Source organism: Hypanus sabinus, chromosome 1 (assembly GCF_030144855.1).
Source record: "Hypanus sabinus isolate sHypSab1 chromosome 1, sHypSab1.hap1, whole genome shotgun sequence".
Classification (NCBI taxonomy): Eukaryota; Metazoa; Chordata; class Chondrichthyes; order Myliobatiformes; family Dasyatidae; genus Hypanus; species Hypanus sabinus.
The window spans coordinates 165,622,154-166,672,513 of record NC_082706.1 but is presented as its reverse complement, the minus strand read 5'-3'; the positions used below and the strand labels follow the sequence as shown (position 1 = coordinate 166,672,513).

At 40.5% G+C, this 1,050,360-nt stretch overlaps 3 protein-coding genes, 1 long non-coding RNA gene and 1 other non-coding gene across 9 annotated transcripts in view; 2 read left to right on the top strand and 3 right to left on the bottom strand.

Annotated features, from left to right (window-relative positions):
* Positions 1-79,440: 79,440 nt before the first annotated feature.
* LOC132399898 (uncharacterized) lies at positions 79,441-185,394 on the top strand. Its single transcript, XR_009514132.1, has 4 exons — positions 79,441-79,493; positions 80,895-81,025; positions 183,534-183,656; positions 185,269-185,394. It is a non-coding gene; the product is annotated as an uncharacterized LOC132399898 (long non-coding RNA).
* Positions 148,303-590,934, bottom strand: sntg1 (syntrophin, gamma 1). Of its 4 annotated transcripts, XM_059980773.1 has the most exons (19): positions 590,249-590,934; positions 529,555-529,643; positions 269,052-269,106; positions 242,602-242,736; positions 232,968-233,024; positions 226,492-226,549; positions 226,356-226,399; positions 226,188-226,229; positions 206,424-206,526; positions 202,895-202,977; positions 201,761-201,891; positions 199,774-199,903; positions 195,970-196,008; positions 184,811-184,927; positions 173,073-173,144; positions 165,941-166,093; positions 162,034-162,126; positions 151,517-151,627; positions 148,303-149,281 (listed from the first exon to the last, which is right to left on the bottom strand). In XM_059980773.1, the coding sequence occupies exons 2-19, from the start codon at positions 529,563-529,565 to the stop codon at positions 149,147-149,149; spliced, it is 1,569 nt and encodes a 522-aa protein (XP_059836756.1). In that variant the 5' UTR covers positions 529,566-529,643; positions 590,249-590,934; the 3' UTR covers positions 148,303-149,146. The 4 variants fall into 4 exon arrangements, with proteins under 4 accessions (XP_059836756.1, XP_059836766.1, XP_059836737.1 ...); XM_059980783.1 differs by lacking the exon at positions 529,555-529,643 and having other exon boundaries at positions 590,249-590,932; XM_059980754.1 differs by lacking the exons at positions 529,555-529,643; positions 590,249-590,934 and adding an exon at positions 588,085-588,173.
* Positions 590,935-789,116: 198,182 nt separating this feature from the next.
* On the bottom strand, positions 789,117-789,222 carry LOC132402557 (U6 spliceosomal RNA). Its single transcript, XR_009514947.1, has one exon. It is a non-coding gene; the product is annotated as a U6 spliceosomal RNA (small nuclear RNA).
* A 99,974-nt stretch (positions 789,223-889,196) lies between these two features.
* On the top strand, positions 889,197-892,347 carry LOC132381534 (uncharacterized). Of its 2 annotated transcripts, none has more exons than XR_009508074.1 (2): positions 889,197-891,979; positions 892,258-892,347. XR_009508074.1 is itself a non-coding variant. In XM_059951059.1 (2 exons), the coding sequence occupies exon 2, from the start codon at positions 889,904-889,906 to the stop codon at positions 891,653-891,655; it is 1,752 nt and encodes a 583-aa protein (XP_059807042.1). In that variant the 5' UTR covers positions 889,197-889,458; positions 889,737-889,903; the 3' UTR covers positions 891,656-892,338. The 2 variants fall into 2 exon arrangements, 1 of the variants encoding a protein (XP_059807042.1); XM_059951059.1 differs by having other exon boundaries at positions 889,197-889,458; positions 889,737-892,338.
* Positions 892,348-1,043,738: 151,391 nt separating this feature from the next.
* Positions 1,043,739-1,050,360, bottom strand: part of LOC132399876 (pancreatic progenitor cell differentiation and proliferation factor-like protein) — a 7,808-nt gene continuing 1,186 nt past the window's right edge. Inside the window, exons 3-5 of the mRNA XM_059980742.1 lie at positions 1,048,389-1,048,472; positions 1,048,204-1,048,300; positions 1,043,739-1,044,953 (exon numbers count right to left, since the gene is read on the bottom strand). Of these exons, the coding sequence (XP_059836725.1) occupies positions 1,044,944-1,044,953; positions 1,048,204-1,048,300; positions 1,048,389-1,048,472 (191 nt within the window). The 3' untranslated portion in view covers positions 1,043,739-1,044,943. The remainder of the gene's footprint in view (positions 1,044,954-1,048,203; positions 1,048,301-1,048,388; positions 1,048,473-1,050,360) is intronic.

Genomic DNA, 1,050,360 nt, shown 5'->3' with positions numbered 1-1,050,360 from the left:
TAGTGATTTCCCAGGAGAGACAGCATGTTGTCCATTAGCTTTGAAGGCCTACCTTTGCCCTGAAAGGGTAAGGAATGCAACTGTTTGGTTCACTTAGACTTTGATAGTCCAAAAGTGCAAAAGGTGAGTTGTCAGCAATCAGCATTTATCATGTTCAGGTGTGCGTTCAAGCAGACTCACCACTCTTGCCGCCGTGGAATTGCTGAGCAATGCTACCACGTGGTAGAGTTTGTTGTTGTCTCCGGAGATTTCTCGCAGAGCGAAATGAGCCTCAGCTTGTACAAACCAAGTGACGGCATTTTGCTCCCAAAACTCCAGCAATTTCAAAGTGACTGTGTTGACCAACATGTTCAATAACTCTGGAATCGTCCTAGAGCATTGGGATCACCAATGTAGGTTTCTGCAAATAAAACAAAGTGTTATGTTTAACAAAATCTGTAACACATTTTATTGAACTCCAAAACTTACAAAATAAAAGTGTGCTAAAACCATTTACACAATAACATCATCACATCAGACAAGTCTCTTAAAGCGAAACCCCAACTCAATGTTGCCGGTGTGAATTATGTACATTTCTCCCAATTACATTACCCTATACCTTCACCCCCCCAAACCTAATCAGTAAACTCCAAGACCTTGGCCTCAATACCCCCATGTGATTTCCTCATTGGTAGACACTAGTCAGTTCGAATTGGCAAAATCATCTCCTCCACAACCTCCATCAGCACAGAAGCACCACAACGATGTTTCCTTAGCCCCCTGCTAAGTACAGCTCCACCACCATATACAAATTTGCTGATGACATCACATTAATGGGCTGTATCGGGGGGAGGGGGAATGAATCAGCATACCAGAAGGAGATAGAAAATTTTGCTGAACAACCACTCACTCAACGTTAATAAGTCCAAGAAACTGATTGTAGATTTCAGGAGAGAGAAACCAAATGTCCATGAGCCATTAATCACCAGAGGATCAGAGGTGGAGAGGGTTAGTAACTTTAAATTCCTGGCTGTCACTATCTCAGAGGACCTGTCCTGGACCTGTCATAAAAACATAATTCCAAAGATAACATGACAGCACCTCTCCTTCCTCAGGAGAGGTTCGGCATGTCATCAACCACTTGGCAAACTTCAATAAACAAGTGCTGGAATGTGTGCTGACTGGCTACATTATGGTCTGGTATGGGCACACCAATGCCTTTGAGTGGAAAATCATACAAAAGGTAGTACATTCAGCCCAGTTCATCATGGGTATAGCCCTCCCAACATTGAGCACACCTACATAAAACATTGCCGTAGTAAAGCAGCATCCATCATCAAAGATCCTCACCACCCAGGCCATGCACTTTTCTTGCATTAGGTAGAAGGTACAGGCACCTCAGGACTCACACTACCAGGTTCAAGAACAGTTATTTCCCTTCAACCATCAGGCACTTGAACAAAAGAGGATGTCTACACTCTCTCTATTTCTGGTGTTCCCATGACCGATGACCTCACTTTAAGGACTCTATCTTGTTATTTCGTGCTCATTATTGCTATTTATTTATATTTGCATTTGTACAAAATCATAATAATAAGTTTTGTTTTACTTTGAAATCTGAAATGCTCCCATGGAGAGTCCACTGACTCACAGAGTACGTCACTGTTCCATTTACTGTAGCATTAGATTGGATCAGCTAGGTCAGATGAGAACTCACTTCTCCATTTCACTTTATTAATGTGCCAATTCAGTGAAACTTTCCTAAATGTGAGCTACCTGGTTCAAATATGCCCAGGTAGAGTTCAAAGAACTCTCTTTCATGGTTCTGTTTGAAGTGCTTAGGTGACAAAGTGTACTTAGGCACAGTCCCTGTTTTCTTTATTTTTTCCTTAATTCAGCTAAATATGTAGGAATCCAAGGCATACAATTCTGACATGTCAGTCCATGGCTTCCTCTTGTGCCAAGATGAGGCCACCTTCAGAGTGGAGGAGCAGCATCTTATATTCTGTCTGTGTAACCTCCAATCTGATGGCACGAATATTAATTTCTCCTTCGGGTAGAAAATAATTCTCTCCACATCCCCTCTGTCTTCTATTCCTCAGTCTAACATCTTACCTTTTCTCTCCTTCTGGATCCCCTCCTCCTTCCTTTCTCCTATGGTCCACTCTCCTCTCCAATCAGATTCCCTTCTCTCCAGCCTTTTATCTTTCCTACTCATGTGGCTTCACCTATCACCTTCTCGCTATCCTCTTTCCCTCCTCCCACCTTTTTATTCTGGTGTCTTCCCCCTTTCTTTTCCAATCCTGAAGAATGATCTAGGTCCAAAAAGTTGACTATTTTTGTAGATGCTGTCTGATTTGCTATGTTCCTCCAGGATTTTGTGCGCGTTGAATAGGAATTAGTTTGACTAATACCAAGCATTGCAATAGACAATGAATATCACATGTGCATATGAAAGCCATTGAAGTCTCTAATCTCAGAGATTTATAGAAAATATATGCCTTTCCAAGCTAATTGCTCTAGGAATGGCATGAAACTCTCCCAGCCAGGTAAGAACAAAACAAGTAAATGTTCCAGTCCTACCGTGTGTGAAGCACAAATTTGTAGTGATTCAAAATGAAAGGCTCCAGATGAAATGGCATAGTATATAATAGTCCTTCACTGGGTACAAAGGAGTTCAAAATTCAAAGTACATTTATTATCATGTATCCATATTATATACAACCTTATAGACAGCCACAAAACCTAACAGAAGCCATAAAAAAGAAAAGACCGTCACACACCCAACGTGTGAAATAAAAACAAAGCATGCAAACAATAAAAGAAAACAAATATCATTCAGATCTGAAGTTCATGAAAGTGAGCCCACAGCCATAAAACCTTTCACGGGTGAACCAGGAGCCCATTAGTTGCAGGTTATAGCCTAGGTTCAGAGCAGGGACGAGTAAATCTCATAGAGCAGCGAACCGAACACCAGTTCGTTCCTCTCCTCCAGCCCCGACACCCTGATCTTTTCAATCTGGCCCCCCACTTAAGTCAGCCAAACAGAGTGTCGTTCGTCCCTCACAGATGTGAACCCTGGAGCTGGTGATTTCTTTTCTTTGATTTCACAAGAACAATGAATCTTGATTTTAGTCCTCATTAGTATATTTGTATGTCACCTAGAAACAGAAGAAAGATTTGTGAAGATGTTCTGAATACACTTGTTCAGTGCCCATGTATAGACTGTTATACGCATGGACTCAGGATTCACTATCAGATCCATTGGTTTCTCTCATTTGCTCATTATTATGATGCACTTATCAAGTCAAATCTATTTCAATGGCCGGATATGCTGTGTGAATATACTAATATTTTTCAGTTTCATTGTTGATCAATGAGATGATTTCTTGGAGGAGTACAAATGATTAGTTATGATTTTCTTCATGTGTTTATTAAAAAGAAAATAAAAGCAGGTCATGTGCATTTTTACTTCATAGCTCCATATATATTATGAGTACAACGATTTCATTGTATGATCTTCAGATGAATACCCTGGTGGAAAAGTTCTATGGAGTCCTAAAAAATATAGTACAATGGTTGAAGTAAGTATTGGAAGAAATCTTACTGCTTTACTTATATTTAAGGAAGAGCTGCAGATCTCGTTAGTGTTTGTTGTCTGGTTTTTGAGTCGGACTGTAGTGAAGGCTTATGGAATTGTGACCTTGCAAGAGAGATAGGAGGAGCAATTGACTCTCTCCAAAATCATTGTTATGCATCCAGTAAAAGACTGAGATGATATACATATAAGGAGCTCATTTAGTGAAGATGCAAGATAAACAAGGACAGTTTAGAAAAGAGGCTGTGTCCCGGGAGCTCCAACAATAGGGCTGCATTGTTGCCCTCTGAGCAAGCTGTGTGCACATTGTGTCACGATCCGGTCCATGAAGTCCACATTCCGGTTCACAGCCCAGTCCATCATACCTTATTCCAAGTTTTCTGGTCTTCCCTGTTTTTGTTGGGTTCTCTAATTGAGGCACCTGATTCTCATTTTGGGCTGGCTACATAAATAGCTCCTGGGTTCAGTTTCATTTGCTGGACTGTTCCTATGCCCTCCCCTCTCTCTCCCCCCCCTCTCCTCCCCCCCTCTCCTCCCCCCCTCTCCTCCCCCCCTCTCCTCCCCCCCTCTCCTCCCCCCCTCTCCTCCCCCCCTCTCCTCCCCCCCTCTCCTCCCCCCCTCTCCTCCCCCCCTCTCCTCTCCCCCTTCTCCCCCCCTCTCTCCTCTCTTCTCCCTTCTCCCTTCTCCCCCCCCCTCCACTCACCTGTATCGCTGTCAAGTTCTACTGCCAGAACAATACTGGAGCCCTGCTGTGTCTAGATAAGGAACTGTCTATCGTTGTTTGGAAATGTCTCTGTGTCCATGACTTTGCTAGGTAGGTCCAGCTGTTTGCTGTTACATTGTGTTGGGCACTGGCTGAGTCCCAGCCCTATGTCCTGCTCCCTAGGAGGGGTCCTGACTCTGTGTAGAGCCCTGGCCCCAAGTCCTGTTCCTAAGGAGGGGTCCTGCTCCTGTGTTCTGTGTCCCTGTGTTCTCTGTCTGCCTCGGGTTCTTATCCTGTCCACATGCTTTGTCCTGTGTAGGAGTTCCATGTCTAGTCCTGCAGCCAAGCCTTGAAGCGCACAAGCCCCACCTAGTCCTGCAGCCATGTCATGTCCTCTCCTAGTTCTGGGGTCTGAGCCCAAGTCAAGACCCTGGTTCTGGGTCCTTGCCCAGTCTCTGGCTCGGAATACAAGCCCAAGCTCCTAGTTCCCAGTTCCTTGTCCTGGTCCTGCTTTCCTAGCCAAAGTCCTAGCCCAAGTCTGTGTTCCTGTCCTAGCTCCCAGTCCCATCCCTAACACTAATCCAGTCCAGTTCCTAGTACTTCAGTGTCTGTATCTTGCATTTGGGTCCACTCCCAGTGCCCACCTTATGACACATTGACACAGTCGTTACAATGAGGTGCAGCCAGCAAGCATATGTCAGAAGATATCAGAGTCTGAAATCTGAGTCAAAACACCCTGTGAACCATTGAAAAGATTTCAGGGAAAATGGCACTTCTCATGTGAATGGATTGAGGATTAGCTGTAGCAAGATAGAGATTACCAAAAGGACAATTAATTTATATTGTGACCAGATGAGGAATAATCTGACAAATGAGGTGACAATCCAGCATTTTGGAGGCCATGCAGAATGCCATAGGGTAGATTCTGAAGGATGAGAAGGGAAAGAGGGAGAAGAGGGATAGGGGACTTGATAGTCAGAGGAACAGAAAATCGATTCTGTGGACATGAATTGTGCACACCAATGATATGTTGCCTTCCAGGTGCCAGGGTCAGGGTCATCTCAGATCACATCCACAACATTTAGGAGAGGAAGGAAGAACAGCCAGATGTCTTGGTACATATTGGTACCAATAACATAGGAAGGAAAAGCAAAGAGGTCCTGAAAAGAGAATTTAGAGAGCTAGGAAGAAAGTTGAGAAGCAGAACCTCCTGGATAGTAATTTCGGGATTGCTGCCTGTGCCACCTGCTAGTGAGGGTAGAAACAGGCTGATTTGGCAGAGAAGTGTGTTGCTGAGAAGCTGGTGCAGAGAGCAGGGCTTTAGGCTCTTGGATCACTAGGATCTCTTTTGGGGAAGGAATAACCTGTTCAAAAGTGACAGGTTGCACCTGAGCCTAAGGAAGACCAATATTCTCATGGGCAGATTTGTTAGAACTGTTGCCAAGGGTTTAAACTAATTTGGCAGAGGAATGGAAAGCAGACTGAAGTGACTCAGGATAGGGTGGGTGGTTAAAAAAACAAAGATAGCGTGCAGTCAAACCGTCAGAAAGGGCAAGCAGATGATAGTACAAAGTTGCAGAATCAGTCCATCAGGGATTCAGAATCAACAAGGGTAGCAAATACAGTGTTATATCTCAATGCGTGGAGTATAAGAAATAAGGTGGATGATCTTGTTACACTATTATTGATTGTCTAGTAGATGATGTTGTGGCCATTACTGAATCATGGCTGAAGGATGGTTGTAGTTGGGAACTGAATGTCCAAGGTTACATGTTGTATCAGAGGGATAGGAAGGTCAGCAGAGGGGGTGGTGTGGCTCTGCTTGCAAAGAATGGCATCAAATCAGTAGAAAGATGTGACATAGGATCAGAAGATGTTAAATCCTTGTCAGTTGAGTTAAGAAATTGCAAGGATAAAAAGATTCTGATGGAAATTGTATACAGGCCTCCCAACAGGAGGACCACAGATTACAATAGAAGATAGAAAAGGTGTGTCAAAAGAACAGTGTTATGATAGTCATGGGAGATTTCAACATGCAGGTTGGAAATGGATCTCAAGAGAGTGTATTTGTTGAATGCCTGTGAGATTTTAGAGCAGTTTGTCATTGAGCCTACAAGGGTATCAGTTAACCTGGATTGGGTGTTACACAAAGAACCAGAGGTGATTAGAGAGCTTAAGGTAAAAGAACCATTTGGAGGCTGTGGAGATTGAGTTCAACCTGAAATTTGATAGGGAAAAAGTAAAGTCTGTCGTAGCAGTATTTCTGCGGATTAAAGGAAATTACAGTAGTATGAGGGTGGAGTTAGCTAAAGTAAATTGGAAGGGAATGTTGGCAGGGATGACAGCAGAAAAGCAATGGTGTGAGTTTCACAGAAAAATGAGGAATGTGCAGTGTAGATGTATTCCAAAATGAAGAAATACTCAAATGGCAAAATAGTACAACCATGGCTGATAAGGGAAGTCAAATCTAATGTAAAAGCAAAAGAGTGGGCATACAACAAAGCAAAAATTAGCAGGAAGACAGTGGATTGGGAATTTTTTAAAAGTCTACAGAGAACAACGAAAAAAATCATTAGAAGGGAAAAGATGAAAATGAAAGCAAGCTAGCAAGCAATATCAAAGTGGATAGTAAAATATTTTTCAAGTATGTTTAAAAAAAATGATTGGATATAAGACCTCTGGAAAATGAGGCTATAGAAATACTAACAGCAGCCAAGGAGGTGGCAGATGAACTGAATGAAAACTTTGCATCAGTCTTCACTGTGGAAGACAGCAGCAGTTTGCCTGATGTTGAGGGTGTGAGGGAAGAGAAGTGAATGCAGTTACTATTACAAGGGAGAAGGTGCTCAAAAAGCAGAAAGACCTAAGGGTACATAAGTCACCTGGACCAGATGAACTGCACCCAAGGGTTCTGAAAGAGGTAGCAATAGAGATTGTGGAGGCATTAGTAATGATCTTTCAAAAATCATTGACTCTGGCAAGGTGCCAGAGGACTGGAAGATTGAAAATATCACTCCTTGCTTTAAGAAAGGAGGAAGGCAGCACAAAGGAAATTATAAACCAGTTAGCCTGACCTCAGTGGTTGGGAAGATGTTGGAGTCAATTATTAAGGATGAGGTTATGGTGTATTTGGTGACATATGACAAGATAAGACAAAATCAGCATGGGTTTCTTAAGGGAAAATCTTGCCTAACAAATCTGTTGGATTTCTTTGAGGAGATTACATGTAGAATGCAGTGGATGTTGTATATTTGGACTTTCAGAAGGTCTTTGACAAGGTGCCACACATAAGGCTACTTACCAAATTAAGAGCCCATGGAATTACAGGAAAGTTACTAACATGGTTAGAGCATTGGCTGATTAGTGGGAATGGGAATAAAAGGATCCTTTTCTGGTTGGCTGTCAGTGTAGGGACCTCTTTTTATGCTCTATATCACTGATTTTGATGATTGAATAGATGGCTTTGTTATCAAGTTTGCAGATGATCGAAGACTGGTGGAGAGGTTGGTAGTGTCAAGGAAACAAAGGCTGCAGAAGGACTTTAACAGATAAGGAGAATGCGCAAGAGTGGCAAATGAAATACAATGTTGGAAAATGATTGATCATGCACTTCAATAGTAGAAATAAATGTGCAGACTATTTTCTAAACAGGGAGAATATCCCAAAATCTGAGATGCAAAGGGACTTGGGAATCCTTGTGCAGAACACCCTAAAGGTCAAATAGCAAGTAGAGTTGGTGGTAAGGAAGGCAAATACAATGTTTTCATTCATTTCAAGAGGTCTAGAATACAAGAGCAGGGATGTGTTGCTGAGGTTTTATAAGGCACTGGCAAGGCCTCAGCTAGAGTATTGTGAACAGTTTTGGTCTCCTCGTCTATATGCTGTCATTGGAGAGGATTCAGAGGAGGTTCACAAGGATGATTCCTGGAATAAAAGGATTATCATATGAGGAATGTTTGATAACTCTGGTTCTGTACTTGAATTTAGAAGGATTGGGGGGGGGGATCTCATTGAAACCTTTTGAATATTGAAAGGTGAAGACAGTAGATGTAGAAAGGATGATCCCCATGGTGGGGGAGTCTAGGACAAGAGGGCACAACCTCAGGATAGGGGGATGTCCATTTAAAACAGATGCAGCTATGGAGGTCAGGTCATTGGGTGTATTTAAGGCAGAGCTTGACAGGTTCTTGATTGGATATGGCATCAAAGATCATGGAGAGAAGACTGGGAACTGGGGCTGAGGTGGGGAGAAAAGGATCAGCCATGATAAAATGGTGGAGCAGACTTGATGGGCCAAATTGTTGAATCCTGCTCCTATGTCATGTGGTCTTATGATACGGTCTTAGTTTTGATAAATAAAAACATTTCAGAGTGGGCCAACCATCTTAGTTGCAAATTTGAACAAGAGCTGCCAGTTCCATAATAACTTTCTGAAATTGAATGGAGCACCTAAGTTCAACACTGTTCCTTTTCTGAGATGAAAAGCTTATTGAGAGATTGGGGAAGCTTGGCTATCTCACTAACATCATCGAATCAACCACTTTACACTGCTTCCTTCCATAGTCTACAAATTCTGTAAAAGTCCTTTGCAGTCATATGTGCCAGATCCACAGTATGTCAGCTTAGAATCATTGAACTTCACTTCAGAAATTTGGGCTCATTATCTCACGGGGGAACCATTTGCTCCACAAATTAATATCTTCAACAAGGAAGAAAAGCAAATGGATTTTGTCATTCAAATCCTGTATATTGAAATGGGATCACTGGATAGCCAATATTCTCAGTAATACTGAAGCCATCTGGTTAGTATGCATCTCAAAGTAATTAATGTTTATCTATTTAAACCTGATTTCAAAGGAAAGTTTAGTTTCCTTTAAGAGCTTAACTACTTAAGATAATTGCAGGACAAACTGGATATAGAGAATATTTCTCTAGCTAACATAAACTAGAAGGTTCTCAAGAAATTTTTAGTGAGATGCCAATTGTGATTTTTTTTATGTTATGCAATAAAAAGGTACTTTAAATTTAGACTTCTGATGGTCAATTCCTGTATGAAAAAGAGACTCTTACCAAAAGCGAATGAGATTAGCAAAGATCTGATTTATCTTGAGGTTTATTACATAAAAGCCAAAAGAGCAATATTTTGTATTTAATAAATATTTTTATTATATGATTGCTGATGGGCAAAAGCTCAGTTCAGCTGCCCTACATTTTTTAAACTGTAAGGTAATCTTGTCCTTCAATAAGTACATGTTATAATGTTCAATGTTTCTTTGCTGCAATTAAACAAATTATTGCATAGCTTTAAGTGACTGTAGCGTTCAGGAGTCAAGACAAAAATGATTTTTGAAAAATCTTTCAAAACAAAAAGCATTGATTGTCTAATCATGAAATGGTTTGGTGCTAACTACATACTGATGTTAAATCAAATGCATGCATGTTTAGAGCTTGGAAGATCGGCATAAATCATTGTTATATGGTATGTTTTCATGGTTTTGATTCTAATTACTTGTTGTTTAATGAATGGATTGAGGCATATTATTACCTGACAATGTTTACTTACACGTATGCACTTTTAAACTTTCTTTCAACTCAAGATTTCATTTTGTCTAGTAATACATGTTGGGTAGTAATAAACGTCAGGTAGTCTTGTATAATTAACACATGTGGAAAGTTGTGTTTATTGTTACATGCACAATGAGGTATAAAGTACCATGAAAAACTTTCAGCATCTCAAATATGTAGTTTCAAGCAACACTAAGCATAAATTACACAGGTACATGCAAATATAGAAATAATGAAAAGGAAAATAAATCAAAACATTAGTGCAAAAAAGCACAGCATCACAAACAAGTCAATGGCAGTGCAAAAGGGAGTTTGTTCCATTGCTAAAGTATGATCAGGTCAAATCAAGAATCTGTCGGTGAAAAGAACCTATGGTGCAGAACTTGCTTAGGGTAGCAGCAAGAAGAGGGCATGACCTGGATGCTGGGCATCATTAATGATAGATGCTGCCCTTCTTGAGGCAGCAGCTCCTACAGATGCTAACAGTGGTGTGGGGTGAGTTGTCCTTGTAATGGACCAGGCTAAGACGCTACTCACTGCAGCTTTATCCATTCCTATGCATTGAAGTTGCTGTTTTAGACCACGTTGTAACAAATCATCGTACTTCATATTACATCTGTGGAAGCTTGTTAGAGTATTTGGTGACATATCGTATTTCTTTAAACTTCTAAGAAGGTAGAGGCATTGGAATGCCATTGTGATGGCATCTATGTGCTGAGCACAGGACATATTATTGATGTGTTAAAGTACAAGTGTTTAAAGCTACATATTCTTTCCACAATTAACCCACTATTGAGGTCTAGCACATAGTCTCCCAATCTCTTCTAATGTCATTGATTAATTCCTTGACTTTGTTGACGTCAAATGTGAGGATGTTTCTGCAGCACCACTCAATCAGATGTTTTATCTCACTCTATACATGGAGATTCAAGTTTGTTTAATCATCATTCAACCATACATCAATATAGCCAAACAAAACTGTGTTTCCCCAGAGCCAGGTGTGAAACGCATAAGCAACACCAGAGAGCACACTGCACATAGCATATTGCACAGATAACACATGATTATGATTTCAGAAAAACATACAGTCACAAGGAAAAAAATAGCCCAAGTCCCTAAGTGGCATGACTATATTTCTCATGGTCCAGCTTGTTCTTCCACCAAGCAAATGTACTGGACCACAGTCCCCAACCCAGTACAGTTTCCAGTGACCCAATGAAGGCTGCTGCTCCCTCACATACCACCTCGGCTCTCCTGACTTGGGTAGTTGCAATAGGTGACACCACAATCTTGGCCTAGTCCTTGTCACAGCTGAGGCACACAATTCCCCTGCCATCAGTCTCACTAATGGACGAGAAAACCAGAGTTGCAGTGTTCAATGTTACCAATGTCCAGCAGGATCTTGCAATCACAATAAAGGTGTTCAAGACAATTACTTGCTCTGCTTGTCCACTTGCGCTCTGTCTTGGCACAATGCTATGCAACAGGTCCAGAAGATAACACAGTAACACTTTGCAATAAGTCCAACTCCATTGCTATCAAGCAACTTGAATGGGATAGTCCTGTAGTATTTGATGTGCTAAGCATCCAGCAATAACTGTCCATCATAAGGAAGGACATGCAAGATGAACAAATGCAGAATACATCGAGTGGCTGCTGCATCTGAGCACACTATCATTTTACTGTGTTCTTGGTGAATTTATATTTGGTATTGCAGCTGTGCAGAGCTGCCATCATGGGTGTTTATTTTTTTAAAAAAGTGGATGGTATCTCTACCTGAGTTAGTTGAGTATAGACCCAAAGGAACAATGTTTACTTTGTACATCAGTATTATTGACTGGGAGGTTCTGGTGCATGTAAAACCTGGGATAGCATCCTCCGAACACCATTTTATTTTAAAATAAGATTTGGAGGGGACAATTTGTGGAGAAACAGAAGGAGTGTCGATACAGTTGTTAAATAATGTTGAGTTTAATTACACCTTTCAATGAGGTAACATTGTTTGCACTTTGAATAAATCCACTTGCCTTCCCCAGTGATTCATCACTGCTGCAAGGAGCTGGTGTTTGACATTGTGATTGATGTGTGCATGTGGCACGTGTTGCTGTCATGAGTTTTCTAAGTCTACATTAGAGATAAGCGAATTTAGAAATGTTGACAGTTAGACATTTTCTAAGAAGCTATAATAACCAGGAGAGCCTTTGGCGATGTTTACAAGCGCACTAATAAGAAAGGCAATTGCTTACATCCATGAATGAGATGATACTTCAAACTGGTTGAATGAAGGAGAAGAGGAGCTGAAGCTGACTTCAGATGCACAAAAGCAATGGAAAAGAAATTACAGTGTTTTTCAATTTTGTCACGTATCACATTGACAGGTTATTATTAAATAAATTATAAATAATGCATTTATCTTCAAGAGGTGCAAATGTTATTTGTTTAATCATCATCCTTTTAGAATGGTCAAGTACAACCTTGTACTTGAGTAACACCAGCAGGGATTGTTTTTCATGCCTCTCCATGAAATTATGGACATGTCAGAATGTCAGTGGAACCCTGAGTTACTCTTCTGGATGTATCAGTCATCGTCACTTCACGACATTTTGTTGCAGATACCTTCTTCATTATACGTTCAGCTTTTTTGTCAGTGTCAGATTACCTCAATTCTAATAGCAGCAATTTGTGGAAAAATTAGGTGTATTATTTTCCCCATAGCTTCCCAGTTGCATAGTTCACTGACAACTACAGTTAAATGGTATATGGGGTGTCCAGGGAGGGGTAGCACCTCGAGTGGCAGGCTTATTGTGCTCCACCCAGCGGCAGCTTGTCCACCTTTGATCCCCACCTGCCACCCAGCGCTCTCCCGTGGCTCTAAGTAGCTGTTTGCATGCAACGGTGGCCACACTCTGGTCCACCATTTTGACAGGCAGGCTCAACCAGGTGAAGGTAGTAGGGAGCTTCCAACCCTGGTGAGACAGGGATATGCCTACCCCGAGCATGTGAAGCCAGTTCCAGCAGACTGCACAGGTGAGATGAACTACAAGGTCCAACATTGAAGAAGGCAGTGTTGCAACGCTTTGTGAAGAGCATGACAAAGCACAGAAAGTGTCGTGGCTACCCACTGTAGCCAAGGAAGTCTCCAGTCATGACGATATTTCATACAATTGCAAACAACAGACAACCAACCCACTTAAATGAGATAGACGTTGGTACTGGTTGACAATGTCCCCTAAACAAGTTTGGCTGATCATTTTATGAGCACTGAGTGGAACTATCTGACACTTGACATAACAAAATTGTGCTCTTCTACATATTTATGCACAAGTATTGAACATACCAATTTGAAGAAAACAGTATTTTTTATCCTCTTCTGAAACAACTGTATGACCTTTCATATTTTCAAATTGGGATATATTTTCAACTTTGCTCCAAATGATAAACAGCTTAGATCATCATGTCCACATAATTGAATTTGAAAGACTACATTGAATCTAGATCAAATCTTGGAGTTGACTGCATTGTATGTGTCTTGCACTGTTTTCCAGTTTGGTGAAAAGTCCTACAGACATAAGGATGGAATGGCCATAGGATCTCCTCTGTCTCCTCTATGCAACTTATTCATGGATGACCCTGAAACAAAACCTTTGGCTACAACAACTAAAACCACAGATTTATGGCTGCACTATGTAGGTAATACATTTAACTTGTGGAAACATGATCAGGAAGTATTTGAGACATTTTTAATGCATTTAAGCAATAGGATCAAGCCAAAATGATTTACCATAGAGGTAGAAAATGACAGTACTTGGTCACTTTTTAGATGTTATGGTGAAATGGATGGTAGATAAGCTGGAGTTGAGTGATTATAGGAAAAAGACTCACACAGATCAGAACCTGAATTTCCAGTCAAATCATCCAAAGAAGACAATGGTTGGCATTGTTTGAAGCATGGGACTAAGAGCAAATACCTTGTGCCCAACTTGAGCTGCAAAGGAAGAGGAGTTCAAGAAGATTAGGGAAGCATTAAAGAAAACTGGCTACTCAATGCACATGATTGAGAAAGGAATGGAATGCCACACAACACCACAACACACTCCAGAGAGAATGGTTATTGTGCCATACAGTGGCAGCTTAACGGAAAAACTAAGAGAATTTGCCAAAAATATGGTGTCCAGTTAATAGTAAAAAGTGAGGGCACAATTAGAAAAAGACTAAGCAAAATGGCACCTGGAAAACCTAAAGAACTTTGTCAGGGAGATGTGTACATCATCTCTCTATCACTATGCCAAGAAGTATATATTAGTGAGACTGGAGGGCCATTGAAGACCACGATAGCAGAACAGAGTGCCTTTTTTAAAAAAAAACTTGAGAGCAGAACAAAGTGGGATCACTGAACACTGCCTATCATGCTCATGTTGACCAAGAATTAATTAGGTCAATATCCCTGGCAAGGAAGAGAATGCCTACAAGAGAAAGATTAGGGAATCATTAGAGATGGGGTCTGCGGGGGACCTAAATGTAGTTTCAAAGGGTGTAGAGATCAATCCAGTCTGGGACCACACATTCCTAAAAGGATTTTGGCTTAAAAAAAGACTAATGAGAACAAGTCCAATTCAAATGAACCAATCAGGAATAAGCAATTCAGATCCAGCCAATTGGCCCTGCCCACACCTTGCTCACTCCGAAGGACATATAAAGAGATGTCTTTGGGAAGACTTGCGTTTGACTAACTTGTGCCTGAGGAAGATGGTTAGGTATATCTGTTGAAATTGTGTAATCAGTGTGTGACTGTTAAGGCCAAATGATAATATGGATAGCTTTGCATATGTGATACTGCCAGATCTTGATCACCAGCATTCTTTGAGGTAATGTACACTCTGAAAGAGTAGAGATGTTCCTACCAATTGCATGAGTAATGAAAAGTTGCCATTGATCCTAATGACTGACTTTGCTGAGAAGAGAGTAGAACAAGACACTGCTGGTTGAACTACTTGGATTTGAAGTCTAAAGCTTGCAAAGACATGAAGGAGATTCAACCCAATAAAGTACTGCATCCATTCTCTGTGGCATGATCAAGGTTGTGATTTCTGTGTAGTCATTCATGATGATATAAGACACATAGGCCATTCAGCCCATCAAGTCTGTTCTGCCATTCCATCATGGCTGATCCTGGATCCCATTCAACCCCACATACCTGCCTTCTTGCCATATCCTTTGATGCCCTGACCAATCAGGAAATGATCAACTTCTGTCTTAAATGTACCCATGGACTTGGCCTCCAGAGAAGTCTGTGGCAGAGCATTCCACAGATTCACTACTCTCTGGCTTTAAAGAAAAACCTACTTAACTCTGTTCTAAAAGGTCACTCCTCAATTTTGAGGCAGTGCCCTTTAGTTCCAGATACCCCCACAATAGGAAGCATCCTTTTCACATCCATCCTTTCTAATCAGTTCAACATTCAGTTGGTTTCAATGAGATCCCCACACATTCTTCTAAATTCCAGTGACTACAGGCCCAAAGCTGCCAAATACTCCTCACATGTTAACCCAGAATCATCCTCTTAAAACTCCTCTGGACTCTCTCCAATGGCAACACATCCTTTCTGAGATATGGGGCTCAAAACTATTAGCAATACCCCAAGTGTGGCCTGATTAGTGTCTTATAAAGTCTCAGCATTATCTCCTTGCTTTTATATTCTATTCCTCTTGAAATAAATGCCACCATTGCATTTGGCTTCTTTATCACTGACTGAACCTATAAACTAACCTGGTGGGAGTCTTATGTGAATGCTCCTAAGTCCCTTTGCATCTCTGATGTTTGAACCTTTTCCCCATTTAGCTAGTAGTCCATACTATTGTTCTGTTTACCAAAATGCATTATCATACATTTCCAAAACTGTTCCATCTGCCACTTTTTTGCCCATTCTTCTAATTTGTCTAAGTCCTGCTGCAATCGCATTGCTTCCTCAGCACTACCTACCCCTCCACGCATCTTAGTATCATCTGCAAACTTTGCCACAAAGCCATCAATTCCTTTATGTAAATCCTTGACAAACAATCTGAAAAATAGCGGTCCCAATATTGACCCCTGAGGAACACCACTAGTCAATAGCAACCAACCAGAAAAGGCCCCTTTTGTTTCCACTCACTGCTTCCAGCCTGTCAGCCATTCCTCTATCCAGGCCAGTATTTTTCCTGTAACACCATAGGATTTTATCTTGTTAAGCATCTTCATAAGTGGCACCTTGTCAAAGGCCTTCTGAAAATCCAAGTAAATGATGTCCACTGCCTCTTCCTGCTTGTTACTTCCTTAAAGAACTCTAACAGATTTGTCAGGCAAGATTTCCCTTTCCAGAAACCATGCTGACTTTGACTTATTTTACCATTAGTCTTCAAGTACTCCAAAACCTCATTATTAATAATAGACCCCACTTTCCTAGCCACTGAGGTTAAACTAACTGGCCTATAATTTCCTTCTTTTTGCCTTGTTAGAATGGAGTGACATTTGCAATCTTCCAGTCCTCTGGGATCATGCCAGAATCAAATGATTCTTAAAAGATCATGAGCAATGCATCCATTATTTCTTCGGTAACCTCTTTCAGGCTTCTGTCATGTAGACCATCTGGTCCAGGTGACTTATCCACCTTAACCTTTGAGTTTGCCTCGCATTTTTTCCTTTGTAATAGCAATGGAACTCACTCCTGTTCCCTGACACTCACTGACATCTGGCACACTGCTAGTATCTTCTTCAGTGAAGACTGATGCAAAGTGCCCATTAAGCTCATCTGCTATTTCTTTGTCCCCCATTATCTCAGCAGCATCATTTTCCAGTGGTCCAATTTCAAATCTCACCTCTCTTTTTATATAACTGAAAAAGCTTTTAGTATCCTGCTTTATGTTATAGGCTCCTTTGCCCTCTATTTCATCTTTTCCCTTATTGTTTTTTTTAGTTGACTTTTGTTTGATTTTAAAAGCTTCCCAATCATCCAACTTCCCACTCACTTTTGCTACCTCATGTGCCACCTCCTTCATATTGAGGGTCTCTTTTAAGTGAACAGGTGTTTTGAGAGACGGTGTTGAATAAGATCATACTGAGATGATATCAAGTATAGTGACCATGGGTCATTGATTGCTGTACTGAAATGTCCCTGAAAATGTGAATTGTCACCTGTGAAGAATATGACAAAGTCTCCTTGAAAATTCAATATGCACAATGCCATTTGTGTCTGATAGAGTGCATTTTGTTGAGCAATTAGGATGCCTAATTAGTTGTACTTCAATAAAATCCAGTCCATTGAATACCAGCCATTTGTTTTGAACTCTTTTTTTATAAAAAGAAAATTACATTAACATTCTTGATTCAGAACTCATGGTATTTGCTTCTTTCCAGTGGTTAAGCTCAATTGAAACAATTTCTTCTTCTGTAAAAACTCACTAATCTGATACATTTGGAATTTAATAGTACGGGGTCAGTAGATTTTTGGGTACTATTTATTAAATCTTAGAGTAGAGAAATAAATTTTCAACCGAACATGGTAATTTTAAAGGGAACACGGGGAAAAAGCTGAGTTTCAAGGTAACACAGAAAACAGAGTCCCTGTCAGGTTAAGTGAGTAAACACAAGGAAATCTGCAGATGCTGGAAATTCAAACAACAACACACACAAAATGCTGGTGGAACACAGCAGGTCAGGCAGCATCTACAGGAAGAAGCACTGTCGATGTTTCAGGCCGAGATCCTTCGTCATGAAATGTCGTCAGTGCTTCTCCTTATAGTTGCTGCCTGGCCTGCTGTGTTCCACCAGCATTTTGTGTGTGTAATTTAAGTGAGTGTTGGGTCTAGTATGTTCAGAGGGAGTGCAGGAATCAGGGCCAATGTATATCAGAGGTTGCATCAGAAACCAGGCTCCAGAGAGTTAGAACAAAATATGGTGAGCCAGATGCCAATCATTAGTGTTTCCTAATAGATTGCAGATTATCGAAATTTTATTGTATATTCACAATAACCAATGCATTGAAATTTGTTGTCTTTACAATCCCATTTTAGCAATCCCCAAGACTGTTTTTTAATTTTGCAATGCAAATATAGACCGTGAATAGATCTTTTTTCATTATAGACACATCTATTTGAATCTTAATAGTATTACAAATTTGAGTCTTTTGATTAATTTTAATACTATTGAACATGTATCTATCCAATTTTTCCATTTTTATTCAGTTGTGCAGAAGATATTCTCTTGCAGCTATATCTAGTACAACAATTACTATAATGCAAAATTAATCTTTAACCTGTAGAGAGAGTTCTACAATTCAGTCTTCAATGCCATAGTGCAATAGAAGGTAATAGAAATTAAACATATAATCATATTACTAATTCATGTAATTTATAATTATGTAGTTTTATAACAACGTTAAATTATAAATCTCTACATAATCTACTTGCTGCATGTAATAAAGGAACAATTTCTTGAACAAATATATAACAACAGTATCAGTTTCATATATATTAACACATGAAATGTGCCAATTTATATAAATAAAATATTGGAAGCTATTCATTGATTATTTGAGAAATAGAAATTTTGCTACCAATTCAGTACTCTACCTATTTATATTATAAATGTCAGTGTTAATGACAAAGTAGTCATTTTTACAAGACTTGCTTTTGTAAATGTTGCTTTGTATTAAAGCTTATTTTGTTTCTAGATTAGAAATGAGCACAGAAGATGAAGAAATATTTGGAGGCTCATGGTTTGCCATGCTAGGCAAATTTAACTATTCAAGGTCAAAAATGGACAAGCCCTCATTCGTTATTTGTTTTTGGTGCAGGTGCAAAGATCCTGCAGAGCTACACAGAGAAATATGAACTTGAGACAAAGAGAAGATAAACAGTTCTGTATTTCTTGACTACTTCTCTTGGAAATCAAATTTACCAGCATTTCCTAAAACTAATTACTAAATCTTATTACATTTTAGCTAAATAGATGTAACTTTTATTTTAAAAATGCCTGTAACAATTTCAGATGGTATTTTATTTAGAATATGGATAGAGTTAAGCTGTTACATCATACTTACTGTAAAGTCACAAGGAAGCAAAAACATAAAACTTTAATAAGGGGTTAAGCTGGTTATAGGATGTCATGGCAACTTACAATAAAAAGTTATTTCTAATTCAATAACATCAGCAGATGCTGGAAATCCAAGCAACACACACACACACAATACTGGAGGAACCCAGCAGGCCAGGATCTATGGAAAAGAGTAAAAAGTCGATGTTTCAAGCTGAGTCTCCTCATCATGACTGGAAAAAATAAGATGAGAAGTCAAAGCAAGAAGGTGGGGAAGGGAGAAAGAAGTACAAGGTGATAGGTGAGGGTGAGAGGGGTGTTGTAAAATGATTAATTCCTTAATGTAAGAGATAAAGAGATAATGCTGGAGAAGGGAGAATCTGATAGAGGGTAAAGGAAGAAAGGAAGGGGGGGGGGGAGCACCAGAAGGAGGTGATGGGCAGGTAAGGAGATATGGTGAGAGAGGGAAATGGGAGTGGGCGAATGGTGAAGGGGGGAGGTGGCAATTACTGGAAATCTGAGAAATCAATGTTCATGCCATCAGATATGAGGCTACCTGGACAGAATGACAGGTATTGCTCCTCCAACCTAAATCTGGCTTTGTCATGGCAGTAGAGGAGGCCAAGGACTGACATGTCAGAATGAGAATGGAAGGGTTCTCTACCCTCTATCAGATTGCCCCCTTCTCCAGCCTTTTAACTCTTTCACCAATCAACCTCCTAGCTCTTTACTTCACCCCTCTCATCTTCCTGGTTTCACATAGAAACACAGAAAATAGGTGCAGGAGTAGGCCATTTGGCCCCTCGAGCCTGCATCGCCATTCAGTATGATCATGGCTGATCATCCAACTCAGAACCCTGTACCTGCTTTCTCTCCATACCCTCTGATCCCTTTAGCCACAAGGGCCATATCTAACTCCCTCTTAAATATAGCCAATGAACTGACCTCAACTGTTTCCTGTGGCAGAGAATTCCACAGATTCACCACTCTCTGTGTGAAGAAGTTTTTCCTCGTCTCACCTATCACTTCCGCTCCCCCTACCTTCTTGCTCTGATTTATCATCTTTTTCCTGTCCTGATGAACAGTCTTGACCAGAAATGTCAACTGTTTACTCTTCTCCATAGATGCTGCCTGGCCTGCTGAGTTCCTCCAGCATTTTCTGTGTTGCAAGGTAATTTCTAATGTTAATTTTATCCCAAAGTGTTTTGTCAGAGTAAATCAGAGAAAACATGATAATAAACTGCAGTTGACTAAATTTGTTTCAAATGGACATTTCTCAGAATCCCTTTAAAATCACGGCACCCTATCACCTCTCTCTGTGCATCCTTCTACACCCAACATTTCCCAACCTGAGCAGATGACTGTGGAGGCCATGTCAAGTTGAGGTTGATAGGCTCTTAATTAGTTGGGCATCAAAAGGGAGAAGGCAGGAGAATGCAGTTGAGAAGAATAATAAACCAGCCATGATGAAATGGCAGAGCAGACTTGATGGGCTGAGTGGCCTAATTTTGCTCCTGTCTTGTACCTTTTCGTCCCAGCTTTGTCTTATTCATCATCCCTTCAATCTTTAGTGTTTCTGAGACCATTTATTTATCCTCTGCCTTCTATTAACCTTTTCTCTTTTATCCTTAGACAAGGCACATATCTCCATATGATATTGAATGAGGACTGTGATCTTGCTGAGTTTACGTTGGCTCACAAAGCAATCCTAATGCCTCCCCGCCACCACACCACATACAATAATTTTCCATAGAACCAATTCTCCCCACATTCCTAACAATTCTACCACCGACTCACATTTGGGGCAATTCAAATTGACCAATTAACTTAAAACCTACACACTTGAAGTGTGGGAGAAAGCTGGAGCACCCTCACCCTCTTCTCTCATCTGCCATGCTGAATGATATTGGAGGTTTGTACACTTACATGATGTCATATCTAGTTCACACAGTACTTTGGACATTCTGCACATTAGTACATCACTTCATCCTAATTGTGACCCCACTTGGTATAGACATTCTGAAATGCTACTTCTATGTAATTCCAATGTCTGAAGAACTATCAGTCCATTAGGATTTTAAATTGTGCAATCTAGTTTGCGGGCTCTTTCCTTTCAAAATATCGTAGAGCTGTAAAGCACAGAAACCAGTCTTTGGCCCACTGTGTTCATGGCAATTTATCTCCACTTGGAGGAAATATGTGAAGGGCAGTCACTGGCAAACTGTCAGAAAACAGGAGCAGTTAAAATGCCACCAAATAGAAGTAGAAAAGGAATATACCAGCTCGAGGAAACATGCCTAGAAATAATGTTCAACTTTAATTGGAGGAGTAACGATATTGTACTTCATGCAATCAAATCATTCAGAAGGTTTTCAAAAATATCACATTGTTAGGGGAATTTAGCTTTGAAAAATCCTTGGAGCCGTATTCCGTGAGATTCACAAAACACACAAAATGCTGGAGGAACTCAGCAGGTCAAGCAGCATCAATGGAAATGAGTAAATTCAGGACTGGACTGAAAAGGAAAGGGGAGGATATTAGAATAAAAAGATGGGGAGGAGGGAAGGAAGACTAGTTAGAAGGCGATAGGTAAAGACAGGTGGGTGGGAAAGGTAAAGGGCTGGAGATGACAGAACTTCATAGGAGCGGAGAATGGATTATGAAAGAAAGGGAAGATGGAGGATCACCAGCGGGAGGTTATAGGCAGGTAAGTGGATGAGGTAAGAGGCCAGGCTGGGGAACAGAAGAAGGGGGTGGGAAAAATTGATGGAGAAATCAATGTTCATGCCAACAGTTTGGAGGCTACCAGGACTGAGTGAGGTGTTGCTCCTTCACCCTGAAAGTGGCCTCATCATGGCAAAAGAAGGAATCAGGATGGGAATTAAAATGGCTGCTACCGGGAAGTTTGCTTTTGGTGAATGGAGCCGAGGTGTCGACAAAGCTGTCACCCATTCTATGCTGGGTCTCACTAATGTAGAGGAGGCTGCATTAGGAGCACTAGATACAATAGGTGACACCAACAGATTTGCAAGTGAAGTGTTGCCTCACCTGGAAGGACAGACTGGGGCCATGAATGGAGGTGAGGGAGGAGATGAATGGGCAGATGTAGCATTTGTGTTGCTGGGGGTGGGGAGAGATGTGTTTGGTGGTAGGATCCTATTGAAGATAGCGGAAATTGCAGAGAATAATGTGTGGAATCTCATGGTGTGGTAGGTGAGAACAAGAGGAACTTTATTCCTGTTAAGATGGAGGGAAGATGGGGTGAGGGCAGCATCACTGGTGGAGGCAGGGAAACCCCGTTCTGTGAAGAAGGGGAACATTGTTGATGTCCTGGAAAGGAAAGCCTCATTCTGGAAACAGATGCTGTGGAAATGAAGGAACTGAAAAAAAGGAATAGCAATTTTACCAGAGACAGGTTAGGAAGAGGTATTGTCAAGATGGCCATGGGAATTGGTAGGTTTATAAAATGTCAGTTGACAGTTTGTTTCCAGAGATGGAGACAGAGAGAGTAAGAAAGGGGAGGGGACTGCTATAAATAGACCAAGTGAATTTAAGGGCAGGGTGGAAGTTAGAGACAAAGTCGGTGAAGTTGATGAGCTCAGTATTGGTGCGTGAAGCAGCACCAATACAGTCATCAAGGTAATGCAGGAAGAATTGGAAGCATTATCAGGGAAGGTCTGGACTGATCTATGTAGCCAACAAAAAGGTAGGAACAGCAGGTGCCCATGGATATCCCCTGAGTCTGGAGAAAGTGGGTGGAGCCAAAGGAGATGTTGAGGGTGAGGACCAGTTTTGCAGATGGTGGAGGGGGCCAGACGGTGGATAAGGGTGGTAGTGGAGGGGGGCCAAATGAAGGAGAGTGGTGGTGGAGGGGATTTCTCTATTCAAACTTGATCAGTGCAGTTTCCAATTGTCTTTCTCCTGGAAGCAATGGAAAGAAAGTATCAGGTTTAAAATTCTCTTTTCATGAAGCCCAGAGTACAGCGGCAAAAGAGATTGCCATGATTTTGAAGGAAAAGTAGGTTAGTGGCAGTGCATGCCTTCATTATGTGTGGTCACTCGTACCCAACCTGTCATCATTGCAGATCAAGTCCTGTGCTGTGAGTGGCCCCTAGCTACTGTGAGATCTGGACTCAGTCTCTAATAACAGCATGGAACCCTGCTGTACACAGCAGCAATAAGTACAGAGAGCCCCAGCAACAACGTGTGAAATATGCAGAGCATTAAATCTCCAGCAGGCAGCTGCAGAGAACTACAAATTAATGTCCTCATGGGGGCTGTTTAATCCACATGTCCTATTCTGATTTGCCTCCGGGTTTGCTACTTGTTTTATGTGGAATTAAAAGCAAAGGTTGCAGGTTGTACTTTATTGCTCCAGTTTCCATTGGTAATGCATGTGAGAATGGTATTAAATTCATGCATAACAACAGGAAAATATCAGCATGCTAAAGTAAATGGCACCTGCAAATAGCCAGCCCAATTTCACAATGGATACCAGTATAGCACAAAGATAATCAAAATCACAATAAAGTGATCATAGATATTTTTGATATCCATATAAAATCTGATGCAAATAAGTCTAATTTCAAAGCTATACTTTAGATTCCCTCTAAATAGTACAATAATTATTGTTTTAAGTAGACTTCCATTAGTAGCATGCCATGGGGTATATTTTGCTTCATTTGAGAAGAACAAAAGAACAAACTGTATGAATCTTCCAGCTCAGTTTATATTTGAAGCTATTTATTTTGTTTAATAAATTAATTAATTCTTTTGAAGTTTAATCAGAAAGGTGCTTTTAGAAATTACCAAGACTGTTTGGCGTTATTCTAACAGAACACTGCAAGGACTTACACAGATCCTAATGTAGGCAAGGTAGGCAGCTTGCAATAAGTTTTCACAATTTCAAATTTCAAATGGATCTGTTCTTTACTAGGGAAATAATTTACATAGAAGTCATTTGAGAATAGTTATTTCTGAGCGTGTCAGAGAAATCTCGTTTTCATCCTAGTCCCTCATTATGGAGCAGAGAATGCTGATGGGCATGTAGAAGAATCATATTACATGACCAGCTAATCACCATCTTTTAGAAATACTCTTCTAGAATTGGAATTGCCAGAGATTCTCTCTCTGTGAACCATCAATAACTCTCGGAGACAGGAGGCAAAAGATAGGCTTTTATTAGCTGAAAACGTGACCACAACATCCTGGAGACTGAGGGAGGAGCAGTGCCTCCAATCGCCTTTATACAGGGGTCTGGGGGGGGGGGGGGGGCACAGGAGCAGTCAGCAGAGGGGCATGTCCATGCAGGTATACACATAGTTTACCACAACACCATAATCTTTTATTTTATTCAATATATTGCTCTTTTGCTGAGTCTAATTACCAACCTAAAATTTATTCTGTACATTAAGATTCTGACAATCTACAGACCAATTACTGAGAAAACCTATTGTTACGTATTCCATAACTGGATAACTTACCAGCAAAGATAGAGAGGTCTGTTGAAGTCTGGTGTCACTATTTTCAAACGTTTTTATTTAAAAAGGGACACAAAAGTAGGGTTAATACATACATTCAGATAGTGCACATCGTCAACATTCAATCTAAAGCGCGGGTATAGTAATAATCATCATTAAGAAGTGAGCTCTGCTGGTGTCTAGGGGTTAATAGATCGTCCGTTGGAAATATAAAAGTCACTCTGAAAGTCTGCAGGCCTCAGCCCTTTGAAAATCGCTGGGTTTTGCGTGGGGCGACCGAGAGAGAGAGATTGGGGGAGAAGAGAAAGAACTTGCCGAGTCTTGATGAATCTTCCGTGAAATCGGGGGAGCGTTAGTTCCCTCTCCCCGATGTTAGTTAAAGCGGTTTTCTGTGATTCCAGCCACAGATTCCAATCCCGGAATCTAACGCAAGTGGCTTCCTTCAGAATGGCTTCCCGCTGCTGCGGGATCATTCTCTCGTGTCTTCTGGGTGCGTCTGAGGGAGCTGTCCCCCTGAGACTCTCCTTTATACTTCCTCACGGGGTCGCAGGTGTCAATCAGGTTGTGATGATGCAGTCTCTCTCTCAACCAGCCCACCTTGCCCGAGGGCTTTTCACGTGGTCTCCATGAGACAATAGGCGCTGTTGTCTTTATTCTGTATCCCTGGTGGGACCTGCAATTTGGCACGTTTCTCTCTCACCCCCCCCCCCCTTTTCAACGGGTGCTCTTGCAATTCTCACAAAGGAGGGGGCTGGGATCATAACACTATAGACAGGATTGTTCTGACAGAAGCAAGGTTTTAACATCAGGATCATTTGGGACCTAGTTCTCAAAATCCCATGAATCTCACAGATGCCTCATCTTCAAATTCCTTTAAACATGCCAGGTTCTGTGTCCCACATTTCCTTCAAACATGCTGTTTTTGCTGGAAAACTATTTATACAACTGTGTAAATATCTGAAAAAAAAAACATATTAAAGAGTGTTGGAATATTAATTGATAGCATCCAACTCACCAGGAAGACTGATAGCCCACACTGCCAACGTTAGGAGCATGCCAGATTATCAGAGTTCTCCTGTGTAAATGCTTCAACCAAAAGCCTTCCTTTGATTCAGCAGTCTGATCTGGATCAACTAATCCAGATTTTATCAACATTTACACTCCCCATCTAATCGAGTCTTGTTCAAGCTACCCAGAGTAAGTAAGAAGGGAAACAAAGATAGCAATCCTTCATTAAATTTAGCACCACGTTATGTATAGAAGTAGTTCAAAAAATTTTGTCAGTGAGATTAAATAAAAGACTCATCTTGTACCAACTATCCAGCAATTAACTATTACCTAGGTATAAATTTATAGTTGAGATTGATATCAGAATCAAGTTTATTATCACTGGCATGTGATGTGAAATTTGTTAACTTAGCAGCAGCAATTCAATGCAATACATAATCTAGCAGAGAAAATAATAATAAATAAATAAAATATTAATAAATAAGTAAATCAATTACGTATATTGAATAGATTTTTAAAAAACATACAAAAGCAGAAATACTGTCGGATGGCAGAGGAGAAGAAGCTATTCCTGAATTGTTCAGTGTGTGTCTTCAGGCTTCTGTACTTCCTACCTGATTGTAATAGTGAGAAAAGGGCATACTCTGGGTGCTGGTGGTCCTTAATAATGGATGCTGCCTAAAGATGGCCTGGGTACTTTGTAGGCTAGTACCCAATATGGAGCTGACTAGGTTTACAACCTCCTTCAGCTTATTTTGGTCCTATGCAGTAGCCCCTCCAAACCAAACAGTGATGCAGCCTGTTAGAATGCTGTCCATGGTACAACCATAGAAGTTTTTGAGTGTGTTTGTTGACATGCCAAACCTCTTCAAACTCCTAATAATGTCTTGCTTTCTTTATAACTACATCAATATGTTGGGACCAGGTTAGATCCTCAGGTATCTTGACACCCAGAAACTTGAAGCTGCTCACTCTCTCCACTTCTGATCCCTCTATGAGGATTGATATGTGTTCCTTCGTCTTACCCTTCCTGAAGTCCAGAATCAGCTCTTTTGTCTTACTGGCTTAGTGTGTCAGGTTGTTGCTGCAACACCACTTCACTAGTTTGCATATCTGACTCCTATATGCCCTCTCGTCACTAGTTGAGATTCTACCAGTAATGGTTGTATCATGAGGAAATTTATAGATGGTATTTGAGCTATGTCTAGCCAGACAGTCATGTGTATATAAAGTGTAGAGCAGTGGGCTAAGCACACACCTCTGAGGTGTGCCAGTGTTGATCGTCAGCAAGGAGGAGATGTTATCACCAATCCACACAAATTGTGCTCTTGCAGTTAGAAAATTAAGGATCCAATTGCAGAGGGAGGTACAGAGGCCCAGGTTCTGCAACTTCTCAATCAGGATAGTGGGAATGATGGTATTAAATGCTGAGCTATATTCGATGAACAGCATCCTGACGTAGGTGTTTGTGTTGTCCAGGTAGTCTAAAGCCATGTGGAGAGCCATTGAGATTGCATCTACCATTGACCTATTGTGGTGATAGGCAAATTGCAATGGATCCAGGTCCTTGCTGAGGCATCAGTTCAGTCTAGTCATGACCAACCTCTCAAAGCATCTCATCACTGTCGATGTGCTGCTACCAGGCGATAGCACTCAGGCAGCCCACATTATTCTTTTTGGGCACTGGTATAATTGTTGCCTTTTTGAAGCAAGTGGGAACTTCCGCCTGTAGCAGTGAGAGGTTGAAATATTCCTCCTAGTTGGTTGGTACAGGTTTTCAGAGCCTTAGCAGGTACGCCTTGCGAGGGTCACTCTCTTTAAAGACAGCCTCTGAGACAAGATCACAGGGTCACCATGTGCAGAAGGGATCTTCATAGCTGTAGTTGCATGCATTGAAGGTGTTGAGTTCATCTGGTAGTGAAGCATCACTGCCATTCATGCTATTGGGTTTCACTTTGTAGGAAGTAATGTCTTGCAAACCCTGCCAGAGTTGCTGTGCATCCAATGTCGCCTCCAACCTCGTTCAAAATTGTCTCTTTCCCCTTAAAATAGCCTTCCACAAATCATACCTGGTTTTCTGGTAAAGGCCTGAATTGCCAGACTTGAATGCCACAGATCTAGCCTTCAGCAGATGACGTACCTGCTGGTTCATCAATGGCTTTTGATCTGAAAATGTACAGTAAGACTTTGTAGGCACACACTCGTCCACACAAGTATTAGTGAAGTTGGTAACAGCTGCAGCATACTCATCCAGTATTGAAGATGAATCCTTGAATACGGTCCAATCCACCGATTCAAAGCAGTCCTAAAGGTGCTCCTGTGCTTCCCTGGTCCATACCTTATTAGTCCTCATTGTTGATATTAACTAATCAGATTAATTTATATTTAATCACTGATAAACAAAGACAAAAAAATATATAAATAGGCTATGGTATGTTTCTAGTTATCAATATTTTCAGTAATTGTATAAATCTGTCCTTGTAAAGAATAAGATATATTATCACTGACTTACACAATGTGTTGCTTTGCAGTAGCAGTTATAAGCTACCATTGGTTTGCATCAGGACATGGTCACCCAGACAGTAATATTTCTCCCAGCCTTTGAAGAGTCCAAGCGTATATAGATTGTCCATTGTTTCAGTCTGTTTTCACTCCACCAAATTTACTTCTTCCTACCTTCTCTTAATTCTTTGTCTTTTGGTCCACTTTCAATATATCTGATGACTGTAATGCCCTCTGCAACACTGAGTGTTTCCATTTCCTTAGAGCTAACTAATTTATCTTTACCATGGATGTACAATTCCTTTATACCCCTGTCTCACATCAGGTTGGTCTGTTGGCTTTGTGGAACAGATTTCCAAAAGGTTCTCCTCCACAAACATACTCATTCACCTTGAAAAAGTTATTCTTACATTGAACAACTTCTCCTTCAACTCCATTCACTTTTTTTTCTCACCAAAGATGTAGTAGGGCATTCATATAGGCACAAATTATACTTGTCGTTACATGGGATACATAGACGTTACAACATGTACCCATCTGCACCAGCTTCTGAGGCTTAGACACTCTAACTTCCTGGAGTATAGATAGCTGGCATGGTCCCTTTAAAGATTAAGACAGTTTCACTGATTGGCAATCATGTTTTGGGCTCCAAGGACTGAGCATTTAAGAACACCTGCACCAAGGTTCAGTGATCAATTATAAACTTCCTCATGATTTCGTCTGGTGTTTGTTTTGTGCTCAGATTCTCAATCCAGTTTGAAACCGTGTCTCGATCCTAGCCTCAGACACTCCAGCAGTTGGTCCAAGCCATTCTGGTCAAGGACTTTCATCACAGAAGAGACAGACTTTGCTTCAGCCATACCTGGGTCCACTTCTTTAATGTTTTTTTTTGTATGTCATTGACTATATTGGGCTGCATCGTGCACTTATGCTGACAATTTCATTATTTCTTCTGCCAATTTCCACCCTTCCTTCTCTTTCAAAGGAACAAAAGGTATATTTAATGTCAGAGAAATGTATACAATCCTGAAATGCTTTTTCTTCGCAACCATGAATGACAGTTAAAGGTTAGTACCCCAAATTCACACCTCAGCTCCCCTCCCTCCCGCTTGTAAGCGGCAGCAAGCAACAATCCCCCTCCCCCCACTGACAAAAATAAAGTGCACCCGCTACCAGCACTCAGGCATGAGCAAAACAATAGCAGAGACACAGACTTGCAGTTACCCCAAAGAATACATTGTTCACCCGATAATTTGACATGCTGCAGGCTCTCTCTTCCCTAATAAGGGAGAAAGAGGTGACTCCATTCCATTTTCCAACAAGCAGGAGAGATAACAAATAACTCGCTGGATTATGATGTTAAAAGTCCGTTATGTCACTTTTATCGAGCTCTGTGCCTGGAGATCGCAAGGATCCCGGGTCCCCAGGCACACAGCAGATGTTCCGACACCCCCAACGACACACGGATCTCCTGTGGTGACACCGACCCTTGATTTGCCCGTCTTCAGTTACTCAAGATCCTAGGCTTCTGAAACCGTGCTGAAATCTTAGGCCAAGACTTTGGCATGCCAAATAGCGGCCAATTGTGGAACCCCGAGAGCAGGTCCCATTCCTCAAAGAACAGCAATCAGCGTGTAACTCCAGGTCAGGGACTTCAAAAGAACACCGAAAGGGAAATATAGAGATATTAAAGATGGAAATAGGACTGTTTTTTAAAATGCAAGCAAAGGGGTTGACGTTGGGCACCATAACTACTGAGCTCCACCTCTCCATGGTCAATTTTCAACTCCTCTCTCCTTTTTCTAAATTTTCCTTTCTCCATCTCAGGAAAAAACTGTCTGCCAGCTTCCATTACAAGCCTACTGGCTTCCACAGATATTTCAAATACTCTAGTCTACTGATCCACAGCACCAGCCTTCATAGTCAACAAATTATTTTCCAAGATTTCCACAAGATCTTAAGAAAATCCACCACCAAATATACGTACCCCTCTCCTCCTCTTCAAACACTTTGCAGGGACCAATTTCTTCAGGATTCCCAAATCAACACTTTCATGCTAACCACCAGCACACCATCTTAAAATGCAGCCTCTTGAAACTGCTGTTGATTCAGCACTTCCCCTTTCCCTTTTGCTTGTTCCTTTCCGCCTATCCACAGACCTCCAGAATTTTTCAAGGTGAAACAGTGATTCACTGTTTTCCAGTGCATGTACTGCATTCAATGGTCACAATGTACACTAGAAAGCTCAAGTGCTAATTAGGTGACTACTTTGTGGATCAGTTACATTCAGTTTGTGAGGATGGCCTTGGGTTTCCCGTTGCCACTCTGACCTATTGGTCTATGGCTTCCTGCTCTATTACAATGGCACCTAATGCAAGCTTGACACATTGGTAATGTGCCACCTTGGAACATTGAAGCCATCTGGAGTTCATGTTTAATTCAACAACTTCAGGCAACTTGACTTCTTTACATTCATTGTCCATTTGCAATACTGGCAGAGCCTATTTGTCATTTTGCCCCCTTTTTAAAATCTTTTTTATTCCTCTGAGAGTGGATGACATACTTAACTTGACCTGCTGGGCACGTCTTCCTTCTCTGCATTTCATAACTCCCACATTCTTTTCCCTATTGGACTCATTTTCTTTCCCTCCTCTCCCTGCAGGTTAATAAGTTTCTTTTGTCTCCATTATAGTTCTGACAAAACGGTCTTTGACTTGAAACATTAATTCTGTTTATCTTCAAATGGATATGGCCTAACATTTAGAGGATTTCCAGCATTGTCTGTTTTATTTTATTTTATAAAAGAAATGGTTACTTTGTCTTTGACTGTGAACATAACATTGGTTTTATAACCACATAACAGTGGTGTTAAGAAAACAACCTCTCCCTCAAAGTCACAGAAACAAAGGAGCTGGTTGTGGATTACAGGAGGAATGGAGACAGGTTCACCCCTATTGACATCAATGGATCTGGGGTCAAGAAGGTGAACAGCTTTAAGTTCCTTGGCATACACATCACCGAGGATATCTTGTGGTCTGTACATACTGGATGTGTGGTAAAAAAAAAGCACAACAGTGCCTCTTTCACCTCAGACATAGAAACACAGAAAACCTACAGCAAAATACAGGCCCTTCGGCCCACAAAGCTGTGCCAAACAGATGGTTGAAGAAGTTTGGCATGAGTCCCCAAATCCTAAGGACTTTCTACAGGTGCACAATTGACAGCATCCTGACTGGCTGCATCACTGTCTGGTAAGAGAATTGTACTTCCCTCAATTGCAGGACTCTGAAGAGAGTGATGCAGACAGCCCAACGCATCTGTAGAAGTGAACTTCCCTCTATTCAGGACATTTACAGAGAAAGGGGTGTAAAAAGGACCCAAAGGATCATTGGGGGACCCAAGTCACCCCAACCACCAACTATTCCAACTGCTACCATCTGGGAAACAGTACTGTATAATAAAAGCCAGGACCAACAGGCGCTGGGACATCTTCTTCAACCAGGCTTTCATTTATTCACACTAATACAATTGTATTTATAAGTTATATTGACGGTCCTGTTACACATACTATTTATTATAAATTACTCTTATTTGCACATTTAGGCAGAGACATAAAGATTTTTACTCCTTATGGATGTGAAGGATGTAAAAATATAAAGCCAATAAAAATAAAAATGGAATAAATAAATGTTGTTCCTGTCATTAGAGATATCTCTTTTCCTGGGTGAATTCATCTTCATGGTGTTGGCTGGACACATTAATTCTGATTATCTTCAAGTGGATATGGCCTAACATTTAGAGGATTTCCAGCACTTTCTGTATTTTATTTTACGAAAGAAGGGGTTATTTTGCCTTTGTCTGTGCACATAGCATTGGTTTTATCCAATGTTGTATCTGTCAACAGAGGTTCCTCTGTTGAATTCACCTTCATGGTGTTGGCTGGATCTAAACTAGATGGAATAAGTAGTCTCACCTAGTCTGATGTGCATTCTACTTGGGTATGCACATTGCAAGTCTGAGTGGCTTAAAGACTGTATCATCTTAATGAGCTTAGTCTTTGGAAAAGTCTCCAGATTGATTCTTTTAATGACCTATCTGAAATTAAAGATAATTATGTGAATAGGTACAGTGCATAATTCTCTCAATATCTATTTGAAGGTAATGCATGGAGGATGAGCATTCTAATTATGACTTGATTAATATACTATGCTGATTCAGCACCATAACTCCATGAACACAGGAGGCAATTCCAAACTTCTGAAATTGAGGAAATATCAGAAAATGTTAAATTGTACACCATCCTTCAAAACCTCAATACCCAACAATACTTTGCTGTCGATTAAGTAACTTCAACAATCCATGTGTATACATGCCATTTGCTTCATTAGGGGGAACAACAGGAAACAAAAACCATTGTAATTGAACCAATGTAAGGCTGGGTGGAAACTGTCCCTGAGGATTGTTGAGTACCTAGCAAGCTTAGAGATTTTGACCGAGATTTAATGAAACTGTAAATCTAAGTACTCCAGATGGGGCAATTTATTGTTTATACTTTGGTTGGTATATTCCATATCAAATTTTGAAGTATGATCAGTGAGAAAAAATAAAATCAAAATTGCTGATATTACAATTAAATACAAATAATCTGTAAAATGATATACTAGTTTTTTCAATTCATAAAGATCCAGTCCATTTATACTTCCAAAGTTTTCATTATCAGTTTTTGTAGAGCAGATCTTTTATATACAGCTGTAGAGGACATAATGTTAAATGGAAGTTGTAGCTTTCATACAATGTGAACTTGAGTTTAAAAATCGATTATATAGCAGAATTGTGGGATATCTATTTAAAAAGGAGATGTAGAGAAATTTCTTTAGCCAGAGGGTGGTGAATTTGTTACCACAGGCAGCTGTGGAGGGCAGGTTGTTGGGTGTATTTAAGGCAGAGAATGATAGGTCTTGATTAGATACCAAACCAAAGGTTACAGGGAGGAGGCTGGGGAATGGGGTTGAGGAGGGAAAAAAATGGTCAGCCATGATTGAATGGTGGAGCAAGTTCAAAAGGCCAAATGGCTTAATTCTGCTCCTATGTCTTATGGTCTTAAGGAAAATACTTCTATTTCATTTTAACAATTGTTACCACAAAATACATTATCATGTAATCATTTGTCTTGCACTTCCTTGAAAATTTAAGATATTCCAGTTAAATTAAACTTATGACCTCTCAAGTTTAACCATGTTCTTGGTCTTGTATCTTTTTGTACCAAGCTTTACTATTTATTAGAACCTGTTTTATTTCTCCCTGGAGTAAATCATGATTGGCTATAAAACAATGATCATTTTCTTTCTAGTTCTACAAGCTTTGTTCCATTCTAATCTTGTCACTTCTGAGGTAATTGATGACACCATTCTAGGAACAAGAAGGACCAGGAAGTTTTGGGTGGAAGGGTAGTTTCTGAGTTGGTGCATTAATTCTCTGTGCTCCTGGGATGATCATGAGAACCTCAATACCTAATCCCAAAAATTTGTGTGGTCATGGGCAAGTGATTCTCAAGAGTCAATGGAAATGTTATACTCTTTCAAGGAAACATTGAGCACTTCCTTGACCCTTTCCTTTTGTCCACTTGATAATCACTTCCTGTGACAGATCTCAAATTTGAATGCTTAATTGGATCCTGGTGTTGGGTTAGATTAATTTGAGCCTCAGGGCTGACAATATTGGCCTGAGAGAGAACACTAACTTCAGCCTGTTATCCTGCTATCGAATTTGAAGCATTTTACAAAGACAGTATTAGCGGTACATTTCCATTGCCCTTGAGGTAGTTCAGGCACAGAGGTAATCCAGGTGTACTTTGAATTACAGATTCATTAAATCCTGGTCAAAATCTCTAAACTTGCTTTGTACTCGATAATCCTCAGGGTCAAATGCATACAGAAGGCTAAGGATCACTGCTGCCCGGTCTCCCCTGAATTTATGTAGCAAGTCTAAGATCTTTTATTTACTGTGAAAAAAAGTCTAGGTTAGCTCCTTTATCCCAGACATATCACTGAAGGAAACATATTTTAGAACTATTTATTATGATTAAAATATTTCAATGTGAACCTGACTTCTGTAAATCTGAGTAATATACTGTAATTTATTGAAAAATGTTTGAGAATAGATTTAAACTAAAAGATCTGTGCTTCAGATTATACAAGAGAGCTACAATTCACAAAATCATTATTTTTGTGTTAAATTTTTATTGATTACCTCTCATTTTTCTCTGTATTTTATTGAAAAAATATTCTTTTGGTGGGTTATTAAATGATTCATAACTTACAATATCATAGAACCATAGAACATTACAGCATAGGAACAGGCCTTTTAGCCCTTCTTGGCTGTGCTGAACCATTTTCGCCTAGTCCCACTGACCTACACCCGGGCCATATCCCTCCAAACCCCTGTCATCCATATACCTGTCCAAGTTTTTCTTAAATGTCAAAAGTGAGCTCATATTCACCACTTCATCTGGCAGTTCATTCCACTCTCCCACCACTCTTTGTGTGAAGAAGCACCCCCTAATGTTCCCCTAATGTTAAACTTTTCCCTCTTAACCCTTAACCCATGACCTCTGTTTTTTTTTTCTCCCCTGGCCTCAGTGGAAAAAGCCTGCTTACATTCACTCTATCTATATACCCTTCATAATTTTATATACCACTATCAAGTCTCCCCTCATTCTATACTCCAGGGAATAAAGTCCTAACCAATTCAACCTTTCTCTGTAACTCAGTTTCTCAAGTCCCAGCAACATCCTTTTAAACCTTCTCTGCACTCTTTCAATCTTATTAATATCCTTCCTGTAATTAGGCGACCAAAACTGCACACAATACTCCAAATTCAGTCTCACCAATGTCTTATACAACCTCACCATTACATTCCAACTCTTATACTCAATACTTTGATTTATAAAGGCCAATGTACCAAAAGCTCTCTTTACGACCCTATCCACCTGTGATGCCACTTTTAGGGAATTATATATCTGTACTCCCAGATCCCTCTGTTCTACTGCACTCCTTAGTGTCCTACCATTTACCTTGTATGTTCTACCTTGGTTTGACCTTCCAAAGTGCAATACCTCACACTTGTCTGCATAAACTCCATCTGCCATTTTTCACTCCATTCCTCCAACTGGTCCAAATCCCTCTGCAAGCTTTGAATACCTTCCTCACTGTCCACTACACCTCCAATCATTAGCAAATTTGCTGATCCAATTTGCCACATTATCATCCAGATCATTGATATAGATGACAAATAACAATGGACCCAGCACTGATCCCTGTGGCACACCACTAGTCACAGGCCTCCACTCAGAGTAGCAATCCTCCACTACCACTCTCTGGCTTCTTTCATTGAGCCAATGTCTAATTTATTACCTCTCCATGTATACCTAGCGACTGAATCTTCCTAACTAACCTCCCATGCGGGACCTTGTCAAAGACCTTACTAAAGTCCATGTATACAACATCCACTGCCTTCCCTTCATCCACTTCCCTGGTAACTTCCTTGAAAAAGTCTAATAGATTGGTTAAACATGACCTACCACACACAAAGCCATGCTGACTTTTTCTAATAAGTCTCTGGGTCTATCCAAACACTTGTAGGTCCTACCTCTTAGTATTCCTTCCAATAATTTACCTACTACCGAAGTCAAACTTACCGGCCTATAATTTCCTGGCTTACTTTTTGAGCCTTTTTTAAACAATGGCGCTATCCTCCAATCCTCTGGCACCTGACCCGTGGATATCGACATTTTAAATATTTCTGCCAGGGCCCCTGCAATTTCAACACTAGTCTCCTTCAAGGTCCGAGGGAATACCCTGTCAGGTCCTGGGGATTTAGCTACTCTGATTTGCCTCAAGACAGCAAACACCTCCTCCTCTTTAATCTGTATAAATTCCATGACGTCCCTACTTGTTTGCGTTGTTTCCATAGACTCCATTCCAGTTTCCTTAGTAAATACAGATGCAAAAAAGAACATTTAATATCTCTCCCATTTCTTTTGCTTCCATACATAGCCGACCACTCTGATCTTCAAGAGGACCAATTTTATCCCTTACTATCCTTTTGCTCTTAACATACCTGTAGAAGCTCTTAGGATTATCCTTCACCCTGACTGCCAAAGCAACCTCATGTCTTCTCTTAGCCCTCCTGATTTCTTTCTTAAGTATTTTCTTACTCTTTTTATGTTCCTCAAGCATCTTATTTCCTCCCTGTTGCTTATACATGTTATACATCTCTCTCTTCTTCTTTATCAGAGTTCCAATATCCCTCAGGAACCAAGGTTCCTTATTCTTATTCATTTTGCCTTCAACCTTGACAGGAACATGCAAACTCTGCACTCTCAAAATTTTTCCTTTGAAGGCCTCCCACTTACCAATAACATCTTTGCCAGAGAACAACCTGTCCCAATCCACACTTTTTAGATCCTTTCTCATTTCTTCAAATTTGGCCTTTTTCCAGTTTAGAACTTCAACCTGAGGACCAGATCTATCTTTATCCATGATCAAGTTGAAACTAATGACATTATGATCACTGGAACCAAAGTGTTCCCCTGCACACACTTTCGTCACCTGCCCTAACTCATTTCCTAATAGGAGATCTAATATTGCATCCTCTCTAGTTGATACATCTATATATTGATTTAGAAAACTTTCCTGAACACATTTCACAAACTCTAACCCATTTAAACCTTTAACAGTATGGGAGTCCCAATCATAAATGATTATACTTCACTACAGAAATTTCCTAGTAGGATCAATATTTTTAAACTAAACACTTCAGTTTGGATTTAAGTTCTTGGCTACAGCCACAAAATAGATGCTAATAAACTTATTGCCTACCTTGCAGCTCTAAACATTTGCTACTTATATTGATGTTTGAAAAAATGAAATTTAATAGGGTATGAAATAAGCTCCCAGTTCACTAGTTCCCACTTCACTTAGCTGTCCAAGCCATAATGCAGTCTTTTCAGACTTTGGATGAAGGAATATGCAGAATTTAAGACCATTAGACCATAATATTTGGAAGCACAAGAAGGCCATTTGGCCCATCTAGTCTGCTCCACCATTCAATCATGGGTTGATCCAATTTTTCCAGTCATCCCCACTCCCATGCCTTCACCCCATATCCATTGATGCCCTGGCTAATCAAGAACCTATCTATCTCTGCCTTAAATACACCCAGTGACTTGGCCTCCACAGCTGCTCATGGCAACAAATTCCACAGATTTACCACCCTCTGACTAAAGTAATTTCTCTGCATCTCAGTTATAAACAGACGTTCTTCAATCCTGAAGTTCTGCCCTCTTGTCCTAGAATCCCTCATCATGGGAAATAACTTTGCCATATCTAATCTGTTCAGGCCTTTTAACATTTGGAATGTTTCTATGAGATCCTCCCTTATTCCCTTGAACTCCAGGGAATACAGCCCAAGAGCTGCCAGATGTTTCTCATATGGTAACCCTTTCATTCCTGGAATCATTCTCGTGAACCTACTCTCAACTTTCTCAAATGTCAGAGTATCCTATCTAAAACAAGGAGCCCAAAACTGCACACAATACTCCAAGTGTGCTCTCACGACTGCCTTATGGAGCTTCAACATTTACCTTGTATGTTCTACCTTGGTTTGACCTTCCAACGTCTTATACTCTATACCTCTAGAAATGAATGCCAACATTACATTTGCCTTCTTCACAACAGACTCAACCTACAGGTTAACCTTTACGGTATCTTGCACAAGGACTCACAAGTCCTTTTGCATCTCTGCATTTTGAATTCTCTCCCCATCTAAATAATAATCTGCCCATTTATTACTCCCACCAAAGTGCGTGACCATAAACTTTCCAACATTGTATTTCATTTGACACTTCTTTGCCTATTCCCCTAAACTATCTAAGTCCTGTGCAGGCTCTCTGTTTCCTCAATGCTACCCACTCCTCCACCTATCTTTGTATCATCTGCAAATTTAGCCACAAATCCATTAATATCGAGGTCCAAATCATTGACATACATTGCAAAAAGCAGCGGTCCCAATGCCGACCCCTGTGGAACTCCACTGGTAACTGGCAGCCACCCAGAATAGGATCCCTTTATTCCCACTCTCTGTTTTCTGCTGACCAGCCAATGCTCCACCCACGCTAGTAACTTCCCTGTAACTCCATAGGCTCTTATCTTGTTAAGCAGCCTCATGCGCGGCACCTTGTCAAAGACCTTCTGAATATCCAATTACACCATGTCTACTGCATCTCCTTTGTCTACCCTGCTTGTAATTTCCTCAAAGAATTGCAGTAGGTTAGTCAAGCAGGATTTTCCTTTCAGGAAACCATGCTGGCTTTAGGCTATCTTGTCATGTGCCTCCAGGTACTCTGTAATCTCATCCCTAAAAATCAATTCCAACAGCTTCCTAACCACTAATGTCAGGCTAACAGGTCTATAGTTTCCTTTCTGCTGCCTCCCACCCTTCTTAAATAGTGGAGTAAAATCTGCAATTTTCCAGTCATCCGGTACAATGCCAGAATCTATCAATTCTCGAAAGATCATTATTAATGCATCCGCAATCTCTCCAGAACCTGAGGGTACATTCCATCAGGTCCAGGAGATTTATCCACCCTCAGACCATTAAGCTTCCTGAGCACCTTCTCAGTCGTAATGCTCACTGCACAAACTTCACTTCTCTCACACTCCTGAATGCGCGGTATACTACAGACATCGTCCACTGTGAAGACTGTTGCAAAATACGCATTCAGCTCCTCTGACATCTCTACATCTCTCATTACAATATCTCCAGCATCATTTTGTATTGGTCTCAACTCTCTTTTACACTTTATATACTTAAAAAAGCTTCTAGTATCTTCTTTGATATTAGTCACCAGCTTCCTTTAATAATTCATCTTTTCCTTCCTAATGAACTTCTTAGTTTCATTCTGCAAGTTTTTAAAAGCTTCCCAATCCTTTATCATCCCACTAGCTCTGGCTTCCTTATATGCCCTATCTTTTGCTTTTATTTTGGCTCTGACTTCACTTGTCAGCATGGTACTGTCCTTTTTCCCTTTGAAAATTTCTTCTTACTTGGAACATATCTGTCATGCACTTCCCTCATTTTTCTCAAAACTCCAGCCATTGCTGCTCTGCTGTCCTTCCAGCAAATTTCAACCTGTTTGTTTATAAACTTCAGAAATATGGAACACATAAGAGTAGATTAGCATTGGTCAGTCTCATTTGAAGAGAGGGATAAAATGAAATGTTCAGCATTTATTGGGTGCAACTCATTATTATTATTATTATTATTATTATTAATGAGTTTTGTCAATAATCATGGTTTTGGCTATTTATAGATACAATCTAACTTTGGATATAATATCTCCACATTACTATGTCAGTTTTTTGTTCCCTGTGTAAAAATGTGCAAAGAATTTTCTTTTATTATGAACAACAGAAGTGCTCATCACCATCAACGGTCCTCAAAGTGGCAAGCCTACGAAGATGGGAATCCCTGCGAGTGTGCATTTCTAGCTGGAGTTTGGTTTGACGCTCTAATAACCTTCTATATTTAGCTGGTATGTTAAATGCTCACCAATTTATTTTGAAGTTGGTTGGAATTTCTGTTGATTTAAAAGAATTGTCTCTCTGTCATGTACTTTTTTGGAGTGATGAGAAGTACTTGTTCTGACTGAGCTGTGTAGATGCATGACTGTGCATTAACTGAAAAGCTCCCGTGCACATAGATTTTGTTGCTGTGTAGCTGGAATTGGGTAGAGAAAGTTTAGGAAATGTGTAAGATGTTCTTTGTTGTACTGTATTTTGTTAAATCCTTCCGTTAATAAATCAAAAGTATGCGATTAAAAAATCATTCTTAATATTCATACTATGCACTTAAAGCTGCTGCAGAGTTTTCAGACTGCATAAAAACTTCCTGCCCAGAGCAATGGTTGGTCCACACAGCTGTAAAATGTATTATAAGGAACATTGATGAGGAGGAAGCAAGAGGCCGACTGAGCCACATAATGACAGTATTGAGAAAAGACAGATTCTTATTTTTTTGTGGTGAACTAGACAAATGGGGTAATTTTAGATAGAAGTGTTAGTTTAGTAGGTGGTGTTCAATGACCTGGAATCTTCTTTCAGTGGCGTGACCACTACCCGGCTTGCTTAGTTTGAATTTACCCTTGGTAGATCTCTAAGAGCCAACTAGGTCCACAAAGATGATACAGACCTAGTCTGTTTGCCCTGTGCAACAGAAGTTTTGGTTAATCAGAAATGATGCATTTTTACTGTAAGCAAGGCTACACTGGCATCATGTATGGAAGTCTTGAAGAAAACCTGTCTACAGAAAGGCTTTGACAACCAATTAAGCGATATGCCCATGCTGAGCTTGCTGTCAAAGCAGGCAAAGTGTTTGAAGATTTGTAAATGTCTCTGACAATCACAAGAAGTCACAAACATTCAAACAATACGAGGAAAGGTAATTCCACTAATTAACTGAAAATAAAAACTGTTATAAAATAAATCATCTCATTTATAATCAATGAAATATATTTAAGCAACGTTAAAAAATGTGGAAAATGCCCAGTTAATTGTGGAAATCGTGGAAAGAAAGTCAACATGTCAGATCAGAGAACCTTTAATTCAGAAAATGAATGCCAGACAGAAGCCTCGAATAGATCATTATCTAAAACCATTTAATGGAATGCTGAGTCCTAAATGCTATAATCCTCATTTCTCAAGATTATGTTGATCCTCATTAGACAGTATAAGTGCTAAGTGTGAAGTGCAATAGAGAATTTAAGTGACAGATAAACAAAAGCCCAGAATCACCTTTCCTGTGGAATTGAGGTTGATCCTGTGAAATGGAGGAGAAGCTGACAAAGGAAAAAGATAAAGTTAGATGAAACATGTGAAAATAAGAACAAAGTGAGTGTAGACATTGGCAACAGACTGATGAAACCTTCAGGGTCACAGTAAGAGTAGGATGAGTTTGATCAGGGCTGAATCTTAATTAAAAAGGTGGAAGCTACTTGGAATAAGACCAAACTAATCACCAAGGAAAAAGATGTGGCTGCAAAGCAGATTTTAGTAAACAGTTTATTAAAGGGCCTTGGACAGGGTGGAACGTGGATTTACTGGAAAAACATAGAACATCGAGTATAGGTCATAGCCACATCTTTTTCCTTGGTGATTATTCTGGTCTTATTCCAAGTAGTTTCCACCTTTTTAATGAGGATTCAGCTTGATATGATCTATAGAGTATAGTAGATATCTCCCCTAAATTTTCTCTACTCACTTAAAAAATAGGTATCTTCTGATATCGGCAAATATGTTGAAGAATTGACAGGATATGTATAAGCAAACGGTTTTTGCTGCTTTCAGAATTTAAGGTGCAGCATCAGTGTCTGAAAGTTATAGCCAAGACTTTTGGGAATAAACATTGGTAAAATATTTGTTTCTTCCTTCCTACATGATTTGTTGCTGTCAGATCAATTGCTAATTTTAAACTTGAGACTGTTTTTCATTACCTAAGCCATTAAGGTGAAGCCGAGTGCACTGAAACAGTTTGGATATCAGGCATGACCTGTATGAGTGGCTGAAGAAGCATGAAAAGGAAATGAATCAGTCTGTGTTCAAGAAAAAGGAGAGACTAATTGGAACAAGACAACTTTACCACAGTTGGCCCTTGGGTCTACAACTGCGATACAAAGTACCATGAATTATACTAAACATTACAGGTATTCTGACATGGTCAGAGTGGTGAATAAAAGGCTTTAGCTCTTCGAGGCTTCAGTGAAGAGAGGCTTCTCTCAGAGAAAGCAAAGGAAAGAAAAGCTCAGGTTTTTTCCTTCTCTTCTTTATATCTGCTCTGCTAGGACAGTAGAAATGCCAGGCAGGATAGTGAAATAATCCTCTTGTGGGATACAGAAAGGCAGGGAGATCTTCAGTGTCCCTGACAACTACAGCTGTGAGAAATGCATCCAGCTGTAGCTTCTATCAATCTGCATTAAGGAGTTGGAGCTGGAACTGGATGAACTCCGGGTCATTCGAGAGGCTGAAGGGGTTATAGATAGGACTTATAGAGAGGTAGTTACACCCAATGTGCAGGTCACAGGAAACTGGGTGACAGTCCATAAGGGGAAGGGGTTAAGGAGCCAGTGCAGAGTACCATTGTGGCCATCCCCCTCAATAACAGGTATATCACTTTGGATGTCAGGGGGTTGGGATGGAGGGGTGACCTAACAGAGGAAAGTCACAGCGGTCAGGTCTCGGCCTACGTGACTCAGAAGGGAAGGGGGAGAAAAAACACCCTTTGGTGACGCAGGATTTATTAGTTAGGGGAATGGACAGCATTCTTAAGTGCATTCTTAAGTGGGAAGGTGAACAGCTGGAGGTTGTGGTTCACGTTGGTAGAAATGACATGAGTAGGACAAGTGATGAAATTCTGCACAGGAAGTTCAGGGAATGAGGTGCTAAATTATAGGGCAGGAACATCAGGGTTGTGATCTCATGATTGCTATCCATGCCATGTGCTATTGAGGCTAGAACTAGGAAGATTATACAGTTTAATACGTGGCTAAGGCGTTGATGTAGGTGGGAGGGCAGAAGGTTTTTGGGTCATTGGGCTCTCTTCCAGGGAAGGTGGGACCTGTACAGAAGGGACGGTTTCCATCTGAACTTGAGGGGAACTAATATCCTAGTGGGAAAGTTTGTTAATGCAGCATGGTGGGGTTCAAACTAGAGTTGCAGGGGGATGGAAATAAGAGTGCCAGGACAGTCGGTGGACAGGTTGTGGAGGCAGATGTTAGTAAGATCTCAGGCAAAGTTAGAAATCAAAAGATTGAACATGGTGCAACTAGTTGTCTATATTTCAATGCAAGAAGTATTGTAGATGGATAATATTGCTGAAGATGAGGTAGTTGGTTTTCAGAGGCAATATGTGAGGAGAGGCTGTTAATCAGGCAAAATTGCAACGTAAAAGGTTTTCAAAATTGAAAATGAGACTGAAGGTGTGGTATTTGAATGTGTGCAGCATACAGAATAATGTAGATGAGCTTGGAGCACAGTTGCAGATTGGGGGGTATGATGTTGCAGGCATCGTTGAATCATGGCTGAAAGATTATAGCTGGGAGCTTAATGTCCAAGAATACACATAATATCAAAAGGATAGGCAGGGAGGCCAAGGGGGCAGCATTGACCTGTTGGTAAAAAATCAAATCAAATCATTAGAAAGAAGCGACGTAGGGTTGGAAGGGGTTGAATCATTGAGAATAGAGATAAGGAGCTGCAGGGGTAGAAAGACCTTAATGGGAGTTGCATACCAAGCCCCAAATGGTAGTATACCTACAATTTTAAACAGGTGATAGAGAATGCCTAGCAAAAGAGCAATGTTATAATAATCATGGGGGCTTCAATATGCAGGTAAATTGGGGAATATCAGATTGGTGCTGGATTACAGGAAGAGGAGTTTCTAGAGAACCTATGAGATGGCTTTTTAGAGCAGCTCATGGCTGAGCCCACTAGAAAATCAGTTATTCTGGATTGGTTGTTATGCATTGATGGTAATTGATTAGAGAGCTTGAGGTAAAAGAACCCTTTGGGGAAGTAATCATAATATGATCGAATTCACCCTGAGATTTGAGAAGGAAAAGCTAAAGTCAGATGTATCAGTATTACAGTGGAGTAAAGGGAAAAACAGAGGTATGAGGGAAGATTTGGCCAGAATGGATCGCGGGGTTGATGGCAGAGCAGCAATGGCTGGAATGTCTGGAAGCAATTCAAAAGGCACAGGATATGTACATCCATAGAGGAAGTAGTATTCTAAAGGTAAGATGACTCAACTGTAGCTATCAAGAAAAGTCAAAGCCAACATAAAAGCCAACGAGAGGGCGTATAATAGAGCAAAAAATTGTGGGAAGATAAAGGATTGGGAAGATTTAAAAAACAATAGAGGGTAACTAAAACAGACATTAAGAAGGTAAAGATGGAATACAAAAGTAAACTAGCCAATAATATTAGAGGACACCAGACGTTTCTTCAGATGTAAAAGATAAGTGTGAGTAGATGTTGGACCACTGGAAAATGATGCTGGTGAGATAGTAATGGGGGACAATGAAATAGTCAAAGAACTGAATAAGTATTTTGCAACATTTTCACTATGGAAGGTTCTCGGGAAGCTGAAAGGTCAGAAGGTAGGTACGTCACCTGGACCAGATGGTCTACACCATCTGGAAGAGGTGTTCTGAAAGAGGTGGCTGAAGAGATCGTGGATGCATCAGTAATGATCTTTTAAGAATCACTAGATTCTGGAATGATTCCAGAAGACTGGAAAATTACAAATGTCTCTCCTCTCTTCAGGAAGGGAGAGAGGCAGAAATAAAGAAACTATAACCTAGTTAGTTTAACCTTGGTAGTTGGGAAGATGTTGGAGTTGATTATTAAGGATAAGGTCTCGGGGTACTTGGAGGCACATGATAAAATAGGCCATATTCAGCATGGTTTCCTCAAGGGAAAATCTTGCCTGACAAATCTGTTGGAACTCTTTGAAGAAGTACCAAGCAGGATAGAGAAAGGAGATTTGGTTGATGTTGTGTACTTGGGCTTTCAGAAGGCCTTTGACAAGGTGCCAAACATGAGGCTGCTTAACAAGCTACAAACCCATGATATTACAGGAAAGATTCTAGCACAGATAAAGCAGTGGCTGATTGGCTGGAGGGCAAGAGTGGGGATAAAGGGAACCTTTTCTGGCTGGCTGTCAGTGACTAGTGGTGTTCCACATGGGTCTGTGTTGGGATCAATGCTTTTCTCATTATATGTCAATCATATGGATGATTAAATTAATGGCTTTATTGCAAAGTTTGTAGATAATATGAAGATAAGTGGAAGGGCAGGAAGTTTTGAGGAAGTAGGGAGGTTATAGAAGAACTAAGACAGACTAAGAGAATGGGCAAATAAATGGCAGATGAAATACAGTGTTTGGAAGTGTATGGTCATGCACTTTGCTCAGAGAAATGAAAGGGTTGACTATTTTTCTAAGTGCAGAGAAAATCCAAAAAAACTGAGGTGCAAAGGGACTTGGGAGACCTTGTGCAGGTTAATTTGGTTAATTTGCTGGTTGAGTCAGTGGGTAAGGAAGGCAAATGCAATGTTAGAATTCATTTCAAGAGAAGTAGAATATAAAAGCAAAAATGTAATGTTGAGAATCTATAAAGCGCCGGTGAGGCCTCACTATGAGTATTGTGAGCAGTTTTGGGCTCCTTATCTTAGAAAGGATGTGCTGAAACTGAAGAGGGTTCAAAGGAAGTTCACAAAAAATGATTCCAAGTTTGAATGGCTTGTCATATGAAGACTGTTTAATGCCTCCGGGCCTGTACTCACTGGAATTCAAAAGAATGAGGAGTAATCTCTTTAAAACCCATCGAATGGTGAAATACCTTGAAAGAGTCAATGTGGATAGGATGTTTCCTGTGGTGTGAGAGTCTAAGACAAAAGGAAACAATCTCAGAATAAAGGGGCTTCCTTTTAGAACAGAGATGAGGAGGAATTTCTTTATCTGGAGAGTGGTGTACCTGAAATTTTTTTCCACAGGCAGCTAAAGTGGTCAAATCTCTATGTATATTTAAGGCAAAGGTTGACAGGTTCTTGATTAGTCAAAGCATGAAGGGATAGAGGGAGAAGGCAGGAGATTGGGGTTGAGAGGAAAATTGGGTCATCAGCCATGATGAAATTGTGGAGCAGACTTGATGGGCCAAATGGCCTAATTCTGCAACTGTATCTTGTGTTCTTATTGCTTAATATGAACAGTGAAAAATGTAATGGAAAATGATTTAAGAACAGATAAAATCCATCTGAAAATTGAGAATTTTCTGAATTGTTTGTGATCTTCCCTTCCAGTTAACCCATTCAGAAATTCGAAACATGTTTCCACAATGTGTATTTATCACTTCTTAAGTTCTAAATTTTTTCTCATTAACTTAACCCTGTAAGCATACTGGCAAGAGAAACATATCCACAAGGAAAGTGGTGTCAAAGATCTCAATGGAACTATAATAATGACCCTTCTCAGACATGTCTAATAGTTTTCCAAATCAGAACACTCACAGGTCTACCAAGAAGTCAACCATTATTATTACTTAGAGAAGGACCTTTGTGTTCTCTGCAATAAGGTGCCAAGGCCAGTTTGATGGAGACCAACCAGCTAATGGACTGCTAGCATAAACTGTTCACGGACTGGTGATCCATCAAGCCTGAATGGGGAAAAAACTCACCTTTAGAAGTACACTTTCTCAAATACCTTTTGCAACTTACAAGGCATTTTCATAAGGGAAATATAATATAACTTGTATATCATCTAAAAAATGTAATATATTCCTTGAATTTTGATAAAGGCAGCTCAAGTGGTTGTTGTCAGAGTCAGTTGCTTAATCCAAGATATATAGTAGAAGCCCTTAGCATTGACAATGATCCCTCTATTCTATCCAACAACCTCTTTGCCTCCCTACCATCAGGCAGGAAGTACTGTAGCATTAAGACAAGGACTGTTAGGAAACAGCTTCTCCCCCAGGCCTTGAGACTTGAACACTCTGCCATCAGCCAGGTCTCAGCATGTTTGAAGCACCAGTAGCTTTTCTGAGTCCTGACAAAGGGTCTTGGCCCGGAACGTCGACAGTGCTTCTTCCTATAGATGCTGCCTGGCCTGCTGTGTTCCACCAGCATTTTGTGTGTGTTGCTTGAATTTCCAGCATCTGCAGATTTCCTCGTGTTTACCAGTAGCATTAGACTGTTTACTTTTTAACTTGTGTCATAAATGTGCCTTTTTATTTGTGATAATATTATTCAATGTGTTGTGTGTGAGCTATATACACTATGTTGTGCATTTTGGTCCAGAGGAACATTATTTCATTTGGCAGTTGAATGACAAAAAAACTTGAACTTAAACTTAATTCCAAGGTATGTCCAGTCTGCGAACTACCACAAAGATGTACCACTTGCTGAAGCTCAGAAGAAACCTTTGGTTCCACTATTACTACACTTTCGACTTTAGCCTTTTAATGGAAGGCCAATTAACATCTGCAAATTTCTATTTCATTTTCCAGTCTTAGATCTCAGCAATGACAAACTCTTCAATTGAAACCTTTGCATCATCTTGAAGAGGCTAAAGCAATATGTTTAAAGTTAACTACAGTACATGCCTTTCGGTGCTTTTCATGATTTGTCTGTTTACTGCTGGTATCTACATCTCACAGAGAAATTCTCCAGTGAGAGCTACATAAATATTTATGGTCACGCACAGAATTGATGGAATGCAGCATTTACTGTGGTTTGGCTATCAGTGAGCCCTAGCCCAAATAAACCTGTGGTCTTGACTTAAACCTTCCTAGGTATTAACTTTTAATGCCAGCTGTGTGGAAGTTTTAGTTATGTTGAGTCGTAAGCTGAAGTATCTTGCACAGAAGGTTTTGTGATATTGTCTCAGGGGATATCTTCCTTTAGTTAAAGCAATGGTCCAAGAATCCTAGCATTCCTGGCCATGCTCTACTTTTCTGTTACAATGCATTTTTTAAAACTTTCTAACCACTAACGTAACAAATATAAATTAAATTTTCTTTCAAATTAATAGCAATAAAGCTAAAGTTCTTCTCTTCAGCATCTCCCCATCCCCATCTTCAATTCTACAGTTTTCCCAGATATTTGCTTACTATATATCAAAAGCTGTGAGGCATTAAATTCCTGCTGATTCTCCATCTGCAATTCTGAGTTCCTGATTGAAACATCTGTAATGCTTGGAGCATCAACGAGGCTAACCAAAACAAACACTCAAAATCATATTTAAAGTCTGGAGAATAACAGAAAACAAATATGTCCAACTGCTAAGAATCTCAAATAAACTGAAAGCACTCAGCATGGCAGGTGGCATCTATGGAGAGAATGGAGGAGCTGACCTTTCAAATGTAAAATTGCATCCAAATTAGAGCATATAGGAGACAAAAACCATTTAGAAAGGAAAACAGCAATGAGAAAGTACAAGAGCTAAGTGTTTACATGAATAAATGCATTTGTGTAATAACATGAAGATGACACAAAGCAGGGGAAGACATGATACAATAAAGCAATGGAAATGAAATGCAGATGAAACACAGGAATAGTATTGAATATGAAATCAGTCATGTAAAGAGCAGCACATTTTACCAGTCTAGGCAAATAATCTACTTCAAAAGCAGAGGTGCACGCACACCCTCATGAACAAAGTTCCAAAAGATATCCACTACTTCCATAAAATAACATCCCTTGTGTGTTCGCACAGACTTTTCACTGTATCAGTCCAAAAGGCCACAAGTGGAGTGTTCAGAAAGCAGAAGTTAGAGAATCTGAAAGGACTAGCAAGAGACAGGAATTTTGGCATGCACTTATGAAAAGAGCAGAGACTTTCAGCAGTTTAATTGTCAAGCCTGTGCCAGAAGGAGTGAATTCAGCTCATTAAAAAAATAGTAATTTCACTTTGAAAGATCAATTATGGCCACGCAGAAGGATTTTTTTAGAGAAGCTCAGAACCGTGAAATCTGAATGTTTGTCTTCTGGCTGTGGAGTCAGATTGTGTAAGATTTCAGCTCAGATTTGGGGAATTAATCAGCATTCACTGTAAATTGACTCTCATTTGTTGACATGAGAGTTTGCAAATGCTGGAAATCTTGAGCAACATGCACAAAACTCTGGAAGAATGCAACAAGTCAGGCACACTTATGGAGTGGAATAAACAGTAAGCATTTAGGGCTGAGACCCTTCATCATGACTGGAAAGGAAAGGGGACAGAAGCCAGATTAAGAAGAAAGGGAAGCTGACAGGTGACAGGTGAGACCTGGTGAGGGGGATGGTGGCTGGGTGGGGAAGTGGGGGGATGAAGTAAAAAGCTGGGAGACAATAGGTGGAAGAGGTAACGGGTTAAAGAAAAGGAACCATGGAAGAAAGGGAAGGGGGGGGAAGTGATGGGCAGGTGAGAAGAGAATGCGTAGAGTATAATTAGAATGGGACATGAAAAAAAGAAGGTAGGAGTGATGGGGTAGAAATTACTGGAAGTTAGAGAAATCAGTGCTTACATCATCGGGTTGGAGGCTACCCAGATGGAATATGAGGTGTTGGTCTTCCAGCCTGTGTTTGGCCTTATCGTGGCAGTAGAGGAGGCCGTGGGCAGACGTGTCAGAATTTGAATGGGGAGTTGGACTGAAATGGGTAGCCATCATTTACTGAATGAGATTTTGCGCAGTCAAACACAAGATCATGGAAGCTGCTAAATCAGTGAATCCATGCTTTATGCCTTCCCTGATACAGCGTATTGTGACTTTGAATGAGAGCGATAGTATAGAAGGTCCTTATTCATCATAGACATTTTGGAGCGAGACCTGGTGAAATAATCTACTAAGAGAATAGCTCATAGAATCTCACTGAATTCGGAATACATTTGATTACTAATTTAGATGGTCTTGATTACTGATCCTGTGCTGTACTGTTCTATGTTCTATGTACATCAAGATTTTATACTCCTTAAGCATAAGCACAACACCTTGATTAAATACCATTTTAATTGTTGCATTTACTTATGTAGTTCACCTCAATATTTTCAGGTTTAGACAAGAAGTTCCACAGAATTCTTCTTCTTGCCTTTTGCCCACTGGCATTTAGGGCAGCAATGAAGATCCTCTGTCTCTGACAGCATTTATGGCTTCCTTCATCATGTCAGTACCTTCCTCTCGGTTTTCACTGCTGTCAGTCATTCAAGTCCTGGATGGAGATTTGGGAATATTGTCTCACAAAGATGTAGAAGGATTCTTCAGTGCTGTTTCCATAACAATTTTGTTTGACCAGTCAGGGTTGTTAACTTGATCCGGAGACCACTCTTAGTCTGGCCTCTACCCTTTGACTTGTTTGGCACGGGTGACCCTATCACGAGCCAGAGCCTAAAGCTCTGACTTCAGCCAACATAGCACTCTGGGTCATTGAGGCACGCAGGCCTCCAAACCATAATGAGGTTGTGGTCTTCTTGGAGGGGTCCCATGAGTCCCAGTAGAAACACCTGTCAACTGACAAGACACCTCTGAGGACCGAAACATCTTCATTGGATATTATAACGCTTTTCAGCACAAAACCTCAGATACTCAAAACATATTTCTTTTATCACAATACTAAAGCATAACTCTCTACCTAAATAAATACCCTCATTAATGGCTGGCAGAACAGATCTATCACCACATGCTAAATGGCAAAATAGCCAGTCTGAAACCTCTCTGTCACTATGGTGCAAATTACCTTAGCTAAAGATGCCTGATGCCTAGATTGATGTAGGTTAGTAAACCTAGCTCTGTTGTCTATACTTTTGCCCAATGCACATGAGAATGTTTCATGGTCTAGTAATTTTCCAAAGCATATTTCTTAAGTAGATTCCTGCTGTGAGCCAGTTGCCAGCTTTCTTCAGTCAATGGTGTTCATTCATGCAGTTGCACTTTTAATTTCAAAGCTGATTACTGTGTAGGTTACATTAGGAATAGAAGACTAGTTCTTGTTTGTACTAATGGCCACTATATCTTACACTTCATAGTTTTTAACTACAAGTGCATCTCCCTAACACAGAATTACTTCAACTATTTCAGCAGTAATTGAAAAGAAATAAAAACATAGATGCTGGAAATTGGAAAGAAAGGCTGAAATATTCAGAAGTCCTGCTTGAGTGTTTCCATCATTTTCTGTTTTATTTCAATAATTTAAACACTAATGTTGAAAATATAATCTGTAAAAATATAAAGTCTTCTGGGGTGAGACATAATTCAGTTTTAACGGCTTGACAGACCATTTTGCGCCTCAGATAATTTTATATCCACAAGCTGTAATTCCTCAGATATAGTTCAGAGCTCCATGTATTTTAATTTTTTTTTAATTTGTCTTTTAACATTCTAAAGTGTCACAGTTTGATATTTTAGTTTTTATGTCAGTCTCATTTATATATTCCAATCTTTATTTCATGTTCTGCAAGATGTTTCAACAATCACAGTAGGACTTTTTATTTCCTATTTTGCAGTCAGTTGCCTCATTATGCCCTTTATGGTAACTATTTTAATAAACTGCTCTCTGTATTCATGATGAGTCATCTCTCTAAATAATTTTGGAATCGTTCAAAAGACTGGAGAGCAGTCATCCTTCCTTTCAGTAAAGTTTTTGTGATCTGGAAAGATTTCATTTTACTGTAATCATGAGCTGATGTTACATCCCTGACATAATTTCTTTAAGTGTATGTGCAAGTGTTCTTGCTTCAGCATGAAAAACCATAGAGAGTTCATGCAGTTAGAGTCCCAATGAACCTGGACAAATGTACTAGAATGCATATACTTTAAACTATTTCTTAATATAAAATACAAAGTTATCAGCAAAAAAGTTCAATGCAAGTATCTAAGACAAGACATCTTTGTGACAACACTGTGATAGATGATTTGTATGGTGACCTGTTCTTCCAGATTTGACTACTGCTGGTTAATCTTCAAAACCAGAATCAGTCAGATCTTCAAGCTGTTGTATCTCTTCCCTGATTCTAGTAATGAGAAGAGGGCATGTCCTGGATGGTGAGGGTCCTTAGCAATGGATGGTGCCTTCTTGAGGCATTGCTTCCTGAAGATGTTCTCCATCTTCAAGAGAAGATGGAAGCCCCTGATGGAGTTGGCTGACTCTGCAGCCTCCTGTGATCCTGTGCATTGGAACCTCCATACCAGTGTCTGAAGCAACCAGGTCCTCCCCAGTGTTGGTTCGCAGGGAAATGAAATTGCTCACCTTTTCCATTGCTGCCCTCTCAACAAGAGCAGGTACTTACACTCAATGGCCACTTTATTAGGTAACTCCTGTTCCTAAAAAAAAGTGGCCACTGAGTGTATGTTTGTGGTTTTCTGCTGTTGTAGCCCATCCACTTCAAGGCATTCAAAGCTGCTGTTCTACACACTGCTGTTGTAACGTAGTTATCTGAACTGCTGTTACCTATTGTCAACTTGAAACAGTTTGGCTATTGTCCTCTGACCTCTCACATTAAAAAAAACATTTTTGCCCACAGAATTGCTGTCCACTGGATGTTTTCTGTTTTTTGCACTATTCTCTGTAAACTCTAGAGACTGTTGTATGTGAAAATCCCAGGAGATCATGAGTTTCTTGGATACTCAAACCAACGTCTATTCCGCGGTGAAAGTCACTTAGAGCACATTTCTTCCTCATTCTGATGATTGGTCTGAACAACAACTGAACCTCTTGACCACATCAGCATATTGAGTTAATGTCACATGATTGGCTGATTAGATATTTGAAATAACAAGTAGGTGTACAACTGTACCTAATAAAATGGCCAATGGGTGTATTTTAATCTGGTTTTGGGCTGTGGAAAGAAACCAAAACATCTGAAGAAAACTCACCAAGCCACGGGGATACTATACAAATTTAAAACACATCGCAAGAGCTGTGTGTTATCTGCCGCTTCACAGTGCTATGCTTGCTTGCTGATTCATTGGATGCCCAGGTATGCTGCCAGGATATTCACACGAGGAAGAAGACAAAGGTAGCAAGGGAACCTTGCCTTGGATGATGAGAGATTTTTCAAATTTGGTCAAATAGGAAGACAAAGCAGAAATAAAATTTAGGAAGCTGAAATCAGAAAGAGCCCTTGAGACATATAAAGAGAAATAGAAAGAATTTAAGCAAGGAATCAGGAGGGCTATAATGGGCATTGTGCTAGCTGAGCCTATAATCTTTTTCAGTCTCTTGTGATCCTGCACATTACAGCCTTCACACTGGGCTGTGATACAAACAGTCAGAATGGACTCCACTGAACATAACATATAAGAAGCGTTTGATGGCTCTGGGTCTATAATTGCTGGAGCTTTTAAAAATGAAATGGGTTCTCGTTGAAGCCTACTGTTTACTGAAAGGCCTAAATCAGGTCGGAGGTACAGACTCAGTGATTCAGGAACAGCTTCTTCCCCTCTGCCATCCTATTCCTGAACGGACATTGAAGCTTTGGACACTACCTCACTTTTTTTAATATACAGTATTTCTGTTGTTGCACATATAAAAAAATCTATTCAATATATGTAATTGATTTACTTGTTTATTTATTATTATGTTTTATTTATTATTATAATTATTTTTCTCTTTCTGCTAGATTATGTATTGCATTGAACTGCTGCTGCTAAGTTAACAAATTTCACATCACATGCCGATGATAATAAGCCTGATTCTGATAAATAAAGTGGATGTGGAGAGGATATTTCTATGCTGGGAGAGTGTACAACCAGAGGGCACAGCCTCAGAACTGAAGGACGTCTGTTTAGAAACGGAGAATCTATCCTGGTGTTGACATAAACCCTAACCGACTTCTGTTCATCATTGTCTTTGCATTTTAATAACTGCTAAAGATACATTAGTCTGCTTTGATTTGGATGATGGGATTGATAGTGTGCATAGGATACAAAGAATAGTGGAGGGGCATGTAGTGTTGAGGAAGCAGGGAGGTTGCAGAAGGACTTAGACAGATTAAGAGTATAGGCAAAGAAGTGGAAGATGGGACTCGGTGTTGGGAAGTGTGTGGTCAAGCTCTTTGATGGAAGAAATTGAAGTGGAGTGTATTTTCCTAAATGGAGAGAAAATTCAAAAACCCGAGGTGCAAAGGGACTTGAGAGTCTTCTTGTAGGATTCACTGAAGATTATTTGCAGGTTGAGTCAGTACTGAGAAAGGCAAGTAAAATGTTAATATTCATTTCAAGAAGACTAGAATAGAAAAGCAAGGATGTAAGGGTGAGGCTTTATAAGATAATGGTAAGGCATCACTTGGAGTTTTCTGAGCTGATTTGGGCCCCTTATCTAAGAAAGGATACGCTGAGATTAGAGAGGGCTCAGAGGAGATTCACAAAAATTATTTCAGGATGAAGGGGATATCATATGAGGACTGACTGATGTCTCTGGGCCTGTAGTCACTGGAATTCAGAAGAATGAGCGGTTTCACATTGAAACTTATAGAATGTTGAAAGGCTTTGATAGAATGGATGTGAAGGGGATATTTTCTCTAGTGGATGAGTCTATCACCAGAGGGCACAGCCACAGAACAGAGGGATGTCCATTTAAAATGGACATAAACATGAATTTCTTTAGCTGGAGAGTGGTGAATCTGTGGAATTTGTTGCCACAGGAAATAGTGCAGGCCAAGTCATTGGGTACAATTGAGGCAGAGGTCTATAGATTCTTGATTAGTTGGGGCATGAAGGTAAACAGGGAAAAGGCAGGAGAGGGAAATTGATCAACCATGATGATTGGGTGGAGTAGACACAATGGGTCAAATGGCCCAATTCTGCTCCTGCATTATTATGGTCCATAAAATCTCAATACCAGTTTCCAGCCTGATGATAAATATTTATACCTCTTGCCCAGGACCAGTACATGAAATATCTTTGTCAGTCATTACAATCTTGACTTGATTCATCTGTGGTATTCTTATTGGGAGGCAGGGGCTGTGGGGAAACTTCTGATAGATTCCAGAACCTTTTCCTCAGTCTTCCTCGCAGAATGTAACACAAAGCTTCATAGGATCTACCTCATGAGAATTACCTTCTGAATCTAGCTTTCTATCACATTTCTTGCTGCTGTGATAGTTGGATTTTTAACATATCACATCTCCTTGACTGTGTTGTGTTCAGGGGTGCAGTGCAGCTGAAGCTCACTGGAGCACCGTCCCGGCACCTTTGTAAAACAAAAAGTCAAAATAAACAAGTGGGGAATTTAACAGCAGCCACATATTAAATAGACGGAATTTTATGGAAGTGGGGGTTGGGGAGAGGGGGTGGTGGCTAGTAGGGAAAATATCACTAATAACATCAGGATATTTGATCATTTTTGGTGAAATCCTGGAACTGTGACTGTTTTGTGAAATTCCTCCTCACTCAACCCATTGTCCCAGCATACCCTGCCATAGCCTCCCGCCATTTCACAGATCCTCAGTCTCACTCCAGCACTCGTTGTTTGAGCATTGTTCGCCGAGAAAATAAAAATCTTAGATCTTTTGAAAAGTGGCATGCCGCTGGCCAAATTGGGCCGTGAGTTTGGTAAGAAAGAATCGAGTGTTTGCACAATAAAGCAGAGAGAAGCTGAAATTTGTGGAAGTGTCAGTGCTAACCCTACAACAGCAAAAATGGTCTCTCTGGTTCGTGATAAAGTGCTTGCAAAGACTGAGGAAGCATTAAGTGTGTGGCTAGAGGACATGACACAGAAGCATATCCCTGTTGATAGTAAAACTATGTGTGAGAAAGCACTTAGCCTCTATGAGCCTACTGTAAGGGTGTTGAGGAGAGCGAGAGGAAGAAGTTTAAGGCAAGTAAGGGATGGCTGGCTAGCTATGTAAAGTGCTACAGCCTTAAGAACTTAAAGATCACAGGAGAATCGGCATGGTAGATGTACCAAGTATCCTGTGATGGAGCCGATCCAAGTACACGCTTGAAGTCTCTCAGAAAAAAAATTGTTGATCACAAAGCTCACACTGCTGCTCTAAGTGTTGAAAATACAGCTAGTGAAGATGGAAAATTATGTGACACCATGAATGCTTCGCATCTAAAGGCAACTTGTTCAGTTTTTCGTTCTGCATGTTATTTTGCTCAGAATGACAGACCATACTCTGATCACTTTGGCTTATTGGAACTTCAAGAAAAAGGTATTGACATTGGAATTGGACTGCATTCCCGCATAAGTGTTACAGAGATAATTAATCACGTAGCCATTAATATGGAAATCTGCCAGCATATCAAGCAGATGAATGGCCATTTTTCTGTCCTCATTGATGAAGCAACAAGACTCAGCATTAAGGCCACCCTAACAGTTTATTTGAAATGTGAAAGTGATAAGGAAGGTGCTCCCCATTTTATGTTTTTAGATCTAATTGAACTGCCTGATCAGAAAGCTGCAGCTATTGCTAAGCATCGATTGAACTGTCTCAATAACCCAAAAAGAGTTTGATGACTCTTAATTGAAACAGAACCTTGTAGCATTTGCTAGTGAAGGGGAGAGTGTAATGTTTGGTGTCAAATCTGGTGTTGCTACAAATCTCAAGGAACATTACCCTGATGTGATAATTTGGCACTGTCTTAATCACAGAATAGAGCTTGCAGTAGGTGATTCAGTGAGAGAAGTTCATGGAATGAATCATTTTCAATCATTTATGGACAAATTGTATTCTGTTTACAGTAGATCACCTCTAAATCAAAAGGAACTGTCTGAATGTGCCTCGCAACTAGAACAACAAATTTGCAAAATAGACCGTGTTCTGGGCACCAGGTGGGTAGCAAGCTTGTTTCAAACAGTTTCAGTAGTGTGGCAAAATTATGAAGCACTGTGTTTTCATTTTGAAAAAGCAATGAAGGATGAAACAAGATCTGGGAGAGACAGAAAAACCTATGAAGGTCTGTTCAAAGGACTCTCTTCAGAACAGTTTCTATTGGACACGTTGCATGAACTTGGTTTACTGTCAGAGTGTTTACAGAAACGCACCACTATGATTGTTTATGCAGACCAACTAACCCAACGGAGCATAAAGTCACTGCATGGCTTGAAAGAATAACCTGGTACAAAAACTCTAGAAGTTCAAGAGGCAGTTGAAAAGGGGAAGTTTGGAGAAATTACCTTAACAAGCAACAACAAAATTGTCTACATTAATTATCTATAGTTTCTTACTAGACTTAGAAACAATTTGTAGTACCATATGTTCACGGCAACATTCTTGAAAGGTTCTCAAACTTCTAAACCTCAAAGAATGTAGAAATCCCTGCTAAATGTGTGTCCTTGACAAAGATAACTGGCCTGCTGAAATACTGCCTAATTATGGAGAAGCTGCAATATCATCTCTCTGTAAGAGGTTTAAGCTTTCTTCCTCCTCTGTAATAAATGCCTTCAGAGATTATGTGGAGGATCGTAGACGCCGCACCCCCCAAGATTTACGTCCATTACTGAGCTGTTCACAAGTTATTCCTATTAATACTGCTGATTGTGAGAGAGGATTTAGTCACATGAACTTGATAATAACAACAACACACTCAAGAATTCTCATAAACATGTATCAGCACTCATATTTGTTAAATGACACAGACCTCCTCTAGTTCAGTGGAATCCTGAACCATATATCACATCATGGCTGTGGTATCACAGATCAGCAGATGACACCAGGACAAGAATTGCTTCAGACCCCCGAACACATATTTCCTTTGTGGAAATTATTGTGAAACTTCTCATTGGTGGCATTTGGTAAGTAGGTGATTACTTTTAAATTGGTAAAATACATGATTACCGTCTTTTTCTTGACTTGATAATTATATTTTATGATAATTAGTGAGTGCCACCGTGCAATATTTGTCATATTATTAAATTAAGTATTAAATGTTTTATTGTATCAGTCATGCACTGAAATGTAGTGATAGGGTATAAACTTGTTAATGTTTTAACTATCACTATATATTTCTGTGGAGCTCTGGAATTCATATATTTCTTTCATCTTGGTTTAGTGCTTGACATTATTGGAAGCCCTATTCATATATATATATCTATATATATGTCACACCCAATTTGTGTACCTGCTCATTACATGAATGAGGCAAGAGAGAGAGAGAGAGAGAGAGAGAATGAATGAGAGAATATAGGAAATGGCAAGCATTTTGTCAGCTCCGGCACCTAAAAAAGTAGCACTGCATCCCTGATTGTTCTATGTGGTAGGAAGTTGATTACCTTTCCTGTTGGCAGTTGAGCTATTCATCATTTTCTGGGCTAGACAGGTTATGAATTCCTTGTGTATGTTGATGCACTAAAAGACAGATGTATGGATCAGCTGATTCTTCATCTGTCCTTCACAGAAATGCTTTGGCTGCTTTTAGGAACTGTTGCCAACTTGTGCTTCTATGTGTTCGGCTTTGTCCTATTACTACTGCTCTTCTGTTGCCTGTCAGTTCTCCTCCCTCTGCAGTGGGAGGAAAAGTAATTAATCTTTTTTATACATCTTTACACTCTTTCCAATATGCTGCGTATATCTGCCTATGCTATCTGTGCTATTTACCAGAGTGTCCTCAGATCTTCCACTGTTGTAGATCTTTCCTCCTATGCTTGTCACAGAGAGTGTCAATGTCTACAGGGTATTGGACCAGTCTAAGACCAGGGCTGATTGTTTATGTGGAGGATAGCAGTCAAAAACTGCAATCCTCCACCTAAACCATCAGTCCTGGTCTTAGAAGCTCCAATATCCTGTAGACACTGACACTCTTCGTCAGGTCACTGTGCTTCTCTCAACAGAGACATCATTCAGCCATCACTCAAGTTCTGTTTATAGTACCGCCATGGATCACAAAGTCCTATAGATCTTCAGTTACAGTTTGCAGCCAGCAATTTATGTTCAGCCAAAAGAGTGGTGTTTGTCTCCCCATTTGTCTGTTGCCTCCTCAAAACTATGATTTTTTCCGCTGCCTCATTGTATGGAACTGGTGGGGTTAGATCGAACTAACACAGCCTCTCACATGCTATTAAATCAGTCCAATTGTGTCTTCTGAAGAGGTTTGCTACAACAGTCCATGAATAGCAAGACTATGCTCTCTGTGCTATGACTTTTGATGTTAATATAAAGTGCTCAAAATATTTTTGATAAGATTTTATGTCACTCTTTTATCTGCAATCTATTCTTATTTTTTTAAATAAAGTACTCCTGGTTACACACTATTTGTTCTTAGTGAGACATATCTTTGATTTGCTTATAAGTCTGTAATGGGGCTATCTTCCCTCTTGGCAATACATTCTGATCTCTAACTTCAGTACTGGAGGCTTAATATTAGATTACTCAGAGATGGTGCTAAACTTCTTGCGGTGTCACTTAGTCATCAGTGCTGGGTCCTCAATAATTTCTGTCTGTATTAATGACTTAAATGAAGGGACTGAGATTATAATGGATTTAAATGTGCTGGTGATATGAAGATAGGAGCTAAATTATGAAGAAAAATCAAGATTCCTGCAGGAGATATAGACAGCCCAAATGAGTGGACAAAAGTATGGCAGAATGTGATATAATGAAGGAAAATGTATTATTTAAATCTTGTGAAATTGTTAAGATATGGCTCTCAGAACTTTTTGGGTGTAGTTGTTTGAGTTAAGAAAGAATTCATTTTCTTGGAGAGTTGTGAACTATGAGCTAAGTCATAAGTATACTGAAGAGAGAGATATTAATAGACTGCGGGAGAATGAAAGACTATGGGTATTGGGCAAGGAAACAAAATTGAGGGCAAAGATCAGTCACGACCTTACTAAATGATGGAACACTTTGAAGATGCTGTGTCATGTACTTCTACTTCTCATCCCATACTCTTATTTTTCAATGTACTTCGATCATAGTGAAAGATTTCAAAAACATAAAGGGGGTAGGAAATGCTGAGAAGGTAGTATAGGTATAATTATATCTCATTCCGTGTTACATTTCAAATTTATAACAGCAATTAATGCTTGGAGGAAGAGGTATAAACATGCTGTTGCTAATTACCAGAAGCAGAAATGTTGTTTGTCAATACAATTAGTTATTAAATCTTTATAAGAGCTTTCTCATGTGCAATAGCAAGAACTAACCTTCTCTGGCATGTTTTATTTGTATTGACTATATAAAACAAAAAATATAAGGCATCTTTGTGAAGAGCTGCATTTCTGCCATGGCAAGCATATAATCCTTTAATATGTGTCAGCTTCTAAACTTTAACTGCTCACCAATTACTTGTAAGCAATGTTGACCTGCTCTAGCTTCAGCATTAGCTTGATATCAAAAACTGGATTAGCCAATCAAGGTGCCTTACAGCTTTTAGTTCTGACAAGTGTAGATTTCAGATCAGTAAAAAATTATTCCGATGTAGAGCACAAAAATGGTACATGGATTGCAGAAACACTACAGATGTTGGATCTGGAACAGAAGAAAAAGAAAACAGCTGAGGGATTTCAAAGGCAGCATCTGTAGAGGGAACTGGACATCTGATACTTTGGGTCGAGATACTTCATCTGGACTAGAAAAGAGATTTCCTGAGCTTTCCTTCCAATATTATCATAAAACTCTTATCTCGTTCACTTTGGTTTTGTCTCTTCATTCTACCAAGTAATGAGCAACTCTTTTAATAACAACTCACCGTGTGTGAAATTGCAAGAATGCTGTAACAACATTTCACTCCAGATAGAATCATTTCTCTGCTTCTGAGCAGCACATCAGGCAGCCAACATCATACAGCTACTTTTTTTAAGTCACAGGCATGAAAGATCCTTCAAATATTGGCAGCTTCACATGAGTTCTCTTTGTATATTATTCTCAAAATGACCCCGAGCTGAAGCCATCAACCTGGAACATTATCTGTATATACAGTAACTGAAGAAACTGTTTGCTTCTAGTAACTCAAGTACTTATCACATAGTATAAATGTGTGAATTGTATAATTTGCCAAGATGTGTTGATTTAGGTTCCATTATGTATCACTATGGCATATTCAGCGCTGATGGTCAAATGTCTTTAAAACATTCGGAATGATTTTGCCTGGGGATGGAAACTCAGTAGGTTGTTTCTTAATGGAATGTTTGTAATAGTAACTTAAACGCACACGTCCCCTTGCCTTGGCTTTACTGTTCACTCTTAATTATCCTTGAGAAACAGATGATGTGCCACTTAAGTCCTTGTGGTGAAGATATTCCCAGTGCCAAAACGTAGGGATTGGGAAGATCTTGATCCAGCAGCAATGTAAATGCAGCACTGCATTTCCAAATCAAAATGGTCTGTTTATTGCAGGTGAATCTACAAATAATAATGGTTCCACTGCCCCTGTCCCCCTAAGTGTTAAAAGTTCTATGGTTTTAAACATGTTCTTGAAGACACATGGGCAAGTTATTCTAATAATATTTCTGATGGTACATTCTGAAATCAATATCTTGATGATGGTCAGAATGAATATTTAAATTGTTGGCCAGGATGCCAAACAAGCAAATTGTTTTTTTCTAGCAGCTTGAGAGATGGTGTTGTACTGGTCCAGTCAAAATTTCCATTACATCCTGACCCACATGACCAGGCTCAGGAACAGTTATTACCCTTTGATCATCAGGTTCCTGAACCAGCATGGACAACTTCACTCACTCAACATTGAACTGATTCCACAACTGCAGGATTCACATTCAAAGACTCTACAACTCATCTTCTCAGTAATTTTATCTATTATTTATTATTTCTTTATTATTACTGTTATTATTATTTTGTATTTGCACAATTTGTCTGCTTTTGCATATTGGTTATTTGTTGGCCTTTCTTTGTAGTTTTTCATTGATTCTATTGTATTTCTTGGTTCTATCATGTATGCCTGGAAGAAACTAAGTCATAGACCATTATATCATGACATATATGTACTTTTAGAATAAATTTATTTGAACATTTAACTTTGAACTTTTGACTTGTATCTTGCAATTACTTGGATGTTTTTTAAAAATAATTTTTTAAATTAATTAATTTACTAGACAACATCCAGATCTGATCTGCTATAGAGGCTACAATAGTTATGTCACTAGTCCACTTAAGACAAGTCATCACTAGGACATCAGCTATGAAGAACTCAGTGAATATAATGGCATTGCATGCTGAAATGAGGTGTTTAGACTTCTTTCTTGTTGAATATAGATGGTTTCTGATAAATATGAGGTATGAATGTTATTTGTTATTGATGAGCCCAAGCCCAAGTCTTTGAGATGTTATGGCAAGTTCACATATCCTCCTCAGTTTGCCTCCCTTTCTTTCCAATACTGACCCTTTGCTGTCAAGTTGCTGACAAAAGCCAAGCCCACCTGATTCCCAGCTTGATAAGATTTAATGCCTACAATGAATGATGACACCTTCTCTGCATTGGGTTACAAGTCACTTGCAAGTATTTCCAAACTGTCACATCAACATTAGAGGACCTCAGTGGTTTGTTTTAGGTATGGTTTGGTATCTGAGTATTGCCTGTTGGTTAGGCTTCAGGGTTTTTTGTGGAGTTACTTGCTCAGACAAAATCCCCTGTCCTCACATACTCTCCTGGAGATATGACATGGAAATTTGATGTTTACTGGCACAGCAGAATACCATAGGTTAAACAAGTCCTGTCTGCTCCATGGTTTGGTGATTCACCACTCTTTGTTGGTTAAGAATGGTGTAGACCAGCTGGACATGCAGTGCAATCACTCTTGCAGTTTCTAGACACCTCAGCGTTTGCTGTGTCATCCTTGTCATGATACAGGTGCACTTGGTTGATCCTTGCAAAATCGAGAAGGCCACAATTCTTAAGAGTCCATGCATGAATTGTCTGTCAATCAAAGGAGATTAGTTCAAATCTCCTTAAGCTGGTATCCCCTGTTATCACCATAATGCAGGCTGTGCTACAATTGTCTCCAGCACCAGCATGAACTGAGTAGCAAAGAACAAAATTCATAGAAAGAATAATCTCCACTGCCACAGGCAAGCCATTCGACCAGATCTTTGTGTGTGCAGTATGTGGCATTGCATTTTGAGGACCTCCTTTCAAAATGACTGGAAATGGTATTTCATATTCCTTTGATGTGCTAAGCATGTGCTGCACATAGTGCTAATGTCTAATCAGTTTCCAGGAAAAAAAATATAAAATCTGGTAAAAATTCATTTTAGCCAGCAAATCATGTGCTAAAATCAAACCTGCTGGTTTCCAACAAGAACTGTTTGAACAGATCACAGCTGCTGCCATGCTGATTTCTGGGAAAATTATCAGACTCTAAAGGAATTCTCTGTCTGGCTGCTACAAAACAGCTGCATAAAAGCCTGCCATGGAGGAGATGTAAAATAAGAAGCTAATGTGGGGTTAGGTGTGGGAAGATTACGGCAAACTCCATTATGTGCAAGCAGCCTCAGGAAGTGGTTTGGCACAATCAAACCTCATGGCATGTGAGATCTCACACCAGTGTCCGTTGTGGGTTGATCAAGGCAATGGGAATCACAGCATGCAGCTCTGATATGCTCTGTTTAAAAACCACAAATAGTGAAGGAAGAACCAGTAATACAGTTTTAATTATCTGTCGTCTTCTCCTCTGCTCATACAGTTCCTTACATTTTTTAATTCCTTTGTTAATTTCCCTAAGAGAAGACCACCAAAGCATTCATATTTAGCTGCCACCATTAAAAGTTAGAGACACCAGGAGTTTACACATACTGGAATCAGGAGTAGCAAACAAACTCCTGGAGGAACTCGAGCAGCATCTGTGGAGAGAGTAATTGTCCATGTGTTGAGAAGTGAGAAGTGAGAGGGGTGATGGCCACTATAAGTAGGAGAGGCAGAATGGTGAGAGCAGAGCCAAAGGTGACCTAATACAGGAAGAGTGAGTTTATTAAATGGCTACAGATGCTACTGAGCTTACAATTCAATTGCTATGCACATTTCTCACTCCTCACTACCCCCTTAGTCCTGATGAATGTTTCAACCTGAAGTGTTGACAATTCCTTTCTCCCCACAAATGCCACCTGGCCCACTGATGAAAGAGATAAAGGGCTGGAGAAGGGAGAAGAGAGGCTGGAAAGGACAGAAATCCAAGGAAGAGAAGGAAAGGGGAGGAGTGCCAGACGAAGGTGATGGATAGGTAAGTAGATCAGGTGAGAGAGGGGAACAGGACTAGGGGAATGGCGAAGGAGTGGGAGCAATGTCCAGAAGTTCAGGAAATTGATGTTCATGCCATTAGGTTGGAGGCGACCCAGACAGAATATCCTCCCACCTGTGTGTGGCCTCATCATGGCAGTAGAGGAGGCCATGGACTGACATGTTGAAGTGTGAGTGGGAAGTAGAATTGAAATGGGTGGCTACCGGGAGATCCCGCTTTCTCTAGCAGACAGATTATAGGTGCTCAGCGAAGCAATCTCACAACCTCTGTCGGGTCTTACCGATAAACAGAACACCACACTGGGAGCCCCAGGTGCCTCAACAGACTTACAGGTGAAGTGTTGTCTCACCCAGAAGGACTGTTTGGGGCCCTAAATGATAGTGAGGGAGAAGGTGTAGGGGCAGGAGCGGCATTTTGAACAGTTGCATGTACACTACATCTTCACATGGCAATGAATCCCATTTCTAGGTTGCTGTACATAAGTTCTGAAGACTTATGCACAAGAACATAGAAATTAGACTCATTACCATGTGTTTTCATGTGCACAACCCACATGCAAACAACTTAAACCAAATTAAATTATGACAAAAAGCACTTCTGAGGGAAATTGCATCCATCAGGAAACTGAGACATTTCCACATGCAATTCATATCCGATTGTCTGCAGCAGCATTCATGCACCTTAATGACATCCTGAGCCACGCACAGCTGTAATGGATATTTACTCTGCAGGGCCCGAGAGATTTATTGCCGACCTCAAACTTTCCAGCACAGCAGCATGACCTTTCCAAAGTGTCAGAGTTGTGTGTGTGACAAAAATTAAAATTCTAAACAGTATTCCTTGCCCACCTTCCTGTTGTAAACAAGTCAACAATGAGGTGTTAGAGGCCTATGTTTGATCAATGTCAAACAATATGGTTATGTTGATCTGCCTGCATCGTCAGATACCACTGACAAGGTATTTGCACCATTGTGACTGAGTTCAAAGAAGCTTCCAGACCAAACTGGTTTTGTCACTTAAAACATCAAACATGGTTACAGGTATAGTTATCAATCAATAGTTGGGAGTACTTGTGTCATCAGAGAGTCAGCTTTCAGCATTAGTTTTCAGTAGCTGGGATCTCTGTCCCCAGAAGCTTTTAGATCTCATTCGTTATATGCTGTGTCCATGACCCTGATTGTTCTTAGCAAATTTTTCTACAGAAGTGGTTTGCCATTACCTTCTACTGGGCAGTGTCTTTACAAGGCAGGTGGTCCCAGACACTTTGAGTATTCTTCAGTGGCCACATAACCAGAAATTGTGATAGGTTCTAGCTGCTCATCCCACCATCCATCATCTTCTCTCAAGGCTTCACATTACCCTGATCAGGGGGCTAAGCAGGTGCTACATCTTGCCCAAGGGTGACCTGCAGGCTAGTGGAACATCGGAGTGCCTTTCAACTCCTTTGGTAGAAATGTTTCTCCACCCACCCCCATCTTTGTGAATTAGTTTATCCTAGAAAAGGAATCTGAAGAACATCATATGCAGATGATGCCAACTAGTAACAAAACAGCATAAATGTTATAAAGCATTTGGGATTATTAGGAATTACAAGGAAAATAACTGTAGATAGGGTGACAGAAAGAAGAACATGAATTCAATCCTCGATCTTTGGTTTCTGCGATGGATGACTGGTTCATCTGCAACTCATTGGTATGTTCTTTTAGTTTGTAAAAATTGTACCTATGTTTGGAAATCCTTTGTTGTTTTTATAAATCTTTTGTTATTTGGTAATCTTTTATAAATCAGAAATCCTCTGTGAATCTTACATGAGTGTTAAGAACTATTAGTCTAACTTAACTGTGTATCATTAAAAATAAAATAAAAAGGGTTTAAATGACTTTGCTATCTGGCAGTATCTCCTCCTTGGTAGGGAGGGAATGACGACCAACTACTGAAATAGTGGTATTGGCAATTAGATCTTGCCGTAGAGACTAGATAGGGAAATAGCCAGACTTTGAAGGGTAGGCTGAGACAGTGCAGTAGAACCACTTTAAAGTGAAGGTACTCATAGACACCTCTACTGGACAATGCTTAAAATCTTTTGAGTTTAGGATTTGGCAGACCGTGTACCCAATACCATCATAAAGCAAGTTTCATCTCAATGTGACATAAATTCAAACTCTTGACTCTTGATCTTTTGCAAATAGATCCTGAGATTTGTGTTTATTTAAAGAAATTTATGCCTGGATCTAGATAAAGTTGGGGGGTATTAAATGAGTACTGCACATCAGTATTAATCGAGGAGGAGAATAGTGAGATAGCATGCTGATATTCTAGGGCATATTGATATCAAGAAGGAGGAGGTGTTGGGTCTGCTGAAGACCAGTAAGATAGATAAGTCCCCATGGGATCCATCCAAGGTTACTGAGAGAAGCAAGAGAGGAGATTGCTGAGGGTTTAGCAGTGACTTTTGGATCATCTTTAGCCAGAGCCAAGGTACTAGAGGACAGGAGAATAATCAAAGTTGTACCTTTAAGAAGGGCAATGGGAATAATCCCTGTAGTAATCTGAGGGAGAAGTATGGGATAATTGATTCTGGGATGGGGTGAACATGTTGCATGATAAGCTGAGTCTAGTCATTGACCCACTTGACATGGACTCAATTCTGGTCATCAAGGTTAGGGAGATTGTTGTTTCATGGTGGAATATGTCCTCTAAATGCAAGATCATCCACTTTGGAAGGAAAAATAAAAGAGCAGGTTATTACTTAAATGGTAAAAGATTGCAGCATGCTGCTGTGCAGAGGGACTTGACAGTGTTTGTGCATGAGTCACCAAAAGTAGGTTTGCAGGTGCAGCAAGCTGTCAAGAAGGCAAATGGAATGCTGGCCTTCATTGCTAGTGGGATTGAATTTAAGAGCAGGGAGGTTATGCTAGTGAGGCTGCACCTGGAGTACTGCGGGCAGTTCTGGTCTCCTTGCTTGAGGAAGGATGTACTGCCTTTGAAGGTGGTGCTCACCTCTGGAATCTAGTTGATTCCAGTGATGAGGAGGTTAGACTATGAGGAGAGATTGAGTTGGCTGGGACTATACTTGCTAGAATTCAGAAGGAAAAGAAGTGATCTTATAGAAACATAAAATAATGAAAGGGATATATAAGATAGAGTCAGGAAAGTTGTTTCCACTAGTAGGTGAGGCTAGAACTTGGGGACATAGCCTCAAGCTCCGGGAAAGTAGATTTAGGATGGAGTTGAGGAGGAACTGCTTTTCCCAGAGAGTGGTGAATCTGTGGAATTCTCTGCTGAATGAAGCAGTAGAGGCTACCTCAGTAAATGTATTTAAGACAAGGTTGGGTAGATTTTTGCATAGTCTGGGATTTTAAGGGTTATGGGGAAAAGGCAGGTAGGTGGAGATGATTCCATGGTCAGATCAGCCATGACCTTATTGAACGGCTGAGCAGGCTCGACGGGCCAGATGACCTACTCCTGCTCCTATGTTTTATGTTCTTACGTTCTCGCAAAGCTTCAAGTTTTCTTAGTCATACATGTAGACCATAAAAGCAAGGATGCTATGTTGAGTCTTCATAAGGCAATGGTGAGTCCGCACCTGGAGTATTGTGAGCAGTTTTAGGACCCTGAGCTAAGCAAGGATTCACTGACATTGCAGAAAGTTCAAAGGAAGTCCATGAAGGAGAAGCTTAGGAAGATTAATGGTGCCTAAGGTCAACTCCTTTGCTTGCATCTTCAGAAACAGCTCTACTTCCATCTTTAATATCTCTGTTTTTAGCTTTCAGAGCTCTTTTGAAGACCCTGACCTGGAGTTACACACTGACTATGGCTTTTTGTGGGAATGGGACTCGCTCTCGGGGTTTCACAACTGGCTGTTATTTGGCATGCCAAGGACACAGCCTAAGAGCTCAGCTCGCCCTCGGAGGGCCAAGATCTCGTGGCTCTGGAGACAGGTGGTTTGAAGCTCAGTGTCCGCGCAGATTGGTGTGCCGTGAGAGATGGAAGATCTAAGGCAGTGTGCCCAGGGACCCAAGATCTTTAGGCACAGAGCTCAGAAAAAGCGACACAAAGGATTTTTAATATCGTAAACCAGCCAGTTGTTTGTTATGTCTCTCCTCTTGCTGTGAAACGGAGACACCTCTTTCTCCCTTATTAGCGAGGGAGAGAGAGAGAGAGAGAGCGTGTGGTATGTCGAATACCCCGGGTGAACAAGTTGTCTTTGGGGTAACTGCAACTTGCTGTTGCTTTGCTCACTCTTGAGTGCTCAGTAGTGGGTGCTGATGCTTGTTTTTTTGCTGGTGCAGTGGGGGGGGGGGATTGTTGCTTGCTGCCCCTTACACGCAGGAGGGAGGGGAGCTGGGGGGGACTTTGGGGTTCTAACATTTAACTATCATTCATTCTTTGGGGCACTCCTCTGTTTTTGTGGATGGTTGCAAAGGAAAAGCATTTCAGGATGTATATTGTATACATTTCTCTGACATTAAATGCACCTTTGAAACCTATGAAAATTATTCCAGGATTCAAAGGCTTATCATGTGACAAGCATATGATGGCCCTGGGCCCGTACTCACTGGAATTCAGAAGAATAAGGGGAGATCTCATTGAAACCTATCAAATATGGAATGGCCTTGATAGAGTGGATGTGAAGAGGATGTTTTCTGTGGTGAGGCTGTCTAACACTTGAGGACAGAGCCACAGAATTGAGGAATGTCTAGAATGGAGATGAAGAGGACTTACTTTAACTAGAGTATGGTGAATCTATGAACTTCATTGCCACAGGCAGCTGTGGAGGCCAAGTCATTGAATACATTTAAGGCAGAGATTGATAGATTCTTGATTAGTCAGGGCATGAAGGATATGGGAAGAAGGCAGGAGATTGGAGCTGATTGGAAAATATACCATAAAACATTGGAACGGAATTAGGCCATTTGGTCCATCAGGTCTGTGCTGTCATTTGATCACGGCTGATCTATTTCCCTTTCAAACCCATCCTTCTCCCATAACCTTTCATGCCCTGATTTAGCAAGAACCTATCAAGCGCTGCCTTAAATATACTCAATGACCTAGCCTTCAAAGACACCTATGGCAACAAATTCCACAGATTCACCACCCTCTAGCTAAAGAAATTCCTCCTCATCTCCTTTCAAAATGGGTATCTCTCTATTCTGAAGTTGTACCCCCGGTCCTTAATTCCCAACAATAGGAGATATCCTCTCCACATCCACTCTACATTTCAACATTCAATAGGCTTCAATGAGATCTCCCATTATTCTTCTGAATTCCTATGAGGACAGTTGCAGAGCCATCAAACACTCCTCATACGTGTGATCACCCTATTAATTCTGGAGTAATTTTTGTGAGCCTCCTTTGAACCCTTCTCAAATGTCACCATGTTCTTTCTTAAATTAGGGGCCCAAAACTGCTCACAATATTCCAAATGAAGTCTCACCGGTGCCTTATGAAGCCTCAGCATTACATCCTTGTTTTTCATATTCTAAGCCTCTCAAAATGAATGCTAACTTTGCATTTGACTTCCTCACCACCGACTCAACCTGCATGTTAACCTTTCGGGAATCCTGCACAAGGACTCCCAAGTCCATTTGCACCTCAAATTTTTAAATTTTCTTCGTATTTAAAAAATAGCCTACATTTTCGTTGCCTCTTTCAAAGTGCATGACCCTACACTTCCCAGCACTTAAATTTTCCTCAACTCTGCACAATAAAATAAATTAAACCTTGTAAGAGCACCCATTAGTTTATTGCATGTATCATCTACCTTGGAGAGTGAATGTAACTTCATTTCAGTTTGGTTTCAAAAGCAATTTTGTGACATATATTTGCATTAATTATTTCCACATAAACATTTTGTAAAATTTTATTGCACTTGCTTGACAGATCAATTCTCTGGCCTATCCTTCCACTCTACAAAAGCAACTTCTTTCCAGAGATACTTGATTTGCTAATGTGTGAAAATTGTAGAATGTCAGAAATATATGTCCACAGCTGACTTGTTCATGTTTGGGTTTAGGTTCAGTTTAAGTTCCAGTCCAGCAATCTGAATAAAAATAATCAGAGTAAGACCCTAATGTTGTCTTGTGGCTGAGAAATCAATTTGAAAATTTTATTAGCGAATGTAAAAACTCCCATTGTGTTATATTGAGATAGTGATTTTTGGCATCCTGAATCAACCCGAATGTAGGCCACTGTTCTGGCACCTGCCCAGCCACACTTCCTTGATCACAGGAATGAGATGATCTTCCATTTCCCATCTCCGCTTGGTGAGGCTGGAGCAGCAAAAATTTCTTACTCACTGAACTTACAACAATCTTTGGGGATGAGAATAGGGGGGAGCCTGACAAGGGTTATGAGCTTTTAAATACCCATGACAAAACTGGTAAGATTGTAGAAAAATAATAACAATTAGAACAATAAGAAATTATTGAAAACAATTGAACTTAACAAAAGTCATCAAGCTGAAACGTTTTTTTTACTCTTTGCACGTACTTGACTTGACTTGCTAATACTTAGCATGACTTGCTAAGTATTTTTAGCCTGTCTTATTACAAATTTTCTGCATCTGTAATTTTTTTTGCTTTTGGTTTACAATTGATTTATAGTTGATATGCTTTGGCTAATTTGCACAATGGAAAGTAATTGAAAGTGCATATTATATTTTCAATGGTGGAAATTTTACTTTCTACAAAGGAGATAATTAAGAATGGGAAATTTTTAATACTAGTGATAATAATTTATCAGAAAATAAAGATATTTACAATATTGACTATGGAAAATTCCAAAATAATTATTGACTGATAACATCTCATTTAATTACAGCATCACCCCATAAGGAGAATTAATAATTTCTGTAAGCCTGGGTGGTTTGTCATGCTGTACAATGATATATTTTCTCCCAATATTCAAATTCACTACTCTATCCAATGTTTCCAAGGTGACTGGAAAGTATAAAAACAAAACAAATTTGTTTACTATCCATAACTGTAGTTGACAAATGTCAGTTGAAAACTGTTCATTAGTAAAATGACTCCACATGAAGTACAGAAAGAGCAGATTATAATACATCTGATGGGAGTGATGTGAACTAAAAGATCATTGTCCATTTCTCAGTATAACAGTATGTATTCCAAAAGCTGTATTTATTCCAAAGGACTTACAATTATTTTTTCAATCTTTCTGGTAGTTTAAAAGTTCATCTCCCTTGTGTATATTGACAGGTTTCTGATAATGAAAATGAAGGGTTACACATTCTGCAGTGTTGATTCAGAATCAGCAGGAGGTACTGAAAAACACTGATTCAATATTTGCACCTGCTGGCACTTAGTTATACAGGTTCAATCTTAAAGGCACATGTGCAGTGAATGGTGATTCCACTTCATCCAGAAAGCAGAGACCATGCTCCCAGATTCATTGCGAAGGACCTGGAGAGGCAGGTAGACTACATTATAGAGTCATAGAAATAAACAGCAGGGAAACAGGCCAGTTGGCCCACCTAGTTCATGTCGAAGCCATTTAAAATACCTCCTGCCATCGATCTGCACCGGGACCATAGCCCTCCATTCACATACCATTGATGTACCTATCCAAACTTTGCTTAAATGTTGAGCTCGCATGCGCCACATGTGCTGACAGCTCGTTCCATACCCTCACAACCCTCTGAGTGAATAAGTTTCCCCTCATCTGCAGGAACAATGGACGTTGTTCAGGGGACACTACCTTTAGGTGTCATTAGCAGGAGTTTGTCAGAGTTCTTCACTTATAGCCCACATTAGTGACAAGTGTCAAAATTAAACTCATGGTCGCACAATCTCATCAAGGTGAGTACCACGATTTAAGGTTTCTGTACTACGTCAATAGCTCTACTCTCCAAATCGATCTGTTCTTTGCATTATCTTGCCTTAAAACACACTCACTCTCTCATTCACCTGCACAAACTGTTCCTATGGCCTTTAGTGTTTACCTACACTGCACTTTCCCTTCAGCTGTAGCTGTGACACTACATTCTGCATTCCATTTTCTTTCTCTTTCTTCAATATACATATGATTGACCTGACTGGATGACATGCAAACAGAAGATTTTCACTACATCTTGGTACAAGCAACAATACAAGTCAATGCCAAATCTTGTTCACTCATTCATACAGAGACTTGACAATATACCTGCTTTAGTCCACCCACATCCACACACCAACACTCACCAGAACACCATCCTATGCAATTACAGAGCAAGGCATTTGACAAGGTCCTGCAAGGGATGTTGGTCAGGAAGGATCAATCGATTGGCACTCAATTTGAGGGTGCAAATTGGATTAGACATTGGTTTTGTGGGAGAAACCAGAGGGAGGTAGCAGATGTTGGCTTCTGACTGGAAGCCTGTGACTAGTGGAGTGCCGCAGAGATCCGTGCTCAGTCTGTTGTTGTTTGTCATCTGTATCAACCATCCGGATGATAATATGGTTAATTGGATCAGCAAATTTGCAGTTGATACCAAGATTGGAGGTGTAGTGGACAGCGAGGAAGGCAATCATGGATTGCAGAGGGATCTTGTGCAACTGAAAAAATGGCAGACAACAACTACAACACAGAGTCTTGCCATCTTCAGAAGTTTTCTGATGACTCTGCCATAGTTGGATGCATCAGCAAGGGAGATGAGGCTGAGTACAGGGCAACGGTGGGAAACTTTGTCACATGGTGTGAGCAGAATCATCTGCAGCTTAATGTGAAAAAGTCCAAGGAGCTGGTGGTGGACCTGAGGAGGGCTAAGGCACCGGTGACCCCTGTTTCCATCCAAGGGGTCAGCGTGGACATAGTGGAGGGTTACAAATACCTGGGGATACGAATGGACGATAAACTGGACTGGTCAAAGAACACTGAGGCTGTCTACAAGAAGGGTCAGAGCAGTCTCTATTTCCTGAGGAGACTGAGGTCCTTTAACATCTGCCGGATGATGCTGAGGATGTTCTAAGAGTCTGTGGTGGCCAGTGCTATCATGTTTGCTGTTGTGTGCTGGGGCAGCAGGCTGAGGGTAGCAGACACCAACAGAATCAACAAACTCATTCGTAAGGCCAGTGATGTTGTGGGGGTGGAACTGGACTCTCTGACGGTGGTGTCTGAAAAGAGGATGCTGTCCAAGTTGCATGCCATCTTGGACAATGACTCCCATCCACTCCATAATGTACTGGTTAGGCACAGGAGTACATTCAGCCAGAGACTCGTTCCACCGAGATGTAACACTGAGCGTCATAGGAAGTCATTCCTACCTGTGGCCATCAAACTTTACAACTCCTTCCTTAGAGTTTCAGACACCCTGAGTCAATAGGCTGGTCTTGGACTTATTTCCACTTGGCATGATTAACTTAATATTATTTAATTATTTATGGTTTTATATTGCTATATTTCTTCACTATTCTTGGTTGGTGCGGCTGTAACGAAACCCAATTTCCCTCAGGATCAATAAAGTATGTCTATCTGTCTGGAACTTAATGCATACAAGTGCAAGGTTTTGCACTTTGGTAGGACAACCCAGGGTAGATCTTACAGAGTGAACAGTATAGCAATGAGCAGTGTGATAGGACAAAAGTTTCTGGGAATACAGGTCCATAATTCATTGAAAGGAGTGTCACAGGTAGTTAGGGTCATAAAGAAAGCTTTTGGCACATGGGCTTTCATAAATCAAAATATTGAGTACAGGAGATGGGATCTTATGTTGAAGTTGTAGAAGATATGAGTGAGGTTTAGTTTGGAATACTGTGTGCAGTTTTGGTCACCTACCTACAGGAAAGATGTAAATAATGTGGAAAGAGTAACTTACAAGGATGTTGCTGGGACTGGATGTTCTGAGGTATAAGAAAAGAACGGATAGGTTAACACTTTATTCCTTGGAACATCTTCCTTGGAAGATTTAGAGAATATTTGATAGAGGTATTCAAAATTATGAGGGGTATAGATAAATAAATGCAAGCAAAGCTTTTCCCACTTAAGTTGGTTGGAAATACAACTGGAATTCATGCATTAAGGGTGAAAAGTGAAAAGTTTAAAGGTTACATAAAGAGAAACTTCTGAACAGTGTTTGACCTTATCAGGATCGATGGCGAGACAGAGTATTAAATGGAAGTGGAGTGACTAGTGGATTGGTTTGAGAAGAACAATCTAAACCAGAATTTGGAGAAGATCAAAGAAACTATTGTGGACATCAGGAAGGTGCGGACGAACCATCCCCCTTTGCGAATACATGGCTCTGCCATAGAGAGAGTTAAGTTCCTGGGAGTTTACATCACCTGGTACTTTAATAACACTTACGTGAACAAGAAGGCACAGCAGCGCCTCCACTCTCTAAAAAGATTGAGGCAAGCAAGGCTCCCAACCCCCATCTTTACTGCATTTTACAGGAACACCATTGAGAGCTTCCTGATAAATTGCATCTCCATCTGTTCTGGGAGCAGTCAAGGATTGGACCAGTAGTCCCTACAAAGGACAGGTGAACAGCTGAGAGAGGTCTCCCAACCATCCATTGCAGACATTTATCAAGAGTACAGGGTCCTTAGTTTTATTAAAGATCCTACCCATCTATTCAACATCCTCTTTGACTTTCTACCATCAGGCAGGAGACTACGATGCATAAAACCAAGAACGGTTAGAATGAGAAACAGTTTCTTCCCCCAGGCCACAAGGCTTCTGATGTCTCTGCCACATTGTATTCAAAGTGTCACTGGTTAATCTGTTCCATACCTTATAAAATTTAATATTAATGCACTTCAGTTTGTTATTTATGTATGATTCATCTGTAAATTTTATCCTTACCTTCATACGTTATCGTGAACTATGTGTGTTATTTGTACTATTGTGCTTTACACCCTAGTCCAAAGAAATATTGTCTCAATTCTATATAATTTATATGGTTATATACATATATATTGTTAAATGATAATAAACAACTTGACTTCACTTAGAGGGTGTGAGAGTGTGGAATGAGCTGCCAGCATGTGGTGCATATGAGCTCGATTTCAACGTATATGAAAATTTTGGAAAGGTACATGGATAGTAGGTGTATGCAGGGCTATGAGCCTGGTGCACGTCAAAGGGAGTAAGCTGTTTAAACGGTTTGGTATGGATTAGCTTGGCTGATGGACCGGTTTCTGTGTTGTACTTTTCTATGACTCCATAACTTGTTGAATAATCACTTCTAGTCAACTTTTACAATAGTAACATTTTGCAGGTGAAGGTTGCCAGGGAGTGGAGGCTGGTACACTGTTAAAACGGGCCTATTTCAGCACAGAAGGTTGATAGCTCTTGAGGTGAAACTAATGAACAAAATAGATGCAGAAGACCTCCAGATATCAGAAGAGAGCTTCTCTGAAATCTAGTAGTAATATCCTTATGCTCAGTACCACAACCTTACCTATCATGTACAAAGAATGTCACCCAGACTACTGAACTTACAATCCATGGGTTTCTTGCCGCTGAGTGACAAGACCTGCATCGTGTGATGAAGGCAGCCCAGCGAATTGTCAGGATGGAGCTCCCAGGACTGGACCCCATCTATTCCAGCAGACTTAGGAGGAAAGCAATCAGCATAACCAGAGACACCACACACCCTGGCCCCTCCCTGTTTGACCCGCTTCCGTCCAGCAAAAGGTTCAGGACACTAAAAACCAGAACAAATAGACTGAGGAACAGCTTCTACCCCAGAGCTGTGGCCTCCATCACACCACTCCCACAGAACAATGACTGAAACTGTGAGCACACACATGCACAAACAAGGACTCAAATCACGAACAGCATTTTGGGCATTACTGCGATAATCTGATGCTGCTGCAACTTATTCTCTGCTAATTATCTATTTAATACAGTTTTTCTATTACTGTCTTGTTTTTATCTACCACTTTATTTAATTGCCTGAGAGGAAGCCAAACAGAGTTTCATTGTACCTATGTATAATGACAATAAAGATCATTCATTCTTTACAATCAGTCTCAATTAGTGCATCTTTCATACATCAGAGGAAGATTATTTCTTTGCATTAATCAAGTACATACAATGTCTGTACTACATATTCCTCTGTACTGCTTTTGGCGAATATACATCTGAAAATAGTGAAAAAGGTTGATGATTACTGAAGGCCCACCTACCCGCATTTCCTTTGGGCTGCAGCATGCCATTTTAATGGGACTGTTCCGTAATCCTGGAACTCACTTCAAGGCCTGTTACTGCATAGATGCAATCTGAGATATAAATGTTCAACAGAGATAACACCAATATTTGTTTCACATTCCTACTGGTTCATCTAGGCCAGTGTTTCCCAACCTGTTTTCAGCCCAACGCCCCCCAAAGCACTTGATCCTTGAGCTTAATGGTTTTTAGCAAGTTTGAAATATCTGCTTCAATTTGCGATAGCAAAAACCCTTAGTCCCCACATGTAACAATGTCCAAGCAGTTTCTGATTTTTGAGAGTATATGGTTCACCGCACAGAAGCCTTTTTCAACAAGGTAGCAGGATGGAAATGCAATGAAGAGTAGTTTGGCTCTTCTCCAAACACCAGGAAATTTCATATGATGGTTTAACCACATACCACAAAAGCTGACATTTTTGGAAAAGCATTTTTGCTTTTTCATCATTCTGAATTTCGATAATTTCTTCATGCAAGCTCTCTTCCTGTTCTTCTATCCTGCAAAAAATGGGTTAATTAGCCAGTCTAGAATTTCCAGATTGTTCAAGTCATTGAATCAATTCTGAAAATCTTTCTTCAGTGACTGCAGGTGTAAGCAGTACTCTTGCAAATCATCCTCTGTGAAAGAGAGTGCCATACTTTCCATGCAGGGAAACTGTGAGAACTTTCTTCTCCCAAGTTTTGCTTGTATATTTTCAATTTTCTGATAAAAGTGGAGACTGCCCTTTTAGTCTGGACTAAATTGAAATTCTCCCCCTGTAGTGTCATATTTAGAATATTCATCATGTCAGACAGATTGATTAGTTATACCACATCTCCACATAGGAGTTCAATCTTATTTCTCATGCTCTTGTTGACTTTGAGCAAAAACTCAACCACAGGGTCAAAAAGTTTGAAGAAACATTTTAAGCAGCAGCATTTTGACAGCTAATGCACTTCACTGTGAAAAAGCAAGTATTCAAACACTTCAATGTTATATTGGAGTAACTGGTGAAATATTCTGCTATTTAATGGATGAGCTTTAATTCTATTGATAAGAAATGTTACAAGATTCATGCTTGAAAAAAGTCACTGGCTGAAGTTTTTGGCTGTGAGATGATGACGATACATTATACAATGGATTGCAAACAGACTTGGAATTTCTTTTTCACAAGTCAGAATGGTGCTTCATCTGTTGTAGAAGAGATCATGCTCTTCATCAGAATACTTTTATCCTCAATATACATTTTGAGCTCATCATAGATTGATTCTCCATTGTTGTTTCTAACTCTTTACAAAAGAGAATCTTCATAAACTTTTCCATTTTTGATAAACCATACCTATTCTATTAGCAATGCCTCATTTTCTCGCCAGTTGACATCCAGCTGTATCCCAAATTCTACTTTTTGTAGCTCTGTGCATAGTTGATACTCAATGTCTTTACTCATTTTGTCAATATCATGAGCTGCAGAGTTATTACTTGGGGGAATTGATTTTAAAATACTGGTATCTATTTTGAGAACAGTGGTGAGCACTTCAGATACAGCAGGCATTATTAATCTTTCACCAATTGTATGAGATTTTCCACACTTCTCTATCATTTTGAAAATGTTAGAAGAAGCAATAAGACCACTGTCAAGGTCATTTTATCTTTCTTGGCTTGAGTGCGCAATGTTTTTCAAATGCTTCTTTCATCTTCTGAAACTGAGTAATACCACAGGTAGCCTTTTCAGGGTGTCTTTTTCGGAAGTGTTCCTGCAATCTTGATGGTTTCATGGCTTCGTTAGCCAGTACAGTATTATAAATAAAACACATGAGGTGTTGCTGATCTGATGGGAACAAGATTAAACCATACTCCAGGTATACAACATTGAATTTACGCACTTTCTCTCGTTTTTATTTCTTAGCAGGATTAGAATTCAAGACTTCACCACCTTCAAACTCATGAAAATCATGCTGCACGTATTTATCCATCATTAATGGGGGCTAAATTAAAATAAAAAATTAACACAAACTGGGAATGCTTGTCGGATATTGATGTTGACAGTGAGATGACACGGATGGAATGATGGTAGCAGTATGCCAAGGAACGGAGAGGTAAAGATGATCACAACAGTGAAAATTATGCTAACAAAATTTCAGATTAGAATCTGAATTGTAGTTGGTATAGCACTGGTGTCCGGCAAGCTCTCTTTACACTACTCCAGTTAGTGCGATTGAATAATCATGTAAGGTCTCATAATTTCTAATGATTGTTCTTGACTGCACATATAAAGCAGAGGTCACTTTGAACACCTCAAGAAGAATCCTCAGGGTCAGCAGGTTCACTGATTGACTCTATTTCACTGTTTGGCTCCAGCCAGCACTGCGACCTGGTTTCCGTAGATCTGTAGAAAAGGCTGTGAGGGTGTACTTCACTTACCAACCTTTAAAATCCATGAACTTGTTCCGTGCTGCGAGTCAAGAGGAACTTTTGGGCACTCAGGTTGAATCCCCAATAATGTCTGCTTGGTTGGTAAGGTGGAATGAGATTGCTGAGTTTCAGTCGTGTTGTGATGATGAGTGCTCTCCATCTGCAGAGCAATGGTTCTTCCTGCGTTCCAGTGCCTCTGTAAGTGCCTGCTCCAGTAATGGGTGGTTAGGTCTTGTGCTTCAAGTTAGCAATCTGCTTACTGCTCCCCCTCCAAGAAACTTGAACATTCCCCTACGTATTCTATTTTCCCTAATGCCCCCTTAGAACACATAACCACCCCCATTGGGAATCACTGATCTAGGCTGTCTGTCCTTTTGTTTATCTTTTCTATTTCCACTTAACCTTACCCCAGTACCTGGATTTGTTACCCTCCCTGTCTTACTTCATTCACCCATCATCCACCCACGTGGGTTTCTCTTCCTTGGCGTATCATTTATATCCCCTCCAATCCCTAAAAACCCTGCTCCAGTTACATCTGCCCATTGTCTTTTCCTCATCTGGTTTTAGTTTCACTCTCTGGACCATTAGGAGCATGCTCTTGGTTCACTAATAATGATTGGTGCGGTATTTGGCTCCATACAATGGTCCAGAGTGTGGAGCAATCCAGATTATCAATATTTTCATAGGAGCTGGTGTATAGATAATAGAACCTCAGTTCCATGTTGAAAGTGATTCACCTTTCTCTGCCAGAAATGGCAATAGTTATGAAACACAGCAATAAACGGAGGATGTTTCTGCCTCTGCTGAGTTCTAGTCCCAGTGCACTAACCTTAAACCATCAGGAGGCGGAATCTCAGTGTCAGCAACTCTGTGCGTTGCAGGATATTAGTGGTGCTGTCAAAGAACTGACAGCTATGTTCTCTTTCTTTCATTTAATCAGGTTTCTTAAAACTATTGCAAGTCATGAAATTAATCAACATCATAAGAGCATATTGTCGTCTGTCAGGATCCTTTACAGATCAGTTGGTCAAGTAGGGGTTCAGATTCCTGTTCCGTCTCATGTTGCCAAGTTATTGCCCATGGCTTCTGATTCCCACATTGCCAGAACTTTCAAGCCAACTTAATCAGACTTCAGACACACCAGATGGTACCTTGCAGTGTAGAACCTGCTCGTCAAGTGCTTCTGAATGCCAGTCATCCAGCCACCAGGTGGCAGCACCAGCACCAGTTCCTGGACTAAAGTCACTAGTGGTTGGTGAAGCAAAAGAGCAAACCATTGGATAAACTCAACAGGTCAAGCAAAATCTGTGCAGGTAAAGGGAAAGAAAATATTTTGTATCTTTAAACTTGTATCCTCCTGTTCTGTTGCCTATGCATTCCTCAGATAACCTTCATGGTATCTATGGAGAGGAAATAAAACATGCTGTGTCATGACAAATAGAGTTACCCAGTCTACAGAATCTGTCTCAGAAAGAAATTAATGTTGCTGGTATCAACTTGCAATTGTTTGGCTGTCCTTCAGAATCATGATTTAATGTTAATAATATTAGTGTTTCTTAAAGTTGGTTCAAAGGTTTAAAATAGTGACTTACTGTATAGGCAGAGTTTGTATCAGAAATGCAACATTAATACACAGAGACAGTGCAGTGAGTCTGTTCCCACGGGCAGAACCAGTATCAGAGAGTTGAGAAGACTTTGCAAATGCAAGGATAATCTCACATGAGAGGGTGTGACACAGTAAGAGACAGAACATAAAATGGTTCATGTCTTTATACTTAAGAACTTAAAGGGCAAAGGTGCATTAATGTACTTCAATATCATTGTTGTATGCACAGCTACAACATTGTATCTTTGTCAGAGAAGTTGGATATGATGGCAGTCAAAGTGTGTGCTTAAATCTTTAATTGTGTTGATTAAAATGCTAAATACATTGGAGTTATGAGATCTGGCAGCGATTTCCAAAGAGACAAATAGGCTACCAAGTATATTCTTTGATTGAGAGAAACAATGACTGTTTATAGATGCTGACCCTCCGTATTCCAATGAATCAAGAGGAAGTATTTAAGTACCCTTCTGAACTCACTGAATAGTTCTCATAGTTATAATTGTTCTCACCTAAATATCAATTGGTGTCCTTGACTGCAAATTTGCTCGAGTGGATCATTTAATGAACACTTGTAATGTTTGTAAATTGGGAAGAACTACTTGCTATGAAGGTATTCAGTTTCTGAGGTTAATTAAATTTGTAACAGATTTAGACAATGATAAATAACATCCATTTCCACCACCACCTCTTCTCCCAAAAGCTTTATGTTGATGACTCAAAGACTGACTAAATTATGGATTTGGTTCTGTGTTAGCTCTTGTGATGTCTGCTTAAAATGGGTACAGCTCCAACAATGCTCAAGTCCTGACGCCGTGAAACAAAGCAATCCACGAGGAGTCTAAAAGTAAAATACAATAGCTGGTGGGCTAAAATATGAACAGAGAATGCTGGATAATTCAGCACAGTGGGCAGCATTTGTGGAGTGAGGAACAGAGTTAATGTTTTAGCTCAAGAATTAAATAATTGACTATATTGCTGTTTGCACACATCTTGCCTAATCTGCCAAGCATTCCAAATTTTCTGTTTTTATTAAGCAATCCACTTGATTGGCACTCCAATTGCTGGCTTAAATTGCTGCTTAATTAAGATTTAACTTAATTTATTTCAGATGTGAATTCCAAAACCAAGGTCAGCATTGATAAATTGGGCCTGGATCTGTGTTGTATAATTCAATGACTCAATAAGATTTGATGCTTCAGTCTGCTCTCCATTGGAAAGAAAGCCCGCATCCCATTAGATGTAAGTAATTTTCTGAAAACCATTACTAGTTGCAATGATTCAGGTAGAGATTACTGTATCTTACTGCCTAACTACCTTAGTTCTTGACTTAGAGATTTCTGGAAGTGAGTGATAGTTGGTCGATTGTCTTACTGAGTTGACAACATGGGATCTGAGAGTTGTTCCAGGATCAGACTGGGCCAGATTGGAAAAGTTGATTACAGGGCAAGTTGAGACAGGTGTGTAGCCTAAGAATGTATTGAAGAGCCAGGAGCTGGGTCTGAGAGCGAGTAATGACCCGCTGTTTGGTTGATTTAAGCGGTGGGCCAGATTGAACAGGTCAAGGTGTCGGGAACTGGAGGCAAGGGACAGGCTGGCGTTCAGCTTGCTGCTCGCTGAGGGTCACTCAGTTCTGTGCCGAACTGAGGCTGTGGCCTACAACTGATGGGCTCCAGGATTGGCTATGACTGGCTTTGTGGCTGTGAATACTATTTGTTTACTTTTATTGTTTGCAAGCTTTGCTTCCCCTGCATATTGTGTATATGGCAGTCTACTTTCGTTAAATGGGCTCTTTTGAGTTCCTTTGTATTGTGGCAGCCTGTAAGGAGATGAAGGTTGTATGTAGTATGTGTATATACACACACACACACACACACACACACACACACACACACACACACACACACACACACACACACACACACACACACACACACACACACACACACACACACACACACACACACACACACACCCCCCCCCCCCCCCCCCCCCCCCCACCACTTGGATAGAGAGTGGCAAAGATTCATTGCCATCTGATAGAAGAAATTTCTTACCTCTGACCTCCATTTTTACTGAGACACACACACATAACCAGAAGAAACGCTACTGTATTTACCTGACAAACTACAAAAAAAGAAGTTAATACATTTCAAAGAGTTAACACTACATTCTTTTGAACTCTGGAGAGTATTTGCCTTTTTTTCTTAATCACTATAGTGCATATTCTCCTATCAAATTGCTGGACCTTCAATATACTCCATTTATTGCAAATGCATTATTTGAGATGGAGACTAGAACTTGGATACAATTTACTAGATGCACTCTCACTGTAACTCGATACTATTGAAGTGACATGTATATTAACTCTTGTACTTAAATTCTCTTCCAATAAAGGTGAAACACGAAGCTTTCTACCTCCATGATGTGCCTGAATATTGTTGTGGTGATTCATGTAAAAATATACATAGGTCCCGCTGAGCACCAACGATTTTCAATTTCTATCAAAATGATGACTTTACATCATTCCACATTATATTCCATTTTCCCTTTCACAACATGTCTATATTCATTGAAACTTCTTTATCTCCTCCACACAGCACATAATGTCATGAAACTTTTGATCATCAGCAAATTTGAATATATTGTACTTAACCCTTTTATCAGAATCATGAGTGATGATTCAGATCGGAGAAATACAGTCCAGAAACTATTATAGTAGACCCAACCTCCTGAATAGTAACAGATCAGTCTTCTTGGACCATTTTCTTTATATTATCTACTTCTCTATCCAGGCTTATCTATCACTCCTATTTACCACATGCTTGAATTTTGTTTAATAATCTCCTGGTCCAGGTGATTTATCCAGCTTAAGACCTTTGAGTTTGCCTCAGACTTTTTCCTTTGTAATAGTAATGGCACTCACTCCTGTTCCCTGACACTCTCTGACTTCTGGCACACTGCCAATGTCTTCCACAGTGAAGATTATTGCAAAGTACTTATTAAGATCATTCACCATTCCTTTGTCCCCCATTACTACCTCACCAACATCATTTTCCAGTGGTCCAATGTCAACTCTCACCTGCCTTTTACTCTTTATATTAACTGAAAAAGTTTTTTGTATCCTGCTTTATATTATTGGCCAGTTTGCCCTCATATTTCATCTTTTCCCTTATAGCTTTTTTAGTTGCATTTTGGTAGGATTTAAAAGCATCCCAATCATCCAACTTCCCACACACTTTTGCTACCTTATATGCCCTTTCCTTGGCTTTATCACAGTCTTTAACTTCCCTTGTCAGCCACGATTGCCTTCACCTGCCATTTGGGAACAACTTCTTCTGCAGCACATATCTATCCTGTGCCTTGTGAACTATTCCCAGAAGCTTCAGCCAGCTCTGCTCTGCTATCATCCCTACCAAGATCCCCCTCCAATCCACCTGGGCAAGTGGCTCTCTCAGGCTCTGTAATTACCTTTATTCCATCACAAAACTGATACATGTGACTTGTACTTCTCCTTCTCCAATTGCAGTTGAATTCAAACATGTTATGATCACTGACTCCTCAGGGTGCTTTTACATTAAGCTCCCTAATAAGATCTGGGTTATTACACAAAATACTCAATCTAAGATGGCCTTTCCCCAAGCAGCCTCAAGCACAAGTTGCTCTAAAAAGCCATCTCAGGCATTCAACAAATTCCCTCTTTTGTGATCTGACGACAACATGATTTCCCCAATCCCCTTGCATATTGAAGTTCCCCGTTACAGTTGTGTGCTTACCCCTTATTACATGCGTTTTCCAATTCCCTTTGCAATCTCAATCCCACATCTTCACTACTATTTGGAGACCTATATATGATTCCCATAATGTCTTTTTTACCATCGCAGTTTCTTAACTCCATCCACAAAGATTCAAAACTTTCTGACCATACATCGCCTCTTTCTAAGGATTTAACTTTGTCTCTTACAAACAGAACCACACCACCGCCTATGCCTTCCTGCCTGTCCTTTTGATACAAAGTATGTCCTTTGTTGTTAAGCTCCCAACTACGGCCTTCTTTCAGCCATGACTCAGTGATACCCACAACGTCATACCAACCAGTCTGTTATTGTGCCACAACTTTGTCCACCTTATTCCAAATGCTACATGCATTTAAATACAGCACCTTCAGTCCTGCATTCTTCACCCTTTTAAATTTTGCCTTGTGCTTCAGTCTAACTCTTTGCTCTGTCTGCATTTGTACCCAATCGTTGGCTTGTCCTTCCTTACATTTAGTGTAATATCCATCTTCTCCTTGTAAACTTGCTGGCTCATCCTCATCTCTATCATATTGGTTCCCAACCCCTTACCATATTAGTTTAAATAATTCCCAACAGCTCTAGTAAACCTGCCCACAAGATTATTAGTTCCTCTCGGATTCAAGTGCAACCTGAATTGCTGAGTGTGTGCCTTCAGGCTTCTGTACCTCCTACCAGAAGGTAACATTGAGCAAAGGGCATACCCTGGGTGTAGGAGGTCCTTAATAATGGACACTGCCTTTCTGAGACACCGCTCCCTAAAGATGTCCTGGGTACTTTATAAGCTAGTACCCAGGATACAGCTTCTTTTGGTCCTGGACAGTAGAACCCCCCCCCCCCCCCATACCAGACAGTGATGCAGCCTATCAGAATGCTCTCTATGGTACATCTAAATAAGTTTTTGAGTGTGCTTGTTGACATGCCAAATCTCTTCAAACTCCTAATAAAGTATAGCTGCTGTCTTGCCGCCTTTATAACTACATCGATATGTTGGGACCAGGTTAGATTCTCAGATATCTTGATGCCCAGGAACTTGAAGCTGCTCACTCTCTCCACTTCTGATCCCTCTATGAGGTTTGGTATGTGTTCCTTCATCTTACCCTTCCTGAAGTCCACAATCAGCTTTTCCATCTTACTGATGTTGAGTGCCAGGTTGTTACTGCAGCACCATTCCACTAGTTGACATATCTCACTCCTGTACACCCTCTCATCACCACCTGAGATTCTACCAACAAGGTTGTATCATCAGTGAATTTATAAATGGTATTTAAGCTATGCTTAGCCACACAATCATATGTATATAGAGAGTAGAGCAGTGGTCTAAGCACACACATTTGAGGTACGCCAGTGTTGATCGTCAGTGAGGAGGTTATGTTAACACCAATCTGCACAGATTGTGTTCTTCTGGTTAGGAAATGAGATTGAATTGCAGAGGGAGGTACAGAGGCCCAGGTTCTGCAACTTTTCAATCAGGATTGTGGGAATGATGGTATTAAATGCTGAGCTATAGTCCATGAACAGCATCCTGACGTAGGTGTTTGTGTTGTCCACGTGGTTTAAAGCCGTGTGGAGAGCCATTGAAGTTGTGCCTGCTGTTGACCTTGCATCTGCCATTGACCTATTGTAGCGATAGACAAATTGGGTCAAGGTCCTTGCTGAAGCAGGAGTTCAATCTAGTCATGACCAACTTCTCAAATCATTTCATCACTGTCGATGTAAGTGCTACCGGGCAATAATCATTAAGGCAGCCCACATTATTCTTCTTAGGCACTGGTATAATTGTTGCCTTTTTGAAGCAAGTGGGAGCTTTTGCCCATAGCAGTGAGAAGTGAAAATTGTCCTTGAATACTCCAGCTAGTTAATTGGCACAGGTTTTCAGAGCCTACCAGGTACTCGATCGGGACCTTCCAGCTAAGTGAGGGTTCACTCTCTTTAAAGACAACCTAAGATTGGCCTCTGAGACAGAGGTCACTGGGTCACCAGGTGTAGCAGGGATCTTCAGAGCTATAGTTGTGTTCTTCTTTTCAAAGTGGGAATAGAAGGTGTTGAGTTCACCTGGTAGTGAAGTATCGCTGCCATTTTTTGCTATTGGGTTTCGCTTTGTAGGAAGTAATGTCTTGCAGACCCTGCCAGAGCTGCCGTGCATCCGATATCACCTTCAACCTCATTCGAAATTGTCTTTTCGCCCTTGAAATAGCCCTCCGCAAATCGTACCTGGTTTTCTGGTATGGGCCTGGGTTGCTAGACTTGAATGCCATATTTCTAGCCTCCAGCAGATTATGTACCTCCTAGTTCATCCAAGATTTTTGGTTTGGGAATGTACAGTAGAAATTTGTAGGCACACACTCATCCACACAAGTTTTAATCAAGTTTGTAACAACTGCAGCATACTCAGCCAGGTTCAAAGATGAATCACTGAATACAGTCCAGTCCATGGATTCAAAGCAGTCCTGTCGGCACCCCTGTGCCTCCCTTCTCTATACCTTCTTGGTCCTCACTACTGGTGCTGCAGTCTTCAGTCTCTGCCTATACTCGGGGAGTAGAAATACAGTCTGCTGATCAGACTTCCTGAAGTGAGGGTGTGGAATAGCACGCTAGGCTTTCTTGATGGTGGTGTTTCAAATAGTCCAGTGTGTTGTTTCCTCCGGTATTGCAAGTGATCTGTTGATGGTAGTTGCTTTGTGATTTTTTTTTTTCAGACTGGCCTGGTTAAAATCTCCCAAAACAATGGTGAACTAATCAGTTTTCTTGTTACTTTCTCAACAATTGAAAACCTCCTTGAGTTCATCCTCCACTGCAAATTTTAATGTGCATTAAGTAAATTAACTTCACCTTTATTTAATTCATTAGTCCTGGTACAAAAGAATATAAACCGCATTCTTTTGCAACTTACGGCTGCTATAGACAACCCTGACCAATTTTCCCCCCTTCTTGTTTCTTAGCTCCATCAAACCTGATTCTATCTCTTTAGAAAGTCTATTTCTTCTGAGCCATGATCTCATTCTGTTAAATTAAGAATAAAAAGAACTGATTGTGATCAGATGAGACAAATATCTTTTGAGATATAATTTTAAACACCAGCATCACAACAACTTCATGTTTTTTAAAAAAAACAATACTTTTCAGCTAACTGGGAAGCTAACAGAATGCCTGCACTTCTACACATTCATTCTTTTCAAATGGAAGTGATGTAGACATTTAATTTCATTCTTTGACAAACTCAAATATTACTCACCTGAGCAAGAACTGGAGGTTTTTCTTTTTTTTTAAGATATCGTTTGCACTTTGAGGATAGCTTGTTTCCACTCTAGTTTTGAGGCAAAGTAAAAGTGACAGTGAGGCCTATAGGACTGAGATAAATTGGCTGGTTAGGTGGTGTTGCAACAGAAACTTTGCACAGATTATTAGCAAGACCAAGGTATTGATTGTGGACTTCAGGAAGGGGAAGGCAGCAGAACATGCACCAGACCTCTTTAAGGGGTCAGCAGTAGAAAGCATGAGTAGTTCATTTCCCTGGGCATCAATATCTCAGATAATCTATCTTGGGCCCAATACACCAATGCAATCAAGAAGAAGACACATCAATGACTATTTCATTAGGAAGTTGAGAAGATTTGGTACACTACCAGAAACTCTTGTAGATCTCTACAGATGTATGATGGAGTGCATTCTGATTGATTGCATCACAGACTGGTAAGTAGGTCCCAATGCACAAGATCATAAGAGGCTGCAGAGTACTGAATACCATGCCAGTTCTTTCACAGGCACACCGTTCCCCACCATTGAGGACATCTTCAAGTGCCGGTGCCTCAAAGAAGGCAGCGTCCACCACTAAGGACCCTCTCCATTCAAGACTTGCTTCCCTCCCATTGGGGAGGAAATACAGGAGAATGAAGAACCACACTCAACATTTTAAGAACAGCTTCTCCTTCACCATCAGATTTCTGAATGTTCCATGAACCCTAAATATTCATTGTTTGCATTTTGTACTCTTCATTTGTTTTTGTAACTTTTTGTAATCTTTTTTTCCACATATCTTTGCACTGTACTGAAGCCACAAACCAACAACTTTTGGGACTTATGTCAGTGATAGTAAATCAGATTCTGATTCTAAATGGGAACCTTAGACTCTACCACAGAAGGGGTAGCACTGACTGGGTGTAGTTAATGCGATGGTATGCTTCTGCCATTTATGAAGAGCTTCAGTATGCTCCCAAAGTACTGATTCTAGATTCTCAATACCATCCCAACACTAGTCATTCTCCTTGAGAGGTGGTGGATCAGGGATTCTTAGGAGTCAGCAAGGAAACTGCATTTTTCTCAGGAAGACTTTGAGCATATCTTGAAACTTTTCATCCGAGCACTTTGTGATTTCTTGCAATGGCAGATCAAAATAGAGAGTTTAGAGACACAAAGTGCAAAGGTAATGAAAACTACTTTATTTGCAGAAAATGAATAATAAACAAGTACACTTAAAAAGCTGAAATTCAGATGGGACCTTTACTAACTCAAAAAGTGATAGCATCAATGCCCTGCCACTTTGTCATGCATATTGCTGCTGTTACTTTACCAATGAAATGTGTGGGAGGAATATAAGCTTTGGAAGTTTTAAAGAAAATCTTCTATAAATTGGTATAATAGTGTTGTTCTTAATGTTACTCCTACTCTTTTATGCATTAATTCTTTATATAAAATGATGAGCCAGGTGTCTCTCTAATCTATCCTGCATAGTATTAGAATAATTAGCCTGACAATATTTTTATCTCCTGATGTGGGAGCCAATTTCTTCAGCCTTGCTGTAAGTGAGCAATAAATGCATTTATTTCATATAATTTTAAAATTACAACATTTGGAAACAATTTTGTTTTGTTTTATAGTTGCTGTATTAACCCTGGATTTAATTACATTTGGAAATCAATTTTGTAATTTGACATCATAATAAAGTATATTAGGCCTCTAAATCTAATGGGATTGAATCACAGTAGGAAACCAGAATGTGGTAGTCAGGCCACAACAATTTTTGAAGTTAGTTTAAATTATAGAGGCAATATGAAGGCAAAGTTTTACATTTAAGAGCAACTCCATCTTGCAAGGAAATTGAAGTGAAAATGCTTTTTCATATAAGAATGAGGACTAACTGATATGACTTTAAAAGTCATGTTTTGAATATGTAGTTACAAACACAATCTTCTACACAGTGGGAGCTCTTAAAACAATGATTCTCAATGAGGCTTGAAGAAACAAAAAGATCAAAACAGTATATCAGAATAAGGAGTAGGTTCCAGGAGTCTTCCACGCAAGAATGGACATCACGACAGCAGAAATAATATTAATACTAGTCCTGATTCTTGCTCACACATAATCATTTCAAAATATGAAGAAAGTCTTACCTTGAACTTCCAAATACACCCTGTACGTTCCATGATTATCTACAATGGCAGATTCCCCAGCAATAGTTCTGATAAGGACTGCTCCTTCAGTGAAGTTGCTTTCTTCCCACATTCCCATTTCAACCCCTCTCAGTTTCTTCAGCATGTGCACACATTTCAAACGTGTAACAATGATATCAAATTTGGTTTTCAAGCCTATTAACATCAATGTCACCACGTACATCATGCAAATAAATCGCAATGAGGCGTCATGGTGACAGCATGAATAAAATAGCTACATTTCATAACGGATTGTTTCTAGCTTCAAACCAAATGGGTAACAATAAGAACTTGCTGTGCAATAGAAAGTCTCGGTCCTTTAGTCTATCCAGCAACTATTTAAAAAAAAAACAAATATTTGTAAACATGAGAAAGTCTGCAGATGCTGGAATTCCAAAGCAACACATACACAGTGCTGGAGGAACTCAGCAGGTCAGACAGCACCTATAGAAAAGAATAAACAGTCAATATTTCGTGTTGAAGCTCGTATTCAGGACAAATATTTGTGTTGGCTCTTTGTTACTTTAGGGAAATGCTTTGCTTCATAGTTTTTGTCACAAGGCTCTGATCAACATATTTATTGTAGGTATTTTTTCTGGGTATTTGAGTGGGAGCTATAAAACAATTAGATGGAATAATAAGATAAACACCATGTAATAAGAATGAAAGTGAAACATAGCATAAAAGATGCAAAATGCTAGATGAACTCAGCAAATCTTGCAGTATCTATGAAAGAGTATAAACAGTCAATAGTGAGGAGGCCTATTGACCTGAAGTGTTAACTGGTTATTTCCCTCAATAGATGCTGCCTGACTTGCTGAGTTCCTTTAGCACAAGATTTTCAGCATCTGCAGAATCTCTTGTGTTCATGAACTAAGAGTTGCCCTTTCTCACAGAAGATACATATCCTGTTGAGTTGTTGGGTGTTCATCAGAGGAGGGGAAATTTTGCATAGTAGGTGAATTAAGGGCTATGGGGAAAAGGCAGGTCGGTGGAGATGAGTCCATGGCCGGATCAGCAGGCTTGATGGACCAGAGGGCCTACTCATAATGAATAATCAATAAATGATGCACCTTTTTGTTGCTTTGTCTAAAATAGAGCCTTTTTGCACTGTAGCTAAACCAATTCCAGACTACTAAAAAGCTCTGCAGTGAAACTATCAGCCATACAAACAATAGCTCATCACCATAACCCTGAACTAAAGAAGCCTGCATAACCATTGCACCTGTTTGGATCATTAGGGTTGATCTTAAAAGTTGCCATTTAAGATGAGTGATCATTAAGTTTGGTCAGGATATCATCAACCAGAATCCACCAGCTTTAGAGGAAAAGATGAACTCACAGGTATCGGTAGTCCACACAGTTAAATCTTGTTTTCTTTTTCACTCCAGATCCATAAGGCAACTTCTGGCCTCACTAATGAAATATTTTAATCAGTGTGAGCTCATTCACTGTGGATGGATGTGGGCGAGAGAGAAAAACAGTATATTAATTTGGCGAGAGATGACTTTTTTTGGTGGAGGTGGAAGACAAGCTTTCCGCTTGATTTCTCTCCACTTACACTGAACAATGATCATCAGCAGGTAAAGCATTTTCACATGAAGTTATGGTACCATAGTACAAGTTTCTTTGTAGTTATTGATCATTGCTTATTTCTGCTGTAGACGTATGGCCCCAAACTTGAAAATACTATTATATTTCCTTCCCTGAGTAAAGGTTAGGTTGCATGTCATACCAATGAATTTACTTCTTGATTGAAGGCGAGGTTGTCAGTTCACTGCCAAAGGATTGTATGGCTATGGACCAGCTACCCCTATGAAAGGTGAAGCATGTAAGGACATATGATGTAGACTTCTTTAGACCTTCTGGCCCCCACAGTTCTGTTGAGTGTGGTTTAGACTAAGTAATAAGAAAGGAACAGTATTCATTTTCAACTCAAGTTAGTATGCTATTTGTACAGATCTCACTAGTATTTCTGTTCACATTTGCTTATTGCTCTTGGCCTTGGATGGTAGAAATTAATGGATTTGGGATCTGCTATCAGATGAGCCTATGATGTACATGGTGATGGTGCACACTGCATCACGAGGTTGCATTGCTCCAAATGATACTGAGCTTCTTGATTGTTTCATTTGCCCAGAAAAGTGAAAAGTATTCCATCGAACTTCTGACTTGCCCCATGTAGGTAATGAAAATGTTTGAAGTGCTAAGATGTGGATCACTTACAAAATGTGCATCTTCAGATTTTTTTTGTGTAAAGCAGTTTCTGTTAAGGCTGACCCCAGGGTGTTGGTAATCTGTTCGGTGATCGTAAATTCATTGAATATCATTTGTGGGTGGCTAAACTTACTCTTGTTGGAGATAATCATTACCTGCCATTGATGCGGCAGGAATCCTACTTGCTAATGTTGACAAGACCTTGCTGCAGGGCTTGCTTGATTTCTGAGAACTGAATTGAATGTTGAATTTTTAGGTAAGATGAACTTCTGATTTAAGATAAAAGTTCACACCGTGACCCCATGCTGGACAGAAGTCCTGACTCACCTCTGTAGAAGAGGGCTGTTAGAACATCAAGCAATCGAGTCGTATCACGTGGAAGCAGGCTATCCAGCCCACAATGGACAGGCTGAACAGTAGGGACTCATCCATATTAATCCCACCTTCCAGCTCTTGGCCCATAGACTTCTATGCCTAGGAAATTCAAATGCTCATCTTGATTCTTCCTAAATGATGTTTCATTGCTTTCACCATTTCCTTAAGCAATGCATTTCAGGTACTTTCTATTCTCCAGATAAAGATAGTGATACTCAGTCCTTCCTGACTTAGATTACCTATTATTTTTAGATATGTTAATTAGTATTTTTTTCATTATTTTCATGTATCGGTGAAATAATTGCTTTCAAAGAAATATAATTGGTGGAAATTCGTTCACAATAAAATATGGTTGGCTCTTGGAACATAAAGCATCGAATAGTACAGCACAGGGACAGGCGACTTGGCCTACAATTTTGTGCCAAACCAGCTAACAAGTAAATCAAAAAGATCCAAACACTAATCGCTCCTATTTACACCAAGTCCATACTCCTCCATCTTCCTTACATCCATGTGCCTATCTAAGCAACTCTTAAAAGCCTCCAATGTATTTGCCTCTACCATCATTACCAGGCAGCACATTTCAGGCATCCACTACTTTCTGAGTGAAAAACTTGCATCTCACATCCCCCTTGAACCTACCTCCTCTCATCTTCAATGCATGACCTTCAATATTAGACATTTCAACCCTGGAAAATAGAAATTCTCTGCCCAATCTACATATCTCATAATCCTGTAAATCTCTGTCAGGTCTTCCCTCCGATACTCCAGAGAAACCAACCCAAGTTTATCTAGCATCTTGTGAAGGCAAAAGCCCTATAAACCAGGAAGCATCCTGGTGAACCTCTTCTTTACCTTCTCCAAGGCCTCAACATCCATCCTATATTGGGGTAAGCAGTACTCCAGATGTGGCCTAACCTGAGTTTTATAAATTTGCAAAAAATCTCCTGACTTTAGAACTCAGTGGCTTGATTTTAAAAAAGCAAGCATTCCATAAGCCTTCTTAACCACCTATCGACCTGTATAGCCACTTTCAAGAAGCTATGAACTTCGATCCCAAGATATCTCTGCTCAGCAACACTTAGGACCTCGTACTAACAGTGTACAGTCTCCTTGTATTTGCCCTACTGAGCTGCAACACCTCACATTTATCTGGGTTAGACTCCATCTGCCATTTCTCAGCCCATATCTGCAACTGATCTATATTGTGCTGTGTTCTTTGCCAATCTTCTACACTATCCACAACTCCTCCAATCTTTTTGCAAATTTAATAAAACAGCCATCTACATTTTCATCCAGGTCATTTATATACTGCAATTCTTTGAGGAATTTACAAACAGGATACAAACCTACTGCAATTCTTTGAGGAAATTACAAGCAGGGTAGACAAAGGAGATGCAGTAGATGTGGCGTACTTTGATTTTCAGAAGGCCTTTGACAAGGTGCTGGACATGAGGCTGCTTAACAATATAAGAGCCTATGGAATTACAGGGAAGTTAATAGCGTGACCCCAGGTTAAGTAAAAGGCAATTACAAAAATCTAAAAAAGATGGTGGTTTAGCTTTACCTAATTTTAGATTTTACTATTGGGCGAATAATATTCGTAACCTAATATATTGGAAATTAGATTTGGATTCACCATTGTGCCCACAGTGGGTAAATTTGGAATGTGATGAGGTAAAGGGATATTCTCTATTCTCCATTCTTGGTTCTTTTCTTCCTACTGATTTAGTTAAATTCAATAAACGGATATCTAATCCTGTTATCAAACATACATTACAAATTTGGTTTCAATTTTGTAAGTTTTTTACTTTGAAAAATTTTGTTCTTGATAGCCCTATTTTACTTAATTTTTTTTTTCAAACCTTCCTTAACAGATCAAGCTTTTAGCATATGGAAAAGGAAAGGTATAAAATGTTTTCGTGATCTTTTTTTTTGAAGGTACTTTGATGTCTTTTGACCAACTTTCCAACAAATTTAAATTACCTAAATCTAACTTTTTCAGATATCTACAAATTAGAAATTTTTTACATAAAGTTTTACCATCTTTTCCCAATTCAACTTCAATGGATTTTCCAGATTTGATTTTTATCTTAAATCCTTGTCAGAAGGGATTAGTAGCTTTTATTTATAATATGATTATGAAGATACAACCAGAAATATCAGTTAGAATTAAACAAGAATGGGAAAAAGAACTTCGATATAATATATCAACAGATAAATGGGAAAAATTTTTACAAATGGTTAATTCTTCTTCTATATGTGCTAAACATGCTTTAATACAATTTAAAATTGTACATAGAGCTCATATGTCTAAAGATAAACTTGCTCAATTCTATTCTCATATTAACCCTCAATGTGACAGATGTCATTCAGAAGTGGCTTCATTGACCCATATGTTTTGGTCATGTCCCACTTTACATAACTATTGGAAGGACATATTTACTACTATTTCCTCAATTTGGAATATAGATTTACAACCTCATTTTATTACTGCAATTTTTGGTATACCAAATGAGGATGGTAATCAGTTTTCCCCTTCAATCAGACGAATGATTGCTTTTGTAACATTAATGGCCAGAAGGTCTATATTACAAAACTGGAAAGAAGTAAATCCTCCTACCACGTTTCAGTGGTTTTTTCAAACTATTTCTTATCTGAGCCTGGAAAAAATTAGAAGCACTATTTTTGACTCATCAATTAAATTTGAAGAAACTTGGGGACCATTCATTTGACACTTTCATATGAATTAATTTGGCCTTTTCCAGACCTTCTTTCTGCTTATTCTTGTTCAGGTATGGAGTTCCGGAGTTTTTTGACACTATCATATACTTGTAAACTATTATTATTGCCCAGTTTAGTTTAGTTTAGTGTTTTTTTTCTTAATATATATTTTTCACATATTTTCAAATTTTTTCTTCTTTTGACGATTATTTTTGTTTTTTTTCATATATAATCATATGGACTTGATTGATGTATTTTCTTTTGTTGATGTTTAATAGGATATTGTTATCTTATTATTAATGCGACTTCAAGTCTATTATATTCATAACCTATTCATTATGTTATGTTTTTTCTATATGTATATATGAAACTCAATAAAAAGATAGAAAAAAAAAGAAAGTTAATAGCGTGGGTGGAGCATTGGCTGGTTGGCAGAAATCAGAGTGGGAAGAAAGGGATCCTATTCTGGCTGGCTGCTGGTTGCCAGTGGAATTCCACGGGTGTTGGTGTTGGGGCCACTGCTTTTTACAAAGTATGTCAATGATTTGGACAATGGGATTAATTTGTGGGTAAATTTGCTGATGTTACAAAGATAGGTGGAGGAGTGGGTAGTGTTGAGGAAACAGAGAGCCTGCAGAGAGACCTAGATAGTTTAGGGGAATGGGCAAAGTAGTGGCAAATGAAATACAATGTTGGAAAGTGTACGGTCATGCACTTTGGTGGAAGAAATAAACAGGCAGACTATTATTTAGACGGGGAGAAAATTTAAAATGCAGAGATGCAAAGGGAGTTGGGAGTCATAGTGCAGGATTCCCTAAAGGTTAACCTCCAGGTTGAGTCGGTGATGAAGAAGGCGAATGCAATGTTGCCATTCATTTCTAGACGTATAGAATATAAGTGCAGGGATGTGATGCTGAGGCTCTATAAGGCACTTGTGAGACCACACTTGGAGTATTGTGTGCAATTTTGGGCTCCTTATCTTAGAAAGGATATACTGATATAGGAGAGTGTTCAGAGAAGCTTCACGAGAATGATTCCAGGATTGAAAGGGTTACTGTGTGAAGAATGTCTGGCAGCTCTTGGGCTGTATTCCCTTGAATTCAGGAGAATGAGGGTGTATCTCATAGAAATATTCAGAATGTTAAAAGGCCTGAACAGATTAGAAATGGCAAAGTTATTTCCCATGGTAGGGGATGCTAGGACAAGAGGGCATGACTTCAGGATTAAAGGGTGTCCTTTAAGAACTGAGATGCAGAGAAATTACTTTAGTCAGAGGGTGGTAAATCTGTGGAATTTGTTGCCATGAGTGGCTGTAGAGGCCAAGACATTGGTTGTATTTAAGGCAGAGATAGATAAGTTCTTGATTAGCCAGGGCATCAAAGAGTATGGAGAGAAGGCAGGGAGTGGGGATGGGTTTCCAAATGCTCATTTTTCCAATACTGTACCTAGTGGCTAATCCTGGATCCTATTCAACCCTATACACCTGTCCTTTCACTTATCCTTTGATGCCCTGACTGATCAGGAAACTATCAACTTTCGTTTTAAATATACCTACAGAATTGGCTTCCACCATAGTTTGTAGCAGAGCATTCCATATATTCACTACTCTCTGGCTAAAAGTATTCCTCCTCTTTTCTGTTCTAGAAGGTTGCCCCCTCAATTTTGAGGCTGTGTCCTCTAGTTCTGGATACTCTCACCATAGGAAATTTCTTATCCACATCAACCCTATCTTGTCCTTGCAACATTTGGTGGGTTTCAATGAGATACCCCACATTCTTCGAAATTCCAGTGAGTTCAGGCCCAAAGATGCCAAATGGTCCTCGTATGTTAACCCCTTCATTCCCAGAATCATCCTCATGAATCTGCTCTGGACTCTCTCCAATGACAACACGTTCTTTCTGAGATATGAAGCCCAAAACTGTTGACAATACTGCAAGTGTGGCCTCACTAATGTCCTATAAAGTCTCAGCATTTTCTCCTTGCTTTTATATTCTATTCCCCTTGAAGTAAATGCCAACATTTCATTTGCCTTCTTTACCACTGACTCAATTAGTAAATTAACCTTCTGGGAGTCTTGCACAATGATTCCTAAGTCCCTCTGCACCTCTGATGTCTGAAACTTCTCCCCATTTAGATAACAATCTGCACTATTGTTCCTTTTGCATAATACATTATTATACATTTTCCAATTCTGTATTTCATCTGCCAGTTTTTTTTTCCATTCTTCCATTTTGTCTAAGACCCACTGCAATTGCATTGCTTCCTCAGCACTACCTACCCCTCCACCTAGCTTTGTATCATCCACAAACTTTGCCACAAAGCCGTCAATTCCATTATTCAAATAATTGAAAAATAATGTGAATATTAGTGGTCCCAATACTGGCCCCTAAAGAACACCACTGTCACTGGCAGACAACCTGAAAAAGCCCCTTTTATTCCTACTCACTGTCTCCTGCCTGACAGCCATCCCTCTACCCATGCCAATAGCTTTCCTGTAACACCATAGGATGTTATCTTGTTAAGCAGCCTCATATGTGGCACCTTATCAAATGCCTTCTGAAAATCCAAGTAAATGACATCCATTGCCTCTCCTTTGTCCACCCTGCTTGTTACTTCCTTGAAGAACTCTAGTGGATTTTTCAGGCAAATCATGCTGACTTTGACTTATTTTGCCATTAGTCTCCAAGTACCCTGAAACTCTTTCCCAACCACTGAGGTTAGACAAACTGGTCTATAATTTCCTCTCTTTTGCATTCCTCCTTTCTTAAAGAGTGGATCACGACTGATCTATGCTAGCTTCATTCCTCATCTGTAGCAGTTCCCCATTATCTTCAATTCCTCTATCTTTTAAATATTTATCTATCTCCACCTTAAATATTTCTAATGATCTGCCTCTACTGGTGAAGTAATGAATTCCAAAGATTTACTACCCTCTGAAAGAAGAAATTTCTCCACACCTCAGTTTTAACTATTTCCTTATTTTGCAGCTATTTCCTTTTGTTCACGAGTCTTCCACTAGTGAAAATGTCTGCCAAGTTCCTTTCACATCTTGCATATTTGAATAAGATTCATTTTTATAAACTAAAAGGAATATAGATCCAAACTGTCTACTATCTCTTCACTCCACAATCCTCTCATCCCACGAATTAGCCTGGTGAATCTCCTTTGCACTGTCTCCAATGCCAATATAGCTGTGCTTGGGTAAGGGGACCAAAAATGTGCTCAGTTCTCCAGCTGTGGACTCACTAACATCCTGTGCAGCTGTAATGAAACCTCATTATTTTTAAGCACCAACCCCTTCCCAATAAAGGCAAACATTTCTTCAAAATCACTTGTTGGACCTGCTTGGTGACTTTTTGTGATTCGTGCGCTAGAACACCTAGATCCCTCTGTACTTCCCTAATCAATTCTACAGCACCCTTTCTTCAATACTGCAAATCTGCCTGCCCCATAGGTATCCTCACCTCTGCTAATTCTTTTCCCACTTGTTATCCCCACCCAAGATCCAAGTCTTCAACATGGATCGTCTTAACATGCCATTCCTTCCACCCAGTATACTTCTGCAATCTCAGTTATTTTCACATGTAAGATTTCACTCTTGTTCCACTTCACTAAAAATCTTTGACTGTGTGCACAGATGTTCAAAGGAGCTGAGGCCCTTTTCAAAGGATGTTGCAGGCTCCCTGAGAGGCAGCATATTAAGACATATTTTTTTCTGCAGTTAAATCCCTAGCCAACATATCTTGAGCAGCAGGGCCTGAAATAATGTCTCGTAATAGTAGCCTATAATTGCTTGCCTACATTTATCTGAAAATACTTTCATTTCTACTTTAATGGATAAATTAACCAACCTATAAAAATTCATGGTCACCTCTGCAAGGTAATGGGAAGAGAAAGTGTAAAAAATGATTTAATTGGAAGGCTTAGCCATTAAAATTAGAGCAATAAGCAAGAAACATTTTCAGATGCATATGGAAAGAAAAGAGAAAATATTGATTTTAAAATAATGCATCTTGCTATAGCATATTAAATAGTTCACAAGGAGAGGGTCATATCTAAAACATTATACTGTAAACTGAGGCTGAAAAATTTTTAAGTTGCTTTAAAGAGTGATAGAGGCTGAAAGAGATGGGCATGAAGACCAGAACTGTGGGCCACTAGGTCAGTGAAGGCCTTCAACAACTCATTTAAACTAATACTACATTAATCTCATTTTTTTTATTCTCCCCACATTCTGATCAACTCCCTCCAGGTTCTACTACTCGCCCGCACCCTCGGCACAATTTGTAGAGGCCAAATAACCGATAGACCCGTGTGTCTTTGGGATGTGGGTGAAACAAAGTAGTTAGAGGAAAACATGTTATCATAGCAGAAAATGCAAACTCTATGCAGACAACAGCCGAGCTCAGAATCGAACCCAAGTCTCTGGTATTGAGGCAGCTGCTCGACTAGATGCACCATGATACCGCCTAGGCCTCAGGATGACTTGTTAATAGTTATACTGCTATATGGTAATAAAAGATGACACGAAGAAAAGGTCCTTAGGGATATACTGTCATATTTTTAGAGCATCTTAAATCTAGGACATAAACTTGATCTGTATTATAAAAAAAAAACAGCAATGTGTTAAATTATTGAACAGGTTTCTTATTTCAGCAGAATAGTTCATCAAAGTCATAGATTTCTCTTTGGCATGAAATTGGCACTACAAACCACGAGAAGAAAATCTTTTGGACAAATTTAATATTATGGAAGGAAGAAAGTTCAGAAAGTATCCAAAACAATGGTAATAGTCTTAGACATGAAATAAATGGCACTTAATAAAGCAGCGTGCAGTCAAAGTGAGGTGGAGGATAAATGTGTGGCAGAGGGATTGGAGCAGGGATTCAGAGTTCTGGATCATTGGGACCTCTTTTGGGGCAGGTGTGACCTGCACAAAAAGGATGGGTTGCACTTGAATGTGAGGGGGACCAATATCCTGGCAAGGAGGTTTGCTAAGGCTATTGGGGAGAGTTTAAACTAGAATTGCTGGGGAGTGGGAACTGAATTGAAGAGATGGAGGAAGGGGCGGTTGGCTCACAAATAGAGGAAGCTTGTAGACACTGAGAGGGAGAATAGGCAGGAGATAGAGTAGGGATGCACTCAGATCGATGGTTTGAGATATGTCTATTTTAATTAAAGAAGCATCATGAACAAAGCAGATGAGCGAAGTGCCTGGATCAATACTTGGAGCTATGATGTTGTGGCCATTACAGAGACTTTGATGGCTCAAGGGCAGGAATGGTTAGTTAGAGTGCCAGGCTTTGTATGTTTCAAAAGGATAGGGAGGGAGCAAAAGAGGTGGGGGTGTGGCACTGTTGATCAAGATAGCGCCACGACTGCAGAAAAGGAGGAAGCCACATAGAGATTGTCTACTGAGTCTCTGTGGGTGGATGTTAGGAACAGGAAGGGGTCAATAACTCTACTGGGTGTTCTTTATAGACCACCCAATAGTAACAGGGACATGGAGGAGAAGATGAGGAGAGAGATTCTGGAAAGGTATAATAATAATAATAATAGGGTTGCTGTGGTGCGAGATTTTAATTTCCCAAATAGCGATTGGCATCTCCCTAGAGCGAGAGGTTTAGATGGGTGGAGTTTGTTAGGTGAGCTCAGGATGGTTTCTGACACAATATGTAGTTAAGCTTATAAGATGAGAGGCTGTACTTGATGTCGTATTGGGAAATGAACCAGGTCAGGTGTCAGGTCTCTCAATGGGAGAGCATTTTGGAGATCGTGATCATAATCATTGGAGAGGGATAAGAACAGACAAGTTAGAAAACCGTTTAATTGAAGTAAGGGGAAATGTGATGTGATCAGCCAGGAACTTTGAGGCATAAATTGGTAACAGATGTTTTCAGGGAAATGTACAACTGAAATGTGGCAAATGTTTGGGGGATATTTACGTGGCTTTCTGCATTGGTACATATTAAGAGACAGGGAAAGGATGGTCGGTCCCAGGAACTGTGGTGTACAAAAGCGGTTGAAAATCTAGTCAAGAAGAAAAGCAAAGCTTATGAAAAGTTCAGAAAGCTAGGTGAAGATAGAAATCTAGAGAATTTTAAGGCCATGCAAACTGGGCTGAGAAGTGGCAGATGGAGTTCAACCCAGATATGTGTGAGGTGGTTCATTTTGGTAGGTCAAATATGATGGCAGAATATAGTATTAATGTTAAGACTCTTAGCAATGTGGAGGATCAGAGAGATCTTGTAGTCTGAGTCCATATGACACTCAAAGCTGCTGCGCAAGTTGACTGTGTAGCTGAGAAGGCATACAGTGCATTGGCCTTCATCAGCTGTGGGATTGAGTTTAAGAACCAAGAAGTAATGTTATAGTTTTATAAGACCCTGCTCAGACCCCACTTGGAGAACTGCTCAGTTCTCGTCAGCTCACTACAGGAAGGTTGTGGAAACTATAGAAAGAGTGCAGCGGAGATTTTACTAGGATGTTGCCTGGATTGGGGAGCATGCCCTAAGAGAATAGGTTGGATGGACTTGGCCTTTTCTCCTTGGAGCGATGGAGGATAAGAGGTGACCTGATAGAGGTGTCTAAGATGATCGATCATGTGGATAGTCAGAGGCTTTTTCCCAGGGCTAAAATGACAAACACGAGAGGGCACAGTTTTAAGGTGCTTGGAAGCAGGTACAAAGGAGATGTCGAGGCAAGTTTTTTAAGCAGAGTATGTTGAGGGCTCTGAATGGGCTGTCAGAGACGTTGATGGAGGTGGGTATGATAGGGTCTTTTAAGGGACTCTTGGGACAGGTACATGGAGCTTAGAAAAATAGAGGGGCTATGGGTAACCTTAGGTAATTTCTAAAATAAGTACATGTTTGGCACAGCATCGTGGGTCAAAGGGCTTGTATTGTGCTGCAGGTTTTCTATGTTTCTTAAGCTTACCATAGAAAATGAGAAGGTAAAGTGACAGAGAAAAAATTGAATCAATACACTTTGCTTTGGCATTAAATTAATCAAATTCACAATGGAAAAATAGTGTCTTCAGAGCTTTAGTCTGGAGTCAGAGTGTCCCTCAGCATTGAACAAAAATAATCTCTCGTTTTCTTCTCCGTTGTACATCTCAGTGAAGCTGCCCATAATTGACTTCTCTGTTAACACCATTATCTATCACAGGCAAAGCCCTCTCCACTATTGAGTACATTTATAAGTAACACTGCCAGAAAAAAGAAACAGCATCCATTATCAAGGTCTCCCACCATCCAGACCCTGCCCTCCTTTCGCTGTTGCCATCGGGAAGCTGAGACAGGACCCTTGGGGCCTATACCACCAGGTTCAGGAATAGTTATTACCCTCCAAGCACCAGGTTCCTAAACCAGTGTGGAAAACTTCATTCACCTCAGCTTTGAACTGAATCCACAACCTACAGACTTTCAAGGACTTTACAACTCATGTTCTCAGTGTTATTTATTTATTTATGTATCACACTGGTTAAGATTTTTACTGCTATGCTGTAGATATTTTATATTTTAGGAGTTCTGTAAGAGCAGTCTGTTCTTCTTTCAGTATGTTTGAGTTTGAGTTGTGATGTTCATGCTTCGGAATGTAATGTCATTCAATCAGGATGACGGAATTGGGAGAGGGCTCTGGAGAACGCTGGGCGGAGAGGTTTTTGTGACAGACACTGGTGTGGGTCGAGGTTCTTTTGGCGGGAGCTTGGAGTAGATAGGAGGGAAGATGGCTGAGAATGCCATCCCTGTTGTGCAGATGAATGGCTTCCAGGAGGAAGGACCAATGCTCCCATGCAGGAGCCTGTTTGTTTGAGATGGATTTTTAGCAACATTCGGTAGGTGGTGTTTGCTTTCACACAGACACTGGGTCCAGCATGTGACTTGAAGACAACTTCAAGATGGGCTCCAAGTTGGTGCACTTCTGAACTGGATTAACTGTAAAAGGCCCTTTTATTTATTTATTATTTTTCTTTTCCTACTACATGTTTGATAAAGCTGGAATTTGTAAATATGCTTTCTTTGTAATTGACTGCAGTATATGATCTGTTATCTCTTGCTGATGGGTAATTGCAAGTGGGCAGCATTTACACAGCTTTCACTCAGACCAGGGTTCTGCTGGGTGAGCTATCCCAGCCTCCCGGGTTTGGTGGGACCCAAATCATATTGACCTTAAACGTATGGAGTCTGTAACAGCTGGTTTTCACACTGCTGAGTCTGGTGGCTGTTAGTGAGGGGCAAACAAGCCGCTCATTTATCTATTTTTATTTGCTCAGATTGCATCCTCTTGCACGTTCTTATTTTGTCTGTTTTTGTTTTAATTGTTTCTTTAGTATTTCTTTGTTTTCCTGGAAATGCCTGCAAGAAAATGAATCTGAAGGTGACATACATATAAAGTTGTGTTGAATGGTTGTTGTGATGTGTCTTGTGTGGTTGTGTAGTGGGTAGTGCTCATTGCTCTTGCTTTCAGCTTCCACCACTGGTTAACGTTCTCGCAAAAAGGAGACCTGAATGTGTAAGTCTGTGCCTGCCAGTACATAGCCTCTTCAACAGTAAACCTCATGTAGTACCTCCTGACTGGCGACACATGGAAACCGAACTCTCTGGATGAAATCTCTGGATGCATTCGAGAGAGTTAGACAGAGCTCTTATAGATAGCGGGGTCAAGGGATATGGGGAGAGGGCAGGAACGGGGTACTGATTGTGTATGATCAGCCATGATCACAGTGAATGGTGGTGCTGGCTAGAAGGGCCGAATGGCCTACTCCTGCACCTATTGTCTATTGAACTCCTTTTGGACTCTGGGTGAGCTACAGAGGATTGGGAGGAGGTCTGCCTCTTGCACACGTAGCATGCAAGCCAATTACCGTGTGGACACGCCCTGTTGCTTGTGAACCAGATCCCCAGCAATGGGTAAATAGCCCCACTGCCTTGTTGGCAGCCTCTGGAGAGACAAGGGCCACGGGAGTAAACCCAGACTGAAAATCCAGACTGGTGCTCCTGAGGCAGCTGGACATCAATGAATATCCTTCCAGCAGCTTCTGCAACCAAGATGGTGCTTTGCTTTGCTTTGGGCTAGACTGGTAATGCTGAAAGGGGGATCTTAATGACTGGGCATGTCAGGGTCTATGTATACTAGTGCCCTAGAGAGGTCCCTCAGTGCTGCAGATCCATTGCCCTTCAAGACAGAAGGATGCCGCCATCTTCATCATCATCAAATAATATTGAAAGTTCAAAGTAAATTTATTATCAAGGTACATACAGTACTGCTCAACAATCACATATATAAAAAAGCAGGGGTAAAACAAAAACTAATTTCACGATATATGTGAATGATGATCAGCCTGATTCTGATATGGGTCTCTATTGTGTTCTGAGAGTGGGAAAGGGGCAGCAAAAGGGGAGTCATGGTTGGGAAAGGGGAGGAAGATGGGAGGGCATAGGAAGCACCAGAAAGACGTTTTGTAATGATCAATAAGCTAATTGTTTGGAATCAAATGACATTGCCTGGTGTCTCAGGGCTGAGTGTGTCTGTAACCATGCTGTTCCCTGCCTTGTCACTTCTTCTTGGCCATCTGCCCCTTCTGTGGCATTCTATCCTCACCATACCCAGCATCCTTTGCTCCAGCCAGATTTGAAAACTCACTTTCTGCTCCATTGTTGACAAATACGGTATAGTGCAAAATCTGTAGAATGCACACGCTAGGGTATCTGCCTATCTATCTACCCCTTTCACACAGTACTGTATATGTCACGATATACAACCCTGAGATTCCTTTTCTTGTGGTAACTCACAGTAGATACAAAGAAGCACAGTAGAATCAATGAAAAACAACAAAGATGGACAAACAACTAGTGTGCAAAAGACGACAAACTGTATAAATACCAAATAAATAAGCAATAATTATTGAGAACATGAGCTCTAGGCAGTTTCTAGAGTAGGTTAGATGGTCAGCACAACATTGTGGGCTGAAGGGCCTGTAATGTGCTGTAGATTTCTATGTTCTATGAGTTGTAGAGTCCTTAGAAGTGAGTCCATAGATTAAGGAATCACGTCAGTGTCGGGGAGAGTGAAGTTATCCACTCTGGTTCAAGAACCTTAAAATTGAGGGATGATAACTGTTTCTGAACCTAGTGATGTGGGACCAGTCTCCTGCACCTCAATCCTGATGGCAGCAGTGAGAAGAGAGCATGGTTGGAATAGTGAGGGTCCTTAATGATGGATGATGCTTTCCTATAACAGCACTCCTTGTAACTTTGCTCATAGTGGGGAGGACTGGGCCATATCCATTACATTTTTGTAGGATATTTTCTTCAAGGGCACTGGTGTTCCTAAAGTTCCTAAACCAGGCTGTGATGTGACCAGTCAATATATTTTCCCCAGCCTACCTACAGAAGTTGATTAAAGTTCTGGATGACATGCTGGATCTGTGCAAACTTTTTAGAAAGATGAGGCATTATGTTCCTTTTTTGCAACATGCTGGATCCAGGACAGATCCTCTGAAATGATTCACCAAGGGATTTAAAGATGCTGACCCTCTCCACTTCTGAATCCCTGATAAAGACTGGCCCATGAACCTTCAGTTTCCTTTTCCGTCATCAATAATCACTCTTTAGTTTTGCTGACATTGAGTAAGTATGTACTTTGATAATAAATTATTTACTTTGGATATTGAAAGTTGATGTGACCAGAAAGTATACTTTGAACACCAGTCACTACTAAGGACCTGTCGTTGTCCTCCCTTAAATGTTTGATATAAAGACAGTTGGTGTTTCTGTGCCTCTGGAGCTTGTGAAGGATTCCACTTTGCACCTCCTCCACCAAGGCCTCCAGTGCATTAAAATACATTTTGCAGAATATGTGTCTCTTGATAATATCCCAGAGCGGTATTCATTCCATCCTGTAATACCATTCAAATAGATATTGACATTCTTTAAGCAGTGGAGTTTAGCTTTAAAGTGTACCATCCAGTTTGGATAGCAGTCCAGCTCTTAGTGCTGGCTGACCAAAGATGTTGTGGATGTCTTTGGCTGAGTGTGAAGTAAGGTAACAGTACATAGTTGACACAAATTTGACACCTCCTGCACTGAATTTAATGGACACTGGGTAATCAGCACATTTTGATTCTTTGCTTATATTTGATAATTATGAAAATTATTCTAATCTTGTGTCAATGTTTCATATTTCAGTAAAGTGGCTTGATTTAAAGTTGGAGATAAGACTGATGGCCAAGCTCAAACTGAAAACCATAGACAACAAATAGAATATTTATAAATCCATGAAGAAATAATCAAACACAGTATTTGCCCTTTGAACTTCTGGCATTTCTAAAGCTGGAATCATCACAATCCCATCACTTCGTCCTTTTTATAATGACCATCTTGAAATTCTGGTGACTTGTAGGAACAGTAGGAATCAGGATGTGTTTGTTAATCGATGTGCATTTGCCTAAAATCCAACTTGGCTCCTGGACTCAGTGCTGAGCATAGAGCTGTTCCAAAAGATGCTGAGTTGAGAGTTTAGATGCACTTCCTCTCTGGCCCCTCAGCTTTACATTAACTATTGTTAGTAGATGAGGTGCAGCCTCATTATCTTCATTGAACTCAACAACAGACATTTATAAATTAATTTTGTTTAGTTTTACTTCACTGCATGTTTATGCATAAAGTTTAATGTAATCTTGCTCCTTGCATTTTTGTTATTTTTAATAAGAGTAAGAGGCCAAACAATCTTCATAACAAGAACCTTTGTTTTATGTTGGCCACTATTTGTATATAATAAGACTACATTCATTTGAAAAGAGTCAACTTTCATTAGAAAAGTAACCAGAGCTAAGTTTTTTTTAAATGTTTTCCTGTTTCACAATTTCTTAATTAAATTTAGTTTGACATGCTTTTAATTGCATGTATTTAAAATCTTTAAATTTTAATAACTTAGTTTCTTCAGCATACCTTACCTAGATGAAAATATAAAATAGTTTACAGAAGGTTTTTTTCATATTTATATATAAAGAGTAAAATAGAGCTGTGAGTGGATATTGAGCTGGAGAGGTAGTAAGAGGGGCAAAGTAATGGTGGATGAAATTAAATATTTTGCAATAGTCTTCACTGTGGAAGATGCCAGTGGTATACCAGAAATTTGATCATGTCCAGGGACAGAAGTGAGTGTCATTGCTATTACTGAGGAGAAGGTGCTTGGGAAACTGAAAGTTCTGAAGGTAGATAAGTCGCATAGATCAGATGGACTACACCTCAGGGTTCTGAAAGAGATAGTGGCTGCATTAGTAATGATCTTTCAAGAATCATTAGATTTTGGATTGGTTCCTGAGGTCTGGATATTTGTAAATGTCTCTTCACACTTTAAGAAGGGAAAGAGACAGAAAAAAGGAAATTATAAGCCAATTGTTCTGATTTCAGTGGTTGGGAAGATGATGGAGTCCATTATTAAGGATGAGCTTTCAGATTTCTTGGAAGCATATGGTAAAGTAGCCAAAGTCATCATAGTTTCTTTAAGGGGAAATCTTATCTGACAGATTTGTTGGAATTTTTTTTTTTTTTTTGGGCATCTTCCTACTTCTAGTCCTAAAGAAAGGCCTCAACCAGAAATATTGACTGTTTACTCATTTCCATAGATGCTGCCTGACCTGAGTTCTTCCAGCATTTTGTGTTGGTTGCTTAGGATAGACAAAGGAGAGTCATTGGATGTTATTTATTTGGATTTTCATAAGCCTTTGACAAGGTGCCACACATACGGCTGCCTAATAAGATAGGAGCCTATGGTATTACAGGAAAAGTACTAGCATGGGAAGAAGGTTGGTTGACTGGAAGGAGGCAAAAAGTGACAATGAAGGAGGTCTATTTTGGTTGGCTACTGGTGACTAGTGGTGTGCTGCAGATGTCAATGTTGGGACTGCTTCTTTTCACATTACATGTCAATGATTTTGATGGTGAAATTGATGGCTGTGTGGCCAAGTTTGCAGACAATATGAGGATAGGTGGAGGGGCAGGTAGTTTTGAGGAAACGGGGAGTCTGCAGTTGCACTTAGACACATTGGAGGAATGGGTAAAGAAGTAGCAGATGGAATATAGTGTAGAGAGCTATATGGTCATGCACTTTGGCAGAATTTAAAGATGGCATCAGTGAACACAGTGATGTTCCACGGGCTACCTACAATACTCCTAAAAATAACTCTTTTGAATTACTCTCACTGCAATCTGAAGCATGCAGTTTCCCTTCCACCAGCATCTTGTGTGTGTTGCTTGAATTTCTAGCATCTGCAGATTTCCTCGTGTTCCCTTTAAGCAATGTGCCTTTGAATTAACTTAATGAACAACAGATTTCAAGATCTTTTGAAACACTTCCCCATGGTCGGAAGTGAGGCGGGGGTGGTGAGGGGGTACTCCAAGCTAGGCTGAAGCCCATAGGAATGAGCCCTCTCTACCCAGCATATTGTTAGCAAATGTGCAGTTTCTGGAGAGCAAAACTGAAGACATAAGGGCAAGATTGCTGTATTGAAGAGAAATGAGAAATTGTTGTGTTCTGTGTTTTACTGAGAATTAGTTTATTCAATGTGCAGTGATCAGACCCAAAGGCTTTTTGATAAACAGTATGGACCAAGCTGCTGATTTGGAAAAAGTAGAAGTTGGAGTTATGTGTTTCATGATGAGCTCTTCGTAGTGCTCCATTGTGATGGTTTTGACATGCTTGTTTTTCCCTGACCTTAAACTCTTAATAATGGAAGACCATCTGTTCTAATCACCTAGGGAGTTCTCCTCGATGACTTGGACCCCTATTTACATAGCATCAATGGCTGATTGTAATCAGGTGCTTGAAATACATATGATGCAGTCACCAAACAAGAAACAGTCCACACCAATTAATTTCACATCAGTCAGGAATTTCAATCAGGCTTGTCTGACAAAATTCCTGTCCAATTACCTGTAGCACCAGAGGTCCCAACACACTGTGTAGCAGTCCATACCCAGACTGCATTTGGGAAATCCTTCTCCTACCTGCATACAGGCAGAGGCTAAAGAGCAAGGCTCCATAGATTAGGACAACAAAGAGGTAGTTGTGGGTGGCAGAGGAGAGACTATGGGATTGCTTCAAGTTAGTTTACTTGGCAATGTTCAAAGGCTTATCTATGGATGTGAATGAATACACACGGTTGTGATGAACTTTAAACAGTCATATATTAGTGTGTCCCCGCAAAATCATTCAGTTATCCCTAACCAGAAGCCCTGGGTAAACAATGAGATCTGCAATCTTCTGAGGGTCAGATCAGAGGCACTTAAATCTGTTGACCAAGAAAATTACACGAGGTCCAAGTATGGCCATTGCAGAGCCAACTCATGGGTGAAGTGACAATTCCTGACAAAACTTGAATCGATGAAGGATGCTCAAATTCTGTTCTAACTCTTTGCAGGCATCCATGAAATAGAAAGTAACACCAAAAACATGAATGACAGAAATGTCAGAACCCCTCCAAAGCCCCCTTTCCCCCCTCTGCATCCCCCCACTTGCTCCAGTGAAAGCATCCCCCCCCCACCCCACCCCACCATGCAAGCAATAGGAAAGCCTCTTGAGAGAAATTGAAATAGAGTCCATCAGAAAACCCCACAGGCGATATCACAAGACTTTAGTATCTCAGACACATTAAATGAGAGGGGAGACCAGCAGCTAGCTGTTTCGATGCTGCATTCTGCCATGTTGTATACTGCCATGTTGCTTCTCTGACCCCAACTCAAGGACCAATAGGTCTCGCCCTCCATAGAGAGAGAGAGAGGAGGATCACTTGAGTGCAGAGGCCTCCTTCTGACATCAGTGCACACCACCTGCTGTCCCGATGTTTTGGTCCCCCTCCATGCTTCAGTCAGCGACATCGGTGAGGAATTGAGTCGCTCACGAGGCCTCACCTCAAAGGCACATCTTCCAGGCCACACGGCCAGTCCGAGAAAGAGGACCCACTGCCCGTGGAACACCATAGTTTGAGCTGCAGCTGTAGATCACAGACTCCAAAGGAACCCCAGCCACTTTGAAAAGAGAAGAGGGACTTTCGAGAAGTAGTATTGACATACTGGAAGAAATCACCTGAGTCTGCAAAAACCTCTGCTGCCATCTTTTCTTGCATTCATTTCAGGAAGACTGGAATAAAAAAGCAAGGATGTAATGCTGAGGCTTTATAAGTAATTGATCCGACTGCACTTGGAGTGATTTGGGCCGCTTGCTTAAGAAAAGGTGTGCTGCTATTGCAGGGGTGCCAAAGGAGATTCATGAGGATTATCCCAGGGATGAAAGGGTTAACATGTGAGGAGTGTTTGATGGTTCTGGACCTATACTCACTGGAGTTTAGAAGAATGAGGGAGGATCTCATTGAAACCTTTCGAATATTGAAAGGCCTAGATAGAGTAGGTGTGGAGAGGATGTTTCCTAAAGTGAGTGAGTCTAGAACCAGAAAACACAACCTCAGAATAGAGGGACATTTTTTTAGAAAGAAAATGAGGAAGAATTTCTTTAGCTAGAGGATAATAAATCTGTGGAATTTGCTGTCACAGGCAGCTATGAAGGCCAGGTTATTCAGTGTATTTAAGACAGAGTTTGATAGGTTCTTGAATAATCAGGCGTCAAAGATTACAGAGAGAAGGCAGGAGAATGAGGTTGAGAGGGATAATAAATTAGCCATTATTAAATGGTGGAGCAGACTTGATGGACCAAATGGCCTAATTCTTCTCCTATGTCTTATAAACTTGTAAGTATTAAACATATATTTAAGAACACATTTTTCAAAGGCTGTGGCGGTGTTACTGGTTGTCATTCACAGGCTGTTGCATTTTCAGAATAGCTGCATATCTAAAGCCTTGAGGTCTTTGGAAACTAAACAGTCACATATATTAAAATTGAATGGGAGAAGTGTGGGGAGGAGGGTGTGAGTTAGTCAAATTGAATATAATCAATGCAAACGTAATTTATAAGTTTTCATCAGAATAATGTATTGTGTGTAAATAATGATCAATGAGTACTTTTCCACTAGCTAGAAATTATTCCATGACAATTACTTTGGAATTGTGCTGTTGTCTGGGTAGCCTTGTTCTTTTTGTAAAACTCACATGAAGAACCAAGATCTTCATTTGAGGTTCATAGAATCCCATTGGTTCATTGAATAATGTTCATTGAACAGCACTGTTGAATTTCTCTATCTAAGTCATGACAGAGAAAGATATTGGCAATTTCAACATGATGTTTCCTATTGAAGTGTTGTGCCTTTTCCAGTTCTCATCTTGCAGCATAGCAAGTGCATTCTTTGTAGACAAATCTTAAGAGGCTGTAGTACCACAAAAGTAGTATTCCTCTAGATACATGCAATGACTGGTTGCTGCATTGATGGAATGGGATGCAAGAGTGCTTCCAAGGGCTCAGGGAACTGGACAGACTAGTGTCCACAGGACACATATTCTTTGTTTTACCTAATTCTGCTTCTATGTCTTACATAAAATTCAATTTTAAGCACACATTTTTCAAGGGCTGAAATGGTGCTGCCAATCACCATTCCCAGTCTGTTTCATTTTCAGAATGTCTGCAGATCCAGTGATTGAGGTAATTGGAAACTACACGTCATGCTGCTGGTCTCTAATACATCTCTTGCTTTACCACTCATTTAGCCCTTTAAGACATTCTTTCCATTCATTATAGTTGATCATCCAAATCAGTATTTTTCCCCTGCCTTTGATCTCTTTAGCCTTTTTGAGTATAGAATTATAGTTATAGAATTCTTCAGCAAACAAGCCATTTAACCCAACTCATTCTCACCAATGGGCACCCATCCTTATCAATTCTATTTCACAACACATGGTCCATACCCTTCTGTGCCTAAGCAATTTAAGTGTTCATTCAGAGATGTCTCAAATGCTCTCATCAACTCAGCTTCGAGCATATATAAACAAAATGTATTTAATGATTTGCCTTCAACTTTCTTCTGTGGCAGAAATTTTCACAGGTTACTCACTCTAGCTGGAGAAGTTTCTCCTCAACCTCACATGGCATGCACCTTACTCTTCAGTATAGCCTTGGATTCCCATGCTTTCTCTTTTTAGTATCATTTTATTCAAACGTATTTTGCTATAGAACTGCAACTTATTTTTTCTGGGATGGATTTCACTTGGAGTTGGCAATCTAGAAATTCTATTGCTTAATGCAATGGGGAATTTCAATCAGTTACAAAGTTTTAGCGAAAGAATTAAGATACTTTCCATTTTAATGACCCTCCTTTGGCTGCTGCTACAGAATCCAAGGTATGTCTTATTTCTATTTAGATTTTATTTTCAGATATTATCATTAGTGATCCATCTAATCTTTAATCAACCACTTCTGCAAATACTCTTGTCTGTACAATCTCAACAGCCCTCAGCCTTTACTTGCCAGCTCAACACTTGATCTTCTCCTTGATTCCCCTCATTGACATTCGGTACCTGACTTCTACCTGACCTCACCTTCTCCAATCCTGTAAACTTTGCCTTTGCACTCAGCTGTGTGTAGCCACAGGCTTCCGTGACAATCTCCATGGTAACACCCATCGTCTTTCCTGTCATTACTCCAGGCACATTCTCCAGTTGTCTCCCTCTGTCTATCTTGGTATTTTCATGACTCCTCCCTCTTGCCAATTCAACAGCCTGTCCCCAAATGTGCTACCCAATGCTGTTCCTCGATATAGAATTTTTTGAAGATGTAATTAGTAGAGTGGATAGGGGACAGCCAGTGGATGTGGTATATTTAGATTTTCAAAAGGTTTTTAACAAGGTCCCACACAGGAGATTAGTGTGCAAACTTAAAGCACACGGTATTGGGGGTATGGTATTGATGTGGATAGAGAATTGGCAGAAAGGAAGCAAAGAGTGGGAGTAAACGGGACCTTTTTCAGAATGGTAGGCAGTGACTAGTGGGGTACCGCAAGGCTCAGTGCTGGGAACACAGTTGTCTCTGATATATATAGTAATGATTTAGACGAGGGAATTAAATGCAGCATCTCTAAGTTTGCAGATGACATGAAGCTGGGCGGTGGTGTTAGCTGTGAGGAGGATGCTAAGAGGATGCAGGGTGACTTGGATAGGTTAGGTGAGTGGGCAAATTCATGGCAGATGCAATTTAATGTGGATAAAAGAGGTTATCCACTTTGGTTGCAGGAACAGGAAAACAGATTATTATCTGAACGGTGGCCGATTAGGAAAAGGGGAGATGCAACGAGACCTGGGTGTCATTGTACATCAGTCATTGAAGGTGGGCACGCAGGTACAGCAGGCGGTGAAAAAGGCAATTGGTATGTTGGCATTCATAGCAAAAGGATTTGAGTACAGGAGCAGGGAGGTTCTACTGCAGTTGTACAAGGCCTTGGTGAGACCGCACCTAGAATATTGTGTGCAGTTTTGGTCCCCTAATCTGAGGAAAGACAGTCTTGCCATAGAGGGAGTACAGAGAAGGGTCACCAGATTGATTTTTGGGATGGCAGGACTTTCATTTTGAAGAAAGACTGGATCGACTAGGCTTATACTTACTGAAATTTATAAGATTGAGGGGGGATCTTATTGAAACGTATAAAATTCTAAAGGGATTGGACAGGCTAGATGCAGGAAGATTGTTTCCAATGTTGGGGAAGTCCAGAATGAGGGGTCACAGTTTAAGGATAAAGGGGAAGCATTTTAGGACCGAGATGAGGAAAAACTTCACACAGAGAGTGGTGAATCTGTGGAATTCTCTGCCACAGGAAACAGTTGAGGCCGGTTCATTGGCTATATTTAAGAGGAAGTTAGATATTGCCCTTGTGGCTAAAGGGATTGGGGTATGGAGAGAAAGCAAGTACAGGGTTCTGAGTTGGATGATCAGCCATGATCATACTGAATGGCGGTGCAGTCTCGAAGGGCCAAATGGCCTACTACTGCACCTATTTTCTATGCTTCTATGTTTCTATAAGCTGTTGTACACTTAGAAATGTCAGGAAGATATAAAACTGACAGGGTGACATTAAGAAGAGCCATTTAATTTCTCAACACACGAGTAAGTTCATTCATGTGTTGAAGAATTGCAGTCTCTTTGTCACTAATTTGCTTTAAGTTAAAGTATTTTCACAGGTATTGGTTCAATATTCAAATAAAGTGTATGATGTTGGCTTGTTGGAGAGTGCACAAAACGGCAAAATAATAGGATGAGGCCTCAGTCAGAATACAAGTCAAGTCACTTATATTGTCATTTTGACCATAACTGCTGGTACAGTACATAGTAAAAATGAGACAATGTTTTTCAGGACCATGGTATTACTGAACTACGTTTAAATAAAAAAACAACAACAACACAGAGAAAGCTACACTAGACTACAGACCTACACAGGACTGCGTAAGGTGCACAAAAACAGTGCAGGCATTACAATAAATAATAAACAGGACAGTAAGGCAAGATGTCAGTCCAGGCTTCGGGTATTGAGGAGTCTGATAGCTTGGGGGAAGAAACTATTACATGGTCTGGTCGTGAGAGCCTGAATGCTTTGGAGCCTTTTCCCAGACAGCAGGGGGAGAAGAGATTGATTAAGGGCATAATGCTGTTTCCTTTGCGGATGCAGCGTGTAGTGTAAATGTCCGTGATGGCAGGAAGAGAGACCCAAATGATCTTCTCAGCTGACCTCACTATCCGCTGCAGGGTCTTGCGATCCGAGATGGTGCAATTTCCAAACCAGGCAGTGATGCAGCTGCTCAGGATGCTCTCAATACAACCCCTGTAGAATGTGATGAGGATGGGAGGGTGGGAGATGGACTTTCCTCAGCCTTCGCAGAAAGTAGAGATGCTGCTGGGCTTTCTTTGCTATGGAGCTGGAGTTGAGAGACCAGGTGAGATTCTCCGCCAGGTGAACACCAAGAAATTTGGTGCTCTTAACGATCTCTACCGAGGAGCCGTCGGTGTTCAGCAGGGAGTGGTCAGTCTGTGCCCTCCTGAAGTCAACAACCATCTTTTTTGTTTTGTTCACATTCAGAGACAGGTTGTTGGCTCTGCACCTGTCCGTTAGCCGCTGCACCTCCTTTCTGTAAGTTGACTTATCGTTCTTGCTGATGAGACCCACCATGGTTGTGTCATCGGTGAACTTGATGTGGTTTGAGCTGTGTGTTGCAGCACAGTGGTGAGTCAGCAGAGTGAACAGCAGTGGACTGAGCACACAGCCCTGGGGGTTCCCTGTGCTCAGTGTGATGGTGTTGGAATTGCTGCTTCTGATCCGGACTGAGTGAGGTCTCCCAGTCAAGAAGTCTAGGATCCAGTTGCAGAGGGAGGTGTTCAGGCCCAGTAGGCTCAGCTTTCCAATCAGTTTCTGAGGGATGATTGTGTTGAATGCTGAACTGAAGTCTATGTACAGCATCCAAATGTATGTGTCAATTCAATATCATGGCTTATCTACTGTTTTATCCTTGCCTCATGCACACATGTACTTTGATGTGTCCCAATATTTATGTCTCAGCTTTTACAATACAAAGATTTATCTGTTTTATCAAATCTGGAAAAATAGATGCATAATATCTGTCTTGAAATGCAGGGAAAGTGGAGAGAGGCCGAAAGAACACAGAGAAAGGTCCATAAAAGGATGTAAGGCAGGTCAGATTAAATGATTAAAAGTGTTGTCAGGTTTGAGAGGATGTTAAAGGATTTTCCAATAACTAAAATTAAATCCAGAGATACAATGAGTTGAACTGTAATGTAAAATTGTCAGTAGAAGAAAATGTCTGTGAATGATGGTAAAAAGAAAAATGTGGAGTCAAGAAAGCTGTAATTGGCCTAAATGAAAGATAATGTACTGTTTTTTGAGGATCATTGGAACAATATAGAATTGCAAAGTGACAATAGGATGGAAAATTAAAATGACACTAACTGAAAGCTTAGGGTCACCTCTTGCAAACAACACCAGTATGCTCTAGAAAACCATTGTCCATGCTCCCAAACAAGTGACGACAATGTCAGAATGGATTCTGAGGAGATTTTCAATTAAGAGATTTTAAAACTGTTAACATTGAAACCAAATAACATTAAAGTACCAGAATGTTTAAAAAAAAAATTAAAACGTAGTATACTTTGCCTCTGACGGGATGTTCTGTGAAATCAGTGGATCTCGGGTCTTGTCTATCTAATCTAGTGTGGGACCCAAAGGAATGCTGGGAAAACTCAGTGGGACTGCATTCCACTGCTGGATTCTATATATTTATTTTGAAATTTTGTATCCATCACTGAGTTCATCGCATTCACATTTGATGGCATGTGCTGTCCAGGGTATACTTCAGTTTAAATAGGTATCCAACCAACACTTCATCCAGCTGGTAATAATCCTGATACATTAATTTGATTTTGGGGAAACTCTTCAAAAGCTCTTCCCTCATATTCACATCAGTCTATAGACCTCTATGAAATGGACTTTGTGTAACTTCTTTCAACCTCAAAAACAATTAAATTCAAGGCAGGAAAAATGAATAGAGCACAGTAGAAAACATGAAGAATGAAATATACAGTGAATGCCTTCATTTATTGAAAGCAAGTTATGAAGATTCTGCTGCTATTTTGAGCACCAATACCTTGCACATTGAAAAATAATGATCAAGGCAAGGTAATATTGACTCAGCCTCAAGATACGTTGCAGATTAACTGAGGTATATGAGCAACATCCTAATAAATCATTTTCCAGTGAAACTGACACCAAAGTGTGTATTGATCATCATTCATTTATTTATATCAGAGCAACACTTTGATTTAAGAGTCTAATTTAATGGCAACAAATTCTAAGTAAATTATTTTTTCTTTATGCCAGCAAAGTACTATTGGTATATTCAGTGTGAATAAAAATGACATTTGTTTAACTTGTGCTGTTTCAAATGAGCATGTTTACTGGAACACAGTGAGCCGTTCTGTCAGGGGAAAAGTAACTGAAATATTTATCTATTAAGCATTCAAGAAGAACTATGGTTGAACTTTATAATTTGTTGGAATTTCATACATTTGTACTGTATCTTGTATAAATCATGCTGGCACAGAGTCTGGCCCTGTGGCTCAGAAGGGTAGGAAAAGGCAGCAGTGATAGGGGACTCTATAGTTAGGAGGTCAGATAGGCAATTCAGTGCATGCAGGAAAGAAACATGGATGGTAATTTGCCTCCCATGGTACCAGGGTCTGGCATGTTTCTGATAGCGTCCACAATATCCTGAAGTAGGAAGAACAGCCAGCAATCGTAGTACATATTGGTACCAACAACATAGGTAGGAAAAGGGAGGAGGTCATGAAAACAGACTACAGGGAGTTAAGGAAGTTGAGAAGCAGGACCTCAAAGGTAGTAATCTTGGGATTACTGCCTGTGTCATGGGTGTCATGTCATGCCTGTGTAAGTATAGGAACAGAATGAGGTGGAGGATAAATGCATGGTTGAGGGATTGGAGCAGGGGGCAGGGATTCAGATTTCTGGATCATTAGGACCTCTTTTGGGGCAGGTGTGACCTGTACAAAAAGGATGGGTTGCATGTGAATCCCAGGGGGACCAATATCCTGGCAGGGAGGTTTGCTAAGGCTACTGGGGAGAGTTAAACTAGAGTTGTTGGGGGAACTGAACTGAAGAGACTGGGGAAGAGGTGTTTGGCTCACAAATAGAGAAAGCTTGTAGACAGTGTGTGAGGGAGGATAGGCAGGTGGTAGAGAGAGACACATTCAGACTGACGGTTTGAGTTGTGTCTATTTTAACACAAGGAGTGTTATGAACAAAGCAGATGAGCTTGGAGCATGGATCAGTACTTGGAGATATGATGTGGCCATTACAGAGACTTGGACGGCTCAGGAACAGGAATGGTTACTTCAAGTGCCAGGTTTTACATGTTTCAGAAGGGGGAGGGAGGGAGAAGAGGCGGGGGTGTAGCACTGTTGATCAGAGATAGTGTCAAAACTGCAGAAAAGGAGGAAGTCATGGAGGGATTGTCTACGGAGTCTCTATGGGTGGAGGTTATGAACATGAATAACTCTACTGGGTGTTTTTTGTAGGCCGCCCAATAGTAACAGGGATATTGAGGAGCAGATAGGGAAACAGATCCTGGAAAATTGTAACAATAGCAGAGTTGTTGTGGTGGGAATTTTTAATTTCCGAAATATCGATTGGCATCTCCCATCTAAGGAGTTTAGTTGGGGTGGAGTTTGTTAGATGTGTTCAGGAAGGTTTCTTGACACAATATGTAGATAAGCTAACTAGAGGAGAGACTGCATTTGATTTGGTATTGGGAAATGAACCTGGTCAGGTGTCGGATCACTCAGTGAGAGAACATTTTGGAGATGGTGATCATAATTTACAATAGCACTGGAGAGTTAGGAACAGACAAGTTAGAAAAGCATTTAATTGGAGTAAGGGGAATTATGAGGTTATCAGGCAGGATCTTGGAAGCTTAAATTTGGAACACATGTTCTCAGGGAAAGGTATGGAAGGAATGTGGCAAATGTTCAGGGGATATTTGTGTGGAGTTCGACATAAGTACGTTCCAATGAGATGGAAGTTATGGTAGGGTACAGGAACCATGGTGTACAAAGGCTGTAGTAAATCTAGTCAAGAAGAAATTAAAAGCTTACAAAAGGTTCAGAGAGCTAGGTAATGTTAGCGATCTAGAAGATTATAAGGTTAATAGGAAGGAGCTTAAGAAAGAAATTGGGAGAGCCAGAAGGGGACATGAGAAGGCCTTAGTGGGCAGGATTAAGGAAAACCCCAAGGCATTCTATGAGTATGTGAAGAGCAAGAGGATAAGACATTAGAGAATAGGACCAATCAAGTGTGATAGTGGAAGAGTGTGTATGGAACAGGAGAAAATAGCCGAGGTACTTAATGAGTACTTTGCTTCAGTATTCATTGCGGAAAAGGCAATTGTAGGGATGACTTACAGTGGACTGAAAAGCTTGAGCATGTACAGTATATATTAAGGAAGAGGGTGTGCTGGAGCTTTTAGAAAGCATCAAGTTGGTTAAGTCTCCAGGACCAGATGAGATGTACTCCAGGCTACTGTGGGAGGCAAGAGGGGAGATTGCTGATCCTCTGGCAATGATCTTTGCATCATCAATGGGGACGGGAGGGGTTCCAGAGGATTGTAAGTTCGCAGATGTCCTTTCTTTATTCAAGAAAGGGAGTAGAGATAGCCCATGACATTATAAGACCACTGAGTTTTACTTCAGTGATTGGTAAGTTGATGGAAAAGATCTTGAGAGTCAGGATTTATGAACATCTGGTGAGGCATAATAAGATTAGGAATAGTCAGCGTGGCTTTGTCAAAGGCAGGTTGTGCCTTACAAGCCTGATTGAATTTTTTGAGGATGTGACTAAACACACTGATGAAGGTAGAGTAGTAGGTATAGTATATATGGATTTCGGCAAGACATTTGATAAGTTACCTCATGCAAGGCATATTGAGAAAGTAAGTAGGCATGGGATCTAAGGGGACATTGCTTTGGATCCAGAATTGGCTTGCCCACAGAAGGCAAAGATTGGTTGTAGATGGGTCATATTCTGCATAGAGGTCAGTGATCAGTGGGGTGTCTCGGGGACCTGTTCTGGGACCCCTACTCTTTGTAATTTTTATTAATGACCTGGATGAGGAAGTGGATGGATGGGTTAGTAAATTTGCTGATGACACAAGGGTTGGGGATGTTGTAGATAGTGTGGAGGGCTATCAGAGGTTACAGCAGACATTAATAGGATGCAAAACTGGGCTGAGAAGTGGCAGATAGAGTTCAACCCAGATGAGTGTGAGGTGGTTCATTTTGGTAGGTCAACTATAATGGCAGAATATAGTATTAATGGTAAGACTCTTGGCAGTGTGGAGGATCAGAGGGATCTTGGGTTCTGAGTCCATAGGATAGTCAAACTTGCTGCGCAGGTTGGCTCTGTGGTTAAGAAGGCATACAGTGCACTGGCTTTCATCAATCGTGGGATTGAATTTAGGAGCCGAGAGGTAATGTTGCAGCTGTATAGGGCCCTGGTCAGACCCTACTTGGAGTACTGTGCTCAGTTCTGGTTGCCTCACTACAGGAAGGATGTGGAAACAATTGAAAGGGTGCAGAGGAGATTTAAAAGGATGTTCCCTGCATTGGGGAGTATGCCTTATGAGAATATGATGAGTGAACTCGGTTTTTTCTCCTTGGAGTGATGGAGGATGAGAGGTGACCTGATAGAGGTGTATAAGATGATGAGAAGCATTGATTGTGTGGACAGTTAGAGGCTTTTTCCCAGGGCTGAAATGGCTAACACGAGGGTACAGTTTTAAGGTGCTTGGAAGTTGGTACAGCGGAGATATCAGGGGTAAGTTTTTTATGCAGAGAGTGGTGGGTGTGTGGAATGGGCTGCTGGTGACAGTGGTGGAGGCAGATATAATGGGGTCCTTTAAGAGACTCCTGGATGGGAACATGGAACTCAGAAAAATAGAGGGCTATGGGTAACCCTAGGTAATTTCTAAGGTAAGGATATGTTCGGCACAGCTTTGTGGGCCGAAGGGCCTGTATTGTGCTGTAGGTTTTGTATATTTCTATGTTTCTAAAGATCAGAGATGCAAAAATTTATTGAACTGATTGCACAGCAGAATTAGAAAGGGATGCATTCAATAAATTATCTCTAGTGCATTCAGCCATGAAATTCTACTGAGTAATTCCTCATTTTATGGAGGGCTGTAGAGATTCAATACAGTTAATGAGTTTAAACTGAAACAAAAATATGCTACAGAAGCTGGTTCAAAAGCAAATAACAAACGTTGAACAAGTTCAACAGTGGAGGGGAGTGGAAAGGAGAAATAATATATATATATTTTATATCACTGGTCTTTCATTTGAACTGGAAAAAGAAGGTAGCAATAGAACTTGTTGAAACAAGAGGAGGAAAGAACAGGGAAGAGAAATGAAGGTGCATTATGGGAGGAATGATAAGATAATAAAGGAATTGAATCTATAAGAGAGAAAACCAGGTGAAGTTGAAAAGAAAGAAATATCTGAATAATGATAATGTGAAATGCAAAGATGATTATCTGAAATTGCTGAAGTCATTGTTGAATTCACTACTCCCGAAAGGCTATAACTTGCCATGCCTAAAGGAAGGGTGTTTTTTTTTAGCTCAATATAAACTTCAAAAGGGTAACTACCCTTTTGATGGCTTACTAGAGTGGAATGAAGAATTAGTGACAGGTAACTCGAATTTCATGGTTACATCTGAGGGTAGTCTGTAAAGTTATCAATCAATCTGTTTTGCTTTTACATTGTGTAGTAGAACACATCATAACAAGCAAAAACAATCTAGCTTTTTTTAGACCACTGAGGAGAGAAAGAACGTCAGAAGGCGAAGAATTGAAAACATTAAAAGAGAGTTGGTCAGTGTGCAAGGCTGAAGGGATGATGCGAAGTAGGGTCAGGCTGACACCAAAACATTTGATTAGTGTCAATGTGTGAACATAGACGCAGTAAGTTTTTATCTGAAACAATTTAACTTCACAGTACTGTGTTTTCCTCTTCTTCACCTCACCCTAGTACTGAAAGGCAAAGACAATTTTCAAATGCTGCATATCAGGATCAGTAATATACACATCTAAATTCTAATTGAGAACAGTGACTATGGGAATTGGGAAAAATATGAAAGCATCTAACAGCAGGACTATACTGCTTATGGAAAGAGTCAACTTACAGTCACATAATTAGCCATGCTTTAAAACTATATAATGTATAAAAAGTACTCATGAGATGAGCTGTAGCAATGCGCACAGCATAGGAGCACACACTTTGGCCCACAATGTTGTGCTGAGCCAATTCAATTAGTAATCAAGTAGCTAACTAAACTGTTCTCTTCCACCTACATAGTGTCTATATCCTTTCATTTTCCCACATTCATGTGACTACCTAAACAAAAACCTAATTGTGAGCAGCCAGAAGTCGTGGTACATATTGGTACCAAGGATATAGGTTTAAAAAGGGAGGACGCCCTGAAAACACATTACAGGGAGATGGGAGTGAAGCTGAGAAGGAGGACCTAGAGTAGAAATCTTGGGATTGCTGCCTGTCCCTTGTGACAGTGAGGGTAGGAATAGAATGAGGTGGCAAGTAAATATGTCCTTGAAGATTTGAAGCACTGTGCAGGAAGACAGATATCTGGATCATTGGAACCTCAACTGGGGCAGGTGTGTACAAAAAGGGCCAGGTTGCATTTGAATCTGAGGGGATCAATATCCTTGCGGGCAGGTTTACTACTGCTGTTGGGAGTGGTTGTAACTAATTTGGCAGGGGGATATGACAGAACTGAGGATGAGCCAGCAGGTTTACAAGTAGATGATTGGTGTAACATGAATGTAAGGAAGGACAAGCCAATGACTGGGTATAAATGCAGCCAGTGCAAAGAGTTAAATTGTACCACAGAAGCAAAATTCAAAAGGGCAGAGAATGCAGGTGTTGTATTTAAATTCACGTAGAATTTGGAATGTGGATGAAGGTGTGGCACAATTAGAGATTGGCTGGCATGATGATATGAGCTTCAATGAGTCGTAGTAGAAAGTGGGCTGGAATTGGGAGCTTAATATCAAAGGATAGGCAGGAAGGCATAGGCAGTGGACTGGCTCTGTTGGTAAGAGAAGGAACTCCATCTTTAGAAAGAGGTGACATAGGGTCAAAGAATGTTGAATCATTGTGGGTGAAGTTAAACAGAAAGGGTAAAATAAAATTATGGTAATCATATATAATCATCCAAATAGAAGCCAAGATGTTGGATTGAGATCTCAAAGAAAGCAGGAAAGGGGCATGAAATAAGGGCAATGTCATAATTATAATGGGAGACTTCTATATGCATGGGGACTGGGAAAATCAAGTTGGTGTTGAAGTGCAAGAGAGGGAATTTGTTGAATGCCTATGCAATGGAATTTAGAGCAGCTTGTGCTTGGCCCTGCTTATAAGGCAATTAGTCTGACCTCAGTGGTTGGGAAGATGTTGGAGTCGATTATTAAGGATAATGTCTCAGAGGCGATCTTAGATTGGGTGTTATATAATAATCCCAATTTTATTAGGGAGTTTAAGATAAAGAAGACAGTGATCATAATATGATTGAATTCATACTGCAGTTTGAGAGGGAGAAGGACAAGTCAGATGTATCAGTGTCTCAATGGAAAAAAAGGAGTGACAGATGCATGAGAGAGAAGCTTGTCCAGGTGGATTGGAGGAGGATATGGGTGGGGATGATGGCAGAGATGGCTGAAGTTGCTAGGAATCGTTCACAAGGTGTAGGATAGTTATGTCTCACAGAGGAAGATGTTCTCCAGTGGCAAGGATAGGCAAACACGACTGACAAAGGAAGTTAAGGACTGTATGAAGCCCATGAAAACTGTATATACCATAGCAAAAGTGAGTGGAAAGTTGAATAATTGAGAAGTTTTTAAAATCCAATGAAAGGCAACTAAAAAAGCTATAAGAAGGGAATAGATGAAATATGAAGGCAAACTAGCCAATGATAGAAACAGGGTAATAGAATTTTTTTCAGTTATCTAAAGAGTAAAAGGGAGGTGAGAGTTGATATTGGACCACTGGAAAATGCTGCTGAGATAGTAATGGGTGACAAAGAAATGGCGAATGAACTTGAGTACTTTGCCTCAGTCTTCACTGTGGAAGACACTAGCAGTGTGCCAGAGGTTCATGAGTGTCAGGGAGCAGGAGTGAGTGCCATTGCTGTTACAAAGGAAAAAGTGCTGAGCACTTCTTTTCCCTCCCCATTTAGGTAATAGTCTGCACATTTTTTCTTTTTACCAAATTGCATTATCATATGTTTTCCAACACTGTATTTCATCTGTCAATTTTTTTGCCCATTCTTTCAATTTGTTTAGGTCCTTCTGCAGTCTCAGCATTACCTACCCCTCCACCTGTTTTTGTAGCATCTGCAAACTTTGCATCAAAGCCATCAATTCCATTTTCCAAATCACTGACAAACAATGTGAGAGTAACGGTCCCAACATTGACCCTTGAAGAACACCACTAGTCACTGGTAGTTCTGGTAGTCAGTGGCAGCCAACCAGAAAAGGTCCCCTTTATTCCTACTCACTGTCTCCTGCCTGTCGGTCATTCCTCAATTCATGCCAGTATCTTTCTTGTAATGCCTAAAGGTCTTAAGGTGGATAAAGTCACCTGAACCAGATAGACTACATCCCAGAGTTCTGAAAGAGGTTGCTGAAGAGATAGCAGATGCATTGGCTATGACCTTTCAAGAATCACTTGATTCTGGCATGGACCCAGAGGACTGGAAAATTGAAAATGCCATTCAATTTATTAAGAATGGAGCAAGGCAAAAAAAAGGAAATTATAGACCAGTTAGCCTAACTCCATAGGTTGGGAACATGTCGGAGTCTATTGTTAAGGATGAGGTTCTTGGGTACTTGGAAACTAATGATAAAATAAGTCAAAGTCAGCATGGTTTCTGCAAGGTAAATCTTGCCTGAAAAATCTGTTAGAGTTCTTCAAGGATGTAACAAGCAGGGTGGGGAAAGGAGAGGGAGTGGATGCCATTTACTTGGTTTTCCAGAAGGTGCCACACATGAGGCTGCTTAATAAGATAAAATCCTATGGTATTACAGGAAAGATACTGGCATGAAGAGTACGGTCATGACCATTGGTAGAACAAACAAAAGGGTTGACAATTTTCTAAATGGAGAGAAAAAACTGAGTCACAAAAGGACTTGGGAGTACTTGTGCAGGAATCCCTAAATTTGCAGGTTAAGCAAGGCAAATGCAATGTTAACATTCATTTCAAAAGGACTAGAATATAAAAGCAAGAATGTAATGTTGAATCTTTATAATGCACTCTTGAGGCTTCACTTGGAGTATTGTGAGCAGGTTTGGGCCCCTTCCCATGGAAAGGATATGCTGAAATTGGAGAGGGTTCAAAGGAAGTTCATATAAAAAGTATATGATGGCTCTGGGCCTGCATTCACTCGAATTCAGAAGAATGAGGGGTGACCTCATTAAAACCCATCAAATAGTGATGGCCTTGATTGAGTGGAAGTGGAGAGAATGTTTCCTATGCTGTGAGAGTCTAAGACCAGAGGGCACAGCCTCAGATTAGAGGGGAGTCCTTCTTGAATGGAGGTGAGGAGGACGTTCTTTTGCCAGAAAGTGGTGAATCTGTGGAATTCTTGGCCACAGGCCAAGCCATAATGTATACTTAAGGCAGCAGTTTATAGATTCTTGATTGGTCAGGGCAGGGCACGAAAGGATAACGGTAGAAGGCAGGAGATTGAGGCTGAGATAAAAATCAGATCATCAAAGATGAACTGGTAGAGTAGACTTGATGGGCCAAATGGCCTAATTCTGCTCCTCTATCTTATGGTTAATCTTCTGCGTTCTAAGGCATAAAGTCTTAACCTAATGAATCTTTCTATATAACACAGGTAATCCAGTCTTGGCGACATCCTTGAAAATTTTCTCTGTTTTCTTTCAACCTTATTTACATCTTTCCTGAACGGAGATCTCATTCAACATAAGCATCTTCTCTTAAACACTTGCAAATTTGGTTAAATCTCTTAAAGACAAACAGTAAGTTGCATGTGGAATACTGAGTTTGAGGGTGCTCAAGAGGTCAACATTAGCAGGTCATAGGCTTAAGAAATATCTATGTGACTGAAAGCTGTGAAGACAAATGAAAAGACTGTAGAGGGATTTGCAAATAAGATTGTGATTTTACAAAGTGCAGCTTTGCTTTAACAAGATCAGATAAAGCAGCACCAACGGGATCAGATAACATAATGATACGAGGTTGGATTCAAAGTGTAGAATTTTGGACAATCTGAATTTTTTTGCTGAATAGAGTATAAGAGGCTACCTAGGAGTGTTTTAGAATTGAGTGAGGGGAGCAGTCACAGCTAGAGGTAGTAAAGAAATGGATGGGAATTTCTGTATTTAAGCAACAGATGGAAATGTTATTTTATGAAGGTGATAATGTTTATCCTTAAAGAGGGAATCTTCATAATGCGCTAGGGATATTGTTCAAAGGTCATCTCAGTGTTCTTAATGAGACCAATATAAAAATAATAAAATTTTTATTTACCATTGTCAGGGAAAGATGAATTCATAGTTGGCATTAAAGAAGAAAGATTAATCTTGCTCAATATAAAGAATAGACAGTTATTGTTTGGCAGATACCTAGAAAAATAAAATAAACCCAAGGGAACCTGCTGTGAAAATTTAGCTGCCTTCCCTTGCTGAAAGAATTTATGCAGCTTCTGTCATAATTAACTTTGGCAATAAGTAAATATGATGGTGCCTGTTTTGTCTGTGCACAACTATGTGTGATGGCTATAACTTGTGTATTCACATTGTAGCGAGAACAGTGCATGTGTAAACAATAGTATATGTGCAGACAACAGATCAATTTGTAGAGCTAAGAGGAGTCATTGCTCTGAAAGAAATAGATCCATATATTACACGTCCTCCCCCTTTAGATTAATACAACATAAACTGTATATGTACAATACATTCAATTTCCCTTTCATAACCCACACTTCAAGTAAACATGATTTCACAACAACAGTCCATGACTAACTTCAGAGTTTTAAGGATTCAGATTTTTGGCTGGCACTCTGTTACTTTCAGGATAGCACCTCTCAACCTCTGGAGTAGCAATAAATCTGGCAGGTGTTTAATCAATGGTCATGGTCTCGTTGCATCCCTGTACTTGTGGACTGGCATCAGGTTCTCGGTTTCTAGTGTCACGATTCTATCAGTGACATTGTCACTGAGAGACAAGTCTGGTGACTGTAATGAGTCCGTCTTGTTGGATGCAGTCAACTCCATGTTCTTCTTCATGTTCTTCAGTTGAGCATCTAGTATCTGGTCCACGTCTGATCTCCAACATCCACTGTGTACATCAGTGGTCCAGTTCTTTGAGCTATCCTACTGGGTGTCCACTTGTCTTCACGGTGATCATGTTCGAGGAGTTTCGGTCCAGCCCCAAAGCTCCTTGCTGCTTTGCTTGACAACTGGTTGAATTCATTCATTCTGTACTTCCCTCAGGGGTTCTGGTTTCAAGAGGACTACGTGAGATCATAGATTCCTGATCATGAACAGAACTGCAGATTTGATTTATTGTTGCATGAACAGTGTTCCAATACACAAAAAGGAAGATGACCACCTGGTGCTGTAAAGAAATGCCTTCCTTGTTCCATTACTTTAATAAACTGTTTGAAGGTTTAGATAAACTGTTCAGCTAACCCATTCATTGCTGGGTGGTGAGAAGACCTGAAATGTCTGATGCCTTTTTTACTTCAGGGATCGTCAGAATTCTTCTGATGTGTACTGTCACCCACAATTTCTTCTGGTAAGCCAGTTCTGGTGAAGAGAGTCCTTAGAGATAAGACTGTCTTTTCTGAGGTGGTTGACTTCACTGATATAACCTCCAGCCACTTTGAATGAGCATCCACAGCAATCAGGAACATGGAGTCCATGAGTGGCCCAGCAAAGTCAATATGTACTCTTTGACATGGTGATGATGGCCATTCCCACAGGTGTAACAGTGCCTTTAGGACTGCATTTTGGCATCCTGAACAGCTTTTGGCCAAATCTTAATCTGTTTATCTAGTCCAGGTCACCCCATGTAAGTCTGGGTGACACTGTTCATCTTGACTGTACCCAGGCGTCCGTCAAGCAGATTTTCTAACACTCTGGAATGCAGCTTAGAGGGAACCACAACACAAGATCCACTCCTCAGCATTCTTTGACATACCGAGAGTTAGTCTCGTCTCACTGAAAACACTAAAACTTAGGGCTACCATGCGTTGGCCATCCTTACCTGGTGGTTTCAGAGACTTTTGATAATGTCAGGTCATTCCTAGTTTCCATTTGTATTTCAGAATTTGTTTCCGGCTACTGGTCCACCAGTGCTGTGTGGAACATTTCTGCTGGGTCACAGTCTGAAGACTATTTCTTCAGTTGCCAGCAGTGGAAGACATGACAATCCATCAGAATTGATGTGTTATTTGGTACCCTTGAACTCTATGTCATAAGAGTGGCCTCCTAGGAACGGTGTCCAACATTGTAACTGGGTAGCAGTCATCACTGGCATTGAAAATGGACACAAAAGGCTTGAGATCTGTCACCAGTGTAAGCTTTAGTCCATAGAGGTATTGGTGGAACTTCTCTATTCCCCAGACTAGACTAAGCTAGAAGGGGGTGCATCGCACTTCAGTCTGATGGGCAGGGAGGTGTCATAAAGTGTGAGCACTTCATCTGATGTTATTAGTCTCCTTGTTTCTTTGAATGCTCTTTCACGTCTTTCTGACCATTCCCATCTTGCTCCTGTCTGTAACAGTGCATCCAATGGATGTAGCAATGTTTGGGAAAAACTGGGGGTAGTTGTTTACAATTCCCAAGTATGACCTGAATTGTGACACAGTTTCTGCTTTGGGTGCCTATAGCACTGCTTCAGTCTTCTCTTGTGACTTAAGTAAGCCATGCTTGTCAATGACATGTCTACAACCAAGGTTCTGGAGGTGCTCTTCATCATTTTTGCCAGTAACAATGATGTGATCAAGGTGATGTTGTATTCCTGGGGTATCTTGGAGCACTTCGTCCATTGTTCTTTGCCAAATTACTGGAGCTGTTGCAATGCCAAAGGTGAGATGATTATACTGGAACAGTCCCTTGTGAGTGTTGATAGTGAGGAACTTCCTGCCTGACTCCTCAATCTCCATTTAAAGATAGGCTTGTGACAAGTCAATTTTTGAAAACCAAGTCATCTCTTTGCCAGAGATGCAAACATGTCTTCTATTCATGGCAGGGGATACTGCACAGTATGCAGCACTGGGTTGTTGCTCACCCACATACGCGGATGGCTCCGGCCTTTCCTTTCTTGATCCCTGGAACAATGGGCATGGCTCAATCACTCCACTCAACCTTGGAGCAAATTCCAGAGGCCTCCAAGCTCTGCTGTTCAGCATCCACTTTAGAATATAATGTGAATGGCCTTACTTATTTAATGTGTTGGAGAAGTTTAATTTTAGTCTGACATTTATTTCCTGGATTAAACTGATTTATCACACTCCAGTAGCCTCGGTGTTCACTAATAATCAAAGATCTCCCTTTTTTCGTTTATTTCGGGGCACTAGACAGGGTTGTCCTCTTAGCCCATTATTATTTAATATTGCTTTAGAACCTTTGGCGATTGCCATCAGAGAATCACAGGATATTTTGGGTATTAATCGTGGGACAGATATTCATAAGTTATCTTTGTATGCAGGTGATTTATTATTATTCATTTCTAACTCTGAGAAATCTATTCCAGCAGTTCTATTATTATTGGCTCAATTTAATGAGTTTTCTGGGTATAAGTTAAATCTTAATAAGAGTGAATTGTTTCCTTTGAATAGACAGGTCCCAATTTATGGAAATTTACCTTTTAAATTAGTTAATGACTCTTTTATTTACTTAGGGATTAAAATCACAAAAAACCATAAAGACTTATTTAGGTTTAATTTTCTACCCTTAATTGATCAGATTAAATGCTTGTTTACTAACTGGTCACCATTATCTTTATCTCTGATAGATAGGTAAAATAACCATCTTAATAGCATTAATCCTAAGTTTTTATATATTTTTCAAGTGGTACCAATTTTTATTCCAAAATCTTTTTTTTACTAAAGTTGATTCAAAAATTTCCTCGTATATATGGCAGAATAAAAATCCCAGGTTAGGTAATATATACTAAGGCAAAGAAGGAAGGTGGGTTAGCATTACCTAATTTCAGATTTTATTATTGGGCAGTTAATAGATATTTGTTATGTTGGTTGAAAGACTGGGGTGGATCCTTTGGCCCTCATTAGGTGAGTTTGGAAATTAAATCGGTACCAGGTTATGCTCTGGGTTCTATTTTAGGGACTTCTCTCCCTTTTGCTCTTTCTAAATTGCTGAAACGAATTGACAACCCGATAGTTAAACATACTTTATGTATATGGTTTCAATTTCGGAAATTTTTTGGGTTGACTCAGTTCGTTTTAAATATTCCTATTGAATTTAATTGTTTTTTCCACCCTTAAATTATAGATCAAGCTTATTCGGCTTGGAAAACTAAGGGATTACTAAGATTTTCTGATTTATTTTTGGACAATTGTTTTATGTCTTTTGAACAATTATCTAATAAATATAATTTGCCTAGATTTCATTTTTTTTTTAGATATTTACAGATTAAGCATTTTAAGTACTGTACTTCTTACGTTTCCAAATTTTGTGTCTTCAGATATTTTAGAGAGTTTGTTTGAATTAAACCCTTTTCAAAAAGGGCTTATATCAAAACTTTATAATTTATGAAGATACATTCAGAGCCCCTTTATAAGACAAAAAATGACTGGGAAAGAGCTTAATCTTATTATTCCTATTGAGACTTGGGATAGAATTCTTCAATTAGTTAATACATCATCTATATGTGCCAAACATTCATTAATACAATTTAAGGTCGTACATAGGGCCCATATGTCCAAGGATAAATTAGCTCATTTTTATTCTTATATAAATCCTATTTGTGATAGATTTCAATCTGAAACAGCGTCTTTAACTCATATGTTTTGGTCATGTCCGCTTTTGAAAAAATATTGGAAAGATATTTTTGATATTGTCTCTGCGGTATTGAACATTGATTTACAACCCCATCCTATTACCGCAATTTTTGGTTTACCAATGATGGACTCACTTCATTTATCTTCTTCCGCCTGTTGAATGATTGCATTTCTCACTCTGATGGCTAGAAGATCTATTTTGCAGAATTGGAAGGAAATTAATCCTCCCACTGTATTTCATTGGTTTTCTCAAACTATGTTATGTTTAAATTTAGAAAAAATTAGAAGTGGTGTATTTGATACTTCTATTAAATTTGAAAAGATATGGAGACCATTTATTCAATATTTTCATATGATGTAATATGACCCTGTTCCAAACCTATTTGTTTTTCCAGCTTTAATCTTATTTATGGTGAGAGGATCGGAGTTGATGACACTGATGATTATGTATTCTTGTGAGATATTATAAACAGCCCTTTTTTTCTTTCTAGTTTTTCTTTCTTTTTTTGCTTTTTTTCTTCTTTATTAGCTATTAGATTAGTAGTTTAGTTATTTTTGCATATTTTTTCTTTTTTCTGTTTTTTTATATTTTATATTATGAAATATCTAGATTTACCTTGTTCATATATATACTGTATTGTTCATGCTTTGGGAATACTTAATTATACTGTAATCATTACTTATGTATTCTTTCATGTGCAATGGGAATGTGTATATTTGTAATCCCTTTATTAATATATCAATTGTATTTTGTTCATATTGTTAATAATAATAAAAAGATTGGAAAAGATAGAACATAATGCGTAAGACACTGGACGTGCTTCATGGAATTTTGGTGTGCTGCTTCATTCAGTTCAATTCTGCCTTCGAGTTTACCAATCCCCTTCCCAAACACCCTCTCATTAGCGTTAAGCAGCTGTGCCAGTCTCTGGATGCCATTGTGTGTTAATGTCACACTGAGAGCCTTGATGGACTGCCAGTCTAGTTGGAATTTTCTCAACCATTCACTTCCCAAAAGTGGGGCTCTCCACGTTTGAGTACATAAATCTTTAATTCTTGAGTTTGGTCTCCATATGTCGGTTTGCCTTTTGGAGATACTTTTTCTCTAATGGTATCTTAGAAAACTCTCTGTTGTAGTCAACCTCTAGAATTATGGATGAAGCTGGTCTCCTGTATCCAGCTCAATTTTCAGTTTTACACCTGACATCTATTGTGATCCAGAAGATCTTGTGATCTAGTTTAGTTATCATGACAGTTCACCTTTGTCCGATTCTGTTTTACATTTGGTAACTTAATGAATTTGTGTTTGAGAATTTCACGTAGTTGTGCTTTTTGTCTCCTTACATATTCTCTCTTGTGACCTTGTCTGTGACACTTTCTGCAGACTTTTTTTTTGAACCAAAAGTCCTTTGCATCGTAGGAAGATTTGCTATATCAATAACATCTTTGGTTTTTTGCATCATTAAGGAATATTTTATTAATTTCATATTCTAACCTCCTTTTCTGTAGTTTTGCTGCAGTCTCTGATGATATTGCAATGGTCAATGCCCATTCTAAGGTTTGGTCTCTTTTAAATAATAGCCTCTTGAGTGCTTTGACTATGCATGTCACATACAAGTCTGTCCCTTAGTACATCAGAAAATCCATCTCTTAAGTCACAGTACCAAGAAGGTTTGCGCGTTTCTGCAATGCATTCAGAAAGGCTTTCATCTCTTGATTGATTCTAAATCTCTCAACTATTACCAGCAGTGAAGAGCTCAACTGATTTTGTAAAACTGTAACAATATCATCGAACGTCTTGTTTGCTGGCGTTATAAGTTTATAACTTATAAGTTATAAGTTACATAAAAGACTGTAAGTTCCTGGGCCTATTAGACTAAGTAGTGTAGGGGCTTTCTTCTGCTCGTCCATGTTTTTCACAGTGCAATAAATTCAACATTCTCAATATACAACTCCCAGCCTTCATTAGCACTATTAACTTCATCAACTTTCCTGACTGAAGCCATTGCCACGTTATTTTCACTTTAAATTCAATGCATCTTTCACTGTTACTGATGCGTCCTTCTGCTTTCTCATGTTGTTTAATTCTCGCTGTTTCGCCCATAACTGTCGGTGCAGTTCATGATATTCTCTGACATTCAGGTTCATACTCGTCACCAATTTGTTGCGTCTGTGCACAACTGCATATCAATTAAATTAAAGAATGCACGTGGGTGATGGCTTTAACTGGTGTGTTCACATTGCAGTGGGAGAGAAAACAATGTGCATGTGCAGAAAACAGGTCAATACATATTGCTAAGTGGGTGGGGTGGGGGGAAATCATTGCTCTAAAAGAAATAGATCCATACTTTGCAGTGCCAAGCAAGAGATTTTGCAGATCTCTGATAATCTACCTTTTTTTTTTGAACAATGAAATGTATCTTGTGGACCTCAATGCATTCATTCAAGAGAATGTCAAGTGGAAATGTAAACCAAATAGGGCCTGATTAGAGAATCCTAAAATATTGAGAGTTTAAAAGCAAAATTTTGTTAAGTGTGTAATTTTCAGCATTTACAATTCCAGAAATCATTAAATAATTTTATGCTTTTAACATATAGTTAACTTTGATAGAAATGAGGAAGGTAAACATATAATGACAAATGTAAGGTATGTATAGAACTTACCCTGAGATTTTCAGCAAATCCAACTGTAAAAACATTTTTGCTGAGTATTCAAAATTTTGATGAAATTGTTTGAAATGCATCACATTTTGTAAAGTTAGAGGGTATATTTAGAGGTTACATAAATTCTTCCTCCTACAGATGCAATATGTGATGTGTCACATTTAGATTTAGAATGGGAAATTTTTATAATTTCCACATGAGCATTGTGACCTAAAGATAAACAGACTCTGTTCCTGCTGCTTCTTTTTGAAACCCTGCATTCGACATATCTTCAAAAAGCTTCTTTCTTTCACTGTTGTGAAAAATCAGGGTTGATAACTATTGAGACCCATTGAATAAAATGCGTATGGCTCTAATTGAGAATTATGAAGGTGATCAGTGTAAAGCATTCAATCTCTTTTACTCATAATGCTCTCAATAGACCAGCTTCCAAGAAAGGGCAGATGTGTCTGAACAAAAGGGCAAGACTCAATAAAGAGCAATAATTGTTATTTTGCTATCTGTTTTACTACTTTGACATGTAGCTCCGTGCATAAAAGGGATCTGATAAAAATGCACAAAGCTAATAATACTTCTTGATTATCAAAACCAACCCAGCTGACAAAAGGAGTAAAATGTTAATTAACCTTTGAACTCCATATGGGGAATGGCAACAATCAATTAAGGGGCTGCCATGCAAAGTCTGCTGTCACTGCAGACAGCTGACTCGCACACAACTTCTCCCAGTTCCTGCACAGGTTTTCAAGTGGTGCATATCCGGGTACATCAGGCCTTTTCAAGTTGCATGGCTGTGGACGCAAGACTTCGGGATCAGGAATATTTTCCATGGTACTTGCTTGGTAGCTAGTAAGGAATGTCAAAGGTCATCCTTCATTTCTGTGGCTTATCACACTTTGGTTTCAGTTCTGAAATGATTATGTCTAATCCCTGAGTGCATCAGAGATGACTTTAATCAAGAGGTTGCAACTGAGTGCAAAGTGGGTGACTTCATCCTGTAAATTGGGTCCCATCTATTGATAATTGTTTAAGCTTGCCTTTGGCAGCTAAAGACAACAGTAGCTGAGAGACACTGTGTTGATGCTTAGTGAGGGTTAGGTTTCACCATATCGAGCTACAGCAAGCCACCCTACATGTGGAGTGTGATCTTGGTGAATAGCAACAGATTTTAGACTGGTTTAAAAATTAATGGTGATCATGTGATTCTTGGACATAGCATCGGAGATCCTGGGGGATGTCCTGTGTATGTGCGGGGGAAGGAGAACACTGAAGTAGAATCCACATTGTGATTCAGGTAGTGGGATGCTGAGCCACTGGGAAGAGGCAGTAAATAAAGACCTTGGTAATGGTTTTATATGTGACAAACTGATAAGACGCCTCTCTATTCTTAATGGCAGTAGGACTTGCCTCATTTCTTGGACATAGTATGTGTGCAAGGCAGACAAAAACACAACCAAAGACAAACCCTGTACGGAGTGAAAAGTTTCAAGCACAAAACTAAACAAATGCACAAAGTGACCATGGTAAACTATGTGTATACCTGTCTGGACACGCCCCTCTGCTGACTGCTCCTGTGGCTCCTCCCACAGACCCCTGTATAAAGGCGATTGGAGGCACTGCTCCTCCCTCAGCCTCCAAGATGTCGTGGTCACATTTGCAGCTAATAAAAGCCCATCTTTTGCCTCACGTCTCCAAGAGTTATTGATGGTGCATCAGTGACTAAATGTGAAAGAGTCATATAGCAGAGTCTGACAAAGCTGAACTGTCATACCTAGAACTGCATAGCATTACTACAGCAGATCACAAAATCATATGGATTACAACAGATGCATTTGGCATAAAATTGAAATGGAGCTGGATACAGGGTCAACTTTGTCTATAATTTCGGAGGCTGACCACAACAGACTGTTTTCTAAGCTACCATTAGAAAAGATCTCAGTGACGCTAAAGACCTGCACTGGCAAAAAAGTGTCTCCCAAAGGCAAATGGAAAGTGAATGTGACGTATGGAAGCAAAACACAGCAGTTAGAGCTTTATGTTTTGAAAGGTGGAGGGCTAGCACTTTACGGACCTCACACCTCAATAGTTGAGAAAAATCTAGTTTGGATCTAGACTGGCACATAATCAAAGCTCTCAATGTGTCATCATCAGGCAACTGCAGCCCAAATGGTAGCACTAACCAGAGACTGTCACAGCTGCCTAATGCCAATGGCAACAGGTTTGAGAAGGGTATTGGTAAACTCAAAGGCATGATGGCCAGAATTGAATTGAAGCAGCAACAAGGTTCCGTAAAGTGCACACACTGCCTAACACATTTCCTCCTAAAGAGCTTGGAGGCATTTGGCATTCCCTCCAAGGTTGAATGGAATGACTGGGCCATGCCCAGTGTCTCAGTGAAGGGCAGAGCCATTCAAATTTGCAGGGACTTCAAAATGAGCATCAGCCCCTGTGCTGCATACAGTGCAGTATTCCCTGGCATGAATAGAAGGCATTTTTTTTGCATCTCTGGCAGGCAGGGAGGGGTTTTCAAAGATTGACTTGTCACAAGCCTACCTGCAAATGGAGATTGAGTGTCAAGCAGGAAGTTCCTCACAATCAACACTCCCAAGGGACTGTTCCGGTACTGTAACTCTTTGCTGTTATTATCGGTTCCAGCAATTTGGCGAAGAGCCAAGTGCTCCAAAATATCCCAGGAACTCAAATATACCTTGATGACATCATTGTGACTGACAAGAATGATGAAGAGCATGTTATGGTTCCCTCTAAACCGTGCACCAGAGTGTTAGAAAATCTGCATGACCGATACTTTGGTACAGTCAAGATGAAGAGTCTCACATGGAACTGTGTGTGGAGGCCAGGAAGAGAAAAACAGATAAAAGACTTGGCCAAAAGCTGTTCAGTCAGGATGCCAATGTTCAAAATGCACCTCCACAGGCATCTTGAGGCACACTTGAGGGTGTGGTGGTATTTACCATGGCAAAGAGCGCAAATTCACTTCACTGGGCCATTCATGGACTCCATGCTTCTAATTGCTGTGGATGCTCATTCGAAGTGGCCAGAGATCTACCAATGAAGTCAACCACCTGCAAAAAAACTGCTTCCACTCTCAGGACTATCTTCTCCAGAAATGGCTTACCAGAACAAATTGTGAGTGACAACAGACTGCAATACGTGACAGAAGAGTTCAGACTAATCATGAAGAAAAATGGCATTGAACATTTCAAGTCAGCTCCTCACCACCCAGCAACGAATGTGTTACCTGAAAGGTTTATCCAAACCTTCGAAAGTCCATTAAAGCTATAGACAATGAGCACATTTCTTTACATCACAAGGTGGACAATTTCCTTTTGTGTACCGGAACTCTGTTCGTACGATGACAAATCAAACACCTGCAATACTGCTCATGAGCAGGACTCTGAGATCTCATGTAGACCTGCTGAAACCAGATCTCAGGGTGCGGTGGGGTGCGGGGAGTGCAGAATAAATAGTTCAGCCAGTTGCCAAGTGAAACAGCAAGGAGCTTCGAGGCTGGACTGTAAGTCCTAGAACATGATCACCGAGAAGACAAGTAGACACCCGGTAGGATGGCTGCAAGAAGCGGACCACTGACATACACAGTAAATGTTGGAGATCATACATGGAGATGGCACGTGGACCAGATACTGTATGTTCAGCTGAAGAACACACCTGATTTGATTGTACCTAACAAGGCGGACACATTACAACCACTGGACTTGCCTCTCAGTGATGATCATGTTAGTAACAGCAACATGACACCTGCAACTGAGAAAGTTACCTCTGACAACACAGCTGCCAAACCTGATGCCACTCTACAGGTCTAAAGGCGCTATCCTGGAAGAAACAGAGTGCCCCACAAAAGACTGAATCTTTATGGTGAAGTTAGTTATGGACTGTTATAGCAAAAGCATCTTTATTGGAATATATTTTGTTAAAGGGAAGGTGAAGGTTTTGTTACATATACATTTTTGTGTTACATTAATCCAAAGGGGGAGGAAATATAATGGATGGATCTATTTCTTTTAGAGCAATGACTCCACTTAGAACTACTTATTGACTGCACATTGATCTGCTCTCCCTCTCTCGTGATGCAATGTATCTAGTCTTCAGTAAGGGATACATCATTAGCTGCTCTAGAAGGTTATAGTTCATGGAATTCTGGGAAAACTGACTAATTGGATACAAAATTGGCTTGGTGCAAGAAATTAGAGGGAGATGGTGGAAAGTTGTTACTCATACAGGAACCCTGTAGTGGTGTGCCTCAGGATTCAGTGCTTGGCTCATTGCTGTTTGTCATCTATATTAGTGACTTGAATAAGAATATACAAGGCACATCATTCTCTACAACCTCCGCCATCTTCAATGAGATCTTACTACCAAACATATCTTTATTCCCTCCCCCCCCCCCCCCCCACTATTCACTTTCCACAGGGATTGCTTCCTCCATGATGCCTTTGGCCATTTGTCCCTTCCCACTAACCTTTCTCCTGGCACACATCCCTGCAAGCCAGAGAAGTAGTACACCTTCCCATTCACCTCCCTCAACTCCACTCACGGCCCTAAACAGCCCTTCCGGGTGAGGCAACACTTCACCCGAGGATCTGTTGGGATTGTCTATTGCATCTAGTGCTTCCACTGCAGCCTCCTCTACACTGGCGTGAACCAATGTAAATTGGGGGAATCGCTTTGTCAAGCATCTCAGCTCTATCTGTCCTAAGCAGAATTTCCTGGTGGCCAACTATTCTGATTCCCATTCGAACATGTTGGTCCATGGCCTTGTCTTTTTCCATGAAAATGTCTCTCTCAGGGTAAAGGTTCATCACCCCATATTTCGCTAGGTAGACTCAAACCTTATAGCATGATAATTGATTTCTCCTTAAGATAATTTTTTCTTTTTTTCTTTTCACTTCCTCTCTCTCTTCTACCATTCCCCACTCTGGCCTCTAACCTTGTCTCCTCATTGCCCCCTAGTGCCCCTCAGTCTTCCATTTTGCCCATTGTGCATTTTCCTCCTGTACCAGATTTCTTCTTCTTTAACCCTTTACCTTCTCCACCCATGTAGCTTCATCTATCCTTTAGCTTATTATCCTTCCTCTTCCCCATATTTTTATTCTAACATTTTCCCCCTTCCTTTTCAGTCCTAACAAAGGCTCTCGGCCTGAAACATCGATTGTTTATTCATTTCCATAGGCGCTGCCTAACCTGCTGATTCTTCCAGCATTTTGTGTGTTGCACTGGATTTCTAGCATCTGCAGAATCTCACGTGTTAACGATTAGTAAATATGCAGATGACTATAAAAGTACAGTGAAGAAGGTGATCAAAAATTGAAGGGCATCTTGATTAGCTTAGTAAATGGGCTGAAGAATGGCAAATGGAATTTAAGTGTGAGGTGTTGCCTGAAGGTAGGACAGTCACAGTGAATAGCAGAGTTCTTGAGACTGCCATATAACAGGGGGACACCAGAGTACCAGCACGATTTGCTGAAAGTGGAGTCACTGGCAAACAGGGTGGTCAAGAGTCAGCCAGGACATTCGCCGTGAAAGTTGAGAGGTCATGGAGTGTCCTGTTCTGGCCTCTCTGCTACAGGATGGTTGTTAGTAAACTGCAAAGAATGCAGGAAACATTTACAAGGATGTTGCCTTGAGGGACTGAGTTGTAGCAAGAGGCTTGACGAGCTAGGATTTTATTCCTTAGAGCATAGGAGACATCGAGGACTTTATGGGGGGGCATGGATGGGTTAATGCACACTGTCTTTTTCCAGGGCTGGGAACCAAGAACAAGAGAGCATAAGTTTAAAGTGAGAAAGGAACTGGGGAGGCAACATTTTGACACAAAGAGAATATGTATGTGGAATGAGCTGTAAGAGGAAGTGGTTGAGGTAGGTACAATAACAATATTTAAAAGACAGACGGGTACATGGATTGAAAAGTTTTAGAAGGCTATGGGTCAAACAGTGGCAAATGGATTAGTTTGGTTGGGGCAACTTCGTTGGCATGCACCAGCTGGGCCAAAGGGTCTGTTCTCATGCTCAATGATTATAACTAGTGTCCTCTACCCCATGACTGCAGTGTGTGCTACAAATGATACTGCAAATTCTAGAATGAGTAGTACTGAACAACTCCAATGAGTGCAGTTTGGACAGAATCACTGGGATAGGTTAAATGCAAATTTGGCCATACATTTTTATCATCATCCCATATCCTTGCATGAAATATTGTTCACAATTCTATTTTTCTAAGTACCACAATTAGAAAAATAGGAAAAAATATACTTTGGTGCTTTGGTAACTCACAGGTACTAATTTTAAAACAATACTTTCAGGCGATGGATTTGTGGCTATTGATGTAAATGGAAGAAGGATAAAGCAGAACTACATTATGATCCCTGCAGATAAGAGACTCATAATCAATTAGATGGTTCCCTTGGAAAATTTAGGAAGAAGATTTGAATTCTATTTGGATTTTATTTCTCAATTTTAAATCAGTGGCTTCTTGGGATTTGCTTTGTTCTTAACAAGAAGCGCAAGCTGATGCTATTTCTGCATCTAATGAAAGATATTGGAAACATGCCAGTGTGAGCTCAATAGTTGAAAATAATCTGGCAAATAAAACCCCAATGACGGCCAAAGATATTTGGACAGTTTCCCAAACACTGACCTAAATTTGAAAAGGACAATGATATCAGGAAAAAACATTAGGCTTAACTAATCCACTGAATCAGAACAACATGATGAGTGCTCTATTGACTAAAATACCCGGTTAAACAATTACAAGTGAAAGAAAAAAATAAAGATCCCAATGAAAGAAATATTGACACTGAGCAGAAAGGATTATTCAGTATTATTTGAGATGATTTAGTTCCTTTGGAGATATAGCAGATGTGTGCTGAAATAAATGTGCCAGAAATGCTTTTAATTTGCACTGAGGGTGGGATGGCAGTTTGATTACTCTTCAAGATGCTGCCCATTTTGGACTAACCTTCGGGAAACAATGTGCTCTTTAAGACAACTGTCTAAAATCTAACATGTAATTTCCAATTCATGTTAAAATACATTAGAATTCTCTAGGGCTCAAGTAAGGAGTCAGAGGTGCATCAAATCCCTCCAATCAATTAATTCGATTTTTCTACTCGTATCCAAGTAACTGAGGCCATCATAAGTCAAGTATAAAACATTCTGAAGGTAATTCTCAGATCAAACCTGCATTTGTTCTTGCTGAAGGATGAAACTTGTTTTCATAGATTTCTTGGAAATATTATTTTGCACTGAATCAGTACATATGTTATAACCTTTAGAGTTTGTATAGTATCCTGAATGTGGATTTCCTTTCTAGTATATTTTGTTTTTATACTTTGGATTGAGAGGTGATGCATATACAAATCAAATCGAAGGTGCTTAGAGCTAGGCAGATCAGAATTTAACTTGCTTGGATGTCCAAGTACTCAGGCACTGGTGTATAAATATCAAAATTTTGCCACTAGACATCTAATTCTGGCTCAGAAAGGAGGTTTTTGTTTGACAATATCAACTGTTTACTAATTACCAGAAGCTTGTGACTTTGACTATACTACTGAAAATATTGACCTTTCATCATTACTTTACACACTGGAATGGAATCCTTTCAAGTGAATACTGACACATCAGACTGTTAGCTGCCCTAATGAAACAAGAGAAACAGTTTATAGGCTGGCTCTCCATGGTATTGGAGGCAATTGATGGAATCGACCTCTGAATCCAAATGAAACTTGCATTGCTTGAGAACAGAATGGGCTTCCATTTTATGGATGCACATTATCTGAAGTACTAAACAGTTGATCCAAAACACCATTGCCAGATGGCTAAGAAAAAATATTTTCCTAATTTAACTCCAAAACATAAAACTAATTGGGGGAAAAACATGGTGCCAGGAGATGTGTGTGATGTAGTTTTGTTTTTACTTTAGTGAGGTGTGCACTTATGATGGGGTGACATGATAATGTATGCCATTTACGTACTTCTAGAAACATAGAAAAGCTACAGCACAATACAGACCCTTTGGCCCACAAATTTGTGCCGAACATGTCCCTATCTTAGAAATTACTAGGGTTACCCATAGTCTCTATTTTTCTAAGCTCCATGTACCTATCCAAAAGCCTGTTAAAAGACCCTATTGTATCTGCCTCCACCATCATTGCTGGTAGCCCATTCTACGCACTCACCACTCAGAGCATAAAAAAAACTTACCCCTGACATCTCCTCTGTACCTACTCCTCAGCACCTTAAGCTTGAGTCCTCTTGTGACAACATTTCAGCCCTGGGGAAAAAACCTCTGCCTATCCACATGATCAATGCCTCTCAACACTTTGTACACCTCTATCAGGTCACCTTTCATCCTCCGTCGCTCCAAGGTGAAAAGGCTGAGTTCACTCAACCTGTTTTCAAAAGGCATGCTCCCCAATCAAGGCAACATCCTTGTAAATCTCCTCTGCACACTTTCTATGGTTTCCACATCCTGAACTGAACACAGTACACCAAGTGGGGTCTGACCAGGGTCCTATATAGCTGTAACATTACTGCTCAGCTCCTAAATTCAATTCCACAATTGATGAAGGCCAATACACGTTCTTAACCAGAGGGTCAACCTGTGCAGCTGTTTTGAGTGCCCTATGGACTCAGATCCTCCACACTGTCAAGAGTCTTATCATTAAAAGTATATTCTGCCATCATATTTGACCTACCAAAATGAGCCACTTCACACTTACCTGGGTTAAACTCCATCTGCCACTTCTCAGCCCAGTTTTGCATCCTATCAATGCCCCGCTGTAACCTCCGACAGCCTTCCACACTATTCACAACACCCCCAACCTTTGTTGCATCAGCAAACTTACTAACCCATCCCTCTACTTCCTCATTCAGGTCATTTATAAAAATCATGAAGAGTAAGGGTCCCAGAACAGATCCCTGAGGCACTCCACTGGTCACCAACCTCCATGCAGAATATGAGCCATCTACAACCATGCAACTTGCCATGCATTATGTAAACAATAAAGAATGGTTAATAAAACAATATATTTACAATATTACTGAAATACACAACAGCCACAAAGCAATGAATGCCTTCATCCAAAATATTGTCTTACAATGTGAAATTATGCGGTCCCAAAGCCAACCTCTGCAACACTCCTCTAGTCACTAGGGGCGATCCAGAAAAGGGCCACTTTATTCCCATTCTATGCTTCCTGCCAGTCAGTCACTTTTCCATCATTGGTAGTACCTTTCCTGTAATACCGTGGGCTCTTATGTTGTTAATCAGCCTCATGTGCAGCGTCTTGTCAAAGGCCTTTTAAAAATTCAAGCGAAGAACATCCACTGACTCACTTTTGTTTATTGTGCCTGTTATTTCTTCAAGCAATTTCAAGAGTTTTGTCTGCCAAGATTTCCCCTTTAGAAAACCATGCTGACATTGGCCTATTTTATCATGTAGCTTCAAGTACCCTTATTACATATCTGAAAAAAGATAGTTTCTACTTTTATATTATTGATTAGGTTACTGTCGTATTTCATCTCTTTCTTTATGGCTTTTTTTCCAATTTCCTTCTGGTGTTCCTAATCCTCTACCTTCCCACTAATTTTTGCTATATTTTATGCCCTTCCTTTTTCTTTTACAGTATCTTTTACAGTATCTTTGACTTGTTAGACACAGTTGTCTCATTCTCCCTGTAGAATAATTCATCATTGTGATGTATCTTTCCTGTGCCTTCTGAATTTCCCCCAGAAATAACAACCATTGTTGTTCTGCCAACATCCCTGCTAGAGTCCCCCTTCCAATCAACTTTGACCAGCTCCTCTCTCATGGCTCTGAAATTCCCGTTACTCAACTGTAATATTGATGCATTTGATTTTTATCGACTTCTTCTCAAACTTCAGGGTGAATTTAAGGGTTCCTTTACTTAAAGCTCCCTAATCAAATCTGGGTTATGACATAACACCCAATCCAGAATCGCCATTCTCCTAGTTGGCTCAATCGTAAGCTGCTCTTAAAGATCCATCTTGTTGGCATTCTAGATATTGCATCTTTTGGGTTCCACCATGGATTTTTCCAATCTTCCCCACATGATTATCAGAACATTTCCCTTTTTACATGCCTTTCCTGTCTTGTAATTTGTAGCTCACATCCTGGCTATGGTTTGGATGCCTGTATATAACTCCTGTTGGGGTCTTTTTACCCTTGCAGTTTCTTATCTCTACCCACAGGGACTCTGCTTCTTCCAGTCGTATGTCACTACTTTCCCAAGAATTGGGTTTCATGCCTTACCAATAGTGTCACCCCATACCCTCTGCCTACCCTTTCAATACAATGTGTATCCTTGGATGTTATGATCTTCTTTCAGCCACGACTCAAAAATGCCCACAACATCCTACCTGCCAATCTCTAACTCTGCCACAAGATCATTGACCTTATTCTGTATACTGCATGCATTCAAATGTAACCCCTTCAGTCCTGAATACCTTACCCTTTTTGATTTTGGCTTCCCTTCTAACCGTTAACTCATCTCACTAACTGCATTTTTGCTCTATCCTTTGCCTGCCCCTCCTCACAGTTTGACTACTAGCTGCACATAGTTGTACTTCAATAGCCCCATCTTCAGCGCTATCACTGCTGTTCCCATCCCCCTGCCAAATTAGTTTAAACCCTCCACAATCGGTCTAGAAACCCCGCCCATGAGGTTATTGGTTCCTCTTGGGTTCAGGTGTAACCAGACCTTTTTAGTACAGGTCGTACTTCCCCAGAGAGATCCCAATGATCCAGAAACCTGGAACCCTGTTCCCTGCCCCCAATTTTTCAACCATGCATTCATCTGAGAAGTCATCCTAGTCTTATCCTCACAGGCACATGGCCCAAGGAGTAATCCAAAGATTACTACCCTGTAGGTCCTTCATTTCAGCTTACTGCCTAACTCACTATATTCTCTCTTCAGCACCTCCTCTGTTTTCCTACCTATGCTGTTTGTAGCAATACGTACCATTGCTTTTGGCTATTCACCCTCTGCTTTTAGAATGCAGTGAAGCTGATGCAAGACATCACTGACCCTGGCACCTACGAGACAACACACTGTCTGGGTGTATCTTTCATGGCCACCAAATGTGCTCCTGTAATTAAAAGAATCCCCCAATCACTACTGCTTTCCTCCTCTCACCCTTCCCTTCTGAGCCAGAGACCCAGTTGCTGTGACTTGCCCCGGTTGGTCGATCTTTTTTTTTACCCCCCAAACAGTATCCAAAGCAATATACTTATTATTGGGGGAATGGCCACAGGGATACTTTGCACTGGCTGCCCATTTCCTCTCCCTCTCTTGCCTCCTGCAACTTGCAGTAATTATCCAGCTGCAGCTCCAGTTCCTTAACACAGTCTCCGAAGAGCTGCAGCTTGATGTACTTCATGTAGATGCAGTTATCAGCGAGACTAGAGGTCTCTCAGGTTCTCACATCTCACACCAAGAACATGCCACTACCCCTGGACCCATTCTCTGTGTACTAACAGGGAAAAAAACTTACTAGAAACGTAGTTACTTAGAACCTCCGCCTGTGCTTCCCAAGCCGGTTGAGCCAAAGCTCAAACAGTGAACAGTGGCCTGTAACAACAATGGTCGCTCCATTTACATTTCTTTCATTGGCCGTGTGCTGATTTCAGCCCACATGAAGAAAGCTGAAAGCTCCCGAATTTTTTTCAAATATTGTGCCGTATCACCAACAAATGAACTCTTGTGCTGTTTTCAGCCATTGAAAGAAACCCGAAACTCTGAAGGTCTTTTTAAACTTCACGCTGTCACCAATGGAAAAACATCTCACATTGATTTCAGCCCGCCAAAAGAAAAAGCAGAGGCCTGGGTTCAAATCCCAGCATGAAATTAAAAATATAAAAACCCACAAAGTATACTACTTTCAAAATGACAGAATTCTTATGAAAGAAACTTCTGGTCATAGATGGGAATTAGCTGAAGGGAGCATCAGAAGGCCTTGGTGAGTAGGATTATGGAAGATCCTACAGGTGTGGTGGCATTTTTCAGGAGTTTGTAAGATTCAGTAATGTTCTAAAATTGGTGATATCAACTCAATCATCTTAACATCTCTATACATTATCCCAGGAATCAATCCGGTGAACCTTCATTGCTCATCCCTTCATAGCAAGGACATTGTTCCTCAGATTAGGAACCTTAAACTGCATAAAATGCTGAAGATATTACCTCATCAAAGCTCTGCGCATCTGCAGTACAATAGTACAGCTCCTCAAATCCTCTCCCTATGAAGGCCACTATGCCAATTACCTCCTTAGCTTCCTCCTAGAGCTGTACGTTCCCTATCATTGAATGATGCAGAGGTACACCCAAATGTTGTTGCACTTCCTTCCTTGTTCAAACAATCTTTCTCCTTGCCAGTAGTGGATAACAACTTGTTTATCTGCATCTGTTCTGCATTTGCTCATGAAGTGAATCTGTCCATATCAGTCTGCAGCCTCTGCATTTTCCTCACATTCCATTACCCCACTCACTCGGATTTGTTCCCTAAAAAATTGAAAATACTGCATTTCCTTTCTTCTTCCTAATCATTGAGATATATTGGAATAGTTGCATCTGATCATTGAACCCTGCTGTGTCCCACTAGTCACTGTGTGTCACTTGGAAAATGACCCATTTAGTGCTACTCCTTGTTTCCTGACTGCAAATCAGTTCTGTATCCATGTCAATACACTACTACCAATAACACGTGCTTTCATTGTGCATATTAATCTCTTTAATTATTATGTAATTATCACAATTATAATGTTATATTATTGAACATATTTACAGTTAGTAAAGCATCATTTATTGAAAATTTCAGTAGAATGGCACAAATATTACTTCCCTACTTGTCGCTAATCACTACTTACCTTAACAAGTTGTAGGTTTTGCTGGAGGCATGGAATGCTTCATTTGCTGAGAACCTGTGAAAGACATTGAAGATGATGCAGTGACTATCCAATCATCTGACCTTATAACAAAAAGGTTGTCATTGATGAATCAACTGCCCTCAGAAATTCATGCTTTGATGTGGTAGGGTTTGCATAATTGATCTCCAGCTACCACAGTCATTTTCCTTCATGTAGGTACGACTCCAATTATTGACGTGATTTTCTCCTTGATGCCCTTTGACTTCAGTTTTAATCATAGAGTTGTTTGACACAGAACTAGGCCACATCCATGTTGATCATTTTGCCCATCTACACTAATCACATTTGCCTACTTTAAGGTCTGGACCTTCTGTGAATTGCCTGTATAATGTGCTGGTCTAAGTGTCTCTTAAACATGATCTTTGTAGCTGATTCCATTACATCCACCGGCAACATGTTCCTGATATCAAACGCACTCTGTATTTAAAAATGCCCTCAAATCTTCTTTACAATCTTCCCCTCACCTTTAACCTATGCCTTTACATTTTTTTTTACCAGAGACATTTCAGCCAAATGCTGCCTACATATTGTCAGTAGCTCCTTCAGGAATCATGGATTCAATTTTAGAATGACCAGCAAAAAATAGATGAATTTCTACCTGGCATGCTGGGAGATCATGGGATCTTATCAATTAATCTAACAAAAAAGTAATTTGAAGAAGCTGTAAAGAATAGTTTTTCTTTCACAAACAAGATGAACCTAAGATTGTAACTTAGATCGTCCATTTTCTCCTCTGTTCGGGTGCTAGTTTCTGTTCTGGTGTAATTGAACTCAGAAGTGGTTGCAATCACATTTCATCACAAAGATATGATATTTTTGTGATATACTGTATAATGTGGGAAATCAAAAGCATTATCCACAGATTTATAGTTTGAAAATCCCCAATAAATTTGGCATCAAAGATCTCTAGATGAAAAACCTTTCTATTTATTGTTATGAGATCTTCGTGTCAGCAGCAAGGCCAACATTTATTGCCCTTTAACTCTGAAATGTGGGTAGGTGAACCACTTACTTGACCCTTTGCTTTCATATAATAAAGCACATACATAGTTAGGAAGTCTCAAAAGGAACATTTAAAATGGAATCATTTTTGGAAGTAGTACACAAGTGAAAATATACGCAAGCCAAATAAAAGATGGCAATTATGAGAGAGCAAATTGGCAAAATAGATGGTAAAAATATTTAAAAGAAAATGGTAATTATTTTAAGCACATATATATATAAAATTCTCTGCATAAAAACCAACCTGTAAACAGTTTTTTTTTAAATTTATACTTTACTGCAAACTGAAAAGAACACGTCAAAGGCCATCTCTATATGCATTCACTCTACTAAGGAGTGAGGTGAAATGAAGTCAGACGATCAGAAATGATTTGTTCGGAGTCAATGAAATAGAAATTTGTCCAAGGTCTGATCCCATTCAGCAGAAAACAATCTGCCTCTTCTAACCACGTCAAACAGTAAAGCATAAATGTGTAATTGAATGTGCGAATGAAAAGTGTAAATGATTTTAGAATTAGAGTATTTTAGATTTACCTTGTTATAAATGTATCATCAGCATTTTAGGCCACTGAAACAGCAAGTAAAATACCAAGTATAATGACCTCACACATTGCTAATAGTTTGTCAGATTAGCTCAGTGTCATTGAAAGCTCAACAGATAAATTAGATTTAGCATGGCTGTCAAGGAAACAGTGAGAATGTTGCTGACTTTTCACAAAACAACAGCAAATAGTTTTAAAATAAGTGGATTCTATGACATATTGGTAATAAGCTGAATTTGGACAAAACAGGAGGATGTTCAACTTAAACCTTATCATGGAAGCTCTTGACCGGTTGTATGCCACAGGAACTTTTGAACTGAAGTGAAGAGAAATTGCATTTGTGGACTGAAGGAAGAAATCCATAGGTTGATAACCAGTAACTTATTTTACCCAAATATTTCATAATAATGTAAATTGCTTCTCGTTCTTGAGTGGTAGAAATCTACAAAATTCTTTTGATAAAGTTATTTTAAAATCAAGTTTGTAAAATTTAGACTTCATGTTTAACTACCTCAAAATTTGACTGAGATTTTGAAAACAATATGGAAAATACTATAGTTAGTGAATCCCAGGAAATACCAGATGATTTCAATGATCCCCTTAAACAGAAATAAAGTAGGCATTCAATAGATTAAATGCTGATAGCAACAGAACAAAAGGGGCACACAAATAAATAATTCAAAGAAGCAACAAATACTAAAAGAGTAAATGATGCAGAGAAATTAAAAATAATCCCTGTTAGTACAACATAAAGCAAACTTTCCAAGCCTGGAATTGGGATATTGTATATGGACGATTTTTGTAAAATGCAAAACACATGGTGAAAACAGCTCATCTTGTATAAGGTATTGTTAAATAGATTCTAAAATACTTAAAGGATAAACAGATCATGTGCAAAAAAGCATAATATCCTCTTATATCCTGGAATTTCATTACGTTGTGTTTATATTGCCACCACCATGGTCTCAACATTACAAACCTCTCTCTCTCTCTCTCTCTCTCTCTCTCACTCTCTCTCTCTCTCTCTCACTCCGTGGCATTCTTCTGCAAAAGAGATTTGTTTTGTAATTCAACAAAAATTAATTAGTTCATGCAATTTCCTCTTCAAATTATTTCATTACATTCACTTGCAAGACTTGTGTGGTTCTTTTAATCCTTAGTTATTAAGATTATTACGAGTTTAAAAAACAAGCTCACATTTTGTTAAAATTTCACTAGCTGTTTTTATCAGAATGTTCGTACTTCAAAATGTACAATTAAATATGCAGTGGAACAGGTATATTTACTTAATCAATTCAAATTAGTCTATAGTTTAGGTAATGCTGGTCATGATAGAGAAATGTTAGCTAGATCTTAGCAGCTTTTGACAACGGTTCACAGAAGATTAAATTATCGTTATTTTATCTACAACATTGAATAAACTCTGATTATGTTGATCACAAATTCAGATTTCAATATTTCAGAGACTTAACATGGTAACAGAAAACACTCAGGGCGTATTGTAAAAATAAGTGCATTTTCACTACAAAAATTATTTTACATAAAAATGATCTACTTTTCCTCATTTGAATCCTTAATTTCCATTTATCATATTCCTGTCATTAATATCTTGCATAAACCTCATCTATTACATTAAACTTCTTGTAAATTGATAAAATTTTCCATCTTTGGAACTACAGAAGTACGTTTAGTTGCAGAGTATGTCCAATAAGAAACCTGTGTATGTAGATTGCTTCAATGACTCCCACCATTCAAGAAGTATGCTGTGACAATCTGTGAGGAAGATTGAGTTCAGTAATAAAGTGGGAAAAACCATCATACTTGTACTCCCTTGAGATTTCAGTTCAATTCATTTAGCGGCTGCAGCTTCTGGCAATTTCAGTTCATCTTATTCAGTAATAGTTTACAACTTGGGGAATAGGAGAGCAATTGTAACTGGCAAACTTTCTCTTGAACTGGAGCCTTATTTAAAATTTCACATGGCTGAAGAGTGTTAAATATTTATCTTCAACAGCAGTGACTCTTCCAAATTGGATGGAAAGACGGGCATCCATCAGTTATTGTACTTGGTCTTCCCAGCAACTGACTGACTTCCAACATAGAGAGGGTCCATGCAAGCAACTTTGGCAGCGAGGAAGGAATGTATGCAATGCAGTACAGCAAAAAGGTTGGAAAATTCCAGCTCCTGCTTCAAAAAAATACAGAAAGGATTTATAATTATTCAAATGCAGCACAGAGCCAAAACAACTAAAAGTAGAAATAGAAATGATTAATTTAAACTCTATATCCCAGTCAGAAACTGGATAGGTAAGCAGTTAAAATCAAGTCTAGGATTCAGCTACTTGCACTGCTAACGATCCTCGAGTTTCTGAGCAGAGATATTAGACGGTTACTAATAGCTTGGCAAGAGTTGGGCTTTGAGGTGTGCCTTTAGAATGATTAAAAGAAATCAATGAGAGATCTATAAAGTTCAAGTTCAATTTGACATTCGACCGTACACATGAATTCCAGAGCATGGGAGGGATTGGGACCGACGGTATGAATTCATTATCAGATTTAGACTTTAAATTTGAGGTTGTAGGGATAGTAGGTCAGTGAGGCATGGCACAGACCTTAAATTAAGCTTTTGTCCTCAAATCCCCACCTTGTCAAATACTGCCTATTTCCTCCTTTATACTGTATATTACAATCATTGCCACTGTCCGCTTAACATAATCCATCCCCTTCTTCTGCACGCACAACTCCAGTGAATCTGTTTGCAAACACGAGAAATTCTGCAGATGTTGGAAATCCAAAGCAGCACACACAAGATGCTGAAGCAATTCAGCTGGTCAGACAGTACCCATGGAAATGAACAAATAGTTGATGTTTCGGGCTGAGACCCTTCTTCAGGACTGGAAAGGAAGGGGGAAGATGCCAGAATAAAAAGTGGTGGAAGGGGAAGAATAGCCAGAAGGTGATAGGTGATGGGAATGGGAAAGGTAAGGGGCTGGAGAGAAAGGCATCTAATAGAAGAGGAGAATGACCACAGGAGAAAATGAAGGAACAGGGGCACCAGGGGGAGGTGACAGGCAAGTGAGAAGAGGTAAGTGGCCAGAGTGGGAAATAGAAGAGGAGGAAAGGGGTAGGGATTTTTTTTTCCCAGAAGGAGAAATCTACTGTATATTCATGCCATCAGGTTGGAGGCTACCCAGACAGAATATGCTGGATGAGGGGAGCTCATGGGGTGGTAGATGAGGACAAGGGCAACTCTATCACTGTTAAGCTGGAGGGAAGATGGGGTGAGTATGGATCTCCTGGGAACGGAGGAGATGCTAGTGAGTGCAGTACCAATGGTGGAGGAAGGGAAACCCTGTCTTTTCTGAAGGAGGACATCTTTCATATCCTGGAAGGGAAGCCTCATGTGGTATGGATGAAGGAACGGTAAAAAAGGAAATAGCATTTTTACAGGAGAAAAGGTTAGAAGAGGTAGAGTCTAGATAGCCACGAGAATCGTTAGGTTTATAAAAGATGTCAATCAACTGTTTGTCTCCCGCATGGTTGGCAATGTCAGTGATTTCTCTTTCGGGTTCAGCTTTCAAATTTCCCCACCTCAGTTCCCCGCATTCACCATTCACTCGAAACTCCACCACACATTGAAATTGAATATGTCCTTCCCCCACATATTGCTCACCCATTGAGATCCCAAACAGAATTCCCAATTGAGCAATCTCTTAATATAAAGAAAGAGGTATAATTAACATTTTTAGCATTATTGTTGTAAAGGTTTCTTTGTCTACCTGGTTGTAGTTAAGAATGGTATGAATTAGCTTTGAGTTTAACTACTACTTCCCTTATGATAAGATCAGCTCGGTCCAGTAAAGATACGCAGGGTCAGTTCTTATCACAAACAAAGTTTAATGGAATTTCACATGTATTCTTCTTTCTTGGTCAAATCCCAAACTGAAAGCTGTTTTCCATGTACACATGGGTCAAAAGCTATGCATTAAGTGATGTGCCTTTTCCAATACATTTCCCATGCTTACCACACCTACTTTCTTCACTTTATATCACATGTCAGCAGTCTGTTTTCTGGAAGTCAGTGTGAACAGATTTTAGATTAATAATGCATGGGGGAAATCTGTGTTACATTGTCCTTGGGGAACTCAATGGCCTATTCTCCAGGCACAGGAATCACTTCTCTGTAAAAGGACTAAATAACTAATTGAATAACGTGTTCTTCAGGTGAATGCTCCCATGGGAGAGTTTATTGACTCACCTCTTATGTTAACCTCTTAAATTAATCTGTTGAGTGAAGAGAAGAATTATTCTCACTTTCAAATTCATGGATATGTTCCAGTCCCGTAAAAAAATGCAAATGTACCATAATTACTTTTATATATTGTAAACATGAATTTGTCTATCCATACTCAGACTACATTACCTTTGCTTCAATTTGCTTAGTGTCGAGGCTCTGGAATAAAAATTTAATCTTGCTCTTGCCATCATCTGAAGAACCTTTCAGTTGTGAAAATTTGTATCTCCAGAGAACAGCCTGCAAAAGTGCATTGTGAAATATGGTCAATGGCAAAGAAGTTGTTGGGAGACTGTGTGTTAATATCCTTTCTCATAACACATCCTAATTTTGTGCACCAGAACAAGCAACCTTCAATCAAAATGCAATATATTACAAAGAATACATAAAATGCTGGATGAACTCAGCAGGCCAGGCAGCATCTATGGAAAAAGTACAGTCGATGTTTCAGGCCAAGACCCTTCGGCAGGATTTAGTTTCAGAGGCAGGACAGTGGAGCAAAATCAGTATTAATATCTTCTCTATTCGTCTCTCAAACTTTGATTTGACAAGTTAAGTTACTGACCTACTGATCTGTATTCAATGCTGCACAGTGGAATTTTTCATTAACTGAGTTCTCTGTCCAGGACAACAGTGCCAAGTAACACTTTTCATTCATAATTTTCTTTTATGGATTTGCTTCATACTTCATTAATTGTCCTGTCTGCTTCACACTGGGCTATGAGAGGGCAGATATTTTCAGTCTCAATGACAGGATACACTGGCAAATTAATTATAAACGATCCCATTGGAAGGAAAACAATGTTGATGGTTAATTGTATTTAATTAAGGATGAAGTGATTCCAGAATTCCTCAGAATTTATATGGTGACAACTCTATCACTAGAAAGAAGCAGTATGCAAATACAAAAAAATACATTTTCCTAATGTATATAAATGTGTATTTATTCACTTTTCATATGTACTTCATAACTGTGGAATGATCTGTCCAATAATTAGCACAGATTTAGTTATCCTTTGTGCTGACAAGTCTAGCTTGAATTATCATTACTCTGCCTCAAGGATTCTATGATCAAGCTCTGTTGTTTGACCCCCTTTGTGTGTATTTGAATGTGATTTGCCAAGTGGGATATGGAGGGAGTTGTCATTTTCGGGGAACATTCCATTGTGGATGCACATGATTGTTCAAGTGAAGAGGCCTATATACTATTTAAGGGTTAGGAGCTCCACAGAATGCCTTGTCCCATAAACAAATTGCAGTCTTTTATTTCTTAGTTGGTGGATGTTTCCAGTTTAAGCCGGCTAGTTGGCAAATTGGTAAGAGCGGCTGTAGCTCCATATTCAGTTGAATGCTGCAGTAGCTACACAGTATACTTGCAGAATATAAAAAAATGATGAGAATGCAAGTTCTTTCTCTCTACCTCATGATCTGTTGGATGGAAGAACAGAACACATAAAATAGAGACAGAGGTAAGGCTTGATGGAACTCCAGTCTGCTCCACCATTCATTCAGATGGTGGCTGACCTTTGGTCTCATCGATCTCTCTGCCAAATCCCTATAACCTCCCTTGTAACCCAATTATCTAAAAATGTATTGATTAATGTTTTAAATATGCACAGTCAGAACTTTTAACATTCTCTGAGAGAAGTTTTCAAAAATATCCAACCCTCATCTCCTCATCTCTGCTCTAAATGGCTGAGACAAGATATTGTCTCATGAGACCGCTAGTCAATTTTTCAGATTGTGGAAACAGGGACTCAGCATCTACCCTGTCAACACCATTCATAATCTTTTCTGTATTAATGAGAACACCATTCATTCTTCTTTACTCCAGCGAAAGTGGCCATTGTTCTCTCATCCCAGAAGTAATCTAATGAATCTATGCTGTTACGAATCTCAAAAAGATGCTTCTCTCCTCCAGTCCTCTCGTAATAAAGGTCAAAACAGCATTTTCCAACCTAATTGCTTGGTGAACTTACATATTTATTTTCAGCATCTTATGACCCTCTCTACACTGATGTTTCTTCATTATTTATAATATCTGTTTCTTGCCTTCATCAAAATACATATTAATACAGTGTGATAGTGGGACCATCGCAGCAGGAGGAGGAGCAAGGGGCTCGGCTGAGCGCTGGAAAGCAGCTGAGGAGCTGAGGTGAGTGTGCTTTAAAAAGAGCGCGGAGCGGGGACACGGAACAGTGTGACAGTGGGACCATCGCAGCAGGAGGAGGAGCACAGGGCTCGGCTGAGCGCTGAGTGCTGGGAAGCAGCTGAGGAGCTGAGGTGAGTGTGCTTTAAAAGGAATGTGGAGGGCAACTGAAGGGTTAAACAGAATGTTGATTAGAGGGAGTGAGTACTCGAGATAACTGTCAGGGACAAATAAAAGAAGGGGTAACTGAAGCGGAGCGGCTGGTGTGTGAGAGGCTCAGGGTAGGAGTGGAGTTTTGACTCGACAGGCTTTGGCAAGCCGAAGCTGAGGACAAGCTTGTTCCCAGTGAGGTAAGATTGGGTAAGTTCCTTTAATTAATTTAATTAACTTAAGAGTAGGTAATGGAGGCAGTAGTTAGGGCAGTCGAGTGCTCTGTATGCAGTATGTGGGAAGTCAGGGACAGCACCATTGTCCCTGATGACTACACCTGTAAAGGGTGCATCCAGCTGCAGCTCAGGACAAACCAAGTTAGGGAACAGGAGCTGGAGCTGGATGAACTTCGGATCATTCGCGAGACAGAGGCAGAAATAGACAGGAGTTTCAGGGAGACGGTCACCCCTAAAAGTCAGGAGGCAAGTAGCTCGGTGACTGTCAGGAGAGGGAAGTGGAATAGACAGAAAGAGCAGAGCACCCATGTGGCCATTCCCATCAACAGTAAGTATACTGTTTTGGATACTGTTGGTGGGGACAACCTACCAGGGACAAGTTGTAGTGTAGCATCTCTGGCACCGAGACTGGATCCTCAGCTCAGAAGGGAAGGTGGGGAAAGAGGAGAGCAGTAGTGACAGGGGATTCGATAGTTGGGGGCACAGATAAGAGGCTCTGTGAGTGAGACCAAGAATGCCGGATGGTCTGTTGCCTCCCTAGTGCCAGGGTCCGCGATATCGCGGATCAAATTCTGGGTTTTCTCGGGAGGGAGGGTGAGCAGCCAGATGTCGTGGTCCATGTAGGGACCAATGAGGTGGATAGGAAGGAGGAGGAGGTCCTACAAAGAGAGTTTAGAAAGTTAGGTACAAAGTTGAAGGACAGGACCACCAGGGTTGCAAACTCAGGATTGCTACCCATGCCATGTGCTAGTGAGGCTAGAAATAGGAAGATAATGCAGCTAAATACGTGGCTAAGGAGATGGTGCAGGAGGGAGGGCTTCATGTTTCTGGACAATGGGCTTTTTCCAGGGAAGGTAGGAGTGTTTGCACCTGAACTGGAGGGGTCTAACATCCTTGTGGGTAAATTTGCTAGTGTTGCTCCAGGGAGTTTAAACTAGATTTACAGGGGGAGGGGAACCAGACTGTTAGAGCAGATAGTGAGGTGGAGGAGGATAAAGGTCATGCGAGGACTGCATGTACAGACAGAACTCAAAGGTTTGTACATGATAGAAATGTTCTTGGGTGCATTTATTTCAATGCTAGGAGTATTGTAGGTAAGGCAGATGAGTTTAGGGCATGGATTGGCACGTGGGATTACAACATTATTGCTATGAGTGAGAGTTGGTTGTAGGAGGGGCAGGACTGGCAGTTTAATGGTCCAGGGTTCTATTGTTTCAGAGGTGATTAAGGGGGAGGAGTGGCATAACTAGTCTGGGAAGTATCTCAGCTGTGTGTAGACAGGATAGCCTGGAGGGCTTGTCTACAGAGGCCATATGGATGGGCTGAGGAACGGGGAAGGTGTGACCACACTAACAGGGTTATATTATAGACCGCCCAACGGTCAGAGAGAATTGGAGGAGCAAATCTGTAGAGAGATAGCAGACCAATGTAAGAAACAGAAAGTTGTAATAGTCGGGGATTTTAGCTTTCCACATATTGACTGGGTCTCCCACACTGTGAAAGGGCTAGATGGCTTGGAGTTTGTCAAATGTGCTCAGGAAAGTTTTCTAATTCAATATACAGAGGTACCTACGAGAGAGGATGCAATACTTGATCTCCTATTAGGGAACCAGACAGGTCAGGTGACAGAAATACGTGTAGGCGAACATTTTGGGTCCAGTGACCATAATGTCATTAGTTTCAAGTTAATTATGGATAAGGATAGGTTTGGTCCTCGAGTTGAGGTTCTAAATTAGAGAGGGGCCAATTTTGTGGAACTGAGAAAGGATCTAGGAAGAGTGGATTGGGATAAATTGTTTTCTCGCAAGGATGTGTTCAGTAAGTGGAAGGCCCTCAAAGGCAAAACATGGAGAGTTTGCAGAGTTTACCGGCTGGTGGTGCAGTGACATCAGCGCTGGACTCCGGAGCGAAGGTTCCCGAGTTCGAATCCAGTCGGCCTGTTCCCGGACATGCTTTCTATCTGTGCCGGGTTGAGTGCCGAGCTCGCAACTCGGCCTCGTTTTTAAAAAAAAGTGCTGTGAGAAGGACGTGGGGGACCACTCAGATTCTTTCCTCCAAGACAACCACTTGAAAAAACAAGTGGTCTCCAAGGCTCTGGCAGAGTATGGCTCACACAAAAAAAAAGAGTTTGCATATTCCTGCCGGGATTAAAGGCAAAGTTTACAGGCAAAGGGAACCTTAGTTTTCAAAGGATATTGGCGATCTGGTTAAGAAAAACAGGGAGGTGTATGGCAGGTAGAGGCAACAAGGAACAAATGAGGCACTTGAAGGTTATAGAAAATGTAAGAAAATACTAAAGAAGGAAATAAAGAAGGCAAAAAGAAGACATGGCAGATAACGTGAAAGCAAACCCGTAGGGTTTCTACAAGTATACGAAGGGTAAAAGGATAGTAAGGGACAAAATTGGTCCTCTAGAAGATCAGAGTGGTCGTCTATGTGTGGAGCCTCATGAGATGGGGGAGATCTTAAACAGTTTCTTTTGCATCAGCATTTACTCAAGAAACTGGTATAGCATATATTTGTGCATGGTAGACTGTGTTTAATGAATCTTGTAGAGTTTTTTGAGGAAACTACCAAGAAAGTAGATGAAGGAAAGGATTTAGTAAGGCCTTTGACAAGGTCCCACATGGGAGGTTAGTTCAGAAGATTGAGACACTAGGTATCCATGGAGAGGTTGTAAACTGGATTTGAAATTGGCTGTGTGGGAGAAGGCAGAGAGTGGTAGTAGATGTGTCATGGAAGGTATAGATTAAAGAGGAGGAGGTGCTTGGGAGTGGTAGTAGATGATTGCTTCCCAGACTGGAGGCCTGTGACTAGTGCTGGGCCTGAGGGATCTGCGCTGGGACTATTGTTGTTTGTTGTCTATATCAATGAGCTAGATGATTTTGTGGTAAATTGGATCAGCAAGTTTGCTGATGACACTAAAATTGGAGGTGTTGTGGACAGCAAGGAAGGCTTTCAAAGCTTGCAGAGGGATCTGGATAAACTGCAAAAATGCACCAGAAAATGGCAGATGGAATTTAATGCAGACAAGTGTGAGGTGTTGCATTTTGGAAGGACAAATCAAGGTAGGACATACACAGTAAATGGTAGGGCACTGAGGAGTGCAGAGGAACAAAGGGATCTGGGAGTTCAGATACATAATTCCCTGAAAGTGGCGTCACAGGTAGACAGGGTTGTAAAGAAGGCTTTTGGCATCCTGGCATTCATGAATCAAAGTATTGAGCATAGGAGTTGGGATGTTATGGTGAGGTTGTATAAGAAATTGGTGAGGCTAAATTTGGAGTATTGTGTACAGTTCTGGTCACCTAACTATAAGAAGGATATCAGTAAGATTGAAAGAGTGTAGAGAAGATTTACTAGGATGTAGATGGATAGATACTTTATTCATCCCCAAGGGGAAATTCAACATTTTTCCAGTGTCCCATACACTTATTGTAGCAAAACTAATTACATACAATATTTAACTCAGTATAATATGATATGCATCTAAAATCACCCTCCCAAAAAGCATTAATAAATAGCTTTTAAAAAGTTCTTAAATAGTTTACTAAAGTGTTGCCGGATCTTCAGGAGTTGAGTTACAGAGAAAGATTGAACAAGTTTGGATTTTATTCCTTGGAGCATAGAAGAATGAGGGGGGATTTGATAGAGGTTTACAAAATTATAAGGGTATAGACAAAGTAAATGCGAGTAAACTCTTTTCACTTAGATTAGGAGAGATAAATACAAGAGGATGTGGTTTTAGGGTGAAAGGGGAAAGGTTCAGGAGGAACATTAGGGGGAACTTCTTCACTCAGTGGTGGGAGTGTGGAACAAGGCTCACTTATGTTTTGAGAATAAATTGGATAGATACATGGGAGAGATCTGGAGGGTCATGGACTGGGTGCAGGTCAATGGGACTAGTGGAATAAAGTTTCAGCACAGACTAGAAGGGCCGAATGGCTTGTTTTCTATGCTGTAGTGTTCTATATACTAATATACTCTTCACATCATTCCCTTTTTCATTTTTAACTGTTTGCATCCTTCTCACGTGTCACTATTTTTTGCTAGGTTTGTAACATATTCAGATTTGAATATTTAAAGCCCTGCTTTCATTTATCATGAATATGATCAGGGAATCCCTGAGGTACAGAAGTGACCCCTGTCACGCTCCAATAACAACACTGAAAATAACTAATTTATTGCCATCCTATTTCCTACCTTTTAATCTTTATCCATACTAATGTTTCTCCAAGTTTGTACTTTGCAATATTATTTCTCTCTATCAAAAGGGCAGCACATTATTGAGAAATTATTTTACAGTTGCCAGCGACCTGTGTTCAATTTCCACTGCTATATAACCATATAACAACTACAGCATGGAAACAGGCCATCTCGGCCTTTCTAGTCCACGCCGAACACTTACTCTCACCTAGTCCCACTAACCCACATTCAGCCCATAACCCTCCATTCCTTTCCTGTCCATATACCTATCCAATTTTACTTTAAATGACAATACCGAACCTGCCTCTACCACTTCTACTGGAAGCTTGTTCCACACAGCTACCACTCTCTGAGTAAAGAAATTCCCCCTCGTGTTACCCTTAAACTTTTGCCCCCTCTCAATTCATGGTCTCTTGTTTGAATCTCCCCTACTCTCAATGGAAAAAGCCCATCCACGTCAACTCTATCTATCCCCCTCATAATTTTAAGTACCTCTATCAAGTCCCCCCTCAACCTTCTATGCTCCAAAGAGTAAAGACCTAACTTGTTCAACCTTCCCCTGTAACTTAGGTGCTGAAACCCAGGTAACATTCGAGTAAATCTTCTCTGTACTCTCTCTATTTTGTTGATATCTTTCCTATAATTCAGTGACTGGAATTGTACACAATACTCCAAATTCAGCCTTACCAATGCCTTGTACAACTTTAACATTACATCCCAACTCCTATACTCAATGCTCTGATTTATAAAGGCCAGAATACCAAAAGCTTTCTTCACCACCCTATCCACATGAGATTCCACCTTCAGGGAACTATGCACCATTATTCCTAGATCACTCTGTTCTACTGCATTCTTCAGTGCCCTACCATTTACCATGTATTTCCTATTTGGATTATTCCTACCAAAATGTAGCACCTCACACTTATCAGCATTAAACTCCATCTGCCATCTTTCAGCCCACTCTTCTAACTGGCCTAAATCTCTCTGCAAGCTTTGGAAACCTACTTCGTTATCCACAATGCCACCTACCTTAGTATCATCTGCATACTTACTAATCCAATTTACCACCCCATTATCCAGATCATTAATGTGTATGACAAACAACATTGGACCCAGTACAGATCCCTGAGACACACCACTAGTCATCGGCCTCCAACCTGACAAACAGTTATCCACCACTACTCTCTGGCATCTCCCATCCAGCCACTGTTGAATCCATTTCACTACTTCAATATTAATACCTAACGATTGAATCTTCCTAACTAACCTTCTGCGCGGAACCTTGTCAAAGGCCTTACTGAAGTCCATATAGACAACATCCACTGCTTTACCCTCGTCAACTTTCCTCGTAACCTCTTCAAAAAATTCAATAAGATTTGTCAAACATGACCTTCCACGCACAAATCCATGCTGACTGTTCCTAATCAGAGCCTGTCTATCCAGATAATTACATATACCATCTCTAAGAATACTTTCCATTAATTTACCCACCAATGATGTCAAACTGACAGGCCAATAATTGCTAGGTTTACTCTTAGAACCCTTTTTAAATAATGGAACCACATGAGCAATATGCCAATCCTCTGGCACCATCTCCGTTTCTAATGACATTTGAAATATTTCTGTCACAGCCCCTGCTATTTCTACACTAACTTCCCTCAAGGTCCTAGGGAATATCTTGTCAGGACCCGGAGATTTATCCACTTTTATATTCTTTAAAAGCGCCAGTACTTCCTCCTCTTTAATCGTCATAGTTTCCATAACTTCCCTACTTGTTTCTCTTACCTTACACAATTCAATATCCTTCTCCTTAGTGAATACCAAAGAAAAGAAATTGTTCAAAATCTCCCCCATCTCTTTCGGCTCCACACATAGCTGTCCACTCTGATTCTCTAAGGGACCAATTATATCCCGCACTTTTGCTGTGAATATAACTGTAGAAACCCTTTGGATTTATTTTCACCTTACTTGCTGTCTATAAGGAGTTTGTACATTCTCCTTGTGACTGCGTGGGTTTCCCCGGGGTGCTCTGGGTTCCAAAGATGTATGGGTGAGTAGGCGAATTGGTCACTTTGGTCTAACTGGGTTGTGTGGGCTCATTGGCCGGAAGGGCCTGTAACCATGCTGTTTCTCTAAAGAATTAAAAAAAATAAAAAATATTGCAATATATAAGATAAAATGTTACATATCCATTATAGAAATATACTGACTATCATTCTCACTAACAATTGAGATAGGTTTGTGAATTTACTCATTGGAAAGATAACTGTCTTAATGCTAAATTTGCATTAACTAACTATAACCATGAATACACACCAGCATCTTATTCCCAGTGCAATTAAATTCAGCATTTAATTCAATTGCAAGTAAAATTACCCAGTGCTTCTGCCTTCAATGCCCACTTGTGTACCATCAGTGAGAGTTTTGATAAGTTTATAAAATAGGTACATATAGCTGTTTGCCTCAATAATTAGCAGTCTATTACCACGGGAAGCCCCTGTGGCAATTTTCTTCTGGATTTTCCACTCTGAGAAATTCAAAAAATATAAAAATCAGAGACTTAGCATTTTTTTTGCTACATTATCTACATGTGCTGCCACAATCAGGAGTCCCTGGTGTACTTTGTCCTACTTTTATCTGTCTTTTCAAAGGTCACCCTCTCAAAATTATCAGGGTCATATTCCATCTGCATTGCAAATATATCTGCACACACCACATTAACTAAAGTCTACACCTATAGGTCTAAACTGTCTTCATTCAAAGTACTCCCAGACTGTAATGGAATACATTCCATTTATAGATGTGTGAAGCTCCAATAGCATTATAGACAAAGCAGACCAACTGATCCCCTTAAACATTCATTTCCTTCACTACTCAGGGCTACAATGTGCAGTTTGTATCACTTATAAGGAGTCACAACTTCACTGGCAACTCGGCAAAGCCTTTTCAGCAATGTCCCACAAACCAACGATACTTGCCAGCTAGAAAGATAAGAAAACACCTACAAATTCATCTCCAAAATAGAAACTGCCTGGAGCTGTAAAAATATTTTACATTTTTCAACTCAAGACTGTTTGGAATTTGGACCCTTCACTGGGGTTGTTACACTTTCACCACAAGGGCTGTAATGGTCCAAGAAGGCGGCTTACTTCCTTCACAACAGTCATTGGAAGAAGCAGATCCATAAATGAATAATAATTTAAAGCTACTTTCTCTTTATGTAACTCTCAAAACAGTGCAGGTGGAGTAGAAAACTAAATGGCCAAGATGGTCATGGGACTTCCCCTTACTTCTTTGTGCTGGGAATAGTCAATTTCCCAAATATAGGGGCAAAGAAGGAGGAGTTTGTAAGATGCCTTTCTATCAGTGGTGATTGATTATTCTTATTAGCACAATGAATTATTTATACAAATTCATAAAGATAAGTGTATATTTATATTTTGTATGAATAGAAATTAATGTATGTTCAAATTAATTTGAATGATCAAATGCTAGACATTTCCAAGAACTATTTATTCTTAATATTGATACACTTCCTCTATTTTAACTATCATGCCAGTGATTTACAATTGACTTTGCAACATTTAGTTAAATACAAGCAATATGAATTTCTATCACATAAGCTTGAGCAAAAGAAATATATTTTTAAATACAGACTTATTATAGTTTTTACACCACAGGGCATTTATTAAAAATTTAGATTGTGTACAGTAACCACATTAAGGATTTTCTAAGAAGAAATCTAATTAAAATATGCTTTTTCTTAGTATGTTTTTTGACAGTTTTGTGATAGAGCATTGTAAATTCAATTAATCTTCCTATTCTGAATATTGTGTAGGAAGGACTTTCTGATAATCTTAAACTAAACTAACATTAATGAAAAGGTAAACTAGGACTTATCTTACCTTTGATGCAGCATCAAAGCACACAAAACCCATATTGAAGTCTATTGTCAGTCCCAGGAGGTGACTCTCCAACACACAGGCATAAGTCTTACACTGAAATAGTAATAAACAAAATATTACATGTATAATTCTCCTTCTGATCAAAAACTTGAAACATTTATCAGGAAAAACTCATGATAATTTTTTCTCCTTAGAGTACAATGTAATTAATATTTAAACAGATCAAACCACATACTCCTACAATGGTCATTGATAAAGCTCAATGCTTATTCTGAATTCATTTGTTCAGTAACATCCTGAAGTGCCTTCACTATGATATTTAAATATATCTATGGTACTTGCTTCCACTGGTCTATCTGGAAATTCATTCCAAACATTTATCATTCTGTGTGAAAAGGATTTATCAGCTTTAGTTCTGATTATACTTTTGTTAACTACAATCAGAAAGTATAACCATGTTTCCTTAAATTATCCTTAACTGATTTACCAATTTAAAGGAATCAGTTGACTTTATATGTTCTTTTCTCTTACCTACCTTAATAGTCATCTCTGATGGCTCATGATATTAAGGAAATAGAAAATTGAATGCAGTGGATGGAATTGCAACAATGGAGAAGTAAACAAAAACGTGCTGCAACTCGATGTCATAAAGTACTCTAAATATTTTATTTTGTATTCTTTAAAATTTCTGCACTTTATTTTCACAAATAGTTCCTTTAAAGAAATATGATATTCTAAAGGCTAATTACTAGTGAAAATTTATAGTCACTTAGTAGTTCGAACAGAGTTTTTTTGGTTAATTTATTGCTCCTGCTTTCAAACATGCTGAAGTACATCAAACCATTTGTGATTAGGAATGCTTGCACATATTATTTTACGTCTCTGGTTATTATGCATCAAGAAAGTTACTGTTTTAATTCCTCCTTCCCATGGAATTTATAATATTTTAAAACATAGAAGCAAGCCATTTAATAAACAGTGCTGAGTCAATAGTTCTATACTCCCATTTAATCCCCATAGTATATAAAATTGTTCCCCCACAAGAATTTATCCAGACATTTTCTTAAAGTTATCAAAGTCAGTTATTATTTGCTTCTGCAGCCCATCAAGTAGACTATTTTAGATTATAACAGTATATCACAATCCTTCTGATCACTTTAAGCACTTTTCTAGCCTATTGATTGTGGGGGTTGACCATGAGAGGGATGATGATGAGGGGACAATGTGTATCTGTAGCATTTGTTCTAAGTGCATCTTCTTATCTACTGCCAGTTGCTCAGTCTTCTCACACCTCCTCTCCAAAACCAATCATTGCCCATATACTGTGGTGATTGCTGAACTTGCCCCTGTAATGATATAAATGTGTAGCAATGACAGAGTGCTCTCTAACTTTAAATTCCTGAAGAGAAGAATTATGAGCATCTTAGCACCAAGCAAATCCCAGTCAATATGGGAAAGTTAAAATCCCTCACTGTTATAAATCTTTTGCTGTGAATATATTTCTGTGGTTTTCCTACATAACTCTTCCTCCAATTTTCCTATTGCATGGCCTATATAGTTTAACCTTAGCAAAGTGATCACCCCTCTTTTGTTCCTAAGTCGGCCCCATGTAGCCTCATATAATAATCTGTTGAGGCTGGTTTTTCTAAGTAGATGTTAAGTTTTCCCAAAGCAATAGTGCAACCTCACCCACCTTCCTCTTTTGCATTCTGTTCTGTCACGTCTAAGATTTCTATACCACAGAGCACTTTGCGATCAGTCCTCTCTTCCTACAACCACATTTCTATAATTGCAATAATATTGAAATTCTATGTACTGATCCTCACTCTATGTTCATCAGCCCATCTGTGAGGCTCCGTGCATTAAATAAATGCAACTAAGCTCACATGCCCTTCCATGCTCCCTAACCTTCAGTACCAATTAAACCTCCTTAATATATGTACTACATCTTTCCCCATTTATTGAGTTACTACTCCTAGCAAAATTAGTTTAATCTCTCACGGGAGAAAGTGAGCCAGACTATCGGCATGAATACTCTTCACATTCCAGTTTGTAGTGACCTGTTGTGTTTGAAATAAAATGAAAATTTTCACTCCATGTTCATTTGAAGTCTATTGATGAACATCAAAGAGTAAAATCAGAGCAGCTAGCAGCCATTCGGCCCAGTATACCTGACCTAACCTTTTTCAGGATGATTCCGCTTGCTTCATGCTTCTGCTCTTTCGACATTCCATATAAACATTTTCTGCTCAAATATGGATTTAATTCCTTGGGAAAATTAACACTCTCCTATTTTATTCTTGGATTATAATGAGGTATACTAGTGAACATTGCTATTGGACGCTTCTGTCATAACAGGATTCTATTGAGAATGTTTGTGAATTCGATATCAGTCCAAGAAGAAAAATGCCATGGAAGTTGCTCACTAATGCATTTAGAAGGGGAAAAAAAACCATATTTTATTCACTGGAATTGAAAAATAAACTTTATTTTTCTTAGCACTCTTCAATAAACACTGACTTGTTGGCATTAAATACAAGCTTAATGAACAAGGACCTAAGTCATTGATTGCTGTCAATAGACTGTCACTAAATATACCTCAGGAAAAAGAAATGACATACATTGAAATGAAAATGACAATGCATATATTTGAAGTTTTAGATAGTTTGGGATTAAAGTATGATAGGCATGTTGAGTAATCTGAAAACAGTTATGCACAAACCGAAAGCTTATAACTAAAACTTAATTAAATAATATATTCTCTCTCTCTCTCAAAATGTTAGTTTCTTTCTTTATTTGGGGAATAATTTTGCTGACATTCAGGGCATTTATTCCCCTCAAACAGAAGAGGCTGTGAACAGTAAATCAATTAGGTCCAAAGTCACATACAGATCAAATCAATAAGCAGAGCAGATTTCAAGCCCAAGATATTAGTGAACAAGATAAGTTTTTAGCAGCAATCTGGTTGTTTTGTGATTATTGTTACTCTAAGTACTTTTTGTAGTAATATAATGCAAATGATTATCCATTATATTAGAGACATTTTGCTGATTGCTAATTTGAAAAACTCAGTTCAGAGGCTAAACACATCTTTTTCTAGACCAATTGTTTCATTATAATAAAGAAATTACACCTTAATTTTCCAATTTTAACTTTCACATTAGGGGAAGAACATAAGGCGACGAGAAAATGAAAAGGAGATCTGCAATTTTAATTTGATTGTGTACCAATACTATGACAAGAAATTAGTCAAAGATAAATAATATTGGAGACTGAAAATTAGACTGGAATTTAATTATTTCTTAAATTTAAAATTTAGATCGAACAATCCAGATTTGAATTAAAAACATTTTAAAGTATTTTCTTGAGAACTATGAGCTATAGAACAGTAAGCAACAATATCAGAGCCATAAATGTTAATGTAAACATCAGTCCTAAAATTTAAGGTTAGGGTTACTTTTACATTTCAACAGATCTAGCATTTGTTTATGTTTGAAATTTAAGGCTGTTTTCCAAGCCATCAGGCTTTCCTAGTCTCCATGGACAAGACTTAAACTAAGATAACAATTGGATTGAGGGCAAAGTTAGAGTTAGGGTTTAATACTATGATTGCCCGAAGGGACAGTAAGGGGAACCAGCAGTGACATTGGTGTAGCATTTTTATAACTTCAGAATATCTTAAATGCAATCTGGGAAGTATGTTTTGAACTGAAGTCATGAGTAAAGAAAAACAGCTTCAATTGTGAGAGTGGGTATTCTCAATAAGTTAAAATGCCCACGTGAAAGCAATATTTGTGCAGGTGAATTGATACAACACTAAGATGACAACATATTAAATAGAGAACAAAGTTTACATAAGCATATCAATTCATATGTTCACTTAACTACAACTTGACATTCATCATACCTGTATTCGTTCTACCTCCAAGAATGTTGCTGTTTGAAAGGCCTTTTCCCAGAGAATGAGTTCATATTCTAATTCCACACTGAAGAGAAGGTCCTCTCCATTTTCTGTCTGAATGCTAAAACAGTGCTTTCGTCGATCCCACAGCTCACTGTCCTGATGAAAACCTAAAGTTATGTAATCTGGCATACATTATTTAAATATTTTCACCTAACACACACATTAATGGTATATTGTACACTGCAGATGACTAAAAGGTGTTCTTATACAAATATTGCTGTGTTAGCAAATTTGCTTGTAAATCAACTTCCAGGTATTGATGGAAGACTATCCATTCCTTCTAAAATCTAGTTAAAATCTTTGCATGAAATTATCATCATAAAAATAGTCTATCTTCTTCATTTATTAGATTTTCTCTGAGGCTGAATATTTCAATTTTTCTTGTCCAGAAATATTAATCTAACTTTAATGGCAGGTCAGCTAGTTAACAAAAATAACATTACACTAATATATCCAGTTGAGTAGACTCCTCTGAACCATATGATCCAGTGATAATAGGTGACAGAATACACCTCATTATGTATTATCTAGTAGTGTGGTATTAGAAGGATCTCAAGCGTATGTAGTGATGAGATTTTCAAGAATTGTAGGGAGGCAGTTCACTATCTGATATAACTTTTAAGTTATGTCATGTGTTCTTAACAAAAAGACATTTGCACAAGCTACTTAAATAAGATCCCTGTGAGAGAACATTTTTTCAAGGGAAACCATTAGTGTATTAGGCACATAATCCACTTTATATGCTGCTTTACTTACATAATGATTTGGTTTTAATCCCCAACACAACATTATCCCTTTTATTTATTGATCTTATATTCTCACATTTGCAGTTGACTTGTTACCATATAATTATGCCTTATCTTTATCACTTAAAAGCCCTCAGATCAATAAACAAGTTATTCTTAATGAACTATAACTTGATAATCCAGTTGGCATGCTTAGATGGGCTTTGAAACTTAAATATATAACGTATAACAAAGCAAGTAATTTATAAAGGACAATAATATCAGCCATCGTAGGTGATGTAACCACTTTATTGTTGAAGAACAATTTTAATGTATTCATTTCCATCAGTGGATATCAAAACAAAATAACATGTTTCAGACTCAATCTTACATTTCCTGCTTATATTCTACCTTTTACAAAATGGTGTGTATTCAATAATCTGTGAATTTGATTTTGAGATAAGGATTGTTTGAAAAATAGTTTTAAAATTCTATGATCTTATGCCAACTTTCATTTAGTGTCTTAACAGAGTCATTAGCGATTTAAACTAAATACCTAGAAAAAAAGTATGAATTCTTGATTAGATGTATTGACTACTGAGCCATTTTTTCATCCATAGGCCCCTGAACCAAGGCTTTCCATTTGGCTTGTAAAAATTACACTTAATGTGAAATTGCTTTTTTGTTAGTATTGCAGTATATTGTAGTTACATCAGAGATGGTGGTATAGGATTTTGTGAATAAAACTTGTGAGAGTTGGTTGATATGCTTAACAATAGTCGCAGCCCTTTACTTCCATTATGAGCAAACCAAAAGCAGTCACCTTATACTGATATCATTTTGTCAGGCACCATCTGCTAAATTGAGCGCAACTCAATGGCAGTATTTGTGAATTATGTAGAACAGCTTCAATTGTGAATGATTTCGGTCATCTGTCACCCATGACATTACTCTACACAGATCCCCAGAAATCACCAAACCTGGCATTGTGAGACTGTCGAGAGATCATACAAGGTGCCCAGCTCAAATCCCGAGTGCCTTGGTTGGGGTTACAGCAGGTACCTCTGGCTTATCCAAGGGTGTGCTGACATGCATGTGGTCATGTCGTGATGCAGGGGGTATGATGGTGGAACCATTCAGGTCTTGGTGGGCTGGTTTAAGGTGATCTGCAGAAATACATTCAAGTTTACCCTTCCCGCACATTTTTTTTTGCTGGGGGAGGGACGGGAGGGATCGTTGCTTGCTGCCACTTATGTGCAGGAGGGAGGGGAGCAGGGGGGACTTTGGGGTTCTCGCATTTAACTGACATTCATTCTTTGGGGCACTTTTCTGTTTCCGTGGATGTTTGTGAAGAAAAAGCATTTCAGGATGTATATTGTATACATTTCTCTGACATTAAATTTGACCTTCAAACCTATTTACAACTAAAGTCTTGCACCCTGTTTCAAAACACAGAAAAGGCCATCGTAAGAAGGCTTAAGAGTGTGTTGATGGAAATTATGGTGGACAAAAACAAATGAGATACAACACAAGTCAACACAAGTCCTGAATGCCATAATAGGAGGTAGGAATAGGTGAACAAGACAAGTTCAGGCAGAGAAACCCAAAAACCACAATTGGGAAATAGGCAGAGTCAATATTCAGATGGACAAAGTACAGATACAAATGCTGGAAAGGCTCAGGAAAACTCATTGGCACAATCTGGCAACAAACAGGTGAAAACACAGGACTGAAATACACTGAGCAATAAACAGAGAGGCAGATGATAGGTTGAGCACAATGAGACACAGGTGGCAGCAATACAGGGGCCGGAGTGGGTGCAGGAGCACACGGCAATACAAAATCACAGACTGACAGCTAGGGGTAAACACAGAAAGAGACAGTGTTCAACTGGAGGTAGTGACATGTTAACAGTAGGCCATGAGATGGAATCACCCACAAAATAATTTTTCACTGATGTGTTGTATGACGGCTGTGAATTCCAAGATGTAGACCAAGTGGTGTATTATTATTATTATTATTATTATTATTATTATTAATATATGTGTACTTAATAAAGAATTTCATTTCCCAGTGGGCAATGCAAGCAGTTCACCAGGAACCAGAAATGAGTGAAGTAAGCAGTGTTCAGAATAGAATATGTTAAGCTTGTCTTTATCGAGAACAAACATAATATTGTGTCAGAAATCAGTGTGAAGACTAAACACTTAGTGTAAATGAACACCGTGAGCGTAAGAAAGTCCAACACAGAGAAGTTGCTGGCCAGACAGCATAGTGAGTTCCAGAAGTTCATCAAATTCTGGTGCGTGGCCAAAACTTCATGTACTGGATAATGTAAGTCTTCCCACACCAATGCAGTTTACTGGCATTGCTGTAACTGATAATAGTGATTCAATATATATTTAGTGGCTAGTGGGGGAGGGGGCTGTTGAAAAATTGAATGCATTTATTTTTCTACATGTAATTGGTGAAGATGCTTTGGAAATCTATAACAGATTTGAAATTGATGAAACATCCTTTACATCAGACACTCTGATGACAAAATTTGAGGAGTAATTGGTCCCAAGTAAAAGTGTCACATTTGAGAGTTATAAACTACTTTTCCTGTGACCAGAAACACAAGTGTTAACTTTAATCAATACTTAGCTGATATTTACACACAGTAGTGTTAGTTTGTAGATTTGACTCACTAGTTGGAGACAAAATAGTTTGTGAAATCAGATAATCCCAGTGAAAGATTACTCCATGAAAATGATTTGATGCTGAAAAGGGCTGTGAACGTGTGTCGGGCAGCAGAGGCCACATGAGCTACACAGGGCAGACAGAACAGTATGTGGTGTGAAAGTAGAGGGACAGAGCACAAGGCATTTCCCAAAGCAATAGCAAAGCTAGGAGGTAGGCTGAGACAGCAAACGTGGAGATAAGCACATCCCAAAGACGTGTCCTGGTTATGGAAAATCCTGCAATAATTATGGAAAGAATCTTTTTGCAAAGTGCTGCAGAGCTGAGGCTACCAAGAGAAAGGTGCACACATCTGCTGAGGAAATGAAGGAAATATTTGTAGATTCTCTGCAAACCGCTGGCATTGGTAAAACAAAATTGTTCTTTCCAGTGACTGTGAATGAAACAGTAATTCCATTCAAGCTTGACACCGGAGCCCAGGTAAATCTATTATCCATGGATGATTACAAGGCTTTCAAAGTAAAGAACAAGATTTACCCAGTGAAATTAGAAATGACTGAAGAGAATATGCCAGTAAAAGGGAGCTGAATAGTAAATGTCAAGCACAAGCAGCAGCACCTAAAGGCACAGCTACTGATTGTACAGAAGAAAGTAGAGCTGATAACAGGTCTGAGTGTACGTAATAAGCTCATTCTGGTGAAAAGAGTTTCTGTAGTGGCTTCACAGACCAAAGATGATCACGCTACACTCATGGAAGGGGACGCAGATGTCTTTGAGGGACTGAGAATCTTACTTAATGTAACTCAAGAAACTCGTAACAGCAACAATGAGAGCTCTGGAAAGGTTATGCAAGAGAAGAATAAAAGCTCCACCTTCCATAGACATCTGTACAAGCTACACCAGCATGACAGCCAGAATGCCAGTGCTGAACAGAATGATTGCAATGAAGAAATCGCCCATCTTCCTTCCACATCATGCAGTTTTGGTTCAAAATCTGTCTTTTATCAACTTCCAGTTAAAGACTGGAAATCAAAAATATCTCCATGATTCTGAGGCTAAAGAAGAACAATAAAAATAAAGATGGGGAGACCACACAGACCGAAGATCAGAATAACCACAACTCAATACAAACCAACAGGAGGAATTGCTATCTATGATATACAGTCAAGAAAGGGAGGTCTTGAAATTAAGAAAAATCAGTTGGAACTCTTGCAATGACTCACTAATGAAACGAATGCAGTCCAGGGCTCTATTGTGGGGCAAGTGGAGTGAATTATGGTCACACAGCAAGAACAAAATAGAGACGAACAGATAGGATCTTGGCAGAAGGATGTGAAAGAAATGAACATGTTGATCAGTGTTCTCAGAAAGACACTAATATTAATGGACCACATGCAAACAATACACTAGTGGAAACAACTAGCAGACCAAAAGTTGAATATTAAACCACCTCAGAGACTGATTGAAAATTGTTGAGTGAATGGGGGCTGATTTTGCTCATTTCAATTTAAGTCTTATGGACCAGGTGGAGGGGTGAAACCCAAGGGTTATTTGACCTGCATACAATGCCAAGCATTCCCATGTTAGCAAACTCAGCTTCTGCGCTGCCCAACTTTTCTGTGTCCAATCCATGTGCACGGGCATGGACTAGTGAGCTAGTTGTGGAAATGCGGTGTTTGACCCCATCTTTGTGACTGTAGTGGAATATGTGGGCTTGGTGAGGTTTGGGAATTCACCCAGCAGGGGAGTGAATCCACATCTGGTGGTGCATCTGCTAGACAGAGTTGTTGTGGGCAGCTTACTGGGGGCACCAAAGCCCTTTGCATCCTCAAGTCGGCAGCTCTGAAGATCTACTCAACAGACCTTTGGTGCACAGGAAATCGGCACCAAGCAGAGGTCCAGCAGCTTTAGCCAAAACCAAGTGCCACGTGTAGCGTTATCCACTGAAGCAGAACATATGTGTCATGTCCCACGAGTCCAGATCCTGCTACGGTTGGCGGCCTCCAGAGAGGGTCCGTTGCTCTTTGCTGGCAGCACACTCACTCGAGTGCCTGTGTCACACAGAAAGTGTCGCCCAAAAAAGGTGTCTGTAATGAACAATAGACGACCATGGCAGCTGGAACTCATGGTATTCACGGACCTCCCATGTCCCAATGTGATGGCACAGTCAAAGCTGCATGGTGGTCAGCACTTGTTGGCGTTCGTGCCGAAGTATGCTGGGTAAAAGCATAGACCCGCTGTGGTCTGCTTCGGAATGGCAGCATAAGCCTGCTGGAGGCTCTGCTGAGGGGATTACTGAAACACGGAAAGCTTGTGGAACGATGCATCTCTCTGCCTGGCTGAGTGTAGACTATTGACCATTTTAGCAAGCTCCCTATATGGGTGTAATAGTGAGGGCTGTGTGAACTTGATCAGGTATTTGTAGTATAAAGAGTTCTTTAAGGATGAAACAAGGATGCTGATTGCCCAGGAGAGATATCATGTTGTCCATTATTTCTGAAGGCCTTGCATCATCCAGCTTGGCCAAGGAGAGCAACTGTTTAATACGCTCATGTTCAGCATGTGCAATCAAGACTTATAATAGACTCACAACTCTAGCTGCAGTGGAACTACTTAACGATGCTATGATGTAGTAAAATTAGGTATTGTCTGTGGTGATTTCTCACAGCATGAATTGGGATTTTGCTTGTGCCAACTACACGGCAACATGCTGCTCCCAAACCTCCAGCGGCATCAAAGCGTCTGCGTTGGTCGACATGTCATTGAGCAACTCTGAAATTTTCTGGGAGTATCAGGGTCACCAGTGCAGGATTTTGTGAATAAACGATGCAAGAGTTGTTTTATGTGCTTAACAAAAGCCACAACCTTAAGCAGTTGCCATACACTGAAGTCATTACGTCAGATGCCATAGCTTAAAGTTAACACAGCTCAATGACAGTTTGCGAATTACGTAGAACAATTTCTATTATGAACAGCATGTGTCATCTGTCAGCCATTACATTACCCTACAGTGGACACAGCTCAGTACATCATGGAAACCCACCTCCCTGTCTGCATATCTTGCTGCCTTCGTTAAGCAGCCCACTTAGTCAAAGACCCCAACTACCCTGAACATGTTCTTTTCACCTCACCTCCCATTGGCCTGAAAGCATGCATAACCAGGCGCAAGGACAGTTTTCACCGTATTCTTATATGACAATTAAACAATCACCCTACTGCAATAAGGAGGACTCTCAACCTCATAATCTACCCTGTTGAGGCCTTGCATGTTATTATCTGCCAGCACTGCACTTCCTCTGTAACCGTAACACTTTAATTTGCATTCTGTGATGCTTTCACCTCAATGCACTGTTGTAATCAAATGATGTTTATGGATGGCATATTTTTTCACTGTACATGCGACAATAATAAACCATCTTACCAATTAATATTCCTAAGGTAAAAGCTCAGAAAATAACCCTGAATAATGAATATACCTTTTGAAATATTTTAGCTTATCAAATAAACTGGAAAAGTTTCAAAGAACCACAGCATTTCCTCAATGACAACATAGTGATACTTACACCTTTCTTATCTGTAGGGTTCAGAAAAATGGTTGGTTGTAGTCCAAACAAAACATTTCAGTGTAGTTCTGCAGATACTAATAGAATCCGCTTGCACATTCATACCTTAAGGATTTTGCACATTATTTCGTAAACTGTGTAACTCCTCACAGCTTTTGTCCAATCCCACGTAGTCACCTGAGGAAAGAAATGTTTTAGAGGCTTAAGTGTTTGGATAATTTAGCTTTAAAGGCTGGAGAGGAACAGCATGGCTTAGAATATCTTTGCACAGCAGTGCAGATGAAAATAAGCTGCAGCCACAGCAGGACAAAACTGTGCTTACTTACATATCTCTGAGTGTCCATTACAAAAGTTAACTCTTGATTTACCATTAGAAGACTCACATACAACTTCAACAATTCATGGCAGCATTTCAACATTTCAACAATTCATGGCACCAAAATACTCTACAGCAAGATTTTTCACCTCATTAGTTTGAAAATAGCATTTGTTATTTACCTACAGAACAACCAAGCCTGACATAAAACCATCCTTTTTAAGGAGTCATCAAGCAACCTGTATTCTTCGTACTCACTGTGACCTGTTACTTCCTGCAAACTCAATAAGAGAAGATGCCATGTACTTTTGCAAAACAGAAAGAGGCATTTTCTTCAATATAACTTTCTCCAAGTCTATGCTTCAAACTTTCTTGAAGATACACAATATCCCTGCTGTCCCTGGGATTCTCCGCTGCTCAAAGTGGAGAAGCAGATTTTGGCAATGTATCAAGAAATTGTGTCCATGCTTTGAGAGCACAATTTGCACTTGACCCAGCCCACATCTTATTGTTTACCACTCTAATACTTACACTAACTTCTTCTGGTCTGCAAGTCGAGTTCAAATCTTTACAGTTATATGTGGGAAGTTATATTCTTCCCACAATATGGTCCAATATACTCGTGGTGATCAGCCCCTAACGCCAGATGGCCCGAATAGTAATTTGACAACTTGCTCCTGTCAAATATCTTTGCCAATCTTACTGTCTCTAATAGAACTACTAAATACTTAAATATTTTTAGAAATAAGATCTATAAAATAAAGTAATAAATGTATTTCAATATATATTAATCTGATTTAAACATGGTTGGCATTAAGCTGATGGCCTTATGCGATTTCCATCAGATCCCTGAGCTCAACTCACTTGACCAACAGCCCAGACTCAGTGCTGAGACCAACAGAAAAGTCAGGATGGGGTTTAAATGCTTCAGAAATGCACTGATGCAGAGGTCAGAACTATAAAGTGGACCTTGCCAGCAATTCTCTTACAAATTTCTACAGGGTCAACAAAGGGTGCCACCGTATTTTTAAAATGCTTTTTAAAAAATAATCGTCAGACCCTGCTAGACATTAAGATCACCAAGTGCTGTAGGTCTACTCCATCACTGAGTTGACTGTTGGTGGAGAAACTGAAGGAGCTGGATGGTGCAGATTATGCTGCATTTGCATCAGAGAGGCTTTGGAGAAGTTGGTGCACAAAGGAGGTGTGCAGTCTAATAGTGACTGACCATCTTACTTGCTTTTCATGTGGTTGCAGGATCCTATTGGACATGGTTACCGTGGAATGCTGCAGGTGTGATTCACTGACTTATTGGTGGACAGCCGGGCAGAATGCCAGGGGGGAGGCGCACAGCCTTGGTCATAGCGAGGACTTGGCCACAAACTGTGGTGTAACCTGTTTACAACTGCCAGGAGATAGAAATTGAAGCCAGTGTACTCCACCAGGGGCTATCTGGCATGGTGTCCAGGCTGCAGTCGATGCAGCCCCCCCCCCCCCCCCCCCACTTCCAGTATTCACTTGGCACAAGTCAAATTCTATCGTGGTTGTTCTGCAGCATTCATGGATTCAGAGCCTCAAGCCACGGGGTGGTGTCTGATAACAGTCACCAGGAGAGAGGTGTCATAGCCAGTGCACTCCCACCGGGGGCAGTGTGGTGCAGTGTCTAGGCTGGAGTCATTGCTATCCCCTGGTGTTCGCTGGGCAGAAGATAAACTATTGTGGTCATCTACAGATTTGTGGCATTCTTGAACTCTGCATCTGGACTATTTTTTTGTGTGGCTGTATTTTACTGGTATCTTATATGGTATGTGCTCTGTGCGCTTTAGTGTGAGTGACTGTTGGTACTGTGTTTTACACTTTGGCCCAAGAGTAACGCTGAATCATTTGGCTGTGTTCATGGGTATTCATGTATGGTTGAATGACAATTAAACTTGAATTGAATGGATTGAAATTAGCAATATATTTCAGCTAGTTACAGCAAGTTATCATTTTTTCCCTGTTAGGAAAATGTTTATCAACATTTTCTTCACCATCATCCTTTCCTATCCTTGGCTTAGAAAATGTATGATGGGCCTACTCCTTGCCAGTAAGTAAGATAATTGTCTTTGACTTTCCATTTTGGATGTATTATTCCTTTGCTCATATCCCAGGTGAAATATTGGCCTTACAGAGAATTCAAATACATTAAATCACCTTTCTTTTACAGTAATCAAATTCTTAACATTTGGCTGGTCTGTTTGTAAATACAGAATAACAGTTCTTGACAAGTGCTTTTTAATAATTTGTATTTTATTGCTGTCAGTCCTTATACATCTAGAAATAGAACATTTTTCAATCTTCAGCTTCCTTTTGTTAGAATGTTTCCTAATGATCCCTCCTATATATTAAATTGATAGCTTGGGCAACATTTCAGCTTCAGTAGCAGTTCAATGGCGCTGCCTTCAGTTGGGTTAATAATTTTCCTAGTGAAAACTTTCTAAAATTTGTAATGGAGGGTGAAAGTGTCACCCTTGTTTGTAGGTAGGCCAAGTGCTCAGCTTAATCGCACAAGCCACTGCAGTGGTTTCATATTGACTTGGATCTCTCAGTTATAAGGAACATAAAAAGAAAACTACTTGTTTCCTGTATGCAAATTGTTTCACTGCACTGTCATTTAAGGCTTATGATTTTTTTATGGCAAGCACACAGAGTTGTATGAAATATATAAGTTCTGGTCCCTCCACTGCCAGTTACAGACCATATCCAAACAGATCCAAGAACTTAAGTTGGAGTGGGTTCTAGAGCATTCCTATGCCTGATCAATACTGCAAACAGCTGAAGTCCGTGAAACTGCAGCTCATGTAATGGATAGTGATAGATCTTTCAACTTTGGTCCAATATTAAATAAGATCAGGACAGTTATAACAAAAGTAATTTATAGCATATCTCAAGGTCCATTATGAAATTAATTTGGACAATATTAGTGAAGGATATAAGGGATGTACTTATCATGGATAGTTTTTTTTGAGTTTTGGACAGATGGTTTTGAATACAGAGAGTGGCATGTGGCAAATGTTCAGAGGATATTTGCATGGAGTTCTGCATAGGTGTGTTCCAATGAGACAGGGAAAGGATGGTAGAGTACAGGAACCATGGTGTACAAAGGCTGTTGTAAATCTAGTCAAGAAGAAAAGAGCTTATGAAAGGTTCAAAAAACTAGGTAATGATAGAGATCTAAAAGATTTAAGGCTAGCAGGAAGGAGCTTAAGAATGAAATTAGGAGAATCAGGAAGGGCCATGAGAAGGCCCTGTCAGACAGGATTAAGGAAAACCACAAGGCATTCTACAAGTATGTGAAGAGCAAGAGGATAAAATGTGAGAGAATAGGACAAATCAAAGTGTGACAGTGGGGAAGTGTGTATGGAACAGGAGGAGATAGCAGAGGTATTTAATGAATACCTTGCTTCAGTATTCATTACAGAGAAGGATCTTGGTGATTATTGGGATGACTTACAGCAGACTGAAAAGCTTGAGCATGTAGATATTAAGGAAGAGGATGTGCTGGAGCTTTTGGAAACATCAAGTTGGATAAGTCACTGGGACTGGATGAGATGTATCCCAGGCTACTGGGAGGAGGTTGCTGAGCCTCTGGCAATGACCTTTGCATCATCAATGGCTAGCACAAGAGGACACAGTTTTAAGATGCTTGGAAGTAGGTACAGAGGAGATGTCAGGGGTAAGTTATTTTATGCAGAAAGTGGTGAGTGCATGGAATCTGCTGCCTGTGACGGTGGTGGAGGCAGATACGATAGGGTCTTTTAAGAGTCTCCTGGAGCTTAGAAAATTAGAGGGCTATGGGTAAGGTAAGGACATGTTTGGCACAGCTTTGTGGGCCGAAGGGCCTGTATTGTGCTGTAGGTTTTCTATGTTTCTCAGATCACAGGTTTTCTTCCCACCTGTGGTAGAAAATGCTAGAAATCTCTAGCAACTTCTCAGCAACTATAAAAACCTCTCATCAGAACAAGTTAAGCTGAAGGTAATATTTTGAATGTTATTAAACTAATCAGTCTCTGCAGATGATGACAAACATGTATTTTCACCATTTTGATTTTTATTTCAAATGCTAGCATTTTGGCGGTTTTCTTTTCACTTGAAGCTCTGTTAGTGAATGTGAAAAGAACTCTGATCTGCATTAAGGTCATAAAAATACCTTACTTGGGATTCTGTCTACAGATGTGAAAGGTACAGAAGTATAAATTCACCAAAATGTTAAAAGAATTTTGTATTTTCTAGCAGGGAGGTTTATTGGATGGATTTTTTTAAACATATGTTTCGGTTCAGATATAAAATAAATTCCAAAGCACAATCCATTTAATTACTAATTTACTTGGTTCAGCACAACTTTCTGTGCTGAATGGCCTGTTCCTGTGCAATACTGTTCTACATTCTATGTTCAATAGCTGAAGATATTCTTGGCCTAATCATCCAATTTATGCCAGTGTGCAGAATTCAGACAGTTTTTTATTAATCTCAGTTTAATTAAAGAGATTGCCTTAATTGTTCTCCCCATGGAGTGGATTAACATGCTGTTATTTCTGGAGGTAATTAATGACCACTCATGATTTCACTGAGGAGCAATAAAGTATGTCTTATACCAAAATGTACTGCTGCAACTTCCCAAGCTTCTTCAATAGTAACTCCCAAATCCACAAGCACTACCATCTAGAAAGACAGGGACAATTGCCTAGGCTGTCATCTCTTGCAAATATGCCTCCATGACACATATAGTCCTAATTTGGAAATACATTACTATTCCTTCCTTGTCACTGAATGCAAGTCTCTGTACTCTTCATATTAAACTTAACAAAAATTGAACTATGAACTTGATGTTTCGGGATATTTTAAGGATATTTTAAATAACTCTAAACTTTTCACTGAAATAATTGTCTTGAAGAAATAGCCAGCTTTGGAAAGGGCAATTTCACATGACCTTGGTATTAACAGAAGACAGAGGAAAAGAATAAGATGAGGCTTCCCTTTCCTTCTCTGAAAATATATATATTTTCAATTAAACATTGGAAATAACTTTTCAGCAATATATAAAATTAAATATAATGTCAGTATTAGTAAACTTTTGTTAGATTATAACTTATAGACTACAGCTTTGGACCATCTGCTCCAAGGAGTTACCTGTCAACAGGAGGTAGCTTGTGATGACTAGAACTTTTCAGGGAGGCATTACTAAATGACTCAGTATCAACCCATGAATTAGAAACAGACGTAAGTATTATGGCCATATATTTCACGCATCTACACTAGATTGTAATTACTCAAAAATACAGCTAGCTAGGGGAATATTATTCTGAGCTAGTTATCTATTGATTAAAGGGATTCACTAGTAAATGAAGAAATAAATAAATCTCCTGATGATGCAGCTATTTATTATGAGCAATGTGAGTCATTTAAGCAGTATTATATTTGTCTTTTCAAATGGTACAAATTAGAGATACTATGTGCAATGGGTTCAAAATGAAGACTCTAACATTTGCAACTTCTCCTTTTAGTAATGTAATGCAGGAATTTATTATTCATAAAGAGACAAATATACATTTAGGCACTTTGCCAGCCTATTATTGAATTAGAAATTTTGCACCTACAGTATATTAGTGAAGGAAGGGAATTCAACGGCTAGGTCAAGTACTCGCATTCCAATTGAATCTAGTTTTTCACTCATTTAATTGAAAAGTATGAGCACATCTAATTGGCTAAATGATTGCTAGCAGTATTTAATCTTAAATGATTTCATACAGTATATTTATAGAAAATGAAATTTTTATAAAACTGAACTTAGTTATTTCTGTTATTTTTCACTTTAGATACAGTGTATAAAACAACGGATTCACTTTACCAACTGCATAATAAATATAAACTGAGCTAAACCAGAAGATGATAAGGCATAGGAACAGAATTGGGCTACTTGGCCCATCAAGTCTGCTCCACCATTTGATCATGGTTGATTTATTTTCCCTCTCAATGCATTCTCCTGCCTTCTCCCCATAACTTGGTGCTCCTACTAATCGACAACATATCAACCTCCACTTTAAATGTACCTAGTGACTTTGCCTCCACAGCCATCTGTGGCAAATTCCACAGATTCACCACCCTCTGGCTCCTCTTCATCTCTATTCTAAAGGGAAATCCTCCTATTCTGAGGCTGTGCCCTCTAGTCCTGGACGCTCCCATAATTTGAAACATCCACTCCAGATCCACTCTATCCAGGCCTTTCAATACACAAGCAACACACACAAAATGTTGGCGGAAATCAGCAGGCCAGGCAGCATCTATGGAAAAGAGTAAACAGTTGATGTTTCGGGCTGAGATCCTACATCAACACTCAATATTCAATTGGTTTCTAAACTCGTTCTTCTAAAATTCAGCAAGTACAGGCCCAGAGTCACCAAACGATCTTTATACATTAACCCTTTCATTCTTGGGATAATTTTCATAAACCTACTGTGGATCCTCTCCAATACCAGCACATCACTTATTAGATATGGGGCCCAAGAAATGCTAACAATGCCCCAAATGTGGTTTGACAAATGCCTCATAAAGCCTCAGCATTACATCCCTGCATTCATATTCTAGTCCTTGTGAAATGAATACTCTCATTACATTTGCATTCCTCTCTACTGATTCAACCTGCAAGCTAACCTTTAAAGAATCCTATACTAGGGCTTTCAAGTCCTTTGCAGCTCTGATATCTGTATGCGCTCCCCACTGAGAAAATAATCTATTCCTTTATGCCTTCTACTAAAGTACATGACCATCACTTCTCTCCTACCTGCCCATTCAAGTCCTTCTGCAGACTCCCAGCTTCCTCAACACTATCTGCCCTTCCACCTGTCTTTGCATCATCTGCAAACTCGGCCACAAAGCCATCATCCAGATCATTAACATATAATGTGAAAAGTAGCAGACCCAACATTGACCCCTGTGAAGCATGACTAGTCAACAGCAGTAAACGATAAACCACCCCCTTTATTCTGACTCTGCCTTCTGCCCATCAGCCAAGTTTCTGTCCGTACTTTCCTATAATACCATTGGTTCTTATCTTGTTTAACAGTCTCATTTATGGCAAACTCTCAAGGGGATTCTGAAATATGAGTTAACACCATCCACTGACTCCAGTTTGTCTATCCTGCCTGTTACTTTCTCAAAGAATTTCCTTATAGATTTATTAGGCAAGATTCTGACTACATGCTGACTACAGCCTATTTTATCATATGTCTTCATGTACCCTGAAACTTCATTCTTTCATAATAAAGGACTCATATTCTCAATAACTGAAGTTAGACTAACTGGCATATAATTTCATGTGTTTTGCCTCCCCCCCCCCCCCCAAAAAAAGAGTGAGTGTCATTTGCGATTTTCGAGTCCTCCAGAACCCTTCCAGAATCTAGAGATTCTTGAGAGTTCACTACTAATGCCTTTGCAGTCTCTTCAGCTACCTCTTTCAGAACCATGGGGTGTAATACATCTAGTCCAGATGACTTATCTACCTTCAGAGCTTTCAGCTGCCCAAGTACCTTTTCCTTAGTAATAGTGTCTACACTCACTTCTGCCCCCCGACACTCTTGAATTTCTGGTATGTTGCTTGTGTCTTCTCCAGTGAAGACTGACACGAAATACTCTCAGTTCATCCACTATTAGTTTGTTTCCTATTATTACCTCTTCAACATCATTTTCCAACGGTCCAATGCTCTAAAATGACATTAACTACCTTATTCCTGACCTTGGAATGCAGCACCAACTTGATTTCCCCCTATCTACCTGCATACTGATGATTGGAACATTGCCCTTTTCCATCTCCCATTGTAATTCGTACCTCACATCCTGGCTACCATCTGGGGGCCGTTATATAGCTCCCATCAGGGTCTTTTTTACCTTGCAGTTTCTTAACTCTACTTGCAAGGGTTCTACATCTTCTGGTCCTACATCACTTCTTTCTAAGGACTTGATTCCAATTTTTAAATCAACAAAACCACCTGCACTCTCTGCCACCTACCGGTACTTTTGATATGATGCGTATCTTCCTCCAACAACATCTCTATGACACTCACACCTTACCTGACAATTTCCAACTTTGTTACCAAATTGTCTACCTTATTTTGCATACTGTGTGTTAAATATACACTATCCATCCTCTACTAATGTTGGCCTTTGTTACAAGGGGAATTGAATACAAGAGCAAGGATGTTCTTTTGCATTTGTACAGGGCCCTGGTGAGACCACACCTGGAATATAGTGTACAGTTTTGGTCTCCAGGTTTAAGGAAGGACATTCTGGCAATTGAGGAAGTGCAGCGTAGATTCACTAGGTTGATTCCTGGGATGGCAGGGCTGTCTTACGCAGAGAGATTGGAGAGATTGGGCTTGTACACGCTGGAATTGAGGAGATTGAGAGGGGATCTGATTGAAACGTTTAAGATAATTAAAGGATTTGATGGGATTGAGGCAGGTAATATGTCCCAGATGTTGGGAGAGTCCAGTACCAGAGGGCATGGATTGAGAATAAGAGGTCAGTTATTTAAAACAGAGTTGAGGAAGAGCTTCTTCTCCCAGAGAGTTGTGGAGGTGTGGAATGCACTGCCTCGGAAGACAGTGGAGGCCAATTCTCTGGATGCTTTCAAGAAGGAGCTGGATAGATATCTGATGGATAGGGGAATCAAGGGATATGGGGACAAGGCAGGGACTGGGTATTGATAGTGAATGATCAGCCATGATCTCAGAATGGCGGTGCAGACTCAAGGGGCCGAATGGTCTACTTCTGCACCTATTGTCTATTGTCTACTCAGCATCCTTCTTTGCAATTTTGTCTACATTTTGCCTGAAATTAAATTGTTTTCCCTTTCTAAACTTATTGTCTTATTCTTTATTGCAGAGTCTTCAGTAACTTCTGCACTCACTTTCCCCATTGCTCTATCCAAACTATTCTAAGCTGGTGAACTCACCCCACTACTAATTAGTTTACCTTATCCACAACCCTAGTGCCAACATGGTTTAGGTGGAACAGATCCTTCCTTTTCCAATAATGGGGTAAATGTCCCACCGATTCAGACCCACTCCTCCCATGTCAATATTTGAGCTATCATTTAACTCTCTGATCTTATTAAACCTGGGGCAATTTGCACATGGTTATGATAACAACATAGAGATTATTACGTTTTTGGTTCTGCATTTCAATTTAGCCCAGAGCTGCTCAAATTTCCTCAGCAGAAATTCTTTCCTATATCATTAGCACCCACATGGACCAAGTCAACTGGATCTTTCCCCTTCCTTTTCAAATTCCTCTGCAGGTCCTGAACCCAGGCACCATACAGACAACACAGCCTCCGATTCTCTCGATTCTTGTGTCAAAGAATTGTGTCTTTTTCCCTATGTTATCCCAAATTACAACCACATTCCCTCCTCCCCACTCGAAGGCTCCCTGGACTGTGGTGCCACTTCCTTCCTACAGCTCCCACTCTCAACCTCAAAGGGAGCACAATCTCAGAATCGTGGCAATCACAATGGCTGAGGCTCCTCTAGCACTACCTCTAGGAACTCCTAACTGTCACACTCACATTCACACTGTGTCCTTGGCCACAGAGTGAATTCGAAGCATTTCATCTCATTAGAGTGACTGCCTCCTTAAAGACAGTGTCCGGGCAACTCAGCCCCTTCCTGATCCATCACAGTGTTTAAAATCAGATTCCAGATCATCAGTTTTGAGCCACCAACACTTGCTGTAGGTGTGGGCACGAGGAACTAGGATGGGATCCACTAGCTCCCACATCATGCAGCTACAACACATCACCTGATCCTGCATCCATACTCAATTTAATTATTTGATACTTCTTTAAGAAACCTTACTGCTACTCTCCTGTGCCTCCTTGCCACGGTCTCCTGCCCAGTCAGATCTCAGACTCCTACACTGGCCCTCTTACTCAACAGAAGCTCCAAAAATGGCCCCCAGGACTTCAGCCTCCATCTTTCCTTGCTGAATCTTCTTGATCCATTTACTGTTTAGGCTGGACTTGACAAGTAGACTAGCTTAGAAATTTCCTTATTTTTAAAAGACTTTTAAGTGGTATTATGTATCAGTCTAAAGCTATTTTATAGACTCCCAGAAAAGTCACAATTCTTAACTTGAAATATTTCCAAAACAGTGAGTAAAGATATCTTGTTGAAGGGTCTCAGCCTGAAATGTAAACTGTTTATTCCCCTCCACAGGTCCTGCCCAACTTGCTGAGTTCCTTCAACATCTAATGGAAAATTATTTCTCCAGGAGGTCTGCAAAGAGGCCACAGTAATTTTCAAGAATTATAAAGAAGCATATGTGACAGGAGATTTCCGGTGAGATTTTTCAGTGAAACAGATTGCTGTTTCTGAATGTCTTCTTTTTGATACTAATATTTGTAAAATTGAGATTGTCCAGATATTAGTACCAAACAATAGACTTGAGATTGATTCACAGATTAATATGTAATAAATAACCATATGCACACTCTGTCTGCTTCTGTGGGGTGAAGGAATAGAGGATGAAGTCTTCTCTCCTTGGATATAAAACCTTTGTGTCCTCAAAAATACAGCAATCAACAGAAAACTGTTAGATTTGGGTAAGAACAGCAGAGCGTGGAAAAACTGTGAGGTTGGGAAGCTGAATCAGGCCATGGGCAAAGCAATCTGAGCACATTCTGCTGATTACAGGACACAGCAAGAACCATGTTCCTGTAAACTCTGGCTATGTACAGGCTTGGGTGGTGGATCTATACTTCACTCTATCCTTCCTCACAAATAGCTCCCATTATTGTCAGTTTACCTCTAATGCCTATGATCTATCTCCAAACCATTGGGCAGGATAAGTACCAGAAGATGACATATCCCCCATTAACAATCAATACTGAAAACAAAAAAATATTGTTTAAGGTGCAAGGAAGGCTCAGGGTTAATTGCAAACAGTCAACAATGCAGTTATTGAATCCTCTGAAGTAATTTATAACAAGGCTGGTAAATGTTGGCCTTTTAGGCAGTAGATTTTCAGGGAAAACAAGATGATTAAAAGTTGTTTGTTCTGTGAGTAAAAATGTATTGCCATTTTTCAGACCAGAGAGAGTATAAATCACGCTGGAGATAAAAATTGAGTATTGTACTGGAATGAGAACCATTTGGGGGGAAGGTTCGATATCAGGTAGTAACAAACATCCCACTGCACAGATAAGGGTTAACTTTTTTGCTGGATGTCAATTGGGCTAGGAAGAGTTGCAATTTTTCTCTACTCTAGATTAATTCTATTTTCAACTGCAAAGAACTGCTTTGCATCCAGCATTGTGAGAAGACAGGAATTCCTTCATTGTTGAGATAATAAAATATAAAGATACACTGTATAACATATCATTCATTGCAACCATTGGTTTAGTATCATATCAGATGAATATACATTTTGTCTGTACATTTTTAGCTGTACACTAAATTAAAATGCATGCTGATTAAAGCAAAACTGAACCTACTGGAGGTGCGGTAAACATGTATAGACAAGCGCCTCGCACGGCTAGATACTTTGGTGTGTACAGCTTATCCTGCAGTGAGTCTGGCTCCCGGTCTTCAACCCAGCCCATGTAGACTATCTGTCGAAAAAACACAACATTGACCAGTCTTATGTTAATAACTTGGGGGCATGAGAGAGGAGAGAGAGAGGAGAGAGGAGAGAGGAGAGAGAGAGAGAGAGAGAGATTCATCTGAAAACCATTTTAAATCAACAACTATTCTTCTGCTTTATTATTTTATTTAAGGCCTTATGGTGTATGATTATCCCTATTCATCATGATGAATAGTCTTTCTTTTTGCCTTAAGGTAGAGGATCATTTTGTAAAGATGTGTTTCATTTATATTGTATGCTTTCATTTTCTGTTAAAAAAAAATCCTTTAGACATATTTTAAGACATATTTCACTCCATTCTCTGCTAAGGCAAGGAAGATACCAGATTTGGTACCTTCCACAGTCTATTCGACCTACTACCATCTGGGAGACAGTACTGCAGCATAAAAGCCAGGACCAACAGGCTCCAGGTCAACTTCTTCCACCAGGCCATCAGACTGATTAACTCACGCTGATTTGAGTGTACTCTATATTACATTGACTGTTCTGTTTATTATAAATTGCTATGATTGCACATTTAGATGGAGACATAATGTAATATTTTTACTCCTCATGTATGTAAAGGATGTAAGAAATAAAGTCATTTTATTTTCTTATTCTTGTACACTAATAAGGGTTGGCCTTGCAGAGGGGCAGATGGAGCTGGTCAGCCTGGGAATGCAGTCCACCTAAGAGAGGGAAAACTCTGATTTCGAACTTCCACTGGCTCGTGGCCATACCCACTCATGGGAAAGGCTTCGAGAGGACAAATCCAGAGCTGGAGGCCCTAAGGCAGTCCAACATTGTCTTCAACCTTGCTCTGGAAACTCCTAAGACATCACTGGTGCCAAGCTATATCGGCCCTTGTCCTTCCCTTGGACAACATCAGTGGCATGGAGAGGGGAGACTTGCTGCTTGGGCAACTGCCGGTCTTCCATACAACCCTGCCCAGGCCTGCACCCTGGAGAAACTTAAGCAAGACTTTCCAGGTGCAGATCCATGGTCTCGCAAGACTAACGGATGCCACCCAATAAGGGTTGGCAAGATTTAGAATCAGGCAAAAAGCCGAGATTTGTGATAAGCTCCTTCTTGTTGTTTCCAACACAGGCTGGCTTCTAACATTGTGCTCGCTCTTTACTTGCATGTCTGCCACTGCAGCCAGCATTAATTATTGTGGACATTGAGTCCAGTTCTCTGCAAGGCCAATATTGTGAATGGCTCGAACAGTTTAAACATAGCTGCAATAATTGCTCAGGCTTCACGCTTTTAGGGGAGGAGAACTGTAGATGGAGCAGGTACTCGCAGACCTTTCACAGTAGATGCTGAGAAGCTGTGAACAATGGCAAAAATGGTCAACAGCAAGAGCAGACGGCAAGCTCTTCCCTCATTTAACTGGAACCCATGTGCATCACATAGAAAGGAGAATAGATCTCTATTTTCCGCAAGGTCGACTATGTGCTTAAGATTCTTCACAGACAGTGGAATCAGATAATGTGGTAAATCCAAGCCAGAAGTCAAACCCCAAAGGTTTAGATGCAACATTGCAATAAGTTTAATTTTGTGGTCATGATGAGCAACTGTATCTCAGGTCAACTACATCAGCAATACCAGATTCTGCTCTCTTCATTATGTTGCTACTAATGACATAGCAACAACATTGTCTATTGGAACACGTACCAAATAACCAAGGCCAACTTCATTCTTATGCAATTAATGCTGGAACTTTAGCAGCTTATCTCAGAACTCTCACCTATGTTACATCACTGCTACATGTTACAACATCTGCACACTCTGGACTGCATTTATGGATACTGTATTTTCTCTTTTATGCATGACAAACCAGCATACAATCCACGGCACTAGCGTCTTACCTCCAGGGTCAGGCACACCTGAATCATCTTATCACTGTTTGGACCCAGAACCCATTACATTTTAGTCCAAACGTAAATAAAGGAAGTAAGTTCCCTAGATGAGTTGTGAGTGAGAATTAACAAGTTCAAGTTAGTTGTTATCTGACGGTGCATATGCAGCCAAATGAAGGAGCTTTCCTTTCGACCACAGAGCACCCACAAAACATATAGGACACACACAGCACATAAACCAAAATATTATCAGACAAGTTGATAAAAAATATTCCAAAATACATGCAACACAGGTAAACAGTAATCAGAACAGTATACAGTAAACGGCATGTTGACCTAGTGATGAGACCACGGTGGTTGTAGGGTATTCATTAGTGTCACCGCCTGAGTGAAGATGCTGTTACACAGTTGGGCAAACCTCATCCTGACGTTTCTTTTCTGTCCTCCTGACAGTAGTGGGACTGTGAGATGGATGGTAGGATCCTCTACAATGCTTTGGGACCTTCATCTCTACACTCCCAGAAAACGTCACAAATGGTGGGGGGGGGAGGAAACTCTGGTGGTTCTCTCTGCAGTTTTAATTACCCTTTGTAGGGTCTTGTGGCCTGATGCTTTGCACCCTCTGTACCACACAATCATGCAGCCAGACAGGACACTGTCGATGTCGGTCCTGTATGAAATTGTTAGAATCGGGGCAGGGAACCTTCACCTCACTAGAATGAGACTATAATGATTCCGGGAATGAGAGGGTTATCATCTGAGCAACATTTGACCGCTCTTGGACTGTACTCCTTGGAGTTTAGAAGAATGAAAGGGGACCTCATAGAAACATTTCGAATGTTGAAAGGCATGGGCAGAGTCGATGTGGCAAAGTTGTTCCCCATGGTGGAGGAGTCTAGTACGAGAGGACATCACTTAAGGATTGAAGGGCGCCCATTCAGAACAGAGATGCGAAGAAGGTTTTTTAGCCAGAGGGTGGTGAACGTGTGGAATTTGTTGCCATGGGCGGCAGTGGAGGTCAAGTCATTGGGTGTATTTAAGGCAGAGATTGATAGGTATCTGATTCGCCAGGGCATCAAAGGTTATGGTGAGAAGACGGAGGAGTAGGACTAAATGGGAGAATGGATCAGCTCATGATAAAATGGCAGAGCAACTCGATGGGCTGAATGGCCGACTTCTGCTCCTTTGCCTTATGGTCTCCTCAGAAAATGTAAACGTTGTTGAGTCTTCTTGACTTCTTAGGAAGTATTGTAGGTCCAGGTTAACTCGTCTGTAATGTGCAACCAAGGAACTTTTGCTCTTTTCTATCTCCATAGCAGAACCATTTTTTGAGCAATAGAGAATTTATCTTCCTGAAATCCACAATCATCTCTTTTGTCTTGCTCACTTTGAGACTCAGGATGTTGTTCTCACACCATTTAATAAGCCTCACTACCTCCTCACTGCATGCCAACTCATCACTACAGCTGATGAGGCCAACCGCTGCAATATCATCAGAGAACTTAATGATGCAATCTGAGCTGAACGTGGCAGTGCAGTTGTGAGTCAGCAGCGTGAACAGCAGCAGACTGAGAACACAGCCCTGGGAGGCACCCGTGCTCGACGTGATGGATCTTGAGAAGTTGCTGCCAACTTGGACTGACTGGGGTCTTTCTGTTAAGAAGTTCAAGACCCAGTTAAGGAGTGGGGACAGTTTACCCACCAACCTCCGAGTGATGATCTGTTAAACACTGAGCTGAAATGAATGACAGCAGTCTGGCATTTTATATTTAGGACAGAACAGAGACGAGGGCCAAGGCTATGGCATCATCAGTGCACCAGTTTGAGTGGCAGGTGAAGAGGAAGAGGTCTAATGTAGCTTGAAGATGGCATTTTATATGCCCCTCAATGTTACGCTTGGACAAAGTAGTCAGAACGAGCGGCATTTCACGTTTCTTGAAGTCAGAACCACTGAGTGGTAAACATTTAGGCTAGTTGACATTGCTCTCTTGGGCACCAGAATGATGCTGGTAGCCTTGAAGCCAGCAGGGACAGTAGATTCTTTCAAAGATGTGATAAAAATGTCTGTTAAGACTTCTGTTAGCTGGTCCACACAATCCCTCAGAACTCAACCAGGTAATCTGTCTGGCCCCGTAGGTTTGATTGGGTTTACCCATGGCCATGAGCAGAGGGTGCCTGTTACTCAGGGGTAGAAGGGGCCTTCCTCTATGTCACGTTGTTCAATGCATCAAATTGTGCATAGAAGGCATTTAGGGAGGAGTCATTGTTGCTGACATGCAGGGTGGACTTGTAACCTGTTTTGGTATGAATACCTTACCACAGAGGCCACGTGTCCCTGGTTTCACAAAGGTGTTGGTGGATTTTCTGTGCGTACTCATGCTTTGCCTTCCTGATGGCATGGGAGAGTGTGGCTTTTGCTAACATCCTGTTCCCTGATCTGAAGGCAGTGTACCGATCCCTAAGCAGTGCACAAACCTCAGTGGAACCTCATGGTTTTTGGCTTGCTCTGGCAGTGCAGCCTTTAATCACAGTAATATCCTCCATGCATTTTTCATGTAGGCAGTCACCAACTCTGAATGTTCATCAATGATGATGTGAAAATCATAGGTAGTGTCATAGAGTCAACCTCCCAAACATGTGATCTCCAAATTTTAGAAAGAATGGGGCAACAAATACATTGTAACACAGCAAATAATAGATGCCTCTGCAGGACATAGTCCACCTGACTTAGAAATGTAGTGTTGTTCCATCAATGTCAATGCGTCTATATCTATGATCTATCTCCCTTCCCTAAAATATGGAGTCAGCTCCTACATCAATATGTTGCTGATGAAGCACAGCAATGGTTTGCTGACAGCAACCAAAGCTACTAACTACTTTATTAATCTTGAAAACGAGCACCGCAATCAATAACCTGTAACTTTCCTTTCGGACTTGAGCCTTTTCGCATCGTGAACTCAAAAGTGCAGGACTTTGTGGCATGTTATGTACAGCCTGAACTGAGGTGGCTGGGCCAAGGGCCCAGAGTGGCGGGAATCAGCTGATGTTTAGGCATTGCTGGAGAGGATTTGGAGGCTATTTGAAGTGGCAGAAATGAGGGAAGGCAGAGGAGATGCAATGGGGCGCACATCTGAGCTTGTGGAACAAGCTGATGTTTGACCAATATAGGCACTATGCCAAAACAGGCCAAAATGAGGCAGCGGGTACAAGCCCAAGAGCACAACAAAGTGGCAGGACCCTGGTCCAAATTGAAATGGTCAGGGTGTGGGGACCAGAGGTGAGGTATGGGCCAATGTTCAGGTCACTGCTCACGAGGTTTACTCATCTCTCCACTGAACTGAGTTTGTGGCCTGCAACTAATGGGCTCCTGGACCAACTGCCATTGGCTTCATAACTGTGAACTCACATTCAACAATTTCAATTCTAAATGTATATAGTATGCATACTTTGATAATAAATGTACTTTAACTTTGACAGGCAAAGAAGGTCGGTCACCATCCTTTTCCTCAAGGTCATTAAGATTGAACAAAGTTCTGGTTAAACAAAGTCCACAACCCATTAGATAAATTCTTTAAGAAAGATAGCATTCCACATAACTGAACTAGTTCAGACATATGAACTTCTAGCTTTGTAATGACAAAGTCATTACATTGGGAGAGTGCAGGGAAAGATCTAGTGAAATCTTGATCTAAATTTTCCCTAGCAGAAAGCAAGGTCTTTAAGCTCCAGTTAAAAGTATGATAAGGTTATTAAGCAGGTTTATCTAAATATTAATTATTTTCCTCATCATGCATTAATGTTGCTTACAGTTTACACTAGTGCATTTATATGAACTTCCAATAAATGTGGTATCTCTTGCTCAAGACAGCTGATGCAAGGTGGAGACAAAAGCAAATGATGAATCTAATGTCTTCTTTAATATTTAATTCTGTGAGCACAATTCAGTAATTAAAAAATATAGTTCTTTATACAATAATTAAATGTTATCCTTTGTGTCTGTGCATAACTGCATATCAATTAAATTAAAGCATGCATGCGGGAGACGGCTTACACTGCTGTGTTCACGTTGCAGAGAGAGAGAGAGAGCAATTTGCATGCACAGGCAACAGATCAATAGCTAGTGCTACGGGCAGGAAATAGATCCATATATTACACTTCCTCCCCTTTAGATTAATGCAACATAAAACTGTATATGTAGAAAACATTCAACTTCCCTTTCATAAACCGATATTGCAAATAAACATCCTTTCACATTAACAGTCCATAACCCTCTCTTTTATGCTTTATATTCCTGAAAAAAAACCCTTTAGTATCCTTTTTACTTCTATTGTATAGCTTTCCATCATATTTCATCTTTTCCCTCCTTATGGGTTATTTATTTTTCTTCTGTTGGTTTTTAAAAGCTTCCAAATCCTCTGACTTTTCATTAATTTTTACTCTATTATTTGCTATCTTTGTTGCTTTCATGTTGTTCTTGCAGTATCCTGCCTTTAGAATAATTCTTTTTTCTGTGGGGATGTATCTATCCTGTGCCTCCATAATTCTTCCAGAAATACCAGCCATTTCTGTTCTATTGACATCCCTGCTAGTGTTCCCTTTGATCAAATTTGCCAGCTCCTCTCTCGTTTCCCTTTGCTCCATGGTAATATTGATACATCTGACTTCAGCTTCTCCAGCTGAAATTGCAGGGTGAAATATAACATATCTCTCCTAGGGGTTCCTATACCTTAAGCTTCCCTAATAAAATCCAGTTTATTACACAATCGGGAATAAACCTTCCCAACTGAGTTCAACTACAAGCTGCTCTCAAAAGTCCTGCCAAAGGATTTTGGCCTGAAACATTGACTGTACTTTTTTCCATAGATGCTGCCTGGCTTGCTGAGTTCCTCCAGTATTTTGTGTGAGCTGCTCTCAAAAACTATCTTGTAGGCATTCTACAAATTCCTTCTCTTGGGATCCAGTGCCGACCTGATTTTCTCAGTCTACCAGCATATTGACCTCCCCCATGACTATCATAACATTGTAATTTTGGTATGCTTTTTTTTTAATCTTCTGTTGTAATTTGCAGCCCACATCCTTACTACTGTCCAGAGACCTATATATAAATCCCATCAGAGTCTGTTTGCACTTGCAGTTTCTTAACTCTACCCACAACAATTCTACATCTTCCAATCCTATGTCACCTCTTTCTAAAGATTTGATTTCAATTTTACCAAGAGAGCTACCCCACTCCCTCTGCCTACCTGCCTGACTTTCGATACAATGTGTATCTTTGGATGGTAAGCTCCCAACTATCACCTTATTTCAACCACGACTCAATGATACCCATATCATGCTTGCCAATCTCTAACTGCACTACAAGATCATCTGCCTTTTTCTGCATACTGCATGCATTCAAATACAACACCTTCAGTCATTTTTGATTTTGCCCCCATATTACATTTGAACTCACATTTTTCCCTCACATCTACCTGTCCTTTCTCACAGTCTCACTGCACACTGCATCTAATTGTATACCAACTGCCCCTGGTTCTCACCCCCCACCCCCCGCCAATTTAGTTTAGAGGACATAGCAGATTGCTTATGCGGCAGGTATTGCATGAACTAACACAAGCATTGAATCTCAACACTATTGCACCACAAGGCTGCATCTTAGCCCTCCACTGTCGAATATGTGGCCAGATATAACTCTAATATCATCTACAAGTTTGCAGACAATATCACTGTGGTGGGTCACATTTCAAATAAGTATAGGAATGAGAGAGAGAGCCAAGTTATACAGTGTCATGACAAAATTCATTCCAGCAACATCAGCAAAATAAAGGAGCTGCGGTTATTTACTTCAGGAAGGGAGTATTTACATATGCTCCTGTTTACAGCAACAACTCTGAGCTTGAGAAGAATAGCAGCTTCAAGTTTCTAGGAGTGAATATTATCAATAACCTGTCCCATTCAAACCAGATTGTTGCCATAGTCAGGAAAAATAACCCACACCTCTGCTTCCTGAGGATACTGAAAGAATTAGACATCTCCCCTTTAACTCTCACCAATTTTAATTGCTGCAGCATCGAAAGCAGCCCATCCAGCTGCATCATGGCGTGGTAAGGCAGGTGGCCTGTCTATGACTGAAAGAAATTACAGAGCATGGTGGACACAGCTTAGCACATCATGGCATCAAAGATCCCACTCATCACAAACTTCTTCTCTTCTCCCTCCTGCCATTAGGCAGAAGATTGAAATTACATGTCACCAGGCTCAAACATAGTTTTAACCCACTGTTATAAGTCTAATGAATGGTTCCCTACTGTGGTAAGATTGGCTCCTGACCTCAGAATCTACCTCGTTATGACCTGGCTACCTGAATTGCACTTTGTTTACAACTATAAAACTTTAAACATACAAAACCTACAGCACAATAAAAAGATGAGCCAAACATATCCCTACCTTAGAAATTACTAGGCTTACCCATAGCCCTCTATTTTATTAAGCTCTATGTACCTATCCAGAAGTCTCTTAAAAGACCCTATCATTTCCGCCTCTACCACTGTTGCCGGCAGCCCATTCCACGCACTCACCACTCTCTGCATAAAAAACTTATCCTGACATCTCCTCTGTACCTGCTCCCCAGTACCTTAAACCTGTGCACTCTTGTGGCAACCATTTCAGCCCTGGGAAAAAGCCTCTGACCATCCACATGATCAATTCTTCTCATCATCTTATACGCCTCTATCAGGTCACCTCTCATCTTCCATCGCTCCAAGGAGTAAAGGCTGAGTTCACTCAACCTGTTTTCATAAGGCATGCTCCCCAATCCAGGCAACATCCTTGTAAATCTCCTCTGCACCCTTTCTATGGCTTCCACGTCCTTCCTGTAGTGAGGCGACCAGAAATCAGCACAATACTCTGTACCGTGTTTTACCTTGTGCTACTTCAATGCTCTGTTGCAGTGAACTGATCTGTATGAATGGTTTGCAAGACAGGTTTGTCACTGTACCTTGGTACATGTGACAATAATAAACCAATTTTCACTTTTTATCCATTGCCTTCTTCTCACCAGCTATATTAGTTGAATCTGTCCTGGGTAGTATTTGTAGAAGAAGCCACAGTGAAGTATATGTGGGGATATTTCCCCATCTTCACTCCGAGGTCGCCCTTGACTACGTAGCATAGCTTTTGAATTGTACTAAATGGGAGAGACTCAGAGTATATCTGGTAGCCGAGGCAAACTGGACCGTTTGCAATAGACGTCTGTAACCTGATGGCCCACAATCCCTCTCTCTCTACCATTACAATCAAGCCATATCAATGAAAAAGGGATTCAGACGGCTGAACTGGTGAAACTGCATCACAGAAATGCATTTGTACTAAACATCAAGAACAACAAACAACTCACTAAGCAAAACGATCACACAGATCGAAGCTCTGCAGTTCTGCTACATCTTGTCTTGAATCGGAATGAACAATTAATGGCAAGCCCCAGGATGTGGGCGCTGAAAGCCATGCAATCATGTTCTTTCAGAACTGCGAAGCGGATGATAAAACTCTGAATTCTCTGAGGATGGCACTTTCTCAGAATCCAAGCCGAATAAATCCATGTGATTTCAAGGAGCAGTTGGCAGCAATACCTACAGCAAAGATAACCATCATGGCCATAATACCGAAGCTCTGGAAATCAGAATTAGCTGCATTGTCTTGTTGTTTTAGATGTTAATTCACAAGCTGCTTACACTTAAGGGATGTCCAAAACTGCTGATTGAATATCAATATGATAATGCAATGAAAAGATGCTAAAGTACAAACAGGTCAATGAGATCAGCGATATACATTGAGTAGCTGGCAGACAAAATTCTGCAGTGGATGAAAAAATATAGGAAGGATGAGTTACGTTTTATCAGTTTTATTCCTTTTGCCAGACATGTACATTGCAGCCTATTATGAATGTCAACCAAGTTTTGTAGTTTTGTAAGGGAAAGATTTACACAACTTTTTATTGATCCGCACAGTGAATTAAGTCAAATTCTAAAATATCAATCGAATATCTCCTTCAATCAACCCTGGTCAGTTGATTACTAGTCTTGACATTTGCTTGATCACAGCAGCACAGTAACGATTATATTCCACAAGGTAGCTGGCTATGTCTACTTAATGAACTCTACAATTATCCTGAAAACCTTCGACCACATTTCCAGTCACATAATTATCCAGTTCTCGTGAAAAAGACTTCACCAGATCATTGCCGACTATATTTACTGAGCTCCTGTGGAGAAAGAACTATCCAATCTTTCGTCACTTGTACAGTCTGTGTTCTTATAAAGTTTTCTTTCAAATCTTTATGTTCCAGCTGTCTTGATTCATAAGAGGGTCATGACCCTCTTCTGTTTTCTCTTTAGGATGAAGAGTAATCACCTCTATGAGCATCTTTGCAATGTTGAGCCTGATCTGAAATAACCTTGTTTGTTCTTTAAACCTTCACCAATACATGCTCTTCTGAAGATAAGCTGCACAAAATTTCCAAATGCTTCATTCTCTGTGATCTATGTATAGTCACAATGAATTAGTCTGAATTAAAGTTCAACATCCCAAACATATATCCCTGTACCTGTCTTGCTAGTAGCCCTCTCTCAGTCAAGGAAGCCACAATTTCATTTCATTTTCTGTTTTTGATATTGAAACTCAGTTAAAATGTGCATGTTACTATGTTTCTGTATGAAAACATATTAAACGACCTTTAATTATGTTTTGGTTTTATCTGCCATTTCTTAACCATTTGACTGAAATGTGTTTATCACTCCACCAAAGCAACTGCATACCCTTGAATTCAACCTAATTTTGATTCAGAAGAGATCCACTGAATCTGAATCAAATAAATAAGTTTATCCCTGTCTTGCTCTCAGAAAATTTTAGATCACCAGAGAATGTAAATATTTGAGTGCTCTAGCAACAGCAATTGAAAGTTGCTTAACTGAATGATCCAGGTAATGAATTCCTGAACATCCTCACTGATAAAGTCAATAATAATTTAATTAGCACCTTTTGTTCATGGGGATAGCTGTGGGCCATTAGTCTTTATTTAAAGGTCATTCTATACCAAAGGTAAAAAAAGACATTTAAAACAATGCATTTGGCAGATAAATGTGTCAATGTGACATTACTGAATATTCCATCTTACCTGTTGGTTTACGGGAAAATTTCTGTTTATCTTTTTAATCTGAGGGAAAAATATTGATTTAAATATATTAAATGCATCGTACTTTAGTTAGGAGTCAAACACAGTAGAATAAATATGGCACACTATCAAAATAACAACATGTACAAAGGTAATAGTTAAGCAAGAGTTTTCTGATTAGTAAACATGTAAACCATTTAATTTTATTGGTCATTAATGCCAAAGAATGAAGTATTATGCATAACGGCTGTAATTATTGATGTTTTGAATGTGTTATTGGCAAAAATATTGTAACTTAATATCACAGTATGACACAAGATTACTTTACATAATAATGATATACTTGGACAGAATTGTTTAAAGCCATCCATTTAGTTTCACAATATCTTACATACTGTATATTCTAACTTACATGATGAGAAGATTTCTATCTGGTAACACTTCTAAACTGGATGGTTGTTCAGAAATTATAAAGAGTTCACTTCCTAGTGTGGTAGCACAGAACTATTCTAAGAGATCCAAGGTTCCCCCTGTTCCAGAGTTAATAGCTTGTCTTCCTTTGAGTTGTGGCACTGCACAAAGCTGTTCATGCTGGTCAAAAATGGATTTTGGAACAATCCCAAATCCCAGTATTTGATGCCTAGCCATGCAGGTTATGGGGGTTCAAATTATGACTCAGATGTTTTTTTTAAATATGGTGAACATTTCTCCATCCACCACCCATTCATACAGTGAAGTCCAGACATCAACCACAAGTTAAGTAAATTTTTTCCACTCTCCTGAAATCTGTATACTTACTAGTTACTGAACTGGTTGTTGAGGAAATCTCTATAGTTGATTTACTTCTCTTTAGTTAAAAAGAACATTATACTTGGAAATATATTCTGCATTTCCTCTACACTTTCTCATCTACTCTCACCATTGGGGGGGGGGGGGGAGCGGTGGGATCCAGACATCCTTGTACACAAATCACAGAATGTTAACAAACAGAAATAATACTCAATTAGGAAACCAAACTGTATCTTACCCTTTGTCACAATACAAATCTTACTGCAAATATATCCTCCTATACTACTATATGCAACTATCTGTGCAACACTCTTGGTGAAAATACACAAGGAATATTTCATATAGTACTAAAGGAGAATATATTTGCTGTGAGGAAGTGCAATGGAAGTTTATTACTTCAATGTGTATGAGAGAATTGCCCTATGTTTTGAGATTTAGCAGACTGAATGATTCGCACCAATCCCCCCCTCTTCTCCTCCAAAGCTTAGAAAAATTCAAGGCACTCACATGAAGCATTGTGGAATATACGCCAGTTCTGATGAGGAGTATTGATCTGAAATGTTGGCTTTGTTTTTCTCTCTCTACTTTGCTGCCTGGCTGCTTGGTACCTTAAGGAGTTTCTGATTTTATTACAGATTTCTAGCATTGACATTTGTTGCTTTTTGATTACAAGCCAGAAAGGTATCTTTCAGTAAGGTACTGTCTATTAAAACTGAGATGAAGTTTTGCTAAATGCATTGTGAAAAATACTCATAAATAATATTACTTGATTACAAGTTATTTCATTATAAGTTATATAATGACAGGAGTGAAGGTAGGACCGATTAGAGATAAAAGTGGGAAGATGTGCCTGGAGGCTGTGGAAGTGAGCAAGGTCCTCGATGAATACTTCTCTTCGGTATTCACCACTGAGAGGGAACTTGATGATGGTGAGGATAACTTGAGTGTTGATGTCCTGGAGCATGTTGATATTAAGGGAGAGGAGGTGTTGGAGTTGTTAAAATACATTAGGACGGATAAGTCCCTGGGGCCTGATGGAATATTCCCCAGGCTACTCCACAAGGCGACGGAAGAGATTGCTGAAGCTCTGGCTAGGATCCTTATGTCCTCATTATCCACAGGAATGGTACTGGAGGATTGGAGGGAGGCGAATGTTGTCCCCTTGTTCAAAAAAGGTAGTAGGGATAGTCCAGGTAATTATAGACCAGAGAGCCTTACGTCTGTGGTGGGAAAGCTGTTGGAAAAGATTCTTAGAGATAGGATCTATGGGCTTTTAGAGAATCATGGTCTGATCAGGGTCAGTCAGCTTGGCTTTGTGAAGGGCAGATCGTGCCTAACAAGCCTGATAGAGTTCTTTGAAGAGATGACCAGGCATATAGATGAGGGTAGTGCAGTGGATGTGATCTACATGGATTTTAGTAAGGCATATGACAAGGTTCCACATGGTAGGCTTATTCAGAAAGTCAGAAGGCATGGGATCCAGGGAAGTTTGGCCAGGTGGATTCAGAATTGGCTTGCCTGTAGAAGGCAGAGGGTCATGGTGGAGGGAATACATTCAGATTGGAGGGTTGTGACTAGTGGTGTCCCACAAGGATCTGTTCTGGGACCTCTACTTTTTGTGATTTTTATTAACGACCTGGATGTGGGGTTAGAAGGGTGTGTTGGGAAGTTTGCAGATGACACAAAGGGTGGTGGTGTTGTGGATAGTGTAGAGGATAGTTAAAGATTGCAGAGAGACATTGATAGGATGCAGAAGTGGGCTGAGAAGTGGCAGATGGAGTTCAACCCGGAGAAGTGTGAGGTGGTACACTTTGGAAGGACAAACTCCAAGGCAGAGTATAAAGTAAATGGCAGGATACTTGGTAGTGTGGAGGAGCAGAGGGATCTGGGGGTACATGTCCACAGATCCCTGAAAGTTGCCTCACAGGTAGATAGGGTAGTTAAGAAAGCTTATGGGGTGTTAGCTTTCATAAGTCGAGGGATAGAGTTTAAGAGATGCGATGTAATGATGCAGCTCTGTAAAACTCTAGTTAGGCCACATTTGGAGTACTGTGTCCTGTTCTGATCGCCATATAGGAAGGATAGGTATAGGAAGGATATAGTATAGGAAAGACGTGGAAGCATTGGAAAGGGTACAGAGGAGATTTACCAAGATGCTGCCTGGTTTAGAGAGTATGGATTATGATCAGAGATTAAGGGAGCTCGGGCTTTACTCTTTGGAGAGAAGGAGGATGAGAGGAGACATGATAGAGGTTTACGATATATTAAGAGGAATAGATAGAGTGGACAGCCAGCACCTCTTCCCCAGGGCACCACTGCTCAGTACAAGAGGACATGGCTTTAAGGTAAGGGGAGGAAAGTTCAAGGGGGATATTAGAGGAAGGTTTTTCCACTCAGAGAGTGGTTGGTGCGTGGAATGCACTGCCTGAGTCAGTGGTGGAGGCAGATACACTAGTGAAGTTTAAGAGACTACAAGACAGGTATATGGAGGAATTTAAGGTGGGGGGGTGTTATATGGGAGGCAGGGTTTGAGGGTCAGCTCAACATTGCGGGCTGAAGGGCCTGTACTGTGCTGTACTATTCTATGTTCTATAAATAAATCATTTACTCCTTTTAGCTTTGCAGATATTATTGGGAATAATTAGGCATCAAAGTCATACCTCAAAGAAACATTAAAAAGGTGGTTTTGTGAATATACTTACATGTGTTATTATATTAATTTGGTGGTATAATCTAAATGTTAAATAACCATGCAAATGTTCCCTATTACTGTATTACAGAAACTTATGCTAATTACAGCTAAAGCTTGTGTAAAGCCTTATTGTTATATTAAAATCATATACATATCAATGACTCTTTAATTACTATTTTGCCAATGGCAAATACGGAATTTTTTTAGATGATTAAAAAAGAACTCTCATGACTTGGTAGACAAACAATTTAAGTCACAAATATCGAGTCTGTTGAGCTCAAAGAGTACAACCCCATATTTTTCCTTGGACAAACATAGATACGTACATTGTGCTTGGTAAGGTTGGATATATTAATTGCCAGTGCTTGTAGCCAATCTATGCAGTCTTCAGCAGTGAGACATTGAATTACACCACTGCATACTCCATCCACAGCAATTACTTGAAATGCATTTTGCCTAAAAACGTCACAAAACACATGAAGAGAAATAATATCCAATATTTAAAGACAAAGTCTGGTTGTATCTGAGTGTGGCTCATAGCTCGTGGTCCTGGGCAATGCCTTGAACTTATGAAGTCTGGATCTTGCCAGGCAAGGACTGAGGAATAAGGTCTGCTGCTGCACATAGGACCCAAATAAAGTCTCAACTATGAAAATCCATTGGAGATGGGAAAGACTTCACTCACAGCCCTGTCAAAAAGTTTTCATCCTCCTAAACAACTCTAACAATCAGAAACATTTAAAATACTTCTTTTCAAATAATCTCAAACATTTTGAAACAAAAAGTAAACACTTCTGAATAATGAAAGAAAAGCATGAAAGAAAACAATTAACTAAGAAATGTAGCTTAGCTTATTCCATTTTTCTGTACAGATTTTAAATTCCCATTCATCTCCATGGATTCACTGATGTAATGTGGTTGAGGATCTGAAAGTACATTCTTTACTGTAAGGGAGGGGGAATCTTCTGTTTCACTGTTAGGTAGGGAGTCACCTCAGGAATTTCTGGCAACACCCAGCATGATTCAGGTCCCTCATCCGATGTTTCCTCACTTGGACACTGGTCCTGATGAGTGAAACATCTGTGAAATATCTGCCAGATATCACTCCATTTCATCAGGATAAATTTGGCTGTTTGAATTGGTGATGAATCTGTGGAATTTATTACCACAGTGAGTTGGGTATATTTGAGGCACAGCTTGTTCTTGATTACATACAGCTTCAAAGGTTACGGGGAGAAAGCTGGGGAGTGTGGCTGAAGAGGGGAGAAAAGGATCAGCCATGATTGAATAGCGGAGAAGACTTGATGGGCCAAATGGCCTAATTCTGCTCTTATTTGACCATCAAATAAACAACCTATCACTGAGTGAAACTTAGTATCAATGATAAATTCAGGATTTATATCATTTAACTTACTATCAAGGATAAAAATGTTAGCATAATTGTTGAACAAATGCACTGTTGTTGCTAAGCTTGCTGATATAGTTGAGGTTGATGTTCCTTGGCAAACCAACCCGAAGTTAAATAGGATTGCTGTTGAAATGGTGGAACATTGGAACACAAAGCCTATGCAGAATTCAATCTCGTATCTCTTTCAGGCAGTTAGATTTCTGGGAGAGTGTTCTTTGATTTACCTCTCTCGCTACTTCTATCAGAATTGTCTGAGGAAATGTGGCAGTGGGGAGGAAAGTAGGGCTAGTTAGCAGTAATAGTTTTAAAGTCAGTCACAATGGAGGGATGGGCCTATCAGAGCTTCTCCTCACTCCCTTTTCTTTCATCTTCAGTTCTGCCAAAAACTGCAAAACACATGAAAGAAACCCTGAAGAATCGTAAATAGATAGTACATTTCAAAGAAGAGTATATACTGCTGAACGCTGCTAATGGTGTTGCAGTGGGATTGCTGCCCCTTTGTAGGCCAGCAATAAAGTACTTCCTTTCACTGGCAGAATCATTATCAGGAGCAGGTTTATAATCACTGAGATACGCCATGAGATTTGTTGTTCTGTGGCTGCAAAACAGTTCAAGATATAAAAGGTTACTACAAGACACAAAATAAATAAATAGTATAAAAGGCAAATAACGAGGCAGTGTTCATATGTTTGTGGACCATTCAGAAATGTAATGGCACAGGGGAAGAAGCTGTTTAAGATGGTGCCCTCATTTGGGAAAGTAGTTGTAGACAAAAATTATAGTGCAAAATCTGAAGAAAATATTTCTTAGATGTTTAAATATTGATCATATTTATGGCACTTTAATTCCAACCACAGCATTTGAACGTTAATTTGCTTCATGTAAATAATATTTTAAACCATTACCTAGAAATATCAGTGCCTGGAATGTGATGTGACAGACGAGAATGAAGAAGAGGTATTAGCTGCAGATCACACCATCTCTTCTCCCACTTCAGGCCTGAGGACGGCGTCCATGAAGAACATGACAATGAATCCTGAAAAATATTCATCATTTTAGACTTTTTAACTGATGTGCCTTCTTAATAAGATTTATATTTCCATAACTTGCAAAAGATTGCAACTGAAATAACACCACTATATTTCTTTAATTTAAATAGATATTGAAACAGTTTGTTGGAATGAATATTTCACATTCATTAAGGTTTCATATACCCATGGCTGAAAATCAATAGGTTTTTAATACTTTGACATGCTCAATTAATCCTTTAGCAAATGCTTTGACAGACTTTGACCTTGGCTGTTAGATTTATATTATTGTAACATTCTAAAATTCAGGTCATTTTAGGCCACATAAAAATCAACACAAAAATTCTAGTGACAGTTTGACAGCATGCAGCAAAATTTTGAATACCTCTTTGAGAATCAAAGCAATTCAGTACTTTGTGCTCAACAAGAGATTAGATGAGGTGTTTTCGTTATTCATTTCATTTCGGCCTGATTTTCTGTGCCTCGTGAGATTCAAACTGACTTACAAGAAGATCTTAAAGCCCCCTCCATATCCACCATTTTTCCAGAGATTCTACTTGTCTGCCCAATAATGGCAGGATATGTTAACAGAACTTCAGGTTCAGTAGAGTTTTGGAACATTATAAGAATCGTGGACAAAACTTCTATATGTTTTCCCAATCTCCCAACATGATTTTGTCATAATTTCAGATATGTGGTAGGAATGACTAATTTTAACAATAAGACATAGGAGCACAATTAGGTCAATCAGCCCAAGAGGTCACTATACTTCTGGATTTCAACATGATGCATTGAGCACTGGATATATATATATGCATTGAGTGCATCTAATTGTTAAATATTCTTGGAAGGAAGATTATGATTGAAATTTATTTTCTTTTGCTGGTGCTTCTGTTAAAATAAGTGTGTACAAGGTGGGGAACACTCTCTCTTCAGCTAAAAATGGCAAGAAGAGGAAAATATCCATTACGTCAGCTGCAACATGAAGTTTAAAGCTGAATTGCATCTTACTGTATTGTTAGGGTGATAGTTGAGATGTAATCCACTATCACAAAGTGGAGAAGATGTACCACTGCTCTGGTCACTGGGGATACCTGTAGGCAAATGGGAACTAGTTTAATGTACGGTCAAGTCAATACATTACTACTTATGGGCAGTAGTATGCTTAACAGTGTTTATAGAAAGACAAAATATTGAAACAATTTACTGGCTGATTCAATTAAATAAATGGAGCAAGGTAAAGAGAAGTACTGGAGACATCTAATTACTCCTAAAAGGCTAATTAAAATTGATTCCAACAAACAATCTGGAAAGTTCAAGTTCAAACACTAGCAACTGAATTATTTTTACTCACTAAATTAAATAAATGTGTTAAAGAACCCTAATATCATAATGGTATTCATGAAGCTAACGGTTGGGCATTTAAAAAAAAACCTATCATTAATGTATATCAGGAAAGGAAGTTACCCATTATTTTATAACAAAGTATTTGTTGTGAAATGGTCTATTGTGCCATCAGGCTGTAAAAAAAAACGATCTAATCAGCACTGATCTAAGGGCAGGATTTACACATGGCAAAGACAGACCCGGCCCTGCCGATTCAGAAAAATCGTCCTCACAGATGTATGTTAATTTGTGCCAATATTGGGAAATTTGTCACACAGGCTAGTCAACCTTATCGAGTTGTTTGAAACAATATCATTGTTATTCCTTAAATAGCCAACGTATTAGGATAACAACACATGAAATAAAATTATTTAATGCAAGTTGCCAAAAAATATAGACCATAAAACATAGGAGCAGAATTAGTCCATCTGGCCCATCGAGTCTGCTCCACCATTCAATCATGGCTGATCCTTTTTTTCATCTCCTCCTCAACCCTAGTTCCCAGCCTTCTCCCCGTAACCCCTGATGCCATGAAATATAAAACAGTTCCAGGTAGGTAAGCCTAGAATTCATTTAACTCCGTTTATTCTATAGTTTTTCCAAAACAGTCAGTCTAGCTTGTTAATAAATAACACTGGGAATCCACTGATAACATCCAATTTTCATGTTTTTGAAGCACATGGAACAACAATCTATCAAAAAAATAGAAACACTAATGACATCAGCTAGTAATTAAATGGCAAGCAGTTCTTTTCCATGAGGTAATCAAATCTACCATCAGAATTAGGCATACAAATTCATCTGTGCAAAGTCCAAAAACGGTACTACAATAACAAATTTTACATTGCGTGTTTGAATAGGAGGTAATAGGAAATCTTATTTACTGCAAGAAGTGCATCTGCCCTGTGTCAGTTTTGGCATCCTGTGTGTCCAAATGATGTTAAGAACGTGTTAAGACCACATTCTGTTTTTGGCAAGAATTTTAACAACACTGGCATAAAAGATTTCAACAAAGCTGACAGCTCCAAACCAGCATTATTAAAGAGTCAGACATACCTCACCTTTCATGGTTAGCATTCTAAGCAGCTCTCCAAAATAAACCTCTGATCTCACTCATTGTTCTCAGAGGTGGCTTCAGCAATTTCTCCACCAAAAAAATCAGTAGCCACGTTCTTGACGTCACCTGATTGCTTTTGTCCTGACTCTAAATGGATTTCTCTTCCAATGAACATGGAACAATTTATTTTTCAATTGCTACCTATCAGCTTTTCAGGATAAACTTGCAAAATTTGCTGTGATAATTGGGATCCCAGATTGGCTAATTTAGTTGAGCTATTTGAGGCTACCTGTGATCATCGCATTAACAGCAATGAATATGCAAGATCTGTGACTGGCTAGATAGAAAAGGGCATTGAGGACATCACTGTTTTTGAATACATCTATGTGAGGGCAAATTAGAAGCATAACCTACAGCACAGCCTGAGCACAGCTAAGACATGGGGATGACACTTTCAGTTCAGGTGATATGGTAATTCTCAGGTCAGCAGGAGCTGCACTTTCCCATGCCATCAGGAAGACAAGATAGCATTATTCACAGAGAAAATACAGCCATTTCTGTGACACCAGAGACACGAGGTGCATGGGACAGGGCATTCATAACATAACAGAATAAAAGCCTGCCCTGTGAATCAATGAGCGCGATGCTTCTCCTCCTGATAGGGTGAATGTTTTTCAATCTGTGTTTGATGCACAGAACATGTGCTGGTGGGGAGCAGTGGCTAGTCTTATCAACAGCAACGATGAGACGGTGTACAGAGAGGATGTAGAGTGGCTGGTAGAATGGTGCGAGCACAACAATTTGAGTCACAATGTGGACTTGAGTCTCAATTAGGAAGGTGCAGGGTGACAACTGCACAGGGACGGCTCCACCACAGAGAGACTGAGGAGCACCAAGTTTTTAGGAGCTCACATAATGGATGATCTCACCTGATCCCTTGCCACTACCTCTTTGGTCAAGAAAGCACAGCACCGTCTCAGATTGGGGTGAATGGGGCTCGTCACCTTATTTGAAAACAATTTTTACAAGAGCACCATCCTGACCAGCTGCATCACCATTTGGAAAGGGAATTGCAAGGCATCTGACAGCAAGTCCTGACAAAGCATTGTAAAGATTACTGAGAGGATCATTGGTTTTCTCACATTCATCAGAGATGTTTACCCAGTGTGCAGTGTACACAGGACCTTTAGCATTGTCAGTGATCCTTCCCATTTGTCTAACCATCTCTTTGACTCCCAACTGTCAGGCAGGGGACACAATAACATTAAGCCAAGAGCTGTTAGGTTGGGAAACAGCTCCTTCCCCCAAAGCTGCAAGACTACTGAAGGTACCGCCACACCCAGGTCTCATCATGTATGAAGTACTGGTAGTGTTATACTGTTTACTTTTTAAACTTGTGTCATCAATGCACCTGATTGTTAATTTATTTGTGGTAATATTACTTTATGTGTTATATGTGTATGTGCTGTGTGTTGTGTCGCACACCTTCGTCCAGAGGAATGTTGTTTCATTTGGCAGTATGCATGCATACCATTAAATAGAACTCCATTTATCCATTTGAAGTTTGTGACACTGAAAACCACAAGTATTATCTTTTCAAATTTTAGCGCTTTTCAAGCTCTAAAATTTTATAGCTCTGGAAGAAGCTTTAAAATCACAAAATTAGAGTCAGCATTTGATCAAAAGCAGCATTGTTGAGCAAAGTCAAGCTGTTAAGATTACTTGAATGATGGAAAATCAATGCAGATAATTTACTAGACAATTTAATCTAATCTGTCTTTTTCATTGAGTATGTGCATTTTTACTCCTTAACCCGGCTTAATTCAAACTTGGAATTAATTGTCTCCTAATACAATATGTGCAGACTTTCTCTAAAGGCCAGTTCTTATTAAATCAAACTAATCTTGCCCTACGTTCAAGTTTGGAACAGCTTTTTTGTTATCACATACTAATTAACTCAAGTGACCTGCTACACAAACTGAATGTCCAAACACTTAGAACATCTGTGCAGGGGAATGATTGAGAAATAATATGTGAAAAGGAAAGAGTGCTTAGCCAAAGTCATTCATTTCCTAAAAATAGATTAAACATTCTTACATGTGCAGTCTTCATACAGGGGAAGTTTCAGGAAGGCAGGTGCTCTTTTAAGAAATGACACTGTAAGAGTTACTTCCTCTCCAGCATTGCGCAGAACTTGAACCTATGAGAAGTTATGAAAAATAGATGTAAACACAATTGGCTCAGTTTAAGTTCGGCTATTTCTGTTTAAAGGGTCTGTAATCTTATTAACATAAACATTCAAATTGTATATAATCCCAGTTAAAAAAAACAAAGCACCAAATCTAAAATGTCAGGCTTTTCCCCCAGCAATGCTGACATGCTCATGAATAATTATGACAATTCTATTGCCTCTAATGAAGAACTGGAAAAGGAAAAGAAGAATCTGTGAGACACTAATATATGCAAAGGACTCAGTGCAAAGAAAAGAGCAGGGACAGATATCATTGATCATAAAGAGTGAAACATGCTAATATACATTTACCTAGAAATGTGTGTCTTTCAGAAAGTCAACAGAAACCAAAGCCAATATAAGATGAATGATGCTGCTTTAGTTGAGCTTCACCTGCTGGTCTATGCTAAACTGAGCCACACACCACTGTTGGCATCAATGAGCAAACTGTATCTCTCAAAAGCACATGCTAATGAGGAATGAAGAAAGATTTAAATATCTGTTGAAATAGTGACTGTAGATTACAGATAAGATTTAACACCTGCCTTTGGGTCAGTGCTTCTGGACCTTTCACTTAAATGTGAGATACGTGATTGTTTTTATCTACAGTCTGAATAACAAAAAGAGAGATCGAGTGTTCATTTCACTCTTTAATGGGTTTTTAAGAATTTTCTTACTGCTGTTGCCAAAAAGTTCAAAATGAAGGGCTTGCAAGCTAAATACTGATAATGTAAAATATGTAACTGAAAGGGCAATTTACTACCCAAAAAGACGTGAGTGGGGTTGGTGGTGGGGAGCCAACGGTCTGTGGTTAGTTATCTTTATGTAATTGCGTAAAATAGGAAAATTTGAACAGGCTACCCCTTGTGCTCCCCCCCCCCATCACTTTTTCCTCAACTACTGTCAAGAATGTACAGTAATACCCATTTTGTATCTTCACCTAACTTTGAAGTGAACACCATTGACTTCTGGCTATTGAGAAGTATTTTACAATTCAATGCATGCATACATGCAATTTGTGAATTCTATGCTTATTTCATCCAAGTATCCAAAAGTTGTTTCATTTAACAATGTATTATGAAATTCAATAGAAAAAATTACATTAACTCACAAAGGAAAAGCAATAATCTCATACAGGTTGTGCTATCTTCCAAAACTCTCTTAATACTGATAGTATCTGCCAGACTTGAATTTAGAATAGCTCAGAATTATTTTAGGTTTGATGGATTCCTTCTGCCATAACAAGCGCCAGCTAATTCGCCATAACTCATGGATTTAAATAGGAAATCTTTCCCGTCTCTAGGCATTCATATATCTGATTTAATGTCTGCCTGCCAGTTTCTTGCAAGTTTGGGCTGCAATACACTTCTTTATGTCCTCAGGTGATCTTTATTTTTGTGTGGGGTGACCCTGTGTTGTTCAGTATGCCACCCACCATTCATCAGCTTACAGGTGAGGTCATGTGACAGGCTTTCATGCATCATGATGACATTCATTTTGCAGGTGAATGATTCAGAAATCTTTGGTAAGACGCACTGGCCTTATCCTTTTCCTGAGTGGGCAGTGGTCTCATATTGACACCAACGTTGCATAAAAGGACACTATTCAAAAAGGTTATTGGGATTTCCATGGTAATCATTAGGGAGGAAGTGAGAGCTTAAATAATGTAGAATACGTATTCAAAATTTTATACAAAATATCATGGCCTTTATTTAATTGTTTCATCAAAATACCTCTATCTTGTTGACTAATACTTTGGGCTAACAATTAAGTGGAAAATGTTAATCAAATTCACATCATTCCCTCACCCACTTCCCCACTTCAGTGTTGAGAGTCAGAGTGTCTGAAAATGGCCAGGATATCACTCACACACGCTTTCATTCAGACCTTGTTTCACTCAGTCAAAGGCCTCTTGCCGTTCAGACTTCAAGTTGTGCCAAACAAATCAGGACATGGTTAGATCACTGAATGGTGGCTACTTAGACTGCACATGAGACTGGTTAAACCAGTGACCATGCTGGTTACTGTAGGTAACCATGTAGGTGGTTCACTCGTGAATAATCATACATTATGTTAACTTGCTCCCTTCCAATGACAAACATCAGTAAATCACAGCAATTCATCCAGTTACTGCCAGGCAGCAGAAATGAGAGGCAATAACTCACAGAGCGAGGGAGACAGAGAAATGCAACATTTTCTATCATTCATGATACTGTAGCAGAACCTGTTCCAAATGGTAATGATTATCAAGTCTCACCAACATCTATTACTCCAAGATGAAGATAGATATCCTATGAAGGCATATTTAGATTTTAAGTGGGTGTGTAGATTTTTATTTGTTAATTCAATAAATAGACTGAACTTGTTCTTAACAGTCCACTTCAGTCCAGAAGTGATCAGTTGTTAAGGGAAGTTAAATCTAAAGGGGCTCAAGGTTCAAAGTACATTTATAGTTGATACGTCTTCTTGCAGGCGGACACAAAACAAAGAAGCACAATAGAATCCATGAAAAATACTACACTACGAAAACCGTGAAACGTTCAATGCATGAGAAAAGAACTAACAGTGCAAACGGTGAAAAGGTAAACAAATACTCAAATCATGAACTACTGAGTCCCTGAAAGCAAGTCCACAGCCAGTTCAGTACAAGGCGGGTGCAGAGTCAGTTCAGCACTGAGGGGAGTGAAGCCTCATGGAGTAGTGAGGTGAACACTGGTTCATCCTTTGCCCTTGGCCTCAGCACCTTAGTCTTTTTAGTCTGGTTTGGTGCTTAAATCGGCTGCACATTGATTTGTTTTTTGCTCTCAGGCCCGGGTATAGTTGGAAGACTGGGGTGCATATGGCAAGCTGAGTTGTGTGTTTACTTGTCTTGCTATAATTCTGGTTTACTATCAATTAAGCAGCAGATAAAGTCTGAGGAGGAAAAGATGGCTGCACTCAGATGAAGAGCTGAATAATTTCTCTCCCTCTCTGTACTTTTATACTGAGGGTCCTTACAAATGTTGTCAGCACTCTGTTTATTTATTGTTTCTGAAAACTACATTATAATTTTAAGGGAAATGAGGAAATCTGACATATTAAATATGAAAACAATTGAGACTTGACATTGTCTGTAAGGCATTTGTGTGGTACCTTAAGAGAACCATTGAAACTTTTATTTCATCTTTTTTTGAAACTCTATAGATTTTAAAAAAACAAAATCATGTTTATCCGGAAAGGAAATTATTTTCTGGAGCTCTGTCATTGTCTGTTGGGGTTGAGATAAAAGTAGACCTTAACAAGTAGAAACACTGTCAGAAAGCACAGAAGGTAGTTTGTCTGTTAGAGTTGTGCTGATGAATCATGTTTCAAAGGAGTCATTCTAACATCTCAGAGTTGTACAGTCAAAGTGGGTTTCCTAATCAAAATAAATAGGAAGAAAAAGAATGGTTTAAGAGTCACCACAGCAACATAAAATAAACAGCGTAGTTAACAATGCGACTCAGTATTGGAAGAGTAGGATCTGCTTACACAAAGGTTCAAAGGTTCATTTTATTATCAAAGTATGTAAGCAGAATACAACTCTGTGATTTGTCTTCTCCAAATAGCCAGAAAATACAAAAAAAAACATAGTGTTGTTGAAAGAAAAGACATCAACCCCCCCCCCCCCCCAGGTATCACCCAGCCAGATATGGAGCTAAAACATCAAACTCCTAACCACCCCCCCCCAAACTCCCCCTCACACAAAAACCTGACAGATCGCCCACCCAGACACGGCAGCTAAAACATCAAACCACTAACCCCCCCAAACTCTCCCTCACCTAACATCAAACATCCCACCCCTCTCTCACCCAAAAGAAATAACATACTGTCTACCTGTCAATCAGCAACAAGAAAGAAAACACAGAACTGAAGGAGACCGATATAAACTACAGTCCGCACCGATAGTCTCAATGTCTTGGAAATTCAAAAACATTTCCATCACATAGAAACAGAAAATAGGTGCAGGAGTAGGCCATTTGGCCCTTTGAGCCTGCACCGCCATTCAGTATGATCATGGCTGATGATCCAACTCAGAACCCTGTCACCATCAAAGTGAGCAACAGTTCAAACTCAGTCCTTCCACGGGGCCTTCATCTAGCCCAATGCAGCCTCATTTACGGATGACCTCTGGCTCTCCATGGCCTTCCGACCTTTGGCTAGATGCAGCCTCCTGTGGGGAGTGACCTCTGGCCCAAGGCGGGCTCTTGACCTCTGGCCTGACCCATGAGGAGAGACTGCCAAGCCAGCCTTTTTAAATTCACCTCAATGTTTCAATCGTCCTCAAATCCTCCATTGGCAAGAAACTGAGTCAATCATCGCCCCACTCAGGGCAAATCATGCTCGTGGTCCTCTCCTGAAATTTTCTTGGGGACAGCACTCGACTGAATGCCAAACTGTAAGTCACAGGCTTCAGCAGTTTCTGAAACACACTTCTCAGAAATAACTTGCTGTTTGGGACAGTATGGTAGCGTAGTGGTTAGCACAATGCTTTACAGTACCAGTGACTCAGGTTCGATTCCTACTGCTGTCTATAAGGAACTTGTACATTCTCCCCATGGCTGTGTGAGTTTCCTCCCACAGTCCAAAGGTGAACCAATTGGTAGGAACGTCCAGAGAAACAAAGTCTCTTTATAGATGGTTAATTAAAGATCTGCAGGTTCAATCCACTTTAGACCATAAAACATATGAGCAGAATTAGGCCATTCAGCCCATTATGTCTGCTCTGCCATTCCATCTTGGATGATCCCAGATCCCACTCAACCACAAATGCCTGCCTTCTTCCTATAGCCAATGATGTCCTGACTGATCAGGAAACTATCAACCACCTTAAATATACCCACGGGCTTGGCCTCCACTGCAGTCTGTGGCAGAGCATTCCACAGATTCATTACTGTCTGGCCAAAAAAATTCTTCTTACCTCTGTTCTAAAATGTCACTCTTAATTTTGAAGCTGTGCCCTCTAGTTGTGGATACCCCCACCACAGGAAACATCCTCTCCACATCCACCTTAACTAATCCTTTCAACATTCAGTAGATTTAAATAAGATCCCCCCACATTCTTCCAAATTCCAGTGAGTACAAGCCCAAAGCTGCCAAACGCTCCTTGCATGTAAACCCCTTCAATCCTGGAATCTTTGTGAGAGATGAATGATTCCTACCTGTACGATTTGTCCTATTAAAAATAAGAAACATTCCAGATGTTGGAAATCTGAAATAAAAACAGTAAAACCTCAAAACTAATGAATGACCTTCAACTTGAAACATTATGTCTGGTTCTCTTTCCACAGATGTCTTTGCTCTTCCTTAGCTGCCCTCCTCCAAAGCAAATCCTTTTGTTAACTAAAACGAAATTGGGGAGAGAGAGTCATGGAGAAGTGCAGCACAGAATTGAGCTCCTCAGCACTCCTCATCTACACTTACCTTTTTGTCCACATACACTAATCTCTTTTGCTCACACTTGGTCCGTATTCTCTTGTCCATGACAAGTGCCTTTCTAACTGTCTCTTAAATGTTATGATAATATCTGACTCCACTACCACCTCTGGCAATGTTTTCCCAGATATTATCAATCATTCCCTTTCCAAAAACAACTTTTCCCTCAATTCTCCCTAAGATTCCTTCTGCTCACCCTAAATCTCTGCCCTCTTCTTATTTTTTTAACCAGAGCTCCTTTATCCCACATTCCACTGAGATGTTGTCAACAATCTCTGCGCTGTTTGACTCTATAACTCTTATGAATAGTGTATGACATCTGTCTGAGAGCCAAGGTTATTCCCACAACACAGATACTGGCCACAGTAATGTATTGGTTATGTGACCAGAGCAGTAAATCAAAGGCTTGGAATAATGACCCAAAGGCATGAGTTCAAATAACATCAGAGTCCAAGGAAATTACATTTACTTAATTAAACTGTATGGAGTAATATCATTCTGCCCTCTCCAATCCCTTCCAGAACACCTGGCCAACGTTCATACAGTCGCACCAGGCGCCATAACCTGGCTCTAAATTTGGAGGTCAAACATAACTCCTAAAGATATCAGACTAAAATTAAAAATAAACTTCACTCTTTACCCTCCGTTCTTGAGTTCAGAATCCCATTTCAAATTATTGGACACTCCAATTCTAAGTCAGATCTGACTGGCATTGGATCAGAGAGATAGGTTCACAGGGGATTCTCAATGTGTCTGTGTTCTGCTACAAGAAGTCCTGCAATGGTGTAGAGAAGCAGATGGGTTGGCATCTGTCACTCAGGTCACCTCAGAACTTATAGAAACTATGCTTATGTCCGGGACTTCCTGACCTGGGAGCAGCTGAGCACCACCAGTGGTCTTCTGAAACTTTGGAGAACTGGAGCTGGAGCTGGATGAATTCCAGCTCATTCATCAGGCTGAGCGGCTGATCAACAGGACATATCAGAGGTACTTACACCCAAGGTGCAGTCCACAGGTAACAGGGTGCCCGTCAATACAGGGAAAGGAGATAGGCAGCCGGTGCAGAGTACCACTGTGGCCATTCCCCTCAACAACGGGTATACCATTTTGGAGACTGTTGGGTGGGATGACATAGCAGAGGAAAGCTACAGCAGTCAGACCTCTGGCTAGGAGCCTCGGTGGGATGGTGGGGTGAGGGGGCAGAGAGGATGAGTGCAGTAGTGATAGGAGATTTCATAGTTGGGGAAAGAGACAGAAGTTCGATGGAAGTGATACAGACACCCAGGTGCTAGGATCAGGAATGCCTCCGAGTGAGTCCACAGCATTCTAAAGAGGGAATGTGGGCAGCTGGAAGTCAAGGTACCTATTATAAGAAAGGGGAGGAGGCCCTGCAATAAGAATATGGGAAATTATGTAAAAAGCTGAAAAGCAGAATCTCCGGGGTAGTAATCCCTAGAATGTTGCCTCTATCATGCTCCAGTGAGGGTAAGGATAGTATGATTTGGCAGGTGAATGTATGGCTGAGGAATTGGTGCAGGGGGGGCAGGGTTTCAGACTTCTTGATCTCTTCTGGAGGAGGTTTGACCTGTACAAGAAGGACAGGTTACACCTGAACCCAAACAGGGATCAATATCCTTGTAGATAGGTTTGCGCAAGCTGCTGGATGGATTTAAACTAATTGGCAAGGGAATGGGAATGAGAGTATTAGGGATGAACATTGGGTAGTTGGTATACAACTAGGTGCAGTGTCCAGTGGTGTTGTCAGGAAGGACAGGAGGGTAGTTACTGGGATGAACTTAAGTGAAAATGCTACTGAATACAGGACTTGAGGTGTTATATTTGAGTGCACATAGTATACAGAATAAGGTTGATGATCTTGTAGCTCAGTTAGAGATTGGCAGGTATGATGTTGTGGGCATCACTGAGTCATGGCTGAAAGAAAATCATAGTTGGGAGTTTAACATCCAATGATCTACATTGTATTGAAAGGACAAGCAGGAAGGCAGAGGGGATGGGGTAGCTCTCTTAATAAAAAAAAAAGTAATCAAATCTTAAGAAAGATTGGAAGATGTAGAATCAATGTGGATAAAGTTAAACTGAAAAGATAAAAAGACCCTGATGGGAGTTATATACAGGCCTCCAAACAGTAGCCAGCACATGGGGTACAAATTACAAAGGAGGTAGAAGAAGCATGCAAAAAAGACAATGTTACAATAGCCATGAGGGATTTCAGTATGGAGGTAGATGGGAAAATAAGGTTGGTGTTGGATCCCTATAGAGAGAACTTGTAGAATTCCTATGAAATGTTTTTTTTTAGAGCAGCTTGTGGTTAAGTCCACTAGGGAAAAGGCAATTCTGTATTGGATGTTACGCCACAGTAGAGTAGCAGATAGAGCAGAGTTATTATATCTTGGGACGCCAGAGTTCAGAGTTCAATTCCAGCATCCTCTGGAAGGTGTTTGTATGCTGAGCACTGAAATGGAAATCCCTACAAAGGGCCATTAGAATGACTGAGAGGATCCTTACCATCCATCAGGGACATTTATCAGGAGCATTGTATATGCAGGTCCCTGAGTATTATCAAGGATCCTATCCACCCATCCAGCATCCTCTTTGACTTTCTACCATCAGGCAGGAGATTCCAATGCATAACAAAAAAGGTTGGTCAGGATGGAAAACAGTTTCTTCCCTCAGGCCATTCGGCTTCTGAACTCCCTGCCACATCTCATTCGAAGTATCACTGGTTAATCTGTTCTGTACCTGACAATCTTTAATTTATGCACTTTGTTTATTTATTGCATAATTCATCTGTAGATGTTATCTTTATTCCAAGTTACTGTGTGTTATATGTGTGTTATACATACCACTGTGTTTTACACCCTGGTTCGGAGAAACATCGTCTCATTTGACGATGACTTGACTTAAGAGGCAGTGATCATAATATGATAGAATTCACCCTGAAGTTTGAGAGGGAGAAGCAAAAGTCAGATATTTCAGTATTATAGTAGGGTATAGGAAATTACAGAGGCATGAGAGAGGAGCTAGTCTAAGTTGATTGGAAGTGGAGAAAGCGTTTTCAGAAGGCATTTGATAAGGTCCCACATAGGAGATTGGTGGGTAAAATCAAAGCTCGTGGCATTGGGGGGAAGACATTGACATGGATAGAAAACTGGTTGGCAGCTAAAAAGCAAAGGGTAGCGGTGAATGGGTGTTTCTCGGAATGGCAGGTGGTGACTAGTGGGGTGCCACAGGGCTCGGGATTGGGACCACAGCTGTTTACAATTTACGTCAACAATTTAGATGAAGGCATTGAGAATAACATCAGCAAATTTGCTGATGATACTAAGCTGGGTGGCAGTGTGACACGTGATGAGGATGTTAGGAGAATTCAAGGTGACTTGGATAGGCTGGGTGAGTGGGCAGATACTTGACAGATGACATTTAATGTGAATAAGTCTGAGGTTATCCACTTTGGGAGTAAGAACAGGAAGGCAGATTATTATCTGAATGGTGTAGAGTTAGGTAAGGGAGAAATACAAAGAGATCTAGGAGTCCTTGTTCATCAATCACTGAAGGTGAATGAGCAAGTGCAGCAGGCAGTGAAGAAGGCTAATTGAATGTTGGCCTTTATTACAAAAGGAATTGAGTACAAGAGCAAGGAAATCCTCTTGCATTTGTACAGAGCCCTGGTGAGACCACACCTGGAGTATTGTGTACAGTTTTGGTCTCCAGGGTTAAGGAAGGACATCCTGGCTGTAGAGGAAGTGCAGCGTAGATTCACGAGGTTAATTCCTGGGATGTCTGGACTGTCTTACGCAGAGAGGTTAGAGAGACTGGGCTTGTACATGCTGGAATTAAGGAGATTAAGAGGGGATCTGATTGAAACATATAAGATTATTAAGGGATTGGACGAGATAGAGGCAGGAAATATGTTCCAGGTGCTGGGAGAGTCCAGTACCAGAGGGCATGGTTTGAGAATAAGGGGTAGGTCATTTAGGACAGAGTTAAGGAAAAACTTCTTCTCCCAGAGAGTTGTGGGGGTCTGGAATGCACTGCCTCGGAAGGTAGTGGAGGTCAGTTCTCTGGATGCTTTCAAGAAGGAGCTAGATAGGTATCTTATGGATAGGGGAATCAAGGGATATGGGGACAAGACAGGAACCGGATATTGATAGTAGATGATCAGCCATGGTCTCAAAATGGCGGTGCAGGCTCGAAGGACCAAATGGTCTACTTCTGTACCTATTGTCTATAAACTACTCATTTGTACTTGCTGGAGTTTAGAAGGATGAGTGGGAGGGTGGGATCTCATTGAAACCTTTTAAACATTAAAAGGCCTACATAGAACGGATGTTTTCTATAGTGGGTGAGTCTAGGACCAGAGAGCACAGATTCAGAATTGGGTGACATCAATTTAGAACAGAGATGAGGAGGAATTTCTTTAACCAAAGAGTAGTGAATCTGTGGAATTTCTTGCCACAGATGGTTTTGGAGGCCTAGTCATTAAGGTGGAGGTTGATAGGTTCTTGATTTATCAGAATGTCAAAGGTTATGGATGTAGGTAGGAGAATGGGACACAGAGAGATGATAAATCAGCTATGATGGAATGGCTCAATGAAGTCTCAATGGGCTGATTGGCCTAATTTTGTTTCTATCTTAAAACATTAGTTCAGATACAGCAAATTTCTGGTCAATAAAGATATGATGATGCTCAAGAGCATATAATAAAGTTTCATGAGGATTTGGCCTGAATTAGAGGGCTTGAGTTGAAAAAGGAGATTAAGTAGGCTGTGTCCATTTTGACTGGAGGAAGAAAGCTAAGTGACATGATAAATCTTTATAAAATTATGAGAGGCATGAATTGTGTAGATAGCCAAAGCCTTTTCCCATGGTAAAGGGTGTCTAAAACAAGTGGGTATATCGTAAGGTGAAAGGAAGGAAGATTAAAGGGGATCTGAAGGGTAAATTATTTCAAACAAATGGCAGTTATTAATATAGGTTCAACAGGTACACATATCAGGAACGTGCTTCAGAGGAGGTGATGAACGCAGGAATAGTAGCGACATTTAAGACGCACCTGGATAGGTACTTGAATGTGTAGGGCCTAGATTGAAGAGATATAAAATTAATGCAGGCAAGTGGGATTAATATAGATGGGCATGATGGTTGGTGTAGTTGCAGTACGATGAAAAGCCTGTTTATCGGCTGTAACATTCTATGACTCAATTCGAGTACATTCACCACAATATAATTAATAATATCAGTGTACTAAAGTCTCTGGATATCTACTCGATCTATGTCTTTTATCGTCTTGTAAATCTCATTGAGAGTTTAGTAAAATGACATAGATTGAGTGGATAGCAGAGACATTTTCCCAGGGCAGAAGTGGATAATACAAGGTGGCATACTTTTAAGGTAATGGGGAAAAGTACAGGGGGAATGTCATAGCTAAGGGTTTTTTTTTACAGAAAGAATGGTAAGTGTATGGAACATCCTTAAGGACATTTAAGAGACTCTTAGATAGGCATATGAATGACAGAAAATGGAGGGCTATGAGAAGGGCCAGGCTAGATTGATCTCAAAATGGGTTAAATGGTTGGCACGGAATCGTGGGCCAAAAGGCCTATAGTGTGCTATGTTCTATGACAAATAAAACCATCAATAAGTGTTAGTCTGGTAATGATGCCCACGTTCCAAAAATTGTTCTAAAAAACTTGAAGTGATATAATGTGACATGAAACAGCCCTGACAAAACTGAAAGCAATGGAAAGCTTAGATAATAATGTCTGGTGAACCATAGCCAGTGGGTTTAATGTTGAACCTGGAGGGATAATGTATCTTTACACAAAAATGTAGGAGAAATAATCTTGATATTAAAAATGATAAAATTTGGTCATTCAAAGAGAAGGTCATGCTTTTTAAATCTTACTGAATTCTTTAAAGAGGCAACCAGAAAGTAGACACAAATGAAGTAAAATACATAATACATTCAGATATTCTAAAGCTCTTCAATAATTTCTTTTGCAAGGCATTTGTGACCTGTGTCAAAGCCTGTGGGCTAAGCAACAGAGAGCAGAAAGATAGCTACAGAGCAGAAAATGTAAGAGATGTTTTGCTTCCTGCACTGTAGCTAGTAAAAATTTCCATTTGGAAAAAGGTGAGAAAGTTTATCTTGCAAATATCAGTACCATCAGTACAATTAAAATATACAGAATGATTTGGACTAGTGGATCAGATGTTAAATACAGAATTTATTAAGGCCAGACTGACATATTCTCAGAAAAAATATAAGCTGTTAATCAATTTGCAACCTAGATGTATAACTGAAAGTAAATTTCAATGGAGACGCTTGTTTGTTCTGTAATTCTGGTAAGAAGAATGAAGAAAAATGTTAATTAAAACTAAATCTGAATGTGGTAGAGGGCCAGACAAACCTGGGCTATAATTCCATTCATCTTTATTGCATAAAACAGGTTAGTAAAACAAAGTAAACACAAGGGTTCATTTCTGGCAGGATAAAATTAGAAAGAGAGGTTCTGTTAAACACATCAAATATTGATTTGAAGGAATGAAGACATGGGTTTATAAATATGTATTTAAAATACTTAACTGAAAATGAACTACTGTACAGTGCAAAAGTCTTGGGCACATATATACCTATGGTATCTAAGACTTTTGCACAGTACTGTAGTTATTTTATGTATTGCACTGAATTGCTGCAAAAAAAAACAAATTTCATGACACAGGTGAGTGATGATAAACCTGATTCTGATATGGGTCTCTATTATAAATGGAGAGGGAGAAGAAAATCAAGGCTGGGAAACAAGGAAGGAAGCGGAAACTTCTGAATCATCGACATACCACATAAAAAGAATCGGTCCCAACACAGAGCTCTGTGGAACTCCACTAGTCACCCGCAGCCAGGCAGAAAAGGCTCCCTTTATTCCCAGTCTTTGCTTCCTGCCACTCAGCCACTGCTTTATCCATGCTAGAATATTTCCTGGAATATCATGAGCTCATGGCTGGTTAAGCCGCCTCACGTGTGGCACTTGGTGTCATCACCTTCTGAAGGGAGCAGAAGCAGAGACTTTCTGTAATGATCAATAAACTAATTGCATGGAATCAAATAACCTTGCCTAGTGTCCTAGAGCTAAGTGTGTCTGCACTCCTCTCCCTCCTCTGGCACTCATTCTCTGTCACCTTTCCCACACCCCTCCTGCAGCATCCTTTGCGACTGCTCAACTTACAAACTCATTCTTCACTCCACATTGACAAATACAGAAGTGGTACAGGTATGGAAGTGGTACCCTAGCTATATATATGTGCCTAAGGCTTTTGCATAGTATTGTATTTCAGAAGTAGTTTTGTGGTTATACATTATGAAAAGCACAAATGAATTCCTGCAAAGAAAGCTTTCACAAGAGCAATGAGACTGGAGAATTGGAAATACCACTCTACTCTTCAAGAAGGGAGAGAGGCAGAAAAAAGAAATCAATAGGCCAGTTAGACTGACTTCAATGTTTGAGAAGATGTTGGAGTCAATTATTCAAGGTGAGGTCTCAGGGTACTTGAAGTCACATGATAAAATAGGACATAGTAGGCATGGTTTCCTCAAAGGAAAATATTGTCTGACAAATCTGTTGAAATTCTTTGAAGAGATAACAAGCAGAATAGACAAAGGAGAATCGGTTAATATTGTATCCTTGGATTTTCAGAGGGCTTTGACAAAGTGCCACACGTGAGGCTGCTTAACCAGCTATGAGCCCATGGTATTACAGGAAAGGATGTAGCATGGATAAAGCAGTGAATGATTGACAGGAGCAAAGAGTGGGAACAAAGGGAGCCTTTTCTGCCTGGCTGCTGATGACTAGTAGTGTTCCACAGGGCTACGTGTTGGGACTGATTCTTTTTACATTATGTGTCAATGATTTGGCTTTGTTGCGAAGTTTTCAGACAGTATGAAGATAGGCAGAGGGGCAGGTAGTTTTGAGGAAGTAGGGAGGCTACTGAAGGACTTAGACAAATTAGGAGAATGGGCAAATAAATGGCAGATGTAATATAGTGTCAGGAAGTGTATGGTCATGCATTTTGGTAGAAGAACGGGTTGACTGTTTTCTAATTGAAGAGAAAATACAAAAGTGTGTTGAAAGGGACTTGGATCCTTGTGCAGGATTTCCTAAAGGTTAATTTGCAGGTTGAGTTCGTGATGAGGAAGGCAAATGCAATGTTAGTTTTCATTTCAAGAGGACTAGAATATTAAAGCAAGGATGTAATTTTGAAACTTTATAAAGCATTGGTGAGCCCTCACTTGTAGTATGTGCTGAAACTGGAGAGAGTTCAAAGGTGGCTTATGGAAATGATTCCAGAATTGAATGGCTTGTCGTATGAAGGGTGTTTTATGGTTCTCGGCTTGTATTCACTTGAATAGTGAAAGGCCTTGATAGAGTGGATGTGGAGAGCATGCTTTCTGTGGTGGGAGAGTCTAAGACCAGAGGATACAGCCACAGAATAAAGGGTCATCCTTTTAGAATGGAGATGAGGAAGAATATCTTTAGCCACGGAGTGGTGGATCTGTGGAATTCTTTGTCACAGGCAGCTGTGGAGGACAAATTTTTATGTATATTTAAAGTGGATGTTGACAGATTCTTGATTGGTCAGGACTTGGAAGGGATATGGGGAGAAGGCAAGGGACTGGGGCTGAGAGGAAAATTGGATCACCCATGATGAAATGGCAGAGCAGACTCGATGGACCAAATGGCCTGTTTCTGCTCCTATATCTATGGTCTTATGGAAATAACTAACCAGATAATCTGCTTTAATATTTATGATATTTAATTAAATCTTCATCCATTCTTTAATACGTCATCCAAATGATGACATCTTTGACAGAGTATTACTCATTTAAATTCCTAGGTGAGGCTTGATTCTTCAAGTTTGTGACCTTTAAGTGGGGGTCTTGCCAAATGAATCTCAGAATTGCCCATAAACTGCTGGACACAATCTTTGTAATATACACAAAATGCTGGAGCAACTTAGCAGGCTCGGCAGCATTTATGGAAAAGAGTATTAATCGACACTGCAGGCCAGGCAACATTTATGGAGAAGAGTAAGCAGTTGACGTTTCGGGCTGAGACCCTTCATCAGGACTGATAGCCTCTTTTTGATAAATGCTGCCTGGCCCACTGAGTTCCTCATCTTTTTATATGTATTACAACTTGCAGCATCTGCAGATTTTCTCTTGTTTGGGGCACAATCCTTAACTCATTTTTACTAGAAGAATAAAGATTCTGAGTCCTATTGCAGGGATATGACACAAAATGTTGAAAACCCTTTTCTCCCCACCAATGCCACTCAGCCTGTTGGGATCATCCAACGGATTGTTATACTGCTCCATATTCCACCTCTGCATTCACTACTAAATAAATGTCATTAAGACGAGGACTTTGATAGAGGAGATGTTATTAATAGTGATCTGCACAGTAATAAGAGGTAGTCCAAATATTGCAAAAGGAAATACAAGATAATCTTTTTGAAGAATGGGAAATCGATCCCACAAGGAGGCATTGCCAAGAATAGCATCACTGAATTTATCAGGAAGGTAGGTATGCATAGGTAAAAGAAGGAATGCACAGGGATTCATGTAGAGTAGAGATGGAGACACAAAGGAACTAGTTTGAAAACCTGCTCATGTACTTCAGACTTGATGAATTCTATCTAAAATTGCATCACCAAACCTTGGAGAATTTTATGCGAGAACAACTAAAGATAGTCTGTAATGTTTTTAGAAATGAACATCTCCCAGCTTAAATAATATATGGTTTAAGCGCTGGATCAGGCACCATGAAGTGACTAAAGTGGTTCTGGGATTTAAAACAATGTATTTTTTCTCTCATTTGACTTTATTATTAAGACCCATACCTGCACACTGTTCAAACTCAATCAAGTTTGACGTTAAAAAGTAGTATTGAGCAAAAGTTTATCCTCCATGCGGTTCCTCTATCAGTATGATTTGAAGTAAATTTAATCTGATAGGAGCACAAAAATCACCCTTTAGAGAACATGCCCTTGAAATAACATTGGTTATTCATTGAGCAAGAAAGTAAAAGTTCATAACTATTATTTCCATTGTGAACAAACATCACAGAGAAGCTTATAAGTTACCTTGAACAAACTATTTGTTTTGGAAAATTTTAATGTTATTTTTAAGGAATCATTTGTTACCATAATGCAATGCATGAAATAGCTTTGGTTCTAATATCCTTGGGCTTCATATCATCAATGTTCTCCTAAGAATTTATCTATCTGATGTTAACTTGTACAAAGTCTTTCCACAGCTAAAGCTCGTGAAAAATGCTGTCTGGCTTATTAATACAAGGAGGTAGTAAGACAAAATGAGAATTAACATTCTACAGCATTTTACAGGGAGCCTTTCTTTATGACAGACTAACTGTTCTTAAGCAGTAGGTATTGAAGCAAACATCAATAGATATTAATACATTGGATAATGAAGTATTTCACAAATAAAATATCTGTACAATTGTGTATAAGTAATCCTGAGGTATAAATATCATGTATTTCCCCCCATTTAGGAGTCCAGGGCATAGCGTTTTAGCATGTACACATAACAAGTTAATGATGGTAATATCAAATAAGTGAAGTGTATAGAGTCAAAATGGAAAGTGATTCTCTAAGAGAATATAGACCATTTTTGGAATTAGAATCATTAATGTATCAATTGCACTGCTACCTATCTTGATGCTAATATATCTCAATGGAAGACTAATTGTTGAAGTCATGCTGTGTAATGTTACAAACAATTGTGATAATGTGTTCTAATGGAATTCCTCTGCATACTATTTAATTGGTTTAATATAAATTGGTTAACAATTTCAAGAAAATCATTACAGAGGATTGTCCAATGCACACTAAGCATGATCACTAATGGTATCTAATTAATGACATTTGTTTATCAGTGTCATCTTAATGTCAGGAAGTGCATCAACAGACAAGATTGTGTTTGCATCTCTGTAGAAGCATTGGTTCTAGAAATCGAGCTGGAACTGCCAATTTAAAGAAAAGAACACAAACTCATTTAAAAGATTCCCTCATCAAAATGATAATTGACACATATTTGGACTTAATCAACTTTTGAAACATTTGTTTGATATGGAGTATATTTTATCCTTCAGAGGGATGGTGCAAAAGTTGGATACATTGTTTTCCCTTCAGAAGAAATTCAAATCAAACATTTGAACCTTCCCCGTTTGGTGTGAAAATATTTATAGCAGTGCAGTTCACTGTATCAATGAGGCACTTGTGTATTTCTCCACACATTATTAGACAGTCAGCAATTTAGTCTCATGACATCCTGTCACACATAGGCAAGGAATCTCTTCCTAATCACCAAACATAGTCCTCCATCAGCTACCAGATGACTGTCATCCATGTTGGACAGCAGTTGGGAAGAACAGTAACAGAAGCAATGACACAGGATACAGGGACTTCAATGTCCATCACCAAGAATGGCTTGGAAGCACCACCAGTGATTGAACTGTCAAATGTTGAAGGACATAATTGCAGGTTAGCAGCAGATGGCAATGAAACCAACATGAGATATTTTACCTTGTCCACAAAAGTAATCTCTTTGTTGCAGGTACATATATCCATGATGTAATTGGTAAAGATTGCAATTCTACAGAACTTATAGAGACGAAGTCCCAACATCATACCAAGGATAACCATCATTGTGTTATCTAACACTCCGATTGTACTGAGCGGATTAGATTTAAATCAGAACTGGCATCTCAACACAAGGGTCAATGAACTATGATGGGTCATAACCAGCAACAAAAATGCACAGCATCACATTTAATAACATATGGCACAACATATTTCTCACTGTGACATTGCAGGTTGGGTATTCCATAGGAAGTGATGTAACCCTGACACAAGGTACACAGGTCAGAAGAATGAAGGAATGCTCTCCGCATATCTGGTTGAGTACAGCTGCAACAAACTGTAAGCAGCATATTAATGACTCATGTCTTTCTGGGGTTTATTCACTTTAAGGAACCTTCGAGTTTTCCCCTTGACTTGAATTAGAGGATAGCAATCTCACAGTTTAACCTGCAGCTGAGGTCTCTGTGACCAGCAAGTTAATCATGACTGTTGCATCTGTCTTTACTGAAAGTAATCAAAACAGTTTCTGGACTTCAGTACTGCTATAATCACTTAAATATTGCAACATTAGATTTTACTGCCTTTTTCCTGAAGGCTAGCAGTAAACGGCAACACAGCAGAGCCAGGTGCCTTTGCACAAAAATGGAGCACTGAAATCTTTGCTAGCCTTCCTCAGATCAATTTCTAAAAACGGATCAGCTACTGAGATAATTATAAGTCAATGTAGAAAAGGGTGCATGTATTGCAGTCTTTTCATTTAATATGTCCACTGAAGACTCAGCTTACTAATCTCCTTCGTATCTAAAACATTGCATCTGCCCACTCAATGGCTGCTGCTGCTTGAAGAGCTGCCTATGTTCTTTTTGCATAAGCATTAATTTGCAATACAGGTTAAGATACCTACCCCCAAAAATAAATTAGCCCCAATTTATAAGAGATTCTACCACTTCTACTGAGTTGTCATGACATTACGACCTTTCTATTCAATTACAGCTTAGTCTCTCTTGCATAGTCTCTTGACATTTCCTTCAGCTTTGAGCTTCTCTCCTGTTACCTGAAATATTAAATCGCTTGCTATGGAGAGTAAATTACTCTCACCATAAGTCATTTTTGAGATCCTCAGTTGGTCTGCTCGACCATGGAGGATGCTTCCTAGCTGCCTATGTGATACGCAAGCCTGGGTAGTACGATATGCAGAGCAAGCTGTTGCCAATGTAGCAGGCTCCCCCTCTCCACACAGCCGATGAATCCAGACGAATGTCAGTTAGACACCAATGCAGATTGGCAATAGTGTCATTGCAGGAGTTGCCAGTCCACAATGTAGGAATGCCTTAGGGACTCCAGCTCTGGAATTTTCCTCAGGGTTTACTTCCAAAGGCTCCTCGTGAATGGTTATAGCCACAAGGCAGCAAAGGTTTGAGATCAGACTGTTCCTTCTCCTAGATGAGCTACCAAGCATGGCTGACAAGCCCCAATCTGCCTGAAGTGACTTGTTCTAAGGTGCAGTAACCTGCTTTTTCCCCTTCTCTTGTAGGTAGAAACAGTTCTTTCAGGCTTAATAGCTAAGCCACACATGAAGGCCGGGAGCAGCTGTACTTGGTTGCCAGAGGCTATCTGAGGTGCACAGTACTGGGAGCATTTAGTAGGTAGTAGGAGATTATTCTCACTACCACTCCTCGGGTAATAATAACCTGAAGGAACCAAATGTTTTTAATATCCATCTAAATTCAAGACACTCTTTCCTTTCATTGTCCATTTATCATATATTACTGCTTTCATCAAGATAAACTCCCCAATCCCTGCCACAGTTATCTCTTTGACCTCTTTAATTCTCATCACCTCAAGTCATATAAGCGTATCTTTGATCACACCATTGTATTACCTTCTACCAACATACATGACACCCAATGATCCATCCTCTAACTTCCATATGTTTGTATGTCTAAAATTTGTGGCCAAGCATGTACCATAAAATGCAGCTAGATAAGTAATTTTTAATAATACAGTTCCTGAGAATTCCTTCAAATTGCTATTCAACTTAAAGATTTGATTGAATACAAGTAGCTGCTATAGTTATATTAGCATGTTTCATTAATATATTTTGAAGTATTGGTAAATATACTCAGGCATGTGCAACAAAAATGTTAAGACAAAATATAGGGGCAATTTTCTGCTTAGTGATCATCGAGCACATTGAGAATTTAGATCAAGAAATTGCCTGTAAGTCTTTATCCACTAAAGCAAAATATCCTCTCATATATTTGTTTCCACTTTGGCAAATTGAATTTGGCTGTTTTTATTGAAAATGCTGGCCTTCTTGACCACTCATAGGAATAAGATTGTTGACATGTGAAAGGCTCAAATGCCCTGATTTATCTAGGAAGTTCTTAAGAGATAAGCTACATAAGGCAGATATCAAAATGCACATATGTATATTACAGGGTGAATCCTCCTTAAAGAAAGAGAAAAAAGAGCAAAATCAGATGTCCATTTGTACTCACCACTTCTTCATGTTTGCAGTTTTTGACATTTATTCCATTTATCTAATGTTGCAAGGAAAGCATGAGAAAAAAGGAAAAAGAATCATTTGTTAACAAAACTGAAGACACTAGAAGTGTCTGAGGTTGGTACTAATTACTTAGTTAAATCAACAATGATAGCAAACTTACCTGAAGGATAGCATCTCCGATAAACAGCAAACCTGACAGATCAGCTTGGTAAATAACACAGGAGAAAAAAGGATAAAACATCAAGTATTGACATATTGTATTAAAGCAGTGGGAACAAAATCCAAATTTATCATACCTCTTTGCTCTTTTGAGATTTTTGATATTATGACTGGAATATTGTGCTCTGCTCCACCCTGGAGATATAAAATAGCAAGAGAGAATGATGTATTCTTGGGACAGTGCTAAGATCAGCTGTCATAAATAACAGATTATAACATATGGGTGATTGCTTAGAATCACTAAAATCTATCTGAAATAAAAGCAGTGAATGGAATGATTTATCATGGGGGTTATTCAGTGTTTTTTAAAAAAATCCTTCTTGAGATATGGATGAAGCAGGAAAGGCCAATATTTAGTGCCTATCCCTAAACACTTGAGTATTACTCTTGAGTTATTGTCATCACTGGACTGAAAGTTAGCAAATTGGTTTTTTTAGGTTATCAGTTGCAAAATTTTGATCGAAAAGAATGTTTCAAGGATTCTATTTGCATTTTTGTTTGTGTGCAGGTGGAGCACATAAAGTTAGGTGCCAATTGCTACCCAATTTTCCCCTTATATTTGCTTGTGGTGGGATTCCAAGCAAATGTGCAGGTGTTATTTAAAAATATGATTATAGAATTATTTGTTACATCTCATATACAAACAGCAAAACTGGGTATTCTGTGAATATGTCTGCCATCCATTCAAATCAAGGACTAATTAGTATCCGTGATTTGCTGCCCCAGTGAGTACCAAGGAATAGCATAGTGGGAGCCTCAGACATGAGTTTAGCACCTGCTTGTTTTTGTTCTGTGTAGATGTTTTTCTGACACTTTCTAAACATCTTCCAGGCTGAATTTGTTAGAGGAACATGGGCAGAGTTATCAAGAAGATTGCTCTGACCAGCTAAGTAAAGTTCTGCATCCTGCCAGCATCACTAAATCCCCAAAAACAATGGAACTGATGGAATACGAGAGGTGTTTTTCATCCCAAAAAAAAGTATTTGCAGACTCCAAATATTTCAATATGAATCTATGAACCTGACTAATTGGAACAATGGATGATACTTCTGAGACATTTCAGTTAAAACTCATTGTACTTTTTGTGGCACTGCATGGAAGATGTAAACATGACCCAATTACACCCTGCATTGGTCTAGATAAACATCCACCTTCCCATGGCAATGGCAATCTTTCCTTCTAGGTCAAAATCAGACAGGTGTTCTGGCAGTTGTATTTATTCAGCCTTCACATGCGGAGACAGTCAGCTGTAATCTGAAACATGTCTGCACCTTCTTTCAGTGATAGCCAATTGGGATGGTGCATAGGTAATTCTTCTCTGAGTAGTGGAAGCAAAACTATCTCCATTTCTCTGTCCGTAAGAAAAGTGGCTTTCTATTATATTAGAATGACTTGCCTAGATTCATGCCTGCATAAGAATTCCTTTTACATTTCGTTTGCTTCTTCATCTTTACAGCTGGTATGGAGTCTCAAACATGTTTACAATTATTTATAGCTCCAGCGCCCACCCTTGTCTTCTGCTCTAGTTTATACCAAAGTTCCCTCAGTGTTCCCTATGAAAAATTCCTTAAATTATGTAACAGGATACTGTGCACTACTTGCATCTTATTTTTCAGTCAGTCAGGTTTAGTATCAGTTCTGAAACATTTGGAACTAACTGAGGACTGTATGTATTAAATAGTTTGACCTCTATGTGATAAAGAGCAGTGTGTATATTAGCACAACTGGAACTTTCACTGCAAATGTCAAGCAATGGGCATTAATCTAGGAAGCTGTTCCGGGAGTTCAAAATAAATGTGCATTTGCACCATGTAGGTCAGTGCTATAGAAACCTTTCTAAATGGAAAGTCATTATGTAGGAATAACTGTCAGAGCCCTTTATGCTTCATTGCCAGCTCTTATGGTATTATCTGTTGAAGTTTAAGTGGGTAATTTGGTGGCTTGCCAGAGTGAGCTGCATATTTTGCCTGCCTCAAATTTGATAATTATTCAAAAACATCGTTATGTGAAAGAAAAGTGGCACTTGAGAGTCCATAACCACTATACAACCACCATAGTACTACAATGTGACTAAAAGCATGAATATTAATAGAAGTGCACAAAGCTGATGTAACAGAAAATATATAGAATAAACTGGAAAATGCCGGGGATAAAGGAAAACATTATGATGTGCAACAAACTCAAATTAGGTTCACGTGGTGCAGGCAAGACATAAACCTGAAGATCTCTATCAATCAGCGCAATCTTTGGGATAGCACAGGGCAGAGTAGCATAGCAGTTGGCATAAAGCTACTACAATGCCTGCGACACATGTTCTATTCTTCCACTGTCTGTAAGGAGTTTGTACGTTCTCCCCATGACCGTATGGGTTTCCTCCTACAGTCCAAAAACGTACACATTAATAGGTTAATTAATCACACGGGTATAATTAAGTGCTGTGGGTTTATAGGGCCAGATGGCCTGTTACTGTGCTGAATTTCAAAATAAATAAATAAATACAGCTCTCTGCTAGTCTCAATGCTAAATTCATCAATGCCTGTGCAAGCAGTATATTTCTGGAGATGGCTGGAGTGAGTCTGCACTATCTGAAACCTACAAGAGTACCATCAGATATTTTGGGTTTAAGAGTTGGCAGGAGTAAGTGCAGCAGCAAATGTCATTTAATTGACAAGATAGCATGGAAGCAGATGGACTCCAAGCTTTTCTGTTGCTGCTTTGGAGTTGTTCAAGGAGGTGCAAAAGAAAACTATCCTCTGGTGAAAGGACAAGAGTGTATCCTTCACTGCCAAGAAAGCAGGAGGAAATTAATGCATGAACTTAAACTCCAAAGAACTGAATGGAATTCTACAGAAAATCCTATAACTTCAAATTGGTGGTCAATTTTGATTTACACCTATCGGATTTCTACCTTCAAATAATACCAGTAAAAAGGATCATAATATGATAGAATTCACCCAGCAGGTTGAGAAGGAGAAGATAAAGTCAGATGTATCAGTGCTACAGTGGAGTAAAGAGAATTACACTGACATGAAAGAAGAGTCGGCCAAAGTTGATTGGAAGGGGGTAGTAGCAGGAATGACGGCAGAGCTGCTAGTGTTTCTGTGGAAATTCAGAAGGCGAAGGAAAAATGTGTAAGTTGGGAGGAAACTGGAATTTCTCAAGAAAACCAACATGATCACATAGAGGATGTGCAAACTCCACACAGAGGGCACAGGAGACTAGAATTGTATGCAGATTGTTGAAGGTATTAGATAGCTGCTCTAATAGCTGTGCAACTCATTTATGTTTCTGAAAGCCAAGGACCCATCTTATGGAACAATGGATCTAAAAGTGATCAAAGACATAAACATGTCATTGCTTGATTCAATCCTCTACCACAGCCGCTGCATTATTTGGACATTAGCTTAATATCAGAATCTGCACGCATTGAGTCTCTGGGTGCAGTCTGCAGCTAGGGCAATTTCTTGGAATATGATGTAATACACAAAGTTTGCTGCAGGCACTTAACTGACCTACCTTGAGAAGAAGGTAGATGGGAAATTCACAAGTAAATGCTAGGAGCATTTACACACATGCCAGATAGTCAATATAAAATGTTACATAACATGGGAGGAGATCAGGACTATTCACACATGATATTGGGCTGAGTTTGTAGACCACCCGTTTCAGATGGAAGCTGTGACAGTTTCATAGTTGGAGTCTATGTGATAGATTGTCTACTGGTTACATTTCAGACCACGTTACAGCACAGCAAAAGCCACACAACCTGCTGCAGCAGACGCACAAAATGTAATTAGGGCTGATTGCCACAGCAAAACTGCTCAGGCATTGATGTCAATGAGTGGGATGGTCTCCCACAGAACAAAACAGTGGTCATCTCTTTGGATCACCACTGCTCATCCAGCAATTACTCTTCAAAGCTTATAAAATGAATTAAAACGAATCCATTAAAACGAATGGGCTAGAATTTTGGAAGTAGTAACTCTAATCACAAAATCAGAGCCCACATGTTTCAAGTCTTCATTTTGGCAGCCATGTGGATCCTTTTTACTTACATATATGGATTGCATTATTCAATGCAAGTTATTTTGCAGCCAATCCTTATACCATAGTTATCATAACTCTCACATCAATAAATCACATGCAGGTATCTGTTATTTATGATAGCTGATTATCACTTTTAACAGACTGAAAATTACATAATACTGTCAATGTTGTCAGATTTGAAGCAAATATTTTTTGTATTTCCTATAATGCAAAATCTTGCCTTGGTAGCAATATTTAGTTAGTGGCACTGAATTCACTAACTTTTAATGGATGCACGTTCTACTCTGCTTCTTCATAAACAAGAGAAAATCTGCAGATGCTGGAAATCCCAGCAGCATACACAAAATGCTGAAGGAATTCAGCAGGCCAGGCAGCATCTATGGGAAAAAGTAAACAGCCGACATTTCAGGCCAAAACCCTTTGGCAGGCCTAAATCATCGACTGTTATGTCTTGTCGAAGAGTCTCTGCTGAAAACCTCGACTGTTTACTCTTTTCCATAGATGCTGCCTGGCCTGCTGTGTTCCTCCAGCATTTTGTGCATGCACTTCTGCTTCTTGACATATTTAGTCTACATTCAGAAATGCTAGTTTTATGATGTGTTACACATCAATTCTGCCAGTATCACTATTATGAATACACTTCAAGTAGATGTACAAAGTCAACAGAGCTTTTTTGTGCCGTTTCCCTTAATCAGGTCTTTGAAACAGAAACAGGCTGCAGCAGCAGGACAGATCAATACATCTGTGATCAAAAATTGTGATTGTCCCCAACAGTATCACAATTTCTTTTTATTTTAATTTCTTTCAGGTGAGCTAGATTGTTTCTAATTCACTCTTTATTCACACAGATAACTACTGGTTCTGTAAGTTCCTAATCTCTAATAAACAAGAACACGCTTGTTTCATAATGATTATAATAGCCTAAATTAAGAATAATTTTAGTTAGATTTTAAGACCAAAAACTAAATATGTTCAGATATATTACAAAGGAAATTAGATATTTTTTTTGTCTAATTCCTCATTTTATACTGACACATATATTTCTTTTGGTAACTGGAAGTAAATATATTCTGTTACCTTACAATCAATGGACTTAAATTCACCTTAGGCAGAGGTGCAAAAGAGGAGTCTTTTTTTTAGCTTCTGTGCTATTTTCTTTACCAATAAGTGCAAAAGTGGATAGCTGCTATTCCTCTTCCCTGTTGTGTGCTAAAACAGAATTTCTTTTATGAGGAATTACTTATATGTTTACATTTCCAATAAAGATGAATTTTTAATATCTCCTTGCTTCTTATGATTGGTGTATGTGCATCACCACTCTGTTTCCGAGGTTTTTTAATAATATAAAGTAAAACTGCATATGCTCTTAAGGCTTCAAGTGAGGTATAAGATCACTATTTTTTAAGTTATTTGTTCCTGATCCATAAATAGACACTAGGCACTGCAGGATAAAAATGGTGAAAGCCATATGGTTTTATCTGATCTTTACAGAAGATGAAGGCTAATTGAGCCATGTGCGATTCCTCACATCTGTTTCAAGCTGCATTAAACATCACAAGCAGCTACAGCTCTCCGAGGTCTTGAAAGTCTTCTAGATCCTGAACTTGTGCCAAACTATTCACTTTGTTTTGAATTACCAAATGTAACATTTGAATTCAAAGATAATGTTTTAAACATGTAGTACAAGGTACCAGTATCATATACCTGCAAAACTGTTCAACAAGCTCATTCAGACCCACTGAACATGCAGAGAGCTGATTTGTAGATTTTGTCTGGTTTTGGAACAACATGTCAGAGCTACTTTAAGGTCTGAGTCTCCTTGAAGTGAAGCCAATGTGCAGATGATAGAATACTTTGACCATTTTATTCCTGACAAATTTTGGCTGTCTGCTCTGGTGAGCCATTTGGTGGAGTGTGGTGAGGTGGTGGAATAGGTCTATCATACATAATTTATTTAGCCAAAGGTATTCTATGGAATACGTAAACAGAAGCATTTTAGCTGCAGAAAAAAAAAATACAAAATGGCTTGCGGTGATTGATAAAAAGACTAGCACAATCTTTAATTGCATTTCCTTCAGTTTCTCAATATTACTTTGAACTAGCAGAGGAAGTGGTTGCCCATGCAACTATACAAGTTGAAATCTGTTCTCTATATTAGAACCATGATTTTCATCATTGAAGCAATTAAGAGCAAAGCAAACATAGGTACCATACACACAAACAAATCCAGCTTTTCAGGGAAGAAACCTCATCCCCAAAGACTCATGTTTTCAGGGTCTATCAAGCCATATATCCGATCATTTCCATGTAATATTTGTTGGTAAAACTCAGCTAGATCATTGAATAATGAACAGAGATATGCAAAAGTTGTCTTTATGTGAATAGAAACAATTTCTTTTTGGTGAAAGTGATTTGAAATTTTTGTCAATAAAAATATGAGAAGGTTTACATTAGATTCCAATTAAAATTGTTTCTGAAATATTTAAGTACAATTTTTAGAAGGTACCTTTATACTTAGACCAAATCCACCAATCGTCTGTCTTCTAATTGTAACGGTTCTTTCCTGTAGAAGGATAACAGATAATATCTGTAATTAAATAAATCAATGTAATTCTGAAACTATTCTCACATAATACAAAAACTCAGGTTTAGCAGGCAATTTGTATATATTTTTTCAAATAACTTACAAGAAGCTTTTCAGGTATTCTATGGTCCATAGTGGCAGTGGTGTCTTCACTTACTCTCATTAAGATTCTTAGTCAATGAGGGATGTCCCACCCATTGATGTGGACATGCTTTTAATTATTGGGGGGAATTCACTCTATGACAAAGGTAGTAGAAATAAATGTGCAGACTATTTTCTAAACGGGGAGAAAATACAAAAATCTGAGATGCAGGGGGACTTGGGAGTCCTTGTGGAGAACACCCCAAAGGTAGAGCTGGTGCTGAGGAAAGCAAAAGCAATGTTAGCATTCATTTCAAGAGGTCTCAAATACAAGAGCGGGTCTGTGATGCTGAGGCTTTATAAGGCCCTGGTGAGCCCTCACTGTGAGTATTATGAACAGTTTTGGGCTTCTAATCTAAGAAAAGAATTATTGACATTGGAGAGGGTTGAAAGGACGTTCACAAGGATGATTCCAAGAATGAAAGGGTTATCATATGAGGAACGTTTGATGGCTCTGGGTCTACACGTGCTGTAATTTAAAATATGAGGGGATGTCTCATTGAAATCTTCTGAATGTTGAAAGACCTAGACAGATTAGATGTGGAAAGGATGTTTCTCATGGTGGGGGAGTTTAGGTCAAGAGGGCACAGCCTTAGGATAGAAGGGTGTCCATTTAAGACAGAAATGTGGAGAAATTTTTTTAGCCAGAGGGTAGTGAATATGTGGAATTGTTACCGCAGGCAGCTGCGGAGGCCAGGTTGTTGGGTGTATTTAAAGCAGAGATTGATAAGTCCTTGATTGAAAGTAGCATCAAAGTTTACAGGGAAAAGCCCGGGAACTGGGGCTGAGGAGGGGAAAGAAGGATCAGCCATGATTGAATGGTGGAGCAGACTCGATGGGCTAAATGTCCTAATTCTGCTCCTATGTCTTACAGTCTAATTTGCACAGTATTTGCAAAGACGCAGGCACATCAATATTCAGAACTCAGAATATTAGACAGCCATCTATTCATAAAATGTCTTTGTGTTACAAGGAGAATATTAGTTCTAGTTCAAAGCTCATTTGTATTACTATCTCATTTTGGCCAATGTGCCAGCTGTTCTAACATGTTTTGTATCTGGTTGGCTGGATAAAACATCTATTACGTGTTAATTAGTAATGCATCTCCATTCCATTTTCCCTTTTTATTTCATGTGCTTCATCAGTGATTCTATTGATTTTACTAATGAGGTTCACCTTGACCATAATTATAAGACTAGCGAATGAATATCTGTTTGGGCTGACAATTGTCACAACGTGCCTTGAGGATGGTGACAGGAGTATTATTGATAAGGTGAAGCAAAGATTCTTAACCCTCAGTTCTTTGCAAGTGGTGGCTATTCAGACTGACTGCACAGGTTAGTGCTTTGCTACCTTCACGAACGGCCCGGACGATACATGGCCTCAGGGCTGGGAGGTTGGAAGTCAGGGAGCGGCCACGTGGGCAACCTGGTTCCTCACTGATTTTGCTGACTGAAGCATTGTGGGAGATGGCAACGTCAAGACTGGAACACCGAAAAGCAGGAGCTGTGTTTGGTTAATCGCTGGCTGCCGTGGGAGGAAGGAACCTGTACTCAATCTCTCTGTCAACCCTCAAGATGGGGAGCTTGGAGAAGCAGCATGGAAGATTGTAACCTCGGGACAGCGAGCTGCTGGTCTCCACCAATGTTGTTACAGGAAGTACCTCTCTCTCCCCCTTGCTGGAGGGACAGCTCCTCTATGACATTCCCAAGTGCTGGATTGTGAACTGTAGTTTGATGGACTCTAGGTCAATGGATGCTTTGGGGCTTCTGCTGCTGTGATGTGTGACGTGCAACAAAATAATCAGCATCCCCAAAAGTTCAAAGTAAATTTATTATCAAAGTACGTATATTTCAGCATATACGATCCTGAGATTCATTTTCTTGTGGGCTTTCACAGTAAGTATCAGGAAGCGAGGCTCTCTTGCCGCCTATGTTGCTTGATTTTCTAAGAGGTGGTAGCATCCAAGCCCTGTCACAGTTGTCAAACGTCCTTTGTTAATTCAAGTTTAGTTTAGAAATGCCAGAGATCATACATGGACCCCTTGCAACTTTCTCGCTCACCTTCTTGAATGCCACTAATCTGGTCCTCAGCAGATTGTGGATCTCATGATTTTGCAGAGACATAGTTGTTTATAACTGTTTCGCTAAAATCCGTGACACTAATGATGTAATCATTCAGATCCACAGAAGTGTGCTTTCTTGAACATGGGCCAGTGCAGTGACTTGAAGCAATACTATAGCCTCTTCTCGGCTTCCCATGACCAACTGTTTGTTATCATGATCTCTGGTGCTTTGCTCTTTAGCCTCTGCCTGCATGCAGGTATGAGATGGACAGCCAAGTGATGAGCTGTACCAAAATGCAATCTCGGCATGGAACAGTAGGCAGTCCTTATTTTAGTATAACAGTGGTTTAGTGTTCAATAATTATAAAGAATAAAGAACTATACAAAAAATAAAGGATTTTAAGTATCTTTAAAAAGCAAAAAAGTTAGTGGTTAAAAGATGTATATGAATTACATATGCATAATTAAATACTAGCATTTATTTGCAATGTAAACAGCAAATGTATACAATGCAGTGCAGTGGCAGGATAAATAGAGGAGCTAGAGGGGCTAACTAGAATAATTGATCAGACTACAGCAGAGGAATTGATGATAAGAGTACAAAGGATGTGTTGTCATTGGAGAGATCCAGAGAATGTTCACGAGGATTATTTTGGGAATGAAGGGTTTAACATATGAGAAGCATTTGGCAGCTTTAGGCCTGTACTCACTGGAATTTAGAAGAATGCTGGCGGATTCCATTGAAACCTAACGAATGTTAAAAAGACTAGATAGTGTCATGAATGTACCACAGCTCTGAGGGGCCGAAGGGTGTGGGTTAGCCCCCTCCTTTGTGAAAATCGTAAGATCATTATTGATTTGGGTCAGGAGACCCAGGAAATGAGAGAGAGACGTGCAGGATGTCATGTTTCTCTCCCCCCCCCCCCCACCCCATAGCGGTGTAAAGCTACGGGACTTGGCCATTGTCTCCAGAAGACCAAGTTGTGTATTGAGTACTGTACTATTCATTGAAGCCCCTCAGGGGATGACCAGAGAGGGCTGGTTGAGGGATTGCATCATCCCAACCTGATTAACATCTGAGACCCCGTGAGGAAGTATAAAAGAGGGTCTGGGGAACAACCCCTTCAGACGCACCAGAAGAAATGCTAGCGATTCCGTAATAGCAGGAAGCCATTTGAAGGAAGCCACATGCGTTCGGTTCCCTTGCCTGGGGGCTGGTGGCTGGTACCACGGAAAATGACTTGGAACTAACAATGGGGAACCAACTTCCCCCGACTCAACGGATTGGCCTCATAAAAGACCCGGGCAAGTTTAAAACCGTCTCTCTCTTAAACCCAAAGAGCTGCAGCTTGAAAGGACAGTGACTTTTATCTTTCCATCAGACAATACAATATCCCCTAGACAAACGATAGAGCTATTGCTTAATTGATGATTATTATTATACCCGCGTTTTTAGATTGAGTATGGACGACGTATATTATCTGAATGTCTGTATTAATCTTATCTTTGTGCCCCTTTATAATTAAAGACTTTTAAAAATAGTACCATCAGACTTCAACGGACCTCTCTATCTTTGCTGGAAAGTGATCCAGTTACGGGAATTTCGTAACAATAGGGTGGATGTGGAGAGGATGTTTCCTCTGGTGGGTATATCCAGAACTAGAGGGCACATCCTCACAATTGAGGGGCAACTCTTTAGAAGGGAGTTAAGGAGGAATTTTTTAACCAGAGAGTAATGAATCTGTGGAATACTCTGCCACAGATTGCAGTGGAGGCCAAGTCCATGGGTATATTCAAAGCAGAAATTGATTGTTTTCTGATCAGTCAGGGGATCAAAGGAAATGGTGAGAACACATGTGTATGGGATTGAGTGGGATCTGGGATCAGTCATGATGGCATGATGTACCAGACTTGATGGGCTGAATGGCCTAATTCTGCTCCTGTGTCCTATGGTCTTAGGGTCTAATCAGGATGGAGGATAGCTTTGTGTAGGTGTGAACTGCACAGAATGCAAAATAGCATGTTACATCTGCTGTAGATGACGACTTTGAAATGTTTAACCAAACGAAAAGGCTGGGGTTATATAGAAAGGAGTGCTTGGGTAAGTGGCAGGCCTATCACAAAACCCACACAGAAGGGGAAGGAACATGGAGAACCAATTCAGGATCCACAATGTTCCACAGATTGTAGCTGAGGTCTGCGTACAGTGAGATTTCTGATGCACTGCTAATTCCCAAATGTTTTCCAGATCTTTTGCAAGCAGCTCAAAAAGAACCAAATACACAACAGTTAAGGTCTAAATAGCCTGACCCACAATGTCATGCTTCATTTTTCCGACTTTGAGGCTGGCAATAATCGTTCTATTCTTATTATATGTACTGAGATTCAGTGAAAGGCTTGATATGGACACTATCCAAACAGATCATTCCATACATAAATACATCAAGGTAGCACTAAAGGCAAAACAATAACAGCATGCAAATTGTGATGTTACAATTAAAGAGAACATGTAGTCCAGGTAGACAAGTAAGGTGCAAGGACTATGAGGAGGTAGACTGATAGATAGAGAGTTCATTTGATAAAAACAGGATAGAAGCTCTCCTTAAGCCTGGTGATGCATGTTCTCTAAGTTTTTTTAAATCATCTTCTCAATGAAAGAAGAGAAAGATGAGAGAATGAATGGGGTGAGACGGTATTTAATTATGCTGGCTGCTTTGCTCAAGCAGCAGGAAGAATAGATAGGGTCAAGATTTCTATCATAAAATTTGTTTTTGCATGTACTTGCTGCTTAATACTGCGTTAATCTTTAGAGAACTCTGATGTACATGTTCATTTCTTTCACATCCTTCCGCCAAGATCCTATCTGTTGTGTTCTTGTTCTTGCTGTGTGACCATAATTCGTTCCATGTGCCTCATAATGGCGCCCTGGACTACAGTGAATCAGTGAATCTTTGCACAAGTTTCAACTGAGTCCATCTCAATTCACGAAGCTCCTTCCGTTGACTGCTCATTATGGATAGAAACTCCTCCTGTTGATTTGTGTTGAACTTCTGCTGTTCTGAACTTTGGGTCTGTGGTCTCCCCATCTTCCTTTTTATTTTTCCCTCTTCATCTTCTGAGAGAATTGTGGTGATACTTTGGGCTTACAGTCTTTAACTTAAAGTTGATTAGAGACAGACTTTGAACCAAAGCTTCATGATGTGGAAGCGAGACAGGTGACCTCTTCATCAAGATCACTCTGTTCAGCATTGGCATTTGACTGTCATACTGGTGTAGCTCATACAGATGTCTATGGACAGTGGGGTTCTTGTGCTTCTCTCGCATGACCTCTCTGGATCTGTTTCAAGTTTCTTGAGTTGCTTAATGTAAGCATCTGAGCCCCTCAAAGACATCTACTATTAATGTTACCTGGTCTTCTTTGATCTGTGAAGTCACTACAAACACCTTTCCTCCAGGTTGCGCTTTTCAGACCTAATATTGGCTGCACTTTCTATCTGCAATCAGGAGCTGTACTTTTAGGTGCTACCCCAGAACTATTTTATTCACAGATTTACAGAATGGCTTTGGCTCGACCACATTTTACTCAGGACAGTCTAGCCGGCCAAGAGCGTGTGTATTATTCACCAACATTACTTCTGAGTTCCGGGTTAACTGCCCGTATTGCAAACTGGGAACTGAAACTTCACGTGCATAATAACACAGTGGGGGTTCTTAATGATGGATTCAGCCTTCCTAAGGCATCGCTACTTGAAGATGTCTTGGATACTACAGAGGCTGGTACCCATGATGGTGCTGATAAAATTTGCAAGTTTCTGCAACTTACTGTGATCTTGTGCAGTAGTAACCAGCCCCCATACCAGATAGTGATCCAGCCTGTCAGAATGCTCTCCACAGTACATCTGTAGAAGTTTTCAAGTGTTTTAGGTGACAGACCAAATCTCCTCAATCTCCTAAAGAAATACACACTGTCTTGCTTTCTTTATAACTGCATTAATATGTTACAACCAGGTTCGACCCTCAAAGATATTGACACCTGGAACTTAAAATTGCTCACTCTTTCCACTTCTGATCCCTCTATGAGGACTAATTTGTGTTCCCTCATCTTATCCTTTCTGAAGTCCACAATCAGCTCTCTGGTCTTGCTAACATTGAGTGTAAAGTTGTTGCTGCAACACCACTCAACTAACTGATATATCTCACACCAGTACACCCTTTGATCATTATCTGAAATTCTGCCAAAAATGGCTGGATCATCAGCAAATTTATTGATGGCATTTGCGCTATGCCGAGCCACACAGTCATGGGTGTAGAGTTAGTAGACCAGTGGGCTAAGCACACTTCCCTTTGGTGTGCCAGTGTTAATTGTCAGCAAGGTGGAGACGTTATTTTCAACTTGCACAGATTGTGGTCTTCTGGTTAGGAAGTCAAGGATCCATTTGAAGAGGGAGGTGCAGAGGCCTATGTACTGTAGCTTTATGATCAGGGCTGTAGAAATGATGGTGTTAAATGTTGAGCTATAGTCAATAAACAGCATCCTGGCATAGGTACTTTTATTGTCTAGGTGATGTAAGGTCGTATGAAGAGCCATTGAGATCACATTGCCGTAGACCTATGGAGCGATCGGCAAGTTGCTGTTGGTCCAGGACCTTGCTGAGACAGGTGTTGATTCTAGCCACGACCAACCTCTCATATCATTTCATCACCGTAGGTGTGTGAATGCTACTGAACAATAGTCGTTAAGGCAGTTCATGCTGCTCTACCTGAGCAGTGGTCTAATTGTTGCCTTTTTAAAGCAGGTGGGAACTTCCAACCGTAGCAATGTGAGATTGAAAATGTCTTTCAATACCCCTGCCAGCCAGTTGGTTGGCATAGGTTTTCAGCAGAAGCTCTATCATGTTCTGCCACCTTAAGAGGGTTCACCTCTTGAAAGACAGCCTGGCATTGGCCTCTGAGACAGCGATCACAGGGTCACCAGACGATGCACGGATCCTCATAGCTGTAGGCTTATTCTCCCTTTTAAAGTGAACATAAAAACCATTGAGCTCATCTGGCAGTGACTGGCATTCACAATGTTGGGCTTTGCTTTGTAGGAAGTAATGTTCTGCAAACCTTGCTGGGCTAACATGCATCCAATGTCGCCTCCAACCATACTCGGAATTATTTCTTAGTTCTGGAAATAGCCCTCTGCAAGCCATACCTGGCTTTCTTGTGGAGACCTGGATCACCAGACTCAAATAGCACAGATGTAGCCGTCAGCAGACCATGAACCTCCTGGTTCATCCACAGCTTTTGGTTTAGGAATGTATTGTAAGTTTTTGTAGGCACCCACTCATTCACACAGGTTTTAATTAACTCAGTGACAACTGTGGTATACTCATCCAGACTCAAAGTTGACTGCTTGAACACAGTCCAGTCTATTAATTCAAAGCAGTCCCGTAAGCGCGCCTGTACCGCCCTGGTCCATACCTTCTTGGACCTCACTTGGTCCGCGCACAAATGGTATGGCTTCCCAATGTATGTCCTTCCTTGTGCATATCCAGTCTTTAGATCAGCTCAAGATCTTTTCCAGGACTAAAGAAAGCACTTCCAAGTCACTCAAGACTGGAAGTTACTTTGTTTAGTAGTCTTTTAAATGAAAAGCCAGATTGCTCCCTCTAGAGTATTCAAGTACTACACAGAGATGGGAATACTGTAAAAATGTATAGTCTCTAGGTAGCTCGTAAAAGTAGAACACGCTTGGCCCACAGCTTTACTCTCTGTACACACATGACAATGTGTCTCGGCACAACTCAGATGTCATCTATAAATTCACTGATGACACCACTGTTGTTGGCAGAATGTCAGACAATGTTTGAGCAGGCACACAGAAGTGAGATAGATCAACTGGTGGAATGGTGTCGCAACAACCTCACACTCAACATCAGTAAGACCAAGAAACTGATTGTGGATTTCAGGAAAAGGAAATCAGTAAAACGTATATCAGTTCTCATCAAGAGCTCAACAGTGGAAAGGGTAAGCATTTTTAAGTTCCTGGGAGACAGCATCTCAGAGGATTTATCCTGGGCTCAATACTTTGATACAATCATGAAGAAGGCACACCAGCAGCTCGACTTTATCAGGATTTTGAGGAGATTTGGTATGTCATCAAAGACTCTTGCAAACGTTGACAGAAGTACGGTGGACCGGCTGCATGACCACCTGCTACGGACCCTCCGATGCACAAGATCACCAGAAGCTACTGAGGGTTAAAGACTCAGCCAGGGGTGCCACCTTTTGAAGTTGTCCTCGATGCTGGGGAGGCTACTGCCCATGAAGAAGGCTGAGTTTACAACTTCCTGCATCAGTTTTCCAGTCCTGTGCAGAGGCTGCTCCATACCAGACACTGATGCAACCAGTTAGAATGATCTCCATGGTACACCTGTAGAAATGAGAGATTCTTGATTCTGATCCTTAATGGGCAATAAATGAACAGGGAAAATGCATTATTTACTTTTTCCTTTTCACGATGTATTAGATGTAACAACTGAAAAGAGAGGGCTGGGTGTCCAGTTGGGAAATCCTAACTCTGTCTTTGAAGCAGTATAATATATAATCTGATTCATGAACAGCTTAGTCTGCATGGTGCTGGCAGTTATTAAGTGAACGTCCACAAACTCATTAGTCATGATGACACCTGGCACACTTTTGGTCACAAGTGTTTGCATGTACCCTGGACCCCTTTATTTGAGATTTGGGTCTATACTTTGCTCAAAAATAAAACATACCAAATGTTCGAAATCTCAAAATCCCCCCCCCCTCAAAACATAGCTAATGAAATGGATTATTGCCTAATTTCTGCCATAGCAGGAATATATAGATTCCCTCTCTCAGCCTTCTGGTAAACTTCAATGGTAGCTTTAAAACTGAGTACAAAGACGAGACAGTAAATCTAGTATGAGGGAGGAAATAAGCATTGAAGACAGTCATCAGGGAGGAAAAAAATTGTGCTTAATCTTCAATGAACCACAAAACTTCTTCAACAGATACATTTTCCAAATGAAAAGCTCACATTGAACTTTGTCAATGTCATATGAATGAGCTGTATATGATTAGTAGCTCCCTTGTGCTAACCCTTGCTGTGTTCTATTCTCTAAGTTGCCATGGAGGCACAAGACCATTATCATCTGAATCCTTAAATTGTGCTATTTTCTATTCTGTACTCTGACACCACTGTTTTTGTTAACCACAAAATATTTTGGACATTGAAAAGGACTTTGCAATAAATCCAGTTATTATATGACTGGCAATATATATGCATAATTCATTCTAACTGGCAAAGACATTAAGTTGATAGAAAAGGATATTACTTACACTGGAATAGAAGTTTTCACTAGACACACAGATAACATCTTGCTCTTGAATTGTTAAAATGTCCTTTGCTAAGTGCAATCGCACTTCAAAGGGCTCCTGAGAACCATCTTGTAGCAAACAAATTCCTGTCTTTGTCTGAAAAAAAGGGGAAAAAAAGTAAACCAGTTTAATTTTAAAGCAAATTTAAGGCCTTATTTATTATAAGGAATACCAGTATTCCGTGCAACTTCAGTTTTGAAATTACAATTGACAGGACTTTTCATCCTAGTATTAACAATTAATACATGAGCACCACAGGAGAGATTATGAAATCCTAATTGCTTATTGCCTCTGTGTTTCAGATTTTGCTTTTAATATGCTTAAATGTAGAGGCAAACAGTCAGGGTTGTTTTTGCAGAGGGTAGACTATGTAAAATTTTGACCCTTTCATGTAATCTGATCGAAAGGTTTCAATGCTGACTTTTTCACAGGTGATTGGCACATTACCAGCAATCTTGCATTATCTTCTATTACACTGAGGACAGATGGTCTTTATCCTTCTGATTAGTAAAACATGAAACAAGGGACAATATGTTGTTGGCAGGCATTACCTGAGGATAGTTATGAAAGTGTGCTTATGGACATAGTGCCAATACTTTCAGTGATTGGATTGAAGAAAGTCAATTGAATTGACTTTATTTCTTATATCCTTCACATACATGAGGAGTAAAATTCTTTATGTTACATCTCCATCCAAAATGTGCAATCATAGTAATTTATAATAATTTGTTATAAATAGCACAGTTAATGTAACATCAAAATACACTCAGATCAGCGTGAGTTAACCTGTCTGATGGCCTGGTGGAAGAAGCTGTCCCGAAGCCTGTTGGTCCTGGCTTTTTTTGCTGCGGTATCGTTTCCCAGATGGTAGCAGCTGGAATAGATCGAGGTTGAGATGACATCGGCCCCCAATAATCCTTTGGGTCCTTTTCTCAAGCCTGTCTTTGTAAATGTCCTGAATCATGGGAAGCTCAAAACTACAGATGAACTGGGCTATCCACACAACTCTCTGCAAGGGAGGTACAGTTCCCATACCAGGCAGTGATGCAGCTAGTCAGTCTGCTTCTTAATTCAAAGATGTCTAACTGAGAAATCCAATGCTTACTAAAGTGTTTCTGAGCAGTTCTTTAAGTCCAGTGCCTGCCTGTTAAAACGATTGATTAAAATCTGTTATCGCCTACAACTAACCATTCTCCTACTCTGGGGAAATAAGTAGGATTTTGTAAACATCATTGGAGTTTGAAAAGACACATCAGACAATGGAAGTTATGGAAAATTATAACTAAGCACCTGGAGCAGAGATGAAGAAAAGGATATATATTCATAAAATCATATAGTACAGAAATATTCCCTAAGTGTACTGAGTCCACATGGACCATCATTTTGGCCACTTTATTATGTACATCTGCTTCTAAATTCAAATATCTAATCAGCAATTCAATGCTTAAAATCATGCAGGCATGGCCATGAGGTTCAGATCAAACATCAGAATGAGGAAGAAAGATGATCTAAGTTACTTTCACCATGGAATGATTGTTGGAGCCAGATGAGGTGGTTTGAGTATTTCAGAAACAGCTGATCTCCTGGGATGTCCATGCACAACTATATCTAGAGCTTACAGAAGAAGATGCAAAAAAAAACATGTAGCTTGAGTTCTGTGGGTGAACATACTTTGAATATCATGAGAGGTCAGAGGAGAATGGCCAGAATGGTTCAAGCTAACAGGAAGGCAGCAGTAACTGAAAAAATGTGTTACCACAGTAGTGTGCAGAGAGCATCACTGAATGCACAAGACCTTGAAGTGGATAGGCTACATCAGCAGAAGACCACAAACATATGAACAGTGTCCACTTTAGTAGGTGCAAGAGGTAACCTATAAAGCAGCCATTGAGTATATATTTACACTAATACGACTCTAATCCAGTTTTATTCATTCCATGTTCTCATCAAATCAATTGTCAAATCTACCTCTCTTCTTTACACTACACAACAGTTAATTAACCTACCAATTGATGCACCTTTGGGATGTGGACGAAAACCCGAGCACTGGGAGAAAACATAGCCAGAGCAGTATGTGGAAAGATGGCACTCACCATTGTGACATGTATGTTGAATACTGATTTAATCATATATATATATATACTGATATCTATAATTAAAATTTGAAAGTGACAGAAAATAAATGCAAAGGGAATTCTGAAGAATATCTAGGAATTTCAGGTGATAAAAGAAAATTAGCCAAAGAATACAAATTATGAAGAACAATTTGCTTTTATTAGAATAGTAATGAGAGCACTTGGAATAAGTGGAAGCTGAAGGTGAAGCTGGCTTGTAGTGAAGAGTGAGTGAATAGAAATTATGTGATGTAATTTCTTTGTCTTACCTTACACAGATGAGGAAGAACAATTACTACAAACTTCAATATAAAGGGACATTGTTGACGTTTCAGGACGAGACCCTTCAGCAGGACCTTTTGAGTCCTGCCGAAGGGTCTCAGCCGAAAATGTTAGCTGTGTCTTTTCCATAAATGCTACCTGGCCTGCTGAGTTCCTCCAGCATTTTGTGTGTGTTGCTCGGATTTCTACCATTTTTCTCTTGTTTTTGATTTAGTTGGCAATATTTTGAGCTGATGCATATATTTCTCTCAGAAGTTCAAGTAAGTTTGGGACTTCAATGCTTACTTATCTGAACAGGGATTCTCAAACTTGCTGAAAGACATCTAAAAAAAAAGCACTTTATCACTGGATTCCATGTAGAATCCAATGACAGGACACAACATTTCGGAGTTGCACATTACTAATGGTATTTGTTTATTATTGCCTCGTACTGAGATACAGTGAAAACCATTCATAGTACAAGCCATCCATACAGATCATGTCAAAATATTAGAACCTTGAGGCAGTATAAATGAAGAATGGCAGCAGAATTCTGCATTTAGTGTTACAGTTACAGCGAAAGTGGAGTGCAGGTAAATAAAAACAAATAAATGCTATTGAGGACATGAGTTGCAGAGTCCCTGAAAGTGAGCTCATGGGTTGTGGAGGTGACTGAAGCTATCATTATCCACACTGGTTCAGAAGATTGACGGTTGAAGAATAATAACTGTTCCTGAATCTCGTGGTATGTAATCTAAGGCTCCTGTACCTCATTCCTGATGGCAGCAGCGAGAAGAGAGATGGTAGGGGTTGGGTCCTTGATGCTAGAAGCTGCTTTCTTGCGGCAGTTTCTTTGTAAATGTGCTCAATGGAAGGAACATAAAATTAATTGAAGGAAAAACAAAGTAGCCTGAGAGATGAATGTAAACTTTTTTTTTACTTTAAATGAGGTGCATATTTATGACGTGGTGATGTGATGACATAAGCCATTCATGTCCTTTTACACATAACCTGTAATGAATTATTTAAATGAATAAGAATGCTGAATCAAACAATATATTTATAATATATACAAATATTACTGAGATATTAAATACACAACACTCCTCCCTGTTCAGCTATAAGCTCCAAATTAATATCAAATACATCTCAACATTGTATATAGTGCATATACACAGTATACTACATAATATACCTACAACTCCAGCATAGTAAAGATTTAATCACTGTAGAGGATTTCTTACTCTTGCCGATAACATCTTTCCTGACATTGGTGTCACTCTGCTGGACAACTGGGGCTTGTGGCTCTGAAACAATCTTAGGTTCTACAACCTCCTCTGTTGTGGCTGTAGGGGTTAATTTGAGGACTGCAGGTAGTGGTTTTGAAAGCTCTGAAATCTTTTCCTTTGGCAAACTGGCATCCTGAACAGTGTGTGGGTAACTGCTTGTTCTGCAGATCCATCACAGGCTACCAGCCAAAGTTTCAAACTTCTATTTTCACTGTGCCTAGGTGTACAGTACAACACTTGAGCTCTCAGCTTAAATGGTACAACTCTTAAATCCCAATCAAGGCAACCCCCAAGAGGGGAAAGTTCATCCCAAAGCCTTTAAATTGGCAGAACTGGAGTTTCTGCTACACATCCCAGTCATTTTGAGTTGCTATCTAGACCTGAGACAACGAGGGGTCTGTTCGAATTTCTCTTTGCATCATTTCTGCCATAATAGGGAGACTTTCAACTTGTATTAGGGAGAATACATCAAGCAGAGTGTCCTCTTTTTAAAATTTTTCCAGGTATTACCTTTTCCAAGAGAAAACAGGATAATCCATCAGCATTTCCATAATTAGTTGCCCTCTTCAATTCAATCTTATAATAGTGACCTCCCAGAAACAGTGCTTATCTCTGCATTCGTGCTGCTGCTGTTACTGGAACACCCTTCTGTGGAATGAAAATGGACACTAATAGTTGATGATCAACAATGAGGGTAAACTTTCTTCCATACAAGTACTGGCTGAAACACACCAAACCAGACTCAAGGGCTCTCTGCATAGTTATTCTCTGCAGTGGTAAAGGAACATGATGCAAAGCCTATGGAGCGTAAACTTTCATCATTCATAACATGACATGATGCTCCTGTAACATAAGGCAAAGTCTCTCTGGTAAATTTCATTGGATGATGCGGATCATAATATGTGGAAAACCACCTCATACTGCTTTGTCTATTGCCATTTCTTCCCATTCTGTTGTAATAAATTCAAGGAGCGGAGCACAATCACCAGCTTTGACAGGAATCTGTTATAGTAATTGACAAATTCTAAAAAAGACTGCATCTGTGACATGTCCTTTGGCCTGAGGCATCTACAACTATTTGAATTTTGTCAGCATACTTATGTACTCCTTGTGTGCCAATGGTGTGATCACAATAAGTGATGCTTGGTTTATTTTCTGAACCATTAATCTTCTAATCTGTCTAAAACAGTCTTGTGACTTTAGAATGTTAGTCCATAAGATAAAGGAACAGAAGTAAACCATTTGGCACATCGAGACTACTCCGTCATTCAATGGTTAAGTGAACTCGGCCTTTTGTCCTTGGAGCGACGGAGGATGAGAGGTGACCTGATAGAGGTGTGTAAGATGATGAGAGGCATTGATCATGGGGATAGTCAGAGGCTTTTTCCTAGGGCTGAAATGGTTGCCACAAGAGGACACAGGTTTAAGGTGCTTGGGGAGTAGGTACACAGGTGATGTCAGGGGTTAAGTTTTTTACTCAGAGAATGGTGAATGCATGGAATGGGCTGCCAGCAACGGTGGTGGAGGCGGATACGGCAGGGTCTTTGAAGACTTTTGGATAGGTACATGGAGCTTAGAAAAATAGAGGGCTATGGGGAGGTCTAGTAATTTCTAAGGTAGAGACATGTTTGGTACAACTTTGTGGGCTGAGGAGCCTGTATTGTGCTGTAGGTTTTCTATGTTTCAATCATGGGCTAATGCAATTCTTCCAGTCATCCCCACTCCCCTGCCTTCTCCCCATACCCTTTGATGCACTGGCTAATCAAGAACCTATCTATCTCTGCTTAATTACACTCAAGGACTTAGCCTCCACAGCCACTCGTGGCAAAAAATTCCACAGATTTACCACCCTCTGACTAAAGTAATTTCTCCACATCTCAGTTCTAAAAGGACCTTCAGTTCTGATGTTGTGCCCTTTTGTCCTAGAATCCCCTACCATGGGAAATAACTTTGCCATTTCTAATCTGTTCAAGCCTTTTAACATTCTGAATATTTCTTTAAGATCCCCCCCACCCCCGCCATTCTCCTGAACTGAAGGGAATGCAGCCCAAGAGCTGCCAGTCATTTCTCATACAGTAACCCTTTCAATCCTGCAATCAGTCCAGTGAATCTTCTCTGAACCTTCTCCAATGTCAGTATATCCTTTCTAAAATAAGAAGACCAAAACTGCAAACAATATTCCAAGTGTGGTCTCAAAAGTGCCTTATAGAGCCTCAACGTCACATCCCTGCTTTTATATTCTATGCCTCTCGAAATGAATGCCAACATTGCATTTGCCTTCTTCACCACCGATTCAACCTGGAAGTTAACCTTTAGGGTATCCTGCACAAGGACTCCCAAGTCCCTTTGTACCTCTACATTTTGAATTCTCTCCCCATCTAAATAATAGTCTGCCTGTTTATTTCTTCCACCAAAGTGCATGACCATACACTTTCCAACATTATATTTCATTTGCCACTTGTTGCCCATTCCCCTAAACTATCTAAGTCTCTCTGCAGGCTCTCTGTTTCCTCAGCACTACCCACTCCTCCACCTATCTTAGTATCATCGGCAAATTTAGCCACAAATCCATTAATTCCATAGTCCAAATCATTGACATACATCACAAAAGGCAGCAGTCCCAACACCGACGCCTACGGAATTCCACTGGTAACCAGCAGCCAGCCAGAGTAGGATCCCTTTACTTCCACTGTTTTCTGATGATCAGTCAATGCTCCACCCATGCTAGTAGCTTTCCTGTAATCCCATGGGCTCTTATCTTGCTAAGGAGCCTCATAGGAAGGTTGACGAGGGTAAAGCAGTGGATATTGTCTATATGGACTTCAGTAAGGCCTTTGACAAGGTTCTGCATGGAAGGTTAGTTAGGGAGGTTCAATCGTTAGGTATTAATATTGATGTAGTAAAATGGATTCAACAGTGGCTGGATGGGAGATGCCAGAGGGTAGTGGTGGATAACTGTTTGTCAGGTTGGAGGCCGGTGACTCGTGGTGTGCCTCAGGGATCTGTACTGGGTCCATTGTTGTTTGTCATATACATTAATGATCTGGATGATGGGGTGGTAAATTGGATTAGTAAGTAAGCAGATGATACTAAGATAGGTGGCGTTGTGGATAATGAAGTAGGTTTTCAAAGCTTGCACAGAGATTTAGGCCAGTTAGAAGAGTGGGCTGAAAGATGGCAGATGGAGTTTAATGCTGATAAGTGTGAGGTGCTACATTTTGGTAGGACTAATCAAAATAGGACATACAGGGTAAATGGTAGGGCATTGAGGAATGCGGTAGAGCAGAGTGATCTAGGAATAATAGTGCATAGTCCACTGAAGGTGGAATCTCATGTGGATAGGGTGGTGAAGAAAGCTTATGGTATGCTAGCTTTTATAAATCAGAGCATTGAGTATAGGAGTTGGGATGTAATGTTAAAATTGTACAAGGCATTGGTGAGGCCAAATTTGGAGTATTGTGTACAGTTCTGGTCACCAAATTATAGGAAAGATTTCAACAAAATAGAGAGAGTGCAGAGGAGATTTACTAGAATGTTACATGGGTTTCAGCACCTAAGTTACAGAGAAAGGTTGAACAAGTTAGGTTTTTATTCTTCGGAGTGTAGAAGGTTGAGGGGGACTTGATAGAGGTATTTAAAATTATGAGGGGGATATATAGAGTTGACGTGGATAGGCTTTTTCCATTGAGAGTAGGTGAGATTCAAACAAGAGGACATAAGTTGAGAGTTAGGGGGCAAAAGTTTAAGGGTAACACGAGGGGGAATTTCTTTACTCAGAGAGTGGTAGCTGTGTGGAACGAGCTTCCAGTAGAGGCAGGTTCGATATTGTCATTTAAAGTAAAATTGGATAGGTATATGGACTGGAAAGGAATGGAGGGTTATGGGCTGAGTGCAGGTTGGTGGAACTAGGTGAGAGTAAGTGTTAGAGTAAGCGTTAGAAGGGCCGAGATAGCTTGTTTCCGTGCTGTAATTGTTATATGGTTATATTATATGCGGCACCTTGTCAATTTTGGACATGTTCCTTGCCATCCTCAGTGGTAACAATGATGTCATCCAGCTAATACTGAGTGGTACTCCAAAGTTAATCCTATTATTACAATAAAACGCTGTGAGTGCTTATGGTGGGAAACACTTCGGACTCATCTTCCAGTTCCATTTGTAGATACACTTCAGTTGAGACAACTTTGCTGAAGTGTGTACTTCTAGAAAGGTTTCCAAAGATATCCTCTATTCTGGGCAGAAGATACTGATCTGCTTTCATTATTGGGTTGATGTTGATTCCAAAACACCATAGATCATGTCAGACGCATTCTTCTTGGCTACTGGGACCACTGCTGTTGCCCATGGACTCCATTTGATGTTGGAAAGAATTCCTTCAGCCTCTATGCAAAGTAGTCCATTGGCTACATTATCATGGATTGCATAAGGAATTAGATGGGCCTTACAAAACTTAGGTGTGGCATTTTCATTTAGCACGATCTTACTCTTGATATGTTTAAGTTTTCCAATGCCATCCTTGAGCACTGCTGTTGCATCATCCAGCACTTTTCTTAATTTGCTTTCAATTGACTCTATAACAGGGCATGTGGTAGGCAAATAGTGGGTGGATCTCCAGTCAAGTTGTAGTTGTCTCAGCCACTCACATTCCCACAATGCTGGCTCTCCTGATTTTACCACATATAATCCCAATGTGACTTGTTGGTTGTTGTATTTCACTGTTATGAATGTCATTCCTATAGGACTCATCTTTTCTCCAGTACAAGTTCTTAGTTGGATATCAGCAGGCTTCAGTTCAGTTCAGTTCAGTATCTCTAAGATGCCATTCAAACTCATTTTCTGGAATGAGTTCTCTGCCGCATCTGCTCCCAGGATAAGGGTTTCCATTCCAGGACATCTCAAATGTCCTCTTTCTTTAAGGATTGTGGTTTCCCTCCTGCCATCATCAATTATGCCTTCACCTCATCTCCTCCATTTTCCACACTTCAGCACTCACCCCATCCTCCCATCACCACAACAGGGACAGAATTTCCCTTGTCCTCACTTACCACCCCACCAGCCTCTGGATCCACCACATTATCTTCTGCCACTTCCGTCACATTCAACAGGACCCCACCACTAAGCACATCTTTCCCTCTCTACCCCTCCCCACTTTCCACAGGGATTGTTCCTTCCGCAACTCCCTGGTCCATGCATCGCTCCCCACGGATCTCCCACCTGGCACTTATTCCTGCAAGCGCAAGTGTTACACCTGTCCCTACACCTCCTCTTTTACCACCATTCAGGGCCTCAAATAGTCCTTCCAGGTGAGGCAACACTTCACTTATGAGTCTGTTGGGGTCATCTATTGCATCCGGTGCTCCCGGTGTGGCCTCCTCTACATCGGCGAGACCTGACGCAGATCGGGGGACCGCTTCATCCACCACAGCAGACAGGATCTCCCGGTTGCCACCCACTTCAACTCTGCTTCATATTCCCATTTGGATATGTCCATACATGGCCTCTTCTACTGCCATGATGAGGCCAAACTCAGGTTGGAGGAGCAACACCTCATATACCGTCTGGGTAGTCTCTAGCCTGGTGGTATGAACATTGAATTCTCCAGCTTCTGGTAATTCCCTCCACCTCCCTTCCCCCATCTCATTTTCACTCTGCTTCCTCTTCCAGCTGCCTATCACTTCCCTCTTGGTTCTGCCTCCTTCTACTACCCATAGTGCTTTCCCCTTACATTCCTTCTTCACTTTTCCTGCCTTACCCTTCCTGCTCCCCCCCCCCACCTCTTGATCTTCCCTCTTACTGGTTTTTCACCTGGCACCTTCCACCCTCCCCCCACCTTCTTTATAGGGCCTCTGCTCCTTCCCTCTTCAGTCCTGACGAAGGGTCTTGGCCCGAAACATTAACTGTTCATTTCCATGGATGCTGCCCGACCTACTGAGTTCCTCCAGCGTGTTGCTTTGACCCCAGCATCTGCAGTGTATTTTGTGTTCACCTTCATTCCTGATTGCAACTGTATTGCATCTATGTATGCTGTTTCCATTGATACACCTATTTCAATTGTCCTTTAAAATGTAATTTGTGCTTCAGTAAGGAGCCTTTTTAATGTTTTCTTGTAAGATTCTACAAACTAAATGGTCTCTCAGTGCAACATCAAACCCATTACCAAACTGACAATGTTCAGCCAATTTCTTCAATTTAGTCACGTAATGCTGAAATGGACGCCTCTTACTTTTGATTCCACTTATAAAACCTAAGGTGTTCTGCAAACAACAATAATTTTGGTTCTAATTGTTCCTGCATTACTTTCACAATATCAGCAAAGCTCACATTGGCTGGTTTGGTTGGAGCAGTCAAGCTTCAAAAGAAAAACAAAATTTCTTCCACCTATTACACTCAACAAAACTAGCAATTGCTTCACATCAGCTATTACACTTGCTTTAAAATACTGCTCAATTTGCTCAGTATGCAATATCTAGTTATCTCTTGTGCAATCAAACACGTCTATCTTTCTGATATAGCCAACCATTTCTGCATTTTAAAAAATTTATGAAAATTATCACCCATTAGGTATTCGCTGTTGATAAACCCATGTATTTAGTCCATTTACTGCCTTTTAATCTAACTCTACCATTTCTGTTTCTTCCAAAAGAAGCATATGCTGCACTGCTTTTTTCCCTCGCTTGAACATTTTGCTCTGTTTTTTAAAAAAAATCAAACATCTTATTGCATTTCAACAGGTCGGTAGTTACCTTGAATTAGTTTAAAACGTTCTTGTTAGTGTTAGTTTTGTAATTCCAAAACATAAAACTAATTGAAAGAAAAACAAGGGAGCCTAAGAGATAAGTCTAAACTTTGCTTTTACTTTAAGTGAGGCACAAGCTTATGATTTGGTTGTGTGATGATGTATGTCATTTATGTGTTTTTATGTATAACCTGTATTGAATTATTTAAACAAACAAAAATGATAAATCAAAAATACATTTACAATATTTAAATGTAGGAAAATGCTTCTTCAAACAATATCAAGTCACTTTTCTTGTCATTTCGACCATAACTGCTGATACAGTACATAGTAAAAATGAGACTTTTTCAGGACCATGGTGTTACATGACACAGTACAAAAACTAGACTGAACTATGTAAAAAACAATACAGAAAATAACTACACTAGACTACAGACCTAGCCAGGACTGTATAAAGTGCACAAAACAGTGCAGGCATTACAATAAATAATAAACAAGACAATAGGGCAGTAAGGTGTCAGTCCAGGCTCTGGGTATTGAGGAGTCTGATAGCTTGGGGGAAGCTTAGGGGTATATTTATAATATTACTCAAATACTACTGAAATTTAACAAACACCACAATATCCACCACTGGGCATTGGTGCTTCCATACCAGGCCATGATGCAGCCAGTCAGGATACTGCAAAATTTGTCAATGTTTCAAATGTCATGCCAAATCTACGCAAACCTCAGAGAAGACCAATGTGCTGTCATGGATTCTTTATGATGGCACTTATGTGCTGGCCCCAGGACAAGTCCTCTGATATGATAATGCCAATAAACTTAAAGCTACTGAGCTTCTCCACCTCCGATCCCCTAATGAGTACTGGCTCATACATCCTCCTGTAGTCAATACTCAGCTCCTTGGTTTTGCTGATTTTGAGTGAGAAACTGTTATTGTGGCACCATTCAACCAGATTTTCAGTATCGCTCTTGTATGTATATAATTATAGCCATAGTCAACCTCTCAAGTTCTTTATCACAGTAGATATGAATACTACTAGGCAATAGTCATTTTGGCAGCTGCTCTTGAGTACCAGTATGATTGGTGTCCTTTTGAAGGAGGTGGGAATGTCTGACTGCAACAGTAAGAGATTGAAAATGTCTTTGAACACTCCAGGCAATTGGTTGGCACAGGTTTTCAGTATCCTGCCAGGTGCATCATTATGGTCTGATGTCTTGTGAGGGTTCATCCTCTTAAAAGATGCTCTGACGTTGACATCAGAGACAGATATCACAGGATTGCCAGATGCTGCAGGGATTTGCACAGATATAGATATACTCTTCCTTTCAAAGCATGCATAAAAGTTGTTCAGCTCAACAGAGAGTGAAACATCACACCCATTTATGTTAGGTTTCACCTTCTGGAAAGAAATGTCCTGTAAACCTTGCTATAGCTGATGTACATCCAATTTTGTCTCTAACTGAACTTGGATTTGGTTTTTTCCTCTTAAGATGGCCTTCCATAGGTTGTACCCAGACTTCTTAAATAGTTCAGAATCATCAGTCTGGAATGTCACAGATCTAGACCTTAGCAGGTGGAAAATCTCCTGGTTCGTTCACGTCTGGGCATGTCTGCTATGTTCTTGAAGCCATAAACTCATCCGTGGAGGTCTTGATGAAGCTTGTGACAACTGTGGCATAAACATTCAGTTCCGAAGATTCAGTCCCTGAATACGATTCAAAGCAGATTCAAAGTAGTCCATTAAGTGTCTCCTCCAACTCTCTTGTGGAGTTGGGGTCCTCAGTCTCAGTCTGTATGCCGGAAGTAGAAGTACAAGCAGTTGATTGGACTTACCTCATTGCAGGTGTGGGATGGCATGGTACGCATTCTTGATGGTGGTGTAACAGCGATGCTTTTTGTGATGTGTCCAAAACTTGCATTTTCTTGCAGTCTTGGACAAAGCAGTTGTCATATACATCCGGATAAGATACTTCCAATGATGCATCTGTATAAACTTGTGAGGGTCAAAGGAGCCATGCTCAGTTCCCTCAGACTACTAGGGAACTAGAGGCATTGGAGTGCTTTCTTCACATAGTATTTACATGATTGGACCAGGACAAGCTACTATTGATGTTTGTACCTAGGAACTTGAGGCTTTTAACCATCTCCATCTCACCACCATTGATGCCCAGGGGTGGCAGGTAATCTGCCCTATTCATTTTGTTTCCTGGCAGCACTTTCAAAATTAATGAATGATAGTCATATTCTGCAGTTTGTATGGAAGAATAACAGGTTTGTACAACCTATGCAAGACTTTGACTGAAAAGCTTATGTGGCTTGGAGACACAAGAGACTGCAGATGCTGGAATAAGGTGTAAAAAATACTGCTAGAAGAATTCAGCATATCAGACATCTTCAATACAGAGAAGTGGAATGTGGATGGTTCAGGTGAAAGCACTTTGTCTAGACACAGGCATCTTGCCTGAGAAAAGCATGATAGAGAAGCACAGAACTGTATGGCACTGGAACAGCCCCTTCAGTCCAATTTGTCATATAGGATTTTTATTTATCGAATAATTAATGAGTGAAATCTCCCAATGCATGTTTTCTCTAAAATGTCCAGAAACGTTTTATAAGGATTCCGTTATCATTATTCTTCTCCAAGATTGCTGCACATTTAAGCCTGGCCTGCCAGCCAAACAATATCTCCAACAGCAAGATATCTGTTAATAATTATAGCTCACTAAATGGTCACAAACATAGTTTGGAGCATGGAACGTTTGATACAGTACACTTAAGCTGAATTCTGAAATTTCACACCATACTACTTCTTGCTCTTCCCTCTTTTATAAGAACGGATCACTTTTATTCATAGCCAATTCTTTGTACACAAGAGATAAGGGTGAAATTGATACCTTCCTAATTATGTGTTCTGTGAGTCTGTTATCAGCATGGTCACAGCAATGCCTGATCTCCCTACACTTGATATACATGCAATCTCGATCTCAGCTAAAAATTGTTGTTCAAAGTGGTTAAGAGATACAATAATTGGATTTACTATTAATAAACCCATGAATTAAGCAGGTGCCCCCTACAACATGGTATAGTAAAATTACAAGAAAGGCACTACAATCTGTTTTTGAACAGAAAAGAATGAAAGCAGGACCAATTAACTGCTGGTGAGAAAAAAAAGTTTTCTATACTGCAGTTTTGTGTTTTATAATGAAATAACTAAATATAAGTACTTTAGCAAATTTACTATATGAGAAAATGTCCGATGACTGCCCATTCCACTCCTTATTTTCTGTAAATGAATTGGAAAATTTAATCAATTTATACTAGATAGAAAGAAGAATCACTATTAAGATTTAATAGTCAAGGGACATAAAGACAGCAAAGGGTTGACAACTAAATATTGATCCATAGTGCTATTCAAAGAAAGTCAGGTTAACCTTTCACATTCATAATTTTTCTCCAGAACCTGAAGTGTTAACTCTGTTTCTCTTTCCATAAATGTTCACTGTTCTGCTGACTATTTCCAGCATTTTCTGATTTTATTAATGATTTCAGTATTTTGGCTTTGTAGCACAAATTAGGGGTATAAAATAAACAAAAACCAATAGTATAACCTTGCACTGTCTCATTTGGCTCTCCATTATGAACAAATGGCTACATCACAGACCACAGTGTAACATAAAACAAATTAATAAACTCATTGACAAGATGTTCAGTTTGTAAATAGGAAATATATTTTTTTTTCATTAAATACAATCTACTCTTTAGCAGAAAAATTTAATCAATCAGGAAATAATGTCCCTTTTGATTCACTAAAGTAGTGTTTCAGTGACGTAACTAGTGGTAGCAATTAAGATATCTGTCCAGCGCTGCAAAGGAGGTAGCCTAGGCAAATGTAACAAATCAATAAATCTGGACATCATAGTTCACTGACAAGAACATTGCTTTACTTTTTCAGGGTTGCTTATTCTTTTATACAACCAGGGCATTAGATTAAAATATTATTTTACTTTCTATAATCAATCATTTAAATGGGCACATTCAAATGAATCTGTTAAATTCACACATGACAAGTATTTATGCAATTTTCAATTAATTTTCAGTTTATGGCATGCACACACACCAAACATACTGTAGCTACATACTGGGAATTCAACCCTTAAAATATACACTCTATTTGAATTAACTACCACATTGCTTCTGTCCTCTCATATACATCCAGCTCTTCAATTAAATATCCAATCCCTGAATATTGCAAAGGGGAATGAACTTCAGCTAGTCATAATACTGCAGCTTGTAAAAAGGTAATTCCCGCTTTGCTTAAAATCCCCCTCCATCAGTGTTATTCGCTTACAGTAATTGTCAAAAAATATACTGCAATAGCTTTCTTAAATTCCAGTAGTTTGTTTGATATGAAATAAATGCACATCAACCAATCAATGGCAATATATAACTGCAAACAACTGCAGAAAAAAATCACAGGCAACTGATTCTCTGCCAAAGATGTTGAATTTTTGAATGCTTTACTTCATTAATGGAGATAAATGTTCTCAGATTATTTATAACCCACAAAAGTTGGTCTATTCTGTCAAATAATTTTTAAAGAAACAACTGACTGCTAAAAATATATACCAATTTCATTACTTACTTGGTGCAGATAAACTGAGTGAGAAGCTAAGCAAAGAAAGAAAAAATAGAATTTTTCCTGTGTTCCACAAATTTAGTATCTGCAGTAAAATCACTGCCGTTAAAATATATTTATATTGAACAAAAATGACCCTTTCATAAAATTGCATTTATAGCTTCATGCTGTTGTCTATCCTTGAATAAAATTAGGAGACACAGGCAGAAGCAGTGTTCTTGCCAGGGTGTATTTAGAATGTTTTGCCAAGGACAGTGAGGCAAAAAGGCAATCTTCCAGTCACAGTAAAGACCGAGACAAACCGCAGGCGATTGAGGAAAACAATCAATTCTGGCGAAAACATTTCCATTTCTCGTATGGTTTTCTGAATAAATATGATAACATTTCGTACCATGGATATGTTTGATGTATTGCATTATAAGCGTTATTCAATTTGGCTTTCTGCCAGATTAAGATCAGGCTGGTGAAAAAAATATTTTGAAGGGACAGTAGTGCTAAGATCCATTCTGTTTGATCAGATTCATGAGAGCTGATGCCTCCTGACCCATCTTTTTCAATAGATCTGGTGACACTTTCAACCTCAATGATGATAAGGTTCTGGTTGATCTGAAACTAATTATAAAAGATCTTTTGCTGGAAGCTTAACCAGCTTTTGCCAGGAAATGTCCACACTGTGGCGACCCACTGCCTAGCGCACTCGAACCGGCTCACAAATAGCCAGCGCGCCGGCACAAAGGCCCGTCCCAAAAGGGCGCCAGGTCTGCTTCACCAACAAAGGGAAAAGCCTGTGGGGGATTGTGAGTACGTGCCCCCTACAGCATCCGCACCCGGGGAGGGGCGGGATCAGGGAGGCTTTAAAGCAAAGCTGTGAAGTTCGAATAAAATCTTCCTTTAACTGCAGTTTACCGACTCTGTGTCGTTATTTTAGCGCTGCGTGTGCACACCGCTACAACACAACAAAATACATTGCCCTTTATAATGGTCTCTGATTTCAGGATTTCCTGGCATACTGTATAGACCAGTAACATCATGAAGGATCCCACCCACCCTGTTCATGGACTGTCTGTCTTACTCCCATTAGGGAGGAGACAACATGGCATCCACATCAGGGCCAACATGAAAAGGAGTTATCTTCCCCATGCAGTAAAGCTGATTAACACCTCTATCCACTAATCCACCCTCCACACACCTCATCCACCACTTCATTATTTCCTGTCGGCCATATTATGTACAGACATTTCTATGTCTAGTGCCACATAATGACATACAATCAATTGACATGCAAGCTATTTTATGTATTTTTTTATTATTGCATGCTTTATCTTTTTGTGACTTGTTTGCACTGCTCTGGATCCAGAATAATAATTATTTCATTCTCTTTTACTCATGCGCATTAGAAATGACATTAAGTAGTCTTGAACTGCACTCTACCAGCAAAGTTCTCTAAAAGTTCAGCATAGAAAAGGCAATTTGGACATGTATTATACTCACAGTCCAACTTACTAAAGAAGCCTGTGCTAGTTCGGAGAAGGCACAAATAGTCTTGAGTGGAAGAGAATGGCTGTGAGAGCCTTGTGTGAAACTTCAAGTTCATTGTCATCTGACTGTCCATATATACAACCAAACAAAACAACATTTTTGTGGACCACAGTGCACACAAACAACATATATCACACACAGCACATAAACCAAAGCATTACCATAAACAAGTTAATAAAATATAATTCAAAATGGTTGCAGCACAGGTAAACAATAGACAGTTCAGTATATAGTAAACAACTTGCTGACCTAGTGACCAGACTACAAATATTTAAAGATGTTTAAAAGTTTTTTTAAGTTGCTTAAGTTCTTTATTACTATTTGCTTTTATCTTTGCTAGATCTTAGCTCTTATTTCCTGGGGAAAATACTATATGTATTTGCCCTATGTATACCCCTCATGATTTTATGCCTCTCAATATTCTATATTCCAAGGAATGAAGTCTTAGCTTACCTAACTTTTCCCTATAATTCAGGCCCTCAGGTTCCTGCAGCATCCTTATAAATCTTCTCTGCACATTTTTCCTGTTTAGTGATATCCCAAAATTGTACATAGTATTCCAAGTACAGCTTCACAACCACCCTGCCACCTGCAACATAACATTTCAATCTTCGACAATGGCTTGACTAATAAAAAGGTACAAAGAGACTGACTGATTTCATCAGGTAAATAGAGAAGATATTTGGCACAATATCTGGAAGCATCTCTTTTCTCAAAATGGAATGGAAATCTGAAGCAATATCTTATTGTAACTTTTTTCTTTTCGACCATATGACCACAAGTCCATATGACATGGGAACAGAATTAGGTCATCTGGTCCAATGAGTCAGCTCCGTCATATTGTTGCCTGATCCTTTTTTCCCTCCACACCTCAACCCCAGTTCCCAGCCTTCTCCCCATAACCTTTGATGCCATGTCCAATCAAGAACCTTTCAATCTTTTCCTTAAATACACCCAATGACCTGGCCTGCACAGCTGTACAGATTTATATTCCATAATTTATATTACAGATTTATATTACAAATTCCATAAATTCCCCATCCTTTGGCTAAAGAAATCTCTGCATCTCTGTTTTGAAAGGGTACCCCTCTATTCTGAGGCTCTGCCCTCTTGTCCTGGACTTTCCCACCATGGGAAACACCCTTTCCACCTCTACTCTGTCTAGGCCTTTCAATTTTCAAAAGGTTTCAATAAGATCTCCCCCCATCCTTCTGAATTCCAGTGAGTACAGCCCCAGAGCCATCAAATAGTCTTTGTATGATAACCCTTTCATTCATAGAATCATCCTTGTGAATCTCCTCTGGATCCCCTCCAATGCCAGCAGGTCTTTTCTAAGATGAGGGGCTCAAAACTGTTCACAATACTCAAGGTGAGGTCTCACCAGTGCCTTATAAGCCTCAGCATCACATCCTTCCTCTTGTATTCTAGACCTCGAAATGAATGCTAACATGGCATTTGCCTTCCTCACCACCGACTCGACCCGCAAGTTAACCTTTAGGGTGTTCCGCCCAAGGACTCCACAGATCCTTTGTACCTCAGGTTTTTGGATTTTCTCCGTTTAGAAAATAGTCCACACATTTATTGCTACTACCGAAGTGCATGAACATGCATTTTTCAACATTGTATTTTATTTGCCACTTTCTTGTCCATTCTCCTAATCTGTCTAAGTCCTTCTGCATCCTACCAGTTTCCTCAACACTACCTACCCATCCACCAATCTTTGTATCGTCTGCAAACTTGGCAACAAAGCCACCTATTCCATCATCTAAATCATTTATATATAGCATAAAAAAGAAGTGGTCCCAACACTGACCCCCACAGAACACCACTAGTCACTGGTAACCAACCAAAAAAGGATCCTATTCGTCCTGCTCCCTGCCTCCTACCAATCAGCCAATATACTCTAACCATGTTAGTAACTGTCCTGTAATACCATGGGCTCTTAACTTGGTAAGCAGCCTCATGGGTGACACCTTGTCAAAGGCCTTTTGAAAGTCCAAATATACAACATCCACTGTATCCCCTTTATCTATCCTAATTGTAATCTCCTCAAAGAATTCCAACAGGTACGTCAGGCAGAATTTTCCCTGAAGGAAACCATGCTGGCTTTGTACTATCTTGTCCTATGTCACCAAGTAGTTTTCCCAACCACAAAGGTTAGGCTAACTGGTCTATAATTTCCTTTCTGCTGCCTCCCTCCTTTCTTAAAGAGTGGAGTGAGATTTGCAATTTTCCAGTCCTCTGGCACTATGCCAGAGTCCAGTGATTTTTGAAAGATCATTTCTAATGCCACTACAGTCTCTAATGCTATCTCTTTCAGAACCCTAGGCTGTAGTTCATCTGGTCCAGGTGACCTATGTACGTTTAGGTCTTTTAGATTTTTGAGCACCTTCTCTCTTGTAATAGAAACTGTACCCACTTCTTTTCCTTCATACATTACAGCATCAGGCATACTGCTAGTGTCTTCCACAGTGAAGTCTGACACAAAATCCCATTGTTAGTTCTGAAAACAAAATACTGTATGTTGGAGGGGTCAGATACTCAAAGTAAAACTGTCTAATTGTGAAGTAAAGTATTTTATTTCTGTTAGAGAAAAAAATTAAATTCCTTTGGATTGCGGATGACTAATTTCCACCCCAGTTTTGTGGGTTCTGCAATAACTAATGAGGAAACAGTAGATTCTTCCACATTTGGGACATGAGGTGACCGAGGGGGCAGGCAGTTTGGTCATTTGTGAGGTAGTAAATAACATTACTACCTTAAGAGACTGTCACGTAGTTACATCTTGTAAAAATTTTATACCATGCTTGCAATTCAGTGCACTTATGCCACAAACATACTGACTATCTATTTCCCATAACAGGTGCTGCCTGACTTGTTGAATTGCTTCAGCATTTTGTTTATTACTCCACATTCCAACATTTGTAGTTCTTCTTTTGTGTTTTTTTTTAAACTTGGAGTACTGTTTACCCATTTATTCAGATATGCATGGTAAAACTCAAATATTAAGACCATCTCAGAAGAACTCATAGGCACAAAATCTCCCACACTAAAGTAAGACAGAGAGAGTGTGAAAACTTTCAGAAGTGTGGATAAACAGAAGACATTTCTTGAAATTAAAACAATTGTTATATTGGATTCCTCAAACCCTATGACAAAATGTGGGAGCCATTGTAGTGCCTGTAGTATTCTTCAAGGACAATGAATTACTGAAATAATTGGATTGAATTGAGGACAGAATACAGTGCAGCTAGCTGATAAACTTCTATGATATCATATGGGTTAAGCACTGGCTAATTTAAATGGAATGGAATACCTTTCTTATGAATCATTGAAATGCTAAGCAACCATCTGAGCTATGTTGATGAAAGGCAATGATGCACTAAGGCAGATTCAAATTTCGGAAAGTCCAAAGAAACAAAAAAAAAGTAAAAATATGACATTGGAGGAAAATCCATAAACTAAGAAAGCACAAGAGGTTCACTGCTTCTTTAGAAGGTGATCCAAGTTTTCATGGGTTTGTCGCACTTGGTAGTGTTTCTCTAGCTATCTACATAAGTACTTAATATTTAAATTTTAAACATACTTGCAAATATATTGAATATAGTGTATATAAGCTGACAGATTTGGTTATATGTCAGAAATGCTGTTTTGAATGTTATCATGAATGTAAGTCTATAAATTTAAATAAAGTATTTCCCAGTTTCTCACATCATTCCCCCCCCCCCCACCCCCTTCACCTGGACTCACCTATCACCTGTCAGTGGATATTCCTTCTCCACCTTCCTCCTTCCTATTGTGGCATCTGTCCCCTTCCTTTCCAGTCCTGATGACCGGTTTCAGCCTCAAGTGTCAACTGTTTATTGCCCTCCATAGATGTTGCCTGACTTGCTGAGTTCCTCCAGAATGTTGTGTGTGTTGCTCATGATTTCCAGCATCTGCAGAATCTCTGTCTCTTGTGTCTGTGAAACCACTTTCAATGTTTGAAGGGCATCCCCATCCCAACCCTGCCCTTCCATGTGTGGCGTGGTAGTGGAAAGAGCCCGTACTGCGGTTCTTCTCACCAATCCTTTGCATTGGCTTCACCAGTGTGTTCTTCAGCTAGCAACCTGGACTACAGCATTACCTTATAAACATTTCACTGTGCTTGGAAACCAACAAGTTTTGTGCAGACCAAAGGGATTCTTTCACTGAGTTGACAACCTTAGATTCTTGGAGTCATAGAGCACTACAGCACAGAAACAGGCCTTTCACCCATCTAGTCTGTGCCGAACTGTTATTCTGCCTAGTGCTATCAACCCACACCATAGTCCTCAATACCCCCATCCAAGTTTTTGCAACTTGAAATTGAACTCATGACCAAACTTCAGCAGTAATCTTTTTAATCAGTAAATATGTTTATTTCAATTTTTACAATACTACAAAAAAAACTGTGATGTTTGATGAGTTGTGGCTCACATTTATGTAGTTGTTTTGTAAGCTTGTTTAAACATGGGGAGATATGGTTTAGGTACAGAGGAGATAGGAATATAGCATCCGAGGTAGATATTGAAGAGACACGGGCAAGAACGGCTGCTTGGACTCCATGCCAGAGTGGATTGTGATTTGTGACCAGTGATTCCTGTAGACAGAGGTCAGGTTGGCAAATGTTGAAGATGAAGACCAGCGATTCCTGTGGTCACTGACCGAGGCCAGTGGGTCCTGGGTCAGTGAGTTCTCCCATGTCAGCAAGTTCCAGGGGCAGAGGTTCTTGCAAGTTTGAAGTTCAAAGCCCGGATTCCAAAATCCTATGATCAGTGAGTCCTGGATTCAAATTAGAGGTCAAAGTCCAAAGGGCAAAGATCAAAGTCAGTGACTATGGAGGTCGAGGCCCTATAAGATTCTGGTAAGATGGTGGCACGTTTAATCGCAGCAGCTTGGGGTCAACCAGAATTGATATTGCCTTTTCTAATCGTAACTTTTTATGATCACAAGACCCTCTGAACATTAAGAACTTAAAGTACAGCATGTTAGTCATTGGCAGAGAAAGTGAAGGAGCTGGACTTGGTGCAGATCGTGCCTCTGCCTACATCAGAGAAGCATTGGAGGAGTTGGTGCACAAAAGCCCTGTGCAGTCCAACACTGAGTGATCGTCAGCTACTTTTCTTGTAACTACAACACCCTGTCGGACATTGTTAAAGTGGAATGCTACAATCCACTTCACTGATCTATTGACGGCCAGCAGGGGCCGACAGCAGTGCAGCTGCTTGGCCTCGGTCAAGCTACGGTATCACCTATTTACAGCCCCCAGGAGAGGTGTCTGAGTAACTAGCGGTGGTGTGAAGCGGTGTCCAAGCTGGAGTTCATGCTGTCCCCAGTGTTTGCTTCTCAGAAGACAAGCTGTATTGTGTTCAACTGCAGATTCCTGCAACTTTCATGGGACTTGGGGTCTTGGATGATATTTTTGCTGCTGACTATTTTATATAAGCTTTATATGCCTTGTGCTGTTGTTACTGGGTTTTGCACCTTGGACCTGGAGTAATGCAGTTACATTTGACTGTATTCACAGGTATTCGGATATGGTTGAATGACAATTAAACTTGACCTTGAACTTGCTGGTCAAAACTCTGGGTCAACATGTCCGAATCAGAGGCCTGATGTCTGTGGGTCAGGACAAGGACTGGAGATTGGAGGTGTGTCTGTGTGTTTGAGTGGGTGGGTGGGAGGAAAGAAAGGGGCTTGTTTTGCTGCTGTTGTTGTTGCTTATGTTTTTCTGCTGAACATGGTACTCATGCTACGTTGGTGACAGAAAGTATGGCAACACCAGCCCACAACATATCCTCAGGCACAATTAACACAAATGCTGCATGTCAATATACCTTTACATGTATACGTGATTATTAATTAGTATAAACCAGAAGTTGTCAGCTCAGTTTATGTAAGCCTCCAGTGAAAATGTGTTTAGCTGTTAATATAGTTTTGTTAATTTAAAAAAAAGGTATGTTATGCATTTACTGCTAAGGAAATTGCTACCTTTTGATTAGAGGGTTGCTTCTATCCATCAAAACTGTATCACACGGTTACATCATGTAAAATTGTTTTTACCATCCTTACAGTTCAATTGACAAATGACTGGCTAAAGTGAAAGATGTGTTTTCTCAAAGCTCTGAAAAGGAGTCGATGAGTGATAGTAAAATTTAAATTCTGTAGAATATGTGGCACACACCACCCCATAAAGTCGTAGGACAATCTATAATTTTACTCAGCAGCAATATTTCTATTCAGAATCTCATTTTCTTTTTTCTGCTTGCTTCCTTCTCAAGGTTGTTTCTGTCTGTACCCTTGATCAACCCTCTTCCTCTTACAATTTCACTATATTCATTATGGTTTCTTCTAATGTTCCACTTAGTGCCTTCTTCAGAATATAGCAGTAGCAATGGCACTTCTTAGTCAACAGCAAATAGAAGCACAATTATGGTCCAATATTATTCATATTTCTCCATTTCTTTCTCTTACTCCACCTTCATGATTCTCCTTCACTTTTTTTAGATGTGACTTTCAATAATTCTTATAAGCTATAGATAATGTTAACTATAAATTAACCAGAAAACAATTTCCAAATTTGCTTAGAGCATGATCACGATGGTCAGGTTCTGAGCTTTGATAAAATATACGACAATGGGAAGAGAAGACATAAAGCAAAGGCAAACAACAAGAATGAAAGCTCAGAGCAGAGTGTCTTCCACTGGAAATTAGATTACATTCAACCAAAATGGATTACAGCAAGTAGGCATAGTATTAATAAATTTTGTAGAGGGACAACAGAGTTGACGACAAACTGAATTGAAACACAAAGGTGAACAAAATACCGATTTTTCAAATTAAATCACAGTGTTGACCAGGGAATAAAGCTGACATCCAGTTTGAAAATTATATATTTGCTAGATTAAAGTTACTGTACAGCAGCATGAGAGTTAGCAAAGAAAACTAAAGACTTGATTAAATAGAAGCATTGGATTAAGCTTTTAAAGTTTAAGGGGGAAGAAGTGAAGAACAAAAATTAAGGCTTAAATCACAGGAGCATTTTTGATTCATGGTGTAACTATGCCCTGTAGATCCCTGTCAGAGGACAAATTTTAAGATGAACGCTGGAAGAGACAATGAATCAATCTGAGATGAGACCATGAAGGAATTTTGTATGAGAATATTGAATTTCATGTGCTGGGCAACAAGGAATGAGGAAGTTTGGTGAAGATACATGTGATTAATGAGGGAGGAACAATGCAGCAAGCATTGTAATGTAGGGCTACAAATAAATTGGAATATTATGTTGAAAAACAGCCATCCATAATATCCTACTTCATTTTAAATAGTGTGTGAACTGGATTCTTCTACCTTTAGCATGTATACATTAACAAAAGAAAAAACTTGTATCATATTATCACCTTCTCCTGACAGGCAGATATGTTTGCAAAGAAAGATTTTGACACATTGGCCTTCATAAATCAGAGTATAAATAAAGTTAGAGTACAGGAGTTGAGATGCTATGCTGAAGTTGTATAAAATATAGTTGAGGCCTACTTTGGAACATTGTGTCCAGTTTTAGTCTTTCCTACAGGAAAGATATCAATTAGGTTGAAAGTGTGCAGAGAAAATTTACAAGGATCTTGCCTGGACTTGAAGACCTGAGTTATAGGGAAAGATTAAATAGATTAGGACTTCTATTTCTAAGATTGTAGGAGAATGAACAGAGATTTAATAAGAGGTATAAAACAAATTATGAGCAGCATAGATAGGCTAAATGCAAGCCGGCTTTTTTCACTGAGGTTGGGTGAGACTTGAACTATAAGTCTTGGGTGAAAGGTGAATTTTTTAAGGGGAACATGAGGGAGAATTCAGAGGGTGCTGAGAGTGTGGAACATGCTGCCATTGGAAGTGGTGGATGTGGGTTACATTGCAATATTTTAGGGAAGTTTGAATAGCCATATGGAAGTGAAGGGTGTGGATGTCCATAGTCCAGGTGCAGGTAGATGGGACTAGGCAGCATTGAATTTTGGCAAGGACTAGATAAGCCATTTGCTGTAATCCTCAATGAAGCCAATATCATATTTAATGTCATCACTGCCTACCACTAAGCTTCATAACTTCTGTCTCTCTAAATATACTTCCATTGTTGTTATTGCCCATCTTACTTGTATCTCCCACATACTGGTAGCATCCCACCTAAGTAAGAAGATTGTGATTTCACATGGACTAGATCTCAGGACTTAAGCTGACACTCCAGTAAAAGACTAATGAAGTGCAACACCAGGGGTACCCAGTCTGGGGTCCACAAAACCTTTGGTTAATGCTAAAGGTTCATGGCATAAAAATGTTGGGAACCCATGTGCTACACTGTGGAAGGTGCAATTAATGGAGATATTATTCTTCTAAATAACTTCACAGTGTCATTTAAATCTATTGAACTTAAAAGGGACTTCAAACCTAAAAGAACATTAAGCACACCAAGCAGTATTGTAAAACACACTGGAAACTCTCCATTGAATTCACTGTTAATTGAAACCTACTTAAATAATTTCTTCTAATTACAGTGCCAACAACCTTGATTCTATTCCCTGTAAGGAGTTTGTACATTCTCCACGTGACCACTTGGGTTTCCTCTGGGTGCTCGGGTTTCCTCTGGGTGCTCTGGTTTCCTCCCAGTCCAAAGATGCATCAGTTAGTAGATTACTTGGTTATCATAAACTACCCCTGGGTAGGTTTGGATTAAACCAGGGGATTGCTGGGCAGTATGGGGCTGGAAGGGCCTACTCCACACTGTAACCCAATAAATTAATTAATTAAACCCAAAAGTCTCTAAAAAGTTGTTTGTTTCTTACAGGTCCGATTGTTCTTTATGTCATTTTTATTGTCCTTTTAAAATTAGGATGGAAATTTAAATTTCCTGCCATCGAAAATAATTGGAACTTTGATTAAGTTTCCAGAAGTATGTCACATTAAATCATTCCAAAGCTTTGTTGCACTTCAAGCTGTTGGGTTGGATTTTTTTTCATTATGGTCATAACAAATCTATTTATTCACCAAGTAAACCAGAGCAAATTCTTGAGTAAAATAAATTACTGCCCATGATCCCATTCTCTAGCTGTTTTACAATCATAATTATCAAAACAGTGAACTATTATGATCTTCAAGTTTTACTAATCATTCTCTGTGGGGGAAAATCATGAAAACATTGCATATTATTGCACAATGTATTTTAATAATCCATCATTACTGGTAAGCAACTATTCTGGTTTGTCTTGTATAGATTGTCATTCCCTCATACAATCATTTCAGATAGCTATGCCTTTTGAATGATAAAAAATATTTAATTTATTTCATAAGGAACTGTTAAATTGATTTGGTTTCATGCAAATGTTCCAATATCCATGTAGTTTATTTGAAGATATTTGAAAAGACAGTTAGAAGTTGCATTTTTTTCAAATTGCCAAGTTAGTTGTTGGGAGAATATTCAGAATATTTGACCATTCATCTCACTTGCTGATTTCACTGGTGCTGGTTACCAAAGACCTCACTGAACGGAAACATCAATTACCAGCATTAAGAATGATGAAATCATGACACAGAGGGTGCAAGGTCTTTGCGGGCTATTTTCCTTGAGTTCTCTGATGAGTGCTGTCACCCCAAGTAAAAGAGCCAGTATATAATCAGTAGAAGTAGCATTCAGAATGTACTGAAAAGTAGATTTCAATGATGAATTGGTCAATGCAGAAATCTGTCCTTTAAAAGCCATGCACGTTTCCCTCTTTAATTTAATCTAACAATGTGAGCTGAAAGCTTGAATTGAACCTACCTCGTCAGCCGTAGTCCTGAAATCCATGTGCCACAGCACAGAGAGCAATGCTGGCCTGCAAAATGTGAAAGATGTCAGACTGATCAGTACACATTTAATTGAGCCATAACAAACAAGATGACATGCATAATTAATATTGTAATTTATGTAAGTTTGTTTGCATATTTTATCCCTTGATGCATAGACATACTGCTGAAAAAATGAAAAAATGAATCTTTAAATTAATTTCCAGTTATCAGAAAAAAGAGTTGAATATAAATGAGAAGATGCTTACAGTCCTGTGCAAAAGTCTTAGGCACATATCTATAGATAAGGTGCTTAACACGTTTGTATAGTACTGTATCTACTAAATGTTTACAAATGTTAACAGAAACTTGAGACTTACAGATACTGCTATTTCAAGGACAAATAAAGAGAGACTGGAGATGGATGTCTTTCCACCATGTTCTTAAAATTCAATCAAAATTAACCTACGCAGAATATTGTATAAAAACACAGCTTCCGGTATGTGCACAAGTCTTAGGCACCCTAGCTATGTACAAGTGCCTGAGACTTTTAAACATTACTGTACATATTGAAGAGCACAGAGCAACTATTTAAATATAAGGATTCTTCTGTTGTGACATAGCTGGTCAATACATCCAAAAATTACAATTTGTGATAATAAATGTAAATATGATTCAATTCTAAAAAGCAGCAAATGAAAGTGATGGCAAATAGTATGTGCTAACTGTCGAAATGTGAATATTTCTGGTAACCATTCTTTGAGAATAAGAAAACTGTTGATGGAACCACTATCTCAATTTACACAGTGACTGAGAGAGACACAATATTATGAACACATTCTATGAAGACAGAGTTATTATTCATTTATTATCATAGCATATTAATTGTAATTCACAAAAGGACTTTTCCATTTATTTAAACCCATTCTTCATTCTTAACTTACAAAAAAACCAAGGATGTTCTGGGACTGGATCTGTAATGTACTGTTATAATTTAATATGAGCATACCCCATTGTTACCGCACAACACCTGTTATAAGTCCAACACAGAAAGATATTATCTTCTCCAAGGCCTATGTTTTGCATAAGGTAAATTGATTGTAAAGCCATTGGTTTCAGTAATACGATTCCAAGCCACTGGCAATGCTGAGGATCAGTCATTTGAAGTAAATAGATTTCTGTGGAGCAAATGTTTTCAATCTCATCAGTGCCTAATTATTGCAGAGATTTTTTCAAGTTATCTGGTCTGCAGCTGCTTCTTGCTAATGTTTGGCTTGTTAGTAAATGCCTTCTTTTGACTTTGAAGCATTCAGTGTTGTGAAACACAGCAGCAATCTTGTCATTAATATTTGGTTGCATCTGCTCCAAAGGGACATGTTTATAATTTGTTCTAATTGTCAGCGCAAATTCTTCTAAGCAAGCCTTTCATTTTGATTTTTGAAACAGAAGGCAACATTAACCATTCAATGAAGCACAAGAGTGACACCCGATCAAGCCAATAGATACGAACTTATTTCTAGGTAAATTAACACCTGGTGGCATTTACTAGCTGTCAATATTTCCAATATCAACAGGTCAGTCAGGCAGAATATCCACAATATACTGTATCAATGCATGTTATCATTTATAATTAACTATCTGTATCTTGGTTACATTTGGGAGCCCTGTGAGTTCTTCTTAATTTAATAATTGCAAGATACATAAAAAGCTTTATACTAAGGTGTTTTTATAACAGCAACAAACTATTATGTCATTGTTAACTATATATTTGTTGTGTACAATACATGTAACTTATATATAAAGAGCTTTGACCAGCAACCAACTGGTGTTTGGGATTGATTAGCATGATCAAATTAAAGGAAGGTGGTGCAAGTGCAGCTACCACCAGTATAGTGGCTGCTGTCTGAGAGGACGGAGTCACTGGTAATCTTGAGGCTTGAGCTCTTTGAGACCTCAACAAAGAGAGGCTTCAGTCAGAGAAAGCAAAGCAAAGAAAACTTGAAGGTTAAGTTTTTTTTTCTTTCCCTCCATTATATCTGCTCAGCTAGGACAGGGAAATAATCCTCTTGTGGGATGTGAGAAGGCAGGGAGACCTCCAATCTCCCTGATGACACAGGCTGGTGATAATAAGCCTGATTATGATGACAACTACAAGAAGTTCATCCAGCTGCAGCTTCTAACAACCTGCATTAAGGAGTTGGACCTGGAACTGGATGAATTTTGGGAGGCTGAAGGGGTGAGAGATAGGACATATACAGAGATAGTTACACTCAAGTGCAGGACTAAAGATTAAGTGACAGTCAGGAAGGTGAAAAGGGTTAAGGAGTTGGTGCAGAGTGCCCTGTAAGCATCCCCCTCAACAACCGGTTTATCACTTTGGAAACTGTTGATTGGGGGGTGGGGTGACAGCCACAGTGGTTGGGTTTCTGGCACTGAGTTTGCCTCTATGATGGAGAGAGGCAGGTCCTGACAAAATGATAGGGGATTCATCAGTTAGCGGAATGGACACGATGCTCTGTGGATAAGAATGAGATTGGCAGACGGCACATTGTCTCCTGGGTGCCAGGATCTGGGATATCTCAGAGTCCTCAGCATTCTTAAGTGGACGGGTGAACAGCTGGAACTCAACGTCCATGTAGGTACCAGTGACATGGGTAGGATGAGTGACGAGATTCTGCATAGGGAGTTCAGGGAATTAGGTGCTAAGCTAAAGGGCAGGATCTCCAAGGTTGTGATCTCAGGATTGCTACTCATGCCACATGTTAGTGAGGCCAGAAATAGGAAGATTATATAGTTTAATAAGTGACTCAGGAGTTATTGTAGAAGGGAGAGCATAAGATTCTGGATCAATGGGCTCTCTTCCAGGGAAGGTGGGACCTGTACAGACTGGACAGTTTGCACCTGAAATGGAGTGGGAATAATATCCTAGCCAGAAGAATTGTTAATGCTACAGAGTGAGCTTTAAGGAGTTGCAGAGGGATGAGAACTAGAATGCCAGAACAGTCAGTGAAGCGGTTTGGAGGCAGATGTTAGTAAGACCCCAAAGTTAGGAATCAAAAGGTTGAGCATGGTGTGACTGGTGTCCTGAGCTGAGTATATTGCAAGGGAAAGAGCGTTTTAGGAAAAGTGGATGACAGTACTGAAGATGAGGTAGCTGGTTTACAAACAGAAGCATTCTGTAGTGAGGAGAGGCTGTTGATAGGGCAAAACTGCTGTCAACAGGAGATGTTAGAATGTAAAAAGGTGGATAAAATCAAAAAGAGTGATTACAGGGCTGAAGATAACATATTTGAATGCAGAATAAGAAGGTGAACTTGTGGCACAGTTGCAGAATGGCAGGTATGATGTATGAGGCATCACCGAATCTTGGCTGAAAGAAGATTATAGCTGGGAGTTTAATATCCAAAGATACACAGGAAGGAAGGCAGAGGGGACAGCATTGCTCTGTTGGTTAAAAAAAATCAGATCAAATCATTGGAAAGAGGTGACACAGGGTGTTGAATCATTGTGGGTAGAGCTAAGGAACTGCAAGAGTAAAAAGACACTGATGGGAGTTGTATCCAGACCCCCAAACAAATTACAAATTACATTGGGAGACTAAAATGCATGCCAAAAGGACAATGTTACCATAGTCATGGGGATTTCCAACAAGCAGGTTGGTACTGGACTCCAGGAGGAGGAATTTCTGGAGTGCTTGTGAGATGGCTTTTTAGAGCAGCTTATGATTGAGCCCACTAGAGAATCAGCTATTCTGGTTTGGGTGATATGTAATGAACCAGAATAGGTTAGAGAGCATAAGGTAAAAGTACCTTTGGGGCAAGTGATCATATCATCAAATTTGTCCTGAAATTTGAGAAGGAGAAGCTAAAGTCAAATGTATCAGTATTACAGTAGAATAAAGGGAATTACAGAGGCATGAGAGGGGAGCTGGCCATATTTGATTGGAAAAGAACACTGGCAGGGATGACGACAGGGCAGCAATTGCTGGAATTTCAGGAAGAGATTCATAAGGCATAGGATATATACATCTGAAAGAGGAAGAAGCATTCTAAAGGCAAGATGACACAACTGTGGCTGACGGGAAATCAAAGCCAACATAAAAGCCAAACAGAAAGCATATAATAGAGCAAATTTAGGGGGAAATTAGGGATTGGCACATTTTAAAAACCAACAAAAGGCAACTAAAAAAACATATGAAGAAGATAAAGATGGAATACAAAAGTAAGCTAGCCAGTAATATTAAAGAGGATACCAAAAGTTTCTTCAGATCAGGGGTGTCAAACTCATTTTAGGTCACGGGCCGGATTGAAAAAAATGTGACTTAAAGCGGACTGGATCAGTTTTACGTGTGTGTGCTCCCACAGCTTTCGTTGCCTTCATTTTTTCAACCTGGTCTCATGTGTCTCAGTCTCTGCTATATCTAAAATTGTTTCACTTTAAGAATTTAGTTTTTTATGAAGCAGATTGCCTAGCAAGCATTCTTTTTATGATTGGTATTAACTTACAGACGTAGATTACAAGAAAGTAGGCAACGAGAAAGAAACGATGCTATTTCGGCTAAGATTGTTTTGGGAGCCATATTTTCCATTAATAAACCGTTTGAAATCAAGCATTAGCAAACACAAATGTAGACCTAACGCAGGGGTGTCAAACTCAAATACACAGTGGGCCAAAATTTAAAAATCGGTACAAGTCGAGGGCCAGACTGGTTCAGCGTTTATTGCAAAACTTATTGAAATGAATTTTCTGCACGTATTAACCTGGAACCATCAAAGCTTAGGTTATTGCCTACAAAAACAACATTGAACATTAAATAAATAAAAAATCAGTTGCACTTATTTCTTATGGCTTTATCTGCAGCTTTTCCGGAGTAATTTCTAATGAAAACATTTTTCCACAGGCCAACACTCTGTGATTCACACTAGTCTAAGCCAGATACTTGGCATCTCATCTTGGATGCAAGTTCATCAATGTTTGGAGTCAGGCTCTGAGCTGAGGAAATCCTCAGAATTGAGTGAAGGTGTTCATCAGAAAGACGACTCCTGTGTGATGTTTTGTTTATCTTCATCAAAGAGAACAGTTGTTCACACAGATATGTGCTGCCAAACATAGAGAGCATTTGAGCAGCTTGGGTACGCAGCTGGGGCATTGTGTCGGGAATGAAACATAGAAACCGTGCAGCGCCCACCGAGTCATACTTTGCCTTGAGTGTGTCACTACATTGGAGTTCAATCAGCTCCATTTGTATGTTGGTTGGTGCGCTTTCCACATCAGCTGCAAATGGATTACTGAGCAGTCCAAACCTGCTTTTTTTGGGCTTCAAAGTCGGCAAATCGCCGTGTGAAGTCGGCACCAAGTATGCTAAGTTTTTCAGCAAACTTTGCACGTGGGAACACTGCGGTAGAAACCTGCTCTTTCATAGTTTGGCAACACGGAAAATGGCTTAAGTTTTCTTGCTGCATCTGCGTCTCCCACAGGCGCAGCTTGGTTTTAAAAGCCCTCACTGCAGCATACGTGTCTGTGATCACACGACCCCGCCCCTGAAGCTGCAGGATGAGGGCATTGAGATGGCTCATGATGTCACACAGAAATGCCATTTCACAAAGCAACTTTTTATCCCGGAGCTCTGTTGTGTCTTTCCCTTTGCTTTCCATGAACTGACAGATCTCCTCACGCAACTCGAAACATCTTTTCAGCACTTTTCCTTGGCTTAACCATCGCACCTCTGTGTGATAGGACAAATCATTATATTCTAAACCCAACTCCTCCAGAAACGACTTGAACTCGCGGTGATTTAAACCTTTGGCTCTTATGAAGTTAACTGCTCGTGTTATGGTGCTCATTATATGTTCCATTTTCAAGGCTTTGCCACACAGCGATTCCTGGTGTACGATGCAGTGATAAGCTGTCAGCTCACCTGCGCCATTTTCCTCCCGCATCTTCTCACGGATCCTGCCCACCAATCCACTCTTTTGACCGCACATCGCGGGCTTCTGTTTCTTGTCCAGATGCTTGTATTTGTCGTGGTGTTTCGTTTCATAGTGTCGTCTTACGTTATATTCTTTAATTACAGCCACACCGTCTCCGCACACAAGACAAACAGGTTTGCCCTTTATATCTGCGAACATATACTCTGCCTCCCACCTGCCTTGAAAACCCCTGTTTTCAAAGTCCACCTTTCGTTCAGCCATTTTTGGGTGAGGGATAGCTGAAAGTTGACCACACGTGACTAGCGCCATAAGGATGCTGATGAGAGAGTAAGGCAAGCGCGAGCAATGCACTGGCAGTGCATTGTGGGATTTGTAGTATTAGTGGTGCATGCAATATACCGGCGGGCCAGCTCTAATAGAAAAAAAAATTATTTATTAATGATATTCAGGAAATAAACCAGGGAAACCGAATAAACACTAAAAACCCTGAAAACCTGGTACCTGAATAAACTCAGCATTAGCCATATCATACGCCATAGGCGCTTCGATTACTGGGGCCAGCTTTAATAGTAATTAGATATTATCTCGCGGGCCAAAGATAATTCCACCGTGGGCCGGATTTGGCCCGCGGGCCTTGAGTTTGACATATATGCTTCAGATACATGAAACGTAAAAGAGAAGTGAGAGGTTATTGGACTGCTGGAAAATGATGCTGGAGAGATAGTAATGGGGGTAAAGGAAATGGTGGTTAACTGAACAAGTATTTTGCATTAGTCTTCACTATGGAAGACACCAACAGTATGGTGGAAGTTCCATGCTGTCAGAGGTCATGAAGTGTGTGAAGTTACCATTACTAGAGAGAATGTTTTTGGAAAACTGAAAGGTCTGAAAGTAGATAATCACCTGGACCAGATGGTTTCCTCAGGGAAAAATCTTGCCTGACATATCTGTCAGAAATATATGAAGAAATAACAAGCATGATGGACAAAGGAGAATCAGTTGATGTTGAATACTTGGATTTTCCGAAGGCTTTTGACAAGGTGCCACAGATGTGGCTGCTTAATAAGCAATGAGCTCATGGTATTGCAGGTAAGATTCTAGCATAGAAAAGCAAAGGCTGATTAGCAGGAGACAATGAGTGGGAATAAAGGGTGCCTTTTCTGATTTCCTGCCTATGACTATTGGAGTCTGTTAGGACCGATTCTTTTTACATTATTTATCAATGATTTTGATGATGGAATTGATGTTTTTGTTGCAAAGATTGCAGACAATATGAAGAAATGTAATTTCAGGCAGGTAGTTTTGAGGAAGTAGAGCAGCTACACAAGGGCTTAGACAGATTAGGAGAATGGGCAAAGAAATGTTAGATGGAATGCATTTTCAGCAAGTGTATGGTCATACACTTTGCTAAATGAAAGGGTTGACTATTTTTCTAAATGGAGTGGAAATACAAAAAATGAGGTGCAAAGGGACTTGGGAGTCCTTGTGCAGGATTCCCTGAATGCTAAGTTGCAGGTTGAGTCTGTGATGAGGAAGGCAAATGCAATGTTAGCATTCATTTCAAGAGCACTAGAATATAAAAGCAAGGATGTAATGTTGAGGATCAATAATGCACTGGTGAGGCCTCACTACGAGTATTGTGAGCAGTTTTGGGCTCCTTATCTTAGAAAGGATGTGCTGAAACTGGAGAGGGTTCAAAGGAGGTTTATGAAAATGATTGCAGGATTGAATGGCTGTCATATAAAGAGCGTTTGATGGTTTTGGGCCTGTATTCACTGGAATTCAGAAGAATGATAGGTGACATTGAAATCTATCGAGTGGTGAAAGGCCTTGAAACAGAGGATGTGGAGAGGTTGTTTCCTATGATGGGAAAGTCTAAGACCAGCGGACACAACCTAGGAATGGAGGTTTGTCTTTCTAGTTTGGAGATGAGGAAGGATTTCTTTATCCAGAGAGTGATATTTCTGTCCAATTCTTTGCCACAGGCAGCTGTTGAGGCCAAGTCTTTATGTATATTTAAGGCGGAGGTCAATAGATACTCAATTGGTCAGGGCCTGAACGAATACGGGGAGAAGGCAGTAGACTGATGCTGAGAGGAAAATTGGTGCAGCCATGATAAATGCTGGACCAGAATCGATGGGACAAATGGCCTAATTCTGCTCCTATATCTTATGGTTTTATGATCTCTATTAAACCCTGGTAACATGACACTCAGGGTATTGAGTTGCCTCATTATAGGATGGAAGCTTTAGAGAGGGAGAAGAGGAGATGTATTGGGATGTTGCCTGGATTAGAAAACATGCCTTATGAACATCGGTCAAGTCAGCTGGGAGCAAATGAAGATAAAAAAAGACTTGATAGAGGTATTTTAACTATTAAGAGACAAAGACAGGATGGACAGCCTGAAGATTATTTCCCCAGAGTGAAAATGGCTAATACAGAATGCATAATTTGAAGATGTTGGGAGGATAGTATAGGCAGGATTTCAGAGGGAAGGGTTCAGAGGAAGATTTTTTTTAACTGTATCTAGTAGGCCTCCGTTAGTCTCAATAGACCATGGATTTGTGTCTTGGAAAGTTTCCAGGGCGCAAGCCTGGGCAAGGGTTTTTTTTAATGGAAGACCAGCAGTAGCCCAAGCTGCAAGTCTCCCCTCTCCATGCCACCGATGTTGTCCAAGGGAAGGGCATTACAACCCCTACAGCTTGGCACCGGTGTCATCGCAGAGCAATGTGCGATTAAGTGCCTTGCTCAAGGACACACACGCAGCCTCAGTCAAGGCTCGAACTAGTGACCTTCAAATCACTAGACAAACACCTTAACCACTTGGCCATGCACCAACACTTAACTGTGTAAAGAGTGGTGGTGTATGGAACGTGTTACCAAGTGTGGTGGTAAAGACAGATACATGGAACAGTACAGCATTGCTCAAACTCTTCAGCAAACTACTCTAAGATCAATATCACCCTTCCCTCCTACATAGTTCTCTTTTCTTTCTATCACTCAAGTACATATCTAAGATTCCCTCATGTATCTGCCTCTACCACCACCCCTAGTAGGGTGTATATGAATAATAAGGTCCCAACACAGACCCCTGTGGCACACCACTAGTCATCGGCCTGCATTCTGGCAAAATATCTTCAACCACCACCCTCTGTTTCCTACCTCCAAGTCAATCTTGAATCCACCTAACTGGATTTCTTGGGACCTAAACTATCACACCAGCCTGCCATGTGGAACATTGCCAAACACCTTGCTGAAATCCAAATGAACAACATCTACTGCCCTACCCTCATCCAGCCTCTCAGTTACATCTCCAAGTACTCACCAAACACGACTTTCTATACATAAATCCATGCCAACACCTTTTAATCTTCTCTGCTTACCAAATAGTGGTCAATCCTGTCCCTTATAATTCCCTCCAGTAATTTCCCCACTACTGTTATTAGGCTGACCAGTCTATAGTTTGTCCTTGCTGCCCTTCTTAAACAACAGAATGATATTGATCACCTTTTCACCTTTGGAAACTTCACCAATGGTGAACGATGAAGCAAAAATCTTCTTAAAGGCCTCCACAATTTCTTCTCTAGGCTCCCACCAAGTGAAAGAATGCACTGGGGGTTTATCCATCTTAATGAATTGTAAGGTTGGAAGTATCTCCTCCCTAGTAATATGAATGTACTCAAAAACATTTTGCACTTGCTTCTCTTGTCACTTGAGCAACCTGATTTTATCTTCACCAAACATAAAAGAGAAATATTCATTAAAAATCCCATTTGTCACCTATGGCCCTGCTGATCTTTAATGCATCCAAATCTCTCCCTAACCACCCATTTACTCATAATATTTTGTATCTATAGAACCTTTTGAGGTTATCCTTAACTTTGCCTGTCAGATCCATCTCATACTCCTTCTCTCTGCCCTCCTGATTTCTCTTTAACAAGTAGTCTTAATATTTTTATTGCCTTCAAGGGATTCATTTGTCCACAACTTTCTATACCCAATCTCTGCTTCCTTTTGTTATTAACCAGAGCCTTGAAATCTCTCATCAGCCAGGGTTTCCTAAACTTGTCAGCTTCACTCTGCACTCCAATAGCAAATACTGCTAATTTTTTTAATCACATTTCAACAAACCTCCCAACTGGCATCTGTTTATTTCCTTTCGAATAGGGTCCCTCAACGGATCTCTGCCAACTCCTGCCTAATTTTCCCCAATTTACCCCTGGTCCTGTTTAGGACTCTAACCTGTGGACTTGTCCTCTTCTTTTGCTTCATTATCTTAAAACTAATGCATAATCCTGAAAATAAGATTCTGAAGAAACAGAGAAAGGAAAAAAGTGACCAACCTTCATAAAATACTGATTTGCAACAACTAAAGTGTTAAATCCATATCTAACCACTGCATGGCTTTGGAGTGGGTGCAGGAAAACCTCACTAACTTGGCACCAAGCACGAGAGACTCACATTACAAGGCAAAGTTAGAAAAGCTGAAATTATTTGCCATGGATAAGTTTGAAAAATGTGAGTGAGCAGATTGGGAGAAACTATTCTCATTGATTTAAGTGACAAGAACCAGAAGACACACATTTAAGATGCCAGGTAAAAGAATCAAATGTATCATTGGAATAAATATTTATATTAATGAGCATTTAGTGTCTCAAGCTCATTCTTTGACTGACTGTCAAAGGCACATTTCTCTTCAAATGAAAATAGTATCAGTCTATAAAACAAAAGGGTGAAAATGTTAAACAAAAAAATTTTGCAGATGCTGGAAATCCAGAGGAACAAACACAAAATGCTAGTGGAACTCAGTAGATCAGTCAAAATAATGAAGAGGAATGAACAATCGACGTTACAGGGGTCAGAGAATGAAAGGATTCAATCTGTACTTAATGAAGTTTAGAAGAATGTGGTGTAGATCATGAGCTTTGGAAAAATAATCTTATTCAGGTATAAAATACTTTTAGGGGGCTTGATAGAGTAAGTGCAGGATGGACAATTCCCTCTATGTAAGAGTCCATGTCTCAGACTGAGATGAGCAAGAACTTCTAGAGGAAAGTTGAATTAACCATGTCCTTGCTGAATTAATGTTTCTCCACAGTGCTCACTCAGGGCCTCAGTGTTGTTGGTGGAAAGCTACCGACTTCCAATAGAGAAGACTGCAGTGGTCACAGGAGGATGAGCTGGGGCAATTCTGTCGCTATTCTCCTGGCTTTGGCCATTCATACCAACACTGGCTTGACTAGAAGAAAGGCTGCTACATTGTTGTAATATTCTCCAATTCTCTTTGAAAACCTGAGCTCCAGGTCAGTTGCAGCAGTCTAACCTTCAACAGCGGGTTGAAATTGCTGTGAGTCACTTCTCTAAGTTGCAGAGTTAGCATGGAACTATAGACAAGAGACAATAGGTGCAGAAGTAGACCATTCAGCCCTTTGAGCCTGCACTGCCATTCTGAGATCATGGCTGATCATCTACTATCAATACTATGAAAGAGAAATTGCACTGGACTAACCTGCTGGTGTTCTTTCAGTATGTGACTAATGGACTAGATAAGTGAGAAGTTGTGGATATAATGTATTCAAATTTTCAGGTTTTTGATGAATTCCAAACAACAACTAGTCAACAAAGTTAGAGCACACTGAGATGGATTGTGAACAGAAAGCAAAGGGTGTAAATAAATGTAACTCTCTCAGGTTTGCAGGCTGTGATTAGTGGGATTGTTGCTGGTTTCATAGGTTATTTGTGATCTATCAACAATTTAGCCGGAGGATCAAATACCTCATTTCCAATTTTGTTAATGATACACACTGAGGTGGGAGAGTAAGTAAGGACGAGGGGCTAAAGAGACTTCAGACAGATAAATGCACTAAGTTAGTGGGCAAGAACATGACAAATGTAAAAAATATTGCAAATTAACCCCTCTGTGTTTGAAATACAAAAATAAGGCATTTTCTATTTGGGTAATGATGATGTTCCTACAGACCCAGTTAAGTCTAAGCACAAGTCACCAGAAACCAACATGCTGGTGGAGTAATGATTATTAAAACAAATGATGCATTTTTTTTTATTAAGAGGGAATTTGAGTACAGGAAGAACTATATCTTACTGCAAGTAGGTCAGGCATTGGTGAGATTATACCAGGAATTTTTTGAATAATTTGCATCAGCTTCCCTGGAAAAAGTAAAAGTACTTACTATTTAGAGAGTGCTGAAAGATTCCCTGGACTGGGTTTACCATATGTTGTGAGAAGGGTTTATTGGGCCTATATTGAAGTTTTGAAGAATGAGAAGTACTCTTTTTCAAATTTATACATGCTTGCATTGCTCAGTAAAGTAGATGCAGGGAATCATGCAGGGAACCATGTATGCCTTTTTCCTCACTGGAATTCAGAAGAATGAGAGGAGATCTTATAGAAACACATGAAAGTATGAAAGGGATAGATAAGATAGAGGCAGGAAAGTTGTTTCCACTGATAGGTGAGACTAGAACTAGGGGACATAGCCTCAAGATTTGGGGAGTAGATTTAGGAGGGAGATGAGGAGGGACTGACTGCTTTTCCCAGAGAGTGGTGAATCTGTGGAATTCTCTGTCCAATGAAGCAGCGGAGGCTGCCCCAGTAAATACACGAGACAAGGTTGGATAGATTTTTGCATAGTCGGGGAATTAAGATTTATGGGGAAAGGGAGGCAGGAGGAGTTGAATTGATGGCCAGATGCCATGATCTTACTGAATGGTGGAGCAGGCTTGACGGGTCAGATGGCCTACTCCTGCTCCTATTTCTTATGTTATGTGGAAGACACTGTTTTGTACAAGGGGGAGGTGACTAAAGAGTCTTCTTAGCAAGTGATTCAGGGGTAGCTGGACAAATGAGGCAGACCCAGCGAATAAAAAAATGTCTTTGGTTAATAAGTGATAACATCTTGATGGAAGATGTGTCCATCTAGCTGGAATGAGGACTGAAAATATGAAAGGAGAAATCCGTGAGAAGGTAATGAAGACCACCGAGAAAGTGATTTACCGAAAAATGGAATGATGTCTAGATGATCTGCCTTGGCTTCCACTGGATATTCCCAACACCACACAAGCCCGTCTCCAGTCAATTCGATCCACTGTAAGTGAAATCAAGTAATGACTGAGGTCATTAGATAAGGCAAAGGCTACAGAGCAAGAAAACATGGTGCAGCTACCACTGAAGCAAACCACTTGTACACTGCCTCCAGCCAAAGGTTTCAATGCAGTTACAAATCTGGCATTAACTAACAAATGGGAAAATTGAAACAAAACACTTTCACAAGTATGCAACAGATCAGGCAAAATCAAAGGAAAAGCTTCTGTTTCAGGTTGAATATCCATTATAAAATTTTATGTTTGTGTCACTTTTCATAAATGTTGTATTCGGCATTTCCAGCCTTGTCTGCTTCTTTGTCCGGTTTTCTAGTATCTGCATTATTCTGACTTAATTTGGAAAAAAAAATCACAGGAGTGCCCTTTTCACAAAAAGCAAAAGAAATTGAATTCAACTAGTAACTACCCATTGATTAGTTATCAATCATCAGCGAAATTATTGACAGTGCTATCAAAGGGATTTACTCATCAGTTACATAGCACAGGCACAGTTGCCTAGCCTGAGTTTCACCAAGATCACTCAGCTCCTGGCCTCATTAATGCATTGTCAATATATGGACCAATGTGCAGAATTCCAGGGGAATGGTGAGAATAACTGGTCTTGACATCAAGAAACCTTTGTAAAACCGTGGTTAAGTGCATCAAAGGTATCAAAGTTCTACAGTGGTTTGAGTGATTTCCCACAAAGGAAGATGTGGTTATCAGAGGTCAAACACTTCAGCCTTGGAACATCACTGTAGGAAATCCTCCAGGTAGTGCCTGAGGCTCAACCATATTTATCTGCTTCATCAAAGACTTTCTTTCCATCATAAAGTTAGAAGTGGGACTGTTTGCTGATAACTGCACTTTCCTCAATTTCATTTCTAGCTTATCAGTAAATAAAGCTGCATGAAGCACAATCTGGACAAAGTTCAGACATGGTTTGTTAAGTGACAAATAAGATTCTCGGTCGAAAATTGTTGGGCAGTGACCATCTCAAACAAGAGAGAACCTAAACCTTAACATTCAGAAGCTTTATCATTGTTAACTCCCTCTCCATCAATGCTGTGGGTGTCACTTTGATCAGGAAATCAGCTACATCATCCATGTACACACCATTGCTACTGGAGCTATGAAGAGCCTAAGTATCCTGCATAGAGTTGTTTGTGACGTGCTGACTGGTGTAGATCTTTGCACCATCAATAAGGCACAAATCAAGCCTGGCTGATAACTCTCAGCACTATCAACATCTAGGTGTCAGTCTTCTCAAGCAGCCCAATTATGCAATTTAGCTTCTTGATAAAGCAGTCCATCAATCCATCTAAACATTTTGACACCTGAGCCAACATCCTTTTATCTGGTTCAGCCTCAGACTTTGTTTAAATATAGTGCTCTGAAGTACCTTGGAACACTTTGTCAAATTTAAAGTTCTTGATAATACGTGTTGTATTTCCCTGATAACTGTTGCTGGGATAAACTGAGATTGGTTGGTGTGCTTCTGGTATGGAAATTGTTTAATTCTAAACTGAGCTCACTTTGGGGGATTGGATATGTGGCAGTGGGTCACTCATATGGACAATTTTGAAATGTTGACATTATGCAAACTTATCAATAATATTTAACCTAATTCTGTCAGAATTAGTGCCAACATACATTTTTCATTGATAGGTTATATTAGATTATAATGTAGTCTAACTAATGTTATACAAAATTGCAGTATAATATTTTTGAAATTGCATTTTGTGGTTGTCTTTAGATCATTTGATAATACTGCTGATTTTCTAACATTTTAATGGTGACTTATATTAGAGTCCAGATAATTTTGTAGCTTATTTTATGTAATAGAACATTCTTCATGTTTTGTGAAGTCCTACAATAAGCTATCTTTTTTTCCATATTTCTATTAACAGTTTATTATTCCTTGGGGCAGGCCTTAGGATTGTTGCAAACTTCATCTATCCATTTTGATGTGATTATTGCTTTTATTCTTCATAATCTTTCAGTCCTTGCTTCCTTTCTCATGACCACAGGACTTTCTATCTGATTATTCCACACTAAAGGAGTAGGGTGTATGTTTCCAACCTTTAAAATTGAGTTTTAGGTAATTTCCATCTTGTGAATGTGATCTTGGCAGCTGAGAATTAATTTTCCACACACTTCCCCTTTTATTTTTCGGCCATTTTTAAATGTGTTATATTTACTTTGCCTGCCTTTTCAGTAATAATAAATCTCTTGCCAAGTGCAATCAAAGTTTTCTGGAGGGCAATCATCAACAGTGCAAATCTAGTCACGGCACATATAAAATCACTGAGATGTGACGTCTCATGTTTGCTCAGGTGGTATTCTCAAAGTTCAAAGTACTGCATGTATACTATATACAACCTTGAGATTCACCTCTTTACAGACAGCCACAAAACGAAGAAACCCAATAGAATCCATTAAAAAAAGAGACCATCAAACACCCAATGTGTAAAATAAACAAACTGTGCAAACAACAAAAGCAAGCAAGGAACAAAAGTTCACGAAAGTGAGACTGCAGCTGTGAAGTCAGTCATCACAGCCACTGATCTGATGGACCATTAGTTGCAGGCCACAGTCCTAGTTCAGTGCAGGGCTGAGTAAGCCTCATGGAGCAGCGAGATGAACTGGCCCATCCCTTGCACAGCCCCAATACCCTGACTAGTTCAATCGCTAAATCGTCCAAACCTTCACTTACTCTGCGCTCTTGGATGCAGACCCTGCTGCTTCACTAGGCTCTCAGACCTGGGTCCTGCCATCTCAATTTGGCCCGGTGCCCAAATTGATCAAACCTCAGGTCTTTCCTCACTCTTGGATCTGGGCCTGGGCCTCGCCACCTCTACAGCCTTGCCCCCACTCTACAGCATTGAATCTCCTCCAAGTCCACTCCAGCAATCACCAAACATTGGCTCATCCCTGGTCTAAGGTCTAGGCCCCGCAGCCTCAATTTGGCCTATACACACCACTTTACAACAGTCCTGTACCTTCAAGACCCTCAGTTCATACAACAAAAAGGTCAGGTCATAGATAAGATTTAAAAGCTCTAATCTGAAAGGGAAGTTACAAGCTATTGATTATAGTGATAATTTCCCAGAAGTATGGTAACTGTTCTGGTCACTTCACTACAGGAAAGGTGTGGATACTATAAAGAGAATGCAGTGGAGATTTACAAAGATGTTGCCTAGATTGGGGAGTGTGCCTTATGAGGATAGATTGACAGAACTTGGCTTTTTCTCCTTGGAGTGATGGAGGATGAGAGGTGACCTGATAGAGCTGTATAAGATGAGAGGCATTGATCATGTGGATAGTCAGAGGCTTTTTCCCAGGGCTGAAATGGCTAACACAAGTGGGTGTAGTTTTAAGGGTACTTGGAAGTAGGTACAGAAGGCATGTCAGAGGTAAGTTTTTCACACAGAGAGTGGTGGGTGTGTGAAATGTACTGTCGGTAATGGTGGTAGAAGTGGATACAATGGGGTCTTTTAAGAGACTCTTAGATAGGTACACGGGGCTCAGAAAAATAGAGGGCTACGCTGTAGGGAAATTCTAGGCAATTTCTAGAGTCAGTTATATGATCAGCACATTTTGGGCCAAAAGGCCTGTAATGTGCTATAGATTTCTATGTTCTAATAAAGTCATTAGTAATTTTGTTTACTTTGTTTGCTACCGACACGTGGTCGCTGTGCTTCACCAGCGCCATCTTAAACCGGAAAATTAGAGCACAGAGAACAGGACAGTACATTCCCTATTAATTTACCCCAGACTAGGGACTCCCATCACACAAACACGAAGGGATCACTGATAACTATACAGATCAATGAGGTATTCTCACATACAGCCCAGTACATTCCCCATTACAGATCCCCAACTAAGGCAGACCAACACAAGGGGCACCCAACCCCATGACAAAATGTTGTTCCAGAACAATTGCTCCCCAAACAGGCCACTCCACCTTCTCCCAGACAGGCTCCCCTCTCCGTCCCTGCCAGGCTCCGCCCCTCTTCACCCCCACCCCACCCTCCCTGCCAGGACTCCACCTCTCTCCATCCCGTCACCTTACCTCTAACACTAAACTCCACAACACTCTCTCCTCCAGCTCCTTAGCTACATGACCCATCCCTACCCCTAACCTTAACCTCTACATTCCTCTATTGGCCTACACTCCCTCAAAGTTCGGGGGTTTGATCGAGGTAGGAAGGAGAAAGATCCCAATAAAAGTAAGTAGTGTTAGGCCGGGTTAATGAAGACGGCGGCCATATCAAAGTAGTAGGGTCGAGTGACACTGAATCTCCAATGATGAAATAAAGAAATGGAAGGGAGATAATTACCTACAGATTCCCTTTTAGCAATGTGTCTGGAGGAAATCTTTAAAATCAGAAAGAGGCAGATTTCGATTTGGGAGATGTTTGTTATTAACTCCGGAGTGTTAATGATTGAAAGAGTACAGAGAAAATTAACAAGGATGTTGCCAGGACTTGAGGATCTGAGTTATAGAAAAAGGTTAAATCGGTTAGGATTTTATTTTCTAGAGTGTAGGAGAATGAAGGTAAGACAAAAGAACTCAAACCAATCCTCAGATGGTTCAGAAGTGAAGGGATGGAGCAATTTCAAGTTTCTGGGTGTCAATATCTCTGAGGATCTAACCTCGGTGCAACATATTGATGCAGCTATAAAGAAGGCAAGACAGCGGTTTGAGGAGATTTGGTTTGTCACCTAAAACACATAACAATCTCTGCAGATGTACCGTGGAGAGCATTCTGACCGGATACATCACTGTCTGGTATGGGATGGGTATGGGGGTGGTGCTACTGCACGAGATGGAATTAACTGGCAGAAATTTGTATAATTAGTTAGCTCTATCATGGGTACTAGCTTCCGAAGTATCCAAAACATTTTCAAGGATTGGTGCCTCAGGAAGGTGGTGTCCATCATTAAGGACCCCCCACCAGCCAGGACATGCCCTCTTCTCATAGCTACCATCAAGGAGGAGGTGCAGAAGGCTGAAGGGAAAATATCAGCGATTCAGAAACAACTTCTCCTCCTCCACCATCTGATTTCGAAGTGGACATTGAACCCATGACACTACCTCACAACTTTTTTTAAAATTTCTGTTTTTGCACTACTGATTTTAAATTAACTATTTAAAAATTATATATATATATATACGATTCACTTTTTTTATATTTCCATGTATTACATAGTACTGCTGCAAAGTTAACAAAATTTTGAAGGACAGCGACCCATAGGGAAATGCAAGCAGACTTTTAGCACTGAGATTGGGTGAGACTAGAACTAGAGCTCATGAGTTAAGGGAGAATGAAGGAGGAAAACTTCTTCACTTACAGGGTGGAGAGACTGTGGAATGAGTGGCCAGTGGAAGTGGTGGATGCAAGTTTGATTTAAACATTTAAAGGAGAGTTGGACCGGTACATGAACGGGGGAGATATGGAAGACTATGGTCCCTGTTTCTGTGCTGTAGTGCTCTGTCTATCTGTGTTGCTATAAATATCCACTCAGAAAATATGCCTACAGGATAGATTCAGTATAAAGTGATAATTAATTGGAAACTGTACTTTTCCATTTTCATTCTTTAATGTTATTGACATCAAAAGGAAATAATGAAGGGATGAGATACACTCAATTAGGTAGGGTGTGCAAAGAACACTAATGGTGCCCTGAGTACCCTGTGCACTGAGTGTCCATAGAACATTACAGCACAGAAACAGGCCTTTTAGCCCTTCTTGGCTGTGCCGAATCATTTTTCTGCCTAGTCCCACTGACCTGCACCTGGACCGTATCCCTTAATACACCTCTCATTCATGTACCTGTCCAAGTTTTTCTTAAATGTTAAAAGTGAGCCTGCATTCACCACTTCATCTGGCAGTTCATTGCACACTCCCACCACTCTCTGGGTGAAGAAGCCCCCCCCCCCCCCCCATGTTCCCTTTAAACTTTTTTCCCTTCTCCCTTAACACATGTCCTCTGGTTTTTTTCTCCCCTAGACCCAGTGGAAAAAGCCTGCTTGCATTCACTCTATCTATACCCATCATAATTTTATATACCTCTGTCAAGTCTCCCCTCATTCTTCTATGCTCCAGGGAATAAAGTCTTAACCTATTCAACCTTTCTCTGTAACTCAGTTTCTCAAGTCCCGGCAACATCCTTGTAAACCTTCTCTGCACTCTTTCAACCTTATTAATATCCTTCCTGTAATTCGGTGAGCAAAACTGCACACAATACTTCAAATTCGGCCTCACCGATGTCTTATACAACCTCACCATAACATTCCAACTCTTATATTCAATACTTTGACTTATAAAGGCCAATGTACCAAAAGCTCTCTTTACTACCCTATCTACCTGTGACGCCACTTTTAGGGAATTTTGTTCTGTATTCCCAAATCCTTCTGTTCTACTGCACTCCTTAGTATCCAACCTCACTTCCAGTTTACTTCTTGCATGGAAAGTGCATACGTCTTTCACAGACAGTGATTTACAAGAGTATTGCTTACACCTGCAGTCACTGAAGAAGGATTTTTAGAATCGATTCAAGGATTTGAACAATCTGGAAATACCTGACTGGGTAATCAACCCATTTGTTTCAAAGGTGGAAGAACAGGAAGAGAGCTTGCAAGAAGAAATGATCAAAATTCAGAATGATAAAGAAGAAAATATGCTTTTAAAAATGTCAGCTTTTGTGGTATGTAGCTGCACAGTCATATGAAGTTTCCTAGTCTTTGGAGAAGAGCCGAACTGCTCTTCATTTGGATTTCTATCTTGTTGAAATAGGCTTCAGTGCAATGAACCATGTACTCAGAAAAATAGAAATCTCTTGGACATTGTTATGCATGGGTACTTAAGGCTTTTGCTGTCACAATTTGAACCAGATATTTAAGCTCTTGCTAATAACCATCAAGCTCAAAGATCACATTGATATGGAAGCTGTCACTAGAGTGCACAGGTACTGTGTAAGCTATGTTTAAAGACAAATAAAAATTTAAGACAATAATTTTTTTCATGCTGGCATACAGTAGACACGTTTTTACTCTATTGGTGTGCTGGAAAGTATATCGTAAATAAGAGGGGCATTAGCAAGTATGAAGGTGCTTTAGGGGGCATTGGGCTAAAAGGCTGGGAAACACTGCTCTGAGACTATGTGTGAAAAAAATCACAGGAGATCAGCAGTTTCTGAAATATTAAACCACTCCTGTCACCAACAATCATTCCAAGGTTAACCTCACATTCTTTCCCCCCATTCTGATGTTTAGTCTGAACAAAACCTGAATCTCTGGATCATGTCTGTATGCATTGAGTTGCTACCACATGATTGGTTGATGAGATATTTGCTTTAGTAAGCAATGTACCTAATGATGTAGCCACTCAGTGTATAAAATGATTTATAGATTTACTGTCACTTATTTTACACTCTCACACAAATCAAAATTTATCTTTTTAATTCCCTTGGGAGTCTACTCACTCTTCACCGGTGTAATAGTCAAAAATGATAAGCACAAGAGTATTTCTACTCTTCAAAGTGATAACATTGGTTGATTAAACAATAGTATGCAACTAGAGCTTAAGCATGTTCATAAGGAAACAAAAAAATTGAGTCAATTAATTAAAGATTCCTGAGGTATTTTAAAAGATACAAGTACTTTTAAAATGCTGGAAATCTGAAAGGAAAGGGCAACATTTCGGATCTGCATAATAAATGCCACTTTTTCATTGTAAAAAGTATCACTACAATTGTATCATTTTCCCTTTTTTATGGGTATGTATTATCTTCAAATTTTATTTCTTGGAAATTTGATGTAAACATATTTAAATACATTGTCATTCTAGGAGTGCACTTGTAGACAATAATTGAGAGTTCCAAGATATTTTTCCTATCATTAAGATCCATGTGCCTTATACTGGAATTCAAGTATAATCATGCTGGACAATTAACTTTATTTCTCTATTGAGAAAAAGATGGTTGAGTTTACTAATATCCGTCTCATGTCTGCACAAGAAGCATCAATCTGATTTGAAACTGGGTTAACTGAACCCAGTTATGCAGTATCAGCGGAAAAAGAAATACAGAACTGTTCCGGGTCAAAGGCCCTTCATCAGAACTGAAAAAAGCAATAAGTTCGGATGATTCTGATGAAGGATGTCAACCTAAACATCAACTGTTTATGATCCCCCATTGTTTCTATCAGGTATGCCGAGTTCCTCCAGCATTTTGTGAGCATTGCTTAAGATTTCCAACATCCACAGAATCTCGTGTTTAAGTAAGCAAGCTAGTTCAAGTAATTGGTGGGGGAGTGTGAAGATTAGAGCAGAGGATATGTCTGTAATGGAATGAAATTAGGTGTCATTGAACAAATAGTTAAACTGTTTTGTCTGGGTAATCTGTTACTGATGTGAATTCCAGGTGATCAAAAAGGATGAATACAGGACATAAGGTTTTGAATTTGAATGTGTGCAGTGTGCGGAATAAGGTAACTGAACTTGCAGTATAGTTACAGTTTGGCAGGTATGATGTTGTGGGCAACACTGAATCATGGATGAAAGATTATAGCCGTGAGCTTAATGTCCAAGGATACACATTGTACTGATGGGATAGGTAGAAAGAGTTAACATAGGGTTGGAAGGTGTTGAATCATTCTGGATAGGGCTAAGGAACTGCAAGGTAAAAAGACCGTGATGGGAGTTGTATACAGATCCCCAAGCATGTTGCCTTAAATTACAATGGGAGATAGAAAATGCATGCCAAAAGGGCAATGTTACATGGGAACTTCAATATGCAGGTAGATTGGGAAAATCATATTGGTGCTGGATTCCAAGAGGGGCAATTTCTAGAATGCCTTTTTAGAGCAACTTATGGTTGAGCCCACTGGGGGATCAGCTACTCCACATTGAGAGTTGTGCAATGAACCAGAATTGAATGGAGAGAAGGTAAAAGTACCTTACCTTACTCTGCTATGCAGGGGCTACTGCAAAGGATCGAAGTAAGCTGAAGAGATGTAAGGTTAGCCAGCTCCATCATTGGCACTAGCCTCTGTAGAATCCAGGACATCTTCAAGGAGGGGTGTCTCAGAAAGGCAGCATCCATCATTAAGGACCCCCACCACCCAGGACATGCCCTATTCTCATTGCTACCATCAAGAAGGAGGTACAGAAGCCTGAAGGCACACACTCATCGGCTCAGAAAAAAATATTTTTTTACTGTAATTGTCTTTTTCTCTCCATCATCGTGTATTGCATTGCACTGTTGCCACGAATTTGACAAATTTCACGACATATGTCAGTGATATTAAACCAGATTCTGATTTGTAGGAGGCTTTACAGAAAGTTTGTCGTCATGAGAGGAATCATCTCATGGTTTCAGTATTAATAGTCACCATTCAAACTGAACAAGGAGTTGTTTCTGCTCCCAGATGGTTTTGAATTTTTGAAATTCTCCACTGCCAGAACTGTGAGTGGAAAACCATTAATTTATATTCCAAGATGAGGGGGGTTAATTTTTGTAACATGGGAAAATTAAGGATTATGGGATATCTTAATCTCCCTAACTTTTTTTTTGCACCAACTTGGCTTGATTAGAGTTGAGGCAAAATTAAAAAAAACAATGATCTCATTGAATATTAGAGCAAGCATAAGTGGTCTTAGGGCTGACTACTGTTTTTTCTCAGAGTTGTGCCTTAATCAAGTTCTTCTGTAAATGCATCGGTGTTAATTGAGTGAGTTATGCTTACCATGCTTCCTTTATTATATTTCTATGTATTTGGTCTCATGGTCTTGCTTCTTCCTACTTCCATAGTCTTTTTCTGTCCTACAATACTCAGAGCCATCTGCATTCTTCCAATTCTATCCACCCAGGCAACCCCAAATGCAACCAACACAAAACTGACTTCCTTCAGCTCTCAATATCTTAAGATTTGGAATTCCCTCTGTCTTCCTACCTTATTGTTTTCCTTACAGACACAACTTAAAATGAGATTTTTTGACCAAGCTTTGGATCACCTCCTCCAACACTTCTTAGAAGGATCACTGGATTCTTGTTGATGCATCATGGAACATTTCTTTGCTAATTTAAGCATGCCCCATAGATAAAAAAGAACTATTGTACTACTAGAAATGACATAACCTGAACCATTTGGAATGCATGGTTTTCCCAAAATACTTCAATGATCAACACTGCTCATTGAGCTAACCCAGACCACAAACATTACTTTGTTATTCATCTGATGAAATGAAATACATTTTAAACCTGAAAATGTCTGAATCTGATTGCAAATCCTGACTATATATTTCAGTCTTCATATAAAAAAAGCAGTATAACAAAAAATTGTAATGTGCATCATTGTAGCGATGTTTGAGTTGCATATATCTCGTAAGTTCAATCTTTTAGATCCTTGAAAGCACCAACCTGCCAGGAAATAATTTAATGGAAAATAGCAGATGTTTTGTTCCTATTACTGAACACCTCAACTTTCCAATTGTATTCTATTTAATTGCCAATCAGTCATCTAGAAAGTATCTTGGCAAACTAAACATTATTGTGTGCCAATATACAGCAATTTCGTATGAGCATTTGATAAAAGAAACAATGAACTGATTATGATTGGAATAGTCCCAAATTAATTCTCCTCTGCAGGTGGACTCCAGAAACCTGACCGTGTATAATATTGAATATTCAATCAAGTAAAATATGCTGCAATGATGTTAAGAGTTGTGGCAGGTAACGTCATCTGTGATAAAGCAGAATGGTAATGTGTGTAGTGAGCATTTTCCTTTATTGTGTATTGCTCCTTTAGTTTGTATTAATTGGATGTTTGCCTATAGCCAGTAATTCTGAAGTTGTTAAAAGTTAATAACATAACAATTTATCTTATGAATTCAAATAGATGCAAACTCAGTTAGCAATAATTGGATAAGTAAATCATTAAATTTTCAATTAGAATATTATACATGATTACAAGTCGAATGTTAAGAGCAATAGCCTCCAAATGAAGATTCCAGCTGTGAAGGTCGTCTTCAACAATCCTCAATATGCTCTCAAAAAAAGCACATTGTTGGAGCCAAGCAAATTGCCACTACTCAGGCTGGAGATGGATTCCCCCATATGCTCAGCGAACGTGCTAAGATTCCTTGGCTAGTTACCGAACACATTGTGGATTTTCCTGTTAGATGCTAGTGCATCTTTTTTTCCCATTGCTTGTGTCCCTGTCAGTGGAGCTCAGAAGTGATCATGCCCACTATTCATTCACCATATGCTTACTTGTACAGACTTTTTTTTATTGATACATTATTCAACATCTGTGTATTTCTTGCAATTTGTGCTCATTAACTCTGCACAAGTAAACATCTTCTAAAATAAAAATATAATCTCGCTGAAGAAAGGAAAAGGAGAAGGAAGATTAAACCAAAGAAATACCATTGCAATTAATCATATGTTTCACAGCACCTGCTCATTTCAGAGTGTCTTACAGACAGTGAGATACTTTTGAAGCCTAGTTAATATTATAAATATGGAAAGCCTAACCTTTAATTTGTACACTGCAATCTCCAAATGCAATAATGTTATTTTAGCCTGAGTCTTTTTCAGCTGCATTGAATGAGGCATTAATATTTGTAAGGATATATGAGGTGGTTCACTCCTTCAAAATATTATCATGGGACCTTTTGTGTCCAACCATGAGAACACTTGGGACTACAGATTATCACCTCACTTCTGAGTGCAGCATTCCCTCAGCGCTGTTCTGACATCAGCCTTGATGATTGCATGCATTCACTCACGTCCTTCGAACATAGAGACGAGGGAGCTACATACATTGAGAGACAGAAGGATGGTAGACTGGAATTGTATTATTAGACTGCCCATTAACAATTCAGGCAAGTTGTCCCAAAGGATTTTACAGCTTAAAGGGCATCTACAGTTGCTGGAAATATCCTAAACAATGTGCATAAATCAGAAAATAGTTTGAAATCAGGCTTTCAGGAAAATTCACTAAAAGTTAAAATTTCCACCAGAAGTTAACTACAGGCAACTCATGCTAGCAGCTCAAAATACCACTCAGGCATGATTACCTAACATAGCAGGTCTTGAAATTTTAATCTTGTTTCTTTCCTCACTGAACAGTGAGAAAAGTTATTGATGTGTTCCCTATAACAAAATTCAGTCTCCTTAAAAAGCTGCTCCCTGTCAATACATATTCTTCCTGGGAATGTATGACCATGGAATTAGTACATGTATTGTTTCATTCTTTAAAGCAATTACATGCAACTCCTGTGTTAAATGCCATTCAGGTAAAGGAAATTCATGCTTCAGAAATTCATAAATCACTCAAAAAAATCAGGGATATGGATTAAAAATTAACTTCCATGAAAAAAAGCAATATTGTTTCAACTTGCGTTTCATGATGGGCATCCAGATAATGTGGCTTCAAATTACAACATTTTCAAAGAATCAGCTCCCCCATAACATGGGGGTCACCTGCAACTGTAATGGGTTTTGGTTCGTGTTTTGTTGTACATATACAATTATTTATTGAATGAGTTATTTCCTCAAGGAAGAAAGTGAAATTCAGCGGAGACTAGTTAACACTAGTTATCACTAGTTATTATACTGAATGTTAAAGAATTAATTTAAAGTTGGCATTTGAAGTAATAAGGCTTAAATACTTCAATGTTTTAAGCATGAGCTAGACTTCCAGAATGCAATGATCAATTAGACTAATAATACTGGTCCACTTCAAGAACTGAGAAATGGGGAAGCCGGTGGGGTGGGGGGACAGTGGGGGGGGGGAGGTGGTGGTGTTGGGGGTAAGTGTGAGAAGGCTTGCAGGGTTGCTATATGAGATGAGAGAGAGAGTGAGTTAGACTTGTACTCTTTAGATTTTAGAAAAAAAAAGAGAGAACATTTCAATAAAACTTTCAAAATTCTTACAGGAGAGTGTGGATGTGGGGTGTTCGTTTTCCTTGCCAAGTAGTCTAGAATAAGGATTCTGAATTCTGAATGAGGGGAAGGTTGTGTAAAGAAGAGCAGAAATATTTTCATGCAGAGACTGGTCTGCCTTTGGAATCCTCTATCCTGGTGGGCTGTGTAAGTTCATTCCTGGAATTCATTCAAAACAATGATCACTAGATTTCTAGATATTAAATGAATGAAAGGATATAAGACTGGTCAGTAAAATAGTGCAGCTAGTATCCTGATAAATGGTGGCACAGACTCGAAGGGCTTGTTTTGTCTTTCCCTGGTGCTATTTTTTATGTTTATACTGTATATACTAATAAGAAATGCAGTGTCAGCTAGAACGGAAACTTTTGTTTTCATAGGATCGTAGATTATTTTCATTGGAAGTGCACAGTAACATTTATCATTCTTAACCAATTAAAGATTTGAACTAAAGTTAATTCTGAGGTAAAAGGTAACTTCAATACCACTTTAGTTTGATAACAGACAACAAATTCAACCTTGAAGGTATTTTCAAGTCTGTTATTGTAGTCAATCATATTATTCAATATTGTTAAAGTCATTGAGAATTACAACTGAATTGTTTCCATTCTTGTGAATGCATTTTATTGGCTAAAAGAAGAAATAAAATGCATTACTGTGTCCTGATCAAAATTGTTCAATTTCCCTCTCAGAAGATACAGCAGTGTTACAAATCATGATAAGCCATTATTCTCTGGATCTTGTTACAACCATTCTTATTGTTCACTTCACAAATTCAGGGGAAGAGGAGCCACAGTGGATCCAGCAATAAGTCAAAACCTCTCAGCTAAAAAAAGCATTTTAGTTTGAAGCTTTGATAAAGGGGGCAGTTTTATGCTGAGATCAGAATGTGCTCTTGGCTCTGCTGACATGTAGTACTTTGCCTCTGAAATGGAATATATTTCATTGACAGGACTATAACATGCTTGTGCTGCTGCACAGCACTTTTATGCTTCTGCCAGGATATGCATCTCCATGTAATAAATACTTCACTCAGTATGGGTTAATACATGAGTATGGATTTATGTTTGAGTTTGTTACTGATCCAAGAAGCCAAATGCAGATCAGAATCCGATTTATTATCACACACTTAAATGTCATGGAATTTGTTGTTTCGCATCAGCAGTACAGGGCAAAGACATAAAAATAACTATAAATCACAAAGTAAATAGCCCCAAAAAAGGAATAATGAGGTAGAATTCATGGGCTCATGGAACATTCAGAAATCTGATGTCCATTTATCAGTTTCTCCCTACCTTCTGATAAGCCCCTCCCAATTCACTGATCCCATGATGCCCAATATCTCCCACTAACTACACAATACCTTATGTGATCTCAGGTGCAGGCTGGGGCTAAAATTGCTAGTTCTCATCCAGCCCACTTCTCTCCCACTCCTGCAGCCAACCTCTTTGTCTAGACTTTCCTAAGGTTTGCAATGGGAAGCACATGACCAAATCAATCACTGTAGTTTTACAACCTTGCTCTGGGATTTCATTGAATGGCTTTTAAAAGTCTATATACATTCTACATTTGGAGTAACACACACTAAATGCTGGAGGAACTCAGCAGGTCAGGTAGCATCTGTGGAAATAAATAGAGTCAGCATTCAGGCCAAGGCCCTTCAATAGGACTGGTGAACAGTCTTGTTCTGAAACATTGACTGTTTATTCCTTTCCACAAATGCTGCCTGCTGAGATACTCTAGCATCTTGTATGTTACTCTAGATTTTCAGCATCTGCAAAATACCTGTCTACATTCACACTTCCACCGATTAACCACTTGGTTACATCTTCAAAATAATTTAATTAGATTTGTCAAACATGATTTTCTCTTCATAAATCCATTTTGTAACAGTGTCATCATTTCATATGAATTATTCCTAGAGCTCAGTCACCACGTCCATTATGACAGGTTCTTGATTTTATTTTAGGATAAGTGATCTAATGTTTCCTATTTTATCTCTCCTTTTACTTAGATTTGTTAATTGGGAATAGTCAGAATCTGAGGGAGGGATTGTAACAAAGGCCTTGTTGATGCAGCTGTAAGAAATGTCCATCAATGGTCTCTCTCCTGCTACAGGCATCAGGAATAGCTATTCCTACAACGTAGCAATAACTCCTCTGCAGACATTAAAATGGTTTGGTGTTGCCTTCTTATCTTCTTATATCTGTTAGTAATTGGTATAACTGATTGCACACCACTTTGTCTTTCAAGAAAGGGAAGCGTATCAGTAAATGTTGTGCAGTGAATGTGAGCAAGTCAGAATCAGTATCAGGTTTATTATCACTGGCATGTGACATGATATTTGTTAACTTAGCAGCAGCAGTTCAATGCAATACATAATCTAGCAGAGAAAAAAAAATTAATAATAAATAAAATAAATCATAATAACTAAACAAGGGGAGGCTAGTTAGGAAGATTCAGTCGCTAGATATACAAGTACACGGTGAGGTAGTAAATTGGATTAGACATTGGCTCAATGGGAGAAGCCAGAGAGTGGTAGTGGAGGATTGCTTCTCTGAGTGGAGGCCTGTGACTAGTGGTGTGCCACAGGGGTCAGTGCTGGGTCCATTGTTATTTGTCATCTATATCGATGATCTGGATGATAATGTGGTAAATTGGATCAGTAAAGTTGTTGATGATACAAAGATTGGAGGTGTAGTGGACAGTGAGGAAGGTTTTCGAAGCTTGCAGAGGGATTTGGACCAGTTGGAAAAATGGGCTGACAAATGGCAGATGGAGTTTAATGCAGACAATTGTGAGGTATTGCACTTTGAAAGGACAAACCAAGGTGGAACATGCAAGGTAAATTCTAGGACACTGAGGAGTGCAGTAGAACAGAGGGATACAAAATTGAATACAGATACAAAATTCCCTAAAAGTGGCGTAAAGAGAGCTTTTGGTACATTGCCCTTTATAAATCAAAGTATTGAGTATAAGAGTTGGAATGTTATGGTGAGGTTGTATAAGACATACATGAGGCTGAATTTGGAGTATAGTGTGCAGTTTTGCTCACCGAATTACAGGAAGGATATTAATAACGTTGAAAGAGTGCAGATGTTGCCGGGGCTTGAGAAACTGAGTTACAGAAAAAGGTTGAATAGGTTAGGACTTTATTCCCCAGAGCGTAGAAGAATGAGGGGAGATTTGATAGAGGTGTATAAAATTATGATGGGTATAAATAGAGTGAATGCAAGCAGACTTTTTACACTGAGGCTAGGGGAGAAACAAAACAGAGGACATGGGTTAAGGGAGAAGGGGAAAAAGTTTAAAGGGAACATGGGGGGGGGGGTCTTCACACAGAGAGTAGTGCGAGTGTGGAATGAGCTGCCAGTTTAAGTGGTGAATGCAGGCTCACTTTTAACATTTAAGAAAAACTTGGACAGGTACATGGATGACAGGAGTATGGAGGGATATGATCTAGGTGCAGGTCAGTGGGACTAGGCAGAAAAATGGTTCAGCACAGGCAAGAAGAGCCAAAAGGTCTGTTTCTGTGCTGTAATGTTCTATGGTTCTATAGTTCTACAGGTAAATCAATTATGTATATTGAATAGATTTTTTAAAAAACATGCAAAAACAGAAATACTGCATATTAAAATAAATGAGGTTGTGTCCAAAGCTTCAATGTCCATTTAGGAATTGTATGGCAGAGGGAAAGAAGCTGTTCCTGAATCGCTGAGTGTGTGCCTTCAGGCTTCTGTATCTCCTGCCTGATAGTAGCAGTGAGAAACGGACATGCCCTGGATGCTGGAGGTCCTTGATAATGGACGCTGCCTTTCTGACACACCTATGGGAGACTCGAGTAGCAGCAGTACTCCCAATGGATATGATTAAATATTCCCGTTTCAGCCTCTTACAGCTAAAAAGCACAACTGCTTCCAAGGTCAGTACAGGCAACAAACATGTCTTAATGCATTTAAACTAATTATTGCTGCTTAAAACCAACAGAACCAACACAGTCTGTGGTTGGAAGTGCCCACGGAGAAAACCCTGGGGAAGCATGGACGCAGATCAGAATTACAAGTGCATTTAAGGAAAAAAAAAGTGCATTTCAAGTTTCCAGTTAAGCTAAATTTATGAAGGTGAACTATAAAGTAGCTAATATCTATAAAAATATAGATATTACCTACTTTGCAGTTATTGATGATTGGCAAGAAATGAGTATGATGGATCAACCAGGATCTGAGCATATGGTGCAGTTATTCAGACATGATCCATGAAGATGAATTCTATTACTTCACTCATGTTTGAGGTCATCAAACTCCTTACGGCACTGCTTCCAGGTGCTTAAAATTCAGAAATTAGAGATGCAGAGAGACTTGGAGTCCTCAAGCAGGATTCCCTAAGGTTATCTTGCAGGTTGGCTTGCTGTAAGGCAGGTAAATGCAATGTTAGCTTTCTTTTGAGAGTTCTAGGGCCATTCAAACACATCTCAAGAGTAGTGGTGGGTAAGTTTGAAGATTTGAACTTTGTTTTGAGTTATTTTCTGAGGCCATAAGGCATAGGAGCCCACTGAGTCTGCTCTGCCATTCGATCATGCCCAAGTTCTTAACCCTCTCAATCCCATTCTCTTGCCTTCTTCCCACAACTTTAGATGCCTTGATAAATCAAGAACCTATGAACCTCTGCTTTAAATATACCTAATGATTTGGCCTCCTCAGCAATCTGCACAGATTTGCCACCGTTTGTGTAAAGAAATTGCACCACATCTCTGTTCTAAAGAGACATCATTCTATTATCCTCATCGTTCTTTCACCTTCAAAACCTTTGAACTCAGTCTCATCTGGTTTTTTTCCATGTTTTCAAGATGAGCTCCACAGAAAATATCTGTATCCAACTATCCCTCAACAACATATTTTCCCTTTAACGGTAATCATTTCAGCTTGACTAAAACTGGTGCTTGACACTAAAATTATACTGCCTGTGAGTATGCTATCAGTCGTGAATGTATTTTTTCCATGTTGGCTGCCTGGATGATATTTTGCCTCTCAAGTGCCAGGTTCCAAGCCATCTCAGATTGAGTCCTCAGCATACTTAAGTGAGTACAGTCGGCCGTCCTTATCCGCGAATTCAACCAACTGCGGAAGTGCTCTTCCAGCACTTGTTGTTCGAGCATGTACAGACTTTTCTTCTTGTCATTATTCCCTAAACAATGCAGTGTAACAACTATTTTACATACCATTTATATTGTATTAGGTATTATAAGTAATCTAGAGATGACTTAAAGTATAGGGAGGATGTGCGTAGGTCATCATGGACCAGGATTGAAAAAAAATTGGAAGTTCTCTTACTATGTAAGAAGGAACAAGTACATCCAGTATTATTTAGCGTCAGTTGGTCAAACGTTTGTCTTAGTATATAGTATATATTTTACCTTTCTATGCGGATTCAGAGTGCGACCACCTGGTCCTAATATCCACTGCATTGAGACAGTTTGAATAAGGGACTTGAGCATCCGCAAATTTTGGTATCCGCCAGGGGTCTCAGAACCAATCCCTTGCGGATAAGGAGGGCCGACTGTAGTAAGAGATCGTGCTTACCAATGACATAGGTAGGAAGAGGGATGAAGTTCTACAAAGTGAGTTCAGAGTGCTAGGTGCTAAGTTAAAGGACAGGAAGTCCAAGGTTGTGATCTCAAGAGTGCTACCTATGTCATGTGCTAATGAGGTCTGAAATAAGATCATCCAGCTTAACACATGGCTAAGGAGTTGGTGTAAGAGGGAGGGCTTCAGATTTTTGAATCATTGGGCTCTCTTCCAGGGAAGCTGGGCAGGATCAGTATAGAACAGATGGTTTGTACCAAAACTGAAGGAGACTAATATCCTAAAGGGAAGGTTTGCTAAAGCTGTGGGGTGGGGTTGAAACTAAAGCTGTAGGCGGATGGGAACCAGAGTGCCAGAGCAGAACAGTGGTTGTGGAGACATGTTGTTAAGACCTCGGACAAAGTCAGGAAGCAAAACGTTGAGCAAGGGTGGGACTAATGTTCTGAGTTGCATATATTTTAATAGAATGACTATTGAGGAAAGTAAGATTAGCTTATGTATGGATCAATGGAATTATGATATTGTAGCCATGAGAGAGACTTGGATGCAGGAGGAGCAGGACAGGCAGCTAAGTATTCCAGGTTTTTTTAAATTTAGATTGTTAATGCAGTACAGATTAAAGAAAGAGGGGTGGCATTACTAGAAAGGGAAAGTGTCATGGCAGTGCTCAGTCAGGACAGACTGGATAACTCATCTAGCGAAGTGTTATGGGTGGAACGGAGGACTAAAAATGGCAATGACAAGATAAATAGGGCTATATTATAGACCATCCAACAGCGGGATTTAGAGGAAGAAATTTGCAGAGAGTTTGCAGACTGTTGCAAGAAATAAGGTTGTGATTAATGATGACATTTAATTTCCACATATTAACTGGGACTTCCATAGTGGTAAAAGTGATAGAGCTTGTCAAATGTGTTCAGGAAATTTTCATTAATCAGTACATAGAAGGCCCAACAAGAGAGTGTGCAATTCTTGATTTCCTATCAGAGAATGGACAAGTGATAGAACTTTATGTAGGGGAACAATTTGCATCTGGTGATCATAATGACATTAGTTTCAATGTAATTATGGACAAGGATAGGTGTGTTACTGAGGTTGAGATTCTAAATTGGAGAAAGGCTAATTTTGATGGTAACAGACAGAATTCGGCAAGTGTGGATTGGAAAAGTCTGTTTTCTGGCAAAGGTGTACTTGGTAGGTGGTCAGTCTTCAAAAGTGAAAGTCTGAGAGTACAAAGCTTGTGTGTGCCTGTCCGAATAAAAGGCAAGGAGAACAGGCCTAGGGAGCCTTGGATTTCAAGAGATATTGAGGCCCTGGTTAAGGAAAAAAAAAAGTAGAGGTGGATAGCAGATATAGGCAGTTAGAAAAAATGAAGTACTTGAGGAGTATCAGAAATGCAAAAAGAACACAGGAAGAAAAACAGGAGGGCTCAAAGAAGGCATGAGGTTGCTCTAGCAGACAAGGTGAAGGAGAATCCCAAGGTATTTCACAGATATGTAAAGAGCTAAAGGATTGAAAGAGACCAAATTAATCCTCCGAAACATCAGGGTGGTAATTTATGTGTGGAGCCAAGAGATGGCAGGTGGGGGGAGCGGTAGATTTTAAATGTAAGCAGAGTCTATAAAAGTGAGGCAAAGCAGTAGCAGGACATGGACCCTATACAGATTATGGAGGAGGGGGTGTTTGCCAACTTAAGGTAAATCAGGGTGGATAAATCCCCAGGGCCTAACAAGGTGTTCCTTCATACCCTGTGGGATGCAAGTGCAGAAACTGCAGGGGGCGTAGCAGAGATATTTAAATTATCCTTAGGGACTGGTGAAGTGCTTGATGATTGGATGATAGCTAAATAATTCTGTTGCATAAAAAAGGCACTAAAAATAGACCACGAAAGTTATAGGCTGGTGAGCCGGACATCTCTTGCAGAAAAGTTATTGGAAGGTATACTAAGAGACCAGATATATGAGTATTTGGATAGATAGGGATTGATTGGATAGTCAGCAAGACTTTGTTTGTGGTAGGTAGTGTCTAAACAATCTTAGAGATTTTCGAGGAAGTTACCAGGGAAGTTGATGAATGCAAAGCAGTGCATATAGTCTACATGGACTTGAGCAAGACATTTGACAAGGTCCCACACGGGAGGTTGGTCAAGAAGGTTCAATTGCTTGGCATTCAAGATGAGGTAGTAAATTGGATTAGATATTGGTTTTGTGGCAGAAGACAAAGAGGAGTAGTAGATTGTTGCCTCTCTGACTGGAGGCCTGTGACGAGTGCAGTGCCCCAAAGGTTGACACTGAGTCAGTGTTCTTTGTCATCTATTTCAACAGTCTGAATGATAATGTGGTTAACTGGATCAGCAAATTTGTGAATGACACTAAGATTGGAGGTATAATGGACAGTAAGAAAGACTATCAAAGCCTGCAGTGGGATTTGAACTAGCTGGAAAAATGGGCTGAAAAATGGAAGATGGGATTTAATGCAGCCAAGTGTAAGGTGTTGCAATTTGGGTGGACCAACCAGGGTAGATCTTACACAGTGAACAGTACATCACTGAGGATTATTGTCGAACAGAAATCTGGGAATACAAGTCCTTAATTCATTGAACATGGTGGCACAGGTAGAATAGGTCATAAAGAAAGCTTGTGACACATTGTCCTTCATAGATCAAAGTACTGAGTATAGGAGTTGAGTTTTATAAGATATTGATGAAACATAATTTGGAATGCTGTGTGCAGCTTTGGTCACCCACCTACAGGAAACGTAAAGAAGATTGAAAGAGTACAGAGAAAATTTACAAGAATGTTGCCAGGACTGGAGGACCTGAGTTATAAGGAAAGATTGAATAGGTTAGAACATTATTTCCTAGAACATAGAAGATTGAAGGGAGATTTGATGGAGGTTATCAGAATTATGAGGGGTATAGATAGGGTAGATGCAAGCAGGCTTTCTCCACTGAGGGTGGGTGGGACCAGAGGTGAAAGGTGAAATTTTTAAGGTGATCATGAGGGGAAACATTTTCAATGACAGTGTGGAATGAGCTACCAGCACATGGTGGATGTGACTTTGATTTCAACATTTGAGAAGTTTGGATAGGTACATAGATGGGAGGGGTATGGAGAGCTATGTCCAGGTTCAGTTTGATGGGAATGGGCAGTTTAAATGGCTTGGTATGGACTGGATGGGCCAAAAGGCCTATTTCTGAATTATAGTTTTCTATGACTATGACACTCCATCTCAGTCCAATTTTGGTATACTGTTGTCATATTCTGTGATTCCCTTAAACTGCAGAAAATTAGGTACCTTTCATTTGAATGAACTTATTGTTTTGAATATCTAAAGATTCTTTTGAGATAAAGAAATCTAATGATTCGCCACCCTTCTCATTTCAGCCCAGCTCTATTCTCGGACTGTGAGTTTTGATCCTAGATTCTAGAAAAACAGTTTGTTCTGATGTAGAGCTTTCAAAGTGAAACATTCACTCTTTTTTCATATTTGTGTCTGAGTGCTTTGAATATTTCAGTTTTTATTTCAGATTTCCAGGTCTTTTTTCTTCCATGCATCTTGTCAAGCCTGTGAGGATATTGTAGATTTAAATGAGAACACCTCTCTTTCTTTCAAACTCCAAAGAATATAGGCATCATCTAATTATTTTTTCCTTATATGGTCAATCTCTTTAATGCTTCTTCAAATGCAATTTTATCCTTGTAGTCAGGTATGGAGAACAAAACTGTACACAGTACTCAGTCCTACCAAGGGTCTCTATAGCTGCAAGGAGATTTATTTACATTGAAAACACAAATACTCCCAGTAAATGCCAACAGATTACATATTTTACTAATGATTTCCTGCAGATTTCAACAACTTTGGTACAAAGATTCTTAGGTCTCTTCAGACCCCAATATTTCTTAATCTATAATGAGTTAAAATGTTCTGTTCTGTTATGGATCTTTGTGTTAAATTCTACCTGCCATGTTCTCATCCAATCACTTTACTTTATATCTTCCTGAAATCTTTTTACAATCTCCCCCTACAAAAATTCTCACTTAGTTCTGTGCCATACTGCTGGTATGCTGGTTCATCACTTGCAAAAATCAGGAGGGAAGAAGAGAACTCAGGAGTTGTTGGTGACTGTAGAGGCGAAATCTGGATCTGCAGACTCTGGAGTGGAAGGGGCATGGGAACAGCTGGGATGCGGGTGCTTGGCGAGTATGATCCTCCCTGCGTCTCCTCTTCTCTTCAGCAGTCACTCCTTTGGATTCCTCAAAATTCTTCGCTGCTCTGTGGATCAGCATTCTTCAGCCGTCTGTGTCACAAGGCAGCTGCTGCCACTGTTGACCTTGATATTTTTGCCTGAGAGAGATGCCATCCACAAGCTTGTGAACGTGACATCTGGTTCTGTCAGATAAATTGTTGACATGGATTGTGAATAGCTGAGGTTCCGAGACACTATTAGTCATAGTTTTTGCAACTTGAGGAAGACCTATGTATTTCCACACTTTGCTTTCTAATAACCAACTTTTAGCACTGGTCAGTAAAGGATGTGCTGTAATTTTGTTGATCAACCATCTTGTGTAGGACCTAATTGATCTAAATACACCAATTCCATTGGTTCCCCTTATTGTCCCAATACTCTCATTCTAATGTGGCTCAAGTAAATTTGCCAATCATAATTACCCATTCATCCAGCATGCCAACTTAGCTCTAACTGCTATAAATGGATGTCCAGCTATTGTAAAGTCGTAGACTCATTCACTGTAGGAAATGATGTCTTCATATCCATTCTATCTCAGACTTCCAATATTGGATAGACTTCAATGAGAGCACCACCCCCCATTCTTCTAAGTTCCCATGAATGAAGACCTAGAGCCTACAAATGCTCCTCATACATTTCCCCCTTAGTTCCTGGAATGACTCTTGTGAACCTCTTCTGGACCCTTCCTTATTCCAGCACCATCTTTTCTTAGATATGCTGGCTTAATACAAGCTAGGGAACTGGAACTGCAGCTCAAAGACATCTGGCTCGTGGGAGAATGAGGAAGTGATTAATAGGAGCCATAGGGAGGGAGTCACCCCTAGGTAAGTGGGTGATTGTCAGGAGAAAGAGCCTGGGCAGCCAGTGCAGAGTACTCCAGTGGCTGTTCCCTCATTATTAAGTGTACAACTTTAGATACTGTTGAGGAGGATGACACACGGAGGGCAGCTGCAGGTACCAGGTCTCTGGCACTGAGCTTGCGGCTGTGGCTTAGAAGAGAAGAGGTGAAGAGGACTGTAATAGGATAGGAGATTCCACACTCAGAGAAAAATAGATTAGACTCTGTGGACATGATAGAGACACTCAGATGGTATGTTGCTCCCCAGATGCCATGTCAGGGATGACTCGGATCAGGTCCAAGACATTCTAAAGGACAAGGGAGAGTGATCGGAAGTGTTGGTATGTATTGGCACCAATAGCATAGGTCGGAAAGGTGAGGAGGTCCTGAAGGAGGTTTTAGGGATCTAGGTAAAAAGCTGAAAAGCAGGGTAGTAATCTCTCGATTGCTGCCCGTGCCATGGGCCAGTGAGGGTAAAAATAGGATAATTTGGCAAACGAATACGTGGCTGAGGAACTGGTGCAGGGGACATGGGTTCAGATTTCTGGATCATTGGGATTTTTCTGGGGAAGACATGACCTGTACAAAAGGGGTGGGTTACACATGAAGCTAAGGGGACATATATCCTTGTGGACAGGTTTGCTAGAGCTGTTCAGGAGCATTTAAAATAATTTGGCAGGAGGACAGGAACCAGAGTGATAAGGCTGGGGATGGAGTAGATAGCTTTAAGAATCAGGGCAGTGTGTAGTGAGACTGCTAGCAAGAAGAGGCTGATGTTAGGGGAAAATTTCAGTCAACGGGATGAGATAGAATGTAAAAAGGGGGACAAAATGGAAAAGGTTGAATACAGGACTGAAGGTGTTATATTTGAATGCATGCAGAATATAAAAAAAGGTAGATGAACTTGTAGCAGAGTTACAGATTGGCACGTAAGATGTTGTAGGCATCATTGAATCATGGCTGAAAGAAAATTATAGCCAGGAGATTAATGTCCAAGGATACATATTGTATTGAAAGGACAGGCACGAAGGCAGAGGGGGTGACATCGCTCTGTTGGTAAAAAATGAAAGGAACTCATTAGAAGGAGGTGACACAGGGTCAGTAGGTGTTGAATTATTGTGGATAGAGTGAAAAAACTGCAAGGCTAAAAATAGCCTAACAGGAGATACATATGGACCTCAGAACAGTAGCTAAGATGTGTTCCACAAACTACAACAGGCGATAGGAAATGCATGTCAAAACGGCAATTGGATGATAGACATGGGCAACTTCAACATATAGGTAGATTGGGAAAATCAGGTTGGTCCTGGATTCTAGGAAGAGGAGTTTCTAAATGCCTATGAGGTAGCTTTTTCGAGCAGCTCGTGGTTAAGCCCACTAGGGAATCAGCTATTCTGAATTGGTTGTTATACAATGAACCAGAATTGATTAGAGACCTTAAGATAAAAGAAACCTTAGGGGCAATTGATCACAATATGACAGAATTCACCCTGCGAATTGAGAAAGAGAAGCTAAAGACAGATGCATCAGTATTACAGTGGAGTAAAGGGAATTACAAGGGCAGGAGAGAGGAGTTGGCCAGAACTGATTGAATGGTATACTTGTAGGGATGACAGCAGAGCAGCAATGGCTGGTGGTTCTGGTAGCAATTTGGAAGGCATAGGATAGATACATTTCAAAGACAAATAAGTATTCTAAAGACAGGGGAAGAGAACTTAAACCAACATAAAAGCCAAAGATAGGGCATAATACACAGCAAAACAATAATGGGAAGTTAGAGGATTGGGAATCCTTTAAAAATCAGCGTAAGACAACTAAACAAGTAATAAGGAGATAAAGATGGAGTATGAAGGTAAGCTTGCCAATAATATTAAAGAGGATACCAAAAGTTTCTTTAGATATTTAAAGTGTAAAAGAAAGGTGAGAGTAGACACCAGACCACTGGAAAATGATTCTGGAGAGGTAATAATGGGGAATAAGGAAATGGAAGACAAACTGAATAAGTATTTTTTAAATCAGTCTTCGCTGTGGAAGACATTAGCATTTTACCAAAGATTCAAAAGTGTCAGGGGGCAGAAATGAGTAAAGTTGCCATTATGAGGAAGAAGGTTCTTAGGGAACTGAAAGCTCTGAAGGTAGGTAAGTCATCTGGACCAAATGGTGTACTACCCAGGGTTCTGAAAGAAATGGCTGAAGAGATTGTGGAGGCATTAGTAATGATCTTTTAGGAATCAATGGATTCTGGCATCGTTCTGGAAGACTGGAAAATTCCAAATATCATTCCGCTCTTCAAAAAGAGAAAGAGGCAAAAGAAAGGAAATTATAGGCCAGTTAATCTGACCACAGTGATTGGGAAGATGTTGGAGTTCATTGTTAAGAATGTGGTTTCAGTGTACTTGGAGGCACATAAATGAATTGGCCAAGATCAGCATGGTTTCCTTTAGGGAAAAACTTGCCTGACAAATCTGTGGGAATTCTTTGAAGAAATAACAAGCAGGATAGATAAAGGAGAATCGGTGGATATTGTGTACTTGGAGTTTCAAAAGTCCTTTGACAAGGTGTCACACATAAAGCTGCTTAACAAGTAAAGATCCCATGCTATTACAGGAAAGGTACTAGCATGGATAGAGCTTTGGCTGATTGGCAGGACACAAAGAGTGGGAATAAATGGAGCTTTTTACTGCTTGACTGTCAGAGAGTAGTGGTGTTCCAAGGGGTTTGTGTGATGAATGCTTTTTTTTAATGTTTATGTCAATGAATTGGACGATGGAATTGTTGGCTTTGTGGCCACTTTTGAGGATGATATGAAGATTTGTAGAAGGGCAGGTAGTGTTGAGAAAGCTGACAGGCTAAAGATGGACTTAAACATTTTGGGAGAATGGGCAAGGAGGTGGCAGATGGAATGCAGTGTTTGGCAGTGTATGGTCATGCACTTTAGTAGAAGAAATGTAAGTGTACATTATTTTCTAAATGCAGAGAACATTCAAAAATCGGTGATGTAAAGGGACTTGGGAGTTCTTGTGCAGGATTCCATAAAGGTTAATTTGTAGGATGAGGCAGTGGTGAGGAAGGCAAATACAATGTTAGCATTCATGTTGAGAGTACTGGAATATTAATGCAAGGTGTAATGTTGAGACTTTATAAGCCACTGTGAGACCTCACTTGGAGAACTGTTATCTAAGGAAGAATGTACTAGTATTGGAGAGGGTTCACAGGAAGTTCACAAAAACAATTCCAAGATTGAAAGGCTTAACATCTGAGGAGCATTTGATGGCTCTGGGCCGATACTCACTAGAATTCAGTAAAATGAGGGAATCTCATTGAAACCAATCAAATGTTAAAAGGCCACGATGGAGTGGATGTAGAGAGGATGTTTTCTATAATGTGGTATTCTAACACCAGAGGACACAGCCTCAGAATAGAGGGAAGTTTGAACTTAATAACTCATCTCCTTCTACCTCAGGCCACAATCTTATCAATCATCTCTGATGTTATTAACTTCAAACATTCCGCATAATCACTCAAGGAGTTGAACTGCACGTGCATGTAACAAGAGCTGTATAACTCATCTCATTTTACCTTAGGCCACAAACTTATCAATCACCCCTGCTCTGGACACTTTCTGGAGGTCCAAGATCCGTATGCTCCATGACCGCTGGACTATGTGTAAATGTAGGAGGGGACTATGTTGAAAAATAAATGTGCTAGGTTTTCTGAAATTGACACCTCCTACCTTAGGCCACAAATTTATCAATCACCCCTCGTACATTAATATCCCTAATCAAATCTGTTTCATTACAGAACACAAATTTAGAATAGTCTTTCCCCAGTGGGCTCAACCACAAGCTTTACTAAAAAGCCATCTCATAGGCATTTTACAAATTACATTAAACTACCTTTAATTTTGAATTTAAAAGTCTTCTTCCAAGTTGATCCATCAACACTATTAATCTAGTAAACTAGATGATATATATTCCAGGAATTCACCCTCCGCCTTGGGCTGTGAATTTGAGATTATAAGTAGATAAAATCCCCCATAACTACTTTATTACCCCACTACAGGTTACTTCTAACCTATTGCTATATGCTACTAAGTAGCAAATAGACATACAAATATAAATTTGAGCATAGGCCCTTAGCCTCTCAAATCTATTTCATTATTTAATAAGATCAATGCTAATCTTATTATAACCTCAACTTTTCATTTTCCTTTACCCTCAGTAATCTTTCAATTTTCTTTGATTATCAAATATTTTGAAAAAATCTTAAAACTCTCCTAAATACTAGGGGAAAAATCTCCTCTCTGTCCAGCTTGTCAAGATCCTTCTGGGGAGTTGACAGTATCAACTCCCATTCATTTTTCTCATCTCAAGCCTGCCCTGTCAAACCTTTCCTCACAAGACCATCTGCACACTCTAATATAATTTTAGTATCCCTTGTCTGAACTGCTTCTAGGGCATTACTATCCTTCCCTAATAAAGAGACTAAAAGTATGACTCACAACTCTCATTGATGGTTTCTGATTTTGCTGTTTCCTAGATTATCAAAATAGAAGCATGATCAGCCAAGCTAACTGCGGTATTGATCTACAGTCGGCCCTCCTTATCCGAGGGATTGGTTCCGGGACCCCTCGCGGATACCAAAATTTGCGGATGCTCAAGTCCCTTATTCAACCTCTCTCAATATGGTGGACCTTAGGACCCAGCAGCAGAGATCTGAATCCACAGTGTTTCTGTTCACAAAAATAATCACGGACACGATTGAAAATAAAGTAGAAATAATAAAGTGAGCAGAAAGAGGTGAAACGCCATCGGTCATTGGAAAAGCGTTAGGCTACGTCGGTCAATGATCTGAACAATTTTAGAGGATAAAGTGAGAAAGGCCCTACCCCGATGGAAGCTACAATTATTACTAAGCAACACAGTGGTTTAATTGTTGGGTTTTGGGTTTTTGATCCTCCACATCAACCTGGCACAGTAGAGAGCGTACTCGGGAGCGATCTGTCACTGGATCGAACTTGGGAACTTCTGTTCCCGAGCCCGGTGTTGAAACACACGTTCTTAAGCGTTTTATATGCATAGAAAGATAAAATATATAGTATATACTAAGACAAATGTTTGACTAACTGATGATAAATAATACCAGATGTACCTGTTCCGACTTACTTAGTAAGATAACTTCTGATTTTTTTAATCATGATCCACGATAACCCACGCACATCTTCCCGTATACTTTAAATGATATCTGGATTACTTATAATACCTAATACAATGTAAATGCTATGTAAAATAGTTGTTATACTGCACTGTTTAGGGAATAATGACAAGAAAAAAAAGTCTGTACATGCTCGAACATCAAATGCTGGAAGAGCACTTCTGGGTTTTCGTGATTTGCAGTTGGTTGAATGCGTGCATGCGGAATTCGTGAATAAGGAGGGCCGACAGTGTTTTGCTTTTAGTCTGATAACTTTGGTTCCTTTTCCTTTCCTCCTGCCCTTCCCATTGTTGAATATCCTTCAACATTCCTCTCCCTGGTCTGGTTACTCTGCAGCTTCATTTCCATAATGGCAATTAGATCATACCCATTTATTCTATCTGTGTCATTAGTTCATCTATCTTCGTGTGAATGCTGCATGCATTCAGATGAAAAACCTGGAAATTTGCATTTTTAACATCTTTCAGTTTGTTAACCCCATTTGCTGTCTGCCTGGGTTTTCTCTGCCTATTTATGTTGCTTAAAATGCTCATTGTGTACCTGTCACCTGGAAGAAAGAGTTTAACTAATTGCTTTCTCTTATTATACCATTGTGTAATATTTCACTTTGAAACAGCTGTAAAAATGTACATCTTACAAAATGGAGCTAACATAAGCTTATACATACATAATTGTACAAGGAACAATATGATTTTAATAGATTTATATTGCTTTATTTATTTGACAAGAATGTCTTGTGTTTTCCTGGGTACATTTGACTTTGAGGTAGTGTTAAAAAATGCTGTTCTTTTAAAATAAAACTTTTTAAACAGTAAAATTGCCATAATTTTTAATTCAGACCTTCTTGTTCTGGCCAATGATGTTATATAGGCACCAAGGAATCCTGAGCTATCAGCTGGTGAGGACTTGAGAAAGCCATTATACTAGCGGGACAACCTTTGAAGATAATAAATCATACATACCCAATTTTGCAGCCACTATCATCATATTAATGTTCATAAAACCACAATTATCATTCATTTCAAACATGTTACTCATGCATCTATACAATTGCTTATGTTAACACAGCTCATTTAGTTGAAAAGGAAAATCTGCCCTGTTTCAGTTCCTGATTTTACTGCCATCATTCAGTAAAAGAGGTGTAGATGTCTGCTTGTTTACTACAGAAAGAAAGGTTTTGATGCACAGAAGGGACTAACTGGGAAGCAGCTGGGCAGAGTGCACATGCTAACTTCTACATGATGATACAAATGGAGACCAAAAGGAGTAAATTTACTTTTATGAAAGGACACAAGTTTCACAGAATGAGCTTAGCAGCTACCTCTCTGGGTGTTGCATCTTCTCATTTCCCTCCTTCCTCACTAGGTGGTACCCACAGCTTTAGGGTCAATCCTAATAATCACAACCAGCTGGAGTGCCCTGCTTCATTTCCATAAGGGCAATGTCTGTTTGGTGAATCCAAAATGTCAACTCTCTCACACACACTCTCTCGCGAATCTCAGTTGGCTCTATCATGGGCACTAGCCTCCCCAGCATCCAGGGCATCTTCAAGGAGCGATGCCTCAAAAAGGCAACATTAATCATTAAGGAACCCCCATCAGACAGAACATGCCCTCTTCTCATTGCTGTTAACAAGGAGGAGGTACAGAAGCCTGAAGGCATACACTCAGTGATTCAGGAATTGCTTATTTCCCTCTGCCATCAGATTTCTGAATGGACACCGAGCCCATGAACCCTACCTCACTACTTCTTTTATCTCCTTTTGCATTACTTAACTTTTTAAAAAAATATATATATACTTCTTACTGTAATTTAATTTGATATGTATTGTAATGACCTGCTGCTGCATAACAAATTTCACACCATATGCCAGTGATATTAAACCAGATTCTGATTCCCATTCTCTCCAGCAGAACTATCAATAACATCCCAGGAGATACTCCAAATCATTCTTCATTTACAATGCAGTATAACTTCATGACTAGTCAGAGATGGAACTTAATTTTAATACTTTTGGATTTTAGGGCTGAGGAGGAATTAGGGGTCACTTTTAATGTGGAAAAGTAAAATTGCTGCAGGATCAGTTGTCAATATACAATATACAGAACATTTTAAGTTTCTGTTCTGTAGTTAATAAATCTCCATGTTATGATAGATTTGCCTTTCCACTACAGTCAACAGAAATAGTAATCTGGGGACTGTAGAATTGGCAGGATGCATCTCAGAGCATTATTTAAAACGTACCTTAGACTTGGAAGGGGGTCAGGTGCTTTGCTAATCAGCTGGGGCAAAGATCTATATGACTGAGTTTACAACAGGTTGATCAGGATATCTCAACATTTTACTGCCTACACTAATTCCAAAACAGGCACTTCTTGTACTGCATTTTGGATACAAATGCACTTGTCTCATTAAGGCTAAAAATGTTTAAACTTTCCAAGCTTCACTGAGATTGTGCCAGGAGCTGTTGAAGCTCATTTGCAAAATGTAAGTGCAGCCTCTGTGCACAGTCAAGTGGTAGGGGAATGTGGACAGGTACGGAGAAGAATCGTAATGCTTCAGAAGTATCTAGATGAACACTAGAACAACCAAGACAGAGAAGCAAACCAACCAAATGCTAATAAATGCCAACATATACATAAGGGGCTGAATGGCCAATTCAGAGCTAGGTGAATCTATGATTAAGAAATTGGTAAACAATCACATGGTTTTTTGTTGTTCCTTTTTTTATTATTGGTAAATAACAGAAGAATCTGTAGACACAATGAATATATTCTACTGTCACATCCAAATGAATGTACAATTTAACAAACTCTGGTATATCATATTAAGTGAATTCCAATGAATGACAGCTCAGTAATTTGGGAAATAGGTTAATATCGGACATTTGGTTAAATTATTGCTTTGTGTGCAATAATGGATCTGATGCTGGAGTTTCTGAGAGATGTGCTTTGGAATTTTCTGAACATATTCTCACAGAACTGTTGCTGCAGTATTTCCAGATAAGTTTGCCGAGAAATCGGATCATTTAATGCCCATTTATAATGAACAAGTTCCACACTAAAATTATTAAACCCAGTTCAATTGCCTTTCTATTCATTTCCAGGCGAAACCATGCCCTGCAGATCAAGGAATAGCACATTTCATTCCATGCAAAATGTCTTCATCTTAGTGCATTTGCTGGTCTTGTTGTATTGGTGTCATAGGTTCACAGTGTATTGTAAAGTACTTCTTCTAGCTGTTTTATTTCCAAACCATAAGTCCAGCCGGACAGCTTGGTACTAACTTCTGACAGTTTGCATCCTGATCCTGATCTATATTGTGCAGTCATTTTAAAAACCACGATTTCTTGCTGTTAACATTCTGCATAAATTTCCGAATGAAACAAAAATGTCAAAAATGCTCAGAAGCTGTGTAAGTATCTGTGGAGAAAGAGATTCAATGTTTCATGTCATCTCTAAACAAAAGAGATGGTTGATGATTTCAGGAGAGCATGGAGCGACCACTCTCCACTGAATATTGACGGCTCCCCCATAGAGATCATAAAGAGCACCAAATTTCTTGGTGTTCACCTGGCAGAGAATCTCACCTGGTCCCTCAACACCAGCTCCATAGCCAAGAAAGCCCAGCAGTGCCTCTACTTTCTGCAAAGGCTGAGAAAAGTCCATCTCCCACCCCCCCATCCTCACCACATTCTACAGAGGATGTATCGAGAGTATCCTGAGCAGCTGCATTACTGCCTGGTTCAGAAATTGCACCAACTCGGATTTTAAGACTCTGAAGCTGATTGTCAGGTCAGCTGAAGGGATCATCAGGGTCTCTCTTCCCGCCATTACGGACATTTACACTACACACTGCATCCGCAAAGCAAACAGCATTATGAAGGACCCCACGCACCCCTCACATGAACTCTTCTCCCTCCTGCCATCTGGCAAAAGGTACTGAAGCATTCGGGCTCCCACGACCAGACTATGTAACAGTTTCTTCCCCCAAGCTATCAGACTCCTCAATTCCCAGAGTCCAGTCTGACATAGACACACACACACCCGAACACCACTCTACTCCCTTTGCAATTTTAGTTCATTTCTTTCAATTCCTGCTGAAACATTGTTTACATTTACATCATTTATTATTATATTGTAATTTGCCATTTACTGTGTCTATTGTCTTGTTTATTAATTATTGACCTGTCTTGCACTGTTTTGTGCACTTTATATAGTTCCGTGTAGGTCTGAAGTCTAGTGTAGTTTTGTGTTGTTTCACATTGCCTAGAGTAGCTTTGTGTTGTTTTTTGTTGTTGTTTCATGTAGCACCAGGGTCCTGGAGGAACGTTGTTTCGTTTTTACTGTATACTGTGCCAGCAGTTATGGTTGAAATGACAATAAAAGCAACTTGACTTGACTTGAACCAGTTCCTCTTTCATGGATTGTCCAGAAGTTCTTGCTGCTTGTTGCCTTAGTGAAGTAGTCAATATGATCAAAAACCCACCCACTCCAAACATACTCTTTTCTCCAATCTTCCATTAGGCAGAAGATTCAAAAGCCTGAAAGCACATACCACTAGTCTCAATGATAGCTTCTACACATTGTTATAAGACTATTAAATAGTTCTCTTGTGCGATAAAATGAGCACTTGACCTCACAATCTACCTCATAGGATCTTGTACCTAATTACCTGCAATGCAGTTTCCCTGTAGCTGTTACAATTTACTCCGCATTCTGTTATTGTTATACCTTGTTCTACCTCAATGCACCGTGTAATGATTTAATCTATATGAGCAAAATGCAAGACAAGCTTTTCACTCCAGCTCACTTCCTGCGGCAATAATAACCACTTCCAGTTCCATTGCTAGTGACCTGAAAAAGAAACTGACCTTAACCCAGACAATAGCTGTATCTATCCAAATTTTGCTAATGTTGAAATCAAACTGTATCCACCACTTCTGCTGGCAGCCTGTTTCATTCTCTCACCACACTCTGAGTGAAGATCTCCCCATATTTCCCTTAAACATTTAACCTTTCTCCTTTAACTTCCAGTAAGATGGCAGCATGCTCGAACGTGGTGGTTTCTATGGGATCACCCAAAGGTGTTAATGTCTTTTTAAAACTTATATTTTGCGATTGCAAGGACATTAAGAACTTACAGTACTATCTCATCAGTGAGATGTAGAGAAAGTGAATGAGCCGGACTTGGTGCAGACCGTGATGCTGTCTGCGAGAGATATCGGTGAGCAAGTGATTGTTTTAGTCACTTTTCTTATGATTGCAAGACCCTTTTGGGCATTCGTGGTGTGGGTCACTGCAAGTCCAATTCATTGGTTTTTTGGCGAATGGCAGGGGCGGACGGAGGGGAAGCTGCATCGCCTCAGCGATAGTGAGGTCTAGGCCTCCGGCCACGGTGTCACCTGTCTGCAACTAACAGGGAGGAGGCATCGGCGTCAGGCTCTCCACCAGAGTGTGAGTGGTGGTGTGGCACGCGTCCATGCTGGAGTCAGTACTGCCCTCCACTGTTCACTCGGCAGAAGGCAAGCTTTATTGTATTTAACTGCAGACTGCTGCAGCATTCATGAACTCAGGGACTTTTTTGTGTGACCACTACCTTATTTGGGATAAATATGCCTGTGCTGTGTATGACCATTTGTACTGTGTTGCACCTTAGCCCCAGAGCAAGGCTGTTTTGTTTGTAGGGTTGAATGACAATTAAACTTGAATCTGAACCAACCCATGACCTCTATTTGTGGTCTCACCCAACCTCAGTGGAAAAAGCCTGTTTGTTCTCACCCTGTCTGCAGCCCTCATAATTCTGTATAGCTCCAACAAATCTCCCCGCATTCTCCTACTTCCAGGGAATAAAATCCTAACCTATTCAACGTGTCACTATAACTCAGAACCGCAAGTCCTCCCAACATCCTCATAAATTTTCTCTGCACTCTTTCCATCTTATTTCTATCTTTCCTGTAGGTAGGTGACCAGAACTGCACACAATACTCCAAGTTAGGCCTCACTGATGTCTTATACATTTTCAACATAACATCCAAATGCCTGTACTTCAGGGCATTGATTTACGGAGAGGCCCAAAACTTACTTTACAACGCTATCTATAGGTGACACCACATTCAATTAATTATGGAATTGTATTCCCAGATCCTACTATTCCACTGCTCACCATGCAAGTTCTACACTGGCTGGTCAACCCAAACTGCTACACCTCACACTTGTCTACATTAAAATCAATCTGCCATTTTCCAGCCCATATTTCCAGCTGGTCTGGATCCCGCTGCCATTGTTGATGGTTTGCCATGCTTTTCACCTCACCCCAGTCTTGGTGCTATCTTCAAAATTTGCTGATTCAGTTTGCCACATTATCATCAAGATCATTGAAATAGATGACAAACAACAATGGATCGAGTTCTGATCTTTATGGTACACCACTTGACACAGACCTCCATTCAGAGAAGCAACCATCTACTACCATTCATTAGCTTTTATTGTGAAGGAATGTCTAATCCAATTTACTAACCCACCTTGAATGTCAAGCGACTGAACCTTCTTGACCAGCCTCTCATGTGGGGCCTTGTCTAAGGGCTTGCTAAATTCCACGTAGACAACATCCACTGCCTTGTCTTCATCAACTTTCCTAGTAACTTTCTCAAAAAACATACAAGTTTGATTAGACATAAATTAACACACACAAAGCCATGTTGACTATCCCTAATAATATTCTATCTGTACTCCAAATACTTATATATGGAATACCTTCCAATAACTTTCAGAAGTGTGATGTCAGGCTCACTAGCCTATCATTTCCTGATTTATTCTTAGAGCCTTTTTAAACAATGCAACAACATCAGCTATCTTCCAATCCACTGGCACCTCACCCATGGCTAAGGATGTTTTAAATATCTCTGCTACGACCCTTGCAATTTCTCCATTAGCCTCCGAAAGGTCTGAGGGAATATCGTGTCAGGTCCAGGGGATTTAACCACCTTAATTTGCCTCATGAAAGCAAACATCTCCTCCTCTGTAATCTGTAGGTGGTTTATGACCTCAGCACTGCTTTGCCTGATTTCTATAGACTGTGTCCATCTCCAAAGTAAATACAATTGTAAGAAATCCATGGAAATTCTCCTTCATCTCATTCAGCTCCATGCATAAATGACCTATCTGATTTTCCAGAGGAACAATTTTGCCCCATACTAACCTATTGTTCTTAAGATATCCATAGAAGCCTTTAGGATTCTCCTTCACCTTGTCTGCTAGAGCAACCTCATGTCTCCTCTTAGTCTGCCTGACTTCCTTTTCAAGTTCTATTGTATTTATTATCCTCCTCAAGAACTTCACTTGTTCCTACCTGCCCATACATGCTATGCACCTCTTTTTTGTCGTAACCAGGGCCTGAATCTCTCTCAAAAACCAAGGTTCCCTAAACCTGTTAAGCTTGCCTTTTATTCTGAAAAGAACGTAGTCTCTGTGCTCTCTAAATTTCACTTTTGAAGCCCTCCCACTTACTAAACACACCAGAAAATAACCTGTTCCAATCCACATTTGTCAGATCCATTTTGATACCATCAAAATCGGCCTTTCTCTAATTTAGAAACTCAACCCGAGAACTAGATTTATCCTTTTACATAATTTTCTTGAAACTAGTGGCATTATTATCCCCAGATACAAAGTGTTCCCTACACAAACTTCTGTCACCTGCCTGGTCTCATTCCCTTATAGGAGACCTAGTATCGTACACTCTCTAGTTTGAATCTCTATGTACTGATTAAGGAAAATTTCCCTTTTACAGTATGCTAGTCTCAGCCAATAACTTGAGAGTTAAAATCATCCTCTATGGGAGCCTTATGGTTCTTGCAGCAGTCTGTGATCTCTCTAGAAATTTTCTCCCCTAAATCCCGCAGATTATAGGTTGGTCTATGGCAGGGGTGGGCAAACTTTTTGACTTGTGGACCACAAAGGGTTCTAAAATTTGACAGGGGGGCCGGACCAGGAGCAGATGGACGGAGTCTTTTGGTAATACACCTCATAAGAGAAAATAAAATATCATGGGATATGTAGAAAACATGTGCTTTAATTTCAATTGAAAATGAACAAATGCATTACAACAAAATATCTGTCTTTGAAGTCCCATGGTATTTAGCTATTTATTGAAATGACTTTTAAAACACTGAAAATTAAATGAATAAAATACAGCTTTTTTAATAGTAACAGTTATTATTTTAAAGCACTGAAAATTCTGTTATCCTTCAAGATATTATCATCATCACTTTCCTCCTGACTGTCTTTATTTCAAAAACGGTAGGAGATGCAGGTCTACTTGTCCTGCTCCTTCTTATTCAATTGTCCCCCATGCCAAAACTCAACAACGACCAGCACAAAGACAGAACAATGACAGCGCGCCAGTATGCGGAGCGCGTTATTTGATCTGGAGCGCATTTTTTATTTTGAGAACGTACGTGCACCTGCGCACTACTCATGTCCATCACTTAACAGAAATGACATGTAACATGTAAGGCTTATTGAAAAAAAATATTTTCAAACGCATTTTTTACATAACACAACGAAGAAACTTATTTTTAATTTCAGTGGGAGCAGTGTTGTTGGTCTCCCTTTTTCGCCAGCGCATCAAAGTCTGGATTTAGTTTTGTTGTGGCGATTCTCAGGATGGATCTGAAGTGTTGGTCAGTTAACTTGGATCTGTGGCTGGCTTTGTTGATGTTCATGACGCTGAACGCCTGTTCACACAAATAGGTCGAGCCGAACAAAGAGTAAAGTGCAAATGTGGAGTAATACACTGCACCTCAACAAAGGTCAATGTATATAGAGTGTGTCATCTATTGGGAAAACGCCAGAATTGTGGGGAAAAAACGTTAACAAGGTTTATTAATATAATTTCATCAAGTTCTGCGGGCCGGATTAAAAAGCTTAACGGGCCGCATATGGCCCGCGGGCCGTAGTTTGCCCATGCCTGGTCTATGGTATAATCCTATTAATGTGGTCATACCTTTCTTATTCCTCAGTTCTACCCATAAAGCGTCACTAGACAAGCTCTCCAGTCTGTTCTGTTGGAGCAATGCCATGATATTTTCCCGGACTAGTAATGCCACCCTTCCCCCTTTAATCCCTCCTGCTGTATCACATCTGAAATAACTGAACTCCAGAACACTGTGATGCCAATCTCGCACCTCCTACAAAATGGCTACAACGTCACAATTCCAGGTGCTGATCCATGCCCTAAGCTGATCTGCTTTTCTTGCAATACTCCTTGCAATGAGTTATACACAGCTCAGAACACTATTCCCACCACGCTCAACCTTTTGATTCCTGACTTTGTATGTAAGCTTAACAACTTCTTCCTCCAGAACCACTCCACTATCTGTTCTGGCATTCTGGTTCCTACCTCTCTTGCAACTCTAGTTTAACACTGTGGGCAGCACGAGAAAACCTTTCAACTAAACTATTAGTCCCTTTCCAGTTCGGGTGCAAACTAATCGTTCTCTACAGGTCCCACGTTCCATGGAAGAGAGCTCAATGATTCAAAAAATCTGAAGCCCTCCATCCTGCACCAGCACAATAGCTTCATAAACTGTCTAACCTTCTTATTTCTGGTCTCACTAGCATGTGGCAGGGGTAGCAATTATGAGATCACAACCCTGGGGCTCCTGTCCTTTAACTTTGCACCTAGCTCCCTCATCACACCTCCTACTCATGTCATTGGTACCAATGCGGACCACGACTCTTATTGCTTGCCCTACTATTTAAGAACACTGTGGACTTAATCCGAGATGTCCCTGACCCTAGGATTTGGAAGGCTCATTCTCAAGGGGAGGGGTGGGGAATAGAGTAGAAATCAGTGACAAAAATATGATATGCTGAGAGAGCGCCACTGGGGAGAATCGACTGACACCCTCAGGTACAGCCAGCGGTGCTAGTCTAGGGGAAGACAGTTTCCAACCCCGCCAAACTTGAAAAATCTCATTTGTGTGGGTGCTGCATGACGCTTTCCTGTTACAAATCCGTACCACGAAATAACCAATACACCATATGCAATTAAACAATTGAGCTTTATAATTCTTAATTTGACTATATGGTTAGTTAAGAAAACAAAAAGAAAAAGGGTCTAATTTTAATGAAACAGTCTAGTGTGCATGTTGGAGCTCACAATTTTCCTGTCCATTCATCCTCCATTGATTTCCCCCGGGTGTCATTGACTCCCAACCCCATTCCATGTCCACTCCATCCCACAGTCTATGGCTTCTTCGTTCTGGCATCTTCTGTCCATTTTCTATAGAACAAAAGTCCATGAATTCCTCACTCTTGGGCACACAAGAAAGAAAAATACTCCCCTCGTTGGACACCATACATTCCAAAGCCCCCATTATCTCTAGTCATAACCCAAACACTGCTGCTACACAAAAGCCATTGCATTAGCAGCGAAACCCATCCCAGGGCATTACACGCCCATTAAAATAATCACACTAGTTTTGAATTAACATACTTGTAGTCTTTGTGTTCTAAAGGCTGATTTATACTTGTGCATATGGGCTCTGCCACAGCCTACACCATAACCCTGATTTTCACCTCTGCATCGTTCTACACTGTAGCGAGCATGCGTTGGTGTGCGCCAAAATGCTAGTTGGCCGTGGGGTTTCTATGCCACTGTGTTGAGTTTCTTCGTGAGAGACATGGACAAGGAAATGCATTTCAAACATTTTCGCATGTTGGCAGGTAGACTTGACGATTTGGTTCATCTATTTCATATCGGTGTACGCACAGCCTACAGACATGGCGGAGAAGAAGGAACCGGAAATGCGTAGGAGGAAACACAATGCTGCCAAGCGGACCAATCACAGTAGTTGTGGTCTACGTTGCCATGACATGTGAGTAACTTTTCTGGAAGTTACCTTCTCCACAGGGTACAGCATAGGTACAGCGTAGGGTATGCGATATCTATGGCGGTGACTTGACGCACAAGCATAAATCAGCCTTAACCTGTGTTTTTGTATTATGGACTTTGGATTATTCCCTTGGATTTCATTGCTATGGATCACTTCTTTAAATATGTGTAAACACTAAATATATTGCAAATAGGACTACTTGAGTCTGCCTTTTCCTTTTCCCGTCTCGAACAACACACCACACTGAGAGTGGACGTGTTTTTATGTTGCTTCCCTGACACCCCTAGATTACAGCCAATAAGAGGATGTAACATAAATTGGGAGCATATTTGAGAATCTAATTCTCATGCACAGATCCTTCTTTCCATTCCAAGGAATCAAGTTATATATATTTTTAAATGATCTGAATATATTCCACTTGCTTCACTTCAGTGAAGAGATCAGTTTTTTCGATATTTAGGTTTCTGGAGAGAAATGAAGTCCAAAAGGCTCAAACTGTTTTCAGGTTGTGTGGTTTCTAAAAGTACACAGATCTGCAGAAACCTAACATTGGATTAAAAGAAAACATACCACGACCTTTACAATAGGGAACAACTCTAAATCTCTCAAAACTTCACCACATTAGCGTCATCCAATTGGTATTGTCCTGGTACTTCCTTGGAATACTAAATATTACCTTCTGAAATGTTTGTCATTAATAATAATTCAGCCAACAATGTTTTCCCAGGAGATCAAGTGATTATTGAGAACTAATGTTCAAAGTGTTCTGGAGAGATAGCGTAATTTCATGTGACCTGTCTGATAGTCTATTAAAATATCACACTGTCTCAGCTCTTCTCTTATTACATTTACTGATTAAATTACATTACGTTTATATTTCTTGCACTTTCAAAATGTTCTGCAACCTTTAATGTTGCAACCATCAATAAGAGAGTTGCTGCACTTAGACACAGAAGGCAGACAGGCTGTAAAATACCCTGGGATTTTGAAAGCTGGTGAATGTTGCTGACTTTGCATTTCCCAATGGTTCTGCTGTCCTCTAATCCTCAAAGAGCATTTCATGAACACAGGAGGAGAAACAAAGGACCAGCAAAATTCTTCACCAGCACATGCTCCAAGTGGTCTCCACTGGAGAAATATCTGCTGTCTGGTACAGTTGGCTCCTGAGTAGTGCTCACTTGCTTGTTGTCAGTGTTTTAGGTTTTCTGTCCTTATAGGTTGACCTAATATTTTCTGCAGCATTCTATTTGAAAAGTCTAATTTGATTTGATAAAATATGGACACCATTCTCAAACTTGTGAAGTTCACCAGTCCTGCAGCTCCCCTTTTGTCTGCTTGCCTACATATTTAATTGTGATGATGACAGACAGACATGGGTTTCGTTACAGTCACACCAAGAATAGTGAAGAAATATAGCAATATAAAACCATTAATAATTAAATAATAATAAATTAAGTTAATCATGCCAAGTGGAAAGAGCCTCCTCAAAAACCCTGAATACTTGAACTTGCAACAAATGCAAGGGTTTCTCTCCAACTGTCCCTTCCCACAACTACATTTGGATTTAAAACGAGAAATTTATAGAAAACATACCTTACTCACATGTCAGCTCAATATTCTAAAAATTCAGCATCTTCAGGTAATTGAAATGTTAAAGGAAATACAGTAATTCCCATAACATTAATCAAATAAAAGACAAATGGTGTTCATGGATGAACAAAGACCACTGTTGAGAGTCTACTCAAATCCCTCTGCTCTTCAAAAGAATTCACTATCAATGTGCTCGGTTGGAGTAACCACATAACTGCTGTGACAAAAGCGCAGTCCAGAAGCTACAATGACTGATACAATTCAAGACGCTTCAGAACATTGTTGCATTTTCACCATGCATTATTTGCCTGTGAACGTTGCTGCACTCCATCCAGGAAACCTGACATAATGCAGCACAGAGCAGTTTACTTGATCGATACCCACATTTAACTCAGTAAAACTACAATGACTTCAACTTATCTGATCCACAGGACTACAGCAGCTCCAAAACTCCCACATGCATCACATCCACCAGTCAGAAGGACAAGGCTGACAAGCAACACCGCCCGCCACCTCCATACCCCATATTCAGATAAGTCATGCACCGCTCAGTTTTGGAAATATATCCAAGTCTGTTCCTTTCATTAATCCAAATAATGGAACTGCAAATCTAACAATTGTGTTGAATTAAGAATTAATATCATGTTGTCTTTTTATAATGCATGAATGAATGGATATAGAGTCTTGAAAAAGTATTCAGTCCCCACAATTATTTTCATATTTTATTGTCTCATTTTCTAAATTTAAAATATATCGGGGTAGAATTGTACAAAACATCATGCATCATGTCAAATCAAAAGAAAAATCACAAAACCTGGCAAAAATTTACTAAAAATTTAAAATGTTGTGAAGTTGAAAAACTATGCATTGTAGCGATGTGCTACACACAGCGCTGAAATAACGACATGCAGTCGGTAAGTCGTTTCGAGACTAGTTTATTCAAACTTCGCGGCGCAGGCATTTGTGAGCCGGTTCCCCTGTGCAGAAAGTAGATCGCCACATACCCCCCCCCCCCCAGAACCGGCGATACACCCTCCAATGTCCACAGTCTGGATCAGCCTCCGTTTGGGAGGTCTGCCTTTGCGCCGCGGTGCCTGAAACTCGACCGGCTGCGCCAAGTCCACATGGGCTGGTTTGAGTCGGTCCACCGTGAAAACCTCCTCTTTCCCCCCCAATGTCCAGAACGTACTTGGACCTGTTGTTGTTGACCACCTTGAATGGCCCCTCGTACGGCCGCTGTAATGGTGCCCAGTGTCCACCCCTTCGTACAAACACAAACTTACAGTACTGCAGGTCTTTGGGAACATGGGGCGGGGTCCGTCTGTACTGTGAAGTCGGCACAGGGGTAAGGTTGCTGAGCCTTTCACGTAGCCTGTCCAGGACTGCTGCGGGTTCTTCCTCTTGCCCCCTTGGGGCTGGTATGAACTCTCCCGGAATGGCCAGGGGTGCGCCGTACACCAACTCAGCCAACGAGGTGTGCAGATCCTCTTTGGGTGCTGTGCAAATTCCAAGCAGGACCCAGGGAAGCTCGTCCACCCAGTTAGATCCTCTCAGGTGGGCCATGAGAGCCGACTTCAAGTGACAGTGGAAGTGTTCCACCAGTCCGTTTGACTGTGGGTGGTAGGCAGTAGTGTGGTGTAGCTGCGTTCCCAACAGGCTGGCCACAGCCAACCACAGGCTGGAGGTGAACTGGGCGCCTCTGTCAGAGGTAATGTGGGCCGGTACCCCGAAGCGTGCTACCCAGGTTGCGATCAGTGCCCTGGCACAGGAATCGGCAGATGTGTCGGTGAGCGGGACCGCCTCTGGCCACCTCGTGAACCAGTCCACCGTAGTTAGGAGGTACTGCGCTCCTCGGGACACTCCTGCGCTCCTGGTAGGGGGCCCACTACATCTACATGAATGTGGTCGAACCTCCGGTGGGTGGGTTCGAACTGCTGCGGCGGGGCTTTAGTGTGCCGCTGCACCTTGGCTGTTTGGCACTGCGCGCACGTTCTGGCGCATTCACTGACCTGCTTGTGAAGTCCGTGCCACGCGAACTTGCTGGAGACCAGCTGGACAGTTGTCCTGATAGATGTGTGTGCCAAACCATGTAGGGAGTCGAAAACTCGCCGCCTCCAGGCTACCGGGACAATGGGGCGAGGTTGGTCAGTAGCCACGTCGCACAGGAGGGTCCTCTCACCTGGGCCTACGAGAAAGTCCTGCAGTTGCAAACCTGAGACTGCGGTCCTGTAGGTGGGCATCTCGTCATCTGCCTGCTGCGCCTTCGTCAGTGCTGCATAGTCCACCCCCAGGGACAGGGCCTGGACAGCTGGTCTGGAGAGTGCGTCCGCCATGACGTTGTCTTTTCCCGAGACATGCTGGATGCCCGTCGTGTACTCCGAGATGTAGGACAGATGTCGCTACTGGCGAGCTGACCCGGGATTGGACACCTTTGTGAACGTGAAGATCAAAGGTTTGTGGTCCGTGAACGCGGCGAACGGCCTGCCTTCTAAGAGGTACCTGAAATGCCGGATTGCCAGATACAGTGCCAACAGCTCCCGGTCGAAAGCACTGTACTTGACTTTGGGTGGCTGTAGGTGCTTGCTGAAGAACGCCAGGGATTGCCAGCGCCCGTGGATGAGCTGATCCAGCACCCCACTGACTGCTGTGTCAGATGCGTCCACCGTGAGTGTAGTTGGAACGTCCGTTCTGGGGTGCACCAGCATCGCGGCATCTGTCAAGGCTTCCTTGGCTTTAATGAAAGCGGCTGCGGCCTCCTCGTCCCAAGTAATGTCCTTGCCTTTACCCGACATCAGGGTGTACAAAGGGCGCATGATACGGGCTGCTGAGGGGAGGAAACGGTGGTAGAAGTTCACCATACCAACAAACTCCTGCAGGCCTTTGACCGTGTTGGGCCGGGCAAAGTGGCGGATCGCGTCTACCTTGGCGGGCAGAGGTGTTGCCCCGTCTTTGGTAATCCTGTGGCCCAGGAAGTTGATGGTATCGAGACCGAACTGGCATTTGGCCAGGTTGATCGTGAGGCCGAAATCACTCAGGCGGGAGTAGAGCTGGCGGAGGTGGGACAGATGCTCCTGGTGACTACTGCCGGCTATAAGGATGTCATCCAAATAGATGAACGCAAAGTCCAGGTCACAACCCACCGCATCCATTGGCCACTGGAACATCTGTGCAGCATTCTTCAGACTGAATGGCATTTGGAGGAACTCGAACAGGCTGAACAGCGTGATAAGTACTGTTTTGGGGATGTCTTCAGGGTGCACCGGGATTTGATGGTATCCCTGGACGAGGTCTACTTTGGAAAATGTTCTTGCCCTGTGCAGGTTTGCTGCAAAGTCCTGTATGTGCGGCACGGCGTAGCGGTCTGGAGTGGTAGCCTCATTCAGTCTGCGGTAGTCACCGCATGGTCTCCAACACCCAGCTGCTTTGGGCACCATGTGCAGGGGGGAGGCCCATGGGCTGTCGGACCGCCGGATGATCCCCAATTCCTCCATCCTCTTGAACTCCTTCTTCGCCAGGCGGAGCTTTTCCGGGGGAGCCTTCGTGCGCGGGCGTGTTGGGGTGGTCCCTGGGTCGGAATGTGGTGCTGTACCCCGTGTCTGAGCATGGCTGCCATGAACTGCAGTGCCAGAATCGATGGAAAGTTTGCCAGGATTCTGGTGAATTTGTTGTCCGACAGCGTGATGGAGTGCAGGTGTGGGTTCGGCAACTTGGCTTCACCCAGGGAGAACGTCTGGAAAGTCTCAGCATGTACTAGTCTTTTCCCTTGCAAGACGACCAGCAGGCTTTGAGCTCGCAAGAAGTCCACCCCCAGGAGTGATTGGGCCATAGCGGTCAGTGTGAAGTCCCATGTGAACCGGCTGGCACTGAACTGCAGCTGCACTGTGCGAGTGCCGTAGGTCCGTGTCGTGCTGCCGTTTGCGGCCCTCAGGGTGGGTCCTGGCTTCCTGGTGCGGGTGTCATACCCCGTCGGGGGCAAGACGCTGATCTTCGCTCCGGTGTCCCAACTGTTTGTCCCAGACGTACAAGAGGCTGTCCTGGTGGCCAACCGCCATAGTCATTAGAGGCGGCTGGCCCTGGCCCTTGCAGGGCGGGCGACAACGGCGGGCTCCTGTGCCCCACCGCTAGTGGTAGAAACACCACTGTTCACTGGCCTCCTCCATCCTGCCTCTGTGTTGTGTGCGCCCCCCCCGCCGGGCCTGGTCTGGTAAACTGCCATGCTCTCCCTCTTGGCTTTCCACAGCACGTCTGCCTGGCCGCCACCTTCCGGGAGTCGCTGAAATCTGCGTCGGCCAGCAGCAGATGTATGTCCTCGGGCAGTTGCTCCAGGAACGCTTGCTTGAACATGAGGCAGGGCTTGTGTCCGTCAGCCAGGGCCAGCATCTCGTTCATCAATGCTGATGGCAGTCTGTCTCCAAACCGTCCAGGTGAAGCAGGCGGGCACCCCGCTCACGCCATGAGAGGCCAAAAGTCCCGATGAGAAGCGCTTTGAATGCTTCCTATTTGCCTTCTTCCGGGGATGACTGTATGAAATCAGCAACCTGGGCGGCCGTCTCCTGGTCAATGGTGCTCACCACATGGTAGTAACGCGTGGAATCAGAGGATATCTGCCGAATCTGGAACTGGGCTTCTGCTTGGCTAAACCACACGCGTGGTCGCAGCATCCAGAAAGTCAGCAGTTTTAGCGAAACTGCGTGAACAGATGAAGAGTCTGTCATCTTTGGTCCAAATCCCGTTTGGACCGTCGGGGTCACCAATGTAGCGATGTGCTATACACAGCGCTGAAATAACGACACGCAGTCAGTAAGTTGTTTCGAGACTAGTTTATTCAAACTTAGCGGCGCGGGCATTTGTGAGCCGGTTCGCCTGCGCAGACAGTGGGTCGCCACAGCATCCTCTTTTGTAGTTACACACAATCTTTTTTCAGGAATATTACCTTACCTAATTTTTTGATGCAGAAAATCGGAGGATCACCTGAATAAATACCCTCCCTCACTCTGTAAGGTCCAACAGTATAGTTGATTTTCAACAGATCAAACTAAAATGAAGACAGAAGAGCATTCACAGCAAGTCGGGGAAATGAACATAGAGAAGCACAAATCTGGGTAAGGGTATAAAACCATCTCAGTGGCACTGGACACAGCTCAGAGTTCGATGAAGAACATCATGAAAAACTGGAAAAGTATGAAACCACAGCCACACTGCCCAGATCAGGCCATCCCTCTAAACTTACTTACCAGAGAGGAAAGGCATTTGTAGGAGAAGCTACTGTGAAGCTAACAGTCACTTAGAGTGAGCTGCAAAAGTCAGCGGCTGCAAATGGAGATGTTTTTCTTGGCTCCACTATGTTTAAGGTCTTGCACAATAAAGGTATTTATAGAAGCGTGGCAAAAAAGAAGCCCTGGCTAAAAAAAAAGCCTATCCTTGCCATGAAGACGTTACAAACCGTCACTTAGAAGATACTGTAAAGATGTGGAAGAAGGTCCTAAGGATAGATAAGACTAAAGTGGAACTTTTTGGCCTCAACAGCAAGCAGGCCATGTGGAGTAAACCTATTACTGCCCATCAGGCAGGTAACACCACAAAAAATGGTGGAGGTAGCATCACGCTATGGGGATGCTTTTCAGCAGCAGGAGGTTTGTCTTTCAGCAGGACAACAACCCAAATCACACTGCCAGAGCAGCCATGGTGTGGCTTCAATGAAGAGAATTGATGTCCTTAAGTGGCTTAGACAGAGTGCTGACCTTAACCCAACTGAACATCTTTGGCAAGACCGCTGTTTACTGCTACTCCCCAACTAACCTGACACAGCTTGAGCAATTTTGCATGGAGGAATAAGCAAATCATGTTCCATTACATCATGCATATCTAATAGAGACTTATCCAAAAAGACTTTGTAATAGCTGCAAGGTATGGTTCAACTAAGTACTGAGCAAGCACTGGGGACGAATACTTTTGAACTGCTCAGATTTCAGCTTATGAATTTTTTTCCATACTTTATTGTGAAAAAAGAGCACATGCTTCACAAAGAAAAATTCTCAATTAAATTGGCCAATGCTCAATCATATGAACAAAGTGTTGGGGGCCGAATACTGTAACTGAATATTTGGGATTACATATACATGTTTAACTAAAATTAGTAATCCACAACACTAATCAAAAAGCCAATAGATTTTACATAGGGAGATATAAAAAAGATAAAAAAACATGTGAAGTCCCACTGACAGGAAATCTGAACTCTGTGCAGGTCTGAGTATTATATAAGACCATAAAACTACAAGTTATAGGAGCAGAGTTGGGCTATTTGGCCCATCAAGTCCTCTCTGCCATTTCATCAAGGCTGATCCATTTCCCTTCCAACCCCATTCTGCTGCCTTCTGCCCATAACCTTTCAAGCCCTGACTAATCAAGAACCTATCACCCTCTGCCTTACATACACTCAGTGACCTCCATAGCCATCTGTATCAATGAATTCCACAGATTCACCCCCCTCAGTCTGAGGAAATTCCTTATCTCTGTTCTATGTTGAAACATGTATCTAATTCTTAGGGAACTTGTGCAGGATAGATAGATCAGTATGCTCCCAGAGCTCCAAGGATTAGATGACAAAAAGAGATTATATAAACTTGTCTTCTGTTTTGAAAGTAATTGGTAGATCTCAGAAGAAAATATAACTTCAAACTGGAGGTTAATCGATTTTATTATTAAGCAGGGAATATAAAACTTACCAGGTGGCTTAATATACAGATCTATTGTGTTCTCATTAGAAATAGATGATCAGCAACCAACAAGTGCTCCTATTTGTTATGGGACTGATTTTTATGAGTTTGAACAATGAAATTCTTAAGATTTAAAGCCACTAAATTGGCATCCAAAGATAAATTACAAACATCCCAGCCACTAAAAAAAATCAGGTTGCCTTATTTGAGAGATTCAAAGACCTGTCCCTAGTTATATCTGTCAGTGAAAATAATGATATTAAAATGAATTTCAGAGTTATACCTGGCTTGGAAAAATAGGTCTAGGAATTTTCCTTTACACCCACTTGCACTGATATTTCTAGCAGTGCAAAGAACACTCTTTCTAGATACAATGGTTCAGGCATCCTACTCGATGATGAAATATAATTCTGATTCAGTGTCTCAGCCACTCCTTCCTCTCAAATTGTGTCTCAGAAATTCCCCACAGTTCTTGGTCAATTATTGACAACATCATCAAATCCAAAGGAATTCTGCCGAGGCCAACTTAAAAATTTAGAATTTAGCTTGGAACTAGCAAAAGACAATTGTCACAGCTAGATCAGGAACAAATGAATATATCAGCAATCAATATCTTGTTCATTGCCAGAGCCCAATCACATACACATACAATGCTGCCAATGGGGGATCCAGATATTTATCATAAGTGCGCATCTGCACAACTCAAAACCTGTTTTCATTTCTGTGCGGAGGTTGTGCATTCAGCCCTGTAGTGATACCTGCTTTGAATGATGAATATTATAACTATATCATTTGATGTTTCTTTTTTTTATTGCTACAACATATTACATGCAGAGTTATGTCATAGATGTCAGAGTTATACCTTTAATGCACCCTGAAAGTGCTATCTGCCATTTCATCTGCTGTTAAAATGGATAGATGGAATATGTTTACATTTACTTTGTTTTAAATTTATTTTCCCTTTACTGTGAAATAAGAGTAAATATCAACAAAATTTTACATTATAACTCATAAAGAAATATTAAGATCTCAAACAAAGAAAGCATGAAGGAAAAACAGAAGTACAAATGGAGAGCTTTATGGAAAGGGGTTGAATTCTAGAGCTTGGGGAGCAGAGAATTATTTCTGCTGTCACATCAGTAAGAAGTGACTCTATACACCTTTGAAATAAGATACTAGCTGATAAGTGTCATATTAAATTTGAACAAAGCATCTATCCTGCCAGTTAATTTACCAGCCAAAAGTATAATTAATTGTATTCTACTTCCATAATGTCAAAGGACAATAGGGTTCCTAACTCATTGCTCTCAGCTGGGTCTGCTTCAGTGGGTCTGTATTTAGAATAGTAGTCAATAGAGTACTGCTGCTAAATATTGCCAGAAACATCTCTTATTTGCAAGTGTTAGAGGGATTTTAATACTGTGGATTATCATCGCTTGGAATCAAATCACACAAACTGAGCTCTTCTGTGTTCGACAGTATTTGGAATAATTGCCTCCTTACAGCTGAGGATAATAGCATTGAGGCAATCAACATTCAGCCGAAAACTAAATTCTTAGAGATCAACTTTGATGATTGTGCGGGCAATAGAGTGCTGAGATGGGTGTACACAAGGATGTATCAATGTAAAAGGGGGTTAAAAACAAAAGCATAAATGGCGATTGACAAATGGATTCTTTTGTTCTCAATTTGCAGATTAGTTAGGAGTCTCAGTTTTTCATCTCATCTGAAATTTTGCACTTTTGTGGAGCCAGCCTTGGCTTTCGTGCTCAAGTTCTGCAATCAGACCTACTGACATGTGCAACTCCAGGGCAACCGCACTATGCACTGAATCACAATGAAGGCTAGGTTTGTATTATTAACAAGGTTTAGGTCTAGATATCTCATTTTCCAGAAAATTCTGTTGCAATTTACTTTCATCAATGTTGCTTCTGTTAAATGTCAATGGCATTGAAATAGAAGCAATCTATTTTAAAGTTAATGATCCTGAAACCTTGCTATTTTTTGCTTTATTTTTTCCCCTTGATTTACATTGTACATTAATACAATTGTTTTGACAAAGTGTCTTTAACCAGAAGAGGGCAGTCCAGGTGTTCCCAAACCAGAAATCACAGGTTAACTGGGAAATTGAAATCTAGGACTATAGCATTCAAATCAGGTGATCTTGACCTCTGCAAGAAATCAGGATTCGATTTCAGTAAAACTATCGGTGATGCTAAGAGCAATACCAGTTCAAAGATCAAGTCCCACAACAGTCATCACTTAAGGCAGGTCTTAGATGCCACAGCAGGCTACAAAATGAGGTCAGGCCTGAGCACATCGTTTCCAAATTAGCTTAATGCATTCTGTGCATGTTTTGAACAGAAGGGAATTAGAATGTCACCACCCAGCTTGGCAGCCACCAAGGCACCTGAACCCACAATTACCATTGCAGATATAAGATCGGTCTTCCAGAGAGTGAACCCACAGAAAGTATCTGGCATGCATGCTGTGCAGAGCAGTCAGCAGACATTTACAACCTCTCCAAGCTTCAATTTGAGGTTCTGACATGCTTTAGGAAGACTACTATTATCCTGGAACCTATGATGATGTGGCTTGATGAATATCACCCAATGGCTCTGACATCCATTGTCATGAAGTGCTTCAAGAAACTGGTCATGGCATTAACCTTAACCTTAAAGACAACATCCGCCCACTGAGATTTGCCTACTGCCAAAACAGATCTACAGCAGAAGCCATCTACCTGGCCTAAGCACGTCTCTGGAGTATACAGACAGTAAAGAAACCTATTAGACTATTGCTAATGGAGCATAACTCCACTTCCAATACCATAATTCCAAGCAAACTCATCTCTAGACTTCCATCCTAGTACTTAATACCTCCCTCGGCAAAATCAAAATCTTCTATGCAAAATCTTTGGTTACAGTGTCTCTAGTTACAAAATATTATATTCCATTTCCTTTTCTAATCAATATTTATTGATGAATGTGTCTTTCCTTTACCATCACTTGCACTTTCCCCTGCCCCTAACCGCTCCGTATGTTAGCACTGTCATCTATGCCAAGCTACCTATACCCTTACCCTTCATGAGTAAAGTGTCTACACATTACGTGATTCATCAATTACATTTACTATTTTATTTTTTTCTTGTATACTTTCCTCCCCATGCATAATTTCTAATTTAAATTATGTATTAAACTTCACACACTTATTTGTGGTCTTGCTAAATATAGCATTTAATTTTCACAGATTTTGACAATTAGTGATTACCATTTTTTTTGGCTTAACACAGACAAGAAGTCCTTGCCCTTCATTGCTAGTTCTTAGGATATAGACAATGCTACTTCTTTCAGCATGGTCCGGTGCACCAGCTCCCAACTAATGAGAAAGATCGAATATTCAATGTATTCTTGTAAAGCGTAAGTAGCTAACTGTACTTACAGAATGGCTTTGACAGTCAATCAGGTTCACCAGCTGTCAAAAGTTCACACATGAACAACGTAATATATTTCAAATTGACTTAATTAAATCAAAAAAGCCTACATGGCATTCAATGGGAAGCTGTTCCTTTCTATTAATTTCAATAGCACTGCAGCATTATGCCAGGTTACTTGGAGCAGGTTCAGTAGTTCCATTGGTGACACACACAGAATGCTGGAGGATCTCAACAGGTCAGGCAACATCTATGGAAACTAATAAACTGATGGCATTTCAGGCCGAGATCCTTTATCAGGACTGGAAAAAAAAGATGAGAAGTCAGAGTTTGTATGTCTATTCCTTTACCTCAGAGTATGGAAGTCTACAGAAATCTGCACTATCACACTGGACTGCCATCAGCGTTAGATATGCACTTTAATAATTGCCAATAACACTTGTGAGATGAATTTGTAACAAATATCACATAAAATGTAGAACAGTACAGCACATAAACCAACCCTTTTGTTCATGATAAAAATATTGTGAGATGCATATTATCTCTCACTCTACCATTCTTATTGCAGCTAGCTATTCTGGGGATGTTCTAGTTACATTTTAAAGAATAATTTTCAAACAAATTCAAAAACTCTACTCATTTTGATTTAATTTCACTTGGCTCCTCTGCCCTATTTTCAATGAAGATATAGATGCAGTTAAATTAATTGCTTCTCACTGTCATAGTACTGCTGCTAACTGCAGCTCTGACGTCTGTAACAGTCCTGTCCTACCAATAAGGTGAAGCTTCCTCAGACAGCAGTAGCTTCACTGGTGGCATATGTAAGTGGCTATGTTTATTTAATGCTATTTACTGCTAGGCAGTGTATGGGCAACACCATTAGAGAGCTAGGAGATGGTGGCAACTGTGGTGTGTTTTCCTTTGTTTTATAGCACGGCTTTGTATTAACTGCTGCCAATTCAATTGTAGAATTATTTCTGGATATTACATACCTCCACCAACTTTATAAAGAAAATCTTGCCCCTTCCCTCCACTTCTATGCCATTATTCTTCTAAGCCCAATTTCTATTGGTTCTAATTTATACTTCCTGTTTTGGCTCAGCTGCCTGGTTTCTTTTTCTCCTTCTTATACATTATCTTTACCCTTCGGTTCAAGGAAGCAGACTCACCTCCCCTCAATTTCATGTCAACTATCTTCACCCCTTCTCAGTTTACCTCAGTGCCATGCCCCTCTCAAGCCAGAACACTTCTGCCATTTTTCACCGCACTCTCAGCTCCTCTCTTTTAATCAAGGTGCCTTTCTTTCCATCAACCTTAATCACCATTCTGCCTCTAAAGAGTTGTTTCAAATTATTGACCTGTTTTGAACATTGTTTAAATTATCGAATCCAAATTATTGAAGCTTGCTCTTCACTGAACTAAAATGTTACATACTGGAAAACTGCTGAAAGGTCTGGTTTCCCTGCCTACCTCAGTCAGCAACATGGAGCCACAGGAGATTGCAGACATTGGAGCTTGGATCAACATTAAAAAAAGGATGAACTCAATGAATGTTTTTTTTATATTTTGCAGCATTCTCTATAAACTCTAGGCTGCTATGCATGAAAATCCCAGAAGGTCAGCAGTTTTAGAAATACTCAAACCACCCCATCTGACAATAACAATCATCCCATGGTCAAAGTCACTGAGATCATATTCCTCCCCATTCTATTTGGTCTGAACAACAACTGAACATCTTGACTACGTGCACATGCTTTTATGCATTGAGTTACTGTCATTATTGGCCGATTAGATTAACATTAACATGCAGATCTATAGGGGCACCTAATAAAGTGGCTACTGAGTTTACACAGAGAAGTCCATATAATTCCATTTTGGAAAATGCATTCAGAATGTGGCATACAGGGACATTGATACTGGACACTTCTGTAAAGGATAAAAGGTTATTAGTTGTGTAAGGAGACTAAAGGAACTGGGACTGCTGTTCTTGGAGGAAAGATTTACAGAAGGTGTTCAATTTAAAAAGACATTAACAAAGAAGATAAGCGAAACTATTCCAGGTTGGAGCAAAGCAAGGAAATGAGAAGATTGTTTTCATTTAAAAACTGCATCTAGTCGTTATCATTTCGAATTTCAGCATAAGGTAGTTTCATTAGTAATCTTACTGAAGGCAATATGTTTAAATGAAATTGACTCTCTGCATGATTACCAGGATAGAGGCGGAGATAATTGAACAATTCCTTCAAAGAGCTAGGAGAGATGCAGAGTCGTAGTCATAGAACCATAAAGAGATAGAATGTGGTAACAAGCCCACAATGACCATCAAGCATCCGTACCCTATCATTTTATTTTCTCCACATTCTTATCAACTCACCACAGATTCAATCACTCGTCTACATACTAGAGGCAATTTGCAATTAACAAGTAAAAAACCAACCTTCATGTTTTTAGTATGGAGGAGGAAACCACAAACACCCTGAGGAAATCTGTGCAGACACAGTGAGATCATGCAAACACCACACTGACAATTCTGTTCAAGTTAAACTTGTGGGTTTGTTCTAAGTGTTGGGAAGTGGTAAGTAAGCAGTATCTGGTACAGGGGCTGACTCAGATACTTGGAATTTTGGTTAAAGTAAATACAGAAAGATTATGCTAACACATGGAGCAAAGTTCCACGTAATTCTGCTTACATCAGATATGAAATTCTGGAATTTAGTGATTGAGGATTTTGATGGAGTGTGGGAATTCTGTTATGTTTGCATTTAAAAGAAAATCAGAAATAAATTAATAGGAAACATCAATAGAATCATGGAGTATGACAGCACAGAAACAGACCCTTTGTCCCATCTAGTAAGTGCTAAACTATTACCTTGCCTAGTCCCATTGACCTACACCCACACAGCCCTCCATTCTCCTCCCATCCATATACTTATCTAGCCAGTCCACGCTGGTACTACCCTCTGAATAAAGTTCTTTCACGTTTCCCTTAAACATTTCACCTCCCACTCTTAACTAGACTAGAGTCTCTAGTTCTAGTCTCACCCAACCTCAGTGGAAAAACCTGCATTTAATGCCACTCATAATTGTATATACCTCTATCAAATCTCCTCTATAGGTAGGGGACCAAAACTGTACATAATATTGCAAATTAGGCCTCACCAACATCTGAAACAACTCCAAAATAATATCTGAACTCCTGCACTCAATACTTTGATTTATGAAAGCCAATATGCCTGGTTTTTTTTAAATGATCGTTTCTGTCTGTTACACCACATTTAAGGAATTATGGATCTGTATTCCCAGATTCCTCTGTTGTACCACACTCCTCAGTGCCCAACTGTTCACTGTCTCAGTCCCACCCTGGTTTGTCCTCCCAAAATGCAATGCCTCACACTTGTATGCATTAAATTCCATTGGCCATTTTTCAGCCCATATATCCAGCCGGTCCAGATCCCGCTGCCAGCTTTGATCATTTTCTTCACTATCTACTACACCCCACCAATCTTGGTGTCATTGACTGATTTGCTGATCCAGTTTACCGCATTATCATTCAGATAGTCAATATATAGTAGATGACGAACAACAATTGATCCAGTACCAAACTCTGTGGCACACGACTAGTCACAAGCCGCCAGTAATAAAGGCAATGATCTACTACTACTTCTCCCATGAAGCCAATATTAAATCCATATTACTGACCCATCCTGAATGCCAAGTGGTTGAACTTTCTTGACCAAACTCTCATGTGAAAAACTCCATAGGTTTGGTTAAACATGACCTATCACACACAAAGCCATATTGACTATCCCTAATCAGTCCCAGTCTATCAAAATACTTATAATTCAGTACCCTGGCATACCTTCCAATAACTTGGCCACTACTGACATCGGACTCGCCAGCCTATAATTTCCTGGTTTATTTTTAGAGCCTTTCTTAAACAATGGAACAACATTTGCTATCCTCTAGCACCAAACCTGTGGCTAAGGACGTTTGAAGTACCTTTGGTAAGGCTAATGACAGCTTAAAAATCAAGAACTGGTGGAACAGAGTAATAAAATCAAACTAGATACCAACACAGTATATTGAGTATTGTCATTTTAAAGTTCCTCACTCTGTAATCCAATGTAAAAGAAAACAAAGCTAAAAGTGTTTATTGCACTAGATTACTAACCAGAGTGTATATATAATATAAAAATAAGCTATTTATATATAAAAATATAAGTAGCTAGTTGAAATAACCCTCTTCACAACTGAGAAATAGCAGAAGTACCTGAAGAATTATAATATGAAGATGGATCAGAAGCAGAGAGAGTGAGCAATTTCAATTTCCTGGGAGTCAAAATCTCTGAAGATCTAATCTGGTTCCACCATAAAGAAGGCAAGGCAGTGACTACATTTCATTAGGCGTTTGGAGAGATTTGGTTTGTCAACTAAAACATGCAAAAACTTCTATAGATGTATCAGGGAGAGCATTCTGACAGGCTGCATCACTGTCTGGTTTGGCGGGGTGGGGCTACTGCACAGAACTGAAAGAAGCTACAGAAAGTTGTAAAGTTAGCTCCATCATGGTTTCTAGCCCCTCCATAGTATCCAAAACATCTTCAAGGAGCAGTACCTCAGAAAGGCGACTTCCATTGTTAAGGACCTTCATCATTCAGGACAGGCCCTCTTCTCACTGTTACCATCAGGTAGGAGGTACAGAAGCTTGAAGGCACACACAGCAATTCAGGAACAGCTTCTTCCCCTCTGCCAATGATTCCTAACTGAATATTGATCCCATGAACACTTCCTCACTTTTTTTTAAAAAAAAAACATTATTTCTGTTTTTGCACTATTTTAATCTATTCAATATACACACATAAATGTGTATATGTTATATGTACACTTTTATTTTAATTGATTTACTTATTTTTTCTATATTCTACTGCTGCTGCTAATTGAAAGAAAATTCATGACACATGCTGTCAATAATAAATCTGATTCTGAAGGGCTGGTCACCTGTAGCTAGAAAATGGATTAACATGAAATGCATCTTTGGCTGGCATAGGCAAGATAGAGTGAATGGCATCTGCACCATAAATTTATATAACTTTCAAGGAAATTAAGATTCTCTCTACCATCTCTTAGTTTATTTTTCCCCAAACAGAGCTCAAGTGAAAATGGAAAAATATTTCTGCAAAAATATTCATGTACCTGGAATTTTCATTAATATCAAAAGAAATTCCCTTTATCTTAATTGCATATCAAAAATGTTGCATTACAATCTTGTACTGACAATGATGTAATTGACTGCTACATGCTATATGTATCCAGTAATTTTTTCTCTCTTGAAAGGCAAGCTTATTTCAGGTTTCAGACTCTCTGCTTAGTCTATCAACACACATTCTGATTTTTAATGGATCTGAAGCAGCAAATGATACAGCTTTAATTTATTTACAAAGGGAACAGAAAACCAATTGGCCAGAATAACAGTCAATTAATCATATTTTTTTTAAATAAAGTTAACTCGTTCTTGCCAGCCATTATTTACACCATCAGTTTGATTTTCTGTAGTCCTGTACTGGCATCGTCTTGTAAAGCAGTGACATTTTGGCTTCCAATTTTCCATTTGGGCAGATTTACATTAGTAGTGGCATAGATTTGTCACAGAATTCCATGAAAGAAATAGTATTATACAATAGAATTCCATGAAAAAAGAAGTGATGATTATTGGCTACAGCAGGAAGAAGCTGGAGGTCTATGAGCCTGTCCACATGAGGGGAATAGATGTGGAGAAGATTAGTTACTTAAAATTCCTTGGTGTCAACATATCAGAGGATGTATCCTGACACCAGCTCTTAAGTGTTATCACTATGAAGGTACAACAGTGCCTCTTTTTTTTTTAGAAGCTTGCATGGAGTTGGCATGTCACCAAAATTGTTGACAAACTTCTATAAATACTCAGAATATCAGAACTGTCTGCCCATAGCATGGTATGGCAACACCAATGTCCAGGAACAGAAAAGACTACAGAAAGTGGTGGAGCCCTCCCTAACATTCAGTACATATAATACCACAAGAAAGCAATATCCATCGTAAAAGACTCCCACCAGGCCATGCCCTCTCACTGTTACCATCAAGGAGGAACTGCAGAAACCTTAGGTCCCTGGAAAAGTTATAACCCTACAACAATCAGGCTCCTGTACCACTGTCGATAACTTCATTCGCCACTATTCTGAACTGATTCTACGATCTGCAGTTTCACTTTCGATCGCTCTTTGCAACTCATATTCTCAGTGTTATTTTTATTTGCATTTTGTACATCAGTGTTTATCAGTCTTTGAGTACTTATGCCAGTTTGCCAGCAAGAAAATGAAGCTCAAGGTGGTAAATGGCAGAATATACATTGATAATAAATTTACTTGGAACTTTGAAGGCCACTACCAATATATGCCCTGTGGATTTTTTTGAAATTTCATATAATTTGGGGGTTGATTTTAAAAGTAATCAACACAATGGTGAAAAGCACATATGTTATAAGATGAGGTAACCACGAAGACTTTTGTCCTTCTAATCCACAACACGGAGCTTGCTGCAGCTTATTTTCCTAACAACTGAGTCCATCACATGTCCACATACAAAGCCAAGTGATTACTACTGACAAAATATCGGTCAAAGATTACTTTAATACAACGGACTACACATCCAAGATGATGCTTTTCACATTTCTCATCTCACTTTCTATTGTATTCAGGAAACTATAAAGGACTTCCTATTGGAAAGAAACAAATTCATAGTCACTGAAAGTATGAGGAGAAATAGGCCATAAAACCCATTGGGCCTTCTCCACGATTAAATACGATCATGTCTGATCATCTACTCTGCTACATTATGCCTGCTTTTACCATATATCCTCTCATTCCTTTAGCATTAAGAGATCGACTATTATAACGTAATGAATGATTTGGTCTCCACTGCATATGTGGTAGAAAATTCCATAGGTTTACCACTGTCTTGGTGAAGAAATTTCTCCTGATCTTGGTTCTGAACAGTATACCTATAACCTGATTCTGTGATCCCTGGCTCTGGAGTCCCCAACCACTGGAAGAAACCTCCCTGAATATAATTCATTTCCTTTGCAGTCAGCAATTGTTTAGTGTCTTACTTTAATTTGAAAAGATGGTGTGATCTCTTCTGAACTTGTGTATGCAATTTTTAATGGATAATTTCAATCCAGAAATTTCTAAATTAGGTAAGAGGCAAAACCAAATTATTTCTGACTGACAACTAACTAGTTCATCCTTATACCTCACCAACTTCTGCTAAGACTATAATGTACATCTTTTGTGAAGATAACCAAACATTTATTTTGTTCCTTACCCTTTACCTCTGAAGCTCCAATTCAAACTCAGCTTAGGAAATAGGACAAGTTTGTGCTTCTACATGTAAACTGACTTCACTAAGTGCCAAATGGAACTCCAGTCAATCATGTTTTCATGCCCAAACAATAAAAAAATGAATTGCTGCATTTCCCTACATATATGCACCCCAATAGCAGTTATCATAATATAGATGGGGATGGCTTTAGTTTGATTTATAAATCTTCATTGAAACATTAATGTTTAGTGTCTTCATTGGTGTGAGTTAAATTTAATAGACACAACAATGTAGTAGACTTTTTAAAAAGTTTAAATTAAAAAACTTTCACAATTTAGTAACTAACTTATGAACTCAAAATACCATTAGAAGGAAGAATTTTCCATTGGGAATGGTAGAACTGACATACCATGGGTTGAAGATAGACCTGTGATAATGTTTTCAGGATGGCCTGGCATCTTTGGGAGACAGAAAAATAACCACCAAACCACAGGTCCATGACAGATGTACCATAGACTATTGTATCCTGCAGTCATGAGGGTCCAGCAAATTCCAATCAGCCACCTGATGTCTGAAAGCCAGCGAGGTCTAGCCACTCATACTACTAGGTATTGTCATGGCTTGTAAATATCATTTTTAGCATCATGAGGGGTCGGTGGCTGGTCATCTTTTTGGAGGAAGTAGGTGCCTTCCACTAGAAATGGTAACATCAACCTTTTCAAAGTCTTCTGAGAGGGTTTTAAATATTGCCCTCTAACACCTTCATCCCTTAATTGCACAAACAACTACCAGCTAGTCTTTATTCATTCCAGCCACAATCCTAACATCACTGGGAGCTACTAGGTGCAAAGTGAAAATAGGCATTAGTGAGGTTTCAACAAACTATTCAAAGCCAAATTCCAGATTTCAATATCTTGCATCCTCCAAGTCTCCGCCCAAAAATCAACTGGAGGGAGCAGACACTAAACATTTGTCAAGAAGGGTCCACCTTGCCCACCCATCGCTTCACTGCCACCATCTGGCAGCAGCTGATGTTGCACTGCCTGAACTTACGACCTTCTCCATTCTTTGCGCAGTTCAGGTGTAGATGGATGCTCAGGGCAAAGGACACCCTTTCCCTAACGTCCCCTTGTGTTTTCTATAAAGGAGCCTGAAAAGGTAAAATAGTGCAACACTTACTATTTTTAAGGTAAAGTCCTCCAATAATTTTCAAAAAAGCTAAAAAGTGTTTTGACTGGGTGTTTCATAAATGTTCATCAAAAAGTCCTGTTTGAATATGCAACAGTAAGTTAACTGCAGGAGACACTTTTTGAAATACTATTCAAAATCCACAGCAGTGATATTTTAATTCCAAAAAAAAGCTATTTTTTGCTTGAGAAAGGATAGTAAATTGAGAACTAAGTAATAAAATGTCATACTGCCTCTCTAAAGGGCTACTTTATGGTAGCCATTTCTAACAGCACTTCAGTCCCTTTATCAGATGCTATATCATACTAAACATGGCTAGACCCAGATTTCAGCAAAAAGTAACACACAAAATTCTGGAGGAACTCAAGTCAGGTAACATCTACAGAGGAAAATAGACAATTGATTTTTCAAACCAAGATTCTTCATTGGGAAATGCAGAATCACTTGTGTCTATTTTAGCCAAAAAAAATGACAATTAGAAAGCCTTTTTGTTCTGGTGCAAACCATCAAATGTTCATCTGATTAATCGTACGGTACCTCTTAATCCATCCTACCCAATCATGGAGATTAAAGTTACTCCCCTCCATTACTTTAATTGATATATCCTATATTTATGTCTGTCATATCATCAAATCCAAGAGCACCTGCTAAATTTCTGTTCCCTATTTTAGATAAAAGAGGCCATTTTAATGCAGTCTTAAATTACACCGGACTTCTAAAGTCACAGTGAGAGAATACAAGTTCAAGGTCAAACTGCAATGATTTATTTCAGTGAAGATGCCCTTATTGAAATGTGGGTCAATGGAAACAGGTTATTTATTCATACATAAGCAATTTTCACAGCCTCATCTCAAGTTCAATGCATTTCACATTTGTTACATTTATAGTATAATTTTGGTACTCCAAAATTATCAAATCACATTGATAAATCACATTTACACTTCAGTTTTTCCAATGCCTACACAAGAACAATTCCACAGCAACTGAAACTCCTTTCAGGGTTACAGATCCATGATACATGACATGTCATAAATTGTTTTTGTTAAATCACAGATATGCCTCAACGGGTTTTTATTGAATTTTACTCTCTTCCTTCTTCCCTGATTTATAGATAACCTTTTTTTTTTTGTCTTCAGGAGAAGGAATTCCGCTTCCAGTAATATATGACTTTATAATGCCTCAAAAAGGCAGAATCCATTCATTATGGATATGCCCTCTTTCTCATTCCTGCCATTAGGGAAGAGGGTAAAAGAGCTTGAAGATGCACACTCAATGTTTTAAGAACAAATTTTTCCCCTCCAGCATCAGATTTCCGAATGCTATCTCACTATTTTATTCTCTTTTTGCACTATTAATTTATTTACTATTTCTTATTATAATTTACAGTAACTTGTATGTATTGCACTGCTGCTGCAAAACACATTCCACACTATATATCAGATGTAATGATTGAGATTCTGTTGCTCAAGTTAGCCAGCAGCATTTTTCTGCAGATTTTATACACAGGGCGCATATATGCAAGAGCTTTATATGTTCACATATGTGAAGCACTGACAGATTTTACACTTGTGGTATCGATGTTATGGTTAACTAAGCCACACTTTATGATTAGTTTTTGGATCTTGAGTGATACAATCCAAATTAACTCTAATGATAGATCTGCCCTTCATATCACTACATTCCATATGTTGATGGTTCAAAGTAAGTGTATTTATCCAAGTAGATATATTTCACCATATACAACCCTGAGGTACATTTTCTTACAAGCATAAACAGAAAATCCAAGAAACACAATTGAATCAATGAAAGAGCACATCCTACAGGACAGATAAACAGCTAGTGTGCAAAAGACAACAAGCAGTGCAAATTCAAAGGAAAAAGAAAGAAATGAAAGTGAGTGTTCCCAATGCCATCGTTGAAGTTAATTCTAATATTGTGATTCTACAGTGATGCATGTATTTGCCAAGGTGATGAGTGATAGAATCTAGCACATAGTGGCATGTCAGGACATTGCTGCTCTTGTCATTCTCAGGTACACATTCCACAGAGAATATTTGCAGCAACTCACTTTGCAGATGAGTTTGGTACAACATCTTTCATTTCTTCAGAAAACTTCAAAGCCAATGTTTTACTTTTGAAAAAAAATTGGAATTCAGAACACAAGATTACAGTAATGCAATAATCATAGTGATGTATACTGCCACCACATTGTGTAACAGTAGAGAAAATGGATGCAGAGACTGATGTAGTAAAACCTTGCAGGAATATATTACACCACTGGCTTATTAGGAGAACTTTGAAATATATTTATCCAGGTTTTTATTTCAGATTTACAATTCCTTAAATAAAGACTGAAATTAGCTGAAGACTAATGAAGCAAAATACAGGTGTGCCTGATCTGATAATATACTGTAAATGAATCAATAGAAAATTGTCTATATTGGGACAGAGTAGAAAATAATTGGAGCAATGTGATCCTAACCTTTCTAACTGGCTGGGAATACGTCTGACGCTATTTAAAGTGTTAAGGAGACACTTACAGCTGCAATCAGATTGTGCCATTCCCATTTAACTGCCATGATTCTGGCAGTGTCTGCTTGCACATTGCCGGTAGCTCAGAGTATTATCAGTAATTGTATTTTTGCATAAGATGACGTGACAATCATCCAGCTGGGTCCCACCAAGGCTTTTGAGAAGGTAGTCAAAAACTGATAGGTCACAATTTGGATCATTTCCAGTCATTTTTGTTTATTCTAAGGATGACTGTGCTGTTCTTCACAAATGTACAAATAGGATAATGAGCCTTCTTAAATGTTTCTTTGTATTACTGATTACGAACTTATTTCTTCACCACAAATGAAAGCACAAGTAGCAGTGCAAAAAGCTGACCTGTTCCAGTTTGTAAAACATGCAGTTAATGTATGGGACTATTCAAGGTGGAAGAGCTGTGGGGTGAAGTTGTACAGCGGTTAACAAGAGGGGAACAGTATTGATGTAGGAAAGATGTTATCTTTGACATCTGTTCAAAATAGATATGATATCAGATCAACCCACCAAACAAGGATAAGGTCGGGAAATTTGAACCATTTCAAGCACAGGAGACTAGAGAGTCTGGAGAGGATGGACTTTGGAGGAACACACAGAAATCTGGAGGAACTCAGCAGGGCAGGCAGCATCTAAGAGGGAAATGAATAGTCTATAAACAAAGCATTTTGACCCAAAATATTGATTGCCCATTTGCCTCCTTATGTGCTGCCTATTCATCTGAGTTTCTCCAGCATTGTTTGTGCTATTTTCATGAGAGACCTGGTTTACCGTAGCTCCCAAGCTGGGGTTACCACGTGATTGGCCTGCCGCATGTGAGGCTGGGGAAGAGCAGGATAAGTAAATACTCTACCCAAAGTCGGTCAAGCGTTGAGGGATGAACAAACCAACACTAAAGAAGGGAACGATGGGGCACTGGGGCAGTTTGGGTGGCACTGTGATGGGGTGGGTAAAATGGCTCTCTCACAGCTCCAGTATCTGCAGTTCATCCTGACCTCTGCTGCTGTCTATATGGGCTTTGCATGATTCCCCTGTGGCTACTTGTGGTCCTTCCAGCGGCTCCAGTTTCCTCTCCATCCCAAAGCATGCAGGCTGTCTAGTAAAATGACCATTGTAAGTTGTTCCTGATTATTGACAGAATCATGCAGGTGATTGTTGAGACTATGAGGAAATTAAAAAATGATTAATATTAAAATTATTTGATGGTTGTGTGGACTGGGTGGGGTGAGGTCAGATGGCTGTTTCTATGTTGCATCTCTCTATGACTCCATGGTGACAATCCATTTCAAAGTACATGTGGCTCGGAGGGAAAGATTCAGAGGTTGCAAGAATGGCTTTTGCCTCTCTCCATTACCTTTGTGAATGATGAGTTGCCGTTGGCACATTATACAAAAGCTGCACGTTGAACTCACAGCACATCAGTAGAGCAGGGAGTGGGTAATAAATGGAATGCCAATCAACTGGGTGGCTTTGCTGTCAGAGCTGCTTCCAGGAGATACAATATGAGTAAACACCTGACTTATTGTTATTGAGAATAAATCCACTTTCTACAAGTCACATAACACATCCACTTTCTGCATGAGCACAGTAAATATTAGTCAACCTCTCAGCAGAGCCCTTCAGTTTTGTACCTCAAAAATAATAGGTGATCTTTCTTGACTGCCTTTTATTTCAAGCTACAAGGGAGGTGTTTTACTTTCTATTCTGCACAGTTGCTTTAGTGACACACAATTCACAGGAAATCTCTTGTCATTCCATGAGAAGCAAAAGATCATTTGACATATACAGTAAGAACATATCAGCTACTCAACTTCACAACTTGAAATTGTCAAAACCAAACAAAATTCTCATCAGTTTAATTATTTAAACTTATTTTGCATTTAGATAACATTTGCAGAACAGAGTTGGCAAGATATCCATTAATATACCAGCTTTATTAAACAACTTTAATTGAAAATTTTGCTCTAATTATTTGCCACCTGGACATCCTCAAATGATTAATTTTCACACTCCGATTATTCTGTTTCCTGTTCCATGTCTGACACCTGTTGGGGCATCAGGATATTGCTTTTCACCCACTCCCATTAATCTCCCGGCCTAACTTGCATTTATTTGTATCGGAGGCAAACTTCTTCTGGAAGAATAATATTCATTAACACATTCTGCACAACGGGTAAAACTTGGGATTTCTAATACATAAATATAATGTTGTTATCGATGATTAATAGCTTTATTATGAAGCTTAAAATTATACTGAACAAGTATACTCCACAGATCCAATTTTAATAACCTTTCCCTCCCTTTGCCCTGCAAGCCATCACTCTCAGTGATGGGAACATACATGGTGTGGCCAGTTTATAAGGTACACCTGTACCCCTGCTCATTAGTACAAATATCTAATCAATCAAACGCATGGCAACAACTCAATGCATAAAAACAAGCAGACATGGTCAAGAGGTTCATTTGTTGTTCACACCAAACATCGGTATGGGGAAGAAATGTGATCTAAGTGACTTTGATTGCTGGTGCCAGACAGGGTGGTCTGAGTATCTCAGAAACTCTCAGGATTTTCATGCATAACTGTCTCTAGAGTTTACAGAGAATTGTTAATGAGAGAAGTCAGAGGAGACTGGCCAGACTGGTACAAGCTGATTGGAAGGCAACAGTAACTCAAATGACCTGCATTACAACAGTGCTGTGCAGAAAAGTATCTCCAAATGCAGAATACATTGACCTTTGAAGTGGATGGATTATAACAACACTGGATTCCACTTCACACCGAATAAAGTGGACACTGAATATAGTTGGTTAGAAGAAAACATGATAAGAGGAACAGTCCTGACAAAGGGTCTCGGCCCGAAATGTGGACAGCACTTCTCCCTATAGATGCTGCCTAGCCTGCTGTGTTCTACCAGCATTTTGTGTGTGTTGTTTAAAAGAGGATCAGTTCTGATTTATCAAGTCTTCATTTTAAACTGATTTTTTTTTTAGCAAGCAAGTTATATGCCGCTACAATAGGATGCTGGAAGAGCTCAGCGGGGCAGAGGCACTTATGGAGGGAAATGAGCAGTCAATCCTTCAACCTTTATACGGTCTGAAAGATCGAGGGTAGAGAGTCAGTAGGAAAATGCGATTAAGCGTGGAGTAAGAGCAAACGAATGATAGCTGGATTCAGGAGGTGAGGGGTGATAAGCAGATATTAGGAATAGTGACAGAATCTGCAAAGTGATAGGTGGGGCTGAATATGAATGAATCTCATAGTAGAGGAAGTGGAGCATGGAAGGTGGGGAAAAGCAGTGGCAGAGGGAGTGAACCAATGGGTGGAGTGTGTGGGTGACTGGAAGATGGAATGTGGGTAGAATAGGAAGAGTGAGAAAAGAAATGGGGGAGGGGGAGCAGTTTACTGGAAGGCCATCTGGAGTTGCCAGCTGTTTTTATTTTCTCCTCCCAGCTCCCACACTGGTGTGTCTGCCCTCAGCTTCCTCTAGTGCTAACCTCTCACTTTGGCAGTCTGAGATACTCACCTGCTTCAAGCAGGCTTCAATTATACCATTGCCTAAGAGGAATTTGTTAATCTGCCTCAGCAACTATCATCAGTAGCACTGATCTGTGATGAACTACTTTGAGAGGCTGGTGATGAAACATAAACAGCTGCCTAAGAAGCTCCAATTTGCCTATCGGCACACCAGGTCCACAGCAGATACCATCTCATTGGCTCTTCGCTCAACCTTGGAACATCTCATTAGCAAAGATGCATATATCAGAATGCTCTTCACTGACTACAGCTCGGCATTCAACAACATTATTCCTCAAAACTAATGAATAAGCTTCAAAGCATCTGCCTTAATAGCTCCTTGTGCAATTAGATCGTCAATTTCATCACATGCATGGCAACTACATCCCCTCTACAATCTCCATCAGCACAAATTCACCAAAAGGCTGTGTAAGTAGCCCCATGTTCTACTCGCTTTATACTTAAGATTGTGAGACTAAGCACAGCTCTGATAACATATTTAAGTGATCACAATTATTGGCCAAAACAAAGGTGGTGATGAATCAGCACATAGGATGGAAATCGAAAAGCTGGCTGAGTGCTGTCTAACAACAACCTCTCTCTTTCAATGTCAGCAAGACCAGGAGCTGATTATTGACTTCACAAGATGGAAGCAGGAGGTCCATGAGTCAGTCCTCATCAGGGGATCAGAGTTGGAGAGGGCAAGCTCTAAGTTCCTCAATGTTATCACTCTAGAGGATCTGTCCTGGACTCAACACACTTTGTGCAATTATGAAGCACGGCAGTGCCTCTACTTCCTTAGAGGTTTGTAGATATTCTGTATGACATTCAAAACATAACAGACTTCTAAAGCTGTGAGCAAGAGAATTGCATCATGACTGATGGTATCACAGCCCGGTATGGAAACACAAATGTCCTTGAACAGAAAAATCACATTAAAAAGTAGTGGATATGGGCCTAGAGCCCTTCCCACCAGTGAGAACATCTACATGAGCGCTGGTTCAAGAAAGTAGCATCCACCAACAGGACCCCCAAACACCCAAGCTATCCTCTGATTTTGCTGCTGCCATCAGGAAGCTGGTACAAGAGCCTCAGGACACACACCACCAGGTTCACGAACAGTTAGTACCCTCAACCATCAGACTCTTGAACCAGAGGGGATAACTTCACTCGCTCTATCACTGAACTGCTGCCACAACCGATAGAGTAATGTTTAAGGATTCCTCATCTTAGGTTCTCCATATTTATTGCTGGTTTATTATATTTTTGTCTTTCATTGTTGCACTGTTTGTTGTCCTTGCACATTGGCTGTTGGTCCATCCTGGTGGATGTGGTGTTTCATTGATTCTATTGTGTTTCTTAGATCTGCTGTGTATACTCATGAGAAAATGAATCGCAGGGTTATATATGGTAACATGTATGCACTTGACTAATAAATTGATTTTGAACTTTGCTGGGGTGAGGTTAAATGCAAACTAGAATAGCACCTCAAACTCATTTGGGTAAACGGCATGAAAACTGACACTCGTGCGGGCCTGCGATTGCCGGGGGCTGACGGACGAACATCATGCGGAGCTCCTAGTAAGAGACACCTTCGTCACAGGGATCAGGTCAGTGTACGTGCACCAGCGGCTGCTGGAACACGCTGATCTTACCTTACATTCGGCGATTGAGCAATTAGTTGATAAATACTCTTTCATATTCACATATCTTACAATACCTTCAAGTTAGACATTTCTTACAAAAATATTGAAGTAATTTTCCTTACATATTAGAGGCCGACCTGTTAGATATTATTATGAGTATGAACCCTTTGATGAAGGGTTCCATTGGAAGAATTTATGATTTATTATTACAATGGGATAAGCGCTCTTTCTTTAAGATTAAACAAGTTTGGGAGAAGGAACTTAAATTGACTTTTATAACGGAGGACTGGATGTGGATCTTGAAGTTGGTTAACTCCTCCTTGATTTGTGCTAGCCATTCACTGATTCAATTTAAAATTACACATCGTTACTATTTGATGAAGGAGAGATTGTCTAAAATCTTTCCTAATGTTGATAGTTATTGTGATAGACGTAAAACTGAGACAGCTACACTGACACATGTTTTGGTCTTGTTCTATACTGGAACAGTTTTGGAAGTCAGTTTTTTCTACAATTTCTAAAGCACTTAAAATTAATTTACAACCTAACAAATTAACTGTGCTCTTTGGAATAATACCTCAAAATATTGGTGGTATTTCTTTGTCTAACTAACATGTTATTGCGTTTGTTGCATTGACAGCTAGGAGGGCCATTTTGTTGAAGTGGAAGGATACATCGGCTCCCACTGTCACAATAGTTCTCTCAAGTGATGTTATGTCTTAGTTGGGAGAAAATCAGAAGTCCAACCTTCAAACCTATGTTTGATTTTGAGAAAAGATGGTGTTCATTTGCTCGTTACTACCATTTGAGTTAATTGAGAGATTTTCTCCACGCTCTAATTGTAAATTTTGGTATAATTTTTTTTTGCTGGCGGTTTGATGTTTATACTTAGAAGCTTTTTGTATGACGCAAGGCTCTGGGGTTGAACACCTAAAGGGTTCTTTTTTTCCTCACTTTTTTCTTGCTTTAGTAGGGTTTTTTTTCTTTTCTTCTCTTTTTTTTGTGTCACCATATTTTTCAATCCTTAATATTGTTTTTTTTCCTCTTTTGAGACATTGTAAGTGTTTCTTACTTTGATGTACTCTTGTATATTGGATAATGATAATAATAAGATTTGAAGAAAAAAGAATAATTAAGTGAATGTCAACCAAGAAATTGTACACAACAAAATAGACAAACAACCAATGTACAAAAGGAAACTAACTGTGCAAATACAAAAAAAATTAACAAAATAATAATAGCAAATAAATAAACTATAAATATCAAGAACATCAGATAAAGAGTCCTTGAAGGTGAGTCTTTTGCTTCTGGGAACAGTTCAGTGTTGGGATGAATAAAACTAAATGAAGCTATCCCCTCTGGCTGGGGGGTAATAACTGTTCCTGAACCTGATGGTGTGTTTCCTGAGGCTCCTGTACTTCCTGCTTGTGATGGCAGCTGTGCGAAGAAACCATGGCCTGGATGGGGGACAAGGGTCCTTGATGATGGAAGATGCTTTCCTGCAACAGGCTCCCTGCAGACGTGCTCAGTGGTTGGGAGGACTTTACCTGTGGTAGACTGAGCTGTATCCCATTCTTTTGTAGGCCTTTTCATTCAACAGCATAGTTGTTTCCATACCAGGTCATGATGCAACCAGTCAGTATAATCTCCACTGCACATCTATAAAGGTTTGTCAAAGTTATAGACGTCATGCTGAACCTTCACAAATTTGTAAGAATATAGAGGTGCTATCACACTTCCTTTGTAATGGCAATTACATGCTGGAACCAGGCATGATCCTCTGAAAGGATAATACTGAGGAATTTTAAATTGCTGACCCTCTCTACCTCTATACCTGCAACGTGGACTGGCTCATAGTTTCTTGGCTCAGAGTGTTTTAAAAAAATATATCTAACTTGCTTCAGATAATTAAAAATAATTATTTTTTTTAAAAGATAACAATAACTTATTTATTGAATTAAGCGACAAAGTGCAGAACAAGCCCTCCTGGGCTAACGGGCCATATCGCCCAACTAACCACCTATTTAATCATAGGACAATTTACAATGTCCAATTACCCTACTAACTGTCTTTGGACTGTGGGAGGAAACCAGAGTACTCAGAAAAAACCCACCTGGATGTTGGACTGAACTGTATATTTGTTAGATTCTTTGTAGTTCAACCTTCTTATGCCTGTTTGTATTTTTATAACTACCCATGTACATGTAATTTTTTAGTGTGTTTTCTAATAATTGTGTTTACTTTTGTAACAACTTTGTTGCAAAAGTGTGTATCACAATGAGGACTCTCTTATTGGTTGATTCAGGTAATAGAATTTGCATGGGATGTCTGTTATCTATGGAAATTCAATTGAATTACCAAACTGGTGGAAGAGGAGACCACATTGGGTTATTCTTTTACCCCTTTGTTCTCTTCCTCCCCCTCACACACACACTCTCATGCTTCACATCTTCTTGTCTCCAGCCTGTTTGTTCTTGTAACGCTAATAAATGATCTCAAGTATCATTCGTCACTTCTGAAGAACCTCGGATCAAAACCATCAATTTCCAACACAGTCACGGGGAAGCTCCTTACAGTCTGCACGGGAATGAACTCCAAATGCCCACAGATGTCATAGCAGCTATTCTAAACACTAAGTACACTGTAGATGCTGTGTTCAAATCAAGACGTACAAACAAGCTGGATGAACTCAGCAGGTCGGGCAGCATCCGTTGAAAGGAGCAGTCAACGTTTCGGGCCGAGACCCTTCGTCAGGACTGAAGGGGGAGGGGCAGGGGCCCTATAAAGAAGGTGGGGGGAGGGTGGAAGGTGCCAGGTGAAAGACCAATCAAAGGAAAGATCAAGGGGTGGGGGAGGGGGAGCAGGGAGGGGCAGGCCAGAGAAGTGGAGGAGGAATGAAACGGGAAAGCACTATGGGTAGTAGAAGGCGGCAGAATCATGAGAGAGCTGATAGGCAGCTAGAAGAGGAGGCAGAGTGAAAGTGTGATAGGGGAAGGGAGCAGGAGGGAATTACCGGAAGTTGGAGAATTTGATGTTCATACCAAGGGGCTGGAGACTACCCAGACGGTATATGAGGTGTTGCTCCTCCAACCTGAGTTTGGCCTCATCATGGCAGTGGAGGAGGCCATGTATGGACATATCTAGATAGGAATGAGAGGCAGAGTTGAAGTGGGTGGCAACCAGAGGATCCTGTCTTTTGTGGCGGAGGAGCGTAGGTGCTCAACGAATCAGGCCCAACAATCTGTGTCGGGTCTCGCCGATGTAGAGGAGGCTGCACTGGGAGCACCGGATGCAATAGATGACCCCAATAGACTCACAAGTGAAATATTGCCTCACCTGGAAGGACTGTTTGGGGCCCTGAATGGTGGTAAGTGAGGAGGTGTCGGGTCAGGTGTACTTCAGCTCTGCTTCACCTTCCCATTCGGATATGTCCATACATGGCCTCTTCTACTGCCATGATGAGGACAAACTCAGGTTGGAGGAGCAACACCTCATATACCGTCTGGCTAGTCTCCAGCCCCTTGGTACGAACATCGAATTCTCCAACTTCCGGTAATTCCCTCCCTCTCCCTCTACCATCCCACTTTCACTCTGCCTCCTCTTTTAGCTGCCCATCACCTCTCTTGTGATTCTGCCTTCTTCTACTACCCATAGTGCTTTTGCCTTTCATTCCCCCTTCACCTCTCTGGTCTATTCCCTCCCCCACCCCTTGATCTTTCCTCTGATTGGTCTTTCACCTGGCACCTTCCACCCTCCCCCCACCTTCTTCACAGGGACCCTGCCCCCTCCTTCTTCAGTCCTGACGAAGGGTCTCGGCCCAAAACGTTGACTGCTCATTTAAACGGATGCTGTCTGACCTGCTGAGTTCCTCCAGCTTGTTTGTACGTCTTGATAGCAGCTAATCTACTGTGGCACCTTGGAATAATGGAAGTTTTAAGTTATGAAGAAAAAGTTATAAACATTAAAAGAAGATAAAGTAAGTTAAAATATAAAATCACTTTCTCTTTACTTCTGAATTTCCAAGTTCGGAAGCTCTACTGTTACTGTGTCATGTAACACCATGGTCCTGAAAAACGTTGTCTCATTTTTACTATGTACTCATAGTACTTATGTGTATAAGTACATAGGTACTTATCTCATGCTAAAGGCTACCTCCAATATTTTGACCTGTTAAAGAAATCAAGGAAATTCAGACTTAGTATAGTCAATAAATGCTGTTTTTTCTTTATATAGTCAAGAAACTGAGTATTTTATTGTCAAGTCTTGGAATGTATATTTTTTTGTAAATTAACCATAGCTTTTCTTTGAGATGTTCTGTCTTTAAAGTTTGTGTGAAATACATTTAAAAGAGGAAGCTATTATTAAAAAATCTTTAATATGGCAATGTCTTCTCTGTTCAGATTCAGTTTATTGTCATTTAGAAACCACAAATGCAAAGCAGTTAAAAAATGAGACAACGTTCCCCCAGAATGGTATCACAAAAGCACATGACAAAACAGACTACACCAGAAAATCCACGTAAAGTTTGGCAATCCCCAATCCAGAGTTCGGAGAGGATACTGCGTATTAATATTGCGCTATCATCTAGCGCGTTCCCCGGAAAGGAGCTCCAAATCCACCAGACAAAAACAAAATCAAAAACTAAAGCTACAAGACCTGCACAAAACCACATAATTACAACATATAGTTACAACAGTGCAAACAATATCATAATTGATAAAAAAAAAAACAGACTGTGGGCACAGTAAAAATAGTCCAAGATGTTAAAGGACTGTAAGTTCAAAAGAAATCACCACAGTTTCTACAAGTCCCCAGGGTCCCAACAGACTCGCCATCCCATGCCGGCAGCAGAAGGGAGTACACCCACTATGGACTTCCAAGGTACCGCCCGACTCAGCCTCGCAGATGCAGCATTGACATAATAACATGAGCTTTCAAATTATGTCAACATGTATTGAACCCCATTGTCACTCCTGATGAAATATTAATTAAAAATGAGTCGGCAAGACCGCAATTCCCATAACAATGGTATCAGATGGTTCTGACTAGATGATAAAATCTATTATTATTCAACTCTGCAGTGTGAGGACTGTTAAAGCACAGGGGATTGTTACTAGGCCTCTGGTTTCAGATAGAGATGATATAGCTAGCTCATAATTCCATGATTATGTTGTTGAAAACATTATTTAAGTCTACTTCATTTTGCTTTATTTTGATATTTTTTAATGCTTACACTTACTTCCCTTAACTTTTAACATGTCTTTTAAGTACATCTTCTGAGTGGTTGCAGCCTGGACAAGAAACAGTATTGTCCCCTTTGGAAGTGATCGGTTCATAAAGAAAATATAATTACATTAAGCTGTCTTTTATTCAGTTTTAATTCTAATTTAATTCAAATTCTCCATTAGACTACTACATTGTAACAAGATATATTACCTAATTTCGATAAACATTTTGATGGCTTTTTAAAAATGCATTTATATAGCCTTGACAGAGAGATGTCAATGCAAAGAAATAGAGATCAGAAATCAAAATACCTTGGCATACCTTTAATTGGCCCAGGTTTCTGCTTTAAGAATCTTACCTAGTGATCGATACACCCAACCCATCTGGCATTAAATAGCATCTCTGTCTAAAGTGTATAAATGCATAAAATAAATCCATGAAAATAGGAATATAAAGAATGCCACAGCTGCCATTCTAAACCTTACTGCACCTAAATGTCCATACTTGTAGAAGCCACAGTATGGCTCCCCAGCTGGCGATTCATAACATAAGTTGACAAGACCACTTTCCCAGCATGATATATTCTACTTTATCAGGACATGAAATAGGATGAAAATGCCTTTCAGCCTGTGGTACATTCAATTAAAAAATATAGGAGTCAATGCACTCAAGTTCCTTGTAAATACTCTGGATAGATTTAGCTCAGCATCAGCAATGCAAAGCTCAAAAACAAGATACCACCGACCCAATACACACACATATTATGCATATTTTATTTCTCATGGAAGCCTTCATGTCAATGACCTAAAAAGATTTTTTTTTATATACAAACAACATACAAGAAGTAAGCCCATAAATTTCAGTTTAGCTCAAGCATAATTTTTAGAAGTGACAGGTTACTGTCCAGCACATTGCAACAGTATTGTCTGGGGAGTTGAGAATTTTGTAGCATTAGAGTGGATTGGTATAGGATTCCTGGATTTGACTGGAATATCAGAGAAGGATAAGATGAGAAGGGTAAGAAACTAGGAAAAGATTTGAGCTCAGGGTTCAGGCATGACAATGCATTAGGAAGTTTGACTCAGTGGACTAAGGGTAGGGAGTAACCTAAAAGAGGAAGAACAGAACAAATCATTTCAAGTCCAGGAAAGCTTCGTATTTATTGCTACAAAACAGGAAGCAAGGTATAGAAAGTTAAGATTAAGGATTTTTGGTGCAACAGCAAGTTCGCACTGCAAAGTCACAACCAGATCTGAAAGTAAATGATTAAACCGATTGTTACCGCAAACATACATGTTTGCATTCTTGAAGAAAGCACATGAATAAATAATGTTATATTGGTATCCTGTATCCTCATTAAGATTTCTGCTTTAAGTCAATAGATTCCCAGTGGAACTTTGTGCATTGCTGAATGTATAAATTGTTCGCAACTAATTCCAAAGAATCTTTTGAATAGGCAATATCGACATTTTTTTCAAAAAACCACCAAGAACTAATACTGAATGTCGTCTGTCTGCTGTGGTTGAGGGCAAAGAAAGGGAATAACCCTTGACTTGGCAGATGTTCATGAAATCTTGTAGACCCCCTCAACAAAATGCTCAATGTGTTTTTACAACTCAGACGGCATGCTGTTTGCTAATGCAGAACCCAATCTTTTCTTTACTGAAACTACCAATCTTCAATATTATGGTTTAATTTAATCATTCCATTCTCTAATATACTAGATTGATAAGCTAATTAGAAATTAAAATTCATGCTAAGTCTCTCCAGAAGCAGTCAACACTACACTCACTTAGTGAATGATTTATTTATCATTTCTTCTCCTCTAATCCTCTTGCTGCTGTGGTCATGCCTCAGAAATGATATTTTTGTGGTCACATACAGTATACAGCCGCAATGATGGGAATTATTCATGGGACTCTGAGAAAAGCCAAGACAACACTACCATCCTTCCTCCACACCCTCCCCCCCAACACACACACTCTCTCAAACAGAAGGCAATGAAGTAATCTCAATTCAGCAATTGTAATAAAGCAGCCAACACATACACATGAAAAGGTCAACAGAGCAACAATTATCAGATTTAGTAGCAAAGAATAATGGTTACGTACATATTGGCAAGCATCCTGGGAGTAACATCATGCCCTTCTCCTGCTTTCTCTCAAAACACTGTCATATGGACAGTTAATTGATGTGAAACACAAGGAAGAGCAGCCAGAGGAGAACAAGTGCTGCTTTGAATATGCACATATCATGTGGTGATTGCATTTACGTCAACATGATATTTTTACCCATCACAGAAAAACACTGATATCTTTCTCACCTGGTATTGAAACCAAAAATATTAGAAACATTTAGCAGCATCTGCAAAAAGTGAAGGCAATATACTTCATAGAGCCATGGAAAATTACAGGCCATTCAACCCTTCTAGTCTGGGTAAAACCATTTAAACTACCTGCTCCCATTGACCTGCACCGGGACCATAGCACACCTGACCCCTACCATCCATATACCTATCCAAATCTCTCTTAAATGAAATCGAGTTTGCATGTACCATTTGCAATGGCAGCTCATGCCACACTCTCATGACCTTTGAGTAAAGAAATTTCCCCTTAACCCATGACCTCTAGTCTCCCAGCACAGTGGAAAAAGCCTGCTTGCATTTACCCTATCTAATTCCCTCATAATTTTGCATACCTTTATCAAATCTTCCCTCAGTATTCTACATTCCAAAGAATAAGGTATGAACCTCTTCAATTGTTTCTTATACCTTAGGTTCTCCAGACCCAGCAATGCCCTAGTAAATTCTCTCTGTACTCTTTCAACCTTATTTACATCTTTCCTCCAGGTAGGTGACCAAAACTGCACACAATACTCCAAATTATGCCTCACCAACATCTTATACAACTTCAGCATAACATCCCATCTCCTGGCTCTCAGTACTTTGATTTATGAAGGCCAATGTGCCAAAGGCTTTCTTTACGACCCTGTGCTGCCGCTGGCAATGTCCCTTTGTTTCACCACACTCCTCAGTGCCCAACCGTTTATTGTCCAAGGCCTACTCTGGTTGGTTCTACCAAAGTGCAACACTTCGCACTTATCTGCTTTAAATTCAAACTGCCATGTTTCAGCACATTTTTTTCAGTTGATTCAGAGCCCGCTGCAAGCGCTGATAATATTCCCTCACTGTCAACTACACACCCAGTCTTGGTGTCTTCTGCAAATCTGCTGAATTTTTCCATAATGGCTCAGGCAAATATTTTGGCACACCCAATTATGTACCTGTAGAGATAATATCAAGCCTGCAGGTTTATCCATCCAATCTGCCCATTCATGAATAGAGCACTGATAAGCAAAAATATAAGTAAAATATGGAAGAATATTTCAAGGAACTGTGGTGGCAAAAACATTCAAATGAATTGCGCATTTTACTATGTCAAATTTTGTTCTAAAGTGTATTCTGATGGCTTAAAAAAATTCTAATACTATCAGAATCCAGTTGACTGATGAAGACCTAATTTTCAATTAAACATTTACATTAGACATTTACTATCTGTACCACACCTAATTTTATATAACTCTATCAAATCCCCCCTCTTTCTTCTACACTCTAGTCATAACCTATTCAACATTTTCCTATACCTCAGGTCCTCACATTCTGGCAACATCCTTATAGGTTTTTTCTGCATCCTTTTAATCTTATTGGCATCTTGCCTGTAGGTAGGTGACCAAAATTGCACATAATACTCCATATTAGGTCTCACCAATATTTTCAACATAACATCCCAACTCCTGTTCTCAATATTTGACTTATGAAGGCCAATGTGCCAAAAGCTTCCTTTACAACATTATCTACTGGTGACACCACTTCCAAGGAATTGTGGACCTGTATTTCCAATTCTCTCTGTTCTACCACGAACCAGATAAGTCCTACTTTGGCTTGTCCTCCATAAAGTGCAAAACCTCACAGATGTCTGCATCAAATTCCATCTGGCATGATTCTGCCCATTATTCAAGCTGGTCCAGATCCCACTCCAGGCTATGATAGTCTTCCTCACTATTCACTGCACCTCCAATCTTGGTGTCATCTGCCAATTTAACAGATTATCATCCAGATCATTGATACAGATGACAAATGACACTGATCCCTGTGGCACACTGTTGAGCACAGGCCACCAGTAATTAATCTACTACCACTTTCCACAAGTATGGTTAGACATGATTGACCGCTCAGAAATCCAGGACAACTATCCCTAATCATTTATTCTATCCACTACATTAGAATAACATCCAATTACTAACCCATTACTGATGTTAGTCTCAGTAGTCTATATTTTTTGGCTTATTCTTTGAGCCTTTCTTAAACAACTGAACAACATTAACTATCCTCCAATCCTCCAGCAGCTCACCCATAGCTAAGCACATTTTAAATGTCTCTGCTAGGACCCCTGCAATTTCTGCATTAGCCTCCTACAGGGTATGAGAGAACACCTTGGCAGTCCCTAGGGATTTATCCACCCTAATTTGCCTCAAGACAGCAAACATCTCTTCCTCTGTAATCTGTACAGGGTCCATGAGCTCATAACTGTTTTGTCTCACTTCTATGGACTCTGTGTCCATGTCCAGATAAATAGCATTGCCTGTTGCTAAAGCTCACCTCCACTGTATCTTTCCTCTGCAAGGTCCTTCCTTCTGACAGTATCCAAGTAGATCTATTGTTGAGAGAAATGGCCACAAGGGTACTCTGCACTGGCTGACTATCCGCTCCCCCCTCCATTCCAGCTCCAATTCCTTAACACTTTCTGAAAGAAGCTACAGTTGGATCCATTCTTACAGGTGTAATCTTTGGAGACACTGGAGGTCTCCCTACCTTCCACATCCCACAAGATGAATATTCCACAGTACAACATTCAGTTGTGCAATGAGAAAGAATTAAAGACAAACAAGAAGAAAATCTACCTACAGCCTTTGCATCTCATCGCCAAAACCTCAGTGAGCCAAAGCTTGAACTCCCCACTTTAATACTGACGGGCTCCCACAATGGCCGATTTGCTTAATCCTTAAAACCATACGGCATAGGAACAGAATTGGGCCATTTGGAGCATTGAGTCTGCTCCACATACCATCATGGCTGAATTGTTATCCCTTTCAATCCCATTCTCTTGCCTTCTCTTAACATTCGATGCCCTGATTAATCAAGAACCTACAAACTTCTGCATTAAATATACTCAATGACTTCGCCCCCCCACAGCCATCTGTGGCAATGAATGCCACAGATTCACTACCCTCTACCTAAAAAAATTCCTCATCTGTTCTAAATGGACGTCCCTCTGTTCTGAGGCTGTGCCCTCAGATCCCAGAATTACCCACTATAGGAAATATCCTCCCCACCCACGTTTACGTTATTTGGCCCTTTCAGTATTCAACAGGTTTCAATGAGATCCCTTCTCATTCTTCTAAACTCCAGCGAGTACAGACCCAGAGGCAAACTCTCCTATGTTAACCCTTTCATTTCTGCAATCATAGAACATAGAAAATCTGCAGCACATTACCGGCCCTTCAACCCCCAATGTTGTGTGGACCATGCAACCTACTCTAGAAACTGCCTAGAATTTCCCTAGTGCATTGCCCTCTGTTTTTCTAAGCTTCATGTACCTATCTAAGAGTCTCTTAAAAGACCCTGTTTTACCCTCTACCATCTTCACCGGCAGTGCATTCTACGTACCCACCATTCTCTGTGTGAAAAGCTTACCTCTGACATCCCCTTGTACTTACTACCAAGCATTTTAAAACTATGCCCCCTCATTTTAGCCATTTCAGCCCTAGGAAAAAGCCTCTGACTATCCACACGATCAATGCCTCTAGTAACAGCTGTGTTGCACCAGTCTTACCGTGTGTAACTAGTCATCACACTCGTTAGAGAAAATCAAATTACACTAGGTGCTGATAGGCCCACAGAAGAATCCGGGTATCGGAAGGAGGCAGTGAACGAAAACCACACATTTCTAGAAATAAGGTTTTGTTTATAAGAAAAAACAGTACGTACAAAATATTTACATGAGCCATATCAATTCAAAGTTCAAACATTCTGTTTAGGTTCCAAATCTTAGATATCAAACCACAACAAATTCCTTTTTAACTAGAATCAGTGATATTCATTAGAATAACCTTTGTTACTCCAATTTCTCTAACTAACTAGATCTAATGTTATTCCCTATTTAAAAGTTTACAGACTAAACTTCCATTTTTATTTAACCCTAGTTAGTTAGAAAACCAAATATAATTCCTATTCTCAAGTATTATAGTTAACTTCAGTTTCAATTCCAGGCAGTATATTTACAAGTGTAAATTCAAATTCAAAAATTATACGTACTGTACACAATTTAATTCCTTTCACAACAATTCTCCAACATCACAATGCTTAAACAAAGTAAATCTCGTTAACTTATCAAAGCCTTTGCAAAAATAATCAGTTCTTGCAAAAAATTCAATTCGGATCCTTTGAATGAAAGTAAGCATATATCCAACCGTATTAAATCCTCTGTGTCATTCCACATTTTGTTCCCGCGCTGGTTCTTCACCTTGGGTGGCTCACCACCTTGTTTCTTGAATTTGTTAGAAAAAAAGTTTATCGTCCACAGAAAGTCAATTCACCAGCTTGTACCAAAACTTGCCCAAATCCCTTAGTATGATTTTACGAAACTAATTCTCCACTACACGGTAGGGGTTTTGGACTCTGGTCTCTGCCAATATTGTCTCGTTAAAGTTGCTGTGTGTAATAGCTGTAGCTTTAATAAATCTTTTAATCACTATTGTCTCCCTTCCAGGGGTTTCACTGAGTGTTTCAAGTTAGTAGGGTAAAGAGACTCACTACTAATTCCACTCAGCAATTCATGTCTTCAGCTTCTAATCATTGCTGCATTTCTCTCCTTGTCCATCCTGTGTCCAGCTTGCATAGCGTTTTTTTTTTCAAATGCTTTTTTAAAAAAAAATCAGTAAACCTTGTTTTCATCCCTCCGCAGGTAGAACTTTCTAACATTACAGCTTGGGGTTTAATTAACCTGGTTTACACTCTCATCACCTTATACACCTCTATCAAGTTGTCTCACATTCTCTGTCGCTCCAAGGAGAACAGGCCAAGTTCACTCAACCTATTCTCACAAGGCATTCCCTCCAATCCAGGCAACATCCTTGTAAATCTCCTCTGCACTCCCACTATAGCATCCACATCCCTCCTACAATGTGGTGACAAAAACAGAACACAGTACTCCAAGTGGGATCTACGTAAGGTCTTGTCATTCTTGTCAACCTCCTCTGGACTCTCTTCAATGGGCAGCACATTCTTTTTTAGATAAGGGGCCCAAAACTGCTCGAGCTAGTCCAAGTGAAGCCTTAGAAACCCTCAGCAATACATCCTTACACTTGCACTCTAGTCCTCTCAAGATGAGTGAAAATGTTGCATTTGCCTTCGTTATCGTCAACTCCGCATGCGAGTTCGCCTTTCGGGAATCCTGCACGAGAACTCCCAAGTTCCTTTGTACCTCTGATTTTTAAATAATCGCCCCTTTTAGAAAATCGTTTACACCTTTATTTCTTCTAACAAAGTGCATGACCGTACATTTCCCTAATGATAATTCATACACCACTTCTTTGCCCTTCTCCCAATTGTCTATGTCCTTCTGCAGGCTCACTGCTTCTTCACTGTTACCTGCCCATCCACCTATTTTCATAATGTCTGAAAACCTGGCAAGAAAGCCATCAATTCTGTCATCCCAGACATTGATATTTAACATGAAAAGCAGCTGCCCCAACTCTGACTCCTGTGGAACACCATTAGTTACTGGCAGCCAACTAGAAAAGGTACGCTTTACTCACACTCTTTGTTCCTGCCAGGTAGCCAACCTCCTATTCCTGCTAGGTTCTTTCCTGTAATACGCTGGGCTCTTAACTTGTTACGCAGCCTCACATGTGGCATCTTGTCAAAGGCCTTTTGAAAATCCATGTAGACGCAATCCACTGACTCTCCTTTGTCTACTGTTTGTTATTTCCTCAAAGAATTCCAACAGATCTGTCATGCAAATCTGACACAGAAACCATGCTGACTTTGGTCTTTTTTATCATGTGGCTCTAAGAATCCTGATACCTCATTTTTAATAGACCCCAAATCATTCCAACCACTGAATTCAGGCTAACTGGCATATAATTTCCTTTCTTCTGCCTCACTTCCTTCTGAAAGAGTGGAGTGACTTGCAAGTTTCCAGTCCAGAATCTAGTGATTCATGAAAGATCCTTACTAATGCCTCCACAATCTCTTCAGCCATCTCTTTCAAACCCTGAGGTGTACTTCAGGTGACTTCAGAACTTGCAGCTTCTCCAGCACCTCCTCCTTGGTAATAGTGATGAATTTCTGGCAGTCTGCTAGTGTCTTCCACAGTGAAAACAGATGCAAACTATTTTATAAATTCATCCACCATTTCTTTGTCACAAGTTACTGCCTTGCCACTGTCATTTTCCAGCAATTCGCAATGCACTCTCGCCCCCTTTTACTCTTTATATATCTGAAATAACTTTTGTCTTCCTCTTTTATATTATTGGCTAGCTTGCCTTCTTCATATTTCACCTTTTCTCTCCTCATAGCTTTTTAGGTACCTTCTTTAGAACTTCCGTCTGTAACTGCCCAAGCCCGTTGAGCCAAAGCCTCCTATTCTAACACTGGAGTGCTCCAACAATGAACTCTCTGCATACACCTCCCTTCTCTTTATTGGTTCAAATGAAACTAATTTGTGACGAGTTTGGTTCTTTTCAAATGGCTCCACCTCGCAATAATATCTATACATCTCCCTCTCCCTCCCAATGAGATCTGTTCTTTAATATGGCTCCCACCTTGCACCAATGTCTCTCTATCTCTGTCACTTGCTACTTTTAATTAAAACTAACCTCTTATTTGACCCTTGCCAAGTGCCAAAATATGCACAACCCAACATCTCGGGATCTGTGGTGCACAGAATATCCTAACGACGCCCGCCTGCTTCTTTTGAATTCTCTCTTCTGCAACGCAATTAATGTCTCCTGGGGAACTGTGATGTGCAGAATTAGAATAATTTATTGGAACACTGTAAATCTGAGTAATCTTGATATTTAGTTTACTACAAATAAATCAAAGATAATTAAGCTTCACAATGAGTGAACTGAATGCATGGTCAATTGCTAATGTGTTTATTCCTCTGCTGAATTTGCCACAAGATATCTGTGTTCTTATTTAGAGTAACAATTGGCAGCTTCCAGTGCTGGAACCATTCAAATGAAAGTTGAGTGTGGATCAGATACATCTTAACCAGGTAAGACTCTTCTTGCACAAAGTCGTATATAGGCGATCAATAAGAGGACTGTTCATAAAATAATTTCTCCACACATCAGCAATGTCCATTTTCAATACCTAGCTACATGACATTGCTACACACAAGACCATAACACCAGAAGACATAGAAGCAGAATTAGGTCATTAGGACCAACAACTTTGCTCTACCATTCCATCTTGGTTGATTTATTATCCCTCTCCTGCCTTCTCCCCGTAACCATTGATGCCCTGACTAACTAATCATGATCTGATCAAACTCCGCTTCAGATACACTCAATGACTTTGCCCCACGGTCTGTGGCAATGAATTCCAGTGAGAGAAATTCCTCCTCATCTCTAAATGGTCAACCCTCTAATTCAACCATACACATTTAACAGCTAAATGAAAAATTGTTCCTCATTGGCTAAGTAAAACACAGTACATATATCACATACAGCACATAATATTAACACAATAACAGTAACAGATCAAAAAAGTACTCTGTAGATGTTGTACTATGTACTATGTACAAATAATATGTACTAGGTGGTAGCGGAGTGATCAGAATTCTCACAGGCATTGCTCTGAGCAACACATACAACACGCTGGAGGAACTCAGCAGGTCGGGCAGCATCCGTGGAAATGAACAGCCAATGTTTCAGGCCGAGTCCCTTTGTCAGAACTGAAGAGGGAGGGGGCAGGGGCCCTATAAAGAAAGTTGGGGGAGGGTGGGAAGGAGAAGGATGGGAGGTGCCAGGTGAAAAACCAGTAAGGGGAAAGATCAAGGGGTGGGGGAGGGGATAGGCAGGAAAGGTGAAGGAGGCAGAAGCATGAGGAAGGTGATAGGCAGCTGGAGGAGGAGGCAGAGTGAAACTGGGATGGGGGAAAGGAAATACCAGAAGTTGGAGAATTCAATGTTCATGCCAAGGGGTTGGAGACTACCCAGATGGTATATGAGGTGTTGCTCCTCCAACTTGAGTTTGGCTTCATCATGGCAGTAGAGGAGGCCATGTATGGACATATCCGAATGGGAATGTGAAGCAGAGTTGAAGTGGGTGGCAAACTGGGAGATCATGTCTGTTGCGGTGTACAAAGCACAGGTGCTCGATGAAGCAGTCCCCCAATTTGCGTCGGGTCTCGCCGATGTAGAGGAGGCTGCACCGGGAGCACCGGATGCAATAGATGATCCCGACAGACTCACAAGTGAAGTGTTGCCTCACATGGAAGGACTGTTTGGGGCCCTGAATGGTGTTAAGAGAGGAGGCAGGGACAGGTTTAGCACTTACGCCTGCAGGGATAAGTGCTAGGTGGGAGATCTGTGGGGAGGTACATGTGTACTATGCAGTCACGGAGGGAATGATCCCTGTGGAAAGTGGAGAGGGGCAAAGAGGGAAAAATGTGCTTGGTGGTGGGGTCCTGTTGAAGGTGGCGTAAGTTGCGGACGATAATGTGCTTGCTGTCATTGTTTTTATACTAGGGTGCCTACTGCCCGATGGTAGGAGGTCAAGGAGACTGTGGGATGGATCAGAGGGTCCTTCCCAATGCTGAGGGCTCTGCGAATACAGCACTTCAGGTTTATGTGCTGGATAAGGCTGAGAGAGACCGCGGCAATTTGCTCAGCAGTTCTCATAATTTGTTGCAAGTTCTTGAAGTCAGATGACTTCTTATTATTTATTTTTTCTTAGCTCAAGCAGGTAAAACCTGTGGTACGGGTATAGCCAAGCACACTCAGTCATATTGCTAGGAACTTGTGGACTATTCTAGTGTGTTTATAGTGTTGTGGTTTTCTGAAGATTTACGTAGATAATGCTGTGTAACCCTGATTGTTTAATGTTATTGTGTAGTGCTTTTGAGATGATACCAGTTGTAGATATCGGGGCAATGTTTACTTAAATTCCAAAGTCTTTAAATTTCCTCTTTTAATTCAGCATATTTCTGGTGTTTTTTTTAACCTTCTAATTTTTGTAAGTTACGTATGTTTGGAATGGCTATATATAAGCTGTTCTTGCTTGTTTAATCTGTATTAATATATCCGAATGGTTATTGTGGATTGTCCTATCTGTAATAACAGATCAGTATTAATATAATTTGTTGTATTCTGTTTTAAAACTTGTATTTATAGTAAGGGTTGATTCCACTTACGAGTTTCTATTTTAAAGCAAGTGTTTGATGAATGATGTTTGTCATTTGATTGTGTCTGTGTAAGTAATCATGTGAAACTGCTATGGGATTGTGTAATGTGTTGGATTGTTTCTGTTTTCTCCTTGGCATTTTCTAAATTTATCATCTTGAATTTGTTGGTCTTTTATTATGCAATTGCGATCATTTTTGTGTTAACCACCTGGTCCTAAACTGCTGCGAGGAACCCTTCTGTTTCTGGGAAGAGGTCTCCAACCAGGCGTTTGACATTTCCTTGACGACATGCTGCATCACTGTCTGGTATGGTGGGGGGGGGGGGGGGTGAGGGAAGCTACTGCACAGGACGGAAAGCAACTGCAGAGGGTTCTAAATTTAGTCGGCCCCATCTTGGGTACTAGCCTGCAAAGTACCCAGGAGATCTTTAGGGAGCAGTGTCTCAGAAAGACCGCGTCTATTATTCAAGACCTCCAGTAACCAGGGTATGCCCTTTTCTCACTGTTACCATCAGGTAGGAGATACTCTCTGACGGTGGTGTCTGAAAAGAGGATGCTATCCAAATTGCATGCTATTTTGGACGATGACTCCCATCCACTCCATGATGTACTGGTTAGGCACAAGAATACATTCAGCCAGAGACTCATTCCACCGAGATGTAACACTGAGCGTCATAGGAAGTCATTCCTGCCTGTGGCCATCAATCTTTACAACTTCTCCCTCGGAGTGTCAGACACCCTGAACCAATAGGCTGGTCCTGGACTTATTTCCACTTGGCATGATTAACTTATTATTATTTAATTATTTATGGGTTTATATTGCTACATTTCTACACTATTCTTGATTGGTGCGGCTGTAACGAAAACCAATTTCTCTCAGGATCAATAAATTATGTCTTGTCTGTCTGTCAGAAGCCTGAATGCACAGACTCAATGATTCAGGAACAGCTTCTTGCCCTCTGCCATCGCAAGGAGTGCTGAATCCTGTTTTCATTGATAAAAGTGTATCCTTAGAAGATTTATCTGATTGTTGTATGGATTTTTAATGTCTGTTAATCCTCTTTCCCTGTTTTCTGAAATTTGTCATTTCAGTCCTTATTTTTCTTTCTTACTTTTCCAGATTGTTTTTAGACAAAGATATTATGCCAAAAGAACACATTAATATGGTGATGATGATGATGATTATTATTATTACTACTGCTGCTTTGCAAAGTGCTTTAAAATGTAGGGAAGAAATTGCATAATATCAGGGACAATGCTGTAGTCAGCATGGACCAGATGGGCCATTTCTATGCTTTTCTACTCTACAACTCTATTTATGTCTAATTGTATCTACCTCCCATTTTAAAGGAAAGAGTCTAAGCTGGGCACCCCATTTTAGAAGAAGTTAAACAAACTTGGACTCTTTCCCAAGAGTAGCTCACATCATTCAAGTAGTTTTGATATGTTGCCATTAATAGCTCTTTGTGAACTCAGTACTCCACAGTCAACAAGGTAAAAATGACATGATAAAATTTTTTAAATAAATATAACTATGGAATAACTAACACCTGGGAAACTGGAGAAAACTCACTTCCTCTGTTCTGAAATAGTGGATATATATCTCACACATGGTCCTAACCGGAAGACCACAGTCTGTGTGGATTGGTGATAACATCTCCTCCTTGCTGATGATCAACACTGGTGCAGCTCGGTGGTGTGTGTTTGGTCCACTGGTCTGCTCTCTATATACACATGAATGTGCGGCTAGGCATAGCTCAAATAACATCCATAAATTTGCTGATGATACAACTATTGTGGGTAGAATCTCAGGTGGTGACAAGAGGCCGTACAGGAGTGAGATATGCAAATTAGTGGAGTGGTGCCACAGCAACAACCTGGCACTCAAAGTCAGTAAGAAAAAAGAGCTGACTGTGGACTTCAGGAAGGGTAAGATGAAGGAACACGTACCAATCCTCATAGAGGGATCAGAAGTGGAGAGAGTGAGCAGCTTCTAGTTCCTGGGTGTCAAGATCTCTGAGGATCTAACCCAACATATCAATGTAGTTATAAAGAAGGCAAGACAGCGGCTATACCTTATTAGGAGTTTGAAGAGATTTGGCATGTCAACAAACACACTCAAAAACTTCCATAGTTGTATCGTGGAGAGCATTCTGACAGGCTGCATCACTGTCGGGTATGGAGGGGCTACTGCACAGGACCGAAAGAAGGTGCAGAAGGTTGTAAATCTAGACAGCTCCATCTTGTGCACTATCCTACAAAGTACCAAGGACACCTTTAGGGAGCAGTGTATCAGAAAGACAGTGACCATTATTAAGGACCTCCAGCATCCAGGGTATGCTCTTTTCTCAGTGTTACCATCAGATAGAAGGTACAGAAGCTCAGATAGAAGGTACAGAAGCCTGAAGGCACACACTTCACGATTCAGGAACAGCTTCTTCCCCTCTGCCATCTGATTCCTAAATGGACATTGAATCTTTGGACACTACCTCACTATTTTTTAAAAATATACAGTATTTCTGTTTTTGCACTTGTTTAATCTATCCAATATGTGTAATTGATTTATTAATTTATTTTTATTTTATTTATTATTTTCCTTCTGCTAGATTATGTAACACATTGAACTGTTGCTGCTAAATTAACAAATTTCACGTCACATGCCAGTGATAATAAACCCGATTCTGATTCCGACATGGACATGTTCACTAGAAAATTACAGTGAACTTTGTCTAATTTATATTACAAATTATAACAGCATCTCCTCACTTTTGCACTGATATGACATCGTGGATTATTATCTGAAAATTCTCAGAGCTGAGATTAAACATATACCCTTCTATAGATGTACTGTGAAAGCATTCTAAATGGTTGCATCACTGTCTGGTGCAGAGGGGCCACTGCACAGTTGTTGCATGATCTTATCCAGCGTCATGATGGGCTCTACCCTCTCCACCATCAAGGAAACCTTCAAAATTTGATGCCACAAAAGGCAGCATCCATATTAAGAACCCCCACCAGCCAGGACACGCCTTCTTCTTATGACTACCACCAAAGAGGGGGTACAGGAGCCTGAAGATACACACTCAACATTGTGGGAACAGCTTCTTCCCCTCCACCATCCAATTTCTAAATGGGCAATAAATCCATGAAGATCACCTCACCTTTTTGCTCTTTTTTTCCACTACTTATTTTTTGTATGTATTTCTTGTAATTTATAGAATATATTTGGTGTATTGCACTGCTTTGCAAAATAACAAATTTCATAACATATGTCAGTGACAATAAACCAGATTCTGGATCTCTGATCAATGACTCCTCAACTTGGGTCGTTTGGTGTTCATTTAATGTATTTTAATCCCTAGAGAGTAAATTGCACAGTTTCTACTGTAACTGCTAAAGACTAACAAGTAGATTTATGGGCATGAACAGATTCTCATCCCCTGCTGCTGTGACGCTTCCACTGCCCTTGATTTTCATAAGAGCTTATAGGCGAATATTTGTGAGATGCCAAAATTACTTCCACCAGAAATAGTAAGGATTGTTTGTCTAATAATAAATTATAGAATTGCTTTCTAGACTCTGAAAGACCACATATATCTATCAAATACCGACAAAACATGGAAAGATCACCATCTCAAATCAGAAGCGAGTTTAATAAGGTCAACAGGGGCAGCTCCTTCATGCAAAGGTGTTGCATATTTGGAATGAACTGCCAGAAGTAGTGGAACATCTGCAACATGCAAAAGCCATCTATGTATTTCAGTACCTGGCTAGGAGAGGTTTAGAGAGCGAAGAGCAAAGCGCAAACAAATGAGACTTACTCATAGTCAGCGTGGACAAGTTGAGTCAAAGGGCTGATTGCGTATTGTAAAGCTTGATGGCAACTCAGCTTTTCAGAATTGCGGTGCTTGTAAAAGCTGCACCCTGATTGGTTAAAAGCTACCTGATCAGACCTCGGCCCTTAGCAGTGCTCCGGGCCTGGGGAACTGAACCAGTCTGAAGTGCTGATGAGAGTTTTGTGTTGACAGACTATAAAAGGGTACTCAAAGATGGACTGGTGTACACTTCGGACCACGTTGTCATCTTATATGCACAAGGATTGGTTGATCACAGATAAGATAAAGTGTTGGTAGGATGTGTGCTGCTTGTGAGGAAAATGCAAAGATAAATTAAGGCCTGGAAGCTACAGAATATGACAATTTCTTGGAGCTGTAATGTGCTTTCCTTATTTATCTGTCAAAGTAATTATTGTCCTAAAGCAATAATTCCAGAAAAAAATATGATGCTATTGGTCTTTATATCCCTGTGCAAATTCAAGTGGTAGCAGTCAGCTCTCTGTAGGCTTTCACTTACCACATTCCACAAAGAAAAAAAGCCTCATAATTATTAATAAACAACTTCAAATTCCTCTTCATTTTATACATCTCTGGAGTCTTGTCTCTTTAATGCTTAAAAGCAACACCAGTTCCACAATCCAGTAAGTTAATTATCCACTTTGTATCTTGACACTCTTGCTTGATAATTTTTATCCACACACATAGTAAATGAATTAGCTTTCAATCTGTTGCTCAAACAAAAATCTGTGATTGGTAATTCTGAGAAATTACTTTGCTATGAAATGCTTTGATTTATGTTAATTATTTTAAGCTGATGAATGAAGTGAACAAAAATGCAAGTAATTAAGATTACATTAATTATTGGTTCAATAGCAATAAGCTCTCACCTGTTTAATATAGTTGCTCATTTATTTATTTTGAATGAGCTGACGACTGCAATAAAATTGCTCCTCGCACTGATCAGCCTGTTTAGGTGTTCTTGAATACAGGGCTCCCACCTGGAGCAGCAGATGAGTCATGGGTATGGGCATATTAAATCAATTTTACATCCCTCTTACCCTACAGCAAATGTTGCTATAGAAACAGAAAATACTGGATGTGCTCAGTTGATCAGACAGCACTTGTGGAAAAAGAAATTTCAGCCCTTCGGCTTCTCGTTTCACAGATGCTTCTTCCTGAATATTTCCAACATTTTCTGATCTGTATATAATTTCCAGTGTCTGCAATTTTTCACTTTTCAATAATTTTTTCTTCCTATCAACAAAGGATCATCGGTAGAAGTTTGTCGTAGACATTTCAGATACCATGTACGGCTACTGTCTAGAGAATTGTGGGATTGTTTTACTTCCTGCAGCACAGGGATTTTGTTACAGAAGTTATTTTATTCACATGTAAAGAAGGTAACATTAAAACACAGAAATTAGAAATCTACAGCACATTACCGGCCCTTCGGCCCACAATGTTGTGCCAACCATGTAACCTACTCTAGAAACTGCCTAGAATTTCCCCATGGCATAGCCCTCTAGTTTCCTAAGCTCCATGTACCTATCCAGGAGTCTCTTAACAGATGCTATTGTATCTGCCTCCTCCACCGTTGCTGCCAGTGCACTCCATGCACCCACCACTGTCTGTGTGAAAAAAAAAACTTCTCTGACATCCCCCTTGTACCCATTTCCAAGCACCTTAAAACTATGCCCCTCATTTTGGCCACTTCAGCCCTGGGGAAAAAGCCTCTGGCTATCCACACGATCAATGCCTCTCATCATCTTATACACCTCTATCGGGTCACCTCTCATCCTCCATCACTCCAAGGAGAAAAGGCCAAGTTAACTTAACCTATTCTTATAAGGCATTAACAGATTCAAAGATGATATGCATTCAAAGATTAGCTTTATCACATTTGCATCAAAATATTGAAACGTACAGTGAAATGTGAGGAATTTTGTGGGGGCAGCCACAGGTATCACATTTAATGGCACCAAGATGGGATGGCCACAACTTACTACCCCCAACTGCATAACATTGGAATGCAGGAGGAAACCCGAGCAACTGGAATAAACCCGGTCCATCATGGGGAGAATGTACAAACTCCTTACAGACAGAGCTGAAACCGGCACCCCAACTGATGATCGCTGACACTTTAAAACAATCTTACTACTCTCTATGCTGCTGTGCCACCCATCTAAGCAAGCTTTGGCTATTACATTTACTTTTTCTCCCCATTCCACAGGTACACTATGAATCCCTTTTAGAAGTGCGGAAAAGTCGTCGAACAAATTGACAGAAAGCAGCACAAAGGATGTGTACTCAGAGACGCACAGACCCTCCCAGTTAAAAGGCTATCTAGACGGAGGTCAGTAGAAAAGTCAAAACAAGCAGACTTTTGCTCAAAATTTCCTTATCAAATACTTCTAATGCTGCCATATAATTTGAATTGAGACAAAAATATGATCCTATCCCCACCCCTTCCATTCCACTACCTGCTTTGGAGCAGATCCTTTGGCCAACATATCCACAATGACCATCATAAACTTAGCTGTATTAACCCAATTTTAAGCACTTGGTCCATCATCTTGCATGTACTACTGATTCAAGCATGTTCAAGATAATTCATGTGTGTTCTGAGAGTATCTGCCTCCACCACCCCTTGAGGCACCGCTTTCCAGATTCCAATTGATTCTGATTGAAAAGATTCATCTCAGATCCTGTTTAAACCTCTTACCCTAAATTTGTGCCCTCTAATTTTAAATACTCCTTCTGGTAAAAAATGTTTCTTCTATCTCCCCCCATTATTTTATATTCCTCTATGATGTCCCTTTATAGTCTCATTCACCCCAATCTCCCCTTATAATTGGAAAACTCCATTCCAGTCAACCTCCTGGTGAATCTTCCCTGCATTATCTCCAGTTCAGTCATGACCTTCCTACTGAGTGGGTAATCCAAGTACTGCAGTAGTCCATCTCCCTCCCCCATCCTCATCACATTCTACAGGGGTTGTATCGAGAGCATCCTGAGCAGCTGCATCACTGCCTGGTTTGGAAATTGCACCATCTCGGATCGCAAGACCCTGCAGTGGATAGTGAGGTCAGCTGAGAAGATCATTGGGGTCTCTCTTCCCGCCATCACGGACGTTTACACTACACGCTACATCCGCAAAGCAAACAGCATTATGAAGGACCTCATGCACCCCTCATACAATCTCTTCTCCCTCCTGCCATCTGGGAAAAGGCTCCGAAGCATTCAGGCTCTCACGACCAGTTTCTTCCCCCAAGCTATCAGACTCCTCAATACCCAGAGCCTGGACTGACGTCTTACTGTCCTTTTGTCCTATTTATTATTTGTTGTAATGCCTGCACTGTTTTGTGTACTTTATGCAGTCCTGGGTAAGTCCTGGAAAGGAATGGAAGGTTATGGGCTGTGTGCGGGTCAGTGGGACTAGGTGAGAGTAATCGTTTGGCACAGACTAGGAGGGCTGTGTTGGGCTGTTTCCATGCTGTAATTGTTATATGGTTATATGGTCTGTAGTCTAGTGTAGTTGTGTGTGTTTTTTTTAACGTAGTTCAGTCTAGTTTTTGTACTGTGTCATGTAACACCATGGTCCTGAAAAATGTTATCTCATTTTTACTATGCACTGTACCAGCAGTTATGGTCGAAATGACAATAAAAGTGACTTGACTTGACCAAAGTAGATGCTATCAGATGCCATAATAGGAATCACATTAGCTAGCACTGCACTCAGAAACCCCCAAGCATTATAAGCAGACTTGCCCGAAGTGCAATGGAGGTACCTTGGATATGAAGATTCTGTTTATTGTGAGAGTTTGGACAGAATGGGCTTGTTTTCTCTCGAGTAAAAGAGGCTGAGGGATGACCTGAGTGAGATATATAAAATTAAAGGAGGCAAAGATAGAGTTGACAGTAAGAATCAGTATCCCATTTGTGAATGTCAAAAACCAAGAATGCATAAGTTTGTGTGTGAAAGGAGCTTTAAGGAGGAATTGAACAACAGTTTAAAAAAAAACACAGAAAATGATTGAACATGCTGCCACCAGAGGTAGTGGTGTCAGTATCGTAGAGACATCTAGACAGGCACCATAGAAGAATGTACAGGAGGTACCAGTTTTGATGCTATCAGGAAGGATCTGGTAAGTGTGGATTGGGACAGGCTGTCTTCTGGCAAAGATGTACTTGCAAGTGGGAGGGCTTCACATGTGGAATTTTGACAGCACAAAGCTTGTATGTGCCTGTCAGAATAAAAGGTAAACATAGCAAGTGTTGGGGACATTAGCTTTCAAGAGATATTGAGACCCTGGTCAAAAGAAAAAAGGAAATGCTTAGCAGGATTAGGCAGGCAGGTAATAAATGAGGTGCTTATGGACTCTAAGGAATGCAAGAGAACACTTAAGAAAAAACAGGAGGGCTGAAAAGGCATGAAGTTGCTCTTAGCAGACAAGGTGAAGGAGAATCCCAAGACATTCCCAAGATATGTTAAGAGCAAAAAGATTACAAGAGACAAAATTGGTCCCCTGGAAAATAAAGAATGGTAATCCCTGTGTGGAGCCAAAACAAACAGGGAGATCATAAATAATATTTTTTCCATTTGTATATACTCAGGAAATGGGCACAGAGTCTACAGAAGTTCTGCAAAGTGGCATCAAATTTATGGAGCCTGTTACAGATTACCAAGGAGGAGGTATTTCCTATCCTGAGGCAAATTAGGGTAGATAAATCCTCAGGGCCTGACAAGGTGTTCCCTCGGACCCAATGGGCAACAAGCACAGAAATTGCCAGGACCCTAGCAGGGATACTTAAATCATCCTTAGCAAAAGGAGAAGTACCAGAGGACTGGAGGATAGTCAGTGTTGTTCCGCTGTTTAAAAAAGGTTGTAAACAGAAACCAGGGAACTATAGGCCAGTGAGTCTAACATCAATAAAGGGAAAGCTATTGGAAGGCATTCTAAGGGTCTGGATATATAAATATTTAGGTAGGCATGGACTGATTAAGGATCGTCAGCATAGCTTTGTGCATGGTAGGTCATGTCTAACCATTCTTATAGAGTTTTTCAAGGAAGTTACCAGAAAAGTGGATGAAGGCAAGGCAGTGGATGTTGCCTACATGGACCTTAGTAAGGCATGGGAGGTTGCTCAAGGAGGTTCAGTTGCAAGTTCATTCAAGATGAGGCAGTAAACTGGATTTGTAGAAGAAGCCAGAAAGTGATAGCTTGTGATTGCCTGTCCAACTGGAAGCAGGTGATTAGTGGAATGCCGCAGATATCGGTGCCAAGTCCATTGTTGCTTGTCATTTATATAATGATATGGATGATAATGTGGTTAACTAGATTAGCACACTTGCACATGACACCAAGTTTAGGGGGTGTAGTGGACAGCAAGGAAGGCTATTGTGGCTTGCAGAGGGATCTTCATCAGCTGTAAAATGGGCTGAAAAATGGCAGATAGAATTTCATGCGGACGAGTTCAAGCTGTTGTACTTTGGTAGGACCAAACCAGGGTAGATATTACATAGTGAATGGTAAGGCACTGAGGAGTGTGGTCGAACAAAGGGCTCTAGGATTATAGGTCCATAATTCATTGGAAGTGGTGTCACAGATAGATAGGGTCATAAAGCAAGCTTTTGGTTCATTGGCCTTCATAAATCAATGTATTGAGTACAGATAAAATATCTTATATCTTGTATAAGATATTGACGAGGCCTAATTTGGAGTAGCGTGTGCAATTATGGTCACCTACCTACAGGAAAGATATAAATAAAGCTGAAAGGATACCGAGAAGATTTGCAAGGATGTTGCTAAGTCTGGAGAACCTAAGTTATAAGGAAAGATTGAATAAGTTAGTGTTTTATTGCTTTGAGCGTAGAAAATTGAGAGAAGATTTTATAGGAGTATACAAAATTATGATGGGTATAGATAGGGTAAATACTATCAGACTTTTTCCACTGAGATTGAGTCGGACTACGACCAGAGGTCATAGATTAAGGGTGAAAGATGCAAAGTTTAAGGAGAAAATGAGGGGAAACTTCACTTACAGCACCGTGAGAGTGTGGAATGGGCTGCCAGCCCAAGTGGTGCATGCATGCTCAATTTCAGCACTTACGAGAAGTTTGGATAGGTACATAGATGGTAGGAGTCTGGAGGGCTATGGTCCTGGTGCAGGTCGATGGGAGTAGGCCATTTAAATGTTTTCAACATGGACTAGATGGGCCAAAGGGCCTGTTTCTGGGCTGTTTTTTTTCTGTGATGCTATAACTCTATGAGATCAGCAGGTTCTACGATACTCCAACTACCCCATCTAGCACCAAAAATCATTCCATGATCAAAGTCACTTAGCTCACATTTCTTCCCCCATTCTGGTGTTTGGACTAAACAACAACTAAACCTCTTGACCATATATGCACCATATTTTTAATGTATTGAGCTGCTGCCACATGTTTGGCTGATTAGATTTTGCATTAATGAGGTATACCAGTGTACCTAATAAAGTGGCCACTCAGTGTAGCTTTCGTGTGGGTAAGTGGAATTGACTTAAATAGGCAAAAAGGTTGGCATGGATGCAGTGCACTGACTTTATGATTCTAGGTAAGACTCCCTTAGGAGTTCAGGAGATTTAACTGAATTTTAGAAAATAACTTAGCAGAACACTCAGAAATGTATTTCCAAAACAGCACATACTAAGTTACACGAGCTACAGAGGAGTATACAGGATGAAATATATGAGCACTATGGGATATATTAATGAGTAAATTACATAAGTACCATAGTATAGATTACCTGAGTAATGGAAAATCAGTTATTTAAGGATTACATTTGAAGTGGCCCAAGTAATTAGAAAGAATTTATTGTAAGCTTTGCAATAAGAATTATCCAGACTTGGAAAATAAAGTCACCCAAGCACAAAGAATAAATATCCTATAGACCACTGAATGAAAAAATCTGACAACTACAGAAGTAATGAGTACTATAGAATAAAATACACAAGCAGTACCTGAAGTGCAAAGATATTCAAACTCCTCACATTATGCTACCCAAACACTACTGAAGTAAATTTCCAAGCACAACATTAAAAAGCTTCCGAGTGCAACGCAACCCAGAAGTCTGATTCACCCAAGCATACTGATTGAGCAATCTGGGCACAGCAGATGAGTTGCTCGAGCACTGCAGATCGAATTGCCCATGAACCACAAATCGAGTTAATTAAGCATGATCACTAAGGAAGGGTCTACCTGATCACTAATGAAGGAAACACCAGCACACTAAGCGACAAGTTAACCAAGGACTATGAGGTGAATTACCCAAGCATTAAAGAACAATTACTTTAAAAGCACAGACTACGTTTATGGAACAATGAAGAACAATTAGTTTCAGCACTAGAGATGGAAAAAGCTGGACAAATCATCTGTGTGCAATAGAGTAAGATACCCAAAGAGTATAGAATTATTTACATGAGATGTACACAATGAGTTAGCCAAGTACAAATGAATGAGAGATCTGAACATTACCAAATGAGATACTTGTGTGTCAGGGAAGCAGAGGACTACAAACAAGAGAAAATCTGCAGATGCTGGAAATCCAAAGAACACACACAAAATGCTCGAAGAACTCAGCAGGTCAGGCAGCATCTATGGAAAAGAGTAAACAGGCGGTATTTCAGGCCGAGACCCTTCATCAGGGCTAGAGAAAAAAAGATGAGAAAGAGTGAGAAGGTGGGGAGGGGAGGAATAAATACAATGTAGTAGGTGATAGGTGAATCCAGGATGGGGGGGAGGGAGGTGTGAGGTAAAGAGCTGGGAAGTTGATTGGTGAAAGAGGTAAAGAGCTGGAGAAGGGGGATTCTGATAGGACAGGGCAGAACAGAATGCCATGGAAAAGAGGAAGGGGGAGGAGCAACAGAGGGAAGTGATGGGCAGCTAAGTAAATAAGGTAACAGAGGGAAACAGGAATGGTGGGCAGTAGGCCACTACCAGAAGTTGATGTTTATGCCATCACGCTGGACGCTACCCAGGTGGAATATGTGATGTTGCTCCTCCACTCTGTGTGTGGCCCCTTTGTGGCTGTAGAGGAGGCCTTGGAATGAGAAAGGGAATGGAATTAAAATGGGTGGCCTGTGGGAAATTCCACTTGCCACTCCTATTCCAACAGCTCAGTCCGTGGCCTCCTCCACTGCTGCAAAGAGGCCATGCACAGGTTGGAGGAGCCGCACCTTATATTCCAGCTGGGTAGCCTCCAACCTGATGCCATGATCATCAGTTTCTTGAGCTTCCAGTAATGCACCACCCATTACCATTCCCACTTCCCCCTCTCAGTACATCTCTTTACCTGCCCATCACCTCCCTCTGGTTCTCCTCTCTTTCCCTCACTTCCATGGCTTTCTGTCCTCTCCTATCAGACTTCCCCTTCTCCAGCCCTTTATCTTTCACCAATCGACTTCCCAGCTCTTTACTTCAGCTCTCCCACCTCCCCCCCCCCGAGTTTCACCTATCACCTACTACCTCATTTCTTCTTCCCCTTCCCCTCTTACTCTGACTTCTCATCTTTTTCCTCCAGTTCTGATGAAGGGTCTCAGCCCAAAACATTGACTGTGTACTCTTTTCCATAGATGCTGCCTGGCCTGCAGCATTTTGTGTGTGAAGCACAGAGCTGCAGATCATTATTTGAACAATGCAGCATGAAATAGCTAAGCATTACAGTAGAAACTACCTGAGCACTACAGATTGAATTATCCAAGCAGTGCAAATGGAATTACCCAAGAAATATGGAATACATTAACCGACTACTCCAGAAGGAATAAATGGGGCAGTAGACTTTGTTGCCAATGAAACTCAGAATGAAACTTCCAAGTACCACAGTTGAAACTTTCTAAGTGCATCCCAAATGAATTGCTAAAGCAGCGCAGAATGTAAACTGATCACAATAGAATAATTTCCCTGAACATTACAGATTGAGTTACTTAAATGGTACAGATTAAATTAACCAAGCAATACAGAATTAATTATCCAAGAACTGTACAAGGAATTACCAGAGTACAGCAGAATAAATCACCCAATTCCTAAAGCAAGAATGAACCTTTTGCTGTTACTCAAGCACTACAACTATAAAGAATGGACAACAGAGAATAATTTACACAAGTGCAATAGAATGAAATGTCTGAAACTATAGCATACATTACTTCAGCACTACAGAATCTCCTAAGCAACACCTAGACTCAGAGGCCATTTTATTAAGTACACTGCCCATTAATGCAAATATCTAATCAGCCAATCATATGGCAGCAACTCAATGCATAAAAGCATGCAGGCATGGTCAAGTGGTCCAGTTGTTGATCAGACCTAATATTAGAATGGGGATGAAATATGATCTAAGTGGCTTTGACTATGGAATGATAGTTGGTGGCAGATGGGGTCGTTTGAGTATCTCAGAACCTGCTGATCTCCTGAGATTTTCATGGACATCATCCCTGGAGTTTACGGAGAATGGTGCAAAATATGAAAAAGAAATCCAGTGAGCTACAGTTCTGTGGGCGAAAATGGCCAGAGGCGATTGGCCAGACTGGTTCAAGCAGACAGGAAGGTGACAGCAACAAAAGGCCACAAACATGCACTCAGTGGCCACTTTGTACGGTGCAGGAGATATCTAACGAAGAGGCCACAGAGTGCATTTCACCTGTCAACTAGGGAATAAGCTAATTGTTCACTACAGCAGAAATTATCCAGGAATAAAAGAATGAGTGACTTGATGACTAGAGATACAATTAAATTAAATTAAAATTAAAGATAGTTATTTATATGAGAAATGCAGCATCAGTCACACAAGTACCATCGAATGAACTACTCAAGTACCTCAGAAGGAATTACCCAAATACACAAAAACCCAAGAGGAGTGGGGAAAGCTCATCTGCCCATCAACCCAGCCCTCCTAATCAATATTTATTTATTTGAGATACAGCCCTTATTCCACTTTGAGCCACACCACCCAGACATCTCCCCTTTTAATCCTAGCCTAATCATGGGATAATTTATAATGACAAATTAACCTGCCAACAGGTACGTCTTTGAAATGTGGGAAGAAACCGGAGCACCCGGAGGAAACCCACTTGGTCATGGGGAGAACATACAAACTTCTTATTGGCAGCAGCAGGAATTGAACCCCGTTGTGCTAACATACTATGCTACCAAATATATTCACAGCTGATTGATGTATTAAAGAATGTATTATTGTAATGCAGGACTACAAGTATTCTGAGTTCTGCAAAATGGACTGGAAAATGCATTACCAGAGTGCAAGAGAATGAACCACTGAAATACTACATAATCAATTAACCAAATGCCCAAGTACTAATAAATGATTAACAAAGTGCTAGATAATGAATTTTTCAAATTCTAAAGGATAAATTAACTAAGCACTAGAGAAACACACATAATGCTGGTGGAACGCAGCAGGTCAGGCAGCATTTATAGGAAGAAGTACAGTCGACGTATCGGGCCAAGACCCTTTGTCAGTCCTGAATTTGCTTGATTGCTCATGAATTAAATACCATGGTACTACAGGATGATTGTCTTGAGCACCATACGAAGGAGAACCCAAGCACTGTGTTAGAACATTTAAGTGTTAGAGAATAAATTACCAAAGTACTACTGAACCAAACACCAAAGCCCCAGAGAATGCACTAATTGAATATGAGTGAATTTTTCATATTCTATGGAGTACTAAACTCACAGTGTACAGAATGAGCATCCTGAACAAGTATCAAGTGTGACAGAATGGATAATCAAATAATCAAACCCAAACTTGGTAAAATTACCAGAAATCTGCACAATGAATTATGCAAGTACTACAGAGTAAATTACCAAACACGGTGGAATTAATTACCTAAGTGCTCAAGAATCAATTACCAGAATGCTAGAGAACACAAAAGCTGAACCTCAAGAATGAATTAACTACACATGATATGAATAATATCTCAAATGCTGCAGAATCTGAAACCCCAACTGCACAGAATAAATTTCCTGGGCACTACAGAATGCATTACCAAGTACTAGGAAATAAATTCCCAAAGTACTGCAGAATGACTTTTAGAGTACAACAGTAGAAACAACCCAATCATCATATGCGAAGAATCTTAACTGAGGACTGGAGAATGAATTACCCTGTGTGACAGAATATTACTTTCTGAGCAATTTTCTGAGGGAATGAATTCCCCAAATGGTACATCTTGGGTTACTGATTGGATTTCCTGACCACTACCAAATACCCAAAATCTGCAAAGTGAATTAGTTAAGCATTGCAGAATGAATAAACCAACACACAGAATAAATCACTTGCACCAGAGAATGAATTTCTCATGCTCTACAACAATCAACTAGTTGAGAATGAATTACCGATATACTACAGAATCAACTGCTCCAAACTAAGAGACTGAATTAACCACTTACTTTAAAACAAATTACCGAGTTCTAGAGGATGAGTTCACTGAGTGCTGGAGAAAGAATTGCTCCTCTTCTATAGAATACAATACCCATCTTCTACTGAATGCATATCCCAATTGCAATAGAACAAATTACCCAAGAACTGTAGAATGGAATTAACCGAGAGCCAGAGAATGAATTACCCATCCATTAAAGAACATATTATCCAAATCTATGCAATTAATTAGTTAAATGCAAGAAAATAAATTTTACAAGCACAACAGAATATGATACCCACCCTTCACTGAAGGAATTACCTGGGCACTTTAGAATTAATTGACCTTGTTCGATACAATATGATACTCTCCCACTAAAAGATGAACTACCTGAAAAATGATACACCTTAGGAATAGGTGAATAAGATAGGAAACTATCCTTATGGTATCAGAATCAGATTTAATATCACTGCCATGTGTCATGAAATTTGTTGTTTTGAGGCAACAGTACAATACATATATAAAATGCCAGTTAATTGGGCCATTGTTTGATTGGCAGCTGTATATTAGAGACAGCTTAGAGTGAGATCTTTGTTTTTGTTAAAACACCCGGTGAAGAAAGCCATTGAATTAAATGAGAGGGGAAGAATTTAAACTCAATGTAAAAACGGGAATTCAATTGTAAACAAGGTGGGACAGTGGAAACTTGATTGGGTGAGGACTAACCAATCAGGAGTGATGAACAACAGGTGTATAAATGCCACTGGACTAGATATGACCAGGCATCATCCATGATGTAGATGACAGAGTTCAGAGTAAAATTGTACCGAGCTGGAAGCCCAAGAAGAGTTTATTTGTAGAGACTGAATTACTTGTAGACATTGTGTATGAAACCCGAAATATCCAAATTACATTACCTGAATGCCACAAAATGCATAACTATATCACTGCTGGGTACAATACCTGAATTCTTCAGAGAATTTTCCATGCATTACGGGATGATTTACTCTAGTTCTAAGGAATGAATTACTCAAATACTTCAGAACAAATTACCTGGGCACTGGAAACTGTATAACTTAAGCACTGCCAAGTGAATGAACCAGACAATAGAAAAATATATCAGCCAAGTGCCAGAAAATAAGACACCCAAAATCTACAATATGAACTACCCAATCAATGAAGACTGAATTTCGTAAGCCATGCAGATTGATTGAACTGTGTTGGAGAATACATTACCTGAGTACCTCAGCATAAATTACCTGAGCAGTAGAGAATGACTTATCTGAGTATTACAGCATGATCACCTGAGGATTATGGATTAAACTCATTACCTGAGCACAACAGAATGCAACATCCACCCCTTACCAGCCAACCTAACTGAATGCTGGAGAACAAGTGACCTGAACAAGACAGAATGGATTTCCAAAATACCACAGTATAAATGGGTGCTATAGAATATGAAACCCAAAATTAAAGAGCAAGTTATTCACACCCTACAAAATACAAGTGTGTCAGAATGAATTACTTGAATACTGCAGAATGTGGTATTTGGACACAAACAAGAGATGCTGGAAATCCGAGCAACACACACACAAAATGCTGGAGGAACTCAGCAGACCAGGCAGCATCTATGAAAAAGAGTTTTGGGCCGAGACCCTTTATCATGTCATGTTAACTTCTTTCCATAGATGCTGCCTGGCCTGCTGAGTTTCTCCACCATTTCATGTGTTGTGGTGTTTGGATGGTGCAGAATTAATTAACTGAGGACAACAAGCTCCCAGAGCTGAACTTTACAGCATGTATTACTACTGGTGAAAAACACTACAGAATACCATACTTGAACTCTACAGAATAAATGACATACATCTTAAAGGAATTACTTCAATGCCACTGCATTGAGACCCACCATGGATGATGCATCCCAGCATTCTATGTGATATGCAAGCCAATACACAAGGCTGGGTAATTCAATATGGAGAACAAGCTATTGCCTGTGTATCAGGCTTCCCTTTTCCATGCAGCTGATAAATCAAAAGGAACGGCAGAGACCGATACAGTTTGGCATCAGTGGCATCACAGGAGTTGTCAGTCAGCACTGAACTCAATGTAGGACTGCCTTAGAGAGTCCAGCTCCAGATTTTTCCCTCAGGGTTTACTCCTGAAGCTTCCCCCTTGAATAGGTAGAGCCACAAAGCAGTGGAGTTCTGAGATCAGAGTTTTCCTTCTCCTGGATGCACTACCAACCATGACTGAAGAGCCAGGAGTTGGGATGGGTTGTCAAAAGCTATTGAGACACACACCAGTGGGAGCTTATACCCGCGACCACCCCTGAAGATAGACTAAATCACTGGAGTCTAATTGAGTATAGCATCCAAGCTGCATAGGATGAATTAGCCAATAACTACTGAATATGAGACCTAAACTCAAAACAATACAGCAGGAATTACCAGAGCTGTGTAGAAGGAATTACTCAAGGGCTACAGGATAGAATATACAACCCATACAGAATTAATTAGATGAGGAATAGAAAATGAATTATCAAATAACTCAGAATGGAACATATGGACACTATGCTCCATGAACAGTTAAGGTTATATGAATGGTAGAGAAAGAATCACCTGAGCACTAACAATGAAATGACACAAGTTTTACAGAATGGGATACCTGAACATACTAAATATATTACCCCAGCATTATACTCCAAATAACTTGAGAAATGCAGGTTGAATTGCCTGAGTAATACAGAATAAATTATGCAAGATCCACATATCAATTGCTAAAGCACAACTGCCTGGCCATTTCAAGTATCAGTCAAATGATCTTTTGAGTTTCTTCCAAATCATTAATATCCTTCCTTAAATAAGGAGAATAATAAAGCACACACTGGAGTGGTCTCACCAAATTCAAAGTCTAAATAAAGCAAAACATTCTTACTTTAAATTCATCAAGCAAAAAAACATTGTGTTAACTTTCCAAATTAATTGCAATACCTGCATTCTAGCACCTTGTAAATGGGTCACAAGAACCCTCTGCAACTCAGACCTTACAATCTTTCACCAATGACATGTCTTTTTTAAAGAACCTTTCATGCCAAGATGAACAATTCACGTTTCTGCATGAAACTCAGCTCTTTACTCACACAATTAATCTATCTTTTCCTTTTGTAATCTCCAGTCTTCTACAATTTATTTTCCTATTCATCTTTGTGTCAGCAGCAAGTTCAGCAACTACAACTGCAATGCCTTCACTCCAGTCTATATATATAGCAAAAAGTCAATCCCCAGTAACAATCTTCGTGGCACATCATTGGTTACAACTTGCCAAACTGTAAAAAAGATACATTTATGTCTGCATTCTGTGTCTTGTTAGCCAGCCAGCATTTTACCCACATCTACACCAGAAGCTTTTATTTTCCATGAGAACCTTACATGTGTCACCTTCTAAACGCCTTTTGGAAATCTGAAACCCTTTTATCCATGGTATGTTACTTCTTCAAAGAACTCCAATAAGTTGATCAAACAATTTTCCAGCCACAGAATCATATTTACTTTGCCTTATTACTCCGTTATTTTCTGTAACAGTTTTAATAATGGATTCTAATATTGCTCCTCTGACAGATGTTAAGCTGTCTTGTAGCTCCTTACTGTGATTCCCCTTTTTAAATAAAGTTTTATTTTCCTTTCCAGTCTAGAGAACTTTGGGAAATTGACAGCAACACATTGGCAGAGTCAGTAGAGCAACTAGGTCACAGCTCCAATGAGTCTGAGTTCGGTCCTGACCTCCAATGCTGCCTCATTGAGCGTACAAAATTTCCTGCAATTTCAGACTCCTCTGAATCCCAAAGTGCAGGCTGGTGGTTTAATTGACCACCTAAATTGCCCCATTTGTGCAGGCAAGTTATACCATCTGGGGAGGGGGTGGTGGGGTTGATGGAGAAGAATAAGTTACTGGAAAGATTAGTGAGGAAATAGAATTGCTCCGTGAGCCAGCATAGACTTGATGAGCTGAAATGGCCTCCTTTATATTAAAAGCCAACTATCTCACATCCTTTAATGAAGTCCATTAGGTCCTGAAGAACTGTCAGCCTGCAGAACCTACAATTTGTTCAGTAACCTAGCAATTGCAATGTTCCTTACTGTTTCTAATTAATATTTTGCAGCTATTTCTGAGCTGTTACTTATATTTCCCAAACTGAAAAATGATACAGAAACCTGTTTAATTCACCTGCCATGTTGTTTTCCATTAGTAATTTCACAGATTCACTTTCCACTGGTATAATGCTCATTTTGCTAGATCTTTTCCTTTTTAAAAAAAATCTCAGAAACTCTGTCACCTGTTGTTCAGTGTTATCACTAACTGTTCCTTCCTTGTTAAACTTTATCAATAGTCTTTACACAATTATGTGCTTTTTCTTTACATTTGAAGTTATCGTAAACTTGCGTTTTTTTTGTTAACTATAGATATTTTTCCCTTGAAATTTTGTTTTCTCCTTAGAATGCAAATTTTAAATATCTGCAACTGTATCTCAAACGGCAGAGCCTTAAACTAATTTGCTAGTTCAGTTTAGACTGTTCTGTTTTCATGCCCTGAAGGTTATCCTGATTTAAGGTTAAAATATTAGTCTTGGGCTCATTCTTCTCTCCCTGAAGCTTAAAGTGAAATTTAATCATGGTGTGATTGCTGCTACCTTGGGGTGCCTTCATGATAAGATCATTAATTAATTCTATCCTACACATGAATTTTTCCAAGCACTGCAGAATGAATTAACTAGGTATGTAGAATGAATTATCCAACTACAGATTGAATTAGTTGGAGACCTTAGAATAAGTTACCAAGCACTAGATTGATTTATCCAGACAATATAGATTAGGTTTCTTAAGCACATCAGAATGAGTTGCCTGGTCATTGCAGTTTATGCTTCCCCAAGCAAAGTAGGTTGGGTCATTACAGAGTCACAGAATCAGAGGATAGAACATCACAGAATGAGTTATGTGAGCATTACATATAGAATGAGTTTGCCAAAATCAGATCGAGTTACCCAAGTACTACAGGCTGCCAGTCAATATGTCAGTCATATCTTACTGAATAACTTCGCCAACTACTGTGGAATAAGTTACTATACTCGATAGATTACATTAACTGAACAGTGTAGAATTAGGTCAAAGAGTAAGGAATGAATACCTGACCAAGGTAGAATGCATTGCAAGCCACTGCAGGGGTTCTCCAAATCTCACAGGATGAGTTTGAAACCCCGGGACCAAATATACATTCATGGTATAATGCCACATACTGTACATTTTTCACCTACCAATGAAATGTAACTCACCGAAATTTGCTGTTTCTCCTCAGAAATTTCATGCATGTGCAAATGTTCGCTTTCCTCGGGTATACAGTATTAATTACAGTTCTCCGTGATGTGGTGTTTCCTTTCCCTATTCTGACTGATTTATTTCTCTGCTAGCTTCACACAACTTTTCTTTTTGAGGTCTGTTTTGAGGTCTGAGATCTTTCATTTACTTCAGTAATGTGCATTCTTTTTCAGTTATGAACAAGAGACCAGCATGGAATCACTGGTCTATCAATTCCCAACAGGGAAATTGATTGACAAGTTATGTGATTCCAGCAGTTTATTCAAGCATGCAAACAATGGTGAAAAAGCAGAGACTTTCTAACTCCTTAATCCAGTACCATTTATTTACAAAGTTCTGTGCATTGCTTTATATATGGTGAGTCTTGAAATCCTTGTAGTTTCCTGTGGAAGTGAAATGTCAGTATTCATTCAATTGCGAGATTGCAATATGAATGAAAACATGATAAAATATGAAATATTGTTATGGAGGAAAATATATATTTATTGTATTTATTTTGGTCAATGTTTTCTCAACTCTGACTGATTAGAATTGTGGAAAATTGATATATTATGTAAATCGAAAGTAGTATTCATTTTAAAGTTTGATTTTTCCTCTTTGCTATTAGCCATTTAAACTAACTTCAATGAGCGCTGATGAAATTTGAAACATTCAAGGCTGCTAGGAACAGACAGGGCTATAAAGACACCCTCTATTTGCTGTGTAAAGTATGACCATAACGATAAAAAAAAGGCTGTTCAAAGTATGACGAATCTGAAAAATGCAGTGAATACCAACAAAGGAACAAAATAAAATCTTTATTTTTTGTTTATAATATAACATTCTATTATTGGTGCAAAGCCTTTGGATATTTCAGCAATCAGATGGCATTAAATAATCTCATGATTGCTTTCATAAGTAACATTAAATTGAGGTGTCCACTTCAGGCAAAAAGGATTGTACACAGAGCAATACTAGATGAAACGTTCAATATGATGAGCACAGTTTATCTTAATAAAGGAGCATCAGTTTCACCTGAGGTTGTCCCAGAGCCATAAGCAATAGGGGTTTCATTACTGGCTGTAGCAATATTTCTGAAATGCACTCTTCATACTGCACTCTCACAATAGAATATTTTAAAGAATTGTACATCATATGTTACTTTGCAAATCCGCAATATCTGACACAAATTAGCTGGAGCGACTGGGCTCCTGTATTGCAATGAAGTCAAATAATTAAAGACAGATCAATACATGTTTTGTCAGATATTCACTGCTGTAGCATTTCTTTGATGTGATCATAGATATGACTACATAATTTGAATAAGAAACAAAATGAACTAACAACTAGCTTGTATGAAGGGCATCAAATACTACAACGTAGAGCAAATACAGAAGCAACTGTGTAACATAAAACTGAGGTAAAATATAATGGTATACTGAAATGACTCCAGGCGGTGGCCTGCAGCCATTGGGTTTCTGGAACGTCTGCAATACTGAATTGGCTCTGTGGCTGTGGACTCACTTTTGGCAACACAGCGGTACATGCTCTGAGTGTTATTGGTTTACTTTTTTGTTGTGTACACTATTTCTTTTTTTGTGCACATTGGATGTTTGACAGTATTTGTTGTGTGGGTTTTTTGAATTAGTTCTATTGTGTTTCTTTACATTATGGCTGCCTGCAAGAAGATGAATCTCAAGGTTGTATATAGTGTACTGTACAGATTTTGACAATAAATGTACTTTGAACTTTTGAACCTTAAATCATTCCGATATTCAAAGAGTTCCTCCGAAAGTTCTGACAACAATTTCTGTATAAGTGTACAGCAGGAAATGCATTATATTGTAAAAACTACTCCATACAATGAATTGCAATGTAGCCATGGCAAACCTGGGCACGCCTGCTAAGTAATATTTCTTTTGTCCACTCCTTACATCTTCAGTCTGCAATTCTGTTTGTTTTTTTCTTTCCTAGAAATCAAGATCTGAAATATTAACTCGATTTTTCTTTCCACAGACGCTGCATGACCTGCTGAGTGTTTCCAGTGTTCAATATTATTCAGAACTTCAAGCATCTGTATTTTTTGATTTGCAATTGCCGTTAAATGGCAATGCTCCTCATGCCATTATTTAGAACAGACGGAATTGCATCATTCAGTGGCTGCACTGAAGCCTGATGCGCATAAACCACAGAATATTTGATTCATTGTGCTTCATTATATAGGATTCAGAAATCCATGTATTACTTTGGCCTTAATATACTTAACCAGCTTTCCTTTCAATATGTCCAGGCTGTTTGCCTCCACCTGTCCCCATAGCAGCAAGTTCACTACGCTTTGCCAAATGAAAGAAGTTGAGAGAAATAATAAACCTGACCCTAACCCCACCCCCACCCCCCCACTTCTGATGTGATGGAAGTGGGACAGTCAGCCAGTCATTTCCAGGACACTAATTGCTGGATTAATCAGCATAATGAGGACAAGGAGAGCACAGGGGATTGAGGACAAGCAAGCAGAAGAGCAAGTGGGGAAAAGGATGGGAGATGAAAGCAGAGAAGGGAGGAAATCTCTCTAAGCACTTTATTGCAGTGGATGTGAGTGTGACAGGGCAGCTCACCCTGCTCTTCTTGGGCACTAGCATGGTTATTATTGCTCTTTTTAAGTTGGTGGGAACTTCAGACTGCAACAGTGAGAGATTGAAGATTTTCAGGTTTTCAGTGCCCTACCAAATACACCATTGAGCCCAGGCGCCGTGCAAGGGTTCACCCTTTTGAAAGAAGTTCTGGCGCTGACCTCTGAGACAGAGATCACAGAGTTGTCAGATATTGTAGGGATTTGCATAAGTTTTGTTTTATTCTCCCTTTCAAAGCATGCATAAAATGTGTTGAGTTTATCTGCGAGTGAAGCATCACATTTCCTTAAACTTGCAGTTTCCTCTCCCTTCAACTGACAGTTTTCCTTAAGCACAGGGAAACCAAGTGCCAATTGTAAGGTTTCATTCATGCTCCCATGACAAGTGTCAGTACAATGAAAATAGTAACAGATACAATAGGCAACACGCACAAAATACTGGAAGAACTCTGCAGGCCAGACAGCATCTATGGAAAAGAGTAAACAGTCGATATTTTGAGCTGAGACCTTTTATCAGATACAGTAGGTACACAATGAGCTGAGGGTGTTTTCTGTGCTATTAAAATTCCATACCTTCATGACCCTCTGTAGTAATTGTGAAAATATTGTTTTCAACCATTATGCCACTGGCATTTAGGGCATCAATGAAGGTCCTCCATTTCTGGCAGTGTTCAGGGCCTCCTTCATGTCAGTAGCCAGGTTTACATACAAGTCCCAGGTGGAGACTAAGGAATACCATCATACTCAGATGTAGAAGGATTCCTTATTGCAATTTCTGTAGCAGTTTTGTTTTAGCAGTCAGGGTTGTTAGCTCTGAGCTGAACCCCCAAACATGGAGGACCGGTCGACCACTCTTTGTCTGGCCTCTACCATTTTTTTGTCATGGGTAACTTTCCCAGGTCTCCAAACCGCATGACAAGGTTGTCATCCTCGTGGAGGATGTTGTTATCAAAGTATACAATTTTCAGATGTGATGCAAAGGAATATGATTAACATAAAAACATTTGAAAAGCTTTAAAAGGAAATTCTCAGCTCTTTGATTAACTTTTAACTGGATTTTCAGAAACATAACATTTTGTCTCTAGCATAACACTTCCCTCAAATTACTACATATTTATCTAGCCATTGAAATAAAAGAAATGTTTGTCTTCAAATGCCACTGCAATTGAAATTAAAATGATACTTAAATTGCTTATTACTTCATAAATGATAACTACTTATTTCATATTTTCCTATATCTTGTGAAACCAAAAATCCAAATAATCATTTGATAATCACAACAATGCTATTTGCCCATTCAGAGCAAAAACAGACTGTTACTGAGGCAAGCCACAAACTAGTGTAAGTATAAAACAAAGCATTGGCTTTCACCAGAGTTTGCAGTAGGATATGAACCTGAGTAGAAAGTCTGAAAAGCATGAATAACGTTCACACAAGTAATGAGGTCCAAAAGACAGAGTGGATGAAATTGGCTACATCCCAAAAACAAATCTGGGAGTTGTACTTGAGTTCTGTTCATTGCATTGAAAACAGAATGTTAAATTAGTACGGCCTTCTCTTTCATGTGATTTCTGTAAGCAGCCAGTACACGCCACACTGTTTGTTGGATGCTCACTTCTGCAAAGGACCTGATAATATAAGTGGTTGAATCAGCAGGAAGACAGCTTTGCTTCTTAAATTGGTGGAGCAAAATACATCCAAGAAATTGTGTGTGTCTTTAGGGTCTACGATACATTGACCATTATGTAAAATGTTGCAGTCAAGATCTTCAGGCTATACATTGGAGAAAGTAGTGAAAGGGAGAGATGCTTTATATTCATATGCCTAAGGGGATCTCCAGGCATATGGTAGATTCAGAATATAGTGTGGTACAGACAAGTTATGGTGCAGGTGATAGTACAAGTGTTAGACTAAGAATGCTCATAAGTGCAGGAAGAATTTTATTATGCCAGCATGGACTGTTCAAGTTTATTGCCATCTGACTGTAGATACTGTGTACATACAACCTAATGAAACAACGTTCCTCCAGACTATGGTGCACTCACAAAATATATATCGCAAACAGCAATAAACCAAAGTATTAGCATAAATGAGTTAATAAAATATAATTCAAAATGCAAGTACTGCACAGCACAGGTAAACAGTAAACAGCTTGCTGTCCTAGTGATGAGACCTCGATGGTGACAGGATATTCATTAGTTCCTCAGCCTGAGGGAATAAGCTGTTACCCAGCCTGGCAGTCCTGGTGCAAATGCTTCTGCTCTTCCTTCCTCCTGGCAGTGAATCAAAGAGATTGATGGATGGGTGGTATGGATCTTCAATAATGCATTGGGCCCTTTGTGCGAAATGCTCTTGATAAATGTCACAAATGGAGAGAAACCCCAATGATCCTCTTGGAGGTTTTTACTATCCTCTTTAGGGGCTTGCAGCTTTGGTACCACACAATGACACAATCAAGACAGAACACTCTCGATATGATATTCCTGTAGAAAGGGTTAGTATGGGGGCAGGGAGCCCTGCACACCTCAATCTCCTCAAAAAGTGTAGATGCTCAATTTACTCCTTCCCCATCACCACCGAACAACAATCTCAGTAGATTAGTGCTCAGACCTCAGACTTCACATCTTAACACATTGTTACACAAGAAGTTGTTTTAAGCCTTTCACAAACAACAGACAGCTCTTGTGGACGGTCAGGTATTCAGCTTTCCTTTTGACTGCACATCTGAGATGCTCCAACCCAGCACAAAGAAGTCAGCTGGCGTTTTCTGATCAATTTTGCTCTGAATTTGCTACCGCTTTCATCTGCTAATACACTGCACTGTTTTAAAAGCTATATATTAATAGTCAACTACATAAAATACATGTTCTCAACTGAAAGTATAAGATATATTAAAATTGTAAATGGAAGCAGAGAAAGATAAAGATAATGTAGTGGATGCAGCCCAGTCCAAAACAGCTAAAGACCCCACCCCCCCACCATTGAGCACATCTACACAGAGCACTGTCACAGGAAAGTAACATCCATCAGCAAGGAACCCACTATCCAGCATATGCTCTTCTCTTTCTGCAGCCATCAGGAAGAAGATACAGGCATCTCAGGACCCACACCACCAGGTTCAGAAACAATTACTACCCCTCAACATCAGCCTCTTGAACCAGGAGGGATAACTTTATTTGCCTCATCACTAAACTTTTCCCACAAACTATGGACTCACTTTCAAGGACTCTTCATCTCATGTTTTTGATATTTATTATTATTAATCTTTCTTTTTCCGTTTGTATTTGCAGAATTTGCAGTCATTTGCACTTTAATTGCTTGTCCTTCCTGTTGGGTGCAGTCTTCCATTAAGTCTATTGTGCTTCTTGTATTTTCTGTGAATGTCCACAAGAAAATGAATCATATATGTACTTTAATAATAAATTGACTTTCAACTGATTTAATTTTATAAATTTGTAATTATTACTGTGAACTTTAGGAATATTTTTGTTTGTTTAGCCTACCATTAGCCAATAATATAAAAGAGAATACCAAAATATTTTTCAGATATCTAAAGAATGTAAGAGAGGAAAGAGTGGACACCAGACCAGTGTAAAATGACATGGGAGAGGTAGTAATGAGGGAAAAAAATAAATGGCAGATGAACTGATTAAGTATGGTGAGTCAGGCTTCGCTGTGGAAGAAACCAGCAGCATGCCAGAAATCTGAGTGTCAGGAAACAGAAGGGAGCATAAAGAGTCCAAGGTGAAGGTTCTTGGGAAGTTGAAAGGTCTGTAGGTAGATAAACACCTGGACCACATGGACTTGACCCCAGAGTTCTGAAAGAGTTAGCTGCAGCAATTGTGGAGGCATTAGTAATGATCTTTCAAGAATCATTAGATTCTGAGATCATTTCAGAGGGCTGGAAAATTGCAAATGTCACTCCACTCTTTAAGAAGGGAGGGAAGCATGAGACAGGAAATTATAGGCTGGTTAGCCTGACCTCTGGTTGGTAAAATGTTGCAAGTCCATGATTAAGGATGGGATTTCAAGATACCTGGAAGCATGTGATGAAAAAAGGTTGAAGTCAGCATGGTTTCCATAGGGGAAATCTTGCCTGACAAATCTGCAGGAATTCTTTGAGGAAGAAACAGACAGCCTAAAGTCAATGGATGTTGTTTACTTGGATTTTCAGAAGGTCTTTGACAAGATGCCACACATGAAGCTGCTAAACAAGATGAAAAAATCCATGGCTTTACAGAAAAGATATTAACAAGGACTAGATTGGCTAACTGGCAGAAGGCAAAGAGTAAAGATAAAGGAGGACTTTTCTGATTGGTTGCTGGTGCTCTGCAGGGATCAGTATTGGGTCTGCTACTTTTGACATTACACATCAATGATTTGGATGATGGAACTGATGGCTTTGCTTCCAATGTTTGCAGATGATACAAATATCATGGAAGGGCACGTAGTGTTGAGGAAGTAAGTACTCCACAGAAGGATTTCGGCAGATTGGGAGAATGGGCAAAGAAGCGGCAGATGGAATATAGTGTTGGGAAGTGTATGCTAACAGTCTAGATTATTTTCTAAATGAACAGCAAATTCAAAAATCATTGATGCATAGGGACTTAGGAGCCTTGTGCAACAATCCCTAAAATTAGCTTGAAGGATGAGTCATTGGTTAGGAAGAAATATGTAATGCTGGTATTAATTTCCAGGAGACTGGAATACAAAAGCAAGGACGTAATTCTGAGTCTTTATTTTGCATTGGTCAGACCACTTTTGGAATACCATGAGCAAATACCACACGGTATCTAAGGAAGTCTATTCTGGAGAATCTCCTCTGGAGAGGTTCCAGAGAAACTTTACAAGAATGATCCCAGGAAGGAAAGGATGATTGTATGAGGACCATTGATGGCTCTGGGCCAGTAGTCACTGGACTTTAGAAGAATAACGTGCCTAGGTAGAGTGGATGTGGTGAGAATGTTTCCAATTGTGGGAGAGTCTAGGAGCAGAGGACGCAGCCTCAGAATAGAAGGATACCCCTTTAGAAATGAAATGAGGGCAGCATTTCTTTAGCCAGAGGGTGGTGAATCTGTAGAATTGTCACAGATGATTATTGTGGCCAAGTCATTGGGTATATTCAAAGTACAGCTTGAAAGGTTTTTAATTAGTAAGGGGGTCAATGGTCACAGTGAGGGGCAGGAGAATGAGTTGAGAAGGAAAATTAATCAATCATAATCAAATTGCAGGGCAGACTGAATGAGCCAAATGGTATAATTCTGCTCCTATATCTAATGGCCTTATGGTGCTTAAAGAACACTGCAAGGAGCACAGAGATTCTCAGACAAATTCTAATATACTGTACATGTGATAAAGGATAAAGAGATAGGACTTGCAAAAGTCAGTCTGATGAATGGAATGAATTAATTTCCAGAAGATGCTCCTTGTAAGTAGACTGCAACAATAGTATCTCCGTAATATTTAGAATGCAGTACTATTTTTAGTGCTAAACTGTCAATCATCACCCAATACACGTGCAGTGAATATAAGAGAGCGGTTAATACGTCAATGTGCCATCACACATATTAATTTGGTGCATATTGTCTATGACAGTTTCTGTCAAATAGCCAACAGCCAAACTGATTAAAATATCTCCATGACCTTCACAGAACGTAATTTAAAAGGGTACCTGTAACCGATATGTTATGAATTTCTTTGTTGGACGTCTACAATTGCTAATGATCTAATGTTTATTCACTGCCCATGAATTTGCCCAAAACACCTCAATGGCTCGGTTCCATCAGTGACTGGTTTAGTTTCGATCTTACTGGTCATGGTTTCAATTACCTCTTCCTTCTTCCCTCACACCAATTCAATGTCTCGTAAATTTAGCCAACAATCACTCTGTCCATCAGAACAAATTAAAACAGCAGACGCTGGATACCTGCGACAGAAAAAGAAAACGTGGCAGATTTTCAAAGTCAGACAGAATCTATGGAAAGGTGAAAAACAGAGTTAATGTTTCTGCTTGATGACCCTTCATCACTGCTCAGCCTATGTACCCTTTTATAGATTCCTTGTTTCCCTCTCATAGCTATACCAAGTCTCCTAACTTTGTATTATTAGCATTCTTGGGTGTGTTACCATGTTTGTTCCTTTGTCATTAAAATGATTCTAAAATAGTTAACAATTATTCTTGGTCCATATTATCCAATCTGAAAACTACCCATTTATATTACTTCCTGTTCTCACCCCTTTTATCAATGTCACTGGTAAAAGTACTTTACATGTTGAGTGAAGTAAGGATGAGGATAACTGATGGATTTTAAACCCTCAGTGAGTCTGGGGTTGCCTACCCAAGCTGGTGAAGATTGTACCCCAGCAGACTCTGTGGGGGCAACCACAAATTTGGCTCAATGGGCTGGAATGCAGACCCAGCAAGGTGCTGTGGAGTGCTTGGCCTGACAAGGCCCCAAGACCATTCACTGCATCAGACTCCATCTCCAGCCTCCTCGACACTGACTTGCCACTGGATAAAGATGGTCTCAGATGAGAGAGTGAAGTCAATGCTGCACAACTCTTCTTCACTTTAAGCTGTCTTTGTGCAGGTCACTCCTGTTATCTAGCCCTCCCAAGCCCTGTGGCAACAGGCTAGCGACAAAGAGGCAGGTGCGGGTACACTGGCAACATAGCTGCACCCTGTCAGCTCAGGCCGTAGGGCTGTTCTCCACTGACATGGAGCAGCTGTGCCCTTCACCCGAGTGACTGAGCAGCCCTTCTCAGGAACTCATTGCTCGCCTCCATAGTATGAGGAAAGAGCTAGAAAAGTACCCCAAACATTACCTGCTTCATTCTTTCCTAGCCCAGTTTACCATGGTCAGTGAGGACCCTATCACAGTGGTCAAAATACTTCAAAGAGAAAATTAAGAGCTGTTACTCTCACCCGCAGAGTGTGGCAGGTGCACACGAGTTGATGCTGACAGACTTCAAATGAAAACTGCTCTAATACAGACAGAGTCTGCCCAACATAATATCGATATCACAGCCCTGAGTGAGATGTGGCTTACAGGAGAGGGTGAAATTTGGGAAAGGGGTAAGAGTGTAATGTAAGAGTGACAAAATCTATATGTGGTGCTGAATGCTGGACAGACCATCATCTCACCATTTCTAAAATGAACATCCATATCCAGACCAAGAGATGCCTACACGGAAAGGAAGTCACAAATCGGTTGAGCATCTCCAAGCTCAAAAAGGGCGATATACAAGTGACTATAAAAAGTATTTACACCCCTTGGAAGTTTTTATGTTTTATTGTTTGCAATATTGAATCAGTGGATTTAATTTGGCTTTTTTAACACTGATCAACAGAAAAGATTCTTGCATGTCAAAGTGAAAACAAATTTCTATAAATTGAACTAAATTTATTGCAATATCCCAAAATAAGTGATTGCATAATTACTCACCCCTTTTAAGTCAGTATTCAGTAGATGCACCTTTGGCAGCAATTCCAGCCTTGAGTCTATGTGGATAGGTCTCTATCAGCTTTGCACATCTGGACACTACAATTTTTCCCCATTATTATTTACAAAACTGCTCAAGCTCTGTCAGATTGCATTGGGATTGTGAGTGAACAGTCCTTTTCAAGTCCAGTCACAAATTTTCAAATGGATTGAGGTCTGGGCTCTGATTTGGCCAGTCCAGGACATTAACTTTGTTGTTTTTAAGCCATTCCCGTTTAGCTTTGGCTTTATACTCTGGGTCATTGTCTTGCTGGAAAACAAATCTTCTCCCAAGTCACAGTTCTCCTGTAGACTTGCATCAGGTTTTCCTCCAGGATTTCCCTGTATATTTCCGCATTCATGTTACCCTCACAAACCTTCCAGGGTCTTTTACAGTGAAGTATTTCCACAGAATGATGCACACACCACCATGTTTTATGGTAGCGATGCTGCATTTTTGACGATTGCAGGGTTTGGCTTATGCTGAACATAGTGTTTAGTCTGACGTTTCAGAAGACCATAGAACTTTTTTCCAGCTGATGTCAGAGTCTCCCACATACCTTCACATGAGGTTCTTCCAAATTTGGCTTTCTTTCTGCCACTCTCTCATAAAACTGGGGTTGGTGAAGCACCCAGGCAACAGTTGTTGTAATCGCTGTCTCTTCCATCTCAGCCACTGTAGCTTATAACTCTTCTAGAGTTTTCATAGGCCTCTTGTGGTCTCCCTCACTAATTACATTCACTCAGTTTTTGAGGATGGCCTGCTCTAGACAGATTTACAGCTGTGTTATGCTCTTTCCATTTATTGATGATTGACTTAACTGTACTCCAAGGGATATTCAGTGATTGGAAATTTTCTTGTATCCTTCTTCTGACTTTTGCTTTTCAATAACCTTTTCACTGAGTTGCTTGGAGTGTTCTTTTGTCTTCATGGTGTAGTTTTTGCCAGGATACTGACTCACCAGCAGTTAGATGTTCCCAATCAGGAGTGCATTTACTACTTTCAGTTGAAACACAGTGACTGCACACAGGTGATCTCCATTTAACTAATTATGTGACTTCTGAAATCTATTGGCTGCACCAGTGATGATTTGGTGTCTTAGATTGAAGGGGGTGAATACTTATGCAATTAATTATTTTTTGTTTTGTATTTATAATTCATTTAAATCACTTTGCAGAGATCTGTTTCCCTTTTGACACGGAGTCTTTTTAGACCATAAGACAAAGGAGCAGCAGTCAGCCATTTGGCCCATCGAGTCTGCTCCACCATTTCATCATGAGCTGATCCAATCTCCCCTTTAGTCTCATTCTCCCACCTTCTCACCATAACCTTTGATGCCCTGACTACTCAGATACCTATCAATCTCTGCCTTAAATACACCCAATGACTTGGCCTCCACTGCCGCCCGTGGCAACAAATTCCACACGTTCACCACCCTCTGGCTAAAAAAATTTTTTCACATCTCTGTTCTGAATGGGCGCCCTACAATCCTCAAGTCATGTCCTCTCATACTAGACTCCCCCACCATGGGAAACAACTTTGCCACATCCACTCTGTCCATGCCTTTCAACATTCAAAATGTTTCTATGAGGTCCCCCTTCATTCTTCTAAACTCCAAGGAGTACAGTCCAAGAGCGGTCAAACGGTCCTTATATGTTAACCCTCTCATTCCCGGAATCATTCGAGTGAATCTGCTCTGAACCCTCTCCAACGTCAGCACATCCTTTCTTAAATAAGGAGCCCAAAACTGCACATAGTACTCCAAGTGAGGTCTTACCAGTGCCTTATAGAGCCTCAACATCACATCCCTGCTCCTATACTCTATTCCTCTAGAAATGAATGCCAACATTACATTCGCCTTCTTCACCACTGACTCAACCTGGAGGTTAATCTTAAGGGTATCCTGCACGAGGACTCCCAAGTCCCGTTACATCTTAGAACTTTGAATTCTCTCCCCATTTAAATAAAAGTCTGCCCGTTTATTTCTTCTACCAAAGTGCATGACCGTACACTTTCCGACATTGTAATTCATTTGCCATTTCTTTGCCCATTCCCCCAATCTACCCAAGTCTCTCTGCAGACTCTCTGTTTCCTCAGCACTACCGGACTCTCCACCAATCTTTCCATCATCAGCAAACTTAGCCACAAAGCCACCTATTCCATAATCCAAATCGTTGATAAACAATGTAAAAAGAAGTGGCCCCAACACGGACCCCTGTGGAACACCACTGGTAACCGGCAGCCAACCAGAATGGGATCCCTTTATTCCCACTGTCTGTTTCCTGCCAATCAACCAACGCTCTATCCACGTATGTAATTTTCCCATAATTCCATGAGCTCTTATCTTGTTTAGCAGCCTCATGTGTGGCACCTTGTTAAAGGCCTTCTGGAAATCCAAATACACAACTTCCATTGTATCTCCCTTGTCTAGCCTACTTGGAATTTCCTCGAAAAATTTCAATAGGTTTGCCAGACAGGATTTTCCTTTAAGGAAACCATACTGAGTTCTGCCTATCTTGTTATATGCCTCCAGGTACTCCGTAACCTCATCCTTGACAATTGACTCCAACAACTTCCCAATCACCGATGTCAAGCTAACAGGTCTATAATTTCCTTTCTGCTTCCTTGCCCCCTTCTTAAATAGCGGAGTGACATTTGCAATCTTCCAGTCCTCCGGAACCAGGCCAGAATCTATTGAATTTTGAAAGATCATTGCTAATGCCTCTGCAATCTCCACTGGTACCTCCTTCAGAACACGAGGGTGCATTCCATCTGGTCCAGGAGATTTATCTACCCTTAAGACTATTCAGCTTCCTGAGTCCTTTCTCTTTTGTAATTGTGACTGTGTGAATTTATCTTCCCTGACACCCTTGAATGTCCGGTATATTGCTGATGTCTTCCACAGTGAAGACTGGTGCAAAATAGTCATTCAGTTCCCCTGCCATCTCCTTATCTCCCATTACAATTTCTCCAGCATCACTTTCTATCGGTCCTATATCTACTCTCACCTGTCAGTTACTCTTTATATACTTGAAAAAGCTTTTAGTATCCTCTTTGATATTATTTGCTAGCTTCCTTTCATAGTTCATCTGTTACCTCTTAACGTCCTTCTTAGTTTCCTTTCGTAAGCTTTTAAAAACTTCCCAGTCCTCTGTCTTCCCACTAATTTTTGCTTCCTTGTATGCCCTCTGCTTTGCTTTTACTTTGGCTTTGACTTCTCTTGTCAGCCACGGTTGCATCCTTTTTTCCATTCGAAAATTTCTTCTTCTTTGGAATATATCTGTCTTGCACTTTCCTCACTTCTCGCATAAACTCCAGCCACTGCTACTCTGCCATCCTTCCCGCTAGTGTCCCTTTCCAGTCACCTTTGGCCAGTTCCTCTCTCATGCCACTGTAATTTCCTTTACTCCACTGAAATACCGACACATCGGATTTCAGCTTCTCTTTCTCAAACTTCACAGTGAACTCAATCATGTTGTGATCTCTGCCTCCTAAGGGTTCCTTCACGTTAATCTCTCTAATCACCTCTGGTTCATTACACAATACCCAATCCAGTACAGCCGATTCCCTAGTGGGCTCAACAACAAGTTTTTCTGAAAAGCCATCTTGTAGACATTCTACAAATTCTCCCTCTTGAGATCCAGTGCTGACCTGATTTTCACAATCCGCTCGCATGTTTAAAATCCCCTACAATTCTCATAACACTGCCCTTCTGGCAACCCTTTTCTATTTCCTGTTGTAATTTTTTTCTGTTGATCAGCATCAAGGAAGGCCAAATTAAATCCACTACGATTCAATATTGCAAAACAATAAAAATGAAAACTTCCAAGGGGGATAAATACCTTTTTATAGGCACCATAAATCAGTCTTTTGTTGCCACTCTAGAAGACCACTTAAAAGCCACCCCTCCAGACAATCAGAATGTGGAAATTACTTTGTCAACCCTTCAAGAACTGATGTGCAACACTGCTACAGAGATTCTGGGACCTGCTATCAAAAAACACAAGGACTCGTTTGATGAAAATTGTGTTGACATAAAACAACAGCTAGATGAGAATCATTATCTCCACCAAGCTTTCCTTGGTGACACTAAGTCCATCTCAAAGAAGGATGCCTTCACTAAGATATGAGAGACTGTACAACACAAACCATGCCAGATGCAGGATTCCTAGCTGAACAATAAAACTGATGAGATCCAAGCTTATGCAGATAGGTATGGTTTAAAAAACTTCTACAATGCACTAAACAAAGTCTGGGCTGAGCACTTTAACAGTGTTCAGAATTGTCCTTCGAGTATAAATGATGGAGCCATCGATAGCCTGCTCCAACTACTTGTCAATGAAGCTCTGGATGTACCACCACTCTTAGCCAAGACCCAGATAGCAACACATCAACTCTCTAGTGGTAAAACACCTGGATCAGACATGATACCAGCTGAGGCTTCAAAGGAAGGTGGTGCAGTGCCAACAGAAAAGCTCTATCAGCTCTTCCAACCCATGTGGCAAGAAGAAATGATTCCATAGAATTTTAAAGACATATCTATCATCTACCCCACCTGTATAAGCAAAAGAATAACCAACAATCATGAGGCAACTAATGGAAGTACCCTTGCTGTTTATTGCGGCAAGATCTTCTCCATGCTTCTTCCCAACCGTCTGATATCATACCTTGACTGGGGACTCCTATCAGAGAGCCAGTGGGGATTCTGGAAGGAGTGTGGGACATGGTGTTTGCTGCAAGAGAAATGTCTCCAGCCATGTCGACCTGACTAAGGCCTGCGACACTGTTAGCAGAAAGTGTCTAGGGGAGATAATGGCAAAGTTCAGCTGCCCAAGGAAATTCATCACCATGGTGCAGCAATTCCATAATGGCATGCAAGCTAGAGTTCAGGACAATGGTGAGAGAGTTGAGCTCTACTCTGTCTCAAACAGGGCTAAGCAGGGCTGCACCTTGGTGCCAATGCTATTCAGTGTTGTCTTTTCCACCATATTCACTGATGCCTTCCGAGTGAGCGACGTAGGCATTAGCATCATCTTCCACACTAATGAGAAACAGTTCAACTTCAGAAAACTCCAAGCAAAACTAAGGTGGTGACAGTCATCGTCATCAGAGACTTCCTTTTTGCTGATGGCTGTGCCCTCAATGCTGGTTTAAAAGACGATGTGCAGTGCTGTGTTGACAGTTTTTCTGATGTCCAAGTACAGTGACCCCAAATGCAAGATGGCTGCCATCTTTGTCCACACTGACAAAGAACTTTTTGAGCATGGATTGGCCTCTCCATCCTTCTGGGTGCCCACAGTCCAGTCCAGCCTCTACAGACTGCAGATGACTAGAATGATTCTCATCATTGCAAGGTGGATATACAAACTTTTTGTGGTATCGTTATCAAATATGTTTTGAAAAAGCAGAAATGTGAACTATTTCCCACTTATTGATTATTAATCACATTCCTAAAAGAATTCAATTTTTCAAATCTAATTTTCTCTTGATAAACTGGGTTAATGCAGATTAATGACATCATTTCACACTTCATAATGGATTGCAGCATTTGAACAACAGCAGGGATCAAGCATACCAGTATTTAATTGCCTGAAAGAACAACATGCGAAACAGCTAAGGCTCCATAAAAAAATTAAGAAAGTGAAGCAAGAATAAGCCATTCAACCCTTTAAATCAATACTAGCCTTAAATAAGATCTTGGCTGATGGTTTTGCTCAGTGCCACTTCCTGTACTTATCATATGTCTATTGATTCCCTTACTAACCTATAATCTGTTAACCCCTGCTGTGAATATACTCAGTGATTGAACCTCCACAGTTCTCTTGGATTGAGAATCCATAGATTCTCCTTCATTGGGCTGAATTTCCACCTATCTCAGTCCTGCTAATTTGACCACCTTATGTTGAAACTGTGACCCTGGTTCTAGACATTCCAGCCAATGGATATCAGTTACTCAATAGGTTTCAATAGGTACACTTAAATTCGGAGAAATGTATGCAATATATGTCCTGAAATGTGTTTTCTTCGCAAACATCTACAAAAACAGAGGATTGCCCCAAAGAATGAATGACAGTTAAATATTAGAAACACAAAGTACCCCCCAGCCCCCTCCCACACACAGGCAGCTGCAAGGCACTGACCCCCCCCCCCCCCCCACCAGCAAAAGAAAGCACCGTTGCCCTCCACTGAGCACTCAAGCTTGCAGCAAAGCTTCAATGAGACACAGACTCTGTCAAGCCTTAAAATTGTGTATGCTTGAATAGGATAGCATATCACTTTACCAATTTAAGTGTGTATAGGCCAATCTGCTTAATCTGTCCTGAGAAGTCAACCTCCATCCGAGTAAGAGATCTGGTGAACTCCTCTGTTGAACTCTACCACAAACTTGCTGCAGTTTCTTGTGGTCATGGGCAGTCCATACCGTAACTCACATGGATAGGATGCCCACTATGATGCATTGACAAAAAAATCTCAGGATCAAAGTGTCATGCAGAATTTTTTAGCGTCTTGAGGAAGCATTGATGTGCGTGAGCTTTCTTGGGAATGAAGTCTACATGGTTAGACCCAGATAGGTTGTTTTGCGGCCTTCAGTCCTAGCAACTTGAGGTTTCAACCTTCTCAAGCTCTGTACCATTGGAGTCAGCAGGTGTGTGTGCACTGCCCCATTCCAGAAGTCAATAACCAGCGCCTTTGTTTTGCTGATGTTGAAGGAAAGGCTTTTGTCATGACACCATGTCACTAGGCTCACTATCTCCTCCTCTAACGTAGCTCAACGTTATTTGAAATTCTTCCCACTACAGTGGCATTATCTGCAAACTTGGAAATAGGGGAGAGCAGAATCTGTCCACACACTTCTGAGCATAAAGTGAGTAGAGTAAGAAGCTGAGAATCCCACAATCCTAAGACATAGTGGTCAGTAGGTGAATTGGTCTTGAGTGTAATTGGGTGGCAGAGGCTCATTGAGTCAGAAGGGCCTGTTTCCACATTGCATCTTTAAATCTAAATCCAAATCTGGTTTGAACTGGTACATTACACTCAAGTGTATATATTGATTTGTTTAATAATCTTTTCTGTGACTCCTTATTCGATACACTACATCCCTGAATCCCCTTCATCTATTCTGCCAGATCTAACATCAGAAAAGAAACAGGTTTGCCAAACATAGTTCCCATTTCTCAAATTCACATTAAATGCCTAATTCTATCATTCATTTCTCTCTGTCCTACTAACTTCTTTAAAGTTCAAAGTACATTTATTATCAAAGTATATATGTTAGGTACAATTCTGAGATTCCCCTCCTTAGAGTCAGCTACAAAGCAAAAAAATCCAATAGAATGCAAATCCATCAAAAAGATTCAAGTATTTTCCCATCTTTATTGTTAGGTTAACTGGTTTGCAGTTCCCCATTTTCTCTCCCTGACTTTCTTTAAAAAGTAAAGTTAAAATTGTTGCTTTGCAATGAGTCAATATAGTTCAAGAATTTATGGAACTTAGAAGGGTGAAAATGGTACATCCATCATGTCCATGGCTGTGATGTCAGTATGCCTTTCAGTTGTATTGATTTCCTTAATGCTAAATTTTCACTCATACAAATTTCTTTCAGATTCTCTATTACCCTGGACCTGTTATATTCTATTACTTCTGGAAAGATTCCTGTGACTTTGTCTGTGAAGACGGATGCAATGTACGTGTTCAATTTTTCTGCCATTGCCTTATTTTCTAATGCAATTTCTGCACTCTCAATCTTTTGTTAGTATTTTCTTTTATTTACATGTTATTTTTGTGTTTCTTACTATATTATTATACAGCTCTGTTTATTTTGTTTTTACTAATTCTATTTCCCCCTTTCTTTTCAATTTCTTGGTCCTCCTTTGATGGAAATTGTTATTTTTTCCTCACTCTTTAGATTTAATTTTCATTTATGGCAATGTCACCTGCACCATCCTTTGATCCAAGATGTTCTATCCTTTGATCTGAGGTGATTTTTAGTTCCTCATTAGCCATAGCTGGACCTTCATTTTTATATGTTTTGTTTTCCTGTAAGTTGGATGTTATTACTTAACTGTTTTCTATTGGTGACTTACTTCATAGTTTTTCAGGCAGTTTTACCACAGCCAGCTCATACCTCATATTTTGCTTCATATAGATTAATAACTGTGGTTTAAGATTGAATTAAATTACTTTAAGTCTTCAGAAATATTCTGATTACAGTACTGTTATCCAAAGGCTACTGAACATTAATTAGTCCTTACTTATTGCACAATACTAGATTTCCTGAAAACACTGATCTGGAATTCATTCCCTTAAGGATTGTCCTCCACATTACTACTACTACTAATTTGGTTTGCCTAGCCTATTTTAGATCGAGATCCTCCATGATCACTGTATTACACTTTCTACAGGCAACTCTAATTTTCTCATTTATATTATCCATTACTACTACTGTGTAGTCACATTGACAACTCCCATCAACGCTTTCCCCCAGGTGATTTCTTAACACCTCATAAAACAACTCCACTCCTTGATTTTATGAGTTTTGTTCTTTCTCTCTACCACTTTACACTATGACATCTGTTCCACCCTCCCTCCTTTTCCATTTTGTCAACCTCCTTCTAAAAATTAAGTACCCTGGAATATTTCTTTTCCAAATTTGATCAATGTGAAACCACATCTATATAATAGCTATAGATCATAATTATTTATTTCTCTTCAGCATTGACACATGTTCCAAATCTGAGACTTGAAAACAACAATCTAGCCTTAAATAATATTGCGTGCTACTAGTCTCACCAATATCTTGAACCAAATACTTGGTTAGTAAACCTGGTCTATAATTGAGATTAATAAAGCAGACTATTGTGTAAATTTATAGGCTATATATCTTATAACATCTATAAAATAAATATGGTTGGCGTGTGTTCCCAGTGTATAAGTGGGCAAATCTAATTCATCCTACCAGAGATAGTCACTTTATCCCTGCCTCACACACACTCCTTTACTAAGAAACCTTGTGTAACTGAGAGACTTATTGTAGCTGTAAAAGCTGTATTTGCTTTCAAAACACAGATGTTCACAAGTTTTCCTGATTGTGATGCACTATAACCAGTGAGGCCCTCATAATACAAACAGTGGTCCCTTACCTATCAATCACTTAACAAGTAATAAGAAAAGCTAACAGAATGTATCATTTATAACAGGGGAATTGAATACAAAAGTACAAAGGTTATGTTTCAATGACATTAGATATTGGTGAGATCATATCTGGAGTACAATGCACTATATTGTTCAATTTATTGTTACCTAAAAGCAATTTAACATTAAGAAAAGGTGCAAATGTATTGGAGGGAGATTAGAAAATATCTGTTAGATTTACGCCTGTAATGAACAGACTGCTTTATGAGGCAAAGTTGTTCATGTGTGCATTCATCTGCTGAGATTTAGAAGATTGACAGGTAACTTGATCAAACATGTAAGATCCTGACAGCTCTTGACAAGATAGATGTTGGGAAGATATCTCATGTTGCAGATTAATTTAGATCTATGTGGATCATCCATTTCTAATAGACTGAAAATGAATTATTTTCCTCTGTGAAGGTCATGAGTCTTCAAAGGGCTGTAGAAACAAAGGCAATAGATAAGCAGGGTGTTGCAAGTAGATGGGAATGAAGAGTTGAGGTTACCATCAGATCAGCTCTGTTCTTATTTAAAAAGGCTTGCTTAAGGAGCTGTGTGGCCTATTCCTGCTTCTATTTTGTATGCCATCTCTGCCAAGTGCAAACAGCAAAACAAGAAACTACAGAAAGTTCACAACAGGAAGATACAAGCATTACTCCAAAGCAAATATTTATTTTGTGGTGTGAAAAAAAATTAGAGATGTAAGAAAATAAAAGCAAGACAAAAGCCAGATGCATAACAAAATAACATGCTTGATAATAAAATAACATTTTATTATCAGGCTGCCATGGTAGCATATAGTTAGTGTGATACCATTTTAGTCCAGGGAATCTGGAGCTCAGAGTTCTATTCCGACGCGCCTTTCCATAAGGAGCCCCCTTAGAATGTGCGGGTATTTCCCAGGTGTTCCGGTTTCCTCCCACAGTCCAAAGATGTACCGGGTAAGTTAACTGGTCATTACAAATTGTTCCGTGATTAGGTTAGGGTTAATCAGGATTGCTGGGCTGCCCTGGCTTGAAAGACTCTATTGCTCTATTGCTCAATAAAATAAAATACTTTGTATATTATATTACGCTTATCATGAAAGGATATGGAGTAAGTTTAAGAGCTCGCAGCCACTGCTTTTGCCTGTGACAGTATTTTCCAAATTTACATTTCAGGGTACTTTCTCAAGATTGCAACTACTACAGTATTAGCCTATCAAGTTGTTAAGTTACCGACATACAAGTTTCTTATTAATGACATTACAACTCAAAACTAAAATTCAGCTTTCCAGCATTTTTATGACTTTCCTTCCAACGTTGCCCCCACAGCATTACACTAGCACTAATGCAAACAAGTACTTGAACTGTGCTATCTCCTTTGTTAACACTTTCATTTATTATATGAATAGTCTTTCATTATATTGAAGAAAGATTAGAATCACAGATTTTAAATTGTTATTTTGATTTTTTTACTTAATATTATTCATTATTAAATAATGTTAAGTGGACCCAGGATTGGAAATATTGCTTTTTGTGTTTAATTTATACCGAAATAACACAGACAGCGTACTGTTATGTCCGCAGCCCCCTCCTTTGTGAGAATCACAAGAGCACTAGTTGAGGGGAGATCAGTAGACCCAGGAAGTGGGAGAGAGAGAGAGATGTGCCGAATACCGCATTCCACCGCGATGCAAAATAAGGCGACATTGGCTATTGTCTCATGGAGACCATGGGCAAAGCCCTCGGGCAAAGTGGGCTGGTTGAGAGAGAGATTGCATCATCCCAACCTGATTGACATCGGAGACCCGTGAGGAAGTATAAAGGAGGGTCTGGGGGGACAACCCCTTGAGATGCACCAGAAGACACGATAGCGATCCCGCAGTAGCGGGAAGCCATTTTGAAGGAAGACACGTGCGTTAGATTCCGGGCCTGGAGTCTGTGGCTGGAATCACGGAAAACTGCTTCTAGCTAACAACGGGGAAGCCCGCTCCCCTGATTCAACGGATTTGCTTCATAAAGACCCAGGCAAGTTTTTGTTTTCTCACCAATCTCTCTCTCTCTCCAACAAGTGAAAACCCAGCGCCCCCCTGCCCCCGAAAGCCAGAAGCCTGCAGGAATTTGAGTGACTTTTATATTTCCATTGGACAGTATATTATCCCCTAGACCAGGGGTCGGCAACCCGCGGCTCCGGAGCCGCATGCGTCTCCGGAGCCGCATGCGTCTCTTTCATCTCTGTGCTGCGGCTCCCTGTGGCTTTGGAAAATAAATGAGTATTTAATTAAAATGTATTTTATGTTAGTTTGTTAGTTTTTGAAATGTAATTCTAAATTTGAAGATTATGGTGATCTTGTACAATCTAAATAAAACGTTGTGGTGACCCATTTCCTGGCACATCCGAACCGGCTCACAATTTGCCAGCGTTCCGGCTAAGGGTGATAGCCTACGGGGGTTTGTGAGTACGTGTCTTTTGGAGCATCCGCACCCATGGGGGGCAGGTTGAGAGAGGCTTAAAAGCAAGGCTGTGTAGTTCGAATAAAGTTATCTTTGACTGCAGTTTAACCACTCCGTGTCATTATTTTAGCGCTGCGTGTAGCACACCGCTACAACGTGTTTTTATCGCTATTAATATACGTCACCACTGCCAATGCCTGACACCCGCCAGTGCGTGATTTCTTTTAATTTTTTGATCCAAGGTAGGCTAACGATGTAGTAACCTTCAACCCAACGTCTTTTTCTCGGAGTTCAAAATGTTTTTGTTGCATGCAGAAATGTAATTTCGTTTGCTCTGCAGGAGTTCATCGATTTCATAAATGTAACACATTATAGTTTGTTTATACATAGCATAAAGGCAAAAAAAACGTATGCAGTGTTATTTCATTTTAAATGTCAAACGGGTTTTGTGGCCCCCAGTGTTTTCTTTTCTGTGGGAAGCGGGTCCATATGGCTCTTTCAGTGGTAAAGGTTGCCGACCCCTGCCCTAGACAAACGATCGAGCTGTTTCTTATTGATGGTTATTAATTAGACCCGCGCTTTTAGATTAAGCAGTGACTACGTATATTTGAGTGTTTGTATTAATCTTACATTGGTGCCCCTTTCATAAATAAAGACTTTTAAAAATAGTACCATCAGACTTCAACGGACCTCTCTATCTTTGCTGGTAAGTGATCCAGTTATGGGATTTCGTAACAGTACCCTTTCTGAGGACAACTGAAATACATTTATGAGTAATACTCTGACAGTATCAACAAATGTATATTAATTACTTGTAGCTGCAGAAAACGTCAGTACAGTATATTCATTTTTGCAAAGATAAAGATGGGGAGACTACTGAGAGGAATGCAAAAACTTCCACCATTAAAAGGACAAGTTAGGAAAAATGGAAATATATTTGAATATACAATACATATCTGCAAAAGGTGAAAGGCATTATTTGCAATACCGGAGGGCCGAGGATCAAAATAAATTAAGTCGTCTTAAAGAATCGAATGGGACTGAAAATGAGGATGAATTAAAAATTGTTAATATTTAAACCAGTTATCCCTGGGAAGAATACCCTAAATAAAAAGAAGTGCACCATCATTGCACATGATCTAAATTAATTTATGTGTGGGTAGGATCAGATTTAAAAATCTTTGAAACAATAAACCTAGAGAAACAAAATCAAAGTAAATTTATTATCAAAGTATACATATATAATCACCATATATAAAAACCCTGAGATTGATTTTCGAGTGCAGACTCGACAACTGTATAGAATTGTAACTCTAACAGAATCAATGAAAGACTGCCCAACTAGGGCATTCAGTCAAAGTGCAGAAGACAACAAAAAGTGCAAGTGGAAATATTAAAATGCAATAAACCAAGAGAACATGAAGAGTCTTTGACAGTGAGCCCATTGATTGTGTGTATATTTCAATGATGGGACAAGTGACATTGAATGAAGTTATCCCCTTTGTTCGAGAGCCTGATGGTGAGGGGTAGCAACTTTTCTTGAAACTAGTGCTGCATATCCTGAGGACCTTGCACCTTCTTCCTGAGGGAATGAGCGAGAAGAGAGCATGATCTGGAAGGCAGGGATCCCTGATGATGGACACTGCTTCCCTATAACACCATTTCATGTAGATGTTCTCAATGGTTGGGAGGGTCTTACCCATTACGGTTTAGACCAAACCCACTACTTTTTGTAGGATTTTCCATTCCATGTCATTGGTATTTCCATACCAGGCTGTGATACGGCCAGTCAAGATTCTCTCCACTACATATCAATAGAAGTTTGTCAAAAGTTTTAGATGTCAGTTATGTACATATTACTTCACTAACTGGAAAATACTTCAAAGCAAATTTAAAGATTACCAATGGTATTTCTGAAGGAAAGTGTTATGAGGAAAGTTAATGAATGTGTTAGCCCTGAAAGGAAGGAAATGAGATTAGCCACTCAAATGTGCAGAAGATATAATGAAAAATGGAATTTCAACTATACATTTTATTCAGGCAACTCCTTTTTTTTTAAATGAAAGGAACTCTTGAGTTTCTGCACCTGGAAACAGTCATTCTGTCAAACAAAATTCAATCCATAGAATAGAAATTAGAGGTTGATCCAAAAACTAAATTAAATCAGAGTAGACAAAGGAAAATAAGTCTTAGCTTTAAAAGACATAACACAAATTGTTTAAAATCATCAATTTTAAAATTTGTTCAAGATCTAAGGACTAAAAGTGCTATATATTAATAATAATATGTTGTGCTTTTGCTTGGAACTAAAGAGATGCAAGAGGGGAATACAATATATGACTCTTTTTATGTAGAGCTTTCAGTGATCCCAATGGCGGAGGAATTTGCTGGCATATGTATTGAGTTTTTGTGCAGCTTTGTGAGTCACTTCAATGCCTCTTGACATATTTGTTGTAACTTCTTTAATGTTGCTATGAAAGCACAATTCAACTTTGATTTAATAAGTTCAATTTTGAAATTTATGGCCCTTAAAATGAGTTTAGTATCCAACTTTATTTCCTTCTCATCATTATTTTTTAATAAGAAGTTAAGGAAAATCAGGTTTGAGAATAGAGCATTTATAGATTGAAAATCATCCCTTTAGTACATTAAGTTTCTCAATTACAGTTTCCATTTAATTGGCATTCAATTGATTTGATCTGGCTGGTCATACTGCATGAAATTGCTCTAAAAGTGCCGTATAATTCATTTCAATTTATAATTTAACTATCTCCAGAATTTACTTTCCAGTTCCACAATTCTCCTTTAGCATTTCTTGCATTTCTAATGATCAAATAAGTTATGTACTCTGTTGGTGCTGATTGTGCATAGACTGGACAAGCTTGATGGACTGCTCTTAGCCCATTTTCAATTGTTCTGATATATAGAAATGAAGAATGTTTGCTAAAGCCTGTCATTCATAATTTGATTTACTATACCTCATACACATTTAGGTACCTTTGTTCCATTTTATACCATTAACCTAACAGAAATATACCATTTTTAATCCTGAACGTGTTATTTGATCCAATGTTCTTTGTGTGCATAACTTTGACTACTGGTATTAGTGTCCATTTTTCATGATTCTCTCAACAACAGAAATCATTTCTCTGTACCATCAGTTAAACTACTCTTAATCTTTTAAACTCAAGGAAACACAATTGTTGATGTAAGTCTTGTGAATCTGTGCCCCATCTCTTCCACTACTCTTGTATCTTTCCCAGATTATGTACTCAAACCTGTTGGCCACCCTTTATACGAGATGTATCCAGGAGTCTTTTCAACAGCAGCACCATTATTTTGATTCCAATCCCATGCAATAAAGTGTCTTCCCCTCAGCCATCAGATTTCTGAACGATCTATGAACACTGGCTCACTATTCTGCTTCTTTCTTTTGGCATTATTCTTTTTTGTAATTTATAGTAAGCTTGTCCTTGCACTGTACTCCTGCTGCAAAACAACAAATTTTACATCATACAAACCTGAGATAACAAATCTGATTTCTATAAATTCATTTAGCTGTTTAATTGCTTTTTTCTATTCCTTTTGTTTCATCAATCTATTGAACTGGAAGATCAGAATAATTAGGGATCATGTCCAATGATGTACGATAATCACCAAGTAGGGTGTAGCTCAAACACATTTAAATTACTTTTCCCAATCGTCACTTATCATTGCTCTCTTAGTTACATTGAAGGACAAAATGGATAAAATAAATATATTTCTTTTTGCATACTGCTGATGCTGGAATCTGAAGCAAAAAACTGCAGTTCTGCAAAAGGTGGAAACAGTTTAATCTGCACTCTTGTTTGTACCCATAGAAACATGAGCCATATGAAATTCCATGTGAAAATTCAGTTTTGCTACTACAGCTCACTCAAAACCTGCTATGCAAGATTCACCAATGTCCCACAATCATCCTGTGGGAAATTACTTGAGATTCCATCTGAGTCACTAATTTGAAATGTCTTTATAAATGCATTAAGGCACATTATTTGGACATTAAATAAACAAGTAGTTTATTTGAAAAACTGGACCCTGATGGTATTGGATTTGCTGAATACAAAGTTTTAAACTCAAACTGAGACCTTAAGCCCTACTGGTTACAAATAACCACAAGCACTCTCACTAAAGCAAGATTATAATGTAACTGCACAATCTTTAAATTCAAAATACACTGCAGATGCTGGGGTCAAAGCAACACATACAACAAGCTGGAGGAACTCAACAGGTCGGACAGCATCCGTGGAAACAAGCAGTCAACATTTTGGGCCGAGACCCTTCGTCAGGACTGAAGAGGGAGGCGGCAGGGGCCCTATACAGAAGGTGGGGGGGGAGGGTGGGAAGGAGAAGGCTGATAGGTGCCGGGTGAAAAACCAGTCAGAGGAAAGATCAAGGAGTGGGGGAGGGGATAGGCAAGAAAGGTGAAGAAGGAACGTAACGGGAAAGCACTATGTGTAGTAGAAGAAGGCAGATTCATGAGAGAGGAGATAGGCAGCTGGAGGAGGAGGCAGAGTGAAACTGGGATGGGGAAAGGGAGAGGAAGGGAATTACTGGAAGTGGGAGAATTCAATGTTCATGCCAAAGGGCTGGAGACTACCCAGACGGTATATGAGGTGTTGCTCCTCCAACCTGAGTTTGGCCTCATCATGGCAGTAGAGGAGGACATGTATAGACATACCCGAATGGGAATGTGAAGCAGAGTTGAAGTGGGTAGCAACCGGGGCTAGTTAACATCTCTATTTATTCCTCATGGTAAGCTGAGCTGCCAACACCCCCTATTCAAGTGGTGGGTCCCCTCTCTCAACCAAGGAAAACATACGTCCCCCTAACAAAGTAGTTTAAAACACAGTTCACACACAAAATTCTGGTGGGACACAGCAGGCCAGGGACGAAGGGTCTCGGCCCGAAACGTCGGCAGCGCTTCTCCCTATAGATGCTGCCTGGCCTGCTGTGTTCCACCAGCATTTTGTGTGTGTTGTTGTTTGAATTTCCAGCATCTGCAGATTTCCACGTGTTTGCTCTTAAAACACAGTTCATTTATTTATAGTGATATACATTTAAATCCAAACAACACTCTTAAAAGCATATTTAAAATTTATAGAGGACTTCTATCTTAAACATTAGGTAATAAGAAGGGGAAAGGGGAAAGGTGAAATATGAGGGCAAACTAGCCAATAATGTAAAGCAGGACACTAAAGGATTTTGCAATTATATAAAGAGTAAAAGGGAGGTGAGAGTTGTTATTGGACGACTGGTAAATCATGCTGGTGATGTAGTAATGGGGGACAAAGAAATGGCAGATGAACTTAATAAGTACTTTGCATCTGTCTTCAATGTGAGAGACACTGGCAGTGTGCCAGATGTCCATGAGTGCCAGGGGGCAGGAGTGAGTGCCATTGCTATTACAAATGTTACTCTGTCCAAGACCGTCACTATATGTGCCAACCAGAAGTCATGGATGACCGCAGAGGTGCATGTGCTGCTGAGGTCCCGCGACTCCGCCTTCAGATCAGGTGACAAGGCAGCTCTAACAACATCAAGGGCCAAACTGTCCCGAGCCATCAGAGGGCCAAAGCGTACACATGCCCAGCTAATCCACAGTCACTTTCAGGACAACGGCGACACACAGCGCATTTAGAAGGGCATCCAGGACATCACCAATTACAGGACAACATCACCTGGCTGTGCAGGTGATGCCTCCCTCCCAAATGCACTGAATAACTTCTATGCCCCGTTTGAGGCAGAAAATGATGTGGTGGCAAGGAAGTCAATCCCTCCTACAAATGACCAGGTGCTGTGTCTCTCTGTGGCCGACGTGAGAAGAACCCTGTGCAGGGTCAACCCACGGAAGGCTGCTGGACCAGACAACATCCCTGGTAGAGTGCTCAGAGGATGTGCAGACCAGCTAGCAAATGTTCTCACTGACATCTTCAACATCTCCCTGAGCAGCGCCACCATTCCAACGTGCTTCAAGGCTGCCACCATCGTCCCCGTGCCAAAGAAGTCTTCAGTGTCCTGCCTAAATGACTACCGTCCCATTGCACTTACATCCATCATCATGAAGTGTTTCGAGAGGCTCATATCAAGATCCTGCTGCCCCCCTCACTAGACCCCCTGCGGTTTGCGTACCGTCACAACCAGTCAACAGATGATGCCTTTGCCACCACCCTCTACCTGGCCCTAACCCACCTGAACAAAAAAGACATATACATTCGGATGCTGTTCATAGACTTCAGTTCAGCATTCAACACAATCAACCCTCAGAAGCTGATTGGAAAGCTGAGCCTACTGGGCCTGAACACCTCCCTCTGCAACTGGATCCTAGACTTCCTGACTGGGAGACCTCTGTCAGTCCAGATCGGGAGCAGCATCTCCAACACCATCACACTGAGCACGGGGGCTCCCCAGGGCTGTGTGCTCAGTCCAATGCTGTTCACTCTGCTGACCCATGACTGTGCTGCAACACACAGCTCGAACCATATCATCAAGTTCGCTGATGACACGACCATGGTGGGTCTCATCAGCAAGAACGACGAGTCAGCTTACAGAGAGGAGGTGCGGCGGCTAACGGACTGGTGTAGAGCCAACAACCTGTCTCTTAATGTGAACAAAGTAAAAGAGATGGTTGTTGACTTCAGGAGGGCACAGAGCAACCACTCCCCGCTGAACATCGACGGCTCCTCGGTAGAGATCGTAAAGAGCACCAAATTTCTTGGTGTTCACCTGACGGAGAATCTCACATGGTCCCTCAACACCAGCTCCATAGCAAAGAAAGCCCAGCAGCATCTCTACTTTTTGCGAAGGCTGAGGAGAGTCCATCTCCCACCTCCCATCCTCATCACATTCTACCGAGGTTGTATTGAGAGTATCCTGAGCAGCTGCATCACTGCCTGGTTCAGAAATTGCGCCGTCTCAGATCGCAAGACCCTGCACCAGATAGTGAGGTCAGCTGAGAAGATCATCGGGGTCTCTCTTCCCGCCATTACGGACATTTACACTACACTCTGCATCTGCAAAGGAAACAGCATTATGAAGGACCCCATGCAGCCCTCATACAATCTCTTCTCCCTCATGCCATCTGGGAAAAGGCTTTGAAGCACAACAAGACTATGTAACAGTTTTTTCCCCCAAGCTATCAGACTCTTCAATTCCTGAAGCCTGGACTGACACCTTGCCCTACTGTCCTGTTTATTATTTATTGTAATGCCTGCACTGTTTTTGTGCACTTTATGCAGTCCAGTGTAGGTCTGTAGTCTAGTGTAGTTTTCTCTGTGTTTTTTTTTTATTACGTAGTTCAGTCTAGTTTTTTGTACTGTGTCATGTGTTACGAATACCGTAAATGGAGAACTTACCCGCAAAGATAGAGAGGTCCGTTGAAGTCTGATGTCACTATTTTCAAACGTTTTTATTTATAAAGGGACACAAAAGTAAGGTTAATACATACATTCAGATAGTGCACATTGTCAACACTCAATCTAACGCGCGGGTATAGTAATAATCATCATAAAGAAGTGAGCTCTACGGTTGTCTAGGGGTTAATAGATGGTCTGTTGGAAATATAAAAGTCACTCAGAAGGCTGCAGGCCTCAGCCCTTTGAAAATCACTGGGTTTCATGTGGGGCGACCGAGAGAGAGAGAGATTGGGGGAGAAGAGAAAGAACTTGCCAAGTCTTAATAAAGCTTCCGTGAAATCAGAGGAGCGTTGGTTTCCTCTCCCCAATGTTAGTTAAAAGCGGTTTTCTGTGATTCCAGCCCCAAGTTCCAATCCCGGAATCTAACGCATGTGGCTTCCTTCAGAATGGCTTCCCGCTGGTGCGGGAACACTCTCTCGTGTCTTCTTGGTGCGTCTGAGGGGGCTGTCCCCCTGAGACTCTCCTTTATACTTCCTCACGGGGTCGCAGGTGTCAATCAGGTTGGGATGATGCAATCTCTCTCTCAACCAGCCCACCTTGCCCGAGGGCTTCTCACGTGGTCTCCATGAGACAATAGTCGCTGTTGTCTTATTCTGCATCCCGGGTGGGATGTGCAATTTGGCACGTTTCTCTCTCTCTCTCACTTCCTGGGTCTACTGACCCCCCCCCCACCCCCCCCCCAACGGGTGCTCTTGCGATTCTCACAAAGGAGGGGTCTGGGATCATAACACCTCCCCTCCTAAAATGTTTTTACCAGCGGTTAAAACGGAGTGGTACACAGTCTTACAGGAGTTTTGAATCTAACACAATACACAAGTTTTTCTTTTCACAGAGTAGTACCGTTATACATTCAAGTCAAGATCTAAATAGTTAACAATTACAGTGTCCCTTTCTTTAATATCTTAACATTGCGAACCGTACATCAGACTTCAATTCAATAACCACCTATTTATTTTTTTTCTCTTAAGCAACAAAACTAAGGAGGTGTGACCTTAGCTTAGGTGCATTTACAAAAGTTTACGCGAATACTAATCATTTCAGTCGTTTAACTTAACCGGCAGGTCTCCAAAGGGCTGTCTTTATTATTCACAGGCTTTGGCACAAACCTGTTCAACCTGCTTGGCTGTCTAACAATGGCATCCCCATTAACCGTCGCCTCTTTTTCGGCGAGCCCCCCCGTGGGGAACTTGAGTAGTTTTGCATGGTGAACTCCCGCCCGCCCCGTTCATTGGGGTTACTTTAGCAACACCATGCCCCAGACCATCTCCACCCAATTCTTTGATTTTACCCAGGTGGCTGGCCCTTTTATCAGTACCCATCAGGCTATTGGTGTTTAATTCGAACTCTTCGCTCAAGCAGCATGTCGAAGGCGGCCTCTTCACACCCCATCCTGGCATAACAATAGAGTGGGGGGCCCCGCTATCCCCCGGCTCACTCTGTGAGCGATCTGCCAGGTTCAAGATTTCTTCCTTCGATTTGGAAACTACAGACTTTACGTTTCCTTCAACAACAATCCTCATCCCCCCATTCTTAAATTCTGCGTTAACTTTGAACCCACCTTCGAGTACAAGCACCAGGGAACTCACACTTCCCCCGGTTAGCAAGGTTAACCCTTTTTCCACTGAACCAAGTCTATCTGACCCACAAGGACGGCTGCCCCGTTCCCCTTAATCAGATACCTCAGACTTCTTCTGAGCTCCGTTACCAGGTTCAGCACCATGTGCATCCCCATCTTGGACACACTCAAACAGGACATTTGCCTCTTCCAGGCTTTCAACACCCGTACCTTTTTCAAATTCTCACTTTCCCCGATTCTCCTAGTTACTCTCTGGGCAGCTCCCACCCGGGGAAGGCGCAACCCTGCGAGCTGAAACAACCTCCTTGGCCCTTTCAGCAGACTCCTTCGAGGCAAGGGTACTCTTTCCATCTAGGACTGCCCTCACCTCATTATCGGGAACACCTTTAGAACTCTCAAGTTCTTCAAACAATTCTGTCAAACCAGACAGATCATCCATGTCCAACTCGGGACCTTTTAACAGCTTTATCTGTTTCTCATCTTTATTTCCTACCTTTAGGACCGTTCTGTTCGCTAAGGGCAGATCTATCTCCTCTCCCTTACCCCCTTTCACTTTACTACTCTTCGTCTTACCACCCTCTAAACCCTTATGGCACAGGGTCATCAAAGACGTCTCGGCCAAATCAAAATGGGCCAGATTTAACTGCTCTCGTTCTCAGCTGTCTCTCTCGACATGCTGCGAGTGACCGCGGTGGCAAGATGGTCCTTGGGCGCTAGGGGCGGGGCCACCACACTCGCCGGTCGCCAAGTCGGCAGCATGGCTGACCAAACCTTACCCCCCCTAAGTCGTTCCCCAGCAGTATGTCCACGTCAGCTCTCGGGAATTCTGAGGGCACCCCTATTTCAACTGATCCATACACAAGCTCACAATCCAGAATGACCTTATATAAGGGCACCATTTCTATCCGTTTATTTATTCCATTTATACCATTGCATCCTAGAGTTCTGAGAGAGATTTCTGAAGACATAGCAGATGCATTGCTCATGATCTTTCAAGATTCATTTGATTCTGGCATGGTTGTGAAGGACTGGGAGAATACAAATGGCTCTCCACTCTTTAAGGAAGGAGGAAAGGAAAAGATAGGAAATTATAGGCCAGTTAGCCCGACCTCACTAGTTGGGAAAGAGTTGGAGTCTATTATTAAGGATGGGGTTTCAGGATACTTGGAGACTAATGATAAAATAAGTCAAAGTCAGCATGGTTTTTGTAAAGGGAAATCTTGCCTGACAAATCTGTTAGAGCAGGGTGGACAAAGGAGGGGCAGTGGATGTCATTTACTTGGACCCTCAGAAGGTGTTGACAAGGTTGACACATGAGGCTGCTTAACAAGATAAAATCCTGTGGCATTTTAGGAACGATACTGGCCTGGATAGAGGAATGGCTGACAGCCAAGAGGCAGTGAGTGGGAATAAAAGGGGCCTTTTCTGGTTGGTTGCCAGTGACTAGTGGTGTCCCTCATGGGTCAGTATTAGAACCGCTAATTTTCACATTATTTGCCAATGATTTAGGTAATGGAATTGACGGCTTTGTGGCAAAGTTTGTGGATGATATGATGACAGGTGGAGGGGTAGGTAGTGCTGAGGAAGCAATGTGATTGCAGCAGTACTTAGACAAATTGGAAGAATGGGCTACAACATGACAGATGGAATACATGTGTTGGGAAATGCATAATAATACATTTTGGTAAAAGGAACAAATGTATGGACTATTATCTGAATGCAGAGGAGGTTCAACCATCAGAGGTACAGATGGATTTAGGAGCCCTCGAGCAAGAATCCCATAAGTTTAATTTACAGGTTGAGTCTGTGTTAAAGAAGGCAAATGTAATGTTGGCATTTATTTTAAGGGGAATAAAATAGAATATAAAAGCGAGGAGATAGTGCTGAGCCTTTACAAGACACTAGTCAGGCCACACTTGGGGTATTGTCAACAGTTTTGGGCCCCATATTTCAGAAGGGATGTGTTGTCATTGGAGAAAGTCCAAAGGAGGTTCAAGAGGATGATTCTGGTAATGAAGCAGTTAATAAATGAGAAGCGTTTTTGCAGCTTTGGGTCTATACTTGCTGGAATTTAGAAGAAAGCAGGGGGATCTCATTGAAACCTACTGAATGTTAAAAGGATTAGATAAGGTGGATGTGGAGAGAATGTTTCCTATGGTGGGGATATCCAGAGCTAGACAGCACAGTCTCAAAACTGAGGGGTAACCTTTTAGAACAGATGTAAGGAGGAATGTGTTGGCGCATGGCCAAGTGGTTAAGGCATTCACCTAGTGATCTGAAGGTCGCTAGTTTGAGCCTTGGCTGACGCTGCGTGTGTGTCACCACACATTGCTCTGCAATGACACTGGTGCCAAGCTGTATGGGTCGTAATGCCCTTTCCTTGGACAACATTGGTGGTGTACAGAGGGGAGACTTGTAGCTTGGGCAACATAAAAAAAAGGCTTGGAAACTTTCCAAGGTCTATCAAGAACAATGGAGGCACACACAAGGAGAAATAATTTTAGGGAGTAGGGAATCTGTGGAACGATCTGCAGCAAACAGATCGGTGGAGGCCAAGTCCGAGAGCATATTTAAAGTGAAAACTGATAGTTTTCATGATCGGTCAGGGCATCAAAGAACATGGCAAGAAGGCAGGTTATGGGGTTGAGTGGGATTCGAGGTCAGCCATGATGGAATGGCAGAGCAGACTCGATGGGCTGAATGGCCTAAATCTGCTTCTTTGTCTTATAGTCTTATTCCTAAAACACAAACCATAAAGAATAAGGCATTTCTTGAGCATAAAGCATTTCGTAAACAAAGGATTTGCAAATTACCATAAACTAGAAAGACATACCCTTGAGTTGCAGATGAACAAGTCATCCATTGCAGAAACCAAAGCTGGAGGAATGGATTCTAATTCACCCTAACCCTAACCAATTTAAGAGCCAGCTTATCTGTTTGAAACAAACCATTGTCAATAAGCCATTAAACAACCCATTCCCTTATGCTGTAATTCTGAATGGCAATAAACAGGTACAGTGAGTTTCCACAGGCAGAGCATGTTCTAAATGCAGTTATTTTTAAAGCCATTCTATAGAATGTGATTTTTTTTTAACTTCAAGAATATTACTGCATTCCATTTACATTTTAAGATCTGAAGACTGACTTGTATTTATGACCAGAAGTCAAACAACTGTTAGTTGGGTTTGATTAGAATTGTTTCTGATCTTCAACTGGCAGATGCTGTGTTTAGAAAGCCGAGATTACCAAACAACCACCACAGTACACTTATACAGGGTCAGCTCTTTACTGTCCTACTTTAAACTGTATGCTCATGACAGCAGCATTATTACAAGGCAAGTAAGCTTCACCACTCTCCTGTCCTGACGCAGGGTTTTGACACAAAATATTGACAATTCCTTTCCTCCCACAAATGCTGCTGAAACTGCTGAGCTCCTCCAGCAGATTTTTTTTTGTTGTTGAATCAGGGGAAATTCTTGTCGTGATAAGGGAATTCTCTAAGAAATGTAGCTAGCCTATAACAATGTAGTTATTAATTATGTCCTTAACATACTGTTTTATTTTCATCAGTGTGAGCATTCCAATCAGTCATATTTTTGGTTGTGCCCTATACATTCAAGTACTACCATTAGACCTTATTTTCTTTTTCCAATATGCCTATAGAAGTCTCTTTAAAGTCCATATACCATCTATTCCAGGGCCTTTCCTGTTCAGAATGTTGACTACAACATGCAGTCTGTAGCAGGAGAAGGAAGAGTCAACCTCCAGACAAGCGTTTTGCTTTGTATATAAACTATTTCCTCTCTTAATGTCCATATACAGTACCTTGATGAATTTATGAAGACATTTCAAATTGGTGACACAGAAAGAAACTCAAGTATTTTTCCTGTAAGTTTGTTGTAGGAGTCTGAAAGTTATACCAAATAAAAACTGGCCCTTCTGCCCAAATGGTCCCAAATAGATTCTCATCTCAGCCAGTTCTACATGATTGTATTTGGCAGTACTAAACCAATAAACGGCCAGTGATATCCAAAGCATAGCAAACATCAATTCATTAGTTACATTGACAACTGATAAAATTGTGCTTGGTATGCTTTCATTTCCTAACCTTGGGTATTGAGTTTTCTGTCTGAGCTGCCACTATACCATTCCTTGAGGTGGAAGAAATTCTTGAATAAGATTTTTACCAATTTTCCAATTTTGTATTTGAATTTGAATGTCCAGTCTCATAAACTCAACAGCTTTGTCTGAATTTGTCTGCTTTCCAGTCCTTCAGCAAACCTATCATATAAGACACTTAGAAAAGGCTTCCAAATTCAAATCAATGTTCCCTCTAATTTGTAATGACCAGTGTGTGCAAAAATCTTGTGCAGTGCCATATTTTGCCCAGTGACAACAATGTGTGCACACTAATTTTTTAAGTGGAGATAAACCTGACAGTATTTTAAGGATAATAAAACTTATGCTTTAAATGAACTAGCAGTTCTTTTGTGCTTCAAGTTCTTTGCTCCTTTGGAATTCAACATTGTGACTCAATAATTTCTTCAGTAAAAACAATATAAATAAGCCAGTTCTAAAATCTGCAGACAAATCATTGTAAACTTCACATTGTTAACAATGTCCGCATCAGAAACCAGGAAAGAAAATGTGATTCTGTATGATCATAAAATTTACATAACGTGCCAACGAGGTAGAGGGTGAACACAAAGTACACTACAGATGGTGGGGTCGATCTGCAGGAATCGTTCCTTCTGCAACTGCCTGGTCCACACATCCCTCCCCACAGATCTCCCACCTGACATTTATCCCTGCAAGTGTAAGACAGACAGACAGACAGACAGACATACTTTATTGATCCCGAGGAAAATTGGGTTTCGTTACAGCCACACCAAACAAGAATAGTGAAGAAATATAGCGATATAAAACAATAAATAATTAAATAATAATAAATTAATCATGCCAAGTGGAAATAAATCCAGTACCAGCCTATTGGCTCAGGGTGTCTGACACTCTGAGGGAGGAGTTGTAAAGTTTGATGGCCACAGGCAGAAATGACTTCCTATGATGCTCAGTGTTACATCTCGGTGGAATGAGTCTCTGACTGAATGTACTCCTGTGTCTAACCAGTATATTATGGAGTTGATGGGAGTCATTGTCCAAGATGGCATGCAACTTGGACAGCATCCTCTTTTCAGACACCACAGTCAGAGTCCAGTTCCACCCCCACAACATCACTGGCCTTATGAATGAGTTTGTTGATTCTGTTGGTGTCTGCTACCCTCAGCCTGCTTCCCCAGCACACAACAGCAAACATGATAGCACTGGTCACCACAGACTTGTAGAACATCCTCAGCATTGTCCGGCAGATGTTAAAGGACCTCAGTCTCCTCAGGAAATAGAGACGGCTCTGACCCTTCTTGTAGACAGCCTCAGTATTCTTTGACCACACCTGTCCCTATACCTCCTCTCTTACCACCATTCAGGGCCCAAAACAGTCCTTTCAGGTGAGGAAGACTTCACTTGTGAGTCTGTTGGGGTCATCTATTGAATCTGGTGCTCCTGATGCGGTCTCCTCTACATCGGCGAGACCCGACGCAGATTGGGGAACCGCTTCGTCGAGCACCTCCTCTCCTTCTGCCACAACAGACAGGATCTCCCGGTTGCCACCCACTTCAACCCTGCTTCACATTCCCATTCAGATACGTCCATACATGGCCTCCTCTACTGCCATTATGAAGCCAAACTCAGGTTGGAGGAGCAACACCTCATATACCATCTGGGTAGTCTCCAGCCCCTTGGTATGAACATCGAATTCTCCAACTTCAGGTAATTCCCACCCTCTGCCTTCCCCCATCCCAGTTTTACTCTGCTGCCTCCTCCAGCTGCCTATCACCTCTCTCATGGTTCTGCCTTCTTCTACTACACACAGTGCTTTCCCCTTACATTCCTTCTTCACCTCTCCTGCCTATCCCCTCCCTGCTTCCCCTCCCCCACCCATTGATCTTTCCTCTGACTGGTTTTTCACCTGGCACCTACCAGCCTTCTCCTCCCCACCCTCCCCCCCACCTTCTTTATAGGGCCCCTGCCCCTTCCCTCTTCAGTGCTGACGAAGGGTCTCGGCCCCAAGCGTTGACTGCTCCTTTCCACGGATGCTGCCCGCTGAGGGCCACAAGCTTTAGTGCATAGTTTAAATTACTTTGTATGATAGCAGCAAAAGGTGTGTCCAAGTGCACCTTAGAGGGAACATTGATTGAAATGTAAGAACAAGTTATTTAATGAATTAGAGTACCCATACATAGTGTAGCCTTGGCACTGACTCCTTATACCTGAACTAAAGCTTTCAACAATCTTTGATGGTAACAAGTAAGATTATTCTTCTAGTTTCTGGACAGTATCCTCAAACAAGAGATTTTTACCTTAAGCACAAAATACTCTGCAGGTGCTGGGGTCAAAGCAACATGCACAACACGCTGGAGGAACTCAGCAGGTCGGGCAGCACAGTTCCTCCAGTGTGTTGTGTGTGAGATTTTCACCTTGCCCGGTGTGATTAAATGTACATGTATCATATGTTTCAGCCTCTCTCAGAAGTATAGCTTCTTTCTATACTATCATATCCCATTATTTTGGACTTTTGTAATATAATCTCCTTCAATCCCCACATATTCACTTCCAAGTACATGGCCATTTACTAGCTGAATGGTTCTTGGGCTTATTCTGACGGTTGCATTAGGCCCAATCCGGGCAGCCATCTTCTGCAGTTGATTTCAACAGTGACACTGTCACGTTTAGTGGTAAGGTACACACCTTTGTCACTGCCTTTTGTCTTAAGTGGTGTCGCAGCAACAACCTTGCATTCAATGTCAGTATGATTAATTGTCCATTTCAGAAGGGGTGAGGGAATTTGAACCAATCCTCGTAGATGAATGAGAAACCAATGTCAAGTTCCTAAGTGCCAAAATCTTTGAGGATCTAATCTGGTCCCAACATATCGATGCAGCTATAAAGAAGGCAAGACAGCACTAGGTTTCATTAGGAATTTAAGGAAATTTGTTTTGTCACCTCAAATGCTTGCAAACTTCTACAGATGTACCAGGGAGAGCATTCTGACAGGCTGGATCACTATTTGGTATGCGGGGGTGGGGGGGGGGTGCTGCTGCTACTGCACAGGATTGAAAGAAGCTATAGAAATTTGTATAACTAGTCAGCTCCATCTTGGGTGTTTGCCTCCATAGTGTGTAAGACATCTTCAAGGAGCAGTACCTCAGAAAGGTGGCATCCATTATTAAGGACCCCCATCACTCAGGACATGCCCTCTTCTCATTGTTACACTCAAGAAGTAAGTACAGAAGCCTCACACTCGGTGATTCAGGAACAGCCTCTTTCCTTCTGCCATCCGATTCCTAAATGGACATTGAACTCATGAACACCACCTCACATTTGTTATTATTTCTGTTTTGGCACTACTTTTAATTTAACTATTTAATATGGATATATTCACATACATACTGCAATTGATGTACTTTTTTTCTATATTATGTATGGATTATACTGTTTCCAGTAAATTAAATTTCACAACATATGCTGGTAATATTGAAACTAATTCTGACAACCTATGATACCCTCACTAATTAAGAACATTTCAAACTCTGCTTTAAATATGCTCATTGGCCACTTTACTAGGTACTTCCGTAACGTGTGATTATCTGAAATACGGTATGTCACTTTCCTGCTTGAACTAGTCTGACCTCTCGCATTAACAAGAATTTGCTGCCACAGGTGGCTGTGGAGGCCAAGTCATTGGGTATATTTAAGGCAGAGATTGATAGATACTTGAATAGTCAGGACATGAAGGAATATGGGGAGAAGTTAGGAGATGCATTCTATGAGAGAAATGGATCAGCCATGATGAAATGGTAGAGCAGGCTTAATGGACCTATATCCGCCCCTATATTTTATGGTTTAAGATGCTCTTAGCTACAGTACTGCAACATACTGTCCTTCTCAGACACCCTTCTTCTTCATAACTACCTGCCCTTCCAGCTTTCTTCAAATCATCTGCAAACTTGGCCACAAAAACACCACATTTTTCATCCAAATCATTGACATATAACATAAAAAGAAATCTTTCCAACATGAACACCTGTGGCACACCACTAGTCACCGACAGCCAACCAGAAAAGCCCCCTTTATTCTCATTCTTTGCCTCCTGTCAGTCAGAAAATCTTCTATCTATGCTAGTACCCTTCCTGTAATACCACGGGCTCTTATCTTGCTAGCAGCCTCATGTATGGCACCTTGTCGAAGGCCTCTGACAAAACCCTGTATTGTAGTCCATCTGGTCCAGGTGACTTATCCACTTTCATATCTTTGGCTAGCTTACCTTCAAGGCCCTAGAAAACTCTTCTCATGCCTCTCTCAATAAAGTGGGGTATCTCCTATGAGGCTCTGAGGTCTTATCCAACTTAATGCTCTGTAGGAGAAACAACACTTCCACCTGCTTTACCTTGATGAAGTGTTTTGGGAGGTTGGTAATGGAGCATTTCAATTCCTGCCTGAGAAGTGACATGGATTTGCTCAATTTGCCTACCAGCTTAACAGGTCCACAGCAGATGCTATTCCATTGCTTCTTCACTCAACCATGGAACATATAGACAATAAAGATACATACATCAGGATGCTCTTTATTGCTTTTAGTTTAGTTTAATTTAAATTATTAATATTGTTGAGGTGTCATGTTCTCCGGTTGCTCCTGAATCATTTTTCCTTCTTCCTGAATTATGGGTTATGTGTCTTTTTAACCTTTTATGATATATACAATTAATATTGGCATGATGGATAAGTCTATTAACTTTATCTCTTGGAATACTAATGGTTTAAATCATCCGATTAAACATAAAAAAATATTTAAAGTATTCCATAGACTAAATGCTAATATTATCTTTGCACAGGAGACCCATATTAGGAGGGAGGATAATCAACGTTTTTTTAGGTTCTGGAAAGGTCAACAATTCCACTCGAATTATACCGCCAAAATTAGGGGTGTGTCTATTTTTATAGACCCCTCAATTTTGTTTACACATCATGAAATTATTTCTGATCCACAGGGCAGATTTTTGTTGATTACTGGTTCACTTTTTAATCGAAAAGTGGCTCTAGTTAATATTTATGCTCCAAACTTTGACTGCCCTGAATTTTTTAAACGTTTATTTACTTCCCTTCCTAATCTAAATGAATATATGTTGATATTGGGTGGAGATTTCAATTGTTGTCTGAATCCTTTGATGGATAGATCTAAACCTATTCGAATTCTTCGGAATAGATCAGCCTTACTCATTAATTCCTTTATGGTTGATTCGGGAATTACTGAAATATGGCAGTTTTTGAACCCTAAAGATAAAGAATTTTCGTTTTTTTCACATATATATCACAGTTATTCTAGAATTGATTATTTCCTTATTGATCATCGTTTATTAACAGATGTTACTGATTGTAAATATGATTCTATTGCCATTTCGGATCATGCACCTTTGAAGTTATCTATCAAGATTTCGGACTCTTCCAATAATACTAGATGTTGGAGACTCAACGCTACTTTGCTTCAAGATCCAGAATTTATCACATTCATAAGACAGCAAATTGACTTGTTTTTTTCAACAAACTATACCGAAGAGATTGACAGAGGAATACTTTGGGACTCTTTTAAGGCTTTTATTCGTGGACAAATTATCTCATATTCCGTCGGTAAAAGAAAACAAAGATATTTAGATATAGCTTTATTGGATAAAATTAAAGAAATTGATAAGATTTATTCTGTGACTCCTACCAAAGAACTTTATAAGAAGAGAGTTGAGCTTCAAATGGAACATAGCTTATTATTATCTTCATCAATTGAGAATCAATTAATTAAGACCAGGGCTCAATTTTATATTCATAGTGATCGAACTGGTAAATTGTTAGCTAACTAATTAAAAGCTATTTCGACTAAGCGACAAATTATTAAAATTCATAAACAAGACGGTAATCTGACTACTGATCATAAAGAAATTAATAATACTTTCCAAGATTTTTATAAATCTTTATATCAATCAGAATCTGATGGCGATCTGTCCATGATGGATAATTTTTTTAACAATTTTAATATTCCCAAACTGACAGATGAAGATCGAAGCTTGTTCGATGCTCCTATTTCTATGGCCGAAATAGGAGAGGCCATCTCATCAATGAACTCAGGGAAAGCTCCTGGTCCTGATGGTTATATGATAGAATTTTTTAAAACTTTTTCTTCTTTGCTTTCCCCTTGATTATGTGAAATCTTTAATAATGCATTTATTAAGAAGAGATTACCCCAGTCTTTTTATGAAGCTACTATCTCTCTAATTCTTAAAAAAGATAAGGATCCTACTTTATGTGCATCTTATCGCCCTATATTGCTATTAAATGTAGACTCTAAGATTCTTACATAAATTTTAGCTATTAGGTTAGAAAAGTTACTATCACAGATTATTTCAGAAGACCAAACTGGTTTTATTAGGAACCGGTATTCCTTTTTTAATGTTAGAAAATTGATTAATATAATTTATACTTTTTCACCCACAACCTCAGTATGTGTTATTTTATTAGATGCTGAAAAAGCTTTTGATAGAGTTGAATGGACATACTTATTTAATGCCTTGAGAAATTTTAATTTTAGTCCTAATTTTATATCATGGATTAAATTAATATATTATAAACCTGTTGCTTCTGTTCTTACAAATAATTACAGATCCTCTTTTCTTCAATTATCTCGTGGTACGAGACAAGGCTTGTCCCTTAATTCCTTTATTATTTAATATCGCATTAGAACCTTTAGCCATTGCTATTCGTGAATCTCTTAATATTTTTGGTATTACCCATAATGAGAAGTTATACAAGTTATCACTCTATGCTGATGACTTGTTGTTATATATTTCTGATTCTGACAGGTCTATTCCCGCTATTTTATCCTTGTTGGTTCAATTTGGTAGTTTTTCCTAAACTTGGATAAGAGTGAATTATTCCCTTTAAATGCGCAAACTTTATTGAATGATAGGACACCATTTAAAGTTGTTACTGATAACTTTATTTATTTAGGTATAAAAATTACCAAGAAATATAAAGATTTATTCAGATTGAATTTTTTACCTATGCTTCATCAAATTCAACAACTTACTACAAGATGGTCTCCCTTATCCTTATCATTAGTTGGTCGGATTAATGCTATTAAAATGATGATCTTACCAAAATTTTTATATTTATTTCAAGCCTTACCAATTTTTATTCCTAAATCTTTTTTTTTGATAACATTGATTCAAAAATTTCCTCATTTGTGTGGCAAAATAAAAACCCCAGATTAAGTAAAAGACAGTTACAAAAATCTAAAAAAGATGGTGGTTTAGCTTTACCTAATTTCAGATTTTACTATTGGGCGAATAATATTCGAAACTTAATATATTGGAAATTAGAATTGGATTCACCATTGTGCCCACAGTGGGTAAATTTAGAATGTAATGATGCACAGGGATATTCTTTATTCTCCGTTCTTGGTTCTTCTCTTCCTGCTGATTTAGTTAAATTCAATAAACAGATATCCAACCCTATTGTCAAACACACATTACGAATTTGGTTTCAATTTCGTAAGTTTTTTACTCTGAAAAACTTTGTTCTTGATAGCCCTATCTTACTTAACTTCTTTTTTAAACCTTCTTTGACAGATCAGGCTTTTAGCATATGGAAAAGGAAAGGTATAAAATGTTTTCGTGATCTTTTTTCTGAAGGTAGTTTGATGTCTTTCGACCAACTTTCCAACAAATTTAAGTTATCTAAGTCTAATTTTTTTAGATATTTACAAATCAGAAATTTTTAATATAAAGTTCTACCATCCTTTCCCAATTCAACTTTGATAGATTTTTCAGATATGATTTTTACCTTGAATCCTTGTCAGAAGGGATTAGTGGCTCTTATTTATAATATGATTATGAAGATACAACCAGAAATATCAGGTAGAATTAAACAAGAATGGGAAAAAGAACTTCAATATAATATATCAACAGAAAAATGGGAAAAAAAATTACAAATGGTTAATTCTTCTTCTGTATGTGCTAAACATGCTTTAACACAATTTAAGGTTGTACATAGAGCTCATATGTCTAAAGATAAACTTGCTCGATTCTATTCTCATATTAACCCTCAATGTGACAGATGTCATTCAGATGTGGCCTCATTGACCCACATGTTTTGGTCATGTCCCACCTTATATAACTATTGGAAGGACATATTTGCTACCATTTCCTCAATTTGGAATATTGATTTACAACCTCATTTTATTACTGCAATTTTTGGTATACCAAATGAGGATGGTAATCGACTTTCCCCTTCAATTAGACGAATGATCGCCTTTGCAACATTAATGGCCAGAAGGTCTATATTACAAAACTGGAAAGAAGTAAATCCTCCTACCACGTTTCAGTGGTTCTCTCAAACTATATCTTATCTGAGCTTAGAAAAAATTAGAAGCACTATTTTTGACTCATCAATTAAATTTGAAGAAACTTGGGGACCGTTCATTCGACACTTTCATATGAATTAATTTGACCTCTTCCAGACCTTTTCTCTTTTTATTCTTGTTCTGGTATGGAGTTCCGGAGTTTTTGACACTATCATATGCATATAAACTGTTATTATTGCCCATGTTAGTTTAGTTTAGGTTTATTTTTTTTTCAATATATATATATTTTTTTTGTATTTTTAATTTTTTTTTCTTTTGATGATTATTCTTACTCTTTTTCATGTATAATTCATATAGGTTTGATTGATTAATGTACTTTTTTTTGCTGATATTTTAATAAGATATTGTTATCTTATCACTAATTCAACTTCAAGTCTAGTGCACTTACAACCTATTTAATATTATGTTATGTTTTTTATATATGAAATTTAATATAAAGATTGAAAAAGAAAGAAAAAGGATGCTCTTTATTGACTACAGCTCGAGATTCAATGCTATCATCTCTCCTAAATAATCAATAAGTTTCAGGACCTTGGCCTCAATACTTCTTTAAGCAATCTGATCCTCGATTTCCTCACTTGCAGGTCCCAGGCAGTTCAGAATTGCAACAACATCTCCTCCACAATCTCCATCAGCACTTGGGCTCCACATTGCTGCATGCTTAGCCCTCTGCTCTACTCATTTTTAACTTTTGACTGTGTGGCTAAATATAGCTCCAATGCCATAGTTAAGTTTGCTGATGATATCACTGTTGTAGGCCAAATCAAAGTTGGTATATCGGAGGGGGATTGAAAATCTGGCTGAATGGTGCCACGACAACAACCTCTTACTCAGTGTCAGCCAGACCACGGAGCTGATTATTGACTTCAGTAGGGAAAACCGGAAGCCAATCTTCATCAGGGATCACAGATTGAGAGGGTCAGCGATTTTAAATTACCTGAAGTTATCATTTTAGAAAGCCTATCCTGCACCAAGCACATAGGTGCAATTGTGAGGAAAGCACAGCAGCGCCTCAATTTCCTCAGGAGTTTGCTAAAATTCAGCATGACATTTAAAACTTTGACATATTTACATTCCCAATGACCGTTGTAACATTGTTTTTTTATTACATCCCTTTTCTATCACCTGTTGTAATTTGTACCACAAAGCCTGGCTACTGTTCGGAGCTTGTATATAACTCCCATTCAGGTCTTTTCACCATTGCGGTTTCTTAACTCTACCCACATCTTCTGATCCTATGTTACTTCTTTCTGCAGATTTGATTTCATTTTTTACCAAAAAAAGCCAACCCACCTCATCTGCCCACTTGCCTGCCATTTCAATTCAATTTGTACCTTTGGATGTTCATCTCCGAGGTGTAATGTTCTTTGAATCTCGACTCTGTGGTGCCAACAATGTCATATCTGACTATTTCTAACTATGCTACAAGATCATGTACCTTATTTTGCATATTGTGTGCATTCAAATATAACACCTTCAGTCCTGTGATCACCGCCTTTCTTTTCAATTTTGTCTAGATGTTGCCTGAAGTTAATTTCAAAACTTTTTTTTAGCTTATTCTTTATTTAATAGACTTTCCTGCACTTTCCTTCCATTTTACTTTGTCCATCATTTTCCAAGCTGTTGCAACCACGCCTCTACTAGTTAATGCTGATTTATACTTGTGCATCACGTAACATGTACTCTATGCCATACCCTACGCTGTAGGGTGACGTGCATCTCTCCAGAAAAGTTACTCATGCGTCGCGGCAACGCAAACCACAACAACTGTGATTGGTCTGCTTGGTAGCATCCTACGCATTTCTGGTTGCTTCTTCTCCACCATGTCTGTAGGCTGTGCGTACACTGATGCGAAATAGATGAACCAAATTGTCAAATCTACCTGCCGACATGTGAAAATGTTTGAAATGCATTTCCTCGTCTGTGTCTCTCACAAAGAAACTCAACACAGTGGCATAGAAACCCCACTGCCAACTAGCATTTTGGCGCACACCAACGCATGCATGCTACAGTGTAAAGTGAAGCAGGTGCAAATCAGGATTATGGCGCAGGCTGCGGCATAGCCCGTAAGCTCAAATATAAATCAGCCTTTATTTTAAAGCAATTCACCAGGAATATGGTCTCAGCATGATTCAGATGGAGCCCGTCCCATCAGAACAGCTACCCCCTTCCCCAATACCATATCTACTGCCTCACAAATTCAAACCCACTTCTCGCACACTAACCTTATTAATCCTATGCCACTTTGCACACAACTCAAATAACAATCCGGAGAATCTTGCCTTTTTGGTTCCGTATTTCAATTCAGTCTTTAGCTGCTCAAATTCCCTCAGCAGAATATCTTACCTTGTTCTTCCTAATGTGTAGAAGGACCCTGGAGTCTCAGCTTGTATTCTGATAGTTGAAATGTTCTGCCTTGCAAATAAACAGTTATCTTTTCTGAGAGTGCTGTCATATATTTTGAAGATATTACCTTCATCTTAAGCAAGAGCTTTGTCTTGAATATTGGACATATGTGAATCTTAAGAGTATTATGTAGTTGAAAATATTTATGTAGAACTCCCTCTCTAGAGATCAAGAGCATGATGCACAATCAACGTAGGTAGGTTGGACATGTTCCACAGTAAGTTTGGGCATGAAAAGTGTCATGATCAGTTCTATTTCAAATTCCACAAGTGTTTTGTTTCTGCTGTTTGAACAGCTGTTGCAGCATCATTGAAAACAATATTACCTGATGCTATTTAATAGTACTTTCGATTTACTTCTTCCAGAATCGTAACATTGATATGCCTAGTTAGAGACCTGAGCTGCTGAATATAAAGCTTTGAATCAGATTCCCGGGTGAAGTAGTATGCTTGAACATCCACAAATAGTAACCAGCCTACTTTCCTTTAGAAATTACCTTAAAACACCTGTTATTTTCAAACCAAATGATGTGTGCTAATCTGCTTTGTACACTAATCTACAGAAATAATTAAACAAGATTATCAACTTGTTTAATTTAACCTGTTGTCAGAAATAACCTGACAACTTAAATAGCCCAATATCATGAATATTTGACATTTTTTAAAAAATAATAGTGTTTTCTTGATACTCATAAAAGGAAACAACTGCATCTATAATATACCATTACATCCCTTTTAGGACATTCTCAAGAGCTTGTTTCTGTAAATTGGGAAAATAGCTGTCATTCGGGCAGAGTAGGTTCACACAAATAACCTGCATTGGGTGACTATTGTTCAGAACAATAGACAACAACATCACTATTCTTTGCAATCACATCCTGGGATGTCATGCATCCATTGAAGAACCAAGCAATTGAGCCCTGGGTTTATAACATTATCCAGAAAAAGCTATTTCCAATGGCACAAAATGTAGCCTGTTCTAACATAAGCTAGAACTCTGTGTTCAAGTCTCTGGTGTGAACTCGGGTATCAGAATGCTACCACCTGAGCCCCAGCTTACTACAGTCAAAGGGCAATGAAGAGAGAAAGGAGCAAGATCTTTCTTTCAGGTTTTAAGGAAGCTAATTTACTACTTAAACAACAATTCCATCGCTGTATCTGCAGCACAGTGGCAATCATGTGAAATCTTTGGTTCCATTATACACTTCTTCCACTTTTGTACGGCAATGTAAAAGCCTAAAATTATTTGCGGTGAAAACTGCCAGTCCTTATGAAAAGTAAGTAACAATCTAGGATTTTTTCTGTTTGCTTATTTATTTTTATTTAGATACATAGCGTGGCAACAGCCCTTCCGGTCCAATAAGCCCGCACAGCTCAATTACACCCATGTGACCAATTAACCTACTAACCTGTACATCTATGGGCTGTGGGAAGAACCTGGAGTACCGGGTTCCCACCTGGTCACGGGGAGAACGTACAGACTCCTTACCGACAGTGGCAGGAATCGAACCTGTGTTACTGGCACTTTGACAGCATCATGCTAACCACTATGCCACCATGCCAACCCAGCATTGGTTGCTTCTAATAACACTGTATACATGAGCACCAATATACAGGAGATCCAATCAGCGAGATTAGGAATATGTAAGTAGCAGGGCCGATCATGTTCTTCTTTCTAAATACAGTTGCACAATGTTACTGAAATACCCACAGATTCTATTGTTACTTTCCTTCTTCATGATGCAAAATTTGTCAGCCTTATGGATTTTCAGATCTTTGATCTCGATTTAAAAACTGTCCCTGCAGCTATATGTAAACTTGTATGTCGGTAAAACCTGGGTAGTTCTGTTCAAAATATATACTTGCTTCTGATAGCCAATAATAATAATTATTTGCATTCAATTTGCATCATTCAGTTCCAGAACTGTCTAATAATTTACTGGAGGCTCCTAACTACATAAATTCATAAATCCATAGATATATAAGTTACTGTATGTAGTGCAGAAATAGACAATTCAACCCCAGTTCTATGTGTTGTCCAAGATACCCATTTAAACAGATCTCATTTGTCTGCATTTGGCCTATATCCCTCTAAGGCTTTCCCATCCATGCACATGAGCAATTTTTTCTCCCTGTTATAATTATACCTGTCTCTATCATTTGCTCTGGCATCCTCTATGTTTAAAAATATTTTCAGACTCCCCACTTTAAGAAATAGACTGTCACTATCTACCCTGCCAATGCCGATAATTTTATAAGCTTCTGTAAGGTCACCCCTTCAACCTCTTTCACTTCAGAAAAACAGTCCCCGCTTATCCAATTGCTCCTTGTAAGTAAGGCCTTCAAGTCCAGGCAACATCCTTGTGAATCTTTTCTGTTCCTTCTCGAGCTTAATAACATTCTTCCCTAAGTGTGGTAACCAGGCTGCACATAATACTCCAATGCAATCTAAACAATACTTTATACATTGTAATGTGACAAAGCAAATCTTGTACTCATTGCCAAGATCAGTAGTGGCAAGCATATCATATATTCTTTCTTCACTAGCCTGTTTACATACATTTCCATTTTCAGGGCATATGTAGTTGTACCCCGAAGACTGTGTTCAACAACTTTCCCCAGAGCCATTCCATTCACTGTTTGCTTTGGCTTGGCTCAACTTCCAAAGATGCATCATTTTATATCTGTCTGAGTTGAATGCCAGCTGCTATTTCTTTGCACATTTGCCCACTTGATCAATACCTTAATTTTAATAAAGAATTTAATGATTTAGAATAATATCAAATCAATTTACATCATTCAGTTCCAAAACTGTCTCATCATGTCTTGAATTGCACTTCTGAATTGAGAGTAGCTGCTCTTCGTATCAAAAGAACACTTTGATTGGGTGCACCATGAATTCAATCTAGTAATTATCAGCCCTCTAAGAAGTGGTAGAAATCTCTCCATGGGCTGGAATAATACCTACCATGGAGAAAAATGGATATGTTGTTGGAATCACAAGGAAATCTGCAGATGCTGGAAATTCAAACAACACACACAAAATGCTGGTGGAACGCAGCAGGCCAGGCAAATAACGCAGTGTTCCACCAGCATTGTGTGTGTGTTGTTGGAAAATGTCTCTGTCCTAAGCTACTATCATTGGTCATAATCAGAGCAGCATTCAAGACCCAATTATCTTAGGTTGTGTTATCATTCTACCTTCCTTTTGATGAATATATCACATTCTACAATATTCTATGCAGATTTAGCTTACTTGGTGAAATAAATGCCACGTGTAACAATGCTTTACATTGGATTGGTACTCGGCAACACTGGTCTATTGTTAAATTAGCTAGGTTGGACTAATAATTAGCTAAATAACTAATATTTTTGTGGATTCATTTTTTAATATGCAATGAAATAAGGCAAGCAGTACACAACTATTCAGCACTCTGTTATAATTTCTATTGTTGGGTTAACAGTTATTGACAGTGAACAACCCACTTCAAGACTAGCAAAACCATTAACATTGCCATTAATTTCCACCTTTAAATGTTTAAAATATTTGGTTGTCTTGCCAGAATGTGAAATCAAGTGGAATACATTACGATACTTTAATTGGATAAACCATGCCAGGTTTCTTTCTCATTAAGTTTCCATTACTGTACATTATTTTGGGTCGAAGAGAAATCCTAATATGATTTCTGCTCTGAGACTGCAGCAACATTAATAAACAAGACTTACTACAAAGACTCATAAGCTGCTTAAGTATCCAATAAAGTCTTGTCTGTGTTTTTATGCTGTGGGAAGACAATTCCCAAAACGGAGCTGAATAGTTTAACAATGGAACCTGTTTCTTCTGTGACAGGAAAGCAGCTTATTGACTGAAGAGAGTCCAAAAAGATCATTTAGGACCTGAGAACCAAGCTGTATTGTTTGCACATCATTTGTAATTTATCATCATTTAGCAGTTCTGTAAACTCTAATGTTGTTATTACTCAATAAATAAAGCTTTCTGTTCAAATAGAAAGTCTCATGCATTAACCATAAGCAGCATTATTGTTACCAAATTTACAGTACTTTGTTGTGATGGCAACTATGAAGAAATCTGCCAGCAATGTCTAATTTTAAATTAATAAGTAATAAGAGGTATTAATAGGTAATAATAAATTAATTGCCTTTGGCCAGTGAAAACAACAGTTAAAATCAAGTGACTTTGGTGAGATTGCTGCCTGGGGCAACAGCCAACTGACAGTGACATCATTAATATATGTTAATTGAGGTGGAATTGCGCAGAGAGGCAATGAGGCAGTGCCAATGGCTTATAAAAACAAAACGCAGGTGAATTAGAAATCTGCAGTAAAATATATATAATCTACTCATCATTAATTACTCATAAATAAGAACAGAGAGCATTGGAAATACTCATCAGGTAAAGCAGCATCCCCAGAGACAGAAAGAGATTAAAATATTCATCCCAATGAATAATTCATCCTCTAATTCATCCTGCCTGTGTCCTCTGTCGGAGGAGTGCAAGTATTCCACAAAGCCTCAAGGTTATTGTAAGGCTCTTCTGTCATTGAATCTCCATTGTCAAAATCCCATCCTACACTCTAACTCTCATTAATCTTCTCCTCACCCGGCAATGATATTTGATGTATATGTTGGTTGGATATCCAACCAGCAAAATAATAAAATTAGTATTAAAACAGGAGGTTCATTAACTCCGCTTCCACTCTATTCTTCTATACGCACAACAGATTATTCAGAGTTTAAGTCCATGCTCTGGTTAAAGCAAAATAACTTCAGTCCTGTTCACCACCGCTGTGGAACACTGGCTGTATACTACTTATTGTCTTGGTAAGTGCATTCCTGTTCTATTTCCAATATTTCATTTTTGTTCAACTATAGATCTCTCTAGATTTCAACTTCATTGTGTGTACTTTTTAAAAATCATGTTTCTCACAAAAGTTCTCTTTCATATCCAATGGTATTGTCTAAAGGACAGATTTGAATAGAGGATTTAGAAGTGCAGCATTTGTCAGCTCTGTTTCCCATGTCACCTGGCACTTACATGTTAAGCTTTGGCATGGCCATCTGAAATAGTTTCCATTCCTTCTGCCTGCCTGACAGTAATGAGCCCATAATTACCTGGATTCTGATTCTTTCTAGCCCAGACCAACTTCCAAAATTGCATTCAAACATTTGAAACTCTATTTGTTACAATCAATCAACATCAGCCATTGATTAAGCTCAAGGCAGTTCAGAAACATTTGTATTCACTCCTTCTGAATCAGCTGTAATAATAGATGATGGTTGGAGCAGTCTGTTAGCAAATAGACTACAACTTAATTTCATTGGAACATCAACCTTCTGATGCACCATCAATAACTCTCGGAGACGGGAGGCGAACAATAGGCTTTTATTAGCTGCAAGAGACCACGATTAGTAGCAAGAGACCACCACACAACATCTCGGAGACTGAGGGAGGAGCAGTGCCCCCAATCGCCTTTATACAGGGGTCTGTGGGAGGATCCACAGGAGCAGTCAGCAGAGGGGCGTGTCCAGACAGGTATATGTAGTTCACCACATTCACCCCCCACCCCTTTGTTTTAAAAGAGAGTCCCCATGGGGCGAAGTTTCTTACAAGTATATTTACAGGTTAAGTCTATCAGGCAGTCGAATCTGTCGCTGCGATCTACGTAGCACCGGTGCCGGTGGTGATTGCACCGGAGACGGTGTTTGTGCTGGCTCTGGCCTGACTTGAGGTGTCAGCCCATGAGGCATCAGTAATCCCTCATGCGTGTGCGAGACGCCCGGTATGGGAGTGCCATGAGGAGTCTATGTAGGGCTTGGTGTGCGCTGGGTCTCGTGGGTATACACCCCAGTGGGTACGGGGTTCATAGTCACTGTGGAGTGTTCGGGGTAGGGGTCTGGTGCTCCTGCGGGCACCAGGTCGCGGACTGAGACCGTGTCCTCCCGCCCATCAGGTAAGACCACGTGGGCATACTGGGGGTTCGCATGAAGTAGGTGAACCCTCTCGACCATTGGGGAGTATTTATTGCTCCTTGCATGTTTCCGGAGCAGCACTGGCCCTGGGGATGTCAGCCAAACTGGCAGGGTGGTCCCAGTGGCAGACTACGTGGGAAAAGAAGAGTCGCTCATAAGGGGTGGCAATGGTGGACGTGCATAACAGGGAGAAGATGGAGTGGAGTGCCTCAGGGAGGACCTCCTGCCAGCAAGAGACCAGCAATCCCTTTGACTTAAGGGCTAAGAGTGTGGCCTTCCACACCGTGGCATTCACCCTCTCCACCTGTCCATTCCCCCGGGGATTATAGCTCATGGTCCGACTAGTAGCAATGCCCCTAGCCAGCAGGTACCGGCGCAGCTCGTCACTCATAAAGGAGGACCCTCTATCACTGTGGATATAGCAGGGATATCCGAACAGAGTGAAGTGTTGGCGCAGGGCGGTTATGACAGAAGTGGCAGTGGTATCGGGGTAGGGGATGGCAAAGGGGAACCGCTAGTACTCGTCAGTTATGTTGAGAAAGTAGACATTGCGGTCGGTGGAGGGAAAGGGGCCCTTAAAGTCAACACTCAGTCACTCAAAGGGGCGGGTGGCCTTGATAAGTTGCGCCTTTTCAGGACGGTAGAAGTGCGGTTTGCACTCAGCGCAGACTTGGCAGTCCGTGGTCATCATCCTGATGTCCTCAAGGGAGTACGGCAGGTTCCGGGCTTTCACAAAATGGTAAAATCGGGTGACCCCCAGGTGGCAAAGATCTGCATGGAGGGTGTATAGCCGGTCGAGCTGCACGCTGGCACACGCTCCCCAGGATAGGGCATCAGGGGGCTCATTGAGCCTTCCAGGCCGGTACAGGATATCATAGTTGTAGGTGGAGAGTTCCGTTCTCCACCGCAAAATTTTATCGTTTTTGATTTTGCCCCGCTGTTGGTTGCTGAACATGAACGCAACTGAGCGCTGGTCAATCAACAAGGTGAACCTTTTGCCGGCGAGATAGTTCCTCCAGTGCCTAATAGCTTCCACTATGGCCGAGACCCAAAAGCACAGGGGCACACAGTTGAGGCATGACCAATAACGCAAAGTCCCAACATTCTGTGCCTTGCACCAGCAATGTCACTACACAACCTCCCCCCCCCCGGATGTCTGTGGAATGCGACCCAGAAGCCATGGTGACCCTCTGGCTTACCAGCTGTGTCACGAGTCCACAGCCTTGCACCATGTCCGGTTGAATAAAACTCTCAGTGCTGCCCGTGTCAAACAGGCAGCTAGCCCTGTGCCCCTCCACCAGGATGTCCATCATTGACCTTGCAAGCTGGTGTGGAGCGCTTTGGTCGAGGGTTACGGAGGCCAGAGTTGAATCGTTGTCTTGGTGCCCAGTAAGCACCCGTGGGTCAGAGACAGGGTGAGGTGGCGCCGCCAAAGATGGCCGCCCCATGCCTTGCACGAGGCAGGCGGGCAAGATGGCGGTGACCAAGATGGCCGCCCCCATGCCCCGCACAAGGCGGGCAAGCAAGATGGTGACCCCCATGCTTCGCACGCGGCGCTGCTCGGCCCCTCTCGTGGTTTAGACTTACAGGCCTTGGCGAAGTGGCCCTTCTTTCAGCAGCTGGAGCAGTTAGCTTCTCAGGCCAGGCAGCGTTTTTGGGGGTGCTTTTCGAGTCCGCAGAAGTATCACTGCACGGACTTGCGACTGGCAGGAGCCGTGGTCGATTGCGGGGACTTCACGGGCTCGTGACTGGCAGGAGCCGTGGTCGATTGCGGGGACTTCACGGGCTCGTGACTGGCAGGAGCCGTGGTTGATTCGCCGGAGGGTTGTGGAGACTTCACGGACTCACGAGTGGCAGCAGCTGTGGTTGATTTGCCGGCGGGTGGCGGGGTCTGCAGCGTCCATGGGACTGGTAGGAGATCGCGCGGCTGGACAGCATCAGCATTGTGCAGAGCAGCTTCCAACGTGTTGGCCAGCTTGATCGCCGACTGTAAGGTAAGATCGACGTTTTCCAGCAGCCGCTGGCGCATGTACACTGACCTGATCCCCGTAACGAAGGTGTCTCATACCAGGAGCTCAGCATGCTGTTCCACCGTCAGTCTCCTGCAGTCGCAGGAGGGCCCGGACAAACTCAGCGCTCGACTCTCCGGCCCGCTGCCGCTGCGTTGCTAAGCGATGTCTTGCATAGACTGTGTTCACTAGCCGCAGGTACTGTCTTTTGAGGGCGTCCAGTGCCCTTTGGTAGGTCGGCAGGTCACTGAATAGGGAGTATACGCTCGGACTGACCTTGGAGAGGAGGATTTTGTGCATGATAGCAGGCTTAGTTACGTGAATCCCTTCCAGGTATGATTGGAAGCATGCAAGCCAGAGTTCAAAGGCAATGGCTGCTTCCGGAGCTTGAGGATCAATGTCCAATTTATCTGGTCGTAAAATGCTTTCCATGTTTTAAAATTGCAGCTAATAAAATTGATGCACCATCAATAACTCTCGGAGATGGGAGGCGAACGATAGGCTTTTATTAGCTGCAAGAGACCACAATTAGTAGCAGGAGACCACCACACAAACTCCCAGAACTTCCTCACTGGTCTGTCAGCCCAACAATACTCTCGCCAGTCGCCTTTGAATGCAAAACGGAGGCTCAGACTCTGGCCTGTCCTCTAATTCCCCCATTTTCCTGTTCATAAACTCTAACCTGACATCCAATTCCCTGCTGACACTAAAACTTTTTTTTTTGGAAAAAAATTGAACATTACAGAGCATTAATTTTGAATATACAGCTCAAAATACCCCAGGCACCACACAAAGTGAGTGCAGGTTCCTCCATTGCCAGTTAATAGAACTGATCTTTCTCTTTATCTGCTTGAACTCCAATTATTAATCTGGTTCTGCCTGATGGAGACATTTCTGAACAGAGACTCGTCCAGCTGCCATTTGTATTTTGCTCCATTAAATTACAGCGTTAACAGAAAGCATGAAATGAATTAACCACAAAGCCAAAGCATACTTTGAAAGCTTTGACATCTATTCCAGGGTGCAGGAAGTCTGACCAATGTGTGAGTGATGTGATAGTGGGCTGAAACAAAGTGAGATTTATAAAGGTAAATGGATGCATCCGACCCTTTTCAGTCTCCATCATCCTCATTTTATAGCAGCGACTACATTTCTAAATCATTAGCATTTTCATGGAATGATCAAAGATATGCAACAATGAGGTGAGTTAATTTATCAGCATTCATGCTAATGCTGACATTCCTATAATCTACTATATAAACAGCTATTTTTTTTTCAAACAATTATCAATTTCCTAGTTGAATAATGCACTGATCATTACTTCAGTAGCTGCATAAGATAAAATATTCCATGAGCTACTATTGTTCAGCACAAAAAAAACTTATTTCTCTACTCCCTGTTCTCCCTGCTACAGATAACTACTGTGCCTTGTGTTTTTTCTTTCTTTTATAGTATGGGCACAAGGTCTAACATCAACAGTTTCTCTTTGCATAGATGCTGCCCAACATATGCAGTCCTTCCGGCAATGTTAACCAAAATCAATTCTATCTAACATCAGGCAAGTTGTAATATCTTTATTCCACCCAATTTCATTGCACCTTCTCAAACAATCCCAGGTACATCCCAATATTCCCAGCTCTGTTGAAAGCTTTCAACAATAGCACAAACAGGTAAGAATGCAGAATTGGAAGTCAGAAAGCGATTGCAGTAGAACTTGGTTTGCAGTAACATTAGTGGAATTAGTTACCCAAGAAATTAATCAAACAAAAGGCAAATGCATTTCTAGAAAAGAGAAAGGACAAATGGAATACTAAATTAACTGGACAAACTGGAAAATGGCCACTAAAGTGTGATTGTTTTACGAATGATGTTTTCCATTTCTCAAAAGTAGTTCTTTTAGTATCACAACCTTCTGGTTCTATGATTATATTTTGTAATCTTTTCACATTGTTTTATCTGAAACTATTTTATATTCCCTTCATGAACTTGTGAATATTGATTTACAAGGAACATTTATTACCAATTGTATTACATCAATGTGAATGGAATTATATGATACAAGAAATGTATTTCTTCAACTTAAACCTATTTAATGATATCATAATGAGTCAGAAATATAATGATGTGTTTTCATAAAGATATTATCTTTAATCAAAGCTTATTTTGTTTATTTTATGTCAGAAGATTTTTGATAATTTGATTATTCCTTTTGGGCAATTTTCATTGCCTCAAGAGGATTTTAAAATTCATCTACCAGAAATCACATTTAAAATCATTTCCTGACTTAAATTTCATAACACGACTGCAAAATAATTCCTATTTCTGCACAATGCAATTTATCATTCAGACACTTTTTCATGAGCCAAATGATTTTACTTTCAGTTGCTAAACCCTCAGAACTTTTTACAGCACAGAGTTTTGTGAGAAGAAAGTGGGAAGATGATTGCTTAGGCAATTTGTTGCTGATGTGAATAAAAGCCAAGCAAGAGCATCACTTGTATCCAGGAGATGAGCTGGTAGAGCTGGGAGTACAGCATCAGGTTAATTTTATCTGCCACAAGTTTTAAAGCACTTTCCTTATGGCCATTTCACTTCTAAAGTTCTGGGACTACCCCTTAACATGATTTAAACTTCAGTATTTAAAAAGCCAGTTCAAAGATGGAGTTGTTGGGGTAAAGACATCAGGATGATGGGAAATGGGAGTGAAATATTTAAGGACTACACTCAGTGATGTCTGCCTCAATGGAGTAAGATGGAAATAATGTTCCCTAAGCGTGGGAAACTGAAGCTATTAATGGACCAAGATTACTCAACTATAACAAGCATCACCCAGATAAGGAGCAAGTTTGTCTTTCAGAATTTCTTCTTTGAAAATTCAAGACAAACTAAAATATGCCATTTTTTGCATCTTCAGATGGTATATTGAGTGATATGTACCTATTGAAACATCCCATTTTGGCATCTTCAGTCTCTGCTTTTAACTAAAATGGATGATTACAATCCAGATCTCTTGTCTAGGTTTGGAAAAACTTTATGTGTGACATTTTAGGAAGAACAATAAAGAAGAACTTATTTGGTTCATAACTGTGCACGTGTTGTCGAAATAATTTTGAGTTGTGAGTTTGATGATGACCACTGGCACAGCACATGGACTTGCCCATTGTGGAGAGATGGATTGCTCTAGAGCTTCTGAAAACAGCCTGAAAAGAAACGTAAAATTACCATAGAAACAGAGAAAACCTACGGCACAGTACAGGCCCTTTGGCCCGCAAAGCTGTGCCAAATATGTCCCTACCTTAGAAATTACTAGGGCTACCCTTAGCCCTCTATTTTACTAAGCTCCATGTACCTATCTAAAAGTCTCTTAAAAGACCCTATCATATCCGCCTCCTCCACCGTTGCCGGCAGCCCATTCCACGCACTCACCACTCTCTGAGTAAAAAACTTACCCTTGACATCCCCTCTGTACCTACTCCCCAGCACTTTAAACCTGTGTCCTGTTGTGGCAACCATTTCAGCCCTGGGAAAAAGCCTCTGACTATCCACATGATCAAAGCCTCTCATAATCTTATACACCTCATTCAGGTCACCTCTCATCCTCCATCACTCCAAGCAGAAAAGGCCGAGTTCACTCAACCTATTCTCATAAGGCATACTCCCCAATCCAGGCAACATTTTTGTAAATCTGCTCTGCACCTTTTCTATCACTTCCACATCCGTCCTGTAGTGAGGTGACCAGAACTGAGCACAGTACTCCAAGTGGGGTCTGACCAGGGTCCTATATAGCTGCAACATTACCTCTTGGCTCCTAAACTCAATTCCATGATTGATGAAGGCCAATACACCGTATGCCTTCTTAACCACAGTGTCAACCTGCATAGCTGCTTTGAGTGTCCTCTGGACTCGGACCCCAAGATCCCTCTGAGCTCCACAATGCCAGCCACTCAGTGATATCCCCTTGGATCCCATGCCTCCTTACTTTCTCAATAAGCCTTGCATGGGGTACCTTATAAAATGCCTTGCTGAAATCCATACACACTACATCTACTGCTCTTCCTTCATCAATGTGTTTAGTCATATCCTCAAAAAATTCAATCAGGCTCGTAAGGGATGACCTGCCTTTGACAAAGCCATACTGACTACTCCTAATCATATTATACCTCTCCAAATGTTCATAAATCCTGTCTCTCGGGATCTTCTAATCAACTTACCAACCACTGAGGTAAGATTCAGATTCAGATTCAGTTTATTGTCATTTAGAAACCACAAATGCAATGCAGTTAAAAAATGAGACAATGTTCCTCCAGAATGATATCACAAAAGCATATGACAAAACAGACTACACCAGAAAATCCACATAACGTTTGGCAATCCCCAATCCAGAGTCCGGAGAGGCTGCTGCGTATTAATATCGCGCTACTGTCTAGTGTGTTCCCTGGAAAGGAGCTCCAAATCCACCAGACAAACAAGACCAAAAACTAAAGCTACAAGACCTGCACAAAACCATATAATTACAACATATAGTTACAACAGTGCAAACAATAACATAATTGATAAAAAAAAACAGACTATGGGCACAGTAACAATAGTCCAAGATGTTAAAGGACTGTACATTCAGAAGAAATCACCACAGTTTCCACAAGTCCCCAGGGTCCTGACAGACTCGCCATACCACGCCGGTGGCAGAAGGGAATACCCCCGCTATGGACTTCCAAGGCGCCGCCCGACTCAGCCTCGCTGACGCAGCACACAATGAAAGCTCCGTCAAAACCAGCCTCGCAGATGCAGCACACACCGAAAGTGACCCGAGTCCGTCAAACCTCCGAGCCGACAACCATCCCCTCCGGCACAGCTTCTCCGAGCACCATCCTCTCCCAAGCATATTAAGGCGGCCCCACCAACGGCCAATGACAATGCGACCCTGAGGACTGGGGGCCTGTTCTTCCCAGCAGAGTCCTGGACCTCACAGCAGCAGCAACAAAGAAGGTCTTCCTGGAATTTCCTGATGTTTCTCCGTGCTCCCACATCCGTTTTCAATTGATTATGATTGCGCATGGCACCCCACTTCACAAATAACAGATAATCAACTCCAGAGTGGCTGCTGCAAGCTGTGTCGCACCGCCATCTTGGATCATCACTAGTCTATAATTTCTTGGCCTATCTCTACTCCCTTTCTTCAACAAAGGAACAAACTCTGCAACCCTCCAATCCTCTGGAACCTCTCCCGTCCCCATTGATGATGCAAAGGTCACCACCAGAGACTCAGCAATCTCCTCACTCGCCTCCCACAGTAGCCTGGGGTACATCTTATCTGGTCCTGGCAACTTATAAAAACTTGATGCTTTCCAAAAGCTCCAGCACATCCTCTTTCTTAATATCTACACGCTCAAGCTTCTCAGTCTGCTGCAAGTCATCCGTACAATCACTAAGATCCTTTTCTATAGTGAATTCTGAAGGAAAGTATTCATTAAGTACCTCTGCTATTTCCTCCTGTTTTTCAATTATAATTTATACACTTATCATCTACTTTGAGGAGATAGCAAAGTAACAGCAAAGATCTAGTGGGAAGAAGCTGCAGGTCATGTGATGAAACACCCTAGTTTATGCCCGAGCACAGCTGGAGTCTCCAGGGACTGATGACATGCTTTCCTTGCATCTCAAAATTAATTTGTTCAGGTACTTAGTGAAATCTTAATGACTCACTGAGAGTGACGCTGCATTTCACCAGCATTAGAAATTCACTGGGCTGGAGAAAATGTGACAGAGATTAACTACTAAAGTGACTTTCTGTGCTGGAATTATATGAGGTATCCTCTCTCCAGGAAGCTCAGGGTATTGATTTCTAATAGATTTTGCAGTTGTGTTATAACTAATGATGTGTCCTTTATTGTAATACTGAGATGCTTAAGTACTTAATCTGGCATCACAATTATGAAAAATCCTTAAATTCTCTCTTCTCATTGATCAACACTGTCTTTTTTTTACCTAAACTAAATGGTAAGTTTCAGAGTCTAATGTAAAATTATTTCCACATCCAATTCTCTGTTCAATATTTTCTCCAAAACATTCTTTAATTTCATTCCTTCACCTGTAGCAGAAGCAACTGAAAACTACTTCCCAGAAATGATGAGAAGCTTTGAGCCTAACCTCTACGAGTTAGCATTGTTTGACTAGGAAATTACCATTACTGGCATATAACAAAAAAATAGGATTCTTATTGGAAAGGACTGCTTTTTAATGGGAGTTATTGAAGTGAAGAATTAAAAATTCACAGCCTTCATGAAATTCACCAGTCTGCTCAGACAGTGGCAGGTGATTGATGTGGAACAATAGATTACTTTACATCTTCCAACAAACTTTTCTCTATACGAGTTATTGCAAAGTTCTACCATTTAAGGTACGTTGCACTACTATTCTCCATTGTCACATAAAATGAATTTGTCGGTCAATCTAATACCTTTTTGCACGAATAACATAAGGAACAAGAATTTCAATGGTATTTTCATACTTTCTTGTGCAAATCCAGTTTAAATTAAAATGCAAACAACAGAAAATCTGCAGGTGCTGGAAATCCAAGCAACACACACAAAAAGCTGGAGGAACTTGGCAGGCCTGGCAGTGTCTACGGAAAAGAGTAAAAGAGTATCTGAGTCCCGATGAAGGATCTCAGCCTGAAATGTTGACTATACTCTTTTCCATTGATGCTGCCTGGCCTGCTGAGCTCCTCCAGCATTTTTGTGTTTGTTGTTTAAATTAAAATGGCTGATTTCCTGTTGATAGTTAGAAATTCTAAGAACTGCCACTATTTAGCCCAAAGGCTTCACCATCCACCACTTAGATAGAAGAGCTAAATCTTTTAAAAGTAGAAGAGGTTGAGTGTATTCTGAGGGACTTCAATATACATGGATTGGGAAAAACAGGTTGGTACTGGATTACAGGAGAGGGAATTTCTCGAGTGCTTATCAAATGACGTTTTAGAGCAGCTCATGGTTGAGCCCACTAGAGATTAAGATCTGGACTGCGTGTTGTGCATGGTCCAGAATTGATTAGAGAGATTAAGGCTAAAAAAAACCTTAAGAAGCAAATGATCATATTATGATCAAATTCATCAGGAAATTTGAGAAGGAGAAGCTAAAGTCAGATGTATCAGTATTACAATGGAGTGAAGGGAATTACAGAGGCAGGAGAGAGGAATTGGTCAAAAATGATTGTAAAAGAACACTGGCAGGGATGATGGCAGAGCAACAATGGCTGGATTTTTTGGAAGTAATTTGGAAGGCACAGGATATATACATCTCGAAGAGAAAGAAATATTCTAAAGGAAAGATGACACAACCATGGCTAACTAGTCAAGTCAAAGTAAACATAAAAGACAAAGAGAGGACAAACAGAGCAAAGATTAGTGGGAAGTTAAAGACTGGGAAACTTTTAAAAAACAATAAAAGGCAACTAAAATGTCATTAAGAAGGTTAAGATGGAGTACGGAAGTAAGCCAGCCAATAATATTAAATAAGTTACTGAAAGTTTCCTCAGATTCATGAAATGTAAAAAAGAGAGGCAAGACTGGATATTGGACCACTAGAAAATGATACTGGAAAAGTAGTAATGGGCAACAAAAAAGTGGTGTATGAACTGAACAAGTATTATGCATCATTCTCCACTGTGGAATACACTAGCTGTATGGTGGAAAAGGGAGAATAAAGGGGTCTTTTCTGGCTGGTTGCCAATGACTAGTATTTTTCCACAAGAGTCTATGTTGGGATTAATTCTTTTCATGTTATATATCAGTGATTTGGATGATGGAATTGATGGCTTTGCTGCAAAGTTTGCAGACGATATAAAGATAGGTAGATGGGGAGGTAGTTGTGGGGAAGTAGCAAGGCTATAGAAGGACTTAGATTACAATAATGGGCAAAATAATGGCAGATGGAATACATTGGCAGGAAGTGTATGGTCATGCACTTTGATAGAGAAAATGAAAGGGTTGACTATTTTCTAAAAGGAGAGAAAATACAAAAAACTAAGATGCAGAGGGACTTGGGGGTTCTTGTGCAGGATTACCTAAAGATTAATTTGCAGGTTGAGTCTGTTGTGAGGAGACAAATGCAATGTTAGCATTTATTTCAAGAGGATTAGAATATAAAAGCAAGGATGTAATGTTGAAACTTTATAAAGCACTGGTTAGGTCTCACATAGAGTATTGTAAGTGGGTTTGGGCCCCTTAACTTAGAAGGGAGGTGTTAAAACTGGAGAAGGTTCAAAGGAGGTTCATGAAAATTATTCCAGGATTGAATGGCTTGTCATGTGAAGAGTGTCTGATGGCTCAGGACCTGTATTCACTGGAATACGGAAGAATGTGGGGAAATCTATTGAATGGTGATAGGCCTTGACAGAGTGGATGTGGAGAGGATGTTTCCTCTGGTGGGACAGTCTAAGACCAGAGGATGCAGCCTCAAAATAGAGTGGTGTCCTTTTAGAATGGAGATGAGGAGAAATTTCTTTAACCAGAGAGTGGTGAATCTGTGGAATTTTTTTGCCACAGGCAGCTCTAGAGGCCAAGTCTTTTTGTGTATTTAAGGCAGAGTTTGATAGATTCTTGATTGGTCAGGGCATGAAGGGATATGGGCAGAAGACAGGAGATTGAAACTGAGAAGAAAATTGGATCAGTCTTGATGAAATTGTGGAGCAGACTCAATGGGCCAAATGGCCTAATTCTACTCCTATATCTAATGGTATTATAGTGTATTTCATGGTTAACACATCTTGTCCTGCTCACCAAACATGGAACACCTAGTGATCAAATGTTGACCACTTTATCTGAGAAGGAGCCTTTTTGTCATCATTGATGATTTCATGATCCTTGTGGGAGATTTCAACCAGGCCACCTTGAAGAAGTCTCAGGACCAACTACCACCAACATATCACCTGTGGAACCAGAGGAGCCAACACATGACCAATGTCACACCACCATTAAGAATGATTATCATGGCATCTCATGCCCACACTCGGGTAAGTCCAATCACCTGGATCTATTTCTGGTGTACATCAGCACCATTGGTGAGGACCATGACGGTATGTTTAAGAGAAGATGAAGAGTGCTTACAGGACTGCTTTCAATCAATGGACTGGACAATATTCAGGGATCAAATGAGCATGCCACAGTTGTCAGCAACTACTTCCAGACCTGTGTGAATGACAGTGTGCCTTCAAGAACATAATAGATATACCTAAATCAAAAGCCGTAGATGTACCAGAAGATACATCGTCTGCTGAGGGCTAGGGCTGAGGCATTCAACACCAGTGATCCAAAACTATATGATAAGTCCAGGTACGACCTACGGAAGCTATTTTAAGAGCAAAAAAAACAATTGTCATTAAAGTTATAGTTGGAATCAGATGTATGCCAGCTCTGGTATGGTTTGTAGGAAATTACTTCCAACAAATGAAAACTAACATCATGAATAGATGTGATGCTTCACTCCCAGGTGAGCTCAATGTCTTTTATGCTCACTTAGAAAGGAAAAAAAAGTCTATGTATATCCCTGAAGCATCAGGTGTGTCAGAGGCTAATGAACACTTTCAAGGGGTGAACCCTCACAATGCATCAGGCCCTGATGGTGGACATGTAAGGCTCAAAAACCTGTGCCAACCAACTAGTGTGAGTTCAAAGTCCAAAGTAAAATTTAGTATCAGAGAATATGCATGTCACCACATACAACCCTGAGATTATTTGACATCTTCAATCCCTCAATGCTACAGTTGAAGGTTCCACCTCCTTCAAAAAGGCAACAATCATACCAGTACCCAAGAAGAACAGGGTGAGCTGCCTCAACAACTATCACCCAGTTGCATTCACATCTACTGTGATGAAATGCTTTGAGAAGTTGGTTATGACCAGAATCAAGGTTTGGCTAAGCAAGGACCTGGGCCTGTTGCAATTTGCCTATCGCCACAATAGATTAACAGCAGATGCAGCCTCACTGATCCACTACTTGGCCTCGGACCACCTGAACAGGAGCAATACTTATGTCAGGCTGCTGTTTATTCATTACAGTTCAGCGTTCAAGACCATCATACCCTCAGCACTAATCTGCAACAGGATCACCAGACTCTGGAGATTGGAAATAACATCTCCTCCTCTCTAACTATCAACACTGGTGCACCTTAAGGATGTGTGGTTAGCTCACTGATCTACTCTCTGTACACCAATAACTGTGTGGCTAGGCACAGCTCAAACACTATCTATAAATTTGTCAATGCCACAAGTATAGCTGGTTTGCAGGGGCCATTGCACAGGATTGGAAAAAGCTGCAGAAAGTTCCAAAGTTGTGTATGTGTGTATAATGCATTGTGCTCTCAAGTGGTCAAAGAGACCTAAATAGGCTGGTAAAGAATAGCAGCTACAGAAAAAAAGGCCCTTTTTGCAAAGGAATCACATTGTTGTCAGGATAGCTGCTGTGAGCAGTTATCATACATGGGCTGAAACTATGAATCTTCATTCTTTGAGGAAGCCTACAACTCCAATTGATAGGTTTTTCTGCCTGCTCCTCCTACTATTGGAAAAATAGACTTCTGTCCTTGATATGTTGTTTTGGAGTCCTTCCAGATAGCAATAAACAATAGTTATCAGATGTTGCATTAATCAGCAACAGCAACCTAGAGTGATCCTCTAGGAAGTTGATAATAATTGTGACTCCACAAGCAAGTCAGGTTTTTGAGATCACAGATGGGCAGTAATCTGCAAAGATAAAAAATTCAGTATTGGCTCTTTAGATAGCACAGTTACAGGGGAAAACGGTTTGTCTCTGAACCAATAAAAACAATTATTTTCAAGCCAAAAGAAATAAATTTCAAGCATTGATTAACATATGACATCATTTGGGAAACTTCTGGAAACGGAAATAATTGTGTCAGGCGGAGAGTCTGACAGACTCTGTCAGTCAGATGTTAGTCAGTCTGTCAGTCGGTCAGTCTTGATGGGTGCTGTGGTATCGTATCTTGATGGGGGAGATGTTTACAAAATTGCACTACTCTGTGTTGCATCAATTTTCCAATACACAGCAGAGATAATTTTTGAGATGAAAGACTTTGGAAGTTCTACCATCTCCAATATATTCTGGTACTATTCACATTTTCTTCTCCCCTTACATTTCAGTAGTCCAAAGGGACTGTTTCTTTTGCTACATCCCTTCTTTTGCCTTTAACAACCATTTACCATCTTACAGTGATTTCTCACTGCAGAATAGGGGGCACCTACTATTTCACTTTCAAGTGCTTTCACCAACCAGACATCTAGATACTCCTTCCAAGGGATGCAGTGATTCATTTGCAATCCTTCCAATCTAGTGTATTTGCATTTAATCATGACATGATCCCCTCTGTAGCACCTCCCTGGGTGAAAGTACAATGCTGGAAATGCCCAGTACATCAAGCAGTAACTGCATGGGGTGGAAACAAGGTGAATTTTATGAATGGGTACCCCAACAGTAGAACTGGGCAGTTCTGAGCTTGTCTATCACTAAGTTTTCTTTCCCTTTCTGACCTCTCTGCCTATGACCCTGCAGTTTTAACATGGAGGTCCATGTAAGCTCCAGGAAGAACACCTCACCTTCCTTCTGGGCGTATTGCAGCCTCTGGATTCAACAATTTCAGATGACTCATATTTCTCTGATTGTTCCAGAATTAGCCATTTCTACTGTTAGATTACCTGCCAGTAAAATTCATGCTGTTTCACTCCTCTGTAGATTCCATTGATGTGCCGGGCATTTCTGACATTGTTCATTCAAGCTTCAGCAAACAGCTTTCACAGATATGTTTGTCTGTCCACACTCACTGTCTCTCACTGATTAATGGCTAACCTAAAGGTTCAGTAAATACTGAATGTACTTGAGCAATTCTGGCTTCACTCCAAAAATATTCCCTTTCTTTGCTCCCAACTTTACTTGTTTTCTCAACTTTCTTGTGCTAAAGATTTTTGACCTAAAACATTACCTCAGTTTTTCCCTCAAAAGATGTAGCGTTACCTGTCAAGAGAGCAAGGTTAATGAACATAGTGTGGCGGATGGACTGACATATAGTTGTTGCATTGCAAAGAGTATTTCAGATTAGCACATGGAACTGTGATGCTATAGACATTACAGAGACTTGGTTAACAGAAGGGCAGGACTGGCACCTCAACATGCCAGGATTCAGATTTTGTAGAGGCAATAGAGAAAGATAGATGAGGTGGGGATTGCACCACTAATAATGAAGAATGTCATAGTGGCGTCCAAAGAGGACATCCAGGAGGAATAATCTAATAAGATAAAATGGATAGATTATGGGAATAATAATATATCCAATGTATAGTATATGATGGGTTATACTACAGGCCTCACAATAACAAGCAGGCGATAGTGTAACAGATATGTCAGCAAATTATAGAAATAAATGGTAGCTGTGGTGGCTCACTTTAATTTCCCCAACATTGGTTTGTTCCATACTAAGAGGAACAGATGGGAGAGAATTTTTTAGGTGCATCCAGAAGATAAATCAACAGCCTTGGAACAGGATACACTGAACTGCTTTTCATCACAGCCAGTGAATTCAAGCTGGCCAACTTCAAAAGTGAGCTACCAAAATGATTCCAACATACCTCTTGTCCAACCAGGGAGACAAACACCATCAGCCATTGCTTTACAGTCATAGACATTGCCCAGCAAGCCATCCCACCCGCACGTGGGAAATCAGACCATGGGGCTGTGCTCCTTCTCCCTACAATCAAACACAAACTCAAATAGAAAGATCCAGAGCAGAAAGTCATACAGTGTTGGACTGAAGAAATAGATGGGATTCTATGTGACTCTTGAATAGGTCATCTGGTCCATATTCAAGAATTCAGCAGCCAGTCTAAATGAATATATCACCATTATCCCAAACTTCATCAGCAGACGTATACAGGATTGTGTGTGCAGTGAAGAAGACAATCCGGAAGTTTCATGGATGAACTGGGAGGGCCACTTCCATATGAAGTCCAAATCTGCAGCATTCAATTGGATAATGTGAACTAAACAATAAGCTGAGGCCTTATCTTCATAAAGCTATCAGGAATGTCAAAAGACAATACCAGACCAAAATTGAGACTGAAACCAGCCATCAGTTTTGACGAGGCTTGAATGTTGCAAAAAGCTACAAAATGATGTTAGGCAGAATCACTGATAATTATGCATTCTCCCTGATGAGCTTAATGCATTCTAAGCATGTTTTAAACAGGAGGGCAACAAATGACACCACCCATTTGAACAGCAGCCATCATACCTGAGTCCACTGTTATCACTGCAGATGTCAAATCAGAGAGTAAACACTTGATCTCATAATCTATTTCTTTGTGATCCTTGTCTACCTGCACTGAACTTCTGCTGTAACCGTAACACTTCTTGCATTCTGTTATTGCTTTTCTCTTTGTACTACCTCAATGAACCTGCCTTTTCAAATGATTTGTATAGATTACATGCACAACTACTATTTTCACGGTATCTCGGTACATGTGTCAATAACAAATTAATTCCAATTCCAAAAGAACTTTGATTACACTCTAATCGGTAAGGAACTGCTCAAGCAGATCTTAAGGTGAATCAGGACAATGGACCACTGTTTCCCTGCTTGTGATCGGTGAATTTACTAGCTGAATGTGCAGTTCCATCAAGAAGAATATATGACTTACAGTGAATAAATGTAAAACAAAAAAAAGAATAAGTTTCCTATCCCAGGATGCTCTATAGAATAGAGTGCTGAAATTATCAAATTTACTGGAAGCTAGAAGGTAAACTCTGAAAAATATGTTTACCAAAAAAGACATTTCTTCTGGACCCCTGTTAAGTGACAATTATTGTTAAAAGTTGTAAGTCATCGCACGGATGGCAAGATGGCTCCATTGTGGTTTTGTGTGTCCTCAGCAAGCATTTGTAAGTGTAAACATCAGATGAAGGGATCTTAAATGTTGATAACTTCTATTAAATTAACTCCCTATAATTGGATATTCATGAGGCAATGATGAAGATCATACAATCAAAACAGTGAACTGCGTTGAATTGTAATTGGTGTGATTTTTATGAAGTAAAATAATTCAGGAAATACTTTTGGCAAATTACAATTACAGTATCTATAAACCAAAATTCTTCATGTTCAGAATGAGTTTTGTCCAGATCAATCCAGAGAAAGCAATAATTAAAGAATAACATGCAAGGAAACATAATCAGAATTGAACTCCTGTTGAACGAGTGGAGCATGTATTTATGTATGCAGCAGGTTGGAGTTAAACACTACATAAAGTGCAGAATATAGAAGTCATACTACAACACAACAGTCTATTGCCTTTTAGATCACACTTCTGGTAGTTTCATATAACATTTTATGTCATGTTATTCTGTTTTTGTTTATATATCATTTGCATTGTTTCATCAACTTTCATAGACATCCCTAATAAGTTCTCAGTCTCACTGCTTTGGTCATTGACTAACTTTCCCCATTCAGTTAGTTCAAATGGAACCCAGAAGATAGATGCATTGCTACTATTTTCCAGATTATATTTATGGATGAATTAATTGGGGTAGCCTGCCACATGGTTTGTTTCATACATATAAGCTGCTGCAACTAAGTACTACATCAATGTTTATTGGAATAAAACTTTATTTTAAATCTCACTATAACCTATTTAAACAATTGGGATCCAATATAGGTCAGAAATACAACGTGTACATCTGAATAGTTATCTTAAGGCAGTAGCTGGATGGGAGGGGGCTCTCACTAGTTTTGTGTGAGCCTTTTGCCAGAGCAATCTATACAAAAATTTAAAGAAATTGTGTGTAATAGAACATGACTTACTGACATTCTGTGAGAAAACTTTTTTCATATTTAGTTTCACTGTAACACAAATAGTTATTGCCTTTTTATATTGAAGAGATTTATCAAAAGCTTTGTTGTTTCATTTAGGCTACAGATCCTGACGTTATACTTCACCTCTGCTGTAGAATAATAGGATATCTGCAATTTTTGCTCCCCTTTGGCTTTGAAAGGGCAGATAAGGTCGCGAAAGTGAATGGGAAGTTGGTTGTTTTCGAAGCTTTTAAAATCCAACAAAAGGCAACTGAAAAAGCTAAAAAAAGGGAAAAGATGAAATATGAAGGTAGACTAGCCAATAATATAAAGCAGGACACTAAAGGTTATTTTTTCTGCTGTATAAAAAGTAAGAGGGAGGTGAGAGCTGATATTGGACCACTGGAAAATGATGCTGGTGAGGTAGTAACGGGGAGGGGGGTGCGGACAAAGAAATGGTAGATCAATTTAATGGGCACTGTGCATCTGTCTTCACTATGGAATACACTAGCAGTGTGCCAGATGTCTGTGAGTGTCAGGGAGCAGGAGTGAATGCCATTGTATTACAAAGGAAAAGCTGCTAGGCAAATTTAAAAGTCTTAAAGTGGATAAATCACCTAGGCCAGATGGATTACATCCCAAAGTCCTGAGAGAGGTTGCTGAGGAGATAAGGGATGCATTGGTCATGATCTTTCAAAGATCACTTGATTCTGGCATGGTCCCAGAGGACTGGAAGATTGCAAATTTCACTCCACTCTTTAAGAAGGGAGGAAGGCAAAAGAAAGGAAATTATAGGCCAGTTAGCCTAACCCCAGAGACTGGGAAAGTGTTGGAGTCTATTATTAAGGATGAGGTTTCAGTGTACTTGGAGACCAATGATAAAATAAGTCAAAGTCAAAGTTTCTGTAATGAGAAATCTTGCCTGGCAAATCTGTTAGAGTTCTTCAAGGATGTAGTGAGCAGGGTGGACAAAGTAGAGGCGGTGGATGTCATCTACTTGGATTTTCAGACGGCACTTGATAAGGTGCCACACATGAGGCTGCTTAACAAGATAAAATCCCATGGCATTACAGGAAAGACACTGACACAGACAGTGGATGGCTGACAGGCAGGAGGCAGCGAGTGGGAATAAAAGGGGCCTTTAGTGGTTGGCTGCTGGTGACTACTGGTGTTCCTCAGGGGTCAGTATAGGGACTACTAATACTCACATTGTTTGTCAGTGAATTGGATAATGGAATTGACAGCTTTGTGGCAAAGTTTGCAGAAGATATGTAGATAGGTGGCGGGGTAGGTAGTGCTGAGGAAGCAATGCAATTGCAGCAGGACTTAGAGAAATTGGAAGAATGGGTAAAAAAAGTGGTAGATGGAATACAGTGTTGGGAAATATGTGATAATGCATTTTGGTAAAAGGCACAATAGTGCAGAGTATTATCTAAACGGGGAGAAAGTTCAAATATTAGAGGTGTACGGGGACTTAGGAGTCCTCATGCAAGACTCCCAGAAGGCTAATTTACAGGTTGAGTCTGTGGTAAGGAAGGCAAATGTAACATTGGCATTTATTTCAAAGGAAATAGAATATAAAAGCAAGGAGATAATGCTGAGTCTTTATAAGACACTAGTCAGGCTGCACTTGGAGTATTGTCAACAGTTCTGGGCACCATATCTCATAAGGGATTTGTTATTATTGGAGAGAGTCCAGAGGAGGTCACGAGGATGATTCTGGTAATGAATGGGGTTAACATATGAGGAGCGTTTAGCAGCTTTGGGCCTGAACTCACTAGAATTTAGAAGGAGGTTGGGGGATCTCATCGCAACCTACCAAATTTTGAAAGGACTAGACGGGGTGTATGTGGAGCGGATGTTTCCTATGGTGGGAGTATCCAAAACAAGAGGACATAGTCTCAAAATTGAGGAGCAACCCTTTAGGACAGAGGTAAGGAGGAATTTTTGTAGCGAGAGAGTAGTAAATCTGTGGAATGCTCCACCACAGACTGCAGTGAAGGCCAAGTATGTGCGTATATTTAAGGCAGAAATTGATCATTTCCTGATCAGTCAGGGCATCAAGGGAAATGGCGAGAAGGGTTGAGTGGGATCTGAGATCAGCCATGATGGAATGGCAGGGCTAAATGGCCTAATTCCACCCCTAGGACTTATGGTTTATGTTTGAATTGGTCTGGAATACAGCTTAAATTGATTTTGTCTGTTTTTTTTTCCCCCTGAACTCCCATTAGAGTTGTAGCGGTGAGTTAGGAATAACAAATGGAAAATACTCTACATCATCAATATCTTGTAGACAGCAAGATAGTTTACATATTCAGCATGGCACAGAGGTGAGAGAATGGTGGGATTAGGGTTAGGTTAGGTGCTGGGGGACACAGTTTAATATACAAAGAGCATGGTTCAAATCAGAATCTGATTTAATATTACCGGCATATGTTGTGAATCCTGAAGAGTTTCCCTCCCTTTATTATTGAATTGAAAGACTGGTCACGGCCCCTCTAATACCTGTCTGCCAGTAATGAGGGATTATTATGTGCTGTGCAGTAGTTTCAGTGTTTCTTAAGATGAATGTCACATACTGTGCTGCTGAATATCACTTTCATTCACCTTTCTATTACCCACTCTCTTCTGATTGACCGAGTACAAACTCTGGACACTTAGCCAAATGTGATGCATTTATTTTTCTCCATGACTTGAATTGTATTTCTCGTAAGTGATCTAATTTCCTGATTTTCTTGATGTTTCTATGGACTTAACTGAACAAAAATATCTGTATGTGCTGTTCCAGCAATCAGTGCTTTTCAGATTACTGGCAACATAGCACTAAGTGCATACCCAGTTCACTTAAACCACAATAACAGAAAGCTGCAGTTTCTTCAAAGATTTCACCAGCTCACATCCAGTTTTCCAGACTTCCACTTGGCAAAAGGATAATAGTCTTATATTTGAACCACAAATAAAATCATTTGGGTATGCTTTGCTTCCTAAAGCATCTCTCATGGTAATTTTGACAAACAAGCTTTGCATTTGCTATTTCAAAGTCCCTGTACTTCATTCTCATAGTTAATTTGGTGACAATTCCTGAAAGACTTCATTCTTGCAGATCATTAAGCATATTGCTTTGTAATGCCAGATACTTTTGACATATTCACTTGTGGATTACTCTCGTTTCATTTATGATCAGTGACACAGCACCCTCTTTGAAAATGCTGAAGTGCTGAGTAAATAGCATAATGAAATTACCATTACCTTTTCAGCAAGACGTTTAAACTGTAAAACAGTATAATTTTAAATCTTAAAAATGGTGCAACTCTGCAGAAACAGAAAGTGGGCACTGGAAACGTGTGTAACTAAAGAAGCATTAAAAAAAGCAGTATTATAAATATAGCTATTGACTTAGTTAATCTGATAAGTAAAGGTATTATAGGGCACTGCAGAGTAGTAAATATATATCTTGTGTCCTGTGGGAAATGTAGAATGCATCCTGTAACCTAGATAACCACAGGTGTAGGAGTGTTGTCTAGTAGACAACTCTGATTTTGGAGCTTAAGCAACAGCTAATACTCCTAAGATTCATCGATGAGGTTGAGTACTTTGTTGAAAATACAAAAGAGAATCATGCTAAGAGATAGAGTGGGATTGGGTGATTAGTAGAAGTTGCAAACAGGCCATATAAGAGACTTCTGACAACCTCTTAACCTTTAAATGATATTCAGTTCCAAGTATTGAATTAAATTGACTTTATTTCTTAATCTCTCACATACATAAGGAGTAAAAATCTTTATGTTACCATAAGACCATAAGACATCGGAGCAGAATTAAGTCATCTGGTCCATCGAGTCTGCTCTGCCATACAATAATGAATGATCCTCTTTATTCTCTTCTCCTCAACCTTATTTTCCAGCCTTCTCCCCGTAACCTTTGATGACATGTCCAATCAAGAACCTATCAATCTCTGCCTTAAATACACCCAACGACCTAACCTCCACAGCTGCATGTGGCAACAAATTCTACACATTCACCATCCTTTGGCTAAAGAAATTTCTCCACTTCTCTGTTTTGAAAAGGCACCCGTCTATACTGAGGTTGTGCCCCCTTGTCCTAGACTCTCCCACCATGGGAAACATCCTTTCCACATTCTCCTAATCTAAGTCCTTCCCCATCCTACCTGTTTCCTCAACACTACCTGCCCTTCCACCAATCTTCATATCATCTGCAAACCTGGCAGCAAAGATGTGTATTCCATCATCTAAATCATTGATATACAGCATAAAAAGAATTGGTCCCAACACCGACCCCTAACGAAAACCAGTAGTCACTGGCAGCCAACCAGAAAAGGATCCTTTTATTCTGCTTGCTGCCTCCTATCTATCAGCCAATGCTCTAACCATGTTAGTAACTTTTCTGTAATGCCATGGGCTCTTAACTTGGTAAGCAGCTTCATGTGTGGCACCAAGTCAAAGGCCTTCTGAAAGTCCTAGTACACAACAGCCACTGCATCCCATTTATCTGTCCTACTTGTAATCTCCTCAAAGAATTCCAAGAGTTTCATCAGGTAGGATTTTCCCTGAAGGAGTCCATGCTGACTTTGTCCTGTATCACCAAGTACTCCATCTCCTCATCCTTAACAATTGACTCTAACATCTTCCCAACTACTGAGGTCAGGTTAACTGGTCTATAACTTCCTTACTGCTGCCTTCCTCCTTTCTTAAAGAGTGGAGGAAGTTACATCTCTGTCTAAATGTGCAAAGTGCAAATTATAGAAATTTGCAATAAATAGTACATACAGTAAAATATACAACAGAACAGTCAATATAGCTGAGAAATACAATTCTGTCTACGTGAATTACACAGTCTGATTGTCTAGTGGAAGAAGCTGTCCCGGAGCCTGTTGGTCCTGGCTTTAATGCTGCAGTACCATTTTCTAGGTGGTAGCAGCTGGAACAGTTTGTGGTTGGGGTAACTTGGGTCCTCAATGATCCTTCAGGCCACTTTTATGCACCTGTTGCTGTAAGTGTCCTGAATAGTGGGAAGTTCACATCCTCAGATGCGCTAAGCTGTCCACACCTCTCTCTACAGAGTCCCGTGATTGAGGGAGTTACAGTTCCCATACCAGGCAGTGATTCAGCCAGTCAGGATGCTCTCAATTGTGCCCCTTAGGATTTGGGGACTCATGATGAACTTCTTCAACCGTCTGAAGTTAAAGAGGTGCTGTTGTACTTTTTTCACCACACAGCCGGAATGTACAACCAGTAAGTACTGATGTGGGGAGGAGGCTCCAGCTCCTGCTCCAGTTTCCTAACATGGTTTGTCAGGAGCTGCAGCTGATGCACCTTTTGCAGGTGTAGTCATCAGGGACAACAGTGCGCGCCTGAACTTCCCACGTACTGCAAATGGAGCACTCAACTGCCCTAACTGCTGCCTCCATTACCTACTCCTAATGTAATTGGATTAATTAAAGGAGCTTACCCGGCCTTACCTCACCTGGAGTGACGCTCGTACTCAGCCTCTGCTCACTATTTAAATTCTCCCACTGCCTCACGGGCCAACTTTCATGCGCTTGCGCAGTCGTGCCCTGTTCAATCCTCGCCTCTGTCTGTTCTCGCCAAAGCCTGACTGAGCCAAAGCTGACCCACTCTGCGTCAGTCCACTCCGACGATGGTCGTTATGACAATGGCCGCTGTATATGGCTGTCTTTCTTTTTAAACCTTTGGCGTGCTACGTCCCATGCCTGCGCAGTCTAACCTCGTTGTCGCGATCAGTTAAAAAAGAACAGCTTCTCTCCAAGCTTCTTTTACCTCTTCCCTCTCCGCCTCTTGCTGTGATTTAAAGTAAAATAGTAAAAAACAGTGCAAGAGCAAAAGAAAAAACTTAGTGGAAGACAGAGGATTGGGAAGCTATAAAACCTACAGAGCGCAACTAAAAGTATCAGTAGAAGGGAAAAGATGAAATATGAAAGCAAGCTAGCAAACAATATTAAAGGGCATAGTGAAACTTTTTTCAAAAATGTAAAAAATACAAGAGAGGTAAGAGTAGATATAGGATCGCTAGAAAATAAGGCCAGAGAAATAGTAACCATAAGACCATAAGATATAGGAGCTGAAGCAGGCCATTTGGCCTATTGAGTCTGCTCTGCCATTCAATCATGAGTTGATTCAATTCTTCCAGTCATCCCCACTCCCCTGCCTTCTCCCCATAGCCTTTGATGCCCGGGTAATCAAGAACCTATCTATCTCTGCCTTAAATACACCCAATGACTTGGCATCTACAGCTGCTCATAGCAATAAAATTCCAAAGATTTGGAATCTTCTAACTAAAGTAATTTCTCTGCACCTCTGTTCTACATGGATGTCCTTCAATCCTGAAGTTGTGCCCTCTTGTCCTAGAATCCCCTACCATGGGAAATAACTTTGCCATATCTAATCTGTTCAGGCCTTTTAACATTCGCAATGTTTCTATGAGATCACCCCTCATTCTCCTGAACTCCAGGGAATACAGCTCAAGAGCTGCCGGACATTCCTCATACAGTAACCCTTTCATTCCTAGGATCATTCTCATGAATCTTCTCTGAACCCTCTCCAAGGTCAGTATATCCTTTCTAAAATAAGGAGCCCAGAATTGCACACAATACTCCAAGTGTGGTCTCACAAGTGCCTTATAGAACCTCAACAACACATCCCTGCTTTTATATTCTATACATCTAGAAATGAATGTCAACATTGCATTCACCTTTTTCACCACTGACTCAACCTGGATGTTAACCTTTAGGGTTTCCTGCACAAGGATTCCCAAGTCCCTTTGCATCTCTGCATTTTGAATTCTCTCCCCATCCAAATAATTTTCTGCCCATTTACTTTTTCCACCAAAGTGCATGACCATATACTTTTCATCATTGTACTTCGTTTCCTACTTCTTTGCCCATTCCCCTAAACCATCTAAGTCTCTCTGCAGGCTTTCTGTTTCCTCAACACTACCCGTTCCTCCACCTATCTTTGTATCATCAGCAAATTTAGCTACAAATCCATTAATCCCATAGTCCAAATCATTGACATATATGGTAAAAGGCAGCGGTCCCAACACCATCCCATGTGGAACTCCACAGGTAACCAGTAGCAGGTCAGAATAGGATCCCTTTATTCCCACTCTCTGTTTTCTGCTGATCAGCCAATGCTCCACCAATGCTAATAACTCCCCTGTAATTCCATGGGCTCTTATCTTGCTAAGCAGTCTCAAATGCAGTACCTCATCAAAGGCCTTCTGAAAATCCAAGTACTACTGAAAATACCACGTCTACTGCATCTCCTTTGTCTACCCTGCTTGTAATTTCCTCAAAAAATTGCAGTAGGTTAATCAGGCAGGATTTTCCTTCAAGGAAACCATGCTGGCTTTGGCCTATCTTGTCACTTGCCTCCAGGTATTCAATAATCTCATCCCAAACAATCGATTCCAACAACTTTCCAACCATTGATATCAGGTTAACAGGTCTATAGTTTCCTTTCTGCTGCCTCCCACTCCTCTTAAATAGAGTAGTAACATCTGCAATTTTCCAGTCATCTGGTAAAATGCCAGAATCTATCGATTCATGAAAGATCATTGTCAGTGTCTCCACAATCTCTCCAGCTACTTCCTTCAGGACCCAAGGGTATATTCCATCAGGTCCAGGAGATTTATCTATCTTCAGACCATTAACAGGGACCAAGAAGATGTCAAGTGAACTAAATGAGTAATTTGCACCAGTCTTCACTGTGCAAGACACTAGCAGCATGCCTGGTGTTATAGTATGTGAAGGAAGACAAGTGGGTGCAGTTACTGTAACAAGAAAGAAGGTGCTCAAAAAGCTGAAAGACGCAAAGGTACATAAGTCATCCGGACCAGAGGAACTGCATCCTAGGGTTCTGAAAGAGATAGTGTTAGAGATTGTGGAGGCATTTGTAATGATCTTTCAGAATCATTGGATCCTGGGATGGTGCTAGAGGACTGGAAAATTGCAAATGTCACTCCACTCTTTAAGAAAGGAGGGAAGCAGCCGAAAGGAAATTGTAGATCCATTAGCCTGACCTCAGTGGTTGGAAAGATGTTGGAGTCAATTGTTAAGGATGAGGATATGGAGTACTTGGTGACACAGGACAAGATACGACAAAATCCACATGGTTTCCTTAAGGGAAAATCTTGCCTGACAAACCTGTTGGAATTCTTTGAGGAAATTATGCTAAGGATAGATAAAGTGTATATTTGGACTTTCAGAAGGCCTTTGGCAAGGTGCTGCACATGAGCCTGATTACCAAGTTATGAACCCATGGAATTATAGGAATGTTTCTGGCATGGTTAGAGCATTGGCTGATTGGTGGGAGACAGTGAGAGAGAATAGCAGGATCCTTTTCTGGTTGGCTGCCAGTGACTAGTGGTGTTCCACAGGAGTCAGTGTTGGGACACTTCTTTTTATGCTGTACATTAATGGTTTAGATGATGGAATAGATGGATTTGTTGCCAAGTTTGCTGATGATATGAAGATTGATAGGGACAGGTAGTGTTGAGGAAGCAAATAGTCTGCAAAAAAGACAGATTAGGAGAAAGGACAAGAAAGTAGCAAATGAAATACAATGTTGAAAAATGCATGGTCATGCATTTTGGTAGTAGAAATAAATGTGCAGAGTATCTTATAAACAGGGAGAAAATTCAAAAATCTGAGGGGCAAAGGGGACTTGGAAGTCCTTGTGCAGAACACTCTAAAGGTTAACTTGCAGATATAGTCATTGGTAAGGAAGGCAAATGCAATGTTAACATTCATTTCAAGAGGTCTAGTATACAAGAGCAGGGATGTGATGCTGAGGCTCTATAAGGCTCTGGTGAGGCTCCTCATCTAAGAAAAATTGTGCTGGCATTGGAGAGGGTTCACATGAGGTTCTCAAGGATGATTCTGGTAAGGAATGGGTTATCATATGAGGAACATTTGATGTCTCTGGGACTGTATTCCTGGAAGTTAGAAGGATGAAGGGGGATCTCATTGAAACCTTTCTAAATTTGAAAGGTCTAGACATGGTAGGTGCGGAAAAGATGTTTGTCATGGTGGGGGAGTCTAGGACAAGAGGACACTGACTCAGGATAGAGGGAATTCTATTTAAAACAGAGATGCAGAGAAATTTCTTTAGCCAGAGGGTGGAGGATTTGTGTAATTTATTACTCAGGCAGCTGTGGAGGTCAAGTCATTGGATGTATTCAAAACAGAACCTGATAGGTTCTTGTTTTGGACAACATGTCAAAGGTTACGGGAAGAAGGCCAGGGAATAGGGCTGAGGACAGGAAAAAAGACCAGCCATGATTGAATGGCAGAGCATACTCAATGGGCCAAATGGCTTAATTCTGCTTACATGTTTTATGGTCTCACAGAAAATACAAAAAAAACCTTCTATACTGGAAAATGGGAAAGAATAAGAGGAGAAAAGGGTGTGAACAGATACTAAAAAGAAAATTGATTCACTGAGAACCCAGATGTGACGGATACTCACTGTCTTTGGGCCAAGAGGCCTCTTTTTTACCCAAGCTCAGATGACACTTGTAAAGATGAAACAGTTGTTTTTGAATGAGTTAAGCTTTCAACTAATATTTTTTGTTTAGGTTCTGGTTGTAAATGGAAGCCAGACTTCAGTTCTCAATATAACAGACAAGCAGTAATCAGTTTTAAGTTGAAAAGATAGCTTTGCAAAATGCACTACCTATAAAACAGACTGCTAGCTCACAGTACCTGTGCTTATCATTGAAGAGGTGCAGCATAAGACAATGGGTTACTTAATTTGGGTTACTTAATTTGGCTTGTTTCAAAACAGCTAACATTGGCTAAATTGTTTAATTCGAGGCAGCTTACAGACCAGATGCATACTATCATTTAACATATAAATTAATTATCGTGTTAATAACTTGGAAGGTTTATGTACTCAAGAAGTCAGTTTCTCAGTATTAATTGTAGGTACTTGGGAACCGTGTTGGATTATTTCTGTAAGAAGGATTTCTGAAAAAACTATCACATGACTGTGAAGTCACCAAGTGGAAAAATATAGTATAAATTTAGAGAGCAGTTCAGGCTTATTAGGAGTGGTAAGAAGCATTAAGAAACGTGACAGAGACACAGGGTGAACTAGAATCCATTCCCCTGCCTTCGAACTCTGTGACAAATGACTGGTTTATTTGCAGCTCACAGTTATGGCTTTTTACCTTATATTTATTGTACCTGTGTTTTGGAAATCCTGTGTGCATTTGAAGTGGTTTGTAAATTGTAAATATTTTGTAAGATAGAAATCTTTTGAGTTTTAAATGTTTTTTTAGATTGTTGTTTGAATTAAAATGGGTATCACTGAAAATAATTGAACTATGTTTAAAGTATTTCATTAGCTGCAAGATTCTTCTTCTTGGTGGGGGGAGGGACACACCATTCAAAAACGGTTAGCGGCAACTAAACTCGCCACGGAGAATGAACAGGAAAGTTAAGACTGGGTAGTTACAGTATAACCTCACCTTAGTCAGGGTGTTCTTCTTAAGTGCATAGGCAACAACAGCAGCTTACCAAAGTTATCTGTCCTGGACCAGTCTTTCAAGTTTTCCCAGGTGTAGCCTATCTTCTTGTATTCTTCCCCTCTCAGAGATAAGGTCTTTGGAGCTTCTGTTGGCATTTCGGTAGCACTGGGTTTTTACCACCCTTATCAAACTATCTACAGATTCATCAATGGTGCCTGATGATTTGCAAAATGTAAATGTTGCATTCTTGTTCAATAAGGTGCATAAGACTATACCCAGTAACTGAAGACCTGTCAAATTAACCTGAGTAATGGGAAACGTTTGAGAAGCTAAGTAAAATTAGCAGACACTTGAACAACTGTGTATTGATTAAAGAAAGCCAGTTTGGATTCGTTAGATTCAAATTGTGCCTAATTAACCTAGGAGTTTTGATGAATTAACAGAAAAGGTTAATGATAGAAAAATGGTTGCTGTAAGCTTTTGATTAGGTGTCACATAATAGGCCCTGTAATAAATGGCAGCATGAACAGAAAACTGATTTTATAAAAAGAAAAAGAAGGGAAACAGAGGATTGTTTCTCCTTTCAACTGAATGGAGAGTAGAGATCAGTAGGGACTGATACGAATACCATTGCTTTCTTGAATATTATAATACACAATATATAATCAATAAATGTAATTTATATGTAGCTTTCCGCTTATACTGCCTTTGGTTTGAGCACACAGAGCACCATTTCCAATTTTGCAAATGACACAAAATATAAAGCAGCACTGAACTATAAGGAAGACAATAACATACTAAAAGGCTGGTGAAATGGGCAGACAGCCCTAATGTAGTAATGAGAAATGTGAAGTATTACACTTTGTTAGAAAAGAAAATTAAAGAGGCTGTATAGACTAGCAGATATTATTGTAAATGGATCGCAAGATCGGTAGGGGGGTGTGGGAGGGATGTGCATAGTTATTTGCCATTACTTGCCAGTTGAGAAAATGATGTACACACAGGGATGTACAGCTGAGCACTAAGTACAAGAGGAAAGGAATTATACAAAACATTTATAAGTTATTAGTTCTTATAAAGGGTCTCATCAGGTCTCTATTCATCTCCATAGATGCTGCCTGACCCGTTGAGTTCCTCCAGAACTTTGTGTGTGAAACTCTGATTTCCTGCATCTGTAGAATCCCTCATAATGAACATTTATAAGATATTTTTGTTCAAGCACAAATGAAATTTTGAGCCTGGTTCTGAGACGCAATTACATCTTTAGAAAGAGGTGACATAGGATCAGAGAATGACAAATTGTGTGTGGAGTTAAGAAACTGCACGGGTGGAAAAAAGCACATTGGGAATCATATAGAGGCCTCCAAACAGTACCAAAATGTAGGGTTGGGATTGCAAAGAGAGCTGGAAAGGGCATGTAGAAAGAATAATGTTACAACTGTAATCAGGGACTTCAATATGCAAGGTGATTGGGAAAATAAGGTTGGTGTCCAATCGTAAGAGAGAGAATTTGTTGAATGCCTATAAGATGGCTTTTTAGAGCAGCTTGTGCTCAAACCTACTTGGGGAAAGGCCAGCTGTGATTGAGTGTTGTGTAATTACAGATCTTTTCAGTCAGCTTACTGTAAAGAACCCTTAGGAGGCAGTGATCATAATACAATTGAATTCATACTGCAGTTGGAGAAAGAGAAGCATAAGTCACATGTGTCAGTATCACAATGGAATAAAGAGAATTACAGAAGCATTAGAGAGGCTTAAGTTTCAGCAAATAGTTTACAAGACGCAGGATTGACATGTCCGACAGAAGAAGTTCTCAACCAGCAGAGCTAGGCAACTGTGGCTGACAAGGGATGTTAATAACTGCATAAAAGCCAAGGAAAAGGCATATAAAGACAGCAAAAGTGAATGGGATGTAGGATGACTGGGAAGTTTTTAAAATTCCACAAAAGGCAACTGAAAAAAGCTATAAGGGAAAAGATGAAATATGAAGGCAAACTAGCCGATAATATAAAGCAGGATACAAAAAAAAAGGGAATTGAGAGTTGATATTGGACCACTGGAAAATAGTGGTCCAATATAGTGGTGAGGTAGTAATGGAGGACAAAGAAATAGCAGCTGAGCTTACTAAGCACTTTGCTTCAGTCTTTACTGTGAAATACACTAGCTGTATGCCAGAGGTCGTGAGCAGGAGTGAGTGCCATTGCTTTTACAAAGGAAAAAGTGAAAGGAAAACTCAAAAGTCTTAAGATAGATAAGTCACCTGAACCAGTTGGACAACATGACAGAGTCCTGAGAGAGGTTGCTGAAGAGTTAACGGATGCATTGGTCATGATCTTTCAAGAATCACTCTATTCTAGCATGGTAGCGGAGGACTGGAAAATTGCAAATTTCGCTCCACTCTTTAAGAAAAAGACAAAAGACAGGAAACTGAGCCTAACCTCAGTAGCTGGGAAAATACTGGAGTCCATTACTAAGGACGAAGTTTCAGGGTATTTGGAGATGAATGATAAAATAAGTCGAAGTCAGCATGGTTACTGTAAAGGGAAATCTTGCCTGACAAATCTAATTGAATTTTTTGAGGAAATAACAGGCAGGGTGGACAAAGGAGAGGCAGTGGATGTCATTTACTTAGATTTTCAGAAGGCATTTGATAAGGTACCTCACATGATGCTGCTTAACTAGATAAAATCTTATGGTGTTGCAGAAAATATACTGGCATGGACAGAGGAATGGCTAACAGGTAGAAGGCAATGAATGGGAATAAAGGGGGCCTTTTCTGATTCTCTGGGTGATTAGTGGTGTTCCTCAGAGGTCGATATTGGGGCTGCTACTTTCCACATTGTTCATCAATGATTTAGACTGTGGAATTGATGGCTTTGTGGCAAAGTCTGCAGATGATATGAAGCTAGGTGGAGGGGTAAGGATAGTGCTGACGAAGCAATGTGATTACAGCAGGCTTAGACAAATTGGAAGTATAGGCAAAAAAGTGGCAGATCAAAGACATGATAATGCTTTTGGTAAAAGGAATAATAGTGCATACTATCATCTAAAATGGGGAGAAAATTCAAACATCAGAGTTGCAGAGGGACTTGGGAGTCCTCATGCAAGACTCCCAAAAGGTTAATTCACAGGTTGACTCTGTGGTAATGAAGGCAAATGCAATATTGGCATTTATTTCAAGGTGAATAGAACATAAAAGCAAGGAGATAATGCTGAAGCTTTATAAGGCACTAGTCAAGTCAAACTTGGAGTATTGTCAACAGCTTTGGACCCCTTATTTCAGAAAGTATATTATCATTGAAGAGTGTGCAGAGGAGATTCCAGAGGATGATTCCAGGAGTGAAGGGGTTAACATATGAGGAACGTTTGGCAGCTTTTGACTGTACTATCTGGCATGGGGATATCATTCAAACCTGCCAAATGTTGAAATGACTAGATAAGGTGGAAGTGGATACAATATTTTCCATTATAAGGGTATCAAGAACTAGAGGGCAGTCTCAAAAACGAGGGGCAAACTTTTGGAACAGATGAAAGGAGGATTTCTTTCAACACAACAAGTGGTGAATCTGTTGAGTGCTCTGCCTCAGACTGTGTTGTAGGCCAAGTCCATGGGTATATTCTAAGTGGAAGTTGATAGATTCCTGATTGGCCAGGGCATCAAGGGCTAAGGTGAGAGGGCAGGTGTATGGGGTTGAATGGGATCAGGGATCAGCCATGATGAACTAGCAGAGCAGACTCAATGGGCTGAATGGTCTAATTCTGCTCCTATATCTTATGGTCTTACAAGGTGATGTTATTCTTCATACAGCAGGGGATATTCTGTGTAGGACAAATAAGTTTTTTAAAAAACACATCATGAATGACAATAACAGATAGAAAAATAGATAGAAATAACAGAAAAAAACAACTCTAATTTGTACAGGGATCAAAAAACTTAGGAACATAGAATGAAATTAATTGGCAAAGAAACCAAAACTAATGCAGAGAAAATAAATTTTACCAAGTGGCAGGGTCTGGAACGCATGATACTGATGGCAGTCGAGGCATAATTATTGGTACACTTCAGTAGGGAACATATTAGTTATCTGAATAGAAAGAATTTATGGAACTATGAGGAGAGGCAGGTGAGTGTGAATAGTTAGATTGCACTCACATTGAGCCAGAATTGACATTGTGGGTAGAATGGCCTCTTTCTATGCTATTATGTGATTTTGTGAATCTAAAATTGCCAGAAACATTCCATTCCTTGGCCTGTCTATACAGATGATTTTTTAAAATAATTTGGGTGTGAATTCATTATTTTGATTCAAAAATTGGCCACAGGTCTGCTGATTGTTTCTTGCATTGTTTTATTTAGGTTTTTTTAAGTCACTCCTTGTCAAGCAGTTAATTGGTAATTTCAAAAAATAACTGAAGATGTAAATTTTCTAAAGATATTTCAATTTAAAAGAAAAAAAACTTGTATTTGGAGAGAAGGAAAATTTGATTAGTAGAAAAGATTTATTAATTCAAATCTAACAAAAATTAATGTATGGGCAATTACAAGTTCTATTAAAGTAATTTGGACAATAAAGTCTACTCAATTAAAATCAACCAATGGAATAACCAAATGGTTAGTGAATAAGATATATAATTCTTCATTATTAAAATGTTACTAAATATGTTCCTTATAAATATTTGTAACACTTATTATAATTCCTGGAAAGATGAATATGAGGAATTGAATGAGAATGGCAAATGTAGTTCCCTTGTTTAAAAAAGGTAATAGGGAGAAACCTGGGAACTATAAACTGGTGAGTCTTACATTGGATGTATGCAAACTACTGGAAAGGATTCTTAAGGATAGGATCTATGAGCATCTGGTGAAGTACAGTCTACTCATGGATAGTCAACATGGCTTTGTGAAGGGAAGATCGGGCTTCACGAGCCTGATTGAGTTTTTTGAAGAGGTAACAAAAGAAATTGATGAGGGTAGAGCAGTGGATGTGGTCTACAAGGACTTTAGCAAAGCATTTGACAAGGTCCCTCATGACAGAGTCATCCAGAAAGTCATGAGGGATAAGTGGAACCTTGGCTGTTTGGATAAAAAATTGGCTTAAAGGAAGAAAGCAGAGGGTAGTTGTAGAAGGAAAGTATTCTGCCTGGAGGTCAGTGACTTGGAGTGCCACAGGGATCTGTCCTGGGACCCCTGCTATTTGTGATTTTTATAAATGACCTGGATGTAGAGGCAGAAGGATGGGTGCGTAAGCTTGTGAATGACACGAAGATTGGAGGAGTTGTGGATGGAGCTGTAGGTTGTCGACGGTTACAAGAGGATATAGACAGGCTGCAGAGTTGGCAGATGGAGTTCAATCCGGATAAGTGTGAGGTGATACATTTTGGAAGGACAAACCAGAAGACTGAGTACAGGATTAATGGTCAGTTACTTAAGAGTGTGGGTGAACAAAGGGACCTTGGGGTACAAATCCATATGTCCCTCAACGTCGCTGCACAGGTTGATGGGCCTAAGAAGGCCTATGGGATGCTAGGCTTCATTAACAGGGGGATTGAGTTCAAGAGTACAGAGGTCATGTTGCAATTCTACAAATCTCTGGTGAGACCTCACTTACAGTATTGTATTCAATTCTAGTCAGCTCATTATAGGAAGGATGTGGAAGCTATGGAGAGAGTGCAGAGGAGATTTACCAGGATGTTGCCTGGTTTGGAGAACAAGTCATATGAAGCAAGGTTAGCAGAGCTGGGACTTTTCTCTTTGGAGCATAGAAGAATGAGAGGGGACTTGATAGAGGTCTACAAGATTATGAGAGGCATAGATAGGGTGGATAGTCAGTACCTGTTTCCCAGGGCACCAATAGCAAACACCAGAGGGCATAGGTACAAAATTAAGGGAGGGAAGTTTAGGGGAGACATCAGGGGTAAGTTTTTTACACAGAGGGTTGTGAGTACCTGGAATGACTTGCCAGGAATGGTGGTGGAGGCCAAAATATTAGGGGTATTTAAGAGCCTCTTGGACAGGCACAAGGATGAAAGAAAAATGGAGGGTTATGGGGTAGTGTGGGTTTATTAATTTTTTTTAAGGATTATATGGGTCAGCTCAACATGGAGGGCTGAAGGGCCTGTACTGTGCCGTAGTTTTCTATGGTTCTATGGAATTACTGCATAAACCATGAAATTGCAAGTAAAACATAAAACAAGCTAATATATACCAAATGAATCCTTTTCTATCTGTTGATTGTCCAAACAGTTTAAGGAAACACTTGCATTTATATAACATCTTCTGTATCCCTTTCAGGACATCACAAAGCATCATGTAACCAACACAATACTTCTTAATTGTGGTCTCTATTGTATTGTAGGAATTAACAAAATAAAAATAGGGAACATGTTGAATGAACTTATAAATTAACTGTATTCTTAACCAACAATGTGATCAAATTACCATGGTAACACTAATACATTTTCCTTAGTCATCGTCAAATTGAGAAGATTAAGTGCTTTTGGCAAAAGCTTATAAGACAGCTGATGGCTTTTAAAAACTAGTAACTATTTGCATTACCTACAGAAAAAAATATTTATTTTAGCAATAATGTAGAATTATTTGTCAGTTTTCATTTGTGCAGTCACCTGTCATCTTCTCTACACTGTCAGTGCACATTCAGGTGAAGTAACGCTTGTGAGACCTTTATTGATGAAAACAATAAAAGTTTTACAATTTTTTGAAAAAAATCAAAGAAATACAGAAATCTGAAATGGAAATACAGAAAGCCTTCAGATGATTGCACTATACCTAATGAGAAATAACTTAATTTTCCAGCTCACTGGCCTTCAAACATCAATTTGGTTAGTGGTCAATGTGCTATGGTAACTCTTTTCCTCCCTCACACTACAGTTGTTGTCCAAACAATATAGCAGTATATTTTTGACCAACTCCTCTTAATGATTAGTTACATCATTGTGTAAGGCAACACTATAGTTTAATATGACTATGACCCTCACATATGTGAAAAAATAACTTCTGGACCACATCATCATCACGGCAGTTAATGCTGAAGTTAGCAACTATCAGCTTCTACAATCAATTTGACTTTTATAACTCTGTATGTGAATTATTGAATGTGTCCCATTATAGCACTAAACTCTGATATCTTTCAGATTTTATTTTGCTTAATTTTCATGTGATTCTCAGTGTCTTTAACATGAAAGTTTACTTCAGCGTCTGAAATTGTTTATAGCTGATGCTTTCATAATAGTCAAACTCACTTTTCACTCTATTTCCAAAGTGCTTTTGTTTAACCCCACACTTGAATTCAGAATTTCCAAGCAGTTTTGAATCAAACTGTTTGAGCCAAAATATGACAGCACTTCCTGTGTAGTCATCAGGTATGTTTTTCTGTGGAAATATGTTGGGAAAACTTTAGGCTACGTATCGACAATATTAAGCACGGTGTATAGAATTCTTGGTTGATATATTGAACTAAAGCCAATATTCAGGATTATTCATTTAAGGAACACAAACTGCAATACATTCTCCTCCCTCCCACATCTTCAAAGCCACTTCTCAATGAAGGAACATTGATACAATTCATCATCTTCTTCAATGTACTGGCACGGACTTTGTTCAATGGACAAAATGGGTATTTCAATCTCACACCTTACACCTTACAAACCCTATGGTCTACCTGGTAGCGGTGACCACTGCCCCCCTACATGCTTTAGCTGGAGCAGGTAGGCTCCTCAAGGCTTTGGAAAGCTACCACCAAGACTATCACAGCAAAATTCTTCAATTTCTTTGGGTGGACATGCCAACCTATGTCAGGGTCCTCTCCTGTGGCAATATAATCTGCACTAAACATAGAGCATAGAACATAGAATAGTACAGTACATTACAGATCTTTTGGCCCACAATGTTGTGCCGACCTTCAAACCCTGCCTCCCATATAACACCCCCCCCCACCTTAAATTCCTCCATATACCTGTCCAGTAGTCTCTTAAACTTCACTTGTGTATCTGCCTCCACCACTGACTCAGGCAGTGCATCCCACGCACCAAGCACTCTCTGAGTGAAAAACCTTCCTCTAATATCCCCCTTGAACTTCCCTCCCCTTACCTTAAAGCCATGTCCTCTTGTATTGAGCAGTGGTGCCCTGGGGAAGAGGCGCTGGCTGTCCACTCTATTCCTCTTAATGTTTTGTATACCTCTATCATGTCTCCTCTCATCCTCCTTCTCTCCAAAGAGTAAAGCCCTAACTCCCTTAATCTCTGATCATAATCCATACTCACTAAACCAGGCAGCATCCTGGTAAATCTCGTCTGTACCCTTTCCAATGCTTCCACATCCTTCCTATAGTGAGGCGACCAGAACTGAACACAATACTCTAAGTGTGGCCTAACTAGAGTTTTATACAGCTGCATCATTACATCGCGACTCTTAAACTCTATCCCTCGACTTATGAAAACTAACACCCCATAAGCTTTCTTAACCACCCTATCTACCTGTGAGGCAACTTTCAGGGATCCGTGGACATGTACCCTCAGATCCCTCTGCTCCTCCATACTACCAAGTATCCTGCCATTTACTTTGTACTCTGCCTTGGAGTTTGTCCTTCCAAAGTGTACCACCTCACACTTCTCTGGGTTGAACTCCATCTGCCACTTCTCAGCCCACTTCTGCATCCTATCAGTGTCTCTCTGCAATCTTTGACAATCCCCTACACTATCTACAACACCACCAACCTTTGTGTCGTCTGCAAACTTGCCAACCCACCCTTCTACCCCCACATCCAGGTCGTTAATATAAATCACAAAAAGTAGAGGTCCCAGAACAGATCCTTGTGGGACACCACTAGTCACAACCCTCCAACCTGAATGTACTCCCTCCACCACGACCCTCTGCCTTCTGCAGGCAAGCCAATTCTGAATCCACCTGGCCAAACTTCCCTGGATCCCATGCCTGCTGACTTTCTGAATCAGCCTACCATGTGGAACCTTGTTAAATGCCTTACTAAAATCCATGTAGATCACATCCACTGCACTACCCTCATCTATATCACTGGTCACCTCCTCAAAGAACTCTATCAGGCTTGTTAGGCACGATCCGCCCTTCACAAAGCCATGCTGACTGTCCCTGATCAGACAATGATTCTCTAAATGCCCATTGACCCTATCTCTAAGAATCTTTTCCAACATCTTCCCACCACAGATGTAACGCTCACTGGTCTATAATTACCTGGACTATCCCTACTACCTTTTTTGAACAAGGGGACAACATTCGCCTCCCTCCAATCTTCCAGTACCATTCCTGTGGGCAATGAGGACATAAAGATCCTAGTCAGAGCTTCAGCAATCTCTTCCCTCACCCCGTGGAGCAGCCTGGGGAATATTCCGTCAGGCCCCGGGGACTTATCTGTCCTAATGTATTTTAACAACTCCAACACCTCCTCTCCCTTAATATCAACATGCTCCAGAACACCAACCTCACTCATATTGTCCTCACCATCATCAAGTTCCCTCTCAGTGGTGAATATCAAAGAGAAGTATTCATTGAGGACCTCGCTCACTTCCACAGCCTCCAGGCACGTCTTCCCACCTTTATCTATAATCAGTCCTACCTTCACTCCTGTCATCCTTTTGTTCTTCACATAATTGAAGAATGCCTTGGGGTTTTCCTTTACCCTACTCGCCAAGGCCTTCTCATGCCCCCTTCTTGCTCTTCTCAGCCCCTTCTTAAGCTCCTTTCTTGCTACCATATATTCCTCAATAGACTCATCTGATCCTTGCTTCCTAAACCTCGCGTATGCTGCCTTCTGCCACCTGACTAGATTTTCCTCTTCACTTGTCACCCATGGTTCCTTCACCCTACCTTTCTTTATCTTTCTCACCAGGACAAATTTATCCCTAACATCCTTCAAGATATCCCTAAACATCGACCACATGTCCATAGTACATTTCCCTGCAAAAACATCATCCCAATTCACACCCGCAAGTTCTAGCTTTATAGGCTCATAATTTGCCCTTCCCCAATTAAAAATTTTCCTGTCCCTACTGATTCTATCCTTTTCCGTGATAATGCTAAAGGCCAGGGAGTGGTGATCACTGTCCCCCAGATGCTCACCCACTGACAGATCTGTGACCTGACCTGGTTCGTTACCCAATACTAGATCTAGTATGGCATTCCCCCTAGTCAGCCTGTCAACATACTGTGACAGGAATCCATCCTGGACACACTTAACGAACTCTGTCCCATCTAAACCCTTAGAACTAATCAAGTGCCAATCAATATTAGGGAAGTTAAGGTCACCCATGATACCAAATCTGTTATTTTTGCACCTTTCCAAAATCTGCCTCCCAATCTGCTCCTCAGTAACTCTGCTGCTACCAGGGGGCCTATAGAATACCCCCAAACTGCTCCCTTCCTATTTCTGACTTCCACCCATACTGACTCAACAGAGGATCCTGCTACATTACCCACCCTTTCTGCTGCTGTAATAGTAGCCCTGACCAGTAATGTCACCCCTCTCTATCCCTTTTAAAGCACTGAAATCCAGGAATATTGAGAATCCATTCCTGCCCTGGTGCCAGCCAAGTCTCCGTAATGGCCACTACATCATAATTCCATGTATGTATCCAAGCTCTCAGTTCATCACCTTTGTTCCTGATGCTTCTTGCATTGAAGTACACACACTTTAGTCCTTCTACCTTACTACCTTTACACCCTTTATTCTGCTTCTCTTTCCTCAAACTCTCCCTATTTATTAGATCTGGCTTTACTCCATGCACTTCTTTCACTGCTCTATCGCTCTGGGTCCCATCCCCCGTGCAAATTAGTTTAAACCCTCCTAAACCATACTAGCAAACCTACCAGCAAGGATATTGCTCCCCCTCGAGTTCAGGTGCAACCCATCCAATCTGTACATGTCCCACCTTCCCCAGAAGAGATTGCAATGGTCCAAAAATCTAAAACCCTGCCCCCTGCTCCAACCCCTCAGCCACGCATTGAACTGCCATCTCCTCCAATTCTTACCATCTCTATCACGTAGTACTGGCAGCAATCCTGAGACCACCACCCTTGAGGTCCTGTTCTTCAGCCTTCTGCCGAGTTCCCAAAACTCACACTTCAGGACCTCATCCCTCTTCCTGCCTATGTCGTTGGTACCAACATGTATCACGACTTCTGGTTGCTTTCCCTTCTCGTACCAGGATGTCATGCACCCGCTCAGAGACATTCCAGACCCTGGCACCCAGGAGGCAACAAACCATGCGGTTTTCCTTCTCACATCCACAAAATCTCCTGTCAGCTCCCCTGACTATAGAGTCTCCAATGACGACAGTTGTCCTCTTCTCCGTCCCATCCTTCTGCACCAAAGGGTCAGATTCAGTGCCAGAGGCCCTGCCACCGTGGCTCATACCTGGTCGGTCGTCCTCGCCAACAGCATCCAGGACGGTAAATTTATTATTCAGGGGAATGACTACAGGGGTGCTCTGCACTACCTGTCTACTCTCCTTCACTTTCCCCCCTCAGACTGTCACCTAATGACCTGCTTCCGGCAGCCTAGGTGTGACTACCTCCCTGTAGCTCTCATCTATAACTGCCTCATTCTCCCTTATGAGTCAAAGGTCATCCAGCTGCTGCTCCAGATTCCTCACATGGTCTTCCAGATCGCCCAGCCTCAAGCACTTCTGGCAGATGTGACTCTGCGGGAGAGGGGAGCTCCCCCAAGGCTGCCACATCTCACATGAGAGGCACATCACCGTCTCAGGAGGCATTGTAAAGAGTAACTGGGAACAAGCTCATCCTCCACCTCTTCTCGTCGAAGCCTCTCGAGTCAAAGCCTCAAATCTTCACTCCTTCACTGGCCCACTCACTCACTGGCAGCTTTCCACAGACTTTCATACAATCAGCTACTTACAAAGTGAGCAACTTCGGCAGACTGTGCCATTCAGATGTCCAAAACTCAGATTCCCAAACACTCTTATGGAAAGATAATTAGTGGACAGAGGAAAAGTTCCAAAGTTCCAAAAAGGTCAAAAATGTCTTTTAAGAAATGTATTATCTCTGCTTATTTTTGGAAATACTGGACCATGACTGATCAAGATAAAGAAGGAATATCTAGAATATTGCTTAAAACTTCAAGGTCTTCCATTATGACCTCTGCAGATGTGGCAGGAAGTGCACACACCACCTTATAAATGACCCACCTACCTACCTCATCAGTTCATGTGATACCTTAGAACCCACAAAGCTAGTGGAAACAGATCAGTCCTGATCTCAAGGATCCACCTAAATGAGAATATACTAGCCAGTTACCATGAATAAATCTACTTCAAAGAATCACCTTGTATCCTCCCAGAAGAGAATTCCAAATCGAAATTTCATATGTTAGCTCTCTGAGGTACACTACAGCAATAGCCAAAATTCTAACATTTACTTGGAATTGGAGACTTCTAAACCAAAGATGAGAATGTTAGCAGACACAAATAAAGTATATAGTGTATGTTATATAACTCTATGCTGCTGAGTGATTCCAATGAAGCTGCTGGGTTATCATTTCAATCTTTTACTCATAGTATAATCAGAGGCTTTTTCCCAGGGCTGAAATGGTCGCCACAAGAGGACACAGGTTTAAGGTGCTGGGGAGCAGGTACAGAGGAGGTGTCAGGGGTGAGTATGTTACTCAGAGAGTGGTGAGTGTGTGGAATCGGCTGTCAGCAACAGTGGTGGAGGTGGATACGATAGGGTCTTTTAAGAGGCTTTTAGATAGGTACATGGAGCTTAGTAAGATAGAGGGCTATAGGTAATCCTAGTAATTTCTAATGTAGGGACATGTTCGGCACAACTTAGTGGGCCGAAGGGCCTGTATTGTGCTGTAGGTTTTCTATGTTAGTATTGAAGGCCAGTAGCTTCTCTATACTATGAATAAGAGAACAAAATGTTTGCTTACTCACAATATGTCCTCTTATGAGTAAGAGGACAAAATGTGTCATGTTCAATTAGACTTATTCCTGATGAATTAGCCAGTTTGTCCCTTAGTCCAAAATTAATTATCCAGTCAGAAATCACATTTATGTTATGGAGTTTGCTGTGTGCAAATTGGCTGCAGGGCTTTCTAATTTGGGACTGTGATAGCTCCTCAAAAGTACTATGTGCAGTGAATTGCTTCAAAACTGAATGGAAAAGATACGATAGGTAGAAGTTTTACTAACTGCACCACTAGTAGAACTGTTATCTTAGAGCTTAAACATAGGTTTAAATTGCATTTTATATATTCTCTCTATGACTGTATGCTTCATCCAGTTTCACTGCTTTGCTCTGACAAGTTGATTGTTTAATAGACTACTGTATTTTGCCAGATGAGTGGAGGTATTTGAGAGGAGTTGAGGGGAATATGGAAAGAATAAAATGGGATTGATGTATAAATAAAAATGTATGGGTCAGTAGGTTAATTGATCACATGGATGTAATTGGGCAGCACATTCTTGTTGGGCTGGAAGAATGATATCTCTATATAAAATAAAGTATGGGTGTTTCATATTTGATGTGGACTCAGTGTCTGTTTCTGTATTGTATAACAAGGTTTCATAAAAACTAATAGAAATATGGTCTGATATTCAGTGAATTGTTAACTACCTTTTAATGCTTATACTTATGAGGGGTGATTGATAAGTTTGTGGCCTAAGGTAGAAGGAGTCAATTTTAGAAAACTTAGCACATTTATTTTTCAATATAGTTCCCCCCCCCCCCCACTACATTTATACACTTATTCCAGTAATCATGGAGCATACGGATCTTGGACCTCCAGAAAGTGTCCACAGTAGGGGTGATTGATAAGTTTGTGGCCTCAGGTAGAAAGAGATGAGTTATACAGCTCACGTTACGTGAACATGCAGTTCAACTCTTTGAGCAAAAGTGCAGAAAGTTTGAAGTTAATAACTCATCTCCTTCTACCTAAGGCTACGAACTTATCAATCACCTCTGATGAGTTATTAACTTCAAACTTTCTGCATAATCGCTCAAAGGGTTAAGCTGCATGTGCACATAACGAGAGCTGTATAACTCATCTCTTTCTACCTGAGGCCACAAACTTATCAATCACCCCTGCTGTGGACATTTCCTGGAGGTCCAAGATCCGTATGCTCCACAGCCACTGGACTACGTGTGTAACTGTAGGAGGGGACTATATTGAAAAATGATTGTGCTAGGTTTTCTAAAATTGACTCCTTCTACCTTAGGCCGTGAACTTAACAATCACCCCTTGTATGTCCAAATCCCAATGTGCTTTCTGTAATTTTTATTTGAAATATTTTAACTAGTTCTTGCCAGATTCAGTTGGACTTGTTCCTGCTGCTTTTATGTTTTATGATGGCTTCTAATAGGGCAGCTCCGCTGACATGGTTGTCAGTGAAGTATGGGCACATAGTTTGATCTCTTTTTTTTTAGTAGTTTGGTTTGTCAGTCTTGTAATTAAGATAGTGAAAAAAAAACCTAACTGGTAAATGTATGCGGCCAATACAGGTTCACCTATCAGGGAGCAATTTTAAAAATGTTAAATAGTTTCAGTTACAATTAGGCTTGTTCAGTGAAAATAATTACATCAAAAGCCTATTTAACACAACGAAATTTAAACAACAGATGCTTTGCTGATGGAATAATGCTTTCTTGTCTCCACTCTGATTCTTTGTTTGAATTTTCAACTCAACATTTACTTAAATTGAGATGACCGTTCTATGAAATGTAAAATAATTTTCCAGGGTGCAGGACTAAGGTAGATAAATATGATCTTTTCCTGAATTCTGAAATATCTTTCAGCACTTCACAGTGCATTAAAAGCATACGCAGAAAGCGATTTATTTTTACCTACAGGGGTGTAAAGACTGAATCAAAAATTTTGTATGTATTAAAAAAATAAATTTCTTCATACAATGAATAACAATCACTTGTGCTGTAAGGGTACCAGGCTAGCTTAGGGCAAGGCATCCAACGCAGAGAGTGCATACAATGAATGCTAAAATTCCAGTCAGGCTTATAATATATAAACCTTGTTAACATGATTAGTATTCATTCTTAGTCTCAACATGAAAAAAAATTGTTAATTTTAATCATAAGATAATAACTAAGACATACTCTATCAATATATTGAAAAGGAATAGAATATTTGACATTTTACTCTATAAAACAGAATCAGGAACAGCATGTCTGTATTAAATACTTTGTTTTCATTCTATGGTTTGCCATTTCTTCCCTCCAACCATGTGGAATAATTACCATGAAATGAATTTCAAAGCAGTTATTAACACTATAAACTGTGAGAGGACATCTAGTGAGATTTAATATAGCAGACTGAAATGTAGTACTCAATGAAAATGTTGCCACAAGAAGTCAGTATTAAAACTCTCGAAGACCTGACAAATGTAGCACTTCTCAGACAGCAGCCAAGTCCTAACCAACAGCAACTATTGGCCGTAGCACATGGGCTGCTCTGAAGTCCACTATAATTGGCAAGACCTTTGGACTCGCCATCCAAAAGGGAACATGAGCATGAGAAGGACAAGGAGACCGAGGAGTTAATTAGTCACAAACTGAATGTGTTCTTGGATTGGGAGCTGCATCACATGTCAATAGGAAGTTAATAACTTTATAACAACCTGAAGACCAATCGATAACCTAAAATGGTGGACAGAAGTCTTAGCAACTTGCTCACAGCCATGACATGCATGGTTATTCTGTACTGCCAAGGCTCTATCTGACTGAACACCAAAAAGGGAAATTAATTTATCAGTAGCAGAGAGACTGAAGGCAGACTTCAAAGACTTCCTCATCCACTACTCTGCCCTTGATACAAGCACTTCTTATTTCAGATCACAGCAGCTTATTCATTCTTAATTACCCTAGGAAGACCATTAAAGGCAGCACTATTCTTGAAATGGCACAAAAAACAAATTCTAAACTCCGAGAATACTAAGTGACATATTATGGCCAAAAGAAGAATTATTATTCTCTGCTTAGTGAAAAAGGATTGATTTACTGATTTATTTTGAATCAAGTATCAACTAATTCAAATAAATTGATTTCCATAATTTGCTGAAATAGATCGAATGGAGATCTGTGTCCTTCTCTGCACAGAAAGATTTATCATGGAATAATGTTCATAAATGATAATATGTATTCAGCTTGTATCATTTCAAGGACACATCATAGCAAAGAGTCTCCTCTAATTATGCTGATCAACTCAATTAGAGGACATTGACTGAACTGCAAAAAAAACCTTGTGGAAACTTAATCTAAAACTACCATTCCAATCCACATTTACCAACAGTAGCACACCTTACCACAATAAACTACAATGCACAAATCAAATCCAAATACTGATACTTTGTACAAGGATATAAATTGTACAACTACAACTTGGTAGTACAAACCACAATTTTAAGTGTAAAATAAAAATTATTCAAGTTCTGATGAGAAGTTTTCAAATCAAAACTTGAAGTTGAAAGGGGATAAAAATTAAGAATGAAATTTGAAAGGCAAAAAGGGAAAAAAAAATTAGTGTGGCAAATATAAATATAAGGAAAATCCTAAAGCTTCTGATGAGTATATGAGACGGAGAAGAGTACTGGAGGAAATCATTAAATTCCTCAGGGACCAGAGTTGTAATTTACGTGTGCATCCAAAAGCTATGAGAAAGAGTTTGATAGTTTGGCTTGGCTTTTAGCAAGAATGGGTCATGAACACTAAAGAATCGAGAGAAAGCTACACTGACATTCTGGACTATCAGGAATGAGGAAATTCTGGAAATACTGGAATAGATAAGGGTAGATAAATACCCATGGTTTGATGGTAACTTTCTCAGCATGTTAAAGGAAGCAAGTGAGGAGATTGCTAGGGTTCTCAGAGATTTTTGTATCTTTGTTGGTCACAGGTGAAATACCAAAAAAACTGAAGTATAGTTAAATTATCCACATTAGTAGACCTTTTTAAAAAAAATATTAAAATAAATGGAACCACAAAAAACACTCCATCAAGATTCAAACAAATACATTGACTTGACTCGTGAAGTGTAACAACTTTTTGCAGGCTCTCTTCCTCTCTATTGATGTGAAAGGAATTCACATGGAATTCACATGGTCTAAATTGGCACAGGGTCAGCAAACAGATTCTGCTGGTAAGAATGTGGAAGACTGAAATGCTTCACCACATCTCCTGGCATTCAGCACCACAGTGCAATTGAGATACCAGAAGCTACCATGTGTGCAGAATTTCAGAAAACCGCTTGTATGGAATTTATCAACCTCTCCATGGAACTGCTGATTTTCTAGGAGAAATTTCAAGCCAAGTTAGGTCTGAGATAATGGGAAAGGTGTGGTGATTGGCTCTATGTCCAGGGACAGAGGGTGCAGTTGAGATCCATGCGTTCACAATGGACATCTACCTGGATGCTATCTAGAGGCCAGTTGAACTTCCAGGATAACACATACAATTTGGAAATGGCTGTATTTGAGTTCTTTTTTAGTTTTGTACTATTGAATTTCTAGATCAAAATGTGTTGTTTTTTCCAATAGCCTTGTGTGCATGACTGCACTCCGTCACTAGATAGGGTGAAAACATCACAGACAGCTATGCAAGAGAGTTTTCCAAGTGCAATTCATCTTTGTATGCCCAATATGATTTCCACTTGAGTTGTGAAGCTCTAGAAATCCAAGATTGTTCGTGAATCTTGTAAATACCACACATTTAATCCTACGAATCATCTCTGCCTCATACGTGTTACCAATCTGCTGACCCATTAAGTGCACTCTCAAGCCCCAATCTTCACAAGCTGTATGTCCATTCCACTCATGGGTCCCATTCAGAAAGATGGATGCCCCGATTTCCAAACCTCCCTTTGCCCCAGCCACTTAACTCAGCACCACTTGCACCCCACACCGCAATTTTGTTTGCAGAACTCCAATCTTCAACCCTCCCTACTCTACCTTCAACCCCAACCACTTAATCAGTTCTCTTATAAGAGAGAATCTGCAGATGTTGGAAATCTGAGCAACACATACAATATGCTGGAGGAACTCAGCAGGCCAGGCAGCATCTATGGAAAAGACTACAGTCGACGTTTTCGGGCCAAAACCATTCAGCAGATCTTCCCTGATTCCATGTCTTGATCATCAGTCAACAGCCATCAATCCTCTCCCCTGCTTGTGGATTCAGTTTTGGTCCAGGCAGAAATGATCAGCAATGGAATTATGCAAAGCCATCCCAGTTGTGCCTCAGGCACTGCTGGCTATTGAAATTGGCAGTGTGGAGCCATAATTGAAACAGCATTGCTCTGGCTATCTAGTGAACCCAACGCTTTGCACATAATTTTGTTGCGTGATATTCTGGCTCCTATAACAATAGCAAGGTCTTCATTTGATTATCAATACTTTTGCGAAGATTGAATTTCAAGTGTTGTGGAGACTAGCATTGGTTCTGGGCATTCAGGCAATTAATACAAAAACAAAATATTACAATAATTGCTAGAAATATGTTTCTAGGTCAGCTGTATATGTGGATGATGAAACAAATTTAACATGTATTAATTTGGAATGTCAACTTCGTTTTTCTGTTACCAGTAATGACACCCCAAATTGCACAAACTTCCCAGTTTCTATTTCTGATTACATTGCCTGGATTCATTCTCTCTGGTTAATTCAGTTATATCTCAAATGCTCAGAAGAAATAAAGAGACCTGTTAGATCTTTTATAAACTCCATTTGACACTGCATTGGAGGTGCACTCTATGCTTTCAATTTCGAGCACCGGGTGTCCATGTCCTCCTGTGAGTTTTGCACAGTTTCCCTTTGGAATCAATGCACTTTAATTTATGTTACAAGTGAAGATAAAGCTGGCTTTGCAGTGACAATAAAAGATCACTGTAAATCACTAGAAACTGCCATTCGGCAAGGTAGCATAACAGACACTTTTTTCCGATTATTATTTGTTTTAATATCTGGGAAAAGCAATCAAACAATTTAATGTCAACTCGAGTGAATCTGCAGATGCTGGAAATAAATAAAATACACGAATTGCTGGCAGAACTCAGCAGGCCAGACAGCATCTATGGGAGGAGGTAATAACGATGTTTCGGCCCTGCTGTCTGGCCTGCTGAGTTCTGCCAGCATTTTGGATTTTTTATTTAAACAATTTAATGTGTAGGCTTACAAAACAAGCTCAAACAGCAAATGTGCCTAAATATTTTAAAATAGACAATACCTGCATTGGGTATCAAACATGACTCCCTAGCCCAGAAATGTATCGATGCTAAAGATGGAGAGAGATAGCAGTTTCTATCTCATTCAGTAGGAGGTAATGGGAGGGACAACAGGGTCTGGGGAGTCTATTGATAACAACATGTACTATGCCGGCCAGGAAGCAGCCCTGATCACCACGATTTAGTGCAGAGCAGCCCCACCTCTGCCCCAAATTACCACCTTTGCCCCACCATCACACACCCAACACCAGTGCCCACAACCAGACTCCCCACGGCAAACCATGCTGGCAACATGGAAAGGGCAATGGTTCACATAATCCCCCTGCATAGTAGTCTTCTCAGTTAGAATAACCTTTTTTAAAGAATTAAGAGACAAGATCAGGAGTAGCTTATCCAGTCATTTTTGCTTTCTCCATTTTTCATCAAGATCATTCTTATTCTCTACCAGCAGTGCCATTTACCAAGCCAACCCTATCCATTGCTTCCTTTAATATCCCAAAATCTATTCACGTCTGCCTTAGTAAACACTATGACTGACCCTCCACGGTCTTCCAGGTAGAAAACTCCAAAGATTTATTGCACTTTGCATGAAGAAATATCTTCTCATCTTAGTTCTAAATAATCTAACCTTTATTTTGATACTGTGATCCTTGGTTCCAGACTATTCAGATATAAGGGAAACGTCCTCCCTGCTATTGAACCCCATAAATAGTTATTAAAAATTTTAATGAGAATCCTCTTACTCTTCTGAACTGGAGAGGCCCGATATGTCCAATCTCTTCTCATGCAGCGAGTACCCATTCTAATGGATCTATGCTGATCTGCTTCTGTGGCAAATATATACGTTTTTTAGTTAATGGGAACAGGTGTACAATATTCCAGCTGTAGTGTAATCAAAACCCTATATATTCATATTAAGTCTCTCTACTCCCTATATTCAGATTCTTTCACAATAAAGGCTAATGTGCCATTTGACTTCCAATCACTTGTTGCACTTACATCTTGACTTTTGAAGACTTGTATACAAGGGCATTGTTAGAACATCACTCTTAAAAATATTTGGCTAATCTGCTTTGTGCATCTACTTAATAATGCTTTTTTACATATTATATTGTATCTGCTCCCCCAACACATACATTTTCCATTTCTCCTGGAAAAATGATATTTAATTAAAAATCCAAATTATTGTTTTACACTGAGAATAGTTGAAGACCATGCATGTTGTGCATAGTCTTTTTACCCTCGACCGGGAATGATTAGTTTCTTCCCATTCTGCTTTCCAACTGATAAAATATAACCATATAACAACTACAGCACGGAAACAGGCCATCTCGGCCCTGCTAGTCCATGCGGACGCTTACTCTCACCTAGTCCCACCGACCTGCACTCAGCCCATAACCCTCCATTCCTTTCCTGTCCATATACCTATCCAATTTTACTTTAAATGACAATACCGAACCTGCCTCTACCACTTCTACTGGAAGCTCATTCCACACAGCTACCACTCTCTGAGTAAAGAAATTCCCCCTCGTGTTACCCTTAAACTTTTGCCCCTTAACTCTCAACTCAAGTCCTCTTGTTTGAATCTCCCCTACTCTCAATGGAAAAAGCCTATCCATGTCAACTCGATCGATCTGCCTCATTATTTTAAGTCCCTCTATCAAGTCCCCCCTCAACTTTCTACGCTCCAAAGAATAAAGACCTAACTTGTTCAACCTTTCTCTGTAACTTACGTGCTGAAACCCAAGTAACATTCTAGTAAATCTTCTCTGTACTCTCTCAGTTATCCAACTCTGAACATTGTTGACTAATTTCTTGTTTCGGACTTTAACAAAACCCTACGAATAATCAAATACATCACATTCAGTGGTCCTCTGTAGCTATTCTACTGGTCACATCCTCAAAGAACTCCAACAGATGTGTCAAACATGACTTTCCTTTCATATCATCTTGCTGATTCTACTTAATCATATTATTTTCTTCAAGATGTTCTGTTTTTACATCCAGCACTTTGAAGATTCCAGCACTTTCCCTCCGGCTGACGTTAGGTGAATTTATCAGCACTCTCTCCTCTTGTGTATTTAATATTTCAGTAGTCTTTGGGTAAGATTGTAAACATATTGTTTAAGCATTTTTGTTCTTTTAAATAATTCATTATGGTTTTCTGTAAAAAATCAGTGAATTGCATACCTCATGAAGCTACTACATGATACTTGCACACCTTGCTAAGAGCAAAACATGAAGTCAGAATCACAATTCGGATTCCTTTGCTTTCTTCTAATTAGTTTTATGTTTTGGAGTTACACAACATAACAGCTCCATTTTTTTTAACTAATGTGTTCACTTTTGATACTTCCAATCCACAGGAATAATGTCAGAATTTTGAAAACCAATAACCTGAACCACCTCCTTCAAAACTTTCAGATGCACGTTATTAGATCCTTGGGATTTATTGAGTTCTAATCTCAGCAATTTATCCAATACTTTTTTTATTAATTCCTTTCAGATTCCCACTCTCACTAGGAACTTGGTTTTCTGATATTTCCAGCAGTTTTTGTTTTCTGTAAGGAAATTCCTCAGCAATTTCCTTATCCCTGTTAAAAATTCACATTAATGTACTTAATAATCTGTCTCAAACAACAGAAAATCTGCAGATGCTGGAAATCCAAGTAGCACAAACAAAATGCTGGAAGAAATAGGCAGGCCAGGCAGCATCTATAGAAAAAAGTACAGTCAATGATTATGTTGATAATCTGTCTGTTTATATGCAACTATGTCTTAATGTGGGCCATTCATAAGAAATCAGATCTGAACAGCAGGTAGAAATAATTGAATTGAGTTGCTTAAAAGGTATCAGTTACTTGGAGATTTATTAGTGCTTTTCTCCCCCATAAAACATATGTTCAAATAACACTCCCTCTTGGTCCTCATCGTAACCAGGATTCCAGAAGGAGAGGGCTGAGGCAGAAAGATGAGCCTGTGCTCAACTCTAGCAAGACTTTGATAACTGGCAAAATATCTTTGCACCACACTGTACCTGGCAGAGACCATCATTGACAACATTGAAAAGTGTTTGTTATAATAGCATATTTTGTTCCTCAGCAACATTTCAGATGCTGGGCATGAAATTACAGTGACTGCACAAGTCAGACAATGTTAGAGTGAAGTACTCAACTCCTGACCTGCCAGAAATTTTACCATGGCATAATTTGACTTTACAACAGATGTTCAGCGTAGTTTCTGGCTCTGTAAATGCTTCTGTCTTTGGCTGTGTGCCCTGATGTGGTCACCTCTCAAGGACAACCCTCATCCTGTATCAGAGACAGCAGCTGGATACTCTTAACACCAGGTCACAATATCCTCTCCTGGAAATCTATCTGCACTTATGTGCTCAATCATTCACCACGTCAGAGCTGCTTCTGTAAGAGCGATGGCCGAGCTCCCTCATTTCAAGCACCGTGGTAACACCCCACTGCCCTCAGTGACCAACACCCTTCAATAATAACAAATAATTAAAACTGTAAATCCCCTTAGCGGTGCAGCTTATTTGTTACCCACAAATCTGGAAAGAACTAAGAAACTATATTTATCAGCAAAAGTATCAATCCAGTCAAGACTAAAACCATACGATTAGTGAATCCACGCACTTCCTCTGCAGTTGTCTTCAGCATGGCTTTTGCTGCCTGAATATTTCTGAGCATTGCTCCCTCAGGAGCTACAGCAAACTTACTGGATGGTCCATCCTTTCAATGAAGAAGGTTCTCATTGGATGACAAAAATTAGCTCAGCAGGCTCTGACTTAGATGACTTGGCTTTTGACCATACCCTGTTCCCATGATGGTAGCAGTCTGAGCTACCAGGCCAAAAGGCAACAGCATAGGGTCTGCCGGTGTGGCAATGTAGGTGGCGTGAATACAGGTTGCACAGTGGTCCTCCACAGAGCAGACTGTCTCACTTTGCAGCAGTAATCTGGCAGGCGGCCATGATACCCAACAAAGGAACTTTGATTCCAGAATTCAGAGCTACACTGTCAGCCTTGGAACTTCCAAAGCTGCACTCATTCACTGGGCAGCTTCTGTATGTAGTGGACTGGAATCACTGAGTCGGGATTGGCTCAGTGGGTGGGGATATGAAGCTGGCCACCATTTCCACGTTGCAGATCTATCTGCACCTACGTGCACATATCTGCACATATGAACTACAGGCGCTGTACAGAGACGCTGTGCATAGAGTGTTAGTGCCATTCTCCCAGTCACATGCCTGCCCTAAGTACTCTCCCATCACTTTGGCTAGATGAATCTTCTGTAGAAATTGTGCCCAAAATTACCCTTGGAAATTTGGCATAACGGCTGTGCTGCTCTGACCCCCTTGACTATAATCCATAAGTAACTTGTGACATCATATGAAAGTCCCACCTCTAAAATACTTCCTTCACTTTCAGTCCACCGTACCCAACTCTCCTGAGAGGAAAGAAATGGAACCATGTTATGGTGAAAGGATAGAATGGTCTCATTTTAAAGCATATTTTTACTCCTGCTCCTGGTTTGTACGGTTTTATGTTCTTACAGCCATAAAGTTTCTTCTTCATGATCATTCTTCATAATAATAAGTGCATTAATGATTTTACAAGATGTCTGAAATACAATGATAGTATGAACAGATGTTTATGTGACAGCTTGCATCTGATTGAACGCAGGAATTTTTAAGCTGCTGTTAACATTCTGTGAAATTGTGTAACCACTTCATTAATGCAAAAGATATGGAATGACAGATTCAGGTCTCAATCTGACACCGGGGTTTAAACTTCCTTAAGGGAAGCTGTCTAACCTGCTTAGACTTGACACTGCAAGGAAAACAATTCACTAGAGTGTCAGGTCAAGTTTAAAAATTGCTTACTTTATGACCTAAAGTGGAATTTTAAAAAATGCCTGTGTGCAGACACTGCCACCTACACATTACAAAATATTTACAAATTACAGTACCATTGAGTATGAGATTTGGACACACATAACATTACTGGAGTTTGTAACATAAATTGGAAACACCAATCAATTACAACCAGAGATGAATGTAACCCATGTTCCACAAAGCATCAAATGACATCAGACCTACAGCAGTGTAAAAACATATAATTTGTTTCCCTCTGTTGCAAAATCTCACTGATTATTGGCACCTTAATTATGCCTAGAATTGTGTTGAAATCATCAGCCTGCTAAACTGCTTTCTATTTTTACTTTACTTGCAAAGAGTAGGTCACAGGGCAATGCTACAAGCACAGAAAACACAAGAGGAATGTCAAAGAAAAACATACATTAAGTGCAGTGGAAGCTGGTTTTATGAACTTAGAATCGACAAGGAAGTGTACAAAAAATATAAAGGATTCAAGAATTAAAGGTTCTTTTCTTCTTGTAGTAGGAGAAATATAATAGAAAGTTGTAACTTCAATCTCATGCTATGGGGACTGTTATGATGATGGTATAATATTTTAATATATTAATGATATATACAGTATAGTAATGACAAATATATGATGTGATCATACTTATGCCTAATTACAATGTTATTACATTATTTGTTGTCCTTATTGTCCAAATGATTTTGAAATTCTCTACAATTTGAATTTTATTTTAGTTTTGTGCCTATGCTGCGCTTTACTTTTAAAATGTGCGAATTACAGTTTTCCAACAGGTAGGTATTTATGACATAAACATAATTCATGGCTAGAATTTTTTGAACTTAATTTACTCTGGGCAAAATTTGATAACTGCCTGCATTTGGTTACATGCTGACTATGTCTTAATGCTCTTAATATGGCTCAAGGGAACTGAAAGAAGTATTTATCAAGTCTATTAAATCATACAATAGTGTGACAGTTGAGAAGCTGATTGAATAGATTATGAAGTTATTCAGTCCCAGACAAGATGGCACCAAGCTGTGATTTCCGTCATGGCTCAGATTTAAGTGTTTTAAGTTTGCAGCAGATACACGAGTCCACAATCAAAAGTCAGCAATTGCAGAGGAGACCAGTGATCCCCAGGTCACATATCAAAGGTCTATATGGGTGGGAGTCATGAGGGCCAGTGACTGGAAGTCAAGGTGCAAAGGTCAATACTATCATCAACAAGTCCTGGGGTCAAGGCCTGAATGTCAAACTCATAATCGGAGAGTTGGTTCTTTACCGACTGATGTAGGGGGAATTAACACAGGAAGAGGTGAGAATGGTAGAAAATATCTTGTGTTATTTTGACCGAAGTCTGAAAAACCTCCTGAAAATAACAGAAATCTTGTGCAAGGACGTCAAAGAAATTACCATGAATAATTCATTTTGGTAAAATAATGGGTGTAAATAGCCATTATTCTCGAAATTCCGACGCTTTTCATCCCAGGAATTTCAAGAAGGTGGCTTTGAGAATGATGAATCAATTAGTTATCTCCTTTGAAAAATTACATTGTTTCTATATTTCCCTCAGAATGGAAGGTAGTAAATGTAATTCATCATTTGAGGGAGGGAAAGAGAAAGTAGAGAACTAATGACCTGTTAGAGTTCCGCATTTTCTGATGCTAAACTATCTTTAAGATAGTCGTAAGGCACTTGGAAAATAATTTTTTGATTGGACATGAAGAACAAATGTTTGACTAATCTATTGCATCCAGCAAAATTCATAAGGGTAAACCAGTGGATGTGTTGTATTTTCATTTTCAGCAGGTATTGATAAAGTGACACAAAAGGAGGTTATTAAAATTAGAATAGAAACTATTGGAGATTATATACCAGCACGCTTAAATGATTGGGGAGTAGCAACAGCTTTTCAGGTAGGGACTGTGGAATCACAGCTGTTTCCCCAACTAATCCCACTCAAAGGTTCAGATGAGTGGAGTAAGCAAAACATATAACCATATAACAATCACAGCACGGAAACAGGCCATCTCGGCCCTCCTAGTCCGTGCCGAACTCTTAATTTCACCTAGTCCCACCTACCCGCACTCAGCCCATAACCCTCCAATCCTTTCCTGTCCATATACCTATCCAATTTTACCTTAAATGACACAACTGAACTGGCCTCTACTACTTCTACAGGAAGCTCATTCCACACAGCTGTCACTCTCTGAGTAAAGAAATACCCCCTCGTGTTTCCCTTAAACTTCTGCCCCCTAACTCTCAAATCATGTCCTCTCGTTTGAATCTCCCCTACTCTCAATAGAAACAGCCTATTCATGTCAACTCTATCTATCCCTCTCAAAATTTTAAATACCTCGATCAAATCCCCCCTCAACCTTCTACGCTCCAATGAATAAAGACCTAACTTGTTCAACCTTTCTCTGTAACTTAAGTGCTGAAACCCAGGTAACATCCTAGTAAATCATCTCTGCATTCTCTCTAATTTATTGATATCTTTCCTATAATTCGGTGACCAGAACTGTACACAATATTCCAAACTTGGCCTTACCAATGCCTTGTACAATTTTAACATTGCATCCCAACTTCTGTACTCAATGTTTTGATTTATAAAGGCCAGCGTTCCAAAAGCCTTCTTCACCACCCTATCTACATGAGACTCCACCTTCAGGGAACTATGCACTGTTATTCCTAGATCTCTCTGTTCCTCTGCATTCCTCAATGCCCTACCATTTACCCTGTATGTTCTATTTGGATTAGATGATGATACTAAATTGGGTAGGAGCATTGGCTGCAAGAAAAATGCAAAAAGGTATTAAAATACTGGCTATGTGAATGAGTCAGAGCAAGACAAATAGAACATAATGTGGAGAATTGACCAATCATCCGCTTTTGTAGAAAAAAATAGGAAAATGAGCCTTTTACTAAATGATGAGTTGGGTATGTTCAAGATTAGGATCAAGAACTTTTTGTACATTGAGAGGATCAGGAAATATGGGATTAGTGTGGGAAACTGGCTCTAAGGTAGAAGATCATCTATAATCTTACTGTAGGGCAAGACAGACATGACGTGTTGAACTTTCTCCTGCTTCTATTCCTTGTATAATTTGAATTATATGAATTCAAATGAATTATATTTATTTGAATAAATTTCCTTGTATGATTTGAATGTAAATCAAATCTTGCCACACGGTTGAAGGACACTGTGATAATAATTATGTTCAACAGGATGAAGTTATTATTATTATTCAGAAATTATCATAGAAAACAAAGTTTTGTGACAAGCAAGCTAGTAAAAAAGGATAATACATACATATTTTCCTATGGTAAGTACTAAAGTTAAAACTATTCTGAATAATATGTTCAACGTTGGGTTTAATAAAACCATTGCAAATTCAATCATTGGGATATCAGTTCTAAAATCAGAAAAAGCATCAGCAACAAATAAAGCAGTATTCATTCAACACACATCTAAAACATTGGAGAAAGATAAGCAAAAATTATAACATATTGAGAGAGAGCCCACTGATTTCAAATATGTCAGAAAATAGCAGAGGACCTACGTAAATAAATGTAATTATATTTTAAAGATATGATAAAGCTGTTTTTTTAAATTTGCAAAATGTACTGGAGTTACCTCCAAAAGAGTAAACTAATATTACAGAGACCAAAAAAATTTCAATATCCATTAATTATATTGCTTGACCAGGAAATAGAATGCAAGTTGGCAGAACTGAGCTGAGATTCTGTTCTACAGGTACACCTCTAGCGCAATGTACAATGAAGACATTAAAGTTTAATTGTATTCAGGAGAACATCCACAAAATGGACAGCAGTTAAGTAATCTATGACGAAGAAACTAATAAATTTAGCTTTTCATATTTGAAAGGGTCTTCATAATGAATGACATCAAAGTTGTACGAGTAACAAGTATTGTATTTGTTGAAAATAACATTCAGACCTTCATATTCTACCAGGTTAGTTGCTCTGAGCTGCACTGCAGGACTTTGTCCCCATGTCATTTCATGAACTATGTTGTTAGAATGAAAAATAGATATTGTTACTCTATTATTTAGGGAGGCTGGAGAGAAAAGCTAATTAACAACAAGCCTGTCAATTGTGGTGAAGCTTCTCCAATGACATGAAGGACAGTGTGACAATGCACTTGAGCAAATTCTAGTCAACCATAGTGAATCCAAATGGGTTTGTTGAAGGTAAATCATAATCTACCGTTTATCACCTGGCTGCAGTTTTTGACAAGGTCACCAAGGAATATCTATGAATGTTATCTCTATAGGTTTGCAGAAGCCATTGTCTGATCATCTTCATTAGGTGCAATGAGAGCATGTGAAATTGGAAGAAACCTTTTGATCCAATTTCGATGGTGACCTTAGGAAAGAATCAGAGACTCAGAAATTGTTATGTGGCTGTATTACTTCTGTATTCCTTGCTCCCACTGCAGCAACATTGTGGTGCACTTGAGGCCCAAGGCATTTTGCATATTGAAAAGCCTCCAAGCATACGTACAGATACAAAGACTGCAGACCATGGAGAGTCATCGGATGCAGTTGAAAGGCAACTGAGAGGCTGTTATTAGGGAAGGCTGAACCCCATGTCAGCTTGGCAGATGAGGTCCTCCAATATCAGTGAGGATATGAGGGAAAAGAGGGTGCATGGGAGGCAGTTGTGAACTCTGGGAACAGTAGAGTTATAAAGGATAATAGGACACAATAATCCAGGGTCCTATAGGATCTGGAGAAACTCAGTAATGCCTGAACAATCTCATGACTATGGCTAGGGTTAGGGGTGGCGGCTAGCAAGAGCAAACAGGAAGAAGGAATATTGAAGGAAAAGTAACCGGCAGAATATTTATCAGTCAGGTTCATAAACTGTGACCTGGCAAGGTTGGTTTATTCCAAGTTACATGGCAGGACACATCATTTGGAGTCATTGAGTATATCCAATTGTCTCTGTTCATAAGTAGGTCATATGTGAGGATCCTGAATTGATACAGCAATCCTCCTAACCCAAACACAAGTAATCTGATTGCATTCAATGGCTGCATTTCATATTAAATTCCTTAATGCAGCAGCTAAAAATGTAATACTATGCAAAAGATTTGAGGCCAGAAGATGATGTTAAGGAACAGATGTTCAGATTGTAGGACTGAGACAAGCTAGCCATGGTCCAATTGACTGGCACTATGGCCTCAAGCAGACCACATCCTCTATCAAGAATGAAGCCAGCAGCAGATGAGACTTGCCAGGAAGTTATATGGAGCAAATCTCATCTAATCCTTTGGTGTAATTTGTCTCTATATTGGGCCTAACTGCCATGGTTTACATGTCTGTTATGGAATGTAAATCTGACAGTTACTATCAAAGGTGCCCAGTTAGCATCCCCTTGTATCCAGCGCAATCAAGGCAATGTTGGCCCCATTGTCAAAAGAGCTTCAACCATCATATTTTTAAACATTAAACAAAGTGTCATGGTCAGCTAAGCAAATTACTTTGTACATGGAAAAATGAACTCGCATTTACTTTGCTCATTTTTCAAGTTCCCAATGTCAAAATAGAGAGGTAGTTCTCTGGAAAAGTAGGAACATCAAAGTATAATGAAAAGGGGCAGCATAAGGAATAAAATGGATGATCTTGAAATTCAGATACAGATTGGCAAATAGGACGTTGTGGCCATCGCTGAAACTTGGCTAAAGGATGGCTGCCATTGGGAGCTGAACGTTCAAGGTATATCGGAAAGCTAGGTTAGTAGGCAGAGGGGGTGGTGTGGCTCTGTGTATAAGAAATAATATTAAATCATTAGAAAGAGATGACATAGAATTGGAAGGTGTAGAGTCTCGATGGGTTGAGTTAAGAAATGGCAAGGGTAACAGGATCCTAATGGCAGTTGTACACAGGCCTCCAAACAACAGCCAAGATGTGGATTACAAATTACAGCAGGAGGTTGAAAAGGCGTGCCAGAAATGCAATGTCATAATAGTTCTTGGGAATTTTAACATGAAAGTGGGTTTGGAAAACCAAGTCGGTAGTGGACCGCAAGAGAGAGAATTCGTAGAATATCTAAGGGATGGCTTTTTAGAACAGCTTGTTGTTGAGCCCACTAGGGGATCGGCTATACTGGATTGGGTGTTGTGCAATGATCCAGAGGTGATAAGAGAACTTAAGGTTATGGACCTTTGGGAACAGTGATCACAATATGATCTAATTCTCATTGAAATTTGAGAGGAAAAAAATAAAATCCAATGTGTCGGTACTTCAGTGGAACAAAGGAGATTACAATGTCGTGAGAGGGAAAATAGCCAAAGATGACTAGAAAGGGACATTTGCAGGAAGGACAGCAGAGAAGCAATGGCTGGAGTTTCTTGAAAAATTGGGGAAGTGCAAGACAGATATATTCCAAGTAAGAAGACATTTTTGAATGGAAGAAGGACACTACAGTGGCTGACAAGTGAAGTCAGACCCAAAATAAAAGCAAAAGAGAGGGCATACAAGGAAGCTAAAGCTAGTGTGAAGATAGAGAAGATTGAGCATTGGGAAACTCTTAAAAACTTCAGAAAGAGAAATTAAGAAAACCATTAGGAAGAAAAGGATGAATTATGGAAGGAAGCAGGCGGCTAATATCAACGAAGATACTAAAAGCTTAAGTATATAAAGGGTAAAAGAGAGTCGAGGGTAGATATTGGACCAATACAAAATGATGCTGGAGATATTGTAATGAGAGATGCAGAGATGGCAGAGAAACTGAATGTATATTTTGCACCAGTCTTCAAAGTGGAAGACATCTGCAGTATACCTGATACCCTGTATTCAAGAGTGTCACGGGAGTGAAGTTTGTGCAGTGAAACTTATGACTGAGAAGGTGCTCAGGAAGCTTAATGGTCTGAGGGTGGAAAAATCTCCTGAAATGCACCCATGGGTTCTGAAGGAAGTAGATGGAGAGATTGCAGAGGCATTAACAATGACCTTTCAAGAATCGATATATTCTGGCATTCTACTGGATGACTGGAAAATTGCAAATTCCAGTCATTTAAGAAGGTTCGGAGAAGCCATTTCAGAAGGGTGGGAGGCAGCAGAAAGGAAACTACAGACCTGTTAGCTTAACATCAGTGGTTGGGAAATTGTTGGAATCGATTGTTAGGGATGAGTTTACTGAGGCACATGACAAAATAGGCCCAAGCCAGCATGGTTTCCTGAAAAGAAAATTCTTCCTGACAAACCTACTGCAATTCTTTGAGGAAATTACAAGCAGGGTAGACAGAGGAGATGCAGTAGACATGGTGTACTTGGATATTCAGAAGGTCTTTGACAAGGTGCCGCACGTGAGGCTGCTTAGCAAGATAAGAGCCCATGGAATTACAGGGAAGTTACCAGCGTGGGTGGAGCTTTGGCTGGCTGGCAGAAAACAGAGAGTGGGAATAAAGGGATCCTATTCTGGCTGGCTGCCAGTAACCAGTGTACGGTCAAATACTTTGGTGGAAGAAATAAATGGGCAGACTATTATTTAGATAGGGAAACAATTCAAAATGCAGAGATGCAAAGGGACTTGAGTCCTTGTGCAGGATATCTTAAAGGTTAACCTCCAGGTTGAGTCAGTTGTGAAGAAAGCGAATACAATGTTGCCAATCATTTCTAGACATATAGAATACAAGAGCAAGGATGTGATGTTGAGGCTCTGTAAGACACTCGTGAGACATCGAGAGGTGCACTACCTTTAGACAGAAGTGGCACTAATGAAACAAGACAAACAGTTAAATAACTACCACCTTTCTCCACTTTCTCTAAATTGTGAGGAATCACAGTGGTTGCATACTGCAAGACAATATTTAATCAAGGAAACCAATGACCGTAAATAGGGCACTGTCGGGGCTACATGACCCTATTACAATATTTTGACTCCACTTCATCTTTGCTTCAACCTGTTCAAAGACAAGATTCTTCATCAGAAAATCAAACAATTACTCTCAGTATTTCTACCTAGAATCCATCCATGCTATTACACTTCAGATATTAAAATCAACTTCTTTAGGACATGCAATCAAAACAGTATTTTTGAGAATTGATTCTACACATACAGTACATAAAGGAAAAGAAAACACGAGAACATCAGCCTCGTCTCCCATTGAATTTGGTGGTTACAGTATTCCTGCTTTTCCATTCTACGTTAAAGAATTGATATCTAGTTGGATAGAAAATACATCCAGATGACTTATAGTTGGAAGTTGAATTGCCAATAAAATCATGCACAAAAATGGCACAGTATCAGGGACACACATCAGATCAGTCCATTGTCATTTATGCATCGTTTTCCACCTGTACCTCAAGGAAGAATGTACATCCTTTTGGATCTCAACAGATCCAGCTGCAGCTACAAATATGAGGGAAGACCATCCGATGACCACTCATGGATCCGTTCTTTATAGAAGGTGGTGCCTTGGACCTCCAGAAATGGTGATTGATATGTTTGTGGTCTAAGATGGAAGGAGATGTTATTAACTTCAAACTTACTGCATAAACACTCAAAGAGTTGAACTGCACGTGCATGTAATAAGAGCTGTATAACTCATCTCCTACCTTAGGCCACAAACTTATCAATCACCCCTGCTCTGGACACTTTCTGGAGGTCCAAGATCCGTATGCTCCATGACCGCTGGACTAAGTCTGTAAATGCAGGAGGGGACTATGTTGAAAAATAAATGTGCTAGGTTTTCTAAAATTGACTCCTTCTACCTTAGGCCATGAACTTATCAATCACCCCTCGTATATGCATGTGTATCCAGATCCTGAATGATTTTATGGAACCTAAAAATGTATATCATGCTATAGAATTGATAGACTCAGACGATTAACACGTAGCACTAATTTATTGTCACCATAACACTGAAATTACAGTGAAATTGACCGAGGCATTTTTTGCATGTAGCTTGAATTGAACTAGCTTTTCAGAGTTATCTTGTCGGCATCCAGTGGGCATAAAAAGAGTTATATATTTGGCATTTCTTCATTCAACTGAGCCAAATTACATTGAATGATATCATTGCTTTATATACCCTCCTCTTCATCAGTCAATATTATCACGTTATAATCTGCAGCCTTCACCATATCATTTATGAGTAATATGAAAAATACAAAGAGAACCACTTATTAGCAATGCTAAATATTCAAATATAACATTTATTAAAATGAAATGAATCACAGTTCCCTTAATATAGAGGACTAAAAGCCATTCCAAAAGAAATTCATGGACTTATGAGGGAAGAAATTTGCATTTTATGATTAAAATGGAGAGGAGTGTTTTTAAGTTGTTGAAGTGGCAGATAAATGAAGGGCAAATGTAGTTATGAAAATATCAAATACAATCACACCAGGTAGAATATTCAATATAATCACTATGATGGTGTTGTGCATTTTAAGTGACAAAAGCAAATTATGTTAAATATTTTCTTTTAAAGTGGCTCCTTCTAGAAGCTATCAAGATGTCACAGAACGAAATAAATCTGCAGGATATTTCACATCACACCAGACTAAAGAGTGTAATTGTTCCCTTCACAATCCTGCTTAAAATAAAAATCATAGCAGATCTGAGCAGGTTAAAATTGCCTTGGACAATAGGATGAGCAGCAAAATGAATGATCTTTGGTGAAACAGAATTCCATGTCATATCATATGGGGAAAAATGAACTAGTCTGAATTCTGATCTGATGGAGGACAAGACTTCCATCGCATCTATAGTCCCAAGAGTGCAAAGGTGATATGTGCAAAACCAAAATTGAAATGTCACCACCTCTTCCATTGAATTAGCTTCCATCAATGTTTCAGACATGACTGCAGTTCTAAATAAGAGCAATGCCAACACAAATATTGTAGATGCTGTTGCTAAAGAAACATTGCCAATTATGCAATAGAGAAGAGGATTATTATTTTATTTTTGGAAATGGTGCTCAGTATGTTAACTATTTAACAGCACAATGAGACTACTGGTTAAAAATAATGTCTGTACTGAAATATTGTTGATAACTACACATTGACGTTATAACTATAATGAAATTATATACATTCCATTTTCTACCACTATTAAATAATTAAAACAACACATAAAATTGCAGCTTACTCAGTCAGCTCCAACACAATGAACTCTAATGCAGTACAATTCTGAAAAGGGCCAAATCAGAATGAAAGATTGTGAAATGTTCAGTGCAGATATTAAATTTCTATGAATTTTTATTCTGATTTATAGAGCATTACAAGCAGTGGAAGCACAATGTTGAACATACAATAGATTACATTCAAACACTTCTATTATAATGGTGATTATGTATCAAAACACCTCATTCACTGCAAGGCTCTGTGGAACATTCTGAGGTCAAGGTTCCTAAATATAGTAGATGCATTTCTTTCTTTCTGTTTTTACCCCTGTTACAATGCCATTGTGGAATAGATCTATTCAAAAAGGATTTGCAAGTTTGTCCTTTAGGTGCAGAGGTTTGTTTCAAATGTGTTCACATTTCTAACAAAAAATGACTAAGAAATTCTCACACAGGACAACACTTGCCCATCATGTCAGGGAGTTCAACCAAAACCCCAAACTTGAAATTTGATCAGACCTTTACTGAATGAATTTAATGAGAACAGCATCACTTCCTCCATGAAAATGACAGGTTTACTCTTTACAGGCAGTGATGTCAATGGTCCTAAAGAAGATGAAGTTGCTCGTACAGAAGCAGACCACTATGAATGATGTAAGATCTTAGTCCTTTTCATTTAAAATTGACTTGCTAGACCAAAAGCAAGCTCATGGATTTCAGTGCATGCAACCATCTACCAATTTACATTTAGCCGTCTCTCCAAATTACCTTGCTGCAGGTCCACTTTGAAGACCACTACTCAACCTGGCCCTCTGCATCCATACCCTCAGTTCTCCAGCTGTTATTAAACCTCTGACCTCCCACCACCAAAAACAACAACCCACACACTTCTTTTAAATGCAGCCAGAACAGAAGAAACGAAAAAAAAGCATTTTTGTTTACATTAAAATTAAAGGTCGTTTCTAATATCCATGAAGAAGACACTTTGAGCCACATGTACAATGGAATATTGGAGTGTACTAACCACACACAATGACGGTATTAATCTTCATCCATTTAACATGTCATTCCTGGCACGAAGTGATTTCTCAGATAGCTGTTTCACAAAGTAATTAATGACTATAAATCAATGCATCTAATAAATACAAACATGAGGAAACCTGCCGATGCTGGAAATTCAAGCAACACACAAAATGCTTGTTGAATGCAGCAGGTCAGGCAGCATCTTTTGGGAGAAGCGCTGTTGATGTTTCGGGCCGAGAGCCCGAAACGTCGACAGCTCTTCTCCCTATAGATGCTGCCTAACCTGCTGCATTCAACAAGCATTTTGTGTGTGTTGCACCTAATAAATAGTTTATTGTAAACTTTACAATTATTTTTAAGGGAATTAAAATCAAGCTTGTTTTCCTGAAAGATAAAGTCTTGACAAGTTTTTTTGGTAATGGAACTCATTTTCAGCCATTTTATAAATACTAACTGGGCTAGTCCTTAAAAAATTTCACACTTTCAAATTACTTTTGGCAGAAACTTTGCCAAGTAAAAAAGCATTGCCTTATAAGAAAGTAACTGTTTTCAGGTCAGTTTGTGTAGTTGGATCCTAAGCAGAATTGGTGACCCATCAGTTAGCTGAACTATGTAGAAGGAAAGGCCCTTCCTCCCAATGTATATTCAAGATTCAAAAATTCAAAATACATTTACTATCAAAGAATGTATAAATTATACAACCTTGAGATTTGTCTACTTACAAGCAGACACAAAGCAAGAAACCAGAAAGAAACCAATTTAAAAAAAATAAAGACCAACTCCCAATGTGGAGAGAAAGAGAAAAAAAACACATATCATGCAGAAATTAGAAGTAAGCAAGAAAACAGCCAAGTTAGATCCAAATCCCTGGAGCCGCACAGAGTGGGGTCAAAGCCTCTGTATTCAGGTGATTATATTAGCGGGTCAAATTGTTGAAAAGTTCACAGTCACGAAGCGTACCTGGGGCAGTCTAATAGTTTAGTGCCATGGAGAGTGGATCCCTCTGTCTATCTGGGCCAGTATTTAAATTGTCCAAACAACAGATCGGGCTTCAAACTTGGATCTGGGCTCCATCACGGTGAATTGCTCCAGGCTTAGACCACGCCACCCAGCCATACAATTCAGGCCCAATTTCACTGCCAAGAAGCTGTTCTCAACCTCTCCAAATCAAATGAATGTGGGAAGCTAACAGATAAATCAGCACATATCACTTCCACAGATTTTAGAAAGATGCACCGAGCTCAGAGAAGTCATAGTTACCTATTCGTATCCTTTCAGCCTAAGTGAATTTGAGAAATAGAGTATTTTACAAAGCTGAAGTTTCTCTGAACTTTCACTTATCATCTAAGGCACTCTTTCAGCTGTGTTAAACAGGGGTGATGGAAAACAGTGAAATCTATACAAAAAGATTTTACAAATCTCTCCTCGGTGTGCACTGCTAAGTATGATAACAGCATTTCGAGGCAATTGGACAGGCGTAATGACAGGAAATGTAAGCAGGCAGACCTTGGACAGTGTGGTGAACTACATATACCTGTCAGGACACGCTCCCCCCACCCCCCCCCCCCCCCCCGCTGACTGCTCCTGTAGCTCCTCCCACAGACCCCGGTATAAAGGCGATTGGAGACAGAGACCCTTCCTCAGTCTCCAGGATGTTGTGTGATGGTCACTTGCTGCTTGTGCTTTCCTCCAGCCAATAAAAGCCTACCTTAACTCACGTCTCAGAGTTATTGATGGTGCGTCAGACAGGCATAATGACAGGAAATGTAAGCATGCGGGCCTTGGACAGGCAGGTTAGTTGGACTGGCATGCTCAGCACAGACAATGTGGGCCAAAGGCCTGTTGCTGAGCTGAGCTGAGCTGCTATCAATAAAAGTAAATTTAACTTGACAGTTTCACTTGCTGCTTTGAAACAATGTACATTCAGTCGCTACTTTATTAGGAATCTGCTGTACCTAATGAAGCGGCCATTGAGTGTTGGTTCGTAGTTTTCTGTTGCTGCAGCCCATCCACTTCAAGGTTTGACATGTTGTGCATTTAGAGGTGCCCATCTGCACATCACTATTATAACACATGGTTATTTGAGTTGCTGCCACCACTCCTGCTGAAGAGTTTCGGCCTGAAATGTCGACTGTACTCATTCCCTAGACATTGCTTGGCCTGCTGAGTTCCTCCAGCATTTTGTGTGTGTCGCCTTCCTGTCAGACTGAGCAGTCTGGCCATTCTTCTCTGACCTCACTCATCAACAAGGCATTTTCACCCACAGGCCTGCCACTCACTGGGTGCTTTCTACTTTTTGCTACATTTTCTATAAACTATAAACTCTGTTGTGCATGAAAATCCCAGGAAATCAAGAGTATCTGAGATACTCAAGCCTCCTTGTCCAGCACCAACAGTTATTTCACTTTTAAAGCCACTTAGATCACGTTTCTTCCCCCATTCTGATGTTTGATCTGAAGAACTGCACTAAATAGAAGGGGATATTACTTTAACAATGAATGGATTTATATATCAAAGCAGTTTCCTGCTGGTGTATTTCGTCTTGACAATTGAAAGTTAGCACCACATATACAACATCAGATCACGAGCTGTTAGAAAATAAAATGAGGCTAGGAAAATACTTTTTCTATTGGCTCATGTCTCAGATTCTACCCCTAGATTCGAGAAGCATCTGGGATAATTTTCATGAGATGCAAGTTAGTAAAATGCTTTTAAAACCTGCTGCCACTCAAATGTCTACTACTGTCAAATTCAGTCAGATTAAGTCATTCCTCTGTTTCAAACAAAATGCTGGTTTTTGTCTCTTCCATCTGTTTTTGCTTTTCATACTACTGAACATTATTTTGGCATCCTAAGTTTTGTGTGACAGTTACTAACTTAAATGACCAATGACAACTGTCATACTCGATCTATGTATATTCTTATGGATGACTTATTTTTGTGTGCGACATGGTAAGCAGAATTAGATCATGACCAATGATCAACCAACTCCAATTCTCTCGATTCTGTCACACAACAAATATTTCGCAAGAGGACCCTCCAACGTCAATGGTTCCTGCATTCTGTTCTTACAAACAAACTAATGAAATTGCAACTGATTCAAACGGAACACTCTAATCACTGATTGAAGGTGCAAGCAAAGAGTTTGAAAAGTGTGAGCCTTTCTTACACTATTTATTCCAGTTCTACTTCATTCTCGAAATTTACTCATGTTTTTAGTGATCCTTGCATTATGGGTAATGCCAGCATTTATTGCCCATCCTTGAAATTAATGCTTTCTTAGACATTTGAGAGTCAACAGCATCAGTGGGTTCAGAGTCACTTCTGGACGCATACAAAGATAAAGATGGTAGATGTCTTCACCAAAGGACATATGCAAGTCAGATTTTTGCAACTAAGTGATGATTTAAAGCAACTTTAAAAAAAATCCACTGCATTAATTTAGATTCCATGACTGCCTGGGATTTAATATGTGACTCTAAAGTATAGGACAAAATCTTTCATGATTTCAATACCACCTTATGTGATGCCATTTACATTCAAGAAGTCATTGCCGACCAAATCTGTGCCAACAAATCAGATCTGCTTGAGGTATGATACTGTGATACATATGTGCCTAAAAAATGTATTCACCACCCTCCCCGGAAGTTTTCATGTTTTATTGTTTTACAACATTGAATCATAGTGGATTTAGTTCTGCTTTTTTGACACTGATCATTAGAAAAAGACTCATTGCTGCCAAAGTGAAAACAGATCTCTACTAAGTGATCTAAATTAATGACAAATATATAACACAAAATAATTGATTGCATAATTACTCACCCCCTTTAAGTCAGTATTTAGTAGATGCACCTTTGGCAGCAATTACAGCCTTGAGTCTGAATGGATAGGTCTCTATCAGCTTTGCACATCTGGACACTGCAATTTTTTCCCATTCTTTTTTTAAAAACTGCTCAAGCTCTGTCAGATTGCATGGGGATCATGAGTAAACAGCCCTCGACAAGCCATACCACAAATTCTCGATTGGTTTGAGGTCTGGACGGTGACTTGGCCATTCCAGGACATTAACTTTGGTGCTTTTAAGACATTTCTGTGTAGCTTTAGCTTTATGCTTGGGGTCATTGTTGTGTTAAAAAGACAAATCTTCTCCAAGTCACAGTTCTCTTGCGGACTGCATTAGGTTTTCTTTCAGGATTTCCCTGTATTTTTCTGGATTCATTTTCCCTCTACTTTCACAAGCCTCCCTGGGTCTGGTGCAGTGAAACATCCCCACAGCATGATACAGCCACCACTGTGCTTCACAGTAGGGATGGTGCCTTTTTGATGATGTGCAGTGTTTGGCTTATGCCAAACATAGAACTAAGCCTGATGGTTTCATCAGACCATAGAATCTTTTCCAATTAATGTCAGAGTCTCTCATATGCCTTCTGGCAAACTCTAGGTTTCATGTGAGTTTTTTTCAACAGTGGCTTTCTATCCCATCTCAGCCTCTGAATCTTGTACCCCCTCCAATGCTGTCATGGGGTCTCTTGGTAGCCTTCCTCACTAGTCTCCTTCTTGCATGGTCATTCAGCTTTTAAGGACGGCCTGCTCTAGGCAGATTTACAGCTGTGCTATATTCTTTACATTTCTTGATGATTGACTTAACTGTACTCCAAAGGATATTAGGTGACTTGGAAATTTTCTTGTATCCATCTCCTGACTTATGCTTTTCAATAACCTTTTCACAGAGTTGCTTGGAGTGTTATTTTGTCTTTGTGGTGCAGTTTTTGCCAGGATACTGACTCACCAGCAGTGGGACCTTCCAGATACAGGTGTATTTTTACTCCAGTCAATTGAAACACCTGGACTGCACACAGGTCTCAACAAAGATCTTCATTCAACTAATTATGTGACTTCTAAAACCAATTGGCTGCACCAGTGATGATTTGTTGTCTCATATTAAAGTGGGGGGGGGGGGTGAATACTTATCCAACCAATTATTTTGTGCTTTATATTTGTAACTAATTCAGACCACTTTGTAGAGATCTGTTTTCACTTTGACACGAGTCTTTTTTCCATTGATCAGTGTCAAGAAAGCCAAATTAAATCCACTGTGATACAATACTGTAAGACAATATAACATGCAAACTTCAAAGGGGGTTGAATGTTTTTTATAAAAAGCATTCACCAGCCCCCCCAGGCAGTTTTCATGTTTTCATGAATATGCCTAAGACTTTTGAACAATACCCTATTTGTCCTAATGGGGGCAGTGAAGGCTAGTGGGGATGGTGAGGGTGGGGTGCTGTGTGAGGGGTGGGGGATAGGTGGCAGTGGAGTGCCGGGGCAGGGGTGGGGTAGCACTGGTGCAGACAGCACTGAGGCACAACCCTGAGGCAAAATAATTCGATTCCGAACAATTGGTTTATTTATCATTAAGTGCTTCACATTTCCTCCCCTCTCCCTTCCCCTTTTCCCAACCATGATTCCCCTCTCCCTAACCCCTTCCACCCTGAGTCTATAATAGAGACCCATATCCGAATCAGGTTTATCATCACTCACACGTCATGATTTTTTTTGTGGCAGCAGTACAGTCCAATACATTAAATTACTACAGTACTGTGCAAAAGTCTTAGGCACCCTAGTTGTATTGTATATATGTGCTTAAGACTATTGAACAGTACTGCAAGTGCAGACTTGGTAGGCGAGTAGCAATAAATTCGGGCTTTTTGCTCTCTGGAATATTTGGGCTATACGTATGTGTTTTACAATCCCCTTCACAAATGGTCACATTTCAAATGTTCCTCCTGCAACACAACTTCAGCATGGGACTATCTTGCTGTTCCAATCAATCCTGTGTGATCCGACTGAACACCACCCAGCAGTTTTAAAACACTGCCACGGGTCAGGAAGTTATTTTGTAAGGTGTTTTTATGTCTATATTGTTCAAACAAGATCACTCCATACTAAAGTACATTACAAATGAAATGCACAGTTGTGTTAAAGTAAATGGGGGGAAATTTTATGTAATATCAGAAGCAAAAATACCTAGCTTGGACTTATAGAACAAATGGCACATGGCAAACTTTTTGTGTAATGATTTGTGAAAGCATCACTTATGTCAATGTGTACGCTTCAGTTTTGTACATCACAGAACTGTCTCATAATTTCTTAAGGATGACTAAAGTGAGAAAGGAAATTACCCACTGATGTAGTAAAAGTTGGAAATAATGCATGCAAAGTAAGACTCCAAATAAAATGCTGAAGCATTGATATTCCTCAGCTTCAAGAACATAAAAAGTCATCAAAAATTGAATAAAGTTTTAAATTGTTGCACTTGTTCATTTCAGTTTAGGGGAACAGTCACCAGGCCAGCAATAAAATCAGCCAATACATCAGGAGAGATAACAGAATAAACACCTGTTTCCCTTCCCTTCCAATATCATTTTATTTTTGGTTCAATAGGAAAACAAAATTAGCATATTTATGTTCTTGAAAACTGCAATTGCTCATCTGATAAATACCCTTGAAATCCACATCTCAGGCAAAGCCAAAAATCAATGCAATATGTATGTTCCCATTCTACACAGTATGAGCTCCCAACACACTCAAATGGGTTCTCATAATTACCCTACAAAGTTATTTGAATGATTTGCAGCTTCTATCTTATTTCTACTTTGAACAAAAGGTAAAGGAACTGTTACAGTCATAAAATTTTGGAGAGTGTAGACTTCTTATCCACACACTGCCATTTGAGACAGTGTCCTAAAATCCATAGTGGGGGAAGAGAGAAAGGAAGGTATTCATTCTCAATGCTGATGAAGGTGTAGGAAATAGTGATGAAAAAATGACTATCAACAACATTTAAAGCACATACTTCCATATACCCAAAAAGACAATAGAACTAAGAGAAACAACCAGAATAAAACTCCCAATTTTTCATATGTGCCACATCCATTCAATAAGCTTTTAATTAACACCATTAATTAACATCAGTTGTTCCATGAACCACATCCATGTAAAAACTTTTTTTTGACACTCAAACATTCTACATGCCCTGAATAAACTATTAAAATAAATAGCATGCTAAAATGTATTCATTTTCAAGCCTACAAGGTCCCTCAGCTACCTTGACTACATTTTCTTATACTGTTTGCTGTAAAGACTCTATATCTTTCTCTAAATTCTTCTGTCTCTGTTACATACACATCAATTGTGAGATATTCCACACCGATGCCTCTGAGATATCTTTTATCTTCTGAACAGTGGCTGCCAAGCTACCATAGATAACAGAGTCCTGCACATCTTAACTACCTTCTGCAACTCTGACCTCACTCCCTTTGTTTCTGGAAAGAATAAGGATAGAAGTTCCCTGGGCACCAATTACCACTGAGTAACCTCCATAAATACACATCAGCCTTCACAATTGCTGTCACCATTGTGATTCCAATCTGCCCCTTCCCCTTCATTTCTTTAAAAGGACTGTTTCATTGGTCTGTTCATTTATCACCACTAATTACTTCCATTCTTAAGCAACTTTCACATACAGCTGTAGGACTGGTGATACTTCTTTTTATTTCTTCCCCTCTCACCTGCTCCAAATCAATCACTTCTTCTAGGTGACTTACTTGCATTTTCTGAAACCTGGCCTACTTCATTCAGTGTTCACAATGCTGTCTCCACTACATTGGAAGGCCAAACACCGATTGGGTTTTGCGGACCATGCAAGAGGCAGTAGGTTTCACGTTATCCGCCATTTTAGTTCACCATCCCCGTCCAACTATGTTTTTTTTTCAGTGTCACTGCCTCTGTTCTCCTGCACTGCTGCATATCAATTTTGTAAAAAGATATCTCCCAATACAGCTAAGGGTTGTCTACATGAATTTTCAGGGAAGCATTTGACAAGGTTCATCATATGAAATGGGTCCAGATTAAGTCACATTGGATCTTGACAGACAGACAGACATACGTTATTGATCCCGAGGGAAATTGGGTTTCGTTACAGCCGCACCAACCAAAAATAGTGTAGAAATATAGCAATATAAAACCATAAATAATTAAATAATAATAAATTAATCATGCCAAGTGGAAATAAGTCCAGGATCAGCCTATTGGCACAGGGTGTCTGACACTCCGAGGGAGGAGTTGTAAAGTTTGATGGCCACAGGCAGGAATGACTTCCTGAGCGACAACAGTCAACGTTTCTTTAATACTCCGGAAGAAGCGAAGAAATTCGTTGAAGAATATTGCTCTTCTTGTACAACTTGAACTATGTGTTATGTGGAAGAACTTTTGGAGAGAAGGCGCCATTCCGTTTTAGGCTTTAACTTATGAAGCTGCGGTATGGCTTTTTATTTTGGTCTGTAGACCTGGTTTTTTTTATTATTATTATCATGATTTACAGATGCTTTTTTAACTTTACTATAATGTCTTTTTTAATTATTTTTTTTTCCCTCTGGATTAGATATACATGTTAAGACTTTGTAATAATGATTTATTTTTTAAGATGTCGTTTCTTCTTCCCATAAGACTTTGCTTTCTGTAAGCGTTTATTTACCTGTATTTGAGAATGGGATGAATGTTTTGAATTTTTGAACTTTTTTAATATATATATTGTAGTGGTTATTGAACCCTTTTTTAATTCTATTTTGATAACCTTTTTTTAAAAAAAATAAGATTGGTGAATTTACATCTATATTTCGTAATATGGTCTTTTCAAAATGTCGTTTCTTCTTCCCATAAGTCTTTGTTTTTGAAAAGTCATTTTCTTATATTTGAATATGGAATTTGTTTCTTAAAGGCATACTACACTATTTTAAACTTCAAAGGTTATCCTTTTTTTATTAATGATTTTTTGCTTTTTTATATTATTTTTTCATTTTGATTGATATATATTCTTTTTGTTTACAACCCTGTATTTATATCTGGGTGTTATATAGTTTCTCTTTTCTTTCTTTTCATGAAGTCGCCATCTTGAAAATGGGGCTAATATTAGTGTTAGTTTGTGCGCCTGCCGCTTGGCTTTTTTCCGTGGGGTTGGGGGAGGGGGTAGGGATCTTCTTTCACGCTTTTGCTTTTTATTTTTTTGCTTTTAGTTTATGGGCCAACTTTAAATTATTAATATTGTTGAGGTGTCATGTTCTCCGGTTGCTCCTGAATCATTTTTCCTTCTTCCTGATTTATGGGTTATGTGTCTTTTTAACCTTTTATGATATACACAATTAATATTGACATGATGGATAAGTCTGTTAACTTTATCTCTTGGAATACTAATGGTTTAAATCATCCGATTAAATGTAAAAAAATATTTAAAGTATTCCATAGACTAAATGCTAATATTATTTTTGCACAGGAGACCAATATTAGGAGGGAGGATAAACAACGCTTTTTTAGGTTCTGGAAAGATCAACAATTCCACTCGAATTCTACGGCCAAAATTAGGGGTGTGTCTATTTTTATAGACCCTTCAATTTTGTTTACACATCATGAAATTATTTCTGATTTTTGTTGATAACTGGTTCACTTTTTAATCGAAAAGTGGTTTTAGTTAATATTTATGCTCCAAACTTTGACTGCCCTGAATTTTTTAAACATTTATTTACTTCTCTTCCTAATCTAAATGAATATATGTTGATAATGGGTGGAGATTTCAATTGTTGTTTGAATCCTTCAAAGGATAGATCTAAACCTATTCGAATTCTTCCGAATAGATCAGCCTCACTTAATAATTCTTTTATGGTTGATTCAGGAATCACTGAAATATGGCGGTTTTTGAACCCTAAAGATAAAGAATTTTCATTTTTTTCACATGTATATCATAGTTATTCTAGAATTGACTATTTTCTTATCGATCATCATTTATTAACAGATGTTATTGATTGTAAATATGATTCTATTGCTATTTCGGATCATGCACCTTTGAAGTTATCTATCAAGATTTCGGACTTTTCGAATAATACTAGATCTTGGAGACTTAACGCTACTTTGCTTCAAGATCCAGAATTCATCACCTATATAAAACAGCAAATTGACTTGTTTTTCTCAACAAACTATACAGAAGAGATTGACAGAGGACTACTTTGGGATTCTTTTAAGGATTTTATCCGTGGACAAATTATCTCATATTCTGTCGGTAAAAGAAAACAAAGATATTTAGATATTGCTTTATTAGTGGATAAAATTAAAGAAATTGATAAGATTTATTCCATGACTCCTACCAAAGAACTTTATAAGAAAAGAGTTGAGCTTCAAATGGAGCATAGCTTATTATTATCTTCTTCAATTGAGAATCAATTAATTAGGACCAGGGCCCAATTTTATATCCATAGTGATCGAACTGGTAAATTATTAGCTAACCAATTAAAAGTTATTTCGACTAAGCGACAAATTATTAAAATTCGTAAACAAGATGGAAATCTGACTGCTGATCATAAAGAAATCAAAATACTTTTCAAGATTTTTATAAATCTTTATATCAAACAGAATTTGACGGCGATCTGTCCATGATGGATAACTTTTTTAACAATTTGAATATTCCCAAACTGACAGATGAAGATCGTAGCTTGTTTGATGCTCCTATCTCTCTGGCCGAAATAGGAGAGGCCATCTCATCAATGAACTCAGGGAAAGCTCCTGGTCCTGATGCTTTTATTATAGAATTTTTTAAAACTTTTTCTTCTTTGCTTTCCCCTTGGCTATGTGAAATTTTTAATGATGCATTTGTTAAGAAGAGATTACCTCAGTCTTTTTATGAAGCTACTATCTCTCTAATTCTTAAAAAAGATAAGGATCCCACTCTATGTGCATCTTATCGCCCTATATCACTATTAAATGTAGATTCTAAGATTCTTACAAAAATTTTAGCTATTAGGTTAGAAAAAGTATTATCACAGATTATTTCAGAAGATCAAACTGGTTTTATTAGGAATCGGTATTCCTTTTTTAATATTAGAAAATTGATTAATATAATTTACACTTCATCACCCACAATTCCAGAATGTGTTATTTCACTAGATGCTGAAAAAGCCTTTGATAGAGTTGAATGGGTATATTTATTTAACACTTTGAGATATTTTAATTTTAGTCCTAATTTTATATCATGGATTAAACTAATATATTATAAACCTGTAGCTTCTGTTCTTACAGATAATTACAGATCTTCCTTTTTTCAATTATCTCGTGGTACAAGACAAGGTTGTCCCTTAAGTCCTTTATTGTTTAATATTGCATTAGAACCTTTAGCCATTGCTATTCGTGAATCTCCTAATATTTTTGGTATCACCCGTAATGAGAAATTATACAAGTTATCACTCTATGCTGATGACTTGTTGTTATATATTTCTGATCCTGACAGGTCTATTCCCGCTATTTTATCCTTGTTGGCTCAATTTAGTAGTTTTTCTGGTAACAAACTAAACTTGGATAAGAGTGATTTATTCCCTTTAAACGCCCAAACTTTATTGAATGAAAGGACACCATTTAAAGTTGTTGATGATAACTTCATCTTAGGTATAAAAATTACTAAGAAATATAAAGATTTATTTACATTGAATTTTCTACCTATGCTTTATCAAATTCAACAACTTACTACAAGATGGTCTCCCTTATCCTTATCATTAGTTGGTCAGATTAATGCTATTAAAATGATGATTCTACCAAAATTTTTATATTTATTTCAAGCTTTACCAATTTTTATTCCTAAATCTTTTTTTGATAACATTGATTCAAAAATTTCTTCATTTGTGTGGCAAAATAAAAATCCTAGGTTAAGTAAAAGGCAATTACAAAAATCTAAAAAAGATGGTGGTTTAGCTCTACCTAACCTTAGATTTTACTATTGGGCGAATAATATTCGTAACTTAATGTATTGGAAATCAGATTTGGATTCACCATTGTGCCCACAGTGGGTAAATTTAGAATGCTATGAGGCACAGTGATATTCTCTATTCTCCGTTCTGGGTTCTTCTCTTTCTGCCGATTTAGTTAAATTTAATAAACAGATATCCAACCCTGTTGTCAAACATACATTATGAATTTGGTTTCAATTTCGCAAATTTTTTACTCTGAAAAACTTTGTTCTTGATAGCCCTATTTTACTTAATTTTTTTTTCAAACCTTCTTTGACAGATCAAGCCTTTAGCATATGGAAAAGGAAAGGTATAAAATGTTTTCGTGATCTTTTCTTTGAAGATAGTTTGATGTCTTTCGACCAACTTTCCAACAAATTTGAGTTACCTAAATCTAACTTTTTTAGATATCTACAAATTAGAAATTTTTTACATAAAATTCTACCATCCTTCCCCAATTCAACTTCAATGGACTTTTTAGGTATGATTTTACCTTAAATCCCTATCAGAAGGGATTAGTGGCTTTTATTTATAATATGATTATGAAGATACAACCAGAAATATCAGGTAGAATTAAACAAGAATGGGAAAAAGAACTTCAATATAATATATCAATAGAAAAATGGGAAAAAAATTTACAAATGGTTAATTCTTCTTCTATATGTGCTAAACATGCTTTAATACAATTTAAAATTGTACATAGAGCTCATATGTCTAAAGATAAGCTTGCTGGATTTTACTCTCATATTAACCCTCAATGTGACAGATGTCATTCAGATGTGGCTTCATTGACCCACATCATGTTGTCATGTCCCACTTTACATAACTATTGGAAGGACATATTTGCTACCATTTCCTCAGTTTGGAATATCGATTTACAACCTCATTTTATTACTGCAATTTTTGGTATACCAAATCAGTTTTCCCCTTCAATTAGACGAATGATTGCTTTTGTAACATTAATGGCCAGAAGGTCTATATTACAAAATTGGAAAGAAGTAAATCCTCCTACCATGTTCCAGTGGTTCTCTCAAACTATTTCTTTTCTGAGCTTGGAAAAAATTAGAAGCACTATTTTTGACTCATCAATTAAATTTGAAGAAACTTGGGGACTGTTCATTCGACATTTTCATATGAATTAATTTGGCCTCTTCCAGACCTTCTCTTTACTTATCCTTGTTCAGGTATGGAGTTCCGGAGTTTTTGGCACTATCATATACAAATAAACTGTTATTATTGCCCATGTTAGTTTAGTTTAGTATTTTTTTCATATTTTTTGCCTGTATTTTTATAATTTTTTTTCTTTTGATGATTATTTTTATTTTTTTTTCATATAATTATTATAGACTTGATTGATAATGCACTATGTTTCTATGTTGATATTTTAATAGGATATTGTTATCCTACTACTAATTCAATTTCAAGTCTTATGCATTTATAACCTATTTATTATTATATTATGTTTCTTTTATATATGAAATTCAATAAAAAGATTGAAAAAGAAAAAAGAAAGGAATGACTTCCTATGATGCTCAGTGTTATATCTCGGTGGAACAAGTCTCTGGCTGAATGTATTCCTGTGCCTTATGTATACTCCAGTACATTATGGAGTGGATAGGAGTCATTGTCCAAGATGGCATGCAACTTGGACAGCATCCTCTTTTCAGACACCACCGTCAGAGAGTCCAGTTCCACCCTCACAACATCACTGGCCTTACAAATGAGATTGTTGATTCTTTTGGTGTCTGCTACCCTCAGCCTGCTGCCCCAGCACACAACAGCAAACATGATAGCACTGGCCACCACACTCATAGAACTTCCTCAGCATCATCCGGCAGATGTTAAAGGACCTCAGTCTCCTCAGGAAATAGAGACGGCTCTGACCCTTCTTGCAGACAGCCTCAGTGTTCTTTGACCAGTCCAGTTTATTGTCAATTCGTATTCTCAGGTATTTGTAATCCTCCACCATGTCCACGCTGACCCCTTTGGTGGAAACAGGGGTCACCGGTGCCTTAGCCCTCCTCAGGTCCACCACCAGCTCCTTAGTCTTTTTCACATTAAGCTGCAGATGATTCTGCTCGCACCATGTGACAAAGTTTCCCACCGTAGCCCTGTACGTAGCCTCATCTCCCTTGCTGATGCATCCAACTATGGCAGAGTTGTCAGAAAACTTCTGAAAATGGCAAGACTCTGTGCAGTAGTTGAAGTCCGAGGTGTAGATGGTGAAGAGAAAGGGAGACGGGACAGTCCCCTGTGGAGCCCCAGTGCTGCTGACCACTCTGTCTGACACACAGTGCTGCAAGCGCATGTACTGTGGTCTGCCAGTCAGGTAATCAATAATCCATGACACCAGGGAAGCATCCACCTGCATCACTGTCAGCTTCTCACCCAGCAGAGCAGGGCGGATGGTGTTGAACGCATTGGAGAAGTCAAAAAACGTGACCCTCACAGTGCTCGCCGGCTTGTCCAGGTAGACGATGGCATCCTCAACTCCTAGTTGGGGCTGATAGGCAAACTGGAGGGGGTGAGTTGTCAGAAGACCATAAGACATATGAGCAGAATTAGCCCATTTGGCCCATTGGCTGAGAAATTCCATCATGACTGATCCATTTTCCCTCTCAACACCATTCTTCTGCATTCTTCCCATAACCTTTCACACCCTGACTAATCAAGAACCTATCAACCTCCACCTTAAATGCACCTGGCCTCCACAGCCACCAGTGGCAATAGATTCCACATATTCACTACCCTCTAGCTAAAGAAGTTCTTCCTATTCTCCATTCTAAATGTTCATCCCTCTATTCTGAAGTTGTGCCCACTGATCTCAGATTCCCCCACTATTGGAAGCATCCTTTCAACATCCAATCTATCCAGGCCTTTTATCATTTGATAGTTTTCAATGAGATCCCCCTCATTCTTTTAAATTCCAGCGAGTACAGGCCCAGTGCCAACAAAAGCTACTCATATGACAAACCTTTCATTCCCAGAATCATTCTCGTAAGCTTCCTCTCAACCGTCTACAATGATAGCACATCCTTTCTTAGATAAGTGGCACACAGCTGCTAACAAACTCCAAGTGAGACCTCACCAATACTTTATAGAGTCTCCGCATTATATCCTTTAATATTCTCGTCCTCTCAAAATAAATGTTAAATTGTATTTGTTTTCCTTGCTACCAGTTTGCCTGTCCTTCTGCGGCCTCCCTGCCACTCCACCTGTCTTTGTATTTCTACAAAGCCGTACATATCATTGGCATATAATTTAAAAAGAAATGGTCCCAACACAGACTCTGGTGGAACCCCACTCCTCACTGGCAGCCAACCATAAAAGTGTTCCTTTATTTCTACTCTTTATCTCCTGCGAATCAGCCAAGCCTCTATCCATGCTAGTATTTTTCTTGTAATAGCATTAGCTTTTATTTTGTTAAGCAGCCTCATGTGTGACATGTTCTCAAAATCCTTATGAAAATCCAAGTAAACAATATCCACTAATTCTCCTTTGCCTACCCTGCTTGTTATTTCCTCAAAGCATTACAACAGATTTGACAGGCAAACTCTCTCCTTTTGCTGACTTAGGCCTATGTTATCATGTGCCTCCCAAGTATGCTGAGACCCCATCATTAACAATCGAGTCCAACATCTTCCAAACCATTGAGGTCAGGCTAACTGGGATTTTCCCATATGAGTCCATGGTCATTGAGCTGCAGTTCCAGTTCCTGCACATGTTTACTAAGGAGCTGCAGCTCAATATATCTGGTGCATATATGGTTATCTAGGAAGCAGAAGGTCTCCTTGAATTCCCGCATCTCATACAAAGAACACAATACAGCCCCTGGATCCATTCTCATTACATTAACTACACATTAACAGAGGAAGAATGAAGAAACTTACTTCACCCAAGCCTGTTGGGCCAAAGCCTCTCCATTCTAACATTGGTCCGCTCCAACAATGGCTGCTCCACCTGTCATTTTGTTACTTTTAATTTGGTCTTGCTAATGAATCATGATAAGATTGGGTCTGCCGGAAAATGACGACAGCCTGCAAAGACTACTTTTTTAAATTGCTCATCTCTACCTGTGTGGAGTTACCCCTGTTGATTTCATTGAGGCACTGGAAAAAAACTGAAAGCCCACAATTGGATTAAGGTTATATTATTATAATTAAAAATATATGATTAGGGTTAGGTTACAGAAGGCAGAATGTAGTGGTGAATGATGCTTTCCTGACCAGAGGACTGTGTGAAATGATGTTCCACAGGAATCATGGAGGGACACTGATGAAGCTATGAATAGTGAAGAAGGTTGCAAAAATATACAGCAGGATATAGATCAGATAAAGGCCAGTCCTGTCAAAGGGTTTCAGCCTGAAACATCAACTGGACTTCTTCTTTACATGCAGCCTGGACTGCTGAGATCCTCCAGCATTTTTCATGTGTTGCAGGTACTAATTAATAACTAGTTAAAGGTTAGAAGTAACCTGCAGTGTGCTGAGAGGTCATCTGAATGGGTAAGGATGCACAATTTCCAAAAGGCACTGGGAGCTCCAGAACTTGTTAACTATTAGTTTCAGACAACCAATTTCTGCCACGCGAACTTATATATCACATATATGATGTCATATTATATGCATAAGTAATGTACGTAGTCGTATACTGTAAAGGCCCTTAAACCCACTACCTCCATGCACTTACCCACTTTCTTGTATTAATTCCATATCCCTCTATGCCTTGCTCATTCAGGCATTAAGTACTGTTACTGTTCCCACATCACCAGGTCCTCTGGCAGTGCGACAACTGGAGCTGCACACAGTATTCCAGCTAGGTTTAGAGCACAACCATCACATCATTGTATTCAGTGCCCTGTCTAATGAAAGCTAACATCCCATATGCCTTCTTCAGCACTTTATCTACCTGTACGGCCACATTCAAGGATCCCTGTACTTTTACAACTTCTGTTCCTCAGTACTTCCTAGGAATTTGACATATATAGTTTATATCCTGGTGTCACTGCTACGCCCAAAATGCTTCTCCTCATATATATCTAAATTAAATTCCATATGTCATTTTTGTCCGCCAAGTTCAACAGAACATCAATATTGCTCTGTAGCCGAACACTACAGAGAACAAGTGCAGAGAGACAGAGGGGCGTAAAATGAGGGTAGAAGCAAAAAGTAGTAAGGTGAAAAGTAAAAGTGGCAGGCAGGCAAATCCAGGGCAAAAAGCAAAAATAGCCACTCTTCAACATAATTGTATAAGGGCTAAGAGTGTTGTAAAAACAAGCCTGAAGGCTTTGTGTGTCAACGCAAGGAGCATTCGTAACAAGGTGGATGAATTGAATGTACAGATAGTTATTAATGAATATGATATAGTTGGGATCACAGAGACATGGCTCCAGGGTGACCAAGAATGGGAGCTCAACATCCAGAGATATTCAATATTCAGGAGGGATAGACAGGAAAGAAAAGGAGGTGGGGTAGCATTGCTGGTTAGAGAGGAGATTAAGGCAATAGAAAGAAAGGACATTAGCCTGGAGGATGTGGAATTGATATGGGTAGAGCTGCATAACACTAAGGGGCAGAAAACGCTGGTGGGAGTTGAGTACAGGCCACCTAACAGTAGTAGTGAGGTTGGGGATGGCATTAAAAAGGAAATTAGAAGTGCATGCAATAAAGGAACAGTAATTATAATGGGTGACTTCAATTATAATAGATTGCATGAACCAAATTGGTAAGGGTGCTGAGGAAGAGGATTTCTTGGAAAGTATGCGGGATGGTATTCTCAACCAACTAGAGAGCAGGCCATTCTAGTTTGGGTATTGAGCAATGAGGAAGGGTTAGTTAGCAATCTTGTCATGCAAGGCCCCTTGGGTATGAGAGACCATAATATGGTGGAATTCTTCATTAAGATGGAGAGTGACATAGTTGTGTTGCCTTTATGGCAGTTATTTAGTTTATAATATTTTCACTTTAGTAATTTGTTTGTTAGCATTTTAGTTAAAGTTAGGATTGTTTAAAGTAAATTCATTGTCTGTGATATATCGCGGCATGCGATGACGTCACATCCGGTTTCGCCACGTCCTGTGGGAAAATACCAGTTTGGAGAAACAGAAAGGAGGGGGCTAACATGTACAGGGTCAGCTCGGGAAAAGTTGTCTCTCTACGCACTAGAAACATAGTGAAGCAACGCCGTAAGTTCATGGGATAATCGATATGTTGAATTAAAATGGTAACGCTGATTCTGTTAAAAGTAATGATGATTGATAAGGTTTATGTTTTTATTAGTTAAAGAGTTGTGGATAGTTTGTGTTGAAGTGTATTTAAAGCAGTCAATGGCGTAGATAGATTCTGACTGTATGCTGCACTTTAATGTAATGTAGTTGTTGTAGTTTTACTTTTGCAAGCATTTACGATGTAAATGTGATATCAAGAAGGAAACAAATGCTGTACAAACCTTGTATTGTTTTATCGACAGTTTTCACCATACATTAATGAGGAAGAGTGAATAGTAAACGGTTAATCTTACTGCGATCCTCTCTTCATTGAATATGGTTTACCTCGGCGTTCAGTTCAGCGTTATCTTACACGCCAAGCGAGAACACTACAATAGTTAATTCAGAAACAAAGGTTCTGAACTTAAAGAAGGGTAACTTTGAAGGTATGAGACGTGAATTAGCTAAGAGAGACTGGCAAATGATACTTAAAGGGTTGACGGTGGATATGCAATGGCAAGCATTTAAAGATCGCATGGATGAACTACAACAATTGTTCATCCCAGTTTGGCAAAAGAATAAACCAGGGAAGGTAGTGCACCCTTGGCTGACAAGGGAAATTAGGGATAGTATCAAGTCCAAAGAAGAAACATATAAAGTAGCAAAAAAAATCGGCACAACTGGGAGAAATTCAGAGACCAGCAGAGGAGGACAAAGGGCTTAATTAGGAAAGGGAAAAAAGATTATGAGAGAAAGCTGGCAGGGAACATAAAAACTGACTGTAAAAGCTTTTATAGATACGTGAAAAGAAAAAGAGTGGTCAAGACAAATGTAGGTCCTTTACAGTCAGAAACAGGTGAATTGACCATAGGGAACAAAGACATGGCAGACCAATTGAATAACTACTCTGGTTCTGTCTTCACTAAAGAGGACACAAATAATCTTCCGGAAATAGTAAAGAACCAAGGGTCTAGTGAGATGGAGGAACTGAGGGAAATACATGTTAGTAGGGAAGTGGTGTTAGGTAACTTGAAGGGATTAAAGGCAGATAAATCCCCAGGGCCAGATGGTCTGCATCCCAGAGTGCTTTAGGAAGTAACCCAAGAAACAGTGGATGCATTAGTGATAATTTCTCAAAATTCTTTAGATTCTGGATTAGTTCCTGAGGATTGGAGGGTGGCTAATGTAACCCCACTTTTTAAAAAAGGACGGAGAGAAAAACCAGGGAATTATAGACCGGTGAGTCTGACATCGGTGGTGGGGAAAATGCTAGAGTCGGTTATCAAAGATGTGATAACAGCACATTTGGAAAGAGGTGAAATCATCGGACAAAGTCAGCATGGATTTGTGAAAGGAAAATCATGTCTGACGAATCTTATAGAATTTTTTGAAGATGTAACTAGTAGAGTGGATAGGGGAGAGCCAGTGGATGTGGTATATTTAGGCTTTCAAAAGGCTTTTGACAAGGTCCCACACACGAGATTAGTGTGCAAACTTAAAGCACACGGTATTGGGGGTATGGTATTGATGTGGATAGAGAATTGGTTGGCAGACAGGAAACAAAGAGTGGGAGTAAATGGGACCTTTTCAGAAAGGCAGGCAGTGACTAGTGGGGTACCACAAGGCTCACTGCTGGGACCCCAGTTGTTTATAATATATATTAATGATTTAGACGAGGGAATTAAAATGCAGCATCTCCAAGTTTGCGAATGACATGAAGCTGGGCGGTGGTGTTAGCTGTGAGATGGATGCTAAGATGATGCAGGGTGACTTGGATAGGTTAGGTGAGTGGGCAAATTCATGGCAGATGCAATTTAATGTGGATAAATGTGAGGTTTTCCACTTTGGTTGCAAGAACAAGAAAACAGGATTATTATCTGAACGGTGGCCAATTAGGAAAAGGGGAGGTGCAACGAGACCTGGGTGTCATTGTACACCAGTCATTGAAGGTGGGCATGCAGGTACAGCAGGCGGTGAAAAAGGAAAATGGTATGTTGGCATTCATAGCAAAAGGATTTGAGTACAGGAGCAGGGAGGTTCTACTGCAGTTGTACAAGGCCTTGGTGAGACCACACCTAGAGTATTGTGTGCAGTTTTGGTCCCCTAATCTGAGGAAAGACATTCTTGCCATAGAGGGAGTACAGAGAAGGTACACCAGATTGATTCCTGGGATGGCAGGACTTTCATATGAAGAAAGACTGGATCGACTAGGCTTATACTCACTGGAATTTAGAAGACTGAGGGGGGATCTTATTGAAGTGTATAAAATTCTAAAGGGATTGGACAGGCTAGATGCAGGAAGATTGTTTCCAATGTTGGGGGAAGTCCAGAACGAGGGGTCACAGTTTAAGGATAAAGGGGAAGCCTTTTAGGACCGAGATGAGGAAAAACTTCTTCACACAGAGAGTGGTGAATCTGTGGAATTCGCTGCCACAGGAAACAGTTGAGGCCGGTTCATTAGCTATATTTAAGAGGAAGTTAGATATGACCCTTGTGGCTAAAGGGATCGGGGGTATGGAGAGAAAGCAGGTACAGGGTTCTGAGTTGGATGATCAGCCATGATCATACTGAATGGCGGTGCAGGCTTGAAGGGCTGAATGGCCTACTCCTACACCTATTTTCTATGTTTCTATGAACTTACCAATTTTACAACATACATCCACATCCAAATCTTCCAAGTATATTACAAACAGCAGAGGTCCCAACACCAGTCCCTATGGAATATCACTAATCATAGGCACCCAATCTCCCACTAATCTCTGTCTCTTTTACTAAGACAATTTTGGATTTAAGAATCTCCAATTACCTTGCCTACTGCTGTGACAGCCATTGGCAATTTCAATCATTAACAATTATAAAATATGATATATTGTATTTTATCTAATAAAGTACTCTCAAGTGCTTCATCTACTGTATGCATGTTCTGAGACTACTCAAAAAGAATCTGGTGCTCTAGCAATGCTCATTCCAAGTTTGCCATTGCCACTAATATCGAAAAAGTCATTAACATCTAAAAAATCATTTACACTGGAAGCAGAAATGCTACATGGTGAAGCTGCACTATCTGAATCAACTCTAATGATATGCAAGCCCTTTCTCTGTATTTTCTTGTTAGACAAATTTCCTCTGTGAAAGAGTTGCTTAGGTTGCAAAGCTATGGTGATCTCCTTTCTCAAATGAAAAATATTGTTTAAATAATATTGTTTAAAAAAAAACACATCAAATGAACTCCAGGGGAAGGTTTTCTGTTTGCTAAATGTACAGAGGAAGTCACAGTAACTATGTAGCTTATTAAAGAATCATGAGGCTAACCAATTAAATAAAGACAACATAGAACTGCAGAATAAAAGAGGTGGCTGAAAGCAAGACAAAGACACAAAAGTAATGTAGATGCTAGAAACCTGGTGTAACCCCCCCCCCCCCCAAATGATGGAAGAACTCAGCAAGTCAGGCACCATCTATGAAGGAAATGGGCAGTTGATGCTTCAGGTTTTTTTTACCAGAACTTCAAATATCCTTTTACCTCCATCACAGATTACCTCACCTAGTCCCTCAACATCACCCGCTTCGAACAAGAAGACGCAGCAGCACCTCCACTTCCCAAGGAGATTGAGGCAAGCGAGGCACCGCCCAACTCAACTGAATATTACAGGAATACCATTGAGAGCATCCAAAGAAGCTACATCTCCATCCGATATGGGAGCAGCCTAGCAATCAGACCAGAATTCCCTACAAAGGACTGTGAGAAACACTGAGAGGTCTATAGGCATCTCCTTATCATCCACTGGGGACATTTATCAGGAGTGCTACGTGCAGAGGGCCCTTAGTATTAACAAGGACCCCACACCTCTCTGATGCATCAAAACAGAATGGTCAAGATAGGAAACAGTTTCCTAACTAAGGACATTAGGCTTCTGAACTTCCTGCCGCATTGCATTCAAAGCGTTACCGTAAAGTCTGTTCTGCACCTGACAATACTTAATTTATGCACTTTGTTTATTTATGGACAATCATTTGTAAATTTTATCCTTATTTTCCTAAATTATTGTGTGTTATGTGAACAACTGTGCTTTACACCCTGGTTCGGAGAAACATTGTCTCATTTGACGGTATACATGTATATAGTTAAATGACAAAAAACTTGACTTGAATTGATATGTTAACCCTTTCATTCCCTGGGTCATTCTTGTAAACTTCCTTTGGAACTTCTCCAATGCCAATCCTTTCCTAGACGCGGGGCCTAAAGCTTTACTTAAATAGAAAGCTGAAATGGCCCTGCATCGATGGACATTTTAGCATAATGAGCGAACCATTGGCAAAGAGAAGCCACCTCACACTGCTGATGAAATTTTTTTTATTGCTGATTCTAGCATGACTCTTCAAGCTGAAATATTGACTCTATTTCTCTTCTCATTGATATGTCCTAACCTGTTGAGAACTTCCAGCACTTTCGGTTACAGAGTCAGAGAAAAGTACAGCAGAGAAACAGGCCTTTCAGCCCATCTAGTCCATACTGAATGATTTAATCTGCCTACTCCCATTGATCAGCACAGGGACCATAGCTCTCCATGCCTCTACCATCCATGTTCCTATCCAAACTTCTCTTAAACATTGAAACCGAACTTGCATGCACCATTTGCACTCTTTGCACACTCTCACCTCCCTCTGAGTGAAGAAGTTTTCCCTTGTGTTCCCCTAAAACTTTTCACCTTTCACCTTTAACCCAGGACCTCTAGTTGTAGTCCCACCCAACCTCAGTGGAAAAAGCCTACTTGCATTTACTTTAAAAATATCCCTCGAAGTTTTGTATACCCTTAGCAAATCTCTCCTCAATCTTCTACATGTACTGCGTATGTTAATCAAAATGGCTTCTTTGTTTGTTAACAGTAAAACTGCTTATTTGTCATACTAACTGGTGAGGGAGTGTTTTTCTTGCAGAGCATTCTCGAAGCTTCTCGAAGCTTGTTTAGGTTAAAGTTGTTGATAACGGGGATTGTATTCATTTGTTAACCAATTGGGTTGGGTGTTATTTTCTCTTGTGGGTCTGGGAGCTGGGATTGCGCGGTCTTTTTGGGAGTTGGAAAGAAGACAGCGAGGAAGGTGGACGTGTACGGCACTGATGGCCGATCACTGTGGGTGGTCCCATGTGCGCGGGTCGTGGAGGTTGGAGAAGAGTGAAGAGTGGTCGGAGGATTCGATGATTGAGCTCCAACGATGTGTACTAATAGACTAAACTCTGATAAGTTTTGGCGCTTTTTCCTTATTTTCTTTCCCTTCATATATATTGTATCATCATTAATCACTTCATTATATTAAGATTTAAAAAGTATATACTGTAAACGTACCTGGTGTGAGCTTGATATTGTGTATGCGAGTTTGTATTAGCGTGTATTCCACAGCATCCATGTATACGGGAGGTGGGGTTTGGCGGGTGTATGAATTTACCCCTAGACATACACCAGTCGGTCATGTAAGCATTACATACATTTCAAGGTAAAAAGTCCTAATCTATTCAACATTTCCTTACTACTCAGGCCCTCAAGTCCCAGCAACATCCTTGTAAATTTTCTCTTTACATTGAAACTACTGACATTATGATCACTAGATGCAAAATGTTTCCCTATACAACTTTCTGTCACCTGCCCTGTCTCATTCCCTAACAGCAGACCAAGTATTGCACACTCCCTCTTTGGGATTTCTATGTACTGATGAAGGAAGTTTTCCTGAAAACCTATGACAAACTCTTTCCTATCTAGTCCTTTTACAGTATGGGGATCCCAATCAATTTGTGGAAAGTTAAAATCACCTACTATAGCAACCTTATGGTTCTTGCAACAGTCTGCAACCTCTCTACAAATCTGTTGTTCTAAATCCCTCAGACTAATGGGTGGTCTGTAATATGGCCCCATTTCTTATTCCACAGTTCCACCCGTAACACCTCACTAGACAACTTCTCCAGTATGTCCTGACTGAGCACCACCACGACGTTTTCTCTGACTAGTAACACTACCCTGCCTCCTTTAATCTCTACCACTCTGTCACATTTAAAAGAATGGAACCCTGGAATACTGAGCAGCCAGTTTTTACTTCAGCATTATTTCAGCATTCAGCATGTGGTGAAGACCACATTTAGGAGACTGCTTTTGCCATCTTCTTCTTTTCCTATGTTGTAGTCTGGCAATCCCGTGATCCACTATACTGCTGCTGAACAGTGAATGGTTCACATCCTCACTACACACCATTGCCTGCTCCTGTCTTTTCCTGAGGCATGCAAACGTTCCCTTCTGAGCTGCAGCTGCACACAGTTCCTTGGCTTATCAAATAAGAGAGGAGCTAAGACCGTCGTTAGTGGCTGGTGCAATGGTGAAAATTAGTGCTGGTGTTTTTATGCCATTCATAAAAACATTTTAAATCGTTGTAAATGTTGAGAGTTTCTGGGACGACTAAAATGCTGCAGTCTATGGGAACATCAGTCTGTCTTTGCACAATTATCACTTTCTTTTTGCAAGGAGAGAGTCTGGCCATTATTGTTAATGCTGGGATGCAGAAACTTCAATGCTCTTCGATGAGCATTTGCCTAAAATCTGGAAGCAGCATATTGCCAGAATCCCAACCATTATTATGTACCCAGATCAGCAGACTGAAAGTCTTCAAGTATTTCATGGTCAGTTATGAAAATGCTGGCTTCAGTGAGCATGGTATTAGCCACCTACTGAATGGACTGTAGACTATTTAATATCCTAGAATACCTTCTATGGAGGAAGCCAATGACAGATTGAAAATAGCAGCAATATTTCAGCTATCAACTCATTTTAGGTGTGAGCAACATATATGGATGATGTCGGACCTCAGTAACTCCACATCAATTATGATTCACGGATCTTGAACGGGTCATCTTTAAAGGAAAGGTAGTTTGGGTACAATCTAGGTCCTGTGGAAAGAAAGGGACCAACCTCAACCGAGGATTAGGCATGAAGCAAAAGGAGAGCAGCAGAGATGAGGAACAACCTAAATATGGAAGATTGAAGAATTACAACTCCCATACTCTTGAGTGCAAGGATAAATCCAGAAACGCAGATTAATTACGGGATTGGTTTAGAAATAATAATCTGTGACTTTTCCTTACGGCATTATTGAAAAGATAAATAAATGGAGCTGTAAAGAGGAAAATGTGTTTAACTAACTTCTTTGAATTTATAAAGATGAGAGAGGGGATGATGAGGGAAATATTCCTGATGTGGCACATCCAGATTTTCAAAAGTCATTTGATAAAGTGTCATGGAATAAGCATATCAGCAATAAAGCATTTGGGATAAAAGAGGCAGTGACAGCAAGGAGAAGAAGTGTGCTTAGGAACAGAGGGATGGAGTTGCTGTGAGTATTTTTTATTTTGCTTCAGACTGCAGGCTGATCACTAGAGAGTTCAACCACATGCAGCAATGAAAGTATTTATTAAGGATGGTAAGAAGCACACCTTATTTTTTTTCCTAGACATTATTAAACAGATCCTTCACTTGTAATCCAGGAGTAAAGTAGCCTTGGCTTTAGAGTGACAAACCAGACAAATTAATTTGTAGGCAAATTATATCTTGATCTGCTGAAAGTGATTTCAAATTATATCATTAAGATGAGCTATGAAACAAAACTTATTATAATTAATTTAGTTAAAACAGTTTCTTAAGGTATAATAATTCAATGCAGAGATCAGTATTAAAACAAAAAAGGAAATTCACTCTATTATATCAACAGGTTTACACTCATTTATTGTCCTAAATGCCCTTACACCACAGTGAAATTTATATATATTTAATATGGCTGATTATAAAATCTTTAACATGTACAAAGTACTAAAATACATCTGTTCAAAGATCCAGAGGAAATGAATAAACCTCCCTCTGTATCCTGACACTGCCACTCAACATAAGACCATTATCTACCAGAAAGTAATACATCTCATTTTCTCAGGACTCATTCCTTCCACATATCCCAGCTTTGCAGGATGCCAGCTCCACACTATTCTGCTTTTGTCTTTAGATGAGCCCAGCCCTGTACAAACCACTTCCATAAAGAGGAATCTTTGCAGCAACCCCATTGTTTCAGCCTGTCAATCATACTTGCTGCTTTTTACCTTGATATCATTCTTTCTACATTCATCTAGTGCCATCCATGAATCCATCAAATCCCTGAGGTTCAAAGTATATTCATTATCAAAGTACATACATGTCACCATAATGTCATTTTCTTGTGGCATTCAAAGTAATTACAAAGAAACAATAGAGTTATAGAGTCCTTAAAAGTGAGGCCATAGGTTATGGAATCAGTTCAGTGTTGAGGTGAATGAAGTTATCCCCTCTGGTTCATGAGCCTGATGGTTGATGGGTAAGAAGACCATAAGACATAGGAGCAGAATTAGGCCATTTGGCTCATTGAATCTGCTCCTCCATTTCATCACAGGTGATCCAAGTTTCCTGTCAGTCCTGAACTCCTGACTTTTCCCCATATCCCTTCATATCCTGACTAAGCATGAACTATCAAACTCTGTCTTAAATATACATAAAGATTTGGCTTCTGCAGCTGCCTGTGGCAAAGAATTCCACAGATTCACCACTCTGTTCCTGAACCTGGTGATGTGGGACCTAAGGCTCATGTACCTGTTTTGTAATGGCAGCAGCAAGAAGACAGCAAGGCCTGGATGGTAGGGTCCATGATGATAGATGCTGCTTTCCTACAACAGTGCTCCTTATAAATGTGCTCAGTGGTGGTGAGGGCTTTACCTGTGATGTACCTGGGTTAAATCCTCTGCTCAAGGTTTTTTCCATTCAAGGGCATTGGTATTACTACCAGATAGTATACTCTCCACTGCACATCAATAGAAGTTTGTCAAAGTCTTAGATGACATTCGCAAACTTCTAAGAAAGTAAAGCTACTTTCTTTCTTCTGGCACTTATGTACTGATCACAAGACAAATCCTCTGAAAAGATAACCCAAAGAATTTAAAGTTGCTGACTCTCTACGTCTGATCCCTTGATGTTCAAGGACCTCTGTATGCCTCCTCCTGTAGTCAATCATCATGATGCTGTCCATCACTTTGTAGGTTTTCTATTCCCTGGTGCAAATCAGTTCACTTTGCCAACGATGAACCATCTATAACTCACTGAAGCACTAGGAGTAGTTTTTACCAGCAGCCAAGTAAGTTACTCCGGTGGTAGGGTAGAGATACGTCTCTACCAAAGGAGGTATAATGCACTCTTTCCCTCCTGCAGGTCCCTCTTGGGCAATGTGTAGCACCTGCTTAGCCCTCCTGATCATGGGAGCAGCTGGTGCATATCCCAAGTGCTGACTGTACAACCACTGACAACAGGCAGACAATCTCTTTTTTTTAATATTTTATTTATAATTTTCTATAAACTACAACGAAGAAAAGAAAATCAATAATATATATAGAAGGATCATTGCCATATAAACAAAAATAACAGTAATACATGTCTTAACAAATGAGCAAGTCACCCATAGTAAAAAAGGAAAAGAAAAGAGAAAAAGAAAGAAAAGCACCCAATCCATCGCCTCTCCAACTCCAAGCCAACCATTATATGAGATAGACTTTTATTACCCCAGAACTACATATTGTAATAAAAAAAAGAGGGGCAGCCTGCTACCTGATCAGAAAAAAAACAAAAGTCAAAAAAAAAGCTGGAAATGTAGGGTCTGATTATCAAGGGAAAAAGAACAAACACCTGTCAATCTAGGTGAGAGTTATGAAAATATTTGAGAAAAGATCCCCACACCCTATGGAATTTTATGTCCAAATTAGAAAGTGAGTAGTGAATCTTTTTGAGATCTAATCAAGACATAATATCCCTAAGCCATTGAGCATGGGTAGGGGGAACTACATCTCTCCATTTAAGACTACTGCTCATCTGGCTAGAAGAGAGGCAAAAGACAATGTTCGTTGTTTAGCCGGGGTCAAATTGCTTGTCAGGGTCTCGAAGAATACCAAAAAGAGCAATCAAAGGATCAGGTTCCAAATGACAATTTAATATAGAAGATAAAGTTAAAAAAAAACATCTTTCCAAAATTTTTCCAGAGTAGGACAGGCCCAATACAAATGGAAAAGGGAGGCCTCACCTCCTTTGCATTTGTCACACCAGGGACTAATATCAGGATAGAACTTCGCCAATTTGGTTTTGAACATATGAGCCATGGACGACTTTAACCTGCAGGAGACAATGACGAGCACATAAAGAGTTTGAATTGACAGATTTAAGAATTAAATCCCAAACCTTGTCAGACAAAGAAAAACCTAAGTCATGCTCCAAGCAGTTTTAATTTTATCACAAGGGGCTCGTCTGAGAATCATAAATTTAACACAAATAGTAGAAATTACACCTTTGCCCAAGGGGTTCATTTGAAGAAACAAGCCTACAACATTTTTATCAGGTTGTTCAGGAAAATGTGGTATTAAAGGGCTAATAAAATGTCTAATTGAAGGTATCTAAAAAAAATGAGTATTCGGTAAATTAAACTTTATAGACAACTGTTCAAAAGACGCAAACCGATTGTCTATAAAAAGATCTTCAAAATGCCTGATACCTCACCTACACCAGTCTTGGAATGTGGAATCCTGCATAGACGGTTGAAATAAATGATTGTACAGAATAGGACTAGAGAGAGAAAATCTAAAGACCATGGTATTTTCTAAATTGAGCCCATATTCTCAGAGTATGCCTGATTATGGGATTAATAATAGATTTTGGCAATTGGCAAGGAAGAACAAATCCAAGTAAAGCTGGAATGGGTAATTTCTTATAAGCGTTTAATTCCATTGCCACCCATGTTGGACAAACAGACTGATTATAAAAGTAGGACCAACAGATAACATTACGAATATTGGCTGCCCAATAATATGTAAGAAATTAGGCAACGCCAAGCCACCTTCTCTTTCAGGCTTTTGGAGATGAGCTTTATTGACTCTGGGTGGTTTACCCTTCCACAGGTATGACAAGATAATAGAATCTAAAGAATCAAAAAAAACTTTAGGAATAAATATAGGTAAAAATTGAAATAAGTATAAAAATGTAGGGAGAATATACATTTTAATTACATTAATTTGCCCAATTAAAGACATGGACAGAGGTGGTCACTGTGTTAATCTCTGTTTTGTAAAATTTAAAAGATTATTGAAATTCTCATCGAACAGTCAATTATAGTTCCTTGTTACGATAATACCAAGGTAAGTAAAACAATTGTTTACTACTTTAAAAGGGAGATTGTGAAATTCTAATTCTTATGCTTCCTTATTTATCGGAAAAAGTTCACTCTTATGTAGATTAAGTTTGTATCCAGATAGCTGACTAAATTTATTGAGAAGTGAAAACAACAAAGGTAAGGAGGTGGTTGGGTTTGATATAAAAAGTAACAAATCATCGGCGTATAGAGAGACTTTGTGCTCAAAACCGCCCCCCAGATCCCAGTCAGTTCAGTACAACTGCAAAACGCAATTGCCAACGGCTCGATAGCCAGATCAAATAACAGAGGGCTTAAAGGGCATCCCTGTCAGATGCCACGTTTAAGATCAAACGGTTGGGATTGCTGGGAATTAGTCAAAACTGATGCAATTGGATGGGAATACAGTAACTTAATCCACTTAATAAAATTATATCCAAAATCAAATTTTTCTAAAACCGCAAATAAATAGTGCCACTCCACCTGATCAAACACCATTTCGGCATCAAGAGAGATAACACATTCAGGGGTCCCTGATGAAGATGAATATAGAATATTAAAAAGACATCTAATATTGAAAAAGAGAAGGCAATTTTTAATAAAGCCAGATTGATCCTCAGAGATAATTAAGGGTAAAATAGTCTCCAGCCTATGGGCCAAAACTTCGGTTAAAATTTTAGCATCTACATTTAATAGAGAAATCGACCTGTATGAAGCACATTCTAATGGATCCTTACCTTTTTTAGCTAAAAGAATGATACAAGCCTCATCAAATGATGCAGGAAATTTATTTTGTTTAAAAGAATCAGAAAAAACTAAACTAAGTTGGGATAAGAGCAATGAGGAAAATGATTTATAAAATTCTGTAGAGAACCCATCAGGACCAGGAGATCTACCAGGCTGCAAAGCAGAAATAGCAGAGGATATTTTTTCTAAGGATAATGGCTCATTCAATTTATGTTTAAGATCAGAAAAATGTTTAGGAATATTTAAACTATCTAAAAATTGCATAACAGTAGTACTACCATTAAAGGATTCAGAGGTGTAAAGTTGAGAGTAAAAATTCCTGAATGTATCATTAATTTCAGACTGGTCCACACTAATATTCCCATTACTCGTTCAAATTTTAGTGATGTGCTGTTTTGCTTTAGAGCGCCTAAGTTGGTTAACTAAGGACTTACCAGATTTATCCCCGTGAATATAGAACTTACTCCGACTGCCCAAAAGTTGGCGTTCAATCGGATAAGTAGAAATAAGATTAAGTATAAGTTCCATTCTTTTCTTATATAATTCCGGATCCTTGACCTGGGCATATAATTGGTCTATAGCTTTAATCTGATTGATCAGTTCTAAACGCTCCTTGTGAGTCTTTCTTTTCAAATTTGCTGTGTAGGAAATTATTTGACCTCTTAGATATGCTTTCATTGCGTCTCAAACCACCTGACTAGAAGTTTCAGGTAGTGCACTAGTATTTAAAAAGAAAATTATCTGATCCTCCATAAATTTTACAAAGTCGTTATCCAACAACAAGGTCGGATTAAAACGCCAGTGTTTATTTACTTGAGGGAGGCCAGGGAGAACTATGGACAATGTAAGTGGGGCATGATCTGAAATCAATATACTCTTACAGTCACAAGAATGGACGGATGGGATCAATTGATTATCAATTAAAAAATAGTCGATTCTAGTAAATGTATGGTGAACTTGTGAGAAAAAGGTGTAATCTCTTTCATGTGGATGAAAGAAACGCCAAATATCAGATATTCCATAATTAGAAAGAAAAGATTGAATAAATAAAGCAAATTTACTTAATTGTCTAGGGATAGAAGAAAATATGTCCAAAACTGGATCCAGCCAACAGTTAAAGTCACCACCCAATATAAGAGAGTATGAACTTAGTTCTGGCAATGAAGAAAAAAAAGGTCAAAAAACCCTACATCATCCGAGTTAGGAGCGTAAAGGTTGACTAAGACCACTCGTGTATTATAAAGTTTCCCCGAAACAATAGTAAAATGACCATTAGGATCAGATATCTTATTATGAAGCTCAAAAGAAACATTTTTGTTTATAAGAATTGAATCGCCCCTCGCCTTGGCTTGAAAAGTTGAATGAAAGTGTTGTCCTGCCCATTGTGCCATAAGACGAGAATTATCTGAGTGACGAATACATGTAAAAAGACTACCTCTGCTCTAAGCTGTTTGAGATGTGCGAACACTCTCCCCCTTTTAACCGGATGATTCAAACCCTTAACATTCCAGCTGACAAGGTTCAATGGACTAACCAGAGAACATAAGAAAAAAAGCGATAGCAGGTATTAAACCATATCTGAAATTTATATGTAATTCTGGGGCAAAAGTATAAAAAAAAACAGGATGAAATTACATCCTGTATAGTACAAATATGTCAAAATTCCATATATAATATTAGCATTGGAGTTCCCACCCACACCCTCTAAACCTACAACAAGAAAGCTGCAAATATAAAGCAGCAAGCTCTCCCCGAGAAAAACTAACCCCCTACTGGACTTCCAACTAGGTAACATCTTAATTATCTCCACTCCAACTGTTGATACAGTAATGGAAATAAACGCCAAAATGCTTTAAGAGTTACAAAGATTTACCTTAACAAGAAAAAACAATACATTCAAAGTTTGTAAATCTTGAAGTATAATAATGGTCTAAAAAAAACTTTACCCCAACCTTCCCGCTGGAGTTGATAAACCGAAAAAAAGATAGTCTTTAAACTTAGTTATACAGAAAAAAAACTTTAATGTCAAAGTAAGTAATCCAACCGAATCATAAAAATAAGAAAAAAAACACAAATAGCATCTTGAAACACAGGAAAAAAAAAACACCAGAGAAAAATCCATTCGAGAGGAATTTGATCCAAACCCGAAACTGAGTTTAAAAGTACAGCATCAACTGCTGCTTAAGGTTAAAATAATGTAACCAGACAGAAAAAAAATCATCACCTTTAAAGAACTAAAATTATGTAAGATAGAAACTAAAATCTAGAAAATGGAAAAAAAACACTTCAAATAGGACAATGCAACATAATTAAGCTACTAATTAAATAGATGCGGCAATGGCTACATTTTAAATTTAAAAAAGAAAATATCAAGATTTGTAGAAATTGGAGACTGAAGTCTGAAAAGAAAAACAAAAAACCATTCAAAGACATCGTCACTTCACGAATCGATATCAATTTTTTAATGCGACACCGACTCCATTTTGAAATAAAGTCTCCAAAGACCTTTAAGAGGTGTCTAATCACATAGTTTCACAATCAGCTCTATTTAAGGAAAATGAAAATGTTCATACTGAAAAATAGAAATCCATCGTATCAAAATATAATGAGTTAAATGGATAATGAAAAAGATAGAAATAAAGATTAGAATATTAGAAAAAAATAACTTATCTAAACAGAAGCAAAAAAGGCTGAAAAGAAAAATAAATCATATCATATTGTATCTGAGGAATTCGAAGTAGCAGACAGGCTATCAATGAAGGTCTGCGCCTCTGCAACCGAACCGAAACGTTTAAAATCGCCGTTCCTAAGCTTGATTCGGAGCCGGGCTGGATAGGCGAGAGATGGATGGTCCACAATCATAGAGAACTTTCATTACTCCTGTGTATTCAGCACGTTGACTCATAACCTGAGGTGCATAGTCCTCCACTAAATGGATAGCATGACTTTTATATTGAAGCGTTTTACATCGAGCTTCTTTAATTAGTAAATCCTTGATTTTGTAACGATGGAGGCGAATTATCACTGGACTTGGTCTCTGGCCATCCGCTGAGCGAGATGTAAAGATACGGTATGCTTGATCAATCTCTGGAGGACTGGAAAGTATTTCACTTCCAAAAATCTCACATTGAAAGTTTGAGAAAAAGTCAACAGGAGATCCCTCTTCAACAGTCTCAGGCAAGCCAAGAATTCGAAGATTTTGGCGTCTACTCCTGCTTTCAAAGTCCATTACTTTAAGAGTTAACTTGCTATTATGCTCCTTTAGGGTAGAGCAAACTCTTTCCAGTTCTTTACAATGACGGTCTAGTTTCTCCGTGATTTCGTCAACATGTGATAAACGTTGAGCGTGATTCTACAGTGTAGAGTTGATTTTATCCAGTTTCACTTCCAATGAACTAAATTAATCTTGTAGGGTTTGTTCTAACAGCGACACAATTTCACTCAAGGTTGCTCCCGATGGAGTGTCATTTTTTGCCGACTTAGTAGACTTAGATACACTCATTGTGCAGCCAGCAACTTCAATAGTGGGAGGAAGAGTAAGAAATAAATGCAGGTATATGAAATGGAGCAGAGCAATAGTTTTAGTGACTTAAGCTACCGCCATCTTAACCGGAAGTCAGGCAGACAATCTCTGAAGAACATTGATAATGGCTGCGGTCACCCAGCTTATAAAGACACTGCCCAGAAGGCAGCAATGGCAAACCACTGCTATAGAAAAATTTGCCGAGAACAATCATGGTCATATGACACAGTACATGGCTTGCTAACCTGCATATCTTTAGGATGTGGGAGTACTTGAAGAAAACATAATGGCCACGGGAAGAACTTGAAAACACCTTAGAGACGATACTGGAGGTCAGGATTAAACATGGATCACTGGAGTCATGAGGTAATGGTTACATTAGCTGAATCATTACGCTGCCCCAATTTTGTACACTTAATACTTAAATAGATTTCTTCCCAAGTGGGATTACAGATTCCGTATCCACAAGATAGCAAAACATTTCCTTGGAGTTATGTGAGCTCACTTTCAACTCTGTAGTCATCTCAAAAATCCAGAAGCAGCAATTCAAGTAAAAATATTTAAATATCATGGAATCCTACAGTAAAGGAGGTGTTCATAGTTGATTGCACAGACCCTTTAAACTTGCTCCCAACTAAGTCACACTTCCTTATCCCTTCCCTATAGGCCTGTAAACTTTGGCCTTCAATTTGAAATTTAACTTACTGTGGAATCTACTTCCACTGATGTTTTCTGCAGTGCATTAAAGAAGTACGATATACAGTGGGTCTGTTTATAAAAAGAACTCTCTTCATCTCATCTCTGGCGTTTGTTTCCAATTACCTTAAATATGGGAAACATCAATACTTATTTCTAGAGTCTACAGTAAAAGGGAGGATTTATTGTGTCTATATTGAGTATTGGTGGATTTTTTTGTCTACACACTGCACAGATACGCTTGTTCGTATTCTTGTTTGCAGATGTTAGCAACACATGCAAGTATTCCACCACAGCAATAATGGGCTTGCCAATATTAATAATCAGAGCCCAATCAGCAAAATGAATTGGTACAATTGCCCTGCACACCATCGCATTTGGCATCAACTCAATTCTAAAACTGCCCCATTAACCTATCTACACACAAGTAATGCTTTGTAACATTATCTTCTTTGAGTTCAAGAGCTGTGAGATAATGTTACAGCTATATAAGACCTTGGTCAGACCCAACATGGAGTACTGTGTTCAGTTTGAGTCATCTCACTACAGGAAGCATGTAGATACCATGGAGAAAGTGCAGAGGAGAATTATGAGCATGTTGCCTGGACTGGAGGGCATATCATATGAGAATAGGTTGAGTGAACTCGGCCTTTTCTTCTTAGGGTGACAGAGGATGAGAGATGACCTGACAGAGGTGTATAAGATGATGAGGGTCATTGATCGCGTGGATAGCCAGAGGCTTTTTCCCAGGGCTGAAATGGCTAACACAAGGGGGCATTGTTTTGAAGTGCATGGAAATAGATACCCAGGGGATGTCAGGGATAAGTTTTTCACACAGAGAGTGGTGGGTGTGTGGAATGCAGTGTTGGAAGTGGATACAATAGAGTCTTTTAAGAGCCTCTTAGATAGGTACACGGAGCTTAGTAAAATAGAGAGCTATGTGCTAGGGACATACTAGGCAGTCTCTAGAGTAGGTTACAAGGTCAGCACAGCATTGTGGGCCGAAAAGCCTGTAACGTGCTGTAGATTTCTATGTTCTGTGTTCTCTTCTGATTCTATAAGATTCTGGCAAGCCTCAGAATTAACTAACTGGAATTGAGAGCAGGACTATACATTGCTCAACTCAACTGTTTCCTCCATGCATATTCCAATCCTAATATATTTTGATAATGGATAAAATTCTCAATCCCTTCTGTATAATATCTAAATATTTTCAATAATATTTTGGAAACCCTGAAAGTATGTGTCTTCCACTGCCTATGCAATTCTTTTTTGAAAGCCTTAAGGGAGTTAGCTTACAACCTTTACCAGATCATCATCACAATGTGCTTAAAATAGCTTTTAGTCATATTGAGTGCGTCACATGGCAGAGACTGGACAGTCTTGGGACTACTATTTCTGGAGTGCCACTGGCTGAGAAGAGATATGCTAGGGATTAAAGATTTATAAAAAAGTATAAGGTATCCGTATAGTCAGAGTCATTTTCCCAAGATAGGAACATTAAGTACTTGAGGGCATAGATTTAAGGTGAGAGGGTAAGAGTATAAAGAGAATATGTTTATTAAGTTTATTTTCTGGAACGCACTGCCAGCGGAGGTGGTGGAAGCAAAGATGATGGGGAATTTAAGAAGTACTTAGATATGCATATAAGCATGCAGGGAGGGTTATGGATATGGATCCTGTTCAGGCAGATACAGTGGTGCTAGAAAGTTAGTGATCCCTGAAATTTTCTCTGTTTCTCCATAAATATAACCTAAAATGTGATCAGATCTTCACGCGCCCTAAAACTAGATAAAGAGAACCCAATTAAATAAATAACACAAAAAACATTAAATTTGTTCATTTTTTAATTATCCAATATTACATGTATTTATTGGAAGAAATATGTGAACCTCTAGGGTAATGCCTTCTACAAAATCTGTTTGGAGTCTGGTATTCCAATCAATGAGATGAGATTGGAGGTTTGGGTTGTAGAGGTGCCCTGCCCTATAAGAAGACACACGAAGTCAGGTTACTGATAGCCTGCTCTTCTCAAGAAAGATCTGTTTATGTGTACCATGCCTCAATCAAAACAGCTTTCAAAGGACTTTAGAAGAAGAATTGTAGAGATGCATGAAGCTGGAAAAGGCTGCAAAAGCATTTTGAAAGACTCGAGTGTTCACCAGTCCACAGTAAGAGAAACTGTCCACAAATGGAGGAAACTCAGTTACTCTCCATAGGGTAAGAGACTGGGTGTCCTGAAAAGATTACACCAAGAGCAATGCTGAAGTAGGTGAGAAAGAACGCAAGGGTAACAGCAAAAATCCTGCAGAAATCTCTAGAACCTGCTAAAATATCAGTTCGTATGTCCGCTATAAGAAAAACACTGAAAAAGTATGGTGTTCATGGGAGGACACCATGGAGGAAACCCCTGCTCTCCAAAATAAAAAAAACATTGCTGCATGTCTGAAGTTTGCAAAAGAGCGCCTGGATGTGCTGAAGCTTAATAGAAATTGGATAATGCAACAAGATAATGATCCAAAAGACAAGAATAAACCAACAACAAAATGGTTTAAAAAAGAAGGAAATTTGTGTTTTGGAATAGCCAAGTCAAAGTCCTGACCTTAATCCTATAGAAATGTTGTGGAAGCAAGCAGCTTATGCAAGGAAGCCCAGCAGTGTCCCAGAGTTGAAGCAGTCTTGTAAGGAGGAATGGTCTAAAATTCCTCCATGCTGATGTACAGGACTGAACAACAGTTACTGGGAATGAGTGGTTGAAGTTATTGCTATATAAGGAGGTCACACCATTTACCGTTGCAAACCTTCACATACCTTTTCCAACAAATACATGTTATATTCGATTATTTTTCTCAATAAGTAAATGAACAAATATAATGTTTTTTGTGTTATTTATTTAACTGGCTTCTCTTTATCTAGTTTTTAGACTTGCATGAAGATCTGATCACATTTTAGGTCCTATTTATGCAGAAATAGAGAAAATTCTACAAAATTCTGTGGATTTCTGATCAGAGGTTCATCTGAAAGTCACTGACATAATGAAGGTGCAAACAGTGTCATTCAACCTCAAACCATTGCTAGTAAGGGAGCTGGACTCAATGGGTAAGGAACAAAGATTTGAGTGGACACTAAAGATCATTCCAAATATTCTTCTTCCCTGATGCAAGAGAACACTTTTAGAATAACCTCTATATAGGAGTTTGTAAAAATTCGACATGATATCTAAACTTAGACAGATTTCTATAGGTATATAGTGGACAGTATATTGACTGGCTTCTTCACTGCCTGGTATGGAAACACTAATGCCCTTGAATAAAAAAAACCTACAAAAAGTAGTGGATACGGTCCAGTCCTTCACGGGTAAAGCCGTGATTATCGAGCACATCTACATGAAATGTTGCTGCAAGAAAGCAGGATCCATCATCAGGTATGTCTACCACCCAGAACATGCTCTTTTCTCACTGCTGCCGTCAGGAAGGAGGTACAAGAGCCTCAGGACTCATACCACCAAGGTTAGGAACAGTTATTACCCCTCAACCATTAGGCTCTTGAACCAATGGGTTAACTTCACTTGCCCCATCACTGAATTGTTCCTAAAACTTATGGACACACTTTCAAGGACTCTTCATCTCATGTGCTCAATATTAATTTCTTATTTATTCATTATTATTTCTTGTATTTCAACATTTGGTTCTCATTTGCACACTGGATAAATGGCCAAGCTGGTGTGGTGTTTCGTTGATTTTATTTTGGTTATTATTCTATAATGGATTTATTGAGTATTCCCACAAGAAAGTGAATCTCAGGCTCATATATAGTGGCATATATGAACTTTGATACTAAATTTACTTTGAACTTTTGAACTTTGACTTATCACCAATGGAGTGAGGATCGCCACCTGGTGGCCATACTGGAAATTGCAACACTTTGCAATTCTGATATGATGATTGGGGAATGCTGTATGTGTGCCAGAGGTCGGACATCATCTGTGGAAAGAGAAACAGAATAAATGCTTCGGATTCTGTAGTGATTTGATTTAAAAGGAGTCGTATATTTCTAATCAGATAAACAAGAATTTGGATTTAAATGATCTTGTTATGTGCAATTTTATTGCAAATGCTGCTGACAAGAATAATTGAAAATGAACTGTCATAGTGCACACCGATGTTTCTCTCACTGGAGTGTGCGAAATGATGGACAGCTGGACGATTCAGTATGTAAAACTATGCCTCCATGAAAATAAAATGCACCATTTCATTTCCTGTTGGGGAAATATTCAACCAGGAATGTGCATTAAATTCACATATTTTTCAGTGATCCTTAAGCTGATGGCTCCTACTTACACTTCCACATTAATTGTATCTCACAATTAAATAACACAAAGCAAAATAGCAATAAAAGAAAAGTAGTAAGTTAACTGAGCAAGACAGCTTTTCAAGATAGGAGTGAGAAGACGGCAGTCATCTTAGATCCAGTGAGATATTTCGGTACATGTGGACCATTGAGTGGTGAGGAGGTCAGTGGAATAGTGGGACCCCAGACGATATGGTAAGAGGAAGTTGAGTCTGGCATCATGAGAGCTGAGGTCTGGATAGGGATTTTGTGGTAATTGATGAGAGAGTGGAGTTGAGTAGTATATTAAACCACAATAAAAAATACTAACAGAGAACATCACTCTTGCGAAATAAAAGGATTCAGAAGAAGGGCTCAGCTGCTGACTATTTTTCTGAATACATTCATGCCAGTTCTAAACTGAAGACAATTTCTCTGAATAAAAGCAATTAGCCTCCAAAGAACCTTGGTATAATAGCATCTCTCCGAAAAACAAAAAATGGCAAGCAGAATAAGATTTTGGCTCTGGTCCACTGAATAGATTGGCTAGATCAAGCTCAGCTTCATTTCAGCAATGTGCTATTTTGCTCTTGCACTAGATACAGCAAATGGGGGAGGGATGGAATCAGGAAGAAAGTTCTGTGGCATCAAAGAGTAGCTCATCCAAGTGTCTGTAAGTGCAAATAAAATTAGGACATGCTGATTGTATTTACTCAATATATCCAAGATTGCAAGCACCGGAAAATTGAAATGTGTGGTTTTGTCTCCACATGAACCTTGCACTAATAAATGCACACACTAAAGGAAGATAAACATTTGGTGTGAGGCAGATGGACAAGGAATGGGTATTGCAGGGACGACTGAAGGTGGTGAGGGGATTCAGAGATGGGATTAAGAGTGTGGCTTGAGTACGTTATCAGGATGGGCTGTAAGACTTTGGCAGATGATGGAGAATCAAAACTGGGAGACTCCTGGAATGAATGGGGCTTCTGACTCTTTCTGGAACTTAGGGAGGGGCAGTGGAGGGCATTGGAAGGGCGAAAGCAGCTTGGTAATTCAAAGTTCAAAGTTTGAAGGAAATGTTATTCTCAGACTGCAGACATATCACAACATATAACCCTGAGATTCATTTTCCTGCGGGCATACTCTGCAAATCCATAGAACAGTAATGATAACAGGATCAATGAAATAAAATTATGTACAAAGTGCTGAAGGATTTGAGATGAATCATGTCTACTAACCTATCAACTACGCAGGGGTTACAAAGACTTATTTTCAGCCCTATGACTGAGCTGAGGTACAGACTACCCATGACCTGATAATTCTCAATAAATATCTTTGCCCCAGGCCTTTCCATCCCCACTGACAACATAGCCCTTAGCAACAACCACCTCTCATACAGGGTATTGACATAGCGTTACAAAGTCTGTCTCACTGCCAAATAATGAGGTTGATGATATTAAACATGATTTAAGTAACTGGTGGGATATGTTTGCTCTCTGGCTGGCATCATCACTGAGTTGGCTTTGTTTTTGCTGCTAAGATTAGTCATACACTAATGTATTTTAAAATGCCTGATAGGTTTTAAATCTGTATACCTAATACTGACATACAGAAAAATATAAATTAGCATCTTCTTCAACAAAAAGATCATAGTATCGAATGAAAGAATGTGCAGAATGTCATAAATAATAAAAGCTAAAATTATGTTAATTATATTGCAAATAAAGCAACATAATAGAACAGAGGCATATATTACAAACTTAACAAAATATTTTCAAATCACAGGAAAAGGAATATGTTAACAGGATGCATTGGGGACAACCATAGTCATTACATTGTATGTAGTACTGTGCACATATCTACAGCTAAGCTGGCCTAAGAGTTTTGCGCAGTACTCTTGTAATGTTATGTATTGCACTGCACTGCTGCCACAAAAAACAGATTTCATGACATATGAGAGTGATGATAAGCCTGATTCTGATTTGGTCTCTATTGTGGGAAGGACGCAAGGAAAGGGGAGTCATGGTTGGAAAAAGAGGAAGCGAGAAGGGAGGAAGAGGGAAGCACCAGAGAAACGTTCTGTGATGATCAATAAACCAATTGTTTGGAATCAAACGTCCTTGCCTGGTGTCTCAGGACTGGGCATGTCTGCACACACAGCACCTCCTGCCCCTGGTTCTCCTTCTCAGCCACCAGTCCCACATCCCTCCCATGGCACTCCACCCTTGCCATTCCCAAAATCCTTTGCTTCCACCAGATTTACAGACTCAATCTCTGCTCCATATTGACAAATACAGTACTGTGCAAGCGTCTAGCTATATATATGCCCAAGTCTTTTGCACAGCACTATACATGAGAAATTAAAGCATCATGTTATAGTATAGAATTTAAATCATTTTGTCTGCTCAGAACATGTACTGTGGTTTATCTTGCATTTAGGAAGTTTTATTTCTTTATTATTGTGATAAAGGAAATTTAGGCATCAGTTATTACATATCAAGTTTAAAAACATGTTTTGAAAGAATTACGCTTGTAACAATGCTGTAATTGAGCCTGTAAGGACCAGACATTGTACACTTGCTGAAAAAACCACGGCATCGCAGGATTCACTGGAGTTCAGCAGACTCTCCCTCCTTCAGGTGCTTAGTGAGGGTGATGAGGCTTTGTAGGCTGGCACACTGAGGCTGCACTACAGCTGTTACTGCACAATAAGAAAATGGCAAACAGCAGGTTAATTGTCCATTCTAATGTGTTTACACAATCTGGTGGTAGAAATACAGCATATGCTCCATAGATGAAGAGACACTGGATATTTGTGAAGGCAAGAGAAATAAGGAGATGAAGTAGGGAGAGAGCTCCAGCTGGATCCTCAGCAATTGTTCAGACAATTAGGGCCAAATGGCCCTTTGCTGCACTGGAAATTCTTTGTGACTTATTTCAAATAAAGATGAAAATGCAATGGCATTGAATATCACTGTGGATTGCCTCTGATCTGCAGAAATCAGCCTCAGAGTTTCTCCACTTTGCCTGGAGATTAGGTAAGAGGCTCTAACAGTAAATTCAGTCTGAACCCCCAGTGCCCCAGGAGAAACACTCATCTACTAGAAGTAGCTGTGTCATTCTAATAAGCCTGTGACTGAACTTCTTTGAAATTATCCTTATGTCCAACTTTGTAGAAATCCTCAAGTAACAGCATAAATATAGATCAAGTATATTGTTCTAAAAAATACAGTGGGCCACAGACAACCCCAGACTACAACCCTTTATGTTATGGAAATTCGAACTTACAGAATTAGAGTCATAGAGTCAAAGAAACAGGCCCTTCAACCCATCTAGTCCATGCCAAATCATTGAAATTGCCTGTTCACATTGACAGGCATCAGGACCATAGCCCTCCATACCCCTAACATCCATGTATCTATCCAAACTTCTCTTAAACATTGAATTTATAGATCAGTGCTCAGAAATTTTTGATACAGTATGAAATTTGCTCTCACAGAATTTATACTAAAAATTTTAAATCAAGGAATGTAACGTTTATTTATTACAAATCATATTTCTTGGTACACATGCAAATGATGCAGCTTTATATTACAAAAAATTGCATTACAGGTAATTTTCTAGGAAAGCTTTCCATCCGCTCTGATGCACAAGTCATTGACACCGGAGGAATCTTTACAAAAGTTGTTCTCCCTCCAGACCGCTCATCCAAACATTTCTTCCTTCAGTGAAAACAGATTGAACTGCAGGCATCTGTATCAATAACCTGAAGCCTCAGTCTGGGAATCCTTTTGGTTCTTTTGTACTGACCCTTTTGTACAGCTTTGACAAGTTTAAGAGTCGAATATAATATACCAAGGAGGACCATATTAAAACGGTCTGCATTATCTTGTATTCTCTCAGCAGTACCTTATTTAAAACCTTACTTCATCTCATACCATCATACATTTTTAATGATTTATCATCTGGGTGTCACGAACCCACTTTTAATCTGTATTATTTAGCAACTACTAAAACATTACATAAACATTCCCAGAATTTAAAAACTCAAATTTACACTCATTTATATTGTAAGATTTCTAATACAGATGGACCTATTTTTCTAACAGATTTATTAGCTTGCAACCTAATGATTTAGTGCAAGTTTCTGAAGCTCAATGCACATTTTGTTTTGACAGCTGGGTGGTTCTGTTAATAACCTCATTCAAATCAATAATGAAGCAAATAAATTCTGTTGGCTGCCTTTGGTTCCAGGCGCAAGCTCACTTTATGCTCTACTGCATAATTTCACACAATCTTTTTCAACTTCACTCTTCGTTTCATAAAGAGGTGACTTTTAACAGGTTTTAACATGTGAGGAAAAAGTAGTAAAAAAAAATCTGCCTGGACATTCATTCCCATTTAGTAGAACCAAATTACCATTTGTAGCAACACCCTAGCTGAAATATTTGCTATGGGTGAGCCACCAATAAAATGGAGGATTCTGTGCTTTTATTTAAGGGCAACAAGGAAGTAGAGTACCTGGGAACCATAGGCCACTAAGTCTAACATCTGTGCCAGGTAATTTACTAGAGAGGATTATGACGGATACGATATACAGATATCCGGGAAGACATGATTGATTAAGGTTAGTCAGCATGGTTTTGTGCATGAGAGATCATGTCTTATGAAATTGTTTGAGTTTTTTGGTTAGCTGACAAGAGCAGTCAGGTAAAGGAGGTTTATCTGGACTTCAGTAAGGCTTTTAATAAGTTTCCACATGGTAGTCTGCTTTGGAAGGTTATATCATATGGAATCCAGGGAAAGCTGGCTAACTATATACCCAATTGGCTGGATAGTAGAAATAAGAGGGGACTGGTTTAAGGATGTCTCTCAGACTGGAGGCCCATGACTACTGATGTGCCTCAGCAATGGGTCCTGAGCTCACTGCTGCTTGACAACAATTTTGATAAGTGTGTACAAGGCATGCAAGTTTGTAGATGACACAAAAATAGTGGACAATGAAGAGGGTTATCAAAAATTACATGGGCATATTGATCAGTTGAGTAATTGGGCCAAGGAAGGGCAAATGGTGTTTAATTTGGATAATTGTGAAGCGTGACACTTTGGAAAGTCAAATCTGGGTAGAAACTTCACAATGAGCGGCAGAGCTCTGGAGAGTGGCTCCTCAGAGTACAAGTACATGAGCCAACTTATAGTGAACCGTAGGTAGACAGGGTGCAAAGAAGGCTTTGGGCATCCAGGCCCTCCAGTCAGGCATTGAGCATAATACTTACCAGGCCATGCTATTGTTGTACTGGATACTGATGAGACCACACTTGCAGTATTGTTCTCAATTTTGGTTGCTCTGTTATAGGAAATCTGTTATGATCTGGAGGGAGTGCAGAACAGATGTACAAAGGATGTACAAAGAAATTGAATAAAGGGGAGAGGGTGGACAGGGAAGAACTTTATTCTTCAGTGTAGGAGATTTATTAAAGGTGTACAGAATCCTGAGAGGCAGAAAATTGAATGCACTCAGTCCTACCCCTTCTCCCACCACAGAGTTGGGGTATCAAGAAATAGAAGGCATAGCATCAAGGTGAGAAGGGGAAGATTAAAGAGGAATTTAAGAGGCAAAGACAAAGAGTGGAATCCGCTAATGGAGGAAATGGTTGAGTCAGTTACAAAGTTTAAGAGACAGGTGAATTGGTAAGGTGTAGGTGGTTATGGGCTGGATATTGGCAAATCAGAATCAGATTTAATATCACCAGCATATGTCATGAAATTTGTTAACTTTATGGCAGCAGTACAATGAAATACATGATAAATAAATATAAAGAAAAAACCAAGTTGCATTAAGAGTGTGTGTGTGTGTGTGTCTATTAAATAGTTAAGTTAAAATAAGTAGTGTAAAGTAACAGAAATAAAAGAAAGTAGTGAGGTTGTTTTCATGGATTCAATGTCCATTTAGAAATCAGATAGCTGAGGGCAAGAGACTGAGTGTGTGACTTCAGGCTTCTGCACCTCATTCCCATTAGTAATGAAGAGGGCAGGTCCTGGGTGATGGGGATCCTTAATGAGAGGCACTGCTTTCCTAAGGCATCACTCCTTGAAGATATCTTGGATACTACGGAGGCTGGTACACATGATAGAGTGGACTAACTTTTACAAGCTTCTGCAACTTCTTTCGATCCTGTGCCCCACCCCCAACTCCCCGAACCAGACGGTGATGCAGCCAATCAGAATGCTCTGTACTGTGCATTCGTAGAAATTTTCAAGTGTTTTAGTTGACAAACCAAATCTCCTCAACCCCCTAATGAAATATAGCCGCTGCCTTGACTTCTTTATAACTGCATAAATGTGTTGCATCCACGTTAGGTCCTCAGAGATATTGACATCAGGAACTTGAAATTGCTCACTTTCTCCACTTCTGATGCCTCTGAGGACTGGTGTGTGTTCCCTTGACTTAGCCTTCCTGAAGTCCACAATCAGCTTCTTGGTCTTGCTGACCAAATCAGACAAATTTGGATGGGGCATCTTGGTAGGCATGGATCAGTTGGGCTGAAACATCTGAACATAAGAACATAAGAAATAGGAGCAGGAGTAGGCCATCCGGCCCATCGAGCCTGCCCCGCCATTCAATAAGATCATGGCTGATCTCTCCATTATCTCAGCTCCATCTACCTGCCTTTTCCCCATAACCCTTAATTCCCTTACTATGTAAAAACCTATCTAACTGTATCTTAAATATATTTAGTGAGGAAGCCTCAACTGCTTCCCTGGGCAGAGAATTCCACAGATTCGCCACTCTCTGGAGAAAAAAAAGTTTCTCTTCATCCTAAATCTTCTTCACTGAATCTTGAGGCAATGTCCCCTAGTTCTAGTTTCACCTCCCAATGGAAACAACTTTCCTACTTATATCTTATCTATCCCTTTCAAAATTTTGTATGTCTCTATAAGATCCCTTCTCATTCTTCTGAACTCCAGACAGTACAGTCCCAGGTGACTCAATCGCTCCTCATAGGTTAACCCTTTCATCCTTGGAATCATCCTGGTGAACCTCCTCTGCACTACCTCCAAAGCCAGTATATCCTTCCTCAAGTATGGAGACCAGAACTGCACACAGTACTCCAGGTGAGGCCTCACCAGTACCCTGTATAGTTGCAGTGTGACCCCCCCCCCCCCCCGCTCTTGAATTCAATTGCTCTAGCAATGAAGGCCAACATTCCATTTGCCTTCTTAATAACCTGTTGTACCTGCAAGCCAACTTTTTGCAATTCATGCACAAGCACTCCCAAGTCCCTCTGCACAACAGCATGCTGCAATCTTTCACCATCTAAATAAAAATCTGTTCTTCTATTATTCCTTCCAAAGTGGATGATCTCGCATTTACCAATGTTGTATTCCATCTGCCAGACCTTGGCCCACTCATTTAACCTATCTATATCCCTCTGCAGACTCTCCACATCCTCTGTACAATTTGCTTTTCCCCTCAGTTTAGTGTCATCAGCAAATTTTGCTACGCTACACTCAGTCTCCTATCCAAATCATCAATATAAATGGTAAACAGCTGCGGGCCCAGCACCGACCCCTGCGACACCCCACTCACCACTGACTGCCAACCGGAGAAACAGCCATTTTTACCAACTCTCTGCCTTCTATTAGTTAACCAATCCACTAACCATGCCAATACACTTCCTCCGACTCCATGCATCCGTATCTTATTTATAAGTCTCTTGTGTGGCATCTTATTGAATGCCTTCTGGAAATCCAAATATGCGACAGCCACCTGTTCCCCTCTATCCACTGCACTCATTATGTCCTCAAAGAACTCCAGTAAGTTTGTCAAACAGGACCTGCCCTTTCTGAATCCCTGCCTCATGGAACCACTCCTTTCTAAATGTTTCGCTATTTCTTCCTTAATGACAGCTTCAAGCATTTTCCCAACTACAGATGTTAAGCTAACTGGCCTATAGTTGTCCGTCTTTTGCCTACATTGTTTTTTTTTAAAAATTGGGATGACATTTGCTGTCTTCCAATCTGCCAGGACCTGCCCAGAGTCTAGAGAGTTTTGATATATGATTACCCACACATCTACTATAATCTCTGCCAATTCCTTCATCACTCTGGGATGCATCCCATCAGTAGGTACAGACCTTCACAAGTTGGTTATTTGAATTGGAGAATGTCAACGGCAAGTTGTGTGGCTCAGTGACACACTCCTGCACACCCCTGGTCATGGGGCAGCATTACAAATTGCATCTAGATATTTCAAACTGGACCTGGATCGTTTTTGCCCCCAGCTTTGCTGGCACAATGGCAAAGGCACTGTGAAAATGGAACATGGGGATATCTTCTGATGTGACACTGACAATTAAGTTATATGTTCCTTCAGTGTAGTGAAACATCTTCCTGTACCTGAAGGTAGGTAATCAATAATAGTGATCTAAATCAAACCACAAAGCACCGTCCCACTCTCGTCAACCTGTATTTGTCTACCAGCTCCATGACATTTGATATTAATCTAACTTGATGGGCTGATAAATGAGCAGCAGAGGCCCAGTTCTCATAAACTGCAGCTATATTACAAATAATTGCACAAGGTGAAAATTCAGTAAAATAATTTTGTGAATAAAATAATCAATTATGATGTTAAATTTCCAGTGACTTCATGGAAAATGTTAAAATAAAACAATTAAGAAATCTTGTAAAATGAACTCCAGTACCTATATCTGTTGGGAATCAAATATTCTTACTCTAAACTACAGCTATTTAACATGCAATCAGAATAATGTTATCGGCTTTTATTTAAGCAAACACTTACATCAGGCACAACTGCAAGTCATTACATAATGCACAGTGCTGAAATAATTTCTTTCCTTCTATGTGCTCTATGCTGATTTTAGTGCTAATAGTTCCTGTTCATCTCATGCCTTCTGCTTAGTGACTCATCATTCAACCACTTGGAATAATCCTATTGTATTAACAGACCAAGACTCAACCACAAAGACATTAGAATAATTATTGAACTACTGTAGTGGCAAATTGATGCACAGTGCCTCGCACTGTTGAAGTGGCAATTTTGAATTCTTAGTTCCATTTTTAGAGGTTCAGTAGAGGTTGCTGTTGTCAGGCAACAGAAGTGATTAATGATAGTTGACATATTCCTGATTATTTGAATTATAGGAGATTTTCCACTAGATTCATTATAGTTCAGATCTGCTGTTAATTATTTTTGCCAAATAGATACTATTTTCAATTTTGTTCCAGTTGAACTTTTAGCAGAGATGAAAAAATTAAATACATTCAGAATTTGTGTCATAATCAATATTTTGGCCAATAATGTTTTCTATTATTAAAAGAAAGGATGTTACTGATATGGTGAGTTTGTTAATGGCAACACTTTTCAAATAGTTTGGCAAACAGAAATCCATGCTGTTCTGTGGCATATGTTTAAACTCATTGGGAGAGCCAATAACAATGGAGAGCTGAACATAAATCATTTTCCATGAATTCAATTTTTAAATAACAATTCAAAAGAGCACAATAATGCACATGTAGGTTCTTAGTCTATTGGCATATCCAGTAATTCTAGGGATATAATGATCCCTATGAGAACAGAGAACTGTCAAAGGACACGATACATGTTTACTCCACTCTTTTCACATGTTGTTAATTTATACACTACTTCCCCTTTTCTGAAACAAATGGGCAAATCACAAATTAACTATTTCAACCTCAACAGATTGTCAGAGTCATTTTGATCTTCTCAAAAGGAACTTTTGTGGTTGGCACAGTATCCATTTCTTAATTGAAATGGTGTCAGTCAGAGTTTTTTCTCACTTCAGCAGAGTCCTGTGTCCTTTCCACTGCAATTTCCACTAGATCAACTTTTGGAATAAATTACTGATCAAATAACTTTTTGATATTTGCCTGAATATTTCTTTCATCAAATAAGCAATTTATGTGTACTGTACACTTCTGATTTCTACCTTCTCTTTTCACAAAATATTTCTTTCTACTGCTTGCACCGACTATCATTCCATCATCTCATTTTCTAAGATTACTTTTCTCAGGTGTTCTTAAAGATTTTATCACATTGTTATACAGTTTTGTCCTTGATTAGCTTAAAATTTAATTACTGCTTCATCTGCTTCTATTCTTTCAAGATTTAGCTGAACTAAACTCAACATTAACTGAATCATCTACACAATATTAACTGAGCTGGAGTATCACCTACCGTAGAATGTGCCATCAATCATCCTGTTTCTTATCAATTTCTCACCATTAATTTCCAACATACTTCCAACAAAATCTCCTTTGAACATTTTAATTGATTCTCCTACTCCCCCACTGACACTGCATATATGGTAAACTAAATGTGTGGTCAGTATGATTTTGTTTTGCAGAATTCTCAAATAGAAGAGAACAAACAAGAAGAGCATTATCTGAGACTAATTTCCTTGGAAGCCATGATGCAAAAATAATAGATCTAAACTTCTTTGATAACACATTCTGTCACAATACAAAAATCACATTTTTCACTTCAATCCATTCTGAGTGTTATCTGTTCCATTCTCATAACAATTAATGTGTACTCATTGGAAAGGTCTCATTGCCTCTTTCAGTCGTGTGAAGATGTTTTCACTGTCTTGGATCTAAAACCCTGAACATTTCCAGATTTACTTGACTTTATAATTGCTTCCATTTACTCTTAGTGGCTGCAATCCAATTAATGCTTACAAGTTAGCAATCCTGTGGAAATGCACACTTGCTTATATTTTTGAGCATTAATTCACTTAGTTGTGCGGACTTCTAATATTTGAAGATTTCCTTCTTTTGAATTATTGACTTTTAATATATTATCCATAATAGAATGAAAGATCTTTTGCATGAAATACAGATGCATACCAATACCAAGACTCTTAGGTATATTAATTGCCAAATAACACAATTTCCCCTTATCCACATTCAGCATAGCAGATGTGTGTGAGAGATTGAGTTCGACTGCAACTTTGTCTGATGAACATTCAACATGGAAATTCAGCGAGTACCATCAACCACCCAATTCAATTTCACCTTACACTCAGCATATGGTTGAACAGTCTTGTGCAATTTAGATTGGTGTTGCTTAGCAATTTATTATGTCCAGTCTTAATTTCTTCTAATTTATCTAACTCATCCTCTAGCTGGCTGTTACCATTTTTTGGGCACAGGCCAAGGCCTAACATAGCTTGGTATCTTATGACTATGGATATTTTAACTTACAATACCCACGTCTGTATCTGAATACTTCTGCATACTTTCCAAACAGCATGCCCAAGCACGATTTTAAAACATCATTATTGAACACTTCTTTTCATTCCAACTTCAGTTCTCCTATCAATATTAATTGATTACTGTAATTGGTTGCAACTATTCAAGTTGCTGAATCCTGTGACTCACTAAAGATTATATGACCTAAAATCTTCAGTATAATACCTGAATATTTTCATAGGTTTATGGTACTCTATGAGCAATATGTAGCTGAACTTACCCAAGCTGAGCAATTTGCTACCAGATTAATGCTTAAGATATTTAACTGTATTTTTTTAATCTTGAACTGACTGTGCTTTCCAACAATGCCACTGTTAACTGTATACAAGCCCATTTTGCACAACTCCAACTGGCTTCAATATCACATAGACTTACTAATGTTACTTTTACTACAAAAGCATCCTTACTGTGAAGAAATCACACAATTGGAGTTGGTTTGCCTATCTTCACTTTAGATTTGTATTTGAAGGATATACACCCTATTTTTCACAATTGAATTGAATTGACTTCTTCACTGACATCCTTCATATACATGAGTAAAAATCTTTACATTATGTCTCCGTTCAAATGTGCAATGTGCAGTTATAGTAATTTATAATAAATATTATGTACAACAGGATAGTCAATATAACATAGAAATACAGTTGCGTCAGCATGAATTAAGCAGTCTGATGGCCTGATGGAAGAAGCTGTTCTGGAGCCTGGTGGTCCTGGTTTTTATGCTGTGATACCATTTCCCAGATGGTACCAGCCAGAACAATAGGCAATAGACAATAGACAATAGGTGCAGAAGTAGACCATTCGGCCCCTCGAGTCTGCACCGCCATTCTGAGATCATGGCTGATCATTCACTATCAATACCCAGTCCCTGCCTTGTCCCCATATCCCTTGATTCCCCTATTCATCAGATATCTTGTGGTTGGGGTGACTCAGGTCTCCAATGATCCTTCGGGCCTTTTTTACACACCTGGCTTTGTAAAGGTCCTGAATAGTGGGAAGGTCACATCTAAAGATGTGCTAAGCTGTCCGCACCACTCTCTGCAGAGTCCTGTGACTGAGGGAAGTACAGTTCCCATACGAGACAGTGATGCCACCAGTCAGGATGCTTTCAATTGTGCCCCTGTAGAAAGTTCTTAGAATTTGTGTGGGCCATACCAATCTTCTTCAATTCAATTCAAAAATTGTCAAGTTGAATTGTTAGGACTGATGTTTGGTTTTGACTTGAAACATCAACTATTTATTCCTATCCGTACATGCTGTTTGACCTACGGAGTTCCTCTAGCACTTTGTTTGTTAAGTCATTCTTGTGGGTCTTAGCTATGTGCTTTAGATTCATCTTTGTATCTTTTCTCTTTGTCAATACTTTATGACTTCAAACTATCTGTATATTTATACCTTGCACCAAATGAAATTCTTCAGCATTTTACAGTGCCATTACAATAGATGCTGTAATTCTGAACACTGGAGTAAATGTGCAATTCAGTGTGTTTAATAGCTGTGATCAATTGCATTCATCGATTGTCATAAATGAACTTAATATTTCACATGTAGACAGAGGAGACACAAATTTGCAGAGGCAAGACAAGTCCTGCAATGAGATAATTTATTGGCTGCCAGCCTTGCCAGAGTTTTGGTGACCAGTTCCAGATTTGTAGCATTTCACACCAAGTACTTAGGATTGAAGTGATATTGTGGGTTTTGTACCACTTCATTGAAACAAGCATCTTTTGCTTTACATGGTTTAAAATATTTGTTACCCTACTCTATATTTCCATACCGGTTTCTATTACCATAATATCTATCATATGATCTAATATAGCATTGTTTTATTCTCACCTTTAACATTGCTTTTCATTCTATTACTTGCTGTAAGAAACAATGTCATGACTTCTAATTATGAGCTGAAAGCCCAATGCCCCTGATCATTTCCACCTCAAAACTTCCAGTGTAAGTAGCTTAACTCCAAGTACCCAGTGTGTTCTCTTCTTTAATGCTATTCTTGCTGAGGTTAACAATGTCAAATCAGAATGCATGAAGTTTTTTGCCACACCAGTGCCTACATTTAATTTAGTGGCTGCACCTGCTATCACATTAAACCCCTTTCTTAATGCAATCCCTACACTGCTATAACCAGTTACACATGTACATTGCTAAAGTCGCTGTATTTGTGTAAGACCAGAAGACATAGGAACAGAACGAGGCCACCCAGCCCATCAAGTCTGCTCCGCTATTCCATCATGGCTGATTTATTATCTCTCTCAACTCCATTCTCCTGCCTTTTCCCCAAAACCTTTGACATCCTTTCTATCAACTTCTCATTAAATATACCCAATGACTTGACCTCAGCAGCCATCTGTGGCAATGAATTCCACAGACTCACCACCTTCTGGTTAAGCTAAAGGAATGTCCTTGCATTCTGAGGCTGTGCCGTCTGGTCCTAAATTTCCCTACTGTCAGAAAAATCCTCTTCACATCCACACTTTCTAGGCTTTTCAATATGCAATATGGCTGGAGGGGTAGAAGTTGTCATTAAAATGTGGATTGTGGGTCTTCAGGTCCCTGTACCTCCCCCCAGAAGGTAGTAACACAAAGAGGGCATGTCTTGGATGGTGAGGATTTTTAATGATTAAGTTTTCTTGGGGCACCACCTCTTGAAGATGCCCTTGACAGTAGTGGGGGGGGGGGGGGGTTGTGTCCATGATGGAACTGGCTGAATATGTAATTTCTGCAGCCTTCTGTGATCCTGTGCATTAAAGCCTGCAATACTAGGCAGTGATGCAACTACTCAGAATTATTTCCACTGCATATCTGTAGAAATTTGCAAGAATCTTTGGTGGCAAATATAATCTCTTCAAACTCCTAATGAAGTATGGCTGTAGGTTTTCTCAAATAAGACAACCTGATGCATTTGATGTTTAAGAAAAACCATAACAATTCATCTACTGTACTCCAAAACACTGAACACAAAATGTGATAACACAAACTCACATAATTACGTCATCACGTCAGCCAGCCTCTTAAAGTGAATCCTAACTCAATGTTGGTGGTAGTGAATTATGTACATTTCCACCAATTACATTACCCTACATAGCCAAGGCATGCCTTCTTTGTAATTGCATCAACATGTTGGGTCTCAGGTAGATCCTCTGACACCCAGAAACTTGAAGTTGCTCACCTTTCTACTGCTGACCTCCAATGAGGATCAGGGTGTGTTTTCCCAACTTCCCCCATCGGTGGTCCAGAAGCAATTCCTTAGACTTGATGATAGAACCATAGAACATTACAGCACAGAAACAGGCCTTTTGGCCCTTCTTGGCTGTGCAGAACCATTTTTCTGCCTAGTCCTTCTGACATGCACCTGGACCATATCCCTCCATACACCTCTCATCCATGCACCTGTCCAAGTTTTTCTTAAATGTTAAAAGTGAACCTGCATTCACCACTTAAACTCAAAGCTCATTCCACACTCCCACCACTCTCTGTTTCAAGAAACCCCCCCCCCACCAAAGTTCCCTTTAAACTTTTCCCCCTTCACCCTTAACCCATGTCCTCTTTTCTTTTTCTCCCCTTGCCTCAGTGGAAAAAGCCTGCTTGCATTCATTCTATCTATACCCATCATAATTTATATACAACTCTATCAATTCTCCCCTCATTCTTCTACACTCCAGGGAATACAGTCCTAACCTATTCAACCTTTCTCTGTAACTCAGTTTCAACAACATCCTTGTAAACCTGCTCTGCACTCTTTCAACCTTATTAATATCCTTCCTGTAATTAGGAGACCGAAACTGCACACAATACTCCAAATTCAGCCTCACCAGTGCCTTACACAACCTCACCAAAACATTCCAACTCTTATACTCAATACTTTGATTTATAATGGCCAATGTACCAAAAGCTCTCTTTATGACCCTATCTATCTGTGACGCCACTTTTAGGGAATTATGTAGCTGTACTCTCAGATCCCTCTGTTCTACTGCACTCCTCAGTATCCTACCTTGTATGCTTGCTCTACCTTGGTTTGTCCTTCCAAAGTGCAATACCTCACAGTTGATGCCGAGTGAAAGGTTATTATTGAACTAGCACTCAACCAGGTAATTCATCTTGTCTATGTCTCCTTGTCACATCTGAGATTCTACAAACAATAGTGTGTCATCAGCAAATTTACAGCTCTGCTTAGCCACAATCGTGAATGCAGAGAGAGTAGAGCAGTGGGCTAAGCAGGAACTGTTGAGATGTGCCTACATTGAATGTAGTGAGGAGGAGGTGTTATTACCAATCCACAATAACATAAATTACATCACACACATTCAGACACGATAAATACTTGGAGCAGTTCTCGCCTTTAATTTGCAAATAGAATCGATGAAAATATAACAATTTTAACTGGTAGGTGAAGGTGTTCTATGCAGTTCAATTCTACCTCCTGGTTTACAAGCTACGCATGGTGTAAGCGCCCTTTCACTTTCCCCTACTCTCATTAGTACTCTTCTCTACCGTGTTAGCTCTTCCCATTCAGAAAAGGAAAAAAATAATGTGGAGCAACAGTGGCTGAAGAACAAGAGATGGAAGGTGAAGACCACAATCATATAATATCAATCGGAGGGTCTTATGGCTAGGGGTACTATCGTGTTAATGCATTTATTTTGTGCCCATTTAGCTATTGTCCATCCAGAATTTATCTATCAGTACACAGTGGAGTTTCTGGGCAGTGTGGTATATCTGGTAAGCATACACTGGATATGGTTCCAACTGTGATAAGCATTATAGTCAGTCTTAACTATTTCCAACTTGCTTTTTACAGGCTTCTTTCAAATTTCGGTGCTGTCTGCTTACAGTGAGCAACATATCAGTATTTTGTTTATTTAAATTGCTTTTTATCATTATGTTTATCTGCATTCTTTCATTGAAAATTCTTGGAAAGCTTACAAATTTATACAGCATTCTGACATCAATATCAGCATTATGACATCAATACAATATCTAATTTGGAATTTAAAAATTAATGGAACTAGATAATATCTGACTTATTATTCAACAGAATGTTGCTTCATGGTCTGAATCTTCACATCGACAATTAAGCTTCAGCTCTGGTTCATCTCTAAATAACAAATTTGTCAGTTGAAGTCTCACTTATGAAACTCAAACAATTTGCAAGTGAATTGCCTGCACTCAACCCATATTGCTGGAGGCCTCCATAGAATTATCCTTTGCCCCCTTGTTAATACCATCGGAATTTCATCAGAAAATAAGTCAAGCACCACACGTATCAGTGACACACATCTCATCTTAACCTCCTACTCTATTATTATTAAATTCAACATCTTGCTACTCCATGATGATTAAATTGTATGAAATTGACTCTTTTTATGACATTGTAGTGGATGAGTCAAAAACTTCTTCTGGTATTGAAAAGATTCAACTCACTTTCCTTGGTCATCACTATTAGTTCCATTCCCTAACCACCACCAGCCATGTCCCTTTCCCTAGCATCCATCAAATTGTTTACTTTGTTGATGTAGGATCTGGCTGAGAAAAGCTCCCTCTCCATGATAATGCCCCCACCATTACCAATTCTGTCCTTCTTTCTGGCCAGCCTCAGCTCATCTGCTCCTGAAGTTACTACCGATGACCAGTTACTGCAACTTGGGTCACACTTCTCAATCCCTCAAATCCATTGAAAATTCTACCAACATTCTGAATTGAACCAAGTAACTGTCAACCATCACTAATATATTCACGGACCTACTTTACAACCCATATGGTAATGCCTCAATACTTTGCAGATAGTTCCACAGTCTCTGCCTTCTCTGTCTCCATCTCCCCTGGTCCTACAATCCACGGTTCTTTGGACACATCAAATTCTCGAGTTTTGAGAATTCACAATTTTAATAATTACATCCCTAGCAGTTATGCCTTCAGTTGCTGATAAGCTTAGAATTCACTGAACTATACTGCCATGTTATATGTTAACTCTCTTTCCATCAGCAAGACATCATTACAACCTAACTCTTTAAGCATGCTTCTCCCCTATTATTTTGCTTATGTAGCCTGATGTAAAATTTTACCTGTTAATATTCAGATGAAGAGCCCTCTGTCACTTTCAAGCATTACACCCACTCTAAAAATGAAAATTGCTATTGTTGTATAATAGAGCCTGACACTTCAGTGCAATACTTATAAAATACTGCTGTGAAAGTGGTAGAGCTTGAGAGAAGATGCTAAACTATGTTCTTGATTATCTCAAACACGAGAAAATCTGCAGATGCTGGAAATTCAAGCAACACACACAAAATGCTGGTGAAATGCAGCAGGCCAGGCAGCAGGCATGTTTTGGGCCCTAAAGTTAGTCCTAACAAAGGGTCTCGGCCAGCCCGAAACATCGACTGTACTTCTTCCTACAGATGCTGCCTGGCCTGTTGCGTTCCACCAGCATTTTGTGTGTGTTGCTTGATTACCTCATCAGATGAAGAGTCTTGGATCAAAATGGCCATTTCCCCCTATTGATCCTACCTTCAAAATTGAACACTGAACACTCCAACAGTCTGAAAGAGTAGAGAGGAGCCCTCACTATCAAGAGGTGAGGGGGAGGGGGTCAGGTCAAGAGCTGGCAAGTGAACGGTGGATGCGGATGAGGAGGAGCTGACTGGCAGATAGAGCCAGGAGGTAATGGAAAGGATGAAAATACCAAATCGATTCTGACCATCTATACTGTTCATGCCCTTCATCATTTTATAAACATCTATCAGGTCTTCCTGCAGCCTCCAATACTCTGGAGAAGGTGTGTCCATTCTCTTCTTACAGGTAATACTCTAATCCAGCCACATGCTGGTGACCTTCCTTTGCATTCTCTCTAAAGTTCCCTATAATGTGGTAACTAGAATATACACAATACTCTAAATCTGCCTTCTTTACCACTTGATTACTTGAATTGCTGCTTTCAGGGAACTAAAGATTTGCACCCATAATCCCTCTCTATACCAACACATCTAAAGGTGCTGCCATTTACTACACTCTCTTACATTTTCTCTCGTAAAATGCAATATTAAAATACAAAAAACTATTTAAGCGGATGTCAGCAGTTTGAGAGGGACTGGGTTGTAGGGAGAGGTTGAGCAGGCTGAGAGTTTATTCATCAGAGTGAAGCAAACTAACAGGTAATTGTTAGGGATGAATAAAATCAGGAGTGGCATAGAGAGGCTGAATAGTTTCACAGGACTGGAAAATCAAAACAAGAATGCAAATGTTTAAGGTGAGAAGGAAAAGAATTAATTTGGTGGTCGAGTTTAAGGTGAGAGGGAAAAGAATTAATTTAGTGGTTGAGTTTAAGGTGAGGGGAAAGAATTAATTTGGTGGTTGAGGATCATTCAGATGTGGAATGAGCTGCAAATTAGCTTCAGTATAAGTGGGTGGAGCTACAATAGCACTTGACAGTGACTCCTTTGAGCTCATCTGTGGAGACAGCTTAATTTCTACCTTTAATATCTCTCTCTGCACTTTACAAGGTGGATGGGGTTCTGTCGAAGACGGTGACCTTGTGAGCTACACTCAAACTTCGGTTATTTGCAATGGTGGGACCCAATCCTGGGGCTCAATGTCTGTCTGTTTTTTGATATCCCAAGGTCGCAGTTTAGAAGACAAGCACTCCTTCAGGATCCTTTGGAATGAGGCGATTCTATGCTGGTGCTGTCAACTGATATGGAATGGGAGAAAATGGAACAGTAAATCAACAGTTGGAGCTCTGTACATGGTGAATCATGAACTATCTCTCTTTCTCTCGTTGGTGGGGGAGTTTATTGCAAATTCTGAAGTCAGACAACTCAGAAAAAAGTGACACGGCAGACTTTAGCATATAAATCAGTGAGCTTGTTTGTTGGTTTCTCCTCTCACTGTGAAGGGGGGGCACCTCTGTCCCTTTATTAGGGAGAGTAAGAACCTGTGGCATGTTGAATTGTCAGGTAAATGATTAGTTTTTATTGAAGTGCAGATCATGGTCTTTCTTGGGGGCTTTCTGAGTGCTTGCTTGGTGGGTGGAAGGTGCTGATTTTTTTTTTGATGAAGTGGGGGAGGGGGAGGGTTTTCGCTTTGCTGCTGCTTGTGCATTGGACGGGGATTTCGGGTTTCTAACGTTTGAACTGTGACTCACCTTTTGGGATATTCTTCTCCTTTCATAAATGTCTGGAAAAACAAGAATTTCAGATTGTATATTGTATATGTTCGCTCACATTAAATGGAACTATTGATTTATTGAAATAAAATTGCCAGAGCAGGTACAATAACAATATTCAGAAGTGTTTTTGGACAGATACATGGATAGGATAGGCTTTAAACCTATTGAATAAATTTATGATGTTGCTCATCATCTAGGGTTCCAAAACCTTACTACCCTTGTCATCCTTTCTTAGACGAATAACTTATCCTGAATTCTAACTGACTACCCCATGGCAAAGGCAATATCCACAAAATACCAGAGGAACTCAGCAGGTCAGGCAGCATCTATGGAAAGGAATAAAGAGTCAACATTTCACTCAATCAGATCAGACATATATTATTGACCTTGCTCAATTTTTCTGAGAGCTAAATGAATCGGAAGACTGAACCTCTGGATCCACTCAACATCCTACTCTGCCAACACCTGTACGTTGGTGCGTTTCCTACTCTATTGTAAACTTTGGCCATGCCCTTGGTGTTTCGGAGAAAGCCTGCGCAATAACGAAAAATAAGTTCTACATGTCCTTAACAGATATTGTGTCTTACAAAACCTTTTGTCAGAGAATTCATCTGTTAGTAATATACTCCATTTTTGGATTCTTCACACTCTCCATTTTGTGAATTTTTGACCATTTTCCTCTAGTGTATTGCTTTAAAGAATTTCCTGCCTTTCTAGTTTAAACTCTGCTGGGATTCACCTCAAAATATTAACAATTCTGTTCCTTCTGCAGATGCTTCTTGACCTGCCGAGCTCCTCTAAAAGATTTGTTTGTTGCACCTGATTCCAGCATCTGCAGTCTCTCAGGCCTTTTGCATTTTTCCATAATCTGCCTACATGCCTGTTCTATCTCCCACTGGCTCTTAGGAGGCTTATTACAAACCCCATCATTGTGATTGTGCTTTTCTTATTTCTGTGTTCAATCTATATTGTCCCTCTGGCTGAGTCTTTCAGTGCATCCTCCGTGTAGCTGTTATGTTCTCCCTGCTCTTCTCTTAAGCAATTCTCCGTAATGGCCACAGCATCATAGTTCCATGCACTAATCCAGACTCCAAATTCATCTGCTTTCCCCATAATAGTTCATGCATTAAAATAAACACACTTCAACCATTACTCCCACTTCTAGATTGAAATCTGAATGTGACTTTCTTTTACAAATCAAATGGCGCAATACTTGACCTTGCCTCTCCAAATCTGTTGCAAATTTAAATGTAAAAATATGACCTCCTTCCACCAGATAGGGTAAATAATTGCTTTGCATTTCATTAAATCATAAGGATTAAAATGCCTTTTCAGTGGTAGAATATATTTTGTTCCTTTGCAGTTCTTTAGAAATAACTTACATTCAATAACAACTGCTATTTGGTTATTATGTTATTTTGTATAATAAAAGATTAATAGTCTTGTGGTTTATTGATTACAACCTTGATTGATGCAAGAATAATCAGAAATAAAGATGATAAACTTATGAATGTGGATCAGTACTTGCAACTATGATGTTGCAGCCATTACAGAGACTTGGCTGTCACAAGGGCAGGAATGGCTGCTGGATGTTCATGGATTTAGATGTTTTGGAGGGACAGAGAGAAAGGTGACAGGGGTGGGGGAGTGTCATTGCTAATCAGGGATGCCGCAGAAATGGAGGATGTTGTGGAAAGATTGTCAACTAAGTCAGTGTGAGTGGAAGTCAGAGACAGGAAGAGCCAATCACTCTATTAGGAGTACTTCATACACCCTCCAGTAGCAACTGAAACACTGAGGGGAAAATCAGAAGACAGATTTCAAAATGATGTTTTTTCTTTCCACTCTTTCCTATAAGTGTATACCTCAGATAAATACTTTGTGGAGATTTGTGATATATATGATTATATGATATATATGTACAATGACTGAAATACATCTTATAGAAATGTTTGATGATGAACTTCAATACAAAAATAAATTACAAAAAAAAATATCAGGGCTGATGTCATTCATGACTTTAATTTCCCTGATATTGATTAGCACATTCTTTGCATAAAAGGTTTAAAAGGGGCAGAATATGTTCTGAGTCCAAAGAGGATTTCTGACTCAATATGTGGACAAGCTGACTAGAGGAAAGGCCATGCTGGATCTAATGTTAGGCACTGAACCTGAAGAGGTGATAGATCTCTTGCCGAATGAGCATTTGGAGATAGTGACCGTAACTCCCTGACATTTAACCTTGGACAAAGATAGCAGCAGGTTCTATGGAGATGGCTAATTATGATACTATTGGGCAGGAATTTCAGAATATAAATTGGGAACAGATGACCTCAAGGAAATGCACAAGGGAAATGCAGAGGATGTTTTGGGAGCACTTACGTGGGGGTTCTGGATGGAATTATGTGGTTAACAATAGATGTGGAACATCAAGTCAAAAGGAAGCAAAGATCAGACAGGCCTCTTAAGAGGTTCAAGTTGCTAGGAAGGAGCTTAAGAACAAATGTAGGTGAGCTAAAAGGGGCATGAGAAGGTCTTCACAAGTAGGACTTTGGAAAACCTCAAGGTGTTCTACATGTATGTGAAGGACAGCAAGCTGACAAGAGAGAGGGTAGATCTGATCAGGGATAAAAGCAGAAACATGCCTGGAATTGGAGGAGATAGTGGAGGTCCTTAATGAATACTTTAGTATTCATCAATGAGAGGGACCTTGACAAATGTGAGATCAGTGCAGAACAATCTAATGCACTGAAACAGTTTGATGTTAAGAAAGAGGATATGTTAGAATGAAGAAAGTTGCTGATTTTATTAATTAAGGTTACAGTAGTAAAGAGCAAATATATATGTGAGGCAGGTGGATAGAACTGGGAGAACTGCTACCCCAAAGCCTCATACAGCCAATTCCAATCCTGAACTTGGGTACTGTCTGTATAGAGTTTGCATGTTCTCCCTTTGACCACATGGGATTCCTCCAGATGTTCAGATTTCCTCCTACATCCCAAAGGTGGCTGACTGGTGTTTAGTTAGCCACTGTAAATTGTTGCTATTGGGGAGAATTGAAGAGAATGTGGGGTAAAGCAAGAAAAGCGATTTGTGTAAAATGAGAGGTAGACAATTAGCATTGACCTGATAGCAGAGGTGAAGCTATTCTCAAGGAAAGCCTGATTGAGCAATTAAATGGTTACAATGCACTATTTGTAAAGAATCTGCATAACTCATTGAGTATAATTTTACTCAATCAGATCAGACACAATTTATTGATCTTCCTCGATCTTTTTTTGAGATTTGAATGAAGTGGAAGACTGAAGCTCACACTGAATCCATTCAATGCCCTACCCCGCCACGACCCGTACGTTGGTGCATTTCCTTTTCAATTTTATTGCAATTTTGGTGTTTCGTGTGATAACGAAAAATAAGTTCTACATGTCCTTAACGCATAACCCAAAACCCAATGGTCTACCAGCACAGTAAGATGTCCGTGGGGGAATGCTGCCAACTGGCACATTCGCGGCTACAGGAGTACGTGCTGAGGGACACACTCAAACTTGGTGCAGCCACTGCAAGGGTCCAGTGGGGAAGGTCCACAGCTTAGGGTTCTTCTCCTGCGGGAGTTGAGGGGTAGGGGGCCGGGGTGTATACCCCTCAAAAAGGGTATGTAAATATGGAATAACAGAGTGCCACGTGGGTGGCAAAAACTGTGGAAATGTAAAGAGCGCAATGGAAATATTTGTAAAGGATTGTGCATCATTGAATTTTATTTTTTGAATAAAGTATATTTTGTTTAATTTAAAAAAATCTTATCTTACAGAACTTTTTGTCAGAGAGAAACACACAAAATGCTAGAGGAACTCAACAGGCCAGGACAAAAGTACAGCTGACGTTTTGGGCTGAAACCCTTCAGCAGAACTGGAGAAATAAAACTGAGGAGTAGATTTAAAGGGTGGGGAGGGGAGAGAGAAACACCAGTGAAACCTGAAGGGGGAGGGGCAGTGCATCGCTCAACTCTAAGTTCATTATGCAGGAGTTCCCGATTCTTTTTATATGCCATGTATCAACACTATTAAGCAAGGAGGTCTGTGGACCCCTGGTTGGGAACCCCTGTGAGATGTACATTTCTCATTTTATTAACCACATCATTCCTATGGCTGGAACATCATTAATTGTATTACCTTCTTGTTAAAAATCCTGGTTTATGTCTCTATACTTTAAAAGCAAATAGCATCAGCTTTTTTACCCAACATACTTCTGTCCTCTGCGTTAATACTAAGTTCATACATATTCATACAACTCTAATATCAAGAAGTAAGATTTACCACACTGTTACCTGAGTAATGTACTGTTATTTCATGCAATTATTTTTATGTGGTTCCAGGCATTAATATGACTTCAACTTAAAAATATTGTTACTTAGCAATTTATAGTTAATATTCTGATATCATTAAAACAATTCAAAATAAATTACGGTAACATTGGGCACCCAAATACAGCATGCCCGAAAATTGCAACAGGCCACATTTGTGCTTCCAAAATGTGTTGCAGCTTCCTGGTCATTTTTGACTATCATTTGTTCATAGATGTAATGTGAGAGGATTGTAAACTCTCTCTAACGAATCACACCTTTGCCTTCCAGAGACAGTAGCAAATCACTTCACATCTTGTGTCACTAAATCATCGTAAAACTATTTAATTTAAATGAACTTCTGGAAAGAGTATTTCAAAGTAATTTTTTTGTTAAAATACATTTATGTCACCATATACTACCCTTAGGTTCATTTCTTGTGGAATTTACACTTATGAATTTTAATTCTGTTATTATTATTAATAAACATGAAAATTCTAAAAAGGCTTCTTGGCAATTATTGTTGCCAGGATTAAGTCAAGGTGGAAAAGCATTGACAACCCTAATATTGATGAAAAGGAAAATAAGCTTCTCAAAATATGTGATTTTAAACTTTTATTCTTTACATCAATTATCAGAATGATAGCATTATCCAGAAGTAGGCCAATTCTCAGATGGCTGGATATATAGAGGCAGGAGAACTATCTGAGCACTCACATTCTACAGTTTAGATATCGGCATTACAGTGCAGAAAGCTCCCTGCTGTATCAGCACCATGCTTTCATCTTCAAAAGGTGGCTATCAATTTCTTCAACTGTTTGCCAAACCTTGTTTACAATGCCATTTTGCTTTCTTTTTCAGGACGAGCATCATGAAATCAATAACATGCGACCTGACAATTTGTTAAAAAAAATACTTTGTGATATTATCATTATTGAACAATTATGACACTGTCCCTCTACCACTGTTCCTTACCTTTTTGTATGAGTTCAGCTTGGTTGGTTTAATCACCCATTTGCCATCTTTTGGGTAATAATACAAGTCTATAATGTTATTTAGCAGAATTGCTCCAATTCAGTAAGCAATGATATACTGTATTTAATATTTAAATTAATAAAATACTGATCTACCACCATTTCATTCCGTATCACCAGTACAACACAGATGATATGTTGAAGAGATAAGGATAAATATTAGCTTCATTTGTCACATGTATAGCAAATCATACAATGAAATGTGCCTTTTGCGTTATCGTTTGCGATGTGCTGGGGGCAGCCTGCAAGTGTCACCACACTTCCGCTGCCAGCATAACATGCCCACAACTCACTAATCCTACCCATATGCGTTTGGAACGTGGGACAAAACCGGAACACGCGCAGTCAGCCGGGGAGAACGTACAAACTCTTCAGAGACAGTGGTGGGAATTGAATCCCAATCAGTGATCGGTGGTAGCAACTGAAACCTTTTTAGTAGACTGCTTTGAAAAAGATAAAGTTCACTAATGATGACACCTACATTTAGTCATATCAATCATTAATAAAATTTCAGTTTCAAACTATTAAGATAAATGTTCTGAATGACATTTAAAAAAAATCTACTTTCTCAACATTTATCATCATTAAGTAATTATGTCACCATCATTGCTCCTCATCTTTTTGTATAAATGGACTAAACCAAGTTCAAATTGGTAGATATAATCATCCAATTTTCTGTATTATTTTGGTTAATGATATAGGTTTATTTGTAAAACATGCTCCAACTTAGTAAGCAATGATACATTGAGATATTATTAGTTAACAAATTCCATCTCTCCTTTAAAAATAAACGATCAGATGGGAATCCAAGAAACTCAGCTGAAACTGGATGCTTACCAGGAATTGATTACCCATACTTTCCCCTCAGAGCCAGAAGATAGTGATTTTCAATTCCCACTTAAAAGACTTGAGTACAAATATTTAGCTTGATTATACAGTTCAGCATGTAGTCATCTTTTGTGTTAAGTTTTAAATTGAGATCCTCTTGGCAGTCTCAAGTGGACATCAAAGACGCCATAGAACAGTTTTAAAGAAGGCCAATGCAATTATGTTGAGTCAATATTTATCAGTCCACTAATGAACACCAAAACAAGGATTTTAATTAGAACAGCTCTGTTCAGGCTATTTGGCCCATGATGCTGTACTGATCTTGATGCTAATTTTTACTGTGATCTCTTCCCGTGTATCATCCATATTTCTCCACATTCATGTATCCATCTAAAATCCTCAACTCCGCCAGACTGTGCGATTCCACTACTACCCCAGGCCCTGGATATTCACTGCACAAAGAAAAAAAAATGCTGGTTTTTCACATCACCTTTAAACTTCCCCTTCTAACCTTAAAAGAATGACACCTAGTGTTTGAAATTTTTATGCTGGGGAAAAGATTCTTTCTTCCTTATCTATGCCTCCCAGAATTTAGAAAAAAATCATCAGCTCTCCCCTCAGCCCCAAATAACCCAGGGAGAACAGCATAAGTATGTCCAGCCTTTCCTCAAGCCTGGCAAGCCTCTTATGCATCTTCTGCACAGTCTCCACACCTTTCCTGTAATGGGGCATCCATAACTGCATACAATACTCCAAGTGCAGTCTGAACAAAGTTGTATACAACTGCAGCACAACTTCCTTATTCTTCTACTCAAGACCCCTACCTACAAAGACAAGCATGACATATGCCTTTTTACCACTTACTTACTTGAACTGTCATTTTCAGCGAATAATCGCCCTAGACTACAATATCCCTCTGCGTCTCAGTGTTATTAAGGGGCCTGGCATTAATTACATATTTTCTCCTTTCATCTGACCTCCCAGTTAGTTGCCATGCTTCCTGCATTTGATAAAGGCTGGATACAAGTCTTCATTTAGGAGATGCAGTGACTATGTGCTTTAGTTGGAATCAGAAAACTAAAGAGGTTATTCTGCAGCTATTGAAGTGACCACTGATTGTATGTTCATGGTCTTCTGCTGCTGTAGCCCATCCATTGCAAGGTTTGACATGTGGTGCACTGGGAGATGCTTTTTTGCATATCACTGTTGTAACACATGGTTACTTGAATTACTTTTGAATTCTTGTCAGCTTGAACCATCTGACCATTCTGCTCTGACCTCTCCCATTAAACAGGGCATCTTTTGCTTATAGAACTGCCACTCACTGGGCATTTTTAGTTTTTCACATCATTCTCTAGAGATGTGTGAAAAACCCAGGGGATCAGCAGCTTCTGAGATACTCAAACCACCTCAACTAACACCAACAATCATGTTATGGTCAAAGTGACATTTCTTCCCCCTACTGAAGGTTGGCCTGAACCTCTTGACCATGCCTGCATACTTTTATGTATTGAGATGCTCCTGCACAATTGGCTGATTAGATATTTGTATTAACAAGCAGGTGTACAGGTGTACCTAATAAATTGGCCACTTAAACAACAAATCTGATTAAATGTGAAAGGGAAATGGAAACATATGCTAATTGGACCTGGTCTGAGTACAGATGTTTTAGATATTTTCCTTTCATTTCCAGGACTTTATAGTTAATGCTTCTAATAAGCCTCAGTTTCAGAATGGGAATTGTAATATTTTATAATGCAGATGTTCTTCCACCTATTAATCATGTGAATGTAGGCAATTGCTTGTGAGTTATAAATGAGGACAATTTGTACAACATGATGTGTGCTTGTCAACATTTGTTTACCTATTTTGTTTTAATCAGTCTGATATTAAGCATAACATAGAAATTAGTGATCCTTTTTCCAATCGGATTCCAACAAAGTTTTCTACATTATTTTAAATTTGTATTTATTTCATCAGTGCTGAATACTGTGTGGCAGCAATAAATAAATTCTCCATCACTACAGGACACGTCGCCAATACCATGGAAATCAAAGATGTCCACATTTAGAAAGGAAAATAAATATCACACGTGAGTGAACATTGGTGAATGTAATCTGCAACTAATTACAAACCAACTGAAAACTGCAAGAGGTGCCAAGCTCAAAAACCACGGCTGGCTGTGCACAAATATTGCGGCTACCTCCTGCAAACCTTAGAGATCGGCTCCTTCATTTGGAAGTAATTGAGAGAAGTAGCCTGAGGGAACTAAAGTGGTGTGAACGTACAGGGAATTCAGTCACTATTGATGTCTATATGCTGGGATTTCCAGCCATTGAAATATCACTAGCTTCAGACAACTGAAAAAGTCTGTACAAGAATGTGTGGAAGAAAGTAAATCTCTCAAAGATGTGCTTTGAAAATGATAGCAGGCTGGAGAAACAATATGAAATTATGGCACTGAATCTCAACTCAAGATTTAAGTTTATTCATCACATGTACATCGAAACATACAGTGAAAATGTGATATTAAAATTAACAACCAAGGTTGTGCTGAGGGCAGGTCAGAAGGGTCACCATATATTTCAACACCAATATGTTTCAGCACTATGGCTGAAGTCAATTGATTAGTGGCCATTTATGGGGAGTGTATTACCAGTGGTGGGAATTAACTCGGTTCCCTCATGAGTGAGGTCACTAACAGCCTGTACATGCAAACGAGGTTTCTCTCTGGGGACTGTAAAGACAATGGGGTAACAGTCTGATGGCATTCAGACCACCGAACCATTCCATTACCCTGCAGATCCAGATCAGAGTCGGCTGACAGGCTACATCATAGATGACGATCAGCTCCATCTCCTCCCACATTGTGACTACATCAAACATCCCTCCTCCTCCCCTCGCACCCATGACCACATCCTGCAGGACCAACTCTCAGCCTGGTTCAGAAGGATTTTGTTCTTGGTGGTGTATCTATCTGCCACAGGAGCGGGGATGCAGGGAGTGCACCTCCCCTGTTTAAGGGAGAATGATCTACCTATACGTGTCATCTTTCTGCCCATGGAGGAGACATGTTACTGTACTGAAACCTATTGGAACAGTAAAGTAACAGTAACTAGAAAGTAAAGATTTCTAGTTGTGTGAAGCTCTCCATTCATGAAGAATTGCTACCTGCTCACTTGTAGAACTAGGAACTATTCAAGGGGAGCCCTTAACCAAATGAAAGCAAAAAGTTGTTCTCCAGCAACACATGCTAAATGCTGCAGGAACGCAGCAGGCCAGGCAGCAGCTATAGAAAAGAGTAGACAGTCAACGTTTCTGGCTGAGTCTTGCCCTCCAGTGTTATTTCACAGTACAATGAAGACATAATGGTGGCAGGTTTTTGCATCTTTTGAATACACAGCTGCTATAAAACCACAGAGCAGAACTTCAGGTGAATCAGTGTGATGCTGCATAGAGAAAGAAAAAGGCATTGTCTTTATGTTCACAGAAGCTGGCTGTCGCCAGAACCAGTAGGTACTCTTATTGGGTTGCAGCTGTTTCTCAGCAAAGTACAACCTCTAGTGACCCTCATGATCTGCACAACCTACTGTGAGGGTTCGGGGAGCTTCTCCATACCCTTTCCCCATTTGCTATCTTCATCCAGGTAGATGTGACAGCACATGAGCCTCCTCATTCTGCATCCGCATTGGCACTGCATTCCAAACTCAGTAATCTAGGACTCAACAGATTAGCAGACCTCCAGCTCTTTGTCCCTCACACAAGATTCCCTCTGGCCTGTGTCAAACTACAGCCCAGTGTATCTATAGGTTTTCTCCCAATCACTTAATCACTGTAGGTATATCCTTCTCCCAAATCAAAATCTCATCACAGTAGCTGACAGCACATTCACCTATATTCAAAACATTGAAAAACTTTTTTTCACATTTTTGTTTCATCTTCCGCAATGTAAATGATGAATGATCAAAGGCCAAGAACAGATTCTCCAGGGTGCTCTACTGGTTACACCCTTCAGCCTGAAAAAGGACCCAACTCTATTTTATACATATCAGCCAATTTTCAATCCATGATAACACACTTCTTCCAGTACCTTGGGCTCTTAATTTATGCACCAGCCTCTTATGTACCATCTTATCAAATGCCTTTATGAAATCTAAATACTCTACGTTCACGGATTCCCCAATATTAATTCTCTGTCACATGCTTAAAGAATGCACAAACTTGTGAAAAGTGCTGTATCATTTATAAAACCATACGGGCTAGGTTTATTTACAAGCATCTTTCCTAATTGATTAGTTAATTCCTCTTTGATTGTTAACTCTAGCACCTTGCCAACAACAAGATGTTAAACTAATTGGTTTGTAGATCCTCACCTTCTGCATTCCACGATTTTTGAATAAAGCAGTCAAATTGTGTTTCCCAGTCTTTGGGTATGTTCTTAGAATGATGGAGTTTGAAAATATTCAACCAATAATTTCATTATCTCTGTAGCCAACACCTCCTTTAAACCCCTGGGTGCAGGGGAAATTTATGACAGAAGAGAATTGAAAACTACACATAGTTCAGTGCAAGCTTATGTGTGTAAACCACCTTAAATTTGCTTAAAAGGATACTTCGATCAATTTCATAATTATTCACACAAGGTTCCCAATTCAGCACAAGTGTGGGACGCAAAGTACATTGGTTCAGATCAAAAATTGGCTGAAACGCAATTTTATGATTGTATTTTCCTGCATTCATAAAAATCCAATACAAAGAGAGCAATGTTTTAGTCCAAAGTTTACACCTTTGTTTCTTTTGTTCACGTTTTCATCAATAACTTCTATAGATTTCACTGCTTAATAGTTTGTTTCCATTGTTTTGTCATTTTCAATACAACTGTAGATCACAAGTTTGTAAGAGGAGCAATTTCCTATGCTGAACATAAAAGAACATTGTAGATATATTTGGACCACACATTAAATTTTGACAGAATTTCACACCCTTGCAAAATACTTTACATTGCAATTCAAAACACTTTAATACAGAAAGGAAATCCCAATTTGCTGCTTGCTCTTTGCCAGCCATTCCCCAAAAGTGTTTCTTCAACCTAAAAAGGCTGTCTTTTATAGACCAACACACACAAAGCGCTGGTGGAACTCAGCAGGTCAGGCAGCATCTATAGGGAGTGCTGCCGATGTTTCGGGCCGAGACCCTTCGTCAGGACTGATTGAAGGGAAAAATAGTAAGAGATTTGAAATTAGGAGGGGGAGGGGAAAATGCAAAATGCTAGGAGAAGACAGGGGGTGGGGGGGGGGGTGGGGTGGTGAAGCTGAGAGCCGGAAAGGTGATTGACAAAAGGGATACAGAGCTGGAGAAGGGGAAGAATCATGGGATGGGAGGCCCAGGGAGAAAGAAAGGGGGAGGGGAGCACCAGAGGGAGATGGAGAACAGACAGAGTGATGGGTAGAAAGAGAAAAAAAGGGGGGGAAAGCTAAATATATCAGGGATGGGGTAAGAAGGGGAAGAAGGGCATTAATGGAAGTTAGAGTTCATGCCATCAGGTTGGAGGCTACCCAGACGGAATATAAGGTGTTGTTCCTCCAACCCGAGTGTGTCTTCATCTGGACAGTAGAGGAGGCCATGGATAGACATATCAGAATGGGAATGGGACGTGGAATCAAAATGTGTGGCCGCTGGGAGATCCTGCTTTCTCTGGCGGACAGAGCATAGGTGTTCAGCGAAACGGTCTCCCAGTCTGCGTCAGGCCTCACCAATGTATAAAAGGCCACACTGGGAGCACCGGATGCAGTACACCACACCAGCCGACTCACAGGTGAAATGTCGCCTCACCTGGAAGGACTGTCTAGGGCCCTGAATGGTGGTGAGGGAGGAAGTGTAAGGGCAGGTGTAGCACTTGTTCTGCAGAAATTCTGCCATTATGTAATTCTTCAGTAAAGCATTTCTACCTGCAGTTTTAAGAATAACAATTCATCAAGGGTGCTATCAGATATCCATATACAATAATGCAATTACCAGAAAACTGTTCTCAAGGCATCCAATCCCTTGGACTATGACTTCATAATCACCTGAGCAGCCCACCAACAGGTTGGCTCATGAGAATCATGCCTTGATTACATAAATATACAAATTTTATTTTTCTTCATCAAATTTGTGCAATAAAACAACTTTGCCCTAAGTCAAATAATAGTTTAGAGATTGCAATCTATATGCATGCTAATATATATTATTAAATATGCAAACATTACTGACTGACTGAATGTGAACTAATAAATATTTATGAGAGTGGAACTAATGAAGAGCATAAAAGATGGTCAGTAAATGAATGACTGCATCAATGATGTGAAACAACATTATAAAAATAAGCATGTGACGGTGACTAAATCTGATAATTGTGCAAATAGATTGTATGACTGAGAGTGTGAATGTGTGCAAGAAAATGTGATAACATGGAAAAGTGAATGAATGCCAGTGAATTGTGAAAGTGAGTGAATATGTGAATGATTGGATGAATATTGAATACTTGATTCTTTTCTCAATTGGATGAATAGAATTTGCTTAGTGTAAATTAATCAATGTATTTTAAAAGTAATTGAGTGCGTAGTTGTATGCGCAGAAGGGTGTGCTGAATAATACTGATTCTAGTGCTACCAAGACAATCACTAGCTCATTGAAGTGTGACATCGGTGAGTACTAATCTTCTCTGTATTCGGTTTTTTGCTCCATTTGACCCATCAAAAAGTTCTGGGGTATTGAATGTTTATGGGAGAATCCTTGATTGCAGTTCTTTCCCAGAAAACTTTTGTGTCAGCTGCATTGACCTTCTGGACATCCCTGAGCACACATCCCTGCATACAGTCTGCTGCCTTGCCTTACAGACTTCTTCCTGCACTGGAAGAGCAAAAGTGTCTCTTACTGAGCTAATAATCTTCCAGCAGCACTTGATGTTTGCCTAAGTATCCATCCCTGGTAACAGCCCCTAGACAGCCTTCAGGAATGTAGTTCATGCTTTGCAGCTGCACACAGCCATGCATCATTCTTCTGATCACCTGCCAGCTTTTACTTCCCCCCACTTCATCTTATTTTGCCTTCTACCCTCTCCCTTCCAGTCCTGATGAAAGGTCTCATACTGAACTGTTATGTTTATTCCCTCCATAGATGCTGCCTGACTTGTTGAGTTCCTCCTATGTGCAGCACCACGTTAATTCTCCTTTAATCCCACTTTTCCCATTCCCCTGATTTGTGCATTAAATCTCTCTTAAATGTATCCATACTGTCTTCTACTTGGCAAACTTTCTTATTGTGTATAAAGAAATAGTTCCTAAATTTTCCACACCAACCATGTCAAGTCATCCAATTATTTTAAGGGGCCTTTTGATTTTTTAATCTCCCAGAAGTATTCCAGCCCTAACTAATTTTCTTGATCAAATCTGGTAGCACCTTTGTAATCCTCTTCTGCAATGTCTCTACATTTCAATATTCTATGAGGTGTGTAGAACTGCATATTGTTCTTCTAAGTGTGTCCAAGCAAAGGTTGTATACAAATATGATATTATTTCTTGCTTTTCTCTTCCATTTCTCTGGAGCTGATCCCCAGCTCCATGTCAGCACACTCAATTTGTTTTATTAGTTTTGTGTCAAGTTCACATTACTGATTGTCATTTTTGGCCTTCTGACAACTTGTATATTATTATTTACAAGAAATTAACAAACCATCTATGTTAAAACATGGGGATGTAATTCTTTTATGCATTATTATGCCATTTGGAAAATGCAAAATGCAAAATAAAGCCACAATGTTGAAATGTTTCTTAGGTCGGATCGCAATTGTGAGGGGACACACCACTGCATTGCTTCAGGCAGTGACTTTTCATCAGATTGTTATAGTAGTAATTTATTAACATTTGTAAACGCTTATATGCACTGCAAGATATTTTGCAGTGGACTCACTCAACAGATTGTCTGATATCAGTTACTGGAAATATTACATATTCAAGAAAATATGGGCTGAATGCCTAATTCTGCTGCAATGTCTGACGGTGTGGGTCAAAAGAACAAAACAATACTTGTATAGTCAGTGTTCAAATAAATGGCAGCCAAAGATGGATAGATTCCTGTCTGTTTGTGACAGAAAGGAATACAAAACACTGCATAATCCTGTCAATCTGCTATGTGTTAAAATACATGCTATTAAGGATTTCAGCAGTATACAGTGCATTCATGGCTTATTTGCTTCAAATATTTCACAAAAAAGAGTACTGTATTACTTAGGAAAGCTGTTTTCCATGTGTTTGTTTTGCAAAAATAGGAAGGAATGATGGTATACATTAAGACCAAGCATAACAAAACACAACTTAAATTTGAAATACAAAAATAACCATTAGCAACCCCTATGTTACAACTATTCCAGTAACAAAAATTTGCTCTTGCAGAATTCACAAATCACTCTCCAAATTTTAAGACATAGAATAAAATTCCTTCCCACAGAATTTATGTAAATTAAGTAAATAAATATTTTGTTCTTGTTACGAAGGATGAACAACTCTGATGGGCAGAAGGGAGCAGAGTGGCCCATGCCCCCCCCCTTTTTTTGGAGAATCACAAATGGCTACTATTTCGATGCTGCTAACAAGGAAGTAAGAGAGACAAAAGGAAATCTGCCAGGGCAGTTGTTATTGATAACAGCTCATGAAAGAGAATGAGAGAGAGAGACAGCTAAGAGGTACACAAGGTGGAACGTCTCCTACTGACGAAAGAGGAGATTTACTGCTATTGTCTTTTGGAGAAGGATTGTTTACTTGGTACTGTTGTATTCATTGAAATCCCTCAGGGGACAGCCAGAGTGGGATGGTTTGATGGGTTAAGTCATTCAAACCTGATTGACACCGGAGACCCCGTGAGTGGGGATAAAAGTGAGGTCTGGGGTGACACCGCTCAGACGCACCAGGAGACACACCAGTGAGCATCAGAAACCCACGAGAAAGTGTGGGGCATCGAAGACCGAATGAAGGGTCGGTAAATTTTAACTCACAGTGTTTATAGCGAGACCAGTGGGGGCTTGTGTGTGTGTCCACCCTTGCCTGGGTGATGAGTCCACCACGGAAGAACGGTCTAGCTAAAGGACGGAGGGGTCATACTTGAATGGCCACAACAACAACACATCGACGGATCAAGATCGTAAAGGCAGGTTGGCAAGTCAATAGCTGTCACTGTTTGATAGCTCTCTCTCTCTCACTCTCTCTCTCTCTCCCCAACAATTACAACACATCAGCCAACAACTATCTCAGCCTGCATGAACTGAACTGAACTTTATATTTCCATGTGACAATTCATTATCCCCTAGACAACGATAGAGAGGTTTATTATTGATTATTATTATACCCACACTTTTAGGTTTAGTATTGCTAACATATATTATCTGTATATTTGCATTGATATTGTTTTGTATATTTTTACTAATAAACACTGTTGAAAATAGTACCACCAGACTCCAGCAGACACTTCTATCTTTGCTGGTAAGACACCCAGTTACGGGGTACGTAACATTCTTAACTCATGTTTTTTGACAAATGCATAGGTAACATGGCTTCAATGTACAGAAACTCATAGTTCCAGGAAGGAATGCAAACATTACCATTTCTCCCACCTCCCATTATATATTGCACTTGTCCATTTGTCTCCAAAGTTCCTGCCAATCTTGTTAACATATAATGGAAAGGAAAGCAGATGTATACTGTAAACAATGAGACCTTAAACACAGCAGCTCCACACTATAATTTTTTTATATAAACATGACAATACTTCTGGCTGCCATTGAGGCAAATTAAGGAAATCCATTAGAACTGGAAAACATACTGGGATCATGTTACTTAATTAACATTTATCCTCTTTAGCTTGCATAAGATACTCACAAAGTTGTCACCTCACATTCAGTGCTTAAGCAAGTACGACCACCTTTGAGCTGCTTGTTGTCTCCGTGTAATTCATGGGGTTTCGTTTTTAGTGTGGCAGGCACCACTAAAGCCAGCTTGCCTGTAATCACTGCTGCACGTCATCCACTGGTTTCAGAACTAACAGCAGATCACAGATAGGGCACAGCTAGAAACAGAGTTGACAAAGTGGAGAGACAGCAAAAGGTCCCTTATCACAAGTCAAAGAGTTTAGGGAGAGAGCAGAAAAATGGATTGAGACTAACACTAGATCAGCCATCACCCTACTGAGTAATGCAACAGGTTTGAACTGTCAATTGGCCTTCTCATGCTCCTAGTTCTCAAACCCACACAGCATGTCCACTATTCTAAGTTCAAACAGGAGGGAGGAAATGTCATGTAGAGTCATTGGTAGGAGGAAACCAACCCTCTCTTCCAATGCCAAGCACACTCTCGGAGTGAGTGCCATATTAAACAGTAGCTTCAAGCTCAATGAAGATATCCAATAGCTGTGTCAGCATTCTACTGATCCACTTTTTCAGACCAACTCAACTAATGACTTAACTTTAAAGACTGCTAGCTAACATTCATTTGCCTAATGATATCCTTAAGCCCTCCACAGATTCACAATATTTTCTTTTACTGGCATATCATGCGGACAGGTTTTAAACTCATCACTAGCGCACACACTTAAAGGAATTGGCCATTATAATGAGCTGTAGTGATTTCAGTACAAGAATTAATGGACAATATTATAAAGGGAGAAGGTTAGAATTAATGTAATTATCTGTGTAACTGAATAAGTTGAGTACTTCACACCAAGTATTTTCAAGTTACTGAGCTTGAATAAACAGAAATTTCCACTGTAAAAGATTCAAAACTAAATCCTATTCTTTCTTAATTGTACCAGCATATTGAGGGTTCAACAAAATGATCCCTGCATGGCAGTATATCATGATTTTTACAGACTTGCAACAATCACTGAAATGTTAAGTTGACATGACATTATTTGAATAAATGATATATAAAACAAATGTCAAAGCTAGAAGATATTAAGCCTTATTAGCACTAAATAACCATTAAACAGAGGCATGCTGATACCTACCAGACTGCACAGACTTTTTTATTTGGTCTCTAATGGATCACCAGATGCGATTCTTATGTAATTGGTAGTCAGCAGCTCACTTGTATTTATCTTTTTAGAAAGAGCTGTATTAACCCTGCCCTGTTCCCTGCACATTCTCCCTGCAGTATGTGATTTGCTATCCACAAAGGTCAATTAAGGGTTAATTGATTAGCTAAGTCCCCTTAATTCAAGATTCTTGTAAATTCATAACAGTTGACCTTGGGGAATCAAAAGATCACCATTATATTAAGAAAACAGAAAATGACTGACTTTCTTTTTTTATTTTTCTGACATATTGAAAATATGGCACTTGGGAAGTAACAGCTGCAATGTGACAGCGGATGTGTGACAGACACATGCCAGATTCAAGGCTCCGACTGCTAGCAGATGCTTTATGCTTTTGCATACTTCAAGTTAAAGGTTACATGGTAACCTGCCTAATGTGCACAATACATGAAGAGCCATTACTCATGTTCACTGAAGAACTCATTTTGATTTGTTACATGATATTCTGAGATTTTTATTGGTATTTTGGGAATCAAGCTGCATCAGTGTTGATTATTTCTTGTAAACTGTAATAGCATGTAGGACCTTTATTACTCGAGCTGTTATTTAACATCTTTAATTGTCTGCTTATCATTTTCTTTCTAAAGCTGAGAACTCAGTGAGGTAGTAGCATGCAAAAGCTTAAGGTATGATGTTTGGCACTGTCTGGGGAGGCTGTTGAGCTTAATTGATGGTAAACTTCCTGTGCACTGAGCTAGGGATGGGAAAGTGAGCTGTTGGTTCGGGGAGTTAGAGGTGTTGCTCTTGAATTGATTTTATTTCTTACAACCTTCACATACATGAGTAAAAATGTTTACATTACTCTTCCATCTAAAGGAGCAATGTGCAATCATAGTAACTTATCATTTATAATAAATAGAACAGTCGATGTAATATAGAGAACACTTGAGTCAGCATGAGTTCATCAGTCTGGTGGAACACACTGTCCACCTGTTGGTCCTGGCTTTTATGCTGTGGCACTGTTTCCCAGATGGCAGCAGCTGGAATAGAGTGTGGTTGGGGTGGCATGAATCCTACAGGCCCTTTTTACACACCAGTCCTTGTAAATGTCCTGAGTCATGGGAAGTTCACAGCTACAGATGCGCTGGGCTGTCCGAACCACTCTCTGCAGAGTCCTGCAATTAAATACAGTTCCCATACCAGGCAGTGAGGCAGCCAGTCAGGATGCTCTCAATTGTGCCCCTGTTGAAAGACCTTAGGATTCGGGGGCCTATACCAAACCTACTCAACTGTCTGATGTGAAAGAGGCACTGTTGTGCCTTTTCACCACACAACTGGTGTGTATAGACCATGTGAGATCCTCGCTGATGTGGATGTCGAGGAACTGTTTACCCTCTCGACCCCAGATCCATTGAAGTCAATAGGGGTTAGCCTGTCTCCATTCTTCCTGTAATCCGCAACCTGCTCCTTTGTTTTTGCGACATTGAGGGAGAGGCTGTTTACTTGGCACCACTGTGTCGGAGAAGTGACTTCTTCCCTGTAGGCCGGGTCATTATTGTTTGAGATTAGGCCAATCAATGTAGTGTCGTCAGCAAACTTAATTAGCAGATTGGAGCTGTGGATGGCGATACAGTCTTGGGTGTACAGGGATTAAAAGGATGGGACTCAGTATGCAGCTCCTGCATTGAGAGTCAGAGGGGTGGAGGTGAGGGAGTCCACTCTTACAACCTGCTGGTGATCTGACAGGAAGTCCAAGATCAAGCTGCACAAGGCAGGGTCAAGGCTGAGGTCTCTGAGCTTCCTATCAAGCCTGGATGGAATTATGGTGTTGAATGTTAAACTGTAGTCCAAGAACAGCATTCTCACATAAGCATCCTTCTTCTCCAGATGTGTAAGGATGGTATGTAGAACAGTAGGTATTACCTCATCTATCGATCGGTTGTGTCGGTAGACGAATTTAGGGAGACCAGTTTGGGTGGTAACAAGCTGCAGATGTAATCCTTGACCAGCCTCTCAAAGCATTTGCTTATCATTGAGGTGAGTGCGATAGGATGCCAGTCATTCAGGCATTTTGCCTTGGTCTTTTTTGGTAGAGAGACAATGGTGGATAATTTGAAGCAGGAGGGCACTCTACACTGGGAGAGGGAGAGATTAAAAATGTCTGGAAACACATCTGCCAGTTGCACTGCACACATCCTGTGCACTTGCCCTGAGATGCTGCCTGGTCCCACAGCGTCATGACTGTCTTGACAGTTGAACAGATATGGAAAGGATCTCAATACAAAGGAAACAGAGTCCAGAATAAGATTGATGCAGTTATAAAGGTGGCAGGATAGTGACTATACTTCATTAGGAGTTTGAAGATGTCAACAAATACACCCAAACTTCTATAGATGTACCATGGAGAGCATTTTGACAGGCAGCATCACTGTCTGGTATGGGGACGTGGGGCTACTGCACAGGGCTGAAATAAGCTGCAGAGGGCTGTAAATCTAGTCAGCTCCATCTTGGGCACTAGCCTACAAAGTACCCAGGACATCTTCAGGGAGCGGTGTCTCCGAAAGGCAGCATCTATTATTAGGGACCTCCAGCACCCAGGGCATGCCCTTTTCTCACTGTTACCATCAGGTGGGAGGTACAGAAGCCTGAAGGCACACACTCAGAGATTCAGGAACAGCTTCTTCCCCTCTGCCATCCAATTCCTAAATGGACATTGAAACCTTGAACACTATCCCACTTTTTAAATATATATTCTTTCTGGTTTTTGCATGATTTTTAATCTATTTAATATACATGTACTGTAATTGATTTACTGATTTATTTATTATTTTAGTTTTTTCTTCTCTATCATGTATTGCATTGAACTGCTGCTAAGATAACAAAAGTCACAACACATGCTGATGATAATAAACCAGATTGTGATTCTGACTTGGAGCAGGGGCAGGCAGAGGCATAGGAAAGTTGCACAGAAACAGGGGGAAAAATAACCAGGAACATAATTCTTGGACATTGGTCGTAATTGACAAAATCTAAAGAAACAGAATGCAGTGATTCCAAGTTGGGGATGAATGGGAATTTAACCGATGTTGAGAAGGTTTGGGAAAGGGAATCCTGGATCATGAGTAACAAAAAATGTTAGGGAAATGGAAGTGGATTTAGAACATAAGGATATCATGTGGCTTTCAGGATTCACTTTATTCTTTGCCAAAGTTTTCTGTGCAGAATGCCATCTTTGATTTACAAATTTATTTATACCACACAACTCCGACTACAAATTGCTGGATGAACAGCAGATTGTGGGGAGGGGGGAATGGTAATGTTTCAAGTTGTAACACAGTATCTGGACTAAGGGTGATATGGCATGATAGCCATAGTAAAGAGGAAAGGGATGGTGGTGAAACAAGTCCAGTGTATGATCCTGGCAGCTTGGGATGGCCATTTAAGACAAGTGTAGGTGCTCTGCAAATTTAATAGCCTGGCTGCATTTGACCTAGCCATTGAATCCATGTTTATTACCTCCTAACAGCCTCCTCCTTCATTCTCCCTTCTCCCCAACATCTGTATTTTTGTCTTCTTACATCTATCATGTATCTGTCTAACTTTTAACTCCACCCTTGCCCCTCCCCTATCTGGTTCAATCGGCCCCTCAGCTTTTACTGTTCCTCAGTCCAATCACTGATGAATTCTTTCCACTCCCCCCAGATATTTCTCTACCCAAGTTCCTCTGACATATGATTTGTTGCTCCAGTTTCCAGACTCGTGTCATCATTCAATCCAGCTAAGCTGTACCAGCATAACCCAGTACTACAACAGCATTTCCCAATCTGCTTCAGATATCAATACAAAGACCAGAAATTCAACTTCTGTGAGAATTTAGATAAAAAGTCTGTCTTCAGAACAATTTTAATGTTGAAGAAATTGGAAAGGCAGAAAGAATGGGGGGAAAATGAGCAGATGTTTCAGGTATTCACAAGGAGCTATGGTAATATCCGGTGATATACTGCAAGTCTACGGACTGTCCAGGGATATGGTCGAATAATCTCATTGAAAATCAAATAATCCACATGCTGGAATTTGAAATAAAAGCAGAAAGAGGTGGAAACACTGAGCATCTATGGGAAGTCAAAAGAAAGGTATAAAATAAGCAAACATGCCTTATTGCCAGAGATGGTGCATTAGATAATTTGGAGACTGAAGATCAGGACATGAATAAAGGGAACACAGAACAAAATAATAGAGATTACAATGGTAGATTAAGGAATTCAGTAACAAGTGCAATCAGATAGAAGCAAAAATTACCAATGTTCAAATGTAAAAGTAACCTTATAGCCTAGGATATCAACTGTAATCTTTAATTGCATCTTAAAAGTTTGTTGCACAGCACATCAATGCATAAACTGGTCATAAACCCATTATAACAAAATGTACTGATGGCTAAAACACTGGGCATTAGGACTTATTTAAATTATAGCTTTAATTACTTGAATTTTAATTCCTCTTCATCTCTGGCCAGAGCCAAAATCTTATCTCTGAATCAATGGTCTAGAACTTAGAATTTTAGTTCAGGAACATAACTATTATTCTACCTTATCCCTCTATGCTGTTGCAGGAACAACAGCACTATTAAATGTACATGACCTAAAAAATGACCAACAGCAGATGCACCTCAGAACAAAAAGACCCAATTTTCCACACAACATTCTTGAGCATTTGACAAGCCATTTACAATTGATATTGATTTATTATTCTGGCATGTACAGTATTGAGGTTCAGTGAAAAACTTTTGTTTTACATGCCATCCAAATGGATCATTTCATCACATCAGTGCATTGAGGCAAGACAAAGGCGAATAATAAGATGTAGAATAAAGTATTACAGTTACAAAGTCCTATCATATATCATTAGTCTGATAACAGAACAATAGAAATAGCCCTTAAGAATATGTAATGGTGATTTCTGACTGAAAATATTATAATTGCTGCAATCACATTATAACCCAGAAATTAGGACAAAGTGGCCTTTCCAAATTTCTCTGCCCATTACTGTTCCTTTGGCTCAGGGTGAATTTTTGGCAAGTATCCTTCAGTTAAGCATATGGAATATTTTCCAATTAAATATTCTGTACTGTAATAAGTTTATTGTTACATATATCAGCTGTTAATCCTGATCTTGGTCAACTAACTTAGGTTAGGTAAATGAATCAAACAAATCCTAATTAATTCAATCTAGCAACTTAACTGCATCTATTTTATTATATGAAATACTCCTAAGTTATGTTGGCCCTGAGTCATCAGTTCCTGAATTTTATTGTTTTTTTTTGGCTAGTACTCACCCAAACTACTTCTCTCACTTACACCACCAAAAAAAGCATCTCCTTTTCGCCAAATAATTCACCTTCGTTTCCCCCTACCCTACGCACGTGGTCCTTCCTTGCAATACTTTGGTCTCCCCAGAGTTTATTTTCATCAGTGTCCTAAGTTCTTGCTGCCTGGCCTTTGAAATTCTTCATTCTTACCCTTTTTCCTCATCAGTTCTGCATTGCTAGTCTTCGATTCTGTTGTTTCTAGTTTATCAGGTTCTCCTGGGTCCACCTTTCTTTGGCTCTGGCCCAACATACAGGAGGCATTATCCCATTGTCCTTTGCCAGATAAGGATATGCATCCAATGGCATTCCTTTGCCTTTTGCTGAATGCGGCTATTTCACACTAACTATAACCAGTTCAATTTGGATACGTGGCTCAGGGTATTTCAGTTCACAGTCACAGTATTCTTCTTATAAATCAGTGTTGATTCTTCTGCTGTATCAAAGGTGATCCCACAAAGAACTTCTTAAGTGGAAATTATTTGTGACTAGCAGATTATTAGTTGGGCCTTTGTTAAGTCCACTTTTGATTGCTTCAATCCAAAAAGTCTTAACGCCAGAAAATGACAGCCTTCGCATACTCTACCACCTAGCAACAACTAAGACACTTCTCTACTTGACCCTTGTCCTTGACTTTTTCCAGCTATCTGTTCAAAGTTTTACTTTAAGCCAACAATGTAAAATAACAATGCAGATTGAAACACCATTTTATAGTCATGAAAGTGTGGTATGAAAGGGAAACCAATCTACAATATCAGAAAACAGAAATAAAGTACCAGGAGAATTCTACTAAGGAGCATTTGAATAACTTTTCTAATATAGGACAGCCAGAATTAATTTTCATTGGAAATTCCAATGTTTATTGTACACTATTTCAATTAAGGCTTAAAAAAACTGTCAGCTCAGTAAGTGCTGAGAAAACGTGATATATTTGGTAATCATGTATCTACACCTGCTTGCTTATGAAGCCAGTAAAGTTATCTTCTCAGTGACTTCTGATCATAACAGAATTAATGTGGCATGCTTATTTATACCTTAAAAATTGTCAGTTGCAAAATATACAAGGAATTGCACACAAAAATCATCCAGAGTATTTTATGATTCATCATTGTCACATACAGTGACCTGCAAAAGTTTGGGCACCCCTGGTCAAAATTTATGTTACTGTGAATAGCTAAGCGAGTAAAAGATGACCTGATTTCCAAAAGACATAAAGTTAAAGATGACACATTTCTTTAGTATTTTAAGCGAGATTACTTTTTTATTTTGAAACTGTAAAAGATGGAAATAACAAAAAAGGAAAAAGGCCTGAAGCAAACGTTTGGGCATCCTGCGTGGCCAGTACTTAGTAACACCCCCTTTGGCAAGTATCACAGCTTGTAAACACTTTCTGTAGCCAGCTAAGAGTCTTTCAATTCTTGTTTGGGGGATTTTTGGCCAATCTTCCTTGCTAAAGTCTTCTAGTTCTGTGAGATTCTTGGGCCATTTTGCATGCACTGCTCTTTTGAGGTCTATCCACAGATATTCAATGATGTCTAGGTCGGGGGACTGTGAGGGCCATGGCAAAACCTTCAGCTTGCACCTCTTGAGGTAGTCCATTGTGGATTTTGAGGTGTGTTCAGGTTCATTATCCGATTGTAGAAGCCATCCTCTCTTCATCTTCAGCTTTTTTCTCCCCCACAGACGGTGTGATGTTTGATTCCAGAATTTGCTGATATTTCATTGAATTCTTCCCTCTACCAGTGAAATGTTCCCTGTGCCAATGGCTGCTACACAAGCCCAAAGCATAATCGATCCACCCCTGTGCTTAACAGTTGGAGAGGTGTTCTTTTCATGAAATTCTGCACCTTTTTTTCCTCCCAACATACCTTTGCTCATTGCGGCCAAAAAGTTCTATTTTAACTTCATCAGTCCACAGGACTTGTTTCCAAAATGCATCAGGCTTGTTTAGATGTTCCTTTGCAAACTTCTGATGCTGAATTTTGTGGTGAGGACGCAGGAAAGGTTTTCTTCTGATGACTCTTCCATGAAGGTCATATTTGTGCAGGTGTCGCTGCACAGTAGAACAGTGCACTGCCACTCCAGAGTCTGCTAAATCTTCCTGAAGGTCTTTTGCAGTCAAACAGGGGTTTTGATTTGCCTTTCTAGCAATCCTACAAGCAGTCATCTTGGAAAGTTTTCTTGGTCTTCCAGACCTCAACTTAACCTCCACTGTTCCTGATAACTGCCATTTCTTAATTACACTACAAACTGAAGAAATGGCTACCTGAAAATGCTTTGCTATCTTCTTATAACCTTCTCCTGTTTTGTGGGCATCATCTATTTTAATTTTCAGAGTGCTAGGCAGCTGTTTAGAGGAGCCCATGGCTGCTGATTGTTGGGACAAGGCTTGAGGAGTCAGGGTATTTATAAAGCTTTTAAATTTGCATCACCTGGCCTTTCCAAATGATGACTGTGAACAAGCCATAGCCCTAACAATCTAATTAAGGTCTGAGACCTTGGTAAAAGTTATCCAAGATCGCAACTCCCTTGGGGTGCCCAAATTTTTGCCTGGTGCTCCTTTCCTTTTTTTCCCCACTCTAAAATTGTACAAAACAACAATAATACACTAAACTTACTTAAAATGTTGAAAAGAACATTACATCTTTAACTTTATGACTTCTGGAGATCAGTTCATCTTCTATTCACTTAACTATTCACAGTAACAGAAATTTTGACCAGGGGTGTCCAAACGTTTGCATGCCACTGTATATTGAGAAAGTGAAAAGCTTTTGCCTGTATGCTATCCAGAAAGATCATTCCACAATTTACCTTGTGGTAATAAAAATGAGGAATACCATTGTGCAGAATATGGTGCAACAATTATAGAGAAAGTGCAGTGCAGGTAGGCAAAATGAGTGCAATTGCCATGACGAGCTAAACTAAGAGAGATCAAAAGTTTATATTTAGCATACAAGCAGTCTGTTCTGGAGCCTGATAACAGCAGGACAAAAGCTGTCCTTGAGCCTAACGGTACACGTTCTCAAGTTTTTGTAGCCTCTGCCATCAGGGAGGGAGGGAGGAGAAGAAGAGGAAGACCTGGGTGGGAGGGGTCCTTGGCTGTTTCGCCAAGGTGGGGTATGTAGACAGAGTCAATGGAAGAGAGGCTGGTTTGAATGATGTGGTCTGGGCTACCGAACAATCTTAAGCAGACTTTGCACACACACGCACACTATAAACTCAATTAAACAATAGGCAGAAGAGTCTGATACAGACATGTCAAACATCACTTAAATAATCAATATCCTTAAATGGTTTTTCTGAAAAGTAAATATTCCATCCTGCTGGCAAAAAATATTTGAGGTTAATTCAAATGCTCTGTTTAGGCAAGATTATTTCCTTGCATTACCTCTCATCTTAAAAGAGTTTTGTAGATGATTTGAGAAGAAAAAAACTAAAGTCCTCTGTGAAAACCTTAGCTACGTTCTTCCAGTCGTACACGTGGAGGGTGTAAATTGCATGGGTGGGGGAACAGTCTCAATTTTGCTTCAAACATAAGCCATTTCCATCAGACCCATTCCAAGTGAAACTTGCTTCCTTGTGTTTTGGACATTCTACCATTCCTTGCTTTTGCTTCGCAGGTACTAAACAGACAATTAACTGCCCCTGTCTAACTGTTCCATAATGTGGTAAATAATAGTGTTTGGACAAGCAAGTAGCCCCCACTGTCCCACTGCCCAAAAAAAACTGCTTCTTTTTTCAAAACTTCCACCTATTTCCAGCTCTAACTTTCCAGCTACCATCCAATTTTTAGCATACTTACCCTTAAAAGTTCTTGATCAAGCAGTTTCGACCTAAATCCAATGAATATAAATTTTGGTCTGGAAGTACTTGGTTTTGTCACAGATACTTAAAGCAATTTTCTTTTTGACTGTCATGGATACAGTTTCTCTCTAAGTGCCATTTTCTCTTTGCCCAAACGTAATGACTCAGCTCGCAGAACCAACAACTTGTCCTACTGTCTTCAAACCATCCCAGCATTGGCTTTGCTTCCAGTCTACTGCAGCCATTCTGTAGCTTATCAAGGGACCAACCCAATTCTCCTGTGCCTGGTTTGTATGTTACTTTTTGGAAATATTATTTGTAGGCTATTAATTAGTTTAATGGGTATACTGAGAAGACCCATTGTAACCTTTCCATTATCACCTCAACTCATTCACCAACTGTGACTCAGTTAAATAGCACCTCTTGAGCTGAAGAATTTTATGTCCAAATCATCTTAAGCAACTTGTATGTAAATCTTGGCTAACATTATCAGAAGATTGCAATGGTGTGCTGGTGTTGTCTCGAAGTTGAGGCACTAAAGCTTTGTACTCTCCTTTGGGCAAAAAGGTCCAAGTGCACTAATCTGAAAAATCAAACATTAAGTGACTACACTCATTTAAAGAGTTTGGATCATGCACTAGGTTCTGTGTACAGCGATTCCTGGACATAAATTAGAAACTTTGTTTCCTACATTGCCACAATGACTGCAGTCTGGAACATTTTGAAAAGGATCTGAAAGGTGTTATATAAATAATGCACTTCTCCTTCTATAGCCATTTCTGCATTGCCAGATTTTTTTCTGTCTCACATGAATTTGCAAATGAGGAACAACTTTTTCAACTTCATATTTGGTCAGATTATGTCTGGGTCCTATAAAAGTCACCAAACATCACCATTACCCACCCAATGATGAATGTCATTCAGGCCCTGGGTGAGCTTATCATCAAAACTCACTGTTGCTGTCTACACATTGTTTGCTTTACCCCACGGCTCAAACTCTTATCCATAATATCTTCATCTCTCAATCGAATCCCACTTTCATACTACCTATCCACATCTTGATCTTTCCAAAACACTTGGGTTCTGTCCTTGGTATCTGTGGAATTCTCTGCCCAATGAAGCAGTGGAGGATACCTCAGTAAATATATTTAAGACAAGGTTGGATAGACTTTTGCATAGTAGGGGAATTAAGGGTTATGGGGAAAGGGCAGGTAGGTAGAGATTGGTCCATGGCCAGATCACCCATGATCTTACTGAATGGTGGAGCAGACTCCCACTCCTGCTCCTATTTCTTATGTTAGTAACATTATTAAGTATTTGCATCCTCAACAAAATGCATTAACTTGTTCTCCCACATTACAGCAAGATCAAAATCATGTGTGGCCTTGTACAATCTCACTCCATTTCTGACTGATAAAATTAATAAATGTAGTAGCGATGAAATGGGGGAAGAGAGATAATTTTGTTCTTCCCCTCACACATCTTTAAAAGTACACTCTACCTTTAAAAGACTATTTTCACCTTCCTTGTCAAACCATAGGGTGTTCTTGAATGATTGGGAAATCTGCCGTCATCACTTGTTTAAATGTTCTGAATATCAATTTCCAGCATAAGAACTAATACTCAACAAGGACAGAAAAGACGAGTGTGTGAAATTATCTCTCCATGCAACTCATTAATACGTGCTGCCTTGCTATTCACTTGTGAATAATAACCACGTTGGGCTGCAGTATCAGAATATTTTGCCAAGTGAATTAATGATTTGTAAATTATTTCCTGCAGACACTTACAAATAAAATCATGCTTTAGGTTAATTTGTGACTAAACTACTAATGACCACAACAGGAAAAAAAGTCACACGTTTCATGTGTGCTAATACCGAAGCAAAGATTTTGATTAGCTGCATCAACATGCTTTATAATTACTAAATTTTAATGGATGGGAAATACATGCACCCACACTTGCTCATAATTATCATATAGAATTTTGAAACCAAACTGAAGCTCCAAATAAGGTGTAAATTGAGTCCCTCTGTCAAGTCAGATTTAAGACTCAAGAGAAACATCAAAGGTTAGAACAGAAATTCCTTCGGTTCAGAGCGCATATGATTAGATTAAGTGGATAGGCAATGAACTTGGGAAAGTAGGAGTGCTCAAATTGGAGTACAAGAAGCATATCAGAGTATTTCCTTAATGTAAAGTTACAATTAGTAATGAAAGCATTAAACGCAATACTGACGTGTGTGCTTTGAAGACGGAGAAAGGAAGGATCATTCGGTGCTCAGAGCCTCCAGCAGACACCCGGAGTGCACAGCTTTGAATTTTGAATACGCACCTTGGAGTGTTTCAGTTCAGCTTCGTCTGAATCGAAACACGCCAGATGACGGGTATATGCAGCCCACTGTCATATCTATCAAGTATGCGTGCGCGCGATTAACACGCCCTTCAAAAGTAATCAAATGCCTGTCCCCGTGCGTGCGTCCGACACAACGATATCGGAGTTTGAAGACTTTAATTGGGAAGGCATTGGGATGCTACCGTTCGTACTTTGCGTTCAGAATGAAGAGAGATGTCTGGCACTGCTTAAAACGATATATTCAGAAAGTCTCGTTCAGAAGTCTTGTTTTTCTAATGAGGAATCAAGAACGAGTTCGAGTGTGAGAGTAAGTAGGAAGGACATTCCAAAAAGGAGTAGCAGAAACGTGCATTTCCTTCTCCTAATCGCTGCGGGCACTGAGTTCATTGCGACTTCAGATCTCTTATCGGGATGCGACATCTCACAAGAGATACGGTGGGTAAATCGAGTTGACGAACAGACCAACAACCAATCATCTAAATAAATTATCCTCTGCGTTCCTGTCACCGCTCTGTAACAGGGCTGTCTGTACAATTATAACCACGTGCCCTACTTAGCCTAAATTTAATCGAGAATTGTAACCAATCACGAGTTACAACCCAGATGACATTTGATGAAAGTAGTTCCTTGTTGCTTTCCAGATGTTAGCTGTGAATCTGGCACGCAGCAAAGAAACAAAACGTGACGAACCCTCAGTGCAGGAAAAGAGAGCCTCATTATGGGCGAAACCTCTTGAAACGGTGAAGCTCTACATCAGCTACCCATTGGCCCCATCTCACCTTCGAAATGTGCCTTAGGATCATTAACGGGAAAGAAAGACTTCCGGCGTGCTGTTTCCTCCTTGCAACCTTTGCAATAGAAAAGAGCTAACTTTTCAAAATTAATGAGGAGATGGAAGGAAAACTGAAAACAGTGTCAGTGTTCCCATCTTCCTTTATTGACAGTTGTGTTCTTCAGGTCCGGGAGGTAAAGCGGAATGCGGTGATCCCTCACAATATTTCTCTTCCCATTACTGACAGATGTCAGTAGGTCAGCAGTACATTAGGCACGTTAAGAAACGAGTCTGATGTCGACTTCAATCCGAAGTAAACTCCTTTCTCTGACATCATTTTGCCTTTCACTATTCTTGACACCTTTGCCTATTCACGCCGAGAGCCTCCTGAATTATTCAGCGTCCCTCGTCAGGTCATTAACGTGGCTGCCACAAATCTGTGCGAGTCAGATTCTCAGTGAGGCGCCCTGATTAGTGGAAATCTACTAAACCTGCTCTGAACGACAATTTCTCACTAAAACTGGAGGTGAACAAATTGAAAATATACATAACCTCCATCGGTGAATGCCATGCCAACCCAAATGCGCCGGAGCCGGCCACGCTCGCACAGCGATGCCGCCGGGACTCACTAATGCTGTAATAGGATTTAAACTGGTGCGGCTCGAAAGCTAAAACAAAATTACTCTCAATCTTAAAAGACACAAACTTAAGACAAACATCACCGACTTTATATGCCCTCTCCCCTTTGAGGAAGTGGTTGTCAGCCGTTAACCCACTTCGAACAAGATCACGAGCATCTGAACATCAGGAAACTGGTCCTTGCTACTGGCGTTTTACTTCAAAAGAGACTGGAATCTCAGAGTGGGGTGCATGTCATTAAAATTTTACTGCAACCCTTCTCTTCCTATTAAAAAGTTTGAAATTCATGAGTGCTGCGTTACCTTCCAAGATTCCCTTTAAACCTATAGTACGGCATTTAGAAAATAAAGTACTCTGACTTGCTAGCAACCAGCCACTACCACAGTCACAAAAATGAGGGAGTTTTAAGCCAAAGCGTAATGAAGGCTGCCCCAGTTTAACCGGCGAATGCCGATCGCTTAGAGTAAAGGCATTTCCACCACAAACGGAGAAGCTGCAGCCCAGCGAATCAATGACGAACCAGGAAAACATCTTTGTAAGGGACCCAATTCCAGGCAATTATAATTCTTGCCTTACAGACAGACAGACGTAAACGGCGCAACCCACTGAAACGATTCCAACACAAAAATATCTCACCTGATGCGTGGGTAACAAGTGTTCCTCTTTCTGTTCGCGCCGGCCACTCTTCCTCGGAGTCCCGGGGAGTCCTCCAACCCGTACCTAGATCTGATTGTGGTCTAGTGGTTTCTACACCTGGCTCCCCTCACGCTGCCGAGGTCCATCCCCGCTCACCGACAACTTACTGCACAGCCTCCCCCAGCTGTGGTTACAGCATGGCAACAGAGGGTCCTCTGTCCAGCCGTGGGTTCCAAGAAACCCAGGACAATGTTCGTGGAGTGAAAAGCTCTGTTACATTTCTTCAACGCAGTCCCTAGTGCAAGGCGGGCGAGGAGGCAGACCCCGGACTAGCGAAGCTGCGCCAGATGGCCAAATGCAGCCGAGGAGGGGGGAGGGCGGGGGGTCCTATAACTTTTCTTTCTCCATAGCTTGATGACCGCCTGAAAGGTGCGACTGGCGCTGCATTTACCGGATCTTTTCCGCGCTTGTGTGAATGTTGCCTGTGATTTCCCCACCCCCTTTTGTGACTGCACGAAGCAGTGAATCAGCAAGACTTCAGTGAATGAGATGGCTGAGGCTGCGGAGAACGAGAGCCTAAGTGATGTGACACCGCCACTCAGCGCTGGGATTTAGAATTCAACAGTACAGAGCCGAGACCTGTCGCATCTCAGTACAATACCCTCGCGCGATATAGCGATAGTATCTTATGGCACTGTAACCCATTTTATCGCAAAGTCAAATTAACTAGGAAAAGAAACGGTTAATCTAGATTGATTGTTAAGTGGCATTTGAAAATGTCATACTTTCGGGGAAATATAAGGCAAAAATAGTAGTAATTGGAATAACAGACAACTGCTCTGAACTGCAACTTAACTGGCATTACTCCATCTGTAGGTAACTAATGAATGCCCCAACACTACAAATGCCAGATAGGTTGTTACTTGAAGCTGTTCCACTAGGAGTCGCCCACATTAACCTGAAAATCGGACCGATCAACGCAAATCATATAGCGCCATTTGAACGTCTTGCTGACGATCAGTTCCGGCTTAAATTGCGCCCATCGGGAAATTGGACCGGGCACTTCGTGAGCTTTTCAGTGAATCGTGGACGGTTACTTTTTTTTTCATGTCAGGCGTGTTTCGAATGCCTTTTAGTCCAGCGTCTGGTTTAACCTTGTTGGCATAAATTGGAGCTCAACGGTGTAATTAACGAGCGACACTAAATACAAGCACCTGCCGCTTACTTTATTGAGTTCCCACCATTTAAACTGCGCTGCAGTTAGGAGTCAATTCTGGACAGTTCCGACCACCTCCAGTATTTAAAGAACCTGATTTAGTAGAAGTATGGTCGAGGTGCGATCACAGGAGCTGGATAATGGACGGAGCCTGTTGCTGGGAATTTCCCCTCAGGCAGGAAAGCGGTTAGAGATGGCTGGAAGCGACAGAGAAGACGGAGGTAGCGAACGGGAGGTGGTATTGGGTAATCGCAGTTGTATGGCAGAAGGCACATGGCAGGTTTCTGGAAAACAGAAAAATAACACTGGGCGGCATTTTTTCCACAAGTGTTGCTTCCTCAGAATTTTTTTTTTGGGTTATGATAGATCGCCTGCAGCTTAAATAAATTTAATTTCAGATTACTTGTATCATGCAGGACTTTGGAGAAACAAGAAATTAACCTATGTTTGATATAATGCGTTTAATTGTATAATGTTACTGATGCACCATCAATAACTCTCGGAGACGGGAGGTAAATGATAGGCTTTTATCAGTTGCAAAAGACCATCACACAACATCCTGGAGACTGAGGGAGGAGTAGTGCCCCCAATCGCCTTTATACTGGGGTCTGTGGGAGGAGCCACAGGAGTAGTCAGCGGGGGGGGGGGGGGGGGCGTGTCCAGACAGGCACATAGTTCACAGTTACGATGATGATTTTTGTTTGTACTTGGTGTCTGGGGCTTCTCGTTTAAGTGTCAAATGATAATCAGCCAGCATTGATGGATCCCAGTTGCCCTGATACCGTTTCTCCACGACCCGGCCAGCAATATCCTGGTGAAACCTTTCACCACGCTCGTCATTGACAGCGCCAAGATTTGCGGGGAAGAAGCCTAAGCGAGAATGCAGAAAATGAACCTTTAGTGACAAGTTGCATTTCATGGTTTTGTATGCTTGAAGCATGTTGGCAACCTGCTGCACGTAGTTTGGAGCTCTGTCGTTGCCAAGAAAAATTTCAACATTCTTGATTGACTCCTATGCGGATTTTCTCTAGTTCCACTAGAAGCTTTTCGAATTGCCTGTCATAGATGATCTGTTTGATTTGTGGACCAACAAAAATGCCTGCCCTAATCTTGGCACAAGTTGTTCTGGAAAACATCTGTCTCAAGTATTGAAATGCTTCACGGAAAATTTTGAGCCTGGTGGCAGTAGATTCATCCTTGCAGTGTTGAACCCAGTAATTCTGTTTTTGCCTTTGACAAAACCAATTCTCTGACCAGGGCATTTAGAACATAGAATAGTGCAGCACATTACAGGCCCTTCAGCCCACAATGTTGTGCTGATCCTCAAACCCTGCCTCCCATGTAACCCCCCACCTTAAATTCCTCCATATACCTGTCTAGTAGTCTCTTAAACTTCACTAGTGTATCTGCCTCCATCACTGACTCGGGCAGTGCATTCCATGCACCAACCACTCTGAGTGGAAAAACCCTCTAATATCCCCCTTGAACTTCCCTCCCCTTACCTTAGCCATGTCCTCTTGTTCTGAGCAATGGTGCCCTGGGGAAGAGGTGCTGGCTAGCCATTCTGTCTATTCCTCTTAATATCTTGTACACCTCTATCATGTCTCCTCTCGTCCTCCTCTCCAGAGAGTAAAGCCCTAGCTCCCTTAATCTCTGATCATAATCCATACTCTCTAAACCAGGCAGCATCCTGGTAAATCTCCTCTGTACCCTTTCCAATGCTTCCACATCCTTCCTATAGTGAGGTGACCAGAACTGGACACAGTACTCCAAGTGTAGCCTAACCAGAGTTTTATAGAGCTGCATCATTGCATCGCAACTCTTAAACTCTATCCCCCTGACTTATGAAAGCTAACACCCCATAAGCTTTCTTAACTACCCTATCTACCTGTGAGGCAACTTTCAGGGATCCGTGGACATGTACCCCGAGATCCCTCTGCTCCTCCACACTACCAAGTATCCTGCCATTTACTTTGTACTCTGCCTTGGAGTTTGTCCTTCCAAAGTGTACCACCTCACTTCTCTGGGTTGAACTCCATCTGCCACTTCTCAGCCCACTTCTGCATCCTATCAATGTCTCTATGCCATCTTCAACAATCCTCTACACTATCTACAACACCACCAACTTTTGTGTTGTCTGCAAAGTTACCAACCCACCCTTCTACCCCCATATCCAGGTTGTTAATAAAAATCAGGGAAAGTAGAGCTCCCAGAACAGATCCTTGTGGGAAACCTCTAGTCATAACCCTCCAATCTGAATGTACTCCCTCCACCATGACCCTCTGCCTTCTGCAGGCAAGCCAATTTTGAATCCACCTGGCCAAACTTCCCTGGATCCCATGCCTTCTGACTTTCTGAATAAGACTACCATGTGGTACCTTGTCAAATACCTTACTAAAATCCATGTAGATCACATCCACTGCACTACCCTCATCTATATGCCTGGTCACCTCCTCAAAGAAATCTATCAGGCTTGTTAGGCACGATCTGCCCTTCGCAAAGACATGCTGACTGTTCCTAATCAGACCATGATTCTCTAAATGTCCATAGATCCTATTTCTAAGAATCTTTTCCAACAGCTTTCCCACCACAGATGTAAGGCTCACTGGTCTATAAATACCCAGACTATCCCTACTACCTTTTTTGAACAAGGGGACAACATTCGCCTCCCACCAATCCTCTGATACCATTCCCGTGGACAACGAGGACATAAAGATCCTAGCCAGAGGCTCAGCAATCTCTTCCGTCGCCTCGTAGAGTAGCCTGGAGAATATTCCATCAGGCCCCACGGACTTATCCGTCATAATGTATTTTAACAACTCCAACACCTCCTCTCCCTTAATATCTACACGCTCCAGAATATCAACCTCACTCATATTGTCCTCACTGTCATGAAGTTCCCTCTCATTGGTGAGTACTGAAGAGAAGTATTCATTGAGGACCTCACTCACTTCCACAGCCTCCAGGTACATCTTCCCACTTTTATCTCTAATCTGTCCTACCTTCACTCCTGTCATCCTTTTGTTCTTCACATAATTGAAAAATGCCCTGGGGTTTTCCTTTACCCTACTCACCAAGGCCTTCTCATGACCCCTTCTTGCTCTTCTCAGCCCCTTCTTAAGCTCCTTTCTCGCTACCCTATTTTCCTCAATAGACCCATCTGTTCCTTACTTCCTAAACCTCATTAATGCTGCCTTCTTCCACCTGACTAGATTTTCCACCTTACTTGTCACCCATGGTTCCTTCACCCTACCATTTTTTATCTACCTCACGGGGACAAATTTATCCCTAACATCTTGCAAGAGATCCTTAAACATCAACCACATGTCCATAGTACATTTCCCTGCAAAAACATCATACCAATTCATATCACCCACAAGTTCTAGACTTATAGCCTCATAATTTGCCCTTCCCCAATTAAAAATTTTCCTGTCCTCTCTGATTCTATCCTTTTCCATGATTATGCTAAAGGCCAGTGAGTGGTGGTCACTGTCCCCCAGATGCTCACCCACTGAGAGATCTGTCACCTGACCTGGTTCGTTACCTAATACTAGATCTAGTATGGCATTCCCACTAATTGGCCTGTCACAGTATTAACTCAGACTGAGTTATCAGATGAGGCTTACTTGACATAAAGGGTTCGAAAACTGTATTAGCATCAGTGTGGGTTTCCATTCTTGGCTTGTGCATCGTGGCATCTTCGTCTGCTTCCTCTAGATCCCACGTTCCATGCGGCTAAGGTCTCTTGGCTGAAGGGAGATCCAAGCGTTCTTGTTTTTGGTAGAGAAACCTGACACACTAGTCCAGGGGTCGGCAAAGTTTACCACTGAAAGAGCCAATATGGACCCATTTCCCACAGAAAAGAAAACACTGGGAGCCACAAAACCCATTTGACATTTAAAATGAAATAACACTGCATATAACGGTTTTTTTGCCTTTATGCTATGTATAAACAAACTATAATGTGTTGCGTTTATGAAATTGATGAACTCCTGCAGAGAAAACGAAATTACATTTCTGCATGCAACAAAAACATTTTGAACTCCGAAAAAAAGACGTTGGGTTGAAGGTTACTCCATAGGTAGCCTACCTTGGATCGAAGAATTAAAAGAAAGCGCACACTGGCGGGTGTCAGGCATTGGCAGTGGTGATGTATATTAATAGCGATAAAAAAACACGTTGTAGCGGTGTAGCGCTACACGCAGCGCTAAAATAAAGACACTGCAGTCAAAGGTAACTTTATTCGAACTAAACAGCCTTGATTTAAAGCCTCCCTCAACCCGTCCCCGTGGGTGCAGATGCTCCAAAAGACACGTACTCACAAACCCCCGTAGGCTATCTCCCTTAGCCAGAACGGTGGCTAATTGTGAGCCGGTTTGGATGTGCCAGGAAATGGGGTCTCCACAACGTTTTTAGATTGTACAAGATCACCATAATCTTCAAATTTCGAATTACATTTCAAAAACTAACAACCTACGGGGAGCCGCAGCACAGAGATCAAAGAGTCACATGCGGCTCCAGAGCCGCGGGTTGCCGACCCTTGCACTAGTCAGACAGAAGTAGCAGCAGTCTGCGCTCTCCATATAATCGCGACAGTGAACGTCATTGACTTCAGCGTGTCTCAGAGACAAGCTCTAAAATTGATAGCGTATGTTGTGCAGCAAATGTGAGGAGCCCAGTCTTTGTCTTGGTCACCAATTTTACACCCAAAGTAGTGCTCATAGGCTTTCTTAATAAGAAAGCTCAGTCTTGGGATTTAAGCATATACTTGCCGCAAATATAACGCAGTATTGCTCCTGTTGTATCATTAGTGAGACATTTTGCTATCACAAGTACTCCTGGAAATACAATGTTATTATAATGAATACACACAATATGCTATGTGTGTAGAGCTTGCGCATCAACGTGATGACAAGCTGATATGTAAATACAATGCACAGAATAGAGTGTGCTTAATGCTTTTGTAGCCTTTCTAAAAATCATCTTGCCATGCAGCATCTGCCCTGCCTTGGCATGCCTGGACAAGATTGAAAAATTTTCAGTTTCCATTGTGGGCAGCATCTTAATTGACTGGAATAATGAATTAAAGTAACAAATAAAGATTATTTTAAAAATGGCGTGGGTTAGGGGAATTTGATTATGATTTTCATGATTAATAGCCCAAAATCCATAAGATACACCCACGAGTATTCAGGAAGGAAAATCTTTGTCTAGTGTAAGCAGCCCATTGAGGATTCTACTGGTTTATCGTCCAGCGATGAAGGCAATAGAGCAGCTTTAAATCAAAGGAAGAAGGAATGATTTATGATTTTATTGGGTTTTGAATGTGGACCTGTTTCTGACAGTAATCCAACTTATCTAATGATTTGAAAAAGGCATTGGGAGATATTGTAGGCTCAAAACCTTTAAGAGCTGGAACACTCTTGGTGTTTTGTAAAGATAGTAAGCAATGTGAGGAAGCTTTGGGGTTAAAAGCTGTGGGAGGAAGGAAAGAAGCACTAAGAAATTAAATTGAATGACAATGCTTTGGAAGTAATCTCTGGAGTACTCTAGATGTATCCATTGACCAATTTAAAACTGATTTAGTAGTAGTAAAAGTTGTGGACCCTGGATATTTAAGAAGGTTTCCTAATGGAGTTAGAACAGTTATTTAATCAACACTGATAAGTTTTGATGTAAAAAAAGGTTAATTTAGGTTATATGATTTAATGACAGTAAAAGTTGTGGACACTAAACATTTAAAAGGGTTTCCTAATGGAGTTAGAGCAGATAGCTTATCAGTGTTGATTAAATTTGATGGTTTTAAAAAAAGTTGACGGATAGAGTTAATTTAGGTAATATGGCTCGAATCTAGGTGCTGCCCCTCCAAGATGTTTTCAATGCCAGAAGTTTGGTTTTGTGAGGGTAAAAAGCAGTGTGGTAGATGTGGTGGAAAACATGCTTATGGCCATTGTGGAGAAGGGTTAAATTGAAGAAAATTTGGAGGAGAACATAGCTCTGCTTATCCAGGGTGTCCTGTATATAAGAAAGCCATGGAAGTGCAGCCTGTGTGGATGGAAATAGGCATATCATATGCTGAGGCTCTGCGAAAGATCAGAAGACAGTGTCAATAGGACCTATTAATATCCAGAATTCAGATAGTTTAAAGACGTTATAAAGTGCATGAATGTATAGCAAAGGCTTTGCTGATTGTTGGTAAACTTAAAGGGGGTCACATTCATGGCAGATGTTCTAAAATGTTCTAAAATGTACAGCACAAACTAAAAGTAGGACAAAAATACTTAAAACTATATTAACAGCTGCAGAAAATAAACATCTAGAGATAAAAGACTTGACTCTTTAAGTTATTAGTGATGCCTTGCAAAGAGGCATGAATAATGTTCAGACTTCAAAGGAGGGTTACTAATAGTTTTTCTAATCTTACAATTGAATCCTAGAAGTGGGTAGCTAATGATCAAGAGTTTAGGATTTTTTTTTGAAGATTTACTAAATAAACCTGATATTATTTGTGTACAGGAGATTTATTTAAAAGCCCAAGTTTTTAGATACGAGGCTATGTTGATATAAGGTGCAATTGAAAGATGAGTAATGGAGCAGGAGTAGCTACTTCAAAAAATGGGATAACACAGGGTAATGGAGATTGGGGTTGCTTATGAGTCAGTTGTGGTTGAAATTTGGAAAAAGAATAAAGTACAGTTAATATTTATCTTCATGATAGGTTAACATCTGATATATTGAAAAGTACATAGAACTGGGAAAAATAAAGTTATATGGTGTCGGGATTTAAATGCTCATAGTGCTATGTGGGGGTTGTAGTAGCACAGATGGTAATGGAATGGTAGTGGAAAATTTTCCGTAAGTGAAGTGTTTGGTGTGCTTGAGTGATGGTAGGGGTACAATGAAAAATCTATTTAACAACACTGATTTTGTTTTGGACCTTACACTGGTATCTGAGGACAGAACAATTGTGTGTAACTGCTAAGTGTATAATGATACAACAGTGGGCAGTGATCATTTCCCCATTATTTGTACAATGGGAACAGATGTATATCAGGGGAAAGCTTCTCATTTCCCCAGATGGAATTTTATAAAGGCAAAGTGGGATGTAGTAGATAACTTATGTGAAATTACATTTCCTCATCATTTGGTTTTGAAGGATATGAAGTTGAATAATAATTCCTTGTGCTTTATATTTAACTCAATAGCTGAACAATCAATTCCCAGATTGTTGGGAGAAAATAAAAGGAAAGATGTTCCCTGGTGGATGAAAATGCTGTGAAGGAGCAGAATGAAGCTTTTTAGGAAAGTTAAGTAGTGTTGCTCCTATTCATCTTTCATACAATATATAACACCCTGAGCTATAGTTAGAAAAGTGGTCAGAAGGGCAAAGAAAATGCATTGGAGAATGTACTGTGGTAACATAGGGAAACAGATCTAGGTAAGGGAAGCTTGGGGGTATGATACAGAAAATGGGAGTTAGAAAATTTGGTATATTACCATTTTTATGGTGGGCAGAAAGTTGCAGCTATTGACTCTGAGAAAGCACAATTATGAGCAAAAATGTATGTCAGTGTGCATAGTTCAGCCATTTTAAGTAAATAAGAGAGGTCTTGTAGAGAAACTGCTTTGGCAAGCAATCCTCAGCTTGCAGAGGTAAAAATAATGTTCTAGTTCTGCTTAGAGTGTTGAGTTCATATTGCCTGAACTTAAAAGGGGTATTATTGATGCTGGTCAGATGTTAACCTGGAAAGATTATATTTGTTATGTTTACACAGTTATGCGATTTCGAAACTTGCATTGTCTTTGAAATTCTTTAATACAATATGTGTTGATGGACAACTTCCTGCTTCTTGGAAATTAACAGTTTGTTTATACCTATATCGAGGAGCAATCAGATCCTTTCAGATATAGACCTGATTCACCAACTTCACATGTATCTAAGATAATGGAATGAATGGAAAGTTGTGAAAATTTTGCTGTATACCAAACTGGATTTTGTAAAGGGAGCATAACCTGGACTTAGTGTTAAGTTTGGAATCTGATATTCATAAGGCCTAATTTAATAAAGAATCTGTGGTGGCAGTTTTCTCAGATGTAGAGAAAACTCATGATATTTTCTGGACACAAGGATTACTGCTTAAACTGGGAATAGCTCGTAGAATGTTCAAGTAGACTCAAGATTTTTTATTTGATAGGATGATACAAATTAGGGTGGGAATAACATTCACTAACAAGTACAAGATGAAGAATGGGACTCCACAGGGGAGTAAGTGTAGCCCATCCCTGTTTAATATTATAATTAATGATATTTTCTTAAATTTTGGCTCAGATATTTCCAAATCATTATATGCTGGTAATAGTGTATTGTGGAAGAAAGGCAGGAATATAAGTTATATAGTTAGGAAAATGCAGGCAGCTGTTAATGAAGCAGTGGAATGGGGATGTCAGTGGGGGTTTAAATTTTCTGTTGCAAAGACTCAAGTCATTTGTTTTTCTAAAAGGAAATTGCACCCACGATTAATCCCAAATTATATGGTAAAACTCTTACGGGAAGGGTCAGTGGTAGAGATTCTAGGTATGTGGATGTACAGTATAAAGGGCTAACATGGAAGGTGCATGTGAATAAAAATCTGGAAAAGTGTAAAATGGAAGTCCTTATATTCTCAGACGTTTCTCGGGGTGTGAGTAGGAGCACACATAAACAAATGTATATCGCTTTAATCAGATCTGTCTTTGATTATGAGTGTATTGCTTATGGGTCAGCTTCACTAGCATTCTTAAGGCCTCTGGATAAACTTCAAGATCAAGCATTGAGATTATGTTGTGGTGCTATTAAATCATCCCCAAATCTGGCATTACTGGTAACGGTGGGTGTAGTACCTGTATAACTTAAAGGTTACAGTTAGCAATGGTTTATTGGGTTAACATAAGAGGACTTCAAGTAGCTCATCCAACATTGGCAACATTAATAGAATCTTGGGAGCACTGTATTTTTAAGGTCGTCAGTGCTGGGTGGATGGGAAATGAAATCTTGGGTTGTTTAATGTGGACTATGGTCCCAGTGTTCACTTTTCTGTCACTCCTCCATGGTTGTTCTCTTTGCCTGTAGGGAGAACTTAGTGGATGTATTTCCTTTCTCTTTGCTCCATGCTCCATACTCCAACTCTATAGGCAGTAGTATTGCATCTTGTGCTTGTCTGCCAACCACCATTAAACTTCACAAGATGACAAAGCAGAAAGTATGTTTTTTGACTGCTTTGAAGTTGGCAGCTCGCTCAGGGAGTTGGTTGGAGCAAAGGACTGAGCCTACTGTTGAGAGTTGTTCTCAGTCAGGAATGGATATAGCGATGGCAGGAAGTAATAGAGAAGACAGGTAGAGAACAGGAGAAGGTATTGGGAAATAGGGTCTGGTGGAAGGGAAATGGCAAGTTTCTGTGAAATGGAAAAATAAGCAGCTGTTTGAGGATTGCAATCACTTGTCATCTAGTGATGAAGGCAGTAGACAAAAGTTAAATAAAAGAAGGAAGAGTTTTAAGTTTTTGTTGAGTTTTGAATGTGGACCTGTTTCTGATATCATTCCAATTATGACTAATGGATGGGAAATGAATAGTGACGAAATCTTGGGTTGCTTAATGTGAATTATGGAACACGAGTGCCCCTTTCTGTCACTCATCCGTGGTTTTTCCCTTTGCCTGTAGTTGATACTCCATAAGTTTTCAAGAAAATATCAAAATGAAGAATGTTTGTATGTCAATGGGATGAAATTCAGAAATATATGCAAGGGAGATATTATGGCATCTTACATATCTGCATAGATAGTTCAAAAGATCCAGTGTCAGATTGTTCAGGTGTTTTTGTGCCAAAGTTTCAGGTTACTATTAAAAGGTCAGACAGTATCAGTATTCACATCTGAGATGATTGTTATCATTTTAGACCATAAGACATAGGAGCAGAATTAGACCATCCGGCCCATCGAGTCAGCTCTGCCATTCAATCATGGTTGATCCTTTTTTTTTCTCCTCCTCAACCCCAGTTCCTGGCCTTCTCCCTATAACCTTTGATGCCATGTTCAATCAAGAACCTGTCAATCTCTACCTTAAGTACACGCAACAACCTGGCCTCCACAGCTGCATGTGGCAACAAATTCCACAAATTCACCACCCTTTGGCTAAAGAAATTTCTCTACATCTCTGTTAAGAAAGGGCACCTCTCTATCCAGAGGCTGTGCCCCCTTGTCCTAGACTCTCCCAACATGGGAAATATCCTTTCCGCATCTACTCTGTCTAGGCCTTTCAACGTTTGAAAGGTTTCAATGAGATCCCCCTTCATCCTTTTGAATTCCAGCGAGTACAGACCCAGAGCCATAAACGTGCTTCGTATGATGACCTGCTCAATCCTGGAATCACCCTTGTGAATCTCCTCTGGCCCTTCTCCAATGCCAGCACATCTTTTTTCAGATGAGAGGCCCAGAACTGTTCACAATACTCAAGATGAGGCCTCACCAGTACCTTATAGAGTCTCAGCATCCCATCCCTGCTCTTGTACTCTAGACCTCTTGAAATGAATGCTATCATGGCATTTGCCTTCCTCGCCACCAACTCAACCTGCAAGTTAACCCTTAGGGTGTTCTGCACAAGGACTCCCAAGTCCCTCTGCATTTCAGATTTTTGGATTTTCTCCCTATTTAGACAATAGCCTGCACATTTATTTCGACTACCAAAGTGCATGATTATTCATTTTCCAACATTATATTTCATTTGCCACTTTCTTGCCCATTCTCCTAATCTAAGTCCTTCTGCATCCTACCTGTTTCCTCAACACTACCTGCCCCTCCACCAATCTTCATATCATCTGCAAATTTGGCAACAAAGCCATCTAGTCCGTCATCTAAATCATTTATATACAGCATAAAAAGAAATGATCCCAACATCGACTCCTGCAGAACACCACTAGTCATTGGCAGCCAACCAGAAAAAGATCCTTTTATTCCCACTCTCTGTCTCCTACTAATTAGCTAATGCTCTAACCATGTTAGTAACTTTCCTTTAATACCATTGGCTCTTAACTTGGTAAGCAGCCTCAAGTTGGCACCTTGTCAATGGCCTTCTGAAATTCCTGATATACAATATCCACTGCATCCCCTTTATCTATCCTACTTATAATCTTCTCAAAGAATTCCAACAGGTTTGTCAGGCAGGATTTTCCCTGAAAGAAAACAATGCTGACTTTGCTGATCTTGAAGCAATTGCTGAAACAATGCTGATCTTGTCCTGTGTCACCACGTACTCCATCACCTCATCGTTAACAATTGACTCCAAGATCTTCCCAACCACTGAGGTCAGGCTAACTGGTCTATAATTTCCTTTCTGCTGCCTTCCTCCTTTCATAAAGAGTGGAGTGACATTTCCAATTTTCCAGTCCTCTGGCACCATGCCAGAGACCAATGATTTTTGAAAGATCATTTTTAATGCCACCACAATCTCTAACGTTACCTCTTTCAGAACCCCAGGGGGAAGTTCCTCAGGTCCAGGTGACTTATGTACCTTTAGGTCTCTCAGCTTTTTGAGTACCTTCTCTTTGTAATAGTTACTACACTCACTTCTCTTTCTTCACACACTATAACATCAGGCATACTGCTGGTGTCTTTCACCGTGAAGACTGTTGCAAAATACTTATTTAGTTCATTAGCTATCTCCTTCTACCCTGTTATTATTTCTCCTGCCTCATTTTCTAGCGGTCCTTTACCCACTCTCATTTCTCAATTTATTTTTAACTTACTTGAAAAATTTTTACTATCCGCTTCAATATTATTACCTAGCTTGTTTTCATATTTCATTTTTCCCTTCTAATAATTTTTTAAGATGCTCTCTGTAGGCTTTTAAAAACTTCCCAATCCTCTATCTTCCTATTAATTTTTGCTTTGTTGTATGCCCTTTCTTTTGCTTTTGCTTGTCAGGCAGGATTTTCCCCAAAAACAATGCTGACTTTATACTATCTTGTCCTGTGTCACCAAGTACTCCATCACCTCATCCTTAACAATTGACTCTAACGTCCCAACCCCTGAGGAGCTTTCATTTCCCTTGTCAGCCATGGTTGTACTATTTTAACATTTAATTATTTCTTCATTTTTGGAGTATACATGTCCTGCACCATCCTCATTCTCCCCCAGAAATGCATGCCATTCCTGCTGTGCTGACATCCCTGCCAGCAGCTCCTTCCAATTTACTTTGGCCAACTCCTCTCTCATACCATTGTAATTTCCCTTACTCCACTGAAATACTGCTACGTCAGACTTTACTTTCCCCTGTCAAATTTCAAGTTGAGCTCAATTATATTTTAGCCTTGGAATGGGTTGAAGAAGTACATCCTGATTATATATCACTGTGGTCTGATTGATTCTCAGTTTTGAAATCTATTAAAGTTCAAAGTAAATCTATTATCAAAATGCATACCATATATGCCGTCATATACAATCCTGAGATTTGTTTCCTTGTGGGAACGCACAGTAAATCCAAAAGAAAAACGTAATAAAATCAGCGAAAAACAGTATCTCATGGGACAAACAGCCAATGTGCAACATACAAAAAACTGCACAAATACGAAAAAGAAAAAAATATGTAATAGAAATGTAAGAATGAATATCGAGAACTTGAGATGAAGAATCCTTGAACGTGAGTCCTTAGGTTGTGGGAACATTTCAGTGATGGGACAAGTGAAGTTATCTCCTCTGGTTGGAGAGCCTGATGGTTGAGGGGTAACAACTTCCTTAACCTGCTTGTGTGGTTCTGAGCCTCTTGTAACTTCCTCCTAATGGAAACAGTGAGAAGAGAGCATGGCCTGTGTGGTGGGGGTCCTTGCTAATGGATATTGCTTTCCCCTGACAGCTCTCTGCGTAGATGTGCTCATTAGTGGGAAGGGCTTTGCCCATGATGCACTGGGCCAAATCCTCAACTTTTTGTAGGATTTTCTATTCAAGGGCATTGGTGGTTCCACGTTGCAACCAATCAATATACATTTCACCGTACATGAATAAAAGTTTGTCAAAGGTTTAGATGGCATGCTGAATCTTCGCAAACTTCTAAGGAACTTGAGGCACTTCTGTATTTGCTTTGTAATGGCATTTACATGCTTTGATCAGGACAAATCTTCAGGAATAAAGTTCTGGACCCTCTCTTCCTCAATTATTCCTGAAGAGGACTGGCTCATAGACCTCTAGTTACCCCCTCCTAAAGTCAATTCTCTGTTCCTTGGTCTTGCTGACATTGAGTGAGAAGTTTTTGGCACCAATCAGCCAGACTTTTAACCTAACTTCCCTCTTATGTGCTAATTTGTCACCACCTTTGATTCATTCAATGATAGTTGTATTGCTAGTAAACTGAAATATAGCATTGGAGCTGTTATAGCATCAGCCTCATATAAATGTAAAATGAGTAGAGCAGGGGGCTAAGCACACAGCTTTGTGGTGCACCTGTGCTGATGGAGATTGTAGAGGAGATGTTGTTGCCCATCTGAAATAACTGGGGTCTGCAAGTGAGGAAATTGAGGAACAAATTACACAAGGAGGTACTGAGGCCAAGGTCTTGAAATTTATTGATTAGTTTTGAGAGGATGATAGCATTGCATGTCAAGCTGTAGTTGATAAAGATGTATGCATCTTTGCTGTTCAGATGTTCCAGGGTTGAGTGAAGAGCCAATAAAATGGCATCTGCTGTGGACTTCTTGCGACATTAAGCAAATTGGTGCAGATTCAAGTTGGTTCTCAGGTGGGTGTTGATGTGTTTCATATTCAATGTCTCAAAGCACTTTATCACAGTGGATGTAAAAATGTCACTGGCTGGACAGATAGTACTGACCAGAAAAACCAATAGTTCAAACTGTAGGTCAAACAGGGTCTAGGCTTGTGCATTCATTTCTTATGAGCCACTGCCAATGTTGGGGATTGAAGGAAATGAGGTGGAAAACACTCTGGCCAAGCAATCACTTAGAATTAAGGATATAAATGTAACATTGTCTATTTGATCACTGTAGCAGCAAAGTTGAGATAAGGAAAAGAAAGGATGGCATGTATATAAGTGTAACACGCTGTAATGTTTTATGCTAATGTAATAGTTTCTCTGTAGCAGCAGTGCTTGGGTTATGACTAGAGATAATGGAATGTGCACTGGCTGATGAGGGGAGGTTTTTACATTTCCTGTGTGCCCGTGAGAGGTTTTGCGGTCATTTGTTCAGTAGAAGATGAAGAAAGATGCCAGAAAGGGGAAGTCGTAGTCTGCGGGATGGAGTGAACTTGGAATGAGGTTGGGAGTCGACACCCAATGGGGAAAATCAATGGAGAATGAACAGGCGGGAAAACTGTGAGCTCTGACGTTGCGCATTAGACTGTTTCATGAGAATGGGCCCTTCTTAGCTCTTTACTAACCTATATCAAACTAAGAATTATAAAGCTCAATTGCTTAATTGCATATGGTGTACTGTCTGTTATGTCATGGTACTGATTTGTAACCGGGGACACATCACGCAGCATCCACCCAAACAAGATTTCTCATTTGGCCAGGCCGGAGGCTGTCTTCCCCTAGGTGAAGCTTCTAGCCGAACTTAAAGTTTACAATTGTGGGGGTATCTATTGGGATTGATTTTGTTGGATGCTGTGTGATTACCCTGAGCATTGAACCAGTGGGGTAGAAATTCGTACTCCAGATGATTTGTTAATTCACCTGTTAAAGTTGCAATTGTGGGCAGAGGTTTGATAAAATGATGGACGCAGCTCTCATTTTAGTGCAGGCCAGTGTTAAGATAGCGGTGTCTGGGGGGGGGGGGGGGAGATTTCAAAGACAGGGTTTTATCGTTTCTGAGGAGTGAGGGGAAAGAGTGGTCGGATTTGGAATGTCTAATTAATCCCTGTCCCCCGGGGAGAGTGAGATTTCTGAGTTAGTATCCACCCTTACCTCTCTGGCGAATAAATGGAAAAATGCCCAGGTTCAAAGTCCCAGCTATGGTAGGCTCCGCCTATTCTCAGGAACGAAGCCCACCCCTAAAGGGGTAGAGGAGAATGAGACTTGAGCGGAACAGACCTCTCAGTTGTTAGATGAGTGGCAGTGCTCTGATATAAAGCGACAGAGATTGGTTGAGAGTTTGAATGGGCAGGCTGCTGACATTGTGAGAGCCTTCAGGTTACGGTATCTCCTAGCAACTATGCGTGATTGCATACAACCACTGGAAAATGCTTTTGGCATGACAGGAAGCCCAATGGAGCTCATGCAGGGTTTTAGAACATGCGTCAGGAGAAGGGAAAGCAGCTTTCTGCTTTTATTTTTCAGTTAGAGAGGCAGCTAAATTGCTTGCAGTGCAGAGGGGTCATTCAGACGCCTGAGGTGGATCAGTTAAGAGTGGACCAGATAGCCAAGGGCACCTAGTCCTGGGACCTGATTTGCTTGGGGTCTCCGACAGTCCCGTAAGACGCACCCCCCCCCAACCCCCGTCTTTGGTTGAGCTGATCAGAGAGGTACGAGAGGAGGACAAGATATTACAAGATGTGTACAAGATATTAAGAGGAATAGACAGAGTGGACAGCCAGCACCCCTTCCCCAGGGCACCAGTGCTCAGTATAAGAGGACTTGGCTTTAAGGTAAGGGGTGGGAAGTTCAAGAGGGATATTAGAGGAAGGTTTTTCACTCAGAGAATGGTTGGTGCGTGGAATGCACTGCCTGAGTCAGTGGTGGAGGCAGATACATTAGTGAAGTTTAAGAGACTTCTAGACAGGTATATGGAGGAATTTAAGGTGGGGGGTTATATGGGAGGCAGGGGTTGAGGGTTGGCACAACATTGTGGGCCCAAGGGCCTGTAATGGGCTGTACTGTTATATGTTCTAGGACAATGCATCAGAGACTCGGGAGGCCTCCGTCAGCAGGGTACAGCCCTCGGTAGTGGTCCCCTGTGGTGAAGTGACCATGGATAGCCTATCCCGGGGAGCGGTAGAGGAGATTGTGACAGAGTTGAGAATTGAGGTGTCTCGGCTTTTATCAGCGGGTGTGACCCCCCCATGTAATGGAGGTGTTGGGGTGGGCAGATACCCCAAGAGGATGAACAATGCGGAGGGCTGCTGGCAGCAGGTGTCACACCAGAAGGAGAGTGAGCCCCCGGGTACCTCAGCAGGGAGAGTCGTTGGGAAAACCTAGAGGAGACCGAGTGAGGGATCGGCCTGGTGTCTCTGGGTGAATACATTCCCAGCAATATACCAAGGAACCCCCGAAAGCAAAAGGCCCAATTCCTGAAGGCTTAGTGGCACCATGCTCCAGTTTGTTGCTACGGAGAGAGGGTATTTTTGCTAAGGTTATACTCAACACGGGGTCGCAGGTCACGTTATACCATTCATTTTACATCTAGTATCTGAAGCATTTATCATTGACCCCATTCAGGGCACTGAAGATCTGGGGGCTTAGTGCCAGTGATTGTCCATATGTTGGTTCTTTGTCAGTGAAGGAGTTCTCAGAGGCCGATGTGGGAGTGCCTGAGGTCCTTGATACATTAGTGCTGGTCTGTCCAGACCCTGTTGAGAAGGGCGGCATTTCAGTTCGACACCCCTCTTGTGAGAAAGTTCATGAGGGCCTGTAAGGAGATGGCTGGAGAGAGCTTTCTGGGATCATTGTCAGCGCAGCCGATGTTTCGAGCTGCTTTTGAAGAAGTGTGTGGCTGCATTGAGCTGGATACCAAACTTATATGAGGGAATGTGTGGCTCACTCATTCCAAGCCAATGGTGGCACAGCCCGGGAAAGTAGTGAGAGTTGATAGGGACACCCAAATTTCCCGGAGTGCCTGAGGGCAAGGCCTCTTAATGGACACTCTGGGAGACCACGAGGGGGAGTTGGGATTTCCTGCTGGGGTACTGATGAGGCCAAGACTGCAGAAGTCCAGGCAAGCAGGATGGCAGTCATTGTCAGGAACACTACAAAGAGGGAGGTCACCTTCAAGCGGGGGGATGCCCCGGCGCATCTCTTCCTGATGACAGTAATGTCTAGTGCCTCCGTGAGAAACTATTGGAAAAAGGGGGAAAGTTGACAGCTGTGTCACTCAACTTCAGGGAGTCCCTGGTTCCTGCGGGTTGGAAGAGGAGTTTGGTAGAGAAGATGTTGAAATTGGAAGGTGTTTTTTCCACCAGCAAGTTTGATGTGGGTTGTTCCAAGAGCACTCGTCATACTATTTGGGAGACGGAAGACACCCCATTTAGAAAGAGGTCGTGGAGACTGGCCTCTGCAGAGGGTGAAGGTGTTTGGCAGCATTCTTGTAAGTAGAAGGAAGCTGGGACCATCACGGAGTCCCTATGTGTCCCCCTGTGGACCGAAAGAAGAATGGGAAGGTACAGATGTGTGTGGACGATAGGACTCTAGGATACAGTCCCGAGGACTGAAGATGTGCTGACCTGCCTGAGTGGTTCAGTGTGCTGGACTTGAGGAGTGGATATTCCAGATCCCGATGAGTGCGGCCGACAAAGAGAAGACGGCATTTATTTGTCCACTGGGATTCTTCCAGTTCAAAAGGATGCCCCAGAGCATATCAGGAGCCCCTGCCACCTTCCAGTGGGTCATGGAGAAGACGGTGGGGGGTATGAGCTTGCTTGAGGTATTGATGTATCTGGATGACCTCATAGTGTTTAGATCCACCTTGGAGGATCATGAAGCGAGGCTGCTGAAGGTGCTGGGCCACCTGAAAGCTGAAGGGTTAAAACTTTCCCTGGACAAGTGCCAGTTCTGCCAAACGTCTCTTAGCTATGTTGGGCACATAGTTTCACAGGATGGAGTAGCTACAGATCCGGCTGAGGTGGAGGCAGTTACCACCTGTCCAAGACCCCCAACTGTGAGCACTCTGTGCTCGTGCCTCGGGTTCTGTGGTTACTACTGGAGGGTTGTGAAGGGCTATGTGAAAGTGAGTCACTCATTGAATCCATTTCTGTGTGGTTTCCCTTCTTTGAGGAAGAAAGGGAGGGGGAGAAAAGGACAGGAAGGTGGAGAGTATCTTAGCCCATCAGAGCCCTTTGAACCGAGGTGGGATGCAAAATATGAGGAGGCCTTTCAGACGCTGAAATGAGCTGCTGACCCAGGCGCCAGTGCTGGCTTTTGCAAACCCCCAATTACCATATGTACTGCACATGGATGCCAGCTGGGAGGGTTTAGGGGGCATCCTTTATCAGGATCAGAGCACTGGGTTGAGACCCGTTGCATTTGTCAGCCGGAGACTGTCGCCCTCCGAGGAAAAGCAATCCCACGCACAAGTTGGAATTTCTGGCGTTGAAATGGATGGTAGTGGATAAGCTGAGTCACTACTTCGATGATGCCAAGTTTGAGGTAAGGACGGACAACAACCCCCTAACTTATATCCTGACCTCAGTGAAAATGGATGCCACAGGCCATTGGTGGTTGGCAGCATTGTCCGCCTATGATTTCAGCCTGAAGTACCGGCCGGAAAGCAGGAAAGTTGATGCTGATTTGTTTTGTCCCGTTGGGTGCATGAGGGACTGGACAGGGAAGAGGAGTGGGAGAGCGTCCCTGCCCTTGTGTCAGTTTGCCATCACAGTGAAAGCAGAGGGAAAGGAGGGGCAGGATCGGGCTGTGGGTCATCTAGGGGCTTCTGATGATGCCATCCCCCAAGTTTATTGTAACCTGACTGCTCTGAAGAAAAATCAGCTGCCGGAATTGAGTTCTGGGGAAGTGACAGCTGCTCAGCGAGATGACCCGGGCGTTGGTACCATTTGGTCAGCGGTCGAAAAGGGAAACATGGCTCAGGCACAGAAGATGCAACACACTGTGATGCCTCCATTACTGAGAGATTGGCCTCGGTTGGAGTTGTGGAACCAGATCCTATACCGGGCCACGTCACCCCCGGACCAACCTCGGCATTGCCAGCTGGTTTTGCCCGAGAAGTATCGGAGGATTACGTTGAAATCACTTCATGATGATTCTGGACATTTGGGGGTTGAAAAGGCCTATGGATAGCTCAGAGACCAGTTTTACTGGCCCCGAATGAAGTTGGAGGTCAAAGAATACCACAAGTTGTGCATTCGATGCATACGGCAGAAGACGCTGCCTACGCTGGCAGCTCCCTTGTCCCACCTGCAGAGTTTGGGGCCTCTGGTCCTAGTGTGAATGGATTTCCTATCTATGGAACCCGATGCCAGCAACACAACGAATGTCTTAGTCATCACGGACCACTACACCAGATATGCACAGGCTTTCCCTACCAAGGACCAGAGGGTATCCACAGTAGCCAAAGTGTTATGGGAGAAGTATTTTATTTATTATGGCCTCCCCAGGCTGATACATAGTGATCAGGGATGGGATTTGGGGAGCAGATTCATCCATGAGTTACTGGGCATGCTTGGAGTTGAGAAGTTGAGGACCACACCCTATCATCCGCAGGGTGATCCCCAGCCCGAGAGGTTTAATTGGACCTTGTTAGACATGCTCAGGACCCTGGAGATCAGCAAGAACACCAGGTGGAATCAACATATTGGACATCTTGGTCCACTGTTACAACTGTACCTGAAATGAAGCTACCGAGTACTCGCCATACTATCTGATGTTTGGGCATGAGGTGAGGTTGCCCATTGACCCTTGTTTTGGGACTGATGAGAGTGACTTCCCACCAAAGGCTTATCTAAAGTATGTGTCTGATATGAAAGGAGAGCTGAAAAGGGTTTTTGAATTAGTTGGGGTTGCAGCTGCCCAGCAGAATCAAGGAAATAGGAGGTATGATCAAAAGATGAGGTTCTCCCAACTCTTGATGGGAGACGGAGTCCTCATAAGGAACTTGGGGCTAACTGGGAAGCATAAGTTGGCTGACTGTTGGGTGGCTATGCCCTGTGTGGTGAAGAGTCAGATGCCAAGCTTACCAGTTTTATGGGTGAAACCAGAGGATGGAATGGGCCTGTCAAGGTTCTCCATCGAAACCACCTGCTGCTCCTGTGACAAGAGGTGCAGGTAGACCCAGAGCCCAACCTGGAGCCTACACCTAGAACATAGAATAGTACAGCACAGTACAGGCCCTTCAGCCCACAATGTTGTGCCGACCCTCAAACCCTACCTCCCATATAACCCCCCACCTTAAATTCCTCCATATACCTGTCTAGTAGTCTCTTAAATTTCACTAGTGTATCTGCCTCCACCACTGGCTCAGGCAGTGCATTCCACGCACCAACCACTCTCTGAATAAAAAGCCTTCCTTTAATATCCCCCTTGAACTTCCCTCCCCTTACCCCTAGTAAGAGGACTCTGCAGAAATGCGAGGTGATGATGGGGCCAACAGCAGAAGAGGTTAGGCTGGCCCCCACCCCTGAGAGGGGTACTGACTCAGAGGATGAGGACCTGAATGTGTGGTATTATACTGTCTTTTGCTAACTTCCATTGATTGAGGAAGGGACTCCCAGCCCTTCTCCTGCTGAGTCAGGTGAAATTGAGGGGGCTATCTGTGGACAGCCTTGGTTGCAGTAGGGCCCTGCACGGGATGAAGTGGGAATTAGCCAGGGGACAGAGGGGGCCACGTCGCCGGTAGGCTTGAGGGAGAACCCTGGGGAGGTCTCGCCAGGTAGACTGGAAGTATCCCCAGTCGTGCTGGAACCTGATGAGTTAGGTGAAGAGGAACGGAGGTCTCAGAGAATTAGGAGACCACCGGATGGGTTGGCCTATGTAGCACCGGGGGAACAGAGTGTGGCCCCTACTGCTTTGGGGAGCTATGTCACTGCCTTTTACACTAGGGTTGGACTTTGTGGTTTGCAGGAAGGGTTAGTGAATTACCTCAATGTCATGAGGACATGACTAAATTTGGTGGGGGGGGGGGGGAGAGTGCTGTAATGTGCTGTAATGTTTCATGCTAATGTAATGGTTTCTCTGTGGCAGCAGTATTTGGTTTATGACTAGAGATAACAGGGACTTTGCAATGTGTGCTGGCCAATGAGGGGAGATGTTTTTCTTTTTTGTGTGAAAGTTTCATGGTCTTTTGTTCAGAGGAAGATGGAGAGAGAAGATGCAAGAACGGGGAAGTCACAGTCTGCAGGATGGAGTGGATTTGGAATGGGGTCGGGAGTCGATGCCCGAAGAGAATGAACAGATGGGAAAACAATGAGCTCCAACGTTGCACATTAGACTTTCAAGAATGGGCCCTTTTTTCTGTTTCCTCACTAACTTAGAGTCAAATTAAGAATTACAAAGCTCAATCATTCAATTGCATATGGTGTACTGTTTGTTATTTCGGGGTACTGATTTATAACAGGGGAACACATCACTCAGCATCCACCCAAACAAGATTTCTCAAGTTTGTCCAGGCCAGGGGCTGTCTTCCCTTAGAGTAAGCCGCTTGCTGAACCTAAGGATTACATAAAGGATGATGCGATCTCAACTGGGAAATGGGTATAAATGGAGGGAAGAAATTATAATGACATGTTTACATATTGGGCCTACAAGGTTGAATAATTCCTTGTTGAGAAATAATATGCATAATACGAGCATTTTGTAGGGCGTGCACTTGTCAAGGAATGGTGCAGCGTATATTGTTTGAATGCTGTTCCTATGAGGTGCAAAAGAACCATTTAATTGCTAATTTGAAATCTTTCAGGCAGACACAGGTTAATAGAAAGTTTGTTAGGAGATCACTGCCTTTGTAATGTATGTAGGTACATATTTGGCTTTCTGAAAAGCATTAGCGGCCTTAATTTTATTTGACTTTTTCTTTAGTGGGTGGGGAGGGGAAGGGTTTCCTGGGTATACTTCCTGTTACTTTGCTCCATACTCCAACTCAGTAGTTGACGGTAATGCACCCTGTGTTGGTCCACTGACCGTCATTAAAATCTACAAGAAGTCATAGAAAGTACCTCCAGTGGTGTTCACCTATCGAAATAACATCCATTGGCTGATCACTGCAGCCATTGGACATGCCAACATGTGGCCATGTGGGGCAGAAGGTGAGTGCATGTTTGCTCGTAAAGAGACACTTTTGACTTCCAGGGCTTTGCTGATGAGCAATGTATTTGCAGGCTCATGTTTTCCAAGGCTGTCCTCAGTGACATATAGAATGTGTCATTCTGGGGAAAGAGCTACCTTCAACTCCAAGTATAGATTGGCCTTTTGTCAAGGTTAAGATCAAGGTAACTCTGACTCTCAGCAGTCTCACAAAGCATCCAGACACAACATTCACAAGGAGCTGGAGGCATCTTGAGTGCTGGAATTTGTTGGTATAGCTCAGTTCCCATGAAGGCCAGCAGAACAAGAATGGATGGAATTTCTGGAAGCAATTCAGAAGACACAAGATGTATACGTGCATCCAAAGGTGCCACAACTGTGGCTAACAAGAGAAGTCAAAGCCATATGAAAGCCAAAGAGAAGGCATATAATCATGCAAGCATTTGTGGGAAGTTAGATGATTACGAAATTTTTAAAAAACCAATAGAAGGCAACTTTTAAAAAGTCATTAAGAAGGAAAAGGTGAAATGCAAAAGTAAACTACTAATAATATTAAAGGGGATACTAATAGGTTCTTCAGATACAGTGTTAAGGTGAGTGGACAGTGGATATCGGACTGCTGGAAAGTGATGCTGGAGAGATAGTAATGGGGAACCAGGAAATGGCGGATGAACTGAATAAGTATTTTGTATCACCCTTTACTGTGGAAGGCACTAGCAGTATGCTGGAAGTTCGAGAGTGTCAGAGGGCAGAGGTGTGTGAAGTTGCCATTCCAAGGGAGAAGGGTCTAGGGAAATAAAGTTCTGAAGGTAGATAAGTACCTGGACCAGATGGTATATATGCCAGAGTCCTGAAAGTGGTGGTGGAAGAGACTATGGAGATGTGAGTAATGACCTTTCAAGAATGAACTGATTCTGGCATGGTTCCAGAGGAACAGAATACTGCAAATTTCACTCTACTCTTAAAAAGGGAGAGAGGCAGGAGAAAGGACATTACAGGCCAGTTAGACTGGCATCAGTTGTTGGGAAGATGTTGGAGTCAATTGTTAAGCATGTGGTTTCGGGATACTTGGAGGCATGTGATCATCTCGGCTATAGTCAGCATGGTTTCCTCAAAGGAAAATCTTGCCTGACAAGTCTGTTGGAATGCTTTGAAGAAATAACAAGCAGGATAGACAAAGGAACATTGGCAGATGTTGTGTATTTGGATTTTCAGAAGACCTTTGACAAGGTGCCACATATGAGGCTATTTGACAAGTTAAGATTGTTGACAAGTTCTCCGTGTTCTATTGGTTGTGGACAAGAAGATTCTCCTTATCATTAATACTTTGTTGCCAGAATCTCCATCGGTGAGAAACTGAACTGTCTGAATTTATCATTGTCGAGGATGATGGATCCTGGAGGTAAAGGGATGCTCTTTACTTTCCTCTCATCTGATGTTAATTCTCAGTCCTGTCATAGCAACTACAATCCACTACAATGAGGACAATGCAAGCACCAGAATCATTGTGGAAAACACCAGATGTCTTAGAAACTGAGATTTCTGGTACCTCCATTAATCCACAGACAGCCTACAATATCCACCCTGCAGTTCAGGGGTTTATCATTATATGCTACATGCTGCATAGCATAACTATTCAGAGTAGACCCTGCAACAAGTTTTGACCTGAAGCGTAAACAGTTCCTTTCCTCCTACAGATGCTGCTTGACCTGCTGAGTTCCTGTCTGCTGCTATCTATTCATCGGGCACCAAATGAAGAGGAAGAAGCAGGTCTATAGCCTAAAGGACCTGAGGCACAGGTTGAAGGATGGCAGAAACAAGCAAAACAGGAGATTAAGTAAAACTGCTGAGGGAAATCTTGGCAGAGCACAGAAAGCCTCATTAGGGACAAGAGCAGAAGAAGATGTTGATCAAATGGACAGTAAGAGTCCCTTCACAGTGATGCGCTTTTCAAAATAGGTGTGCTAAGAGATGCAAAAACATACAAAGTTACAATCTTCAATCGGCTAGGAATGGAGATACACAATATCCCCTCACATCCTGTCATGCACTGTCCATAATATATTAATGAATGAATCCCTGTCCCAGTTACTGAAGAACCTCATTATAAAGGATGTATATTTACCAATTTTAAGCATTTTATTCGTTAACAGAGAAAGGAAAAAGAAGATAAAAAGGGCCCATTACACTAAAACCAGTCTAAATGTGCACATAAGTGTTGAGGTTCATTTCTGTAGAAGCTGGCACTGAATTCTCACCAACCACAGGTAGAACTTCTCTCTTGGAATCTCCCGCCATACAAAGCGCTCCTTGCGATAGTGTCTCCCTTTCGGATGGTATCCAACAGGTGTTGTTCTCTCTGCGCCTCTTGCCAAATTACTTCAAACCTGACCTCTGTCCTTCAGACAACTCTTCCCACTCAGCTCTCAAGAATGTTCCATGCCATCCCACTCCTGATTGGCTGACACAACATTTCAAACTTGGACAACAAGGCTCCTTACCATTAGCCAAAGCCAAAACACTCTTACTAGCAGGACACAATGTTTTTACTGAAAACTGCTAAAATGTTATACCTCACAGCATAGCAGTAGAAATGTTAACCAGGGCATTGTACACTCAACAGGCCAGGCAGCATATGCAAAAGAAAGAAAAGGAAGAGCTAACCGAAGTAAGGGCATTCCCTTTTGTATACTGTTAGGGAGGATGATGTTTCAGAGGTCAGCACCAGTCACCAGGTTAATGACATTGTACTTAACTCTGTGGCAAAGAAAGAAAAGGTAACGCCAGGCTGAGTAATAGTGATGGGGTAAAGAGCACAAATAGGTAGCTATAGTTGCTGTCAAGACTCTAGGTTAGTGTGTTGTCTCCCAGGTGCCAGGGTCAAGAATATTTCTAAGTGGCTTTAAGGCAATCTGGGAAGTGAGTAGCCTAAGGTTATGGTCCAGATACAGTGGGTACCAATGACATGGGCAACAGCAGGAAGGAGATCAAGCAAGTGATTTTAAGGAACTAGGTAGAAAGTTAAATTTCAAAGCTTCCAGGATCTGAAAGTTAAATTTCAGAAGCTTCGGATTACCTAGGTGAGAAACAGATGCATAGTGCATAATGTATGACTATGGAGCTGGTGCTGGAGAGAGGACTTCAGGTTTATGGATCATTAGGCTCTCTTCCAGCGCAAGTGAGACACATAAAAACAAGACAGTTGCTTCTAAAGTGAATGGAAAATGTGTATGAAATATTTCAGTAATATATAGTTTGATTAAGCATTCTTTGTTTACATAGTTCATTGACAGTTATCTGTAAAAGTATGTGAATGGCATACATCTTTCTGCTACCAGATCTTGTCTGTGTGTCTCGCTAAAAGTAATACTTGTTATTCCTGGCTCAATGGTTTTCTTTCAAATAGTTTTATCTTTTGGAGTTACAGTGGCAGTAAGAAAGTTTTAAGTGAACCCAAGACAGCTACTGACCTATTGAAGTACAGTGAGATGTTCAAATTTTTATAAAAGCACCAATATGTTTGTTTCTTCACAAGGGAAGAGAAAGACAGCTGAGGTTTTTTTTAAAAAAAAGGCACAGCATGGATAAATTCAGAGTTTTATAAATAGTGAGTTCTGGGAGATGATAAGACCATAAGACAAAGGAGCAGAAGGTGGCCATTCAGCCCATCGAGTCTGCTCCACCATAAAATCATGAGCTGATCCAATCTCCCCTTTAGTCCCATTCCCCCACCTTCTCACCATAACCTTTGATGCCCTGACTACTCAGATACCTATCAATCTCTGCCTTAATTACACCCAATGACTTGGCCTCCACTGCCACTCATGGCAACCAATTTCATAGATTCACCACCCTCTGGCTAAAAAAATTTTTTCGCATCTCTGTTCTGAATGGGCGCCCTGCAAACCCCAAGTCATGTCTTCTTGTACTAGACTCCCACACCATGGGAAACAACTTTTCCACATCCACTCTGTCCATGCCTTTCAACATTCGAAATGTTTCTATGAGGTTCCCCCCTCATTCTTCTAAACTCCAAGGAGTACAGTCCAAGAGCGGGCAAATGTTCCTCACATGATAACCCTCTCATTCCCGGAATCATTCTAGTGAATCTTCTCTGAATCTTCTCCAATGTCAGCACATTCTTTCTTAAATAAGGAGCCCAAAACTGCACACAGTATTCCAAGTGAGGTCTTACCAGTGCCTTATAGAGCCTCAACATCACATCCCTGCTCCTATACTCTATTCCTCTAGAAATGAATGTCAACATTGCATTTGCCTTCTTCACCACCGACTCAACCTGGAGGTTAACCTTAAGGGTATCCTGCACAAGGACTCCCAAGTCCCATTACATCTTAGAACTTTGAATTCTGTCCCTATTTAAATAATAGTCTGCCTGTTTATTTCTTCCACCAAAGTGCATGACCATACACTTTCTGACATTGTAATTCACTTGTCACTTCTTTGCCCATTCCCCCAATCTATCCAAGTCTCTCTGCAGACTCTCTGTTTCCTCAGCACTACCAGCCTTTGTATCATCGGCAAACTTAGCCACAAAGCCATCTATTCCAAATTCCAAATCGTTGATATACAACATAAAAAGAAGCGGCCCCAACACAGATCCCTGTGGAACACCACTGGTAACCGGCAGCCAACCAAAATGGGATCCCTTTATTCCCACTCTCTGTTTCCTGCCAATCAACCAATGCTCTATCCACGTATCCACATATCCTGACGAAGGGTCTCGGCCTGAAACATCGACAGTGTTTCTCCTTATAGATGCTGCCTGGCCTGCTGTGTTCCACCAGCGTTTTGTGTGTGTTTTTTTGAATTTCCGGCATCTGCAGATTTCCTCGTGTTTGCTCTATCCACATATGTAACTTTCATGTAATTTCATGGGCTCTTATCTTGTTTAGCAGCCTCACGTGCGGCACCTTGTCAAAGGCCTTCTGAAAATCCAAATACACAACATCCACTGCAGTTCCCTTGTCTAGCCTACTTGTAATTTCCTCAAAAAAATTGCACTAGGTTTATCAGGCAGGATTTTCCTTTAAGGAAACCATGCTGAGTTCTGCCTATCTTGTCATATGCCTCCAGGTACTCCGTAACCTCATTCTTAACAATCGACTCCAACAACTTCCCAACCACCGATGTCAAGTTAACAGGTCTATAATTTCCTTTTTGTTTCCTTGCCCCCTTCTTAAATAACGGAGTGACATTTGCAATCTTCTCGTCCTTCAGATGATAATCTTAAATTATCAGAAAAGCAGAAATAGCTGGCTACTTCACATTTCATTGCACAAGAGATAACTGAAAATGTATATTGAGCGAATTGCAGAAAATAAAATAGCCAATGCAAAGCGAGTGCCAGTTTTGCTGAGTACACAGTGGAAGAGTATACAGTTTGCTTAGAAGTTAAATTGCTCCAACCAAACCAGCCAAAATGAACATTGTTGATTGTTGAGAAATATTTGCAGGAACATTTAGAATGAAGACTGTTGTTGATGGCAGAATGCTTTAGGTTTCATAAGCAGAATCAATAGAAAGGGATGTCCATATCAGGATATGTGTCTGAATAGAAGAAATTGTCTGATTACAACAGGTAACTGGATTATGTATACTGAACAAATAGTGTAGAATTTTAAAGTAAGTGAAGCAGCTTGAATGAAATTGAGGGAAAAGCATGCAGTTTGTCAGAAGTTCAATTGCCCCATAGAACCATAGAACATTACAGCACAAAAACAGTCCACATGGTCCTTGGTTGTGCCAAACCCTTTTTCTGCCTAGTCCCACTGACCTGCACCTGGCCCATATCCATCCATACACCTGTCATCCGTGTATCTGTCCAAGTTTTTCTTAAATGTCAAAAGTGAGCCCGCATTTACCACTTCATCTGGCAGCTCATTCCACACTCCCACCACTCTGTGTGAAGCAGCTCTCCCCCAATGTTCCCTTCAAACTTTTTCCCCTTCACCCTTAACCCATGCCCTCTTTTTTTTTCTCCTCTAGCCTCAGTGGAAAAAGCTTGCTTGCATTCACTCTATCTATACCCATCATAATTTTATATACCTCTATCAAGTCTTCCCTCATTCTTCTACACTCCAGGGAATAAAGTCCTAACCTATTCAACCTTTCTCTGTAACTCAGTTTCTCAAGTCCCAGCAACATCCTTGTAAACCTCTGCACTCTTTCAACCTTATTAGTATCCTTCCTGTAATTAGGTGACCAAAACTGCACAAAATACTCCAAATTTGGCCTCACCAAAGCCTTATACAAGCTCACCATAACATTCCAACTCTTATACTCAATACTTATAAAGGCCAAGTTACCAAAAGCTCTCTTTACTACCCTATCTATCTCTATTGCCACTTTTAGGGAATTTTGTATCTGTATTCCTAGATCCCTCTGTTCTACTGCACTCCTCAGTGGTCCTACCATTTACCTTGTATGTTCTACCTTGGTTTGACCTTCCAAAGTGCAATACCTCACACTTGTCTGTATTAAACTCCATCTGCCATTTTTCAGCCCATTTTTCCAGCTGGTCCAGATCCCTCTGCAAGCTTTGAAAACCTTCCTCACTGTCCACTACACCTCCAATCTTTGTATCATCAGCAAATTTGCTGATCCAAATTACCACATTACGATCCAGATCATTGATATAGATGACAAATAATAATGGACCCAGCACTGATCCCTGTGGCACACCACTAGTCACAGACGTCCACTCAGAGTAGCAATCCTCCACTACCACTCTCTGACTACTCCCATTGAGCCAGTGTCTAATCCAATTTACTACCTCTCCATGTATACCAAGCAACTGAATCTTCCTAAATAACCTCCCATGCAGGACCTTGTCAAAGGCCTTACTGAAGTCCATGTAGACAACATCCACTGCCTTTCCTTCATTCACTTTCTTTGTAACCTCCTCGAAAAACTCTAATAGATTTGTTAAACACGACCTACCATGCACAAGTCTGTGTTGACTCTCCCTAATAAGTCCCTGTCTATCTAAATACTTGTAGATCCTATCCCTTAGTACTCCTTCCAATAATTTACCTACTACTGACATCAAACTTACCAGCCTATAATTTCCCGGATTACTTTTAGAGCCTTATTTAAACAACGGAACAACATGAGCTATCCTCCAATCCTCCGGCACCTCACCCGTAGATACTGACATTTTAAATATATCTGCCAGGGCCCCTGCAACTTCAAAACTAGTCTCCTTCAAGGTCCAAGGGAATACCCTGTCAGGTCCTGGGGATTTATCTATTCTGATTTGCCTCAGATAGTAAGCACCTCTTCAATCTGTATAGATTCCATGACCTCACTACTTGTTTGCCTTATTTCCATTGACTCCATACCAATTTCCTTAGTAAATACAAATGCAAAAAAAAACCAAAATCCAATTAAACCACCCAAACCAAAATTCTTTGGGGAATCAAAAGGCAAAGGAGTCCATTACAACTTACATGGCTGAATTGAGGAGATTGTCTAAGCAATGTTATTTCAGTGATGGGCATAATGCACTGAGAGATTATATAGTTTGTGGAACCTAGTAAGGAAGCATTCAAAAATGCCTCCTAACTGAAGCACCACTTACACTTAAAAGAACAGTTGAAATCAATGGAAACCGCAGGCAGAGGCACCATTGACTTGCAGTCAGGAATGAAAGTGCCCAAATTCATGCTCTAACCAGAAACCCGCCTATCCAAACAAATTGTGTTACTGTTGTGGCGGGAGCTCACAAAACACTAGGCTTCAAGGTGAAACTTGCAGAAAATGCAACAAAGTAGGACACATACAGTAAGCCTGTTGGGAAGACAAAGTAAATAGACTGCTCGTGGAAGAGAAAAAAGATAAAAAGTCAAATTGCAGTTTAAAAAAAAGAGCACTAATCTGCATGTAATTAATGAACAATCTAGTAATAATGAGAGTGACACAGGACTGGGAAGCCTTGAGATTTAAAATGTGAAAACTAGCAATTGAGAAGTAATATGGCTTACAACAGAAGTGAACGGCAAATTAATTAAAATGGAATTGGACACTAGGTCGGTTGTTTCAGACATTCCACAAAATGAGTTGGAATGGCATTTCAAAGATACTGAGCTGAAGCCAGCAGAGTTCCACCAACCAGCAAGCCATATTGGGCTTGTTTATGGTAAAACCAAGAGGGCCAGCATTGTGGAGATGTGAATGGCTGAGACAACTACAAATTGATTGGAATTCCATTCTCCATTTGCATGCCATATCCCTTGCAGCAGAGTCAACCAAAAACAAATTAAAAAAGGTTCTGGATGATGTCACAACCCTTGTTTAAGGATGACATAAGAAAAGTCAAACATATCAAGGGTAAAGAGTGTTAAATAGAAATGCCACACCGAAGTTTTACGTACCTGATCAGATTCCTTATACCATTCGTGATAAAGCAGCCAGTGAGCTAGAACGCATAGAGGCAGAAGAGATTCTTTCCAAGGTTGAGTGGAGCCCATGGGCAATGCTAGTGTTCCCAGTAGCCAAGAAGAATAGATCTGTTAGGATCTGTGGTAATTTTAAGGTCCTTGTCAACTCAGTAATGGAAGTAGATTAATACCCTGAAAAGTGGATATATTTGCAAACTTTTCTGAAGGGAAATGCTTCAGCAAAGTGGACTTAGTTCAGTCCTACCTGCAGATGGAGATAAAAGAGAGTCGAAAGTTTTTCTCACCATAAACACTCACAAAGGGCTTTATCGCTATAATAGATTTATTTTTGGATTAGCATCTGCACCCGTACTCTAGCAGAAAGCTATGAACAAGATGCTGCAAGGTTGGCATCACTAAGGGTGAGGATAACAAGGAACTTCTCCAAAATCTCAAAGTTCAAAGTACATTTATTATCAAAGTATGTATAAATTATACAATCTTGATATTCGTCTGCTGCCAGGCAGCCACAAACAAGAAACCAGAAAGAACCCAATTAAAAAAAGACCAACACCCAATGCACAGAGAGAAAAAACACAAATAATGCAAACAATAAAAGCAAGTGACAGCACACGGCAGTGTTAAAAAGATTATGTACTTAGAACACAATGCAACAAGTGTGAATTCTTTAAAGCAAGCTTCACATACTATGGTCACTTCATTGTTGCACAAGGATTGTGTGCTGAAAAAAACTCAAGCAGTGGTGCATACCCCAAGGCTAAATAACATGTCACAGTTGCGGTTTTTATTTTAGGACTTGTCAATTACTACAACAGGTTCCTGCCAAGCCTAGCTCTGGTGCTCCACCCCTTAAACTCATTGCTACAGATCAGGAAGAAATGGCAGTGTGAGCTGGCTTTCCAGAAGGTAAAGGAAATGGTGATGTCAGACACTGTACTCACACATTATGATCCACATCATGCAGTGAAGCTTGCCTTTGACATCTCGCCTTATGGTATAGGTGTAGTCATGTCACATGTGATGGTAGTGAACACTCATAGCCTTTGCATAGATGCAGAGACGGTTTCTAATTCTTGGATGCAAATCAAAAGTCTCCCTATTACAGCAGAGATAGTCCAAAGGGAAACCTGAAAAGAAAGGATGTATCAAAGTTTAGGTTTTGGAGCTTATTGATTTTTTTTTGTAATTCAAATATTTATTATTATTTATTCTTATTTTACAAAGCAGCACAGCATATCATGGAGCAGATACAGTACAACAAATTCATACAGCCATCCCATGACAGGAAAACATATAAAACTATTTTGATGGGATGATAGTTTTGAATGCTGAGCTGTAGTCAGTGAAGAGAATCCTGATGTTCACTGTCCAGATGTTCCAAGGCTGAGTCAAAAGCCAATGTAATCCTGTTGACACATTGTGACAATAGGCAAATTGGGGTGGATCCAAGTAATCCTTCAGACAGGAGTTGATATGTTTCATGAATAACCTTCAGTGCATCCAAGAGGGGTTCTTGAAACTGTATGTGGAGAATCCAAGTATGTGGAGAAAACATACTGAAAATATGGTGAACATCCTGGAATTCGTGATTACAACTCAGTATGTTTTAAGATAGTTATGACTAAGGATACAATTTGATCTTGTGGGATGGAGCTAAATTAGGCTGAGCAAATTATGACAGGATAAGACTGAAACTAAAACGCATGGATTTGTATCAGCTGCTGTTAGACGAGTCCACATCTGACTTGTGGGTGTTGTTTAAAGACTAGTTGATCAGAGTTCAGCATTGGTATGTTCAGGAAAAGGAGTAAGGACAAAGTTGGTAAGGTAAGGGAATCCTCAATGAACCAAGAAGCCCTTAATTTAGTCAGGAAGAAAAAGAGAGCATATGTAAGTTGTAGAGTGCTATCATAAGATTGTGCCCTTGTGGAATATAACAGTAGGAAAGTGCTCAAGCAGATGATTAGGAAAGCCAAAAGGGGAATGAAATGTTCTTCGTGAGCTGAATCAAGGAGAATGCAGGATATTTTACATTTAAAAAGGGCATAGATCCACTCAAGGATAAATAAAGGAATCTGAGCTTAGAGTAAGAGCAAGTGGCTGAAGTATTAAATGACTACTCTGTGTTTGTATTCACTGAGGTAAAGGATTAGTGCAGACACTGAATCTCTTCCCCAGGGTGAAACACCGAGGACATGACTTTAAGGTTGGGGAGGGGGGGAAATGTTTAAAGGTGATGTGTGAGGCAAGTTTTAAAAGAGAATGATAGCTGCCTGGAATGGGTTACCAAGGGTTGTAGTGTAATAAGGCAGTTTGGTGACGTTTAGAAGACTTTTAGATAGATACATGAATATGAAGAGAATGGAGGGATGTGGATGATTCACAGGAGGAGGATATTTAGTATAAATTAGCATCAAGATCTGCACAACATTGTGTGGCACATTGCCTGTCCAGTTTACAAAGGTCAAGATGATGTCACACTGTGGTCTCCATCAAGGCTGTGGTTCGTACTTAGTTGCTTTTTAGGTGTGTAGGGATGGTTTTGGTGACAGAAAGGGGAGCAAGGTGTCAGGGTGGGTTTTAGGGACAGGACGGTGATGTGGTTAGTTGTCAGGTCACAGTTTAGGCCTCATTTCGGCGCTTTCAGGCCATTGATGTGGATGTGTGGTGAAGGACATCAGTGGACAGATGTAGGGTCAGCAAGTGCTGTGGATGAAGACCAACAAGGACAAGATCTAGTGGCCCCCAAGGCCAACCAGTCCCTCAGTTTGGCAGGCCCTGGGATCAGAGGTCCATGTGTTCAGGAAGCATGAAGGCTAGTTATGCCTCAGTTATGTGAGTCAGCGAGTCTGGAGTTCGAGGCCCGGAGTTCAGGGTCCTGTCATTGGCCTCAATTCTGAAGGATGAAGCCTGAAGATCATTCAAAAGTCGAGGCCTGCTGGCTGAAGCTCTGTGTCGTGAAACTGGGGAGGTCAGACACCTGACATCTGTAAGTCCTCTGGAGTCTTGATGCCTGTCCTGTGCTTTGAAGATTTCCTCCATGTGTAAGTGGGTGGATGAGTATGTGAGATGGAGGAAAGGGGCTTATATCGCTATTGTTTTATGTGATTTGATATTTCGATGCTTCAATGTACATGTGACAAATAAAGCTAACCTACGTAACAGATTCCTGACCCTCTGATTAAGCACCTTACTATCCACACTTTGGCCTTAACAGTCACATATTTACAGATATTGATAGCAACATTTCAACGGTAAACCCAATCATCTTTCTCAGGCACAAGTTAGTCAAATGACAAGTCTCCCTTGAGACACCTTCTTATATACCCTCTCGAGTGAGCAGGACATGTGTGGGGCTTAATGCTCACTCGTGTGTCAGGGTGTTGTGTACTCCATACTTCTAGCACTATGTCAAACAGCATATATTGGTGAAACTGGAAGGCTATTGAAGACCAGGATAGCAGAAGACAAGAGTGCCTTAAAAAAACTTGAGAGCAGAATGAAGTGGGATTACTGAATACTGTCTATCATGCTCATGTAGACCAAGGCTTGATGAGGCCAACATCTTTGGGAAGGAAGAGAATTCTAGAGATCGAGCACGTAGGGGGCATAAATGTTGGTTCTAATAGTGGAGTGATAGCTCTGGTCTGGGACCACATGTTCCTAAAGAGGGTAACCTAAAAATTGACCAATCAGAGCAAGGTCGATTCAAACTAACCAATCAGGACTGAGCATATGTTACAATCAGTGTCCATAAGTAGGTGACTGTTAAGGCCAAAGGACAGTGTGGATATATCTGATAGTCAGTCACAAAGCTTCTGTAGTCAGTTAAGCACCTTACTATTCAATCCCTCAGCTAATAGAAAGAACTCTCAAAGCAAGCCTGTCAATTCTCTTTGAAAAGTGATTTGTTTCAATAGGGTCATTTATCATTTATCAAACTTCATTGAGCATTGCTCTCTTAGTCTCCTTAAAGACTCTATTTGTCTGTGAAATCAAGCTAGTAAATATGCACTGTACAAAGGCAAGTATACTCCACCTTAGATACAGAGTTGAAAACCCTATTAATTTCTTCAAAGTTGTGAGATAGTAGTGGGTTCACAGTTCACAAAGCCCTATATTCAAAGATTTTAGGCCCTGTCTGATATAGTATCTATGGGTACCCTCACAAAGGAAGTTTATACTGTATCAACCTGTTCTGCAAAGACAAGCTTATTTCCCTGACTTGCCTCTGCAATTAAGTCCAGCTGCCAATACCCAATATTTAAGTGGTGAGTTCCTCTTCCCCACCAGGAAAGAAAACTTCCAGCTAACAAAGTAACTTAGACACATTTTATTTCATTTTAATGATACATGTTTACATCTAGACAAATAATTCTTAATGCACATTTAAAACTCAGAGGATTTCTGATTTATAAATTATTTTCAAATTACAAAGATTTATAAGCTACAAAGGATTTCTATACACAGGCACAATTCTTGTAAACTAAGAAAACAGACAATGAATTGCAGACAAATGAGTCACCTGTCACAGAAACGGAAGGTTGAGGAATGAATTCCTGTTCTTCGTACTGTCAGCCATTCTTTCTGTTATTTTCCTCATCATTCCTAACAACGCCCAATGCTTTCTAACATTTATATTGTTTTGCTACTAGTTGACATTTTTGCATTTGATATTTCTCAGATACTTTTTCTGGGACGAAGATTCACACAGATGGTCTAAATGTTTCTGAGATCTCAGACACCCAAAACTAATGCTGTGAGGGCTGACTCTTTAGTTACCCAGATGTCCCAGCTATTGACTGATTATACCTGTGACCACATACTAAGTGATAAGGCAAATCTGGTCTGGAACCTTCCTTGATCCCTGTCACAATGATGAAAATAACTTAGCTATCATTGCATGGCTTGATGTAGGCCAATTAATATAACCCCATTGTCTTACATTTGGCTTATGGAGACGAGAACAAAAACTTAACTTTGAAAACCATATCTGTTGAGCAGCCAATCTCCTGCTGTAGGCCAGCAGCCTGTTCTCTATAGACAGTGCTGTTTGCTTGCAAATCTGCATTGCCACTGTGCTCGAAAACTGAGGTTGCAACAAATCTCTTGAGTCCTGGAAAGTGAATATCTGCCACTGTAAAACACCTGCATGTTCAGCAAAATCAGCTTACCCCGTACTCCATGCTTCTTGCATTGTCCCATTTCCTGACTGCATGCTGTTTTTTATGATGATTAACTGTGTCTTTATGTCAGAACTCAAGATACATCAATCCGGCTAAATTACTGGTTATTACTATTTAAAATTAAATTTCTGTTTTACTATTCTTTCACACAAAATGCCACATTGTCCACCAGTTTCCAAAAACTTAGATTATCTATATCCCCTGTGTCCTTCTCACAGCTGACTTTTCTGCTTGTCTTTCTGTCATCAGCAAATGTGAATAACTTGCAGATTGTCTGTTCATCTAAATCAAAGATATAGATTGAAAATAGATGAATTCTCAGTGCTCGTGCTTTGGCATCCCAGTTCTGACATCCTTTCCCACTAAATGGCGCTTTCTGCTGCTCTTCTTTATCCATCTTTTAACTAGATCACAAACCATATTTGTTTTAGCCCCAGCCCTCTGAACCTATATAACGTGACAAATTATATTACATACTGTGAATGGAAGGAAATGTATTGCTCTTGCAGAATTGAACAATGCCTGTCTTCTGCAAATGGACAGCTATAACATTAGTCTAAACTCAATGGATTTGCAATATCACCATGAGACTTTTATGCAGCTAACTGTCTAAATGTCACATTATAATCATGATTGCACTAGAAGTAAAACAATTTTTTATCTTCTGGGGAGGCTCTTATTGTAAGATTTTGGAACAACTAATGAAAAACTGCTGAAGCAAGGACTTCATCTTGAAATATTAACTTTTTTTTTTCTGCCTCTGTGGATAAAGTCCAGCCTACTGAGTTTTCCCAGCACTTTCTTTTTTACGTCAATGTGACAACTGCTGCCTTTTCCTATTACCAAATTAGTTTTTTTTCTCTCAGGGCATGTAGCTGATAGAATTCATTTATGTGTTTCTTCATTCATAGGGAATTGTGGAAACAGGTTACTCTCCCCATCCCACAGTGCTCAGTCAAAATGCAACTTTCTTTGCTAACCAGTTTATTTGAACAGATACAACTTTTCAGAATGAGGTAAAATCACAGCTCGTACGGTGATTAAAATACACTAAGCATGTAACTGTGAACATCTAAATTCTAAGATAACATATCATAGTTGATGATTTTTGTCTATCATAAAATATTAAACTATAACATTTTGACAAAACAAAAATTAAATCTTTATACCCACAGTGTCCTGATCATAAGAAAATTATCTTTCAATCCAACTAATCAGTTAGAGCCAAATTCACTCAACTGTACCCAGTCATGGATTGTTATTGCTAACCACCTCTTAAGAAGTTGGGTAGTTGTTTCTGAGCAATAATTACTGCAGATATTAACTATCATATGAATATTGGGTTTAAGATGGCACTACTGGAGTTGAGTGACTACTCACTGGTGGTTAACAGAAGAAGCAATAGAACTAAATACTTCATTAATAACAGTTCTCTGTGGAAAAAATATTGTAGATGATCACCACAGTCAATGAAGAGACAAGTGAAGACAAGGCTGAGCCAGGAGTTGAAGCATATGGGTACGAGGCGAAGCTGCGGCGAGTTTGAAGCACGTCCAAAGCGAAGTCAGGGTGAGATTGAGGTGCATTCAAGGTGAAGACGAGAAAGGTCGGAGCAGAGGGGAGGCAGATTTGAGGCACATCCATCTAAACTGATGGGAGTTCTGATCGACCTAAGCTCCGGGCCAATTTGGAAAAGTTGGGTTTGGGCTGAAGCATAACTGCGGGGTCCGGGCCTGGAAGGTAACAATGCAACAGGGGCTAGTTCTTAGACTGAGAAATGACCCGACGTTTGGACGATTTAAGCATCAGGCTAGATTGATTGAAAAGGCAGGGTGTTGAGAACAGAATTAAGGGTTACACTGGTTCTGCTCGCTGCTCTGTGACGTTTATAACATTTGACCTTTGCCCCTCTTTCAAGCCACCTCTCATTCTGCTTCACTCCAAACAGAAAATCCCTCGCTCACTTAATCAATCCTCACAAGGCATGCTCTCTAACCCAGGGAGCATGCTGGTAAATCTACTCTGCACCCTCTCTAAAGTGCCCACATACTTCCTATAACGAGGCAACCAGAAATGAACACAGTATATCACTTGTGGTCTAGCCAGAGTTTTATAGAGCTGAAACATTACCTCTTGGATCTTGAATTTAATACCCCAACCAGTAAATGCCCCCACACCATACACATTCTAACAACACTATCAACTTGCATCAGTCTTCACTATGGACGATACTAGCAGTATGTCAGAAATTTGAGAGAATCAGGAGACAGAAGTGAGTATAGTTGCTATTATTTAGGAGAAGGTTCTTGGGAAGCTCTTAGTTCTGAAAGTAGATCAGTCATCTTGACCAGATAGAATACACCCCATGTTTCTGAAAGAGGCAGCTGAAGAGATTGTGGAGGCAACTGTATGATCTTTCAAGAATCACAATATTCTATCATGTTTCCAGACAACTTGAAATTGCAAATTCCACTCTGTTCTTTAACAAGAAAGGGTCAAGAAAGATGGGAGTTATAGGCTAGTTAGCTTGACTTCAGTCATTGGTAAGATGCTGGAGTCCATTACTAAGGATGAAGTTCTGGGGTCCCGGGAAGTATATGATAAAATAAGCCAAAGTCAGCATGGTTTCATTAAGAAGTATTGCTTGTAAAATCTGTTGCAATTCTTTGAGGAAGCAACAGGCAGAACAGGCAAAGAAGAGTCTATTGGTGTTCTTTACTTGAATTTTTAGAAGGCCTTTGAGAAGTAAGAACCCATGGTATTACAGTAAAGATACTGGCATGGATAGAAAATTGGTTGACTGCCAGAAGGCAAAAAGGGGAATAAAGGGGGTCTTTACTGGTTGGCTGGCGGTGAGTAGTGGTGTTCCACAAAGGTCAGTGTTGGGTCTACTAATTTTCACGTTATTGATTTGGCCAAATTTGTGAATGATACAAAGATAGATGGAGGGACAGGCAGTGTCAAAGAAGCACAGTATCTGCAAGAAGACTTGGACAAATTGGAAGAATGGCCAAAGAACTGGCAGAAGAGATATTGCATATGGAAGAGTATGGTGATGCACTTCGGTATAAGGAATAAAGGCATAGACACTTTATTAAATGGGGGATAAATTTCAGAAATTGAAGGTGCAAAGGGTCTTGGGAGTACAAGAGCAGTAATAGGGAAGGCAAGTGCAACATTAGAGTTCATTTCAAGAGAACTAAAATATAAGAGCAAGAATGTAATGCTGAGGATTTATAAGGCATTTGTCAGACCACATTTGGAGAATTGTGAGCAGCTTTGGGCCCCATGTCTCAGAAAGGATGTGCTGACATATGAGAAGGTCCAGAGGATGCTTACAAGAATGACCTCAGGAATGAAAGTGTTAATGTATGAGGAACATTTGATGGCTCTGGGCCTGTACTTACTGGAGTGTTGAAGAATTGTGGGGGGGGGGGGGTATCTTATTGACATCTTTTGAATATTAAAAGGCCTAGATGGAGTGAATGTGCAAAGGATGTTTTCAATAATGGGAGAGGCTAGGACCAGAGGATACAATCTCAGATTAGAGGGATGTCCATTTAGAACAGAGATGAGGAGGAATTTTTTTAGCCAGAGGTGGTGAATCTGTGGAACCCATTGCCACAGATGGCTGTGAAAGCCAAGTCCACACTTTTACTTAAAGCTGAAATGAAAAGGTTTTTGATTAATAAAGGTGTCAAAGGTTACAGGAAGAAAGCAGGTGAATGGGGATGAGAGGGGAAATAAATCAGTCATAATTAAATGCCGGACCATCCCCTGTGGGCTGAATGGCCCAATTTTGCTCATATATTTTTGCCCTATGGTCTTAAATGTATGCAAATCATTTAGGAATTGTTGACTTAAAAAAAAAATCTCTATTTTATCTTAATTACAACTAGAAATTCCATGCTAACAGTGGCAGGATGCTTGTTTAAAAGGAGTGCTTCGTGGCCATTTGGGCTCATTCCGGCGACCCAGTCAGTGGAGGGAGCAAAGCACAGTGAATTGAATAAAAGTACAGAAGGGACAAGCAGGGCGGCCGTTGTAAGGAGTAGTCCAGTGTTGAGAGTAGGAACGTCAGGCTTTGGCTCAAGAGTTGTTGGCTCTGTGTTTCTGTTAAGGTTTCCTTGTTTTCTCTTACTGTACTTAAGGTAGTAAATGGCTGTTGTATGCTCTTCATGCCAGGAATCCTGGAAGATCCAGAGTCTCCCAGGGGAACTACATCTGCAGGAAGTGCATCCAGCTGCAGCTTCTTGAAGACCACGTTAGGGATCTGGAGCAGAAACTGGAAAGCCTTTGGATTGTCCAGGAGAGTGACGAGATAATCGACCAGAGTTACAGGGAAGTAGTCACCCCTAAGTCGCAGGAGGTGAGTAGCTGGGGGACTGTCAGGAGAGATGGAAATGTGAATAGGCAGTTAATGCAGAGCACCCCTGTGGCCATTCCTCTCAATAATAAGTATACCTTTTTCGATACTGTTGTGGGGAACGACCTCCCAGGGGAATACCATGGAGACCAGGTTACTGGCACGGAGCAGAAGGGAAAGTGGAAAAAGAGAGGAGCGGTAGTGATAGGGTACTCAATAGTCAGAGGAATGGACAGGAGATTCTGTGGATATGAATCAGACCCCTGGGTGGTATGTTGCCTCCTGGGTGCCAGGGTCAGGGACGTCTTGCATGGCATCCACAGCATTTCAAAGAGGGAAGGAGAGAAGCCAGGTGTCTTGGTACATATTGGTACCAATGACCTAAGAAGGAAAAGCAAAGAGGTCCTGAAAAGAGAATTTAGAAAGCTAGGCAGAAGTCTGAGAAGCAGGACCTCCAGGGCAGTAATTTCTGCATTGCTACCTGTGGCACGTGCCAGTGAGGGTAGAAACAGGATAATTTGGCAGATAAATGAGTGGCTGAGAAGCTGATGGAGGGGTCAGTACTTCAGGTTCTTAGATCATTGGGATCTCTTCCGGGGGAGGTATGACCTGTTCAAAAGTGACGGGTTACACCTGAACCCAAGGGGGACCAATATTCTCACAGGCAGGTTTATTCAAGCTGTTGGGGAGGGTTTAAGCTAATTTGGCAGGGGGTTGGAAATCAGAGTGAAGAGACTCCGGATAGGACGGATGGTAAAAAAAAACAAATATAGCATGCAGTCAAACTGTCAGGAAGGGCAGGCAGATGATAGGACAAAATTGCAGCCAGAAGTGCGACTATCAGTATATTAGGGATGCAGAATCAGAAAGGGTAGCAAATACAGCACCTAAAGTGTTATATCTGAATGCACAGGGTATAATAAATAAGGTGGATGATCAAATTGAAGTACAGTTAAATAATTCCAAAAGGTATGTATATAAAAATTGTACTTTTACTTAAAAATACTTTAAACCACTAGAAAAGTGAACATAAAGAATACCAAATCACATGTCTGATCTATATCTGCAAAAACAAATGAATGAGCTCATTTCATCAACACTTCCAGCATTAAGCCAAGGATTCAATGGAATACGTCAGGCATTAGATAACTTCAATGTTATTTTTAAATTGTTAAAATGCAAGTTATTCTCTGAATGTTGCTGATAATGCACATTTATTCTCCATTCCTAAGTGCTCACGAGAATGAGCTGATGAGCTGATTCCTTGAACCATTGCAGTCCATTAGCGATGGTATGTACTCCATCATTGCTGCTGAGTAGAAACTGCAGGATTTAGATCCAGGCACAATGAATAACCAGCAATATCTTTCTGGTGGTGTGTGATGTGAGAGGAGCCTGCGGTGGTGCTACTCCCATGCAACTGCTGCTTTTTGTCCCTTTTAGAGACAGATTTGGAGGCTGGAATTCAATAGCCCGGATAAGTAAAAACACTATTGTATGTGGATAAGAAGTTCATACTACAGCCAATGTGTGCTCAGTGTAAAAGTACTGAATAGTTACGTGGTGGTAGAAATGTCAGTCCAGTAGGCTGTCCTGCTCTGAATGGTTTGAGCTTTATGGGAATCCCTGAAGCTGCACACATCCTGCCAAGAGGAGTGTATGCCATAGAATGATTGACTTGTGACATGTAAATATGTGATATATCATGAATTAAGTCACTCACCACAAGTTTGCAAAACAGCTGGTCTATTGGACAATATTTCTGGTCAATTTGTCCCCTAGCTCCCCCCCCCCCCTATATTGATGGTGAAGGACTTAGCACCATTTAATGTCAAGGAAAGATCAATAGACTCTTACTCGAGATGGTTGTTACAAGCCAAGGCTGTTACCAACTTGTACAGAAGATTGCCTGCATCTGTGGTGGCATGGGCATGTTTACTTGCTGAGGAGTTGTAAGTGGAATTGAGCATTGTACAATTAATTAGCAAAGTCCCCACTTGCAAAACTTATAGTAAAACGAAAGTCTTTGCTGAAGATTCTGTAGTTTGACCTGGAACACTGCTCTGAGGAACTGCTGGAGAAATGGGATGATTGCACTCTACAATCACAGCCACCTTACTTTGTGTGAGTTACAACTCCAAGCTTTCCAACACTTTCTATTTGATGGTCACTGATGCCAGTTTTACTGGGGCTGTCTGTTGCCACAGTTGGTCAAATGATGACTTAGTGTTGCCGGTACATCATTCCTAAAATTCAGTGTGCTAGTGTAGGTTTGAAACATGGTTCTAATAAGAACTAGAGAGGTATGGTCCTCGTAAAACTGAGAAATAATGAGCAGGTTACTAATGAAGTGCCAATTGATATTGTTGTTGATTTCTAGCTGCCATCATTTTAATGATGACTGAGTGTAAAATACTTGGATGAGAATTGTCCTGCTGAACAGAATATACGTCGGCAATTGTTCACGGTGCTGAGCAGGTGACAGCATGAAAATTGTGTTTGGGGCAGCTTTTTTGGAGGAGCAACTAGTTCTGGAACACATGTCTTCAGCATCACAGGTGGGATGCTACCCAGTGCTATAGCCTGTGCTCTCAGCTGTTTCTTGATGTTACACAGAGTTAATTGTTCAGAAATGGTGATATTGGGAATCCTAAGATGAACCCAGATGTTTCACCCATCTGCCATGTGGCTGATGGTGGTTGTGAATGCATCAGCCTTTTCTTTAGGGTTTACATGCTGAGCCCTGGATGATAGGGACATTGTTGGGTCTTTTCTTTCCATTGTGCAACACCATTCAGGACATAGGATTTTTTATTGCTTAGTTATTAATATTTTAATCACTCTGAACATTTTTAAGTAGCTTTGGCATTCAGAAGCAATGTTTTTGACAGCTTTGGTAGGTAGCTAAGCAAGGTGATAAAGCTGCTTCAGTAATTTTGCAGACGCATTTTATTTTCCACAAGCTCCAATATCTCATCACAACATAACCTCATTACTTCGTATCAGGTTTTCCTTCCACTGAACAGGGCCATTTCAAAGAGGGGTTCGAAACTCAACTCATGTCTAAGCAACTGCTGAGTGTTGTAGGCAAAAAGCTACAGCTAGAGTCAAATAGAACCTTCGTGATGAATAACATTCAGCATATTTTTGAATTGAGGAAGGAAAACACCTGACTTGTATTCAATAAATACTATTTAATTGAAACAAAACTGGTGAATTCCAGAGAGGATGCAAAATAGATTTGCTGGAGAGGTTCCAGGAATAAATGATTTCAGCAGTAGGGTTAGGATAGAGGAACTGGATTTGTTCTTTTTGGAGCAAAAACAGAGGGAAGATTTGATAGAGGTGTGTAGGGTCCTGACAGGTTTAGGCAGAATTAATGGGGAAGTCCTTTGCATTAGTAGACTGTTCAAATGTCATTGGCACAGGATGCAAGGGGAATATGAGAAGAACTGTTTCTCTACAGAAATTAATTACAATCACTGATGGTAGGGCTTGTGGAAATAATGTCAATCAGATCTTTGAAAAGGAGTTGGATAGACAGTAGAGCCTTGGGGAGTAGTGGAGAAATATCACAGATGGGATTGCTCCACTCAGAGCTACTACAAAGTGAAGAAGTAAATCTCACTCTCACTCTGTGCAGTAAACATGCATTTTTTCAGTGTTAGAATAAGGGAGCACAGTTTTAAATGATCCTGGCTTTATATAGTAAGAATGAGGGAGAACAAAATGCAAGAAAGTTTAGAAACAGTATACAAGACACAAAAGATGGATGTGGTAGAACAGGAGGACAATGCCATGCTCTGCAAACTAATCCTTCTGTATTTGAATACCATCATCGAAGCTCAACAAACAGGAGAGATGTTCTCAAACATAGCAAGAACAGGGGGCACTGGAGTACTGAAGCAGGAACAGGGCCAAATGCCATGTAGGTGATTCTCTGGATATGACAAGATAGATAGCAGTGACAAGTCAGTGCAGTCCCTCACAACATGACAGATGAAGGGGCTTTAAAGGAAGATGGCAGAAAAAGATTGTGCTAAAAGAGGAAGAAGAGATAGATTACTCTAATCACTTTCAGACTGCGTGAGACTAAAGAAATGCTTTGAAACTAATCCCGCCATCCCGCCACTTTGGAGGGTTCAGAAACCTGACTTGGATGTAAATGAAAAAATTTTGGATAGTCAAAAGCTCATAATTTTTGTAGAGCTAAGCAATGAAAACATAATTAAGCAATAATTAAATCATCTGAATGCTTTTAAAATCGGGTAATTCACAATTACCAGAAAATGAATGTAGCAATCATGAAAACAGTATAACGTAAAAACATTTCTCATAGCACTGCAATAATGGTGTCTCAAAAATGTGCCTGATACATCACCAAAGTCATTTGTCAGTCAAGAGCATTTCCCACAGTACTAAAATGCTCTAATGTATAGCATTATTATTGGTTGCAAGATGACTGATTTTAGTGGGGTTAGTGTTTCATTCTGTATAGTTTCCATGTGAAAAGCCTACAGTGGATTTGCGGTAGCCCAGCTTTCAAATGTGACCAATTACCTTCTGTAGAATCACAAATAAGAGAGAATCTGCAGATGCTGGAAATCCAAGCAATGCACACAAAATGATGGAGAAACTCAACAGGCCAAGCCACATCTATGGAAAATAGTACAGTCAACATTTCAGGCTGAGACCCTTCAGCAGGATCTTCTGTAGAATCTCTACTGAAGTTGATTGAAATTTAAGTTCTAATGAGGAAAGAACTATTGTCTCATTTCTGGGCAATTTGCCTACTCCCTCTCCGTATAGATTATTTCTTTAATCATCTTCAAGATAATCATTCAACTGCAGAGATCGGATTCAAATCAAAGCACACTCACATATACTGATGTCCCAGGCATGTCTTGTGTGTTGGAAACATTTTAAAACATTTAAAAGGATTGGATGAAGTTGCAGTGGTGAGTAGCATGTGAGCAGACATGAAATTCTGGACCTAACCTGTTAAGAATGCTGAAGGTAAGCAAAATTATAATTGAGAGTGAATAAATGTAAGGTATAGGAATTCATTTGCATGTTGCTGAGGCATAACACAAATAAATACAAATATTTGGATGAATATGTCCAAAGGATTGAATTGAGAACTGATCACTATGGCCAGTCAAAGCATCCCTGAGGCATGTGAAGAACTGAGTTAGTTTCTTCCTCAGCGTAAAGTCTAAATTCACGTCTCATGCTTTCTGTCACCACATACTATGTACAGCAAACAGTTGTTCCCCAACTTATCTATCCTAAATATGCAAAGGATGAGAGCAAATTTTATGTTGAGTAAAGTTAGAGCAAATTCAATTTACAAGATTGCAATGATGATTCTCAAAATATAATATGTACCATCAGATTTTGAAATATCATGCAGAAACATAAAATAGTTGCAGTGGGCATGCATGAAAATGATAATTCCAAGCATGCTAAAATCTAGTTATGAATAAAATACAGAGGCTTTGAATTTCCTTATTAGTCAGTTGATTTCATATTTTATCAGTTGTTTGTAAATTATTCTTGCTTTTGCTGGTTTTTATGTTGCTGTTGTTGGTGTTTTGGTTTACTTATGTGTTGCCCCCAGCACATCCTTAGCTTGGGATGGTTGTTAACACAAATGACACATTTCACTGCATGTTTTGATGTGCATGTCATAAGTAAATTAATCTGAAGCCGATCTGAACTGTGGCTTCTTCATCTGAGATTATCTGAAGAATTAAAAATACGCATCTTTTCTTCAGTGGGTATGTGCACATGTGTGCATATTGAAACAGAACTGGGGTGGATGACAGGCAGATCATTAGAGTGCAAAAACCCATAAGCTGTGTAACAGCTTTCATTAGGACTTCCATTCTGCCTGATTTTCCATCCCACCATTCACAGCGTAACATTATCAATAAACTCACTCTCTCCTCCTGTTTGTGGAAGCTCCTTGTCCTAACCATTGCTTTTCATTGATTTGCAAATACTTTTGTTTCATTTATGTGTAAAGCAACATCATTCTCGCTTGGTAATTTTCTGCTCTATTCGTACACCTTCCTCTAAGTGATAATGGATCTCCCGTAGTCTGTAGATGAGTAAAAATTATGAACTATATTTCTTAATGGAGCTCATTGAACTATTTAGCATTGTGCTAGATCAACATTCCCAGCCTTATCTCATTCTGCATGCTAACTACGAGGGGCTTAGATAGGGTAAATGCAAACAGACTTATTCGCTTTAAGTTGGGTGAGATGAAAATGAGAAATCCTACGGTAGGTTAATGATGAAAACTGAAATAATTAAGGGGAACTTTTCACTCAGAGGCAGGCGTGAGTGTGGAAAGAGCTGCCTACACAAGTGGTGGATGTGGCATTTAAGAGAAGATTGGATAAATACATGGAGGGCAGGGCTGTGGTCCAGGTGCGGTTGATGGGACGAACAGTTTGGCATGGACTAGGGGCCTGTTTCAATGCTGTAGTGGTCTATGACTGTACAACTCTCCAAGTCTGTCACCATAACACCACCCACATCCACACGATTTTCCGGTGAATAATTTGCAGTTCCGCCAGCTGCAGATTGAATGCAGTAAGTTTTTGAGGAAGTAGATTGCATATTTTCACCAAAACTTTCATTATCTTTTATTAAAAAAAACAAATGCAGAAAATACATTGTGAAATAGGATGGGTGATACAAATTACATTGCAAAAGAGCACTAAAGTAGAATTATTCAAAGTAATTCAACCTAATGCATTAATCATTTTTGATAGTTTTCAATCATACTTTAGCTAAAATATGAGTATTATTGTGATGGTGCCTCAGGCAGATTGACAGCAGGATATCAAAGACAAACAGCCCTGCAGTTTCCTGTGTATGCTGTTTAAATCAAATCAGGAAAAATGACAAATATATATATTTAAAAAAAGACAGAAGACAACCATTCACTCATTGCCAGAGAACCATCAAGTTATAGTGAAGCCAAGACACAAGAGGCTGCAGGTGCTAAAATCTGGAGAAAAAAATAAACAGCGAGAGAACTCCGCAGGTCACATAGCACCTACAAAGGCTACAGGATGGTTGACATTTCATTTAGACACTGAGGTGAGAGAGATGGGTGAAACAAAGGCTGGTTGGTGACTAGTAGAATCGGAAGAGCTGGGAGATAATGGTCAGATGGAGCCAAGTGGGGAGAGAGAAGGTGGAGGAGACAACTAGAGACATAGTAGGGAGTGAGGATTGGCAGATGAAAGCAGGTGGTAAGGGAACAGGAGGGGTGATGGTAAGGGAACAGGAGGGGTAGAGCAAGGGAGAAGAAATTCATTTGGATCTATGTGTGGGAATGGGCAAATGGAACAAGGTGAATCAATGTATCAGAGGCAGTGAGGGGGCACGTCGGCGCATGGGGGTGTGTGGAGAGGGGGAAGATGTACCAAGAGAAAGAGAACCTGACTGAAGTGGTGGGAGTAGAACACGGCCAAGCAGGGTGTAGGTGCCTGAAACTGGAAAGGTCAGTGTTCATGCCATGGGTTGTAATCTACCCAAGGGGTGTTGTTCTTCTAGTTTGCATTTAGCCTCACCTTGGCAGAGGAAAAGGACAGACAGGTTGATGTGGGTATGGGAAGGGGAGTTGAAATGATATACAACCAGAAGCCTAGGGTGACCTTGAGCTGCTGATTGCATACCAGTTGTTCTCTGTCCACAAATGTAACCCACAGAATGATCACATATGTTTAGTTTCACCAATGTTATGGTGAAGTTTAACTGCCTGCCAGTGAAAGCAATGCACCTAGTTTGCATTGAGTACAATTTGATTAGTTCACTGCACATTGACATTTATCCTGCATAGTTTTTTTAAGCAATGACAAGTGTGAAGCGGTGTAATTACTTTAATACAAAGCATAAATGCTCTATAATTAAAATATTCCTGCATTGGTTGACAGGTGATTTCACGTAATGCATTTCTTTTACTCAATTTTCTGTTCATACTATTGTTTAATTTACAGTTAAATAGTTGTTCAAAGCCCATCTGCCCAACGCTGGACTTGATGGCGAAATTCAGCCTGCACACATCCATTTTCCATTAACCCTATCAAAACATCCTTTCATTTACAGAACATATTTTAAGAATGATGAGCTTGTCAGAGCAGAATTTGTAACACCAATATTTCAGATGTTAGTCTAAATATTTCATATTTCATCACGTAAAATTTTAATATCAAATTATACAAAGGGTCAGTTTCAGAGCTGTTTGCTACAAGTGTAAAATAAAGCATTGGTATATCTGTTAGAAGGTTATAATTGTGACAGAAATGGGATGCAATTACGAGATAGTTTAATGTAATTAAACTGACTGTACCATGCATATCAGCAAAGATCATTGGAAAAGAGGGAAGTGGGATGTGAGAGATAGATTAATTATGAGAAACCTGTCATCTTCCATCAGTTCAGCAGCAAAGTCATCTTGGCCCCAGCAATGACTGCAGAAAGATGTCATATATTGTTCCTCTGTGTACCTACAGTCATGTGGCTGTGCCTCTCTCCGAGGAAACTGCTGCTGTTTCTAGTTATGTTTCACCTTGTTAGGCAAAACAAAAGGATTTTTTTTTTGACAAACAAGAAAAAATCTGCAGATGCTGGAAATCCGAGCAACACTCACAAAATGCTGGAAGAACTCAACAGGCCAGGAGCATCTATGGAACAAAATGCCATCAACATTTCAGACTGAAGTTCTTTGGCAAGACTGGAGAAAAAAAGCTGAGGAGTAGATTTAAGAGAAGGGGAGAGAGAACCACTAGGTGATAGGTAAAGCTTGGAGGGGAGATGAAGTAAAGAGCTGGGAAGTCGATTGGTGAAGGCGACAGGAGGCCATGGAAGAAAGAAAAAGGGGGAAGGAGCGCCAGAGGGAAGCAATAGGTGGGCAAGGAGATAAGGTGAGAGAGGGACAGGGGGATGGGAAATAGAAGGGGGGGGGGTGTTGGAGGCCACTGGGGGGCATTACCAGAAGTTTGAGAAATTAATGTTCAGACCATCAGGTTGGAGGAAACCCAAAAGGAATATAAGGTGTTGTTCCTTCAACCTAAGTGTCACCTCATCACAACAGTGAAGGAGGCCATGGATGGACATATTGGAATGGGAAGTGGAATTAAATTGGGTGGCCACTGGGAGGTCCCACTTGTTCTGGCAGAGGAAGTGTAGATGCTCAGTGACGTGGTCTCCCAATCTACGTTGGGTCTCATCGATGTACAGGAGGCCACAACAGAAGCACCGAGCACATTAAACGACCCCAGCAGACTCACAGTTGAAGTGTCACCTCACCTGGGAGGACTCTTTAGGGCCCTGGGTATTATTAAGAGTTATGTGTAGGGGCAGGTGTAGCACTCATTCCACTTGCAAGGATGTTCCAGGAGGGAGATCAGTGGGGAGGGACGAATAGACAAGGGAGTCACGTAGGGAGCAATCCCTGTGGAAAGCAGGAAGTGGGGGGGAGGGAACAATGTGCTTGGTGGTGGGATCCATCAGAGGTGGCAGAAGCTTCGGAGAATTACGTGTTGGACAAGGATGCTGGTGGGGTGGAGGGTGAGGAAGGTTTTTGATATTATTGGGTGGTTTAACGTTTGTATTTGCACTTTTGCCAGTGTCTGCAAATCATGAAGAATGGATGTGTGGTTGTCTTAAATATTCACTCAGTGACCATTTTATTAGGTAGACCAGCACACCGGTGCATTAGTGCAAATGTCTAATCAGCCAATCTTGTGAAATGAACAGTTCCTACCTGGACTATCTGGAAGTTGTTGCCCAAGGAAGCATTGTTCACTGGGGCTATCTTAACTGTAAGCAACAAATAAAAAATAAAAAAACAGCATCTTAAAATTTCTTAATCTAGAAATATTAGCAATGTAATTGTTCCACATGCTTGAGGGTAATTTCATACAACAGTTAAAGGTAAATTGAGTGAGATGTACAATGGATACTAATTTATGCCACCAGCTTAACTGTTAATTCACTATTATCTGTTCCTGGCCTTGCAATAAATGTTAAGAAAATCCCCTTTTCATAAACTATCCTTCACACTTACCTGTGAGCTTACAAATCACAATTAAAGCCTGAGCACAACTTCATATCAAATGTCCAAGTTGGTAAATATTGCAATAACTGAGATGTTGGGGAATTTTAACACCACAGACTGATTTAGCCTATGTTTATGCTTTATCCTACCAACAACACCCTGTACTCTAAGATATCTTTGGTGGCCTCTGGAAACAAGATAATGCCTCAAAAACACAAATTATGCCCTAATAGTATCAATGCTACACCATGCAATTTTACCTGGGAAAGTAAGCTCTGTTTCAAACCTGAGCATCAATCCATTGACTGGTACAGATGCTATTGCATATTGCATTTTACTCTTTGTTGAACTTCAGGTTGGCAGTGTTTAAAGTTGCCTAATTGATCCATTAGTATTACCTCCATGTGTCCATTCCTTGAAGATGTTAAAACTTTTCTCTGTAGCTGTAAAATGAGCATTCATGACTTCGCTTCTAGGTTCAATAATCCACTTGGGGTAATGTAAGCATTGCTGTGCATTCCACCAGAGAATTCAATACAAGCTATTCAACACTACATGAGTCCAATACTAAATGCCTTCCCTGATCTTGTAGTATGTTATCCAATGATGCAAGTACAATCTCTAAACACTTCTTCTCAGCCTCAATCTTCAGCCTGTAAGCACATGCTATGAGTTCCGAATCCGCGACCAAAAGCAATTTGAGACATTTGGCCAGTACGTTTTTAGCCTTGCAAAGCCTGAGCAGCATGCTTCTCCTTTCCCAAGAAGCGCATATTTTGAATTTGTTCCATATTTACATTCTCCGCACCCTCTTGAGGTTTGTAGCTTTGCTGCAGCATAACTGAGGCATGATAATTACATAAATGGGTGTGGATTTGCTGTGACATCATGACTCCTGAGATATCAAGAAATGTTTCGCACTGGAAGAAGTAAGTCCTTTTCCTACACTAGAGCAGACACAAGATTGGATAAACCCAAACGTTACCTGACCAGCTGTAATTGTGTTCTGGCATTGAGAGTAGATTTTTATAGTACTGACAGTTGGTTGCAATTTTTGAAGTAAAGAATTAGTGTAGAACTATTGAAACTATTCAGTGCATAAACATTATTCGGGACTTTCTTCTGATCTCCTCATACTTCACTGCTAAAATATTCTGATTATTAATAATACCATAAGCCATTTATTTTGTTCTCTTGCAAATTGTGAAGAATCTTGGCTCTTTAAAGTCCTGAAAACACATTTTAGTGTCCCCTGAAACAGAACACTCCCAACTAGGTTCAGTTTGTTCCACACCACTACTGGATAATGTTTTGCCAAAGTTATGCAGCTTCAATGAAATTCAATTGTAAATCAAAGCAAAACAAAAATAATTCCAGATGCTAATGCGCTGAAAAAAAGTAAAAATTCAGGCAACATTTATGAAAAGAGGAATAATTAAAGTTATGGACCCTGCTTATTTTTCTATCAAGGTTGCCTGACCTGCTCTGTGTTTCCACTATTTTCCATTTTCGTTTTCTAAATTTCCAGCATCTATGTTTGTTTAATTTTCATCTAATATTTTGATCTTTTTATTTGGCTTCTATAAGAAATAAAATGGCTGCAGTGCTAGCTTCCTTCTATGCCCATATCCGGTGTAACAATTTGCTTATCTTTTCGAACTACTCATTTTTTAACACATCCTGTCAGCCACTGTGGATCACATTGTATTGGCTACTGTAATGCACCCCTGTTATTGTGGGAGGGGTGAAAGTATTGAGTATTTCTATACTCCCTCATTCTTTCCAACAGGGATCACAACCACTAATCAGTAAAGCTGAACTGCAGCATAGTGATTAACGCGACACAAAGTGCAGCTCGGTGCATCGGTGTGCAGTGTTCAATCCCGATGTCCTCTGTAAGGAGTCTGTACGTTCTCCCCGTGGAATGTGTGCCTTTCCTCCGGGTGCTTCAGTTTGCTCCCACAGTCCATAATGTACAGGTTAGTAGGCTAACTGCTCATTGTAAATTGGCCGTGATTAGGCTAGGGTTAAATCGGTGGTGCTCAGGCAATGTGGCTCAAAGGGCCTATTCTGTACTGTATCTCTAGGTAAATAAATCAATAAAATAAACTTTTGTGACAATGTTCCTATCCTCATACAATAATCACAGTAACATTAAACAGCTCCATGTGCTTCCTTCTCACTATTTCACCTACTTAGATGGCTCATTATTGCAGCTCGTTGCTGACAATTGGTATTATCGATTCTGCCACTTCATTGGACAGACAGCTGTGTTGGTGTTAAAGACATGTCTTAGTGTAGCTTCAGAAAACAGTAAAATGAGGAGTTCTCCAGCTTAATTAATAAGTTTTTAAAACATTACACAATGCTAAATTGACTGGTTAATAATGTTGAAACAGTAATTGCTGGACTATTTCACTTAAAATGTAATCTATTAAATGGTCAATATTTTTACTACCCAAATCCATCTGCACACTGCATGCACAGTATTCATGTTCCCTTTGCCATTTTAATCAGCTATTGTTGAAATTGACTGTGCATTTTAATGCTGTCTGTATCATGGGCACGTCATTTAGGAATTTTAAAATATTCATTGAAGGTGTTAAAAATAGCAGCTTTTCACAAAATTGTCAAGTATTATAACATCAATAAAAATTAATTAGCTTTTCACTAGAATTCTAGTTTAACCAGATTTGCCCTATGTTTGTTCCTAATTTAGTAGCAAATAAACGTAAGATATAGATATAACTTTACATCTTAATGATTCATTTGTGGAATCAGATACTACATTGCATTCAAAATACTGGCAAATAAAAAAAATACAATTTCTCTTGTCGCTGTTGCTACTCAAAATTGGTGGAACTAGAACAGACTCTGGTCACAGGCATGGCTCCGCTTTAAGACAGTGGATGCCGAGGAGACAGTGGAAGAGAGGCTGTTGAACTGGACTGAAAGTTTAAGAAAACACAGTTTTTGACTCCCAATATTGACCATCTTGCTGGCAAATGTAGTCTCTGGTAAATCTGGAAGATCTCAGAGCCCAGGTGCTGTATCAGGAGGACATTAGGACCTCTTTGTGTCTTTTGTTTCACAGAATCTTGGTTAACCCCTTCCATTCTGTATGCAGCAGTTCAGATTGACGGTGTTTGCAATACACCACCAAGATAGGACTGCTTAGTCTTTCAAAGCCAGGGGAGGAGGAGTGTACTTCATGATCAACTCCATGTGTGTACAAACATGGCAGTGCAGTCCCAGTCCTGTTCCCCAGACGGGGAACACCTAATGATCAAGTGCCGTCCATTTTACCTACCACAGGAGATTTCAGCAATCATCTTGGTAGTGGCATACATCGCACCTCAGCCCAATGTCAAACAGGCTCATTTTGGGGGATTTTAAACAGGCCAGCTGGAAAGAGTCTCTAAATAATTATTACCAACAAATTACTTGTAGTACCAGAGGAAGCAACACACTGGACCAGTGTTGCACCACCATCAAAAACACGTACCGTGCTATCCCACACCCACAACTTGGAAAGACTAATCACCTGGCTGTATATCTACTCCCTGAGTATAGGCAGAGATATTTGCTGTAATTTAGTTTTCTTTTTTTCTCTCTATTATCATGTATTGCATTGTACTGGTGCTGCACACACTACTGGTGTTTCACAACATACGCTAGTAATATTTAACCTGATTCTGATTCTTGCCTATCTTCATAATTAAAGGCCTTCTGTCCAAAACAGATGCATAATACTCTGAAAAACAACTGCACATATTTTGTCACCCAATATAGCCAAAGTAAGAGTAAGAAACTAGATTGGGAAATTTGAAAATCATTTGACAGGAATTGGTACTTTCTTCTTACAGTGAGCAGAATAATAGACAAGTGTAAATGACAGACCTGCATGTATTTATGACTGTTTTCCAACTCTCCAGTATCCAAGCTTGCAAACAGCTCATGTGGAAACATAATAACAGTCAGGAGGTATGCACTGTAAGGTCAAAATGCTTATTAAAGTAATATATAAACATATAAATGTTTGTACAGATTAATTTAAATGCCAGCCAAATTCAGAAATAGAATTGTAAACTGAGGTAAGTTCCTTTGAATCACTCTGATATTCAGGTATAGAAAGCCAGTGCTTGCATTTGATCGTCGAAGGACAAAGAGTTGGTCAGAAACAGGTCAAGTACAATTAAATGAGGATTGTGACCTAACAAAGATTCATTTTAGGGAACAGGGAAGCAATATTGCAGTGGAGAACACAGCAACCTACTGAATATTTATGTAATGACATATTTAAAAGCTGTCTTAGAACCTGCTGGTACAGTCATTCTTCCGTAATTTCTAACTGATGGGTGGGTAGAAGAGAGAATATCTGAGATGTGTGGGATATTTGATTATCTAGCCTGCCTTGCCAAGTCAGCTAAAAGTGTAGACAAGGATCATGGAGGGGAGGATGGATTCCATGATTAACTGAGCTGTATCCACAACTCTCTGTAGTTTGTTGCGATACTGGCAGAACAGATGTCATACTCAGTCATAAGACCATAGATGGTAAACAGGGTAGGGCCATTTGGTCCATCAAGTCTGCAATGCCATTCCACCATGGCAGATTTATTATCCTTCTCAACCTTTCTGACTTCTCCTGACTTCCTCCTGTAGCCTTTGACACCCTTACTAATCAAGAACATATCAGGGTTTGCTTTAAGCATATCCAATGTCGTGGCCTCCACAATGACAATGAATTCCACAGATTCATCACTTTTTGGCTAAAAAAATTCCTCTTGATCTCTGTTCTAAATAGACGTTCCTCTATTTAAGGCTGCACCCTTTTGTCCTAGACCCTCCTCTCCACTATAGACACCATCCTCTCCACATCAATAATTAATTGCTAAACATAAAGAAAATATAAATCAAACAGTTGGATCCAATAAAGTCTTGGAATATTCAATAGGTTTCAATGAGATCCCCCTCATTCTTCTAAACTTCAGTCGGTAACGTCCCAAAGCCATCAAATGGTCCTATATGTTAACCCTTTTATTCCTGGAATCTTTCTCAGGAACCTCCTCTGGATCTTCTCCAATGCCTGAGCATCTTCTCTTAGATAAGGGGCCCAAAACTGCTCACTATACCCTAAGTGTGGTCTGACCAGTATCTTATAAAGCCTTAGGATTATATCTTTGCTCTTATATTCTAGTCAAAATGAATGCTAACATTGCATTTACCTTCCTCACAACTGACTCCACATGGAAGTTAACCTTTAGGGAATCCTGCAGCAGGATTCCCAAGTCCCTTTGCACCTCTGATTTTTGAATTTTTTATTCCTTCTACCAAAGTGTATGCCATACACTTCCCTATACTATATTTCATCTGCCACTTCTTAGTCCATATTCCCAATCTGTCTATTTTCTTCTGCAGACTCCCTGATTTCTCAATAGTACCTGCCCCTCCCCCTATCTTTGTACCCTTCAAAGATTTGGCAACAAAGCCATCAATTCCATCATTCAAACCATTGACATATAATGTGAAAAGAATCAGTCCCAACACCAGTCCCTCCAGAACTCTGCTAGTCACCGGCAGCTAACCAGAAAAGGCACCCTTTATTCCTTCTCTTTGCCTCCTGCCAGCCAGTTAATCTTCTTTCCATGCCAGTATCTTTCCTGTAATTCCATAATCTCTTATCTATTTAAGTAGCATCATGGGTGGCACCTATTCAAAGGCCTTCTGAAAATCCAAGTAAGTAACATCTACTGACCCTCCTTTGTTTATGTATCCATGATGTATCCAGACAGGATGCTTTCTATTGTGCATCAATCAAAAAATCTTTAACCTCCTAACGAAATAGAGGCATGGGTAAGTCTTCTTGGCAATAGTGTTGATGTGACTGGACATAGATGTGGCTATTGATGATGTTCTCTCCTTGCAACTTGAGCCCTTCAGTCCTCTTGACCTCAGCACCATTGGCATAAACAGGATTGTATGCATCACCTCCCTACCTGAAGGGTAGTAGAATTGGTTTTTTTTCCTGTCATTGAGAGAAATGTTGTTGTCATTCCACCATGTCAGTAGGCTCTCTGGCTCTCTCCTGTACCCCATTTCATTGTAGTTTGAGATATGGCTCACTTCTGTTGTGTCATCTGCAAACTTGCAGATGGAGTTAGGGCAGAATCTGGCCACAGAGACATGAATTTATAGGGAGTAGAGTGTTGATGGAGTTGATAGATGAAAGAGATAAAGGGCTAGAGAAGGGTGAATCTGAAAGGAGAGGGTAGAGGACCATGGAAAAAAGGAAAGGTGAAGACCAAAGGGAGGTGATGGGCAGGTAAGGAATTAAGGTGAGGGAGGGAAACAGGAATGGGAATGCTAAAGGTTGAGGAGGCAGTTCCTGGAAGTTAAAGAAATCAACTTCTCAGCTCTTTACTTCACCTTTCACTCTCTCTCAGTTTCATCTATCGTCTACCACCCTGTACTTCTTTCTCCCCTCCCCTCAACATTAGGCTAACTTCTCATCTTTTTATCCAGTCCTGAAGAAGGGTCTCAGTCTGAAATGTCAACTGCTTACTCTTTTGCTTGGATGCTGCCTGGCCTGCTGAGCTCCTCCAGAATTTTGTGTGTGTTGCTTGGATTTTCAGCATCTGCAGATTTTCATGTCCATGACCCTTCCAAAAATCCTTTCCAGTTCTGGTGAAGGCTAATTAATCTGAAACGTGAACTTGTATTCCCTCTTCACAGATGTGACCTGACCCCCTTTGTACTCTGTTTTTATTTAATTTGTTCTCAGCTACATCAGACATGTTGAGAATGTGAGCTCACATAGCCCAACCACTCAGTGGCATTACGATTATGAGAGCTGAGTAAATCTCTTCCACTATGAAAATATTTATGTAAAATATTCAAAATCTGAAACATGATGACTAGTATCCAATTACATGTGTTATGTGTGTGTGTGAATGTTATGTGGCTGGTGTCCTTAGGCACTTACAAATAAGCAAATTATATTCAAAAGGGAAAATTCATCTTTTTGATAGTGGAAGTTTCATCTGAAGGCTGAGAAAAATTAAGACTAATTGTCTTCCTGGGAAAGATAATAAGTGACAAAGAAACATGATGAATGCAGGAAAAATATCTGCACATTTATTAAAATTAAGAAAAGGAAAACTCAGTTGTTTAACATGCCAAGAAAGAACAAAAATTACCAAGTAAAATTTAACACTGACAATAAATCATATGACCATGAGAAGTTGTCGGCTGAGGTTGTTATATAGCCATGGACTACATGAGATCTGATAGAAGCTAATGAGGTATGATACATGACATGAAAAGTACAATTGCTTTAGGCATTCTTCTCCGTGTAACCCTTCCAGGAAGAATTATATTGATTCTTTGAAAGAACACCTTGCTTTGAAATAGAAAAGAAGTTGATTGAAAGTCAGCTAGTGAACAGAATCACAAGCAGTGGAAATAAAATCTATACCAAAATTGTTTTAGTCCAGCATTAATGCAGTTTTGGGAAGACAGAAATTATTAAATGATTTATGAGAGATAATACTCTTCTGGTGTCATCCATCTCAAAGGACCCTCACCATCTGGAACATGTCCTCTTGTTACTACCATCAGGGAGGAGGTACAGGAGACTGAAGACTGACATTCGGGAATTCAGAAACTGCTTCTTCACCTCTACCATTAGATTTCTTAACGGTCCGTGAACCCATGAATACTAACTCATTAAACCTTTTCTGCAATATTTATATTTGTAATTTATAATAATTTTTATAACTTTGCACTGTACTGCAGCTGCAGAACAAAATATTTCATTCCATATGTCAAAGATAATAAATCTGATTCTGATTGTCCATATCAATTGTCTTGAACATTCTCTGGACCTTCTCTGAGGTCAACACATCTTTTCTTAGATAAGGGGCCCAAAACTGCTTACAGTACTCCAAGTGTGGCCAAAGCCACATCAACCCATTCTTGCTCTTATATTCCATTCCCCTCGAAATGAATGCAAACATTGCATTTGCCTTCGTTACCATCAACTCAACCTGCAAGTTAACTTTTTGGTAATCCTGCATTATGACTCCTAAGTCCCTTTGCACCACTGTTTTTTGAATTTTCTCCCTGTTTTGAAAATAGACTATACAGTACTTACTTTCCTTCTGTGAAAGTACATGATCATACACTTCCCTACAATATATTCTGTCACTTCTTTGCCCATCCTTCCAATCTGTCAAAGTTGTTCTGTAGACTTCCTCCTTCAACACCACCTGCCCTTCACTTACCTTTTATCATCAGAAAACTTGACCACAAAGCCATCAATTCTATTATTCAAATTGTTGACAAATAACATGAAAAGAAGCAGTCATAATGCCAACCCCCTGTGGAACACCACTTGTCACAGGCAGCCAACTAGAAATGCCCCCCTTTTTTCCCCACACTTTGCCTCCTCTCAATCATCCAATTTTCTATCCTAGTTAGTGTCTTTCTGGTAACACCATCGGCTCTTATCTTGTAAAACAGCCATATGTGCAGCCTCTTATCAAAGCTCTTCTGAAAATCCAAACAAACAACTGACTATCTATCCTACCTCAAAAAATTCCAAATGATTTGACAAGCAAACCATGCTGAATTTGGCCTATCTTATGTGCCTTCAAGTACCCCTAGACCTCATCCTTAATAATGGACTGCTACATCTTCCCAAACCCTGAAGTTAGGCTATCTGGCCTACAATTTCCTATCTTCTGCCTCCCTCCCTTCTTAAAGATTGGAGTAATATTTGTAATTTTCCAGTCTTCCAGAAAAATTCTAGTGATTCTTGAAAGATCATTACTAATGTTTCCACAATCTCTTCAGTTATCTTTACCTTAAGCTCCCTAATCAAATCTGTTTCATTGCATAACACCCAATCCAGAATTGCCTCTCCCCTGGTGGGCTCAACCACATGCTGCTCTAGAAAGCCTTCTCATTGGCATTCTGTAAATTCCCTCTCTTGCGATTCAGCACCAATCTAATTTTTCCAAACTGCCTGTATTTTGAAATCTCCCATGACCATTGTAACCTGGATCTTTTTACATGCCTTTTCTATCTCCCATTTAAAATGGTATCCTATATCCTGGCTACTGTTCAGAGGCCTGTATATAACTCTTGGCAGGGACTTATAAGCTTGCAATTTCTGAACTCTACCCCAACTATGGCCACTCCACTTACTCCTTCCATACCTTTGTTGGCTCGAATAAAACTCACTCCCAACAAAACTTGTTCTTTTCAAATGGCTCTCATCTTGCTATGTTTCTCTTTCACTCTCTACTTCAAATTATAACTAACACTCAATGAAACTTATTCTTCTCAAATGGCTCTTGCCTTGCAACAATGTCACTCAATCACTCATTAAATTGATCATGTAAGGATGAAACTACTTCCTAAAAGGAATGGGGAGCAACATTCAGCATCTTACATCACCTTAAAAAGTCCCTCTTTAAATGTTTTAAACTCTAAGATGATATGATATTAATGTTATTTTTCCCTGTTCCATCTCTGAAATAATCAATTATTTCCAGCTCCTTTGTCAGTGATGTTCCCTTCATTGGAAGAAAGGAGGTTGCTCACAAACAATATTCAGTTCTAGTCATGTCTGCATAGCTATCCCCATTAGAAAAATACAGAGATTGTGCCATCAAATAATGAGCAGCATGGATCTCACAGCAAAATTTCCACCCCAGTTGAACATTCAGTTCATGGCCTCCCTTTCCATCACAGGTATGAACTGCATGAAGGATCTCCACCCAATGGCTATTATTAAAAGTGATTGTCAATTTCGTTCAGGTTAGCTATTGGGACTTTACTGCTTGCTTTTCCATAATTGTGTACATTGGTGTATGATGAAGCAGTCCCTTGGAGTTCAGCACATCTGGCAATGTGAACAGAGGGTCTGAAGTCCAGGATTAGCCACAAGGAGAAAGACGAAGAACAGAGAAAGAAGGGTTCCTGGATGGAGGTCACTCCACTATAAATGATTGGTCAAGTCATTGGGTGTATTTAAGGCGATTGATAGGTATCTGAGTAGCTAGGACATTAAACGTTATGGTGAGAAGGCAGGGGAATGGGACTAAATGGGAGAATGGATCAGCTCATGATAAAATGGTGGAGTAACTTGATGGGCTGAATGGCCGACTTCTGTTCCTTTGTCTTATGATCTAAATATTTGGGAAGAAAATTTCATTTGCCACAAAATGCAGATGTATTGAGAACATTAGGAACAGATGTAGGAAGAGGTCCAGTTAATTTCTTGAACAAAGGTATATGAGATACCTTTGAATCTCATATTCTGCCTGGGTAGTCTATAACCTGATGGGATGGCGTGAAAATTGAATCCTCCAGTTTCATGCAACTCACTCCCTTTCTGTCCTTTTTTTCTCTCGTTCTGAACAACCCAGACTATATCACATATACCCTCCTTTACCCTGCAATCTTCCGTGACAAAATCATGGTTAATCCAAGTGTACCTGTAGCACTGCTTTCTCATTCCCTCCTCCTACCCTTGGCATCCCTTGGTGATCCAAGGTCTCCACATAGCAAGATGTACTGCAAATTTCTTTCAGCATATTAAAAGCGGCTATCTAGAACACAGATAATGAGAAAATACTCCTTAGGAGTATTGTTGCAGACTGTGTAACAACAAAGACACACACAGCATATAGTTCATTTGATGTCAACAATCATTCTTTGTTTTATTAGATCATTGAATTTTGGCATATCATTATTCTGTAATAGAGTTTATTTTTCTGTAATACGAAAACTTTTGTGTGAAGTTTAAAACCAATATCTTCTTTTCTCAATCTCTTGTTTACCCACATCTCTGGAGAGCAGAGCTTAGTCAAGATGACACTAAACGGTGACTCCTTTGCTTGCATCTTCGGAAACAGCTCTATTTCCATCTTCAATATCTCTATTTTTCCCTTAAAGGATTCTTTAGAAGACCCCGACCTGGAATTACACACTGACTTTGGTTCTTTCCAGGAATGCGACAAGCTCTCAGGGTTTCACATTTGGCCATTATCCGACGTGCTAAGGGAGCGGCCTAAGAGCTCAGCTCAGCCTTTGAGGCCTAGAATCTCAGGGTACTGGAGACAAGCAGATTGAAGGTCAGTGTCCCGACAGACTGGTGTGTCATGGGAGCTGGAAGATCTTTGGCTGTCTCACCAGAGACCTGAGATCTTTGGGAAAAAGTGATGCAATGGACTTTTAACATTGAGTTATTTGTTATGCCTCCCCTCTCGCTGTGAAATGGAGACATCTCTTTCTCCCATATTAAGGAGAGAGAGCCTGTGGTATATCGAATACCGGGTGAACGTGTATCTTTGGGATACTGCAAGTCTGTGTCTTTGCTGTTGCTTTTGCTGCATGTCTGAGTGCTTGGTGGGGGGTGCCGATGATTTATTCTGCTGGTGGGGGGAGGGTGGATTGTTCCTTGCTGCCGCTTACACACGGGGGGGGGGGGAATTTGGGGTTCTAACATTTAACTGCCGTTCATTCTTTGGGGCACTCCTCTGTTTTCATGAATCGTGAAGAAAAAGCATTTCAGGATGTATATCGTATACATTACTCTGACATTAAATGTACCTTTTGAAACCTTTGAATCTCATATTCTGCCTGGGTAGTCTATAACCTGATGGGATGGCGTGAAAATTGAATCCTCCAGTTTCATGCAACTCACTCCCTTTCTGTCATGTTTTTCTCTTGTTCTGAACAACCCAGACTATTTCCAATACACCTTTCTTTCCTAACCACTTTACACTGCAATCTTCCGACTTCTTTCAGTTCAGTTTCAGGTACAAGAAGCTGTTATTTGTTGTGAGAAGCAGGAGATTTATAGAGCAGAGCCTGTCAGGGCTTTCTGTTCAGTTTCAAATTGATCAGGTCATTTGGCAATTAGCAAGAGTGAATAAAAAAAAAGTTATATTTAAGCAGAGTGGCCATTGTTGAAATGGGATAGGGTTAGATTTGGCAACTGAGGCTTTGGCAAGATGAAACAGAATCAAGGTTGAGGTTTCTATCAACTTTCACTTTCTTTCTTTAGTGGAGCAGCAAGAATGGATCCTCTTGTATGAACCCCAACTCTAAGGTTCTTGGGTAAAGATAGGAGGCCTGGAAAATAATCCTACTCCTCTTGCCCATAAATAGTGTTATTGGGACATTTGCCTTAACCCAGGAGCCAATGCTGCTTCACCTCCAGTGTCCCTGATGGTGACACTTGCAAGAAGTGCATCTGGGTGCAGCTCCTATAGACTATATTAAGGAACTGGAGTTGGAGCTGGGGCTGCAGTTGAATGACCTATAGATCATTCAGGAGAATGAGGAGTTGATAGGAGCTACAGGGAGTTGCAGGAGGCAGGTAGCTGGGTGACTGTCCAGAAAGGGGACAGAAATAGGCAGATAGTGCAGAGTACTCCTGTGGCTATTCCCCTCAATAACAAGTATTCCACTTCGGATACGGTTGGGGATGTGGGGCAACCAACCAGTGGTCGGCTGGTGGTGCAGTGAACTCCGGAATGGAGGTTCCCGGGTTCAAATCCAGATGGACTGTTCCTGGTAATGCTTTCCATCTGGGCCGGGTTGAGTGTTGAGCTCGCAACACAACCTCATAAAATAAAGAAAAAATACTGCAAAATGTCTGTGTGAGGAGTGGTGCGCCACACAGTCTTTCATTCGGCACCTTGTAGGGCATGAAAATGGCCAACACTGGCCTCTCAGGCCTGAGTTGATGTCATCATCATACCAGTGGGAAGCTGCAGGATCCAGGTCTCTGGCACTGCTTAGAAAAGCGGTGGGTGGACGAAGAGGAGAGTGGTGGCGATAAAGATTCAATAATTAATTCAGGAGATTCTGTGGATGTGAAAGAAACTCTCAGAGGTTATCGTACTGGGTGCCAGGCTCAGATTGGGTGAACAGAATTCCTAAGGGAGAGGGAGAGCATGGAACACATTGGTACTAGTGACATAGGCAGAAAAAGGGATGAGGTCCTGAACAGTTAATACAGGGAACATAGTTAATATAGTGGAAGCTAAAGAGCTGCACCGCAAGGTAAATAATCTTCGGATTGGTGCTTATGCGACATGCCAGTGAGGGTAAGAAGAATAGGTGCAGGGGCAGTGTTCCAGAATATTGGATCATTGGGGAAGATATCATTTATAAAAAAGGTACAGAATATCCTGAACTCAAGGGGGACCAATGTCTCCACATGCAGGATTGTTAGAACTGTTGGGAAGAGTTTAAACTCAGATGGTAGGGTATAGTAACCAGAGAGATAGAACAGAGGATGGGGCTTTTGGTATACAGGAAGATGCAGCATGTAGAGAGACTGTGAGGAATGATAAGCAGTGGATAGAAACATAGAAAACCTACAGTATAATACAGGCCCTTCGGCCCACAAAGCTGTGCCGAACATGTCTTTACCTTAGAAATTACCTAGGGTTACCCATAGTCCTCTATTTTTTAAGCTCCATATACCTGTCTAGGAGTCTCTTAAAAGACCCTATCGTATCTGCCTCCACCACCGTCACTGGCAGCCCATGAACTCACCACTCTCTGCATAAAAAACCCACCCCTGACATCTCATCTGTACCTGCTTCCAAGCACCTTAAAACCGTGTCCTCTCATGCTAGCCATTTCAGCCCTGGGAAAAAGCTTCTGACTATCCACACGATCAATGCCTCTTATCATCTTGTACACCTCTAACAGGTCACCTCTCATCCTCTGTCACTCCAAGGAGAAAAGGCCAAGTTCACTCAACCTACTCTCAAAAGACATGCCCCCCAATCCAGGCGACATCCTTGTAAATCTCCTCTGCACCCTTTCTATAGTTTCTACATCCTTCCTGTAGTAAGGCGACCAGAACTGAGCACAGTGCTCCAAGTGGGGTCTGACTAGGTTCCTATATAGCTACAACATTACTTCTTGGCTCCTGAACTCGATCCCACGATTGATGAAGGTCAATGCGCCATATGCCTTTTTAACCAGAGAGTCAACCTGCACAGCAGCTTTGAGTGTCCTATAGACTTGGACACCGAGATCCCTCTGATTCTCCACACTGCCAAGAGTCTTACCATTAATGCTATATTCTATCATCATATTTGGCCTACCAAAATAAACCACCTCACAGTTATCTGGCTTGAATTCCATCTGTCACTTCTCAGCCCAGTTTTGCATCCTATCAATGTCCCACTGTAACCTCTGACAGCCCTCCACACTATCCACAACACCTCCAACCTTTGTGTCATCAGCAAATTGACTAACCCATTCCTCCATTTCTTCATCCAGGTCATTTATAAAAATCACAAAGAGTAGGGGTCCCAGAACAGATCCCTAAGGCACACCACTGGTCACCAACCTCCATGCAGAATATGACCCATCTACAACCACTCTTTGCCTTCTGTGGGCAAGCCAAGTCTGGATTCACAAAGCAAGGTCCTCTTGGATCCCAGGTCTCCTTACTTTCTCAATAAGCCTTGCATGGGGTACCTTATCAAATGCCTTGCTGAAATCCATATACACTATTTCTACACTCTACCTTCATCAATGTGTTTAGTCACATCCTTAAAAAGTTAAATCAGGATCGTAAGGCACAACCTGCCTTTGACAAAGCCATTCCGACTATTCCTAATCAGATTATGCCTCTCCAAATGTTCATCAATCCTGCCTCTCAGGATCTTCTCCATCAACTTACCAACCACTGAAGTAAGATTCATTGGTCTATAATTTCCTGGGCTATCTCTACTCAGTTTCTTGAATGATGAAACAGCATTCACAACCCTCCAATCCGCTCCCATCCCCATTGATGATGTAAAGATCATTGCCAGAGGCTCAGTAATCTCCTCCCTTGCCTCCCACAGTAGCCTGGGGTACATCTTGTCTGGTTCTGGTGATTTATCCAACTTGATGCTTTCCAAAAGCTCCAGCACATCCTCTTTCTTAATGTCTATATGCTCAAGCTTTCCAGTCTACTGTAAGTCATCCTTACAACTACCAAGATCCTTTTCTGTAGTGAATACTGAAGCAAAGTACTCATTAAGTACCTCTGCTATCTCCTCTGGTTGCATCCCATTGATCCAGAAATCTGAATCCCTGCCCCCTGCTCCAATCCCTCAGCCACATATTTATCCTCCGCCTCGTTCTATTCCTATACTCACTGTCACGTGGCACAGGCAGTAATCCCAATATTACTACCTTTGAGGTCTTACTTCTCAACTTCCTTCCTAATTCCCTCTCGTCTGTTTTCAGGACCTCCTCCCTTTTCCTACCTATGTCGATTGTACCAATATGTACCACTACTTCTGGCTGTTCTCCTTCCCACTTCAAGATATCGTGGATGCGATTAGAAACATCCCAGACCCTGGCACCTGGGAGGCAAACTACCATCCGCGTTTCTTTCCTGCATCCACAGAATCGCCTGTCTGACATCCTAACTATAGAGTCCCCTATCTGCCACCGTCTTCCTTAACCTTCTGAGCCACAGGGCCAGACTCTGCGCCAGAGGCAAGGCCACTGTTGCTTCCCCCAGGATAGGGCATAAATGAAGTCAGATGGATGGATTAAAATGTGTCTAATGCAAGAAGGATTAGGATCAAGGGTGATGAACTTCGAGCATGGATCAGCACATGGAACTCCAACATTGTGACAATAATATTGACTTGGCTGTCACAGTGGCAGGAATAGTGTAACACCCTGGGAAAGTTTTCGCTGCTAACATAATGGTCTTTCTGCAGAAGCAGTTTTTGCGTTATGGTTAGAGATCTGATCAGTGGAGTGGGTTTTTTTGTGTTGTGTGCCTGATACCAGTGTGAGCTGGAGTCTTTTGTCGGTGGAGAGAAGTGGTCATAGGATTTGTCTCAGTGAGGGACCATGATTCGATGGAGCCAGGAGCTGAGGGTTGGTGAATTTGCCTTTTGGAAGAGTTGAGCACCAGCTTGTGCACTATTGACTGTGACTGTTTAATTATTATGAGTACTTTTTTGTTTTTGTATTTCTTTTCTTACTAATCCTTTAGTTAAGATTCATAAATATAACTCCTTCAATCATTTGCAGTGTGGCTGTCTGTTGTTTCTTAGCACCAACTTGTAACAGGGTAGCAGATTACACAGCATCCACACAAACTGGGGTTTGGGGTGGGAGAGCCGTCTCAACCTCACAGGTTTGGTGGGACTGGAGGGCTGGGAGGGGGTTCGTTTCAATAGTTTCACCACCACAGAAAGGGATGACATCTTGGAGGACTGTCTTTCAAGTCTGAAACAGCGAGGGAGTAATCAACCTTTTGGGAGTATTCCATAGGCCTTCCAACAGCAACAGACACCGAGAAACTGAGTGGGAGGCAGATCTTGCAAAGATGCAAAAGTAACAGGGTTGTTGATGTGGGTAATTTCAACTTCCCAAATATGGATTGGCAACTCCTGAGTGCAAAAAAGTTTAAATGGAACTGAATTTGTTAGGTATGCACAGGCCAACTAGAGAAGAGCCCAGACTGGATCTAATACCAGGTAATGAACTGGTCAGGTTACAGATCTGTGAGTGAGCATTTCAGGCAGTGACCACAACTCCCTGACATTTATCATAGCCTAGGACAGGAAAGAGAGTAGATGGTATGGGAAAGTATATATGTACTGTGATTGGGGGAGGGCAAGTAATGATGCTACTATGCAGGAACTTGGGAGCATACATTGGGAATAGCATACTCGGGGATATGTACAACAGAAGTATGGAGATTGTTTATGGAGCAAGTTTCCAGTCCCTGCTCCTGAAAAGCATCCCCATAGAATGACGCAAACTACACCATACTTTACAGTAGGGATGGTGTTATCTGGCCGATGCAAAATATTAGATTTATGCCACATGTACTGCTTAGTGTTGAGGCCAAAACAGTTCCACTTTAGTCACATCCAATCACAAGACCTTCTTCCACATTTTTGCAGTGCTTTCTATGTGACACTTTACAAAGTCTTTACAGGCAAGGATACGCTTTTTTTTTAAAGCCAGGGCTTCTTCCTTGCTAGTCTTGCATAAATACCCTTTTTTTGTGTAAGGCCTTAGAGACTGTGGAGCCATGAACTTCATCTCCAGTTGCAGCCACTCAGAGTGACTGCTGGTGTCACAGTAGCCACTCTTTCAAGTGCCATTCTTCCCTGGTAACTAAGTTTAGAGAGGTAGGCATTCCTGATGAATGGTCTCGGCCCAAAACGCTGGCTACTCTTTTCTCACGGATGCTGCCTGACCTGCTGAGTTCTTCCAGTGTTGTGTACGTATTCTAAGTTTAGAGGGGCAGCCTGACCTAGAGAGTGTGTCTGTGGTTTCCTGTTTTCCACTTTTTCACAATGGTCTGTATTAATTTCAAAGATACGTTCAGTGCCTTTGAAATGATCTTGTACCCTTCCCCAGATTTGTGCTTCTCTATTATCATTTCACTGACTTGTCTTGAATGCTCTTTTGTCTTCATTTTGGTTTGGTCTGTTGAAAATCAACCATACTGTTGGACCTTACAGAGAGAGGGGCTATTTATTACAGTGATCCTGTAATTTTCTACATCAACAAATTGGTAATGTAATGTACGGTGTTGCAGCTGAGGAAAGTTAGCACAGTATTTACAAAGGGGATCATTATTTCTTCAACCCCACAATTTTGGTTGTTGATTTTTAGTAAATTTTGATGAGTTTTGGAATTTTTCTTTTGATTTGACATGCTGCACAATGTTTTGTAGATTGGCTCAAAAATCCTCCTTCAATATATTTCAAATTTAGAAAATGAGTCAGTAAAATGTAAAAATAGTTGTGGGGGCTAAATGCTTCTTTATAAAATGACTCAGATGAGGAAGTCAAAGATGAGTTAGTAAGCTTGAAGATGATATGAAAGTTAGTAGTGTAGTGAACAGTGTACAAGGTGGTCTAGGTTACAATAACACAAGGAGAAAGTATAAATCTGGGCTGAGAAGTGACAGATGGAGTTCAATCCGGAAAAAAATTGTGCTGTGATACACTTTAGAAGGCTGAATTTGAAGGTAGAATCTGAAGTTAATGGCAGTATTCCTAGTCGTATGGGAGAACAGAGAGATCTTGGGATCCACCACTATAAATCCCTCAAAGTTGCCGTGCGAGTTGATAGGGTGGTTAAGAAGGTAAGTTTTATGTTACACTTCATTAGTTCGGGAATTTGGTTGAGAACTATGAGATAATGTTGCAGCTGTATAAAATAATGGTTCGACCATACTTGGAATATTATATTCAGTTCTGATCATCTCATTATAGGAAGAAGGTGGAAGCTTTAAAAAGAGGAGATTTACCAGGATGGTGCATGGATTAGTTCAGGGGTGGCCAAGCTTTTACATTCTATGCGTCACTTTTTTTCACGCACGAGTTCAGATGCACCATACAACTCTTGTAACCCCATTCAATTCTTGTAAAAATATGTAAATACAGACATATTCAGCATTTTTACATGATATATTGATTTAATATAAAAACAAGATAAACATTACTTACCTTAATGAGACTTTTAATAAATATATTTTGTCTTCTTTTGATTTCTTCCTTTTTCTTAATCACATATACTTTCCGTAGCTCAGACCCAAGCACTAGCTTCAGTTTTCCTTCTATTTCAGTCTGATGTTGTGTTTTATAGTGTCTATTAAATCATGTCTTCTATTACGTGAGAAAGTGTTTTCACAAACGAAGCACAACGGTTTTCCTGACAGACCCGCTATAAATAAGAACTCATTTTCCCACTGTTCAATGAATTCACGCTTACTATCACTTTCTGCTTTTCTTTTGCTCATTTTCTTTTGCACTGTGTTGGGTAACTGAATGTAAAAACCAAGGCTTAATTTTCAAAAAAGTTCAAAACTGCATCTGTTCACAAAGGACAAACAAAGCACAACTTCATAGCACACGAGTATCAATTGTAAACTGACTGGCAAAAACCTGCGACACGCCGCTGGTGCAGACGCCTGGTGCCTCAGGATCAGACAAGTATCAAACGTGTATTGAACAGTTATGGAACAACTGCAGAACAAAAGTCCTTCTTTCCTAGTTTGACTCATTGAACTTTTTTAAAAATTGAAAACAGACGAATGTGAAACATTCGCCAGGAGATGTGCACGAAATAATAAAATTGCTAAAAATAATTGCTAAATTTTAGATTTATTCTCAGTAAAACCAATTTCTAGCTCTAAGCTACTTGAATTCCTGTTATAGATTTTTTTCTCTTTAAGTCGGTTTTTGGTTAATACTTTTTGCATGAGTAGGCTTACTTTTTTATTGTTATCACTGGGGTGCAATGCGCCACTTTTGGCACATGCGCCACAGGTTGGCCATCCCTGGGTTAGAGCGCTTGTCTTATGAGGGGAGGTTGGGCTTTTGTCTTTGGAGCAAAGGGAGATGAGAAGTAACTTGATGGAGATGTATAAGGTAATAATAGGCATAAATAGAGGGACAGCTAGGGTATTTTTCCCCTGGGTGCCAATAGCTAACACAACAGAGCATAATTTTAAGATAACTGGAGAAAAGTTCAGGGGGGATGTCATAAGTAAGTTTTTTTTTTACACAGAGAGCTGTGGGTGCCTGGAACACGCTGTCAAGGATCATGGTAGATGCAGATGGTAGGGACAGTTAAGTGATCCTTATGGCTGAAAGAAATTGGAGGGATATGTAGAAGGGAAGGATTAAACTGATCTTGCAGCAGGTTGCTAAGTTAGCATTATATGTTGGGCAGAAGTTCTGTGCTGTGAAGTTCCATGTTCTATGTTCTTTCTCCACCCACACCGACATCTGTCCATCACTCAAACACTCCACCCACTTGTTTCACGTTTCCTCACTGTCCCCATCTGCCCAAGATACCTCTCTTATTTAATGCCTGTTCATCTTCCTTTTCTTTTCTCAATCTGCAGCTGTGTGTCTCCACCGATCACCTCCCAGCCTCTGACTCTCTTCCAACCTTTCCTCTCCCACCTGCCTCCATCTACTAATCACCCACTCCTCTGGATACACCCTCTCATCTCTTTATACTTACAGTCTCCCATCCACTCTCAGTCCAGTTGAAAGGTCTCAGTCCAAGACTTTGAATATCTATCTCCCTTAACAGATGCTGCCTGACCTTTTGAGTTCCTCCAGCAGCATTTTTTTTTGCTTCCAGATATCAGCATACGCAGTTATTTTTGTCTGCATGGGTTAGTCACAGTTTGATTGAGAGCAAGGCAAGATTTAAAGGGAAGATTGGTCCTTATCCCATGGCATGCAGTCTTTTGCTCTGTTTGTGTGCATTACAAGCTCTCAGACTCTACACACTGTGCTGCAATTAGGATATTCCTTTGTATTGTGTGTGGGTGGCTGTCAGATGGAAGCAAAATCAAGCCAACAGTGAAAGTGAGCTACTGAGGATTTAAACAAATGAATTAAATCCATTGGTTTCGATCTCTACAGGCAAACAACACAAAAGTGGCCAGATAGTAGGTGTATTGTTCTAACTAACCCTGCAGCAGAGTGGATAATTGGTGCACTGTCCTGATGGAAATCAGCCGGAAATAAATTTTAGATCTTTGTCGAAGGTTATCTGTCTATAACTACTCAACTTGCAAATGTTTCTTGAAGATACTGAGTATTTCTGATCTTGAAATGGAATTATATTTCTGTGACACGTGGATGTGTCCATAGACAGGAAATTAACGTTTCATGCTCACTTGATAATAACTCCACCTGTATCACACCCAAAATGCTAGAGGAACTTATGATGTGTCCTGAAGAAGGGTCTCGGCCTGAAACATCAACAGTTTACACCTTTCTGTATATGCTGCCTGGCTTGCTGAGTTCCCCACAGCATTTTGTTTGTATTGCTTGCATTTCCAGCATCTGCAGATTTTTTCATCTTTGTGATTCCACCTGTATCAATTTGTTTTAAATTATTTCATTTAGTGATATGGCATGGAACAGGCCCTACAGGATTCTTAAGCCACGCCGCCCAGCAGTTGACTGATTTAATACTAGCCTAATTACAGATCAAGTTACAATGACCTATAAACCTACGAACTGGTAGACCTTTGGATTGTGAGAGGAACCCAGAGCACATGGAGAAAACCCATGTGCACACAGGAAGAATGTACAAACTTTCTTACAGAGGACCATAAGACCAAAAGACCATAATACATGGGAGCAGAATTAGGCCATTCATTTAACTTCCACCTTAAATATCCCTATGGACATAGCCCCCATCACAGTCTGTGGCAGAGCTTTTCACAGATTCACTACTCTCTGGCTATGAAAATTCCTTTTTACCTTTGTTCTAAAAGGTTGCCCCCTCAATTTTGAGGCTGTGCCCTCTAGTTCAATTCTCCCACCATTGGAAACATCCACATCCACCCTATCTTGTCCTTTCAAAATTTGGTAGGTCTCAATGAAATTCCTTTGCATTCTTCTAAATTCCAGTGAATACAGGACCAAAGCTGCCAAACACTCCTCAAATGTTAACCCCTTCATTCATGGAATAATCCTCATGAACCTCCTCTGGATTTCCTCCAATGACAATACATCCTTTCTGAGATAAGGTGCCCAAAACGGTTGACAATATTCCAAGTGCAGCCTGACCAGTGTCTTATAAAGCCTCAGCATTATCTCCTTGCTTTTATACTCTATTCCCCTTGAAATAAATGAAACATTGCATTTGCCTTCTTTACCACAGACTCAACCTGTAAGTTAACCTTCTGGGAGTCTTGCATGAGGACTCCTAAGTCCCCCTGCACCTCTGATGTTTGAATTTTCTCCCCATTTAGATAATAGTCTGCACCATTGTTCTTTTTACCAAAGTGTATTATCATACATTTCCCAACACTGTATTCCATCTGCCACCTTTTTGCCCATTTTTCCAATTTGTCTGAGTCCTGCTGTAATCTCACCTATCTTCGTATCATCCACAAACTTTGCCACAAAGCCATCAATCCCATTATCCAAATCATTGACAAACACTGTGAAAAGTAGCGGTCCCAATACTGACCCCTGAGGAACACCACCAGTCACTGGCAGCCAACCAAAAGGGCCACCTTTATTCCCACACTGCCACCTCCCTGTCAGCTATTCCGCTATCCATGCCAGTATCTTTCCTATAACGCCATAGAAATTCATAAATTCATCTTGTTAAACAGCCTCACGTGTGGCACCTTATCAAATGCCTTCTGAAAATCCAAGTAAAAGAAATCCACTGCTTCTCCATTGTCCACCCTGCTCGTTACTTCCTCGAAGAACTCTAACAGATTTGTCAGGCAAGATTTCCCTTTCAGAACCATGCTGACTTTGACGTATTTTATCATTAGTCTTGAAGTACCCTGAAACCTCATCCTTAATAATAGACTCCAACACTTTCCCAACCACTGAGGTTAAGCTAACTGGCCTATAATTTCCTTTCTTTTGCCTTCCTCCCTTCATCATTCAGGACCATGCCAGAATCAAGTGATTCTTGAAACGTCATGACCAATGCATCCTGATCTCTTCATCAGCCTCTCTCAGGACTCTGGAATGTAGTCCATCTGGTCCAGGTGACTTATCCACTTTAAGACCTTTCAGTTTGCCTAGCAGTTTTTCCTTTGTAATCGCAATGCCACTCACTCCTGCTCCCTGACGTTCACGGATCTCTGGCACAGTGCTAGTGTCTTTCACAGTGAAGACTGATGCAAAGTACCCATTAAGTTCATCTGCCATTTCTTTGTCCCCCATTACTACATAACCAGCATCATTTTCCAGTGGTCTAATATTAACTCTCACCTCCCTTTCACTCTTTATGTAACTGAATAAAACTTTTAGTATCCTGCTTTATATTATCCTGCTTCATACTTTATCTTTTCCCTTCTTCTAGCTATTTTATTTGCCTGTTAAAAGCTTCCCAATTATCCAACTTCTCACTCACTTTTGTTATATTATACGCTCTTTCCTTGGCATTTATGCAGTCTTTAACTTCCCTTGTCAGCCACAGTTGCCTACCCCTGCCATTTGAGAACTTCTTCCTCTGTGAGACATACCTATCCTGCACGCCGTGAACTATTTCCAGAAACTTCAGCCATCTCTACTTTGCCGTCATCTCCGCCAGTATCCTCCTCCAATCCACCTGGCCAGGCACCTCTCTCATCCCTTTATAGCCCTGTGATATGATACGTGTGACTTCCTCTCAAATTACAGCATGAATTCAATCATATTATGATCACTATCTCCTAAGGGTTCCTTTACATTGAGCTCCATAAAAAATCTGGATTATTACACAACACCCAATCTAAGACAGGCTCAAGCACGGTCTACTTTAAAAAGCCATTTCATAGGCATTCAATAAACTCCCTGTCTCGCAATCTAGCACCAATTTGATTTTCCCAATCCCCTTACCTATTGAAGTCCCCGATTACAATTGTGTCATTGCCCTTACTACATGCCTTTTCCAGCTCTCTTTGAAATCTCATCCCTACATCTTGGTTACTATTTGGAGGCCTATATAATTGATTCTCAGAATGTATTTTTACCCTTGCAGTTTCTTACCTCCACCCACAAAAATTTAATATTCTCTGACTCTATGTCACCTCTATATTAAGATGTAATTTCATCTCTTACCAACAAAGCCACACCACCGCCTACACATTCCTGCCTGTCCTTTTGATACAAAGTATATCCATTGATGTTAAGCTCCCAACTCTGGCTTTCTTTCAGCCACAACTCAGTGATGTCCAAACTCCCACAACAGGACACTGCAGTTAAACTCCAAACTCTGACACAGTGAGCTGCAATAGTGTCAGACTAACCGTTACATTACCATGGCACCTTTCTCAGTAGTTTGATTTAGAGACTCAGAATGATGTTTTTGGATATCCAAAAATCTTGCCTCAAGGTGGAGTCGGATAATTTGCATTTATTAAACACGGAATGTCGATGGAAGGCAGACACTTGCGCTGCTCAAATGAATTTGTCAGCTCAACTCCTTAATAACTAAGCTCTTCTCAAATTCATTTTCAAAATGGACTCTATATCATTCTGACATGATTATTAGCAATTGCTTCATTGCTAAAAATGCAGGTTTTAGCACCCAAAGAGGAGTTTGGAGCTCTGAGCAAACCATCGGGCTTTTCACCTATTGGGAAGCTTTTTCTTGGGAGCCTCTGAATATTCCTCTTGTGAACAATGCACTGCAGCCATTATTTCTGACAAGAACTCTCTACGAGCATTGTTTGTTCACCATTTATTGAAAACAATGGTCCTACCTCCCAATCATTTCTTGTTATTTGCAAGTTAGAAGCCTAAAATAAAATGCAGAGCTAAGAGTTCAGTTCAAACCACAATAGACTTGGGATTTAAATTCGGTTAATAGCCTGGAATTTAGGAAAAGTAATCTAATCATTAGTATTGATGTCCTTAAAAACTGCCATGTCATTTTGCAAATCCTTCTGGTTTACAAATGCAAGGAAAAAGCAATGTGTCAAGAAGCAGCTGTGGGTTGGAGTAGGGGGAAGGACCTTGTTCAAAAATTTCAGCAATTCCTCCCTCCTCCACCCATCCTACCTCACTTCCCAAGTAAACCTCTCCAAGCTACATACACAAAATACTGGAGAGGACACGACAGTATGTTAGGGGACATCTAAGGAAAAGATTTTGGGCCAACACCCTGCATCAGGATTGGAGAAAAAAAGATGAAGAGTCAGAGTAAGAAGGTTGGGGGGGCGGGGAGAAACACAAGGTGATAGGCGAAACAAGGGGGGAGTAGCAGTGGTGAAGTAAAGAGCTGGAAGCTGATTGGTGAAAGAGATACAAGGCTGGAGAAGGGGGAATCTAATCAGAGAGGTCAGAAGACCCTGCAAGAAAGATAGGGGGAGATAAAGGAGGTGATGGGCAGGTGAGGAGATCAGGTGAGAGAGGGAAGTGGGAATGGGAATGGGGAATAATGAAGCAGGGGAGGGTGGGAGGCAATACTGGAAGTTCAAGAAATCAATGTTCATGCCACCAGGTTGGAGGCTACCCAAGCAGAATATGAGGTGTTGCTCCTCCAATCTGAGTGTGACCTTATTGCGATAGTAGAGAAAACCATGGGCTAACAGGTCAGAATGGAAATGGAAAGTGGAATTGAAATGGGTGGGCACTGGAAGATTCTGCTTTCTCTGGTGAAACTGTCTCCCAACCTATGTCAGGTCTCACCGATATACGGGAGGCCACACCAGGAGCACCACGTATAGTAGAAGACCCCAACAGACTCACAGGTGAAGTGTACCCTTACCTGGAAGGACTGTTTGCATCCCTGATTGGTGGTGAAGGGGGAGGTGTAGCACTTGTTCCACTTGCGATGATAAGTGCCAGGAGCGAGATCAGTGGGGAGGGACGAATGGATAAGGGAGTTGTGTAGGGAGCGATCCCTGTAGAAATTAGAAAGTAGGCTACATGACTACACAACTTGTATGAAGAAAGTGGGAGGGGCTGAAGGAGAAATCATTGAGAGTGAGGGTAAGCTCTGCAGACAGAGGAGAGTGGTTGGGTGGAGGGGTGGAACTGGTTGGGTCTGCTGTTCAGAAAGAAACGGAGAGCTCTGAGGCTTTTCTGGTGGGGGATGGACATCCATAGTGAAAATAAGATGATGGGGTCCAGGGAACTTCAAATTATTGAAAAGATCAAGAACATGGATGTAGGTAGGAAGGGGCTGAACCAGGGTTGATAAAACTGAGCCAAGGTAAGCAGATATAAGTTCAGTGGGGCAGGAACGAGCAGTAACAATGAGTCTACCTGGACAAGCAGGTTTATGGATCTTGGGTAGGAGGTAGAAGTGGGAGGTGTGGGATAAGGGATCTATAAGGTTGGTGATGATGGATGGGAGAATCCCAGAGTTAATAAAGTTGGTGATGGTGTAGGAGACAAATCCTCCAGTAGTTTATTTTATTATCATTCCAGATTCCAGCATCTAAGTCTCTAATGTACTAATGTTCTTTAAAGAAAATTAGACATCCTTACCTGCACTGGCCTATGTGTGAATCCACTGTCACTCTACACAAATTAGTTGATGCTTAAATGCCCACTGAAATAGTCAGAAGGCCACTCCGTTGCATGAGTACCTTCAACAAAAAGACTGCAATTCTGGATGAGCCATAAATGCTAGTCTTGCCAGTAATAGCCAGACCCTGTAAAGGGAGCTACTGATTTGAATACCTTCTCTATTCAGCTTGAATTTCTATCCATATCCTTTTTATTTGCTTCACATAGTTTGGCACTGCGAAGCAGGGTTTAGGTATTATAAAACAACCCAAGACAAATTCTAAATCTTGTTTTGCATTTGTTAGGAGCTTGGTATCACTCCCATTCATGATCTAACAATAAGAGAGTCATTTCATTCACCAACAGAAAATACAGCATACAATTTTACCTGAATGCAATTTTAATGTTATTTTCTACATTACTATTTATTTTATTCTTATACCTAATATGCAACATTAATAAGAATGATGTGATCTAAAACTATATTGGTTTTGTATGCCTTTCTATGTGATTGGCATGTATATAGTGTTTTCACTGCAGAACTACCCACGCAATCACCAACACTGAAGATGCAGTGTATGGTATTGTTCTATTTTGCCACAAAGGATCTAATTGGATTATTAAGGTAAGATACATGGAATATTACCAGCTCATTATTACTGACTCCAAGAATTTATTATTGCAAAGCAAAAAAAAAATCATAGCAAATGGAGCACAAAATTGCATCAAAATCACTTTTTTGGGAGTGATTTTTTTCCAAATTATACTTTTTCTGTTTTATGCATGCAGTTATTCATTCCTACAGTAATTTCATTTCTCTGGCAATTCTCCATGTACATACCCCAATGTTGTGTGCAGACATGAACAGCAAATGCATTCAGAGGGGCTGCATTTTTCTTTCATTCCTTTGTTCAGTATGGCTAGTTCATGTTATTCAGAGTAGTTGGTCATCAATGTATTAATATGTAGCTCTTTTATAGAACAGAGAGCAATACTTTCCCTTCAGCCCATGATGTTATGCCAAACTTTTAACATACTCCAAGATCAATCTAACCCTTTCCTCCCACATGGCCCTCCATATTTTTTATCCATGTGCTTATTTAAGAGCTCCGAATATATCTTGCTCTACCACCACCCCAGTAGTGTGTTCAATACACTCTCTGTCTATAAAAAATAATCTCACATAGAAACATAGAAAATAGGTGCAGGAGTAGGCCATTCGGCCCTTCGAGCCTGCACAGCCATTCAGTATGACCATGGCTGATCATCCAACTCATAACCCTGTACCTGCTTTCTCTCCATACCCCCTGATCCCTTTAGCCACAAGGGCCATATCTAACTTCCTCTTAAATATAGCTAATGAACCGGCCTCAACTGTTTCCTGTGGCAGAGAATTCCACAGATTCACCACTCTCTGTGTGAAGAAGTTTTTCCTCATCTCGGTCCTAAAAGGCTTCCCCTTTATCCTTAAACTGTGACCCCTTGTTCTGGACTTCCTCAACATTGGAAACAATCTTCCTGCATCTAGCCTGTCCAATCCCTTTAGAATTTTATACATTTCAATAAGATCCCCCCTCAATCTTCTAAATTCCAGTGAGTATAAGCCTAGTCGATCCAGTCTTTCTTCATATGAAGGTCCAGCCATCCCAGGAATCAATCTGGTGAACCTTCTCTGTACTCCCTCTATGGCAAGAATGTCTTTCCTCAGATTAGGGGACCAAAACTGCACACAATATTCTAGGTGCAGTCTCACCAAGGCCTTGTACAACTGCAGTAGAACCTCCCTGCTCCTGTACTCAAATTCTTTTGCTATGAATGCCAACATACCATTTGCCTTTTTCACCGCCTGCTGTACCTGCATGCCCACCTTCAATGACTGGTGTACAGGTCTCGTTGCATCTCCCCTTTTCCTAATTGGCCATCGTTCAGATAATAATCTGTTTTCCTGTTCTTGCAACCAAAGTGGATAACCTCACATTTATCCACATTAAATTGCATCTGCCATGAATTTGCCCACTCACCTAACCTATCCAAGTCACCCTGCATCCTCTCAGCATCCTCCTTACAGCTAACACCGCCGCCCAGCTTCGTGTCATCCGCAAACTTGGAGATGCTGTATTTAATTCCCTCATCTAAATCATTAATGTATACTATAAACAACTGGGGTCCCAGCACTGAGCCTTGCGGTACCCCACTAGTCACTGCCTGCCATTCTGAAAAGGTCCCTCGGACATCCCCATATACTTCCCTCTAATCACCTTAAAATTATCCGCTCTCATATTAGGCATTTCCTCCCAGAGGAAAACATGATAGCTGTCCACTCTGTTTATGCTTCTTATCATTTTATACACCTCTAGGAAGCCACTTCTCATCCTCCTTTGCCCCAAAAAGAAAAAGCCCTACCTCTTTCAATCTTTCCTCATAAGACATCCCCTAATCAGGGCAGCATCCTAGTAAATCTTCTCTGCACTCTCTCTAAAACTTCCACATCCTATCTATAATGAGGCGACCAGAAATCAGCACAATATTGCAGAGCAACGCAAACAAAATGCTGGAGGAACTCAGCAGCATCTATGGAGATCAATAAACAGTTGATGTTTTGGGCCAGGATAATGTTTTATAGAGCTGCAACATTACCTCGCAGCTCTTGAACTCAATCCACAAGTAATGAAGGCCAACAGATCCTACACTTTCTTAACTGTCCTATCAACTTGTTTAGCAACTTTGAAGGATCTATGGACTTGGACCCAAGATCATTCTGTTGCTCCACACTGTCTAGAATCCTGCCATTAATTTTGTGCTCTGCCATCAAATGCGAACTTCCAAAGTGCGTCACTTCACACTTCCCTGGACTGACCACTATCTGCCACTTCTTTACATTAGAAATAGGGGCAGGAGTAGGCCATCTGGTCCATTGAGCCTACTCTGCCATTCAATAAGATCATGGCTGATCTGGCCATGGACTCATCTCCACCTACCTGCCTTTTCCCCATAACCCTTAACTCCCCTAATATGCAAAAATCAATCCAATCTTGTCTTAAGTACATTTACTGAGGTAGCCTCCACTGCTTCATTGGGCAGAGAATTCCACAGATTCAGCACTCTCTGGCAAAAGCAGTTCCTCCTCATCTCTGTCCTAAATCTACTCCCCTGAATCTTGAGGCTACGTCCCCTAGTTTTAGTGTTACCTATCAGTGGAAACAACTTCCCTGCCTCTATCTTATCTTTCCCTTTCATAATTTTATATGTTTCTATAAGATCTCCTCTCATTCTTCTGAATATCATTGACTACAGTCCCAGGCGACTCAATCTCTCCTCATTGTCTAACTCCCTTATCTCTGAAATCAACCCCCAAAGCCAGTATATCCTTCCTTGTGTAAGGAGACCAGAACTGCACACAGTCCTCCAGGTGCGGCCTCACCAGTACCTGTACAGTTGCGGCATAACCTCCCTGCTCCTAAATTCAATCCCTCTAGCAATGAAGACCAACATTCCATTTGCTTTCTTGATAGCCAGCTGCACCTGTAAACCAACCTTTTGTGATTCATGCACAAGCGCACCCAAGTCCCTCTGCACAGCATCGTGCTGGGAGTTTTTACCGTTTAAATAATAATCTGCTCTTTCACTTCTCCTTCCAAAGTGGATGACCTTCATCTACCAATATTGTACTCCATCTGCCAGAGCCCTTGTCCATTCACTTAACCTATCTATATCTCTCTGCTGACTCTCTGTATCTTCAGCACAATTTGCTTTATCACTCAATTTAGTATCATCAGGAAACTTAGATACACTATACTCTGTCCCATCTTCCAGATTGTTAATGTATATTGTGAACAGTTGCGGGCCCAGCACCGACCCCTGTGGCACACCACTCACCACTGATTGCCAACTCTATGCATCCTTATCTTATGGATAAGTCTTTTATGTGGCACCTTGTGGTAAACCATGTATACCTGTCTGGACACGCCCCTCTACTGACTGCTCCTGTGGCTCCTCCCACAGACCCCAGTATAAAGGCGATTGGGGCACTGCTCCTCCCTCAGTCTCCGAGATGTCGTGCTCCCTTTTTGCTGCTAATAAAAGCCTATCGTTCACTTCCAGTTTCCTAGAGTTATCGATGGTGCATCACACCTTATCAAACATCTTCTGGAAATCCAAGTAATGCCCATCTGTTCCCCTCTATCCACTGTGCTCTTTATATCCTCAAAGAGCTGCAGTAAGTATGCATCCTATCAACGTCTCATTCAGTTATTTAAACGAACAAAGAATACTTAATCAAACAATACAGAATTCCACAGCATAGCAAATTTCAAATTATTCCATTCAGGCCCATTTCAGCCGTTCTTTTAAATGTGAGTTGTCCTTCAATTAGGCACCCATTTTGAATGTTTTTTGTAAAATTCCACAAAATAAACAATTTCTCAGTACATCATTAAGCCCATCACTGCACATAAGCTGAAATAGGCTCCCCTTCCATTTGATTCCACTTATAAAACCTAGCATTCTGTACTCAACGGTGGATTTGGTTTTAAAGCTCCCTGCATTACTTTTATTATACCAGTAAACTTATTTCTGTTGTTTTGATTGGAGCAGTTAAACTTCTAAGCAAACAGTATGCCTTTCTACCTATTACACTCAGCAACACCGACACACACTTTGCATTGGCTGTTTCATTTGCTTCAAAATACTGTCCAATTCATTCAGTATTCATAATCTAGTTATCCATTATGCAATTGAATCTGTCTATCTTTTCAATGTAGCCAGCCATTTCTACTTTTTAATTTATTATTATCACTCAGTACTTACTTTATATGAAGACACTAACTTTGTCAATATTATGTTTCTTTTTAAAAACTCAAATGTCATGCTGTGCTTCCAAAGAAAGAAAATGTGCTGCAGTTTTTTTTTACTTGAATGCCTCTTCCTCCCCCCTGCCCCCCCCACCCTTGTGAAGTGAAAACATGCTGTGCTTCAACGGGCAGGTGGTCGTTTCAGGTTGGTTTTAAAATTTATTTGTCACCATTGTTATGTTTTTTAAATCCAAAACTAATTGAAAGAAAAACAGGGAGCCTGGGATAGTTGGTGTACTCTGTATTACTTTTAGTGCTCTCATATGGCCTAGTGGCATAATGATGTTTGTCATTCACATACGTACTTCTTAGAGATAACCCATAATGAATTACTTAAACCAAGAAAGAATGCTCAATAAAACGATACATTTACATTATGACTCAAATATCGTCCTGATGAAGGACCTTGGTCCAAAATGTCAACAGTTTACTCTTTTCCATAGATACTGCCTGGCCTGCTGAGGTTCTCCAGCATTTTGTGTGTATTACTTTGAGTTCCAGTATACGCAGATTTTCTCTTGTTTGTGACTCAAATATTACTGAAATATTAAATATACAATGCTGAACTTTGAATAATAACATTGTAGTTGAACCTCACACCTATATATTGATTAAAAATAATAGGTCATCATAAACAGCAATGCAGAAATAATTACAATTGCTTGTTATATAACACTTGTTTATTGATGATGGAAGTCAAAATATCTGCTAGTTCTATTCATAGAATGTATATCAAGTCAAGCAATTTAGGTGGTGTGCATTAATTATGGAGCTTCTTGTATTTAATTGTATATGAGAAGGTTTGGGATATGAGAGGCTTAACTGCTGGTTCACTGTGGTTACAGGCTTATTCATAAATAATGTTTTGGCTCCAATAATTTACTCTTTATCGCTGGAGTATACGGTTTACACCTGAACTGGAGCGGTACTAACATTCTTGCAGGAAAATTTGCTGGTGGGTTTAAACTAAATTTGCAGGGGGCAGGGATCCAGAATGCGAGAGAGGATAGTGAGATGAAGAATAAAGGACAGGTGGGGACTACACGGTTCCGGAATATTAAGTGTGTAGTAGAGAAAGGTGAGGCGGAACAAGTGATAAGGAGGATACATGTACAGAGGGATGGTCTGACGGAACATGGAGTTAAATGTGCAGAAAGAATAAGTAAATTTAGGAAGGACAACAAAATTCAAGGGGCGTATAGCCCGATGGGAGTTCGGGGAGCTGGGTTAAGCACAATAAGTAGCGATTCAAACAGAGAGAGGAGAAATGGGCTAAAAATTCTTTATCTGAATGCACTAAGTGTCAGAAATAAGGTGGATGAGCTTGAAGCTCAGATGCAAATGGGTAACTATGATGTTGTTGGGATGACAGAGACATGGCTGCAGGGAGATCAGACCTGGGAAATGAATGTACAAGGGTATACGTGCTATCGTAGGGACAGAAATGTGGGCAGAGGGGTGGGGTGGCCCTGTTACTGAGGAATGAGATTCAGTCCTTTGCAAGGGGGGACATAGGATCAGGAGAAGTAGAGTCTGTGTGGATAGAACTGAGTAAGTAAGATAGAACAGTAAGGGCAAAAAGACCCAAATGGATGTTGTCTACAGGCCACCAAACAGTAGCATGGATATTGGATGCAAGTTGAATAGGGAGTTAACATTGGCATGTGGCAAAGGTAATGTCGCAGTAGTTATAGGGGATTTCAACATGCAGGTGAACTGGAAGAATCAGGTTGGTGCTGGACCACAGGATAGGGAGTTTGTAGAGTGCCTACAGGATGCATTCTTGGAACAGCTTGTACGAGAGCCAACCAGGGTCAAGGCTATTCTGGATTTAGTCTTGTGTAATAAACAGGATTTGATAAGCAATCTTGAAGTAAAGAAGCCATTAGGAAGTAGTGACCATAATATGATAAGTTTTTATCTGCAATTTGAGAAGGATAAGGGCAGATTTGAGATGTCAGTGTTGCAGTTGAACAAAGGAGACTATGGAGCCATGAAGGAGGAGCTGGCCAAAGTTAACTGGACAGATATCCTAACAGAAAAGACAGTGGAACAGCAATGGCAGGTATTCTTGGGAATAATGCACAAGGTGAAAAATCAGTTCATCCCCCGGAGAAGGAAGGATTCAAAGGGGGGAAAGGGGCCACAGTGGTTGACAAAGGAAGTCAGAGATTGCATAGCATTAAAAAAAAGGAAGTATGACAGAGCTAAGGTGAGTGGGAGGACAGATGATTGGGAAATTTTTAAGGAACAACAGAACTTAACAAAAAAGGCAATACGGGGAGAAAAAATGAGGTACGAACGCAAGCTAGCCAGGAATAAAAAGGAGGATAGCAAAAGCTTTTTTAGGTATGTGAAGAGAAAGAAGATAGTTAAGAACAATTTTGGGCCCTTGAAGAATGAATTAGGAAAAATTGTTATGGGAAACAGAGAAACGGCAGAAGAATTTAATAAGTAGTTTAGATCTGTCTTCACTCGGGAAGACACAAGCAATCTCCCAGATGTATGGATGGGCCAAGGACATAGAATAACAGAGAAAATGAAACAGATTGACATTAGGAAGGAAACGGTGATGAGTAGACTGATGGGACTGAAGGCTGACAAATCCCCAGGTCCAGCTGGTCTGCATCCTAGGGTACTAAAGGAGGTGGCCCTGGAAATTGCGGTTGCATTGGTAATCATTTTCCGATGTTCCTTAGATTTAGGATCAGTTCCTGAGGATTGGAGAATGGCTAATGTTATCCCACTTTTTAGGAAAGGAGGGAGGGAAAAAACAGAGAACTATCGTCCTTTCAGCCTAACATCAGTAGTGGGGAAGATAATAGAGTCCATTATTAAAGCTGAAATAGTGGCATTATCTAGATAGCAGTGATAGGATTGGGCTGAGCCAGCATGGATTTACCAAGGGCAAATCATGCTTGACTAATCTGTTGGAGTTTTTCGAGGATGTAACCAGGAAGTTAGACAAGGGAGATCCAGTGGATGTAGTGTACCTCGATTTTCAGAAGGCATTTGATAAGGTCCCACATAGGAGATTGGTGGGTAAAATCAGAGCTCATGGCATTGGCGAGAAGACATTGACATGGATAGAAAACTGGTTGGCAGATAGAAAGCAAAGGGTAACAGTGAATGGGTGTTTCTTGGAATGGCAGGTGGTGACTAGTGGGGTGCCACAGGGCTCGGTATTGGGACCACAACTGTTTACGATTTACATCAACGGTTTAGATGAAGGCATTGAGAATAAAATCAGCAAGTTTGCTGATGATACTAAAATGGGTGGCAGTGTGACGTGATGAGGACGTTAGGAGAATTCAGGGTGACTTGGATAGGCTGGGTGAGTGGGCAGATACTTGGCAGATGATGTTTAATGTGAATAAGTGTGAGGTTATAAACTTTGGGAGTAAAAACAGGAAGGCAGATTATTATCTTAATGGTGTAGAGTTAGGTAAGGGAGTAATACAAAGAGATCTATGAGTCCTTGTTCATGAGTCACTGAAGGTGAATGAGCAAGTGCAGCAGGCAGTGAAGAAGGCTAATGGAATGTTGGCCTTTATTACAAAGGGAATTGAGTACAAGAGCAAGGAAATCCTTTTGCATTTGTACAGTGCCCTGGTGAGACCACACTTGGAGTATTGTGTACAGTTTTGGTCTCCAGGGTAAAGGAAGGACATCCTGGCTGTACAGGAAGTGCAGCGTAGATTCACAAGGTTAATTCCTGGGATCTCCGGACTGTCTTACGCAGAGAGGTTAGAGAGACTGGGCTTGTACACGCTGAAATTAAGGTGATTGAGAGGGGATCTGAGTGCAACATATAAGATTATTAAGGGATTGGACAAGATAGAGGCAGAAAATATGTTCCAGATGCTGAGAGAGTCCAGTACCAGAGGGCATGGTTTGAGAATAAGGGGTAGGTCATTTAGGACAGAGTTAAGGAAAATTTCTTCCCCCAGAGAGTTGTGGAGGTCTGGAATGCACTGCCTCGGAAGGCAGTGGAGACCAATTCTCTGGATGCTTTCAAGAAGGAGCTAAGTAGCTGTCTCATGGTTAGGGGAATCAAGGGATATGGGGACAAGGCAGGAATGGGGTATTGATAGTAGATGATCAGCCATCATCTACGGATACGGCTCGAAGGGCCGAATGGTCTACTTCTGCACCTATTGTCTATTGTCTATTGAGTACCTAAATTTAACATACTTGTCTGAACCAGCAAGTCAAAGGCAGTTTATAGAATAAGCAGGACAAACACGGGAGATATGTAAACAAATAAGGGCACTCACTTGGCAACTTTCTGCTCAATAATAAGTTACTCTGCTATCATGACAAACTCTCCGTGGAGCACCCAACCCTTCCACCTTTTCTTCCAGTGATCCAAGCAGTGCCAACATGATCATATGCACTGAGCTTCAAGGAACAGACCAAAGTTCAGCCTCAGTGTGAACCTGCAAGAACACAGTTTCCCTGTCTTTGTGGGATCCTGAGTCTGCAGTGGCAAAAGCAAACTTAATGGACCTATAAGATTTTATATTTTATGCCCTAGCAAGAAACCATGTACCGATGTGAAGGCTCTCTATCTCTGTGATTGTAGTGAGGAGACCCCAGGAAAGGATGGGATGGGCTTCAGAGGCCCTGGAAATGGAACTGTGAGGTAGTTCAGGCAGTAAAGTTCAAACAATCATATTTCATCGTTCAATTTTGCACAACCTTCTTTATCTAAAATGATGTCAGCTACAGACTTATCTCAAGTAGATGCACAATATGTAACTTCTGTATATGATTTTCAAATTATCAAAGATAGATTGCTATTATTGCCCTATATTGCCAATTAATTAAAAAATGCATTCCATCTGACAAAAGAATGCATCTAAACAAAGTCTCTTCATAAATTGTACCATAGAACAGTCACATTAATACCTGCTAATCATTATTATCATTCAGTATTTATATGAGACAGGTCTTCCAGACAGAGGATGGCAAGTTTACAATGTCAATACTTAAAGAGACAAAGTGGGATAGTGCACAGGAACCACAGAATTGCTGGGAAGCTGACATCCTGCTTAATTAAGTTGTATGGCATTTCATCTTAATGTGATGATTGCATGAGGCGTATTGCCTGCTCACCTTCCCTGTAATAAATTCAAAGTCACCGTCAATAACAAAATATCATTGTCATATGTGGAAACTTCAGAGGTCCAAAAAAGCAGACGCTCTTGCATGGCCAGCTTCTACATATCGTGGATTAGCCACTGCACTGTGAAGGTCTGGCCAATCAACAAGAGACACCCCCCTTAGGGAGTCTGTGTGTGGAACTAAGATGGATGGAATGTTGTGCTCCTGGAAGCAGACAACCAGCTTATCATGAATCATAAATTCTGAAATTATAAGGGCATGGTACCTGAGATATTCATAAGTTTGGGTTGTCATGGTGCAATATTGCACAGAAGTTTAAATTGATCATCCTTCTGAACTCTTAGCAAATTCCCTCAGTTTGCCTTTGACTTTCCTGGTGCTTCAATGCAGAGTTGTGCATCTATGATGAATCCAGTGAAAGGCTCTTCACTTTCAGTGAACGAGAATGCGGATGGTTCGGGGCAAAGGAGGGAGCAGAGGAAATAGGTGTTAAGGGCTAATTCAGAGCAACTTAATAGCTACCATCTGACAACGTCTCACCTCAAGTGTCTCCAATTTTGGCTGGCGAACTAAGAGCAGGGATTCTGTTAACATGGTAATATCCCACAGAAAGGATACTGCCATGCCAATGCAAATCCCAATATAACACTCAGCAATATGAGTTATCAGGATGACAATCTACCGATTTGCTCCCTGATGGCAGCAGACTGAGCTGTCCCTTTATTACTGGGATGTTGGGTGAGCCCAGATGAGCTAAGTGTCCTATATGCACAATTTGAAATGAAGAATAAAAAATACCTGTGTGAATCCCTGCAGTATGTAATGACTATGTTATCTCTGTCTTGGAAGCTGACGTCATAACATTTTTCAATAAGTGAACCCTCACAATGTGTTGGGTCCTGATGGGGCACTGAAAATCTGTGCCAACTAACTGACAGGAATGTTCAAGGACATCTTTAATCTCTCACTGATGTAGTCGGAGATTGACTCCTGCTTCAGAATGGCGACAATCATACCAGTGCCTAAGAAGAGCAGGGAGGGTGACTATTCCCCAGTTGCATTCACATCTACTGTGATGAAGTCTTTGAGAGGGTGGTCAAAGGCAGGATCAACTCCTGCCTAAGCAAGGTCCTGGACCCACTGCTTATCACATAATAGTGTAGACCTTTCTGGCTGCCTAGTGAGTTCACAGCTGTTATTATCTCAGTTGTGTATATACCATTGCGGGCTGATACTGAACTGGTTCTCAAGGAACTGGACGACTATCAGCACCCTGGAGACTGTGCACCCAGAGGCTGCTTTCATTGTCGAAGACTTTAATCGAGTGTCGCTGACTAAAGTCTCTCTAAAGTTTTGTCAGCATATCCAGGTGAGCACATGGGGAGATAGCATACTCAACCACTGCTACTCTCCCTTCAACAATGCTTACAAAGCACTCCTCCGTCCATCACTTGGGAAATCTGATCACTCCTCCATCCTGCTTGTGCCCATACACAGGCCAAAGCTGAAACAAGAAACACGGCCATGATTATAACTGTCCACTGTTGGTCGGACCAATCAATCTCCATGCTAGTGGACTGCTTTGATGACATCAACTGGAATGTCTTTCGTGATGAGGATATCTCCAAGTTCACGGAAAGGGTCACAAGCTTTATCCGGAAGTGCACCGAGGATGTTCTCCCCCAAAATTCAGACAAGGTCTATCCAAACCAAAAGCCCTGCGTCAAAAGTTCCATGTGCTTTCACCATTGGTAACCACCAGGAGCTCAAGAAATGCAGTTACAATCTAGGCATAGTCATCAAGGCAGCGAAACGACAAGATAGGGACAAGATCCAGAGAAAGCAACAACCCACCAACAACACTTGCAGCTTATGGCAAGGTCTGCACACCACTGCAGACTTCAAAACTAAACGCAGTGGTGCTGCCAACATCGCTGCCTCTCTTCCAGATGAGCTAAATCTTTTTATGCTCGGTTCAATGTCGCCAACCCTGAGCCCTCAAGGAGAGCCGTTGATGTGATCTGCACCTTGGTCACCTGAGGCTGAAACATGCAGGTGTTTGCAATGAGTGAGCAGCCCCTAGGCTGTGGGACCAGATGGTATCCCAGGGCAGATACTCAAGATATGTGTGGCACAACTGGCAACTGTGTTTACAGACATTTTTAAACTCCCCCTCTAACATAGTAGAGTGCCTTCCTGCTTCAAAACATCCACAATTGTCCCTGTACCTAAAAAGACCAAGGTAACATCTCTGAACAACTAGTATCCTGTGGCACTCACCTCAATAATAAGTAAATGCTTTGAGATGCTGGTCAAGGATTACATCTGCAGCTTGCTACCACCCACACTGGACACCATGCAATTCACCTCATGACACAACCAATCGACAGATGATGCAATAGACACAGTTCTACACACCATCCTTACACGCCTGGAGAAGAGGGACGCTTATGTAAGAATGCTGTTCCTGGACTGCAGTTCAGCACTCAACACCAAAATTCCCTCCAGGCTTGACAAAAGCTCAGAGACCTCGGCCTTCACTCTGCCTTGTGCAGCTGGATCCTGGACTTCCTGTCAGATCGCCTGCAGGTGGTAAGAGTGGGCTCCCTCACCTCTGCCCCTCTGACCCTCAGCACGGGAGCCCTCAGTGCTGTGCTCTGAGCCTTCTCCTGTATACCCATGACTGTTTTATCACTCACAGCTCCAATCTGCTAATTAAATTTGCTGATGGTATTACATTGACTTACCTTAGTTCAAATAGCAACAAGGCAGCCTACAGAGAAGTCGCCATCACCTTGACACAGTGGTGTCAAGAAAACAACCTCTCCCTCAATGTCACAAAAACAAAGGAGCTGGTTGTGGCCTACAGGAGGAATGGAGACTGCTAACCCCTATTGACGTCAATGGATCTGGGGTTGAGAGGGTGAACAGCTTTAAGTTCCTCAGTATTCACATCACCAAGGATCTCAAGTGGTCTGTACATTCCAGCTGTGTGGTGAAAAAAGCACAACATTGCCTCTTTCACTTCAGACAGTTGAAGATGTTTGGCATGAGTCCCCAAATCCTAAGGACATTTTACAGGGGCACAACTGAGAGCATCCTGACTGGCTGTATCACTGCCTGGTATGGGAACTGCACTTCCCTCAATCGCAGGACTCTGCAGAGAGTGGTGCGGACAGCCCGGCGCATCTGTGGATGTGAACTTCCCACTATTCAGGACATTTACAGAAACAGGTGTGTAAAATTTCCCAAAGGATCATTGGGGACCTGAGTCAACCCAACCACAAACTGTTCCAGCTGTTACCATCCGGGAAAGGGTACCACAGCATTAAAGCCAGGACCAGCAGGCTCCGGGACAGCTTCTTCCACCAGGCCTTTAGACTGATTAATTCATGCTGGCACAATTGTTCCTCTAAGCTATATTGACTGTTCTGTTGTATAAATTACTGTATTAACTATTTGTTACAAATTACTATAATTTGCACATTCAGACAGAGACCTAACATAAAGATTTTTCCTCCTCATGTATGTGAAGGCTGTAAAAAATAAAGTCAGTTCAATTCAATGGTTCTACAGTGGATGCAATCCCACTAGCTCTTCAGTCGGCCTTGGACCACCTGGACAATAGTAATTCCTACATCAGGTTGCTGTTTATTGGTTACACGGTTGTGGTGAACTCCATATACCTGTCTGGACATGCCCCCCCCCCCCGCTGATTACTCCTGTGGCTCCTCCCACAGACCCCTGTATAAAGGCGATTGGAGGCACTGCTCCTCCCTCAGTCTCCAGGATGTTGTGTGATGGTCTCTTGCTGCTGACAGTGCTTTCTTCCAGCTAATAAAAGCCTATCTCTCGCCTCACGTCTCCGAGAGTTATTGATGGTGTATCAACAGTTTTTGGCATCATTGTACCCTCAGTACCAATTAACAAGCTCCAAAACCTGGACTCTTGTCTTCCTCATCAGGAAACCACAGTCACTACAGATTGAAAATAACATCTCCTCCACACTGACAACCAACAGTAGCACACCTCAAGGATGTGTGCTTAATGGACTGCTGTACTCTTATGATTGTGTAGATTTGACAATAACACAACTATTGTTGGTAGAACTAAAATGGTGATGAGGAGTCGTACAGGAGTGAAATAGATCAGCTGTTTGAGTGGTGTTGCAACAAAAACATTTTACTCAACATCAGGGAGATCAAGGAATTGATTATGGACTTCAAGAAGAGAAGATCAAGGGAACACACACCAGTTCTCATCAAGGGATCACAGTGAAAAGAGTTAGCTGTTTCAAGTTCCTGGGTATCAATATCTCTGAGCCCAATGTATTGATGTAATTATAGAGAAGGAATGACAGTGGCTATATTTCATTAGGTGTTTGAGGAGGCTTGGTACATCACCAAACAATCTTGCATATTTCTGCAGATGTACTGTAGAGAGCAGTTTAACTGGTTGCATCACCATTTGGTATGGAGGGGCACGGCACAGGACTGGAAAACAGCCGCAGAAAGTTGCAAACTCAGCAAGTTCCTTCAAGGGCACCAGCCTTCCCAGCATCCAGGACACCTTCAAAAGGTGAAGTCATAAAAATGCAGCATCCATCATTAAGGACTGCCATCACCCCAGTACATGCCCTCTTCTCAATGTTTTAGGAACAGCGGCTTCCCCTCCACAATCAGATTTCTGAATGAACAATGAAACCATGTACACTACCTCCCTGTTTTTTGATTCTGATTCAGAATGGTCTCATGACAAAACAATGGAAGTTGGAACATTATGGTTTATTATCATTGAATCCATAGAGTGGCCATGGAATTAAGAAGGTTGGTCACCAGGTTCTATGAAGTTCCTCTTTCTGTTGATACTAGGTTACTCCCTGTTCTTTGCCATTGCTTGTCAGTTATCTAATTGGCCAACCAAACCATCATACGTACATTTAATTGTGCATACACAATAGCGATCTTCTATAGATTATCCCATCAAAATCTCATCTAAATACTCTGTGGCAAAAACTGTGCCTAACTCTGCTTTTCAGGGAAATGTTTGTTCTGTTTGGATGAAATGTTTTCATCTGGCCTTTCTGTGAACTGCATTCTCCAGAACCCACCACATGCAAGTCTTCCTTGTCATGTAACATAAATTATGTGTAGTCTTGGTTGATTGGAAAATTGAAATTGAAAGATCCATTCAGTTTTTGTTTTGATTACATTTTATTCAGATTGTAAATCTTTACTATCTGAAAAAGGAGGAAAGCACAAACGTAGAGCAGTTGGAAGGTGGTGGGTGAGGGTGGGGGATTCTGGGGAAGATAACAAGTACACAATTACACCATCTACAATCTGTAAATCAGAAGAGATTTCAGATTGAGCAGTAAATGGGGTGTGAGGAGGTGTTGGAGGATTAAGCATCAGTTGCTTACTATTGCTAAAGCCTCTTCACTTCAGTCCCAGTAGTGAGAAACATTAACGAGCAACATTATATCCATGAAGCTGAAGTCATGCAATACACTTGACATCATTGCTCAGCTGCCGCTGTCTCCATTTATATACCTGTTTGTTCTACAAGAAAATAATCAATTGCATTAGTATCACCTGTGATTAAATAACCACCAAGCTATGAGATGTGGATATGAGGTTGATTAATATGTCTGTATATGAAAACTTGACACAAATGTTTTGATGTATTTCATTAGTCAGAGGTGATTGGGGGAGCAAGGGAAAGGGGATTGAGTAATATTCTGACTCAACGCAATTATTCAGATTGGAACTTGAAAACATTGCATGTGACTGTGTAGACTTTGTTAAGTAGAGCAGGCAGATCACAGGGTTTGACCTCTGCATTAATGTGCATCATCTCCTCTATCAGTGCCTCCTTGTGCCCCTGAGGAGATCATATCTCTCTTCCCCTCTACTGCAGCGAAGTTCTGTAGTGAAGTGGCTGAAATGTTATGAAATACACTCGGTCCTGCATAATCCTGCCCTTTGGTTCCCCTGTTATAGAATGCCTGCCAGCATCTGCTGCAGACACAATGTACCTCCAGCTTAACAAATGCAGCTTGTCATTAAGAATTACAGGCCAATTTTAATTGGTGCCCTGCAGAGATCTACAGCCAATCAACAGTATGATATGTGAAAATAACAGGCCATAGAGAATCTGTGTGCTGCTTGGATCAGAAGAATTTACTGTAACCTATAGTATTGTTTTGTATTGCACTATACTGATGTTGTAAATTAACAAATTTCACAACATATGTCAGTGATAAATAACTTGATTCTGATTCTAAATGCACACATTATTTGTAACAAATGCATAAATTAATGACACAAACAGAAATAAATAGATGTAATATAAAAGCCCTTAAAGATTGGGAGTTAACAATTCTAGGGTATTCTGCATTTAAAAGTGATAGACAAAATGGGAAAGTATGTTGGACAATGAAAGGAATAAAGATAGCTGTGATAAAACATCTTAGCTCAGAAAATCAAGAACTAGAATCAGTTTGGGTGGAAATAATAAACAGCAAGGGTCAGAATTTATATCCGTACCCTGAAGCAGCAGTGGCAAGTGAAGGCCTGAAGTAAATCAGGAAATTAGAGATTAATCTAATATGGATATCACAATAAGCATGGAGAGATTTAATTTACATATGGACTAGGCAAACCAAATTAACACTGTAAGAGATATTATAAATTCAGCGTGTAAAGCACTCATCTTCCCCAGATCAGTATGTTGAGGAACCACTGATAAAAACAGCTATTGTAATATTATTCAATATTCTTAAACAAAATAGTATTAATAAAATATTGATCAGTTAAGGAGCATTTAGGGGACAATAATCATATGACAAAATTTTATTTAGAAATTAGAAGTTAGTTCAATTTGAAACCAGCATTTTAGGTCTGAAGAAAGTAAACTATGGAAACATGAAGCATGAGAAGTCTATGGTAGATATGAAACAATATTAAAAATATGCAGCATTAAACAACTGATAGTTAGCTTATAAAGAATTATATATAGTTTTACATATACATAAACAACACTTACGGAGAAAAGAAAAACAACGATGTCAACAATCAACGAGTTGCCAGTAATCTCGGGATCTAGACAGCAGAGCAAGTACTCCCAATGGATCTCCCTCAAAACTAGTCAATCAGAATCTTCCACTGCTAAACTGTTCACAGTGTTTTGAACCAGTTAACTAGATCACAATGCCTAATCAATATCGATTTGGACACCGGAGGAGTAATAAGCCGGTATTCTGAGGAGACAACACACTCAACTGCACATTAATGATGGCTTCCTGATTGGAGACGAAACATCTGCAAACATTTTACCATGCTTGGCGATCAACCAAACTTCCACATAGTTTACAAGCAGGGCATATGATTAGCCAGTTAAGAAAGAAAACAAGAAACCTGGTCCAACCATAGCTAACAAGTTAAATCAAAGGGAAAGGTTTATAACATTGTCCATAAAGCTGTAAACCTAACAGGCTGGAAAATCTTTGGAATTCAAAGGGAGGAGGTAACCACAAACACACAACTCAACAGAAGTTCTCAGAGAATCCTAACACAAGTTGTGATTCCAATTTTGCATGCAGGCCTGAGGCAATCCTTTGCTATCAACAGGTGTTTGTTTGCTACCACTAAGATTTTTGTTGACAAAATGTAGGGCCCACTTGATAAACAAACGAAAACCACTGAGAGCCTGAGCGAGGGAATTGATACAGGATGATACAATTCCAAAGAACAAAGTTCCCAATCGAGAAAAAGTGCATTCGATCCTTTATTACAATGCCAGCCAAGATGAGGAATCAAAATTAGTGATATTAGTGAAACTAGCGTAAAGATAGTGAAATTAACAACATAAGTGATCCTCAAAATATATTCATTCCCTGGTTCACACCTTCCCTCACTAAATTAAACTAACAACTCAAAGGGTGAATGTGACTGTACTCATTTACTTCTATCATACCCAAACCCACATGACAAATTACCATAACCCATAATAAAATGCCCGACACAAAGTACAATACAGACAGACAGAAAACAGATACATGACTCATACATCCCAACCCCTAATTATTATGCTATAATAATTACATCTATATACTACAAAAATAGAAGACATGAAATCTTCAAGGATAAGAACCATAAGACCATAAGATATAGGGTCAGAATTAGGCAATTTGGCCCATCAAGTCTGCTCCACCATTTCATCATGGCTGATCCCTTTCCCTCTCAGCTACAATTTCCTGCCTTCTCCGTGTATTCCTACATGCCCTGACTAAAGAAGAATGTATCAATCTCTGCCTTAAGTATACCCAATGACATGGCCTTAACAGCCATTTGTGGCAAGAAAATTCATAGATTCCCCACTCTCAGATTAAAGAAATACCTCCTCATTTCATTCTAATTGGGCATCCCTTTATTCTGAGGATGTACCTGAGCCATCAAGCACTCCTTATATGATAAGCCACTCAATCATTTTTGTGAACTTCCTTTGAGCCCTCTCCAATGTCAGCATATCCTTTTTCAGATAAGTGGCCCAAACTGCTCATGATACTCAAGTGAGGCTTCACCAGTGCCTGATAAAGCATCAACACTACATCTTTGATTTTATATTCTAGTCCTCTTGAAATTAGTGTCAAAATTGCATTTGCCTTCCTCACCATTGACTCAACCTGCAAATTAACCTTTAACAAATCCTGCACAAAGACTCCCAAGTCCCTCTGCACCTCAGATTTTTGAATTTTCTCTATTTAAAAAACAGTCTATGCCTCAAAGCCATCAATTCACCCAAATCATTGACACATAATGTAAAAAAGTGGTCCAAATGCATACCCCTGTGGAACATCAGTAGACACTGGTAGTTAACCAGAAGAGGCTCTCTTTATTCCCATTCTTTGCCTCCTGCCAACCAGCCAATGCTCTATCCATGCCAATACATTTCTTGTAATACCATGGGCTCTTAACTTATTAAAGCCTCATGTGTGAAATCTTGTCAAAGGCCTTCTGAAAATTCAGGAACACAACATCCACAAATTCTCCTTTGTTCATCCTGCTTGTTATTTCTTCAAAGAATACCAACAGATTTGTCAGGCAAGATTTTCCCTTGAGAAAACCATGCTGACTTCGGCCTAATATATCAGGTTCCTCCAAGTACCTTTAAACCACATCCTTAACAATCGACTCCAACATCTTCCCAACCACAGAGCTCACACTAACAGGCCTATAATCTTTCTTCTGCCTTTTTAAAGAGTGGAGTGACATTTGCAATTCTCTAATCCTCCAGAACCATGCTAGAATCTATAGATTCTCGAAAGATCATTATTTATGCCTCCACAATCTCTTCAAACACCTCTTTCAGAAGCCTGGGGTGTAGACCATCTGGTCCAGGGGACTTATTTACCTTCAGACCTTTCAGTTTCCCAAGTACCTTCTCTACTGTAATGACAACTTGCTTGGCGACCCTTTATTCAATATTTTCATATGATTTAATTTTTTCTCTCTTTTTTTAAGGAAAATTGTTTTTCTTGTTTTTGCTTTTCTTATCTGCGAAGTTTCAGAAATGACTAGAAGGATGTTTTCTTTCCTCTTTTTTTCTAATTTTATCCTCAAATGGACTGCCCAGTCTTTCTTTTTTCAGGTTAGTTCAGTGGGGCTTTATTTCTCCAAAATTTCCAATCTTTTTTCCTCTTTATGAATTGCCAAGAGGTGTTGTGGTTTCTTGTTTATATACAATAGCTTAATATTAGATTTAATTGACCTTCACAGTATATATTCTTTTGTTGTTTCTACATTTTTTGTATTATGTGTTTGCTAAAACTTCTCCTCTGATTTGTATCATTTTCTCTGTTGGAAAATTAATTTAAAAAGATTGAAATTGAAATGAAATGAAAAAGGACAACTTCATTCACTTCTGCCCCCTGACACTCTTGAACTTCCACCATTCTGCTAGTGTCTTCCACAGTGAAGACTGATAAAAAATACTTATTCATTTCATCTGCCATTTCCTTGTCCCCATTACTATCTCTCTAGCATCATATTCCAGTATCCAATTCCAATATCCACTCGCACCTTTCTTTTACACTTTATATATCTGAAGAAATTTTGGTATCTGTTTTAATATTATTGGCCTTTGTATTCTATCTTTTCCCTCTTTATGACTTTCAGTTGCCTTCTGTTAGTTTCTAAAATCTTCCCAATCCTTCAACTTCCCACAAATTTTTGCTCTATTATATGCTCTCTTTGGCTTACATGTTGGCTTTGACTTCTTGTCAGCCACAGTTGCATCATCCTGCTTTTAAAATTCTCCTCCTTTTGAATGTATCTATCCAGTACTTTCCAAGTTGCTCCAGAAACTCCAGCCATTGCTGCTCTGCCATCATCACTACTAGTGTCCCCTTTCAATCTATTTTGGCCAGCTTCTCTTTCATGCCTCTAATTTGCTTTACTCCACTGTGATACTGATAGATCTGACTTTAGCAGCTCCTTCTCAAATTGCAAGATGAATTCTATCATATGATCACTGGCCCCTAAGGGCTTCTTTGCCTTAAACTCTCTAATTAATTCCACTTCATTGCAACACCCAATCCAAAACGGCTGATTCCCCAGTGAGCTCAAGCTAAAAAACAATCTTGTAGGCATTCTACGAATTGCCCCATTTGGGATCTAGCACCAACTTGATTTTCCCAATCTGCATACTAATATTCCCCATGATGAATGAAGCAGTGCCCTTTTGACATGCATTTTCTTTGTAATTTGTAGAACACATCTTTGATACTATTCAGAAATCTGTATATAACTCTCATTATCATCTTTTTACCCTTGCAGTTTCTTAGCTCTACTCACAATGATTCTATACCTTCCAATCCTATGTTAATTCTTTCTAATGATTTGATTTTATTTGTTTACCAATAGAGACACCCCACTCCCTCTGCTTACCTGCTTTTCCTTTCGATACAGTGTGTATCCTTGGATGTTAAGCTTCCAGCTATAACTTCTTTCACTTGAGATTCAGTGATGCCCATAATGTCATACGTGCTAATCTGTAACTGTGCTACAAGTTCATCTACCTTATACCATATACTGTGTGCATTCAAATATAGCACCTTCAGTCCTGTATTTATTACCCTTTTCACTTTGTCCCGCTTTTACATTGCAACTCATCCCTCGGACTGCAATTTTGGCTTATCATTAGCTGTCCTTGCTAGAAGTTTCACTACACACTTCCTCTGTTTGCAAACCAACCACTTTATCCTCAGCCCTATCATTCCTGTTCCTATCCCTCTGCCAAGTTAGTGTAAACCACCCCCACCCCACTCCCAAACAGATCTAGAAAACCTGCCCACAAGGATATTGGTCCCTCTTGGGCTTAGGTGTAACCTGTTCCTTTTGCACAGGTCATACCTTCCCCAGGGGAGATCCCAATGATCTGAACCCCTGCCCCCTGCACCAGTTCCTCAGCCTGTTCTTCTCATCACTACCATGTGGCAGAGGCAGAGATCCAGAGATTACTACCCCGGAGGTCCTGCCTTTCAGCTTTCTGCTTAATTCCCTAAAATCTCTCTTTCGGGCCTCTTCACTTTTCCTACCTATGTGATTGGTTTCAAAACGTACCAAGACTTCTGACTGCTCATTCTCGCCCTTTAGAATGCCGTAGATCCAATCCAAGACATCCCTGACCCTGGCACCTGGGAGGCAACATACCATCCGGGTGTCTCTATCTTGTCTCTATTCCTCTACAATGGAATCTTCTATCACTCCTGCTGTCCTCCTTACCTCTCTTCTTTTCTGAGCCACAAAGCCAATCTTAGTGCCAGAGACCCAGTTGCTGTGGCTCTCCCTGTAGGTCATCCCCTTCAAAAGTATCCACAGTGATATTCTTATGATTGAGGGGAACAGCCACAGGGGTACTCTGCACTGGCTACCTATTTCCCTTCCCTTCAGACACCCAGTTCCTTGCCTCCTGCAACCTATGGGTGACTCCTTCCCTGTAGCTCCTGTCTCGTCACTTCCTCAGTCTCCCGTATGAGCTGAAGGTGATCGAGCTGCAGCTCCAGTTTGTTAACACGTTCTGACAATCTGCAGCTTGGTGCACCTGGTGCAGATGTGGTTAGTAGGGCATGCTGCGGTGAGCACGGAAGTCTAGGGCGCAGGCCAGGGTGGAGCTGCCACAGGTGCAGATCTTGGTGGTAGTAGCAAATATTCAAACGAGAACTTTGAAGGCCGAAGTGGAGAAGGGTTCCATGCGAACAGCAGTTGAACATGGGTCAGTCGGTCCTAAGACTAAGACCGGATAAACATTGCTTTCTTTTTTCTTCTTGAAGTCAATTCATGTAACCATTACCTAGGCCAGAGTTTGCTAGCACTTAACTAGTACAGAGTGATCTTTACCACCACTTTCTCTCAAGTCAGTAAATGAAGTCAAACAACCAAAGTAAGTGAACATTCTAGAGCTGGAGCTCCTCAAAACGCTGCTCCCTAGAGAAGACTCACTTTGATTATTGGCCTATCCAGACAGCTGGTTTTGGTCTTGATGTGCCCCTGCCACACAAATCCTCCTCTGTCTGGATATACTCGAATGACTCTTCCCACGATCCATGAGTTGCAAGGCGCTCTGTTGTCAACTATAAGCACAATCTCTCTTGGGAGGAAATCGTTTTATGCCTGACCTCTTCTGACATTCCTGTAACTGAGGTAAATGCTCCTTGACCCATTGTTTCCAAAACAAGCTTGACATGTATTGGACCTGCTTCCATCTACAATGAGCATAAATGTCTTCCTTTTGGAGCTCTCCTGGTGTTAAGAATGGTGAGCAATTAAGAAGCACCAGATGGTTGGGTGTTAATGCTTTCAAGTTATTTGGATCAGAGAATGACCTAACAATGGAATGACCATTGATTATGGCACAAAATGACACCTTGTCAGGGTGCTGTTCACAGACCATAGCTCAGCATTTAATACCATCATTGCCACAATCCTGATTGAGAAGTTGCAGAATCTGGGCCTCTGAACCTCCCTCTGCAATTGAATCCTTGACTTCCTAAACAGAAGACAACAATCTGTGCAGACTGGTGATAATATCTCCTCCTCACTGACAATCAACACTGGTGCACCTCAGGGGTGTGTGGTTACCCCACTGCTCTACTCTCTAAATACCCATGGCTGTGTGGCTAGGCATAGCTCACACAATCTATAAATTTGCTGATGACACAACTATTGTTGGTAGGATCTCAGATGGAGATGAGAGGACGTACAGGAGTGAGATATGCCAACTAGTGGAGTGGTGCTGCAGCAACAACCTGGGACTTAATGTCAGTAAAATAAAAGAGCAGATTGTGGACTTCAGGAAGGGTAAAACAAAGGAATCCTTATAGAGGGATCAGAAGTGGAGAGAGTGAGCAGTTTCAAGTTCCTGGGTGTCAAGATCTCTGAGGATCTAACCTGGTCCCAACAGATTGATGCAGTTATAAAGAAGGCAAGATAGTGGCTATACTTTATTAGGAGTTTGAGGAGAACTGGTATGTCAACAAATACACTCAAAAACTTCTATAGATATACCATGGAAAGCATTCTGACAGGCTGTATCACTGTATGATATGGGGGGGGGGGGCGGGGGTAGGGGGAAACTACTGCACAGGACCAAAAGAAGCTGCAGAGCAATGTCAATTTAGTCAGCTCCATCTTGGGTATTAGCCTACAGAATACCCAGGACATCTTTAGGGAGTTTTGTCTCAGAAAGGCAGCATCCATTATTAAGGATCTCCAGCACCCAAGGCATGCCCTTTTCTCACTGTTACCATCAGGTAGGAGGTACAGAAGCCTGAAGGCACACACTCAGCGATTCAGGAACTGCTTCTTCCCCTCTGCCATCCGATTCCTGAATAGACATTGAACCCTTGGACACTACCTCACTTTTTAAAAATATATAGTATTTCTGGCTTCTGCACGATTTTTAATCTATTCAATATACATATATTGTCTAAAGTATACTGGAAAAGATTTATGTATTTTTTATTATTACTATTTTATTTGTTTCTTCTATATTATGTATTGTGTTGAACTGCTGCTGCTGCTAAGTTAACAAATTTCACATCACATGCCAGTGATAATAAACCTGATTTTGTTTCTGAATCTGAATAACCTCGACTTTGAAAATGACTATGAGGAAATGCTCTTCATCAAGTTTCTGTACCGTCATGGTGGAAGGAGGAACTTTCACACAGATCTGTCAATCTCTCTCATGTTCCCTCATGTGAACCTGCTGAGGTATTAAAAACCTGCTTAGTTCCTTTCTGAAGAAGTGCATCATTAATCAGGGAATGGTTCCACTTCTCATTGGCTTCTTCTAACTCATGCTCAGCTCCAGCAAAGGTTGTTGCATTATCAGAATGCAATTCACGATCCTGTCTTTGCCTTGCTATAAAGCATCAAAGTTCTTTAGCGAAAGAGTCGGTGTCCAAAGATGGTGCTCTTCAATGTGTATAGCTTACAGCTAGGCAGGTAAAAATATCCCCATACCCTGTCAAAGTCCAAAGTAGTCCACTCCTACACTGTACATGGAGGCTCACCTGGAGAGACTGTATCCAGCGGTAGATCTGCCATATGATGGCATCGTAGAGCTGTGTGCAACCATCAACAAACTACACTCAGACAGAATTCTTCTTATACCTGTATCCAGTATTTTTCTCACAACCTGGATAACATGTGGTTATGTTCATCATGTCCCACCACTTGATGTACATACCTCAGAATGAGATCTGAAATATGAAGATCCTTTGCCAGTATAACTGGATGTTTAGACTCCTAAGACATGGCTGCCCTACTAAGCTGTCCACCAACTCTCAGGACACCTTTAAGTGCTAGATTGAGCTTGAAAGTAGCTGTTCCTTTTCACGCTTTCTCCCCTTTGCAACCTTGAGAATTCATCTGGAAATCTCTTTCTTTGGTAAAACCCAATGACCTCCATTTCAGTCTGAGCTTCTCCACTGAGAGACAACCTTGGCCGATCTGATTTTTGGCCCTCTCAATTGCTCTTTCCAAAGAATATCCTTGTTGATCTTCATCCAAGTCAGACTGAGCAAGAGCGATGCTCAATTGGTTTCCCTTCTAGTGTTACGAAATCCCGTAACTGGATCACTTACCAGCAAAAATAGAGAGGTCCATTGAAGTCTGATGGTACTATTTTTAAAAGTCTTTATTTATGAAGGGGCACAAAAATAAGATTAATACAAACATTCAGATACATACGTCGTCACTACTCAATCTAAAAGCGCAGGTCTAATAATAACCATCAATAAGAAACAGCTCGATCGTTTGTCTAGGCAGGGGATAATATATTGTCCGATGGAAATATAAAAGTCACTCAGTTCCTGCAGGCTTCAGCCTTTTGGGGGGGGGGGGGACCGCTGGGTTTTCACTTGTTGGAGAGAGAGAGAGAGATTGATGAGAAAAGAAACTTGCCCGGGTCTTTTACGAAGCGAATCCGTTGAATCAGGGGAGCAGGCTTCCCCGTTGTTAGCTAAAAGCTGGTTTCCGTGGTTCAAGTCACAGATTCCAGCAACGGAATCGAATGCACGTGACTCCCTTCAAATGGCTTCCCACTACTACAGGATCGTTAGCGTTTCTTCTGGTGCGTCTGAAGGGGTTGTTCCCCAGACCCTCTTTTATACTTCTGTGGTGAACTATGTGCCTGTCTGGACACGCCCCCTGCTGACTGCTCCTGTGGCTCCTCCCACAGGCCCCTGTATAAAGGCGATCTGAGGCCCGACGCTTGGCCTCAGTCTCCAGGACATTGTATGATGGACACTCACTCCTGGTTCCTTCTTCCAGTCAATAAAAGCCGATATCTCGCCTTACGTCTCAGTGTGAGTTATTGATGGTGCATCAATTTTATTGACTGGAAGTTTTAAAACATGGAAACCGTTTTGCATCCGGAAAGGTTGGATTTGGACCCTCAAGACCCTGAAGCAGCTCTCGCTTTTGAACACTGGCTTGCATGCTTCCAATCATACTTGGAGGAGGTTCGTGCAACTGAACCCGCCGTTATGCACAGAATCCTACTCTCGAGGGTCACCCCCAAAGTTTACTCCATTATCCGGGACCTGCCGACCTACGATGGGGCACTGGACGCCCTCAAAAGACAGTACCTGCGGCCGGTGAACACCGTCTACGCAAGACATTGTTTAGCTACCCGGCAACAGCGGCCTGGCGAATCGTGCGCTGAGTTTCTCCAAGCACTACAGACGCTCGTCCGAGCTTGTGACTGCAAGACGCTCACGGCAGAACAGCATGCGGAGCTGCTAGTGCGAGACGCCTTTGTGACGGGACTGAGGTCAGTGTACATGCGCCAGCGACTGCTGGAAAATGCCGACCTTACCTTATGCTCGGCGATCGAGAAGGCCAACGCTCTGGAAGCTGCTTTGCATAATGCTGATGCTGTCCACTCGCGCGATTCCCCGCCGGTTCCGTGGACACCTCAGACCCCGCCACCGCCGGCTCCCAGGAGTGAATTCGCCAACGCCGCTGCCAGTCGCGATTCCACGAGCTCCCCGAACCCGACCACAGCGGCAGCCCGTCAGATGCCTGTGCTTTGTTATTTCTGCTGCCATAAAAAACACCCTCGACAACGCTGTCCAGCGCGAGAAGCGACCTGCTCCAGCTGCGGAAAGCGGGGCCATTTCGCCAAGGTCTGTAAGTCTCAACCTCGAGCGGAGTGCAGCACTGCGGGTGAAACGTGGGGGCCGCCATCTTGCATGCCCGGATGTGGGTGGCCATCTTTGTCGGCGTCAGCACGCCCCGCCCCCGACCCTCCGATGCTTACCGGGTACCCCGGATGTGAGCGGCCATCTTTGTCGACGTCAGCACGCCCCGCCCCCGGCCCTCCGCTGCTTACCGGGCACCAAGACGGCGATTCAACTCTGGCCACTGTAACTCTCGACCAAAGCGCCCCACACCAGCTTGCAAGGTCCATGATGGGCATCTGGGTGGAGGGGCACAGGACTAGATGCCTGTTTGACACGGGCAGCACTGGGAGTTTTATTCACCCGGACACAGTGCAACACTGCGGACTTGCAACGCGGCCGGTAAGTCGGAGGTTCCATTTGGCTTCTGGGTCGCAGTCCGCAGACATCCGGGCGGGTTGTGTAGCGACATTGGTGGTGTAAGGCACAGAATATCGGAACTTTGAGCTGCTGGTCATGCCTAATCTGTGCGCACCTGTGCTATTGGGGCTGGACTTACAGAGCCATCTCGAAAGTGTGACTATGTATACGACGGGCCCCTCCCACCACTCACTGTCAGGAATCCTCAGTTTTGTGGGATTTCTTCACATACCACGCTACTGACCAGACACACACACGGGCACACACATCCCATCCAGAAGCAGGCCGACAGCTGCGCTACTGACACCACTTGCAGCCTCTCCACTCTCAAGGTCCCTCCCCCACCGCTGTTCGCCAACCTGACCCCTGCCTGTAAGCCTGTGGCAACTAAAAGCAGGAGGTACAGCGCAGGGGACAGGGCCTTCATTCAGTCGGAAGTGCAGCGGCTGCTCAGGGAGGGGATCATTGAGCCAAGCTCAAGCCCTTGGAGGGCCCAGGTGGTTGTTGTTCGGACTGGGCAGAAAAATAGGATGGTGGTGGACTATAGTCAAACCATCAATAGGTTTACGCAGCTTGATGCGTACCCCCTACCCCGCATCACAGATATGGTCAACCAGATTGCTCAGTACAAGGTGTACTCGACAATAGATCTGAAATCCGCTTATCACCAGCTCCCCATCTGCCCAGAGGACCGCCCCTACACCACCTTCGAGGCGGGCGGCACGCTCTATCACTTCCTGCGCGTCCCTTTGGTGTCACAAATGGTGTCTCTGTCTTCCAGAGGGAAATGGACCGGATGGTGGACCAGTGCCAACTGAAGGCCACATTTCCCTATCTGGATAACATCACCATCTGTGGTCACGACAGGCCAGATCACGACTCCAACCTCCAACGATTTCTCCAAGTGGCCGCAGCTCTGAACCTTACTTATAACAGGGACAAGTGTGTGTTTGGTACCACCCGCCTTGCTATACTTGGGTATGTCGTGGAAAATGGGGTTATTGGCCCTGATCCCGAACGTACGGGCCCCCTGTTAGAACTCCCTCTTCCCACCACTCTCAAGGCCCTCAGACGGTGCCTGGGTTTTTTTTCCTATTACGCCCAATGGGTCCCCCATTACGCAGACAAGGCACGCCCCCTGGTCAAGTCTACCTCATTTCCCCTCTCTGATGAGGCCCGCGCGGCCGTCAGCTGCATTACAGAGGACATTGCCAAAGCTACGATGCATGCCGTGGACGAGACCGCTCCCTTCCAAGTGGAGTGTGATGCCTCCGATTTCGCTCTGGCTGCTACCCTCAATCAGGAAGGCAGACCAGTAGCATTCTTTTCTCGCACCCTCCAAGGCTCCGAAATTCGGCACTCCGCGGTGGAGAAAGAAGCCCAGGCCATAGTGGAGGCTGTTAGGCACTGGAGGCACTATCTTGCTGGCAAAAGGTTCACCTTGCTGACCGACCAGCGCTCAGTTGCGTTCCTGTTCAGCAACCAACAGCGGGACAAAATCAAAAATGATAAGATTTTGCGGTGGAGAATAGAACTCTCCACCTACACCTATGATATCCTGTACCGGCCTGGCAGACTCAATGAGCCCCCTGATGCCCTATCCCGGGGAGCATGTGCAAGCGCACAGCTCGACCAGCTGTACACCCTTCATGCACAACTTTGCCATCCAGGGGTCACCCGATTTTACCATTTTGTGAAAGCTCGGAACCTGCCATACTCCCTGGAGGACATCAGGACGATGACCAGGGACTGCCAAATTTGCGCTGAGTGCAAACCGCACTTCTACCGTCCTGACACGGCCCAACTTGTCAAGGCCACCCGCCCTTTTGAACGACTGAGTGTTGACTTTAAGGGCCCCCTTCCCTCCACTGACCGCAATGTCTATTTTCTCAGTGTTATCGACGAGTACTCACGGTTCCCCTTTGCCATCCCCTGCCCCGACACCACTGCCACGTCCATCATAAAAGCCCTGCGCCAGCTCTTCACTCTGTTTGGGTATCCCTGCTATATCCACAGCGATAGAGGGTCCTCCTTTATGAGTGAGGAGCTGCGCCAGTACTTGCTAGCTAGGGGCATTGCTACCAGTTGGACCACGAGTTATAATCCCCGGGGTAATGGCCAGGTGGAGCGGGAGAATGCCACAGTGTGGAAGGCCACACTTTTAGCCCTTAAGTCAAAAGGGTTGCTGGTCTCTCAATGGCAGGAGGTCCTCCCTGAGGCACTTCACTCTATCCGCTCTCTGTTATGTACGTCCACCAATGCCACCCCTCACGAACGCCTATTCTCTTTTCCCAGGAAGTCTGTCACTGGGACCACCCTACCAGTTTGGCTGACGTCCCCGGGGCCAGTGCTGCTCCGGAAACATGTGAGGAGCAATAAATACTCCCCGCTGGTAGAGAGAGTTCACCTTCTACATGTGAACCCCCAGTATGCTTACGTGGTCTTACCTGATGGGCGGGAGGACACGGTCTCCATCCGCGACCTGGCACCCGCAGGTGCAGCAGACCACTACCCTGAAGGCTCTCCGGTAACTATGAACCCTGCGCCAGAGGTGACACCGTGCTCACCACGCCCTACACAGACTCCTCACGACACTTGTATACCGGGCGTTTCGTACGCATTTATACCAGGCGCCTCGCGCATGCATGAGGGATCACCGGCACCTAGTGGGCAGGAACAAGCGCAACCTCCGTCCCCTGTGCAATCACCAATGTCGCCGGCATCCATGCGATCACAACCGGTGCTATGTAGATCGCAGCGACAGATTCGACCACCTGATAGACTTGACTTGTAAGAAACTTCGCCACATGGGGACTCTTTCAAACAAAGTGGGGGGTGAATGTGGTGAACTATGTGCCTGTCTGGACACGCCCCCTGCTGACTGCTCCTGTGGCTCCTCCCACAGGCCCCTGTATAAAGGCGATCTGAGGCCCGACGCTCGGCCTCAGTCTCCAGGACATTGTATGATGGACACTCACTCCTGGTTCCTTCTTCCAGTCAATAAAAGCCGATATCTCGCCTTATGTCTCAGTGTGAGTTATTGATGGTGCATCAATTTTATTGACTGGAAGTTTTAAAACATGGAAACCGTTTTGCGTCCAGACCGGTTGGATTTGGACCCTCAAGACCGTGACGCAGCTCTCGCTTTTGAACACTGGCTTGCATGCTTCCAATCGTACTTGGAGGAGGTTCGTGCAACTGAACCCGCCGTTATGCACAGAATCCTACTCTCGAGGGTCACCCCCAAAGTTTACTCCATTATCCGGGACCTGCCGACCTATGATAGGGCACTGGACGCCCTCAAAAGACAGACTGATGGTGCATCAACTTCCTCACGGGGTCTCAGATGTCAATCAGGTTGGGATGATGCAATCTCTCTCTCAACCAGCCCACTTTGCCCAAGGGCTTGCACGTAGCATAGTCCCCAATCCACAAACGTGGTCTCCAGGAGACAATGGTCAATGTCGCATTATTTTGCGCTGCGGTGGAACGAGGTATTCGGCACATCTCTCTCTCCCATTTCCTGGATCTCCTGAATGGACTCAATAGTGATCTTGCGATTCTCACAAAGAAGGGGGCTACCCTGCACCCTTCGGCCCCTCAGAGCTGTGGTACATTCATAACACTAGAAATAAGAGTAGGATCTTCAATCTAAGAATCCAGACCACTATCTTCCTCAAACAGTTCCAAGATGAGAAGTGATGGATTATAGATGCTACCACATTCACCTCCTCTTCAATCTGCACAGCATTCTTTGTACCACTCCTCTTGACTTCTGGATCAGCGAGGAGTTCTTCAGATTGGTCAGGATTCTCAGGCCATTCCATTTCAGGCTGAAGGAGATACTGAGGTCCTGACACCAATGTCTTATTCTTCAGGAATTCCACATTCAACCCCCTGGAGACCACACTGCTGGGTTACCTGAAGTGTTTACATACCTCCATTGAGATGCCTGAGGTTATTAAGAATTTCTGAAATTCTCTTTGCAAGATTTGAACCCAGAAGTTTCATTTTTGATATACTTCAGTACAGAAGTACCATCAATCCAAAGGATTAAATCATGAAACTGCATGTGCAACTCCTTCCTGCACAATATGTCCATACAGCTTGCCATTGTAGTAACAGTGAGCTCCATACGAGGGATAGAAACTGAGTTCAATGGAGTTATCCTAGATTTTCCCATTATGAAAGTATTGTACACCTGAGAGTGCATGTTGTACAACAACAGGTAGGTTACTGCTCCATCGCCATCTTTGCTTGCATTTATAAAGTGGTGTAACTGTGCAGTGACTTCTCCAAAATTGAGGGGTTTCAAACATCTAAAAACCATGAAGTCTTCCAGCTGGCAGATTTCTTCCAGCTAGCTTGTCCTCTCATGAGCAACAGATCTTGGTTTAGTGCCATCCCTGCCAAGCTCTTTCTTACATAGACCTGTAAGATCATTTTAGCAGACAGCACTACCAGACTCATGATTCCTAAAGGATCATAGAGTGAACTAACTGTGGAAGGGAGCCCTCTTCTGGTGAGTAATCTACCTTTGATCGTGATCTTAAACTTGAAAGTTACAGAATGACTACATCATTGTACACCCTGTACTCTCTCCACCGAAGGAATATCTTGATGCAAATTAAAATCCTTTATGTCTTTCCCTCTTTCTTTTCTGGTATCACAGCTAGCACACTATGTTGGCTGCATATCCATTTTTTGAGTCAAAAGCTACTGTTAGCTCAAATGGATACAGGGTCATGATGGAGAGATGCCTCAGAGGACCCTGACACAAGACGGTCATCAACATGAAAGCAATGCAAAGCTTTATTCACCATCTCACAGTTGAACTGTCCTTCATTATCTTCTGCATATTTCCTAAGGACAAAGTTGGCACATCTCAGTGATGAAGATGCTCCAAAGAGATGTACCACCATTCTGAAGTCCACCATATCTTGGCCAAGGTCACCATCATTGCTTCAGAGAAACCTCAGCAGATCTGCATCTTCAGCTGGTACTCTAACCTGTTGAAACATTGATTCAATATCTGACATAATCACCACTGGTTCTTTTAAGAATCCCTTTTCTGGGGTGATAAACACCATGATATGAAACATACCAGACTTCATTTCATTCCAGATCATCTGCTGGCACTCTTTCGCATAACCTTTGGATTTGACATCCTTCACAAAAGCTGTGTAGTCAGTGTGAAATTACAAATTCCCCTTAAACCTCTTGCTTGTATTTAGAGTGTGCTGTTCTGCAATCTTCCTTTCATTTGGCATGTTAACCTCTTTCTTTCTCAAAGGTAAAGTAACCTGGTACTAGCCATCCACCAGTTTTGTAGAATTTGTAACCAGCTCCATGAACTTATGGTCTTCTCTTGACAAACCAGGTTGTTCATCCTGACCACATGCAGGGAAGTCTGCCTTAGACTGCTGCCAAAGCTCATCCAGGTTCAAAACTGAGATCCTGTTAATTGTCAGTTGTATCTGTGCACAGCATCTCCCATCACCATTGCCTCCTTTCTGTAGCCCATTCACAGTTCAACCCAACAATGTTCTAATTGAATGGGGTTCATCATTAACACTGCAAATCACTTGCAACAGCTCCAGTGCTTCTGAATCAATCTCTGGTAAATAGATATGTTTCAGGTGACACCAGCCTTGGTGATCCCTCTGTTGTGGAATGTTCCCTCGGCACCATCTAAGCCAATTGCAATCATGAAACGATGTAGCTACTCACAACTTTCTCTGGACCCATGGTGTGGAAGACAACGTGTGTCCTTCTTCCTGTGAGGGTGAGCTTGTTTGTTAGGCCTACTGTGCAGAAGAGTGCTGCATTCCCTTGATCTAGGAAAACATAAGTAACCACTGCCTTGTTACCCTTCTTAGACTTCACTTGACCTGGAATTATTTGATAGCTGGGCATTACTCACTGCTGTAAAACACACAGGAGCTCAGCAGGTCAGGCAGCATCTGTGGTAAAGAGTAAATAGTCAGTGTTTCATGCCGAGACCTTTCTTCAGGACTAACTGCTGGTTTGATTCTTTCATGGCTTGTTTTGATTCTGCATCCTTTTCGTTAGAGTTAATAAAAAAGTATGCTGGGATGCTTAAAATGGCATAGCTTGCATGAAAGACGCTTCCCACATTCCTTGCTGATGTGTCCTGAACATAAACAGCCAAAGCAAACAACAGTTTCCTTTAGGAAGGCAATCTTCTTACTTTAAGCCCTTTTCTCCAGCTGAGGGCACAAATCCAATGTGTGTTCACCCTTGCAGAACATAACCCTTTGCTTGACGAGATCATTTCCTTTCCATTAGTTTCAGGTTCAGTTTTATCCTTACTTCTCAGTGGCCACAGTGGTGGTAAAGCTGCTTCCTTTGGCCTTAGAACAAAGTTAGTTTTGTCCGTACCTTTATTTATAGATGGTGATGGAGCATCCGATATATTCCCAAACATCAGGTCTGTAGTAATCTTTACCTGCATTTCCTTAAAATTAACAATGTCATTGGAAGTAGTCCTATGGTTGTGCTTTTCTTGCAATTCTCAGACCACCATTCTCCATTTATCCCTTAGCATAGAGGGCAGATTCTTTACGACAATTGACATATTGGAAGGCATGTTCAGTTATGCATGTACTGCACTTCTTCCATGGCTTTGCAACAGCCTTTATGAAAAAGACTGTAGTCCTGAAGAACTTTTGTGTCTTCAGATTTGATAGATACCCAAGAAAGAGCCTTTTGCATGTAGGCAGATACAATTTTCTGTTTAAAACCAAAATGTTCCTGTAAGAAAGCCTTAGCTTTACATATCCTTTCTTAAGGTTGACATGCCAAACACTTCTGACAAGTCCTCTAGGGCAATCCCTAGTTCAAGAAAATAAAGGCTGTCAGTCTTGTTTTCACTGTTTTCAAGGGCCTTCATGAATTCATGATACTACAGTGGATCACCATCAAAGACCTGAATCTCCCCTTTAGGCAAAGATTAAATGTGCTGTTGTGCCAATAAGGTTGTTATTTCATTTTGCTTCCTCATAATATCCGTAATACTGTTTTGATCTCTATCATATGAAACAAGAATGTTTCCATGCTGTAAGTGACTGTTCCCATGACCACTTTGAACTATTGGATGTGATATTGTTTCAGAATGCCTCATTAATGCAGGTGAAGAGTAAACACCCTGAACTACCTTTTGGGGTCTTGTTCATGTTTCTCTGACACTTGAACAAATGAATCAATACTGATATTGAGTGTTGTTCCTTTGTGCCTTCTCAATACAGGAATTCATGCCACTGGACTGTCCTGCTGGCGCATTTTTAGCACTCACCACGCTTAAAGCCCTTAAAACATTAACTTTGACTATACATGCAGTAACTCCAATTTAAGCTGTCCCTTCCTTTCCATTGTTGCTCCTGGCTAATCATTCCTCTTGCTCTTCCAGTACATGCTTGTCCTTCAATAATCATTGGTGTGCCAGTAATGCAGCTAAATTAGCCTCTGTTTTAATGTGTGCATAGGAAGAAGTTGACACAAAAGATTTTCTTCCTGCAGCAGATCTTCAAGTGTTGACATTTGACACACTGTTGATCAGTTTCACATCATCTAGGGGATTGTCTGCCATAGGCATAGGCAAAACATGACTTGGAATTTGAGAAACATCGTTTGTAGGAAGATAATACATATTCACTTTTTGCAGCAACATAACCTTTAGTTTAACATGTTTGAGTCAACCATTGTTTTACATCCTTTTTGAATGCACTACTATAGCTATCAATGCTTGAAAAACATTCATTCTTGTTTCACCTTTTCATCCTTGAGGAGTAATGAAATCAGTATTTGATGTTGGTTAGCAACAGTTTCACAGAGATTAGTCAAATTCTCAAGAAGAGATTGCACTTGTAAGGCATTTCCCTTATTTTTCATGAGATCCTTAATTGATGGTACTAAATGTTTAATTTTGTTCACATTTGTTTTAAATTCTTTTTGAAGTCTTTCAATTCTACTTACCAAAGATCCGGCACTGTTTAATTTCTCTTTTGCATTCCCTGAGTTCAGGGTCACTGATGTCAGTTCCATGCTTCGATTCACTCATCATACTTTCTCTTTATTGTGCAGCTCACAATTAACTCTTTGTTTGCTCACAGCAGATTGCAATACACTGGCAATATTTCATTCAATAAACATAGGCAACAAACAAACTGTTCGCTCATCCACAGCACTTAAACCAGACCAAACAAACAGCATTAAATTCAAATGACACAACCGGGACAATATTTCAGAACTGCAACAAAACAAAGCAACAAACCCTCAGGCAGTGGTCTCAATGGAAAGGCAGCGCTGACCATTCATAACGGTGTTCAAATCGTAAATACACAGCATGAATCAACAAAAGATTGCAGATGGTCCTACTGAAAGTTGTGATTCCAATTTTGCCAATAGGCAATTCTTTGTCACAAACTAGAGTTTATTTGGTATAACTATTTTTTGTTGATAAAGATGTAATGACTATTTGAAGAACAAACCAAAACTGTTGAGAAACCGATTGAAAAATTGACACTTCCAAATAACTGAATAAAGTGAATAAAGTGTGACAATTATTATAAAACCAGCAATGACAAGCAATCACAATTAGCGATATTGGCGAAACTGGTGTAGTGATAGTGAAATTAATGACATTAACGATATAAATAGTCAGCAAAAAGAAATTCATTCCCTGGCTTCTCCCTCTAACTAACTAACCTAATGCTACAAAACGTGACTACGTGATTGTACTCATTTACTTCTATCACACCCAACCCCACGTGATAAATTACCAATACACATAATAAAACACACAACACAAAGTACAATATAGACAGACAGAAGATATGTCTCAATGTGCAAGTAGTCTTGGAAGAAATAGAAATACAGACCACAGCAGCTTCAGGAATATACATACTGTAAAATGGGAAAATATTCACCAATAATAATCTTACAGACTGAGACAGGAGAAATTATATTGTCAAAAAAAGAAATAGAGGAGAAATTAACCAAGTAATTTGTGTCCATCTTCACAGAAGCCTTGCAGGAAATGGTGGTGATTGCAAGTCTAGAGAGAATGAGTGCAAAGGAATTATCATTTATTTTAATGAAAGTTATTAACAGGACTGCAAGGTAATAAATCCAAAAACCTAGGCTTTTGTTGCAGATAATGAATGCACTGTACATATAAGGATGATGTTTTCCCTAGATTTGTTGATTTGCATCAGGAATAATTTCAAAAGAAGGGCTTATGCCATTAAAGACTAGAATGAGAAAAAATTTCTTCACTCCAAGGGCTGTAGGGTATATTTGAGAGAGATCGATATATATTTAGATATTAAAGGAATCAAGGATATGAAGCTGGTGCAGGAAAGTGGTAATGATAAGCCATAATCTTGCTGAATGGCAGATTAGGAATAAGGGGTTAAAAGCCTATTTCTGCTTTGAGTTCTTATATATTGTTGCACTGAACAATCCCTCCAGGAAGATCATTAGGCACTTGATTGCTGCTTAAATTGCCTGCTGCTCTTCAGTAATGAGATTGCACAGTATTTTGTGGGTTTGGGTTTGACAGAACACCCATTAGTTGGAGAGAATCCCAAGCCATATTTAAAAATAAATTACCTTTAATTCTTTACTTGATGCCATGGACTTGAAAACTTTTAATAACAGAAATCCTTCTGGGACATATTCAAGCCTTTAAAAAGAACTTATTCAGGAAGTTCATATGAGGTTTACATTAAAATTGTTGTGTTGCTTTGACAAAATTTACAGCAGTTACCAGGGGAAAGGAAGTTTTTGGTAAAAGGTTATCCGTTGGCCTAAAGGAAGAACAGAAGTTTGATCTGACACTGAGTACAGCAGCCCCAGATGAGTGAAGGTAGGAAAAAAGGAGTTCATTGATTTGTTGGAACATCTACATAACCTTCCACATATGGATTTTAATGATCAAGATGTCCACTATAGCATGCAAGAACTCATATGTCCTCTCACTCTGTCCTTGACCCATGTGGAAACTCACTGTGTCAGACAGAATGTTTTTGATTTTCATTACATGAAAGAATAAGAAATAAAAGCAGGAGTCGATCCAGCAGAGTTACCATACAGAAATCCTTCATTCTCAATTTTCAATGAACTCAATATCCTGATCAGAAGAGAATTGCAACGTTTTAGCACTTTCTGAGGGATGAAATCTTTCTTCATCTTGGTCCTAAATAGCCACTTTTGTTTTGACGCATAAACTCTTCTCTGGCTTCCAGCTTGGTCCAGGAGTCAATTTTAACTGACGTTTTGATGAAAAACACTGCCACTTTCATCATGGATGATGCCGAGTTATGTCTAGTCCAGTGGTATTTATACCCTTGTTGTCCATCCACCCTGATCGGTTAGTCCTAACCAATCAGGTTCCACTGTCCCACCTTGTTTATATTCAAATTTCAGTTCTTATTTAGAGTGAGACCTTCATCTTGAAATTTTTATTGTCTATTTTTATTTCAATGTATATACCGCCAGACTAGACATGTCTAGACATCAACCCTAATGAAGCTGGCACAGTTTGTCATTGAAACGTCTGTTAAAATTGGCACCTGGTCTCCCCCTCTCTCACTGCAATGTGAATACACTAGTTAAAACCATCTCCCATGTGTGTGCTTTTATTTAATTGATCTCTCATTGCACAGACACAACAAACTGGCAACTGAAGAAGAAAAGTCTTCATGTTGTGACCCAGCTGAAGTGTTCCACACAGCATTGGTGGACCAGTTGCCGGTAACAAATTCTGAAATACAAAAAGAAACAGGGAATGAACCGACCTTGTCAAAAGTCTATGACATCACCAGGTAAGGATAACCAGCTCATGGCAACCCTTTGTTTCTAGAGTTCTCAGTGAGATGAGACCAACTGTTAGTATGTCAAAGAACCTTGATGTGTGGATCTCGTGTTGTGCTTCCCTCTAAACTATGCACCAGAGTGTTAGGGGATCTGCATGAAGGTGCCTAGGTACAGTCAAGATGAAGAATTTCGCCTAGAGCTATATGCGGAGACTGGAAATGGATAAACAGATTGAAGGCTTGGGAAAAAGCTGTTTGGGATGCCAAAAAATTTAAAATGCACCCCTACAGGCACCATTACACCCATGGGAGAGGTCGTCTTTCCCAAGGCAAAGAGTGCACATACTGACTTTGCTGGACCATTCATGGACTCCATGATCCTGGTTGCTGTGGATGCTCATTCAGAGTGGCTGGAGATCATACCAATGAGGTCAACCACCTCAGAAAAGACTGTCTCCGCTCTGCGGACTATCTTCGCCAGAAGTGGCTTACCTGAACAAATTGTGAGTGACAACAGACCGCAATACACATCAGAAGAATTCAGACTATTCATGAATTAAATGGCATCAGACATTTCAAGTCAGCTCCTCATCACCCAGCAATGAATGAGTTAAATGAAAGGTTTATCCAAATTTTCAAGGTCCATTAAAGCTATGAAAAAGGAAGACATTTGTTGTGAGATAATGTCTCAGCTCTCCCAAATTCTGGTCAGACCACACTTGGAGGATTGTGTTCAGTCCTGGTTGTCGCCTTATAGGAAAGATGAGGAAGCTTCAGAGAGAGTAAAGAGGAGATCTACGAAGATGCTGCCTGGATTAGAGAACATGTCTTAAAGGGAAGGAGGTTTTTCTCTTTTGTGCAAAGGCAGATGAGAGATGATTTGATAGAGATATACAAGATGATAAGAGAGAGAGTGGACAGCCAGTGCCTTTTTCCCCCAGGGTGGAAATGGATAATACAAGAGGCCATACTTTTAATGCAATTGAAAGTAAGTATTGGGGCGATGTCAGTGGAAGGGTTATAACACAGAATGGAACCCACTGCCAGGGGTGATTTTAGAGGAAAATGCAAGAGACTGTTAGATAAATAAAAGAAAAATGGAGGGCTCAGCGGGATGGAGTAGGTACTGTACTGCACTGCTCGATGTTCTGTATTCTGTTATCAAATGTTTAATTTGCCATGTGTGAAGATGAACAGAGGTTGCTATAATTTTCAGTCAGTCATTAGAATATTGAAATACAACTTAAATTTATAATTTTAAGCACATTTTTGCAAGCATTGCATATTCTCCCATTTCTACTACTATCAACCAAATTCTCAATATCACAACAGAACAACATTCATCTCTACTTGAATTGTAATTAAAAGTTGGCTCTAAAAGGACAAATGCCTAAGCCTTGGCTGGTAATGCAGTAAGAAGTAATATGTTGGAGGGACTCAGTGGGTCAAGCAGCATGCTCAAATCACTGAGTTCCTCCAGAGTTCATTTGTTTCTCCAGATTTCAGCATCTGCAGTGTTTTTTTTGTTCCTGTAGATTTACATTGCATTAGCTACAGTAAAAAAATATATCAGTTGCTTTCTTATTTTAAACACAGTGAAAATAATTGTACGTTACTGTAGATTGACAAAAGAATCTATCATTTTTCAAAATTTCCATGGTAACAGGAACATCGTACCAAAACAATAAAACAAGGGAGCTGAATACGTTTTGTGTAGCATACTTTGTCAAGTAATCTCTTGAAAATTTTTACCTACCTACAGCTCGTTTTTCAGTAAATTATCAGGAATCATGATAACTTGGGAAAATCTGTAATAAGCAAAGAGAACATGTTAAAAATAAATTTAATAATTCCCTGATTTAAATCAACTTTATTCTCAGAGAGTGATTAGAGGGAAATGATTAATCCTGCAGAATGGAAGATAGATAGTAATTCAAAAAATATTCTTAAAAAAGCAAACATCTGAGATAAACAATCATTTTATATCTTTACTAGCAATATGCATGTTAAAGCATATCAAATTGAACCTATTTTGAGCAATCACTGCACAACTTTTCACAAATTTTTCCTGATTATCAACAAAGTTGTCCTATCAAACAACACACACAAAACACTAAAGGAACTCAGTAGGCCAGGCAGCATCCGAGAAAGAGTAAACAATCAATGTTTTGGGCTGAGACCCTTCATCAGGACATAGAAATAATAATTGTTCTCATTGGACTGGTAGTCCTGAGAAACATGAATTCCCAATATATTGTTTCAGTTTTTAACGAAAAACTCAGAGGCATTATCAAAGGAATTATAGGAGACTATGCTTGATATCTATATTGTTGCAAACTTTATAAGCTATTAAGCAATATTGAGTGCATCTAATGAGAAAAAAGGAAATAATTCCAACTTAGTAGTTCCCCATTCATTGTGCTTTTGGAACACTGAGAATGGAATGTGTTTCATTGATGATACTAATGTGGCGAATACAATATATCTGGCTCTCTAAAAACATTTTGGTTATATACTTTTTGCACTTCAGGTTCCAGTGATCATCAGATTCAGACTTGAGATTAAGTTAGTTTAATAGATTAGGAGTAAATGTTTGTTATTTACAATGACATTTGGATCTCTGGAAACAAAATATCCTTCCTCATCACAGTAATAAAACCCTCTCCTCCAATTACAGAACTATGTTGAAACATGAGAGAAGGAAAGGTCACCTAAGGGAGTTTTGATCTACACTAACTCAAGAGAATGTAATGATAGAATCAGGGAAAGTACAGAATGTTTTACACCCTATGGAGAAATTAACTTTTTGGCTCAATATTATTTCAGTTTTACTTCTGACCTACATTAAATCAGAAGGTAATGATAAAATAGAAAAGGTTACAAAATGGTTTTACCTTTTTTTCTACAGTTAGTGACTGAAGACTAATGTCTATCCCAAATAAATTTTTAAATCTAAGTGTAATGCTTAAGAATTTTAGCCTTGCCTTAATATGAATATTTCTTACCTATCTGCCAATGATATTCTAGTACATCATTTAAACATTAGATAAAGCAATGAATTTAGGGGGGCATTATAAGTGAATCAACATAAAATAAATTTCTAACTTTAAAAATTGAAAGAATTTGCTTTATTGATTTACAATTTGAAAATCTTGTCTGGTGAAAGGTCAACCTGAAGGGTCAACACTGCTTGAATAGTGACCAATCAGACCTTGGGAACGAGAGATGGAGTGAGCCACTCAGGTTGGCGAGTGTGCATTAAAAGACAACTCTTCATGACAGTTTGTGTGTTTAAAGAGTGCCTAATCAGAGACTGGGTGTCATTAGCAAGTTCAGATTAAAATAAGGCAAGTAATTTTGTTGGTGAATATTGTTAGACTTGAGGTTCTGAGGCTTTAGCATTTTGAGGTTTCAGTAAAGAGAAACTTGAGTGACAGAAGGTGAAAAACTGTAGGTAGGTTTATTTTCAGATTATTTATTGTTTCCTTTATTATTATTGTAGTTAGGGAAGTGGGGCTGCCAGGCAGGAGAATTGAATTCACCCCTTGTGAGACGTGTGTCATAAGGTGGGCGTTGAGAGTGGACCAAATGCAAGATACAGACATTGAAGTACTAGGGGCAGGAGCAGGTGTGTCAGAAAAGCAAGAGAAGTGAGGAAGACAACACTGGACAAGACACAGGCCCTGGACGAGACTAGGATACAGGGCCTGGGCTAGGACTAGACTAAGCAAGTGGGACCTGGACGAGGAACTAGGAACTTGGCACCTGGACAAGGACTCCGAGCCAGAGACTGGACAAGGACGCGGAACCTGGGTCTTGATGCAGGCTTGGACTCTGGATCTAGGAAAGGACAAGACATGGCAAGACAACAGGATGGGACGTGGGGGCAGGACACAGGACTCCTGAGCTGGATGAGGACATGATGCTCAGACTTGGTCTTGGGAGACAGGAACACAGAACACAGAGCCTTGGTCTCGGGAGATGGGAACGTGGAACACAGAGCCTTGGTCTCGGGAGATGGGAACGTGGAACACAGAGCCTTGGTCTCGAGAGACAGGAACACAGAACACAGAGCCTTGGTCTCGGGAGATGGGAACGTGGAACACAGAGCCTTGGTCTTGGGAGACAGGAACACAGAACACAGAGCCTTGGTCTCGGGAGACGGGAACGTGGAACACAGAGCCTTGGTCTCGGGAGATGGGAACGTGGAACACAGAGCCTTGGTCTCGGAAGACGGGAACATGGAATACAGAGCCTTGGTCTTGGGAGACAGGAACACAGAACACAGAGCCTTGGTCTTGGGAGACGGGAACGCGGAACACAGAGCCTTGGTCTCGGGAGACGGGAACGCGGAACACAGAGCCTTGGTCTCGGGAGACGGGAACGCAGAACACAGAGCCTTGGTCTCGGGAGATGGGAACGTGGAACACAGAGCCTTGGTCTCGGGAGATGGGAACGTGGAACACAGAGCCTTGGTCTCGAGAGACAGGAACACAGAACACAGAGCCTTGGTCTCGGGAGACAGGAACACAGAACACGGAACCTTGGTCTCGGGAGACGGGAACGTGGAACACAGAGCCTTGGTCTCGGGAGATGGGAACGTGGAACACAGAGCCTTGGTCTCGGGAGATGGGAACGTGGAACACAGAGCCTTGGTCTCGGGAGATGGGAACGTGGAACACAGAGCCTTGGTCTCGAGAGACAGGAACACAGAACACAGAGCCTTGGTCTCGGGAGACAGGAACACAGAACACGGAACCTTGGTCTTGGGAGACGGGAACGTGGAACACAGAGCCTTGGTCTCGGGAGATGGGAACGTGGAACACAGAGCCTTGGTCTCGGGAGATGGGAACGTGGAACACAGAGCCTTGGTCTCGAGAGACAGGAACACAGAACACAGAGCCTTGGTCTCGGGAGACGGGAACGTGGAACACAGAGTCTTGGTCTTGGGAGACAGGAACACAGAACACAGAGCCTTGGTCTCGGGAGACAGGAACACAGAACACAGAGCCTTGGTCTCGGGAGATGGGAACGTGGAACACAGAGCCTTGGTCTCGGGAGATGGGAACGTGGAACTCAGAGCCTTGGTCTCGGGAGACGGGAACACAGAACACAGAGCCTTGGTCTCGGGAGATGGGAACGTGGAACACAGAGCCTTGGTCTCGGGAGATGGGAACGTGGAACACAGAGTCTTGGTCTTGGGAGACAGGAACACAGAACACAGAGCCTTGGTCTCGGGAGACGGGAACGCGGAACACAGAGCCTTGGTCTCGGGAGATGGGAACGTGGAACACAGAGCCTTGGTCTCGGGAGACGGGAACGCAGAACACAGAGCCTTGGTCTCGGGAGACAGGAACACAGAACACAGAGCCTTGGTCTCGGGAGATGGGAACGTGGAACACAGAGTCTTGGTCTCGGGAGACAGGAACACAGAACACAGAGCCTTGGTCTTGGGAGACGGGAAAGTGGAACACAGAGTCTTGGTCTCGGGAGACAGGAACACAGAACACAGAGCCTTGGTCTCGGGAGACGGGAACGCGGAACACATAGTCTTGGTCTCGGGAGACTGGAACACAGAACACAGAGCCTTGGTCTTGGGAGACGGGAAAGTGGAACACAGAGCCTTGGTCTCGGGAGACGGGAACGCGGAACACATAGTCTTGGTCTCGGGAGACAGGAACACAGAACACAGAGCCTTGGTCTCGGGAGACGGGAACGCGGAACACATAGTCTTGGTCTCGGGCGACAGGAACACAGAACACAGAGCCTTGGTCTTGGGAGACGGGAAAGTGGAACACAGAGCCTTGGCCTCGGGAGACGGGAACACGGAACAGGGTCTCGGGAGATGGGAACGCGGAACACATAGTCTTGGTCTCGGGAGACGGGAACGCGGAACACATAGTCTTGGTCTCAGGAGATGGGAAGGCGGAACACAGAGCCGGGACCCCTCCTTGGGAACAGGACATAGGGCCAGGACTCATACGCAGAAAGCTGAACACGACAAGGCAGTTCCCAACACTAGATAGCAGCAAACAGCTGGATCTACCTAGCAAAGGTGAGGACACAGAGACAGTTCCAAACAACAAAAGACAGTTCCTTATCTAGACACAGCAAGGCTCCGGTCTTGCTCCAGCAGTAGAACTTGACAGCAAGAATAGGACCCAGGCAAGGCTCCAGGTGGAAGGTTGCAGGCGAAGCTCCAGCCAAGGGCTACAGAAAGAAGGGGAACAGAAGGGAACAGTCCAGCCTCAGGGTAATGGCAAAGCCAGCCTGACTTACCCCACAGAGGCAAGGACAGGATACTGACAAGACAAACCAGCACCTACAGTCAAACCCAGGGCCACTTACATTCCCAGCCCCAAGACAAGCACCAGGTGCCCATGATTAAGCCCAACTGAAACAAGGGACAGCTGGAAGACCTGGAGTTCAGAGTCCACGGACCGGACCGTGAACTGGAATGCGGACTTCACGGACCGGGCCATGACAATGTGGGAAGACAGGGAGACTATAATTCTCTCTGATGACTTCACCTGCAAGAAGTGTATCCAGCTGCAGCTTCTAACATTCTGCATTGAGAAGTTGGAACAGGTACCATGTGAATTCTGGATCATTCGGGAGGCTGACGGACATATAGCCAAGCTGTTACACCAAGGTACAGAATACAAGAAACTGGGTGACAGAAGGGAGAGTGAAAGGGATAAAACCTCCAGTATAGAGTGTGGTCTTCCCTCTCAACAACAGGTATACCACTTTGGATACTGTTGGGGAGGATGACCCAGCAGAGGAAACTCACAGCGGTCATGTCTCGGGCAATGACTCTTGCTCTGTGGCTCAGAAGGGAAGTGGATAGAAGATGTGATCTTTGGTGATAGGGGATCATTAGTTATAACAGAAAGGAAGTGGTTTGTGGACTAGAATGAGATTCCTAAATTGTATGTTGCCTCCCAGGTACCGGAGTCCAGAATATCTCGGATCACTCTCCTTAGGTGGGAAGATGAGCACCCAGAGGTCATGGTCCATGTAAGTACCAATGACATAGGAAGACAGATGAGGTTCTGCAAAGTGAGTTCAGGGAGTTAGGTGCTAAGTTTAAAGACTGGACCTCAAGGGTTGTAATCTCAGGATTGCTACTAGTGTCGCATGCTAGTATGGCCAGAAATAGAAAGATAAGAGCCAGTATAGGAGGGAGGGCTTCAGATTTTTGGATCACTGGGCTCTCTTCCAGGGAAATTGGGACCTGTACAGAAGGGATGGCTTCATTCTAAGCTGAAGGGAGATTATATCCTCATGAGAAGGTTTGCTTGTGCTGCACTACATGGGGGGGGGGGAGTAGGGGGAAAGTTAAACTAGAGTTGCAGTGGTATGGTAACCAGAGAGACAGATGTTGTTAGGACCTCAGACAAAGTCAGGAGACAAAAGGTTGAGCATGGTGCGACTAGTATCCTGAGCTGCATACATTTCAATACAAGAAGTATCGTAGGAAAGGCAGATAACCTCAGTGCATAGATCAACAAATGTAATTATGACATTGTTGCCATTAGCGAGACTTGGTTACAGGAGAGGCAGGAATGGTAGCTCAGTATGGGAGCTCAGAGTGGGAGGGATTAAAGAGGAAAGGGTGGCATTACTAGTCAGAGAAAATTTCACAGCAGTGCTCAGTCAGGACAGACTCATCCAGTGAGGCTTTATGGGTGAAGCTGAGGAATAAGAAAGGTATGACCACATTAATTAGGCTACATGGTAGACCACTCAACAGTCTTCTTGACTTAGATGAACAAATTCGTAGAGAGATTGCAGACTGTTGCAAGAAGCATAAGGTTGTGATAGTAGTTGATCTTAACTTTCCATATATTGACTGGGACTTCCATATTGTAGAAGTAGCAGATGGGATAGAGTTTTTCTTTATTCATTACGTAGAAGTCCCAATGAGAGAATACACAATACTTGATCTCCTATTAGGGATTGAGACAGGGCAGGTGACAGAAGTTTGTGTAGGGGAACACTTTGCATTCAGTGATCATAATGCCATTAGTTTCAATGTAATTATGGAAAAGGAGAGGTCTGGTCCTCGGGTTGACATTCTAAATTTGAGAAAGGCCATCTTTGATAGAAACAGAAAGCATCTGGCAAAGACAGACAGGCTGTTTGTGGCAAAGGTGTACTTGGTAAGAAGGAAGCCTTCAAAAGTGAATTTTTGACAATACAAAGCATGTATGTGCCCGTCAAATAAAAGGCGAGGATGATAGATTTATTGAATCTTGGGGTGCATTGCACGTATAGGCAGGTAGAAACAAATGAGCCCCTTGTGGGGTATAAATATACAAGAGGACACCTCATAAAGAGATCAGGAAAACTAAAAAAGGGCATGAGATTGCTCTAGCACACAGGCTGAAGGAGAATCCTAAGGATTTCTACAGATACGTTAAGAACAAAAATGTGGCAAATACAAAATCGGTCCTCTGGAAGATCAGCATGGTAATCTATGCGTGGAGCCAAAGAGATGAGGGGAATCTTAAATGGAACTTTTGCATCTGTTTTCACTTGGGAGGTGGGCACAGAGTCTAGTGAGACAAAGCTGCAGTCAGGTGATGGACCATATCCAGATTACAGAGGAGGAGATGTTTGCTGTCTTGAGGCAAATCAGTGTGGACAAATCCCCAGGGCATGATGAGGCATTCCCTCAGACCCTGTGGGGGGGGGGGGGGCAAGAGCAGAAATTGCAGGGGCCCTAACAGAGATATTTAAATCATTCGTAGCAACAGGTGAAGTAGCGGAGGATTGGAGGATAGCCAAAGTTGAACGTTTGAATGTTGGGAGTTTAACTTACTCGGGTAATTCAGAAATAAAAGGTTAGTTGTAAAATTACACGATGGCTACTTGTGGTAGCCAGCTGAGGAGGAGCTTTGCTATGCCTAAGGGCACACACGCAAGAGTTTAATGATTCCAATTTATTTATTCACCAGGAGATTACTCAGGAGCACTCTGAAATAATTAGATCTTGAAATAATCAAACCACAGGTCAACGACAGGTAAACTGTGAGAATGATGGAAGTAAAAATGTTGAGAAAACAGAAACTAACATTTTGCATATGGAATTGGATGTCCATTCCAGTGTCAAATAGGACACCTAGATTGCAGTAACTGGTTCAGTTGGTAGGGAAAGTAATAGTTGGTGCCTAAGGAACTAAACCTGTGGTAAGAATGTCTTCAGTTTTCTCAATATTCAGCTGGATGGTGAAAAATGGAGCTGAACAATCTTCAGTAAGTGTCAGGGAAGCAAAGTTTGTAAAGATAGTTAAAGTTGTGTATCAGCAATATGGAAGCTAGCATTATTTTCAGATGATGTCAAGATGGGAAGGGTGCCTGCCATAAATCCTTGGTGATGCCAGAGCTTATGGTGCATGCACTGGGATCAGAAAACAATGCAGATGTATCCTTGACTGCAATTAGATTATTTTTGGGAACAGACAAGAGTAAACACCCCCAGGTCAATGACCGTGATGGATTTAGAGAAGATAGTGGTATTTAAAATGCTCTAAGATTGGAACTTGAATGTGCAAAGAATCAGGAATAAGGACATTCTGTAGCCAGAAGAGTTTAAATAGTTTGGCACAACATTGTGGGATGAACAGTCTGTCCCTGTGCTATACTTTTTTACGTTCTAAGAAAGGTACGCTCCACTTTGTCAGCAACAGTGAGGCTAATAATACTATTACAATTTTTATGCTATCATATTAATAACAATAGAGAGAAGTTAAAATCAATTCTTAAACCTGGTAACATGAGACAAATTTAATCGGATACATTGAGAGTGTGTGATTAGAAAGATAAAAATAAATCAATATATGTATTGATTTCCGAACTCTTTCAATCATGAATTTCACAACACTCATTAGAATTCTATGTACCAAGGCTCAGCAGTTGCATGGACAGAAACTAATTGCAATGATTTTTGAAACCTTTTTTGGGCAAAAAGGAGAACAACGTTATCCCGTATACGCTGCAGTAAAAAAGTATCATCTTGTTCTTGCTATTGTTGCCGCATTTATTGCTTTGCCACCTGAAGCACGTGGATGTTGAACAAATATAGTCAGCCTGCCCAATGTAATTGACGCAGTGTTTTATTAGGAGTTTAAGGTGATTTTCTATCTGACCAAAGACTCTAACAAATTTCTATAGATGCATCTTGGATAGTACTCTGACAGGTTGTCTCACTGCCTGGATGACCAGGATTGGAAATAGCTGCGGAGGGTTGAAGACTCAGTCTGCTCAATCATTGGCACAAGACTCCCAACGTCTTCAAAGGGAGACACCTCAAGATAGTGACATCCATCATTAAGGACCTTCGCCACTCAGGACATGTCCTCTTCTCATTCTTATAATGGAAGCCTAAAGACACACGCTCAATGTTTTAGCAAAAGATTCTTCCCTTCTGCCATCAGATTTCTGAACAGTCCATATACCCATGAACACTTCCTCATTATTTTGTACTACTTAATTATTTTCATACAGCAATTTTTATGTATTGCACTGTACTCCGAAACAATGAAATTCACCACATATGTCAATGATAATAAAATTAATTCTGATTCCAATTTGGATTCATGGCTTTGTTAGGTAGATCGTTTTTTTTAAAATGAGGAAATGTAGTCCACTAGGGCTCTGGAAATTCTTTGACAAATAGACGTTTGTAACCAGTGGAACTGAGCTGGCAAATTGGACACAAAATTGGTTTGGTAAAAGTTGGCAGAAGATGGTGTGGGAAGATTATGTCTCATTTTGGAAGCCGATGATCAATAGAATAGCATAGGAATTGATGCTACAACCCTTTTCTGTTTGTTATAAACGTTAGAGATTTGGAAGTAAATGCAAGAAGAATGATCGGATGACATGAAAATTAATAGAGTTCATATATTGAGGAATGAGAATTTTATAACCACATTGAAGGGGCTATATTAGAGTCCTAGGGATTTAGAGGAACAAATTTGTAAAGACTGTCACAAGAAACTTAACTTTGTAATAGTAGGTGATTTTAACTTTCCACATATTGACTGGGACTACCATACTGTAAATGGACAAGATCAGATAGAGTTTGTCAAATGTGTTTTGGCAGCAGACAGAGGTTTGAGTCAGGAAACACTTTGCATCCAGTGACCACAATGCATTAGTTTCAAAGTAAATGTGCAAAAAGTTAGCTCCGGCACACGAGTTGAGAATCTAAATTGGAGAAAGGCCAATTTTGATGGCATCAGAAAGGATCTGGTAAATGTGGATTGGGACAGGTTGTTTTCTGGCAAAGGTGTACTTGGTAAGTGGGAGGTCTTCAAAAATGAATTTTTCAGAGTACAAAGCCTGTCAGAACAAAAGGTAAAGGTAACAAGGGCAGAGAAAATAGGAGGTGTATAGCAGGTGTAGGCAAGTTGAAACAAATGAGGTGCTTATGGAGTATAACAAATGCAAGAGAACACTTATGAAAGAATATAGATAGATATTTTATTGATCCCAAAGGAAATTACAATGTCACAGTAGCATTACAAATGAACAGATATACCAAATATACAAATATTAGATGAGATATAAGAAAGAATAAAAAATAATTTTTTTATTCAGTCTAACAGAAGGGTTCATCACGTCCCCGGCTATAGGTTGACTCATTATAGAACCTAATGGCTGAGGGTAAGAATGACCTCATATAGCTCTCTGGAGCAGTGCTGTTGTCCTACCCTCTGTTCAGCCAAGGTGGCATGCTGAAGGTGAGAAACGTCCAGAATTGCTAGGATTTTCTGTAGGGTCCTTTGTTCTACCACAGCCTCCAGTGTGTCCAGTTTAACTCCTAAAAACACAGTTAATACTCTGTGTTAACTCTCTTAACACAGATCTTACATTGCTGGTAATCAGCAAGAGCTCAAGAAATGCAGCTACGATCTGTGTAACGTCATAAAGGCAGTAAAACAACAATACAGGGACAAGAACTAGACACAATTTTCCTCCAACAACACATGCAACTTATGGCAAGGTCTGCACATCATCGTAGACTTCCAAGCTAAACATAGTGGAATTTCCAACATCACTGCCTCTCTCCCAGATGAGCTAAATCTTTATTACGCTCGATTTGACGTCGCCAATACTGAGCCACTGAGGAGACCTGCAGATGATGCGATCTGCAGCTTGGTCGTCTCTGAGGCTGAAGTTCACAGGGGTTTCCAGCAACTGGGCAGATGCAAGGTTGCAGAACCAGACGGCATCCCAGGGTGGGTACTCAGGATGTGTATGACACAACTGGCAGGTGTGTTTACAGACATTCTTAATCTCTCCCTCTCCCAGTTTAGAATGCCCTCCCACTTCAAAACATCCACCATTGTCCCTGTACCTAAAAAGACCAAGGCAACTGGTGCCCTGTCGCCCTCACCTCAATGATAAGCAAATGCTTTGAGAGGCTGGTCGAGGACTACATCTGCAGCTTGCTACCACCTACACTGGACCCCCTACAATTCACCTACCGAAACATCCGATCAACAGACAACACAATAGCCACAACTTTACACACTGTCCTTACACAACTGGAGAAGAGGGATGCTAATGTGAGAATGCTGTTTTTGGACTACAGTTCAGCAGTTAACACCGTAATTCCCTCCAGGCTCGACAAGAAGCTCAGAGACCCTGGCCTTCACCCTGCCTTGTGTAGCTGGATCCTGGATTTCCTGTCAGGTCGTCAGCAGGTGGTAAGAGTGGGCTCCCTCACCTCTGCCCTCTGATCCTCAACAAAGGTGCCCTTCAGAGCTGTGTGCTAAGCCCCCTCCTTTACTCTCTGTATACCCATGACTGTGTCACCACCCACAACTCCAATCTACTAATTAAATTTGCTGACAACACTACACTGATTGGCCTAATCTCAAATAATAATGAAGCAGCCTACAGAGAAGAAGTCACTACTGTAGTGTTCTCACTCAGCGTGTAAGATAACGCTGAACTAAACACCGAGGTAAACCGTTGTTAATGAAGACAGGGTCGCAGTAAGATTAACCATTTACTGTTCGCTCTTCCACATTAATGTATGGTGAAACTGTTGATAAAACAATACAAGATTTGTACAGCATTTGTTTCCATCTTGATATTACATTTACATCGTAAATACTTGCAAAAGTAAAACTACAACCACTACATTACATTAAAGTGCAGCATACAGTCAGAATCTACCTATGCCATTGACTGCTTTAAATACACTTCAACACAAACTATCCGCAACTCTTTAACTAATGAAAACATAAACCTTATCGACCGTCGTTACTTTTAACGGAATCGGCGTTAACATTTTAATTCAACATATCGATTATCTCATGACTTACGGCGTTGCCTCACTATGTTTCTAGTGCGTAGAAAGACAACTTTTCTTGTGCTGGACTCACACATGTCAGCCCCCACCTTCCCGTTTCTCCAAACCGGTATTTTCCCACAGGATGCAGCGAAACCGGATGTGACGTCATTGCATGCTGCGATATATCACAGACAATGAATTTACTTTAAACAATCCAAACTTTTACTAGAGTGCTAACAAATGACTTACTAAAGCGAAAATATTATAAACTAAATAACTGCCATAAAGGCAACACAACTACCCTGACACAGTGGTGTCAAGAAAGCAACCCCTCGCTTACTGCCATGAAGACAAAGGAGCTGGTTGTGGATTACAGGAGGAATGGAGACAGATTATTCCCTATTGACATCAATGGATCTGTGGTTGAGAGGATGAACAGCTTTAAGTTGCTTGGCATAAACATCACTAAGGATCTCACTTGGTCTGTACATTCTGGCTGTGTGGTGAAAAGGACACAACAGCACCTCTTTTACTATAGACAGTTGAAGAAGTTTGGTATGAGTCCCCAAATCCTAAGAACTTTCTCTAGGGGCACGATTGAAAGCAACCTGACTGGCTGCATCACTGCCTGGTATGAGAACTATACTTCCCTCATTCGCAGGACTCTACAGGGAGTGGTGCAGACAGCTCAACACATTTATAGATGTGAACTTCCTACTATTCAGGACATTTACAGAGACAGGTGATTAAAAAGGGCTGGAAGGATCATTGGGGACCTGAGTCAGCCCAACCACAAACTACTCCAGCTGCTACCATTCAGCAAACAGTACTGCAGCATAAAAGCCAGAACCAACAGGCTCTGGGACAGCTTCTTCCACCAGGCCATCAGACTGCTTAACTCACACTGACACAACTGTATTTCTATGTTATATCGACTATCCTGTTGTACATACTATTTATTATAGATTACTATACATAGCCCATTTAGATGGAGAGGTAATGTAAAGATTTTTACTTCTCATGGATATGAAGGATGTAAGTAATAAAGTCAATTCAATTCAATATAATGCAGCCAGCCTTTTTAATCAGTTTATTGAGCCTATTGGCATCACCTGTGCTGATCCACACCACCGCATAGAAGATTGTACTGGCAACAACAGGAAGGCATGAAGTTAAGAGTGAAAGGTGAAAAGTTTAAAGGGGCATGAGGACCATGTGAGAGTGGAATGAGCTGTCCACACAAGTGGTGCATGCGAGCCCAATTTTAATATTTCTGAGAAGTTTGGATAAGTAGGGGTATGGGATAGCAGGTTGATGGGAGTAGGGAGTCTAAAAGGTTTCAACATGGACTAGATGGGTCAAAGAGCCTGTTTCTGTGATACTTCGCTATGATTTTATGACTCCAACAGATGATCCTAGGTAGTGTCCCAGGACATTGAGATGTTGGTGAACAAATCAAGGAATTCCAGGCAGTGACAGTGCCGATAGATGAAATGGCTAAGAAGGCATGGTGGATTCTTGGTTTCATTTAAAAGGACATGGAAAATCAGAGAGATTATTGTACAACCATAACAAACACTGGCTATACTATACCTGGAATTGTGTGTACAGTTCTGGTTACCACACTATAAGAAGGACATGATTGCCCTGGAAAGAGTACAGAAACATTATACCAGGAAATTATCCATGGTGGGATCTTTCTGTTATGAGGATAGATTTATTTTCCTTGGAAGAGGCCAAAAACTGATTCAGCTGAGATGTACAAAATTCTGAGAGGCATAGACAGAGTGGATAAAGGACACTTTTCTCCATAGCAGAGGAATAGAATAGAAGATTTATGAAGGATTTGAGGAAGAATATTTCATCCAGAGGGTAGTTCAAAATTTGGAATCATTGGTGGTGAATGAAAAGATACATAACACTTCAGAAGTAACGTGATGAGCACTTGAATCACCAACCAAAAGGCCATGTACAGGAAAATGAGATGAATATACAAGGTTCCTGATGTTTAGTATGTAAATTAATAGCATAGGCTCCTATGTCAAAGGGCTCCTTTCTGTGCTATATAGCTTCATGTATTCACATGGTGAGCCATGATATCAACAGGAACTCAGGATTTAGCCTTAACATCGGCTGCAGTGTAAGTACTCCACCCAGTTTTCAATCCTCTGTTTAAATGGAAGAAAAACTCAGAGATAAATAATTCTGTAATGTCATAGGAGCAGGAGGAAAAACATAAAATGGTAACATTTATTTGAAAGTAAAAGAGAGAGGTCCACTTTAAGTTATGAAGCCACAAAATTTATGAAAACTACTTACAAGGTAATTATGCTGGTTCTGAGCTACATTTGCATCAAATAATTTAAAGAAAGCCTAATCAAAATTAGCGTTGCATCTACTGACTACTAATGCATTTGTCTGGATGCCTAAGAATCCACAGAAGACCCAGAAGCAATAAACATCTGCCTTGCATTGCATTGAAATGCAATTGTATGTGATAGAATTTTCGGCCCAATACATTACACAAAAGAGGAACTGTAATGCTTGTAAAAAGTCATGTTAAATAAAACAGTGGACAAGATAAATTGATAGTTTAACATATTCAGAGCCTTTGAGCAAAATTAATAATAGATCGGTTCAAACACATTCTTGGTCTTCACATCTAATTCATTCCACCACGTCAAAAGCAGTCATGTTTGGCAATTTAGTGCAAGTAAGTAATTATAATTCATTATTAATCTCAGCTATACAGGATTAAAATTTAAATTGCCATTGACTATAACAATATTTTGTTGTTTGTTAATTTGCAATTGCCAAAAGCCTGTGTGCAATAGCTGTTTTACATTGATGACAAACTTTTATAATCTCACTATTTTATTTCAACAAGGACAATGAAATGATGAGAATTCTTTAAAAATCTGATTCAAGATTTGTTATGTACAAGTAAGAGCAATAGGCACAAGGATTTGCAGCTTCATTTCTGTAAAAGGAAATTCTAACTGTTCATAACATTCTCACCTCAGGCAGTGATTTCTATCTACATCATCATTTAAAAATCTCTGAAATTCTTCTTGCAAATCCTACATGAATTGAGTTTTTTTTTCATCCTTCATTTATCCAGCATATGCTACTTTAATTCCATGGAACAAAAATAATCTGGTTCTTTTATTAAGGTTAGGTGATATCTGTATCTGTGGTTAGAATAATTACTATTGTCCTTTAAACAAAAATTATTTAACTACACAAATTACCACAAAAATAAAGAACATTTCCATACCTCTTCAAACATTAATGACATACAAAAGATGAAATAACTAAAGTGGAATATAATTTTTGGAATATCTTTAGTTTAAAATTGCCTTGAAGATTAATTGATTGTTGAGATTTATTTCTCAGGTATTGTACAATTCACACAGAGTATAAAAGTAGTGCAATTCTCCCATTCCACTCGATGTACGCAGCTGCCTTAAATAGAGAGGATTAAGGCAGCTGAAAAATTAGATGGGACAAAATTATAAAGAGGTTCTTAAACGTTTAGCAGTCTTTAAAAGTCAAAACCTCATACGGCAGAATGAGCTCCATCTTAGATTGTTTTTTTTAGCAAGAGTGAAAATGGAATAGGTCTTCACGCAATCCCTATCAGAAAAGGACATGGTTCCAGAAGCACGATGATTGCAAATATTAATCCCCAAATCCAAATTAGAAAAACAGGCTCATTCTCTGGAAATAATCTAAAATTCCCATCAGGAGTTAATGAAATTTCAAGTCATTCCGTGGAATGTTAATTATCAAGGAATATCCAACTTGAACTCGTTTTAGGCAATATTTTAGATTCTCCTCAGTGCCATTTGTCTATTATTCTTCCTCACTTGGATCTACCTCTTGTTCCTCTACTTCCTTTACCTTTTTATATTGGCTATCTCCCCTCTGTCTTTCAGCCAGATGATGGGTCTCAACCTGAAACATCACTTCCACAGATGTTGCCAGATCTGAAAAATCTTTGAGCATCTTGTGTGTTGCTGTGTAAGAAAATGCATGTTGCATAAACTATTATGCATTCATTTGCTTTGTAAATGAATATTGTGCTAATATGCAAACAGAATTTGTTATCTCTTAGACACCAGAAAAAAACTGTTTTATTATAATAGAGAAAGATATTCTTCACTAATCACCATATTTCAAATAAAAGTTTAACTTTTAGCTGATATTTAAACATCGCAAGTTCTTGATGGTTGCCTTCAAACAATTTGATCAGTTGTATCAGTTACATACAACCCACCAGGATCGGTAATAATTAGATTTTAATCGAAACTTGGAGTGAAAAAAATGCTTACAGGATTTTTTTTGTTGTTAAATTGAGATCCTCCCAACTTGTTCTTTCCTTTCAACTACTTAATGCCATAAAGGAATTTTTTGATAGATGAGATAGACACAATTGCTCGACTATTATAGCTATATCGTATTTGACCACTATTTATTGCTTTATGGGGAGAGATTGTAAAGTGCCACCATTTCTTTATGAAAAAGTACATCCTGAATCAATTCCAAACTGATTTAACTTTGAGGTGGCTTAGTTGAAATATCTTGTAGTTTTGTTTGAATTCTGTCAAAGGAAGTGGCTAGAACCCTACTTCAGGGTAGAGAGTGGAACTGCAGCAGATTCTCCCAGGAGACAATTTTGATTGTACATTGAATTTGTGAATGCTAGATCATTCAATATACGTAAGGCAGAGGTTGGTAGGTTCTTGATGAGTCTGGCCATCAAAGGTTATGGGGCAAAGGCAAGAGAGTAGGGTTGAGAAAGATAATAAATCAGCCATGACAGAGCAGAATTAATGGGCCAAATGACCTAACTCTGCTCCCGTGTCTTAGAGCTTTATGTGTCAGGTTTGTGGAAATTTACAATTAGAGAATCTATATAAATGGGAGCAATGGAGAATAGTCTCATACTCCTGGTTTGGTTTAACCTGTTACACTATATCCTCAATAACATTCTTTTTCCTAAGACTTATAATTAACATGAATTTTTATGCCTTAAATAAACCTAGTTAATATGCTTTGTTAATTTGGCATTGCTGGCATTTACCATTCCCCATCCCCCAAAAAAACCTGCCGAAAATTGACTCAATTTTGAAAACTTTTTAAAAGATCCATACATTTATGAGCCACAAGCTTTTCTTTCAGGTGGCAGATTTTCTTAAACTACTAACATTTGTTAACAAGATAGTATTTTCAGCTAGCAATTCTTTAATGCAGATCCTGCAATAATTAAAATTCCTTTGAGCATGAGCAACTGTGCAATTTGGACATAATTGCTTCTCAGTTTCCCACCGAAGGCATTAATGCTCTAGTCTTTCATATTATTTAAGCACTGTAGGTAACTTGGCACTGCTTGGAAGTTATCAGTTCTGATGTATCTTGGAGAATTATAGATACTTAGGCCAACATTGATTCAATGGGGTTTCTCATCCAAGGTGTGGAGGAATCAGTAGATTCTTAATCTCCAACGAAGTTCTTTGCAGATTATATTTATAAGAAGTTTAAAAACTTGCCAATAGTTTCTTAAAGCACTCGTCACAAAGGCTCCCACATACAGCTGACTCTATGTTGGGAACACAAGAGATTCTGAAAATGTTGGAAATCTTGAGCAACACACACCGGATGTGCTGGAGAATCCTATGTTTTGGCTGTTTGGATTGCTGATATTCATCCTTACAGAATTCATAAATCACAAGCCAAATATATGATAACAAGTATCAAATATATTCCCACAGAGGTATAAGGCTTTGGAAAAGATACAGGAGAGGTTTACCTGAATACTACCAGGATAGAGCAATGAGTTATATGAAGAGGTTGGGTGAACTTAAACGCCAGCCCAGATCAGAGGCAAGAGCTGATTTTGCTCACTCTCCATGATCTTCTCCCAGGGTGCCAGAGCCTGTCGCTGTTCTGTTGTTTGATCAATTTAAGTTTCGACCCAAATAGACTGAAAAGACAGGGTGTCAGTCGGAACAAAAACAGATTTCACCATGATGCTGAGGCTATAAAGACTATTCCGGCTGCTATGCTCCATGCCCCATAATATGTTGGACTGATAAGAAAGGCTTTGGGCCTACTCCAGGCTTCTTCAAGGTTCAGATCTGAGGACTCGATTTTGGTTCGGAATTCTGTTGCTCACTTCAATTGCTGCATGATTTATATCTTTATTTCTTCCTCTTGTGCATCGAGTGCTGGTCTTTTATACTTATTCTTTTTTTTTCTTTAATTGAGTTCTCTTGCTCTGTGGCCACCTGTGAGCAAACAAATCACAAGGTTGTATAATTCATACATTCTTTGATAATAAATGTTCTTGAATCTTGAGTTTGGGTTGTTTTCTCTGGAGCATTGGAGACTGAAGGGAGAGCCACTGAAAGTTTGTAAGATTGAGAGGCATAGATATGGTAAGCAGTCAGAATACTTCCCCCAGGATAGAAACACCAAATACTAGAGGACATGCATTAAATGTGAGAATGAGTATGTTTAAAGAAGATATGCTGGGTAATTTTCTTTCACACAAAGAATGGTAGATGTTGGCACAGCCTACCAAATGTGCAGTTGAAGCAGATACAAGGTCATGTTTAAGAGTCTTTTAGAGACTTGTAAATATGCAGAAAATGGAGGGAAATAGATCATTAACTGGCAGAAGCAACTTTATTGTATTTGTCATTATGTGCAGTATAGACATCCTGGTCTGAATGTCATGCCCTATGCTCAGTAATTTCTGACAGCTACAAGTTTCACATTCTGTTTCAGCAATCCAGGAAAGAAGCTGCTGTCAAGAGAAGGAAAAAGCCACCTTTCACAATCATTTTACTGCTGCAATGGCATTAGGTCAACAAATATAATCATACTTTCCTTATTTCCACTCACAATTTGGTATCTCTTTTTTTCTACATATAGGACAACCTCCTGTCAAGTAATTGGTAATTCTAGCAATCAGCTTTTATCAAGCTGTTTTTCCCATTCTTAAAATGTTAACTATTACTACACATGTTTTTGAACAATGTCAGCAGTATATCGTAAAGTTTTGATGAATCAAGTAGAAGGCATATTATCTCTATTCTGAACTAACTACAAAGCTTTTCCTTTCTTGCACAAAAAGAAAGCAATCTGCTGGAGGGACTCAGTGGGTTGAGCAACACCCACAAAGCGGAGGGGGTGATTTATTTTTTGGGTCAAGATCCTGTATCAGAACTGTCTTGCTGCCTTCTGTATAGTACCATAATTGGCAAGGAACCGAGCAATGAAGAGACTGTTAAATTACGGCAGATGCTGATTAAATTTTTCCGCTGAAATCAATTTGAGGTAGTGCCTTATATCTTGCAGTGTTTTATTACTGGGGAAGTTTGAATTTTGTAAATATTCCAACTAACAACCTCCCAATGAAGACACCATTGATAAAGAACCTTCAGATTGTTGCACCAAATAATTATCTTGAGAAAATCCATCAAGAACAGGCTAATAACCTCTGACAGAAGTTTTTAAGTCATGCTTATAACAAAGGAAATTTTGCCATTAATCGAGAGAACTTCTTTAGAGTAGAGTTGATCAAGCCATTGCAATGTTATAAAGAATATGAGTTTTGTTTCCACTTGAAAATGGTTTGTTTCCTGGCTTGATTGAGCAGCATTTACCTTCAGCCTCTAGTTGTGGCTGAATGGTGACAAGGGCTATGTGAAATTGTTTTTCTTCATAGACCTTACTCCATTCCCTCTGGACTCAATTAAACTGGGGAGAGACGTTGAGAAAATACAGCTATAGAGAGCCTGGCACAATCTCAGAACAGTTTCTGGCTAATTGAAAGGTCATTGTCTAATTCTCTCTAGAGGTTTAGATCGGCTGCTCCCAACAATATGCAATGAACCCTGTGTGAGGTTTGAGTTCTTTGAAGTACTCCTGTCAGTGGGTCCTGCCTGTCTTTACATCTCTGATAAATTAACCTATACTTGGCTCTGACTGTGATTGGTCTTAGATGCTTGGGCAGTAGATGACCTTGAAAGCACTGAAAGATCTGTATGTCACAACGAAAGACACTGTCACAGAATCCGGGCACCCTCATAGGTGGACAGCTGGAGGAAGTCAGCAAACACACACGTGGGAATGAACATTCCGGTCAATTTGGGTTTCTTGGTAATTGTATTTAACTCACTTAACTCTCTTCCTTTCATTTCAATCTTGTCAATTTTTGAACAAACCACAATGATGGCAATGTTTCCTGCTTACTCTGGTCCACATTTCAAAAGAGAGGATTAAAATTTAGATCGATGCTGTAAAGGAGCTCTATTTATTTAGTATTCAGTTGCTGCTTCTGAGTAGCAGTGATGGTGTTAAATTTCAGTTTGAGAGTTTTAGGTAGCAGCCCTGTTAGCCTAGCATTTATTATCTTCCTTTTTTTCTTTACAGTTCTGATTAAAACTCATTCCATTTTCTGTGTCTCTCCCTCAGCACTTGGGCCATTCCCGAACTGTTGCCAGCAAGATGACCAGCGGAGGGAGACAGGTGACATCGGCCCTGAATTTTGTTGGTCAGGTGGAGGAGATGTTTAAGTCAGTGGAGGCTGGGTTGACAGAAATGCGACAATTGCTCTCAGAGCAGCAAGCCCAGTCCAAACAGCAAGAACAGAAATCAGCACTGGCCGGATCCACCTTCCCAACTTGTGCTAGAAGGCATACATAAGGAACATGTGTCCTTATAGCTTGTTGATTCACTTGAACTGCTGCTGGAACTTGGCCTGTCCTGGCTATCTCAACACAACCCACAGGTCAATTGGTCCCTAAAGCCACTCCAGAGTGGGGACAGGCATGCCTGTCCTCCTGTCTAGCTCCAGTTTGCTTCTGTCAGAGTATCCCCTCCTGTGCCAGCTGCTAGTTGAAGTTCCAGCTGAATATGATGACCTTCTTGAGGTCTTCAGTAAGAAGAAGGTCACTTCCCTGCTTCCACAGCAGCCATACGATTGTACTATTGACCTCTTACCCTGTCCTAGTTCTCCAGGGGGCTGGCTCTTTTCCCTCTCTCATCTTGAAATGGTGGCCATGGAAGAATACATCAAGGAGGCATTGGCCTTAGGATTTATCTGTCCATCAACCTCGCCAGCATGGATGGGCTACTATTTTGTGAGCAAGAAGGATGGCAAACTCCATCCCTGTATTGATTATCAGCCCCTCAACAACATTGCAGCGAAGAACCGTTACCCTCTTCCCCTGCTTCTCTGGGGAGCAGCCATATTCTCCAAGATAGATCTGCACAATGCTTACAACTCAGTCTGCATCCAAGAATGGGGATGCATGGAAAACAGCATTCAACACCTCCAGTGACCACTATGAATATCTCGTAATGCCGTTTATTCTGGCCTAAATATACCCAATGGCTCGGCCTCTGCAGATTCAATGTACAATCAAAATTGTCACCTGGGGGAATCTACTGCAGTTCCACTCTCTGCCCTCAAGTTAGGTCCAAACTACTTTCTCTGGTGGAACCTAGACAAGACAGCAAAATATTTCAACTAAGTTACTTCAAAGTTAAATCAGGGACCTAGTTTGGAGTTGAATCAGGAACTACTGTTGCCCATCTACATTTCAAGATGTCTATGACTTTGTCTCTGCCTGCCCCACTGGTGCACAGAACAAAACATCACATTAAACCCCTGCTGGGGGTGCTTTACCACGGTTGTGCCTCACTGTCCCACCCTTTGGTGGATTTCATCAGATGTCTGCCTCCATTAATGGGAGCATTATCATTCTGGTAGTTGCAGTCAGGATCTCTAAATCAGTCCACTTCATTGCTCTTCCAAGCTTCTATCAGTTCTCTTTTGGGAGCTAAAGGCAGCTTTCATCACATTCCCACCCCAATCTAATGGTCAGATTGAGAGCGTGAATTAGGAGCTGGAGACAACCCTGTGCTGCCCTGTCTCTTCTTATGACTTTCATATGAAGAAAGACTGGATCAACTGGGCTTATGCTCACTGGAATTTAGAAGATTGAGGGGGGATCTTATTGGAACGTATAAAATTCTAAAGGGATTGGACAGGCTAGATGCAGGAAGATTGTTTCCAATGTCGGGGAAGTCCAGAACGAGGGGCCACAGTTTAAGGATAAAGGGGAAGCCTTTTAGGACCCAGATGAGGAGAAACCTCTTAACACAGAGAGTGGTGAATCTGTGGAATCCTCTGCCACAGGAAACTGTTGAGGCCAGTTCATTGCCTATATTTAAGAGGGAGTTAGAGCCTTGTGGCTAAAGGGATCAGGGGGTATGGAGAGAAAACAGGTACAGGGTTCTGAGTTGGATGATCAGCCATGATCATACTGAATGGCGGTGCAGGCTCAAGGGGCCAAATGGCCTACTCCTGCACCTATGTTCTATGTTTCTAACCCAACAACCTGGAGCTCCCAACTGGTTTTGGAAGAGATTGCCCACAATAGCCTTCAGTCATCCTCCACTGGCATGCCACCCTTTGAATTCCAAAATGGGATTCCAGCCACCATTCCTTTCTGATCAAGAGATTAATGTGGGAGTCTCTGCTGCTGAACAGTTGGTCCAAAGCTACAAGGCACATGAAGACAGTGCAGAGCTTCTCTACTGTGCACCCAAAAGCAATATACCCAGCAGAGGAATTGGCTCTGCAGACAGGTGAGTCTTCTCAAGCCAAGGGTAAAGGTCTGGTTGGCATCTAAAGATCTTCCATTGTGAGCTGAGAGCCATAAGTTGGCTGCGTGCTACGTGGAACCATTCATGGTGAAGAAGGCTATCAACAGAGCCTCCTATAGGCTGAGCATTCCATCATCCATGAGCATTCAAACAGTGTCCTATGTTGCCCAGCTCAAGTTGGTGATTTCCTTCCCCCTCCTTCCAGCTTGATAGATAAGTTCAGGGTCTATTCTGTGTTGTCATGTGTGAAGCAGGCTCCAGTAGCTCATGGATTGGGAGGGGTATTGTCCAGAGGAATGTTCTTGGATTCTGGCTTGAAGCATCCTGGACAGACCATGCATTCGGGGCTTTCAGCAGACACAGGCCTCTGCCACCTTGGCAAATACAGCTCGCGAGAGATGCCTTGTCACAATGGCAGGCACTGCCACACTCTCATAGGTGGGCAGCTGGAAAAAGCCAGCAATTAAACACATTAGAATGAACATTCCAGACAATTTGGGTTTCTTGGTAATTGAAATTGAAACTCATTTTAACTCCCTTCCTTTCATTTCAGTCTTGACAAGTCTTGAACAAAGCACAGCAATGGCAACGCTTGCTACATACCCTAACCCCCTTCCAGGAAAGAAGATTAAAATTTAGGTCGCTGCTGTAAAGGTGCTCTATTAATTTAGTATTTATTTGTAGCTTCTGAGCTGCAGTGATGGCGTTAGATTTTAGTGTGAGAGTTTTAGTTAACGGCCCTGTTAGACAAGTGTTTATTATTTTCTCTTTGTTCTGTACAATTCTGACTACAATTCAGCAAACAGTTAATTCCACTCTCTATGTCTTTCCCTCAGCACTGAGGCCATCACCGAACTCTTGTCAGTGTGTGTGTAACATTTTGAGTACTTAACAGCTTTGGACTTGGATTTTCAGAATCAATAATACATTCAAGGAGTCTGACAGTGCTATAATTCATTATTATGCCAGACATCTTGTTGTCTGATATTACATTATCCTTGTCTCCAGCAAAGAATGATTATGTTGAATTTTCAGTTTAATACGTAATTCAAAACACAACCAGTGCCATGATTTACAGAAGTCTTAATGCAGTGGAGCTCAAAGTATTTTACAGTTATATAATAAAAGATAATATAGACCTCTGCTGTCACAGATGCGATAAATTTAAACTGTAAATTTCCTTTTCCAAATATCAATATCATATTACAACTTTCTTCATTTCCTGTAAATTATTTAAAGTTATCTATTGGGTATATTTCTAAATCAGAACTATAAATGCCATAAGCATCAAACTAATGACACCTTTCCAACTGAGCAGTGGAAGGTAATGAATTCTTACTGTCACTTGGAGAAGTACATGCCAGGTAATATAATAAGTAGGAGTGGATGTAAGACATACAATGCCCTGTGCTTGTTCTGCCATTATATGATCATGGCGAACTTCAAGATGAACTCCAATTTTTCAGTGTCTCCCCTACAGTCTGATTTCTGCAGAAGTTAACTATTCCTCTGGCTTGAATACCTGTAAATATTGAGCATACGAAAAGAAAGTTTCAAGGATATAAAGTTCTGAGTGATGGAATATCTCCTAATCCTAATCTGACATGGCCAATTTCTTTAGTCTAAACTTTTGTTTTTAATGGAATCAGGTTTAATATCTTTGGCATATGTCATAAAATTTGTTAATCCTCACTGTTTAGGGTAAACAGATTTTCAGCATCCACACCTAAGCTCTCTACAGAATTAATACCATTCAACAAAAATGCATAAAATGCAGAAAATATAGTCCAAATGTAACACACAAAAAATGCTGGAGGGACTCAGCAGGCCAGGCAGCATCTATGGAAATGAGTACAGTAGATGTTTTGAGCCCAGACCCTCCTGGAGATAAAAAAAATGAAGACTCTTCATAAGAATGTGGGGGGAAGAGAGGAAGAAACACTGGCCACCTGTTTTAATTCTACTTCCCTTTCTCTTTCCAACATGTCAGTCCACGGCCTCCTCTACTACTGCAATGAGGCTACACTCAGGTTGGAGGAGCAACACCTTATATTCCGTCTGGGTGGCCTCCAACCTAATGCCATGAAATTGATTTCTCAAACTTCCAGTCATGCCCCCACTTCAATATTCTTCATTCCCATTTCCCTCTCTCACCTTACCTCCTTACCTGCCCATCACTTCCCTCTGGTCTCCTCCCTCTTCTCTTTCTTCCATGGCATTCGGTCCTCTCCTATCTGAATCTCTCTTCTCCAGCCCTGTACCTCATTCACCTATCAACTTCCTAGCTCATTACTTCACCCCTCCCTCCCCTACTGGTTTCACCTCTCACCTTGTGTTTCTTCCTCCCTCCCCTCACACATTCTTACTCTGACCCATCTTTTCTTTTCCAGTCTTGATGAAGGGTCTCAGCCCAAAACGTTGACTGTACTCTTTTCCATAGATGTTGCCTGGCCTGCTGAATTCCTCCAGAATTTTGTGTGTGTTGCTTGGATTTCCAGCATCTGCAGATTTTCTATGTTTTGTGATGGTTAAAGTATACTCAGTCTCTCCACTTTGACTGCTGGGATGGGAGGGCTGACTATTTAATGAGCCTTTGCTACATTAGATACTTCATGAGATATGGAGACTAAAACCATATATAGTATCTAAAGGCCAATGTTGAGTCACCTTTTCCTTCCCCATCCATTTAATAAACATTGTGTTCCCTATCAAAGTGAATAAATTGATACTTTCCATCCTTTTATTCCATCTGTTACTTCCTTGTCCATTCATCAGTTTCCAGTCCTCTGCAGCTGGTTTACAACACCATGAATCATCCTCACTAACCTAATATAGGCAATAATGGTTCTTTATAGTTCATTGCCTCAATTAGTGGAATCATAGAGTTTATAAACTTGCAGCACACTTCCTCCACATTGCCATTCTGAGAATTATCTTTTATTTCTCCTGTCTGTCTTTTAACTGAATGTAATGCATGTTACTATAGTACACCCCTCTCATTAATTGGAGGTGATACATCAGAATCCTTTGTGTGGTTCTTGTTACGAATCCCTTCCAGAAATCCAAATATACTATTAATAATCTGTTGCTTGCCTCCAACCTAATGATATCTTCAAAAGACTTCAAGAAGTTTTCAGAACATAATTACCCTTTCCACAATATTATACAGAAACTTACTGTTATTCTGTTCTGCTTTACCAGCAATTGTCATTAGATAGAAGCCATGACTAAGCATATTCTTTTCCTAGACATTATTTTGTGTAAATTTATGAAATTAAGTTGTCACATGATAATTCTAGAGAGGAGATGAACTTAACATAATAGTGATATTGATGAAAATTGGTATTGTATTGGTTTATTATTATCACATGTACCAAGATACAGTGAAACGCATCTATTGCACGTCATTTATACATATCAAATCATTACACAGTGCAATGAACTAGAAGAAGATAAATCAATAATAATGCAGAATAAAGTGTAAAAGCTGCAAAATAAAGTGTAAAAGCTGCAAAATAGTGCAGTACTAGTAAAAAATAAACTGCAAGGTTATATCAAGGTAAATTGTGAGGCCAAGAGTCGATATAACATACAAGAAGTCCATTCTATAGTCTGATAACGGGATAGAAACTGTCCTTGAACCTGGTGGTACATGCTTTCTGGTTTTTGTATCATCTGCCCATCAAGAGATTGGAGAAGAAGAAATGTGAGTGGAGTCTTTGATTTTGATGGCTGCTCCGGATGGAGCTGATGGGAATGAGGGAAGAATAAAAAACACATTAGTGTAGGCTTAGTGTTAACAGATGGTCCATATGGACTTGGGCATGCTTGTGACTCTAAGACCCTTTCTCAGCTGGTATGAAGACCATCCATACCATTCACTTGGTTACCACAGACATGTTCTTTGTCCTCTCCAACATAAAGCATGTTTGATTTCCTAATTATCATAAAAAGCTTCAACCTGAAAACTCCATAGATGGTGCCTGACCTGCTGAGAATTTCCATTGTCTTCTGTCTTCATACTTCAAGTCCATCTTATCATACTAAAGAACCATTCGACACTTTTTTGTAACAGCCAAGTGGAAGCTGTTCTTCGACTTGTTGTTACTGTATGTGCTTTCAGGCTTTCATGTTTTCTGCCCAATAGGAGGAGTGAACATCCGGGGTGGGTAAGGTTTTTGGTGTGGTGAGATGTGCTGACAGAGTCTGTGGAGAGGAGGCTGATCCTGTGATGTGCTGAACTGTTGCACATCCTGGTGTGCTACTATGCATGCAAATGGAATGCTGAAGTAAGAAATAAGAAAAAATAATGCTGAAAACTAATTAACTCAAAATAGAAAACATCAGATTTGTGTAAATGTTCAGTGGAAAGATTGAGGTTAAATGAAAACTACTGAGTGAACTTAACAGGTGATCTCATTTTTCAAGATCAGACTTTACCCTACAGCTCAAATGGCTCAAAATCATACAGGAAACTTATGATAATTCTACAAATAATATAAACTTTTCTAACCTCACTTGCATATTCTGGGTTTGCTAAAATTTAAACCTTAGCTATAACCTAAGTATTAACTCTCTCTTCTGAAGGTCAATTCTTTTTCAAGTTGCCTTGCAAACTCTTCTTTAACTTTCATGTCACCTTAAGGCATTACTTTGACTTAACTCCAGATACTCTCAGAGAAAAAAATCACTCTAATTACCACTTGGAACGTGGTATGACGCCACCTAGAGCTCTTTGCAAATTGCTTCAATAAATATTTTCTGAACCCTCCTTTTCTCTGAATGGGAAGTTGAGGGAACATACACCAATCTTCACTGAGGGATCGGCAGAGGAAAGAATAAGCAGTCAAGTTCCTGGGCATCAGCAATTTAATGGGTCTATCCTGGGCCCGATGCACTGATTCAGTCATGAAACAGACATTCCAGCAGCCCTACTTTGTTAGGAGTATTGAGGAAGTTTGGAATGTCACCAAAAGCAATTGCAAATATCTATCAGTGTAGAGGAGAAAACATTCTGACTGGGTGCAGCACAGCCTGGTATGGACGCTCCAGAGGCTGCAGGCAGTTGTAGAGTCAGCCAGTTCAATCAGGGCACAACCCTCTCCACCACTGAGGACATCTTGATGACTCAAGAAGGCAGCATCTTTCCCTAATGAACGTCACTAACCATGACATTACTACCTCAGGGAGGAGGTACAGAAACCTGAAAACTCATATTGAATAATTTAAGAACATGTTTCTCCCCTCTGATACTTAATTTCTGAATGGTTTGTGAACCTTTGGACAAATTCCTTTTTATTGCACTATATATTTATTTTGTAGTTATTGTAATTATAATGTTTGTGCACTATACTGCTGGTGAAAAACAAGTCAAATAAGTCAGTGAAAATAAACCTGAATCTGATTCTGATTTTGATATCATCTGTGACAATTTTATTGATGTAACCTTTCTTTCTGATTGTACTGCCATCACCTATTTGCCTGCTTTAGGACCATGAATTGTTGGAATTGTACAGTGCAGGGAAGTTTATGTCCATCCAGCAGCACAGCAAGATGGAGATACAGGTTTGAACTTCGCAATGCTCTAAGTGTTACAAATGAGTTAATTCCTCTGAAGTTTGCACCTTCAAAAGGTGCTTATGAAAATAAATCTGGCCACCTCAGGGTTATTATCTTACCAGTACAATGACATTGGCATCTCATCAACAGGAGCAAGTCTGTTTGTTTTCATTGTTAATTCAGGCACCATGGTCACACAGTGGTTAACGTGATGCTATTATGTCAGAGTTCAGAGTTCATTCCCAAAGTCCTCAGAAAGGAGTTTAGTATGTCCTCCCTGTGAAATGTGTCGGATTCCTGCAGGTGCACCAGTTTCCTCCCACAGTCCAACAGTGCACTGGTTAGCAGGTTAATCATGTCCCATGATGAGGCTAGTCTTACATCAGGGGTTGCTGATGGCAGCATGGCTCAAAGAGCCAGAAAGGTCTATTCTGCACTATATCTGTAAGTAAAAAATAAAATTATGTTTGCATGCTTGCCCAGAAGACTGTGAGTTTTGTGCCAAATTTGAGGTCCAGATCTCCAAACATGATTTTCCTTAATCATTGTTTATCTTTGAATACAAACAACATTCTCACTCTCATTGCTTGCCTTAAATGATGGCATTCTTATTATCAAATCAAGTCAATGCAGTCTTTATTTTAAACTGTGTTTGATCTTCAGCAATAAGTGATTTCTTCACCATGTTTCCCCTATACTCAATGAAATCTGAGAATATGGAAGACTTTAGTGTACCTAACGTGCAATTTATCTACTTACTAAATCTACTTACTTATCTACTTACTCTACTAGTCTAAATGAGTTTCAAGCAAAGATGTTTTAGAAACAGTCAGCAGGTCAGGCAGCATCAGCTGGGTGAACAACAGATTTAGGATACAAACCATTTTCATCTGGGAAAGCCTGAAAACAAGCAGGATTTAAGCTGTAAAGAAGGGGAGTGGTGAAAAAAGGAGAAAATACCTATGATATAGTGCACACCAAAGTTGATGAAGCACTTTAAAAACTGAGAGTCAGAAGAGTAAAGATAAACAAATTTAAACTGAAGAGGTAAACCAACATTTGCAGAGAAAGTAGAAACAAAAATGATAGTTACCTAAAATTGTAAAATACACTAGTAAACAAAATGTGCAGATGGAGGTTGAAATAATACTCTTTGATGCTGCATTCAGTGCTAGTGGAGCAACTTAGGAGACCAAAGCCAAAGCAGTGAGGATGGACACTCAGAGCAAAACAGATCAGCTGGTTGAGTGGTGTCACAATAATAATCTTGATCTCAACATCGGTAAGAACAAGAAATTGATTGTGGACTCCAGGAATGGTAAATTGAGGGAAAACACACTCATCCTCTTGAGGAATTTGCAGTGAAAAAGGTTCTCCCCATTTTCCTTCTCAGTGCTGCCTGAAGAAGAGTCTTGGCACGAAACATCAACTGTCCACTCTTTTTCATGGATGCTACCTGACCTGCTGAGTTCCTCCAGCATTTTGTATGAGTTGCTGTGGAAGGGGAGAGCAGTTTCAAGTTCCTGGGTGTCAATATTTCTGAAGATCTGCCTTAGGTCCAACATGTTCATGCAATTACAAAGAAGGCATGACAGCAGCTGTATTTCATTAGAGTTTCAGGAGAATTGATAAGTCACCAAAGCCTTGCAGATTTCTGAAGATGTACTATGGAGAGCATTCTAACTGGTTGCATCACATTCTGGTATGGAGGGGCCACTGCACAGTATTAGAAAAAGGTGCAGAAAGTTGTAAATTCAGCCAGCCTATCCTCCCTAGCATCCAGGACACCTTCAAAAAGTGGTATCCATCTTTAAGAACCCCCATCACTCAGAACATGCCCATCAAGAAGGAGGTATAGAAGCCTGAAGACACACACTCACTCAATGTTTCAGGATCAGCATCTTCCCCTCTGCCATCAGTTTTCTGAATAAATAATGAACCCATGTACACTAACACAATATTTTTTTCTTATTGTTTTGGCTCCTTTTGCAATACTTATTTAATACACATATTTTATTGTAATTTATAGTTCTTTATTATTATTTTGTTGCAATGTACAGTTGCCACAAAACAAAAGATTTCATGGCAATTGCCAGTGATATGAAACCTGATTCTAAACTGGAGGCTCGGGGTCGTTCCTAAAGACAGAAAGGATGTGTTCTGCAGTGCAAGTACCTAATCTGCATTCGCGCTCTGCAGTCCAGGTCGAAGAGGCCACATTGTGAGCATAAAATACATAAAATAGGAGCAATTGCAGCTTCACCTGACTGAACATTTGGATCTCAGGATGGCAGAAAGGCAAGACATAAAGGAACTGGAATTGTACCGACCACAGTTTATCCAGAAAACTAGTTAAATTGGAAAAAGTGCTGAGGAGATTTATCAGGATATTGCAAGGACTCAAAGGACTGAGTTATAGACAGGAGTTGAGCAGGCTAGGACTTGATTCACCAGAGCATCAGAGAATGAGGGTGATATGATAGTAATGTGTAAAATCATTAAGAACATTGGTAGGGTGAATACGCGCTGACTTTTTTTTCACAGTGATGTTGAATCAGAAGATAGAGTTATGGTTAGAGATTTGAGAGGAAATTTAGGGGCAACCTATTCACAAAGAGTTGTGAATGGCTGCCAGAGGGACTGGTTGATACAGTTCCATTAACAACATTGAAATGGCATTTGGCTTTGGGTTCAGATTTAGAATTATCACATGTACATCAAGACATACAGTGAAATGTCACCTTTGCCTTAACAACCAGCACACCCAAGGATGTGTTGGAGTCGGACCGCAATTGTTACCACGCACTTTGGCACCAACATACCATGCCCACAATGGTCCACAGAACAACAACAAGGCAACAATGACAAAACAAACACCTTTCCCATTCCTCCCTCCAACCCACTCACACCAACAAAGAGGCTTCCATCCAGATTTGCTTGAACTTTAACTTCCAGACTCTCACAGACCTCCGACCCCTTGTGACTCCCACCCGTACCTAGGACTCACTGCCCCTATGAACTTCCAAGCCAAGGCCGGTTTCCGACCTGGGGAATCACTCGTCTCATCAGCACCTGTGATACAACTCTGGGTGGGACGTTCAAGTTTAAAAAAAGCACACCAAGAAATGGTTGAGTAAAAATAAAGCACATGTGCTTTTTCAGGAAGGGACGGAGATGGTCAAGTTAAAAAAAAAGGCAAATAATGGACAATTTCATGGGTTCATAAGCAGTGAGTATCAGGTGATAATAAGCATAAATTTTAGAAATAGCAGAAATGGCTTGCTTCATCAGAGAGTTAGATATACTTGATTGCACAAGAGATAGCTGGATCTTATATACTGAGTGAATTGATCAGTGTTATAAAGCAAACGGAATAACCTCTGAGAAGCGAGTGCCAGTTTTGTTGAGTGCAATTAATGTAAAAACATGAAGTCTCAGAATCAGAATCAGGTTTATTATCACCAGCATGTGATGTGAAATTTGTTAACTTAGCAGCAGCAGTTCAATACATTACATAATATAGAAGAGAGAAAAAAGTAATTATAATAAATAAGTATATCCTTTATGGTATACATATATTGAATAGATTATAAAATGTGCAAAAACAGAAATGCTGTATATTAAAAAAGTGAGGCAGTGTCCAAGGGTTCAATGTCCATTTAGGAATTGGATGGCAGAGGGGAAGAAGCTGTTCCTGAATCACTGAGTGTGTGACTTCAGGCTTCCGTACCTCCTACCTGATGGTAACAGTGAGAAAAGGGTGTGCCCTGGGTGCTGGAATTCCTTAATAATGGATGCTGCCTTTCTGAGAAACCACTCCTTGAAGATGCCCTGGGTACTTTGTAGGCTAGTACCCAAGATGGAGCCAACTAGATTTACAATGCTCTGCAGCTTCTTTCGGACCTGTGCAATAGCCGCCCCCCCCCCCCAACCCACCCCAGCAAACCAGTGGGTGATGCAGCCTGTCAGAACGTTCTCCACGGGACATCTATAGAAGTTTTTGAGTGTATTTGTTGACATGTCAAATCTCTTCAAACTCCTAATGAAGTATATCCGCTGTCTTGCCTTCTTTATAACTGCATCAATATGTTGGGACCAGGTTAGATCCTCAGAAACCTTGACAACCAGGAACATGAAACTGCTCACATGAAACTTTACAACGTGGAAACTAATAATAGACAAGCAACATGGATTACACCAAAAATGAACAGCAAATTAATTAAAGTGGAATTCAACACTGGCTCAGCTGTTTCAGTCAATCCAGAAAATTAGTTTGACTAGCATTTCAAAGATACTGAACTGAAGCCTGCAGATAATCAATTAAGAACTTATACTGGTGAAAAGATAACTCCTGTGGGAATCACCTTTGCAACAGTGAAATACAACAGCCAACAAGCCACGTTGGGCCTGTATGTGTTTAAAACTGTGGAGGACTCGCATTGTGAGAGCGTGATTGGCTGAGCCATCTACGGTTTCATCAAGGATACCATGGTAGCATAGTAGTTAGTGCAATGCTTTACAGTGCTAGCGAACTGGGTTCAATTCCTGCTGCTGACAGTAAGCAGTTTGTTTGTGCTTTCCGTGACTGCATGCATTTCTTCCAGGTGCTCCAGTTCCCTCTCACAGTCCAAAGATGTACTGGTTGGTAGGTTAATTGGACATTGTAAATTGTCCCATGATTAGGCTAGGTCCGAGAGCAAGGAACATCCAAGGCCTTAAAGCTCTCCACCTCTTTCCCCAACAGCCCCAAACTGTTCCCCTCCACCACCACTCTCCTCTGTCCAGTGGAACTGATCCTCACTCTCAATGATTTCTCCTTTGGCTCCTCCCACTTCCTCCAAACCAAACATGTAGCCATGAGCCCTGCTTTGTCTGTCTTTTTGTTGGCTACGTAGAGCAGTCAATGTTCCAAGCCTACACCAGTACCACTCCCCAATTTTTCCTTCGCTACATTGGTGCTTCTTCCTGCACCCACGTGGAACTCACCTACTTCACCCATTTTGCCTCCAGTTTTCACCCTGCCGTCAACTTTAACTGGGTCATTTCCAAAGCCTCCCACCCCTTTCTCGAACTCTCTGTCTCTATTGTCGGAGACAGCTTATCCACTGATGTTGATTATAAATCCACTGACTCTCACAGCTACCTGGACTATACCTCTTTCCACCCTGTTACTCGTAAATTTGTCATTCCCTTCTCTCAATTCCTCTGTCTCTGCTTGCATCTGCTCTTAGGATGAGGCTTTTCATTCCAGAATGAGGAAATGTCCTCTTTTTTCAAATAAAGGGGCATCCATTCCTCCACCATCAATGCTGCCCTCAACCAAATCTCTTTCATTTCACACACGTCTGCTCTCACCCCATCCTCCTGCTACCCTACCAGAGATAGGGTTCCTCTTGTCCTCAGGTACCACCATACCAGCCTCTGCATCCAGCACATAATACTCTGTAACTTCTGCCATCTCCAGTGGGGTCCCACCTCCAAACACATCTTTCCCTTCTCCCTACTTTCTGATTTCCACAGGAATCGCTCCCTATGTGACTCCCTTGTCCACTTGTCCCTCTCCACTGATCCCCCTCCTGGCACTTATCCTTGCAAGTAGAACAAGAGCTACACCTGCCCTACACCCCCTCCCTCACTGCTAATCAGGGCCCCAAACAGTCCTCCCGGGTGAGGGGAGGGGACACTTTACCTGTGAATCTGTTGGGGTCATCTACCGGATCTGGTGCTTCTGGTCTGCCCGACTGTATATCGGTGAGACCTGACAGAGGCTGGGAGGCTGCTTCATCAAGAACCTACGCTCTGTCCACCAGAACAAGCAGGATCTCCCAGTGGCCACCCCTTTTAATTCCACTTCCCATTCCCATTCCGACATGTTACCTGATAGCTTCCTTTACTGCCGTGATAAGGGCACACTCAGGTTGGAGGAGCAACACCTTATATTCTGTTTTGGTAGCCTGCAACCTGATGGCATGAACATCAAGTTTTCGAACTTCCGGTATTTGTCCCTCTCTTCACCATTCCCAAATCCTACTCTCAACTTCTCTCCTTACCTACCCATCACCTCCCTCTGGTGCTCCTACCATTCTCTTTCTTCAAATGAGTACTACCCTCTCCAATTAGATTTCCCCTTTCTTCAATCCTTTATCTCTTTCACCTGCTGACTTCCCAGCTCTTTGCTTCACCCCTCCCTCAACCATCACCTGCCATCTTGTACTTCCTTCCCTCCCCACCCACCTTCTTGCTCTAATTTCTCATGTATTTTTCCAGCCCTGATGAATTGTCTTGGCCGGAAATGTCAACTATTTGCTCTTTTCCATAGATGAGTCTTGCCTGCTGAGTTCCTCCAGCATTTGGTATGTGTTGACTGATTGGAAAGGTCAGATACAGGCCAGAGCAAGGCAGTGGGACTTGGATCTAACAGTGTACTGAAGCAGCAGGGCGCATGTCTGAGACTGAGGAATGACCCGTTGTTTGACTGATTTAAGTGCTGGGCCTGGTTGAAAAGGTCAGGGGCTTGGAGATGGAAGAGAGTGACAGGTCAATGTTCAGCTCACTGCTCGTGGAGCTTATTCATCTCTGCACTCAAGGCTACAGCTCCTGAATCAGCTGTGACTGACTTATTGGCAGTGGACTCACTCTCAGTGGAGGATGTTTGCCAAACTAGGGGTTTGTAGCTTTGCATGACTATAGTATTGCTTGTCTGCACTGCTCAATGCAGAGATTAACAGAAATCAGGTACTGCTCTTCAGCCAACTGGTGTCAGTCACAAGACTGTGTGCAACTCACAAGACTATGTGACTTCAGTGTTCTTAAGTGTTTGTATTCAGTTGAACAATGTCTGGGGTAAAGTTCCTGTTTTATCACTAATAGTTGTCCTATATGTCCTATGAATGAACTCTTCGTAACAAAAGGCAGAGTAGCTGCTCTCAGGAGGGATGGCTGTCCGTGTCACATAAAAAATAAAGAGTCTCTTGAAAATCTGGGTCTGAGTCTGGTGTGGAAATAAATTTTCCTCGCACTCTCATGATCTTCAGTTTTGAATATTATTGTTTGCTTGATTTGGTTTTTTTTTTCTGCATATAGGGTGATACTTCAACAATCTTCTTTTCTTAATAGGTTCTATTGGGTTACTTGTGCTGTGACTGCCTACAAGGAGATGAATCTCCAAGTTTTATATAGTATACACACTTTGATAATAAATGTACTTTGAACGTTGAACTCTGAAGCGCTGAATGGCAGTCCAAGTGTTCTATGTTACCTAGATGACATCATTGTTTTGAGTGAGGATGACAAGGAACATCTCCCTCAAATGTGAATTCTTTAAACCAGTATCACTTACTGCGGCTACAACATTAAAGCACAAGGATTATACAGGTGTGCTGAGAAATTCAAGCAATGGTAGATGCCCCAAAGTCAAAGGATGTGTCACAGTTGCAGTCCTTTTTAGGATTTGTCAATGACTGTAATAGGTTCCTGTGAAACCTGGCTACTGTGTTCCACCCTTTGATTGCAACAGATAGGAAAGAAATGGCAATGGACAAAGCAGTGTGAGGTAGCTTTCCAATAGGTATTGAAATGGTAATGTCAGACACTGTACTCACACATTATGATCCAGATCATCCAGTAAGCCTTATCTGTTACCTCTCACCTTACAGTACTATGTGAGACACTATGAGGAATAGGACTGAACGCCCCATAGCCTTTGCATCACGTTCCCTTACCACTGCAGAGAAATCTTATGCACAGGTTGACAGAGAGGCCTTAAGTCTCATTTGGGGTGTAAAACGTTTCAACCAGCACTTGTATGGAACAGAGTTTACCCTCATTACTGACTACCAACCACTAGTAACCATTTTCAATCCACGAACAGCAACAGCACAAAGGCAGAGATGGGCCCTGTTTCTTGGAGGGGACAATTACAAGATTGAATTCAAGAGCACAACTAATCTCGGAAGTGCTGATGGGTTGTCATGTTTACTCTTGGAAAAGGCAATACCTGAAAAAGTTTACAAAAGTGGACACTTCTGTTGATATATTCTCCCTCATGCAAATTGAAAGTCACACTATTACTGCAGAGATGATCCAAATGGAAAACAGAAAAGACCCCACAGGTCTACAGGGCTACTGAAAATGGCTGGAATATCAACTAGAAATCCCAGTTCCCCTATTTTTTCCAGCACCAGGATAAACTTGTCCTTGGGGATTGCCTTACGTGGGGATTGAGAGTTGTTGTACCATCCAAGCTGAGAGCTAAAGTGTTGGAGGAGCTACATGTCAGTCATTTAGGGATGCTCAAAAGTAAATTGTTGGCTTGAAGTTTTATCTGGTGGCCTGGGCTAGATTGACAGTTCGAGTAACTTGCCATGTACTGTTCGGGATGCCATCACATCCAAAAGATGCCAAGAGCGGCGCCTCTCGATCTTTGGGAATGGCCTGTATTGCAGAGGATTCATGTGGACTTTGCCAGACAATTCTTAGGTACAAATTTCTTGGTAGTAGTGAATACAGTAACAAGATAGCCAGAAGGGTTCCAAATAGCCTCCACTACAGCCTCGCACGTTGTTGAAGTGTTGAGAAGACTCCTCTTGAGGACAAGTATTCCAGAACATTTAGTCAGTGACAATGGATCACAGTTTGTTGCAGAATAGTTACAGTCATTAATGAAAATAAACAGAGTAAGAATAAGACATATTGAAACTGCACTGTATCACCTGTTTATCAAAAGTTTGTCCAGAGTTTAAAGTATGCAGTGCAAACAATGTCAGTAGAACACACTGCACTGACACTGAATAAGAAGCTTGCCAGTTTTCTTCTTGCATATCACAGTGTAGCACACTCCACAACCAGCAACTCACCAGCGGTGCTGTGCCTGGGTCATCCCTTGTGCTCATGTTTAAATCTCCTCAAACCCAATCTCAGAAGCAGTATATAGGACAAGCAACTGAGACAAATTGAGGGCACCACAAAGAAGAAAGTTCAATGTTTCAGTCCTGGACAAACAGTCCTGGTGATCAAAAGTGAGTACTCAAAATGATTAAGGACAGAACTGGGCCACTCTCTTACAGAGAGGAGATTGTGTCTAATATCATGTGGAGAAGACACATCGAACATTTGAAAAGAATAGAGTCAATTGTTAGAAAAGGAAGATGGCCAGAGCTCTCAGAACCACTTCCTACAGTCCCAGAGTTAACTCCTATAACCAGCACAGAGGAGGCTCCAAAACCTAAGAATTTTTTACAGCTGCAGGTCTCACCTGCAAGCAGGAAAGAGAGCTTATAGCTAATCAGGGCGGAGTGTTGTGTATTTAATATTTCAGTAATTTTTGAGTAACAGTATTAATATACAGTTTGATTAAGCATTCTTATTCATTTAAATAATTCTTTACAGGTTATATGTAGAAGTACGTGAAGGGCTTACGTCATCAAGTCACCACGTCATACATGTGCACCTCACTGAAGTAAAAACAAATCTAAAACATGCATTCTGGCTCCATGTTTCCTTTCAATTAGTTTTATGTTTTGGAGCTACAAAGCATAACAGTCACCCGTTCTGAAACTTGAATAATTGTTCCTGCATTGTTCTAGTTTGTTGAAGGGCCGTTGGCTGGATATATCAACTCTTGTTTCTCTTCCCACATCTACTGCCTGAACTGCTGAATGTTTCCAGCATTCTAATTTTATTTCAGATTTACAGTATTTGTGGGGCTTTCTCCCCTAATTGAGTCTTCTTTGAATAAGAAAGGTTTGGGATTTGAATCTGAAGTATTTTTGAATACTATATTGCAATCTTCCCTTTCCAATGGTTTCATGGTAACCACAGATAACATTAATATTGTTCCAGTTTTCTGAGTGGAATAAGGACGTGCCACTTGAGGCAAAAGCAAAGAATTGGAGAATATGATAATGAAAGTAGCATTATGAGTGTGAAATAAAAACAAAAGATGGTGGAGATATTCACCAAGAACTGCGGAGAGAGAAACTGGGTGAATGTTTCAAATTAAAGCCCCTTCATCAGAACTGCTTCTCAATGTGTGCATATATTTCAGAAATGGAAGATTCTTTTCAACTCAAGCTGAGAAAATTAATGAAAAGCATATCAATAACTATCACTGAGATTCAGAAGTTAAGTTGTGACTGTTTCTATTCACTGCCCAATGAAATTGTGCCATGAGACTGAAAACTTCTTGTAAAACAAATACTAAAAAAGTTATTCAGATTCAATAAGAGGGTGCTGCACCTCTGACATGGACCAGGCACTAAAACTTGTCTATCTGTGTCATTACAGATCTCTTCCTTTGTGTACCCAAATGGTTACTCAGATGATGGTAAACTCTCTGATGTTGATACGAGTTTATTTTTAGGTTTTTAGATGTTAAATTCATCAAGGCACATGAACATAATGTAGGTGCTGAGGTAAATTATTGGCTAAGATCTTATAAAGAACGTAAGAAAACAACTGGAATAGGCACCAGACCATCAAACTTGTTCCACCATTCCACCTGTGGCAGATTGGCTCAGGTCTCATCTCCTCTTCTGTATCAATTCCCCAAGGTACTCAATTCCCCCCTCATTCAAAGTGTATTTTTACTTCCTCTTTAAATTCCTCTCAGTAATAGCGTCCATAATCTTCTAATGCAGAGAATTTCAAAGACTTTTATCACCATCTGCTAGAAGAAGTTACTGCACATCTCTGTTTGAAATGACTAATCCTTAATGTAATGGCAGAGTTGAAAAAATGGGCTGAATGGCTGGTTCTTTCTCCAATACGTAGCGAATATGTGGCCTTCACCACTCAACACATCGGCACTGAGCTGTTGCTTCACATTGCCAGCAACCCAGCGTGAATTCGGACCTAGGATGCTGCCTATGTTGAGTTTGCACATTCACCTGTGATCATGTGGGTTTCCTCCAAGGGCTCTGTTTTTCTCCTTCATTCCACTGTTCCACAGGTCAGAAAATTAATTTGGCTACAGAAAATTGGCTCTAGTGTGCAGGAAAGTGCAGTCATAATTGGAATTGGTGTTAGAATTGGTTTATTGCTGTCACACGTACAAGGATACAGTGAAAACCTTGTTTTGCATACTGTTCATGCAGATCAAATCATTATACAGTGTACTGAGGGTAGAACAAGGCAAAACAATAGTAATGCAGAATAAAATGTAACAGCTACAGAGAAACTGCAGAGCTGATACACAATAAAGTGCAAGATCGTAATGTGTTATATTGTGAGCTCAGGAGTCCATTTTATCATACGACAGGTCCGTTCAAGACTCTGATAAGCAGGATAGAAGCTGTCTTTGTCAGAATGTTTGGATATGACCCAAGTATGGAGAGAGAGACGTTGAAGTGGGTTGACAGTTCACTGACTTCGATGGAAACTGTTAAGGAATTTAAAGGAAGAGGAAAACAATAAATGTTAGTCCGACAGTGTCTTTAATTAACGTTCTCAGTCTGAAAGTTAAATGCCCACAAGTGTGGCTGAAAGCAATATCTAAATACTAAATAAATACCTCTCCTATGCAGCTTCAATCGAAACTGTAGTCCTCTTTCCCAGACAAGGACGAGCGTATGCAGGGAACGTAACGTTACTATGCTTCTGGTCAGATCTTGACAAGAACGAAAAGAATGGAGTTAAGTACCGCCACAATGAAACAGTAACTAGCTGGTACATCCATGCTTGCAAACACAGTTGGTGAACCTGTTGTGCAGCCCGACTGTAAGGGTGTATAGACCCCGCAATGGAGTCCATGGTTGTGACATTCCTTGAGCCTACTCGTATATGCTTTCAGGTTTTTGTGACTTCTGCCTGATGGAAGAGGGATAAAAGAGAATATCTGGGGTGGGTGGAGTCTGATTCTGTCAATTCCTTTGGGTGGAATTGATCAGAATGAGGGAAGAATAAGAAAAAGAATTAGTTAAGGCTTAGTGGAAATGGACGTTTGTTGGCCCATGTGGAATCTGACTATGCCGTGTGACTCAATGACCCACTCTGAAGGAAATATGTGCCATTAATTTGTCATTGGGTTGCACAGACATTTTCTTTCTCCTCTCCAACTGAAAGAATGTTTGATTTCCTAGTTATGATAAAAGGCATCAAACTGAAAACTCTATAGATGCTGCCTGACATGCAGATATTTCCACTGTTTTCTGTCTTCATTATCTATTTTTTGGGGATTTGTAAATCTACATTCTTTCTCTTCAGAACTTCATCAGCATAACTAGGATAATTTCAGATCATGAAGAGTTAGACATGCAACTTTTTGAATAATCATTTAAAGTCCTTATAGAGTAGCCCTTGCAGACATTTCACATGTAAAAATTCATTTCTAAAGTGTCCAAAGTTGTTTCACTAAACAACAGCTTTGTGATTTCTTGATTCTAGCTGAATCCCTGCAGCAGCTTGCCAATATTTTTTCCTTTTGTTTCCACTGACATGAGATGTGGCAAATTATCAAGTAATAAAGTGAACTGTCCATTTCTTTATATCAAATGCTTCCTTGAAAAACTTAAAACTTTAAAATTCTATTTATGGTTTACATTTCCAAAATGCTTCTTTTTTCATGCTGCTATATTTGTGTTAGGATGTAGAGCTGCAAGTTCTGAGGGTCATTTTGTACCAAGAATAGACATTATAAAAGCTTTACCATACTGTGATATCCACATTGAAAATATGATTTTTCTGTGTTGTTCTTAAAAAGTGTACCTTTTTCTTTAGCCTTTTAATGCATTGTACTTGCTTATAAAGTGAAAAGCGTGGGTGTGAAGTTATTGTGAGTTTATCAGCAATACGTTTTAATGCAGTCTACTTTTCAATGCTGTTCTAGGTTTTTTCTTTCCCACCCAACGTTTTCAGATCTGTTTACTCCAAGTTCGTCAACTCTGACTGAATCAGCATTCACTGAGCGTTTGCATCATAGACATGTCACCAAATGCAAATTATTAACCTTTATTTATCTTTTCATCCATGAGACATAATTTTCATTTTATTTTGAGGTAAAATAATGAGAAGTAAAATCAATATTCTGTGGCACTTAATCAGCTAATATAACTGGGAAATGTGGGCATGTAGCTCTCCCTTTTGAAAAACAATGTTTAAGTGACATCTTTGTTACAAAAATAATGGCTGTTCTGATGTAGAGATGCAAAGACTCCAGCAGCATTGTGTAACTCATTCATTTTCATCAGAATACATTTTGTATAATTTTGCATCACACCATTGTCATTTCAATAGACTGATTCAAGTGCTGGCATATTAACAGTTTCAAGTTTAATAATAAACTGCATGAATAAATGCATTTCCACTGCTTTTTGAAACCCCAAGTGAACAATAATTGAAAAATAAATTATCATAACGCCCTGATTGCAATTTGTCTACTTGTTGGTGACTCATTTGTAAGAGAATTATGGCTGAATAGATTGGAATTTTTAACTTGATCGGACGTCATGAGAATTGGTGGGTTTGTGTTTAATAGGAATTGAGCCAAGGAAGAAGAAAATAGATTTTGTGTGCAAAATGAACTTGAACTTTACTTTCAAACTCTTTCAGTAATGTGTAGTTGTAGCAAACATTTATAGACACAGACTTCTAATAATTGACTGCACAAAGAAATTGTGGTAAATAGTTTTTAATAAATCAGGCACATTAATATTCTGAGCATGATACAGTTTTAGTCGCTACAAAATGTAATCCATAGATTTTAAATTACAAAGGTTGATAGGCTGTTCTATTTGAAGTCTAATCAGAAGTTCAACTTGGAAATGGAAGTGAATAGAATATGACACACTGCAAAATGTAAATTGGAAATTGGAAATTGGAGTTCAAGATATGTGCTGTATTAAAGTCCAATGCAAAATTTTCTCTGCAGCACTAGCAGCTGTGAATGATTTTTGAGATACACAGGTAATTGGTTGTAGTGATTTCCAATAGTGGCAGATGACATTCTTGTCTTTTTCTAGTTGCTAGAGATGATACTGACATTATTAGAATGGTGCAATTAATAACAAACAAGACGCCCTTGGATGGATTAGCAAGTGGATAATTTTCAGGGGCTACAATGAAGGCTCAATCTCTTAGAATTAACCACTTGAGCATTTTTTTAATCTTTAATGTTTTAATATATCTTTGCCACACCATGGCATATTAATAGAAGTTTTAAATGTGTCACTTTACCAACTATATATGAATTACTTGGTATATTTGTTAGTCTCATTTATACAACTCCAGCACCTATTAATTAGCAATATTCAGTCAAAGCATGCCTGCATACAGACAGTATTCCAGTTTGAAATATACCTTCTGGTAACAAAGCATGTGAAAAATCATCTTTTTATGTAACCAAAGGGTCAATTGTAGGCCTAGCTCAAATATGAGAATTTATTGAAAACCAGGTATAACTAAAAAGCAATTTTCAGCAAGTCTTAGCGTAATGTTATTCAGACTCTCTTCCACGAAGATTTGCTTTCGATTATCTTCCATGTACTGCTTCAAGTTGCAATATCATGTTCTAAGGAATGGGTGTGATCATTTCTGACCTTTAGTCTTACTAAAGTGTTTATGCAGCAAATGTCCTCACCAATCTGTTTTCAACTAAAATTGTTATGCATCCCACTTTACCATGAGACTCAGTTCTTCATTTAAATATAGAGTGTGGTGACAAGAAAATATTTAAGGCAAAAGTTATAAAAGATACAAGCATTATAGAAGTGGAATCATTACAATCACAGAAAACAACAATAACATTTTGTACTAAACTATATTTCAAGTATAATTCAAATTTTATGAGAGGAATAAATAGGTAAAATTGAAATAACATTTATTCATATTTGATTAGATTGATGGGATGAATATCATGGATTAATTCTGAAGAAAACTTCAAAATTCTGTTGGAATTGGTCTTCTTGCAAACACGAGACAGGATTATGATTGTCATAAGTTTTCAATCCTTTCAAATTCCAGTCCTTATTGAAAATTGATATGGTTGCTAACTGAGAATGAACTGTGAATATTTGTAAAGGCAATTTAAACATTGAATAGAAAATGATTTTGGCCTTTGACCCTTATTCCTTTCAGGTAGAGAGGAATAAAGACCAAGAAATGATGGAAACGACTAAAACGAATAAAAGATCCAATTTCTTTACTTTTCAGTGACAGTTTATTATTTATCCCACGTTATAAGTAATTAGGTTGGCACAGTAGTGGAATGTTTTACAGTCAGGAAGCCCAGATTCAATTCCCACCACTGGTTGTAAGGAGTTTGTACGTTCTCCCCACGATTGCTTGAGTTTCCTCCGGGTGCTCCAGTTTCCTCCCTCAGTCTAAAGACGTACCATTTGGTAGGTTAATTAGTTATTATAAATTTTCCTGTGATTAGGCCAGGGTTAAATTGGGGGATTACTGGGCAGCATGGCTCAAATGGCCAGAAAGACCTGCTCTTTTCTCTAAGTTAATTAGTAAATTAAAAAATAATTAAATAGTAGAAGGGCCACTGTCATCACTGAGCTAGATGTTTCATCTCTTTTTTATATAAGTTAACAAGCACCAAAAAATCTACATAGTGCTGGAAGCAGTTAATTCTGAGATATGTATTCCCAGTTACAACAAGTTGTACAAGTCACCAGCACACCTTCTCCAGAATGTGTAATGTCAGTATGCAGTACCTAACTTTTCAATTTATACTCACAGTTAGTAAACCAATTATAAATTGTTTCATGAATTAAAATGGTTGCCTTGGGCAGCACTAATAAGATCAAACTCTTAATAATCACTTAATTGAGGCCTTTAATAAAGAATAATACATGAAACATGAGCACAAAATGTGATCTGAATACAGAGCAGGATTTTTAGCCTCATTGATAGTAGGAGTTTGGTAAGTATAGACATTTTTGGTGTTAAAGTTAATTAGGTTAGGTTAAAGATTATTGTTAGAGTTGATAGTTCTATGGAGTTTACATTGGTCGTACAGTGAGAAGGTAATTGAAGAAGAATCAAAGAGAGTGACAACAAGAGTGGGTAATGGGGTAGGAAGGAGTGTAAGTGACCTGAAAAATATGGAGTTCATATTTAGTTCAAGAAAATTTTCTGAGCAGAAGTTCCAAGGAAACAAATAAAGTAATCCCATTGATTATGTGATCTAAATGCTTTCCAGCAAACCATGTTATGTGTTTAAGATGCACAAATGAAATTTAGCTCAGAGGCACAACTGTAGGAAGAACATTATTTTGTCATAAGGTTTGAGACCTTTAACAAATCTCTTAAGTAAAGAGTTTACAAGACACATTTTTCATTCGCTGTAATAATTTAATAAGAATTACAATGTTGTAATTTGAGCTTTTCTTTATTTGCTTGAACCCTTGTTGTAAGCTTGTATGTACAATGTCCTGTGTATGTGACTCAAAATGGCTTCTTTGGTTTGTTAAGAGTAGGAATGCTTCTTTGTCTGATAAGTGTTTCTCTCGCAGTTGTTTAGCTTTAGACTTGTTGATATGGGGATTGTATTCATTTGTTAACCAATGGGGAATGTTATTTTGTCTTGTGAGGCTGGGAGCTTGGGGGAGTTTTTGAGGGTTTTCAGGGGAGTCAGGAAGAAGACGCTGAGGAAGGTGGACGTGCGCTGCACTGCTTGGTTGACCACCAGGGGTGGTCCCAGGTGCAAAGACGTGGAGGTCGGAGGAAAGTGACGAGGGGTCGAATGGTTCGATGGTTGAGCTCCAATGATGTGCACTAAACTGACTGAACTCTGATAAGTTGGCACCTTTTGCTTTTTCTTTCCTTTCATATATATTGTATTGCCTAGTACCCTTAGTTTTAGTAAACTCTTTAAAGTGTATTTCATAACAGTATCTGGTGTGAATTTGATACTGTGTGCGTGCGCGAGGCATAAACTTGATTCCCACAGCACCTGCGCATATGGGAGGTAGGGGTGGTATGTGGCTGGATCTTATTTTCCCCTAGACATACACCAGCCTGTTGGGTGAGTGTTACATGTAATAAAAGAAAAACACCTGAGCTAAATTCAGAAAAACTGGCTAAACTATTTATCATTTGTATCTTGGGGAATATAAAATACTAGCAAGTAGTCTGGCTACTTCATGATGTAAGTATTACATGGAGCATATACAAGTGACAGATGATAAAAGAAAAGAAACTTGGATGTACTGCTTCTGTTTCTCACTCCAAGAGATTAAAGATTAAGGAATATCTTTATTTGTCACACAAATATACTGAAACATACGGCATTTACGTCAACCATGATCAGAGTTTGAGTATGTGCTGGGGGCAGCCCACGAGTGTCACAAGTGTCTCTGCTCTTCTCACATCCCAGTTTTTTTGACCATCATTAATTTAGAGCAATCTAAATTGAGCAGCTAAAGGAAGTGATGCACACAAAATGCTGGAGGAACTCAGCAGGCCAGGCAGCATCTATGGAAAAAAGCATAGTCGATATTTCTTGGCCGAGACCCTTTGGCAGGAGTGGAGAGAAAAAGATGAGTGGATTTAAAGGGTGGGGGAGGGGAGAGAGAAGCACAAGGTGATAGGTGAAACCAGAGGGGAGAGAGGAAGTAAAGAGCTGGGAAGTTGATTGGTGAAAGAAACACAGGGTTGGAGAAGGGGGAGTCTGATAGGTGGGGATAGAAGACCATGGAAAAAAGAAAAGGTGGGAGGACCATCAGAAGGAGGCGATGGTAGGCAAGGAGGTAAGGTGAGATAGGGAAAAGGGGATGGGGACTGGTGAAGCAGAGGTGTGGGAGGCGATTACCAGAAGTTTGAGAGATCGATGTTCATGCCATCGGGTTAGAGGCTACTCAGACAGAATATAAAGTGTTGTTCCTCCAGCCTGAGTGTGGTCTCATTGTGGCAGAAGAGGAGGCCATGAATTGACATATCAGAATAGGAATGAGAAGTGGAATTAAAATGGGTGGCCTCTTCTTCTGGTGGGTGGAGCATGGGTACTCGGCAAAATGGTCTCCCAAACTATGTCACGTCTCACTGATATACAGGAGGTCACACCAACAACACAGTACCCAACAGACTCACGGGCAAAGCATCGTCTCTCCTGGAAGAACTGTTTGGGGCCTTGAATGGTAGTGAGGGAGGAGGTTTAATGGCAGGTGTAGTACTTGTTCTGCTTGCAAGGATAAGCGCCAGGAGGGAAATCAGTGGGGCAGGACGAATGGACAAGTGAGTCGCTTAGGGAGCGATCCCTGTGGAAAGCAGAAAGTGGAGGGGAGGGCAAGGAGTGCTTGCTGGTGGCATCCCATTGGAGATGGTGGAAGTTTTGGAGAATTACATACTGGACATGGAGGCTAGTGGTGTGGTAGGTGAGGACAAGAGGAGTCCTGTCTCTGGTAGGGTGGCAGGAGAATGGGGTAAGAGCAGACATGCATGAAGTGGAAGAAGGCAGCATTGATGGTGGAGGAAGGAGGACATCTCCTTCATTCTATGACGAAAAGTGTCATCATGGGAGCAGATGTGGCGGAGATGGGGAAATTGAGAAAAGGTGTTGGTGTTTTTACAAGTAACAGGGTGGGAAGAAGCATAGCTGTGAGAGTCCATGGGTTTATAATATACATCAGTAGATAAGCTGTCTCCAGAAATAAAGACAGTGAGATTGAGAAAGGGGATGGAGATGTCAGAAATGGACCAGGTAAGTTTGACCAGGTAAAATGGACCAGGCAAAGTTAATGAAGTAAATGAGTTCTACATGGGCATAGGAAGCAGCACCAATGCACTCGTTGATGTAGCGTAGGAAAAGTGGGGGACGGCCACCTTGGAACATGAACTGTTCCATGTAGCCGACAAAAATGCAGGCATAGCTGGGACCCGTGTAAGAGCCCATGGATACACCTTCTGTTTGAAGGAAGTGGGAAGAGCCAAAGGAGAAATTATCAAGTGAGGACAAGTTCCACTAGGCGGAGGAAATGCATCATACAGAGAGAAAAAGTATCCGGGAAAGTCCGAGCATATTTCAGAATATTTATGATGCCTTATAGCCAAAAGTGACAGCAATCACTGAAATGTCAAGAAAAGACTCCAGTTTACATACAGCAGGCTTCAACATTGTGTCTTAATGGTGTTGTCTGAGAGATAGTAATTGGCTGGGAGACTATAGTCAACTCCTGGTCCTTGTTGAAATAATGCTTTTGGATCTTTCATGTTCAAATGAGACAGGCTAAATTTCATCAAATGAAAAACTTCAGTGCTGGCACACTGGTAAAAATTTACTTCATGCTCCACTTTGGGCTAGGACATAAAATACAGTGTTCTGATGCATATAAATCACAGTCAGCAAACGTATGTACTAATATCAGAAGTACATGATAATTCGAAATATGGAACTGTCTGTAATTTAATAGTACATTTAGTTGGACGAATACCCTTTAATGCATATCATTACATGAATATTTTGAGATCCTTTTTCACAGCACTTTGATATAATGAACTTCTTTACAGTTCATTAATTTCCAGGTTGAGTTGCTTTCAGATATAAACGCATGACTAAAATATTGATCGATGTCCAATATAATGCTGCAGGCTCTGGTTACTGAAACAGAACATAGGACTTTTATAAGACTCAAGAATCAAGATTGTTTAATGTCATTTCCAGCACACAAGTGCAAAGGAGAACAAAATAATTGTTACTCCGGATCTGATGCACCAATAGGATAAAGAACAGTCAGATACATAACAATAAAAATCATGATAAATATAAATACATAAAGCTTATTTACACAGATTGATTGCATGTCCATAAAGTGTTTCTAGGTGCAAGAGTCTTTGTACATAAGGTGGGTGACAGGAAATGATAAAGTAGTGGTGGTTAGGGGTGTGGAGGGTTGGGTTAGCACATTGGTTAGTGTCCAATGTGGCAGGAATGGAGTTTTTGATACCAGCTGTTCAAAGGACTTCATGATGATTGGTGTCCATGCCACCGAGTGTAGTCATTTAGTACTGAAGGTGTAGAGTTCTTTGGTACAGGGATGATTTGGCTGATTTGAAGTATGTAGAGATAGCAGCCTGGATGAGTGATGTGTTGAAGGTATCTGCGAGTTGGTGTGCAGGCTCCTTGATTACACGGGCTGGGGTTTTGTCTGCGCTGGCAGGGGTCAACTGTCTGCAGAGTCCCTCTCAAGCCTGCTGCTGTTTCAGACAGTGGCTGCTCACCTGGGAGGGGGCTAGCTTTCATCTCCGGCATTGCACTGCATGCGTTAAAGTTGTTTAGGCCGTCAGGGAAGGAGACGTCACTGGTCAGTAATGCCCTTGATGTCCAGCCACGTACTGTATGCCGGGGATTGTTATCAGACAGGTGTTCCTAAATCTTTTGAGCGTGGATAGTCATTGCCCTCTTGCTGTCTAAGATGAGGATTCTCCTGGCAGCTCTGTCAGCTGTCTGTCACCAGACTTGAAGGTAGCATCCTGGACTTCTAGTAGGAAGGGCACCTCAGCATTCCACCATGTCTTCTGGTTGGGTCTGTATCTTCTCAGTTTGTGGCAGCTTTGTTGAATATCTGCTAGTCAGTCCCTTCTACAAACGTTTGTAAGCAGACTTGGAGCATAGAGATTACTTCATTAGGCCATACAATGATGGTCCTCTTGACTGGTTTCTCCATTTTCCACAGCGGTCGGTATGCTGGAATGAGGGGCAATGTGGTCAGAGAGACCAAGATGAGAGTTTGCAATGGCTTTGTAAGTATTGTATCTGTTTGTATAAACATGGTCAAGTCTGTTTTTTCCCCATAGTGAGCATGGAGACATGTTGGTAGAATTTGGGTAAAATATCATGCTGGTTAACGTGACTGAAGTCTCCTGCAATAATGAAGAGGCTACCTGGATACTTGCTTTGTAGACAGCTGATAACTGTAAAACTCTCCCAGTGCATCCTTGACATTTGTGTTCAGAGGGATGTAGACAGCAGTGATGAACACAACAGTAAACTCCCTGAGCAAATAATGTGGCCGGCAATTAATTATAAGATGCTCAATTGCAACAGAACAGTGATGGCTAACTACAGATAAGTTAGTGCATCAACCTTTGTTAATGTACTCAAAGATTTGACCTTCTTTGGATTTCCCTGACGGGGGTTTCTCTCTGTGCATAACAGAGTCAACTCATCGAACTGAAATGTCGAGTTGGACACGTTATCATTTAGCCACATTTCAGTGAAAACCAGAATGCAGCAGTTTCTCATCTCTGTCTGAGCACTCATTCTCAGTCTCAGTGAGTCCATTTTATTTTCCAGTGAGCGTACATTAGCCAGGAAAAGCTGGCCAGGTTAGCTCTTAGTCAAGCTCGTGCCCTGGCTCTTGCGCCACACGTCTGGTTCGTCTTGTACTGCCTGTGTCTGCCACTCCCTTGTCTGAGCCCCGCAGGCCAAGTCACGGTTGCTGGATCTGGAGTCCATAGGATCCCGAGAAACAGTTGACACAATGAATACAGGATTGTGCATACATTTCAAAAGAAAAGAATTGATAGCATTTTTCCTATTTCAGTGATTGGCTTATCAGGATAATATTTGAGTTATGTGTTATTTTGTGGCTGTATAAAAACATCATAGAGAATAATTATTCTATTCCAGCTCTGTTTTGTATATTCCAATACAACAGTGAATTCTTTTATGTAACATAATTAGCCTAAAAATATAGGTACATATGTATATGAGACAAAATGCAGAATTCTATATAAGAATTAGAACACAAGAAAAACAACTTGAAAACATATCTAAGTGCTGGTTTGTCACTTTATGTAAATTCAATCCAATTTGTTCTCAGAAAACAGATGCATTATATATTCAGTTTTCTACGCTCCTTGTGTGTTGTTCAGTTGCAAATAAACTATCAGATAATTTATCATAAATAAGGTAGATTTAAAAAAAAGAAACCAAAAGAATTTCATCCTTCTGCCTCTTGGACTAAGACGATATTGAAAAATCTGAATTTCACCCACATCAGGGAAATCGTACATTATCTACTCTAAAATGTTAATGTCACTGCAACAGAAAACAAATTCTCAAAATACTGTCACTCCATTGCATACATACAGTTCATGAAAACTGATTTGCAACCGTCTAAAACACTACCGTAAATGGGCTATACATATTATTTCCAATTTTGTTTTAATGAATATTCATACTCTTATCTTCCTTGGCATCAAGTCAGCCCTGTCATAACCCCTTAGCATGCTTCATTGACATCACTCCTTGTTCTTCTAAACCACAAAGGATGCAGGACTAAGTTTTTAGCCATTTTGTGACAAGGCAACCCACTTATCAGTTAGTCTGGTTGTCTGGTCATGGGGGATTATTACTATATCCCATTTTAAATAACTGCACACAGTGCTCTAGGAGCAGCCTCAAATGAAAAATTTAGTTTACTAAGCCCTGCACAAAGTGAGAGAGAATAGTGGGAGAATTCATACCATATATCTTCTGTACCCAAAATATCCTAAATGTAAAAAACTCAAAGGCAGAACAGCAGAAGAAAAGTTCTCATTTACAAAGCAGTGCAAGAATCTTTTCTCTCCTCCTCCTACTGTATCTTAAATAGTCTTCTAGATTCCTTAGCTTATTTCAGTGCTTTTTTTGGCATTAGTTGTGACCTTTGATTTTGACCCAAACTTTTATCTCTAGATTATTAGTTCTAGTTCCAAAGTTAGCAGATGGTGTGTTTTCTCGTGACACTTTAAAATATATATGGCAACTGAGCAGCTAGCAAAATGAAACAAAGCCTGTTAAAAAGCTGTCAACTCAAAACCAGCCCTGATTATAGGCCTGATAACACTTGGCAACAGGAATTAAGCTGAACATGCAGAGAGACAAAGTTATTTTTTAATATAATGTAAGCTGGAGGCATAAGAGGCTATTCAACACATTTATGTAATAGTTTCCAATGACATGTATGAAAAAACAACTTTGGATATGAAAATTATTGAGAGGATGCCTTCAAATTGCAAGGTTTACTTTTAAATAGAATTTGCTTACCATAGTAACAGTTTTATTTTTCTCAGTTAATTTGGTATAGTTTTCAGCGATTTGACTTTAAAGACAAAAATGGTCACTCTTCAAAAGTGCAGGTATTTCAAATTAGTCTTATAAAGTTGGCTACAAGTAGTTCAATATAAAAAGCTTACAAAATAAACTAATGGTGCCTATTAACATAATTAACAGGAATGTCAAACAAATACTTTAAACATTCACATGCTACGAGCTGCAGAAATCATGTTACAAAGAAAGAAAGAAAGAAATTACCTAAACTCCACTAAACTCTGTTGGTTTGAAGTTCAAGAGTGAAAATCATGGCTATTTTTCCTCATTCAATTTCTTCACTGGGTTCATTTGCCTTGAGGCGCACAAAGGAATTGCCCCAGCTTCGCTGTTCCAAGTAGCAGTAGTGCACTGGGAAAAGTAGACAGAGAGTTGCGACACAAAGAGCTCCATATCTGTCCACAAGACAGAGGTCTCTTCAGCAGAGGATTTGCTGAGGAGATCTGTCTAAGAAAGAGTGCTCCTCTGCAAAAAAAAAAGACTCCTCTGTAAAAAGGAGTGATGGGCCAGGGAAATACTGTCCCATCCATTATCAGCCGTCCATCTCATACTTGCTCACAATCTGCGCTGGTATGATTGAGGCATCTGGGAGGAAGGCAGAGGATTTCCAGGTTGAATCACCCAATGGTAAATTCGGTCCTTCTCTCCCTTTACTAATTGAGTGCAAGGAGATACTCAATAATTGCTCTGCAATATCAACACAAGATGCAGCTCCTCACCATCCACATCTGAGAAGTGTGGCAGCACACATTCCAGCACTCGATCCCAATGCAGAGAACCTCATTTTGCTTGGGAGAGACATTGCAAAGGTGCATGTCAGGCATCTGGTAAATGGACCCTACAATGCCCCTTTTGCACAGAGGCTGGATCTGGGCTGAGTGCTGGTGGGTGACATGTGTTTAAGAAATACACATAAGCCAAGTGGGGGCAAATTCACCAGTGTGCTGGGGAATGGCCATACTTCCATCTCCACCCTCTGCAACAGCTTCATGTGGTTGAAAGAGAAAGTCGGTCATGGCAGGGAGTGACACAACAGTCCATCAAAACTCAGAAGGTTAATAGGGGAGACACGTGAACATATCATGTTCAACCGGACAAAGTCTGACAACAAACCTGCCCCATCCATTAAAGACAGAGTCTTCCTGAAAACAATGGACAGGGATATCTACAGGAATGAGGCAAATAGTTGGGTTGTTCCTCTCCCCTTTAGAATTCCCCAGCAGTGTTTACCCACCAATCACAAACCTGTCTCACCACCTTACCATGAGCACTGAAAAGAGAGCTAGAGATACAAGAGCAGTTTGTTGGCTTTACGGGGAAGATCTTTGAGAACGATCATGCTGAGGTAGCACAGTTGCGAGAAAATGAGGAATGCTGGGACCCACCAACTTTCAGAGTCAACCACTGTCAAAAGCCTGGAAATATCTGAGTGGTATTTGAGTCCAACACCCAGTATTCTGGCTTATCTCTCAAAGACGTCATCCTCACAGGCTCAGACCTCAATAGCTCCATTTTAGGAATTTTGATCCACTTTGGGAAGGAACAGGTTGCTATCCTCATGGACACATGTTGCATTGCTTTCTCGTCCAAGGTGACCAAAGGAACCACCTCACGTTTCTCTGGTACAAGGACAATGGCGTGACCAAGAATGGCATTGTCTATAGAATGAAAGCCCATGTTTTTGGCAACACAGACCTCCACAGATGTCGCCACCTACGGGCTTAGAAGAGCCATCCAAGAGGGCACTGGTGAACATGGAGCCAACACCATTCAGTTCATGGAATGTCACTTCTACATTGACAACAGGCTTGGGTCTAGTGCTACTGATGTTGAAGCTATTGACTTCCTGCAGAGGACCCAAACATCTCTTAGGGAGTCAAACCTGCAGCTACATAAGTTTGCTTCAATGAAGCTGTTATGAAAGCGTTCCCACCTAGGGACTGTGCAGCGGTTGCTAATGACCTGGACCTCGGGTGGGAAACCTCGGGTTTGAGTCTCCTGTGGGAGATAGAGACTGACACTTTTATCCACGTAGTATCAAGCAGGGATAAGCCATTCACTCAGTGTGGTGTGTTGTCCACAGTGAACAGAGTCTTTGATTCCCCTGGATTTTGTGGCTTCTCTCACTATTGAGAGCACAGCTCTCCTTAGTGAACTTCCCGCAAACGCGTGTGACTGGGACACACCACCCCAAAGAGGAGAATCGCCGCTATTGGGAATCCTGGAGGGACTTACTGCAGAATTAAAAGCAGTTGCATGTTCCTCAAACCTACACAGCAACCTCTTTCTCCAAGGCAGTACGACTAGTTGCTTTGTTATTGTAGTTATTGTCACGAATCCCGTGACAAGTTGAAAAGAACCAGCAGAAATGGAACACACCTGGAGTCTGGTTTACTATAAATTAAGACAATTTTTATTACTACTATGAATTAATATCATTAAAACCTGATAATACGATACAGGTTATAAACTTATATATATATCTCCGTAAATGTGTGTGTGTGGATACAAAGATAATAGTCCCGGAGGTAGATATCAGTCTTACGGTGTCAGGTAAGCTTAAGCAGTTCAGTTCACTTTGTGTTTTGTCGAGTTGAATTGATGGCAAGAGAGCGAGTTAATTGAGTTGATGTTTAAGTTGGCAGCTTTAGTAGTTCTTGCTTCTGTAGTCTTTAGAGTCACTTCGTGTGAATTCCACACAGACACAGATGGACAGAGCCTCTTCTAGGGAAATGTCTACTAACCCACGGCACGGGTTCCCCACCAGCAGACCCCCACAGGCAAGCTCTTACTCGCACTGGTAATCACGGGTCAAAATTAATCAGTCCGTGGCCTCCACCCTCGTGGTGGTCTTAAACTTCACCAGTGATTTCTCGGGTAGCTTCTGCAATTCTCCCGTGTCGTGTCTCCTCTGCCCTTATCAGACCAAAAGCCTCAACTTTTTATAATCCATTTGATATTCCAGCCGTCTGTTAACTCAACCGCTCTGAGCTGTTACCACGGTGACTTCCCAGCTCATATCTCAGCTGGCGCTGTACTCTCTTTCTCAAGGTCACAATTAAAAGTGTTATCAAAACCAAGTCAGAGTCCTCTCTCTCTTTTAATTGCCTCCTTGTTCATTAGACTGCTGAATTTTCTAGCAGTTTCTCACCTGCATGACATTATACTGTAACTTTGAAAATGGATGTAGAATTTCCATTAAGTCAAATCTCCATAGGTCAGTTCTTTTGTAGCTTCAGGAGCCCTTATATGTTTAAAACACAGTTGGATGGAAAGTCATCCTTCTAGATCTTGACCACCTGGTTCCCACTGGGCTACTCTGAAATGAGGGAGAAAAGTAATATTTTCAAGTACATATCCTACTTACTCTCTGATTTGGTGTAATACATTCAGTGTAATTGAGTGAGATTTTTACCTCTCACTCAAAATGTTGCAAAACACCTGGTTAAAAAAGGTTGGGGACCTTGCTTAACCATACTTGTCTAAACATATAACAGGAAGGAAATTGTGTATAATGTTACGTGTTGTGCCTGGGTAGTCTTGTCCGCTTTCATGGAGGTCACTAATCTGTGACTGTATCACCTTCCACAGACGTGCCTCAGACATTACATTGCTTGTCCCCCAAAGAAGAATTAGTATTTAGTAGTGACCTCACAAAGGTAAGGCAGTGAGTGCTGTGCCCTTTGAACAATCGATTTATGTTTTTAAGCACATTCAGCTCTTATTTTGAAAGGAGCAGTTTCAGATCTGTAATAGGTCACGTCCTGGGCAGTCAGGAAGTCAGAAGTAGGAAAGCACACTGGCGGGCTGTACATCAGTGGCTTATGTTAGGAGCTAAAGAAGTTTCCATCTAAACCCATCCTGATCCAGAAGCGTTGCTTGTAAATTGATGTTATATTGTTTAGAAGGTCATATAAAAGCATCAATAAAATTTTACTGAAATAAAATGCTATTTTTGCGTTTATTAAACACTAACCCAGATGATAATGGGTTACACATACTATTTACCAATAGTATTTACTCGTGAAAATCTTATGATAGTTCCCTGCAGTAAACTTAACTAAGGTTTTACTTAACTATGTACATTTACTTGAGTGAATGGAACAATGCTGTAATTGCACTGTATTTTGTTGTTTTTCAGCTTCACTCCTTATTCACTCTGTTTTGCCATTGAGGTCACAACAGAACCAATGAGCTAGGAGGCTATACTCTGACTGTCATGTCGTTTTTGAATGGAGTTTGGCTGACTGTCTAGTTGATGTTACAACACCTCGCTGAGGGCAGTACATGCAGCAGTACACTAATAATAAAAAGAAACAATTTACAATAAGAAATATATATAAAACATTTAAATTAAATAAGTAGTTATAAAAGAGAGAGAAAAACAGTGAGATAGTGTTCATAGTCCATTCAGAAATCTGATGGCGGAGGGGAAGAAGCTGTTCCTGCTTTCAGGCTTCTATTCCTCCTCCTGGATGGTAGCAATGAGAGATGGGCATGTCCTGGGTGATGCAGTCCTTAATGATGAACGCCATCTGTTTCAAGCATTGTCTTTTGAAGATGTTCTCGATGCTGGTGAGGCTAGTGCACATGATGCAGCTGGCAGAGTTTGCAACTTTCTGCAGCTTTTTCTGGCCCTGCGCAGTGGCCTCTCCATACCAGGTAGTAATGCATTCTGACAGGTTGCATTCTGACAGGTTTTACATCCGTAGAAAGTAACGAGAGTCTTTGATGGCATACCAAGTCAACTCAAACTGCTAACGAAATAACCACTGCCGTGTCTTCTTTGTGATTGCATCAGTATATTGGGCCTAGGAGAGATTTTCAAAGACGTACACCCTTTCCACTGCCGATCCCTCGATGAGGACTGGCGTGTGTTCCCTTGACTTCCCCTTCCTGAAATCCACAATCTTACTGATGTTGAGTGCAAGATTGTTGTTGCAACACTTCCCAATGCTAATACTCTACCTCAGAAGACCTCAAAGTGTTTCTTTTTTTAGGAAATTGTATCGTGGACATGTTGTAAGTTCAGTGGAAAACAACTCAAGATCATATTATGTATAAACATCAGTGAACACACATCTTATTTCACAATTATCACAATTATTCTTATCAATTACCACAGGTCACTAATAATGTGAAACATTACTCATACCACCAAAAATTATATTATTATTGTTACATATTGTTATATTATAATTAACCTTTCAATTCTCCACAAGTCATTTGGCAATAATAATTAAAGTGTTACACAAACACAGGAACATCTGCAGGTGCTAGAAATTCAAGGCAAAACACATAAAATGCTGGCAGAACTCAACAGGTCAGGCAACATCTATGGAAATGAATAAACAGTCGACATTTTGTGCTGAAATGCTAATTGTTTATTCATTTCATTTCTTTTTTTAATCGTTCATCATTAAACAAACATTTCCATAAGATGTACTTCAGATGTTGCACATACATATCATATAATCATATATGTCACAAATCTCCACATAGTATTTATCTGAGGTATACACATAGAAAAGAGTGGAAAGAAAAAAAACAAGCAAAAGGAAAAAACTATGTACAAGTAGCAAGTGATCTTTTTTTACAACATATCCATTGATTTGTGAGAATAAAATCAGGCCTATCAGGCATTATGTAGTTAAACCATTTTTCCCAGTATGAATCAAATTGTTCCAGCTTATGATTAGCAGATGCTGTTATCTTCTCCATTTTGTAAATGTCCATTGTAATTTCCATCCATGCATTTAAAGTTGGCCTCTCCTGTGATAACCATTTCCTAATAAGAGTCTTTTTACCAGCCACCAACAGTATATTCATTAAATATTTATCTCTTTGCAATCATTCTTGAGGTATATACCCAAAATATATGGTCTTACTCTCTAAGGGTATTTCACATTTAAAGATATCTTGTAGGGCATTGGGTATCCCCCTCCAATAGTCTTTGATAACAGGGCAGTCCCAAAAACTATGATAATAATTTGCATTTTGATTTCCACAATTTCTCCAGCAAACGGGGCGGTTACCATCATAATGGGATTTCTGAGAGGATGTAATAAAATATCTTATCAAATTTTTCCATTCAAACTCTCTCCATTTCTGTGAACTTGTACACTTCCATTGATACCTCCATATTATTGTCCATTCTTCCTCAGATATAATTATCCCTCCTATTAAAATGATACACCTGTTTTTTCTGACTTGCAGTAGTCATATCCTCTCCTCAAAGCATTTCAGCTTCAATCTACATTCAACAACAGGTCACAGCTCTTGCAAGTCACCAAGTCATGCTCCACATTTTGTTAGTCTTTTTGTGGAGTTTGCAGTTCTAACTTCCTATTAATTGTATTATTTATGCCAACAAATTCACATCGCAGTGAAAATGCTCCTTAGCTTTTCTGTTAATCCTCAAAAGCTTTGGTTAATGCACTGTTTTTCAACTCAGTTGCCATTTGTATTAATGCTTTACACAGTTTTGAGCAATACACCATATTGGGTTTGGTTATATCTGTTCCTCTGGATTCAAAACATTTTGAATTTTCTGACTTCCTGTTGAGTAAGAGCAACAACAGTTTGCACTTATAAAGAAGTGTTTTTAATGGAGAAAAAAAATTCCCAGGGTGCTTCACATCATGAAACAAAATTGAACCATAGAATAAAGTAGGCAGAGAGAAGTAAAAGGTTGGTTGGTGATACTTCTGACTGAATGATGCACACAAGGAAGGCAAGTTACAGTGGTAGTGAGGGTTAGATAGAGAATTTCAGAAGCCAGGCCAAGGTAGCAGAAGGCATGTCCACCATTGAAGGAGCAAGATCAGGCTAGAGTAATTTCCTAGTAAAATCAGGCTGTCTGTTTCTATCTTTGTACGGTCCTAACCCCAAAGAGATCACAGATCCTACTGATTTATAGCTTAACCTTTCCATGTTTTTAGTCTATGTTAGTCTATATCATAGATTAGTTCTTTGTAATGAGTCCAAATGGGATTAGAAAAGGTTAGACAGAGAATGAAAAGTGCTCTTATCCCTTCCCCTAGGATGTTATCAAACCTTTGAGATGAACTTGATATAGCAAAGACATATATAGAAATATGTCCCTTCATACCGGGAAGTCTCATTCAGCCACCACACATATAAGGAATTACAAATTATATTAGTATTGCTTCTTGGTCATAAACCAGATTTATTGACATACTCTATCTGGTGCAAGGATACAAGTAACAATGAAAAGAAGGTAAAAGATATTTAAAAGCAAAACCAAAGACATCAATAACTAGGTGTGAGAGATTATGGTAGATTGTGAGCATCAAGGACTCTTCATCTCAAGTTCTCGATATTTATTGCTTATTTTTTCTCTTTCTTTTTGTATTTGACTGTTTTTTTTTTACGCTTTGGTTGTTGACTATTCATTGGGTGCTGTCTTTCATTGATTCTCTAGTGTTTCTTGTAGTTACTGTAATTTCCCAGAAGAAAATGAATCTCAGGGTTATGTATAGTGACATATATGTATTTTGGTAATAAATTTACTTTGAACTTTGAAGCAATGTTGGAACAGAGGGTGTTGTCAAAGTGAAAGATAACTATATTACAACCTTGAGAGTAGCTCAGAAATGAGCGTATAATGTGACTCACAGAGAACCAGTAAAATATGATGAGCAGTGAATATTTTGTGATGGCAATTCAATATAGTGTCAGCAAGTGAACTGAGCATATTGTTAACTTCAAAGTGTGGGCTCACTTAAAGCATTACATAAGAACATAAGAAATAGGAGCAGGAGTAGGCCATCTGGTCCATCGAGCCTGCTCCACCATTCAGTAAGATCACAGCTGATCTGGCCATGGACCTGTGTTTTTCCCCATAACCATTAATTAATTCCCCTGCTATGCAAAAATCTATCCAACCTTGTCTTAAATAAATTTACTGAGGTAGCCTCTACTGTTTCATTGGGCAGAGAATTCCACAGAGTCACCACTCTCCTCCCCACCTCCATCCTAAACCTATTCCTCTGAGTCATGAGGCAAGGTCCCCTAGATCTAGTCTCACTTACCAGTGGAAACAACTTTCTTGCCTCTATATTATTTATCACTTTCATATTTTTATATGTTTCTATAAGATCTCCTCTCATTCTTCTGAATTCCAATGAGTACGGTCCCAGGAGACTCAATCTTACCTCATAGTCTAGCCCACTCATCTCTGGAATCAATCTGGTGAACCTCCTCTGCATTGGCTCCAAAGCCAGTATATCCTTCAAGTAAGAAGACCAGAACTACACACAGTACTCCAGGTGTGGCCTCAGAGTTGCAGCATAACCTCCCTGCTCTTAAATTCAATCGGTCTAGCAATGAAGGCCAACATTCCATTTGCCTTCTTGATAGCCTGCTGCACCTACAAAACAATCTTTTATGATTCATGCACAAGCACACCCAAGTCCCTCTGCACAACAGCATGCTGCAATTTTTTACCATTTAAATAACAACATGTTCTTTCATTTTTCCTTCCAATCCAATGTAGATGACCTCACATTTACCAACATTGTACTCCATCTGTTTGACCTATCTATATCTCTCCGCAGACTTTCCATATCTTCTGCACAATTTGCTTTTCCACTCAAATTAGTATCAGCAGGAAACTTACATAACTACACTCATCCCCTCTTCCAGATTGTTAATGTATATCGTGAACAGCTGTAGGCCCAGCAACAATCTCTGTGGAACACTGCTCACCACTGATTGCTATCCAGAGTAACATCCATGTATCCCAATTCTTTGCTTTCTATTGGTTAACCATTCCTCTATCCATGCTAATACATCATCCCCAACTCTATGCATTCTTATCTTATGGATAACTTTTATGCAGCACCTTATTGAACACCTTCTAGAAATCCAATAACAACCATCTGTTCCCCTCTATCCACCGTGCTCATTATATCCTCAAAGAACTCCAGTGAGTTTGTCAAACAGGACCTGCCTTTGCTGAATCCATGCTGTGTCAGCCTGATGGATCCATTTCTTTCCAGATGCCTTGCTATTTCTTCTTTAATGATAATTTGTTGAAGAACTCTTTAACAAATCACATTACTCTAGGAAAGAAAAAGGTGTGGGGTGAGGTTTAAGTGGCAGATTTTAAACTCATTTGTTCAAATAGCGTATCAATGGTTGTAGGAAAAGTACAAGATAGATATAATCCATTTGGGATAGTACATAATAGACACGTGAACTAGTGATCAAAAAAGCTTTCTTGCATTAAATAGTACAGATGAACAATGGATAAGATAAAGCTGCATTAGCAGCTGGTCTTCGAGTCTGATGAGTGGAGAAAATGAGAAGGTGGTTCTTCTCTCCACATTGAAGAGGAGTGTTGTTTCTGTTGGTAACTGAAGAGTTCCAAATAAAAAAAATCAGCCCAATCAATGAGGTGCTGAAAGGTATTTCCAAAGCCTTAAATACTTAAAAAATACAGCAGATGAAGTGTAAATGATATTTATAACCAGAAGCTGGAAAAAATCAATAAAGTCATGGAAATGTCAGCTAGCTGAAGGACTATACTGATAGTAGATGGAATTTTAGTGGACCAAAAACAAAGTAACAAAAATATGCTGGTGTTGTTGTTTACAGTATAAATAAAAGAGAATAGAAATCTGTAACTGTTGTTTCTCATCACACAAAAGATCTATGGATTTTCTGAGAGGCTGATTGAAATTTAAATGCTATCTTTCATGGTACCAAATTACCAACTCTTTATTGACATAATTTAGAGGGCTGAAATATCTACCTTTGATGTTTAACGAGAAGTGGTCAATTTGTTTCAAGTAAGTCATTAACTAATAATATCAAATGAATACCAAAGGCTATTTTCTTGTGCATCACTCCTTTTAACTTTACAACTTAACAGTGAACATTCAGTCTCTATTAATTAGAATTGTTCTTGTTTTTTTTAAAAAAATGGTAACAAAAAGGATCATCCAGTAATCTCACTGAAGTCAGCTATCCCTGGGGAGAGTTGTGAAAGGATGCCCCTAGATCTAAATTATTATTTTGGTTCATAATCCACTGCAACACACGTTTATCTAAACCTTTATAAGCCAAATTATAGAAAGTGTGATCCAGCTAACTAAAACTTGTCAGTGAGAACAAGCTCTAAGTGGACACTTTATAAGGTGTCCCTGTACACCTGCTCTTTAATGCAAATATATAATTAACCATGCAGCAGCAACTTAATGCATAAAAGTGGGCCGACGTGGTCAAATGATTCAGTTGTTGTTCAGACCAAACATCAGAATGGGAAAGAAATACGATTTTGACTATGGAATGATTATTGGTGCCAGATAGGTGGTTTGAGTATCTCAGAAGATGCTAGTCCCCTAGAAATTTCACATACAACAGTCTCTAGAGTTTCCAGGGAATGGTGACTAAAACAAAAAATAATCAGTGAGTGGCAGTTCTGTGATTGAAAATGCCCTGTTAACAAGAGAGGTCAGAGGAGAATGGCTTGACTAGTTCAAGCTGACAGGAAGGCTACAGTAACTGAAATAAGCAAGCGTTATAACAGTTGTGTGTAGAAGAGCACCTCTAAATGCTCAACTCTTCAAACCTTTATGTGGATGGGCTACAGTAGCAGAAGACCATGAGCATACACTTAGTGTCCATTTTATTAGGTAGAAGAGGTAATGAATAAAGTGACTACTGACTGTATATGATCTCAGTTCATAAGAAAATTCATAAGTTCATAAGAAAAATACTTGTATTTCCCAAAATGTCTTTTAAAGTTTGAAATGAATTATAGGCATTTTGTTGCTGCCATAAAAATCCCTTTGGGCTCATTAATATGAAAAGCAGACTATTCAGACCTAGGGCCTCTTAAAATAATCCAAGAAACAAGATATCCTTTACATAAAATTATCTGGATTTAAAATAAACATTTTTCTTTTGCACATTGGAATGTAGGTTTATGATTTTATTCTTTATTTTGCAACTTGAAATGATTTCTTTATTTAGCAAATTGGACTCAGTCCATTTGCACTTTATCATTCTTAACCATGTTTCTTTTGCCTCGACATTATGGGAGGAATTACAGGTTGCCTTTCACTTCTGTAACAGTTCAGCATTAATGCATATTATAATAGTGACTAACTTGAGATTTGAAAACTCAGAATTGCCAATTTGACAAATTGAATATGCTGCTACCCCAACCCATACTGAAGTGTTGAAAAATTACATTTCCAGCAGGTTTGATTGAAATTAATGAATCTACAATCCTCAACTGCAATCTTCAAAAAATCTTTAACATAGAAAACCTACAGCACAATACAGGCCCTTTCGCCCACGATGCTATGCCAAACATGTACTTATTTTAGAAATTACCTAAGGTTACCCATAACCCTCTGTTTTTCTAAGCTCTATGTACCTATCCAGGAGTCTCCATCATATCCGCCTCCACCACCGTCACCAGTAATCCATTCCATGCACTCACCACCATCCACGTAAAAATACTTGGCTCTGTCATCTCCTCCATACCTACTTCCAAGCACCTTAAAACTATGCTTTCTCGTGCTAGCCATATCAGTCCTGAGAAAAAGACCATAAGACCACAAGACAAAAGAGCAGAAGTCGGCCATTCAGCCCATCGAGTCTGCTCCCCCATTTTATCATGATCTGATCCATTCTCCCATTTAGTCCCACTCCCCTGCCTTCTCACCATAACCTTTGATGCCCTGGCTGCTCAGATACCTATCAATCTCTGCCTTAAATACACCCAATGACTTGATGTCCACAGCTGCCCGTGGCAACAAATTCCACAGATTCACCACCCTCTAGCTAAAAAAATTTCTTCGCATCTCTGTTCTGAATGGGTGCTCTTCAATCCTTAAGTCATGCCCTCTCGTACTAGACTCCCCCACCATGGGGAACAACTTTGCCACATTACTCTGTCCATGCCTTTCAACATATAAAATGTTTCTATGAGTTCCCCCCTCATTCTTCTAATCTCCAAGGAGTACAGTCCAAGAGCGGGCAAACATTCCTCATACGTTAACCCTCTCATTCCCGGAATAATTCTAGTGAATCTTCTCTGAACCCTCTCCAATGTCAGCACATCCTTTCTTAAATAAGGAGCCCAAAACTTCACATAGTACTCCAAGTGAGGTCTTATCAGTGCCTTATAGAGCCTCAACATCACATCTCTGCTCCTGTACTCTATTCCTCTAGAAATGAATGCCAACATTGCATTCACCTTCTTCACCACTGACTCAACCTGGAGGTTAACCTTAAGTGTATCCTGCTCAAGGACTCCCAAGTCCCATTGCAGCTCAGAACTTTTAATTCTTTCCCCATTTAAATAATAATCTGCCCATTTATTTCTTCTACCAAAGTGCATGACCATACACTTTCCAACATTGTGTTTCATTTGCCATTTCTTTGCCCATTCCCCCAATCTATCCAAGTCTCTCTGCAGACTCTCTGTTTCCTCAGCACTACCAGACCCTCCATCTATCTTTGTATCATCAGCAAACTTAGCCACAAAGCCATCTATTCCAAATTCCAAATCGTTGAAATAAAACGTGAAAAGAAGCGGCCCCAACACAGATGCCTGTGGAACATCACTGGTAACTGGAGCCAACCAGAATGGGATCCCTTTATTTCCACTCTCTGTTTCCTGCCAATCAGCCAATGCTCTATCCACATATGTAACTTTTCAGTAATTCCATGGGCTCTTATCTTGTTTAGCAGCCTCATGTGCAACACCTTGTCAAAGGCCTTCTGAAAATCCAAATACACAACATCCACTACATCTCCCTTGTCTAGCCTATTTGTAATTTCCTCAAAAAATTACAACAGGTTTGTCAGGTAGGATTTTCCTTTAAGGAAATCATGCTGAGTTCTGCCTATCTTGTCATATGCCTCCAGGTACTCAGTAACCTCATCCTTGACAATTAACTCCAACAACTTCCCAGCCACCGATGTCAAGCTAACAGGTCTATAATTTCCTTTTTGCTTCCTTGACCCCTTCTTAAATAGTGGAGTGACATTTGCAATCTTCCAGTCCTCTGGAACCATGCCAGAATCTATCGACTTTTGAAAGATCATTGATAATGTCTCTGCAATCTCCACAGCTACTTCCTTCAGAACACGAGGGTGCATTCCATCTGGTCTGAGAGATTTATCTACCGTTAGACTATTCAGCTTCCTGAGTACTTTCTCTGTCGTAATTGTGACTATGCACACTTCTCTTCCCCGACACCCTTGAGTGTCCGGTATACTGCTGATGTCTTCCTCAGTGAAGACCGATGCAAAATATCTCTGACTATCCACACGATCAATGCCTCTCATCATCTCATAGACCTTTATCAGGTCACTTCTCATCCTCCATCGCTCCTAGGAGAAAAGGCCAAGTACACTCAACCTATACTCATAAGACATGCTCCCCAATCCAGACAACATCCTTGTAAATCTCCTCTGCACCCTTTCTATGGCTTCCACATCCTTCCTGTAGTGAAGCAACTAGAACTGAGCACAGTACTCTGAGTGGGATCTGACCAGGGTCCTATAAAGCTGTAACATTGTCTTTCAGCTCTTATACTCCACCCCACGGTTGATGAAGGCAAATACACCATATGCCCTCTTAACCACACAGTCAACCTGCGCAGCAGCTTTGAGTGTCCTATGGACTCAGACCCCAAGATTCCTCTGATCCTCCACACTGCCAAGACCTTACCATTAATATTATATTCTGCCATCATATTTGACCTACCAAAGCTCACACTTTACTGAGATGAACTGCATCTGCCACTTCTCTGCCCAGTTTTGCACCCTATCGATGTCCTACTGTAACCTCTGACAACCCTCCACACTTTCCACAACACCCCCAACCTTGTGTCATCACCAAATTTACTAACCCATCCCTCCATGTCCTCATCCAGGTCATTTATAAAAATCATGAAGAGTAAGGGTCCCAGAACAGATCCCTGAGACACTTCACTGGTCACCGACCCCCATGCAGAATATGACCCATCTACAACCACACTTTGCTTTCTGTGAGCAAGCCAGCTCTGGATCCACAAAGCAAGATTCCCTTGGATCCCATGCCTCCATACTTTCTCAATAAGCCTTGCATGGGGTACCTTATCAAATGCCTTGCTGAAATCCATATGCTCTACCTTCATCAATCATCTTCAAAAAATTCAATAAGCTTGTAAGGCACAATCTGCCTTTGATAAAGCCATGCTGCCTATTCCTAATCATATTATGCCTCTCCAAATGTTCATAACTCTTGCCTCTCAGGATCTTTTCTATCAACTTACCAACCACTGAAGTAAGACTCACTGGTCTATATTTTCCTAGGATCTCTCTACTCCCTTTCTTGAATAAGGGAACATCTGCAACCCTCCAATCCTCCAGAACCTCTCCCATCCCCATTGATGATGCAACGATCATTGCCAGAGGATCAGCAATTTCCTCCCTCACCTCCCACAGTAACCTGGGGTATATCTTCTCCAGTCCTGGTGACTTATCCAACTTGATGCTTTCTAAGTGCTCCAGCACATCCTCTTTCTTAATATCTACATGCTCAAGCTTTTCAGTCTGCTATAAGTCATTCCTACAATCACCAATGTCCTTTTCCATAGTGAATACTGTAGTAAAGTATTCATAAGTACCTCTGCTATCTCCTCCAGTTGCATACACACTTTCCCACTGTCACACTTGATTGGTCCTATTCTCTCACATTTTATCCTCTTGTTCTTCACATACTTGTAGAATGCCTTGGGGTTTTCTTTAATCCTGCTCACCAAGACCTTCTCATGGCCCTTCTTGCTCTCCTAATTTCATTCTTGAGTTCTTCCTGCTAGCCTTATAATTTTCTAGATCTCTATCATTACATCTATTTAACATTATGCTTCTGTAATAGATTTACTCTGTACTAATTCAGCAAAACATGGCTTTCTGTTCTTTTGCCTATTGTGATCTTATTTTGCTACTTGGACTTTGCTCTGAGAATCCATCTTTTGTCAGAAATACAGCTTTAAACAAATACTATCCAAAGTAAAATAAAAAGAGCTTTCAAAGACTCCGGTAGTGTGTGTGGTGAGCCATTTGCAGAAAGCAAAATATTAATTTCTTGCATGCTTGCACTAAACAGAGCAGCAAATTATCTGATGAAGAAAAATCAACAAGAAAGAATTTTGACACAGAGCTCAGCAATGAAGCTGTTTTTTGATGATCTTTTGGGAGCATTCATGGCTGGAGTATTAGGTCAATCTGAGATGTACACCACACCCAAACAGTCTCATTAAAAGGATGCATCAGACATTTAATTAACTTAAAGAACACAGCTAAGGATATTTTTCTCTTAGTTGAAGAAGTGTTGTAGATATAGAGTCAGACTTTGTCGTTAAAGATGAGAATTTTAATGAAGAGTAGCACAAGTGTGCAGAGAAACTAAAATTCAGACTAAAAGAATTTGGTTTCCCTTAGTCTGGCAGTGCTAGTCCTAATGCTGCTGTATCTCCTTTCTGATGGCAGTCGGTCAAAAGGATTGTGGGATGGATGGCAGGGATCCTCTCCAATGCATTGGGTCCTAGCAAATGTCACAAATGGGGGGGGGGGAGACCCCGGTGATCCTGTCAGCATCTACTCTGAACTAGTCTTGCAGTCCGATGTCCAAAGTACCACACGATCATGCAGCCAGATGGAACGCTCTCAATGATATGCAGTGGAGAGTGGTCAACCTGTGGCTTCCTGAAGTTCACATCATCATCTCCTTGCCTTATTCACACTGGGCTCAGGATGTTGTTCTGGCAGCACTTGCCAAGCCTCTGCGTGCTGACTCATCAACACGGTAGTATCTTTCACCAACTTGACGATGCGCTTTGAGCTGAATGTGGCAGTGCCATTGTGAGTCAGCTGCGTAAGCAGCAGGAGACTGGATGCACCAGTACTCAGCAAGATGGAACGTGAGATGTTGCTGCCAACCTGGACTGACTGGGGTCTTTCCGTCAAGACTTCCAAGAAGTAGTTACAGAGTGGGGTGTTGAGTCCCAATGACAGCTGACCCACCAGCCTCTGAAGGATGATCATGTTAAAGATGTCCGTTAAGACTCTGTTAGCCAGGCTACACAGTCCTTCAGCCGCTGACCAAATATATTGCCTGGCTCTGCAGCTTTGCATGAGTTTACTCTAACTAGGGTCCTCCTCACCTTGGCTGCAGCCAAACAGGGATGCCTGTTTCTCAGGTAGAGAGGCAACTATCCTCGATATCACATCAGTCAATTAGTCAAATTGTGCACAGAAAGCACTCTACCTATCAGAAAGGGGGACATTGCTATCACTGATGCACAGGGTGGACTTGTAATTGCTGATGGTTTGTACACCTTGCCATATTAGCCATGTCTCACTGGTGTCTGTGCATTTTCTTTGTATATTCAAGGTTTGGTCTTCCTGATGGCACTGGAGAGTGTGGATCTTGTTGACTTTAGAGTCATCCTGTCCTCCGATCGAAAAGCAGTGTTCCAATCCCTAAGCAATGCATGAACCTCTGATGTCAGCTATGTTTTCTTGATTGCCCTGACAATGCAGTGTTTAATCACAGTAGCACCCTCAATGTAGCCTACCTCTGATCCCGCATATTCAACAATGCCGCTCAATGATTGTAGGTAGCAAGCTACCTGAAAATGCTCCAGTCTATGCTTCTGAGGCAGTCACGTAGCGCTGAGGTTGTGTGAGATGTGTACTCCCCTGTGTTTGAAACTGCTCACAGTTTCCATTGCTGTGCCTCCCACGTAGAGAGGGGTTTGAGTGGTGCAAATTCTCTTGAAGTCAATACCCATCTCCATTGTCTTGTTGTGATTGACGACGTTATTTGCCTCCTCTCTGCAGGCTGTTGATGAGCTCCACCACTGCCATGTCTTTGGTAAAGTTGACAATGTGGTTACACAAGTATTTATATGGCAGTGTGAGCAGAGTGGACAGCAATGGGCTCAGCACACAGCCCTGGAGGGCACCTATGTTGAGTATGATTCGGCAGGAGGAGCGGTTGTGCATCCTGACTATCTGAAGTCTGGTGTTTAGGAAGTCAGCTTCTTCACTCAGGCTGTGAGACTAATGAATACCCTGCCCCCACCAGAGTCTTGTCACTAGGACAGTGAGCTGTTTATTGTTCAATATTTATATGTGCTGCACAATACCTCATAAATTTTGAATTATATTGTGTTAACTTATTTATAGTATAATATTTTGATCTATGTGCTGTGTGTGATAGATGTTGTGTGGGTGCAGTGTGGTCTGGAGGAATGTTATTTTGTTTTGTTGTATATATCCAAAATCCTGGCTTGCATCATCCTCAATAGACCTATTTCAACAGTATCCGAAGGAAACCTCCCAGAATCGCAATGCGACTTTCAGCCTAAACGCAGTACTGTGGATATGATCTTCACTGTTAGACAAATGCAGGAGAAATGCCTGGAGCAGAACATGAACTTGTACTTTGTCTTCATTGATCTGACTGAAGCGTTTGATACTGTCAACAGAGAAGCCTTGTGGATCATCCTCGGGAAACTTGGCTGCCCCCCAATGTTCATCAACCTCATACGCTTCTTCCACAACAAATTGGCTGGAGAGATTCTCTCAGCTGATGAACCTAGTGAGAAATTTGACATCTCCAATGGCATTAAACAGGGCTGTGAGCTTGCACCAGTACTTTTCAAACTTTGCTTCACTCAAGTACTACTGCATGCCATCAAAGACCTAAACCTGGGCATTTATATTAAATACCGCCTGGACAGGTCACTCTTTGACCTACGTCACCTTGCAGCACACACAAAGACCCTCCAAAAGCTGTTCATAGAAGTGCTCTTTGCAGATGACTGCGCACTCGTGGCGCACCAAGAGGACCACCTACAAACAATGGTCAGCAGATTCTCCGCCGCATCTAAATTGTTCGGCTTGACAATCAGCCTCAGTAAAACAGAGGTCCTCCTGCAGCCTGCACCTAACAGCGCCCCACCACAGCCATGCATCACCATCGATGACACACAACTACGGAACGCTGACAACTTCAAATACCTGGGGAGTACCATCTCCAGTGACTGTGCTCTTGATAAAGAAATCACGTCAAGGATCCAGAAAGCAAGCCAGGCACTCGGAAGGCTCCGGGTCAAAGTTCTGCAGCACAAAGACATTTGCCTCTCCACTAAACTGAAGGTTTACAATGCTGTTGTGGTCTCATCACTTCAGGCTGTGAAACCTGGACACTGTATCGCAGACATGTCAAACAGCTTGAACAATTCCACAATCGTGCTCTGCGATCAATCATGCAAATCCGCTGGCAAGACCATATCTCCAACCTGACAGTCCTGGACCGAGCCAATTCCACAAGCATTGAAGCCAAGGGTTTGAAGGCTCAGCTCAGATGGACCAGCCATGTGATCCGCACGGATGAGTCCAGCATGCCGCGTCAATTGTTCTAAGGAGAACTGGAGCAGGGCAACCGTGCCCAAGGTCTCCCAAGGAAGAGGTACAAGGACAACCTCAAGTCAAACCTCAAGTGGGCCAAACTCCAGCCCCGCGATCTCAAACACACTGCTGCTGATCGGTCCAAGTGGCGCAATCTATGCTCCAAGGCAGCAAACAACTTCCAAGCCAACTGGCGCATGCAGCGCCTCAAGGCGAGTCAAGAAAGACACAGGAAGGCGTCCGCTCCTGCCCCAACAGGCAGTGCTCCTTGCCACATCTGCAACTGTATCTGTACTTCGGACTTCGGCCTCAGAAGTCATATGCGTGGCCACAGACATTAACTGTGCAACACATTCGTCTTCCTCGGACTTCGAGAGACTACTACTGTATATGCACAGTCAGTTGACAAATAAACTTGAACTTGAATAGCCTCTCATGGTCTCAGAACAATCTTACATAATCAGGAAATCTCACCAATGCCTTTACTTTCTGAGGAGGCTAAAGAGAGCTGGACTTTTCACATATATGTACAAACATTCCTGTGCCTAGCATCATTTGATGGATATATAATCAATCCACGTACAGTGTGTAAGCTATTTTATATATTTATATTTATTGAATTGTTTTTATTGTTGCATTATTTACCTTATTGTGTATTTTTTTCCTTTGTGCTGCATGAGAGCTGGAGTAACAATTATCTAATTCTCCTTTACATTTGTGTACTGGAAAAAACAATCAATAATCTTTAATCTTGAATTAATTATGTAGAGTCACATAAAACCATGCCCAGGTGTACCATCAGTCCCAGCTTTATGGAGGAGTGGCAAAGAAAAATTCACTGTTGAAAAAAAAGCTCACATGAAATCTCATCTGGAGTTTGCCAGAAGGCATGTGGGAGACTCTGAAGTCAGCTGGAAGAAGGTTCTATGGTCTAATGAAACCAAAATTGAGCTTTTTGTCCATCGGACTAAATGCTATGCTTGGCGAAGCCAAACACTGCTCATCCTCAAAAACACACCATCCGTACCGTGAAGCAAGGTGGTGGCTGCACATTGCTGTGGGGATGCTTCACTGCAGCAGACCCTGGGAGGCTTGTGAAGGTAGAGGGTAAAATGAATGCAGCAAAATACAGGGAAATCCTGGAGGGAAACCTGATGCAGTCTGCAAGAGAACTGCGACTTGGGAGAAGATTTGTTTTCCAGCAGACAATGACCTCAAACATAAAGCCAAAGCTACACAGGAATGGCTTAAAAACAACAAAGTTAATGTCCTGGATTGGCCAAGTCAGTGTCCAGTCTTCATTCCAATTGACAGTTTGTTTCTGGACTTGAAAAAGCCTGTTCATTCACAATCCCCCCAAGCAATCTGATAGAGTCTGAACAGTTTTGCAAAGAAGACTTGGGAGAAATGTGGTGTCCAGATGTGCAAAGCTGATAGAGACCTATCCACATCGACTCAAGGCTGGAATTGCTGCCAAAGGTGCATCTACTAAGTACTTGAAGGGGTGAAGGGCTTGAAGGGGGTGAAATCTTATGCAATCAATTATTTCTGTTTTATATTTATAATTAATTTTGATGACTTTGTAGAGATCTATTTTCACTTTGACATGAAAGAGTCTTTTGATCAGAGTCAAAAAATCAAAATTCAACCCACTGTGATTCAATGTTGCAAAAAAAAAACATGAAAACTTATGGGAGGGGGATTGAATACTTACTATAGACACCCTACAAACAAGGTTAATCAAATATTACTGAAATATTAAATACACAACACCTTATTTGGTAAATGTTAGGATATATTTAGTCAGCAAGATAAAAAAAGGTTGATTAATTTATACCTTGATTCTAAAGTGATAAGGCTGGCATGAATTCAATGTTGTGTCCTGATTGATTTCATGAACAGTCTATTTCCTACATGTATTCTCTGCAATTACCCTGATCAATGCATGGACTGCTTTGCACCCCCCAAATACCTTCCACAGAGTCCATGAATACTCGCTATTATACTGAGATAACAAGGATATGCAAGGGGGAAATGGAAGCCATGGCCTGCACCTCTGATGGTATTGGGTTTGCTAACCACAAAGTTCTAAACTCAAACAAAGACTTTCAGCCCAATACAGATATAAATAGCTAAGAATACTCTCACTCAATGAAGACTGTACCCAATCTTCAAAAAACTAGTTTACTTCTCCCTGGTGAGTCCTAGCTGTCTTAACCCACTGTTTGATTGATGGGCCCTCTCTCCCTACCAAGGAGAAGATGCTTCCAGCTGACAAAGTAGTTTAAAACAAAATTCATTTATTTTCGGTGATACACGTGCAACCCTCAGGTTCTGTCGGCTATGTAAGTCTAGGGAAGATCTCTGGCCCCACCAAACATATGGGATTGAGGTGCAAAAACCTCCTGTTTGTGTGGATGCTGCGTGATGTGTTTCCCTGTTACAAATCAGTACCACAAAATAACAGACAGTACACCATATGCAATTAAACCATTTTGCTTTATCATTCTTAATTTGACTGAAGGGTTAGCAAAGTAAAACAAAAAGAAAAGGCCCATTTCAATGAAACAATCTAATGTGCTCAAGTTGAAGCTCAGGGTTTCCCTTCCGCTGGTCCTCCATCGATTTCCCCAGGCTTTGTCAACTCCCTGTCCCACTCCAAGTCCACTCCTTTCTGGTGTCTATGACCTCATTTTCTCTCTCCATCTTCCGCCGAACGAAAGACCCAGATCATCTCAGTCTCAGGCACACAACAAGAAAACAAAACACTCCCTTCATTGGCTGGATGGAGCACATACCAAAACCCCCATTATCTCCAGCCATGACCCAAACACTGCTTCTGCAGAAAAACCATTACATTAACAGTGAAACCTTTCCCAGGGTGTAACACTCTCCCCCCACCAAATTTAATCATGTCCTCATGACATTGAGATAATTTGCCAACCCTTCATGCAAAAACCACCTAGTCCAACCCAGGTGCAAAAGGCAGTGACATAGCTCCCCAAAGCAGTAGGGGTCACACTCTGTGCCCCTGGTGCTACATAGACCAGCCTATCTGGTGGTCTACTGATTTTTTGCGGCCTACACACCCCCCCAACTACTTCTTCATGTTCTGACACCACTGGGGATACTTCTGGTTTACCTGGCGAGGCCTCCCCCGGTCTATCACTTATGAACTCCTACAACTTGAACCCCTCACTCCTTGGCTGAGCCCTGCTTCATCCCTTGCAATGTCCCGCTGAAATCCAGGCTGTCCACAGATAGCCCTCCGGGAGTTAGCAAAAGGCAGCATATCCCACACCCTTATTTCCTCAACCACCGATGGCCTGTGGCACCCAATTTCACCGAAGGCAGGATATAAGTTGTCCGTCCTCACCTCAAACTTGGCACCATGGAGGTAGTCACTCAGCTTATCCACCACTACCCATTTTAACGCCATAAACTCCAACTTGTGCGTGGAATAGTTTTTCTCAGAGGGCGATAGACTTTGGCTGACAACTGCAACTGGTCTCAACCTGGTGCCCTGATCCTGATGCAGGACACCCCCCTAAGCCCTCTCTGCTGGCATCTGTATGCAATACATATGGCAATCGGGGGTCTGCAAAGGCCAGTACTGGCGTCTGGGTCAGCATCTCCTTCAGCGACTGAAAGGCCTCGTCACATTTCACATCCCACCTCAGCCCAAAAGGCTCCGAACAGCTAAGATACTCTTTACCCTCCTTTCCTTTTGTCCTCTTAAAGGGTGACTCACAACCCACCGGTAGAACCCAAGGAATGAGCACAAATTGCTCACAGTCTGGGGCTTTGGCCATGCGGTCACTGTCTTTATCTGAGACAGATCCATAACTACTCCATACCGTGAGACTATGTCCCCAACATAGCCGACAGACATCTTGCAGAACTGGCACTTATCCAGGGAGTTTTAACCCTTCAGCTTTCAAGCAGCCCAGCATCATCAGTAGCCTCGCTTCATGTTCCTCCAAGATGGACCCAAACACTATGAGGTCATCCACATACACCAACACCTCAAGCAAGTTCATATCGCCCACTCTCTTCTCCACACTGGAAAGTTGCAGGGACTCCTAACATGCCCTGGGGCATCCTTTTGAACTGGAAGAATCCCAGGGGGCATATAAATGCCATCTTCTCCTTGTCAACCTCACTCATCGGGATCTGGTAATATCCACTCCTCAAGTCCAGCACACTGAACCACTTCACACTACTCAGACAGGCCAATGTGTCTTCAATCCTTGGGACCATATACTGGTCAAGGACAGTCGACCTGTTCAGAGACCTATAGTCCACACACATCCATACCTTCCAATTCTTCTTCCCCTACTACTGGGGATGCACAGGGGCTTCTGGGCTCAGTGATGATCCTAGCTTCCTTCAACTTACACAAATGCTGCCAAACGTCTTCTACCTCTGCAGGGGCCAATCGCCGCAACCTCTCTCAGAACGGGATGTCCTTGATCACCCGGATAGCGTGACGAGTGCACTTGGAACAACCCACATCAAACTTGTCAGTGGAAAAGACACCTTCCAGTTTCAACATCTTCTCTACCAACCTTGTTTTCCAACCTGCAGGTACCGGGGATTCTGCAAAATTGAATGACTCAGCAGTCACCTTTCCCCCTTTTTCAGATAGCTTCTACCCAGCTTGTCTCACAGGAACACTAGACATTACCATCACCGAGAAAAGATGCTCTGGGGGCATCCCCCTCCCTCTTTGCCATCCTGTTTGCCTGTACAACCAAGGGTTTCGGCAGCTCAGGCCTTGCCAGTATCCCCCAGCAGGCACTCCCAACTCCTCTTCATGGTCTTCCAGACATTCCAGGAAATTTGTGGTTTCCCATTACTCTCACTATTTCCCCAGGCTGTAATATGATTGGCTTGGACTGGGTGAACCACACAGTCCCTCATCTAAACTCTTATCCATCCCGGTGCAACCAAAAGCAGCTCAAAACACTGGGTGAACAGACAATGTTCTCAGGAAGCTTTCTCCTTGCAGGCTTCTATGAGCCTCCCTCACAAGAGGAGTGTCGGTCCCCACAAGAATTGAAACGCCACTCTTCTCAACGGACAAACCAGCACTAATGTATCAAGGGCCTCAGTCACTCCCATGTCGGCCTCCGAAAACTCTAGCTTCACTGACAAATGACCATCATATGGATAATCACCCGCACTAAGACTCCAGATCTCTAATGCACTGAATGGTGTCAATGATGAATGCGTCAAATACTGGTTGTAAAATGAATGGTGCAGGAAAGTGACCTGTGACCCTGTGTCAAGTATGGCTCTAGCATCTCTGGTGATACACTGCCTGGCCCCACTAAGCCTTCAGGAATATGGTTTTTTGCTTTAGGGTGTTCCTTGATATATTGCTGGGAGTGTGTTCACCCCTGATACACCAGGCCATCACCACACTGGGTCTCTTTTAAGTTTTCCCAATGACTCCGAGGGGTTTCCCATCATTCACACTCCCGCCTGAACTGCCCCTCTTCACCACAGTTATAACAGAAAATACCGGCCGTTTCCCTTCTCCTGTGACACTGGCTGCTAGCAGCCCTCCACATAGTCCATCCCCTTAGAGGATCCGCCTCCCTATCAGCTCCATCAGATGGGGGGCCACTCTCGCTGATAACAACCGGGACATCTCAGTTCTCAACTCTGCCACGATCTCCTCTACCACTCCCCGAGGTAGGCTATCCATGGCCACTTCACTGCAGGGTGCCACTACTGAGGACTGTACCCTCCCGTGCCTCTGACGCACTCTCCTTCTCTTGTCAGCTTGTCTGATCAGCTCAACAAGTGAGAGAGGGGCACATCTTATGACACAGTCGGAGACCCCAAGCGATCAGGTTCTGGGACTGGGTGCCTTTCACTATTTGGTCGATCCTTAACCGATCCGCCTCAGCTGTCTGAATGGCCCCTCTGCGCTGCAAGCAATTTAGCTGCCTCTCTAGCCAAAAGATGTAGGCAGAAAGCTTCTCCCCTTACCCTGACTCATGCTCTAAAACCCTGTCATGAGCTCCATTAGGCTTCCTGTCGCACCAAACACCTTGCAGAAGTGGCAAGGGGGTTCTGTGCCTTTACGGCTCTCACTACGTCAGCAGCCTGCCCGCTCACTTTCAACCAGTCGCTGTCATTTTACATCATCAGAGCACTGCCACTCATCTAACAACTGAGTGGTCTGCTCCACCCAAGTCTCATACTTCTCTTCCCCTTTAGGGGTGGGCTTCGTTCCTGAGAATAGGCGGAGCCTACCATAGCTGGGACTTTGAACCTGTGCATTTTTCCATTTTTTCGCCAGACAGGTAAGGGCAGATACTAACTCAGAAATCTCACTCTTCACTGAAGGACGGGGATTCATTAGACATTCCAAATCCGACCACTCCCTCCCCGTGTTAAGCAGAAACAGGAGAACACTGTTTTGAAGTCTCCGCCCCCCCAGCTAAGGGAGATTCAACTTGCAATTTAGCCCACTCACCCACACTCTCCTCCTCCCGGAAAGTATGGCCAGTACACAGACGCCCCCCCCACCCCCGGGACCCCAGCAATACCAAGCAGTTGCACTGCTGTTACACCAGCGCCCACAACCCAAACACTACTGTGACAGCTAAGCCATTACGTTAGCTGTGAAACCTTTCCCAGCGTCTTACACACATCTAAATTCAAACAACATGCCTAAAGCACCTTTAAAACACAGAGATTTTTTATCTTATAAAATATTTCCAAATTACATTTCTGAATCACAAAGCATTTTCAAAATACAGGTAAAATTCTTATAAACTAAAAACACATATGAATGATGCAGGCGAACAAACAGGCCATCACAGAAATTGAAGCTAGAGGATGGGATTCAAGTTCACCCCATGTTTCTTTCACCTTTTTTGATGTTCTTCAAACACTCTCAATTAGCGTAAACTTCTCTTAACATTTATACCCCTTTTCTGCACTTGGATGACTTCACACAATTTTGATATTACCTCAGAAACCCCTTTTCACACCGACAGCTTTGAAGCATCTTGGATATATACTGTGGATCTCTTCTCCCATCATTAATGCTCTGAAGCTAACTTCCTGTCCATAAACCTTCCAATTATAAAAACTATTATTTGATATGCTAAATGATATCCATCTGGTCTGCATGCTGATTTGAATAAAACAATTTAGAGTCAGTTTGTCTGCTTGAAACAATGCAAATTAAACAACCCGTTGCCATAAGCTGTACTCTCAAGCAGCAATAAACCACATGCAGTGAGCTACATCTTACCTCTAACAGACGAACCACTAATTAAAGAGCATGTTTGCAAAGCTGATCTATAGACTATTTCCTACCCACCTGGCTTCCAACAATCCTCCTTCCCCTCTCCTACCCTTTACTCTGCCATCTTCCCCCTTCCTTTCCAGTCCTGAGGAAGGGTCTCAGCCTGAAACATTGACTCTTTATTCATTTCTATAGATACTGCCTGACCTGCTCAGTTCCTCCAGCATTTAGGGTGTGTTATTTTGGATTTTCGGCATTTGCAGAATTTCTCATGTCTATAGATAGTACTCAGAACATAGAAATCTACAGCACACTACAGGCCCTTCGGCCCACAATGTTGTGCCAACCATGTAACCTGCTCTAGAAACTGCCTAGAATTTCTCTATCATATAGCCCTCTATTTTTTGAAGCTCCATGTACCTCTGAAAAGAGCCTATTGTATCAGCCTCTACTAGCATCATTGGCAGTGCACATTCCACGCACCCACTGCTCTCTCTGTGAAAAACGTACCTCTGTTATCCCCCTTGTACCTACTTCCAAGCACTTTAAAACTATGCCCCCTCATGTTAGTATTTCAGCCCCGGGAAAAAGCCTTCGGCTATCCACACGATCAATACCTCTCATCATCTTATGCACATCTATCAGGTCACCCCTCATCCTCCTTGTTAGAACTTCATGCTGATTATTGCTTGCCATTTACATTTTAAGAACTGAAGACTGACTCAGTTTATGCTTAAAGTCAAGCAACTGCTTGTTGGAAGTTTGCTTAAAATTGTTTTTGATCTTACGAGTTGCAGCATCGGTGTTTAGAAAGCAAGCTTTGGAAACACAGGCAGCCTCCTGTCCCGGAGAGTTAATATTCATGACAGGCCAAGCACATTGTAGCCTAATCTCTTTACCTTGGAAACTGTTTTATTGAAATATTCATCAGCCAAGCAGTGATAGCTTCAAATGCTTTATATGTCGTAATGTGTACTTTATGTTTATGACATTCTGAGAACATGATAAACCATATTAGAAAACTAATAAGTAAGAAATTACGCAATAGGAAATCAAAAGGAAGAGAATGTTTGTTTGATTTGAAGGTTTACCAAGATCCATATTGGTGAAGCATGGTATAAATTTGTATTTGAGATTCAAATTAAGGTAACTTGCATTAGGATGCAAATGGACAACAACATCATAAAAGTCATTTTGTAAGACAAACAAAATAAAAAAATCAGAAGGTGGAGCATTAATTCTGCATTAATTACTAAATTAGTGTATTTGTTTGGAGTCTGTTTTGGAGATAGCTAGGTATGTGAAGCTGATCACACTAGGATACCACAATTATATGAATATAAAAATCACAATTTTATTGCTCTTTGGATAATTGCCTTTTGCGAAGGGAAAAATCTTATCTTTAAGAGAATAAGAAATGTTGTTATACCTCTTTGTGACTCATACTTTATCATGGTGGAATAAAACATGGGATCTCAACACTGAATGGGTGTTATATACCTTCTCATAAATTTATATTATGGAGCTATCAATCCCAGTAATAAAACACAAATAACCAAACTACAGGTGAACTAATAACCATGAAAATTAGGAAATGTAATTGCAGCATTTCGACACCCAAGCATAAGTTTCTAGGCAATCCATATAGTTCCTCTGCCTTGCAGCTTACTGCGTATAGCAGCTTGGCGAAATCTCTTCTTCAACAACCAATTTTAAAACCTATTCTAGAGTCACAGTAAGGTACAGTGCAGAAACAGGCCCTTTGTGTCAGACCACATTAACTGCCTTCTCGCGGGACTAAAGCCCTCCATAGCCATACCATCCATGTACCTGTCCAAACTTCTCTTAAATGTTGAAATCAAGCTCACATGCACCACTTGTGATGTCAGCTCATTCTGCACTCTCATGACCCTCTGAGTCAAGGGGTTTCCCCTCCTGCTCCCCTTAAACTTTTCACTTTTCACCCTTAACCCATGACTTCACTTTGTAGTCCCACCCAACTTCAGTGGAAAAATCCTGCTTGCATTTACTCTGTCTATACCCCTCATAACTTTGTATACCGCTATCAAATCTCCTCTCAATCTTCTACATTCCAAGGAATAAAGTTATGACCTGTTCCATCTTTCCTTAGAAGTCAGGTCCTCCAGACCCAGCAATATCCTTGTAAATTTTCCCTGTACTCTTCCAACCTTATTTGCATCTTTGCTGTAGGTAGGTAACCAAAACTGCACAGAATACTCCAAATTAGGTCTCATCAATGTCTTATACAACATCAATATAACATCCTACCTCCTGCATTCAATACTTTGAATGCAGGAAGGCCAATGTGCCAAAAGCTTTCTTTAAGAATCTTTCTACCAATGATGCACTTTCAATGAATTATGGACTCGCATTCCCAGATCCCTTTGTTCTACCACACTCTTCCTACCGTTCACTGTATAAGACCTACCCTGCTTGGTCCGACCAAAGTACTACACTCGCACTTATCTGCATTAAATTCCATCTGCCATTTTTCAGACCATTTTCCAGCTGATTCAGATCCCGATACAAGCCAGGGCAGTCTTCCTTGCTGTCCACTATAATCCCTAACTTGGTGTCATCCACAAGTTTGCTCATCCAGTTAACAACACAATCCTTTAGATCATTGATATAGATGGCACACAACAATGGATGCAGCACCAATCCCTGCCACACTCCACTAGTTACAGGCCTCCAGTCAGAAAGGCAACCCTCTAGGAACATCCTCTGGCTTCTCTCACAAAGCCAATGTCCAATCCAATTTATTACATCATCTTGAATGCCAAGCGATTGAACCTTCTTGATCAACCTCCCATGAGGGAACTTGTCAAATATCTTGCTAAAGTCCATGAAGATGACATCCACTTCATACACTTTCCTGGTAACTTCCTCAAAAAACTCTATCAGAAAGGTTAAATATGTCCTACCATGCTGATTATCATTAATTAGTCCATGTCTATCTAAATACTTATATCTCCAGTCCCTTAGAATACCTTTCATAAAAATCTTAATATTTAAACATTAAAAATATAAAAAAGTGTATACAAACTTGAAGAAGAAAAAAAATCTTAGTAGATTATTTTCAAAGCTAACAGATTAATAATATGAAAAAATAACAAACTCAGAATAAACCAAAAACGAACTTCTACCATTTATAGAAAATACATGTAAGCCGTACGTTAAAAAAAACATCATTTTTTAAATGATCCAAATCTTGTATACTAATTATTACATTAGTCAAACCAATAAAATGTTATTCTTCCAGAAAACTTCGAGCATCTGCTGGAGATTTAAACAGCCGATAAGTTCCATCTTTGAGAGAAACTCTCAAATGTGCTGGAAATAGCAACGCTTGCTTGTAGCCTTTCTGATAAATTTCCGACATAAACCGATTTAAAAGCCATTCTTGCCCTTAAAACTTCAGGACTGTAGTCTTCCAGAATACGAAATTTAAAATCATGAAAGCTGATCATACCCTTTTTCCGAGCAGCCCGAATCAAACGCTCTTTGGCATGAGGATAGTGGATCTGGAGAATTATTTGTCACGGTTTCAAGCTTGAATCTGAATGAAACGAGAGACGCGATGTGCACGGTCGATTATTGGAGGGGAATCCAATACTTCTGAGCCAAAGACATCCATTAAAAATTTGGAGAAAAAAACAGTAAGATCGCCATTCTCAAATTTTTCCAGAATCCCGATTAACCGAAGATTTTGTCTTCGAGAGCGATTTTCAAGATCAATAATCTTAGACTTATAACGATCCAATTGTTGAGAAGTCGAAGTTTGCTGTTGTTGCAAAGTTTCAATTATAAGATCTTTCTTACGAGCGGCTTCTTCAAGAGCTAAAATACTTGCTTGTTGTTTTTGTGACTCCAGTGTAAGTACTTGAAATTTTGCATCAAGTGCCTTAAACATTTCATCAAACATATCCATCCTTGCGGTTAATTTACTCTCCAGTTTTGCAAGTCTATCGTCTATAAGATTTGCAATTGCTTCTAAAGTTATTGGTTCTTTTGTCTGTTTCGATTCCTTTGCTTTAGACATTTCAGCGAGTTGAAAATGATTCAAACAATTGAAAAAAGTTTCATATGTTTAAACCCCTTTAGAATATGCATAAAATGATCAATTAGGGGGTGTTTGTAGGTTAAAAAAGGTAAAAGGTTTGGAGCAAAGCCTAAAGCTGCTTCACTCCATAAGCGCCATCTTGAGACCTCCCCAGAATACCTTTCAATAACCTCCCCACTACTGATGTCAGAATCACCAGCCTATAATTTCCTGGTTTATTCTTATAGCCTTGTTTTAATAGTTGTAGAACATTAGCTATCCTCAAATCATCCAGCACCTCTCCTGTTGCAAAGGAAGCTTTAAATATCTCTGCTAGGGCCTGGCAATATATGCACTTGCTTCCTGTAAAGTCCAAGGGAACATCTTGTCAGTCCCTGGGCATTTATCCACTTAATTTGCCTCAGGACAGCAAGCACCTCCTCCTCCCTAATCTATATAGGGTCTGTAGTGTTCTCCCTCGGATGTAATGGAATGCCGAACTAAACACTGAGATAAACCGTAGTCAATGAAAACAGGGTCACAGTAAGATTAACCATTTACTGTTCACTCTTCCTCATTAACGTATGGTGAAAACTGTTGATAAAACAATACAAGATTTGTACAGCATTTGTTTCCTTTTTGATATTACATTTACATCGTAAATACTTGCAGAAGTAAAACTACAACAACTACATCACATTAAAGTGCAGCATACAGTCAGAATCTACCTACGTCATTGACTGCTTTAAATACACTTCAACACAAACTATCCGCAACTCTTTAACTAACAAAAACATAAACCTTATCGACCGTCATTACTTTTAACAGGATCGGCGTTAACATTTTAATTCAACATATCGATTATCTCATGACTTACGGCGTTGCCTCACTATGTTTCTAGTGCATAGAAAGACAACTTTTCTTGCGCAGGACTCGCACATGTGTGCCCCCCACCTTCCTGTTTCTCCAAACCGGTATTTTCCCACAGGACGCAGCAAAACCGGATGTGACGTCATCGCATGCTGTGATATATCACAGACAACGAATTTACTTTAAACAATCCTAACTTTAACTAGAATGCTAACAATGACTTACTAAAGCGAAAATATATAAACTAAATAACTGCCATAAAGGCAACACGGTCCATGAAGTTGATGCCACTTTTCCTCACTCTGTGTCCATCTCCTCAGTAAATACACATGCAAAAAAAAATTAAGATCTCCCATATCTCTTTTGGTTCCACACATGGATTAGAATTTTGATCTTCCAAAGAACCAATTTTGTCCCTTACGATTCTTCACCATGTCTGCTAGGACAATGTCATGCCTTCTTTTTTTTTTAAATTTCTGGAACGCTTCACGAATTTGCGTGTCATCCTTGCGCAGGGCCATGCTAATCTTCTCTGTATCGTTCCAATTTTAGTATATGTGCTGCCGAAGCGAGCACCATGCCTTCTTTTCACCCTCCTGATTTCTTTCTTAACTGTTCCCTTGCATTTTTGTACTCCATAACACCTCAATTTTTCCTACCGATCTATACCTGCTAACAACTCATTTTTTGCAAGACTATGGTTCCCTGCACCCATTATCTTTACCTTTTATTCTGATACGTACATTCAAACTTAGTATTCTCAAAATTTTACTTTTGTAGGCCTCCCACTTACCAAGTACACCTTTGCCAGAAAACAGCCTGTCCCAATCCACATTTACCAGATCCTTTCTGACGCCGTCAAAATTGGCCTTTCTCCAATTTAGAACCTCAACCCGCAGACCAGCCTATCTTTTATCGTATTTACTTTGAAGCATTGTGATCACTAGATGCAGAGTGTTCCCCACACAAACTTTCATCACCTGCCTTGTCTCATTACCTCATAGTAGAACATCCATTGCACATTCTCTCATTGCGACTGTTACGTACTGATTAAGGAAACCTTTCTGAGTATATTTGATAAACTCTATGTCATCTAGTCCTTTTAGCAAATGGAAGTCCCAGTCAATATCTGGAAAATTAAAACCACTACTATGACAATCTGATGTTTCTTGCAACAGTCTCATATCTCTCCACAAATTTGTTCCTCGAGATCCCTAGGACTGTTGGGTCTTCTGTAATATTGCCGTATGCCTTTTATACTTTTCATTTCCACTCATAAAGCCTCGCTAGACGAGTTCTCCAGTCTGTCCTAACTGAGCACTCCCATGAGATTCTCCCTGATTAGCAACACCACCCTTCCTCCTTTAATCCTTCTCTCTCTGTCATTAAACAACAAAACCCTGGAATATTGAGCTGCTAGTCCTGCCCCTAACAGTATCCAAAGTGGTATGCCTGTTGTTGAGGGGTTTGGCCATAGGGATACTCTGCACTGGCCATTTAAGCCCTTTTTCCTTCCTGTCTGTCACCCAGTTTCCTGTGTCTGTCACCTTGTGTGTAACTACCTCTCTATATGTCCTGTCTATCAACCCCTCCACCTCCTGAAACTGCAGGAGTTCTTCCGTTTCCAGCTCAAACTCTTTAACGTGGATTGTTAGAAGCTGCAGCTGGATGCACTTTTCACATGTGTAGTCATTAGGCACACTGAAGGTCTCTCTGCCTTCCTGCAAGAAGAGCAATCCACTATCCTGCCTGGCATCTGTACTGCTCTAACTAAGCAAATATAAAGAATGAAGAACAATAAACCATGGGGGAGAAAATTACTCTACCTTCAGCCTTTTTCACCTTCTCTCACTGAAGCTTCGAAGAGCTGAAGCTTAAAGCATCTCCGCTCTAACTCTGATCATTCTGACAATGGTCGCTTTGCTTGCCCCTACCTTACTTTAATTTATTCATGCCAATTAACCCCGAAAGCTGATTGGCTACTGCTCAAAGCATCAAAGTTGCCTTTTCTGCTCAGTCAGCAAACCTGAATGAGATATGTCTTCACAGGCTTTCAAGCTCTGATTTGCTGCTGCTCGAAGCCTGTTGATGGGCATGTGTGAAAGAATTAGTGATAGGCAAATAAGGAGGAGAATAACAATGATGCAAGGAGTTGACTGGCCTCTTTCTTACTGTGAGAAATCCCACCTGAAGGATGTGGCAAAGAGGTCAACACAGAGGACAAAGAAAAAAGAGAGAGGTCAGTCTATCTTGTCTATATACTTGTTTGAGAAGCTTTTGGTTTCAGATTCATTAATTTGGACTGCAATGTTGATGGCTGTGCATAGAACTCTTATTTTATTGTGATTAAATCCCCCATCACAATTTGGAGAGACCATTGACTACGAATTAAATGGAGCATTAAATTAGCTTTCTCAGATAATTTGGTACCAGTGTTTCCATACTTGAGCTGAATCCCCCAACTAAATCTCTTTCTTAACTTTACACAATATACATAAACATTGCACTATATTGCATATAGTTTCAAGCTCTTGTGTTTTGTTATTCTTCCTACCAAAATAAATGCCCTCACACTTCTCCTCTCTTTTTGCCTATAGAGTTACTACCCCCTACTCTTTTCAAATTCTACGTCCTGCTAACAAATCCAATTGGTATCTAGTCTTCCTACCCAGCTTCAATAAACAGACTTTGCCAGAATGTTCTGCTTTGTCTCAGGTGAAAATTAATTTTTCTCTTTTTAGTATGAGTTCTGTCCCTATCTTTTCTTAGTATCAATATGTATGAATATGAATTCTGGATCACAGTGAAGAGCAACTCATCCAAATAGACACAACAACCTTCATTATCATTTGTGCCATTTTTGACTAGCCATGACTCTAATGTTTCACTTGTCAGCGGAACATCCTGTATAATAATGCAAGTCTGAGCCTCCTTCACATTTAATTTGTCAATATAATATTAGCAATAATATCTAATCTGACTCACAAAACTGACATTCCAAGGGTCTTCTCTTGAAGCATCTGCATTTATAAAGGGTCTATGGGCTTAGATTGCAAAAATCACTTGCTGTCTGCATAATTATATGAGACGTTTAAGAATTTTGCATCAAAATTTTTCAGCGCTTACTTTATTTTCATTTACTCTCCTGAGAATGCATAGATATATATTCTTTAGTGTATCCTGCAAAATACAGTGTTTTGTTGGTAAGATTAAAAATACACATAACAATGGATTTGTTTAAAATTATTAGATGATAAACAATGAGAGTGTATCACCTCAAGTTGAGATTTGCATTTTCAGTGCAACTGGAAGTGTCATTCAGGTGATATTGGTAAAACTGATGGTAAGTGTCCTTGCCAAAGATCCAAACAGCTGAAAGACTAATTTCCAACTTAAAAACCTCTGACAGCTTCTGGGCTTTTGGTCCCTTTAGATTCAATTACAGCTTTCCAACCTAATAGAATTTCTCAAATCACAGGAGATCAAATCGTTATCAATGTTTCTTCTGAGGCTAAAGGGTTGTGCAATTTTTATTAAAGATTCTCATTTCTTCATTCCAACATGCTTTCCTTCAAGTTACAGTCCTAAGTGATCATTTAGTAGCCAATCACCAATATGTCCAACAATGCAATATTTATGAAACACTTTTAACAAATTTTAAAACAGTTTGATTGTATGAAATATTAAATTAAGAAGATGCTCAAAAATTCTGAATTCCCACATAATTCTTCCTATTTTCTTTGGAGTTTTGATCTGGCATAACAAATTGAAAATGATCGGAATTCTGTTCCATCTGTTTCCAAAATGGAAAAGGCACATTAAAAGAACAATGCTTGAGGAATCTATGTCAGCTTGACCCAGTGTTACTCACATCTGAACATCATGTTTATGCCTTGAGCAGTTGGAATTCAGTTTGCCACTTTATGACAACACTGGAATTTTATTCTGGGTTCTAAGTGCCATTTCTTGTGCATCTGGGATGCGTTATGGCCTCCTGCACAGAAATAGAACAATGAACATGGCAGTGTAAGACAGTACAGGCCCTTCGGCCCATGATGCTGTGTCAGCCCTTTAACCTATTCTATGATCTGTGTTTAAAAAAAACATTCCCAGCCCACCCCATATTTTCCTTCAATTATCTTGTAGTAGCTATTTTTACCCTGAGAAAAATAGTCTCTGACTGTACACTCTATCTATACCTCTCGTCATCTTGTACACTTCTAGCAACTCAACTTCCATCGTTCTTACTCCCAAAGGAAAAAGCCTGCTACTAGTTCAAGTAGAGCTTCCATTCCGCTGTTGTAAGACATAAAATAGTTCCCTGGTATGATAAATGGGATTTTAGAGCTCTCAGTCTACTTCATTCTGGTCTTACACTTTATTCTTTAACTGCACTGCACTTTCTCTTTACCTGTTACGCTTTATCTTCTATCTGATTGGGTGGCTGGTGTGGGGAAAACAGGAAATGTCTGAAGTAGGTGTGACCTTTGATCTGGGACACTTTATTGTTTTCCTTGTTCTACTTCAGTGCACTGTGCAATGATATGATCTGTGTGGACAGTGTGCAAGAAAACTGAATGGGCACCACATTAGCACAGCGGTTAGTGTGATGCTATTACAGCTCGGGGCACGCCGGTATTCAGAGTTCAATTCTTATGCCATTCTGTACAGAGTCTCTCCAAGTCCTCCCTATGGAATGTGTGGTTTTCTCTGGGTGCTCTTGTTTCCTCCCACACTCCAAAGATGTATCAGATAGGTTAATTGGTCATTGTAATTTGTCCTGTAATTAGGTTAGGATTAATCAGGATTTTGGGGTTGCTATGGTGGCATGACTTGAAGGGAAAGAGGGGCCTACTCCACACTGTATTTTTAAATAAATAAGTAAAAGTTTCTCTCTGTATCTCATACATGTGACAATAATAAACCATTTCCAATTCAGTTCAATTCTATATTCTACCTCCTCAGGCAGCAACGTTCCCCTTTGACCCTCAGTGCACCATAGAAAGCATCCTGTCTAGATATTTCACAGCTTAGTATTGCATCTACTCTGCCTGTGACCACAAGAAACTGCAGAGAGTTGTGGACACAGCTCAGCACATCACAGAAACCAACCTCCCTTCCCTATACTTGTCTATACTTCTCGTTGCCTCAGTAAAGCAGCCAGATCACAGATTAAAGATCCCACCTACCTCAGACATTCTCTCTTCACTCCCTTCCCATCAGGTAGAAGTACAAAAGCCTGAAAGCACATTCCAGCAGTCCCAAGGCTAGCTTCTACCCTGCTTTCACAAGACTGTTGAATGTTTCCCTATTGCGATAAGATGGACTCATGATTTCCCATTCCATCTTGTTGTGAATTTGCATCTTACCATTTACCCGCTTTAACACTTAATTCTGCAATTGTGTTTTTACCTCAAATCTCTGCAAACCAATGTTTTCCACTGTGCCTTGGTAGATATGAAAATGAAGTGGCAGTACAGGGAGATAAACTTACCAATAATAAAACATTTTACCTATTTCACACATAGAATATACCTTTTCGTCAAAGCTCGGCTCTTCTTCGTCATCTATCCCCTACTCATCTTTCACACTGCTTCTGTTCTGTAGAAACACAGAAACATAGAAATCTTTGGTAATTAACAGGGCCTTCAGCCCACAATATAACCGACTCAAGACACTGCCTAGTATTTCCCTACCGCATAGCCCTCTATTTCTCACTGGCGTGTCTACATATTGTTTCTGATTTCCACCCAAAGTGACTCAGTAGACAATCAGTGGGAATGTAGGTAAGAGACAATGCTTTCAATATTGCTTAGAGTAGGTGCAGCATCTGATAAAATTGGTTTGGGAATACACAAACGAGAAAGTCTTCAGATGCTGATATTCAAGCAACACAGTCCTGACGAAGGGTCTCGGCTCAAAATATCAACTGTTTACTCTTTTCCATAGATGCTGCCTGGTCTGCTGATTTCCTCCAGCATTTTTTGTGTGTTGCTTGACTTGGTAATAGGTGATATAAGATGAAGCTTTATTTTGTGCTTGGAAGTCTGAGGCCAATGCTGTCCCAAGGGGATCTTTATACAATTACTTGATTGCATTGGTGAGGGTAAGAGATTCATTAGGGTATTACCTTAGTCACAACATAAGACAGAAAAGGCCGTTTTTGGTTTTTTTTAGAGTAGTGGAGGTTGTGGGAGGACCTCATAGAGATATATCGTATTATGAGAAGTATAGATTGGATATATGGTGGGAAACTTCTTCCTGTTGTAGGTGTATCTAAAACTGGAGATACTTAAGTATGGTAAGGGATAAGAAGCTTACAGGAATCTGAGGAAGAATCTTTTCATCCAGAGGGTAGTTAGGATCTGGAATGCACTGTCTGAATGGGTGGTAAGGCAGGTGTTCTCACTATATTTAAGAAATGTTGAGTTAAGCACTTCAAACTTGTATAATGCCCTGGACCAAGTACAGGTAAATGAGATTAGCATGGATTGGTACTGGATGATTGACATGGATATGATAGGCTGAGGGGCTTTTTTTTGTTTTGTATGACGCTGTGGTAACTAAATGAGATACATTCAGTGCTGGGCGTCTTTTAATCAGTCCAGGCACTGAAATTTCTGTACGCCATTTTTCATATGGAATCTAATACACTCCTAATTACTCCAAACCTCCTGGACAGGAGTGATAGGCCATCAATTCAGGAAATAGTCCTTGTTTGTTTGAGAACCACCCATTAGTCCCAGCAAGTAATTGAAATATGAGAAATGTCGACTACCTCTTGACAAAAGGTCGTCTAGATGTATAGAATTGATAGCTACAATCCTTTAGTGGTGGACTCACATAACTTGTACTTACAATAAAAATCAAAATGTTGAAACCTACGCCGAAAATCTGAAATACAAACAAAAGTGCTGGAAACACAGGAACATCAGTGGAAAGAGTTTCAACTTGAAACATTAACCCTGTTTTTTGTGTCCACCTGCTGAGTGTTTTCAACATTTCTTTTATTTGCATTTTCAAGGCCTGATAGTCTTTTCTATTAATGTTCCTATGCCACCATATATACAGTCTGTCATCTCTGAAATTTCATGAAGTTTGTAATATGTACAGATCCTTGGGCCAAACTTGCCTACTGCCATTTACTCAACAGAAGGTGATGAATACCCCTTTTCTTAATCCAATGATGTCAAAATAATGTGCAAATAGGCACCTAAAATTACAGTACTGAGTGATGATATGTATTGGTGTCTGTGATACAAGTCCTGATGAAAACTTACCAACAAAAGATTAGCGACACTTTGCACAAAGCTGGGACAATACATATCAGGAAGATTATCAGTTATTTCCAGTTTAGTTCAGGAATAGAGACAACTTTTCTTTTAATTTTCTGTTCCCATGCATCTCTAAGGAATCAGAGTAACCCTCTGCTGTGCAAATTTCACAGCCATGGTTGTTATAAATATACCTGACTGCAAACAAACTATGAAAGCTATCTATCATTTCATGTGATTGGATGTTGTGATTTGCAAAACATTGTAGTGTTGTCCTAGTCATTGAAGTGCTTCTCTTGATCTCATAATTTCAACAGTGTTTCCAGAACCTCTGGAACTGAGATTCACCTGGCATCAAAGAGTAAAACATTACATTCTAAAGAAATTTTACAACTGCCCAGTTTAAAAAAGATTGCCAATTGCTTTACATGTTTTACACAATCAGTGAATGTTAACTTGGTCCCTTTTTCTCTCTTGTAAACTATACATAGATCAAGGTTACTTTTGTACTACCATATACTGTAACAAAGCCTTCATTGGCAATCCCTCAAAATCAAGAATGACTTGCTTCACCTCTGGCTTTTTGTGTTCTGAGGTATCTCATGAGGCCATTGTGGGACCTGTAGGCTCTTTCACGGATGAAGCAAAGCGTACCAGGCTGGCTACTTTCTAAAAATCTCAGAAGAATTCCATGTACTCCTGGTGCCTGGACTTAAGCTTTCAGTGCCATCCCACTGTTTCCCTCGTCACCTTAAATAGTCACAGATCACAGCTTTCGAGAAGTCACTGAGGACGTTGTATTGCTTTGAGAAGGCTTTGAGAAATACAAAGAAACTTTTCCTCTGTTCACTTGTAATATCTTCACATAACAGAGCTTGAAAAAGTTTCCATTTCAATAGCCTGGTGTAACAATTAAGTGTAAGTAGGGACTTGATGCTGGGAATTTGGCCTGGGATGGATTCTTTCATCCTTCCCATGAAGTTGAAATATTTTACAGAAATAGCTTCAGTGATCTCTTTCCAGTGACTTGAAGTGGCTTGATGCTGGTCGTTGTAGCCTAAGAAACACGTATAGGACAGGGATCCCTGCTGCCGATACACCAAGTATCAAGATTCGTCTCTTTGTTTTGTTGCTGCCTGTAAGGAGAGGAAGCTCAAACTTGTATAAAATATACATACTTGATAATAAATGTGCTCTGAATTTAGAACTTTGAAGTGCTTGTGTTTGTTTTAAGGTCTTTATCTTCAAATACCTTTTTTCATCAATTGAAAAGAGATGTTGCAAGCATACTTGAAGACTCTGGTAAATTTCATTATCAATCTCTGTTGTTAAGTGATAGGGTGGCTTGTGAGATATGAGAAGATGACCAGCAACTCACTACCTCCAATCTGTTTTTAAAGTCTCCTAGAATATCAATTTTACTCTGCAGGACAAAAATAGATAAAAAGTTTGCCTTTCAATGAAAATGTTCTTTTTTTTCTAAAGTTGCTCCAAGGTCATTTACTGTTGTGTTGTTTTTGGTGTATCTTGTGAATAGAACTTTGTTTCCTAATTCCATGGGAATAATTGAAATAATGCCTTGTATTTATGCAGCACCTCTCATAGCTTCTCATTATTGCCTGGACTTGATAGCCAAAGAACCACTGAAGACATAAGATAGAGATTTCAGTCACTTTTCACTTTTAAGCTTCCATAATGCACAGTGTGATAATGACTAGAAAATCTGCTTTAATTATTTTGATTGCAGGGTAAGTACTAGTGAGGACTCCCAGGATAACTCATCTGCTCCACTTCAAGACTATGCCATGAAAATCTTTTGCAACCACTCTGTAAATCAAATGGAGCCTTATTTAAAGTGTCATCCAAAAGACAAGTTGATTTAAATGCATTGGCACAGATTAGTTTAAATATTTTTGTTTGAAGGTTTCACATTAGTATTAATGCATGGCCAGCATATTTGAGTAATGCAAACACTTGAAAGTAGAACAGTCTAGACTACAGATAGTTAAGTTAACAAGGTCAACACCACCTATTCACCCAAGTAAATCTTGGAAATTATAACCTTCCCAGTGCCAATTTCAGGGACTACACTATTATGAGTAGGGAAAGGAAGTATGTCAATTTTGACACCAGAAATGAGAGACTCATTTTTGTAATTCTGAATAGTTTGTCCACATCTACATCTTGCAAAAGTGATTGCAAGATCTCTTCTCAGAAAAGCTACCAATTTTAGTTATTTTGCTTCAAGATTGTACTTGGTAAATAGATACTTAATCTGAAATTTTAAGCAATTTGGAACTATAATACTTAATGTGTTGATAATGTAAATTTAAGAGCCATCATATTCAGAGGCAATTTTAAATACAGAGAAATAATTGAAGGGCAACATGCCACTATCTAAAAGGGATACTATAGGTGACAACTTGGTTTCAATATAGTTATTGGTGATAGTATTTCATTTTATTTTATTTTATTGACATACAGTCATGCTGCCTAGTAATTACCCAGTTTAGTCCTAGCCTAATCACAGGACAATTTACAATGACCAATTAACCTACCGTCCGGTACACCTTTGGACTGGGCGAGGAAACCTGAGCACCTGGAGGAAATCCATGTGGTCATGGGGAGAACGTAAAAACTCCTTACAGGTAGCAGAGGGAAGGGTGTGCAATGACAACAACTACCAAATGGAGAGAATAGGAAAAACTCTGACATCAGTTCTGATGTAACATTGATTGAGCAGAAGTACTGCCAAATTAGACATCAACAATGTAGCTATTTACTTACCTCCCATTATATATACTGCTGGAGCTTCGGGCAGCAATGAAGGCCCTCCATTTCTGGTGGTGCTTAGGACTTCCGCCATCATGTCAGTAGCTTCCTCTCGGTTTTCCCTACTATCAGTTTTGCAAGTCCCGTATGGACTACCATCTCACTAAGATGTAGAAGGATTCTTCATTGCTGTTTTTGTAACAGTTTTTTTTACCATTCAGGGTTGTTAGCCCTGACCTGAAACCCCAAGCCTAGAGGACCAGTGGACCACTCTTAGTCTGGCCTCTACCCTTTGACCTGTTTGCTATGGGTGACCCTAGTAAGAGCCTGATGCCCTGACTCTAGCCAACATAGCTGTCTGTGTCATTGAGGCACACAAGCCTCCAAACGATGACAAGGTTGAGGTCCTCTTGAAGGAAAAATGCAACTAATAATGAGTATACTCTCAGCAGAAGGAAGGACCCCAGCCAAGCTTATTTAGAGAAATCCTTATTTCCTTGTTGGGAATGATTAATTTCTATAAGTTTCCAGCTTGTAGACTTTTTTGGAGCTTGTGAAGTACACAGATATCGATGTACAGGAAATGATGAAGTTTGTCCTGAGACCAAAGCTGCTTCACCTTTTCCCTCACCAGCCATTCTTCTTGTAGCTGAGCATTACAGGAAAAAGTCTCCAGGGACACAAAGTGCAGAATAAATTGTTGGAAGGAGAGCCACATGAATTACACATAAATGAGTGCCACAGTAGCACAGCAGTTAGTGCAACCCTATAACAGCTTGGAGCGATCTGGAGTTTAGAGTTCGATTCCAGCACCGTCTGTAAGGCGTTTGCACATTTTCTCCATGAGTGCGTGAGATTTCTCTGAGTTCTCCAGTTTCCTCCCACTGTTCAAAGACGTACCAGTTAGCAGGTTAATTAGTCACTGTAAAAAGCTGTTTGATTAGGCTAGCGTTAGATAGGTAGGTTGCTTGATGGTGGAAGTCGCTGTGCCAAAAGGGCATGTTCTGCTCTGTATCTCTAAATAAAAAAGGATATCACCCAGGAGTGATATCTGCATGAGAGAAAGAATGTGTGAGGCATCAGCAGTTCCCAAAAGTGGTCCTCACTGCAAAATACTTGTCTTACTGTAGGCACAAGTAAACCCACAGAGCTGCACCTGGACCCTTATAGAGTGGCTGTTCACATACTGGTTGTCATCAGTGCTACCCCTGGGTTGTTTGCCAGGCTGAAGTTGGAGGTACCTCCAGTGTATTACAGGTTGCTAAATACTTCTGCACGAACGAGTTCATAGGTGCCTTCAACTTCAAGAAATTGAATAAATCCTCTCCCCTTCAGGTGAGCATATTCCTTCTTCAGAACTGAAGGTTTCCTTTCATCATCAATTGTATTTGCATCAGTCAGAGGGGAGCCACATTTACATTTGGACCAGAGATGTGCTGAATGAATCAGAATCAGATTTATTATCACTGGCATGAATCATGAAATTTTATTAACTTAGCAGCCCAGTTCAGTGCAGTACATAATACATGTAATGCCCTGGTTCATATTTTTACTGTTATGCTGTATGTATTTCATTCTGGCAGTTCTGTAAGAGCAACTTGTTTTCAGCTTGCTGCGTCTCCAGTTTGTTTGGGTTATTGTTGAAGATAAGAGATGAGGAGAAATGTGCGCCATCCAATTAGGATGGTTGAATTAAGGGGAGGTTTCTCTGCTGAGGGGCACTAAGGCTGGTCATGGGCTTCTGTTGGGAGATGAAGAGAGAAGACGCTGGGGAGAACCAGTCGTAGCATATGACCCGGTGGGAGACCCGTTTGTTCGAGATGGATTGCGAGCGGCGTTTGGAAGGTGGTGTGGGTGTTCAGGCTGACCGAGGGCCCAGCACGTGAGTGAGGGAGAAGTTCAAGATGAGCTCCAACTTGAGCACATTTGACTGTTTACTTAGAATCGGCCCTTTTCCGTTTGGTTATTCTTTATTAACCCTTTAGTTAAGATTCATAAATATAATTCCTTTAATCATATGCAGTGTACTGTCCATTATTTCATTGCACTAATTTGTAACAGGGTAGCAGATTACACAGCATCCACACAAATGGGTTTGAGCATCTCGATCTCACGAGCTAGGCAGGGCTGGAGGTTGTTTTCACCAGACTTACACAGCCAAGGAAACCAGGGGGCTTCTTATAAAATAAATATGTATGTTGAACAGATTAAAAATCATGCAAAAACAGAAATAATATATATTAAAATAGTGAGGTAGTGACAGGTGGAGATGAGTCAGTTCTTAGAACTGGATAGGTCACTCCGGTTGAGTGATGCTGGAACAAAGTTTAGGTGTCAGCAAAACTAAAGAGTTGATTTTTGGGGAAGGAAGGTGAATGTGAGGGATCGGTGATGGAGTGTTAGCAGTTTTAAATTCCTGGCTGACAATGTGTCAGGTGACCTGTCCTGGGCCCAGCACATAGATATAATAATAAGGAAAGCACGCCAATGTCTTTACTTTCTTTGGAGATTAAGTAAGTTTAGCATAACAGTGACCACTCTAACAAACTTCTGCAGATGTGTCAAATAAATTTGAGGGCAAGGTGGAGGTTGGAGGCGAAGATGAGTACAAGCAGGCAGGTGATAGATGAAGCCAGATGAGAAGGAAAGTCCTGGCTTCTGGTTTCTTCCCCCCTTTTTATTTCCAGACCTGATAAATGATCTTGGCTCAAAACATTGACTGTTTATTCCTGGCCTGCTGAGTTCCTCCAACATTTTGGATATATTTCTTTGGGTTTCCAGCATCTGCAGAATCTTTTGTGATAAAGAACCCTGTGTGTCTTTATCTCGGCAACTCTCCCCTACCCTTACTGTCTTCTAATATAAATATATCTCTGTTTTTGCCAGCTATCCAGTGGCAACCTCATCTTTATGTGGAGCTTTCTCAGCTGCATTGATCATGTCAGATTGCAGGAGCCTTAGATTAACATAGTCAATGTTGCTTCGTCAAACTGGGTGGCAATCTCAGTTAAATCAACATTCGGCCTCCTGCACGTGGGCAACATTGTTTCCCAAAAGGATGGGTGAAGAGTACTAGTTAAAAGTTAATAATAAACTTCATGAAACTTAGTTTTGTCTGCTGTATCTTTTGTCTGTACTAAAAAACTGAGATTAGCAAAATGCCTCCTGATGCTAGATAGTGAATAATTATCATAATAAAAGCCATCATGTTACATGAAGTGTTATAAATCTGACAATTCTCATGTTCAAACATAGGTGCAATTGCTTAAGTTACTTAGGATTTGCCTGAACGTGTCTCAGATTTGTCGTGCTCAGCCTCACCATGATGAGCAAACATCCTGTACCATCTACTATAGCTGTGGGGAGGAAGTGAAGGAGATGAAATAGACAATCCCCTTGCTCGCCATGACCAACTATTATAATGGAAAGGCCAATAAGGACACATGCGAATGCCCAACCACAAATACCAACTCTCCCTTAGTTACTGAATTATTTTCTCTGTCAGGCCATAATGCACCTAAAGTCAGCACAGAGGTTTCAAAACAACACAACTGTAAATATCAAATTGCATCAAGTAATCAGCAGGCCAGACAGCATCTAAGGAAAAGAGTAAGCAGTCAACATTTCAGGCCGAGACCCTTCATCAAGACTTCTCATCCACAGAAGATGAGTGAGAGGGCAGGGTGAACATGTGGGTGATTGTGAAACATTACACCTGTAACTTCTTTTCCCTTTAACACTGTTTGCATTAAAGTCTGAGAACTATCGACCTGCTTCAGTGTCTCTCACTCTGCAGTTGGGCCATGTCCAAACCTGGTGACGGGCTGTTTCTGATATTTGGTGTTGGACGTGCAAACAACATAGAGAGCTCATTGGAGGTGAGTGATTGCAAATAAGGGTGGAAATGCTGATTTGAAAAGCTTGATTCTCTTATCCTTCTGGTGAACATAGAACATCAGACAGCACAGTGCAGGTCCTTTAGCTCCCAATGTTATGCCAACCTTTTAGTCTACACTAAGAACAATCTGAGCCTTCCCTCCTACATAGCCCTCCATTTTTCTGTCATCCATTTGTCTAAGGTTCTCTTAAATAACACAAATATATCTGCCCCTGCCTCCAATCAATTCCCTCCCCCACTCAGCAGTGTTTTCCAACCACTCTGTTAATAATAATAATAATAATAATAATAATAAAAATAAAAACATACCTCTGACTCCCCCCCCCCCCATACTTCCTTCTGATCACCTTAAAATTATGCCCCCTTGTGTTAGTCATTTCTGCCCTGGAAAAAGTCTCCATCTATCTACTCCATCTATGCCCTCTGCTGCTGCTGGAACAGAAGCAGAGCCATTAGCCATTAGACAGAACATAATGTCAAACAGCAAAGTATATATAATGCTTGGAACAGTGTAACAGTGTGAGGGAGTGAAGTGGCAGATGAATGTTAGCGATGTGACTGGCAAAGATATTGGTAGGAGAATAATGTTGTGTGTAGTGGGTGGACCATTTGGTAACTTGGCACATTTGAAGTTGGACTCATCCATATGAGGCCATTGATTTCCTACTTTTCTTCATATTGCCTCATAATTTTCAATTCGTTTTGCCTTCATGCTTTTTGACTGGAGAGCTTTCTGATCTCCTATGAGTTGTCAGTATCTTTCCTCTTTTCCATCTCTATTAATTCTTACAACATCAGAAAGGCTGAGGGCTTAGCTCACCAATAGATTTCCCCAAATTACCACTTTGCAGCACTAATCTCATTATTAGAATGGCTCATATAGGCTGTAAGTCAAAATCACCTTAATGAATTAAATCATCAAGTATGTGTGCTGCCTGCAGTGGGCTGAACAATGGCAGATTAGTCAAGTTTGGTGGTATCCATCCCTATTCTACACATTTGTATCATTTACTCTCCTTGAAATATTTCAAGGACAAATATTCAAGTGTTAAAATAATTTGCACCCATAAAACCTGGACTGTGTATCTGGAAATTCAGGTAGGTACATTACAAGTCTAGAAAATAATTGGGAATATTCCAAAGCAGTTGCTCAGAACTGGTTAAATCACACATGTGGGTGAAGTGATATAAATAACAGGTCATAAGATTATTTCTTATGAAAGGTGAGAGCAATTGCGTGGAATTAGATCAAATGAGACATCTGAAATTCAGGCATGGAAATCCCTATGTGGGTTACAAGTTTTTCATAATTACATCTGAGAGCAAATGCAAATTTAAACACATGCTATAGCCAGAGTGGTAAATATCAAAGTGCACTGGTTCAATGCAGAAAACACAGCCACATTGCAAACTACAGTTCCTGCAAAAGAGCTTAATATTTTCACCATCGTAATCTGACAACAAATTCTAAATCATAGCGCATACCACCAAAACAGATAATGGCAGCAGGTGTGTGGGAAGAGCCACTTAAGCTGTCTTCAGAAGCTTCATCCTCCTCTTAGTAATTTATTCCTTCTGACATCCTGTAGATTATTCATGAGTCATGTAATCAGGTCTTTGAGCTACTTTTGAGTTTGTAAGGCATCCTTCCAACTTAATAATGCATTCTGAACTCTGATCTTAATGTTTGATGTTTACAATTGGTATTTTATCATGAGAACACCCTGAGATTCATAAGATTCTACATTGAAATCTCTCACAATCATCCCTTCCTTTCTGAGCTATCCAGACTTGGAAATGTACACTCAGTGGCCACTTTACTCGGGGTACACCTGCTTGTTAACGCAATTGTTTAATCAGCCAATTACGCGGCAGCAATGCAATAAATAAAAGCATGCAGAAATGATCAAAAGGTTCAGTTGTAGTTCAGGCTGCAGATCAGAATGAGGAAGGACTGTGATCTAAGGGATTTTGATCCTGGAATGATTGTTGGTGCCAGATGGGGTGCTTTGAGTATCTCAGAAACTGCTGATCTCCTGGATTTTCATGCTCAACAGTCTCCAGAGTTCACAGAGATTGTTTGAGAAACAAAGAACATCCAGTGGGCAGCAGTTCTGTGGGTGAAAATGCCTTGTTACTGGGAGAGGTCAGGGGAGAATGGCCTAACTGATTCAAGCTGCCAGGAAGACAATGATAACTCAGATAACTATGGGTTGTAACAAAGGTGGCAGAAGATCATCTCGAATAATCATCGAATAATCATCTCGATCATCAGAATAATGAACATTGACGTAGATGGGCTAAAGCAGCAGAAGACCACACAGGGTTCCTCTCCAGTACCTAATAAAGTGGCCACTGAATGTATTGCTGTTCCCATATTCTTACTGTAAATTATGAACAAATGGATTAGCTAACAAAAGTGACCTACTCGATGTAAAAGCAAAATATTCTGGAAGTACTCAACTGGTCAGGGAACTTTTGCGGGAGAAGAAATTGAGTTAATATTTCAGGTCAGAAACCATGGGTATTGCCCAACTTGCCGAGAGTTTCTACAATTTCTGACTTTTAGTGCAGGTTTCTAGCACTGCAGTTTTTTTCATTAACCTGTTCTGTATGTTCATTTCAAACAAATAGTGCACTGGTGCTCTTGCCCAATACCAATGTTAAAATAAAATCAAAAGTTTCCTTTTTGAAAATGACCAATAGCAACAATCTTTGCAAAAATTCTCCTTCTTGACCACTGATCAAAGTTCCACTGCAAACCTTTCACCAAGCTGTCATCTCTGCTTTCCTCCCTTTCCCTATGCACCATGGTTTCTCATCGTCAGTGACTTACATTCATTTCATTTTGCATGTCATCAAATTCTCTGTTATAAATTCATTGTCTTCCTTTCTTTTCTCAATCTCTCCTTCTGTGTAAATTTGGCTGTATGTGTCAAACCTTGCCAGCTCTTAAAGCCTGTTAGCCATCATTGTTACAATCAGAAAGAGTGTCAAATCTGATCACCTCCTTGTATTATTTTCCACTTCTCAGTCAGCTCAATTCCTGTGCCCAATACTTTTCACTCTGTGGTAGCCAAATCTCACCTATCTATATCCTTGAAGGTTTCCATAATTTTGCCTCCTAGGTCCTAAATGACAGAAGTTGCCATTCATCCTTCACCCCTTTGCCTGTTGATCTACATTGGTTGTTAATGAGGTGAGATCAAGGCATCAAAATACCTATTATTGTTCTCAAACTTTGCTGTCTTTTCTCTCCAAGATACTTGTTCTCTTCAATGTTTTACTCTTTGGTCATCTCCACGTTTGTCAAGCTAACGTTTGTCAAGGAGATTTGATTATCAGCGTCCAAAAGCTCAAGTTTCAACGTTCACTCCAGAAGCAGACCTAGCTATTTTTTTCCGTTCTTTTGCAAAGGAAAAAAATGAAAGAAAAGAAGTCATGTATGTCACAATAAAAGTAATTATGAAAAGGTTTTTGAATTGTACATACACCTTTCCCCTTTTTATCAGGGAACCTAGGAATAAAGAAACGAAATAATAAGTTTTGAGGAGGGCATTCCAATCTGCATTTGCACCTTCTGAGTCACTTCTTTCATTGGGTTTTCCTGATTGGTCACATAGAGTATCCACCCAAACATCATGACATCAGCATGGTCTGCTAAAGGTCATTATGTTTACTCAGAACACAAAATAAATTGACGTGAATAAAGTAGTCTATCATTTTGTGATTCTCTCCGGAGTCTGCATAGGGAAGCTGTAATTTCCCAGCTGCCACTCTCAAAATCTACCTTCTCCTTCAAATTACCTTTGAAAACTATGTGCCATGTGGTTGTGTGGAAGTGGGTGTTCATTGAACTGATTCCTTTTTCTCAGCCACTGACTACTGCATATGGATGAACTGGAAGCCCCTTTGGCAAATGTCATTGGTACAGGGGCTCAGGTAGTTGCACAAACGAGGGCCTTGGGAATTGTACAATGTGCAAATATTCAGAGGTGAGGTTGACAAGAATACTCACCCTGTTGAGTAAGTACATCAGTGACTTGCATCCTTGGGATTTATTAATATTGCTGATGTCCCTGGTGGCTTGAGCCAGAGGAACAGATCAGTACTGCATGACCATAAGAGTCCTTGGCAGCTAGAGGCTGTCTGCATATCATACTCCAATTGACAGCACAACTTAAAAAAAATTTTAAAGATTTATAGCACGTATATCAAAATATTGAAACGTATAGTAAAATGCGTAGTTTGTGTTAATAACTAATGTAGTCCAAGGGTGTGCTGGGGGCAGCCTTTAAACTTCACCATGCTTCCTGCATCAAAATAGCCCACAATGCCGACAACTTATTACCTGTGTGTCTTTGGAAAGTGTGAGGAATCTGGTGCAATCATGAGGAGAACATAAAAACTCCTTACAGACAGCAGCGTGAATTGAACCACAATTGCTGGCACTGTAAAGTGTTACATGAGCCACTACACTACAGCACTCTGTCGTTGCCTTTACATAAAGGCAATTTCCTTTGAATATTCTTAGGTAAGATTTGTCTAATCCGTATCTTCAGATACCGATATTAAGCTTATCTGTTCCCCATCCTTTGTTCACTTCCACCTGAAATAATCCTAAGACACAGGAGGAGAACTGAGCCGTTCGGCTTATCGAATCTGCTCTGCCATTTCATCATCGCTGACTCATTAATCTGACGATTGCTTATTTATGCTAATGTTGCCATGCTGTTGTGCTACTGCTTTAATTGAATTATTCACTTTTGCTGCAAGTTTTTTTATGATTGGATGCATGCATTTTGTAGTGAGGAAGTGGGGTTTTTGCAAAACATCTTTAGTGTTTTGCGGGCGTTGTCGACTGTTTTGAGAATGTGGCTACTGCTTTGACCAGTGTAGTTAAGCGACTGGGGAAAACTGCATTTGCTCAGTAGTGTTCTCAGAATGTGACATTCAATGGCTACATGGTTTACACTGTTCTATCAAACACTCTTGATTGAGTAGTGGCAGCACCTCCAGCCTTGAAATATTTACTTATTCACATTTGGTAAAAATGATGGCTGTTCAACATACCCCACCTCCTAGAAATGTCAAATCAGGTCATGAACTGCTCCCTTTACGCAGCTGGGTTTGCCCTGGGAATTGCCGGCAGCCCTAATATTAGGACAACCAATATTGAAAGTAATATTTTAAATTTATTTGTTCCTTTACTGAAAACATTATAGGAAGTCCTTAATTCAGTTACAATCTTTGGTGTCATCTATAGTTGTCCCTACATGTTCCACCTAATCCTGCCCCCTTCACTCCAATGTTGGAATTACTGAGATGCAAAATAAAATCATGCCAACCTTAACAATGAATGTCAGTCTTAATTCAGAAGAGGGCCTCTAATGCAATAGAAATCCTAATTTCTAATAACAGCTTTCTTGATGTTTCTTAGTAAGATTCCAAGTTTTATCCAATGGCTCTCAGTAACCAGAGTAAGAACCAAGACCTGTCAAAAATTGTCAAAAATCCTGGAATGTTTGCATCCAAGAAAAAAGACTAAAGACATGGCATATCCAAAGGCAAAGCCAATTTATTTTTATAATTGTATTAAATATGTTTCTACAAAAATTATGGATGATAATAAATTCAAACAGGAACAATCAAATGTAAAATATCAAACGTTGTGCCTTTGTTCCGGAAAGGAATAGGGATAATCCAGGTAACTATAGGTCAGTGGTTGGGTAACTACTGGAGTGGATGCTGAGGAATAGGATTCATTGCATTTGGAAAGGCATGGCCTGGTTAGGGACAGTCCAAGACAGGTCATACCTTACAAATTTGATTGAGAGCTTTGAAGAGATGAATGACAACAAAGCAGTGGACATTATCTACTTGGCTTTAGTGAAGCATTTGTTAAGGTTCCTCATGTAGATTGATTCAGAAGAAAAAGACATATAGGATTGAAGATGAAATATAAGCTTGATGTCAGATAGGGCTCGCTCACTGAAGACAGAGAGGGTAAGTGGAAGGCTGTTATTCAGGATTGGTGTTGGGACCACTGCTTTTTATATTTTATGTCAATGATTTGGTTGAAGGAACTGATGTCTTTATGGACATTATGAAAACAGGTAGAGGGCAGGTAATGTTGAGGAAGAAGAAAAGCTACAGGAGCTCCGTCTAGGTAGCCCTCAACCTGATGGCATTAACATCAATTTCTCAGGCTTTCAGTATTTGCCCTCCCCTTCACCATTTCCCACTCCCACCTTATCTCCTTACCTGCCCATTACCACCCTCTGGTGCTCCTCCCCCTTCCTTTTCTTCCATGGTCTTCTACCCTCTCTTATCAGATTCCCCCACCCCCTTCTCCAGCCCTTTATCTTTTTTGCCAATCAGCTTCCCAGTGCTTTATTTCACCACTCCCACCTCCCCCCCCCCCCCCCCGGTTTCACTTATCAGTTACCACCTTGTGCTTCTTCCTCCCCAACCCCACCTTATTACTCTGACTTCTCAACTTTTTTCCCAGTCCTGTTGAAGGGTCTCAACCCAAAACATTGACTGTTTACTCTTTTCCAAATATGATGCCTGACTTGCTGAGTTCCACCAGCATTTTGTATGTGTTGCTTGGATTTCCAGCATTTGCAGACATTCTCATGTTTGATGTAATTTTAAGGCTTTATAAGGCACTGGTGAGGCATCAATTGGAGTACTGAGAGCAGTTTGGGCCCCTTGTCTAAGAAAGGATGTACGTATATTGGACAGGGTTCAAAGCAGGTTCACGACCATGTTTCCAAGACTTATCCTATGTGGAGTGTTTCATGGTTCTGGGCCTGTACTCACTGGAATTCAGAAGAGTGAGGGGAGATTTCATTGAAACTTATCAAATGTTGAAAAGCCTCTGTAGAGTAGATTTGGAGAGGATGTTTCCTGTGATGGGGGATTCTAAGACCAGAGGTTGCAGACTCAGAATAGAGGGACGTCCATTTATAACAAAGATGAGAAAGAATTTCTTCAGCCAGAGAGAGGTGAATCTGTGGAATCTGTTCCACAGACGGCTGAGGAGGACAAGTCATTGGGTATATTTAAGGCAGAGGATGATAGATTCTTGATTAGTCAGAGCGTGAAGGGATACGGGGAGAAGACAGGAGATTGGGGCGGAGATGAAAATTGCATCAGCCATGATGAAATGGCAGAGCAGACTTGATGGGCCAAATGGCCTAATACTGCTCCTATAACTTATGGGTTTTTGGTCTTATTCTTGTTCTCAACAAGATGTATTAAGATTCAAGCAATATTCTATTCACCTAAAATATAGAGCAACAATATGTGCTTTGTATAATAACCTTGTCTGAAGCAGGCAAAGGCCTCAGTGAAAAATGCAGAGTCATTCAGATCATAGTGTCTTTTGACAATATGCCATGCAACCTGTGCACATTACTGGAAAAACTTTGTTCTCAGACCCTGACGACTTTCAGAAGCTGTAAATGGAGAACATTGTTTCACTTAGGGAACATTTCATGACATATAATGCTGCTCTTCGTCAGGATGCAAATTATAGATCAAAACAAACATTGATAAATCAATATTTTGTTGTTTCAGCACACTGGAAAACTAAGCATCAAGCAATGTACTACTGGCCTGACCTTGAATATAATGTCCAGCTTTGGTGACTACCAATCAAAATCTCCGGAAACAATCTATGGAAGTTTCATGAAATTGATCTCAATGTGTCAAAGAAATGACTAATGAGAAAGAATAGAAAAATATAAGCACAGCAGTCTAGAAAAGAAGCATTCAAGAAGTGGAGAAAAATGTTAACTGTTTGCCTGATCTGACAAGTATTTCCTGCATTTTCTGGTTTAATCCCAGCAGCATCAACTTGTCATTATACTATTTTACAGAGTCAATAATGGATTGAATAAGTTCATATTCCCAGGTTTTTTTAATTGCTCTCCTCCTTTAGTAAATTCAGATTTTATTCATCTTCTGCTAGTAACACCTAGTCCAGGCAGTCAGTCTTTCAGCTGGCACTATCACCACAGGTATCATTCACTTTTTCCTTCATTCTGACTTACTGCTCTTTCACTTTGTACCTTACCTCCAATTAAAATGAGTTTTATTTCTAATTTTTCGCAGTTGTGATGAAAGGTTATTAATATGCAATGCCTTCCACTCTCCACAAATGTTGCCTGGTCAGCATACTCTATTGTAATTTAAAATTTGCAGCTTCTGTAGAACTTCAGTGATACAAGAGGAATAATTCAGTTAAAAGTTAAAAGTTGTTGGAGTGTACCTGTTAACCTGAATACAATCTTTGCAATGATGCAAAATGTTCTCATAAAAGAAGCATCCAAGAAGTGGAGAAAAATGTTAACTGTTTGCCTGATCTGACAATTAATTCCTGTAACACACACAAAATGCTGGTGGAACGCAGCAGGCCAGGCAGCATCTATAGGGAGAAGCGCTGTCGACGTTTCGGGCCGAGACCCTTCCTGTAGTTTGGAAAAATAGAGGGCTATGCAGTAGGGAAATTTGAGGCAGCATCTATAGGGAGAAGCGCTGTCGACGTTTCGGGCCGAGACCCTTCCTGTAGTTTGGAAAAATAGAGGGCTATGCAGTAGGGAAATTTGAGGCAGCATCTAGAGTAGTTGGCACAATATTGTGGACTGAAGGGCCTGTAATGTGCTGTAGATTTTCTATGTTTCTTAAAAAAATTCAGACATAGTCGATCAGGATGTTAATTCATGCCAGGTATGTTAGGTGCTATTGATTCATATTGAGGTTAGTTTTTTTAAAGCAGAATAAGATCACTATTGACATGGATTTTGGATTGAAACAGATCTGTGTTTGACTCCGAAGTGCTTTCTGTTTTTGGGACAGAAAATAAATGACAGCATTGGTAGCAATGTCCAAATCTTCTGACTAAGTACATAATAAACAAAAGTTAGTGCTGCTGGAAAAGAAGTCTGAGAGCAGACATTGGAGAGCTTGGGTGTAGAAGAATATGACAAGGACAGAGATGAGAAGGAAACTGGATATTTTAATTGCTATGATGATGCAGCAACTCAGGGTGAAATAGCAAACACTAAATCAGAGCTGGAATCCGAGGGTTATCAGCTGGAGACAAGTGGGGGTATATTTAAAAGCTAACACAGAATAGAGATGAGTACAGATAAGAGTAGCGAAATAGCAAAGCAGTTACATTGAGATATTAACTTTGTCAAGGGTGATGGCCTATTAAAAGATAACAGAACAGCTTTTTTTCATTACTTTTATTTTTATGTAAAGATGGTATATTGTACTAAAATCATTTTAGTTAAAAGTTGTTTTGTAAGATTCTCAGTAGGAAATATTCATTTCCAATTTCAACTCATGAAATGTTTGTTCACTCTGCCTTGGGGAAATTGAGAAATAGCCCAAAGGACACAGTAATCCAATTAGGTCAGAAAAGATTTTTTGGCGGATGTTATTGACGACCGGATAAAGTTGTAGGCGACGCAATGGCCCAACTGGTAGAGCTTCTGAATCACAATACAGTGACCTGCACTCAATCCCGGCCTCTGGTGCTCTCTGTTTACATGCATTCCCAATGACGTATGGATTGGTAGATTAATTAGACATTGTAAATTTGACACCGATTTGTAGGGGAGTGATAGGATCTGCAGGGAAGTTGATGGCAAAAGTGAGAGAATGACTTGCAGGTAAAATTAGTGGGGAATTGAGCCTCTCTGTATGTTAGCATAGGCTTAGTGGGCCAAATTGCCTCCTTTTTATGTTGTACCTAAGTATAGTAGATTAGTGAGAACTAATTCCTGCTTAAGTAAGACAAAATTTCCTTATGAGACTAATTCAAAGAGAAGGTATCTGCAACTGGCAAAGCAGATAGGAAAGAAATCTCATAAAAGTAGGTAAAAAAAAGTTGTAGAACCAATAGGATAGGCTTTATAAATTAAACATTCCATCCAAAAATTTCACTTAAATTGCTTGTTGTCTTGTCTAAATTCCTGACAAATTTTTGGTGAGAAAAATGTCCTTAGACACCTCAGTTGAAACCTCAGGATTTATGGACAATGTTTTAAAATTCCTTTAGCCTTTGCAGACTGTATAATTAACGATGAAAGGATGTCAATATACACTTTGTAGTAGATTTGTGCGTGACTTTTAACTCCTCTACATTGGTGAGATCTGACATAGATTGGGAGAACACTTCACCAAGCATCTTTGCTCAGTCCACTACAAAAAGGGGAATTTTCCCAGTGGCTACCTATTTTAATTCCACTTCCCATTCCTATTCCAGCATGTTGGTCCATGACCTCGTCTATTGTCACAGTAAGGCCACTCACAGGTTGGAGGAGCAAAACCTCATACTCCATCTGGGTAGCTTCAAATCTAATGGCATGAACTTCAACTTCTCTAACTTCTGGTAATTTCTCTCCCTCCCTCTTCTCTCCTCCATTCCTTATCCTGGCTCCCCTTTTGTCCCTTCTCAGCTTAATTTCCCATCACCTCCTCTGCTGTCCTTCCTCCTTCCTTTTCTCCCATGGTCCACTCTCCTATCAGATTCCTTTTTCTTCAGCCTTTTAACTCTTCCACTTATCACTTCCAGCTTCTCATGTTATTCCCCCACCCACTCCGCATCCAGCTTTCAACCCCTCACTTGCCATCTTGCACACCTTCCCTTCCACCTACCACCTTATTCTGGCTTCTTCCTTCTTCTTTTCCAATCCTGATGAAGGGTCTCGGCCTGAAACATCAACTGTTTATTCCTTTCTATAGACTTCTGCCTGACCTGCTGAGTTTCTCCAACATCTTGAGTTGTGTTTCATATTGGCCTGCTGACGCTCAGTGTTTGAAGTTAGAGTATCTCTTCTGGCAGCATCACTAACCTGACATAGTCAGTTTTTATCTGTCTTCCAGAATCCAAATGAGCAGCTTCAATTGAAATAGATAAACTGCAATAGCATAGGGACTTGAGGCAGTTTCATTGGCCTGAGAAGACAAAAAGCAATTAATCTCTTTCACAATAAAAAAGCCTTAAATATGGAGATTTAAGACTGTATATAAATTTTGTCCAGATAGCAATATAATTCTGGGTAAACAAAATAAAATAATGTGAACAGTTATGAAATTGTAATGTGGCCAAAATCAGCATAAATGCAGCCAGAATGATGATTAATTGTTGATGATACTAGATTTGAGGTGGTTTTCATTTTGTGTGCTATTATTTGGGTATATAGATGTATAAACAATTATTATTACTTTAAAATTAGCTTAACCCACTTCATAATTCAGGTCTCCTGATCCACCTTTGATACAAGACATACAGTATATGACCCACAATTAATTGAGCCCACGTAGATAAATTCTACTCTTCGTCAGTAAATTATGGTTTGAGAAATCAATAATTAACCAAGGTACATTTAAAAACTAGGGTCAAGAACATTCAAGAGGTCAGTTAAAGAATGAGACATTTCTTGCCAATCCAGTTTCTTTCTCTCAACCTGGAAAATGAGATCTCAATTTGATGAAACTGCTCATTCTTTCAAATTTTAGATTAGACTTACGTTAATAGCTCAGAAATTTAAATATAATGATTACTGTAGAGTAACTGCTCTGTCTGCAATAGGGAAGGTTTCCATGGCCAATCCTCAATCCACTCCTCATTCCCATTCTGACATGGTCCATGGCCTTTTCTGTATCTACAATGAGGCCTCTCTCACGTTGGAGAAGGACACCAGGTGGGGGTATGAATATCAATTTCTCCAACTGGCAGTAATTTCTCCCCCTTCCTCCTCTCTCTTCCATTCAGCATTCTAGTTCCCCTCTTTACCCTTCTCTTCGCCTCACTTGCCTGTCACCTCTCTCTGGCCCTCTTCCTTCCTTTTCTCCCATGGCCCTCTCTTCTCTATCAGATTCCTTCCTCTTCAGCCCTTTACGTTTTCCACCTCTCACCTCCCAGCTTTTCCCATCATCACCCTCCCCCATCCTCCTTCACCTGGCTTCTCCTATCAACTTCCAGCTTGTACCCCTTTCCATTCACTCACCACCCTTTCCTGGCTTCTTTCCCTTCCATTCCAAACCTGATGACGGGTCTCGGCCTGTCACATCAGCTGATTTTCCCCTCCATAGATACTGCCTGATCTGGTGAGTTCTTCCTGCATTCAGTGTGTTACTTACATTTTTATGCCCCTTACCAATTACTCTTCGATAAAGACTCCAAGCCATATTAGACAACAACAACAACAATAACATTGTGTAATCAATAAAATCAAACATTCCATGAAGGATCGAAGAAGCATAATCAAATAAGTTTATTGATAGTGATATGGGTTAGGAATGTCTCTGCTCAGTCTGTCATCACTTCATTTAAAGTCCAATAAAATCCCATTAATGCACACAACCAGCCTTGGAATCTTTGTGCATGTCAATGAGTGATATTCTCATCTAAATAGACATTAAACGTGCTATACGATCTTCGTTAAAGATTGCAAAAGTGAGAGTTAACATCACAGCTTGTAGGCTTCTTCAGGGGCTTGTTCCCCTTAACTGTGGAATTGAATACCAGCATTCACAGTCCATCGCCTTTATGGCTGATCCCAGATCCCAGATCCCACTCAACGCCACACACTTGCCTTCTCACAATATCCTTTGATGTCCTGTCAGATTTGGAAACAATTAACTTCTGCCTTAAATATAAACATGGACTTGGCCTCCACCACAGTTTGAGGCAGAGCATTCCACAGATTTACTACTCTCTGGCAAAAAAAAATCCTCCTTACCTCTGTTCTAAAGAATCATCCCTCAATTTTGAGGCTGTGCCCTCTAGTTCTGGATACCCCACTACAGGAATCATCCTCTCTACATCCACTCTTATCCTTTCCACATTCGGTAATGCTGAATGTAAAAGCACTGAGTTCCTGTAGAATTTCTGTGCAAAATTGTTGAGTTTCAGTCTGTCACAGAATCACAAGTGAGTTTAGAAACTCACACACTCAGCAGTACACATGCCAAACGTTGGTCAATAACATTGGTAAGATGTTAAGTTTGATACCTTGGAATAGCAACAAAAAGAATCAATTTGCTTTATTCCACAACCTTCATAACCTCAGAACATGGAAAGTATTTTCATGGTCACTGCCATAATTTTTCAACACATTATCAATGGGAATAAAAAAGAGATGATTGACCTCTGTAAAACTGCACACCACAATTTAGATTTACTTGACACTAGCCAAATTATGCATTCCTCACTTGAGATTATTAATGTTAATTATACTTTTTACTCAACTATTTTTTTCTCAAATATGTTGGAGCATTGTTGTGCTTAAAGGAGCAAGATAAGATCAACAATAAAGATCAAGGGCCAGGCTTGCATGTTGTGTACTTTGATTAGATAATTAATCTTCTGTAAGTTTTATATATGATCTAATTAGCTATCTGGGAAACTTCCAAACAGTAACTCATAGCTTGAAAACAGGTTTGGGGTGGAGGAAGGAGGTGCCATGAAAGTTGTTGCTTTTTTTATATTGCATGTCATTTTAGAAATAAATCAATTAACAATAATCTTCAAAAGGCATATGTCTCTAGTTAAAGAAATTACTGGACAGAAAGACATGCAATTTTACCAACCTGCACTATAAAATTATAGCCTTCACCCATCCATTTTTTAAAAATATAACCAATTTTCCCTCAATCCTCTGCACTATTTTTATCAGATCCCAGTGTATCATACATAGTAACTACAGCATTCTTTCACTCTCTTTCATCCTATTGCAGTGTAATTCCACATATCAAAGAATTTGTTAATACAGATAGCTGTGACTGCTGAAACCTCAATTACAATTGTTTTAAATGGAATTTACTCAGCATTTTGGTGATCCCTGGGTGAGTTCAAGATCAAATGACACAACTTACTGGGAGCCAGTTCTCTGGAGAAACTGAGGCAAGATGCTATGTTTGCTGTAAATTTGAATCAGAATCAGACTTTAATCGCCAAGTACCTGTACACATACAAGGAATTTACTTCTGGCAGATGTTGTCTCTCTGCTCATAACAATAATAATGATAAATATAAATGAAAATATAGATTATACATACAAGAAATATAAAGGTTTATTTAGACCGAATTTTTTACCTATGCTTCATCAAATTCATCAACTTACAACAAGATGGTCTCCTTTATTTTTATCATTAATTGGTCGGATTAATGCTATTAAAATGATGATTTTACCGAAATTTTTATACTTATTTCAAGCCTTACCAATTTTTATTTCTAAATCTTTTTTTGATAACATTGATTCAAAAATTTCCTCATTTGTGTGGCAAAATAAAAACCCTAGGTTAAGTAAAAAGCAATTACAAAAATCTAAAAAAGATGGTGGTTTAGCTTTACCTAACTTTAGATTTTATTATTGGGCAAATAATATTCGTAATTTAATGTATTGGAAACTAGATTTGGATTCACCATTGTGCCCACAGTGGGTAAATTTGGAATGTAATGAGGTAAAGGGATATTCTCTATTCTCGGTTCTTGTCTTCCTGCTGATTTAGTTAAATTTAATAAACAAATATCTAATCCTGTTATTAAACATACATTACGAATTTGGTTTCAATTTCGTAAGTTTTTTACTTTGAAAAACTTTGTTCTTGATAGCCCTATCTTACTTAATTTCTTTTTCGAACCCTCTTGGACAGATCAAGCTTTTAACATATGGAAAAGGAAAGGTATAAAGTGTTTTCGTGATCTTTTCTTTGAAGATACTTTGATGTCATTTGACCAACTTTCCAACAAATTTGAATTACCTAAATCTAATTTTTTCAGATATTTACAAATTAGAAATTTCTTACATAAAGTTTTACCATCTTTTCCTAATTCAACTTTAGTGGATTTTACAGATTTGATTTTTACCTTAAACCCTTGTCAGAAGGGATTAGTAGCTTTTATTTATAATATGATTATGAAGATACAACCAGAAATATCAGTTAGAATTAAACAAGAATGGGAAAAAGAACTTCGATATAATATATCAACAGATAAATGGGAAAAAATTTTGCAAATGGTTAATTCCTCTTCTATATGTGCTAAACATGCTTTAATACAATTTAAAATTGTACATAGAGCTCATATGTCTAAAGATAAACTTGCTCGATTCTATTCTCATATTAACCCTCAATGTGACAGATGTCATTCAGAAGTGGCCTCATTGACCCATATGTTTTGGTCATGTCCCACTTTACATAACTATTGGAAGGACATATTTACTACTATTTCCTCAATTTGGAATATAGATTTACAACCTCATTTTATTACTGCAATTTTTGGCATACCAAATGAAGATGGTAATCAGTTTTCCCCTTCAATCAGACGAATGATTGCTTTTGTAACATTAATGGCCAGAAGGTCTATATTACAAAATTGGAAAGAAGTAAATCCTCCTACCACGTTTCAGTGGCTTTCTCAAACTATTTCTTATCTGAGCCTGGAAAAAATTAGAAGCACTATTTTTGACTCATCAATTAAATTTGAAGAAACTTGGAGACCGTTTATTCGACATTTTCATATGAATTAATTTGGCCTTTTCCAGACCTTCTTTCTGCTTATTCATGTTCAGGTATGGAGTTCTGGAGTTTTTTGACACTATCATATACTTGTAAGCTATTACTATTTCCCATGTTAGTTTAGTTTAGTGTTTTATTTTTCTTAATATATACTTTTTTCACATATTTTCAAATTTTTTCTTCTTATAATGGTTATTTTTGTTTTTTTTCATATATAATCATATGGACTTGATTGATTAAGGTATTTTTTTCTGCTGATGTTTAATAGGATATTGTTATCTTATTATCAACGTGACTTCAAGTCTATTGTATTCATAATTTACTCATTATTATGTTATGTTTTTTATATGTATATATGAAAATCAATAAAAAAATTGAAAAAAAAGAAAGATTATACATACAAGTAGTGCAATCCAAGTAATAGTTAGCCGACAGTTAACCAGCAGTTAACTGTTCAGCAAAGTGATCGCAGTAGGGAAAAAACTTCTCCAGTGCCTATTAGTCTTAGTCTGGAGGGATCTGAAGCGCCTACCAGACGGAAGCAGTTCAAACAGTCCGTGCGCAGGATGGAAGGAATCCTTTATGATGTTCCCCTCCCTCTTCTTCAACCTGGAAGAGTACAGGTCCACAATAGAGGGCAGGGAGGCTCCAATGATGCGCTCGGCAGTCCTCACTGTGCGCTGTAGTCTGGTTCTATCCTGCTTGGTGGCGGCTCCAAACCACACAGTGATGGAGGTGCACAGGACAGACTCAATGACTGCAGTATAGCACTGCAGCAGCAATTCCTGAGGCAGACCATATTTCCTCAAGAGCCGCAGAAAGTACATCCGCTGCTGGGCCTTCTTTAGGATGGAGCTGATGTTCTGCTCCCACTTCAGATCCTGAGAGATGGTGGTTCCCAGGAACCTGAAGTTCTCCACGGTGGACACAGGGCTGCCGAGGACTGTGAGGGGGGACATAACAGGGGGATGTCTCCTGACGTTAAACCTGAAGATTGTGGAAATGATCAAGTTAGACAGCGTCTGTAATGAAAGGAACAACATCGGCAGCGTAGCTTCTCAGTGTGAGCTTATTTGCATGTTTATCTCAGCTAGTATATACATATTATATAGAGTTGTACAGTATTTACACAAATACAATAGCTAGAAGATGAACAACATGCCAATTTGTGGTGAGAATAAGTGTTTGAAAACACAACATCTTAAACATTTATCACCTTATAAATCAAGAATGTCACAGAAGGTGATAATATCAATAGAAAGAATAACTTTTATTTTGGAACATTATGTTTTCAACAAGCTGATAAAGTAATAGATTATGAGAAAAGTAATTATAAAATTTGACATTTTTAAAGTAGATAATGCAATTTTCAGGAAATTTATTAACACTAAGATAGATTAAAATCCCTTTTGCTATTTTGTGATAAGTTTATGGCCGTCTAGAATTGCACCAGGGTAGTGTATCAATTAGTGTTGCTGCTTTCCATCTCGAAAGACCCAAGTTTGATCTAGACTTGTATCTATCTCTATGAGTCCATATGACATTAAGACTATTTGACCAAAAGATACAGGAGCAGAATTAGGCCATTTTGGTCCATCAAGTCTGCCATTCCCCTCTCAACCCCAGTCTCCTGCCTTCCATCCATACCCAGACTAATCAAGAATCTATCAACCTCTGCTTTAAATATACTCAATGACTTGACCTCGACAGCTGCTGTAGCAACAAATTCCACAGATTCACCACTCTCTGGCTGAAGAAACGCCTCTGCAACTACATTCTAAACGGACATCTCTCCATGCTGAGACTGTGTCCTCTAGTCTTAGACTCCCCTATCATAGAATACATCCTCTCCACATCCACTCTATTGAAGCCCTTCAACGTTCGCTAAATTTCAGTGAGATCCCCCCTCATTCTTCTGAATTCAATTGAGTACAGGCTCAGAGTCATCAAGTGCTCTTCATGACAAGCTATTCAATCCTGGAATCATTTTCGTGAACTTCCTTTGAACCCTTTCCAGTGTCAGCAAATCCTTTCCATCATAAGGGGCCCAAAACTACTCACAATACACAGAGTGAGGGCTCACCAGTGCTTTATAAAGCCTCAACATTACATCCTTGCATTTATATTCTAGTCCTCTTGAAATGAATGCTAACGTCTCATTTGTATTCCTCATCAACAACTCTCCATTTAGAAAATAGTCTACGCTTTCATTTCTTTTACCAAAGTGCATCACCATAAACTTCCTAACACTGTTTTCCATCTGCCACTTGGCTTCCCATTGTCCTCGTCTATGTCCCTATGTGGCATTTCTGCTTCCTCAACACTACCTGTGAAGGGTAATGTAATTAGAGGAAATGTACATAATTCACTGACATTAAGTTGGGGTTCACTTGAAGAGGGTGGTCCAATGTTATGACGTAATTGTGTAAAGTACTTTTACCATGCTCTGTGTTCAGTATTGGAAGTACAATAAATGAGTTGTTAGGTTTTTTCTTAAACATAAAACACCTCCACCATATTTAGTTGTGAAAACCTACAACTGCCCCTCCACCTATCCTCTTATTGTCTACAAGTGTGGCCACAAAACCATCAATTCTGTCACCCAAATCATTGACATATAACATGAAAAGAAGCAGTCCCAACACCAACCCCTATGGAACACCACTGGTTACTGGCAGCCAACCAAAAAAGGCATCCTTTGTTCCCACACTTTGCCACCTGTCAATCAGCCAATGCTTTATCCATACTAGTATCAATCCTGTAATACCATGGGCTCTTAACTTGTTAAGCAGCCTCATGTATAGCACCTTGTCAACAGTCTTCTGAAAATCCAAGTTCACAACATCCACTAATTCTCCTTTGTGTATCCTGCTTGTTATTTCATGTAGTCTGCTCATGTCTACATGGGTTTCAGCTGAGTTTCGGCCCATATCCCAAAACTTAATTACTTTCTGTAAGAATTACCCTTCCTATATCTAAATGGAAAAATGTATCTAAAGGAAGTTGCTTGACATGCAAAAGTGTCACAAGTGCAGAGGAGAGGTGAAATGGGACTGATGGAATTACTCCAAAAGAAACAGGAATGGACCCTATCACTCAACAGCTTCCTTCTTTGTCGTATAGTGCACTTAATTGTAAACAATCCAGTGAAGGGGATTGACATAGTAAAATTCGAAATGTACCTTGTCGACGATAAGTTGCATGAACATTTGTAATGATCCAATCCAGGCCCATCTGTCCCGTTTATCTTCAAGAGGCAGTACCTCGAGGAGGTAGCATCACCCTCGCCATCTGGGACATGCCTTTTTCTTGTTATGACCATAGGGAGGAGGTACAGGAGCCTGAAGACCTACATTCAATGATAAAAAACAACTTCTTTCCTTCTGCTATCAGATGTCAGAACATTTTATGAACCCACAAACACTTGCCCTTTATTCCTTTTATTGCATTTACTACTTTAATTTATAGTAATTTTATGACCTTGCACTGTATGGCTGACACAAAACAAAGAAATTTCACATCATATCAGTAAGTGATAATGAACCTGATTTTAAGGCTGATTCTGATATTCCTGCCTTGAAAACCAGGAGTAGCACAACCACTTTGTTCTGCTGTTCAGAGGCCTAATGCAAGACCAGACAAAATCTGGTCAGTTTTATGCAGGCTACTGAAAATCAGTCAGACTGGTGATGATGATAGTTAGCACCTTCCACTTTCTGCTTTCCGCAGGGATTGCTCCCTTGTCCATTCATCCTTCCCCACTGATCTCTCTCTCGGTACTTATTCTTGCAAACGGAGCAAGTCCACAATTGACCCTACACCTCCTCCCTCACTACCATTCAGGTCCTTCCAGGTGAAGCAACACCTCATCTGCTGGGGTCATCTACTGTATCTGACGTTACTGGTGTGGCCTCCAGTATATCGGTGAGACCACTTCACCCAGCACCTGGACTCCATTCACCATTAAAAAAAAGTAAGATCTCCCTGTGACTACCCACTTCAATTCTGCTTTCCATTCCCATTCTAACATGCCAGTCCATGGCCTCCTCCACTGCCGCAATGAGGCCACACTCAGGGTAGCTTCTAAACTAATGGCGTGAACATCGATTTCTCAAACTTCCAGTAACTGTATTCCACCCATACCTTCACCATTCCCCATTCCCATCTCTCACCTTATCTCCTTACCTGCCCATCATTTCCCTCTGCTGCTCCACCCCCTTTCCTTTCTTCCATGGTCTTCTGTCCTCTCCTATCAGGTTCCGCCTTCTCCAGCCCTTTATCTCTTTCCCCAATTGACTTCTCAGCTCATTACTTCACCCCCTCCCCTCTCATGTTGTCACCTATCACTCACTTCCTCCCCTCCCGCCACCACCTCACTCTGCTTCTCATCTCTTTGTTCCTGTCCTGATGAAGGGTCTCATTGATGCTGCCTGGCCTGCTGAGATCCTCAAGTATTTTATGTGTATTATACTGATTTCCAGCACCTGCAGATCTTCTCCTGTCAGCACCTATTGTTGTGGAATGCCGACAAGCAGTATAATTTATCAGCTTCAAGATGTAGATTGGGGAGAAAAGAAAGCTCGAGCTCAAGGGAATTCAGATCAATTTAACCAGATGGAAAAACAGGACCACCCAGCAATTAATGAAATAACAATTTTATCCATTAAATGTTAAATGGTCTCTATCAAGTGTTTAGTGGATATTTAATGCAAAAGATGGTGCATGGCTCAGTTCGAGAAGCGTAGGCCATTGAGGTACAAAAATACGCAGAGATTGGCCATTGAGGTAATAGAATACTTGGAATACATAGATTTGAGTAAGTTGGCAAATATTGTCAATGAAATATGAGAAGGGCGATATTTTACCCAGTGTGTTGTTATGATATGAAATGCACTGCCTGAAAGGGGATATAATAGGAACATTTCATAAAGAACTCAGGAAAATATTGTGAATCAATGGGAAAAAAATAGGAAACATTATTGGGCACCAGCTCCATAGAGAGAGGTCTGAAAAATTGTTGTATTCTTCTGTATTGGGTTTATACTCTGCTGAACCTTTCCTTCTATTCCTTATATATGCCATCCCTGATACTCTTCTTCCTCCTGTGCCTTTAATTCAATGAAATCAAGCGCCCATTATTCTATTTTTAAACAACTATGTCAATCTAATAGCAAGTACCAAGGGATCAGATTTCTAATGGTTTCCAATTCAAATCAATGCAATAAGTAAATGTATCATTGCCAAGGTAGCATCAAATACAATTAAATGCAATTACACCTGGACACCAAATAAATATTTTTTACGAGAGTGATTTGCATCTGGTTTTGTATTGAGTTAAATGAGTCAAAATACAATTGCAACAAAATAATATTTACAATATAACTGTAAATACTGCATTAAAAGATAATTATCTCCTTGATATTTAATAACAGTGTTAATAGACTGCTGTGAAGAAAGAACTCATGCTGTGAAATCTGACCTACAAGCAATTGCCACATCTGAAAGATGAGAGAGGGATCATGTTCAAAAGAGAGAGTACTGTAAACAGCAAACACGAGGAAATCTGCAGATGCTGGAAATTCAAACAACACACACAAAATGCTGGTGGAACACACCAGGCCAGGAAGCATCTATAGGAGAATCACTGTAGACGTTTCGGGACGAGACCCTTCATCAGGATTAACTGAAAGGAGAGATACTAAGAGATTTGAAAGTAGTGGGGGGAGGGGGAAATGCAAAATGATAGGAAAAGACTGGAGGGAGTTCTATCATTTCGCATTTCCCCCTCACCCACAACTTTCAAAATATTTGAAAGTACTACTATTTGCAAAGTGTGTTTCTGTCATTTATAAAAAGGAACTGATGTTTAAAGGTACCTTTTGGAATCGGAGTGTGGGTATTTTATGATGCAGTGCCTTCCTTCAATCATTAATGTTGTGTTGGGCTTCTATGTATTCCCATGGCCCAATGTTCCCTGGGCCTACAGGAATGTTTCTTCTCCAATCTGATTGGTCTTGAACCAGGGATTCCCAAGAATGGTACAATTCTGAGAGTTATTTCTCATATGGAATGGTAAATTCTTCCTGTAACAAAGCTTGGAATAGACAGTCTGCCTTGCGTGTCAGGTGTTCAGCAAATGCATGATGTGGCTGCATTTGAAACCTCAATGTAGGGGAAGGATGTTGACCTGGAAAAAGATGCTGACATTTGTTCATTTATCATGATAGATAATTTAGTGTAGACACCCTTTGTGCTATTTCTCAAGTGCCTTGAAATATTTGCTGAAAATTATCCAGACAATACAAGAAGGCATGGATCACTGCTGCCTAGTAGACGTATCATTGGTATTGCATTTGATGTCTCAATATAGATATCCTTTTCCTCATATAGTCAAATGTTGTGGAATATGTGGTGAATTTTATCTTTAATGTCTCACTTCATTCAGAAATACTTGATAATACAATAAATGGTTCACATTTCACAGTTTTTCATTCGGATCTTTACCTTTTGGATAATGTTGCTCTGCAGAGGGGTAAGTTGGCTGGGGACCTTGCTGTAGCATTATTGAGAATAAGGCTGATCTTCCCATATATGGTTCCTGAAATAAATCATCAATACCTTGAGGCTCAACCTCCAAGTTGTAAGCATTATTTGCATATTGTAGCTGAGCTGAGGTAACCTTAGCTCTGGAGTACAGCTAATGTATACTAAACAACTTACCATTACTCTGTAGCTACCATTATTCTCTATCCAAAGGGAAATCTTGTTGGAGATGGGGATCGGAACAGCAACATAAAAATCTGAATAAAAATTTCTTGCTTTCTATCTTTTATCATCTTAATCAGCTTTTTTAAAGCATCCCCAAAAATTTGGTAATATTGATGGGACACAGTTACAAATTAGAAAACTTATGATGTCAATGGTGGAAGAGTAAAAGTAATTTGTTTAATCTACCTACATATCAGAATATTTTTGAAAGCTTTCTCTTAGCTGAAGATCTGAGAACAACATTATAGCAATCCGAGATTTAAACCACTGTTATGTTTTCTAATTCTTCCTGGGTTGGAGAGATAATAATTGCATTTATTAATCACAAGGAGGCTGATAGATATACTGCAGCAATAAAAGAGATTCAGCTAATTGCATATTGTTCTTTAGCATGTTTGGCTTCTGACATCGCAATCTTGTAAAATAAAATGCAATAGTACAATGTAAAATGAAAGTGCAGCATAAAATACACGACTGTTCATCACGTCATTCTTTTCATTTGTTTCATTGTAAATTTTGTCTATTCTTTATCAACATATATCGGCAATTAAAAATAGACTCTGCTTGTAGAAATGAATAGAGCATTGCAGCATGATAATAATTTCATTGCACTTAATCAATGAACTGATGTCCAAAAATGATTTTTATAAAGATCCCAATGCCAATGCAGCAGAATAGACTGTAAATCAACTTCCTCTTTAATTTAAATTGTAATCATTTACTTCTGCAAAAGCCATAAATTTACATTAAATCCATAGTTTCAATTAACTAATGTAATAAATCAGACAGCAATATTTAGAAATTTGTATCTTGGTGAAATGCAATCAAAACAGCCACGTGACTTTGGTTTGTACATTATGCCAATCAAATTTAGGAATTTTATAATTTTCTGATGTTCTATGACCTGATGCTTTAAAAGGCAATTAGGGTCCTACTGCTATAGGCAATCAAATGCTATCAGAATCAGAATCAGGTTTAATATCACCAGCATATGTCATGAAATTTGTTAACTATATGTATACTTACCAAAATTCAGTTTTATATATATATGTATGTATATTAAATAGTTAAAATAAGTAGAAATAAGTAGTGCAGAAACAGAAATATAAAAAAAACGTAGTGAGGCACTGTTCATAGGTTTAATGTCCATTTAGAAATCAGATAGCAGAGGGGTAGAGACTGTTCCTGAATCGCAGAGCGTGTGCCTTTGGGCTTCTGTATCTGCTTCCTGATGGCAATAATGAGAAGAGGGCATGTCCTGGGTGGTGGGAGTCATTGATAATGGAAGCCACCTCTCTGAGACGCTCCTTGGAGGTGCCCTGGATACAGTAAAGGCTAGTAGCCATGATGGAGCTGACTAACTTTACAACTCTCTGCAGCTTGCTACACCAGCCCCCCACCCACACCAGACAGTGATGCAGCCAGTCAGAACCCTTTCCACAGTACATCTGCAGAAGTTTTTGTGTGTTTTAGATGACAAACCAAACCGCCTCAAACTCCTAATGAAACAGAGCCACTGTCTTGCCTTCTTTATAGTTGCATCAGTATGTTGGGACCAGGTTAGATCCTTAGAGATCATGACACCCAGGAACATGAAGTTGCTCACTTCATTCCTCCACTTCCGATCCCTCTATGAGGATTGGCTTGGGATCCCTCATCTTACCCTTCTTGAAGTCCACAATCAGCTCTTTGGTCTTATTGAAGTTGAGTGCAAAGTTGTTGCTGTGACTCAACTAGCTGGCATATCTCGGTCCTATACACCCTCTCATCTCCATCTGAGATTCTACCAACAATGGTTGAATCATCAGCCACTTTATAGATTGCATTTGAGCTATGCCTGGGCACACAGTCATGGATATTGAGGAAGTGGAGCAGTGGGTTAAGTACATATCCCTGAAGTGTGCCACTGTTGATTGTTGGTGAGGTGGATAAATTATTACCAATCCGCACATTGTGGTTTTCCAGCTAGGATGTTGAGGATCCAGGTTCTGAAGCTTTTCGATCAGGACTGTTGCAATGATGGCGTTAAATACTGACCTATAGTCAATAAACTGCACCTTGACGTAGGTATTTGTATCGTCCAGGTGATCCAAGGTCACATGGAGAGCCATTGAGATCATGTCCACTATAGACATATTGTGGCGATGGGCAAATTGCAGTAGGTTCAGGTCATTGCTGAGGCAAGTGTTGATTCCAGCCATGACCAACCTCTCAAAGCATTTCATCACTGTAGATGTGAGTGCTACTGTTCAAAAGTCATTATGGCAGCTCACGCTACTCTTCTGGGGCACTGGTATAATTATTGCCCTTTTGAAGCTTCTGCCTGTAGCAGTGAGAAATTGAAGATGTCTTTGAATATCCCCACCAGTTAGCTTGCACAAGTTTTAAGAGCCTTACCAGGCACTCCATCAGGGCCTGCCATTTTGCAGGGGTTCGCCCTCCTGAAAGAGAAGCCGACATCAGCCTCCGAGAAGAGATCGCAGGGTCATCAAGAGCAGCAGGGATCTTCACAGCTTTAGTTTTATTCTCCCATTCAAAGTGAGCATAAAAGGCAATGAGCTCAACTGGTACTGAAGCATCACTGCCATTATGAAGTTGGGATGTAGGAAGTAATGGCCTGCAAACCCTGCCATGGTTGATGTGCATCTGATATCACCTCAACCCTCACTCAGAATTGTTTTTCAACTCTTGGTTTTCTTGAAAGACCTGGGTCGCCAGATTTAAATGCCACAGATCTAGTGCTCAGCAGACAACAAGCCTTCTGGTTCATCCTTGGCTTGTGGCTTGGGAATGTGCAGTAGTTTTCATAAGCACACACTCATCCACACAGGTTTTTTTAATGAAGTCGGTGACAGGATGTTTTTGCGAAATCTATGCTCCAAGATTTTAAGGGAAGCAAGGGAGAAGGAACAGGTGGTGATTTAGAGTGGAGATTTTTGCAACTGGGAAATTATATCTTGATACGATTGTTTTTTTTTTGCTGAACTAACTTGGGACACATGACAAATTCAAACCTGCAAGTTCTCCCTTCTTGAATATCTTGCAGAATGAGGAACAACAGCACAAATTACACCAATTTGCTTCTCCAAATAATATTGAGTCAGCAGGAATGTATGCAAGAGTACAACACTTCACCAAGTTCCATTAGGGCAGCTACCCCACCTACTATCTCATTTTCTCTGAAACTATAACGGTAGTTTTAAGTTTAATAGTACATGTTATTGCAGGCATTTTTGAGTGATCTGCGAATATCATCAAGATATCAGGATTCTCGGACCCTGTTGTAACAAGAGTCACCCCTTATAATAATGATCAGTAAAGCAGAGAGAATCTGTATTTACCGACAAGTAACTTTTATTGCCTCAACGAAAAAACACATGGGTTCACTCTCTATTACCTGAACCCTGAACCTCCATGAACAGTCAGTGAAGAGAAGGGGTACGCCCCGGGAAAGGCATCTACGCTGGCCAGACATTCCTCGTGGTCCGGATCTCCACGTGTCCGTGGTGTCCTCCTTATCCGCAATGGTTGGCCTCTGGCTGCTGGAGAGTTATCACCCCTGAGTATTTGGAGCTCCTGAGTCTTCTACTGTTCCTCATCAATTGAACCATTGGATCTCCATCCCATTGGCTCAAGGTCACCCGACCTATCTGGGTCACCTTCTCACCGGTCATTGTACGGGGCTACAACCACCATTGCTTCATGGCTCTGCCCACCCCCAGCCTTGTGCATTTGTGTCTTTACACTCTGACTGGTCCAAACCAGTTAAATGAGGCAACCCAGACAGAGTCCAGTGAGATTACCGCGCTTCTTTGGTAAATCTGGCATTTTACATAACAAGCAGCTACACCTCTGACAATGGTTTCAGATTTATTGTTCATTAGATTGTCCCAGAGTCAAGAATCAGTTCAGAGTCCATTCCCTTTACATAACAAATGGCTATATGTTTAAGAATGGTCTCTGGTTTAGCAGATCATTATCTGAAGCTTTCTGTGTCCACATTCAGTTGCTGTGATTGGATTATCCAAGAGCAAGAATCAGTTGTCCATAAAAAGGGGGAAACAAAGACAACTGGCTTGTCTGCTTCCCCTGTCCTTGATCAGACTGCAGTTTCTTCCGACCAACACGGTGATCCCTGATGATACAAAAGCAGGTGGAGGAGTGGGTAGTGTTGAAGAAACAGAGAGCCTACAGCAAGAGTTAGACGGTTTAGGTGAATGGTCAAAGAAGTGGCAAATGAAAGACAACGTTGGAAAGTGTATGGTCATGCACTTCGGTGGAAGAAATAAAAGACAGACTATTACTTAGATGGGGAGAGAATTCAAAATACAGAGATGCAGAGGGACTTAGGAGTCTGTGTACAAGATACCCTAAAGGTTAACCTCCAGGCTGATTTGGTTGTGAAGAAGGCAAATGTAATGTTGGCATTCATTTCTAGAGGTATAGAGTATAAGAGCAGGGATGTGATGTTGAGGCTCTATAAGGCACTCACGCAACCACACTTGGAGTATTGTGTGCAGTTTTGGGCTCCTTATTTTAGAAGGGATAAAATTACATTGGAGAGGGTTCAGAGAAGATTCACAAGAAGGAGTCCAGGAATGAAAGGGTTACTGTATGAGGAACATCTGGCAGCTCTTGGACTGAATTCCCTGGAGTTCAGGAGAATGAGGGGGGATCTCATAGAAACATTCCGAATGTTAAAAGGACTGAACAGATTAGATATGGCAAAGTTATTTCCCATGGTAGGGGTGTCTAGGACAAGAGGGCACAACTTCAGGATTGAAGGGCATCCATTTAGAACAGAAATGCGGAGAAATTACGTTAGTCAGAGGGGTGGTAAATCTGTGGAATTCGTTACCATGTGTGGCTGTGGAGGCCAAGTTATTGGATGCATTTAAGGCAGAGATAAATAGGTTCTTGATTAGCCAGGGCATCAAAGGGTATGGGGTGAAAGCAGTGGGGGGGGGGAGGAGTGTAGATAACTTGAAGAGTTGGTTCTGCCCATGATTGAATGGCAGAGCAGACTCGATGGGCCAAATGGCCTACTTCTGCTCCTATATCTTATGGTCTTATGATCTACTCTGCTGAGGAACAGGCATTTCCATCAGCTGTGACATCAAAACAACATGATAGTTCAGGCTATTTTTGCCTTGGAAATTGGGATATTCCGAGGTTTAATTGTTAATTAATAAGCATTATTAACCTATTCTATCCTCGCAACTTTACAGCTCAATTTAGGCTTACCCTGAATTTGCAAATCCAGAGGTCCTGGCTCTTTAGGATTCAGAAGCACTTCACAGGGAGGATTGAAATGACTACTGTTATAGAAGCCTCCCCAATTATTATTGTAAGGAGCCTTTGCCCACTTCCTGTGGAAAGATGAATACAAGAGTAACACACACCATCTTGACGTCAGCTCCTTATTGCTCTTCATAGATGCTGCCTGGCCTGCTGCATATAGGAGTGAGACTGAAAGTCTGGCTAACTGGTGCCACAACAACAACCTCTCACCCAACGTCGGCAAAATCAAAGGGATGATTATCGACTATAAGAGGAGGAAGTTAGTGGTCCATGAACCAGCCCTCATCAGAGGATTGAAGGTGAAAAAGATCAGTAACTTTAAATTCCTTGGTGTTATCATTTCTGAGGATTTGTCCTGAGACCGGCATGGAAGTTCCATTACAAAGGAGGCATGCCAGTGCCTCTACTTTCTTAGAAGTTTGTTCAGATTCAGCATGTCATCTAAAACTTTTATAATGGCACAATGAAGAAGCCTATGTGTGTTTCTTTGCCAACTTCTATCGAAGCACAATGGAGAGAATCCTGCCTGGTTGATTTATGGCCTTGTATGGAAACACCAATACCGAAGAATGGAAAAGCCTATGAAAAGTAATAGATACAGCTAGTCTATCGCAGGAAAGCCCTCCCCACCACCGAGAACATCTACAGGAGCACTGCCACAAGAAAGCAGCATCCATCATGAATGAACCCCATTTTCTAGGTCCTTCTTTTTTCTCACTGCTACCATCAAGGAGGTACAGGAGCCTTAGGTCCCACAACACCAGATTTAGGGACAGTTATTACCCTTCAACCACCATGCTCCTGAACTGAAATTGATTACTTCACTCACTTCAACACTGAACTGATTCCACAATCTATGGACTCACTTTCAAGGACTCTAAAACTCCTGTTCTCAAGATTGATTATCTATCTATCTATCATTTGTTTCCTTTTGCACTTCAGTTACGTGCAGTGTTAGATTGAGTCTATTCTATTTCTTTGTTCTACTGTGATACAGCAAGGAAATAAATCTCAGAGCAGTATATTGTGACATACACACTACGTGCTTTGATAATAGATTTACATTGAGTAAATAAACTTTGAGCTTTGAATATTATCCAGACATCAGTATTCTCGATCCCTATGATCATTAAGATACACTGCTGAGGAACTGTCATTTTTGGAACTGTGAGATCAAAACAACACAACAGTTCTGGAATATAGACTATTCCAAGGTTCAGTTATTAATGAGCATTTTAATCTGCTTTACTTTCACAACTTCACAACTGAGGATAAGTTGGTGCTGATATTGCAGCTATAAAGGTCCAGGCTCCTTAGGGTTCAGAAGTACTTCACAGGGAATATTAAAATAATTAATATTTTAGAAGGCTCTTCAATTATTGTTGTAGCAGCCCTGTATGAAATGATACTGAAATCACCAGCAGCTTTCTAAACATGCTTGCACTCCCCCATCACATCCTGCCCCAGCAACTACCCACCATTTTCTGGGGAAAGATAGTTGGCACATCCTCATCGAAGTCACAGTCCTCCTTTAAATGAAGATCTGCTCAGTTTTATCAGTCTGCAACTCCGCCAGCTGTGGCTAAAATCTATCTCCATATAATTTGTCCATAAATCTGTAAATTTTTAAGACATTTGTTCATCTGAAACCAGTTATATGCAACTAATTTTTAGTGTTTGAGAGTAGGAGATAATAATTACTGAATACTTTTTGAGCTGCAGATGTAGCAATGAACAATGCTCCTTTGAGTTCCTGTCTATCATTAAAAAGTGGCTTGAATTCTGTGTACAGAATGGGATATAATTTTGCATGCTATCAGAAAAACATAAAACTGTTAACAGCATTCAGAAAATATAATTTGCATCCAGAAATTAAAATTCAATTATTCTACACTCATACTAATCTCCATAATTGACAGAAGACAGCAGGCTATTCCCTAAACTATAAACAGTGACAAATACATAAAAATCCCATTTAGCCTCAATTAAATATTATTTTAATATGTATCACAAAACTGAGCATTGACAAGTCTACTTTCTACCTTCTAGAAAATGAGGGCTTCATCTTTGTTCATCTTTCAAAAGACAATTAAGGAGTTTTCTCTACTCAGATCTGCTCTTGATTTATTCTGCAAACTAAAAATGATTGCTATTAACTGACAGGTGTCTGTTTTGAATCATGATTTGAAAGGTTGTCGTTTTGGAAGTATTGTATGCAATATTAAAAATATTTTTTCTCATTTTAAGTAACAGTTATTGATTACGATCTGCTCCTGGTGCAGGAGTAGACCACATGGCTGTCAAAGATGCTTTGCCATTCAATAAGATTATGCCTGATCTGCTCGTGGAATCAACTCCACCAACCTGCACTTTCCACACAACCCATAACTCTCCTGCTTTGCAAAACTCAGTCTGTGTCTTTAAATGTATTTACTAAGGTAGCCTCCACAGCTCCTTTGGGTGGAGAATTCCACATACATGTATCACCTCTCTCTAGGAAAAGTAGTTCCACCTCAACTCCATCCTAAATCAACTCCTACAACTCTTGATGCCCTGGTTCTACTCTTAGCTATAAATGGAAAAAACTTCCTTGCCTCTATCTTAACTATCCCTTTCATAATTTTACACTGTATATTTTGATAAGATCCCCTGTCATTCTTCAGAATTCCAATGAGTTTAGTCCCAGGCAACACAATGCCTCTTCATAGGCTAACCCCTTCATCTCCAGAATCAACCTGGTGATCCTCCATAGTACTTACTTTCCTCAAGCAAGTCGACCAAATTGCAGTGCGGCCTCTCCAGCACCCTATACAGTAGCAGCATAGTCTCCCTGCTCTTAAATGCACTCCCTCTAACAATGAAAGCCAACATTCCATTTGCCTTTTTAATAGTCTATTGCACTTTCAAACCAGCCATTTGTGATTCATGCACCAACACTCCCACATTCCTCTGCATAACAATAATCTGCAAGGACTAAAAACCTCGAGGAAAAAAGTTTTGAGTGGTTTAAGTAGTAGAAAACTATGTTATGTTATAAGTAATCTTGTTTAAATTTCAACTACAAGCCTCCTAAGCGGTTAGTCCGGGGGTCGGCAACCTGCGGCTCCCGAGCCATTTGTGGCTCTTTCACCTCTGTGCTGCGGCTCCCTGTGGCTTTGGGAAATAATTGGTCAGTATTTAATTAAAATGTATTTTATGTTAGTTTGTTAGCTTTTGAAATGTAATTCTAAATTTGAAGATTATGGTGATCTTGTACAATCTAAGTGTGGCGACACATTTCCTCACAATTAGCCAGCATTCCGGCTAAGGGAGATAGCCTACGGGGGTTTGTGAGTACGCGTCTTTTGCAGCATCTGCGTCCATGGGGGCTGGGTTGAGGGAGGCTTAAAAGCAAGGCTGTTTAGTTCGAATAAAGTTATTCGACTGCAGTTTACTGACTGCGTGAGCACACCGCTACAACGTGTTTTTATCGCTATTAATATACGTCACCACTGCCAATACCTGACACCCGCCAGTGCGCGATTTCTTTAATTTTTCGATCCAAGGTAAGCCAACTATGGAGAATTCTAAAAAAAGAAAAGTGACTGAAGAAAACAGAACGTTTAATGATACGTGGGCAGATTCATTTGCTTTCACTGTTGACGAGACTGGTTTACCGGTATGCTTAATATGCAATGAGAAACTAGCAAACAACAAAAAGTCAAATGTCGCAAGGCATTTCCAGAATAAACACGCAGCCTTTGCTCAAAAATATCCGGATGGAGATGAGAGAAAAAAAGCCGTTTCGGAACTGATGCGGAAGGTTGATCTGAGCAAAAATCATTTCCAGAAATGGATGAAGTCTGGAAAATCAACGACATACGCCAGTTATATTGCCGCTCAGGAAATAGTCAGGCACGGGAAGCAGTTTACAGATGGTGAATATATAAAAGAATCTTTCATTAAGATTTCAGAACATCTATTCACGGACTTTAAAAACAAGAGTGAAATTGTGCAGAAAATCAGGGATATGCCCCTCTCTGCAAAGACTGTCAAAGACAGAACCATAAAAATGGCAGAAGACATCACAAGACAGCAAATTAAAGACATCAGTTCAGCTGTGGCCTACTCGATTGCCTGTGACGAGTCTAAAGACAAAGGTGATATTGAACAAATAGCGTTGTTCTGCGGGTATGTAAACTCTGCCGGGCCACAGGAAGAACTGATTGAGTTGATACCTCTAAAAGACCAAACACGGGGGGAGGACATCTGTGAGGCTGTCTTGAATTGTTTAAGAGCCAAAGGAATAAAGACCACCCATCTGGTGTCAGTAGCTACTGATGGGGGCACCGAATATGACGGGAACGCACAAGGGAATTGTGGCTTTACTGCAGAAGTCGCTGGACAGAAAGCTGCTGACTTTTCACTGCATCTTGCACCAAGAGGCACTGTGCGCTCAAACATTTCCTCCGGAATGCACAGAAGTAATGGATGTTGTCATTCAGATTGTCAATAAAATAATGGCAAAAAGTTTAAATCACCGTCAATTCCGTTTGTTACTGGACGAGCTGGAAATTGCATATTCTGATCTCCTGCTGCACAACAAAGTCTGATGGTTGTCCAGGGGGGAGGTGCTGAAACGCTTTGTCGCGTGTCTGGAAGAAGTGAAAACTTTCCTGGGTAGCAAAGGGCTCAACTTTCCTGAGCTGGAACAGCCAGAGTGGCTGGAAAAGCTACACTTCATGGTAGACATGACAGTGCACCTGAACACGCTGAACACAGCTCTTCAACGGGGTAAGGACGTACAGCCCTGCACATGTTGGAGGATGTTTTGGCATTCGAGCGCAAGTTGACGTTGCTTGCCAGAGATTTACAGAAAGGCACATTGTCTCACTTCCCCAATTTGAGAGAGTTCAAACAAGGTCACGACATGATAAATTCGGAGTATTTACATTCTGCAATCATCGCAATGCAAACGCTTCTGTGAGTTCAGAGAGGAAAAAAACACATTATCCTTCCCGGTCACTCCCCTAAGCATCGATCCATCCCTACTAAATACGACTGCATTGTCAGGTGTGAGTCAACCTGAACAAGTATGATAAATATTTTAATTGCCTATTATTTTACGTATATTCATATGTTTTCATTGTTCAGTGAAATAGTCCTTTTATTTTTCAGGTTGACAGCTGGCTGACGTTATTTTTGGTTTGCTGCTGGCGGCAAATTTAAGTTTGGCGTTTTTCATAAATACAAGAAGGACTCAAATAGACGTTGAGTATTTTACTTAAAAATAACCTTCAACCCAACGTCTTTTTTTCGGAGTTCAAAATGTTTTTGTTGCATGCAGAAATGTAATTTCACTTTCTCTGCAGGAGTTCATCAATTTCATAAATGCAACACATTATAGTTTGTTTATACATAGCATAAAGGCAAAACAAAACGTTGTATGCAGTGTTAGTTCATTTTAAATGTCAAACGGGTTTTGCGGCTCCCAGTGTTTTCTTCTCTGTGGGAAACGGGTCCAAGTGGCTCTTTCAGTGGTAAAGGTTGCTGACCCCTGGGTTAGTCCATTTGAGTGCTTTAAAGGGCATTGGGATCAATGCTTAATGCCCTAAGTTTAGCAAAAGTTAAATCAAATTCCTGCCATGTGATGCACGCAATCCAGGTTCTGTTAGGACCATGTTGGTGGATTATGTTCAGGTTTTGTGCTTCATTATTCCATGAGGATCATGGATGATTTATTTTCCTCTCTCAACTTTATTCTGTCTTCTCCCTGTAACCTTTGACACCTTTACTAATCAAAAACCCATGAAACTCCGCTTTAAATATGCACAATAACTTGGCCTCCTTAGCTCTCTGTGGCAACAAATTTCACGGACTCACTCTCTGGATAAAGAAATTCCTCTTCATCTCTGTTCTATAGGGACGCCCTCCTACTTCTGAGGCTGTGCCCTCTGATCCTTGATTTCCCCTCTATAGGAAATATCCTCTCTACATCCACTCTATCTAGTCCTTTCAATATTGGATAGGTTTCAAAGAAGTTGTCCCTCATTCTTCTAAACTGCAGTGAGTACAAGCACAGAGCCATCAAATGGTCCTCAAATGTTAACCCTTTCACACCTGGGATCATTCTTGTGAGCCTCCTCTGGACCCTCACCAAGGCCAGCATGTCTTTTTTTAGATAAAGGGCCCAAAACTGCTCTCAATACTCCAAATGTGGTCTGAATAATGCCTTACAGAGCCTCAGCTTTACATCCTTGATATTGTGGAAAGCAGCTAGTGAGTGAGTGGGCCAGTGAAGGAGTGGAGATTTGAGGCTTTGACTCGAGAGATTCTGGCAGTTTTGGCAGTTGGACTGTGCAATCATGTCAATCAAGATTTGAATAGCTCAGCAGAAAGCCACTAATTAGACAATCAAGATTTGAATAGCTCAGACTCAGCAGAAAGCAGCTGATTTGTCAATCGAGGTCAGGTGACCAAGCAGTTTGAAAAGCTGAAACAAATAAATAGAGGGATAGCTCAAGTGGAGCAGCCTGGGTCAAGGGAAGTGGCCAGTGAGTGGAGATTTGAGGCTTTGACTCAAGAAGCTTTGATGAGAAGAGGCTGAGGATGAGCTTCACTCCAAGTGAGGTAAGGCCAGGTAAGTTCCTTTCAAAGGAGAAAGTTTCAAAAGTTGAGGCAAGTATAGGGTAGGTCATGGCAGCTGAGATTGGCCCTGTGGTGTGTTCATCCTGCAGCATGTGGGAAATCAGGAATACTTCCTGTGTCCCTGATGACTATGTGTGCAGGAAGTGTGTCCATCTGCAGCTTCTGGCAGACTGCATTGAGCGTCTGGAGCTGCGATTGGATTCATACTGGAGCATCCGTGATGCTGAGAAAGTTGTGAATAGTATGTTCAGTGAGTTGGCCACAACACAGCTAAAGGCTACACAGGCAGAAAGGGAAGGGGTGGCCACTAGACAGCGTAGCAGTAGGCAGGAGTCCCCTGAGGTCATCTCCCTCCTGAACAGATATACTGTTTTGGATACTGTTGGGGGAGATGTCTCATCAGGGGAAGGCAGCAGCAGCTGAGTTCATTGCACCATGGGTGGCTCTGAGACAAAGGAGGGAAAGAAAAGGAGTGGGAGAGCTATAGTGATGGGGGATTCAATTGTAAGGGGAATAGATAGGTGTTTCTGTGGCTGCAAATGAGACCCCAGGATGGTATGTTGCCTGCCTGGTGCAAGGGTCAAGGATGCAGGACATTCTGGAATGGGAGGGTGGACAGCCAGTGGTCGTGGTTCACATAGGTACCAACAATATAGGGGAAAAATGGGATGAGGTCCTGCAAGGTGAATTTAGGGAGTTAGGAGATAAACTAAAAAGTAGGATCACAAAGGTAATAATCTCTGGATTACTACCAGTGCCAGTGTCAGAGCAGAAATCGGAGGATAATTCAGCTGAATACGTGGCTTGAAAAACGGTGCAAGGGGGAGGGATTCAAATTTTTGGGGCATTGGAACCAGTTCTGGGGGAGGTGGGACAGGTATAAACAGAATGGTCTGCACCCGGGCTGGACTAGAACCAATGTCCAAGGGGGAGTGTTTGCTACTGTTGTTCAGGAGGCTTTAAACTAATGTGGCAGAGGGATGGGAACAAGTGCAGAGAGACAGGGGTGTAAAATGAGGGTAGAAGCAAAAAGTAGTAAGGTGAAAAGTAAAAGTGGCAGGCAGGCAAATCCAGGGCAAAAAGCAAAAAGAGCCACTTTTCAACATAATTGTATAAGGGCTAAGCGTGTTGTAAAAACAAGCCTGAAGGGTTTGTGTGTCAATGCGAGCAGCATTCATAACAAGGTGGATGAATTGAATGTGCAGATAGTTATTAATGAATATGATACAGTTGGGTTCACAGAGACATGGCTCCAGGGTGACCAAGGATGGAAGCTCAACATCCAGGGATATTCAATATTCAGGAGGGATAGACAGGAAAGAAAAGGAGGTGGGGTAGTGTTGCTGGTTAGAGAGGAGATTAATGCAATAGAAAGAAAAGACATTAGCCTACAGGATGTAGAATCGATATGGGTAGAGCTGCATAACACTAAGGGGCAGAAAACACTGGTGGGAGTTGTGTACAGGCCACCTAACAGTAGTAGTGAGGTTGGGGATGGCATTAAACAGGAAATTAGAAATGTGTGCAATAAAGGAACAGTAGTTATAATGGGTGACTTCAATCTACATATAGATTGGGTGAACCAAATTGGTAAGGGTGCTGAGGAAGGGGATTTCTTGGAGTGTATGTGGGATGGTTTTCTGAACCAACATGTCGAGGAACCAAGTAGAGAGTAGGCCATTCTAGATTGGGTATTGAGCAATGAGGAAGGGTTAGTTAGCAAACTTGTTGTGCGAGGCCCCTTGGGTAAGAATGACCATAATATGGTGAAATTCTTCATTAAGATGGAGAACGACATAGTTAATTCAGAAACAAAGGTTCTGAACTTAAAGAAGGGTAACTTTGAAAGTAAGAGACGTGAATTAGCTAAGATAGATTGGCAAATGATACTTAAAGGGTTGACAGTGGATATGCAATGGCAAGCATTTAAAGATCGCATGGATGAACTAGAACAATTGTTCATCCCAGTTTGGCAAAAGAATAAACCAGGGAAGGTAGTGCACCCATGGCTGACGAGGGAAATTAGGGATAGTATCAAGCCCAAAAAAGAAATGTATAAATTAGCAAAAAAAAGCAGCACACCTGAGGACTGGGAGAAATTCAGAGACCAGCAGAGGAGGACAAAGGGCTTAATTAGGAAAGGGGGAAAAAAGATGATGAGAGAAAACTGGCAGGGAACATAAAAACCGACTGTAAAAGCTTTTATTCATACGTGAAAAGAAAAAGATTGGTCAAGACAAATGTAGGTTCTTTAAAGTCAGAAACAGGTGAATTGATCATAGGGAACAAAGACATGGCAGACCAATTGAATAACTACTTTGGTTCTGTCTTCACTAAGGAGGACATAAATAATCTTCCGGTAAGAGTAAGGGACCGAGGGTCTAGTGAGATGGAGGAACTGAGGGAAATACATGTTAGTAGGGAAGTGGTGTTAGGTAAATTGAAGGGATTAAAGGCAGGTAAATCCCCAGGGCCAGATGGTCTGCATCCCAGAGTGCTTAAGGAAGTAACCCAAGAAATAGTGGATGCACTAGTGATAATTTTTCAAAACTCCTTAGATTCTGGATTAGTTCCTGAGGATTGGAGGGTGGCTAATGTAACCCCACTTTTTAAAATAGGAGGGAGAGAGAAACCAGGGAATTATAGACCGGTTAGTCTGACATCGGTGGTGAGGAAAATGCTAGAGTCGGTTATCAAGGATGTAATAACACCACATTTGAAAAGAGGTGAAATCATCAAAGTCAGCATGGATTTGTGAAAGGAAAATCATGTCTCACGAATCTTATGGAAATTTTTGAAGATGTAACTAGTAGAGTGGATAGGGGAGAGCCAGTGGATGTGGTACATTTAGATTTTCAAAAGGCTTTTGACAAGGTCCCACACAGGAGATTAGTGTGCAATCTTAAAGCACACGGTATTGGGGGTATGGTACAGATGTGGATAGAGAATTGTTTGGCAGACAGGAAGCAAAGAGTGGGAGTAAACGGGACCTTTTCAGAATGGCAGGCAGTGACTAGTGGGGTACCGCAAGGCTCAGTGCTGGGACCCCAGTTGTTTACAATATATATTAATGATTTAGACGAGGGAATTAAATGCAGCATCTCCAAGTTTGCGGATGACACGAAGCTGGGCGGTGGTGTTAGCTGTGAGGAGGATGCTAAGGGGATGCAGGGTGACTTCGATAGGTTAGGTGAGTGAGCAAATTCATGACAGATGCAATTTAATATGGATAAATGTGAGGTTATCCACTTTGGTTGCAAGAACAGGGAAAAAGATTATTATCTGAACGGTGGCTGATTAGGGAAAGGGGAGATGCAACGAGACCTGGGTGTCATTGTACACCAGTCATTGAAGGTGGGCATGCAGGTACAGCAGGCGGTGAAAAAGGCAAATGGTATGTTGGCATTCATAGCAAAAGGATTTGAGTACAGGAGCAGGGAGGTTCTACTGCAGTTGTACAAGGCCTTGGTGAGACCACACCTAGAATATTGTGTAGTTTTGGTCCCCTAATCTGAGGAAAGACATTCTTGCCATAGAGGGAGTACAGAGAAGGTTCACCAGATTGATTCCTGGGATGGCAGGACTTTCATATGAAGAAAGACTGGATCGACTAGGCTTGTACTCACTGGAATTTAGAAGATTGAGGGGGGGGGGGATCTTATTGAAATGTATAGAATTCTAAAGGGATTAGACAGGCTAGATGCAGGAAGATTGTTTCCGATGTTGGGGAAGTCCAGAACAAGGGGTCACAGTTTAAGGATAAAGGGGAAGCCTTTTAGGACTGAGATAAGGAGAAACCTCTTCACACAGAGAGTGGTGAATCTGTGGAATTCTCTGCCACAGGAAACAGTTGAGGCCGGTTCATTAGCTATATTTAAGAGGACGTTAGATATGGGCCTTGAGGCTAAAGGGATCGGGGGTATGGAGAGAAAGCAGTTAGTGTTCTGAGTTGTATGATCAGCCATAATCATACTGAATGGAAGTTCAGGCTCGAAGGGCCGAATGGCCTACTCCTGCACCTATTTTCAATGTTTCTATATTCTAGTCCTTTCAAAATGAATGCTAACATTGCATTTGCCTTCCTTAATACCGACTCAACCAACAAGTTAACCTCTAGGGAATCCCAAGCTCCTTTGCCCCTCTGATTTCTGAATTCAATCCCCATTTCAAAAAGTTTTTGTCTTCATTTCTTCTACCAAATTGCATGCCCAAGCACTTCCCTACACTATATTCTATCTGTCACTTCTTTGCCTGTTCTGCTAATCTGTCCAAGACCTCTCCAGGGTCCCTTCTTTCTCAACACAACCTGCACCTCCACATATCTTTGTATCATTCACAAAATTGGCCACAATGCCATCAACTCCATCATCTAGCTCATTAATACAAAGGCAGAGCCAACACTGACCACTACAGGTTGTCACCAATCACCAGCAGTTAACCAGAGGAGGCTTCCTTTATCCCCACTCATCAGCTTCTTCCAGTCAGCCAGCCTTATGTCCATGCTGCTATCTTTCCTGTGATACCACAGGCTCCAATTCAGGACAGAAAAGCATCCAAACCTCCAAAGATGGCCTATGTTGTCTGTCTTTGGGTATTGAAGCTTTGGAATGGGACAAGCAACAAGCAGATAATTGGGGTCTTGGAACAGATAGTGAGAAAACAAACAGAAACCGAGGAATTGCCTGAAATTAACTAATGTATGGCTACTTGTATAAATTAGGTTCTAATCCTACTTGATCCAACTGAGCACTGTCCACAAACCATACAGCATCAACCAGAAGGAACCATAAAGGAACTTGAAGTGCTTCTGGCAAAAAAAGTTAACCTGGGTTATTACCCACTAGTTTCTATCCTAAGTTCAACAACTTTTACCAAAGAACAGAGAATGGCCAAGTTCCCTGATCTTCAAACATAGCACAGTACATTATAAAAACAAGCCTTTCAGCCCACTATGTTTGTGTCAACTGTGTTATAATGTGTGTACATAATAAAGAACTTCAATTTCCAGTGTGAAATGCGGGCAGCTCATTGGTGAACAGGACACACGGTCTGGGTGGACTAGGGTGTCCGAGTAAAATGTGGTCAAGCTGAAGCCATTCTGTAAATAAAATAGTTTTAGTGTTTTTACCCAACTGATGAAAGCAAGCAAGCTGTGTCTTTCTCTAGCACCCTATCTTCCTTTTATGAGAAGAGACAGAGTTTCAGGGCGGTTATGAAGCTTGTTTGCTGCCAATCATCTGCTGTTTTAAGGTCAATGAGGTCCAGCTCTCAAAATGGATTAGTCTCCCCTCATCAGCTTCAAGCAGCTGTTCATGAGTCACCAGCACTGAAAATCTGCCCCTTGGTGTTATACAACTCCTGATAACACCCTGTTCTGCAGATTAAAATGCTTTCTGCAAATTTTTCTGGGGATTTTTTGACAACTTATTCAGATTCCAGATTTTTGAATAAGCTTCTTGAAAATTAGTGGTGAAACAGCAAGATTACCTGTGCAACTCTGCATCTCTGAACTTCAATATAAACTTAAGTTAACTTTGATTCCAGCTTAGGTAATTTATATGATTATCACCTGAGACTGTTTATTATTAACAACTATGCACCAACTGTACCTCCAGATAACCGAGGCAGTGTTATGGAAGTTCTTATTTCAAGTTATATTATCCAACCCATTTTGTTCTCCCAGGAACAGAAAATTTAATGCAAAGTTTATAAAAGGAGAAATTAAAATTAGAATAAAATGTTTTTTTCCTAAAATAGTTCTATAATTATAAAACCTGTCTTAAAAATTAACTTGGATTCAGTTCAATGTCATTTCTATTAATGCTACATGTATTTCACATTTTCAGAATAGATCCTTACTTCCAGTATCTGACCACTTGATAGAGTAATCCATGAGAAGAACATAAAAATCCTTTTGCCACTTGAACTGAATCCTTTGACTCTTTTTAATTGAATCTCTACGGCTTCATTGAAATGAATGACAGGAATCTTAGAAGATGAATCCAGATATACGTCATTCGGCTTTTTTAGACAATGCTAGGCTGTTGGGACAAAGGATAAATGGACATATTCTCCTACAATTGAGATCATACTCACTTAGTCGAAATGATATAGTTTATACTCAAAAACAGGAGTAAAAATGTGTAATTGGTTACTTGTGAGAGAATATGTGAATTTTACTCCAGTTCCAAAATTAAATTGACTGAAGACACAGGAATGAATTTCAGAAGTAGAGTGCAACTGATTCAATACTGTACCACTATAATTAGAATATGCAACCTAGGATGATCAGAACTAAGTTAATCCATTGTTCATTACCAGCATTGACTCACAAATTACCTATTTTATAAGCAGTGTAATCATCAGCTAAATAACATCGAAGATTTTCTATTTAACACTTCAATCATCCAGCATCTCAGAACCTTGTTTGATTTAACATAGTTCAATGTGAAATATTTTTTACCTCTTTCTTGCAGTAAAAGCTGTCTAAAAGTATGTTAATAACGAAGGTATAACATTCGTCCCTTATTATTTGAAAGAATTTTCTAGAAAAATGTGTATATGTGTAATTGTTTAAAAGTAATGCAAGATGTGCAAGTAGCTTTATGTATTACCAATCTGGAATGCAATTTGCATGAGCATTTTGCCTCCTTGATAAAACCTATAATTCTTATTCCATTGAATTCAATAGGGTGCAAAGTTCTCCCAAGGGCAGACATTCAGCTACATTGGGTTCAGATGATGTCAAAAATGATCAGTTACCTAAGTTTTGAAAACTGGCCTTCAAATGAATCACTTTGACCAAGTTACAGTCACAATTATCTCCTCAGTGTTTCAAGATTAAAAAAGGTTTAATGATATTTACATTACACAAGTGTAGAGGAGAAAAAAATAAATTGCTACTCTGTAGACTGGAGCCAATAGGACTTGATGTTTCAATCCCAATGATAAGTCGGCACTCGATGTTGGCAGTGGGCTTGGATTGGTGACGAGGAGGGTAGGTACCTCATCAGAGTCATCAGGTGGGCACCCTCCTCCTTTGATGTTTTGTTGATAAGCCCATGATATCTCCAGAGGGCTCAACAGTGCTACCTGGCGTCCCAGATACACCCCCTTCAGTTCCATACCCTCCTGTCTTCATCTTGCAACCCAATTGTTGACTTTCCTTTTAATCCAGATCTAATTACTGCTTTCTTCTGCTGCATTTGACAAGGACTTGATTGCTTGTTGGAGTGAATAATCCCTCACCCCCATCTCCAATAGACTGGTTGTAGATATAGCCACAAATCCCCAGTTTTCCACTTCTACAGGGAAAATCTTGGTCTTCCAGCCGTTCCGGGCAGCTGCAGTTACCAGTTCAGAGTACTTGGTCTTTTTTCTCTCATAAGCTTCTTCAACACCATCTTCCCATGGTACTGTCAATTCCACAACATATGCCAGCTTGACTGTTGTGGACCACAGGACCATGTCTGGTCAGAGTATTGTAGCCACAATGTCTGGGGGAAACACAAGCTTCTTTTCCCAAGTCCGTGTTCATTTTCCAATCCTGAGCAACCTGCGGAATGCTGACCTCTTTTGCTGTTACATGGTGCTCTGGAGGTTGGCCTGCTGGTACAAATCATGTGATGTGAACATTTCTTGCTGCTGTTCATGGGAGAAAATTCGTGGGTCTTTGTTCCAAGATTGATGCCAGCTGTCTGAGAATCTGGTTATGTTGCCAAGTATACTGCCCCTGGCTGAGGCTGGTGGTGTATCCTGTTAAAATGTGCCTTAGTGATCCAGGTGCTTGACAAAGAAAGCAAGCAGGGTCTTCTCCCCACCACTGGCTCAGGTTCTGAGGTGTGGGTAGGAGATCATAAGTGGCTCTGATGACAAAACTTAGCCGAGATCCCTTCATCTCCCAGATGAGTTCCCTCTTTTCCAGGCTCTCCTAATTTGAGATGGCTCTGGCATGTCGCACTCTCTCCTCCTGTCTTCTCGAGTCCTCCACCACCAGCTGTCTCTTCTGCACTGATGTTGCCTTGTACCATTGAGGAGATTTCGGAACAAGCCCGAACCTGGTTCTCCGAAGTTGGACTTGGCCAACCACATCCCTCAGGTGATGTGACCATGAGAGGTTGTATGTGATGTGCACTCCCAGGATTCTGAAACTGCTTACAGTACCACTGCTGTGCCACCAAAGTAGAGAGGTATGAGTTTTAAACAGCAGCTGAAGTTCTCAGCAGTAATTCTTTGAACTTAGCATATTATTGAACACAAAATTGGATATGGAGCCTTGACACGGAGCCTTGACTCAGAGAAATGGAGTCTCATAGGTAAAGCTTGAAACTGGAGCTAAACTTAGAACAAACAGTTCTAAGCAGTCGGGAAACATAGTTTATTCACAGGAAAGTGACCAACAAACTGGCAACTAGTGGTTGTGATGCCAGGGTCCTTATACTGCAGTTCTTGTTGGAAACCAGATGTGCTGTCAAAGAGAATTAGAAGCAATTTATTAGAACCGTAGCACAAACAACGGAAATTAGGAGCAAGATAGGGAAAAAATGATTGGGGCCATGACACCCATGTCTTAATACTGTATGTGTTTTGCTTTCCAATACCCTATCTCCTAGAAGCAGAACTAATAAATTATTTGGGATTGCTTGTAAGCCAGTTTTTTCTATTTATATTTATCTTTAATTTGCTTATTAGTAGCTCTTCAGTTTTTATGTGAATTTTTTCTAAAAAAAATCTTTCATTTTAGATTTTGTTCTCCAAATCCTGTCAGCTTTTTAGATGATCACCTTAAAATTATTCTCTTAACTCTCAATAGAAGATAGAAAATAATTTGTTAAACTTTCCCTAAAGGCAAGCTGAACTGCCTTTACCATTTTTACATATGCTCATATTTCCAATCAATCTTTCATAACGTTTATGCCAAATATAGGTTAACTTCTGGATCTTAAAATATTAACTTGATTAAAAGCAAAATATTTCATCTTTTTCTCCCTTTTTCAATGGGAAAGGGCTTCAGAGTTGATGTAATAGATTCTTATTGACTGATTTCACATTTCATCCATTTTTCACTTAGATATCTCCCTGTGTGCCTAGTTACTTCGCAGCATCAATTGAAATTCATAATCACAAATTTCTTGTCCCTATCACAAACATTAAAGTAAATTTTTATCAACATTGCTTAAGAATTATATTTTCATCTGGAGATATATGAAACTAAGAATGCTATGTAATTAGCCAAATTATATCTTGAGGAGATCATTAAAATAAATGCTTTTATGATTCCTTTGACAGCAGAGAACAAATCTCTCAGAATTTTGACATAGAAATTAATTTACACATTAAAGTGTGTAGTAAAGCAGGAATGCATCAGGTATGGGCAGGAAGTGCGGAGAGTATGACAGTTTGCATTGATGAATTGTTTTTTTTGCATTTTTGGTATTTGATGTTTACTTTGAATAAGTTTCATGGTCTTCAGTTTGTAGTGATCTGTGGGAACATGAATGTCAGGGTGGTACACCTCATACATACTTTGATAATAAATATGTGTAATTTGTATCTTTTAATCTTTGAAAACTTTGACAAACTTCTATAGATGCTTGGCAGAGAGTATATTGACTAATTGTATTATGGCCTGGTATGGAAACACCAATGCCCCTGAATGGAAAAGCCTAAAAAAAAGTAGTGGATACGGCCCATTCCATCATAGTTTAAGCCTTCCCTTCTGTTGAACACATCGACATGGAGTGCTGTTGTAGGAAAGCAGCATCCAACATCAAAGACATCTGCCATCCAGGCCATGATCGCTTCTTGTTGCTACCATCAGGAAGAAGATGCAGGAGCCTTCGGACCTACACCATCAAGTTCAGGAAAATTTAATACCCCTCAACTCCCTTAAACCAGAGGGGATATCTTCACCAAACTTCGCTCACCCACCACTGTACTGTTCCCACAACCTATGGACTCACTTTATCTCATGTTCTCAATATTTATTGCTTATTTATTTTTTATTATTATATTATTTTTGTATTGACAGTTTGGTCTTTTGCACATTGTTTGTCAGTTCAACTGGGCTTAATGTAACTACAAACCCTAATCTTTCACTATTAACCTATTGACTTCTCACTCCAGTTAATCTGTTCTACTTCAAGAAAACATACCATAAAAGTTCATTACTAGACCTATGATTTCAGACAATTGTGATTTCTTTTTCAAATTCAGCCATCAAAATTAAATGGAAAAAGACCTATTCTGGATATGTTTCTGACTCCTTACAAGGGTATTTCCTGCAGAAGGAAACGGATAAACATGCATATTTGATGTGAATAACAGAAGGCTGATACTCCAGTGCCTTGGATGGCATCTTCCTGAGGCTTTTTGGCGAAGGGACAAATTTTATGGAGAGAGTGGGCAATGGAGATGAAAGGACTGGCAGAAACATACTGGAAATTGATGTAAGATTAATACAAAATGCAACAACTGCTCTGTGAAGCTGGAGGCTGTCTGGATGCTAGTTTTCATAACAGCCAACAGGTCAATTCAGTTGGGAGCATCTAATCCACTTGAGTGCAGCATATCTGCTTTTCTGAAAAGATTCAAATTTTACATCACAATCCATATCATTTTCAATTTGTAACACATCAGTGGAAGCTTCATTGTTCATTCTTCAGCGCACTGATAATTGCATTTCGCATTGGCTGGGCAAATGCTTGTTTACAGAATTTGGGCTGCAGTCCAGCGTGTTTTCACTGACAGTGTATAAGTGTCAGGGTTTTCATTTTCAGGTGACTCATTTCCAAACTGGGTGAGGGATTTAGTCTGCTGAATTACCATCCAAGAACTGAAAATAACCTAACTTCCACTTGAGTTTCCAGGAAGAACACCATATTATAGAAATACTCCACTACACAATAAATGAGCAAAATGTAACTGGATATCACTTGTACTTTAGCAGCACTTTATACTTGGGGCATGAAGAAATATATTTTGCACTCCAGTGATGATAATCTATTGATCTTCTGTAATCCCAATTTGGAAACCATCACTTACACGGATTACCCTCTCAGAACCAACTATCCACCATTTTAAAAAGCCAACTAGATCAGTGTCATGCAGCCTTTTTTTCAACTGGATACATTACAGCCTTTTGGACTCCATAATGAGATAAAAATAAGGTAATTGTTCTTCTGCTCCCAATTGCACCACCTCTAGATTCATTCTTTCTTTCTTTGGCCTATTATTAGTACACTTTGCTTCAGAAACTCATCTCATCCTCTCTTCACCTCTTTTAACCCCTGAACCCAACTCTTTCCTGCATCTTAAAACTCATTTGATTCTAACTTCTCTCAACTTCTAACAAAAGCATGCTGATCTAAAATGTTAATTCAGTCTAACTCTCACCAAGGTAGCTGCCTTCTTGCTGATTATTTCCAGCATTATCTGCTTGTTTCTTAAAATGTGATTTTCTTTCTATTCCATTATGTTCTTTGCCTTGCCAAGCTATTTTGCAAGATTTAAAACAAAATAAACATGATTGACAACAAAGGGAAAAACAATCATTAAATGTCAACATGGAAATTATTTCATTCATATGAAATATAATAGAAGGTTTTAGTTTAGTCTTGGGTTTAATTCAGCAATGGACAGTCATTCTTTCCTGTCCCTGACCAACAAAGGATTAAATCAAAATTGCAGATTTCCTGAGGTTTATATTGCATAAGAATGTATTTTGTTGGCATGAAAAATAAGCCCAATGAAGACATGGACAAGAGAGTATTCATCATTCTCAGATTTATTAAAGGAAGAGTCAATAGTTACTTACTTACCCTCTAACAGATAGTTCTTTTGATCTTTACCAAAGCTTTCATCACTTGTCTTTTTCTGTGTGGCAAAGTTTTCAGTTTTTTTTTCTTTTAATCTAATCCTAACCATTTTGCTTAGAGGTATTCAAATGTACTCAAATCCAATCAGTCCTGATTTCCTCAACTTCCATCATTCATAGATCATGCAGATTTCAAGGTCCAGAAATTGAATTGTACAGGGCCTATTTTTCATGTAGGGTTAGTATAGCATGCCATATTGTACACCTGAAGTATACAGCCCACTAGTCTCACAGTGGCTACTTTATTAGATACTTCCTGTACCAGATAAAGTGGCCGCTGAGTGTATGCTTGAAGTCCATGCACTTAAAGGTTTAAAATTTTATGCATTCAGAGATGCTCTTCTACACACCACTGTCATAACACATAGTTATTTGAGTTACTGTCATTTCTCAGCTTGAACCGGTCTGATCTTTCTCCTCTGACTTCTCTTATTTGGCATTTTCACCCACAGAACTGCCACTCAATGGATTTTTTGTTGTTTGTATTTTTGCACTATTCCCTAAAGTCTAGAGACTGGTGTGCATAAAAGTCCCAGGAAGTCGTCAGTTTCTGAGATATTCAAATTACCCCAGCTGGGATGAACAATCATTCCATGGCAAAGTCACTTGCATCACATATCTTCCCCATTCTCAATATTTGATCGGAATAACAACTAAAGCACTTGACCATGTCTGCCTGCTTTTATGCATTGAATTGCTCCAGCATGATGGTTGATTAAATATTTGCAGAAATGAGCAGGTGTAAGGTGTACCTACTAAAGTGGCCTCTAAATGTATTGATAACCGTGATTCAATCACCATTCAAAGCAAGCATCTGAAACTGTAATTAAAACATTTGTATGTACAAATGTGAGAAACCAAATATGTTTAAGACCATTGTAGCAAAAATAAATGTTCATAACACATGTAATTGATTTTGTTGGTTACATTTCCTGTTGCAGAGCCATGGGAAGCAAGTCAGCATTGCAATAAATGCATTGACCAGTACGTTGACTTGTATAGTGTTTTAAGGAAGTTACCAGGAAAGATGATGAAGGCAATATGGTGGATGTTATTCTGTTGACTTTGACAAGGCCCCAGATGAATGGTTAGTGACAAAGCTTCAGTTGTTTGGCATTCAAGATGAAGTAGCAAATTTGATTAAACATTGGCTTTACTGGAGAAGTCAGTGGTAGGAAATGGTTGCCTCTCTGAATAGCAATGTGCCACAGGTATCAGTGTTGGGTCCATTGTTGTTTGTCATCTATATCAAAAATCTGGATAATAATGTGGTAATCTTACAGCAAATTTGCAGATGACACCATAATTGGGGGTATAATGAATAGTGAGAAAGGCTATCAAATCTTCCAGCAGGATGGCTGTAAAAATGGCAGATGCAATTTAATAGAACATAAAATCTATAGCACATTACAGGGGTGTCGACCATGTAACCTCCTTTAGAAACTGCCTAGAATTTCCCTAGCGCATAGCCCTCTATTTTTCTAAGCTCCATGTGCCTATCCAAGAGGCTGTTAAAATACCATATTGTATCTGCTTCCACCACCACCCCTGGCAGTACCCACCACTCTCTGTATGAGAAACTTACCCCTGACATCCCCTTGGTACCTATTTCTAAGCACCTTCAAACTATGCCCCCTCGTGTTAGCCATTTCAACCCTGGAAAAAATGCCTCTGCCTATCCATGATCAATGCCCCTCATCATCTTATACACCTCTATCAGGTCACGTCTCATCCTCTTTTGCACCAAGGAGAAAAGGCTGAGTTCACTCAACCCATTCTCATAATGTACACCCTCCAATCCAGGCAACAACCTTGTAAATATCCTCTGCACTCTCTCTATAGTATCCACATCCTTCCTGCAGTGAGATGACCAGAACTGAACACAGTACTCCACGTTGGGTCTGACCAGGGTCTTGTATAGCTGTAACATTACCTCATGGCTCTTGAACTCAATCCCATGGTTAATGAATGCCAACACACCATACACCTTAACAATTCTCTCAACCTGCACACCAGCTTTGAGTGTCCTATGGTCCTGGACCCCAAGATCTCTCAGATCCTCCACACTGCCAAGAGTCTTAACATTAATATTATATTCCATCTTCAAATTTGACCTACCAAAATGAACTGCTTCACACTTACCTGGGTTGAAGTCCATCTGCCACTTCTCAGCCCAGGTCTGCATCCTATCGATGTCCTGCTGTAACCTCTGACAACCCTCCAGACAAGTGTGAGGTGGACAAAACAGGGTAGGACTTGCACAGTGACCTGAAGAGTGAAGGGCACTGAAGAGTGTGGTAGACAGAGGGATCTGGAAACACAGGTCCATAATTCCTTGACAAGTTGATAGGATTCTAAACAGTTTTTGACACACTGCACTTCATAAAACAAAGTAGAGTACAGGAGATGGGATGGTGTATTGAGATTGTTTAAGACTTTGATAAGTCCTAATTTGGACTATTATGTGCAGTTCTCATGATCTACTAAAAGAAAGATACCAATAAGATTGAAAAAGTGCGAGGAATATTTACAAGGATGTTGCCAAGACATGAGGACCTGAGTTATATGGGAAAGTTGATTAGGTTATGATTTTATTCCTTAGGACATAAGAGAATGAGGGGAGATTTGATTGAGGTATAAAAAAATTATGAAGGATATAAACAGGGTAAGTGCAAGCAGGCTTTTTTCACTGAGATTGGGCAAGACTAAAACTAGTAGTCATAGGTTAAGGGTTAGAGTGTGGAGCAAACTACTAGCAGAAGTGATGGATGAAGGTTCAATTTAAACACCAGAAATTTCAATAGATACACAATGGGAGGGGTTTGGAAGGATATACTGCAGGTGCAGGACAATGGATATAGGCAGATTAATAGTTCAGCATGGATTAGTTGGACCGAAGGACCTACTTCTCAGCAATAGTGTTCTGTTGTTCTATATTTAAGGTAAAACCACAAATGATTTCATCATTTACTGAGTAAAACTGTTAAAGTAAAATTCTTACTGAATTTAGTTTTTATCTGATGCTCATTTTTTTTTCTCAGAAGCATTCCACAAGTTCACCACAAAAATCAAAATTCAGTCATTGATAATTGCAAGTAACAACTTCCACTAATAGTTGTAACTCTTAAACATTCTCAGGGAAGTAAAAATGAACCTGTACTTACACACATGTAGCACAAAGTACATGCACCAACATAGATCAATGTGATTTTTGATGGAATTGACCATTCATTGCTTCTTTAAATGTGAGATTGTATTTCTACTGTGTTCATCCCAAACCAGTAACAATTACTTTGGTAGGTCTGTAGAAGTGCTAGAATTTTGCAAACTGTACGGTATAGTAGAAATAGAATATCAGTTATAATTGCAAGACGTGGATATTGTCTGAAGGTTGTTGAAGTACCTCTGAGATTGTGATGCATGGGAAAAGGGTCATAATCAATCTGTGAAATGATATTCCAACAGAATATCAGATAAATGGTGGGGAGTGGTATTGCAAGAATTCTGCGATTTCTTCAGGTCCACCTGCATTATTGGAAATGGTAGATAAAAAGTCAGTCTGATATTCATTTTGGAGAATAAGAAATATTTTTCAGTTGGGAAGTTGTGTTAGCTGATGGTGACTTGCAAATTAGCTAAGTACTTGAAACAACACACAGAGAAAATGCCAGTGGAATGCAGCAGGCCAGGCAGCATCTACAGGGAGAAGCACTGTCGACGTTTTGGGCCGAGACCCTTCGTCAGGACTAACTGAAAGGAAAGATAGTAAGAGATTTGAAAGTAGGAGGGGGAGAGAAAAATGCGAAATGATAGGAGAAAACCAGAGGGGAGTGAGGTGAAGTTGAGAACTGGAAAGGTGATTGGCAAAAGGATCATGGGATGGGAGGCCCAGGGAGAAAGAAAGGGGGAGGGGAGCACCAGAGGGAGATGGAGAACAGGCAGAGTGCTGGGCAGAAAGAGAAAAAAAAGCAGGGGGGAAGAAACTAAATATATCAGGGATGGGGTAAGAAGGGGAAGAGGGGCATTAACGGAAGTTAGAGAAGTCAATGTTCATGCCATCAGGTTGGAGGCTACCCAGCCGGTATATAAGGTGTTGTTCCTCCAACCTAAGTGTGGATTCATTTTGACAGTAGAGGAGGCCATGGATAGACATATCAGAATGGGAATGGGATGTGGAATTAAAATGTGTGGCCACTGGGAGATCCTGCTTTCTCTGGCAGACAGAGCATAGGTGATCAGTGAAACAGACTCCCAGTCTGCGTCGGGTCTCACCAATATATAAAAGGCCACACCATGAGCAGCGGATGCTCCTTTCAGAGTTATATTTGTGGTGAGAGCACTCATTCTCACATTTATTTATGCTCAATGTCTGCTTCTACCTCATAACTAGTTACCCCAAGCTTTACAATTGTTACCTTTCCCCAGTTTTTTCTTACTCAGTTTAGCAGCCAGTTCTTTGTCAACAATTCCATCTGTCTTCGACCAGCTGCTTACAACATCCTGCATCTCTGCCTGACCAAGTTGCAATCTTTTTTCACAACTTCAAAGGCACTAAGATTAATTGGCCTGTTTTATAACCGGCAGCTATTTCTGCTTTGCATCCAGTTTTCCTCTCATAAGGAAAGTACCATATATAGAATAGAAGAAGCCCACAGGGATAGGGGTTCCTCCTGAGATTCAATAAAGAATCATTTTCAAATGAACCTGTAGCTCATGTAATCACAGAGCAAGGTAACAGTAAATGACTTGATGAGCTTCTCTGAAATGAGAGCATCTCTGGTTGTGAAGGTCCTAAGCTACATCAATGACCCAGAACCCACTGAGGTCTCTCGGTGCAGATACAGCTGGAATGGTGTGATGCTTACATAGAATCTTAAGTGCTTCACCAAATAAAAAGGGATCATTAATTCTCTTGCCCTGTGCTCTGTGAATTTTTTCCCATGTTCTCATTTTCTTATACAGGTTTCCTCATTTTACTAAAGGAATGTGTTTTTTTAAAAAATCATCAAAAAGCAACATTTCATAATTCACAGGCTGGGGGGCGGGGTGTGAGTACACCATGCATTTCTATGGGTAGACAGCGGCTTACTATTTGCAGTAGCAAAACGTAGATTCATAAACTGAAGATATGCCCAAAAGGTCAGAGTTAGATTTGTTTACCACATGTATCTTGAAACATGCAGTGAAATGTGTCATTTGCATTGACTACCAGCACACTCAAGGATTTTCTCGGGCAGCTCATAAGTCTTTGTACACATTAACACGACATGCCCACAATGTTTAAGCAGGAACACAGCAATAATGACAACAACAGCAAAACAAGCCCCTTTCCAGAGACAACAGGAGCAAAATTAGGCCCATCTGGCCCATTGAGTCTGGCCTGCCATTCTTTAGGGTGTTTTGAACACCTCCTCCTGAAGTCTGTTGATAGAAGAGTTAATCAAGCAGGCACAATGACGTAGTCTCTATTTACAGTGCCTGTAAAAGGTATTCAACCACTCCCCCCCCAAGAAGTTTTCATGTTTTATTGTTTTACAACATTGAATCCAATTAGACAATAGACAATAGGTGCAGAAGTAGACCATTCGGCCCCTCGAGTCTGCACCGCCATTCTGAGATCATGGCTGATCATTCACTATCAATACCCAGTCCCTGCCTTGTCCCCATATCCCTTGATTCCCCTATCCATCAGATATCTATCCAGCTCCTTCTTGAAAGCATCCAGAGAATTGGCCTCCACCGTCTTCCAAGGCAGTGCATTCCACACCTCCACAACTCTCTGGGAGAAGAAGCTCTTCCTCAACTCTGTTTTAAATAACTGACCTCTTATTCTCAATCCATGCCCTCTGGTACTGGACTCTCCCAACATCTGGAACATATTTCCTGCCTCAATCCTATCAAATCCTTTAATTATCTTAAACGTTTCAATCAGATCCCCTCTCAATCTCCTCAATTCCAGCGTGTACAAGCCCAATCTCTCCAATCTCTCTGCGTAAGACAGCCCTGCCATCCCAGGAATCAACCTAGTGAATCTACGCTGCACTTCCTCAATTGCCAGAATGTCCTTCCTTAAACCTGGAGACCAAAACTATACACAATATTCCAGGTGTGGTCTCACCAGGGCCCTGTACAAATGCAAAAGAACATCCTTGCTCTTGTATTCAATTCCCCTTGTAACAAAGGCCAACATTCCATTTGCCCTCTTCACTGCCTGTTGCACTTGCTCATTCACCTTCATTGACTGGTGAACTAGGACTCCTAGGTCTCTTTGCATTTCTCCCTTACCTAACTCGACACCGTTCAGACAATACTCTGCCCTCTTGTTCCAGCTTCCAAAGTGGATAACTTCACATTTATTCACATTGAATGACATCTGCCAAGTATCTGCCCACTCACCCAGCCTATCCAAGTCTCCCTGTATTCTCCTAATGTCCTCTTCGCATGTCACACTGCCACCCAGTTTAGTATCGTCAGCAAACTTGCAGATATAGTTTTCAATGCCCTCATCTAAATCATTGACATAAATCGTAAAGAGCTGTGGTCCCAATACAGAGCCCTGTGGTACCCCACTAGTCACCTCCAGCCAGTCTGAGAAACACCCATTCACTGCTACCCTTTGCTTTCTATCTGCCAACCAGTTTTCTATCCATGTTGAAACCCTGCCCCCAATGCCATGAGCTCTGATTTTACTCACCAATCTCCTATGTGGCACCTTATCGAATGCCTTCTGAAAATCTAGGTACACAACATCTACTGGCTTACCCTCGTCTAACATCCTTGTTACACCCTCAAAAAACTCCACCAGATTAGTCAAGCATGATTTGCCCTTGGTAAATCCATGCTGGCTCGGCCTAATCCTACTTCTGCCATCAAGATATGCCACTATTTCGTCCTTAATAATGGACTCAAGCATCTTCCCCACGACTGATGTTAGGCTAACAGGGCGATAGTTCTCCGTTTTCTCCTTCCCTCCCTTCTTGAAAAGTGGGACAACATTAGCCACTCTCCAACCTTCAGGAACTGATCCTGAATCTAAGGAACATTGGAAAATGATTACCAATGCATCCGCAATTTCCTGAGCCACCTCTTTTAGAACCCTCGGATGCAGACCATCTGGACCAGGGGATTCATTAGCCTTCAATTGACGATATTGGATTCAATTTGGCTCTTTTTGACACTGATCAACAGAAAAGGACTCATTGTTATCAAAGTGAAAATAAATCTTTACAAAGTGATCTAAATTAATTACAAATATAAAACACAAAATAATTGATTGCATTAGTATCTCTCCCCCCCCCCCCCCCTCAAGTCAGTATTTAGTAGATGCACCTTTGGCAGCAATTCCAGCCTTGAGTCGATGTGGATAGGTCTCTATCAGCTTTGAACATCTGGACACTGCAATTCTCCCCAGTCTTCTTTACAAAACTGCTCAAGCTCTGTCAGATTGCATGTGGATCATGAGTGAACAACACTTTTCAAGTCCAACCACACATTCTCAATTGGATTGTGGTCTGGACTCTGACTTAGCCACTCCAGGACATTAATTTTGTTGTTTTTAAGCCATTCCTGTGTAGCTTTGGCTTTATGCTTGAGATCTGTCTTGCTGGAAAACAAAGTTTCTCCAAGTCACAGTTCCTTGGAAACTGCATCAGGTTTTCTTCCAGGATTTTCCTGTATTTTAATGCATTCATTTTACCCTCTACCTTCACAAACCTTCCAGGGCCTGCTGTAGTGAAGCATCCCCACAGCATGATGCAGCCACCAGCATACTTCATGGCTGATGATGTCCAGTGTTTGGTTTATGCCAACCATTGTCTTTAGTCTAATGTCTAAAAAGCTCGATTTTGGTTTTATCAGACCATAGAAACTACTTCCAGCTGATTTCAGAATCTCTCAACTCTAGAATCTTGCAAACTCTAGCCAAGATTTTAGGTGAGGTTTTTTTCAATAATGGCTTTCTCTTTGCCACTCTCCCATAAAGGTGCAGCTGGTGATGCACCCCGGAAATGGTTGTTGTATGCGCAGTCTCTCCTTTCTCAGCCACTGAAGCTTGTAATTCCTTCAGAGTTATTATAGCTGTCTTAGCGGCTTCCCTCACTAGTCCCCTTTTTGCCCAGTCACTCAGATTTTGAGGATGGCCTACTCTAGACAGATTTACAGCTAAGCCATATTCTTTCCACTTCTTGATTAACTTAACTGTACTCCAAGAGATATTCAGTGACTTGGAAATTGTCTTGTATCTGTAAAGAGGGTTTCTTCTTTTTTGTTAACTAGCAGGAATGCTAATTTACTGATTACGAGAATGGTATTCCTTTGTAAACCAAATGGGGATTAATGTTCTTTCTTCTGAGTCTGTAAGCTTTTGTTGACGGGCTTTTGGGCAGATCGGCGCGAGGGGGTCGAGAGAGAGGACGCAATGCTCTAAGCTGGGCGAGGATCGGACCCCAAAGGGGGGTCCAAGGCCGGGAGATTCTCCGAGGAGGTGGGGGGGGGGGGGGATGAAGCTAGATGTGCTTGGTTGACCACTCGTAGGGTCCTGAGCGGTTTGGAGAGTCCAAGGAGTTCGGAGGGTCCTGAGCTGCGAGTCGAGGAGTTCGGAGGGGATCGAATGGAGGCCAGAAGACTTAAGTAATTGAGCTCCAATGGCTGTGCACGAAGTGGTTTGGACTTTGATAAGTTTGGCGCCTTTTCTTTAATTTTCTCTTCATATATACTGTATCGTTATTAATCACTTAGTTATAGTAACCTTTATAAATTGTACTCATTTAATCGCATATGGTGTACTCTCTGTTTTTGGGTGAGGCGGGGACATCACACAGCATTCACACCAGCTGATTACCCAGTTTGGCGGGGCCGAAGGCTGCTCCCCCTAGACGAAATGAGCTGAGCGAGCCTGAGGCGACCCAGGGGGTTACATTGTGGGGTGCTCGTCCGGGATTGATTTCTGTGGAAGCTGTGTGATCACCCTCTTTAAATTGTGTCTGCGGCGAAGAGTTGGTGTGCCTTTGTGGGTGTGTGATTGCTGGTTATCGCTGCGTGTGTGTTGGGTGGGGTGGTTGCTGTTGGCTGACGAAATGGTGGTGGGACCATGGGTTGTCCGTACTGTTTGGAGAGTGAGGAGTGACAGGTTGGGATGTTTCAGCAGTGGTAGGCTCAGCCCGGTTGTTGGAATAATGTCCAGCCCTAAAGGGGCGGAGGCGTGGGCGGAGCGGACCTCTCAGTTGTTGGGTGAGTGGCAGTGCTTGGCTGAGGAAAAGCGACAGGGACGGGTTGAAAGTTTGATTAGGCGGACTGGTGACTTTGTTAGAACTGTCAGGCGCAATTACCTCGAAGTGACCGCTGCCAGTTCTGGGAAAGTGTGGGAAAATGCGTGTGGTTCGACTGGAAGTCAAATGCTGCAGCTGGGGGGCTTATTATATCTGTGGCAGGAGATTGGTGGGAAGTTTTTAGGGTATCCCTTTTTGCCTAGGGGGGCAGATAAATTGCTTGTGGTGAAAAGGGGATCTGTCAAGGGGATCAGTTGTTCCGTTGATTCGAGAGGTGTCGGGAAACTTAGAGGAGGCCCAGTGGGGGAACGGCTTGGGGTCTCTGGGGGAGCACGTTCCCAGCAATGTACCAAGGAACTCCCGAAAGGAGCAGACCCTATTCCTGAAGGCTTAGAGGGCCATGCGCACAGGTGTTGTTACGGATGGATGGAAGTCAAGTTAAAGCCATCCTCGGCACCGGGGCGCCGGTTAAGTTGCTGTACAGTTTGTTTTATAACTGTTATTGGAAGCATTTACCCTTGGCGACATTGAGGACACTGGAGATTCGGGGTACCAGTGCCAGTGATTATCCAGACGACGGTTGTTGGTCAGTGAAAATGGAGTTCTTAGAGTCAAATGTGGAGGAGACTGAGGTTCATGAATCGTTAATGCTGATGTGTCCGGACCCTGTTGAGACGGGCAGCGTTTCGGTTCTGGAGAGAACCAATATCCTGCTGGTGCGCTTGGGGGCCTGCCCGGAGGAGGTGGGTGAGCGCTGTTTGGAGGCATTGTCGATGCACCCAGAGTTTCGAGCTGCTTGTGTGGACGTGTGTAGCAGCATTGGGCCGATACCGAATTCAAACAAGAGCCAGTGGTGGTACGGCCTGGGGGAAGTATCTGAGGGTGAGACCCTCTTAGTGGACGCTGCGAAATACCACGAGGGAGCGGAGTTGACTGCTGAAGACACCTCGGAGAGAGAGTGGTTGCGGCGACTGGCCCCTGAAGCCGTGGAAGACGTAGGCAGCATGTGTATCTATTATATTGCGTTGAAGAGGCGCACTGTCAGTGACCAGAATATGGCCCTGAGGGCCGAAGAGGCGATGGCCTATCTAAGTGTTGCGAAGTGGTTTAAGGTGCTGGATCTGAGGAGTGGATGTTGCCAGATCCCGATGAGTGGGGCCGACAAGGAGAAGACGGCCGTTATAAATTCTCTAGGAGTCTTCGGGTCCGAAAAGATGCCACAGGGCATATCTGGAGCCCTTGCAACCTTCCCGCGGGGCATGTGGAAGACCATAGGGGATGTGGAGGTGTTTGGAGTTTTGGTGTATGTGGATGATCTCCTGGTATTTGGATTTGCCTCAGGAGAATATGAAGTGAGGTCGTTGCAGGAGCAGCTGAGAACTACCAAGTTAAAGTGTTTTCGGGACACGTGCCAGGGCTGGCGAAGGTCGCAGCTCGTGAGTGACTGTCTCTACGGAATCAAGTTTGAAATGAAGATGGAGAGACTGGAGAATGTGATCGGGAACCATTCGGAAGACTTACAAGTTGGAGAGAATGAAGAAAGTTGTCTGACTGAGGGTAATAGCAAACTGAGAACCCGGAGAGGGGAGTTTGCGGAGGTGAAGAAATTACAGACGAATCTCAGAAGAGAGAAGCAGAAGCTTGAAGGGAACCTGAAGGTGACCATCGACAGTTCAAATGAAGTGCAAAACCTGAAAGTTGATCTGGAAGAAGTCATGAGGAAGAAAAAGCTGGAGAGAAGTGCAGTGAATACTGAACAGGAGGCTGAAGAGACTGCGGGAGCAGTGCAGGCCACGTGTTTCCGTTTGGAGAAGATCAAACAGCAGCTACCGATCACAGGAATGAGGAAGAATACAGATTCGATGGATGATGTGCTGGATGTGTGGTTCATGCTGCCGTTTGCTGACTTTCCCTCGATTGAGGAAGAGACCTTTGGCCTTCTCCCATTGAGTCAGGTGTAGCGGGGAGGGTTAGCTGTGTGCAGTGTGGGGCATGAGTGAGAGGTTGAGAGAGGAGTTGGTAGTGGGCCCAAGGTATCCCCAGTTGTGTCCGAGCCTGAAGGGTTTAGGTGAGGGGGTATGGAGGCCTCAGAAGGGTTAGGGAACTCCCAGATAGTTGGCCTAAGTAGCGCCTGAGGAACAGGGCGTGAGGGTTACTGTGTGGGGAGGAGATGTCACTGTTTGTGCTTGGGTTACGGTGTGTTGGCAGGAAAGGTGGTGAGTTATTTAGTAGTCATGAGGACATGACTTTTATTTGGTGGGGGGAGAGTGTAAAGAGGGTTTCTTCTTTTTTGTTAACTAGCAGGAATGCTAATTTACTGATAACGAGAATGGTATTCCTTTGTAAACCAAATGGGGATTAATGTTCTTTCTTCTGAGTCTGTAAGCTTTTGTTGACGGGCTTTTGGGCAGATCGGCGCGAGGGGGTCGAGAGAGAGGACGCAATGCTCTAAGCTGGGCGAGGATCGGACCCCAAAGGGGGGTCCGAGGCCAGGAGATTCTCCGAGGAGGGGGGGGGGGATGAAGCTAGATGTGCTTGGTTGACCACTCGGAGGGTCCTGAGCGGTTTGGAGAGTCCGAGGAGTTCGGAGGGTCCTGAGCTGCGAGTCGAGGAGTTCGGAGGGGATCGAATGGAGGCCAGAAGACTTAAGTAATTGAGTTCCAACGGCTGTGCACGAAGTGGTTTGGACTTTGATAAGTTTGGCGCCTTTTCTTTAATTTTCTCTTCATATATACTGTATCGTTATTAATCACTTAGTTATAGTAACCTTTATAAATTGTACTCATTTAATCGCATATGGTGTACTCTCTGTTTTTGGGTGAGGCGGGGACATCACACAGCATTCACACCAGCTGATTACCCAGTTTGGCGGGGCCGAAGGCTGCTCCCCCTAGACGAAATGAGCTGAGCGAGCCTGAGGCGACCCAGGGGGTTACATATCCATCTCCTGACTTGTGCTTTTCAATAACCTTTTCACAGAGTTGCTTGGAGTGATTGAGAGTTCCTTTTGTGTTAATGATGTAAATTTTGCCAGGATACTGACTAACCAGCTGTTGAACCTTCCAGATACAGGTGTACTGTTACTACTATCAATTGAAACACCCTGACTACACACAGGTCTCAAAAAACAGATCTCTATTTAACTAATTATGTGACTTCTAAAACGAATTGGCTGCAGCAGTGATGACTTAGACAATAGGTGCGGAAGTAGACCATTTGGCCCTTCGAGCCTGCACTGCCATTTTGAGATCATGGCTGATCAATACCCAGTTCCTGCCTTGTCCCCATATCCCTTGATTCCCCTATCCATAAGATAACTATCTAGCTCCTTCTTGAAAGCATCCAGAGAATTGGCCTCCACCATCTTCCGAGGCAGTGCTTTCCAGACCCCCACAACTCTCTGGGAGAAGTTTTTCCCTAACTCTGTCCTAAATGACCTACCCCTTATTCTCAAAGCATACCCTCTGGTATTAGACTCTCCCAGCATCTGGAACATATTTCCTGCCTCTATCTTGTCCAATCCCTTAATAATCTTATATGTTGCAATCAGATCCCCTCTCAATCTCCTTAATTCCAGTGTGTACAAGCTCAGTCTCTCTAACCTCTCTGCGTAAGACAGTCCTGACATCCCAGGAATTAACCTTGTGAATCTACGCTGCACTTCTTCTACAGCCAGGATGTCCTTCCTTAACCCTGGAGACCAAAACTGTACACAATACTCCAGGTGTGGTCTCATCAGGGCCCTGTACAAATGCAAGAGGATTTCCTTGCTCTTGTACTCAATTCCCTTTGTAATAAAGGCCAACATTCCATTAGCCTTCTTCACTGCCTGCTGCACTTGCTCATTCACTTTCAGTGACTGATGAACAAGGGCTCCTAGATCTTTTTGTATTTCTCCTTTACCTAACTTTACACCGTTCAGATAATAATCTGCCTTCCTGTTCTTACTCCCAAAGTGGATAACCTCACACTTATTCACATTAAACATCATTTGCCAAGTATCTGCCCACTCACCCAGCCTATCCAAGTCACCCTGAATTCTCCTAACATCCTCATTACATGTCACACTGCCACCCAGCTTAGTATCATCAGCAAACTTGCTGATGTTATTCTCAATGCCTTCATCTAAATTGTTGACGCATATTGTAAACAGCTGTGGTCCCAATACCGAGCCCTGTGGCACCCCAATAGTCACCACCTGCCATTCCGAGAAACACCCATTCACCGCTACCCTTTGCTTTCTATCTGCCAACCAGTTTTCTATCCATGTCAATGTCTTCTGTGGGACCTTATCAAATGCCTTCTGAAAATCGAGGTACACTACATCCACTGGATCTCCCTTGTCTAACTTCCAGGTTACATCCTCGAAAAACTCCAATAGATCAGTCAAGCATGATTTACCCTTGGTAAATCCATGCTGGCTCAGCCCAATCCTATCACTGCTATCTAGATATGCCACTATTCAATCTTTAATAATGGACTCTAGCATCTTCCCCACTATTGATGTTAGGCTGACAGGTCGATAGTTCTCTGTTTTCTCCCTCCCTCCTTTCTTAAAAAGATTTGGTGTGTCATTTTAAAGGGGGGGTGGAGGGTGAATACTTAAGCAATTAATTATTTGGTATTTTATATTTGTAATTATTTTAGATGACTTTGTAGAGATCTGTTTTCATTTTGACACAAAAGGGTCTTTTTCTGTTGATTACTGTCAAAAAAGCCAAATTAAATCCACTGTGATTCAACATTGTAAAACAATAAAACATGAAAACTTCCAAGTATATAAAAAATATACTTTTATAGGCACTGTATTTCATGAAAGAAAGCTTATTCTAACAAAATCTGAGAATTTGAGTACTGTTTCAACTATACCTGTATCACATTTTTTGCTGAAACTTAATACAAGGCAAATGTCAAGGCAGCACAAAAAAGGAATGCCTCGCTACAAATAAGCTAGTATTTAGAAATTATTATTCTCTTCCAAATTTAGAAAAAAATAATCTCTTTAAAATTGAGGTTTACTGCATTCAGGTAAAAATTATCAGGAACAATTTTGCATTAATATAGATCATACACAATAGGACTCAATCAATGAAGGTACCTTTAGGCTCAGCTGAAGATCACCACTTCAAAATATTTGATTCATTTGGTATAACTACATTCATCGCCGACAAGGACCAGCAGTATTTCCGCAGTATGACAGCTTCAGTAGCAACTACTGATTTTAAGGATGAGAAGATAGTGGAATATAATCCTTGCCTAATTTTTCAGCTCACTAGATGGAAATCAAGAAGCAGAAAATTTATGTTTTCTCTTCTTAACTGTTATTATCACATATTAAAGGTGTACGTTGAGTAATTGCAAACTGAAGAAACCCATAGGGATGCTTCTAAGTTAATAACTTCTTCCATAGAAAACATCTCTTCATCCACCAAATCAAATATCAAACATGGTCTCATCTCCTTGGTCCAATGGATCAGATGAAGGTTAACAAATGTGTAACTGCATACATAAATCAAATTTCACCTATTCTTGAAAATGGTACAGTGCAATAAAATGCCTACTCAAGGAATTTGACAGCCAGTTCATTCACCATCTGTGAATAAATTTGTAACACTCTTTGTGTATTTACTAATAGTTTTCTTACTTATTTAATTCCTCTTTTGTTTTCTTCTGTTTTACTGGAATATGCTATCTTTATTAACCTACATATTTTAAGTATCATGTCAGCCTGTTATGGGAGGCCAGATAACCAAAGGTTCGGTATGAAATAATGGTAAGCAGGAATAAAAGAATTGTGAAGAGGTAAAAGAGTTTTCGGGGAAAATTTCAGAGTTTAAAATCCTAACAGCGGAGTTAGACAATTCCAGTGGAGAAGAGCAGATCAAAGAGTAAACAGTATCAAACAGTATTGAGATAAGAAAGTGATTTGAAATCAAGGACGAGTATTATAAAACCAAATATTTGCTTTACTAAGATAGAAGACTCCAGTGACAGAGGTGCCTATGGAGACCACTATGAGATTGAGGAAAAAGTGTCAGATCAGCATAGAATTTTCTAGTGGAAAAGTCTCTTTGAGCCTAGGACCATTGATTGTCCATTATGAGTTACCCAAGTTAAAGGCAGTTGTTGTTGATGAAACTTACCATCTCATTCAATGAGACAACACAATGTTTGCTTAATGAAAGACAAAGATATTACAATGTTCAAGAAATCAAACCTAGTGCAAAAATTATGATCTACCAGACAATGATGATCTCTGTCCTATAAGACCCAGACTACCTACAGTATCATTACAAGAGACTGGAAAAATAGCAGTACTGCCTCTGCACTTCACTGGAAGGACAAATGAACCAATGTTAATGGCTTCTCTCAGGGTATCATTGCCATTAACGAAGCCTTAGTTATATCTGTTACTTTGATTGGTCAAGGCATGAGGGGATATAGGAGGAGTGCAGGAGAATGGGGCTGAGAGGAAAAATGGATCAGCTATAAGGAAATGGTGGAGAAGACTCGATGGGCCAAATGGGCTATTTCTTCTTCTATATCTTATGGTCTTATTGGGCAAGCCTCATCATTCACATACCAAAACCCCAAATCACACACTGTGTTCCAAGTTCTGTTATGGTGGGGCTGTGGGGTGAAGGATTATAAGTGGACAGTGGAAAAGTCTGAAGAATGTGTTCAAAGTCCCTTTGAAGAAATACAATATCCCCTCTGACTCCTGAGGACCTCTAGTCCATGGCAACTCTAATCGGAGAAGGGTAATTCCTGATGCTATTGACAATCTCAAGGCCATATATTGGGAGGACACAGAGGCCCTGTATTAGAAGTGAAGGAGAGTGAAGGAAACCACGTCACAGCTTACAGCAGTCACCTCCTGCCCCATCTGTGAAAGAGTCTGCTGTTCGCCTCGGAACCGACACAACCAGAGTGGAAATAAGCTTGATCCTCGAAAGCAGCCTTTTAGGAAGAAGACTACCTTGAACAAACAATGTTCTGACGATAGAACAATCACTACTAATTGTCCTTATGAGGAAAAGAAACAATGAACCCACAGGTTCTGCAAAGCTTAAGGCTCGCAGTGCAATTCAGTAGCTTTTATCAAAATGCTATTATTTCAAACAATTGGTATAGGCACTTCTCCTGAACCTAATCTTCAAATTCTTCTAGTTCTGTTTCACAGCTTGAGTCCCTTGGAAGTTAAATTTAACTTTAAAGTGATTTTCTTTTGTAAATTATACCCAAAAGCTGAAAAGCTAGCAAAATTAGCACTGAAATCTTTGTAGTTGCTTCCATTTTCCTAAAGATCTGTAAATCAAAGCAAATTATCACATTAATGCTTTTTCTCATTCCAGATATTTTATTAGATCATTGCCCATTAAATAAAAGTACCAGGAAAATATTTTTATAATGAATAGGTATTGTTACAATTCAGCTTCATGTGATATTCATGAAGGTGAAGACTAAAGTGGGTTTGAATTCAAATCAGACTGTTGTCTGGGAAGCCTTATCCTACTGGGTACAAATTAACAGGGAAAGCTGTTTAGAATTCAGCACTAATTTTCAGATCCAATAAGATTTTAAAGATCTCTGATGTGAGAAATGGAAAAGGTTCACACCGTAGAGTATGAAAACACAGAAAAGGCCATTTTCTCCCTGCCTCTGCCAGATTTTGAAGGATTTGCCTAATTAGTCCTACACCACTGCTCTTTTTGCTTCCCAACAGTCCTTCAAATATTTTGCATTTAGATATACTGTATACTTTATTCATTGTTTGAATTTGATTTCACTGTCCTTTTGGGTGCCACTATCTAAATCAAAAGAACTCTCCGTGTGAGATTCGTCTTACTTGTGTCACATCCAGTTTATCAAGTAATTACTTTAAACCTGTGGCCTTTGGTCACCACCTTATTGAAACCCAAAATCTCCTGGACGTAATAGTTCAATTGCACACTCAATAGCTACTTTAAAAGGTACGTCTGTACCCCTGCTCATTAATGCAAATAACCAATCAGCCAATCATGTGGCAGCAATTCATTGCATAAAAGCATACAAACTGGTCAAGAAGTTCAGTTGTAATTCACATCAAAACATCAGAAAGGGGAAGAAATGTGACCTAAGTGGCTCTGATGTGGAATGAGCGTTGCTGCCAGACCAGTTGGTTTCAGTATCTCAGAAACTGCTGCTCTTGGGGATTTTCACACACAATAGTCTCTAGAGTTTACAAGAATGGTGCAAAAAAAAGCATCCAGTGAGTGACAACTCCATGAGCGGAAACTCCTTGTTAATGAGAGAGTAGAATGGCCAGACTGGTTCAAGCTGACAGGAAGGCCACAGTAACTCAAATAACCATGGGTTGCAGCAGTGGCATGCAGGAGAGCATCTCTGAACGCATCTTGAGGTGGATGGGCTACAGCAGCAGCAGACCTCAAATACGCACTCAGTGGCCACTTTATTAGGTACAGGGTATCTAATAAAGTGGCCACTAACTGTACATTGCAGAGAGAACTTACCAACTTTATGGTAAGGCAGACCTGAATTGCTCTGTGCCCAGAGGGAGAATCAGGTGCAAAGCACTTTCGTTTTACCATAATAATTGTATACATTCAGAAATAAAAATAATGAAATGAGTATCTCCGGTTTCTCTTTTCTCTTTTCCCAGTACGCATGGGATGTAATTTTGATATGAGTGACTCTTTTGATATTTTACCCAGCAATAATACTGCAAAGACATTATACTTGATACCATAAGCCTCTATCAAGTAGTAACCAGGTATATATTCCTTTATTTCACAACAATGTTAGAATCTGAAATAAATATTAGAAGTTTGCTATTATTATTATTAGTTATAAATGTGAACAGTGGGCCAAAATGTGATTAGCTTTGAGGGTACCTTTGCATAGAGAACTACCAACAGTTTAACTTGTCTCTGATTTCCACACTTGGAATTAGCTGGAAGTCAACTATAGGGTCAAATACAATTCTAGCACAGCGTTCTTATTGGTATTTTCTATGTTTGGAAGATAAATACAACACTCCATTAAATAATCCTGTCAACTCTGAAGAATCTTTGGATGTATAGGCCAAAGGTTCCATTGTCCCTTCATATCACTCAATATCCCTCATCTTTCCTTGTATGTTTTATAGATGTTTTATCTCACATTTTTTCTAAATTAAATTCTACTTGACATTTTTCTGCTCAAGTGATCAGACCATCTCCATCACCCTGCAGCCTCGTGCCTTCCTTATCACTGTCAATCAAATGACTAATGGTTTGACTTGCAAATTTTTTGTAGTGCTTCCTAAATTTAGGCCAAAATCAATAAAATACCATACAAAACAAAAGCACAGGAACTAATACTGAGTGCTATGGAACCCCACTGAACAGCCTTCCAGTCACAAAAAGAAAATCACTCTTCTGCTTCCTGCTACAGAGGCAATTTTGGATTCAATTGGCCACTTGCCCTTTGGTTCCCAAAGCTTTTACATTTTGACCAGACTGCCATGTGAAGCTTGTCAAAAGCCTTATTATAACCCACTTCAATGCATTACTGTCACTGATCCTTCTTGTTACTTCTTCAAAAATTTCAATTTTCTGTCAGAAATGTACTTTCCTTAACAAATCTATGCTGGCTCTCCTTGATTGATCTGCACAGATCTAAATGGGGTTTATATTGTCACTTGGAATGGATTCCAATAGCTTGTCCATTCCGACAGCTAAGTGGGATGGTTTGTAACTATTTGGTTGATTTCTTCAGCCTTTTTCGTACAAAACTACATTAGCGATCCTCCAATCCTTAGGAGCCACACTGGTAGCCAGGGACGATTGAAAAATTGCACTCAGAGTCCCACAATTTCTTCCTGTTTTATCTTTTAAAAGCCTGATATATATTTCTTCAGGCCTGACAAGTTTTTCATTTTCAAAGGCAATAAGCGCTTCATGATGTCACTTTCATTTATTCCTTCCAATATCTTGCACTTTTTTGCTGCAATACCACATTGGCATCATTCTTTGCCAAGGTTGTCACAAATTATTATTGAGGCCCTTCTCTGGGGCAGGGGAGGGAAGGCAGCAGAACAGCACAGTGGGCAGGTGGCACTGCTGCCACTCAGCTGCTCTGATCAGCCCTGTCCTCCAGTGCTGCCAGAGTGGAATTTGCACACTTCCCCTACGACTGTATGAGCCTTTCATTGGTGCTCCATTTGCCCTCCTCATACTAGTGGATTAAACTGGCTGTTATATATAACCTCCTATTGTAGTGAATAGCAAAGAGGGGGAGTTGATGATCATGTCCACCAAAATAAGTGGCAAGGAAATATAAACTGGGGGAAACAACTGATAGGTTGTTCTGAGAGTTGGCATGGACTTTCAGGGCTGAATCTCCTCTTATATTAGGAAATATGACATACATATGAGAAATGACCGCACAGTTTGCTATCCATAATTTATTTCTCTGTACACAGGGTATATTTTTGGACCTTACTTATTTCAGTTATCTTTTTTCCTCATTAAGGACAAATCTTTAGATTTTCCTTGTTTTTACCTGCTAATAGTAATTTTTTTTTATCTGGAGAAACAGCATGGTAACAGACCTTTTGGCCCAGCAAACCCACACTACCCATTTTCACCCATGTGATCAATTAACCAACTAACTTGCACATCTTAGAAATGTGGGAGGAAACTGGAACAGCTGGAACTGCACGTGGTTATGGGGAGAGTGCACAGACGGCGGTGGAATTGAAGCTGAGCTGCTGGCACTGTAATAGTGTTATGCTAAGTGTCAGACTACTGTGTCACTGACAATTAAATAACGTTCCTCTACATTCCTAATTTTCCTTTTAGCTTCTGTTCTCTTCTAGACTTTCAGCTGTATTAAGCCCTTTCTGTCTGATAAGAGCAACATTGTTTTCTTCTTATTGTACATCTTTGCACTTCCATCACCCAGAGAGCTTTGAATTTGGCAGCCTCTTCCAGTTTCATTTGTCGAAACGTGTTTACTCCAAAGCCCTTCAATATCATTCTAAAATGCTCCCTTTGTTCCAAGATTGATTTACCTTCAAGAAGCTGTTTCCAGTGCATTTTTCTAAACTATTTTACAGTGTAGTGAAACAGACCATACCCCATTTAGAACATTTACTTCCATTTTACCTTTGTCATTTTCCATCAGCATGATGAATCTAATTGACTTATGATCACTCCAAGACATTCTTCCACTAATGTTTGTCCATCTGCCCTAAACATAAATCCATACTCTCACTGGGCTTATTGCATCATGGCTAAAACACGTCACTAGAATGTTCTGTAAACTTACATTGACTGTCGTGCAGTTAATTGGGAATTTGATATCCCCACATTTACTGCATACCTCTTTCATACTTGTGAGAAATTTGACAAATAAACTCTTCTCAGGCTTTCAATTGGGTACGGGTATCAATTATAACCGACGTTTCTTTGACAAACATCGCCATCTTCTTCATCGCTGAAGATCTCAGAGTTTGTCATCGAAATGTCAGTTATAATAGATACCTGTACCAGGCAGGAAGCCTGAGAAGAGCTTATTTGTCATATACACTAGGAAAGCACTAGATCCTTTTTGCAAGAAATTTGCTTACAAACTTGTTCTGTTTCCCTGAGATTAACTGGAGGTCTATGGTAATCACCCAGCAATGTAATTCCCCCATTTTTGTTCCTTGGTTCAAATTTATTTGATGATCCTTCTGAAGAGCAGCTTTTCCATAGTTGTAATAGTTTTTATCATCAGTAATGTTACCCATTTTCTTTTATGCCTCTATCTTCTCCTAAAAACTTGTAACTTGGAACATTAAACTTTTGCAAATGCCTCTCTTTATGCTGCCTTTCCGTAATAGCTATACCTTCCATGTTCTCAATTTGCCTGAATTCAATATAAGCTTGCAGTAAACACAGTCAGGCTCCTATTTGTCTTTTTTCAGCCTTTGTTTTCTTCCTTCCACATCCACTACTCATGGAAATTCAAGCAACACACACAAAATGCTGTTGGAATGCAGCAGGACAGGCAGCATCTACAGGAAGAAGTACAGTCGGCATTTTGGGTCGAGACCCTTCATCAGGATTGACAGAAAAAAGAGATCCCTGTGGAAATACACAAACACACAAACAAAAAAATGGCTATCAGTTTACTATTGATAAGTGCTGCACCATCAATAACGCACTCTGAGACGTAAGGCGAGATATCGGCTTTTATTGACTGGAAGAAGGAACAAGCAGTGATTGACCACCATACTACATCCTGGAGACTGAGAGGCCGGGCTCAGGCCTTGATCGCCTTTATACAGGGGTCTGTGGGAGGAGCCACAGGAGCAGTCAGCAGGGGGCGTGTCCAGACAGGCACACGTAGTTCACCACAGTAAGAGAGAATTAAACATTGGGAATAATCCAGTCTTTGTAAAAGAAAGCCATGGCATTGTTTACATCCACCTGAGAAGGCAGGTGTGGTAGTTCAAAATTTCTTCCTAAAGGTGACACCTCCAACACTACACTGACTCAGTACACTAGATTGTGAGGCAGGATTCTTGTGTTTCAGCATTACTAATTCCAATACAGCTACCTTCTATGTCATAAATTTCCTGGCCGTCACAGAATAGTAACTGTGGAAATCAATTATTTAACAGGAAGGTAGGAGAAATACAAGCATAAGGAGGAACAGATGAGGGCAGGAGGTTGCAACTTAACAATGTTTTCCTCCCTGGCTATGCATGAGAAACTAATTCAGCAGTGATACCAATATCCTCATTCCCAGTTCACCATTCATCACAGTCCTTATCATTTGTAACTGACCATTGCTTCCTATTCTTCATTGGAAAAAGTAAGAAGCAACACAAACGATACCCTTCAAAGCAAATATATAATCACATCATTTTGCAAGAAAATCACCCTTCTGCATACCTTATTTTCTGTCATCAGTGTGTCCTTCTCTACCATTGCACTCTCCTGGTGCTTCTAACACAACTGGAGAAACGCAACCAATTTTCAGTGAAGGAGTAGACACGTGGCACGAAGGAAACATCTACAAATGCCTCTGACTTTAGAACATGCTGTTCGTCATTAGACTGCCCCATCTGATGCTAATGGCCATGGTCTGGTACAGCAATTCAAACTGGTGGCATGGTAGAATGGTAGTTAGCGTAAGGCTATTACCGTGCCAGTGACCAGGGTTCAATTCCTGTCATTGTCTGTAAGCAAGTTGTACGTTCTCCCCGTGACTGCATGTATTTCCTCCGGGTGCTCTGGTTTCCTCCCACATTCCAAGCACATATGGGTTCGTACAGGAAGTTAATTGGAAACATGGTTGTAAATGGGTGGCGTGGGCTTAAAGCCCAGAGAGGCTTGTTGCCTTGCTGTGTCGCTAAATAAATGGAAATACATGTGCATCAATACGAGAAGAAGAGAGGAGTGGATGGCACATTCAGTAGTACCTACAGGAGGTGCTCCCTCACAGAAGCAGCATCTATCAGCAAAGATCCCCACCTCCTGGGCTATGCTATCATCTCAGATACATCGGGATGGAGCTACAGAATTCATAAGTCCCATACCACCAGTTTGAAGAATATCGACACTCCTTCATCCATTTCATTCTTGAACCAACCTGCACAATCCTAATCATCACCACAATATAGTACCACTTTGATCACTTTGCACTACCATGTACTTTATGTTAGTTTGTTCTTATTGGGTATATTTTATCTTTCATTTGTGTTTTTCTTGTGAATGCTGCTTACCTGACGTTATGTAACTATATTGCAGCTGCAAGTAAAATTTTCATTACACCTGTGCATAAGTCTACTTGTGACAATAAAGTTGACTTCTTGACCTTTTTTTAATCTTAACATCGGTTGACTGGCCAACAGGCTAAAGCAAAGGATCTAGAGCAGTGCCTGATGTGGGATTATTAAAGAGTTCAGCAGATTAGTGAACCAAGAAGACACCGAGTGATACCCCAGGGCAGTGTCCACCACTCAAGTCACTCTGGAAGACAGCTGTAACACGCTGCAAGCAGCCCATAATCCACAAGTGTGAAGGGGCTTTATTTGGCAACAGGCTGACTTTTCAAGGCCTTGGCATCTCCCACGAGTGGTGAGTGTGACCTCTGCTACTGAAGAAACTTCCAAGACTGTCCATGTCTAATTATCTTTGAATCTACAATTGTGCCCACTTCTCCTCTATATTGAGCAGAATGGACTTACAAGGATGGCCAACCTTTTACATTCTATGCATCAACTTTTTCACACACAAGTTCAGTTTAAACATATTTTTACAAGAATTGAATGGGGGTACAGAAGTTGTATGGCGCAGCTAAACTCATGAGTGAAAGAATTGATGCATGAAACGTAAAAGGTTGGCACCCCCCTGGATTAGAACCTCTCTGCAAGGTACTGCGTCACTTTTATGCCAAGCTTATAGACAGTCCTCCACAATGAATGCTAACTTTCTGGAAAGCCTGCCAATGCACCATGTATTTCGTTGTGGGAACCTTTAAACTTCCATAGCTTGGTGCATTTATATCTTCCTTGGAGTCCTCGTCAGCAGAACTCATGTAATTTTGCTGCTTGCAGGAATAGACGATCCACTCCATCTGTCTCCTGCCGCCTCGCTAGTGCAAGTTGTGGTGGGCAGATCCTTGCCGTGGATCAATAGCTGTGCAAGCTCTGAGATGTGTGTGTGGATTTTGCAGCAGGCCATGTGACAATGCAGTGGAGTGAATGAAGTGAATTTGTGCCAGCTGATTGTAAAACAGAAACTGTTCAAAGCTGAGTAATGGAATGGTGGTAAATTAGGCTGGGCTATGAGACATGCTATTGTTAAGGATGGAAGATTTTAAAACGTGATTGTTGAATCTGTGTTCCTTGGGAGGCCATTGAATTTTATTTTTAAAACAGCTGTTGCTTTGCATGCCACTGTTCAGCAAACAGTGCCTTCTCTAGCCATTCTACATCATTCCTTTAAATGGCATATTCTACCTTTGAGCAGAACATTCCAGATTTCAACTAGCACTGTCTTGATGAATCCAGTTGACAAATAGTCTGTTTTGTGCTGGCTGACAAAAAAATCATTACAATAATCATCCAACACAGAGTAGGAATGCACCTTAAGTTGCAATAAATGGGCACCGGCAAATTGCACATCATAGAGTCAAAGAACACTGCAGCACAGAAACAGGCTCATTAGCCTATCTAGACCAGCCAAAACATTAATCTGCCTATTCCCTTCAACCTGTACATGGACCATAACCCTCAATACCCCTACCATCCATGTACCTATCCAAATTTCTCTTCAAGGTTGAAATCAATCCTCTATGCACCTCTTGCGCTGGCAGCTCATTCCACACTCTCACCACCCTCTGAGTGAAGAGGTTGCCCCTCATATTCCCCTTAAACAGATCACTTTTCACCCTTAACCCATAACCTTTAATTGTAGTCTCACATAGCCTTAGCGGTAAAACCTTGCTTACATTTACCCTAAATATACCCCTCATAATTTTGTATACCTCTGTCAAATCTCCCCCCAATCTTCTATGTTCTGGGGAATAAAGTCCTAACCTAGTCACCCATTCCCTATAACTCAGGTTGGCAAGTCCTGGGAACTTTCATGTTAATATTCAATTAAGACTCAAATTCATTTTTCAGTAAATCAGAGTCAAACATATCACCCTTGAAGTAAACTGACGGAGATAGGTATTTAGAGTAACTTCTTTTCTGATTTAACTCTAGTATGTTCTGAAATTTTGCTACTTAGGAAGCTGGGTGACATCAGATGGCAGGTGCGACATGGACATCAAAAGAAGAATAGGGATGGCAAAAGACACCTTTACGAGAATGAAGAATATACTGACCAACACTTAACTAGGCATGACAACCCGCCTCAACGTACTGAAATGTTATGTTTATTCAGTTATCTTATATGGTTCAGAATGTTGGACAATATCTGGTAACGTGAGGAAACAAATTGAAGCAAGCAGAGATGTGGTTTCTGAGGAGGATGCAAAGAATATCATGGATGAAACGAATATCTAATGAGGATGTCATGAACAGAGCAAGCACAAAAAGAGATCATGAAAAGGCAACGCAACTTCTTTGGACATGTGATTAGGGAGGAGGAGTTAGAGTGCACAGTAATTATGGGAAAGATTGAAAGGAAGAAAGCAAGAGGAAGGCAAAGACAAATGATGATGGAGAGTCCAGCCAGAGAACTGGAAATAAATACCAATTAATTGATCCACTTGACCCAAAACAGAAGTGTGTGGACCATGGCAGTCAAAGCTCAAACTGGGCATGGCACCTGATGATCATGAAGCTCCAATTATGGTCTTTCTTGAAAGAATTTGTGCCCTAAGTACTCCAATTTATGCATCTGAATTTCACTTCTGTTCCTTTTGATACCCTGTTGTTAAAACTGCTTTACAAGGGTTTCTGGATTTCAATTATAATTTGAACTCTGCAGCAAAATAAAATGTAATCTATTATGACAATATTTTCTTCAAGATGTGTTAAAGTCCTATAAAGTTCATTCTGAAATTGATCGAGAGCGAGATATTCTGTGGGAGCATAAGCAATCTGTTGTACCTTCCAAAGGGAAGATAAATAGTCTCAAGATTCAATTCCCCAGCGAATGGAACATGCAAAAATCTATTCCTTGCATTCATATTGTGAATGGGTAGATGTTCATACTTTCAGACAAAGCATAATCACTGATTAGAACATAATCAAGATACCTGAACATATATTAAATAGCTTTGAAATGGAAGAAAGACATACTTAATAATTTCCTTTCATTGCTGTGATCACCAAATGCAACTAGTTGCTCGGAACATTTTGATTAATGAACTCATTAAGCATGCTTATTTTCCATTTATAGCAAGATACCAGAACTAATGATCAAAGTAATGTTTTTGAGATTACAATGACAGTTCCATGTACCTTCAAAAGTAATGGAACTATTTGAAACATCCTGGTTGGAAATACCATTTTAGAGTCATCTGTTGCATTTAAAGGCATCTTGGTTACTACATTTTATTCTGGGACTAGAATACCATTCCTTGCCTTCGGGGCCTTATGCCTTGCTGGTATGTGATTATTTTTGGTTCCTTGAAACAAAGATGATTTTGATACACTCTAGTGATGGAAAATGTACTACAAAGAATAGGCAGCCACTTTCATACCATGACTCATTCCCCTTTCCAACTGATTAAACTTTTCTTCTGTGCTGTTTGGAATATTGAAGCTTTTGTCATTGGCATCAACAGTTTCAGTTTGTGATGAAAATTGTCAGTAGTATTGTTAACTATCCAATTCATTGTTTGTGAGCATATCAGAATATAATTTTTTTGACTTTGCTCCTTCTGTCACAACCTGGCTCTATGAGCAGGAGGGTCACATAAAAATTAATCGGTGGTATATAAATATTATTTATGTTGAGCATTGCCGTTAGTGTGATGCTATTACAGCTAGAGGCATTTCAGAGTTCGAAGTTCACTTCTGGCACCTTTCTGTGAGGGTTCTCTGCATGTCCCCCAAGTGGCACATGTGGACTTTCTCCGGTATTCCTCCCACAGACTAAATTCATACCAGGTAGGTTAATTGGTCATTGTAAATTGTCCCGTGATTAAGGTTAGGATAATCAGGTTTGCAGGGTTGCAGCAGCAGCATGGATCAAAGGGCTGGAAGGGCCTAAATTGCACTGTATCATTAATTAAATAAAATCCAGCTTTTTTATTTGTGATTTGGAAGCACGTTATCTTCTACAGCATTTTCAGTCCAGTGTAGAACTTGCCAAAAATGTATTGGGCATTCTGTCTAATGCCATTGACCCTGAAAATCCTTCACACTGCATTACTCACAACCATGCCCAACAAGAATATAGAGTTTGACAGGAAGCTCCCCAGAGACACAAGAGTTTCTGCACATGCTGGAAATCTCGGGCCACACGTGCAAAATGCTGGAAGTCTTGGCCCAAAACGTCAACTGTTCATTTCCCTTCATAGATCCTGCTTGATGGCTGAGATCCTACAGCATTTTGTGTGTGTTGGACAGGAAGTTCTCAACTGTATTCAGCCTTAAAGGTCATTTTAAACAATGCTCACCAAGATGGAAAGGGCTGAAATCTCGATGCAACTTGATAGTTTATGTAGAAGTAGCGGGAGATTACAATTTACACAATCAAAGGAAAGAACATTGACTGATGTCTGTGGCATAGACAGGGATTTTGACCTGAATCTCTATGTAGGGCATGGAGGAATTTCTGACCTACACCAGAGACTTCTGTATGATCAAGATCTATGTGACCACAGCCTCATTTTGCACTTACAGGCAAAGTCAGTTTCAAGTGCAGATCTCCAGAGCAATCCCAAAAGAGCCATGGGTACCTAAATGGAACAAAAAGTATAGGTGTGATCCAGCATAAATGTAATGGTGATGTGATGAAAATGTGCTGTGAAGATCATACATTTTCTAGTGAGAACTTGACATAAGATCAGTCTGATATTGTACTGCGACAATCAGACATAGAAAGACCTCAACTTGTACTGCAATTGAAACTAAATCCAGCTCCATCTGGCACTGGAGTTGAATCCCCAGCAATCAGGATAGTAGGGTCTGTAAATGTATTAACAAAGTTGCCCTCTCTCTCCATTTGACACAACAGCATAACAGCTCCACCAAAGAGGGTCCAATCCTGACCTATGGTCCTGTCAGTTTGGAATTTGCACATTCTCCCTGTGACATTTTGGGTTACCTCAGGTGTTCTGGTGATATCTCACATACTGGGCATTGCAGCTAGTGTAGGTATTTATTTGTGACATGAGAGATGGGGTGCCGCTGTAGGTTTTTATGGATATGTAAGTGAGGATATGTTAAAAGGGGTGTTCTGGGGCATGGGACTCATGGATTTGCTTTGTGATGCCAACATAAATGCCTTTCTTCAATAGTGTAAGTACATAGGAAAAACTATTGGAGTATGACAAAGAATGGATTCCAAGGTCAAAACCAGAAGACTGAGTACAGGATTAATGGTCAGTTACTTAAGAGTGTGGATGAACAAAGGGACTTTGGGGTTCAAATCCATACATCCCTCAAGGTGGCTGCACAGGCTGATAGGGTAGTTAAGAAGGCCTGCTAGGCTTCATTAACAGGGGGATTGAGTTCAAGAGTAGAGAGGTCATGTTGCAACTCTACAAATCTCTGGTGAGACCGCACTTAGAGTATTGGGTTCAATTCTGGTCACCTAATTATAGGAAGGATGTGGAAGCTATGGAGAAAGAGCAGAGGAGATTTACCAGGATGTTGCCTGGTTTGGAGAACAAGTCATATGAAGCAAGGTTAGCAGAGCTGGGACTTTTCTCTTTGGAGCGTAGAAGAATGAGAGGGGACTTGATAGAGCTCTACAAGATTATGAGAGGCATAGATAGGGTGGATAGTCAGTACCTATTTCCCAGGGCACCAATAGCAAACACCAGAGGGCATATGTACAAAATTAAGGGAGGGAAGTTTAAGGGAGACATCAGGGGTAAGTTTTTTTTTAAAAACACAGAGGGTTGTGAGTGCCTGGAATGACTTGCCGAGGATGGTGGTGGAGGCTAAAACATTAGGGGTATTTAAGGGCCTCTTGGACAGGCACATGAATGAAAGAAAAATGGAGGGTTATGGGGTAGTGTGGGTTTAGTATTTTTTTAAGGATTATATGGGTCGGCACAACATGGAGGGCTGAAGTTGCCTGTACTGTGCTGTAGTGTTCTATGGTTCTAAGGTCTATGATTAGATGGCAGTAAACTCTCCCATGCAGCTTGCTCCTTGATTTTGGTTGCAGGTTTTATGGTAGGCTTGGCAAAGTAGAGCATAAAACAGCTTTCTTCTGTGGAGAATACAGAAGTACCTCATAAGGGTTTATCATGATTTCCTTGTTCTTGTACCCCATCCCTCTCTTTATCAGGCATATGATCCCATAAGCATTTTTGTCACTTTCTGCTCAGAAACATCTAGATCTGTGTCCCTATATAATTTGCAGAAATGTGCCATTGAGTTTATATTGCCTCTTCTTATTCTTCACTTTTCTTACCATTAAAGTTTATCTGCCACCTGTTTGCTCATTCAGCCAGACTGTGCACATTTTTTGAAGCCAATTACAAATTTCCTCATGGTTCACTATGCCTCCAAGTTTGCCATCTGCTGCTTATATGAAATTTCCCTGTATTTTCAAATCCAAGTCATTAATATACAGTATATCAAGAAAAAGTAAATGCCCCACAACGACCTCTGGGAAACATCACAGTACACTTCCCTCCTATCCCAAGAAAACACTTCCATGATTGCTTTCCGTTTCTGCTATGTAACCAGGTTTCTTTTTGTTTTCTACAGCTTCTTTGATTCCACAGCTTTCAATCTTTGTTGGACATCATATCATATGTGCTACTCCAAATTTACTTCTTTCATTGACCCTCAGTCACTTCATCACAAATTTCTATTAATTAGACCCGAATTGTCCTTAATACATCTATGCTTTCTTTCTCTCTAATCAATTCTTTCCCTGATTTTGTTTCTAGAACTTTGCCTGCTGCCTAGGTTATCTTTCCTGGTCCCTTCTTAATGTGTTTATTCCTATGTGTTTTTTTTAAACATGGGTACAATATTTGCAATATTCCAGTCCCTAACATCTGCAATTTCTCCTTTCCCTCTCTCAGAAGTTAACAAGTGATCCCATGCATATCCCTCAAATTTGTGCTTTAGGTACACACGTCTAAGTGACTAACCCCCAATGACACTTACATATACAGAGCTGAAGTGTTTTGAGAGACTGGTGTTGAAGCACATCAGCTCCTGTCTGAATGGCAGCTTGGATCCACTCTATTTTGCCAACCAAAGCAACAGGTCTAATGCAGATGCTACCTCATTTTCTCTTCACACAACCCTGGAACATCTGAACAGCAAAGATGCATACAAAGATGCTCTTTATCAATTACAGCTTGATATTTAACACCATCATCCCCTCAAAACTAATCAGTAAACTCCAAGACCCGGGCTTCAATAACCCCTTGTGCAATTGGATCCTGGATTTCCTTATTTGTAGACCCCAGTCAGTCTGGATTAGCGAAGACATCTCCTCCACAGTCTCCATCAGCATAGAAGCACTGCAGGGCTGTGTACTTAGCCCCCTGCTCTCTTCGCTTTACACCACTGACTGTGTGACTGTATAGCTCCAACTCTATATACAAGTTTGCTGATGACACAACTGTTGTGGACTGTATCAAACTTGGTGAAGAATAGATTGAAAACTTGGCTGAGTGGTGTAATAACATCAACCTCACACTCAATGTCAATAAGACCAAGGAACTGATTGTAGAGTGTAGGAGAGGGAAACCAGAGGTCCATGAGCCAGCAATCATCAGAAGATCAGAGGTGGAGAGGGTCAGTAACTTTAAGTTCCTGGGTGTCACTATCTCAGAGGACCTGTCCTGTACCCATAATAAAAAAGTGATTACAAAGAAAGCACAACAATGCCTCTACTTCCACTGCAGTCTGCAAAGATTTGACATGTCATCAACCTTGGCAAACTTCTATAGACCTATGGGGGAAAGTGTGTTGACTGATATGGGATCACCAATGTCTTTGAATGGAAAATCATACAAAAGATAGTGGATTTGGCTCAGTACATTATGGGTAAAACCCTCCCAACTATTGAGCACATCGACATGGAATATTGTCATAGAAAAGCAGCAACTATCATCAAAGATCCTCACCACCCATGCTCTTTTCTCACTGCTACCATCAGGTAGAAGAGCCTCGGGACTCGCACCACCAGCTTCAAGAACAGTTACTACCCCTCAACCGCCAGGCTTTTGAACAAAAGGGGATAACTACACTCATTTAAGAACTCTTTTATCTTGTTATTTCATGCTAATTTTTTTTGCTATTTATTCATATTCTTTTATTTATTATATTTATTCATTTGCAGTTTGTTGATTGATCCTGTTTACAGTTACCATTCTATAGATTTTCTAAGTATGCCCGCAGGAAAAAGAATCTCAGGATTGTATGTGGTGACAGGTATGTACTCTGATAATAAGTTTTACTTTGAACTCATCCTGGTTGTAGCAAATAAATCAGCTGGCAAGCATTATAAACACAATGTATTTTGCAGTTTATCATATGCAAGTTGATCCTCTTTCCACTGAAATGAACTTTCAACACACTTCAAATAAATGAAAATTCATTTTCTGCAAGTTATCTTAGTCGTGGTGTAACACTTTCATCTGGCTCAGTAGAGTCATTCTGCTTTCTTTGGCTGCATTCATGAGGTTTGAAGTGTCAGATCCATGAGTAAACTGTTCTTAACATTGTAACCCAGCTGCTACAACTACTGACAAACATTAAGGATCGTTTGTCTGGAGGGTATGGCATCTATATTTCATGCCGATAATTTCTTAAGATGAATTCTCTGACAGAACTGGTCCTTTCTGGGTCCATTAGATTTCACCTACTATTCACTCCTTGTACACAGCCTAAAACTGGAAAAACCACCCTTTTTGTTCTCTAAAAATGTGTGGCATATACTACTCTTATCCACTCCGCTGTCTGGAAAAAATTGACAAAGGTATGTTGAAAACAGCATCATTGTAACCAGCACATGGATGAAAACACTAAAAATGAGACTTGTGCATTCCCATCAGCAACTAATGCAGTGCTCGTGACTGCTGCCTCACTGCCAAGCTGAACACAAGGGAACAAGTCAGCAATTAAAGAGCCAAGTCATGTGAACTGCAGTACAGTGAGAGGAAAGCCTGTCATACAAGCAAGGACCACACAGGCAGAGGGGAGCAGTGCTCTCTAATAAGTCTAGTCACACAAACACATGCTGAACCAGCCTGATTGAATCCTGAGAAACAAGTAGAGTGGGTGATGAAGGAAGTAGTGGTTACCTTATTCAATTCGGAATTAATTTTTAACAAGAGCCTGTGACCAGCTGAGAAAGCCCTGCTGTTTAATTTTCTGTGATATTATGCATAGGATAGTGAGGCTGGGAGATGTCACGTGCAAGATATTAACACAACATTCCCCTTTAACTGCTTCATTTCCAAACCTCGCATAGTGCGTTGCTAGCTTTACTATGAGTGTACAACAAAGACATTAGCCCTCTAAAACATCACACACAAAATGCTGGTGGAACACAGCAGGCCAGGCAGCATCTATAGGGAGAAGCACTGGCAATGTTTCGGGCCGAGACCCTTCATCGGGACTAACTGAAAGAAAAGAGAGTAAGAGATTTGAAAATAGGAGAGGAGGGGAAAATCAAAAATGATAGAAGACAGGAGGGGGTGGGGTGAAGCTAAGAGCTGAAAAGCTGATTGACAAAAGGGGTACAGAGCTGGAGAAGGGAAAGGATCATGGGACAGGAGGCCTGGGGAGAAAGAAAGGGGGAGGGGAAGCATCAGAGGGAGATGGAGAACAGGTAAAGAGTGATGGGTGGAGAGAAAAAAGGAGGGGGGGAAATAAATAAATCAGGGATGGGGTAAGAAGGGGAGGAGGGACAATAACGGAAGTTAGAGAAATCAATGTTCATGCCATCAGGTTGGAGGCTACCCAGACGGAATATAAGGTGGTGTTCCTCCAACCTGAGTATGGCTTCACCTAGACAGTAGAGGAGCTCCCTTTGAAAGCTCCATTTTTTATTTTATTGAGATAAAGTACAGAATAGGCCATTCCAGCCCTTTGAGCCTTACCACTCAGCAATCTCCTAACCTCATCCAAGCATAATCACGGGGCAATTTACAATGACCAATTCAGCTACCAAGTGGTCCAGTGGTACCGCAGGAGGAAGCTGGAGCGCCCAGAGGAAACCCACATGCTCACAGAGAGAACATGCAAACTCCCTACAGGCAGTGGCAGGAATTGAACCCAGGTCGCTGGTGCTGCAAGCCATTGTGCTAACCACTATGCTACTGTGCTGGTAATGAAAGAAATATACATCCTACAATCAATGATATTATTGACTGAAAGACTGATGCTAGTAATCAGCACATGTGCCAAGATTAAACCATGCATGTTATGCCCGCATCTGTTGCACATTTGGCATGATTTGATAAGGAAGCTAGCTTGATCTAAAGCCAAGATTTGCACGTGGAAGCAAGCAGTGGTGGGCCTAATTTCTATGTATCAGTCTTTAACTTTTCAAAGAGTACCTTATTTCAACTGCAGTCATTTTGAAATAAAATTTTGACCAATTTAAGAGTAAAGCTGATGCTTGGAAGCAAGGGGATGCAACGAGTAACATTGGTACCTCAAACCTTGAGCCTCCTGGGTTTAATCCTAATCTCCAGTGCAGTCTGCATGAGACTTGCTCATTTTCCCTGCGACTGCGTGCATTTTTGTCAGTGCTCAGGTTTCCTCTAAGAAAGGGGAGAACAATGGATTAATTGGCCATTGGAATTTGCTTCTGGAGAACCAGGGTAGTAATACCCAGGTTGCAAGTGAAACCCCCTTTTGCTGGGTGTCTATGGAAATGTAGTTCTTTGGCTTCTCACTAACAGCCACTGGATTCCATGGTGAGAACCCACCTTTCTCTGGCTTTGTGCATCAGGACTTTAGTCCTGCCAGATCTGTGGGGTTGGGATGTCTCACCCACCCTAACCCCAGTTTGTGTGAATCCTGCATGATTTACTGCCTGGTAGTAGCCAGTCAGCATAAAATAACAGATCACACACTGTATAGTTATAAAGTATATTTGTGAACATTAACTTAACCAAAGAGTTAGTAAAGATAAGAAAGGAAAAAAAGGGTCCATTATAATTAAATAGTCTAACGTACACAGGTTCATGTTCAAATCTTCCAAAAAGGCGTATTCAAAATCCTCGGCAGACTCTGCACCTGGGCTCCATGGAATCCTCGGACCGGTTCTCTCCAACACCTCTCTCGTCACCTCCCACTGAGCAAAGACAAAGACCCACCACTGGTGTCCATCAGAAAACCGCTCCCCCAGCCTTCTCTAGAACCTTCTCCTCATTCCAGTCTCCTGCTTGGATGGTCCACGTTCCTAAACATCCCTCAACTCTAATAGTAACCCAAGCACTGCTTCTACAGAGAGACTCTTACATGAAATACCCTGCAACGTTAGTAGTAAAATCTTTACCAGGGTGTTACAGAAGAAATTGAATTGACTTTATTACCTATGTCCTTCATATACATGAAGAGTAAAAATCTACATTACGTCTGTCTAAATGTGCAATTTATAATAAATAGTATGTACAACAGGATAGTCAATATAGCATAGAAATACAGATGCGTCAGAATGAATTAAGCAGTCTGATGGCCTGGTGGAAGAAGCTGTCCTGGAGTTTGTGGTCCTGGCTTTTATACTGTTGTACCATTTCCTGTGTGGTAGCAGCTGGAACAGTTTGTGGTTGGGGTCACTTGGGTCCCCAATGATCCTTCAGGACTTTTTTTTCTAAAAAGAAAAAATACACACACCTGTCTTTGTAAATGTCCTGAACTGGGAGTTCATATCTGTAACTGTGCTGGGCTGAACACACCACTCTCTGCAGAGTCCTGTGATTGAGGGAAGTATGGTTCCCATACCAGGCAGTGACACAGCCAGTCAGGAGGCTCTCAATCGTGCCCCTATAGGGAGTTCTTAGGAATTGGGGGTCCATACCAAACTTCTTCAACCACCTGAGGTAAAAGAGGTGCTGTTGTGCCTTTTTCACCACACAATAGTTCAGAGGATTTATGGCCCTAACAAGATTAAGTAGGTCAAATTCCCTCCTCCTATGGCATAAGGAAATATAGAAATGTGGCAATGGACACTTGTGTTTGAGCTCAAGAAAACTAACTGAACAAGCATAGCACATATCATGGTGTGTTCACAATATACAATTGCAAAGTCATTCTTCACTGGCACAGACTGTGGGACAAACACCAGCATTTGTCGGTACCCTGAATTACCTAATCTTTTGCAGCTTACAAGGCTGCAATCTGAGAATTGAGGAATGGGTTTAGCCTAAAAGGCTCTTTCCTTTGACTGGGTAAATATAGTGGGTTACATGACCCAAAGTGTCTGTGATTCTTTAGATCAGACCTTCTGCAATCAACCTCACCAGCTGAACTTGCTCCTCTGCTTTTCCTGTGACAACTCTTGCCTTCTGATGCTGTGGTGAACTACATATACCTGTCTGGACTCGCCCCCCCGCTGACTGCTCCTGTGGCTCCTCCCACAGACCCCGGTATAAAGGTGATTGAGGCCTGAGCCCAACCCTCAGTCTCCAGGATGTAGTATGGTGGTCAACCACTGCTTGTTCTTTCTTCCAGTCAATAAAAGCCGATAGCTTGACTTCACATCTCAGAGTTATTGATGGTGCATCAATTTTATTGACTGGAAGTTTTAAAATATGGAAAGCATTTTACGTCTGGAAAGATTGGATTTGGATCCCCAAGACACTGAAGCAGCTCTTGTCTTTGAACTCTGGCTTGCATGCTTCCAATCATACTTGGAGGAGGTTAGTGCAACTGAACCCGCTGTTATGCACCAAATTCTCCTCTCCCGCCACACCCAAAGCCCTCAGACGATGCCTGGGCTTCTTTTCCTATTAATCACAATGGGTCCCCCATTACGCAGACAAGGCCTGCACCCCTGGTCAAGTCCACCACTTTTCCCTCTCTGCCAAGGCCTGCGCGGCCTTCAGCTGCATTAAAGGGGACCTTGCCAAAGCAATGAAGCATGCGGTGGATGAGACCATTCCCTTCCAAGTAGAGAGTGACGCCTCCGATTTCGCACTTGCTGATACCCTCAATCAGGCAGGCAGACCAGTAGCATTCTTTTCTCATACCCTTCAAGGCCCTGAAATTCAGCACTCCACGGTGGAGAAAGAAGCCCAGGCCATAATGGAAGCTATTAGGCACTGGAGGCACTATCTCGCCGGCAAAAGGTTCACCTTGCTGACCGACCAGTGCTCAGTTGCATTCATGTTCAGCAACCAACAGCGGGGCAAAATCAAAAATGATAAAATTTTGTGGTGGAGAATGGAACTCTCCACCTCCAACTATGATATCCTGTACTGGCCTGGAAGGCTCAATGAGCCCCCTGATGCCCTATCATGGGAAGCGTGTGCCAGCGCGCAGCTCAACCAGCTATACGCCCTCCATGCACATCTTTGCCATCCGGGGGTCACCGGATTTTACCATTTCGTGAAAACCTGGAACCTGCCGTACTCCCTGGAGGACATCAGGACGATGACCACGGACTGCCAAGTCTGCGCTGAGTGCAAACCGCACTTCTACCATCCTGAAAAGGCGCAACTTATCAAGGCCACCCACCCCTTTGAGCGACTGAGTGTTGACTTTAAGGGCCCTCTTCCCTCCACTGACCGCAATGTCTACTTTCTCAATATTATCGACGAGTACTCGCGGTTCCCCTTTGCCATCCCCTGCCCCGACACAACTGCCACGTCAGTCATAAAAGCCCTGCGCCAGCTCTTCACTCTGTTCAGATATCCCTGCTATATCCACAGTGATAGAGGGTCCTCCTTTATGAGTGATGAGCTGCGCCAGTACCTGCTGGCTAGGGGCACTGCTACTAGTCGGACCACGAGCTATAATCCCCGGGGAAATGGACAGGTGGAGAGGGAGAATGCCACAGTGTGGAAGGCCACACTTTTAGCCCTTAAGTCAAAAGGGTTGCCGGTCTCTCGGTGGCAGGAGGTCCTCCCCTAGGCACTCCACTCTATCCGCTCCCTGTTATGTACGTCCACCAATGCCACCCCTCACGAGCGCCTATTCTCTTTTCCCAGGAAGTCTGCCACTGAGACCACCCTACCAGCTTGGCTGACATCCCTAGGGCCAGTGCTGCTCCGGAAACATGAGAGGAGCAATAAATACTCCCTGCTGGTCGAGAGGGTTCACCTTCTACATGCGAACCCCCAGTATGCCTACGTGGTCTTACCTGATGGGCGGGAGGACACGGTCTCCGTCCGCGACCTGGCGCCCGCAGGAGCAGCAGACCACTACCCCGAACACTCCACGGTAACTATGAACCCTGTACCCGAGGTGACACCACGCACACCGAGCCATACAGACTCCTCATGACACTCCTATACCAGGCATCTCGTATGCGCATATACCAGGCGCCTCGCACACGCATGAGGGATCACTGACGCCTAGTGGGCTGACACCTCCAGTCAGGCCGGAACCAGCACAACCACCGTCTCCGGTGCAATCACCACCGGCACCTGTGCAATCACAGCCGGTGCTACGTAGATCGCAGCGACAGATTCGACCACCTGATAGACTTAACCTGTAAGGAACTTCGCCCCATGGGGACTCTCTTTTAAAAAAAAAGGGGGGGGGTGAATGTGGTGAACTACATATACCTGTCTGGACACGCCCCCCCTGCTGACTGCTCCTGTGGCTCCTCTCACAGACCCCGGTATAAAGGCGATTGAGGCCTGAGCCCAGCCCTCAGTCTCCAGGATGTAGTATGGTGGTCAACTGCTGCTTGTTCTTTCTTCCAGTCAATAAAAGCCGATATCTCGCCTTCACGTCTCAGAGTGAGTTACTGATGGTGCCTCAGACGCTTCACTGGATGATTGACTGAGAGGCCTAGTTGCCATGGTTATTCCCTGGAATTATTGAAAACCTCACATGAATGAAAATGATTTCTTAAATAATTATTTTTGAAAACTAAGAAAAATACATAAAATGTCCTATCCAACTAGAAATCAAATAAAAACAAACTGGTCACTTCCACGCTCTTTGCTGTTTAACCAAGTTTGACAGTTCCATTCAGAGTATGCCTCGCGCCCGCCAACAGTATCAAATCCACAACAAATACCGTTTTGAAATACACTTTAAAGAGTTTAATAAAATTAAAAGAATAGTAGGCAATACCACACACACACACACACACACACACACACAAAACAAAAGGCGCCACTTATCAAAGTTCAGTCTGTTTAGTGCACTCGTTGGAGCTCAATCCACGAACCAATCAACCCATCCGGCCGTCGCACCTGGGACCACCCCGGTGGTCTTACGAGCAGTCCAGCACACGTCCACCTTCCTCAGCGTCTTCCTTGGCCTCCCCCTCACACCCAAAAACCTGCGAAAACCCCTCCCCCAAGTTCCCAGCATCACAAGACACAATAACATTCCCCATTGATTAACAAATGAATACAATTACCATATCAGCCATTCTAAAGCAAAACAACATATCTGACAAAGAAGCATTCCTACTTGTAACAAACTAAAGAGGCCATTTTGAGTAACATACACAGGACATAGGCCTTTTTGAGTAACATACACAGGACATTGTACACAATGTTTGGTCCATATCCCTCCAATCCTATCCAAATATCTTTTGAAGTACCTGACTCTGCCATCTCCTTTAGCAACTCACTCTGTATACCCACACATCACTTTCTGTACTTAAAAACTTGCTCCTCAGAACCCTATTATATATTCCCCTTTTCAACTTAAATATATGCCCTCTTGGTTTATAATTCCCTCCTAGAGAAAAGTGCTATTATTAATTAGCATATCCATGTCCTTTATAGGGAATTTATTAACCAGTCTGAGGTCACCCCTCAGCTTACTTTGCTCCAAGGAAAATAGTTCCAGCCTATCAAATTTCAACATCACTCAAACTCTCCAGTACATTTATTTAAATATATATTCATAGCTGAAGCTATTAAATCTACTCAAAACGTCTAAAATAATGTGAAGCAATTTTATAAATTCAAGGTACTGAATCCTTGAACAGACTTCATGGGCCAAATAGCCTAGCCTGCTCCTGTACCTCATGGTCTTAATACAGACAAATGCTGAAATGAATGGGTAAGTACACTGCTTGGTAAAGGAAAGCTGATTGATACCCACACCTTAACTTTTGGACCTCACACTAAACACCATAGGAAGAACACTCAGAAATAATGGTGGAACTGTCATGTAGTGTTTAACACAGTAACTTTACAGCACCAGTAGTCACTGATATTGCTTTGAATCCCATCACTGTCCATAAAGAGTTTGGATGTTCTCCTCCCCCCCCCCCCCCCCCGATCATGTGGGTTTTCTAAGGGCTACTGTACATTCCAAGGGTGCACAGTTAGGGTCAGTAAATTGTGGGCACACTAGGCTTGCTGCCAGAAGTGTGCTGACACTTACAGACTGCCCCCAGCTCAATCCTCGTTGACTTAATTTGACGCAAATGACATACATTTCCATGTTTCAATTTATGTGACAAATAAAGCTAAGCTTTAATAAATAAATATACGGGAAAAGCACTAGTCACAGCTATGGTGCTTCCATTATTAATCAGAAATCCCCAAGTTGCCAACTGTTTCTTGCCTGTCTCAGCAATATATGGAAAAATGTTGACGTTTACCCACAGAACTCAGGCTGTACCTGCTTATTTATTTCCTCAATACATTAAAAAGTTTCCTCAAGAAATTCCATTAATTAAAACACCTTATATTCAATAGATTGGATAGGACAGCTCAGTCTTTCAATTATAAATATTGAATGCTCTGTATAAATAAATCTGTGTCCTTTTTCAATGGACAAATAATTTCAGCGGGAAGAACAAAAATAATTTGGGTGAATGTGGAACAGTAGCTTTAGAATTAACACATAAAATGGATCAATGAGAAGATATCAATTGTAAAATTATGTATGGTAAGCTACTTTGAAAGTAGGGATCCTATTACTATTATTACAGTAGTTAAAAAAGTCAGATAATTTATACTCATGTTAGAATTAACTTTATCTTCCCCCTTCTCATTGCTGGTTGATCTTTTACAAGACAGCTTCATGGAGATCACACCATATATTAACTTTAATAAGTTATACTGATTAAAGTAACTACACAGATGTAGCTATTTGATCTGCAATATGGGCCAGACTAATGGATAACATGTTGAGTGATGCAAAGTGAATTCTAAGTAATTGACTATTCCAAACACAGGACATCAATACTTGTCACGGTGTGCTTTCGGAGTAATGGACCTAGGTGCAGAGGAACAGCAGGCTTTCTGTCATGGGGGTCACTGCCTCTAACTCACCCCAGGAGCAGAGAAACAGCAGAATCCCAGGAGCAGACGGAAACCAGAGGTCAGACATAGGAATACCAACAGAACCAGAGGAGCAAATAAGCAACACCATGAGACAATTTATTCTCTCCAACACAATCCCTCCACTAAGGTACTGAATGGGAGTTGTGCTGTCTTTACGACAGTTATTTAGTTTATAATATTTTCGCTTAGTAATTCATTCAATAGTATTTTCTAGTTAGAATTAGAAGTGTTTAAAGTGTATTCATTGCATGTAAAATATATCGGCATGCGATGACGTCACATCCGGTTTCGCCGCGTCTTGTGGGAAAACACCGGTTTGAAATTAGCGCGAGGGTGGGGGCTTTCCACGAGGCTCACCTGAGCACAAGCAGTTTTGCAGGCATGAGAAATCACAGTGAGAGCAACGCTGTAAGTTAATAGATAATCGATATATTGAACTAAGATGTTAATGCTGATCCTGTTAGAAGTAACGACGGTAGATAATGTTTATGCTTTCGTTAGTTAAAGAGTCGCGGATAGTTTGCATGGAAGTGTATTTAAAGTAGTCAATGGAGCAGGTAAACTCTCCCTGTATACTGCACCTTAGTGTAATGTAGTTATAGTCACCTTTGCAAGTATTTACACTTGAAATGTGATATTAAGGAAGGAACAAATACTGTATCAATCTTGTATTGTTTTATCAACAGTTTTCACCATATGTTAATGTGAAGAGTGAACAGTAAATGGTTAATCTTACTGCGATCTGGTTCTTATTAACTGTGGTTTATCCGGACGTTAAATTCGGCGTTTCGTTACACCCGAAGGAGAACGTTACAGTGAAAAAGCGGCATTATCAGGTGTTTCAAGTGCTGCAATGTCAGCTCAATCCAGCATCAAGTCGACGCCGCCCAGCGACAGGGGCAGTAAACCGACATCAAGTAAGCCCACCCAGGCGTTATCAGGTGTTCCAAGTGCTGCAATGTCAGCTCGATCCGGGATCAAGTCGATGGCGCCTTGCGACAAGGGCAGTAGAACAACATCAAGTAAGTCCTCACAGGCAAGAGCCAAGGCAGAAGCCGCCAAGATGCGACTGCATTACGCCAAACAAGAAGCAGTTTTGAAAATGAAACAGGCCACCAGAGAAGTCGAAATCCGGAAAGAAAAGGCCGCCAGAGAAGCCGAAAGGGCCGCCAGACAAAGAGAAGAGGCTGCCAGAGAAGCCGAAATCCAGAAAGAAAGGGCCGCCAGACAAAGAGAAGAGGCTGCCAGAGAAGCCGAAATCCAGAAAGAAAGGGCCGCCAGAGAAGCCGAAGAGGCTGCCAGACAAAGAGAAGAGGCTGCCAGAGAAGCCGAAACCCAGTTGGAAATGACAAAAATATCGACAGAGTTGCATGTGCTGCAGCTAGAAAGAGAAGGAGAAGCTGCCATGGCGGAAGCAAAGTACATAGAACAAGCTGAAGGGTCGCGTGATCTGACCGAAGTAAGATCTACTTTAGAAAGGACCAGACTGGAACGCACAAGCGACTATGTACAATATCAAATAGACAGGCAGGCTCGTCTCCCCTCTCCATACGTATTCGATAACTTCCCCAGCTACGAGGAACCTCAGAGAGTCACGATTGCATCACATCCATACGAGGAAGGAAATTTACCCTCACGGCTCCGTGATGAAGTCAAGAATGAAAGAACCGACAACGCTCCTTCACCCCCACAACAGGACGGCGGGGAGGGAGAGGTTCACTCCAGGACAACAATTGTCGGCTCGAACTGTACAGAAGTTTGCGGTCAAACTCAGTCAAGCCGTTCTTGTTCCGAGATCTGCCTCACTGAGGTGTACCCTAAAGAAGCACAACAAGACATTACCAAGTGTAAAGCAACCGATGAGACGCTAGGCCAGTCAGTCTTCGCTCTAACGAAGTATGACAACAAACTTGCACAATCAGCTCAAGATACCATTTCTTTAAAAATCAAAGACACCAAGGTCTTCAGAGATGAAGCAAATAATGGGGTTGCCCCATTGCCAATCAGAGAACCACGCCAGCGCTCACCAGATAACAAAGAGCAGGCAGTCAAACGGTTCACGTCCTTACGGAAAACCTGGAAAAGGAAACCTGAGATACAGCAACGCACCCGATTGGCCCACGAGGTACTGTGCACCCTAATGGCAGAGGTCACAGCCATTATAAACGCACAATCACTCCTACCTGTGTCTTCTGACCCAGAAAACCCCTTTATACTTTCGCCATCAATGCTCCTTATGCAGAAGGCAGGAGCACCTCCTCCACCAGGAGACTTCTCAGACAAGAATTTGTACACAAGGCAATGGAGACAAGTCCAGGCTCTGGCAAATCAGTTCTGGCCTCGCTGGAGACAAAAATATCTACCTTTGTTGCAACAGAGACAAAAGTGGACAGAACCCCGAAGGAATCTTCAAGTTGAAGACTTAGTCCTGCTCAGGGACAAGCAAGCCACCCGCAACAGCTGGCCAATGGCCAGAATCACTGCTACATTCCCTAGCGAGGATGGACATGTCAGGAAGATCGAATTGAAGACTACCGACCAAGGCGATGTGAAAATTTACCAAGGGCCAGTTACAGAAGTTATTCTACTTCTACCCAATGACTGATTAAGAGACTAAGTTTTGTACTCTGCTCATTGTGACCTTACGAAGGTCAAGCGGGGAGTGTGCTGTCTTTACGACAGTTATTTAGTTTATAATATTTTCGCTTAGTAATTCATTCAATAGTATTTTCTAGTTAGAATTAGAAGTGTTTAAAGTGTATTCATTGCATGTAAAATATATCGGCATGCGATGACGTCACATCCGGTTTCGCCGCGTCTTGTGGGAAAACACCGGTTTGAAATTAGCGCGAGGGTGGGGGCTTTCCACGAGGCTCACCTGAGCACAAGCAGTTTTGCAGGCATGAGAAATCACAGTGAGAGCAACGCTGTAAGTTAATAGATAATCGATATATTGAACTAAGATGTTAATGCTGATCCTGTTAGAAGTAACGACGGTAGATAATGTTTATGCTTTCGTTAGTTAAAGAGTCGCGGATAGTTTGCATGGAAGTGTATTTAAAGTAGTCAATGGAGCAGGTAAACTCTCCCTGTATACTGCACCTTAGTGTAATGTAGTTATAGTCACCTTTGCAAGTATTTACACTTGAAATGTGATATTAAGGAAGGAACAAATACTGTATCAATCTTGTATTGTTTTATCAACAGTTTTCACCATATGTTAATGTGAAGAGTGAACAGTAAATGGTTAATCTTACTGCGATCTGGTTCTTATTAACTGTGGTTTATCCGGACGTTAAATTCGGCGTTTCGTTACACCCGAAGGAGAACGTTACAGGAGTCCTCTTTAAATAATCACAGAATGTGGGACACACAAGCCAGCCACATTTAACTTGACAAGATTAAACCAAAAACACTTGCCCTAATTAAGGGCTAGTTAAGATAACAGTTAGTAAATACAGGTGTTTAAGAACCCTATAAGCTCAACGTTCTGTGGCAAGCTGCAGAAACCAAATTATAGACCAATTGCATTAACTTCACAGCTAGGTAAAATTATGGAACGAATAATAACTGATAGGCTTACATATTTTCTAGAAAAAAGAAGTCTTATTTCTCCCTACCGAAGCGGATTTCATAAAGTAGATTCAATACTTAGCTTGGAATCTGAAATTAGGAAGGCTCAAACCAACAAAGAAACGGGCTTAGAGGTATTCTTTGACATAGAAAAGGCATATGATATGCTCTGGAAAAAGGGAGTGTTAATTAAATTAAAAGAATTAGGGGTGGAAGGAAAATTATATAACTGGGTTCTAGACTTTCTTTTTGATCGAACAATTCAAGTCAAGGTGGAAGAAGAGTACTCCAGGACATATTCGGTTGAAAACGGAACACAAGGTAGTGTCTGCAGTCCATTACTATTTATCATAATGATAAATGACATATCTGAGCAAGTTGAACATAGTGTGGGGAAATCCTTATCTGCAGATGATGGGGCTTTATGGTTGAGGGGAAGAAATCTGATTTATATACAAAGGAAAATGCAAGATGCAATTAATAAAGTGGAGGAGTGGGCAAATAAATGGGGTTTCAAATTGTCTAAATGTAAGTCGCAAGTGATACGTTTCTCAAGAAATCATAAACCATTTTCTATGAAATTATACGAACAAAAATTAGCAGGTATAGGTAATTTGGTTCCTCGCTTTGTTATTTGATGAGAAACTTACATGGAAAAAGCAAATTGAGAAAGTTACAAACAAATGTAAAAAAACAACTTATTGAGGTGTATTGCTGGACAGGATTGGGGTGCGAGCAGGTTATCGCTATTAAGTAATCATCAAGCTCTAATGAGGGCTACCTTGGATTATGGATGTGTAACATACATGTCAGCTGCAGAAAGTAATTTAAAATTGCTGGATTGAGCAAGCTCAAGCCCTCAGGATATGTAGTGGTGCCTTCAGAACACCTTCAAGTCGAAACGGGGGAAATGCCATTAAGACTTAGAAGAATAAAGTTAATGCTACATTACTGGGTTGACATCATGGGGCATAACAATTCTCATCCAGCTAAAGCTATACTAAAAGACTGCTGGGAACATAATAATTCAAATTATAATAGCTTTGGATGAATTGGGGATGCAGTAGCACAAAAATAGAGTCTGCACAAGCTGGAATATAGCCCTACAGTTCCATTGTCTGATGTTCCCCCATGGCTCTTTACAATACATAAGTGGATATAAACCTGCAAGAACTTTTTAAAAAGTTTAACTGTGGAATCAAACTGATAGGACAAGAATATATAGACCTGCATTTTAGAAACAAATTAGTAATATTTACGGATGGATCAAAAGACCCCAGGCCTGGCCACACAGGTATTGCAGTCTACATTCCTCAGTGCAAAACTAGCATTAGGAAAAGAACATCAAACCATTTATCAGTGTACACAACAGAATTAATGGCAATACCGAGTGCGTTATCTTGGATAGACGAAAATCATGTCAAAATGGCTGTAATTTGTTCAGACAGTTTGTCTGCATTAATCTCTATCAAATCAAGAAAATCAGAAAGTAGACAGGTTACTTTATTGGAGATTCTATACAAATTGTATACACTGACCGAAAATGGGGTAGAAGCAAACTTCCTTTGGGTTCCTGTTCATTGTGGTGTGGAGGGTAATGAAAAAGTAGACATGATAGCTAAACAATCACTCAAATCGTCTATAATAGAGGTCCAGATCCCTCTAAGCAAAGCAGAAGTCAAAAGCATTATAAAAACGTGTTGAGGAGATGTGGCAGAAAGCACTGGGATGAGAGTGAAACAGGGAGACAACTGTAACAAAATACAAAGGCAAGTCAGATACCAAAGAATATCAGGTGGGCATAGAAAGATAGAAGTGATCATCAGTCGTTTAAGAATTGGTCACACAAGTCTTAATTACACATTATACAAAATAGGGAAACATCCAACTGGGTTGTGTGAATACTGTAATCAACCAGAAACAGTTGAACATGTATTGATAAAATGTAAGAAGTATGAAAGAGAAAGAGTGAAGATGATAGGAGCGCTTCAGATAAACAAAAAAAAACGGACCTATGTCATGGAGTATCTGACTGATTTATTATATAGAATTTAGGGAATGCAATTCTTTTCATTCCTCCTGTTTATCGAACGATCCACACTCCAGTCCAGTAGGTGGCGGTAACGCACCTTAAAGCTGGTTTGCCAACCGCCAGAAAACAACACAAGAAGAAGCAGCTGCAGAAACTACAGGGCTTGTGACAGTGCACCAGCACCTTACTGTCCAGGGAGCTGTTGGGGCAGGGCTAAAAACACAAGGCAGCTCCGATGTTCAAGACAGCTTGGAAAATTCAGAACAGCTCTAATGCTTCTGAGGCAGATCTGAAAAGCACAAAGCAGACCTGATGCTCTTGGGACAGGTCTGGAAAATCCAGTTCATATCTACCAGAAAGCTCAGGAGTGTAGCATAACATGAGTCCTTACAAATCTAGTTGACCTGGAGAACCTCGGGAAAAATCTTGAATGCAGGCTGGAGAAGCTCAGAATGAAGCTTCTGCTGGGATCACTCTTGGAGGAGTAATCCTGTCAGTATGCTCACAGAGGACTAGATCCAAATGTGGAGGAATGGCAGGCTTTCTCTGTCATGGTGATCACTGGCACTGACTCAACCAGAGAGTTCAGGATGGCAGGCTCATGACTCAACCCAGGAACAGAGGAAAGACTGAGTCCTCATGAAGAGATGGAAACAAAAGCTTAGACATAGAAATATCAACATAGCCTCAGCAGACCATTCGTTCTGTCCATCAATGGCTCTACTAAGGTTCTGAAAGACAATCCTCTTTAAATAATCAAAGAATGCAGGAAACACATACCAGTCACAATTAACTTAACAATTTTAAACTGAAAGCACATAGGCTTAACTGCTCTGGTTAAGATAATGATTAGTAAATACAGGTGCTCGACAACCTGATCAGCTCAGCATACTAGGTCAAGCCACAGAGGCTGAAGGGCTCAAGACAATAACAGAAATTTCATAGAAAACCTACAGCACAACAGGTTGTGCCGACCATGTCCCTACCTTAGAAATTACTAAACTTACTCATAACCCTCTATTTTCCTAAGCTCCACATACCTATTCAAAAGTCTCTTAGAAGTCCCTATCATATCCACCTCCACCACCGTTGCCAGCAGCCCATTCCATGCACTCGCCACTCTGTGTAAAATACTTACCCCTGACATCTCCTCTGTACCCACTGCCCAGTACCTTAAATCTGTGTCCTCTTGTGGCAACCATTTCAGCCCTGGGAAAAGCCTCTGACTATCCAAATTTTGTAAAATAATAAATTATGGTTACATCTATAATTGGTCAAGGTTTCCATCTTGCAGGTACTGTAAATTTGCCTCTTAATTAAAATATTCAGCTCCAAATAAGGCCTTTACAGAGTAAATGTGGAAGAGATGTTTCCTAAGGTGGGGGAGTCTAGGACAAGAGGACACAATCTCAGGATAGAGGGGAACCCTTTCAAAATAGAGAAGCGGAGAAATTTCTTTAGTCAAAGGGTGGTGAATATGTTGCCACATGCAGCTGTGGAGGCCAGGTTGTTGGGTGTATTTAAGGCAGAGGTGGATAGGTTCTTGATTGTGTAACACTTGACAAATAGGCTGGTATATGAAAAAAGTCCAGCCACTCACCAACCCCGCCTCCCGTATACGCAGGTGCCCTGGGAATCAAGTTTATGCCGTGTCGCACACACAATATCAAACTCACAACAGATACCATTATGGAATACACTTTAAAGATTTTACTAAAACTAAATGAGTACTAACAATACAGTATATAGGAAGGAAAAGAAAATAAAGTAAAAGGCGCCAAACTTATCAGAGTTCAGTCAGTTTAGTGCATTGTTGGAGCTCAGCCATCAAACCATTCGACCCCTCGTCACTTTCCTCCGACCTCCACGTCCTCGCACCTGGGACCACCCCCGGTGGTCAACCGAGCAGTGCAGCGCACACCCACCGTCTTCGGTGTCTTCTTCACGACTCCCCGAAAAGACTGCAAAACCCAGCTCCCAGACCCACAGGACAAAATAACATCCCCCTCATTGGTTAACACATGAATACAATCCCCATTATCAGAAATTGTAAAGCTAAAAGAACTGCGAGAGAAACCACTTATAACAAAGCAGCATTCCTACTCTTAACAAAACAAAGAAGCCATTTTGATTAACTTATGCAGTACATTGTATAATTGGACATGGCATCAAAGGTTACGGGAAGAAGGCTGGGAAATGGTTGAGGAGGAGATAGAATAAAAGGATCAGCCATGATCGAGTGGTGGAGCGGACTCGATGGGCCAGATGGACTAATTCGGCTCCTATGCCTTATGGTCTAAGTCATGTAATTATGGAATGATGATGTTTTAATTTTAACCAGCTGGTCATAAATAGCTTTACATTTCCTATATTAGTTCTTTTCTATACACTAGCATATGTTTCTCTTTTGTGCAAGACATTGAAATTGCCTTTGGCCTCATTAGGCATTATGTATTTTTTTAAAAATACTTTCTCCCTTTCAGAAGTAAACATTCACAGTTAGGATTGGTAATGATTGCTGCTTATCTAAGGCACCTCTCTCATTCAAGTTCTATGTTCATAACTTCAAACAGAATGTGTAAAATGCCTTCCTCGGTTTAAAAATGAGATGCAATAGGCCTAGCATTGTGCTGTCTTTGGCTGGGCGAATGGCAGTGAGGAATGCATGAAGAAGGGAGTATGGGAATGAGACATGGCCAGTAACTGAAGAGTACTTTGGTTCTCGTGAACATGATTCCACTAGTTTTAAGACAGTGATGGAAAAGGACAGGGTTAGGGTACTAAACTGGAGCTGGGCCAACATTGGGGAGGTTAGACAGAATCTATCAGAGGTCACCGAGGTGAGTCTGTATGAATGGAAAGAAACGAATGGCAAGAGGGAAGCCTTTAAGAGTGTAATATCAACAGTTCAATATTTTGGATGGCATTCATATTACAATGGAGAGGCACCTGCAGCCTTACAGTACATTAAGTTGGATTAATCCCTGGGATCTGACTGAGTGCACCCTTGGACTTTGTGAGAGGCTAGAGAGAAAATTATGGAGGTCCATTTGGAGGTCAGCTTCATCAGTAGCGTCTGGTGAAATTCCTGAAGATTGGAAGGTGCTTGATGTTTTTGTTGTTTAAAAGTGTAGCAAGGACAAATAAGGGAATTACAGGCCCGTCAGCTTGACATCGGTAGTCAGATAGTTACTGGAAGAAATTCTGAAAGAAAGTATTTGAATAGACAGAATCTGATTAGGAAGAATTAGCACAGTTTCGTGCATGGGAATTCGTGCAGGATGAAACTTGTAAGGTTTTTGGAAAAGTAACCAAAAGATAGATAAGGGGAGAGCAGTGGATGGTGTCTATTTGGACTTTGCAAGGCCTTTGACAAAGCCCATGTAATGGGCTAGTCTGGAAGCTGAGGTCCCATAGAATCCAGTGAGAATTAATTAAGTGGTTTCAAATTGGATCAGAGGTAGGAATCAAGATGGAAGCTGAAGGTTTTTGTTTCAAAATGGAAGTCACCTACACACCTTTTTAACAACCCTGTCAACTTGCCCAGTAGCTTTGCGGGATCTTTGCATGTGGACCACAAGACTCCTATGTTCCTCGATACTGCCCAAAGTCATACCATTAACACTGTATTTGCCTTCAAATTCAACCTTCCAAAATTAATCACCTCACACTTCATTGGGTTGAACTCCATCTGCCATTCCTCGACATCCTGTTGATGTCCTGTTGCAACCTACAACAACCTTCCACACTATCCACAACTCCACCAACCATTGTGTCATCTACAAACTTACTAACCCACCTTTCCGCTTCCTTATCCAGGTCATTTATAAAAATCACGAAGAGCGAGAGTCCCAGAACAGCTTCCTGTGGAACACCACTGGTCTCCAGCCTCAAAGCAGAATGCACTCAAGGTGGCAGTACTACCAACTTCTGCCTCCTATGGGACAGCCAATTCTGTATCCGCTCAGCCAGGTTTTCCTGGAACCCACACTTCCTGACTTTCTGAATGAGTTTGCTATGGAGAACCATATCCACTGCTCTACCTTCATCAATGGGGGCAGCCTGGTAGCATAGCTGTTAGCATAACACTGTTACAGTACCAGTGACCTAGGTTCAATTCCCACTGCTGCCTGTAGGGAATTTATACATTTGCAACGTGACTGCATGGGTTTCCTTGGAATGCTCCGGTTCCCTCCAACATTTCAAAGACATATGAGTTACTAGGTTAATTAGCACATGAGTGTAATTGGGTTAGACAGAACAGTCTGTTACCATGCTGTATCTCAAAATAAAAATAAATAAATCATGTGCTTTGTCATATCCCCAAAGAATTTAATCATTCTTGTGAAGCAAGACCTGCCCCTCGCAAACCCATGCAGGAAATCCCTAATCAAACTATGTTTCTCCAAACACTCATCAAAAGTCTAGAGGACTCTTACTGGTAGTGAATCTCATTAAGATTCTTCTCCAATAATTAACCCACCTCTGAAGTAGCGGTCAAGGGGCAATAATTCCCAGGGTTAACCCTACTCTCTTTCTTGAACAAAGGAATTACCTTTACCAGCCTCCAATCATCTGGTGCTACTCCTGTGGCCAGTGAGGATGCAAAGATCATTGCCTAAGCTGCACAACTCTCTTTGCCCACTTCTTGTAGTAGCCTGGAGTATCTCCCTTCTGTGCCCTTCACTTGTGATGATTTCTGTTCAGGCAAGTCTGTCAAGACTCCAACTGCACTCTCTCCAGCACCGTCTGTGCCCCTGTTGAGCACCTCTGTTGGATTTTAACTGCACTCTCTGTGACAGTATGTGACAGTGCACCAGATAAGTGCTTCTATTTGTTTGCATCATTCTCCATGGAGTTCTAATAATTTTCAGTTTGTGCTTTACGTAGTCTGGAATGATGCACTCTCACAAACAGTGTGTACCCCCGTGTCTCATGAATACCACAACGCCATCCTGACCAGCGACAACTCCAGGACCTTTCCATTCTGTAATGCACTTTGTCCTCCATCTCATATTTCTCAGCTGTAGGATGGAGCTGTGCCCTCCGAATTCTCTCTGTACACTCTGCCTCACTGAAAGCCTTCCTTGATGCATGCAGTACTGAAATATGTTTACCACCCACTCACTCCTTGTAATGTCCTCTAGAGCTGGTGGTTTGTCAACCAGTACAGAGGGGAGGTCTGAACACCAATTGATACAGGCTATAGCTGTGCTGTCTTTACGACAGTTATTTAGTTTATAATATTTTCGCTTAGTAATTCATTCAATAGTATTTTCTAGTTAGAATTAGAAGTGTTTAAAGTATATTCATTGCGTGTAAAATATATCGGCATGCGATGACGTCACATCCGGTTTCGCCGCGTCTTGTGAGAAAATACCGGTTTGAAATTAGCGCGAGGGTGGGGGCTCACCACGAGGCTCACCTGAGCAGAAGTTGTTTTGCAGGCATGAGAAATCACAGTGAGAGCAACTCTGTAAGTTAATAGATAATCGATATATTGAACTAAGACGTTAATGCCGATCCTGTTAGAAGTAACGACGGTAGATAATGTTTATGCTTTCGTAAGTTAAAGAGTCGCGGATAGTTTTCATGGAAGTGTATTTAAAGTAGTCAATGGAGCAGGTAAACTCTCCCTGTATACTGCACCTTAGTGTAATGTAGTTATAGTCACCTTTGCAAGTATTTACACTTGAAATGTGATATTAAGGAAGGAACAAATACTGTATCAATCTTGTATTGTTTTATCAACAGTTTTCACCATATGTTAATGTGAAGAGTGAACAGTAAATGGTTAATCTTACTGCGATCTGGTTCTTATTAACTGGTTTATCTCGACGTTAAATTCGGCGTTCGTGACACGCGAAGGAGAACGTTACAGTGAAAAAGCGGCATTATCAGGTGTTTCAAGTGCTGCAATGTCAGCTCGATCCAGCATCAAGTCGATGGCGCCCAGCGACAAGGGCGGTAAACCGACATCAAGTAAGTCCACTCAGGCAAGAGCCAAGGCAGAAGCCGCCAAGGTGCGACTGCATTACTCCAGACAAAAAGCAGTTTTGAAAATGAAACTGGCCATCAGAGAAGCCGAAATCCAGAAAGGAAAGGCTGCCAGAGAAGCCGAAATCCAGAAAGAAGCCGAAAAGGCTGCCAGAGAAGCCGAAAGGGCCGCCAGAAAGGCAGAAGCCGCCAAGGTGTGACTGCGTTACGCCAGACAAGAAGCAGTTTTGAAAATGAAACTGGCCACCAGAGAAGCCGAAATCCAGAGAGAAGAGGCTGCCAAAGGAGCCGAAATCCAGAAAGAAAGGGCCGCCAGACAAAGAGAAGAGGCTGCCAGAGAAGCCAAAATCCAGAAAGAAAAGGCTGCCAGAGAAGCCGAAGCGGCCGCCAGAGAAGCCGAAATCCAGTTGGAAATGGCAAAAATATCGACAGAGTTGCAAGTGCTGCAGCTAGAAAGAGAAGAAGAAGCTGCCATGGCGGAAGCAAAGTACATAGAAGAAGCTGAAGGGTCGCGTGATCTGACCGCAGTAAGATCTACTTTAGAAAGGACCAGACTGGAACGCACAAGCGACTATGTACAATCTCAAATAGACAGGCAGGCTCGTCTCCCCTCTCCATACGTGTTCGATAACTTCCCCAGCTACGAGGAACCTCAGAGAGTCACGATTGCATCACATCCATACAAGGAAGGAAATTTACCCTCACGGCTCCGTGATGAAGTCAAGAATGAAAGAACCGACAACGCTCCTTCACCCCCACAACAGGACGGCGGGGAGGGAGAGTTTCACTCCAGGACAACAATTGTCAGCTTGAACTGTACAGAAGTTTGCGGTCAAACTCAGTCAAGCCGTTCTTGTTCCAAGATCTGCCTCACTGAGGTGTACCCTAAAGAAGCACAACAAGACATTACCAAGCGTAAAGTAACCGACGAGACGCTAGGTCAGTCAGTTTTCGTTCAAACCGAGCACGGAAACAAACTTGCACAATCAGCTCAAGATACCATTTCTTTAAAACCCAAAGACACCAAGGTCTTCAGAGATGAAGCAAATAATGGGGTTGCCCCATTGCCTTTCAGAGAACCACGCCAGCGCTCACCAGATAACAAAGAGCAGGCAGTCAAACAGTTCACGTCCTTACGGAAAACCCGGAAAAGGAAACCTGAGATGCAGCAACGCACCCGATTGGCCCACGAGGTACTGTGCACCCTAATGGCAGAGGTCACAGCCATTATAAACGCACAATCACTCCTACCTGTGTCTTCTGACCCAGAAAACCCCTTTATACTTTCGCCATCAACGCTCCTTACGCAGAAGGCAGGAGCACCTCCTCCACCAGGAGACTTTTCAGACAAGGATTTGTACACAAAGCAATGGAGACAAGTCCAGGCTCTGGCAAATCAGTTCTGGCCTCGCTGGAGACAAAAATATCTACCTTTGTTGCAACAGAGACAAAAGTGGACAGAACCCCACAGGAATCTTCAAGTTGGAGACTTAGTCCTGCTCAGGGACAAGCAAGCCACCCGCAACAGCTGGCCAACGGCCAGAATCACTGCTACATTCCCTAGCGAGGATGGACATGTCAGGAAGATCGAATTGAAGACTACCGACCAAGGCGATGTGAAAATTTACCAAAGGCCAGTTACAGAAGTTATTCTACTTCTACCCAATGACTGATTAAGAGACTAAGTTTGTACTCTGCTCATTGTGACCTTACGAAGGTCAAGCGGGGAGTGTGCTGTCTTTACGACAGTTATTTAGTTTATAATATTTTCGCTTAGTAATTCATTCAATAGTATTTTCTAGTTAGAATTAGAAGTGTTTAAAGTATATTCATTGCGTGTAAAATATATCGGCATGCGATGACGTCACATCCGGTTTCGCCGCGTCTTGTGAGAAAATACCGGTTTGAAATTAGCGCGAGGGTGGGGGCTCACCACGAGGCTCACCTGAGCAGAAGTTGTTTTGCAGGCATGAGAAATCACAGTGAGAGCAACGCTGTAAGTTAATAGATAATCGATATATTGAACTAAGATGTTAATGCCGATCCTGTTAGAAGTAACGACGGTAGATAATGTTTATGCTTTCGTAAGTTAAAGAGTCGCGGATAGTTTTCATGGAAGTGTATTTAAAGTAGTCAATGGAGCAGGTAAACTCTCCCTGTATACTGCACCTTAGTGTAATGTAGTTATAGTCACCTTTGCAAGTATTTACACTTGAAATGTGATATTAAGGAAGGAATAAATACTGTATCAATCTTGTATTGTTTTATCAACAGTTTTCACCATATGTTAATGTGAAGAGTGAACAGTAAATGGTTAATCTTACTGCGATCTGGTTCTTATTAACTGGTTTATCTCGACGTTAAATTCGGCGTTCGTGACACGCGAAGGAGAACGTTACAATAGCCATGTACATTGTGCATCGACATAAGGGCCCAGTCCAGGGCTGTGTTCCAATCACAGTCATTGCTTTCCTTTACCTTCAGATTATTTCAGTAAGCATTTGATTGTGTTACTTCAGAAGTCCATTCCTCCAGGATTATATGCTGCTGTTGTCTTTGTTTCAATGTTAAGGTTTTCTGCCATGTCTCTGAATTCAGCATTATTAAGTTCACCTCTATTATCATAGAATACTTCCCAAGATAGGCCATGTACAGTTATCCAGAAATGGATGAAGTTGTTTACCATCTCTGAGGGGCTCTTTGTGTTTATGATTGCTGCCAACATTGAAATATGTGAACTCAGTGATGTGGAGATACCATGCTGATTGCTCAAGCTGGTGCAGGTCTACGGCTACTGCATTCATATGCTAGCGGCTGACCAACCGTAAGCTTGGGCTTGGACTTTTCAAACTTTTGGCATGTCTCACAGCTATCAATTATCTGCTTTAGAATGGAAAAACAATCTAGATCTTTGTTTCCTGAACTGCTGAGTAGTTTCTGAAGTCTATCCAAACTGCTTGTGCAGCTTGAGCAACACTTTGTATTTCTCATCTATGGTCATGTCTTCTGTGACAGTTAGTACTTCATTCTCAGTTTGATTCTCAGTAATGACTTTATCTGGAATATTCACACAGTAATGTCCACATCTCACCAGCTCAATAGACACTGGCTGCTGAAACATTGTTGCTTGGTCATTCTCCATATCCAGTACTGCTCCTGTTTTCTTTATGGAAATTTTACTCAAGCGTAATGGAACGTTCTCTGGTACCACCTCCATTTCAATTGTAACATTGTGTCTGCCCTATTTTTGCGGAAATTTTCACTTGTTTGATGAAATGTATAATCTTTTCATCTCCAAATTTGAATGCTTTGTAACTGGTGTTCAGCTTATGCACTTCATTCTGGTTTAGTTCACTTACGTAGCTTTCAAGCCATTTTTCTCCACATACTATGCGTGTGCATGCTCTATCAATAAAAGCAGAGCCTAGAGATTCCATCTTCAAAATCTCTGCCTCAGATGTCTTTACATTGGCAAGTGATTCCTTCATAAACAATGTGATGGCACTCTTCTACACCTTCAGATTTGTTATTTTCTTCAGTTAGTCTAACTTGTTCAGTTCTGTGCAGACAGATTCTTGCCCAGTGGTAAATACTTTGTCATACCACAAATATTGATCTCTTGCTGTACTTGTTAATTGGATTTGTGCCAGGTAATGTAACCCTTGTCTAGTCACTCTGGGATCTACACTCGGTATACTTTCATTCCTAGTTCTGCTTTTATATCTTATAGTCTTATGGTCTAATACTGTATCAGGAAGTTCCATTTTGTCCATAAATCTGATCCATTTCTTCGTTCAAAAAAAGAGTCAACTGTATTTATTCACAAGAGAAAATGCTGGAGGAACTCAACAGGTCAGACAGCACCTACAGAGCAGTGCTGGCATCGGAGAGGGTTCAGGGGAGATTCACAAGGATGATTCCAGGAGTGAAAAGGTTATCATACAAGAAGCGTTTGATGGCTCTGGGTCTGTACTTGTTGGAATTTAGAAGGATGAGTGGGGATCTGTGTTGATCTAGTAAAATTAAATGATGCAGTCAGGTGGGAGAAATTTACTCTGCCCTCTTGAGCACACATTGGCTAAACTCGGTGGATCAAAGGTCTTCACCAAACGAGTAGCAAACTTGGGGTTCTGGCCGATCCATTTAGCTCCTGAGTCACAGAAACTCACAACCTTTATCACACCACTTGGAAGCTATGCCTTCAGGGGACTCCCTTTTGGCATCACAACAGCCCCTGAACTCATTCAGATGAGGATGAACCATATATTGGAGGGACAAGAAGTAGTCGTCAGCCACATGGATGATATACTCATCTTCGGAGGCTCAAGTATGGAACATGACAAAACTGGAAACTGCCTCGGAGAAACTGAAACAGGCTCGAATCACCCAGAACAAAAAGGAATGCAAGTTTGCAAAGTTGGTGAAAGTTCTTAGACCACCAACTGTCCTCAGACACCAGACATGTCAAAGGTGTCTTGCAAAGTGAGTGGACAGAAGCTGACTCTACGCTCATGGAAGATACCAACATCTACTTAGCTCAGGTACGTGAAAGCTTTCCGACATCACTGCAGAAACCGGACAAAATTCATGCTGAGTTAAAAATAGACCAAATCTGTGGCACGTTTATGCAATACTGTGAGCATAGATGGCCGGCTGTTCCTAAAGGAGCTCACAAACTCAGATCTCACTGGCTTGAAAAAGACTTGCCATTCTCCAGGATCCAGACTCAATCCTGCTTCTATGCACTCCAAAATCATCAGTCAAATCCACCAAGGACATCAATGCATCGAAAAATTTTGCCTAAGAGATCAGCATTTTGTGTGGCAGCCTGGTCTCGGCCCACAGCTGGGAGATTATGTAAATCTGAAATACGCAGAAAACTGCAAAAAAATCATGTTGAGCCTCTCTGTCCCACAGAATTCCCAGACTCTCCACGACAAATTGCAGGCACAGACACTTCCTAAGTGAAAAATTACACATCTTCTCACTGTGAATTACAACTCATGAAATGTTGAGGTGTCCAAGCTGTCCTCCACATTCTCAGTAGCAGCTATACAACACCTGAAAACTGTATTTGCTTGCCATGGAATACGAGAGACATCTGTCAGACAATGGTCCACAGTTCAGCTGCACAGAATTCAAAGCCATTGCTAGGGACTGTGAGTTCAAACACCAGACAAGCAGTCCACAGACCCCACAGGCAAAAGGAAATGCAGAAAGAGCAGTGCAAGCTGTTAAGATTCTCCTACTGACAGCAAAAGACCATCTGATCACCGCACAGCTCTTGTGAATGGCTACAGACAGACCATCAGAGCTGACATTGGGCCAGAGACTGAGAACAAGCTTGCCTGTTCATCCTTCCCTTCTCCAACCACACATACCAGATGGACTTAGACAAAGTGAGAAAGTTCGAAACACAGTGTGAAAAAACAAAGAACATGCATGATCCACAAAAGGTAGAAGATGAAATAGAGTGGCCTGATCCTTATGATGAGCATCACGCACCTGTTCAGGAGTCTCCTTCCGCTCCAGGAGCCCATACCAGAAGCAGTCGTTTATCTGTTCCAGCACAGAGAAATACTCCATAACCTAATAGCTAAGGGTCAATGAATAATGAGGCAGAATAGTCCTCTCACTTTGCTGGAGTGTTCTGAGTAAAGTGAAGTCAATTTCAGTGACTATAATGCATTCCTCTGGACAAGGAGTACATGCTTTGTTTGTTTCAAGAAGGGGAGATGTTATGGTAGTTAATGGGTTAATCCTATGCCACTCAATTAGCCGCTCCCACATGGGAGGAACTCACATATTGGACCAGCAGTGTCATCAATAAAATTCAGTTAAACAGCCTGCATGCTGTTGGTATCCTTGTGGGCTGTGCGCTTGTCCTCATAATGAGCACAATTGGTGAAAATGTGGACCAAGCTGTTAGAACAAATGATTAAGGCAGGTATAATAGTATCAATTCAGAAGGAGCTAGATATGTATATGGAGGGGCAGGTCACAGAGGATTTGTGCCAAATTCAGGAAACTGAAACTGGCTGGGTGGGCACTATGTTCAGCATGGATTGCGGGGTAGAATGATCAGTGTCTGTGCTGTTTTGTTCTATGACTCTCAGTACAGAGCTGTTACTTATTAATTTGTGTCTACCAGAGATAGCCTCACAATTGAGATTAACATCACTGTTGCAGATCTGGCAACAGCTCAGATATGAACATATGAAATCCATATAATGAAGACTTGGGTGAACCTATATTAAATATTGTATTATTGGTTTTAACCAATGGTGAAATTTCTGGATTTTCATCTTGTTAGAAAAATCAAGGATTTTAGTTCTAAGGATCTAAGAGTTTTTAAAATGATATGTTCAGAGCCTACAGCTCCTAATTTTTAAAAACTCTTTGCACAATCCCTTGTATTGTGACTTTAAAATTGTATTATGATTTGGAATCGCTAGTCCCTTGTTTCTCAGTGTAACTTGAACAGCCTACTGGGGTCAGGAATTCCAAAGATTCACTGCCTCCCAGGTGATAAAGCATTCTTCACCTCCCTATCCTAAGGGGTTAATGCAGTAAAGTGACATGGAGGGAAAAGACCTGTTGTGCGTAGACTTAAAATCAGAACGGATACAAAGGGCCGTGTGGTCTACCCCTGACTCTACTTCTCATGCGTATCCTTTTAATTTGTGGAAAGAAGCCACTCTGTGCCTCACTTTCCCTTTGTTGATAGTTGCCTCATTTTAGGTCTCAGTGTGTTTATGGCCAATATGGAACAGAACCTGATCTCCCAGCCCAATTCCCACTCACATGGTGAAAGCTAGTAATGGGCTCCATTTATTTCTTTAGGTCAAGGTCATAATGCCAAATAGTGGGTTTTTTTGTCATACTTATTGCTCCCTACTGGCCGTTCATTTTATTAGTTTTACTTGTCTACAGTCTTTCTATTTTTAAAGAGAACCTTTTGCCAAGAAGGTATTTTCAATTTTTTTTGCTCATAGTGATATTTATCTTGAATCTCACCACTGTATCTCCCATAGGAAAGCAAGTGGTAAAGTTATCTTGGTACCGAACTAGAATATGTAAGTAGCAACTGTGTAAATTTATGGGATTTATTTTATAAAATACTTGATCAAGTCTCTATCTTAGATAAGTGACAGTATTTTAAATTATTATTTCAAAGTTCAAAGTAAATAGATCTCACCTTATACAACCCAGAGATTCCTTTCCTTGTGGGCATCCAAGAAACACAAGAGGATCAATAACAGGCTTCACCCAACAGAACAGGCAACAAAAGTGTGAGTCTATAGTTTTAAATGTCATGTGAATCTTCATAAACTTCTAAGGAAATAGAGGTGCTGCTATGCTTGCTTTGTAATTGCATTTTCATGCAATACTCAAGACAGATCCTCTGAAATGATAACACTGAGGCATTTAAAATCACTGATCCTCTCCATCTCTGATCCCCCAATGAGGACTGGCTCATGGACCTCCGGTTTCTTCCTCCTGAACTCAATAATTAGTTCCTTGGTCTTACTGATATTGAGTGAGAGGTTATAGCACCACTCAGCCAGATTTTCAATCTCCCTCCTAAATGCTGATTTGTCATCACCTTTGATTCTGCCAATGACAGTGATGTCATCAGCAAACCTAAATATGGCATTGGAACTGTGCTTGGCCTCATGATCACAAGTATAAAGTGAGTAGAGCAGAGTTAGGCACACAACCTTGGGGTGCACCTGTGCTGATGGAGAACGTGGAGGAAATGTTGCCAACCTGAACTGACTGGGGTCTACAGATGAGAAAAATCGAGGATCCAAATTACACATAAGGAGGTACTGAGGCCAAGGTCTTGAAGCTGATCAATTGGTTTTGCGGTTATAATAGTTTTGAATGCAAATTGGTAGTCAATGAATGGCATCAGAATATGCATCTTTGCTGTCCAGATGGTCCAAGGTTGAGTGAAGAACCAATGAAACGCTATCACTGTGGACCTGTTGTTCTAGGAGGCAAATCACAGCAGATCCATGTCGCTTCTCAGGTGGGAGTTGATGTACTTCATCATCCACCTCCAGAAATGTTTCGTATTTGAATCATTCGATGGGCTGATTGGTGTGATTCTGCTCCGATGTCTGTGCTTGATGGTCTATTGAAATATTGTTTTCTTTCTTAACACATCACTCATTAAAATCTTTCATTTTTCAAGTTAAAATTCTGTAGCTTGCAACCTTTAAAATTTATTTCTGCAATTACGAAACTTTACAATTACCTTACAGCTTTTCTTACGTTGAGTTTTGCAATGCATTTTAATACCCCTTCACCGCATTCCATTAATTCCTTCAGGAAAAATAATGATAAGTGTATGAGTAGCATTTTATTTCATTTTCAGAGCTAATACAGTATTAACCATAGTAAGTTTGGAGAAGAAAGGAACAAAGGTTTCACTTTCTTGCTGCTTCCTTGTAATATTATAAACAATGCAGTATGAATAATGGAAGTTTAAAACATACCCACCTGCTGTACTGCACGTTTATGGAACAAACACCTATTGATTGGAAATAAAGCCTGTCAGATTAGATCCACATGTTATGCTGAAACATTGTTCACCACTAAGTACCAATATGCACCAAATGCAGCAGCTTTTTGTGGTCCACATCAATAACGAAGTCTGAAATTAAAAATGACAAAAATTAACACAATTCATTTATTCAGTCGAGTAATTATTTAAAAGCCAGCCCAATGCTGGTTAGCTTGCATTAATAATGCATAAGAAATTCACAGTAATACAGTACAGTATTTTCTTGAAAATACCAGAGCAAAACCAATGGTGATTTGAATGTGCTTTAATCTTCAACTGCTCAGCTTCGTAAGTGAATATCGGAAACAATATTAATATTAAATTGGCCGAAATCCTTCCAATTGCTACAGGTAACATGTATTCATAATGAGCAAAAGATCACATAAGTCAACAAGTTCTGATAATCTTTTCATTTGAACTGCCCTCAAGAATAAACCTGCACAGTAATAATGGCATGATCAGTGTTCCCTACGATAGACTCTGACTTAAATGCTAACTGCCACATTAATACAATTACAAAGTTAGCCTACTAGCGTCTTAAAGATACAGTGAGAGTTAAAGGGCTTGTGCCTCTGCATGATCCAGAAAAATTCATCCATGCATTTATTTTTAGTGGGCTTGACTACAGTAATGGTGTTTTTAAAACTGTTACCTAGCCCGTAACTGGGTCACTTACCAGCAAAGATAGAGAGGTCCGTTGAAGTCTGGTGGTACTATTTTTAACAGTATTTATTGATAAAAATACACAAAAATAATATCAATGCAAACATACAGATAATATACGTTGCCACTACTAAGTCTAAAAGCGCGGGTATAATAATAATCACTAAGAAATAGCTCTGTTGTTGTCTAGGGGATAATGTATTGTCCGATGGAAATATAAAAGTCACTCAAGTTCATGCAGGCTGCAGCCTTTGGTTGGAGTCAAGAGAGAGAGTTTAAAACTTGTCCATTCCTTTTATGATGTCAATCCTTCAAGAGTCGTTGGGGCTGATTTCTCCTTTGTTTCAGCCAAAGCCGTTCTTCCCTGGTAAGGCCCACCAATTCTGAGGCAAATGGAAAAGGACGCACGTGGGCTTTCCACCGGCTGTCGCTATTACGCTGTTACGGGATTTCTAGTGTTTCTTCTGGTGCATCTAAAGGGGCTGTTCCCCAGACCCTCTTTTATCCTGACTCACAGGGTCTCAGATGTCAATCAGATTGGGATGATGCAATCCCTCCACCAACCCCCTCTGTTCATTGCCTGCAGGCTTCGATGAATAGTAAGGTACTCAATACACAATTCCGTCTCCAAGAGATAATGGCCGTTATCCGTGGCTTTGTCTCTCGGAGGCCCAGGACACATTCCAAACCTTGAGGAATCTGCGTGTCTCTCTCTCATTTCCTGGGTCCCAGACCTAATTAATAGCGATCTTGTGATTCTCAAAAAGGAGGGGGCTACGTAGTACCCTTTGGCCCCTCAGAGTTGGGGCACAGGCATAACAAAACGCAAACATGAGGAAATTTGCAGATGCTGGAAATTCAAGCAACACACACAAGATGCTGGTGGAAGGCAGCAAGCCAAGCAGCATCTATAGGAAGAAGTACAGTCAACGTTTCGGACCGAGACCCATCATCAGGACTAACTGAAAGAAAAGATAGTAAGAGATTTGAAAGTGGGAGCGTGAATCCAAAATGATAGGAGAAGACAGGAGAGGGCGGGTGAAGCTAAGAGCTGGAAAGGTGAATGGTAAAAGGAATACAGAGCTGGAGAAGGGAAAGAATCATGGAATGGGAGGCCTGGGGAGAAAGAAAGGGGGAGGGGAGCACCAGAGGGAGATGGAGAACAGGAGTGATTGTGAGAGGGGCAGAGAGAGAAATAAATGGGGGAAAGAAAAAAAGTGGGGAATAAATAAGGGATGGGGTAAGATGGGGTAAGAAGGGGAGGAGGGGCATTAACGGAAGTTAGAGAAGTCAATGTTCACACCATCAGGTTAGAGGCTACCCAGCCGGTATATAAGCTGTTGTTCCTCCAACCTGAGTGTGGCTTCATCTTGACAGTACAGGCGGCCATGGATAGACATATTAGAATGGGAATGGGACGTGGAATTAAAATGTGTGGCCACCGGGAGATCCTGCTTTCTCTGGCGGACAGAGCGCAGGTGTTCAGCGAAACAGTCTCCCAGTCTGCGTCAGGCCTCACCAATATATAAAAGGCCATACCGGGAGCACCGGACGCAGTATACCGCACCAGCCAACTCACAGGTCAAGTGTCACCTCACCTGGAAGGACTGTCTGGGGCCCTGAATGGTGGTGAGGGAGGAAGTGTAAGGGCAGGTGTAGCACTTGTTCCACTTACAAGGATAAGTGCCAGGAGGTAGATCAGTGGGAAGGGATTGGGGATGGACGGATGAATGGACAAAGGAGTTGCGTAGGGAGCGATCCCTGCAGAAAGCAGAAGTGGGGGGGGGGGAGGGAAAGATGAGCTTGGTAGTGGGATCCTGTTGGAGGTGGTGGAAGTTACGGGAATTATGCGTTGGACCCGGAGGCTGGTGGGTTGGTAGGTGAGAACAAGGGGAACCCTATCCCGAGTGGGGTGGTGGGAGGATGGGGTGAGGGCAGATGTTTCTCTGCAGATTTGAATTATCAGCTGATCAGACAGTCAATCAGATAAGTCATCAGCAAATAAGTCAAGAATAAATTGGGGCTGGTATCAAGATCAGAACACAAATCATACCCTATAGCTTCTCTTCAAGCATTCTTTGTGTTAAATGCTAGTTATTCCAGAAAAGTGACACTTATTTTTAATGCAGATTATCTGATATATGACTGAAGCTCAGTCCTAATTCTCCCACTAACTTGTAGCACCAACTAATATCAATATTTTATATCTTCATGAAATAGAGGAAGGAAATCCATGGAAAAATATTTAACATCATTGTCTGATTAGGACATCAAAATCAAACAATTCCAAAGTACGAAGTACAAGATTTAAGATTTGGATCAAGAAATACTTCACCTGAATTGGTCATGCAGAATGTGACTATGACTGTCACATTCCAGATGTCCAAAATTCATTACCATTGAAATTAATAGGTTTCTCCTTAAGCTGGAAGAGCGAGGTCTCGTGAGCAACATGTGGCTATTATTTTTGTTTGTTTTTAACATGTTTACATTACTGAATGTAAAGACAATGGATTTAAAAGGATTTTGCATGTTTTTCTTTTGTATATATATTTTACAATTAATTAAGATTAATAAGAAACATTCTTCAGCAACTGCCTGACCGATCTAATGTCCCTTTTATCACCAGGCCCATTTACCTGAAGGTGCTGGGGATCTGGATCAGAGGGGCTGCTGTGTGTAACATCAATTGGTTGGAACAAGTTCGGACAAAGATTGGTTCTGAGGAAATGGTGCTCTCTCCCGTTCAGATGTGCGATACTCAGTCTACTGTACTTGGTACTGAAATGGCCAGTTTCCCCTTGCATCCAGCACATAAGCCACCTTCTGATTCATCTGGAGATCCAAGATGGAATGATTCTGAAGTTCCACAATGCATATGTCGCTAGACAGTGGGGGCAAAGATGTACCCAACATTGCCCTCATCCTGATGACCACCTTCATAAGCAGCTGTGTCAGGTAGCATGTGAGCCCAAAGTGCAATGGGAATAAAGGAATGCACATTCCAGCTTGCAGGATTGCGTGCTGAGGGATGCACTGAAGTTTGATGCAGCCAATGCAAAGGGTCTGTTGGAAAGTACCACAGTCTGGCATCCTTCCACTACCAAACATGGAGAGACAGGGCTCACCCCACGGAGCTATATGAAAAGGGGAAAGGGGGGGGGGGTGCTACATAGTGAATAGTTTACAAAAGAATAAGTGTTAACACAATTGAAATTTCTGACCAAATTACACTATAAATATAAAGATCTTGGCACTGCATTCTTTTTGTAGAAATGTTTCATTTCAAAAATAAGCTGCATATAAGAATATAGTTAATGAATCAGACAAGTATTTTCAAGTTGTATTGCATGTCTGTAGAACAACTAGACATAGTACATACTGGAACAGCTTCAGTCAGTGGAAACAATTAGACATTATCTCTTTTCAAATGAAGCGCATATTTTTTTTCTCAAAAGCTTACAATGAATCCAAATCTATAGCAATGAAAGTGTTGCCAACTTGAATTAATCTCACCTATAGTTTTGCTTTAAATTTCAACAGTTTGGTTGACAAGATCAGAGTCATGTTTTCAGCTATTTGAAATGATCAGGTCAGATCAGGTCAGTATTTCTTTTCTCCCCAACTGGGGGGAAAAAAACCAAGTATTTATTCAGAGGGCTGACTGAGTAGTAAATTATGCATGTTAAATACAATTAATCACGAGCAAAATTAGATGGAAATTAAACTACTCGAGATTTTGCACCTCAAGGAATTTCATAGCCTGGATGACAGTCAAGATAGAGATTAAACACTTTTTCTCCTACCCTTCTCCAAATTTTCCATCAAATTTCTCTTCTACCTCCTTTCATCCAATTTTTCTTTATCATATACAACTTGTTCCATTTCTTTTCTTCTGTTCTCTTTACTTGGCTCCTCCGCTTTCAATCCTTTTCCTTCCTCCTTATTTTTCTCCTCCTATAATTCCCCTCTTCTTTCCCAGATCTATCTTCCCCCTTGTCTCTGACCCCATTGTTTACCCAGTCATCACCTCTGTGCTTACCTCTTCCTTCATCTCTTCCATTTTCCCTTTTCCAACTTACCATCTGCCAGTCCATCTCTCCATTCTGTGAGCAACCCTCTTCCCTTTCCCCTGCTTCTGCTCCACTTTCTGTTCTAATCCCACTGGACTGTGTTTTGTAACTGATATTAACTTTCTCTATGCATTGCTATAAGAGAACTGCAAGGAAGGTTTGAAACATCCGTTTGACTAGACTGCTGAAAGTGAAAGGGTTGTTAAATGCCTTTGTGTAGAAGCTCGCCACCTTCTGGATTTTAAGAAAACCACCAAGAAAATAACTTCAACATCGGTAGAAAATGGTTTCAGTCAGTGTATTACAGGACTAAAAGAAGCAAGTAAGTGCTGGGAAGCACCATATCATTACTTAGAAGAAAACATATCCAGATGTTCAGTCAAAGGCATATGCCTTATCTTTCTCTGGCTCTGATTGAGATCAATGTAAGCTATCTTTTCTTTCTTTTTCAATCTTTTTATTAATATCAACATGATAAGCTTGATACATAATTATTGGGATTACAAAGTTTCAAAATTAAAATGAGCATAAATGGATACATAAGCAATAAGTACACTGTAGTTAAGTCTTCCCAAATCATACATGATACAAATATAATATAGACAAGACAAAAAAACTGGGTATATCAATATAAAAAACAAAAAGAAAAAGAGAAAAAAATTATAACCCCCCCCCCAAAAAAAGAACTAATGTAACAAAATAACCACTAACTAATAGAAAAAAGAAAAGAGAAACAAAACATTGGCTGTTTATAGTATCTAAGAAAAGACAGAAAAAAACAATGGTGTCACCAACTATAAGCTATCATTCAGGACTTTTCAAAGCCTCGTTATCAGGAAAGGTAAGATGAGCATATGTTGCAAAATTAAAAGAAACTTTGCTTCAATGAGACTTACAGGAAGATGTTTCCTGCTTGACATTGCCACTTGCCACGTCTCCAACAGTGCTCTTAAGTTATCATCAGCCAGGGACCACCATTCGTTGATGTTTCACTCGCTCAGCCCCGGTACATCTTCTGGTGGCAGAGGAGTGGCAGGAGCATCTCCCTGCCACCCTTTGCAGCTTCCTGTGGGGTTAGTCAGACCCCGATTTCTATCCTTCCTCCTCACCCACAGCCAAAAGCTACCCTTCTCTACCTCACAGCCAACTCTCCGGTGGCCAGCCTGAGCCTCACTCCAGTCACTGCCTTATCAGGGAGTAATTATTAAAAGTAATAATAATTAGTGATTAATCCCATGTTATTATAAATAGTATTGATTACATATTTAATATTTATTTAGTAAATATTACTTCTTCCAAGTTGCAAAACTTGGATAATTAAGGTTCTTTTGAATATAACTGACAAGGATTTAAAAACAAGATTATTCTCAAAATGTTCAATATCCTTGTGTTTAACCAAGACCCATTATTTTTGTTATACCCTCATTTACTTGCTGTTTCATGGTCTAAACTTAAAATGCTGTAAAATGGCCATCAAAGATTTACAGGGAAGTCTGGAAAGCGGTCCAAGTGATAAGGGGTAATAACTAAAACTTCATGTCCTTGACCACATACTTCAATGTCTTTTTCTTTGTTTATATTGGAATATACACTCAATGGCCACTTCATTAGGTCTTTTGCTGCTGTAGCCCATCCACTTCAAGGTTCAACATGCTGTGCATTCATAGATGCGCTGCTGCAAACTGCTGTTGGAGCCTGTGGTTATTTGAGTTACTATCACCTTCCTGCCAGTTTGAACTGCTCCATCCATTCTCTGACCCCTCTCATTAGCGAAGCGAATTTGCCCACAGAACCGTCACTCACTGGGTGTGTTTTTTTTTGCTTTTCACACCATTCTCTGTCAACTCTACAGTCAGTTCTGCATGAAAATCGCAGGAGATCAGCAATTTCTGAAATACTCAAACATTTCGTCTGGCACCAACAATCATTCCACAGACAGTCACTTAGATCACATTTCTTCCCCGTTCAGATGTTTGGTCTGAACAACAACTGAACTTCGAGTCTGTCTGCATGCTTTCATGCGTTGAGTTGCTGCCATATGATTTGCTGATTACATATTTTGCATTAATGAGCAGTTGCACAGGGGTACCTAGTAAAATGGCCACTGAGTATATTCCTTACATTGTCCCTCTCCACCCTATATGCAAACCTAATGTTGGATAAACTGTAAAGCACAGTCCTCAACCAATAACAAGAGCCTTGGGTTATTCCGTATCATTTACAGTATGTTCAATGCACACATGCTGGATGTAAGATTAGGTCACCCGTACTGAACGAAGGCACTCTGCATGTATCATTGCAGTCCCAGGAAATAAAACAAATTCTTTTAAAATGTGCACTTGTACTTGGAATTCTGACACTGCGGAGATAAATATTTTGAAACCTTCACTTCAGGAAATATCTGCAATTCAGATCTCTGCTCATTACCTGTATGTAGTCCCAGGGCTGCCTGCTGGCAATAATAAAATGTATTCGTACTTTGCTTGTACTCAATTGCATAAAGTCAAGATGGAAATTTGAATTTAACAAGGTATTAAAATATATAGCTGTTGAAATTGTAAGACTCAGTGTGGGAATAAATATTTTATAGGAAAGGACAAATATGCTTATCGTACAGGTGGAATATACAAACACTTTACATGGGAATCCATGTGACGTGCTCAAGAAGGCACCGTACACTAAAAATGCACTCTTTAAGGGGAGCCTAAAATTTGCACTCCTATTTGAATTTAAACAAGGCAAGTGCTTAGCTACCTGTTTCCTATTAGTAGAGTACAGTTTTGCATAAAGTATTTCAAAGTGGCCTATATCTCTTATGAAGCAGGTGTGACTTTTTTTTAAAAAAGCATCTAGTGCTTTGATGCTTGTAAATACTGTATGGTACAATACTAGCTGTAAAATCTCTTGATGTTGTGCGGGAGATTCTATGGTAGGAGGGCGAAAGAAGAATGAGAAGGGTGAACCATCCCAGCACTTGTTCTGTGTAGGAATTTTACTGTAGGAAAAACCCTTTAACATTGGTCAGCACAATGCACAGGATGCCCTGTAAGAGAAGACCCAAGATAATTCCCAAGTAGAGCAAAAATGTGTTACCCCAGCAACCTAGTTTGTTGTCAAAGCCACAAAAGTTTTATATCTCTGAAAGTATTTAAAAATACTCTGAGAAAATATCTCAGTGACCAAACTGTGGTGGCATCTGTCGGTCTCTAGAGACCATGGATCTGCGCCTGGAGTTTCCAGGCACAGGCCTGGGCAGGGTTGTATGGGAGACCGGCAGTTGCCCAAGCTGCAGGCCTTCCCCTCTCCACACCACCGATGTTGTCCAAGGGAAGGGCACTAGGACCCATGCAGCTTGGCACTGGTGATGTCACAGAGCAATGTGTTGTTAAGTGCCTTGCTAAAGGATACAAACACGCTGCCTAAGCTGAGGCTCGAACCAGTGACCTTCAGGTTACTAGTCTGATGCCTTGCCCACTAGGGCACGTGCCAACACGTGACCAAACTAATTCTAAACATATAACTTTGAAATCTATTTTATTAAACAAAATTAAAAATATAATTAATCTGAGACTATTTGACAATTTTAAACTAATGCTTAGACAAGTCACCCTCTTAGGCAGCATCATTTTGCATCAAATCAAATCAGTGAAGATTGTGTTGGGCAGCCCACCAGTGTCACTATGCCTCCAGTGTCAGCGTAGCATGCTCAGAACTCTCTAACCCTAGCCATTCATCTTTGGAATGTGGGAGGAAACTGGAGCACCCAGAAGAACCCCACAGGCTCATAGGGAGAAGGGCAGCGACGGGAATCAGACCCTGATCTTTAAAACTAGCTGCTGTAAAGCATTTTGTTGCAAGAGTGAGCTGCCATAAAGAATCCAACATTTTGTTTATCAAAAAAAAGTATTGTCTATTGTTCTATTCCTTGGGTGATAGTGCAATACAATTCTACACCCATTCCTTCTGCATATGCAACTCCTGGCCATGTTGGTTGTATATTGAAAGCAAATGGGGTCAAAGGATCTAGTTCATAGAGGGATTTAGCTTTTCTTTAGGACCTATCCACCACTGGATCTACAATCTAGTGAAACGGTCCATGAAACAGAGCGTGAAATGGTGTGGAGTGATAATGTAAAGCAGGGAACTGATTAGGACAGATAATGGGTGTAGAATTTATGACTTAACTGAACTGGGTGATACTTGAACAAATTTCAGGCCTCAAAGTAGTGATAACTCATTAACATGCTTATAGCTTATCCTGCTTCAGATCAGATTTTATTTTGTAGTGTTATTGTAGTTATTAAATGGTATTAATTTCAGTCAAGTAGCATATATTTAAAAGAAACACTACACTTTTGTGAACTGTGATACAATCCTAATGAAGCCATTGTAATCTATCTGGTGGATCTCCATCAGCCCTTTATAATGCACCTTTCTAAGGAAAAGCCATTGGGTATATGGTTATCTTGACAGTTGTATCTCTTCATTCTCTGCAAGCACCAAAAGATCTTCAGACTGAGCAACAGAAGTCCAGCTGAATGTATGAATTCATCCTGTGATTGTTCAAAATGCCTCATGATTTACTCTAACCAAAGAGAAGAAAGGCCACATTTTGTGATTGCTGCCTGCCTGTTTCGATAAAACAGTATCTGAGAGTTGAGGGGAGATTCTGTGCATTCATTGGCCCAGCATTACGACATCCTTGCTCCAGTTAATATATTCCATTTGGAACCCAATGAGATTATCCATACCTCAACAGGCAGCCTTTGAGACAAAATACCAGAAAAACTTAGTATTTCGCTGGGTTAGTGCCACCAAGTTTGCAATTCTCGAAAAAAAAATGTGGCTGTATCAAACTTGCTGGCAGTTTTCTGACTGTAGGGTCTGCAGGCAAAGCACAAATTTGCTGCATTCCCCAATACTTATGCTGGGGAGTCTTCCTGCTGAACCAGAGCCAAGTTAAACCTGGCAAAGGAACAAAATACCCATTCATTTCAATAGAGAAGGATGACTGTTAGACTGAGATAAGCATTGGGTATTTTTTTCTTCTAAATTAATGTTTAGTTCAATGTTTTAAATGTTCTAATTTCTTTATTTTAGTACAATTAATGCAATGTATATATTTTTTTAGGAATTACTTTTTAATATCTTTTGTATTGTGCATTAGCATTCAGCTAAATCATCTGAGATGGCTTAGCAAGCTCTCAAAGTATTTTAAGCTGTTTCTTAGGCAAAGATCATTATGACCCTTACAACATGACTGTGATATGTTGCCACTAAAGAGGACCTCACCGCTGAGGAGCCAGCCTTTGCCTTTGCCTAGAAAACCTGCAAAAGGTGTGTCTGTTGTGTCAATGAGAAGCATGGACAGTATGCATTTGGATAAGGAATCTGTTAACCTGTTGCAGCAATCCTTGCTGCCGACAATTACACATTGCTTTCAATCAGATCAGTACAAGGAAGGACAACACAATTACTCCCACTGCAATGATTGGACAACAGATATTCATGGGGTTAAGTGAGCAGACAAGAAGTGGGCAGATGAAATAAAGAGTGGTGAATTATTGAGCTGAAAACAAAGGAAAAATCCAAAGATTTGAATTATGGTGTTGAGAATGGTGTGGATACATCACAACGTAAAACTAACATACAGTTTAGGGATTGCAGCAAAACGCTGTGGATCCAGGAAATCCAAAGCAAAAGTAGAAACACACAAATTGCTCAGCAGTTTGGGCAAGGTTCTGATCAAGGGCCATTTATCGGAGTTGGAAAAACAATCAGATTAGCATGTTTTAAGTTGCAAAGAAGGTGAGGTGCAAAAGGGTGAGGTGTTGCACTTTGACAGGACAAATCAAGGTGCAAATTAAACAGTGAACAGTAGGGCACTGACGTGTGACGTAGAACAAAGTGATCTGGGAATACAGATCCATAATTCCTTGAAAATAACATTACAGAGAGTTGTAAAAAGAACTTTTTGCACATTGGCTTCATACATCAGAGCACTGAGTACAGGAGTTGAGATGCAATGTTAAAGTTATACAAGACATTGGTAATGCCAAATTTGGAGAATTGCATGCAGTTTTGATCACCTGCCTACAGGAAAGGGGTAAGTAAGTTTGAAAGAGTGCAGAGAAAACTTACAAGGCCAGGACCTGAGTTACAGGGTGGCATTGCTAAGAACTTTATTCCCTGGAGTGTAGGAGATCGTAGAGAGAGATATGTAGTGTATTTAATATTTCAGTAATACTTAAAACTGTAAATTTGTTTAATTAAGCATTCTTTGCTTGTTTACATGATTCAGTATGTGTAAGTAGTATGTGAATGGCATACGTCATAATGCTGCCACATCATATGTGAGCGCCTCACCAGAAAGAAGAGAAAAACTAAGTAGACAAGTTATCCCATCTCCTGCGTTTTCTTTTGATTAATGTCTGGAGTTACAAAACATAACAATATGCAAAACTGAGAATATACAAAGAGTGAAACAAAAATTAAAAGTCATAGGTTTGGGGGGTGGGGGGAGATGGTGAAATATTTAAGATGAACCTGAAGGCGAACTTCTTCACTCAGAGGGTGGTGTGTTAAATGAGCTGCCAGTAGAAGAGGTGGAAGGGGTTTCAACTGCAACATTTAACAGTTTGTAAATTCAAAAATCCAAGGTGCAGAAGTACTTATGAGTCCTCATGCAGCATATACTAAAGGTTAACTTGCAGATTGAGTTGATGGTGAGGAAGGCAAATGCAATGTTGGCATTTTTTAGGGGACTAGAATTTAGCATGTAATGCTGAGGCCTTATGAGGCACTGGTGAGGACTCACGGAGTATAGAGTGTTTTGGGCCTCTTATCTAAGAAAAGATGCGCTGCCATTGGAGAGGGTTCAAAGTAGGTTAATGAAAAAGATTCCAGGAAAGAAAGGCTTATCATATGAGGAGTGTTTGATGGCTCTGTTCTAAACTCACTGTAATTTAACAGAATAAGAGATCTCATTGAAACCTATTGAATGTTGAAAGGCATAGATAGAGTGGATGTGGAGAGAATGTTTCCAAATATGGGGGGAGTCTAAAACTAGATTGCACAGCCTTAGAATAGAGTGACATCCATTTAGAGTGGAGACCAGGAGAAACTTCTTTAGCCAGAGGGTTATGTATTTGTCAAATTCATTGCCACCGAAGGTCGAGGAGGGCAGGTCATTAGGCGATTTAAGGCAGAGGTTAGTAGGACTTGACTAGCCTTTGTTTGAAAGGTTACAGGCAGAAGGCAGGAGAATGGGATTGAGAGGGAAATGGATCAGCCATCGTCAAATTGTGCAGTAGACCATATAGACCAAATGGCCTAATTCTGCTCCAAAGTCTTATGGTCATTATAGATGAGGCAGACTTCCCTGACGTCTGTCCAGTGAGGTCGATCATTGTGTTCCAGTCTTGTCACCTCACTACAGGATGTGGAGAATCCAGAGGAGATCTGCGAGAACAGTTCCTGGGATGGGTGAGCACTGATTGGGGATGGATAAGAGGCTGGAACTGGTTTCCATAGAGAAGGCAAGGCTGAAGGGAGATGTGATAAATGTGTGTAAATTAATGAAGGTTCTGGATTCATGTGAAGTAAAGACCAAAGTATCTAAAAGATGGCTTGCTACCCAAATACCAGGCCTGGATGCTGTCCTCCCATAAGACCCTCAGCAACACCAGAGTTCCAAGACAAATTCAGCAGCACTCCCCTGCAGTGAATCATACATCACTGACCTCATCAGCATGCGTAGGAGATCACACATGCACGAGAGATGACAATCTAATGGCACATCGCCTAGCAGGCTTTTCCAACTTCACAGGCAACTGATTTTTACCTTTATCCTTCCCAAGCCAGCAGGACGAAATGTCAAGTTTGTGACATATTTAAACTTGCTTCCCAAGAGAGGAGGAAGAAAAAGAATTATCATTATAAATTGTCATTTTATACAGAAAGCTCATAACTTGTCAAATCCGGCCTGAGAACATTACATACTGTACAACAGCAATCTAGAAATCCTCAGGCAACACACTTTCGTCGTGGGCAGAAGCATTTTAGTAATGTTGAATGGTTCATCAAGGCAGTTTATGTGTCTCCTGGAGTCCATTTCAGCTTGCTTTATAAACTTCAGTTTAATGAACAAGGTTATTCTGTCTGTGTTACACTGTGGGCAAGAACCATTTTTATTTCAAATAATAGAAATAATTCCCATTGTATTTTCTTTAAACTGAAGTGACTATATGGCCTGTTCTTCTGAAAATACTGCTCACCCACTGGCTCTACATATTTGAATTTTTAAAAAAAGAAAAATCATGAACAAAACACTTCTAATTTTCTGATGTACACAGTTGGTGGGCAATGCTAAATGAAAGAGAAAAGTAATGTATGAAAACAAAAGACTCTTCCCACACCCCCCACCCCTACACACCACTCCTTTATGATCCTGACAGCCAAAGTCCCAGAGGTCCCCTGCAGCTCATCAGTCCAAGAGAACAGAAACACCTCAGCTCAGAGCCTGGATCACTGTCAACAGATCTCTGATGGTCAGCAGCCCAGTAAGGGACCAGCAAGCCAACAGTAAGAAACCTGTGACATCCAGCAATGCTGGTCAGTCTACCTGAGAAGTTAAGTGCCCATCAGATGTTCCTTTATACATTCAGTTTGTTTGTCCCTCCAAAGAGCAAAAGGGAAACAGCTTCATTAGTGAGCAGAGGACCAGCCTCAGCTGCAGTTTAGAACTTCATCCAATTCCATAAGACCATAAGATATAGGAGCAGAAGTAGGCCATTCAGCCCATCAACTCTGCTCTGCCATTCAATCATGGGCTGATCCAATTCTTCCAGTCATTCTCACTCCCCTGCTTTCACCCCTTACCCTTCATTGCCCTGGCTAATCAAGAACCCATCTCTGCCTTAAATATACCCTATGACTTGGCCTCCACAGTTGTTCCTGGCAACAAATTCCACAGATTTACCACCATCTGACTAAAGTAATTTCTCCACATCTCAGTTCTAAAAGGACGTCCTTCAATCCTGAAGTCATGCCCTCCTGTCCTAGACTCCACTACCATGGGAAATAACTTTGCTATATCTAATCTGTTCAGACCTTTTAACATTCGGAATGTTTCTATGAGATCTCCCCCCTCCATTCTCCCGAATTCGAGGGAATACAGCCCAAGAGCTGCCAGACGTTCCTCATATGGTAACCCTTTCATTCCTGGACTCCTTGTGAATCTTCTCTGAAATCTCTCCAATGTCAGTATATCCTTTCTATATTTTAATAATTATATTTTTCATTAGTTATTGTGATAGTTATACCACGAAGATTTATTTTCCACTGCCACCCATTTGCTTCAACTAAGCCTGAAGGCAAAGACTGTGCAGAAGATCTATGCCAACAGTGTGTGTCATGGCAGTTTATAAAACCATAAAGGTATAGCAGCAGAATTAGGCCATTAGGCCCATTGAGTCCACTCTGCCAATTCTTCATGACTGATCCAATTTTCCTCCCAGCCCCAATCTCCTGCCTTCTCCCTGTATCCCTTCCTGCCCTGAACAATCAAGAATCTATCAACCTCTGCCTTAAATGTACATAAAGACTTGGCCTCCACAGCTGCCTGAGCGAAGAATTCCGCAGATTCACCACTTCCTGGCTTAAAAAATTCCTTGTCATCTCTGTTCTAAAAGGACGGCTCTCTATTCTGAGGTTGTGTCTTCTGGTCTTGGGCTCTCCCACCATAGGAAACATCCTCTCCACATCCACTTTATCGAGGCCTTTCACCATTTGATAAGTTGCAATGAGGTCACTCCTCATTCTTCTGAATTCCAGTGAATACAGGTCCAGCCATCAAACACTGTTCATCTGACAAGCCAATCAATCCTGGAATCATTTTTTTGGAACGGGGTAGAGGGAGCTTCACTCTGTGGCTGACCCCGGGGAATGGATGACGGGTCTGTGTGTCTTTTTCTGAACCCGGGACTGTGTGAGGGGATGATGTGCAGGGAGCACATCGGATAAGGGGCACAAAACTGCTCACATTTGAGGCCTCACCAGTGCTTTATAAAGTTTCAACATTACATCCTTGCTTTTATATTCTAGTCCTCTTATAAATGAAATCATTTATAAAGCATTTGCTTTCCTCACTACAGACTCAACCTGCAAATTAAACTTTAGAGAATTCTGCTCAAGGGCTCATCTTGTGCCTCAGTTCTTCTTTTGTATTTTCTCTCTATTTAAAGAATAGTCAACCCTTTCATTTCATCTACCAAAGTGCGTGACCATACAATTCCCAACACGGTATTTCATCTACCATTTCTTTGCCCATTCTTCTAATACAGCTAATTCCTTCTGAAGCCTCTGTTATGATCCCAACCCCCTCCTTTGTGAGAATCGCAACAGCACCCGTTTGGGGGGGGGGGGGGGTCAGTAGACCCAGGAAGTGGGAGAGAGAGAAATGTGCCGAAGAGCACGTTCCACCCGGGATGCAAAATAAGGCGACAATGACTATTGTCTCATGGAGACCACGTGAAAAGCCCTCGGGCAAAGTGGGCTGGTTGAGAGAGAGATTGCATCATCCCAACCTGATTGACACCTGCGACCCCATGAGGAAGTATAAAGGAGGGTCTCAGGGGGACAGCCCCTTGAGACGCACCAAGAAGACAAGAGAGTGATCCCGCAGTAGCGGGAAGCCATTTTGAAGGAAGCCACGTGCGTTAGATTCCAGGATTGGAATTTGTGGCTGGAATCACGGAAAACCGCTTTTAACTAACATCGGGGAGAGGGAACCAACGCTCCCCCGATTCCACGGAAGCTTCATAGAGACCCGGCAAGTTTTTCCTCTTCTCCCCAATCTCTCTCTCTCGGTTGCCCCACGTGAAACCCAGCGATTCCCTAAAGGCTGAAGCCTGCAGACTTCTGAGTGACTTTTATATTTCCAACGGACAATATATTAACCCCTAGACAACAGTAGAGCTCACTTCTTAATGATGATTATTACTATACCCACGCTTTAGATTGAGTATTGACAATGTGCATTATCTGAATGTTTGTATTAACCTTACTTTTGTGCCCCTTTATAAATAAAAACTTTTGAAAATAATGACATCATACTTCAACGGACCTCTCTATCTTTGCTGGCAAGTTATCCAGTTACGGGATACGTAACGCCTCCACTTCCTCATAACTACATGCCCCTCCACATATCTTTATATCATCTGCAAACTTTGCAAAGAAACCATCAATTCTATCATCCAAATCATTGATATATAATATTAAAAGAATCAGTCCCAACACAGATCCCTGTGGAAAACCACTAGTCACTGGCTATCAGCCAGAAAAGGCTCCCATTATTCCGACACTTTGCCTCCAGTCAATCAGCTGCTGCTTTATCTATGCTGGAGTCTTTCTTATCATACTATGTAGCTTAGTAAGCAGCCTCATGTCTGGCTCCTTGTCAAAGGCCTTCTGAAAATCCAAGTACTCAACATCAACTGATTCTCCTTTGACTATCTGGCTTGTTAATTCTTCAAAGAATTCTAACAGATTTGTCAGGTGAGATATTCCTTGAGGAAACCATGCTGACTACGGCCTATTTTATCTCCGTAACCTGAGACCACATCCTCAAAAATTGACTCCAACATCTTCAACACTGGTCAATTTAACTGGCATATAGTTTCCTTTCTTCTGCCTCTCCCCTGAAGAGTGAGTAACATTTCCAAAACATTTATGCTGCGTAATCAGTTTAATCCAGCAGGAACTAGAGCAGAGTGTCTTATAATGGTACTAATGTAAACGTACCATACATTGTCAAACTATAGAGAACCATTGTCAAATTATTGAAGAGGCAGCATTCTCCAATCTGAATTTACTGGCCCATCTTATGACAGCTTATAGGCTACATTATGCCCACAGATGTTGTTCATTAGTACTGATGACTGAAAAGCATGCATAAATTGTAAATTACTCAAAATAGCATGGGGGAACTGGGCTGCAACTGACAACCGAGAGTTTGCTGTGCTGATTTATTTATTCAGGGCTTGTTGTCCAGCCCTTTATGGAGCAATGCTGTTGTTTGTAAAGTAGATCACTTTGGTGACATAGCTGGATGAACAGATTGACATTTATGTTACAAGCACCAGAAATAATCAGTTATCTGACAATTTCTCATCCTCTTCCAGGCAGTAGTGCAGAAATCACAAACAGGCTGCTGGTCAGGAGTTCCCCTGATGACTCATGAGTTAGTTTGATGAGCTATACGAGAGAGGTTTGAGCGCTGGCTTGTGGCTGATTAGTCAGCCTCAGCTGTTTACTGATGGAGTTAACTTTCTGCACTGAGGCAGCAGAACATCTGAACTGGTTTCATCACCAAGCAACAAAACTGGACTCGGCTGAAATATTCTCCGTCATCGCGCGTTCTTCTGAGAATCAGAAAGAAATTTTCTGGATATACACATGTTTAAGGAACTTTGCCAACAGCCAGAATATATCATAATAAAAATAAGGACAATATTTTCTGCTGTGTTCTGATCAGGACTTTTGATAGGAAAACTTCCCCACATGTTCAAGGTTAACCAATGGTTTTAAGGCTACCTTGAAAATGGGTGTGAGGTGAAAATCACCAGACTGTCCTTTCTTGATTTTATAAGAATAAGAGGTGATATTGAAATTTTCATAGTTGTTAAGTGATTTGACAGGGTAGATATAGAGCTGATCAACAAATTTCAATAAATGTCAACACGTCAGTGAAAATAAACCTGATTCTGAAGCTTTGCCTGGAATATCTAGAAGCAGGGATCATGCCCAAAAGAGAGATGAGGATTTTTTTTTATTAATCAAAGATTCAGATTAGTTTTATTTGTCACGTGTTCATTGAAACGTGGCATTTGCATTGATGAACACAGTCCGAGGATGTACTAAAGATCGCCGTGCTCTCGGCACAGGTAAAGCACATTCCCAACTTCCAGACCCAAAGCAGTAGCTGCTTGGAATGTGGGAGGAAAAAGAGCACCCAAAAGAAACTCATGCAGTCTCAAGGAGAACGTACAGGTTCCTTGCACAAGAAAATCTAAAGATGCTGGAAATCCAAGCAAGGTGCACACAAAATACTGGAGGAACTCAGCAGGCCAGACAGCATCTCTGGAAAAGAGTCAACAGTCCACATTTCGGGCCAAGACCCTTCATCAGAACTGGGGAAAAGGATGAGAAGTCAGAGCAAGAAGGCGGGGCGACGGTGCTGTAAGCATTTTGCTTGCAGGTTTTTGCAAATAAAACAAAGAGAGGAGTTTTATGCTTAACAAAATCCATAACACAATTTATTGAACTCCAAAACCTACACACCAAAGCATGCTAAAATCCCTTTATGTAAAAACTCCAAATCTTGGTGGGCCAGCTTCAGACAATCTACCCAAAAACGTTTAGGCTTACCCCTCTTATCTATGACAAGAGCATTTTTTCCCCTTTCCATCATTACAGGGCCTAAGAGGATGCTGGTGTGTGTCATGGTGGACAAAAACTAACGAGGTGGAATGTAGGTCAACAGGAACACAAGTGCTGTACGCCATGTTGGGAGGATGGAATAGGTGAGAAGGAAGTGAATTTACTGAGGAGGGCTGAATGCTGTTGAGAGGCCAACCAGGCGGTCTTGGCATCACCTGGTATCCATACCAGCTCTCCATACACGAACTCTGCCACAGATGACGACAGGTCCTCTTTTGGAGCAGTTTTGAGATGCAGCAGGACCCTGTGTGCTAGCACTTGTACATCAGCGAAGCCCTCGGAAAAACCTTGGAGTGGTGAAACTGCTCACATCGGCCATTGGACTGTGGAGGGTACACCATGACATGATGTAGTCTAACACCATGTTAAAAAGCGTAGAAACATGGAAAACCTACAACACAATACAGACCCTTCGGCCCACAAAGCTGTGCTGAACGTGTCCTTAGAAATTACCTAGAGTTCCCCATAGCCATCTGAGCTCCACGTACATGTTCCGGGCCATCGCAGGCCCAGAGGTCTGATATGAACTGAGGACTGCAGCCAGAGGAAATATTAGATGGGGTGCCAAACCGAGCAACCCAGGTACTGAGGAATACCCAAGCCATGACTGCAGCCGTCCTTTCTGAGGGCATGCCAGAGAAACTTCAGTGCAACCAGTTTCTGTGAGGCTTTCTGGCCTGGATGTAAGAGGCCATGTATGAAGTTGAAAAAAGTCTGTCTTCAGTTTGGGGGCACGATGGGGTGAGGGTGACCAGTTGAGGCATCACACAGAGAGAAACCCAAGCTTCCCCGAACTTTATGTCAGCCAACTGCAGGCCATGATTGCTGTTCATTAAGCCCAGACCTGTGGCTTAGTGACCTGGCTCTTTGGCAGGCTGGCATAGTCATCCCCTACATGTACGGCCTCAACAGCAGCCATGAGATGCAATGCCATGGCATTATTCTTGTTGTACATCTGTTGTGAACTCAAATATGTAGGCCAGGTGGGATTGCTGCTCTGCAGACCAAGGGCCTGATTTTTTGGCCAACACATGCACGAGGAGGTTTGTGGTCAACAAACAGTGTGAAATAGCGACCCTACAGAAGAAAATGAAAATGGATGGCTGCCAGACAGAGACCGAGAAGCTCACTGTCATACACACAGTACTTCCTTTCAGAAAGACGGAGCTGACGTCTGAAGATGAGTACCTGTCACATGCCTCCGACTAGCTCTTCATTCACAGCATAGTCTGAGACATCAGTAGTATATCTGTGGGTGCCTTGGGGAGAGGGTGTGCTAGTAGGGTCGCATTAGAAAGAGCTCGTTTGGTATCATCAAATGCCCTGGTCATGACCGCTGACCAATCAAGCACTTGATTGGGGTATTGGCTTTATGCACACTATACAGAATGAGCTTAAGCAGTTTGTAGAATGAAGTGATGATCGAAATTTTATCATACCTAAAAATTCCTGTAGTTTTATTTTAGTGCAGTTTGGTGGGAAATCCGTAATAGCGACCACTTTTGATTGGAGGTGTTTCTGCGGAAATGCCATGGCCAAGAAAATCAATGGTTGACAACCCAAACTGGCATTTAGCAAGGTTAATAATTAACCCAGCTCAGCTTAAGCACTTGAAGTGAGTAGAAATGAAATATGTGTTCGGATTTAGGCGCATTGCCGACAAGTATGTCGTTCAGGTAAATAAAAAGAAAATCTGAGTCTTTTAATACAGAGTCATCAGCCGTTGGAAAATCTGTGCAGCATTCTTCAGTCCAAACAGCATGTGCAGCAATCTAAAAAGCCAAACAGGGTTCTCACAGCTGTTTTGGGAATGTCATCTGAGCACACAGGCACCTGACAGTAGCCCCCAACAAGATTATCTTTGGGGGAAAAAAAATTAACCTCCCAGCTAAACATACTGAAAATCCTTGAACGTGCGGGACCGAATAACAATCGGGGGTGGTGGCTTCATGAGCCGCAGTAATCACCACATGGTCGACAACCACCATCAGACTTGGGGGCCATATGGAGGGGTGAAGCCCAGAGGCTATTCAACCAGCGTACAATTCAGAGTCTTTCCATGTTGGCAAACTCGGCCTTCTGGTTGCCAGCTTTCTTGGGTCCAGTCTGCACGTGCGGACAGGGACTGATGGGCCAGTTGCGGGAATGTGGTGCTCGATCCTGTTTTGCGACTGTAGTGGAGTATGTGGGCTTGGTGAGGTTTGGGAATTCACTCAACAGCGAGTAAACTTACATGCGGCGGTGCACGCGCTTGACGGAGTCGGTATGGGGAACTTTCCGGGGGAGCAAGGTAACAACCCAAAGTCCTTGACATCCACAAGCCAGCAGTTCTTAAGATTATCATTCCTTGGGCACACAGGAGATCCGCACTGAGCAGTGGTCTAACCACTTCAGCCTGGACGAAGTCCCATGTGTAATATCGTCCACTGAAATAAAGTATCGCCCATCTTATTACGCAAGTTTGGATCCTGCTGCCATTAGCAGCCTCCAACGAGGTTTGATTGCTCTTTGCCTTCTCATCAGTAGGCAATGCTAGCAGCATATTGACTTGGGCACCCGTGTCTCACAGGGACCGTGTCCGTAATGAACAGTGGATGACCCTGGTAGTTGGAACCCACGATGATCACAGACCCCTGATGTGCTGGCACTGTTGACGCTGCAAGGCAGTCGGTAAGTCCTAGTCTTCATACCAAATCAAGCATGGTAAAAGCGCACATTGTCTGTTGCTGAGCCACGGACATCCTTATGTTGATGGCCTTGATGACTGGGCTTACTGCGGTAGGGAAAGGAAGAGGAACGGTGCACCTCTGCTGAGCTGAGTATAAAACTATCAGCCATTTTATCAAGCTCCCGATAGTCCTTTGTGACTGTATTAGCAAAGCCTATACAAATTTGATCAGGCATTTGCTGTGTGAAGAGTTCTTTAAAAATAAGACAGGTACGGTGCTTTCCCCCGGGAGCCAGCATCTGGTCCATTAGCTGAAGTCCTAGCATCTCTGAGGCCTGGCGAGGAAAGCAACTGTTTGGCGTGTTTGGACTCCAGTCAGAAATGCTGTAAACGATGAGTTTTCAGCGATCTGTATTTATCACGTTCAGGTGGATGTTCAAGCAGACTTACTGCTCCGACAGCCATGTAGTTGCTGAGCGATGCTACTACATAGAAATATTTGGTCAGCGGAGACTTCTCGCAGAACAAATAAGGCCTCAAATCAAGCAATGGCATTTTGCTCCCAAAACTCTAGCAGTTTCAAAGCGAAAGCATTGGCTGACATGTTGGCATCACTGAGTCATGGCTGAAAGAAGGCCAAAGATGGAAGCTCAATATCAAAGGATATACTTTGTATTCAAAGGACAGGCAGGAAGGCATAGGCAGAAGTGTGATTCTGTTAAGAAAAGGAATTACATCTTTAGAGAGGTGACTCAGTCAGAGAATGTGAAATCTTTGTGGGTGGAGGTAAGAAACTGCAAGGATAAAAGAAAACCATAGTGGGAATCGTATAGAAGCCTCCAAATTGTAGACAAGATGTGGGGTTCAGATTGCACAGGGAGCTGGAAAGGGCATATAATAAGGGTAATGAAACAATTGTGATGGGGTCTTCAATGTGCAAGGGGATTGGGAAAATCAGGTTCGTGGAAGATCGCAAGAGAAGGAATTTGTTGAATGCCTCCAAGGTGGCTTTTTAGAGCAGCTTGTGCTTGAACCTATTTGGTGAAAGGTTTTCTTCAATTGGATGTTGTGTAATAACCCAGATCTTATTAGGAAGCATAATGTAAATGAACCCTTAGGAGGCGGTAATCATAATGTGATTGAATTCATACTGCAATTTGAGAGGGAGAAGCATAACTCGCATACATCAGTATTGGAATGGACTAAAGGGAATTACAGAGGTATGAGAAAGGAGCTTGCCTGGGTGGATTGGAGAAGGATACTGGCAGGAATGGTGGCAGAGCAGAGATGGCTGAAGTTTCTGAGAATAGTTCACAAGGCATACGATAGATATGTCCCACAGAGGAAGTAGTTCTCAAATGGCAGGGGTAGGCAACCATGGCTACAAAGGAAGTTAAGGACTGCATAAAAGCCAAGGAAAGGACATATAATGTAGCAAAAGTGAGTGGAAAGTTGGATGATTGTGAAGCTTTTCAAATCCAGCAAAAGTCAATGATAAAAGCTATAAGGGAAAAGATGAAATACGAGAGCAGACTAACTAAAGCAGGATATGAAAAGTTTTTTTTCAGTTTATATAAACAGTAAAATGGAGGTGAGTTGAAATTGGATCACTGGAAATGATGCTGGTGAGGTAGTAATGGGGAGCAAAGAAATGGCCGATGAACTTCATGAGTATTTTGCATCTGTCTTCACTGGAAGACACTAACAGTGCGCCAGAGGGCCATGAGTGTCCGGGAACAGGAGTGAGCGCCAAAGGAAAAAGTGCTGAGTAAACTCAAAGGTATAAGGTGGATAAGTCACCTGGACTAGATGGACTACATCCCAGAGTTAAGACTCTCTTAAGAGAGAGGCTACTGAAGAGATAATGGTTGAATTGGTCATGATCTATCAAAAATCACTCGATTCTGGCATTGTCCCGGAGGACAGGAAGATTGCAAATATCACTCCACACCTTAAGGGAGGAAGATGAAAAAGAAGGAAGTTATTAGCCAGTTAGCCTAACCTCAATGGTTGGAAAAATGTTGGAGTCTATTAAGGATGAAGTTTTGAGGTACCTGGAGACAAATGATAAAATAAGTCAAAGTCAGCACGGTTTCTGTCAAGGGAAATTCCACCTGACAAATCTGTTAGAATTCTTTGAGGAAGTAACAAGCAGAGTGGACAAGGAAGAGGCAGTGGATGTCATTTACTTGGATTTTCAGAAGGCGGTTGATAAGGGTGCCACACATGAGACTGCTTAAGGTAAAATCCTATGCTGTTACAGGAAAGATACTGGCTTGGATAAAGGGATGACTGATAGGAAGAAGGCAGCAAGTGGGAATAAAGGGGGCCCTTTCTGGTTGGCTGCCTGTGACTAGTGGTGTTCATCGGGGGTCAGTATTGGGACCGCTACTTTTCACATTGTTTGTCAATGATTTGTGTAATGGAATTGATGGCTTTGTGGCCAAGTTTGTGGATGATACAAAGATCGATGGAGGGACAGGTAGTGTTGAAGCAATGCGATTACAGGACTCAAATTGGAAAAATGGGCAAATAAGTGGCAGATGGAATACAGTGTTGGGAAATGTATGACAATGCATTTTGGTAAAAGGAACAATAGTGTAGACTATTATCTAAATGGGGAGAAGATGCAAACATGAGATGTGCAGAGGGTCTTGGGAGTCCTCATGCAAGATTCCCTGAAGGTTAATTTAAAGCTTGAGTCTGCGGTAGAGAAGGCAAATGCAATGTTTCATTTATTTCAAGGGGAACAGAGTCTAAAAGCAAGGAGATAATACCGAGCCTTTGTAAGACACCAGTCAGGCCGGACTTAAGTATTGTCAACAGTTTTGGGCCCCATATTTCAGAAAGGATGTGCTGTCATTGAAGACAGTCCAGAGGATGTTCATGAGGATGAGTCTGGGAATGAAGGAATTAACATGGAGTATTTCGCAGCTTTGGACCTGTACTCACTGGAATTTAGAAGAATGGGTGGGGGGGCTGGGGTTTGCAGTCTCATTGAAACCTACCAAATGTTGTAAAGGCTAGATAGGGTAGATGTGGAGAAGATGCCTCCTCTGGTGGAAGTATCTAGAATTAGAGGGCACAGCCTCAAAACGAGGGGCAACCCTTTAGAACAGAAGTAATGAAGAATTATTTTAGCCAGAGAGTAGTAAATCTGTGGAATCCACTGCAACAGGGAGGGGATAGGCAGGAGAGGTGAAGGAGGAATCTAAGGGGAAAGCCAAAAGAGAGAGAGTGAAAGTGGGATGGGGAAGGGAGAGGGACGGAATTACCAGAAGTGATGGTGAGATTAGAATTAGTGTGGAGAGAGTGGAGAGCAATGCATTCAGAGGTTGGTACAGGAGAGAGGAGTGGTGAAGTTGAGACAGTTGATGCCTCGGCCACACTTGGAGAGGAAAAGATCGAGTGCAGGTAGAAGGCTCTCCCTTCCCCCGTTCCACTTTCACTGTCTCCTCATCTCAGAATCAGAATCAGACTAATCGCCAAGTACCTGTACACATACAAGGAATTTACTTCCGGCAGATGTTGTCTGTCTGCTCATAACAGATGATAAATATAAATGAAAATATAGATTATACATACAAGTAGTGCAATCCAAGTAATAGTTAGCCGACAGTTAACTGTACAGCAAAGTGACCACAGTAGGGAAAAAACTTCTCCAGTGCTTTTTAGTCTTAGTCTGGAGGGATCTGAAGCGCCTACCGGACGGAAGCAGTTCAAACAGTCTGTGCTCAGGATGGGAGGAGTCCTTTATGATGTTCCCCGCCCTCTTCTTCAACCTGGAAGAGTACAGGTCCTGCCCATCACCTCCCTCATGATTCTGCCTTTTTCTAATATCCATAGTGCTTTCCCCTCAAATTCCTTCTTCACCTCCCCTGCCTTTCCCCTCCCCTTGATCTTTCCTCTAATTGGTGTTCCACCATCCCCCCACCTTCTTTATAGGGCCCCTGCCCCCTCCTTCCTCAGTCCTGATGAAGGGTCTCAGCCCAAAACGTTAACTGCTCATTTCAACTGATGCTGCCCGACTGCTGAGTTCATCCAGCTTGTTTGTACATGTTGATTTAAGATAATGTGTTGTTCATTGCTTATGCATATAAATACAAAGGAGGATGAGTATTAGTAAACCTGATCAGCATCTCTCATTGCACGTCTCACATGCTGGACAATTTGTTCAGTACAGCAAACACAAAACTGACACAACCCCATACTCTGACCTTAGGAGACAATGTATCCTTGGGTGGGGGGGAACACTAATTTGTTGAGGATAAAATTAAATGCCTTACACATTTCAATAATGAGTAATCAGAACAGATGCCCAGATGAGTTGCAGATTTACATCCTTCCCACAATGAGTGTGCAGTTCCTGCACAGGAAACCATCAGCTAAGCTCTGATCACATGATGATATGGAAGAGGTTTTTATTATTTGCTGAACCAGCAACTGGAGCAGGATTGTGACTTCTGCACTATTCAGTAATGGCAAACACCGATACAAGTACAATATTCCATAACAATTTAGCAAAACTGCCAAATGCAAAAATATTACACTTAATTCACAATGAAATAAGCAAATACATCTGGCAGACAGAATGATAAAAAAAAAGCATTGTTGCCTGAACACTCTTCCTGTATTTCTTTGCATTAGCTTTGAGCTTTTACTTATTGATCTGAAATGGTATGTAAAATAAGTCAACAGTTGAAGTGATTGATGCCACCTTAAATTGCTAAGAGCTTTTAAATGCAATCTCATTTTAAAATCGTGACAGAAGGAATCATAAACGTCCATTTTTTACCGACACGTCACTTTTATAATGAATCCTTCTCATCTGTGTGTGCTGTGGTTGGTCATTTTATAACTAAATGCTTAAACTTAAATGCAATGGGACTCCCTATGCTGGTGGTGGAAAATTTGCTTCGAGTCTGAGTTCAGGAAAAGTTATCCACTTTGTTAGGAGTAATAGAAAAGCAGATTTTTTTAAAATGGGAAGTACTGAATGCTGATTTACAAAGGGGTCTACAGTAGGTGCCCTCATACATAAAACAGGGCTGGAATTCAAGAACTGTAAATAATGTGGGTGGCACAGTAGTAGAGCTGATAGGACCATGGCCTCACAACACCAGTATCCTGAGTTCAATCCTGACTGTAGGAATTGCCTACGTGGGGATCGCACGTTTCTCTTAGTGCATCGCATTTCTCTGGGTGCTCTGGTTTCCTGGCACATCCCAAAGACAAACTAGGTTCATTTGCTACTGTAAAATTGCCCCTATTGCGTGGGTGAGTGATAAAACCTGGGGGAGGTGTGGGTGGTGGATTTTATCAGGATCTTGGGAGAATAAGTATAAAAAAGTGGTTGATTCTAGGTCTGGAATCGATGAGCTAAAGGATGTGTTTCCTTGATGTATCCCCTTATGGGTGTGAGAGAGAAGCCGTGATATAATTGCACAGTGGATTGATGAGATCACACTTAAAGTACCAGAAAGAATTTAGACCTTTCATATTTCCCAATAATGAGAAAAGAAACCCGAGTATAGGTCAGCTCTTAGGGCTTTCTCAGCAGTCCCATTCCTCTTTTATCCCACACAACCTATTCACTCTCAATGGCCTCTCAATTCACCCCTAATTCTCTTAAACACCTACATTAACAACTACAATTTACAGCAGACAATTTTCATGTATCTCATCCTTGAGAGACTGGAGCACCCCGGCAAAGTCTCATGCAGACAGAGAATATGAAAACTCCACACAGCAAACAAGGTGAGAATTGGATCTGAGTCACTGCCAGCATGCAGCAGCAACATAATGGCTGCACTTGTTACATGCCCACAGCTTGATCCTGGGACAGTGGGATGATGTAATGGTCTTGTGACACTGGGGCTATGTGAAGTCACGTGATGGTATGGTATAAAAGAAAAGCCCGTGACTGTGACGCAGTTCTTATTTGTATTTTACGTTGTAACCCTGTTGATGCCGGTAGGCTGTTTTGGTCAGACACCACCAGTTTTGTTTGTTGCACATTTGTTTTTCCCATATAGTCTAGTATCTGAGAGTGAAGACGTTACCAGCATTATCCCAAACCCAAAGGATTGGGTAAAGTTAACAATATTCAATGTTTTGGAAGTGATTGACCTTTTTGAATCTTCGTTTGGGAAATTGTGGCGTGCACATTTGAGTTAAACCCCTGCAAGGTCAGGAAGGTTTGTGCAGTGACTACCCTCCAGCAAAAAAGGTCAGTTATTTTCAGACACTTCATTTCTTCAGATAAGGCATCTCTCAGCTGTGATTGGCAGATTCACCATTTCTTCAAAGGAGTCGTTGTTTCGGGAAAGTCTCTCCTTAATGACTGTATAAATCACGTGAACTTTTGAATTTACCACTTTAAGTCTGTGCTTGAATGATAAATCTTTAACTATTTCTAAGTTTGAGTGTTTGTTAGATGCAGCCGCATAATTGTTTACTTTCAGTTAAGTTAGCCGTTTATTTACTTTTCTATGTTTTTGAGCAAGGGTTAATAAATTTTGTTGTTTGTTTATACAGACTCAATTTCATATCTGTTGCTTCCGGTTCATAACAGACGATGTGATGATCTTATACAAGGAGGGACAGATCTGCAGTGGAGGCATTTTCAGAGCTTCACCAGTTTTATTCCTGAGGCCAGCTCACAGGCCTAAAAGGAGCACCTCAGGAATTTATGTCTACCCTCACTGGAGTTAGAAGGAAAAGCAACTTTATGAAATGTGCAGGATTTTGAAGGGGCTTAACAGAATAAGTGCAGTGGCAACACTTTGTTCAAAGAGAAATGTAGCACCAGGAGCTACCATTTCAGAATAGGAGTCATATTGGATCTCTTCTTGAACTCAAAACTCTTCCCACCAACTGCAATGAAATATACCTCACTTCGCAGGAATGGATCAGCTATACCGGGGATCAGGAAAGCCAGCAGATTTCAGGAGAAATTGGTCTATTTGATATTCACCCAGTCATAAGCTCATGTGGAGTGTGAGAAGCAGCAGCTGGAGATTATTAAGCCCTTCTGTACATCATTTAGTAGCAGGGTGGAGATATGTCTCTACCAGAGGGGGTATAAGACACATCTTCCCTCCACTAACCTGCAAGTCATCCTTTGGCAAGGAGTAGCTGTGCTCACCACCCCCATCAGGGTGACGTGAAGCCATGGGAGTGGGTGGTGGATGGTCATGAGTTGCTGGTTCACATCACTGATATGTCAAGCCAAACTGATGCCAGACAGAAAATCTCTGAAAGAGTATTGATAATGGCTGGAGTCACCCATCTTGGAAAGACACTGCCCAGAAAGAGACGATGGCAAGTGACTTCCGTACAAAAAATTGCCAAGAACAATCATAGTCATATAAAGACCACAATCATATTATTATTCAATAGGGAATATTGAATAAGCATTTAATTAAACATTTGATGAGGTCCCTCATGGCAACTGATCCAGAAGAATAGGGCGTATGGGTTTCATGGAGACACAGCAGGTCGGATTAAAATTTGGCTTGATCATAGAAGACCAAGGGTAGTGGTGTTGAATACAGCAGCACATTTGGAAATATGGGTGGAACATGACCAATGGAGTTTAATCTGGATAAATATGAAGTGTTGCACTTTGGTAAGGTAATGTTAGAGGAGAGTGTACTATAAATCTCAGTTACCCTAGGGAGCAGATGTTCTATATAACTGCATTAATCTGCAGAGAGATCTTGGGATACAAGTCCATAGCTCCCTGAAAGTGGCAAGACATGCAGATAGGCTGAAAAAGGCATATGGCATACCAGAGTTGGTTATTTTAGAAACAGTATAAAAGTTGGCATGTTGCATGAAACTGCATAAAATTTGGGTCAGGCCACATTTAGTCACCACACACGTGAATACATTGGAGAGCGTGTAGGAGAGGTTCATCAGGAAACTGCCTGGATTGGAAAATATTAGCTAAAGATGTTAAAATATTTGTTCTGAAGCTTTCGAGGGATGACCTGATAGAAGTATATAAAATTATGACAAGGGCAGTAGAGTAGTTAAAGTATACTTGCAAGGCAAAGTTTTTAAAATGAGAGTGATAGGTGCCTGGAAATCCAAACAGGGGAGGTTTGGAAGCAAGTATGAATTCCAAATTTAGACAGGCACACGAATAGGCAGGGGATGGTGTGGTGGTGGTGGTGGTGGTGAGGATCTGGATATAGACAAAGTGCAGGCAGTTGTGATTAGTTTAAATAGGCATGAAGACTGACAGAGACATGATCTGAAGGGCCTGTTCCTGTGTAATATTGGTCCATTTTCTATGTCATTGAAAAAAATTCAGCCATAATCGAAGTGACCTTAGACCATAAGATAGGAGCAGAATTAGGCCATTTGGTCCATTGAGTCTGCTCCGCCATTCAATCATAGTTGATCTTTTTTTTTAAATCTCCTCCTCAAACCCAGTTCCTGGCCTTCTCCCCATAATCTTTGAATCCATGTCCAATCAAGAAATTATCAATCTCTGCATTAAATACACCCAACAACCTGGCCTCCACGACAGCATGTGGCAACAAATTCACCACCTTTTGGCTAAAGAAATTGTTCTGCATCTGTTTTGAAAGGGCGAACCTCTATCCTGAGGCTGTTCCCACTTGTCCTAGACTCTCCTGCTATGGGAAATATCCTTTCCACGTTTACTGTGTCTAGACCTTTCAACATACGAAAAGTTTCATGAGCTCCCCCCTCATCCTTCTGAAATCCAGCATCTACAAACCCAGAGCCATCAAACATTCCTCATATGGTAACCCTTTCATCCCTGGAATCATCCTTCTGAACCTCCTCTGGACCCTCTCCAATGCCAGTACATCTTTTCTAAGATGAGGGGCCCAAAACTGTTCACAATACTCAAGGTGAGGCCTCACCAGTGCCTTATAAAGCCCCAGCATCACATCACTGCTCTTGAATTCTAGACCTCTTGAAATGAATGCTAACATAGCATTTGCTTTTCTCACTACTGACTCAACCTGCAAGTTAACCTTCAGGGTGTTCTGCACAAGGACTCCCAAGTCCCTCTGAATCTCAGATTCCTGGATTTCTCTCCATTTAGAGAGTAGTCCACACATTCATTTCGACTATCAAAGTGCATGACCTTGCATTTTCCAACATTGTATTTCATTTGTCACTTTTTTGCCCATTCTCCTAATCTGTCTAGGTCCTTCTGCATCCTACCTGTTTCCTCAACACTGCCGGTTCCTCCACCAATCTTCATATCACCTGCAATCTTGGCAACAAAGCCATCTATTCCATCATATAATTTATATACAGCATTAAAAATGATCCCAACACTGACCCCTGCAAACACCACTAGTCACTGGCAGCCAACCAGAAAAAGATCCTTTTATTCCTAATCGCTGTCTCCTACCAATCAGCCAATGCTCTAACCATGTTAGTAACTTTCCGGTAATATTATTGGCTCTTAACTTGGTAAGCAGCCTCATGTATGGCACCTTGTCAAAGGCCTTCTGAATGTCCAGGTACACAACAACCACTGCATCCCCTTTATCTATCCTACTTGTAATCTCCTCAAATTCCAACAGGTTTGGCAGGCAGGTTTTTCCCTGAAGGAAACAATGCTGACTTTGTACTATCTTGTCCTGTGTCACCACGTACTCCATCAACTCATCCTTAACAATTGACTCCAACATTTTCCCAACCACTGAGGACTGGCTAACTGGTCTATAATTTCCTTTCTGCTGCCTTCCTCCTTTCATAAAGAGTGGAGTGACATTTGCAGTTTTCTAGTCCTCTGGCACCATGCCAGAATCCAGTGATTTTTTTTTGAAAGATCAGTTCTAATGCCACCACAATCCTAAATGCCATCTCTTTCAGAACCCTAAGATATAGTTCCTCTGGTCCAGATGACTTAGGTACCTTTACGTCTTTCAGCTTTTTGAGCACCTTTTCTCTTGTAAGAGTAACTGCGTACTTGTCTTCCTTCACACACTACAACATCTAGTGTCCTCCACAGTGGAGTGATTCAAAATACTCATTTAGTTCATCAGCCATCTCCTTGTTTCCCATTATTATTTCTCTAACCTCATGTTCTAGCTGTCCTATATCCACTCTCCCACCACCTTAACAATGATAGAGTTCCCTTGTCCTTACCTACCATTCCATGAGCCTGCACATCCAATACATTCTACACAACTTCTGCCATCTCCAAAAGGATGCTACCTTTAAACAATATTTACCTCCCTACCCCACTATCTACTTTCTGGAGGGATTGCTCCTTCCATGATTCGTCCCTCCTCACTAATCTCCCTCCCACTTATCCATGCAAGAGGCCAAAATACTACACGCTCCCATTCATTCATTCCCCACCCCCCCCCCCCCCCACCTCCTTTCAAAATCCCAAACTGTCCTCCCAGGTGAGGCAGCACTTCATTTGCAAATCTACTGGGGTTGTCTATTGTATCTGGTGCTCCTATTGTGGCCTCCTCTACATTGGTGAGACCTGCCATAAATTGGGGGACAGCTTTATCGAGCAGCTCTGTTCCAACCGCTAAAAGGCAAACTTCCTGGTGCCCCAAAATTTTAATCATGATTTCCATTTCCCTTCTGACATGTCAGTCCATGGCCTTGTCTTGTCCAATAAAGAATCAGAATCAGGTTTTTATACTGCCAGCATATCCCATGAAATTCATTAACTTAGCAGCAGTAGAATGCAAAACATAGAGGAAAAGTATCTCAATTACACTAAGTATATAGATGAATATTAAATAGTTAAATTAAAACTAGCACAAAAACAGGAATAATAAAAGTGAGGTTGTGTTCATTGGTTCAGTGTCCATTTCTGAATTGGATGGCAGAAGGGAAGGAACTGTTCCTGACTCGCTGAGTGTGTGCCTTCAGGCTTCTGTACCTCCTTCCTGATGGCAGCAATGAGAAGAGGGCATGTCCTGGATGATAAGGGTCCTTAAAGGTAGGCGCCATCTTTCCGAGACACTACTCCTTGAAGATGTCTTCAATACTACAGAGGGTAGTGCCCAAGATGGAGCTGACTAATTTTACAACTTTCTGTAGCTTCTTTCAGACCTGTACAGTAGCCCCTGCCCCCTCCCCCCACCATATTGGACAGTGATGCAGCCAGTCAGCATGCTGGCCGCGGTATTGTAGAAATTTGTCAATTTCAACCTCAGAATTGTTCCTTTGCTCTTGAAATAGCCCTCATTTCTTGTTTTTCTTGTACAGGCCTGGGTTGCCAGATTTAAATGCCACAGATCCAGCCCTCAGCAGTTGAACCTCCTGGATCATCTATGGCCTTTGGTTTTGGAGCTCATCCACAGGTTTTAATGAAGTTAGTAACAACTGCAGCACACTTGTCCAGATTTGAAGATGATTCCCTGAATACAGTCCAGTCCACTGATTCAAAACAGTCCTCTAAATGCTCCTGTGCTTCCCTTGTCCATACCTTCTTGGTCCTGACTGCAGGTGCTGCAGTCTTCAGTCTCTGCCTATACTCAGGGAGCAGAAGTACAGCCAGGTGATCAGACTTCCCGAAGTGTCAGTGTGGAATAGCAGAGTAAGCATTCTTGATCTTAGTGTAACAGTGGTCCAATGTGTTGCTTGCCTTGAAGCATGCATAAAAAATGTTTAGAGCATCAGGGAGGGAGGTATCACTGGTACAATTGATGTTGTTTTTCCCTTGCTTAATCACTAATACCCTTAGTGACCAGCCACGTACACCGGGAATCATTATCAGACAGTTGTTCCGTAGAGGCCGTCTTTGTACTCTTGATGCCCTCTTGGTTTCCTTTGGCTGCTCTGAAAACTTTTCTGTTTCTAGACTTGAAGACGTTGCCCCGGGCTTTTAGTAAAGAGTGCACCTCTGCATTCAGCCAGGGCTTCTGGCTGAGATGACTGTTCATGAGCTACCAAAGTCTTCTACACACTTACAGTTGTAGCTGGTGATAGATGACACATACTCCTCGAGATCTTCATCTTCTCCATTTGTGGTGGCCTCCTTGAATGCCTGTCATTAGTCCGTGCAATACATCCTGAAGCATAGAGATTGCTCTCAATGACCCAACCAGTATTGAAGAATGCTGGAAGCAGCTCAAGAAAACCATCCACTCAACTTCAACTGCGGTGCTTGGCCACCCCAACAGAAAAACTCCTGACTGGTTTCAACAAAATGATCAATTCAAGAACTGTTGGAGATGAAACAAAGGCTTTGTATCACTTGAAAGAGAATTCTGAAAGGAGCAAAGCAGCATTTAAGGCCATGAAAGCCAAAGTTCAAAGAGCGATCAGGGCTAGAAGAACAACTGGTGGAATAAGAAAGCGGAAGAACTGCAAGCAATGTCAGACAGGAATGACCACCATGGGCTCTTCTCAGGACTGAGAGCTATCTATGGTCCAAGAAGCAATACAGTGGCCCCAGTAAAAGCTGCAGATGGGAGCAGGCTATGCACTGACAGGAAAGACGTCATTGAGCGATGGAGGGAACACTTCTGTGACCTTCTAAACCAACAAGGTGCGGCTGACCGCAATGCTTGTGAAAGGCTCACAACTAGACCGGTAAGAGAAGAGCTGTGTGGACTCATCATTATGACAGAACTTAAGGCTTTAAAAGATACCAGAAGTGGGAAAGCACCCGGGCAAGACATTCCATCAGATGTACTGAAGCAACGTGGTCTCGCTTTGAAGACTGAACTGTTGAACTTGTAATGCTTGTTGGCATAATCAATGTCTCCCTCAGGACTTCAAAGATGCACTGAGTCATCATCTACAAGAAGAAAGGCAACCATAGTGTTTGTGGAAACCACCGAGGAATCTCCCTTCTGTCCACAGCTGGCAAGATTATGGTGAAGATACTGATCAACCAGCTCAAGATCATCTCAGAAGATGTGCTTCCTGAAAGTCAATAGGGCTTTAGGTCCGGAAGAGCAACCACTGACGTGATTTTTACTTTGAGGCAACTCCAAGAGAAGGTGATAGAACAGCAGCAACCATTGAACATTGTCTTTGTTGATTTCTCACAAGCATTTGATATGGTTGACAGAGAAACACTCTGGGAAGTGCTCAAAACTTATGGCTGTCCAGATAGGCTGGTTACGATGATCAAGTTGTTTCATGAGAACATGTCTGGCAAAGTATCTATCAGAGGAGATGTCAGCAAAGCCTTCACCATCAACCACGGGGTAAAACAGAGATACATTCTTGCTCCAACTTTGTTTACACTATATCTTGCTGCAGTTTTGGAAATAATAGACCATAATTTGGACAAAGGTGTGTACATCAGGACTCCCCCAGATGGAAAATCATTTAACCTGTCAAGACTCAAAGCCTCAATCAAATCAAGAGAGATGTGTCAGAGAGCTTCTGTATGCAGACGACTCAGCCCTGGTTGCTACTGATGTTAATGTGATTCGAGAAATTGTAGGCCGCTTCTTGTTTGTTACCACTCTATGGCCTAATAGTCAATGTCTCCAAAAACTGAACTTCTGTTCCAGCCTCCTCCTCTGTGTCGTCCCAGTGAGACCCAGCCACCAGTCATATCGGTCAACAGGGTAGCGCTGAAATGTTCTGACTCTTTCACATACTTAGGAAGCGCTGTGACCAACACCAACTCATCAGATCTGGAAGTTGAGTGGAGAATTCAAACAGCTACAAAAGTCTTTGGTGCTTTGCAGAAGCGACTTTGGTCTCACTATGACATTAAAATGGCAACCGAGGTCAAAGTGTATAACAGCTGTTTTACCATCTCTGCTTTATTGAACTGAAACAATGAAATAGTATCAGAAGCACATCAAGAAACTGAGCAAGACAACTCAGGCATTTACACCAAATATTACACATCCAGTGGCAAGAGGTTACCAGATGTGGAGGTGCTCAAATCTGCTGGGACCGTCAGCGCAGAAGCGCTCATCACAGCTTCTCAGCTGCATTGGACTGGTCATGTCAATAATAAGTGATGATCGCTTACCCAGAGCTGTTTTCTGTGGCGAGCTACATGAAGGAAAGAGGAAGCATGGTGGTCAGAAGCTGCGCTACAAAGTTGTGTTCAAGCACCATAAGAACACTGAGATGAATGTCAACACCTGGGAGGAAGATGTTTTGGACAGAAGAAGTTGGCACTGCATTGTCAAGAAGTCAATCCCAGCTATCAAGGAGAAAAAGCAGAAGTATGAAGCAGGTCATGAACACAGACATTTAGTGCTAGACCAGTCAAATCACAAACACAACCGATGTGGGAGATGGTGCTAATCCAATGCTGGTCTTGTGGCCCATAAATGTTCCTGCAGAGACTAAACTGTCAGCACAGTCAACATCAAAATCAATGGACAGCCAAAGAAAAAGAGCTTCATTCGGCCATACAGCAATGGTCTTGACTGGTTTCTCCATTTTCAGCAGCAGTTGGTGTGCTGGGATTAACATGATGGAGATGAGCCAAGAGACCAAGATCAGGGTGCTTCACAAGCACTGCATCTGTGTGCATAACTATAGTTCAGTCTGTTTGTTCCCCTAGTAACCATGGTGATGGATTGGTAGAATTTGAGTAAAATGTCCTGTAGGTTAACATGATTGAACTCTCCTGAAATCATGAAGAGACTGCCCAGCTGCTTGTTTTCTAGAGAGCAGATGACACTGTCAAGCTCTCTCGGTGTGTCTTTGCTGATGGCACTGGGTGGGATCGTACCACCCTGTCTGGCACCAATAATCATTCCACCGTCAAAGTCACTTAGATCACATCTCTTCCCCATTCTGAGTTTAGGGCTAAACAACAACTGAACGTCTGCATGCTTTAATACATTAAGTCGCTGCCACATAATTGGCTGATTAGATATGTGCATTAATGAGCAGGTGTACAGGTGCAGGTGAGATAGTGTTACAAACGTATCTAATAAAGAAATCCAAAGATTTACTTGACGCAGCAGAAATAAATCTTCCTCACCTCCATATTAAACAAAAGTAACAGACCATTCCATCACCTGCTCTCTGCAATGCAATGAAATAAGTTTTAATCGCAGAGCTTGCCAAGCCTATGGTATCCAACAACTCAAAATAACAATCAGAGGGCATGGGAACATTCTTGGCTCCAAGTTCATTCCTTCACTGCATCCTTGCACATTGTCTTGACTTGAAAAGGGATCAATCTTTCCAGAATTAAAATACTGCAACCCGCAACAGAGGAGCATTATGGGAATGGCTTCACCTTTAGGCCTGCAGTTGCTCAAGAAACTACTTGATTATCACCTTCAAGGACAAATAGAGATAGAATATATGTTTGGCCTTGACACTGACACCAGTGTTTTGAAGAATGATTAAATGTAAATTTCATTAAGAGCTTTCAGTGAAAAATATTTTTTTCCAGTCTGAAATACAAAAGCTGTCAGTAGAATTTAATACCACAGGAAAAGCCCCAGCCAAAGAAGATGGACAAGTTAATTAATATTTTAGTAATATTAAATAATGTGACTTTAGGGGATACTAACTTTGAATTGAGCTGACTGTATTTCACTGTGATAGATACCTTGGATTCCTGAAATTGAGTTATCCCAGGGATTCTGAAATACTGATGTGCATCTCACATCCTTTCCAATGGTATTTATTAAAATCCTATTTAATTATCCGAACAAAAGAATAGTTATTTATTTACTACCAGAAATCTATCCCCACCATAGTTCAAAGTTGAAGGGATTTTGTCAAAAGTGCATCTGCCGGTTGTTTACTTGATGAAATTCACAGGAGCTATTGTTTATAGATAATAGTTTAGTTGTTTCTTGAATCAATTTATTCCTGAATCACTTGCTTCCTGAATCAGCTCATTTTATGAATCTCTTGAACTAATTAGCAGGATGAGAGGAGAGTTGGTTAATGAGGCTGAATGCTTTACTTTGGGTGTAGTGAAATAGGAAGAGAATATATCAGGTGAATGTGTGTGGGCTGGAAAGTACTGTGTGTTTCTGAGAAGCACAACCCAATAATCATCCCAGCAATATACTTAGCTGGTAACAGAGGCCTGGATTTTCAGGATTTCTGCTCACTGGGTCCTCAGACTATAAATTGAACTGTCTGAGCAGGAAACTCAGAAAATCAATTCAAGTTAAACACCCCAGGATACTCTTAAAGCTTATTCTTTAATGATTTCATGAAGTCAAAACAGAACCAAAACAGTTCAAGTGAAAAACCAAGTGTTCATTTCTTTTTCTCTCCAACTATTCAGCTTATTGATTGTGAAAAGGCAATTACTCCCTCAAGGCTGTTAAGTGTCAAAATGCCCAGATATTTTGACATCTCACTAATTTGCAGCAATTTTTGTGGGAGTTTCCAGAATCAGTGTGAATGAGCAGGAACAGAACTCAGGAATTGCACTAGCCAAGAGTGGATAAGTGGGTAACAGGAGAGGGAACAGCGAGAGTCAGATACTGGAGTACCCCTGTGGCTGTCCCCCTTAATAACTACGTGTGAGTACTGTTGGGGAGGACAGCCTATCTGGGGGAAGCAACAGTGGCTGTGCCTCTGGCACAGAGTCCGGCCCTGTGGCTCAGAAGGAGAGGAAAAAGAAGAGGATGGCAGCAGTAATAGGGGACTCCATAGTTAGGGGGTCAGAAAGGCGATTCTGTGAATGCAGGAAAGAAATATAGGTGGTAGTTTGCCTCCCACGTGCCAGGGACTGGGTTGTTTCTGGATCACGTCCACAATATCCTGATGTGGGAAGGTGAACAGCCATGGTACATATTGGTACCAACAACTTAGGTAGGAAAAGGGAGGAGGTCCTGAAAACTGACTACGAGTTAGGAAGGAAATTGAGAAGCAGGGCCTCAAAGGTAGTGATCTCCGAATTACTGTTTGTGCCATGTGACAGTGAGTATGGGAATAGAGTGAACAAACAAAGTGGATCAGCACATGGAGCTATGATGTCGTGGCCATTACAGAGACTTGGATGGTGCAGGGGCAGGAATGGCTACTTCAAGTGCCAAGTTTCAGATGTTTCAGAAAGGATGGAGAGGGAGGCAAAAGAGGTGTGGGCATGGCACTGTTGATCAGAGATAGTGTCACAGCTGCAGAAAAGGTGGACGCCTTGGAGGGATTGTCTACTGAGTCTCTGTGGGTGGAAGTTAGAAACAAGGGGTCAATTACTCTACTGGGCCGCACAATAGTAACAGAAACATTGAGGAGCAGGTAGGGAAACAGATCCTGGAAAGGTGCAATAATAACAGGGGTGTCATAATGGGAGATTTTAATTTCCGAAATATCGATCGACATCTCCTTAGAGCAAGGGGTTTAGATGGGGAGGAGTTTGTTAGGTGTGTTCAGGAAGGTTTCTGGACACAATATGTAGATAAGCCTACAAGAGGAGAGGCTGTATTTGATCTGGTCAGCTGTCAGGTCTCAGTGGGAGAGCATTTTGGAGATGGTGATCACAATTCTCTGGAGAGGGATGGGAACAGACAAGTTGGGAAAGCATTTAATTGGAGTAAGGGGGAATATGAAGCTATCAGGCAGGAATTTGGAAATATAAATTGGGAACAGATGTTCTCAGGGAAATGTACGGCAGAAATGTGGTAAATATTCAGGGGATATTTGTGTGGCATTCTGCAAAAGTATGTTCCAATGAGACATAGAAAGTGTGGTAGGGTAGAGGAACCGTGGTGTACAAAGGATGTTGAAAATCTAGACAAGGAAAGAAAAGCTTACGAAAGGTTCAAATATCTACGTAATGACAGATATCTAGAAGATTATAAGGCTAGCAGGAAGGAGCTTAAGAATTAAATTAGGAGAGCCAGAAGTGGCCATGAGAATGCCTGGGCAAGCAGGATTAAAGAAAAACCCAAGGCATTCTACAAGTATATTCAGAGCAAAAGGATAAGACATGAGAGAATAGGACCAATCAAGTGTGACAAGTGTGTATGGAACTGGGGAGATAGCAGAGGTAGTTAATGAATACTTTGCTTCAGTATTCACGACAGGAAAGTATCTTGGCGATTGTAGGGATGACTTAGTGGATTGAAAAGCTTGAACATGCAGATAGTAAGAAAGGAGATGTGCTGGAGCTTTTGGAAAGCATCAAGTTGGATAACTTTCTGGGACCAGACAGGATGTACCCCAGCCTACAGTGGGAGGCGAGGGAGGAGATTGCTGAGCCTCTGGCAATAACCTTTGCATCATCAATGGGGATGGGAGAGGTTCTGGAGGATTGGAGAGTTTGATGTTGTTCCCTTGTTCAAGAAAGGGGGTAGAGACAGCCCAGGAAATTATATACCAGCAAGTCTTACTTCAGTGGTTGGTAAGTTGATGGAAAAGATCCTGAGAGGCAGGATTTATGAACATTTGGAGAGGCATATTATGATTAGGAATAGTCAGCATTGCTTTGTCAAAGGTCGGTTGTGCCTTACAAGCCTGATTGACTTTTGAGGATGTGACTAAAGACATTGATGAGGATAAAGCAGTAAATGTAGTGTATATGGATTTCAGCAAGGCATTTGATAAGGTACCCCATTCCAGGCTTAATGAGAAAGTAAGGAGGCATGGGATCCAAGGGGACATTGCTTTGTGGATCCAGTATTGGCTTGCTCACAGAAGGCAGGGTGGTTGTAGATGGGTCATATTCTGCATGGAGATCGGTGACCAGTGGTGTGCCTCAGGGATCTGTTCTGGGACCCCTTCTCTTCATGATTTTTCTAAATAACCTGGATAAAGTGGAGAGATGGGTTAGTAAGTTTGCTGATGATGCAGAGGTTGGGGGTGTTGTGGACAGTGTGGAGGGCTGTCAGAGGTTACAGTGGGACATCGCTAGAATGCAAAACTAGGCTAAATGGCAGGTGGCGTTCAAGCCAAAGCCTTACACCTCACAAAGTGTAAGGCGATTCATTTTGGTAGATCAAATATGATGTCAGAATACAGTAATAATGGTAACACTCTTGGCAGTGTGGAGGATCAGAGGGGTCTTGGGGTTCGAGTCCATAGGACACTCAAAGCTGCTGCGCAGGCTGACTGTGGTTAAGAAGACATATGATGTATTGGCCTTCAACTGTGGGATTAAGCTTAAGGGCTGAGCAATAATGTTACAGCTATGTAGGACCCTGGTCAGACCCCACTTGGAGTACTGAGTTCAGTTCTGCTCACCTCACTATAGGAAGGATGTGGAAGCCATAGAAAGGGTAAGAGGAGATTTACAAGGATGCTGCCTGGCTTGGGGAGCATGCCTTATGAGAATAGGTTGAGTGAACTCAGTCTTTTCTCCGTGGAGTGGCAGAGGAGGAAGAGGTGACTTAATAGAGGTGTATAAGATGATGAGACATTGATCATATGGATAGTCAGAGGCCTTTTCCTAGCCTTAAAACAGCTAACACGAGAGAGCAGTTTTAAGGTGCTTGGAAGTAGGTACAGAGGAGATGTTGGGGGTAAGTTGTTTTTTTTTAAAAAACAGTGGTGAGTGTGTGAAATGGGCTGCTGGCGATGGTGGTCGAGGCGGATATGATAGGGTCTTTTGACTCCTGGATCGATACATGAATCTTAGAAAAATAGAGGGCTATGGGTAAGCCTAGGTAATTTCTAAAGTACATACATGTTTGGCACAGCATTGTGGGCCAAAGGGCCTGTTTTGTACTGTGGGTTTTCTGTGTTTCTGAAAGGAGGTGAAGCCTCAAGGCACACACTGTCAGAATTAAAAAGTGGGAGTATCAGAAGAAACATGTGCCACTTAAGTTGGAGTAGGGTGGGGGGAGGTTAAGGATGCAGATGTATATATTGGAGGATTAAGCAGCAATGACAGAAGTGGAGACAATTAGTGCATATTTAGAACAAAGGCAGATGTTCCTCAATGACAAAAATATTTGAAAAGCAGTGAAAAGTGATAACAGCAAAGCTATATGCAAGTGGAAGAAAACTTCCTTTGACAGGAACATGGTCAGACACCCACATAACCACATAATTTATTGTACTTTAGTTAACAATTAATGTGTCAGTCAGTGAATTCACTGCATAACTGCAGAAACATTTTAATGCACCTCTACTAGAAATTCAGAAGTTATAAGCTTTTCTCCCCACAGCTAATAGTCTGGAAAAGCATTCAAGAATTATATCCCTGTGGACCAGGGATATAATTTTTTTAATGTCATTTTTAAATGAACAGAAGCTTAGATTTGATAAAAGCAATGCTATTATCATTGCAATTATGATTCCTATGATATACTCTTCATCGTGTCTAACCTTGACAATAGATTTAACGTCATAGTAACTTGCAAAAGCTTGGAGAGTTTTTACAGAAGTTCCATAAGCACAAGGTGAAATTATATCAGTATAATTATACTTTCTTGAGAAATGAGGACAGGAATCTACATCAAAGATTGAAGAGAATAAATTGTGACCCATCAGAGAGATAGTGGTAGTAACATCATATAGCCTGATGGAAGTAAAATCACAGAACTCAGTTCTGTCCTCGGGATATTGTGCCAGATTCTTACTAATCAATGCAGGAAGGATGTGGAAACTTGAGAGGGTTTCAGAAGAGGTTTATCAGGATGCTGTCTGAATTAGAGAGCATTTCTTATGACAGAAGCATAGCAAGCTAGAGTTTTCTCTCTTTGGAGTGAAGGAGGATGAGAGATGACTTGTATATGATGTTAAGAGGCAGAGACAGCATGTAGAGCCAGCATCTTTTTCCCCAAAACAGAAATGGCTAATGTGAGAAGACATGCTTTTAAGGTGATGGGAGGATATTTAAATGGGGAATATCAAAAGTTAGGCAAGTGTAGAAAACCTACTGCCTGTTTAGCCATTGGTGTTTAGGGCAGCAATGAAGGCCCTCCATCTGTCTGTCATTGGCCAATTTTGGTCCTGGTCTTGGCAATATTCAGTGTTCCCTTCATTGTAGCAGTAGCTTCTTCTCAGTTTTCACTACTGTCAGCCATGCCAGCCACTACTGACGGTACTCCTGGGTGGAGACTCTGGAATACTATCACACACAGATGTAGAAGGAGTCTTTATTGTTGTTCTGTAACTGTCAGGTTGTTAGCGCTGACCTGAACCTGGTGGACCAGTGAACCATTCTTAGTCTGGCTTCTCATCTTTTACCTGTTTGGCATGGGTGACCCTACCACAAGCCAAACCTAAACCTCTGACTCCAGCCAATATAGTGTGAAGCACTCAAGCCTCCAAACCACGACCAGGTTGTGGTCCTTTTAAAAGCAGTTTTGTTATACAGAAATTGGTAAGAGCATGGAATGCACTGGTGGAGGTGCTGTTAGAGGCAGATACATTAGGGACCCTCACATGGATGAAACAATAACAGATGGCTATGTGGGAGTAGGATAAAAGATGAGCACAACATCATGGCCCAAGGAGCCTGTACTGTGCTGCATTGCTGTGTTCTAACACCCTTCCACTAGTTATTGGTGGAGGATAAACACTGGCATTTCAATGGAGAGCAATAGAGGGGTACATGCTAAAGGTAATTAAGTGAATTAGTCATTCTTTGTACAGACTCTCAATGATGCTTTAAATTATGATACTAGAGCTCTGATCACTTAGATTAAGTAAACTGGTAAATTAGTTTATTATCACTGTACCAAAGTACAATGAAAACCTTGTCTTGCATACTTTCATACAACTCAATTCATTACAACAGTGTTGATGTTATAAAAATTAAAAGCAATAACAGAATGCAAACTAAAAGGTGCAGTGCAGGTAGACAATAAGGCACAAAGTCATAGTGCGTTAAGTTGTGAGGTCAAGAGTCCCTTATCATACTAGGGCACCATCTTACAACAGCAGGATAATAGCCATCCTTGAGCCTGGTGGTATGTGTTTTAGGCTTTTGTATCTACTGCACGATGGGAGAGAAGAGAGAATGACCCAGGTGGGATGGGCTGTTTGATTGTCCTGGCTGCTGTGCCGAGTCCATAGAGAGAAGGTTGGTTTCTGTGATGTGCTGAGTTGTGTCCACCACGCTCTACAGTTTCTTATAATCATGGGCAGAACAGTTGCTATAACAACCTACACTGAATCAGGATAGGATGCATTCTATGGTAAAAACTGCTGAAGTTCTAAGACACATCAAAATTTCTTCCACCTCTTGAGGAAATAGAGGTGCTCTTGATCATAGTATCAGTGTGGTTGGGCCAGGATTTACTATTGAAGATGTTCACTCCTAGGAACTTGAAGTTCTGAACCTTCTCACCATTGACCTGAACAGGAGCATAAGCACTGCACCCCCCCAACCCCCCACTATCCTCTTACAGATTACAAGTGACATTCAGGATATGCTTCTTGCATGTTAATAAAAAGCAATAGTTATGCACACATCTATAAACAGGAATTAACTACTAACTTGACCAATATTTACCTTCATAAATTCCTACCAAGTTGCCCCTGCACTGTTTTAGCACCCCACTTCACTTCATGAACATTTTTGGGCTCAGATTAGCCCTACCCATAATAACAAGACAAAGATGGGTTGTTTTAAGCTCATTGAATGAATATAACATTGCATATCGCAATTCAAAAGAAAATGAGACTGCAGTTGCCTTCTAAGGGTTTTCACTCAAAGACAGCAGTGAATTTAGAAAATAAAAATCTAGGTTACAAACTGTTAAAGATAATTTCACAAAATTAACTGAAGAAATTGTGATAGCCATTGAAGAGATGCTGCTGTAAGGCAAATAGCTGAATATACTTTGGAAGGAAAAACTTAACAAATGAGTAACCTTAGGATTGCAAAAAGGATCACAGAATCTTCTAACTTGTTAATTTTTGGTAGTTGTCCTGAAGTATTTACATTTTCATGTAGTGGATCAAATCATCAAACCCTTCAGAAAGCTGCATAAAACACTTAATTTTTAAAAAGCAGTGATGGTATGGGAGAAAGATGACAATGCAACCATCCCACATAATGGTTTAAACCATGTCTCATTTGGTGTGTGCAGCAAGGATTAAATTTGGTAAACAAGCTACTAAACTAGAACCACATAGAAAATAGCATATCAGATATAAAACTGTCATAAGGTGGGCATTGGGAGTGGACCCAAATGCAAGAGACAGAACTACCAGGAACAGGACTAGGCATGAGAAGAAAGTGGGGAAGAAAGGACACTGGACATGATACCAGCCCTGGACAAGTCAAGGATTCCGGGCCTGGGCTAGGACCTGACTAGGATAGGGAACCAGGACACGGAACTGGGGACTAGGAGCCTGGGCTTGGACTCCGAGCCACAGACTGGACAAGGACCCAGAACCTAGGACTTGACTAGCTCAGAACCCAGAACTAGGTAAGGACATGATGAGGTTACAGAACAAGGACAAGGGAACCCCAGCACCAGGCTGGGTAAGGTACTCCTGTGCTGGGCAAGGCACATGGACATGACAAGAACACAGAGCCTTGGTCAAGGAAGAGACAGGAACAGGAACACCAAGTCAGGACCTCTCCTTGGGTACAGGACATAGGGCCAGGACTCATTACACAGAACACTGAACACAACAAGACAGTTCCCAACACTGGATAGTAACAAAACAGCCAGATCTACCTAGCAAAGGCATGAACACAGACAGACAGTTCCAAACAGGGCCAGGCTCCAGGCAGGAAGGTGAAGAAAAGGGATACAAACAAAGGATCTGGGCAGGAACAATCCAGCAGCCAGAAGCAGCATCCTGAAGCTATTTATGAAGCAAGCCCAAATGAGAGTCAGCTGACCCAACAGAAACTGGGGAAACCAGAAACCCTGGAATAAGGAACATGGACCAGACCGTGAACCGGAATGCGGATTTCACGGACCGGACCACGTCAAAAACATTACTGATGTCACTTCCTTTAAGGTAAATCATCATTAGACTCTTTGGATAACAGAATAATGTGAGAGTAATTACATGAATTATTTGACCCGAGACAAAGTGTTGAGCCTTGTGTGTGCAGGATTATTTGATTTGCATGAAGCCCTACTATAGTTGAAACAGCTATGAGGGACAATAACCAAAACTGTTCCTTAGCATCTCTGGCAGTATTTGTCTAGCTCTAGCCTTATGCCTGACAGCTGTTTCCACAGTACCTGAGGGATTCTTCCAGCAACACACTGGGCAGTGTCAGCCTGTTATTAAAGGTGAGAGCCAAGAACATGCTTTTCACCCAGATACCTAACAGATCTGCACACACATTTTGAATAGAGCTCAAAGTGATGAAATTGTCTGTGGTCAGAATACAAATTGCGACCTCACTTTATATAAACCTATCCTCTAATTCTTTTCTTTCCTCCACTATCTTCACTAGATATTGAACAGGGAACACAGGAACAGGCCCTATGGCCCGTTACTTCTGCATCAAACATGATGCCGCTTTAAACCAATCCCATCTGCTTGCACATGGTCTCTAACCCTCCATATCTGCCTCCTCATGTACCTACAGTCATAGAAGAGCCATAGAGCCATTGAAGAGTACAGTTTATCTAGTCTATGCCAAACCAGTTAAAATCCCTACTCTGATCGACCTGCACTGTAGCCCTCCATACCGCTGCCATCCAGGTATCTAACTGAATATCTCTTAAACATTAAAATTCAGATTGCATGCACCACTCACACTGGCAGCTCATTCCATATCTCAGGACCCTCTGAGTGAAGAAGTTTACCCTTCTGGCACTTACCCTTGCAAGTGGAACAAGCGCTTCACCTGCCCCTTCACCTCCTCCATCACTACCATTCAGGACCCCAAACAGTACTTCCAGATGAGGCAACATTTCACCTGTGAATCTGTTGGGGCCATATACTGTGTTCAGTGCTCCCAGTGTAACCTCTTGTATGTCGATGAGACCTGATGTAGATTAGGAGAGCACTTCACCGAGCATCTACACTTCGTCCGCCAGAACACTGGGACCTCCCAGTGGCCACACATTTTAATTCCACTTCCTATTCCCATTCCGATATGTCCATCCACGTCCTCCTCCACTGCTCGGGAAAGCCACACTTAAGTTGGAGGAACAACACGTTATATTCCATTTGGGTAGCCTCCAACCTGATGGCATGAACATCAATTTCTCAAATTTGCAGTAGCCCTTCAGCCCACTGCCCTCCTTTACAATTTTCCATCCCCTTTTCCCTCTTTCATGTTATCTCCTTCCACGCCCATCGCCTCCCTCTGGTACTCTCCCCCCCCCCCCTTCTTCTTTCTTTCATGGCCTTCTCTCTCTTTCAACAATCAACTTCATCCTTCCCCCTCCAAGTTTCACCTATCGCCTGGTGTTTCTCTCTCCCTTCCCTCACCTGTCAAATCTACTCCTCAGCTTTTTTTCTCCAGTCCTGCTGAAGGGTTTTGGCCCAAAACATCGACTGTACTAGTCTGACCTGCTGAGTTCCTCCAGCATTTTTTGTGAATCACTGTGTCATCCATAAATTTGCTGTTCCAGTTAACCACATTATCATCCTGATCACTGATATAGTTGACAAATAACAAAGGACTCAGAACCAATCCCTGGAGCACTCCACTAGTCACAGAGAGACAACCATCTGCTACCACTCTTTGGGTTCTCCCACAAAGCCAATGTCTATTTCAATCTACTACCTCATCTTGAACGCTAAGCAACTGTACCTTCTTGACCAACCTCCCGTGTGGGTCCTTGTCAAAGGCCTTACTGAAATCCATGTATACAACTTCTACTCTCTTGCCTTCATTAATTTCCTGAGTAACTTCCTTGAAAAACTCTATAAGTTTGGTTAGACATGACTTACCAAGCACAAAGACATGCTAACTATCCCTAATCAGTCCATGTCTAACCAAATATTTATGTATCAGCTCCCTTAGAATACGTTCCGATAACTTTCCCACAACTAATGTCAGGCTCACTGGCCTTTAATTTCTTGATTTATTTTTAGAGACTTTCTTAAACCATGGAACAACATTGCCTATCCACCAATCCTCTGGTATCTAACCTGAGACAGCAAGGGTTGTCTTCGATTATCTCTGCTAGGACCCCTGTCATTTCAGCACTTACCTCCTGCAGGGCCCAAGGAAACCCCTTGTCAGGCCCTGAGGATTTATCCACTCTAATTTACCTCAAGACAGCAAACACCTCCTCCTCTGTGATCTGTAGAGGGTCCAAGTCCTCACTGCTGCTTTTCCTCAATTCTATAAACCCTGTGTCCATCCACTGAGTAAATATAGATGCAAAAAAATCCATTTAAGATCTCCCCCATCTCTTTTAGCTCCACACACTTGTCTAAATACCTCTTAAAATGTTGCTTTTGTATTGTTTCCATCATTTCCCTTGGCAGCAAGTTCCAACACGTAAATCCTTTGTAGTTAGTGTTAATACAAATCCAGTGCCTGCTGGAAGAACAAGTTTATTGTCCTTTGACTGTACAGATATACAACCAAAGAAACAAAGTTCCTCTGGACCTCAGTGCACCCACAATACATATATCACATACAGCACACAAAACAAAATATTATCACAAAAATATATTACTTCACACCTTCCTTGTGAACAGATACGCAATATCCAGTGACCATTCAGTGTTCAAACAGTTTGTCAATTATTTACCATTTTCTGGGGATTTTTCTGTCTCATGTGTACTGTAACTCCAATAGGAAAGGAGAGAGAGAGAGAGAGAGAGAGAGAGAGAAAATAAGAAAACACAGATGAGTTTGCTTGCCATCATTTGCAAAATCACAGCTATCTATTATTCAGGAAGGTGAAAAGGGACATTGGGTGAACAAGACACACAACTTAGATTTCTGAAAGCAAAATTGCCCTGTGGGGAAAGATTAAGCAGAACGAGTTTATATTCCACAGACTTTAGCAGAATGAGATGTGATATTCCTAAACCATCCAAAATTCTAATAGAGCATGTCACTATAGGTGCAGAGATGATATTTCCGCTGGCTAAGAAGTCTTGAACTACAATTTCAGAAGACAGATTTGTTTTCCAGGACTGAGAAGAAAAGATATTTCTTCACCCAATGGGTAGTAAATCTGTAAAGTTCAATAACCCAATGGACGTTTAGTGGAGAAGGAGGAAAAGGGATGAAGGTAAGTTTAACTTGCTGGAGAAATTGAATTATCAAAATCAGGCTTTATCACTGACATATGTCATGAAATGTTTTGTGGCTGCAGTACAATAAATGACAAATAATTATTGTAAGTTACAAAAAATATAAACAGTGCAAAAGCTAGTAGCAATTTTTCAAAATTCTGATGTTGGAAGGGAAAATGCTGTTCCTAAAACATTCAGTTTTATGGTAGTCATGAGAAGAAGCTATGTTCCAGATGGTGATGGTCCCTGCTGATGGCAGTAGAAAGGATAGAATGGGATTTAGCTGGAAAGACCTTTCCCAAAAGTCTTTCTGGTGTTACATTCCTACTTCAAACAATACAGCTGGAGACCAAAGCAAACTTCATATCAAAATACAAACAGAAACTCTAGGAAATATTCGCCAGGTTGGTTTCACCTGCGGGGAAAGAAGTAGAGTTAATTGGTTTGGGTGAAAACCTTTCATCAGAACTGTAAGAATCTGAGCCTTTCTCCGAAGGAACAATTAATAGAAGCCTTCAGGTGATGCAGTGACAGATGTAGTCATTTCCTGCTGTAGATACAACGAACAGCCATGGGCACACTGCCAAACCTTTCTGTCAGAAAGTTGTAAGAGGAAGCAGCAAGGCATCTGGGACAAAAATGTAAATAAGAATTTTAGGGATTTCTAACTAAAATAGGATGTGATGCAACGAAATTTAGCAGAAGAAATATTCATTACGAATCTGTAATTTTCAACTCGGTTTTCCCAACACTTTGTGATGTAATTTTTTTCAGATTTCAACAGTTATTATTTCCATAAACTGAATTTGCAATTAGCTGTAGCATCCTCGACTGGCACGAGGACTGATGCCAGACATTTTCCTCTGTCGGTTCAGCATTCTTTACCCTTCCAGCTCTGATTTAAGATCAATCTGCTGCATTATTCTGTCATCAGTAGCCAGGTTTTCCTACTAAAAGGGCTCCTTGTCACCTTCCCTGGTTTCTTAGTGAGTTAGGTTATGAAACTCCTTTTACCATTCTTGGGAGGCAGTTCCTGCGAGCCAGCAGCTTCAGAAGTGATTCCAGTGTCCTGAGAGAAAACACAAGAGTTTGGGGTTCCTGCACCGCCAGCTGAGCATTCATTTACTGGGCATGTTTATTTCTTAGTTAATTTCTTCTGCAGCCAAACAGAGTATCCCACTGAGCAACACATGCAAAATGCTGGAAGAACTCAATAAGTCATGCACTATTGGTTGATGCTGAGTTACTCCTGTATTTTGCATGTGTTCCTTGGCCCGAAGCTTCAAATGTTGTTTGCCCTCCGTGGGCGCTGCCTAACCTGTTAAGTTCCTCCAGAGTGTGCTGCTCGAGATTTCCAGCATCTGCAGAATTTCATGTCTTTTTAGCTTGGTCTGGTTTCTTTCCCCTTCCTTTCCAGTCCTGATGAAGGATCTCGGCCCAAATCATTGTTTATTCTTCTCCGTAGATGCTGCCTGACCTGCTGAGTTTTGCCAGCACTTAGTGTGTGTTACTCTTGTGTTTACAGTGCACCACTGAAATTGTTGATGATCCTTTTATGCGGTTTGTGCCACGTGAAGCTATTGTGATTAAGTCCTTACTGTCTTTGCTCAAACCTCACAGTCTCTGTTCCTTACCCTGCCTCATCAAGGTTGTCAGCTGACTATGCTGAAGTATTTGTGCTGCAGACAGTAAAAATATAAGATGACCACTTATGTAGAGGGATGTAAATTCACCTTATGAGTCCTGAGGAAGGGACTCCGCTCGAAATGTCGACTGTTCATTAAATTCTATAAATGCCCACTCCAATATTTTGTGTGATTCAGTCTAGATTTCCAGCATCTGCAAAATCTCTTGCGCTTGTAAATTCACCTTATCATCAAATGCTACAAATGTATTAAGTAATACCCTTGCCAATTTTTGTCCATTCCTATGATAATCATGACATGATAGTCATGGTTAGCATAGACCATAGGAACAGAATGAGACTATTCGGCCTGTCGAGTATGCTTTGCTATTTCATCATGGCTGATGCACTTCCTTCTCAACCCGTCTCCTACATTTCCCCATAACCTTTCAACTTCTGCCTTCACTGTACCTAATGACCTGGCCTCCACATCCACCTGTGGTAACAAATTCCACAGATTCACAGCCCTCTGGCTAAAGAAGATCCTCCTCAACTCTGTTCCAAATGGACGTCCCTCTATTCTGAGGCTGTGTACTCTGGTCCCAGAATCTCCTGACAAAAGAAGCGTTCTCTTCACATCCACTCAATCTAGGCCTTTCAACATTCAAATTCATTCTTCTAAATTCCAGCAAGTAAAGGTCCAGGGCCGCCAATCCTTCGTCATATGAAAAGCCATTCATTCCCAGAATCATTCTAATGAAACTCCTCTCAACTCTCTCCAATGTCAGCACATCCTCCTTAAATAAGAGGGTAAAACTGCTCACAATACTCCAAGTGAGTCCTCGCCTGTGCTTTATAAAGCCTCAGAATTATGTCTTTAATTTTATATTCCAGTCCTCTCAAAATTAATGCTAACATTACATTTGCCTTCCTCACCACCAACTCTACAAGCACTTTAATCTTTGGCGAATCCTGCACGAGGACTCCTATAACACCACGAGACATAGGAGCAGAATTAAGTAATTTGGCCCATCAAGTCGGCTCCACCATTCAACCATGGTTGATCATTCTTTTTTCCCCACCTCAGTTCGACTCCCTCACCTTCTCCCCGTAACCTTTGATGCCATAGGCAATGAAGAACCTCGCAATCTTCACCATGACCTGGCCTCCACAGCTGCCTGCGGTAACAAATTCCACAAATTCACCACCCTCTGGCTAAAGAAATTTCTCAGCATCTCTGTTTTAAATGGACTCCTCTCTATTTTGAGGCTGTGCCCTCTTGTCCCAGACTCTCCCACCACGGCAAATATTCTTTTTGCATCTACTCTATCTAGGCTGTTCAACATTTGAAAGGCTTCGATGAGCTCCCCTCCTCATCCTTCTAAATTCCAGCAAGTACAGGCTCAGAGCTATCAAACTTTGCTCATATGAGAAACCTTTCATTCCCAGAATCATCCTTGTGAATCTCCTCTGAAACCTTTCCAATGCCAGCTCATTTTTCTCAGTTAAAGAGCTCAAAACTCAAGGTGAAGCCTCACCAGTGCCTTATAAAGCATCAGTACCACATCCCTGCTCTTGTATTCGAGACCTCTTGAAATTAATGTTAACATTGCATTTGCCTTCCTCACCACCTATTTTACCTGCAAGTTTACCCTTAGGGTATTCTGCACAAGGACTTCCAAGTCCCTTTGCATCTCAGATTTTTTGATTTTCTCCCCATTTAGGAAATGTTTATTTCTTCTAGCAAAGCACATGACCATGCATTTTCCAACATCGTATTTCATTTTCTTAGGTGTATAAAATGATGAGAGGCATTGATCATGTGGATAGTCAGAGGCTTTTTCCCCAGGGCTGAAATGGCTAACATGAGAGGGCACAGTTTTAAGGTGCTTGGGAGCAGGTACAGAGGAGATGTCAGGGGTAATTTTTTTACGCAGAGAATGGTGAGTGCGTGGAATGGGCAGCCGGCGACGTTAGTGAAGGCGGATATGATAGGGTCTTTTAAGAGACTCTTGGATAGGTACATGTAACTTAGAAAAATAGAGGGGTATGGGTAACCCTAGGTAATTTCTAAAGTAAGGACACGTTTGGCACAGCTTTGTGGGCTGAAGGGCCTGTATTGTGCTGTAGGTTTTCTGTGTTTCTATGTTTCTATTTGCCACTTTCGTGCCCTTTCTCCTAATCCATCTAAGTCCATCTGCAGCCTTCCTGTTTCCTAAACACTACCTTCCACTCCACCAATCTTAATATCATCCGCAAACTTGGCAACAAGGTCAACTATTCCATCATCTAAATCATTTATATGCAGCAAAGAAAGATGTGGTCCAAAAACCAACCCCTGCAGAACACCACTCATCACTGGCAGCCAACTAGAAAAAGATCTTTTTATTCCCATTTGCTGCTATTTACCAATCAGCTAATGCTCAAACCATGCTAGAAACTATCCTGTAATACCATGGGCTCCTAATTTGGTAAGCAATGTGTGGCACATTTTCAAAGGCCTTTGGAAAGTCCAAATATACAATATCCACTGCATCCCCTTTATTTATCCTATTTGCAATCTCAAAGAATTCCAACAGATTTGCCAGGCAAGATTTTCCCTTAAGGAAACCATGCTGACTATGTCCTACCTTGTCCTGTCTCACGACGTACTCCATCACCTCATCCTTAACAGTTGACTTCAACATCTTCCCAACCACTGAGGTCAGGCTAACTGGTCTATAATTTCTTTTCTGCTGCCTCCCTCCTTTCCTAAAGAGTGGAGTCACATTTGTAATTTTCCAGTCCTCCAGAACCATGCCAGGGTCTAATGATCCTTGAAAGATCAATACTAATTCCTCCCCAATCTCTACTGCTACCTCTTTCCGATCACAAGGGTGCAGTTTATCTGGTCTGGGTGATTTATATGCCTTTAGGTCTTTCAGCTTTTTAAGCACCTTCTCTATTATAATAGTAACTGCACTCATTTCTCTTCCCTCACACACTTCAATATGTCTTCCACAGTGAAAACTGCTGTGAAATACTTATTTGGTTCATCTGCCATCTCCTTATCCCCAATTATTATTTCTCCAGCCTCATTTTCTAGTGGCCCTATATCCACTCTCATCTCTCTTTTATTTTTATATATTTGAAAAAGTTTTTTCTATCCACCTTGATATTGTTTGCTGGCTTGCTTTCATTTTCATCTTTTCCCTCCTAATGATTCCTTTAGTCACTTTCTATAGCTTTATAAAAGCTTCCTAATCCTCTGTCTTCTTGCTAATTTTTGCTTTGTTGTATTTCCTCTCTTTTGCTTTTACATTAGCTTTGTCAGTCACGGTTGCCCTATTTTGCCATTTGAATATTTCTTTGTTTTTGGAATACACATGTCCTGCACCTTTCTCATTTTTCCCAGAAACTCAAGCCATTACTGCTCTACCGTCATCCCTGCCAGCATCTCCTTCCAACTGACTTTGGCCAACTTCTCTCTCATACCACTGTAATTTCCTTTACTCCACTGAAATACTGTTAGGTCAGACTTTACTTTCTCCCTATCAAATTTCAAGTTGAACTCAATCTTATTAAGATCACTGCTTTCTAAGTGTTCCTTTACCTTAAGCTCCCTAATCATCTCTGCTTCATTACATAACACCCAGTCGAATATAGCTGATTCCCTAATGGACTTGGCAATAAACTGCTCTAAAAAGCCATCTCATAGCAATTCAACAAATTCACTCTCTTGAGATCCATTATGAACCTGATTTTCCCCATCTACCTGCATGTTTAAATCACCCATGACTATCTATAATATTGCACTTTTGACACACTTTTTATATTTCCTTTTGTAATCTGCAGACCACATCCCAGCTACTGTATATAACTGCCATCAGGGTTCTTTTACCCTTGCAGTTTCTTAACTCAACTCATAAGAATTCACATCTTCTGATCCAATGACACATCTTTCTAATGATTTGATGCAAATCCTTACCAGCAGAGCCACACCACCCTCTCTGCCTACCTTCCCTCCAATACAATGTGTAACCTTGGACATTCAGATCAAAACTACAACCATCCTTCAGTCACATCATACCCTACAATCAGTATAGAAGTGCAACAAGCTCATCCACCTTATTTTTTAAGCTCCGTGCATTGAGATATAACACTTTGAGTACTGCATTTGCTATCCTTTTTGATTCTGCATCCCTAATGCAGTGGTACTCACCCTGCTGGCTGCAATTTTGGCCTATCATCTGCCTGCCCTTCCTGACAGTCTGACCGCATGCTATCTTTGCTTTTTTTACCATCCGTCCTATCCGGAGTCTCTTCACTCTGCTTCCCATCCCCCTGTCAAACTAGTTTAAACTGCTGAGTTCATCCAGCTTTTTCGTACATCTGATTTGACCACAGCATCTGCGATGTACTTTGTGTTAAACCCTCCCCAACAGCTCGAACGAAGCTGCCTCTGAGAATATTGGTTCTCCTTGGGTTCAGGTGGAACCCGGCCCTTTTCGTACGAGTCATACCTCCCCCAGAAGAGATCCCAATGATCCAAGAAGCTGAAGCCCTGCCCCCTGCACCAGCTTCTCAACCACACATTTCTCTGCCAAATCATTCTGTTTCTAACCTCACAGGTGCATGGCACAAGTAACAATCCAGAAATTACTACCCTGGAGGTCCTGCTTCTTAGCTTTCTGCTTAGTTCTCTAAATTTTCTTTTCAGGACCTCTTTGTTTTTCCTGCCTTTGTCATTGGTACTAATATGTACCAAGACATCTGGCTTCTCTCACTCCCCTTCCAAAATGCTGTGGACGTGATCCAAGACCTCCTTGACCCTGGAACCTGGGAGGCAATGGACTATTTGGGTATTCACATCCACAGGATCTCCTGTCTGTTCCTCTGATTATTGAGTCCCCTATCACTGCTGCTCCCCTCTTCTCCATCTTTCCCTTCTGCACCACAGACCCATGCTTAGTAACCAATTCTCCATGGTATACCCCTGGGAGGTCATCCCCTAGAAATGTATCCAAAAATGGTATACTTTTATTGAGGGGAATGGCCATAGGGATGCTCTGCACTAACTGCCTATTCACCTTCCCATTCCTTCTGCTGATAGTCACCCTGTGACTTAGGGATGACTTCTTCCCTGTAACTCTGATCGATGATCTCTTCACTCTCCCATGCAAGCCGAAGGTCATCCAGCTGCTGCTCCGGATCCCTAACACGGTCTTCAAGGAGCTGCAGCCAGATGCACTTCACGCAGATGTAGTTCCCTGGGAGACTCTGGGTCCCTCAGGACTCCAACATCTGTAATGAAGAACAAACAACAGCCATTTAAACTACCATAAGTGCCCCACAGGAAGAAAAAAGGGAAACTTAACAGAAACTTACCTGGAGCCATCACCTCTTCCAAGCAGAAGCCTCCTTTGAGCCAAAGCCTGACACTCCCACTCTCACCACTGGCCCGTCCCAACAATGACCGCCCCACCTGTCCCTTCTGTACTCCCCTCTGCTGCTCCAACCGCTGATTGGGCCTAAGACCCTTTGCTCCTCGGACTTTTGAATTTTCTCTCCATTTAGAAAATAGTCTCTGCTTTTATTCTGCTTCCAGTAAAGTGCATGACAATGCACTTCCTGATACTGTATTCCATTAGCCATTTCTTGGCCCATTCTCCTAATCTGTTTGAGTCCTTTTGAAGCCTTCCTGCTTCCTCAACACTACCTACACCTCCACCTATCTTCATATCATCTGCAAACTCGGCTACAAAACCAACAATTCTGTTATCCAAACCATTTACATACACTGTAAAAAGAAGTGGTCCCAACACAGATACCTGTGGGAACAACACTAGTCACTAGAAGCCAATCAGAAAGGGCTCCCTAATTCCCACTCTGTGCTTCTTGTAATACTGGGGCCTTTTATCTTGTTGAGCAGCCTCATATGCGGCCTTCTGAAAATCTAAGTACACATCATCCACCAATTCTGCTTTGACTATCCTGCTTGTTATTTCCCCAAAGAATTCTAACAGGTTGTCAGGCAAGATATTCCCTTAAGGAAACCATGATGTCTTCGGCCTCTTTTAAACCCGACATCACATCCTTAATAATCAACTCCAACATCTTTCCAACCACTAAGGTCAGTCTAACTGGCCTATAATGTACTTTCTTCCGCCTTCCTCCCTGCTTGAAGAGTGGAGTAATATTTGCAATTTTCTCCTCCTCTGGAACCATTCCAAAATCTAGTGATTATTGAAAAATCATTACAAATGCTTCCACAGTCTCTTCATCTACCTCTTTCAGGACCCTGGGGTAGTCCAACTGTCCAGGTTGCTTATCTGTGTACAGGCCTTTCAGTTTCCCAAGCTCCTGCTCCCTAGTAATTGTTAGTGCCCTCACTTCTGCACCTGAGACTCGAACTTCCGGCATACTGCTAGTGTCTTCCACCATGAAGACTGATGCAAAATACATTGACTTTCTTTGCTATTTCCTTGTCCACTTAAGCATCACTTTGCAGCAGTCCAGTATCCATTCTCACCTCTCTTTTAATCTTTATATATCTCAAAAAACTTATTGTAGCCTCTTTAATATTATTGGACAGCTTATCTTTGTATTTCATTATTCCCCCCCACCCATGACTTTTTTAGTTACCTTCTATCAGTTTTTAAAAGTTTCCCTATCCTCTAACATCCCACCAGTTTTGCTTTATCATTTTCCCTTTCTTTGGCTTTTATGTTGGTTTTGACTTCTCTTGTCAGCTCCAGTTGCATCATCCTGCCTCTGGCATACTTCTTTGGGATGTTCAATAGTAACAGAGACATCGAGGAGTAGATAGGGAGGCAGTTTAGACAATGGTGCAATAATAATAATAGGGTTGTCATGATGGGTGATTTTAACTTTCCTAATATTGACTGGCATCTCCTTGGAACAAAGAGTTTAGGTGGGGTGGGGTTTGTTAGGTGTGTTCAGGAAGGTTTCCTGATGCAATATGTAGATAAGCCAACTCAAGGAGAGGCTGTACTTGATCTGGTATTGGGAAATGAACCTGGTCAGCTGTCAGATCTCTCAGTGGGAAAGCATTTTGAAGGTAGTGACCACAATTCTATCTCCTTTACCATCACGCCGGAGAGGAATAGGAGCAGACAATTTCAGAAAACGCTTATTTGGGGTAGGAGGAAATATGATGCTGTTAGGCAGGAACCTGGCAGCATAAATTGGGAGCAGATGTTCTCAGGGAAATACATGGCAGAAATCTGGCAAATGTTCAACAAACACTTGCATGGCATTCTACTTAGGTATGTTCCATTGAGACAGAGAAAGGATGGCAGGGTAAAAGAACCATTGTGTACAAAGGATGTGGAAAATCTAGTTAAGAAGAAAAGAAAAGCTTCTGAAAGGTTCAGGAAACTGGGTACTGATAAAGTTCTAGAAAGTTGCAAGGTTGCCAGGAAGGAGCTTAAGAATAAAATTAAGAGAGCTAAAAGGGGCTATAAGAAGGCCTTGATGAGCAGGATTAAGGAAAACCCTAAGGCATTCCACAAGTTTGCGGAGAGCAACAGGATGAGCCATGTGAGAATAGGACCAATCAGGTGTGATAATGGAAACGTGTGCATGGAGTCGGAGGAGGTAGTGGAGGTACTTAATGAATACCTTGCTTCAGGATTCATCAGGGAAAAGCACCTTGGCAATTGTGGGGATGACCTGCAGAGGACTGAAATGCTTGAGCATGTGAACTTTAAGAAAGAGGACATGCTGGAGCTTTTGAAAAGCATTAAGTTAGGTAAGTCGTCAGGACCAGACAAGATATACCACAGGCTACTGTGGAAAGTGAGGGAGGAGATTAATGAGCCTCTGGCGATGATCTTTGCATCATCAATAGGAACGGGAGAAGTACCAGAGGATTAGAGGGTTGCAAATGTTGTTCACTTGTTCAAGAAAGGGAGCAGAGATAACCCAGGAATTATAGACCAGCAAGTCTAACTTCAGTGGTGGGCAACTTGTTGGCGCAGTTCTGGTGACCTCACTACAGGAAGGATAAGGATGCTATAGAAAGAGTGCAGAGGAAATTTACAAGGATATTCGCTGGATTGGTGAGCATGCCTTATGAGAATAGGTTGAATGAACTTGGCCTTTTCTCCTTGAAGCAACAGAGGATGAGAGGTGATCTGATAGAGGCGTATAAGACGATGTGAGGCATTGATCGTGTGGATAGCCCAGGTTGAAATGGTTAACATGAGGAGGCATAATTTTAAGGTGCTTGGAGGTAGGTACAGACAGGATGTCAGGGATAAATTTTTCACACAGAGACTGGAATGCACTGCCAGTGACAGTGGTGGAGGCAGATACAATAGGACCCTTAGATAGGTAGATGGAGCTTATAAAAATAGAGGGCTATGCAGTAGGGTAATTCAAGGCAGTTTCTCAAGTATGTTGTACAGTCAACACAATATTGTGGGCCATAGTGCTGTAATGTGCTGTAGATTTCTATGTTTCTATATGTCTATCCTGTCACTTCTGAATTGCTCCCAGAAACTCCATCATTTCTGCTGGTGTCCCCTTCCAATTAACATTGGCCAGCTCCGCTCTCATACCGCTAATTCCTTTTACTCCACAGTAATACTGATCCATCTGATTTTAGCTTCTAACTCTCAAATTGAGAGTAAATTCTGTCATATTAGGATCATTATCTCCAAAGGGTTTCTTTGCCTTAAGCTGCCTAAACAAATTTGGTTTATTATATACAGCCAAATCCAAAATTCCCTTTCCCGTAGTCTAATCAATCACAAGCTACTCTAAAAGAACCATCCTGTAGGCTTTCTACAAATTCTCTCTCTTGGGATCCAGCACAAACCTGATTTTCCCAATTTTTCTGCATATTGAAATCCCCCATGACAAACATAACATCGCCCATTGGACAAGCCCTTTCTATTTCCCATTGTAATTTGAAGCCCAAATCCTGGCAAATGTTCCAAGGCCTGTATATAACACCCATCAGGGTCTTTTTACCCTTGCAGTTTCTTAGCTCTACCCACAAGGATCTTCCAATCCTATGCCACCTCTTTCGAATGATTTCATATTATTTTTATCTAAAGAGCTACACTAACCCCTCTGCCAACCTGCTGATCCTTTGGGTACTCTGTGTTAAGCTCCCAACTGTAACCTTCTTTCAGCCATGACTCAGTGGTACCTACAACATCATACCTGCCAATCTCTAACTGCGCTACAAGACCATCTACTTTATTCACATACTGCGTGCATTCAAAAATATAAAACCTCCAATTCAGTATCTAGCAGATAAATTCGATTTGTTACCATGAACCTACCTTGTAAGAATATGATGTTATTCATCCTTGTATATACTTTCTAGTTTAACCGCTAGTAGAACTTTAATGAATCTCAGAAGCTGAATGCTTCATGAAAAGTTACTCTCCGTATTTATAGATCCTACAAAGCTCATCAGAAGGTGAACTGAAGCACATCTGCTGTAGTTAAGGTCATTAATGGAATTTTAGAATGAGAGTAATACAATTTACCAGAAGGTACCAGAAGAATACAAGATGTCAGAAGGATATTCTTCTGATTCAATGGGATAGACCATATGACCATAAGATATAAGAACAGAATTTGGGCATTCGGCTCATCAAACCTGCTCCGCCATTTCATCATGGCTGATCCATTTCCCCCTCAACCCCGTTCTCCTGCCCTCTCACCGCAACCTTTCATGCCCTGACTAATCAAAAACCTATCAACCTCCATCTTAAGTGCACCCAATGACCTGGCCTCCATAGCCACCTGTGGCAATGAATTCCACAGATTCACCATCCTCTGTCTAAAGAAATTCCTCCTCAACTCCATTCTAAATAGACGTAAGCTTTGGCATCAGGTGAAAATGGTTATTATTTTACCAGATCAATAAATACAATCAATAGCCTTTTGGATTTCATTGAAAATTTCCTTTCTCTACATTTGGCATTTCAACTGATACTTTTCCAAACCTAATGTCATGGTTTGATAGTCACACTTAGGACCCGGTGCTCCAACAAATCTTCTGTAAAAGAAATTAAGCTTTTCAGATGAACCAAGAAAAACATGCTTCAAGCTAACATATTTGGCTCTAACCATTTGTGATTCTTCAAAGAAAAGTGAGGGATGGCATGATGTTCTGATGTTCAGGTATCACACAGTACTAGCCTACATATGTCATCACAATTAGCCTTTGTATAAACTGTAAGAGTTCACTAGTATTGCTAATTTGAATCTGTAACGGGTTATGACTTGTCAGGCTGCTGATGGCAGAACTGATTGTTGTCTGGTGGCAGAATCCATTACATAGAGCAGGAAACTTTGTGTGAATTCATTACATATTAGCCTAGATTACCCTCATTTCTATGGACTGAGTGCTACTTGCTTTGAATGACAGCAGCACAGTAGCAGTTGAATTGGTGCTGGAAGCCTCATGTAGGGCAGGGAGTGAGAGATTATAGTAAAGGAGTATTTACAGGATTTTGGCAGTGCAGGAGGCCTCATGATTTAGCAAAGGCAAACAAAAATAAGGCAGGGACCAGTGGAGCAGCCACTGTGTGAGCGGACCAGTGTTAGAGTGGGGAGGCTTTGACTCATCAGGCTTGGCCAAGGTAAGTATCTGATACATTTCTTCTTCTTCATTCTTCATCTGTTAGGGCAGTGAGAATGTCTCCAGGGGCTGAGTTTAGTTCTGTGTGTGAGATCTGGGAATTCTAGGAGAACTTCAGCTTCCCAGATAGCTGCACCTGAACCAGGTGCTCTGAGCTTCAGCTCGTCAGAAAATGTGTTAAGGAACTGGAGCTGCAGCTTGATGATCAATTCATATGGGAAACTGAGGGGGTGATAGATAGGAGCTACCGGGAGGTAGACACCTCTAAGTTGCAGGAGGCAGGAAAATGGGTGACTGTCAGGAGAGGGAGAGGAAATGGCAGCCAGTATGGGGGGGGCGGGGAGTAGCCAGAAGTCCTGGCATCAACGACAAAGTTAAAAAAAGGGAGGAAGTCCTGAAGAGAGAATTTAGGGAGCTGGGTAGGAAGCTGAAAAGCAGGACCTCCAGGGTGGCAAACTACCTGTGCCATGTGCCAGTGAGTGAAAGAGTAGGATGAGATGCCTAGCTGAGACTGAGAACTGAATTTAGAACTGACAGTTAACATGATGTGCTTTTACCCTGCTGTCTTGTCCATAGGCTGTGATCAGTAATGGCTGAGCTTGTACAGGTGTGAAGTTGTATTCCTGTGCTGTACATGAGCAACTGGAAAACTCCTCTGATACTGGCCACTGAGTGGATGTTACATGCAAAGCCATTGAGAGTTGCAGGGGCCACATGTGTGTAATTTCTAAATGCCTGTACTTGGTGGAAGCTAACAACCTCTGCCTTAAATATGGTATACATAAAGACTTGGCCTCCATAGCTGCCTGTGGCAAAGTATTCCTCAAATTCACCCACTTTAGTCACAGACACCTCTTTATTCTGACACTGTGTTCTCTGGTCGTAGACTTTCCTGCCATTGGAAAAATCCTTTCCACATCCACTATCAAGGCCTTTCACCATTCGATAGGTTTCAATGAGGTCACCACTCATTCTTCTGAAATCTACAGAATACAGGCTCAGATGCATCCAGTACTCTTCATATGGCAAGCCATTGAATCCTGGAATCGCTGTTGTGAACATCCAGGGTTTACCACCAACCTTTCAGACCTGCATGCCAGCAGAAGGAAGGAATGCCTTACACCTCCTTTGGTAGTGACCTCTGACATCCCTTCTTTACTTTCCTCCATGCAAACATAAAACTTGGAACAGGTTTCCTTTCTTTCTGGAAGCTGTTCCACTGGCACTGAATCCTTCTGCTGAGATTGCACAGATTGCCAGATCCCTAACTGTTGTTAACTTTCCTCAGGGACAATCTGCCACGAAGATGGTTGTGACTTGAATGCCAACATATGCAAACACTAAAAATACATCAAAATAGTGAAGGTAAAATCTTTTCTCAAGGGATTTATTTAAATATAACTTTTTCATAGTAATTTGTTATAAGTGGCACTTTCTATTAAAAATACGTTCTTACCATTTTTTCTCATTTATTTATTCAGATATTCCCTATTTTCAGAATACAGAGCTGGAAGATACAATTACCTGGTATGTGTACTATGGTACTGTTACATTTAATTAGTAGCGCTGACTTGCTGAAACTAGTGGAAAAATTGAAGCCTCAGAACCCTTGTAAATTACTATGGGATCTCCTAAACAATAGCTACATTTACTCATTTGATATAGACTTGTGAAAATTCCGATTTTTCCAGGCTCCTATTAGCAGTAATACCCAAATCAGTAAAAAAGCAACAAGATGTTGCTTGCACAAGCTTTCCAGTTATCAGCTGTTCTTAGTAAGTGAGTTAGCCCCACTGAGTCTCCTACAGAAACACTTAAAGCCATACTCTCTAAATCTCATAATAGCTGTGAAGATATCTCTGCTCTTTTTTTATTGCCATGGAGTGAAATTCACAGCATCAAAGACGAATATTTCCTGGCAGTTATTCCTTTGCTCTTTATCAGCCAAATGTCTCGCTTTACATCTAATAGCATCGTGAAATCCAAGTATGTTAACTAGGGTTAAGAGTCCAAGCTAACTTCCCATTACCAGAAGCGATATACCAAGCTTGATCTGTGGGATGCTGGCAGTTAGAAGCTTGCAGTAATGTTCCTTTTCTGGAAATAAAAGACCCTCAGTTTGAAACGTTAACTCTCCTTTTCCCTCCAGTAAATCCTGCTTCACGTGCTATTCCCAAATATGCTTTTATTTCAGATTTCTAGTACCTGCTGCTTTTTGATTTGAGTCCCTTTCAGATTGCAGGCACAATGTTTATGGTGTTACCTGTGGCCTCTTTGCCTTTAACGCTTACTGTGTATTCCAGGTTATAGCATCTCTGCACTTGCTGCCTTTTGTTTTTGTGTGACTGAAACTTGCTAATCAATTTTCTCTTCTGTTTCTCTGGACTGATTGGAGGTTTATCGTGAACTCTCAGGATTGAGACTGTCATTTATCTCAAACAGTAAAACTTTATTTGATGATCATTCTAAACTTCCTGCCTGGAAACTGAATTGCAGAACATTGTTTTCTTCAGCGTAACTTGGAATTTTTTTTTGTTCTGGAGTAATTGCAATAAACATTATTTCTCGGTGAAATTGTGCCAATCACAAAATTGCATCATGCTCTTCAATTTGTGGTCCAATGTCAAACAGGCACCTAATGACATCAACTGTCATTCAATGCATATCTCAGTCTGTGCTGATGTAAATTGGAGGTCAAAGCTCCACAGAGACTGACATAGAATGATTTCAGGAGAACTACACACTTGTTTTTTAATTTGCAACATTTTACTGGCATCAGGAAATCTCACCCAGAGATTCAGAACTGCAGCTTGCTCAGACACCTCCCAGATTCCAAAGTAGTCTTAAAACTAGCTGAGAATGTTCGCTGCAGATTTTAGTATCTGAGCTAATCTTTCAACAACAGCCTCAGTAGTGATGCCACTGACAACACTCACTACTAGGGGCATCAGGATAAGCATTGCTACCAGGGACCATGCACATGGGACAGTCATGTCCATCTCCAAAGACTTCAGCAACACCACTTTCTACCTGGACCTCTCTGATGAACAATAACTTTTCAAATTTAATTTTCTAAAGTTATAATAATAGAGAAACATGACATTCTGTAGGAATGAGGGGAAACGTCTTCACGAGGGGAAACGTCTTCACTCAGATCATCGTGAGAGTGTGAAATGAGCTGCCAGTGTAAGTGGTCAATACAAGCTCCATTTCAATGTTTAAGAGAAGTTTGCATAGATTCATAAATAGTAAGGATATGGAGGGCTGTGGTCCCAGTGCAGGTCATTGGGAGTAGGCAGTTTAAATGGTTTCGGCATGGACTAGGTGGGCAGAAGGGCCTGTTTTTGTGCTGGCCTACTGCATGACTTTGGCTGCACTCTCATGTCTGGACTGGGGATGCATCACAGTGACACTTAACTCTTTGGCCACTGGATCATTCTAGGCACCTAAGGCATCACAGGGTAAGTAGCAATGCCAGCAGATGCCACATCTTAAGGGAAACACTTCTACTTCCCCTTTTGAAGCTGGACTGTAAAGAGATGTGAAACATCACTTTATCTATTTCTCTTTAGGTTGTTTCCAATTGAACATTTTTGGCCATTATCTGATGTGTGGTAGACAATGGGTGGCAGAGTAGCTCTTAATTACTCTGAAGTGTATTCTACGGCTGTGAATCCAGAGACTGAGGCTACATCCACACTAGGCCAGATAATTTTGAAAATGCCAGTTTCGCATAAAAACAATAGGCGTCCACACTACGCATTATTGAAAATATCTCTATCCATACTGAAATGGAGATTTCAGCGAATCTCCTCCTCCTGCGCATGTGCAGGACACACCTACTGAAAACAAGCGACATGTTTGGTGTCGAATCTCACCGTAAAAGTGCGCGTTTGTGTAGTTACAGACTAGAAAAACTTAGCGACAGACAGCTGTTGGCTCTCATGCAGGTGAACTTAAAAGTTAAAAAAACAAATACTGGAGTGTACAGAGGAAACCGACGGAGTTCACAGACAGATTGACCCGGCTGACGACGAACATTGAAAAACTCACTAACTCTGTTGCATTAATAAAGCACTTTGTTAAATGTATAAAACATGTCTGCCTCAATCTTATCTTGTATTTCCATACAATGTTACATTAGGCTGTTACACATCTATTGTCAGAGAAGTACTTGCATAAATAGGTAAACCAACTTCATACAAGCAAGGACAGAAAACAGGGCAAAGTGAGTACAGTATACTTATTTATTCAGTAAGTTATGGGTCAAAGTATTTGGTGAGTACATTTCTAACTCTTCTGGCTTCAGTCTCATTGCCGTCTGTTTTGAAATTGTTAGGTTGCGTTCAAAAAAACAATGAAATGGCGCACTGCCGTCTGACAGCGTTTTCAGAAGTCTCCGGTTACCCTGTCCACACTGATCTGCCCGAGCAGCGTTTTCAAAAATACACACCCTAGAAAGCGTTTCTGAAAAGCTCCAGTTTCAGGGGATGAAAATGTCGTTTTAGTGTGGACGGAGGGTAAAAACAAAGAGAAAAAGCTTTGGTTATGGATTTATCCGGCGTAATGTGGACGTAGCCTTACTTTTGACTGAACACTTCCAATTAATACTAGAATGTTATCATACGTTTTCACAGAGATCCTAATGGACCTGCTAGAATAATTGTGCAGATCTCTGATACCTGCAGTGCTTGTTCAGGAGGCTGTGCTTTGCAATCTGATATGTTGTTTATGTACAGTATATATTTTATTTTATTTTATTTAGAGATACAGCACAGTTCCAGCCCAACAAGCCCATGCTGCCCAATTACACCAATGTGACTAATTAACCTACTAACCTCTATCTTTTTGGAACGTGGGAGGAAAATAGAGCATTCGAAGGAAACACACATGGACACAGAGAGTACATACAAACTTTTTACAGACAGTGGCGGGAATATCTCCTGGCTAGGATTTGCATTTGATGCAAGAGGTTCTGCAGATGCTGGAAATCTTGACCAACCCACTCAAAATGCTGGAGAAACTCAGCAAGTCAGGCAGCATCTATGGAGGCAAATGAACATTTTGCGCTGAGACCCTTCATCAGTCCTGATTTCCTTCAATAGATACTGTCTAATTTATTGAATCCTTGCAGCAATTTTTGTGTGTTGCTTGAGGTTTTCATACCCATGCCTATGATAAACCAACAGCCAAATGCTTAAGATACTACTTCTACGTTCACAAAACCTACATATTCTGCATGGATTTCTTCTATAACCTACTCTGCAATTCACTCAGCATTGCAATCTTAGCCTCTCATTCTGTGCAACCTCAGCTACTAAGCAATCAGACTGTTCAATGGAACACACACAAAAGCTGGAGGAACTCAGCAGGCCAGGCAGTGTCTATGGAAAATGGTAAATAGTCGATGTTTCAACTACTAACTCTCCGTTATCGCTGCCTGGCCTGCTGAGTTCCTCCAGCATTTTGTATGTGTTGCTTTGGATTTCCAGCGTCTGCAGATTTTCTTGTGTTCGTGGGATGCTTCAATGGACCTCTCATACCCTGAAAGATGAATTCTGTGATTTCCCAGATCTATTTTGATGTGGTTCTCTATTTATCTACCTAGTCTGCATTTTCTCTGTAATTGTGACATTAATCTCTGCATTCAGTTTCCCTTTTTACTACCTCATGTATGGAATCATCTGTCTCGATAGAACATGGGCAAAATCTTTTCATTGTATCTCGGTATATGTGACAAAAATAAACCGAGGCACATTCACAATGTTCTCAATGCAATGTCTTTATTAAGACCCGTTTCTAAATCAGTCCACCAAGTTACAGTAATGTGTTCATTCTTGCTTTGAGTATGTGGTTTTCACCGTTCCAGCTATTTCCTGTGCTTTAAGAGGAAACTCAGCTTCTACTGCTCCAGAAGTGTGAATTTTGCTTTCGACCCTGTAGATTCTTCATAAAGTGATCTCAAAAAAGAGCACCTAAATCAGGGGTTCCCAACCCGAGATCCATAGACTTCCTCAATTAATGGTGAGGCTCCATGGTTGGATGTTTGCCTGGGGTGGAGTCTACATACTCAATGTAACATTCAGTTTTAGCACTTCTGCATCCTTTCTGCTGCCAAGTTAAGAATTGTGGCCCTCACTCACAGAATGTCCAGCTAAGGCTTGTGGTTAATAACCTTTGAGAATAGTTTTCCTGGAAAGAAGGCTATTCAAACATCATCTACCACATGGACTGGACTGTGGCACCAGGTAAAGACAGAGGCAGCAGTGCTTGCTTCATGAGGAACAGACAAGGCAGTTCTGTCTTAGACTACTCCCCCGACCTGACTGAAGAGTGTCATCCATTCTACCTGCCGGGGGAGTTCTCTGCCATCATCTGGGTAGCGGTGTATATTCCACTCGGGCAAACATCCAGCTAGCCATGGAGGAGCTGAGTGCCATGATCAGCTGTTACCCTGACACCTTCCCAGTCACCGTGAGGGACTTCAACCAGGCCAGCTTGGAAAAGTCTTGGACAAGCTACCACTAGCGTGTCACCTGCAGAACCACAGGACCCAGCACAGTCAATCACTGTTATACCGCCATCATATGTGCTTACTGTGCCATACTGCAGCCACACGTTGGCAAGTCCAATCACCTGGCTCCCAGAGTATAGGTAGATGCTGCGGATTGAGCATCAATAGTGAGGAGCGCGAGGTATGGTCAAGGAAGGTGGAGGAACATTTACAGGACTGCCTTGAATCTGAGGACTGAAGCATATTCAGGGACTCAACTTCAAATCTGAACAAATACACTACGGCCATCAGTGCTTTATTCAAGACCTGCATGAATGACTATGACATAGTCATACATTCTCAGTATTGGGAAATACTGAGCTTTCCCAAATCTGAAGCCTTGCATGAACCAGGAGATCTGCAGTCTGCTGAGGGCTGGACATGTGGTGTTGAAGACCTGCAAACCCAAACCCTATAGGAAGTCCAGGTACAACCTTTGGAAGTCCATTTGTGAGAGAGAAAGGTAATTCCATGTGAAGCTAGAGACACAGTCAGATGGATACACGATGGTTGTGATAGGTTTGCATACCACTACTTCCAATAAGGCAAAACCTAATGACGTATGTGGCAATGCTTCATTCCCCAATGAGCTCAATGACTTTTATGCAAGGTTTGAAAGTGAGAATAACGCTACACCTGCACAAATCCCCACTTCACACTTCATTTCTCCTTTGACCAGAATATGTTCTCAAATTTAATGGAGTTCTTCTTAATGGCATCTTAGTAAACCTCGGGGTGTGGTAAGCATTCCACAGGATATGCACTGCAGAGTTGAATTCCTTGGATCATCGATCTAAGGTGACAAGTACGCTCTTACTTGACCTTCCTCCCTTCTTGCCTCATCGGGATTATAAAGTTATTGTCAAAGATGACTTTGACTCTGAAATTCAAAGGTCAGTTTATTGTCACATGCAGAATTACATGCATGCTGAGCTGCAATAAAAAGCTTACTTACAACAGCATTTCCAGCACATTGCATCAGATACACAACTATGCTTCAGTTTCTTGGTATGACCCTGATTCTCTTCTTCCTTGTATGTTTTCCCTTTTTCTAACATGCCTTAATACTTTAGCCACGACCACTCCCAGTCACAGTGAGTTTCAGATTTCCATCACCCTTTGGGTTAAAATGTTTCTTCTAACTTCTCTATTACATTTCTTGGTGACTCTCTTAAATTAATGGTATCCAGTTACTCCGTTTCTCAATTAAAGCAAAGATTATATCTGAAAAAAATAATCGAACCACTCCCCTTGTATCCACTTACCAACACCATTTGTTTAAAAAAAACTTATAGTTATGTAGTTACAGAGTCATAGAGCCATACAGCACAGAAACAGGCCCCTCAGCTACCACAGCCATTCCATTCTCTTTGCCCGTCTGCACTGATCCCTAGTAGCCCACACTATGTTCAAATCCTTCCAGGCCAGTCTAACTATGTCTTAAACATAACGATTGTAGCTGTCTCCGTCACCTCTTCTGGCAGTGAGTTTCAGATATCAACCACTCTCTGTGTAAAAATCTTTTCCCCAGACTGCCTTTAGACTTTCTTCCTCTCACCTTAAACCTGAACCCTTTTGAAGTCGGTACCCCTGTTATGGAAGAAAGATTCTGTGCCTCATATAACTTTGTATACCTTTATCAAAATTCAAAGTATATTTATTATAAATTATACTTTGTACAATGTTGAGATCTGTCTCCTTGCAGGCAGCCACAACACGGGAAACCCAAATGAGCCCATTTAAAAAAAACTCAACAAGCACCCAATGTGCAGAGAAAGAGAGAGAGAGAGAGAAAAACAAATCATTCAAGCAATAAAAGCAAGCAAGCGAAGAGCATTCAGAATGAAAGTGGGTCCATAGACACGAAGCCTGGAGCAGATGGAGCAGGCCCTCAGCCTCAAAGAGCAGAGGAAATGTCACAGAGCAGTGAGCAGACACTTCCCAGCCCTCACCTCTGGTCCTGATACCCTGCCTTTTCAGTCCACCCAGCCTGGTGTTTAAACCATCCAAACATTGGGTCATTCCTCGCCCTAAGGCCTTGGGTCTGGTCACATCGATATGTTCTGGGCCTGGACCCTGCCGCCAAGTCTCGGCTCATACCCGACCTCTCCAAATCAGCCTGATGCTTAGATTGATCAAACTTGGCACTCAGTTCAGGTGGACAGGCTCCACAACTCCTCTGCTCTGACTTTTCTCTGCTTCATATGCTCCAACTCCATCTCAATCATACCTCGACCTCACTCTGACCACTTCTCCTCGAAGATGCCTGAACCTCACTCACACCCACATACCTTGACCCTCAAGTCAACCTCATCTTCACTCTCCTCTTCACTGTTTGCAGTGATCGTTTACCATAATTTTGTACAGAAAAAGTATTATTAATAATCAAGTCACTCCCTCAACATGCTTTGTTTCAAGGCAAATAAACAGATATCTTCCAATATTTCCCTATAATTAACGTCCTCCAATCCAGGCAACATCCTGGTGAATCTCCTCCACACTTGCTCAAGCACAATATTATCCTTCCAATGTGGTGACCAGAATGGTACACAATACTCTAAATGTGGTCTAATTAGTATCTTGTAAAGTGACAGTATAGCATCCCAAATATTATATTCTATGTCCTAACCTGTGATGGTTAGCCTGCCATGTGCCTTCTTCAACTACCCACCTCTGTTGTAACTGTGGATGTACACCTCAGGGTCCCTCCATTCATTAATATACTGTTGCTATTATCTAAATCTTCTTTGCAGCTTCCCCATTGCCTCCTTTTTTCTATTTGGTTTGATTTACAATATGGCAACAAAACTATGTACAGTATTCCCCTGTGTAGCTTAACCAAGGCTCAATACAGATTTCAATAACCTTCCCATCTCCTCAAATCCACCCTTTCAAAAAATAGCGAAGCCTTTGAAATTGCTAATCTGCGGTGCAAGAGTGGGTATACAAGGGGTGATTGATAAGATCGTGTCCTAAGGTAAAAGGAGAGGGGTTAGACAGTTCTCATTATATGCACGTGCAGTTCAACTCCTTGAGTGAAAATGCAGAAAATTTGAAGTTAATAGCTCATCTGCTTCTACCTTAGGCCACAAATTAATCAATCACCCCATGCTGTGGACCACTTCTGGATGTCCTAGACGCCGACTTCTACAAAGAAGGGATCCGTATGCTCCATGACTGCTGCACTAAGTGTGTAAATGTAGGAAAAATAAATGTGCTAGGTTTTCTGAAATTGATGCCTTCTAACTTAGGCCACGAATTTATCAATCACACCTCGTATCTATACTCCAAATTCTCTGTTGTTTCCCTATCCTCACTAAATTGCACTTTCCAAGTAAAAAATTATCTTCAAATTCCTCCTAACAATATGCCCAGCATCTACAAATGACACTATGCCTCCAAGTAACGATCTCTACCAAATATGTTTGTTCTGCAAATAATTTTGCCCTGAATTCTGATATTTAGCCCCAAAAGCACAAGGAAAATCTATTACATTTAAAACATCCCACCTTTTCATATAAATGTATCTGTTCCATTTTTTCAAAGTATTTTCCATTTTCCTATTTTATTTCCTATCAATCTAACATTTTCCATCTTTTTTTCAGAGAATCAGGAAATTACTGTACAGGAGGACCAAATTCAATCCATTACTTCAATTCCAGCTGTAAAAGCAACTGAGAAAATGTACCTTGCAGTCTTCTAGGTAATGGCATGCTTTAAATGAAATGAGGGTTTCCATCTCAGCTAGGTATTCAGATGGTGAAATCCAGATCTAATTTATCATCTCTTGGGCTGAAGGAAATTTCCCTCAGCTCCTTTGGTAATATTATTCTGCAACGTTTCTTTTTCATTGGATTTGTCTTGCCTTTATAATCCAAGTGAAGCTTCAATTTTTGATACAATCTTTAGAACAAAACACCACATAAATGCTGAAGCTACATTGGGGTGAGACATCATAAATTGTTGAAATAAATGTAAATATAATATAAATAATAATATAAACTAGATGAAAACAATGAAATTTGCTCTCAGAAAGCAGTTCTAAAACCACCAGAAACTAAGCCAAAGAGCTGGAGGTGGAGACAGAAAGAAAACAAAATTCTAATTGCATATTTATGAGGATAAGTGTACTTTGCACATAAGTTTCTAAAAACAAATAGAAGTTTCAAGTAAAACTGATGCAGCAGTGAGTGTAATATATTAAACCAAGAGAAAAAAATGGATCCACAGTAACTTCAGAGCATCGTTGGTTGAATACACCTTAACATTCATTACTAATAAAATAAAATTTATGAAATAAAATGGAAAATTATTCAAGTGAAGTATGGATTAAAAATAAAATCTTCAAAATCAATCTGAAGTCTTATAACAACAGCTCACTCAAATATCACAAGGTCTCAGCTTCAATAATTTAAGGATGAGCAAAACGGATATGGACTGTAGCATCCGCAGTGAAAGAGAGGTGGTGGAAAGATTAATTCTAAAGGCATGGTGATGTGCGACAGTATGCGAACCAACACTCAAAACGCTCTTATTGAAAACACCATAACCTATGAAAAATTTTCCCCAATTGAAATTAGCAGATGAGTTATAAGTGAAGAGTACAAAAGTGGGGAGAAGTCTTCATTGCAATATGAAGGAAAATAAAGCAGCAGGCAAGTTTTAAGATATTGCTTAATGCATGCTGGAGCTGTTCTTAAATGTGATGACTGAGAGGAGATTTGTGTTCTGTGGAACAGAAAGGAACACTCGCATAAATCTGCATCTCAACTTGTCTACAAGGATGTTCAATCAAGTTTGGATTAAAACTGTTACTTTCCCCGTGTGAATTTCATAGGGCAATCTGTAAGCTGGCTACCTTGCAAATGTCTCATTCTAACATTACAAACAAACAGAAGTCAATGGCACTCAAGGGACAAACTTATCAATGGTTGGAGCCATGCCTCACCCTAAGTTTGCCCCAGGAGTTCCTTCGCTTCATCAAGGACCTTCCTTCCAATGTGAGGTCAGAAGTAAAAATGCTTGCAACCAACCTGGCAATGTTCAATTACACTTGTAACTTTTCAGCAAATGAAGTAGCCCGAGCTTGTGTGTAGCCACACCTAGACTGCATTCAGGTACAGGTTGTTCAGTAACTAGTGACAGTCGCATGTGAAAAGCATGGGGCAATGACCATATGTAGTAGAAAATCTAATCATTTAGACTTGATATTCAATGGCATTACAACTGCAAGGAATCCTATAAGCAACCATAAGGGGACCACCTTCAGGGGTCGGCAACGTTTACCACTGAAAGAGCCAATATGGACCCATTTCCCACAGAAAAGAAAACACTCGGAGCCACAAAACCCATTTGACATTTAAAATGAAATAACACTGCATACAATGGTTTTTTTTGCCCTTATGCTATGTATAAACAAACTATAATGTGTTGCATTTATGAAATTGATGAACTCCTGCAGAGAAAACGAAATTACATTTCTGCATGCAACAAAAACATTTTGAACTCCGAAAAAAAGACGTTGGGTTGAAGGTTACTCCATAGGTAGCCTACCTTGGATCGAAGAATTAAAAGAAAGCGCGCACTGGCGGGTGTCAGGCATTGGCAGTGGTGATGTATATTAACAGTGATAAAAAACACATTGTAGCAGTGTAGCGCTACACGCAGCACTAAAATAAAGACACTGCAGTCAAAGGTAACTTTATTCAAACTAAACAGCCTTGATTTAAAGCCTCCCTCAACCCGTCCCCGTGGGCGCGGATGCTCCAAAAGACACGTACTCACAAACCCCCGTAGGCTATCTCCCTTAGCCGGAACGGTGGCTAATTGTGAGCCGGTTCGGATGTGCCAGGAAATGGGGTCTCCACAACGTTTTTAGATTGTACAAGATCACCATAATCTTCAAATTTCGAATTACATTTCAAAAACTAACAAACTACGGGGAGCCGCAGCACAGAGATCAAAGAGCCGCGGGTTGCCGACCCTTGACCTATGGCCTCCTCTGAACTGGACTACAAACATCAGTATACTACATGATGGATACAAGAACAAGTCAGAAAAGTAATCCTGTATCAAGTGATCCATCTCCTGGTACAACAAAGTCTCTGCACTATTTTCAAAACCCATTATGAATGAGAAAGAGTACCCTCCACTTGTTCGTCTTTGTGTCTCTGTCACTCTCATCTTCACACTAGGTACAAACAAGGGAAAAACTGGAGGTGCTGGAAATCCAAGCAACACACACTAATTTTTTTCACATTGGCCCAAAATTGCCTGGCAGTAACAAGACACCTTTTCTAGTGCTCTCCTCCCTACCTAGTATATGCTAACCCTAAGGGATCCACCACAAAAATGCCCCTGCTAATTCCACCCTAATCCTGCACAATGCAGACATTTCAAACATATGTTCACAAAAGGCAGGAGCTGAATAAAACTTTACCAATGCAAATGTTGAAAAAGTGCAGATGGGTAACAATTAGAAATATCATCACTTCCCTTGACCAAATAAAAATTGGCTTTGCCAATGAAGTACAAACAGGATCTTTCCTTTGTGGATTTCATGGTTGAGATCTATGCTGGAGGACAACAAGCAAAATGCTGGAGCAACTCAGCAGGTCAGTAGCATCTGTGGAGTGAAATGGATGGTCAGCATTTCAAGCCAAAACCTTTCTACAACATCAACCTTTTGTTAGTTGCTCCACATTCCAACATCTGCAGTCACTTGTGTCCCTGTGCCTGAGAAGCCCAATTCTCTAAGGCCACTTCAGTGCGATCTTCTTCAAAACACTCTCTACTGTCATTATTTCCTTATCTGGGACAGATGTCTAAGATATTCTGCGATTCTTATACAGCCACAGATGACAATGCAGGCCTCAAGCAGACTGGATAATTAGTTTAATGGTCACAGACATAGACTTCAAATAGCTGCAAGATCTAGGGAGAGGAGGTAGGGGTCAAAGATTTCTGTCATATTTGCACATTCACAGGACACAAGATTTTCTATTCTACACAAATAAAGCTTTGAAGATGGTGGCACTATAGTAGTCAAGGAACAGGAAAAGCTTCCATTCATTTGTTCTGCAGATCATCTGTGAAGAACATTAATGACGTTTCATGTCATAGCCAGGTATGTAAACTCTACCATACCATACAGTATGTAATCTCTCCACAGGACTGTTAAATGAGCAATTAACAGCAGCTGTAAGTATTTTCCGAAGGAAGGAGAAGCATTCTTGAATTCCAACCCCACAGAATCTAGAGCTCTTGGCTATATAGAATCATTGTGTTTTGCAGCTGCCTACAGTGGTCCATTTGAATGGATGTAGCACTTTGCATCCAAATAAACTGAACAAAATCCACCCACCATATCTATAAATTATTTCATCTAATGAAAAAGTAAAATTCAATGATTTTTAGAAAAAGGAGTGACTACTTCTGACTGAACAAATTTTGCAATTTAAAAGTAATTCATTATTTTATCAGTTTCAATCATATCAATCACCTCAGTTAACTAACGCTATGGCAATACAGTAATATTTTAATAAAATTCTATTTTCCCATTTCTCCAATTTTTTGTTTAGCTTCACCCAGTCCATGATTACTCTGAGGGGATTACCAGCAAATGTGTGTTGGCAGAAGCTGCCCTAGTACTGTCTGTTAAGGCCATGCACATGATAGAGTTTTGATGGCATACTGTATTTCCAACGTGGAACAGAGCCAAATTAAATGTTGCCTGCAAAAATGCTGAGAAGGAAGTGTTGACAGCCAACTATGAAAGAAAATAGCTAAGTTACATTAAAATATCACTTTAAAGCTTTTTTTTAATTCTGCAGTGAAGATTAACTAGTTTTCTCTGCTGATTTTTCAATTTTTTTGGTTTTAAGGGTTGGTAGAACCATCCAGGGTAGGTTTTACACAGTGAACGGTAGAGCACTGAGGAGTGTGGTAGAACAAAGGGATCTGGGAATATAGTGACATAATTCACTGAATGTAGCATCACAGGTACATGGGGTTGTGGAGAAAGCTTTTGGCACATTGGCTTTCATAAATCAAGGTAATGAGTATAGAAGATGGGATGTTATGTTGAAGTTGTATAAGATGTTGGTGGGGCCTAATTTGGAGTATAGTATGCCATTTTAGTCACCTACCTACAGGAAAGATGTAACAAGATTCAAAGAGTGCAGAGATGATTTACAAGAATGTTGGCAGGTCTGGAGAACCTGAGTAACAGGGAAAGATTGAATAGATTAGGACTGTATTCTTTAGAATATGGTAGATTAAGGAGAGATTTGTTAGAGGTATACAAAATTATGAGGGGTATAGATAGGGTAAATGCAAGCAGGCTTTTTCACTGAGGTTAGGTGGGACTAGAGATCTTGAGTTAAGGGTAAAAGGTGAAAAGTTTAGGGAGCATGAGAAGAAACTGCTTCGCTCAGAGGGCCGTAAGAGCTACCAATGCAAGTAGTGCATGTGAGCTCAATTACAACGTTTAAGGGGAATTTGGATGGATACATGGATAGCAGTAGTATGGTCCCAGTGCAGGTCAATAGGATTAAGCAGTTTAAATGGTTCAGCATGGACTAGATGGGCTGAAGGGCCTGTTTCTGTACTGTACTTTTCTATGATTCTTTGACTCAAACTTCCACTTGCATGATAATGTAGCAACTTCTTCAAAACCATGCATTTATTCAAACATTTACACAACATCACAATGGAAGTAGTATGTTGTTGCTTCAGACTTCCTATAAATCTTAATTCCACTTCAGTGAATGAGAACAATGTAGATTTATCATGAGGCTCACACTATGTAATGAATGAGTCAAGTGGTGCTGTACTCTGCATTAATGAACCTACTTATGTGTCCCTGCTATGAACACCAGTCAGCAACATTTGCACACCACAAGTCCTGGTACTACAAACCCAGACATGAGTGGGGGAAGACAAAAGATTTCACAAGAACAAATTTCTCATCTCCACACCTTTAACTGTGTGGCACCAATTCATGAAGAGTTAGCTCCAAGGGAAGGAGATTGTCTTGAATTTCTTCGCAAAGAAGGGGAGTGGAAGTTTATTCAGAAAGTTTGGAAAGATTCAAAATCCTCCAAGCGTAATTGATTCTGTTCTGAGTTTGTTCTTGCCGAGATATTTGAGAAGGTTAAGAGCCTGGAAGGAGAACTGTGAGTATTAACCACATGTGAAATGATATACAGTTGTTCATCCACAAATCAACAACGATGTTGCTGAGCACCAAATGGGACCACAATGTTGGGCAGCATAATCTGGCACCTTGCTGTTCTAATTGTGTCAGCTGGATGGTATGATAAAACCGGAACCATTGCTAACATACACTATCTGTGCACAATCCACAACAACACACTCAAAACTCTGGAAGAATTGGCCTGAAACACCAATGATTCATTTCTCTCCATAGATGCTGCCTGACCTGATGAGGTCCCCCAGCATTTTGTGTGTGTTGCTCAATATATCTGCAAAATGACTTGTGTTTCTCAGCACAATCCTCACATGTTACTTTTTTTTTAATTTAGCAGGTGAATATGAAATTGTAAAAATAAAGTCAGCTTTTATGTTAAATTTTGTGTCATTTATTTGTTTTTATTCCTATCAGAATCACATTTGTGTTGTGAGGATAGAACTGGAATTGCCAGTCATTTATATTGCTTGGTTACAAAGGTCCTAAATTCCAGAGGTAGAGCACAGCAGAGCCACTAGAGTGATTCACGATGGTCTCATATGACTCTGTAGGACAGAAATGATGATATTTGGAACATTCAAAGACACATGTAGTGGCTGGAGAGAACAGCATGGTTTTCAGCATTGTACAATAACTTGTAAATGACTTCCTTAGGGAAGTTAAATGCCTGCCTGGCATTCAGTGAAGTAATAGTGACAGAGTCAAGGTATCATAGTTCTGTAATACAGCCTCACCATGTTCCTCATATCTATTGATATTTCTGTTTGTAAAAGCAAAGGTAGGGAGCACTTCATGATAGAAAATCCATTATATGATAAATCATTTTATCTGTGATAAATGATGACTGGTTCTTCACTTGTGAAGATCAGGAGGGAAGAAGAGTCCTCTGAAGCACGGCCAATTCTGGAGAGACTCTGGAGAGTTAGGGACACGGGAATAGCTGGGATGGTCATGGTGCGATAAATAGCAAACATATAAAAACGGGTATTAAGCTAAATGACAATAGCAGAACTAAAAGTCAAATATAAATGCAGATATTAGATTTATATTACAACTGATTATGTATTATTCCTATTGCTTTAAAGTTATTTCTGTTTCAGGATTATATTGACAATTTGTAACATCTGAATTAAACAAACAAATGTGATTGTGAGTTTGAATGAGCAGAGAACAAGAATGGAAAACAGGCATACAGTGTATCATCACAATATTACACGGGGAATCTTTATTACTCTTCATCACAGAGTAAATTCTGTCTTTCAAAAATAAACTTGCTGAGAAAATAATCTGATTTTTTGGAACATGATGGAAGAAGGCAACTCCATTTCACCAAGAGACAGATGATCGGAAAACTGCTTGAAGGTAAGAAGAATGACGGTTGGGGCTAGGTCCTCAAGGCTGAGATACAGTTGCCAGAGGTCGTACTGAATTTAATTCGTACCTTAATTGGACTCACCCAGTTAGATGGAAGAGCCATAGCAGGAGGATGCAGAGGGAGGCAAGGTGGGTGATGGTAAGGAAGTGAGGATGGAAAAACAGCAAACAGGGCAGAGGCATGGGTCAAAGTAGATTGGAATTAAGTGGGAAAATTGGATACTGGAAGAAAAATCAACGTTATTCTTACGTGTACCTCATACTTCTTCCTGGCTTCAATTATATATCCCACAATACTTTTCTCTCTATTCTCTCTGATCATAAAGATCTCCAAGTTACCAAAGTGGTAGAGCCTGCAGGAAGTAAAGATGAAAATTCCTCCTCGTGTGATTGTATTTGTAATCATCTGCCCAGATATTGACATTTTGCATAACTGGGAGGATAGCATGAAGATAGAATCCACACCTGATGAATTACAAAGTGCAAATTGGGAGCTCGTTGATGATCCAGCTGTACAGGTTTCACAATGCAGGAACCCTGCACACTTTGCCAAGAAGCATGAAAGAATCTGGTTTAAAAACTAGCAGAGAGCTGGGCAATAGGTTTGTAGCACAGTTCAAGAATGGATGTGGTGGCCAATAGCACCAAGGAACTTGTGGACTCATCACATTACAGCTTCTGCTGGTTGATGTCTCAAACTTCCACATCACATCTGGGTGTAGGTCAGGCTGGTGTCATCATGGCCACACGTGAGAGTCCAAATGCAATTCAAGGGGTGCAGCAGGCCAGCAGTCTTCTGAATTAGAATTGAATTGGTTTTTCATTGTCATGGGTACAATATCGAGTGAAAAGCTCGTTTTGCATATTGTTCATACAGATAAAATAGTTTCACAATGCATTGAGGTAAAGCACTAACAGTATGATGAATTAAGTGTACAGAGAAAGTGCAGTACAGGGAGAAAGTAAGGTTCAGTGTCAATACACAGTGTAATTATTCAATCTGTATGAACAGCATGCAAGTCAAGCTTTTCACTCTATCTTGGTACATGTGACAATAAACCAAGTCCAATTCCAAAGTTTTGGAAGGCAAATAATTAACAACAAGCATACTAGTCTTTATAGACTTCAGCAACTTTAAACAACTCTTAAAATACACTTGTCACTTTGAGGGTTACTGAAATGCTCTGGAAACAGAGCTTCAACTAACCTGCATTTAACAGATATGACATTCCCAATGTCTCCTTCAGCTTGGACACTATGCTCACCCATGTGGCAAAAGAGAGATGAGTGAAATAATTGATGGTTTTATTAAGATCAGAGCAGCTTGTAAACTGATGTCAGAATCTACATACCTCATATACTGTATCTACAATGTGCAGGAAGCCAAGTTTCCTCTGATAAGGTTTTAAGATTATAAAATGATTATGTTTATCTCATTATGGAAACATCTACAGCAATTACAGGCCCTTTGGCCCACAATGTTGTGCTGACCATGTAACCTATTCTAGAAACTGTCTAGAATTTCCCTAGCACATAGCCCTCTATTTTTCTAAGCTCCATGTACCTATCTAAGAGTCTCTTAAAAGACCCTATTGTATCCACTTCTACCACCATCGCTGTCCTAATTCTCATTAGGATAATAAATTAGCAGAGTAGAATCTGTGAGTAAATAGTTTGCATTATTAATAAAAAATTATAATAATTAAACCAAATGACCATCCAGCTGAATCATGTTGTATGGTAGGAGTTTCCAACCTGGGGCCCACAGACCCCTAGGTTGATGGTAAGGATCCATGGGATAGAGATTGTTGGGGACCTCTGTTGTATGGATAAGCATGAATAAATGTTTGAACTTCATCACTTTGCAAGGTGTTACCTCTGCAAATTTTTAACAATGCATGGAGATCTACAATATGGAAAAACAACTGATAATCCATTTGTAAGCAGTTTACTTTTACTTTATTATGTAGTGGCTGAAGTTTGATTTATTTACCTAATATCATATTCATTTGTATTGCAGTTGGTATTGTGGGAAAGGGACCCAACTAAGATGATGATCTTTCATCCAGTCAGTATGTTGGCTTGGTTCTTATCTACAAAGGGGAATCATGTAGGATTCATAAATACTATCAGGTAAAAATTTAAACTTGATATAAATACTCTGTCAAGGTGTTACCTCTGTACAGTAGTTTAAGTGTACATTTCAACACTTGGTCTCATTAGGCATCTGTTAGGAAATTGAAGGGCCGTATTCCATCTGTGTATTTATATGGCATCATAAGAAGCAAAAGCAAATCCCAGATTGCTTTATCCCAATAGGGATTCCTTTAGCAGACATATGGTATTGTTTGTGATATGGTGAGATGATATTGTTTCTCATGTGCACTTGGCAGTTCATGTAGTTTATGTAAATTTATTTTTAATGATCTATATCTGAAGTTTGTATATCCCCAAATCTTCATTACTTGTTTGCAAATATTCTTCAGCAATATTGCAGTCTGAAGCAATTTTGCAAAGAAGTTCTCAGACTGATGTTGACCATAAATTGTAAATACTTACTTATTTACTGCCTGTTATGCCACTGGTGTTTAGGGCAGCAATGAAGCCCTCCATCTCTGGCAGTATCAGGGCTTCCTTCATTATGTCAGTAGCTTCCTGTTGGTTTATGCTATTGTCTGTCATGAAAGTCCCAGGTGGAGTCTCAGGAATACCATCTCACTCAGATGTAGAAGGATTCTTCATTGCTGTTTCCGTAACAGTTTTGTTTTACCTGTCAGGATTGTGAGCCCTGAGCTGAACCCTGAAGCTGGAGGACCTATGTCTGTCCCCTGCCCTTTGAACTGCTTGGCAAAGGGTGACCCTACCAAGAGCCAAAGCATAAAGCCAGCAAAACTCTCCTGGTCACTGAGGCACCCAAGTCTCCAAACAAGAACAAGGTTGTGGTCCTCTTGGAGGTAATCCACAAATGCAAGGGATTTAATCTCTCCCAGTCCTGTGGCCTAGGTACCTTTGGGTCTGTGTCTACTCAAATGTCATGTGCATAACACATCTATCTTGATACTGTAAAACAAACACCATCTAATGTTCCGTCTAACCACATGCAATTAATATTCCATGACACTTCCAGTAATGTAACAAGAATTCAGTAGATGTAGGACCAAAATTGGAAGTTTTAAGTTCAAAGTAAATTTATTATCAAAGTACATGTATGTCACTGTATTCTGTACTACCCCAAGATTCATTTTCTTGTTGGCATTCACAGTAAGTAGAAAGAAATACAGCTGAGTCAAGGAAAAGCTGCATACAACATTGGACAAACAACCAATGATATCTAATCCCACTGGGGTACATAAATTCAATGGATTGACATCTCATTTGTAGACTGGTATCGTCCCAAAGGTACTACACAAAAGCATTAAACAATTAGGGCTGCACAGCAATATCTATGTAAACCTTCCAAAAGCCACAATACTAAACTCCACGAAAATAGTCTGAAAGTTCCTAGAAATTGACAAATGAACGTGCTTGGCTATGCCCACAGCTCAGGTTTTACCAGCTTGAGCTGAGAAAAAAATAAATAATAATAATAAATGCATAATAAATATTGAGAATATGAGTTGTACAGTCCTTGAAAGTAAGTCTGTACTGAGCGGCTTCAGTTTAGTTTGGGGGTGAGCAAAGATATCCCCTCTGGTTCAAAAGCCTAATGGTTGAGGGGAAATAACTGTTCCTGAACCTGTGGGTCCTCAAGCTCCTTTACCTCTTCTTTGAAGGCAGCAGTGAGAAGAGAGCATATGGCCTGGGTGCTGGGCGTCCTTGATAATGAATGCTACTTTCCTGCAACAATACTTGTTGCAGATGTGCTCAGTGGTGGGGAGAACTTTACATGTGACAGACTTTTCCATAAAAAAGCCATTGGCATTTCCCTACCAGGCTGTGGTGCAACCATTCAGTATACTGTACACCACACACCTATAGAAGTATGTCAAGGTTTTTGATGACATGCTGAATCTTCACAAACTTTTTAGAAAATAGAGGCACTGCAATGCTTTCTTTGTAATAGTACTTAAGTGCTGGACCCAGGAGAGATCCTCTGCAATGAAAGCACCATGGAAAGGAAGCAGGCATTGCGGTGTATTCTGCAGCACTGACTCCTCTTGTGCCAAGGAAAATAATATTCATAACCAACAAATGTCATAATTAATTAATTATATAATTTTTTCAGCTCGAATTGAAGAATCTGTAATCCATTTTATAATTTCTCAAAACAGGAATGGAAGATTTCATATATAAGAGAATCTTGATTTTCCCACTATTGAATTAGTTGAACTTTATAATAATAATGAAGGGCATTGTGAAATTAAATTTTAAAAGGCCAGTGAAAAGGTAAGTGTAAAAACTGGACTTATTAAAAGATCCCTAGGGAGTTTTTAAAATACTATCCCTTCTTTTCTCTCACAATGGTGAAGAAGGAGTAATAAATTAAAAGGATGATAAATACTTTGACTCCAAAAATCCTCAGAATTTAATGTAAGTGATATCTAATCTCACTGGAGTACAGAACTACAATGGGTTGACATCTAATCTGTAGATCAGCAGGATCATAGGCATGTTAGGGCATATTTTGGGGTTAAGACATACCTGTACAGGGAGCATGGACTTCAGCAACCACCCTCTCTCCTGCTGCTATAACCCATCTATTTCATAGTTCAACATGTTGTACATTCCGAGATGCTCTTCTGCATACCAGAAGATGAGTGGTTTGTAATGTGTGGTTATTTCAGTTACTGTCACTTTCCTGTCAATTTAAACCAGTCTGGTCATTCTTCTCCAACCACTCTCATTAACAAGGCACTGTCACTCACAGAATTGCCACTCACTGGCTTTTCTTTTTTGGTTTTTTTTTGCACAATTCTCTGTAAATCCTAAAGACTGTTGTGCATGAAAATCCCAGGAGATCAGCAGTTTCTGAGATACTCAAACCACCCCATCTAGCACCAACTATTGTTCCATGGTCAGAGTCACTTAGGTCACTTTTCTTCCACAGTCCGTTATTTGGTCTGATTAACAACAGAACCTCTTGACCATGTCTGCATGTTTTTATGCATTGAGTTGCTGCCACATGATTGTCTGATTAGATATTTGCATTAATAACCAGAAGTACAGGCGTACCTAATGAAGTGGCTAGAGTGTGTAATTTGCTAAAAGAATACTCTGTTTTTTGTGTCATAGATGAGTTCTACTTTCACTAAACTGAGAAGTGATATTCCATTGCTTACACATTCCCTGTATTTGCAAACAGCACCTGTGAGACCGTGTCTAGTGTAGTGAAAACTATACAGCTTCACTGAACCACCCAGTATTACAGGCACTGATAGGCAAGGTAAAGAGTCATGTGTGGGCTTATCATCAAAAATGACTGCACCACCAAATTTAGGTCAGTTGAGTGATAATGAATAAAATTGCCACACTTTTCTGTGTTAAATAAAGCTTCAGTGGGTCTTTTGTTGCCTCCAGTATTTTGTGGAAAGGTATTAAATGCTTCGGAAAGTCCACATGGACAATGCCTCTCATCACTCCCTCAACCACCATCCTGTTAACTTATAAAACCTCAGCTACATTAGCCTGACATGATTTATACGTCCAGTTTAAGCCACCTACTTCAATGGACTTGCATTTCTCCAAGTACAGTATTTAATCATTCAGTCTGCAATGATAATTTCAAGTGGCATGACACAGTTGGGTTAAATTCTGCATCGGAATCAGATTTATTATCACTGACATATGAGTGAAATCTATTGTTTTGTGGCAGCAATACAGTGCAATACATAAAATATACTATAAATTACAAAAAGAAGTATATATGTCTATATAATATTGTGTAAAGAAGGAGCAAAAAATAGTGAGGCAGTGGTCATGGGTTCATGTGCCATTCAGAAATCTGATGGGAAGAGGCTGCTCCAAAAAGAACTCCTGTTAAATGTGTGCCTTCAGGCTCCCAAAACTCCTCTCTGATGGTAGTAATGAGAATAGGGCATGTGCTAAGTGAAAGAGGTCCTTAATAATGGATGCTGCCTTTTTGCAGCATCGCCTTTTGATGATGCCCTCAATGGTGGGGAGGCTAGTGCCCATGATGGAGCTAAATGGGTTTACAATGCTCCAGTTTTTTCTGATCCTCCACCATATGGTGATTTAACCATTTAGAATGCTCTCCACAGTTCACCTTTAGAAATTTGCTAGAGTCTTTGGTGACATACCAAAGCTCCTCAAGTTCCTCAAACATATGGCTGCTGGCATGCCTTCTTTGTAACTGCATCAATAATGGTAGGTCTGGATAGATCTTCAGAGATGTTGACACCCAGGAAATTGAAATTGCACACTCCTCAAGCAAATTAGGTAACAACAAGATTGCACTACCAGATGGGTTCAATGCCTTCTATGCTTGCTTTGACTGTCAAAACATGGAAGAACCTTCACAAACTCCCACAGTACCCGGTGACCTGTCATTTTATTTTATGAGGTCGAGGTCATCCATCAACCCACAGAAAGCTTCCGGTCCTGTTGGTGTTGTGGCCAAGTATTGAAATCCTGTGCTGATTAACTGGCTCTCATGTTCACCAATATCTTTAACCTCTCACTTTTGACAGTCTGACATACCCACCTGCTTCAAGCAGGCCTCAGTCATAATGGTGCCTAAGAAGAACATGGTAAACTGCTTCAATGGCAATCATCCAGTACCACTTACATCCACTGTGATGACGTGTTTTGAAAGGTTGGTGATGAAACACATCAACTTCTGCCTGAGAAGTGACTCGGATCCACTCCCATTTGCCAACCAGCACAACAGTAAATGCCATTTCATTGTCTCTTCACTCAACCCTGGAACATCTGGACAGCAAAGATGCATACACCTAGGTGTTCCTTACCAACTACAGCTTGACATTCAAAACTACTATTTTCTCAAAAACTGATCAATAACCTTCAAAAGCAAACACGAGGAAATCTACAAATGCTGGAAATTCAAGCAACACACACAAAATGCTGGTGGACCACAGCAGGCCAGGCAGCATCTACAGGGAGAAGCACTGTCGACGTTTTGGGCTGAGACCCTTCATCAGGACTGGTTTTGAGTATCACAAATATCATTCTTTAAGAGAAAAAGGTGGTAAAAAAGTAAACACGAGGAAATCTGCAGATGCTGGAAATTCAAACAACAACACACACAAAGTGCTGGTGGAACACAGCAGGCCAGGCAGCATCTATAGGGAGAAGCGCTTCTCCCTATAGATGCTGCCTGGCCTGCTGTGTTCCACCAGCACTTTGTGTGTGTTGTTGGTAAAAAAGTAAATCAGCATTCAATACCATCATCCCCTTAGTCCTCCTTGTTGACAATCAACAGCAGCACTCATGGATGTGTGATTAGCCTGCTACTCTACTCCCTCTATACCTGTCCTGACAAAGGATCTCGGCCCGAAACATCGACAGTGCTTCTCCCTATAGATGCCGCCTGGCCTGCTGTGTTCCACCAGCAGTTTGTGTGTGTTGATATAATGACCTATATGCACTTTGATAATAAATTTACTTTGAACTTTTCCATTGCTGACTCCTCGATGGGAACTTGTGTGGTTTCCCTCAACTTCCCTTTCCTGAAGTCCACGATCATTTGTTTGGTCTTAATGTTGAGCGTAAGGTTGTTATTGCGACACCACTCAACCAGCCAGTCTATTTCACTCTTGCATGCTTCCTCGCCACTATCTCAGATTTTGCTGACACACTTGTGTCACTGGAAAATTTATAGATGCTGTTTGTGCTGTTTTGTCCAGCCGCACAGTCATGGGTATGGAGGGAGTAGAGCAGCAGGCTAATCACACATCCGTGAGTGCTGCTGTTGATTGTCAACAAGGAGGAATAAGGGGATAGTGGTATTGAAAGCTGATTTACTTTTTTACCACCTTGTTCTCTTAAAGAATTATATTTGTGATACTCAGAACCACACTATACCTGAATTTGGAATTTTATAAGGAATGACTGAGGCTTCCTCATCAATTTTGGTACTTCCTTGTGAAAATCTTTAGTCCTTGAAGATTTATTTGCTATAAGCTTCCACTACCATTATTCTGTATTGTCATTTTCAAAGTTAGATCAATTCAGTTCATTCCATTGTCCCATCAGATTTTCCTTGGATCCCTGATATCTGATTCTTTTTATACACTGTGAAACATCAATAGTCAGGTACCCATTCTATACTATCAATTAAAATTTCATTTTAACCTACACGTAGTGAGTGTATGTTCCCCTTAACTGCCTTTTTTTTATTTTAATATCTTTGCATATTTACATTCTATTACTATTACCTTTAATATTCCTGGCAAGTTTCTTTTTCAGCTTTACTTTTTTTCATCTATTGCTACTTCTTTGTGCCCCATTTGAGAGCACCCTTTCAGCATCAGAATTAACTTGGACACTGAAATTTCCAGATAAGCTTATGGCTCATTTAAAAAATTCACCACTTCCTGATGGAAGTTGGATTTGGATGTTTGAAATACACCGACTATGTTAAGACATAAGATATTAATGTGCCCTACAATTCCTTGCACTCTATTACCTACAAATTTGAGTAAGTTAAGTGAAGACATCAATCGTCATATATTGCTAAAAACAGAAATAACAGGCCAAAAACTTGTGCAGGTAATACTAAGGAATGAATTTAAAGTTAATTCATGAATATATGCAGAAAAACGGCTCAGAGAAAGCATAGAATTGTCAGTTAAATACAAAGTTGGTTGAAATCTATTAAAGTTATCAAGCTAAAATTGATGCACCATCAATAACTCACTCTGAGACATAAAGGCGAGATATCAGCTTTTATTGACTGGAAGAAGGAACAAGCAGTGGTTGACCACCATACTACATCCTGGAGACTGAGAGGCGGGGCTCAGGCGTCAATCGCCTTTATACAGGGGTCTGTGGGAGGAGCCACAGGAGCAGTCAGCAGGGGGCGTGTCCAGACAGCTATATGTAGTTCACCACAAAAATGCTATCTGTTTTTCTATCCACAGATGCTGCCTGAACTTTTAAGTATTTCCAATATTTTCTGTTCTTTTTTTATTTCAAAGTTCAAAGTAAAATTTATTATCAGAATACATACATATCACCACATACAAACCAGAGATTCTTTTTCTGCATGCGTACTTAGCAAATCTATAGAACAGTAACTGTAAACTGTAAATATCAGGAGCTATAAACTTTAAACAAACTAATGCAGAATACTGTTCTATAAACAGCAATGAATAACAGAGATCAGCATCATTAACTCATCTGCTTTACTCTTTGCAAATAGAAACATTAGAGCACAGGAGTAGGAATGACTACATGATCCCACCAGCTAATCCTATCAATCAATCTCAGCTCCATGGAGTTATAGGGTCTTAGAGTAAAAGTCATGGAAACAGGCCTATCACTTCAACTTGTCTATTCTTTGCTAAGCTAGTTCCATTTCTATGCATTTGGCCCATATCTCCCAAAAACTTCCCTGTGGATGAACTTGCCCATCACTCCCTCTAGCAGTTCATTCCATATCAGAGTCAGAAACAGGCTTAATATCACTGGCATACATTATGATAGTAAGGCAGTCTTCATGGGTTCATTGCCCATTCAAATGGCAGAGGAGAAAAAGCTATTCCTGAATTGTTGAGTGTGTGTCTTAGGGCTTCTATACCTCCTCCCTGATGGTAGCAATGAAAAGGGGGCATGTCCTGGGTGATGTGAGTCCTTAGTGACGGATACCACCTTTTTGAGGCATAGCTTCTTGAAGAATTCCTGGATGCCGGGGAGGCTAGTGTCTATGATGGAGCTGACTGAGTTTACAACCTTCTTCAGCTTATATTGATCCTGCACAGTGCCCCCCCCCCCATTCTAGATGGTAATACAACTGGTCAAAATACACCATCCTCCATTATTTTTAAAAAATTTGTCCGAAAAATCTCCTTTAAATTCTTCCCCTCTCACCTTAAACATATGCACTCTAGATCTAGATTCCCCTACCCTGGGGAAAATAAATATTGTGAGGACACCCAAGTCCCTCTATACAGCAGCATTCTGTAGTCTCTTCATTTAAACAACATTCAGCTTTTCTATTCTTCCTGTGTAAACCAACAAATTTACATTTCCTTCCCAATATTATACATTCACTGTACTTCTCCTCTCCCCTATCGAGCATGAGATACAAAACCCTGGAAGCACGTACCACCAGGCTCAAGGACACCTCCTATAAGACAATCGAACAAACACCTTCTATAGTAGGATGGCCTCTTGTCAGGGCATTGCTCTTTGTTGTCTGCCTGCACTGCACTTCCTCTGTAACTGTAATACTTTCTGTTATTGCTTTTCCCTAACGCTACCTCGATATAATGACCTGTATGTATATAATGCAAAATAAAGCTTTTTACTGTACCTTGATGCATGTGACAATAATAAAATGTATTAACATTACTTCATCAGCCATAATTCTGTCCACACACTGAACCTATCCATGTTCATTTGCACATTCATTGTGTCCTCTTCACATCTTGTTTTCCTGTCTACCTTTGTATCACCAGCATATTTGGCCACAGTGCAGATACTTCTCCATTTAAGTCAAAGTCATAGAGTAGTAGAGCATGGAAGAAGTCATTGGGCCAAACTAGTCCACACAAAAAAAATGCCAAATCTATGTTAGACTCTGTTCCCACATTTGGCCATATGCCTTGAAACTTTTTTTTTATCCATGTACCTGTCCAATTATTTTGAAATGTTATTAAAGTCACTAACAGATGTCATAAATAATTGAGATACATTGATCTCTGACACTTTTGAAACCTCACCAATGAAGGGGAAAGTGATTTAGAGGGGATATCATGAGGGTTTAATTCACCAGAAGAATGGTAAATACCTAGAATGTACAGCTTGAGATAGTGGTTATAGATAAGTCATCGCCAGCATTTAGAGAGTAGGTGAGCATTTGAATTGTCTAGGCATAGGCTATGGTCCAAGGGCTGGGAGATGGGAGCAATATATACATTAGGATGCCCACTGATGATTTGGACAGAATAATCTGTTTCTCTGCTGTACAAATCTATGACTATAACTCTGATAAATTTGCCAACCGCCATTCTCCTTTCCTGAATTTATATTGATTCTCCTTATTTAAATCTGTTTTTCCTTCATTGTCCTGCTATTACATTCTGAAAAATAGATTCCAGCAATAGATAACAAATAATACATTTCTTTCTTGCAGTTTATTACTATTATTTTAATATAAAGTAAGTACTGGAACTGGCATGTTAAAATAATTAAAGTGAACTATTATCCAAAAGAAAATCATATAAATATTTGCAAATGAAACACACAAGGTTGTCATAAAAAGGGTTTGGGGTAGATGAATCCACTTAAAAATATGAGTCTTATGGAAAGGCAAAAGCCAAATTGCTTCCTTCCTTGCACTGATTTCATGTTTCCTTAACAGAACTATTTGGTATCATTTTCAAATTACACTTGCAATAAAGTGACTCATCAATTTACACCTGTAATGTAATTCAACAGACCTATTGGAGTTTTCTGTCAATAAATCATAAATGGGAAGGTAATTTCACAGGCTAATATGAAGATGTCAATATTTCTGTCGTTATTCAGTGCTGATCAAACACTCAGCTTTTATTGACGTTTATTTACAGTGTGCAGTATTTATTTTCCTTCCCTAGTTGATCTTTGACTGAAAAGACATTGAAAGACAAGGGTTTGGATGTAGGCCAAACCTAGCAGATTTCTTTCCCTGGAAGGTATCTATCAATGAGATGGATCTTACTAGAATCAATTATTCAGACTAACCTTTTAATCCAAATTGATTTAATTACTTCAATTGAATACCACAGCAGGACTTGAACATGTGCCTCTGCATTAGTGGCCCTGTCTTGTCCATGCTAGGCCCAGTAAATTAACCAGAAGGTGAAATTTGTGTGGACTTCAATAAGGCACCACAAACCTGGACTTGTTGCTCACTGCTTACAATAAACCTTTCACAATTTGACTGAAGAGGTGTAGGCAGGTGATTTGTCAACTGCATGTGTTTAATCATGAAACCAGGAGATTTTTAACAAATAAATGTAAGCCGAATTACTATGAGAGAGTCAAGTATGAGATATTTGCAAACATATCACACTTAAGTTGCTTGCTAATTTTAATTGCTATTCAAATTTTATTCTATAGTTAAGACTTAGTTTTTTTTTCTATATACAGTATCCAGAGGATTAAATACAACTCGCCTCTCTCAGCACTTAAACACAGCTCATCCCTCACAAAAGGCTTGGCAGAGTTTGTGAATGTATTTCATCCTCCTGTCGGTTTTATTTTTCTCTGTCACTATTTCACTTGATATTCTTCTAACCATCTCCTCAAAGCAATTTGCAGAACTCCATGGGAGGGGACAGAGCGGAGAAAATTCTTGACCTTTTCCGGAAATGTTTGCCTGAGGTTAATAGGGATTTTAATCTGTGGATGGGTGAATATGACTGGCACGATGCTGAGCACAAAATGCACATTGTTGTAAATCTGGTGCATGCTGGCAGTTAGTCTTCCTAAATCTGTTGTTCTTTTTTAACAACAAAAAAAGCCCTTTCTTCATCACCCTGATGGGCTTTTTTTTAACATTGTGATGGCAACAGGTACATTATTGTACTAGATGGCTTTCTATGCCTCTCCATAATCACTGTGGACAAATAGGAAAGACCAAAGGAAGCACATAGGATCTGGTAATTATGGAGAGGCATAGAAAGCCATTTAGAACAATAATGTACCTGTTGCCATTAAAATGTTAAAAGCAGGTTATCATTGTTTACTTTTGATTGTAATTTAATTCATTTTTTAAAAATTCTGTGTGGTAAAGAGCATGCACAGCTTTACAGATAGGCTTTCTGCACCAAAATACAAATGTGCAATGTTATGTCCCTATCATAATTCAGGTCCAAGTTCAAGTTTATTGTTATAGCCATACATTCACAGGGTATAAATGACATGAAAACGATCTTTTTGCAGCAGTAGCACAGTACATCGGGAGCAGGATTCACTTCTGCAATAATTATTCATAGCTGCAAGCGTGAACATGGATGGGTGCACAGAGGCCATACAGAAGTGAACTGGAAAATTGCCAACTAATGACTGAACAAGAAAGGAGCTTGCTCAATTCCATTAGAGTCAACTGGTGATACCTTTTCTAAAATCAAGAGCAAAAGTATGTTGAGGAAAAATTGAAGGCAATTCTCCAAATATCAGGAGTACAAAGAAAAGCTATCCTTGCTGTCTTTCCCAGCCCCCTCAATCTCAGTTTGATGCTGAGAGAAATCTAATGGTTCCTCTTTAGACATGTAATTCCAGAATTGGAGTGATATAAACTTTGGTAAGTATTGGACAAGAGAGATGTTTCATTAGATCTTTTCTATTTATCCTCAAAGTGTGGAATTAATAGAAAACCTAGAAAGATTTGTGGAAGGAGATAGCAATTGTTTCATTGAAAATCCAACAGTGGTCATCTTGCTCTGTCTCAATTGTGTTTAAAATGGATTTGGAAACCTTCCCCATCCATCTTCCAAGGCATGATACAACCTACTTAAATTTTTTATTGCACAGGTGATGGTAGTCATTATTAATATAGACAATAGACAGTAGGTGCAGGAGTAGGCCATTCAGCCCTCCTAGCCAGCACCGCCATTCACTGTGGTCATGGCTGATCATACACAATCAGTACCCCATTCCTGCCCTCTCCCCATATCCCTTGACCCCACTATCTATAAGAGCTCTATCTAACTTCTATATAGTCTTCAGGCTTAGATCTTATTTGCAGTAATTTATGTTTTATGCAATGCAATTTATATTTTATGACTTTTCTGGATAAACGTTACTTTTGATGTTCTGTTGGAACTTTTCCTATTACTTCTAGGTAGCTCTTGTAAAATATATACGTAAAGGGGGAAATTACCTCTATTTCCACAACATGTGATTCACAGGAAGAAAAGGACATGAATTTGGTGAAGTAGAAAACACAACTTGTAGCTGAGTGTTTTCAATGAGCAAATATTGACACTCTACAAAATTATTTCACATCTGCCATATCTCCTCCATGCCCACTCCATTCACAAATGGTTTGCCAAACCCCAACAAGAGCTAAAGACTTCAGGCCAAGTAATTAATCGTAATACATTAGCACAAAAAAGTCCTTTAAATAGTGAGAATCCTGGTACTTGAACTCTACCAAGTTCATACTCATCCTTCAATGTTTTTGAGCTAGTGAGGCATGAGATATTCTCCATTTTTCTTCATGTGTATGAAACTCTTCAATTGATTCCAAGCAACAGAGCCTGATCTCCATTTGCTGTGGTCTCTTCTTGCCATGGAATTTTGTTCTAACCTACCCGATGTTCAAATGAACCACTCAAGGCAACATCCATTCCAAAATATTAAACTTAAGACATGGAATGGCAAGGTCATTATGGACAGTCATGGCAGTCCATGAATATCACTCTTCTATTATAGCGTCAGAGTCAGGAGTTTTGACATTAACATCAGCACACTGAATGAGACATGGTGGCAAGTTTAGAAGACACTTACTCCATCTTCCAGAGAGACAAATTGGAACAGAAAAGTTATCTTCACAGAGTGAGTGAGATATGCAATCAAGAGTGAACATTTTGGCAACATCCCGTATGGGAGGCTGGTCAAGACGGTTCAGTCGCTCGACATCAAGATGAGGTAGCAAATTGGATTAGACATTGGCTTTGTAAGAGAAGCCAGAAATTGATCATAGTTGGCTGCTTCCCTAACTGGAGGCCTGTGGCTAGTGAAGAGCCACAGGCATCAGCGTTGGATCTGTTGTTATTTGTCATCTATGTTAATGCTCAGGATGATAATGTGGTTAACTGGATCAACACATTGGCGGATGACACCAAGATTAGGGATGTTGCAGACAGCAAAGGACCAGCTGGAGAAATAGGCTGAAAAATGGCAAATGAAATTTAATGCAGACAAGTGTGAGGTGTTGCACTTTGGTAGGACCAACCAGGGTGGGTCTTGCATAGTGAACAGTAGCACAAAGGAATCTGGGAAGTCAAATCCATAATTTGTTGAAAGTGGTGTCACAGGTAGATAGGGTTATAAAGAAAGCTTTTTGCACGTTGGTCTTCATAAATCAAAGTACTGAGCACATGGGATGTTATGTTGAAGGTGTATAAAATGTTGGTGAGCCCTAATCTGAAGTATTGTATGCCGTTTTGGTCACATTTCTGCAGAAAGATGTAAATAAGGTTGAAAGAGTATGGAGAAAATTTAAAATGATGGTGCTGGGACTAGAGGACCTGAGTTGTAAGGAAAGATTGAATAGATTAGGTCATTATTCCTTGGGAGTAGAAGACTGAGGGGAGATTTGATAGAGGTATACAAAATTATGAGGGGTATAAATAGGGTAATTGCAAGCAGGCTTTCACCAGTGAGGTTGAGTGGGACTACAACCAGATGTCATGGAATTAAAAGTGAAAGGTGAAAAGTTTAAGGGGAACGTGACGGAAGACCTTTTCAAGCAGAGGGTCATGGAACTGTGGAATGAGCTGCCAGTGCTGATGGTGCATGCAAGCTCAATTTCAACCTTTATGAGAAGTTTGGATAGGTACATGTGGTGGGGCTATGGTCCAGGTGCAGATTGATGGGAGTAGGCAGCTTAAATGGTTCAGCACAAACTAGATTGACTGCAGGACCTTTTTTTCTGCTGTACTTTTCTATTACTTTCTGTGGAATTAGCAATCACATTATGATCCTTTGACTCACGCTAAAAACATTAACAGCACACTACAGCCATGTGTTCAAAAGCCCCACCCTATAAATGATGTACTTTTTCTGCATCTAGGTGTACATGTCAAAGGTGGACAAACAATACCACATGGGTGAGTTCAGCATCAAAGGACACAACTCTCTGTTAAGACATGATCAATAAGCAAGAAGTAGGGAAGGCTGACTCCATTGAGGGCCTTCTCCTGACAGAGTGGTCATGATGCATAGACATGCCATAATCAAGTCCCCATTTCAACCCTTCTCACCTTAAATTCATGTCCTATAGTATTTGGAATTTTAACCATGGGGAAAAAATTCTAACTATCCAACCTACTTGTGACTCTCATTCCATAATTTTTATCATGTTCCTGCCACTTCCAGCCATCTGGTAAACATATTCCAAATTTGTCCAGCCTCTGCTTGTAGTTCATTCCCTGTAATCCAGGTAGCATCCTTCTCTAGCCTCTCCAGTAATGGGGGGAGCCAGATCTGCATACAACACTCCAAGTACAGCCTTACCAAATTTTTATATAACTACAATATGACATACTCTTAAGCTCAGTGCTCCATCCAAAGAAAGCAAGCATGCTATACTACTTCTTTAATACCTATCTGCTTGTGTGGCTATGGACTTGCACACCAGAAACCTCATGCATGCCAGTGCTGTTAAGGTCCAACTCTATAACTTCTCCTTGCATTTGACTTCCCAAAGTGAAAAACTCACACTGGCTTGGATAAAAATGTGTATAAACCTTAGGAAGCTAAAATCAAACAGAGCCCTGGAGGATTGTAAAAAAGCCAGAAAAAAAAAACTCAAGAAGGGAATTATGAAAGCCAGGAGGGGCCATGAAAAGTTCTTGGCCAGTAGGATGAAAGAGAATTCCAAGGTACTATATGCACACAGCAAGAGCAAGAGCATAACTAGGGAAAAGGGAGGACCATTCAAGGATAAAGAGAGGAACATTTGCTTAGGTGCAGAAGATGTGGGTGAAGTACTTTATATCGGTATTTACCAAGGAAAAGGACATGGAGGGCAGGGAGATCATTGCCAAGTGTATTGATATGCTGGAGCATTGTGTGGTAAAGGATTGATGGGTATGGGACATACCTTTGATGTTGAGAGAGGCAAGAGAAGAGACTGCTGGGGTAATATCTTCATCTCCTCTCTAGCCACAGGTGTGGTCCTGGAAGACTGGCAAGTAGCTAATGTTGTTCCATTATTTAAGAATGGAACCAAGGATAATCCCAGCAACTGTAGGCTGGTGAGTCTCAAATCAGTGGGAGGGAAGCTACTGGAGAAAATTATTATGGATAAGATTTATGAGCATTTGGAAAACCATGGCCTCATTAGGGAAGCCATCATGGCTTTGTGTGGGTCAAGTCATGTCTTATATATTGGAAAATCAATAAAAAGATTGAAAATGAAATGAAGTCATGTCTTACAAACTTGATTGAATGTTTTGACAAGGTGATGAGGGTGATCGATGAAGGTAGAGCTGTGGACGTTGTCTACATGGATTTTAGTACAGGGTTTGACAAGGTCCTTCATGGGAGGCTCATCCTGAAGATTGAAATGCATGGGATCCATGGTAAATTGAACTGGAGGTCTGTCGTTAACGGTGTCCCACAGGGAACTGTGCTAGGATGTCTGCTGTTTGTGATGTATATAAATGACATAGATGAAAATGAATTGGTGAGTTAGTAAGTTTGCAGATGATATGAAGATTGGTGGTGTTGTGGATAGCGTAGAAGACTGACAAAGAATACAGCGGGATATAGATCAATTGCAGATATGAGGAAGATGTTTAACCTAGCCATATTGTTAAATGGTCATGGATCCCATTAATCATAATCTTCTAGATCAACCTATCAAAAGGGATCTTGTAAACTGCCTTACTAAAGTCCATATAGACAAGATTTGCTTCCGTACCTTTCTGAAGTTCTAAAAATTGGCAGTAAAGAGCTTCAGTCATAATTCCACAATCTCTTCATCCACTTCTAGGAAAAGGAATTGATAATAGGAAAGGAAAGAAATGTGACTGTGGTAGTCCAGAGAGGACTGCTAAAGAGAAATTCGTAAGCAGGATTCTCTTCCAACATCCCTTCCCAACTCCATTAAGTCTCAAGACTTCATTCAAGTAGTTGGAGCATTACTAATCCTAAGAACGAAAAGGAAATTGTTCAACTTGGATGACTTTGTTGCAAAGCTAAGAACATCCCAATCTTGGCAGTCAAGCTGCAGTGTGCAGACAACAATTGCCAATCCACAAAGTCAGGACTAATGTAATCATTGACTGAAAAAAAACTACAGATAATCTTACACTCAAAAACTACAAGATGAAGATCATTTACCAACCTTTCCACTGTACAATGCACGTTCTGACAATAAAGGTTCAAAGCAAAATCTTGGAAAAACGTGGACCATTTCCATTTTTGGAGCCAGCATTTGTGGAAGGGTCTACACATTGGTCTTTCTTTTCACCTCAGAACCCACAGAAATGAAGTGATAAGAAGTCATCCTGTATTGCAAGAGACTGCCTAAGGAAACAAATGAATACCATTTGAGTTTGTATTGAGCTGGCTCTTTCAATTTCACTGCCTCTTTGCAGTTTGTTGCCAGTTTCAAATCAATGTGAGTTTCTGACTCTGTTGACATAAATTAGAAACAGAAGCAGGGTCCCAACCCCAAGCCTAGGGCTTGGAACCTGTGATATATGGATCTATTTCTTTTAGAGCAATGTCTCCCCTTAGCACTGCAAATGGACTGTTTTCTACACATGTGCATTGATCTGTTTTCTAAACATGTGTATTGTTCTCTAGCTCAATTTCTCTTATTGCAATATGAATACATCAGTTAAAGCCATCTCCCACATGCGTACTTTTATTTAATTGATATGTAGTGCATAGATACAACATCACCTACCATGTACAGATGTTGTCTCACTGCAGATTATCCCCCATTGTCTGCAACACTCATGAGTTCCTTCTGAAAATAATTACATGCCAAAGGTATTACAAGTGATTTCACTTCCTTCTTGAGATCTTTCTCTGTGCTTTGGAATTTAACTCCCAGTTGTACAGCATTAAATATTTTAATTTCTATTTAGAGATACAGCATTGAACAAGCCCTTCTGACCCACCAGGACGCGCCAACCAGTAGCCCACCAATTTAACGCTATCCTAATCACAAGACAATTTACAGTAACCAATTAATCATCTGAACAATACGTCTTTGAACTTAGCAGGGAAACTGGAGCACCCAGATGAAGCACACAGGCACTTGGGAAGAATGTACAAACTTTCTTATAGAGGACACCGGAATTGAACTCTGAAATCTGAACTCTAATGCCCCAATCTGTAATAGCAACGCGCTAACTACTATGCTATTATAGCAGCCCATATATAGTGGAGATTAACTTAATGTTCTAATGCCTTGTTCTATGTGGGAGAACTGACACTTTTGACCTTTTCAATAGGAATGTGTTACACCTGCCTATTGAGATCACCCACCATAGCTGCATGCATATTTTCTCCTAATCGCTAACTGTTTTTTGTTTATGTGTGGATATGCTTCGTTCTGTAGGTAAATCAACATCGTGAGCTGCATAGTCACATCCATAAGATAGAATATAGGACAGTATAGCTAAAGGGCAGGCCATTCATCCCACAATGTTGTACTGAACCAGCTAAAAAGCAAATCAAAGACACCTGAACACTAATCCCTCCTAACAACATCATGTCTATATCCCTCCATCTTCCTTACATCCATGTGCCTATCCAAATGTTTTTTAAAAGCCTCTAATTCATTTGCTTCTACCATCATAACAGGCAGCGCATTCCAGCCATCCACAACTCTCTAAGTAAAAAACTTACCCCTCACGTCCGCTTTGAATCTACCCCCTCTCACCTTGAATGCCTGAACTCTAGCATTGGGCATCTCAACCCTGGGAGACAGATACGCTCCGTCCAATCTACAAACCCCATTTCCAGAAAAGTTGGGATATTTTCCAAAATGCAATAAAAAAAAATCTGTGATATGTTAATTCACGTGAACCCTGATTTAACTGACAAAAGTACAAAGAAAAGATTTTCAATAGTTTTACTGACCAACTTAATTGTATTTTGTAAATATACACAAATTTAGAATTTGATGGCTGCAACAAACTCAACAAAAGTTGGGACAGAGTTAAAATAAGATTGAAAAGTGCACAGAATATTCAAGTAACACCGGTTTGGAAGACTTCACGTTAAGCAGGCTAATTGGTAGCAGGTGAGGTATCATGACTGGGTATAAAAGTAGCGTCCATCAAAGGCTCAGTCTTTGCAAGCAAGGATGGGTCGTGACTCACCTCTTTGTGCCAAAATTCGTGAGAGAATTGTTAGTCAGTTCAAAAGGCAATGCAAGATTGTAGAGAATTTAGGTCTTTCAACATCTACAGTACATAATATTGTGAAAAGATTCAGAGAATTCAGACATCTCAGTGAGTAAAGGGTAAGGTCGGAAACCACTGTTGAATGCCCATGATCTTCGAGCCCTCAGGCGGCACTGCCTAAGAAACTGTCGTACTACTGTGACAATTATAGCCACCTGGGCTCAGGAGTACTTCGGAAAACCATTGTCACTTAACACAGTCAATCGCTGCATCCAGAAATGCAACTTGAAACTGTATTACACAAGGAGGAAGCCATATCAACTCTATGCAGAAACGCCGGCGAGTTCTCTGGGTCTGAGCTCATCTCAGATGGACCAAAAGACTGTGGAACCATGTGCTGTTGTCAAATGAGTCCTCATTTCAGCTAGTTTTTGGAAAAAACGGGCCTCGGGTTCTCCATGCCAAAGATGAAAACGACCATCCTGATTGTTATCAATGAAAGGTGCAAAAGCCAGCATCTGTGATGGTATGGAGGTGCATCAGTGCCCATGGCATGGGTGAGTTGCATGTATGTGAAGGTACCATTGACTCTGAGGCATATATTAGGACTTTAGAGAGACATACGTTGCCATCAAGGCGACATCTCTTCCCGGGACGTCCATGCTTATTTCAGCAGAACAATGCCAGACCACATTCTGCACGGGCTACAACAGTGTGGCTTTGTAGACACAGAGTGCGTGTGCTTGACTGGCCTGCTGCCAGTCCAGATCTATCTCCTATTGAAAATGTATGGTGCATCATGAAGAGGAGAATCAGACAATGGAGATCACGGACTGTTGAGCAGCTGAAGTCCTATATCAAGCAAGAATGGACAAAATTTCCACTCGCAAATCTACTACAATTAGTATCCTCAATTCCAAAATGATTAAAAAGTGTTATTAAAAGGAAAGGTGATGTAACACTATGGTAAGCATGCCTCTGTCTTAATTTTTGTTGAGTGTGTTGCAGCCATCAAATTCTAAATTTGTGTATATTTACAAAATACAGTTAAGTTGGTCAGTAAAACTATTGAAAATCTTTTCTTTGTACTTTTGTCAGTTAAATAAAGGTTCACGAGATTTAACATATCACAAATTTTTGTTTTTATTGCAATTTGGAAAATATCCCAACTTTTCTGGAAATGGGGTTTGTATCTCTGCCTCTCATAATCTTGTAAACCTCTATCAGAACTCCACACAGACTCCGGTGCTCCAGAGAAAATGACCCAAGTTTATCCAGCCTCTCATGATAGCACACACCCTCTAAACCAGGCAGCCTTCTTGTAAAACACTTCTACACCCTCTCCAAAGCCTCAACATCCTTCCTATAGTGGGGTGACCAGAACTGTATGCAATCCACGTTTGGAAGACTCCCTGCTGAATCAAGCACAATTGTGCATTAGTTGATAATACAGGTTCCAGCAATTTTTTGAAAGAAGCACAAGATATGAAGAGATTCAAGCACCAGAATCTGATCACACTGTATGCATTACGCACCAGAACACAACCTTTGTTCATTATCACTGAAATGATGAAACAGGGAGATCTCCAAAATTATTTAAGGAGTAAGTACTTGGGCTATCTTAAATCGAAACTAATTTTTAGATCACCCCGACCTCCAACCTTTATGTTCTGAGCATATTTTCAAATACTTTGTATTGGCTGATTGATGATTAAATATATCCCTTTCCAGAAAATGAAGATTGGTTTACAACCATGCAATTAATAGAGACATGGCCATTCAGATTGCTGCTGCAAAGTCATGCTTTGAATCCAACTGTTATGGAGAGGGTGCAGTGGAGATTTACCAGGATGTTGCCTGGATTGGAGAACAAGTCATATAGAGCAAGGTTAGCAGAGCTGGGACTTTTCTCTTTGGAGCGTAGAAGAATGAGAGGGGACTTGATAGAGGTCTACAAGATTATGAAAGGCATAGATAGGATGGATAGTCAGTACCTGTTTCCCAGGGCACCAATAGCAAACACCAGGGGGGCCTATGTACAAAATTAAGGGAGGGAAGTTTAGGGGAGACATCAGGGGTAAGTTTTTTACACAGAGGGTTGTGAATGCCTAGAATGACTTGCCAAGGATGGTGGTGGAGGCTAAAACATTAGGGGTATTTAAGGGCCTCTTGGACAGGCACATGGATGAAAGAAAAATGGAGGGTTATGGGGTAGTGTGGGTTCAGTACTTTTTTTTAAGGATTATATGGGTCGGCACAACATGGAGGACTGAAGGGCCCATACTGTGCTGTAGTGTTCTGTGATTCTAAGGTTATGCCCATTTGGATTTAACAGTAAGAAGCATTCTTGTGGGTGAAAACACCATTTATAAAGTTTCAGACTTTGGGCTTGCTAAGTTGTTAAAGGTCAGCAAAGTATATATTTATGTAAAACAAACATGAACAAATAGACATAAGCTCACTTAAACATTGTTAACACTTAAGGCATAACTTGTGCCCAAAACTAAACTTGAGCAGGATAACTCAAATGCTGCACTTTGGTTGCTCAGGAGATGGACACAGCATCTATAGAAGTGAGACAAAACTGCAGAGAGGTTATGGACTCGATACAGAGAGGAGGTGTTTGCTGTCCTGGGGCAAATTGGGGTGGATAAATCACCAGCGCCTGACAAAGTGTAGAATCCTTGGACTTAGTGTGAGGCTGGTGCAGAAATTGCAGGGGTTCTGGCAGAGATATTTAAAACATAGCATCGGGTGAGGTGGAAGAGGACTGGATGATAGCTAATGTTTTCCGTTGTTTAAGACAGCTACTAAGTTAAGCTTAGGCTGGTGAGCATGGCATCAGTTGTGGGTAAAGCTATTGGAAGATATTCTAAGGGACAGGATACATGAGTATTTGGGTAGACAAGGTCTGATTAGGGATAGTCAACCTGACATTGTACATGGTAGGTCATGTCTAACCAATCTCATAAAGATTTTTGAAAAGTTACCAGGGAGATTAATGAAAGCAAGGCAGTGGATGATGTCTACATGGACTTTCCTTTGAGAGGGTCCTACGTGGGAGATTTGTCAAAGAGATTCAGTTGTTTGGCATTCAATATGAGGTAGTAAATTGGATTAGACAATGGCTTCATGGGGGAAGCCACAGAGTGGTAATACATGGTTGCCTCTCTGACTGGAGGCCTGTGACTGGTAGTGTGCCACAAGGATTGATGCTTAGTCCATTGTTGTCTGTCATGTATATCATTAATTTGGATTAATCACAAAAGATTGGTTTGCAGGTGCAGCAGGCTACCAAGAAGGAAAATGGGGTGATGCCCTTCATTGCTAGAGGGTTTGAAATTAAGAGCAGAGAGGTTATACTGCATCTGTACAGGGTACTGCTGAGGCTGCGCCTGGAGTACAGCAAGTAGTTCTGGTCCTTTCCCTTGAGGAAGGATATACTGCCTCTGAAGGTGTGCGGAGGAGGTTCACCAAGTAGATTCCAGACATGAGGGGGTTAGACTATGAGGAGAGATTGAGTCACCTGGGACCGTACTTGCTGGAATTCGGAAGAATAAAAGCTCTTATAGAAATATATAAAGTTATGATAGCGGCAAGAAAGTTGTTTCCACTGGTAGGTGAAACTAGAACTCAGGGAAATAGCCTCAAGATTCAGGAGAGTAGACTTATGATGGAGATGAGGAGGAACTAGTTTTCCCAGAGAGTGGTGAATCTGTGAAATTCTCTGCCCAATGAAGCAGTGGAGGCTACCTCAGTAAATATATTTAAGACCAGGTTGGATAGATTTTTGCGCAGTAGGGGAATTAAGGGTTGTAGGGAAAAGGCAGGTAGGTGGAAATATGTCTATGGTCAGATGAGCCATGATTTTATTGAATGTTGGAGCAGAATCGATGGCCAGATGGCCTACTCCTGCTCCTGTTTCTTATGTTCTTGTAATATAGTAAACTAGATCATCATATGTGCTGATGACATCAAGATTGGGGATACAGAGAACAACGAGGAAGCCTAGCAAAGCCTGCAGTGGGATCTGAACCAACTGAAAACATGGGCTGAAAAATGGTAGATGGAGTTTAGTACAGAGAGGTGTGAGCTGTTACACTTTGGAAAGACAAACCAGGGTAGGACTTACATGTTGAGCTGCAGGGCACTGAGGATTGCAATAGAACAAGGGATCTGGGAATAGAGTCTACAATTCCTTTAAACGTGGGTCATAAAGAGAGCTTGTGGCCTTCATAAATCAAAGTATTGAGTAGAGGGTTTGGAATGTTATGTTGATATTGAATAAGACATTAATAAGGCCTAATTTGGAGTATTGTGTACAGTTCTGGTCACCTATCTACAGGAAATATATCAATAAGATTGAAGGAGTGCAAAAAAAATTTACAAGGATGCTGTCAGGACTTGAGGATCTGAATTATAGGAAAAGGTTAAATAGGTAGATAGAATATAATCTTGCAAAATGACACAGCAGGCATGAGGCACCATGCCCATACTGATTTTATTGCTGATGTTTTTATTTTGTCACTGAGTAAGTGTTTCCATTTAAACAACAGCAGTAAAGCAGAAAATGCTGCAAATGCTTGTTTCCCCGCACATCTATACTGCCTAATCTGCTGAATATTTTCAGTGCTTCTGTTTTATATCAGATTTCCAGCAGTTACAGTATTTTCTTGCAAATACTGAAGTGAACATTCTTTCCAAGCAAGCAAAAATGCATACATCCATTTTCAAAATGACTTTTCACTGATTTCAATTAAATAGATTAAACCTGGAACAGAATAGTAAATGTCACATCATGAGTCATTTTTAACTATGCCTATGATCCAAAATGAGCTGTAGAGATGTTACTTTGTAACGATTAAACTTCTTTAGTTGCATGCTTCTCCATAATAGAGTGCCTCTGCTATAGAAATATCTGATGGTCAACTTCCAATTAAGTGGCCTGCTCTAGAAAATGCAAATGACGATTAGATTTCTATGAAGTCTGATATATGATCCTTTGTTATTATTCTGTATGAGATCACTACATTTGGAAAAATACCATATCCTGGTAAGCACATTAACCCATTATTATTATTATCATCATAATCATTATTATTATTATTATTATTATTATTATTATTATTATTATTATTATTATCTGTAGACAGGGTGGCATATTTTCCCTTTAACTTACATTAAAATACTCTGAAATTGCAAGAATGCCAAATAAGAAGGCATTGGCAGAGTTGGTCAAAGGCTATAGGATGCAATGTCCACATGGCTGTCCTTAACCATTCTACAACATCATGGAAAAAATGCTGGAATGAAATTCCATCTCAAAGGCCATCATTTAGTATATTGTAATTACAGATGGAAGAGTTCATCACTATCAATGATCCTCTGTATTAAACATCTTTGAAAGGAGAGAAAACTCTGATTGGAAAGTACAGCCATGCAAGATTTTGAAGTAGAGTTAATGCCCTGAAAACTGGACAGCGATCTCAGATAACTTCCAATATGAAGAAAATTCAGGAAATTCCTGCCAGAGATGTTCCCTTCTAAAGGCTGTTGAGCCAAAATTTACATCGCAGTGTAAATGTGTGAAGATGCATTTCTTCTCTGATTTTTTGTTTTTGCAAAAGAATCTCTTAAACTTTCATTATGATAAGACCAAAAGACTTGAGAGCAGAATTATAAGAGGAATCAGAGGGTGTCAAAGATTACAGGGAGAAGGCAGGAGAATGGGGTTGAGAAGAAATATAAATCTGCTATGATGGATTGCAGAGCAGTCTTGATAGACAGAATGGCTTTATTAGACCATAAGACATAGGAGCAGGATTAGGCCATTCAGCCCATTGAATCTGCTCTGCCTTTCCATTGTGGCCAATTTATTATGCCTCTCAACCCCATTCTCCTGCCTTCTTCTCATTACCTTTGAAACCCACTTATTCCTCCTATGTGGCTAAGGGACTGGTGCAGAGCCAACAACCTGTATCTAAATGTGAACAAAACAAAAGAGATGGTTGTCGACTTCAGGAGAGCACGGAGTGACCACTCTCCGCTGAACATTGACGGCCCTCCGTAGAGATCATTAAGAGCACTAAATATCTTGGTGTTCACCCGGCGGAAATTTCATCTGGTCCTTCAATGCCAGCTCCATAGCCAAGAAAGCCCTGAAGCATCTCTACTTTCTGCAAAGGCTGAGAAAAGTCCATCTCCTAACCCCCATCCTCACCACATTCTACAGAGGATGTATCAAGAGTATCCTGAGCAGCTGCATCACTGCCTGGTTCGGAAATTGCATCATCTCCGATCTAAGACCCTCCAACGAATAGTGAAGTCAGCTGAAGGGATCATCGAGGTCTCTCTTCCCGCCATTACAGACATTTACACTACACACTGCATCCGCAAAGCAAACAGCATTATGAAGGACCCCAAGCACCCTTCATACAAACTCTTCTCCCTCCTGCTGTCTGGCAAAAGGTACCTTAGCATTCGGGCTCACACAACCAGACTGTGTAACTGTTTTTTCCCCCAAGCGATTAGAATCCTCAATTCTCAGGCTACGTCCGCACTACACTGGATAAATCCATAACCGAAGCTTTGTCTCTTCATTTTTACCCGCCACCCACACTAAAACGGCGTTTTCGTCCCCCGAAACCGGAGCTTTTCAGAAACACCTTCCAGGGTAGGTATTTTTGAAAATGCTGCTCGGGCAGATCAGTGTGAATGGGGTAACCAGATACATCTGAAAATGCTGTCAGACGGCAGCGCACTATTTCATTGTTTTCTTGAACGCAACCTAACAATTTCAGAACAGACAGCAATGAGACTGAAGCCAGAAGAGTTAGAAATGTACTCACCAAATACTTTGACCCATAACTCACTGAATAAATAAGTATACTGTACTCACTTTGCCCTGTTTTCTGTCCTTGCTCGTATGAAGGTGGTTTACCTATTTATGCAAGTACTTCTCTGACAATCGATGTGTAACAGCCTAATGTAACATTGTATGGAAATACAAGATAACACTGATGCAGACATGTTTTATACATTTATGCATTTAACAAGATGCTTTATTAATGCAACAGAGTTAGTCAGTTTTTCAATCTTCGTCATCAGCCGGGTCAATCTGTCCGTGAACTCCCTGTCGGTTGCCTCTGTACACTCCAGTATTTGTTTTTTTTTACTTTTAAGTTCTCCTGCGTGACAGCTGTCCATCGTTTTAGGTTTTTCTAGTCTGTAACTATGCAAATGCGCACTTTTACTGCGAGATTTGACACCAAACATGTCGCTTGTTTACGGTAGATGTGTCCTGCACATGCGCAGGAGGAGGAGGAGATTCGCCGAAATCTCTGTTTCAGTGTGGATAGAGATAGTTTCAAAAACGCATAGTGTGGATGCCTATCGTTTTTACGCGAAACCGGCATTTTCAAAATTATCCGGTCTAGTGTGGATGTAGTCTCACACACACACACACACACACAAACACACACACACACTTCCACTCCCTTTGCAATTTTTGCTCATTTCTTTCTCAATTCCTGCTAAAACATCGTTTATATTTACATTTAACATTTACATAATTTATTATTATATTGTAATTTGCCCTTTACTGTGCCTATTGTCTTGTTTATTAATTATTGTACTGTCTTGCACTGTTTTGTGCACTTTACGTAGTCCCATGTAGGTCTAAAGTTTAATGTAGTTTTGTGTTGTTCGTGTAGCACTGTGGTCCTGGAGGAACGTTGTCTCATTTTTACGATGTTTTCAACCAGCAGTTATGGTTGAAATGACAATAAAAGCAACTTGACTTGACTATAATTCTGCTCTCGTCTTTGGTCTTGAGAGGTGTCAAAGGTTATGGGAAGAAGGCAAGAGAATAGGGTTGCAAGGGATAATAACTAGGCAAGTATCTTTCCTGTGTTACCACGGCACTCAAAGTTACCATGAAACTTGGAATGAAAATGATCCGTTACAAATGTAGTCAGCCATTCCATCAGGCTTAGTCAATTTTTAAAGAACTATGTAGTTTTATTAAACACTTACTTTTCAAAGATTCAATGATTCCACTTAATATCAGAGAATGTATACAGTATATGTATATTATCTATTTTCTCTAATAATATCTTTAATTCCCTTTTAGTATTTAATTTTTAATCGGGCTAAGTAGTCTGAGCTTTCTTCATTTAGAATATGTATTAGTCATTTCTAACTCTCTGCCTTGATTGGGCAGGACAAGCATAATGTCTTCTCTGTTCACACGAGGAAATCTTTGGATGCTGGAAATTCAAGCAACACACACAAAATGCTGGTGGAACACAGCAGGCCAGGCAGCATTTATAGGAAGAAGCACTGTTGACGTTTCGGGCCGAGACCCTTCATCAGGACTAACTGAAAGAAAAGATAGTAAGAGATTTGAAAGTAGGAGGGGGAGGGGGAAATCCGAAATGACAGGAGAAAACAGGGGGGGGGGGGTTGAAGCTGAGAGCTGGAAAGGTGATTGACAAAAGGGATACAGCCGGAGAAGGGAAAGGATCATGGGACAGGAAGCCCAGGGAGAAAGAAAGGGGGGGGGGGGTAGCACCAGAGGGAGATGGAGAACAGGCAAAGAGTGATGGGCAGAGAGAGAAAAAAAAAGGGGGGGGGGAAATAAATAAATCAGGGATGGGACAAGAAGGGGAGTAGGGGCATTAACAGAAGTTAGAGAAGTCAATGTTCATGCCATCAGGTTGGAGGCTACCCAGCCGGTATATAAGGTGTTGTTCCTCCAACCTGAGTGTGGCTTCATCTTGAGGCCATGGATAGATATATCGGAATGGGAATGGGACGTGGTATCAAAATGTGTGGCCACTGGGAGATCCTGCTTTCTCTGGCGGACAGAGCATAGGTGTTTAGTGAAACGGTCTCCCAGACTGTGTCGGGTCTCACCAATATACAAAAGGCCACACCGGGAGCACCGGACGCAGTAGACCACACCAGCCGACTCACAGGTGAAGTGTCGCCTCACCTGGAAGGACTGTCTGGGGCCCTGAATGGTGGTGAGGGAGGAAGTGTAAGGGCAGGTGTAGCACTTGTTCTAACTCTGATGGCTAGAAGATCTATATTGTTGAATTGGAAAGAAATTAATCCTCCCACTGTATTTAATTGGTTCTCTCAAACTATGTTATTTTTAAATTTAGAAAAAATTAGAAGTGGTACTTTTGAGACTTCTATTAAATTTGAAAAGTTATGGAGACCATTTATTCAACATTTTCATATGATGTAATATGACCCTGTGCCAAGTTCATTTGATTTCCCAGCTTTTAGCTTATGTATTTTGAGAGGACCGGAAGTGACAGCATTGATGAATACTTATTTTTGTGAGATATTATAAACAGCCCCCTTTTTTTTCTCTTTTTTTTTGCTTCTTTTTTCTTCTATATTAGTTATTAGTTATTAGATTAGATTAGCTAGATTTGCATTATATATCTTTTTCTTTTTTCTGTTTTCTTTATATCATATATTATGAAATATTTAGACTTACTATGTTCATACATATATTTTATGGCTTATGTCTTGGTAAATTCATTTATATTGTAACTATTATGTTTTTTTTCATATGTAATGGAATTTATATGTTGGTAATTTCTTTATCAATATATCATTTGTATTCTGTCCATATTACTAATATTAATAAAAAGATTTAGAAAGAAAGAAAGAACATATAAAAGGCCACACCGGGAGCACCGGACGCAGTATACCACACCAGTCGACTCACAGGTGAAGTGTCGCCTCACCTGGAAGGACTGTCTGGGGCCCTGAATGGTGGTGAAGGAGGAAGTGTAAGGGCAGGTGTAGCACTTGTTCCGCTTACAAGGATAAGTGCCAGGACGGAGATCGCTGGGAAGGGATGGGAGGGATGAATGGACAAGGGATTCACATAGGGAGCGACCCCTGCGGAAAGCAGAAACGGGTAGGGAGGAAAAGATTTGCTTGATCATGGGATCCCATTGCAGGTGGCGGAAGTTACGGAGAATTATATGTTGGACCTGGAGGCTGGTGGGGTGGTCGGTGAGGACAAAGGGAACCTTATCCTGACTGGGGTGGTGGGTGGATGAGGTGAGAGCAGATGCACATGAAATGGGAGAGATGCATCTGAGAGGAGAGTTGATGGTGGAGGAAGGGAAGCCCTTTTGTTTAAAAAGGGAAGATATCTCCTTCATCCTGGAATGAAAAGCCTCATCCTGAGAGCAGATGCAGCGGAGACGGAGGAATTGCGAGAAGGAGATGACATTTTTGCAAGAGACAGGGTGGGAAGAGGAATAGTCCAGGTAGCTGTGAGAGTCTGTAAGCTTATAGTAGATATCAGTAGATAAGCCACTGTGAGTCAGTAGGCCTTCTCTCCTCATACAGGAACAGATACGATGTCTTGTTTTTATGACTTCTTTGACTGTGGGCCAATATAATTCTTAAAAATCCATAAATTATCCATTGGAAAATGATTGTGTAATGAACAGCATGTTACTGACTGAAAATCCTCCGCATTTTAATTGTTTGGTTTGTAATCCAACCAGATCTCTTGTTTGTTTAAATATTGTACAAAACCATGACAACTAAAATACCACAATATACAGAATCACAGTCTTATTGGTAAAATCATAAGATTATAATAAATATGAAGTAGATTTGTATTGAAGCCAATATTTTTATTTTTTACTAGTTCTTTGATGTTATCAATTGTTAGCTAAAAATCAAAATTGATACTTATAGCTCTCATTGCCAAATGCTGTTTAACATCTATTTGTTTACTTATTTATAAAAATGTAGCATTAGAAATGTATATCACACAATGACTATAATTTTGCATTTAACAGCTGACAGCAGAAACCAAACCTACTTCTTCTCAAGTTTATCATTTCTTCTTTTGAGTAGTGTTTCCCCATTTCAGTGTGTAAGTGCAGTTTCAAGTAAGGAAAGCATCCAGATTTGAATTCGCAGAGTTATACAGCACAGAGATTGGCTCCTTGTCCCATTGCCTCGCTATTCTAAACCAATATCCCTCAATGCCCTGCTCATTCAAGTACCTGGACATATGCCTCTAAAATGTTGTACTGTTCCTATCTCTTTCACCAATTCTGGCAGCATATTCCAGATATCAATTATTCTTTGCATGAAAAAATTACACCTGAAATTTCCTTTAAACCTTACTTTCTTTCCTTATACCTACCCCCTTTAGTTTTAGACACCTTACCATGGGAAACTGATACTGGCTATCTAATCTATCCATACCTTTCACAATTTTATTCATGTCATCCCTCAGCCTCAGTTGCTCCGGGGAAAACAGGCCTAACCTATCAAGCCCACCCTGACAACTCAGGCTTTCCAATTCAAGCAATAATCTTGTGAATTTTTCCTACATCATCTCTAGCAACACACAAAATGCTGGAGGAACTTAGCAGGTCAACCAGCATCCATGGAGGAGAATAAATAGTCGGTGTTTCAGGCCAAGACTCTTCATCAGGACTGGAAAGGAAGGGGAAAAAAAGCTAGAATAAGAAGGTGGGGTGAGGGAAAAGGGTACAAGCCGGCAAGCTTGACACTACATACTACCCAGCAAAACTACAGCCAAAGAAATAATGACCTTGGCAGAATCAGAGGAGGGGGGGTGGATGAAGAAGACCCATTTGAGCATGACTCTATTCTGGCACTGCAAAGTGACGTGAGAGGTGTAGAATAAGTAGCAGCTTGTCTGGGACTGCCAATGAAATTTTACTACTAAGATCATTTTTTCACCTATTTGGTGAAGTGGAGCTATGAACTCTCACTTCTGGTCGGATGTGTCTAGGCACCCAGGTCCAACCTGCACTCCAGACAGTGGTGGGTGGGGAGTTTAAGTGGAACAGTACAACTGCCATGCTATAAAATGGGTGTCCTAAGGCAAGCTCAGGAGCAGAGAAACCCCCCATTGGAGCAGAAAGATGAGGAGTGACCAATGATGTGTGATGGACTCAAGACCAGACAATGGAAAAGTCTTCAAAATGTGAAGGAGCAGAGAAAATTATGGCAAAAAAATATGTTGGCCATGAAATGCGTCATTTAATTTGAATCCTATTGGAATATCATTATATGTTCTCATTACTTTTTGGTGCCTGTCATATAGTATGCAAAGGATTTGACCCTTAAAGGATATGACATATCAATTGTTACACTCAGCAAAATTTGAACCTTGTCACCAGTTCATAGACTTTGGAATCAGTAATCAATAATGCCTCGCTTACAAATTCTGACTCTGGACAAAGTTCTGAAAGCTTGTCCTTGTCTTTTATCTGCACATTGGACTTCTGCTTACATAGGCGGATTTCCATTATCTTTCATCAACATTTCAGCCTAGAAATTTCTGTTTGTGCAAAGTCTATGAGAAAAGCAATTAAAAGCAGTGAGGCAGCAAATATTGCAAATGTGGCAACAGTACCGGCTGTGAGTGGCAGCTTCTTTGCACTGATTGTAAAAACGCAACACCACACCATAATTGAAAACAGGGAAGGTTTGATTTGCTCTAGAGAACGATTCCAAACAGTGCAAGAGATTGTGCATCCAACCGTTTCTCAGTGATAATATACTTTCACAAATAAAAATTTAAAACAAACAAGCAACTGTTCATCAGAGTTGTGACCTGTACTCCTCTATCAGCTGAGAGTGCTCCTATTTTTCAGAGTTTATATATTTATAGTGTTCTTTATTCATTGCTGCATTTTCACAATTGCAAAACTGCATGTACTATTGAATTGCAAGTCTGCTTCTGTGCAATTGATTGATTGGGATGTAAGATTAAGAAATGCAACTACAATGAACTGAATAGCTATAGTCAGAAGCAAATACTGTTCTTAAATATCAATTAAATAAAATCTATCACTTGATCATTTACAATCTTTCGAATTGTAATATATGGATCTGTTTCTTTTAGAGTGATGACTCCCGTTAGCGTTACATATGGACTGATAACTTACCTATGTTGTCTACAGAAGCACAATGCTCCTTCCCTCTCTCTCTCCCGGTAATGTGAATATACCAGTTAACCTCATCTCTCATTTGCAAGCTTTTATTTATTTGTAATGTAGTTGTACAGACACGACAAATTGTCAACAATTACAAACCTGAACGTCAGCGAATATCACCAATTGTACCGGCAATTACGGATGAGACTTCGGATGATGGGAGAGAGACAGCGAGAGGAAAGAATTAATTAGTATGGAGAAGGCAGTTACGGAGTCATGGACTCAAACAAAGGACATATGAGTAAGAGTGCACAGTACACAGTGAAAGATGCTCAGCTAGCAAATTAAAGTGAAAATAACGTATCGAAGGCCTTAAGCGGAAAGCTGGCAAATTTGACAGTGCTAATGAGGACTAAAAATCATATATTGAGAGGTTACAGCTATATTGTAACATGAAAGACATGGATAATAAAAAGAAAATAAAATATTCAATGAAACTGTTCCAATTTTACAAAATCACTTGAGCCCTAAATCACTGGTAATAGCTGAGAGATTTAGATTGAACAAAAGGAACCAATTAAGGGATGAAAGTATTGCTAAATACATTGCAGAACTGCACGAACTTTCCCAATACTGTGACTTTAGAGAGGGACTTTCTGATGCATTAAAGGACAGGCTTGTATATGGCATGCATAGTCAAAGCACTCAAAAGAGGCTACTGTCAGAAAGAGACCTAAACTGAGAATGGGCATTGACTATTGTAATATCATTAGAGACTGCAGCAAAGGGCGCAGAACTACAGAAAAAGAGTTTAGAATGTTAAATGTACAAAATGTCCCTGAATGGAGCAAAAAAGCCAAAAGTGTTATTGATGTGGCAAATCGTTCCATGATGCAAATCATTGTTGGTTCAAAGAAAAAGTGAGCAAAAAATGTCATAGACAATGTCACATAGAGAGAGTGTGCAAGTCAGACAAAAAGCGCAACCAAAGAGAGAAACCACAAAGAGTGAGAAGTTTCACAAATTCACTAAGTGACCAAAATTGAAATAAAATCAGACAACAGAGTCTGATAAAAATGAGCAGTCATGCTTAGCCTTTAAGCAGATCACAACATATGTGTCTGGTGTAAAACTGAAAATGGAGCTGGATACAGAATCACCTTTGTCTATAATTTCAGAGGCTGACTACAACTGACATTTTTCTAAGCTACCATTAGAAAGGAGCTCAGTGATGCTAAAGACCTACACAGCTGAGAAAGTATCTCCCAAAGGCAAACTGAAAGCAAATGTGATGGACAGAGGCAAAACACAGCAGTTAGAGTTGTATGTGTTGAAATGTGAAGGGTCGGCACTTTGTTGGACATGAGTGGTTGAGAAAAATCCAACTAGACTGGCACATAATCAAAGATCTCAATGGGTCATTACCAGGCAACTGAAGCCCAAATGGTAGCACTAACCACAGCTGAGTAATGCTAATGAGAAGGTGTTTGAGAAGGGCATTGGCAAACTCAAAGGCATAATGGCCAGAATTGAAGTGGATAAAGCAACAACACCACAATTCCATAAAGCGCATCCAGTGCCTTATACACTACATCCTAAAGTGCATGCTGAACTTCAGAGCTTGAAGGCATCTGGCATTCTCTCCGAGGTTGAGTAGAGCAATTGGACTATGCCCATTGTCCCAATGATCTAGAGATGGAACGCCAGAGCTGTTTACATATGCGGGGACCTCAATAAGCCATGGACCAAGTACTTCAAGAAATCCCAGGAACACAATGTTACCTTGATGACATCACTGTAACTGGCAAGAATGATAAAGAGCACCTCCAGAAACTTGGTAAAGTGCTTGTCAGGCTGAGTGAATATGGTCTCCATGCAAAGAGAGGGAAATGTGAATTTTCCAAGAATATAACCTTATACTGTGAACATGTCATTGACAAGCATGGCTTATATAAGCTACGACATCAGGTTTCTCCCAAACATTGCTACAGTGCTGTACCCATTGAACATACTGTTGCAGACAGGAGCAAAGTGGGAATGGTCAGAAAGATGTGAAAGAGCATTCAAGGAAACAAAGAGACTAATAACATCAGATGGACTGCTCATCCATAATGACTAAGTTCCTTCTGTGGCTTGCATTTTGCTCCAGATCCCACCTTTTGTGATCTCTTGTGTCTCTTTTGTAATATCCTTGCTCTTGGTGATTTGCATTTCCTTTTTATCAGACACCATGTTCATAAAGTTACTGACTTCTAACAAAAGGTCAAGTTATGAATTCCTTTTCACTTTGCATTTTTGATGAACCTGGTAAGTACTTGCAATATTTTCAACTTTACTTCCCTGAACGCCAGTTAACTACAAGCTCTCTGTTTATATGTATTTATTTGGATTAAATTTGTTTTTTTTATATCTTCCCACTGTACTTTGGAGTTCCCCTGCAAATGACTGAAGGTCCACCCATTCCAACATGTTCCTCAGCACAGCACAGCCTGGTCCTGCAGGACTACATTGCCTTGCTTCATGTAATTCACCAGCTGCTACCAGCTGATAACGGCAGCCTCAACAGATGTAGAAAGTATTTTTAGTTTTTTTTATCACTCAAAACTCACTGATAAGTTAATAGAGGTTGGGCAGATTGCTGTCAAACCCCCTGCTTTTGTTTATCTGATTTAGTATTCCCGATATGTTATCTCAGTCATGCATATTTACCAAGAGGAAAAGGGAATGAAATTTCTAACTCCTTAAATTCCTAATAGCTACTTTTTAAACCCTAATTCCTGTCACGTTTTCAGGCCTGAAGCTTTCTGAAAATTAATGTAATGAATACAACACACTTTTAACTCTGTCCAGATATTGGAACGTCCATTACAGTTAAGCATGTTGTATTATTGCATTCTTCATCTTTCATTGCATGAAAAAAGAATACAAGTGAACCTCATTTTCTTCTGGACAGCAAGTTCTTATACAAAGATGGGCATATTAAGTTTGCTATTTCTGTCACAAGCAAACGTTTTCTTTCACATCCAAGTACAACCTGGGACTGCACTATCTGATCTATCACCTGCATCCTGGGGCCTCTGTCATAAAAGATCTTTGATTTAAATGTCAGCATGTCCTTCATCCACACTGTGCAGCAAAGACATCTTCATGGCCGCTACTTCAGATTCCATTTCAGGAGTCAGTTTGGTTTATCATCGTATGCACCAGGGTCCAGTGTCATTCTGCGGGGCCAGTCAGTGGTGGGAGCAGTACAGAGAGGAGGAGGTTTCTCACAGGTCGGCGGCATTCATTTAAAAGGAAAGCTTCGTAGGCATTCAGTGTCATTCGGGTGGTCCAATCAATGGCAGGAGCAGCACAGAGAGGAGTAAATAAAGTAAAGAAGGGACAAGCTTCCATTGAGCAGCCATTGTTGGGAGCGGGAGCATTGAGCTTTGGCTCAAAAGAGGCTTCAGCTTGGAAGAGGAATTAGCTTTGGATAAGTTGTCTGGGTAAGTTTGTTTCCCTTTTTTTCTTACTGTGTCAGGGGTGGTGTGTGTGTGTGTGTGTGTGTGTGTGTGTGTGTGTGTGTGTGTGTGTGTGTGTGTGTGTGTGTGTGTGTGTGTGTGTGTGTGTGTGTGTGTGTGTGTGTGTGTGTGTGTGTTTTCCCTTAACTCCTGGTGGAGTCGTCAGGGCACTGTCATGACAAGCTTTTTGCACCCATCTTTTTGGTGATTGCACACCGTACGGTGTGTCTTGGGCATCTGAAACCTGGCGGAGCCCATCCCTCTCCTCATCCCTCTTTTTTTTTATGAGGTTGAGTTGATAGCTCAACACTCAACCCTGGCACGGACGGAGAGCCGCCAGATTCAAACTCGGGACCTCTCACCCCGAAGTCCAGCGCTGATGCCACTACGCCACCAGCCGGTGCTTAGTGTAGCTTAAATGGCCATTGTGTGTTCTTCATGGTGGATGTTGGTCCTGGGAGATCCAGCGTTTCCCAGGGAACTACATCTGCATGAAGTGCATCTGGCTGGATGATCTTCAGCTTGTACGGGAGGTTGAGGAGATCATCAATCAGAGTTACAGGAAAATAGTCACCTCCAAGTTGCAGGAGGTGGGCAACTGGGTGACTGTCAGGAGAAGGAATGGGAAGGTGAATAGGTGGTGAGCGCAGAGCACCCCTGTGGCCATTCCCCTCAATAATAAACATACTGTTTTGGATACTGATGTGGGGGATTTCCTCCAAGGGAATGCCATGGAGACAGGTTACTGACATTGAGCATGGGTCAGTGGTGTAGAAGGGAAAGAGAGAGAAGAAGAGAGCTGTAGTGATAGGGAACTCAGTAGTCAGAGGAACAGGAGGGAGATTAGTGGACGTGAATGGAACACACGGATGGTACGTTGCCTTCCAGGTCAGGAACATCTCAGAATGTGTCCACAACATCTTGGAGGGAGAGAGAGAGAGCAGCCAGATGACTTGGTACATATTGGTGCCAATGACAGAGGAAGGAAAAGCAAAAAGGTCTTGAATTTAGGAGATAGGTAGAAAGCTGAGAAGCAGGACCTCCCGGGTAGTAATTTCTGGATTGCTGCCTGTGCCACCTGCTAATGAGAGTAGAATCAGGATGATTTGGCAGATACATGCTTGGGTGAGAAGCTGGTGCAGGGGGCAGGGCTTCAAGTTCTTGGATCACTGGGATCTCTTCTGGAGGAGGTGTGACCCATACAAAAATGATGGGCTGCACCTGAACCCGAAGGAGACCAATATTCTCGCGAGCAGATTCATTAGAGCTTTTGGGGAGGGTTAAACAAATTTAGCAGGGGATTGGGAACTGGAGTGAAGGGACTCAGGATAAGATGGATGGTAAGAAAGCAAAGATAGTGTGCAGTCAGAAAGGGCAGGCAGATAATAGGACAAAACTGCAGCCAGCAGGGTAAGTATCAGTGCATTAGGGATGCAGAATCAAAAAGAGTAGGAAAGACAGCACCAAAGTATCTCAACACACAAAATATAAGAAATAAGTTGGATGACCTTGTTACACTATTCCAGATTGCCAGGTATGATGTTGTGGCCATCACTGAACCATGGCTGAAGGATGGTTGTAGTTGGGAGCTGAAGGTCCAGGATTATACATTATATCAGAGTGATAGGAAAGTAGGCAGAGGGGTGGTGTGGCCCCACTGGTAAAGAATGGCATCAAATAATTAGAAAGCCATGACATAGGATTGGAACATATTGAATCCTTGTGGGTTGAGTTAATAAACTGCAAGGCAAAAGGACCCTGATGGCAGTCATATACAGGCTTCCAAACAGTAGCTGGGATGTGTACTACAGAATACAACAGGAAATCGAAGGGTGGATCAAAAGGGCAATGTTATGTTAGTCATGGAAGATTTTAACTTGCAGATCAATTGGGAAAATCAAGTTGGTAATGGATCTCAAGAGAGTGAGTTTGTTGAATACCTAAGAGATAGCTTTTTAGAGCACTTTGTCATTGAGCCCACTAGGGGATCGGCTATACTGGATTGGGTGTTATGTAATGAACTGGAGGCAATTAAGGAGCTTAAGGTAAAAGAACCCTTAGGACCCAGTCATCACAATATGATTATGTTCAACTTGAAATTTGATAGGGAGAAAGTAAAGTCTGATATAGCAGTATTTCAGTGGAGTAAGGGAAATTACAGTGGTATGAGAGAGGAGTTGGCCAAAGTAAATTGGAAGGCGATGCCAGCAGGGATAATAGCAGAGCAGTAATGGCTTGAGTTTCTGGGAAAAATGAGGAAGGTGCCGGTTAGATGCATTCCATAAACAAACAAATACTCAAATGGCAAAATAGGACAACCGTGGCTGATGAGGGAAGTCAAAGGAAAAGAGAGGGCATGCAACAAAGCAAAAATTAGCAGGAAGATAGATGATGGGGAACCTTCTAGAAAGCAACTAAAAGAATCATTAGGAGGGAAAAGATGAGATCTGAAAACTAGCAATCAATATCAAGGTGGATAGAAAAAGCTTTTTCAAGTATATGGAAAATAAAAGAGAGGTGAGAGTGGATATAGGACCACTAGAAATGAGGCTGGAGAAATAATAACAAGGGACAAGGGTACAGCAGAGGAACTAGATGGGTATTTTGAAAGAGTCTTCACCATGGAAGACACAAGCAGTGTGCCAGGTTTTGACAGATGTCAGGGAAGAGAAACAGGTGTAGTTACTATTACAAGGGAGAGGGTGCTGAAAAAGCTGAAAGACCCAAAGGTACGTAAATCACCCAGACCAGTAGCAGTGCACCCTAGGGTTCTGAAAGAGGTAGCAGTAGAGATTGTGAAGGTAATGGAAGTGTCTTTCTAGAATTATTGGACTCTGGCATGGTTTTGGAGGACTGGACAATTGCAAATGTTGCTCCACTCTTTAAGAATGGAGGGAGGAAGCGGAAAGGAAATTATAGACCAGTTAGCCTGACCTCAGTGGTTGGGAAGACATTGGACTCAATTGTTCAGGATGAGGTGATGGAGTACTTGGTGATGCAACACAAGTTAGGACAAAGTTAACATGGTTCCCTTAAGAGAAAATCTTACCTGATAAACCTGTTGGAATTCTTTGAAGATATTACAAGTAGGATAGATAAAGGGGATGCAGTGGATGTTGTATATTTGGATTTTCAGAAGGCTTTTGACAAGGTCTCACTTCTGAGGCTGCTTACCAAGTTCAGAGCCCATGATTTTACAGGAAAGTTACTAACATGGTTAGAGCATTAGCTGCTTAGTAGGAGGCAGCAAGTGTGAATAAAAGGATCCTTTTCTGATTGGCTGCCAGGAAATAGTGGTATTCCGCAGGGGTCAGTTTTGGGATCACTTCTTTTTCTGCTGTATATCAATGATTCAAATGATGGAATAGATAACTTTGTTGCCAAGTTTGCAGATGACATGAAGATTGGTGGAGGGGCACATAGCATTGAGGAAACAGGAAAGATGCAGAAGGACTTAGACAGATTAGGAGAATGAGCAAGAAAGTGGCAAATGAAATATAATGTTGGAAAATGCATGGTCATGCACTTTGGTAGAGAAAAAAAAGTGTATACACTATCTTCTAAACAGGGATAAAATCCAAAAACCTGAGGTGCAAAGGGATTTGGAGGTCCTTGTGCAGAACACCCTAAAGTTTAACTTGCAGATTGAGTCAGTAGTAAGGAAGGCAAATGCAATGTTAGAATTTATTTCAAAGGTTCTAGAATATAAGAGCAGGGATGTGATGTTGAGGCTTTATAAACCACTAGTGAGGATTCACCTTGATTATTGTGAACAGCTTTGGGCTCCTCATCTTAGAAAAGGTGTGCTGGCCTCGGAGAGGGTTCAGAGGAGGTTCACAAGGATGATTCTGAAAATGAAAGGTTTATCATCTGAGGAGCGTTTGATGGCTCAGGGTCTGTAATTGCTGGAATTTAGAAGGATGAGATGGGATCTCATTGAAACATTTTGAATGGTGAAAGGCCTGGATGTGGAAAGGATTTTTCCCATGGTGGGGGAGTCCAGGATAAGAGGGCACAGCCTCAGGATAGAGGGGTGTCCTTTTAAAACAGAGATGCAGAGAAATTTCTTTCACCAGAGGGTGGTTAATTTGTGAGATTTGTTACCACAGGCCGCTGTGGATGTTAGGTCATTGGGTGTGTTTAAGGCAGAGCATGATAGGTTCTTAATTGGACATGGCATCAAAAGTTACGGGGAGAAGGCCGGTGATTGGGGCCAAGGAGGGGTAAAAAGGATCAGCCATGATTGAATGGCAAAGCAGACTCGATGGACCAGACGGCCTAATTCTGCCTTATGTCTTGTGGTCTTATGGAAATTATTTGCTCACAAAGTAAACAGTATACTATACATGGTAACGATGATGACATTAAATAAAGCTTTGAGTGTGATACAGCTGAGTGGTGCAAAGTATTTAATGTAAACCAAAAACGTGCAAAAACTGAGGGAAAATAATGGAATAACTGAGAAAAGTTGAATTGAAAATCTGAGGATATGGCAGTACCACCAGGAAGGTGAAGGTGAAGTCTGATAGCAGCGAGAAAGAAGTAGTTTGTGCGTTTGGTCGTTGGGCTGTCAAGCTTCTGTCTCCCTTCCTGTCGTACAGAGAAAAAGGAATGGCCAGGGTGATAGGCATCCTTGATGATATTACCTGTGGCCCCAGAAACAAATAAATCAAATGCTTCTACAAAAAACTTTTTAATGATTTAGAGCAAGCTCTTGCCACAAAATATTTTAAATGTGTTTTTGATTTTAACTGCCGACCCACTGTTCTGAGCCCCTGTCGAAGAAGTAAGTTGAAAGAGCAAGCTTGGTTTGCTCAAGTTGTGTGCCTTAGTCAACTACAATGTCTGCTGCACTGTGCATGGCGTAGAGTCCATAGCTGCCCACATTTTCTTCATATCTGTCCACTTAAGTGTACAGTAATTTTTCTTCCTCAAAATATTGTGTACCTGTAAAGTACATGTAATATCTTTTCTCTTTTATATCAACACAGGACTGTGTAAATGTGCTTCAGTCTGACTGAAAAGCCCTGCTGAACCAAATTGATAGTCTTCTCACGTGGTCCAACTGGCTTTTAAACTCAAAAGCAGCAGTGCCATCAGAATTAAAGTCAGCAGTGGAATCAGAATAAAAGACAGCAGGGCTAATATTTCACAATAAAAGCCCGAACACTTCCCATCTGGCATCTATAAAAACGTCACAAGTGCTTAATGGAACAGATTACAAAGTTTAGTCCTACTTTTTCAGAACAATCTCAGAAACAGGCCTGAAAACTTCTTGCCTGACCCTTGCTTTGTCACCTTGAGCTCTACTTTGCGAATCCTTTTGTGAGAGTGCCTCCTCAATGCTCCTCTGGCTCATAATAGTGACATATGAGTGACACAGAGATGTGATACTTCAAGTTTGCTACTGACTCCACTGTTATTGACCAAATCCAAGGTGATAAATCAGTGTATAGGAGAGAGCTTAAAAATCTAGCTGATGTGTGACATAACAACAACCTTTCACTTAATGTCAGCAAGACCAAGGAGATGACTGTTGACTTCAGGAGGAGGAATCCACAGGTCCTTGTGCCAGTCCTCATCGGGGGATCAGAGTTGGAGCAGATCAGCAGCTTTAAATTCCTCAGTGTTATTGTTTCAGAGAACCAGTCCTAGGTCCAGCCCGCAATTACAAAGAAACCACAGCAGCACCTCCACTTCCTTAGAAGTTTGTAAAGATTCGACATGGCATCTTAAACCTTGACAAGCTTCTATATATGTGCGCTGGAGAGTATATTGACTGGCTGCATCACAGTCTAGTATAGAAACACCAATGGCTTTGAAATGGAAATCCTACAAAAAGTAGTGGATATGGCCCAGTCCATCACAGATAAAGCTCTCCCCACCATTGAACACATCTACATGCAGGAAAGCAACATCCATCATCATGGAACCCTGTCTAACAAAATCCATCAACAGGGACACCACCACCTAGGCCATGCTCTTTTCTCACTACTGCCATTAGTAAAAAAAGGTACAGGAGCTTCAGGACCCTCACCCCAGGTTCAGGATCAGTTATTACCCTTCAATCATCAGGCTCTTGAACCAGTGGGGATAACTTCGCTCAATTTCATTCTTCCCTTAACTGAGCGGTTCCCACAATCTATGGACTAAATTTCAAACACTCTTCATTTCATGTTCTTGATATTTATTGCTTATGTATTTGTTATTTTATTTCTTTTTTTCTCTCTTTTATATTTGCACAATTTGTTGTTTTTGCCTATTGCTTGTTTGTCCATCCTGGTGGGTGCAGTCTTTCTTTGATTCTATTGTGTTTCTTGGATTCACTGAGCATGCCCACAAAACAACGAACCTCAGGGTGGTATATGGTGACAAATATATGTACTTCAATAATAAATTTGTTTTGAATTGAGAACCTATTGAAGTCATATTATACGCAGGTTAATAGGCCCCAATATAAACTTAAGTATTGAAATGATCTGCAAATATCTCACAAGAAGCAGAGACTTTTTTTGCCTCCTGATGTTCTTTATAAGTCTTTTTTTAAATTTTTTTATTAGTTTTTCAAAACATTTTACAAATTAAAAACCCCAAATCCCAATGAGGAACATTAAAACAGTGCAAAATTAAGCATACAATAACAATATGCTACAAAGGAAGAGAATTTAACAAAAAAAAGCACCTAAATTAAAGACAAGTAAGCTTAGAGTCCTCCCCAAGCCCCACAGCACAAGAAAAAACAACAGCAACTCCAGACCAACCACAACACAATATAGAGAGTATAAGTCAGGACAGCCAAACTCCCATACAGTGAATACACTCAGCAACAGAGGATAATAATGCCTTCTACCAGAAAAAAAAGGAGCTGAAAGCAAGGGACCAAAAAGAGAAAAAAAACCCTAGTCAAGAGGAAGGTTATGAAAGTACTCGATAAAAGGTCCCCAGACCTTATGGAACTTTAGATCCGAATTGAGAACTGAATAATGAATTTTTTCGAGGTCCAAGCAGGCCATGATGTCGTTAAGCCATTGAGCATGAGTGGGCGGGGCAAAATCTCTCCATCTGAGGAGGATCAAGCGTCTAGCCAGGAGAGAGGCAAAGGATAATATTCGGCATTTGGTCGGACCCAGACATAAATCTGTCTCGCCCCAAAAACCGAACAGAGCAGTTAAGGGGTTTGGTTCTAGGTGCTGATTCAGAATACACGATAACGTAGTGAAGACATCTTTCCAGAATTTCTCCAAGCTGGGACAGAACCAGTACATATGGATGAGAGAGGCCACGCCCCTCTTGCATTTATCACAGAGCGGACTAACGCTAGGGTAGAATCGAGATAGTTTAGATTTAGACATATGGGCTCTATGAACAATCTTAAACTGTAAAAGGCAGTGGCGAGCACAAAGAGAGGTTGAGTTAACCAATTTGAGAACTGAATCCCAGCTCTCCTCAGATATTCTTTATAAGTCTTAAGTTCCCACCATTAAATATATATTTTTATTTGCGTCAATATTGGTTTCATATTGGAATTCACTTATTATTGTCAAATGTACTGAGATACAGTGAAAAGCGTCTTGCATTCTGTTTATTCAGATCAAATTATAACCCAGTGCATTGAGCTAGAATAATGTAAAACAATAACAATGCGGAATAAGCAAGAACATAAGAAATAAGAGCAGGAGTAGGCCATCTGGCCCAGTGAGCCTGTTCCACCATTCAATAAGATCATGGCTGATCTGGCCATGGACTTATCACCATTTACCGGAAACTGCCTTTTTCTCATAACCTTTAATTCCCCTACTATGCAAAAAATCTATCCAACCTTGTCTTAAATGTATTTGCTGAGGTAGCTTCCACTGCTTCATTAGGCAGAGAATTCTACAGATTCACCACTTTCTGGGAAAAGCAGTTCCTCCCCCTCTCTGTCCTAAATCTACTCCCCCAGATCTTGAGATTATGCCGCCTAGTTCTAGTCTCACCTACCGGTGAAATAACTTTCCTGCCTCTAACTTACCTATCCCTTTCATAGTTTTATATATTTCTATAAGATCTACTGTCATTCTTCTGAATTTCAGTGAGTACAATCCCAGGTGACTCAATCTCTCCTCATAGCTTACCCCTTCATCTCTGGAATCAACCTGGTGAAACTCCTCTGCACTGCTTCCAAAGCCAGTATATCCTTCCTCAAGTAAGGAGACCAGAACTACGCACAGTACCCCAAGTAAAAGCTACTGAAAGAGAGAGCAGTGCAAATGATAAAATGCTAGATCACGATGTTGAAAATTGTGAGGCCAAGGGTCCATCTTATCATACAGAGGTCCTTTCAACGGTCTGATAACAATGGGAAAGAAGCAGTCCTTGTGCCTTGCAGTATGTGTTTTCTGGATCTGATATCTTCTCCTGATGGGAGGGAGAAGAAGAGAGAATGTCCAGAGTGGCTGAGGCCCCTGATCATGCTGGCTGATTTACCAAGACAGCAAGAAGTAGAGACAGGGTCAATAGAGGAGAGCCTGATCCAGCGATGTGCAGAGTTGTGACCACAGCCCTCTGCATTTTCTCGTGGTCATGGGCAGAGCAGTTCCATACCAAGCCAGTCTGTATCCACACAAAATGCTTCCTATGGTGCATCGATAAAAATGGTTGAGTCATTGGGGACATGCTGAATTTCTCTGTCCTCCTGAGGAAGTGGAATCATTGGTGAGTTTTCCTCATCAGGATATCAGTGTGGTTGGACCACGACAGGCAGTTGGTGATTTTCACATCTAGGAAACTGAAGCTCTCAACCTTCTCAACCTCAACATTGTCGATGTAGACAGGAGCAAGTGCACTGCCCTCCTTTCTGAAGTCAATGACCAGCTTTTTTGGTTTGTTGACATTGAGGGAAAGGTTGTCATGACACCATGTCACTAAACTCTCTATCTCCTTCCTGTATCCTTCCTCATCATTATATGAGGTGCAGCACACTACAAAGGTATCAAATGATAACTTGTAGGTGGAGTAAGAGCAGAATCTGGCCACATGCTCATAAGTGCACAGGGAGTAAGGATCTGAGGACTCAGACTTGTGAAGCACCAGTATCTAGAATAATTGTGGAGGAGGAGTTGCTGCCTATCTTCACTGATTGTGGTCCATTGGTCAGAAAATCAAGGATCCAGTTGCAGAGAGAGGCATTGACTGCCCGGATCCAGAGTTTGATGATAATAGTATTAGAAGCAAAGCTGTACTGAATAAACAGTAGTCTGATGCAGGTGCCTTTACTGTCCAGGTGATCCATAAATGAGAGTAGGACCAGGAAGATGGCTTCCCCATAGACCTGTTTGAGCAGTAAGCAAATTGCAGAGGAATGAGTTTGTCTGGAAAGCAGGAGTTGTTGTTTGCCATGACCAACCTCTCAAAGCACTTCATGAAGATCGATGTTAGAGCACTGGGCAGTCATCACCAAGGTAGTGTTGAGGAAGCAAGGAGACAGATCAGGAGAATGGACAACAAAGTGACAGATGGAATACAGTGTAGGGAAGTGTCTGGTTCATGCACTTCGGTAGAAAGAATAAAGGTATAGATTTATTTTCTTAACAGGTAGAAAATTTAAAATTCAGAGGTACAAAGGGACTTGGGATTCCTTGTACATGATTCTCGAAAGGTGAACTTGCAGGTTATGTCATTGGCAAGGAAGGCAAATGCAATGTTAGCTTTCATTTTGAGTGGACTAGAACATAAGAGCAAGGATGTAATACTGAGGCTTTAAAAGGCATTGGTCAGACTGCACATGAAGTAATGAGACCAGTTCTGGGCCCCTTATCTAAGAAAAGAAATGCTGGCATTGGAGAGAGTCCAGAGGAGGTACGTGAGAATGATTCCAGCATTGTAAGGGTTAACATATGAGGAGTGTTTGATGGCTCTGGACCTGTACTCACTGGAGTTTAGAATGAGGGAGAATCTTATTGAAACTTATTGAATATTGAAATCTCTGGTTAGAGTGGATGGTTCCTATAATGAGGGAGTCAAAACCAGAGGGCACAGCCTCAGCTGAGAGCAAAATCAATTTAGAACAGAGATGAGGAGGAATTTTTTGAACTTGAGGGTAGTGAATCTGCGGAATTAATTTACACAGGTGGCTGTGGAGGCCAAGTCAGTGTGCATATTTAAAACAGAGGATGAGTGGTTCTTGATTAGTTAGGGGTCAAAGGTTACAGGGAGAAGGCGGGAGAATTGGTTTCAGAGGGACAATAAATCTGCCATGATGGAATGCTGGAGCAGATGCGATGGGCTGAATGGCCTAATTCTGTTTCTATGTCTTATATATGTAGTCTTCTGGATACCTCTTCTTAATTCCAGCTGTTACCCAATTCCCCTTAGTAAGTGCTGTAGTATGTTGTAACATGAAGCCACTGCACCAAAAAATAATCACCTGGCATTGAGGACAACATTCTGGAGAGGTCAGGTTTGTGTTTTGTGAACTTATCTCAGGCTGCACTGAATCAACAAAGCCACTATTTCTGGTCTGCTTACTCACCAAAAAGTACATTTGTTATGTGTATCTTGCTATGTTTAAACTGTGCTCAGATAATGAATTCCCTTTAGAAGCCAAGAAAGTCTTGTTACCTGGTCAGCTTTTGGTCAAAGTTTGCAGCTAAAAATGCCCTCATGATGCACAGAGCTTTAAAGATAATATAAAAATCTAAATTATGGACAGGACTTCTTCAAAGAAACATAAGTTCAGCAAAATTTATAAAAAGGTCACAGACTTCCTCTAACCATCAAGCATGCTTCATGGTTTGTGAAATGGGAACAGCATAAACATAAGAACATAAGAGATAGGAGCAGGAGTAGGCCAATCGGCCCCTCAAGCCTGCTCCGCCATTCAACAAGATCATGGCTGATCCAATCTTAACTCTAGTTATCACCGAATCCCACAAGGCAACAGTGACAACCAACAGGGCACCATGCCGCCCATTTTATTTTATTATTCATCCCGCCCAAACCCATGTGATCACCCGGGGAAAAAAAAATGATTTGCCAATTGAGGAGAAAAAACCTGGAAAATTCCTCTCCGACCCATCCAGGCTATTGAAAACTGGTCCAGGAGATCACATGGCTGATCTAAACCTAGCCTCATGTCCACTTACCTGCTCGCTCACCGTATCCCCTAATGCCATTTTTATCCAGGAAAATGTCTATCTCCGTTTTGAATTTATTGAGTGTAGTAGCTTCCACAGCTCTCTTGGGCAGTATATTCCACAGCCCCACTACCCTCTGAGTGAAGAAATTTCTCCTCATCTCAGTCCTGGAATGGCATCCCCTTATTTTAAGATTATGCCCCCTAGTCCTAGTTTCACCCATCATTGGGAACATTCTCCCCGCATCCACCTGATCAAGCCCCTTCACAATCCTATATGTTTCAATAAGATCGCCTCTCATTCTTCGGAACTCCAATGAGTAGAGTCCCAATCTACTCAACCTCTCATCATACATCAACCCACCCATCCCCGGAATTAACCTAGTGAACCTTCTCTGCACTGCCTCGAGAGCCAGTATGTCCTTTCTTAAATATGGACACCAGAACTGCACGCAGTACTGCAGGTGTGGTCTCACCAATACCCGGTACAACTGCAGTAAGACCTCCCTGTTCTTATACTCCATCCCCCTAGCAATAAAAGCCAGCATTCCATTGGCCTTCTTGACCACCTGCTGCACTTGCATACTAACTTTTTGTGTTTCCTGCACCAGGACCCCCAGATCCCTTTGCACAGAAGCACTTTCCAGTTTCTCTCCATTTAGATAATAACTTGCTCTATTATTTTTCCTGCCAAAGTGCAAGACCTCACACTTGTCAGTATTATATTTCATCTGCCAAATGTCTGCCCAATCACTCAGCCTATCTATGTCCCCCTGCAGGGTTTCAATGTCCTCCGCACTCATTACACTCCCTCCCATCTTTGTGTCATCAACAAACTTCGATACGTTGCACTTAGTCCCTTTCTCCAAATTATTAATATAGATTGTAAAGAGTTGGGGTCCCAACACCGACCCCTGCGGAACACCACTAGTCACCAACTGCCAGTCTGAGAATAAACCATTTATCCCAACTCTCTGTTTTCTGTTAGAAAGCCAATCCTCCACCCATGCCAGAATATTATCCCCAATCCCATGACTTTTTATTTTAAGTAATAATCTTTGGTGTGGCACCTTGTCAAATGCCTTTTGGAAGTCCAAATACACCACATCCACTGGTTCCCCTTTATCTACCCTATATGTTATGTCCTCAAAGAACTCCAACAAATTTGTCAAACATGACTTCCCTTTTGTAAAGCCATGCTGACTTTGTCCTATTAAGCTATGTTTATCCAAATGCCCTGTTACTGTTTCCTTAATTATCGATTCCAACATTTTGCCAACCACATATTAGGCTAACTGGCCTATAATTCCCAGCCTTCTGTCTATTGCCCTTTTTAAATAAAGGAGTTACATTAGCATTTTTCCAATCTGCCGGGACCATTGCCGAGTCCAGCGAGTTTTGAAAAATTATCACTAATGCATCCACAATCCCAACCGCCACTTCCCTTAAGGCCATCCGGTCCAGGGAATTTATCCACCTTCAGTCCCATTAATTTATCAAGTACCATTTCCTTGGTGATTTGAATCGTAGTTAGCTTCTCTCCCCCTAGAGCCCCCTGTTTATCCAGTGGATAAAATGGGATATTTTGCATGTCCTCTACTGTAAAAACTGATACAAATTATTTGTTCAGCGTTTCCTCTGTTACTTATTGTAGGAGCTCATACTGCTGTGGATAAGAAGCCCCGCTGCCTTGTGGACAACCTCAGGAGAGACAGACTATGGGAGTAAACCCAGACAGCAAATCTGGAGTGGGGCCCCTGAAGCAGCTGGACGTCTTTGAACATCCTTCCAGCAGCTCCTGCATCCAATCTGGTGCCAAATGTATTGCTTCATAAGCTTTCCTTTGGACTACACTGCTAAGGCCAGGTGGGGGGGGGGGGGGGGGGGTCGATGAACCGGCATCTCAGGATCTCCATACCTTCTGCCCAGACTTGTGATAATCATCATCACCCATTGTCCTCTAAGACAGATGGATGCCAACACCAAATTGCTTAATCTCAGGCTCTAACAGCCAACCTACAAACCTGCGTCAGGTGTCACTTTGATTGGAATCCCTAAATTTTCTGTGTTTGGAAACTCCTGAAACTCAAGTTTAAACTCTTGCAAAGACTTGTGCCCTCCACTTCCTTGTGTGCATGTGAATCACAAACTTTGACAGCAGAACAGCAAAAGAAGATCCAGACGTAGAAAGAAAGGAGATGCTTCAGAAGGCACCTTGGCATCTCCAATACAGACCATGTCTCAAATGACGAAGTATGAAGAACCATCACCCAGCACATGAGGCACTGTGGAGATCTACAGTCACAAACAACAGAAAATCTTCTCATGCTGGAAATCCGAGCAACACACACAAAATGCTGGAGGAACTCAGCAGGCCAGGCAGCATCAATGAGAAAGAGTACAATCAATGTTTCGGGCTGAGACCCTTCATCAAAACGGGAGCAAAAAAAGATGACGAGTCAGAATTAGAAGGCAAGGGAGGGGAGGAAGAAACACGAGGTGATAGGTGAAACAGGGAGTGAGGGAGAGGAGTGAAGTCAAGAGCTGGGAAGTTGATTGGTCAAAGAGATACAAGGCTGGAGAAGAAGGAATCAGAAAGAAGAGGGACAGAAGGCATGGAAGAAAGGAAAGGGGGAGGAACACCAGAGGGAGATAATGGGCAGGTAAGGAGATAAGGTAAGAGAGGGAAATGGGAATGAGGAGAGGTGATGGATGGGGAGGGCATTACCAAAAGTTCAAGAAATCAATGTTCATGCCATCAGGTTAGAGGCTACCCAGACGTTTCCGATCAAGACGTTTCTCCTACAACCTGAGTGTGGACCCATTGCGACAGTAAAGCAAGCCATGGACTGACATGTTGGAATGGAAATGGGAAGTGGAATTAAAATTGGTGGCCACTGGGAGATCCCACTTGTTCTGGCAGTCAGAGCATAAGTGCTCAATGAAGCAGTCTCCCAATCTACGTCGAGTCTCATTGATTTACAGGAAGCCACACCAGGAGCCCCAGGTATAGTAAATGACCCCAACAGATTCACAGGTGAAGTGTCGCCTCACCTGGAAGGACTGTTTGGGGTCCTGAAAGGTAGTGAGGGAGGAGGTGTAGGGGCAGGTGTAGCACTTGTTCCTCTTGCAAGGACGTGTGACAGGAGGGAGATCAGTGGGGAGGGACGAATGGACCAGGGAGTTACATAGGGAGTGATATCTGTGGAAAGCAGAAAGTGTGTGTTATGGGGGGGAAGGGAGAGATGTGCTTGTTGGTAAGAGCCCATTGGAGATGGCATAAGTTGCAGTGAGTTATGCACTGAACGTGAAGGCTGGTGGGCTGGTGGGAGGATGGTATGAGGACAGATGTTTGCAAGATGGAAGAAGTGTAGTTGACGGCAGCATTGATGGTGGAGGAAGGGAAGGCCCATTCTTTGAAGAAGGAGGAAACATCCTTTGTTCTGGAATGTAAAGCCTCATCCTGAGAGCAGATGTGGTGCAGACAGAGAGATTGAGAAAAGGGGATGGTGCTTTTACAAGTAACAGGATGAGAAGAGGGAGGGTCCAGGTAGCTGTGAGATCCGTGGGTTTATAATAGACATTAGTGGATGAGCTGTGTCCAGAGATAGAGACAGAGAGATTGAGAAAGGGGAGGGAGGTGTTCGAAATGGACCAGGTAAATTTGAAGGCAGGGTGGAAGTTGGAGGTGAAGTTGATGAAGTCAACAAGCTCTACAAGGGTGCATGAAGCAGCACCAATACAGTCATTGATGTAGCGTAGGAAATGTTGGGGAGTGACTCCAGTGTAGGCTTGGAACATAAACTGCTCCACATAGCTGACAAAACGGTAGGCATAGCTGGGACCCATGGGATTCGTGGCTACATCTTTTGTTTGAAGGAAGTGGGAGGAGCCAAAGGAAAAATTATTGAGTCCACAGTAAAGAAGGGGAAACTGAGATGGCATGGCCACATAACAAGATCAAATGGACTCTTAAAGGCCATTCTCAGGGAAGGATGCAGCGGGATAAGAAGGGACAGACAGAGAAAGGCAGACAACATTGTAGAGTGAGCTTTGTCGCCACCCAGGCTCTAGAGGCAGAAGCCTCTGTACAGCACCCCTACAACCCAGGCAGGTTGCAGGGTCCGTAACTGTAACCATAAATTTTCTGTATGACATTTGGTAATGGAATGACACTGAGACATAGGTTATGTACAATTCACACATCTCTTTGAAATGACATGGAAGATGGCCACTCAGCCTGTTGGGTGCATTCTGGATCCTGGCAAGTCAATCCCGTCATAACATTCCTACTCTGTTACCCTGCGCACCTGTAATTTATTCTCCCTCACATTCCCATCAATCCCCCTTAGATTGCCACCTTGTACGTTAACAGGTCCTTTAAGCAAGTCAATTAATTTATTGGCTCATCTTCAATGTATGTCAAAGGCATAAGCATAGTTATATGACTTGTACTTAACAGCAAGACTTGTTGTGAATGTAGCATTTTGGTGTTTTGTGGTAATGTATGATTATTACTTGAAAACATCAAATGGCCAAAATTTCAAATGTGCTAGTTTCCATCTTGAACTTTAATCAAAATGAAACAATAGCATACTTACAATACAGAACATGGTGGTATCTGAAATACTCAGCTATTTTTGGTGCCCAGGCTTTACTTTTAGTGTGGAACAGAATTCAGAGAAAGAAAAGAAACAATATTGTGACCAGTAATATCTCACAGTTTTGTATATTTTAGAGGTATTTAAAATTATGAGGGGGATAGATAAGAGTTGATGTGGATAGGCTTTTTCCATTGAGAGTAAGGGAGATTCAAACAAGAGGACATGAGTTGAGAGGTAGGGGGAAAAAGTTTAGGGGTTACACAAGGGGGAACTTCTTTACTCAGAGAGTGGTAGCTGTGTGGAACGAGCTTCCAGCAGAAGTGATAGAGGTAGGTTCGATATTGTCATTTAAAGTAAAATTGGATAGATATATGGACAGGAAAGGAATGCAGGTCGATGGGACTAGGTGAGAGTAAGCGTTTGGCATGGACCAGAAGGGCCGAGATGGCCTGTTTCTGTGCTGTAATTGTTAAATGGTTATATATGTGCAATTTCTTTCAAGTGAATATGGATAGGATATTTCTCTGGAACGAACTGCACTAATTCTCTCCAATATCACAATGTTATCACTATCCAAACAGTATATAAATATGTTATAGTCTCCAGACACCCCACATACAGACACATAAAAGTGTTGGAGAAACTCAGCAGGCCAGGCAGCATCAGCATGAAAGGCCTCAGCCCAAAACGTTAGCTTCTTACTCTTTACTATAGCTGCTGCCAGGCCTGCTGAGTTCCTCCAGCATTTTGTGCGTGTTGCTTTGGCTTTCCAGCAACTCCAGATTTTCTCATGTTTATGACATGACGTATAGAGGTATTTCATTATCAAACTACTGTGTGGTACATTTGTATCATCTTTTGAACCTCATATTTTTAGCATTCATGTTTAGCTTAAGACTCAATCTATTTTTTCAGCTCATTGAATTGTATAAAACTCTTCAAGAATTTGACAGGTTACATGACTAAGAGACTGTACACCCTGGCTCAAGAACTTACAAGGGGTGAATGATAAGTTGTGGCCTAAGGTAGAAAGTGTCAATTTTAGAAAACCTAGCACATTTACTTTTCAACATAGTCCCCGCCTACATTTACACACTTAGTCCAGCGGACGTGGAGCATATGGATCCCTTCTTTGTAGAAGTGGTCCACAGCAGGGGTGATTGATAAGTTTGTGGCCTAAGGTAGAAGGACATGAGTTATTAACTTCAAACTTACTGCATTATCAGTCAAAGAGTTGAACTGCACGTGCATGTAACGAGAGCATCTTAGACCCCCAGGTGGTCCACAGTGGGGTAATTGATAAGTTTGTAGCCTAAGGTAGAAGGAGATGGGTTATACTGCTCTCGTTACATGCACATGCAGTTCAACTCCTTGAATGAAAATGCAGGAAGTTTGAAGTTAATAAGTCATCTTAGGCCTTCTATCTTAGGCCACGAACGTATCAATCACCCCTCATAAAGCAAGTTTTAGTTTCAGTGTAATGATCACTTAGGGTTGAGCTTAAATAGTATCCAGATGGTTTGCAATTATTGGAATTTTAACAGTAGATGAACAATCAGTATATTCAAAAACTAAATCAATAAAATGTTAAACACTTACGGAATCAACAAACCTGGGAAACTGAGCTTGATGTAAATTTCAGTCCCAGTCTCACTGAATGCTAAAGTGCTTCTTCTATGGAGATGGATGTACAATACACTTCCTCTTCTAATTGAATCTGTGTTGTGAAAAGTAAAGCTGGGGCCCGAAAATCCAGCTTACTCTCCTTTCACCAGCCAGTTTCCATTTGTTTCCCTGGCGTCTCGCTAACAAGGAAGCAGAATGCTAACTTGTGATTTTTAAGCACAAGTGGATCACAATATACACCTTATTTTCTATCTTCACCACAGCGATGTTGCTGAATCTACTCTTGCCTTTATTGTTTCTGAATACCACACCAGAAATTTTGTTCTCTCTATACTTGACAACAAATTTTTGGCAACCTTCTCTAAAACTGTCCTCATAATTTTCAGTTTATGACATAACTTGCACCTCAAATGCATTTCCTTATTAATATCTCACAGTGTCCTGGTGAATGTTTTGATTTTAAATTATTCCCTGTGTTTTGAAATGCTACTACGGTCTCAACGCTCCCCATTTCTCAAACAAGAGAAAATCTGCAGATGCTGGAAATCCAAGCAACACACAGAAAATGCTGGAGGAACTCAGCAGGCCAGGTAGCATCTATGGAAAAGAGTAAACAGTCAACACTTTGGGCTAAGACCCTTCATCAGTTCTGATGAAGTTGCCTTGGTCTGAAACATCAGCTGTATTTTCTTTTCCATAGATGCCGCCTGGCATCTTCCTGCATTTGTGTGTGTTCCTCCACATTTCTGTTAAATCCTCCTAGAGTCCAGTCCTCCAAGATCTCTTGTCCAATTCTGGTCACTTGATCGTGCCCGGACTTAATTATTCTCCCAGTAGCACATACCCTCAGCTCTTGAGGGCCCTAGACTGGATATATTTACTGAAGTCTCTGCTTCTCAAATTGTTCCCTCTTTTAAATGTTCCATATTCAAGATTGTGCTGTTGATCATCTGTCCCAGTAATTTTGTAGCAGAATGTAATGTTTGACTTGATCATATTTCTGCAAACACCTTTGATTGTTTTCTCATGTTAGTGGCACTATATAAATTCAAGTAGAGTTTTGCTTTCAGAAATGTATTCATTAAAATCTGAATAGGGAGAAAAAACAATATAATCAGTATCTGTCTTTACTTATGTTGTGTTTTTAAAACGTTTATTGTACCATCAGACCAAGATGCTCTATTTACAAAGGGCATGAAGAAAATTTAAGCAGTCACTTGTTCTAATCTAAGCCACATGTGCAAATAGCATCTATTAAAATCAGAAGTGATAAGGTCTGGGAAGTTTTTCAGCCAGTACCTCATCTTAGTCTAGTTAATTGCTCAACCATAATGTTAGAGCAAAGTTTTTGAGATTCAATCATTACCTAACAAACTTCTCAAGTTCTGACATATTCACAGTTGGTTGTGGCTATGCCTCACCACCACCTTGGGCTAATTTTATCTAATCATGAAAACCTACTTGTTCTGAGCCCAAAGTACATCTTGGATTTGCATCTCCTTTGTACTCTTTCAAAAGGAAGTCTCCCCTATACTGTTTTTACAAGATCTGGAAATTCATGATTTTAAGATTTTTTCTGTCTGTGTAACTTGTTGTGGCCATTTTTAACGTGCTGTAATTGTCTGTGTCTATGTTGGAACTACCTATGCCTCTGTTGTAGTACCTGCTGTACCTGTCTCTGATTCTGTTGTAATACCAAACATTTTCCATCTGTAGCTGTGCTTTTCACAGGCTCGTTAGCCCTTCTGATCATTTTTTAAATATTTGTCATCTTTTATTCCAGACAATTTTCATTTCCTCAATGTAACATTTGACATGATCATTTTTCTCTTTATTGCTTTAGTTTGACATTGTGTACTCCAATTTACCACATTACATCAGTTATCTCCCTTTGCACCCTAACCTCAGTATTAATTCTCTCTCCATCTTCTCGATTACCTGACATCCATGTATATGGTCATCAGGTTTGCTTCAGTAACTTCCCCGAGAAATTTTGTGCCTTTTGTAATTAGAAGAATTACATATATGATTACTTCTGTATTTTGAACAGTATGATTGCTAGGTAATCCAAATCATTATTCTTCCAGAAGTGCGCAACTAGCCAACAAATAACGCACAACTAAATAAAAAACTCTAATACTCTTGGAAGCTCTTAATGTGTTTTATAGTATTTCAGCATAATGGCATCATTTTCAAAATTCATTCCACTTATGTTAGTGGAATTAGCATTCAAAGCAAAGTACATCGAGAAGTATTGTTTCATCTATTCAATTCTTCGGTCCAAAATGAACCTTTAGTCACAGATATATGATCACACAAATGTAAATACTGAAACATCCATGAATTCTCCATCCCATTCTCACGCTGACTTATTTTTCTATAGCAAGGGTTCCAACCTTTGTTATACCATAGAGCCTTACCATTCACCTAGGGGTCTACAGAACCCAGGGTAGGAGTCCCTGATTTTTGACTTTTTGCACTGTCTAAACTCAAAGCACAACTCATCTTCCCTCCAGGGAGGTTAAAGGCCTCAGCATTCAACAGTGAAACCAACACCTCAATATTAGCTGAATTCTCTCTACAAAAATACTGTCTGATTCATGGGTACATCCAGCATTCTCTATTGTTTCAGATTCTTACAGACAGCTTTCATTCATCTCTTTATTTACACGTCCTCCAGAAAAGCAGGATCACGTACAATTAAAATCCCTCACAACCCTCACTTGCTAGCACAATCACCATCTATTTCCCTTGGTCTCCACCTGATCACAAACTTTCTCTCTATTCTCCTTGCCTCTTCCCTCCTTGACAACTTACAATATCCTCACCTTCTAACTTTCCAGTCACTTAAAAGATCATTGACCTCTCTTCCCTCAGAATCACTCCCTGACCTGCTGAATTTTTCCAATGTATTCTTTTCTTTTGTTTTAGAGTTTTGCTCTGTGCAATTTATTAATACTTTACAAACAACAGTATGGTTGTGGGGAGTGAAAATTGGAAAAAGTAAGCCTAAAGCAAGAAAAGAACAAATGTAAATCTGATAAGACAAAAATCTGTGTTTCTATCATATGGTCACATAGCAGAACTTTGGATCAGAACCACAAGTTACACTTCAAGATAAGGACAATCAAAAGAGGCCACTGCACAAGTACTGATGGACTTTTCAACTCTCTTCATACAGGTAGAAATAAGACCTCTGACAACAAAACAGGTCTGCACAAGTTCATTTTATTATTAAAAGACATAAAACACTGTGCAATTATTTCAGTTGAGAAACCCACCATGAGGTAAATTACTTAGCAAGGCACACACAAAATGTTGAAGGAACTCAACAGGTTAGGCAGCATCTATGGAGAGGAATACAGTCAATGATTTGGGACAAGACCTTTCACTAATCTTGATTTCAGCCCAAAATGTCAACTATTTATTCCTCTCCATTGATGCTGCCTGGCCTGCCAAGTTCCTCCAACAATCTGTGTGTGTGTTACTCTGGATCTACAGCATCTGCAAAACCTCTTGTGTGTAGGTCGATTACATGATTGGTTCAGAAGTCATGAACAAGCATTATTCAACAGTAACAGGCTTTTCTTTCATTGACTTCAACAATCATAGTTTCTTGTTTCCAAGACAGAAAATTTACTCTCAATGGACAACTGAAATACAAGTGGGAGTACAATCATAAAAAAGGTAAATCACGCTGTAACTATTAACTGCTGAATTTTTAAAACCATTGCATCAATGCAAGACTGTGAGTATTTTTAGTGGTTGAAATTACTCCCAATAAAAAAATCCTCATATGATACAGAATCTTACACATTACAACTAATAGAAAAAATTGTAACACATTAGTGACAAATGTTATAAAAATAATGTAATTACGCTCTTTTATTCATACTAAACTAAAGGCTTTTCTTATACATGATAGGAATACCACTTACTGGGAAACTCAAGGGTAGACGTAATATTCAATATATGAACATCATTTAACATACAAGATGTGAACTGCAACACCCAGTGCATGGGATGTGCAATGTGCTGTCAACACATAGTTATACACACACTATCTAGTGTTTTATTCAGGTCAACATTTGTTTCCATACTATAAAATTATCCAGTGTTGAGACAAATACAGAAAACACCACAAATTACTTTTTCCAAATTAACTTCCATTGCTCTTCCCAGATCCAAATATTTAATGTTTTGCAAGTCTCGAGGTGCTCCATATCAATCATTTTGAGCAGCTGAAGAATGATTAAATGGCAAGCTGCTGATGGAAACCATACTTGCTTCTTGACAGATTGAAGCTGGAACAATGTCATCTCCAACTAATTCCCTGAGCCAGGAGCAACATGCTACGTAAAGTAATGTAGACTAAAACTTAATCCACCAAAGGGAAGTGTCCAATTTTCATTTTTGATCAATGATGACTATCAGAAAGAGAAAACATGTTTTAATAAGTTAAATCATCCCATTAAGTATAATAAAATATTTCCACAAGAACTATTAATCTACTGGCTGCACACTCTAGTACAATAGTGATAAAAGATTCAGAGAATAAGAACTGTATGAAGTGGATTTTCTTGGCATCTCTGTATTTATGTACTTGGGCTTGATTGTACAGTTAGCTACATTCACTGGTAACCTTAAGAAAGCTTCCAATAAAAATCTAGCAATCTCTATGACACCAATAAGACTTTCCTGATGTTGGTTGTTATCAAGTGTCAATTTAAAAGGATTCCTAAATATGACAACACCAACATCAAACTACATGAGCACCTAAATCATATTGAAGAATACACAAAGAAAAATTACACAGTAAAATTGGCAAACTTTAGCAAACACTGAGATAAACACATTTCAAAAAAATAAGCATATTTATTTCAAATCCAATATATTTGGAAATATATACCTTAAGGAATACTGACCAAAATATTAATGTTTGTTTATTGCTCAATATTGTGTCCTAGCACACTACTCATCCTAAAAGCTCTTACAACTAGGTGTAACATTTTCAGAGAACTTTACAGTAAGAATACTCTGTAGTTACACAAAATCCTCATCAGAACGGCATACAAGGGTTATGCTGGAGAGGATTACATTTATATTCTCTGCAAAAAGTACAGAATTTAAGTCTAATTCACATTCAACAGATCCTGACTGATCTTCCACAACAATACCACTTCTCACACCACTCCCATACCACTTCACCCTTGGTATTCAAAAATCAGTATCCTTCTGGAATAAACACATTGACAATGTGCAGACCTTTTGTGGATTTCTTTTATTTCTTTACCTGCCTATCGCCTCCTTCTGAGTCTCTTTCTCCTTACCTTTCTTCCATGGTTACACCTGCCTCTCCTATTAAATTCCTTCTCAAGAGCCCTTTACCTCTTCCACCCATCACTTACATGCTGTTACTCCTTCCCCTCCCTCCACCTTCTTATTCTGGCTTGTATCTCCTTCCTTTCCAGTCCTGATGAAGGGTCTCATCTTGAAGCTTCATCTGTTTATTCCCCTCCATAGTTACCACCTGATTTGCTGAGTTCCTCCTGCATTTTATGTGTGTTGTTCAAGATTTCCAGTAACTACATTACTTCTTGTGTTTATGGACATTACTTGGTATTCTATTGGCCACCTACATGTGGGGCCACAATGTTAAGCATTTTTCTCAATTTATGAAATTAAAGATAACAGATATTAATGAAATGAGAATCAGGTTTCAGAATATAAAACCTGCTGAGATTTAAATTTAACTGATATGGTAATACCACTGGAACCAATTATTCGGGTCCATTCTGATTTTGTACAATGAGAACTATGTAAGGGAATACAATGGATGTATGTTCATGTTAATTGGAGACATTGATACCTTCATATGATCAGGGAAAGTGTTAGTAGCTACAGCATTTCTTGCTTTAGTTTACAAAATTTAACGACAGCAGAAACCGCAGCTATAAAATGCAGGGGGAAGTCAATGTCAGGCAGCATCTACAGAGGGGAATAAACAGTAGAAGTTTCAGGCTGAGACCACTCATCAATAATTTTATTTTAGTTAGAGATACAGGGTTGGGACACCCCAGTGAGCTGCACTGCCCAGCAACCCACCTGTTTAATACAAGCCTAATCATAGGACAATTGCACTGTGGGAGGAGACCCACACAGTCACAGAAAGAATATACGAACTCCTGACATGATAATACCAGAATTGAACTCCAAACTCTGAATTGTAACAGTACTGTGACACCTTTTCAGGATTGGAAAGGAAGGGGCAGAAGGTAGGATGGGGTAGGGGGGAAGGAGTACAAGCTGACTGGTGATAGACAAGATCTGCTGAGGGTCTCCTCTACTGCCATGATGCTAAACTCATCAGATAGAGGAGCGAGGTCTGGGTAGCCTCTCATCTGATGGCATAAACATCTTTTTCTCCAGCTTATGGTAATTATTATACCCTCCCTCCTCCTCTTGTTTTCCATTCCCCTTCTTCTTCTCCTCATCTGCCTATTACTTGCATCTAGTTCTGCCCATCCCTTACTGCCTTCCATGGTCTAGTCCTCTCCTTTTAATTCAGCCCTTTACCTCCCAGCTTCTTATTTCATCACCCTCCCCCAGCAACCTTCCCCTTCACCCGGTCCTCACCTATCACCTGCCAACGTGTACTACTTTCCCTCCTCCCAGCTTCTTATTATGGCTTTTGTCCCCTTCCTTTCTGGTCATAATCAAGCGTCTCAGTCAAAAACGTCAACTGTTTTCCTCTGCTCCATCGATGCTGCCTGTTCCTTAAGGGCATGTAGTGGGGGATAAGATCCCACGACCTATTAAGTGCTTCCAATGGTGCGTTTATCTCAAATAGCCTCGACAGCCAAGTCCAGCTCCTGACCTTCACATGTAGCTTAGCTACTAAGCCCTGCAGAACCATTTCTACTGACAGGAGAAGGGGCAAAGGCAGGTTACTGGCTCCTTAAAACCAGTTGCTTTGGGCAGATAGGACTCGTCAGCCGTGGTTGGCAGCTCATCTAGGAATAGGAAAGCTCTGAAACCTTCACTGCCTTTGCGGTTATACCCACTCATGGGGAAGACTGTGAGTAAACCTGGGGTCTCTGAGGTGGTCCTACATTGAGTTCAACACTGATTGGCAACTCCTGCGATGCCGCTGATGCCAAAGTTTTGGTCTCTGCCATTCACTTAGATTCATCAGCTGCACAGAGACAGGGAGTCTGCTGCAAAGGCTAGTTTACCCTGCCCCGGCTTGCGTATCTTGTAAAGAACTAGCGCTCAACATCCAAGGTCAACCCTGACCAATGGTGGGCTTCAGATGCTGTCTGATTTGCCAGATTTTGTATGCATTGAAAGGGATGGGAAAGGTACTATGTTATTAAAAGTCTGTTTCCTCACGTCTTTCCCATAATTAGTAGAGTGATCACGAGGAGTACTATAAAATGCTGGGATTTCTGAAAATTTCCCAAAAGTTCGGGATGTTTCTCGATCCATCTTTGCTGATTACATCAATTTTATAAAGTTTAACAGGAGAGTATCTCAGCCATTAATTTCTCCTACAATTATAACCTACTATAGCAACAAATAGCCATTCATACATCTCAATCTTCGTTTTGAGCTTTTTCAATAATATTAAACACAAAATTCACTCAGACAGCTGATGTAATTAATGAAGATTTTTACCTTCTGGCAGGTAGCTCACCATTCGTCGGGTGCTGAGTGTTGTCACCATGCAGAAAGTTCTTTAGCCACCAACACTTCTCCAGTGCAAGCAGAAATCCTGAACATAGAAAGAAAAAGAAATTACAAATTGGATACCCGGAGAAGGAGCTGGTCACTATTCAGTGTTTAACACCCATTGTTGTTACCTTGATGGGTTTTGTCATGCTCTATGGCATTCTCTAAACTGCATGGCCCACTTGGCAACACACCCATTGTGGAATTTAGTCGGTCTGGAAAAAGATAAAAATATTACAAGGCAGAACTTGAACTTTCCCCTGGCTGTGGGTGGGAAATAATGCCTCAAAGATTTAATGACTTTTTCCAAGCAGTGAACACAAGTATTGCAAGGCCAGCAGATGTTGTCCACATGGATTTATCAAGGTGCCACCCAGCAGTCTGAAAAGTTAGATTACCTGGGATCCAGGGTGTATTAGCCAATCAGAAACAAAACTGACTTCGTGGAAGGAATCAGAGGGTGGTAGTAAAGATTTGTTTTTCAAATTGAAACCCTCTGGTGTGCTGGATCCATTGTTGTCTATAGTCATAATAAAAATTTGAATGAGAATCTAAGTGGCATGGTTACTACTTCTGCAGTTGAAAGTCGGCATAGTTGAAAGATATCTAAGATTACTTCACGATGTAGATCAACCATTGGACTGGTCCAAGGAAAGCAAATTAAACTTAACTAAAACAATGAAGAGTGTATTCTGGCAAATTGAGTTATAAATATCTGGGCCTGAAATATCACAGAGCAGATAAATTGAGGGGTACAAGAGATAGGGACTTCATAATAGTGGTGTCACATATCGATAGGTTGATGGAGAAGGCATTTGTCAGGTTCAAATGTTGAGGCATCATGTTATAGCACTGGCAAACCTGCACTTGGGAGTTCGGTGTGCAGTTCTAGTCATTTATCTATAGAAAAGATATTATTAAACTGGAAAGGGGTGGGGTCTCATGAGGACGCAACTTGGACTGCAGTTATAAGGGGTGACTGGATAAGTTGGGGCCGTTTTCCCTGACATGTGGGTGCCAAGGATGACCTTAAGAAGATACACAAAATCACGAGGGGCATTTTACAATTTAAAAGTTATCAAAAAGTGCAGAAATAATAAAACTGGGAATGGTCACAGATACTTCCCCAGAGTAGAAGAGTCTAAAACTGGAGGGTATAGGTTTGTGGTGAAGGGCCCGCTACGGTCTGTAGGGAGTTGTACGTCCTCCCAGTAACGACTTGGGTTTTATCCGGCCACTCTGATTTCCTCCCACAGTCCAAAGGCATACTGTTAACAGTAAACAGTCCTGTGATCGGAACATGGTTAAATCACGGGATGCTGGGTGGTGTGGCTCAGAGGGCTGAAAGGGCCTGTTCTGCACTGTATCTGAATAAATTTAAAAGTGAGCTGGAGAGAAATAGTTGGCACCTAGGAGAGGTGGGTATTTGAAATGAACTACCTGATCAGTGGTAGAGGTAAGTGCAATTATAATGTTTTAAAGACATGGAGGAAAAAAGACCTTCAGAGAAATATGGGCCAAACACAAGCCAATGGGGCTAGCTCAGTTAGTTGGTCAGCATGGACCAGTTAGACTGAATGTGTTGTATAACTATGACTGTTACACAACTTCTGATGCAAGATGTGGCAATGCTCTGAGGTGAGTCTTTACCAATACTAGCTGGAAATGCTCTAACATGGACAGAAACTTTGAATTTTGACACTTTAATAAAAAAGAGGGAAATAAAAGTAACATGCACATGTTGTTGTTATGCTGAGAACAGATCCCTAATTTATTGGACCTCGAATCAGGCTTTATGACCAAAAGGGACACTATTTGATACTTTGTGCTCTTTAGCTTCACCATTTTCTGCAACCCAAATCTTACGCCTATAAATCTTGATTAATAATGTAACTCATATACAAGAGAAACGTTGGTAGAACAATATAATTTGTGATTTTCTGTAAGCTTGGCATAATTTTTTTGCCACAATTGTTTATTTGCATTTTAGTACCACGAAATACAGCTTTTACCTTCCTATACTTTCTTATATTATTCATAAAATACATAAGTTGCTGTATTAACACAACAAACAAGACAACACTCACAAAAAAGGCATAATTT

Coding starts and splice junctions, on each gene's coding strand:
- sntg1 (XM_059980754.1), bottom strand. CDS start 588,119: ATGATCCTTCCTTTCTCCGTCTTCAAAGCACACAC. Junction 233,025..242,601: donor GTGAAAACTTCTATTCCAGT/GTAAGTAATATC, acceptor ATCCTTCTACAG/GAAAGAACCGTTACAATTAG. Junction 201,892..202,894: donor ACTATCACCCTAACAATACA/GTAAGATGCAAT, acceptor AATATTTTTCAG/GATTCATTGTCATGTTCTTC.
- LOC132381534 (XM_059951059.1), top strand. CDS start 889,904: ATGTCAGCTCAATCCAGCATCAAGTCGACGCCGCCCAGCGACAGGGGC.